This window comes from Tympanuchus pallidicinctus, unplaced genomic scaffold (assembly GCF_026119805.1).
Source record: "Tympanuchus pallidicinctus isolate F22 unplaced genomic scaffold, pur_lepc_1.0 scaffold2, whole genome shotgun sequence".
In the NCBI taxonomy this organism is placed as follows: Eukaryota; Metazoa; Chordata; class Aves; order Galliformes; family Phasianidae; genus Tympanuchus; species Tympanuchus pallidicinctus.
Window position 1 is genome coordinate 41,406,376 of NW_026294721.1, and position 1,153,433 is coordinate 42,559,808.

At 40.2% G+C, this 1,153,433-nt stretch overlaps 1 protein-coding gene and 1 long non-coding RNA gene across 12 annotated transcripts; both read right to left on the reverse strand.

The window, feature by feature from the left end:
• Positions 1-191,664: 191,664 nt before the first annotated feature.
• On the reverse strand, positions 191,665-297,522 carry LOC128080607 (uncharacterized). Its single transcript, XR_008206799.1, has 3 exons — positions 297,399-297,522; positions 243,174-243,266; positions 191,665-191,847 (listed from the first exon to the last, which is right to left on the reverse strand). It is a non-coding gene; the product is annotated as an uncharacterized LOC128080607 (long non-coding RNA).
• A 94,254-nt stretch (positions 297,523-391,776) lies between these two features.
• ADGRL3 (adhesion G protein-coupled receptor L3) lies at positions 391,777-880,618 on the reverse strand. 11 transcript variants are annotated; one of them, XM_052682221.1, is made up of 25 exons: positions 879,759-880,618; positions 787,080-787,145; positions 703,174-703,422; positions 654,205-654,418; positions 603,566-603,675; positions 565,919-566,719; positions 535,120-535,200; positions 495,666-495,971; positions 493,577-493,680; positions 486,903-487,088; positions 483,178-483,216; positions 469,794-469,977; positions 468,866-468,988; positions 466,577-466,785; positions 465,690-465,863; positions 454,923-455,132; positions 453,593-453,813; positions 445,777-445,843; positions 444,261-444,352; positions 431,777-431,803; positions 428,432-428,600; positions 425,983-426,108; positions 423,360-423,456; positions 407,834-407,962; positions 399,878-402,294 (listed from the first exon to the last, which is right to left on the reverse strand). In XM_052682221.1, the coding sequence occupies exons 3-25, from the start codon at positions 703,226-703,228 to the stop codon at positions 401,495-401,497; spliced, it is 4,524 nt and encodes a 1,507-aa protein (XP_052538181.1). In that variant the 5' UTR covers positions 703,229-703,422; positions 787,080-787,145; positions 879,759-880,618; the 3' UTR covers positions 399,878-401,494. The 11 variants fall into 11 exon arrangements, with proteins under 11 accessions (XP_052538191.1, XP_052538181.1, XP_052538180.1 ...); XM_052682220.1 differs by having other exon boundaries at positions 465,690-465,866; XM_052682228.1 differs by lacking the exon at positions 407,834-407,962 and adding an exon at positions 404,478-404,529 and having other exon boundaries at positions 402,114-402,294; positions 465,690-465,866.
• Between the last annotated feature and the right edge of the window lie 272,815 nt (positions 880,619-1,153,433).

The following is a 1,153,433-nucleotide window of genomic DNA, read 5'->3' on the forward strand; positions in this document are numbered from 1 at the left end:
TAAGCAAAAGGACATGTTTGCAGCTGATATCTTCCCACTTACCAGTTCCTCAAATCTCTTTGTATTTCATATCTAAGGGGAACACATGTACTAGCATGAGTTTTATTTGTACATATATTACACAGTAAAGGGGCTCCTGTTAGTTCCAGTGTTCCAGCCTGGGATGCAGCACGACTGCAGCAGAACTAGCATTACAATTTTAAGCCTTATGGTGGAAAATTGCCCAAGGCTAATTATTAAATATTAATAAATTAATTGGGCATTGACCTACGAGTTTGGTGAAATATTGGAAAGCTTTTAAATCTAATGTTAAGTAGAAGCAATACTCCATCAAAAATATGCCTGCTGAGAGCTCTATGTATCACTAATAGACATGATGCTGTGAAGAAGATGAAATACTCCTATTATTAGTGACAAGGAATCAGGGTGCTTCCCTTCTCAGTTGGGCCCACCAAAGGTTCTTTTCAACCACAAGACTGCAGATTTCACAGTATCAGCAAGCATGTTAACAAAACCTCTCTCTGAACCAGACTCGTTGCTCTGAATCTGTCTAAGAATCTGTGACAAAACATTTCAGGTTTTCCCTTTGTAACAGTTACATCCTTGGAAGTATCCTTGAATTTTTCTTTTTTTTTAATATTTCAGAAATCTTATTCAGAACACAGTGGTTCGATACAGGCTTTGTCAAAACCTGTATTTCAGTGATACATGAGATAGAAAACATCTGAATATTTATTTCCTTAAAGTTTGGTGTTCACTTTTTTCTTTTCCTTTTCTTTTTCATACTGTCTCATCTTTTGGAACTGACAGGTCACCCTCCAAATCACCAATTTTATTTTTTCAGGCAGAGATCCCTACTGAATAATTTATCAACATAATTGTGCAGCCACAGATCAGGGGTCCTACTCTCATAGCTAATAGCACAGCAGAGTTTCCAAATGTGTAATGGTTGAACTCCAGCAGGGAAAAAAATCTATCAGTAAAGATAGATTCAAAAGAATCTATCAGTACAAATGGCAGGACGCTTCAGTGCTCAAATGGGCTTTCACCAGGCAGTACACAGAAAAAAAAATAAATAAATAAAGTGAGCAGGTTTTTGAGAAAAGGAAGGGTTTTCGTGGATTTGAATCTTCTTCTTAAAGATAATATCAAAATAAAAAACAGTGAGGGAGAAAGTATATGATTTACAGCATAAAAATTATGGTTTCCTTTCAGTTTTCTGTAATTCTATGGGTTTTGATTCTCATTTAATGGTCCCCTGAGACTTGCACACACAGGCCAAAGACAACCTGCATACAGGGCATGGTCTGAGGTTCACTTTTCCACTCAGTACTTAGCCCTGTGTTCTTGCCTGAGCTGTCTCTCACTAGCCTTGACCAATTTTCAATTCCATAACTTGAATGTATCACATTTATGCTCCAGTGTATTTCAGACACCTTGCTGCCCACTTATAAACATGAAAACATGATTCAGCTGTAGTTTCTTCCATTTGTAGGAAGATAAATATGTATGGCACCAGTGCTTCTAGGCTCTCTGACAGCAGAGCTGTCATCTCCTGATCTGAGGCAGGTTTTAATGACGACAATCAACAGTGCCTTCTGATTTGGTACTCACTCAGTGGCATTAGTGAGACGGAGCTCCAAGTATTTTTTGATTTGCCCTCTCCAGGCAAGGGTCTAACTGAGCAGCAATTTCCAGGCTGCAGCCCTTTGGGCCATGGGAGCATCCCTCACCCATCAGAGTGAACTCAGCAGCAAGTAATTCCTGGACTTCAGTCATCTAAGACCTTTCAAAACTCTGTTACATAAAGAGGATACAAACTGTAATGTATTTAGAAAGAAAACAAACCCAAAACAACCAAGACCTTAATTTTGTCAAGAGTTCTGATTAGCCCACAAATTTTGCAACTTTGCACCCTGCCATATTTTGAACGAAAATAGCAACAGAAAACATATTTGTAGGTGTTAATCTACGAATACAAATGCTGGAAACCTGTGTTTCTCCCACTGAACAAAGTAGTAAGTTTAGAAATAGAAAAATCTTTTTTTTTTTCCAGTATGCTACACCAGGATAAATCTATTGCTTGGGTTCAACGTTAGTGATTTTAAGAACTACAGTACAGTTCAATCCAGCCTATATTTTTCTCATTTCACTGGCTCACGATGCACAAGCTTGCACAGACTTAAAGTAAAACAAATTATTGCCTTATCTTTCTTACAAAGGCAATGTCCCTGTGGATTTCACTGGAAAGATGACAGCTATTTTAAAGAATAGTATTGCTGGTCCTTTGTGCCAAAGAAGTCATTATGAGAGGGAATTTGTGAGCACTGTCTGATGATTTCCTGATAAAGGAGCACAGTAATGGGGCAGACAAGATCTACATGTTTAATTCTTCTGGGATTTTTGTATTGCATTTTTAAATGCATCCACTAAGGTCAAATTATGCTACATAAAACCCTTCAGAAATTTTTAGCAACTATTTTGTAGAGTGTAAGCTTGTATTCTTTTCTTGCTTTGGTACATCAGTACTTTGCAATGTTTACTGGACACATTTCAGAGAAAAAAATATGTGATTCACCCACAAACATTTGTTTTGCTTTTCTGTAAATAACAGCAGCTTTCCTGCAACCAAATAAATAATTACTGAATCTTAGACAAATCAAAACAAAAGAACAAAACCCTAGTTCAAATTGAGTATTTATTTCTTTTGCTAGAAAAGAGAGACCAGGGCTGCTTTTTGTTTTCGTTTTTGAATTTTACATTAAAATAGATAGCTTGGGAATAAATGTCATTTGGCTTTGGATCTTTGAAATTCTGACTTGAAAATGTAGCCACAAACTCTTCCTGCACAAAGCAATTTGGTCTCACTTAAAATTTCATCTTTGAAAGCAGTTGTCAGTGCATTCTGAGAGACTGCTTAAGTCAAAACATGCTGAAAACAACATTAGGAGAATAAAGGCAAAATTCTTGCTTTTGTGTCTTCCCAGCTTGACTGTATTACAGCGTGGAGGTACACTAGCTGTCACATGAGCCTCTCTCTGCAGTGATGTGTTGTACAGATTCCTCCACTAATGAGGAGCAATGAGCATACTCCTGTGTCCCGCTGCATTTTACCCAGTCTGTCTCTTTGCAAGGATCGCTTCTCATCACTTCTCAGCAGGAAATTCTTTCTCTTGCAGAGGAGGATGGGGATAGCTTGGTGAGCGTGTTTGTCTGTACATGGCTTCAGAAGAATATGTTTGAAAGCTGTATGTCGTACGGAATAAAGCTAATCTGCTTATCCTTTCTGTCACAGTTACCCTCTAAATATTCAAGCTATTACACAGGGAGATACACAGATTACTGTGTAGAAAAACAATTAAGCATGTCCTATTGCCTGCAACCTGTGAAAATAAGTTATTGAAGTACTGCAGGTACAATTCAGGAAAATAGTTGGAACCTAAAAAGCTCCGTTTTCTCTCATAACTTAATTTCTATTTTTCTTTAATATCTGATTTCAGTATATGACTGCAAATGAGACCGTACTCATATTTTTGTTTGTTTTTGAAAGGAGAAAGTACCCAGGGGAGCTACAGAAGGCATCCCCTCACAGGCATCTACCTCGATCCTAGGCTGCAGGCATGTAACAAATCATCTCCTCAAAAAAACTATAAACACAGTCCTTTGAGATCTCATAGAGAAATATCTGTTATTGAAGGTGAGCCTTGTTATTGAAGGGAGACTGAAACCTTGTTTCTGCTTGGGGCAAAAGAAGAAGCCCTTCCCTTGGACCTGAAGTCCCTGTAGTTAACAGATACAAAGATCTGGGGATGGAAGGAGAGGGCATGGGTAGTGGTTCAGAACTGGAAAGGGGCAACCACACGAAGAAAGTGTAACTGAGAATGAGAGTCGTAACAAGTGCCACTGAAAAAAGGCTAAGGGTCTTAGTAATTGGAGATTCGGAGCCGAAGGGCAATGAGGCACCATCTGCTGCCTGGAGAACCTCCCTGGAGAGGTCAACTGCCTGTCAGAGGCCCACATTTGGGATATCAGAAAGAGGATACCAGGTATGATAAAGCTGGAGGAATACTATCCACTCTTGGTCTTTCAAACAGGGTCACACAAGGCTGTGACTAAGAAATTAAAAAACATCAAAAACGACTTTACATCACTTTGGAATATGCTGAAGGGATTGTTCAGCACAGGTAGCACAGGTAGTGTTCTCCTCAGTCCTCCCAGGAGTAGTGAAACTGACCTGTTAAACAAATGGCTGTGTAAATAGTGTCACATCCAGGGCTTTGGCTTCTATGTTCTAGGACACACCTTTGAAGAACCTGGAAGGCTGATGTGGGATGAGACACAACTGACCAGGAGAGGCAAGAATATACCAGGCAGAAAGTTCGCAGGGCTCATCATCAGAACTTCAAACTAGATTTGATAGGGGAAGGGAATGTACTGCTGAGGAACACAGAAGTTAAGGAACACTGTCACTTCAGGGGGAAAACCTCAGATTTGTCCCAGAGGTTTTTCAAAGGGCTCCTCCGAGGAAGTAATGCAGCCAAAAGCCCAGCTGAAGTGCGTCTCTGCCATTGCACACAGCATGGGAGATAAGCAGGAGGTACTGGAAACTGTGGTGCAGCTGGAAAACTATGATCTTATTGCTATCAAGGAAACATCGGTGGATAGCTCACATAACTGGAATACCATGATTGAGAGCTTTTCATTGAAGGAGTAGGCGAGGTAGGGAATTGTTCTCTATGTTAAGAAGCGGATAGACTACAAAGAGCTGCCCTTGAGAAACAGGTGTGAACAGTTTGAATGCTTGTGGGTTAAAACTAGGAATCAGACCTACAAAGTGCATCTGGTGGTTGGGGTCTACTATAGGCCACCAGATTAAGGGGAGCCTGTTGATGAGGTCTTCTTGCTTCAGCTGCAAGAGGAGTTGCACTTGCAGGCTCTTGTCCTGATGGGAGATTTCAACCACCCAGGTATCTGTTGGGAAAACAACACGCTGACCTGCAAGCAGTCCAGGAGACTCATGGAGTCCATTGATGACAAATTTCTGGTTCAGATATTCAACAGACCCATCAGAGCTTCACCAGTGTAGAAGAGACTGTTAAAGAATTTAAGATTGGAGGCAGCTTGTGTTGCAGAAACCATGCTTTGGTCGAGTTCATGAAAATTAGGAATGTGGGTCTAGCAAAGAGTAGAATAAGGACCCTGAATTTCAGGAGAGCAAACTTCAGGTTGTTTAAAGAGTTGTTGGATGAGGTCCCCTGGGAAACTCTCCTTAGAAACAAAGGAACAGAATGGAACTGGCAACATTTTAAGGATGCCATTCTGAGAGCAAAATAGCTCCACAACCCCCAGCATAAGAAATCACGCAAATGAAGAAGGAAACCAACATGGCTGAGCAAGGACCTGCTGGTCATGTTGAGGGAAAGTAAGGAGAAGTATAAATAATGGAAGCTCAGATGGGTGGCCTTAGAATATAGGGATGCTACCTGGATGTGCAAGGATGGGATCAGGAAAGCCAAGATGTACATGGAATTGAAGTTGGCGAGGGATGTGAAAAACAAGATGGGGTTTCTTCAGATACAATGGGCAGAAGAGACAGGCAAAGGAGAGTGTACCTCATCTGATAAACAAAAAGGGAAAGTTGGCCTTCTCTGACATGGAGAAAGTTGAGGTACTCAATGAATTCTTTGTCTTTGTCTTCATGACCAGTCAGGCTTCTCATGTCTTTTGTATCCCCAAACATCTAAACAATAATCAGGAGAACAAAATCTTTACCAGTGTAAGAGTATAACAAGTCTGAAAACACCTCATGAGTCTGAATCTGCATCTGTACAAGTCTATGGGGCTAGATGACACGTATCTCGGAGTTCTGAAGAAACTGGCTGATACGGTTGCCAAGCCATTCTTCATCATTATGAAAAATTGTGGCTGTCAGATGAAATCCCCAGTGACTGGAAAAAGGGAAACATCACTCCTATATTCAATAAAGGGAGAAAGGAAGATATGGGGAACTACGTGCTGGCAAATCTCACCTCTGTGTCTGGGAAGATCATGGGGCAGATCTTCCTGGAAGATATGTTAAGACATATGTGAGATGTGGAGGTGATCCAAGACAGCCAACATTGTTTCACCAAGGGAAGATCGTGCCTGATTGATCTAGTAGCCTTCTATGACAGAGTGATGGCATCAGTGGACAAAAAAAGGCCAAGTGATGTCATTTATCCACACTTGCGCAAGGCCTTTGACACACTCTTGTCTCTAAATTGGAGAGATATGGATTTGAAGGCTAAACTAGGTGGATAAGGAACTGGTTGGATGGTTGTAGTCAGGATTGTTGTCAATGATTCTGTGTCTAGCTGGAGGCTGATCAGGAGTGGTGTCCCTCAGGAATCCATTACGGGATCGATGCTCTCCAAAATCTTTATATGTCTTTATATGTGACATGCCTGTCACACATCACCATCCCCAGATGTTTACATTTTTGGATGAAAGAGAAACAGACCCAAGATCAGCTTTCCCCATTACTCCCCTCTTCTCTGATTTGGAGGGGTCTGTGTTTCCACACTCATTCAATAGTTAGGACAAAGGTCTATGCTGCAACACAGTGTTGCAGGTTAGCTTTGCTAACACATGGTTGGATGATGGCCCCAGCACCTTCACTGTTTGAGATAACAGCACCGAGCTTTCACAGCCTCTTGGATGCTTCCAGAACTGAAGGCATCAGAGAATTTGAACTGTTAAAACTGTTATAAACTGTGAGGGCCAAAGTCCATTTTTTTCCATGAATACATAGAAAAAATGCTGAGACAAACATTACCTGGCAGACCTCACTATAACAGTTTGATATCACTATCCTGACTGCCTGTAATGCACCACAGCTAATGTATCTGAATGGCTCATGCAAGCACTCCTGGTTCATTGTGCAAAGTAACACGGATTCACTTAAATCATTCCCAGCACTGAAACAGATCAGAGATCTTGCCCAGGTTTGGGGGAACAGGAAAACCTCCACAACTGGAGGGAATGGAAAAATGAGCAGACAGTGGTACAACATCTACAGCAGCTCCTTGCAGACCCACAGAAATACCTTGGATAGACCAAGACCTTGGATCAAGAGGGGCACACAGCTCTGCAAGGGGCCTACATAGATTTTTTCCATCTCTTCTTCACTATTACTTATCTCACAGCATACCTAACAAAAACTGCGTTCTTTTCTATTCAACGCTGGCAAAACCAAGACACAGCCATAAGGAACTGGTTGACCTCCAAGCTCTCAGCAACAGAGCCCAGCACATAAATCAGGTCTCAAGTCCTGGTCCATGATTTTACTAACCAGATCAGCCTTAGAAAAAGCCATAATCATATCATATTAGGAAGAGACTGGTAGAGACTGGCCACTTTTACCTTTGATATGTCCTCTGGATTTTCTCTAGTTTTACAGCAACATTTTAAAAATGCAAGGCTGCCAGAAATACGCAGTGCTCAAGGTGTGGGAGTCATGAATTTATATCATGAATTTTTACAGTGCTAGAATAATGACTTCTAAACTGTTGTCTGTTCTTTCAGAGCAATGCCTAACATCACATCTGCTACCGACCATTAAGATAATGTTGTGGCAAAATTATCTACTTTAACCCAAACATCTTTCTCTTGAAAGGCTAACAAGTAGATGGTGACCCATTGCTGACTGTCATCTGATGTTTTACCATCCAACCACCCAGAATTCTGAAGTTAATGGCACTGGATCCCTGTTCACAGACAAGAAACAGGAGAAAGATGATTTGTCCAGGACTTCTATGAGAGTGGAGACAAGTCTGTTGCATCCTCACTTTTCCCCACATGTGAAAAGACATGTTTTTTCCATGATTTTATATACCTGGAGTGAGGGAGTCCACACAAAAGCAGCTACTTCCCTTTGCTTTCAGAAGTAGAAGTACATATACAGGAAGAGAAAAGACAAATAAACAAACAAACATCCTGAGCATAAGGATAGAATATGAAATACTATCCCTGAGAGATTTTAAGAATGTAAGAACAGCCAAAGAAGTCCTTAATGTGCTACAAACTGGCAGTAAGGAGGCAGGTTATACGCTTTATGCCAGGACATCTAAAAGCATCTATCAAAGCTAAATTTAGTCAAGCTAAATCTAAACTGCCACTCAAAATCTTAACCTTGACATATGGTAAACAGCTGATGTTCAAAGGCCATGCAAGCAGCAAGAAGATGTAATTGGGATGGGGAAACCTGTGCAGACTCCTGATGATTAGGGTCTGATATTTCTTCTGCTACTATGAGAATGTGTGTGTGCACGCACTGGAAAGGCTAACAGCCAGCTCTTGTCCTGGAAAGGTTGTCATGGGCTGGTATGCATCACCCAGACACAAATGGACAGACATCCTCTTCCTGCAAGTTAAGATTTGCAACTGTGATGGCCTGATGCACAACACCTTTACAAAAGGACGCTAACTTGTATTGTTGAAATTAATGTTGCTGCTTGGCCAGCTTCACGTTCAAAATCCCCCTTAGCTATAGTGTTATGAAAGATCTTACAGCATTTGGAGTTGTAATCAACAGCACTGCAGCCAGTACTCAGGTTCAAGAAGCATATGGGCAACACCCTGCAAGTCATTTCAATATATAGCTGCTGTTTCAGAGTGTATGTAACTGCAGATTCTGTTATCTCCTTTTCTCTCCTACCTTCTCAAAACCTCCCATCCGTTTAGCTCTCAAATTAACTGGGCATTTAGTACAATGGGCAAGCAACTATTACCCATTACCTTTAAGGAAATTTGAATAACTTCAACTTTCTGGCCTGAATATTAACTCCTAGTTTCCTGTGACATATTACAGGTCTCTACAAGAGAACCTACTACGTGCCACACACAGGAGACTACCATGAGATTTCAGTGTGTGCATGTCCCTATGCCATACACATGTCAAGAAGCAGCACAGTCTCACTTTCCCCAAATCAGGTTTAATCTTGCCAGTTAGTGTCACCTGTCTGCATTTGAAGGTCTGATGACAAACACTGCATTGGTGTCATAAACTCAGATTTTGCAGATGCTGGCCAAAATTCTCTTGGCTCTGCTACATTCTCATGAGGCAGTAGCAACACAATTCTGTAACAAGTGATAATTTCATTAATAACAGGTTGATGTCCTGTGCCTTGGCATGTGAAGTTTTTAAGAACATTTCAGTAAGAAGTAGGAAGTGCTTTGCAAAGTAATGAACTCTCGGCATGAATGGACAAGGGGCTCAGTGGCAGTATATTCTCCATGCCCAGAAGACCAAATTGCAACAGAGTGAAATCTAATATTTCACTCCAAATCAGTGTACTGTAAACATACATCATCTGGCAATAAGAGGCCTTATTATAATAAAAGGCTATAATATCCATATTAAATTTTTTTGTGAAAGACACAGTCTAGCCCAGCATGGAAAGGAGATTATTAACACACTCTCATGTCTGGATGCATATAAACACTTTGCTGGAGATGTGCCCAGTGACTTGCCAAAACTTACTGAAAGACATCTGAAGAGTCTCAGCAGCCTCCGTGAGCATGGCAAGACACCATTGTGAGCTTCCTCTTCTGGTTTTCAACACGGTGAAAAATGTAGGCTGTTCTCAGACTTACCATTCTGGGGAAATACATGCCATCTACCAGAAGTACCTTCTGTTACAGATGTCGGCACAGGTAGCGCACAGATGCCCCTAGCCTATAAAATATATTACACTGTCATTTTGTCCTTGTGCTGCAGGTTCCCTTACTAGAGAGTGTCACTTCCTCACACAGATGGAATCTGACAGAAAGGGACCTAGAGATGCTTTCCAGCACAAGCCCAGAGACTGCCTGCACTCCTGATACAGAAGCTACAGCAGAGTTCCTACAATCCCATAAACTGGCTGAATTGCTTTCCTATGGAACATAGCCTAGAGGAGTCATCTTCCGGCCTGGAGCTCCAATCAATAATTAACTTTTTGGTGGGTTGCCCCAGCATTATAGTAATTGATGATTAAAGAAGGCACAGGACATCTCTGAGGCCTGGCACACAATAAGGCTGCTTAGTTGTTTTCCTCTAAACTCACACCGTTGAGCAATTTTGTTACACACATCATGTTCCAGAATGCTAACAGCTTTGCTGTTTCCTAATCAGCTGGGGCAATTTACATAGTCTCTGGCTGTGTTTTACATCAAACCTCATTTGGTTCTCTGGTATGTTGCATTACTACTAAAGACAACCATCCTTCAAATATGCTGTCTGCACACATCGTTCCCCTCCTTTACCATTTTTAGATGAAAAGGGCAACACACAGCTGTGTGTGCTAATTAAGGGTCTTGTATATATTGCACTCAGCATACTTCTCTGGTTGTTATCTGAAACAGTTATCTAATGCCACAGTTGATATAGTAAAAGATTGATAATGACAGTGGAATCACTGAGTTTGGGTTTGGATGGAAGCAACAACATTTTGTCTTGTCTCACACAAACAGCTCTGCATCTAACCAGCAGAGACAGAGGAATCTGAACACTCGCTTAACCTAGCACTAGTTATCTACATATGGAAAACAGAGATAAGAAACTTGTGACACTGCTGCGCATCAGTTTGTGCTACTTTACAGACCCCTGCTCAGAAGAGATTTCAGATAAGAAAGGCTGCAGGTGAGTGGGAGAGATCTCCTTCAGTCTGAAATACTGCCTAATTGGAAGCAAAGTGCCTCACTATGTGTTGCAAGCAAATACATTTGTATCATCAAATGATTACCCATAGGCAGATGGCTGAAATTGCACAGTGGGGTTCCTTCTTGCAATCTGCTGCCACTAAGAGCTGTTTGAGCCAGATCCAAACCCTTTTCAAGTCAACAGGAGTTTTTTCAATTAACTTCAATAGAAGTTGGGTAGGATCCAGAGAATTAAGTGACCCTGGAGATTTCTTCTGGGCACGTGCTGAGACTCTGGGGTGGGGGGGAGGGGGGATTTCCATCCCTACTGGTTTTTTTTTTGTTTGTTTGTTTGTTTTTCATTTGTTTTGCTTTAAGGGTAATTCTGGAGCACAGAGGTTTTATTTTGATTTACAGAACTCCTTAATTTAGCACAACAGGAAAATCCTGGCCCTGATGAAGTCAGAGGGAGTTTTACCATTTATAGTAATTTACACTTATTGCCCTCCTCCATTAGGCAAATCACCTCATAGAGCTGCTTAGGTTCTTGCAGTACCAAACAAGTAAGGTCAAAAATAAGCATCTATATTACTGCTCTTGGGATGTACACTACCACTACGTAGTGTCTGGAAGCTTTCCACCTGTCAATTTCTCAGGTGCTACAGCCCTACCTCAACTTTTCAGTTCCTCCCATGCTTGAATTGTTTCAAAATATTCTGCAGTAAAGCAGAAGTCTCCATTAGTTCTGCTTTAACCCGGTCCACTTCTCAGATGTGAAGTAGAGCTACCCCCCATTTCAATTTTACTTCTGTACAGAACAGAATGACATATTAAGTACTGTTTAACAGTTATGACATAGGCCCACTGACAACAATACAGCTTCAACAAATCCATACGTAAGGCCACGACAGGCAGATCTGGTGACTTCTTAAAAGAAAAGAAAATGTTACTTTAACTGAAAGAAATAAGCTTGGATATTCAGGACTCAGTCTTTTCAGATATCTGCTAAAGAGGTTGAATGGCGATACAGTAAGTAAATTTTCTAGTTACCTCAGGTAAGTATATAGCCCCTGGCAAAAAAAAAAAAAAAGAAAAAAAAAAGAAGGAAAAAGAAATAGTCTGGGCAATGGTGGAACAGAGATACAATGGTTCCTCAAGTTCCTAATTTTTTTCCAGCCCCCTCCCCCTCCTTTTTTTTTTTTTTTTTTTTTGTAATAGGTAGAATATTATAAACAAATTTAGATTTTGTTAGAAATGAAATGCTTTCAAAAGTCTCCCTGAAAAAGAAAGAATGTGGTTTGCTTTTTTTGTTGTTGCTTTTAAACTTGAATATGCAGAATTTCTTTTTTTCAGCTATCAAAAAGCCTGCACAATAACCTAGCCAGCTGGATGCATCAGCCTGTAGAAGGGGGTCCTAGAGTCCCACAGGGATAGGTGTGCCCACCTCTTCTTCCAGTCCACCTTTGTTCTTTGCCTTCCACATGGATAAACCCCGGAGTCTTCACCCAAGAAACTGAAATCTATGCACCTACAGACCTCTGTTAATTTTACCTTCTCCATCAGTTCAAGTCCCCATAGCTTATTTAAGGCGTTCTAAAACTTTAACAAAATGGTACTGAAGCAGTCAATATTCTGTTTATTGGCATTATCGGTGGTATCTCAGTCTGGGCATACAAACATTGCTTGATATAACAGGCTCCCAAGGATCTAAACCTTGCCATGTCTAGAAGTACAATGATAGACAATAAGGGCCAACTTTGTAAAGAGTCAAAACATTAAAACAGGTTTTTTTGAGGAGGTAATTTCATCTTTCATTACCTTTTGAAATAAATTTCACATAATCTTCCAAACTGTGTCCTAAGCTACTGAATATATTTCTGTGCTGTAAACACTAGGATAAAGTCAATCTAAAAATCTTGCCACCAGTTAAGGAGTTCGAAGTCTTTTCTGTATTTTGTGTTGACTGGAAAGATAAATAATTTACTTCAGAATATCAGATCTCAGAAATATATTACTAAAACAAAATTCCTGCAAAACACAATTATTATTCAACTCATTTTAACAATCCAATAAATGCAGTGCAATGACTTCCGTTAGCTATTCTCCTAGCCAAGGTCTACTACATCATTAAATATTATTGAGTTGGGCCTGCCATTTTACTTGAAATTATGCGCCTGGCATTTTAGTCTATGGCCATAAATGCTGGAAATGTCAGTTATATAAGCATCCATCTTTTTCACTACTGCCTCCCATCAAACATTAATGGTAGGAGCTCTAATCCATTCTACACAGTCCAAGATATCTACATTTGCTAGGAAAGGAACTGTAACAGAGCATACTGAAAACTCACAGTAAGTAATTACTCTTAGAAATATCTCAGTAAACTCAATTTGCTCCCAGAGGTCTTTTAAATTATATCTCGTTAGAGTGCAATGCTTTTTCAAATGACAAGGTCACACAAAAAAGCAAAACTCTATTTTATCTTTATCAGAGCTTTACCCCCCCACAATAAAACTGTTATAACACATAATTCCAACCAGATAGAGATACTATGTTTTACTGTTAGAGCCCAGAAAAGCTATAAAGCAAGCAGAGTTGTTGTTTACAGTCACAATAAATCTGGAATATCGTATAGCATCCTAGGTGAGGCAAATTCTTCTACTAATGTGAGTTGAGTAGGAATTTATTACTATTTTTTTTTAACTTCATAGGTAAAATAATTCTTTTTTAAATTTACACTAAAATACCTTGTTATTTGGAAAAGATGAATCTCAAGGTGTTTTAACTCAGATGAACACATACTTCATCTTATCACCCTGCTAAACTGCATCACTGACTTTATGGCAAGAGGTTGTTGAAAAGCAACATGGATTGAGCAGTTTGACTAACAGTTCTAATTTTATTAAATATTGATGGCTGGTTTCTTTCTTATAACCCCATTTCCCAAAGCCATGCTAAAAACTTTCGTTAAAAATATTCTTGCCACTTTTTTTCTGAAAAGCTTGAAAATATGTTGTAGTGAACCCTAAGCTCAGAATCATGGGATAAGGATTGACAAATTCTTTTAAAAGTGTAAGACATTTTGTATTTATATGCTAACCTCTTGCTATTTGCAAATGGGCTAGGAAAAGACTTCTCAGTTATTAATTCTTCATCAAAAGTACTAAAATCATTTCCTCACAGTCACAAGGGACGATGAGAAAGACAACTACAGTGCGATAGTAGCAACATAATCATATTTTAGGAGCAGTCATTTTGGGTAAAATTTCTACATCTAGCATTAATAAACAGAGATTTCAGCTCAACAGCAATGGATGAGGTAGAAGCTGCAGATTCTTTAAGTATATCGTTAATTTTGTTCCTCATTAAAAACTATGCCATTAATTGCATATGTGTTTGTATTTTCAATTTCAAATGCTCTGATGCAGTAGAAGGGTGCAACAAATCCAAAACCATCAGCACTGGTTATTATCTTAACAAGTAACAGTCTCCAGAAAAATTCTCCAAGGAATACAGAGGATAACAAGGTGCCATCATGGAAAATGCACAGCCCAGTTTGAGAGCTGCTACACGGAGAGATGGGAAATAATATAATTCTGCAAGCAGGAAAAAGCCCAGATCTTTCTACAAACATACCTGAAGAATCTCAATTACTCAAAGAAGAACTCAGGAAAGCAGGAATAACTTTAGAAGGATAGATGACTTAATGGGCAGGGCTTTTTTAATATTTTGATTTTTTTTTTAATATACTTTTGTTTCATAAAGATATTGTACAGGAGTGATTTGATAGATATTAGCAAGAAATGTAAGGGATATATTACAAATATAAGCAATTATATAACAGTCAAAAGAGTTCCGCTTTTTCATTCTTTATCACCTTACATTTGCCTTGCTTTCTTTTTTTTTCCTTTTTTTTTTCATTAACAAGCACAGGCTGAATTCTGTGAAGGGAAAGCATCAACAGACAATTATCTTACATTACGAACAGATTGCTTCCAGGAAACTTACTTCCTCTGAGCCCTACAACTTAAAACAGAGGATTCTTCTTCTGACATGAGATTCTCTCATGTTGTTTTATTTCCTTCCCTTGTTCATTCAAGACAATATGCAAAAGGAAAATGCCTAAAATGAGTGCTTATAAATACAGACCATCAAGCTAGAGCTTTAGCCTAGAACTGGGCTTCTGAAATGTCTTCCATCATGGAAGAAAATTATACGAATAAGTTAAATGTCACAAATTTGATGAAAAGTGAGATGTGAGTTTTCTAAACATGGTACAGCTCAACTGTGGGGTCAATAACACAAGCTCTGACAAAAGAATTACCCAGCATCATCTCCTTCAGGTTCTTACTGGTCCTTTTAGAAGAGTTAAAGGCACCTAAGACAGCCAATCAGGCCCCACAAAACTGTCTGTGAGGAAGTCTTTTTTGACCTGCTACACCAGTGAGAATGCTGAAGTCCTCTCTGACCAGGAGCAGAGGTGGGAAAATAATTTCTCCTTTCCAGATATTTCTTTGATCTTCATTAAGGATTAGTGGTTATGAACACCCTTGTGGATGCAAAGCCTCAGTTATTAAAGAATATATGTCTTCATTAAAAATGTGGGTGAGAGTAAGAAAAGGCTGCTTGGACACAAAGCAGAAACCACAGTGGAAGAAAGCATCTTCCCTTTTCTGAGTTCTTTCATTGGTCAGGGCACAAAATCAGACTATTTGTCCCCTCCATTCCACACATGACAATGTTCTGGAGATCACAACTGGTTGCATTAAAAGCCATTCTCTCCCAAAATTTGAACAGAAAGAAAAATAAAAAATTGCCATCACAGAATATACAGATTATGGGTCCTATTTTGTATCCTCATACAATTTGCAAGATCGATAAAATAATGTTTCCTTTCTCTCCCTTCTCCAGCTATTTCATGCGGAACTGCAGTAGCAGAGTTAACACTTCCAAAGACTGATTATAGAAACATCTGGCCAAGCCACCCTGCTCCCAACTACTCAGTTACTGAACTCTGTAGCAAGAATTCCTTATCAGAGGTTCAGTCAGTTCAATAAAAAATAAGTGAAATCTGTCACTGATATTTATCAAGCAAGTTAACAAATTTAGGTTTATACTCCTGCACATCTTAGCCCATCTGCCTTCATGAAGAGAGCAGTATCATTTTGTTCCAGATGTATAGTTGACAACTAGCAACTAGGAATCAGATCCCATGACTACTAAAGAACTAAGCTAATTTATGTTGCTGTAGTCTGAACTCCCTTTTAATGTAGTATTGAACATTTCAAAAATAACTTACAGTTTGAGTGCTCTTTCCTTTTTTTGGTTCAGTTCTTTAGTGGGTATCTACAAATCCCTGGTATATTTTAAGAAAACTCGAACTAGGTACTAAATAGTCAAATAAATAACCATAATTGGAAATCAGATTTTTTCTTAGAACTGGCTTGTGTCTGAATTTATCCAAGTTTGTTTCTGAGCTTTGACTTCTCTAATGAGGAGCTAAGTTTCACTTTCTCTTTCCCAAAAGCTATCGAGAATGTTTCACAAACCAAATGAAAATTATATATCCAGGTTCTGTGCAATAAATTCTGCCAAGGAAAGCAAATGTTTTCAGCAAAACCACAGCTTCCAGTAGGAGAGCATTAGGATGGAAAATTTTCAGCCAACTCTACCAAGTATCTGCGTATCTTCATTCCAACATTTTTACCTTGCTGATGATGCTTTGTGCCACAGTGAGTCCCACAGATTTCCCAGAGCTAATTGCCAGTAATTCCAGCAGTGATTTCTGAGCCTGTTGCCATCTCAGCAACACAGTCAAGAGGTGTTGGGCTCTATGGATCCATGATTTGTGACTTCCTCTTGGGTTCCTTTCTGTTTTCTAGGAATGAAGGAGAAAAGTTAGTAATTCACCACTGCCTTAATTTATGCTAGCAGAACAACCATTTCTAATAATTCTAAGACTCTTCAATGTATCAGACACATCATTCCTATCTCTACAAGCTATAAATTGAACTCAGAATATTAAAAAAAGAAAGATACATTTCTGTTAGCTTTTTCTTTAAACTCAGTTTCTAACTGAGAAGAGATTATCCAGAGGTCGTGTCTGTATGTTCTCCATCTCTTAAAGAGTCTTTAAATCAAGACTGAATGCGCATTTCAAAAACCATGGGTCAACTCAGCCACAAGTTTTTAGGCTTGATATCAGACTCCGTGGATAAAATTTATAGCCTGCATTTCTGTTCAGAGGTCCATCACAGTCCCTTCTGTCACAAAATCCCACAAATCTATGCAATGAGCAACAGACTGTAATCAACCTTTGGCTGCCCTTTCTCACTCTGCTAGTTGTATTTTTTTATTGCAATCTTACAAACACAAAGAAGAACTAAGAAACATAGCATCAAGTCTGAAATCAAAACAACCTGATGGAGGGTAAATGAAACAAACAAAATGAACAAAGCTGGCTTTAAAAAAAAAATAAAATTGTCTTTTTTCATCACATCTTTTCTTTTTTTAGCAGCTTTCCAGAACTACCAGAAGACCAAAATAATCCATTATACCCATGACCCTGCAGCAGAAATTCTGACTCTGCTGTCATACTTATTTCCCACTTGTGGAATTACTAAACTCAGACATCCCTGCATGAAACAAATCTTTAAACAGAGCGTTTTGTCCTCTTTTTACCATTCTTATCTTGGAATTATCCTCTAGGCTTTCACCATGCTGAAACATAATCAGAAGTTTGTGAACCTCTTGAGTTGTAGTTTGGACTGTAGTTTGTATTTCCCAAGTACACAGAGAAATATAACAAGCAACCATTACCCCTTCTCACCTCTTGGCTTCAGTCAGAAAAGTCAGTGCATTAACGACTGTGTGGTGCAGACAACCTTCCAAGACCTGCAGCAGGGTCAGCAATTGCAAACTAAGCTGGTAGGGGAAAAAGCAACGATGGATCTTTTTTCCCTTTTTTTCCCACCATCAGTTCAGAGTTGGAGCATTGGACAGGCAAGTATCCATGTAACCACTTCAAAACAGTCTGTACAGACTCATTCACAGAACTTGGAGAAAATCCATTAACTCATACCAGGTCTCATCCAGATTTACACTAGTATTGCTGAAAATGAAGTTGAACTTTTGCCACTTTGTGTTCCAGCTAGTCTTTTCCATAAGTAAGAATAAACTCTCATAAACCTCATGCCCAATATCGCCTATATAAGACCATAAACTTGTAACAGAATGATAAAGCCAGGCTTTATCCTTCTAAATCTGCATCTTGACTAGCTGTCCCTTATACTTTCACCTTGCTAGTTATATTGAGGAGTCACAAACAAAGAGGAATAAGAGTACCCGGTAAATTAAATTGCAGACAACTGAAGATGTCAAAGTGGTATTGTCTATCACTGACTATATAGCATGTTCAAATTCATATAGTGGTGTTTCAAGAAAATAGAAACAATCTGTAAATAAACAAGAAATCAATCAGCAGGAATTGACTCTTCTAAAAATGATTAGATTGGGTGCATCTAGAACAGCCTGTATCTAGAACAGCATCAAGAAACAAGCCTTCTGAGGCATCTGAGATGGGGGCTAAATTCCAGATGCTTGCATCTATTTCAGCAACAATGCAATGCACTGCTAGTGAGGGGAATGGAAGCAGCAAGGGTTTCCCCCCAGTTTTTTTTTTTCTCTAGGCTCAAATTCTGGTAAGAAAAACAAAACAAAACAAAACAAAAACCCCCCAAACAGTCAGTTCATTGGCACAGGCAATTTTTACCTCAATTGTCTGCCGCAAATACAGACAATGATAAAACAAACAAACAAAAAAGCTATTGTACCCTCAGCTGCAGACTCCCTACTGCTTTCATAGATGAGCTGCAGCATAAGAGCATCAAAGCATAGATCACTAGCCCTACGTCAATCTGCCACTGTTAATGCTGTTGCTGCGTTGCTCCTCTAAGTGGAGGAAAATACTTTTTAGGGCAAAGGATATACATTCTCATATGGGATCTGTTGGATCATTGCTGCTCTCTGGCCTGTGCACCTCAGCAGCACCTACTATAGTCAGTACTGTGTTAAGCCAGTTACCATAACAGGCTGCTTGGGGCGATTTAGTATCATTAACCTGGTTAAAAATGACTGCTCATTTATTGAGTACAGCTTGCCTGCTTTTAGTCCCTCCGAGTGCAGCTGCTGAAAGACATGCCCCTTTAATTCCACAAACAAATTATTAGACATAGGGTTGGCCATACGAAGTCTCTTTCCAGGAACAGGCTAATTCTGAGCATGATTGTGTGTGCATATAAGCACAAAAGAAGAATCAGAGGGAGCTGACAGTTTTGAAACATGTTATTTGTGATCAGGTCCACCAAACACTAATGAGACACAGTGTCTTGCCTGCAGCACAGTCTGATATATTTTTTGCCACATAATTATATGCTACTGTGGCAGAACATATTCTCCACAATGATTTTTTTTCTATCTATCTATCTACCTATCATGGGGGAGTGGACCAGCAATTTGCAAAAACCTGTCTTTAAACAATGATGAAAGATAAGTAGTGTCTGGTCTTACAGTTTCTCTTACAACTTGACTAAATGCTCAATTCAGAACAAATGTATTTTACTCTTTTTCCTAAAAAAAGATAACAAGAGTTTTCTTTTTTTTTTTTTTTCACAGCTGCTGGATTCATCTCCACCATAATTTTCTTCTCCTGTATAACCAAAAGCTATTGTACTTTCATGCAGTAAACAGTCCTCTGGTCATAAAATGGCAACTCTTGTCCAGGGGTTCAAGAACATGAAATGGCCAGGGAAGATGCTTGTAGCTGTTGGACTGAACAAATAGTGCTTACATCTCACCACTTTTCAAAGAGCATGGAGGGCAAATCCTCAGACACACCACAGTATCTCTTCTTTCAGCAGGGGGAAAAAAGAAAGGCAACTTTTCTTCCATTGTTATACAAACTGTTTTTATCATGCTGCAAGACTTTCGCAAATCTCTGAAAAATACCAGCTGACATATTAAAAGGGGATGAAATCAAAGCTTTAATTAATGGGATAGATTTGAATCCATATTCTATCCTGCTAAGACTGGGGGAATTTTCCATTGGATTTTCTCCTTGTATGATCTTGTGATTCCAATGATCTCCTGCCAATCTCCAAGCAAAAGAGCGGTTGTGAGCTCACCCCTGTATTTAAATACAGGGAAATAAAGCTGATTTTATAGGCTATAAATACACAGGGAAAGAGTTGAGCAGAGTTTCTTCTATGGTTTACTAAATAGAAGTTGTTGATTCATGATTATTCAGGATACAACTTATACCATCACCGTGTTATCTAATGTGCAGTATTCAAAACAAAAGCAAAAAACATTTGCTCTGGTCATTGCAGATGCTGGCTCAGTGTTAATCACTGTGTGTTCATCAGTAGGGTTATGAAACCCAACCAATGTTATCCATGTTTAAAAAGGCTTAATGTCATGTCTAATTGTTATTATCTAGATAGAAAAGCTCAGCACTCAGAACACATCTGACACCTTTGGTTAAATGCATCACACACCTTCTACTTCAGTTCTGTGACAATTCTGCTTACATTTTCCTTCCTTCTTGGACAGACAGCCAGCAGCCCCAGCATTTTGATGGATTCCATCAAAAATTGATGGAGTTTCCAATTCAGATCAAAGAAACACAGAAGGGGGGTTCACCACCTCATTTATACTAACATCACTGTAGACTTTGCTCAGTGCAAAACTTATTTCTCTCTTCTTCTTTAGGTATTTGGAAGAGGTGGGTTGAAGTTTATCGCAAATTCTTGGCACATGCAATAAATTTTTTTGAGTACATACACCACAACTTTTGTAAATCAAAGCACATGTGACCATAGGAATTGAATACAGACCGCTTTGTACAATGGCTTCCTTCAAGCCACACTGCTTTGCGGTCGAGACCTTTGATATAGAGCTGACTGGGGAGGTGGTAGTCTAGGGCATTATCAGTATTCCCAGAGAGGCCCATTAAGCCCCAGCAGTTGATCTCATTACTTCTTACAATGCGCCACTCTCCATGTCCAAATCATACAAAACAAACAAACAACAACCCAGTTCACAAACTGCCCAGTACACTCAAGAGTCACTGGGTCAAACCCAATACATGCTGCTTATGTCATTCACTTACTATCATTCACTCTTCACTTGGTGTGGCTGAAGAAAGAACAGTTCCCTTCACTCAATTCATCATTGATTGACACTTTTTTTTTAATCACAGAATGGGTAAGGTGGATTGATACTTGTATCATCCACCATCCTCACTTTTTTTTCATGTTCTTGCTGCATTACCTTTTCCACAGAACACTCAAAATTGGTAGGGATTCTCATACTGTTGGTCCAGTCCCTGCAAGTGAGACACACAGTAAGTAATCATGCATAGAAGCCCACAAGCTCCTTGCAATTTATTGATGCATCTTTCACACGTGCCTTCCAATCCCAATATTGACATACATTTCCATCCCCTTCTAGAAATTGAGTGTGAGGCTGGCACCCATTGAACATCTGATTTGACAAAATTGGCAACAAATTCATCCACAAAACAGCAGAATAGCCAATGACTATAGTAGTTCCTCATTCTCTGTCTGCACCACAGGGGTCAGAGAACAGCCTGTTGCCACAGTGCTGTCAATACTTTGTTAATACTTCCAAATGAACTGGCTTGTACATGGAGGGCCTGTTTGCCACAAAAAATTACTCCCAGGATCATTGCTTCTTGAAAGGCTGAGCTGAATCATTGTTTTCAATTTGGGGGAAAGGGCTGGCTCAGGGGTAAAGAAGGGAACATCACAGAGCCACCTCAGCCACGAACAAATCAGGTTCATTGATTTGCTCCTGTCTGACTTGCAATCTGTTTACTGTAGTTTGCTTTGCTTGGTTATGTGCCAAACCTTACACCATTTCTCCTCCACCGCTCTCCATTCCCTCATTATCTATTTCTTGAGTGAGGCAGAGTATCCAGCAGGAAACACTCCCCCGCATAGAGGAGCTTCATGCTGAGAGGCTCTAGCTAAACCAGGGATCTCACCAAGTTTTAAGTACAGACTTGGATTAATCCAGTCCTGCATATATGGAGCCTGTCTCTGGTGCCATCACAGGTATCTCTGTCAACTGCAAAGAATAAGCTGTATCAAGACTCTGAAGAGAGCTATTCTCTAGCTGATGATCAGTCTTGTCATACAACACAGAAGATGAGGCACAAAGCACTCTTTGGGGAGAAAGTCAGTAGAATCTCTACTTTTGCCCCCATGTAGGTGATGTCTGTAGTCAGCACCCCGCTCTTATACTCTGATTTCTCTTTAGCTCATCGCTTCTTGAAACCAGGAACTGCAGACACTGCATAAAAGAGCTAAGTAAATTATATTTTCTCCCCTTTTCCTTTTTAATACAAATGAGATTCATATTTGAATCAGACTTCAGGGAGAGGTTCAAGGTTAATTCTTTTTTTATCCAAATGTGCTCTTCCATCCTTCATTTCAGACTACAAAAAATGCCTCTGCTTGGCAGTTTCTGACAGACCTGGCTTTATCTGCACTGGTTGCTGAGTTGCTTTGGACATACTTAGCCTGTTCTCAGCTAAGAAAGTCAGATTTAACAAGAAAAAAAAAAAGAAAAAGAAAAAGAGGAAGACATGGGAAACAGTGACGAGCTCAAACCTTTTTCTCCCGTAGCCACTAGTACAAAGTGAGCTTGTTCTGAGAAAACACATCTCAAATATAAGGCAGGTAGCCAGAGAGGGGTGGCAGCTCTACCAGTCATCGCTCCCTGACTGATTTATTTACCCAACATTCTAATTTCTTCTGGACATCCCTTATGATATTAACTAAATTCCTGTACTGCTGCTTCCCTCTCACCCACAGCAGCCAGTCCCATACTAGTGGGTTGCCACCTATGTATCTAAGCACTGGCATACTTTACTGAGAAGTAAAGGGATACAAACAGAATATAACATTCTGCTTGATGGCAGTCCTTTAAATTTGCCTAGTAAACCAAAGGAATATCTTGTCAGGAGAAAAGGGAAGAAGACAGGCTGTCTCTCCCTGAAATGAGGAGGACAAGAATAGCAATGGAGAATGCCTCACACGACAGGAGCTACCAACAAGCTTTATGTACAAGCTGCTCTGACCATATGGTCCCTACCTTTGTGTCCTGATAGGCATCGGGGTGGTGAAGACACTGCAAGAGTAAGGGATGGTGGAGTGTATAGCACTGCACATGCCAAATCCCCTGCATTTGTGCAACAAGTGGATGTATTTTGCTTAGCTGCATCAATTAGGCTGTCACATGCATTCTCAGCTTCCATGATGTATGAGAAAGCCTAGTGCGTAGAGAATCCAAGGATACCTACTACAAATACTTGAAAAGTCCACCTGAATGGCACCATCAAAGCTCCAGATGCTTGCTATATGAGAGTTTTCTAGCTCTGCTCCAAACAAAAGGAGAGGAGCTAATGTCCAACACACACTTAGGGCAAGTTACGACAGGGTGAATGAGGTGAGCTTGTATGAATTACGCTGCTCTAGGAACATGTTTCCTCTTAGTCAGGACCGAGCTGAGTCCAGCAAAATGAAGCTCCACATGACTTAAGCATTTAGTCTGATAAATGTGAATATCTGTGCTATAATAAAGGAGTAATTTGTGTGAAGGGAAATTGCATTATGCTTATTCAAAGTCAAATTTATTTCTTCCCTTTCTTATTAAGAAACTCATTTTAAAAATCCCAGCCTCAGGTCAGGGTTATACTTATAGGGCTGATTTCATATCTGACAGTGCAAAATTCAGTGCTCCTATAGAATTCTTCACTGCAGTCAATCAGCACCATAAGCCCCCTACTTGGGCAAGAATTTCCTATTTTTCTTTTAATTAAAAAATGGCTTGAGGGCATGTAAGGCTTAAATTACTTGCGCAGAGAAAAATGCTTCTCTAAGAAACCTATTAGGAGATACAGCTTGAGAGCAACAGAAGCCCTTCAGAATAAACAGAAGTTTAACTTTTTAAGGTAATGGAGAGAGCGGAGATATTCAGGAGTGTGTTCTGCAGCTCATTGTGGACTGTCATTTTCTGCCCTGAAGTCATAGATGAGTTAGCCCCAGAGGACATCAAATGAGCTGTTAGGGAAAGAGCCAGTCACTTAGCAGAATGGTGGCAGGAACTTATCTGTGTGTCGATCCCCATCTATGTAGGTTTATTTAAAACCTGTGAGCCTTGGATCCATGTCAGCTACAAAAATACAACCCAACAATCACTACAGCAACTTGGCTTGCATATCAGCTGGCAACTTCATGACATGCATATTGTTAGCTGGCATATAGCATCCATAAGCTCTAGAGCAAACAAGACTGGCAAACAAACCCCACCGCCCCAAAAACACAAAAGAGGAAAAGGCAGAATCCCAGGGCTGCACATGGTCCTGTTTTGGCTTCCCAGAACCGCATTGGACTCTGGTCACGGAGTCCCTCTTTCCTATGAGAATAGCTCCCACATGCTTACGCAACCTGCCTGGTGCCCCAAGGGAAGATGTAAAAGCCCAGTGTAATCTGAACACAGGAGAAGAATGATTAGAACTAAGAGGATTTTGAGTTCTAAGTTTTTGTTGGCAGGCAGTGAATCAGGTTGCAGCAGGTTGTTCTGGGTCAGCAGGTGCCAACAGCACTGCAATCCAAGTCCAAATCTGTAGTGATTGGACTAGTGAGGATGTATTAAGCTGTAGCCCAGTATGTAGTATGAATGAAAAAACTTCTAGCTTTCCCCCATGAGAAAAGTTGGCTAGTGAATATCTTTCACTGGTGAGGGTGGTATGCATTTCCAGATAGACAGGACTAACTTCGGCAGCTACTTCTGGGGAGGCATCAGAAATATGGCACTGTATGTACCCCCCACTCCTAATTTTCTTCTGATGTCTTTAATTTGCACTTAAATGGTATAGAATCCTCCCCCTGGACATTGCTCTCTAGTAGCAACACTGAAAAAAAAAAAAAAAAAAAAAAAAACACAAAAAAAAACTTCTATCCAGAAAGAGCAGATCAGACTCTGAATTGTCCCTCCATTGAGAGCTTATGATTATATAATAGTATTACACTCTAGTTAGGCTTAAAAGCAAAGCCTTGAAACAGAGCAGATCATACTATTACAGTGAACAGATATCAGGCTTAACTGACAGAATTTCATCCAAAAATATGGATAGGCTCATTTAAACACCAACAAGCTGTTGCCTTGGCCTAGCTGCACTATGTCTGGAAAGGAAAGGATGAGTTTTCAAGGAGATTTGAAACAGTAGCAGTGACTTCTAAGCCATAAACAGATCACCCACAGTGAGAGGAAAGAACTAACCTGATGTTGGTAAGGATATGGTTAGGAAGGAAAACAGAATTTCACACAGAAGGAGGCATTTCTTATCACCAGAACAGGGAATTTCTTCCCCAGGTGCCTTATGAGGACTCCTTCAGACCTGTGGCAAGAATCTTCTCTACTACTCTAAGCTAAGACAAGGACCAAGAAGCACAGAAGTCCAGACCTTTGGAGTGCCAAGGTGTATGGAGGAAACCCACTAAGGAGAATAGCAGGCAAAACAAAACGGAATTCAAATTTTGTGTTAAAACTGCATATCTCACTTAGGCTTTACATTTTGGAAATCCAATGGATTAGCACAGGATTTATCAGGCTTTGTGAACGTGTGATTCTCATCTGGCTTACCCACTTGCTTGTGATCCTCAAGTAGCAGCAGCTAAGCTTCTTCAGGCAAAGACTACAAGCTGCAAGCATTTCTTCCTCAAACCCAGCTCTCTGGTCATGAGCAGTGACCAGAGACAGCAAGCAGCTCTCAAGCTATTGTAAGAACTTAGAATAGGCTGGGACTTCAATTGGGTCCCACAGTCCTGCCCTGAAGACCAGAATCACTTCTTAAAGGAAACAAAGCAGTTTCTGACTCCGGATAAAACATATCTTTTTTGCCATTCCCAGTTACAGACAATGGTATCAGGTACCTGGAAGTGACTGCTGAAACAAAACAGCCTTGCTTTCGCTAGGTATAACATATACTGGGGCAAGAAACAGCCTGGAAGAAACAGAAGCATTCACTGTGATCATACCTATACTTTCATCCTTTGACCAATCCCATCGGGGTGCACCACTCATGTCTATGGTGGGCACAAGAGAAGTGACCCACTAGACAACATAACCTCTGTCGTTCTGTAACTGATTGCATGCTTTATGGTGGTTGTACAAGCAGATAAGGGTTCAGCTTTGGTTTGATGCCCCCACATCAACAGCCATACTTGCCTGAGTATCTGTTGAGTTTTCATGGCCAAGTTCTCAAGAAGTCAGGGAGCGTACCTCATCTGGAAGGTGGCAGTGTCAAGTTGCATGTAGGCAAATGGTTATAGGATTCTAAAACCACCTTATCCTAAATCCTAAAACCACCTTAGAGATGAAACTGTTACCACAACAGCCCGTAGGCAGCAGCTTATGCTGACGTACTAAACTTTGCACAGAAAGAGAACAGTTGCACCACAAGCTCTATTCAAGGACAGGTGTAAGAAGCAGTCACCTCCTCAACAGCTCTGATCTTATCCATATGACATTAACATCCACGAACATATGAAAAATAACACAGACTTGACCTGGCAAGTTTGATCTCATTACTGCCAAAGCTGGATTCTCCCTCCACAGCTTTTTGCTAACAACCTCTAGAATCTAACGAGCATTTTCAGTGGCTCAAAAATACCTTTTTGAGGTAGAAAAAAGAGAAAGGATAACATGATTTGAACCTAGTAACCTTGAAATGTACTAAAATCTCTTGTATTTGTATGTATTTTTAACTACATACAGGACATTTAGCTACCTAGCAGATCCAGTACAGAAAGGTTAAGCATTACCTGTTCCAAACAGGTGTCAGGAGTTTTCCTGTCCTTCCAATTTTTATGGGTGGTGTCTGTACCTGTCTATTTTAAGGTCTTCAAATTCTGGTGTAGTGAAAATGAAACCAAGGTCATCTCCTAAAGCACAAGGTAATTCCCTGTTCATGATGAGGCAGAGAACATGCTACCACTTCTGGGTGTTTGGGAAGGGTAACAGAGACCAATGGCACTGACCTTCTCAGACAGAAAAGAAAGAAATAGATTCTCTTGTTCTAATTAGGAAATAAAGTGAAATTAATGCTGTCATGTGCTACAGTTTGAATAAACTGTATATTGTATATTGAATAAACTAATGGAGGCTGGAGAAAGAGTTTAATGTCAGGTTTCACTGTAAGAGGTAAAAAGCAATGGGGACACAATAAATACAACACCTTCTGCCTGGGTTGCCTGGGATACAGCATTTAGGGAAGATAGACTGGGTGAAGTATGAACCGGTCGCAATTCACGCAGCAATCACTGCCACCAGAATGCATTCATGTTGTGCCATTTTCCATCTTGTTATAACCTTTGTCACAAGAATGAGGTTATTGGAAGAGAAAGGCTTTTCCATATTGGCCTGAGCAGCACTGCTGCCACTTGCTTGATCTTTTCAATATTCTGTAATTGATCGGTTTGCTGCCCCAATTTCCCTTTGTTTACAGCCTCTGTATCTTGAAGCTGGCCAGGCAATTCAAACAGATGAAAAATCACTGAAAAAATCCCTGACTTACAGCATTCTCTCTGCCAGAGTAATCAAAGATCAGGGGTCACATCTTTCAGCTGGTGTAAATAGATGTAGCTCCAATTATGTCTGTTGAGTTTATTCCCTGCTATGGTCGTTGAGCAAGCAAGGTCCATTCTACAGGTTCATTGACAGGCCACTGGCCTACAGAAATGCCAAAGTATGTGGAGAGATTTCATAAAAAGATGCTGAACCCAAGTGCCTTATTTTGCCCATGACACTTCTTTTGGAAAAAAAATCTAAGTAAATTCTGGCTAAAAATTGCAAATAGTGAAAAGTCTGTAATGTTTAAATCCTTAAAAATAGTTCTTAAATTCAGTTTTATCTTCAGGAGAGGCAGAGCTCTGAATCTTTTCTTGGCAGTATTGAAATCAGCCCTTTGCAAAGACATAAAATCCCTAAGCAACTTGTCAAAACCTGCCACAACTTAATGCTGCCTTTCCATCTGCTTTACCAGGCCTTAAAGAACTCCTTTGGTCTACAAGTGAATTTTTCTTCTGTACAAGGGGAATTATGGTATTTTCTCCATTTCATTTACAAATGAGATTTTGGGGCAGAGGTTCCAACCTCTGTCACATCCAATGCTCACAACAGGCAAGCCTGTTCAAGAGGTACTTGTTCCAGCAAAGCCTACATCCACCGCACGCTACCAGTGGCAAAAATGATTAAAACTGGCCAGCCAGCCAAAAGCATAGGCAAGAACTCCATGCTAGGGCAAAAAGTATCTCTTTCTGTGTTACATAATAACACTTAATAATGGAAAACTTGGGCTCATTCCATTAGGCAAATAACTCCTTTGCTCTTTGCAACTTGAGCTTCTTTCTGCAAAATCTGACATTTGCAGAGACCCTCTGGCAGCACACAAACTGCTGCCCCTCACACTCATTCTGGATCTACATACTGACTAGCACAGATATATCAGCATCCTGCAGTGGCTGCTCTGCCCAACCACAGTCACACAGTGAAGGCAACTGGATGGTGCTCACCAAAATTGCCCTCACAAGACCTGTGCACATCTTTTGCTGCAAGGATACCATCCTTGCACAGAGAGCAGATGTCCAGAGGCTGCCTTCAAGCCCCTATTTGCCAGCTAATATTGTAGTTATCAGACAGCTCACAAAGTCTGTATGTCAATTTACGACAAAAATAATCACCTGGGGAGAACAAAGCATTCCTGCGAGTGAGACATTTAATGCATAGACTGCACTGGGTATGGACACAGCACAGCAAAGGTCAGCATAGAGCTATTCTATAGGGGAAGCTAACTTCTCCACTCTGTAAAAGTATTTTGTTTACAGTCCTACAGCAGTATTAGAAGGATTACATGGTATATAGTTGCACTATACCTTCTAACCCATGGGATAAAGCATACATACTCAGAAAATTACAGCATCTTTGAACTGCAGATCAATCTGATTGAACTACGTACATCTTTTTAAGCTTACAATACACTTCTTGACATCAAAGAAGGGGAAGAAAAAGATCCGGAGTTTGTTTGTAATCAGGCTGATTAGAAGACTGCTGTGACATCTATTCTATGGAGTTTCAATAATTCAGTGATTTTCTCTTAAATTGCAGTATTTTGTATATTTTAATCTCTTATTTTTCTGCCTTTGAATTTGTTTCTAGGGAGCTCTTGTGTTAGAAGCCCAGCATTAATTTTTCGTTTGTTTAGTATTCTAGCTTTTTCTTGTTCATAAGGAACCTGGGAACAATTTAGTTTTAAATTGGTAAAACAAATTGATTGAAGACAATTCAAAAAACAATCACAAAAAAAGGCAAAAAAACAAAAAAACAAACAACTTGTACTGATCTGATTTATCGTGCAACTATTTCTTTCACCCATGAGTTAATTTCAAAAGCATTGTCTCTATTCCTAGATAGCTCATACACATTGAAGAGACACATTTAATTCAGAATCAGCACACAAACTTGTCAGAAACTAAGAGGCACTTCATTTTCTCTGTCTACATTAGCACAGTGAGTATGGAGCGGCTGGTTTAGTAGCACATGTTTAGCGCCCGTGATCAGTTTAGTTGCCTTGGTATCAGCGTGGTTACACTGATTTTCGTCTGTTAAGGATCAGTCCCCTGGTTTTTCATTAAATTCCTGACAATCTCAGTAATGCACAAGTTATGCTAGAATACTAAAGCAGCAAATCCTTTTTTCTAACCCTGTGCACCAAGCAGGGGACACTAGGTTAGCTTTCTCTTCTTCGCTCTTTGAATTTTAATTGTGGTTCTTTCACAGCCTGGCTCTAATTTCCAACACTAATTTAAAATGAAATCTCTGTATTTTGCTTAGTTCCTGTCTTTATGCTTTTTGCTTGCTAGGCTGCTCTGGATATTGTTAGCTGACTCCCTGCTGAGAAACTTGACATAATTGCAGAAAAGAAGAAAAGAATGCGATGCCCTTCCCTAAAGGTTTCTCATGTCGAGGTAGCTTGAGTTTGATTTCTACCCCACAATTCAGCAATATTTGCTCTTTTTGCATCATTTCAGTACAGCACAGTGAAGAAACCAAACTCACGAATCTTCAAGGGCATGTAAAACTTGAAATAATCTAGGCTCTAATTATGAAAACAGAGTTTGCCAAGCCTGTCACCAGACTAACTGTTGGAAGACAGTCAATAAAGGCAATGGGATACATGATAGTGGCATCTGGAAGGACCAAAAAACATTAAAGATAACAATCAGCAAGTTGACTGTGCAAGGCATTCAGACATGCCCTTGCAAATTCTCCAGCCAACACATCCCAGCACTGTGGTTCACTTGGTAACACAGAGCCCAGAGTCAGACACCTTCCCCCAATAGGGTGCCTGGAACAGCCACAGGCAATGGAGTCTCTTCTGCAATTGGGAACTGTTTGTTGCAAGAAACAATGTCACAAGCATGCTCTAAATCAAGAGTATTTTAAACACCAGCCCTGCAAATGCCACAAAATGCAGCAAGTGCAAGCCCAGACATTGTGGAAAGATTTTACAACAGCAGCCAGATGGGAGCAGCAGTGATGATTGCCTAACGGGGGATGAGCTACTCCCTGCTTTACCAGCCCAGCAGCGTGGCAAGGCTGCAGGACAACTGGGAATTTGCTCAGTGGAGCACACCACAATTTCATACGCCACTCGTTCAGTCTCTAGGCTCCTTCCTTTCTTGTTAGATAAATCACTCCTGGAGCCCTAGCTTCCCAATCCTCAATTCTGTCGGCTGATGGGAATAGTCTTGAGAATAAGGTCCAGGCAGGCATGGTATGGTTTGCAAGCTCCTGCCTTACGTTCCAGCCTGGCACCATCATCGTGCTGTGTTTGATTTATGGTTAATATTCCTGTCAGCTCCACAGGCCTTTGACACTCAAACCACATTATTCAATTCCACCTACTGTTGCCAATAACAAGCATTATCCCAGCGGTTTGATACGTGAAACTGAAGAACAGTTAGATTATCACCAGTTATACAGACAGCATTTTTGACAGCCTCTCAGTGATGTTTTCAGCTGTCAGTTATTGCAACTACATCATGCAAACCTCAAAAGGGAAGAGTCAGGCTTTTGGACAAATGCAATATATGAAAAAATAATGCAAACTCAGAATAATTTTATCACTCAACAGAGAGGCAGTTTTCCACCTGCAAATTAATTATAGTAAACTCGATTCCCATCAATACTGAAAGAGAGGGTGGTTATGAACATTTTCAGCGCTCACTCACATGAAAAATGTCTACAGTACTACAGCTTACCTCTGCAGACAACAGCTGTAACTGAACTGCAATATTTGGCCAGATTAAAAGAAATAATTCATTTTCAATTTAAAAGATTTGCCAGTGTAAAGGAAATAAAAGCCCTAGAAGTCAGTATTTCAATTTAAGTGAACACAGTTTACAGAAGGTGTATGAACAAATTTTCTCTGGAAATCAGTTTCATTTACAGTATCTCACACCAGGAAACTCACTTCACTAATCTCTTCTAAAAATTCAGGCTTAACTCATTTACTGCTGGAGAGAGGATCTGAAGTTATGTGTAGGAGTTTTACTTATTTTAATGGAAAGTCAACACAGAATCGTTAGAAAACAGACATCACCTTGAATAATGAAACCTTTGAAAACAGTATCAGAGTTTCTTTGAAACCTACCTTGAGATGACACAGTCTACGGTTTGTCTATAGATACTGCAACATAAATGACCTAATTTAGCACAATGTATGCAAGGAAGTGCCCATTTGACTGAGCTGTCAAAGACACCTGACAACTGTTAATTTTTATCCATGGTTTCAATAATACTAATAAACATAAAAATTCGAAGCACTCGACAACAGCAGCTCAGGGGAGAGTTACAAAGTCAAGACAAGCTTTCCTGGTGTGCATAGTCATCATTAAATTTTTTTGAAATCATTTCAAAAACTGATAGTTACATACCCACCAAGTTGTATATTGGATGTTGTGTTCTAGGATAGCCAAAGTTAGCATCTCTGATCTAAGTGAAGACATGAGGATATGTATTTGTTTACCTTTAGTCCTGAGGAAGTGCTGTAGAAGTACCAGTATCTGCTAAAGTACCAGTATCTGCTAAATACTTTTGCTTCCTCTGCTACTAATACCATAAGAATGTGGGCATATTCTTGGTGGTGATCAAACATTGGCCCAAGGGTCCAGAAGGGTTGTGGAATCTTCATTCTTGGAAACACTCAAATCTGTTTTTATAGGACCTATCCTGAGTAAAGGATTGGACCAGAGACCTCCCAGTATCTCTTCCAGCCTATACTGTGCTTAGAGTCTTGGAAGGCTTTGAACTTGGAGGGCTCTCTCTTTTGTCACTTTTATGCATGCTTAAGAACCAATGGCATCACAGATTCTTCATTGTGAAGTGTCCCCACTTCGCAGAGAACAGTCCAAGACAGGTAAGTAAATAGCCTGTGCTTAAACTTTATCTGTCATATGGTCTCCCTTGGCAAATTTACTTCAAACACTAAGCAGGTGTTCTCAGAGAAGAGACTCACAACCAGCATTATTTTGCTGATGTGTTATTTGCTCACCACAACAGAAATAGAAGGGGGAGCAAGTTTCCCATTCCTAGTTTCTCTCATAACAGAAAAACCATGGGCAAATTTAATTTGGGAGTGGTTGCACGCTAAGGAGAACAGAAGCATTTCTAAGGAGCTTCAGTGAAGGTTTCTATGTGCAAATAGAAGAAGCAAAGCACTGTTTCAGGCAACATTTTGTTCAGTCTTTCTTTTTGAGGTTATCAGGAGAAAGTCTACTAGATTTATCGTGAGGATAGGTAACTTGGAATACCGTGGATGAGTAACACAAACCCACACTTTGGATTCTCCAAGTTATACTAAAGCATTTGCAACTCACACATTTTGACCTGCAAAAAGGTCTGGCCAGGGTTGATGGTGCTTCTCACACAGCTTCAGCAGCAGCATTCACATTTAGAGATCTGCAGAGTTGAGACTCAGCTCTTAAAAAAATATATATGTATATATCCACCAGCAGCAAGAGCATTCCATCGATAGCAGAAGCAGTGCAACATTAAGAACAAACATGCTAACAGCAAAGGCAGACAGGTGCACAGCTAAGCATTCCCGCAAAGAATAAAAATAGCACTTTGCAGGAGCGCAGCCCTCTGCTGAGCAACTTGTACTCAAAATTTATTGATTACATCTTCCTCCAAATGTGAAATAAGTGAAGCAAAACAAAGCAGAAGCTAAATGGAGCAGAACAACATGAAACCTGTGCAGGATGAACAGCTCTGTGCCCACTGCCTGAGGCAACCTGCTGCTGAAGGATACTATGCCAATGCTAATCAGATGATCGGACTCCTCTCCCATTAGACATTCTGCTAGCTCAACAGATGAGCATTCCGTCTCCTATCATTCCTCCAGGAATGCCAGCTCAACTCTGAAGCAGCTCTGCTTCCTTTCTGCTCCACATTTCAGTATTCTTACTATTCTTTATTCCCAGGCACAGTTCTGGAGATGCCGAACACTCCAACAGTGCTGAGTACCAACTGGCCTGCAGTGTTGCACTGTCACTCTTACAAACTTTGTCACATACTTTGCCCTTTCAAAAATGCAGCATACTTTCTGGCAGAGAAAGGAGAGAAATGCTGCTTTGGGACACCTCCATGGACCACAGAGCAGAAATGCATACAAAAGATTTAACTACATTTAGCCTCATCTGTAGAGTGGCAATGTCTGGGCTGGCTTACAAGGCCAGATCCAAAGTTCCTAAAGCCAGTGGTTTCCATTATGCTTCAAATGCAACCCAGTAGCTGATTTGTAAAATAATGGCCAGATGCAAAGCAGGATATACAGGAAAAAGACCGATTGCATACTAAGTAGGACTGATTCATTTTGGTAAGTGTTCAATCTTATCTGCTAACAAAATATAAATGTGTGCAAGTGTGTGTTTATATATACAGCCTCCACTGAAGAAGATATATTCCAGAATGAATGTTAGGCAACTGCTAAGTCAGACCTGTCATTCACCATTCCAGACATAGCACCTACAAGCTCAGAAACATTGTCTGATAAATCAGATTAGCTATCAGCCCAGCAACTAGCTGTATTCATAACTGGATCAGATATGCAGTACTCTCAAAGTTAATCACTCATTGATTCACATAGATCATGTAGTAAACTGCATCTGCACAGTTTTTTTCCCACGATAATTCATAATAAAGTAAGCTTGATATACCATGCCTACCTGGCATCAAACCTATTGCTGTGCAACTGCCATTATTGGAGAATACATCACACTTGAAAAAAAACAGCTTTCTAGGGATTCAGTAAATGTGACTAGGTGAAGTCACTGTCAGAAAATTATACAATCCTCCCCTAGCTGCCCAGGGACAGGAGTTGGTTTGCGTTGTTGTCGTTTTTGTTGTTTTTAACAGCTGATTATTACTTTCCAAACATGGGAGGCACCAGCCAAATTGTTCAAGTAACTGGAAAAAGGATTGAGCACCAGCAGAACAGAAGTGTTCTCTCTAGCACTGGAGACTTGCCATCAGTCTTTTCTATCAGCTTTCTAAGACATTTCTGGAAAATTTAGCAAGAAAGCAAACAAAAACTCTTCCCCAGCTAAGCAGTGTTCAGATACCAGACCAGTGCTGATGTCTACACTACAGCATAAAGTGGTTGATTATCCATGTGTTTGGACACACCACGTTCTCAGTTCTCAGTGTGACACTTCAGATGGCACTTTACGTCTTCAAAGAATACATACCCACTGCATGGGATGAGTGTAAAGTGACTTATCCCCAACAGTATACAGTGAATGAGAGAAGGGGAGTTATAGGATAGTTAGCCCCCATTTTATGTTACACCAATTTCCTACTGTGCAAATGGAAACACACTTTGGGAAAGATGCACCAGCTTAGGTTTAATGGAGAGACTGAACTGCCTCGGCACTTATATTTTTCAGCCCCGCACAGTAATACAGATTAATCTCTTTTCCATGCCCACTTTATAGATTAGACAATAAAGCATATTTTCTTCTCTTCCCAAGCAACTAATTCTAATTAACAACTCCTTCTGCCATGAAAATAAAAAACAAGGACCTTACACTTCCTTACACATTGGGCTCATTCAGTTCCTGCCACCTAAAAGCATCAGCCCTTTGTGGAAGCACCACTCAAGTGCATATAACCAGCTCACTGATGTCCACCTGGTCCATGTCAGCTCCTTGGCGTGCTCGCCATCACGTGGCATCAGGAGCCAAGCCTAAAAAATTTGCCCAGCTGCATCCCCCACATTATATCCAGGCAGTCCCATACCCTGTGTTTCTACGCGAAGAGCAGAAGAGAAGCCTAACTTTGTTTCATCCTCCAGAGCAGGAAGAAACAAAGTTGTTATAGCTGGTAATTAATTCACATCCCCCAATATTATTAGGACATTGTTTTTGCATGCAGCGTGGAGATGAACTGTATCTGCTGAATATTAATCTAATACTGATCATACTGGGAACTATAAAGGTCTCAGCTGGAAGAGATGCCTAAAGAGGAGCTATAAATCCACTCACATTCAGAAAAAATGATCCAATACGCACCTCATGATAAGACTACAGCCACCTGACAAAAACTTTTGAAGTCAGGTCCAGCAACAGACTTCTTCAGGACTAAGACTGCATTCTAACATTGATGGAGAAAATCCCCCATCAGTGATGGATAGGGATTTTTTCACGATAGGGCCTACTCTCACCATCCCCACCCCATCATTAGCCTGCTCACACACAGCAATACCTGTGCTAGGTTCTCTCTGGCTTCATCTTCTCAATTAGTGATGAACTAGGATGAGGATTTCAAGTTTAAATAAAAAGGTGCAGTAGAGCCAAATCTAGAAATTGGCAACTTCCAATTGCTCACACAGAGAAGCATGGGAACACAGTGAGGCTGAGTCCTTCAGTGCCTCTGTTCTGTATAAACAGCTGCCTAACAGAAGCTGAGCTCCATGGAAAATATAATTCACGGTCTCTAATTTAATGTTGTAATTCATTTCCTTTTAGTGAGTAATATCTCTTTCATTATTTTAATTTAATCTTTAGGGTTTATTCTTTTACATTAATTTTTACATTTACTTTACAGAAACAAACCAATATCAACTGCTCAGTATGCAAGGTTTCCCTGGAGAGGTCCAGGGCTAAGACAGGATCACAAACAGAGGCACAGTGAAAGCCACACAGGTGAAAGAAGGGACAGAATTCAAAAGAGGATGACACCATGCCTCTGAGATCAGGCCAAGCATTACAAAATGCACTTATAACCACTGTAAAAAAGCAACCACATTTTTTTAAACTTGTATTTAGTTTTTCTAACAGCAGAATGTGAAAAACCTATTAAAAAACATGGGTTCTTTTCAGCACCTCCTTCTTGTCAGAGTGGTGGTTCCCATTGCCCCTTCAGCAGCCTAACTCTGCAGAAGCTGCAGAGACTCCAGCCACATTGCTGCAGAGTCTGTGCAGTTATGGAGACTGACATCTATAAATCCAAAGATTAGCTAACCCCAAGAAGACCATCAAATGAAGTTTCCTAGCAGACTTCAATGAGCCTTTGCTTTCAGTAGTTAAAAGAATAGTCAGTGTTGCAATTCTGGACCTGTATTACAGTACATCAGCTATTTGCCTCAAAACAATCATTACTAAAAAAGCCCATAGGAGGAGAAAAAAGTATGATACTTAGCCCACACTGGAACAATTAACACTGAGAAGGTCACCTACTCTGCCCTTGCCATGCTCTGTTTTCTTTTTCTTTTCTCTTCTTTTCCTTTTTTTTTTTTTTTTTGGAATTTCTGCTGTCTAACTTGAAAAAGTTTATTCTGAGGTGGGGACTGTATCTCCTTCTTTGAGTTCTCTAATGTGTGCTAACTGGCAAGTTTGCACAGTGGTCTGTATTTCTAATAGATAATCAGGAAAGCAAAGGCATTGTTATGATTTTTGCAGTAACTAAATATCTACAACATCTTTGTCATACGTCTATTCTTGGTTAAATTACTCAATAGGCCCCAAAATAATCAGAGAGCAGTGGGAGGGGATATAGTGATTTCATTAGCTTTACATTTTTTGAACAACAACAAAAAAAATGACATAACCATTCTCTGCTTTCTTTGATCAGTTGTAGCTCTTCTTATGGCAGAAGCCAGAACTTTGTGTTCTTCGTATTTCACACTGAAATGGCACTGGTGCCAGAGATACACTATCAAACAGAAGAATCCTCCAGAATTTCAGCAATGTGCTAAATATCAACAGTAGAAATTAGATAGGAGAATCTGTGAAGGAAACTAAGCAGGCACTCAGTAAGATGCTGTGATGAGATGGAAGAACATAGGTAGATAGGACTAGCTGGGAAGTGTCCCTAGCATCTAGAGAGGAAGGATCTAGTATGAATTCCAAGTATCCTTCTGTCAGCAAAGAGCTATTTAAAATGTCATGTCCAGCATTGCACTTAATCATACCAGGTGAGAACTTGTGCCTTGGCTTATGTTCCAGAGCAGCATACATATGGTATTAAAGGTATGGCCTAGCTTTGTAAACCTGATGACTCTGAGGAATAAGACAGTATTAAAGGCTCTGTATGCAGAGCTTTGTGAAAACTCAACTGCAGGTAAATGTCCACTCCTTTACTCTAGTTCCAATACGCTCTATTGCAGCACATCTCGTTTTGTTTTGTTTTTCTTTTTAGTAGAGAATAAAAAAAAAGGCTATTTCACAAAGAGATTTGTTGTGTCATACAGGAAAATTGTCAGCTGTGCAGAAAACATGACAGTAGGCTATACTTCAGACTGATGTCTAGAGATATTTTTTTCAGAGTAAAGTCTTCTCTTACTGTAATGGGTTGCTTCTTGTTACAGCAGATTTGTTAGTGTCTCGCTGTGTTCAGCACAATAAACATCTGTAGCTATTCACTTGGCAATGTGTGAAAACAAATGGTTTTGATAGTAGGCATTAAAAGTGGGCAATAATGGATTCTGTGGTGAGCTGGTAATCAAAAATGAGCTTTAGGAACAACCTCTACTCAAAGTTCAGCACAATTGAGTGTTTTAATCAGTGCTTTGAAAACAAAGCATTGGCTTTTGCTTGCCTGAATATTTAGAGGCTACTAAAATGGCCCTACAATTGCTTATATCTTCTGAGGTGCATAAAACTTCTGTTGCTTCCTCTTTGGAAGGGGCAAGTGATGCTTACAGTTCTGCATCTTCTTAAACAGTTGGTGCAAACCCTACTGTCCTTATGAACATTTTGCACAGATCTTTCACAGCCTCACCGCTTATGATAGGAATGAACCACAGGTCAAATAGCCTAGCAATTCACTTGCTAACTTAATGGCTTCAGGCTCTGCCTCAGGGCTTTTCACAAAGGAATTCCACTGCTGCTACTCACTGTTGTTAATCATGGCACTTGTCTATTCACATATCTCCATAAGAAGAGCTTTTCTCATCCATCCACCCAGGTTTGAGTTATTATAATACACAGAGAAGCACAAATCAGCGTGCAGAAGGTCTTTCCAATATGCTAGGCAGCTACACCGTATTCAGGTCTATCCAGGGCTAAAGCCCTGCTCATCACTGTCTTGCCCTCCCTTCATGAGGAGGGTTATCTGTTATTCCAACCTCCCATGGTCTTGATATATATGGGATCCAGGCTGTTGGCCAATGCTCATCTGGGATAGGTAAGATCTCGGCAAGAAGACACAGGATGGGCGACTTATTCTGATTCAGGCAAGACGTTTCTCAAAGGGCAAGGAAAATCCAGAAAAGAAAGAAAAAGCAGTGCTAAAAACTACAGTGTTCAGAGCAAGCCACCCACAGGAGATCTCTGGGGCAAAGGTTTTCTATTATATATTATCTGAGAGGTGCTTGATGTGCAGGCAGACAAAGGCTGCAGTGAAAGATGAAAGATAAAGAACACACATATGGTATGTGCACAGGACAGCCAGAAACAGCTATGGCGTAGCATGGATCCTCCATGCATACAACTAAAATCATCACAAATAACATATGACTTGCTTTTATTTCACCGGTTTATAAAAATCCTGAAGGCTTATATTTACAGGTTTATATGAAACCATTAAGGCCGGGGGGACCACTCCCCACCCTTAGCTAGAAATGATGGACTGGAATAGGCTCCCCTATTATACTCCCCTAACCACTGGAGGTGGTTGAGTCACCATCCCTGGATGTGTTTTTAAAAACTGTCTGGATGTGGTGCTCAGGGACATGATTTAGTGGAGGTTTGTTAGAGTTAGGGTAGTTTGGTTAGGTTGTGGTTGGACTTGATGATCTTCAAGGTCTTTTCCACCCTGAACAATTCTATGATTCTATGATTTTGATCCACAGCTTGCAGCTCAACCAGAAGGACTCTTCACACACACCTGTGCCATGTCTCCACAAAATTCCCAGCAGCGAGGAACCAGCCAAGTGACTGCTACTTACTGGCAAGAGTCTCTATCATAAAGCAAAGTATAATCTCTCTACTTCCAGCAAGAATTGCTGCAAGATACTACAATCCCTGTGGATTGCTATCCTTAATCGTCCCTTGAGGCTACACTTTTTTTTACTCCTCTCTCAGCTAGCATGTTAAATTTGGAGTCCTTATTCTATCAAACTTTGATTTGTCCTACAATCTGTAATATTCTTTAGGAAAAAAAAAAAGGTTCAGGAACCATCTCTCTCCATAAATCCAGTCTGAAAAGTTCCTAGGAGGTAACATGAATGCAGACTGTAGCAAATTATTTCTAATAACTTATGTCTAGTATGAAATACGGTAATAACAGCCAAGGAATTATCCTTAAAATTATCTGAGATGTGAGCTCTGTATGCCTTTCACTTCCTGGAAGCTCGACACGCTGTATTACTCTGAGGTTGGACTCAACAGTCAAAATAAACCTTCATCTTGCTCTTCCAAGCAGAAACATAAAATAACATGGAATAGGCATTTCTCTCCAACACTGCAGCACATACGAAATCCATTCACTGAAACAGGAACTACAGCAGTCAAATCTCTGGGTCATTCTTCTTTCTGTGAAAAGGCTTGTTAAAAGTATATGTTAATGTTCCCTGCCAATTTTTCTTCTCTTAGCCTCTGCCTTCCAGGCTTTTATTACATTCCCCCCTCTATGTAGTTTTAAAAGATTTCCTTGTTTGACAATTTTGCTGAAGGCAATCATGTTACTCACCTTCTCCTGAGCTCAATATACTACAGCAGAAGTGGCACACCATACATATGGTTGAGATCTGTTTTAAAGACACTTGAGCTTTCTATCAAATCTGGCCGCATAGCTTGTGTCACGTCTAGCTAAGTCTGTGAAGCTCTGAAAATCAGCTTTGGGATAGTCCTGTATTTGAAGCCCAGGAGATGAAATTTTTACTGTTCAACAGAAGAGATTGTTCTGTATTAAATTGGAAAGAAGGAGCCCTTATACTAGTCAGGAAGACACACTCTTTGGGATGATAGAAGGCAGCATGGCTCCTTGTTCTGCATTAAGGAGATTTTTAGGAGTCAAGTGTACTCATCTCTCTGATGAGAAAGGGGTTCTAATTTTTAGTTTGTAATGACACTCCAGTTTATCTAAAGCTTTGCAATAGATCTCTACGACCTGGCAACAAACTCCCAAAGGCTAGATGCTTGGTTATTCTTAATTTATCTTTTTTTACAGGGAAAAACTAGGTTTAAGCAGAATGGGAGATCAGAAAATACAACTAGCTTTGAATCAGGAACAAACAAATCCTTCCCCCCACCTCTCCCAGGGGAACATTACTGGTGATTACAGGACTCAAGACACTCCCCCTGTACCTAGCAGTGCTTGACATTTACCTGCCAATTATCAGCATGACTGCAACACAAGTTCTACTGCAAGACTTGGCTCCTTTAGCTGAATATAAGCCATTTTACCCACTTCAGAGTCTTCAAAACCAAAGTACAAGTCATAACACAAGCAGAAGAGATTTTGAAGCCTGGATTTAGAATACTTTCATTCAGTATGTCTCTCTCGCATATGGGTTCCCTTATGTACAGTTAAATAGTTGAGTTCAATTTTCAGCCTTTGCATTTAGTGAAAGAGAGCCCACTGATAAGGGAACCCATAGCTGATTATGTATTTTTGAAAAAACTGGAAATGCAGCACAATCCTGATTTCTCACTCCTCAAATTAGGCTAAGAACAGGTAATAAGTTCAAGTATTACTGAGGAGGAAAACTGAAAGCAGCAACAAAAAAATTAAGCCAGAAAGTAAGTGAGAGAAGCTGATTAGTAAAAGAAAGCAAATAAAATGTACACACACTTACACTGACTGTGAGAAGGGTCTAAATCCTCACTGACAGCTGATGTGCTTTCCCTGCTCAAGCATTGCCCTCTCTGCCTTAGCAGTACACATGTTCAACTCTGCATACTCCTGCTGCATGTCCTATAGTTGCCATACATGGTACCCAGTAGCAGAAGCTCCAAGTAGGATCAGTTACGATATGGAATGAAGTCGCAAGGAAATAATGCTGTAACTTCAAAGCGAGGCTCTTTTCTCTATGCCTTTGCTGCTGGAAGTCCTCTCATCATCCTAATCTTCAAGGAAAAATCTTGTTTTCTCAGCCAGCATCTCAAAATACCCATTTTGCCAAGGAAAAACACACTGGGACTACAATAAAAGCATACAATTTTTTGCACTCTATGGGAGAAATGTGCTGATAGGCTCTTGGAATCAGCCATAATTGTAACAGCTCTATTGGTGGGAGAATGGCACAGCCATCACCCTCTCAGCCCAGCAAATACTCTGAGGAGATGGAAGTGAATCAAAACAAATTTAGTTTTTGACTGTCTGCGTTCTGAGACAATTTAAACACGTTAGCTTAAATTCTGTATTAATTTCTGGTATTTTTAAAGGCTTACTGTCTTGCCAAACAGACTTTCCTATCAAGGGAATCTAAATGATATAGTAGCTATTTAGGTACAAAGCATATATTGTCACAGCACAAAGGACATTCTATGAGTTGAAATTGGATGAACTCTGCAAGGAAAAGACAGCTTGCGGAAAGCTATTTCCAAGCATCACTGCCAAGTTTAAGTAATATAGTAATGGTATGAGGCTGGACAGATAAAACACCATCTGGACAACTGAAATATACACAAAGGAGGTATGGGGATAAATATCTGAATGTTAAAAAGTAAAAATGTGAAGAATTTACCCTTTGTGTACACATTCATGTCAGAGGCAGGAATTAGGAGGAAGAAACTCTGATTTGCTAAGACACACCATACACATGCCTCTCCTATAGCCAAGCTCATCTTTAAATTCTTAAACTCACACATGAAATAGCTAAATGCTTTTCCTGTCTTCATACAGTTTTCTGCCTGTCTTTCCCATCACTTGTAAGAAATCATATATTTTCACCATTTCTTTATACTGCTATACACGTAGTCTCACATATAGTGAAAGCTGGCACTGCAACAGATGGTGCAACATTGTTCTAACACTATTAAATGAGGAAATAAGTAATTACTGTTGATTGAAAAAAAAATGACAAATTACTTATAACTCAGATATCTGCCCCAAACTTATCAGAAGGTGGCAGTATTTCAAAACGTTATTTTTTGGATTTACCAGAGGGGCATTTATTTGTTAATTTACTACTTATTAATAATGCATTTTACTGTTTCTAATCTTTAAAGGTCAGGAGCTGTAACTCCTAGCGGTTGAGGTAAAGAGGAAACAGTATCCCACGTTATGCTGCAGTTTTGTAGAGCTTGCTGAATGCATCAGTATAGGAGATATGAAGGGCTACATTAGTATCAGTACTGCTTTTAGTTGCTGTAAAATCCTGTTACCTTCTTTTATAGAAATGACCATATGAGTAAGATAGGAATTTGCAAGGCGTCCACATTTTATTCTTGTGTCAAAAGCAGTCTCTGAATTCAACATTGTTACCAGGAATATTATGCCTGATTCTTATCCTGTACCTTCTACCGGTTTATACATTATATCCTCTTACAGATTTCAAGCTGTCATCCTTTGTTTCATCAGCAGTTACACACACTCCACACTGGTCTTACTGAAACTAAAAATATCCTATTCTTGTGTCTAAGCTGCCACTGCTTTGCCTTCTACCCATGTAAAACAGAAAGCATATTATAGCAGCCAGAACCCCTTGGCACCAATTGCTTTATCTGTGCATTCATACTTTGTGGAAAGACATTCACTGAACAGCTTCACAGGAAACATACCTGTGGCTTAGAAGTCTTAAGAGGTTTCAAAACTTCTGGATCAACCAGGAGCCGTGGTACTTGAGAAAACCATTACAATCAGTGTGTGAGACCACAGTCTTGCGTTCTCATGTGTGTGACTCCACAACAAAACCATTTCAGATTGAATTAAAAAATATGAGAAAACAAGGTCTGCCTTTCATTTGCAAGAAAATTAGCAAAAGTAAAAAAAGAAGAAAAAAAAAAAAAAAAAAGCAGCAATCTTTGAGATTTTCTTCCACTAAACACCTCTATTTAATTTTAACATATTTTGCTCCAATGACTCAAGAAATATGCTCCAGAGGAGGCAATAAAAGGTAAAGACCAAAACACATTTGCTTGGAGTAATACACCTTCATCTTTTCCTTTTTTCCACCTAGCTATAGGAATTATACAAAAAACAAGCCTGTTTTGTTGGTGATTTGATGAGCCCATTTCTTTTGTCATGTCACCTGTGTCAACATATTTAAAGAAATTATTAACCATAGTAAAAATTACCCATGAAACAAAAACTGTGAAAAGATCTAAAATAATGACTTGAGCAAGATGAAATAAGCATGGGGAAAATTGAAATATTCAGCCTTAATTTGCTGTAACATTCCTAAGTATTTATAGAGGTATTTATTGGGATTTACAAAAAGTGTTCAAAATCATTTAACATATTTCTCTAAGAGTCTTTACCATCATTCTGGATATTGCAGCAAATACAAGGGCTGCTCTGAAAGTATAGCAGAAAATTATTTTGGATCTTCAAGCAGAATGATAAGAAGAATGTCTCTATGTTAATTGGTAGATACTGGGAAATTGTATCTCAGGAGACTGAATGACAGTGGCTGAGGTGAGGATTCATCCCAAGAGGAGCAGTACAGCTGTATGGAAAGTAACAAAATCAGCCTCATCACAGGCTGTGCTCAGGGCTGCTCCTCATTAGGACTATTGATTCCTGCCTCCTCCAACAGACTGGCCTAAATTCAACACATAAAAGGGAACTGAAACCATAAAAATGAAAAATTCAATTAGAAAGGTTTTCTTTCCATGGTCTGTATTTAGGATACGCATTTCATATTCAGTGATGACATTATAAACACACACACATTTGCAACATCACTAATGCATGACACTCCTGCACAGGGAATTGCAGCACTGTGGCAGAGGAAGCAACAGCTTGGAATATTTTAATTCAATTAAATTGATAAACTTACCTCCTGAGACTCTGAATATTGGAAGGTTTTATGACTTCTTACAATGTAATCGTTCCTCTTTAACTACTGTCCCCCTTTGCTGAGATCTCCTCAGACAGCAAAACAGCATTTGGCCTACAGCCTGAAGAAAAAAAAAAAAAGAGAACAGAGTATAAAGGTAAACAGCAGGGAAAATTCCTATGAATCTGGATTGTCAGCTTCCCTTGAATAACATTGATCAAACTGACTTTCCACTATTCTGTGCTTACCTGTGAAAAGAACTTAAGGTACTGGATGCTGAGTTTAGGTTAAATTCTATTCACATTAAATCAATGCCAAACAGATATTTACTAGATATCCTTGTTGTGTACAGCAACACAACTAAGAGAAAGTTTCAGACATGCTTATTTTGAAAAGGAAAAATAAAGTAGGGAGACACAGAATTACAACACCATGATCTACATCCCCAAATATCAGAAATTTCAGGCTTTTGTGTTTTTTTGTTGGTGGTTTTTTTGTGCATTATTTTTTATTTCAGAGCAATTAAGACCAACAGCTGTCTATAAAAAACAAACTAACAGAGCAAAAAATCCTACTACACCACTATTTCCTGCTAAAAAAAAAATGATGTAGTCACAGTCTGACAATCATTTTTTGTGAAAAAGCAACACTCTGTAAACACTTTACAGCACTCTGCATTGCCTTGGTTTGCTCCTGTGGCGAGGCATGAAGAGAAATAGCAATGCAGGAGCATTAGCACAGGCACACTCTCTTCTCTTACAAAAGCCTGGCTATTTTACAGGACCTCTGTATTGGTGGGCTGCTTTTCATTACAACAGGAGGGCCAATTTTGGGTATCATATGCAGCTGAAAAATTGCGAGTAAACTGTCATTACTTGCAGCAGGAACTCAAAAGGCTTTGACTTGCAGAAGGGAAGATCATAGGCCAACAAGAAATTCTTTCCTATTTAGGTGGACTGGAGAGAAAATGAGGGTTCATGCCCTTAAATTGCAGCAATCCTTTATTCTGTTATCTCCTTATAAAATGAAGGGAGAGCCAAATACATTTCATTTGTACTCAGAGGATAGTTACCCCCATGTTCAGTAATAATGGACAAAGCCCTATTGAATTGGCCAGCACAAAAGCATGCAGTTTGTGTTAAGCTTGGATTCTTACAATGCCATCCAGTTTCTGAGGCACAAGTTTTACAAGTACTTAAGCATCACTTTGCCTAGTGCTGCAGTGTTTAACTGATTCAGAAACTCAATTCTTACTTTTACAAGGAAGCTAGGCACACAAAAGTCCAAGTTCTGTCTGCTTCTGGCATTGCCTTGGGGTTTTCAATACAACCAAGTGTTGATAGCAGCTCCTCATTTTTTCCCACTTGCAAAATCAGCCATCAGGAAAACCCAGGACTCTATAGACACTTCTCTAAGCACCCAAATTCTTTAAAACCTGGCTCTAGGTTTCAAGAAATACTAAACTCATTAAAGGTTATGTGACACTAGTAGCCGGTTGTACTCTTCTGTAAATCCTGCAGGCCTCCTAGTCTTAACAGAAACCCAACTCAGGCCTTAGAGTCATATCACCCTTCCCTTGTTCACTGATGCCATCACTCTATCATAGAAGGCCACCACATTGATTAGGTAAGATCTGTCCTTGGTGAAGCCATGCTGGCTGTCTCTGATCACCTTTTTGTATCATATGTGCCTTGATATAGCTCCTAGGAGGATCTGCTCTATGATCTTCCCAGGCACAGAGGTGAGGCTCCCCAGCCTGTAGTTCCCCAGGTCATCTCTTTCTTAGAAATTAGAATAATGTTTCCCTTTTTCCAATCAATGGAGATTTCACTCAACAGCCATGATTTTTCAAATATGATGGAAGGTGGCTCAGCAACATCATCAGCCATCTCTCTCAGAACCCTGGGATGCATATCATCTGGCCACATGGACTTATATACGTTTGATTTCATAAGGAGGTCTCAGACTTGTTTCGTTGTTACAGAGGGACAGAATCTGCTGCTCTCATCCACACCTAGAGGTTCAGTGTCCTGGCAGACATGGGGAGCCTGACCACCAGAGAAGACTGAGGCAAAGCATTTATTGAGCATCTCAGCTTGTTCCATGTCTGAAGAAGCCAGAGGAAGGAGTTTAGGTCCTCTCCATACAGGAGTTTGTGCTAAAGCGATTTTTGTTCATACTTATTTCCAATGCGCTTAGCTTCCACAGAGGGATAGTTTTCTACTGGCATGAAGCAGATGGGAAGAAAACAGCTTTCCTGTGGCTTTGCCAGGTGAGGCACTGCTGCAGACAGCTTGTCTATGCTGATACTAAATGCTTTGATTTTCCGTGTAAATAACAGTGCTTGAGAAAAGAGCAAGGTGAAGTCTCTCATTACACTGACAAAAGGAATTTAGGAGCACAAGGTATCTTACCAGGAGGCTCTGCTTTATGACCCCCCCTTTCCTCCCCCCTTTCTTTTTTCTGGTGATAGAGGCTGGATATTAGTTTTCAAATGGGTTATATTTTGTCTGCAGCAATTTCTGTCACTATTCTCTGCCGTTGTTCTGACTCTTTCAGGCAAATTAGAGATATTCAAAGGCAATTTTCATGATTGTTTGTTGTCAGGGGCGTATGAATAGCTGTTCTATTTTACTAGGAAGTTTCATTAAATAAAGCACAAGAGCTCTAAACAGGCAGGTTAAGGTTGGTTCGTTTAGGGACAGATCCTGCCCGATACTTAGGTCAGCATGCAGGAGACCCAGCAGGACTGTTTCCTGACAGACTCAATTACACCTTCTGTGTTTAAGAAATATTGCTCTCCCCAGTTGCCCTCAGCCAGCCCCAAAAGAGGGTTGAGCCATGACTCCAGCCCTGGTAGAAAGTGGGCCTGGTGCACTAAGGGAGGCTCCGCTCTTCTCTATAAGCCCAGGGACGAAATACAGGAGTCTCTATCTGCACATGAGAAAAAAATCTTCACTACAAAGGTGACTGAGCACTGTTGCATATTCACAAGTTCTCAGTCTGCAGCATCTTGTTACAGTGGTCTGAAGTGGTTTGAAGACTAGAGCAAACCCATTGAGGCCCACCTTCCCTCAGCACAGCCCGAGAAGCTACGCTGTGCCTCTGCCCTGGCCTCTTCATGTTAGCTGCACTTACAAATTGCTCACCTGTGGATTATTTTAGTTCCATCTGCTCTCCAGAATGTTTTTGCTCTATGAGAAAGGAGCCAGGATGCAAGTATGCTTCTCTATAGCTCTCATTAAGCATGTGTTTCACAGCCTACCTGGAAATTTGTGCCGAGACAAATTGCATCCCTCCTTCTCTCAGTGCTTGCATAGCAGGCAGAGAAGAGCTGCAGGCCACAGGAAAGGCCACTCTGATTAAACTGTACTGTGACCTTCTGACATACCACATAGGAAATAACATTCATGATGTGAGCTAAGAACAGCAGAAGAACTACACTTCAGGAAAGTCAAGGGCTCTATAAGGACTCAATTTCTCTTGCTCAAAATATCATGCAAAAGTGGGATCCATCAATGGCAAGGGATTGGGAGCACAGGCCAAATTGTTTCAAGCTCAATCTGGATGGAAGAAAGTGAAAGTACAAAGCAAACCCAAACTAATAACTTCCAAATGTTCCTACACTTCTGAGGTTTTTAATATATAATATAACCGCCTCATTCTCACTTCCATCAGCATGCAGATGCTCCTCTGCTAGAATACTGTAAAGACAAGTCAGGGATAAAAGTTGACAAAACAAACGCTTCTTGCCTGTTCTGTTATAAGGAAGTGACACTCAGGTAAACAGGGGTGTGGTGTATGCCTTTTGCATTTAATTCACCTGCAGCTTTTTAAACCTCTATCAAAAGCAATCAAATCCAATGAAGTGGGAGAAGTCCCAAAGACAACCTGAGCTATGCAACAACAAATGGAACTCAGTACAGCCAGCATTGTGCTAGTATTTTAATGGACAGAAAAGGTTCAACAGCATCAGGTATCCTTAAAATGTTTTGTCTCTGAGCTTGCAATTAGCCACAAGACAGCCATTTGCAGGATACTACAGTTCCATTACTTAGTGGATGCTTTACTACCTGGTTTATTAATATCGATGAGGAAAGATAGAGTAAAGGAAGTTTGAGCAAATTTCTGTAGCCTGAACAACAGTTCATACCTGAAATCTCCCTTATCATCTGTGCATCACTGATTTCATACAACACAGCCATTACTACTAGAAGAAGTCAAACCCTTCTCCAACTTCTGAATCACACTGCAAGTAGATCAGAGGTATCACTAATATATCTATCAAACCCTACGGTCATAAGGGACTTTGAAGAAGACCTACTTCATAGCCACAGGTAAACAACCCACTTCTTGTAAAAGCTTTTCAGAGATGAATGCTCATGAGAATGTCTAAAAAATAACAGCAAAAACAAACAAACAAACAACAACACGCATAAGTAAGAGCCCTATCTCTGACAGAAGGGGATTAACAAGCTCTGTTCGTGCTCATCCAAGGCAACTTAGCTTGGTTCTGGAGGCATTAATTTACTTTCAGAACAAAAGATGATGGGAATGAGAATTGCTAAGTTCTTCTCACAGTACAACCATAGATTCAAACTGAATAAGCTCTTTTATATATTTTCTAATAAATTTGACTTCAGTTTACAGAATCATCTTTCCCTGCTGCCTCTGCAACATCTAACTATGCCCAGCTCGGTCTGATAAACTTACTCAGCCTCACCTTCTCCTGAACTCTCCAGGACGAAAAACTGCCTACTAAGAGTATGCTTTTCACCTTTGGGGAATAAAAGCAGCAGTTTTGTTCAGCAAAATACCTATATATGTGTTCACTCAAAAATAATATATAGGTTATTGATATCCCCTACAAAAATGCAGTACGTCTGTAATAAAAGAAAAATTGAACATATCAATCTGGAAACTGGCCACAGGACTCATGAATTTTAGTTGTGTGAGTCTACATCATTCCAGATCAACAACTTTAAGATGTTTCTTGCCACAGAAAAATACTTCACGAGTCCTTTTTCTTTCCTTGGACCTCTCTGCCTCTTCTGCCCTATGCTCCCTCTGCTTTCTGGCAGCTCTCCCAGTAGACCATGCTCTTCAGCTAGAGAGTTCTCTCGCCTCTGTCCTGGTGGTCTCACCTCTGCCAGACTGCAGCCAAGACAGGACAGGCAGGTATGTCCTTCTCAGATGCATAACTGTGGATAATGCAGCTCACTGCATCCTTTCTTTTTCACACAATCATGAGAAAAAATGGATGCTCAAGAGCCACATGGATACTTCATGTATCTTCTACTTGTAATATCAAGTCCAGTCCTCTCCTTGGCCAAGATTTATGCAACCATGACTTCATTCCCATTCCTCTATTCTATAAAGAAATTAGAAAAAGAAAGGAAGGAATCAGTTTGCTTTCTATTTATTCAGATTTTTTTCCCCCCTCTAAATCTAGATTTAGCCAGGGCAAAAGAAATGAGTAAAACTACCCAGGGTCTAAATGACCCCTAAGTTACCTTGGCTTCACTCTTTCTCATTCTCTGGAAAACTAAATCTACAAACTTATATGGAAGCAGAAAAATAACAAATGCTTACTAGACCCATTATTAGAAATTTCTGATGATAAACAACTCCCATTAGCAAAACAAACAAAAACAACAGAAAAACAATCAGCCAAAAAATAAATAAAAAAAAGTTTAACACTGTAGCTTTCTGAATTTGTTGTCCTCAGTCAGTAGAAGGTTATTATACAATAATTTAAGAACAGGTTACAGTCTTGGTTGCTGAAGAGCCATAAATAGTGATACACTGATAGAGAAACTACGGCTGAGCAGCTAAAGAAAAATCATGCTTCTAAGCAATCTGGGTGTAACTTTCTCTATTGCAAGTGACAATTCTGCACATTAAGAAGGATACACATTTGCCATCTCAATATACAACATCTGAATATTTAAGTAAAATGATGTTTTCAGTACAGAGCTTTATTTAGCAACTAGCTGCTGCTCTAAAAGAGCCTGATCCAAAGTTGCTTTATGTAGTAGAATTTGCCTGCTGGAAAAGATGAAGCCATGAAACAAGGACAACTACTAAAAGTAGACAGAAGACTAAAGGGAGGTATAACGACAGTAATCAAACACATAAAAAGCTGCAGAAAAAAAGAAAGCAAGCAATCTGTTCACCACTTTCAGGGTGGAGAGCAAAAAAAAAAAAAAGGCTTAAGTTGCAATAAGAAATGCTCACATTTCAAAGGCAAGAAAATTTTGTTAGCAATAAAACACTGGACTACACTACAAGAGGAAGCTGCAATCTCGTGTTCAGAACACCTATCGGGCTCTTTCCTAGGAGCAACTGAGGCACATATGGCTCTAACCAGAAAATGGACAGAATGAATTACATAAGCCCACACAAGTTGCAATCTCCTTTCAGAGTGAGCCCCAGACATTGAACAGAACACTCCATGCCAGCAGTGGAGCTTCCCTTCTCTTTCCACACACCCTCTGAAAAGGTGTGGGCTTAAGATGAAAACTCTACCTAAAAAAAAATTTAAAAAGAGAAGTGCAACAACATATTCAGGACTGTGTGTTTTAGGGACCTACCCTTCATTGTAAATGAGGCAAACACTGCAAGATGCCACTTCTAAAATAGATTTCGGTTTCTGGTGCCATAGGCACCCTTGCTAATAACATTCCATGTTTAAACAAAAATAAGAGCATATAAACCACCTTTCATAAGGAAATCTAGTGTCTCTTTCTATGGTCATGCTTGCTATTTGGTTGCCATTCATATATATTTTATGAAGAGCTGACGAAGAGTTAATTTGCATGTTAATACACAGTTAATCAATTATTATGGAGTCCACTCATTGGACACGTTGTGTGTATGCTTGGCTTGCAGCCATCTACAATACCTTCAACTGATGAGCAAATAACCTCTGTAATACACACCAGCTTCTACTGAAGCCATCTATGCCTTCAATCTATCATTTATTACCTTTTCTAAACTATAGATGGATCCTTAATATAAAGAATGACCATTTTATGTTTGCTTGCCTGAATATATACGAGCACTCAGCCACATCATTAAAATAATTTCACTGCTAAACCATACCTAATATTCCAAAGAGATAGAGCAGAATTTAAATTAGGGAGAAAAGAGACTGTGATTCCTCACGAAAAGGTCTTGAGATGTGTCAGGAAAGAAGAAATTTGTATGGGATTTGCAAAAAATAGCAAGCCCATAAAAGGGTGAACTTTCTAGTAAAGTTTTCTGAGCTTTGACTAAATATCAGTTCAGTTTTAGTTTTTGCTAAAATTAATTGCACAGATTTTACATTATCAATACAATTTTTGTGTTCTGCTGAAATGGGAGCAAAAATAATGAAATACCACTAGTGAAATACTGGTAAATACAGAAATATTTTAAATATAACTACTTGTGAATATAGTAATACTTTGAATTAAAGGTCAGGCAACTATAGCGAAAGGTAAAGGTTATGTTAACAACCCTGAAGAACTACTTGCACACACCTATTAACTTTATAAAACAGCCCTGGAATCATGGAATAGGAAAGGTTAAAAAAAAAGAAAAAGCCTTTGCTTTCTAGAAAAAAATATTTTTCATTCTGTAATTATAAAGAGAAATCCAATGACTCAAATGGAAACAAAAAGAATATTAAATGTTCTTGTGCATTAAAAGTTAAGATTTTCTAAAAGCAATTTGCACAACTGCGTTTGGGTGACAAGGTTTACTAATCCCAGGATTCAAAAACAAGGGAAGGTAGTATTGCTCAAAGAAGCAAAGGACTTTTTTTACCTGCACACACTGCCTCGTCCCCCATGAACAAAAACTACTTCACTGTATATGGGTTGTTGCTTCTTGTCCACAGGACCCTGACCCTATTGCATTATAGACTTAAATTTAGCGTTATGCTATATAACATTCCCAACAGTGATACCATCAATGTGGAAAACTGAGAGGTTGCCTGTATGTCTTCAGGACTTCAGCTTTTTATCACTGCATTCTCTTCTCAAAACCCCATCAAACTCTTGCTGCTTATCACAAGGATTTGATTTCTGCATTACATGATTCTGGCACCTACGGACAGATTTTCATCTTATCTATATACTGGCTAAATAAATAACCACGTCAGGTGGCATAATGATGGTGGAAATCCCACTGTTGTCAGATGGGTGAAGAGTGGCTGTTTGCTTTTGCCTGTAATAGCCTTGGTGGGAAATGCTCTTCTGCCTATCTAGTCTCTCCTGTTCTGTGACCTTCTGTTGCAGCTGGGGAAGCGCTAAGCCTGAAGAAAGAAAAAAGTAATGTTCTGAAAAAGTGTGAGACACACAAGCTCTGGGTAGGGGATCCTTTGTGGGGGCTTGCACTCCAAGTACAAAATTTGACAGGTGTTTGCATAGTGTTTCCACTTTGCCCTTCCGTTTACCACCTGCTCTGCATTCACTGATGGCAGAATTTGATTCTTTCGCAAAACACAAAGCTGTAAAACTGCAGAAATTAAACTCATGCCTTGCAATCCTCTTGCCTTTTTTTTTTTTCCCTCATAGCTGTCAAAATAATGATGTATTTGCGGTATTTTACTTGATGTATTAAACTTCCAGCACACAGATATGAATCAAAGCATTCTGTGTTATTTATCCAATTTTGAGCCTCTATTTCTTAGTAGATGGGAACTATAATTTTACAAGGTGGACAATGAAAATTCTCTTTACGTTTGAATGGACAGCTCAAGGTGATAAGGAATACACAACAAAGCAAAAATATTTTATGCTCAGATACGGCTTGGCCATTTCATGTCTTGACTGATTTAAGGGAGGCAAATCTAAAGTGCAAGAATGTGCAAGGATAGGTGCATATAGCCATGTATATCCAGCAACATTTTCCTCTGGGACATGCATATACAATTGCAATTTCGCAATTCAGAGGTAGGGAAGTAGCAAATTTGCCCCATTTTTATATGACTAGGATAAACGGTTATGATGCTCAGCATTACTGCAGTAAAGTTGCTAGCTTATTCAAGGAGGTAGCTTTAGCCTCCCTTCAATTCGTAGAATGGGAAAAGCAGGAAATCTTCAGCAGAATTGGTTCAGAATGATGTGTTTAGTATCAGAATGGCTTTTGTTGGAAGAGACATAAAAGATCATCCAGTTCCAACCCCCTGCCATGGAAAGCATTTCTCCCACCACATCATGCTGCCCAGAGCACTGTTCAACCTGGCCTTGAGCATCTCCAATGATGGGGTATCGACAACTTCTATGGGCAGCCTGTGCAGGGCCTCATCACACTGAATTAAAAAAAAATCTGCCCAATATCTAAACTAAATCTCAACTCTTCATTTAAAAAGGACCACTGGGGGATACCATTCATGACTGGCCTCCACTTGGGCACAGAACAGTTGACCAGAGCCTTCTAGCTCTGACCGTCCAATCAATTCCTTATCCACCAAACAGTTCAGCCTTCAAATCCATATATACCCAGTTTAGAGATAAGAATGTGATGGAGGACCACATCAAAGGCCTTATACAAGTCCATGTAGGCGACAACAGTTGCCCTTTGTGCAATATTTACACTAGATTTTTTTCTATTCCAGGTGAATCTTTTAACACTTCTGCAGAAGATGCAAAGTCACTTCTCTAGATTTCACACCTCCTGAGCAAACAATTATGTTGATTGAAAATTGGTTATTTCCTTCGCCAATTTCCCTCCAATCAGGATAGCATCATTGCACAGGTTCCTAATCAGGATTGATTACAGTAAATGCAAAAAGTATTTTGAGATCTTCTTTTGGATTACTTTGCACTATTCTTTAGGAAAAGAGTCTTGATTATTTAAAAAAAAATCAGATCACATGAGAAAATTACATAAGGGCTGCTCTGAAATTAATGCCTCCTATTTTGTTATGTTGGTGGTGCAGTAGTAAAGGTTGAACCTTCCCACCAGTATTCCATTTCATAGTATTGTTGTGTGACAGACAGTAGCAGAGGGGCAGTCTGACAGAATAGCATCTGACATGAAAGTGAGTATGAAGCAAAGAGGTGGCACTGAATTCCTCCTTGCAGAAAAAATTGTACCCCCTGACATTCATCAATGTTTGCTGAATGTGGATGGAGACCAATGAGTGGATGTGAGCACAGTGAGGCAGTGGGTCACGTGTTTCAGCAGTGATGTCAACGATGTGAGTCACACCACAGAGTTTAAGGGAACTAAATCCCACTTGCAGCATTTTAAAGATGAGAGAAACATCTCCCCACAGAATCATATGATTGTTTACCATAATTAACTGCATTACATCTGTATTTGTTTAAAGAGAACCCCAGGGAATGTCTATAAACATCTTATGTGTGTCCTCCCTTCAGGTACTAAACACTTGAATTCAATAATAATTTTAAAAAACCTAAAAATTAAATAACATCTAACTTTAGATATAAGAGAAATAACTGAAATAGCTGTTCAGTTTCTACCTGAATATATTGCTGCTCTTTCAAATGCCAGTGCTGATGGCTATTTATTTTTTAAAAAGATGGAGCAAACATCTTGACATGGTGCTAGAAATTGTAAGCAGCTCCAAGGCATGCCTGCAGGAGCAGGCCAAGTTAATTCCATGCCTGTCATTAGACCTTGCAAAATTAGATGCCATGTGCATAAGCAAGTTACAGCATCTGCAGGCCATTTTACTACTGGAGATCATGTCCTGCAGCAATGTCAAAAGAGACACACTGGGATTTACTTGCAGCCCCCTCCTTGCATGCTTTACTCCTGTCCCTTTCTGCAGCTCCTAGTGCAGACTACTTAGTGTAAAAATTAGCAGTACGCATAAGAGTCCTTGCTGTTTTTGAAGGCTCTATTCTCCAGGTGTTGCCTCTCACCAAGCTGAAAGTTTGGGCATAGAGCTTAGCAGTCTCCCATTTTCTGGTGTCAATATTTCCAGAATGCTGAATTGTTTTGTTTAATTCTTTTACCTCTAAGACTATCCAAAATCAGATAGCAAGTTTTGCCAGGATAGGAATTCATGAATCCTTCTGAAAAGACACTGTGGCACATGGAAAATATTTCTTACCTTGAATTAAGATTTCCCTGGTATATAAATAATCTTCTCCACCTTTTTGAATTGTGCTCACTACTTTAAATTTTTTTACTTACACGCTTTAATGATGAGGTGTTTAAATCATTTGATACTGTTTTTGTACTGCGTGTTATTACTGTCTTCTTAGTCAGGTTGCTGTACTTGCTTTTAATTTTTTTTCTCATCCTTAATTAACTTTGCAATCTTTTTTATGAAATTTGTCCCTTCCCTATGAAACTTAATTAGCAAAACAAAACTTCTGAAGTCAGAGACAATCTAAGCAGTAGATTACAGGTATGAAAAGTATCCAGATAAGTAAACAAACATTGACAGCAAATTAAAAAAAAAAAAAAAAAAAAAAAAGATTAAATATTTACTATCCCTTGGATGGCAGGTATTGTAATTAAAACACCAATAGCAGTAGTAGCCCCTGATTTTCAGTAAGAAGGCAGCTACTTCTTGTTTTACGTATCTTTATCAGTCTATTGGAAGTTAAGGTGAAAGCATAGATGTATGAACATATGGATGTACATCACTGCAGGTATACCAAAGCTAAAGCATTTTTACCATGATACAAATAATACCAATACTCCCTCACTCCCTCAGTTGGCAAGGCAAATTCTGAAAGGCTGAATTTTGGGACTTAGCGAGAGAAATTCTAAGACAACAGAGGATGAAAACTGGGAGGAAAAGTGAAGTAAGACTAAAACAGGTCTCTATTCATATAGAAACAATATAATAATCAGGGACTTCCTACCCATCTGAACACCTCCCCAGGAGCAAAGACTGCATATGCTTTTTTTTCTCTTTTCAGTTGGAGCACTTTGAGACTCGGACTGAGTACATGATCCTACCATTGTCAGACTCCTTCCAACCAACACAGTCCCAAACATCCACAGATTCACAGGGGCTATCATTGCAGGGTTACACTGTTGATTAATAGTGACGATTTAGGCTGATAGTCTTACTTCATTGCATTCATAAGAACTGACTCATAGGTGTCTCTTCATGTGCTTTTCATCCCTAAGAACCTGAGAAATTTTACCACGTTCCGTAACTTAATGGATGATTTGGCTTATAACTACATTCCACAACAGCAGAGCACCCTGGAGATACACTCACTTGTCATAATATATAAAACTTCTTTCAAATCTATTGTGCGTAGTTTTACACTGTTCACTGCAGAGCTTGAAGGAAGAAAATATTCTTTTCTTGTCTCATTGCTCCCAGGATGATGCTTGAAAGCCAGCAAATGAAATATTGGAGAGGAGTTTCAGAGTTCTGTTATATATTTGTTTTTCTCCAAGAAACAGAGTGGAAAATGGCTTTATAGAAAGTTGTTTCAGAGCAGGATTAGGAATGCTATTTACACAATACCCAAGGCATTAATATTTGGCTTTTACAGGTATGCTTGGTAGGAGAAAATATACACATTGCTTGTACAAAATTCATTAATAAAGCATCCCAAGATATGGAATTTCAGAGTAAGACACCTAGGTGGAATACTAGCTCAGACACAAAGTCCAGCTGCAGTCAGAAATGTATTCCCAACAGCCTGGCTGACCAGTTCTAGTGCCACAGTATCAGGTATAGTCAAGCACTGTCAACCAATCCATAAGCAGGTGTGCTTATACAAATATTTGTCATCTCTTTTTCAGTGAAATTAGTGAAGATTTTTCTCCTCGGCCATTGAGATTTCATCAGTCTTGATACTCTGGTCACATGATTAGAAATTTTAAAAAGCAAACTTGTAAGAAGATTTTTTTTTTTTTGGTAGTGAAATAAAAACAACAGCCCTTTCTCACAGGTATTTACACACATTAAGAACTAGCAAAATGGGAGGTGTTAGCTATGTCTTTTTGTGGTTTCTTACCAGAAATTTATAGAAATTAAAATTCCCTGTCTAGTAGTAGCACAAAGATTTTAACTGCTTTATACCAACACAGAAAACCTCCCTCCAAAGGGCCTATGAGTGAACAAGATATATAGATCAAACTTTTGCATATAGTAGCAAGAAAGCTGAATGACATTTTCATTTTCATTCCTTTGGAAATAGGATGAGACAAATTCAAAATGGTCAATATATTTTCTGAATTTACTTAACTTGGACATCTCCAGGATGCCAAATCACACTCCCCTTTAGGGTTTAAGAGTATCTCATGAATCCTGAGTTTTAAAGCCCACTCCTTCTGTGAATATGATTATTGACAGTGCATGACAGTACTGGTTAGAAATTGATAGGGGAATTAATGTTGTTTAGGTCATCTTATCTCTTGGACACTGTTTTACTTTAAATGCTCAACTTGCAATCTCTACTTTTTCATGTTTACTTTCATTCATATACAGTATGTATGTCTGCAAATACACGTGTAGATACTTTTTAAATATAAATTAAACTCTTCCTCCATTCTGCAAACGACATTCCTCGAACCAAACTGACACGGATATATAGGTAACTTGACAGCTTGAACTCAGACACTATTACTCTTTTCCTGGTTAACTAAAAACCCAGAATCCATAAGGAGAGAACAAGCACAAAATAAATAGCACCAGTTTGTCCTGCTGTACATCCAGCTCAAATCTCACTCAGCAAGGTAATGATGGGGTCTCCAAGAAACCTGCCTTCTACAATTCTAAATATGGTATGTCTTGAGGCTTTCAGTCAAGTGGATATTTTTTGAGAGCAGCTGGTAGGCTTGGCATAGGAAATTCAGAAACAACAGATGAGGCGCATGCTACTTTCTCCAGCCATGGATCAGCAAAAGGGGGAGACATTTCTTTGGTCAGTCAGGGTGAGGCTCTTATACAACCCCACCTTTCACCACACATCCAAAAAGGGACTGTCAGGCTTCTGTCTCTCACATTCATTCCAAGCTGTGACTCTAGCCAGGTAACCCCTTGGCTCTTACCAGAAACAGGCACTTTTGCTAACTTAAGGCATCTTCACGTTGTTACAAAGCAACATCTGTAAAACTAGGTATCAAGCTTGCTGGACATTAATGAAAGCCCTTTCAGTTGTAGAACTTTTAACTTTTAAAAAACGGTGTTACAAAACTATATAAAATAATTGCAATGATTTCTACTCCTGATCGAATTTATATTTCTAGGAGTACTGGAAGTAAGGAATGCTTCCTCACTGGATCCACAAAAGGTTGAAAGAAAAGGGAAAAAAAACCTACAGAAATTTGATAAATACCATTCCAAAAAAAACCATTTCACTGGAAAAAAAAAGAACAAACAATCCAAAATGCCTATATAGAAAGCAGCAGACAAACCGATGGGCCATATGAAGGCTTCATCTCCATCGTAGTCTTACTCCCTGTGTATACAGCAAGCAAACATCAATGTATATAACTCAAATAGCACATACACACAGAAACACATATCGACACATGAACAGATATCCCCCCTCTCATTTTCTCTTTCTCTTGTGAATGCTTTTAGAGAAAGTCACAGGATGTGTGACACAGTAACATTTCCTTCTAACAGCATGAGTCTTGTGTTCTTGTTTTGTTCACCTGCCACTTCCTCTTAACAGTGCAGCTGATGTAGTTACAACTGAACACAACTGGAAGGCACTGCCAAATGCTTAATAATTTGTAGAGTTATCTTTCTTCATGCCAGACTCAGTGCAAGCAGCACAAAAGAAGTATGCTTGAACTCTGATGACCTGGCCAGCTGCTTGAATAAGGGCCGAAATACTGACACCAACTAAAGAAGCATTGAAGGCAAACTTCTGGCATGTGTCTTTGTTCCTTTGCAGAGAAAAATATCAACAGTAAACGCAATGGAGCAAAATGTAAAGATCATAAAGGCGGCAGACAGTTGTTTCTAAATACTCTTCATACAATGAATTCACAGGCAAAAAAAGAGATGTTGAAATTATTTTGAGGGTATGGATAGAGTTCAAACAGGAAGAAACACAGATCAGCGTGGCTACTGTATTGCATTTACCTCTGGAACATCAAAACACTACCTATCATAATTGAGACCATGAAGGATGACTCTAGTGACAGCAAAAAACAAACCTGTTCTCCTTATTCTGTGCTTATTATGTCAGTTCTTTGAGCATCCAGTCTGAGATAGCATTCTGGTCATTATCTGTCTCAGGTGATAACTTGATTGTTGCCATTCCCAAGCTGAGGTCAAGGTCTTTTGCACCTCACTATATTAGCAAGACCTTGGGCACACCAACAAGGCTGAAGGAGGAAGCTGGAGGTGGAAAGGGAAGCACACCTTTATAAGCCAAGAAAATTATAAGCAGTTAAGTTCCTTCCAGATAAAATATGCCAAAACCAGATCTGTTCCAAAAATATTAGTTGTAGATTTTCCAAGCCTGTAATTTCCACATAAGCATTTAATGCTTTACCTGCAATGTCTCTGCAAAGTTAGGAACCCAGTGCCAGGGCAAATAGCCGTTCCATAAGCACCTTGCAGATGGCCTTTCTAGGTGAAATACTAAATCTCCTAAAACCACTTTAAAACAATTCTATGGTACTGGGCCTGCCTATGGATTACTAAGTACAGGCACTTCACAAGGCAATCCCAGACCTGCTTCCAGGCTATTCTTCTTTTTGTACTGCTAATAAGGACAGCAGTGACAAGCATAGAGCACATTTCCCATAGAAGGGAAATGACAAATATATTCCTCTGAAAGGTATCCTGAAGACTACCTTATACCTTGGCCTGTATGAGCTTGGGCACTCAACAGTAAATGCCTCATGGAGCACAGTCCCTTGTCCTCATGTGTTGGGTGAATGAAACTAAGGAGCACATTTCCAATCTTCCTCTCACTTAAGGATGCTACTAGACACCTTGTTGGATTTTAAAACAGCTTCAGTCCCCAGCTCCCATTTGAAGCTGGATGCCTGTCTTTCTCTTTCCAAAGACAAAGCTCTGCAGAGCAGGCTGACCAGGCACGCTGGTCACCCAGGCACTCTGCATCAAAGGTGGCTGCCACCCAAGCCCTTAGGAAAATTGCATTTGTGTCTAACTGTCAGTTTGAACAGCCAGTAGAAGAGTTTTGATGTTTGAAAACCCCCTGAAACACCTGTACATGTGTATTAAATGACCGAGAACTATGAGAGACATAGCTAACTGCATGCAAAGCAAAATGCTAGAGGTGTTACTACAAATGACGCTTGTGCCCATGTGCAATTGCTGATACTGGTCTCTGCTGGAAATCAGCTGCAGAGCAGCACAGGCAACATTTTCAGCTGCAGTTGGCACTGTCAGCTTTGTCTGCTTCACATGTCCTCTGCCACACTTGCCGCAATAACTTTAAGAAGGCAGACAGTTCAACTGCATAAAGCCAGCTGCTCATGTCATTGTAACAGATTTAAAATGTGTTCTAGTTAACTAATTACACCAGCAGGTTAAATAAATACATGAAAGACTTGTCGGACATTCTTTTAATAAAGCACAGGCCTCCTCAATAAAGAAACCATCTTCAGGCAGTTTGAGAGGGATCAGACAAGTACAGGCAAAAATTTCAACAGAATATTGTTTGAAGCAGTTTCTTCTTTCTGGGGCAAAACTCACCTCTTTTCCCGCTGTTGTTTTTTCTTCTCTTGGCAGGCTTTCTTTAGTTTCTACTAAAAAAGAGGCCTGTGCCAAACAAGAGTTTCAGTGTCTAAGCTGCCTATAGGACTACATATGTGGTCCAAGGATACAGCTAAAGCTGTGAGAACAGAGGGAAGGGATTTGCCCTCCATGTGGCCATCAGGCTTTCTCCTTTCCCCACTGGGAGAGACACAAGACCAAGCTGTATCCAGAAGGACAGAGCTCAGACTTGAGCAAACCACAGAGACAAAGCAGGGCAGCACAATAAAATTTCCCTATTAATAAACTGCAATCTCAATTTTTTGCTTACTATTCTGATGTCACCTGAATCCAGGCAGGGTTATAAATCAAAGGGAAATGTACCATTAATCAAGGAGCAAGGTTGTTCTACATGAGGAATGGTCATTCTCAGACAGAGCAGCCTCCTGTTTTATTTGGAGCTGCTCTGTCATAAAAGGAGCAAGCAAAAGGAGATACCCACTGTGGGTTCATCTTCTAATTCCCAGCCCCAGGCTTTCCAAGCTTTCTTCCTCTAGCACTAAAATAAATTATACAGTATGGCTTTTTACACCACTGATATGTGTAATTGACTTGTAAGAGTTACATCTCATTAGAGGCAGCGTAGGCAGCCAGTAATTTACTCTTACCTGGAAGGTGGGTGCTTTTACATGCTCCCATTGACATAATGGACCGAGGTGTATCCAGGAGCAAAGCTGGAAGCTAAGCTATCTCTGAAAGACATAATTCTCTTCCATATATTAAATGCTTCCTATTTATGTCTGCATGTGCATTACTTTCAACTGCAAATACATTCCTTTTAAAAATAATGAAAAACCAACCAAACAAACAACACTGATGGTAGTTTTAATCAGAACTTTGAAATTCCTATGGCTTTTTAATGGTAAAGGCATGCTCTGCAACATCATTAAGCTGTCTAAAGTACACCTTCCTATTTTATTGTCAATTATTCCTTTCTGCTGCTTTCAAGACAAGTAAATGGTTTTAGTGATTTATTCCCAATAGCATTTATAAAACCTGCCATTGTAATAAACCACAAAACAGTTTCTAATGTCAGATAATGCTATTCCATATGAAAGGCTGATGAACCGATCAGAATATTTTCAGTTAGCTTATACTGAAGTATCAAAACCTACAAAATTACTATTATTTTTATTTCATGGAATTATTTCCATAATATCCAGTGCTTTGTTTAGATGCACGTCAAATAACTAGAAATTACAGGCATTCTTTAATTTCTTGAAAGAACAGGCATTTCAGATTAAAAATACATATATGTAGATGTCATGCTATTTTTCATATTAATCCTTTCTACTACTTAAACGAGCTTTTCTTCTCCTCTTCCGACTGAGAAATCTGAGCAGGGTTAGAATATAACTTTTCCTGGCATTATTCCTTTACATCCTACTGGGTAGATTTCAATAAAGCCATTTGTTATGATGCAGTTTACTTTAAAGAAATTTCATATTAGTTATATATCTTTGAGATCAACCAAAATAAGTGAAGTCCCATATGGATCTTATTAAATAAACTCAGTGATAAATAGTCTGTAATCCAATAAGCATTCTGTCCTGTAGTAGTTTTCTCTATAAATTCTCTCTGCCATGAGAAAATTATATCCAGAAACCGCTAAAATATGAGAGACATTTCAAAGAATTTTAAAAAATATATTCATCTATATTAAGGCATTAAGGCAAGAAATGAGCTCATAGCAACTGGCAAATCCACCATCCTCTAAAACAAACAATTACAGGAGTGTTGAGTACATACAAAAATCACATACCCTACAGCTAAGCAGGATATTAGATTTGCCTGGTTATAAGTAAGCCATCAACTGGATTATGGATATACTATTTATGAGTTATGCTGTCTTTCAAGACAACACACATTTCACTTAATACCATGTGATGTATTCAGTTTAAATCAAGATGTGGCAGAGAAAGATGCTGTCCCTAATAAGTGACTCGAGTGTTTAATAGTTTTTAGTCTTTCTACACTAAGTATGGGTAATGTAAAGGCAGTTCAGAACATCCTTCATTTTGTACAACTAATATTTCTTTACCTACAATGTAAGAAAATTATACCATTTTAAATCTCTCAAGATTTCTCTCTGTAAGTAGCCATGGGGAGAACTTGTTTTTAAAACAGAGATTACTGTAGCTAACATATGTGTACATTCTTTGAAAAATTATTCGGGATGCCCTCACTTGTAGCACTTTTATAGGATCTCCATCTGTGCTTATGGTGTGCTGGATCAAGGCTTCAAGCACAGTGCTCACCATCCCGTCTCAGTAAGGATACAGGATAGAAAAGAGAGGTGTCAAAAACCATCAAGACGTTGCTTTAAGAGGAGACTATGGAGACAGACAGATGGGCTGGAAAGGAGGTGGCAGAGAGATTATTTTGACAGAGATCTGTAGGATTGTGAGTGGAGAAGATGAATATGAAACTATTGTTTGCTTCTTTTCCTATCAGCGAGATTGAAGTATCCAGGGAAATGGTGGTGCAGCATGCTTAAAAGAAACAAGAGGTACTCTTCAACACAGTGCATAACTGGCATGTGCAACTCACTGGAACATTACAGAAGCTGAAAAATAAACAAGTTAAACTGAATTTGCCAGATTCATGAAGTTCAGGTCTCTCAGGTACTATGTACAGAAGCCCAATTGCAATACATAATCTAGATGACTCCTTAACTAGAGACACCCAGAAGCAAGAAAACTGTCCAAAGCACAGGTCATTTGAAATGTGGTGTGTTTGTTAAACTCCAGGCCCTAAAGAACGAGTCAGAATTTTGGAGGGATCTGACCCAGCTCTTCAGTATTCTTATGTTACATCCTCAGTTGTCTGAAAAAAGCTGCTCTGCAGCTAGTCTAGTTCCCAGTGCTTTCAATAGTCTGCCAATGCTGGGGCACCTAAATTCTAGGTATGCATCTCAGCTCCTTACACATGCCATCAGTGCTTTCCATTGTAAAAATCTTCCCAGTTCTGCTTTAAGGACATGCCCAGCACTACTCCTTTGCAAACCATCTTTATGCTGGTGGTTTTAATTACTAATGTCACGAGTCTGCTGAAATCCACTGCCTGTATGTGCCCAAGTGTCAACACTGTCCAGGTGGCCTGAAGCAAAACTCATAGTCATGCCAAATCAAATGCCAAAGATGCTTTGACAAAGAATCTCTGAATGAAACTGTGATATTCAAGTGATCTGACAAGATTACCAAAACACTCCCAACTTCTTCTAGCACCCAGAAAAAAAAAAGAGAGAGAAAGAAAAAGAAAAAGAAAAAGAAAAAGAAAAAGAAAAAGAAAAAGAAAAAGAAAAAGAAAAAGAAAAAGAAAAAGAAAAAGAAAAAGAAAAAGAAAAAGAAAAAGAAAAAGAAAAAGAAAAAGAAAAAGAAAAAGAAAAAGAAAAAGAAAAAGAAAAAGAAGCAAACCTTTCCAGTTCTTTGTTCTCACTGGAGCTTCTTCCAGTTAATTTTGAATTCAAACCAGATAATATCCAGAAATCTTCCGCTTTGTATCAAGGCTGAATCAAAAGCCATCCAGATTTTTTTTAATAACATTACAAATCTCATTTAAAGTTTTAAGCACCACGCGCCTATCAGCCATCTGCTAGTGTTGGATAGGATGAATAGGAAAATAAATATTTTAGCATGAATTCAATTACTGGCTTTTTTTAACCAGGCAAAATAAAATCTCTTTATAATACTATGAAATACAGCCAGATGCAATGGGTAATGAGCAAGCTCTTGCACTTAAGGGACTATGGTTCAATTCTATTATCTGTCAATCAGTATGCTAATCAGAGAACAAAGCTCCTGATAACAGGAAGGAAGGACACCCAAAAAAAAAAAAAAAAAAAAAAAAAAAAAGAGAGAGAGAGAGAGAGAGAGAGAGAGAGAAACAGCAACAGGAGCAACAAAAACACTAGGAAGGATGAAAGCAATTGCCCTTTAAATTAAAGCTATGCAAAGCAAGAGTGCCAAGCTGGTAACAGCCCTAGAGCTGACAGCTTGCCTTAAAAGAAAAGGAGACTCCAAATGCTTCCTTTAAGGAATTATACATGATTACAAACACATCAAAAGCGCAATGTCAGAAATGGGAGAACAAAGGTAATCAAAAATAGTCTGAGGAATGTATTTTCTAAAAGCAGCCATGAAATAAGCTTGCTGATAACCTATTCCAATATGTCTGGCAGGCTGCTAGTGCAGTCCGCTAGTGACAGAAATAGTTCCACAAAAGAATATAGGCAAGCAGAGGTCATACCTGAAATCAGTGCCAGTACATTGACTTTGGAGGAACACCACTGATATCTATCCTGACAGGGTCTCACTCAGAAAGCTCACTAATAGACTCCCTGGGAATTCTGACTCTATAGCGATGAAGATGTATCCAATTTATTTAAATTCAATACTTCAAGTATTGTCTACAGAATATACATGTTCCACATGGCATATACGTAAACTACCTGCCCTGTCAGCTATATACAGTGTACACAAAAAGCACAGAAACATGAAGATGTATTAAATAAAAACATTCACTCATGCACACGTAGTGCACAAAGGAGATACAGCTCACACCTTTATATTCTGCCTGCAAAAATGACACTTACGTACATGTGCAGAGTTTTCCAATGTTCTCCAATCTTTGAATCACAAGACATTTTCCAGAGAAGCAGCAAGTCCTTGTGTATTCACTTTAAATCTATCAACATAATGCTTTCTCCTTTCTGTCATGATTTTTTTTGTTGTTGTTTGTTTTTGTTTGTTTGTTTTTGTTCATTTGTTTTCAGACCTTAATAACTTGGGCATAGATCACAAGGGAGATGGAGACCTCAGACTGAACTCTTAGAATGTTTAACAATATTTAAGATGCAGACAGTGAGTGTGACCACTCCTGTACTCACATAGTCAGAAAAACAGTGCTAATTTCCACTTTCCTTTCAACAGAACTTAGGAGCACAGGCTCGCTAACTCATCCTCAGCTCTTTCTTCACATCTTTCATTCAGGTCAGAAAGCCACTACCAATTTCATAAGATAGTAGTTACAATATATTTTCTATGACAAGAAAACTAAAAAGGAGACAAGGATATCCATAACTGAGAGGTACTCCCTCTTGAAAGGCACTCCTAGTTGCTGGTGAAACAGCTATTGAGCAAATCTTGTGACAAAGTTTGTGTCACTTCTCTAATAAAAACACAGCAGTTGCACAGTTCATTTTACAGCACAATTGATAAATTGACTGGAACACTTCCTGCAAAGTGAAGAGACACCAGATACAACTTCTCCAAACTTTTCCAGGAGAAAGGGTAGCATCAGCAATATCTTCCTGTGGAGGTGATCAAATAAAATCAAACAAGCTGAGGGAATAATCCAGTAGCAGCCAAGATGCTCAAGGAAGTTTTTGCAAAGTCAATGTACACGTCAGAAACACAACTCAGCATCGCAATCACAGTACTAAAGTGAGTACCTTGCACTTACTGAGAATCTGTAACCAATTCCTGTCTCTGTGCATAATTTGACTTTGTGACCTTGGATAAGGTCCCTCAAAAACCTGTACTCTCCACTAGTGGTGAGACACAGAACTTGGAGATTGCATATCTGCACCTGACAATATCTTGCTTGCAAAACAGGTAAGAAGAATGAGAAAATCTTTTCTGCCTGGAATATCTATCTGTACCTTCTCTTTCACAAATTGTGCCCTTCCTAGCAATGCTCAGCACAGAGCACACAGTGAGACTCCAATGATGGTCATGGTCCACAGTCCACAATTTTAATAAAAATAATAATGAATAAAAGCTATTCTCCAAAGTGCCTTTTTCTCTGGCTTTTATAAAACCTACAGGAAGAGCAGACAAACTCTCAGTGCTCTCTAAGCACATCTGTAGAATTACTTTGAAGTGAGAAATAATAGTTTATTATTTCAAAATGTTGCAGCCTTCAATACTGGGAAAGTATTCCTCATGTCCCCCACCCCCAGTGTCAATCACTGTCATATATCTAGTTTTAAATCTAATGTTATGTACACATAAAACTGCTACATTTATTCCAAGCCAACAAAAGGTTACTCGGAATGAATCTCAGGCTGAATATATTTATATGTAGTGATAAAACCTTATTTTACATTGAAATCACTCCAACACTTTATGAATTCAAGTCTTCACCAATGTAAACAAAAGAAAGCCTTGCTATTATAAAAATGGAATTGGAAATAGAGCAATGATGGAATAAAGCTTTGAGATAAATTAAAGACGATAAAAGTCTCCCATTCTGGATAAAGAGAACAGGAAAAGTAGTCACTTCATGTTGCTACATTTTCTAAGAAAGCTTTTTAATGAATTATCCTTTGAGAGTTACAGTCAAGCACACATACAAAGATGATATTAAAGAGGAAGGTGATGGCAGATAGCTTTTTCGGATTGTTGTTCTTGGTTTTGTCTCCGTGATTCCTATTAAACAAAGGAGCCATGTAGTTCAGATCTATTCCATCTTTGGAAAGTCCTGGCATTAGGTCACAAAGCAAATCCAGCAAAGGCAGGCAGGCTGCCTCAAGGGACTTGTTGCAGAAGGGACTGCAGGGATCTTAGTGGGCTGCCTTTCAGTCTTTTTCCCCTTCCCTCAGCACTTCCTCTAAGCCCTGAAATGCACTGGCCAGAAAATCACTCCAAGTCACACACAGGCAGTGCCTGAAGTATTACCAAGAGTTGCCAGGTGCAGCTTCAGGCTTAAGCCTTTCCTCAGCTATCTTTGCCATGATGGGACCCCATGTTTGCTACCCGACAGACTACAATAATGTATCTCCATGTCCAGTCCTCTGATCCAGCCTCCAGACTTTCAGAGCCCTGCTGGATCTCCTCAGCTGCCCACCTGACTCACTTAAGCAAATCCATCCTCTGATGCCTTCCCTCTTCCCCATCACTCACCTTTCAGCTCTGCTCCATTTCTCTTCATTTGCTTCGTTTGCTTTATTTCACACTGCCCTACCCAATCTCATGACCTGGGCTGGTACCATAACCCCATCATCCCGGTGAAGAAAGGGCACAACAGCAAAGAGATTTACCGCTCTATATTCCAAATGAAAGAACCATAGAGTGGCAGCTAGCCCAGCAGCTAATTCACTAATGCCTCTGTGATTTCCCTTTTCCAGGTAAATGCCTAACCCACAATTTGTCCAGCTGAGAGTTTGTTTGGCCTCCACTAATATTTATTTGTTTATGGAAAACGACATTCCAACAAGAAATAATGAATATGGTCTAAGTTTCCTCTGAAAACTGGGAAGACAACAGCTCTCTTTAAGATCTCTTAAGTTTAAGATCTCTTAAACTAAGTGTACTGGTTCCAACCAGCCACACCATTTTTTGATTGAAAAAAAAAAAAAAAAAAAAGAGCAAACTGAAATGAACAAACCAATGGAACCAATGTTTCTGGAACCTGTAGCTAAGTGGGACACACAAAGACTAGAGCTGTAATGTCTGTATAAGGGATATGTGAAGAATGGAGGAGAAAGTAAAAAAGGAGAGAAGAAAATAAGGAGGTGGGTCTTGAAGAAAGAGAGAAGACAAAAATGAATACAAAGAACAGCAAGAACAATGCAAAAGTGGGTGGATAAAGGAAGAAAAGAGGAGTGAGACAGAAAATCTATCTTGCCAGAAACAAACCTTTCTTATCAGTTAGAGGCAAATGGTACCTCTGCAAAATCCAATTTCAAATGTCAGGAGAGAAATGATAGGGAAAGAATGAATCACCTACATAAAGGTACAAGCTCCTTAATGTCTGAAAACTAACAATGGGAGGTGCAGAGAGGTCTGAAGGACATAGCAGTTTGAAATAGTCTAGCATAAGGAATGGGAAATCATTCAACATTTGAGGTAAAACCCCACTATGTCAGTAAGAAGACCAACCAGCCCTCAAGCTCCATCCACAACTCTCTAGGTCACACAGCTGCAGTGTAACCATCAATGGCACTCAGAAATTTTTATGGGCAAGTGATAGATAAGTGACCTCTGACTAACATTAAATTAAGGCATATATTTTTTCTCTAGTTAAAAAACAACAACAATTACTTCTCCTGTCAGGTCAGTATTTATAGGTGCATCTACTTGGGAACGTGATATTCTTGGAGTATCTGAGTCTCCTTCTGACACACGCTTAAACCTCCAGGTCCTCAACAATACTGGTGTTGCATATTGCAAAGATGTTCCTGTAAACCCTACGAAATTTCCTCTCAATAGCACACTCCCTTCCCTCTAAGCCCCATACCCCTTGTATGGCCTCAGAAAGGATTAAAACTCAGCTTCTAAACAAGAAGACATTCAAAAATTCTACTGACTTGCTTCTCTAAGGCTAGGGTTTTCTGATGATGAAGGACCAACCATCTCAATATTATTTTTTATTGTTTCTTCTTATGTACAATTGTTTGGAGCTCTATAGGGAGTATACCACTACCTGAAAAGGGTTAAATATTAATACAGGGGAATCCAATAGAGACAATTTAACAACAGTCACCGAAATTCTGTTGTATTTTTCCAATATAGGCCTGTTCTGGTAATCCTTTACATTCAAAAGATAAAAAAAATCAGAAGCTATGAGTAAACAGAGAATAAGCAGTATAGAGTAACAGTACACAGATGCATCAGATAATGAAGAAGAACTCAAAACACTACTTATTCCAATAACAGAGGACTTTCCTTTCAGGAAATAAATAAGATTGCAATTTCCATCTCATTTTAGAATCTAGATGAGGAGGAGGCAATATGTGGAATGGAAATTGCCCTTTGCAGAAGCAATGTGCTTGAACATTACAAGACACCAGCTAACAGTTATCTGGGACACAGCCTCTTGACTAGCGGTAAGGCCAAAACACAGTCATGTTGCAAAGACCAAGGTTTTGTAAGTACTGAGAAGACATCAAAACTTATAATGGCAACAGTGCTGTTTTTGCTTTCTTTTTGCTAAACCATTTTCTTTGAAAACATAGTGAAACAACAAAGGGATCTGCACATGGCAAAACTCCATGTTACCACAGCATAGATCACTGAATGGCAGCAAACTGGCTGTCAGCCCTTCAGGATAAACGCATGCACCATCCACGGGACGCTCATCTCTTCTGGCCTAATTTTTGGAAGATGCCTAAAAAAAGGGACAGCACAAATTGGAACAAATTCTCTTTGTCCTGTCTATGGTGAGGAATAAAAGAGGGACAGCATTTTGCCTGTGGGGAAATTCTGCGCTACAGCATCATATAAAAATTCTGGCAACTAGACAGACACAAGCAAGATGATGTTACGGAGATGACAGTTGACTGTGCCCTTTGATCACAAGGCCATCATAAAACATAATTTCTCTTTGTTATTTAAAGAGTACACAAAATGCCACTCTCACAAGAGTTTTTCAAGATGGTGATGAAATAGCATTTGTTCCTTTCAAAGCTAAGTGTACCTCATGCTGGGAAGGCTGCCACTGGAGGAGCGTGGCTTCCCAGAAGTATAGAACTCTCATTTTTGAAACTGCAGGCCTGTCATATAGTAGATCTAAAGTATCATGCCAGCTTTTTTTGTTGTTGTTTTGATATCTTTTTTTGAGTTTGCTTTGGTTTTAAGGAGAAGAGCTGCTGTATGTGTCCTACTTAATCCAACCTAAGATCTGAAAAACTATGCAATTATGCTCTTTGCTGAAGACCCAAGGCTCTGATTGTTAGGAATTTTGATTAATTGAGCAGATGCTTTTCTGGTAGGCTGTTTTCACTGTCTTCATTATTTTCTATGGTTTTAACTTGGAGGAAAAAAATCTACTAAAACAAAACAAACTGATTTGAACTACCCAAAGATGTAAAATGTAAGAATGGCTTTCACAGAGCTGGCAGAAACTCCTTGGACCATACTGGAATTATAAGAAAATTTAAGCTGAGTGTTGTCACTGATATAGATGAATGTCTCCTACTCAAAATGACCATCCTGTCCTTAAACTGCTTGCAATAGGACTAAAACAAATCAGTGGTACAGGATCAACTCATATCACATAAGGTGCTCACCATTCATTGTATATATGCAGCAGCCATTCATAAAATAGTCAGTGTTCACATTTTAAATGAGATGGAAGGCAGCGGTTGCTCTCAAGAAACATAGTCCACGTGATATACCTGCTGCCTTATATTTCAATCTTCAAGTTTGCAAACAGGTAACAGAAACCATCCAAATGTGTGACAGATCACCAAAAAAGGGAGTGCGCCTGCTTTCCTGTTTGCCATGACACAACACACCGGTTGTTTTCAAACGTATCATTTTTATACTAACTAAATAAACTCATTTACTCTGCTTTCCGCCACTAGTAGTAACTTCATCTTCAGCCTTCCTACACATTCTTGAGATCTACAAGTTATAGCAATGCTGACAGCTTATTGAGAGTACCAGCTAACTGAGGAATGGATTATGCTTATTTCACAGCACTGTTTTTCAATTAGTTTCTCACTCAAAGCGTCAAGGGGAGCTTATAGGGGGACAATACAATTTAAGGTTTGAGAAGCTTGAGGATTCCCAGTCCTGTGAACTGAAAACAACTCCTACAGTTTGCTGAGGTACTACAGATTTAACAACAAAGCAACGCTCAGCTACTACCACCAAATTTTGCCTTAGTTTGGGAGGGTGTCACAATGCAACAAGTTCTCCAGGCTCTTATTTGATGACTTATGTTGATAGAAAGAAAATAACAGCTCTGGAGAAAACTAGTAAAATAGAAGTTGAGGAAGGCCTCAGATACCTTGCCTCACCACAGCTGGGGGAACAACTTCTCCCTTAGAACAGACAAATACACTAAAGTTTTCACTAGCAAAAAACATGTAGTAAAAAAAGAATGAAGAAGAGATTTACCACTTTGCTCTTTACAGGACTGATGCTGCTTATAGCTCATCCCTGAAATGCTATTTCTCTAAGGGTACCTTGGCCCTCTTAAGAAGCCAAGGAAACTAGGCTGCTGTTTGCCAATAACAATGACCATTTTCTAGCATGACTGCAGTTCTGCAGTTGCAAGTTTCTAAATCCGCCACTTAGGGAGTTGCTAAACAATACTATAATCCACAGAGAGTGCCAGCACAAACTGGTATTTGAACACTTTGAAGAAGAACATTTCTCTTTATCAGAGCTCCAACTTCCTAGAGCTTGGCAATCAGCAATTGATGAGAGCATTTTACCTCTGGGTAATACAGTTTATAGAAAAGATGGCTGCTCTGTAATCCCAACTACTTCCATGGATTTGGGCACTAGCATTTCGCTTTATCCCTATTTGGCAGAGCACAACTCTGTAATTACACTTCAGGCTTCTGAAAAGTTATCTTCTCCTGCTTGTTGAATGACCACTGCAGTAACTGGCTCTCTAATAACTTTAAAGTCTCCCCCTGTCATGACAAATATGAAAATACCACCTCAATGGTTCAATCTTCTATCTTCTTAGTCAGTTTAGAGCACAACTGCGTAGAAAGATACCCTTAAACTTGGTGTCTCTTCAACTTTCCAAGAGGAACCAAAGCAGCCCTGTTTTACATTAAGGATCCAGGGAAAAAACAAAAATATATTTCTTTTAGGATGTCTGTGGCTTTTCTGGTTTTCATCATAATGCTAGCTCAAATCATTCTGGATGCCACAAGCACCAGTCTGAGCACAAAGAAGTTATGGGAATCAGTTCAGCAGCTGTAATGTAGGGACAAAATGACCAATCTGAATTTAGTTCCTATATAAACTACTTGTCCTATGCACTTTCAGTGGAGTGTGGGGAGACAAGCATTTCATCCAGTCCTAGGCTGTGATGAAGTCACATGTGATGAAGAAGAGGTTTTTTTTCCATTTTTTTTCTTGTCCTTGAGACCGGAGGATTAGACATAATATATGCCTCAGACAGTTAATCTTATATTACATGGATCTTGACCTTTCAATTCAGATGGCTTTTCAAGCCAACACTCAGCTTGGCCAAGGCATTCCCAAGAAGATGGAGGCAAAGGTGAGAACTGTGAACCAGAGCTGTAGTGGTCCTTCACTAGGTATTTCTAGAAACACACTTTGCAGGCACATGAAGCCTATTAAAAGCAAGATAATTAACACACCCAAGTTGCAGGAGACAAATTTCTTAATCCTCAATAAAACCAATCTGCTTTTGAAACACTAAATACCTTTGTAGATCTTCTCAACAGCTTAGATTTGGGCAAATGCACTTTTCTGACAAGCTACGTACTAACACAGCATCTACTTCACTGCCAAAGCCTGAGCAGCCTATGGATCTCTCTGAAGCACTGGGAGTTGCTAGCAATGTTGCTGGTGTGCTTTTATAGCAATGGATTTTCAAAAAAACTCTTTTTAAGTCGTTTCATTTCTAGAGGTACAAATCATCTGTATGTTAGCTATAATTGCTCTTCAATCATTTTCCTTCATCTGTTCTGTAGGGATAACAGTTTTTACCCTCTGCTGTTTTAGTCTTCAGTTTTAAGAAGCTTGCTTTCAAGGAGAAAAATTGCAAATGTTCTTATTCATGCATTTGGAGTGATATAGGCGGGTTTCGGATGACAGGAAGAACTTCAAATAGAATAAGCATTCTGCTAATAACATTTTACAGATAGCATTCAATGTGAATGTCAGGGGTACTGAATGTCAGGGAGCAAAAATACAATTGACTCATCTTTACAGAGAGAGAAGAGAGTATAAAGATATGAGATCCAAATCTGAGTCACTTGGAGTAAATTAGAGATTGTTCAGAAAATGTCAAATATTGTTCCTGGGATATAGTAAACACAGGGACTTTTTCTACTCATGGCAGGGTCAGGGTTTTCAGGAAGAAGGATTCATTCTGGTTTCCTTAAATTGGGAGTTCTCTTCCTTCTGGTTTATGCAGAATCCGAAACACTTCAAAGCTTTTGAAAAACTGGGAACAGGAAAGACTTGCAAGGAAGAACAATTTCATACCTTAATATATTTTTGCTAAAATTTGTGTTTGAAGGGAAAAAAAAGGCAGTAAAATACCACTGTTAGAAAACTGCTGAACAATTTCATGAAGAAGGTATCTGGGAGAAAATCATCAAATGTTTACATCCTTTGTAGAGATTGGAAATCTTTAAAGAAACAATATTGAAACAGCTCTTGGATTTCAAGAGTATAGATTTATGTAAAATTATTTGTGCAGGATAAAATACTGGCCAGATTTCTTACATGGTTCTCAGTGATGCAACAAAGAGGAGTTAAGAATTAAGTTACATTAATAAGGGTTTATATCTAACTTGCTGACATCTGAGATAAAGCATTCAACTGTTCAGAAATCTGTGCAAGCTATTAGTTATAGAAACTAACTAAGAGAGAAAAGCCTTTTTATCTGAAGAAAAAAAAAGTTTGGATTTAAAATGTCACCAACAAGCTCAAACCTCCAAAAAAGAGAAAAAAAACTTACGGTTTTCTAAAAAATACACCTTTTTGGAGAGGTTTGTTTTTAAAAGACTTCCAAAGTGTCCATCACTTTGCTTTTTGAAACACAGTATTTCAACAAAAAATTTCCTTTGTAGTGATCAAAGAGAAGCACTGTTTTACAGATAAACCCCATATTACCAAAACAGTATGTAAAGAACGAAAAATCAAAGGGTATGAATACAAGTAATGGGGAGAAACTATTTTTTAATTCTCAGAAGCAAGTAATGAGGAAGAAATCTTCAGTGAAAACTGACTCTAAAACCAAATTCCAGGGAATACATCTTGATAGCAGCATAAGGCACCTAGCCATCGTTTTATCTAGCTTTGTCCCAAATGAGCACATGTTAAGGTAAGTAATTTTGCAACACAATAATAAAACCAGTGAGCTAGACTTCTGAAACCATTAAGAACTGAAGCAGGTATCCCAGTAAAGCAATGGGTGCACCATCATGTGGCACATGCGGCACTATGGAAAAAAACTTTAAGCAGCACTCTGGAGAGAACAATCCTGCACTGGAGGGGAGATGGACGAGGTGGTCTGCAAATCCTGTCTGTAACTTCTGTAATGAAGCAGAACACGTTCATTCTTACGATTCAAACATAATCCTGCTGTTGTTTTGGCTGTGCAGGATTGTAGATTCTAACTGTTTTAATGATAATGCATCAAAGAAAGCTTTTTCTTTGCTTTCACAAGCAAAACCAGAGGCCGCATCAGGAGGGAAAGAATCCAGTGGTATGTGAGGATTTGGGCCTTATAATTATCTTTCCAATTCTAGCGTATTCCTTTATTTGAATTGTACTTAAACAGCTTTAAAGCCTGGAGGGGGGTGGAACTTTGACAAGAAAACACATTCATTTTCTATTGCAAAGAAATGCAGAAACCTGTATGATACATTGCAGATTCATGAACTCCAATATATATATTTTGCCAGGTTCCATAAAACCCATAGCTATGGGATTCCCAAAGCAGCACTTCCCACAGAAGCCTGCCCAGCTTCAAAACCTGCTGCTCTTCTAAAGGTTTTTAAAGATCACCGTTGACTTCCAATTATTACCAGTGAATGTGAGTCAGTGGATGAAGGGTGTAGAGGGTCTATCTTAGTTGTGCAAAAGCATGAGAAACAACAAAAATAGGTGTCACTGAAAGGCAGTTACTAATCACCCATTTGCTTTGAGATACATCTTAATTTCAGCAAATCACTTATCTTACTACATATACCCACTGCACAGGTGATAAAACAGTCACAGAAAACATGCAAGTTTACTGTGAATTCCACCCATAGGATAATTTACCTTTAACAGCATCAGTAACCTGTGATCACAATCTCCACTTCTATTTATGTTTTTTCATACTCTAATGGAAGCATCAAAACAGGGACTTAATTAAATTTTTACTTCTACCTACACTACAAAGATTTTTTTTGTTTATTTGTTTGTTTGTTTTTTCCTAAATGGTAGCCAAAAATTCTTTTTAACACCTCTGGCCAATTTTAATGATCCTGGCAGTGTTAGCAGATTGCAGTGTGAAAAATTAAATGGTTGCAGGCCCCATGAAACTTGATTGCAGGGACCACAAATTCTTCATCCTTGTTGGCTTATAAGATAGAGGGAATATGAAGTTTTGTTTCTAAAATGCATCAATAAAAAGTGAAAGATCTGACATCTACAAGAACAGAGCACTCCCCGCTGGCCACTGCCAAGGAGCTTGCTCAATGTGGTGCAGTTATTCAGCAGCTGCACAAATATTGCAAGTGAAATGTACAGCTTTACCTTCTCCTTTGACAGTTGGGTTGTTCTGATCAATAAGCTATCACGGATGCACAGAAAATTTTTCTCCTGAGGCCATATCACAAAGTGATAGGCTCTTTTAAGATCTTATCCTAGATTGCCCATGAGTCCATATGAATGTAGATTGAAGGCAAATATTGAGACTACTAGAAATGCCTTAAACACTTAGTGATTCTTCTATTTGAAAGATAAGTACAAAGAATTGCTGTTCAGTGTTTACACTTACTAGAGAGCCTTCAGTTTTAGGTACTCAGCTTGAGAAAGTTGCAGGAAACAGTGAGGAGGCGGCAAACCTATGGCATGATGTACTGTGGTGCTGACTCTGAAATCAGTAAACTGAGGCAGAAATTTGTTCTGCACCAACTGGGACTTTCCTTTAGAGAGTCACTGCCCAACTGCTTTACAGTAGGCAAGGCTTTTTCTCCACTTCCACTGCAAGCCAATAGACAGCAGTACTCACACTGCCTGCGAAGACTGCTGAAATTAAAGGATGGCCTCTCTTCTTTTATCGTAGAATCATTAAGGCTGGAAAAGACCTCAAAGACTATCATGTCCAACCACCAACTCATTGCCACCTGCCCACACCCACTAACCATGTCATGTGCCTCAGTGCCACATTTCCACATTTCTCCAACACCTCCAGGAAGAGTAACTTGCATCACCTCCCTGAACAGTCTGTGCCAATGTATCACCTCTCTCTGTGAGAAGAATTTTTTCCTAATATCCAATATGAACCTCCCTCGCCACAATTTGAGTCCATTTCCTCTCATCCTATCACCTTAACCTGAGAAGAGACTGACCCCATCTTGCCACAACATCCTCTCAGGCAGCTGTAGAATGCTATACAGTCTCTACTGAGTATCATCTTCTGCAGACTGAAAAATCATTGTTCCCTCAGCCTCTCCCCATAAGACTTGTGATCCAGAGCTCTCACAGCTATTCTGCCCTTCTCTAGACACACTCCAGGGTTTCAGTATCTTCCTTACAGTAAGGGGCCCAAAACTGAACACAGTACTTGAGGTGGGACCTCACCAATGCTGACAAACTGCCGGGAGACTTCAGAAAAGCACGCAAAGTTGAGGAAGATCTAATCTCAAGCCTAAATAGGGGTAAGTGCTAAAGAGATCCTCCGCTTTTCTTCTAATTGATAGGCAAAAAGACTGAGTTCAATACTTCAGTTTTAAGATGACTGAGGACTAAAAATTTAAGAACCTAATTTGAATTTCCTTAGTGCTGTATAGGTTGCAAGGACCTCATTCAAGGCCAATGCACTCATGTGTAATCCCTCCTCTCTTGCTCTCCTGAAGACATTAAGACAATTTATGTGCTGAGCCTCCAACTACTGCAAACTAAACTTGATTTACATTCCCTTATACCAGTTTATGATTCAGGGTCCCTGCAGCTGCACAAGGTACCACTTCACCCAAAGGTTTTCCTATGGGAGCATCACAGAAAGCTATGAAACACAGAGTACTGCTGGGTTCCCACATAGTATCACTTTCTTATCCGATTTAGAAAAGCTACGTTTTCCTTCAGTACCTTCAGTACCTAGTTTCCTTCAGAGTTCCTCCTCTCACCTTGCTACCATTTAAAGACAAAGAGACTAAACTCCCCATGCTCACAGTACATTTTTTGATACAGCACATAACATGTCAGATCTCACCTGGTCACCTTTTTTTCTTCTGTTATGTGGCACTCAGTGTTTGGCTGATTGACTGTAGAAAACCACAGGGTATTTCCGCATCACCTAAAAAGATCCTAAATCCCATGCAAATCAAGGACAGATATATTTGTTTATCTGCACAAGCAGGACTTTAAATTCAAAGGAAGTGACAGTAATTCAGATAATACACAACCACTGTGCAAAAGTTATGTGCTGAGTTGCTGCCATTACTCTTTTACTAATCTGCAGTATCCAGAAACTGTGAATTTAATGAGCTTCATAATTATTTCGTTCTCAAAAATCCTTACTTTTCGGTAATGACATTATCTCAAATGGTAATTTCTACACCATGCCCCTAGTCGATCATGTCAATTCTCTGAAAGATGTACCTAAAGTAAAATGCTAAAGTCAAGAGAGAGAAGGAGAGGTTGATTTATCTCAAGGGCTTTTGCACCTTAAATAGCCAGTAAAATATTAAACATCCCTGTCAGCAGCAGGCAGACCGTATTATAAGCTTCCTCATAACTAGAGTTTTTAGGAACCAATGACATCTTCCTAAAAAGGTGTCAAGAATTTCATTTAGCCCTTTTTATAGTGGGACCATCAATCTATCTTAATGTCTATAGGACAGAAAATAATTGTCTTTTCTTTTCGGTGATGGCATTTCATTATATGCAGTTGGATAAATAACTGGAGTTCAAAGCAAAATAAGATGAAAATGTTCCTGTATTTTTTTCCAGGGTTTCTCTTCTTGTTGTTGTTTAATTTCATGATGAAAAAAAAATTAAAATTAAATTAAGATTGATTCTGATTTAAATGCGCATCTTAAAGTGAAAGCAGAAAAATGATTTTTGTTTTCAAAGTTGATATATCCCAACTGATCTTCCACACATTGGCATTATTATCTGATTGTGAAGATATATGCATTTATCAAAAGCTAGAGCCATCTGTCTCAATTCTATGTAATTTCATTACATATTCATCATTTATCTAGTCTGAGTATGTGACGTGGGACCTTACTGCCTAGCAATTCTATACTTATTATCACTTCACACTGCGTTTGGATGGACATGAGGCTGTCGACTTCCATTAATCTACTTTTGATGTAAAAATAATCATCTTGGGATAAGCCTCAGAGCTTCTGAATAATCAGGAAGCAATGCTATGTAAATATAAAGGCACCAGCTTCTTTCCTAAGAAAGCCTGCAGCATTTATTCCTGCTTGTTGCTCACTGTTGGCAGATAGATGTCACTCTGCAGATACATCTGGCAATGAAGGATAAATGCTGGCATGTCTGCTCACCTGTGCAAGCAAGCTCACACCATCCAAAGGGTACCGTTAGAGCAGCAAGTATGACAACGTTGAAATAGGCATAAGTTAAGGTATGCAAGCAGGAGTTTCCTAACTCATGAAAAGAGTCAGTTGATGGAAGGTCTAGAGCAATTAGAGTGTGGCAGATTTAACATCCAAAGGCATATAGCTAAACCCATTACACTAACTCAAAACTGTCAGTTTGTTTTGAAATAGATTTTGGAGAAGTTGTTGACTGTGCACAATATTCAGCTTGATAGCTGACCAGCTATCTTCCTCATCCCTCCAGCCACAGCACGCCGCCATCCCTTTTGCTGTAAGGGTACTTCAAAGAGCAGAGGCTCTTGTAGGAGACAGGCTTATAGCCAGATTTCTCCCAGGACACAAACCACTGGCATCAGCCAACTGCCTGGACTTTGAGTGGCTCCTGTGCTCATGAATTATCAACTGTATTGAGATAAAAATGATGTGGATTACAAAAGATGGATCATTATTCATGTGGAAGTGAATTCTCATTTTGAAAAGGAGACAAAGTGATGCTAACCCCTGCAAAGACAATTATTTATGATAATTCAATGAGTTTACTTTGACTGTATCCAATTCCCACTTGCAAACCCTTTTGGTGGGTGCACTAGTGAGCAAGCTACCAGACAAGAACATGAGTTTAAATCTTTTAATACTGTAGAACACTTAAATTCGGTTTTCTGAACATGAATATTCACACAGGAAATCTCATTTTAAGAACCAGGCTCATCCTATCTGGAAACACAAAGATAGGCTATGATTTGTCTATCAAAAAGATATTTATCAAAACATGCCTCATACTGCACATTATGCACACTTGAAATTTATGAAGCCTTCGCAGGGATAGTAAGAAACAGGATATTTTTTTTCCCAATGGCTAGCTACTGGCTCTGCTATTTCTCAGAAATTGCTTTTCATCACTGTTTTTCCACCAATTACATGAGGATGAGAGCATTCACCTTCATTTGCAGAGCACTCTGATGTCTACAGACAAAAAGGTTCTATCATAAATCAACACTGGTAACAATCTGCTTACCTACACAGGTGACAATGACTAATTAACTCACAAGCAGGAAAAAAGGGGCTGTGGTTGACAAATGCACTTTGTCACTAACCACAAGCCTGATTTAATAGTTCAGTCCACTGAGCCGGAGCCTAAACTCACAGGGCAGCTGCTGAACCTAGTGGCCAGATGCCCTTGGTGGCAGGCAGCCTGCTCTATGCTCCTGGTGCAGGGATTTGCACAGAAAAAAAGCAGTTCATACATTTGCAAACTGTACTTTACTGTCATTCAGCATTTTTTGAATTTTGGGTGTCCGCTTCTGGAGCCAGGAGGGTCCAAAATCTCGAGGGTCCCTTCCAACTCAGGACGTTCTGTAAATCTGTGATCCTCACGAAGACAAGCCTTGTGCTATGTGCTTCTTTTTCTTTTTCTTTTTTATTTCTTTAACAAGGATGTGCAACTTACTCGTATATGAGAGGCCAAAGCCAGGAAAATTGTGATGCATAAAACAGTGATGAATGTATGTACAAAACTGCCTGCTCCCACACTGTGGAAAGCAAAATCCCATCAGTCTTTCTGCACCCAAGTGAGAAGGCTGAATGGTCTTCAGGAAGCATTACGTGAGCAGCAAAAGCATTATGCCGTCATCACCAATACTGGGTGGATGCCAAAACTAGAGTTCAAACCTCAAAAAGAAGTACTGCCTGACCGTGTTCATTCACGTGCAAGTGAGTATGGCATACAGCCAGACTGGATGTACATCACCAGCTACAAGCATTTGATCCTAGAGCTCAGCCAGAGAAGACAGCGCTACAGAGTAAGTGCAATCACAGTTCTCTAAGTAAAAGGGCTGTTCCTGTGAGAACAATGCAGGGCCATGTACAGCTTTTGAGATCTCTCTGAGCCTGTCAGCATACGTGCACAGTGTGGAGGGGCTCAGGATTTTCTAGATCTGTAGCAGAGCTGCCAAAAGATCCCAGCTTTGCATTCAGCTCTGGCACCAGAGCAGACAATTCTTGCTTGAGGCTCTCAGCTGACTACATCAGTCTGTAGTGTACAAATGTTGTAAATCACTCAGATGCCTTTAAAACTGTTACCCACACTCTCTCTAAAACCAACTTCCTGACCAACGAAAGCCATGAAACACTCCATTACACTGCAAATTAACTGTAAAGTTGTTTTCAAGTACTGCTTTGTATAACTGAATTCCTCTTGCTTTCCTTCTATATAGGAAAACTGTCCTTTATTTTGTTGGGTTTTTTTCTACCTTACAGAGTTCCACTGAACAGTCAGATGTTGACAGTGATCTTCCTCACCTCAGCTATTTAGCTGTATTTTGAGGGCTGACCAATCATCCTATAGTTATTTAAGAGTAGCTTCCCCAGCTTTACAAACCACTTCACAATTCTGACAGTAATAAGGCATATTCGAACACATGAAATAATTAAATCAAAGGTCTGTTTACTTCAGTTCCAACTTTGCCTACCCGTACTTGTGAACACACTCCTTCTAAAATATACTTTCTTTATCTAAGTCACAGATTCTGGCAATAAATCCTCCTGTTACTAAAATATTAAGAGACATGTTGGTCAAAATTAGGAAGGGAATGTACACTGAGCACCACCAGAAACAGGTCATTTGTAACTGTAACTGCTAGCTCTCATCTTTAATTACAATGCAAGGATTTCTTTTACCTCTTTGCCAAGAGTTTCTGTTAGCTCTGATAATTATAAGTGAATACTTGCTAAAAATTAAGCCACCTACACAAATCTGTCCCCAAAATAAGTGCTGGAAGAAATTTTAACATATCCCTGTCATCTCATAGGTATCTGTATTGTTACTAGATTTATGTTCTAATGCTACATTATTATCTATTACCATAGTTGTTAAAACCTTACTTTTCATGCTAATGAAAATGATGAAAGACAAGGGTTTTGACATAAATACTGTGATAAGAACCATATTAACGTGATAGACGATTGCTCCTCTGTGACAGACTATGAAATCCTGTGCAAGAGTTACAGAAGGATAATTTACATGTCTGCACATCTCTCTCTCTCTCCCTAAAGGGAAGCAAAGGATACATGCACAATATTGGAGAGGATGAGAATCATAAGTAAGGTCACAAACAGGCAGACATAATAAAAGGAAACGCATCCCAAGACATACTTTTCTTAAGTGCCTATAAGCAAAAAAATGTCCATTACAGGACCTAAGGTCAGGCTACTAAAATCTCTTCTGAAGTATTTAATTACATAGCTCTGGGCAAGACTTCCAAAATGCAGAACAAAAGCAGTGCCACCAGCAACCTGGGATTTGTGTTCCCCAGCCACATTCTGTTTCACATTCATGGCACTTTTCTTTCATCAAATTTGACAGGAATGCTGCCATCCTACAGCCCCAATTCTTCCCACAGCTCTTCCAGCAATCTTCAATGATAGCAAATGTGCTCTACTTCTAAGACACATACACCAGCACTCCCCAGAGAGAGACACTCATGTGACAGGCAGCAATGGAGCCAAGATGCATATTCCCTAGCATGTGTGATGAGAAAGGCACTGTGTAGTAGAGACACAATACTCATCCTCCATATCTCTTTTGGGGTACTACATTCACAAAGAACATACAGAAACATGATCACCTCCAACACTGCTGGCTCATTTTGCTGATCATATTCCCAACAGCTTTACATCAGTTGTGACCCCACTGATTTCAACCTAACCAATGACTTGGATTAGAAAACTATAGTTTCATTCCAACTCACACTTCCACCCAGTTTGCAAATATGACAGTATATGTACTAGTGCATGACAAAGGTTGAACACTGACTTCGCTAATATGAGACACTAAACCAAAACCAACTAAATTCACAAAATTATAGAAAGTAATAAATCCCAGCTTGTTTCTATTTGCTTTTCAATGGTAAAACACTACTTACAGCAATGCCTTCTTTTTTATTTTTATTTTTTAAGAGTTGCTTTCCTTTCCAAGAGAAAGAAAATTTTGATCACATAGGTAATTCATTATTTAAATTCTCATTTACTGACAACGTGTGGACAAAGAACGTTCTCCCCATTTTGAACAACGTAAAAGTGGTACCTGATGGAGGGGCTCACTGGAGGTTGCACATCTTTCCAGTTCTTTGTAGTCTTTCTTTCTATCCTTTCTTGCTTTATTTTGACTATCTTTCTGCATTTACATTGGTAATGTAGTAATACTGCACCCTTTCCTATATCTCTGTATGTTATTAATGGTGACTGAGCAGAAACCAGGCACAGGCAGGGTGCAGTGCATTACTGGCTCAAGTTATAGCAAGTAATTGCGTGTGTTTTGATTTATTGGCTAAACACAGTCCTGTGAACAGCAAAAAAAAAAAAAAAAGCACAACTTTGCTTTCCATTTTGATAAAAGAATTTGAGAAGAGGTTTCAAGATTGCAAAAAAAAAATCATCATTTTCTTGGAGGTCTGTTTGCAACTCCATTTCCAGTTGACATAAATACACTATCTGGGAATTTTCAAATAGAGCGTATTAAGTTGCAATCAGACATTGAACTCAAAAATGTGACCATGTCTCTTTTATAAGCCCTCACCAGAGAAGAAACATCCCTCACTTCACAGTCACATCTTATTCATGTCATTGCTTTTTGGCAGTATGTACATTCATGAACAACTACATTCAAGGATGAAGTACCAGAGGAGTAAAATATCATCTCACTAAGAAATCTCTAAAAATCTCTCACTAAGAATTGCAGCCACTGCCATCCAGGCTGAAGCATTAGTTTCACAAAAAGAGGGTCAAATATCCCACTAGTTCTGTGTTTTTGTTGTGCTCTTTTTTTTTTTTTTATAATGAAAAATATGAAAGATTCAAATAAGTTTTGTTACTTATATCCACAAACTGTATTATATATTTTATTAGGGCTGTTCCGAAAGTAATGCCTGCTATTTTATTATATTGGCCCACAGAGGCAGATGCTGGTATGGCAGTAGAGGTTGAACCTTCCCACTAATATTCCATTATACATTATTGCTGTGTGACAGATGGCAGCAGAGGGACAGTCTAATAAACTTGCATCTGACATGGAAGTAAATATGAAGCAAAGGTGCATCACTAAATTCCTCTGTGCAGAAGAAATAGCACCCATTAATGTTCGTTGATGCTTTCTAAACATTGATGGAGACCAACCCGTGGATGTAAGCACAGTGAGGTAGTGGGTGGTACATTTCAGCAGTGGTGACAGCAACAGTTGGTCTGATGCAGACTTGTACAAGCACAGCTTACAGGCTCTTCTTCACTGGTGGTGAAAATACATAGCTAATGGTGATGACTGTGTTGAAAAACAGCATTTTGTAACTGAAATTTTTCTCTATCAAATATCACTATCGTGCTCTTTGCATCAGTTTTAATTTCCATGGAAATAAATAGGAGGCATTACTTTTGGAGTGATCTTGTGTATGTGGCCCAAGGTGATTCCTCTTTACTCAGTGTAGCTCAGGCAAGCCAAAAATGGTGGACACCCATACCTAAGTTGGAAAAGCATCACACAAAATTCCCAAATATTCATTTGCTTTTGCGCCTTACGATCAGCTGAAGTTCAGGCTTTGCTGGCTTTGGTGACTTTCATTAACCATGTTTGTATTTTAACCTTTCCTCTGCCAGCTGCAAGGTCAGAAATTGTAATCTTCCTGAAAAGAAACAAAGTCAAAACACATGGAAATTACCTAGTATCTTCTGAACTTCAAGCAAAGTCTGCAAAGGCTGTCGTGAAGTTTTGTGATGCAATGCTGTATCCTTCTATTGCTCTGAGGGCACGTACTGAGCTCCAGTACCATCAGAAAGTGGAATTTTTTCCAGTATGGCTTATTAGCATTATACATGTGAAATCAAACAGACAGGAAAGCTTGGAACTAAGAGTCTACTCTTCACTCAAGGAATATAGCAAGCGTGCAGCAAAACAGAAATGGAAACTGCTCTATGAGTATATAGTTCTGCTTGTTCAAAGTCCCACAGAACACTGTAATCCATTGGTTAGCCACTCATACTGCAGTGCCGAACCAACTTGGCCACGAGCCGGGCAAAAGTAGTCACGCTGCCCTGTGTTAAGTGTATTTACATTGTGCTTGTGCAACAACTTGTTTCTAGTCTTTTTTTGAGTACAGAAGATACTTAGTGCCTTTCATTGCATATATTTGCGTTCACAATGGGATGCTGCAAAGTCAGCATGCTTCGATAAATCTGGGAAGCAAGGATCTTTGCATCACTGCAGGGTTAGTTTGGGACTCACGACTTGTGCTCTGGGGAACTGAGCATTGACAATGATTTATTTGTCAGCGTGCTATACTGACAGATGAACCAGCCAGAGAGCAAGTAAAAAATAAAAGGGCAGAGGGAAAATATTTGGGTTTGAAATTGTTCTGAAAATTTCTGATTAAAAAATCAATTACAAAACAAAAAAAATGTTGTGTAGTGTCTAGGGCTACGTACACTGGGCTGCAGCAAGGAGCAAAGTCATTTATCTTCAAGGCAGTGATCACAGACAAAAAAAGAGTCTTTTTTTTTTTTCCTCCACTCAAAAATCCTAGGCAAATTGAGTTGTTAATTTGATTTTACCACTTTCATGAAATCCCTTCAATTATTGGTCAAATAGCTTTGTGATAACTATTTTCAAATGACTTCCAAGACTCCCTTCTCAGAAATGCTGTGTCATGAGTTTAAGATTGCAGCTAACAGCTCAAAATAATTTAAAAAACAGCGGAGAGGAAGGACACTGCATGTGGAAAAAGAAAAAACTAGGAATCAGCAGACTAAGGTTCAACTCTTCTGTCTCAAACAGTTAGCAAAGCACCTTCTTAGTTTTTAACCAGAGAGCTAACAATCTTTCTCTGGATGTGTACTATCTGCTTGCTCTTTCAGACATAGATCTGAATCTTCCTATCTTTCTGCTCATATAAGGATAAGGCAGTGGTCACTAGCACCCTTCATAGAGGCAGCAATAAGAAAACAGCTTATGATATTGGGAGAAGGCACTCAGGCAATGCAACCTGCTGAAGACTTTGTTCTCAAATGTCTTTTCCATGTTCTCAGCCTTTGCTACTGAGCCCAACATGCTGAAGGGATGGTTCTGCTCTGACTAATGCTGTGCATTCTTGCTGTAATCTCAATCCTTGTTGGCTCTGTGCTTCAGGTCTGTAGCTGTATAGAAGAACATGGATAGGAGCAAGAACAGTGGTACCTTCCAGTTGCACATCACTCCCACAGCGTTCATCCTGCCCATCCACTGACTCTGCTTGTGTTCTCCCAGAAACTTGCTCTCAGACATGCTCAGCCTGCCCTTAGCTATTCCTCCTCTTCCTCCCTGATGTGCCCTGCTGCTGGGCTTATATGGTGCAATCATAGCAGCACTTTCTAAGTACTTAAGAGTAAATAAATATTCCTAGTTCCAAGAAAAGTATACCTGCAAGCACAGCACATTTAAAAAGACCTAGAATGTTAAAACCTTTCTTTAAGCATCAATACAAAAGCATTATTAAAATTGCAAATGGATCACCAATGCCACATGTTTTTTAAGTCAAAAAGTTAACATAAATACTACGGAGCAAGCTCCATTAAAGCAAGAGAACAAGTATGTCTGTTATCATCTTTCTGTTTTGTATTTTCTTTTTTTTTTTTTTTTTTTTTTTAATATCAAGAAAAATGCTGCCTCTCCAGTAATATTTTGCATGCATTATTTTTCAGATGAAATTTTCTCATTTTTTCAAGCAAAATATAAAACCAATAGAATTTGACTTTTCAAAAACGAGCAATAGTTACTAGAAGTGTGAAACTATCTAACTTAAAGGAAGAAAAAAATTGTCTTCAGTATTTTTGAAAGACATAGTTTGCAAATTAATAGAACATTTACCCTTATAGTAACGAGAGGGAGGGAATCTCATTGTCAGAGCTTTCTCAAACTACAAATCCAAATACCAATAGATGTGGCTCAAGCACAGGAACTAAAAGCAGAAGTGACCTACACAAGCATCTTAAAGGAGGATTTGTCTTGAAAAATGATTGCAAAAATCAGCGCCTTCTTATTCAACAGACTAGCTTGCCGTGTTTATTCAGACACATCTGCTCATTTTCTTTAGAAAAATGAGCTTTCACAAGCAGCCTCTGACAACTATTGGCACAGATCCCCAGGTCTGAACTTGAGTCTACTCTTTCTTGGAATTACATGAATCCTTTGAATTTTCTATCGACTCCTGTGCTGCCATCTTTAACAATTCCAAAATTACAAGTCAGACTGTAAAATTAGGAGACTTCCTAAAAAAACAAGAGATTTTAATGAAAATGGGAAAAAAAAGACAGACAAGTCCTTTGTCTGACTTTATGAAATCAACACTGCCAAGAACTACTCTTTTAACACAGGTGTTTCTGTGTATATAAATGCCAAAAACCAAACACTTTTTATTGTGAAAAGCTGTTCATATAGATGGTAAAATTACTGTGTTTATATCCCAGTCATGCCAGAATAATGCATTTGAGTAAAATAGTTGCAGAAAATTTTTACACCATACATTGTGCTGCATATCAGACAGAAGAGTAAGCCTTCCCCTTCTTTCATGTTTGTGAACTTCAGCATGGAAGCTAAAAAGAAAGCAATCTGTAAATACGTGATGTTGATGGGACTCTGCTCTCTTTCTAGATCTTTATTCTGTGCTATCATGAGCCAACTGGGAGACCACAGAAACAGTCTTCAAGAGATTCCTTCAGTGGGCTTGTGTTTAGCATGTGGGACCATATGTCACTTTTTTTTCCTCCTTTTTTTAAATAGCAAACTCTTTGTAATACACACAAAAACACAAAGGATGCAAAACTTTGAAGAGGAGAATGGGATAGCCTCTGCTCAATGGATCCATGAGGAATCAAGAATATCAGTCACTCACCCACTAAGTAGAAGTACCTCTGTTATTGGAGGCATAACTGCAACAATAATCACTCAAGACACCAAAGGAGCTTTCACATGATGCTGCAGCATTTTAATTAAGATAAATATAGCTACCTGAATGCTTATTTACATTATATAGTACCTAAAATTCCCAGCAGTCAGACAGTGTCTGACACTACACAAATACATGAACATACTATAGTCTGATTACTGGGGCCTCAAAACAAAAAGTGGACAAGACCCAAGAAGTGTCAAGTTTTTAGGTGAGCTCTGCATCACAGCAACTTACAGCCAAACTTACAGCCACCAGACTAAAGCAGATAGCACAGATGTGATTCTCACTTTCTAATGATAACAATAATAATAAGAGCATCATGGCAACACGCCTCATAATCTTGCTTCCAGTGAATTGAGTGGAGGTAAACAGAAACAGGCTTCACAAAGAAGTCAGAATATTAAAAACTGTTAAATTATTTGCTCTATCAAACAAGATGATGTCCCTGAAGAACTTCTGTGAGAGCAGTACTTTGGTTTGTAAACCTTCCTTGTTGTAGGGTCAGGAGGAATTCTCCATCTTAATATACAATTAAACTTAATGGGAAGTGTTTAATTAAATTAAGAAATGGAAGAAAATTCCCTCAAGGTTACAATCACTCTGATTACAGCATTACAGTAAGTCTAAACAAGGCTTAACATACTGTAGGACACACAGGACCAAAACTTCTGGTCTATTTTTGAAATGCTACAGAATATTGGTAATTAGAAATAGGAAGTGTTAAATACACTGATGCCAGGTTCACAGGGGGAATCACATCAAGTGATAATTAAAGGTCTTCTGTTACTGCAATGCAACACCCACAGTTTTAGGAAGAGACCAAATTACTTCATTAACATCTGGATTCAGATCTGAGGAGCCTGAGCCAGGTTTACAATTAGTGGCAACAAAATAGATCCAATTGGAGACTCTGATTGTTTCTAAACACAAGTCCATCCCTTGCTAACAAGGGGGTTACATTTAAGCTTTACAATCACTTGCAATTTCTGGTGAAACCCACACAGACTATTTGTACATTAAGGGTAAAAATGTCCAGTAACCAAAGGGAAGGGTGTTGTGAATTAGTTGTAAAGCAGTATAAGATACATTCCTTAAAAATTAAAAATGTAATCTAAGTTCATCTTCACCAAGTAATATGCTCATATCAATAGCACGCCACTGATTATTGGATTTATTCCACAAACACGAAAGCTGAGCCATTCATTTTACTGAGATAGAGTCAATCATGGCAGCTGATTAACTGCTTTCTGAATTTTCAAGAAAATGTCATCACCAGCTCTGCTGAAGTTTTAGAAAATATTTGGGTGGAAGGACAGGGAGAAGGTGAGAAAAACGCTTCTTTAATGACACTGAAGTATTTCATAAATTCCCATCAATTTTTCTAAATATCTTAAGGTTCACTAACATTTTAAACGCTCCTAAGCTTCTTTGAAATGTACTTTTACACCACCATCAGGTCACCCCCTGCACCTATACAAACCCATAACACACCTCAAATCTAAGTAAAACATGTACACAGATAAATATATTCAGCACTAATGACCAGAGATTTGTATCATACTGGAAGATTACAGAAACAAGTTTTCTACAAACCAGAAAAGTATAGCCAAGCAAAGCCACAGTTATGAATCCTATAGTCTTACATGGGCAATCATTCATCTCTCCTTTCACAAAAATTCTGCTTTCTCCGTCATTTCAGGAGCACTCATAAATCATTCCAACATCAAACAAAGCCTCTGCTGTACTAACTGCAAGGATAATGAAGGGAAGAGGATTTTAACAAGACACTCAATTATGCTGTACTATACAATTCCTGAGGGCTTCTTTTGATTGTTGGTTTTTTTTTTTGTTTTTTTTTTTAAATTTTTTTTGCTCATCTTACCCCTGCAATTTTTTGGGGGCCTTTTGTGGTGGTGGAAGAAGAAATCAGTGCTAGTCATGTGGAATACCTACAGCAGAAGACAAAATGTTTTCTAAAGAAGCATTTCTAACAGTCTAGTGCATTATTGTTCCTTTTTTATTGTTTTACCACTTCCTTTATTGATTTCCTGCTTACTTATTTCTTTTTTGAAGTTCAGTACATAAATGAAGGATACTAAAGCACTAAGGAGATTTTTAGGTTTCAAAAATACTTCATTATAAAAAACAGTAGATTGTGTTTGTAGAGGTTAAAGGTATCAGTCATCTTTAAACAAGTCTGAAAGGATCATGCCAGGTTAAATTCTTACACTGGAGACTGATGAGAATGTAGAAGAAGCAGGTACAATTATTTTGTAAAAGTAATAAGAGTGAAAATGAGAGTTAAGCCCTGCCTCCAGTAAGAAGATCCTAAAGTAGTGTAATTTGCTGCAGAATTATAGATGGAGCACAAGCTGTGCTACTCAGAACAGTTCTGTTGGTTTTTTTTTTTTAGTTTTTAAATAACATACTGATTTCTTTCTTCATCTTGATAGAGACTGTATTCTTCAAGCTTTTGCTCTCATCCTATGCCACATCAAACCCAAGGGTAAGTATGAATGTCTCCTGAACTTGGGGCAATAGAGTACCAAAAGCCTGCTGATTGTGATCCTGCTCTAATACTTGTGTGACAAACTCAGACATCTAGGTAAATTCTCTTCCAGTTATGAAGCAGTTACCAGCAGTCTTAAGACTGTTGGGCATCCAAAGATCCTTTTGCTTTTGTGAGATGTCAACAGAATTCATCACAAAAGCTGTTTTTGTCAAATCTTGATTTTTTTAAAGCCAGACTCCTTCAAAACATTTCAGCTTGGGCTCCAGAGTGCTGTAGATGCTGGCACACATTAGAGCTCCACATTAGAGCTGTCCACAATTTTTTCTATGGCACAGTCAGATCACCCAGTGTATGGCATCATGACACACAGAGCAGAACCCACATAATGCAAGGAGTTCCCAAGCACAAACCTCAATTTACTTTCAGCAGTCTTGTCTTTGAAAAGTGTTCTTCACCATTACAATTTGCTACTTGCAACACACAGCCACCCTCCTGACAAGATGCAAACTGACAGGGAGGTGAGAATTATTCACAACAGGCTGAGGTCAAGCTTTCATGTCCCTCCTGGCCTTGGTGCCTACATGCACGAGCTAAATCTTAGGATTAAGACATCACACCAACAGCTGAGGAACTACTAAATTATTTGAGGGGGAACAGTAAAAGGGAGCTGCCATAATGGTTCTGGACACCTTCACAGCAATGCACTCTCTGGAAAATCATGACTCAACTTCAGCTTTTAAGCCATCTTGTGTCATGTATGAGTGTGCTTTGCATCATCTCTTCTGCATTCATGTGTATTTAAAGTGTACTTATTGTTCTTACTACAAATAAAGGAAAAGAACTATTGCTGCTTCTGTCACACATTCTGAAAGCTGTATATCATGGTACAGTGCAAACATGTCTCTCGTTAAAATGCTCTTTTTTAGATCCTTCTAGTAAGGATCAGATTTACATATGTGTGTCTTGACTGATGGCAGCAGAAGTTCCAAAGACTTCTGAAAACACAGGAGAAAAAAAGCAGCATCTTTGTGGTAAGAGGTCTGAGTGTCTCACCTGTTAAAACCTTTGGATTCTAAAATATTAATTCCATTTGTTGACTAGTCTCTCAGATTTGCTCATAAGCAAAACCATTTTGACAGAATATTTCTATTTCCAGGTGAAGTCAAGGTGTTCTTGAACTTGTACACCTTCTTGAGAGTGCATTTCCTCCCTTAAGACAGTGGGTATCTTCATATCTTTCCCTAGAGAGAAAAACTCCAAGCTCACCTATTTGGCACAGAATAGTCCAGTTAACCCTCCCATCTCTATTTCTAAACTGAATATTTGCATACCTTCTCCAGACGGTTTTCCAGCAGGAAAAGCTCAATTCATGGGTAAAAAAAGATTCAGTAGAGAGACAAGCAAGGCAAGAACTAGAGACTGATTTGTGGGAGTTTTTCCATTTGTTTCACCAAAGCAAACAACAATTGTTTACATCCACACTTTAAAAATTGCACCCCAGTGCAGTCTCAGTTAGGTCACATTGCACATATGCATTTTGACAGCCTTTAATTAAAGAACCATATGTTATATTTCTACAGGTTCTCAAAATATTAGCTTATACAGGCCCCACAAATTGAAAAGTCTTGGTAGAAAGATGATGAAGGGACCTAAGCAAGCAGAATGATTACATTGAACCTCAGCCTTTTTGAGTGATGGATCTGTTTGGGTGGTTTTGATGTTTGCCTTGTCAAAGAGACTAGCAGAAATGAGAAGCATCCTTTAAAAAAACCAGTAGGTGATAAGAATTGCAGCACTAATAACCATTCCAATAACCAAGAAACAAAAGTTTCTTCCTAGGAATAAAAATAATGTTCATTTTTATCACATGCTGAGTTTTTCTAGCATATTTTTTCATCTTTGAGTAATGAGTTGGGTATGAAATAAAACTGCTAATTTGCTATGCTCAAGTTTTCACCCTCACAACTGCCGTGCTTTAAGCTGTGTCTGCTGAAACCTGTATTTTGCATATGCCTCAGAAGTACTGCAAGATATTACTGTATTTCTTCCTAGAGCTTGAAAGTTCTCAAAAATGGTTAAGGTCTCCTAGTGACAAGACATACTGCATGAATTTTCCACATGCTGGCAGAGCAGCTGCTAAAACCAATTAGGTCATTATTCAATTTCTTAATTTTTGTTTAAGATGAGAGAAAAATGCAAATCTTAAAATCTTCCCATATGACTCCAATAAAGCCAGTTCTTTTAATTTATAAACCCTGAGAATTTATTAGTGGAATGACACCTATCAATAAGACCTTTGCATTCAAATGAGCATCAACAACATTAAGATTGCATGTAGTTGAGAGAATATGCTGGGCATTTCACCTCAAAACTACTTATTTTGAACAGTTTCTTGGACTCATTTTAGGCCGCATTTAAACCTGTAATTCCTAGCATATTCTAGAGTATGTACAGTGAAACCTTGATTGCTATCTGCATCTCATTTCTCCACCTTAATTTAGGTCTAAAAATAATACTTTCAGAGCCATAACAGCTCTCGAATATTTCCCCATTAGCAAAAGGCTAATTCCTGAGCTCATTCCAGGGGCAATTAAGCTGGAAAAGCAATTAAGGTTTCAGAAATCCCTGACAGTGGGAAAGGTTCAACCTAATATCCACAATCACATTAAAACAAAACATATTTTAGGGTTATTAGGAAAATATGGTCTCAGACTGTGGCCAAGAGCTCACAAGAGCTGGGTTATTAATAGCCTTGCTGTGTGAAGCACGTTTCCACAGCAGGTGTCACATAGGTCCCGCAAAGCAAACTGCCAGCTCAGTGCTGAATTAGTCCATGCCACAAGAGCTAAAGAAATTTCTTGCTGGAGAGTAGTGCTCTAAATGGGCTGTGTGCCAACCAGAACTTTCATTTAGCTAAAGATCTGCTGTCTTTCTAAGAGTTCCTATCCTTTTGCAGTGCTATTCAAGAGAGTTTCACTGCTTCAAAAGGCCTTGCTAAGCCAATGGATTTTCCACTGGTCTTATTGGCAAAAGCTTTTGATCCCTGGTCCTCAATTCCACTACTGCCACCAGCTAAGCTTTACCACACACACTCTGGGTTATGCCAGTTCCTCCCACTAACGTGCTCCTCCTCCCCAGTGAAGTGCAAGTGGGATGGAGAAAAAGAGGGCCTGGAAAGAAGAGCAATACTGAAATGGGTGATTTTATTAGAAAAGCATTTACTTAGAAGTGGAGAGCAGAAATATGAGGTATAGTAGGAAAGCCTTAGGGTGTCACTCACACAAAAGGAATGGTATTATTCTGCATCTTCAGATGCCTACACACAGAAACAGAGCTTCAACCTGGTGAAAACTTCTCCAGCCTGCTTAAAGTTTGGAGGCTGGATTCAGCTAACACCCCTCACATTGAATTATAGAATGGCTTGGGTTGAAAAGGACCACAATGACCATGTAATTTCAACCCCCCTGCTATGTGCATGATTACCAACCACAAACAAAAGGCTGCCCAGAGCCACATCCAGACTGACCTTGAATGCCTCCAGGGATGGGGCATCCACAACCTCCCTGGGTGACCTGTTCCAGTGCATCACCACCATCTGTGTGAAAAACTTCCTCCTAATATGTAACCCAAACCTTCCCTGTCTTAGTTTAAAACCATTCCCCCTTCTATCACTATCCACTCACGCTAACAGTCATTCCCCCTCCTGTTTAAATGCTTCCCTTCAATCTTGCAGTCAGTGTGAATTCACAAGGTAGTTTGAGATAACCATGTGAATAAATGAGAGTGCCTGTATTTTCCATTAGCAGTCGTATGTGGAAAACAGGTAAATAAGTCCCAGTCGTGGCACCTCTGTCCTTCTGTGGTAGCTACCTACCAGTCTCTGGAATTGCATATGCAGACCTCAACAAATCAAACCCAGCAAGAGGACAGCACTATTGGATTTCAGCTGGAAGTGGTAGCACAGCCTGTACTGGCACTTACAATATGGTACTCTTCATAGTGAACGCTTGACACTTCACAAATACACTGAGAGAAATGTCTCCAAATCCCAACTGCTCAGTTGTTCAGAAAAAAAAAAAAAAAAAAGGCAAGAGTGTATAGAGGAGGGGAAGACTAATGCAAGAAGTAAAAATGAAATCAAATAAAATCTGCTGTTCTGTAGGTATCAGTACTTACTTGTAGTTCTCTTTGACCAGAACCCAGCCTAATCCTGCCAGCATTTTGTCTGTGTATTACTGTCACAATTTTTATGTTATTGATGCCATGAACTGCTTAAGTCTTATGGGCTCCAACCAAGACTGTCCCAAAGCCTCTTCAGAACTAGCTAGTTATCATATGAAAATAATCATCACTAGCAACATGCATCAGATCACGTCATACCACATTTCAAAGGAAGATGCCACTTGTGAATCCATGCCAGATGATGGCAGCTGAACCTCCAGTACAGCTGTTACACCCCTACCCCCAGTCATAAATCTCGTTACCCTGTACTGTAAGACTTCTTCTGCAGCATTCATTAAAAAAAGCCAAGAGAAAAAAGAAAAAGCTCATAACTTAGTTGGAAGAATATAGGCAAATCACTTACGATTTAGATCTTTTTTGTGTATTTTTAAGTCAGGAAACTTTACTTTTGGCACTGTTGCCTATAGATTTAAAACATGTAAAGAAATGCGTGCATGCCCTCACCTAGTCCTACTCTCACCTCAACTGCAAATTTCCATTCCTAAAAGACTCAGTTACACTTCAGCAGGAGGCATGTCCCTGCTCTCCTCAAGTGAATGAAGATGTTGGGACACCTTCTGGATATGCACGGACAACCGAGAAATACAGATCATGTTGTCATTTCTTGATCGAATCAAGTTCCACAGAAATGACCTGAATGAAGATACCAGCCTGCTTGGTAAGGATAATAAAGTTGATGAATAATGATACATCTTCTGTGATAGCAATTTCATTCACTGAACAGATTTGACAGCACAGTGAGGTTGTTATGCATTATTTTTAGTACTAAAAATCAATGGCACTATTGTCCTTTTCAGTTCAATTTGATTTAGATGAAGCTCGGTGTGCAGAGAGAATAATGAGGAGCACTGACTCACATTAAATGGAAACAGAAATCATGTTCTTAGCAGGGTGTGTTTTATGGTAATGCAATTGTTCTGTGAGCAGCTTCTTATTTCAATATTTTGTGTTTAAATAAAGAGTGTGCTCAAGACATATGGGAATCTTTTAGGAAATATATCTCCCTAGCAGCAAAATGTAAAATTATTCTGTGTGCAGAGGTGCTGCCAAAATGGTTTTCAAGAGTGGATGTACAGAAGGGACAGCAACCAACCTTAGGAACAACACGTGGTTTGTCATCTGCCCAGGCTAGAATTCAAGCTCTTTCTAATTACAGCTTGAACCCAGGACTTTCATCAGCCAGACAAGTCCCCCCATCTATTCCAGTACTTGTTATTCTTGGTGAAGAATGTGCTAAAGCTCTAGTTTTTATCTTAATGAACAATTTTTTTTGCAGGGCAGGGCAGAAAACCTACTTTCTCCTAACGAAGAAAATAAGCAGGAGAAATTTTCCTTACAGAGTTCTGTCAGAGGACTTTGACAAAAATAAATGCGAGTTACCCCCTCCTGTCTTCTGAACAAAAAGAAATGTAGCCACCTTATACTGCAATTCTGGGTGACAAACCCCTCAAATCATACCTTGCCTTTTCCAAGTGCTAGAACTGCTAGTGTCTGTCTTCTATACAAGCAGGACGCCCCTTTCTATCCTTCCAAATTGCATAGAAATCTGCTCTGCATGAAAAACAAGGCTGAGAAACGTGAAGTAAGCTGAATTTAATACTAGTAATAAAAAGAAAAAAAAAAAAAAAAAGAAAAAAAAAAAAAAAGAACTTCCTGGTGCTGATTACATTGATATGGCTCTGGTTTAATTAAATATGTTTATAAAATTAATTACACAAAAAAGCCTCAACTCTCCTGATTTGCATTTCTTTGGATCTGCAACTGAATTTCCTGTCTTCTCCACTCAAGTTTTTGAGGACCCAAGGGAGCATACTTGAACACATGCAGAAGAGTAACAGCAGTACTGGCAGGAGCCAGGTATGTACACTCTTTTGTGAGATACCACAGCACTTAAGCAGGTTACTTCAATGTCATACATCAAAACAGTCTCTCCAGGCAACCCAGAGCTTCATTTAAGTAGCAGAAGGGAGGTGCAGACCATGGAAAGCCAGGGCTGTCACGGAAAAGGAGCATAAGCATCAACCTACTGAAGAATTATGTTAGACTGGCCCATTGCACCCAAGGCTCACCTAGAAGCCATTTGCTGTGAGCTACAGCGCTCTACATGTTCTACAGCTGCAGACAATAAAGGCACCATGTGCCTGTAGATGGCACTCTGTTAATGACCTACACAAAGTTAGAGACACACCTCTGCAGTAAATATAAAAGCCTACTACTCAGTCTGCTCTGTGGAATTCTGTCAGCAGAAGATGCCCAGCTCTGTTCGTAGACTCTATGCAGCTCAGATCCTCTCTGCACTGCCTTAGGCTGTACAGGTTGATGTACAACAGTGCTGCATACTCAGCCTGCTTGCAACCCATTCAGAGGCACAAAAGAGAGGCTCAGAGCCCTCTTTACCAGCCAACCACCCCCTCAAAACTTCATCTGCAGCGCAGCAACAATGCACGAACATTCTGCATTGAGGACACAAAAGGTTGGGCCTGAGGCATAAGATGTAGTTACTTTTCAAGGCAGAATGTTGCAACTTGCAGTGTGACTGTTTTAAACATGAGAAAGGTCAGAAGAAACTTGTTAATAAGCAAAACAGAGTGCCAAAAGTTTTGAATTACATGTAGTGGTCAGCCAAATTCAGTGCAGCCTGAAAACACCTAGGTCTCCTTGGCAGAAACCAATGCCCTACCAGAGCATCTTGGCAAGGCTTTTCCTCACCATAACAATCCACTAGCACAAATTATACAAGTTTCCAGTCCTGTCAAATAGATTCAGGGAGAAACAGGTAACTGATTCTTTTGAAAACAGGACACAAAACTCAAGTTTTTCAGTAAAAGAAAAGGAAGAGCTTTGCAGCACTCATCCTCTTCAACACAATCGGTTCTACAAAGCCTTTTCTCAGACATTCAGCACATTGTTGAAGGGTAACTTCATAGCAGTTTTAAGTCACTGAGACTCTAGATTTGCAGCTTTATTACCTACTTGCTGGCATCATCCTAATTAACACTATTTCCTCCTAAGAAGCAGCCTTGAGTATGGGCACCACTGGATGCCTTCAAACAGAAAGAAGATCTCTGAAAGCAGCACACCTGCAGCTCTGAATAGCAGAGAGCTCACTTGTTTCCTTGCAACACACTTCTCCATTTGGTTATAAAGAAGAAAATGATCCTCCCTCACTTTGATCCCACTTCACTAAACTACCATTCTTTAGCTGACTTTCATATTAAGTATGAAGGGCAGAAGAAAAAAAATAGAAGAAGGTTCTTGGAAAATAGGACATAACAAGTGCCTCTAGCAGCGTTAGTATAAACTAGCCATCCAGGAACCAGAGAGGTAACAATTCCTAGACGAGAGTGGCTTTGGTTTATCCCAATAACCAGTTTCATTTTCCTGTCCTGCCTAAAATGAGGTTTTCAACAGCAGATTGAAAGCTGGCATCTCATCCACAGCAATAGTTGAATTTCCCTTTAAAGGAGAACTACCTACAAACAGCTTGAGGCACACAGAGTGGACGTCGCTGGTTTGTCTTAAGAAGAGGCAATTCATTGATCTCTCAGTTTGGAAAGACCAGCCTCCAGCCAGAACATTCTTTTCTCTATCACAGTTTGAAAACACACGCTTCTGGTTGCAGTAGAACTTTCAAATAATGAGGTTTCAGATTGTATTGCCAATCAAAGCAGTTAAATGGTCTATTTAATATAGCAGGAAAAAAAAAAAAAAAGTATAACCATTCAAATGGCATTTCACAAAAAACTAGTCAACTTGGAGTTGCTCAAATTCTGCTTAAGTTTTAATAGAACTAGAGTTTTTTCACTCCAATCAGTGAAAGGCTACAAACAGTGCTGTTTAGAGCAGACTGAAAAACTTTTTCCATTAGACAGCAGACATCTATTTGAGTCTTCCACTCCTGTTCGTTTTTTATGTTTGGAGAAAAACTGTGTTTGTGTTTGGAGAAAAACTTATGTTTGGAGAAAAACACCACGATTTATGTTTGGAGTGACGGATTCACAATCTGGACTGGAGTGGGGCTGCTATATTCAAACTCTGCTTGGAATAAATAACTTCAAATATTAAGCACTGGCAAAGGCTCTCCCACCTTCTGTCTGCTTTGTATGTACGTATAAGATATCTTCTGATAAAGTACAGACTAGACCACATGTGTCAACAGCAAAATGCTACTGATAACACGCAAATATAAATGTCTAAGACACAGAAAAACAAGAAAAAGAAGATGAAAACCCCTCATCCCTCTGTCCTGCTCCACACCAGTTTAGCCCTGTATATACTGTTAAATACCATACTTCAAGAAAGCTAGTCATCAATATAAATTATCTGGAAGATGTGAAGAAAACCATCAAAACTCACATGGAAAATATGAACAACTAGGCACTTTGAGACCACTTCTTCAGGTATTTTTGTACAAAAACCTGTAAGATATTCTAGCACATCCATTTCCTAGAGTATGAACATTTGAAGTGATTATCAAAATATTTAGATCTTTTTACCTATCAATGCATGAGTTAATTGGAAAAAAAAGCAACAAAAAACATGGGCAGCTCAAGAGGTTTGAAATAAGAATCCAAATGTTTCAGTATGGTTTACAGGAAGAGATGCAAATGGAAAAATACGGATGGAAAAGAACTACAAATCCCTGCAGTGGACCATACTACCATTTGAAATACTGAGAGCTAGCAAATAGAAAGAAAACTGCTTCTAAGCATTCAAACTAGGGTTTTGTACTTCAGTACCCATTTCTAGGTAAGTTACTACTTTCATCTCTGCACCTGCATTTCCCTGTTTTTGAGGTATATATTAGGGTAGGGAGTCTGCAAACTCAACAAAGAAACACAAAATCCAGGTGTTTTTCACAACTGCTTTTGCAGTGCTGCAAGATTAAGTATTATACTCGTAATCACAAGGCAGAAGTTGTTAGTCAGACCCCAAGTTCTGAAGCAAATTCAACTGCATTTCCTCTAAGATCTGTTTTTCACCTTACTAACTGAACTTTGAGAGTGTACTTGTAAGAACAACAGTATCTTTCATCTCACACATGTTTGAAATGGTTTATATATGCATAATTGTGAAGCAGCTGTATGGCTCTGCATATGTATTTGTGAGTCTGTGCATTCAATTACATGATTTCTTATAGCTTCATAACACTCCTCCCCACAATCATTTGGGCTGTATCTATATGCTAGATACAACCGAATTATTTTAGGTACCAGTAAACAAGAGTGTTCTCCAGGCAGCATCTGAGTGATTAACTGCATATATATGCAAAGCAGACAGTTGTCTATTGACAAAAGGCACCTTGTCAGTCAAGCTGAAAGCATCCAGTTTGGGGGATAACCTTAGCCAAACGTGCCTTTTGTCCTCTCAATAGCACCACCTTCTGTCTTCAACTGCCTAGTAGAATCCTCCTTCCCTTCCTTCCTCCTATCTCCCCAGTATCACCAAGCCGAGAAGAGCTGTCCCACCACCCACAGCTGACCCATCTGCCATGCTATAGCTGAGGCATCCTAGCTTAGTCAAGCAGCTTCAAACAGAAGGAATTGGGTGTCTACACAATGTCCTCCACAAGTTCTCCTCAGGATCTGACAAGTCCCAGTCTGTAAGCTGCCTGTAAGAGCACAGTGAACTAGGTCTTAATTTCTGAAGCCTTGTAAATTATTCACTGAAATGGTTCTGTTCCTTGTTTTCATTGGCTCTAGGAAAGGCCCTGCACACGTACAAGTCATCCTGTGGGAGCACTTCTAAATGTGCTCAGTTTGTGAAACTGCTTTCAGGGACGACTTATTTTCAATGTCCTCCTATACAGTTTCTGGTACAGAGATGTGTCTTCTCTTAGTAGGTCAGGCCAAGTGATCTGGGTATTAGGCTGATCTCAAAAGCTACAGACTTGCAATTTACTTTACTAAAGGTTATTTGCACCCACTGAATACAATGTCCATGCTGCAAAATTTGATAGATAAAAAATGAATTCTCTTGAAGAGGATGAGCAAGCAAAGAGGCACTTATATTAACACATCACTAAGCTAATTAAAGATATAATAATCAAATTAAGGTCATGGTTAAGATGAAATCAATAAATTAAGATGTTCAAGTGATGAAATTGACAGTATGTCAGGATCAAAACCAAACAACAATATTTAAAGTAAAAATAAGATCTTCTGTTCAAACCTTATTTTAGAAGAGGGCAAGAAAAGCAATTTATTCCTATTTGAGCTCTCAGCCCAACTTCTGGCAATGAGTGCACTGATTCAGTTAAGGAAAAGCACAGATGGATGCTTATGTCCTGATGACTTGAATGTTCAGAATGACCTGATATCCTTGCCATGCATATTTAAGCAAGCACTGCACAACATTTAAGAGTATGTTAGGGAGACATTTTTTCTCCTCTCAATCTCTGACCTGATTCCACCTGGTCTTTGTAGGTGAAAAGGGGAAGTACTGTAGAGCTATGTGTTTGCAAACATATATCCTTGCCTCCATTTAGTTGCACTAAACTCAACCAGACAATTGTAGAAGACATCAGCAATGACCACACTCCACCTCCTTATTGTAGGATTAAATCAACAGCAGTTCTCTGTCCTTCAACAATCAAGTTGTACTGTCCAGCCAGCTGGCCTAACAAACATTTGTCCTCATAAGCCTACGTTCCAATGTGGGTAATAACCAGTAGAAGCTTTCTCTAATTCCCCCCTCTTTCTATGAGCATCCTCCTCTTATCCACAGGATACTCTGTTCATTCTTTCTAATTAAAATGAGCAAGGTTTCCTTTCCTCAGGTAAAGAAGTACCTTTTAGTTAACCTGGTCACTGTATTCCATAGTTTGTTAGTAAAACAATAATGATTTGACCATTACAAAAAGAAAATACAATTTCCTCTTAAACAACTCACAGGCTAATTATCTCCTACCCTAGATATTACAGATATAGCCAATATTTTGCATCCTTTATGTTTATTGATGTAGACCGATTGACACAATGTAGCATCAACAATACAGTCACATCAGATTTTAGCAAGACACAGCCCCTCTATAAGGAGCCACCGCAAAGGGAACAACCTAAGCCACTTTCCCCTAAGCACTCTGCAACACAAGCTGAAGTCCTCCAACCATACAATAAGCTGTAACTGTTCAGTTTAAGATGCTGTGCAGTCACCTGCTTTATACTGCTTTGTCTCTTCTCCTTTTAATTTCACTGTTATCATAAGCCAATAACAATCAATCTCAAGTCATGTACAGAGGGAGTTTTGCGCAGTACTGCTTTTTAACCCAGGAAAAATCTATCACTAAAGAGGTCGCAGACCACTGCTCCCTCCTGCAAACCATCACCAGGTGCCTTTCTCAGAAACACACACCTTGCTCGGGTATTGTTTGAGGCCTTTTCAGGACCAGAATAACAATGGGACTCCTGAGGCCCTGTAACTCAAAAGATGACAGCAAACCATAGGCTGATAGAGCATTAAAAAGGATAAGTTCAGAGATGACATGGCAAAATAAACCCACTGGATGTAAAGAGGGTCTAGCCATCCACCAGCTATTGAATCACCTGGAAGGCACACTCAGTGATTCAGGACTGTAGTGATGTTCCTCACTGTGAACTTTCACTTTGGGATAGGTCTTTGATTTACCATTTTCTAACAGTTATGCAAACTGATGATATTACGGTGAATTACAGATGAAAGACCCAATATATTCATTTTACTCTTAGCCTATCTTTCACAGCAGTTACAATCTTTCACAGGAGGAACAGTAACCAAGTTATGTAACCACTTCAAAGCTCTACCACACTGGTACTGTCACACTGCTGCAGCACAGGGGGGGCACACAGTGCTTCTTGGATCAAGTCTACCTAGGAACAGCTCAGGTTTGGAACAACTAATAGTCAGTATGACCATGAAGCTTCACTGAAAACAGAGGGGATAAACTTTAGCAGCTACTTTCTTATACTAGGAAGAAACAAGGTCTCTAAGAAAGGACGTTGATAAACTGGATCTTGATCTGCCTTGTTATTCTGGTTCCCTTCTCCTAACCTATGATTAATAAATGAAATACACTGCTGTTTTTAAGTAGCTTACAGAAGAAACAGTAGATCAGATAATATAGGATTCTAGGATTCCGTGATTCTTAACTTGCTGAATAACTTGACTTTCATCATCAGAACTCTTAGTTAATGTACTTTCTCTATTACACAAGCATTACTGTCTACTAAAAATATGTTCATATTACCAATATTCTTTGCTTTTGGATAGAAAATGAAAAATTAATCTGATGAACATCAATTTCAGTTCATGCCATAATGATCGATCCTCAAAAGATTAACTAGATAGCCTATGAAATCAGATTCATCTTAGTCAACAATTATAGCATAACTTGAAAGAATAGCACACTATGAAAGAATTTATTCCACTTGAGCTCTATAAAGTAGCTTAGTACAATTAGATCTGCATGTTCTAGCTGTGGATTCATGTCCTGCTTCTGATCAGTTCACAGCCTGCTACAGCTGTTTAGTATCACACAAAGAAAATGCTACATACCTCCTGCTGGCTACAGAAACAACTGTGCATTTCAGCAAATCAAACACAAGGCTACAGATATTAACCCCGGAAGTCTCCAGTAGAAATATTTTTTAATCTAAGGTGGGACAAGCTCATAAATAATTTACAAGGAGTTATGACTTTATATTATCTGAGTAGTATATCTGGGAGGCAGGACTAGAATCAGTGGTGTGGGTTATTCCCCTTTGAGATCTGTAATAAATTTCCTACGTTACAGTCTGTTGTGAAAAATATTTCAGCTGTCACGCTCCATACTCTGGAGGCATTCTAAGTGGTCTGCCACTGAGTCCCCATTGGATGATAACAGTGTCCAAATTTCTCATCATTTCACACTTTCACTCCGTAGCTGTGTGCTTGTTACAGTTCACTGCTATAAAAATGATTTTTAATGGAAAAGATCTGACAGGAACTTTATGTTTCCTTGACAAAATTTTTATTGGGCTGAATACTGGAGCATTACTGACGTAGCTTTGGATAGGCAGCTATGAGCTGAGGAATTGCTTCAGGAGGAGAGTGGGAAGGAAGCTTTTATTACTGGACTTACATATTTCTCTGAAATGAAATGCCCCCAGAGCAGGAGAAGCTTGGATGCTGCTATCAGAGAACAGTACGACCCCTTGGGGCTTATCACCACACTCATACTATCTGGAAGAAAAAAAAGTCACAATTTTTCTCGAAAAGTTTTGCATACACCTGAGTCTCACAGCCCCTTACCAGTCTAATACTTAAATGCCTCTCACTTGTGAGGTCGTCCTCAGCTGGCAGCCACAAACTAAGCAGGGACTAAAGACTTCTCAAACAGATTGCCCCACTGTCTTCTTCCCCTCAAAATCCCCAGTGTGGGATTTCAATCTGCTGCACTTTCTTACCATCAGCAACCTGGGGTACCAATGCAGGGCTATAATCCCAAGCACAATTCAGGTGCTGTAACTCTGCACACTGAAGCCATATGTGAAACCAAGCAGTATAAGCTGACCTCATTACTAAGAACCAGGGTCCCATTCTCATCTTTTCCCTCCATAGCAGTGTGCCCTTTCAGTCTCCTTTTGCTGGCAGAGTTGTATCAGAGCAGTAAATTAGGAGAAAATAAAAGTATATGTATATTTAAAAAAAAAAAGAAGAAACACAAGTTCATGGAGCAGATCCTCCTGAAGGCTCTACTGAAGCACACGGAAAATAAAGATGAGGTGATTGGTGGTAATCAACATGGCTTCACCAAGGGCAACTTACATCTGACAAACTTTGTGATCTCTTATGATACAGTCACAGCATCATTGCTAAAGGAAGAGCAATTGATGTTATTCACTTGGACTTGTGCAGAGCACCTGACACTGTCCCACATGTCATCTTGGTCACCAAATTGGAGAAAAACGGATTTGATGGATGGACCACTTGTTGGATAAGGAACCGGCTGGATGGTCACACTCAGAGAGTTGCAGTCAACAGCTCAGTGTCCAAGTGGAGACAGGTACTACTGAGTGGCATTCCTCAGGGATCAGTGCTGGGACCAGTTAACATCTTTGTAAGTGACATGTAAGTGACAGGATCAAGTGCACCCTCTGCAAGTTTGCAGATGACATCAGAGTGGTGTAGTTGACATGCTAGAGGGGAAGAGACGTGATCGAGAGGGACCTGGACAGGCTCAAGAAGTGGGCCTGTGTCAAACTCGTGAAGTTCAGGAAGGCCAGGAGCAAGGTCCTGCACCTGGGTTGGGATAATCCCAAGCACAGATACAAGTTTGGCAGAGAATAGCTTGAGAGCAGCCCCAGGGAGGAGGATTCAGGAGTGTTGGCTGACGAAAGACTCAGCATGAACTGACAATGCGCGCTTGCAGCCCAGAGGGCCAACTGGGTTGCATCAAGTGAAATGTGGCCAGCGGTCGAGGGAGGTGATTCTATCCCTCCATTTTGCTCTTGTGAGACCCCACCTGGAGTACTGCATTCAGTTCTGGGGCCCCCAGCACAAGTACACTGAACTGTTGGAGTGGGTCCAGAAGAGAGCCATAAAGATGAACAGACTTCTTGAGTATATGAGGGACAGGCTAAGTACCTGAAGAGGAACTATGGAAAGGCTGGGGAAGGATTTTTTTTTACAAGGGCATGTAGCAACAGGACAAGGTGAAATGGTTATAAACTGGAAAAAGGTAGATTTAGACTAGATATTCAGAAAAAAATTCTTTACTGTGAGCATGGTGAGACACTGGAACAGGGTGCCCTGAGAAGCTCTAGATTCCACCTCCCTGGAAGCCAGGCTGAATGTGGTTTTGAGCTGCCTGGTCTAATGGGAGGTGTCTCTGCCTATTGCAGAGATTGGAACTAGATAATTTTAAGGGTCCCTTCCAACCCAAACCATTCTATGATTCTATGATTTTACAACAGCAGAATAACAGTAGCCATTGTTAGCTTGGCTAACGTGCATGAAACTTGGAGCTGCCTTGCACTCTAAGGAAAGTACAGAGGCAATTTCCAGGAGTTGAGCAACGTGGCCAAGCCAGGTTAGGTGCCTCTGCGTATTTTCTGCAACTGTCAGAGATCTCTGGAAGGGGCTGTATAAAGCAGTCCATGCACTTGCCAACATAAGACCACCAAATATATGTTCATATTTGCAGTAGCTATTATACTTAGGGCATGCACCTGGGGGCTTCCTCTCCTCTAAAACCACTGCTGAAACCCTTTTCTCATGTAGGTACCTAGATCCACCATCCCTGCTCAGTGCTGAGGAAATAGCCACGAATGTATACCCTCGGAACAATGTCACACAGTGCCCTCCCAGAAGGAGAAATCAGAACTGTTGGATTAACTGCCTTACCATTTCTATCATGTCAACAACCTCAAAGCAGACAAGTCTTATTCAAGATAAACTTAGTTGCAAAACCTAAGAGCAGCATGATTCTGAGAGCTAAGCACATTAGTAATGAAAGCCTGACCTTCAGAAGTTTTGACTATCTCCTGCTGATTTCCAAAAAGTAGCATGTTTATTTAGTTTCACCAGGAAAATTTTAATGCTGAAGTTTAACGTTCAGAAGCAGCCTCAGGATGTTAGGTCTGGACTTACAGAAGTATTAAAGGGCTTAAAGATGCAGATACAGGCAGTAGTATAATTATGAAAAATGCCTAAGTATCTAATATTATGAAAATCCTCTGAAAATCTGACTAGGTAGATAGCTGTATCTTGAAGTGCTTATTGCAGAATTCACTTAAGTTCACAGTCCCCCAACAGCCTCTTATAAATACTGCTAAAAATCTGGCCTAAAGGAGTCAATGGTTTTTTAATGAGACTTCATGATTCTGGGCTCAGACCTTGAGAACAGTTTACAACCTTACAAGACATATAGATACCTTCCTCTCTTAAATCTGGTCTTCGGTATATACAATGCTCTCTCATTCTCTGTGCTTTCCTATGATGGTGCTTTTCTCCAACTAATACAGTAAGGCATGACAAATTCTAGAGCTACTTTGCTGGCATCTGTATATTAAAAAAAAATAAGAAACACTAAGAGGAACTTTTTCAAAAGACACATCAACAGTAACTGAAATTATGTGCTTAATAAAAAGTACTGCACAAGATAGCATATGGTATAGAGACCTCTTGCTGTCCCCCATGTAGTTGTTACTCTACCAGATATCAGCACCTACTGAAGCATAGGTTAATTAAAATTTATAAACAATTTAGAATTTTGAGCTCCTCCCTCAAGGGACTCCTCATGTGTACGAAAACTGTCATTCACTAGGAAAAATATTCCAGAAACTTCAGCTAAGAAATTAAGAACATGTAGCTCCATCTTGTAGTTCAGAATATGACCTTTTGGTCTAAAGACTCCTAATGCATGTCCTAAGACTTGCTAAGACTTACACTTCTTCCATTAAAAATTACTTACTCATTTTTAATGTTTTAAAAGATGAGGACAATCCACGGCCATTTGATTCATTATGCAGTTCAAATGGCAAAGAAACAGTTACTTATCTTATAATAAAGAATTATTTGATGACTTTTAACGTAGGTTTCTGAGAAGAAAAACAGTTAGTAAAAGCAGCATTTCCTTCCTGCTTCACGGACAGTGCCTCTTTTGTCCCACTTGCTTCCCATACTGCGGATTATAGCAAGGTAACGGTAGCAACCAGAGGCTCTTCTCTGTGTAACTGTGCAGTATTCACTGAGAGAGAGTATTTAAGGCTGGCTCTTCCTTCTCAAAGTAGAATTAACAGTTATAACAATCTGCATTGTCTAGAATAAAAAATTAATCAATGAAACTGCAGTAGTAAAACCACAAGAGATGTAATGGCACCTGATCATATCTGGAAGACCTTTGCTTGGTGATAATCTCATTATTGGTACTCACTGGATATGTAGCCTCCTTCTGTGAATTAGTGATGTCTTATGTGTGGAAGCAAGCATAACAGTCAGGCAGCAGCCATTTGGGCACCTGACAGCAGAAGCCCAGAGTAGTGAAAGCTCAAGTTCTGGATTTCCTTTCCTGACAAGCTGTGTCACAACAGTTGCTTTGTGTTGCCAGCATTTCCATGTCACTGGGAGGCTCATGTGGGAAACAAGAAAAGTATTTAATCAACTGCTGAGGCTCTGGCATTTGGTTTTGTTCCACGAACAGGAGGGTATCAAGAACTTTCATTGAAAAAAAATGACACAACATGCAAGCTGAGCACACTCTTCTAGACAGCCAGAAGCAACTACTTACGATATGGAAGACAAAGAAGGAAAATGCTCAGGATTACAAATGCAGCTGAATGCAGTCCTGCTGAACAGCCACAAGCCACTGAATTAGGCATTTTCTCCATACCCATACTTAAATATTTGCTGTCCCCAAGAAGAAACTCAGCCAGAGAGATTGCAATAAAGCTTCATTCAAGTCCATGCTCCCAAATACATTCAGCAGATCTTTATGTCTGGCAATCCTGAGCAAGAATTATTAATTAGCTGTGCAGAATGACTGCTTTCTCTTAACATCTCTAGCCAGAAACACCATCTTGAGTCTGAACTAAATCCATTTTTGAAAAAAATTCTGATACGAAGCCTTATTAATCCCACTTGCACATTAGACAGATATTTTTTTCTCAGTGCCAACACAAAGAAATTTCACTGGCTAGACCAAAAGGTGCTCAGAAAGAGGAACCAGTGCTAGCAAAAATCTCAGTAGCAATATAAAAAGCAAGAGAAGAAGAGCAATTCAAAGAAATTTATGTTTTCATTTATTATTGTAGTACCTTTCTTTACTCAGAGGGAGATTGAAAATAAATGACATGCTGTAGTGAGGTACTGAATGGATCAGGTTTTTGTATTGTGAATATAAAATCACGTCTGCTTTAAAGTATTCTGCGAGAATGAGCACTTTAGATGAAATTTTGTTTTTATTTTCACATGAAGATCCTGTTTCAATAGCAACAAGTATACACTGCAGATCAGATAAGACAGCTCTAGAACAGTTTACTTTATATCACTTGTCCCACTCCTCACCCGTAAACCTACAACCAGTTCACTGGCTGGAAAATAAGTTAGCCACCTTAGAAGGTTCTGTACTGACAGGCTGAAAATACAGAGCACCAAGCTACAGATCTCATATTTTAATTCATGAATGAATCAGAAACTACTAAAAAGCATGGAAATGATCATGAAGATTCAGATTAAGTATTCTATCCAGGATCCCATCTCTGACAACAGCCAGTACTCATGCTTAGAAATGTAGAGAAAAGCACTGATTGTGCTTAAGACTTGTAAGTGCCCTAACATTGGCCATGCACATCCTGTAAGTCTTCTCAGCAGGTTACATATGGACCATGATGTTTACTAGTCATGGATTGACACACCATTTACAATTTACTTAATGCCATCAATCGCTGGAGCATCCTGAAGCAACAAGCTATATGCACAATTTAATTATACCTGTTGAAAAGAAAGCTCTCCTTTTATTACTTTAATTTGATGCCTGCTTACTGAGTAAGAAGCCACAAATTAAAAATTCCCATTCATCCTCTACACAATTCTCCTGTAAAAGTCTCCTGTAGTCCCCCGTCATATTTTTCACCAGCTACGGAACACTAGAGAACTTAGTCTCTTCTCGAGAGTTTAGAGCAGCATGGAGCCTTTTGACATCTGGTCAGTCAGGTTAATATACCAATAGATGCTGCTTTCCCTTGTTTCACGGGCTAAAGTGCACCTCACCAAAATACAGGACCAATTGCTGAAAGAGAAGAACAAAAGGGCTGACTGGTGTGGAGATGCTCACCTCAGCTCCCGGCCATCTCCCTTGTGACTGAGGAAGGAGCGTGTGACAGCAGGGCATAGGATGAAGGGTGAAAATGTCTCTCATGAATTTCCCTCAGTTTTACATCTTCTGTATGTTGGGGCATGGTCTGTCTTCTACTGGCTGGCTGACCTCTGTCACTTATGGCTCTGCTACTGTTTCAGGATGCCAGCCCTTGACTTTTCATGGCTCACTAACACTCTGAAATTCCTCAGTTCAAACCCAGTTGTTGACCTGAACAGGGTCCATTGCAAAAGCTGTTTAAAACAGGATAAATTTTATGACTCTACAAGGTCCTCTGCAAAGGCCTTTTGCTGAGCATGTTGATAAGTTCCAAGAGATAATGATGATTAAAGTGATGGCAATTTGTGTGTTGTGACTCACTGGCTGAACAACTTCATTTGCTGCTGAACAACTGCCTTCTAAAGCTGCTGAGAGCATTACACTGTTGAAAGGTCTAGTACATGTCAGCATGCCAGGAACTCCCTGTATCAACATTGTGCTGCCACACAAAAGGGAACACTGAAACAAAAGAGACACAGAACTGTAGCCTCTTGGCTCACAAATTCTGTAATGCTCCTATGAGAAACTGGCCCACAATGAGCTCTGAGTTGCTGCGATGTGACAGCTATCCAGGCCTGAGAAATCACCATCTGAGGAGGATCTGCATCCTGACACAAGCTGTTATTTGTGAAAACCGCAGAAAAGATTAAAAACTGCTGAAACAGCAACTGTTAGCAAACAAGAGCTATGGCCACTGTAACTTACATATGCAGTAAGCTTGGCAACCATGCATATAGGGGTGGACTTCCAAGAGACACCATGCTCCTTAAACTTCTGATGTTTTCAGGAAAAGTACCGTCCCAGTACACATGAAGTCTCACGTGACCTTCAACTTAACTTTCCAAGGAATTTTAAAATGTTTTCTCTCTCCAGACATTTTTGTTAATAAAACCCAAACCCAGGAAGAGCTAATGGTCATTTTATTCCTACTCAGTCTGGGTTGTACTTGACAGGGAACGCAGAAAACAAGGAGTAATAACATAGGTTAACTCTCACCTACTTCATACTGAAGCTAGAATGCTTTCCTAGATTTAGATTTAAATTTAAGAAGGTATTGATAGGGACCAACTGATCTTACTGCCTCACTGTGACTATAAAGATGCTGTGACTGACTTAACAAAATGAAAAGAGAAAATATGGCTGTATGCAGTACATCATTAGCAGAGCTGAGAGTCCAGACCACTGCCTCCCCATCCTCTCCTTGCAACAGACCACTAGCACTCCTTTTTTTTTTTTTCTTCCTTCCTTCTGTATTCTGGCAGAGAAGAAGCTGTAAAGCACCTACAGTGTTTTACATCCATCTCTATTTAGTTATGTACAAGTGACATCCATTTGTGTAAGTTCCCACAAGGCTTTGAACTGAGAAAGAAATCTCCAAAGCTTTTATTCATTGAATCAAAATCTACCCTTGGACTCCAATCAGGCAACACTGATTAGAAAACAAAAATCAGGATTTTGATATACTTGATGTTTGTGTTTATAAGCTCTGCATATGTCATGGTTTTACGTTTTTTGGTTTTCGGTATTCCGCATCATAACATCATGTAGTGCACTGGGAGTTAAAGTGTTAGTGCTCCAATTTCGGCTACCAGTTCCCCTATACATTTACAGAAGTCATGGGATCTGGCCCTTCTGGGTGGGGCGGTCTCTTACTGCCTGGCAGTGGGTGCTGGAAAGTGCTCTCCTAGCTGTTCCAGGCTTGACTTGGTCTCAGAAACTGTCTCTCTCCTATCTTATTTGATTTATTAGTCTCAATTACAATTGATTGCATTATATTGAGTTATCTCGCATTCCAATACCATAGTTAATAAAATAAGTTTTCCTCCATACATCGTTGCTGCTGTTTTTTCTTCCTTCCTTGAACCCAGTTCCCATCTCCTTATCTCTTTTCCTTTTCCCTTCCCATTTTGTGGGGCCAGGGAAGGGGCCAGGGGCTTACTGCCCCCCTGTCATGGGCATACTTGTGGCAGCATAGAAATACGTGTTGTATGTGACCAGGAGAACCCATTCATTCCTTGCTTTTTGCCAGGTAAGCAAAATTTCCCTTTTTGCTTAGTAAACACGTGCTGTGTTACAATCAGAACAGGACATGCACATATCAGCTTAATGGTTCTAGGGACTTACTTCCAGATCCTCTGTCATTACATTAAAATACCACTGAAAGTTACAATAGTTAATACTTACATTTGATATGGTTGCTTTTTCTAAATTAAGGAAATACTTGTTGATTACAGTTTCAAACTCTGTGAGTGCAACCCCCCACTACTGTGAATACTCTTTCAGTTATTTTAAAATCACATTTCATAACATTTTCATTACATTACATAAAAATCATTCTTACACTATTCACATAATAACCAGATATTCGGTAATAAAAATTCAATATTCAGTGCTTACTCAGAAAGTCATTCAAAAATAAACTAGATTTCTAATATGGTTACACACATTATATCAGTTATGTTAAAGCTCACTGAAAACATGTATTTGTAACTACTGAAATTAGAAGCTTTTAAAAATATCCTAAACAAAGGGGTTTTTTTGTGTGCACATCAGCTATGATACTGTTAAAATAACTTGGAGATAACCTAAAAGGCCAATCTCTGGGTTAGAAACCTAAACACACACTTGGGACACCCAATGCTGCCCAGCAAAAATGGTCCACCACACAGTTCTGTCTTTTCATAAATACCCTGCACATCAGATCTATCTTTGACAGATGGCAATAGGAACTGAATCTCCATCCTTAGGCTCTGTTCTCACAGTGAACTTTCCTTACCTGTACCAAGCCCTACATCTTCAGATCCTGGCTGGGAAAGAGATTCTAATGTGGTACAAAGCCCTCTTTATGACATGCTGTAGGTTACATCACAAATACAATTTTCAGTGCTCTGGATTGCATTCCTTATATCACGTGACAAAACCAGAGAGTGAGAGACGGTCATACTTTTCAATTATGATGCATACATATAATTTGATCCCACTGCTTTTGAAAACCTGTTGTTCTGAAGGCAAAGAAAAGCCAGAGAACAGTAGACATCTGTTCATCTTGTTTGACTAATTTACAAGAGAAAAACTACCAAAGAGTGATCAAATTAATTCCATGTTTGGGTGGCTAGAATAATGTACATTTTAAAAGCCTTTATTCTAAATCTTTTAGTTCAATAGATGACATACATTATTTAGAGTGTAATTAGACTGGAATTGTACCTCTATTCCCCTGACTATTCACTCAAAACCAGCATTTGCTGTGGCTGCATTCACATTTTTGTTCTGCTCCCCCTCTACAGATATTTCTGGCAAGTGAATTTCCTGGCAGGCACATTAATGGAAGCAGGAAGTTTCAATTTAACATTGGAGAACATAGACAGAAAGTGGATTTTACAGCTCAGAAATGCAACTATTCATAACAGAAGCTTGCTTTTAAGAATTACTCTCATTATTGTCTGAATTCATTAAAGTGAGCAGGAACACACTTACCTTTAAGCACTTTCTGAAGTCCCTTTGAAATTTCTGTTTTAATATTTTCCTAAACTGGAATCTCCATCTGGGGAGAGAAAAAATACCTTGCTATAAGTGATACGTCTAATAAAAATGAATCAGCAGAGTTTGCATTTTGATTGTCAATTACTTGCAATCAACAGCTCACAAAAACTAGCTGATCAAGAAAACACTTCTAAAAATATGTATTAAAAAATTATGAACAACTTCAAGTGTATATGGAGAAAAATACCTCTTTAACAAGTTCTACTGAACATAGGGAAGAAAACAAGAATATTACAGCCTAAGCCATGAGGTGAAACTTCAAGAACTGAATACATTCTTTTATATCAATGATTTGGTTGGCTGTTAATATAAGGCTATACAAACAAGCAATTCAGTTTTCTGTTTAAATCACTAACAGTGCAATTAATATCAAAGATTAGTTTTGGAATATGCTACAGCAAAATGTTTTATTTGAATGCATCTATATTCACCATCAAAAACCTCCATTAAGTCTCAGTTACGGCACCTACTTAGAATTGAAGTCAGACAAGAATATATCATAAATAATGAAGGAAAAATTAAGTCTATAAAAATCATTACAAGTAATTGGAAAGGGAAGCAAGATAAACATTCAAATACATTTCTATTTCATGCACATTTCTGAGTAGCTATGAAAGTATCAAAAAAGCTAAATCGGCTATTAAAAAATAACTCTGACCCTAAAATATAGCCCTGAATTGAGCTGAAAGAATATGCTTATTCAGCATCTTTGTTATGAGGGAATGTTCAGAATGTTCAAAGACAGAAACTTTCAAGTTCCAGAGAAAGCTGACAGGCTTTGAAAACCTAGCTCTCATTTCAGTACTGAAATCACCCCCTGTTCTTGAGAAGCTGGACAAAGTACCAAGTACAAATTAAAAGTTAAATTGTCCAGTATTTTCTAGATGGTCCTTTTTACAGAAAGTGTTTTAGAAATAAGTGTAAGGTTTTAAGGGAAATTCCCCCTTTTAACAGAACGGCTTCAAAATTTTGCTGAAGGATAACAATATGGAAAACTATTTTATTAGAGGAAGTGAAAATTTTAGTTTTTCTAAAGTCTGAAAAATAAGATATTTTTTCATAGAATGAACCTTCTGTTCAGGGCAAGGATATTAAAAACGCTAAGTAAACAGCTATGACATGCAAGTTTAATTCAGAGGTATCTTGATCTGAAAGTTATACAATCAGCTAGACCATTTCTGTTCAGGTTGTTCGTTCTTCTGGACCATATACTGGTTAAGCAACAAAAAAAAACACTAACATTCAGCTGCAATAATACAACCCCAAGGATATATCCCCTTTCTCTCGCATTTATGAAGACTCAAATCCACCACTTGATGCACTTTCTACAGGCAGAGAGGAACATATTAGTAAATGCAGAATTATGAGACTGCTGTTCTGCTGTTTCAGAGAGTTATTTCTCAGTGGAGGCATATGATGGGGATATGTTCAGATATCTCCAGTTGAGTCACAAAGCAAAACAAGCACAAGTATAGACATTATCATGAATAAAAAAAGCAACAGAGTTGAGTTTTTACTGCTGACTCCAAATCTTGCCATTGTCTTCTAAATGTAGCAGGTCATGGCACATTACATTCTACTATCGTGCTGAAATCATGGTAAAGTTCAAGGCACATTTTACTGCAAAAAGACTTGTACTGCTGCTCCTAGTGACTTTCCCACTGTTGTCTCAAAATTTGGCACAATTTATCCCTCTATTATTATCTTCTTAAGAGGAAAATATTATTTGTATTAAGCAGATGACAAAAGCTTTAGATTCTTTTTAAAAAATAATGAAATTAGGAAGGAGAACTGGGTAATGGCTGCACTATTCATAGGAATGCATACTTAATTTATGTAGTGGTGCAAGTACGCCATATAAAATTGCTGTAACTCCAATTAAGCCCATTTAAGTAATGAAAAAGACTACTGTGTCTGAATATTAATTTCATGCTATTTTTTACATGTTAGAAAATAAAAACATGTTCCTAACTCGCAATGTCATTTTACAACTATTACTAGGAAAAATTTCCAAGGTTCAAAGGCCTTTCCAAACGATATTACTCCTAGATCCTATAACTAAATTTGTAAGTACTGGAGAGCATGACAAAAATATCAGAGATTAAATCTGCATGAAGGTACTTAAGTGCCTAAATTTGTAAGAAAAGATAACTTTTATTCACTTTAAATAATCCCCAAAGACCTAGAATTATCTTGCAAAATCAAACTCTGTAAGTGTATGTAAATTGAAAATCCATAAAATCAGGTAGTAGATTTGAAAGACTTGGGTATTATAAACCCTTTATAAAGTGAAATACAGAGTAGTAAATAAAAGCTTTTTTCCAGTTTCACACAGAGTTCTGTTTTTCTAAAAGACTGATAATGAGCTGAGACATATCTCAGAAAAAGAGAAGAAATTTCATTTACGTTGGCAACCAGCTTCAGACAAGGGATAACCTACATTTCTGAAACAGAGTAAAAAGAGTGGAATTCACTAAATGATATGTTAAAAAATACATATCATATTTCTGTTTTTTAACCAGTCCCGTTATGCATATCACATTACTCTAAAATGGTCTTGTGTCCTATGGCCTGGTATGCATACTCAGTCTTAAACAAGTAACACGCACACAATTGGGCACATGCTGTTGCCTTTGCTTCGGCAACCTCTGAATAATGTCCCGTCGTGAAGTGCTCAGACAGCCCCGGCCAAATCACACGCTTTATGACACCAATGTGGTGAGCGGCAAATGGCGTTTATTGCAAGCAACACACTCTTCTTATAGTTGTCTCTTATATCACAGTGCTACCAATCACCCTTGCTACGGTTATCTGTGCCCAATAGACGTGTGGCATGTCTTGTCTTGCCATGTCTCATCATGGTTTCTCATGAGTCAAGGAGCCCCCGCAGAGGCTGATGACTGTCACAGCCCCCCTTTCACGTATTAGCTGACCACGCAAGGGGCCCACACAGATTACGCCTCGTTACGCCTGGTGACCTTGACAGCCCCCGCTTTACGTATTTGTTGACTACATCTCTAACTTGCGTATTTTGTTAACTACAACATGCATAAGCATGTTCAGGATGGAGTCCAGTTTCAGCAAGAACAAAGAAGAACTTAAAGATCTGCAGAGTGAGTGGTAAGTCTGCAAAGTAACTCATCATGCAGCTAATGACTCTACTGCTGTATATCACATGCAACTCAAGTAGACACTAAAGTAGACACTGTCCTGTACCATTAGTAGAATTCACACACTCAAAAGATTTGCACATTTTTTTTCCCCAATCCATTAGTTTCCTGGTAAGTCACGTGCAAGTAATTTTCTTTTACTTCCTCAATTTCTTAACCCTAACACTACCTCTTGCAAACTATTTCTCCTTCTTAGATAGCAATAGATAAAAGAAAGCTTACTGAGTATGGTTATGGACATTTTGGAAAGCTTAAACCTTTGAAATTAGGAGGTGAAATCACAAAGGAGATGAAAATAAGATCATTGCAATAGGAGTTAATCAATACAAAGAGTTTTAGTTTCCAACACCTACATTTCTCATGTAACATAAACAGCTCATCTGAGTCTCCTTATACGGTTCAGGTCTTGCCAGAAATTCCACGGAGATGTGAAATGATTTGAGGCCCAGTACTGACCCATTGCTTGCTCTTCATTTCCCTAGAGAAATGAAGGCAATGACTCAAGAGATGTATATGTGCTCCTCACTGCTTAACAGCCAACTCTTTGATGTTCCTGAATTTGTACTTTCAGTTGACAGTCAAGAGAAAAATTTCTAGACATATAAATGATTTTGGTCATGAATGAAAAAAAAAAAAAAAAGGAGCAAGGATGAACAATTTTGTCTGAATTTTGGTGCCCCAAAAGATATCATTTGTGCTTCACATCTTACTATCAAAAAAAGTAGCCTCCCTCTGTTGCTAGGTAAGTAGTAAAACCATGGGTTTCATACCAAGACTGCCAGGTCTTAAAAGAGAGGCATCCTTGTCTCGGTGTTCTTTTTTCGTTTTTTTCTTCCAGAAAGTAACTTGACACTTTATCTCCACCATGGGTTATACAAAGTAGTAATTTTTCTGATAATCAGAAAACAGCAGAGCCAGCATGGAAGAATATGGAATGACAAATACAGGTACAGCACATAAACAATGTGACTGTCTTAGAAGATGGTCATGTATCAAAATCTCTATTTCTGAAGGGAATGCTGGGAAGGGCAGCCAAGGGAGGTGATCACAGCCAATACATAAACACTAAGCAGAAAAATGAGGGAACAACTGAGAGTGTGATGCCCAGTCCTACAAAAAAAAAAACAGCAGGTGTCTTGAAGAATGAATTAACAGGGATCTGCCCAACTGAAAAATCCCAGTCAGTCCCCAGAACAAGATGAAAAGTAGGTATGTATTAAATACTCATTATAACTTACATTTCAGAGGTACAGGAGTGAACAGTGAAGGTCACTCAAGCTGTTAAGAAATGTGATTGTCTCACATTTGTTCCAAGAAAACTTTAAGTAAAACTGCTTCATACAGTATTAAAGACAGGTAGAGAATCAGATGTACACACTCATCTTGCGATGAATTATAAATAGACCTTTAAGACAGCAATAAAATCATTCATTAGACTCTTTAAATGAAATGTTGAAGTGAAAAAAGGAGTAAGTGTAATATTCACTATGAACAACCACAGCTGGCAAGCAGCTGGATTTCAAATAAGCTTTCTTTCCCAAATCCCAAAAGCACTACTTCATTGCTGGGACTCTGTCTATGTGAATTACAACTTTTGCAAACACTGTCTATTAGCATGACATACACAGCCCCTATGTGTCCTGTGCAGAGCACACTGTATTAATCTGTATAATGGCAAAACAGAGGGGAAGAGTATGATCTACATCAAAGCCATCACTACAAGCATGGCATTGACAAAACTTCATAGTCAAGCTAAGCCCTAACTTCTGAATTCACCCTTCTGGAAACATGAGTTTCTGAAGGAGGAAAAAAATCCCTAGGAAAATTAAATCTCTACCTCATCCATTGGGTAAAAAAAAATTTTTCTACTGAAAACTTTTTCAGAAATATAAAGTCGTACACACAAGCTCGAATTCCCATCCAAAATAACAGGATCAACCCAAACCAGCCAAGTTAAATGATTTATACTGAAGTTTTCTCCTGAAAATCTTTCTACAATTACCTCTGGAATTATTAATCTGATTCTGTAAAAGTGAGCAGTACCCAAAAAGTATTACCATCCTGCCTCATAAGACATTTGCATAAAATTAGCTGTGTGTCTCCACTGGTAAAGGACAAAGTTGTAACAGCCATTACAGTATCTACAGGAGCAAACATACACTGAGTATTCTGGATAAACAATGGAATAGATCTGCAGACCTAAGGGATCTTCAAGATCATCTGCCATAAATAATATCACAATAATACTGCTGTAGCTACAGTGATCTAAGAACACGAGAACATGATAAAGTTTGCAATTACACATCTGAAGATCTATGTCTATCTTTTCCGAAAACAGCTTCTCTGGTCCTTTTAGCTAGACAGGGCAATAGATTTAGCTGGCCTTGCACTGCATCAGTGCAAAAAGAGTAGAGGATGGACTTCTTACAGTTCTTTTTAGTCCTGATTTCTGTGAACCTTTGACTTTGAGATCACAACATAGGATACACACTTACCATTCAAGATGAGAAGAGATTAATAAAGAGTATGATTCAGAGTTTCTGAAGAAAAAGGAGCACAGATCAAAGAATTATACCCTCCTACCCTATAAAGTCCCTGTGCGCTGAGGTACATAGGAAAGTTACTGTAACTGAAAGGCAGAGCAGATATCCTTGCTGTGTTTGTGTAACATTGACCACAGCAGGACTTGGGCATCTATGTTTGACTTCAAGTATCACTGCTGCAGCACTAAACAGCAGCTGTGTTTAAAGCTCTATTTAAAAATAGAGCATGTGGACATATTCATATTGTGGCAGCACAGTATGTTCAGGAAGACTGCCAAATAAAAAGCTGTCTTTGAGGAAAATTCCCCAAAACAAAAAGGAATGAAGAAAGTGGGCAGTCAAGTCACACACTAATAATTGGCATCCTTTGAAATTATTGTCTGAACTCACACTTGGCCAAGACCTTGGAAAAATCCTCCTTTAGATTGCTACAAACTGCCCTAAAAGCATTCCTCTTTGACTTGTCAGTGAAGTTTTCTAGCTACTGTATTAGTCTATGTCACTAAAACAATGCTCATTTATCATAATTTAACTCAACCAGTAGCCTTTGCCCTAGACTTACTGAGTGAAATAACAAGCGCAAAAAGAAATAACTGTGAGTTCAAAAAAGAATACTAACCCTGCAGGTATTAAACACACATTTCTTAGCATAATCTGCGTAGCAGGGACGTAAGAGTCTTGTATTGTTGCCTATTACCACTTGTGGTACTTCCAAAGCACAGTGGTACATCCATCAGCATGGTATTAGAGCATTCTGTGGTCTTTAGCTTGTTTCTTGCATGATTACTGATACTTACATCCCCACGCTTTCACTAGTAGAATGAAAGCACAAACAGGCTGTCCTGCCCATATTCACGTGAGAACACTGACAAAATGTGAAGTTAAATCTGCATCTGGTACTGGCCAACCTCCATTCCCAGAAACACTAGTGCTCATGTAAAACTTCGTGACTATGCTGGGGTGGTGATGGAAATTCCTACAGTGTTTATATTAATCTTGGGCCATCACAGTTTCCCCCCATCTGGCTGTCTAATCCACTCTCCAGGACAATAAATGGTTTAGCAACTGTTCTGTGGCAGAGAGAAAGGCTCACAAATAAACAGAAAGTAGATGCTTGGATGACAACAAGAGCTATATAGAGTTAACTAGAAAAGAAGAAAATACTTTTTTCTAGAACACAGCATCCAAAGAATAAGCATCAGAAAGAAAACAGGTCTATTTGTAATTGTCCAGCATTATGAGCTAAGAGAAAGATAGGACAGATTTCCTGGACACCATGACCCATCAGAGGTTACCCATCAGCAGTTACAAAAGGAGCCTCGCACTAATGCTGGGTCCTTACAGTCAATTCTGCATGCATCTCTTTCATTCAAGGTTAATTCAGACATAGCTTGTACTCTTCCCTAGCCATATTCCCCCAGAACTTTCAGTCTCATGGCATCTGTAACTTACACTTCCTGAGCCACAGGTCCATATATTAGCCCCATACATTTCTTCATCTGCTTTTTGTCTGTTTGTTTGTTTTTAATAATGTAAACCTTCAGCATTTATGTTGATGCAGTAGTTCCATGGGAACCTGGGTAAGATATTCCATATGATGCATGAAAACCACGGCGGGAAGAGGGAATATTATATATATTCAACTGCATTTACAGCTGTCCAGTTGCAAACAAAACCTTAAAGATGTTACCACAGAGGCTATTTCACTAACTTCAGAACTCACATATATTCTATAGCAAAATATTACCTTTTGCTGATTTTCCGTTTTAGGTTTTCTGTTCTTTCTTTCCTTTCTTTCCTTCTTTCCTTCTTTCTTTCTTTTTCTTTCTTTCTTTCTTTCTGTTTTTAGATCTGAATCACTCCAGGTTTGGTTTTCTCTTTGTTGATTGTTTTTATTATTATTCCTGCAGTTCTAGCACAGTCCAAAATGTACACACTACATCTTGGCAAAATCAGACAGGCTTCATTCCTAATAATGCTTCTTACCATAGCTCACTCCAGTTCCTTGTAACTTATGGTATTTTGTAAGAAGAGCAGACAAACCAATTCAAGGCTGAAAATACTTCAGACGCCTTGCGTAGACACAGGACAGTAAGAAATCAAGAGACCAATAAATCATATTTCTCACTAGAATTTTCTTAGAGCATGCTAGATATCTCACCAAAACCTAAACATGAAGTACAGTCTGCAAAATCTGCATTCTGTAATATGTTAAGGGAAAGGCTCTCATCTGTGTTTCAGTATAACGTTTTTTCTTGTTGATCAACAAGTACTTTGTAATCCATATACTTCTTACTGTATTTCTTTTTAACATGTGCCTTGAAAGCCAACATCATAGGTGAAAAAAATCTTCTCAGTGCTCAGATGTCACAAATTTAGGTATTTTTTCTTCAAGAATTTGGCATTACTTCTCACACACTGAATGCAAGCAAATAGAGAACTAAGGGAAATACGCATGCATTTTTATGCTTTCTTTATATCATTTTCACAATAGAATTTCTTGTAAAGGTTAGGAATTCTAGCACCCAAAAAAATCAACGTTATAACAAGAGACATCTTGAACTCGTACTTCATATTCAGATACCTTTCTGTTCCCCTACAGAAGAAAAGTCATGAGTGAATTCTCTGGTGTCCAAAAAAACAGACTGTAATATTTGCTATAACACAAACTGACAGTATGCATGTAACTAGCAAAGCGTGAGGTGCTGGTAAGCAGCTGAGACAGATGTCTGGTTGTTATTTGGGTTTGGAGTTTGCTTTAAACATAGTAAAAAAGGGGAAGAGCTGCCAGGACAATTTTAGTCTCAGGGCCTTGTCAAAGCAGCTGCCCAGGTGTGGGGCACATGGAGGTTTGTCTGTTAGGCTTTTTGGACAACAAGCACTGTGCAAAAGCTAATGAAAATTAGCTCTGTGAAAAGTTCACAGTGGAGCCTGGAAGTGAGAAAAGCAAACTCAACCTGGAAGGGAGATCAAACTCTTTCTCTACTCTGCCCCATCACAAACAGTTAAACAGAGTTGATGCTTTCAGCTCAGGTGCAATAAATAAGGTCAAACATACCTCCATTAAAATAAAACTACAGAATCTTCTGCAACAAGATGTAAAACACCTCTGGGAAGTAACTCATCTCACTTCTGCGCTCTTAAACTAGGAATGCAAGGATCTCACAACCTATCTCTCTGCCATTCAAACATACAGCACAATCCCCTTGGCTCCCCTTCATAATACAAACAGCATATTCTTGAAAGTAATAATAATTAAAAAAAAAACACTAAAATATCCTAAATAAAGCACCTGTACACAAAATTCTGCCCAAGGACAGGATGAACCAGAAAGAAGAGTTGTTAAATACATGAACTGACTGCAGTATTAGTACTCTTAAGTACTAGACTTAGGAAGGGAGAACAAGTACTGAACACAAGGAAGAGCACATAACTGCTCAGTATGGCACCTCAGCATAAAATGAAGGGGATATCAACATCACACAGACTGCTGTAGTTTCACCTGAAATCCACAAATAACAGATTATCCTATGATAGGACAAGGAGGGAAACAGTACAAAAAATAAAGCCAAGCATTCAACAGCTAAAACAAAGTTTAGGAAGTGAGAAACCCTGGTCTTCCTACAAATCACTAAAGAAGGGTTTCTGCAGAAAGTAATACAAAACGTGTTTTCCAAGACGCCCTTTACAGCCAATGGAGAAAGATTAGCCTAATCTGTATACAGAAAATGAAACTACATGCATTAGAGTGGGTGGTATGAATCTCCTCCTGTGGCACAACACGGCAGGTAAGAGTTTCATGCATACCTGGGAAGACAAACTTCTTCAACAGTTTTCAGAAAGTAGGATGAAAGTAGATGGTTCGAGGAAGAGGAATCAAAATAAAGAGAAGCTGTGATTTCCAACATTTCATTTATTTGCCTGCCTTTTCACAGGGCAATGTTCCCCTCTATACCTCTTCAGACAGTATAAAGAAGGCAGATGGGTACAGTTTTCATGGTCTTTAGCTGAAGACTGTAATTCTCCTCTCGATATCAGCATCCAGATCTGACAGCTGGTGTATAATAACTAATTGCCACTTCTAATTCATGGGAGCCATTCAGGAAGAGAGACATTATCCGTGCTCAGGGGCTGGTATAAAATTGTCTGGGAAGTGACTGCACTCCCCAAACGTGCGCTGTTTATTGCCTCTTATTTTCTGTCCCCTCTTTATCTGAGTTTCATCATTTACTCTGTCTGCAGACAGTGACCAGATCTCTCTGCCTTACACAAAGCTTTTTACACACAGTAAACTTCCTTGTGCTAGACTTCCTTCCTTGGGTGGGAACACAGCACAGAATACAAGCCATTTTTTGCAGCTGTACTCCTCTACACTCAAAAATATCTTTAAGATCAAATCCAAGCATGTTTGAGAAGATGCACAATAAAAGCATGGTCAGCAACAGTACAGTTCTTGACTTCACAAAACAAACTGGGTCCTATGGAAGAAACGTGTGTGAGTAACTCAAAATAAGCACCCACCTCATTGAGAAGTGCTAGGGCCATATATGCCAGAGGGTTCTGCTAAATCCTAGCCAAGGCTTATTTTGAAGACCAAGTACATAATACCTGTCAGAAATTTAGGTAAGATGCAATGAACTACATGCCCTTTAAGATTTATGAGGATTACTTTTAGCACACTAAAGGTAAAGTTGACTGCAGAGAAAACTTTTATCTTTTCTCTTGCAAGGTTACTCCTCATTTTGATTGTAAATCATTCAGACATGGATAATTGAGCCCAACTTTCATTAAGCAACCTGTAAGACAGCAGCCCAATACTTAGCATACTTAGCCCTATTTGCTACTGAAAATGTGGAAAGGCTCACAGACGTCATGTTACAACTGTGATAAACTACATTTACATCTTGTCAGAATTAAGAGTTTATCATCTACAGCACATATTTGGTCACTGCACATGGCTGTATCAATTACATTTAATCAACTCACACTTTCACTCCAAAATACGGATGCAGAGGCACCCGATTGGGAAAGTCAGCTCCTCAGTTCAAATAGAATAGTCCATCTAAGACCAGAAATGGTTCCCAGAATCAAAGGCAACCCATAATTTGTTGGAGCAATCCTCCCACAGGCCCATAAATAAATTAAGAACAAGTAGAGTTTGAAGGAAACAGATTAAAACTGAATAGACTCCCAGAAGACTCTTATCTCTTTAAGAGGGGCTCAAGCATAAGACTCAGCATGTCCCACCAGAGTGCAGTCATTCTGGGGAGCGCTATGAGAAATGCAGGGCAGAGCAGAAGATCAAGCTCCTAACCATATCAATCAGCTGCGTTGCAGGATTTAACCCAAGCACAAAACAAAATCATGTATATAAACAAAGTGAGTGAGGGAAAATAAAAATTTAAGAGGCAAAAAAATCAAAATGCCAACTTAAGTTTTCACTCAGTTCCACTTCAAAGCTAGTTTAACAGTATGGGGATGGAGAGTACAAAGAAATGTTAGCAGATCTTCAGTCTAATAAACAAAAAAATGGGAAAGATTAGCCTGGAAAAATAACATTACACCAAGAAGACCTAAACGATGAGCAGAACTTGACTAGCAGCAAGTGTACAACATGTCTCCCCATCCAATTCCCTGATGTTTTTTTTCCTCTTTTTTCAGTTGCCGTTTTCCTTAACTCAGCAATTGGCACTAGGAATCTCTATTTCCTTGCAGACTTCAGACTCTACTAAAATAAAACGATTATGCTCATATTAATGAGAAACTGTTTTATCTCACTGTAACCAGTGCGCTGGGGCCATGGCTGTATCTGCCACCACCTACACTGAATTAGGTAAGAACTTAAAAGCCGAGAAAGTAGAAGTACAGTTTTGTGAATGTAATCAGGAAGCTGCAATGAAAACAAGGAAAGCATCAATTATGCAGAGTAAATTAGTAATCATTTATGTTGCATTATTGAAAGAGACACAGCAGATCACAGAGATTTCCAGAATCAGGCGGACTGTTACTCAGCTGAATACAAGAAGAACAAAGTCCCAGCAGCTTCTGCAGATAGTGAATGATTTTAAAACTCTGGGAAAATTTTAGAATCAATGGCAAAGAAAAACACTCCTGCAGTTGGTTTATATTGATTTTTTTTTTCCCCTTGAAAGAACAGCAGCATGAAGAGGTGAAAACTGAAACAGTGCATTGAGAAAGACAATAAACATCACTCTGAACTGCCTGCATGTAGCTGACAAGTTAGCTAGGGGCATTTCAACAGCTAAGACCAGAGCACAGGATTGTCTAAGATCAGAACTACCTGAAAAATCCTATTATGATTCTATATCATAAATACAAACGAGATTATTTCCTTCAAAGAAATTTACCACAAAGAAATGTGGCTTCATTTGAAATAAAATCTTGTCTCTTCCCAAGAGTAAAAAATTTATCTGTAGTAGCAAGGTACACATTGCAGCTTGCCACTGTAAGAAATCAACATTCACCTTACCTTTGGTTATCTATTTAACTAAGAAAATGCCCTTCTCCAAAAGAGGTGATTATGCCAGCTGAAGAGAACCACAACTTCTAAGTGAGCCAGGGGTGGTTCAGCAGTCCTACTCTAGAAGCCTGTAACTCTGTGCTGTGGTTTTTCATGAGATGGATTCCTCTTTACAGCTTTTTTGGTATCTATAGGGCGTTTCTTCCAAAACTCTTTGGAGATTTGTTACTCCTCAAATATATTTGTCTAAAACCACAGTGCTCAATTTTCAGAAGTTTCTAGGAAGGGATCTACTGAATGTTCTTGTGAGGTAACCCAAGATCTCTGGATCATGTAGTGCCATTTTGATCTATTCCTTCATTCATAGTCGCTTACAAGGCCTTTCTGTGCCAGGAAGCCACTAAAGCCATTGCAATATCCAATAGAGATCTGAGTTACCTAAATTTCAATTTCCAAGGGCTGATTTTCCTGCTAGACAACAGCATTCCCTCTTCTTCGTTTGACAGAAGCCTGTTAGCTTTCTTTTTTTTTTTTTTCATTGCACTCTTACTTGCACATCTAATGTTAAACAACTTGCAAAGTTTGGTGTTTCATGTTGCTCAGAACAGCAAAGATTACTAGGCAGCTTATCTTTTTCTGCAGCTTGTGGCATCTTCTGTTGCCTGGAGCATGTAGGTATTTTTGAATCAGATAGGATCCACAGGGATCCCAGGTTTTGGTAGTTTTTGTACGTTTTACTATTTTTTTCAGGGGTCCACTGCTGTTGGCTAAGTAAGAAGATATATGGACCCTTTTAAATCAAATGCGTAAAGGCACCATGCTTAAGGGTGAAATTCATATGCAAAAGGCCTAAAAATTCCACAATGTGGGCAGATTCTGTTGCTATGTGTCTTCTCTAACATCTGCAAACTTTTTTAATGTGTTCAGGAAATAGATGTGAATAACTGTATTGCACATAAAATGACATTACAGTCTCCTCCTGCCTTTGACAGTGTGGTAAGCTTAGCAGAATTCAATTAAAGTTTATAGTGCACTTTACCAGGAGGGCAATTTTGATGTAATCATAAACAAAATCAGATAGGAAGGTTGTCATAATGGCATCAAAACAATCAGAGACAGAATAGCCAAAGGAGAATTTCTGCTGTGCATTTCAAGTCTAAAACACATTTCAGGTTATCCTTTAAAGCCTCTGCTTTAATCTGTTAGTCAGATAAAGCCAGCCACCTTAGCAGGAGGAACAATTCAATCCAGTTTAGGGTGCTTTCTCAAACCGATACAGAGTTTCACTTTATCTTTACCCTATAGGTTCTCTAAATGAGCATCCAAATTTGGATTCTGAAGATTTTAAGTACAAATTAGAACTCAAGAATTCACTACCTCTTTGGTTAAATCTAATTAAAAATCTCAGGCTGCTCTTTGTCACCATTCCCACCTGGTCTCCTTCAGAGTCACTGTCAGAGGTGACACAGAGGAGTGAAGCATCTATTCTGATTTTTCTGGGGACTTCTGTAAATCCAAGGATAGCAATATTACAGCCATATACAAATGATATGCACCATTAAACACTAAAAACTACAACATCGTGATCATTTATGGATTATTTCTAAAAACAAGGAGTCAGAGTTCGTGCTGTTTTCCCCCAAAACACAAGGACAAAACACAGATGAATGATTTTAAAGAATGTCAGTTCTGAGTGATGTTGGATCCTCTAATAACAATGCTTCACCACACAAACAATGCCTGGGACTGAGGGCCCATGGATAAAACACTGACTGGTATGGTGAGATATGTAAGAGTTGCACCACTACAGAAAAATATCAAGAGTGGTCACCCATGGGATTTTTACCCATGCTTGGAGTTGATTTCAGCTTTCCAATGTGACAAACACCCTGGCTATCCAATTTAGTGTGAACAGCCTCTCTAAACTGTCTACCACGGGCTCATGCCCCAGTCTATCCTACTGTTGGCAATGAAAGCTCTTGGCCAGTTTATCTAAATGTTATTTCAGCATAGCAGAATTTGGACTTCTCTACAAGCCTTTAAACAATTCTATTTACTGATGAGGGAAAAGAGAAGATTGAAATAATATTTCTTGCCTTCAAATTCTGAGGCAGTAAAAACTTAGAAATATCAGAGAAAATATGACGTCCATCATCAGAACATAAGAGTAATGCACTGGGTCAGGTACCATCTGAACCATTATCCTCTCACTGACAGTTACCAAAAGCAGAAGCCTAGGGAAAGGGGTAAGAACTGATTCATTATATTTGGTATTTTCACCCCCCAAAGAACATCCTAAAGACACTGGAGGATTGTTTACTCTCTCCATGAACATTACCCACTGCTTCACAGAAACCATGACATTTTCAGCTCACACAACGAGCTCTTACAGACTTTTACAGTGTAATAAAACCTTACATGATGACTACTTTTGTTTCTCTGGAACCTGACCCGCAGCTCTGGTATTGAAGGAACGATGATCCCTGCTGTATTTCTCAGTGCTGTTAACCACCTCTGTTATACCCCACCAAGGCTGTCTTCTTCCCAAAGAAGAGGCATGAAAGCCACTCCACACATCTGTTGGGTTGCTACTATTCTCTGAATCTTTTCCAGGCTCCATGAAATCTTTGAAGGCACCAGAACTGCATAAAGTTTTCAAGATGCAAGCAGTTCACAGCCTCATACAGGATTGTGATGATGTATTTTATATTCTCTTCTATTTCAGTTTTAAGATTCCCAATACACACAGGGCATAATGGCCAGTCCAGAATCCATCCATGTATAAATGTGGGATTGTTTTCCCTTTTCCATGCATCACTTAACATTTATCTATACTTAATTTGATTTGCTCATCTCTTGCCAAGCTACTGAGTCCCATAAGGTCCTTCCATAATTTTTCAGTCAGCCTTCATCTTCTGTTATGAGAAATGTTTGCTGATAGTACTAATGCACATCCCTAATAGCAATTTGTGCCTTTTCCAGCTCATTTATGAATACATTGAGAATGAATATATGAATATGAATGAATACCAGCAGTGATCCCAGCAAAACCCTTTGGAAGCCCACTGTAGATTTTTATACTACTGTAAAAACAGATTACAGAGTCCTAATGTCTCTTTCCACCTTTCCTACCTTTTAGGAGTGCTCTTTGCACTGTCAATTAAATAGTTATATATTCAAGTTCATACACAGTAAATGCTCTGTTTTCTTTAAAGGTTTCAGGCTTGAAATCTTGTTGAAAGGCCTACAAAACTGTCATTTCTTCACATTTCTGAAGCAGCTTCTTTTAGCAAGAGACAGAATCATTTCTAACAGTTATACGCTCAAGTAACTACAAATTTCACCTTGTGCAGTTTGAGTTGTTTTGGAGTAGTTTGTCTAAACAAATCATTCTTAGCTCTCCCTAAAAAAAAATGTTCTAACTCATCAGCAGGAACCTTACTTAGCCCTTGCTTAAAGGGTTCTGAAAAAAGAAATCAAATCCAGAGTCACACATAGACATCACAGTATGCACCCACATATTAGAATAAAGAGAAACAAAAGCAGGCCAAGACCACCTGCAGATTCTGCAAGGACCTGTCTTTTGTCCCCTATGTACAAAACTGTTCTTTGCCTACTGCACTGTACTTCAAGATATTTTAAAATAATATAGCGTTTCATTAAGCATTGCATAATAAAATAAAAATATGAGCTAAATATAAACATCTATTTTAAGGGTATTAAAACATTGCTTTTCATTTATTATCATGTTCCAGTAAAGCAGAAGTGGACTTTGATCAAGACACAAGATATCAGTAAGCAATCTGACTGTCCTCTTCCCATATTAGATGCTCCAGCAATAGAGTTGGAGACTTTATTCATAATTTAGGAGTTAAGAGTCATGATGACTGATCTCCTCCTGTTGCCTAGGAATTGCACATAGATAACACAGAAAGCATGCATTTTCTGGATCTCAAATGTCTCACATGACATCCATCGCTACATGAAGCTAGAACAGCTTTGTATAGTGCTGCTATCATCTCACTCTATCACAGAGCTTTGAGAGGGAAGCCAGAAAAGGGCACTGAGCAACAAAATTCCCCATCTAACTTCTGTCCAAGGCCCACATCTCAAACTGTTGGCTTGCAGTCTACACAGCTAGACTGCATTTCTGGCTGTGCCAATCCCATCCCACTTGGAGTGACTCAGAGGCATCATCTTGGGTATGCAGTTTCAGCCAGTTGAGTACAACTTACAAGTACTCAAAACCTTATATTTCACAAAACATCTTGACTTTTCATTCAGAAACTTTGACCATAAAATCAAAAAGAAATGCAAGTAATTTATATAAAGTTATGTTTTAGATGGGTATGTTATTCCATAACTGAAATCTGAAGAAATACCAGTTCATAAATTCTCCTGCACTTGCTTACTCTAAGGAAACTGGGTTCAATTGTCCTCTCACTGACACTACTCTGAAGTGTCAAGCAACTCTATTAAAGTCAATGAAGCTATACTTAAATACATCCTCTGGGAGCAAATTAGATCTGCAATTTTCATACCATGCAAATTTCCAATCTATTTCAACACAATTAATTGTGTTTTTGACATCTGCAGATGATTTCTTTAACCCCAAACTCCTGTCTCTGCAGTGGCTATTACTACACTCTTATAAACACATTTCAGGCACCTGTACCTCATTACTGTGGGAGACCAGATATCACAGGCTCCTGTGGAACCTAAGTTCCTGAAGCTTATAAATCTTGCAACCTTTTAGTGAAGAAAATGTGCCTCAAGACCATGGAAAACAGCAGTCTCTTAAAGTTCATCTCCAACTCATCACTGGCAGTTTTTTAATACTTTAAAAGGAAAACCAGAAAATTGCAAGTCAAGCCTCAAAACTCTAATGAACAGGAAATGCTTTGGATATTTATAGCTGGCTATTCCCATTTAGCAGGCAGTATTAATTCACTTTTTATGACACAAATCTCTCTTTTTTTTTTTTTTTGCTGGGAAGGAAAAGAGAAAGTTAATCCTGGCATTAATGTTATCAGATACTGGGGAAGGGAACAGTCATAATAACTGCATCTCTGAAGACGGAAATAATATTCAACATAGCCATGCAAATCCACAGAGCAAATTAAAGTCTGCTGGCTACCTTCAGCACAGCGAAGGTCTATACTTAGTTGCTGTTACGTGCTTATATTGCACAATTTGCAATCATGGTAAAGAAAGCTTCATTGTGATTAGTAAAAAACACTCATTAAATAGTCTGAATTATCTGGCACTATTGAATGGACCATTCCCTTGAAAAACATTCACGAGGAAACCACAAAGAACCATCAGAATATTTTTTTTCTTTTTCCTTTAAAAGAAATAATTTCACTGTCATTTCTTCTTTTTTTCCCCATTACATAGCTAATATTCACATTAATGCTTTAGGGGGGAAAAAAAAAGGAAACTGAAAAATCAGTCTCAGAGCATCTCTACACATCTTTCCACTCACATCCTCAGCCACTAGCAGCAACAGCAAAATGCCTGAGATTAGTTCTTATCACCAGCCCTGCAGGGTTGTCATATGAGGGGCTTCTGAAGATATCTCTTCTGGCTCTTTCACTAGCAGATGCTGGAGGTGGCAAAAAGAAAGAAAAAAAAAGCAAACAAAACAAAACAAAACAACAACAACAAAAACCCAAAGTCTTATTCACCAAACAGCAATAATTAAATACTAAGTGGCAGTGCCTACCTTCACTTGCAACACCTAGCAGCAAAGCTAAGACTAGAGCAGGACAATGGCTTGCTTTCCAGTTCCTAGTTGCTATCCACAAGCCCTCCAGAAAGTGATGAAAGACTAAGCAATGACTAGTCCATAAATCATTTTTGTCTCTGTCTATCTGCCCTCTCAGCTTTCCTCTCCTGTGCTGCCTTCTCCCAGTTTTCCCTTACTGTGCAACTCACACTTTTAGCATCATCCCATAGACCTTCTCCAGACCTGCGATCATGTAAGCTCAGCAGGAACCTGGAGTTGCCCCTGCTGAAGGTAAAATGACTCTGATTTCTGCTGCAGGGAGCAAATCAAAGCTGCTTCATCTAACGCTTAACATTAGCCTAACTTCTTATAGCTGCCCCAGTCCTTTGCCATTTGGGCCTATCTGTAGGTTTAGGATTGCTGTTCTGGGCTAGGCAGGTGAGAGAAGCTGAGATTCAGGTTGTGCACTTTCCACTTCACTCTTGAATCAGACAGAAAAGTCTGAGGTTTCATTTCAACATCAGTGAACTCTTGAGAGTTAGATGCTACAATGGACAAGTAAATGGAATTGTTCAGCTTGAATTAAACAAGTCCCAAAAGATCAAATGAGAATATTGGTGCTGGATACTTTTGTTAAGAAGGGAGATCTTAGAGGAGGGTAGAAGTATGACAGAAGTCTCACTCAATGGCATTTGTCTTATCCACTAGGAAATATCAATTTACTAAGCATCCACTTTGAATTCATCAGAGAATTCGCAGTAAAGGAAGGCCAGCTTCCAAGAGGGAGCTAGGCACGGGAACAAGATTAAGCCTCAACCCGGAAAGTCCAACAGAAATTTTCTTGTACTAACAGATCAAAAGTCAGCCTTCCTGAGGTATTAGAATACCAAGATCAGATCTAGTATAAATCCTGAGGTATTAGAATACCAAGATCAGTTCTAGTATAAATATCTCTCTCCTATAATCCCTCCAGAGGTAGTTTTCTCAGCATCAGGATAAACTTCCAGTTCCTATTATTACTTTGCTTTTTTTTTTTTTTTTTCTTCTTCTTTTTTCCTTTTCTTTTCTGAGCAGCACACTCAAGTTATAAAGTAACTCTGGCTCCTAATCAGAGGCAAAAAATCAGCAACATGAGACAATTATATTTCACTTTCTGAACACATATTTCCTTCAGCATTACAGCACTGAAAAATCAAGACTGAAAGTTATCATAAGTAAATAAGTAAATACAGAGAAAATTTCTCAGTCTATGCCAAAGTATTTTTTACATTTTCCATAATGTAAAAACATATGGGCATCTCTTACACCACTCTGGAAAGTTTAGATGAATGGAGGAGTTTGAAACATCTTAAATTTATTTCATTTAATCTCATCTCCTGTATAATCATTTTCTGCAATGACTCCAAAATCTCCCTGGCATTCAGATAGTGTTCAAAAGGGCAAAAAGTGTTTTAAGACATCACTCCTTGAAAATCAGTTGAAAACAGGGAACAAATGTCTTGCTTCAGCTTGGACAGTTGTTCAGAAACGTTCTTGGCCAGGACTCTACTTACAGAGTTATAATTCAACAGTTCCCAAGAACTAGCATTAAGAAGCTGATGAAATTAGATTGATCAGGCTTGCATCCTCATGTCTCATTCTCAGCTATTACTTGGCCATGAAGCCTAGGCTGGGGTAACTGCTCTCCTTCAGTCAAGCAGTCCAGGCTTGCAAGATGATCTGAAAGATCAAATTCTCTGGACTCATGAGCCAGAAGATGCTAGCTCTGCTTTCTTTTCTCATTCAGTTTCTGGCAAACCTTACACTATCTCAGGTAGTTCAAGATAAGAGACTACATATGCAGAATTCAGCTCCTAAATATGAAGTCTCAAGACCTAATGGATCACTCTGAGGCAGTAGAGATGCTGGGGACAGGAGGAAGGCAAATACAACAAACATGAGTGACAGCAGAGACGTGGTGGCATACAGGTGGGCACAAACTGAAAAATACCTACAGCCACTCAGGACTAGACAGATGTTAATATTTTGTGTGTTAGATTAAAAACAAAAACAAACCATCAGAAAGCATCTAAAAGAATTTAACAATTTGAGGTAATAGCTAAACTACTAAAAAAATCACATGCATACATAGTCAATTCATTAAAATAAGCCATTACAGCCAAGCATTTCCTAATCAGATAATTAGCAGCCTCTAATGAAATTAAGTTTATACAGCCAGCTAACATAATTAAAAGACATCACTGAAACAGAACCATTATCAAAGGATAAGGGTCTCTTGTCTGATTTTTATTTTTCTTTAGAAAGCTCTAACCAAAATACTACGTCCAAAGGGAACATGCAGATTCCATTTAAATGCTAGATCCATTTCCTTTGTTGATAAAAGGTTATTCTCAAAGAGCAAGATGAAAAAAAAAAAAAAAAAAATCCATCTAAATGACGAGGAATATTTTTAAACATTAATATAATCATGTTATATACTCTACTAAGTTATATGCTCTACAATTTTGTCATGGCTGTTGACTGAATTTACCATCTCACCATTCCAAAAGCTGGCACCTTCTTACAGGTCCCACATCAAGGAAAGGCTCACAGTGCTAAGTTGCAGCTCATGAAAACTTAAGATTTCCTTTGGCCACCAGGCCTGCAAACGCAGGAGATGCACCTAGCTAAACAGCATACAACATAAGCCTGATAGTGCAAAGAACAGACTAGCAAGCATCTCCCCACAGAAACAGCATGATGATAAAGAATGCAGTTTCTGCCACTTGGGTTTGTTGGATACTTCTTTAGTTGATATCTAGGCTGGCAAGTAGCTGCCACTGAGTTCCGCAAGAAGCAGGCAACTCTGCAGAATGCCTTTGGGCTGATGAGGTTTCATGTCCTGCAGTTTTCTACTCATGGCTGTTACATAATCACTATTTCCACTCTAGTGGATCCTTTGCAAACAGAAACACTGGATTTCTACTGCTCAATGCATATTAACTGCAACTGGATTCAGGAGTAACAATTGCCATTGTTTTAACAGTTTCTTCTGGATTATATTTCCCTTTTTCTGGACTGGGAGAGCACATGTGTTTTCAGGCTTTGCTGCAACTGTTTCTCTCATAATTTGTTTCCTAGTGCATCAGGACAATTCACTCTCTGACTGAGCAAATGAATAGAAAAACTTTTTTTTTTTTTTTTTTTTTTTTTTTTTTTAAATGGAAGCCATGACATTTAGATTACAATAGATGCCACATTTGGAGGGAGTGAAGGTTAACTGACTTTCACAATCCGATTTGACACAGGACTCAGAGACTGAATTAGGGCACCTGGATGGAAGCATCTATGATACAGAGGAAGAACTGTAAATTTGGACAAGTATCTTTGCACTGTGATAAATAAGTATGGTTGTCTTCTTGTCTATTTTTGAAAAACAGTAATACAATTTTTGCTCTATTGAAATATGGTAGATTATTTACATTCACCTAGAATTGAATCAGGCCCAGCTGCCACCTGTGATAGTGCAATTTAATGCTGTGGATGTTAAAGGAAATAAAAGGGACCTCAAAAAATACGCAGTGCACAGAAGGCGCCAGAAAAGCTATGAATTCTCACCAAGAAGGAGAATCTGAAGGAAAAGAAAAAAAGAAAAAGAAAAGGTACCACTCTTTTACAAATTTTCAGCTCACACAGCACTGGCAACTAGGTTAAGCAAGCCCAAAAGATTTGGGTCTGGACTGGTGGACAGGGTCACATTTCAGGACTCTTGTCAGCAGAGCAGCCAAAGCACTTTAAAAACTCCAGAAAAATAATTGCACAGCAATCACAACAATAGACGTGACAAAAGCTGAAATGGCTTGGGCACTTAAACTTACACAAAAATGGTACGTAATAGCACCTAGTAGTCTTTAGATTGTTTTTACTGTAGGATCTTTAAAGCTTTAAAGGATTTAAAGAGAAAGATGTACCATCCAAATTCTGACACATACAAAAAGCCCTGTTCCAGGGTTGCTCTCCTAGTTGATTAAATTAAGCAACTTTTCTTCCTTTCAAAGTAAATATCTAGCTAGATATGGGAAATCTCAACATCATCACAGCAATCCCATTTTACCCCACATGAAGATGATTTAAGCACTATTGAACTTTGTTGTGTAATATAGCAATCTTATGAATGGAGGATAGAATAGTACAATGATGTACAGCGAGCACCCAAATCTTTGTCCAAATCATGTTTCCTCTGATACAAAAGTGACGGCAAACCAAAAATACAGATCCACTGATAGCTTATGAGTGACACAGGATAGCATGTGTGCTCCCATCACTTCCTGTATATCTGAGTGGAGAGTGCAGAGAAAGGAGTGACTTATCTTGCAAAAGCTGACATCTTCCTTTGTGGATCTAACAACACAGATTCATCAGATGCAGTGGCTTTCTGGCTGTGCTTAGGTGGGTCTTGTACACTTAAGAGAAAAATGGAGCTGACAATCACAAAAAGGCTTGGGTTGGAAGGGATCTTAAAGATCACCTGATTCAAAACCTCCTTCTACAGAGAGAGTTGTAATCAGTAAATCATGTACTAAATCAGGCTTCCCAGGGTCTTGAACACATGCAGTGATCAGCCATCCACAACTCCTCTGGGCAACCTGTACCAGTGCCTCACCATTCTCTGAGTAAAACATTTCTTCCTAACACCTAGCCCAAATCTCCCGTCTTAGTCTGAAGCCATTCCCCCTTATCCTGTCACTATTAGACCATGCAAAATGTCTATTATCCCCCTGTTTATAAGCTTCCTGAAAGGCCACAGTGAGGTCTCCACAGTCTCTTCTCTTCTCCAGGTTGAACAAGCTCAGCTCTCTCAGCCTGTCTTCGTAGAGAAGATACTCCAGCCCTCTGATCATCTTTGCAGCCATCCTCAGGACTTGCTCCAACAGCCCTATGTCTTTCTTACACTGGGGTCCCCAGGCCTGGGTGCAATACTCCAGGTGGAGCCTCATGAGGTTTTAACAGATGGGAACAATCACCTCTCTGTCCCTGCTGGTCAGCCCTCTTTTGATGCAGTCCAGGACACAGATGGGCTTCTGGGATGTAAGAGCATTGGCTAGCATTAAGCCTTTCATCCACCAGAACCCCGAAGTCCTTCTCTGCAGGGTTATTTTCAATGAGTTTTCCTTCCAGTACATATACATATCTGGGATTTTTCCAACCCAAGTGCAACATCTTGCATTTGGCCTTTTAGAAGCTCATTAGATTCTTGTAGGACTGTATCTCGAGGTTATCCAGGTCCCTCTGGATGGTGTCACTACCTGTATTGTATCAACTGCACTAGTCAGCCTAGTATCATTGGCAAACTTGCTGAGTGTACACTCAATCCCACAGGCTATGTCATTGGAAAAAATGTTGGACCCTTGGGAGACACCACTCCTGACTGGCCTCCACCTAGTCATAGAGCAGCTGATCATAACCTCCTCTGGCACTGATCATCCAACTAATTCTTTATTCACCAAATAATTCCTCTGATGTAACTACTGGCTCTGAAGGAACTGGCTGTGCTAGTTAGTGATCCATACTCTGTATTATTTCTCTAATCATAGAGATTTTTTTTCTAAACATTTTTACTTGAAACCATTAAATCTTGAAAGAAGAAGCATAAGTGATCTGTTCAAGTGAGTAATAGAGATCTTATATGCCCCCACCATTATCTCCCACATTATTGAAGATCAGATACACATCCTATTGAAAATATCCAGTCTCAATTGAAAAATTATATAAAAAGACACCAGCTAAGCAGGAGAAGAGAGAAGGCCTCTGTCACATTTCCTCTTGCCCACAAATGGAACGCGTCGATTCCTGAAGTGCTTCCCCTCTTTTGTCTTTCTTTCCATTGGCCTCCTCAGGACAAAACCACAAGCAACAAGAGGGTGGAGCAGCCTCCCTTTCATTATCTGTTAGCATGCTGATTTTCTGAACCATTATTTTCTTTACAGCTTTCTCATTTTGAAGCCTAGTTCACACAATAATAGTGTTTTACATTTTTCCATACTGCTGGAGCACTGGCATTTTCTACTACTTTCTAATTACCTCTTTCAGCTAAGCAGCATTCTCTTGTCTTAAACAAATAACCTCCTACTGAATAAAGAGTTCTTTGAAGTCCAGTTCTGACTTTTCCCAAAGCGTTTCATAAAATCATGGAATATACAGCAACTAATGCTGTTAGCAGAGTTGTTCTCCATCTGGTTAAATTTGTAAGTAATAGACTGTAAATTTAGGACATAAATGAGTGTAAGTTGGCCCTCTACATACCTCACTTTTTTTTTTTTTTTTTCCTCTATCTAACAAAATGTCTGACAAGGGATTTTTAAGTATTTTTCTGCTTTGGCTCAGCACGTGGCAAAGTTTGAAAGAGCAGCAGAATTTTTGGGTGAGAAATCCTAAGCAATGTTTCAAACGTATATTACACCAACATCTTTCTTTGTCTTGGTAAACCTGCATGAAGACACTCAGTGCAAATCATTCCCTGAGCTCCACTAAGAACTTCAAAATGTTGTCTGCAGCACAGACTTCCTCATGTTTGTAAATACACATTTGTTAGGCTTTGTTTTACTCTGTACTTCAGAGAGAGTGTGCCCATGCACCTGCCAAATAAAGACCACTGCTCTCTCTCATACAAACATAGAGAATAAAATGTACTTTGTTTCATCCAAAAGGAATCCCTTCCCATTAAATTGGGGATTCTGAGGTTCTCAAGCAAAATGAGAAAAATGTTTTCTTTTATTTCTCTCACAGGAGTGTCTGACTCACAATTCATAGAAAATGAGATTCAGGACAAAAACAAGTAAACACTCTAAGATTAGAGAGAAGCCGTGGCTAACAGAAGAACAGAGTCCAGGTTTCCATTTTCAGCTCAGACTAGTCCCAGCAATGAGTTAAATCTGATTTCTAAACACTATCCACACTTCCTTTACTGCAGAGTGGAGAATGTGTTGCATTATAAACAAACTTTCACTGCAAGCCTAGGGACCCTGCAGGCAACCCTGTTAATAACAACTAGTCTGTGAACTACGCAGCCTGGTTTCCTGCAGTGTGCTCCCGTACAGATTCTCCAGTGCCTAATTAAAGTAGCTGTGCTCCGGCTGCCCTCTTTTCCACTGTGGAGGCATCAATTTGGATGTCATCCTACTCGACCCCATCATGAGTTCTCAGGTATGGTTTAGGAACTTTTTATTTTACAATCCCTGCCCTTCAGCCTACTTTTGTTCTAAGCAGCAAGTAAATACAAATGCTGCTAAGGGAGCAGAGAGGCAAGCGGTCTTACTAGCCAAATGAGTCCCTTCCTTCCCCTTCCCTGATTCCTCCCTGGATATGGTAAAACCTTGAGTTAACTCAAGGCTGGAACTGATAGGCAACAAGGAAATGTTACCATTGGCTTGGGAGAAGCATGGCTCACACTTTACAAAAGGGTACAGGCTTGCATCTTATTTGTCACCTGAAGTTTCATGCGCAAAACAGTAACAGATGTCAACTCAAGGCATTTTCAAAGTATCTGACAATTGCAACAAACTGCTCCTCCCATAAATGCTGTTCCTGTAAAGTGTGCAATTCTCAAAGAAGAGCTCCAAAAAACTTCAAGGTGATTTCTCAAGTTCTACCATATCTGTTATCTGTGCCCTTCTGCCCTCAGCCTAAAATGTTTATCTCTAGCTATCTGAATAATCAGAGAAGTGAAGCCTACTGCATGTACTCAGCTTGGAAGCTTACTTCAGTGCAGATAAAAAAAAAAATAAATACTACTGCAAGCCTGAGAATAGGTTCCTCTGGATGTTTTTGGGTTAGTGTTATTAATTTATAACTTAGGGTCTCAACTTAATGAATTGCTGTGGTGTAGTTAGAAGGGCATTTTGTGACAGTTAAAACTTCATATCCAGACATATTCATTTCCTGTCAATAAATATAAACTGCTATGTCATTTTGAACAGTGCCAGGAAATAAACAGGAGATGATCAAATTGACTTGCTTTGCTCTTTTCCCCCTGCAGCTGCAAGTCATATCCATTCAAAAAGTAAACAAGAGTAGGAATTGGTTTGATTGAATTACCTGTGATTGGAAAGATGTGCCTTTAACCTTAGGGCTCAATGTTGCCCAGCTGCTTTAATTGCAGCCAATGGGAAAAATCCCTTTGATCTTAATGAGAACTAGCACAACACTGATGCTGCCCAAACCTTGTCCTAGACATTTTAATATAGTGATTGCAAATCATCTGTGATTTGCAAATTCAATACCAAGACTGCTCTATGTAATGCAGACTTCCATGACACTCATTTACAATATGAAATACAAAGTACCAGAACTATATTTACAGTCCAGGAGTTTCTGTTAACCTCTTGAAGCAAGATGACAGAAAATCATTATTTAGAAATCACACAGCAATTTGACACGGGTAGGAGGGGGCACACTGTCTGCCTAATGATCTCAAACAGCATGAACAAGACTAGATGAATACGAATTGTTAGCTTATTATTTACACAGCTTTTTTCAAAGTGCCACAGAACTCTACCAAGTACATGAAGAGCATTGACTACAACACAAGAAAAGGGGAAAATAATGAGTTTTAGGAAGAAATACATTCTGTTTGCAGAAAACTATCCTGCTGCCTGCAGAGAGCACCAATGACTACTGTTTTACATGCATGCAGCATGCAATCCTGATCTAAAACATAACTCACTAAAACTTTGCTATCTTCCTATTCTAACACCTTACTCCGTAATACATCAGAACATTTTAAAAATTACCTGTACACTGAATTGCACAGCCTGTCAGGAAGTCAGATTGCAAAAGAGACACTTTGCCTGTGTGATGATCTCACTCATGTAGTGCTCACACACACACACACACACACACACACGCAAACAAAAAAACCAAAAAATCAAACATGTCCAGCTGTCCAGTGGTCTATTAAAACTCTTTTTTCTGCATAATACAGTCCCTAAAAACGAAACAGAGACTCCTGAAATCAAAAGGAAAAAGTTATTTACCTGTTCTGGACTAAAGCCTGAAAGTTTATAACACTTGGTTGCAAGAAAACTGCTTCCAGCTGTCTGCAAGAATTGTTGAGTTTTGGTGGAGAGTACAAAGAGAAAGTCAGTGTGTGGGCTAAGCTGGTAGGGAAGAATTGCCCCAACTCCATCACATATAGCATAGGACATTCAGCTCATCATACTATGTCTACCTCAAGCCAGATCTCCGCAGGCAGCAAGGACAGAAACCATCGTCAAACCACTTACCCCACACCAGCTGCCATGACAGCTAGTGATTAGGTAGCATAGTTGTCTTTTCATGTTTAACGGCAGGAATGATGAATGCACACCCCCTGTGCAGTACGTCAGAAGGAACAATGCTAAGACGAAAATCTGATAAGCAATTTAGCAGATGCACTGGTAAAGGAGAGCCTTCCTGTCAGGAAGGGGAGGAACAGAACCAGCAGTGCCTCAGTTCTCCTGCAGCAGGCTCCTGGCCCTAGGTACAAGCGAGTATCCAAGCAAGAATATAATGAAACTTTAGGCTGCAAAATTTCAAAACCTCTGGTTTTGAAAATATCCAAACTGCCTGTATGATGAGTTTAAATATATATATATATATATATAATTATTATTATTGTGTTTCTATTTCTGATAGTCCAGAAATGCAAAAAACTTAAGCCAACTCTTCTGGTTGTTTCAGTTCAGCTTCACAATTAGCGCAGGATCAAACACAACAGGGCAGCTGAGATGTCCCTGAGCCTGCAAGCTGAGGAGACACAGCAAGAGGTTGTCTGAGCTCTGTCAAGACAAGTTGCCTCATGCCATGCACCTGGCAGTGCCATGTACCTAGTCCCTTCACTTCCACTGCTTGTGGTTATGACATCACTAATGTGGTCACACTGGCAAAGGAGATGTGACCTGCCCAGTGTAGGGAGGGATATTAACTACTGGTAAAGTTTAGAACATCTAAATAAAGCCGAGCATGTGCTTTGTGCTATGGCCTTAATACAGCTACTTCCTGATCTCTCATAAATAGCCTAAGCATTTTCTCTCTCAGAAATGTATCAAAGACTGTAAAATGAGGTGCTGGAACACTTAACTGCTAGTGCCAAAACAATATCATCACAGTGTATATAAAATTCTCCTGGGGATAGGTAGGGCATAAAAATTCAGCTGGATCATTAGGAGACGATGATTTAACTGAGAAAGCAATTTAAGTCTCCAAGTTGGCAACAGGAAGACATAAACTGAGTTGGAGGAATTATTTAATGACTAGCAGACCAATAAGGGATTTATTTCATGGCAGTGTAAGATAGTCCACATCACAGGAGAACTGCAATTTATTAAAAATACAAGTTGTTAGGGTTTTTCTTCCCCTGCAGCTAATTCTTGTCATGCCGGTGACACTGGTGTTTTAAAGAAGTCCCAAGACAAACAAACATGAACAAGAGTCAGAGAAGGCCAAGAGCTGATTACTGAGTCTCCCTACCATCAAACAGGGCAGGCAGCTTTTCAGCTTGCGTTCACTGTGCATAATTTTGCGTATATGAGAAGAAACTTCCTTGTACTCCACAGCCTCAGGAGATAAAAGGTACTTGTCTTGGATGCCAGAAGGCTGCATTCAAAATCACTAGCATGCACCAGATGAAAAATTTTGCCTTGACTTAAGCAGATCAGAGTCCAAAACCTCATTCATTTGCATGCCAGGACACCCCATACAACTTCTCAACACTGCTTTCAGCAAAAATGTACAGCATACATCAGTCAGCTTGTCCCAGCGCTGGCAGGCATCACAGATGGGTAGTCTGTGTGGTCATGCTTGGCTCCAGGAGACAGGAGGTGTCTCCACTGTTTCTCAGCCAATTCCACTGCACAGACCAAACTGTTGCTGTTGCAAAGCACCATGGGGAAATCTGAAGGACATCCAGGCTAAACCTAGGCTTTTCTTAAAAAGCTGCAGAAATAAAATTGCTAGCAAGCTCCCACTGCTTTTCAAGGAGAGCTAAAGTCCAAATGTCACTACAAGTCTTTGAAAAAGCAAATGGATAGGGATTCAACAATAGACAGAAGAAACAGTTTATTGTACAAGATGTACATACATCTAAGATGAGCAAGAGATGAGAACATTTTTAGCTCCTTTCTATCTCCTCTTTGGCCCAGAGGAGTGAAGTAAAGAAAACAAACACGGCTGCAGGAGTTTGTGGGCAGTGAGGCAGAAGAGAACTTCCTCACTGCCCACATCAAAGCATGAAAGTAGTATGCCACAAGGACTATGTTCAGTCAAGCCCTAAATATCAACCTGGCTGCAGAAAATAGCATGGAAGCCCTATGTTTGGGATATCACTGAGGCTCTACAGTGATTTCTTACTGCCAGAGATGCTGTTAGTCTTTTGCGTGGCCGTTCATGATCCAGGTCAATTGCTAAACGTAGTTTCCTGCTTTACAGCAGTGAGAGACTCACTAAGACAGTTGGAAATCACTGAGCAGTGTCAGTGGGAAACTTAAAAAATAGTAAGCATTTGTGAACTGAGTCTATTTGGAGATGGTTTGAATTTCCGAATCAACTTCTCAGTGAGGTGACAAAGTAAAATAGGAAAATGGTACTCTGGGAAGAAACCTGAGACTCAGGATTTGTCAGACTGCCATGAGTCAGAGTGCAGTTGCTTGTGAGCTACATTTTTCTCTGCTCTGTTTGGGGAGGGTTCTTGGAAAGAAATTGAAAAGTTTCCAAAAAAAAAAAAAAAAAAATTAAGGAAAAAACCCACAATCAATTCATTCTTTAAAACATACTTGATACATATTCTTTTGGCCATATAAACATTTAATAAATTCTGCAAAACCTATATTTTTGCTATCTTGAGGCTAGCAGGAATATTCAGTCTTGGTAAATAAATCATGGTTTAGACCCCTCAGCGACCCCATCTCTGTTGAAATGGGAAACGTGAGCACTACAAAGACCAAAAACACATGGAAGTATATGCAACATACATTTCATGATGAAGATATTGCCTGCAGGAAGCTTGTGACAAATACAAACCATGGAAGATTGGAGATGAGCATCTCTATTGTTAATGAACAGTATGGAGTTGACAAGTCTAAGTGGAAAGACTTCTTTTTGATGTGGTCCTTTACGTTAAATGTTTGTGGCTTTGAGTTTGCTCAGCACAGGTTTTTTGTGCAGTTACACTTCAGATTTGTAAGCCTAAAACATTTCATCATTTACCACCATATAGTTTTCGTTTCTACTGACTGAGATTCTGATTACCTCCACTCAAACACAGATGAGCTGAAGTGAGAAAAACTGACAGATATTTGTTTTTCCAATAATAGTTAAGATATGTGCCTACCTGAAGAAAACATCCTTCTGGAATGGGTGTCCAGGGTGCTTACAGCCTCGAGGTGGGGACACAGCTATCTAGTTCATCAGAGATGCATTCTAATGTGCAACTTTCCTGTTTCCTGCAATTAAAATTATTATTAATTGAAATACGTTCCATAAAAAGTACTGAAAAGTGTATTTTAATACTTAAAAATATAAATTACAATACATATATATTTTTAATATACTTAAAGGAGTATAAAAAAAAAGTAGTGTAGGAAAAATATTCTGTGAAAAAAAATCAGAGAACATCACTTCTATTTATATTCATTCAACGTATTTCAAAGTGAAAAAACTGTTCTGCAAGTTTTCTTTCAAAGCTTTGGTATAATTTTGCTTTCTGAGGTTGAAAGATGTCTTATACTTCACAGTTAAGACAATAATATTTGGAAAAATCATTTACTTTCTTGTTTTAAAATCTAAGAATAATATTTATGAACATAAACATCAGTTTTCAAGTATATACACCAAAATTAAAACTCTATCTTCCACTGGAGAACATATCTAAGAAACAAAATGCGCTACTTCTACCCAGTATTATTTAATCTGTATTTCAAAAATGAAATTGTTACTGTTCCCCAAGTAAGGCATGCATTACTATTTATTATCACGTCAAGTATGTATCAAGTCAGTATCCCAAAACTGCCAATAAGGGGCAGGTCATATTGCTGCAGACTGTTAAAACACAGAATTGTTCATGATTCAAGTAAATAATATATGATGATTTTTTTTCTTCCCTTGAATGCAAGGTCCACAAGTCTCTTAGGTGTATGTAACCAAGAGGAAAAATCAAATTAACTCAGTAATCAACTGGAGTAAAAAACTCTCTACTCAGCAGTTGTTCCTTATGTATCTGGGCTACTATTTTACACTGCAATTTCTTCCTAAAACATTAAATGGGAGTACATTCCCTTTCAAAGATGTAAAGGTAACATCTTCAAAATAACATGAAATCTCACAACTGAAGGACATGCCCAGTTATTGAGATTGCATTTGGAGATCTTGGGCACTAGTGAAAACAAGTAACATTTTGTCTCTCCTTGCATGGTCTGGCTTGAGAGCCAGAGAGCCAAGAGTGAGAGAAAGAACTCTGTTTGTTTTTTGTTGTTGTTGTTTGGCTTTGTTGTTTAGTGTCTTTTTTAAAATTTAAAACAAAGACAAATGCTTTAACGTGGTCTGGATTTTCATAAGTATATACCCATAAGTTATGGTGCTGCTTTGTAGAAAATTAGTATGTCTTTACTACCCCTTTTTGTCTAAAGCTCTCTAGTGAGAGCATGTGAGTGACAGGACAGGTTTGTGGTACGAGGAGGAGCTCACTAGCTCATATGGTCCAATGGTCTGCTGCAGTCCCTCCCACTCCAGCTAACTTAGGAAAACAGGGCCAGGACAGAAAGGCTTTTGCTCTATGCTATACTGTGTACTATACAATATGGGATAACTTGTGATTAGCTTTCATAATTCTCCCTCAGTGTTTGTCATACAAGTTTAAATTATTTTTTGGAGAGAATGGGAGTGTGGGGAAGAGGTAGGGGGATTAACTAGTGTTCTCATTTTCTTTTGATACAGAAAAATTGAGCATGAAAATTAAAACATTATTAGTATGGTCAATTCCTTCAGTGCAGATATTACAGCTATCTAATATTTGCAGTTCTGATAACAAATTGATTGCTTTTGCTGGAAGGAAAGATCCAGCGTTATTGGAGTGAGGTTGCTGTTGCTGATGATACAGGTTGATGTAGCGTAACTGCTGATTTTTAGTAAGAGATGGAAAAATGGGTGTGGAGCTTTCCAAGAGATTGAATGAAGAATGCATGTGCAGATACAGTTTCACTGCCATGGTGTTTATAAACCCCAGGATGAATGAGTGTGTCATTGCACTAGAGTTGTGCTAACAGAGTGAAAGAGAGCTTCAAAATCTGAAAGGCATTTGGAGAATGTGGAAGAAAGAGGCATGGAGATGCAGACGCTGGTACCACAGAGTGTTGGGCCACAAAGAAACTAGTAAGCATCACTGCCCTACAGGAAAGGAGCACTGCTCTATAGTGCCTGTATCTTGTGATGGCCAGGAGCTGATTCCACCTTCGTCAACCAAAAAAGTCAATGAAACCTCGGTTTGACTCATTAACCGTTTCGTGTACCTATGGTTACGTTATAAAGCATGTAGTATTTAAAAGGACAGCAGACTCATTTCCTTCGTCAGTCAGTGGAACATACTCTACTACTTACTCATGTTTTTTACCTAAATTTTTATCCAGAACAATCCCTTTTCAAATGAGATAACAAAAAATGCCAGGATCCTTGATATCCATGAAACAAAAAGTTAAGCCCCATATATGAGTTAATAGAAAAACCGAATAGGAAGCACTCCATCAGGGAAGATTAGTTGGATTATATCCAGATTATGCAGCTGATTGCTGGGGGGCAAAACTATTTTGTGCTAGAACATTCATTCTGTCCTGGTTTCCGGAACTGCATACAGGGAAACATTTCTGCAGATTTCTACAGGATTGAATCTACAGATCTGAGTAGAAGGTCTGAGTAGAAGACTCCCAGAAAACAGTTGCTGGAGAAGAATCTAAGAATCTAACTTCACAATTCTAACTGCACTTCTAAGAAGAATCTTAGAAGAATCTAACTTCACAAAATTCTATTCTGGAGCAAATCATTAAAAATGTAAGGGTTAGGCCCTTGAAACAACAGAGCTTACAGCAACACACAGGTAGTAGGATACGTGGAATCTCACCCGGAACTACACACTAAAGTAAAATGAACTGCTCAGCTGGCACCCAGTCCAGGAGGTGCATCCATTAGTTCAGTTGTCACTGCCCTTGCAACTGAAGCTGTCCTGTTACAGACTCCCACTGTAGTCCTAGTCAGCACAAGGATGTATCTGATTAGGCTAACCATCCCTCATACACCAGGAGGATATAAGGAAGAGCATCACTAAGTTATTTCTCTTTGAGCACTCTTAGGAGACAAAAAGCGCATCGATGCTTCTGAAGCCTATTCCAACACCAGGTATATTTTTAAAAGGGATTTACACCCATTGTTGGACATTGTTTCTCATAAATATTCTGGATTGATTTTGAAATGCAAGAGAAAACTTGTCCCAGAAGTCAGTTTAGAGGTTGACCAGAAATCCATAAATCAGACCAGAAATTCTGAAAACACCAGGTTGCCTCAACAACGACACAAAATTGTTACTATTCTAACAAAACAGACAACTATAAGGCAGAAATTTCGGGTGCCTAGAAGGAAATATACTGCACTTCTTGCGATACTTTAGAAAGAACAACTACTTTTCAGATCTGTCAAAAACTAATTCTACTGGAGGTTGAATTGTTTCACAAAATGCAGTATTTTCAAGTTTATACACTTGATAGGAATGGGCAAATGATAGGAAATTTCAAGCAAGAACAAGGGGATAAAAACTTTGTTTCAATATATAGAAATTCTGAGCATCTTCAAATGCAGAACCGAAAGCATGTCCTTGACACGGATACACCAGTCATGCAAGCAGCAAACAATCTATGATTATCTTGTGAAGAAAATCTGAAAACATCATCCCTCCGCAGTTTACTGAAGCCTACAGGTTACTTACTAACAAACTTTAATCAGAACAGTTCTTAGATCAAAACAAACTCAAATCACAACTGTTATTTCAGCTACTTAGGAAAATACAACTATATTATTCTTTTGCAAGATTGGGTACTTATTGGTGCACAAAGGACTCATAGTAAACGAATATTGTTTTGTTGGAGTCATGCAGGTGAAAATGCTAGGAGATGCTAGCAAACGCTAGGTTGCTATCTGTCAGACTTCAACACACCAGCTGAAGATCCAGCGTCCTCACATCCCACCACTGAATGTTAGTGCAAATTCAACTGGCCAAAAAACATCGCTACAGGTTCTCTGAAATTTTATTTCCTCCCCCCCTCAAAAAACTTTTTCAGTTTCATTAACTCAAATCCCAAATTGCAAAAATAAATGATAGAGCACATGATCACTAGAATCTAATCTGCAACTGATCAGCATAACAGATTTTCTTGTTCCCCTTAATTCCAATCACAAAACAAGCCCTAGGACCGTAGGAGGTAAAACAGGGAGGAGAGTGACCAAAAATTCCTCCTGATATAATCTCCGGGCTCTTAGTTATTATCTAGACAACAATTCTTCTCCAGAAGCCCAAGATTCTGAATGCTTTCAATTCAAACTAAATTTCAGTGACTCCCAGATACTTTGATCTGCTCTTCCTGACAAAACATAATTTTGCTGGGGAGATTCTGGTTTCAAAACTACCATGAGAAAATTGCATGAAATGGTCCTATGATGTTGATCAAAGAAAATCAATTGGTGGATATCTCTTACTGAGACCACCAAAGGAAATGCTCTCAAAACTTCTTCCAACAGCTATTGCTTGAGCAGTGGAATGAAGAGCTCTGTAAATGGCCAGCAAGTTTTTACGTATGGCTGTACAAATAGCAGCTATATTGTCCTCACTTGTAAACCCACTTAGACAAACCCCACTTAGACAAAAGCAGGGCTTGAATCTGCAGTCCTGTCCTCCTATATAATTTCCTCTGGAAAGTGTTTTGTGCATTCTTGTTTTTTTGATGGTCCTTCTAGATGTTGTTAGTTGTGCACCATGTATTAATCTAATGTCTGTTGTTTGCATTCTACTCCCAGTTCAAAATGACTGATTTTTATAATTCAATGAAGTTGAGAGAAACATGGCTCATGCAGCGATCTAGAATGCATGAGATGTACTCTGTATGTTTTGACTGAAGGAGTAGAAAAATTAATGACATAAATGTCCAAGTTGTCCTTCTCAGGCAGTATTCCAACATGGCTCAGCGACGTGCTTGAGAGATGAAGTGATTAGATTATCACTAGAGAAAATCATATTAGTTTGGGAGTTCTGCAGACATTATTATTTCTTTTATGACAGCAGTTAAAAAGCCCAAATCATGCACCGTGAGACTTGAGACGGTGATTATACAGAGAGAAGAAAAAGAAAAATCCCCACCCAGGGAGTTTACATTTTAAATGATACTCAGGTACACTAATAATTAGGTTGACTGATATTTAAATCAATCACTGCACAATATAAATGTTGACAGAAATGAAATATCTCCATTTTATTTATGTATGAGCAGGTTTCTAGCAGCAAAAACTTAACACTCTTTAAACCAGTTATTATTTCCATTACCTCATCCTGAGTGACTCTCTGGGATGATAAAACTCATCTTATTTGGACTTATTACTGAGAAATAGACTTCTAAGGCATAAGGTTCTCCAGATGGATGCTTTTTGGGAATTAGTTGAATAAGAGAGATTTAATCCATCCAACAGTCAGTACACTTAAATACATGATGAACATAAAAAAACTCATTGCTAATCCAAAGTGACAGGTACTAATAGGGTACTTAGTGGATTAATAGCTGGCATGCTATGTTGCTAGGATCATGCTGTTTATTTCAATCACGTGCTTGAATGGATGCAGAAAATAAACTCACTCCCTTAGGCACATTTAATTTAAGTGGACAAAATCCATGATCGTACATCTATGAAGGCAATTGAAACTGTAAGTTTATCTTTAAGATGTCATATTACCTCAAGCTCTTGAGAAAAGAGTAATAAACTAATCTTGGAAGAACTATCACACTGCTTCACATGGAGGTTTTGCTGGTTTTGATAGTGCTACCTTTTGGCAAAGGGAATTTTTCAGTTTTATAGCACTGTCTCCCCGGGTCTTAATTAATACCATGCACAGGTGGCATACAGGATACCCACAGTAAATCACATACAGGGTTATGAGTCTCTGAAGAACTGTTATTAAAGATAGTCACATCATAAAACAATAAGCTAGAAGGATTAAACTGTCACATACTATCCATTTCAGTTGTGTCTTTTCATGTCTACAATCTTTCCCCCTGCTGAAGAAATCAAACATACTTTGCCAGAGGTCCAACCCACTGAGAAAAACGGAAAGAAAGAAAAACATGTAGCAAGACTTCATCTCACTGATGATCTCAGTGACTTGGGCTGTGACTTGAGATGCTGCAAACTGTTTACTTGATGAACTAACAGTAGACCTCATGCTCTTGGAGTATTATTGCAACTTCTATTTTGACAAAGGTAGTGTCAGACTCCTACCAGCTAGCTTCTGAAATCTCCCAATACATGAAATACCCTAATATGTGACACAGGAGATTTCAAAGGCCTGATAAGAAAAAAGTAGAAGGAAAAGTTACGCTCTGTGATTAACAAATAACCTCCCTTTTACTGCGACTGTTCATTAGATAAGGTTCCAAATCTAACATTCATTACCTAGGTTGCACGTTTTTCTATGGTTAAGCATCACAGAAAATATTCAGGGTGGTAAAAAATTGACGTTCTGTTAACTGCTAGCAGTATAATGTCCTAGACTACACCACAGTAAGATAGACTGGGCCAAATACTTTTAGATCTTCCATATATAAAGGAATATATCAGTTTTTCCATATTTCTGGGTAGAAGGATGATTGCTCAGTGTAATACTTTTTAGGAAGCTGCAAGGATTGGACACTCTGTGCTGTTCTGCACCCTGGAAACTGCTCTTAGGAGCTCTGCAGATCCTTGGGGGAAAAACAAAACAAAGAACAAGAAAAAAAAAAAAGCAGGAAAAAAAGCACAAAGATACCACTGCCAAAGAAAGACCACCACCATCAAACTTCATTTTAACTCTAAGCATCACTTCAGATTTCTGCTCTAAAATGATATTTTGCATTCTGCTAAGAAATTCAGTCCTTGAAATCAAACTAATTCACCTTCCATGCTGCGGGCATTCCCAACTCAGCACACTGTAAACAGTAACACAAAGAATGTATAGAAGACTAAAACAAAAAAAGCTGATGATAATGACTAACTGCTTCTGCTCTCAAAAGGTGTTGTTGCAAGCAGATACAACACTTCCAGCAATACATCAAAGATTCTACTAGCTCAGTTTTCTGTGTCTAGCAGTTGATACATAAGAGGACTATTAGCAAGAGCGTATGCAGTATAGCAGTCCTTTTACCATTTACTTTCCCATGTATTAGCCATCAGTAGCTTCTGAACTTCCTGAGCCAAAGTTTGTACCTATGTCTAACAATGCTTAACAGTTCTCTAATTTGTTTAATGATTCAGCATGATTTATTTTGCACTGAAGAAACTTTAAGATGTCAAGGTCACATTTATTTAAAATTTCTGCTTCCAGTGATCTCTTGTCCAACTGCTGTATTCTGCCAACAGAACTTCTCTAAATGAATATCCTTAGCTCAAGTTGGTGAAGTCTTCTGGAGAAGCTACTCAACAGGCTTCCTCAATACAGACAACACCTGTTTGATCTGCCAAGGTTTATGCTAGAGGCATATGATAGGCTAAGGACTTAAAGATGTCTTGCTTAAGTACTGGTACGCTTCATTAAATGCCAAATTGTTTCTCCTTTTCACCTAAACCTAAAAAATAAGGTACAGTGTTATTAACAAAAATAGCAGAATATGATCATATTGTCATAAAGAGGGACATAAAGATGAAAACCATGTAACTTCCAGGAATAATGAAGCAAGAATCCATTAAGATATCAGGAATGCTATTTTCCTGGGGTTGAATACTTCTGGTCAGTTGCTTTTTGTTTCATTGCTGGTTGATTTTTTTGTTTTGTTTATTAACTAGACACAGCATAAATTAAGAAAAACATTGTGGTTAACTGAAAACTTCATAGTACAGAAGCAGAAAGTTCATTTCCCTTGCCCTGAGAAAACTGAGATAGTAACTAAATGCGTCATCAAAGTTAATGTACAATAGAAAAGAAAGCTCACACCCTGGACTTCATAAAACAGTAATTTCTCTCTATACAGAAGAGTAGTCACATAAAGGTATTATAAAACATTCTTGAGTTTCCCATAAGCAGATATTAAGCATACCAGAAACCAAGCGCAAAGCTGCTTAGGAAAGCTCTGTATCAGCCAGCCATAGGCTGATAGAAAGTAGCAGAAATTACTACTAAAAGGAAAAAATATACTGTCAAAAATCTCACAGGCAGAAAATGCCTTTGATTAGGAGTGAAAACTGTCAATAATTTCCTATTTTTAGCAGATACCATATTTCACTCATCATTTCAGAATAAAACCAACTCCAGCAATTCATATACTGAGATTTTGGAGGAGAAACAAACATGCTGCTAAACAAATTTTAGAACTGTGCCCAAGTATTTATAATCAAAGGACTCTGGAAGTAAACTCAACTACTTTAAGTACTAGATACAAATTCCCATCTCTGCAGGGGATTTCATTTTCCCTGTGCCTTGGGAGATTCGCTTTGCAATGAAGAGAGTGATCACCTACCCTAGAGGTCAGTATCCAAAAGCTCAGTTTTTGGCAGCTACCCTTCCTTGACTTGAAAGCTGAGACAGACTTTTTTTTTTCAGTAAGTTTTTTTTATTATGTTGTTTTTTTTTTTTATTATGTTCATCAGTAAATGCACAATTGCCCAGAACAAAGTATGCTTTGTTTTTAGAATTTATTAACTGGAAATTTCCAGGTAAAAATCAGCCAATCAATTGATTTTTTTTATTTTTTTTTTCTGCCCGATTTTCTGGTGAGAACTGCAGCACTACTAGAACACAAAAACTGCACTTTGTAATTTCTATTACTATTCTATTTATTATTTCTAAAATCCATTTGTACTTGTTATCCAAAGACTATGTGATAATTCTTACAGTATAACTGAAGCATATCTGCAACTATCAGTGATTAAAAATATATTTTGAAAGTGGCAGATTGGGTGCATCACGAAAATTTTTACCCATTCATCTAGGGTTCCCACCAGGGGTGAGCAAGCAGGGTGGGTTGTGCAGAGCCCGAGGACAGTCCAACAAACTGAAGGGTTTACATAAACTAGAAGACCATTTCTTGTTCCACTGACAAGATAAAACAAGCACAAGTTTTGCCAAAATCACCATTAAGAGAGCCTAGAGATCAGAATGGACAAGCACATGGTACAAAGCAGCCTCTGTGTGGCTAGAACCCCTATCCACAGAGAACGTTCAGAGAGATCAAGACTATAAATCTACAACTCAGCCGAATACCAGGCTTTTTTTTTTTTTTTTTTTTTTTTTTTTTTTTAACACTAGCTTCATGAACAGATTTTACCAGGTCTGCTCACAAACAGCACAAATATTGTACTGCTGCATGCTCATCTCAGGCACTAAAAGACAAAACTTTGAGCGGGAATCTACTATGCATATGGTGCTTCCACTCTGACTGAGATGGTGAATCATTCTACTGGATCATTTGGCAAACCAAGCTATCATCATGCAGCAAGTTTAAAGTACAAAACTTACACACTACTGCACAGTCTGGAACGGTGTGAGGATGCTAACAGTACATGAAAGGAGGAGGAGGTAGTGGAAAGCAACAAAGCTACAGTTTCATTTCCTGTCAAGCCAGCAGAGACAAATACACTTAGAGACTGAAGAGACTGGCCTAAGGACCATCTCCATCTGCCCCTTTGGACAAGGTCTTACTTTTCTACCTATCTGTCTCAAGGTGAGCTTGCCCTGAAAACTTGCTGGCATTAATAAAGCAATCTGTTTCTCCATATTTGCATAATATCTCAAAATTGCTTGTCTGTTCAGAAACCCAGAAGCAGTGTGAGGCCATAACCACATCTTCTAGAGCCCAAAACGTAGACAGTTCTAGACCATTACCTATCCACCCAATGGCATTCATCACAAGAAGTCTAAAATGAAAAGATTTGTAATCTGACTGGACATCTGTTTCTGAAAATTGAGTCTTCCTGCAGCTGATCTACAAGACTTTTCATATTTATTGATTTCTACCTTTGTTCCCTAAATTAACTCACAAAAGAAGAGAAATTATTTTGCCTGCCCTACAGCATTCCCTCTTTTATGTATATATGCACACACATCCTTTGCTTGAAGACTACAATCATCCCCTCCCTCCAAAAATCTATTTGGTAAAGTGACACAGCTTCAGTTCTACTATCGCACTGTCTCAGAAAGGAAATACGCAGGTACAGCTGTTCTCAAATGATAATCTACTCACAAAGATTACACACCAGTTAGGAAGGGCTGAATAGGTTCCTAAAGAAATTTTGTCCAAAATGCTAATTAAACACCACCTGAAATTATTACAGGTTTCACAAAACTACAGCAAATTGGTTTCATCAGCATTGTTTATTCTCACAGTCCTTTTTCTGTTTTGAGTTCTAGCCAGCGATGACAAAACAAAGCAGCAAAAATACCATAAAGGGGCAAAATGCTGTTCTTGCTGATTTCGTGATACACAAGTGCTCCTTATCTCAACCATGCTCATTCTCTGAATGAACAATCTCTACCAAGCCACACTGACTTCCTCTCTAATTCAGACTTTAAGAAAAGCTCTGAGGAGCAACAAACTCTGGTTCCAAGACTCCAAATGGTATTAAATGTAGATGTAAGGAATAAGGTTGTTCCAGTACTTCCTGATTGCTTTTTAAAAAAATTTAAAAGCACTGAATAGTATTTATTACTAACTCCCAGAGAGAACGGAAAAGCACTGGAATTTATAGCCCTATTCTCTCCTTGCTAGTAAGGGAGAGAGAGAACCTCTTTTTAAGAGCAAGTAGGTAGGTCTAACCCCAAGCATGTTAGGTAACAGTAACACCTCCCCGGCATCAATGAAAGGAGCAACATCTGCTTAGAAAGCTGGAAGACTCAACTCATTGTTAGATTCCAAGGCCAAAGGAATGGTGACTCATGAGATCTGCTGTAACACCATGGGATTTCACTCAAAAACATAACCCATCAGTGATTCAAGAAATACGTTGCTGCCAAACATCTGATCTTGATTTGAGACGTTGTGTCTTCTGTTGTTTTTTCTCCAATGGAGAATATTTTATCATCCTTCTGGAAATCCTTTCATTGTCAAATGCCCTCACCATCAACTTGCTCCCTTTACCTAAGGTGAATTTCTTCAACAACTTTCTAGCTGATTGCTGGATACTGGCAGACCTCTGTCCAAACAGCAGTGTCTTATTTGATCTCCACAGTGCAATTCCACTCAGAAATGCTTTCACGGCTACCACTTAGCCATGATCCCAGCTCTGAAAGCCGGACATGATATCGTTCTCTTCTGCTGCCTAAAAAAGCTGGTAATGAACCAGAAACTGAGCTGACACAAATCACACTGGATTCTGCCATGTGGAAATAGCAAACATTAACAACACCACAATAGCTTAAATATTTCTTTCACAAGACTGTAAATTTATTATTTATTTCAGACAATTTATTGAGAAAAAATTCAATCACTGAATGTTCTGTGAACTTTGTGTGGCCAGTTGTGATCATCTGCTATTTCCTTTCATTATTGTCCATTGCATTTTGTTTGCCTTGTCTTCAAAAATAAGCACCTCTAATAAAATAATTGTTTTTTTGTTAGTTTGTTTTTTACACACACACAAAAAAACCAACCTTACATTGTAACCACTCAGATTGTTAAGAGAGACTTTAAAACAGCCTGAAAATCTCAACTGCATGAATCCTACAACAGGACCTCCAGGTTAAGAATCATATAGCACATTACATGTTCAGAGATCTAGCTCCCATCAGAATATAATACACAATAGAATGAAAAAAGTTTATTAATAATGCTAAATGCAGTTACCCCCTTTACAGATAACAGGAAGGATCTCTAGATGTCTAGCTTGTTGAGCTCCAATTCTTTAATGGTTTGCAATGACATCTACAAGCACTTGTTTCCTGGTTCAGAGGTTTCATGGATTGAAGAAATTAAAAAAAAAGAATCCTTCTCAGTAGGAAAATTATAATGCCATCATTCTGCATATGTGCTATAAGGCTGATGTCATGAGCCTATTTCCTAAATATGTACCTGAATTCTGAATTTACCAGGATTTGTCAACAACTGAAACACACCTATGGAGTTCTGATGAGTATTTCTAGACTCATTCACAGAAAATTAGAAATGTCCCCCCAGCTAAAAAACAAGGTTTTGTTTGCTTCATGAAAGATTTTACAATTCCAGAGCCCACCTTAAGCAGACTCACTGCAATACAAATAGCAACAGTGTAAATTTAAGAAGTCTTCAAAGTGATTCCTTTTCTTGTTTAATCTGCAATTCCACAGCCAGAAATCTTACCAAGGTCATGTTGATTAAATTATACGTGACTGGCAAGAAAAATATAAATAACAAACCACAATAACTCAAAAATTAAGAAACAACGCAGATGAGGTCTTCAGGATCTCAGATTACAGATAAACAATACAGTCTGAATAAACTCAACACAATAGAAACTGGCAGGTGACACCAACTTTATTATAGAAGCTATTAATTTGGATCCAACAGCGTCAATATGAATTATACTAATGAAACTGTCCTCCAACATGTCAAACTCAGTTAAGGTTTTGTATACAATTTTGTAAACTGCCCTAATGCTTGCAGCTTGATTCATTCCACAGTTCCACAGAATTTCAGATGCCTTTCTAATGATTCCCTTCTGCAAGAGTACACCATGCAGAGACAAAAGCACACACACACATGCACACACACAAAGAAAAAGAAAAAAAACAAAAAACAACCAGGCAGAGAATAACTGAACATCTTTTTTCCTGTACTGTGACTATGCTTCCTTGGAATACAGGCAACAAAAACACCTGCAAGTACAAAAGAGATGTGAATGCACTACAGAAAACTAAAATATTATACCTGTGCAGAAATACAGCTGATCTTTCCTTCTATTTTAAACCATATACAAACAGCAGCATAATTAAAAAAATTCCTCAACAGTTGAAGGATGCAAAGAGCCAGAACGGCACATCTCTGCACAGCAGTTCCAGGGGCAGAACTGAAAACGTGTAACACAAGAATTCAGCATTTGTGTTTCAAAGAACAGACCTTCAGTTTAGGATCTGGACAGCACTGTATCTCAGTAGGATTGTTTTACATGCTCAAGATTCACATGGCTTTCCCTGTAAGCATCCCTGAAGTCAGTGTAAATCTTCGCTTTTAACTCAGAGGGTCAACGGATAAGGCTGCAAAACATATAATTTATAAAGTGCAACAGAACTCTGGTAGTAATAACAGATGTTGATAGCTCTTTTTTATGGATAAAAGTATTGTAGCCATTTTACAGTGCCAACACTACCTCACTGTTTAACACTCTCTTGCTTTCTGTAGGATTATCATGCGATAACTATGAAGAAAATAAAGTCCCATAGCTGAGGTGGAATGGTGTCCAAGCGATGGTTACAATAAATCTTCCACTGATGCGAGAATCAGGAAAAGGATGAATCATTTCTTGTAACTTGCGAAGTACTTCTCAGACAGCAACACGCACAAAATATATGGCTGCTGTGGAGAACCCTTTGCTGACTGCCATGTTTTGGAAAAGAGATGGGCTCTCTTGTATCTAACTGCTTCTCACTGAGGTTCACTACTGATTTCAGCACAATCTAGAGAGGCCATATCAAACTGGAACTACTGTGCAAAGATGTGCCACTTTGGCTCTCTGCAACCTTCAACTGTTCTACTGCTCCAGCACAAGCATGCCTTGTTCACAACAAATATATTCAATTTATTTACCTTATTTGTTCATTTTATTTTTTCTATTGACACCCAATCTATGTCCAAAAAAAAAAAAAACATTTTCTAAGAATTTAAGCCTACCCAAATCAGATGTCAAATGACTTCTGTAATGAATTGAGTAAATCTGTCCATGATCATTCTAATCTAAATACGGGTTTCACATCAGAATGAGACTATTTTGATCCTTGGGTCATCAGGGTAGCTTGAAAGAAGTCTCCCTTGTACTTTTTACTGCAAGTTAAGGTTTAATTCCCTTTCACTACATCATCTTCACATCTCCCCTTCTCTTTTGGTCTCCATCAAGGCTACTTATAATCAAAACAGAAAACAAACAAACAACAGGAAAGAATGGAAGGGAAAGCCCAATTCTTTGTCTAGACAGAGCATCCTTCTCTAATTCCACTTTCTCAACAGTAACTCACAGTAAAGAGTATGTATACAGTGACATTTGGAAAATAACAGAATTCAGCTTCACAAACCAAGCAGCTTTGAAACCTACCATTTAAAGCTTGTTGAAACCAGTGGAATCTAGATAGATAATTGGAAGATGTTCCAGCCTCACATGAGATTAGGGATTCTTATTTTGCAGTTCCATAAACAAAGGAAAAGACTTTCTCTGCTCCATATAGCAGGTATAACCTCTAAAAGAGTGATAAAACATGGACCCATGGACCAATTGTCCAACAGCTGACAATTCTTTCCTGCTTATTTGTGTAAGCTCCTTCATGGCTCAGGCCACCTCCAGCAGGAGCTCCGCTAGTCCAGCTTTCAGAGACCAGGAGCTTTAGTTTATTTAATAGCAGAAACAGGCAGTTGTGGCAAGCGCCTGGGCTCTGGGCCTGAGCAAGAGCCCACGTGATATGCCTGAAGTCAGCCCAGCTGCTGCTACTACTTATGCTTCCTCACAAGTCCTTGTTTGCTGGTGACAGGCTGAACCCAGTCATCCACAAACTCCCAAGCAAAACATTGCCATATAAATGAAGTTGGTGGCATTTCCTCATGGTTTGTCACATACTGAAAAGACTGCACTTCCCCAGTACAGCCAGCTTCCTGTGTACTGGATCTCAGCACAGATTTGGACAACAGCATGTGGTAGACTGTAACCCTACCCACATTGTGATATGATGAGGAGTAGCCAGGTGCAACCCAGAAGACTCCCTGCCCTGGCAGAGCCAGTCCTTGGCATTTTCTTGGGCAGCTGGGAGGCCTATGTACCATTCCACAGTATTTCCCTGCGCTAGTCCATGTTCCTGGACCCTACGATCTTGGCTGTGCATCCAGCTCTAATTCATGTCTTCACCTTCCAAATACAGTACACTTACTGTGTATTCTGCCACAGGAATAGCAAAGTCTAGGATCATTTCTGACCCACGTTCATTTTTCTTCAGGGAGATGCTGGAGCATAAACATCATTCAACAGGAGCAGCCTTTTCTTCCCTTTCCACAAAGAGCATTTTGCTAGGCTTGGCAGAAGGAGGTAAGCCTCCGGGAAGACATTATCCTGACAGCAAACACTGGTGACTGGCTTTGTATGTATGAATGTGTATGTTTGGCAGGCTCTGGATGCTAAATAAATATGGGTTATTAATAAAGCGCTAGCTGGAGATGGAAAATAAGATTGAATGCTTCATCTTCCCAGAGCTGTTTCAGGATCTTAGGGGAGAAATAAAGAAAAAAGACAATGGAAAATGGAGAGCCATGGGGGAAGAGCTGGGGGGAAGGGAATCCAATAAAGAAGAAAATAGCAACAAGGAGGAGGCAGTAAATTTATTTGGCTGTAAAAGAGACTCAAGAAAACAAAGGATAACAAAATAGCACTGGTAGAAACAATACAAACCACCTCTTGACCCTCAAGACTGAAGTCAAGATGTGAAAGTGAACTACCTCAGCCAAGAATACTTAAAAGAGACTAAGAAGGATCAAGAGAGAAGTAACCTGAACATGGAAAAACAAAATGCAAAAATAAATCCACGCCTAAAGCAGGCCCAGAAAAGGAGACTCCATCAGAGGAATTTTGAGATGTTGCCAACCTCTACAGAAATGGGACTGAGATTGAGGGGCTCTGCTCCTGCGCTCATCTTGATGTCCTTGCCAGCACAATTGTAGGCTTCAGTTGCTGTCCTGTGCCACAAGTCAAACCCTGTACTTAGAACTGTGACAGCATATTTACCTTTCATCTTGCCTTGTCATAGTAAAAAGTGAACATACCTTGCAACCACATTATTGTAAATTTCTGTTAACTAAAAATTTACCACATGCATTACTTCTTTATCAGTACTATAACATCATACAGTGATGCTACGATAATCCAGCTTTCCAAACATTTAGTACTGCAATGGCCTTTAGTCTTCATGTATTTCATCCTAAGAAGTCTTTACATCCTTGTACCTCCCAGTTAACAGAGGGCTACATTTCTGGGTCAAATAGCAAACTGCTACATGTGCCTTTATACAGCTATAATTCAATTATTTTCACCAAGCAACAAAGCATTTCATTTAATTAAGTCTCTTGGGCCTAGTTCTCTCCTGCTTGTGCTACAATATTCCTAAAACTGTCATATAATTAATAAAGAATAAGATCTTAAGAGTTACTGTCATATATTTGACTAACGCTATAAAGTGTTTCAAATTGGAGTGAGTGGACTTAATGGTCCAATTCTACATGCAAATGTTCCAGGATGTAGTCTGATTTTCAGAGAGAATACTCACATTCCCACTGGTTTTAAGGGCAAGCTCACCCATGTAAAAGATTCAGAATTTGGTTACTTCATATTACTTCTTTGCAGGAGTAGAGTCCCTTACCCCCAGAGCTCCTGAAGCCTAATCTGCTATTTCATTTTCTCTCTCATACACACACAGACACAAACTTTTCTGAAAAGCATATCCTTCTTATGTTTTGACTTGACTCATCTAGGCTTTCATACACCATCTCCGTGTTCCAAAATGAGAAGCATTCTTTCAGGACATCAGCATAAGAAAAATACCATACCATGAAACTACCTTGCTATTTCCATGTGCCCTTTTCAACATGACTCAGTACCCATATAATACAGGTGTGTTCACTATCTCTTTTTGCAGAAGTCCAGCCAAGTTGCTCAGTATGCCTTTGTACAGATGATGCATGTGCATGAAGCTGCTACAAGAAAGCACAATGGTCTGACAGTCAGTGAAAAATTGACATATACATGCACAGAGAGGCCAGAACACTTGGGAATCATTGCTCTTGCCTTGCACATCTAAGTCAGCTATGCGTGAGAAAAACACTGCAAACCTCCTACTACCAGCAGAATACCAAATATTCACCAGCACCCAGCAAGGACTTGCAAGGAAAACCCCAAATGTAGGACAGCTGGACACTGATAACTGCCAGTCTTATTGCAGAGCACTAATACCAGAAGCAGCTTATTGAAAAACAGTTCACATTCCTACAGTGCTGATCACACAGAGACAACGCACGATTCCTTTGTCTTCCTCCTCACAGCAGGAGGGCGCGATACTCCTGGAAGGTCAATGCATGACATTCAATATGAGGGATATGAGACGCCTCTCAACCTTAGATCTTATTTTAGCATTCATTTCTACTTCTGCTACTGATACTTTCTACTCAGGTCACTAGCTTGACCTTTTGTGAGAACACTTTAATTAAACTGAAAGCATTGCATGATGCTGCACGTATGGTCCTTCACACAGTTCTTAAATGAAAATACATGAATGGATACTTCTGGTATGATTTTGCAAGCAGAGAAAAATGAGCTGATTTTACAGAATTGTGTTACTTTTTATGTCTTATGATAAGTATTCCTACAAAAATAAAATATATTGGTATGATATAGCTAGCACTCATTATCTACAGCCAGCTAATGAAGTGGAGCTCATTTGTATCTTCAAATAGTTATATATAGTGTCTACTGCGTATCACTCAGTTTTTCTTAACAGCCCTGTTTTGAAGGTGACTTCAAAAGCCAGAAATCAAGGCACTGCTCTACACACTGTGAAGGCAACAGTGACAATTTTGCTTTGCTTTATCACTCAAAGAAAAAGTTGCCAAGAAAAACACCACTGGAGACCAAAACACTATTAGAGATGTTTAGTAAATGAAAAGCTCAATCCAGTATATGCTAAGCAAGGGTCTCTGCATAAGTTACTGTAAGCTACAGAACTGGTTTGAGTTTTTCAGGCAAAACATTTGAAACATCTCTTCATCAGAAAACAAACAAACAAAACCAAAGAAGTCACAACACAAACAACAACAACAAATCTTGTAACAAAGAGCAAACTTTGCACTCACTTTCCTCTTTCCTTTCTCCTTCGAAATGACTAATCATCTCTTCGGCAGACAAAGATTAGCTCAAAGACTATTCCAAAACAACTTTCTCGCTTCTCACTTAATTGTTAGTGCATTTCAGCATCAGTATCTATACACAACTTTGTGCCCCTCTAATAAAAGCATGAAGGATTTCAGCTGGTGTTGGTCTAACAGCTTTCCTTTCCTTTGAGTCTCTTCCCTAAGGTCAATCTGCATTTCCTGAAGGGAAGCTTACTTGCTCACCATGCTCCTGCAGGTGGCTTTCCTCAGTGCCCTGCTCTTGTTTACCAGGATGCTGAAGAGTTACCCACAGCTGTGTTCTGCTTCCAGATTACGCTCATTTCAGTTTGTTCTCCAGGAGGGAAAAGAAAGTGCAGTTATATCTGCTGCACCTACCACAGGCAGCACAGCAGAGAAGCACTGTCCTACAAGGTACTGCTAAAGGTCTCAGCTGCAACAGAGGTAGGGTTGTTTCTAACCCGCCAGCACTGCTGAGCTACATCCTGTCCTGAATCCAGCTGACCGCAAGTGAGGAGCTGATCCAGACAGGAATCAGTCCTACTTGTGAGATAAACCGTGCTACAATAAAAGGATTACTCACATGATAATAGACTGCTCCAGAAATGAAAAGTTTACAAAGGTTATATATAAGAATAATGTCTGAAAGCACCCTGCAATCCTCATGCAGCCAGCGTCAACTACTCTCACATTGGAGGACATAATGCTAACCATCCCCAAACTCTGTTTTCATTTGGGCATTTGATGTCACACTCTTTGTCAAATGCTTCCAGCAGTCTGAAATGAAAGAGGGATTTTTTTCTCTTTTCACTAATCTGGTTACTACCAAAGACATGCATATCCCACAGTGTGACATGGAAGGAAAAATTAAGACTGCTGATGAATCCCCTGCAACACCTTTCTGTACCTTTAAGCCCACCTTTAAGCCCAGATTTCAGAAATCTTGTAGCAGATGCTGCTTGCAGTAGAATCAAATGATTCATGGCTGGGGATTTCTAGCTGCCACTGCTTGTTACGAGATTGCTTGGAGAAGTTTATACATTTGATAAAGACAATAAATACTTTTCTAAACCCATCTCATTTACATAGTTTGTACTCCAATTTCATGAGCAGTAGAATCTACAGCCAAGAGAACCCAAACAGAACGAAACTCTGAATGCACTTTAACAGAAGCCTTCTAGCTGCTGGAATTGAAAACATGGTGATAAAGCTTGGTAGTAGTTGGTCCATGTTGAGTAGGGTTAAATTCATTTCTCAAATCCATGCTGGCTAATACATCGTGATGTAACATTGTTCTTAGTTACCACTATACTTTCCCTATAACATGTTCCTATGTTAGAAATCTCTACCTGTTGATATAGATTTCAGATGACTCTATGGTGGTGAAGGAAGTGTGGGTAGACAGAAAAAAGTTTATGAGAGAATCCTGGTATGGGTGTCAAGAACAACACAGAAACACCAATCCAGCTAAACTAAGTCTGTGATTAGATTTCTACTCTGAAAAAGGCTCTGCAGAGATCAAAAGGTTACTGCAGGATTTTTACTGGCATGAATTCATTAGTCAGAAGCTCATCTATCTGAAAGATGGAGTACATTAGTGGTAATTTTCAGGCAAAAATGGAAAAACAGAGACTTGAATTATGTAATTTCTATCTATCCTATTTTCAACAATTTTCAGATAATTTATTCTGTCCTACAGAGGCAAATGGATGCTTAAGAGATTAAGCACTTATTACAGACTTTTTGTTGACAGCGAGAATAAAGCATCAGCAGAAATAGTCAACTTGAAAAAAGGGCTTTTCACCCAAAGAAACAGTGCATAGAGACAGACTCCCGTAAGTAAACTTACCACCACTCACAAAGGCTACTAATGCATCAGTGCACACAAGTCCAAGACTGAAGGGCATCAACAGCAACGGGCTGACAACCAACATTTTAAACCAAAAAGCCCTTAGACCCTGTCCCAAACAGCCATGAGTACATTTCTTTCTATGTTTCAGGAATCTGTCCCAAAGCAAATGGGGAACCAAGTGCACCTACTGCTTTTGTAAAGAGGTGTTATTTCAATCTCCTTGGGGAAAAAATTATTTATCCTCTAAGTACCGATCTCAGTAAATAACTACAAGAACATCTGTTTCTATTTATTCCACCCCGCTCCTATATGTATACAGAAGCCTCTACATGTATTTGGCTCCTCTCTGTTGATGGGAATTTTCATGCTATGAAACTTACCTTTAAAAAAAAAAAAAAAAGAAAGAGCTGGACACAGGAGACAGAGGAACAGCGGCACCTCAAAAACCTAATTCAAAAAAAGAGCAGAACAGCCTCTCTATATACAGAAGGCTCTGCATGAATCTGTATCTCAGAGTAAAGAGTACTAAGAGCACCTTGGACATAGAAATTACTTGCTCAGCCCCAGTAATAAGTCAGATCAGACAAAGACCGGTCAGTTCCAGTGTTAATAGCAAGCTTAGTACTCTTTCATATGTAGAAGTTTAGCTGCGACATCATGACAATATCTCTGTTTTTCCCACTTCAGTCAGCCCACAGATCCCTCTATCTTTCTTATACTAAAATGAAGATTCCTCCCTTCTTCAGATGCTGCTATTCTTAAGCAGCCTGTGAGCCCACAGCAGACATCCTGCAACTACAGTCTCTGTATACGAGCTCCTTTCTGCTGCACACCATCAAGCAGACCAATGGTCTTCCAGCCCTTCTTACTCTAGGCCATGTAGCCCATTATCAGGGCTACACATCAAACTCCCAAACACACCAATACAGACTGTTTATGTCTGTGTCTCAGTGCCACCTCTGCTCCGACATGAAATATATCTACTCTAAACCTCTGCTTGGACTCCTTATCCAAAAATCTCACCAATCCAGGTTCCTGTCATAGCTGTTTTTCGTTAGAAGGGTCAAGAAAAGGTGTAACGCAAAGGTGGACCAAGTGATCTTGGTCACAGAAACACAGTGCCTGTGCACTGTCACAGAGAAGGATGTTAGTGCTGCTTATTGTGCCAGCAGATATACATCAAGCAACAGAGACTCAGCAGGAAGCGTGCCAAATGTACTCACTCTCACATCAACAACACTAGTAATTTGCACATGAGATCAGATAAGTCAAAAAGACTACATTTACTGCTCACGCTCCCAATCTTGGTCCCTGTGCTTATATTTACAGTGTCTGATTAAGTGACTGTTGAATAACTCAAGCTGACTATACAGGCTCAGGAGAACTCTTTATCTTGATCTGGAAGCATCAGAGTACTCTCTAAATATGAATTTAAAGGGCACAAACCTATTATTTAAAGCATTGGCAGAATAGGGAAAAACACTTCAGAGGAAGATGAAGCAAAGTGACTTTTTATATACTGCAGTTATTAAAGCAGTTAACAAAATGCATCCCAATCTGTGCTACTAATGAAGAAAATAGAAGTATAGGGAAGAGGAAATTGTTTGTAAGCAGGAAAAGAAATTAGATCTACTAGGCCTCCCTCAGTCATCTGCCTTTTCCACCAGGATGCTCATCTCCCTAGGGAAAGCACACCTCTAAATGTGATGTTGTCTTCTATCACAGAAATAGAAAAGAAACATCCCCAAGCTCTCTTTAGGAATACGAAAAATATCTTCATAGCATAATTCAAAATATTCTTATTACCCAAACAAGTGAAAGCCCTTTTGAAAGAGCATGAATTGATAAAATATTATTAAAAATAATAGCAGGGCATCATTCTGGCAAATATTTTTACAAGGTGGGAAAAAGCTCTCATGAAAAAAAGTGAAGATTTCCACTCATAACTGCATCACAAAGGGAACTTGAACAGCTGAGTAACTGGTTTTGGAAACAAATGCTCCACATCTTGCTGTAAGTCTCCATCTGTGGAGACATGGGGAAGTATTTGTTCCATTTGTGGAACTGCATGTTTGGTTTTCCATATGTTTATCATATCTAAACAAGAACAAATTGGTATGGTACCAACTGATTCTGTTTACAATATAATTTAGCCATTACATTTGTTTTTTTGGAGAAGATGCTTGTCAGAGGCAAACAAATGCTTTTCAAAATACCTTTCATTCCGACACTGAAAACAAAGGCCCTGCCAGTAGGGAAGGGAAAAATCTAGACTCATTTAAAAAAAAAAAAAAAAAAAAAAGACCAAAAACAAAACCAGAAACAGAAACAATAAAAAAAGCAAGGTCAGAACAGCATGAAGAGAATGGTAAACAATGTAGATAGAACTGGCAGTAACACCAGTGCGTAAAGTTGTCTGATATGTCTTGTTATAAAATCTTGCTTTCAATTACTCAAAGCTTTACAAAATTAACTGGTTTGCCAGAAATTCCTTTGCTAGGTGTCCACCTCAGTTGTTTGTTTTTGTTGCTTTTCTGCAGGCGGGGATTCAGAAATAACGTTCCATTGTTTCTGAAAATTGGAAACAGATTTGTTTCCCCCTTCTAAAAGTAAATAAAAAGTCAGATCTGAACAACTTTTTAAAGAGTGGCAGTGATGTTCTGAAATGAAGCTCAATTTCACATTGGTAATTTAGAAGATAAAACATTTCCATTGTCTTTACAGGAAAAGAAACAAAAATTCTTTAATGCAACACATTTAGTTAAATTATATAGAGAAACTAGCAACCGTATGGCAGTATCTTCTGATATCTTCTGAAAGTGAAGAATTAACAGCAAGATTCACTCTTGACAAGTTAAGGAGGCTTAAAATAGAAAGCTGAAAACCCTGACTGGTAGTAAGGGACTGGGACTGAGCATCTGAAAAGAGGAAGAGGTGGTTGCAAAAGCTGAAGGTAAACGAGAAGCTTTCAGAAAACTGGTGCAATCAGCTGTAAATTGAAAACTCAAAAGAGCAGAAAAACAGATGAACTGAAAAGCCAACTTAGGATGAGGAGAAACAAAGGGGCAGGGAAAGAAAGCTGCTACAAATATTGCACCACTTCAAAAAACAACCAGGAGTAAACTAACTTTGAGGATCCTAACATGTCTGAACCAGGAATTGGGTCTGCTTTTCTGGAGCTTGCATTTATCAGCAACGACAGCCACATGGTCTCTGCTGTTCAGTCAGAAATGTCTGTGTAGCACTGCGTCACAGAATTACAGTGCTACAAATAATCACAACTGTAGAAATGACAAACTCTTCTGTTAGAGTAAAGCACTCAAAATCTAGGCAATGCACCTTTAAGGTTGCATATAGTTCCATATAGTCTTGCCCTTTTGCCTTTGCTGTGTAAGGTACTATTAGAGATAATTTCTGTTCTACAGGTCATCAGGAATCACCACTAGAGATGTATGTCATTGTTATGGCAAACACTAGAGACTTCAGTGAATCCAGGTGACAAGCTAAGAAATAGGAACATTAACAACTATAGCTCTATGACAACCACAATACATCAGCCCTAGAAAAACACTCATTTCAAACTAACCCAAAATGAAATATTTTCTTTTGATTTTTCATTAACAAAAATATCATCTAAAAGGATGCTTTCCTCAATGAATATACTTACAAAATCATACTGCTAAGCAAAAGTCTGATTCTTGGCACTAAAAAGCACATATTTATGATTGTCCAGACCTTGAAGAGCCAAACCTAAAAGTAAAAGCAAAGCCAGGAGCAGAGAAGCGTTTAGGTTTGGCAGGAGACAACAGGGGCATGCTAAGGAAACATGTCTATCTCAAAGCTACAATTATTATCAAACAGAGAATAAAAGAAGAAACAGATACAGGGCACGAAGTATTAGTTATCACAGACAACCGCAGTACTGAAGTTACTGCAGACAACATTGGCAAGGCCATTGTACCCTGGAGAGTCCACAAGATATATTCCTTACATAAATCCACACGACCCTGGCTAAAGAACATATCCTCACCTCCCACCCCCTATAATAAACTTGAGACCTCTAACAAAACAGATCAGCATCCACAGAAACCAAAACATGCTTTTTGCAGGAAGGTAAGACTAAATATATCACCAGATTCTTAGGGCTGGGCAACAGCCAGAAGACTTCTCACATTAAAATGCCCACTTAAATCCTCTAATCATCTCAAACTAACATAGATTACAGCAAAGAGCACTTAAGGGGGTAAATCTTGCATAATGTTTTGCAGAGGTTCTAAGCATTGCCATGTTTTCTCCTGCTTTCACCCTGCTGGAATGGCCATAGCAGCACATGACACTTGTTGCAGGTTCAGCACACCTAGATGTGGCAAAACTGGAATTCACAGCAGCAATCAGAAACAGTGCAAATAAACTCCTTAACTATGCTCTATTCTCTTAGCATCACCAGCAAGAATTTATGGAAAGGACTATAAATGTTTGCAAAATGTTTTATACCTATTCACGTCTTTTTTTGCAGCAACCCTTGTGATATAAGAGGAAATAAGCATACATCCAAAATACAACTCCTAAGTTCCCACAGTTCCTCTGAGAAAGCATTTTCCAGTTTGAAAGGGAAATATCATGTTGTCACTGGAAACACAATACACATTTTCTCTTTTAAAGGGCAGTCCACACTCCTAAGGCAGCTTTCACCACTGCACATGAAGAAGCAGATTGAATCCAGCACTGCTGTTGCCGGGAACTATGCAAACACTGAGGCTTTTTCATTCCTCTCAAGCAAAAATGCTTAATTATGACAGCAGAGGTAAAGAATAAAATAAAGCCCATTATCAGACAGCTGACATTTACTTAGCCAGAGTTCACACCTGCACTGGAAAAACTTTGGAGAGCTGTGAATTGTGAAGGCTGAAACTCAGTGGTTTGGAAAAAAAAAGAGGACAGAAAAATTGAACAAGTACCACCAAAAGCTATAGCACAAAAGTCAGAGAGCAGCCATGTCCCAATAGGATAACCAGCAAAAAAAGTCTAGTTGACAGAAGGCAGAAATGTAAGAAGGGAAGAGCACTGGCCAGTGGCAGAACTCTGACTATATCACAGAATTGCAAGGGTTGATCAAGACGTCATTGAGTCCAGCCCCCTGATAAAGCAGGTTCCCTACAATAGATCATAGGTGTCCAGATAGGTCTTGAATATCTCCATAGAGGAAGATTCCACAACTTCTCTAGGTAACCAGTGCTGTCACACTTACTCTATTTCAGTGCTCCATCACCTTTATAGTAAAGAAGTTCTTCCACATGGAACTTCTTATGGTCAAGTGTTAGGCCACTGCTCCTTGTTCTGTCACTACACACCACTGAGAAGAGCCTGGCCTCATCCGTTTGCCTCCCACTTTCCTTTAGATAGGTGTGTATGTTCCACACCATTTTACCATCTCTTGGATCTCTTGGAGAGAGTCCAGCAGAGGGCCACGAAGATGGTGAAGGGCCTGGAGCATCTCTCCTATGAGGAAAGGCTGAGTGATCTGGGTCTGTTCAGCCTTGAGAAAAGGAGACTGAGAGGGGACCTGATCCAGGTCTATAAATATCTAAGGTGTGGGGGGCAGAATGGCGAGGCCAGACTGTTTTCAGTGGTGAGTGGAGACAGGACAAGGGGAAACGGCTGGAAACTGCAGCATAGGAAGTTCCACACAAACATGCGCAAGAACTTCTTTACAGTGAGGTGACGGAGCACTGGAACAGGCTGCCCAGGGAGGTGGTGGAGTCTCCTTCTCTGGAGATGTTCAAGACCTGCCTGGATGCCTACCTGTGCGACCTGCTGTAGGGAACCTGCTTTGGCAGGGGGGTTGGACTCGATGATCTCTGGAGGTCCCTTCCAACCCCTACAATTCTGTGATTCTGTGATCTCAGTAGCCCATTGCTGGATTCCTTCTAGGAGATCCTTGACTTATTTGAACTGGGAAATCCAGATCCGGACACAGCATTGTAAATGCAGCCTCACCAGGGCAGAATAGAGGGGGAGAATCACCTCCCTCAACCTGCTGGCCATGCTTTTTTTTTTTTTTATGCATCTCAGGAAACCAGTGGCCTTCTCAGCCACAAGAACACACTGTTGGCTCATGGCCAACTTGCTGTCCACCAGAACATCCAGATCCTTCTCTGCAGAGCTCTTGTCCAGCAGGTCATCTCTTGACTTGGGATGAAGGAAACTGCCTCCGGTGCAGCGTAAACTGCCTCTCTACAGCCCCTTGCTTCTCATTCACTCCACTTATGCCTATGTTTCTATTTTGCAATAGACATTATTTTTATCTTTACTCTTCCATCTTCTCTACACCATTTGGTGTTATTCTTTGGCTAAACATATAAAACTGTCTTGATATAGTAAGTAAGGAAGTTATCTATGAGAACACAGCTGATCTAGAAAGAAACCAACTCTGTTCCCTGCTGGTTGATGCTCCAAAGAGAAAGAAACTGCTGATGTCCTCTCTGAAGAAAGACTACTACTCTGCTTGATTCCAGCTTCAGGGAGCTTCCTTAGGAGATTTACTGACTTCACAAGCTTTCTGGACACAAAACATACTTCATATCCATAAACTCAGAAAAGTCTAGAAAGTCCTGAGTGGCAAAGGTGTTACTCTATGAGCTGCAATACAAATGTTTTCCAGACTACCATAGACTACATCTTCTTCCAGAGGGGAGCAGAGAGGCAGACACTGATCTATGCTCTCTGGTGACACCAACAGAATCTGAGGAACGGCATGGAGCTGCATCAGAGAAGGGTGCTAACACTGGGTATGAGGAAAAGCTTCTTCACTAGGGAATGGTCTGGAACTATAAGAGGATCCCCAGGGCAGCAGTCACAGCACCAAGCCTGCTAAAGTTCAAGAACTGTTTGGACAATGATCTCAGATATAGAATTTGATATCTGTATGGTCCTTTATTGAACAAAAATTTTACTAATGTGCTCATGTTTTAATTATTATATTGCATAAAAGAGAAACATCTAGATGAAAACATAAATACAGCTTTCTCTTATTAGTAGAGAAACTAACAACAGATGCAGAAATTCTTGATCAGGTTGATTTTTGGACTTCATGACCTTGAAGGTCTTTATCAATCTAAATGGTTTTATCATTCTGTGATCTTCTGGCCACACCCAGAAGTCCGGCTCAATATTTGTGGAGATTTTGTTTGTTTGTTTAAGAACTTCAATTTATGGTCAAACAATGAATAGAACACAAACCTTCAGCAATTTTTAGAGGAAACACTGTCTACACCTCCCACAGAACTCCTGCAGTGTGTAGAAATAGTAGTATTCAACATTCTACTGAGCAAGAGCAGTATCAGAAAACTTTAACTAACATTTCATTCATTCACTCATTTTCTTTTAGAAATCATGTTCCAAGGAGAAAATTTGCAATAGTTTTTATGTGGAATGTATTACACCTTCTAGGACGATAAAAATCAATCACTGCATTGTTCCGATTCCTGTTGATTCCCACTGGAATACTCACTTTCACTTTTATTTTACACAGAGGAGAATTTACCCAACAGTTCCACTCACCAACACATAGAGTACTAACAAGCTCTACCAAAGAAACAAGAACATGCACTGAAGTACAGAATGAAATACAAATCTCATGCTGACAGCTGACACCCTCAATACAGGACTTCATTTTGAAGCAAACAAAAACAAACAAACAAACAAAGAACCTGGTTGCCGCATCCTTCCTGCTGATGAAAGGTTTGCTTACTGCATGGCTTGTGTCAAACTTTGACCAGCCAATCGCAAGCCCAAGGGGATCAGTTGGACTGAACCTCAACTAAAGCATGATCTTCTCTGAATTCAGAGATATTATTTGTAATTTTTTTTTCATCCAGATTTTAGGCTATTTAATTCTAATTAAAAGAGGAGCGATTCCTCCGTATCTTAATACCAAGAGAATAACAGAAGAAATCATGCAAGAGGAAAACAGCCAAAGCTTGAAAACCATTATTTAAACATAGCACATCTGTGACCTTAAGAACAAAAACAGTTCAATTCTGTCAGCGCAAACTTCAGTGTCAGCTATGTTCTGTTTGACCACGCACTCCTAGAGAAGCAAACACAGATGATGCTACAAAGTTAGTCCTCAATAAATTTCATTTTGGAAGAAACCTGATGCAGGGAGAGAAAAAAAGGCAAGAAATAGCTAGCTTCGATTTTTTCCCCACCCAGAACTTTCTTTCCTAACCAAACTTCACTGGGAAGTACACAGAGAAACCCTGTTGCCAGCTAGAGAGGAAGTCTAGCTCTGCTAGACACACACCCTGACCCAAGCCCACAGGCATTCCTCCTGAGGATCCCAATACCCTCAGGATTACACTTTGCACTACTTGGATGGCTGTGGTCAGAGTTAACACTCCCTGTTCAGTGTTGCTTTCTTAACTAACTAGTCTTCTTAAGTGTCCCATGTAGAGATCATAAACATAAGCTTCTCCTGGAGAAGGTTTGGAGTACAAATCTACCACAAGGTGCTTTGGAGTGCTCCCTGTAAATTGGGCACAGTTTAGAAAGATCAGTTTCTCTTACTGAAGCTAAAAGTAGCATCATTTTGAGGTTAAGCATAGCTAAAATAGCCTCTGTGGGCTCCACCAGTCCCCCCATATTGAAAGTTTTAAATAGCTTTGATTCATAGAGAAAAATGTAACATTTTATAAAGACACACAGTTCAGTACCTAGCTAATTTTGCTAGATTTCATGGAAAATAAGCAAAAGAGCAAAATGGCTTTCTATTCTTTAAGATTTAATTTAAAGAAACTAGCAAAACAGACTGCTGAAGTCAACAGGATTGATGAACACAGGGATTGAGATGTGAAAGAATTTATTTCCATTAAGATGCCTCCCAGGCAAGGCAAAAAATATGCAGGAGTAAGTGCAGCCTTGAGGAGATTTGAATGCATTGAAAAAGAAAGTAGTAAACCTATAAAAAGAGAAAAACTGACTGATAAGCAAAGTATAAAGCTTATGTGAATATTACCAATGCTCAAGTTAAGCTAGATTTTGAACAAATACTAAAAAAAAACCAACAGTAAGAGTACTTGAAGTTGTAAAAAGCATGAAAAAGGAGGAAGAGGGTCTTTTATGCAGAGAAGATTGAGTCAAGATTAAACATGCCTCCCAAAACTAAGCAATTACCAGCCTTATTTTCAGAAAGAATGCTTGGTCCCAAATAAAGAGAAGAAGATGAGGAAGACCAAAAAAAAAAAAAAAAAAACCACAAAACCTGTAATTTAAATAAAAATAAAATAAAAAAAAATAAAATAAAAAATCTAAATCAGGGAATCTTTTCAACATGAGGCACTGTGGTTACAGGAAACAAAACTCATTTCCAAATGGACATAAAAATACCTGAGAATAGACTATGAATTCTTTCCTTTTAGCAGTAAAAGAGGTAGCCTCCAAGACCCAGCAAGTCACATTCAGTCTTTCTGTCCTAAATTTCTTTATCTGCTTTCTCTTTTTTTAATTCCCTCCCTTTGCCCCCCTTTGGCAGATGCATTGTCAAGCCACTCGATGATATTTGAAAAATTATGGTGGTCAGGTGAAGACCATGGTGACTGGACAAAAAAACAAAAACAAAACAAACAAAAAACAAAAACAAAAAACAATATCACACCCATTTTCCCAAGGGAACTATCAATCTATCAGTCTCACTTCTGTGCCGGGAAGATCATGGAGCAGATCCTCCATAAAGCATGGAAATGCCACTGATGTCATCTACCAGAACTTCAGTAAAGCCTTTGACATAGTCCCCTACAATATCCTTCTTTCCAAATTGGAAAGATACAGTTTCGACAAGCAGACTGTTCAATAGATGAGGAACTGGTTGCACAGCCAGAGTGGTGATTAATGGCTGAATACCTGGATAGAGACCAGTGACAAGTGGTATCCCTCAGGAGTGAATACTGGGACTATCAGCACTTCAACATCTTCAAAGACTCAGACAGTGGGATTGAGTATAGCCTCAACAAGTTTGCATGTGACACCAAGCTGTGCAATGCAGACAACATGCCTTGGGAACAGGATACCATCCAGAGATACCTAGGCAGGCTTGAGCAGTGGGCCCAGAAGAATCTCATGTGGTTCAACAAATCCAAGACCGCCTGGGCAATGGCAACCCTTATTGTCAATACAAGCTAGGGAACAAAATGAATGGGCACAGCCCTGCCGAAAAGGGCTCAGAGAGTACGGGTAGATAGCAAGTTGGCACCAGAGGGACATGATCCTGCCCCTCTGCTCTGTTCTGGTGAGACCTCTCCTGAAGTACTGTGTCCAGATACAGAGTCCTCAGTATGGAACAGACATGGATCTCTTCCGTACTTGGAACACTTGGAACGCTTTCCCTGTGAGGACAGGCTGAGAGAGTTAGGGCTGCTCAGAGTGGAGGAAAAGGCAGTTGGGAGACCTGAGAGGCTTGAATATCAGTAAGAAGTTGTGTTTTTTTTTGTTTGTTTGTTTTTGGTTTGTTTTTTTTTTGTTTTGTTTTGTTTTTTGTTTTTTTTTTTTTACAGCAAGAGTGATGAGGCACTGGATAGGATGCCCAGAGAGGTGGTGGATGCCCTGTCCTTGGTTACATTCAAGGTCAGCCGTACCAAGCTACGAGCAACCTGAGGTAGCTGTGGATATTCCAGTTCAACCCGCAGGAGGGTTGGATCAGATGACCTTTAAAGGTCCCTTCCAGCTCAAACAATTCTATGATTCTGTAAGTACTTCTGTAATTACAGCAGCATAACAAAGCTTACTTCAAACTACCTCTGCAGAATCAGCTTTTTCTAGAATCAACAGTTCATATTGTTAGGGACCTTGGAAAATCACTAACAGAGGAGAAAAGATGGGAGCTTTACTATGGAAAATTATTTACACTGCAAAGCTAATAATTACTACACAGTTATACCAAGGTACCTTATTGTATCACAGCATGAAATAAGAGAAATTTTGCTTTGCCCATTTAGCTACAGCATTTACTCTTAATTTCAAAGCTGAAGCATCGTGAACAACAGGGTGCATAATCTTTATCTACGGGCCTGAAAAGTAGAGCTACAGGTCTAATTGAGCAAGCCAAAGGCACGTTTTGCTCTTTTCCATATAGAACCTTGGTGCCTAGGGACAAGGACTGCTACTTCTCTAGATGGGATCTTATGATAAAATAAGCTAATGCACCTTGAAGTATGCATAAAAAAATGGGGTCCTCTAGGTGCAGCAAAGGAATTGTATATTCACATGATTAAACACATGCTTTACTTAAGAAGAGTGAGGGTGTAGGAGGAGGCTAATACACACCCCTTCGGTAGTCCGAATGTTATAGCTTCTTACCTACAGAGGTGGCAGATAGTTACCTCGGTATACAGTTGTAACAAAGTGTCTTCAGTATCACTTGAAATCCTTGAGTGCCTCAAAGCTACTGCACAGGTTGAGCCCAGATTTAGTAATGAGTAGAAAGATACATGTTTTCCATGTTCCTTTAAAAGCCCTGATATTGTTACCATGCTGGCAAATCCATACAGAAGCCACAATTAAATAACATGGATTTTTATCTTGAGAGCTAAATAATACCATTCCAGGTAAAAAGAAATATAGATTTGATTGAAATGGTAAAACTCAAAAACGAATGCAACATTACTACATGGGGAAAATAGGACCACATTCACACACTCACCACGCGTATTGTAGTAGGTGAGAGAAACTGATCTCAATCTCAATAGCTTTGTTGGGAAGGAGGGAGAAACTGTATTCCCTTTTGTGTACTCTGGAAAGACTGGGGGCTCTAAGCAGACACTTCTGGTGCTTCTGAGGTGCCATCCAAACTGTTGCTTTCTTGGAGTGTACTTTAAGCATAAGTTAATGATGCCACGGGAACTATTAGCTGGACAAGTCTTGATTTACACAGATGAAGGGAACAGTCTCCCCACTGAGATTTTTGTTGGGCTTACATGTATTTTTCCTGTTCCTACATTAAAAAATGATCCTGTCTCAAATGTGCCAGACTCTTAGATTAAGCCCTTTGAGGAGATTACAGAGAAACCAAGTGCATTCAGCCTCTCATCCTGCTCAAAAACTGATTTAAATGGATGAGATTTCCTTCTTTCTCATCTCTGATGGTGACAGTAGTCTAAAATTCCCTACTAGGTTCAATGTTTCAAAACCTTTTGAAGTATTTTTTAGCAGATGCTCATTTTTTAATGATAAAATCTGGGATAACTGCATTTTCTTACAATCATTGAAAAACAGGTATTTTTTAAAATAAAAATGTACCATTGTAAGACTTCTTTTTTTATTATTTTCTCCTCACGTGTAGGGCACAAGGACACAGAATGACAGAATATAGGGCAAAACATCCTCAAAAAATGAAAAAGGGATCTTCAGTGTGTAAGATTTAGTTGGCATGGGAAGGCTTCTGCACACAAGTGATCATCTCAGGTTGTGGAACAAGCTGGCTGAGGAGCAGTTCCACAGAGAATCACTGGGGGGCTATCAGGTGGAATCAGTGATGGCCAATTATCTCAAAGCAAGTCAAAACAAGCTGCCACAAATAAAACAATCATTGTAGAGAGAGATGTGAGGAGGCAGTAACCTAAGTAATAACAGAATGCTCCTAGTCTCGATAAGAAAGCATACAGAAGAATATAGCACTCTTTGCCAATTCAGACAGGATATGGACAAGGCAGGAGGATGCAAAACAAAGACAAAAAACACAATCAACTATAAAATATGTGAGAAAGGCTAAGCAGACTTGATATGAACCATAAGGCAGTGGCTAGAGATAAAGGGTATTAAAAATGAAAGTTTTCTGCAAAGGGAATTATCTGTTTACCACAGCCATGAGAAAAAGATCAAGGAGTCACGGTCTTACGCTGTACAGATGCATCACACTTCACAGGAAAATTTCCACTAGTAGGTGAATTAAAATCACTTAATAAGGATACCAGAGTTTCAATTCCAGGAGTTTGGAAGGGTGGTTTAGGCATATGACAACCAAGAGAGACGCAAAGTCCTGTTGAGCCAGCTGTATAGAAGAAGCAGATAACTTAAGCCCACGCTTTTGTTTTGTAGCTTTTTAACTATAGGCAAATAGCAGCACAGCTGCAACAAGAAAGTGGAGGTGAATGCACTTGAAATGACCAAACCATAAAGTGTATGAAATTACCTTCTGTTGCCTGGTACTATCTTTACACTAATACAACTGAGATGAGTAGTCCTACTGAACATCCCTTATTATGCAGTCAAATGCTTTCCTGGTTGTGACCACAGCCTTAGTTTGTTCTGTTAAATATTTAACCTTTGATAGCACTGAACTGCTGGATCTCTCTAAATTTCTCAAGTTCAGTGTGAAACTGAATTATTCTGGGATGCCTGAGGAAACACAAATACTCAGCTGGAAAGAAGCTGTCTCAGACAATGCTTGGTACCGTTTGCTATGCCTTATTTGAAAAGCCTCTTAATTAGAACTTGATTGTACATGGCATTTCCAATCTACAAGCACCGTTTTCTGTCATATACAACATTTCAGTATTAGCCACTCAATTATTATGCAAAGCCCCATGACTTTTCTTCTAGCATGCTTTTAGTTCCACCATTCCACATTACTGTTCAATTTTTTTTTCTTTTCTGTTAAGGTTTTCCTAGTAGATTCCCCTGTTAATCAGTAATTTTCCTTAACTTCTGTACTATACATGAAGTAGCAAAGTATCCATCAAACACCTGCTGAAAAAAAGATGAAGGATAACAATGTAAGATACTCAATTATTTTGCTAACGGTCTGCCTAGGATTAGGAAATGAAGGTACAGTTGGGCTCAGCTAAGGAAGCTTGATTCTTGACAGTGAGCTTTTAGCTACAACTTGGTAAAACCAAGCCAAAGGACCTACCTCAAGTAAGAGGATGAAAGCTTTCAACTGTCAAACATGTAAGGAGCCTGTCCAACGCAGACAACAGAATATGGCTGTAGAAACAAATCTGGACTTTTCGTGAGAAAAATATTGGATCTATTAAGGGAAGTGGGTCATCAGACTGCGCTGAAGTAATCCGCATACAGATTTGAATGGGATTACAGATCTTCTGAAATACGCACTAAGAAAATAGCTTTTATTTTAGAGAATACAGTTTAAACATCAGTTTTCTGTTCTGTCAGCTGAAGCCCTGAGCCAAACATATTATAAAGCAAATATAAATCTATGAGTTAGTATTAACGTCTCATGCTGAGTAACATGCTCTATTTCCCTTTCCACCACTGTATTCCCACCAAGACAACATTCCTCTCATGGGTAATAAACACAAGGCCAGATTTTCTCAGTGGTCTGAGATGCTCAACATGTCCTTTCAAACTTGGTAGTATCAGTTCAGAAGTATCACCTCAGGATGTAAGAAGGACAAGGAGTCCTAATGAATACCTGTGAAAAGCTGAAGGTTTACGGAGATCCTGGTAAATATCAAAATCCCATATCTGTTGTTTTCTCAGCAAAACAGTGTGCTCCTCATTTCTCTGTCTACAAATATACTAAGAATACCTCACAGGGACATACGTACTGCCTGTACATACAATGCTATGCTTTCTTGATCCTTCATTTCACAGGAATAAATACACGTCTTACACTAGCATTACACCTTTTTCCATCAGCTTATGAGCCAAGGATCAAATGTCTACATTTGAGAACATTGCAATTTTGTCAGTTCAGCCAGCACCTACTTAGTTCACCTCATCTCCTTTACATTTCATTATGCTAATGGGCACTCAAACCTTTCCAAGGTGTGCAGTATCTTAAAACACTATTACACAAACAAATAGTATTGGCATACACAAAACATTTTGCAGAACACAGGGCATAAATTATGACAAGTTACTTTTAGCTTAATGACATGGACATTTCAGACTCTAGTTTTCAGTAGTGATAGTGTTACACTCACAAAATATTGCTATAATTCTCCCAGATACCAAGAAATCCAGAAGATTAAGGAGTAATTCAAACAATGTTCTGAATCACTTGACAGAATACTAACATGAGGGTGATTCTTTTATGATAAAGAAAGACCTAACTGATTACACATTTCCAAGCTTAGACTGACCAGCACAACAGAGAAGTGCTCCCAGACAGATGCCACCAGCATGGTATTTGCCAGATAGAGAAAAGAGAAGATATTAGGGATTTCAGATCATACACAGCTGCTCTTCTGGAGCAATGTAAATTGCAATAGTCGGGTGTGGAAAGGATTGAGGCATAGGTCTGCAAGCTTGGCAATACATATAGCTTCCTTCAACCCTGCTGTGAATAAACTTCTTTCTTCAAACTCTTTACATTAGGGTAGGATTTACAGAGCACCAGTTAGGCAATTCAGATTTGTCATCCAACTACATATCTTTTACAGAAACATTATTTTTAAGAGCTCAAAACCTCTTTAAAATCAGGTTTGTTTATTTACAAGCACGTATTAGACACAAAGATCCAAACTGGGGCCTTGAAGGATTTTTTTCAGATCCTACCTGTGTTTCTGGAAATGTATCTGTAGGACTGACTGGAGGCTGCTTTCTGTTCAGTAGCTTACTTAAATCCTCAGACTCATTCCACTGAAGCCTACAGAGGCATCAAGTTTCCTTTACTGACCATGTTAAAGGTAATCAGTCTGCCTAAATACAGTCCCTAGCTTTCAAGCCTTGGCCTTCTTCCTTATTCGGTGATGGGAAAAAGGAATGTATCAAAAACTCACAAGTGTCCTGTAACATTCAGTGGTGTACCTAAAGAGCAACCAAAACAATGAAAAACATCTTTTTTGGTGAACAATGTAACTCAGATATGTTCTCTTCAGTAGTGTCTGATTTTTACCCAGTGGAAGACACAATTAAAAAAAAAAAACAAACGAAAAAAAAACCCACTGCTTTTTACTTAGCACTGTTTTTTTTTTCTATCACCAAGGCATGTCCAGACAAGCAGTCCAAATCACTACAAACTACAAACATCTCATAAAAAGATTACCCAGAAACTTAGTAGCACTTATGTTGTAAGGGTCATTTCTTCACAGAACAGGTATTAATCACCAGCTCCATTGTGTTCAGAAAAAAAACACAGCTAGGTAAATGCTGAGCTGCTAAAGCTCTTATGTAAGAAGATGTTAAACACTTTATTTTGTTGAGGGGTGAAAGCTCAATTATTATGGATTTTTAACCCCCTTTTGGCATTTTGGAACAGAATTTATAGCATTTCTTTCACTCATCAAGGAGCCAGGTTGTGTCACACACAAGGGGGTAGTATAGCATAAAGGCATAATCCTAGTTACATTGTGTTGTAAGGTACGTAAGGTATGCAGAAGTAGAAAGCAGTGCAGAAATCACTGAGGCTGGAATTTCCTTCAGTGTTATTTTCCTCTCTCACTCAAAAATAAGAATAAAAATTTATATACAATCTGTATACACATCTTGGCACGTATTTCACATCCATAGATGTAAATTGGTCTACTTTCACTGACTTAACAGTCATGCCAGTTTACGTCCCCTTCAAGTCTGATCCAAATATATGAAAAGCTACCTGCATTTTAGCTTGTATAACATTCCCCCTTGACCTACCTAAACATCTTCTAGAAGAACACAGAAGGAAGTTACCTTAGTCCAAAACTTAATTCCTTCTGGACTTCTATGCCTGTCCTCTTCAATATCTTCACTGATGACCTGGATAAGGCTATTGAGTGCACCCTCAGTAAGTTTGCAGATGACACCAAGTTGGGAGGAGTGTCGTCAATCTGTCTGGGGGTAGAAAGGCTCTACAGAGGGAATTGGACAGGCTGAATAGCTGGGCTGAGGCCAGTGGGATGAAGTTCAACAAGATCAAGTGCCAGGTCCTGTGCTTTGGTCACAACAACTCCAAGGAATGCTATGGGCTTGAGGTGGGGTGGCTTGAAGACTAAACAGAGGAAATAGATCTGGGGGTATTGACCAGTGCATAACTGAACATGAGTCAACAGTGTGCCCAGATGGCCAAAAAGGCCAATGGCACCCTGGCTTGTATCAGAAATAGTGTTGCTGGAAAGAGTAGAGAGATGATCATCCCCCTGTACTCAGCCCTGGTGAGACTACACCTTGAGTATTATGTTCAGTTTTGGGTCCCTCACTAAAAAGAGACATCAACATCCTGGAGCATGTTCAGAGAAAGACAACAAAGCTGGAGAGGGGTCCAGAGCACAGCCTTATGAAGAGTAGCTGAGAGAACTGAGATTGTTTAGTCTGGAGAAGAAGAGATCCAGGGAGATCTTTCTGCTCTCTACAACTGCCTGACAGGAGGTTGTAGTGAGGTGGGAGTCAGCCTCTTCTCCCACGTAACAAGCAATAGGATTGGAGGGAATGGCTTAAAGTTGCATCCAGAGAGATTCAGGATGTTAGGAGATACTTCTCTAAAAAGGTGGTCAGACACTGAAACAGGCTGCCCAGTGAGGTGGTGGAGTCACCATCCCTGAAAGTGCTCAAGAAGCATTTAGATGTTGTACTGAGGGACATGGTTTTGTGGGAACTATTGGTAATAGGAGGATAGTTGGACTGGATGATATTGGAAGTCTTTTACAAACTTGGTGATTCCATGATTCTATAACTAGACAGAATGGCCTTCAGTTGCACCATGAGAAATTCAGGTTGAATATTAGCAAGAAATTAATCTCAGAAAAAGCGGTCAGGCACTAGAATGGGCTGCCTGGGGAGGAGGTTGAGTCATTGTCCCTGAAAGTGCAAGAAATGTTTAGATGTTTTACTAAGGGACATGATTTAGCAGGGAAATACTGGTGGCAGGTGGATGGTTGGACTAGATGATATTAGTCTTTTCCATCCTTGGTGATTCTATGATTCATTTTGTTTCTTTACATGTTGAGAATAAAACTCGTTTTCAAACATAAGGAGATCAGAGCTATAAAAAAAAAAAAAGCACAGAAGGTAATGTTGCTCTTTGGCTTCCAAGTGAAAAATTTCCATGTAAGGCATGCATGTGAAGAGAAAAAAAACACTTACTGGCAAAACTTGTAAATATTTGTGTTCCCGTCTTTTCCAATGCATCCTCAAGATCCTCAAGTTGTTTCACTAATCAGTCACAAGATCTAGAGCATGGCTGACATGGCTAACATTGCTAATATGAAATCCTGGTCACGTGCATCTAAGAACACAGCTGTGCTAGAATCCACACAGCTTAATAATGACAAAAATACTTATTTTTTTCAGACAAACTTGCTAATTGTCTTTTCAAAATCATTAGTAGTTTTTCCTCATCTTCAGTGCTAAATTTCCTATGTTTAATGATATTTTAGTCTGCTATTTTACAGCCTCTGGAAGTTTCCGCTCCTCCATATGGGAAAGCTACGCTATACTTGAAAATGATGACCAAAGACTGAATATAGATACTAGTCCACACAAAAGAGGCAGCATTATTTCCTGCTATTTTCAGCTGCCACTTCACAAGTTCAGACTCTAAACGAGTCTTTAGCATGAAGTGAAGGGAGGAGTTTTCCCTTCCCATCACAGCTTAACTCTAGTAAATGGGGCAAAAGACAGTGAAAGAAGAAAAAGCAGCACTAACCTGAATGCTTTCCCCATTTCTAGCCTAAGCAATTTATTGCATGGCTCCTTATCACTCACTTGGAACAATGATGAACCTCACTGTTAGGAAAGAAAGGCAAGAGGTTGGCATGGCTGAACAAGGATCTGCAGGTCAAACTGAAGAGCAAGAGAAAAACAAACAGGCAATTGAAGGAGGACAAGTACCCTGGGAGGAGTACAGAGATATTCCTAGTCTACGCAGGGATAGGGGTCAGGAAAGCCAAGGCCCAACGAAGCCAAATCCAAGGTCCTGCACCCAGTAGTATCAACTCTCACTATCAGGACGAAATCAATGGGCACAGCCCTGCAGAAAAAGACTCAGAGAGTACTGGTAGATAGCAAGTCAGACATGATCCTGCCCCTCTGCTCTGTGTCAATAAGACTTCACTTGGAATACATGGAGTACAGCATCCAGATGTGGAGTCTTCAGTACAGGAGAAATGTGATTCAGCTGGAGTATATCCAGAGGAGGGCCACAGAAATGGTCCCAGAGGTGGAACACTTCCTCTGCGAGGACATTGTAAGAGCTGGGACTGTTCAGCCAGAAGAAGAGAAGGCTCTAGGAAGATCTGATAGAGTCTTTATCTTAAGTTACTTTGCTGTAGCACAGTCAAAAAAGCTATCTTTAAACTTCCCTCCACGTTAAACTCTTGAATTCTCTCTTATAAACACATTTTCAGATGAAATTTGACTTCTTTCAAAGATGTAAGCAAAAATCTTTAACATAAATACAAATCATTTAATGTGAAAACAGTATGAGACTGTGGCTTGTTTGGCTTGATGTTGCCAAACATCCATTCTCACCAACAATATGTGTTCTTGAGGTACTTCGTTCCTTCCCTATGTGAATTCCTGGCAGCACACTGGGGTGTGGCTGTTGCCCCTAATGTTTTCATTCACTGGAACCCCCAAAGGCTGCTCACAGTGTTTTCATCACCCCATTTGTATGCATATCTGAGATTGCTCCAACTCAAGTGCAACTCCTTGCACGTGGCCTTGTTGAATCTCATTGTATTCACATGAGAAAACTTCTCAAGCTTGTCTACATCTCCAAAATGAGTTTATCTCTTTTAGGGTTCCTTTTTGTCAAGTCTTTTTTCTTTTCTTTGCAAGAGAATTTATCACGTTTACCAAATAAGCTATACCATGAGGTAGCCGATGCAGCTTTACTACTTCTGAACATGGCCTTTCATGTACTGATACAATTTACAATCCATATGCAATTTTAAAACTTTTGTTGAACTCCTGTTTCAAAAAGTAAGGTAAAAAGCATTACTATGGCTAGCAGTTCTGATAATCTTTACAGATATACTTTCTACAACAGGTACATTCCACCCTAATTTAATCCTACTGCAGCTCCAGATTCACCAAGGAGTCTACACTAACAGATATTTGAAGTGAGAAAAAAAAAAAAAGCCTTAAAACATCATGCATTTCCTAGGACTCCTGTTTCAAATAATCAGCATTTTAGGATGAAGTCTGTCCCTTTTGTCATGTGTTTACATACAGTATCCGCTAAAAGACATCCCTACCACCAGTCAGGTCTAAACTTGCTTGCTAATGCAAGCAGCGAAAAGCCTCAAAATTCCTGTCTCATACATAGGCATAGAAACTGCTTTGAGACAGATTCTGAAAATTTCCTTTTCATGAACTCTCATGTTTCTGCTTAAATGTTGAATACTAGGTTAGTGAAGAGTAGCATGTGGAATTTTTTTTAACCCCTGTGGAAAAATGGACACTGTGGAATGCTACTTTCAAGTATATGGGTATATATTATGAGCTCTCCTGCCTGGGGATACATCAAAACTTTCCTCCCCTCATGTCCAGATGAGTAGTTACTTTAGACAATAGTTAACTCAAATGCTTTCTACAATCATTCTCCATATACCTCATAAAAGTTCTTCTTACCTTTGTATTTCATCCTCACGGGCTCTGATCTGTTCTTCACAACTACTGCAGCTAGCCAAATTGACTGGTTGATACAATGGCTTTAACAAGGAATTCTCTCCACTTTCAAAGAGAATTTTAATCAATAAAGATCTACAATGATATTTTACTTCCTGCACTGTATACTTTCCTTAGAATGTAACTCCACTTTCATGGAACTACCGATTATCACTTCTCTAGATGTTGTATCCCAAAAGAACAGTGTTCAACTTTCAAAATAGATGTTGTATCAGCATCTCCAATTATAACAGACATTCCTATTTGTCCTGACTAATTCAAGTCTTCTCAGAAAGGCTGCAAACATTTTGGGTCAGTTTATATGTTTCCATGACCTGACAAATTTAGACTTCATATTTTCCAACTTGCTCCTGTTGCTATTTCCTATCTCAATCTTACCAACTCTTATCCTGCTTATTTTCTATTAAAATACTTTCCTAACTTCTCCCTAAAACAACACTTCTCCCATCCGTATCTCCTCTCAACATGTCTATATTCCTTAGATTTTTTCTAGCTTTCTTTTTAAAACTCATTTGGGCCTTCTTTTTGGGTTCAAACATCATCTACCACATCAGTTCCACGTCAGTTCTCTCTCCTCATACAATCTCCATCTACCCCATTTTTCTCCTTTTCTAACAGATACGATGTCCTTCTATGTCATTTTCCTTTACACTATAACATGAGACCCCCAGTTCTTTCTGTCCCTGCATGTGGTGCTGACAGCATTTCAGAGAACACTATCACACAGATTTTCACCTCAAATCTACCGCCAGAGTACCTGAGACCTTACTATTGCATTTAGTAATTTGTCTTCCCCCCCACTCATGATGAGTACACTTGCTGAGAGCACAAGCAGTAGCTCAACTACAACAGCTGTACCTGCCATACAATCACACATTAAGCTAGTCCTCACAGAAGCATGATAGTTACACACATTATAGTTAAATATTATACCTCTTATAGTTAAATAGCCTACCTCCTTCTAGCAGCTGAGATATATGCTCCTGGGCATGTATGCACATTGCATTCTCTTCTTCCAAAGCAGAGAAAAGGTGAAAACACTCACTAGTCTTTCTCCCCATTCCTCTTGTTGACTTTCTTGCTAGAAGACTACTTCCTCCCAGCAACACAGGGCCTGGAGATCACAGCATATGAAGGCTGTAATGCACCACGACTCATCAAGTTTTTCCACTTTCTCTCTCATTCATCCCATTTAGGTCAGTTGAGACACTGTATTACTCTGTGGGCCATAAGCTACTAAACACTTGCTTAATGTAAATACCATCTACTCACAAGGCAGAGAGCACGTAGGATTATGGCAGTCACCTAATGTCCTGCATGAATCAAACACATGACGTGTTAACTTCCCACCTGCCATCAGCTCTGCTCCCTGCTCGAAGGAACTTGGTTTCTACCTTAGTGCTACTTTTCCTACGACCATCAGTTTTAAGGAATGCCACTTGGCCTTGAAACCAGAACTGACATGAAGCAAAGATCTCTTAGCCACACATATTTCTAGTCTCCACAGCAACTGAGTAATCAAATCTGTACACCCCGCAGTATTTCAAAGCGAGACATAAATACTGCTTAAATAATACAAGGCTGAGAAAGAAACAACCACATATCCTTTTAGTTTGAAATCAACAGTCCCTTTATCTTCATTCTTTAAAATAATTAGTCTTTCTAGTGGCAATACAAAAAAAATCAGACCTCCTCCAGCTTTGCTTTTCCTTTGGTTTAACAACTGCTCTATTCAAATCCTCTCTCAGGCATGAATGTGATTCTTCTGTGAAGCGTAACATGCAGAAAGAACACAAGCCTCTCAACTCTGTCAGGACTTTCCAAAGAAGAAAGAGCTTTTGAAGTCCAGCTCAGTTCCCCTAATGTTTTCAAACACATATATGCAGTAACATTAGCAATTAAATTAGAAAGTACATCATACATCAGGTAATATAAGGAAAATATGAATTTTTGAGGCTGATATGGCACTGGGTTCTTAGGACACAGCAACATTTATTTCACCAGATATGTTTGATGAGAGTCTGGCTTCATCTTCCTTTTCTGCTGAAATAGTAGAATTAAATACTTTGCAGTAGGAACATAACAAAATGAAGGAAAAAAAAAAATAGCACACAATCATAAAACACGAGATATTGGATATGGGATTATTGTATTTAAGTTTTCTCATGTCAGCTAATCAAAAAATAAAGAGATGCAGAATCAACAGCCCCTCTACCAACACAGATTTTAAATACTAAATATATGTCAATAGTAGCAGGGAAGACAGTATGAGAGTAAGATGACTGAATCAGAACTTAAAAGACAAACAAAAATTTACATGTGATATGGAACACTTCTAAATTTACAGCTTTTAGACATTAATAGCACTACTGCAGGGCCTTGATAATTTCTCCCTCACAAAATCACAGTCACCTAATTTAGATCATTGCAATTATCACTGGTACCAGATGTTCATTTACACCTTCAGAGATAGAGATTTGTAAACTGAACGCTTCTGTGTTATGCTAATCTGATTTTAACACCCTCAACAGGATTCTTGATTCTTTATCCTTCCTATTTTGAAATCTCACGATAATTTGAATCTAGGAATATCACAGCAAGAGATGTGGAATAAATTTCAGTCTTGGCATCATGTGCTTGGGTGATTCAGGTCCCTCAGAGTGAGCATGTATTAAGCATCAACAACATCTATACACAGTTGACAAATGTAACACAAATTACGGAGAACTTGCAACTTTCTAGATTACTAAGTGTATTAAAATAACACAAAGTATCTATTACATACCTCAAATGCTTATTGAGAGGCATTGAGACCCGCCCTGATGGTCCAGTGATGACTCAGTTCTAGAGTTTTTCCATCAACAAGTTTACAGGATGAGCACTTCAGATTACCTCTACTGGAAATTAAGGACATCGATTCAGTCTCATACTACCTCCAGAGCTCTTAGCAAAACTCATTTATGAAATCCAATGGACCACTTAAAAAAAATGTTTTTCCCCTTTCATTTCTAGAAGTCTTTTCCAACACCTTATCTTCCCTATCCCTGCAGGCATTCTGTGACACAAAAAGCCCTCAGGTACTTCTCAGTTTAACTTAGGAGAAGTTAACTTGAGCAGCAAAGCACAGCGATGAGCCCTTTCAGCTCACTGGCAAAACCCAAGTTCCTCAATAGATGCCTGGGAGCAGTCCATCAAGACACATATTTCTCAAATCAAAATATAAAACAATAAATATTTCAATGAAAGACTTAGGACAAGGGATGCAACCATTCGGATCATTAAAAAATAAAATAAAATCAGCAAATCCAAGCTTTCACAGAATCACAGAATCACCCGGGTTGGAAGGGACCTCAAGGATCATGTAGTTCCAACCCCCCTGCCTAGCAGGGACACCAAACGTACACATTTAGACAAAGTTGCCCAGGACCCCGTCCAACCTGGCCTTGAACACATCCAAGGACGGGGCATCCACAACCTCCCTGGGCAGCCCGTTCCAGGGCCTAACCACTCTCCTTGTAAAGAACTTCCCCCTAACATCCAACCTAAATCTTCCCTCCTTCAACTTGGATCCATTTCCCCTAGTCCTGCTATTGTCATCCCTTTTGAAGAGTTTACTCCCCTCCTGGGTGTAGGTTCCCTTCAGGTATTGATAGGCTGCAATGAGGTCACCCCGCAGCCTTCTCTTCTCCAGGCTGAACAAGCCCAACTCCCTCAGCCTGTCCTCATAGGGGAGGTGCTCCAGCCCCCTGATCATCTTAGTCGCCCTCCTCTGGACCCATTCCAAAATCTCTATGTCTTTCTTGTACTGAGGGCTCCACACCTGGACACAGTACTCCAGATGGGGCCTCACAAGAGCCGAGTAGAGAGGGACAATCACCTCCCTCTCCCTGCTGACCACCCCTCTCCTGATGGAGCCCAGGATCCCATTTGCCTTTCGAGCTGCCAGAGCGCACTGCTGGCTCATGTTAAGTCTCTTGTCCATCAGGACCCCCAGGTCCTTCTCTGCAGAGCTGCTCTCAAGGACCACTCCTCCCAGCCTGTACGGGTGCCTGGGGTTCTTCCGGCCCAAATGCAAAACCTTGCACTTTGCCGTGTTGAACCTCATTAGGTTCACTCGAGCCCAGCTTTCCAGCCTGTCGAGGTCCCTCTGAATGGCATCCCTTCCTTCCACCGTATCAACCGCACCACTCAGCTTGGTGTCATCAGCAAACTTGCTGAGGGTGCACTCAATTCCCTCATCGATGTCATTAATAAAGATGTTGAAGAGCACCGGTCCCAAGACAGACCCCTGGGGGACACCACTTGTTACCGGCCTCCACCTGGACATAGAGCCATTGACCACCACCCTCTGTCTGCAGCCTTTCAACCAATTGCTTATCCATCGGGTCGTCCACGCATCAAATCCACTTCCCTCCAATTTGGAGATGAGGATGTGGTGGGGGACCATGTCAAAGGCCTTGCTCAGGTCCAGGTAAATGACATCGGTCGCCTTCCCTTCGTCCACCAATGCCGTCACTCCATCATAGAAGGCCACAAGATTAGTCAGGCATGACCTTCCTTTGGTGAAGCCGTGCTGGCTGTCTCGGATCACATGCTCATTCTTTATGTGATCGAGCATGTTATCCAGGAGGATCTGTTCCATGATCTTCCCAGGCACGGAGGTGAGACTCACCAGCCTGTAGTTCCCCGGGTCCTCCCTGCTCCCCTTCTTGTATATGGGAGTGACGTGACCCTTCCTCCAGTCATCCGGGACCTCACCTGACAGCCACAACTTCTCAAATATGATGGAGCGCGGCTCGGCAACCACCTCAGCCAGCTCCTTCAGGACCCTGGGATGCACGCCATCAGGCCTCATAGACTTGTATTCATTCAGTCTAAGGAGGCACTCTTGGATATAAGCTATAAAGCCTATAAGCTTTACCTTATAGGACAAGTAATTCAGTATATTTAAAAAGATTTTCTAGAACTGTTTGCAGAGAGGCGTGACAAAACTCCCAATAGCTTCAGCTTTGCCCTGAGGTTTGTGACTGGAGTGGATACTAGGTGAGCCTGCGAACACCTCAGTATGCACAGAATTCACCTCCCATCTTGACTTATACTACATCTGTGGAAATCAGAAGGAACTTCACTCAAGAATGGACAGGAAACGAACCATCCCTCAAAAATGAGTAAGATAAAGAAGTCCCCAGAAGGGCCTTGGAGCTGGGTCTCTTTAGCTTGGGGGAGACTGAAGGGTGACCTCATTAATGTTTATAAATATGTAAAGGGTGAGTGACACAAGATGGAGCCAGGCTCTTCTCAGTGATATCTAATGATAGGTCAAGGGTCCAACATAAAAGGTTCCACATAAACATGAGAAAAAACTTTCCCTTCCAATCCCTGATGTTCTGTGAATGTGGTACCAACCTAGAAAGATAAATACCAAATAAAAAGCTTTTAGAATGGAGTACTTCCAACTTAAAAAAAAAATAATCATAAGAGAAAAAATTCAAGAGGAGGAGAAGCATGATGATAAAGAGCACTGTTTGAAGGGTACAAATGCTTGATATCTAAAGAAATGGTTTAGTGTAATATAAAGGCTTTACTACAAATAATGAGTGATATTAAAGTAGCGAAAACATAAGCTGAACATACAGTTGAAAGCTAATGCTATGTAACAATCGCACAAAGGACACAAGTTTCTCAACTGGCACACCTATTATTAGATCAGATCAAACTTTACAAAGGGTAACTCTTCTAACAAGCTCAGCACCCAGCAGCTCCTAGCTCATCTCCTGAAAGCCAGAGAAGCCAATTCTGAAAGCTCTATCACTTTATTTACTCAGTGTCTCAGCAGGAGCTACAGTAGGGAGACCTGGCCCCAAAACTTACATTATCCAGTGTTTTACCCTTAGCACTATAAAAATAAAAATGAAACACTCCGTGAATTGCAATGGCTGGTTTTTTTTTTATTCCTGTAAAGACGTTGATGAAGGTTGGTAAGAAGAATCAAAAGGACTGTGATGGAGAAAAACAGCTGCTGCTGTTTTAGATTAGCTTTACAAAAAAACATGTTTAGTCAGAACACCATTACAATAAATTAGACAATTAAACTGTACTGAAGTTATAATTGGAAATATATTTTCAATTACTTACAGCAATCCCCAAATATGTATCCCCGATACCTGTTCTTCCATGGTTTAAACTGATAGTGATCTCTAATATATGACTGTGTTGATAAAATATGAGACATTGTTTTTGTGGCTACACACACAGAGACAAAGAATCACAGAAAGGATTTTTGCTGTAGGCAACACATCCCAAAGGCTTCGGTAAAGTTATCAATACTGAAAAGGCTTAAATCCATGAGCACCAATTCTCACATCCAGCCTCTAACAGCAGTTAATGCCAGGTACCTCAAAAGAAGATGCACAGAAGACTGCTGGACCAAGATACAAGATGGCATTCTCCCAACTTGCAGTAGACAGATGGTGATTCCTGCTCAGAATTTTTTTCTTTATCTCCTCCAAAAGTCTATTTTGTTTAGTGTTTTCTCTTGCCAGTACATAATTTAGTTACCCCCCATGATATCCAAGTTTATCTTTAATTCTGTTAAAATTTTTCACCAGAAATGAGTTTCATAGGTGAACAGAATGCAGAAGGTAAAAATGCTGCCTTTATCTGGGTTTTCACTATGTTACTATGGCTCCCCTCATTAAGAATTCTTTTGGCCTACCCACAACATTATGATATAGAAAAAAACCCCAAACTTTCAAGAGTCAGGTAAAACCTTCCAGTGGAGATCGTGGGTGTCTCAGCAGTAAGCTGTGAGCTAGGATGTTCCCAGTGCCCTAATTAGTCTTTGAGAAGAAATCAGGATGCAATATTCCTTTTGGGTGTCTGTTGGCCTTGGGGAAAGCTGAAACTGAGCAGTTCCTGAAGTCACCAAGCTTTTTTAGAGGGAGGCTCTTTGCACAGATGGAGAAGCAAGGTGATTTCATTTATAACCAAACCCCATGATGCTGGACCATGAAAGAGTTTTAACAGCTTGCTACTTTGCATTCATTAAGAGTGCACTGAATGTGTATCACGCAAGTGCTAATCAAAAAGAGAAGCAGAAAGTCCAGCCATTCTTCAGATAAGTAGTCATTTGGAATTAAAAAACAAAGAAACAATTAAAAGGCTTTGGCAATAAATGCTTAGCAGATGATGCACTGACAAACCACTACAATTACAAAACGTATTTTCAGCATAATATGGTTAGCATAATGTTCTCCACATGCGTTAATGTATTATCAGGGTAGCTCTAAATCACTTTTATCAATTATTGAACTGTAATAAAATATTTATAAATGGGTTCTTAATATCAAATGCAACTGTGCTAATTTTAAACTGTGGCAAATGCATGGGAATGTGCTTATCATTTCATTAACAAAAACTTGTGGAGTGTTAATAAATGGCTTTGTTTTAATTCATGCTTTGCATGCTTCTATTTTCAGTAGTTCTGATTTTTAATGAAATGTAAGCTAACAGTCATTCAGTTCTGCTATGTTGTATGGAATGAAGCAGCCTATTTATAAGAATACTTCAATATTATCATGAATTAGAGACACCACTAAGTTAAGAGACTACCTATTTCAAGGGGGTAAAGCTCTAAGATCTATTATGAATTCTCTTTTGACTTGCTACTCCCAATAAGAACCGGACTGAAACCAAGGTATTTTTTTTCCCATCCAATTTTGAGGAATCAGCAGAACATAGAAATATTTTTGATGAAATGTGTACATGCAGGAATACTCTATTTTGGATAAATCAAGAGGTTTCACCAAGGAGCAAGAAGTTTCAAAAATATCATCCTAAAAAACCTGGGGAGTTCCAGGGTGCTCTCTCTGTCTTCTCTCACCCACCTTCTGAAAGAACAAGTAAGCAAGAACACAAAATATTCAGTGTAAAATCTGACCTTACACTCCAAAAAAAGGTGATGTGGCCAAAAATCCATCACTCCAAAAGTCTTTTTAAAGGTTCTGCATAAATTCCTTTGAAGAGACATCTTTGTTTAAACCTCAAGAGTCATTACCATTGTCTTGCCACACCCAAACCCAAAAGAAAGTCAAGTGACAATTGTAATAGCAGCATTTAATAAGATCTTCCCCGTATCTCTGAATGAAAATTATATACTTTTTAATTTTACAAGGTTAAAATTTCCAGGATATTATTCTATATGAAACAAGAACAAAGCAGTCAGACTACTATTAAATCTTCTCTTGGAGATGCTGGTAACAGGACAAAGATGAATTAAATCAGAACGAGAACTTCCACAGCAAGATATGAGTAACTACATTCTCCTGTTGGAATCTGCTTGTGTGTAAAGAACAGGGGACATGACAGGGCTTTCCTCACCCTGCCCTTGGCCCAAAAATCTATCTGTGTTAATAAAGAGTATGCAAGAAAAGAGGACTCAACTGCTATTAATGATGGATTTTATGCAGGTACAAAACTGACAAACTCCCACAGTCACAGAAAGAATGCACAGGACAAAGAATTGTGCCCGCTGCACTAATACTTCTATCAAGTCTTCTAGATCAGACACAGCAAAATCACAGTCACAAAATGAGTTGCTGAGAACTATCTTTGTTCCTGCCACTATAGCCACAAAACCGCAGCTGTCAGAGTGATTCCTTGCTGTAAACCATCTAATCACAACTTGATTGCAGAGTCCAAACATCATCTAAAAACCTTAAAGTGCTGCAGACTGCATCATTTTACTTTATAGAACAAATTGCTAAATATCAGTATACTTGATGGGGTGAAACTACTATGCTGGAGAAGTCTGTATTAAATTAGAACTGCTCTCCTAGATGTCAAGTGGAAAACAACCTCATCTCACTGCGCAGGCTCAAGAAACTCTCAGAAAGATTGGATATGCTCTGTCACTAATTTATGCATGTCTGAGTCAACAGAACCATTAATACTTGCTGTGCAGTAGCAGGAATTTTTAGTGATTCCTCCAAGAGAAGAAAATCTTCAAAAGCCAAAGTGGATAAAAGGGGATACGTATAATGTTGATCTCAATCTACTTCTCTGTGAAGAAACGCTGTTTTTGAGTCACTTGTAGCAGGTTCTTGGAATTCACTGCATCAGTAGACACATCTCAGAGAGTGACAATGAAGCCTTAGCTGAGGAAGGCACACAACAAGAGACCCAGCAGCCTGAAGGAAAACTGTTTCTGGAAAAGTACAGAAGGCTGTCAGCAGCCTCCAAGCCAGCTGACGCGAGATGTTACGGATCTGTGCACATCACACAGCCACAGCAGCCCATTTGGCATAACTGAAAATGTCTCTCTAAACAGGTTATCAACTGGTTCTATTCTGAAGGCCTTCCCTGGTTCATCCTGCAGTGATCAAAATAAACTTGGAGAAAAGGAGATGAGATCATGCTGACAACATTGTCAATGCAAGTTCTTTCCTGCAGGGACAACAGCAGTATGTCACAAAGCCTATAGGAGATGACTGCTTAGATGAAGCCCAGCACAAACAGTATGGTCCTGGCAATATTCACTGGTCTGTTTTGCCTGCCAGCATCTGGAAGGGAGTCCAATCTATCAGGTATGTCTGGACCGTACCAAAACTTGCTGAGTAGATCAAATCTCCTTGGGTTTTGCCTTCTGGGAAAACTTCTCCTATTCTTTTTCATGTCAGTCTCCAGTCATTTTTAAGGAGATAGGCAAGGGAAAAATAGAAAACATTTATAGCCACCTCATCTGGTCTCCTGAACCAAATCACCAACCCTTTTTCTTATGCCAGGCAACAGTGGCTTTTTTTCTTAACACTTATTAAAAGATGGGGGTGATGCAGAGAACTAACCATGTTCCTAGGTAAGTTGTTCAACAAAAATTTACATGCAAATGTAATTAACTATACTTAGTTTTTGACTTACAGCCCCTGAACTCTTATGAAATGTGAACAGCAAACCTGCAGTAAAGAATTAACTTTGCTTCCCAATGAGATTAATCCTGAGCCAAAAGATTACACAGCCATGTCCCTCTTGTTCCTGTGGTACACATAAATTATACTCTCCTCAACACTGAGCTGGCTGCTTTACTGCACACGAGTTACCAGACTTTCTAGTTAACAATGAAAAGCATTTCAAGTTTCTTAGCTTTCCTTTGCCATATATCAAATATACAAACAGCAAATTCAGCAGGAGTAATGAAGTGAGTTAGATGCTGCTGATATCTGAAACAGTTGCAGCCCTCCTGCCACTCCCAGAAATTACTGGGCCTCCTACAGAAGCTCCACAATGATTTTCAGCCCACTGTATTAGTGTAAACCAAAAGCAGTACCGCTTTGCTTTAACGCACCAAATAGTGAAAACCCAACCTTTTGGGGCAGCTTCCCTAGAGCTGTAGCTTCTCTGCAATTGCACCACATCCTCAAGGTGAAAGACATAACAGCTGGGGACAGCCAGACGCATATACTACGAACATGTTGCAAGCCAGAGGAGCCCTGCCATACTGACTAACCTGACAGCTGAGCAGTTCTAAGAGTAGTCCAATCCACCCATGTTGAGTACCTGGTCGGTTGCAATAAATGGGCATAAGACACTGAAATGTCAGTGTCAATATGCACATGAAAAGCACTAAGAAGGATGCTCAAAAGATTTATTTTTCAGTTACTGTCTCCCTTGTCACTATTTTCCCTAGCCAACATAAGGTACTTGACAGGGGGAAGAGTTGCGCAGAGTCAAGGACATCCAGATCGTAAGCCCAAGTAAGAGCCTGACTCACTCCAAAGATTGTTTGACAGCTAACTCAACACTTCAGCATCTTCTGCTTGTTGTGGGAAATGGACATGAACGATGCGCAGGGAATATACTGTCTGCAGCTAAAACAGCAGCCATGCAGGCATCGTCTTGCAACCAAGAAATTCCTTTTAGAAGCCAAAGAGCTGGAAAATGACTAGTCTTACAATTCATTCTTTTATTATTATCATTTTAATTACATTTCTAGCCTGAGATCCAGTTTGGTGGTGTGGGTTTTTTTTTTTTTTTTTTTTTTTTTTTTTTTTTTTTTTTTTTTCTAACAGGGTATTATTGTTTCACTAGAATCACAAAAGTAACTGTCTGCAATTTCCTAAGTGGAACAAAGGGATATTCAGTTTTCTTTCAGTCATTTCTGCAACCTTTGTTAAAGAACTCATTACAGAAACACTTCTGAATGAATGACAGCACCTAATGATGTTCTCCATATAGCAGCAATACACAAGTGAGATTACTTTATTTAATTTTTCTGCAGTTGCAGAGCACCCCTACGACAAACTTATGCTAACTCAGGCTGCTCTGGTCCTCCCTTGTTATTACAATGACACTTATAATGCAGTTCTTAAATAGACCCTGTAATTATCTGGGGTTTACATAACAGTGGCTCTACGATAGTTATGCTAGACAGCAAAGATTGCACATCCTTTATATTGCAGAACAGTCTCTACCTCACTGGACAATAAATGACTTGGGAGAAGGTCCCTGTGTACTAAATCAAATTATAGGGGGAAAAAAAACAAACAACAAACTGTCAAGTTCAGTACTAAAATAACCCAACCCAGTAAAGTTTTTTGGACTTCCTCATTTTGCCTTTTTTCTTTTTCCTGGCTGCTAAAAGCTGAAAAATTATTTTCATTGAAAATGTTTTTTGAAAATTATGTTATTGCTTCACCTTTAACCCCCAAAATTAAAGAGAAAAAAGACAACAGATTGTGTCAGTTTAAGACATCATCCTTTGGACTACAAAGCGGTTGGTATTTTAAACCAACCACAGTCACCCTACATTCTCTGCAAGACATATGCAAAGATCATTTGAAATAGACAGCAGTTGATGAGGAAAACAACCATGTACAGGAGGCACTGATGTATACAAATGTATTTTGGCACCATAATACATAAATCCAACACTACAATTATAAAAAAACCCACGATATTCTCCCATCTCCTAAAGAACAGAAAATTCCCAAAGACAAAATACATATCACAGTTTCTGTACTTTAAATACACCAATAATGTTTAAAGTCTACAAACACAAAGCTTTTTGCAAAATAAGTACTGAAGGCACACTTTCCTAACTCGGAGGAGTTCTGACTCATTATCTGCAAGTATTATCATAAATTTGTATTAACTACAACATGTTAGGAAGTCACCAAGCCATCCTAACAAGCCTCGCGTTAGAAAGACCCTGTGCCAATTTTTAAACCATAACTTCCATAATACTTAGAATTTGTCAGGTAATCTGAAAGAAGTCTCAAATAACATTTTAGTGGGAGATAGAAAAAGCGCATTTGTTAACAACCAAAATAAAATAAAGTATCTATAATATCTATACCACCTCACTATCCCATACAAATAAACAAGAGCCTGTCAACTTAGAGGGTTAATCAAAAGTCTCTCCATGTTCAGTGTTCTATGCTGTTTTTAAACACTTATGCACAGCTATGACATTACATTCACGAAGAAAGCAGCATGACTGATATTCAGCCACAATGTAGTAGTAGTAGTTTCACAGGATAGGTCATTTATTCCAATATTCAGCACTTGAAATGGACTGCAAACGTCTAGTTCATTAAATCTGAGCTAGCAAAATTGTTATGAGTTTTCTGCTTTTACCTACTGTTGAAGACTTCTTTGCTGATTTGGGCTGCTAACTCCTCTCTCTCTTGCTTCACCACAGCTTAGACTTGCATTTCTGTTCAAGTGTAACACTTCTATCCAATTGAAAATAACTGCAGATTTTATAAGTGAAATCTGTACTCTAGACATATTAAGCACAGCTCCAGAACAACCACCAGATCAGTAGAACAGATTAGAACCAAATATCATATCTTCAGTGTCTCAACCAGCATCAACAGGCTGGAGCTTCATGGATCCAGCAAAATGGCACCAGGACAGTTCCCCAAAACAGAAGTAGAATAGCAAATTCCACATTGCACTCATATCCACTAGGTGGGCACTGCCTGGGACAAAAAGCTAGAGCACTTTAAGACTGGAATAATGCAAACCGGAAAAAATGGAACAAGAAACCATTGCTCTTACATTCTCTGTGAACCTTTCTGGTGACAAGGGCTCTGGATTCACATGCACCATGTGCCTGAGCATGTGGGAATGAAACATTCAAATTCACTAAAGCTAATGTATGCATTAAAGAGAATGTACCAAATACATTCTTTTGCATCTCATTTGCAGAAGTTACCTGCGTCCAAATCCCCCTACTGTTCCTAAGCTGACAGATCACAATCCTTCCACCAGAGAAGGGGTCTCAGTCTCTGGAATTGCAAATTTGCTATTCTATAAATGTGTGTTTATATATTGAACTGCCACCAGCATTTGGAAATCAGAGTGTATAGTCCCTTTTATGTCTCAGGATATTCAAATACTTCATTCATAAGTCTTCCCAGTACACTCCAAAAGCTTCAGATAACACAAAAAGTGTTCTGAGTTCCTCAAGACACTCCTCAGCAAAGTTGCCACTCTAATGGATTAGACGTGTTCCAACATACAAATTCTCAACTTGTGTGTAATTCTCAATAATCAAAACAGTTATCAAGTTGGCTTATGAAGAAAGGAACTTCGAGAATACGTAGCTTTGGTTTAATGTTAAAAACGGGTCTGCATGAATACGTGCAGAATTCTTCAGAGAAAACAGTATGCTACTGGAAAGGAAGCAAACAGCTGACATACCATGAGAAATCATACCCGACTTCTCCTGCTTGGATTGTATCTCACAGCTGGAGTGAAGTCTTGCGCTATAAAGATAATTACCCACCAGCAAAGTAGTAAGACATATGCTGGCAGTCTCCACTAGCCCTGAACAAATAACTGCCGACTTTCCCTGTTCATAATGCAAAAAAAAAAAAAAAAGAATTTGCCAAAACTGTGAGTTTAAAGAAGGTGACACAAAAAGGAGAGAAGGCAAAAATGCATAGAAACCCTTGGACACGTTAATGTATTAACCTTTGAAAATTTAAGCTGCATTTGTTTTTAAAAAGCCCTGAGCTCTGAACACAGGTTATCAGAAATAGAGCAGTGCCAGATCAAGCTGAGGCACACTTACAGTGTGGTAATGTCAGAGCCATTTTCTCTCACAACTAAATATACAGCCTGCTTCTACTCACTCATCTGTTACACCATGATCTGCCCCAGGCTAATGCACATGTCACTTGCAAACATACAGGCTCACAGTCCTGAACATGCGAAGGTCACCTTGGGACAAGTGGGAGAGAGGTAGCTGCGCAACTAGAGGCTGGGATGCTGCTAGAGGTTACAAGAGATGAGCTCAATGAAAGTCTTCTAGAAAGACTTCATGGAAAACATGACATTTAAGAGAAATATAATCCTCCATAAAAGCCATGTAGACTATTTTCAGTATTTCAATAAACGCACACTGCAGCACCAGAATTATCCCTGTCTCACTGAGTTTGTTCTTAACATTCAGCCTGATCCAATGAGGTAAAGGACATAAACACAGACAAGAAAGGAGGAAGATAAACATCTGGCCTCCCTCGAGGACGTTTTCACTCATGAAGAATAGCCATTACTTACATTGTAAGACCTTTCAGATGTGAGCTTTAAAGTGTTTTTTTGTTTTTCTAGCTATAAGCTCCTTACTACCAAAGAGCCTGACCACTGTGCAGTCACTAAAGTAGATATAATCCCAATACTCTTAAAGCAGAGAAGCATAAATATCCTTTATTTTTCTGTTTTCTAGAGCAATTGCCACTTCGCAACTTTCACTGTGACAAGGGACCCCACCTCACTCAAGCTCACCCCCAGATAAACTCTGCCTTGTTAGCTATATGAATAACAAATACACAAGAAATGCTATATCTGAGTTCACGCAGATCTTCAGATCTACTTTCCAGAGATGCAGATCCTGTCTCAAATATCAGAAACCTAGCAGCTCCCATTTTATACTGGTTCCTTCTACCTCCCTTTCAGAGAATGGTTTGAAAAAAAAATGAAATCCATTCCTCTCTCTTATACATTGGCCATCAATGCAGTACTCTGAAATCTGTTTTGAATGTATTTAACGTAAAATTCTGACAAAGTAATATGATTTGTTCTGATTTATGGAGTGGTCAAATAATGGAAGAATACAGATCTAACAGATACCTTCAACTTCTCTGGAATGAAACAAAGTCAGACAGTTGTAGCAATACCAAGGTGCTTGGTAATGCACACGCTCCTAAGCCACTGGCCCAAAATCACAGGCAGTTGCACTGACCATAAGCACAGCTCAAGGCCATCCGGCCTCTTTTTCTCACCAGGAGATGCGAAAGCATGAAATGAAAGCAATCCTAGAAATTATCCTTCTGCTCTGGTCTCTCAGTCAGTTTAGAATATCTCTGAAACATGGACAAAGCTAACAAGATCACTCAGGCCCTTTATGTGAATCCTGTAACATGGTAATGGTATGCCACTACATTTTCTTAAGTGTAGTAACTGAAGAACAGTATACAAGAAATGGGTAAATATCTTTTCTTCCCCAAGTAACTGAATAGTAGACTAATCAATTATCATCTGCTATGGAAATGAAGTTGACATGGATGTGAAAGAAAACTGCTAAAAAAGAAAAAGGATGACGATCTCCCCTACCCTGTGACAATCTTAAAAATCAGTGGGGGAAAAAAAATCTACTGAACTGAATCTGAGGATTTTATTATGCTTTCTAAACTCACATAATATGGCAGTTCCAGGGACTACTACTTTGAAGATAACTTGACAAACTTCAGTAGAAGATGAGTTCTGGCATTCAGAAGAAAGAAGATAACTAAGGAGTAACCTGAAAGATAACCTAAGAGCAAGACAAGAATAAAAGAAAGGGTGCAGGCATAAAGAAAATTTCCTGCCACATTCTGTCACTGACAAGTGAAAACTCTCAACAATCTCAAAAGAGGCTGCCATGTGTACTCTCTGATTGAGTATGCAAAAAAAGCTGTAAGAAGGAAAAATGCCAGGGGTGATTCCAGTAGGATTAAACTCTGGGTACTCATACTCTTTTGATAAGATACCCCTTTCTGGTTTTTTATTAAAAAAAAAAAAAAAAACCAAACACAAATAAAAACACATACATCTAGAGATTTCATTTCATTCACAAAGCAGATTTTAAAGTATCCTGTGATCCCACAGCAAGTTTCTTTTCATGCAAATTTAAAATAAAGCACTTGTGATGATATAAAGAACATTTATTTCTGAACAGTATCCAGTACTGTTTTGAATTGTGTGTATAAACAAGAAGGAAGTAGCATATCATTTTGTTACAATCCCTAAGCTAGATTCTCCTTGAAGGTAAACAGGCTGAAATTTACCAAGGCAGTGAAGCTGAACCCACTTACACGGCATGATACTCAACTCCTTGTATGGATCTTAACCGCCCACAATTTAAAATGCATGCTTCCAAGCGGTACTCAGGAGGAAACACAATGCTGTGTTAAAGCCTGATTTGCCACAGAAGTAATACTCCTCACTAACAAACCTTTGAGAGACATGCTGAGGATTCCCAGATGATGTCTCCTATTCAAACTGGTGTATATAAATTATGCTAACCATTTTCCTGAATCATAAACATTGCAGAGAACCAATGAACCTGGAACACTAGGAGCTCAAGCTTATTGATTTTTAAGCATCGAGGGTTGCAGACACTACTAAACAGAAATATTTGCAACAGATAAATTGTTTTAGGGAAAACACATGTAGCTGAGCAATCAGATCTGCCAAACTACCTTGTATAAGAGAAACCTGGGGAAACAGTCCGCAGACAGTAGGCTGTAACAAGTACAAGGTAATACAAGGTAGCTTCAAACTCCTTAAGGTGAAGACAAGACACTCGGCTGTCATTTGCTGACATCTAGGCATACATATGTAGTTCCCATAAGCTGACTGAAATGCCACTGTCTGATGAAGAATCTGAATATTTAACTGCTGATCCAGCTGACTGTAACTGGGGCAATTCTTTTTCGCTGCATTTTTGAAATGAGCTGTTAGTAACTCCAGTCATTGTTCTGTCCATAAGAAGCCTTTCAAGCAAAACATCAATGTGAGCACAGCAGAGTTCCTTTACTTTTGGCTGCCTTAACAAACTATTTCTTTTCGGCGTATCTTTCTAAAGGAAGGAGAAAATTATGATACAACAGCAGAATCCTCAAAACCAAGAAATACTCCTTGTTTAATGTAATAAGAAACAGGATTAATCTGTTCTAAGTCAACGTCAAAAGAGAAAATTTATAATTCATAAATTCTTCTAAAAAACCATCATCCCATAATAGTTGTTAGCTTACAGATGACAAGTCTTATTGCTCACGACTCTCCTGAAATGAAAAAAAGTTGATCTTAAGATCAAGATCTGTTCTGTTTTGCATGCATTGTTTTATACATTAAATAACTAGATTTGCTGACAGTATTCTCACAAGAATTGGTCTCTGTTCTTCATAGAATGTTCCACCTGTTTTATATAAACACCATGTAATTTTTATTTACTTCTGTTGTCATACACACTCTATTCTTGGCTCAAACCGATTATATGATACACACTCAAATCTTTCCTGCTAGGTCAATCAATATTTTATTTACAAGTTAACTGCCTTATTTACATTGTGGCAGAAGTAAGATGTCTGTTGAAACACTGGTGCATAAATAATATGTTGAAGAAGAGGCCTGAATAGGAAATTGTAACTGAAAAACACTGTCTGTCCCACAGAGTGCAACTGGTACCTTGAGTAAACAAAATCACAATGCTAGCATTACTTCATGTTCTAACATCTGCTTTAGGGGCCTCACAGACAGCAGCAAGCACCAGAAGTACTGTAAGCTTTCTACTCTAATTACAGCTCAAGAATAAGCACATGGAGCTACCCTGGCATTTTTGCTTGCTATGCAGGGAATACTTTCCCCTCTTAAGATTCCCTTACGTACACAAATCTTCTGTCCTGTATCTGGATAGTGTGGGTATCTTCTGAATGGGTATACTTTTGCTATGGGGAATTCTGCTTTTGCAAGATGTTATTTATGGGGAAAGGGAAGATCAAGATAAAAAAAAGGAGATGGGTAAAATAAAAGGAAAGGCTGGAAAAATATACACCCCAGAACAGTAGGTATCTCAGCTAATGAAAAAGTCTCTTTCACCATGTCATAGGATAACTCCTGTGAATTATGATCCGTGACAACATATAACTTTGCTTCTTACACCCCATACAACTATTTTTCTTTATTGGACTTCCTGAAGACTTTTGGCTTGAAACTGTATCCAGAGCTTGAGAAACTTTTCCCATAAAAGATATTCCCTAAACTGGTACCTTCTGGTTTCAATTCAAAACTGTCTCATTGGAAAATCCCCAGTCAGTTGTAATTCTACCACCTGAGAAGACATGATGTTGATACTACTCATATCAGCTCAGTGAGATTAAAGGGTCCTTTTACTCCCTGATTTGCTCCTCCTGTAAAGGTCCTTCCACTGCTATTAGGTCACCTCCTAATCTGCCTTTTGATAAGCTGAACAGATGCAGTACTACAAAATCTCTCACCCACCAGGGATTTATTGTAGTCCCTTAGTCCATTTTTACAGTTGCTTCCAACATCTGCATCAATTTTCATTTATATATTTAATATACAAATATGATATCTATGTTATGTATATACAAGTCTGTACTACAAATACTCGCATATATTTAGGTACCTAAATGAGGACTTAAAAGCTTACCTTCTAGGCAAGCCTTATTAATGAAACTGAACAAGGATCATTTTCAGATGATTACAGTTAACACAGAGGCTCACATTCCATTCAGCTCAAATTTAGCCTTCTAACATGTATGGTACTGTTGAATTAGTATCCAAAGAAAAATGGGTGAAGGATGGTTTTATCCCCAGTACAAAAAAGACAAGGATCTCTTGGAAAGAGTCCAGCGGAGGGCCACGAAGATGGTGAAGGGCCTGGAGCATCTCTCCTATGAAGAAAGGCTGAGTGAACTGGGTCTGTTCAGCCTTGAGAAAAGGAGACTGAGAGGGGACCTGATCCAGGTCTATAAATATCTAAGGTGTGGGGGGCAGAATGGCGAGGCCAGACTGTTTTCAGTGGTGAGTGGAGACAGGACAAGGGGAAACGGCTGGAAACTGCAGCATAGGAAGTTCCGCACAAACATGCGCAAGAACTTCTTTACAGTGAGGTGACGGAGCACTGGAACAGGCTGCCCAGGGAGGTGGTGGAGTCTCCTTCTCTGGAGATGTTCTAGACCTGCCTGGATGCCTACCTGTGCGACCTGCTGTAGGGAACCTGCTTTGGCAGGGGGGTTGGACTCGATGATCTCTGGAGGTCCCTTCCAACCCCTACAATTCTGTGATTCTGTTATCCCTGATATTCTGCACCTCAAAAAAAAAAAGAAAGCCAACTGCCCATCCCAGTAGATACACTCCCCAGATCCCAGCCGGAACATGGATGTCTGCAGAAGCATTCTCATTTCACTTGATGAAAGCAGTTACAAAACACAGGTTTGCAAACTGCCTGGCTTTTTTCTTCAAATTCTTACTTCTTTGCCATTACAAGCAGCACGTTTCACTTTACAGAGCTTTGATTAAAGAATAATCCTGCTGAGTGTTTCAGATTGGCCAATGGAAGGAAATATTCAAACTGGAAGTTCTTTTATTCTAGTAGGTCACCCTGTTTTCCCAATGTTCTGTGACTATTGTGCAAGATCTTGGGCAGCAAGTCTCTGTACATAATAATCTCATTACAAGCTTTCATGGTTAGGGTGCCAAATATTTTTAGATAATATTGAATGCTTACTGAGAGAGAGAGAGACTTGAAAGGAAAGGACTCTGCAGACAGTGCACGGAATATTGGTAGGGGTGTGAGGACTGTTCATATAAACCACCTGCACAGAGGTCACATGAAAAAGGAAGATGCATTGAACCCAGACTTGTCCTGTCTAACCTGCAGTGCTTAGTTAAAACAATTCAACAAGAATCAATGAAGAGAAAGGTAAAAAGGTGTGCTGAGTCACCTTGCGTAGAGGTCAGAGATTTGAAATGCTTTCCATGTACTGTTACTCTCTGTCAACAGAAATATAAGGTAAGAAATGTTCAAGCACTCTCAAGTTCTACCTAAACCACTTCCAGCTAAGCATGAAGCAATAGATGGAATAAGGCTCAGCATGCTGCCCAGTACTCCAGAGGCACCCTAATATGAGACTGCTACACAACAGTCTAGATACACATACCATAAATTATTGCCTAAGCACAGAGGACTTGAGCAACAGGGTCTATAAAGTTCAAAAGTATCAGCCTTAAAACCTGGGAGAAAAAAAAGGATCAAGATACTCATGAGAAGATTTACATTCACAGTATGATGGGGGCTCAACATACTTTATTCCATACTTTTAGAGCTGAGTCTCTAGGAAGGATTCCATTAAACAAATCCTTTCTCATTTTCTATACTGCTACAATAAGTGACTGTGAAAAATTAAGCACAAATAGCAAGTCCCTTTTCTTAGACTTAGTCAATTGAAGGCCATCACTCTTTATGAAGAGAGTTCCTTTTAAACATCTGCAGCCAGAAGTGTTTGTATCTTTTTCTGTCATTCACAGGATAAAGTAGTCTGTAATATTTAAATAGGCTACAAACGGACATCACTGTTCACATCCTGTCTTAAAGCATGCAGGCCACAGAACCATGGTGAAATGCCCTTTGAAAATCATCTTATGCAGCAGTGGATATGGGCATGATGTCCCCAGCTAGAGCTGAGAATCCTGTGTTTAACAGTTAATTGTGACAAAAGAAATAGAGGGAGAAGAGGAATGTAAGGATAAATAACTCATCTGTCAGAAAGTTTTAGGTGGGTTTCCACAACACAATTAAAAAAAAAAAAAGAAAAAAAAAGGAGGGGGAAAATTTTAAGTGGCCTTTCGCTGACAGTATTTTGAACTTCCTTGCAGATTGGAAAACACTTCTGTATTACATTCTTGGTTCACAAGACTTCTTACGTATGAGAATTTTTTTTACTTAAAGTTAACGTATGTCTCAACAAAACACTTGTAACACGATGGAAAGCACTGCAACAACAGCAGAGCAGCAAGGTCCCAAACTGCAGCATGTGAGGATTTGCTCAAAGGCAACAGCCATGGGCACAAAAATAAAGGAAAAATGCTGCTTACCTTCAAAAGGCAGCAGGTGTGCAGGGATTTCCAACAAGATACTCTTGCCTTCACTGCCAACAATCTTTAAAATGAGGTCTGGGAAGGGGGGAATACTGGCTCCACTCCTTCCAGTCACTCATGTTCATTGCATGCACCTGAGCTCCCATGGGTTGGCCCTGCCTTCCCACCAGGTGCTCAAACAATCTTTCACGCTGTGACTTAGCATTTCCATTACAACATTGTTTAAATTATAAGAAAAATACGTCTGAAAAGACAGGAAAAAAAAGTTAGGACCACTTTTACACAACTACAGTAGCTTGGATACCCCAGAAGTTTTCCATTAAGTAATTTATTGATATCAAACTGCAAGTATGGGTGAAATCCACTGAAAAAAAATCTGGCTTTTGCAAAGGAGGAAGAATGGAGCATCAGAATCTGGCTGCAGACAGGTACAGTAGAGGAGTACATGGAGGGGAAGATGCTAGGAAACGTGATCTAGCGAAGCACAGTAGAACAACAGAGGGAAGCAGCTCTGTGCTTAGTCACTTCAGCAACTCTCAGTCAAGAAAATGTCTAGTGCAACACACAGCAGACAAGGCAGTTATTCTTGCTGTCCTATAAATGTTGAGGACAGAGAGCTGTATAAGATCCTCATAAGAATCTAAGGTTCAGGCTCTCACCAGCGTTTCTATTTTATGTTCTCCTGAATTTGCACCCTTCTTGGATATGAAGAGACCTCCATCCCCTCCCAGACAACTACTGTAAAGAAGAACCTATGTATCTTTTTTCCAAGCAGTGAGTAAGGCTACAGTTTCGAAGCTCAGTAACCAAAGCAAGTCCAATCCACATCACTTTGAGTCTCTTACAGACTCATCTCTCTCTTGCTCTCACTGATTGTGAGCTGTGCTATTTTCTTTCTGCATGATGGAAGGTGAAGAAAATTCAGAAAAAAATTTAGTCATCAAGACTAAAAGAGAGGCAAAATCGGGGACTTAAATCTCTCTTAAGCTGAGGAAGAATTGACTGGATGTCTCCCAGCCACCTGGCAAGTGTACTGCGCATGAAACCCTTTGGGAAAGTTGGAAAGAATCTAATAGAGGTATGCGTGAAGCAAAAGCAATTACTTGAACTGGGTCAGTCCTGGACACAAGTCCCAGTTATACTTCTCTTAAGGCCCTAGGGAAAAAGAAAGCCAATACTCACAGAAGCAGCACCTTTGGTTGCTTGCATTCTGCTTGTAGCTTTTTCTAATGACATTTTTGGGCTCTGATCCCTGAACTGCTGTGAAGTTTTGCTTTCAGCACCTAAACATATTAGGAGGCTATTTCAGAGACACAAGGAAGCTCAAGGCTCCGTGAAGGACATCAGGACTTCAGATTGCTTGGTGCAGAAATCTCTTTTCAAAATAGGGCAGGCTTCTACAAAGCTCTGGGCAATCAGTAAGTTTTAGCCATTGCAGATCTCTTCTGTACTAAGTTCTCAGCAAAGGCAAAAGTCAGCAGAAACCAAAGTTCAATGAGCGGCTGAACCAAATGCCTAGTCCTTTAGACAGTCAATTTAGTGCCATGAAAGATGACATTTATTGAACTCCTATTTCCATTCAAGGAATCCTGTGATGCCTGAATCTCAATCCATTGTTCAACAGCTGATTGGAATAAGCCTGAAACGTTTGAATAAAACAGAAATATCAGTCAAAATTGGCTTTCAAGCTTTCTGGCAGCCAGTGCAACCACAATAAAGCAGAGGGCTACGTGAAATTACACTGGAACAGTTAAGGAAATTTGCTGCAGACATGTCAGTTGTAAGCAGACTTCTCCAAAGAGAACTCAGCAGGCACAAAAGTGCAAGTTTTTTCAGCATAATGTGGATGGTTTCTTAGTGTTGCTGCAATAAAATAACCTTCATTCCCTTCCTCTCTGAAAAGCCGAATTCATAACAGATAAGCTTAGGGACTATCAGAGCATTTTCTAAGTGAGAATTGTCCAGTGCCTTCAGTTCCCTGAAAACAATAGAAGTTGTTTTTCAAGCAACTCTGAGTGCCCAGCAAAAGAAACAAACAAAAGGAAAGCAGCAGCAAAAAACCCCATCCCTAAGCAACAAATCCTAAATAACAATTACACAACAGCCATAGCACAGGAGAACAAATCACAAGAATTTAGGAGGTTCTGTTGCAGCATTCAACAGCTCCTTAACTACAGTTCATCTACACTATTTATTGTACAGAAGTATCGTATATCCGTTCATATATGTTCTTTATACTGTTCTTGCCATATAGCTTTAGGGTCAATTCACACATTATTCACACAGCACCACCAGAATCACAGACCCATAAAGTTGGAAGACCAGGAGGGATTTCTACAGATCATATAGTGAATCCATAACAAATATAACAAGTTAATTTCACATGCCTTTCTGTTCCTGTTTACCTATCACACTCTCAAAACCTGCCAGTGGTGGTTAGAAATGTTGGCAAAACCTCTATTCAACATCATAGATGGTGCTAAAAAGACAACAGCACCCAGAGGCTGAGTCCTGGATGAGTAATACGCTATTCAGCTAACTTTAATAGTATTGCAGGCCAAAACACAGCCTCTGTTCCTCTGCTCTTGGGGCAGACACCATCATCTTGAGAAAAGCAGTAAATTCTCTGCTAAAAAGATTGGAGAGAGATTTAGTTGTGATATTGCAGGCACATTCAAGGGTTGTAAAAGGACTCTGACACATGGACTTTCCCAGACTCAACACTCATGAATCCCAAACAGAGCAACACCTGTGTGAGACTCCACACTTAGGTACAAGAGGAGTGCCACAGACCTACTGATGGTACAAGCAGTATTATTCCAGGACAGCAGATTTGGATAATCAAAAATTGGCAGCAGCTACCATTCTGGATACAGTCAGTAGAGGTAACTGACTGACCAACGCACCAAATGGCACACATGCATCTTTTTCAGCCACTCAGGAAGATGAGAGAGTAATGATCCCTTTTTCAGGAGTGTCAACAACAGTAATCCACTTGACATCAGTAACAAATCAGACTCTGGAATTTTAAAGGCAATAGCACTTACACAACCCTTTCGTGTATCATTAACAACCTGGAAGATATTCATCTACCTAATTGCAACAGTAGCTTTGTGTCTGAGGACAGGACTTCAGTTGTTAATATCTGACAGACACAGACTTGTAATTACTATGTTTTGGAGTTAAATGGAAGTGTTGAAAATTGACAGGAAACTCTTGAGCTATTTCCATCATACCCTAAACTCTTTTCCACCTTCCACTCTTAATACCCCTGATCCTGTTTCTTATCCTGAAATAGCACCCCTGTACTAATCTAGCGTGAGATCAATATTTCAGTAATCGTCCTCAGAAACATTCTTGCTTGTCAACTGCAATAATAACAATGATATAATAAAACAAAACTAGTTAAACCCCAGTATCACAAAATATACCTGGATATGGATATATACCTGGATATATGGATATCCTGACTTTGGATAAAGGATAACCAAAATTCAATTTTTCAAACTCCAGATGGTATAAAAATTCAGCATAGATATGAACTGAGATTAAAATTGAAGTACAATGTAGATTTGAATTAACAAGGAATCAGTTAATAGGAAAATAGTGAAGCAATAAATTGTGAGCAGGTGCTAATAGGATCAATCAGCCTTACATGAAAACAAATAAAGAAGTCACAGCAGATCAACAGTGATCACACAGTAGCCTGTGAGATTCATCTAGAGATCTGAAAGAGCAAAAGAAGAATCATAGATCAGAATAACTTACAAATGTGCCTTTTGAACTCTCTGAAACTGTAGCTCTAACAGGTGAAGAAGTTACAATTTGATTTTCTAATGAACAGTCATATTTCGTATAGGAATAAGAAAGTTTTCATGGGAAATATGAGAATCTACTGTAAGTATGCAACTTACTGTAGGGAACTTACTTTAGCAGAGGATTTGGACTTGACGATCTCCAAGTGTCCCTTCCAACCCCTACAATTCTGTGATTCTATGAAATAATAAGGAGGTCTGAAACTATACTGCAAAAGTCAGCAGCAGGACCAGAATCCAAATGTTAGGACTACATTCTCCAATATGTTGTACAGCATATATAGTACTCCGGATACAGTGTAGCATTTGTACTACAGATAAATATGTACACATACAAACACACACATAATTTATATGTTAGGAATTTTGCCAATATGCTAAAGAGTGAAAGTCCACTCCTTCCCAGTAACCATCACAAAATCACTAAAGGTGATGCAACTCTGAGTTTTATTTTCTTTTTCTGAATATAACAGCCACCTGACTTTCCACTTGCTTGAAAGAACCATTATTTTCTGCATTTATTATTGTTTTATTATTTTACTTCACCACATGACTGCACACATAATTAAGGATTTACATAATGAATAGATATTAGCATCATGTACGTCATCATAGTTTTCCATTAATGGAATCTAGTGGTAACTGTCCGTGAACCACAAGCATTAGAAGTCTGACAGCCATACGTTCTTAAATTTCAGGCTACGTGCCTCCTATAAATTACAACTGAAACAGTTCTTTTGAATGCTCTTTGATTGTTCTCAACTCAATCTGTTGCACATCTGTTAGCAAAACTTCATGTCCAAGGGCCTTAAGAGAATACGGGATATACTAGTGTTTTGAATGGATGAATCATGATTATCCCAACCAAAATTAAATCCCCTGACTTAACAAGATGTATGCCTATTCCATTTACATTTTGCCAAGTTTGGTTATGAAAAACAATTGCCATCTCAACGCTTACTGCTCTCATCCTTTTTTTTTTTTTTTTTTTTTTTTTACATCAATTCATTATTGAGATATAACTGAAGAGATTTGCTTAGGCTAGCGCTGGAAAGTATTGCATGTCTTAATTCTTCTTGCAGTCTGCTCTATTTTCTCTGACTCTTGCAGCTTAGAACACTGACACCCCAAAAATGCATGCCACAGCCAAGCAAAAAAACAGAACCTATTATAAACAGTACACTGCAAGATTTTCTTTTTCTATATTTACAAGTTTTAACACCTCTTTCAGATACAAAATTAACAGCAAAGACTAACAGACACTCTTCTACATCATTCTGCAGTGCTCAAGAGTCAGTGATCAGGTTCATTATGCTATCTTCACAGGTAACCATATGCACACTGTATCACTTATGAGGAATTAGGTCCTTAAACTGTATTTTTTGAGGCATTACCTCTTTTCACAGGTTATACAAAAAGACTAGAAAATTCAGTGCTAACAAGTCGAGACGAAAGATCAAGGGAAGCTTTGGAGAAGGTCTAGAACTGGAATCTACACATCTAATCTACTCTCACTTTTCTCTGAGCAACAAAATTAGTGCTCCTATTCTTCAGTGTGGGACTGGCTGTGAAGTAGACTGTTGGGAGAAATTCCACATGACATCCATTTGCATACATACAGACTCTCGTGGCCAACAACCTCTGGAATTGTTTAATTTTTCACATCCAAAGCCTGGATTTAAATCTTTTCCAAAAGTCACATTTCCTATACGTAAGATTATGAAATTTATTTCAAGGGGAAAAAAAAAGAACATCAAGTAGACTAGTGATACTTAGAAAACTGAAATCAAGTAATTCAAAATTCAAATATATTAGTGAGATTTTGAAAAAAGTAGAAGATCTGAATAACCTGGAGTGCAAAGGCAGCTCAGTTCTACTGTCTATGGTACAGGGTCAGTTGAAGACTTGGATATGAGAAAAAAAAGGTAATATAAATAGTTGTTCAACCACATATGGATGTTCAGTGCTTAGTTTTGTTTGTTGTTGTTTTGTAATGCTCTTATGGAAAAAAACACAGACAGGATGTGTAAAAACTTTAAACATAATGAACTTGGGATACTAGAATACAAGAACGTCCAGAGAACACCTAAAACAGTACATACTCTGCAGTACTGGGTGAAAGGGGTTTGTCTACAGTGGAGAAAGAACAGGGCAATCAAATGATAATATTTCCCCCAAGTACTTCCTCAGCTGACTCCTAGTTTTGGTTCAGTGTACTTCCTGACTTTGAGTCACTCTGCCAGCTTTGTAATATGCTTTTTCAAATGCTCACCTAGTCTCCTCAAAACCTTGAGAACTACTTTTATCCACAACACTCTCTGGTGAGAAATGTAAAGCTGTGTATGCTGCATGAAAAACCTCCTCTCGTTTGTTGTACCTGAATCTAGCTCCTACAGTCTTCATTTGGTTAGATTCATACAATGGAAGAAATAATGAAAAGCATCTGTATCCACCCTTAAGCTACTTATCGTAGCTCCTATTCTGCAAAAATATGTTTTTCAGAAACAAAGCCAGCTTAGTAAACTACTCCTTATTCAGAATCCTATCCATATCTCTGATCTTTGCTGTCTTTCTCTGAAACTTTTCTAGCTCTTAACAGTTGCTTCTGAGATAAAGTGACAAAAACTACATGTATTTCTCAAAGTGTAGAACAATGATGCTTTCCAAGTTGCTATTTCTTTTTGCAGAGCACTCAACTATTCTTGTCCTCCCCACTTCCCAGCTCTGAGTTGGTTTTCATCAAATAGTTTTCAGAGCTGCAAGACTGCTGCTTGTCAGTAATGATTCACTCAGAGCCCATTATTGTATATAAGACACTGCTATCCCCCAGTGTGCCTCTTTACATTTGTCCACACTGAATATTAATACCCATTCTAATACCCATTCACTCAATTTTCTAAGATCATTCTGTAGATCTTTAGGGAGCCTATGCCTCTGCAAATAGAAGCAACTTCATACCAGAATCCAGCTTTATCACTTGAATGTTTATACCCTTTTCAAAATTGTTTATGAACACAGTGAGCGTCATAGACTTAGCACAGAATCCAGTGATTGCTAACCTTTCATGAAAAGAACCATGAATTTACTGATTCTTTACCTTGCCAACACAGAGTGCATGCCAAGGATTAACCCCAAATGACAGGGATGCAGTCGGTTTATGCAACTTAGAGCCCTGGCACAAACATCCTGAATAATGCAACAGTTTTAATTACCATGGCTTGCAATGTTTGTAGCTTGTATTCAAGATCACTACTCGAGGAATGGTAGCCTGTTTCACCAGCAGTACTGAAACTTCTTAATAAAGTCTCTGTGCATTTTTCAGAACGATCTTCAGCAGTTTGTGTACCAAGATTGACTTCCTAAATATTCTAAGAAGAAATACTGGCATGTGCACTATAGCAGATCAAGACTATTCAAACTATATTGTAACTCTTCTTCATACAGATGTTCATATTCATGTCTCAAGTTGGTCTGGAGAATCATGAGAGGTTCAGGTTTGGTACACACGTCCTGTAAAGCTGATCTGTATAGGTGCAGAGGACACTTGTGCAAATTCTATCAGGGAGCAGTCTATTTAAACCAGCCTGAACTGCTCAGCATCCACGAGTGCTTGGCAAACAATTTAAAGCTCCCTCTTGTCCTCACCAAAGCAAAATTTCTTGGGGAGACACACGAGGTTTGCAGGAAACCAAATGCTATAGCAGTACACTGAAATAGTGACTACTCAAATTATTTCATATTAATCCCTCCAGGTCATGCCTCTTCTCAGAGCTGGGACAGAATTCTTGAATAAAGCACAGTGACATTTTGTAATGAAGCCCATGAGAAATGATAAAACAGGCCTGAATGTTGTCTGTATTTCTTGCTCATACAAAACTCTTGCCCATCAGCCCAGTAACCCAATGTTACTACTACTAGTACTAAAATTTGGCTTTACCTCCTAATGGATAGACTGAACTACACGACATCAGAAAAGGAAATAACACCCAGAGAAACTATCAGGCTGACTAAAGAAAGGAAGACATTAGACACAGGATCACAGTTCACAATGCTTTTTTCCCTGGCACAATTCCCATAGATGATGCACAACAAAATACCAGAGGGAAGTTACATGATCATGCTCCAAATGTGACACACGGTTGCTTGCCAATAATATGCTAATTCTAATTAGAAATATCAAAACAAATATTTGCAAAATGTCATTCAATTAGCCAATACTCCGTAAGTCCCTGCTGCTAGCTTGGAGCTAGGGAGTTAAAAAATAAAAAAAATAAAAAAAATCAAGCCTTTCCAGTTCACAGTTAGCTTGTCCTGATTTAGCTATTATTACCACTGTGGTGAGTTTCTGTGCACATAAAAAGCACACAAGTTGTTGATAGCTAACTTTAGATATTATTCTTAAAACAACTGACTTTCAAAACACAAGCAAACCTGAATTTTTAAAACAAGGATATTATGTCTGAAGGGCAATCTATAATGTAGCCTGTTATGTTTCTCAGTTTCTACACAGACGATTCCACCTTCCCCCTTTTACAAACCCTTCTTAGGGACAGTAGGCATGAGTAGCATCCATACAACGCACTATTTCCTTTTCCCCACATATACATACATACTGGAGACAGTAGGACAAATCAAAACATATCTCCCCTGTAATCAGGGAGTCTCAGTTGGTATATTAATGTGTTATTGTCATTGGTGCACTGTCATGGTAGCAAATGTCACCTGCTGCTTCTTAGTTGTCAATAGTCTCAAAACAGAAGGGTCCTACGAGAGATCAGTCAAGTCAAATACTTTTTTCATGTCCTCAGACTGCAAGACACCAATACTAAAACTTACCAGTATCCTTTTTGGTCCCTGAAGTACCCTCTCCTCACAGTCTATGCCAAGAATGCATGGAGCCTCTGTGCTAGTCGCAGTGGAAACCTTTTGCCACTCTTTCCCAATTAGGCTCACTTCAGCCTCCACTATGGTTAGCTATCACTCCAGAAATGCAGGTGGGTTCTGCCCTTTGTAACTTGATAACATTAGAGTACACTGAGCACCAGTATCCTCGAGAGCCTTATATTCCTGTGGTTCTGATGTGCCAAGCCATTGAATCCACACAACCCAATAATCCTAATTATCCCTTTCCTCCACCAGGCTGGAGGCAGGGCCCTAGCCCCACTTCCCTAGAGAGGGATCCCAGCCACCTGGCCTCCTTGTCCTCTAAGCCCAGGCTACTGAGCCTGTCCTCCTGCATCAGAGCAGACAGGTGACATTGTACTCACCTAGACAACAGCTGAAATCTTTTCACATATCTCCCAGCTCAAAGAGTAGAAGAGGTTAAAACACATGGGAACAGTTAAATGAAAATGCTTGAACGACTGCAATGAGCAGCCTCAAGTATCACTAGACAGAAAAAAAGAAAAAGTTTGGACCATCATTCAGTAGAGACATTTACAATATTGAAAGGGCGTAACAGTTTTCTGTATGAATTTTTATTATTCCCTTTGAGTATTACAAAGAATAAATATAAGGTTTCATTTCATTTCAGTGATTTTCAGAATGAGGCTCTGAAGAAAAAAAAAAAAATCACAACACACACAAAGAAGGTTAGGTATCTATTTTAGATTGTACTATCAAACTGCCTCTAATCACCAGTTCTGGATGAGGAGCTCTCCATTTGGAGAAGGAAAGGGTCTGCCCTGCCCTGCATATTAACTGTTAGGTAAGAAATAGACAGGAAGGAAACAAGATTGTCAGCAGCATTTGGTGGACTGAGGATACCAAGGGGAATAATTTGACTGCTTAATTTTAAAGTGCTTAGTTAAGAGCTTTGGATATGTACAGTGGGAAAGGTAATGGTATTTAAGTGCTTTAGAGCAATAAAATTAGGATATAACTAGACATGAAATGAATTGATGTGGAGAATTTTCCTTCCACTGTGAGACTACTAAAATGAGCACATGGCCAGATTGTAACAGAAATAGTAATTTCCTGGTTTAAAATATATTTATCATAATTGTTTGTGAGGTCTAAGCTTAAAAATACTCTAAAGGTGTTAGTGATGAATGAACATTTATTGCATGCACCCCTAGATGGCATTCAATCAGATGTGTATTTGACCCCTGTGATCCCGCTGTGATCTCACAGACCACAGACAATGGAAAATAGGGAGCAAGTGAAATTGAGAACAACCCCCTTTTCCTATTTTATAACACCCCTCCCCTGCTGTTCTCCCTGATGAGAAGAAAATTGAGTGTGAAACATGTAACATTCAAGGAAGGGTAACTGTGCTAATAGTTGCCATTTTTGAAAGTCAGAAACACAGGAGCTGAAGATACAGTAGATCTATGAAGAGCTTACTTCTTTAACTGAGTTGACAGAAACCAACAAACAGGTCATGTATTTCATCTCTTGGACAGAATAGGATTGCTACATTATAAAAGTTGGAAAGCCACCTGGTTAAGTGACTTGGTTAATGGCTAAGTGTCTTCTAAAGGTGAAACGCTGCCTAAAGCAAAACATAATTTAATTTTAATTAGCTTCCAAAATTGTATTTAATTCTTCTCCAAGCTCAGCATTCTCTCTGCACCTGCTTAGCTCTAGTAAAAAACTGTATCACTGGGTTAGAAGAGAAATCTAGTGATCTGAAAACTGTTTGGCCAGTAACCAGGCTAAGCAGCTCTGCAAATCCACTGATGGAGGAGCCTATCTCACCTTGCCAAGTCTCTGAAGAATAGGAAACAGTCTGAAGTTGTGCCAGGGGAACTTTAGATTGGATATTAAGAATTTCTTCATGTAGGGGGTGGTCAAGAATTGAAATTTGCTGTCCAGAGAAGTGGTAGAATCCCCATTCACGGATGTAGTTAAGAGACATGTGGATAAAGGTACTAAGCGACATGGTTTAGTGATGGTACTCATTATGTCAGCTTGATGGTTGGATCTTGAAAGTCTTTTCAAACCTAAGTGATTCCATGATTCTATAACTTCAGTATGATAAGCATAGCCCAGCCTCAGTTCCCTGTTAAGTCTGATTTAGACTTAGGGTCAATTTAATTACAGACATATGGTTTGTTTTTAGGGTCGCCTGTGTGGAGCCAGGAGTCGGGCTTGATAATTCCTTACAACTCACAGTGATACACAGATTTTATTCTCAACTAAAATCTTACCTAAAACCAGCTGTAGCTTGCTATTCTTTTTCACTAAGAAAATATTGTTCTTACATTTGGCATACTTAAAAGACTGTAATTTCTGAAGTGCAATCCTGAAACCTCACAGAACCTTCCCATCAATGTGCATGAAGCAAAGAGCATTTAATATCCCACAGTACATTAATGAACAATCTTATCCAGATAATTAGCATCTCATTGACTATTTGCTCAGGTTCAGACAAGATTATTTCCCTGATCATGTCAGGCCACACAAATCCATGAGATAAGCAGAGGCAACATTTTGTCTAAAAATCGCAGTCAGATCACTGCTCAGTTGCAAACCTGTGATTAAAGATGTCCCAGACACATCTTTGTCATTACTTGTATTCAGTTCTAAGCATTTTTCCATAAACAGACTTTCTCTCCCTCTGATTTTAATTAAAGCTTTTCTTTAAGACGTTTCCTCAGATGATTCAAGGGTATTCCCCAAAGATATTTTACTGTTGAACAATAAACTACTTGTGGTACTTTCTTGCCAATGTAACCATGGAAACCTTACCAACCTCTACAACATTTTGAGGAATTTTGTCTCTCACTAGCTTTTCCAAAGACAAACACACTATGCAAAAATGCAGGTATAATGGCTGCAGATATTTTTTTTTTTTTTTTTCAGTTTTACAACATTTACTAGCTTACATGATTATTATGTCAACTCTTATATTCACTGAACATTATTAAGTAACAGCATTTGCTATTTGTATAAGAATAGCATGTAGAGGAAATGCACTGAGGTTATTGGGTAAATGCATGTACTCTGAATTGTCAAAGGTACAAGGCTCAAACCCAAATAATGATGTAAAATCATACTTAAAATTTAAAATACTCAAAAAAACTGTTCATCTACCTTCAGATGGTGTTACAACATAGCAACTGAATTACAACAATGTGGACTTTCAAGTCAAGGAATCTAGAAGCATGCTAAAACTGCACACAACTGATGAAACTATAAATATGAGAACAGGTTCTGTTTATCATCTCCTTCCAGCACTCTTCCTGTGGAACAGGTCAGAAAGCATAATTCAAGTACGATACCAAGAAAAAAATTAGGAATGGGAAGCACAATTTCTACCATTTTCTTAGACCTTTTCCACTCCTTTTCTGACTCCAGCAAGTCAGAGAAAAAGATTTCTCTGAGTCTTTTCTTTCCCCCAACTCCAGCCCTCATTTCTTTGTTTTTCTTATCACTTTTTTCTTTCCTCCACACATTAAGTCTGTGGCCCGTGTAATCGAGAAATAATTTTTTGCAGCACTTGTATAAGCCAACTGGAGAAAGCACAGTGGAGAGCAAAGCCTTTAGCATATCAAAACAAGCAAGTACAGAACAAGCTAGTCCAAGCTAGCCGTGGTGGACAATGAGCTCTATTTCTACAGTACCTAGGCTAAGGCAAACAATCAACACCAGGTGCAGTCTGTTTATTTTGATGTTGTTTTATCAACACTCTGAGAAGAATTTGTTTCCAGTTCCTTTCAGGGAAACCTGATCACACTTCCAAGAACAAGAACTTCAGCAGTTTTAACCCTTCTTGTCTACTTTGCTCTCTGTTCCAATCTTTAATACCAGAAGCCTCAAAAGCATTCTTCTCAATAACTTCTATGGACAAAAAAATAAATAGTAGTGGTTGAATACACCTTACCATTTAACCCTTTTATATTTCAAATGCCACAGTAATTTTTTAGCTTTTCCTATTACATTTAGAAGTGAAACATGGTATTATTGCCTAAACACTAAAAATTCAAGAATGTACAAGGTTCCTCTACTTCTTCCTGTCTACTCCATTCCAATTAATCCATCAGTGCTGTGTCCACGCTGCAATAAGCAGCCTCCATCACAAACACCTTACTCAAACTAGAGACAAACAGACAAGGATCATGGAGAAAATGAACCTTTCCCCACAAACACCACATTGAACTGTCTCATCTACATCTCATAGATTCAGCACTTGACTAGGCATGTTTGCTAGCATGATGTGGGGCAACTAATCCTGCTGGCCTGTGGTGTGAGGTCAAAGACAACACTCACAACTTCAAACCAATTTAAAACGTGCAAGAGTGTCAGAAAAAGGAAAGAATACTATAAACACCATGAACTTGTTTGAGGTCAATGGCAAACTACAGCTTGGCATTGCTGTGCCATGGATGTTGCTGGAGAATAAGGGAAAGAGGAGGGCTGCATGGACTGTAAGGAAAAGACTTGTCACGATATATTGACCCTGCTGAAGAGCCAGTCAGACAGCTGTATAGCCTAGCAAAAACAAAGGCAAGTCTGCCCAACTGAGCCCTACAGCTACCTGTTTTCCATCATTAGCTACACAATGGGCTAGGTCACTAAATCTACTGGAATGACAAACACTCCTAATAATTCAAGACTCTCAAGCTTCCAGATTTTCCCCCATTCACGCTGAGACAGAATAGAAGCTCCATAGATAGATCCTGAGGCCTTTACAGCAAGGACAAGTCAGTCCCATAGTACACGGTCTATGGAATAGCATTGCCTCTTCACTAAGAAGATAGGGCTTCGGATCTATTACAGGTAGCGAAGTATTTGCTGGAGCCCTAGGTTTGCCTTCACAGTGATGTAGAACTGTCCAGCTTGACAGCAACTCTTGTTCTACTTCAAAGCTCTCCAAGGAAGCTGAAGCATATCTGTTAAGCATACAGCAGCTTGTTAAGCATGGGTGATTTTAGCTGAAGTAGATTTTTCCTTGCATTTTACTAAGATATATTTGTCAGTCGAGAAAAGGGAGGAGACTGCATCTTTCAAAAAGCTCATAAGGAGAAAATACTAAGCAACACAACTCAGAAAGGTTCAGATCTGTACTAACCAATAGTAAATGCTTTGACTGATTTATTTGCCAACACTTTTTACACTCTATGAGCAGGCCCTTCACATGAATTTGTCAGTGTAGTCTACACTAGTAGCCCTCACAAATTTTGAGTTAGTTCTCCCCTAAACTTCTACCCATCCCAGCCTCCTGCACTATCTCATGGACTTGGTCATATTCAGAAGCCATATGTGAACCCTGACATGATTACTTGCCAAAAATATTGCATAAAATTAGTTTATTTATTTTTATGAGAATCAAATACCTTACGTTAGGGAAAGACTTCATATTGAAGAGTGAGCAACAAACTGAAAGTCTCAACAATGCTTTACAAGTGGAAAAGTTCAATAATGTACAGGATTACATGTATACTTGAGCAGCCTGCAGCAGGCCACCCTTCCGTGGAAAGGACATATAACAGGGAAGAGAGGGAGATATGAAAAGTAAGGGCTGAGAAACAATCAGTAATCTGGAGATGATGAAAAGCTCCTCAAGCATGTTCTCTTGTGCTAGCAAAAAGTCTTTAATCAAGAGAGAAGACAAAGCATTGAGTAGGATCAAGTTCACTAGTGGCATTAGTCCCAGTTCCGCAAGCGAAAGAGACTGAGATTTAACACAAATATCTTTCTAAGATTATACTGCAATAAGTAAACATATTATTTCTATTCCTTTTTTTTTTTTTTTTTTTCTTTTTTTCTTTTTTTTTCTCCTCACCTTAGTCATTATTAACATCATTTACTTCGTCTACTTTGCATTTCATTAATATCTTTAACTTGACCTCAGGTAACATGACCTAACATAGACTTGATATGAGTTAAAACTACCTAACAACATAGCACTCTAGCTTTCTGTGCTGACAGATCTTCAAATCAAATCAAATACCAGTGAAAGCTATACATTAGGAAAGCTCTGGCAGAGTGGGGTGGCAGGCTGAAAACCTGAAAAGACCTGAGGGTGCACAGGTAACACCCCAAAATCATGAATTTGTTTTCAGCCTAAAGGGAGAAAACAATACCTTCACTACAAAAATGAATTCTCTCAATCCTAGACAGATACCTGAGCTTTAAAAGGCTGGCAAAGCAATCTACAGCTTTCACAATTGTTAGCTGTGAAGGTAAATTGTTCATTTTTAACTCACCCTCCTAATACATGAGAAAATTAAAAACTGCTCTGCCATGACTAAGATTTTAATTGAAGTTCATTAGCTTGAATTAAAGTACATCCTTTCTTCTCTACTGCACCTATCACCACTCTCGGTGGCAGCAATGGAAAGATGCCATTCTATTTTGAGAGCATGTGTAAATTGGCTTCTCAAATTGCTCATCAGCAACATGCCAGGATTGCTAATCCCAACAACTTCAATGACAGGAAAGAAAGCCCAAGGCCAACCACTTCTGAAAATGCTGCTTGGTCCAAATATGAACGTAACTGTTCGTTAGAATTAAGGTAAATTGGCACCTTTCACATTGCCCTCATCTCTTAAGAAGTGGCTTCTCATTTCGAACACCTTATGTTTTATTTCCCCCAATATCAGCAGTAATAATAGTGGTGAATCGTACCAAGGCCATCTGAGCTTGCTTTATTTAAACAGCAGCTACACAGAACACATTCACCACATAAAAGTTTTTTAGTTGAAACACATTAAGAATTATAATTGGATTTCAAGAGGAAAAATTTTAAAAACCTACTGATTTTAGAACAGTTTTGGCCTTGGAGTCTCCAGGTGATTATCACTGAACTCACAGCAAACGAACCTCTCAAAACTTCGTTCAATTTCCAATCCTATTTTCTACCTGCAGGTTTTCCCCCAGTGATTACTATGCTCTGAACACTACCGTGTTTCAGTCTAATGGCACTCTAGCTTAACAAAACTCTTCACAGTCATTAAGAGAAAATTATTGAATTAATTCAGGAACTGAAGAGCATGCAGCTTAACTGATATAAAACCTCAAAAATACATGAGCCAGTGTCCATTTAGGAAAAAGAGAAGGTAAAAATGCTTAACAAGAAATAGGCACAATACAGTTTTAATCGAACCAAAGCATATTAAGATGAAAACACTCTAATGAAGCACTTAATGACTATTTGAAATTATTTTAACAACTGAAGACTTCAGAGAGTTTAAAAGATAATTTCCCATCAAAAAGCTTAATACAAAGTCACACCACATACCCATTAAGACTAAGAGCTCAGGTAGAGTAACTCTACATGTCTACTTCACATAAAAGGAAGGTGCTTGCTTTCTAAGCAGAGATGGTGATGTTTCACACTGTATTTGTTTATGCACACAGAATAAACAGAAGCATTCATAAGTGCTACACTGTGTTTGCATTTTCCCCTTACCGCTTTACCATCTGGTATGATTATGCATTTCTTTCCAGAAAGATAGAAAAGGCAAAAAAAACTAATAAAAACAAAACAAAATTAAAGAGTGATATGATACCTTCATATAGAAGGCTTGAAATATGCTTGAAATAATAATGAATTTACTCAGATAAACTCATAACCTTTCATTCTGGCCTAAGTACTAGGTAGCAATATCTTATCTAGTACCTCCTCCTATATGTGTCTATTTCCCCCACGTTTCTCCAGTAGCTAAAAAAAAGTAGAATTAGGAGAGGTCAAAAGTCTGTCCACACTTAAGTGGTCCATCAGGTTCTCTCCATAGGCACAATGGCACAAACAGAAAAAACCTGCCCAGCATTACAGTTCATCCTCAAACCCTACCTCAAATTTTCAGCTACTTAATTTACAGTTATATCAACTCCAGGTAGCTTTCAGTAGGAGCAAAGATCAAAGTTTGAGATCCTCAGCAGGAGACACTGCAAGTCCCAGCTATCTCCCAGTTAGCCCAAAAGAAGGATAACTTGTTCCTCAGGCCCAAATCTTGCATTTTTCTTGCACAGCAACCTATTCCCTTTTGTGTTTCCCCTAGAAGTCAGACAGTCCTACTGGTATTCAAATATAAAGGCTCTCACTCTTCCTCTGGACTCTTCTGATGTTACAAAGGCTCTAAGCCACCTTCTTAGTCACCGTAAGGCTTGGAATTTTTCTCTCTGCTGTTAACTTCGCTCTGCTTAGGCAGGCATCCAAGAATATGGACTCTAGACATCATAGAGTTGGCCCTCAGCTAATATGTCTGCATTAGAATTGTTATGTTACTTCACAGTATGAGAAATGCTGCTCAGCAATTCAGCTTTTCATCTAAACTAATCATGTACTAAAGTGGCAATTCTTATACCTGATTCTCAGCAAGACAATTCTTTTACAGATGTTTTCATAGCAAACTGATTTCCCTCGTGTTTCACTGTAGCTACAGCCAGTACTGTTAATTTATTTTTCTTTCTACACAGCAATAAACTGTTGCACATTTTCCCTGAAAGGGAAAGAGATTACTGATTTATACTGCATAACAAAAAAGTCTGATATCAACCACTGATATAAATGAGAAAAGATCGCTGCAGAATCTTGATGGAGTCAACACAGCCTATTGCAAAATATCACTAGCTTACCAGGTGACAAAGGCATCTTCTATCTCGTCATTTATTTTCGCTATCTTCTAAGCAATATATTTGTACCATATAACTACTTACACTGTATCTTTGGTTATGATGCTTAATGCTTCAGGCCTGCCAATTGCCTGGAATTCACGTAAAAAATTTTCAGGTTGTAGTAGCTATTCATAGCACAGTTCCATGGGAAGTAGAGTTTGGCACAGTTTGAGCTTGCAGACACCTACAGAGCTTGCACAAAAGAATACCCCTTGCAAGCACCAATACAGAAAGGCAAGGCTTCCAGATCCTGAAAATCAACAGGAGGAGATGATCTTCCAGAAGACCTTTCACTTCAAGCATGCTTGACTGCTCTAAGGAGAATTGTGGAATGGTTTGGAAAGGACTTTAAAGATCATCTAGTTCCAAACCCTCTGACATGGACAGGGCTGGCACCCATGAGATCACGTTACCCAGGGTCCAATTCAACTTGGTCTTGAAGTCTTTGTTGTCTAAAAAAGTCTACAGCAACATCTGTTTCAAGCTTGGGTATCTCTAGTATCTCACAGAAGAGACACTGATTTAAACTGCACTTGCTGCTAAGACAGCGTGTCATCTCAATAGATGCTAGGCTATGTACATCCTGTGTGGAATTGCTAGAACAATACAGAGTGCCAAAGATATTAGGCCAAGTCCATGTATAATGCACGATTCACTTACATAGTTGTAACGTGATGATGCAGGGTTAGTTCTCTGCATTTACAAGTTTGTTGTAGGCTGACAAGGAAACAGTCAAGCAGATAATGGAATTAACACTTACAGAGAAAGTGCCTCCCAACAAGCAGGGCAGAAAGCAAGAAAACAATGCCTGCAGTCAGTTGAAGAGACCTGACTAACTGGTATGGAGACCCAAACTGCATAAACAGGGAGAATGCAACAGGCCAGCAAATTCCTGCTTAGGTCTAAGACAACACTAGTGCTTTCACAAGTTTCTAGGAGATAGTAAGCCTTAGAACAGATGGACGTCTACGTGTAAAATTGTCATTATTAGACAAGTTACAAATGTTATCAATTAAGTATTTTAAACATGTCAGAAAGACATCTATTTTTTTACAAAAACAAACAAAAAACAACACAATGTTTTGGAATACAATACAACAAAGACTGCTTCTTGCAGATTATCCCTTTTGATTATTTTCAGTAAGAAAGTAATAACAGTAAGAAAATTGCAGAGATGACAGAAGATTGAAGACAAAATATTAATCTGCTTACATTTACAGTTCTGTCAAACTATTCTAAGAAGTGTAACAGAAAAGTCCATTGCCTCACAAATTTAGCTTCCTACATAAATGATTTTTCAAATGACGTCTTACCACCAAAAATTTTGCATTCTATATACAATGATGACATTGAAATTACTTTCACATGGACAAAAAGACAAGTTATTTTGTATAGTTACAAAAAATTCAGTGCCTAAAATTCAGTAAGCAAGCAGAGGTCTTAAAGTTGAATCCACCTGTAAAACACATGGCAAATTTGACTGAAATGTGACTCCTTAGACCTTCCATTCAGTCCACTTTTTGTCAAAGTGATGTCAGCCACAGCCTCACACACACCCTTGGCTTTGTAGAATTAAAGAAATGCACATATCATAAGGAGTGTCCCCTTTGGGAATTAAATTCACTAAAACTGACATACCATGAAAGCAGCATGCAAAAAAAGCCTTTTGTTCTTCTAGTTTTTTAACACTAATGCTTCAAAACTGTTTTGTAAAGTTACTATTTGTATGCACTAAGTCAAAGAAGTTGACTGATCTCATTATAGCGTGCTATTTTCTTGCTCCATGTCCCAGGCAGCAATGAAGTATAACTTCACAGTATCTGTTGTCCCAGATAACATCCCAGCCCACAAGACAACTTAAACAAGATCTGAGAAAGGTTTTGGAGATGGATTTTTCATTGTCTGTGAGGAAAGTGGCACATCTAGAGAAGAGAAAAACAGAACCAGTAGTTGCATGAATTGATGAGGCAGTTCTTCATGCCAGGGAATCCACAAAAATGAGAGCAACAATAAAGTAGGTTCCATTTATTCTGCTACTCAAAGCAAGTGGCCTGTCCCTCAGGAGCTGAGGTGAACTTAATGGGGTGAAGTTTTCAATGTCCATAAATAAAGCACTGCCTTCAAAGCATCATCTTTGCTTCTTTGGGGTTTTTTTTGGGGGGGGGTTGTATTTTGAACTATTAATACATGTGGATGCAGCTCTTGAAAAAGCGGCTTCCACTTCGATACCTAGAAAACAGATGAAATCCTTTGAAGCTGAACTCCAGGGGAAACAAATATAAAAATTTGGCCCATTATGTCCTCATACAGATTCAGGATTTTGTGTTATCAGCATCACAAAACAGTATTGAATGAAAGAGAGAATCGCTGTCTAGTGATTCCCCTGTTAAGGAGGCAAATTAAAGGAGAAAATAACAAGGTGAGCCACACCAGGGATTTAGCTGTAGAAGAAAGCAGAAGTTCCATGTTTCCTACCAGGAAGATGCAGGGATATCCCCGAACTCTATATCTTTGTCTCCAAGTAGGGACATAGAGATCATGTACCACTATGTACCAGATCCACCACTGGATATTGTCATCACTGTGAGAATTGCTAGGGGCAATTAATTGTCCACAGAATACCTTAGAGATGAAAAATTGTATGCAAAAGAAGTAGATGAAATCCTCCAGATGCCTCTGTATTGTAACTAAGGTGAATTCCCATTGCAGTTAACAATTTGCCCAGATAACATCTTTTCTCTGTCAAAACTATGATAATTTACAGTTCACTGAGTTTTTATGACCCCATAGCAGAGTCAGAAGAGAAGTCTTACAGAACAACGAGAAGCATTCAAGCAGCTAGCAACAGCCTGGGAGAAAAGTTAACATGAAATCAAAAAATTCCTTCCTTTTGTTATTCTTCTGATCCATCACCATTTACACCGCCATTTCCCCAACAGTGTTATTTCCAGTTGTTCAGTAAACTACATAATCCTCCTGCAGTACTTGCCAAGGTCTTACTGCTGAATCTATTTTCTAAGAGTGTTCAGTAAAAAGTAACAGGAAAAAAAGGTCCACAAACTTCACTAGAACCCTCTAGGTTTTAGAGAAACTAGACTTTGTTAAAGCTGACTCTAAGTAAGGCAACAAGTAGGCTCAATATTAGGTGAAAGAAATAGAACATAACTCCAAAGTAATGCAGTAATCTCTCTAATAATAGATTTTTTTCCTGAAAAGAAGGAGTAAGCTTGAGAACATTGAGTCCTCCTCCTTAGTTCATCAACACTAGTCCAAGAGTATATTGCTCTAGTGAACCCCTCTCTGCTCCTTGTATACTCAAAGTCTGTAGGATAATCACCTTAATTTGCAGGGAAAAGCCTGAAGACACATTCTAAAGACCGAGAACTCAGATAAGAAATAAATACAAGAACGGTTCAGTGGGGAAAGAACTTAGAGTTGGTTAGCATTTTAGTATTTCTGATGCTGAAGAACAGAGAAGAAAGAAATAAAAGGCTTGATGAAAACACCTGAAAGCCCTAATTAGACCGGCATACCACAAACAACATATGCCTCCGTAACATACCAAAAAGCCACGGGCATCTCCATCCTGACCCATATCGGTCAGAGATCTCTGTCAAAGCCTGGAGTTTGTCTGAGAGCACTGTCTTGAAGGAATAGTGTACAACAGCCAAATACTGTGTACTAGAGCTAGCAAAAGGTGAAGATGATGAGACTAGCTATGATTTCTATAAAAGAGCAATGTACTATTTTAAAAAACATTTCGCCTCTACTTATTAATCCACGTATGGGGTGTTTTTTTTTGTTGTTTTGGTGACTGGGTTTGGGGGCTTGTTTTTTTTGTGTGTGTATCCTTTAAGGTAAACTGAATTACAGTCCAAGAAACAATTTGGACTGCGCAAGATACTTCCAGTACCTTTACTACCAACTGTTTTTCAGTACTTCTTTAACACTGAAAAATCTTTAAGTCTACTCAGTGAGCTGGAGTTCATTATTTACTGTCCAGTCATGTTTGGCATTTAATGGATCCATCCTCAGTTCAAGTGCTCATTTCTGAAGACAGTAGATGTTGTCAGCAGCTGAGATTTCAGAGCCATCTCAAACAGGACAACCCAACCACATTCAGTCTGGCAACTAAAAGGAGGATCTCACTGCCCCTGAGCTCATTCACCAAATGTATTATTTATAAAAATAAAAAAAAAAGCCTGATTTTCAGAAATACTAGTTCCACTGATGTAACTAGATTACATGGATTAAGCTAGTAAAAGAAAAAAACGTAAAAAACCACCTTATATTTCCAGTGCAAAAAAGTTCTTTTTACTGAAAAATTAATAAGCTATTATACCATCTATTGCCCCAAGATGATATTTTACAAATCACATAAAATTCAGAAAATTAGGATATTATTGAAAATTTCTGTCCTGATAACTTTGCTTTTGAAGGGATTCCAGTTTTGCTACAGAACTTTTATATTTTAACCTCAAAACCTGCTCACTAGCACTCAGTACCTACCACATATCTATCATCTTGCATCAAAGAAACTCAGAACTCAATTTGGAAAGGACAAGCAAGAGTTAAAAATATGCACCATTTTTTGAGGAAAAAGTGTAAATTTTCTTTAAAGAAAGTGTAATTGCCAGGCATTGATAAATTGTGTAGGGAACACTATTGATGATTCAAACCAGCAGAACTTGCTGCTAAATAAACTCTGACCTTGATACTCAAGAGACCCACTTAGAACATCCTGCAAGACAATGATATATTTCTCCCCAGTAACCTTTGCGAGCAGTCTGCCTCTTCAGCTTCCTGAAACAAGCTAGTTCCAATTAAAGAGGAGAAGTGGAACTGTTTCATACATTTGTTTTAGTGACAGGATATGCAGGGGTTATGATGTCATTGTGCCAAGAATATTGGGCAAGAAAAAGTGGGTAGGGTTTTCTTCAAACAGGCATTGTTGCAACACCACAATGAGAGGAAAGAAAAAAAAAAGGAATCAGAAGAAGGGAGAAGGAGAGAAAATGTAGAAATGGTGTAGCTCAGAGCTGAAAGGAGGTAGGTGTGTTAACATTCCTGCTCAGTGCTCACTGTGCAGAAATAGACACATTATTTCATCATTCAACAGTTCAGTTTCTCAACTGCAATATGGAGTACAATCTTTCTTCAATTTCCAGCCTTTCAGGTCATACCTTCCTCATGGCACACTCGCACACAACTAAATTTGGGTTTAAATTGCCAGGGGGTAACTCTCAGTGAAGGAGTAATCACCAGAGAAGTCAACCATGAGATGGCAGAGCCTTCAAGGACAACTATCTGTATGAGAAGTCTGAAGTCCTTCCTGCTGAAGGGAAGAGAGGCACTGAGGAGAATAACAGAAATACACCAGTAGATGTCAAAACTTTTCATCTCAGTCTCTTAATATGAGTGAATCAAAATGTTGAAGGGGAGCCATCAGGAAACCGAAGGAAAGATCTCACACTACTCGTCTACTGGTCATGCTTTACTGTTAGTGGCATTCTTTACCACTGAATATTAAAATCACATCCAAATAGCAGGTAGCAAAACTACCTGTGAATTTAATCACCAAACACATTACTTGACTCATCCGCGGCTTTCTATTGTAAACACTGTCAAACATGGCACACATACCCAGAAAGTGCCTGAAAACCTTACATGTTTAATGTCACAAAATACTTAACTAGCACCAAGAGATCATTAATCATGTTTCTGACACAAGAAATGAAAGAGTACCTCAGAGATGTTCCTAAGAAACAGTACAAATAGCAAAGCAACATCCCCTGTGGGAAAAAAAAAAAAAGCATCATTTGTAGGGCTGCATCTCACTTCATCTGTAGACACTACAATTTTCTATTGACTTAGTGGAAGTTAATCTGAGTCTCAGGACTGAAATGATATTTCCATAGAATACTCTTCATCTAAATAATAAGATTCATATCTAGGACATGTTTTACTCTAAATTATAGCAAATCTGCACAAATTTGCTTTTGTCCCCATGAACATTTTCCCTATTTCCTTCTCCCCTAACATTGCCTAAATTTTCTCTCTTCTCCCCTACACACACAATCACAGTAGAGTTGCAATTGCAGGCTGAAATCTGAGCTCACCTCTGAGCTCCCTCTTTCCCAAACAGAAAAAAATGGAAGATTGTGCTAAGACTAAACTAAAAGAAATCCTGTGCAATGGAAGTACATGTTCATGGCACTGAGTGACATGGTTGGGGGCATAGTATTGATGGATTGATGCTTGGACTTGATGATCTTTTCCAACCTTGATGACCCCATGATTCTAATATTTAAAAAAATCCCAAAATTCTTTAAACAGAACCTCAAAACAAAACATCAATGGCACAGAAAAAAAAAAACACCTGCAGACCTGAAGAACAGAGAAGGAAATGTTCAGAGCAGCACCAATATCCAGAGTCAATTTTCCTTCTCACCTGAAACAATAGTCTAAAAAAGTTGTATTACATATATTTAAGGCCTTGAGTAAGAAGCTCCTAAGAATCCAAGCCATGAAACAAGGTCTTCATCCTGGAGCTTCTGGCAATCTAGTCTTATGACTCAAATTTCAGCTGGGACAGACTTGTTCGATGTTGAGCAGGAAGCGCACACAGCCAGTAGAAGACAGGTGCAAATGTAGTCATGGAAAGAAGCAGCCAAGAAAATGTGACAGTTTGCTCAGAGGAAGGAAGGGACAAGACAAGAAGGGACAGTGATGGAACTGGATGTCCTGTAGGGGATGTTTCATAAAGGTAATATCAGAGAGAGATCAGTATGTTTGAAAGCAAAGTAAGAAGTCAGTGACTGATCCAGTGCAGCAGTGAAAAGATGAAGAAAGTGGAACAGCTAGTGAGGACAGGGAACAAGCTGAGTCAAGGGATTCATTTTCAACCTGATGTATGCTGAAAGGAAGTCTCAAAACATTTATTTTTTTCTTGTGAGGGAAACTATTCTTCAATGAAAAGAAAAATAAGCCTGGTGAGGACTCAGTTTTGAACTTCCCCACAGTGGAAGACTTCAAACTTGCTTCTTCTTGTTTTTAAAGCCTGAGTGGCATCTATGTCTATTACCATCAGTTAATGATGACAGAAATCAAACCAAAAATTAAAGAAAAAAATCCTCTGAATTACAGCATTTCCTCTGAGTCACTGTTGCCTGAAACACTGCCTGCAAATGGGAAGTTCTTGCCATATTCCCATTCTACATCATTAGTAACTCATTAGCATTTCTGTTTTGCCTCAGTTGCAGACAAGTGGAAACAAGAAAAATTCAGCTCCTTCTCAGGGCTTTGGAAATATATTCTAAGAGATGAAACTAATCAAAAACTTTTCTCCACTTATCAAGTTATTTGCTTTTAGACAGTCCTGCTGTTGCCATTAAAAATAAATAGCAATTTCAGATATTTGTAGTGGATCCCACTGTTACTGTACTTGTTTAAGTTAACTAAGTTAAATTATTTCTCCTATAAGCACTCAGTGATGAAAAGGACCATTTAAAAACACTGATTGCTTGTCTTATAAGTAGAAATGCAGTGTGCATAAACAAGAGCAAGCAGTAAATAAAAATTTATTTCTAACTCCACCCTTACTTTCCTAGAAAAAGTAGCCTCAGGTAGTTGAATTCTGGGATCCTTTTTTAGAAGGATCTCTTCAGAAATGTTGTGCTTGTTAAAGAAAGGCACTGCAGGATGTTTCATTACACAAAGAAGCTGGTAAATTCAAGTCCAAGCTATTAGCTTTGCTAGAAGAGGTGCGGTCCCACTGATCTCTTCACACCTAAAAGGTGTTACTGCAGACACTAATGACAATGTTTTCTCTTGCCTTCCAGGTCTAATGCTATCTTTCTCAGAAGATTCAAATAAATTTACCTGATTTGTTACTAACTCTTGCTTTACAACCTGAAGTAGCAAGTATCCACAGCAACTTTTATATGTCCAAAAGAAATCCTACACTTAAAGAGGAGTACATATAATGCACAGAAACCTAATATTTGATATAGGTTTTGGGGGTAGATCTCTACATACTTAAAGAGGTTATGCGCTTTCCATCTCTCTTTAGTACAGGCTTCGTTTCTTATATACTGAAAGACTTTGAATTCATGTGCATAAATCACAAATGCAGAACCAAACCAAAACCAAACTTGAGTCTCTGGCTCTCAGCGGTCCAATTGAACCTTCACGTTTAAAATGCAAAGCTACAAGGCATCACTTTTTTCCCCCACTCAGCAAATATTACACTTCTATTTTTATAACAACAATATTCTCCACTACCTACCATACATATAATCTCATAAAATATTAGTAACTATGCAAAATATTAGCCTGATCCATGGAAGTTAATGGCAGTTCTTCTCACTTTGGAAAAGGTGCAGTAAAATCAAAATAGCCTACTTTTAAATTAAAAATGCAATGCCAAGTATTTATGAGCAGAACAAACAATTTAATATGAAAATGAAGAAAGATCAAACTAACTGTTGGAAAAGTCACTGTGGCATAGGAAAGGGCACAAAGAAAAAGTGTTGGTAAAGTGAAAAAGGCAAAAAAATTTCTTATTGCAAATACAGCTAAACCTTTACTACACAGCCAAACCTGATAAAAAAAAAAAATGGAAGCTTTCTTCAAAGGTAATATCAATGTTTAAATTCTTCAACAGAAAGCAAACGAACAAAAAAACCACAAATGTCAATTTCCCAAGAGACAGGGATTCCCCAGAGTACCATCAGAAAACTATGGCAATTTGTGTTGGGTCTGGTTGTACAAGCTAACTATCTTACACTACACTACTGACAAAAACTGGTTGCTGCTTCTGTTTTTCCTGCTGTTGCTCAGGTAAGCCAGTGCCACCTGTTATGCAGCCTTCTGCCAGGAGAAGGAAGCAGATAAGACCTATCTTCCAGTACAGATTTCCAGCAACAATGTGAGTCTGTAGGTGAGAAATTTGCTATAGGAAAATCATCTGCCTAGGAAAATGTCAAGAGTATGCCTAATGAACATGGGCAGAGACTGAAGATACACGTCCTTTAGAAAAACTTCAACCACACTGCAGGTGGACTTCAAAACCATTGCTCCTACGTGCATTAAAACCAAGATGTTTCACTAATTATGTCAGCTGAGTACAGTGATCAAAACACACCACACACCTAAACAAACATTTCAAATTAAATACTTAAAAAAAATAAAATTTACTAAGTTTTCCTCCACCTACAAGTTGAAGGGATCTATAGATCAGAAAATTTGAGTCACTATCTACAACTGTATTTTCAAAAAACTGCTGCAGATCAGCATGAACCAGCTCCAGATCATCTGATTCCACAGATTCCAAAATACCCACCTTGTATTGTTACTGCAGAAGAAATATCTGCAGTACATTCGGTTAAGGAACAAATGCCTCAATGGCAGCTTTAACATACACCCACAATACTCACTTCAGCTGCCAAGTGTAAGAAATAAGTATTAAATAAAGGTTACATTAATTCGTACGTATACTGTGGGTAAAAGAGTGACATACTGGTGTCTAAAAGTAGAGCTAAAACTATCTTTCAAGTCACATCTGTGTCTTTACAAAAAGCATTCAAGTTTGCTAACCCAGACCCAGCAGGCTGCAGAAGTAAAAATGACTTCAGATAATTGACAAGATACAAAGAAACTTCTCCTTCGACAAAAACTTAATTAGAGTTTCCTATCCAAAAGGATCAGCACAAAGCAGGAGATCTTAGAGCCATTGTGATACCATGGAAAAACTTCAAAGGGGTGATTTTTATCATACCCTTCCACTGACATAACAGGAAGCATTCCGGTATATAATCTAACACTTCACAATAAAAATCTGACATCTTCGAGGCAGTGAATACCTTAGTATTTTTCAGTGGATGCGGAAGGGGGAATGTAGCAGAGCACTGGGTCTCTTAATGTAACACAACATAAAATGATTATACTCAAAACAACAAGAATCTATAGAGATAAAAACAAATAGGCATGATGCAGTGAATTGCAGAGATCGCATTATGAGTGCTGACATTACTGGTTGTAACAGTGAAACATGTAAATCATGCCCTAGTTTATTTCCACTGAGGAGTCATCTAGTATAAGTAAATCATCTCTCACTGGACCTGAAAGTATTTTTCATTTCCCAAAGCACTGCCTCAATCCTTCAAATCTCTTTAAAGGAAGATGAAAATTGGTACTGGGAAAGCTGGCCAAAACAGTACTGACAGCCTAGGAAATTTTAGCGGGCTGGGGGAAGTTTAGTGGGCTTTAATTTACTTTTTAAATTTGTTTCAGTTGAATCAAACATGAACTTCTTCATTCCTCTCAGAAAAAGCAATTTCAGTTCCATGTGAACACACAGGCTGGACGTGAGGCTCTGCCTCAGCTGTATCAACCTCACAGAAGTCTGATATCAACTCTTAGAACTGACAGACCTCCATGGAAGAAAGCCTGAAGGCCTGGACGCAGAATTCAACAGCTTATATGAAGCAAGGTCTCTTCTTCTTACAAATTTACTTTCAGCCCAAGTCATAAAACGTAGAGAAGGCAGCATGGATAGCAATGACAAACAAGGACATTTATTTGCAATCTCAGACAGTTCTGAAGTGACTGTGTAGAAAACGGTCAGCCCCTTCTAACACTGGTTTTACATCCATGCTAATGAGGCCATACATACACATTTGGTAATGTTTTGCCCTAGAAAGATGGCAGGCAGTCCATGGAGAATAGTTTTCACTGCAGCTGGAGCTTTACAGTCTCTAGGAGTACTCAACCAGACAGATGCCTTCATTTATAAATTTCTTTCCTTCTGGGAGGGAATGTGGTAACAAAACCAGTGACATGAAAAATATGTAACTATGGAAACACATCATTCATCAGTAGTCTCTGTAGCAGAAGACAGAATAAGTTCAGAGAAAAGCACGGCAACTTGATCATAAGAAAAGCTACGTCTGGAGAGAAGGCAAAGTACAGTAAACAGCTGCTATGCTCCAGAGAGCCAACACAGGGAGAACTCAGTAGAGAAAAGTGTACCTACTTGCTGGAAGGAAGGCCAGAAACATAAAGCTTCATCCAAGCATGTCAATAGGGAGTCTTACAATACATAACAAAAATTCTTGGTGACGAGTCAGGTAACACAAGAGAAAACCTCAGGAGTATGGTTCCACTCTTGTACCATGCCAAAAGAGTATAAATATTAAATCAGGTTATGAAGTTAATTTGGAGCAACCTAACTTCTGACCACTTGCCTCATTAGGGAACAAACTTTAAATTCAAATAGTTACCATCTCTCAAATGAGGGAATAGGAATTGCCTCAAGTGAGGCAATAAGAATTGCAATAATCCTTGTGTTAAAACAAGTCACATTATTCACAAAGCTGGTGGATGGGAATAAATTGCTGTAGTGACTAAAACACTGATAGAAAAAGAAAAGGAAAAAGTACATCTGGAAAAAAGAAGAGAGACGCTGATTTAGAACACTTAGTAGATTTCCTTTGTCAGCCATATTCTGTCCTGCCTGACTAAAAGCATCTATTTTTTCTCATTACAGAAAGAAGAGGCAAGACTTCATAATTATTCATTAGATTCAAACATAAAATAAATTGATCTTTGCACATCTTATCACTTCAACATTAAACACACAGAGACATGTGGTTAAATCAATATTCTCAAAGGAGACAACAGTCTCTAATAGCTAGCTTTAATAATCATAATTTTGCAACCCACTGTGCTTTGAACACAGAAATGAATTAACTATAGCAAAGCCAAGTCCCCCCAGGAAGAAGGTCAACATCAGTATACCAGAGACTTTTTTCAGCTGTGGAAACTGAGGCCAAGGGTTTACTGGCAGTATTTGCAAAAGGAGAAGGCACTTAAATCCCATGATCCCACTGGCTTTCAGTCAATACTTACAAGCCCAAATGCCTAATTCACTTCTGAAAAAGCATTTATATTTATATATATATTACATACTTACATATATGTTATTTAATGGACCAGTGTGAAATTCCTAGATTCAGGTAGTGACCCAGAAGGTAACAGTTTTATTAGCCACATAGTGCTACCAGAGTTGCTTTGCTATGTGTAATTTAGAAGCTTATCTAACTTGAGTTCGCACAAGTTCCTGACAACAGTACTTTTCTTTTGTCTTACGTCATGGCCTGACCCCCCCACTATGCTGAGCCTACCCATGTTGGCTTAATAGCCAGGCCCTTCTCAACATCATTAGGAATAATGGTATCCCATTAGGATAATGGTAACAGCTAAGCACTTCTTGTCCCTTAAATATTTCAAAGGAAACACACCTTGAGCGAACAGCATCTAATTTCTGGAGGTCTGTGTGTACTAAATGAGAACATATTGCAGATGTCTCTCTTGACTGACTGAGCCGCCTCAGGGCAATCACAAGGAACATGTCTAGGTGTTGGGGAGTGATGAAATAGCTACATGTGGGTCAAGGGCCACCAAAAGTGACTTTAGGGCTGTGGTATGACAGCAGAAAGAATTGAATGCACAGATCATTTTTTCTTCCCCGCCTCCTATATTGGATAAGGATATGGAAACAAATCAAAAGATCTTATCTTTAAATATGTGGCTTCCTTGTTCATGCCACCATCAGAATTTTGCCTTTTTTTTTGACAGTGGAATAGCACTGGGCTTGCGGGCACCGGATGGGATCCTTAGGGAAAAGCTAGCAGGTTCATTGGGAGGGCTTAAAACTAGGGTCTGAAGGGGGTGGTTGGGATAGCAAGTCTTCCCATGATAAGGTGTAGGATAGCATAGCCAGATTAGAGGGACAAGCAGGGGCCCTCAACCTGATGCCCCAAGAGGTTGCCGCATGCTGGCAATATTGACACGTATATAAAACCCTATGACAGTGAGGCAGCGGCTGCTGGGGCAACAGGAGAAGTCAGTGAGGAAAGTGAAAGGAAACACTTAAAAGGAATTAAGGAGTCATCCTCTCAGAAAGTGACAAGATTAGCAGCCCAGCTGAAGTGGCTCTGCACAAACGCACACAGCTTTGGAAAAAACAGGAGGAGCTGGAAGCCACTGTGATACTAGAAAACCATGATATAGTTGCCATTGCTGAAACCTGGTGGGATGATTTTCACAACTGGAGTACAGCTAGTGATGGCTATAAGCTGTTCAGAAAGGACAGGCAAGGAAGGAGGGAAGGGGACACTGTTATCTACATCAGGAAAGAAGTAGAATGTGAAGTGACTATTCTTTAAGGACAGCTCAAGTTGAAAGACTACAGGTGGGAGTTAGAGACCAAGGCAACAAAGCAAACCTTGTGACTGGTATCTACTTCAGCCTTCCTGATCAAGCCAAGCCTCTCAACAAAGTCTTTTACTTCCAGCTACAGGAGGCATTGGAATCACAAGCGCTCATCCTGCTGGGGGATCCACACATTTGCTGGCAAAGTATTGCAGCAATCTGTACGCAATGCAGGTGAGTCTCAGAATGCACTAAGAATAACTTCTTGACTCAGGTAATAGATGGTTCTGTCAGGAGGAAAGCAATACTGGACCTGTCGCTCACCAATGCAAATGAACCTCTTTTTGACACCAGGATTGAAGGCTGCCTAGGCTGCATGATCATGCTATGGTGAATTCATGCTCCTGAGGGATATGAGACAGTCAGAGAGTAAAATTAGGGTGCTAAATTTTGGGAAAGCTAATTTCCAATTATTTGGGAAGCTAATCAACAAAACATCCTAGGAAAGATGGGAATCCCATCCTCCTGGGAAGAGCTGGCAGACCTCTGTGAAAGCTCTTGTCAGGGCACAAGAATTCTCCATCTCCAGGTGAAGGAAGTCAGGAAAGGAAGTCAAGAGACTGGCATGATTGGCCTGCTGGTCACACTAAAGAGCAAGAAAAAAAACACACAGGCAAAGGAAATAGGGACAGGTACCCTAGGGAGAGGATAAGGAAGGTGCTTAGGTAATGTAGGGGTGGGGTCAGGAAAGCCAAGGCTCAACTTCAACTAAACTTGGAAAGTGATGCCAATGAGAACAAGAAAGGCTTCTACAAACATTGAAATAAGGAAAAGGAAAGTCCAGAAGGGCGTATCTCCCCCTTAACAAGTAACACAAGCAAGCAAGCTGTTAACAACAGAGAAGATGGCAGCTGAGGTACTCCAAAACTTTTGGTTCAGTCTTCTCTGATAAATGCTCATCATACAGTCCTTCAATGATTGGTTTGGAAGGAGGGGACTGAGGAAACAATGTTCCTCAAAAATCAGGTTCATGACCAACTAAAGAATCTGAATATATACAAGTCTATGGGTACCAACGAGATGCATCCCAAAGTCCCGAGTGAACTGGCTGATGTAGTCACCAAGCCACTCCTGATCATACTGAAACATCATGGCAATCAGGTGAAGTCTCTGGTGACAGGAAAAAAATGTAACATATCTATTTTTAAAAAGGGTGAGAAGGAAGACTCCAAGGTCTTTCGACCTGTCAGTTCCACCTCTGTGTTGGGAAAGATCATGAAGCAGATTGTTTTGGAAGCTACGCTGAGGCATGTAGATTTGTGGCTTTCTATGATTTTACTAACAGACAAGAGAAGAGCCACTGATGTTATCTATCTTGACTTCAGTAAGGCCTTTGACACAGTACCCCATACACCCTTCTCTCCAAATAGGAAACACATGGATCTGATGGGTGGACTGTTTGATGGACAAAGAATTAACTGAAGAATTGAATCCAGAGTGGTGGTCAATGTCTCTGAGTCTGGATGGAGATTAGTGATGAGTGGTGTCCCATAGTTCTGGGACTGATATCTTCAATATCTTCATCAATTACATCTACAGTGGCATCAAGTGTATTCTCAAGTTTACAGTGACATTAAGCTGTGAGGTGCAGTCCATACATCCAGGGGATAAGATGCCATCCAGAGGGACCAGGACAGGCTTGTACAATAGGCCCAGGAGAAACTCCTAAGATTTGATAAAAACAAGTGAAAGGCCTTGCATCTGGCTCGAGGCACCTCCCATTACCATTGCAAGCTGGGGGATGAAAGGATTGAGAGCAGCCCCACCCAGAAGGACCTAGGTATACTGCTGGACAGTAAGCTGGAAATGAGCCAGCAACGTGTCCTTGCAGCCCAGAGAGCCAACCATATCCTGTGCTACGTCAAAAGAAGCCTGGCCAACAGGTCAATACCAGTGATCCTGCCCCTTTACTCTGCACTGGTGAGGCCTCACCTGGAGTACTGTGTTCAGATGTGGAGAGCTCAGTAATGGAGATCTGTTAGAGTGTTTCCAAAGGAGGGACGTAAAAAATCATCTAAGGGATGAAGCACTTCCCCTACAAGAATAGGTTCAGAGAGATGGGGCTGTTCAGCATGGAAAAGGCTTTGAGGTGACCTGATAATGTCCTTTCAGTATCTAAAGGATACAGGATAAAGGATACACTATCTAAAGGAGCTACAGGACCAAAGGGGACCAACTCTTTAGCAAGGTTTGTTGATATAGGACAAGGGGTAATGGATTAAAACTAAAAAACAAACAAACAAACAAAGGTAGATTCAGATTGAATATGAAGCAAAGAGTCTTTAACAGTGAAATTAAGCAGGACAGGCTGCTTGAGATGTGTTGGAAACCCTATCCCTGGAGACTTTCAAGACGAGACTAGACGAGGCTCTGAGCAACCTGATCTAGCTGTGTATGTCCCTGCTCTAGCAGGGGAATTGAACTAGACAACCTTTAAAGGTTTCTTTCAGCTCTAAGGATTCTATGACTCTAGGTGAGGTGTCACGTTCCTAATCTCACAGTAGTCCCTTGGAGAAAGGGCTTGCTATGTACCTCCATTGATTAATAAACCAATTCCCTCGTACAGTCACACAAAGTAGGAATGCAGACTGTAAACTGAATTTCTTTCATTTTTTTGTCACATCTCCACTTAAATTTTGCATTCAGGTCTGGAACTTCACTCACAGAGGCTAATCTACTATTGGTTTCTTGCCAGGCAATTCTGGCCTTATCTCCAGTTTTAATAACTACCAGTATGTAACATTTTCAGATCAAGATGTGAACAGATTTAATGATAATGACAATGGAGCAAGGAAATCCAAACAACAATCCCAGGACGGAAACAGCGTTACTGAAATGTTAAGCTTCTTTAAAGCCAACACAAGAAGAAGAACAATAAAGGACAAAAAAGGCTGAGAAGACTGTAGAACTGAGCACTTAGAACTTAATGGAAAAAAATTCTACACCATTTTCCACAAAGATACATATATCAGCAAACAGACCACAACCCAAGAAAGTGACATCTGTGAAGATTTTTACTGTAGTGGAGGAAATCAAACTTCCTTGCTGATGAACTGGTGCTCAGTTGAACTCAGGGGATTATCGTATTACAATGCACAGGACCTCGTTATTCTTCTCAGCATTATGTTTCTCTTGGGGCTACCTTCTTTCTTTGTCTTCTGTTTCTTTATTACGCCCCTTTGTACTACTCTAAGATGAGCAGGGGGGTTCCAGATGATACTATGCTCAAGCACAGCAGCAGGATACCAAAGAAAACAATTTCTAGGTTTCACAGAAACACGACACCAGAAAAGTAGGCAGAGCCACTCATAGTAGCATCCACAGGGAAAGCAAGCACTTGGCTTCCCTAGGGCTTGGTCCTGTGCTTGACAAGTTAAGACATGCCAGGCCATAGTGGCAGAGAAAGAATTAAAGGTCTGCACACAGTGCCACTTTTAAAGTATCAGTACCACAACCAAAGTTTTCTAGGCTACTTTGTAAATGTCTATGTTGGTATAGCTTCTCTGAGATTCTGCACACGCTGAAACAAAATGCATGGAAAATCAGTTCAAAATTCATCCTCAAAAAACAGTGACATTACTACAAGGTAATGACTTACATACTACAAGCTATTGGCATTGTTTGATACTTAACTCCAGCCTTCTGAGATCACATGTCCTTGGAGAGAATGTCTTCCCTTATATGAGTATTTGAAGAATTAGATGAAATGCCAGGGTTGGCCGTGCCAAAAAGTAGGGAAACTATATGTGAAGTGGAATATTTTATGGAAATATCTGCCCTGTAAAATCGAAGCTGAACAATATGGCTGCATGAGGAGAGGTTTGTGCTTGCAGCAAAAAGTAGTAGCCAAGAATAAAACAGTACTATCACATTTTCAAGTACAAATTATCAGTCATAATACATATCCTCTAAAATACCCATCTTCTAAGTGCAGGTTGATCCTGCATGTTTGATTTTGTGATCCTTAATAGTGCTGATGAAGTTTTCCAGTACATCCTAAACATACATATGCATTCCCTTGCTTTCAGCTAAAATTGCTGGAGATGTTCTGGCGCCTGGTAGCAAATAAAATCAGCAGTGAAAGATCTCACAGAAGGAACCTGATGCAATGCCAGGAACATTTGCAATAATCACATTTATGAAGGGAATGTGACACCACTTGTTCAGTGTGACTGAGCTGTTGCAGAGATTCATATTAGCTAATTAATCACTGGGATTGCTAAAGGGGAAGAATCCTTTCCAGGCACATTAATAGACGTAGCAGGAATATGCCTGAGAAATTGTGCTTTCCTTCTGTGTGCACAAAAAAAAAAGTGAGTTGAGAGGCTGGCACTTGCATTACTGAACAGCAAGTGGACGAACAGTGAAACACTGTTCTGCCAAAGCTGGAAAGCCCACCCTACCCTTAAATAGATAAAGCCCTTCTATGAGTTTCTTCTGCAGAAGCAGAGATCAAAGCTGAGAAATCATAGCAAATATCAGGCTCTGAGCTATAGTGACAGCTGGAATAATCTGTTCAGTATTTAAAATATTTTAAAATTCGCTGCTATTTTTGGAGATTCTGATTTTTGTCGTCCTTAAGCAATATGAAAAGAAATATGCAGATCAACTTTCTACCATTAATGCAGATGAGATCTACTTTTATTGCTAATAACAATAAGTTTGACAAGTACCTTCCAAAATCTTCCAGAGTACTCTTTTGAGTTTTAAGCCCTCCTCCTATAAAACTATATTCATATGTGAAATAGTAATCTCACAAACAGCACTGCTGCAAACTGCAGGAACACTAATGATCCAATTCCCATCACGTTCCTATATGGAAAAATACAACCACTTTCTCCAATGACTAGAATTCCAGTAGGCAGGAAATTTGTGATGTAAAAGCAAGTGTACTTTAATGAGTGCAGTAAAAGAAAGAGCAGGAAAATATCAAAAGAGAAAGGGAGAAATAACGCTTTCTAGGAAAGATAAATGCACAAGCAACAAGATGACTCAGTCCTGTATGTTTGTTCAAGCTGCATAGAGACCCATAGCCTTCAGATAGTCTACACTGATTAGAACTCGTTCCAGAATCTCCCAAATTGAGACAGAAGTCTTTCTACTGTTTTCAATGCCTAATTATTCCATACTCAGATGCCAACTGAAGCTGAGTTACTGGAATAAAAAGAAACCCACAACCAGTAAGTGTTGATATAGATGCAAGAAGTAGACCAAACTCAAAAGTGTTCCAATTAGGGTTGTGATAGAAATGTCTTATATACTGATCCTAGCGGGACAACTCTGCTTAGTCCAACTAAACACAAAGGTTCTCAATATCTCAGTCACTCTCCTCCTTGGTTATTGCTGCCTATATGGACTTCCTTTGAGCTTCCCTTCTGGCAGTTCTTTCAGACCACAGGATTCATACATATTTCCTGTATTAAAATTTCCTCATGACATCCTGAACCAGGACTTCTTTTTCCACACACCCACTACTACTCTAAAACAACCTGTAGAGATTTTGATTAAGGGAACAAGAAATATGGCAATGTTCTCTCAAAATGTCTAAGCCTTGAGAAACAGCAATTGCAATTGCTTGATTATGTGGCAGCACAGTTATCACAATTACATTTTTTTGTTGCTAAATAAACTGACAAATTGGATTTTAAATACATTTCAAATTGGATATGGGGTGAGCAGAGGATTGGGGAGTCACTACTCTGTTGTTTCTTCCTCCTCCTTCCCCTTCTGTTTGATCGTCTTCTAGCAAAAACAAACAAACAAAAAAAAAAAAAAAAAAAAAATCACTATTTCCCATGTAAGGACATTGAACATAGGTTTGCTTATCATGGTTCGAGGCAGAATGAACATGCCAAAAGTATTTACCTCAAGAGCAATTTGAGGAAGCATTCTGCTTCAGGGAAACACGTAACTATCCGAGAAAAGATCAGTATGTGCTTCAGAGGTTTTCAACAGCAAGGTTTTAAAGATATAATCCAGAAAAAATTTCCTGCCCATATCCAAGCACTTGTCCTAATTTGCAAAATATTTTTTCTATTTCAGTATGCAATCCAGTCCACAGTAAGTTAAATGTGATCTTTCTGAAGATTTTTTTGTTATTTCTTCCTTCAAAGAAATGTAGCCTTCCTGCATTCAGGCACACTCATGCACTGATACAGTTACTCAAGTGGAAAGATGTTGTTCAAGTTACTGATTTAACTCAGAGGAAGCAGGATCTCCCAGTCTTGCATGAACTGCATCATCAGCTACCGGAAATTGAGTGGGCATCCCCTCCTTGATTCCAATCACAGACTGCTCTCAGGACATGAGGGGATTATTTTTCACAAGAATTAGCTGCAGTGGAAAACTTCACATAAGACTGACCCTTTGAACTGCCTTTATGCAAGAAGTGAATACATAGTAAGAGCCCATGTTTGCTAGAGTAGTCCTCCATCACCTTATTCCAGCAAAAGGCTACTACTTCAAGAATCAGCAATTCCTTAGAGGGAAGAAGAGGGCTATGTGTGTTGAAATGCACAAAGAGACATTTAATGGAGCATTCCATTTGAAAAACTGTAAGGTAAGAACATGCACCTCCCCAAACATAAACAGTGAAAAATTTTAAAGTGTATTTGGAAATGGTTACAACCATATTTCTGGGCCTTCTATGGTGGCAGTGATCAGGATAAAATATCATCAGTGACACAAACAGCATGACGGAATTATGTAACAGATTCTAAAGCATTTTCAAAGCAGCTTTGATACAACATTAAGAATCAGCAAGAAAAACTTTGCTTAATATTTCAACAGTTTAAAAGTTAAACTTTTTTTTTTCCTCTGATACAGTACTGAGACAGAAAGAGGAGATGTGTTAAGTCTTTTGCCTATGATGCAGGATTATCACAGATTTGAAAAACATCCTTGCATACTCAAAGTGCCCAACAGCAGCAGAAGAATTGACTTGCAGCTATTTCCAAAGCATTTCTTTATGTATTCCTTTCCCTGTCATTCTCATAATGTAATTTGAGTGTAGATTATTGAAGCAATTTTACAGAGCCTGAATGAGACTGAGAACCCGTATCTAGCTCTGATATCTTCTGGGACTGGGGCAGAATGATGGATAATTTTTTTTCCTTACACGTCTGCTGTTCTAGAGTGAGAAAAGCTTACTCTTTCACTTTGAGAATAATGTCAGAAGAGTTAAAAGGGTAAGGCTTAATTTTAATATTCACTGCTCCCTTGGAAGAGGAGACAAGAAAGTTTACTTGAGGGATAATTTAGCCAATTCCCTGCTTAGCGGTTGTGAAATTATAAGTTGATACATGTGAACGTGAGAGAACTGTGGTTCCTTTAGAAGACGTTGTTTCTCTCTGTAGTCACAGCGTCAAAACAGAGTAAACATTTAATTTACTTACGATGCTGCATACTCCTCTGAATATCTTCATACTCCTTTGTAGCTCAAGGCATACTTCCAGTTCACAAGTGATCCCTCCTTTTCTCCTGGTGTTCTATATTTGCAAAATCAAAGCAAAAAACATACTAAGAAAATGCACAGACTTCTAAAGGGATAATTAAGGTCAAGTAGAAGCTCTACATCAGTTCCTACAAACACCATGGAGATGAGAATAGTTCATTCTGGTTTTAGTATCTACAGCTTCAACCACTGTGTGAATGACAGTGAAGAAAGTACTCTGGCAAGGTATCTTTCAAGGAATGTTTTTTGTTTTATTTTGTTTTTTTCCCCCAGAATAGAATACTACAGCTCAGCAACACAGAAAGATCACTGAGTCCAACAGCCTAAAAACTTCACAGCTAATGAAAAGTTAAAGCTTTAACTGATTATTTTATCTAAATGCCTCCTGAACACCTGACAGGCACAGGTCATCAACTTCCTTACTAGGAAGCTTGTTCCAGTGTTGGACCATCCTCAGAGCAACAAAATTCTCTTTAGCATCTCATCTGAAACTCCCCTGTTGCAGCTTTGTGCTATTCTCCAGCATTCACTCATCAAATCCCAGGCACAGGAGACTGGTACCTTACCTTCCTCTCTACTTCCCCTCCTCACAAAGTTGTAGGGAACAATGACACCACTTAGTCTTCTTTTTTCACTGGACTAGATAAACCAAGTCCCATTCCTATAACTACTACTGCTGAGTCAGTTTATCACCATATATATATATTAACAGATATGAATGATTCTTTGAGTCCTCACATGGTAGTATGTCTGCTGATATGCTGATAGGGCAGTATGTCTGCTGATAGTGTTGTACTTTCTTTTATTGAATAGCTTAATTGGTTGATTATTACTCAGAATAATAATGGAATATGAATATATGTTATACTGACTGAACCCCTTTTTCTCACAGTTGGAGAATTCTTCCAGAAGAATAATGAGAGCGACTGGGTCAAAAGCCTTACTAAAGTCCAAAAAGATTACCTCTACCACCTTTCCTTCATCCACTAAGCACACAACCTCATTGTTAAGGAGATCACATTACCAAGGATGGATTTTTCCCTTGATGAATCCAAGTTGCTTATGCCTGCTAAATGTTTTGTTCATTAAATGCCTATCAGTGTCGCTCAGGATAACCTTCTCCATAATTTTTCCAGGCACTGAGGTTTGGACTAACACATCTGTAGCTTCTTGAGTCTTCTCTCATATTTTTCTTGTGGATTGGCATAATGCTGGCAAGGTTCCAGCGAGTCTGAATCTCACACTCCCAAAACTTACTCCCTTATTCCAAAGAATAAGTGCATGTTCATCTGCAATTTCATCTATATGACAGTGTCTACTTCAGAATGGCATTTTAAAGCAATTTGGTAAAAAGTATCACATCTTAAACTATTAAAATTGGCTTCCCATCAAGCCTTTCATAGCAAAGTGAGCTGATTAATGATTTTTTTCCATTATTACTCTGAGTAATAATCAACCAATAAAGCTATTCAATAAAAGAAAGTACACCACTGTCAGCAGAACATACTGTCATATGGGGACTCAAAGAATCATTCATACCTTTTAAAAAAAAGTATCATGGCATCATAAAATTCTTAGAGCTGGAAGGAGCCTTTAAAGGTCATCTAGTCTAACTCCTCTGCAAACAGAGACATTCACAGCTAGATCAGGTTGCTCAGAGCACCTCCATCCTAACCTTGAGCGCTTCCAGCAACAGGGCACACATCACATCTCTGGGCAACCTGTTTCAGTGCCTCACCAATCACTGTGAAAGTCTTTTTCCTTATACCCAATCTAAACCTACCCTCTTTAAGTTTGAAGTTTGTTTGTCACACCTGAAAAACTGTTTCTTAGATTGGCACATACCTAATGAAGTAAATTAGCACTGTTAGTGCAATGCATGCAGAATCCTAGTGAAATCACCATGGAACTGTGAATACTAGAACTGAGACCTAACTGCTGTAGAAAAGGATGCTTCTCTGAGAGTCCAAATTCTATCAAGTATTAGGGAGCACAGTTGTAAACATTTCCTTGCCAATTGCACAGGGCAGCTCAGCCCCATATTTTCAAATGCTTTTGTCACAGTTTATTCTTGCACTCTATGAATCAAAATTATCAGTCACAAAATCATTAGATAATTTGGGTAATGACTGCTATATTACTAAGGTATCTTTAATAAAAGAAGTTATGTGAACATAACTTCTTTCCTGCTGAAAATTTAATACAGTTTATGCAACTTTTGATGGCGCATTAAATCATCTAGTATTTAACTTTGGCACTAAGACTGATTCAGCTACACAACTGAATGCAGACAAGAGTGTCACCAAAAGCTGAAACATGCATATGTTAAGAAAAGTTAAGAAATAATTTAAAAAATTATTTAGACCAAAATTTAAAAAAATAAGTTATATTCTTCCTATAAAACTGAGCTCTAGTAGAGTAAGAAACATTGCAGATTAAGATACTGGATAACACCAAGAGTTAAGAAGTGCTCCTTTTTTTCTTTTTTCTTCTTCTCGTCTGGACATTTTCAAATATCTCCTGTTTTCTATAAACTGTATTTCTTCCTTCTTGCCCGGCCTAGGTAATACAAATTAACAACAAAATATATAAGTTTCGTGTTATTTGGCACCTTCTATAAGTCATATCAATGCCTTTAGCTGCCTGTATCATTTGAGTATTTGGAGGAAGCAAAGACCAGGCATCAGGTGTATTCTCAGCCACTAGCATGAGTACCTGGCACTTCACAAAAAAGAAGCCCACCCTGCACAGAAAGAGCAAATTTGCACAATGTCACCCTGCACGCTGCCTAACTTGGCTGGTGTCAAAGAAAAGACATCAAAGAAAAGTATTTCAGCACAAACTTAACATGCACTGAGATCACATTGCTCCAGTTCCAGAGCCAGTTCCAGCTGGCTCCTAATGGGACTCATTGCTGGTCAGAGCTGAGCTATATAATCACAGAATCATAGAATGGCTTAGGTCAGAAGGAACCCCAAGGGTAACCACGTTCCAAGCCCCCTGCTACAGACAGGGCCACCAGCCTCCAGATCTGGCACTAGACCATGTTGCTCAGCGCTCCATCCAACCTGGTCTTGAATACTTCCAGGGACAGAGCATCCACATCCTCTCTGGGCAGCCTGTTCCAGCATCTCACCACTCCCTCTTTAAAGAACTCCCCCCAGACATCCAATCTAAGTTTAAAACTTAAGCTCTGAGTTTAAAACTGTTCCCCCTTCTCCTATCACTATCTGAGTAAAAAGTTGATTCCCCTCCTTTTTATAATCTCTTTTTAAATACTGTAAGACTGCAATGAGGTTTCCTCACAGCCTTCTCTTCTTCAGGCTGAACAAGCCCATCTCCAACAGCCTGTCTTCATAGGGGAGGTTCTTCAGCCCTATGATCATCTTTGTAACCTTCCTCTGGACCCGCTACAACAGCTCCACATCTTTCATGCACTGGGGACCCCAGACCTGGCTGAGTCATCAATCCAGATAGGGCCTCATGAGGGCAGAGTAGAGTGATACAATCACCTTCCTGTCCCTGCTGGCCACCCCTTTTCTGATGAAGTCCAGGATACCATTCATCTTCCAAGCTACAAGAGCACACTGCCGACTCACATTGTTTTTCATTCACTGGGACCCACAGGTCTGCAGGGATACTTGCAAGGAGTTCTTCTCCCAGCCTCTATATGCATTCAAGATTACCCTGACCCAAGTGCAAAACCCTACAGTTTGCTATGTCATTAGGTTCATATGAGCACCCTTTCTGAACTTGAGGTCCTGTAAAGAAAGACCAAGCCCTCCTCAGAATGAAGGATTTCCTTACACTACATGACCCTATGCATTAAATGCCACAATGTTTAATGCAGCCAAATATGATCATCCACTTGAGCAAGGCCCACACCCTGAGAGATATTTGGATGCCAAGCAGTTGCTTATTTATCCGGTGTCTGATTATAAAAAAGGCTCACTACTTAACTAGAGGGGCTACATAGCTAAGAACTCTTCCTGATTTCACTAGGAGCTTCTGAATAATCAAGCTTTCCCTCCTTCAACAACATACTTTGCATTTCCCTCATAGGAAACTTAACTAAAAATGTCAGTGATCTCCTGCTACAAAAAAAAAAAAATCTTAGACATTCTAAATGCACCGAAAGAATCTATAATTATTTATTCATTTTCATTTTTTATTTTTAATGCTTTGATTTCTGAGAATCACCACAAGTTTTCTGGCATAATAATTATAAATACTTCATGACAGTGTATGGATATAGAAATTCCATTTGTAGTTTTGACGAGTCTGCAATGAAATGTTCATGCATTGTTTTTACTCATATGAGGACTTGGATGTCACAGTAATTTTAAAAAGATAGAACTTCTGCATTATTTCACACTTTTCTCATTATTTATCATTCCCTTTCTCAGCTCAGTGTCATTTCCCAGCAGAAAATTCCACTGCTGGTTTTAATGTGACATATGCACTTAAAAACTAGAAGGAACTGAGGAAGGTTCAGTCAGACAAAGGACGTATTCGTGGCAAGAATGTGCACATAGGAAAGCTTATTGCAGAACTAGTAACAGCAAGCAAATGACAAGGTGGAAGCTACCTGTACCACTGACAAGTAAGGAAGGCTATACAACACAACACTGCAATGTAGTCCACTCCGTACACAGTTTAGTTAAAAAAAAATATATAATTTCCAAGAACAAACTGCCATCACAAAGTCCTATACTTCATTCTCCTCCATTCTTTTTGCGAGTCTCTAGAGGCTGTGAGACAGGGTTGCTCAATGCATGTCACATGAAACCCAAAACAAAGCCCTCATGTTAGTTGCAGTGCCTGAAAAAACTACTGTAAAGCTAGCAACATAGCAAGGCAGGTTTCCATTTCTCAATTTTGAGATGAAGCAGCGCATGCTACACCTTGAACTGCAGTACATCACCTTTGCACAGCTCCCACAAAGGGCATCCAACGATACTGAAAACAGAACTCACCTCAAAGGTGCACTAGACCAGAAAAATAGTGCATAACAGTGCAATTTAACAGTGCAATTAATGCAAAAGCAATAGGCAGATAATGTGAAGCAAATAACTTACAGAAAGCGAGAGGAAAAACAATACACAGCATGTAAATTCCTACTGATTTGTCGCATGAATGTATACAGCAATTCTACAATGTAAAGCCTATAATTCAAGGCTAACAGAGACTCGGATTTTAACAATGAACCCTCTCGTACAGAAGTCACCTAACACAGAACAAGATGTTCCTCAGCTGATGGAGCAGCACAGGAAGAAAGAAGCAGCCTCTTTTTTTCTTTTTTTTTTTTTTAACAGAGATCAGACAGACCATGTTCAGCATGGTCAGAACATATATATACATACCAGTCCGTAAGTACAGCTTATTGTGATCTAGAGAGGTGACTCCCCCATGAACAAGGAAATTCATTTACTGACTTGAACATGTAATCACCCAATTGATTGCAACAGCAGACTCTTTATAGTCCACTGTCAAAGTTTTTAGATGAATTGGGAAGTTTCAGTACAGTCTCCTTTCATTCCCTTACCACATTCTCATCAACCCATTATGCCACTAAGCAACCTTTGCAGATCATACAAAAGGTTTGAAGCAGGTAATCAGGAAGTATGAGGAAAACAGTCTTCTGAAGTAGAGGCATCAGAAGCATTGACAACAATGAAGTGAAGTAAAAGGAAATGTTATCTTAAATAAGCACAGTGGTAAGAAGCATTTCAGTAAAAGAAAAAAAACTTCAGTTTTATTTCAGCTCCTCAAACATCACATCAGTAATCCTGAAGAAGAGACTAAAGAGTATCTCTATAACCAGCTTTATCTTTGTACCCAGTTGAAGCGTTTATTACAATTGTGATCTAAACTTAGAAGTTCATACTGATATTTTACACAGCACTTGTGATTTGTTTATGAGGCTGGCATTTTCAATTCAAGTTCCATAAAATATGAAGACAGAAAGAGATAGCGTACCAACCAACTACCAACTAACTATTTTCAAACAAATTTTCAAACAGTCCACATCAGCAACATAAATGAAAAGGCTCCTAAAGTTACCAGAGTTCAATTAGTTCAATAGCTCAAAAAAAAAAAAAAAAAAAAATCCCAAACAACCCACAGCAACAAACAGGCTGATGAAATTACATCTCCTTCTTCCCTGAGCAGATCCACTGCTTAGCTTTGCATTTCAGGTTAACTCAGGAAAACACATCAGTCATTTTAAACTAAAATAATAGAAACAGTTTCTACTTCAAAATCTTCATTAGCATACATTATATCCATTTCTAGCACAGTTGCAGAACTGACATTTTTAGATTTTCATGATTCTGAATGCCAAGCTCAGAAAGGAGGAAAAGTCACAATGAGATGATTCCTTTTGAAAACATTCTTTAAAAGTAAAAGAAATACTGATGAAAATGATGATAAAACAGCCAAATCATGATAAGACTAAGCATTATTATGCAGAATAGCAAAAGGAAAGATATATTTAAAAAGGCCTTTAAAAATCACACAGTTCCAAACCAGACTAGTGAATTTCCTATGTGATGACTGCTTTCTGTCTGAGTCAGGAAAACCACACGTGCAATCCCACATGCGTAAAAGGATGGAAAAATCAGAGGCACTTTTCCCTACAAAGATTTTGATTCATTGGACCTTTACATAATTCGCAGCACTGAAAGTGCAGAGGATATCTAGAGAAGTGTCATTCATTTTTCCATTGCTACATTTTTTAAAAGGCTGTTAAACAGCATTATATAAATACGCACGCACACTTACACACGGACACAAGCCTCTGCAGCTACTGAGGCACATACATCCTTTCACAATTTTTATTTCACAGAAAATATAAAACCAGTACTGCCAAGTTATCAAATCACCTCCACTGCCAACGAGCTTTTTCCATTTGATCATTAATAAAACCAAAAGAAAGTAGTAATGGAGGGTGTGCTATTTTTATCTCTTAAAAATACCTTCTACTTGATGCACTGTGTTTTGATACATCTCAGAGGAATTAAGCAGAGACTGGCAACTACACATGGCAATCTGGTTAATGACATGTAGTATGATCTATGGGCTTTGCTTTAGTACACTGGGTCAGGCTGATTTTTTAATATACTCATGCAGATGTGAATGAGTACAACATTAAGTTCTGCCTGGGTCAAAAAATTTCCCATTGAGACTGAAATGACCAAACATTTCATTTAATAAGGATTGTGTAAGAGTTCAGGATTATAATTATTTTATTTATTTATTTTTTTTAAATGCAGCCCAAATGCCAACAGAATTTTCAGAAAAGCAGATACCGCAAATGTCAGATGCTTTAAAGTAACTGATAGCCCTGAAGTATACACGTAGGCAACTGAAGCCTAAAGAAGATTCAGACATTTTCAGATCTGGTGATTATAGGGTTATTATCAGCCTGCACCAAAGACCACTGACACCAGTTTAATACGGCTGTGTCAAAACCATAGATTTTCACATCTGCATTGAGCAACAGTGCCAAAGAACATGTAAGCCACACAAAGATGCAATTCCCAATCATTCTGCATCAAGATCACCTTTCCAAGATACGTCGACAGAACTGCCATAGCCACAAGTTTCTTACATTTGTTTCACCATAAAGGAAGTAATAACAGAAGAAGAAACCACACAATCCAACAAACTTCCCCAATGGTACACCACTTTCAACAACTGCTTATTCAGCACACATAGAGGAACCTGACTGGATTGAAAGAAATGCTTCCTTATACCACAGGCAATGTTACTTATGAGTTTTCTATTGGCCCTAATACTGCTTCTTTTCATGTCAAACAATGAACAGAACTAGGCCATTACTAAGAACTTTGAAAATCTAGCACTCTAATGACTACTTGAATCATCCAGCTTCTTTCTCTTTAAAGTAGTTTCAGAAATAATACAAGAAAGTAAGCAAAAAGACAGTATGAACACAGCAGCAAATTACTTGCTGGAATTGTGAAACTTTACTACCGGACTCTACAACCAGACAGCAGAAGAAAACAAAGTTCTAAGAGGGAACTACAGAATTTAACTTATGTATTTTTTTCAATAAATGTGCTTTGGTCAATTGCAGATATTTCTACATTAACATACATACATATCTCTACATAGATAAACTTGCAAAAGGTTTTTATTGCATCTCTTCTCCTTACATTTGGGTATCTCTGATGGTAAAGACAATTCAATTCATTAGGCTTAATTATAAGGGATTGGAGTCAGAGATTAGTTTATTGCTAAGTATACATAGTAATTATTACTGATGTTAAGAAGAATATTTAATTACAAAAAGGCTCCTAGTGCATTGTTGCTTGTGGCACTGTCAACAGATTATCAAAATTGTGTCTTCAGGGCTCAGTGGCATCACAGGCATACAGGATTTTTTTTATTTTTATTTTTATTTTTTTAAAGTTTCTATGCTTTTTGTTTTCCTTTGTTTTGTAGACCGATACAAGAAAGAAGGGAAGAATCTTGTTTATCTCATTTTGTTGGGGGAATATTAGTAGCCACTAAGACTCAAACAAATCTTCAAAACACAAAGTTCTGTCCCAGGACTTAAGGCTCCAAAACGTCAAAACAGTGAACTCCCAAAGATGCTTAGAATTTAAGACAAGACTGATTCAAGTTTCTCCATTTTTTTTACTGTCAACACAATGCGGAGTTGCAATTTACAGCGTGAAGTAAAACCTCGCTAGGTAGTTTCATGTTCAAATTGTAAATTACGGCTGTTCAGCCAATGGTCAGGCTGCATTTTTGTCTTTGCACCAATTCTGGATGCTTCTGTCTAGTTCTATTACAGGTGATCAGTTTAGTGCAGAAAATAACATCAGAGGAGGATGCAGGCTAGGAGACTAGGTAATCATATTATTGTATCATTGGTCACTTCTCACCCTTGAAAACAGGCCACATGACACTGAAACAACTGTATTTTTAGTTCCTTGCTGGTGAAATGCCACTGATCATCATAAAAAAAAAAAAAAAAAACCACCAAAACATTCCCCTCTCCTTCTTCCTTAACTTTTCAAATTGCAGCTAAGCTCTTTTTCCAGTTTATTCCCTATCATTAGTACAATTCATTGCTAAACTTATTTGGACTTTCTCCACTATCTTTCTGTCAAAAACCCAAGATACTAGATAATCAAAACACTCTCTATAAGCCCTGTCTTTTTGGCTGACTGGTAAGAGCTATGATCTACTGCTGGCTGGAAGCACCCAGTTTAATTGAAGGATCAAGACACAGGGACAAATGAAAGTTACTCCAGATACAAAAAGCAACATCTGAAATGTGTCAGCAAGATAAAAAACTTGAAGAGTTGGACAAACAGGAAGGTACTACGATGTCAGTGTTTTGCAGAGTAGCAACCCAAAATAAGACTTTCCATGCTGCTGAGCTACTGGAATGCTTCCAGTTTCAACAAATCCATTATGATATTTCCTATAATTCCTTTAGAACAAATGTGTCAGCACAAAGCTAACATGCCCTTATCTGACTGTAAGCAAAGTTGTTGGAGTTTTCCTCTCCTTACATATACTAGATACATGAACTCAGGTGAATAGGGTCATTGTTGTAACTCTCTAAAAAGAAATCCCTATCAATTCTGACAGGAGTTATATATGTTAATATTCTGATACAAAACCAGAAGTGCATCGTTATTACATACTCACATGGGAATACAATTGCAAAATTGAGCACAAGGTTATTGATGTGTGTGTTCTCACAGCAGGTAATGCTGCAGCTCACTGCTCTGTAATATACTGCAGGAATCATTCAAAAACAAGAATGATACTTCAACTGTTCATCATAAACTCATTTGGCTGGTAATAAAATATTTGTCTGGAATGCATTACAACAAATGACAATAAGCTACTTGATGGCAGAAGTATTATATAGTTCTTACAGATAGCTTTCTCTATGAATAACTAAGAGATTGACTAATAAAGATTTCCGAATATGGAGAAGGAAAAGAACTTGTGATCAAATAGTTTTTAATATTTATGAAACATTAAAAGACAAGTTTCCATTTCGATCTTCCAAAAGACTTCAACGCTAAACAAAATCTCATTTTCTTTAAGATTCTTTAACTGCTTCTGGAAGTTGTGTTCTTGGTAGACCATTTGTTAAATAGCAACAACAAAAAAAATATTGTTTGATGCAAGCATTTGAGGTATTTTATTTCTAAACTCTTCCCTCCCACTTACTGCTACCAACTAACTCAAAAATCTCTCTACACTACAAACTACTGCATTCAGAAGTAGATGATCTAAGAGAAAAATCCTAAATACCAGTAGCCATGGTCTATTTCCCATTCCCTGATGCCAAGGACATGAGTCTATTGAACTGTTTTTTACTGTAAATTAAACTACTTGGGAGCCTATGAAATGACCTAAATAATTCCTCTTGCCATTCACAGGAGACTGGCCTGTTCTTGCCACAGAAAGCTGAAATGGAAACTCAGAACAGCTACTCGACATTGCTTATAGTCAGCAATTGCTGTGGATGTTATAGTTATCATCTCTTAAATAGTTCTGCTTTTTTTTTTTTTTTTTTTTTTTTTTTTTTTTTTTTTTTTAAATTCACCCTTATCAAATATCTGCCAAATCAACAGCAGTATTACTCCAGGGCAAAGAAAACTGATTATAAAATGGCTTCCCGCAAGAAAAAAGAAGAAACAGGATTTTGGAGAGCAGATCCTTTCTGTATTTTATGGGAAGCTCAAAAGGAAGTAAGAGCCATACTTCCTACAGCTGTAGCAAGGAATTCTCTCTGTATTTTATCACAAACCTACCCAAGCTTTGGAACCAGTATGCCTAGAGAGGAGAGCTTACAACCTTGTGGTGTTCCAATACAAGCTGGCATGCCTCAAAGACTGCAGAGGTACATTACAAACCACAGTTCTGTACATCTGTGTTTTCTAACACAGATGGTATTAATAAAAGAACTAATAGATAACAACCATCTGTGAGAAGAGTAACAGTTCTATTACTGGTCTGTGATTCAAGGAGGGCCAAGTGGTCTGAAGTACTTGGTTTTGATCAGGGTATTTCCTTTTGTGGACTACACAGCTAGTCTGCAAGTTAAGAATGATTTTTTGGGGGAGGGCATGCTCACGTGACAGAGCAAGACAGCTCTACCAGATCTCTTTCCAGAATGCACTCTTTCTTCTAGCTCATCTACAATCACTGAAGTGAAGGCTTCAGTATCTGCTAACTTGTTTAACATGGCAAGTGCCATGGTAACAGTTTTAACAACTCTTTTTTCACTAGACCCGGAAACTACCTTAAAACATTTAAAGGGAAAACACTAAGCAGTTTTGAAGCTTCCTAATGACAGTAATGCCTTGCATTACCATGGTTACACTGAAGAAGGAAGCTGCATCCTACTATAAATTACAGTTTGTTCCATCATTAACAGCAGATCTGTGACTTTCAAATGCACACTATCCGCAGCCAGCAAAACACAGTGCACCTAAGACGAGGAAGCCAGGTGGGATGATTACCATCTCCTTCATGTGATCTTGTTTCAAGTCACCATGCATGGCCTCACCTCTTAGTCACTAAATCAAGCTCATGATATCTGTCAGATCCTTAGTAGCTATTTAACAAAGTTCAGAGAGTTCACCCACACGATAATGAAATTGTAGTATTGCTTAATTACCCTCCCTGCCAAAACAATGTGCCCTACCCTCAGCTTGTTTTTAGTTTTTATTTAGCAGAAGCAACTGTATATTTTGAATTAAGTTTTTTGCTATTGCTAAGATTTCTTTCCTTCTACCAATGAATGAATAAAACTGATCAATTGAACTGGTAAAACAACTTGTACAGAGACAGCAGTCATCAAGACAGCCAGTATTTAACCTGCAATTCCAGCACAGAGCAGGACACTGCATCTGAGTACATACACACACACACACACACACACAAAAAAAAAAAAAAAAAAAAAAAGCAAAGAGGTGGGGAGGTCAAAATGTTTCCCAAAGAGGAAATGATATTTCAAGCCTTTGGATAGCCACTTACAAATGGGCAAGTACTCTCACATCCTGGCAACTTACATGTGGAAATATGCCTAATTACCTTACAGTACTTAGAGAGTGTAAATTGCATGCATAGAGCATGCAGACTTTATGCAAATGCACATTCTTTGCTATAAAAATGCTCACTTTGTTCGTTGCTTATGTATAAAGGCGATAGCATCACCCAATCAAAGGAAAAAAAGTGAGAGCAGTTCAAGGGGAGAATTATTTTTACTGTAAATTTCCAGAGGGAATTAACCAATTTTCTGCATTATGATAGAATCAGCGTATTGTAGATTGAACCTGTAGATAATGTCAGAGCAGTAGAGGTGCTTTGCCGACTTGTATGTCGGCTGAATTTCAAATATAAAAGGCTGCCTCACTTCTGTTTGCTCTGCATTTTCCATTGGTGTACACATTATTAGAAGGCCCTGTAGTTTCAATAAGCACTTCAGCCCAGCTGATGACAGAAGTGAAAATATCCCTCAAATCTCATATGATTCAGTACTTGGCAACAGCTGACCTCCCTCCCATCAGTACACAAGTGATAATGAATCATCAGGAAGGACATGAGATCATGGCCACATTCAAAGAACTTTCTGAGCATGGGTACATACTTCACTGTTTAAAACGATAATTCTGTTATTTCTATCCTACAACTTAGTCTTGAATATGATTAGTTTATACAGTAAATAAAGTCGTCAGGAAACCAACAGGAAAATAAGGGTAAATAGAGAATATCTAGGAAAGAGTTCTAACTCCAAATCCCACTTTCCTACATTCAGTTCCTATATATTTAATGCCTGCTGCAGTTTTCAGAAAAATGACATAATGCCCTTTCTGAATGTTATTTTTTGAAACAAGTAGATTTAATAAGTATTAAAAACAGTTATATAAGAGCAAGCATGAGTGAATAGAAGATATGATGGTACTGAGCTACTCCAGTAGGAAGCTACGACTTCAATCTAGTAGATAAGTAAGCTTAACTGCAAAAATGGGATGCAAATTTCCCACACTTCTTACTGTTCTCAGTTGCACAGACCATTGCAGCTTCTTGCATTGAGAACAAGAAATAGCACACTTGCAGTTTTGTAGAACTGCAAATAACATGTTGCATCTAAGCCTTAAGAAGCTTCAAATAATAATCCCAAATTTAGGGTTAAATTCTACATACAGTCATTTAAAGAACACTTGGAACTTGTAGCCACAACTCCAGTATGAAACACACTAGGACTGATTTTTCCTTTAATCTTCTTGTACAAAACAGGTCCAAAAAAACCCTTGAGAATTTGTCATTGACTACCCTGATCATTCAAATGGAAGCTATGCTTTCAACTTGTAATCACTGTATTTCAGTGCATTCATTTAAGCCAGATATCTATGACCGTATTTTTCAAAACTCTAGACTGGTATTGTTAAACCATGAACAAACTCATTTACTTTTCCTTGAAAAAAATAGAATACATAATAAAGAGCACTTATAAGAAATAGTTCAATTTTCAAGATCTCAATTAGCCTCCTTGCAGTTCTCCTCAATTTTCTCACTCCTACTTCAACTACGGACATGAAAATTAAAGACACATCCCATTAGCAGCCATGCCAGCAATAAACCACAAATTATATAAATACTGTACTACTACTGTGAATTGGTCTTTATGCATTCAGGATTCACATACATGTCTCTATTCATAATCACAATAGAAGATCCATCATTCAGAGTCATATCTACAATCCATCACAGAGCATAGCTCCCTTCCAGTAATAGCATCCTAGGACTGCAGTCACCTGGTCACCAACCACATAAATGCACAGAGCATCGTTTGACTTTTCACTGATTGTTTCAGAACACGTAGTATTTGCACTTTTTAATAAACAGCATGCAGTCTACACTGATTTTGACCTTCTTAAAAATTTATTCACTACTTCTCTAGTCTTAATGATGTCTATCAACTTTATCAGTAGTATTTCAAAGTGCCACAGTCAAAGCTAAGTCAAAGCTAACCATCCAGGTCCCCTGCCATACAAATTGATACTTCTGCTATGATCCTTAATTCACTGTTTTAGGACAAAAGAGAGATGAGAAGCAGCCAGCGCAGGATTATTAAAGTCAGGTCTTTGTATGATCAATCTCGTCTTCTACTATGAAAAGATGATCCACATAATAGACGAGGGAAGGACTATGGACATTTTATATAAAGAAAGCATTTGACCCCATTTCCCAAAATGATTTGGAGAAATGGCTGCTCACAATTGCTGTATACAGCCATGCTGTTGTAACCAACTATTCATTCTGAATAGAATTAAATCCAGTTGTCAGCTGGTCAGCAGTGGCATTTTCCAGAGCACAATATTGGAGACAGACTTTTTTTTTTTTAATCAGTGATCTAGATTAGGGAATCACATGCACTCTCAGTGATTCCAGGCATCACTGCAAGTGAAGTAGGACTGTTGATCTGCATGACGGTAGGAAGGCTCTGCAGAGGGATCTGGACAGGCCAGATCAACGGTCTGTACCCAATCACATAGCATTCAAGTCTACACACCAACTGCTGTACTTCATTCACAACAACCCCACATAGCAGTACAGGCTCAGAGAAAAGTGGCTGAAAAGTTATTCAGCAGAAAGGGACCAGGCAGTGCTGGTTGACAGCTGGGTGAACATAAGCCAGCAGTGTCCAAGTTGTCCAAGAAGGCCAATGGCATACTGGTTTCCATCAGAAATGATGTAGCCAGAATTAGGCAGGAAGTGGTCACCCCTTTGTACACAGCCTCAGTGAAATCACATTTCAAACACTGTGCTTTGGGCCCCTAAATGCGAGGATCATAGTGGCTCAAGCACACGCAGAGAAGAGCAACAAATGTAGTGAATGGAGTAGAAAACACATACATGAGGAGCAACCTAGGGAATTTGGGATGTTTAGTTCCTGGTCCTGTCAAAGAGAAGTGAATGCCAACACTAAGGTAGAGAAATTGAATAGATACAGAATTGAGGCTTAAAAACACAAGTGAACAGAGCAGACCTATACTAGGCAGCAGTGAACTGATGGAAAATATTCAGATTGAAAAAAAAATTCCAAGCCTGGAATCTTGGAAACATGTACTTTCCAGTGCGCCATGGCACACCGAACTGTGGGAAAAAAAGCACTTGGTTGTATTGCCCAATGAAACCACACCTTTCAATTGGAACTTTCAGAGAGAATCCTTAACAAGACACCCTGTTTATTGCTGTACAGATCAAGTTCCAAACACGCTCGTCACCTCACAGCTCCCTTTGTCCCCAAAGAGGAAGCTTTTTTCCCCACTGTTCTTAGCAGAAGCATCTACAAGCATTTTCAAAAATCTAACCCATAATCTCAAAACCCCTTCAATTTGCAGGATCAAAAATAACTTTCACAGTGAATACCTTTGCAGTCAAGAGAAGTGTAATTCACACCAGTGCTAGATAAATCATTTACTTGCGTACTTATTTTAAGCCTTAATGCCTCTAATAAGAGAGATCCTTATTGCTTTGCTATCAATGTTGGTGTGCAGTTTTAGTACCCAGAAGTAAATCAAAACAGTACACGTGCCAGTAAAAAAGATGGAAAACAATTTTCTGCAAAACTGTACACCAATTGTTTACCAAGAGCTCACCATTAAAAAACAGGAGCAATTCTAATATTTCAGGAATTTGTGAAGTGTCCTGTCCTTGTAACAGGCATAGCAGAAGGTTCTTATAGTCTCACTGATCAGTAGGTATGATTAACAGGTAAGTAGTAAGAACTGGAAGAAAACAGATTATTCTGTATTCCCTTCAGTGTTCCACACACTAACAATAAACAAATCAACAGTGAACAGTGACAACAAAAAAGTTTCAGAAGGCATATTATTGCACAGCCAAGGTAATTAATATGTGCACCCTCAATAATACAGGCAGATCCTCTCAGAACAGCTGTATTTCCAGAGCAGAAGTTAAAAATGCTGTAACAAAGCTCTCTAGATTGAGCATTCTGTAAGCTACATTACCTGCTTTATTTGCTAGCAGCAACGGACTCCGTGATTTCAAACTAAAAAAGAAGGCATGAATAGCCCCCTGATATGAGTCAAGTCCAAGAAGGAAGTCACGGTTTGCATATGAGTAAAAACCTCCACAGCTGGTGGTCACGATAACAAATAATTCAGGAGATGTTAATGCCTATGTGTGCCAGAGGACAAAAAGGTAAAAGACTATACTAGTAAAGATGCAATTGTTTTTCCTTCCTGGGGATACAACTGATTTTTCCCTTCTTTACATCAGTTCCCTTCTAACTAGCCTTGAGTAACAGAGGATTGTGTTTTTTTTTTTAGGACTGTGCACAGCCTCATAGAGTCACAGTACTGAAAATCATCTTGAAAGATTGCCTAAGCCATTCCTGTCCTCTGCAGAAGCGTGTCCAGGCTTTTTCCTATTGAGTCTCTGCTACCTGACTGAGTCACTGTACCAGATCCAGGCATTCCAAGACTCTTAACACTCTTACTACTATGAAGTTTCACGTAACTCATCTTAATTTGACGATCCTTAGTGTTTCTTCCAACCCAAGCCATACTATGATTCTATGATTATCTAAACTATCTTTTTTGAAGTTTAGGCATATCACTAATAGTTCCTATCAGTAGAGCAGCCTTTTGTATACCTGCAAAGAGTCAGGGGTCTCCTTTGATTTTCCCTTTGCGGGAAAAACCTTTCTATTTACCAAGAGCAGAACATTACTTCTTTACAGTAAGACAAACAAAACAGTGCAAGTTCCACTAGCTAATATGTTCCAAGACAAACTGACAACATAAAAATAGACTGCAAGGGAAAGAACTTGGCAATTGAAGGAAAACATTCAAATTGAGTAACCCATCAGGAATATTACAGTTCTTATAAACAACATACAAGGAAGGGCTCAATCGAGCAAGTAAGTTCTCAGAATATTGGTTTTCACTTTCCCTTTTTAAGGGTCTTATTCACATAAGTCTAATGTTAAATGTACTTTCTCTATGTACTCAAGAACCTTATCACAGATTAGATATCAAATTGTCATTTCAGTAAGAATGCAAATTGTAAACTGATATTTGATCCCAGTCAGTATCAACTGCTTGTCTTTGAGCATCCTGATTATCCTCAAACACCTAGAAATATTATCTCAGATATGATCCACATGTCCTAGTTTACAGAGCACTTCAAAAAATCCCAAGCCAATATTTACTCAGTAAGCTGTCTTTGTTTCTACTCATTTTCTTCTACAAATTCCAATATAGCTACTTTAAAAGCAAGTTTATATTTAAATTTTTCAAGCTGGAAAATATACAATGAAGGGGCAGCAATGGGGGGAGACAACAGATCGTTATTTCAAGAATCTAGTGCACAACATGCTGGGACCATGAATAAGCATGCTCATCCTTTCCTGCTTTTATTGTGAAAGGTCTCAGCATTACTCTATGCAAATAGACTGTAATTATTCTTGTAACCTACAATGACCTCAGATGTCAGTATCTGGTGGAAAATCCACAGAGCAAGTAGTTGTGATTTTTCTAACTTGACATATTCCTGTTTGCTAAGGATTTTTTTTTAATTGGAAACTTCTCTGGTGTGAGAGAGATGTTTTAATCAGGTATCAATCTCCAATTTAAAGATGTAAAGCAGAAAAAAATGAATGGTGAAACTAAAATATTTCTACATGATAAATTCTCAACTATTACTGTTCAAGGAGAATTATGAGGAAAGATTTAGACACTTAGCTACTTTTTTTAAAATTAAGTAATACATCTTCTGAACATCTTGCTTTTTGTTATGACCTAGAAAAATTATCTATGGCATATGGCCTGCACATTGTTTCTTATCTTGTTATGTGAATAAGCAGAGCTATGATTTTAGACTGTCAGTTGAGCTTCCAAAAAAAATAAAATCATTACCTTCACAATTAACTCTGTAAAAAACGGGTACATAGACTTTCGCCATGTTGCATAAGACAATCTTTCTTTGGTCAAGAAATCAATGTGTGACATTCTCAGCTCCTCTCCTACATCACTTTAAAATCACTCGGCAAAACTGTCTTCCCAGAGTAATTTGCAGCAAGAGTGTCACAGTCAATCCTAGAAGCTTGGGAAAATTCCACCAGCAGGGCCCTTGTCTTCATCAATCATGAAGCAGCATTCAGGATCTACTATTCTCCTTGCTTGTTCTGCATCGACTCTGCCATCAGTAACTAAGCTTTGTTTTGCTGTTGGTGGTGAGACTTAACTTGATGTCTTCACATGGTATTTGAGCTTACGAAGCACCAAGATGGGTGAAGACAGACATCCACTCAGAGAGACAAGACAGCTCCTGCAGTCCTGTTTTCCAATTAAATTGTAAGCCCAAATTTTACTTGTTTGAAAAGTAGAACAGCCAAAACGTTAAATATGCTCCAACACCTATTCTGGAACAAAAAGAATCTGATTACTATAAAAACAAAGGGGCTGTAGAGCTCCCTGAGGATGTCATTCTGATAACACAGCTGTTGCTTTAAGGAAGCCAGACTTCCGTCATGAACTGAGATTCTCTAGGATTTTTTTTAATTCATATTCTGTCTCACACAACAGGACTTCATTAGTGTGACCTGGAACTGACCAACAATAAAGCAAACAAAAACTGGTAGTCCTTTGTCAACAAAAGACCAAAGAAACGAGAAAAATGCAGAAGCTTCAACTGGGCTGTTATTCTCCTCTCATACTCTTTTTGCATCTTTACACATTTCCCACAGCAGATGAACAAAGCTGGACCTTATACAAAGAAGAAACCATCCCAACTAACGAAGGCATGGTCGTACCACTCTCACTTAGGCTAAAACCAAGATAGATTACATATAGTGTGACTATACTTCAGTGCAGGTCCTTCCAAATCCTTTTGCCTCTCTCTCCTTCTGCCTTTAATCCCTTTTATAGCACTTGTGTGGCAACAAGTTCAATGAGAGATCTAAGCACGATTGAAGCATGCAAGTAACAATATGATATATAATATAATAACAAATACGGAAAGCAGCAAGGAGAAAGCAAAGCATGTCAGAAGAAATATTGCAACATGTTAAGAAGTCTGCTGGGTTTACAGCCACTGCAGATCTGCAAACCAGCCCTATTCAATCGGGCTGGGGACTCTGATAAAAGAAAGACATGGAGCTGTTGGAGCAAGTCCAGAGGATGGCTGCAAAGATGATCAGAAGGCTGGAGTGTATTTTCTATGAATACAGGCTGGGAGAGCTGGGCTTGTTCAACCTGAAGGCTCTGTGGAGACCTCACTGTGGCTTTCCAGTACTTAAAAGGGAGCTTATAAACAGGAGGGATAACAGACTTTTTGCATGGTCTGGTAGCAATAGGATAAGAGGAAATGGCTTTAAAAAAAAAAAAAAACAGGGGGAAGATTTAGGCTAGGTGTTAGGAGGAAATTCTTTACTCAGAGGATGGAGAGGCATTGGTACATGTTGCCCAGAAACATGTGTCTCATCGCTGGAGATGTTCAAGGCGAGGCTGGGTGGGGCCCTGGGCAGTCTGATCTAGCACTTGGCAACCCCACCCACAGCAGAAGAGGGTTGGAATCTTTAAGGTCTCTTCCTACTTGAGCCATTCTATGTTAATGATTATCTATATAAAAAATGAATTAAGTCTAGGTCTATGACTCCTCTCTCAAGCTCCCTTTTAGAGGCAGTATTTCCAAAACATCTAAATTAGGAACTTGGACAACTTTAAGTACGCAGACTTTGGTAGAGTTAGGAGGCTTAAAAAGCTTAGATCCTTCTGAAAATCGCACCGTCTGTTTTGATCACTATGAACAATTTTCTGTGGTTAAATTGCCTCATCAAAAGTAGGACACTAACTGGCACTGTGGACAAAGCATTGCATGTATCAAGCATTTCAAATTGCTGTGCTTATGTTTCTATTCAGTATGTGCAACTCTTCTCAGAGCAGAAGCCTCTGTTGATATGAACAAGGTAGTGCCAGGTAATCATAAATTTTTGTGAAAGAAGATAAACAGCTATCTAGGGATTTATGTTAATCCTGGTGAGATTCAGACATTGACACAACAGTGATCAGAGAATATTCTCCTGTCATTTGACTATTTGTTCCTAAGAAACATAGCAGCAACTCTGTTTGCAGATATTTGCTTGATTTACTTAGATTTTGTCACCTGCGACGCACATTTACAGAAAGTTCTTATTTGGAATAATGAGGAGACGAAATAATTCAGTATGGAATAAACTGTAAATAGAGCTAGATTCTCAGGGTGACATATGAAAGCAAAAGGATAGAGAGAACAAGTTCCCATGAAACTAAGCAAATGCATTATTCAGTTACCTGTTATTTATTTTATCCATTGCCTTTCCTGCCTCTCCCCAGCAACTGCTGGGACAATCATTTCCTTTTGACACACACTTCTGCTTCAAAGGACTTCAACCACCTGACTGCATTATACTACTGCAATCCCTCCTGCTTCGTACAGAAGAGGTAAACATTTCAGAAGCTCATAAACTGCTAAAGAACCTGAGTTACCAGAAGGAAGTTGCCAGGATTTATGGACCTAAATGCCTTGAAAGATTTAGGTGGTTAGGCTTTTCTGCATCACTCAGAGTAACTACAGTTTACACATGCATAAAAGCCTTTCAAAATCAGATTAAGCATTTATCTTCAAACAACACTTGGAAATTAGGTCCATGCTCTGAACAAAAGTCTGAGCAGAGTATTTTTCCAGTATTATTCTAATTGTTCTTCCTAGGTTGGATACTCACCAGAAAACTCAAGTTTGAATCTATTAGTTATAGCTTTCAAAATTACATCTTGTCAGAGGGCAAGCAAGAGAACCAAGGCACAACAAAGCATGACCTTTTTATTCTCTGCAGTAGATATGTCCTTAAATTATCTAGAAAGCACATGACCAGAGCACCACTGACTACTTTTACTTGGTGCCAAATTTTAGGGACGAATTTCTCAATTTTCATTACTTAGCTTAATCCAGATACTACAGAAGATGATAAAGCCTCTCTCAAATATTATGTCTACAGTAAATACTTCAATTCTTCCTTTTGGACACTTACATTGTATTTTGACTCAGTGAATGGAATAAAACAATTTAACTCATTCTAGACGTAATATATCAGAAGTTCTGTCAGGCCTTGAAAGCATACCATATTTCAGGTTACTGAGAGAATTTCTACCAATTGTAGTTGAAGTTGGAGACAAACTTAACTGAAATGTAAACTACTACATTTGTATTAAGTGATGCCATTAGAAGATTGAACCAGCTTGCCAAGACTTTCTCCAGGATTTTCTCTTCCTTATCTCACTATATACCCCTGCATTCTCATTTCAGTACAGGGGCTGGGGTCTTACTAAGTGATAAAACACAGATCTACTTTGCAAGAACATCATACCTGTCTGTACTAGCAGAAAGATCCAGCCTGTTCTCCAGGATGTCAAGTCTGGGCACAGGTGAGGTAGTCAAAAAGTTTGCACTCAAGAAATAAATCTTGTAATCTGGCAGGGATTATCTCACCTAACTTCAGTCAGCTATCCAGTCTATGTCAGCTAAACAAGCCTGCCATTAGGAACTAAGGTAAGTATTACCAAAAGACAACTAATTTCATCCACTTTAGATGCATTTTGCTTTAGGACAGATCTTAATCCAGATAATTTGCTCAGATGATGTGCCTAACACATCAGAGATCAGAATCCCTCTTGGTGACTGAAAACTATTTCTGAGGTTCCCAAGACATCAACTGGGACCATCCAGATTATTCTGCTTTCACCATGAAAGAAAACTCACAGGTCTCTTTTCAGAGCAAAGAAGAAAGCAGCATCTTGTCACCTGTACTACACCTCTTTCCAATTTGTTCTTCGACAGCTGTAATACTAGACTGGGAGCAAAGCACACTCTTCAAGTGCTCTTATCCTGAAAGCTGTTAAAATTCCCCACTTTGAAACAGTGTTGGAAATCAGCAGGACCACTTACAATAATAGTATTTTTTCCATATATTTTCACGTGCAGTGGAATAGTCATCTCAGTACAAACGTGACGCGAGTTCTGTACCCTATTCTCTTCACCAAGATCCCAGTGTGTCAGAGTATCATCACACCTAATGACGTAGCCTTTCTTCCAACCTAAAACTTAGTGCACTTGGAAAACTAAATTCTTTGCTAGTAGCCTTCCCACATGCCAGAAGGCTGAGACGCATGCCTCCAGTTACCCACGCAGACTTCTCACCCATTCAAACCAAAGAAAGAGCCTTGGCAGAAGACCTCCTGAAAAGTGCAGGCACACTTCAGTGAGTACATCTGTTATGAATGATGCCTTTAGGAACTCCACATCCAATCAAAACTTTGGGCACTTCACAAAAAAAAAAAAAAAAAAAAAAAGTAAGAAGGGACACAAATACATGACCCGATAATAGGAGCTGTTCAGGCAGATTTCCACGTATCTGAGTTATTATTACATGTTAATGACTATTTATTACCTGTTCTAAGTTGCAGTGCATTATTTACTCTGTAAGAATTTGCTTACAAAAATGGTGTACAAGCAAAAATTACATCCCACCAAGACCAATTCTGCTGTGTTTCAGGGCATCAGACTGAACCTGTGAAAAGATTGCTGTAAAATAAACCTGACAATGCAGGAACAGGTCTTCCACATAAGGACAAATATACATTACAGAATCAGTTCCATTCACACTTGAACGTGACAGCAAAATCATACACTGGTTTTGGTCTCTCCTTCCATTGTTTTAATACAGGTAATCATAGTAACAAAGTATTAACTGCTTTTCCAAAGGTGTACACTGACACTACATACACCGCTGAAAGGCAGGAAAAGTGAACCTCAGGGGAAAAGGCAGTTTCAGCTGGACCAAGAGTTCAATGACATATTGAATAAAAGTTGCACCCCAGAATTCAAACCTTGACATAAACACCTTCCACACTTACAGCTGGGTACCTCTGCAACATCCCCTCTACTAAGAGGTAACTGAAATAACTACACAATATCTATGAAGCTATGTATAACACTGGAATATTAACCAGGCACATCATTTAAATGACAGTTCAGAAAGTTCAGCTTACTGTTCACTGATTTAGAGTTAAGAAACATGCTTCAATGACATCAGCCAACAGATCTCCAAATTTTGTAGTATTTAAACACAGTCATGTGGAGAGCTATAAGAATCTCACCGAGTCAGGAAGACAATGAAAGTAATTCTATTTTGACCCAGAAAGATGATTTTACTAAAACAGCATTCAGACTAAGCTAATCTTGTGTCCTAGGTGCATGTCCTAACTGACAAGCCTAGCACTTCAATCACTTTAACTTCTCTCTGGGCCAGTAATGTAGTTGCTTTGTGGTTTTTTTTCACTGGACAGGTAGATGAGATACTCACACTGTATGGTCTTGGAAACACATTTGCAAGAGGATGGAGAAGAAAAAAAAACAATCTAGCATTGGCACTGAAGCATGTAAACCAGAGCCCTAAGACCTAATTCCAACAGGGCAGAGAAACATCCCAACTCATGAGCTATTTGATGTTCAAGAATGAAAGAAGAGAATTTCCATCACAATCTGGGGCATAGTACCAAATTCCCAGAGTGAATTTAACCATTCTGGGAAAAAAAAAAAAAAAAAAAATCAACATTTTTAATTGAACTTAATATTTGCAGCAATCATAAAAATAAAATGAAAGTCATTAATAGCAGCTAGATGCAATTCTGCATCAAGTCTGATCTCTTCTGAGCAATTACGCTTATTCTGATAGGGTCAGTTCTGTGGCAAGGGGCAAGATATTTTATGTTCTTTATCGTTAAGTAAACCACCAAACAAGTCAGAAAATGCAGAACACCTACATATATGAAAGGAATTGAGACACCCTCTGTATTTTGAAGTCTTTAACCTAAACTGTAGAGAAAACTCATTGTTTTCTATGTATCTGAATCTTGTCAGTGAAGCTGTCTAAGAGCCAACAGAAAGATATGATGCTTATGGATGCCCTTCAAAAAGCCTTATGAAGGGCTAAAACACAGCAGGGAGAACGTCCAGAAATGATCAAACAAATATATAGTATCTGTTGCTGAGACAAGAAAAATATCCTTACTGAGATAGCAGTAGGACTTTGGGGCTCAACCATAAGTGTCAGGAAGCCACAACATCATTAGGAATCAACTTGAAAGAAAAACGGCTTTCCTTCTGCACTGACACAATGAGCTTTTCACCTCCCTGTTTCTATCCCCATAGGTACACAGTTGCAGGTGGTTTTCCTTCCTAATCATTCTTACAAAACACTTTTGCAGGATGATTTCCTTGGTATTATGTGGCATTTGAACAGCACTTTTTCAGTTCCTTTTCACACGTTCAGTCTGTGTTATTAGATTAGGCAAGCACCTTTATGGAGAATTCTCCGAAGCCAATTTTTCCCTGGTTTTCCTCAGCACTTACAGGCATAACCCGTAACAAGGTAAAGGCTAAGGGAGTTACTGATTATAGCATTATCACCACAAATATCTCCTTCATAACTAAGAGATGTTAGTATAAGCTTGTCAAAGGACAAAATTGACAGGATTGGTTCTAATATGCCCCAACATGCATGTGCATACAAGGACTGTTGAGTAAAAAGCATTTATCTGCAGAATTACCAGCTGTGCTGGAAACTAATAAAAATTGTTAGGCAACAGTCAAAAGAAGGATAAAGGAATCAGATCAAGATAATGAAGAAAATGAGACACCCAAAAAATAAGTGTTACATGTCTGTCCCTCTTTGCCTTTTGTTCCAACATTCTTTTGCAGGAAGCTGAGCATATACTGTCATTAGTCATCTGAAAACGCTCCTAAAACCTGAAGAAATACGGGTATCTTGGATTAAGAAGGAAGTTTGGAAATGACAGGCTCCTTAACCTGCTGACTTAGTTTACTTGGGTAAGCACAAGTAAGTTACTGTTAAGTAAGCTACTATTCCACCTGCTTTCTCAGACTTCCTTCACTGAACACTTTCTGAACTCATTTAAGGCAGCACTTCTTTCTTGAGGAGCCTCTCACAACAAGGGATTGTGGCATCTCTCTAACCAATACACATAAAATTGGTATCATGACCATTACACAGATGAAGAGCTGTGGAAGCTAATCTAAGGTGGGAGGCCCATCATAATTACTACCACCTAAACTCAAACACAAATGACTTTTGATTTTACTCTTCAGAGCCTGCAAGATCTCGCAACTCTTTATACACCCAAAGCACAGCTATTTTTAACATCAAGTGTAAAAACTACTGACAACTAAGCCACTGTAATCCAGCTACTATACATGCTGAATTAATTTTTAAAAATCTATTGAATAATACTATGCTGCAGCTTTTTAATTACTGGGAAGAATCCAGACGCATGAAAACACTGGTTGTAACATCCCTAAAACCAGAAGTAGTGCATCAGCTAAGCTCTGCTTTGAGTAAGGCCTATTTACTGTATTACCAGCAAATAAATGGGAGCCCAGTTTTCCATATACACACCGATACTAGATAAGGTTAATGCTTGCTCAATAGGCAGCTAACAGGTATGAAGGCTGTTTTTGTCTTAAGGGTCAGCCAGATTATCCAGAAACATTTGGTTACCTTTGCTTACCCTTCCACTCACAAACATTAACTCTGCAGCTATGTCAGTGTGTGGACCTACCAAGAGGTGGCACTGGAAGGACATCTTTCAGAAGAAGCCAAGCAAACTTCTGCCCCAGACAAAGGTGATGAGAATCACCTTGCACGTAGAAAATCCCAGAAAACACCTGTGATTCATCTGTTTCAACATGCAACTGAAGGCAGAACTTCCACGTCATTTGCAAGATCATCACATCAAAATTAGTTACACAAGAAAACCACAAACACATAAACTAAGGGATTAAGTGGTCTTTCACTATTATTTCGTTTTAGACACAAACACTAAGAAAATCTAGTTTCACACACACTCTAGTTTCAATCACATTCATTTCACTGATACATATATATATATATGTGTACGTGTGTGTGTATCATAAGATTGTTCTGCTATTTTTAAACACTGCTGATAATAAATTTAAAACAGCCAATAACAGGATACACAAACTCAGTTTAAAGCTGTTTTGACCTTGGAACTCCTGACAAATCAATTTGAGGCCACCAGTTTGCTTTCAGTGAATTTAAATCAAGTTCCACATCTCCCACAGGAAAAATATATATATATATATATTTTTTTTTTTTTTTTTTTAAAAAAAAAGGATTACAAATCGTGGTTTTAGAAGGGTACCTGAACACTGCATATGGCAGGGCATTTATCCTTGCAGCACACACAAATTATCAACACAATGTCTAAATTGAATTTTAGACACTTTACAATAATTTTTCAATAGTCTCTAGAGAAAAATACCTATCAACAATTCTGAATCAATTTATTAGAAATTTGTATTCTATGGGAAGTTTCAGAGCCAACTTTTTCCTTCTGGCTGGTAAAGAACAAGTTTTCCACCAAAGGAAAGCAACATTTCACGCTCTGACTTTCTTTCCTTGCTTATACTCATTCCAATAAAACAATTTACCACAACAAGTTTATGTCCCAATCCTGAGAGAATTTATACACGCTTTTTAGTTCCTTGTAAACAAGCTTCTGCAGATAATGACTCTACTCTTAAGTAAATCTAAGTGTATACAATTTGCATGACTAGAATCTAAAACCAGGTTACTCAAAAAATTGGCCATATACAGTTTAATCACATATAGTGTCAGATCCACATATGCAATATCTGATGCAATTTGAATAGCTCATTTTAAACAGTTTATTTCCTTATTAAGGTTGTGCATGCTGACTTGTGTGCAGTAGCCCAGTTGGACTTTTTCCCATATTTCAAAATTGAAATAAAAAAATCTGCATTTTAGCTGACATCCAAAGCAAGGTTGGTCACTTGTTTGCAGTTTTTCCTTGTGATGCAACTATCTCTATGAATTCTTATTGAATATTGAGAGAAGTTTATTAAGTGACTGCAGAGTTTTGCAGCTCATCAGAAGAAATAATTACTACATAAAGTAATTTTAATACTAGCACATTAAAACTGCAATGGCAGATTCTGGACTCGATATAAATTCTTTATAATTTACACCTAAATTATACTTCCATGTGTGCCAAAGTGTGCTTAAGACTGTTTAATTCTCATTAGACAGTAACAGATTTGTTGCTGGGTTAATTTGTTAATTCTGTTTGGTTGGGTTTTGCTTGATTTTATTTAGCTTCCAATGGACATCCCAATAGTTAGACAAAAAAAAAATTAAAATGCAGTGTAAAAAAATTGTTTCTTAAGTATTTATACTTACTGCAAAAGCAGATGGAAACTCATTTCTTTTGCCTGCAGGAAAACAACAACAACAACGAAAGCAACAACTGAGAAACAAGTTCAACTCACCAATTTGTTCCAACAAAGCATTATCTGAACCTCACACATTTCAATTGCTTAAGTAATCAAATCATAAATGAATATCATACAGCATTCAAAATACCTCTAATGTTCCAAAAGAAAATATATTCTTTACAGAGAAGGCTAACTCTCATCACTATGGTTCAAACTGATTACCACAAACTGTTTCTATAATTAGATACAACTAGTGTAATTTAAGGAAGAGAAAACTAATCTTTGAAACTTAGCACTAAGTAATCTTGTTGCCTTGCAGTCAGTTACCATGAAGGAAATGCACTGCCCTGATAATTTATTATTGTTTGAAACATCACACTCTTTAATTCTGAGGATGCATTTTGAATGTAGTGCCACCCAAACATATTTCAAAATAACAAACCTGCTGAGTTTTTGCTTAAGTAAAAAGTACAGAACTCCTCCATTATTACCACAACAGATTGAACAAGAGGCAGACTAGCAGCCAAAGACTGCTGCGACAGTATAACCAATCAACATTGCAGAGCTCTGATTCAAAATATATACGTACAGATGGAAATGACAGGTGCTATGTATCTGAAATAATATTTACTACCATTACAGCTAGCACATCTTTCTTAGGACCCTCAAGTTTGTTACAAGATGTAGGTGACAGGATGCAAAATGTGTAGTAGTTCTATGAGAGCTACTTCCACCAACCTTCTAGATTCTTATCTTGCGCTCATGGGATCATTTACATGATTAGACTTTAATTCACAAATAGCTCTTCCTTTCTACAGCAGGGTTCCACTACCTTCACACTAACCTCATGCTATGATCTCGCTCACCCAACTGTTTAACAGGATACTACGAGCACATTTTAACTGTTGAGATTCTCACCACAGTCTCCTTTGCTCCATCCATAACAGCTCCCAGAAGAATACATGCCTTCTAGCCTCCAACAGATGAAGCATCAGGCACAGAGTTAAAGAAGTGGTGACCTCCTGTTAGTGGTATGGTAACAGCACCTGGGCCCTCTGAAAAACTAAAGGAGAATGTTTCGTCTTCCTCTAATCCCCCTTACAAACTTCTCAGAATTCTCTCCTCATACACTTAGCAATCCCAGAGCGATGTCTGGGAAAAAAAACAGCACAGAATGGCTGTTTCCGCAGTGAGTGGCAGCTATTGCTGCTCTTTACTGCCTTCTAGGGGTCCTTATCTGATTACAGAACATAACCAAAAATGATGAAGATAATAGAACTACCTTAAATCACAGTTCTCTGAAGCAGCAGCAACTGAAATTTCTGCAGAACATCTGTAGTAGTGGTACAGTTTATGCACCAAGCTCTGCATAAGTAAATGTCCTAAAGTGCAATTTAGTTTCAATCACTTATAAGAGTTAAACTCACACTTTACACACATTAGCAACGTACCTTTTATCATGTGCATTACTAGAGGATAGTAAGAAACTGCTCCTTCCCACAAGCTAGGACTTAAGAGCACCTCTGTCTAATTGCTCACAATCAGAGGAAGGAAATAAAAATACTAGATAGCACTTGTTACTAGGTTAAGAACAGTCAACAAGGAGGCAGAAATAATGGGGAAAGGGCCTGTACTGTAGACCACCCTGGAGAATCCTAAGCAGGATCAGTCTAGAACTGTTAGCACTAATAGATTCAGAAAACTCAAAAAGCATAGCAATAAGTTATGACAGAATAAGAAAAAACTTGCTATGTAGTACAAGGAAAGCTTTGGTCTCTAAAACTAAGCTCTCCAGCTCAGGAACACTGCAAGCTTCAGTTACAGTCTCCCAGACAACCTGCAGTGTGGTTGAACTCCCTACTAACCAATGAGCCCAAGGCACTACAGTTTCTGAAGGTGATCTGTGAGCTGAAGGCCTCACATGAACAAAGGCAGGCACACTAAACATTTAAACTTAGTTGATCTCAGCTTTCAAGCCATGAAATACAAGCCCAATATACAGCAACATTTCATACTGAGCATGACTCACCCACATGTGAGTAAATAGTCAGACCACCAACTCGTATGAAAACCACAAAGTAGCATTATTAGCTAGAAAATTTTACAGCATAACTAATTTTAAACTCTTGATATCACATTGAAGTACTTCAGTGCCTGCTTTTAATCACTACTTACAAGAGAAGCAGCACTCTGAGGGGTGAGTTTGCAACCCTCATCTTAGTATAAGTACTGCATGCAGACCCCTCCCTCCCACACAAAGAAAAATGGAAGAGAAAGTCTTTTGTTACAAAGATCATCACACAAACAATCTGAGTTCTTGTAAAGACATGGTGCTCACGTAAAAAGGCAGTGCTATGGCACTGAGATAAACAGTTTCTTATTTCTACACAACTACACTCATTCTAATGGAATTTAATAGGAAAGAAACCCACCAAATTGATTTCTAATTTCCTCCTAAATGCCAAGTGCCAAAAAGTCAATTACTTTTAAGGTGATCTCAGTTTGGCATTGGGTAAACCATATGATTACAATTCTCTTTCACCCACAAGACCCAGTTCGAGGTTTAGGACATGATACTTTCTAACAGAGATAGCATTCCCTTTTTACCTTGACAGTGTGAACACATGACTATTCAAAAAGTCACTGGGGTGGGTAGCAGCAATACTGTAATATTTTATGCAATCTGGCCTTCAGCAGGTTTCCTCAACTGACTCACAATTTTGTATGTTGTAGACAAAAGCTCTGAGCAAACACCCTCTGCTGTCAGGCCCAAATCTAAAGCCTGCTAGTTCAAGCATGAACCTCTGTTATGCTAAGCTTTAATCCCAGAGAAACCGACAAAAAAGGTGGGTGGGTCTGTGTGAGAACCCCAGGAGAGAAATAAAGACTCGGCCTCCAGGGTGTACATTACTACTGGCAAAATGGACGTGAAAATCACGCATGCAGGAATCAACTACAAAGCTCAAAAACATACCCTTGGCCTTCTCCAATTTCGATGTATTCAAAAGTAGTTGTTTCTATCAATATATCAAGTATGTATTTTCAAAATATTTTCAAAAGAGAGCAGATAAATACAACACATTTCTGATTAAGATTTTGTATCCATAAGGACAGAAGCATAACATTAAGCATCTCAGTACAACATATCCAAGTACCACACCCCTGCAGTAGGAAGTCAGTCATTGCTGTCAGGACAAAACTCTACTAGGGACACAGCCAGTATCTCCTGGAAGCTAAGATTTGGTTGCTCAACCTTTGTCAACAGTTTTCGTCAGTGACCAAATTAATGATAACAAAGTAAGAAATATATGAACCTGCTACCACACAGGTAAATATGTAAGCAATTAAATGGATACAAAATCCCAATCGTCTTCTGTCACAGAAGAAAGACAACAACAGTTAGGCACAGAACAACACTGATCATGTATGTATCATTAGAAGAGATTACCACAAAGTCCATGCTAACACATTACTGCTAGTTTGTTGCATGAGTCAACTTGTGAAAAGATGCTTGCTCAGCTCCACGAGTCACAAAAAACAAGCTATTTGAAGAACTTTACCTTAGTTTCAACTATTTTGAGGGTAGTGCTGCCTTTCACCCCAAAAAACCTCTCAATTCTGCTGCAAGAATAAGTTGGCATCACACACTGGTACATGGAATATAATCAGAACAGTGTGCAATAAGAAAATATAATTAGAGCAGGGCATGGAAGAGAAACAGAGCTATCCTCTGGGAGAAAGAAAGCAAACTGGCATCAAAGGAGAAAATGCTTTCAGTAAACTGAGAATTGTTATTGTTCCAATATTTCATCTGGTGATGTTACTGTTGAAATTCTTAGGAACTGCCACTTGTCAACTTTTAATGCACTTTACCAACAGTGTCAGTACATTAACCTTAATGTAACTGAAGGTCATCACACACAAAAAAAACCTATCCAAACAACAGATATTGCAATTAGCAATTAAATGCAAAGAAGAAAAGACAGATGTAGAGAAATTAGTATTACGCTTTTATTGCTCCCATGTTGATATTCAATAGTTAATGTTGAGTTTTAGTGGACACATCATTGGTTTGTTAATAGCAGCAGTTATAAAAGCCTTAATGAAGCTCCGTGTGCACCCTGACCACGTGAAATAAAATCCCATAATCTTGTTTCAGCATCCTGAAAAAAAACAAAGTGTATTATATGCTGTTACTTTTAATTATTACTTGACTGTGGGATCATGTTCATGTTTTGTTTACTACTTCCCATCACTAGCTTTCCCTTCCAGTGTTTTAGCATCCTGAACTGATAAAAGTGAATGCATAACAGCTCTCAAATTTGGTGGTCAGAATTCTGCAACAATTCCCTTGAGTTCACCTTCTTTGTCTTCTGATAGTTTGCAATAAAAACTGCTCCCTAATTCAGTGCTTGTATTTATGAGGTTGTAGCATTAGCTATATAGGCTCAGAGTACAATTCTGGTGATAACAACATATTAGGAAGCTAGCACCAAAGAAATCCAGAGCTTTCCATAGCCAACTTTTTACTATGTAACTCAGGAACAAACATTTTTTTTCCTGTCAGTCCCTCTCCGAGAGACAGTTCATTAAAAAAGCATCAGAAATTGCTTGCTCTTCTTGTGATGGATTTTGTGCTCATAAGAAGTGACAGATAATGTTGGTAGCTGCTGTTCAGTCTTTGGGATGCTCATCTGCCCAAGAAGCCATCCCAATTCCCAGTTCACCAGTCAGGTTTATAAATCGTACAGCAGCAAGTTGTGTTAAATGGAAACACTACAGCATTCATTGCCACAAAACACCATCTCCGAGCCTTTGACACTGGTGATTTAATAGGTTCTTCTCCATGCTGTTACCACAGGGTTTAAAATAGGCCTACCTTACAGACTACCATCAAACAAAACATGGGGCACTTAACTGCCTGCTGTATGAAAACTGCCAGCATTCAAAGCACTTGTCATAATGCCATACAACAGTGACAAGCCAACATGCTGCCGTTAAGAAAAAGGCAATGCTTTCATCTCATTCCATTGGAAGAGCTGGCAATTGTACACAACCATCCAGTTACAGCACCAGCTATAGGAAGTAAAGATCACAGCTGAACTTCACAGGGCAGTCCATGGAATCTGATGGCACAGTAAAAGTCATCACGTACTCACGCTGGAATAATTAATAGCAGAATATAAATGCCCTTATACCTAAATTCTTCCTTCTAACTCACCACAGACCTAACATCCTGTATCTTACTCCTCTCACAAGTCTAACTAGTTTCAGAATACGTAACATGGCTGCATGCTTTTCAAGAAGACAACTGCACATAGCCCACCTCAAAGCCATCTTGACAAAGCCTGACCCAGTTTTTACCAGTTTTGAGAAAAATTTCATTATTTTACATGCATAAGCACCTATTTCCAAGGAAGAAATAATGCGGAAAACAGAGTGTCTCATTTTAGTTTCAAAAGTCTCTACAATGGACTAGTTTGGAGTCAAGATAACCTCAGGCAACCTGAGATCTAGCAAACAGATTTCAGGGTCCCGTGTAGATTACAAAAGGAATCAAGAGCATAGTCAGTGTTTTCTTAATCCTCCCTGTAACAAAGAGCGAAAGGGAAAGAACCATTTGAGTCCAGGCCATCAATGCCAGCTCCGAGATTGGAATTATGGGTTTATCATCATGGAAGAGTCTTCAAGATGAGAGGTATGCTGGGGTCTGACCTGCCTCAAGGAGGGAAAAGTTTCTTGGCTCATACCCTGGCAAAAACTGATTGACAGGGCTTGAAACAAGGATCAATGAGGGCACACTTCATGACACTGAGGTTAAGCCAAGAGGTGGTACACAGCACCATCTGAGCGTGGCAAGGCTAATGGCAGCATCCTCATTGTCCTGGGTGACAGTTTCAAGAGCACATCTGAAATGCTTATATACTGTCACACAGAGTATGAAGAACAAGCAGAATGAACTTTGGTCATTTTCTAGAGCTGTGATATTATTGTCAGTATTAGTAAGACTTGGTGGGAAGAGTCCCACAGCTGGAGTGCTGGGATGGAGGGCTATTGGCTACTCAGGAGGGAAAGCAGGGCCTGCGAGGTGGAGATGCTGAACTGTGTGCACAGAACAGATGCATATTTTAAGTAGTCTTGTGTTAAACTTGCCCTAGAGTTCGATGTCTGAACAAAGAGGAGCGTTCAGACCCACTCAAGAGAAAAGCTGCACCTTTGTTTGCACATCAGAATTGAAGTCTAGCAACGGATACACAAATATAGGATGTGTTAGCACCAGAAAGATGTATCAGAACATGGGTAGTTATAAGTTAGGTCTTCACAGTAGTAGGTTATGGCCTCTATTAGTAAACCATTGTTACTCTCAGTTTATTTCTCAGGAAGCCAGGCGCAAGATATAAAAGCTAGCTACTCTCCTTCAACCTCACCTGAGAATGCCACATAAAAAAAAAAAAAAAAAAAAAAAAAGACCTTATTAAGTCTCTCAAAACTGAAGAGGAATTATGAAATGCTGTTTTTTCCCCCCCCCCTCCTTTGCAGCTCAAACACTAGAATGCCAGCACCCACAAATTACTCTTCATTTATCCATTTAACAGCACAGCAAAATTTTGAGCTGATGCCACAAAGACTAGAAGCTGTAATCCAGTCTACTCCAAAAAACCTAAAAGGTATATCTTCCAAGTAGGCACTCAATTTATACAGAAATATGGAGTGTACTACTTCACACATCTACCCATCTGTCAGCCAGCCTAAAAGCTATACATAGCAGTGTACTGCTGTGTTTTCTGAACTAAGATTATTTTGATGAACACAGTACTACTGAATGGCAGAATTGCCCATGAGCTCAAACAGGATGCATAACACTAAATCATATCCCATCCGTAGCACGAATCACAGAACTGGAAGGGAACTCATCAAGACACTGTACCTACCTCATAAACAGCAAATAGAAGTGTTTAATTTACTTGCTCAGAGTTTACTGCATTGTTGAAAACAAAAAGCAGTTTTTAGAAAGATTACACAGCTGAATATTGAAGAGGGTGCATTTCTGCCATGTTCCAGAATTGTCCTCTGCATGTAATGTAACTTTTTAGAAAAAGGAGGGACTGTTCCTTCCCTAAGGGTGCCTTAAAGTGCTATGTAGAGTGAGACTGATGAGAGACCAGAAGATCAAGCCTAGAGCTTGAATATGGTGCACAGTACAATTTCTCTTAAATCATAGAAATGATGAAAAGCAATTTGATTTTGTAAGAGGCTGTACCAGGTCTGGCTGGGATGGAGTTCATTTTCCCCACAGGAGCCCACGTAGTGCTGTGCTTTGCACCTGTAGCTAGAGCAGCACTGATATTACACTGATGCTGATGCTACTGCTGAGCAGTGCTGGCACATCACTGCTTTCTCAACTCCCCCGCTCCACCTCCTCTGAAAACCAGTAGGCTAGGGTAGGCAAGAAGTAGGGAGTGATGCAGTCAGGAAACTGACGTACACTATATGGCATTATGCTCAGCCATAAACAAATTTATCTAAAAATAAATAAAGTGATATAAGATTTGAGTTCCACCAACTTTGAGTGTTTACAGTAAAGAAGCTTTTCCTAGTATCAAGCATAGATATTTATTGCTTCCATTTAGGTTAAATATGTCTTGGCTTAACCTCAAAAGGCGAAAAGAATTTCATTGCCCTTTACTTGAAAGCACTTTGCACACTGGAGACTGAGCAAGCAGTTTCTTTTCTTAAAGGTAAAATTCATTAACATTTGCAGCTTATCAGTCTTGTTAAAAATGGTAAACAGTCACTATGAGACTCTCAGATCAACCTACACCCTCTTGGAACACTTAGGATGCCTAAATCAGTAATCTAACTGGGGTCCCTACTTCTGCAAATAGAAAAATAAGCACCTCACTTGACTATTAATGTATCTCAGAACATTAACAATTATCTTTTCTGCAACAGCATTGCCTTGTTGCCTTTGCTACATACTCCAATACAACAGAAAAATAGTTCCCCTACAGCTACCTGAGATTCCAAGGGGTTGCTTGTGTCCAAACTGACACCAAATAACAGAATGCCTTTAGGGTCAGACCGTCTTTGAGGCCTTGAGTAACTGTTCTACCACTCATCATTTTGGAAGGCAAAAAACTAAACCAGAACACTCCAAAGAGAATTTAAAAAAAAAAACATGACAAATATTTATGCATTGCAACTGAAGGCAACATCCAGCAAGCAGTCCCTTAACTAATGATTAACACAACATCATTTCTTACTACTTGTCAACTCCAGTCTCCAGCAGATAGAATGCAGGGCTACCAGATAAGTTCACCCGACTGCCTCCTACATCTGCTATACGTCCAAGCAATTCGTGGAAGCAGATCTCAAGAAACATGTTCAGTAATACAGAAATCTCTAAATACAGACCACTTAACAGTATGAGATGAAACTATGGCTTCATTACCTCCCTTGTTTACTATTTAAAGACTCCCTACACTTTAAGTCCCATCTTCAATGTTGCAACAATTTTCTATGGGCTCAAATTGAGAACAGTCAGGTTAGTGTGACTGTTAGCTATTTCACACAGCTAGAGACAGGCTAGCTTCATTTATTCTGCTGAAAGCTAGTAAATTGGTCAGGAAGATGTCAAGTGTTGAAGAATTATCCACAACAGTTTCTCCTTATTTTGAAGAATGTTAGGTTTTCAAGCCAATGAGATTTTTTCAAAATATCAACAAGAAACATCTACACTCCTCACTTTAAAAGAAAAACACAAAACATGTAATACAAGTATTTGAACAAAATGGTGGCAGCTCTCAGAGAAAAAGTAGATTCGTTAATCCTAAAATCTCTGCCCCATCACCCTTCTGAGCTAGACAGAATACTAGAAAACAGCTTCAATCCAAGTCCAGTCCAAACTCAGTCCAAACAGACTATTCCACTGAGAACATAGCAACTTGGAGCCTCCTCAGAGCAGGGACCAAAGGGATTCCGGTACTCTCAGAATCCCAGTTTCATCTCAGCCCAAAAGCCAGGATGCTCTGGAAAGACAGGCAGCTACAGATTGAAAGATCACCTTTCCTGTTCACAACTTCATCAAGTGCGCATCGCACAGCGGAAACACTAAAGAGAGAGCAGGGGTCCACCTCTACAGCAAACCTTGGCCAAGATGCTGAAAAATAAGAGTAACATCCTCAGTCAAAATTCACTCTCATCTTGCTGAACCAGTTAGCATGCACAAACAATATACTTTGGTGCATCTGTCCTTGGGAGCTAGAAAGGCGAAGAACTAATTCAAAAGGAAAAGTTGAGAGGGTCAAGCAGGTATGAAAACTTTAGTTTTCATAGTGACCAGTACCTTTAAAAGCTTATGTGGAATAGCAGGTGACATAAGAAGTAAAGGTCTTCATATTCAGTTACTTTTCTACAAGAAAATATACAGTTGTTCACTCTTCACCTACTCAATCATCACTCACTGAGTTTCTCATGCAAAGTCCAAATAACATGCCTATAGAATCCTAAGAAATCCATGGCAAACTCATCCTTAAAGGCAGCTCAATTGCATGCCAATTTACTCAAACAGTATATGGAAGGTTCACATCCTGGAAGTCTTTTTGTAAGTCACTTCCAAGAGCAAAGCTGACTCTTGACCAGAATATTCTCTGCATGCTGCACCAGGAAGTGAATGTAGCTGAAGTGACAGCAGTCTCTTCTTCTGAAGCTACTGTAAATAAAATGCTTTCAGACAATTTCTTGTAGGTACAGGTTGATTTAGAAGGTCTGATTTATACTGACAGAAATAGAAAGATCAGGCTGTAAGTACTGTGCATACTCCTCAAAATGGAAAACTGAATAGAGTTTTAGATTCAATGTGGTAGTTCTGGTGTGGATTTGGACACAATTCCCTTTTTAAATGAAAAAGATTACGTCAATATTTATCAGCATAAATCTGAATGTCACTCTGGCTTCCCACAACTAATTTGCAGGAAATAGCAAATAGGAAATAGATTAAATAGCAAAGATAGGGAAGAACAACTATAATGCACTATGACTCCTCATTATTATAATGTAAAGCATTTAAAGTCTAATTTGCCTCACAAAGGTAAGGCCTCCTCAACCCTATAGTATGGAAAATTAAGATGTAAAGCAGGAATCTGAGCAGAATAGGAAACATTGTCATAACGTGCAAGAGACTGTACCTGAGAGGAGTGGCCCTCTCCTGCTACACAAAGCAAATGGAAGCCTGTTTTTGTGTGGATTAGTTACAAGGGAGGGATTAGTTAGTTGATGGATTACTACATGTGAGCTCTAAGTACCATAGTGTATGACTTGCTAATGCCTGCTACTGGTAGCAAAATTAAGAGAACTGGATCTGAAAGACCAGACAAGTTTCTTAAAGCCTCACAGGTCTGTTTCTGTTGCTAGTTCTTCTCTGGATTCATGCATTCTGTCAGGTTGCAGGTGTCAGGTAAGAGACAGACTGCTGCAGGAGATCCTAGACAGTAATAGTTGGAAGACAAGCAGATCTATCTCCATATGGAACAGATCTTCTTTCTATGGTGATATCTAACAGGAGGCAAGTTACTATTTTCAACACTTGCTCAGGTCAGCAGGCAGTGGAATACAAGATCAGTTTATTTTACAACCTTTTATCTACTGAACATCTAACTGATAACGATTTTTAGGTCATTTCATCCCTGTATTGGTCTTAGGGAAATTAAGACTGAATGAAAGGTATTTTTTTTTATTCAGAAACTCACTGCCCTGCACCGCTGTCACGCAGAAGAGAAACGTAACTGAGGGAAGAATAATTACCATCATAAAGAATCCTGTCCAAAATTTCCTGACACATTATAACTGGGTAAAAAGTTCATAAACTTTAACAGTGATAATTGCAACGAATGGAGAACTTCAAAATAGAAGCATTCCTTGAGCTAACAAGAACAATCAGATCACTGCTATTAACATGAACACAGAGAAAAATGGAGACATTTCAACTGTTCATCATACGGTGCATGAATTCTTCAGTCCACAGGAGATGCAGAATATCAATCCCTATTTTATCCATAATTCCTTTATCAGAAGAGGTTTAATTAGTACTTGTGGCTGACTCCCAGGTAGGAGTGTCAGTCCCATTCCCTTAAAAATCCTGGTTTTACTTACTCAGAACCAAGAGCATCTTATGGATCACACAGATGTTTGCACACCTGAGCAGCTTGATCTCACTCCAAGCTATGGGGTGTGACAAGATTCTGACTTGCAACAGAGCTTAACCAGAAATTTCTTTCAGGCTTAAAATAATCAGAAACTGGAATGCATGAACCGAAGCAGAAACATGTAACTCCACCTACGACCTGGAAATGCATTTCTTAGAGCTGTGGATGGTTGTACACCTAGGTAGAAGCTGCCAGCATCCTCCTACTCTTCACAATGCAAATTCTCCATTTTAGACACTATAATCAGCATTTTATGCAGTGTTCTCAGTTTTCTTTCAGCTCATACAAGAGACATTTCATTTTTCCTGTCCATCTTCCTCTGTCACAAACGCCTACAGTTTCCACTTCCAGGGGTTCAATTAAATCCACTTCTGTGCCACAGTCTCTACAATGCATAAAGCAATTGAATACCATAAGAAAAAAGTTACTCTGAACCTATTCACATTATCAAAGGCCAGCTGACTGCCATTTGAAACTTTTTTTTCTCTCCCTCTAAAACTGATCACCAGCACAGACAAGTGTCCTGCAGAATTCTTTCTTTTGTCATTAAAAGGCCATTATCAAAGGAGATCTGAACACGTTCTTTCTGCAGTTATGCTACAGACACTCAACTTACCCAAGAAATAGAAAACAGCACTCAAAATCTCTCAGGAAAATAAAAAAAAACAGAACACCAAGAACAACCCCATACACACCCTACAGCACCCACCACATCTGTATTCTTTGGCCATTCCAAACAAAATAGCTTATTTCCAACCTGTGAAGCCAGTCATGTGGAAAAAAAAATTCAACTCTTTTACCATGAACTGGATTCCTCTCCTCCTTTTTAATAAAATGAATCAGAAACTAGGAGAAATCTATCTCTATGGAAATAGGTGTTCCTTCCCATCACTGCTATATACAAAACATTTCCCAGAGTTCTCATCAGTCTGAGAGCAGAGCCAATTCCCAGTGGACCCTGTTAGAAAGGAGGAGCTAGCAATTTCTTCTCTACTCCTCAGTTCAGAGTCAGTACAAGAGACTCTATAATGTCTCTTAACTCCTTTTAACCCTCTGAGCACACGCTTGGGCAAGATGACTGTTAACATCAGCAGTTTCACTGGAGAATCATAGAATGGCTTGGGCTGGAAGGAATGCAAGCCCCTCCCCCCCCCCCCCCCATTGAGGGCAGAGCTGCCAAACAGTAGACCAATCTGTCTAGGGCCCCATCCAGCACTGAATGCTTTCAGAAATGAGGCATTCACAACTACACCTGACAACATATTCAGGCACCTCGCCACTATCCAAGTAAAGAATTTCTACCTAACACATAACCCAAATTTCGCCTCTCTTAGATGAGAAGCCATTCCTCCTTGTCCTATCTGCTCCATCCTGCTCAGCGTCCTTCTGCATCCACTTCCCTTCCACTCAAAAACTCCCCTCGTATACTGGATGGATGCAATGAAGTCTCCAAAGAGTCTTTCTCCTCCAAGCTGAACAAGTCCAGCACCTTCAACTTTTTTTCATAAGAGAGGCACCCTCCAGTTCTCTAATCAGCCCCTTAGTCTTCCTCTCAACCCAAGAGTTCTTACATACTCTTAGAAACTCTAGAATGGACAGCCCTGTTGCCAATGCAATTTACAAAGAAAAATACAGTATTTTTATTTAAATTCAAGGAGAAATTAGGGTTCTGGTTTTTACAGAATAAAACTTCGTGGAACACCTACTACTAAGTTCATGAGCATTTTGAACATCCTCCCTGCTTAAAAACAAGCTGCCAAGAAATACAGCTTAGTGATTTCGAATAGAGAAAAACTCAGCATTTGTATAGATGGGAAAGAATATAACACCAAAAGGTAGATGAGGACCAAAGTTGAAAATCCAGTATTAACTAGCCACATAATGCCATTTTCAGAAGCTACATGAAAGTACACTAGAATGCTCCAGTTCTGCTTCCAACCGAAGAAATACACTGAGAAAGGCACTAGTAAACAAATTAAGTAAGCCCAGTTAAGACAAGGAGTCAGAAATAGGCTTTTTGTTCTTTTTTTTTTCCCTCTCAGATATTTGAAAGAATTCAGTAAAGAATATATAGTCAGGGTGGATAGGACCAAATCCAGTGTAACAACATAGGTCTCTTTCCAGCAAATTAGAGCAGTCACAACGTTCAAATGGACCTTTGGAAACAAATAGGAACTTCCAAACCATCTGCTATGTGACTCAACATGTTTTCTCACACTGTATTAATACAGACCACAGAACAGTCGCATACACGTGCATCAGGCAGAATTCTCATTGCCTATTGAAATCCTCATCAACTAGAACTATGAAGACTAGGCATTACCTGCTCCTGTTTCTGTCAGATGCAAGTCATGATGATTCACCTACAACTGTGAATTAGTCACAGACGTATAGGAGGACTCCAAAGGATAACCAGAAGATCTGCACTGGAGGGTTCTGCCCTGTGTTTTTGATACTGTTTTCCCAGCTGCTCCATTCAAGTTATGGTTGACAATGCGGCTCACAGCTGAATTAAGGTGAGATATCTAGAAACCAGGAGGAAGAATACGCCTGGATCATCATACACCTGCCCCATTTCAAGGACTCCTCAATAGCAGATATTAAATCTCCAGAAAGCTATTTACAAATGCTGCAAAGTGTTACACAATTCTCTCTTTCAACAGGAGCAAAAGATGCTATTTTTTTGGCTCCTACCTAGAACATTGCACTCTCACCCCCATTTTCAGAGAAATTTGAAGGATGCATATTTCTCACATAAGACAAAAAGAAACACACACACAAAAAAAACAGTCTTTGGGGACCCTACCAGCAGCAACTGCTGAAATAAGTCTGCAAAAGAAGGACTCTAAGGGGCAAAGTGACAACTTCAGTCCTCCAGTGGTGACTTCGGAGTTAAAAATGTAAAACAATTACCAACATACCCAGGAATGCCTTAATATCATGTCCAAGCTTACCAGCTTGGACCAGACCTGAATCTCCTAAAACAAATGCCAAAGCCATCTGCATTTACTTCTGACTACCCAAGGTATGTACTTCAGTCTGAATTTGACATATCCCCAAGACTTTTCCTCTTAATGGTTGCTTACTTGTCTTTACCTTTAAAACAAATCGCTCAATCTCACTGTTTTTTGGTTGTCAAGTAGATATAACTGCCAGCATTACTTTGCTGCCTCCAGATGTGACCAGTAGAGTTGACAGAGTTGACACATAGCAATGACATACCTCTTCTCCATGAATCCAAGGAGAGCGTTTTAAACTACTGTTTTCGTAATAGCTAAAGAATGCAGACCATCTCCTTCCCAGGCTTACTGCTCAGATGCTCAAAATAAAGTCATTCTCCAATATAATTTCAATACAGACACCTTTGAATCTACCCTTTAGGAACTTCCTGTAGCAATCAAAGACCATAAATGAATCCCCGTACGCTGCTGGGAAAAATTCTTCTTGCCATTCTTATTAAGAACTATAGCTCAAAGTTATAACAATGACATCAGTAATTAGCCATTCTGCACCAGCATAAAGGGATTCTCTTTGAACTGATATGTTCTGCCAAATATCTAGAAGGCTGGGCTTGTTTTTAACTTGAAGAATATCAGTCACTATCCAAGACTAGCTAGCATTAAGATCAGCCACCAGACAAACTGAGAAAGATGACTACAAAGCTCCCTGGGCTTTCCATTCAGCATAATAATCCTTGTCCATTCTTCATCACTTGTTCTTTGGTTGTTTAAAATAGTTTTGAACAGGGCTTCAGGTATCTACTGGATAAATAGATAAATTGGAGTTGGAGAGAACATAACACTAGATACAGAAATACAACTCAAATTAGCTGGGCTAGTATGATAAATTGTCTATGTGTGTCTTGTCAGAATACTTATTTTCAACACAGCAATTTATTTTCTCTTTAAGATATGCAACTCATATCATTTACAATGCAAAATGGGATATGCTTTATATTCACTTGTAAATTGTTTCAGAAAAAAACATCCCAACCTCTAAACTAAACCCATGAGTTTTGTGAGGGGTTACACAGAATGGTTTGGGTTGCAAGGGACTCAAAGAACAAGTTCCAACCCCCTTCTACAGACAGATTTGCCAACCACTAGGATCAAGTACTACATAAAGTTGCCCTGGGCCTCATCCAACCCACCTCCAGAGGTGGAGAAGACCTCGAGATGGACACCCACAGTCTCTCCAGGCAACCTGTTCCAGCACTTTACCACCCTCTCTGTGGAAAACCTCCCCCTAGTATCTAATATAAACCTTTCCTCCTTTATCTTAATATCATTCCCCCTTGTCCTATTGCTATTTGAACATGTGAAGTTAATTTCTCTACTGTTTATGATTTCCCTTGAAGCACTGGAAGGCCACAATGGGGTCTCCCCAGATCCTTCTGTTCTCCAGACTGAGCAAGACCAGCTCCTACAGCCTGTCTTCTCATGAGAGGTACTCCAGCCTTTAGATCAGTTTCATTACTCCTCTCTGGACCATTTCCAAAAGGTGTGTTGATGGTCCCAGACCTGAACATACTATTCCAGATGGGGCCTTGAAAAGGCAGAGTAAAGAGAGACAATCACCTCCTTGTCCCTGTTGGCCATTCTCTTCCAATACAGCCCAGAATATTATCAGCCTTCTGGGCTGCAAACACACACTGCTGGCCCACGTTAAGTATTTCATTTATAAGGATCCTTAAGTCCTTCTCAACAGAGCTATTCTCAATGAGTTCTTCTCCCAGCCTGTATAGATAGCTCCAATTGCCCCTACTCATGTACAAAACATTACACTCTGCTTTGTTGAACCTCATTAGTTTCACATGGGCCCATCTCTCAAGTTTATCAAGGTCCCTCTAGGTGGCATCCTTTCCTCTGTTGTATCAACTGCATGAATCAGATTGATGTCATTAGCAAACTTGCTGAGGATGCGTTCAATCCCATCATCTATGTCATTAATAAAGGTGTTAAAGAGTACTGGTCCCAACAGGTGCATCCTTGGAGACACCGCTCATCACCAGTCTCTATCTGGCCATAGAGCCACTGACCACTAACCTCCCACTGCAACCTTCCAACCAATTCCTTATCCAAACAGCCCACTCTTCAAATCCTTATCTCTCTGATTCAGAGATGAAGGCATGGTAGGAAACCACGTCAAAGGCCTTGGATTACAAAAAGCAAAAGATTAATCTACCCTGTATTTTAAGATCTAGAAGTTACAACTTCACACAGATAACATTAGCTATCCACTGACATCTGCACATCACCCTAACAGGCTGGCAAGGTACCTGCATGGAATCAAGGAAGCAGATCTCTGGAAATATCTGTTTTAACTTATGAAAATTACACTGTTGTTTTCACTAAGCTGTGGTCATGGCAAAAATAGAAACAAGTGATGATCTAGTTGTCAAAAAATAAAAAAAAAATGATACAATAGATTTTTGTGCACAGGAGTTTTCCAAAGAAGCACTAATCCAATCATAAGCAGAAGAGAACAAAACAAGAAGAGGGAATGTAGTTAAACAGCATCAGCTAGCACCAGATCCACATTCCTTGAACTACAAAGACTTCACAGCTACATCTAAAACTTAAGCAGCAGGCAGCCAGCAGCTGCCAAAGAAAAGACTGAGTACTTGAGAATAACACAAAAACATCTTCTACATTTGAAATACCAAAATAACTATGGGATCTTAATGATCTGCATCACTGGCAAGTGTATCATAATGAACTATGATCGAGATCCATACTGAGACGCCACTGAAGTCCCTCTTGATAAAACCTGAGAGAATGCTTTATCAAGCACTTCGTCAAGCTTTACCAATAGCCACATGCAACTGCAAATTCAAAACTCTGGGGAAAAAAGTGAGAAGTCACATTAAAAGTAAAGAGACCACAGTAAGAGGCAGTAGCCGCTCTAGTTCAGTTGGCTAGCTTGGACTTCAGGGGGCACCAGACAGTTTCTGACTGCTTAAGCACTACTTAAGCCACTAAATCAAGAAGAGATAAGCCATTAACTTCATTGAGTCCAAGCATTACTCTAGACTGTTTTGAAACTGAATTGTTCTACATACTTAGTGGTTACTATGAACCTTTGACTTTCCTTTAAAAATACAGACATGTATATGATTTCCAATTCACTTGTTTATTTCCAAATCACTTTCCTTCCACCTGTTTCAGGGGGTTATGTTTGCAGGCCTTATGCCAAGTTCATCACTTTGCACACACTATGTATGTGAGGATATTTTACTTGAGTTTATGGATAGAAACTGTCTCTTGCCTATGGATTTCATAACTAAGTTTTACTTCTGAAAAATGTGTATTTTCCTTCCCATTTGGAAAGCTAAAGCCATATCATACAGTCAAAACATAAACACATTTTAGTATCAGGTACACACAACTATAAATTGCAGAAGAACTGTGCTTCAGTAGCTTTCAGTCCACATTTTATTTAGTGTAAAACATTCAGTCTTTATGTCCTTTTTATATCTGACATGCCATGACACTGCTTGCTTAGGTGCCCAAAGAAATGTAAATAAAGCCATGAAACACTTCAATAATTACTGTGCTTGACCTTTGGCAAAGGATTCTCCTAAATTAAAACCTACTTGAATAAGCAGATCTTGTATGAAGGCATCCAGTAGAACTAAAGATGTCTGTTATCAGAGACTCAAACACAGCTTTTATAAAGCTGCATTTGTTACCTCATAGTAGGGTTCTCATCCCTTTGGTCTATTTGAAAGTCCTCACACAATCTTACAGACAGCTTCAATGCTTGTCCTTTTCATTCTAGTCTGCCACAGTGAGTCAGAGCAGCTCAGAATATGACTGCATGCTGACCCATCCTGATTCCACTTCAGGAAGACACTAAACAACACTCTGAGCCTTATTTCCAAGCCTAACTACACAGAGTCACTGCTACCTTAATCGCTGGAGACTAGGGGTCTGATCTGGACATTTATGAAAACAAAAAAATTAATCTTTTAGCTGGAACTGTAACAGATTCCTATCCACTGTCAACCAAGAAGAATCAAGTTCTAATCTTACCAACAGATCACGTGGGCACTTGAGGAGCTCTGGAGGCCATGCTTTTCAGGTCTGTTAGAAAAGGGATGGAGATGCTGTATCTGATGTTGATTCACTGAACTCAGGAAGACTCTCCTGATTTCCACACATCAAACAGCAGCTTTGGGTATATGGACACTTTTCCTCTGTCAGCAGGATCTTGGAAAAAAATAGCATTGTAGGCATCTACTACAGCATGCTACAATTGTTTCTTGTGAGCTGAAGAGTTGCTAAGCATTTTAAGTAGATAGCAATTACAATCCCATGACACCAGCAGTCCCTACTCAACTGTGAGGATGTAGAGATCTATTCTATGTGAGCAGAGTAGTTTCCTCCTCATAGGGAGAAAGAAGCTTGCTATACACATCAGGGGCACTAGCTCTCCTTGTGACCCTCAGAGCAATTGAATGTTCAGTCTTTGTGCCCAGACAAGGCCAAAGAAGAAAACATGCATGCCCAACGACACAAGAAGAAAGAAGGGGAAGGGAAAGAAAAACATATAAGCTTCACAGAAGGCAAGACTTGGTTACAGACTGCTAATCGAGGATCACATCTTCATTTATTATCTTCCCCTCCTCAAGAAACACTTCATCTTTTTCTGCCTTCTACCTAGCTCTCATTTTCCCCTCACCTTGAAAAAATTAACACACTCATTCCCAAATCTTACTTCCATTCTGGTCTTGAAATCTCCTCTACAGAGCTGCAAAGATAAATAATAATGATATAAATATATGTATCACAATTTGTATTGCATTATGCTGTGCTTTTGAATGAATGAAAATACAGGTAAACGCAATGTCACTTTTAACACTAATATTTCAATCAATACATTAAAAAATCAATCCTCCTGAAAAGAAAAAATAAGGATCTCCCCATGAATAAATGATCCTCCATGATGTCCAAAGAAATTAGAGACCAAATCAGCAGATCTAGCTTCAGGACAAATCTCAGCTCAACAGCCTTCACAGGCAGAAAGGGACTTCACTAACTCAGACTCAGCTGCAAAGCACCTATTTGTATCTACAAGCTATCAATCATCCTGATGTTTTTGTTTCTACCATCAGTTAAGCCCGACCAGTACAATAAAAAGCTTGCTTTTTCTTTAGGCAGAAAGAAAGGAGAACGATCTCTGAAGGCCTGCAAGTCAGAAAACCACACAGCATCTATGGTGAAGCTCCAGTGCACTGATGAATGGTCATTGCCCAGTAGAAAAGGAATGGATTTAAGTATGTGTATTAAATATGTTGTTAAACTTCAGCCCGACTGGTTGAAAACTACAAACGGAGAGTTGAATCCTTTTCAAACATGTTTGACACCTTCAGCACTGTTACCCCTGACCTTCAGTTACATCAGTTACTTCAAGTGACTGAGTTTAGGATCCCACATACACAAAATTGTCTCTGGAAAGAGAGAGTACACCGGGGAAGACTTACTGAACAAGAGAGTGGAGCAAAGGGAAGATCTGGGGCATTAAAAAGCAATAGCACAGATGTTGTTACACACAATCCTGCCACCACTCAGCTGATTGTTACACAAAAATTTTATGTGCTCTACAATGGGTTTACTTTATAACCTTCTCTTTCTCCAAATATTCTCATAGAGCAATCACAATCCCGTTAAAATACCAGAACAGAACCCAGTTTCTTTCACAGAAGCCGCAGTCCAGAGAAGGATTTACTTTCCGTTTTCTGTTACCTCTTAGACTACTCTTTGTATTTCTTCAGAAATTTTAATTGGGACTATAATTAGCTCATACCTCCCTGCCTTCACATGCCTTTTCCCAGCTTCCTTTATGAAGTGCTAGATCCTAACAATATTAACATTCTCTTCTGGAACCTCTTGAGATCCTAGCAGTAATTTCATGCATCAATAATGTTTTACTGAAAATAAACAGACATAAAACATGGGTAACTTGGGAATAATCAAGAAATCGCACATGTCCTGACGTTCAGCCAAACTGCCTAGTGACCTCTGTAATTACGTCATTCATTTACATATCCCTAACCAGCCCAATTTCCTTCTTCATGATGGAAAGCATACCTGTCTAGCTAAGCAGACTGAAAAGGTGTGACCGACAAAAGCAATGAAACCTAATGAGACAGAACCCAGATGCCATAAAGGTTTAGACTCATTGGATTGTTTTCTTGTAAGGGCTGACGATCAAATTCCAGATCTACAGCAGGAAACTGTTATTTATTCTGGCACAGCTCTCACATATACTTCTTAAAGAATTCATACCACCTCTTACATTTTCACCTTTACAGGCCAACATCTACCAGATCATTCTACACAGAACTACTGTCCAAAATAAGGGAACTACATGCTTTCAAAGCTCTGACATTCCCATACCTACAACCCTCCTTCGCAGCAGGCAAAATGGGAACTTTGGTCACATGCTAATGAATTGGCAAATGCCAGAAGAAGGATATATTAAAAATAATTAAAATAAAATCAGAGCTTTAATCCTTTGAACACCAAGATACAATTAAAAGAAAAAGGCAATTTCAATCTGCATTACAGACAGCAATCTTTCCATCAGCAAAACATTCCTGCAGTCCCTTACAGTATAAACACCTGGTGTTTATTCTCAAGTTATGACATATCTGCACATGGAAAAGATAACTTTTCAGCCTCAAGAGCATCCGGCATTCCAAATTATATTCTTTATTCCAACAGGAACTAGAGGGTTTCAAACAACTAAAGGAGTGAAAGAGATTTCACAGGGAAACATAGAATCTCTGCTATTACTGAGTTTTCAGAACCTCATCTTGAGTACTGTGCACAGTTTGGAGCACCACAATATAAGGAGGACATCATAGGACTATTAGAGAACATCTAAATAAGGGTTTTGAAGATGGTAAAAGGTTCTTGACCTTGTTCTTACCAAAAAGGAACATTTGGTTGGGAGCAGCTTAGGATATAGCAATTGTGAGATAGTGAAGTTCAAGACCTTGCATGGAAAAAGCAAAGCAACAAGTAGGATTGCTACCCTAGACTTCAGGAAAGCTAACTTCGATCTCTTCAAAGACTTTTGGAGTTATCTCATGGAACAGACCATTAAAAGGTAAGTGGGTCCATAAGATCTTAAGTTGATACTTAAGCATCACTTCCTTCAAGCTCACTGAATGCCTTCTCTGCTTTGGTCTTTAGTATAACAAGCCCTCAGGAATCCCAGACCATGGAGGTAAGAGTCTGGGCAAAGGAAGACTTCCTGTTGCTCAGAGGAGATTTAGTCGGAGAGCATCCAGCCAAAAAATCAATGGACACAAATCCATGAGCCCCAATGGGATGCACCAGCATGTGCTGAGGGAGCTGGCAGAAGTGATCACTGAACTGCTCTCTTTCATCTTTGAAAGGTCTTGAAAAACATGAAAAGTACCTGAAGGCTGGAGGATAAACAGTGTCACTTGAATCTTCAAAAAGGGCAAAAAGGGATCTAGGAGGACAACAGGTTGGCCATAAGCCCTTATTGTGCCCTTGTGGCCAAGAAGGCCACTGGTATCCTGGGGTGCACTAAAAAAAGCACGTCAAGGGAGGTGATTCTCTCACTCTACTCTGCCCTCATGAGGCCACATTTAGAATATTATGTCCAGTTCTGGGCACCCAGGTTCAAAAAAAAAAAAAAAAAAAAATCATCTAGAAGGAGTCCAGCTGAGGACCAAAGGGCCTGGAGTATCTCACATGTAAAGAAAGGCTGAGTAACCTGGGTGTGTAACTTGACTGAGGAAAAGTCAACTGAGGGGGGATCCAATTAATAAATATCCAAAAGGAAGGGAGAGGCAAATACATGAGGCCAGGCTCTTCTCAGTGGTGCATAGTAACACGACAAGGAGCAATGGTTTAAAACCTGAATACAGGAAGTTCCATACAAATGTGGAAGAACTTCTTTACCATACGGGTGATGGAACACAGGTTGCCCAGGGAGGTTGTGGAGCCTCCTTCTATGGAGATACTCAAGACCCACCCGGATGCCTACTTGTGCAACCTACTGTAGGGAACCTGCTTTAGCAGGACAGTTGGATTCAATGATCTCCTGCGGACATTTCCATCTCCTGCAATTCTGTGCAACTCTGTGATTCTGTGAAGATCTGGAGGACAAGATACACGAGTTTCACTGCAGCTAAGGTTCATTAGTTTGTTTGACCCAGACAAGAGGAGTCAGAGAGATCTTACCACACCCGGCAGCTTTCTCACAAGGGGGAGCAAAGGGAAGAACACAGAACTGGGTCAGGTGGATGATAGGAAGATCATTCATCAGGAGTTAGTTGGGCACTGGAACAGGCTCCCCTGGGCAGTGATTATGGCACCAAGCCTGCCAATTTAATTCTTGAGTAGACCTGCATAGAGTGAGGAGTTGGGCTCAACCTTTGTAGGCCCCTTGCAGTTTGGGATATTCAATGAAACACGCACGCACACACACACACACACACACAAAACAAACAAACAAACACACACACACACACACACACACACACAAGTGTGTCTTTCTCAGGTCATGGAAATAGAGTGTTTGGCCTTTGAGTTTCATTCTCAAAATGCTTTTTTTGGTGTGATTTCAATTCAGGAGAAATTTTGAAAACAACTAGGAGGTGAATTGAATTTTAGAGTACACTTCTTTCTTCACTGAACAATCTTAGATGAGAAAGTTAAAAGGTTAATTTCCCAAGTGTCTCGTGCTTACATTTTAGATGGTGTATTTCAGCAGTGGCAACAACAGGTCACCTCCACTGATGCAGATTTTTTTAATTTATTTTTAGAAGCACAGCTCCAAGGCCTTGATAACTTCTGGTGAAAAATGCATAGCTAATGGTAGTGACTGTATTGAAAAATAGTGTCTTGTAGCTGAGAATGCGCTCTATCAAACAGCATTAGCAAGCTCTTCGCATCTACTGTAGTTTCCATGGAAATGAATAGGAAACATTACTTTCAGAGCAACCTATGCAAAAATGAAGACAAATACTTCCCTTAGTCCGGTTCAGCCAACAGGCAACTGGAAACAGTTTTTAACACTAATAGGCAGAGAACAGTACAGTGTTCTGAATTTCCAAGTTACAGTACTCTTAAAACAATTAATTTTTTTTTTTTGGCCTTAAACACCAGACTTGCAAATTTTCATTTTAGTGAACAGCACCTTTTTTGAATTAGCCATTAAACTAAAATGAAGAAAGTAGTTCTGTGGTTTTCAGTTTTCTTCTGTTTTTAATAGTACACTGAAATCCACAGAATGATCACTTGCTCTCACTACATTTCAGTCTTTGATTACAGTACTACTGAGGGACAATCTTATTTTGAAATTACTTCTTAATGGGAATAAATCAATCTCATAATTTATTGAATTCTCGAATTCCAATTGCACACATTGTACGTAAGCTACGTCGAGATATCAAATTATAGTGAGCAAAATAAAACCTTAGAAACATAATTATACAGTTCCAATAGTTGTTCTTGTTAGGGCTGTGGAAAATCCCTACATGAATCTGAAATTTCACTCCGTTGTGTCACATTCAGCCCAAGAACCACTTCCCATGCCCAAAGCTCTTTGATCCCAGATTCAGGGTGAAGTCCTGCCAGAGGCTAAGTGCTTCAGGAGGAAGTGTTAAAATATCCTCACCTTCACATATTCATGCTCATTCTCATTTGCAAGAAACTCTATTTCTCTTTTTAGACCTACCTGTGTCATTAAATACTATCATTCTTGGTATTAAAGACAAATCTCTAATCCATCATTCTAGTGCCAAGACTGAGACACATCTGAACTCCCATTCCTTGCTGAGCAGCAGATGTGAATGAAGCAGAAGCAGATAACTGATGGCTTATGTCACATCACACGTGAAGAGAGCGGAAGTGTACATCAGTAGCTAGATAACTGTGGCCCAACAGACAATGGGTTAAAGACAGACTCTAAAAGATGACAGTTCTCCCTGTCAGACTTTGCAATGACCCTGATCCAACTGTTTATCTTCTTTCCCCTTTCTATCATAACAGCTTAGACTGAATCTTCTTTAGCAATGAAAAACATCTATTTACTTGGCATGAAGAGTAAGAGACCCTCATCTTAATTTGATCCTCTTGGCACCACTGTAATTACAAACAACAATAATCAGGGGAAATGATCAAATAACTAGCGTGAAAAAACACTGAGATGCATCTTATAAATTATTCAAGCTGTCACAGTTATTAACAGCTTCCTAGATTATTGAAACTAAGCCAACAATAATGTTTTGTTTTAAATAATTTCCATCCATTACCATCATCCTTTAAGACAAAACTGCACTGACATATTTAACCTCAATGAGGATATCACCACTGCTAAGTGTTGCCCTTGGACAGAAAGCCTTGCGAGGAAATTCTTCCCTTGCAAGGATTTGCAGAGCCGTAATAATATTTCTGTGTCCATATTAAATTTTATAGCTTTTTTTTTTATTACCCAATATAAATTCGGGGTTTCTGTTACTTCCATACAATCTTAAAATAATTCCAAGGTTGTGCTGTCATCCCCAAACCATGGAAATTTGTAACCTTCATTCAAACACCGGAAATGTAACAATGTGCAACAAAAGAAACAATGTAATGCCAAGTACAATTTTCTACTACAGTAAGCTGGAGAGTGGCTGAGCAGAAAATTCATCTTTTGTGTTTTGTTACATATCAGTTGTGTTATGCACCAGTAGTCCATAAGCAGAGATCAGGCCTCTATCAAATGCTTGAATGATAATTTCTCTCGTGAAGCCATTTCTGAAGAGTCAAAAGACAACAGTAATGGCTTTCTGAAGTCAATTGTTGAAGTTGAAGCAATTGTTGAAGAAGTAGAGGCAAAAAGGAAACTAGTTTCACTCGCATTCATTTTGTACTAAATATATCTAGACTCAGCTCCAGATTCTCTACACTCAATTTTACCTAAGTGTTTCTAGAAGATGTCACTTCTGCACTGACAGAGAATGGTAAGAGAAAGCATCCATAATTCTCCTTAGCCAGAAAGTAGGAGTGGAGAACTTACGCGTCCTTCTCATTATTAAGACTTTTCAAAAAGGCCAGGACACCACACAACATGCTTCATAATGACACTGTCTGGCAGTCCGTTTGTTAGATCTTAATTTTGTCACACTGTGTCTCATGACTTAATTCAGCAGACAGCTAAGCACCACCCCGCCATTTGCTCACTACCCCTCAGTAGGATAGGGGGGACAGAAGCCAAAAACAGATTAAGACAGTAAATAAAGGGATATTAGTAATAATATTTACACAAGACAAAAATGATGCAGACTTCTCTTATAAAGCAGTTTAGAACACACTGATAAAAAATGGTGCACGTTAAGTCACTGTATCATATCAGACTGTAACTCCACAGAAAAACAGCAGGGCTTACAGAGATGGGAGAGAATCTGCTATCAAGCACCAAGCCAGTAACATATAGCAGAGTAGTCCTGGTCCACAAAGATCAGTGAAGCTGCGTACCCAAGTTACGCATTTGACACAATTTTACAAAGTTACATACTCAAAATTGTTAGTTGCTACACTAAGGATGCCTCTGCAGTTCCAAGCAGCATAGGTTTAGTTGACAGTAAAATATACTTGAGAAGGATCTCAGAGAATGCTTTCTCTGCCTCCATCCCAACACTGGAAAAATGCAATTATGTTGTTCTTCATTACTAAGAAAGAACTTAAGGAAAGCACCAAACCCCGACCATCCATCAACAGACAACATAAAAAGAGAAGCACAAACCAATGGCTTGTGGAAAAGATCTGCTCAAGGAAACAGCTGAGCAGAGCAGCCACAGTAGGAGTCTGCAGTCTTGCATCAGAAAGGGCACTGCCTCATGAATTGCACAAAACAAGGCTCTGTGCTAATACCTCTACTTCCTGTATAGTGAAACACAGTATAAACAACAAAACACAAAAACAAAACACCCTCGGCTTGTCAGCAAGTATATTATTACCAGTACTGAAAATTATCAAAGCTTCAGAGCTGGCAACATTACTGTACTGACACCTGCACTACAGATATCCACCCAGGAAGGAGTACATAATAATACTACCTTTTCACACTCAATAACAAAGCCATATTTCAGAAACGCAACAGAATTACAGATCTTTTATTTTTCAGCCTGAGAACAGTTATCACTTTATGACATGAAAAGGCTAGCATCAAATCAGTAACTCCAGACATTAAGTTTTTGTCTTTATCAAGTTTGGAAACCAGCAAGTTCTGCTGGATCTTTAACGATACGGCTCTCATTTTCTGAACACACAGGTAGGAATATCCAGTCAAGGAGGAGCATGTTCTGTTCCTGCGTGACTGCTGCTGCTGTCTAGAGATTGCAGTTCCACACTACAGAAGAAAATGAAGTTTTACACAGACAAATAATCAAGAAAATAAATAGTTTTACCGATTCTAGCCTGACTCCTTTTATGACAGAATCTCAGCTGCAGAATGAAGCTAATGCAATTAGAGCTAAGTGTTCCTCTTAGAAACCACTGAATGTAGTGGCTGGAAAATTAACGCCTTACCTTCAGTTCAAGATCAAGACAGTGCACAGTTGAAGATGTATAGGAACTGATCCTGAGAAGCACAGTCAATAGGAAACTGCTATCAGGTCTGCAAGTGCTCCCTCTGCTAAGGGCAAGACAGGGATTCTCTGGCAAAAAAAAAAAAAAAAAAAAAAAGCCACAAAATATTATCATGAAATCATGCCCAATAAGAACACATAGAAAGCAAGACATGATCAAGGCAAATTCATCCATAATCAGTAAGCTTTATAACTATTCATCATTTGATTAGGAAAGCATACCTGTACTTTTTCTAATGGTTCCTCAGTTTATATAACACATACCTTATTCAGGAAGAAAAACATATATAGAATGAAAAAGAACAAGTGGCAGGAAAGAAAATATATATAGTACGTATAATAATTATACATTCATGATGGAAGGGTCTCTAGGAAGTTATTAAGCCAACTCCCACCTCAAGGAAAGCTCAGTCTTTCCTGATCAATATTGGCCTGACCTGCTATTAATGACCAGCCACAGAGACTTCAAACCAGAAAGACTAATCCACTGTCTTTTCCTATCAGGAAATGTTTTCCTGATGTTTAGCTTTTTCTGTCAAAAATGTAGTTATGTAAATTACCACAACATGCACGACAGATGTAGAGTAGTGTTGTTTGTTTGTTTGTTTTTCCCCCCTCCCCTTTTAAAAAGGAAGCTTGTTTCAAATTTGTTATATTCTGAAAATCACCACTAATTTTAAGATGGGGAAATGATACATAGATCCATCAATATATCTCCTTGTCATTTCAGTGTAACAAAGCAGTCACCAAAATATTATTATTTCAGGGGGAAAACAAACCCTTTTATGAGTACGGTATTTTCTATGCTATTAATAGACATTAGTACATCATGGTTTTACCTCTTAAATCTCTTACAATAAATAGCACTATTTACTTTCTGGCCAGTGTAAGTTCAGTCACAAAATCTAATTTCATTAAATACAGATTTGTAGTGGAATAAAAACGGAGCCATTTATGTTGTCAGTGTCCCACAAAGGAAGATTGCCGTTGTGCTTTTGACAACAAACACTCCAAAAAGATATATTTCAAGTAGAGAAAAAGAAAAAAAAACACCACACTAAAAGACCATCCAGCATTTCACTGCTAATCAAAACTCCTCGACTCCTCTGCTAGTCAAAGAATCCTCAAAAAGTTTCTGAAGGGAAAACACAAAATAATTCTGCTTGGACTTCCTTCACATGTCTTCTGTGCAGGACTTGAGCTATACCTCCTATGCTTTCCAGGTCACTGCAAACTCCGCGTGAGCCCTGCAGTCCCTACAATGACACATGCCCATCTGACACAGCAGAAGCCAAATTTCACCTTCAGTCCCTGCACTCTGCTGAGCCCTATCTTTTCAACAACCCAAAGCTTTCTATCCTTCTCTGAAAATATCAGCTCTCTTTGAAGAAACTAAGTCATGCATGCAAGAAAATATACATATGCATTTGTATAAGTGAGCTCTGACTCAAGGGAAAGGAAATTAAGAGTGGGGATTTTCTAGGAGGTTTACCATAGATCCAAACAGAAAAAGAGTTTTAAGCCAGTGCCCTTGTATTACACATGTCACCAGTAATAATTGTAAAGTCTAGCAGTGCTAAAGTCAAAATAGCTCAGTAATGATCAAAAAAATAAGTTTAAAATAAACTACAGAAAAATCAGCTGTAAATTCTTCAGAGAGACTACTAAAACCTGAAGGCAAGTGTACATTCCAAAGCCTCCTTTAAAAAAGTTAGAGCAGCAGATTCTGGGAATTTCTCACATATGTTATTAAATGGCTAGCAGTATGCCTCAGAGTTAACTCATGACTGCAAGGAAATGACAGCAAATCTCACACAGAAGCATTTGCTCTTGCATCATCATCAAATCTATTCTGGTTCAAGTGCCAAGTCTGAGCCCAGGAGCTTTCATCATTCAGATGAGGCCCTTCCTCCAAAAAGTAGATGCCTCGCCTATTTAACACAACCACAGAAGTGCTTAATGCTAGAGCAATTCAGACCCCCAGCTTTCTGCTCTAACATGGCTTTTTACAGATCTCTCACCTGCATTTTAAATTGATAAAGCCCTTCCTTCTCTATGATACTCCACTGTGGCTCATGGGCATTCAAGATTAGTTTACGGTAAGTAGAAATTAAAGATAAGCTCTCAGTCAAAAATAGTGGTTCACAGTTCCACACACAGCTTGCAAACATACTCTGGAAATGGAAGACCCTAAATAACAGATGATATTGCAAAACGAGTGGATGCCACATGGTGAGATACAAAGCCGTCAAGGAAAGACAACATTTTGTAAAAAGTAAATAAAAACGTAGTACCAAAAAGTGACTGTATTTATTTCATACCCCCATAGGATTTGGTTTCATTCCCAAATGTTGCTATACCAATAAATCCTCCTTCCCTTCGTAGCTACAGCAACACAAAGGATAGAGGAAATGACACATAAACAATCTGTGTGTTGACAAGAAGGCAATTCTGTAATATGTTTTTATTTATGGGCAACATTTAAGCAGATGGAAGACGCGTCAAAATGAGTTTCATTTACAACATGCAGACCATGAAGAAGTCTCTGCAGGAGTGGTGCATCTTCATGACTAGAACTGCATTACTACATCTAAAAGAAAAAAAAAATACAGCACAGAAAATGTCTCCAAAGTAAAAGGAGTACGGAGTGAGGCCTTTTCCAGAAGTGCACCTAGCTGAAAAGCCTTCTCACTTTCTAAAGAAGAAACTGACAGTTTGGGTGATCAGTAACGCTGGAACCCTCACCAGTATCAAGCCCACAGCCTGGCTTTTAGAGACGGGCATCCTTCCCTCTTCCTCCCCCCTGTAAACATAACAACCATCACTTTTCCAACTGGAGGCCCTGCATCACAGCCACAATAGCAAACGTGGCCTTTACTATATGCACTAGCAGACTGCGGTTGCATTCATTACTATGCTTTGTTTGTGAGATTCCAGAGCCTACAGGAGGGGGAAAGAACAGACTGACCTAACAAGCCAATGAGAAATTTCCACCCAAACTCTGACAACACAGCACAAAGCTCCCCATGAATGCACTCACTTTTGCTGCATTGCTCTCCACCGCATTAGCTCATGCATGAAAAGGGGAAATAAATTAGCAAGGGAAAAAATATTTATGCCTCCTCCTCCTCTCCCTCCCCACTATTTCATTTGATTCTAAATCAATTTGGAAGCCCTGGTGGCATCAGAGCCCTGAAGTGCTGACAGCCACAGGGAACTTATAATAACCGAGAGTCCAGCTCTCTATTTTCCTCTCTATTGGCAAGGCCCCTTAGTCATACCATGGGACACAAGAAGGAGCAAAGCAGTTTCAGAATCCCAGTCTACTTCTAATAACCGATTTCATTTCCTGATCAATGCTGAATTTAAGAGTTTCCCACACATTAATGAGGCATCCCCACACAGTGCTCGGATAATAATCATCTCACCCCCCTCCTCCCACACTCTCTGGCAAATCTACCACCTTACGTCATGATCACATTTACCAAAGGTTTGGTTTGTAGCTCAATATTCCAGTTATATGTTGTGAATGTGCTTTTCTGTCTCCTTTTGCTAGTTATGGGCTCATTAGACTATCTTGATTGCATTTGGTGAGATGGGGGGGGGGGGGGGCTCAAAAAGTCTACGCTTTTTGCAGGAATCAGCTGCAAAGAGAGTTTGGGACCCTGCCTTAGGAAAAGGCTGTAACACATGTGCACCACCTGACTAGGTCTTAGAGAACCCACACAGGTATATCTCAAGAAACAAACGTTCATTAGCTCTGCCTCTAAGCCATTCCTTCTTTTTCTAGTCTTCCTTCAGTTTCATCCAAGTTCTGTGATACTAAGCACAAACTTAGCCTGCAATATTTTGCAATATTCCCCATCTGGCAAAGCAATTCATGCAGTGTTAGGAGGGTGTGGAAAGCAATGGCAGGAAGCCAACAGAATCATGCCTGCAACATGCAGCATCACAGAAGGACCTTGAATTCAAGTCAGGCTCCTTCCACCTCATGCAACAAACATCAGAACGTGCAATACAGCAGTGCCAATAAAGTAAAGAAGCCTGTGGTGCACTCCTGCCCCAGCAACTCACTCTTGTTCCTGAAGCATGCCGCTACAAGCACGCTGCTATAAGCGCCCACTTTCCTGCAAGGCTGCTTGTAACAGGAAACAACGGGGCAAAAGAACAGGCCTGCCCATTGCGAATGAAACATTCACAGCAAACAGGATGGGGAATAAGCCACAATGAGCCATGATGGTTCTTGTAGCAATGCAGGTGGCTCAAATGCAGAGCAGGTTTCAGTTTCACAACGTATTTCTGGAGGTGCATATTGCTGGAGCTCTGTTATGCCAGACAACACTATCCATGTGACTACAAAATCAACTACCAAGAAATACAGGCTTAAAATACAGCGTTTGTCAGTACTTGCGAGTTCAAGTTAAATTCAGCTGATAGATACAGCTGGGGATTAAAAGCCAGTAGAAATGAAAACAGACTATTGCAGTAATTTAAAACGGACTATTTTGACCCTTCTTCTCAAAGTACTTTTCTCTCACCCGGAGTCTCCTTACTTCGCAAAATTCGTTATTTTCTTTCACCTTCCACCAACTGAAACATTGTTTCACCTATTCTATAGGTTCCGATAGACAGGAGTGCCTAAAGTTTCAGCTTCACAAAAACAAAGAAACGCGCACGGACAGCGCCAGAAGAAGAGTTCTCCCTTTCAGATCAATAGGAAAAAGGGCAAGTTTCTGGGAAAAAAAAAAAAAAGAAAAAAAAAGAAAAAAAAAAGAAATCTGAAACTCCCCGAGAGTTTCTTTTCTACGGCTCTTCACAGCTTTGCATAGTTAAACTGCAGATCAGGCTTGAAAGTTACGACCTATGCTTCATAAAAGTGCAAGTTGCAGACTTTTGGATCTGAAGCCCGTGAAAGCTTTCAGTGGCTGAACAGAGCCAGCTGAGCACAGTACTGAGACTACAGATACGTACGCACCTATACCATTCATTCCGGTTGTTCTAACCTGCGTGTCTAAGATTAAAGAAAAAAACTGACTTACTTCTTCCATAGTTTTGCTCGCCCAAAGAAAGGAAAGCACAACTGGCATCGCCGTGGTGAGAATACCGTACAATATACCGTCTGCATTGGAAAAGGCGGATCGGTGCCCCCTCCCCCGGCTTCTGGAAGCACGCGCAACCACCGTTAGGAGCACGCGAGGCACCGACCTGCCCTTCACAAAGGGCCGGCAACTGCCGCGGGCTGGGAGGGGCCGGGAAGCTTCGAGAAGCAAGCTGCGCTTCTCTTCTCCACTGTGAATGCCTACACAAGCCATTCAGATGCAAAAATTAAAGGGAGAAGAGGAGCTCTTTGCTCTTCCCAGCCACTCGACCACAAGCCTGGCTGTTTCCTTCCTTTGTTTCAGATGCCATTGAGTGCCTTTCTGGCTAGTTACGCTAGGGCAGCTGCCTTAGCCTCCAAAATACATACACAGCTGTAACACAATGGAAAGCGCAGCATTGCCAGCAGAGTAGCAAGGTCCCAGGCTGCAGCAAGCGAAAACTTGCTCAAATGCAGCAGGCAGAGGAACAAAGGAAATAATCTGCTTACCTTCAAAAGGACTCGAGTGCGCTTCCACTGCCAACCCTTAAATGAGGTCTGGGAAGGGGTGGATCCCGGCTCAATCCCTTCTGGTCACTCAGCTGCACTGCATGCACCTGTGCTCCCTTTGGGTTGGCCCTGCCTTCCCACCAGGTGCTCAATCATTTCTTCAGCCATGACTGCATTTCTGCTCCAACAGCTCACTGGAAGCATTTGTGCTTTTGCTATACGTTAAGTCCTTGTTGGTCCATTTCTACTGCCTTCCTTATCCATGTGGGTAACAGAACATTACACATTTGCTGGGTCTTGCTATTCACGTGCTCATTTTACTACCAAGCACCAAAGCAAAACACCAAAAGGTTCCACACCAAGTGACTTGCTGCACAGTTTCAACCACTGTCACCATTGATGGTAACAGCGAATTCAGTAGGTTCGCTGACCCTCAGCTGATTGCCCTGAGATCTGAGATCACAGGGCCAGAAGAGGCATCTGCATTTCTATAGGGTCATCCTAGGTCTTTCACAGATCCTCAATCATCCTCTAAATCTTTCTCTTCTTACACTGACCTAGCCTGTGCCTCCTGACCCAATCTTACCTACAAAAACGAAACATAAATGTAATGAAAGAAAACTCACTAGAAGAGCTCCGGAAGCAGAAGAGAAAATAAAGATTTAAAGAACTAGAAATTCAAAGATGTAAAGAGAAAAGAAAAAAAAAAAAGATTAGTAAGAAATAGTGCAAGGAAAACAAAGCTGGGAAGAGCATGTATGGTTTTGTAATGAAACGGAAGAAGGAGATGAAAGGTGGATTGCCAGAAGATCTGAACTGGTCTGCCTCTGCTGTTTATCTTAGTGATAACACTCTAACTGGTATCAACACTTAGGTCAGCGCTAAATAGATTAGGAACTCAGCACAGGGAGTGTGCAACACAGAGGCGTGCAGAAACTGAGGAAAAGGGGCTCAGGATGAGAATAAAAAAGAGGAAGAATAGGATCCCACCGTGTTAGGAGTCATGTGTTCCTTTGTGACTATACATGCTCAGTAAAGTGCTGTTAGCTTTCTTCTTGGCCTTGGAGAGTGGGAAAGTCCATACATATGCAACCATGACAACAGCACACAAATACAGATTGTCTGCACAGTAAAATATGCACCTTAATAACCAACAAAAGGCCAAAAAATAAAAGATAAAATAATCCTGTAAGTTTACAGCATGCAACTCTTCAGTCACTGGATCACCAGTATGAAGCTGGCCACCACTATCGATTTGGGAAAACCTCAGAGGTTAGTACGCATTTTTAGGAACATCTTGCCAATTTTGGTGCATCTAAAAAAAGTAAACAACACAGTAAGACTAAGCAGTAATTTCTCTCTGAGCTTTAAAACTATCAATGTTTTTTTGTATTAGCATGGTAGCTTCGGACTGAGTAAACCTTTACATCTGAAATACCTGCATTTATCCATTCACAACTATCTGCTGCCAGAAGAAGAGTGACAAATAACAGCCACTAATGCCACTCAGCTTCATTTGAATGGTGTTGGAAAACTAAGAGCCACCTTTCCAAGGTAGCGACACCACACTGCATCCCCTCAGGCTATTAAAGAGCATCTGTGAAGTCTCAGACTCATAGTCCCAGTACTAATGTCTGCTCAAATCCAGCAGAACCCAGTGCATCAGGCTGTGAAAACAGCTTGGCATTAGGGAGAGGTCTATAAACCTGGTCAAATGTGTATCAGAAACAATTTCATGTGCAGTTCTGTTGGAACAACTTTGCTGTTCTGTCTGTAATGATTAATTATTACAAATATTTCTATTGTGTTAGCATCTAGAAGCTGCAGGCAAAATCAGTCCACAGTAAAATTTTATCACACTGAGACAGAATCCCTCCTACAAATCTCTCTATTGGAAAGCCTGGCCTGTTTCAGCAGAGCCAGGATAAAATCCTGAGCCAAGCAGGTGGCAGAAAGCCACACAACACAGTCTCCAGGGGAGCTCAGAGCTGGACTCCAGATTTGCACTCTGTTGCACCCCCTGGCAGACCACCTTCCTCTACAAGACATAGTTTGTACATCAGTAGGCTGATGTTCAGCTTTACAGAAGGGCAGCACTGTGGCAGTATAGGTAATTCTCACGGGCACATGCAGAGAGGTAGCTAATGCCATATACCTGAACAGTCTTTCACGTCACAAGAGCTTCTCAGCAGGGCAGCTCCAGTGTCACTGTACATATCCCCCATTCTCTTGGTTTGTCTGAAAGCTGATGGACTAACCTACAGAGCCCTGCGTGAGGACACTTACAGCTTGGAAGTAAGGAAGAGAAATAATCTTCAGGCCATCAGCTGCAAGAGATGCATCAAGCCTACCACTTCCCCACTTCTCAGAGAGCTGCAATCTGTGGCCACTTTGGCCACTTTAGATGTGTAACCTTCTGCTCCTGTTCTAAGCGGGCTTGCCTTTACTGGGCCACATGCAAAGGCTGATGCATTGGCTTGTGTAACAGAACAATCATTTCAGCTGAAGCTGAAATTTAACTTTTACAGATCAAGACCTGTTGTCAGCTGTCCACCACAAGATGCTTTAGTTTATAGCATCTCTGAACAGTAAGGGTTACCAGGGCTTCCAGTCTTCTATATTATTACTAATAAAAATCAGTGCCCACTAAAAATCTACCATCAGTTTCTGTGCTTCTCAAGGGATTGAAAGTTCATTCTTTATGGCAGTAATTACGTTTTTTGTGTTTTTTTTTCCTACCATTGGTATAATATGCAAACCAGAAAAGATACTATGCACAAAACTGCACTTATAGTTTTTCAAGTCACCATGATTCATTCTCATGCTTTGTAATCCTTCTAGATAAAAAAAAAATGTGACATCCTTTTCTGTAAAGTTAAGCACTTAGCGATCATTACTGACTACATGAAGGGCAGACTGTTGTTACTATGACAATACAGTGAAAAAATGAAAGGGTGACTCCTCAATCTGTTCATCCCCACTTCACATTTGAGGCACAAGCTTACTCAAAAGGATCGCATCTTTTAAAGAAAGAGAAGGGTTGAAGGGATATACAAGGCAATACTTGCAAGACCAGGAGATTAAAGTTCGGGAGCTCAAGGAGGGATTTTCAAAACAGCTTAGCTTTGGCATAACTATGCTTTTAACACATCAGTGATAAAACTTCCATTGTCTACAAAGTATGAAATGCTGCCATTTTCCTTGGTGAAAGAGAATAGGAGCACTGGATTTTAAAAATGCCAAGCAGCTTTGAAGTTGTTTGGTACAAAAAATCCATGTTTTAGCACTTCTTACACATTTTAACCACAAAAGCTTGGAGTCTAACTATCACCTGTCTTAAGAAGACAGGGCAGTGACTGCTATATATGTATAATAGTCTTTGACTGAGACCTCAAAACCCTGGGAGCCAGTGACCCTAAGTGGGGACTGTAGCAGTTCTCAGCAGCTTATCTTCTCCCTTTTCCCTCAGCTTCTCAAGGCTAGTGCCTGTTTCCACACTTCAGAAGAAATCTCTGAATGAGAACAAAACGTGATGCTACCCAAGTAGATGGCAAAGGACAAAACAGAGGCAGGTTAAGTGAACAACTTGGAAACAAATTTCTTATCTTCAGTGTCCCTGTGAAGTGTTTCCACTTGCTTTCCAATTCCAGGGCTGAACAAACTATACCCAGTGCTGAGACTTTGGGAAAAAAATGCAGATCTTCAAGACGCAAAAAATACCACCAAAAAACACTAAACCAAACCAATCATACAAACCAAAAATACTACACAACTGGGAAAAAAACAGCAAAGCACTGTCAGCAGCAAGTAGCCAACTGAATGGTTGGTAAAAGTCTTTTAATGGCCATGTGGTGGAGAGAAGATCAAATACAAATTGATTGGAACAAGACTCTTCTGTTCCCAGCTCTATGTTCTACTACATCAAGATGGGAAAAATCAACCAGAATAAAAAGATACAGGAACTGGGAATTTTCTGCTCCTGGAATACCGTGACGTTTCTGCCAGTTGCAAATAACTCTATGCTCAAGCAGCTCTAGCAACTGCAGCAAGGCTTCTTTACTTGCACTCAGGTTCACACATACAGGTAGATTTCAAAAAGCACAGCCTAAGCAGATGACTTTGATGCTCTTCATCCTCAAAAACAGAGGCCACTACTGAGGATGATCCATAAGCTTGGGTCAAGCAATACCTGTGATCTGTTGTTGCCTAAAAGATTGCTTTTGCACAGCACAAAATCCTTAAGCAGAGGCCTCCTTTTCTTCCTCTCTGCAGTTTTTCCTCATGCCATTTCCAGCTTCAGCTCTTACTGTTTTTTATTTGCTTGTTTAAAATGAAATGAGCCTAAGGCTGTGCTCGGTTTCTGCATATTTCATTTGATCATGCTGTACTTCAAGTATTACAGCCCTTCAGTGATGTCAGGTCTCTGCAGCTCTGCTGGAGCTGTAACACACAGAGAGTATAGATTCATCACTTCATGTGTTTTCAAAGGAATTTTTCTCTTCTTTCACCAACAATTATGCAAGAAGCTCAAGCAGAACCTTCATATATTCTGCGGAGACCTTTAATTATAAGTTTCTAGGATGTATCTGGCTACTGTATTGTACCATCCGAAGTCAAAGTAAGAGAACTTGGTGCCCCCTTAGCTCTGCCACTTATACAGTAAATTAACATTGGATGCCTACTCTAAAGGAATGCACCATCTTTAACCATGAAGTATGCATGTTGCCAGACTTATTCACGCAGGTCTCTTGTTCTCCTTATCCACAGCCTTGCTTAGATTTTCCAATTAAATTAATTAGACCTCATCTACATGTGATACGTGATCCTTTTAACTTTACCCTGGTGGGAAGAAAGAAGTTTACCTCACACTGCACAAACTCAGAGGACAGATTTGGCTTTGATACTTTCCTGTACAGAAACAAGAGCCATTCCTGACATTAGTCGTTGTGAATCTACTGCTCAGGCTAAATCCTATTCCTGCCTTGCAGAGCATATAAACAAAAAGAACACAGCAAACCGTTGCTCTGGTGGTCCTCAGCTCTAGGTCTGGCTGGCAATGCCACATCCACTTTGCACATAAACTCCAGCAGCAAGCTGAAAATCCATCTATTTTAGAGAAGGGGAACTGAAGAAGGGCTTTAACCTTCAGGCCCAAGGGGATCAAGCAAAGTCTCACTTGTTTTTTGCTACCTGAACACAGTTTTCAGCCAAAAACAATCCTCGTATGGGTGCACTGTTACAAAATTTCGGACCATTTGTGCTTCTCTGATATACTAGAGAACATAGAATACAGGTATAGATAAATTGACTATGCTGGTTTAGGCAGTATCCAACATATTGCTGAAAATATCCTATGACAAAGCTAATTTCAAGAAACACAAGATAAAGGAAAGGCAAAGTGATGTGTTCAAGCAGTTCAACCCCAAAAGCAAAACTAGACTTGAATTCTCAAATCTCATAGTGGTGTCTTTCTACTGCATATTGTCATCTCGCCATTTAAGCTCTGCTCCAGAAGTGATAACTTTGCCTCTTTCCTGGTGTTCAGAGCTTTCCTAGTATGATGCCCCATCTGAGGTGAGATTCTAACATAAGCAGAGGTCAGAAATACCTTCTTCCCATTCAGATAGTATTGGTAAGTTCAGGTAGTGCTTACAAACAGAACTGTCACAATAACAGATCAGGAAAAAAGCACGTTCTGAATGAAGTTAATCTCAGGCTGCAAGGCACGTTTATCTCCTTTTAAGCTCAATAGCCCATACCTTTCACTCTGTAAAACATACAGAGCTAAAGCCTATGGCTGTTTCCTTCACTTAATCACTAGATCATACAGCTTGTGAAGAGGAATGAGTCAACAAATCACAGACACAGCCAGCACCAAGAAACAAAAGTAGTTTTAACTGTCAAGGCAAACTTCCATCGAGTTTCTGGTAGTTGGGATGAAGAAAGCTGCAGTGCTGGGAGGAAGGATGCAGCACCTGCAGTTTTCTAGCAAAACAATGGGACATTCAAAATACAGTGAAGACTGAGCAAAGACATGAAGAACAATTTTCTTTTCTTTTTTTTGGGGGGAGGGGGGGGGAGGAGGGAGGAGGATCTGGGAAAAAGCAAAACAAAGAGAAAAGCTGTTCTTCACCTTTAGAAAGTTTCAGCTCCAGTGAGAAGCTGCTTCAACTTTGGAGGCAGCAGCAGTTAGTTCAACAGCAAGCTGTAGACAGGCTAATATTAGAGCACCACAGGTTAAGCCAAACTTCCAGGAGTTCTTCGCAAGAGCATGAAAATACAGTAGAACTAGTACCCACATACACTAAAGAAATCAAGGAAGGGTCTTCAAGTAATGACTGTAGGGTACAGAGATGAACTTAGGAAAGGCAAAACACCAAGAAACTACAGAAGAAACTTAAGAAAAACAAAAAACAACAACAATAACAAGAAAACAACAAAAGAAAATGCCCAGACACTGTAGGATACAGAAATGATACTATTACCCAACCTATCATTCAAACACACCTACATTTGTATCAAAAACAAATCTATATATGTATTTCAGTTACCTAGTGGCATCAGTTGAAAAGGAGAAAGCTTTGTTCATTATGATCATCTGAATCTACACAGGAAGCGCAGAGATGCTTAGGAAGCTGAATCTCATATTTTAGAGACCGAAGAGCTTTTTCATTTTGAAAACTTTGGCCTCAGCTTTAGAACATATCATGTGCTTGGTGTGAGGTGTGAGGTGGTGGGCATTCAATATTTTCTCCTGCTATTAGGATAACAAACACTTATTTGTGTGCTTTCAAACTAGCAACACTTCTGAAACCATGCAATCCATCTCACCCAGTTCTATTGCTGAATTTCTAAAAGGATAGAGGGAAGGACAGCATGAGGCAAGCCCAGCGTTCCTAGATTTCACTAGAGATAGCAGCTGTATGGTGCTTTCTCTGAAGAGAGGAACATTCAGTTGTTTTGCATCATGCTTGACATCAGCTGACCACTAGTAAGATGACGTGAAGTAATTAGTACAGTCAGTGTTCTAGCTACATCATAAATTTTGCCATTTCTAGCATCACCAGTAAAAAGTCTGGAAGGAAACTTAACTTGTTTATATTGCAAGATAGCCTGAGAAGAGGTTAAAAAAACAGAGCAAAACCAAACAGCATAGGAAATAGAGTTTCATCACTTCTGCTACTTACAAAACTGTTTATTCCAAGTTGCACATCCACAAATAAGATTTCAGTGAAAGATTTGATGAGCTGTTTTATTTGGATAATTCTAGGCAAATAGTGTATTGCTAGAAGTACCCAATTCCTTACAGGCTCAATTCATTTGGTTGTGAGTTGAAATGACCTGAAATTAATTTCCTTTTTACATTATTGAAAAATTTTGCTTTGTATTTTAAGAGGAAGTACTGTCAATATGGGGATGAGATTCTGCATGTTACAGGCATAACAAAAAGATGAGCTGTAGCCTCTGGGAACTGAGCACATCTGCAAAAGTAGCATTCACAGTATTCCCCCCATCCACTCACCCATACTTTGCTCACAGTTCCACTGAGAAGCTCCCTACATCCTCACAGCCGCCTCAAATAAAAACTTTTCTTCCGCCTTACACTCTTAATTCATTAATTTGTCTTATTTTGCTTCATGTGGTTTCTTCATTTCACTCCTGCCTCTACTTGTAAGGTGAGTTTCTTCCAAAAGTTTAGTATTAGGAGTGTTTCCTCAGGAATGGGAAATTTAATCTGCTCTTGCATAGGTTCCCAGAGCCTACTGCTCAAAACCTAGAAGCATTATTAAGAAAAACAAAACTCAGTTGGAAAGTTAGCTGTTTCATTAATAGAAATAAAAATAACATGGGTTTTGGCAGTATTAGAAGTGAAGTGGGTCTAGAAAGCTTATCTATATAAAGAGTGGGAATGTTATGGAATTACATTGTTGCCATTGCTGAATCAAATTTCACACAATGTTGGCTGCTGCATCCAGAGATTAACTATTTTCTCATTTTATGTATTTTATGGAGACTCAAGCTGCACCTCTTAGGGGTTTTACTATGAAATACAAGAAACCTTTATTTCCAATTTATTAGAAAACGTGAATAAATCTAGTTGCAACAATAAGCACAGGGAGAAATAATACCGGTTGGTGAGAGCTAGACATAGCTGAATTTCTGGATAAGAAGTAAAATATAAGTTATTCTTGATACCTGAGATAAAACTAAATTTCATCACGATACCCTGTAGGTTAATCTGCAAGAACTGCCAGACTAAGCTTTCCCTGATTCAGTTACTGATGCTTATATGTAAAGTGGCATCTCATCGCATCTAGCTGTGGTTGAACAATATAAAATCCTGGGCTGGATCTGAACTTAGCCTCACAGTCTTGAAATTCCTTTGGGAGTCCAAAACTACCTGATAAAGTCTCTAACTTTCCCTCAGGTCCAATTGTAGCCATCCAAACATACAGAAATTCAATTCCAATGCAAGTCTATGTTACCTGAAGGCAGTGAAAGCAACTTTTTTTGTTTGGTTGATTGCAGCTTTTAGTACTCCAGAGATTTTGTGCTTGTCTGCATCTACGAGGTACACTCTAGCATACCTACTTCAGAGATGATAAGTAGGGAAATAATTACTACTTACAAATTAAGATTGAGTGATTTTGATTTTCTTCAGGGAGAAAAATACGACCATAAGAGAAAACCTGGTTACAAATGCTGTGATGTAACAATAATCTCAGAGGGCACAATGTCCTTTCCCAGAGTAATTACCTCCCATTCTCATCTGGAGGGAAAAATAATTTATTTATGGTGCTTGATTAATAGGCTTCTACTATACATGCTATTTCATATTATGAATACTTAGCAAAACTTTATGACAACTCTATTCTCACTGGTAAAACTCTCTTTACCCATCTATGAAAAAACAGCCCCATTAGCTACCAGGTAAAGCATGGGAGACGTTATTAGTTTTTATGATAGAAAAACCCCTTCTTTCCACCAGTACATTTGATTTTTCAATTAAGATTTAAATTTCTCATTGGAAACCATTGCTGTCAGTACTTTTTTAATTAAGCAGTATCCAGAATCCCATAATTTCTGTGCTCTGCACATTAAATCAACTGTGCACTTATGTATTTTGTTTATTTCATATTTTCACTTTATGGGCTGGTGCTTCAGAAGAATTAAAATGTGCGGAACACCACCATAAGAAAAGACAGATGATGCTTTAAGGTTGGTCCTCTAAACCAGAGCATGGAATTAATTTGACATCAACTCTGTCAAAAGAGGTCTGCATTTTATCTGTAAGTGTGAGATGGATGTATGCTATCTTATTACTAGATGAGACTACTGACTTTATTAGGATCATCCTGCAGGTTTTCAGAGAGGATTGCTCTTTTTCCAGTATTATTGTTCAGTGCCTTCTGGAAGCTGGTAGGGGGAGCTATTATCACAAAATGTCAGATGTCAATAATACAGAGACATATTTTTCAGACACATGTTGCAGGACAGAAGTAGATTCAACAGATTTGCTGCCCAGTCAGTACTGGGACATTCTGACATCCATTGCAGAGAAGGCAGTAGTGAGACTGCAATGATGAGAGGGAAGTTTTCCAGTGAAGTGGAGCAGGCTGAATTGATGTTCGGAAACCCTGACAAGTATTACATCTAATTAGTGTGGCTGTGCAAATGATGTAATGAGGCATTTGAAAATGAAACTAATAGCAGCTGGATAAAAGATTATTAATCAGCATGTCTGCCATCTATCAGAGACCCAAAAGAGGGATGCACAAGACACTTCTCTTGTAGTACACATCAGAAATATCCAGATATAGAAACACACACAGAGATAAGTTGGTACAAATAGATGTCAGAACAACCAGTTAAAAGGAGTAGATGAGCAGCTGCAGAGTGGAAAGCTGAAAACAGATAAGTACTTATATCTCTGCTTTGCTTTGGACCATGCTGCTTGTGGCTAGGAAAGCCAGCTGCCACTTTGGCATCAGCCTGCCTGGTGTCCATCTTTACTTACTTTGGCTTGAGTATAATCTCTTATTTGCCTAAATAAATATTACCACAGGAGGTGATAAGGAAAATGCCTTGTCCTCTCTTTGTCCTTCTCCAACATATCACCATTGTCTTTTTGAAACGCTATTAAAAACACAGAGGGAGATTTTCACTTCCAGAGTTATGGTTTCAGGTTGTCTGCAATTTTGGGAAGAAATCTTAGACATAGCACATATTGATTTTTTTTTTTGTTTTTAGGCTTCCATCACAGATTTGGGAGCTATACCACTTCTAGGTGGTACAGAAACAGTAGCATAATCTCATAACTTGAGCCTGACCATTGGGACGTAAGCATGTCTAAGGATTCAATTTTTCACGTATAATTTTACAGCAATTATTTTCACAATTAAAGACAGCAGAGTATAAAGGATGAACTTTGCACATGAGTCAGCTCAGTGAGGGAAGTGTAATCTGCTGTTTTGTCAGAAATTTCAAAGCAGCGACAGTGTCCGTATTTACTCACTAACCACAGGAGATGGCCAAAAGCTCAAACAACATCTCATTGCTCCATGAGTCCAAACAGATCCTATGTTATTTGGTGAGGGAGGAAATATCTCTAGTCATATTAAAGAAATTAGACTAACTTCTATTAGAATTTGGTCAGTGGGCAATGACCAGACCGAGCAACAGTTATTTAAGGACCTAATTCGTACCTAATGATCACAGAGAATAACAGCCTTATTGTAAGAGGCAATCAGACACTTGTCTTATCTTTTCTGCACGTTTGTAGTTACCAAGAAAGGACCTGCTTTTGATCATTTTTCCTGTGCTACCCTTTAAGTCATTTCATTAAAAGACCAGAGAGTTTCCTGGATTAATGGCCATTTGTCATTTCCCCAAATCAATTTTGCCTCCAGTCTGTTGAGACTTCACAAACAATTCCATAAATGCTTTTCAGAATTACAGTAGTTAGGAAGGCTTGCCCAGAAGAGGCTTTGTCTTTAAAACAACAACAATAAAATACCAGAACATCTGCTGCTGCTTTTTTTTTTTTTTTTTTTTTTAAAGTTGTATCTTAATTGAATTTTTCATTTTAAAAATGAAAGAAAAATATTGATTGACTTTAGATCTGTCTGCATCCCTGAGAAATCTTCATTAGTTTAACTTTTCTACTTGAATATTTCTGTCGAATCATCTCCAGAGCCCGAGCTCAGCCCATCTGGTACTGTTGAGCTCTTTACTAGCTCTGTTTCATTTATCTGTCTCCAACAGCTGCTTTTCAGGTTCAATCCTGACCCGTGGACGTTTTTGGAAAGAGCACTGTATTTCAATAAGATCACTAAACTACTACCACACTAAAAGATCCTTCTTCACAGGGAAGACTTTGCTACCTGTAGTTGTCTCAAAGAAGCACAGCCATTCTAGGTGTATACGAACTAAATTCTTTCCTTCATATTACCAAAGGGCTGAAGTTCAGCAGCCGTGCCTTTCTTCAGCATTAACAGTTATCTGGAAATGGTATTAAAGCCACCCCAGGAATTAGCACGAACTTCAGTATTCAACAGGGATGTCTTCTTTTTTTTTTTTTCAAACAGAAGAAATATTTTAGTTCTTCAGTGGCGCAAGATAAGGGAACCCCATTCCCATTCTATGCCAAGGCTGCTTCTTGCAACTTCAGAACAATTACTAAGAGGTACAAAAAATTTAACACAAACCTTTACACAGAGATTTCATACCATTTTAAACCAAGCAATACCTCCTCATCCAGTGGGTGTAATTTACTTCACTTTTACAGCGCTGGTAGAAAGATAGAGACACTAAACATCCACTAACGGTCATTACGGTAATTAGGGTAACACAAGAAACCTCTCTGAGACTTCTATATGTTAATGCTACTTCTAACAAGTTGTAGTGGGACATCACAAGTTGCCTCACTAGTAGCCCTTTTTAGTGAGTCCATGCTAGAGCTGGACGTACACACTCATCACATTCTATATGAATTGGCCCTGTTGAAAAATGAGGCTGTCAGACATTTGCACAGGGTCAGTCCCAGCAGTTTATAAGCCACAATTTTGCTTTCTGGTCATCTCATTAGATATCTCCATCCAATACAACCCAATTTGTAAATGTTGTTGAATTGCTTTGATTTTTTAATCTTTTTTAATAGTAATTCACCTAAGTGACTCCCATCCAATTGACAGGTGGACGCAGGTCTCACTTCATTCAACTCAGGCACTTCTGTTCAAACAGCATTCCATTCTTTTCAATGAAATCTTCCAGAAATGGGCTGCCCAGGACCTTTGTGATGAAATTGTGGTAATAAATGACAGTCTTTTTGAAAGAGGTCTGAAATGCCTGAATGGCAAGACAGAAGACAGCAAGGAGATGCCTTCCTAAGAGCCCTCCTGAGACCCAAAGTTGCCAAGCTACCAAACTTCTCAATGAAACAATAAATACTACTTTACACAGATCCAAAAAATAACCTATTCAATGAAATGTTCCTCTCAGCTGAATGGGCATTTCCCAGGACTTGTTGATTTTATGACCTCATCTGTGCCCTTAGCTCTCAGCAAAACAGTGCTGAAAGCTCCTCATTTAAAGCAGGCCATAGCAAACAGAGATTTACCATCTATCCAAAGCTTGTATAAATTTACTGCGGGCAAAAGCTCAACAAAAGCTTATAAAAGTGGGACCTGTGGCTTCCAAATTAAGCCCATTTTCTCTAATTAGCCTCCTTTTTCACAGCTTTCCTTTTTCCTCCACTCAAAAAAAAAAAAAAAAAAAAAAAAAAAAAAAAAAAAAAGCAATAGCAATACTATGGAGGCCATAAAAGCCATCTGCTTTTACTGAGCAGGGACCTGACAAATTAAAATCTTGCTGGAAGAGAAGTAGAAACTTCTAGCTCAATTACAAAGCAGACAAGGGAAAGAAAGGGAAAGAAAGCACTCTGGTTGACTTGGAATGTAGTTGTCAGAAACCTTATACATTTGCCTAGCATTAATTTCCATCTGGTTATATTCTGATAGAATCTATCCTCTCCTTGGACATTAATTCATTGTTTACAAGCCAGTTTCTCTGTTACTTCTTCCAACTTACATAGCAAAACTTCATTTCTTCAGATAGAAGTGGATGGTTCTAGTCATTAGCAACAGACTACAGAGTAGTCTGCATTCTGTACTGGACTCAGCTTGAAATCTTGGCTCGGCAAAAGCTCAGTTCATCTAACCTAGTTTTAACTTCTGCCTGAGGCACAGGAAGAGGCACATACAGAGAACACAAGGTGAAAACCCACTGTTAACTTCGGCACTCCAGTTGAGTGCATCTGGTTACAAGAGCACCTTGTAACCCAACTTTACTGTCCATCATACAAGACAAGGGATACCTGCAGCAGCTTTCCATGGTAGCATGAAGAAAGCCAGAAAGCCATAGCCTGTGCCAAGCAACAGAACTAGCCCTCCCTCATTTTCAGGAACTTCACATTTCAACCAGTTCTGCCTTGCACTGTTTTTTTTACCTCAATAGACAGGTAAACGTGACTCAGAGCAGCAGAGTTTGATTGCATGTCTCTTCCCAGCAGCAGCTCTACTATCTGAAGAGATTCTGACCCTCACCTACCCTCTGGCTCTCCATCAGAGTGGCCACTTCTGCTCCCTGCTGTGGACTACCCACCTCCAGATCTTCCCACTCATGTAAGTACTCCACAACATTTTTCAGCCTGAGTCAAAAGTGTAGTTAAGCTCAGTTTGAATAACTGCTCTTTGCTAACCATGTTTCTCTTGGCTGAAGCAGAACTGAGGAAACAGGGGCATCCAGATGGGAGAAAGCAGTGTACAGGGTGGACAGTGGTCTCTGCAGCATTTGCAGCCCGAGGATGCTATCTAAACATGCCCTCATTTAACTTACATTTATCTGTCTCCACAAAGCAGTGAAAAATGACTGTGCATCCAAGCAGTTCTTTACCCTGACTTAATTGCAAGAAGAGAAAAATAAGTTGAACCACCAGGACTGGTAGCTGAATCACTCACAACTTAGCCTGCAGGAATGAGGCTGGATAAGCAGAGAGGCTCTTTCTGCTCCTAATACACATTGATCTATTCACTGCCTGCTGAAAACCTTCAGGCTTTCATTCTGTACCAACAAACAGTGCAGTCATTTAGTTGTACCAGATATTTACCCCCTCCCTGTCTCTCCTCACAGACATGAATACTGTTAGGAATGCAAAGAAAGTACATGTGAAAAATAAAGAGTCTCACAATCAGTGAAACCCAAACTGAGTTTAATAGAGCAGGCCTGGAAAATCTTCAATAACAAGTTATTCGTAAATGTATCATGCGGAGGCAATGTGCATGTAATACAAAACATTGAGTTGGCTTGCTTGTTTGTTTTAGCAAAGCAAGTTGTTATCAAACTACTTTAAAATGTTTACACTGAAGATCAAATTTTCTCTGTTCATTGACTACAAAATATAGTTATCTTTTCACACAGAGAACTGGTTTTGTACTTGTATCCAAAGCTAGTCATAATCACCCAAAAATAATTCAGTGAAGCTGACTAACAGAACAGTAACAATCATTTCCTTCAGAAAAGGTGGAGAAATTAAGGGCTAATAAACTAAAGAAATTATAGATCAGAGAGGGCTTGAACAATCAACTAGTAGTTGCTAAGCCTAATTTAAATACTGGAAGAATATCACATTTCATCATCTTCGATCTTCAGATTTAAGAGCTTCTCAAGTTCCTCATTTATACCTGAAGTGTCACCAGCACATACATTAATGCTGACAAAATCAATTTACTACAGGGAAGGTGTTCATCTCCCTGTTTTCCCCAATTACATTAATTTTCCTCAGTGTTCTTTGTTTTTAGTAAAGAAATAAACAAGCACTTTGTGTTCATTAGTCTGAAGTTCTTCCACAATCATTTATGTGCATTTCAAAACTGTACTTATGAGCATCGCTTGCACTTAGTCTAAATGTGTTTTGAAATCCCTAGTATGCTTCTGCCTTTGTATGTTGCTCCTTCATATCTCACTACAATAAAATATAAAATGACCTAGCCTACATAAACATTTCCTAAGAGGGTGCTCAAATCTTCCAAAATATGAAGCCATGCAAATTTTAAATAATAATTAAAATTAAAAATAATTGAAAACTTTGTTAGAGTCTCCTAGGTATTAATGTTCAAGGAATGCCAACATCATTTCCCATGCTCCCTCAGCCATGAAAAGAAACTCTGGGAAAGATTATTCACCATTTTTCAGTCGTTCTAATGACCTTCTTCCACTTGTGTCTGGTGAGGAGAAACAGGAGGAATTTACTTTACAGCATGATTCTTTAGTATTTGACAGGGCACGTGCTCCAAAGAAAGCTCTGCTTGGGCCACAAGTCTCACAGAACCAAGATCATAAGGCATCTGGCACCTCACTCACCTGTATCTGAAATTGACTATTTGGTCAGATATTCTTGAAGAAGGACAGGAAGGAGTCAGTAATTTCACAGCAGCCTCATATCCTTAATGAACAAGCTTAAATAATACTTTAAAAAAGTATTTTTACAGATTGCTTCTCTTTAGGGAAAGATTTTTTCCTCTCCCCACATAGGCATAGCTTCTTGATATGCAGCCATTAACTCTTCAGAGAACCTGTTAGATGGATCACACAAGTCCATCTCAACAGAACTTGTAAGAAAAGCCAAGAAAAATAAAAAATAGTGTCAATTCATCTCCAAGTTTCAACCTCCCTGACTAGAACTACTGTAGCACCTTAGAACAGCTGAAAAACTGAACTAAGTCCTTCACTGGTGTTAATTAGTTGCTCTCAGTTGATTTATACTTGCTGTCATCTGCCCCATTCTAGATGTATTTTCAGTGCTGCTAAGAACATACATACCACTAGCAAAAAAAAAACCTTTGGACATTTCCTCCTTTGTTTGGCTAATGTATCTGCAGATACAAACTCCAATGTTTCTGTACCAGCACTCATCCCTGTCAGGCCAGCACTTCAGTCTCATTCCAGGAGGTAGAGGGAGGATTTCTACTGGCTCCTGCTCCCTTGTACCTCACAACTTTTGCCCAAACTGACTTTACTGACTTTTCAAAACTTACAGGGGACTTGAAGAATGGGCACCTCTTCCACCCATGCCTCACACCAAGCATCACTTCGAGCACAGCGCTGATAATAAAGCCTTAAGCTAGATGTCCTGTCCTGTTAGTCATGCCCATAAGTTGCTTTGGTTCAAAGCCTTGGTGCATTCTTATCTTCTCCAGGACCTCTTCACTGCTCCTTCTTTTCCATTGTAAAACACAGTTCTCTAAAACATTAATTCCTTGCTCAAGGCAGAGCTCAACTTGCTCCTTCCCTTCATTGTGCAAGAGTTGTTAGGACCTTCCTTGATCACATAGATAGTCAGACGACAGCATACAGGGACATACCTGCACAGCTCCATGCAGATAGGCTGCCTGTGACTTCTGGACAAGTCCCAAGGAAGTGAGAGAATGCATAGGACACAGCTTTTTGCAATTTTTTAGTGACAGTAACAGTAGAAGCCAATACATTCAATTAAACAGGGAAAAAAATAATAGGATATTTTTGCTCTTAATGGTTTGGAGCTTTGTTGTGTTGGTTTTTTTTGTTTGTTTGTTTTTTCAAACTGTAATACTCCTGCTTCCTTCTCCATTTTTATCTGTTTAGCCTTTATCCAAAGCTGTTTTACTCCTGCTGTTACAGGAACTGAAGCAAATTGTCTTCAGTGGATCTATCTACATGTCTGAAGATAGGCACAAAAAGAACTGCTCATAAAATCAGCACCCTAAAGAGATGAGATCATTTCACACATGCTGTTTGTTTCCTGTTATACTGGAGAATTTATAGTGGCTGCTGGCCACTATAAATACTGAACTGGTATGAGGTGTTTCTCGTATATTTTATCACAATGTTCACTGCTGCATTTTTGTCCTAAGAGTCATTTGCTTTGTCGTAATTGATTTGGGTGGCTTTTCATTTCTAATTAACTGTTGTTATGATGGAATGATGCAATCTTTGTTCACAAACCAGAGCTCAGAAATGAAATTTGGAACAGAGTAATAGCAGGGGGTTGGAGAAGAGCCCTACCTACCAAGAAAGCCTAACGGTGGACTGGAAATCCAGTTAGCCACGGCGCTGTTTGATGCTGTTCCCATTAGTGGTACAAGTGAACACATTCAGTTTTCCCATGCTTGTGGTAAGAACCCCACAAAAAAAATTTCTTCCTAAGACTTGCTAAAAAGGACATAACTTGTGAAGAGCTCCTGAGTAATATGGCATAACTTGCATTTTTGCTGGTGGTTGCCCATCACCTGCTCTGCTACATGAAGGGTGAGGCCATGGATCTCTGCAGAAGCATGCTCTGTCATGGTCCCTCCATCTGCACACAGGCACAAGCACAACAGAAAGAAAGATCAGACCAGGCTTGTAGAGAGAAAGAACATCCTGGCTGCACACTCAACAGTCTTGATTAACTTTTGGTTACTGAAGTCCAGGAACATATGCAAAAACACAGGTAGAAGTGAAAGCATTTGTCACCATTTATATGTTAGGCCAATGCATTCAGTTTTGCTTAACTGGAATGCCTGCTCTCATTTCTATGATTGCTTATTTTCACCAGACAGCTGAGAACAATAATGATTTCTAAGATGGAATTCTTTTCAGTTAACTTCGATTCTGGAGGGGACTGAAAGCAGAACTCACAGAAATTATTCAAGAAAACATGAATCTTGACTCTTATTTTGCAGATACTTTTGAGAAAACTGTCATACAAGTCAGAAGATCTCTGTCAGCGCAGGCTCGAGATGAAAAGACTATTATCTCAGCACTAAAACTCTCCCCTGCTTTTGCAATGCTGCTGTAGCTGCTACAGCACTGATACAAGGCATATTCTGTTTCTTTGCTTTGGTATTTCCACCTCGATTGGATAATATGAGATGTAAAAGCACCAGTGTGTATCATTTGAAGAAATAAAGTGAACATTATCACTCACAAATATTAGTTTGTTCTGCCCAGATTTTTCATTTTCTTCATAGAGATGCCAAGCAGTGAAACCTTTTTTTTTTTCTTTTAATGAAACCATAAAATATCTGTATTTGACAATGATTTTGGTATGCTTTTTGGCACTCCAGGACTCAGAAACTCCAGAAACTCCAGAAAAGAATCTAGTCTAGGTTTCACAAAATACCAAGGTCAGAATTCACACGGTGTCCCTGTCCTTCCAGGAGTCATTAAGGACAGTCTATGAAGATCAAAACAGGTTACTTGGGTACCTGATTTTTCTATCAAGAACATGATTACGATATCCATTAAACAAAACAGAAAAAAGAGGCATTTATAAATTAAGTCTTTCTGGTTATAGGCAAAAAACCCAAACAAACAAAAGAACAAAAAAACCAACTGTATTCCAATAGAATATTCTAATACTTAAATTTCCACAGGGGAGAAAATATTCTCTGATGTGAAAACAAAATTTACTTTTTCAATCAGTCCTAGCAAGTAGTTCTGGGCACAGCTATCATTTACCTTGAATGAAAGACATTACCAAAGTTCATATTCATTTAGTTTTAAAGATGTAAAGAAAGATAAGATAAAGGCAAACCTTCCTCAAATCACAGCTTCTATATCATTATTCATTTGTTCCTTCTATAGAATTGTCCAAGTGGAAGACAAAAAAAGCTTGGTTGTCTTTATCTGAAACAAGGATACTTACAAGGAAGAAGTAACATTAACAAACTGTTATAGCAATGTTTAGTAAGCTGTGTAAATGATATCTCTCCTAGTCCTCGGTTTAAAGAAGTGGCATACTTGTGGAGGAAACACATCATAAATGCAGATACACGTTTTGTTTCGGACCTGAAAAAATGTTGCTTAATTAAGTAACATAACACAATTTTATCTTCGCTAAGAAGTTGATCCTCATTCTGTTCTGCTCTTTCCCATTTACTTTTGCCTTTTCAGTTCCTTAATAACAGATGGATGCACTGGTGTTAACAATATGCCCAGCAAGACCAATGCTGAAGAGATCTATATGCTGCTATTAACATTAATAGGCAACATTGCCCCTGATGGACAAGCTATTATCTTTCTAAGCTTTAGTTGTCCCAGTCTGAATACTTATCTTTATCCAACTGGTAAAGTCAAGGTCCCACTCTATTGTTTTCTCCCACAGAGGGTGATTTATTTGATAATACGGTTTCAAACACAATTTCTTCCTAAATTATACTATCCATTCCATTATTTCTTTTCTATTATCTTGAAACTCTGAAAGACTAGGTAAAAAAATTAGGTGCCGAATTCACTGGAAGTTCAGAAACTCAGAATGACATCTCTAAATCCCTCTGATGAGATTCTGTGATGGCCTTCTGTCTTTCCAATTAGCTTGGAGTGGAGCAGTAGCAATAAAAAAGATGTGGTCAGTATTTGTCTTCTAGATATGTAAATAAAACTATCTGTATTTCATCTACACTTAATCATTGTTACAGTAGCAATGTAGGCTTTTTTATTTGATAAAGGTCATACATACTTCCTTTCCATGCCACAGACACATTCTGGTTGTGCACAGTGTCATGATTAAACAAAAACTAAAATAGATGAGAACAGGTACTATTCAAAGATGCTCCTGGGAAAAGCGGTGACGTTCATCTTATTAGGACAGCCGAGTCTTTAATGCTGTGATACTGTCATAGCAATTCAAGGCTAAACCACTCTATAAATGTTGAATTTCTCAGAAAATGGAAATTCACGGTGTACTAGTTTCAGAATGTTACTTCTACTTGTCACTTAGATCCTGAACGTGTAGTCTCTGTACAGCAAAGGACATTTCCAATATGAAGATGTAGGTGTCAAGATTTTTCTTGTAGATATTTTTTATATTTGTATGAAAAGCTCACTTTCTCTCGCTCTGTGTTTTTATTTTTTTTTTCCTGAAAATTATGTAAACTACTTTCTTCACAGTATTGCCTTCAGTTCACTAGCAGAGATTTGGGATCCAGTTCTGCTAATGCATACCTTAATTAACACCTAGACCCACGTGGTGCTAGACAAAAAGAAACAAGAAACATCTCCCTGTTTCCCAAGGGAATAGCTATTTGAAGCCAACACTGTCTGTTGACCAAAACTCATCATCTGACAACAAGACCAAATGGCAAATTAATTTTGTCAGGCTGACACAGTAGCAAAGCACAGGCTGAAGCACCGGTCTAGACACTCAGCCTCCTTGGCCCCATTCACTTGACTTTGCTTAAGACAAGCAATTACAGAGCAGGCACAAAACTAGTAAATTGGCTGCACAGGACCTCTGCAAAAATACCTAAGGCACTATCTCAGAAATGGGAAAAAAGAGTAGTTCTACAGAAAATTCCATTTAGCCTTCATATGCATAGTTTCTCATAAGTGATCTCTGACTTTCTGACCTGTGCAAAAGCACCTGCCCAAAAGGCAGATCTTAAAAGACTTACAGCAGATGCATCTTTCACTAACACAACCCCTGGGTGCAGCTAGTTTGCTCATATTCACCCTGAAGCACCACGTCTATTTAGCTAGGTAGGGCTCAGCGGAACTCAGTTTCTTTGTTACTACCTTAAAAGCCCCGTAATAATGCCTTAGCATTTCTTCTACCACAGGGTGAGAGCCCTTCTCAACTTTCAGGCAATATCTTGCAGAAAGCCAAGAAGAGATCCGTGAGTTCTGCTTCTTGTAATAACTTGAAATCTTTGCTTTGCTTCAAACTCACAGCTTTCTCAAGAGCAGGGTCATTGTACTGAAACAGAAGAGAGCAAAGCTCCAAGCTATCAAGCAGAGTACAAGCAGATTATGAAGAAATGAAATTCATCAATACAGTGCCCTCTTGGTCAAAAGTTCACTAAGAGAGAAGGGAGCTGTGGGATGCACCCATCTCCTTTTAATTGGCTTGGAGCTGTTTCCTGACACGCTCAAGCAGGCATGGTGTCAATAGAAGTCATGCAAAAGCAGAAACTTTTAATTATTTTAAAATAGCCTGCTTTATCTTGGGGAACTGTGCTTAAGACTTGAACAGGAGAGAGAAAAAAATGAAAAAAGAGAATGAACTAATATTTGCTGGACTCATTTTGCTGGATCTCAGAATTTACTTCAAAAACATTGATGCCCACAGTTTATTAATGCAAGAGTTGAACTGTTCGGCAACACAAAAGAAAAAATAAAAAAACATTTTTGCAAACATGAGTATTTGTGGCAGAAGCACTGTGCAAATATGTGGGATTTATTTAAATCCTTTTCTTAACTCAAAAAATTAAATCAGCCTGGGGAAGGAAGAAAAGCATCACGTGCAACCTACTGCAAAGCACAAAGCAGCTAGCTGTGTACTATATATCTGAAACATCATGTAGAAGAACAAAATTAGATAGAAATACCTTAACCACAGTACAGGAAAAACAATGTTTGAAATATGGCCACAATGAAACTGACCACAACTTCATGACAAGGTTGTATAGCAAGTATGAAACCTTGTGTATGATGAGTTCATGTAAAGATGAGCATCTGTGGAGGAATATCCCCAAGAACCAGTAGAGGTTAGGGGCTGACCTACTGGTAAGCAGCCCTGAGGAGAAGGACCTGGATATCCCAGTGGCTATGAGTCAGAAGTGCCCTCATGGCCAAGAAAGCCAATGGGATCCTAGGGTGCATTAAAAAGTGTGGCAGCAAATCGAAGTCGAAGGAAGAGATCTCCCCCCTCTACTCTGCCCTGGTGAGGGCACATCTGGAGTACTGTATCCAGTTCTGAGCTCCTCAGTTGAAAAAAGACAGGGATCCCCTGAAAAGAATCCAGCGAAGGGCCACAAAGAAGATAAGAAGCCTGGAGCATCTCCTCTATGAGGAAAAGCTGAGTGACTTGTGTCTGCTCAGTCTGCAGAAGAAAAGGCTGAGTGGAGTTCTTACTATCATATCTTAAGGGAGAGTAGCAACAGGAGGGGCCCAGGTTCTTTTCTGTAGTGCCTAACAACAGGACAAGGAGCAACAGGTACAAACAGAAACACAGGAAATTCCATCTGCACATGAGAACAGACTTCATTGTGAGGGTGACTGAGCACAGGAAGAGGCTGCCTGGAGAGAAGGGAGTTGCAGAGCCTCCTCCTCTGAAGACATTCAGAACCTGCCTGGATGTGATCCTGGACAATGTGCTAGGTCACCCTGCTAAGAGCAGGTTAGTTGGACAAGGTGATCCCAAGTGGTGCCTTCCAACCTCAACCTGTAATCTCTAGGTCTTATCATGGACAAAAATGCACTACAAATACATAATGAAATGTTATAAAAAGCAAAAAACAACTTCAACTCTACTAAATTATTAGAAGTTCTTTCTAATGCTGGTTTAGCACTTCTCACAAATATTTTATCAATCCATCTTTCTTGGAATTGTGAAATAAAGCAACAACTGAAAACTTCCAGCTAAATCTAGCTACCGAGTTCCAACTCCTACAAACGCCCTAGTACCTCTAACCAGTACAAGTTTAAAATATGCCTACTGTTGACATAACTTATTTCCCACTGGTGTTACACGGCACTTTACTACCAAGTTCAAAAAGAGATTAATGATACTACGGCATGCTTTGAAAAATCCCAACCTACCTTTGTTTTCTGTCTTATGAAGCAAAAGGAAGATCAGAGGAAATATTTGTTGCTGATCTAATGCTGACTTATTACAACAAAAACTCTGACCACTTATGATTATCTGCCTGCCATGTTTTTGCAGGGCTGCTCTTGGTACCTGTATCCCCCGGGACTCAGTTTAGCACATCAAAGTGTCTGTCAGCACCAGTATTTCTTCATGGCACTAACAGGATCAGTTCAACAGTAACTCCCCTTGAACATGAATATATAGAGCTGCTGAAAATCATCCTAGCAAAAAAAAAAAAAAAAAAGAAATTTATACAGAAGAGGACAGGAGAAAATAGGAAAAAAAAAATTCCATGCTGGTGGTTATAACCTAACTAACATGGCAGAATCAACGAGCACTTGCTATGAAGTCCTTATATTTTTTCGTGTGACAAATATCCTCTTTTTAAAAATCAGAAGTTACCTGTAACGTTTTGCTTTTTGACAGCGCAACGTAGCCACAGTGAGGTCTCATTTCTGCCAATGTTCCTGCATGGAGACATTCTGGCAACATGGGCAGTCCTGCAGTCCAGGGGCAGCCTTATAATCCCAGAAATGTAGGTGGTGCTCTCTTCTTATGGATTCTCTAGCCTGGCAATACATGGGATTGTGATTTGTGCTGAGGCACCCAGATGTGTCTGGAGGTAAGTCAGCAATGCACAAGCCCACGCTTACAGGTCACATGTCTGTTCTGAGTACAAGCATGCTTTTAAAGATGACCATGATGCCATGCACCCCTCACCTGATGTGTCAAGTGCAGGGCACACTTATGTGCTTGCAGAATTAGAGCCTTACTTGATTCAAAACATAACCATCCTGAAAGCTTAACTGCTTCATGCTATAAATAATTGCTTTTCTTTTTTCCTGGTGACTGTTTTTTTGCATTTCTTTAAGCTTCTCATTTTAGAATAAACACAGACAGAAAAAATGCTTTAGAAGATGCCAAACTGTACATAAGGGAAAGGCATGTGGAAGGGTGCAAGCTATTTTTGAAAGGCTGACAGACTTATGCGATGTTTTTCTTCATTTAATAATAAATAATCATAACATTCAAAGCACATATATAGAATTAACAAGCACACGATGGCACAAATAAATGCTCAGGTTTTTGGCTGGTGGAACTCGCACAAACTGTTTGGCAGAACTGACAGTTAGAAGGGAGATGGGGATAAATATCCTTGGATCATATGAGCCTTTCATCTAACTCCTAATTACTGTGGATGTCTCTCATGATTCTCTTCTCTTGTTTTGACCCATTTCAGTCGATCCACTGCTGGAGTTTTGCAGTAAGGATAATTGTCAGCAAGTCATTGTGAAAAAAGACCACTGACTGCAGCTAAGTGAGGACTTCACCAAGGGGGAACCCAGTACCTTCATCAAGGTGCGTCTGAGGCCAGGAGTCTGAGCAAGGAAGACAACCCAAAGATAGTCCAATGGTCAGTCACACCCAACACCCATCAGAAGAGGGACAAGGCAAACAGACACTCAGAGGCAAGTCTAGATGAAGAGAAATCATGGAGACCATGTAGATCAGAACACAAGCAGGTGGCTTCTGGTCATTATTTGTTGCAGCAAAAGAACCTAGCCAGCAGGGCCAGACTGTGCTGCTCTGATTGAATTTTGACCCACAGAATTATGTTGCTGTTCCTCACAGTTCTGACTGAAGGCAAACATGCCACAACATACTCTTATGCTGGTCTCACATCTTCTCACAGCCTTTCCCATCTGGAAGAGCTTGACAGCAGCCAGGCAGCTGTTGCTCCCAGCTCACCTTCCTTCTTTTCTTCTCTTGGCTTTTTTTTCCAACTCTGGAAATCAGTGAGGCCACTTGCTTCACTCCACACATACAACCTCGCATTTTCCTGGGCAGCAAAACATGCTGGCATTCAAGTTGAGTTTGTTTTATTCAGCTGTTTCCCAGCCACACATGTATAAAAGCTGTTTTAATCTCTCACCTTTCATTCAGATGTCATACACGCCTCCACGTTTCTGGGTTGTACTTGCTTTATAACCTGCTGCTCAGTCAGAAAGCTGGCAGGTGTTTGCTGCATTCACATGGGAAATATTTCTCTTATCTTCAGCAAAATCATCTTGGAGATTTTTGTTTAGGTCACATCTTTTGTATGTTTTTAGATGTTATCTGGGCCTAGCCAAGAAACCCAGATTATTAGCATGTAGCTCACATTATGTAGGAGTTTAGTCAAAAAAATGTGGGATACCTGTGGGTGTGTCTCATCCTCACAAATACAAGAAGTGCAGCCTTCTGGGCTGGGTTTTTCAGTGAGTTGGAGGAGATGACAGATAATGATAGCTCTTACCTCAAACAACAAAGACCATTGGGTGTGGAAGGACAAGCTTTGGAGAGGCAACAAAATTCTGTCTCCAGAAATAAACACTCAGAGTGATGTCATACTCTGACAGTATGGTGACTGCAGCTGGAAAGCATTGTGCTCCTCTTTAAATGTGAAAGACATTGTATAGTTGTATTTCATAATCATGCACACCTTACATCTTTAATATTGCCGGGAAGACTGTTTAAATATCTCAGTGCGAAGGGAATGTTTGCAATAATCCTGTCTCCTGAAGAGGCACAGCCCATAGAACTAAGGATGGTCTTTGCTGCCAATTCTCCTTTTAGCAAATGAATTCCCATCTGTGGGGGGCGGAGGCTGCGCTGCAGAAATTTCAGAAAGGGATAATAAGACATTTCTCCACCAGAATTAGAATTAAATACAATTTGGCTTAAGCTCAGTGTAGTCTAACCTACCAAATACCAGCTCCTCAGATTTGTTAACTAGTTTGTCATAGTTTACACACACACCTCTATATATGCAGATAGTTCTTAGTCGTACTTTCCTTTTTTAAACATTTAAAATTACCGAGTACAGAAATAGTACACTGAAGTCCAGATTGTGCAATCAGTACCCTTTCCAGTAATGTTTTCCTCCTTGATTACCCATACTGATTTCATACTGTTAGCACTCACTGATGTCTTCCATCAGTTTATGAAAAAATGTACGTGCATGATTGTACACTAGATTTAGATAACACATTGAATATAAAGCTGATCAGACAGCAAACCCATTTCTGTTTCATGGTAGCTTTGAAAGTTTTGAACCACAGTGCATAGAGAAACCAAACCCTACTTAGATGCTTTTTGTAAAAACTGAATCTCATGGTATCCCCCTCTGGCCCCATTCTGCTGACCATGGATCAGAAGTTAACCTTTCCTGCCATAGCCTTATAGGCTACAGCATTCATCTAAACTGCACAAAGTGCTCTTTCTATTCCTCAGTCTGAACGAAGGCATGATTTTTCACCCTGTATGACTGCAGTACATAGAGTGCAAGAGTCTGAACTCAGCTTTTGAAAAATAAAAATAAAAAACAGAAATTAAAAAAAGAAAAATTTGAGGCTAGCGTGCTAAACTCCAGGAGTTTACAAAAACAGAAAGATGTAGGAATATCACTGAAAGCAACACACAGGCCAAAAGTGCTATGGTGTGACGTGACATCACACAGTGATTGAGACTGGCTTTATGAGAAGTGTTCCTTCTGGTCTCTGTATGGTTTAGCTGAAGGCACCTCCTGTAAGTATCAAAGACTGTTCTTGAATTGCAGACCATATTTTGCCTTGCTACTAGTGAAATGAAATCATTTCTAGGATAGAGTGCAGACGCCAGCTTTTTAGCTGCTGTAACTCAGCATAATTCCATGCATTTAGACCAATCGAGTGTCCTACCTATGTTGTCCACCTGTTTTGCCTATTTACCTGTTTAGCCTGTTTTAGCCACAAGAAGAAAGGCATTTTGAAGATAAGGGTATACATCCTATATCAAATGTCAACACCCCCACATATTGCTTGTGTCCTTTATGCGTTCATTTGGTGGTAGATGTGCAGTGTATATATGGGACCAGACCCAAATTTGCCTGGACTCCTTGGTTCAGCATTTCAGTCAAAAGAAACTACACACCAAAACCTGCTGAAATTTGTTGAAGGAAAAGATTCTACATACTACAGGTGAAAAAACACAGTTTTCAGAATTTGTTCACCTGCTATGGATGAGAGTCCTTAGCATGCTGGAACAGGGAAGAGAGCTTGGAGGGACACGGTTTTACAAAGTCAGAGTAAATTATAAAGAAAATAGATCAAATCCCCTCACAGTTCACTGTTAAAGAAGAACCATACAGCATCTGCGTTGATGTCTGTAGCTGCATTACAATGAAGGACACAGGCTCTCAAACATATTGCTGGCATGGCTTATCATCTCCTACCTCTCACCCTGATCCTTCTGCGTCAGTTAAGCAGTTTTCCATTGACTTTTTCCTGTTCATTTTCAATGCTGTATGAGCTTTTGATGACATTGGCTGTTATGAGACTTCTAAAACTCAGATTTTCTTTAACACAAGGACAATTCGATTTTTTTGTATCTTTTCTTTTGCGCTTACCCTGAAATTGTGCAGCCTGCTTGAAAGGACTCAGGCCCCTAAAATGGAGAAGGATTTCTTTAGAGTTCTTTTTTCCTGTAGAACTCAGACAGCATGGGCAGGGGGGAAGAGGAATGCATTCCTGAATATGCACTGCTTCTGAAATTCATTTTCTCATTTACTTACACTGAAATGAGGATTTACTGCTAAAATCTTTTTATAATCTCGCTGATTGAAAAGTTTACACTTTAATCTCGTTTTAATGGACTCTCCTGCCTGTGAAGAAACAGTAACCTTTCCTCCTAATTTAACCTTCATTTTACCTCCTTTACTTATCTTTTTCTTCTTTATTTCTTTCTTTTTTCCTCTTTACATTTAGCTAGTAGCTGGTTTCTTTTAAATGTCACCTGTTACGAGGAAGGTTGTTAACCTGTTACAGATCTCAGCTGGATCATTACATGCCCCCATCTGCTCTTGGTAATAGTGCAACTCTGGAATTGGTAATAAGTCATTACAGACTTCCCTTCCCTGATACTTGCTTCTTTCATGGTGCTGTTACAAAGCTTCTTTGAAGCTTTCAAGCAGTCCTGGTTTATACAGATGTGTTGAGCCACAAAAACAAAAGACAGTTTCCATAGAAATGTCCTGCAGCTCCTATATGTGACCAAGCCTACACTGAGTGGCGAAGAAAATCATCTCTTTCTAGCATTTGTGCAAAGCTGATTTAGTCAGAAAGAACAGACTGACTGCTCCATGAACATGAATATATATATATATATGTATAGAGCTACGTATACATCTATCAAGAGCTACCTCACTCCTTCTCTTTAGGTTCATGCTAGCACAAAAGAAAAAAGAAAAAAGAGAACAACAACAAAAACTAAGGGATTCTGCAAGGCAGTTTTGCTTTTGAGCGCAGAAGCTTGTACAGAGGTGACATTAGCAGTGAGGGTTAGCTGGTGCCCAGGGAGGGCAAGCAAGCACAGATCAGAGCTTGCGTACTTGCTGCTCTGAAGGGCCACACCATTAAATCCCTCAGGTCATGGCATTTGCTGCCTTGTGAGATGCTTTCCCCTACAGTGCTTTAAGGTCACTGTCAGCAGATAGCAGGAATCACAGCTCCTTTAGCCCCAGGAATGATTCCCTTCCTATACATGATCTTGATGCATAACGTGATTTAAGGCCACTGCCTGCTTCTTTGCTGATTGCAGCATTTAACAAAAGTCTTAAATTTTGTGTAATATCACCAGGATAAGTTTGGATGGTATTGAAGAGCAAATAAATACAATGGCAGAAAGCGTGATGAATAAATCTTACACATTTTTGTACCTGCCATCACTAAAATATTTAAATTGTTGACAAGGAGAAATCAAAAGGCTTTGATTCAGAGATGTGAGGCAGCCACTAAAAACATGCTTAAATGGAAACACAGTCACACAATCACAGAGGTTGGAAGAATCTCTGGAGATCTCCCAGCCCAACCTCATACTAAATCAGTTCCCTACGGCAGGTCACACAGAAAAGTGTTCAGGAGTGTCCTGCATATCTCCAGAGATGGAGACTCCACAGCTTCTGGGCAGCCTGTGCTAGAGCTCAGTCACCCTCACAGTAACGAATTTCTCCTCATGCTCTCATGGAATTTGCTACACTCCAGCTTGTGCCCCTTGCCACTCATCCTGTCACTGTACACCACCAAAAAGAGCCTGGCCTCATTCACTTGACTCTCACCCACAAGATACTGATAAGCATTGATCAGATCCTCTTTCAGTCATCTTTTCCCCAGGATGAACAGCCCCAGCTCTCTCAGACTTTCTTCATACAGGAGAAGCTCCAGGCTCTGGCCACCTTTGTCTCCCTCTGTTGGACTCTCTCCTGCAGTTCTCTCTTCTTCTTGAACCTGGGAGCAGAGCTGGATACTATGCTTCAGATGCAGGCTCAACAGCCAGGGCACAGTAGAGGGTGAGAATCACCTCAATCGACCTGCTGGCCATGCTCATTTCAGTGCACCCCAGGATACCATTAGCTTTCTTGGCCACAAGTGCCCACTGCTGCCTCACATCCAACCTGTTGCTCACCAGGACCCTCAGATCCTTCTCCGCAGGGCTGCTTCCTAGTAGGTCTGCCCCTAATCTGTATTGATTCATGCATGCTTAATTGTCCTCCTGAACTTGGGCCTAAGTTTTTGCAGATTGAATCCAAGCTGATTAGTATTGACAACTATGCTAAATTTTCACTGGGACAGTAATAGTGTGGTAAGGGAGTAGCATACACTCAACCCTTACTCAAACACTTCTGAAATTATTTTGATTCCAGAACTAATTAACTGGACTGTATCTTAATCATTCCTGCTAGTATCATACAGAGTGTAAGCAAGATATCATATGGTTCCCTACCAGCCTAATATATTTCAATTTAGATGTAACTTAATAATTGCAGTACCAATTAGTTAAAATGTAAGTACAAAAAAAAAAAAAAAAAAAAAAAAAATTGGATGGAGACATCTTAATTTAAATATAATCCATTAAGTAAAAACTGCTATGCTAATTAGTGATAATGTTGCACAATTAGGAAATAAAATTTGATTGGTACACTGGAATTTAAACTCAATTACTAACTGCTATTCTAATTAGTAAATGCAATACGTTTCTTGCAGGGTTTTGTCAGGGGGAAGTGCACTTACAGTAGAGATGACAGCAGGGGGGAAACATACAAGGACAGTTGAGGCAAGCAGTGCAGAGCAGAGGAGTTCAGCCAAACTCAAGCTCAATGCCCAGTTTCCAAACCAGCACTGACCTTGCAGGAGGAGTTCAGTTTCATCCAAAAAACTCAATGTAGAGGAGAATTTGCCATCACTTTCAGCTGGTCTGCTCCCATGGTTTAACATTTTCAGCATCTTGATTGTTTCCCTTTGGCTTCTACAGTTTTCTGTTCCCAGATATGGATTGGCAGGGCAAATTTCGATAAACCAGGGAAAAATAATTGTGGAAATCAGCTGCATTGGAGAGTTCCAGTTTGAATTAGGAAGTGTTTAGGACAGTTTTACATTGGACACTCTGTAACTAAGACAGGTCTGCTCTCTTAGGAAGGGGAGAAAATTGGAGAAAGGAATTTGAAACGTAGCTAGATCAATAGCCTTCTCAAGAAAGATATTTCAAACTTTTTTTTTCAACATGGAAGGGGAAGGGGGAAAAAGAAAGGCATTGCCTGTTTCTTTTTCATGGGCTAACCACAATAGTCATAGCATCTCTTTTCTGGAAAACAGTTCATTTAAACCCTCATTAGGCATGCATATTTAGCACAGTTCTTTATTGTATTACTTTGCACTAGTGACACTGAATTTTGCCTGCTATTTTTCCAGCCAGTCACTTACTGGCTTCAATGCTTTGCTGGCAATTTTAAATTTCTGTTTCTGAGACAGCATACTACTGCTGGGAAAATCCACTGCTTCATAATTACTCTTTTTCAAATCACCTATGAGTGATCACCTATAACAAACCAGATGCTGATACTGATCACTAAAGGATATCCCTTCATTCTTCCTTTCATTGCTTACATTTTAACAGAGGAAAAACACTGTATAGGAATAATTCATTACAAATAATTAATATATAGGAATGGAACACATAAATTAATGAACCTTTTCCCTTATTGCTGATAGCTTTAAGAGACAGTGATTTGTCAAACAACTTTCAATATCCAATGTTTTGTATTGACGGGATTCTCATTAATATTTTTGATGCTAAAAAGAGCTTTAATAATTTGTATGGTAATAATTTCCCATCCTAAAAATCTACGTAGACTTTTTTTTCCCACTGTATCAGATTTATCCAAATGTCTACTCATTCCATTCTTAATTACAGTTTATACCAGATGCTCTCAGACTTCACTTCAAAAACATATGTTGTATTTCCCATCTTCCACTCTCCTGGTATCACAGGCTATTTAAAGAGCACATGAAAGACACAGCTGGTAGGTCAGCACTTTCATACTCTAATTTCTTTACATCTCTTGTGAGAATTAGTCAGCCTTCACAACTTGTTAGTGCTCATTTTTTAATTTACTTGGAAACCTTTTCTATCAGTAATTTAATTTCAGATAGTTCATCACAAAAGCACCCCAGAAAGAGATGTTGCAATGTGGAAAAACTCCCTTGGTTTCATCAGAATTAATTTTTATGACTTTTTATTATATGGTCTGATCTTTCTTAGTGTCCCCAATTGTACCTCCATCATTTATTATCCGCACAAACTAGATGGCAGTATCCTTACTGCTGATATGTTTGTGAAGTGAAATATATTACCTTGCATTTAGCAAGCAGCATCTTTTGGGACTCTTATTAGAATCTAATATTTAACTCTCCAGAATTTGCACGGATTTTTGTGGGTTTTTTTTGGTGTTGAAAAGAATTTGTTTCCTTAAGTACTCTGCTTAACAAGAATCCCTTTAGTTTATTTTTTCCTGATGAATAACATGTTTACTCTGGATTTCTACTGTGCCTTTCTCAAAGTATTTATGCTGTAATCCAAGAATTTCACCCTTTCAGTGCTCCTTTTATGTATTTACTCCTCTTTGCATTAGCTAGATGGCTGGAAAGTAAGCTTTCTCATTCAATTTTTGTTTTGTTTTGTTTTGTTTTTCCCTTTGAATGTTAAAAATCAGGAAATGCATTTTTTGTTCCTGGATATAGAAGTGGAGAAGTAAAACACCAGCATGCATCCCCCATGTGTGGTGTGGGGTTTCCACTGCCTTCATGAATGGAATATATATAATGAAATACACATGAATGGAGTACACAAATTCCAATCAGGAGCTTCATGGGAATGTCTATGTTGGCTTTGAGGCAAGGACAGGGACTAGATAACCACAAATGGCTCCCTGCAATGCTTTTTTACTCTACAATTTTATAGAACATAAGAGCGTTACAAACAACAGTAAGAAAAAAAGGCCACCTCCTATGCTGAGGGATAAAACTATCAGAAGACAAATGTATTTAAATAATTTGCAAATAAATTAAGGCTGACATTTAGAAAATGGTTCATAGCTATCAACAACAGATTTCCAGCCCGAATACAAGGTTAGAAAAACATTAATCATTTTCAACATGAGGATTCCTGCACCTGTAGGAAAGATTACTACACTTTCTTTCACCCATGGCAAGTCTCAATGTGCTGACTGAGTAGATCTTCCCCAGGTCCTTCAGGATGCCTGTGCTCTTTTCTGTTGGATTAGAGAATCCTCCCTATGAATAACCTCCTGTGCTTGCTCCCCACCTTGAAAAGGGATTCAAGATGCTATTCTCCCTAAGATTACCCAGCAAGGAGCTTAAGTTCCTCACCTAACACTTGCTTGTCCAATTTTCCACTGTATGTTTTAAATAGGAGAATACATGAGTCCTTCAGTGGCAATGTTTCACACCCTAGTTAGGAAGCCTACCTGCATTTTGGCAAGGCAGTGTCAGATGGCTATACTGTCAGAAGTGGTCTATTAAATCCAGTGCTATATGAATTCAAGTAAACAAAGAACACAGTCCTTGGATGTATATAGATCTACTTCCCTAGTATAAGGGATTGCTTGAGCCAGAAGAGGTACAATCACATGAAACTGTCCTTGATGGGGTTTTGCCTTGAAGAACTTGCCTAACCTCTTTTTGAAGTCAGGTATGTTTCTAGTGAGGCCACAGTTTTGCCAATGGCTTTGGCAGCATAATTCTCCACTGTGAGGGGAAAAAAGGGTTGCCTTTGTACCCAATCTGTTGCTTGATAATTCAAACTTATATTCCTAGCTTCCAAACTATAAATGTGATCAGCCTTCCCACTCTTCACCACACTCACATTTCTTTAAGTTTCTCTTATTCATACCCCAGGCACCTCTTTTCTAAACCAAAGAGCCTTAGGCCACTTAGTCACCCTTTATATAAAGCCATTCCATACGTATGATAATCCTTATTGCCTTGTTTTGGACTTTGCCCAGCTCTACTAGATCATTTTTGAGCTAGACAAACTGGAATCGCACAAAGTGTTGCACAGTCAAGATGTAAAAACACCATGCATTTAAACAGTGGCCTGAGGGTATTTTCTGTTCTCTTTCCTTAATAATTTTTAGCATAACTACTAACAAGGACTGAGCAGATGTTGGAGCTCCAAGACCTCCTTCCTTACTGGCAGCACTCACTTCAGAGCCAATAACTACATGAGGAAAGATTAGAAGGTTTTTTACCCCATGCAGGGCTGTTGTTTCTAATGCTTTTTTCACATCTTGCAGAAAAAAAAAGGCTTTGAGTCACTCCAGTTGGCAAAATGTCACCTCCAGCACATAATTCCTGCACTGATATGTACCAGAAGCCATTCACAAATAAACAGCTACATCCATGCAGTGCCCCAGACATTACGCAAACCTGGATTCTGGATGTTTCTCTCTTGCAATACCCTCTCCAGTCTCCATTAAGAAGCTCACTTAAACATCTGCTTAATACTACTGTGGTTTAAGCACATAGTTACCATTACACACCTAGCAAATCCTTTCATCTTCAAGAACATTTCAGTATTCGCTTGAATTTAAGTATATACTTTGGTACTTTCTGAATTGAGATGCTACTTTGAACAAAAAATCTTTTTCAACAAATTAACTAAACAAATCTACGCTTCCTAAATCCTTTTGCTTTACTGGAAACTCACAGAGTGTGCACAACTTAATAAACTAATTCATTGCTGAAATAATCCATCAGAATTATTTTAGAGTAGCAAGTGTAGATGCTACCTGATTTGTCCTGCACCATCTTAAGAAATGAGAGCCACATGCAAGCCAGATTTTTAAAAACAAGAGGGGGAACTTTAAAAGATAAAGGCAACAGAGACTGACCACCAGACATATAGATTGCTATTGCCAAATTTGAGTCAAGATAAACCAAGGTGAAAAACTTCTCTGACCTTGGTTTAATGCCACAGAAGTCCCTTGATGAGCGTGCACATCAGATTAACAGCACTCACTATTTTAAAAAAAAATATGAAGAAGAAGAAGAAATTGTTGAGCATTAGACTGTCTCTGGTAAGTTAGTATTAAAGTCATGATGCTGCCCTGCTGTTCTACCTGCCTTTTGTTCAGAGAAGCAAGAGACATTCAATTTGACCTTCTGTGCTCACTGGGGAAATATTTCTTTCCAGTTCTCTTCCACTGCCTAAGACTTAGAAAGCCATACTACACCAGGGTGCAGATCTGGGGGAAAGCAGTGGGCACAAAGAGAATAAAAACCTCATGAAGGTGAAAGATATTGCTATGACTGCCAACCCACGTGGAGTTACAGGACTGTATGTAGACCTGCTTTACAAATTTTGCAAAATGCCTTCATTTCCAAGGCTTCAAAAGCCTTCTCCAGCTTTTTAGAACAGCCTCTACCATTTTACTGCATGTTTCTACAGACTCTAACAAAACAGGCTCTGGGTCCGTGACCTGAGCTCTGGGGTAAAAGCATGATTCCATGATCTGATCAGTAATCAACAGGTCCTTGCCAAGCTAGTGAAGGTTCTTGAGCTATGGAAAATAAGGAGGTAAGGGAACTCAGAGTCACATTGTGAATTAGTATTTGAGAGAAGAACATTATCTTCCTGTTCTGTACAAATTATATTTAACCTCCATCCGTGAGCTGAAATTACAGCTTACCTCACACAATAAGCACTGTGTTCAAATTGAAGGGCTTGTACCATTAGGCCTCAGTGCAGAAGCAATGTTTATTCCTAGAAAATGATGGCAATATCCTCTAAGTTCCCTCTTGAGGTGACGCACAAGGGCTGCTCTGAAAGCAGTACTTCCTATTTTATGATGTGGCCCGACAACATCAGAGACAGATGGTGGTACAGCAGTACATATTGAACTTTCCCACCAATATTCCATTATATGGTCTTGCCATGTGACACATGACAGCAGAGGGACAGTCTAACAGAATGGCATTTGATGTGGAAGCACAGACAAAGCAATGATGTGTCACTGAATTCCTCCATGTGGAAAAAACTGTACCCACTGATATTCCCTGATGTTTGCCAGATGTTGATGGGAACCAAACAGTGGATGTGAGCACAGTGAGGCAGTGGGCGGTGTGTTGCAGCAGTGATGACAGTGACATGAAAGACAAGACACATTTCAGGTGGCCATGCAGGTATTTACAGGCACAGCATTTGTTCATCATGGTGAAAATGCCTAACTACTAACGGTGACAGTTGAAAAACAGTGTTTTGCAGCAGAGAATTGGCTTTATCAATAGCATTATTGTGCTCTTCATTTTTTCCATGGAAATAAACAGGAGGCATTACTTTCAGAGCAACATACATATTTTGATTAAGCATCCTAACAAGCCCCAGTGAAGAATCAGTCAATGTGCACTCACACTATGCACAAAGCACTACAAGAACATCTCAGCTAGTTTCAGCTGTCTGAAGTCTAACAGCTTTGCCACACCAGTCACCTGGACATGTTGCATCTAGGGGAGGCTCCTGGTTCCAGAAGGCCCCACTGTCCCTAGAGTCACTTGCTGCTCTGTGGGAGAAGCCAATTCATTCTGCACTAATATAGGCACATAAGCCAGGGACTTACATCACTTTTTGCTCATGCTTCTCTCAGCCCTTGATGACTCTCAAGGGTGCCCAGATACCCAGGACCAAGCCCAGGGCTAGGTGGCTAAAATAATTTAAGGTTAAAAACCTCGCAGGAAGCCTCTTCTGGCCCTGAGCAGCAAGCTGCCTAAATTGGGCAGATCCTCAGCAGTAAGCTGAGGCTGTCAAACTTGCTCCTCTGTGCAAGACAAATGCCATTCTTGCTTAAAAACAGAGCTGGCACATAGCTGCATTTCAGAGAAGATTTCTATCCTCATCCCCACTGAGCTGCACAGGGATGTTCTCATTTCAACATATGACTGAGCTTGGCTTTGGCGTGTTCCGTGAAGAATACATTTGACATTTTAATTGATGCCATTTGTTAATTAAGAAGGATAAATGATGACAGGGAGAAGGGAGGAGATCTTATAAAGAATGAATAATAACCTCATTCAAAAGCAGGTAATGAGGTACTGAGTTAAAAATATGTAAGAGCTTGCAAAACTGTCTAAATGTTTTTCAGAAATCCGGTGCTGCCTGTCTTGTCTTTTCCTTATCGCAGAAATGTCAGGGAGACAGATTCATCAGCCACTCATGACGCATGCTCTTTGCTCAAGGATTTCTGTTAGGGAAGGCACACAGCCCTTAGTAGAGCTCTCCAGCCTTGCTGTGGTTTGCTTCTTGCCCTTGCCTTTCTCTCTCCTGGCTATTACTCCAATGGCCACCATACAGAGGAACTGGGGACTGCATGAGAAGAAGGAGGGAAGTGGAGTCAGTGGCATGATGCTGAACACTGATCCCTTTTCAGATGCAGCAGCAGCTGTGTTCGGGGCCCCTTAACAGTGTCAAACAGAGCAGTTTCTGTTAGCTAGGATGGCGGCCCTGCAGAAAAACAGCCAGAAATGCCTCACGTCTCAATCCTGTGCAAACTCACAAGAGATAGGAGGAAAGGCTAGGCAGACACTGAAGAGGAGAAAGAGGCAATTTGTGCCAGCTGCCATGGGAATAAAGATTGTCGCATCCAAACCCCCCATAAAACCTCCAAACGCTGCCTTGGCACCCATAAAGAGTCAGACTGCCCTTCCTCTCTAGCTTTACCAACTCTTTCCCACCCAGTTAAAACTGGCACTTCTGCCTCTCCCCCTTTCCCTCGCATATCCAGGCTTGGCCCAGTGGTGTTCCCCAAGCCATGAAGCATCAATATCAGCTTCCTACCTTTTCTCTCTTTCCTTTTGCTCCTTGCATGCATCTGGAAAACCACTGGATAACTATTTATCTCTCTGCACTGGTATAGCACTATAAGTTCTTGAATCTACCATGGGTTAGAAAGGCTACACTCATGTGGGACCTATTGACCACAATCCACCACAAACATACAACTCATGCCTCTGAGGATAAAGGGTGAGTTTACAGGCCATCTCCACATCCATACGCACAGGAGCGATGGTGTATTTTTGGATGAAAAAGGAATGCACTCAGAAGATTCCAAACCTGTGTTATAGCTCTTTTCAGCAGCCTGGATGACCACCAACAAGCCTCCTGCTTTCATCAAGCCTAAAGTTTCCCAGAGTACAAGAAGGAAAAGCAAGGATTAGCATTGCTGTGACCCTGCCTGAAGCTGGGTAGACAGTCCCAGTGCTTTGAAAGTAGCAGGGGTTTCCACACACAGGTATACTGCAAAATTGCCAGAACAATTCATGTGAACTTCCATTTTAAATGAAAAAAAAAGAAAAATACCTTGAGGAAGGTATTAATCTCATCTCCAGATTAGCAGGCTGACTTTTTGTTTGTTTGTTTAAGTATTCATTTTAGGTTGTTTACTCAAAGTATTCATTTGTTTACCTTGTTGTTTTTCCACTCCCTGCATCTGTTCATTTGTTTAAGTATGAGTCTCCTCATTTTCCACTTCTGCTTCCTCTCATTACAGTGGAGCATCTGCTTAGCACTTAAAAAAATCAATCAAAAATAATCTTATACTGTGGAGCAGAAAGTTTTCACGAAGTACAACTGAAGAATGATTATTGTCTGCATAATCCCTTTGATTATTATTATTTGTTTAGATTCCAGCTTGACAACAACTCTAGATAACTTTGACAAACATTTTGTGAGGGGAGAATAAAAAGCTCAGGGAGAGGATGATCTAAAAGAATATCAATGAAAAATATCAAAGAAACAAAACTATTACTTTTCTCTTCCTCCCATAACTAATTTCAACATCCATCTTAAAAGCGGGATAGCTTGCAAACGTCTAGGTTCTTCTCCACTAACTGGAAATCCTAAGGATGAGACTGGCTGCAACCTGACTGCAGGAACTCACCTGACCAGGTGACGTTTAGAGGAAACTGTTCTGTTTATTAGAAGAAACACATAGGATCCCAGGGAAAAGATGCTGGAAAAGCATAACATAACTTGAGGCCAAGTGTCCTCTTGCTGACTGCAGGTGAGAGTGATTCATTAATGTAATCAGGTCACATTAAATTTATGTGAATATTGGGGAGTTTGGGATTAGCGAGTGACAGGCAGATGAACCTCTGTCAATAAGGACTTCTGCTTTTCTAGCAAGAGCCCAGCCTGCCTCCAGGTTCAGCTTACATCTGAGAGCTGATCCCATAGCCAGCACTAAATCACAGTAACTCACCCCATCCATGGCTCAGCTCAACCCTCCAGCTTATTCACTTTATTCTGCAGACACTGCTTTCAAGGAGTTTAGAGCAGTATCTCATTAGATATATCCCCAGGCAGGTTAGTTATTGTTATTCTAAAGTAACAAAAACACAATACTGTATTTGCTTCCTAAGATACAGTTACAGACTCCACTAAAACCTTATTTCCAAATGGCACTGACAGGTCATCTTCACAAATCATCCACATTTTTTTGTATTTTAGTGGCCTGTTTTGGGCCTTGGATGGCTCTGAGTAGGGCAGCATCTCCAGCAGGACTGCTTTCCTCCAGTGCAAGCCAAAGCAGGACAAACAAAAAAGAGCTTTAGGGCTGGGTTCAGGCACATGCGTGTTGGTGTCCCCTCTGCCACAGAGGGAAAAGTTTGCTGCGGACATGGGCATGAATCCTCATATTGCCAATGTGGAGATGGCATCACAAGCTCACATCTCCCATAGTGATTCACAGAAGGCTGTAGGGAGGTTTAGAAGACTTTGCTCTGAATTTATGATTGTCTCTCAAAAGATGTCTGCCCTAAGATGTGCCCAGTGGGCTTACAACAACAGAGCCTCACTAGGGCATACAACTGCACTGCTATGGCCCCCCAGCCCTTTGGGTCACCACAAGCACATCTCTGGCCTGGCAGCTTCTGAGAGTTGCAACATACTTGTGTGGGCTTCAGCAAGGCCTCGACACACTTTAACATCAGTGCAAGGCATCATCAGGCAACACTGGTCTTAGCCTTATTTCTGCATCTGCATGCTTTCTTTTTTTGTACCAAAGGGGACAGAAAAAGCAAAACTCCTTCAGTTTTGGCATACAGCCCAACACTACTTGGACATTGCGTCATTGGGAATCCCCAGTACCTACAGATACTCAGAGATTGACTATCAGGTGGAGAGAAAGGATAGATCTACTCCATGTGAATAGAGAGAAACTCTATTCCTACCCCTTGGATGTTTACTCAAACACTTTTTTTTCCTCTCACCAGACACAAAACAGGGAAAGAGTTTCTACAATACGAGATAATACCTACTACATAAAAGTTCTCCCTCTAATTAGCAGAGATATTCAAGGGAGTGAGTAGAGGACAGCTTTTTTCTCCTGCCTTATTCTACTGTAAAGATATGCTATCATTTAGAGCAGCACTTAATTAAATACTAGAAATGAGGACACTTTGGAATTGAATAATTCTTTTCTCTAGTAATTCTTCCTAGTTTTCAAATACTGGTCAGGAAAAAAAAAATTTAGCCTTGTCATAGTCATCTGGTACTTAATTGGTTTTTTATTTTGCTCTATATTAAAGCATGAACTTTGAGGAAAAAATTAATTCATTGCTCTCCAGTGTGAACAGCTCACAATGAGTAATTGTGCAGAAAGAAAGAAAACAACTCAAAGTCTTTATACAGCCCAACATCTGATCTCAGCATCATCTATCATCCTTTACAAAACTCCAGCCGACACAGGATGTACATCTTTTCTATGATAGCATTATAAGGCAAACTGAAGATAGGTTTTTCAAAGGCACTTGCTTCCCACTGTTCTCTTTCTTGATTCCCATTGAAGCCACTGCTAAAGTCTTTACTTCCTTCCCAGAGACCAGGGCAAGCCAAACACATTCACATACATGAAAATCAATAAATACTAGTTCATATCATCCTGATTGTGTTAGGCTCATGGTCTGGAGACCTAAAGGTCATTTGGACCAACCCAATTCCCTGGGCTTACTCCTCCCTTCAAGTTGTCTCTTTAGCCCACAGCAAACCTTTTCTCATGGTGCTGTTCACTGCCTTTCACTCATTTTGGATTTGCCTCAGTGTAGAAGACTATAGAAAGGCAGCTAGGGCCTCCAACAGCGGGAGAAAGAAGCAATGGGACTGCTTTGGGCCACACAGGGTACTGCCAGCTTCCTACAGTGAGGGCTTGTCAACCCGTGGGGCAATTCCCCCAGTTTAACATCAAGAACCAGATTTGGCGAAAAGCTATAACAGAACTTAGAACAGTGGGAGCTACAGCAGGGCTTAATACATTCCTGGTACATCAGGAAAATGTGCAGTAGGGGATGAAGAACAAGGAAAGGAGAAGGGAGAACAGGGCTCAGAAGGAAACTACAGAATCAGTGGAGACAAAACACACAAGGAGACTGCAGTCTTTTCATTAGCACTGAATAAGAGCAGTTTCAAACACATGAAACCCTTGCAGAGCCTTTTGCTGCACCATCTGTTTTGTCCAGCTAAATTCTCATATTAATCATCTCTACTCCTTGTGAGTAATTCCCTTAGGAAATATCTACAGAGAATGTTTAAATTTATTAGAACAACCACAGTTTATTAAGAGTCCATACCCAGTGTCTTCTGCCTTATACACCTGATAGTACAAACAGAGAAATGGTGCTAAGTTGCAGAACAGTTTCCTCTCATCTCTATAAATCCCACCATCATTAGCAGCAGATGTGGGTATTGCATTTGCTGTAACATCACAGCACATCCACTGCAATGTATCAAACCTGTCACATCTCTCCAGAGACTTTACATCAGAAGATTAAGGAAAAGAGCAGACATAGTTACAACCAGTCTAAGGAAAGTAAGTGTGTAAATGAACAGGCGGTGCCCATGAAAGGGCTCAGCTGCTCTCCCATTAGCTACAGCAACATGTATGGGCCCGTACACTAAGAAAGATTTACCAGTCAGCTTAGAGAAGCATCAGTCAGTTGATGATCCAGAGCTGACATCTCCTGAGAAGAGATGTTTGCAAACCCCTGCCAAAGCCTATCTAATCTGCACAAGTTGTCAGAAGAGCAGCTGTACTAGCCCATTAACTATTTCATTTACATAAATGTACCTTACTGGGATGTTGGCTACTGCATCAGACCCTGGAGCAAGGACAATGCAGGAATGTTGTCCATTGTACCCACTGTGCTCCAAGGGTGGTAACTTCTGGGGGCTGCTATGTCCCAAAGCCACCAGGATCTGATGGGCAGGGTCTTGCCCACTACATAGCAAAGGCGAGAAGAACTGTTTCAAGTCACACATGCCTTATCAGGGCTATGCCAGGCCTGGTTTACACAGGAAAGTTTACACATATGGAAGTTAAGAACAGCTGAATTTTCTATCTGAAACCAAAACAGATAATTACCACTGCAAAACTACTTTTTGCAAGCGTAACACACTCCATCCAGGCAACTGCTTTAATCTGTACTGACCAGTGACTCCTCAGTGAATTAGCTTACTTCTTGAAATGGACGCCAGCCTAACTTGACTCATGCCTGCACTGGCAACCCAATGAAGCATAGATAGGCCATCTAGGGTTTGCAGAAACTCATGCGTGTGTAATTGGTTTCCATAATGACTCACACACACAGTCGCCAAATATGGGAAAGCTTCCCAGTTGGATTTGCTTAGAGTACATACAGTTTTTCACCTGTAATGAATAACAACAAAAAAAAGCTTACCCTCCCGAACTCCCCTCCCCCAGCATTCTGCCTCTCTGTTTTTTTTTCCTGAATTAACCATGCAGGGAAAAAGGGAAATCTGGCTGAGTGCCATGGCTAAAGGATAGAAATTGCACGTGGAAAGAGCAGGGACATGCCAAAATGCCATATGGAGAGTAAACAAGCTGTAGTGACCTTCTCAGGATCTGTCAAATATTCATGGGAAGAAAATTCATGGAGATACAGCACTACTAATAATGAACCCACTATCATCTTGGCAAACTCCAGTGCTGCCTGCCTCTCACGCACCAGATGCCTGCCAGCTCATCAGTTTGGACCAGACCTAAACTTAGCTGCCTGGTGGGCTGCAGCCCCTTGCTAATGTCTGGGACTAACAGCAAAAAGAGAGGGGGCAATGTTGTGGGAGATTTCTTTACCTCTAGGACTTTTATATAGAAGAAAGTGCCTTCAAAAATGATTCCAAAGGTGGAGGAAGAGAGTGGAGACATTTAGGGACACCTGGCAACCTGTGACTACACTACATTACAAGATTGAAGGGAATGTCTTGCAACAGCAGTGGAAAATCTTTTACACTGTACCTTAAAAAAAAAGATGACCTTGCTTTTTTCTTTTTAAGCCTGCAAAGCATGTTCGATGAGTACTTTCTAGGGATCAGGGAAGGCATGTGTTACCAAATTATTGACCTTGAACATGAAAGAAGTCATCTTATTAGAAACCAGCTATTCAGTCGTAGCAAGTTCCACTCGTTGAAGGATGACAGCCTTGAGTTTTCACTGTGCAATACATTTCAAAGGAAAAATGGGATCTCCACACAAAACACATAACTGAAAGACTAAACTACAGAAGATGAGATGATTCTTCCAAAGGACAATGATCTATTTAAAAGTAACAAGGATATGGTGAATGGAAATGAATCAAATTAGATTGACATGAATACTTAGGAAATTTAAACACGCATAAGCCTTAGCATCAGTGTCTTCAGCTTTAATCTCTTAAGAAGAAAGGCAAAAATGACAATGTTGTCATTGTTGAAAGACAGCAACAATATCTTGATTTCAGTATTCTCTGCTTCTCTTTGAACTGTTTTCCTTTCTCCTACACACTTCAAATTTAACAGGTGTTTTAAAGTGTTTTAAAGATATTACTGCCTGGAGGTGAGATGGAAAACAGAAGAAAAGAAGACTTGTATAGCGACAGAGGGCAAAAACTGGACAACATATATAAAAACCGTCCGATCCTCAATAAAAACAGATTTAGAAGCTCTAAAAGAAGAGAAATGAGCTTAAATGTTACAGAAAGCAGCTTAGATTGTTTACAGTAAGTATCTGAAGATGAACATTAAAGCTATTTAAAATACATCCCTTTATTTATCTTTACTTAGTAGAGCTATAATTTTAACCACCTGCCTTATGCTTAATGCATTCATTCGGCATACACGGACCTACTTCTAATATCCCAAACCTTCAAACAAAATCCAGCTGCTAAAAAATAAACAAACAAAAACAAACAATGAAACAACTCCACCACTCATGCACACAGAAAAAAAAAAAAAAAAAAAAACAAAATGCAACAGAGAAAGACATAAAAGCAGAAAAGATATTTTCATTACTCTCCTGCGAAGTTGATCCAACAAAATTGTATTTGTGAGTGATTTACGTGTGGAGAAAGTGGCATTAAAGTGTGGGGAAACAATGATGAAGGCTAAAGAGAATTAAAAGCAAAAATCTGTTCTAAACTACCAGGGAAGGAAGGCTTGAGGTGAGAGCGAAAAGATGTCAAGAAGATGATAGGAATGGATTGGGATGCATGATGTACCAGGAATGAACAGAAAGATGAGAGCAAGCAAGCAACTGTACAAAAAGGCAGTGTGATAACACAGTATTGTTGACCATGATGCTATTTTAACCCTCTCTCATAATCCAGGCAGTTTTCCTCTCACAAGCACACACATGCACTGAGCCCCTGCAAGCATGCATCCATCCCACACATCTTAGCTGAGAGGCAATATCCACATCAGCAGTGGTCTTTCTCTTTGGGTCAGGACATCTGCAGTTCTGGAGGGAGTATCTTTCTCTATTTCCTTATTTTGTCCTGCCCTCACATACCAATGGATCCTGAGTGCAGCGCTGTACACCATCTGGCCTCTGGGAATCAGGCTCACTTTGGTTTCAAGTACAATCCATCCTTCCATTCACTTTGGTATTCTTTGCTCAATGTCACAGCAAGAACAGCTTCCTGATTACCTTGCTACATGTTTATAATTAATTTCTCTCAGGAGGATTACAGCCAATATTGTTACCGAATGCATTTCCTAAGTATTGAATCAGCATTGGTTCCAAAAAATACATACAATTTATTTTCTCCCTAGGGAGTAGGTATTTGTAAGCAGCAGATTACTGACATGCTGCAACCAGAAAGCAAAACATATTAGCAATTAATACAACATAGTGAATGAAAGCCTGCTCACTGCAGAAATCTCTCAATGGCAGAAACTCAGCAGTGCCCTTGTCACGAAACCTGCCTCAGGACCCAAAATACCAACCACAATTAAGATTAAGAACAGGGGATTTAAATTCTCTGTGGCAAAGACTATCTTTTTATTTTGTCTCTGAGTGGCACTTAGCAGACAGGGGTTCTGCCCTGCAATGCAGTCATCTCTCTGAAAGGAGTAGAGGAGTATTAAATACTCAGTGGCTCACAAACCCACTTCACTGATGCTTGCTAAAAGCACCTTTGCCAGCACAGGGCAAGTCTCGACATCATAGCAAAACTTCCTCTCCCCTTACATCTCAACACTGAGCTCTCCTTCACCTGTAGCACCCACACAAGCAAGAGCAAACCCCTACTCACAGATGATTTGAAGATCACTTTCTAATTGCCAGTGCAGGTGTACCTCAATTGCTATTCTGACAAAAAACAAAACTGAGAAACCATCAGTGAGGGCTTTCAGCCCTTTCCAGTCACACCTGGTTAGTAGGGCTGAAAAGATCCATCCCTCTGCCTTATTTATTCATCTGTAAAACCAGCACCAAAATAATTTGCAAGTGTTGGTAAAAGATTTTGCAAGTCACAGGAGAGAGAGAGCAAGAGAGAGAAAGAAGGAAGAAAGGAAGGAAAGTTTGAAAAGTGTGATTTTCTTTCTCCTGCTGTAGCTTTTACAGTTGTTCTAAAGGGCAGGGCCAGTGGTAATTGGTGCCTGGGGGAAGCCTGAGCATTGCTGAGATCTCCCCCCAGGTACCCTAGTTGATACAGCAACCCAGCTTTCATTTAAGGAAAGCATTTATACCTAGAAAGATCACTCAAATAATGTAAACTGCTGACCTGGAGTCCACAGGGGGCTGAAATAACCGTAGTAAGTGAGATAGGAACATTTTATCTCCCTCCAAAATAATGACAAGTTTTTAAAATTTAATTAATAACTTTGAAGTGTCACAGCCTTAATATTTTCACTACCATTTGCTTAAGCAAAACATCCAACTCCCACGCCCGCAATCTATGCTTGCCCCATTACCCTCAATGCACCATGCATTTGAAAGGATGGCATGTTACAATTAAGTTTGCAAGTCCAGACCACAAAAAAAAGTGCTTAGATGACATGGATAAGTGAGCTATTCTCCTCCAAATTAGACCAGCAGGGCTGATGATAGTAATGCCAATTAAAAAAAAGCAACACTGAAACCCTTCCCTGACCCCAAAGTCCACATTGCTTCATGCTTTCTTTCTCTTGATAGGTATAAACTTAGATTTTGCTAAGTGCCAGATTCCAAATAAAAAAATTAATTTAAAAAAATTTAAAAATATGATAATGGAAGCTCCATGAAATACCATGTGTACAACAATCCAGCTTTTGTTATGTGGTGTTGACTACCATCAAATTATGGCTATTAAACCATGAGATCTTGACAACACTTCTGGCTTTTGGTCTTAATTGTGAGTGTACATGCTGGAAGACACCACTGCATGCAAGACTTCAACTTCCTTGCTCATCTCCTTTGAGTTATTGGCCAGATGGACCTGTGGTCTGTCTCAAAAGGGCTATTCTTACACTGTTCCAGATATGCATGACAAAAATCACTAGGCTGCTGATGTTACTTGAAGTATTTTGCCAAAATGCTTCAAAGAAGGGTTTTTTTTTTGTTTTTGTTTTTTTTCCCTTGCTTTGGTGAGCAGAACCGATTTTCCAATTCATGACGTCTTGGGTTACAGCACATGCATACACTTTGTAATAACTGGTAATGCCTGCAGCTCAGCAGAAATGTACAAATGTGTTTTTCATAGTATAACCTCCAAAGCAGAAGGAACTAGGAAGTCTGAAGAAAAATTTAAACAGAAACAGATTTGTTAATAAACAATTTGGCAGCTTGTTTGAAAGTCTTAGCAAGATGAAATTCTGGGTTGTTTGTTAAGGCACAGCAAGAAGATCTTGTTTGTTTTTACCCATAACTGTAGCTCTGAATACATCCCTGCAGCACAGCACATTTAGAACTCGGATGTGATGCCGTAAACTGCTGGTGTCTGAAATGGTGAGCTGGTCCTCAGGGAATCGAGAGAACAGGACAAGAATGACACAATTACAAAAATAATGTTTTGGGTTCTCTGCATCTTTAGTCTTTGATGTTAACAGTTTGGAGTGATGTATTTTACTTTTCTTTCTGCACTGTAAAAGCAAATTCATGTCTGGGAATACCAGCCAAGAATCAAATCACAATTCTTCCAAGCTCCTGATTATGCTTGTTGCATTCCTGGTTGAATACCTAGTTGCATACCTAGTAGAAATACGGAGGGGAATCCTTATGCGGAATGCAGGTTTTCAAAGGTTAACTCTGATCTCTGCTTCCCAAGTGATATGCTTTTTCTGCATCAGGTTCCTCTGACTTGGATGGATTATAATTTTTTGTTTGTTTGTTTCTTCCCCCTCTAGCAAGCAGTTATGAGGCCAGGAGAATTAGTTATTTTTCAGGTATCTCAGGGAGAGAGAACATGTTCATTCTTGTTGTGACAAAGTCCAACCTCATTAACGTTCAGGTTGTAACACTCAGTTGATTCACACTCTCATGAGATCACATTTCTCCATACATCACTGGGGGAGGCACTGTATTGTATGAATTTGTAGATTATTCCATATACCAGCATCTAAAATGTGTTCTAATTAGTCTCAGCTTTAACAAGCAAATGAGTAAAAATTCAGCATACTAAAGATAGAGGGACCTGGGTCAGTTACTACCTATGTAACGAGCATGTAAATTTCCCCACATAGCCCTATCACATAGTCATAACTGCATAATCTGATTGCTAGAATCCAATTATTTTAGATACTTCCAGCAATCAATAGAGATTCATCCCCGTAAACCTGCATGACCTCTTTTCTCATTGAGGCATGATTACACACAAAATAGTCCTCCATTAACCTTTGACTTTGATAGAAATTTGCGATGGGATCAGACATGCAGATGGAAAGTTGCCAAGCAGCCTCAAAAAATCCACTGGTGGAATGAACCCAATACTGTGGCCCTTTTAAGGAGCAGAAATTCACCTGACAAGGTGGATATTAAAAGATAAAAGAGGCTTTATTGATCTTTCATTTCTTACTACCATACTATTGTTAATTGCAAATGTCATGAGAAAAAGTATTCAGAGTAAGCAAAGTTTTTCAATATTAACCTCAATAAGTGAATTAAGCAGCAATACTTTGCATAAAACTGGAGATCACAAATGGGTCAAAAAATGCCATTCATTATTGCTCTGGGCAATCAAGACTCTCAAATCATAAACCTCTGAAACTTACTGCAAGCCTGCTAATTGCTACCCATTACTGTGATAATCAGACTGACCCCAGGGATAAGCAATACCAAAATCCTATTGGATTTCAGTGGCACTGGGGCAGCAGTGTCAACCAACATGCCCATGCTTTGGAAAGCCCAGACAGCAACTCATCCTACATGCTTGAACATTGCAATGCAATTTAAACCACTTCCAGAAGAGCAAGGGGTTAAAGCCATCCTGAGGCTATCCTACTAGAATCATGATAAATCTGGAGCAGTGTTAATTAACAACCACAAGAGAGTCTTTTACTATTAGCAGTAAAAACATCCATGACCATTCACAGGCTGCATTTCACAAGTAAATGATTAACTGATATTGAGAGTTTCCAAGTTAACCTCTGAATAATTCCTTAGCATTGCAACGCTCAGACAAAACTCAGAATAATTCTCTTCCTACAGAGACAGGCATCAAGAGCAGCTGCACAGGAGACTGTGAAATAAAACTGAGAAGATGGGGAAGATATGAAGTCTGGAATAGCACATATAATCCTTGCCCCTACTTTAGTAGGACTTGCTTTTACATCATGCAGAATTTGTCATGCCTGGTTCAAAGATCCAGGAGAGAGTCTCAACAAAAACCAGCAACAAAAGCTTCGAAAGAAGGCAGAAACACCCAGAATCTATGAAAGCATAAATAAATAGCTGTAATTCCCAGAATAAAGAGGAAAGTCACAGAATCACAGAATCGTAGGGGTTGGAAGGGACCTCCAGAGGTCATCGAGTTCCAAACCCCCTGCCAAAGCAGGTTCCCTACAGCAGGTCGCACAGGTAGGCATCCAGGCAGGTCTTGAACATCTCCAGAGAAGGAGACTCCACCACCTCCCTGGGCAGCCTGTTCCTGTGCTCCATCACCCTCACTGCAAAGTCAAATCTGCTACAATATATTGCAATACAAAAAGTTACCAGTTCATCATCCTACTAGTTCCTGGGTTAACAGTGCTAAACGCCAACTTGCCTGTACTCTCTGAGGAGTATTGCAGAGCCTAGGGCTATCTGCAGCACAAGCGTGCTACCTCACCTTAGCAGAAGATAAACTCTGATCGATAATTCCTGAAAGCAAATGATGTTGCTACAGAAATGCTTGTAATGGTTGCAGTTCTTTCCCAGAGCTTTTGTCTTTATTGCCGTGAAGGAGATGAAGGAAAAACAAGTGGATATGAAAAATGCTAACCTGTAAATTTATATACATATGTATATAGAACAGCAGGCACCTCATATTTGAGCACATATCCTAAATTTTGGTTTGAGCTACAAACAAAATTATTTTCTTCATCTTGAACACAGGCAGAATCCTTAAACTTCTGCTCCAAAATCAGCTTGACAGCTCACAGATATGCCATGAGCTTGCTTTGTCCTTTCCTCAGCACCCTGCCTGAACATCACCACTGTGCTGTGAAGAATTGAGATCTATCATTCCCTCATTGCACAGATGGACATGAACTAGTCATCTGCTGTCAGGAAGCAATTCCTTCCACTGTACTTCACTTTCAGAGATTCAAAAGCCTGCCCACCTCCTTACTTCACCTTTTCATCTTAGCAACTTGTGAACTTGGAGTCAATTTGCACCTTGGGTCCTAAGAGCCAACACCTGACTACTTCCATCTGCTACTTGCAGCAGTGAGCCTACAAAGAGCATGTTGCTATGTTCAAACCAATGATTCTGAGCTTCTTAAATAATGGTCTGAGACCACTGGAGGTCTGGGATGTCCTGGAATAATTCATACCATCTCCAAGAGGACAGGAAAGAGGAAGATAATAAATCTCTGCCAGATCAGGAGCACACTAAGTTTTTTCTCTGTGTCCTTTTAATTCAGCAGATATGTTGCTTCCTCAAAGCTCTTGGTTAAAGCATGCAATTGTATGCTTGAAACACACATGTCCACGTTGTACTTGCAGCCTTTCTTAATAAAATTAGTGATGCTACTGACCTCAAAAATCACATCTAAAATTTCCTCTCTAGCAGAATTTTCAAAAGACAGTGGGATAATAATACTGGAATTCTGCTGTGAAATGATTGTACATTTTATATCCTTTATCTTACTCTGGCCTGATCTTGTAGCTTCAATATATCGAAGTTCTCCGCAATTTGATGCCATGAATGGATAAGCACCATTTCTATCCAGCTTCAGCCAGCTTGATCATTCAGCTTGTGAGCCAACGGCAACCTACATTTGTGACATCCATTGGTGGGCTTTGGTTATGGAGTTATTCTTGCTGACGTTCAGAAAAGGTTTTGTTCCTTACAGGCATTTCAGTGAGCCATCTGGGAAATCAAAGAGCTGCTTTACATCTCTCAGTGCTGTTTTGGGTATGTGACTAACTCCCCTATTAATTTCTTATCTTCAGTGTCCCAGTTTCATCTCCCACTATTAAGTTGTTTCCCTGTCAGTCACTTGTGATTTAAAGAAAAAAAAAAAACACTTTCAAAGTAGTATTTGCTCTTTTGAGATCAACCCTTTTACAATGGATCAAGTGGGGAAAGCAAGCACACAACGGCAGGAAGTATCAAGGGAAGAAGAGCTAAAAGAGCATGTTAAAAAGAAGTTGCTTATGTCATTCATTCATTTCATGTCTAACTTCTTCTTTTCCAACAGGCAATCACACCGTGCTAGAGATTGGCAAAATTCTCATTAGGTAGCATAGCTCCTCAAAACAAACCCTGTGCAGGGTGGACATGACTCACAGAGGACTGCAAGGCAGTGCGAAACGTGTTGTTGCAACAGGATGCTTCATAATACAAGTAGAAGTACAAGTAGAAACTACGACAAAAGCACATACTGAAACCTTTACTGAGTTATCTATTCCTTCCCCCCAAAATTGCTGAGAAGTATGATAAATCCCTTCTGCGATAAATTCCTTCTGTGAAATCTGTGTTCCTTCCTCCCCACCTGCAGTGTCTGCAACGGTCTCTCTCCTATGCTCCCAATTCCTTGCTGCTTCTCTTGGAAAGGATAGCAGTTCATCCCATGCGGGCAAGAACAAAGATGCCTTAGAAATCTGTTCTTTCACACATACTTGTGATATTTTATTTCTCCCAGTTCTGCATGTTTGTTTGCATTTTGCAGCTTTCAACAATTTCAGAGGGCTGCATTCATAGTTTATTTTTATCTTGTTTCCATGGCTCATAAAGAAAGGCACAGTATCTCATCCTCCCAGGTAACACAGAAACAATTTTTTAATGTATTTTGCTTTAAAAAAAATGCTTTGTTCTTTCCTTGCCCTTCATCCCACAGCCCAGCAGAAGTGCGTAGGCAATCAGACACAAGGATGGGGCAGCATGCCCAAGTTTTACACTTATTCTGAGCTCTCTGCAGCCTCTGCTGCTGCACAAAGGTGATGAACAGACCCAACTTAGCTATGTTATGTCACACACAATTTGGCTTCATACCCATCTTTATTGACTTGCCTCCTTCCAGTCTCCATCAGTGTGGCTATACATGGGCACTGACTGAAGGAGTCATTTCCAATTTGCATCACTGTAAGGGAAAAGAGAATCAGACTCAAAATCCAAAAGGTGCTATGCTCTCTTCCAGAATGTATTAAGTGCAAAGCAATTTTATTAGCAAGTCAGTCACTAGAGTCTAACTGGTTTCCCTTTAAGTAGTTGTTTTAGTATGTTTTGGCCCACCTAAATATGTCACATAATTAGGAGAGTTGATCAACTGAAGTGCAGGCACAGGTGTTTCTGCTTGTTATTATCTGTGCTGCATGACATTTAGATCAGAAACAGCAAATACCTGTGCAGTGCAGCTTGCAACTGATCCAGACTCACCATGGAGGAAAACATTCATCTCAAAAATAACGCACAAGAGCTGTGCCACCCTCTGCAGCATCCACTGCTGCCATAGTGACTCTCAGTACCTGGACAAAACCAGGTGCAACTGTTTATTTCTGTATGTTAGAAATTTGTTTCTTGGGTCCTTTCCCTGTAAACCTTCAGGGGAGTCAATCCATTCCTTGCTGTGATTACCTCCTGATCCACCTCATTTGGGAGTAACTGACTGCACTTTTGCTCATGAGGTTGCAGAAATGCCAATGCTGTGCCTTCCCACCACTTCCAGAAGGTTGCATCCCAGACAACTTGGCCCCACCAGTTCCTTCTGCTTTCTTCTCAGCCTCTTGTGCTACAAACAAACAGGGCTTCCCTTGAGAACAGAGACAGAATTGCCTTTTATACTGCATTGTAAAAGTGATCCCGAAATTAAAAAGCATAATCTATTTACATTTTAATCCCAACAGAGTGGAATGTCACATAGTTTTCCCTGACTTGGTGTTTTTTTAAATCCCCAAAGAAATTCCATTTAATCTTATGAAGTAATACTAAGTCATGTCTCACGACCTCTGACTTAAAGATATAAACAAAGGTCCCTTAAACCTGCTAATAGGGAAAAGCAGGTGCAGGAAATGAGACCACTGGAAATATTTTCCAATAATTTAATTTACTCGTTTACTTGATGACTCCTATTCATGCCCGTGAGTTAATTCCCACTTGCTGATGCCCTTTCCTGGAGTGGAAAAACTCAGGTTCCAAAATTTTGTATTATTTGTATAAATGCAGAGAATATTCCAAGTAGCACTCGAGGTCTCCAGTAAGTGCATGTAACCCGTTTAGTGGGGTTTGCATTAGTTCCACGGAGGTTACATTACACTGTAGTACTAAATAGTTCAAATCACATCTGTGAAAAAGATCACAATCACAAAAAGAAGCCGTTGAGTGGATTGCAGGAGAACACTTGCTCAGGAAAGAATAGTCTAAACCTTTGAAAACCGAGCCCTGATATTTTCTATTGGCATTGCAAATGTGACTGTAATTGGAAGCTGTCAGCTCTTGGATAGCAGTAGCAAATTAAGGTGATGAGCCAAGGTAAGCGAGGGAGAAGATAAAATAGAGACACACTTCACTGTCTGCTGATATACACAATCAGTCATATGTAAAAGCTGTACCACAGAGCACTATTTACAAAAACACTAATTTATAAAAAGCTGCTAAAGCTGTTCTAGGTAGCTATATGTTTGAAAAAAGTAAAAGAAGTACATAATAATAAAAAGGGTGGAAGTAGTGCAGAGCTTCAGAGTTTTCTTCAAGTTCCTTTCTCCCCAAATTTAACAGTGCTGGATTTTCCCTGTGGCTCTGCACAGAGTGCACCAAACCTGTTTGTTCAATGCATTGTGCAGGCCCTACATTTTCTCTTTGCAATGTCAGCAAGAACTGCAAATGAAGTTACTACTCATTTTCCTTCATAACCTGTCTTAACTACAATCTCACATGTGTACGGAGGCATGTGGCTCTACACTAGCATATAACACACCGAGATCCTGGTCTTCTGGAGCACGTTTCGATGAGCCACAATTCTGTAGAAATAAAAGAAAAACATCTGCTCATCCTGCTTCAAACATTTTCTCTCAGTACATGGCCCAAAGGAAGTGTATCCATTGCAATGGTAACTGCTATGGATAGATAATCTCCAATTTCTGCTGCAAGGGCAACATGAGTTGGTGACCTGAGTGGGCCAGTCACATTAGGAGAGATGGTTCCAGCTGTTTTGGCCAAGTCCAAGTGCTCCTGAAGCCAAATGCTCTGCTGGCAGTTTGGGCACAAACATGAGTGCGATCATGTTAGTTCAGCACAGGTTTGCATTGTGGCAAGTGTTTATGGGAGGAATGAAGCAAGAAATCAGGCTTTAACAGGGGAATTTGACAGCCTGGGCATAAATGCTCTCCTCCTTGTATGATGGGACCTAATGTCTCACATGGTGTGATTTTTTTTATGTCTGGAAAAGCCTCCGAACATGGTAAGGCTATAATACCTATGTAGAAAAGCTAGTCACAGATTTCATAACACAATAGAGCACAATTACAGCGTATATTTTACCAGTGACAGTAATTACTAATCACCTCATTTGCTGTTTCATAGTATAAGACCTGTATTTGCCATCTTCTGTCCTCTCCTCCCTAAGACTGGCACAGGCCAGGGATGCAACTCTCACTTTACATACTGATACTCTGGTACACTTCTCCCTACTCAAGTGGATTATGGCTAATTAAACATTTATATTACAGAAAGACCAGATAAAAAGATAAAGGCTATTCCAGAGCTTGTATCAGCAATAAAATAAATACCTTTCTTCCAGGTCATATTTTAAACTCAGAGTGAAGTGTATTTCCTGCTCTTTATTTTACTACGCTGCATGTATTTTCAGGCTTCCTTGTTTTAAAGAAATTCATTAAGTTCAGGAAGATGTCTAGCACCAAGTCAGCTTTGCCAGGGTGGTAATACACAGCTAATGATGCAAAGTTGTTTGCAGAAGCACGTGTCAGTGAAGGAGCTGTGCTTGCTTTCTCGCTGTGTTGTAATGCGTCAGCCAAAGATTTCTACCAGCCATGGCTTGGAGTGCCCCACTGTTCTACATGCTCTTAATTTGAGGAAGCAAATCTCCACTCTCCTCATTTGGAGGCTTCTTATCTCCTGCCCTCTAGGCCAGATGTACTGCAGGAAGGTTTCCACAAGATGTTTTGCCTGTGTGATGTACGTATATAAAGCCATGGGCTGAAAGCAACTCATCTCAAACACCTGCTGTTACTGCCTTTTATCACTATATGCCAATTCCCTGTTTAATATAAACTATATATTCCTTACCATGTTTAACTTTGAAGATGACAGTCTTCCCATTATAGTGTGTGCTGACAGTGAATATAACCAATAAGTAAAATAAAGAAAAAAACATCCTTTCAAATGCATAAAACTGCAGTAACTTCCACCAAAACTTACTCTTAAAATTCACAGTTTTAGACATCAAAAGTTACACCTATTTCTGACAGCTTTCCTTGATTTATTGGCAGTATTTAAGAAGTCTGTATTTCATAGCATGAGATGCTGCTGAGCTGCATTTCAAAGCATTGTATGGGATCTTCCTGCTACCCATCCACAGAGACTCTAAAACTCCCAAGTTTTACCTAACATGGGACTGGGATGTCCACCCTGTTGGCTGTTGATCTGAAGATCACTGGGAAGTTTCATGGCATCTTCAGCAACAGCTCTTACAAACTACATTGCAGGAGAGGAGCTTACTAAGTAAAACAACAACAAAAAGAGCAATTCAAGCTGCATAATCCCTGCAGCTTCTATATCCCTATGATTCTGTGATCCCGCACCCAAGAGGTCTGCCATGTGGATTCTGTGGCTACGAATAACCAGTGATGTGGGTGTTTTTTCTTGTTGTGATTTTTATTTCTTTAAACAATAAGGATCTTTGTATTCCCCCTGTGCTTCAGTAGTTTGGTGGAGCAAGGCTCATGTGCATCACTTCCTTGAAGCCATGCACTACTGCTACAACAAAGGCTGTCAGGTTAGTGGGAATGACACAAAGTTGTGGAAATAGGTGCCTCTATTTACAGCGAAGAGAGAGTAGCTACAGCTTCTGAAGTGCCTTTTTTTCTGGGTGTAATTGCAACACTTGCCAGAGACTGCCCGCCTTGGTATGAGAGATGGTAGCTGCAATAGCAGGTAGGAGCATGCCATCTCTCCGGTGTTTCTCACAGCAAAAAGCAATTGCTCTATCCCTCCTTTGTGACCTCCTGCGGAGCTTCCTGCTGGGAAATATCATTAATGGAGCAGCTCTGCTGAGAGAGAAGCCAGCCCCTGTTTGCCTCCCTGGAACCTCAGGGCCAGACACTTCTGTCACTGCCTGCAGCCACCGCACCCTGCCCTGTTTTCCCACCCAAACATCTTTACCTAAAGACAACAGACAGATCTCTTGCAGGCATTTAGATCCTATGCATGTCTGATGAAGTTGGGCTATATGCTGGGAAAAATTCCTCTCTCTCCTTAGCCTCTAGGGAAATATCTAATCAGGTTTATTAAGCATTAACATATCTGCAAAGGAGAGAGGCAGTGGAAATCAGGCATCACCCCTTCACTGTCTCAAAGAAGCCTCGTTTAAAACACTGCAATGTCTAGCTGAGCCAGCATTAGCTGTGCATTAGGGGCCCATGAGGAATTATGAGAATGCTTTCCCTCGATGCACTGGAGATCCCTGATTTTTTGAGGCCTTCATTTTCTTCATTCAAAACCAAGTGTCTGGGATTTACAGTCTAATGACAACGAAGAAATCCCTAATGCAACACACAACTTGTGTTTGTTTATCCTGAGCCAGCAAAGGGCTTTACCTGGATAAAAGACTGATTGGGACAGATAGACCATCTGTGTAGTCTATCTAAATACAAATATGAATCCACGGTGGTTGTTCTGTACACAGGAAATATCTGAGCACACTGAAACCCCCATGCTGCCTGCATTGGTACCATGTCTATGACTCCAGAAGATTAGACTGCTTGTCATACACAGGATATCCAAACACTGGGACATGACAATGGCTGGAGTGCAAGGCTGGGTTTATTAGAAGCCTATCATGGGCAGATGCTCAGCAGACTTCAACAAATACTTTGCATTTCAGTTCTTTTCAAATGGAGCTCTGTAAACAGTGAATAGTCCCACTGTTAATGACTGGTTTGCTGTATTTATAGAAGGCCAGATGTTATTTAGCTATAGTGGGATTTAACAAGCAGCCTAAGAACTGAGGACTTTTTTCCCCTTTTTTCTTCTCTCTTTTTAGTCTTATTTATTGTATTTAGTTTTGATTTTCAGCAAGTGAACCATTAAAGTTTTGTTGCATCAACAGCCCCTAATAAAAGGGCATCTACTCAAGGCTTAGCAGCACCAGCACAAGGCAGGACAAGGGTGTGATTTTTTTTTTCTAGAAAAGGTTACGTAATTTGGAAAAGACACCTGAGTCCAAATGGAAAGAAACACTCCAGCACTGCAGCAACTCTTTGTCCATCCATCTCTTGCCTCCTTTGAGCACAGACTGAATAGAGGGAGAGTTCCCGCAACACATAACTAACAACACTGAGCTCTCCTGTTGGCAAGGGCATTTTTTGACATTGCTAAGATACTGATAATAATCAAAGAACTCTTCTTACCAATTTTAAATCTATTTTTTTGGTAAAAAATGTTGGTCCCATTAAGTTTTAGGTGCCTACTGCCTATGTCAGACTGTTTTCTTCCAAGCAGCTCAGGCCCAGATTAGAAGCAGAAGCCAGGAATGGACAAGAGAGTAGGGAAAAAGTTTATGGAAAAAGAATTGTTAAACAATTTGAAGGTCTGCTGCACTAGACTTCTTTGTCCCTTACATACAGACCTGAAAAACAGGTATTGCTTCTTTTTATGTCAGCATCTGGCTGAGTGCATGCAGAAATAAAGACGCCTTTCACAAACCCAGACTGATTTTTCTATTCCACCTGAGGAACACTCTAGAAGATACCAGAATGAGGCTGACAAGGACGCCTTTCTTTTGGGGTTGTGCTGAGTAAGGCTATGACCTGTACCTCAGCTCTGTGATACATATGGCTTGCATTATCTACCTGTCAGTCTGGATTTAAAGAAATTACATGATCACATCTCTGACAGGACCTAGAAGCACAAGCCATCATAGGCCATCTGTCCCCAGATAAGGGAAAAGGTTGACAACAGGAGCAGAGTTTGCCCTGCTTCCTTCAGTACCTCAGTTTTTCTCCTATCATCTTTCAGGCTGTGGCATTGGGCCTTTGTTTTTCAGTACGTAGAGACCTTTAGGATCTCCTCACACACCCCGCAGAGGAAGAGGGTATCAGGCAGTGGCAGCCTCTTTAGGTTCAAAAGGTGCCACACCACTAAATGACATGCTTGGTCTGCAGGTGAAGGTGTTGGAAAATAGCTCAGAAATCAATAGAAGCCAAAGGAGGGCAATGGTATAAAATGGGAGTTGAGGAGCCTGCTGCCCAATTCAGCAGAACAGCATTTTCCTTGTTAGGCAGCAAGCCATCGTCTGACAGACTTATGTAGCAGAGATTAGCTGGTGCGTGCTCCCATTTGTGCAGCGCAGAGGAGCAGCAAGCAGATGAACCTGTTGTTGTTAAGAGCCTGGTTTCCAATCTCAAAACCCTCTGTGCAAGCACCTACAGCTGCACTTAGACCTAAAATTGGCACTTGACACCCGCTGATAAAGGTAGAGCACCGACAGGCTTTCTAAATCACTAATCAATGAGCAGGTGTTTAATTACTGAATTAAGAACTTGATTTTGAAAATTGAACTCTAAGTGTCTGCATTTCTGTACCAGTTTTAATACCACCTTTGCAGTTATTCTAGAGGAAAAGAAGTGCACCTGCTTACACAGGACAGCTCCCACTTTTTTTTTTTTTTTTTTTTTTTTTTTTTTAAACACACCAATGCCCTTGCTGTGTCTCTGCCTCTCATCAGCTTCCCACCCCATTTTCCCCAGGCAAAGAACACAGTAAAGAGCAAATCAAGCCTGTTGTAGGTTTAGTTCTTGAATATCTCCCTAAACGTTCCTGAGCTTCCCAAACTTGAAAGTAGGGGGAGATGTGAGAAGGCTTGCTGTGGCTTACTATTTCAATGTGTCTCTGAGCAGCTCATTTTTGTTGAGACACTGAACAATTTTATTTTCTAATAATTCAAAGACAGGGTATTAGAAATGCTCATAGTTGAAATAAAAGCTAGAAGAGAAACAAGGCGCAAGATCACTAACAGCAAGAACCAGTAAGATCCAAAACACCAGAAAATACTGCAACTTCTTTCAAATTCTTATTATCAAGTCTCCAGCTTATCATGAAGATCAGGATATAGATAAAGAAGTTTGCCAGGTTCCCTGTAAGAGTAGCTGGATGAAATATTCTGCTCCTCTTCCTGCTGTGAAAGAGGGTCAGTGGAGAATACTAACTCCATTCTGGCTTTCAGATTCAACAGTTCAGCAGTCCCTTATGAAGGACAAAGGAGAATTGCCCAGACACAGTTAACAAGGAGCAAAGCCTATTTCACTAGCAAATAGCACAAAGCCTCTGACAATGCTCTGGAACAAAATTTGATGACACATCTATGGATATAGGTTTGCCCAGAAATAAACTGAAGATATACTGTTAATAGGAAGCTTTGAGAGGCACCTTCATTCAGTTCACGTAACCTCATATCGAATATGTATGAAGCAGGAGAAGGCAGAGAAGTTTTAGAGAAGAAGGTGGTGATGTAGATGTGAGTTATCATGCTACATAAAGTACACATCTGAACATTATCTTGGGCAACAGAAAGATTTTTATAAATATATATTCTTATATTTCCTGTAAAAAGAACCAGGACAGCTCTGCTAGCAGAATAATCACATTCTAGGGGAAAACTAAAAGACTGAATGCTAGATATAAGAGTTCAAAAATTCCTGAGCATCTTCTCTGCACGCTCCCACACCAGCAGTTTTGTGCCTTGGATTTCAATCAGTACCCTAAGTGTTCAAGTTTCTGTTGTGTTTTGCATTCTAAGTACTGATATTGACTATCACTGTCCCATAATACCAACATCAACTGCTGAAAAACAGTACTATTCTATCTAATCATTTGCCTTTCCTCCCATGCACATAAGCCCAGTTTTGAAGTAAAGAGACAGACTTCAAAGGTTGTAGATTTGTTACCTCCACAGGCAGCTTAGTCCAGTGCACTTCAGGCCAGCAGTTAGAAAGATTCTCTTTGTGACTAACCTGAATTTTGCTTGTGGCATAATTCCTTCATTCTATGTCCACCATACAGCAGATCTCCAGGCTCTAATCTCCCTCAGTTCCTTAGGCAAGGTAGATCATACCTTCACAGAACTACTTCAGATTAATTGTGAGTAGTAACAGTTGGTCTGTGCTCTGAACTCACACATATGGTGCCGCCAGCAGCAGAGAGTCTTTTCCCACCAACCCACTGCTACGACGGAGCACTTTGGGTTCTGTATTTTTCTATACTGTGACTTTTATTTGACCTTTTAAAAAAAAGATTTTAAGAGTATCTTTCCAGTGCCATTCTATCATGCTTTACTGTTTTGTACAATTGCTTTCTTAAGGAACTGTCAGTAAATCAACACCCTTCTTACAGGTAATTCTTTCCTCCATCAATAGATCTTCCACCAAGCCCCAAAGGAGATGCTTGCCCCTACAGTTCATCTTATCGTTTCAGCACACCACTGCTCTCTTTTCTTATTTTGAGACTGTACCCCTTTTTTCTGGAATGACTTCCTGAGATCTCATGAATGGAACAGGCCCCCCCCCAACATACACACACACATTTCTTCATTCTCTTTTTCCTCAGCAGTACTGGCTGCATTGTTCCTGCACTGCTGCATGCTCTTGGCAGTAGCTCAACTCCCCAAGACAGACTTAAGAAAATGTTTGCCCCTTTGCTTTAAAGGTAACCAAAGACCATAATAGCAATGGCAGTAGAGCGTAGTTTTTATCTCATGGCTCCTTCCTACTTTAGCACTGTTATTTACAAATAGAAAGCATGTTGCATTTAGTAACATATTTCCATTTGTTAGAATAATTTCAGTATATATTTCAAGTTATTCTAGATGTTTACTGCTATTTATTTTCCAGCATTTTTTTCTATAAACTATAGATCTTCTCACTATTGTATCTCACGTTCTGTGCAGTATTTCTTATTCAAATTTAGTTCCTTGTTACCATTTAACTTTTCTGAAAGTTTCAGAGCAGAGATATCATATATTCTCTTATTCTCTTTATTCCTTACACAGATACACCTCTTGCAGAGCAGCTTGGTGAAGACTCAGACAGTGGCTAATTCAGCCTTTTGTGCCTTCTGGAGCTTTGACATGCCATCAGAGCAACGAGAAAATCATGGATAATATGTATTTGGTAAGGGATTTAATATCAAACTCAGATGGAATAAATGAAATCAAAAAAAGATTGCATCAAACAGACAAGTTGGAGAGATCATGGGGGGTTAATTGGCAACCTTTCCCTTTGATCGTGGTCCAAGCATCTCTAAGCCTAAAAGCCTGACATTTGGTTTGCTACCTTGTAAGGCCAAAGGGTATAATACATGTTCATTAAAAAATAGGTAAGGCACTATTTTTTAAAACACTATTTGTATGCATGAACTTCTAAAACTTTTTTTTTTTTGTAGAAGTCTACTCAAAGGCCTTTGAATTCAAGAAGGTTGGCCACAGATAAGGACCATTTAACAAATGATTTGGGTTGAACGTGACTTTCTTACATCAAAGTTCTTTAGATAATAAAATATTAGCCAGTTTCATTTTCTTTGGTTCTTATTTTTAAACCTAACTGCTATAACACCATTGACAATAGGAATTTCTAAGCACAATTGTGGCAGCACACACCTACACTCTGAGGACAGACTTATAGAAAGAAAATCTGTATTCTGGCCCATCAGCAGCATTTCCGTGCTGCACTCTATGCAGTGTGATGGACTCTCTTTTAAATAACTATTGCACTGCTTAGTTCTCTTTTGCTGCTTTTTACACTTGACAAACTACTCAATCAGTAGCACAGTTTCTTGCTATAGGAAAAATAGGATGTTTATGACAGTAGGACAGAATCTGACACACTGCTGCACATATCATCAGATCTAGGCCAGTGAATGAGATGTAAAGGAGCAGTGCAGAAGTATATTAGACATCCTACTATAGCTGCTTCAATTTGGAGATGCTTGGAAAAACCAAATATACCTGTCAGGCTAAATAAAGGCAGATGCACACAATTTAATCCTCAAGTTTTAGAAATACGATGTTAGCCTGTGGCAGATCACATATTACAGGTTCCAGCAGTTCCCTAAGCCCAGCAGCTGGAGATAGCAAACTGGCAATCAGTGTATCTTGTTCCAGCAGTGTCTCCAACATTTTACTCTGAGAACATTTTACTCTGTTACTCCTTAACAGAAGATGGAGTGAAGCCAGGCCAGACTTGCAACCAAAGCATCATTTTAATTATTATTTTATTTTAAAATAGATAAGAAAAAAACCCACAAAAATAAGTGATATGTGCTTGTTTCTCCTGGACATTTTAGATATGAATGTTTATCTGAACCACTGGAAGAAATGAAATTTTATTCTGAACAATAGTTACAAGAAATATATGAGCTAATTCTGTCCTCAGAGTACGAAATAGAGGAATTGAAGCACTGGCTTAGATGGTAAATTCAACTAAGCCCTACGTTTGTATTACTGCTAACCTCCTCCCCTTTCCTTTCGCCTGTTCCAGAGATCACTTTGAAAAAAGAATTAAATCACTACCTAGAAAATTCAGAGCAAGCCTCCAACTTTGATAACCAATTGTAAATAAACTTGTGCAGCGCATTTCCAAAATTGAACTATTCTAAATCTTTTCATCAAATATTTACAAAACAGCTCATATTAGGCTGAAGACAAATGCTCATTTTTTCTGTGAAAAACTCTCTCAGCACTTCCTAGGGGCCTGAACACATCTAACTCAGAGCAGAAGCCTTCTCGTGACTTGCAGCACCCAAAGGCTAGCTGTGCAGTACAGCCAGACAGCTAGACGAGCCTGGGGAACAGACTGAGCTTCTGCTGCTCATTTGAACTGAAGCACCCAAACCCTTTGACATTTTCTCATCATTAATTATTTTAGCATCAGTGTTAATTGCCGACACAACGCATGGGACTGACAGTACATCGAGGACTCAGCCTGTCTGCTCTGTAGCCAACTAGCTGGGGACACAACTCTTTGCTGTTCTCATTACTATTCTCATCAAGCCAGACATGAAATAAAAGCAGTGACTATTTTTCCCCCAACACAGTCTGTTGAGGGTGTGAGTCAGATCAGATAGCTACCAACGAGAGAGAAAATGGGCTTAGCTGGCGTCACGATAGAAGTCCACAGACAGCATTTTTCTCCTTTTAATTATTGGCTTCAAAAGATATATGCAGAGAAATTAAGGCAGGTTTAGAAGAGGCGGCATAATACCTTTATACATGCTCTTACCATGGGGACCAATTTGCAAAAATTAATACAAACTGGAGACAAAATATTCAACAGATGTAAAGCAAAACCATACTGAAATGAAACAACAACAAAAGAGAAAAAAGAAAAAGAAAAAGAAAGAAAGGAAGGAAAGGACAATAGGTTTCTTCCTATTTCTGCTGCAAAAGTGCATCATTAACATCACGAATCACACCAAAGTTAGTTCAGGCTCAAACAGCTGGGGCTGCTCAGCAGTAACCCAGTGTGCCCCATTCCTGTAATTACAGCCCAAGCTGCTCCCCCGTTTAGATGTGCATAACGCACGTGCTCTGCTCAGAGAGATGATGGCATTTCAACTCCCAGCATGCAGAGGTAATCTCACAGTTTATGCCCCTCATGTGTCTCCCCTCTGATCCCAATTCACCTGTTTTTGTTTTGCTAAACTGGACAGGGTACAATTACATTTTGGTTATGTTGGCTGTATGAAAATGATGATGGCCAGGAGCAAGAGGTAGAGAGAGGCATGGGGGAGAGTGGCATCCTTCATGATGCAGCTGGAGCAGGATGCACAAGCACAGCCTGCAAACCTTGTGCCAAGCCCTTCCCAACACAGTGCAGAAGATTAAGAAAGCGATACTTAAACTGCTCCCTTCAGCCAGGATTGCAGGAGGCAGCTCAGCTCTATCCAAACAACCAGCTCAGTATTTTGCACAAGAACACAAGGTTTCACTAAACTCCTTGGGATCTAGGAGGCCAAAACCTCGCTAACATGCATGTATCCCAGAGACAGGGGAATAGAGTCCACAGAGGTAATCTTTACACGTCCCTTGGACTCACAAGAGGAATGCAGAGAAGCCTTATAGTGTCATCAGCTCCCTGCCACTAGGAGCAGGACATGCTGGTCCATGACACTTAGAAGTCACCAAAAGGACAAGCTTCACAGCCAGAGAAGTCAGCAAGCAGCCCTTCTGGACTCTGCTTAAACATAGTCCAACAAGCTACAGCAGCTAGTGCAGGAGCCTCTCAAACGCTCATTTCCCTGCAGAAAGGCAATGACTTATTTAATCAGCTAGCAAGCCACCAGCATGGATCCCATGCTCCACAGCACTTGAAGGAAATGTTTGTTTGTACCCACAGCACACACCAAATATCCATAAACCACCTCTGCACCAGCCTTCTCCCAGTTTGAGTTTATTTTTGAGTCTTCATGATAGGATCACCCTGTTTCAGCCCTCACGTCCTCCTTAACACAGATGACAAAAAGCAAATGCAGATGCCACAAGGGCTGTCTTCCACCACACAGTGCTTTCATGAGCCAGATTCAGACTGTTGCAAGCCGGAAAAGCAAATACCAGACAGCTGCTACTCATAGCATGAGGATGTAACTGAGGGACCACAAGGATCTAGCATACATGTGGTCTGAGCACACTGACGCAAACATCTTGTGGCCATACAAATAAAGTTTTGGGATGACTTTGTGTCACTTGACTTATGTTACTAAATCAGGTTTGCTCAAAGTTTCCAGGTCATGGTGGCAGCTTCTATTAAATGGCCACCATTTACCCATGGTTTATCTTACTTGCTGCAGTTTGAGAGCAAGCTGGCAACAAAGTGTAGAGCCTCGATGCTTGAATTTCTTTGATGTCCCAACTATGAAGGTTCAACAAGGGGAAACCATCTCCCTTCTACCCAGGCTGGGATAGCTCTCCGTACCAGCTCCCTATGTATTATTAGCAGAAGTTTTAGGCATACCTCTTGTCTTACCTTGGTTCTGAGTGTTTAGCACCACAATGTCACTTAGTTCTTCTGCCAACTGACTTGTGTCTTTTTGACAGCGAACAAAGAAGGTGATAATTTGAGATGTTTGCACCTAATTCGGCGCCTGTAACAGTGTTAATGTCACCGGGAGCCTGTGTCAGTGTGGCTCCTGTTTCTTCCCCTACAGTTGACAAAGGCTCCTTTGTTACATGCACACCTTCCCTAACAGCTCTCTCTTGGCAAATCTGAGCAACACTTTCATTGGAAAGAATATTTATGAGTTTTAGCAGAAAATGGTATCAGTGCTTCGCTCAGTCTTTAAGTTTTGCAGGACCTTCCAACCTAACACACACCAAAGGCAAACAAGAAGACTTTGCCCAACCAGCAGGACGGTCTGCCTCAATCTTAGGTAGGAAAAAAGTATAAAACATGCAAATTTTGTGTCTTACATAGAAGCCTCCTTTTCTCCCCCAGAAAAAGCAGGAAAACAACCCACAAACTCATACACGGACAGATCTGAACTAAGCAACTGTTTTCTGCATGAGAATCATAGAATCATTACAGTTGGAAGAGAACACTAAGATCATCAAGTTCAACTATCAACTCATCGCCACCATGCCCACTGACCATGTCCTTCAGCACCACATCTCCCCATTTCTTGAACATCTCCAGGGACAGTGACTGCACTACCTCCTCGGACAGCATGTGCCAATATCTTGCCAGCTGTCCATAAAAACAGCATTAACATGGCATCATGTTCCCCAGCTGATTTAAAGAAAATGTAACCCTGTGCGTGGCAAGGCGTACACAGAATGTAGTTAGTGGGAATGAGTGGAATCACCACCACACTTTTCTCTGAAGGGTCATAGTAGTCAAAAAGTGGTGGATGTCTCGGATCTCCAGGAGAATGAATCCCATCCTTGCTTGGTGACAACCTCATATCAAATACTACACATCAAAAGCCTGCATGCTGTGATTTGTTCCCTTTTGGGAAACGCTGTTCCTGACAAGTAGCTCTCATAGTCTGAAAAAAAAAGATATGGGCAGGTGGAGAAGATGGTAGAGAAAGGTAAAATGCCCTCTGAAGCAACCAAGAAACTGGTCATCGTGCCAAGTGATTTGTCGGTCTTCTGTACACCCTCATGCTGCTTGTCAGCAGGAACAAGCCATCTGGCTTTCCCTTTGCTCATGCTTTGCAGTGCCAGGAAAGCTATATTTAGAGGGTAGGGACTTCAGCCCTGTCCAGCCAAACAGGTGGTGGAAGGGTTTCTGGAGGCATCCCTGCTACATCAGGGGATGGAGGAGGAAAAGCAGACCAGATACACTGCATCTGTGACCTGCAGCCATGCCAGTGCTGCACCTGTGCCATCATGGAAGGGAAAGCAATGTGCCATCTGATGCAAAAGCAAACCACACTGTGAAGCACAGGGGGGAAAAAAAGTGGCAAAATAGGACATCTGCTGTTGTATGCTCTATGCTCCTGCACCTTCTACACCCTACAATAATGGGGTTGCAGCATTACTTCAGGAGCAGGTCTGGGGAAGGATAATGAAGCAGGCTCCTGCCAAGCCAAACACGATGTGAACAAAAGGAGGCATGTATGTGGCAGAGTGCATCTGCAAGCCTCAGAGACTTGACAGTGAAATGCCTTTTCTTCTTCCTTGTTGTCTTCTTGTTACAGGGAAATAGCAACTGGAGAGGATTCTCCTGCAAGATTGGTGCTGTCTTCACCGACAGCTAGAAAATACGTTGATTTTGAAACCCAAAGCCTACATAAAAAAAAACAAAAACAAAACAAAACCAAAAACCTGAAAGTCTTTTTCTCCTTTTATATGCAGCAATCTCTTTACTTTCAAAAAGATATGCAATCAGAAAGGTCAGCAGGCACCAGTTCAAATGCTGAATTAGGGTCAGTGGCCCAGTACCTGCTGTGTCCATGAATGGAGGGAACACAGGGGACATAACCATGGCTCACCCTCACTACCTCATAGGGCCCAAAGCCATGGTCTCACCTGTGTCTCAACAGAGTAAATTGCTAGGTTTGCAGGCACTAGTGCTGAAACAAGAGTAAAGTGGATGCCCAATCCCCAGAAGCATTGGCCAGGTTGGATGGGGCCCTAGGTAGCCTAGTCTGGTGGGTGGTGATCAGCCCACAGCAGGGAGGGGGAACTGGGTTGGCTTCAAAGTCCCTTCTAACCCAAGCTGTTCTGTGACTCCATGACTTCACAGTATTAAAGGTGAGACAAGGAGCAGCAGTGCTTGCAATTCAACTCCATTATTTGGACCTAGGATTACCACAAACTGTTCTCCATACTATCCCTCTATCTTCCTGTGGTGGTTTTCCTCTATCTACTTGGACTGTAACAGCTATGGGACAGGCTAATAGCCTCTGTACCCTCTCCTCGCCCAAGCATACTGACAGAAGACTGTCAAAATGGGCAAGCAGTATCCAGTCCACCAGACCCCGGGAGCAAGAGAGGCCATGTCTCAATGAGAGGAACAATAAAATAAAACAACTTCCCTGGCTCTCATTATTTTTCATGCAGGCTCTGGCCATTAAAACCTATTAATGTAAAGCACATTAGCTTCAGAAGCCCAAACAACGCAGATGGCCAGCGGTCTCCCCACACTAATTCAGCCTTGTCTAATGCTTGCCAAAGAATTGTCATGTTCCCTTTTCTTTAATGCATAAAAAAAAAAAGAGAGAGAGAGAAAAGCAAAATGCAAACACATACCAAAATAATGAGTGCAAAGGGTTATTTATCTTTTTTAAGCACGTGAACCATCTTCTTGTCTTCCCTTTTAATCTCTCAAACTCATCTGACTGCAAAATTCTAAAGGCTACATTAGCCTCAACTGAGTAACTTTTATTATCGCTTCCCCTCCTCCCTTCAATCAGCAGATGTAACTTTCCTCTGGAGCAGCAAAGCTTTACAAGCTTTCAAAGATAATTCCAAATAAGGACAAGTGAACAGTCTGCCTTTTCATTTCCCTCTAGAGCCTCCCAGGGCAGCTCCTGAGAGCACCCAAAGTGTGACTGCAGAGTGCACCAAGCACCCCAGTGTCCATATCTCATCTCTAATCCACAAGGGCTCACCCCAAGTTCTTGCTGTCCACAGACTCTGCCTAATGAGGGTTGCTGGCTTCCTAAAATATTTATTGCTTTAATTATTTAATACATTAAGGCAGTTTATAGGATTTTCCTACTGAAAAATAAGGCTTTTTTTTTTTTTAAATAAAGGGATATATAGATGATGAATGGATTATTATTATTATTATTATTATTATTATTATTATTTTAGAACAAGGTACCCATTATCACAAAATACCATTACAAGTCTTAAGGTCAAAGGGCTTTTGAAATCTAACTAACAAACCTGCACCTCAGTGGCCCTTCTCACTGGGCCGCAAGCTAGCAGTTGCATTGTTCATTGCACGCTTGGAAGTGCCTTTCTGCCAGAAAAGAGAAGCGAGTACAAAGAGGTCTCTGCTGATTTTTCTCCCCAAGCTATTTTCCTCCCCAAAAGTCCATTGCATCCAAAAAGTTCCACACAAAAGAGAAGTAAAATACTACTTTTGCTGACATCTCTGGAAAGGTTCAAACTGTGATTATAGAGCTGAAATATTGCTAGCCCAAAAGTAGTTGGGAAAAATACATATAAATTGCAGTTCAGTGTTTTACAACAATTATATTTTAGCTTTTAAACCGACCTGAAATCCTGACAGATTTACTGCAGATTCAAATTAACATACCATGGCTGAATCTTACTGTTGCCTTAAGTTTTATTCTAAGTCATATTTCCAACAGCAGCAACTAGACTTTTACTGTTGAATAATTATCACTAAGTAAAATAAACACCCTCTGAGGGTCAGACTTAAGCCTGAGGACATTGCCACTCAGCACCCATGGCTCCTACTATAGGGTAAAGGCAAAATCACGTTGCACATGAGCTATAAAAGAACAAGCCCAAGGTGCTGGTAGTGGCACACTGTGCACTGCTATTCATTTATTGTGTTCAAACGTTTGTCCGTTCCCTTTTGTTTTCCTCTAAGCACCGTAGTATCTCACCCAGCTGCAATAAGTGCTGCTTGTTTTCTTTTCCTCCATGTCCCTGTTTCTGACAAGAAAGTTTGGTTTAAGGATTTAGATGCTTCTTTAGAAGACAGACTAATACTTGGAGTTTGAGATAATCCCCCTGATAAAGACTTGCTGTAAGTGGTATTGAGATGTGATTCTATGACAACACTACTTACTTTCAAAAGGAAAAACAAACTGAAAACATCACAACTCTCATGCTAGAATTTGAAAGTCTGAGCTTATTCAGCACCTAGAGCAATTGGAAAGATCCAGATTTATGTTAATTTGAATAAACTCTCCTGCTCGATAGGGATCGAGACAGGTAGCAGATACGTACGGCCACGAGCTCAGCAGTACTCTGTGCATGTGACGTTTGGGTAGGCAGTGCCCCTGGCTGTGCTGCTCCTTGCAGGCAGGGGGTGAGCATGCTTGGTGCCACAGCAGCTAACTCACCTACAATAACACCACAGCATGGCACCTTTCCCAAGGGAAAAAAATATCCTCTGTGTAATTGAACACACAAGATGAATGGCACACTCATGATTGCAGTTAATGTCACCAACCGGAGCCCTCACCCAGCATAGACACAGTGTAGGATAGCAAAATGCATTACACAAAGGCTGACAGTCAAACACAAGATGCACTGAAGTCCTGGTTTGCACAGAAACTCTTGGCAAATTAGCTCATTTACTCCTCACAATATTTACACTCCCACGAACCCAAACCGAAATTGGCCGTTTTCAGGTCTCACTGCACACTCAAACCAAAATTCTCAGAAATCAGCTGTTATTCATTGTGATGGGTATGTTATGAATGAAGTGCGTTGGCTTTGATTTTGGGAGGACAGGTTCAAATGCATTCAATTTCTTAATACAATATTGCTACTGAAATTTGACAGATAGTAGTTCAAGCCTGCAATTAAAATAGTACTTTTTTCAGCTGTGAAGTCTTCCTCTGCCTTCACTGTTAAGATGCTTTACATCATTACCTTGGGCCACTGCTGACAAAGAGAAATTTTTGAGTTAATTCCAGATGATTTCATTATAATCTTCTAGGGCTGTTGGTAGTTTATATGAAAGCTACCATACACATACATCAGCCAATTGTTACCATTTGTCAATTGGTACGTCCCAATATATCAGTATAGATGGGAGAAAAAAGTTATTATGTCCAATGTCCCTTGCTTACACAAGAAGTTCATGCTGAATTTGATGTTTCAAATCACACACTTGACAATTTTATTGTTGTCAGTGATAAGAGAAAAAGCTCAAATGAAACCAACGTCCTTTGCTGTCAAAGACAAGGGTATCTCATGTCTTGAATGCCATCACAGGCAGGAAATTGCCTGCACTGGTTTCAAAGAGATTTCTGGAAGAAGAAGGGAACAACTTCTTGACAAACCACACTCTTTTTGAAAATTGCCTGTCAATCAAGGAAACCAAATCTGTGATTAGATGTTAACTCTTTCAAGGGGCTCATTGACCTAACATTGTCTGTAGGGCATCCTCAGCTACATACTTCAGGGCAGTGTTATTTGGAAGAGAACAGCTTACTCTGATTATCCAGGTTGTTGGAGCAATGCTATTGATTTGCCAAAAAAAAAAAAAAAAAAAAAAAAAATTAAAATAAATCTGTTTTAGCCACCACCTATTTATCATTCCTCAAACTGTATGTGGATATTGCCTGGAGTAGTGGCTCTGCAAATGCTAAAACAACACTGTTTGATTCATAAGCCTGGACAGAGGCAACCATGTTGGTCAGAGCTTGCAAGAGATGTGTGGAAATAGGGGATGAAGAAGTAAAGTAGAGAAGGCAAAACTTAATAGCACAAGCCTGGACAACAGGAGTGCTTATCTGGGAGGCTGAGTACTGGTATCTTCTCATAAGAAAAGCAGCAGAGAAAACAAAGACAACAAGAAGGATCCCAGCATGGGAGAATCAGCAGATGTGTGTCATGTTTGTGATTTGGAGAAGTACACATCAGCAACACCATCAGCACAGCCTTTCTGAAAATCTGCCTCTCCTCTTTAGGAACCCCACAAATCTTATCCCCACAGACATTGGTTTTGCTACTTTGTGCCTATGCAGTTCCTGCAATGACACTGAGACTTTGATAGGGGATGTCTCTGGGTACAACTGCAAAATGAACATAAGCACTAAAGCTGAAAGCTCTGGAATTACAGAAAAAAAAAAAAGTAAAAAATGGACGTTCACAACAGCCCATCCCTTCCATCCATTGGCAAACAAGACTAACAAAACTTTGCATTAGGGAAGTATCGAGCAAGAAATTTTCCAAAATTGCACAGAATTAGAATAAAAAAAATGCTATAATTAAAAGCCGTGCAAGAAAACACCACACTGTACAAAGCAAAATGTGGAGATATTGGTGATGGTAGGATGTTAACAACGTCAAATCAAAATCAGTGAGTCCTAGGATCAGACACTTAGAGATGCCCTCCAGAGATGCAACAATAACTACTGCAGGGTTATATAATCCCTTCCTACAGGATTTAAAATAATCCCTAACTATGAAATAAAATTAATATGAAGATCAGATTATTCACGTTCTGCCCACTCTTCTCTCTCCCAGGGCAGCTGGGTAAACTGTTCAGGAGACTTCAGATTGCTGGGAGGAAGCCCACTAAATCTTTCCCCAGCATGCTCTGGGGCTGATTGGAAATGGGATTTCAGCCCATGCATCATTTAGCTGCTTTTGCAATTTTTATCTCACTTGCTCTCCACTCCGAGACCACATCTGGCAATATCTACAGCCATTCTCTACACATGAAAATGTGATGAATACCAGGGATTGCCCAGGAGATCCATATTAAATCTAACAGCTTTATAATAGTCAATAACTTACCTGTCAGGTCAGGCTATTTTATTAAAGACCATACTAAAGGCTTTTCACTGTTATTACATTATTGAATATATAGGTGGCCCACACAACAGAAGAGGAAAATGTCACCTCTTTTAGATTATTAGCTAAATAAATACACATATTTATGGAGAAAATTTGCCTTAGTTAGCTGCTCATTTTCAAAACACCAAGCCTTTCCTGACATCCACTTAAGCATATTTCCTCCCTTTCCCTTAGGGCAGGATTACTCTTGGCTAACTATTGGCTGTGTGTTCCTCTGCAGCACCTCTGCCTGGTTGCAGTGGGAGAGGTGGGGATATGATCCAGCCCCGGTAGAGCAACATTAGGAGTCACAAGGGGACTTACATAACCAAGATTCGCTACCAGGGGCTTTAAATTCTCTTTGCAGTAGTCATGTCAGCCCTCACCCTCAGGCATGAGCAAACCATGAGCCCCTCTGCTCCATTACTGTGAGAACCACCGGAGATGTTTCTCTCCACCGGGCTTTTGAAACAGAAGTGCTCTGTTGCGTGGGAGAGAAAACCTGAGCTCTGCAGGGCTCAAGTTTCCTCTGGTAAGTACACCCAAGCACTGGACAAACACCTGCAAACAATTCATAGGTCGCATAAACACCATGATATGCCACATTGTGTTCAAAAACAAAAGAACTTCTCACCACAAACACAGGATGAAGGAGCAGCGTCTTAAACCTCAGCTCATTTTGCAGTCAGAGAGCTTGGGCACCAGTCAGGTAGCACTGACGTACATGCTCCAGCTTCACCACAAGCAGGAGCAGATACTGCAACTTTTTAAGCCCATTTAGCAACATTTAGGCCCACTTACCTATATAATATTCAGGGGAAATGAGAACCATCCCATAGTTCTCTTTGCTATTAGTGCTCTTGACAGCATAAGCTGCTCCCCAGCGCTCGCCAAAGAAGGACAAAACTTTACTTAGGGCTGAGGCTGAATGGCTGCTGTGGGCAGAGGCTCAAGTGGGGCCAGTATGGGCAATTAGGGGAGCTCTCCTGTGCACTTTGCAGAAATTTTGATGGCTAGGACTGGGAGAAAGATGGGATGGCTTTATTGCAAGCTGCAGCTGGGTTCTGTTAAATAATGCAAGCAATGGCACCAAATCATCTCCCTGCCTGTGACCTCAAAATGATAGTTCTTCCAGTCCATGTAATTCTGAGCACGAAGCAGCACAGGTCTCATTTGGAAATGCAGGTGTTGAAACCAGGCAGGAATGCAAAAGGCAGTGGTACCCAAGCCAATAAAGAAAAGAGAAAGTACCCCTGACAGAGCTCCTCATGGTGCTACCACTTGCACACCCCATTGACTCATTGATGGTGAATGCACGTTTTACCCTCCCTCACTCCTGTGGCAATGGTCCACGTGAAATTTCTTACTAATCAGCAAAAAGCCTCTGGGAACTGATAAAGAACAGGGATCAGATATTGGTACTAGCAGAAGAAAGCCTGCAAGTCTTCTGTAGGCATACACATAGATTATTCCAAAAGTGATGCTTCCTACTTTTTTCCATGGAAGTCACAGCAGATACAAAGGGCACAATAATACTATTTGATAGAGCAAAGTATTCAGATACAACATACTCTTTCAGCATGGCCGCCATTATTATCTGTGCATTTTTGCCAGTGATAAACAAGAGCCTGCATGCAGTGTTCATAAAAATCTATACCAGCAAAGGTGACCCACCATCAATGTCACCTTTGTTGAAAAGTGCCACCCAGAGCCTCACTATGCACGCATCCACTGTTTGGTCTCCATTAGTGTTCATTACAGTCAACAAAAGGCAATGGGTGCAATTATTCCCATGTAGAGGAATTCAGTGACGCACCTTTGCTCCACACACACTTCCGCATCAGACGCCATTTTATCAGACTGCTCCTCTGCTGCCGTCTGTTGCATGGCAACAAAATGGCGGGAAGGTTCAACCTCTACTGCTGTACCACCAACACCTGCCTTTGATATTGTGCGCCAACAACATCAGGCATTGCTTTTGGAGAAGCTCTCATACATCATTACAGAAGGTCATTTAGAGGACATAGCCATCATTTTTAGGCACAAGCACTACCTCTCCTCCGAGGCTTACCTCACACAACCAGAGCAGCGCTGCCCAGCAGTGCTTCTCCTGAGGACTGCTGGCTGCTACACTGCATAGGTGCGTGCCACAGAGGATAGGGTCAGCGCAGAGATAGCCTGGGCTGGGGAGGTGCAGGGGTCTGCAGGTAATTGCTGTTCTTACCTTACTTCAGAGAGTGCAGGACAGAGCTGACCTCCGGGCTGCAGTCCTAGCTGCTGCTGGGCCTGCCCTGCACCTGGGGAGCAGCGTGCTGGATCCTGCAGCAGGCCCAGAGAGGGAGAAGCGGTAGGATTTGATTTCCTCATTTGTATTCCTGCTCAGAAGCAAGAAGCAAATCTGTTCTTCTGCATTCACATCATGTCTCTAGCCAAGCCGCCGCATGCCCTTTGGATGGATTAATCTACCTGCTCGCAGCTTCGCTCTCCAATTCCCTCTGCCTCAGCTGCTACATAGTATTTGTCATAATGCCACAGGAGCTCTTGTCCAAACTCTTTCCTAGCACCGCTGGACGCAAGACACGAGTGCAAGGAGCTGTATGGCTGCTTTCCCCTTTTTGCCACGCAGACACGCTCCCTGCTTGCCCTAGGACAACCAGCACAGTCTGTTCCTTCCTCCTCCAGCTTCAAGCCTCCAGCCAGCAATGCCAGACGAGCCACAGGAGCTTATGGGAAAATTACTATTTCAGTTCACCAGCAACTTCATTTTTCCTTGTTACAACAGTGTAATGGAGAGTAATTATTTCTGGAAAGCCTTTTCATACTCCATGGAGTATTAAATAGGCAATGCTGGATTCCCTTCGTTTAAATAGCTTCTTCTGTCAAGGTAAATCCTGTGCTTGGCCTCTCTTTGTCTCTTGCTCACTTTGCTGGCTTCAGCAGCTCGAGTCTCCCTAATTGACCAATTATGACCACTGTAACCAATTCAACCATCCTTCTAGAGATGGTTGCCTGCATTTATTTGTCTGGATCGGGAATACTGTAGATATCTGTGGTATGGAAAGTGTAGTTTCAATAACCTGTTATCATCAGACCTACTGGCAAAGAATGAGCTTTCAGATAAGTAGGAATGCTTAAGAGGGTCAATTAGGTTACAATTGACTTGGATCACTGCCCTCTCATACACCAGCTTTATTAAAACCCTATAGCGGAAACAACAGCTTATCTTTTCTTCATCACAATTATTTTTAAAGCAGGGCTGCACAGTTTGTGGGTTGCAGCACCTGATACCCGTTACTGACAAGTCTGAGATTATCAAATGCTTGGGGCAATCAGACTGTGAAGTCAAAGGTCATGCTGGGAAAAAGATGGGGAGGACAGAAGTGCTCTTCTTCTGAAGTCTTTGCAAAGCACAATTGACATCCAAAATAGATCATTACTAGTCTGAAAGGAGCCAGCCTGTCCCAAGACACAGAGCCCCACAGCTGAGCCATTCCTCTTGGTGCTCAGACAGGGTTTCCATAGCCTGGAAGTATCTCCAGGAATAGCACAAAGAAATCCCCCGTTATGAGCTTTTGCTACAGGAAAGGAGAGAGAAACTCTTCGACGTCTTCCTCAAGCTTAATTTTTGCTTACAACTCACCTGGGAAATGGTGAAGCTATTTCACAGCTCCCCTAATGGCAGTGGAGTTTGTGTGGGGTCGGCCCTTAGGCATTTCAGATAACGGGAAACCAGATTGCTGAGAAGGAAGCATCCGGAATAACACCAGAATGAGCAAACAGCACCTGGTGATCATCATCAGGGTTCTTTAGTGCTGCATTGCTGCTCTCACACCTCATCTTTGTATGACAGGACTCTATGTGAAAGGCATGGGAACTGAGAGCTCTGGAATCCCAGCCTCATTTCTGCTCCTTGCTTGCCATTTGGCTTGGAGCAAGATATGCGTAACCTTACACATCCACTTTGGAAGGTATCATGAGGACTAATCAGGCCCAGATTTATAAATAATGGCTTCTGCATGCAGTATCATGAGGCTTACAGTCAGCACAATACTGGGCCTAGAGAGCAAAGGCAAAACAGGTGTCCTGAGGACTGTTACAGCACAGGCTTCTAAGAAGACTGACAACTACCACACCTTCCAAATTAGCCTTCCACATAGAAATACATTCTAAGGATGGACCTGAAGAGTTCCCTGTGTTGCTTTACCCATAAACTTCCTTTGTATCCTCCATTTTTTTTTTCTGGCTGGAGTCCACTTCAAATAGTAGGGAAAAGGAGAAAAAGGTTGCAAATACTTATAACTTACTAATCCCCAGAAAGTGCAAAAATACATTTAGATCTTGTCCCAGTTTCATTCACCCTGAAAACCTACATTTGTCTTAACAATCAAAGTGGTGACAAAAGAATTTCCTCCTTTATAGGGCAAGCAGCATATTTTGATTAAGCATGCATTCATAGAATAAAATTTCTGTAATAAGCGTCTTCCTTTTTGACCACATATTATAAAAATTGTCACTTATAACTTACATGCATGTGCAATAGCTACATATTTAAAAAGAGAAAAAAAGCATTCATTTTTTACCCACATTTAGCCTGAAGAGGCTTCATAATTTATGACCTCAGTTTGTTGCTGCTGTGACTGAGTGCTGGAGAACAGGAAGCCTCCTAGCAGGGATCATGGGAATACAAAGGGAATTGGCACTTGCAAGGAGATGAGAAAGTCTTGGGCTTGTGGCCTCAGTTTGACTGCTATCAATGCCAAGTGTAAAATAATAGCCTGATTCAGAGCTAAATGCCATCTAGATTTCCCGCTGAGTCCATTAATTCTCTTCTTTTATTGTGCTGGGAAATATTAAATACCTCATGCTAAAATCAGGGTTTCATGCAGGATCTGTATTCCAATTAAGCAGCATCCTTTCCCAATTCAAGACACTGTATTGATTTCTTTGGGGGGATAGGGTGGAATTCTTCCCCCTACCTAGAAAGAATAATTTATTCATTCTTTATCCAGTATTTCAAATCACAGATTCTTGGTCAAGCTGCTTCCCATCAGAGCCAGTGCATTAGTGAGGAGAATTGCTGCTCACAAAAAAATAAGTGAATATTGAACTTCCTTTGTCTGGTCAGATCCCCTTTCTACAATCTTCAAGGATTATCATCAACTATGAATTCCAAAGTGACACCTGCTAGAGACAGTCCAGCTAATTATTTGCAAGCTTCCCTGCTTCTGCTGAAGTTTTGGCAACTGGCCCATAAAGAATGACTCTGAGCTGTGTTTCTACAATAAAGTGCCTCTAGGAAAGGCACAAACTGTTTTTCCCAGCCAATGCAAAAGGCATTTGCCTCCCTATAACCACAAAAACAATATTAAGCAGCTGCTCAGCAATCTTTCTGAAGGCATTTCTGTCACTGGTCAGAAGAATTTAATAATGTCTAGATTTAATCCCAGAATGGAGACAGGGTGTACAGAGGCTGGGTATGAAGTTCAAGTTTTTTCAGTACAAGGGAGCAGCTGGAGGTATTCTGCCTTGAAGCGTTTAGCGAGGGCCAAATGAGCAGATAGGACAGGACTCTGGCAAATTATACTTTAGAGTTCATTTTTTCATTTCTTGCTGGAATCACTCTCTCAAGGAACCTGGTAAAGAGTTCTCTATGCACCCTTTCATTCTTTTTTTTTTTTTTTTTTTAATTTGGAAAACACTCTTGAGAAATGCAATGAAAAGGACTAATTTGGCTGGAATTACAAGCAGCCTACCTGACACCCAGGAAGTTCAGCAAAAACACCTTTGAGGTACATACTATCAGCTCCTATAGTATTGGGCAGTGAAACAAGGGTCTGGAGTGCCAATGGACTTCCTAGTAGACAGAATCTGGGCTGTGAAAGAGAGCAGCCTCACCACTCCAGGCTTTGTGGCCCTTACACAGAGGCAATACCCTCTGAAGGTCAGTGCACGTGGTGTTGTCTCCTACTTCTAAGTTGGATGCTTCCAGTGACTGGGATTTAGACAGCAACAACCCTTCATTTCTCTGCTCTTCCACCTCACCCTTCTCTGTTCATCTACAAAATGGTCATCTTTAGACCAAGATGGCAATCTTGGCTCTATTCTTCAGAAAATGTTTTTTGGCTAGTGGTGAAGGGTGCCTGGCGAGGCCTGCAGAAGCAAGTTGTCACAGTGAATGAAGCATTTGTAGTCGTTTGCATAAAGCTCAATCTCAGTAGTACCAGATGTTTATCCTGTGAAACATATATTCTCCCTGTTCCTATTTTATTATTTTGCCCTGTAAGTCTAGAGGAAAGATCGAGTTAAAGATCACAAAGCCTGCATAGAAAAGAGGTAAAAAGTCCCAAAAGTCCAATTGGAGGGAGCAGGCTGTAGAGAAACACTGAGTATTTAGATAAGGAAATAAAGTCAAAATTGCTGAACACTTGACCAAGATTCTTTTCACCACACCCCAAACCCAGAGCACCCCCCCCTCCAGACTCATGATGACGCTGTCTGACCTTCAGCAGTGGAAGTACTTCTCAGCCTGTACCTGTTGGCAAATAACAAAGCTCCTGCAAATACTAATCACTCCCAGCATTTGCCATCACCTCCCAGTTAACTGTCCTCACTCAAATCATTTTCCATCTCTCCAGCTTTTCCAGCAATGTCATGTCACCTTCCAGCAAGATGCAGCTTAACTTCTGCACAGAAAAGCAGCATCTACCAAGTTTGGTGGAACATCACTGTATGCTGTGAAGGTAATACTGGAAAAACATCTTTTCATTTAAATGAATATATGAATACACATTCCAGTGAGTTTCTATTTCTGAGTTTACTAACAAAATTTTACTAACAAAACAGTTGGCAAAATTGTCATTTTCAGCCAAAAAAGTGTTTGCTTCCTTCCACCCCTTATGCTGTAATAAATCCCCAGCTGGAAGCAACCCCAAACCTCATCCAGTCCAGTACAGCATTTCATACCCTTCTTCCCTGCAGCTGAAGTTTGTTGGCCAGACCGAACTTTCTCTTTGGCTCAGAAAAAGGCACCCTGCAATGGTTGCCCACACCTCCCATAGGCTACTTCAATGGGAAGGAGATGTGGTGCTGGGAAAGAACAAGGCACAAAATCCCACCGGTGGTACCACCAGAGGAAGATGCATCTTAATCCTCCCCAAAACTGCAGATCAACTCTAACAGCCACTATTTTATACCTTTTTCCTTGTTTTGAGGCTCTTAAAGCCTATCTTTGGTACCTTGACTTGACAGCAGTGGCCTGGAAAAGCTGTGTCAGAATCCAATCAGCCCTTGCGCCAGAGATGCTGAGATCCAGCCTCAGCTGTCCTTAACATTCCTAATTAAAGAAATTACTTATTCTTGGAAGATTGACATAGCTTCCCCATCACCAAGAAATAAGCAAGATTATGGGTTGACTGTTAAAACTTTTTTTTTTCCCTTTGTCTCTAAAACGAAAAAGTAATTTTCCATACTTTGCCTGGAAGTTCTGGCCAGAGGTTCAGCTCACAGAAGCTAACATAACTTTTCAATATTCATTGTAGGTGGGACATCCCACCAACTGTTAAATGAATTGCTATAAACGAGTGATAAGGATAACACTTACTTTCATTAATGTGGGATTACAAATGAGGAATCTACACTTGTATTTTTTCCTTCTGATTTCAGCTATCTAAGTGCAGGGAGATTTATCAGAGATCACTGAGCTTTTGCAACAGTTCCTCTCCTCTCCCCAACCCTCACCCTATATAAGCCTGTGTTCAAGCCCATCCACAGATGACGGGCTCTAAAATCTCCCCAGCTCACCCTAAGAAATAATGAATTCAGTTTTCAAACTTATCTGAGCAGTAGGTGGCAGTGCTAGGACTGAAACCTGAAAGGGAGAAGCTAGATGTAAATTTCATTCTCAGAAAGGACTGTTGGGATTATAATTGCTATAAGATATCCCATACATGTAGTTTGCCCTAATAACCACGTATTGATTATAAATTGTTTCCATAATTGCATTTTTAATGCATGGAGCTTCTAAAAGGGATGTTGCATGGCCGCAAACAAACAGGCAGGCTGGTAGCAATTACATTTTGATTTGTGTATCACAACATACACCTTACAGTTAAGTTTTTTTTGGAGTGTGGCTGATTGTTTACCAGGTTACAGGGTAATGAAGAAGTTTCCTATTGTGGGAAACGTTTGATATATAGCCTGAAAGATATCCTTGCTGTTATTTAACAGGATTATGCAGAGTTCTTTTCTAGGTCTAATGCCTATTAGATATTGTTATAAAATGTGGTCACACATCATTTGAGTCATGAACATGCATACTACTCAGATGGACTGAAGTTGTTAAGTGAATGTACTTCATTTCTTAGAGAAAATCTGTGGGAATGTACAAGTCCCACAATCACTGCCAGCAGAAAATGAGACGTCCAACTGGACTCCTTCCCAATTCTATCTTTCATTCCAGTGAAACATCATCCCTCATGACTTAGATCTAGAATCATAGAATCATTAAGGCAGGAAAAGATAACCAAGATCACCAAGTCCAACCACCAGCTTACCCCCACCATGCCCCCTGACCATGCCCTTCAGTGCCACAACTCCATGCTTCCTGAACACCTGCAGGGATGGTGACTCCACTGCCTCCCTGGGCAGCCTGTGTCACTGCATCACCACTCTTTCAAGAAATTCTTCTTAATACCCAACCTGACCCTCCCCCGTGCAGCTTAAGGCTGTTACCTCTGGCTCAGCTCTAAGCCTACAGGGAGGCATTTTCATCAATACAGGCAATTCTGGGGCAATCCCATCCATATCCATGTCCTTACTGATAGGCTCTACATCCCACAAGAACACCTTCTGCCTCAGCACAGCCTGAAGCAGAGAGCAAAGAGCTGGATTCAGAGATTTCACACCACAAACGCCCAGACCTGAGGACCCCAAAGGTAAATTTCTACACTCTTATGGCTGAGGAAGTTTGGAAACCACAGCTGTTGTTAAGGAAATCACTCTGGCATGTCTCACTTTAAGGATGCTCTTCCATTCATTTGATTTCTGTGGGATTTGGGGCTGTGGGTCAGTCAACCAAGACCTCTGCACGTAAAAATCGCAAGCCCACATAGGAACATGCATCTGCTTTGACAAAACCTGCGTCAAAGCAGGAGACAGTACAACTGGCTTTTCCTGTGGCAGCTTTCTATATGAATATCAGTTTGTGCAAGTTCTTGGTCAACAACCATTTGCTTGAAAGGATGGTTGAAATAAAAAAATTGAAAAAGCTGAGAGAGTATTTCCTTAGATTAAAAAAAAAAACAGTGCAGAAACATCTCTTCTCCAGCACAGTTCTGCCTGCATTCACAGCTGCAATTGACATGTGAAAGCAAGTAGTACAATTTAGGGCAAGCATTTCCAAAATAAGATATGCTCTTACAAATCTCATAAATTTTACACTGAACAAAAGGAATTAAAAGCAGTGCACTCACAGAAGCAGCACATTGCAGCAGTTCTTCAGATGCTACTTGCAGAGATCACTGGACAAGAAACCAAGGAGTGCTGTGACAGGGATTCATCCTGAGTGGATCAAGGTTTTAGACGGATATCCTATACTCACAACTTCACTGCAAGTACAGCTCTAAGTTTTGAGGCTGCAGGTCTCATACCTGCACCAATATTGTGACACAACTTCTGCTGCTTGAGGAAGCTAGGCATCCAAAACGTACTTTATTTTTCCAGTCTGTGACCTTCAGAATTAGAAAATAGGCTTTTTTTTTTGTTCCCAGACCTGCTCAGAATAATAATTCTGCAGATCTCATTCTAAGTACCTGCTTCTGTTGCCATGCCAGTGCATTATTAAAAATACCCACAGAAATGACTTTTGAAAGTAACTTACCATTTCCCCCTTTTTTTCCTTCAATCTCTTTTCACTTTGTTTTGGTTGAAAAGCAACAGTAGGAAGCCAGAGGTGGGAGGAAAGACATTTTTGTGACAAGACTGCAGAATATGCAGTAGCTCAGAGAAAAACACTTCTTGCCACTTGTTTCTATTCAATATATATATATATTTCAAAATGCTTTAAAGATAAACAAACATATAGACACTGCCAGAATAATTCACCTTTGTTGTCACTGTTGTTTTTAAGTAATAAAAATTGTCCCAGAATTTCACTTGAGAATCAGTTTGTGCTCTGACAGTACCTCATTTCCTGTGATCTTAAAAACCAAGATCTAAGTGCTCTGCTCTCCAATGGTATTTTTTTGGGCTCTGAATTCCTCCTGCTTAAAGTAATAAAGAAACCAACACATTAAAGGGGCTGAGTATCACAGAAGGTGCAGATGTTGTTGTTTGTAAATAACAAAGCCTTACTTAAGAAAGACTTCATTGTAGACTAATCACTTCATTCAGCCTTTCTCTCTCCTACTCCTCTGGCAGTCCCAACATTTCCGTGGTATTTTAGGCAGAAAGTTTCCCTAAATAGTGCTTACTTAGTTCAGAGGGGATAAAACTACTTCTGGATCAACATTTGGGGTTGTTACGTGTGGAAATTGAACTGCATCTTCTGCGGCCATTTATGAGACTAAAAGTCAAACTCAGGACCAGTTTAGTTCAAGCTGAGATTCTCTCGACAAATGACTCCAGGTTCCTCTCTGTGCTTCAGAAGGCCATTTGAAACATAACACTACCCTAATGCCTGGGTCCACAGCCCCCAGGCACAAAAGGGTCCACTTTCACCAATTTCAGTGGGGTTCAGATGAGCAGTCTGAGGAAAGTTGAATTTTTTAAACAAGATTTCCAGCACATGGTAGCTCCTACTGCAACCTGATAGAGGCCTCTGGGGACCCCAGCTGGCTCAGTCATTTGTAAATCATGACACTGAACTGGCTTCTAAAACATAAATTTGGGAGTCTATGTGTGTATGTATATCTCTGTGTAAACATGCACTAAATACGAGACACAGCTTTAAGGTTAGCAGCATTTTAAATTCAAGGTGTCCATTTCACGGTGCTTCAGACACAAGAGAATGAGACTTGGCCACTTTTCACTCAGTGTTTTACACTGTTGTGCCTCTCTTAGTTATAGCAATTTCTGGTTTATGGGAGGGAAGCAAAATGCTGGTTTGTCACCTCGGCTGGTATTTTCCTTACTGCCCCTCGCATGATCTTGCAGAGCAATGAGAAGAAGAGAGTGAACTGCTGAGCATCTGGGGAAACAAATATAGCTATGGACTTGCAGTGTGATAGTATGCATTGGGATCTCATCTCTAGTTCTGATGAGCCCCTCAGGCACCCCCCTTCTCACCAGTCATTGTGACGCAGTGACTTCAACACACCTGCAGCATGGCTGGGGAAGCCCAGAAATGAGGAACCACATGTTTCTGTATGTATGAGACTGATGGCTGTGAAATCTCTCAGTCTACCTGTCTAATCACACAGGAACAACAGGAAAGCTTACATACTGCACTCTTGGCATGAGCACTAGGAAACTCAGACCAAAAGAGACATTATTCAACATCGCTCTGTCCCTAAGGCTCATCTTTTACCCCCTCCACCCTCCCAATGTTAACTATTCAAAAGGAGCCAAGACACATGAACAGGATCTAACTCTTCAAAACAGATGTGCAAACACCCACTAGCAGTGCTAAGTACTTCTCTGAGAGGCTCTTTTAGGTCCTACTTGAACAGTTACAACAGTGGAGGGAGGCAAGGTTAAGGACCAGCAGAGAGCAGCCAGGCCACAACCTGCTACTGGAAAATCAAGTTTTGAGACTGGAACACTCAAAGGTACAAACCTCACTCACACTGATCTTGGGCACAAACCCTTTCTGCTTTACTTATACAAGCACTGAGAAGTGCTCATTTGAGCACTTTTTTTTTTTTTTTTCCCCACATAACAGCAATTTAAGAAGCCTCACCACCACATTCGTGTAAGAGTGAAGATGTAGTTTGGTAGAAGATGAATAAGAAAACATGGAGGCCTTGGCTTATCAGTCTGCGTTGTTTCCTCCAATCCCTTCGTCCATAATCCGTAAGGCAACAATGCACCTCCCTGCATCCATCACCTGCCAGCTCTCACAGCTCCTGCCCAGCCCACCTCATGATCCTGGCACCAGCCTCCCCTTCACAACAGTGGCCTCTTTTGTCACTTGTCAACTAATTAGGCCTTGCAGGCACATTACCAGCACGTACAGGCTGAAAACAATTATAGTTTTAAAACAAAAGAGGTACCAGATGTTGACTGCATCTTATCCAAAGGAATTTTACGGCAGCTTCAGCGCAATCCCAACAGAAGAGCATCTGTGAGTCTCCAAACTGAGAGATTTCATTAACTCCTCAGTAATCTCACATTTCCACTGAGGGCTGGATTTTTCTCATTTTCCCCCTAAGTGTGCAGCAGATCTCAGCCGAGCAGAATCACCACCTGTGCCACATAGCAGCATCTCCTGGCAAACAGGACAATATGAAAAGCGTTGGTGTGCCCCTAGTCCTCAGTACCAGCACATAAGCAAAGGACACTAATGAATTTTAGGACTGGCAAAGCACTGCATTTCTATGAATTGCACCTACATGCCCCAGTTTGGATCTTACCTATGCAGTTTCCAGTATTTCATAGGCCACAGGAGGCCACAAATATTTTTTTTCAACATTGTTGCAGACACAGTCTTTGCTAGTAAAGGAAAGACAACATAGCTGCTGGGATTTGGCATGGTGCTGCTATGCATGCTGCGCACTATTTCCAAAGAGGAAAAAAAAAAAAAACAAAAAAAAACAGATGATCCTACAGAGGTGAGTTCCTGGAATGCACTGTACTATCCACTTAAGTTGGGATCTACACTGTGAAAAAACCTGGGCTGTGCCCACCCCTTGCCAGGGCCACACCACAGGTGGAGAACAACTGGCACTAAAGGCAACTTTTTTCTCAGCAAATGACACTGTGGCAGATTCAGGCAGTACCCAGCTGTCTCCTGGAAAAGCTTAGGTATGCTTTGGGAGCTGGCTTTCAGCACCTCATTTCACTTAAAAGATTCTTAAATGCCACAGGCTCGCCTCCTTTCCTTCTGAAGAGGGGGACAGCAGGGGAGCATCTTGCAGAACCTAAATTGCCTAGCAAAAGAAACACAAAGCAATACTTCCTTTCTTGGTTCCTGGCTCTATACATTCTCTTCTCATTTCTTTTTTCCTTTAAGTGACCTAGCCCTGGACACATTGGCTACATCTTAAAAGATCACAGTTCTTGAAACCATTTTTCTCTTCAGCTCTCAACACGATCTCTTCAGCTGGTAGAATCAGGGTGAGCAGAATTTGAGTTGCTGGTAAATGCACACCTGCTCCCTTGGAAACACTGAGATATTTAAGGAGCCCTCATACGCATCTTCTTTTACTGACAATAGAGAGAATTGAACTTGTGGGACAGGAGAGCAGTGGGCAGAGGTCCAGTAGATTAGCTCCAGTAGCTACTGCTCGTCAGGTGAGCCTCTCTATGATAAGTTGATGGAGAGAAAGCAAAGAACTGAAAACTGAGAGCTAAATCCCACTCTCAGCTCAACCCTGCAGATACTAGTTTTCCTGCTCTTCTCTCAAGTCTGCGTGGGAGGTTATCCGATGTCCTCAGCTGAGCTCAGGTCCCACTGCATGAACTCCAGCATGGAAGGCTACCATGCTGCAATCCCACTCACAATGTCAGATATATTTTTGAAGTCCATAAAAAGCCTAAGGACCACCCGTTCCCCTCACACCACAGTCTCTGAGGTGGCACGTGGGCTAATGGAGTTTAGCTGTTTAAGAGGACAGGGATGGGCAGTCAGTGCTTCTGTCAGAGGCATTTGAAAAGGCACTTGAGTGGTGACAAGTAGCTCACAGTTGTGATACGGTGTGGGGTGCTGCTAGATCTTACACCTCACTCACCTGCAGAAGCAGGAAAGCTTCACTCTCAAGGGTAAACGCACAGTAAAATTGACAATAGTAATTTTAGTGGAATTGTGCATTACCAGCAGTGTTATTGCATCCACTGCCTTTATTAGGGTATGTGCACAGTATGCAATAATGTAATTAGATTTCACAATGTGTAATAATTACTTTCATGCAACACAACAACTGCACATTAGGGAAGGAAATTGGTTCCCATTATGGAGCCAGAACAAACCTTGTGCTATCAGGTGTGTAATATCAGCCCATCTGTCAGCTGCAGGCCCAGGCTGTAATGAGGACAGCCTGAAGGAAGGATTTCACCCTCTGCAGCTCCAGTGGTGCCTGACCACCTCCTGCCCCACAGCACTGCCACAGCCCTCACCAGACCACAAGGAATGATGGTGCACAGCACCAACAGAGAGCAAATGGTGACTACAAACACATCATGATGCCAGGATAAATCATTTCAGTGCCTCTCCAACAGGGCTCCTTTCAAAGGCCGTTTGCCCTGCCACCATTGCTAATGAGCACAAGCTGGCCCATTTATTTGCTACTGCACTTTCTGCAGCAAATCACAGCCTTGCTGCAAAGGTACAGAACTTGAGAACCACAATTTTATCAGCAAGATTTTTGCTTGCAAACCCATTAGTATCTTCACTGAACAGCTCCTCCCCCCACACCTCATCCCTCAACCTTGCTAGGCCAGAGAATTGCTCTTTCACAGGTCTGCTCTTGTTGTTATTCCCTTAGCTTCAGTGAAATATATATGAGATGACTCAGAGTTTGAACTCCCGCTCCATGTTCCTAACACAAAGCTTCCACATGTCTGGGGACCTCAGACAAGTATTTAATTTTAGATGAGATGTACCAGTGACATCACGCTTTTGATTCCTGTGCTGGGTGCATGCAGCAAGCACATGGAGCAGTGGCTTGGCCTCACCTCATTGAAAAAGCCACTTGGTATTCAGTGTAGGCAGAGCCATAGGCAACACTGGTGCAGATCAACAGGAGCAGAGCACAGCACTTAACCCCATGCAGCCACAGTGACATGCTCTGGAGGATAAAAGAGCTCAGAAGGAGAAGGAGTTTTTCCAGGGCCATTTGACGCAGCTGCTGCAGCCCCTGGACACAAAGCTCTAATCAGAGCACACCAGCAGGTAGTTCACCTACCCCTACCCCACACTTCACAATGCAAGTAAGGATTTATACCTCTCACACATTGGGGATGTTGCATTGAGCCTCATTACTGGTGACTCTAAAACTCCACAGCAGCAGACATCAGCAAGCACGCCCAGTCTGAAGAGAACACACCACAACTTCATTTTTTAGCTTTTCAGCGAAAGAAAGAGATATGCCTTCTTTTGATTTTGAAACATGACCAACTAAAAGCTCAGATGCATGGAGAGAAGCTTGCAAAAAAAAAAATACAGGCTCCTGCAGCACCACTTTTTAGACAAGCCCATTTTAGGAACATTACACTGACAAATTTGCAGCCTTTCCTACAATTATATATCTCTCTGCACAGCAGGCATTATCCAGAAAGAACTGGAAGATATATTAGCATAGACAAACAGAGCACAAGGCAAAAAGTAAAATTGAGTTGCTCAAACAAGAGGCAAACTGCAGAACTTGCACATCAGCACAGGGGTAACTTACCGAGGGGTCCAACAGATTTCCTCCCTTAAAAGCTGCAGTCACCTGAAGCATCATCCTACAGGATAGTCTGTAGCTCAGCTAAGGGTGGCACATGGTGCCAGTACCATCAGCTTAATTCCTTGGATCTGCACAGAGCATCAATACACCCTGGGCTTGTCCCCAACCTGCTGCTACTACAAGGTAAGGACAAAGCTACCAACAAGAAAGACACAGAGCTGATGAAAACAGCCTTCAGCAAATACTTCTATCAGGTGGCAAAAGTCATCTTTATACAGAAGAATCCTAGGGCATGCTGGGATTTTTTTTTTTTCTTTTCTTTTTTTTTTAAAGCCACTGCCAGCTGCATCTCCTAATTGCCTTCAATTGATGATTAACAAACCAGCTGCAAAGCCTTTCACAGCTGCAGTGCTATTGGTACATTCCACAGCCCCAGGAACAAATCAGGCCCTGTGCAAATGAAGATACCAGTGGGTTTCATATTCATTCTAAAGCATAAAAGTCACAAAATCAGTTAATTTTTCACTCCTAATGTTAAAAGGCCAAGAGCTGCCTTCCATACAAACAACTCATGAAGTAACCCTAATGTTTCAGTTTGTACTGATGGATTTTGATCAGTTTTGCATCACTCATGCTTACAGGTTGTCCAAGAATAGCAATTAAAAACTTAGTTTTATGCTCCCAAAAGTTGTCCACTAGTCCTCAGTGAAATGAGTTTCCTGGAGTTCCTGCTGTGTTTGCCCATTGCTGTATTTTCCAGGCACTTAGAGCCCCTCTGGTTTGCAGACTGCAGAACATGGGGAGGCACAGGGGTGCCATCATTACGGGAGTATAAACTGTGCTGTTTATGGGCAGCGTCTGCCGAGTTGAACGCTGCCAAATAAAATGTACTGAAGCTCCTTGTCCATCATCTTTCTGGTATAATAGGTTAGGGAGTCCATGGGCCAACATGTGCTGGGTAATGAAGCAGTGCCTTTAAATACACCTGAGGCTCCCCCTCTTCATTTCTGCATATTGCCACCTGCTGCATTACCCGAAGTTAATTGGGTTACTCAGTTCTGGAATTAGGGTCTTCTCACAGAAGAAGTGTGCAGCGAATGCCTCATGCCCTAAGGGCAGCCAAACTGGCAGTGGGGCACCACAGCAATCATAGAATCATGAAGGTTGGAAAAGACCATCAAGACCATCCAGTACAACTCCACCATGCCTGCTGACCACATCCCTCAGTGCCCCATCTCCACAGTTCTTGAACACCTCCAGGGAGGGTGACTGCACCACCTCCCTGGGAAGTCTGTGCCAGTGCCTTATTGCTTTGAGAATTTCTTCCTAATATCCAACCTGAATCTCCTCTGGCACAACTTAAGGCCATTCCTTCTTGTCCTATCAATGTCTCTAAGCTGTGGTGCACAATGATGACTTAGGCACACTGCCACTCAGATCTCCTGTACGAGGGTCAAATGGGTTTTATGCAAAGTACTGCAGTTGCTAATTGCAATTACCAGAAAGCAAATACAAGAGAGCGTGTTGATTGCTGTTAAACAAAGGCACTTTGGAAATCTTGGATTTTCACTATAGATGGAAGTCTATAAATTTAAAAATAGACACCATGTTATTGTTTACAATTTCCATTTGCTAACAAATTCTGCTAAACAAAATCAGTGGCTAAGTAAACATTTATACATAAATAAAACAGTGAAGATCTCTTCAGTTACTGAGATGCTGCCGGCTCAGTCTCTTGAAAATAATACAGCAATGAATTCTGTTCTTGTAGTGCATGTCAATCCTACCTTGCCTCCAAGTCTTCGCCACTCATCCATGAACCCATCAACTCATTTTGGTCATAATGGCAATACAGACACATCACTAAAATAAGAGTTTGAAAGAGTTCCCAGGTTAACCCCTCTTGGTGCTCTCCATCCAACAGGAATGCAAAGCTGCAGCACAAGCAGCTTGGATGAGGCATTTTAATACTAAACACAAGGGCAGCTGTAATGAGCTGGTGTAGATGGTAAAACCAGGTGCACTATTCATTTTAGACGGTACCCAATTCTTTTTCATAATGTACATTTTATTAATGCTCTCCGTGATAGTTTTTCATACTGTGTCATCAACAGGAGTACAGTAATTACAATGTATTAAGATTCATTCCATGCCTGAGGAGTAAGGAAGTCCACCGAAGTTATGCAAAGCAAGTGAAACGTAAATCACTGTTGACTTGGGGTTGGCTTGAACCAAATCTCTGCCTGGGGAGCAACATGACTTGGGGGTGCAAATGGGATGCACTGGCTTTGTCAATTAAATCTTGGATCCCTCCAGCTGTGGCTGGTTGCATTATCCCATGCCATGGTGGTTCATGTCTGCAGCTGCCAATCTGCATGCCATCAGGGTGGAGGGGCTGGATGGGATTTGTCATTTTTGTTAGAACTTGGGCTGGGCTCTGAGCTGTCACCATCAGTGACAAAGTATCAAAGTGCGCCCACTGGCGCTGCTGGCTGTAGAATAACTCCTCTAGACATCACACTGGAAGCTTTGGGTGCGTGAGGACAAAGTTATCTGAGGAGAAAAACTCATAGGAAGGGCTGCAATGAGAAAAAAAGCAACTCAGCTGCTTTCTAGTGATCTACTGGGGGAAAAAAAAAAAAAAACCCAAACCAAAACCAAACGAATAAACAACAACAACAACAAAAAAACCTGAAAAAAAACCCAGGCGATTTCTGCTTTCAATCACAGCCAGCTTTCATCCTATGCAGCACCCCATATTTCCCCAGGCCAGGATTCAACTCTAAACTTTTGGGCTGTAGAATGCATAGGGTCATCTTCTTGTGCTGAAATCTTTCATAACTCTTGGGAGGTTTTTTTCTTTTCTTCTTAATTTACTGGCTAGTTCCCAGAACCTTTCTGGCACAAAGCAAGGGGTTGCTTTTCCTGATTTTCATAGAATCCTAGAATCATAGAATCATTAAGGTTGGAAAAGACCTCTAGGATCACCAAGTCCAACCACAAGTCCATTCCCATCATGCCCACTGACCACATCCCTCTGTGGTCATCTCCACATCTCCTGAACACCTCCAGGGATGGTGATTCCACCGCTACCCTGGGCAGCCTGAGCCAACATCTCATCACTCTTTCTGAGAAGAAATCTTTCCTATTTTTCTCTCTGGGGAAAAAAAAAGAAAAATAATAAAAAAAAAGTGACAGCCTTTTATGGCTAGAGGAAGTTATTCTGGGTCATTTTTTCAGAAATGCTCCTTTTTTTTTTTTTTTTTCAGTCTGGTAAGCATTTTCCATCTGCTGCATGAATCTCTGCAGTTGGACTCAGAGTAAATAAGGAAGAAGAAGCCTTTGAGTTGTGCAGGGTGAAGTTGAAACCTCATGGCTCCTCCACTTTTTGCCATACTCTTCAAAAACCTGTGCTGAAGCACAGCCCTGCTTGCTGACTGGCACTGCAGGACTGAGCTGAAGAATTGGCCCAATGCCATTCACGATCTGGTGTATTTTTTTCTTTCTTTCTTTTTTTTTTTTTTTTTTTTTTTTTTTCTTCTTAATTAACGTTAAAAGACTCATGGGAACCACACCAACACGGCTTGTATCCCTCATGATGACGTTGCCCATCCCACCCACACCTGCACCAAGGTACCCAAGCCCTCAGTGGGTATAGCTCCATGGGGAGAACAAAGGCCAGAAAGTCCTCCCTGTTGGTAGGAGCGAAGGAGAAACTCCTACTGAGTTCTCTGCCCTCATCCTCCGGCTGCCTCCCATGCTGCCACAGTATGGCTGGGCTGCAGGACTCTTGCCAGGCTCTCCAGTCCATCTATCCCCAGCTGAGCTGAGGGAGAATCATGATCCACGAGAAACTAAGGCTTATTTTTACAAAAAATATCTCTATTTACACGTGACAATAAAATCCAAGCGACATTCCCCAGAAGCCTTTGCTAGGTACGTGTGCTGGTTGATCCCTATTTACAAGTGATGGCAATTCACCTTCTTCTGGCACCAAGGTCATTTCTTTGTATATTTTTTCCTTCCCTCTTTGACTCCCTGTATTTACAGCAGGGATTTGGTTGCAGTGGAGCGGGGTCCAGGAAGTGAGGCAAGCACGCTCATGTCTTTGTTTTCCAGTCAAGAAGCCAACATTAGGAGCAGACAGAATTGCAAAATATTTTTTTTTTTTTGCCAGTTCTGCTCATCTTAAAAAAAGCAACAAACCAGCCAAGTAAGAAGGTATGGTCCTCAGTGCAGCAGAAAGCCTGGCCAGGCTGGTTTCTCCGTGAGGATGAGAGGGTTTGCTGAGGATTCTCTCGAGGCTGGTGGCTGGGCCTCTCCTGTTGGGCCCTCCCGTGGCAGGATGGGCAAACCGAGGCAGTGAGGAGCCAGGGTGGTGTGGTACAGATGCTAGATGACGCTGTCTTCCATGGTGACCCTTCTGAAGACTGGCTCCTGCTTGGGCATCCGGCCACTCTCTGTGGAGAACAAGGGGAGAGAGGTAAAGCCCAGAGCAACACCTCACAGCCAGCCAGGGGGCAAGCCAGGTGGTAACCTCTGTGGTCACAGAATCATAGAATAGTTTGGGTTGGAAGGGACCACAAAGATCACCTGGTTCCAGGCTCCGTGCCGTGGGCTGGTTGCATCACCACCAGATCAGGCTGCCCAAGCCCCATCCAAAGTGGCCTTGAGCGCCTCCAAAGATGGGGCATCCACAGCCTGTCTGGGCAGCTGTGCCAGTGCCTCACTGCCCTCTCAGTGAAAAATGCATGCTGCTTTTAGGAGCATCTGAAACCAACCAAAAGGTCTGGAGGATCAGCTGTGCCCAGGTGCAAGTTGCTCCTATGGTGAGCACAGCTCCAGAGCCACAGCTCTGAACTTGTACAAAGCTATGGGGCTTGCTGGACCAAATGGCAATTTTTAAGGGTTCCCCACTTTTCAATCAGTAGGAATCACTGCAGAGTAAACAGATTTGTTTTGATATCAGACATTATCTGAAGGGCACTTCACAGGCTGTCTCTGAGAGCTCTACCGTACAGCTGTGTCTGCAATAATTGCAGCTCCAGGAGGAAAATGCCTGCTTGCAGGGGCACGGGTCAGGAAGGCAGCCACATGCTGCTGGAGGTGAAGCGGACACGTGCAAGAACACTTGGAATGATTCAGGTAACAGACTCCCTTAATGCCCAGGGAGAGGCTAAGGTAGGCCAGACATACTCTGGAAGAGAATTACAGCCTTTTTTTTAGGATAAATCACTCCATATCCTGTCCATCCAACGGCCAGCAAATCCCTGCTGCAGCAAAACTCATACAGAAAGTGCTACCAGGAAAGTGCCAGGGGTAGAACAGAAACTATTCACATTAATCCCTCAGCTTGTCTATTTTTGCTGCTCCTTGAAAAGGACAAAATTTCTTCCTTTCCTTGTAGCTCATCACTGTTCCAGGCAGTGGGTTGCACTTTCTCCTTTCATTTCTATGTTGCTTTGTATCATAAACAGCTAAAAATGCTTGGGTGTATACTGTACTCTGGGGGAAAGAATCCAAAATCCCACATATTGGATATGAAGCACTCTTTAAAACCATACTATCCTTTCACCTGCATGTATGAATGACAGCAATCAGGAATCTGCCAAAATGGAGGCTGTGGGAAGGCAGAGCCCAGGTGCGTGCAGGACTGGGAAGGCACAGCATCAATGTACTACATCATTTATCTATCATGGAGAGCCTTACTAACAGGACTGCCAACCTTGAAAAACATACAGCCCTTCCTTTCCAGACAGAAAACCAGAGGGAAAGCTCCTTTTAACCTCCATAAACTTGGCCCAGCTAATGAAGCTGTTGACCCCTCATCCCCCAAAACCCATTTATTAGTGGAGGTTAACAGAGACTTGTGTCTGCTGAAAGGCAAAGCCTTTGCTGCAACTAGGGCACAAAGCCTCTAAAGCACAGGCTTTTTGCATTGAGCTTTCCTGCCATAGGGACCTAAATTCTGCACGAGATGCCTTGGGGGGAGGTGGGACAAGACAGTATGAAAACAGCTTTATTATAACCATAATGTACCCATGGAGCATCAAGCTGCTGGAAATAACCTTTCTGAACTTGTAACAGTACATACACTTGGCTGTTAGCAGCAATGGAAGATACTGGGTTATCTGTATGTGTTCAGAGCAACGCAGCATTGCTTTTCTGCACCAGAACTCTATGTTTAATGTGCTGTCCTGCCAGTGTGAGTGAGCTATGCACGGCATCAAGGGAAGCCATAAATATTCAATGCTTTAAGACCAAAAAGAAAGAAAAAAGTAAAAGACAGCTGTAGGCTCTCACTATATTCATTCTTGTCACCAGGACGCAACAATTTGCCCATTAAACAAAAGTGGATGCTTCTTCTCTTTGGGCATAAGATTACTTTTATGGGACATGGGATTCAGGCCTCATCCATGAAGTGGCCATGCACACCAGCTGGGAGGCCGTGCAGCTCTGCTCCTGCATTTCAGTTGTTGCTTTGGGTTTAAGCAGCACTGTCAAAAAGCAAGCGTTTGCTTCCAGCACATAATAACTGCTCTGGGTTTACCAATATATATATATTTTATTATCGAGGTTTTAGTTTGGGTTTTTACATGTGTACAGAGTATTTAAGGAGTAGAAACATAAGAAAAAAAGTGAGGGAGGGGGGAAATCAAAAAGACAGCAAATAGTTAGGAAGCTGAGTTGTTTTGTTGGCATTGTGCTGGAGGAGACTATCACCGTCTGGAGTACCAAATACAACAAACAGTAACCACCTGTTAAGAGCTATTCTGGTGTAGAAGGGGAAGATTTCCAAGTTTTGGCTATGCTGAATAGTCTCAATATTTCAGCATTAATCAGACCATCTCCCCAGAACTGGGAAAACATGCTACCAGCTGTACGACCCCACACATCTCCAAGACATGCTGACCCACTGAGTGCTCATACAGCCCTGGCTCAACGCCCAGCAGCAAAAACTGACTGCAAAAACACCATCCTGGGCCCGCAGCCCCACTTGCTTTTGCTTTTATCCCTGCTCAGGATGCTCACTGACAATGTGGCTGCTGCCTTCTCTGGGAGCATTAATCACTGATTTTATCTGTTTCCAGCTTTGTGCTGCAGGATGTTCTCAGCTCTGTTACCAGAGAACCTGTGCCGACACGATGCTTAGAGAATGTTCATGAGCTCAGACTATTTAAACCCTAAAATATTCATTGAACAAAATTTGCATAGAGTCTAGCTGAATGCTAGCAGGTAGCTAAAAATAAAGATCTTTTCAAACAGAGGGAGAAAATCAGAGTGAGACAGATGACCAAGACACTGCTCTTAGGCTCTCCTGAGACAGCTTTTAATAAGACGAGCTATGCTTTCATTCCTGTTGTGCAGGCAAGTCTACAGGGTATTATATTCTTTATGAACTGTCAAGATCAAGAGTGTGTGAGGGCAACAGGGACACAGGCAGGGACACAAGGACCATCATCACTCAGATTTCAGGGAATTAAATGCAATCACTACGAGGAAAAGAGTAGCACCATAGTAAGCAATATGTGGTATTTACGAAGCTGTAATGAACATCCTAAACTTCTAGCCTACATAGTCTTGTAGTCTTTCTTGTCATGTCTTGTCTCTCTTTCAGAAGCTTTGGGGAGATCTTTACAGTCTCATGCAGCTTCTCCCTTATGGCTTTTGCAGAAAATGAGCAGCACTGTCCTTCGGAGCCTAAGTGTCCTCAAGCAATAGGAAACTTAGTGGTAACCCAGCAAACTGGTGCATCATCCAGTAGCTATGGGCAATCTGGCATCTGATATGAGATTACACAAAGAAAGTAACCTTGCTTATGTGCAGGTTAGAAGGAGCATGGGAAAAAGAGGTTTGCTACTTGCAAAATGTCCCAGGATGACGGGACATTGCATGCAATGCTCAGTCTTATACTTCTCTGTTCCCCCTTCCAACATGCAAGCAAGACTTTTAGAAGAAAGGATGACTCAAACTATGCACTGTCATTGCAAATTCTCACTCCATACTTGCCCAGCAACCAACGTGTCCTTAAAGTAGTCCCATGTTTCCAACAGGGAAGGTCTGTAAATAAGATCAATTGTTCAGCAGGACCAAGCATTGCTTTTTTCCTCTACTCTGTTTTCCATGGAAAGTTGGATGCTTACTGCAGTCAAATGATGAAGCTTTAATATTCTATCTCTAAAGATAATTTTTTTTTCTTCTCCCTTTCTTTCTTTTAACAAATCTCTAAAAAAAGAGATCCCTCTGATACAGGGCTGTTTATCCACTTCAAACCATCCGGCAAAGTTGTGTGCCCCAATCATAGGTATGGATTTAATACCATAATTGTTACTGCCTCTTCATCAAGTCATCATTTGTACCACACGCTATTCTCTTGCATCTCCCTGCCTTTGCTCAGCATTAAGAAATGCCTCAGTGGTTCTGCAGTTCTACTTCCCACTCCAACAGCATTTTAGGCTTCAAGGGATTTAGCTGAGTTTCACGTGTTGCAGTCTGCACAGAAGACACCGCTGTGTTGTCAGTCACACAACACATCTACTGAGTTACTTATCAATAAGCAGAAATCTTCACCATGCCAATAATCAACTATCTGATATGATAAACTGTTTCAAAGAGGAAAAAATGAAAAAAATTACCTCCATCTTGCTCCCTCCTTCCCCAAACCAAATGATAGTCTTAAAACATATTTAGCTTGATGTAATTAATGATATCTATTTCCCCTCTGTTTTGTGATTCAGCTGTTTCCAAGTCTGTAAGAAGCACCAACAGTGAACCCTGTGGTGCCAGCTCAGTCTGGGGACGGAAATAATCAGCTCGAAAATAAACAGTGTTTTTTTGCAATCAAAGTGCTAATAGACATGGTAACTGGAGGACAGTAACTCTTGCGAGAAGGGATGGAGAAGGGGGAAAAAGTCTGTTTCTTGCTGAATCAGAAATACATGGGAAGGGGCCAGGTGAGAATGACCATTTAGATTGAAGAAAGCCAAAGACATTTAGTATCATACAGTCATCTCATACCAAATCCACTACTGGTTTGTTCTTGCAGTTTCAGGCACACTGCACTGATCACCTGCCTCCCATTTTATCATAGCAATATTGGCTACAGTGGATCTCACCCTTTGCAGGAGTTTAATCCCACCAAATCCTTGGAAAATCACTTTTTGGAGACTAATATGGTAGAAGAGCTTTAACTTTCTCCAAAACAGAGATACTTCAAGGCCTCACAGTCTCAATTGGACTGTGGCAAAAATTGGTTTGGTGATGGGATCTAAACAGTTGCGTGCATGAATCTACCACTTGCCTCCCAGCTCAGTCCCTGCTGGCACAGAAAATAAAACCACACAAGGAGGCAGCGAGTTTGAAGCCAGTGGGGCAGCACTATCAAGAGCAAGGGCACAGCTGGTGGCTGTTTTGCTGTGATTCCCAAACTCCTGGTAGGAAAGGCCAAAATCTAGACCTGGCAGGAGGCACAGCCTGGTCAGAAATGAGATTTCCTTCCCAAGGCATTTTGGCCTGAGCTGTTGGCTGCAGCAACACCTCAGGTGGCTCAGGACAGCCATTGCAGAGACTCAGTTGCTCTGGAGGGACCTGAAGAGGGGCTGGGCCACTGGGAAGCACAGTGGGGTTTCTAGCACAGTGTTGCCCGGGCTGGCAATTGAACTTTTGGCGAAGGATAGCTCTGCATACACCTGGAGCAAGAAAATAAAAAGACAGCAAACAACAACTGAGGCCTAACGGGAACTCGTTTTACTCTTTGACATGCTACCAGTGGTATTTATCTCAGAAGAATCAAACTTAAAAAATAAAAAATAATTAAAAAATCATTACAATGATTAAAAAGACACACGAAATACTATGCTCAAATCATCTGCATGTCATTGTCTGGTTTATACAGTAGGCACAAAACAGACCTAGGATAACCTGCAAGAAACGTGGGCCAGCTTTGTTCTCAGCCAGATACAAGTGCTGCTAGCCTGATACTTCTACTTAGCTGTAGCTGGGTAATGTTTGTGCTTAAATTGCTCAGCCAGGCCTCCTCTCTTTGGCATTGCTCACCCATGCCCTAAAGGGGTTGGAAACTCGTACTGAAGACAGAAATGGAGAAAGGAACAACAGAGAAGAGCGATTAATTGTACAGTACATACATACAGTGTCTTCTAAATTGTGATCAGTTGTTTATTGGTTGGCAAACAAGCTTCACTTTTACAACAAATATTAGTAATGAGGTCATTCAACTGCTGAGACCATACAAAATGATCATAAATTAAAAATAAAAATAAAAATAAAAGAAAAAAGAAAAAAAAGAAGAAATTATACTCCGTGCTGCTAATTTACCTCTGGAAAGCCTATGTTACTTGAAATCATGTCAAATAAATAAATTTCCTGTTAGGCAAAAGAATGAACAGAAGACTTTTTTTTTTCTTTAAAAATCACTGCAAAAGTACTTTTTAGATCACTACGCATCAATCAAATTTCTTCTTAACCACTGCATTACAAGTGCCTAAACGGGGACCGGACGGGGCCGTGAAGGCCCTTAGCTCCTATGGGGAAATCACCGTCTCATGCAGAAGCCCCGCTACGACTACAAAAACCTCTTGGCTTCTAGATGCGAACCTACGGCCTGGGTGAGGGGCTGCTTGCCAAAGATGCTTCACAGGATTCTTGTTACGATCGGTTGTGCACTGTAAACATAAAGTTTGCCCTGCTCTATTCTGCAAAAAGTCTGCCGGCCATATGGCGGCTTGAGAAAGATACACGATGAGGAAAGAAAAGACTCTCTTGGTTGGAAAGAAACTGCCATCGCGTTTCTAAAAATGGTCCTTAGAAAGTGGTGTTTGTTTTTCTGCCCAGTGAGACTTTTTACCAGGATGGGAGGGATGGAGGGGAGAGGCAAAAGGAAAGAAAAGAAAAACAGGAGTTATGAAAAACCTTGCTCCTACTGGTAGACAAACTTACAAGACCAGCACAACAGAAAAAGTTCTTATTTTTTTTCCACTACATTAACAGGGACGCAAGTTCTGGAGGAACAGAAAGCAGACTATATGTGCAATGCTAGTATCTGTACATTACATAGAAATTGTTTGATTCTCTTTTTCTGCCATTAGTTTTGATCGTCAGTTAATACAGCAAAACATAAAATATGCCTTTAGCATATAATTCTAGGATTCCCTTCCGTATCATAAATTTTTGTTTCGGTTGCTCCCACAGCGAAGGGTGCTGCGATCAAACCGAGTTGTGAGCGACCAAACCCCGCTGCAAGATCTGGATTTGTAACAGACAGTTTGCTAGCTTGTTTGTTTTGTGCAGCACTCCCACCTAGATGCGTCATCGCTACTAGTTTCAAATGCACATTTTTGGCCTTTTTTTTTTTTTCTTTGCATTTTTTTTTTTTCTTTCTTAAATCAGGTCCTCAGTATTAAGAGCAACACAGCATCAAGGATCGTTTAAACAAATACAGCATAACTTGAGAAGGCCACGAAGTGTGCCGTTATCTGTCCTATCTCTTTCATTAACATAATGAAGTCTGTCTGAAGGGAGGGAGCATGGGGAGGAACTGGGGGGAGGGAGGGGGCAGCAGTTCCTGTTCTCTCCGGGCTGGCCTAAAAATTCCAGTAAAAAAAGTCTGAGAGTTTCATTTCGCTTAGAACAGCATGAAGATTTAGGAGTACACACAATATTACCACTGCTTGTATTAACTCAGAACAGTAAACCGAGCGTTACGGAGGGGCTGTGGGTGTCCGTTTGCTTCATTTTTGCTTAACCTTCTATAGACTAGTGACCAAATGAGCGGGTCCTTTCGCACTGCCGTCCGGGGAGGTTCCCTCTTTGTTCGGCGGGACTATAAAGCCGTCGCTGCTGCCTCGGCCTAGCTGGTAGTACGTGTGTAGCTGATGGACGTGGTTCCTGGAGCCGAGGTTGGGCATGCTCTTGTAGTAAACATCATCCGCGTCACCGCTTTTTGCCGGCGGGGGGTCGGTCTGGGTGCTGGCGGCAACGCTTTCCGCCACGGGCATGCCGGCCAGCGTGGGCATACTGGTGTACAGAGAATCCCTGTTGGGCGACTGGAGGTCGTCTGTGTGCTCGTTGGTCAGCAAGGGGAAAAAGCTCTCACTGTTGTCCTGTGGGATGCGCCGCCGGCTGTAGAGATGGGGCTGGGGGCCGTCAGCCGAGTACACACGGGGGGGCAGCAGCGGGGCGTCTGACTCCTCGTGGATGAGCTCCAGGCCCAGGCTCTCCTCGTGGGTGAAGGAGGTGGCGTCGTCCAGCACGATGGCGTCGTCCTCACTCCCGCCGCCCACGCTGTTGACGAGTTTGTTCATCAGGTTTCGGCTCTGCTCGCTGGAGCGCTCGTGGTTGTTCAGGTAGGAGGGGATGTAGTTGGAGGTGAGTTCCTTCAGGATCTTCTTCTCGAGGGCGTTCTCAGTGTGGTTGTACCCGCGGTCGAGGATTTGCACGCAGTTGCTGAGGTACTCGCCGCTGGCGATGCTGTAGCTGTTGCCGTGATTACCATTCAGTGGTAGAGTATCCGTGACACTTGTATCCCTGGCATTGTTCAGAAGCCCCTCTGAAAAACATTACACAAGAGAGGGTGACTTGTACAAACAGGACACTCACGCGGGACGTGCACACTCACACCCTTCCTAGGCTGCCACAGGGCCGGGGAAAAGCGAGCGGTATGCCGTCTCACACTAGGGAGACTGCTTCATCCCAGGTGTGAGGGTGCAGCTCCACTTCGCTGCCTTAAGGCCTCGCCGCTGATTTAGGGTCTCGCTGCTGGAAAACGGAGGGCAATAGCTAGCAGGAGGGAATAACCTCTCCCTGCCAATATTTCCTCGCGCTGTTGTGCACTGCTGCTTCCAGAGGGTCTGGGATTTGCTCTGCATGTTCCCTGGGAGCTGAGCGATACATGAGCCTTAACTGGGCCAAAGTGCCCTTGCTGCAAGGCTTTGGCAATTCACCCCAGCTGAGGAGAAGTATTTGCTGTGTAGGTTAATCATCAGCCGAACCTCTCTTGGGACTGTATCCTTACTAGCTTCGGAGGGGGGAAATAAATCTGCACTCCCTATCCGAGGAAAGGCATGAGTGCTCTGCTAAAGGCAAGATTCGTGATTAGCTCATGCAGCCAGCACAGGGCCACAAAGTGCTCCTGTCCAAAGCATTTTTGGAAGAAGACTAAGTATCCTACCCCTCATGGCACAAGGGCACAGCCAAAATGATTTACTTGATCTTGGTCAGGTGGGAGTTTCCTAATGCAATTGGTACAGGGGACAGCTGTAACTGGGTCTTGCACAGCCTTTAAAAATACTTTCCATCTCCCTTTCCAAGTGAAAGCAGAGATGGAAGGTAGAGCAAGTACCATCACTGCCACAGTATGGCAGACATGGTGGGACACACACTCGGGTTGTTGGGACATTCCTGAGCCTTTCCTGCCAACCTTCTTCACTGCCTGCTGTATTTGAACAGGCAGCCCAGGTAAATATATATGCCTAGCTTGCACAAAGAATGCACAGACAGTTGCATAAATGAGACCTCTGAATTTCAGCAATGAACTGTCCTGCTTGCTACTGTACCACTGACTGCTGTCTCATTTCTACTGGCCTGTCAACACAGCCAGCGCAAGGCTGGGGCTTGATGCCATCCTTACTGACTCTATGGGTTATGGTGGAGGAGATAGGCAAGGGAGAAGTAACCCAGGCCACAGGCAGGTTAAGCTGTCACACACTGTTTTTTTGTTTTGTTTTGTTTTGTTTTTTTATCATGGCCAGCAAAGACAGACATGGGAAAGCACAAAATCCCATATCGACCTTTCAGCTAAGGGCTATGGGTGTTGCCGAAAAATCATAAGCAACTCCCAGCAAGCAGCAGTGGATTAGAGGAGCCATTAGCCGACAATTTAACAGTTGCTCTTACCATGCTTGGTACATGGCATGTGTACCTTCTGAAAATACAGGATTCGGTCTATATCTGCGATGTTGTAGTTGTGCGTGACAACGGCTGGAAAGTGCTAGTGCAGGCTTTTTTTCTTTCTTTTGAGTAAAATGCCCAAATGTATCTGTCGTCTTTTAGGTTTCTAAAGCTTGGAAGGTGATGCCGTATCCTGGGTTTCCAAACAAACAAGGGGGCTATGCAAAAAGTCAACTAGCTATCACAGACATAGAGCAAAGCCGCTTATTTTCATGTTGGAAGCTCTCCAAATGAGCCATGATGTTTGGGAAGAAATGGGAAGTGAGCATTTCAGGGGGAGGATCGTTTGCAGTGGGTGACGGACACGACAGCATCTGTCTGATAGCTGAGTGCCGTATGCATTTAGGCACCAAGCAATGCTTCCGCTGCCAATGCATAGAGCCAGAGGCTGGGAGGGTTCAGAGGGAATTAAATGAAGGCATCACATGTGAAAACAGAGTGAGGTCTGCAATGAAACGAGCAGTATAAAAATACCATGACCTCGCAAATCAAAAGGTGAAGTTTAAAAGAATTGCACGCACAGCTAAATGAGAAACTAGTTTGGGTAAATGATATCACAAAAACGGGAAATAAAAAAGGAAAGCATCATCTAATCTTCACTATATATATATGTACACACACACATATATATATACACACACACATACGCACGCATACACAGATATATACATATGTATATTCATATGCTTTAGATTCTTTTGATTTCAAAACTGTGAGATGAATTTCCTTTATTAACTACATCATCTATATGTGATGCAATAAAAGTGAACTAAAAAAAATTACATTTGATATGCAATGTTTAGCTTTACTCCCATACTTGTCTCTCTGTAGGGCTCTAAACGACAGCATGAAGAAAAGGAAAGAAAAAACAACAAGTAAGCTTACAGCGACAGTAGGAGAAACATGAGTAAAAAGCAAATTGATGATGTGCAGAAAAGAGAGTTAACGGAAATAATTTTCACTGCCCAGAGTACATGAATTTGTTACATGGTTTATTTCAGGTTAAAAATATTGACATTTTAGACAGAAAAGTATTTTACCCGCAATATCAATGCACTACAGTTTTATTGAAAATATAATCACATTTAAAACTTTATCCAATGCCATTATAAATGTTCAGCGTGCAATACATCAAGAAATAATCCCTGGAAATGTTAAGAGAAGTCTAAAGCTGGCAATGGTCATGCTTGAAAAGACAGGCACTGTCAATGTCATTTCCAGAGTCTTAAAATGAATGGCTTTACTTACTGTTAGTTCTAATAACCCCTGGCAGTTGAAACTGAAATCCATTTCCTTGCTAAACTGTTTTGCTGTCCATCCTTTGCAACAGCGCTTTGCAAGAGTATGACTTAGCTTATCATGGGGCTGTTGGCATTTAAAAAACTTTTGCAAGGAAGCGTTTCCTTTCTGTTCTTTTTATAACCAAACACATGGAAAATTACATGGAATTTGCAAGCAAATGTGAGAGAAATAGTAGTTCGAATAATGGCATCTCTAAATGAAGCTGTTGAGAAGGAAGAGTTAAAAAAAAAAGCAGAGCCAGAGATGAAGATGAAGAGCCATTGTTAAGTGTCAGCTTCTCACTTTGCATTGGTCTGCGGGACACTGTGATTTAAGCAGAGCTTGTTACGGGATTTCCTTCTTCTCTTAAACTTATCAATCACAAAAGCAGTTAGGCCATTTTGACACGTTTATGTATCCAAGAGACTGAGTGAGTACATATCCATCAGATGCAAAGGATAGTGAGTGCTTCGCATGTGCCGCGGGGTGCCAGGCTCCTCACCTACCATCTCCTCCTCCTTTTACACTCTGTCCTGTGAAGGAATTGGTTTTGTCACTAGTACATGGTCTCTGGCCTGTTGGGTTCTCATTCCCAGCTTCTTTGCAATGCTTTTTAGGGCTCCCAGCCCCTGCTGAGACAGGGCAGCTTCAGCTTGAACAGAGAAGGTATTTTAAAGCACGGAACTGGAGAGGAGGAAGGGGAGACCACCCCAGACTCCACATTTATTGTCTTTATAGAGTCCTGTCTCTGTCAACAGCCAACAACAGATGTGGCAGATGAAGGTGCAAGAAAATCATGTGGAATGAGTTAGTAGGGCAATGTTAGCTAGCATGCCTTCCCTGCACTCCAATCCCAGCCCTTGTAGATGGTGACAGCATCTACTTTTACAATGTGTTATCGTTACTTTAGCCAGGTTGCTGGTGCAGCGCCCTTAAAGCGCAGAGAATCCAAATGGGTTTTGCAAAGTTTCCTTTCCACTGCTGGTTCTCCTAATATGCACACTTTGTAATGGAATGCTTTGTCCTAAGATAATAGCCAGTTTAAAAAGCAAAAGCTATACCACTTTCTTTGATCATTAATTAACTTGCAGCCTCCTGAACATAATAGGTCGCATTCTGCTGCCTCTGAAGTCAAAGGCAAAGCTCCAGTGGCTCAAGTGGGATCAGTAATGGTCACACTTTCTTTAATATACTAGGGATGTAGGCTGGGCAACTTTCTCTGTCATCCATCTGGCTGTGTTGCACTGAATAGCATGTTCAAATCAGTAACACTATTTGTGGAATAATGTACTGTTAACTCAGGTAATTGTATCAGAATCCAGTCTCACAAACTAGAAGAACATAAGATTATTAGAATGCATGTAAAACCTTTTGTCACATTTCCGCTCAAATCACTTTTGTCCATTTGAGGCCCCCAGACCTGAACCTCAGGACTTGCCTTAAGTTAGATACTGACCCAGCATTACCTGCTGCCACTTGATTTAACAGTCCCTCAAATCTCAACATTATCATGCAAGAAGACATACAGAATATGAAAGCTTGTTTTGACATTTGTGATACACTAAAGATCTTAAAATTCAGAGCATTTCATGCTTAACAGTAGCCCCTTTTTAGAAGACATTAATGGAAGCAAATTTATTGCACAATGTTAGCATAGCTTAAGAAATTTATGAACAACAGAAAGGTCAAACACATGTGCTTCCTTGTGGACTGAATGAAAATACCCTAGTGATACAGTTCAATACCTATGTCTGTTATAAACAATACACTGCTATTTAGCACAATGGGGTTTTACTGCTTCCATTATAACCATAATTATTCTCCCTTCCTTAGGGATCCTTTATGGGAAATGGGCTCCTTCATTAGAGGGGAGAGGTGAAAGAGCGCTACCCCCCAAAAGAAGTGGTAGAGCAGGATGGAGCTGGAAAGCTCCACACCTCAGCTGCTCTTCCATCCCGGTCAAACACCTCAGCCTGGCCTGGGCAGCAGCACCAGGACAGCAGCCTACAAACACTGCCCTGTCCCCACAGCTGGAGCAGAGACACACACACTGGCGACAAGAGAATGACCTCAGAGAGGGAGCCTCAGCTGAATACGACTGACTCTACCTGCTCACTTCTCGTGCACAGAACAATGTGTCAAGAGCTCTGAGCTTCCCTACGCCTTTTTCCATTCCTTCTTTCTTTTTTACTTTGTAATAGAATATACAAAATGTATTAATGCAAAGAGCAAAACATTTTCTCCAACGTCTAAACTCTGCTCTTTGGAGCTGACCTATGCTCCTCTCTTCAGCTGTCATTTTTTCCTACAAATCAAGGGCATTTTTGCTTTGTTTGGCATTTTTTTCTTGTGCAACCTCCAGCAGACATACTGGTGTGCTGCTGACCACATTTCTCTCTGCCATTTCAAACAACAGCAGCTTTGGTGTCAAAGGCCATTTTAGCTTCACTTACCTTCAGAGATGTTCCTGCTTCTGAAATGAATGGTTTAACAAGGAAATGTGCAGACAACAGAGAAATGGATACATCTGACAAAACACACACACAAGACCAAAAACAATACAAAAGCAAGGGGATTAAAAAAAAAATCAAAATCAAAACCACTGTGAAAGTTTTGAGTAGAACTGATGAGTGTCTCTTAAAGTGAACTTGATTGCTCATGGAAAAAAGCCTACACAAAATGGAAAAATGCACTGAAATGAAAGAAAAGGGAGGATCGTTTCTGTGCCCAGTTCAAAAAAAACAAAGTGTTTGGGGGGGGGGAGGAGGGGAAGAAGAAAAAAAAGAAAGAAATGGGCAAAAATAAGCCACAGAAAATGGAATTCTCACTAGAAAAATTAGAGAGAAACTCCAGCACACCTTGTGCGTTGTACATGCTGACAGAAGGGTTGTTATAGACCGCCGATTCCCCGAGCAATGTATTATAAGGGTTGTTAGTGCCATGAGGACGAAGCAGAGCATTGGTTATAAGATGATTAGCCATGGCTCCTGGAGCAGCCCGATAGGAAGACAGAGAAAAAACAAAAAAGGTCAATCAGGCAAATGTGGCATAAAAAAAAAGGAAAAAGAACATTCAGAATGACAACAGTTGAATTAGTCCTGATTACAAGCAGCCAGCTAATTAGACTTGAGAACTGTAGGCCACTAAAGCAGCACAGATGTAACTGACAATGCACAAATCCAAACTGATGCAAAAGAAAATGGATCAGAAAGCAGATAAGCTACATTTATGGTGGTTCCCCAGTTGCTAGGAGTGTAAGCAAGGCTATGCCCACATGCTTGCTACAAATAAACAAAGAAAGATGGCAGCCTACACAATGGCGGGGAGGTGGGGGGAACTCTCCAAAAAGTGCCAAATGAAGAAGAAAAAACAAAAAAGACTAACATAAAACAGCACATTCAGTTCCCACTGTGGCCTAGGATCTCTCTTACTGGTCCCTTGAAATGTATTTGAAACTGAAATAGTATAATTAAAAAGAAACGATGGAAAATGCAACCTCTTCAAAGGCTCTCAGCACTTATTGGAGAGCTCTGCTCTGGCCACCAGTTTCTTGTATCTAAAAGGATGAGTTCACTGCAGCTCCTGCTCTCAGAGGCTGTCCAGTTCCTCCTGGCAGGCGGGTAATGAGAGCACCTCAGCCTGGCAGGTGTTGCACTTGGGATTGAAAGCAGACCATGGGGACATATGTTTGGAGAGTCCCTGTTTTCCAAGCAAATGCCTTTTTGCCTTCCTTCCTGTCATTTCTGAATACGCAGCCAGCAGTCAGCCTTCCCCTTAGGTTTGCCCCTTGGAGCTGCAGATACTGGACTTCTGCTTTTCAGGATCATCAGAGCTTAGCAGGTGGATGCCAAGACCCACCCTGTTTCCCACCACAAGCATCAATCCCTGAAGCAAAGCCTCCCCCCTCCTCTTGTTGACCTGCAGGACCAAAAAACCATTAAACCCTTGTCCTGTTAAGTCTCCCCTGGGATCCAGAGAGGCAGATGACTCAAAAACTCACCCCAAGACAATTTCCACTCTCATTGCAGGAATACTCAAGGGCATAAAGTAATTTTCATTTACTTCCTGGGCTAGAACACTAGAACAAATCCTTCCTACTAGGAAAACAAGTCTCAAATGGGGCAATTTCAAGGCTATCAGCAGGCAAAGAGAAAGGGAAGGAGCACAAAAAACAGACCACCATCTTTTCCCCAGCCCAATCCTCTTCCAGGGTACCAGAACCTCCATCCCAGACCCCCACATCCCAGCTTGGCCCCTAGCTGGAGTGGTAGGGTTAACTGGCTTCACCAACATCTGCTGCCCAAACCCAAACAAGTGATTGGAAAGCAAATTCCTCAACACCAGCCACTCTTTTGGGGTCATCTTTGTCACCTATGGGATGCAGAGTCCACCATCTGCCTCTCTTGGGAGTAAAGAGTAAAGGTGGCCCTGTGGCGTGGTAGAGGTGGGCTTTGCAAGACGCTGATGTTCTGGGTGCAAACTCTTCTCTGCAATTAATAACCTGGCTTCCTCCTTTTTTTTTTCCTTTTTTTTTTTTTTGATGCCATTGCTGATAATATACAAGCCCCAGGTCAGTTTCTCAGAAGCAAGCTCTGTGAGCTCTGTGAAAGCTCACGCCAACAGAGCATTTCAAGAAAGCAAAATCTGTCCTGCCTCTCCTTTATGTTTCCCCAGCCCTTCCCGTACTGAGGCGAATGACATTAGCGGGTCACTTGGCCTTTTGAGCACAGAACAAGGTAGAAGGCGGCGCTGTATGAGGGCTGCATGCCAGGGAGGCTCCTGCATGGATACATGCAGCTGCAAAAAATACTGGTTTCTCTCACCTGATGTTTTGGCTATACTGATGTAAAGCAAGATGAACTGTTGTGTTTGGAAATAAGGAAACAAAGCTGTCTCCTGTAAAAAAACATTATATGAACACTTAACTAAGCAACCTTGAATATAACTCATTGTCAAATGAGTCAGTCCTTTTGTTCTGGTGACGCGTTTATCCATTACTATCACATATTGGATGAAGACTGTAGGAACAACTTCTCTTCTTGCACTTGTTTTATACCAGTGTGACTACTAAGGACATTAAAGTAGCCTCCGCTTTTATACCACTTCCAAACAAGCTGGGCCGCAAAAGATTCAAAGAGGGACTCACGTTTATACAAGTAACAGGAAAGACCAGAGTTAATGGCAGTCACAAATTCCGAAGTGACATAATCCTTCCATTTGAGATTTACCCCAATTTCCAAGTTGGTTGCCATGAGATTTGATATGGAGAAGAAGGCTGTACCTGCCCCATGGCTTTGAACGCTTTTGCTCAAGGTGTCTTTCAATGGCAACTACAGAAAGAAGCATCTCACATGATGTGTTGCTGGCCTGATCTTGTCTAACACATCACGTTCCAACAGCAAAGACAGTGATGCTTTTCCCAGGTTTTACCCCACCTGTTGCCATGCATGAGCTGATCCCACTGCAGCTTGAGCTTGGAGCAGCGCACGGCAAGAGACAAAAAGGGACACATCTGTGTCAGTACACAGCACCTGGCTTGCCTACATGCACCACAGGGGCCCTCTGCTGCCCGGTGGGCTCTGAAACAAGCTAAATTCACATCAACCTGGTCCTTCTGGACTGTATGAACTAGATAGTTCCTGGAAACTTTTAAAGCAGATCAGTGATTCTGAGTACAAACACTACAAAAAGTGGAAAACTCAGAATAAGTCAGTCATTTTCAATTGCAAATCTGTGTACAAGAGGAGGCTTTGTGTAACAAAACAGCCACCCATTTCTATATGCAGACACGAAACAAAAATACCACATCTTCTGCTTTCCTCTCCCTTTATTTGTGAGGGCGTTAAGATTTTTTAATTTACTGATCTAAATGTCACTTTTGAAGTCAGTTTTGAGTAATTCTCCTGGTGCAAAGCCAAAGTAAATCCACTGATATCTCTTTCCGATACCTTTCAATATTTTGGGCACTGAGCAGCAGGCTCCCATCAGGGTGGGCTGCCCACAGCAAACTTCACTCTTTGTGTGTGTCATGGAAAATACAACCTCTGGTATCTCAAAAAGAAAATTACATATGCCTTGTATTCATTAATCTGGGGTCTTGTTTCTCCTTAGCTGCTTTAAAGCTGCAACATTCCCTGCCTCAAAGGATTGAGGGAGAAAAACTGCATTCAGGCTCCAGAGAGCTTGAAGTTAAAGCTTAAGATAAAACAATAATACAACAGCCGAATCCCCATTATTGAGTTTCTCCTTCCCAGGAGGGAGAAAGAAAAAAGGTATCGCAAGCCATACATTTCAGTATCATCCTGCCATTTTCATAACACTTTATCATTGCTATAGCAACCACCAGGACTACTGGGAAAAGCAGATTAAGTCTGCAGATGAGGTATGAGCAGAAGAAGCAGGTGGGCTACCCATGAAAATGGCTATGGTAATAAACAGCTAGTGAAGTCCAACAAAGAAAGCCTGGGATCAAAACACATGCCTTCTGAAAATGCTAAGAGAAGATGCAAATAGGCCTTTTTGGCACAACATGTCATAGCCTTCCATGTCATGACACCAATTACTCCCAGAAAATCATGCAGCCCAGCATCATCCTTGCTCTGCAGCAGTTCAGTGGTAACATCCCCTGAACAAATTCGTCCTCTGCCATTTCCTGAAGTACCCAAGCCCAGCACACAGTCACCAAGCATGCTTTTCACTTTTTATTTGCTTAGTTATGCTGGCTGGCTTCAGTTCAGCTGCGCTGCAACACCTTCACTTCTGCTAGCCAAAGGTACTCTACTGAAAGCAAACTCACCTCATTCCCAAACCCACCTTGTGTTGTGTGCATATGGGCATACCTGCTCTTGGGAGTGGGAAAAAGATGAGGCTTCAAGGCCAAAGGCTCACATGGGAATTTTCTTTTTCACAGGGATGAGAAGTTCACAAACAGAGCCTGCGTTTAACAGCAGGAATTTGGTGCATGAGCACAACAGAAATCTGCACCTTGTTAAACAGGTACAATTTAAACACTCAACTAAAAGCAAAGGGCAAAAAGAAATATGACAAGTGTATGCCACCAGACTCTAGGTTATATCATTCAGGAACAAAATTCAACTAATTTCTTGTGGGCAGCTGGCTGACAAAGCCATTTAAAGGCATTTAAGCTAACTTGAATCATCTGCGTGGTCTGCTCAACAGAAGGGGAAACATATCCAAGTACTCCTCCAGCCTTTCTGAAAATTAATGTCATGCAGCGTGGCCTAAGCAGGCTGCCAATGGCTTGGGCAGCACTGCTTTTTCAGGGTCATCTGCCCACATAGGTAAGGATACCCTCACATGTCTCTTCTGGCTTTGTATCTTTTCAGAGACTTGCCAAAACCAGCTCTTGCCTTGCTACATGCATTTTAGCAGGTTGGAAGCACACTGGGGAAGGGAAGATTTCCCCACTGCTGAGAAGGCATGCCAAGAGTGCAGTTTTGCAGAGAAAGTAGACTAAAGCATTTAATAAATGTAAGCTGGTGAACTAGCGAATCAATCAATTGAACATTTCAAAAATGCCCAGAGAAGCCCAGTATTTTCCAAACGAAATGTTATTCTTTTTTGTTTCTCAAGACTGGTTTGTATGAAAGCTGACTTTGACTCTCTTATGATGTCATCTTTTCATTAGAGTAAAACTAAAATAAATAGTTCAGAAAAGGCACATCTGAGTTGTAACAAAATATTTCATTGCCTCTGACCCGGGAGTCCAAAAATGTAATTGTTCTTGTTACTTTTTTGGTTGTTTCCTGAAAGGATGTAATGGTGTGCTTCTGGTCAACCTTAATCTTTATGTTTTTTTCCCCATTTGCCATCCACACAACTCTCGCTGCTCCCATCCCACAGGATAGAGCAGGGAGCTGTGCCCCTGCCCACTTTGCCTCCTGAAAGCAGCCAACTTATCCTTCTGTCCAAAGACTGCATAAATCAAGACCGCTAGCTTCTCACACTTCATATATTGGACTTCAGACCACCCTGCAGAGAGAGTATGGCCCAGTCCCCAGAGTTACTGCAGTGCCTTGGCTACCAGCGAGACTAGTTTATCCAGGGCACCAATGATGTGGTTAGACATGAATCTTTTCCTAAGATTCTTTTAACAAAGAAACAAATAAAAACACACTGCCTTACTCTAATCATAGTAAGTCATCTCCTTAACTTGAACATTACTGAAATAACCTTGCTGCACAGATCTGTTTGTAAATTCTTGCTAGCTCTGTACATCATTGAACATTAACTTATTCCATTTTACTCCCAGGCAAAGAAAATACATTCAAAGCAGGTTTGCATGAGTCAAAGCTCCAGTCATCTCTGTGACTTTTCTTATCAGCATTCAGTACTGCTCTTTACTGTGTTGTGGACAGATTTTTGAAGTATTTTAAAAAATCCTGGTCTTCTGCATGTTCTCTTGTAAGTTATTCAATTAATATAACTATGAAAAGTGAAATCACACACATTTGCTGAAGGACAACAGCTATCTTCAGCATTCTTCTCGTTCCCTTCAACAAACGCTCTGACGTTCAGATTTATTGACCTGTGTTCTTATAATAGCCAACAGGATTTAGTTAATAAACTTCAATAAACCTCCCTATTAAATTTCTCTCAAATAGGTTTGTTGTCACTTGCAGCATCTAATCTATTCATTGAGAAGCTATTAATACTGACTGCAGTGAAATGGAATTTCAGCAAATGAGATTGTTAAGCTCTGGGCCATCTTCTGTGAAATGAAACATTCCATGCTTTTATGCAGACACAGGGCAGGGAAAACAGCTCTTTCTCCCTTTTTCCCTCCTTTCTCATGGAATGATTTCAGATGATAAGATTATAATCTGCAGGCCATGTTCAAAACATACTGCTAGTCCACATCAACTTATAAATGTTTGCCATGGGACAGAGGCCATCGTTCCTCTGATTCCTTCTCAGCTGCTTGAAGCAGAAGCACATTCCCCAGATGGGACATTTCTTTTTACCACCACTGCTCCTTCAAAGAGTTTATGGTTCTCTACGCCTTGACTGCACAAAGGTGCATTATGGCTCTTTATACTTACTGCTCACCAGATGCAACTTCTTAATCAAGACATTTGGAATGCCATGCCTATGGTGGAAACTAGCCTGTACTTGCAAGAGTATAAGCAGTCATGCTTTCTTCCTTCCTCCACAGTCATCATGCTAAGACTGCTCTGCAGCAATACTCTGCTGGATCTAATAGTCCCCAAAGCCTGCTCTGATTTCAGAAATTGCTTTGCCCTTACTTTTCCTCTTTAAATCTGATCCACCTAATGACTGAACTTCCAATTATATGGCTGTCAATCCTAAAATCAAAGCCAGTTCATAATATCTCCCAAAGGAAGAATGCCACGTCACTCACTGAAATCACTGCTACAAATCTCAGCTAACTCTGTCCCAGGCAGCAGAGAGGCAAAATAAACCAGAAGACAATCAGCAATGGGATTCATTTCACACGTAGGCAGAAATACGAGTTAAATTTTCTAAGTTTTGATCCCTGATGCAGAAAATCATATTTTTCCTGGCATATATAAGGCTGATTGAAAAAAAAAAACAATCACAAACCATGAACAACTGAAAAAAGAAGTCGAGGCACTTGCTAGTCCAAAAGGATACTGCATTTTCCTTACAAATAGAAAATATTCATTTGCTTACAACTAGCCGGAATTCATCTCTACTTCATATAAGATTATCAGGATGATTCATTTTGAGGCCAGATGCTGACATTTAGTTAAACCAACAGCCATGTAGTAGGGCTGCAGAGATTTATGTCTTGCAAACAGAAATTCCTCCAGGTTGTCTCAGTGCATGTGGACAACTCCATCCAAATTTGTGATCTGTCTGGGAGTGGGACCCAGGCACTGGTACTCGTGGGGTCAGGGAGAATCAGGGGTTGATATATATGCTCTGTAATGGTTGCAAAGAAGGAACATAGAAGCAGGGGACAAAACTAAAGACTTAAAACTAAGGCAGTTTCATCAGAAAAATGCCAGCGGCAGTGAGGTGGTAACGAAACAGCCACAAACACTGGGCAAAATGGAAATTTTAGAGTCCTGACATAAATTAACCTTCTGAAATTCCTATGCTATTCCCCTTGTTGTGAGCACTGGCATACACAGTATTTGCAGTACTGGAACGGTAAGTGCTCTTGAGCATCACCATCCCCAGAGAGAGAGCAGAAGCCACAGCACTTGAGAAACTGTGGCTAGATGAAATGCTAGAACAGAGCCTGCAGGCTTTCTCTGGATTAGTGGAGAGATGCCTCAAGGGACTCTCAACCTGCTTCTTGCCCTTTGACTTCCACCAAACATCCAAGGGACACATAAGCACCTCAGAAAAACACTACTCTGCTCTCAAGAGGCAGCCTCAACTGAAAAGAAACAGAAATGGAACTGCTAATCATACCGCCGAGGCCGAAGGAGAGCAGGTTCACATTCTTGTTGCTGTTTGTGGCTAAATCGGCTGCCTCCAGGCTCCAGGACTGCTGCCTGAATCCCCTGCAACAAAGCCTAACCTTCCCAAGGCTGGGAGCTTTGCTAGTATCTGGGAAGGGAAATGCTCAAAAATAGTCTGCTGGAGTCCCTTGGTCTGGTACAGCAGAACACACCTGCTGGCTCAGCAGTGGTGAGCAAGGCCAGTATCAAGCACAGACCGCAGAAATGCTAGGCGCTGGGGGAAAAGTGCCATGCCTTTGGTTTAAAGCAATGATGATGATAAAGTGAGATTTGCACATTGGCAGATGATGGTCTCCAAGAGGCCACTGAGGCTGCAGCTTCTACCAGAGTCATCGCAGGCTCAGCTTTGAAAAGTCCTCTACATTTCCCTCCAGAAGACCCTGCCAACCACTAAATATGTAGTGCAAAAAAAGAAAACAAATGGAAAGAAAGCAGTATCTATTCTCTAATACCTTTAAGCCTGAACAAGAGTCACTGGTATTGCTCAGAGCAAGTAAGAGCTGTTTAGCCAGACTGTGACATATCAGTGGATGGCGCCCTTTGAATATCCGATTGAGATGAGTAGAGGCATTCCTACCTCTCCCAGAGTTTAAGTGCTTGCTATTTGTTTTATACTCAATATAAATTCAGCAGAAATCTGTCTGTCATGCCAGTCACACAAATCCATCAAGGAGAGAACGAGCATCTTGAGATAGACTGACACATGACAACAAGAACGATCCTGCAATCCAAATTTCTACCCACCCTCTGCTTTCCCTAGGCACTGACAGCAAAGGGTCAGCTTTGCAAATGTGCTCAGATGAGCAAGTCATTCTTTAAAGTGTATGGAGAAATTTATCTTTATTTAAGCTCCTGAACAGGGGCTGACACAGCTCCGAAGCCAGAACTAGAAAAATGCTGAACTGGGTTAAGCCATTCCTGAGCAGTTTGTGTTGATTTTCCATTTTGCTCTTTCTTTCCCTCTGCTGGTCTCTCCTTTTAACCACACCATAAGTCAGACTGTTTTCACTGCTGTATTTCCAAATTATGTCCTAGCTACTACACACCAATCCTACGCAGACAGCTAAACAGAAACATCTTCATCTCACCATACAGAAGGGGAAAATCTGGGGACAGTAACCCAAACTAGTTTCACTTCAGTGCCCCAGTGCAAACCTGCAGCTACCACCTTTTGGAGTGACAGACTCTGACCAAGGCAGAATGTCACCTTCTAGTGTGTTTTATAAGGAAAAGCTTCCTAAAAATGCAGGCTGATATGGCCACCTGAAGATAATTTAAAACTTCCCCCCCCTAAAACACACACAGTCATCCCTGCTGAGTTAACAGTGCAGATATGGTTTCAGCATGGAAATCACAGCTTAATTATATTTTTGAGTGGGTGGTAGGAATTTGATGGGAGATTTCATTTAGGAAACAATCACGTCTTGGGTTAGAAATCAGGATATTAATGTTCTTCATTTTAATTTTCCTCTCTGACTCAGATTCCCACTGTTTGAATTTGAGCTCAATTTGTTCTGTTCATTATGAAGAAATCCACATGAATTTGACATTAAACTGATTATCTCTGAAAACAGTAGCAATAATTTCCCTTTTTCCTGTGTATGTTTCAGATTATGTCTTTGTGGTTGATATAAAAACGCAGGGGAGAAATAATAAAGCAAAGAGAAATCAAGTACTTATGCTGGAGCACTACTTACAATCTGAAACACACAATGACACTTAGGCATTTGGGAGGAAAAGGCAAGGGACGGGGACAAAAGAATACCCTAATTTCCATTTCCCATTTCAGAGCATTTGTGTGGGAAAAAGAGGAGTGAGTATGGCTTTCCTAGCCAGGAAAAATAACAAGTGCACTAATATTGGGGATCCTGGAGCTTCACAATGACTTTTTCATGTTTGTTTTTCTTTTTCTTTTCTGGCCTTCATATACCCATCCAGAATCTAAGGTTTAGTAGAGGCTGCAAGTGTGCATCCACTATAATAAACAGACTCCTAAGGCCAAAAGGAATAATTAAATATTTAAGACTTGCCACCTTGCAGCAGGAGTTGCCAGAGGTCCTGGATTCCGATCTTGCACCAGCTTATGGGATCTTGATGGCACTGACTCAACTTAGTGGCCTCCATAAGTCTCACGTGTGTTCCATATCCCCTGCTCGGCACTGGACTACCAGTCCTTTCCTTCTGTCTATGTCCTACAATCTTGGACTGTGGTTGTAGCCCAACTTCCAGCCTTGTCTTTACGCCCATCCCCTGCTGCTCTGTGCTAGCCCCTGGACTTGGTTCATCCTCCCACCTTCTCGAGGGCTGTGGACAGACCCTGTTACCAGCATCCATTTCTGCCTAATGGGTTCAGGCTTTAGTGGGCCTTTTAGTTGGGTTCCTCTTGTCTCCCAGCTCTTCTCACTCATGCAGCAGCTCTGTTCCATCTGCTTGCAGAGCTGCATTTCCCTGATGTTCCTGCAATCAGGGAAAATTGGAGCAACGTAGGCCACCAATACAGCTCTCCTGGAGACCTCTGTGGATGGGGTTAGCAGGGGCTGTGAGCACTTGCCTTCGGGATGAGAGAGCATAGAGCCAAAAGACAAGGGGTGCACATACTCATGTTTCTACAGGAAGATTGGGATTGGAGCATTAAGCTTTATTTTAAACTATTAAACCTGCTCCTTTGGTGCAACTTGCTCTCTAGTTTGAAAGCCAAGATTGAGGGCATTACAGTGAATGCAGAGCATTACAGTGGGGCCCAGCACAACAATAGTTTCTATTTACAAAGAAATGTGGTGGCTCTGTCTCTAGTCCATTTATTTTCCCAGAGGGAAAAGCCACCAAGATATTGTAAGTGCTTGCCACCAGTGAAGATACAGTTCCTCTTATCTGCTAACTTCAATGGATACACGCGGCTCCAACAGTACGTTTTCCTGTATGAAAACACTACCTCATACCATCAACAATGCTTTCCTTTTTCTCTGCTGTTCTCAAGCCTCACCTAAACAAGAAACACTCCTTCCTTTAACAGATAACTCATTTTTCCTCTAGAAGAAAATATCAAATCTCCAACTTGAAAACCTGAAGGGTAACAAAGTATCATAGGGTTCATGATGTTTTTTTTTTCTCTCAGCTGTCTCGTATCCAGAGAGAGACAGTAATTATTGTTTTACCTCTCACCTAAGACATAGATAAAAACAGGCTGGAGTTGCATTGCTGTTTTGCACTACAACTGCTTGTTTGCAAGGCTGTCTGAACTACTTGAATGCTTTTTGACAGTAATGCTCCCCAGGTGCAAACAGACCTGTTCCTCGTGCTTAGAAGGAGGCCACTTAGATGTCCCCAGAGCTTGGGTCTATGCCATACCAGCAGTGTTCAAACAGTGTATTTGCAGTGGTCCCTTGCAATCTGTTCCTCTTTCCATCAGCACAGTGCTGAGTGACATTCCCTTTCCACCTGCGTGGACTGCACAGGTACATGACTAGATTTCAGAAGTACAAGTGTAACAGAACTGAAACAACAGTAATGACATTAATTGCTTTTAATCTCTGCTCTTTTTAGCAACTGTCTTTATCCCAACCACCAAAGAATCTCCTGTTACAACCAAGCAATTATCTACTGTCTTCTCCTGATGAACTTCTTGCTTTCTCTACCTTCTACTTTTCAGCCTTCAAGGAAACAATTCCACCCTACAGGTATCTCAATATAGCTTTTTGGTCCAGTTTTTCAGCATTTTGTCTGAGTGTCTGAATCAAGACCTCCTAAACCTCCCAAATGCTGTTTAGGCAAAGGAAGATTTTTTTTTTTTCCATTCACAAAGTCATCAGCTTGGTTCAGGTTTTACCTCACTCACCTTTTGTAGCTCACTCTGAAACAGCTTGCAGTTATAAGTTCAACAATACTACTATGCTCAACCCTTACACTGTTTCTGACTTGGGCAGGCTGTCACCCAGATGTTCAGCAAACCACATCTGGGCTGCTAATTCAACACTTCCCTATAACTCCAGTATTACTTTGCCATGTGGTACTTGTCTGAGCTGAGTACAGCTCTACAGACTTGGCTCAGGTGTAGCAAAGTTTAAATAACTCTGCATCAGACTTAGACTTGGGAGACCGAAGTCAGCTGGAAGCCATGGCATTCACACCACAGCTGCATCAATTCCTAGTCAGGCAAAGAGGATAACAGAACACAGACTTGGGTACTTTGCAAACACACTATTCCACAGTGAATTACAGTCTAGTCATGCCTAACGTAAATAAAGGCCAGTCCATGCTGTGTCACACATGAGACATAGCAGAAGAGAAATGCAGAGAAAAGCAGACAACACTGAAAGGATCACAAGCACAGGGAGATGAAGAAACTCCCAAAGTAATGTCTGCATTTTTTATCCTGCAGAGACTGGAGTCACAGACAAGCTGGAGAACCACTGAGATGAAGACACTGAAGCAGTAAGTCCGTCCCAAATTTTCAGTGCTGAGAGAAGCACAAGATGGATGTAAAATAGATGGAAGGAATACTCAGCCAGATCCATGGTGGGAAAAATGGCAAAGTTGGAGTGTGAGGACCAGGAAATCCCCTACATCTTGAAACAGAGTAATTGTCTACAGGACAGACTAGCATGTTCTTCCTCTGACAGTAGAAGTGATAGAGTGATATAACCCCAAACACACAAAGCCATGATGAGCAGAAAGGGGGAATGGAACCTAAAACAGTTTGGACTAGTCTGTAACTGGAAGTTGCCTTCAGTAGATACTTGAAATGATCGTGTATGTCTCGACAGTCAAGAGTAAGTATTGATTTCATTACAGAATGTGTTACATCAGTTGAGTTTGGGAATGTGCTGGAAATTCCCAGTAGGATGAATGAGAATAATATCATGCAAAACAATATCACGGCACATGGCATTTGCAGGGGAAGAAGGCAGCAGACGAAAGAGGCGCTGGAGCTGAAAAAAAGCTGCAAGGAATGTGACATCTGCTAAATCAGATAAAGATACTGCTATGTGCCTAAAGGAAGGATGTGCCGTACAAGCACAGTATTCCAGACTGACACCCATGATGTTCATGGAAGAAGGAGGCATATGAAGTGGGACAGCAAATGCTAATCATAATACAGGAAAAAGGACAGCAAGGGCAGACTTATCTGGGACATCAACAAGCAGTAGGGGGTTGTTAGTATTGTGAGTGTGACCAGGGAAAAGGCTTAGATGAAAAAGTACCCCAGTTAGAGGATGTGACACTGCTGTCTGCTTTCACAACAGGAGCACGAAAAGTCAGCACCAGCCTAGGAAATAGAGGAGTGAGGCAGGCCAGGAGTTGGAGGACAGGATGATTCTCGGGAGAAAGGATCATTTTCTCTCTGCTTTAGAAACTGGACTGTTGACTGAAGGTTCTGGGAAAAATACCTGTGCACAAAGAATGTATAATTTGGGATAATACAGTTTCATGTAGAAGGTATCTAGGCTGGGAGGGCTGGAGAGAGACTTCTGAAAGGGTATACAAGCCTGCTTCATCAACCTCAGGCCAGGAAAGATACCAACCATATAATTCAAGACTTGTACTTGATTCCTCTGAGGTTTAATTGCACACTTGTAAATAAAACATTAATGAAATGTCTCCTTTAAAGCTTGATATATATTAAAATATTAAGAGGAAGACAAGAGCTGTGAAAACCACATTGCCCTACTGGTTTGTTCAGGCTTCAGCTCTCCTGAGGGAGAGACTGAAGAAACAATTTATACTTTATGCAAAGCCCTAGGACCATGAACACTTCTTTTCAGGCAGAATAAAAAGGATAAAGTGTGAAATATCTGGGGCACGCTGCAGCAGGATTTCTGTTGATGTCAGGTGTATTTTCCTAGCATAACTGACCACCTGCTGCTTCAGAGACACTGACTCCCAAATAAATGTTTTAACCTCCATTTTGCAGATCTACCAAAAAAACCCAAACCAACCCAACAAACAAAAACAATAAATTGCATGCCTGCTTGTGTGAAAAAGAGGAAGGGTGCCCCAGTGTAATTGCACAACTTATTCAGGATGCTTAAGCATCCCACCACAAAGCATCCCTTTGAAGATAGTTACCAGGCTATTTCTGCAGTCTGTGGAGATATGCAGGCCCTTTGGATGATTCATCTCATGTGATGGCACACAACAGAAATAGCTGGATGAAATCCACTTTGAAAATGCCTCCCCCAGCAGTTCATTTCCCAACTGACCTTTAAATAACAGGTACATCTACCAGTGGGCTCTTGCCACACAGGGATGGAGACTACACACTTAAAACGTCTTCACAGCTTTCCCAATTTACAGCCATACTCCCATCTTTGCACAAAAAGAGCCAAAACTGAAAAAGGAGACACCTTTTTTCTGCCAACAAGCCCAAGATGCTGTTTGCTAATGCATTTCCCTTTGTAGCCTCAGCTGCACTGGAAAACAAGGAAAATTCTGTGCTAACTAAAGGAGTGAACAGTTCATGCATAACACGTTCTGGACTGCTGCTGAGATGGATGGCAGAGGGAAATGGTGGTTCTCTCTGTAACCTTTGTACAACTGATCCCCCACTAAACTAGCCCCAGAGAAGCCTGCTTGTAGCAAAGATGGAGAGAGATCCAAGGGCAATGCACACAGTTAAATCAATATGAACAGAGGCATTTGCAGTAATGGCATCTTATGGCCATCTTTATCAACAAATCTCCAGTGCAAAATGAAACTACACTAGCAAAACACCTTTGTAGTGGGTCGAGAGATGAAAGTACACCTCCATGTTAACTATGCTGCCTTCCCCTTTGCACTGATTTGGGAATACACATATAATGTTAAGAAAATTGAATCATATACACTTAGCACCCCTGCACTCTGCAGTCAACACTACTAACAGCACAGTCAAAATTCTCAAAGCCTATCCTTACATTGTTACATAGGCAAAACTCATCCTAAAATCAGTGGGAAAAATGGGTGAATAAAGACTGGAAAAGAACCAAAGTCCCAATTCAACTCTCAGCTGATCTGTTCAGTGTGACCATCAGCAATGGAAACACTTTCCATTTTCACCATCATGATTACAGTTGGGCTCAATAATCCAAATTTTGCCTCTTCTTAATTCCAGCATAAACTGGGTAGAGATGCAAAACAGAATTTAGCATCTAACTTCTCAAGGTTAAGCCATAAGGTAATCATAGCAAACTGGAAACAAATCAGCCTCTGAGGTTTTTTTCCCTCCTCTTACTGCCATTTTCCCATAACTGACTGAAAGGACTTTTTTTTTTTAACAAAAGTTCTTATTTCCTCTAGTGCCAGGCACCACATTGTGTTTGGCATGCCTCTATTTCTGTACGTCTCTGATAGCCTTTCCTCCACAGATGTCTATATAAAGTTCACATTAGTCAGTTCTTCAAACTAGGTATGAACATCAATGCAGACGATTTTGTTCCAAGCACACAGCTTTTCTTACGTATGTGCTCTGCTGTTCATTTTTGCTTCCACAGAGACCACAGAATTGCTACGTACCCAGAGCAATCAGAATGTCTGTGATGCTTAACACAGGCAGTATGCTCTCATAACGGCACATTTTCACTGTTAGCAATGAGGCCTGACACCACAGCAGCTTATGGCAGTTTGCTGGGGGAACATGGAGGTTTCTTTTTGACGACGGGGTTGTTTTTGTTTTTTTTTTTTTTACCTTTTCCTAATTCCCTTCCAGAAATGACATTCCTTGAAAATGCATGTGTAAAAATAAATGAAGAAAAGAAAACAGGAAACAACCAGCACAAAACCTCCTCACAGTTAATACCGTAACATTTCTTGTGTAAATGATTAGGGTCTCGCACCATCTGAAGTGAGGAGAAAAAGGGGCAATATATTTGACTCATTACATCCATTACAAGAGTTAGAGATACAGAAAAGAAAAAAAAAAGGTTATAGTTACCTCTGTTGAGTGAAGCTGAACTGTTTATATCTCCAGTAATAAAGGAAGACTCGGACTGCTTTCGAACTGTGTCATTCCACATCCTACGAATCCGGCTCTGAAAAGGGATTGAACCACAGCAGGTAATGAATTTTTAGCAGCCGCAGATAGGTTTCTTTCTGCCTCACTAAAGATGGGCTATTGGGGTGCCTAGCTCAGGATGAGACTTGTTTCTATCCAGCTGTAAGCAAGCAGTTGCTGTTTGGTTATAACCATCTTGTGCATACCAAACACTGCCTGCCTAACTTCATAACACAAACGCCTCTCTCAAATAAGAAGTGCATAATAGGATTGCTCATTTTGCTTACCTCTTAATTAAAAAAAAACAATAGAAATCACTTGTGAGAGGAACCCAAACCCATGCAAGCTCAAGATTTACCAATATTGCACCAAATAACTGAAAAATAACTTACACACAGAAGCATGCACATTTCCCATATTACCTAGGATAGTAATAGGATTTGCAATTTTCTGCAAAGCATTGAACAGTTGCTTTGTTTCTTGGTGTCCCTGAATGCGTGGAAGTTTTTGTAGCTACTATCCATATTGGGGAATGTAGGCAAAAAAAAAAAAACAACAAAACCCACAGCAAATGAGTAATTTCTATTTTTTCCTACTGAAAAATCCGTAATGATTTTGCTATCAGTGTTATGGCTTCTGCTGGTGGGGAAACAATGTCCCAAACATGTTGGTCTTCTGTTTTGCTTCTCAGACATGAAGCAGAGCATTTACTTTTGTGGCTTTTACACCACTGCCTTGCTCTTTCCCCACTAGACCTTTCAAAAAAATCAGAAAGTCAGCTGTGCACATCTTGTGAACATCCTGCTGCAGACCCACGCCTCATCTCACACAGTATGTCGAATGTATTCCACAGCTACATGAAAGGACTGCTAGGCCATCTTGGAGATTCAGAATGCTGTTTGCCACTGTGGCAGACTATGTTTCTCCTAGTCAGTGAAAAGCCAGTGCTCCCCACAGCGGGGTCTTAGCCATGTGAAATCTCCCAGGGCTCACTTGGTCACAGCTTGTTCTCCAGTCATTAACCACGTACTAATGGCATCTCCTAAGCATGCATTAGTCCTCTAGAAATTGAACCAGAACATAATATGCAGCCCATGGACTTTTATAGCGGTTCTTTTTCACCTGGGCATTTAATCTCTTGCATTCCTCTGACATGATCCATATGGATTAACTATTCTGTATCCTAAGTGCTTTTCAGAGGAAAAAACAAAAGAGATCTAATGAGTTGTGCTCCTCTTGGACTTTTCATAAATCAGGAGTCAGATATATTCTACAGAGCAGATCTCCATCTACTCTCTTTCTCCCACAAGAGGTTTCTCCTGCCTCTGATAGGGCTCAAACACTTCCACTCTTTACAAGAACAAGCTTGTAACAGAAAATAACCAACCACAGTACCTCAAGCACTCCCTGTGAGAAGGGGACTATCCTCAGGAGTCAGTGCAGTGCTGAGGCTGCCAAGGAGGAGGCCCACATCAATGTTACTGGATACAGTATCTTTGTATGTTATTGATTACTGTGAGATTTGATGGCCTACTGGGGAGAAGCTCCATATTCTATTGCTGTTATTTGCCCTGTATTACATCCACACCTAAGTAAATGCCAAAGTGGAGTTCTTGGATGACATTTTGGAAGCCATTCAAAATAAATAACAATTTGCTCCAAGACATAAATCACAAACTGTGTTTTCCTGGGAGGTTGTAAACTGGTATTCGCTGCATGTGTTTCATAGTTTAATAGCTGAACTGTCACATATAATTACTTTCATTAGTAATACTGAATAAATTTGTATTTGGTTTCTATTGATTAAGAAGTAAGCTTCTTCATTCTCTACCCTTCCATAAATCTGTTCCTGCACATACAAGTTAGCTTGAAAATGACTAAAAGTACAAGTTACACAAAATATGAAACTTAGGTGACCAAAACATAACAAATCCTGTGACTAAATGAGATAATATAGCCCCAGTGGGTTACTTTAAGAGATAAGCTGAGGAAAATCAAGTGAGATAATGGAACTGATCAAACCACTGAATGTCAGAAACTAAGCCTTTTCACTATGAAGGCTATTGCAGCACTCTTGTAGTCTTTCTTTCTTTTTTTTTTTTTTTTTAAGCAAGAAAAACAGTTATTTTATGATTTCTTTACATGGTGATAGCAGTGACAACAACCGTGAGATGGCAATTAAAGGACATGCTGGGTTGCAGTACAGCCAACAAAATGCTCCCAAGCTCTTGATCTCCATGGAGAGCAGGTAGGATAGCTCAGGTTATGAGCACTCACCTGCCTCTGAGTGGCAAATGTGGACTTTTTGTGCCCACTGCAATTATTCAGGAGGTTCTTGGAGAGGTACTAATTGCAAACAAATCCCAAGAGAAGCAACCATGTTGAATTCAGGTCTGGGAAATGGGGAAATCTCTGCAGCTGCAATGTAGGTAGCTTTATGGCAGCTTCTTGGACTCCTACCAAACTTGCTGGAGGGTGAGGCACAGAGGAGAGCTTCTCACCCAACATGGAAATTGATGCAGAAATGCCAAGTCCTGGGGCAAGGACAAGAAGCATGGGTTACCTGTGAGCCTGTGGAATATCTTCCAGGTGTCCGTGACCCCGAGGTTTTTCCTGAGCCAATAGAGCTCTCTGTACTTTTCCCACTACAGCAATGTGTGCGCAGGCATTTTCCGTACTCTTTACGTACCTAGCCAAGGAAACAGTAATGGTGGTTAGTGGGCAGCTCCTCCTCCACCCCACAGCCTTAAAATTGTCAACATGGCTGCTGATTTTTCCTTGGTGGTTCATTAAAATGATAGCTATTGTGGGAAATGAGCCTATTTTACACCTTGCAGCTGACTGCTCCTGCAGTGTTAGCTCACCATTTACGAGGGCGTAAGGGACTGCTTTTATCTGGCAAAGCTGCTCATTGACACCAGTCAGTTGTAGCTACCTCTGAGGCACATCAAAGGAGCACTGCAGAAACTACAGATACACTATTTATGACTGAAAATTAATATCCTCATAGATTTGATGTAAACTGGCATATTGGCTCATCAAGGTACTAAAAGTTATTGCTTCTGGCAGGGGACTAAAAAGAAAGATTCCAAAAGAAACATATATGAGCTATTGATTAAAATATATATATATATATATATATATATATATATATATATATTTCTTGCAGTTAAACTGAAATTTGAGGAAACTGTACAGCCAGTAGCCCTAGAGACTGTATTGTCAGTCTGTAGGGGCAGCTAGAGCCTGCTTCTCCACAGCACTGTGCAGAGCATGTTTTAAATGGGCACTGCAGGCAAACCTGGACACCTCTTCACCTGCAGGAAAGCAATGTCACCTTCATGGGAACTGTGCTGAGCTGTGCCAGGGCAGGAGCTGGGCTTTGGCTGAGCTTCATGTCTGCGTATGTGTGATTTTAATAGGCAGCAACACCCAGAAAGTAAATGGGGCTAGGCTGAAAATGAACACATTGCACTGAATAACCAAACGCAGGTCATGTTGCCTATTGATGAAAAAAAATAATAATAATACACACATGAACTAAAACACCAGTTGTGATTACTTGGAGCACACAGTTAGCTGCAAAATGTCTCTAGACCATCTACGAGCATTTGAAAACTCTGCAGAACAACTGTTTAAACAGCAAATTACAGCTTTTTCATTAGGCTTTTCCTTAAGAGCCTGAGACAAACACAATACCACGAGTGCCCAATACGCTCGAGTGCCTAATCAATCCTTTGCTGAGGGAAAATAATTCAATTGCTTTAATTAGCCACCCACTGCTTGCCTCTCTGCAGCTTTCTGCTGATTTTCTAGTCCATGATAGATAGGATTTTTTTTTCCCCCTCTCAAACCATTCCTCTTTCAGCTTTCGGATCAGAGAGATGCACCCCCCCACAGCCAGCTACTGGTTGCACTCTCCTCTCCTCTATGCAGTTGTAAATCAGGAGCAACCCCAAAGGCATCAGTGGTGGTTTAAGAGCATAGACTGGCTTGAGGCAGAATGGCAGAAGGGATTTGAATGCCTACTGAACACCCTAGGAGAGTACAGTGCCATGATGGGATGCTGTGCTGGAGACTGAGGCAGCTTAGTTACATTGACAGATTGGGACTCAGATGTATCCACATGTAAACTCTTCTATATGCTTATCTTGGATATAGAGTTTGGCCTGTGAAACCAAGATGTACATCAACAATTATCAGTAGGTTTGCACAGACCGAGAGAGATGTGCGCTACTGAGTTCCAGTGGAGAATAAAAAGGTTCTTAAAAATATTTATTACTGACTGTCAAAGTTTGTAAATTTGATCTACATATGCATGAGGAGATTTTTATTTCTCTTTTTCCAACTGGGGTTTACCTAAGTTATTCCACTGTTACCTCGCAATGTTAATTGGGGCATATTTCAAGTTCCACCAAGAAGTACTTACTGTGCATGGAAGATTTTCAAAAACCCACATTACAGCCAAGCTATGCAAAAGCTAGCGAACTGTTGCAGAGCGTGGCTCCTTCTGCTCTTGAAAAAGTGGGAGAAGCAGCCCGTTACATACTTTCTCCAAGATATACTACTACAGAAAGAGACTGTTTCCTGCAAGGACTGCAAATGAAGATGTATAGCCCCATTTCGCTGTGACACACGAGGACCTTCTGGATGCTTGTGGTGCTACTTACGCCTCACACTGGTGTAAGGAAAAGGAGAATCTGGCCAACAGCAGGCAGAGCCCTTTTGCAGGTTTGCTATCACAAAGCCCTGCAAAGCACGAGTTGCCTTGTGCGCTGCCTCCCATGTGCTCACCGCTAGCACCCTGGCTGCCGAAATGCCATTGCCACATATCTTCGTTATCGCCTCACTCCCCTGCCAGTTTCCACTCTAAATACCACCCCTATTAGGCACACGGAGACAAATCTGCTCGATCTGAATTCAGGGCACATGCGCCAACACTATGCTGTGGTTGTTAGGCAACAAAACACACTGTTACCACCGCTTGTGCCGCTGAGAACCGTCTGTCTTACCTTTTTCTGGAGGACACAATGGAAAATGAATATAAACATTCCCTGCAGAGAATTGAATATGGTGAAGAGATACGCCATGATGACTGTGCTTTCATTAATATACATGAGTCCAAATGCCCAGGTCAGTCCTAATAGGCAGAGCAGGGCTATCGCACCTATCACCCAGGACCTGTTAGAAGAAACAAAAAAAAAAAAAAAGAAAAGGATTGGTCTTTCATCTATAAAATATGGCACATGTCTGCAAACAGGGAGAGCTTTGGCCATGGTTTTAGCAAAAAGAAAACACATCAAAATGAGCTGTAGGGATTTTTGTCTTCAGTTGGATGCAGTTTACAAGTCTTGGAGCTTGAGTAAATATACGAAAATGGAAATGTTATGAGAATGGAAATTCATCATAACCAAAGCGTCTGCAGTGTTTCTGGCTTTTTTTCCCCATTTGTTTAATGTAAAAGCAGTGTTTATGTATATGACACAATGTAGATGCCGTTTCTGTAAATGGCAGGGAAAAAAGAAAATAAACCAACCAAAACAACTATGAATGTCACTTTTTTAATGGCCACTGGTTTGCCTGGGGCAGGAGCGCTAGCTGGATTAGCTTCTTTACAACTACCACCAAGACACACTTACTGCTGCCCTTTAGCTGGTCTCCCATAAGAGACCAGCCAAACTACAACAAGCAGGTATTTGCCAGATCAGCTCCTTGCAAGGATGCTCTCTGACACTGCTTCACACTGCTCCATGGTGAAGGAAAATACAGACACGCGTATATGTGCCCACACACCATGTCTGCTCCAACAGCAAACTCTGTCCCAGCAAGCTTCTGCAAGGACAGACAGCATCTAACTGTCTTTCCACTGAGAGAAATGGTGCCTCTCTACTCCTCGGAGAGGCCAAGGACAACCAGAGTACCTGGGCCATGGGATTGCTGTTGCATATCATTTTTTCAGTTGGATTTTAGGCAGCCTGGGAGGGCAGGGGAAACATTCCACATTTCCCCGCTAAATAAAGTTAATCATGTGCTAAATTGACTTCTCAGAGGCTGATCTTCCAATATCAGAAAAAGAGGTAGTGTGGAAAGCAGCATGGGGGCAGACCGGGGACCGGCTCCTGCTCCTAACCACCAACCTCAATTTCCAAGTTCTTATTTATCTTGACTTTATGAGAACGGCTGCCACATAGGGGAGAGAACCAGCTACCAGCTGGGAGACACAGCTGCACAGCAAGCAGCACTGTGAGCATCCCTTTGACCTTTCCTTCACGATTCTTTCCTCTTCCCTAGAAACAAGCAGGTACTGCATCATAAAAATGAATGAAATAATACTGCACCCCTTCCTCACCATTAACCCGTTGGTTCTCCAGAGCAGACAAGTCTGCAGCCAGTCAATATCTCTGTTTCTTTGACTGCCTGAAGCAGCTCTAGCTGCTACCAAAGGCTCATGGAACAATCTGCCTATGTTTTGGTTAACTGAGATGCTCCAGCCCCGCAGAAACATGAATGGGGTCTGGGAGTATCTGGGTTGCTCTCTCCTAGGCAGGGCATGGGGTAGGAGAGAGAAAGATGAAGCAGCAATAGCTCAGAGGAAAAAGCCCAGTGCAGGGCAGACTGACAGTCTCCCCTGTTGAGACTCCACAGCACCTGCAGCTGTGAATCCCCTTGCTTTTAGCAGGGCTTGTTGCAAACAGAAGCACACTGCTGTTCTATTAATGTTTACTGTTGTTTTTCTTTAGGTATTAGAATGAAAATACAGCAATATTCCTTCCACTGGAGTTTATAAAATATGTATTTTCTGAGCACATGGCCAGAAGAGCTCCCCAAGGTAACTGCTTACTTAAGTAGTTCTTTAAAAATCACTATTATGTATCTATCAGACCAGAACAGTTCCTTTGAAGCATTTCCAGCCAATCCCGCTAATAAATATTTAGCATGATGCAAATTGAAAAGGCATTCTCAAAATCCTTTGGTAAGGTAGACACTAGATAACATTTACAGCATTCACCACTTGGTATATTTTTCTCCCTGAGATTCCACCATCAGTGAGAGCACATTATAATTTTAATGGTATGCCAATTTTAAAAATACAAATCTTTTTATGCTATTAAAAAAAAAAAACAAAACCCACAAAACAAAAAAACACCAAAAACAAATGAAGTGAAAAATACTGTTTTTTTTTCCTCTCCCTTCTCTTTCTCACCATGATCAAAAGGTTCTTCCAATTACAAAGACTTCCAAAAACGATCCACAGAATATCAGGAAACTATACTGCCCTGCACTGCAGCCAACTCTTGAACCTGATTCAAGAGCCTTAGGCTGCAGATGTGTGAAACAGTTATTGAGCAATGAGAGTGGAAATATGCTACCTTTAGTGATGGAAAGGAATCTTTGGGTTAGAAGACCCTCAACAGTGCAAACTGTACGAGATACAGGATTGTGCTTCAGAAAACAGACCTGGAGATAAAGAGGGCATGGAGATTACTTTGAATGGCTCCATCCCGTGCCCGCAGAAAAAAAGGAATCAAGAAATGAAAGAGAATATGGGAATGATGCTGCAGGAATGAACACAAAGGACTCTTCACCAGAAGAACAAACTGAAAGTCTACTGCAAAGTTGGTCAGCTTTTATTCCGTGTTACTGTGCTTTGCTTTTTGGTTGCAAGAGAGAAAGCACGGATGCCCTAAGGCATGTAATTTCTGAGCATTTTTGGCTTGCTTTGCAGGATTTTTTTTTGCGTGGCTTATTTGTGGTTTTTGTTTTTCTTTGTACAGACTTGCTGTTGGTTTTCCACAATTTCTCTTTTCCATAGTTCAATTTTGTAACAATAAAGAAACAAACATATAATGTTTTGGTATAATTGAAAATTAGAGACAATTGGGTACTCCACTGTGGAAGGAGATTATCTGCTGAATACAGATTAGTTTGCACTGCACCCATCAGCCAGAATGGGAATCACATGGGTTATCACACATGCTCTTTTCTGAAAATTTTCTTCTGTATTTACATTACCACAAAGCACCCTCAGTGCTGGAGCACAGTGGACCAGAAGGTTGCTATTGGTATAACAAGTCTGTATTAAACACCATTTCTTCAGAATATTCAATATATTTGAATTCAAGTAACGCCCAATCAAAGAATATACAGCCAATATAGTAGCAATCGGTTGGCAATACATATGCAGAACATTAACTCTGCACGTTAGCTGTATGCCTGGCCATTTTTCTGCACAGTTTGCTCTTCTGCCTCAAATGCGAATGACAGAAGCTTTAATGATTTTTCAATATTGATCTGACAGCTGGTTCATGGGACCACACTGATAAATGAAATTTATCAGCCATTCAGGTCATTCTTACTTGATGAAGGGTCTGTTATCCTCATAGCTAAAGAATGCGTAGACATAAAGACAAGAACACCAACATTAGAAATATAATGACATATAGAGAATATAGCTTGCTGCTCATCCCCCCTCCCTTCTCCCATCAGCCACCACCAAAACAAAAGCAAAGAGCATCAAGTGTCATTAGGTATGCTTGCTGCATGCGAGCCAGTCTGACTCACTGCCCTGTGACCGAGTAAGGCTTTGCACATGGAAGCAAGCATGACCAGCTGTGAGCTGCAGCCAGCCCCTCCTTGACTTGGCTCTGACACTGGCCATGCAACTGTCAATTGACTGAAATTTTTGATAAAAAACCTGGCTCTCACTGAAAAAGACTACCTTTGGAATTCCAGTATAGCTACACAGAAAGCTTGCACACATCCTTGAATATAAAATCTCACTGCACTTTCAGTATTCTCCACCTGATACATTGTAGTGTGTTACTGGAACCTTACTGCTCCTTTTCATAAGCATAATTCCCAACATACTAGTCAGACTACAGCATTATCTTACTTTTGAGAGAATGGTTTCAAGATCTGCCAGTCCCAGCCTCAACCTGGCATGGTCACCCACAGGTTTTTTTGCCTCATTTTTGCCTCACCAAGTCTCTTCAGTGAACTGCAATAGCTTTTCTTCAAGGCTCTGTTTTATCTTCGTACAGGGGAGAAATGTGAAGTCGGTAAACTCAGGTTGCTTTTTAGCTTGAGGTTAACGCTGGGGAGAATTGTCAAAAACCCCCAAGCAGTTTGAGCACCACTTCCAACCCATCTGGATGTGGTTGTGCCTAGGAAAGTGCCCAAAGCAAGCGGATGCTTGAACAAGTGAGATATTCAAACACCCAACTCCCAAGCACTTCAAATCCCTACATGCATGGCCTGTAAGACTTAGTCTCTTACATCTCTTACGAAATACACATCTTTCCTTCTCATTTTACCAACTGAACTGTTGTAAGAAGCTTAACTCTTGTGTTAGCAACAATTCCAGTCTCAAAAAATTACTCCAGAATGTTTTTTTCCAGGTAAAGTCTGTGAAATCTATCAGTGCTGCATTAATACTGTGTCATTATCTGCAGTACATAAAAACCATCTCTTAGACAAGAAAAAAGCCTTGGAACAGTCTTAGCTCAGGGGAAAATGTAGCTGCTTATTGAAAAACTGAGATTATATTTACAAACAGTGCACGCAAATAATAGCTGAAGCATAAATCCTTGGAAAACCTAAGCTAATGCAGTCAGAGAGGCTGGAGCTACCATGGGTTCTCCAGAACTGATTTGCATGAATCCTTCCCAATTCCTGGAAGTAACCAAGGGATTCAACCCATTTAATTTGAACTAAGCAGCTCTGATTCCTGGAAACTGGCACCCACAAAAAGCAATTTGTCTCATATAAGAACGGGTACTTATAGCAGGTGAATCTTTGTCGCTCCCTGAAGAAACACATTTCTCTAATAATTACGGAGGAAATCTGAAGGATTGCTCAGGTGAGGGCTTTACTTTCAAAAGCCTGAAATTAAAAAGCTGATCTTTAGTGACTGTATTATTTCTGCAACCCTGAAAATCCTACTTTACCCCCTTGTGTTTCTTTGCAATCTAGATGATGGATAGTGGATAGTCTACCAAACCATATCAATAAGGAATCCATTTTCTAATCTTAAAAAAGCCCTGACTTTACCTTGGGAAAAAGACTTCTTAGTGTTAATTACACATCATGTGAAATTATTTCAAAATCTTATTTAAGTTAGATGTCTTTCAATTTCTAAAAGTACTTTCTGCTTTAATTATGAGAAAGGATTGTTTGTATTATCTTCTATTTTCTTTCTTTTTTTCTCAGATTATCTACTTATATCCTTGTTTAGATGCTTAAGGAATTTAAAAGCTAATGCATCTTAAGCTGCTTCCAACAAACTAAAAAGACAGAAGCTTGGAAACCTGTTTCACTGCCTATCTTTAAAAACACAACATGTACCTTTTTGACACAAGGTGACCGAATTGCCAGAATATGTACAGGGGCAGAGAAAATCTGTGAATTATATTTTACAGTGCAGCCCACTTCCATGTATGTAAATTGGCATTATCCTGGTTTATCAAGGCCTTATTTATTTCTTTTTTTTTTTTCTTTTCCAGCAGGAGTAAGGCAAGAATTTACACACAGTCATCTTAAAATGCTTCTGAATCAACGATGACTACTATCAGAAAGCAGCTATTCAACTCTCCTTTAAAAAGAACATATGTTAATAAGAACAATATGTTCTTATTTTCAAAAGAGCTTTTTTAAATTTAACGAAGAATGGTATTTGAGCCAGATTTAGAGTAAAACAACACATTTAATAAAGACCAATGTAACTATTCAGACTTTCATACGCTATCATTTTACTCAACTCTTTATGATTTAACAAACTCTAATTGATCACTCTTTTGAGAAGTTGAAGTATTTTCCCATATCTGTTACCAGGAAAAGGCCAGAATGGAGTAAGCATGTGGACTTAGAGCTCAGGCCATAAAATACATGCTTTGGCTAGTGAGTAAAACATGCCAAAGTGATGGCATGGCACACAGAACCTTTAGTAGCTGTTATGAGTGATGAAACTCAAATAAAAATAGATGGATGATGTGCACCATCCGATGCATTCAGAAATGCCCACAGAATTCATTTAAGTATGGCACAAATAAAGTACAGAGACAGATGTTTCCTGAAGGCAAGCACCAGCCTGACACAAAATAAAGCATACTATTGTCTCCCCTCTGTCTACCAATATGAGGCAATAGGGATGTTTGTTTTCTTTGCCTTTTTTTTTAAGTTTCAAGGATTAGAAAACATCGATTTATTGAACTCCTGAAAATCTACAGGAAGTAGCTGGAAAGTCCAGAACTCCTCTCATAAAGCAGAAGGGTTCACTGCTAATTAGTGAAGGAGCGTCTTCATGTGGAGAAAAATCAATAGCAAGCAGTAGAAGAGTGCTTAAAGGATTTGTCTTCACATTTTGTGACAAAGTTACCACGTAAGTGGCACAAAGCCAAATCTTTTTCTAATCACCCTCCTCAGGCCACTGATGTTTGGCACAACAACATTCAAGCAATAATTCCCAGGTCTTGTCTTCCAGCTGCTTTGCTTTGATGGCAGGCCCCCACTTCTCCCCAGCCCACTGGTGCTCATTTGTGGGGTCTTGTTTTGAACGCAGATTGGCGTGGCCATGTGCAAGGGGCTGTGTGCCTTTCGGCTTCCTTTGCAGAAGAAACCCCTAGATTCACACCCTCCCTCAGCCCTGTGTGATGCTCCAGCCCAGGTGGGGTAGCCTACGTCTGTCTTCACACATCAAAGGCAGAAGTACCATTCTTATTCCTCTAAACTTGCCCAGGGAAGTAATGGCTCGCTTTCTGAGATTTGCTCTTAATTATTGCAATTGGAAAGAGCAGTTCTGTTGAGCTCATCTAATTTTCTCCAAGTAATTAATTACCCTCTGAATTGCTTACCCTGCTTATTTCCTTTCTCCTAACTTTGCAAAGGTATGCCATGATTATTCAAAATATACTAATGTGTAACCACATATCTGATTGTTTCCACACCATACAGATTCTGCAAAGCCTTTAGACACGTTTGTATTTCACAATCAGCACAGGCAGGGCTTGCTGACAAAATATTTAAAATGTATGGCCTTTTAAAACAATAATCATGATTTATGGGTTCACAGAAAGACCTGAGGTATTTAATATCTTCCAGAACACTCTCTCAAATCAATAACCACTGATGGATTTTTTTCTCAACTTCTTAAAGGATGACACCTGTCAGTGGAAAGATTAGTGCTTTACAATCACCATCCGACATTAACACAGCCATCACAAAAGCCATAGATAAAGAGGCAAAACCCAAAGCTAAAAGTCAGGTATTAACCAAACAGTGCTGCAAAAAAACTCATGGAGCACTGGAGAGCAACAAACGGAATGTGATGCTGCAATCAACATCAGTGGGCAAGAAAGGCACACAGATAGAAGTGCAATCTCTGATGTTTTTACAGCATAAGCAGGGTTTCTGTCTCTGGGGTGCACACAAACCCCACACCCTGACTAAATACAAATGTGCTATATCTTCGCTTGGCAGGAAGCTTGTAAGTACTTCATTCTGTGCAGTGTGCAGCATCTCCAAGTGGTTCTGCTGGGTTTGCTTTAGGCTGCCTGCTAAAAGTTTGCTCATGCAGAGATGTAGATGAAGATTACATAGAAGCAGCACTGTGCTAACCATGGGGACTATGAAGCACAGCACTTTCTGGACAAGGTCCAGGAAGTTGTAAAGCCAACCACTGGGCTGATGAATGCATCATACTAATGGACTACAGCTCTTGCAGCTCTCAAAGCCATATGGGACACAAAGATCATAGCTTGAGCTCCTGAACTTTGTGTAGTGGGAGATTTCCCAAGGGAGAGAAAAACCTATGAAAAACCTATCCAGAAGTATCCAGATCATTTGGCCATACTTACAAAAAACAAAAACAAAAAACCAACAACAAAAACTAGTCAAGTCTTGCAGTGACAGAGAACGCTGTGCTGTGCAGTGACAGAGAATGCTAGGCCCAAGCAGTGGCTCAGGATCTCTGGTTTTACCCTACTAACAGGTTTTTCTTTCCTGGACTGGAAATAAAAGGATGGTTCCTTTCTGAAAGGCATCTATGGCGTTGCTGTTTTCTCAGTCTGCTGTCCCAGAAGTTAAAGGAGTCCAGAACTGCAGCATGCAGCACAGCTGGCTGGGAAGGAAAAGTTTTCAACGTGTCATTCTTCACAGCCCAGTCAAGATGTCTTGCTACTTTGTCAGCAGGGCCATATGAAATTTTTTAGAAGAAAGTCTGCTCTTTACAGGCAGTGCAATTTTATTTAATACTGAGTTACAGGAAATGCACCAGTCGGGATTTCAGGTCATGGGCTCACTGTGGATCCTGTAACCGTTTGCACTCACTAACTTGTGTTTCAAACTCTGTGCACCTTTTTACCACTCAGGTCAACATATGTACCCCATCACACCTGCACAGAGGTCAGCATGAGTGCACATCAGCCCCTCTCCCTGCTTACTGCCCAATCTACTGCTTTGCAGAAGGAAGGGACCCCATCCCACTAGGTAACACAGACCTTCAGCTCTTACTTCAGTGGCAATTGAGGATGCTGAAGGTCCAGGATTGGGCCTTCTGCATCCACTGTCATACCCAGGCACTGGGCTGGGCAGGTTTCTAAGAGCTGGACCCGTATACCATGCTGCATACTCTGTGTGCTCCTAAGAAGCTACAAAGCCAGAAGTAAAGAAGGATTAAAGTGCTTCTGCTCTGCAAGTCCAGTCCCCCATGTGAATCTAATGCGATTAGATTCCAAACCCTTCAGCATCACAAACTATTTCCAAGTTGCAGTGTCTGAAACTCAAAGATCCAGAAGCCAGCAGATGAGTTGACCAAATCTCAGTACAAAAATACGAAATAATCCTTGCTGTCCCTCTACATGTATTTATTTATTTATTTTTAACATCTAAAAGCACAAAAGAAGCTCCTTTTAGTAAAAAGATATTAACACAGTAAATTATTTGTCTATAGCAGTAAAGTGAGCACTTCCTGCTGCAGGAGAAGGCATCTTGCATTTTCAAAACCTAACTCATTCCTCACTGCACCAAATCCAGGATGTTTACTTTTTCTGCATTTCAATCAGCTGAGTAAATAAAATGAGATTGGTAACCCTCTGTTCCTGCCAGCACAATACTGCTGTGTTAAATCAAGGATTTCATTTAAACAGTTCAGCAGATGATTTTTGGAAGTTCTATTTAACCTTTATTTTAAATTTCATACCTAACTCCTCATGAAGAGTTTTTTATGACTTAAGAAAGCCCACAGGATTTAAGAAACAAGCTAATCTGGAGGATGGAATTAGTCATGTCTCTTTAAATAAAATACATATGTTGAGAAGCAAGAAAATGAGCAGATAATCACACCCATACAACATATGGGGAGAGAAGGATATGGAAATGTTTGTGAAGCTGAAAAGGAGGCACATCATGAAATGGGCTTCTCATCTTTGTGCCTGATGCTGTAGTACGACTGACCCTACTTCCCAGCATGACAAACTTTGTCTACAGCATGTAATTTCCCTTGTCTCTCCCTGCCTGGGCCAGACTCCCTGAAAAAGCCCAGATTCGGCTCCGTAAAGTTTTATACAGCAATAATGAATGTTGAGCTTTTTCATTTGGCTCCTGCCTTTTGCTTTTAGATTGCACATTCTCAGGTTTGTTTCTGTAAGCCTGTGACCAAGAGACTCCTATGGAAAAAGAAAGAGGAGTATGGTGCAAGTCTTGTTTAACTTGGGAGCTGAGGCTCCAAGAAATAAAAAAAGAAAGGTTTACCAATGCCTCAAGGCTTGCTGTAAACTCCAAGTGGCATTGAAAGTGAAGTTCTTCATTGCTATTAGCTCTCCTTAGAACTCCATGATCTGAAAATCAGACCTGAATTGGATGCAAAGGGGTGCCCTTTGGGAAGACAAATGGCTGCTTAAGACACATTGCAATGCCTACAAGAAACACTGGTATCTTGCTGTCTGAACAAGCATCCTTAACCAGGATAGCACTGCAGGTTAACCTGCTTCCCGGTGCTTGAGGACACAGACAAATAGTATTTCCCCTCTCCTAGCACCTCTTCTTGAGCTTGGGTTTCAGTGATGGAGTCTATGATGGCCCCCAGAACTACTGACTGTATTTCTTAGAGGGAAAATTATCAGATGAGAAATGCAGCTATTCACTGTGGAATAAATCCAAGTGAGAGAAAATAATTACTGAAGTCAGCTGAGTCAAATCAGCTTTCTTCAATTCAAAAACTGAAGAGAACATACACTTTTTTATTTATCCATTAAATCAGCACTGTGTGCCTTGAGCCTCAGCCCACGTGAAGCTCCCGTGCAGCCAGTGAGCCCAGGGGGGCTCATTTTGGTCATCTGGGGACTAGGGAGTGGAATTGATTTTCTGAAGTGCAGGACATTTCTGCATCATCCACGTTAATGGGATTTCAGCATGTGTTCCTGTGAATCCAGCCACAGTACCAAAAAACATTCCTTCCTGCGTGTTTGGAATAAAAATGTTTTGAAGAGAATCTTACATTTTTGCTGGAGTACATATCCTTTTGTTGAGGAAGAAGGGATGGGAGCATGTTTATACAAGAATGAAGAAAGCTGCAATAAAACCACAATGATCAGTGCCAGGATTAAACCGCTGCAAGGTGCCCCTAATTAATACCGCCTCTTCAGAAACAAAAGGAGCTCCCAGCTAAGAGCCTGATTATCCCTGTCTGCAAGAAAGAGAACTGAATTTCTTGGATGACTTTTGGGTAGTTTTCAATTGCGCTGGATGAACCTTTCCAGCAAACCCAGGACTACGGCCTGACACACTTCTTTTTGAAAGGGTCCCCACGAGCTGTGCTTTTCAAAGAGCACCCAGGTGGCCTTGGCAAAAGCCAAGCTATGCCCTGGCTAAAGCAATAATGCACCTACATGGGACAAAAGAGGAATGAAAAAGACCTCCAACTGACAAAGCCCTCCACTGCCTGCCTTCTTTTTAGTGGGTATGTAGCTTAGCAGCTAAAGCTTCCATGTCACTCTTCCAGAGCAAATAAAATCAAATCTCCCTGCCCACATAACTACAGTGCAGAAGAATGTCAGGAAGGCTGGTGCAGCTGCGGGAAACATCAACATATCTCAGCACTGCAAGGTACACCACACAGCAATGAGAAGACAACAGATTTCAGTAGATCTGGTGAAGACCATGGCTGGATTACCATCAGCATAGCCCCTTCTTTCTTGTTCCTTTACTAATGCCCTGAGGTTTCTAATGAGAAACACTTAAATAGCTGCAGATTGAGGCTGTCACCTAAGTGCTGTGCACTGTCACACAACACAAAGGTGTTTTAGGAGGTGGTTCATCTGAAATCCTACATTTTGCACAGAGATTGAGGCTTAAGCACTAGGCAACACCTGGGTGATTTGTCATGCTGGAGCATCTGACACAGGTCGGATGAAAGCGTGTTGTGTGGAGACTCTGTCCAGCAAGCAGCCAGTCTACATGCCTGACCACCCGGGAAGGGTTTGATGGATGGAAAACTTCAGAACCACGCTGGACTAACTCACATATAGATGTATTTTCCTTTGTCACATAAGATTTCTTACAGGAATGTGAATATAAAAAAGATGCAGTGTACTCCTGTCTCCGACAGTGTGAGACATTTCACACATCTAACATCCACCCGGCACGATAGAAAAGCATGAATCAGAGGCTCAGAGCTGCTCAATTCCAGAAATCCTTCTACACAGCAGCAATCTCCGGTAAAACAGCCTCACAGCTGCTCTAAAAGTATTCCAGCTGGTGTCATGCCTTCCTAAGGAACCATCTGCTAGAAAGATATGCTGACAGTCGCCACCTTCTAGGCTAGAGATGCAAGTGGCATAGCGCTTGCCATCCAGAAGCTGGCATTGTCCCTGGCTTAGAAGAACCACTTTCCTTCAGCAGCATGCCTTCCCAGTAGGTTCAGAGGAACTGCAGCAATTAATCCTTCAATACAAAGCCTTGCTGGGTCCATTTGTTGACAGTTGATCAGTTTGTGCTCATGAGCAACCTCCTGCACCATTCCAGCAATACCCCATTTACACTCTCAGATAGGCAGCAAGTGAGATACAAAAGATGCTGGCCAAGCTACCAAAGACAAAATGATCTTTCCTGCCACTCATCTCAGCTCACTTGTCCCTGCTGACGAGTCCTGAAGAGATGAGAGCCACACTGGACCACCGTGACATCACTGTGTGGGCTGAAAGAAGAATCTCCCAGCCTAAAAATGGCCATTAGAAAAGGCGGGAATAAAAAATCCTCTCCCACCCAGAATTGGGGGATGCAGGGTCAAATGCTACACATATCACCCACGCAAGCAGAATTCTGGCATCCTTCTCTGCACTGCTTCATACTGAAGTGATCTTTAAAAGGCAGTAAAGATCCTCACCCAGGGCAAGCTTTTAACATTTCTGTTTAAATGTACTGAAGAGGAAATCAAACTCATCTTTTTCAAAAGATCCTGTTGACAGTACCTGTCATTAAATGGCAGCTATTCTGCCCTTCTGTTGTCAGCAGCTGGCACAGAAACTCTCACAGCTCTGAACAGCATATACCCACGTACACAAGCTCACATCTTTTCCTCACCATGCAGGAATATTTGATGTGGAAATACAAGCCAAAGAAAGCTTCTCTCTCAGAAAGTGCAACCCCATTGTGAAAAACCACACACCTCAACAGCAGGACTAGGGCACAAACCTCACTCTTTCAGTGGGTGCAGCCTACTGAACTGGCTCAATACCAACCAGCCACACAGGGAGGATGCTCTCAGCATGGCAAAGGACCCACATACCAGCTGCAGCTACTCAATGGATTTGCCTTCTCCAAAGTGCTGGGTTAAGTTGGAAAAGATAATGTGGGTAAAAAGTAAATCAGCTATTTACTCTTTGAATCTCTCGCTGTGTAACTCTTGGGTACCCAGCGCTCCACTGAAGGAATGTCAGATTCTCCCATGCTGGCACAATAATACACAGATTGTTTCTGAAGGTTATGGAAGTTTATTTTTACAACTTTGCTCAGTGCCTACAAATCTTTCAGCTATACAGCATCTGGTTCAGGCACTGCCTTTGAATGGCTTTTCTGTTGGTGCAGTAATTAAAGGTATCCCAGGTGACACCTGATCCCTTATCAAGTTCATTAATTTAAGTGGAGTTATTTGGCTCTCTATTTTCTATACTTCATAATGTATTTCTAACCTTTAAAGTGACACAGGCAAGCACCAGATTGCAGGAGTGCTTATTAACAGCCTATTAAAATATTTTATGGCCTTTATTTTTATGTTGCCATAGGGAATCAAGTATTTTGCTGTTGTTGAACTGGTTTGGGATTTATGTTGCAACAGCTTCACCACAGCCTAACACAGAACAGCGCTAGGAAATGAACTGGGAGAACAAACTCCCATTCAGGTCCTCATGTGCCATAAAGCTGTCAAATGCACATCACAGCAAGGGGCCCTCCAATCCACGTCTTCGATTCTGTTTGTTTTTTAAATATAAGCTGACAAGACAAGATCCAGTGCTCTGGAACCATGCTGAGAGCCACCAAAGGCAGAATTCTTGTAGAGAAACATACTTAGGTATCTTTTTTTTTACCAACCCTGTAAACCCACAGAGGTAAGCTCAGAAAGGATCTCAGTGGTCACCTCTAAAACAACATTACTTGTTGTTTTTTATTCTAGAGCTGCTGTACCACATCCACATTTTGCAACAGCATTAACACAGATTTAGGAAGATCGCGATCTTACCTAGAAGACCATGATTACACCTAAAGGACTTTGGAGATGATGAACCCCTTGCAACCCTAGAAAAGCTTTCATAAAGTGAATTTTCCCCTCTGTTAAAACTCAAGTATATCTGATATTGAGAAAGCAGGTACCTTTGATTTAGAAACTTAACTCTTTTCTGCATAGGTACACATTGCAAATCAAATCACTTCTGAAAATCTTGTTTTGATAAACTTATTGGATTGAGCCTCAGGATCCTCCTGAGTTTGCATAATGTTTCTCTCTCTTTTTTAAAAAACACAACAAGTTTCTTGTAACAAAGAAACATATTTGGAAGAGTATCAGCAACATACTTAGAGTACTTTAATTGCTTGTGTTTTCAAAATGTTTTAATGAAGTCAAATCACGAATAGACACTCCTCTGCCAAAGAGCCCATAAAATATTTTACAATGACATGATAATTGACATAACTGATTGTATAAATTCCTGGCATTTTAAACAAAGATATTACAGATTAGCACAAACAAGAATACTCAGTAGGCAATTATTATCTCTGCTTTAATTATAAAGGCTTTGGAGGTTTTTTGTTGTTGTTTTGTTTTTTCCCAATTTTTAATTTAAATGTCATTCTGAAAGGTTTTCTAGACAGATTTTGTGTGGGTAACCTTAGAAAGACTGTCTCAGCAAGCAATTCCATATCACTAATGCATGACGAGTAGTCAGTCATATAGCAAGTCTCTAGTGCTACTAAATGTACCATTCCTTTAACACCTCGACCAAGACCGTATGAAATGAATGAAAGACTACCATGCTGAGATTAGACCCAGACATCCAGGAGGGCCTGCTCCTCCAATTTCACCTTACAGCTAAATGACGGCAGGAGAAACAGTGACACAGCAAGAGCAGTCTGTCCATAACCCTGGCAAGGACAAACACGGCAGATGAATATCCTGCAGGTCCCTGAGCTCACAAAATCACGGTCTTTCTCAGCTTTGCCTGCATGCATGCAAGGTTGAGCCTAAGAAACAAAAACTTCACCCTGTAGACTACTGCCATGGCACGCCAGTGGCACTGCAAGTTTTTGCTTTTTTTGGAAGTTTGCTTTTAGGGAAGTTTTCAAAGAGGGACTGACCTACTTTAAATCAAAGGGACATCTGCAATTGCAGCTCAACATTATCAACAATAACCTTGCTGAGAACCATCTTGCAATGCTACCATTCAGCCATTCCTAACAAGCTCCTTTCTTGCCTCTTCCCCAGCTCCTGCCACAGAAGAGAATGGATACTAGCTTGCAGTGGTGTCACATAACACTGTGCTTTCTTAGGTGTGCAGTAAAGCACTGACACCAACAATTTCCTTCTGAAGTTCATTAGATTGTTTTATTAATTAGCAGGCTCCCCATCTTATCACATGCTGCACCTGAAATCCCACTTGTATTTCTGAACCAAGTAATTAAAGGCAGAGGTACTTGAATAAACAAGCAGTGATGGAGAATAATATTCCATCAATGTAATGAGGCAGCTTGCTAGATAGTGAGATGCCCTGGCTCAGACATTATTATCTAAGTCCAAGGGTAAGCACACCTTGGTTGGCGATTGTGTCCTCTGTTATAGGCATTCCCAGGTAAACCCCAGTAACTTGGATGAAACTAATCAGATTCCGGGGAGAATTTGGGTCATTAAATCTGTCAGCAGCCAAAATAAACAGAAAAGAAGAAAGACTGCTGTACTCAGAGCATGGAGAAATAGTAATGATCAACAGTTTCAACACCTTCCCTGTAGAGACGGCAGTAATTACGTGGTAATTATCGGGTGCAATTTCCTCTTATGTAAAGGGACTAGGTTGCCTTCTTCAAGGATAGCAAGTGTAACTTTGCTTCCTTCGTGCAAAATTGAATGGAAAATGCACTGACTGAACACTAACACGAGTTGAATCGCTTTAAAGACAGTCTTTCAACAATAGCCACTTGTTGGTATCCATTAGAAACCGTTCTGCAGTGCTGTAATCCAGTACCTTATTATCACTGCTGTCAGCAGAGTTGGTTTCCTTGCATGCCATCATAGAGGAACAGGGGCATAAACAGCAAAGGAAGAAAGAATCAGACAGGAAGAAAAAAAACACAACCACTTACTTGATATTGTCAAGACATCCAGATTCAGGTTTCAGTATGGCAGTATGATGAAACATTTTATAGAGAGCAATCCCAAGGAAGATTACATTAAGCTGCAAAAAGAGGGAGGAAAGAAAAAGGCAACATGACATGGCAGAATGTGATAGGAAGAAATCAGACTTTTCTCTGTAACAGTTTCAGTTTCTGTAACAGATGAGTTGCTCTAGAAAATTAGCTCTCACTACAGTTTTATACAGACCGAATAACAGAAAATTGCCAAGTATTTTATAAGGTGAGCCAGCCTGCAGGCTATGGAGCAGGGATGTCACAGCATTACAAAGCTGTGGAGCAGTGTATGTTACTGATATAGGGCTGGTTCCAACATCAACTGTAGTGCTTCAAATGACGTTACGGAAAATTAAAAACAATTCTCTAATGGCTCATCCATGTCTGAGAGGTACACGCTCATGAAAAGTCTCTAAGTTTCTTGCTTAACCAGCCTCATTGAAAGCAAATCAAAAAGCAACTTCTTCTGTGAATTCACCTTTTAAATAAGGAGTAGTGGAGGAGATGGGCAGGGAAATTATTCTTGTTGAAGATGCTTAGCACAGCGCAAAGCAAAGCAAAAAGAGTCTGAGGTATTCAGTAAAAGACATGATGGTGTTTCAACACTTCAGTGTTAGCAGGGTCACCAGTTCCTGGAAAGGAGTTCCCAAAAGCCCAAGCCAGGGTTTTAGACATAATGAAAAAAGGAAGGTATCTTTTTGTGAATGCATTGTGTGTGAGGAAAAACAAACACAACAGATTTGGCTGGTGGTGCAGCTCCCAGCTGGAGCTGGTGTGGAAGGCTGCTGAAATACTCTCCAGCAGCAGAAGAACCAGAGACAATGTCTGTATTGACATGAGCTCCTGGTTTGCTGTGTTAGCCAAACTCCAGTCTATTCAAAACAAAGGATGGTTTATTGAAGCCATATTGTAGTGATTAAAGTATCAGAAAACTCCAGCTGTCTCTAAAGTTGTGTTCTTTACCTTGTTGCTGTGGTAGCTGATATGATAGCAACATGCTAAGTGAAAAGTCACAGGAATTTCAACTTCTGCAGGGGAGGAGACCCTCTCCATAAAACCTCTCTTCCAGTTTTGACTTTATTACATCCCCTTAACCTCAGATCTCCTTTTCTGCATGATCCACGCAAAGGTTTGCACAAGTTCCAAAGCAGGGACAGTAGGTGGCATCCATATATATACAATAGGTTGGTACTTCTGAGCATCTAACAGCGCAAACCAAGCTGTCCGCGCACCTGCTCCAAGGCAGTGCCCAGAGTATGTACTACATGCCCTCCCCTCCCTGATTTGATCGAGTATTTCACCACATAAAGAGCCTCCTGTAACGAGCCTCTAATTGCTTGTGCCAGGTGGGGTCACAGAAGAACATGCCTTTCTCAAACTAATCTGTGTAAATTAAAGATACAGACTAAAGGGACAGCAAAAGTTTTATTTCTTGACCTGAGAGATGGAGTAGTTAATTAGGAGTTCTTACCATAATTATCAAGGTCGCTGGTCCTATAAAGCTCCAAATGAAGTAGGTGTCAAGTCGGAGCCAACATCTGTAATGAAACACAGGGGAGAGAAGGCATTCAAGGACTGCACCCAGGACATACATCAAGAGTGAGCAAGTGACAGAGAAGAATGTGAGCTGCAAAACACGCCAGTGGGAGACAGGAAATATTACATTGCTTGTTCATTTAAATGCTGAATTATGTGCCCGATTTCTGACAGTGCTATTGATGGAATAAGATAATTACCTTTGGAGGAAGCAGGGGGAAAATGGCACAAGGCCTATCTGCTAGGGCTTTCTTTGTCCATCAAAAAATACCTTAAAACATTTTATTTTAAGGAAGGGCTCCGATGAGTAGCTATGGAGCCTTTTTTGCTTTAACCTCAGCTTTCCTCTCCAGATCTGATGCAACACAAGCTGTCTGTCAACAGTCAAGTGAGATGACATTTTTCCATCAAGCTGATCAGAGCAAATTTGTTGCAAACAGGAAGCATGATTTTGATAACAGAAGGCTGTGGTTTAATTAGGTTCAGCGACTTCCCCTTTAGAGCGTTTTATTTCCCTGATCCTCCAGAGTGTTTTGTTTCTACTAATGTTTCGAGCATTGCATATGGTCTGTGTGATCCCATGAAATTGATTCATGGCCTAAAACTAAATTATTAATCGCTTAATTTCAACTGCGTTTAATACTCCCCCCATTTTTTTCAGGCCCCCGGGAAATTATATTTCCATTCCTAGCTCATTCCAGGCGACAGGAAGATAAAATGGAAGTGACTGGGTACAAGACAGATGAATATAAATTCTAAGAAAGTTTCACATGATGTTTAAAATAATAATATCTTGTCGTGTTTGCAACGCTGCAAATCACAGCTCCATTTATACACAGAGGACTAAGAAAGCGTAAAAACAGTCTTATAGTAAATGTCCGATGAAATTTCATAATTAGATAAGTGACAGGAACTGTATATATGAATTTATCATGGAGGAAAAGATGTCTCTCAAATGACAGCTCTATGCACTCATTGAATTCTTCCCCTTCCAATGGAATTTAAATAGGCCGAAAGGTCTGTGCCAGAAGCCCCACAGCAGAGATCAGCACAGTCTTCTGCTGAGAGAATAAAACATGCCCTGAACCTCGGCGACCGAGAAAAGTCAAGATATGAATAAATTCAAGGCTGTAGATAAAGCTTCCCACTTCCCTCCCTGACTGTATAAATTTCAGGTCTCCACAGTCTCAAAGATGTACCGATATTTATGGTCATGCCAGTATTCATCACAAATTAAAATACAGGCACTTCTGTGACAATCAGTCCCGAATAAGCTCTGCAGCTTTTTACCAAAAAACTCAATGAGACTACATCAATCATAAACATGCAAGGCAAACTGAGAGATCTTCAGAGTGACTGCACAGAAATCTTGTTTCTTCTACATCAGTGGAAGTTCAAGGTGATTTAGACACTGCTCATGATGGAGCAACATGAGTGACTTCAAACTATTGAAGCCTGATTTCCTATAGGAAAGATTTTATGTGATCATGACATATGTGTATCACTCATAACAACACCTGAAATGTCAGCCAATTGCAAGTAGATTTGACAGAGGAATAGAAGTTTCAGAATAATGAAGTACCTGTAAAGAGTCTCTTGCCATCAAAAAGGGTATCTGCACAGCAGCAGCTCACACCTTTAATTTAAGTATTTAAGTATTTAAGTAAGAATACCTGAAAAAAAAAAAAAAAGCAACCGGTGCTTATGCCTCAGCTGCCTGGTACAGATCAGGAGGCACACAGTCCTGCAGTTTTTTCTCACTGATATGCATGCTGAGTAGACTGTATGGCAAATGACTCTGAGGAGGTATGTTTTTCTTTTTAAATTACAATATTTTGAACTTTTTTGCAAGTTCATCATCCAAAACATCTCCCAGCCCCTGCTGCACAGGCATTGGGAATGTGGTGAACTGCAATTACCAAGCAACTTGGTTTTCTTTCAGCATGAAGTGCAAGCTGGTTTTCAGAAAGCCAAGGCAAGCAGAAAGGTATAAAGTGCCTCTCTTCATTCCTTAGAATTGAAGAATTGTAAAGGTTGGAAGAGACCACTAAGATCATCTACTCCAGCTGTCAGACATCACCACCATGCCCACTAACCATGACCATAAAGCATCATATTTTTAAGTCACGCTGGCCAGCCATGTGGTCGCATTTGATGTAGTTGGCTCTTATCATGCATAGATTGAGACACGGGTAAAATCTGCTTCTATTTGCTTAAATCTGAGTACTTTGGGAGACACCCCAGAGCTCTGGGTTTCCCCATGGCTCCCAGGCTTGTCAACTCCTGGCAACAACAAGGAGCTCAAAGATGATCCACTGAACTTCTGGCAGGGAGGTTGCTTTTGCACCTTTGCTTCCTTGCTATGTGAGTGACGACAGCTTCCTTATGTAGAGGTCTCTCACACCTCCAAGATTATTTTGTTCATCTGTCCCCATCCTGCTCATTAAGATATTGTCATATAGCTTGCTGAAAGCTGAAATACAGCAAGACGAGGGAAAAGCTGGGCCAGCCTGAGCAAAGCAGTACAAAGCAACTAGTTTTTCCTCAGTGAGCCAAATGAAGTTTCTTGCTTTCCCCTAAAAATTGGTCTCTTTGGTTGTAGCACACAATGCAGTGATGATGAAGGTGCCCGTGGATGGGGAGCAGTGCAGAAGCCAGGACCTTGATTTGTTCTGCAGGCAGGCAGAGGTCCTGCCCTCCAGCTATGTGGTGCAGATGCTAAGCAGAGCAGTTCCCTTCCCGTGAGAGATGGTCTCATCTAAGCAAGAGCAAGACACAGCTTGCAAAAACCAGAAAAGGCTTTCTTGCCTCTCTGCATGCTTCAAATAAGGTGGTGTAATTTTTTATTTTAATATAAAAAATTGCCTTGTAATGAAACTTCACATGACACTCAGGTAGCTAAACTGAAAGCTGTAGGGTTACAGCTAACCTACGTGAGGATTCTAGAAAGCCAGTCTTTTTGTGGTCATCGGCAAGCAATGCGGCTTCGAGCCCATTTAAGTCATACCTCATTAAAAATGCAAATTAAGAACGAAACATCCAAACACAGGCATCCCGCCAATTCTGTCGCAGAGATGTAAATTGCTAATCAAACAAGTACCACACTGAGCTTTTCTTTCCTTAAAGACAAAACCACGCACACAATGAGCCGCATAAATGAGCTCCTTGAAACAAGGAAGCAATCAGCCAACTCACTTCCAAAAGTTGCTAATCTTGGGCTGCCGGGTTACTTCTGACCCCCCATGCACAGCTGCACTGTGAACACGGACTTGCTTATTACAAGTTTATACTCTGCTGTCATTAAGCAAACAAGCTGCTTCAGGGCTCAGCACAATGCAGAGCAGATTATCCACACATCCATGGATGTGGGAAATGCTCAAAACCCCATTACTGTCTCGAAGAGTCACACCAGCATGTTCAGTGCTGTGCTTGTAATGAGCTCCGTGCCATCGCTTTTCTTTACTTTTTAATTTCCTTCCTTTCCACAATGACAAGTCACTATATTCACCTAAAGCTTTTCCCAAGTAATAAAGACTACAAAGAGTTTACTCTGTTTTCTGCATGAAGAGAAATCAAATACTAAACTATCCCTGGTGTGTATTAAATATAACCAATAAACAATCATTAGTTGCCGTTGGACCATAAAATTTGAAGAGCCCTAACATACCATGTTGTTCATGGGAGTTCAGTAGTTCGTTTCACATGGCCATGCAGCCTCCTTGTCTGTGTGCGGTAATGGGATATGTATGCGCAGGACGTGCCTTCCAAGGGTGCAATATATGTTCTGCTTAATGCAGTCCAGCATCCACATTGCTCACGCTTCCTCCACCAAATACCCAGAGCAAACATTGAAAATAAAACAAGTTCACAGAGCCATCCAAGACGTACTGTATTGTTAGAAGCTATTTTCCAGCAACATTAACATGCAAATAATGTTGGTGGCTGGCTGATGGAATTGGAGGCTGTGTACATATCCCAGGCTTTCATTTTGCTTTATGACAGCTGGATTGGTTGCCATGTATATCCTGCTTTATAGCATACCAAACTGCGTGGAGGGAGAGAAACTATAGAGACATTCCTGGCACAATGAATTTGATCACCAGTGGATGAATATACCTACAAGTACGTTTTACAGAATATATTGAGCCATTCAAAGCATAGCTGCTCTCCTCTGAGTTTCGTAATTGGCATTGATATAAAACCCAGGATAGTATGAGAATATGGAATAGCTTCTGACTGCCAATTTGGGATGGCCTGCTACTTGAGCAAGTCTTCTCAAAGGGATGTTGCTAAAGTCCATTACTGAATTTTTAACACAAGTAATTTTTGCACACTAACAACTGCAAATGCCATTTTTCCTCTGCATTTCGCAGCGCTGCCCACCACAGTGCTTGACATCGGATCCAGGCAGGAGATGGATGGATTTGGTTAACACACAGGACAAGGCAAATGGTGTAGCTTTATAAAACTGTAATCCTAGTATCTTATTTTCTGTAGCAAAACTGGAGACACGGACATTTAAGACTCAGCAGCTGATTTGTTATAGCCATTAGACTGTGATGTTTGCTTTCAGTTATTTTTAAGACCTCAGATTTTCTTGTGCTGCTGAAAATAACTGGCCAGTGTAAGAAATGTCTACTTAGAAGTTAACATAAGCATTGCTGGAATTGCTTGTGATCCCCCGACCACAGTGTTCGCAGTGGAGCTTCCTTCTTTGCACCTTTACTTTAGTCAGAAAGTCAGAATGACATGAGATGTAACACTGCAGTAATTTGGGCAAAAGGGACCATGGCTCAGCTTGCTCACACTAACAGTCCAACCGGCCTGCATGGGATGGTCTTTTAATGCAATCACTGTGCCACTGCCTAGTTATAGCATCAAACTAATGAGCCCTAAATCCCTAATATGGGTCATTTGAACTGCTCTTACACAAACAAAAACAAACAAATAAAAAAAGAACGAAGAAAAAAAGAAAAGAAAAGGAAAGGAAAAAAGACAATGCCAATTCTTGGCATAATTAAGTGTAAGACTGTAAATTCAGAGGGCAGCTACTCCAAAGCGTCAATATAAACACCAGGGCAGAAAATCACAAGCACCAACTGATGAAGAAAGAACCAGAGAGAGGAATAATTGCCTGCTTCTGGCTACATAATCTGGGCACAATGGCTGGGTTCAGAAAGGAAAATCAAATCAAGAAATCCTACACGGGGTGTCTAAGCAAATCTTTCCGAGATGTATGAAGGGTGGCACCAAATGCCAGGTGAAAAACAAATAACACTAACAGCTCCATAAGTCCTGCTTAAACAAATGCAATAAATAATGGAGGAAGGCAAGTAATATATTCCAGAGGATGTTTTACAAAACCCGGCTAAACCAAGCAACTTCTTGCAATCAAATTATGTATGCCTGGCATATAGTTCACTACAAATTCTAATCAGTTCTACCCTTCTAATAACATTACACAGAAAAATACATCATCATCCATCAACCAGATGGAGCATGATAGTCATACAAAACATATTGTATATTTTTTATTTTCCACTATGAGAATGTGATAAAATTGTGCACACTAGAATTAGAGATTATAAATAAATATTTTAGGCTCTATCAATCTCTGTAAATATTTATTTGCAAAATATTGTATACATGTTTAATCATTAAAAATGCTACTTCATGCTATGGGGAGGGAAAGAGATTTTACTGGCACAGGCTTTTGACTGCTGCATTGTCAACACACAAAAAACGTAAAGCTCTGTAGCTCATCTCCAGCAAATTTCAGCTTAACTTTCTTCTTGTACTACCAAAGTACAGAAATATTTGGGCTAGAGAAAGGCAGCATGTTCTACGGAGGCTGTTTATTCTGCTGTGCTACAAAAAGGAAAATTTGCACATGTAATGGGAGTGGAAATGTTTCAGCAATGCAAAGCTGCTCTGGTGCTTTATAGGAGCTGTGGTTAGGTGCCACATGTGTTCCCATGCTACAGACAGGCCGCTGTATGCAGGTAACTGCCACTCATTTGTATGTGGTTTGTTCCTGCAGAGCATCAAGGGAGACTCTGCATAAATGGGGAGAGATGCAAATCAGTCAAATGCCAAAGCAGCACTACTGCCTCATGTCCAAAGGGATACCCTGGATTTGGGCAAATTCTTTTACTATAAGAAATTTTCAACAATGTGTTTGGTGTTAGTTTTCATCTCAAACCAGCATGAGAATTGCTCTGCTGCTACAAGTCCTGCAACAGTAACGCTGCAGAAGACACAGGCAAACAGCATTTTAAGGCAGCTGGGCAAGCAAACCTGTGCTTCATCTCCTCAGACACAATCTGAAAGTGCTGAACAACTAGGCTGCAAACCAGACTGGTGGAGAAAGCGGATGCAAGGGAGCATCTCAGCTGACCTTCTAGGGATCTGGACTACAGCCTAAAGTGGGCCCATAGGGGCCACTGTGAAGAGATGGGTCTCGGTCAAAACACTACAGCAAAAATAAATTTGCCTTCTGCCTCAGCAGAATGTTTCAACACCTGATTTAGTGGGGGATTATATATCATTCAAGACAGGATGTGAATAGCAGAGTTGATTGGGGCAAAAAGCAGGAGGTGACTGATGGAAATACACCTACTACAGGAATTCCAGAAACTGTAATTGGATCTTCTGCTACCTTTTCTTTAACCCCTAGGCCTGTTAAGGTAGGTCATACTGCTGGGATAAATTGATAAAGTTCCCTGAAAATTGACTTCCCCTTGCCCTTATCTTCATGGACTATTTCCTTTCCACAAAGTATGATGCATATAAATTCAGGTTGCTATTTTCCCACTTTGTGGAATGAGAGTGATGCAAATATGCACCTGAGATGAAGCCTACCTGCTGGCACAGTAATAGATCATGAGCTGTCCCACTGCACTACAGACTTGTTTCTGCAAAGACTCAGGTTAGTGTATGCCAATAAGATTTTCAGGAGAACATTCTGCAGTTGGTTTTAACGAAGTATCAACTACTGCCGCACTCTGACCCAAGCTATGCTAAAATCTATTTTAGAAACGCTTTTGAAACGCTTTTTGCTACGTGTGCCTTCAGACTGAACATTTTTAAATGATAATGGAAAGACAGCCTGACAAGGCTTAATTTTAAGAAATTAAATTAAAAAAAAAAAATCAATAAAAATGCACTGTGCTATTGTAACAAAGCTGGCAAAGAGAATCAAAGGTTGAATTTTCCCTGTTTTTTTATTAGATGGTGCTGTATGAACATCTAAATTGTGCTTTGATTCCAGTTTCAGCAACACTGAAAACATTTAAGAATATTCATAATGGTAAATGATGTAGCTGCTCTGATTCACCAAGAACATAATGCACTCTACAGACACCATCTAGCTGAGCTTCCAAGCAAAATAATTTGATAGAACACTTAATAAAGAAGAAAAAAGCAATGTTTCATCGTGCAAATGAGAAATACCCTTTGGTTAGAGAAGAAGGGTGACCTTGTTGATACAAAGCTGAGACTTGAAAGAGCTACCTCTGCTGATGTTATAAACGATGCGATGAAACTTTCCGCAACAGAATTTTCCAGGAAAACACCTTTGCAAATCTCAACATGGTGGGGAATTTCTGCACTGGGACAGAGAGCCGTGCCTTTCAGCTGACAACTGCCTGCACAGCATCCTTCACCTGCTGTGTCCCAGCCTCCTCACTTCCCTCCATCCTCCCCTCTCCCACCTTCCTGCCCAGGTCCAAGTAGAGCCAAGCCCCACTCACACTTTGTCTGTGCCATAGCTCCGGTAGTCCACTGCTGCTGACACAGCCACGATCAGTGCAGGCATGCCATAGCCAACCAAATAGAAGTACTTCCTCCGGGAGTGTTCACTCTCAAAAACCTCCACCAGCATGATGTAGAGCTGCACACCTTCCAAGAACATCCAGGTGAAAGCCGCCAGGAAGAAGAAGTGCAGGAGGGCAGCAAAAACAGCACAAGCAATCTGTAGACAGATTTCAAAAGAGCCAGAGAAAGTGTTTCAACCACACAAACTTAATGTAATACTCAAGTTTACACAAAAACATGTTCTCACTGGGAGGTTTAATAAGAATGAAGGAGTTCTTGTTTTACCATCTCCAGCGTAACAACATTTTTTTCACTTTGGAAACATATATATGAACAATTTTTAAACACACAACTGTACATACAAATTATATTCAAAGATACAAAAGCAGGTATGTACATACTTTGGTAAACAAACACATACAGATGTATATAGTATAAGCAGCATAAGCACACTTGTACTACCTGCTGATTAAACATATGCACGCATACTGTTTACAAACAACACCCCTACAGTCACTAAAATGAGAGCAGGCTTTTTCCATGGCTCCCATGATTTTCAAGTCAGACCCTCAATTTCAGTGTGACTCTCTGGCTGTTAACTCCAGGGTATGTGTGTTTGCGTGCACACAGATTTCTGTTTCTGACTGGTGCGTGTGTTGACAGACAGTTATGCAGGCATACATGCACACAAGTGTGCAGGATGGATGACTTCAGTGCTCCAGTGCACTGGAGTTTATCCGTAGATTCACAAAGGCTGTGTTTCTACTCCCAAAGTCTCTCCACAAACATTTCTGCCTAGGCGACTTTCCAAATGTCAACATGCCCTGTGAATATCCTTGGGTGCTGTGCACAGTCTGACATGCATCAGGGGCTTTCCAACACAGCAGTTATAGGCAGAGTATTATGGGAAGGGATATGAAAAACAGGAAATACCATGAGAATGCAGAATCCATCCCAGTGCTATGAAGAAGGCTTTTTCTTTTTTAAAGCAGAATACCAACATGCAATCTAGAATTAAATAAACGTGGAAAGGCATTGCTTAGGGAGTAGTTTTTTCCATCCGTCCAGAGATCTCAAGGCAGCTAATACAAGCAAGTATCTTGATCTCCTTTCAGTAACCAGAATCTGACTTCCAGTTGATAACTTCACCCTGCAAGAGCTCAACAGGGCTTAAATAGCACTGGAATATATCTCACCCCATGGTAACATCCTGTATGCTGAGAGGTGAGAGCCCGCAGTGGGAACAGAAAGCGTTTTGCCTCTTACCGGCTGGTCAGTCCGGTTGATGCCAATGAGGAAGAGAAGTTCTGCTACAAAAAGGCTGATGCACAAGTTCTTGTGAATTGTGTTGCGGTCACTCTGTAGCCCACGGAAGAAGCAGAAGGTGAAGATGCAGATCAGGAGGCAGACAAGTGACAGCAGGATGCCCACCCAGGTGATAAAATCCAGAAGCAGGTCATGCACTGCATCGCTGTGCTGGAGATAAAACAATAAAAAGATCATCAGCCACATACTGCATAACTTCTAATCTATCCCAGGTAAACAGTGAGATTATCTGAGACCCTCAGACTCACCAAGTCGTGGCACAATTAACTAGTAACTAATGAAGGATATTAAGACTAAATGGACCTAGACTTGAATCCAGCAGCCTGAAACTCATACTGCAAAGTATCTGGCAAATTATGAGTGCCAAGACAAATTCAGACCTCAGAATATCCTAGAAATAATGATGCTGTTGCTGAAAACATTGAGACATCATAGCTAGTCTTGAGTGCAGCTCCACTTTTCACAAACATGGCAAAGAAGAGGATGTACTGCATAAAGAACCATCAAACATTGTGATTCAGGTGTAAAAATGTTTCATACACTACATTGTGAAGTTGACAACCACAAGTCTGTTAAAACCATTTAGCAGTGAAAAAAGACTCTTTACTCATCCACAGACATATATGAGCTTGAAGGTTTTGGACAGAAAGAGAACGCTTAAATGTCTTGTCTTTCTTTTCAACGGGGAACAAGAAAGAACATTTTTTTTTTCAAGACCTGGAGCCCTATGTTAAAACTCCAGGGAAGTCAAACTGAGCCCTGGAACACTCCTCAGGAGAAGAAAAAAAAAATATATAAGGAAAAAACACATCTCTTTTCACATGACTTTTGTTTTAAATTCTAACAAAACAATGGTGTTAAGAAAGCTGGGCAAGTGAGTGTTTCCCTCGCTTGTAACACAGTTACCACAAACCATGCAAGCCTGGCCATTGCAGTTAATCCAGCAGCAATGTTTTGCAAAGTGCAGCACAGGTGTGCTTTGGCTTGGCTGATAAACATCTCTGCTCCTGAACTGCTCCTGAACTTGCATTGCATTTGCTTAGCAGAAAAAAGAGGGCAGAGTTCTGAAACTCTAAGACTCTAATAGTGAGGGCATTCCACCACCTTACCAAGATTGTAAAACTCACCAGTAACTCCACAGGTTTCCACCAGATGTGGTGAAATTAGAGATATCACTACTTAGTAAAATGTAAATAAAAAACGAGAAATACATGGCAAGTCACAAAGTGGCTGCTCAGGACTAAGCAGTTAGAGTCAAAGAGCTGAGTAAAAGACTGCCTGGAAGTCTCCAGGGCCTTTTCACATTTCCCTCCACTTCTGGCATTTTGATGACTTAGGCATTATTTAGACTGGCAAATACAATAGTGTCACACTTCAAAAAGCCAGGACAAACTGGAAACATTTTCCTCCCTGTGGGATAAAAACCTATGACAGATGGAGGGAAAAAGGTGATTAATTTATCCATTTTCTTTGCCTGCCTGCCAATGATAAAGCCACATCAAATGTCAGGCCTTTCCTGATATACACTCTGCTATGTCAGCACCCGTGAGAAACAGCTCAAATCTTTCAGCTCTTTGGCTTTATTAGCCTGAGTGATAGGCATCAAATGATAATGAAAGATGGGGAGTGGATTTCCCCTCCATCTCTTCCATGCTGGAAGTTTTCTTTCGAAGGAGACTCTCTGAAGGAGGCAGAGAGATGAAGTCTCCTTTCCCCAAATGCTCCTTCAGAACTGTTTGAGCATTTCTGATATCACAGGAGCTAGGTGTATCAAGTACAGGACTGAGGCATGAAATCCTTGTGCACTTAGTGCGCTTGACCATGACAGAAATGCCTGTTCCGTGCAGCTCCTCTAGCACCCAGCAAACCAAGAAGACTAAGTGCACATTGTTTTCCTGGTGGCCAGATATTCCTCTATCTGTGTCATTTCGGCTCATCCATTCCTCTAAATTCAATACAAAAACAAGCTAATGCAAACCTTGAGCCTTTCAAATCATTCTCTTTTTCATCTGAGTCTGCAGAGGAGCAGCAGATAACGTCTCTCTGAACAGCCCTGCCAGCTCACCTAAGCAAAGGGACCTGCCAGGCAAAAGTGACAGAAGGCTCTGGGACTGGGAGAGCAGGACAATGCTGCTAACGCAGGTGTATATGTAAGGAGACAACAACCATGAGGGCTTTGGAAGAGTGGGTGACATGAGCCCAGTCTCAGACACAGGCACAGACTCAAAAATTCCAAGGCACAGCTAGCCTAGCAAAAGGAACACTCAGGGTTTCTTCCCATATATAAGACAAAGTTTAGAGAAAGGCCGCTTTCCAGCCTCTTGTCCTCCAATTTGTACACATAACCAAACTTGTCCCCTCCCTGCTGCAGAATCCAGCACTTGCTCTTGTTCATGTGGCCCAGCCCTCCAGTTTGTCAGGATCTCTCTGCAAGGCCTCTCTATCCTCCAGGGAGTCAAAAGTTCCTCCCGGATAAGTGTCATCTACAAATATACCCAGTATACCTTCAAGTCCAGTATCCCAGTCAATGAGGAAAACATTATAGACAACTGGCCTTAAAATTAATACTCTTCTTTCTAAGAAGAGACCAATCCCTGCCACTAGCCAAAGAGAGTTTGCTAGTTTCCCAATTGGCACAAGACTTTCCAGGGGTAAGTATAATAAATAGTACACTGACATGTACTGACATGTGTGCCTGGGTTGCAATATCTAAGCTCATTCCCTCAACTACTGAGACACACAAAATAAGCACATCTTCTCTTTATCCTGCTCCTCCCCAGCACAGTTCAAGCACTCCCTGACCAAGGACAAAATAGCTTTGACATATACACGAATGATATCCTTGTAGAACCCAGCAAGCCCTAAGGTCCCTAAAGCATGTGAAACACATTCAAAACCACCAGAGTGCTGATAACAGTCAACTTGTTCTTCTCAATAATCTCCTGAAGATGCTGGCAACCAGAACCCATGGGAGATCCCAGATGTCATGACAAGTATCAATTTCCTGACAGTATCAAATACCAACTTGCCCAAATGCATCATGACTGCCAAGACATGTATATCAAGACTTTCAGGGTCCCTTATGCAAACCACTGAGTGTTGTTACAGCTAAAGCCATGCTAGCTTTAAAGGTAAGTTGAAACGTGGATTATTTTCAGGATAGGAACAATTATTAAGCGAACTACACAATAACATCCAGGTGGATGTATTCCTTTGGATTCCAAAACTGCATTGCAGGCTTAAAAGCAGAAAAGTTTGCACTAACATTGTAAAAATGTACACGTAAAAATATTCTTTGTTACGTAAGTTTTACATCTGTAACTTAGGGAAGAACCCGACCCCAAATTCAGTGAAGGAAACGCTCCTTCGCTCCTTTGCTTTGGAGTAAAGCCTTTCTTTTGCTCAGGTGGGCCAAGAGCTGGTGGAAAACAGTGCTGTCAGAAACTTGTGCAGGAGGAGCTGCAGGAACCTCAACAGCCACCACAGTGGATGAACAGGCAACCAAGCCATTATCCAGGCTGTGAAATCAATGAGCAGCTCTGGCAGTGCCGGCACAGCAGAACTGAGCTAATAAAAACAAATCCCAGGGAATGTCAGCTTATGACAGAATGGCTCTCCCCAAGATGAACAGCCATTTCCTCCCTTATTAAAAACATCAGTAGAAGAAAACAGCAGCCAAACCAAGCTGCCAGCAGCAAAGGACACATTCTTTTGCCTAATCTGTCCCTTCAGGAAAGGAAAGAGTAATATATTTGGAGATGGAGGAATAAACAAGCTGTAAATAACACAGTGTCATCGATTCACTCAGATATGACCACTCGGTGCCTGGTGAGAGCTGGCAGTGCAGGGCTGGGCAGAGACCCAATGGGACAGATCTGAACTCCTGCACACTGCTGCTTCTGCAACTTCTCAGATTTGCAGCTCTCCAAAGCTGTTTAGGCTCTCTCTGCCCTCTTCTCCCATCACTGGTGTCAAGAGAGGATTACTGCTATAGCCTAGCTGTAATGCTTCATGGCAAAGCACAAAGGATTTAACTTTACAAGCAAATGGTTTTGTAGGTATGCCAAAAGTGTCGGCTGGGCTTCCTTTACTGGGAGGAAACTCCAAGGTCTCCTGGACTTCTTAACAACACTGCTTGCTGTAGTTATGCAGGCATATTCCAATGGGGCTTTCCTTCCTCTGTGGCCAAGTGGGACATGTGCTGGGAAGGGGAGCCCACTGCCCTAGAAACCATCCTGTCCTTCCTTTCCAAAGATGCATCAAGGGAGGCAGCCAGTCCTGTTCTGCTGGAAAACAGTAGCCACCTAGGTGTGCATCCCCTTCGTGCTCTGCAAAGGCAGCACAGCTCTGCCCTGCTTTCATGGGCACTGTCAGAATCTAATCCAGGAATAGAGCCTGATGCCCCTCAAAGCCTATGTGCAATGTCACTGGCTCCTCACTACCATCTTTTAAATAAGGCTCCAAATTCTGAGCGTTCATGCAAAGTGGTTTAGCTGCCAGAATAACGTGACACGGGCATACACAAAGGGAAATGGGTACAGATCTCATCTCACTATGCACTTTAAACCATGCTGTGGATACGGTGGGTGGCAAGAGCCCAGGTTTCCATCTCAGTGCTGACAGTGCTGCAGCTTTCCTGCGGCAAATCACACCGTGTTATGCAGGTGAGGAGAAGTGGTTTGGATCTGTAAAAGCAACATCCTGGCCCTCTCCTGCTGGCTGGAGTTGGTAAAGTGGCACAGTTCTGCTTACTTATAAGGCATCTCTAACTCCAGAAACAAGCCATAGTGGTGGTGCCAAGCTCACAGTGTAGATGTCTACACAGCCAAGCAGCTGGCTCGTTAACTTGATTTCCCAGAAAACCTGGTCACAGCATCATCAGCTCCTTCTGTCACACTGATGGCCTTACCCAGCCCAGTTCCAGGAGAGCAGGGACAGGGCTACACCATACCATAACCTTCCCTTCAGTCCTCATACATACAGCTGCCTTCCAAGATAAGGAACAGCACAAGCTATGAGGCATCTCATTCCCCTTTGCCCCTGCTTATTGTTTAAAGAGCCAAAGCATAACCTTTTCCTCTCTTTCTTCATTCTATTCATCTCTTTCAAAAATGAGATTTAAACTGGATATCAAAGAGGCACATGGTTGAGATACACAGCAACTCTGAAAAAATATGATCAAGGCAGCTACAGTCTCCCCAGTTTAAGGACTTTATTTAGGGGAGGTAGGACAAAATGGGCACAGAGACGTAAGGACCAAATAGATGTCCACATAGTCAGAAATGAATAATGTGTTTAAAAGTCGAAAATCCAATCAAGGAGGAGCTTGCTTTAAACATTACTCTTAGCGAGAAAGGAAGGGGATGGCCATAAACAGGACAAGGCACAGTGTTGGCAAATGAGAACTATTTCCATCCTAAATTCTAGGGTAGAGGATCAAGAAATCCTGCAGGGTGATGCTGTTCCCAATCTGTGGCAGAGTTTCTTACCATGGATCTAGTCACAGCTCATGGACCAAGAAGGAATGATATTAAGTAAATAAATACCCACTGAACTGGGAATGGAAAAGAAGCTATGGCTAATGAGTTGCTGTCGATATTAAGTAAATAAATACTCACTGAACTGGGAGGGGAAAAAGAAGCTATGGCTAATGAGTTGCTGTGCTTTCAAATTTCTGGCACCTGTAAGCAGAGAACTAAGAAACAAAACTAAATATGCTGCAGCTTCCAGCATTCGGTCTCAATCTTTTTGAAGGCAGGCTCTAATTTTTTTTTTCAGGCTGAACACTCTGAAGTTGTTACCTGAACACACCTGGGCCAGCAGTTCAGGGAATGCACAGATGCAGATCAGCAAGAAGTGATGGCAGAACAAGGAATATTAAGACTGAGCTACATCTCACTTCAAAATGGTGTGTGTCAAACCAAGAGTTGGGAACTCAAGGAACTTGTTGCAGTGATTTACAGTCCACCTAGACAAAAAGCTCAAGGATTACTGCCAGATATACCGCTCTGAATTGACCCTGTAGGCACAGATTACTTGACCTAATAGGCTTCCTATAGGTAATTTCTGTGATTCATGATAGGTCAGTCAGAGACTATGATAGATTTTCTTACCAACAGGGCTTGTGTAGTTTTCTAGGGGAGGCTACACAAATGTTAACAGCATTTTGCAGGTAAGACATTCGTAACAGCAGAAGCATGCAATATATAACCAGATGTGCATTTTACATCCCCTTATTCTTGAAGTTCATTAGTATCACAGATTCCATGTCATAACACAAGCTCAAATACAGCTGTATTTTGAATTTTAAAATCCCACTGAAGACAAGTAGATTCAATAACTTTTCTGTTTAATTAAAAGTTCTTATTTAATAACATTACAATAAGTTACCTTTTGCAATGTGTAATATACTTCTTTTTGAGAACTCTTTTAATGATACAGAATGATTTGTCTTGCAAAATTCATCACATATTAGTTCCAGTAATTTAATTCTGTAGTTAAGTGTTTTTGAGATCCTGCACCCGCTTCTGCTTTCATTCATTGCTGCTTAATCCCACAAGTGCTAATATACAGTTAAGCCAGCACTGCAATAACTTCAGTTTGCTCTTTATATCTGAAATGGCTGCATTGCTTTAGGCAATAGACCACTGTATTCTATTTAGATTTCATATATTTTTATTCCTTTCTCTCCTTGTCTTGCTTTATAGTTTCATTCCCCAAATAATTAGCATGATGTAATGTGTCATACAGAATAACATCTGAAAGCTACAGACTAATTGCTACTGTTAAAACACCTTTATTTTTTGCCCTTTTCCTTCCTCTTCAGTTATTTATACACTTAAAGAAGAGTAAGCTCTGGCACTCACTACACACTGATAAGCAACATTTATCTACCCTGAGGTACCCTTGCTTATTCTGTTTTGGGTGGGTTTTTTTGATTGCATTTTTCCACTAGCACTGAACTTGTTTTCTGGCTGCATATTTTCCCGTGGTACATTAAAGATGCAAGTGCTATAATTATTATGATGCAAAACACAAGCTTATATGAAAAACATTTTGAAGAAAAAACATGCAGCAATTACATAGGAAGAATGACTTATTTAACTACTGGCTTTCCTCTCCTGGCATGAGCACTACAATGTTTTTATAGAATTTAAGGGCCGTAACGATCATTTCACTGATACAAACAATAGATAGACATTTAACACAGACCTCATCTACATTAAACGTACTTCATGATTTAACAAAATATCCACAAGACTGCATTAACAAAGGCCAAATGTACTTCCCAGCTGATGAAAAGAGTGATTTGCTTCCAAGTCTTAAATTTTCTATTCAATGAGAGGTTCTCATTTTCCCTGAAAAATTGTCCAGAAGCGTAATTTGGACCACTGTGGGTACTGAAGGTCAACTCTCACTGGGATGCACCAACAGGTACACGCACATGGCTCTTCCCAGCAGTTCTAAGTCCTCCCTGCATGCATTGCAAGCTCTTGGGTTTGGGCACTGCTGTTTACCATACTTAAATACATTTGTCCCAGCCCTGGAAAAGAATATCTAGGGCAGGATTTTTCTAGACATGCCTTCTTCCACAGCTACCATGCACTGTAGCCCAAAGTCACTTCGAGGGAAGCTTCCAAGTATGCCCAAATCCCTATGTAAATAAAGGGAAGCTTTCAGTTTAGGCACATAAACAACTCTGGGCCCAACTAATTTTACCAGTCAGAAGGTATCTTCAAAGTAAAGTCTCTTCTTCTTAATTGGGAGTTCTATTAAGACTGGAACTGATCCCAGCAACTCCTTCTCTTGAAGCACACCAATAAATCCCTGACGCCCGTGGTCAGTCAATGACATTTTCTGCTCCTTTGGACAAAGACATATTGCTGTTTCGAGTTGAGAGCCACATGGCCATCAATCATTTGCTCAGGGGTGCTACCTCCGAGCTCCGCCTTGCCACATACGCTCTGCTAATAATTAAATCCCAGTCCATAACTCCCAGAGCAGCCACCAAGGTCTCCTCTGCAGAACACGCTCTTTTGCCATGCAACCAGGGAAGGAGATCATTCATGAGCAGAAGTGACACTTGTCAGATTGGTGCTGGCTTTTGATTAAGGAGCAGGACTCAGATGTCCATCTTCCACGACGCGCAGTGTTCAGTCTCATTAGGTAGGGTGTTGAGGATACTCATTACAGCAAAGGAAGCTCCTCATGCTTCCAAAAATACACCAACCTTAACTCAGTAAATCACAGATACTAATTACAGGAGAAAACTGTTAATGTGGCAAAAATGTCAGAATATCATTAATAGTGCTTAGGACAGTTCAATTTAGGGATGCTAGTCCATTGTCCCCAACACCACTGTGAGAGGTCCTGCATAAGCACACAGCATCCTTTCCCCAGGGATTGCCCTAGCTCAAAGACAACTAAAAGAATTCAGATGCACAAACTGCCTTTTTGTTCAAGATGCAAGACAACAAAAAGATAATAGAGCATATCTGCAAGAGATGGCTGTAAGTGAATGGATGCAAACAATTCCCATTTATTTTTAAACCACTACCTCTCCAAAGCAGCAGGTTTTCAGCTAGAAAGTTTTTAAAACTCATTGCAGCAGGATAAGAAATGTGACACATTTTCCTACATTTGCACTGAGATAGCCAGATGGCCAGTTCCACCAGCAGACCAGAGGAATACGGTAGGACAAGGAAGAGCAAGGTGACAAGCAGCTAGAGAGAAGAGTTGCAGATGTTTGCAGGGTACCACCTGCCCTCACCCTCAGACTGGCATGATCACTAAAACAAACATGCCAGGAAGCTGTCCAGTTGCATCAGAATCAGCAAAGTGAAGCCAATTTTGATGTTAGAGCACTGATACTTTGGCTGCAGCCAAGCTATAAAACATGACCCGAAAGTCTTAAGAGCAAACATCCAGAAGCATCCACAGGCAGATAGCACACTGCCTTTGCACTCAGGAAGCTTCCAGCTGCAGGTCTTTCCAACCTGTTGGTTGAGCATGGGCAAGCAAGGGTCTTGCCTTCTTTTTCTGCAAGATGAGATAACACCAGTGCTAACAGTCTAATGAGGTTTATGTGAAATGCCATGCAGACAAGGCTGACCTAGCTGCAGTTTGAGAAGAGGCTTGTTCAGTGCTAACCTGTATCTGCACCATGCAGATCATGCTCATTCACATCAGTGGAGTGGAAAGCTATCTGCATTTCCCAGGTGCAGCCTCTGACTTCAGTGACTCAGGTATATCTGTTAACTCCAGGCAGGTGATAAGCAGCCAAAAGTACATTTCTTGTGAATATTCAAGCAATTATGAGAAACTGGCAAAAACATTCTAAGACTGCAGAATACTGTTAACCTGTAAACACACGCTCTGAATTGACCATTTATTTGGACAACTCCTAGGATAATGCCATAGCCATTTAATGACACAGCTCCTTGACTGGTAGTGATTCCTACAGAATAGAAAAGATACATAATCCTGCAGCAGCAAATCTATCCTGTTCCTCTCAGCTGGACCCAGCTGTTGTGGCAAATGAGCTGCCAGGTTCTCATTTCTTTTTTGTTGAGCATTGGTCATGCATGACAGTGCTTTAATATATACTTTATTTTAGCTCTTCAAATTCCTCTTCAGATTACTAAGTGAAACAAATGCATACAAAAGAATGATAGCCGCAGACTATTTAAGAAAAGGTATTTTATAACCATAACAGCTTTTGTGGTAATGCAGCCATAGAAGTGACTGAAATGGTCTGCCCAAACAGAAGGATCTAGCTCAGAATGGTCAATTTAGATGCAGTGCAAGGCACACAAAATGGAGACAGTGCAACAGAGAAAATCACAAGGCCAAAGTCCTTCAGGAATCAGGGCCTCCTTTCTACAGCAAGTGGAACTGTTTTCAACTAAAGACAGAAAAGACAGCTCAGGAAATGAAAGATAACTCAAACATTGTCTCATTCTTGAAAAATATCCCAAATGTGCACTCCTCTTCCCACTACCACCATGAGGAATGTTTACTTTCAGGAACAAATTCATTAGCTACAATGGGGTTACTCATACGAGAAAGCAGTATTACACCAAAAAGGTGGTGCAGGCAAAGGAACTAACTGGTATGTACCAACCTTAGGGGATGCAAAATCAAGACAGGATGATATAATGAGTTGTTTTTTTTTTTTTTTATGTGCAGCTTGCTGTCACATTGTGAGACACAAATAATGTATCTTTCTCCCATAGTTGGTGTCTGGAAAAGAGTTCTGATTCTACACATACACCTCACAGATATGTGCAATGTATTTCCAGCTGTTGCAAGCAAGGCACTCAACTCACACCCAACAAGGCAGTCTTTGCTTGCTCCTGTTCCACCATGCAGGTGCTTGCTGCTCCCTGCTGGTACAGCTAGGACCCTGAGAGCAAGGATGGAGCCAGGATATGTTATGGGACCAGTTATGCAAAGGATGTGTGGAATCAATGGCCAGTTTTGTCCACCAGTCATCTGCAGTTCTGAGCTGCCCATGCCAGGAGATCAGTGCAGTCTTTGCACAGGTGTGACTGTCTACTTTTTCACTCCATAGCAGACAGAAGATTTCTACCATTAGAGTTACTGTGACACAGCAATTTCCCTGTTCAGCTGCCTTTTGCAGCTGAACATGTTGTTATATTGGCAACTGTTCAGTGCATTGGCAGCCTGTGAATCTGCAAAGCTTACCTTAACTTCCACATGTGCCATCAGGACTGCAAAGTTGGTTAGGTGATTGCAGGAGCATGTGGTGTGCGTCTTGTTAGTTGTCAGGAGGCGACATCCTTGGGTGGACCAATACCCTGTCATGGTACGCTTAGTATAGCTCCAGAATGAACAGTTTGGATTGAAATTTTCTTCTGACTGCTGCAGGGAAACAATGAGCAAATGCAGTAAAATGATAGCGTTTCAGAGATTTCTAAACACATTACCTTTCCTTTTTTTTTTTTTTTTCCCCCAGAGGCACTTTGTAACTCTTACTCTTTAATTTTAGATAAACAATCAACAATGACTTCGAAGTCGAGTATTACTTGTCAGCATCAGAGAAAGTTAGGTTGTTGCTGCTCTCATTGCTAATACAAACCTAGTTCTTTGTTCTTGATTAATTTCAGACATAGACTAAATTCAGCTCTTCAAAACCAGATTGCTTCATTTGCATTGCAGAGCGGAGAAATTAATTGCTTTAAGCAATCAACTTTAGCAATGACTGTGCTTGGCTAACAGGAGTGCTAGCTGTCCTTTTTCACTGTAATTCCACTTCCCTCTAATATCCCCTGCCACCATGATAAAATAATATTATGGCCCATTCTAATATATTGTTGGTTTTTAATTACAGAATGACGTATGTCAGCAACTGAGCAATGGACATCAGCTCAAAGGAGACTTTCTTTACTTTTATTAAAGCAATACAAAAGAGATATTCCCCATAAACAACTCAAAGCGCAGAGGAACAAATGCGTAATTCAAAATCTAATCAAGGACTGCTGGGGGCCTCAGATCACCAAACTTCTGTGGCACTTTATAATAGAGACAGAATTAAAAAAAAAAAAAAAAAAATGGTTTTCAAACTTGCTCACCTTAATATGCTTGACAGTAAAGACCACGGGATCAGCTAGGTAAACCTTATTGCTGAACTCTTTGTTTATTGCTGCCGTGATGACAGGGGAGTTGACGATGACGGAGTGATTAGTAGACATCGCTTCAGTTCCTAATTTCATGCTAGCATTCTCCGTGGAGAGATAGGTGCCCAAGTTGTTGTACAGCACGAAAGCTACCCTGATTTCACCTAGGAGAGCAGCATGAAGTTAGACATCTAGCTTAGTGCACTGGCTTTCATCTTTGATGACAAATTTCTTCTCTGAATGAACTTAAATTTTTGGGGGGGGAGAAAGCATGAATGAATCAAGAAGTGGTGTATGAAAAATTCACCTTCTCCTGCCTATACCAGTGAGCATCATGAAATACACTGACTGGTCCAAGGATGAAAAGGCAAGAGCTGCCACTGCAAAACAAACTCTTTTAAGCAAACACACTGAAGTAAACGGACAGCAAAGGTGAGCTTATTTTTGGAATCAGTAGAAAAACTGACTCCAGAGAAAAGAGGCCAGGCGACACATTTCCCACTTGACTTAACACTATTCTCCAGGCAACGCTTGGGAAACATATTTCATTCTGGCCTGCCATAGAGTTGCAGTGTAAAACTATAATTTAGTCCAACACAACCCCCATTAATAAATCAGGACTACTTCAGAGAAGTGCGAGGTCAATTCTGGGAGAGGAAATCCAAAACTTTCCAATGCAATTCCAATCTCATATGAAGAACAAAACAAAAACAGCAGAAATTTGTCAATCATATAACCCTCTTCCCATAAATACCCACCACTAGGGAACCTGCACCACACTACCAGTCAACTTTTTGTTTTGTTTTCTTTTGTTTTGTTTTTTTTAGCTGAGATCATTCTGTTGGCTTCCTGTTTTAATTCACAGACTTCAAATAAGAACCAAATGTGATTAGTTTGTCTTATAAATATAAGTTGTGGGGAATATTTTTTGTTTCACTTCAGCTTCTGCAGAAGGTGAAGCACTGATGACTCCAAAGGTCCTTCCCAAGCTTAATTTTTCTACAATAATTTCTTTCATAGCTGTTTGGAAACCTCTAGGTGAATGCCAAGCTGATAAAAATTGATGGGGCTCTCTCAATTTGACCAGAACTCCACTGATATACTTAGAAATAAAGACTTTTCCTTCCTTCTGCCAACTTTTCCTTCCTTTCTCCGCAAATCTTCTCCAAAGCTCACTGGTGAAATGCCTATCCCACTGGAATTTTGCTGCTCATCTCGGGTTTTACACCAACTCTAAAAGAAACACTGTTCTTTAAACTCTGCATTTAGAAGTATCAAAACCCATCAAGGAAGCCAATGGCAAAGCTCTCTTTCTGAGCCACTGAATCAAATTTTTGTCTCAGCAATTGTCTGAACTTTTGGCAGTTTTAATGCATCTAGTTTGGCTGTAATGCTGTCCTATTACACTGTGTAGTGATCAAACTCTGCAATAGAGTGCTTTTCCCCTACATACAGCTTAATCTTGAAAAAACAGCCATTGCAAAATGCACACTCCTTCCTTGCAGAGCAGTAAAGTGACTGAATGAAGTATAAACTTTAAAGGAACTCATAAACAGGACCATGTCAGTCCCATCAATAGAAAGCATGGCAGTTTAAAGTTGGCTTATAGCGAGGCTGGAGAGATCAACAAATGTATCTGCTCAAATTTCTGATCTGGAAATAAATAACCAGACAGCTTGAAGACTATTCACACTCAGTATCATCTTAAATTTATGGTATATTAGTAGGTTCAAAACCTTCAGAGAGGAAGGCACTAAAGATGCAAACTCTTAACAGTTAATCAAGATTTTCTGCCATGTTGACACATTATTAAGATTTGCTGCTATTGTTTCTTTCCTTTCCTTTCAGAAACCTGCACAGAGCCCAAGTGTGAAGCAGGTTACTCATACAAGGCTCTTATTCCATGGGAAGGAAGGCTTCCATGGCAAATAACATTAGTTAAAAGTACTTCTCTGGATGCAGCACTGTGCCCCAACAAACACGTCGTAGGGATCTGGTGTATTTCTACCACTATATGATGCTTTTGAAGGCTGTCAGTCACTTGGTAACATAATACATTCCTTGTGAACCAATGTAGCCTTCAGTCAAGGGCAACTAACATTAACATTAATGTAAATAATAACAGTGATTAATACTAAACTTATAACTGGTTAAAAACAAAACAATAATTGCAAGCCATTCACAAACAATGCCTGAAGCACAACTGATTTAGAAGGCCAGCATGGCCAGAGGTGCTGTACCTACCATTCCGACCATTTTGTTTCAAGGTATTTGCAGAAAGTTGAATGGCACTCCCATGGCCCGTGTTCTGGGGAAACTTCAGATCTTCCAGATTGCCATCTGTGCTTAGTCTTGCAACTTCCAGCTCTGTTTGCAAGAGAGACCAACAGAAAGAAAAGTCACTACTGAAAATAATTACCTACACAATACTTGAAATTTAAAAAATGGTGTTCCAGACCATCTGAAAGTAGAGGAATCAAGTTACAAGGTTTCACACTAGACTCTTTCTTTCTAAATCTTTGCCCTGAAGAAGTTTCAGATTTAATTAAAAAATAAAAAATAAAAAATAAAATAAATCCAGTTCTCTGTGGAAGACAAAAGACAACTAGTTCTTGTAAAGAAGAACCTCAGGATATTAAGGACAATGGTTAAAATGAAAATCTGAAAATGCTAGTTCTTTGCCACTGGCAATTGGTACTTTCTGTAAATGTTATCAGTTCTTGGGATCTGTATTCAAAGAAAAAGAAAGAAGAGTTGTTCTCATTTTACATATGCACAGTGGGAGTTCTGGTGCTTTCCATCATGCTTGTTTTTTAATTAAAATCAACAATCAGCCAAATAAAGACACAAATTTGTATGAAATGAAACACAATTGCATTTTGATGAACCATCTCCCTGTGAAACAACACTCTCAGTGTGCTAGCACAGATTTTGCACTTGAAGCCAGGAGTAATAAAGGCAGTTTAAGTTCTCTTTTCCCATGGGATTTCAAGGACAGGGAGCTATCTTATTCCCTTAGGCTCTTTTGGAAAGACTTCTAAGTTTTTCACACCAATGGCCAAGACACATCCAACACTGCTCTCCAGTTAATGTAGAGCCAAGACTGAAGTCAGGTTTCACAACCCTTACTCTCCCTCTGGTGCTCCCAGTATCTATGGGCTCATTCTCTTACGGATATTGTCGGTGTTTTCACGGACAATGTCAGTCTTCAGCAGGTTATCAGCCAGCACGAAGGCACTGTCCTCCACAGTGTCAAGCAATTTGGTGGCTGCACGTTGCTGTTCACTTGCATTCAGGTCCCTCCAGGCATTCAGAGCCTGCGGCTGCAGGAGGTTGTTCACCGTTTCCACCATGGCCTGCAAAGGAGAGGAACTGAGTAAGAAAGGGCTTGAGCAAACCTAGTGCACCTCTGAAACCTCTGACATACGCCCAGTTTTCTTCTCAACACACATAGGGACAGGACAGCATGTCATTCCCCACCCACTGGTGCAGCCTACAATGAAGCTAGTCATCATTTACTGCATTAGATGAGAGCGGGAGGAAATCTTGATTTTACTTGATTTTCAGCTTCCATGACCATCAGCTCAGATTAAGAAGGAATTAAGAGTCAGGGACAGTGGAAGGGGGATGTGGAAATCCCTAAAGAAACATGCAGGAAAATATACTTCAAAAGCTATCTGTGAAGTAAGTTGCTGCTATTTCTGCAATAAGATTCAGAAGCCAGGCTAGGACACTCACAGAAGTTCTCTAGTATCCATCTGCAATGGCTACGCTCTTTCCAGAGCGTTTCCCACCACATAATCTCTAACAGGCAGTGAGACACAGAAACAGTTAAGTTACATCCCTTCATCCAGAGAACAAGCAGGTGCCCATAGAGATGTAGATAAGACGCTCCATTTCAAATGTCTCAATCTGGGAAAGAGTCAGCCATCCGGCAGGCCTGCCCCACAAAGAAACATTTCCACTGCCAGCTATCACTGACTGCATAAACCAACCTTCCCTTTAAGATGAAGCTGCCACTCTTAATTTTCTGCATGCTGAAAGCATCAGGCATCAAACATAGGCATCAAACCCAAAGTACTGTTTTTCAAGACAGACAGTCCTGTGGGCTTTCTACATGCTGCAAGCCTAAAGGATACTCCGTGGGTCACTTTCATGGAAACACTTCAGTTTCTACTCCTGACTGTCTCTAAACCCACCCTCAAGATGATGTATGAATAGAGAGAGGATGCAGCATGGCTTGCTCTCTAGCAGAACCCTAAGGAAGAGAGTAATAATGGCATCACAAGGCACTGTGAATTTAGGGCATCCTGACTCCCCTTCACCAGTCATGGTCAGATACAAATGTGCAGAGGAAGAATAAAATCACACTGAACCAGAATAAAATTTTATTGTTGTATGCAGGTGACCTTCAGGAAGATTCAGCTACTGCAATGTTCACAGAAAAGTGAAGGCAGCTGAGTCTCCCTCTCCTGGTGCTTTTGATTCCAGAAAAGACAATTAACGGAGACAATGTCATGAGCATCTTCATCCTAAACATCCTTCAGGTTTAAAAGTTTCTCATACCACTGCAGCTCCTATTGGAAGACTGAGCCAGAATTGGGCTGCTCTGACACTAAAAAGCCCATACTTTCCAATTTAATTCATGACAAAATAATTCATTTGTTCTTATGCCAAATCCCTCCTTTACCTTAAGTAGATCTTCCCCTACCTGGAGCTACTGCCTTGGTTAAGAGGCATTTTTCCTGAGCCTCATAGCTTGGTTTCCAAAGGGTAGAACAGCCAATGCTTCCACCACTGAAGCAAACTGAAATGGCTGAAAATCTCTTCCTCTATCGCTACTGCAAAAAAATTTTTGCTGTGAAGCCTTTACAGTGCAAGACTGGGATCCCTTCCCCATTTGCTATTAAGTACAACTTATTAGCCATAAATCAATTTCTTAAATTGACTATCAAACACATATTCTTGAATAGTCTAAAAATCATCTTAACAAATGCAGTATGTATACAGGAAAAGATGGTTAACTTTAATTTAAAGAAATACTAAAAATCCATAGCAATTCAGCATGCTTTTCTGGTGTTTTAAAATCTTGAAGCCTGATTGCTGCAGCTCTTCATAAAATTCTGTGGTTTACTAAAGTAGCTTATCTCTTTGCAGACAGAAAGAAGGTGTTACTCTTTCACAGTGAGCAAAAACCTTGGCTATTTTGCTGCACAGGTTCCACACAACATGGTCTTTTCTTGCAAAGATCTTATATTCCTGGAAAGCAGAATATTAGGATTTTTCTCCCCTTTCAATGTTACCATGCAGGCTACAATTTACCTTACATCCATTCAGCTCAGCTACTAATGTTGTTTTTAAATCTCTATTAAAACAACATGCTAGATACTTTTATCAATATCTGAATGGCGGGAATAGTCATTGCAGCAGATCTAGCTTCTGGCTCTGGATGGAAAGGTTATGTCTATTTGTCTAAACATGAAACAGATGCCAAGATATTTCTGTTATAGTGAAACACATGCTGCAAAGATTTTTCCTCAGAAAAGTAATATATATATAATTTTTCTTTTAACAAATTATGTGTGCATACAAAGCCTGACAGAGAACCTCACGTAGGCCTTATGTGCCACCTTTTCACTTATGTGCACAGTGTTTTGTGCTCTCCATCCAAGTAGCATCTTCAAGTGACAAGCCTGAAAGTAGCCACTTCATGTCACCCTGGATCCAGGGCCTGACTCTAAACCTCCAGAAGGATTTCCAAGGACTTCAGTTCAGGTCTCTAACACATATCTGAGCAAGTTGGTAGACTGTCATCATTGGCAATACATCAAGATGAATTTAGTCCATTGCTTTTCCCAGAGGGTCAATCCCCTCACCTGCCTCAGTGCATTAATCAAGTGTTCCCCACATTATATTTCTGAGCGCAGCACTTCATTATGGCTGAGTGCTGTGGGCTGAAGCCAAGGAGATGAGGTGCTAATGAAATGTTTGCATTTTGGACAGGAGCTGAGGTAGGTGTTTAAATGAAACAAAACAGCTGTTAAAGCAACAGTGTCTCTTGAGAAACGGATGCCAACTGGGAAAAGTTGAATAGGAGAAAGGGAACTGTGGGAAAACAGGCACATGGGACACAGACTGGCCTACGTCTTTGCATTTTGCTGAGATTTAGGTTGATTTGCCACCAGATTCAACGACTTTGTGAACTGATGAAGCTCTAGCAAAGAAGCAACAGTGCCAGTCTCCCAGTAAAGCCTCTCAGACACAAGCAGGATTAGCCCTGACAAAGGACCTTTGAAATAAGGAAGGCATGAGATAGGTGCTCCTGGGAGCGGATGACTTGATGAGTGTTACCTGAGATCCTTGGTGACCTTGATGAAGGTGGGGATTTTCAAAGGGAGCTAAGGAAGTTCTGATCTAGTTCTGCACATCTACTTCACTGAAGACCTTGCCTCTTTCCCATTCTAAAGCTTTTCTGCTGCTCTAGTTTTCTTCTCTTCCAAACAGCTGAACAGGGTGAGCAACTTTCGAGGGAACCATGGCATACGTGTGAGCTTCAGGCAAAACAAAAGTATGGGCTGCAGTATATGTCAATTTCCCCTACAGGGAAAAAAAACCACAAAACCCAATGCCAAGGTTGCTGGGGTTTAAAGAATGAAGAGCACAAGTATGCACACACCCAGGGAGAAGTATAAAAGCAACAGAAATTACACTGAGGGAGACCTTGAGAAGTGTGAACAAATGAAGGAAGAAGAGCACTGCAGAATGGAGACAGGAAAGAAGACTTTCCATCTGTCTTTTTATCCTAGGATGTGTAGGTGTGGCTCTATGCTAAGATTTCAGGCTACCTATATATTAAATACTAAACTCCCTAAACACAAACTTGTGAAGAACAAGCATCCTGGGTCAGATGAAAGGTCGAATGCATCTAATACACTATCTCCAACGTGACTGCAATTGGACAAATCAAGTATAGAAGACAAAATCTATGGTGGAGAACTCTTTTATTATTAGTTATATAGCACCGAAGAGTGTAATTTCAACATAAATAAATGTTATAAACAGCAGAGGGAATTTTTTTCCCCCCAAATAAGCACTTATGGCTCATGATTTTTCAATTTTGTCCTGAGGTGACAAAACAGAAACAAAATGTAAAACTTCCTTCTCAAGAACTTATAAAACAGCATTAAAAGAAGTACTGTCGAAAGGTAAATAAGAGTCTTCAGTAACTAGGCATTCCTAAAGGGGATCACGTATATCCCACTCATTTCCTTTGTGACAGCTGCTTCATCCTGTAAAACTAAAGTTTGCTTTTCCACCTATTTTTATGTCCTGCCCCTCAAGAAATACTTGGCCAAAATACATGACTATGTGACACACCATTTAAACCCAGGAGGGAGGATATACTCAGTGATACCACACCTATTGGCTTATCTCTCATCATATCAAACCCCAAAGCATTACTCTTTGACAAAAATAGATTCAGTAATGTAAAATCTGTCTTTACATGGGAATTGAACCTGGAAATCACCTAAAGATGTTAGCCCTACTAATCTCGTTGTCAAATTTAGGACTGGAGCTCATTGTGCCATGTTGTTTAAGCACAGCAACCCTAACCTTAGAAGAACAGCAGCCCTCTTCCAGTCAAGTCCTAAGGGTGCTCTGTTCTAAACCTTTATAGTTCACTTTGTCCTCTTGCTGAGCAGCCAACAGAGGAAAAAAAACAAAACAAGACACCAATGAACTGGTTGTTAGAGCATGTTTTCAAGGGTATGTGAGAAAATACCTCTTTATGCCAAATGAATACCAGCAGGCCCCTCAGGGAATACTGGTTGAGTCCCTCTGCAGAGTAATTTTCAAATTCACAGTTCATCCTTCTTTGCAACACAGCACCTCCTTAAGAACAGACTGAAAACGAACTATAAATTATTTTGCACGTAACTTATATCAAGGCCTTAGCTCCTATAGCAGCTCTGGCATTAAAGCACCACTTTTACAAAAACATCTCTAATTAAAAGAAATGCATTTTATAACTTTTAAAGCCCAATCTCTCACTGCTAACACTTGTCTTCCTTGACCCGAAGGGAATGTTTGATGCAATGCACTTTCAAAAATTAGTACAGAAGGAGCTACGTCAACAAAGCTGTGCTTTGCACTGGTATACTAAAGTCAGAACTGATGTGTGAAACAAACACTGCTTGTAAAATTACCCCTGTGCAAAAGCTGCTTGTTGGCATAGTTTGCTGAGAAAAGCCTGCTCATGCTTTCTTAGAACAGTGGTGCTAAGGCCACAGAGAGCAACCACAAAGTTACAGCCTTAGACTGCGGTGCTTTGTCTGAAGTTCTGGTCCTGTCTGATGCCTCTGGGTGCTACTCCAAAACAAGTGCATCACCATCTTTATTCAAAGCATGCACAAAACATTATTATCCCACTTTTTAATAGCAGCCTGAGGTTTTATGGTAAATTGGTGGAGGAAAAAAAGTATGAAACCCTTTCAGGTCTAAAGTGCACAGTGAATATGAAAAATACTTCAGACAGCAGATGTACTGAAATGTAGGTATGGTTCAGTGATCACAATATTACGCTCTTCTTTTTCCCTTTCTCTACTAGAAACCATGAGTGCTTTAAAAGAGCTTACCTGCCTTCAAGAACAGCTAATTTTTCTCTGTATTCAAATGAAACACACAGTGCTAAAACAAACCCCCTTTTAAGATATCAGTATTTGCAAACCTCCAAAGTAATTGAGTTAAAGGCACAATCGATGCTGCTGATGACAAATTCTGCTGGAAGTTTGCAATTGTTGCCTCTGGCCAGAAAAAGCTCCAGTAAAAGAGGAACTCCCATTAACTCCGAATATACCTGGTGCAGCCTAAATGGACAGCCAGGTAAGAAGACCTGGATGAAAGCAGGTATTTGGGCACACAAGGACAGCCAGCCTTGGCAAGGCTATTACACTGAAAAGGACCAGCTCAAGAAACGCTTGGCCTCAAAGTGACAAATAAATGACACCCTGATCCCTTTGCAGCAAGAAATGCACATGCTGAAGCAGTCATCTGTTATGTGGGGAAAAGTAAGCACACGTTACTTCTTCAGGTCCCAAAACAAAGAAAATGTTGTCTTGGCTAAACAATAATATTGCATCTTGTTTCTTAGCTGAAATGTGTATTCAAATATGTCTGACAAGGCTCTTTGCTCTCCAATGGTTCTTCTTCCTGTCATTTGTTCTTGTAATTCCAAATCAAAATTAGTATCTAGTCAAAGCACAAGACCACAGCTTACAGGGAAGCCCAGCCAGTCTAAGGCTTTTTCCAAAACAATTTGGTCATTGTAAAACATCTGTTATTCACTGAAATGGGTAAGCACATATTTAAATTGAATCTAGCTTAACCATAACAAGAAGTTGAAAAAGAAACTAGTTTATTAGCATACATACTGCTGATCTTCACTTCTGCCTTCGGAACTAACCCAGAGGCACCAGTCTACACCTACTACCAAAGTAGGTGACTGACAACCGATGGCATCAGTTTCAGTGAACTGAACCAAAACCCACAGTTAGTACTCATGGTGAAGGCAAATGGAGATCTTCCTCTGACACTAAGGAGGAATTTCTAAAGTGATTCCATAGATTCAGGGGAAAAGCTGTTTCTGCTGCCAATGTACGAACTATAGGAAACAGCCTCAATTTCAATGGTACTGGGAACTCAATGCACTGAGAATAAAGGTACTGACCTTTATTAAAATCAGGTCATCTACAAAACGCTTAAGTATGGAATTAATGGTCTTGCACGAGGCATGCAAGGTTTGCAATCTTGGCCTTGAACTACTAATAATCTCCTAACGAGAGCACAGAAGAAAAAAAAGAAAAAAAAAAAGGACATCTGAGAAATAAAAGAAGGTTACAAATTACAGGTTATGGCTTTGCTTTGCTTAGTATACGAGGAAGAATATTTTAAGGTCAGAAGGCCTTAAGTAGGACTGAAATAAAAGGAATTGATTGCCAAGAAGGAAATAACATACGATCTATTTCATCTAATGAGATCTTCCCTACAGAATAAGCTGAGAACTGCATTTATAAATCATCTGTATTTGCTGCCCTACTGTCTGGGATGTGGGACCATACTAGCAACTGCTAGGATAATCACACAGGAGAAGTGAGCAAAGATGTAGAAAGAAAGGAAAATGACTTGCAAACAATAAATGCTTGTTTGATGAAATATCCATAGCCTTCAAGGGAACTCCTAGGGCGTCTGCGAGATTCATCTTTTCTCCCAGTGGTCCAAATCAAAGGGACATCTCCCACTGGTCTCTACAGCAATTCACACTGAGACTTTTTTCTGTGCCTCCAGGCTTAAGGGCTGACTCAGCCTTAAGCAGAAAGTGAGTATACAGTAACACAAAAACCATTAGATTTTTTTCCAGTTTTGCTGTTAGACGTGAGAGCATTACTGCACATGAAGCTTAGTTGTAGGTAGAGGAATATATGGTCACATTCCAATATCCACATGAAAAATTTTGGACTCCAGTGACAAACCAAAGGCCGCTGCTTTGAACCTCCTCTCCCCTAACAGGCTCAATGCAGCAGAAACACACAGGGTGGGGATTTATATTTTTCCTCTTACTGACATAAATCAAGTGTGGGTCTATCAAGCTGTGAAGTATATTAAGTTCACAGGGTTTTTACAAAGGGCTGCCCAAGCGCTGAACCCTGCTGTGTGTCACACTTCTTTCAGATGTCCTTTTAATTACATTAAATGAAAGTCCGGAGCACTTTGATGCTTATAGCCAAACATCTAGATACCTTGAAAAAGCTGCTAAAAGTACTCCCCATAGCTATAGTTAATATACTACATTGTATGCACACTGCTAGCCAATTTATTCCAGCCACTTCAACAACGATACCTCTCCTGACAGGCTGTGCAGAATAGCATCAGGAGTCAAGTGAGGCACAAATCATTAGAGGACTCTGAAAGTTGTTTGACACGCACCGCAGAGCTCTTTGTCATACAGCCAATTAAGTGACCAAACAAGGAACTTGAAAATCCTCATTAATTTGCCCCTTTCTTTATAAATGGAGGTTAGAGTCTTTCTTGTTGCAGGCACAACAAGAACACAACTAAATGTGGCATAATTCAATTTATTCTCTGTCTCAAGAGCTTCTTTCGTTTAGTCTTCACAGAAGTTGAGGCCAGCTGGGCAAGCAAGCAAGCAAGAAGTGGGAAAAACAGAATTAATCCACTTTAAATACTACTGGCAAAGACCCAGACACACCTTTTTTATCTGCTAAGAGCTACTAAGTTTGCAAAGAAAAAAAAAAAAAATCTCCTCTTTTCCTCAGCTCGAAACTTAATGCCTTTGAACTTTTTAGGGGAAAGCCTTTCATTTTCGCTTAGTACAGCAATTCAAACAGCCTGTGTTAGAAGTATGAAGCATACAGAAAACTTCCAAGAGAACAAGCACAATTCTGATGGTAGCCACCTGCCATCTGCCACCTTGACTCTGCCAGGAGCTCAGTGCTGGCCTGGTTGTGGCTCTGATGATATCTGTACCCAGAAGTTTGTGGTCTTTCTGGATCAGGTGGTACCTCTACCAAAAAGAAGAAGAATGGGAACCTCCTGGGAAGTTTTTGACTTCTGCAATGTCTCTCAAATGCAGCACACAGTTATGTGCAGGAAGGGGTTGCTGGTTGGCACTGCAGAGAAAGACATCAGTTTCATGATGTCCCCAAGCTCCAGCCCAAATATCCAAGAAAACCAAGTAGGTGAGCTCAGACTGCAATCAAGTGCACATCTGTGCTTGAGAGGACTCCACGTGGTTGGTCTCTGTGGTATGAGCCTTTATTAAGCTCTTGTTTCCACCTACTAAATCTTACAGCAAACTTCTATTTTTTTTCCCACATTAATAGGGCCTCATTTACTGTACTAAGTGTTCATATTTTTCTTTTCTTTACTATCCTTCCTGTGTATCCAGAAGCCAGGGGAATTGATTTGATCTGGGAAACTACAGGCCAGGCAGCCTCACATCTGTCCCTGGAAAGGTGATGGAACAGCTTGTTCTAGATGCCTTCTCTGAGCAAATGGAAGAGAAGAAGGTCATCAGGAATAGTCAGCATGGATTCACCAAGGGAAAATTCCGCTTGACCAACCTCACAGCCTTCTATGACGGCATCACCAGATGTGTAGATGGGAGAGAGCAGTGGATGTCATCTACCTTGACCTCAGCAAGGCTTTTGATACTGTCTCCCATGACATCCTGACAATGAAGCTGAGAAAACGTGAGACAGATGACTGGACAGTGAGGTCTGTTGAGAACTGGCTGACTAGCTGAGTTCAGAGGGTTGTGATCAGTGGGGCAGAGTCTGGTTGGAGACCTGTAACTAGTGGTGCTCCCCAGGGGTTGCTGCTGGGTCCAGTCTTGTTCAATATCTTCATCAATGACCTTGATGAGGAGATAGTGTCTACCCTCAGTAAGAATGCTGATGATACAAAGCTGGGAGGATTGGCTGACACACCTGAAGGCTGTGCTGCCATTCATCAAGACCTGGACAGACTGGAGAGATGAGCAGCAATAAATCAGATGAAGTTTAACAAGAGCAAGTGTAGAGTCTTGCACTTGGGAAGGAATAACCATGAGTATAGGTTGGGGTATGACCTGCTGGAGAGGAGCTCTGTGGAGAAGGACCCAGGAGATCTTGGTGGATGACAGGTTGGCCATGAGCCATAAGTGTTTCCTGGTAGCCAAGAAAGCCAATGGGATCCTGGGGTACATTAAAAGGAGCATGGCCAGCAGGCCAAGGGAGGTGATCCTCCTCCTTTACTCTGCCCTGGTCAGGCCCGGAGTGTATCCAGTTCTGGGCTCGTCAGTACAAAAAAGATAGGGAGAAAGTCCAGCAGAGGGCCACTAAGATGATAAAGGGCCTGGAACATCTCCCCTGTGAGGAAAGGCTGAGTGAACTGTTCAGCCCTGAGAAAAGAAGACTGAGAGGGGATCTTATTAATGTTTATAAATATCTTAAGTGTGGAAGTCAATAGGACATGGCCAACCTCTTTTCAGCTGTCTGTAGGGATGGGACAAAGAGAAACAGCTATTAACTTGAGCACAGGAAGTTCTGCACCAATATGTGAAGGAACTTTTTCATGGTAAGGGTAACAGAGCACTAGAACAGACTGCCCAGGGAGGTTGATTCACCCCATAGAGTGTGGATTCTCCTTCTCTGGAGATATTCAAGACCCACCTGGATGCCAACCTATGCAACCTGTTGTAGGGAGCCTGCTTTGCAGGGAGACTGGACTTGATGACCTTTGGAGGTCCCTTCCAGCCCTTACAATTCTGCAATTCTGTGAATGTGCCCACAGCTTTGTAGGATGAGAAACTGAGAAACAGCACATTTGTGTCACTTGCTGATGAGCGTGGAAGAAATCTCTGACACCAATTCCAATTTCATAGTCCTCAAAAGACAAACGCTGAGTGTTTTCTACTACTCCAAAGCCTCAATGTAAGGAGAAAGATCTTTGTAAAAATGAACAAACACCAACTCTGAAAGAAATTCAGAGTTTATGTCACACACCAGTCATCAAATGAGGATACAGCCATCAAATGTGTCATCTGTTGTGACTCACTCTCTTGCACAATGATTTTGTCATTCCTTTCCCAAAATAGAGTGCCAAGAACAGTGTGTTGCATAAAGGTGGGCTTGATCATGCAGGGAGACACAGTTTCAAGAGGAATCTGTGCACAGATCATTCTCAGCCACCGAAAAGTCAGACACCTGGCCTAACGCTCCTTAGCCAACAGAATACCTTTCCAAGCTCGCTCCATGCATACTGGACATCCACCTCAGCAATATCACCTTCTCTAGGAGTCTCTTACTATTGCAAGTTAAAGCTCCTCTGGAAGTGTTTTAAATGTCACTGAGATGGGCAAATCCCCAAGCAGCTGTCCTGTCATTCTATTAACATGCATTATTACATCACCCATTAGATTGGGTATTATTTTTTTGAGAGAAAAAACAGCATTTACCACATTTTCCACTAACGGAGAGGCTTCTGTAAGCTCTGTCTTCAGTAAAAAAAAAAATGCTGAGCTTACAACTCAAGAAATATTGAAGCACTGTACAGACAAATCTAATTGATTATTTGTTTAAAATATGGTATTACCAAGAAAGATAAGGTGACAATCTGATACTGCATTCTCACAGTCTAATCTTTGACTAACTCACAAGATTACCAGTTTATTTAAATTATTAATTTACTATGGGCTTAAGAGGGCTTTACAACTCAACTGGCACAAGTTTGTCAGCCCCAATAAACCATTAAGATAGATACTAGTAATTATCTTCTCAAGTTCCCCTCTCTTTTCTCAAATACACCTTTTTTCAGTTGTACTTCTGATTTTTACAGTTAGTGGGCATCTCTCATATAAACTTTGCACTGTGTTTTCCTTTGTCTAATGAGGACTGAAGCTACACTTCAACACATACAACAGCCCCGTGTGTTGGTTTCAGTCATCGACACTCTTCATGACAAAGGGATTAGCACAAGGAGATCACGGCAAAAAGGCTGAAAACTCGATCTCTATGTCACTGGTAACATATTTCTAGGGACTTCCCACCTCCCATTAACTTCAAAAAGTCCAGGACTTCTCCATTTAAATTATTTTGACAGTTCAGACATTTCCCTGCCTGTGAAGCATAAGTGGCATATAACAGGAATCTGTGCAGTCACATTCAGTTGTTATTACAGACGAACTCTCTCCCACAAGATTTTTTTGTGACTTTAGCTACATGGTTTGCAAATGGAAACATACTGTATGAAAATATGTCTAGATACATTATTTTACCCCCATATAATACAAAGTAGAGTCAAAAGGTTCAATTAGGTCATCCAATTCATTCTTCAAGTCCTCCATTACCAGACTGTCCTTTTCAATACATTTACCAGCTTTGTCCATATTTATACTAAACAGCTCAGGCAATGAGCTTTCATCAGCTTTTGTCTACTAAAGTAGTAGGCAAATGATTAATGTTTAAACACACCAGTAGCCTTTCCAAGTGAAAGGCAAGGAGTCCTTGAAATTAAGGGTAAGTTTAAGTTTGTGCACATATCAATGCCAAACTTTTGTGGAGTATATTATGTCCATTATACACTAATGTTTGAAAGAAGACAAAAAGACCAGGAGCATGCATTAAGTCTGTAGAATGTTCCCGTGCAGCCAGGGAAAGGACAACTACAGATTGAGCAGTACCCAAGATCCCCGACAGGGCTGTATGAACCATGGTCAAGCCAGCCTAATCACATTTACACTCTCACCAGTGGACAAGACAGCTAGCTGGAGAGTAAGTAATGCATTGCAAACATTCCTTCAAATTCTAGTTGCCTTCTCTGGGATCTTAAGAAAGGCTAGACCAGCCACAAATGTATAATTCCACAACTCGTCTTTATCCATTAATGTATAAGGAAGGAAATATATGAAAGATGGCTTTCTGGCACAACCATATCCAAAGGAAATACAGACAGGCTAACAGCACAGAGGTGCACTGTTATATTTAACGCCCTAGAAATCTAAACCACCTAATCCCACACGCCAAATGAAGCATGTACTCACAAAATAAAGTCAATATGGCTAGGAAGCTTGACTTTGCAGAAATAGAGCAGGCATAGGCAGTCCCTTCCAGAAATGTGGGTTTCACTTTCACACTTGTTTTGCACACACATATGAATAATGACCAACCATCCATAAGTACAACACTGAAGTCCATAAGCACAAGACAGAAATTAGGGGGTAAAACATTCACATTTCTTAAAGCAGTATTAACTCACCCGTAGTATACAAACAGCTTTATATAAAAGTCACTGGAGCAAATGCTATAAAAGCCTAGGTGACAGGATAAATAATGTCATAAGCCAAGACCTCACTCTTGTAAGGACTAGAAGCAGTCTTTCCAAGACACTGGGTCTTGACTTTGTTCATGTAAAACACAATGCAAGCCTGCAAAATTCAGGCTGCAGCTGGGTGAACTTTATGGGACGTTATGTTCCTAATCCTATATTTAGTTTTCAGCACTCTCCTCCTTCTTACATCTCTCTGTAAGGACACTGAATTTCATTATGATTCTACCTCCTCCCTTATGCCAAGAGCCGCAATTTTGAATTGTTTCTAAATTTGCAAATGTAAGAGGAGAAGAAGGAAAAGCAAGAATATGCACACAGCCATTATTTGAGTAACATGTTGCAAGTGAAACCCAACTGGTTTGGAAACATCTTTGCGAGCAGGACTTCAGCATTCTTTATGCATCCATATAGTTCTGCTTACTGCAATGGCTGAACAGGTTTTATCAGAGTTCTTTTTATTTTCTCCCACTTTTTTTTTTTTTTTTTCCTCCCAAGATTTTTGTTAAGGGCAAGTGTGGAGGGAAAATGAATAACTGGAAGTCATATTATCCTGTAACCTTAACCTTAAAGCTTGCTGCCACAAAGACAGTAAAAATCAGATTGACAGACAAGAACCACTTCACAGTCATTCAGTCAAACAACTGGACGTGTATTAAAAACACAAGAAATACCTGGACATAGGCCCTGCAAGAGCGCTCCCTTTTCTGAAGCTGAGTTCATAAAGACAGCAGATTAAAGACGGAATAGAAAAAACAAGTTAGTGACAGAACAAGGGGAAAAATTGAAGAAAATGCCTACGTAAAAACCTTGTTTCTCTTTTAAACAGCTCCTAAAACCAAACCAAACCAAAGGAAATATGTGAGTTAGGCAGCAGTGAAAGGCAGGAAGGATGGGATCCAGAAATACAGGTTAGTCCTTTTCCAGTAAAGCCCACACATGCAACTTTGCAAGAGCAGCTGTTAGACAGTGGGAGAAGTAAGGTGGAAGTACTCGAGAGACCACCTTTCCTTGGAAAGCACATGATATTCCCATGTCAAACAAGGCTTGAAAAGATGAGCTAACTGTTACTTATATGAGAGAGGTGTGGGCTCTGTGCATTTGGAGAGTGCTGATGGCATGTTGAGCTGCAGCAGGCTTTGGACAAGCACGGAGCAAGCTGTATGCAGGGTAGTGGTGGGGACTCATCCTGACATGCCTGCACAATTCCCTGGTTCCAGGCAGAGCCTCTCACGGCCCAGCTTTGTGGTCATGCCTAGAACTGCAGGAGAGTGCATTGCCCAGAGATTCTGAATGCATAAAGGGCCACCTAAGAGGTTGCAAAAGAATGAAATGTGGATCAGATTTAATATTCCCAGTTGAGGCCATTTTCTCCTCTTTAGATTAAACTGTTTCTTAAGGGCTAACCTTTCCAATTCTCTTTCACATTGAGTTGTCCTTTCCTTTGTAAGCACTGGGCCTAAACACTTCATATGCTGAATAGCTTTTCCATAAAGAATCCCACCTTTATAATAAGAGCCACATTTAAGACCATACTTTCATATGTACTTGCATGCCTCCTACCAGATAACTGCACTTCAGTGTGTTGTGAAATTCAAACAGGCACTTATTTATCTCGATGGAACTTAGCAGGCTGTCTGCAACAATGAGCAAACATGAGACTGCTCTGCAACAGTGCAACTAAAGTCTGGCTGCTCAAAGCCACTGTTTTTGCTGGGTTGTGTTTTGCAGATCTGCCTGGGTTGAAAATGGAGATGGCGAATCTCCAGGGAGATTAAGGGGTGACTTGTGCTCTCAACTCATGGCAGTGCCATCCCATTAGAACAGCTGAGAGCCAGATTTGTCCCTGAGAGTTCTGAGGCTCCGAAACAAACAAAATACACTGAGGTATTGTGCAATGCCTAATTTCAATTTCTAATTCATCAATTTGTAACAGTAGAAATCTTCCCCTGGGTAAACGTGGCCCTATGAAGACTTTACAGACAAATGGAGATCAAAGAAAGCCACGCTGGAAATTACAGAGCTATCCACTTGGGGGTCTCACCAGTCTGCTATACAACAATTATTACCTTAATTAAGCCTGATCCAGTGGAAAGCATGAAGCTTTTAGTGACAAGAAAGTGACTCCTGAAAGATGATGGCTTTTAAAAACTGATTATGCCAGTTTATTTCAATTCATTGTACATCAGCTTGTACAAAAAAAAAAAAAAAAAAAAAAAAAAAGACAAAAGCAAAAGAGCACAGGTGACTACTTTCATATGGAGCATGAAGGCAAATCCCCAGCACATTTCCTTTAATGATTGAAAGAATATTTAATGGCTAGTTCTCACTTTATTTCTCCTTTCTGACCAAACAACACTAACTAAAATTCCTTGCAAATGTCTTTTTCCCTTTTTTTTTTTTTTTGGAAATACTCTTGATCAGCGAAGGGGAAAAAGGAGCAGTAACTCTGCTGCCTTTTGTTTGCCCAATACTACTTCTAAGCCAAATTCATGCATTCTTAAATGAACACAGAACAGTTGCTCTTCGAAAGAATTAAGTGGAGAATGAGAGCAAGTAAATTACCAAACCTGCCATTTGGATCACTGATTCGCGTCGCTGTTTTGCAGGACTCCACACGGTCCAGAATTTTAATGTGGAGTGCAATTGATTTGTATAAGCTGCTTGTGCAAAGCTGATGGTGGATGAAAAACCTGCAAAGGGAACCACAGGAGTGACAGCAGAGCTGAGTGGCTCTGCCTCACCGAACCTGTCAGTCCCCTTGGTTACTCTCACCCGTCACTAAGACACAGCCCCATTTTGTATCATCGGAGTGAACAGCAGGAGGTGGGATTTAAAAGACGAAAAATATGTGCTTGCAAAGCTGAAGTGACAAAATGTTGGGTGTGGCTAGGGCATATTCAGAAGAGCAAGCAGACTACATTCATGAAACCTGTTAGTATGTGACATTAATTGCTGGTTTTACCTGATATTGGCAGATATCACAATAATTTCAAACAAAACCATGGTTTGATTATAACAGAAATGTTATGCTGATGTAACAGTTAATACAATTATTTCTGACACGGTTATAAAATAGCTGGAAGCAGCATTAATTACAAGCATCGGGATAACCCAATTCACAGCACATGCAAAGCACATGATATGCAGGACGACTTCAGTTCCCACGCAGCTGTAATCTTAAACAATCCTGAAGCCCTTCACACTTAAAAGAGAATATGTCAACAGTAATATCTTACAACAAAAAGACAATGTTACTTCTCTGAAAAATATGTCTCTTTTGAAGACACGGAAGAAATTTCAAGCTTAGCTGGGATTGTTTTTTCCCTGTATAACCTCACAATCAAATTCTCTTTACACTTACATGGATGCCAGGACTGTCAGAGCCAGCTACATTGCTAACAGCAAAATCTGGGATCTTTTTTTAAGTAGGTGGCCAATAAAGCCGTATGCTGGTAGCCACAAGGTTCAGTTGGTCGCTGTTCTGATGACAGGCCTGCACAGTGCACTGCCTGAATTTCAAGTAAGTCTTATCCCATGTGTTTACATGAGATTCTGCGACGAAGAGGGCCCTGGACCAAGGAAACCCTACATTTAAATATATTCCTGCAGACTCCACAGCCTGTATTTTCTCCCACGACTGGCAACTTCTAGCGCCTTTAATATGTAGCAAGTACACTTAACTCTGGCAGAGGGCAAAGAAACCACAGAGTCATCATGTAGAAAAGTATTTCTGGGCTACATGATAGGTAATAATTTCAAAGGCCCTCTAATACCAAGTTGTCTTCAGCACCTCAGATGTAAATATGCTGACATCCTATGTTTCTTTGATAAATGTATCTCAAATGTAAATAAATTTTTGCTTGCTTTTATTTGTTTATGTTTATGCATAGTAGTGCCCATTTGAACTTCACATTCAGCATTTTTTGATGTTACACAATGAAAAATCAAAAATCAGACTCTGCATTTTTGAGTTTTAAAAATTCAAATTTTCTGTTTTATATTACTCAGACAGATTCAGTATTGGAAACGCTACATAAAATTCTGGTTTCAGTCACACTGGCACAAATCCACAATAATTGCCATGGTATCACTTGACTTATTCTCATACTGAACTATGAGCGCTGAGACCATGACAAAGTACCTGGAATTTATCCATCTACACATCTAAGGGTATACATTTCCCAGCACCAACAGAACACTCGGCATTTACAACTGTTTCATTTTTCAACAGAATAAAATACACTGTAAACAAAAACTGCCAGGTACTTTTGTCTACTAAGAAAGAAATCACTGCCTTCAAATGGCACCTGTTCAGAAAGAGATTTCTAACAGCTCTCCAGGGTCAGCCAAACCTTTCTCCAGCCTCTCGTCCCTTCCCCAGGACCTTTGTTCTTACCTTATTCAAGCTGCGTGCAGCACTGTCCTTCCCACCTGGCGTCAGGTTTCGGAGCTGCACATCAAGCAGGTTCACCAGCTGAACCATGGCAGACACAGAGTACGTGATGTCACCAGCATATAAGTGGTTTCTGGTGTGCTCTGCAAGCTCTCGGGCAATATTGGCAGCCATCTCTCCTGACTTCATCTGCAATGGAGAAAGCAGGATAAAAGGTTGACCCTTAGCACTTAGTCTGACATTAATCTAGTCTTCTCAGCCTCACAGGTGTAACTGAGTCAGTTCCGTGCAAAGCAATGCTCTCAGGAAGGAAACGTGTGTATAGACTCTCCTGTCAAGAAAGAGTTGATTCTGATTCCAGAAGATTATTTGATAGGGAGAATAGGTGATTTCTGTTACAACTCCCACACAGAAAAAGTTCATTGCAAAAGGAACAAAAATAGATGACGCAGCCCAGATGAACAGGAGAAAAAATACTGTCAATTCCCATTACATGGATTTATTAATTAGGCACTAGCTTAACACTTACCACTTGCACACAGGAGATGTACTCCTCATCACAATGGCTGCTACTTCTGTAATAAGCCTAGTGATTCTTAGCTTAAAAGCATACTAACTCAGGAACAAAAGGCTTAAGGCTTCAAACAAAGGCCTGTCGGAAGGAAAAACCAAGTATGCTGTTTGGCTGTATTTCCTACTAAAAGATTTTTATTGCCTAATTGAGTCATTAAATTAATGAATCATCTGTAGTGGAATTCACTGCATAATTATTTGGGAAGTTCTTTTTTTTCTTTTTTTTTTTTTTTAATTCAAGGCTTATCACTTTTTTACTGGCTCTGTATTGCTCTCCTATCCTTCTGCACCTTTCCCTTCTTGTGCCACAAGGACTCGGGGTAGGGCAACTGGTCCTATGGCCTTTCTATAAGCAATTCACCACAGAAGTACTATTGCAACTTTCTGATCCTCTTCATTATATACTACTCTGATCTGGAATGCATATCCATGGGGAATATGTCAGGCATAAAGAGAAGTTACACAGGATGACATTTAAATGAAGCTCCCACTTCTTTGTCAGGCTCAATGACCAACTCTACTGTGTTCTTCACATGAAATTTCCAATTGTTTCATCTTCTAACAGTCAGAAATCAGATATCTATCTTCCTCTCTCAATTTCTGGTGCTTATTATAAAAACAGGATTCTAGGGAAATACTGCAGGCAGAGCTTCTACCTCTCAGTAAATCAATTAGCTCAGTTATAAATGAATAACTTACTTCCATCAATTTGACAGCAACAGCCCATCTGATTTAATGAGATCTAACTGAAGATGTTCATATGCTCATCTTCGGAGAATTAAACCATATGATGACATAGATAAGACAAATAGAGGAGATAATGTGGTGTTCTTCCCAATAGAGCAATGATAACATATATTCAAAAACTGAATTATTTCTTCCTTATTACACACAAAGCAAATGCCATAGAAACCAGATCGTATCCTTATAGCTGCCTGTTTTCCGAAGCAGCTGAAGAAAGCCACGTGTCAGCATAGAGGCTAATTTTTTACCTCCTCTGTTGGTACCCAGCACATTAAAGAATAGCTCCATCAAATTCCCTTATGTAAAGAAATCAACTTCAAGATTTTCCTGCAATTTGTCCCTGAAGCTTAACGTGTATCATGACAAACAATGTTTTTGTAAACCTTACAGAAAATTGCAGAAGTGCAAGTGCTTTTACTCAAAAAAACCTGCTACTCACAGTTGATGTTTACCTTTTCTCTTGGATGCATCTTTGCAAACTGGCCTATTCAAAAATAATTGCTCAGTTGCTACAAAGGCAAGCCCAAGAGTGTTCCTTTTCTTGGAACAAGGCTCTTCTACTGAACAGCAAGTTATCACTGCTCCTACCTGTCTGCAAAAACAACGTGGGCTGATCATTAATAGACTCCTTTCCTTTTATCTTACACTGATCACCAGTTCTAAAAACAACGTTGAAGAATTCTTGTTTGACCAAATAAAAACCCCAAAATTGAAGAAAGGCCTGAGAAAAGGCACATTAATACTCAACATTTACCAAGTCTTGGGTCACAAACTCATTTCAAGCACTCAAATTTCCTGACACATCTTTGGAGAGTGTGTCTGGTTGAGGAACTAATGACCTATATCCTGGCACCACCACTTATTTCCAGACTTCTTTCTTCAGTGTCACTCAGAAGCAGCAGCTACAAGCCCCCACAACAGAGCTGAGACACTTTTTCCATCTTGCCTGTGAGTACATTGCAAAGAGTACACAATATGATGGCCATATGACATGGTAATGCCAGCTTCCCTCATTCTTTTGGGAGCTTCATGTGGAAGCTCTCTGTGCAGTGTTCTCCATGCAGTTTTGACACAGTCACCACCATCCACAGGAAGTGGCAACAATCCTACAAGGTTCTTAGAGGGTGAAGTTGTCACTGTGAGGCAGGCATGAAGTAAAGAAAAATGCACAAGTAACTGAGTTTTCTGCTGCAAGACTGAAGAAAAATAAATGAAGTAAAAATACTGCATCTCTTTCTGACTTGAATCTTTTTTTTTTTCCCTGCATAAGCTGTTAAAAAATTAAAATTTGAAAAAAAAAATAAAAACAAGCAGCAAAAAATGGATTGTGGGATAAAAGAAAGCATTTTGTTCAAATCAAATCTAATTTCTGGTTGTTCTGGGTGATTTTTAGCTTTTTTGCAAACTGCTTAAATCTCGTCTTGGAATGCTAATTTGAAGGAAAGAATGCTTTTCCTGTCAAAATCCAAACACACAAAACAGATTCCTCTGTCTCTGTTGTAAATTGCTCCCCCTCCTTCATTTGAGCATGCTGGCAGGTTTCCATCCAGACTTATAAATGAGCATCGACACACCTGAAACTGCACTGTGCAACACTTGCTAACATTTTCCTAGTTCGCATTACTATCTCTCTTATTCTTACAACTGAAATGACTGTGAAGTAATAGTTGTTAGATAGGGCATAAATTCTTGCCTGCTTCCTATACTCAAAGAAGACAATTTGTAATAGTAGCTGTAAAGCAGTGGAATAGGTTGCCCAGAGATGTGGTGGAGACACTCAAAGTCAGGCTGGATGGGGCTCTGAGCACCCTGATGTAGCTGTAGGTGTCCCTGTTTCGCAGATGGCCTTTTAAGAATCCCTTGCAACTGAAATGATTCTATGAATTATAGAGTTTTGTTTGGAAAGACTAACAACTCTCCTGTAGCATGTTTGCTGCTTCATTCCTATCTTTCTCAGAGGCAATCAACTGTAGAAGAGGTCAATAGAATAAAAATGGGGGAAACGGCAAAGAACAATTTATGAAAGAAAAATTCAGAGGAAAAAGATGCTGGGAAGACAGCAAGTGTGACGAAACTTCAGTGCCAAAAATATTTTCCTGCAGCCTGGGGCTAAAAGTGATATAAAAGGATGGTATGAAAGTCTGAATGAGGATTTTTAAACCAGTGGCTCACAGCTCCAACGACCACAGAGCTGATGTCATTTTCTGAAGGGAAAAACATCTGACAGGTCTCATCGGGCACCACCAGCTGCTAGCATGGGGCTATAGGACAGCTTTCAATACTGCAAAGACTTCGTGGCCATTTTGTTTCCCTAGCAGAGATTTCAACATGCACATGCTCATTCATGCAATACAGTCAGAGCTCATCTACCACTCTTCTTCTGAAAAAGAAAATGCCGTTCCACTCAACTTTGCTTTTTTCCTTTTCTTGGATGATACCTAAGGATATAACTGACACGTTACAAATGCTGGCTGTCCGACAAAGAGGTGTATGGCTGTTCTCTCCAGAGCACAACAGATCTAGAGAACAGTGAAAAACTGTATTTGAAACTATATTCAAACAACTTTCAGGAATCTGCATTTAACATCCCATTACTAATCTGCCAGCTGCAGCATCTGCTGCTTCAAGTACACTATAATGCACTGAACACAAACTGGCAGAAGCAATCTGGATGTAGAATTGCACTGCGGTATCGTTAGGACTTTGCCTTCACCTGGATACTCCTGGAGGATGTAACACTTTTTATTCTACCGGAGAGGTTATTCTCTCTTTCAGAGCCTCAAAATTGAGCCTAGTGGGGCCTCTCTCCCACACGAATCACCCTCAACTGAAAGCTGCAGCAAGGAAAAGACATTTTCAGGCATATCACATACTGCGCAAAGGCCAGTACTGATGAAAGCAAGAGGTAAAACAAACAGGCTACGGCTGAACGTATGACCTCATGATTAGAACGATGCAATGTATCCAAAGCTGACCTTTTTGCTTCCTTTTACTGCTTCAGTCTAGAAATAACCCACACAGCAGTGCATAATTCAATAGTGCTGGCAAGTTTATTCTCCTGCTATGTTACGAGGGCATGGTAGGCACCAACAATAAAGTTAACGTAAATGTCAAGGGGGCAATGAATTGCTGAAGCGGACATTTGTTCTGATCTTCCATCAAGCACAATAACTCTAATGGAAGCTAACAGAGAGTTGTAAAACCTAATACTATGATGCAAGCAGGCAAAAACCCAATGTACAGTCTGAGCACAGCAGGAAAAAGAAAAGAAGCAAGTAACAATCCTTACTTCACTATAGATACATGAAAGCAAGTATGGCATTCCCCTGCCATTCATTCCGGTTTGGCTGAAAGTGAATCCCATCATCCTTCTTCCTGAGCAGTTTGGACCCAGCAGGTTGCAGTAAGAATTTCTGAGGCATACAGCAGACAAGAATGGAGACACAGTGGGTACGTATAAATCTTGACTGCCTAAGTGTTTCTACTCATTTTGTATGCAGTGCTTCGACTACAGAGGCAGTGGGATGGGTGACCAGGGAGGATCTGAGAGCTGGGGACAAAGGAGAGCTCAGCTGCAGGTGACAGACATACCCTACCTCCATTGCATGGCTGGCTTACTGCTTCCTCCAGCTGGCCTCACAGGATCCAGAAGGGGAGCTGGCTTTGCCCTGGCGGAAGAAGGCTCCTTTATCAGCTTTAGAGAACCAAAGGAGCACGTTCAGGGCAGTGGTATCTTGCCCATAGTGGGGAAGTGTGAAACCTGACTCTAAGCACAACTGTGATTTAAAGCTCCTCACTCAAGCAGGGATACGCGTGGCCATTGGCTATTTCACAAGTAATTTGAAATCCAGCTTTCCATAGTGGTTAGGCCACATGGTCTCAAGATCCCAGCCACTCAGGCACAAAAAGGTTAGATGCAGAACAGTCTGTCAGACACCCCTTGTCTTCCCACCAACTTGTGAAAGGTCTCTAAAGTTGAACATAGCTAAATTCCTCCGGAAAAAAAACACTTTCTTCCTCCTCCACTCCACTCCCCTGCTAAAAAAAAAAACAACAACAAAAAAACCAGTCCCAAGTTGTGGCCTGCTGGGCTGGGCATCTCTGAAAACCTGGCTCTTCAATTTTAGCCTGCTTTGAAAGCGCATAACAAATTAAATGGGGCTCATTTGTTACGCAAATGATAGCTGTGGTTTCAAATAAAGTAAGCCTAACCTTGATGGAAATTTCATCAGTGCAGGCTATTATTTCCCTCTGCTAATGGCTAATGGCCTAGCCATCTTCACTGCGCAGCAAGAGGTCTCCCAGCCGCCAGGGTGAATTATGACTGGAGTAAGCAATATTAACCCCTCCAGGATAAGTACGTGGGTCATAAAACAAGAACTGCACAGCTGCTAATGGCAGCAAAGGCAGTCTTTATTAATCAGCTAGCCTGAGCATGTGGCAGGAGAGCTGCCCACTCTCCTGTGCGGGACAAAAGCACCAGGAAGTACCAGGGGCTTCCTAACAGCTGTTCTGTGTCACTGTAGCTTTGCCTTAATTTATGTCTTTCCCTCGTTTTGGGGAGGCATGGGTATAAATACAGACGAAGTGGGATGGGATTGACTGGGGGTGTCAACGCTAGTTATTCACAGGTTGTTGAGCCTCAGCTAAGATAGGAGATGGGGAGGAGAAAGACGGGCTCATCTGTAAGGTCACTTGTTCACCAGTGAGCACAAGTGCTCCTGGAGTGCAGTGCTGCTACTGTGCTGCAGCGCAGCTAGCCTGCAACACTGGGATTTTCTTGCTCCTGCTAAAGGAGCAAATAAATCCACACAAATTGCTATAATAAGGATTCAGCCCACAGACTCTGTGGCGTAAACACACATCTGGTCTCTGTTTGTAATGAAATCAGCTGAAAGCACCACTGTGCATTAATAACAAAAATGTTCAACATATTGCTACCAAATAAGCTCTGCTTGTCTTGAACTTCCATTGTCACATGTTAATGCACTTTTAACAGTGATAAATGATGAAGTGCTACAAAACATTCATCAAGGGACTTAGGAGTAAAAAGTAACACATTACTGCAGTGTTATTTTCTATTCTACTAGTCCTTTTACAATTGGGAAAAAAGAACAAAAAGTCAGTAGCACAATGCAAACATTTCATACTGAGCTTGCCTTTCTTTCTGCCTGTACAGATTTCTCAGCTACAGGATTTATCCTGCACTGCATGGAAGGAGAAAATCCTTGGGGATGCCTGCAGAGGAAAGTTTCCTTTTGCAATAAGTTGGCATTTTCATATGCCCACCCACCACCTCCTCCTCCCTCTCCTCGCCACAAACAAGAACTGCACACAGACTTGGATGGGGAAGGTTTTACCTTCTGAGTGATGTGGTTGATCCAGGGAGAAGAGCAGTTGCTGAGATCTGGTCCCTGGGGCTCCCAGATTCCATCTGGTGCAAGACACCGGAAAGTTGCAACACCTGGAAAAGGAAAGCCACTGTGTTCAGTGTTACTGATCACATACTTGACTTCATCAGATAAAGACTATGGACAGAGGGCTTTGCTTCAGGTCAGGCAGGATAAGTTCCCAGGCAGTAAGAAAGTGAAGCTGGATCTCAATCACTGAGCCAGTACCCCAAGTGCTGGCCTAGCCATTTTGCCTGCCCTGCCCCACCACTAATGTCTCAGGATCAGATCATAAGCTTCTACTTCCTTGTCCCCTGATGTTTTATGAATATTTTAGTGCTCTGGATCTTCATTAAACCATTTGGGTGGAAAAAATAAAAAACTTTAAGTGCTATAAATGCTAAGATTAATGCTGAGTTTTATCATCCATCCCTGACCATCAAGACAGACATTAGAGGAGAGTTTTGTCTGGCATGAGCCTCTCAGATCCCAGCTGCAAAAGACAGTAAAGAGTTTCGGGAGAAAGAGAAACACATCCAAAATGGTGCAGTTAAAGACTTCTAAAAAACAAGAAAGCAGAAAGCCAGTACACAGATGAAAGACTCTGCATCCTGTAAAGCGCTCTGCCCTGCAGAGCCAAACTTTTCAACAGGGGAGTGAATTACATACTAGGTCTGATGGCAGTGCCGATTAAAACCAGTGAGGGTTTGCTGATGCCTTCACAGGGAGTGGGAAGAGGCCCACTGCTAACGTACCACAGCTTTTAACAAATGACATGAATCACTGAAAACAGAGATCAGAAAGGCTTATTGCCTACTCCAAACCGTCAACAAGCTGGGTCTGTTCTTTTTTATTTTCTTAGCTATTTTCGTGCAGTCCTTTGTTCTTCTGCTCAGAAAACAGCTCTCTGCATCCAACCTTCATTTTCCCTTTCTATCATTTTCCCTTCTTGCAGTTTCAGTTCAGACTACCTCTTCCTCTCTCTGGGAACCACACGATACCTTTTTACCAAGCAGGGCTGAGTAAAAACATTCTTTACCTACTCTCACCACTGACGTCTTTCTATGCCTCTTATATTTGAGGTACATTTTATCACCCTGATCTCACTGAATTCAAGAGAGAGTCAGAATTTGAATACACAGGTGTGAATGGCTCTCCAGGGCAGTGGAGTGGAGAATTAATAGTCTCCTCTGCAAGCCAGATCCCTCCAGCCCTTATTTTCAGGCAATTTCCTCCATCTTCCGATTTCTTCCTGGCAAGCAAGTTTTCGGGGCATGACACCAAGACTAGCTTGAAAAATAAGTTCTTTTTGAAAACAGCATTTGTTAAAATAGGGTAAATTAAAACCATGTGCCAAAGCCCATTGTTCAGTCAACTGTGTTCTGATGTGGACAGAAAATTTCCAAAAGCAAACTTTTGGGAGAAAACAACTGACAGGAGAGTAGAAGAAAAGAAGCAAGATGCAACAAGCTGTAAAGCATTTTGAAAGATTTGGCTTTGTTGCCACTCTGCTTTCCCTGCTGATGGCACCAGATACTGGCTGTTTGGAAAAATCATTCACGTTGGTTGAGGAGTCCAGTCAGGGAATAGCTCAGAAAGGGTAGCCATAACCTTTGGAATGCAAACAGTGAGGTACAGAGTTTTGGTAAAATATATGCTTTGTTGTTTTTCTTCTTCTCCAAACAAATGAAGTGTCAGCCATCAACGTATCAGTCAGTGAGTTCAGAGGATACAAATACAGGCAGAGCAGGGAAAAAAGGTACAGTACATACAGCTTATGGACACAAGATTTCCTAGAGTGCATCATGCTCAACTTGTTAGCTTCATCTCTCCTTCAGTGAGAGCCTGGAATGACAAGGATCCTGTGCAATGTGCTTAGCAAATGGAGGCTTTGGTCAGGCCATAATCCACCAAAGTAACACAGAGCTGACAAAGGGCAGCAACGTACTTCATTGTTGAATGTATGCCACAGGAGCCCAGAGCCAACTTGATCTCACACTTGCAGTATCCTACAGACAAATGCAGATGGCTCGCTGTGTCCCCTTAACCCTTCACTCACCTATCGAGCCCATGGGACACGGTTGCTTTGCCATTTGTCCCTGCCGGGTCCGAGACCACATAATATCACGGGCTTCCATAGGGTCGCAGCTCTCGGCACCAGCTGGGGGCAGCTGGGAGGAGGCGGGTGGGAGGTGCGTGGTCATCTCATCAGGAACATCAGCCATGGGTGAGGGCATGCTGGTGCTCCTGTTCCTCCTACCCAAAGCTGAGGTGGTGGTGGGGCGGCCAGTGCTGCTGGTGGCCATTCGTGGTGTGGTGCTGGCAGTGGTGCTCACCGGGCCCAGTGCCCCTGATGTTGATACCCCTGAAACAGAACCAGAGCAAATTAAAGACAGGGAGGAGAAAAGGGAGACTGTGTGCACCCAAGCTTCGACCCATCCAGAGTGGCCTACTGGCTATAGCAGGAGTTACAATTAGAGCAGTGCTTGCTGCCTTTAAGAGGAACACAGCTAGGGAAGTATATCGGGGAGTACTGACTCCCAGCTCCTAAAATATGAAGAATGGCAGCAGAAGGAAGGATGAACACAGGACACTCTCTGGAGTAAGTTGCTCATTTTCTCCCTCATGCTTTGCTGCCCAGTCCTGACACTGTGCTCAGCCCCTCAAGCAGCAGGCTGTGTGGCAGCACAAAGGCACACAGTAACCCAGCCACATCCTCAGGGGTGTAATCCTCAGAGGCTATTTCATTTAAACAGGCTGGGCATCCAGCAGCAAGAGGTGGAAAACTTGCTTTTGAAATGTCTTTTGAAACTTATCCTGCACCCTTCCACAGCTGTGCTAAGTGTGGTAAACGCTGAAGATTTTGTCTCCTAATTAGACCAAGGTCCTTGACACTGGTTGCAGATTTGCATGGACTTCTTCATCTCTTGCCCTGAAACTTCAGGTGGGAAAACGAAGTCAGGCTCCCTCCAATTGTCCTACCATGTGCCCCCATACCCAGCTCATATAGGATGTTGCTTCTCCCATCTCCCAGAGATAAGTGTCCTCCTGCTTCTCTTAACATAACACTTCTACTCCCACCAAATACTAGACTTTCACAACTGTCCCACCAATCTCCCCAGCAGTATAGGCACAGCAAGTCAAAGGAGAACCTATGGATAGCAATCCTCCTTGTCTAATACCAGTCCCCCTCAAATTTCCATGCCACAACAGCTTCTTAATATCCCATCTCTCCCTGCAGCCAAAAGTCTCTCAGTGACACAAGTCGTTTCACATCCAGTAAAAGGAATCTGAGTTTTTATATTAAAGACAGCCATGTGTGAATGCCAGCCTAGCCAGAAATTAAAATTAAATGCGAGAATCACCCTTTTGCCCTGAGCACCAACCCCCCAGCTACTCAGCTGTGTGAGCAGGCTCAGTGTGCGAGCTCCCGAGAGCAGAGACCTTTTCTTTTAGCTCTGATGAAGCAGACCATGCTCACTATTAATGCCATATTAGTTATTAATGTATAATGATATTGCTGTCACTGGAGTTCAGGTAAATGTTCGTTCAAGTCAACCTATTTAAAGCATGGAGATGCTTGCCTCTAGTGTAGAACAGGAATTTTTCCATGTGAAAGTATTTCTTTTTCTGTGTGATTTAAGTAATTTGCCTGTGCAAAGACCAGTTCTTCTGCCCCAGGACAATCAATAATGTGGCAGCTGAAGCACACGCTTGCTCTGGTTGTAGTTTCAGTCCAACTCCGAGAAATTCTCTACACAGACTCTAAGTCAGAAGCATAATAAAAGTAATTTTCTGATGGACCAGTATTGTTGCTCAAGAAAGCATTCAATTTAAAAATTCCAGCTCTGTGATTGTTTTGGAAAATGATATTATCTTCTTGCCCAGCCTCCAAAAAGGCAACTGGTAGTGCTGTAGGCACTAAGTCAGCTGAAGATGAGGACACATGTTAAGGAACCCGATCCAATTCCTGGACTCCCACACCATGGGCTTTAGTGCTGCTCCTTTTGTGCTGCCATAGCAGCACATCGGATGCCTGCACACCAATTCCTTGTTCTTCACTTTCAGGTTAGCTGTGGTCATGTGGGATTGGCCTGACTTGGGTTACGGGCCCTGGCAGTAGACTTGTGCCTGTCAGCACAGGAGGCTGTGGTTTGTGCACATGCGTGCATATACGTGCACACGGCTTGCTCAAGGTTTTGGGAAATGTTGACATTTCAGCAGCCACAAAGCTCGTTCATCAAAATTTTCAGCTTTCTCCTACCACCTCCTTTCTACCGGGTTTGAATGAATTCCAAAAAACACAAAGTAAAACCCTGCAGACATTGACAGATTTCTTCTAGTTTCTGCTCAAAGCTGTGCAGGATCACCAAGCAGCACACAATTTCCATCTGACATTACAGAGAGGATCAAAATTTGTAGAGAACTTCAGCAAAAACTTATCTGGTTTTATTACAGCAGGCCTTGCCAGGAGTATATACTTCATTTCTTCATAACAATGATTAGTTTGATAAATCACAACGTGCAGCAATTCAGCCACTTAGTCACGTAATAACAAGGTATTTTCCATTTGCAAAACGAGCTACATCATGTGCTACAGGTGCAGAAGTATCAAATAGAAACAGCAGATGCTGTAAATTAGCCTTGAAATAATTTCTACAGCCATTTGAAAGCCGATGGAAACTCGATATGGAAGCATATAGGCATATGGAAGCCTATGGACCTTGAGTGGGCAACGCAAAAGAAAGATTAGTTGAAGCTTAAGAAACAACAGAAGTCCTAAAAATGAATTGTACGGAGTTCAGTTCAGACCACAAAGAGGCAGCACAGGGCAAGAGGTAATGGCCTTAATCTGTGTGAGGGGAGGCTCAGGTTGGATATTAAGAAACATTTCTTGTCAGAAAGAGTGGTGATTCACTGGAACAAACTGCCCAGGAAGGTGGTGCACTCACCATCCCTGAAGGTATTCAAGAAATGTGGAGATGTAGCATTGAGGGACACAGTTTAGTGGTATTGTGGCAATGGATTGATGGTTGGACTAGATGATCTTAGAGGTCTTTCCACCCTTAATGATTCTACAAGCACGATGAGTGAGCACCCAGGAGCTCCCCTCAACCTGCTTGCAGGGGTACTGCATTTTTGAATTTCCACTGACTATCACGGAGCATGTTGCAGCAGGATGGCTTTGGAATAGCTCTGCCAAGCTTCTTGTATCAGTTACATGTGAAGGACTTATTAGTGTTTTCCTTTCAATAAATAAATAAGTAAAATATTTTGTCCTTCAAAACCCCTTAGCATCGCTGCCAAAATTTCTTGGAGGGCTTGTTCTTCTGTCTTTTTTCTCGTAATACTGGGCTTTTTCGCTGGTCTTAAAAATCACAGCTCTGCCATTTATGTAGCATAAATTATAGGAAGGCATAAAAGAGCTGACCTGACATGGCCAAAATACAGTGAGAGACAAGGACGGCACTGAGTTCAGCTCGAAGTTCTGATCATTCCGTTGCTGGATTTGGAAATGAGCCCCAGTGAATATGACCACCATCACCACCAAGCTGCAGAAGCCCTGCCAGTTGCTCATTTTGCTCACAGAACTGTGTGCTTTAAAACCAAGTTAATTGGTTAGAAGGGGCAGAACAAGAGATCAGCATCATTTACATATAAATGATTCTCAGATCCAAGCAAAACTGCAAATAGACTGCAACCTGTGCACAATTACCTAAGTTCTACAGCACAGAACAGAGATCAAAACTCCAAATTATCTAAGGCTGCCAATATACTGCAAACCTTTAACTCAGAGAAAAGCAGCTTTGGTTTAGAACACATTAATAGAAGGATTCTTCAGATAATATTTCATAATACAATTCTTGTTCACAGACAGGCAGTGACCTTTAAAAATCAACAAAACTATTACAACCTGGAGCATATAATCTTGAATATTTTACTTTACTTAGAGCTTTCTTTAACCATGTTGTGCCATATGAAGACTTTAAAAATAAGTTTTAGGTAAGAAATCAGTTTTTACTCCTTAACTTCCAATCCCAAATATTCACAAGATTTTACCAACTTCAGTTCCATGAAATATGGCCACAGCACGGCGCTGGGATGAATATTTCCAGTATTCCTAAGGTACCAAGCTGCAGCCATGGAAACATCTCTTTCCTAGAAGAAACCCAAAGCAATACTTCATCTTTTTTTTTCTCTGCTGCACTATTTATAGAGAAGGCACTACTGGCAGAAAACTAAGTTTTGCCATCAGTCAGACTAGAGCTGCATTTCCAACGTCCATGGGGAGTAATTGCAACTCCCAGAGGAACCTCTCTCTGTTCCCAGAGCATTTACTAGCAAGAAAAAAGAAACGGTCAATTTTTCCCTTCTTTCTTTTATTTCCCAACCTTACACAGAGGCCCATTCCCCTGCAGGGGAAATTATGCATGACCAATGGAAAATCATGGGAGGAATTCATTAACAGATTAAAAAAAATTCAAAATGTGTAAGCGAGGGGTTCTTTCTTTCCCTTCCCTATTTCCTTCTCTTCCTCTTTTTTGGTCTAAAATGACAATGTAGAATGGACCACTACTCTCTATCAGCCACTCGGACAATCCAGCACAGATGACCTTTTCCCTTCTGCTTTCTCCACATCTTTTTGGTGCTCCCAGATACAGGAGACTGCTTTTTTCAGATGATTTAAAAGTGTTTTCCTATCACAAAAGCTTGTGCAAAGCAGACCATTTCAGGCAAGAGAATTTGAGATCACTTCCTATCTCCTTTTTGCCTGATGTTTTTTTTTTCTTTCTGCACCCAATAATCCAGCCTATAACCCACCTCACTAAATAATGAGCATGCTTTTAAAAAGACACAATGATTTTTCTGTCCCATGCATGCAGATAGATAGATAAGTAGCTTTCTCAAAGCAATCCTGCCCTTGGAGCAGAACTCAAAGTACAACTAATCCAAGGGGTTCAGCTTCTGCAGGAGTACAGCATTCCATTTTTTTTTTTTTTTTTTTTTTCATTTTTTCTTCTACTGAACAATAGTGGAAGTTGTATTTATATAGCAATGAGAAAGAGTAGGCAACTTTTGAAAGAAGCAGCAAAAAATCCTAAACTCTTCTTCCCTATCACATAAATGCATCTTCTGGGAATTATTTTTCTACTGGCATTTGCAAATGCACTTGAGAATATCTTCTGAAAAAGAAATATTATTTGAAAAAAATACATATTCCTGTTTTCTTTTGCCTATTTTTGTTGGGGGGGGGGGGGGGGGAAGGGAAGGGAAGTTTTCTCCGAACTCTCTTTGAAGTCAGAGTAAAGGATGACTGAAGTCAAGAAGCACCAACGTTGAATCTTGCACACATACTGCCATCCATAAGAGCTCCAGGAGCAGGCATCCAGTAACTCAGCTCAGAACACTGGCACTCCACAACGTTACATCAAGTAGAAAAAAACACTCCCCTGTAAAACCATCTCATACTGAAAGTCCACTGGAAGACCAAAGGCCACACTCCAGTGCCACCCAGGAGTTGCAGCACAGAGAATCAACAAGAAGAGATTAAGCCCTAAATTACATGCAGCTCCTTTCATGTGTTTGAGAGAAACCATGGTTTATTTTTATTGCAGGAGAAAGCCAAGAAGGCTTCACATCAAACATCTCAACAGCTCTCGCCTGTACTCACACATGCAGTTATTTGTAGAAGCTGAGCCAGAATCCTATGTGAACATAACAGTTCACACGCTGTTTTTGAAGGGGTTTGGTTTGGGGTTCTTTTGGTCATTGGGAGCTTTGTTGAAGGAGACTGACAAAATGCTCAGAAAAACCTTCTGTAGGAACAAAGAATAGGTATGTGATAGCCCCAAAGTGTTCAGTGCTGCATATTGTCTTGAACAATGTGACTGTGTGCAGACCTGGGCTCCAGAAGGGTCATATGAAGTCATATGCATACTTACAGAGAGGCAGCTTCCCCACTGTCTGAGACAGCGGAGGAGAACACTGAGAGACAAAAGGTCCATTCTCTCATGGATGGCTGCTGAGTGGAAACACCCTTTCAGGATTTTTTTTGTTTTTCTTCTCTTCTAGCATGAGATTGTGAATCGTGCCCAATGCTACTCTACCCACACATAACTATTCTACAGAGCCTGGATGGATGCTGCAGTGCACATAGCGCAGATGTTGACTACGTTCCCAGTACTAGGGAAAAACTTTCAGCTGTGGTCCAAGATCTGGTGCAAACTCAGCTGTTTCACTGCACTTCAAGCTGGGTTCACAAAACACTTTTTTCCCCCCCCGAATCTTAGTTAAAGCATTTAAAATTAACCCAAAAGATGAAGAGTGAGAGCAAAATCATCTCAACAGGCTCAAATCTGATCAATGTGCCCAAATTCATCCTTTCACACTGCACTACAAATCTGAGCAGCACAATTAATTCATTCAAAGCAACCACCACACGGGTCCAATTTCCAACGGGCAGAAATTATGTCTACTAAAGCCCATTTAAAATATAGAATTCTGGTTATGACCATACATTTCTGATGATGATCAATTGTTTGTTATGCATGCTGAATTGATACGGAATAGTCAAGCTTTGTGAAAAATATTCTAGCTATTATTGCAAACTTCCACACTGCCTGATAAAACTAAGAACCCAAAATCCAATTTATTTTTTTTTTTTTAATACTTATTTTGGTGGGTGTAATGAACCAACTTTAATGCTCTTGTAGGGTTTTTTTTGTGCACGAGCACTTAACATCTTTCTGGCTCCCAGCAGCTCTTGGTGTCAGGCCCCAACTTAATCATCATTTCTTTTTTTAAATTTTCTCTCTCTTACTCAAGAAATTATGGGACTCTGCTTGAAACGTGTTGCTTCAGAGAGATTACACAACATTTAACCTATTATTAGTATAGGGCTAAAGCACACCAGCATACCTAGCAATCAGAAATTAAATTCTACAGCATATGGGCATCAGCTATCGTCTTTACCATGGTCTTCTTAATACCAAACTGCAGTGGCCAAAAACAGAACTGGTAGCCTTTGCTCTGTTTTTCTATTCACAATCTCCATCAAATCCACCACTGTGTACCTCTTAAATCCTTCAGTGCCCATCTAATGAAGGTATTATCACCATATTGCTGCTTCCAGTCTTTGCAACTCATCCTGAACATTCAGGAAGAAATATAACTGGACAATCATATGCAAGACAACAAATTAGCAATTTTTTTTTAACATAATGCTGTAATGCTGTTAGAAATGCAGATAAACTATGCCCATAGGATGCCTGGTAAACAGGAAAAGATTACAGAAGAGCTGATCTAATAGACAGTACATCAGGATTTATTATAAATGGACTAATCTAATAGGTTTGAGAGTTCAGTTCAAGAGCTATTTTTAGGCAATCTAGCTTTAAATCGCTCTAGTTTTCAAAAACACTGTCAGATGTAGCTGCATTTACTTTGAATTTATAGACTTTAACGTATAAAATCTGACGAATACTTTTTTAATCCACATATTATTTCACACAAGGGGGGAAAAAAAACATTCAATCCACTTTAAGGGCATACCAGCTGCATATTATTACTGAACGTATGGAGTGAACTTCTAACCTCCTAAACAATCTCTGTCCCCTGGCATGATTCACAAGCATCAGAGCCAGTGGTGCAGATCTTATGCACTGTCTTCCAACCTGAATCCTTCAAATTCTATTAAAGAGAAATCCAGTAGGAATTCCTCACTATCTCATTGTTAGAGAAATCACTTTTGATTTCAATAACAGGTGCTGTCAGATTTTCATTCAGACCATGCTAGAGTAGACACATGAGCACTATGCTTACAGATGCTAAAGATTTACTGGAGACTAAGCTTTCTGGGTTTGTTTTTTTTCCTTTTAATTAAACTATGTGTACATTTTATCCATGCAAGCTGAAACCTTTAGTTTCTATGCAAAAGAAACATGTATGTAGCGATTAAGAGGGGAAAAGCAGTTTTTCCCATCCATTTAGCAACAGATGTAGCTTCATCTAATGTGTATTTCCTGCCCTTTACCCACACTCCTGCATCTTGAATCGAACAACTTTCATGTACTCTGCAGAGGCAGTGCCAGATGGAGCTGGTCCTTCTCCAGCAGTTCTCCACCTCTGCACTTGTGCTGAATGGAAAAAAGAGCAGAAGTCACAAAGTGACTGTTTACGTCCCGGCATTTTCTGACCTACCCAATCAACATGATGAGTGCTTCCAGGTGCCAAAGGCACTCAGCTTATAAAGCTAGTTGAGATGTTTCTGTAGTGCAAGCTACAAACATAACTTTAATACGAGAAAGCTATCATCTTCAAGTAGTTTCTGTTCATCTGTGTGTGTAATAACTCCAATCTAGATGTTAGTCAGCGAGATGGCCAAATGCATTCAGATAAATGCCTTGGACTCTTTTAAACATATCAATCTGCCTGCGAAATGGCTGGATAGTTACTTTCCAATTTGTGAGATAGTTCAAAGGCCGTAAATAAAAAAGAAATTGGACAGCTTTCAAAAGTTCAGATTAGAGTTTTCAATTCTCAATGATTCGGAGCTTCCAAGCTACACTGCTGTGATCTGCATATGAATATTTAAAACCTGATTGTGCAGTGCTCTTATCTTGAAGAAGAAAGTAGAGTACAACCAAATCTGAGCAGACAACGTTGCCATAACTTCAAGATGGTGAGTCCCCAGCCCCGCAGCACACATGGGTGCAGACATGAGTGAGAAGCTTCTGACTCTGCTGCCTCCCATTTGATCTGGCAGATTACGGTGACAAAGGCTGCTTTGTGCATTTGCTCTGCATCTCATCTTACACCATTACATTGTCCTTCAATCCTAGCTGCACCAAGGCTCAGGATTTGAGGCCTCTCTCAGTTCTGCGTATCACTGTTAGGCTTACAAGTCAGCCCCAAAGCCCAGCATTTTAAATGCAAACACAGTCCACAGGCGCACTGGACAACTGAATTGAAAAAAAGAAATGAAAGGAGCCCCAAAATATAAAAGGTGGAATTGGGGGATTCTTATACCCAACCTTTCCCAGCCTCTTTCAGGACTGACTTCTTTAACATGTATGTCATGCTGCATTTCCAGACATGAACTGGATATCTAGAAGCTAGACCTACTAGTTATACAGATGTTAAACCCATACTGTACTTTAAGCATCCTTTGGAGCAGCAAGGACAATAAGCCTGACAGCAAAAGATCACCTTTTGTCTTCCACCGCAACTGCCTATTTTATTCTCTTGCTATACAACCCCATTGGTTATTTCAAACCTCATTCAGAAAACCAAATCCTTCTCCAAAGCTGCCAAGTGATTTTTTTTCCCCCCTCTGCAGTGCATTTGCTCTGCAGAGTCTTTGACTGCATTGGCTTCTATATTATTTATTTATTCAATGCACCCTTGCAAGAAAAACAGCCTGAACTATGAGAAGAGCTGATAATTCAAACCAGCAGAAATAGGGAAATGCTGAGAAAGGCTGCCTTGTCTTGTCCTGCAAAGATGCTCTCTTACATCTTGGTGTGGATACTGTGTTAAGATCTCTCCCATAAATGAGTGCTCCTGAAGAGAGAGCTGCTACAGACTCATTCTCTCAGTGAGGTCGCATCTTGCATTCTGTCATTCGCATTCAGCTAATGCTCTCACCCAACTTGCCAGTGGTTGCCTGTGGCATAATAGATGGAAGGAAGAGAGGGAACAAGCCTGTGCTAAACAGAAAAAGTCTGTCATGAAAGCAAATTCTAAGAAGCTGACAAAACTCCATTGTGAGAATATCAATATTCAGCTACATTAAGAAATAAAGCAGTTTCCCTGACAAAACATAAAACACTGTTTAGCTTCCTTCCAAAACTCTTTAGTACTTGTGTAGAAATGTCAATATTTTGTAAAGCTCAATTCTAATAGCTGTATTCATGTTGGCTCAGGGATCTGCCTAAACAATGCTTAACTAGGGAACTAGCGTCTGAATTTGCTTTATAGCTATCTGATGTTCTGCAGAAGGCTTTAACAACAAGAGAGACATTAATATTGTGAAAAACACATTTGCCTTAGCAAAGCAGATTTATAACAAACAAACTGTATAATCTACAAGTAATTTTAAGTTGAAGCAAAGTGGGTAATGGTTTCAATCAAGAATTTGATGCTTGTGGACGCAGGCAACTTGGTACACTGTGAAATCCATACTGATGCCCTAGTAAGCCTGCTACACAAGCACTGCTCACCTGCATCCTGGGGGAAGAGAGGACCTGGGGGTATGAGCAGTGATGCTGAATGTGCATTCATGTGTCCCATTATCTCAGGGAGATGCAAAGTTTCCAGCCTGAAGGTTCCAGCACTGGAGTCACTGCCTGGGCTTGTTGTCTCTATTGGAAAGTCACAGCGCAAGGCTGAGAGGAGCAAGGAACAGCAACCAGAACCAGAGACAGAGGTTTAGTCCAACTTGTTTGACTTGGCATTGCTAAGGGCTACCAGCACTCAAACAGTCAGATCTGGCCAAGGTTCAATCTGAAACTCTAATTCATAACAAGATGACAACGCATTAGAACTAAGTGGAAAAGTCTTCAATGTGGATTCCGAGCTTTGCATCTGTCAGCTCTCAAAGCATTCCTGTTGATAGCTAGTTCAGACCAGCACTTTGAAATGTAAGTTTAACATTCTTGCAAAGAGAAGAAATACACCCATTGACCTTCTGGCACCTTGAACCAGTCCCAAAGAAAAGACAGACATAAAAAATCTACAAGTGAATGGTGGTGCTGAAATGCAGTTTATTTTAGGATGAAGCCACATGACTGTCTCCTTGGATTTGGCCTCTGGTTTTGCACACAGGCAATTGCTAAAGTTTAGGTGGTCAGAGGAATTACTGATGAAAACTGGAGCATCAAAAACACCACAGAGGAACATTCTGACGCTGCTGTGCCAGAATAGGGATTTTCCGTAATGTCCTTCTGGCCTGGAAGCCTAAAATGCACCTGATCCACTTGGACTACCAAAAAGGAAAGACACTGTGGATCCCTCCAAGCCACAGTAGAAAGAGAAGTTGGAACTGGTAAAGAAAAGCAGATAAGATGACACAAATGAAGAAAAAAAAAAAGTGATATCCTTTTGAGACTTTTAAAATGTGTAAACTCCTTGCCATTGTGTAATATATATGCTAGTAGAATTAAGTACGTGGCATCACTACAGAGCAGAAATGTGATAGTTTGTGCAAAAGAATCAAAGGGAAAAAATCTAGGCATATATATTCAACATGCAAAAAAAGAGGAGAGAAGAGAAAGAAAAAGAAGTCTGATCTGGTCCAGTGCATCTTAAAAATACATTGAGCACCTAACTCAATGTACCTTCATTTTTATCTGACCAGAAGACTCAAAAGCATTACAGAAAACCAGGAAAAAAAAAATTTTTTTTTTTTAAAAATCAAACTAGTCCAGCAATTTGTATCAGATTCTGAAATACAGCAGAGATGCTTTGTTCAGATATTACTATAAGCATAGGATAAAACTAATGGTACAGTACAGGGCTAGAGAGCTGCTGCATGCTTCTAGCAACAAAGCCTCAGCCTCATTTATAGCTCTCACAGGTAATATAAAATTGGTAAATGCACCAATCTACAGCATGATTATTATTTTCACCCCCTCTTCAGTGTCATATATATTGAAATGTTTTTGTTTGGTAAATATTTTAAATCAAACCATTTAGTGCACGTGTTGGTACCTGTAATGCTATTAGCCCTGAGCCTTTTGCATTCCATGCATGCATTGAGAAGTCCTGTCAATTTGCAGGGAAGTATATTAGCTTTTCTAGCCACTGTAGTGCTTTACAGGTACTAAAACCTCAAAATCCCTAATATTTCACATTATCCAGGCAGAACTCTCATTTTATAACAATGCTAACCCAAAATCTAGCTCACTTATGTCATCAAAAGCAACTCTTCTTCCATTATCTTAAATGTAAATGAGAAAAAGCAGGCAGCTGAAGCAGACAGAATAATTCATAACAAAGAGGAAAACTGCCAGGCTAGGAATGCTAAAAACAGAGCATAAAACTGAACTTCTTTGGAAATGAATGAAATAACTGAATTCATGGCAATCAGGCATACATGGGGCACTCTTTGGAGGTGCCTCACTGCACTGATGGTAACGGGAGCCTACAACATATGGTTCCTTCAATACCATGACTTTCACTGTATATTACAATCTCCATACCTGAGCCTAGGCTGGAAAGCAGTGCCACGCAACACAACAGCAAGCAACTTATGACTCCATCACCTAAAAAGCACCATGTCATCTACAGCAAATCTCTGGGGCACAAAAGAAATGGCAAGTGTCTCAACTACTTTATCAGGTTGCTTTAGTTGGCACTGGTTCAGTAAATCAAGGGTGATTACAAAATCCAGAATTGCAGTGTGGACGATGAGAACAGACTCATGGTGGGGAGAAGCAGGGCAAAACTTGTCCCAGAACAGACAATCCAATGGCTTCACTTCCTTCTCCTGCAGAGATCACCATTCACAATTATCCACAACTTGCTCCTGGGAGGTGCTGAGATGTGCCAAGGATTATACAAAAGCAAGGAGGACAAGGGATGCTTTTGTCCCCCTTGTTATAGCATGAGCAAATTACTAGCGAATGCAATATAGGAACCCCCCTTATCGATTCAAGTTATTGCCCAAGCAATTTCCCTGTAAAAAGTCCATAGCTCATTCAAAATATTAGACTGGAGGGACCACTCTTCCCATTTGCACCAAGCTCAGCATGTCCACATTTCTGAGTCCAGCATACAACTCTCTAACTCTCTTGGCAGCAGTCATTTGCTCAAGGTCAGACTCTCTGGCCTACAAGATGCCTTTCCAAATTAAGCTGTTATTTTCCCTTATTAAACTTCATATTTGAGATAAAACAGCAACGCTGATTCAGTTAAACCAGTGCTGTCTCCAGCTCCTGTCAAGAGCAGAGGGCGCAGAAATCTCATAGACTCTAAGATGCTTGGTCAAACAGGCTCCAGTGAACAGCAGGCTGTCACTAAGGGAGATGCAACTTTATTCCAGCACCATGCATCACTTCCAGCTCCAGGGGCAGCAATGAGAAATTACACTTCCCAGCTGATATTTTGTCTTCTGTAATAGCAGTGTATATCCTGTACTGAAGAGATTCAAGAGCACACCTAAGAGCAGCTTGCTAAGCATGCCACAAGCTACCTGTACTTCTCAGGGAATGCTGATCCAATGTTAATTTGTCACACATGGCTTTCAGCCCTGCAGCACTGCTGCTTTTGATGGAGACAGCAATGTTTGTCCCTGCAAGGAGCTGGTATTCCCTGCTGGTCACCACCACAGAGGGAAAGGGGTGGATATAAGGAGAAAAATTAGCCAGCTTTCAGGCATTAATGAGTATTCGGTGAACAACAAATCTGACCAAGCAACTTTGGTTGAAGATGCTCTGATATAAAGGAAATCTTAAGCATGTGTGAACGAAAGCAAATAAAACACATAAGGAAGGAGGTGAATCTAAAATCATGTATTAGATTTCTTTCCTCTGTTGCTCTCTGAGCAAATATTGTCCAAGAATATTTGACAATCTGTTTGCCAGCTGAAGTGTGCAGGACTCCGATAACAATATAACAAAAAATTACACGTCAATTTTTGTCAAGCTGAGGCAAGTCTAAGCTGTATTGTTTGCCTAAATGAAAAACAAAACCATGAAAAATTGACCTGGGACAGCACGAGATTGTGGTAGATGAGTGCTGGAAAGAAGGAGCAAAGGATGTAAAATGAGAATGAAGTGCAAGGACCCTCTCAGCTTAACAATTCCTTTCTCCTGCAATTAATATGAAGTTGATCCTTTTGGGGTTGATTATTTTTCTTTTTTCTTAAACCTTAACGCCCAGCCTGGCTGGATGAAAGCAGTATGAGCTAGCCAGTATCACTGAACTTTTTTTTTTTTTTCTGAGACAATTTCCTTGCAGGGATCCTCCAAGTGGGAAATTCGGTGTTAGATTGCCTTCATCAGCCAAAAGAAACATGGGCTCAGCAAGGCTCAGCCCTTGCAGATGATAGGATTCCTGCTGAAAGTTTAGTCTGAAGTTCAGAAATTCCCCAGTCTCCCTTTTACCCAGATTTCTCTTTCTGCATGTTGAATAAAATTTCATTCATGAAGAACCTGCATTACAGCTCTCTGGGCACATTACTGGCTCACTTCCACTACAAGAGATCTTAAATCACTATTTTTAGCTCTTTTCCTCATTCCGGGTCAGCTCCAAAACTTACCACCGCATGTCTCACCTGTCATTGCCTCCAAACCATTTCTCCATTTGCCTCTAGAGTAAAGAGTTGTGCTTTCCAATTTTATTTCTCCATTGTTTTCCAACTGCTTCTCTGTCTCAGAAGAGCCTCTATTGGCAGACATCCTGTCCTAGTCTAGTCCTCAATTCCCTGTTTCCTTAACTCCAAAATCAAAGGTGCTCCTAATGCCAACAAGTTTGGCTTTGATGCCAAATCTTCATGTCTGATCTCTCAAAAAAGTTCAGAAAACAGTTTATGGTTCTGTGTCCAGGTGGATGCTGGTAATGAGCGGTGTTCCCCAGGGGTCTGTGGAACCAGCGTTCTTTAACACCTTCATCAGTGACATCGATGATGGAATTGAGTGCACCCTCAGCAAGTCTGCTGATGAAACCAAGCTGAGTGGTGCAGCTGACACAACGGAAGGAAGGGATGCCATTCAGAGGGACCTCAACAGACTTGAAAAGTGGGCCCGGGTGAATCTAATGTCGTTCAACTCAGCAAAGTGCCTGTGGTGGGGAGGTTGGAGACTCATGATCCTTGAGGCCCGTTCCAACCCAGGCCACTCTGTGACTCTGTGATTCTGCAAATTTATAGCCCAGTACAGGGCAGTGCCTTCAGTTCTCATTTATGCATTATCGTAAGGATTACCTTGGGTACTCTAAAAAAACAAAATATTACCATTTACAGTTATCTTATCAGAAAGAAGAAAAACAAGTCCTGAGAAGGGTAGAAGATGACTCCTCAGTGACCCCACAGCGACTGTGTCCAGAGGACATGACAGTGATGGAGTACTGTTTTGCCCCATCATGGCAGGAGCTCACTGTCACTTGCCCACCAACTCAGCCCAGCATTGCAGCCCTGGAAACTGTGGCATCCATCATCTTCTTTTCAGTAAAGCCCTTGCTTTGCTTTGGCAGTATTTGTGTCCTAATTGTTAGCCAGATCTCCTCCTTGCCTCTTTGCAGACCCCTAGGGAATGCTGAGGCTCAGCTGCTCTGATAGAGCCACAGAGTTTGAAAAATTGCTTTGCTTTTCCCTAAGTGCTCCTGCACAGAACAGAAATGCACAGGGCCCTTCTGCCCAGGGCTTCAGATCCCCAGTGCATGCCTCAAATTCTCCTGACAAACCTTTTCATATTCCAGGTAGGAGGCTAATGGACCAAAGGAAGCACACCCGAGAACTGAGGGCAAATTAAACTTCCCAGGCATTTGCTAACATTTATCAACATCTTCCCTTCAGCAAAACCCAGCACAGCAGGATACTGCAAAGGGAAAGAAAAAGCCTTCTTACTGGCTGATGTTCTATGTCCCGGTGGTAATAGTTGCTGAATTACCACTTTCTCCACCTTTGGTGAGCCATAACCAGCAGGATAGAGCTAAAGTCTGATTCCAAGATGGAAACACCATTAAATCCCCCCACCCCTGGAACTAGATGAACAGTGAGACGAACTATCTATGTTTGCTTGTATGTTCGCATATTTCTATATACTCTGACCACAAAAAAAATCACAATTCGAGTTAACTGCATGTGATGAAATGGCACATAAAAAAGGATGTGGCAGAAGATTTGTACTCGCAACACCTGTCTAATTGGCATCCTTCAAAAGTGTTCTTTTTTTGTTTGTATGTTTTTTGTTTTTTAGAAAGACAAGCTAGACTACATACGATATCCATAAGAACTTTTGTGATTTGAGCTTCCTCAGGGTAGGTGTGCTCTATCAGAACTGTAGACAAAGGCCAATTTTGGACAATGATACCTGAGCTTACTGAAAAAAAGTAAATGAAAAGTAAATTATAAGATACTTGATCCTCTAACAACTAAGTGTGAAGCCAAAGACATCTTTCAAAGACCAGAATATATTTTGCAGAACCAAACTTTCCAATATAACAGATTTGTCAGCCAAGTCTTCCACACTGTATGTCTCTGCCTGTCATACTGCCATGGGAGCACATTGAAGCCCTGTTTATACCCTCCTTCTTGCAAGGCATCCCCATTTTTGCCTTTGGAATACTCCTATAACACTGTCCTTGGTGGGCAGGTTGAGGTGAAAGGCTTCCCTTACCCTTAGTTTATGCTCACACTATTGTTTCCGTATGAAAAAAAACAAAACAAAACACAGACAACGAATAAGACATTTAGGTCGAGGCTTTCATAAACAGTATCCTAATGGTAGTCTCTGAGCAAGTGGCCTAATTTAAAAATACTAAGAGAACGTTATCTCTCACTGAGTTCAGAAAGTATTGTTCTGTGCCCAGCTTTTTCATGTATCAGGTTGTTTAGAGCTCTCGGTTTTACTTGCCCTTTGAATTTCATCTAAGCATATCACAGGTTCAGTATTGGCTTTTGTGTTCAAACTGATGAACTTGTACACATGAGGCTAGAGCTAAGAAAGCCCTAAAAAAGAAAATAGGCATGTTTTCACTCAGCCAAACAAGGAAACTGTGGCTACACTTCGCAATGTTTTCATTACCCTTGAAATTCCTGTAAGTTACTGGGAGGAAAGCACAAACAAGCACTTCAATTTTGGCACACGCACTCCAAAATCTGAATCTAGAGGTATCTCTCTCCCTCAGTGACAAAGGAAACCCAATGAATAGTCCAGGCCAGCTCAACATCTCCTATGGTTTGCTACCACTGCACGTCATATCTTTGCATTCATAAGGCCAAAGTCCATTATGGGCAGATAAGATTAGTGTTTGTAGCTAGAGCAGCGTCTCAGTGCTGAGAAGCTCAGATCCACTTTGCAGAGCCTGAAGAGAGACTGTTTCTCTCCACTTGCTGGCAAAGAGCCCTTTGACAGCCTACATGTACCTTCTGCCTCCCACTACACTGGTAGAGAACCACATCAATTGCTTTTGGCAGTTGAAAAAAAATCTCTTTTCTTATCAGCTTTTTAAGAAGTTCCACTGCTGGAAATAGCATTTCTATCCATGTATTCTGGAATTACATTGCACAAGTACTCTAGAGATCTTCAGAAAGTACAGTGAAAAATGGTGCACATTGCATCAGAAGTGAAAGAGATTGATAGCTTTGAAAAGCATTTATATTTTTAAAAACAAAAACTGAAATTATTAATAATAATGAGACATAGCTTAAATAAAAACTATGATATGCTAACTCTGTTAACACAGAGTAGTGCAGAGCATGGCAACATACAGGCCCCAGTTCAGCATAAACCTTAAGCCTGGGCTGAAGGTTATTTAAGCCTACACTTCAGAGTTATAGGACAAGCTGAACTCCTTTCCTCCCATTCACTCCCACACTCTCTGGAAGACGAAAACAAAAGGCAGATCAGCACCAAAAGACAGGACAGAATTAACATGGCATCCAGAATCCCTTCCAAGCAGCATCCACCCGGCAACTGAGATCTGCTGAGCCCAGGGCAGATTATAAGAGAAGAAGAGCATATAAAATGCATTTTGCTAAAGACTAGAGAACAAATGAAATCATATATAAGGGATCAAATGCTTCAACAGCACAAGGCAGGCACCGTTCTATCTGCTCTGCCCATCAGCCCAGTCCCAACAACGGGTGAATCAGACTTAATCTTTCTCACAAACTCCACCAAACGCTGTTTCAATTGAAAAAGGCTTAAGGTGAGATTTACTTTTTTCCTCACAAACTCCTGCCACGAGCACTGTCAAGATACTTGCATGCATTAAAAGATGACAGACACGAAATCACAGACTGTGTTATATTTAAACACAACCAGGCATTTCTTTGAAAAAGACCTGCACTGTTCCAAATTTTAATTCAGCTCCCGTTTGTCTAGAACAAGTCTCCTTATCCTCTGCAGCCTCCCTGCGCTTCTGGGCTGCACCAGTGAGGCTGCCACAGCACTACACACCCCCAGGGAAAGTGCCTTGTTGTCATTACTCTAAATATACCTATAAAAAAACAGATGAAGGCTTCTCCAGCCTTGTTTGCTGCTTGCGTTTGTCCTCTCCTTGCACCAGGAGCACACACTGGTATCAAAGAGCAAGGCAGTGCTGGAGTTACAGTGTCATAGGCAGAGCTTGAGAGAAAAGGAACATGTAACAGAAATAAATTAGTCTCTTACTGAACAAGGACTTCGTTTCTGAATAAATGTCCTCAAGAGGATGAAAAATCCGTGATGAAAACTTAAGATTTATGAAACATAGCTAATTTGCTAAATTGCCTCAGAACAGAATGTTGGGGTTCTTTGTGGGGTTTTTTTGTTTGTTTGTTTGTTTCTTTTTTTTTTTGGAAGATTTCCAGCGAGATACCACTGATCCTTACACAGAGCACTCTAAAAGCCAATAAAACAGTATCTGCTCCTTTGACACTTCACAGAGACACCCAAATGCTCAGTGCTCTGTTGACCTGCGCTGGTGCACCAGGTGCTGGAGGTGATGATCCAACATTCTGGCTATTTGATTAGAAGAGATCTCTGTCCAGTCATTGCTAGTTCCAGGTTTTCAATTTTCCTTTCAGCTGCCAACAAATTTTCAAACACATTATATGCTGCAGATCTTGTGGTTTGGATTTCCTCCAGCACTGCACTAACATCTGCCAAATTCCTGTTAAATCCAACACTAGTTGATGAGCACTTTCCGATGGTGTGAAACCTAATGCAAGAAACTAGTGGAAGCTTGGGAGCAATTAAATTTTAATCAGAGATAAGTTTAGTTTTCAGCATTGTGAGTTATCTCTAGTGTCTAAATACCTAATATATATAATAATCCTCTTCTCCCCTTGTAATCAGCAGTGTTGAGCCACAAAAAGAGAGAAAAGTAACAGCTTAAGAAGTTCCACTCCCAAGAAAGTCACCCACCGTATTAACAATCTATACAGCCTTCCTCTCTCTGACATGCTATCTGCAGCCCAAACACTCAGCTGTGTTTTCCAGGCAGATTCAAGCATCTGCCTCTCTCCTTGCTCTTCTGCCTGAGATTGCCCCTTATCCCCACTGCCTGGCTCTGCTGGCAGAGCTGTTCATCTTGCTGCTCCTCAGTGCATATTAGGCAAAGGAAGCAAAACTAATGCTTCCTTTTGAAATAACAGTTTCATAGAATGACACAACGGCTTGGATTGGAAGGCACCTTAATGCTCACCCAGCCCCAATCTGCTGACGTGGGTTTATTGCCCCCCACCAGCTTAGCCTGCCCAGGATCCCCATCCTGCTGGCCTTGAGCACCTCCAGGGACAGGGCATCCACAGCCTCCCTAAGCAGAAGTGCCAGGGCCTCACTGCCCTCTGAATAAAGAATTTCTTCCTCCTTTCTTCCAGCATGCAGCAGGCCTCTGGGCACAAGTTTGCTTTTACGTAAGATCTTGACTTTTTTCTCCAGCTGCGCTTTGGTGGAAGGACATCCCAGACCTCCTCCAAATTCCTTCTTCCCATGGACTATAAATTTATGTTTGCCTCCTCTAGATCTCTTGTCAATCCCCTGCCAAACCCCCATCCTCACAGAAACACACAACAAGAGCGATAGCTTATAAATAATAAAATAAATCAAACTTTTCTACTTCTCAGTGAGTGGCAGATAGAAGTCACAATCCCTTTACTACAATGCCATTGCAGGTTCAAATCTTTCCCACTGCACTTCCAAGTTCAAAAATCACCTGCTGTCAACCTAGAGACTATTTTTACGTGTGCTTCAGCAAGGCCAATGCAGCAAGTGGAGCTCAGCAACTCCCAGGCTGTTTTTAATGGAAAATGTACCCCTACATAAAATAGCTGGCGGCTGAGGGCTGGGAACCATTTGGAGAGGAAGTGGAAAGATGCCTGCAAAAGCCGCTCTTTGGAATGAAATCTTTGTTAGAAGGAGGCCCCAGAATCAGAGCTGAGCTTTGGGGAAGCTCAGAACACAGCAGCGTTCTCTTGCCTCAGCAGAGTACATAGGAAGTGGAAAGAGATAACAGAAACTGGATATTTTTTACTTCTTTGCAAGGGAAAAAATCCTAAACACCCACAGCATGTGCAGCTTGGGGAAGTTAGACTAACAGCTGCCTGGATCGCAGTACTAATTCATCCATTTTGGTTTCTGTTAATGAATACAGACAATGGAAAATCAGTAGATGCAGAAAACCCATGATCTTTATGGATTTACAGGCTGATTTCCTGTACCTCATCTAGTCATTTTATGCCTGTGCAAAGTGACAGCACAGTTGGTGTAAAATACTACCAAATCATCACAGAGATATTTTTACCTTCTGTTTCCACTGGTGCAGCTACAGGTGTCAAAAGCAAAGAAAATGCCTTTTAGCATGAAGAAGGAGTATTCAGCAAAGCTAGAACTGAAATGATTTTTGTTATCCCCACTGTTACCTCCTGTTCAGATAATGTTCAAGGACATGTAAGATACTGTCTCCAGTAAACCAAGTTTCCCACATTTTTGCTACAGACAGTGGTTTGCGACCACCAAGATATCTTCAAGAGAGGCATGAAGAGCATCAGTCCAAGCTGCAGATCTGTGCTGGAACAGCCTATTTCTCTCACACTTTTTACCTAGTAAGAATCATACTCCACTATACATTTCTCTTGGTATATTACAGCTTTCAGCTCAAATCCAGCTGGATTAGTGACAGACTGAGCTGAGCTCAAGGGGAGATGGAATGTGGAGTGAACAAACTCTACTGTGACTTGCACAGCCTCTCCTGGATCCTAGCTGTAAGGTTTTTGTGCTTATTTTTTTCCCAAAACACAGTGTAGGGTGAAAGAATCGTTTTCATAAGATGCGTGTGCAGCTATGAAATGATCTTTTTTTTAGTTAATGGCAAATTTTAAGGTCACATTCATTATGACAAGACAGCTATTCCCATGCGCAAATGCAAAATCCCTTTGATGTTGAATATATCAAGAGTTTAAAAATGCACCACTGAGCAGAGAAAAGGGGAAATTTCATTTCCAACAAACAGCAAGGATGGTACAGCCTAGCACAAGGCGATTACAGGATGCACATTTTAATAAACCACTGCTCTTCCAAAATACAAATTGATACTCTACTTCTCGCACTTCTCTGCAGACTTTCAGCAAGAAATCACCACAGCATCAGCCTGGGTACCTCTGTCCCAAATTCAGGCTCTGGCATTTGTGTCATTATCAGAGTAGTCTCGCTGTGCAGTGTTGGATCTGCCTGCTGAGATAGTAATGGCTGTTAGCCAAAACTCTGTTGCCAGCCTTTATTTGTGATAAGGCATTAATGGCAACAAGTTACTACAGAGCTAAACCCTAGCTCAGCAAGCAGAGCCCAAACAACTCACTGTTGGTCTCATCAATGTTATTTTTGTGCACACACACAGACATGCACACAAAAACTTATATTAAACAGAAAAGCAAACCTCCCTGAAACAGACAACATCTCCACTGTAAACAACGGAGAAAATCCCATCACATTTTTCCAGATGAAATTAGCTATGTCTGTATTTGGTATCTAAAATGCAGTGAATACTATAGTCTCCAAAAAACAGGCAATCAAAAAATTTGAACAATGCAATTATTTTTTCCAATAGTTCTTTTGAGACTCCTGCTTTGGTTTTTCAGATAAACCTGCAGTGGCTGGGAGCCTCCAACCTGCAGTGTATCCGCTGGACATGCTGTGCAGTATTTCTGGGCTTTGTGAGATTGTGCTCCTTGTTTCTGCAGCTTTTTGCAGAATCACAGAACGGTCAGGGTTGGAAGGGACTTCAAGGATCATGAATCTCCAACCCCTCTGCCACATGCAAGGCCACCAACCTCCCCATTTAATACCAGACCAGGCTGCCCAGGGCCCCATCCAGTCTGGCCTTGAACACCTTCAGGGACGGGGCATCATAGAATGGTAGAACAGAATCACAGAATGGTTTGGGTTGGAAGGGACCTTTAAGACCATCCAGTTCCAACCCCCTGCAGCGACGCCTCCCTTTTTCCACTCAACCACATTCAAGCAAAGACTTGAGCTCTTTCTCAACTCTCTGTGTACATCCATCTTAGGAAGGAGATTTTCTATCCAAGAAATGGTTATATTCAAAAGGTACAACAACGAGGTATTTTTACAAAGACTCTTTCTTTTTTCACAATGCTATATGATGTCCTTTTCCCTTTAATTTTTTCCTTTTGTCCCTTAAAAAAAGTGAAATGCTATCAAACAAAAGCAGAGCAACAACTCGTGTTAAGGCTTCCTCCCAGCCAACAGAATAACAATTTACAGCTCTCTGCCTGCAGCAAGGGTAGAGATTACTGCCATTTAAACCCACTTCCACCTTGCTATTTCCACCATTTCCTGCTACTTTGCAGCCTGGCCTATTAAAACCAAGATACCAGAGCCAGATCCGAGTTGAAGAGAAGCCCTTCTGCTCAGGAATTACATCATATTTCAAGGCAAAACACATCTTTCTGTGGACAAAATTAAGTCCAATAAAACCAATTTCCGCTCTGACATTATTCAAACATGCCCACAATCAAATAGAGTAGAAAGCCAAATGAAAAACCCAAGCACTAAAGTGATTTCATAGATGCAGGCTGAAAAGCTCCACAGCTTTGAGCCCTTCCTCCCAATGAAGGATGTTCTGCAGTATATTACGATCCATGCACTGCAAAATTTCGAAGTCTTTTAGCTAGACTTATCATTTTAAATGGATCATGCACTATGCTCTCTTCTTCAACAGCTTAAATCCCACAACATGATTATCTTTTCCTGTAATACATCCCTTTTCAGAATACCCGCTCATCAGTGCCAAGAACAATGCCTAGTAAAAGAAATACAAGGACAAAACAAGACCATGAGTGATACAGACCATGATCAATCTCAGTAACTACGCTGTGGATGGCTGCAGTCACCTCGTGTGCGGTCGAAACGACGAGCAGTACCTTTGTCTTCTGAAAACTGCTGGACAGAAAGCTCTCAGCTTTCCAGTTTCAATATTAGCTTCTTCAAGAATTTATAATAGATGCGGCTATCTTTTAGTGTGAGAGAGAAAGTTTTCCTCTCTCCAGATACAATGAGATCCCTGTGTTTTTTTTTTTTCTTTAGCTCATCATTTCTTCACCTGTACAGCTTTTTGCCAGCTGCCCACAGAAGGTCCTACCCTGTTCCTGAGGCTGCAAGAGTGGCAGAAGAGATTTTCTCTACATCTGTGTTGATATGACAGTGCCTGCAGTCCCCAGCTCAAACTCTCTCATCTAGCATGTTATCACAAAAATGCCTGTTAGCAATTTGCCCCAGCACCCCTGACACAGCTTCAGGAAACAAAGCGCAGGAGCATATGTATCTGTGTCATTTAAATACAGGAACGCAGGTTAAAACAAACCTCTATGCAGCTAATTCAATGTACAATGTGCCTTCCCTTCTGCGCCAGCTGGCAAGGCAGGGAGAAGCAATAGCTGCACTACCACCCTGAGGACATAAAGAGCAGAGCCAAGGCTGCATCCCAGCCCTGCCTGCACGTTGCAGCCCTTGTTTCCAATCTTCTTCTTTTTTTTTTCTTTTCTTCTCTATTTCCTTTTTTTGTGTATGTCTTTTTGTTTTGTCTCTGTTTTCATAAGCACATAACTCTGAGATAACCAGAGAACAAAAGGAAGATCAAAGATTGCAGGTAGCTAGATCATTATGTATCCCAGCTGAGACAAGAGCATAAACCTCCAGAACTTACTTGCCAAGTTATTTTTCAGTTATGCCAAGAGAACTGTGCCCTTTGAAGCTTTCTGGCATAAGAACTGTTGTGAGGTAAAGCAATGAGGTTTCCAGTGCTGCAGGAGTGCTGTCAGGCTGTAGGAGCCACCAACCACCCAGGCATCTAGTTAATTCAAGTGAAATTACAGTCAATAAAAGCTGCTTGTTACTTACATCTCTCCAGTGCAGGACTTGAAGAGATGCTGGTTTATGTTCTGGAGTCCTCCCTCAGAGTGGAGATTTGAGAGCAGAGGCAGGTATGCTACGCATCCAAGCCCCCAGTGGGATTGGCTCAGAGGCAAAACTCAGGCCTGTACCCATTGCTCTGGTTCTACACTCACAGCCCTTAGGTTCTGCAGTTTCCAGCAAGCTGTAGATGGATGCTTGGTCAGCTCAGAAATGCTTAAGGACATGCCTTGACTGGATTGAAGAATGAGAACCCACCTTGCTCAGTGCTCACCTCCGTTCCTCCATCCCTATCATCTCAGCACCTCTTGCACAGCTGAATGCAATCTATACTAATTAGCTGTTTTATACAGCTCTTTGTTTTCTTCTGCTTTGCCTTCCCTCCCACATTTTTCTTCTTTTCCATTTCTATTGAATTTTTTGCAAGACTTGTAGCTTGGAGCCAGCAGTACAGGCTACGAATGGGGCTAAAACACTTTGTACTAATACATTTACCCCTACTCATGCCAATGTTCTCTTACAAAACACAAACATACCTCTAGGGGCATATTTTCTTGATCTAATTTGTAATTGCCTGTGCAAACAAAACAGAAAGAATATGCTAATTTCACTAGCTACTGATTGCAAAAGTCAGTGCTCCGTGGGCTGCTTTTGCCATTTCTCATTGTGCCAAATCTTCCAAATAACAAATTGTCAGAAAGTGCAAAATATTTTATCCATGTGTGCAGCTCACAACCAACATAGCTCAGAGAACACAAAAAAGAGAAATGTGTTCAAAAGTTCTGTTGTTTTTTTTTTTTTCTTTTTCAAGCATGTAGAAGAGAACATGCAATTCTGTCATTACCTGCTCATTTAGGAAATATTAGCAACTTAATTGTGCTATGTCAGCAGTAACTGGCCAGCTCTATAATTGCCTTTTTTCTTTTCTCCTACACCAAAAAAGATCATAGGACATGAAATAAGTATTCACAGGGCAATAAAGTGCCACAGTGAAAAAATCCTCCACAAAGCAACTAGATTTATTTGTGGAAGCATGAAATGACTAATCCCACAATGAGACCACGGAAACAGAATAAAATCTGGTCTATGTATAACAAGCAATGGCTTCTTGTTTATGCCCAGCCTTTCCTGTTGTCATGATGGAGTGGTTAGGAGCAAAAATTCAACACCACTACCACAGTTCCCAGTGCCAGTTCAGGGTCTGCACGAGAATGAAGGGCTCCAACCGCATTTAGTGAGCGCTGACAGTGTAGCACTGATGCAGTACTATAGAATCATAGAATGTCCTGAGTTGGAAGTAACCCACAAGGATCATCATGTCCAAGTGCTGCTTCCTCACAGGACCATTGAAAATCAACCCATATTTCAGGCTTACTGCTATGACTGTTGCCCAGGAGAGCCTTCTGTGCTCACCATCCTCTGGTGAAGAGCCATTCGCCAACTCCTTCATCCCTCCCCTGACACAGCTACGTGCCATTCCCTCAGGCCCTGTCACTGTCACAGAGAGCAGATCTCAGCACTGCCCCTCTGCTTCCTATCAGGAGCTGTAGCCACCATGAGGCTTCTCCTCAGCCTCTTCTGCTCTGGGCTGAGCAAACCCAAGGACCTCAACTGTTCCTCATACATCTTGCCCTCCTTCATCAGCTGCATAGTCCTCTTTTGGACACGGTTTAATAGTTTTATGTCTTTTTTATATTGTGGTGCACAAGCCTAAACACAATGCTTAAGGAGAGATTGCACCAGCACAGAGCAGAGTGGGACAATCCCTTCCCTTGTCTGAGTAGAATATAAATTCCTCAAGAGAAGCCACGTCAATTGTGGGAATACAAGAAAAACTGTTCAGAGCAGAAGCTGTGGAGCAAGATAAACAGCATGAGAACCAAGGACTCCTCTAGAAGATGTAAGAACGTCTCACGGCTCTGACTGGAGAAGCGCCTGCATGAACGGTTGAAGAGTGTTTCATAGAATGCTCTGTAACATGTGAAGGTGGATGGGAAAGTTGTAGGGGTGGATGGGAAAGCTAGAAAAAGAAAACTTGTGACGGTATATAAGTGATATGAGAACTTGTAATAAACAGTTTGTATCGTTCACATCTGAGTCTGTGCATCAGATGCTGCAGTCAATGAAACCAGAAAGCTAGGATAAGGAGCTGTCTGTGTGACCATGCAGAGGCCCTACTTCTAAAAGCAAAGCCTGGAGGTGGCACTGTGAGCAGAAAGCCCCTACTGCTAATGGAGGCTCAGCTCCTGCCATTCTCTAGTCTCAGGCATTCATTTGCTCCAGTAATGAAAACCTCTGCTAAAAAATAGCTGTAGATTAGAAAAGGAATTAACCTCCAAGCAAAGGAGAAGCTTAATTAAGCATTGTTCTAACAGAAAACAGGGGAAATACAGGTTAAAAAAAAAAAAAAAAGACAAGAAAAGACAAGAGAAGACAAGACAGCTGCATAGACTTGATTCCAATTTCCCCTCTTGTAGGTCATTTTACCCAATGTAATTTCCTTTCTATATTTGGGCAGGCTCGTTACTGAGGAACTGCCCATTAACAGAAGGGGTTTTGTTGCTTTCCATTCACTCATACGTTTTTTTTTAATGCTCTGCATTATGAGTCCTCCATCAAAAAAGCAAAACAGATTTAAATTAGACTTTGGGAGTATGCCATTTCATAAACTTCTCCCTAAAGAGCTTCAGCTAATTAAACAAATGATTGCAAAATACTCACAGTGTCAACCCTGTCAGCTTATATGCAAAATATCTACTCCAAGCTACAGTTACTTAATCAAACACAATGTGGAGGAGCAATGTGCTTTAAAGATAAGCACAAGCCACTGGCCATAAGGGGGCATACACTTTGTAAAACCATGGGTGGATGATGGGGCCAAGGATGATGGGGACATTCCAGTCCACGGCCTTGGGAGTCAGCATGCACAGCTGCCTCAATCTGTCTAAAAGGGACAGGAGCAGAAGATACAAGGGGTCAGCTTGACAAGGAGACTTTGACAGACTGAGAAACATTAGTGATCTGTTCTCTCTCAATAGTTAGGCTGAGTTCTGTATCTCTGCCAAGAAAGCAGGCAAGGAGCAGTTAAGGATTCTCAAGGAGAAGTCTAGATTTTTGCTGTTAAATTGAAGCGACTTGGTGCGAAAGCTGGGAAGAAGAGAGTCAGTAGGAATGGCTGCTGAGGGTGGGAAAGCAGGAGGGTAAGTGTTGTGTTATTACCATGTGCTTAGTTGCTGGAGGTAGCAGTCTAGCAGCTGAAATTCCCAACTGTCCTAAGCTAAAGGGTTGGAGGAGGGCTATTCTAAACCTCTATATGTGTTACGTATAACGCAACACAGGCATTTAATCCTTCTCTTTCCAGCTCATCTAGCTTTCCACCACTCCCAGCTGCACGGCTTGCTCAACAAGCCCTCTGCTCTCACCCTCTCCCAAACCTTGCAGTCTGCTGTTACCCTCTCATAGCTCTCCCACTGGCCCCATCTCTAGACCACACCCTGGTAACATGTCACCCCAGACAGATCAGCTTTCCCTACATCTGTGTGTCTCAGAGTTCCTGCTATTTTCAGCACATGCTGCCTTTCCCTGAGAGCTTCTGCAGGGTCTTTTTCTCTTATCCAAATCTTTCCTCCTCACCTGAAGTGATGTTCCAGCTTCTGCTTCCCCTCCCAAATACTCTCTGAATGCAAAGTAATCTCTTCATCCATTCCATTTCCTTCTTTACAACACGTTTCCAGCATGAAGTACCCACTGCCTCTTAGTACTGACTTCTATTTGCCTTCCCACCTCTCTATCTACTCTCTTCTCCTGTATTTACTTTCTAAGTGAGTGAAACTTTCCAAGTCAGGCACCTTACTTTCTATGCTCGGGTGCACACAATGAGGTATAACGTGAATTATAATGGCTTTACTAGCAATATGCAATGCTAACTTTACTGAAGCCCTGTTATGGGTCATAGAATCCACTGTACAAGATTGGAGCAAAAAGCACTGTGTCCGTGGTCACCCAAGATGCTTCCAAGGACACTGTTCTTGTTGCATCAGCTACGTGCATGCTCATGCTGCAGGGTATGTGAGCACTCGGACAGGCTCCTAACCATTCAGCCCTCTGTCTGGCTGTTTCATGCCTTGGCAGCATTATTAATGAGAAAGCAGTTTGGAAAGCAGAAACTTGGTTCAGAGCGTTCCCTTAGGAAGAATGCCAAGATCCTTCCTTGTTTATTTTACTTGTTTTGTAAACATTTTTATAATACTCATCAATACAGTCTGTATAGCATATTTTTTAAAATACCCAGCATGGACATTACTATCTTCCTTGTGACTCTGGCCTTTTCTTTCACACACTGAAGTGAATGCATTATGTTGCCATTTTACTTTACGTATTGTGCTGTGTACTGCTTGATTGTAGGCTCTTAGTGAATCAACCTAACATTAAATGAATCAGAAGGTACCTAAATCACATAAAAGACACCAGCACTGGAAATGGCCAGGAAACAGGGATTAAGGATGAATGTTCTGTTTACATGATCAGAACACATTAAGGCATGAAAAATGCTGAGAAATTTTTCACTGAACATGTCTGGTAAAAGCATTTAGTTCGCTTCTGCCAAGTTTTCTCTTAGCCGGGCTGGTTCCAGATCCCTACTGCTAAGCAAATTAGAAGTTCAGTAAATAAATTCTGTCAATTGTTTGATTTTTTCACATTTTCTCTTGAATTCTCAAATTCAAGCTTAATTTATGTCTTTAAATGTGACCTACAATCTATGGAGTCTCTAATCGAAACAGTGCATTAACCTCATTTTTTTTTTCTCCTTAACTTTATCAACCTACAGAACCTAGCTTGCATAGTTATTATCACAAGATATTAACATAATGTACCCTTTCCTTAGCAACAGCTATAGTATCTGGGGAATGCAGCCCATAATAATACAGCTTGATCCAGAAGCACAATAAAATATAAATAAGCTTGTTACACTTCAGTGGCACACAGGATTCCACTGCAAAGGGCCTTCATGAATTTAGAAACCTCATCTTCTTTCTACTCCCAAACACAGATTTTGTAAAGGAAGATTTATGAACACACATTTCCTTTTATTCCAGAAAATGAAATGTAATTGTTTACTCAGTATTATTTTGCTGCATGTCTACTGCTAAATTTGTGGGCATAATAGAGGCACATGCACACATATCTGCGCAAAGCAGCACTCTTAATGAAATAAAGATGAAACCAGGATGTAGAGGAAATACAGCAAATGTAAAGGAGAGACTACCAGGAGAGCATCCATAATTGCGGTCATTTTTTTTATGAAGAAAGCACTACCAATTTTCTCCAGGAAAAATAAAGCTGCAATGAAGCAAAGGATAAACTTGCTACAGATTAGCATACTTAATCTAGAGCTGTCCATTCTTAAGAGTCCCAGTGTACCACATCTACAAAAGGAAAAAGGTAAGAGCTTGTTTGTCCCTTAGACCACACCCATGTGAGAGGAGAATTTCATGCAAACTCATATCAGCTGGAGGCTGATACGTTTGGCTGCACTAAGAGTATAGCCTAAACACAGAGCTAACATGTACAGGTGTCCTCATCTGGGTATGGGCAAAGTCTTCTCCATGCCCCATGTCCATTTAGTTCTTCCCACCCATGGCAGCTCCTTGGCCGACAGCCCCAGGGGCTGGATTGTGCCCTCACATCCCTTGGACCTCTAACTCTTGTAACTAATTTTACCAAACCAAATCTGTCTTTCTCAAAGGCAGTTGAGATATTTAAATACTGCTTCCTGAAGGTTTTCAGGGAGAATGAACTCTACTGAGCCAATGTGAAGGCAGTAATAAACCATTAGGATCTAGAAGACAGCAGTTCTTGTCTTCTGTGCAAATATCATGGTTATCATAATATCATGCCAAATTTACTTGGCTGAAAAGCTTAAATAACAAAACCTCTTAAGAGAGAGCCAAGACACAATCTTAACAACAAGGCTTCGTAATGCTTATCTGTTAATCAGTATTTACCATGCATTTACTGAGATTTCCAAAAGATCTTTTCAGGAGCTGGGTACCCAATTCATTGGAATACATCTCTTTCTGAACAGATTGTAACACATCACTAGAATTCTCCTGTACAGAACAATATAAAAAGGGAAGAATAAAAATTCAACAATTCATTTTCAGGAAATTCAAGGGCTGAACTGGACTCTAAAACCAAGCACATTAGAAGGAACTGGAAAACTGACTGCTTGCTGGAAGTATCTTTTTTTCCAACAGTTTCTGATTCAACTCCAAATAATTCCAAGTGCCAAATGCTGTAGAAAAGCACTACTGTTTAGCAACAGAAAATACCACCGCATAGCTCCCTGGAGAGCCACCATATGAACACAAAAACTCATCTTTTGACTCAATGCTGTCAACAGCATGTGTGAATCTAACATGATTTGCTCGTATGGGAAATTGGTTGATTTTCTAGAAACGCCCAGCACGAGTCTGATGAACTTCAGTGAGATTACACCAAACTTGATAATGACTATTAAAACACTTCTATGCTTTATTGGAAGGCAGCCAGTCTCCATTAGAACAGCCCAAGTCTTTACCAGCTGACTTTCCTAACTTATCTCATACTTGCATCTAGGCACAGCAACAGGGTCGCTTTGGATCACTTTTGTCAACTAATTTGCTACCAACGAGTGCAGTGGGACATGACTTATTGAAAGGATTGAACATGTTTTTTCCTGACCTAACTCCATACCACAGATTTTATTGAAACTAACCCCAAACTTACATTTCTTACATTACTTTTGCAAAGGAGAAAAGATCTTCCAAGGGACACTGAATTTTCTAGAAGTTCTTTTTGGTGATTAAAAGCTCTAATATAACAGCAACATTAAAGAAAACGTAGGAAAAAAAAAAACAAAAAAAAAAACCAAAACATTTGCCAGTAGAAAATGCTATAGATGTAACACAATATTCCACCACTTCAAATATTTTAGCATATGTGCCATTCAGAAATCCAAGTTACAAGTCCAGGAAGCATTAAAATTTTGTTCGGTAAACATAGCATTTATTATCTAGTCTAAAAATAATTTCATTCTGGCAATGGAAAACTCTACCAGACACTAAGAAGTCATCTGCTACTACAAATAGTATTAACTGGGTAATTTTTCATCCAGTGAAAAATTTTTCATCTCAGTGAAGAATAAAACAAACACTACCTCTTGTAGCTGCAATGGAATAAAATCTGTTTTCTAACTCAGTAACTGCACCAAAGTACTGCCACATTAGGAGTGGCTTCCTAACTGTACTGCTAACAAACTGTCTTGCAGATTCAGAGTATCAATTTGTTCACTCCTGGAATTCTCTACCACTCAAACAAGGCTGTATATTAAAAAAAAAAAAAATTAAAAAAAAAGTCCTATAAATGTATAAAAGACCTTTCGTAATGAGATTCGCATCTCTCTGATCCTTGGAATTTTAAATTCTTGTTAATATCCACAAGTCCTGTCCAGAACAATCCCCATTACCCCCTATACCCCTTTTCAGGTGATGATGACATACTTCATCATGTACATCACAGAGTGCTTTTACAAGTAGGCCTCACATGACGTAAGAAGCAGGACCTGGCAAACGACACAAACAGCATGGCAGATATAACCTTTCCTGGGCTACACTCTTCAGTGATGGCAGCAAGTTCCTGCAGGAAACGTTATCTCAGATTGTGCACCTTTTAGCATCTCTGAATGGGCAAAGTGAAGACCAGTTACGCCTTCTAATCAAATTGCTACAGACTGATATCATTCTCTTCTAAATAGGCACGTGGTTTTGGAATTTGGTGGACCTGAAATTTCATCTCTTGTATGATTTATTTGCTATCTTCTCCCATTACACAAATATAAATATAACAGGCATTTTTTTCTGCAGCCCTGAAGTGATTCAGAATTAATACCAGATGACAAAATGGACTGTGTACCAGGAGGGGAAAAGTTACAGTAAAAGCTCCTTCCCATTAATGGGGCCATTCATTCATAAGGCCACTATTCCACAGGGAAGCTGGACATAAATTATGGATCTGACATCTAGTTATAGACGATTATATCTGACATAATGAAGTTATAATGGAAGGAGTTTGCACATTGTTTGGTTATTAAGTGCCCATTTCTTGTCCCTGCACCAGGTGCAATGGTGATAGGCCGTACAAATCATCCAGAAGAAATGCCAAAATGGGCTCCCTTACTGATAAAGCACCACACATGTTTATTAATTTAACAGCTTGTCTTATGTCTCCCCCATCTGCTCATTTAAAACAGTTATTTGCCCTATAAATATTTCAGAAAAAGAAGTGTAGCCAAAAATTAGTCTGGCAGAAAATGGAAAAAAAAAAAAGTTTGAGAAGAGTCTCATGCTGTATGCAGTGTTGCATTCATTTTCCACATTGAATTAGTTCAACAGCTTTTTCTCAAGCTGGTAATAGGACATTCACTTTGGATTAGTGATGCTTGAGGGTGTACTGCCAGGGCTGGCTCTGCTTTCCAGCTGTTACCACTGCTGGGCAGGTGAGAACCTCCCCCACTGATAGTGAGTGGCACGACTCAGTACACTGGAAAATGAAACCTATTGTCAAAACAATCTCCTGAGTAAGGCATCTCTGTCCACTTTGCACATATCAGATCATACTGTATCTTGAAAAAGCCTAAAAATAATAACAATTCAAGGCACTTTAAATCACATTTTATGCTAATCTCCATAGAGAAGCTCCTATGCAAGGAGGCAGCTAGTTGGTTAAAAAAAAAAAAAGCAAGTTAAAATGTTGGGTTTTTTTTTAAGACTTGTAGGAATAACGTAAAAGGTGTTAAACATCACTCAGACTCCTTCTTCCCTTCAATTCCTTAAATATTTTCAAGTGTAAATACTTTGAACAGTTCCCACCAGCATATGCGATTTAGCACTCCTCCTTGAGAGACTTTGTTAGCTCCGGCTTTCTGCTGGAGAGAACGCTGTTATCTTATAAATAAACAGCAATGCCCTGAGGTCCTCCTCTGCTATGAAAACACACATTCCAAAGAAATAAGAGCAACAGTTCAACACCAGACTAAAAAGAAATCGGTGAACAGCATGCAATTAACTTTCTCTGACTATGGATTAGCTATAGGACAGAAAGAGGGCCTTGCTGATCATAACAAGCCAACAGGAGGGCTCTTGGCTTGCTGCAGGATTTCCAGGAGCTCTGACCACTCTGGACATGATGCCAGTTATCATCACTCACAATACCTGGATGAGGAATTTATGAATATTGAGCATGGCCTATGTTTAAAGCATCTGCCTGCTTCAGGGAAATCAGAATACCCAGGAAGATGGACGTTTCAGAACAAATCTGAACTGTGACAACAGATTTTTGAAGAGCTGTGGATAAGACTGAGAAAAGCATCATATACTTTTATCAGAGCTTACTCTCCATTATCTTCACAACTCTCTATCATTACACTGAGCTGTTTAAAGACTCATCTCCAGTGCAGAAACTGAAGCCTTTAAATGAGTTGCCCATCATGACAAAAAGTTGAGTTCAAGTGAAAAATAAATAATCCAGCAAATGATTCTATACATAAGCCTTCAAAGTAAGACAGCTCAAAATTCACTGCACATGTAATGCTCACAGTCATGGAGAAACCTTTCCAACGACAGTAGCTTTACAGTGAGCTTACTGTGAATGGTCACCTCCAAATAACTGGTGAAACACCAGTTCTCAGATGAGAAAATTCTGCATATGTTTCTCTTGCTTGTTGCAATCAATGAGTGTTTATTCCCCAGCTCGGGAGGAACGAGATCCTGTGGTGGTGTGCACACAGTGGTTGTAAAAGAAAAGCCCCAAGAGCAGTCATTGTTGGAGAAAAGGCTGAGCAAAAGCAAAGAAAACAACAGGAGACAGATGAAGGGTGAGACATCATATAGCAACCCAGCATTGGATGGGAACAAGGGAATAAGCTGCCAAGCATGGGAGACCCTGACCACCAGCCAGTGCATGATCTCATCATGGCTCTAAAGTGGTGAAATAGCCTCTCACTTGGACACCTCCTCCTGAAATATGGCAGGAAAGTAATTTTGCCTTAAGAATCAGAAAAATGTGTTACTGTAAATAACTAACCCTAAAGGGAAGGAGCAAGGTTAAGTATAATTGGGATCTGGAAGAAAAGCAGAGGGACACTGTAAAGGACTCCCAGGCTGAGTAAATTAAGGAGGCTTGAGCAAAAACGGAAAAATCCTGGAAGGAATTAGGAGGTATCTGGCCACCATCAGCTCTGAGCAGAAACATCCAAACAGCACATCACTCTCGTAGCCTTGAAAACAGGAGAGGAAAGCAGGACAGTGGGTGTTTCAGGGCCTGGCGAGCATGAGACATGTGGCTCTGTGCATCGGCTTCAGTTATCACAGGAAGCGCCACAGGGCCACACTGCGCTTTGTCCCCCTTTCTGGGTCTGGGAAGGAAGGAGTGCTGGGCTCTGCAACCAGCCCTGCTGGTAACTGGCTGTCACATCCTCCCACATCATCTGCAAAACCAGCGACCTTTTGAGGGACCTTTGGGAGGAGGAAAAAAAAGGCCCAGAATGTGTGCATCCCAAAACCTGATCTATTTTTGGTAATAAGATTTTGCAGTGCTTCTGATGCTCAGGAGTGGTTGACTATTCCTCAGACTTTGCAAATGTAAAGAAGAAAAATGATAAAGTGGGCCCAGCTTTTGAGGGAAAGATGCATAAAGGGGCACACCGCTGAGCTGGAGAGAAAGGAAGAAAAACAGCAAAACCTCTGCTTGTCTCCCTGATAGCAAATCCAACAGGATTTCCTATAAAAGAGATTCTGTGCCTAAGGAAGCTGAACCATGTAACTGAGATTTACAGGAAAACAGTCCGATACCTGAGCTGGGACCAGAACAACCTGCTTGCTTGAGAAATACACATGGAAGGGTCAGAAACCTCCCATCTCTCCTTTATTTGCTATATATTAGCAGAGCTGGGGAGCAATAAATGGTGTTGCTAATAATTTCTTGTTTTGGAAACACACTGACTTTAAGTGTATTAATCTCCAAGACAACTACTCCCCTTGAGCTTTGATTTTGAAGGAAACCTTTGCAAAATGCTAGCTCAATGTGGGAGGAGAGCTTCTTGGACTGCCTAGTTCTAAAAGCCAGACATATATTTCATGTTTAATATGACTCCACATATGCACCCAAATCTGCTTCAATAAAGCTTTATAAATAGTTTTAGTGTGTGGATTCGGTAAGTTTAATTCACTCTATCTACTGTATTTTAGTACCTGGTGGAAACTCAGTCCAAATGTTAAATTTAATTTATTGCTATATATGATAATTCCATTGAATTTCTTTCTAAGGCAGTGTATCAGAATCACCCTTATCTGTGAAATTCCTTGCTATTATCAGTAACCAATGATCCATTTTTAAACATAGGTTTAATTCTCAGCCTATGAGATCACAAGTATGACTACAAGAAAGGGTTTGGTGCCATAGTACAATGATTGACAGCTACAGCTCAGTAAAACAGGACTGCTCAAGTGAAAGAAAGGTTCTTGGAACACTGTTGGCTACCCACGGAAGACAGGGAACAGAGCTCACCAAGGTAAGTAGATTCTCTTTATACACTAGCCTCAACATGGGAGGCTTAAGAGATTGGAGAACAGCCCTCTGGAAAAGGGATTTGAGCATTCTTGTTGATGATAAGTTGGATCTGAGACAGCAATGTATCCTGTAGACAAATGACTAACCATACCCTGGGGTGCTCCAGACCCAGCACTGCCACCGAGCGAGGGTAGGGGTTGTTTCACTCTGCTCTGCACTGTGCAGCCTCACCTCCAGCACTGGGTGCAGTTTTGTGTGCCACGATACAAGAAGGACAAAAAAAAAACTATTAGGGATCATCCAAAGGAGGCCTACGAAGATGATTCTATGATTTCAAAATCTAGCCACCAGTTCCTAGCTTGCATCATCATCGGGACCATGCATGATGAAGACACAACTTTGTGACCGCTTTGGTAACCCCACGGCATTTTACTTATATTCAGTGGTCCAAGAACTTATCTATCCCTGGAATCATTCTGCATATGGACAGTGTAAACAGGTGAGTATAAGTAATGCACCTGAATCATCAGACTGAGAGGAAGTATAAAAATAATGGTTAACAATGCTTCATATATGGAACTAATTTGAAAGTACTCTCAAATTAAAAAGGGGGTGGGTAAAAATCAGCGTCTTGTTTCAAATGCTGATACAGCACTTTATTTCTATTAAGTGATTTACGGTGTCATTACTGCATTACTGTACAGAGCAGTGGCTCAGAGTAATTACCCTGTAATGTATGATGACACTAATGTACTAGTAAACTACTGGAGTTTATACTCTATTCAGCACGAGCATCAGGACTCTGAAAGGCAGGTAAAAATGCTCTGCATGCATAAACAATGTGGGTAAATGTCACCAGCGATAAAATTTTTAAAAAGGAGAAGGAAGAAGCAGTTACCAATAAATCTGCCAGCCGAGAATTGCAACTGCATAGACCTACAACAGTGCTAAATCTGTACAGTTTTTAATACAGGAAGGAAAGATGTCTTTATATCCTTAACCTGGCTCAATTTTCATTTATTACAATTAAAACTGTAAGGTGGCTATCACCTATGTTCTTTTTGTCACTTTAAGTGCAACACTGACCAGTAGCTGGTGTTCAGCTCAGTGTTCGGAAGAACATGGAAGGGAAATGAAGGGCATCAAAGCAACTAAAGCATTCAGTGGTTTATGTTCACTGTTGTAAACTGGTACTCTATATTTAAAGTCCCAGTTATTGAAATTGTGGAGAATCAACAATTGCTTCATGATAAAGGTTGTTTCGTCCTCCTTTTTTTTTTAAATACACCTTGTGGCAATGGGATAAAGCTTGAAACACAGCTTGAAAGCTGAGTGTGTCCCATAGTCTCAGAAAATGTAGCCCAAAAAAGAGCCACTTTATAACTGCTCCATGCTTAGAAAAAAACTAACAAACAAAAAATCACACCAGGATTTTTAGAATGTCCTAATGGATTTTGGGCACTGAGGCTGGAAATGAGGCAGCATATGCATAGCTAGATGTACATGTCCCAGGGCCAAAGGAAAGCCTTGCTCTTCCTCAGGAGACAGTACCAATTACCATATTTTTAACACCCCCCCAGACACCAGCTAATGGATTGGCTGCCTCCCTGGTTCTCTCCCATTAAATTACAAAAGGGATTCAAGTCCTTCTACCAGCATGTGGCACCAGCAACATAATTCCTTCCACACTAAGCAGTCCTTTCTTTAAAATGTCTCAGTTGGGGGGTGGATAGCCCAGTGGAAGCAGTTAATGCAGCAGTTTATGTTGAGCAAACTCTATTTTACCTTCTCTGCAAGTGCTGCAACTGTTCTGCGTGATAGACATTGCCCTGCTCCTGTTGGCAGTGGCATTCATCTTGCAGAGGTAGCTATGCCCTCCCAAATGGCAGATTACTGAAGGTTTTTGATAATCCTTAGCTCTTTTACCTTGGAGAAAGTAAGGCACAGCATCATCTTTGCAGTTTTTTCATTCTCCTTGCTGTTTCATTCCATATAGGCTGCTTCAGACTCCATGACAAAGATGTATACTGACCTATTCTAATTAAGTTCTGAATCATTACACTCAACATCAAAGTAGGATTTGAGTGAGAAGGTCCTGAAATTCCTGTCTGTTTCTGCTTTATTGGAGTGCTTTGCTAAAAAATCTGCTTTTGGCTGGCAAGTTTTATTATAAACCTTGAGGTTTTCATGTAGCTTAGAATAAGTTGACAATTTCATATGTGTCAAATCTCATCTTAGGGTGTACCTCACCCAAAAATGAATGGAAGCTGTAGACTGCCAGGAGACTGTATGTGATCGATCTGACTCACAACAAGACTAACTTTGGAGACAGCACCGTGAATCCAGCATCATCTGCCCTCCAGAACATAGTTCTACCTCATAGAGATGCAAGAGGAGCTAGCAATGAATAATTGTGCTGAGGCTGGTTTTGTATAGCAAGAGTCAATTCCTTCATTTTCATTACTTCATCAGCTGAGAAAACACATTCACACTTACAAAGGGAAACAAACATTTACTTGATCGAATTATGGCTCAAGACACATGGATGGTGATGGAAAAGCTCACTTGAACTTAAGACAGCCTTTCATACCAAGTGCATTAATGGTATGCTTTCATTTAGACTACAAAGTCCTTCGGCTACTGGAGGTGTAGGGATATGTTTGCAGTTGCAGCTGCAATTCACTGACACAAAGGTTGTTCTGTCTCTGAGAATATTAGAAATGCACAAAGAAGTGAAATTCAGAGGACAGATTTTTTCATATAATGTAATGACAGTGAACCTATCCAGATTAATCTTTCATTAACATATTTTTCAAGCACATATTTTAGAGAAACATATACCCACACAAACGTGCTCTCAGCCTTACAGTACTTAGGCAGAACAGCAAAACCACTACAAAGGACAAGCCCATACCTTTTCTGCCACTGCAACATGCAAGAGCAGGAGAAGGGAACAAAACAAAACAAACAAAAACCCCTAATCTATAGTGTTATCTGCCTGCTAGCACGCTTTGGCTGCCATATTTCCTCCCATTCCTTTCTTCCATAACACTCCTTGTGTTTGTTGTTCCTACACATTCCTGAAGCCGATCAAGAAATCTCTTCATATGCTGCTTGATTTGTAGCAGTGAATGCATACTCTGGGTCTGAGCCCATTTCCACAGGCCATGGGGAATCCTCCAGTGAGGATTCATCACAATGCAGCTAGGTGAAGATCCTCTAAATCAGGCTGAGAAATCAAAGGCTCACTTTCGTATCACCTTATTTTCACAATTCAACAGAGGCACATATCTTAGCAGAGCTACTCTGGGTTCAGTCCACACATATTAGCTACTAATTAGGTATCCTAAAACTGGAGTCATCCTCTAGAGTTACCATGTCTCTCTACCAATTTTGAAAAAATCCCTGATAATGGTAACATGGATGGAATCCAGGACTGAACTGCTGCAAAATACCTATATACCTTCACTCACCTGAAGGCAGCTGAAATATGCTCTTTTGTATACTGCTACAAGTCCCCTTTGCCTGTGCACTACAATTAGAAAGGAAATGCAGCATGCAGAGGTAAGAGCTGAAGTTAACATATCCCAGAAGTGAACTAGTGGAGAAAGCAATGTGACTTGTGAACAAAATGGTGTACTCAAAGCTACATAATATGGCATATGGGACACAGTTCTCTCTCATACAATACTTCCATAGGAAATTATTTGCTCCTGAGCACTTGCATGAAGCATGCTAACTGCAGCTACTCAATGAACAAATGAATGACATACACTCATGTATTTGGCCCTTTCACAATGCACATGCATGGAGACTGCACCTCTGACTCACCCTTAGATGGTGGTCGCTCCAGATCCGAATCGAGGTGGATTGGCGGGGCAATATAGGAAACCTGCCCATGGTGAGCCTGCCCTGTGGACAAATAAGTTTTTTAGTTGTGCTGTTTTCTACAGAAATCTATTAGGTTATAATTGAACATACAACATTTTTGTGGCCCAGGACTCAGAACAGGTTTGTATTTTTTCTAAAGCACATTTTTCACATACACTAATGTTCAAAAGGAAGATGAACTTCCATTTTGTAGAGGCATCTACTCAGAACTTATACCTGTTTTACCATGTACATTTTGCACAATGTTCTCTTAAGGGGCCGTATGCCACAGAAGTCAACCGGTTTCACAGAAACCCATTCAATGTGTTAATTTCACTCTAAGAGGCAAACTAGTAGATCTGTGTCACAAAAATTTCTGAAGGAAGTATGGTATGAAGTACAACTGCATCTGTTTGTCCCATCTGCAGAAGATACAGATACTGCTTTGTGGAGCTTAGCGTTGCTTTCACTTGAATGGAAGCTTTTCTGTTCTCAACACTGCCATGCAGCTTCCCAGTAGGTAGAGACTCAATTCTTCTCCAGTAATTTGGAAGCAACTATATCAAGAAACTTTTATTTATAATAAAAAACATGTTGTTATAATTCATCTATTTACTGTAACAATTTACAGGGTTGTTAATCTCTTTTTCTAAACATGGAAAGTTAATGACACATAGATTACGATAACAGCTAGAGTAACCTTCCTGTTTCAAGTAATATTCGTGCTGCAATAAAAGCAGTTGATTCCTCTTATGAGGCACATTCCAAATAATTAATATGGCTCCCTGTTGACACTTGCTGTTGTTGCTCCAAGCAATTTCCAAGCTAGCATCACAAGCAGCAGAGCAGTGATACACTCTTCAGGCTTCTTTATAATGAAATCCAGGAATACCATGAGAACAGTATGCTAGTGTACATAATATGTTGAGAACATCTCTTCAGGGGTATAAAATATTAATGGAAAAGAGGGAGGAGGGGTAAAGCATGTTTAAGTGGACAGTACATATTTACTGCTTTACACTGAAGCTGACTTATAATTTGCATTATTAGCCATACAACAACTGGACTTATTTAGGTTTAAAATCTAATGACACACCATAAATTCCATATTTGCTTTTAAGTGTTTTAACATGGGAAATTTGCTTCAGGCAGACCCATAGCTAATAATGACTTACCCTGCTTTCCTCTTCTCGTTTCTATGTTAAAAATCCATTTAATGTCATTAATGAATACAAGTCATCATCTAATAGCTGATTGGTTCTGCAGTGGAAATAGGAAGCCTGCTCTACTCCATGCTGCTCAAAGTGCAGATCAGTATCCTAATAACTATGCAACAGGCTCCTCGTTTGCTGCATCCCAGACACTACCAAAATGCAAAATAACTGAGGTTGGAAGAGACTTGTGGAAATTGCTAGTCCAGTCCAAGGACAGCAAAAGTTAATTGCTCAGAACTGCATCCATTTCGGGTTTGAAGATTTCCAATATGAGGGAATCTGCAATCTCTCTGGGCAACCTGTGCCAGTGCTCAGTTACTTGCACAGGAAAAAAAAAAAACAAAAAAGCAAAGAAAAAGCAGCTTATTCTTACAGAATCACAAAGTTTGGAAAAGACTTCCAAAGATCATCTAGTCCAAATGTCAATCATTATGTTCAAATGGAATTTTTTGTTTTTCAGTCTGCGCCCACTGCCTCTTGCCCTATCACTGGATGCATCTGAAAAGAGTTTGGTTTTGTACTCTTTATTCTCCACCTCTGCACTCCAATCAGGAAGCTAGGCACATCAATAAGTTGCCTCTGGACCACGCCTGCTCCAAGTGGAACAGTCCCAACTCTCTCATAGAGAGATGCTTCAATCCTTTTATCATCTTACTGGATTGATGCCAGTAAGTCCTTATCTCTCTTGTACTGAGAAACCCAGAACCAGGCCCATAATCCAGGTGCATTCCCATCAGTGCTGAGCAGAGGGGCAGGATCACTTCCCTCAATCTGCTGGCAATGCACTGCCTAATGCAGTCCAGCATTCTGGTGGCCTTTTCTGTCCCATGGGCACATTGCTAGCACATCTTTTTTTTCCCCCTCATCAAGTCCCTTCTTGGGACCAAGTGATCCCTAATACAAAGAATGAATAATTCTCCCGTTTTGAAGGGTTAGGTTGGAGTAAAGAAGACGTGCACAGTATAAAAGATTGCTAAATATCTGCAAGTTTGCTTAGACATTCATTATGATTCAGTAGTAACTGTAGAATTTATGAACATTTATGAATGTTTTATAAAAGCTTTTACCTAATATGGAGGAAGCAGTAGCATCAAATGCTTACTTGTGACAAATGAAACAAGTTGCTGAAAGCTTTTGTCTACTTGTTGCTGATACAAAACATACCTCTTCCAAAAAATATCAAACTTGACTCCTGTCAGACAGTATGCTTTTCAAAATGCTAAAAAAATCAAATTTTAAGTGTTACTACTTTATATAAAAGCAATGCATACAACACTTGTGCTACATTTTCTGGGCACGAATACCAACTTAGTCTTGAGACTCATCAGTCTTTCCATATGAGAAACAAAATCTCTCCAGCTCTCCACTGCTATCTGTGGCCCACATTATGCGTTCACGATCTAGATCCCTTGCAAACCTTCTTGTTAATCAACAGAATCACATTTTTTCATTGATTTTACTATTACTGGCAATGGTGACATCTGAGGGGGCTGAGGGAAGAGAGCCAAGGGGCAGTGGCTGAAGAAGGCCTCAGCAGTAGTAATGTTGCACAAGTACACAGAGGAAACTTACGTCAGGGGACAAAACTTGATTACCAAAGTAATGAGTCCTTCCAGATTTAACAGTATTAAACGTTTTCCCAATGACTCATAGGACTACAGAATATCCCAAGTTGGAAGGGACCCATTAGAATCACAGAGTCCAACTCTTGGCTCCATGCAGGACCACCCAAAATTAAATAACACGTTAAATAACACTACTCCATTGAATAACATAATTTTGCCTAATGAAACAATGTAAGATCTTGAGGATGATGTCACTGGCACAGCTCAAGTCAGTCACAAAGACTGACAGAACTAGTTTTTTCCAAATTATACCAATTCCTGCCCATTTTATATGAATTTAGCAGTTCTGGATGCTTACCTCAAGCCTCAGCTCTAGGACTGAGCATCCCCAGGCAATCCCCCCTCTCCAGGTCCAGCTATAGCAAAGAAACACTTGGAAAGGAGAATGTGTAAATCTTATAAAAAGAGGGTAGAAGCACTCAACCTTTCCCTCTTCAAGTCCCCTGGTTCTTTAGCTGTCTTCTGTACATGCTGGGTTTGCACAGCAGACCTTGTAGCACCGTAAAGTGGGACATGGGCCTCCCGTGCTCACATGACCGTCTCTCCGTCTATTAAGCTTTGATGCACAACTGCACATCTATTACTTCAGAAGTCTATTTGATCTCCCTCAAAAGCCTGAAGAGCTGCCCACAGGCTAGCCACTTCCGAGATGTTGCTCAGGTATCTGTGCCTATGGGAGAGGAAACAGATCGTTTCATGCCCTTCCCAAATGTTATGGAACACTCCAAAAATAACTGCACCTCTTCAAATTAGTGGGCCAATTTTAATAATTAAAAAAAAGAAGAAGAAGAAAAAAAGCCTATTTCTAAAAAAATACCAAAGGTCAAGATGCCTCTCTTGCTGATGGAAAGCTGGGCTTGCCTTGTATTACCAACAGCTTGCACGGCCCTCTCCAAATCCCACTCTGACTATAACCATCTGGTGTTTCAGCAGCCGGCTCTCAGGTAAAAAAGTAAACAGCAATCAAATGTAATCATCAAAGTAACACGTGATGAAGTTGCCAATTTTGTATCTAATTGCTTCAGTCAGGCTCCGTTTCCTTTACTCTTCTTGCCTGTGAGGAGCAGCCGCCATCATGGCTGGTTCAGTAGGGCGGATAGGAATGGCTGACAGCACGCAGCCATCCTGTAAGCAGCAGGAGAGGGGCAGAGAGGCCCTTGTGCCATGTGATCGGCTGAAAAAAAGAAGGGTTAATGCTGGAGTGCCACCGCAGTTTGCTTCCTCTCCCTCTCTGCTGCTTTTTTGCATAGCGTGCTGCAAGGATTCAGGCCTGGCCAACACTGCATAAACATCAACAATGCTGTTTTTGCCAGCGGCTTTCATGCTCTCACTGGCACGTCCAGTCAGCCAGCACAGCTCGGCTCTGCTCCTTCCTGCTGCAGCACAAACTCTCAGGTGAGGCAGAGTGAGCGCCGAGCTCGGCGTGGGCACCCCAAAGGCCCTGCCTTCTGAGTGCGAGGTCTCTCTCTCCACTCAGTAGCCGCCATTTTGGCAGTGAAGCACAGAGGTGGCCGGGTAAGTCCATCCGGTGACATGGCCTCCCTCGGGAGGAGGAAACAGAAGAGATGTCTGCAGATCGAAGGAGCGCCTCGCTCGCCATTACACGTTCAGGTCTGACACATGAGAGATGCAGCATCTTGGAAAGCTGCTAAGTTACAAGAACAAAGACAGTGTTTGTGAAGAATGCAGGAAATGTAATGGCATGGCCCGAGGGATAACTTTGTTAAGGGATCTGGATGCTTACAAACACAAAATAAACATTCACACATCTTCAGAAATCTGCCCTTAAGTTATTTGAGTCATCTACAGATTCCACGATAATGAAACCACAGGAAAAAAAACACATGCACTAACAAGAAACTAGCAATACAGTAGTCTTATCTGTTTACACATAAAAACGCTTCCCCTGTTTCTTTTTGGAAACATACATGGCATTTGTGCATATGACAGTGCAGACCTCCCTCCCGACCCTGTTCCAAGCATCCAGTGCCTGGTTTTCTCTGGAGGTGAAAGTTCCCTTTCTCAACTGTCCCCATCCATGGCAGATCACTACAACACATTCTTTTTCTGTCATGTTAGATTGCATCACTCGCTCTGTTTTCTACCCATTTTCCAGCCTCCTTCGGTATGTTTTCACCTTCCACTGGCTCCCTTCTATTTTTGAGATCCTTCTAAGACTGCCTAGCTAGCATTTCACACAGAATATTTCATTTAATTCTGTGCCTGCAGCTCTCACGACCCAGAGTTCCCTTACACTGCCTCTGTCTCCTACATGCTTTCAGCACCTTCGAATACAGCCACCTCTGTGGACTGAATTCCTCATTCTGTTTATCCGTTCACTTGGATTACTAATGAGTAAGTTAATAACCGTGAAACCGCACGTTAATTCCTGAGACTTTGATTTCAGTTCTTCACCTCATTTTTTCTTAATAACAATGGACTGGACACACACCAGTTAATTTGAATACGCACGTTCTAAGAGAAAGTCTCAGAAAACTTATCAATGGTTTTACCAAAATAATTACATATAAAATTTCATTTCTACACTGCAGCTCTCCCCTCCCAGCTGAACAACTCAATTTTTAAAAGCAATCTAGTCTGTCTGGTATGAGCTGATCTGTAAAAGACAACATTACTTTTTTGACCAAATTTACGTAATCCTTCATTAACAGAATTTTAAATAAATATCTGATTTATTATCTAGCTGAAGACTGCACCCACTTTGTTGGATTGCAATTTCCAAGAATATCACTCTTATCCTCTTTAATTTCAGAAATTACTACACTTTTCTTGCCCTTTTTTCCTCTCCTCACAGGTCTTTTTGAACAACATAGCACATAGGAATATATAAAAACATATGGAAAGAGAAATTAAAAGCTGCAGGCTTGCTAACAAACTCTACTTACATGCCATTAAACAAATTTCGTTTAGACCTATTACTCTGCATACATTCAAACTTCTCCCAGCAGCCTTTTTACTGCCTTTTATCGATGATTATCTTTGCTAAACATCATTTCCTCGCTGCCCACCCTTTTCCATTTTGCATTAAAAGCTTTCTTCTTAAATAAAGCTTTTATAAAGCCATTCCCTACCTCAGACATGTTAGAATTAGCACTGATTCTGTCCACTGCTTCATTTACTCACAGACTTCATTGGAGTTTCTTTCTTTCATCTGTACATCACTCTTTCATCTTTCATTGTCCTTTTAACTCCTTAGGGTTACTGTAACTCATCCACTCTCTCTTCTCTCCCCCTCAGGCTTAATTCCTTGTCCTTCCCTCTAAGCCTCACACACTTCTGAATACAAGAAAGCTGCCTTTTCCAAATGATGCTCTCTGAGTACATCAGCTCTGCACTTTTGCCATTTTGCCTCTTGTATTTCATACCTGAAATGACTATGAGCTTAAAGCAACTGGAAAGGGAAAAGTATGGTACCTATGAGCAAAGCTGCACAATGTCTGTGGGCAGGGCAGGAATGCTAGGAGCAGCTCTAAAACAAGGAGGATGGGGTCCCTGGCACCACGACCATAGGGGTGGCCAGGTGGTGGCTGCATGCCTACAGTTTCCTGATCACAGCTACTTTATGCACTTAGGGGTTACCAAAACCAGAATATTTTGGACAACCTACAAACTGTGCTAAAGAGGGTGCTCCTGCACAGTTAGCACAATAAGCAAATGTTTCTTCTCCCATTCTTGCTTGACAGGAGTAAAGTTACAGCACTGCTACTTCAATCATTGCTTCTGAAGCTGTTTCAAAACGTACATAATTGCAGCTCTCTAAAACGTCTATATTGTGTAGATATATCTTAAGATACATGTGTATCATGTATCTTAGCTTCCACATATAATACAAAGTCTGAGTGTAGAAGATTCAGAACTGCACTTTATATTTTTCTTTTGTTTTGTTACTTTTTCTTGTTGTTTTTTTTTTCTGTTATCTCTTTTTTTTTTTTTTTTTTTTTAAATAAATGAGAAATCTACTTTGATGCATGAATTACACTACTATGCCTTCCAGTGATTTCCATGAGGAATCAATTTGCAGGAAAGAAGAAGGTGGGTTCTCACTTCCCTATAGCAAGATGCAGCTAATTTTCCCAGTACCTACCAAAACAATACAGGGCTGTCAAATGCAAACCCTGGAGCTGGGGAAGAAACACCTCTAAAGGAAGCAGGGAGAGAGGTGAGTTGGGTGGATGTTTAGTTAAGTCCCTGTCATGCATGCATCTCATGTTTTAAAGTAAATGCAAATCCACAAACAACGCCTGGCAGCATATGTGTGAGCAGAAAGCATGATAAAATAGGCTAATCTTTTCTGAGGATGTACTATTCTTGCTTTGAATCTGTCACAACAAACAGCAGCCTTAAACACGAGAGAAAGGAAATCAAAATGGCCTTTTTGGCCATTTGACAGTCATTACTTGGGTGGCTCTAGGATAGCTGAGTTTTTAGGAGCATTCTGCAACTGAGATTGGAATTACATACAAAAATATTGGCAAGAACAATGCCAGAAGAATGGGTTAAAGACTGATTATTACAGCAGCTGAAGCAATTGGAGACTTTTAACTACTGGCAGTTGCATACTTTCAAGAGAGCTTTTAGGAGTCAGAAACTCAAGACACAGTCGAAGTCAGGGGCAAGGAAACTTCTTCAAGCCACAGTGAGATTCTTCCCTTTGCTGTGCAAATGTTGTAGCTTGAGTTCTGTGTTTATACGAACCTTAGCCCTCTGTTAAAGACTTCATACATTTGTTTTAGGAGGGTTTGAGCTCTGCAGACTCCAGTACTGTGTCCTAGAATTTATCCTGCCTGGCATACAAGGGGGGAAAGAAGAAAAAGAGTGAGGAAATACTCCACACACACTGTTATAATTAAAAAATTTTAAATACCTCCTATCTTCCGCACAGACAGCAGCAGGTGAGGGAAGGCCCCCTCCAGGTCTAACTTTCTCCCCAGCCTGAGGCAGGGAGCTGACCTGCATTTTCTAAGATCTGCTCCCCAAAAGCTTGCCAGCAGGTTAAAAGAAAGACAGCACATCATATTACTCTTCTCTTGCCAGATGTGTTCATCATATTATGAAATATGATTTACCTATCACCTGCACTGGAAACTGGGGAGGGGAGAGTGATTTTGGTGCAGATGAAACCAAGGGGTTTGGAGCAAATATAACACTCAGAGCCCTGGTGGAGATGACAAATATCCATAAGCAAGAACTGCCCAGAGCAGGTTTAGAAATGGCAAATACAGCTGCGCCTCAGAGGGTTTTCTTGGCCACCTCTCAAAGATTTAATCTGATACGAGGAGTGCTGTGCCAGCTCTTACTGTCCTTACTCTGTTCTTTTCCCAAAAGTCAACCAGGAAGTTTTCATCTGCCTTAATGTGCTGTGGATCAAGTCCAGCAAAATCTGCCTTGTATGGGGCTGAAAAGACTTGATACAGAAAAATTTGGAAGAGTTTTTTGGGAGAAACCTAGCCAAAGCCATCCAGTCCATCTCCTGCAGAGGTAAAATAGTTCCTTATGTTGTTTTGAAAGGTATCTCCTCAAGGCTGCCCACTGCTTCCTCCAAGGTACTAATCAACAGATCCTGCTGTCAAGATTTCAACTTTGTTTTCCCTTTCTTAGAGGAGGAATGCCTTCCTGCCTGAGATGTCTCTGCCTTATTTTTTTTCCTCTTGCTTGTTCTTTTTTCAACACTTCACTTTTTAGAGCCCTGTCCTTTGCAGTGCTCTCAATAGCACTTGTATTTACTCTCCCCACTCCTACTATCAGCATTTATTAAAAAGGATGCAACTTCACATTATAGCTAACTAATTTAACAGTGGTCTTCACAAGGCTACGGATTTCTATACCTTCCCTTGCAGCAGATCTCGCAATTAATGCAAGTACAGATCAAGCTAGAGCTGATCTGATGAAAAATGACCCACCAAAAACAGTAACAATTAGTTTTCTGCTGGCTCAAGGAGCACATCCAACTCATCTTGCCATAGGAGCAGTGCCAGAGTCAATACAAAGGCAAGGATAAGAACAAAAGAGCCAGGGTGAGGGTGGAATGGGGACAGCTAGTCTCAGTGTAACATAAAACCACACCTGTAAACAGTAGGAACACTGTATCTAGATGCTCCCTCTGTTCTCACACAAGACTCCTTGCCCCAGAGACTCCCACCAGTTGCTTCCTTTCTTTGCCACCTTTCAGACAGCTTTTAAACTACCTGCCAGTATAATTTAGAGTGCTATATCTCACTGCTCCAGGTCAAAGGTTTTATTAAAAGCCATACATGTGACAGCATGCTTACTCCTCGCATATAAAGCCTACAACACAGCCCTATCTTTGTTATTTAGGCTGCTGTTGTTAACACAGGAAGAGGAGCAGTGGGGAAGAGGAGAAATCAGGCAGTAGTTCTTGCTACGCTGAGCTTCAAGTTCAGCGGCAAAGCATCCAGGCGGGTTGTCAGAGAAAACAGTGGAGATGCTGGACTATATGGCAGGAGACACGTTTCAAGCAGACAGGTAGATGTGTGAGTCACCAGCACAGAGAGGGTAATTGAAGTGTCTTGTAGTTTCAAATATTGTGAGATGTGGTCCAAGAATTTGTCACTCTCACTTTCTTCCTTTTGTGACAGCCTATAGCAGATGTCCACTTCAATATGCTTTTACTTTCCAGTCTATGTTTTTGCATGCTTAGCATGGTGTCCATCCCCACATCATACCTCCCTAGTACTACCTCTATCTCCGCTGTGATCTTTTTTCTTGCACCATTCCCTGAGCAGGTAAGATCTCACTCTCACTCACCTGTGCCAGACACACCTTTCACCAGGAATCCATGATGGCAAGCCTCCAAGAAACAGTTTCAGCATGCAGGGCTGCTTCTCCAGCCCCTCACATGCATCCACTCATCTTGCTTGATGACCTCCATCACCACACAACCACATACCACACTAACTTTAACTCTGCACTTTCTGTGATTCAAGAGTGACCACAGCCCAAATGGGACTGCCAGACAATAAAGAGTTACAGGAATCTTGTTCATTACAGGTATTTTTATCCGCTGTTGTCATTAAGAAAGCGCAAGAAGATGAGTAATTTGTTTTCAAAGAGGGTCAGCACACCCTAACTTCATTAATCACTTCTTTTGATCTACCACAGAAGCTTTGAGACAAGCAGTACAGCCTGCCTGCCTCTGCTTCCAACTTATTACCAAGTTTGAGCTAAACTAAGGTGCAGAGATGCTGCAAGAGGGATATACTTAATCCTACAGCAAGCGATCGAGCAGGAAAAGAGATTAACACTAAAGAAATTAAATGAGAATGGCTATTTCTTCCATTAACTTAAAACAAAACAAAAACAAATGAATGACAACAACAACAAACAACAATAATCTAAGCCACCTCTTTTTTTTTTCTTTTTTCTTTACTTTTATCTTTTTCTTTCTTTTTGGGATAATATAAGTTATGTCTCAGCATGAAGGACATGGCTGCCTGTAGAGAGATTTTGACAACTCCCCTCTGAGTGCTAAAATGCTGTCAGCTGAAAAACTGAGCTGTTTGGGCAATTTGATCCAACTCTGACAGACTTCCTCTCTGTTTTCATGTTTTCTCTCTCAATCAAAAACCTTCTAAAGAAGTCAAGTTCGCAGATTCATTTGGAGAAGGGGAAAAGGGGGGGAGATCACCTACCTTTGCAGCACAGCTCTTTAACCTAGATGTCAGGACAGACTTGCCACATGGAGGGGAAGGTCTCAGAAATCTCACTCAGCCTCCCAATTGATGTGCTGTACACAGAAAGATGATTTCTCTAACTTGTGTATAGCAACCATATATGGCCTTTCTAAACACAGGGCAGAATCTATACATTCTGCAGTTAGACAGTAACAGCACAGGGAGCTGAGATATTAGGCCAGGGTTTATTTCTAATGCCAGTAACAGGCAAGCAGCTAGAGCAGGTGCCCAAGACAGCTTGAGATATCTTCAATAATCATTAGGAATCATCTCCCCGTTCCTCAGCCCTAAGAAAACGAAATCTGAGCATTTTTAAGCCTTGTCCCTAGCTGTGAATATATCTGTAACCTTTCCGCATCAGTGACAATTTTGAATACAATTTTTGATGGTCAAATCCTGGGAGTACTCTTACCACTTTATAGCAAAGATTAAGCATACTGCTGTCACAGTCAGTAAAAGAACATCTTTTCATATTGCCTCAATTGGGTACTCCAGAAATCCCTAGTCCAGCACGGTGAAGCAGTGCCAAGTAACTTATAAGTGTTTTACAAAGCCAACTTGAGGCATTGTTTTTGCTTTCTTTTCACCTTTGCAATAACAGCTTTATAACTTGACTGCTGTCCTGCTCACTGTGTGCTTCTCCACAGTTTTCCTAGCAAAGTCTCACAGAACAGTGATTTTTATTTTTCTTTCCTCTTCACTCACTTCTTGTCAGCTAGGGGAACCCATGCTCAATGTGACCAACTTTCAAAGACTACTTCTGAAGATTTGTGCACTAAAATTGCTTATTTATAAATTCAAAGAAATCTAAAATCTGTAGTGTTAACAATGACAGTTTCAGTGAAGCTCTCTACTGACTTCATAAACATAATTATATCCCCTTCTATTGCCTCACAAAGCCAGAAACAACATGAGAGGCTTCGCCATCTGTCTCTTTCATTCCGCCATCCTGCACCTGCTTCCTTACAGGGACAGGGACTGAGAAGTTTGCAGTGGATCAAAAACTGCACAAGCCCACCAACTGCTATGCACAGAGCATAGGTCCATATATCAAATATTGTTCTACAGAGATAATGCTTATTTCATACAAGGTCAAATAACTTTTCTTTTTTTTTTTTCTTTTTTTTTTCTTTTTTTTTTTCTTTTTTATTATTATCAGATTTTTTTATATTTGGAATTCAAGCTTCTTCAACCATGTGTCTAGATTATTCTTATCTTAGTTCCCACAATGTTATTGTAAGGCTTTTGGATGACAGTTTTGATTACAAGTCTGCATACTTCCTAGAAAAGCACAATCCTGATTGGTACTTGTTGAATAATGCATACTAATTCCAGCCTGAGCCTCCTTCGCATTGAATGAGTCACAGTGAATGTCTATCCTCTGCAGAAGGCAGCAGCAGGCTCTACAAGGGCACTGCTCTGTGGTTCCAGCACTGGGACAAGGTACTTCAGGTTCCCAAATTTCCTGATGCATCAGTCTGTCCGCACACACAAGGGGAAGAAACATGCTACACTAGAGTTTGCTGCATCTGTCTGGCTCAAAGAAGGATTACAGAAGGCATATAGCATGACTGGAAATCAAGTAACAGAGTCTGAAAAATACATCAGAAAATGGCATTTAACCCAACCAGAAACTCTTTCAGCTCCTTCTGCATTAGGTTCCTCGTCTTTTCAGTGAAAGATGATGCTATGAAATTAATAGAAAGCTTCAGTTCTGAATATTTACCTTTGCAACAGACGATATTCAATTTGTACTCAGATGTATATTCCACCATTTCCAAAACAGAATGACTGAACAGCTCAGTGCAAGAAAAAAGGATTTTGTTTTTCATTTAGAGGCTAAACTCTTCAATTGCTTTAATGAATGTACACTTTTATATGCTTGCATGCTTGTCATCCTAGTCCTGACCACTATCTCAAAGCTCAAGCTAAGCTTCCTTATACAGGCTAACCTTTAACCTCGCATTTGAGTCTCTTAAGTAGTCTTTTGATCAAATAACTGGCAAATGCAAGCTTCAGTTCTCTGGCTGAACTGACAGCTGTCAGTGATGTGATGCTCTTCATTCACCCTCTCATGAACTGCGAAAAGAAGTAACACCAGTATTTCTGAATATTTGTGAAAACGATGTGGGATTCAAAACTGTGGATTAGTTTCACACTGAGCAATGATTATGACTTCCTCACTGCTGAGTATAGATACGTGCTTGTCTTCCCTGGATCAGGGAAAGAACAAAGCAACTGTATTCAGTCGTTGTTGTTTTGTATCTCATAGCATTTGAGGTTATTCCAAATAACATTTAGATGGTTTGATGCTACTCAAAGGAAGGAATGATTTCTGGGTTTGCTCCTTGGGACCGAATTCCTACTCTCAGTAATAATGGCCATCACAATTCTGATTGCCATAATAGTTTCAACTGAAGTAGCAGCGACTACTGAAGCAATGGCCCCTGCAGGTGCAGGGAAGTGTCACTTAGGAAGGCGGCTTTGCAACTCCCTGTGTCAGTCTATCGTTTCAAAGTGAGTTTAAGCTCATTCTCACAGGCAACCTTTTTTTTAGGAGCTCAATCTTTCACTGTCCTTCCCAGCAGGGACAACTTAATTAGATATAGGGTTTCCTTCTCAAGTTACTGGATTTGTGGATTCACACTGTTGTTACTTTCAGGCAATTCAAACAGAGGCAAAAATGGACAACAAATAGGATGGGGGAGGGCAGAGGGAAATCCTTAAAAAAACAAACAATAACAACAAAAAAACAAAGATAAAACCTGACACATCTCTGAGCAGCACAAGAGTTGCCTTCACAGTAGGACGGAGCCCTGGTATTCAATCCCATAGTGCAACATCGAGGGAGCAAGTCCTCTGAAAGTATTTTCCTTTTCAAGAAGCCAGTCAAAAATTTCCAGTTACTTTCACGTGGATGAGAAGCCAGATTGCAAACTGCCCTTTACTTGAGACAAAGGTGGCTTTTTGCAAGATTTAAACTACTGGGATATTTTATTAAGGGGTGAGAACAGGAGAAGAGATCAATTACAGGAAAAAGTGGAATGGAACAAAATATCTTTACTACTGATTGAAAGTAGATTCTACACTTTTTGCTTAACAAGCTGGATGAGCAGGGAAGCAGATTTTCCCCAGGTACCTCAATCACACTGATTGCAAAGGTTACAAATGACCGGAACAAGCTTAGAGAGCTCCCAGAACAAATGGGGAAAAAAAAAAAAAGAAGAAAGAAAAAAAAGAAAGAAAGAAGAAAAGAAAAACAAAGCCTTGGTTTGTAAGGAGCTTGAAATGATATTGCTCCAAAGTTGGTGCTGGAAAGACAATCCACAATCAATCTCAAGACACCCCCCAAATTCTCAGATTACATCCCAGTTCTTTTAATCCAAAAGCAAATAAAACCCACCAAAATAATTGCTATTATGGATTTAGGCATTCCTTTATTATGTCCCAGATCTTCACAAATTGTATTTTAAAGCTTTTCTTTCCATTTAGAAATGCAAGAATACCTTTGTACTTTTAAACAAAACTGAATATGCCATAATCATACAGACGAGCTCAATAGTGCTGTGAGTAGAATTTACAGCCCCGAAATTTAACTTTAGAACAAAAATGCAGAGCTCGTTCTCACAAAAATACGTGCATTTCTGTGAGGCACTGAGGAAATGAAGGGAGCAGAGCATAGTGCCAGATTCCCAGCATCTTGGTGCTCTGATAGCAAAGCCAAGCTGCTGAGCTCTGCACGGGAACTCACATGCCTTGTTCTGCCAGATTCAGTGGGACAAACCATCACAGGGAGATGAGTTGGGAACTGGAATATCTTTAAACAACCAAAATGTCTGGGCAGCCCAAGTCTGCTCACATCCATAACATGAATTAGGGGATATGGGATGAGTTTCAGCTACTCAGGGTGTACACCAGAAACATGCACAGAAACACTGAGACAGCTAGAATTGATAAGGGGAGAATGGGAAGTGCTGGAGCAGGTCCAGACAAGGGCAACAAGGCTTGTGAAGGGCTTGGAGAATATGCCCTATGAGGAGCGACTGAAGGAACTGGGGTTGTTTAGTCCAGGGAAGAGGAGGCTGAGGGGAGACCTTATTGCTCTCTCCCAATACCTGAAAAGTGATTGCAGAGAGCGTGGGATTGGTCTCCTCTCGCTGGTGACAGGACGAGGGGAAACAGCCTCAAGTTGTGCCAGGGGAGGTTTAGGTTGGATATCAGGAAAATTTTCTTTACAGAAAGGGTTGTTAAGCACTGGAATAGGCTCCCCGGGGAGGTGGTTGAGTCACCATTCCTGAATGTGTTTAGAAACTGGATGTGGTGCTCAGGGACATGATTTAGTGGAGGGTTGTTAGGGTAGTATGGCTAGGTTGTGGCTGGACTTGATGATCTTGAAGGTATTTTCCAACGTGAGCAATTCTATGATTCTAAATCATCTTTGAAATAGTGAGTCAGGTTTTGATCAAACTGGCAACTAGACAAGCAAGGAGCTACATGCCCTGAGGTTGCAGAAATGGTAGGCCTCTTTCAAGTCAAACAGCCACATCTTCAGGTGGTGCAAACAGCTGCATTGTGATAAGCAGGGCTGCATCCTCCCACAGAAGCTGCAGATCCAGCCACTCTAGCTGAAGGATCTGTGGACAGGACCAGTAATACAAACAGCAACCAACTGCATTCAACTGGGAAGAAGCTAGTGTTAAGGAAAGCAAAAACGGAGACTTTTACAGTGATTTCTAATACAACACAGGAGCTTATGATATGGAGACTGGCTGCCAACAAGAACCTTCATCTGTGTTGACCTCCTCTCTCAGTAGTCAGCAGGTTTCTTTGCAAAGGGCAGGTGGAAAAAATAAAGTGATGGAGTGAGGAGGAGCAGATATCTGGCTTTACCCTCTGACCATCAGAAGCTGGTACGGATCTTCAATCCCATTTATAAAGGTCTGCACCATTCAACAAACTGAGGCATCTTACATTTTCAAGTGACAGAAGACAAAGGAAAACAGTCATTCTATCATAATCACCGTAAGTTAATGATAATCTACTAAAATTTCACCAGTTTCATCTATAATGATCTCCTAATGAGTAGAAGGTTTCCCACATGAAGAAAGTAGGGCCATCTGAGGTCAGCAGTCCTACCCCTCATATTTAAGCAAAGACAATTGTTGTAGACAAATGAAGGCATAGGAAACTTCAGAACTGATCAGTATGTATAACAAGAGGACAGGCTGCTGTCAGGTAGAGATTGTGTAGACACACTTTGATGTCAGCAAACACTTTTTGATCTGGTTTGCGTCTCCCGGTTTCAGACCAAAGGTCCAGGATTCAATTTTAACTACCATCAATACAGCTCTAACGTGGACAGAAAAGATTACAAGATAAGTGCAGTATGGGGTGCAATGAAATGAGAAAATGCAACCATCTGAGGATGCAAAATATGACTCAGCTAGAATTACAATGAACCTCCAAGTATTCAGGAAATGCTGTTGATGAAGGAGAGCCCTAGAACATCAAGAGGAAGACTACGCCTGCACTACTAGCAAAAAGGCTGTGCACCTTTCATATCAGTGAAACTTTCATTCGGGAACCCTGGAAAGGCACTGAGGCTAATTTTTAACCAAAGTCATCTGTGCTTAGCTCTGCAACAACTGATGGCCTCATAAAAAAGACCATATTCACAGCTAGCTCTGCTGGCCAATTCTTACTCTCGTCTCTACTTCTGGCATTCCACATTTTCAGCCACATTATGCACATCTCAACTCCCCTTGCTGGTTTGTTGTTAGCACGAGGCACCCAACCATCACAAACTCTGGCACATGCTGCAGCCCCTGCAAAATGCCAATTCTTCTATATGAGCCTGAAGCTGAATCTCAGCCTTTGCATCTAGCAATAGAGATGCAATATGCAGATTTGTCTTAGTATGTAATTAAACACAGCACAATCCTGGTTAACTTGAAATTACAAATGCAGGGTGAAACATGAAGGTTTGCTCTCTGTGCAGAGTTAAGGCGCTGATTTCTATATAGACAAATGTCACCACTGGATGTAGTTAGAATATCTTCCTAAACATGAGATTCATGAAGATAAAAGATTCCATCCCAGAATTTCCAATAAATAAATCACCCAGTAATTCACTTGCTATGCTTGCTCCATTTGCTCCAAAGCAAAATACAGGGTACATGATTGATCTTACTCAGTGATCAACAAAATTCAAGCAAATGAAATTCCATGGTCAGTCTAGCAAGGAGTGATGGGATTTTCCAACATTTGCCACCAGCACAGGAAAGTTACAAGCTAAAGAAAAAGGCAGAGTCACAAAATAGCCATAGGGTCAGACAGAAAAGTCAGGAAATATTCCTTGGTAGATCCTCTCTAGGCAGCTACAGTACATAGGTTCTCTGCTTGGACAAAAAATGAAATGAGTTCAGGATATAAGACTCAAGTCAACAACAAGCACTTTACATCACTCCAACAGGGCTGAAGGGCCAGCAGTCCAAACCCTGAGTGCTGAGCAGAGAAACTCGCCTTCTGAAAAAAAAATCTGACATGCAGCATCCTTATTTTGTTATTACCTTGAATATAAAGCTGAACTTCCTGGAGCAGTGTGATTTTCAGAGGATGCTGACTCAAAGATAACCAAACCTCTTTTGTTTCCCAGGACTTGACTTTTTTTTTTTCCCTTGGATAATATTAAAACAGTCCATGCTAAATGTAACATTAAAATTTAATGGTAACAATATTTTAACATTACTGATGGCAACAGTAGCATCCAAATTACTTGTTTTGATACTTTCTGCCACAAAAGCGCAACTTCCTGCAAAACCTTTTGATTTTATACCACCGGGACGTTTTCCAACATTAAAAAACAAAAAAAATCATTCTGATGACAATGCATTACTGTGCTGTGGTTTAAATGTACAATTTCCTACATCTAAGCTCCAGGCCAGCATAAAAAACCTTTAACCTTACTAGAGGAAGAGGCTGCAAGCAGTGATGTCCCAGCTGTCTCCATTTGCCAACTGGATGACTCCTTTCCTACCTGAAAAATTTTGCTTCTGAATTTCCACCAAGCTTAGGAGCCTGTGCTGTCCTGCATAATGCAAGACAGCATTATGGTGTCAGAACTTGGACTGTATCTTCACTTCGCTAACTGTAGGGTGGTTCAGGAAATCTGCTCATCCCTTCACAACTGCAGTACCAAGCCTTCCTTTACCACTGCCTAGGCCTTTTCCCAGATCATTTAATCTTGATTCACCATCTTATCCAACAGAGCCCACGACTGCTTCTACTTTGCCCCAGGTCTACTTCACACTAGTCTCGCCAAAAGACTCTACAGACTGGAATGTTAGTAAAGTGATAGAAATGTATCTTTACATTGCATTTGGAGTGATGTGGGGAATCAAACAATTTGTTCTGCATAGCATCTTGATGTCTGACTAAAGTCAGGGAATCCTACCAAATGCTTGTATCTAGCAGAGCACATTCATTGCTTATAAAAGATTCCATCAAGAAGAAAAAAAACCACACGCCCACAAAATACAAAAATCTTCTGTCTGTAAAGCAGCAAGTATGTCCCTGCCTTCTGTGAGAACAAAAGTATATTTAGTTAAATCACCTTGGCAACTGAGCCAGCTTGCAAACTCTACTTTTTCAAACATATCTAATCAACGCACAAATCTCTCTCTCTATACAGACACACACACACATATATATTTACATAAAATGTGTACAACTTACTGTTGATAGTACTTCCTCCAGCATTAGCTGCAGAGCAGTCTATGCTCCATGTCTGATTTCAGCTGCCAAAAGATGAAGTCTCAATACCAAACAGACCTAAATTAAAATCTCAAAGATGTGGATGCGGCTTCTTCCAAACAAGTCCAAGGGCCCTGCAGATGTCCCTCCAAGAGGCATCTGCACCACCCTACAGATGCAGGATGACATCTTTCTGGAGAAGAGCTGCTTCCATGACACAGCCATGGACTTCAAGGCAGGTTTTTCAGCTGCTATTTAGAAATGAAGATAACTCTGACCTTGAAACACCGCCCATAAAGAAAAAAGCACAATGTATATCAGTAGATAATGAATCAAGCTATATAGAAATCTGGGAAGATGAATTTTTTTCCCTAATGCTTTGAAATTGCCTGAAAAATTTCTTCTTTAATAACTAGATGTATTTTTCAGGCATTCAGTAGAATGATCTTTATGTTGTTAATAAACACGCTTGTCTAATGAATATCTTTTAGTAATCTTGCCTCTAATTCAGGAAACCCAAGTGCAGCCGAGACAAAAATATGCACATACTAAAAGCTCAAATTGAAGAAAAAAAATCAATTCCAAGTTAAATTACCCATCTTAAATTTCAGTATAAAGCCTACTAGAAATACTGAGTTCTTGAACTTCAATTAATCTTTAGCTCTTAAGCCAGAAGGGAAAAGGATTCTTCAGAGTATCAGAAGGGAAGCTGCAAAGAGCTCAGGCCAGCTTGCCAATGGACGTCACTGTCGCTTAAACTTTCATCCGTGGCTCCGCTGGGCTACTTAACTCGTGCTCATCTCAGACTCCTTTGGGTTTCTTTTTCCAGGCATCTGTGTGTGACTGCCTGCATGCGTGTGGCATACATTTTCCAGTTCCACTTCTCAGGGATTAATTGGCAGAAGTGCTTGTCATGGTTAAATAATTTTATTTAATTTGCACCGTGTGAAGATATTTGGGCAAAAGGGAAAAATAATTAAAATTTAATTACTTTTTTTTCCCCCTTTATAATGAGAAACAGTTGCATCCCTTGGAGACTCAGCTAGGAATAGATCATCATCCATTTTTATTGTTAAATATGCAATTCAAGGAAAAAAAAAAAACCTTAAAAAAAAAAAACAAAGATCAATCTCTTGTAGTAGAAGAGTGACATGCAGCCGAGTCTAGAATAGGTAAAAACAGATCTCTAGAATCAATGACATCTGAACCTTATTAGGATGCTAAGAGGACAAGATAACATCAGCATCCCCAACAGAAATATCCAGGGGACCTTCTCACAGGTTTCTACATAAATAGATACATGCACGCAAGTACACTTTTACTGAAAGTCTCAGAGATGTCTCCTCCATGAGTCCTGCCAGCTCTGGGAAGCATCATCTTCAGAGGCTTCACCACACGCATTAAAAAATTGCATAAAACTAAAAACCTCCCATCTCCATTTTTTTCTAGTTTTGGGCCCATCTCAAGCTGAAATATCAGTTTGCTTTCTGAAATTTTCAAGTGGGAAAGAAGACTGCCTAAACCATCCTCTTTTGATGTTCCCTTCTTTTATATACGACATCAGAAAAAGATTTCCCTTCACGCAAAACACATGGAGATGGGCAGAGGAGGCAAATGGAGGACAGAGATTTATAATTGTCACAGATAGTCTTATGATACACAGAAAGCAGCATTTACCATAACTTCCTCCCATGTTCCCCCAGTCTAGAAGTAACTAGGAAGGCAAGTTTATGGACATGCATAAGCCCATGAGCAAGGTGATGGAGCTTTCTGCCTTCAACATACAGAGCAGTTTGCATGGAGATCAGCAGCACAAAACTCCCACTGTCATCACCCTGTACACCAGTTAGCCCCCACACCATTTCAGCATCATTTGGGCTTCTTCTCCTTGGCTACAATTGATGCCTCTACTGACAAATACATTGAGGTGATGATGTCCAAATGCACTATGGTAACAAATTTCACTGGCAAAGGAAGACAGGACTTCCACATTATAATAATTTGAATTAAGACTTTTTTTTGTGCCCCCAGTACATATTTACATATTAAGAAAACGATAACCTCTTTCCACAAGAACACATGGATATATTTTGTTGTGAAAAACCTAGTATGACCATGCCCTCGATACAATTTAATGACTGTTTCCCAAAGTGCTTCTTCTATTCTCTATGGTTCACTTCTTTGCATCACCATCGTTTACTCAGTGTAAATACAGACTGCCAAAAAAAAAAAAAAAAAAAAAAAAAAAAAAGTGAAAAACAAAAGGCAATAAAATCAAACCAACAATAAGAAAAAAAAACATTTGGAAGTAAATCTTCCATTACCTTATGGAAAAACTGCTGGAACAAGCTTTTGCCCTTTCCAATGGACAGATGTTCTCATCAACGAGAAAATTAGAACTTGATGACAAACTCCAAGGTTTAAATGTCATTCCCTACCAACTCTGGTTCAAATGAAAATGGAAGTGGCATTAAGAGAGCAGTATGCGAGCGCTGCAGACTGGTAATTTCCTCTAATTAAAAAACAGAGTTTACAGAAGCATTTAGCAATGTTCACCATAAAGTACAAATCTGAAAAGAAGGAGGCTCTTTCCCTGTTTTCAGTGCCCAGCAAGCTACTTTTCTGCTGCCAGTGAATTGTTTGTTTCCTCAGACTGTTCAGGAATTTCTCACTCTACGTAACAATTTTCTAACATCCTCAAGGTAGGAGTTACCTACCAGTAACTCCTGTAGAAAGCACCCTCCTGAGACTGGGTGAGTGAGGTATAAGTGTAACTCAAGCAGATGTGTGATTTTTTTTTTGTTACATACGATATAAAGAGGCACAATAGGACTCAAAAGGCTGGGCATACAACCTAGCATTTCCAATGCAAATATTATTTTACCTCAGTAACCTGGCAGAGAATTCCTATACAAGAAATGCGTCATGAGAAGTGACACACTGATTGTCTCCTGGAGGCTGGGTGCCCTTCTGGAAGACACACTTTAGTTAACGTCAAGTCATTAGGCTCACTACAAGAGGAAGCGGATGAAATCCAATCGAATGCATTACAGAGGTCAGACTAAATGAGCTAATGGTCCCTTCTGGTCTTAAAAAATCTATTAATCTAATTTAATTCTCTGTTCTACTCTTCATACCAGAGTCAATTTAAACTCATTTATATGAAAAGAACACATTACAGCAGCCTTGCACAACACACCACGTTCTGACTATCCAGTTTTAGGCTATCCGAAAGCTTCATTTAGGAGCTCAGGAGGAGGTTTTTGTCATTTATCTGCAAAGAAAGCTTTTGTTTACAAGTAAGGCACCAAGTAGAGGCACCTCTCCTAACTCAATATTGGATGAATCTGCATCTTAAACAGTGTGAATACATCAGGAACTTTCCCGAGCACTTTCCACCTTGGCTTTTATTTCAGTTGCTGGCATTCCTCACTTGTCCAGATCCTTGCTGTGCTGAGGACAACAGCACTTTTACCAATAAAGCCCTTCCAGGTTCTCCAAGGATATTCCTTGTGAATAGCTAGTAAAATAATACTGCAGTAATAAAATACTTGGCAGTCACTGTCCAGTGAGAAAATCATATGCTTAGATGGAGAGAGTAAAAAATATTCATTGTTGTCAGCAAGGGTCCCTGTACTGTGTACATATGCCACTGTTAAGCAAATACTATTTTACTACTTTTTTACTATTTTTAAAAAAATCCCCTCATTTTCTTTTTCATGCTGCCCTCCATGCTGGAGCCTCAGCACTCACACCACCATTACTGGTCCTTTGCTTAATTCAGCAGTACAAGGGCTCCAAACACCATGTGAGTTTAAGCTGATCCATCCTGGCTATCCTCAGCATCCTTCATGCGTGCTTGAGAGAGATGAAATAAGTTAATGCGGTCAGGGAGACAAATGAATGTGAGGCCAATACATGGAAGCTCACAAAAGTTCTTCACACAGAATGTTGGGAAGGTGCTGCAAACTCACAAAGAAGTTCCTCATCCCTGTTGGCACATCTATACTTGTTGTCTTCTTTATATTTTCTCTTTCTCAGCACAACACTCCCTTGACCCCTTCCCTATGTCCATCTTAAACACCAACAGATGCAAAACATTGCAGAGCTGCCTGATGCTTGGTATCTCCAGGGGCTGTGCTAATTCATTCCAGCTATTTGAAGCAAGCATGAATGGCACCCCATTAAGCATACTCAGACGGGGATAAAGGCAGCTGATTTTCCCATCTCCTCTCATGGCCAGTGTATAAATTCTGCAGTTTTTAGTTCTGATGTTTCTTTTCTTCCTTTCCTCCAACCTTTTCTAAGTCTGAAGCAGCCAGTACTGTGAGAATACAGAACCTAGCAGGTTTGTAACATGAAACACCCAGTTTACTTATTCAGTGTCAGTCCTTTTAAACTGAATCCTATCTTTCAGTGAAATTTGCCTTAAGACCTGTTTCCTCTCAGCGCATTTTAATCAAGCAAAAATCCTGTTACAGTGAAGAAATCCTGTTACAGAGAACAATCGCTACGTTGTTTTAATGGACACGTCTCTTTCAGCTAAGCCTTCATCATCTGCTTTGCCCCCCAATCATAAGCATATTCTTGAAAAAAACCTTTTCAATGTAAAAATGTAGGACAGATACTGTGACTTCAATGTATACGGACAGTCCCTGTTTGTTCCAGCTTACAATTTATATTATCCTCTTCTGGTGCTTTCAACACAAATCAGGAGGCTAAAAAGCCTTTCACTGACAAAGTGCAATTCCTTCTCGCTCCTGAAGCCCAAGCCCAGACTCACACCAGCTTCAGAGGATTTAGCTGAATAATGGCACCGCAAGAGCTTAGGGATTTTGTTCCAGAAACTTTTTTTTTTTTTTGTATTAACCTTTGCCCACACTCGCCTGGCAGACTGCTCACCCAAAACAAATGGGCACTGTTTTACTCTTCCTTTCTTCGTTACAAAGTCTCTTGACTTTACGTAGTCACTATGCCAAAATGCACTTCAAGAAGGTGCGTTTCAAAATGTATGTTATCTCTTTTTTCTAGGCTTTGCCAATCTTCCCATGCCAGGCTGTTGAAAGCATCGCTGACTAGCATTTCACAGCCCTTCATGGCTGGTCCCATTTCTCCAAAAATACAGAGATCTACAAACTACCTCACAAACTACCTCACTTTTTCTACGCGTTCAACCTAAATACAAGAATTTTTCTACAATCAAGCCATCAATCCAACTCCACCATGAGAGTTCAGCCAGATTTCTGAGGGTAAGGCTGACCCCTTTCCACTCCTAGTATACACTTTGGGTACTTTTTGTACCTATAATTGTGCTTCAAGAGTTTGGAAAATTACTTGCTGTCACATCAGAAGGATGAGGAGTTGCACAACTTCCTGGAGTCAAGGGACTCAGTAAAGACCCTCGTAAAAGCTCAGTAATTTTGTGGTTTACCCCTCTTTGAGTGCCAAGACAAGCAGTCTGAAGAGCATCCAGTGCATTCTCTATTTGCTTTGATTCCGAACAGAAAAGATCAGGACATTCATGAGTAACGGGCACGTGGTGATGGGTTGATGGCTAGACTAGATGATTTTAGTAGCCTTTTCCAACTTTAATGATTCTATGATCCCCTCCTCAGTCTGCTTAGTGAAGAAGAGGAAAGAAAAGCTGGCATGGCAGCACTGCAGAGCACTGGCAGCATCGAAGAAGTTAATTAGAAATGTTGAACGAGGCTTCAAGAGACAAGTCTTAATAAGTGGCGCTAAAAATATTACAGTATTCATTTTCAGAACAAACACAATCAGCGGCAGACATGCAAGGAGAGCCATGGTGGAGGTATTTTCAGTGGGGAGCAGGAAAAGGGCTGATCATGGAAAAAAAAAACAGTAGCAAAACCCCAAGGTGCCACATAGAATCACAGAATCATTAAGGTCGGAAAAGTTCACTAAAATAATCTAATCCAACCATGAAATAAGGGGCCACGTCCCCATGCCCTGAGCCAGGTTAGTGGCTCTGTAGCCACACAAGAGCAGAGCTGCAGGGAGCACAGACTGTTTGCATGCCATGGTGAAAGCCACGAGGAATTAGGTGCAAAAATATCATGTAGGTTGAGAGGGTATTACCTTGAGAAGAAGCCTGGCAGATTATAATCCTCTTTCAGAGTGAGAGGAGAAGAGATGGCAAATGTGGCAGCTCAAGAATGGATCTCCTGGAATCTGAACCCTCGAACCATGTACAGATCTCCTTCCTCACAGACAAACCAGAGAAACCTGCTGGCCAAGTGTTACATCACACATTTGTTGATAAAAAGCCAATGTAAATCTCTAATACTCCCAAAGTTTCTCTGGTTCATGATGCAGTCCCTCATTTGTTTGCTCCATGCCACTTATTTCACACAGCTCCAACCAACACTTGCCTCTGACATAACTGGGTTTGGTGCAGAGGATTTTCATCAGACAGAGAAGCTGTGGTGGATGGCAATGCAATAACCTGGTGGTCTCAAACTTAATGAAAAGACAATTAATTTCAGCTCCAGGCTGAGTCCTGAAGCAGAACAGCTCACCACAGAAGAGGAAAGCTGCTATCCTTCATCCACAGTTAATGTGTCTTTCTCTCTGCTATCACCCCACTATCTGCCACAGTACATCCTATGCTTCCTGCCACAACAGCTGCTTCAGCTTCTCAGACATGTTCTTGGCAACATGCTTTTCCCCTCCTGGTGTTTGACAGGATTATGAAGTGCAAAAATCACCAGCCTCCTTTTGTTTTGAAGCTTGAAAGTGAAGTTTCGCTTCATCATTTGTCTCTCGCTGCCCTTTCCCTACATCAAGCCATCAGCCCAGCCACAAAGCCCAGCTTGCATTCCTGTGTTTCCTGGCCTGTGGGGACTCAGAGGTGTGACTTGCCTGCAGATTTCATGAAAAATTCACATTTGGTTTGCAACAGGGATGGCTGATCTCCAAAGAGGCACATCAGCAGCCCAGAACTGTTCCCTGATGGGTTAAAGCCTGCTGTACCATCTTTCCAGGCTGGCTTATATAGGAATACAAGGGCTGTTCTGCATGGCCAGGCTCTCTCCTGTTCCACACCCACTGAGAGGAGTATAGCATTTATGTAGGAGGAGGGAGCAACCACATATCTATCTCTACTGGAGAGGCACTGAAGATACTCTCATTGTGCTAAACAAACAGCATTAATATTTATGAAATTTTTCCAGAAAGAGAGGGTTTTGAAGCTGAGAAATCTTGCTTTTTAGTGTGCTTATTTATTTATTTATTTATTGTAAGAAGATAAAGAACTCAGATTTTATGGCCACGGGCAAACATTGCTTTTTGAAAAGCATCCAGTGGTTTGATACTTTGCTATTTTTTAACCAAGTACTGCTTTATAAAGGGGAAAAAATTAAACAGGACAAAAATGAACAGATAGCTCAGGCCTCAAACTGGTGAACAAATGTCATTCATGCCCTTCTGGATCCCCGTGTACCCTGGTCAGGTGAAACACCCTCCTCTCCTTCTAAGCCTAGGGTACTGGCTGGCCAACTAACATAGGCTGAGATGCCAGCTTTGTTAGAAAAGATGCAGTGTCCCCACGCTGCTTTCCTTCACCTCCATACTCAGCCACATCTTTCTATCATGAATAGCAAAAAGGAGACTGAAATATTTATAAAAAAGTGTGACAGGCATATATGGGCAAATATTGGAAGATAAAAGCCAGGACTCCAGTTCACAATGTGAGTTTGCAAAAGCTGCTGAAAGCAAGGGTTGATCTCTGCAAACTTCTAGCAACACTGTGCAGCCAGCAGCTGTCACTGTAAGCAACCAAGAGGAACAGGAGTGAGAGAGCTGGGGGATGCTCCTAGGTGGGAAGAAAGCAACTGGAAAATAAAAACACAGGAGAAGCTGCAATTAAACACTCAGCAGCTCCCCAAAACCGTCCCCTGTCTGCCAGGAGAAGCCGCTCATCAAAAAGGCTCAGCTGGCCTTTTAAAATGCAGCCCGAATCTTCCGAGATGCTAAGCATATCTTATCGCAATGGGATCACAGAGCAATAGCAATTCATATCCTGTGCACAAGTGGGATTTAAGATTGGGCAGCCCTTCTGATGCATTTCCCAGGCAGGGCTGAGCGGCATTAAAGGCAAGCAGCGCAGGAAGCCTCTTCCAGCTACCTATTAGCACGTGACAGCTTTGAAACGTTCAAGATCCTCTGCCCACTATCCACATTACTCAGCTGTCAAAGTAAAGGCCTCAGATTTATGATGTGAAAATTACATTTTAACGAGGTGTCATATGTGTTTAAAGTTCTTATTCATCACCATCCCGCCACATCTTTTACCCAAGACACAAATGCACTTAATTAGCATATTATAAGGACAGAGGGTTCACCTTATCTGCATTGTAAAACTGCTTTAGGAGAAGAAACCACCACCCTTCCTGAATAAAATGGATGCAGTCACATGTCAAGAGAGCATCCTGAGATACTGAAGGCAAATGTGAAGGATGAAAGTTTGATGGGCACTCTCTGAGGTTTTTAAAGTATCGCAGATACGGATGGAAGCTTCGTATCACATTTCATCACCAGGCTGGCAGTTTGCAGGGTTAATTTACAGTATACGAAAGCCACTTAAGTGCAAAGAGGCTGCATTACAAGTCGTATATCAAGTCACTATCTTCCTCACAGATAGGGCACATTTATTTATTAACATCATACATCCATTAGCAGCCAATAACACATTTCCAGGGTCTCCTGAACAGAACTTACATGGGAAAAACTGAACATCTCTTCAAAAGCAGGATGTCTGCATTTTCCATCCTGCCACAGGGAACAGCCAGTAGCTTAAGCAGAGCTTAACCAGCAACAAACAGCCATGGCCTTGCAGCACTTTTGTCCCCAAGGTTCCATCTCTGATACCTGCATGCCTGCAAAGAGCTCTGTGGCACTGTGTGTCACTGCCAGGACGTGCAAGTTGTGTCCTCATCCTGGTGCCAATTTAGGAAGAGATGTTACTGCAGCTGCCCAGGGAATGGAATGCGTGTGCCCTGCTGAGGGGGCTGATACCAAAGCTAAGCACAGAAACTCCAGATTTTGACACTCATTTACAGTGAGATATAAAAGCCCAATTTTTGCAAACAAGGGCCTGGGAAAGCTCTGTGACAGTGAAGATCTCAAGTGTGTACCAAACCTACCTGCACAAATAGGCCTTTAATTAAAATGCACAGAAAATGTTTAATCGCCGTGAAGAGTGAGAGGATATGATTCCTGCCTTTCCTATAAGAAAAAAGACTCCTGCTGCCTTTTTTCCCTGGATGGTCTGGGAAAAGACTGAAAATGTTTGAGTCTAAGTGATCTGGAGCCTCTAGCACCTGTTTTTTATTTCCCATATTCTCGAAATGTACGATACCAGAGATTTCAAATATGTTTCAAACACGTTAACTGGCTATTTAGGCTGCTAAATATATTACTTTGCCTGTAACAATCAATTTTTGGCTTTAAGAGCTCTGTTTTTAAAACTTCACCCTTAACTGCTTTTTAACAACCAATTTCCTTGACCCATCAATTTTACAATCTTTTATTTTCTAATTAAGCAAATATTGTTTACATATTTTGCTACTCAAGCTGTAATGCTATAGAAAATAGCTGCAAAATGCATTCTCTCTTTGAACGTCACCCTTTCTAAAGGAACTGAGAAGCTATAGCAATTTTAAAAGAGAAGGGAAAAATGTATCAACAATCTGCTGTTTGTGAAAATAAGTTAAAAGAGGAATCTAAAAATATTTCCTAGGTTTTCACCGCTTTCCCAGTGTTACACAGGCTCCTGTCCCGCTCTTTGTTGGAGGACTCATGGCGGGTTTAATCCAGCCACATAGTTACAAGTATATTGCTTATATATAAAGAAATTCAGCATGAAATTTCACATTAGCCAAAAAATGTGTTTCGTTGGATCCTTAAGGGGACATTCAGGCTGGATATTAGGAAAAAAATCTTCTCAGAAAGAGTGTTGATGCATTGACAGAGGGTGCCCAGGGAGGTGGTGAAGTCACCAAACCTGGAGGTGTTGAGGAAACGTGGAGATATGGGCATGGTGGGGATGGATTGGTGTTTCTTGTCCAACCTTAATGATTCTATGAGAAAGAGTCACACAGACCTTGTCTACCAGCTTCTCTCTTTTGAAAAGAATTAAATGTTAAACAAGTATTTGCTCCCCTATCCAACTCAAAACCAGTGGTTTCACTTGACTAACTAGTAAAATAATGTTCCCCCTCATCAGGCTGTGCAGGTAATGGAGGATTGAACTCCCTCTGCAAATGCATTCTCCTTTGCTTTGAAGTGCCTCAACCCCATTCGACCTGTCAAATCAAGGATTTCACTTTCTGTCAGTGCAGCCTTCTTACAAAAGTCCTGCAAATCTATATAGCAGTGAGGTAAAGGCACACCAATGCAGTTCTGCCAAACAGACAATTTCAGCAATTTTCAGAGAAAAGAAAGGCATGTAAAATTCAGCTTTGTGTCCACGTTGCAAAGCTATAAAAAGCGTACAAAAGGAACAAGAAGGCTTACCAGATTCCCTGACATCAACTTAACCCTCTTTTTCCAACATCCAAAGCCAAAACCTACTTCAGCTTTTCATTTCAGAGGATGGTGGGTTTTAAATTCCCACCCAAACACTGGTGAAATCAAAGGGAATTGAAATCCCAGCCAAACAGCATGACATGGAATAACTCAAAGTCTTATGCTGACATTCCCAGCCCTCCACAAGATTTTCATCTGCCCTCCCATCTCATTAGCTTAGACTCTGCTAGGAAAACGGGATGGGAAGGTACTTATTTTTTTTACAAAAAAAAAAAAAAAAGTGCAAAATTTGAGTTTTTCATTGAAAATGGCTTTTTTAAAAGATTTAAAAAGATTTTTTTTAAAGATTCTATTACTGAAAACAGTCAGTACTTGAAAAAGAGGCAGTAGAGAGTCCACTGTAATATCTGCAAATGAATCATTGAAAAAGAGAGAAATCCTGTGAAATAGGAGGGATGGAATTGATTTTCACTCCTTGAGGATAACCAATAACTCACAAATTGCTCTGCTTCACTCCACTACTCAGAAAGTACATGCTCATCATTATGTTGGGAGAATGAAAAGTGTTAGTTCATTTCTTGCTCATTTTAGATCTTGCAGAGGTCAAAATCATTGAAAGGATCCCCACTCTTCCCTTAACCCAGGCTCATTCATTTAGTTCTTCCAGAAATCCTTCTTGTCTTCCTTACATTTTTGTATCAAAATTGGAAATTCCTTGCTCGATTACTACCTCTATTCCACCTATCCTCAGATTTTCATATCCTCAGTTTCTTTCAGCATCTTTTTCAAGTGTGGATGACAGTATGTATGTAGGAAAAGAAAAGCTCATCTCTACTCCTCTTCTGGCAATTTGAACCACTCTTAGTCTTTCTCATCATCAAAAAAGAATAGTTTGGAAATAACAATGCTACTAATCATCTAGTTTACTATCTAAATTATGTTACTTCCATCTCTCTCACTCCTTTTTCAGCATCTCTACAGACACGGTCCTTCACAGGAAATACCTGGTAACTCTGACTAAAATAAGTTTATGTACAGCAATAACCATGTGTAAAAGGCTTAGCACAGTTTGGAAATTCTTGCACCATCAAACAAGTATGACCACAGTAAGTCTAAGTCATGTTACTAGCCAAGTGGCAATTGTGAATGCAATACTTGCAAAAAGACGAGGATGGTAATCTTAAGTGACTGTAACTCAAATGAGTAATTAACAGTGTAATTTCTGACACTAAAAGACGTAGAAAAGCTGGACATCCTCTGAGGATCGATAGGGTGGGTGTTCCTCTATTGGAGAAAGTATTCTACAACGTAAACTTGAATTAAATGCTTTGAAAAAAGAGCAACTTGAAGGAAATGAAAAAAAGCAACACTTTGGAAGATTTTGTTATCAGTTTCTCTCCTGATTCTAGACATGCACTTGTGGGTGCTCACATTCACAATAATTAGTGGCTTCTGTAAAAGGCTGACGCTCCCTCATGTTAATGGAACTAGCTCATCTAAACTGGCCTGCAATTTGTCCTATGCTGTTTGCAGCAACAGCATCTTCCATGCTTTGTTTTGTCAAAATTCCTGCAAAAGGGGTGATGATCTTATTTATGGAGCAAACTTCAATTAAGGAGAAAATAGCGTTGCTTTTCCTGTGACGTAAAAAAGAACATGGGCATCTGGAGACTGTTTCAGGTTAGTTACAGGTAGCTTACCTGTTTCTCTGTTTCATTATGGTCTAAGATATTTAAAAAAAAATTCTGCATTTATTAATGTCTGAACATCCATCACAGGTATTGCAGTAGGGCTTAATTTACAAACACAGGCAGATCATTACCACAGGATCATGTTTCAATTTCACACCCAATTTGTGAGAAAAATAGAAATCCCAGCTGAGATTTTGTTTCAGTATTAAAACCCTTACCTGTTCTGCTGTCCAGTGGGCCAAAATCCAAGGAATACTTCACTACGTGATAGTTGTTCCATACGTAGAGAAGGTTGTCCCGGGGATTATAATCCACAGCAGCAATGTACTGATAGGAGTTTGGAAAGGGCACATCCACCATGCTATCCTTGCTTTGGTCAGTGTTATATATGTAGTCTATTTTATTCCCCGTGGCTTCATTGTCATCATCTTCATACACAGACTTGACCACATATAAAATCCCACAGATCATAAAAGCGTTAGAAGCTGACCTCTTGTCATAGGCAGTATCCCACGTCCCTTCAATCCTTAACGTATAAGGGTTTAACTGGCTAATGACTATTTTGCCATTATTTTGTTCTGTTGCATAGATTACCCATAGCCCATTCTCATCCACGGCCAGGTCTATATCAGACTTGCCTCCCCAGCGGTAGGGAGAGGTGTCATGGTAATTTGCATTAGCTATGATAGCCTCCCCGCTTTTTATCCTTGTCCGCAAGTCAAACTTGACTATATTTCGGGTTCGCTCCTTGTTGAAGAACAAAGCCCCATCGTACACCACAAACCCTGTGCCGTCCACTCGGTGCGGGAGTTTGTAGGTCGTGGTTGGCCTCCCAGCGATGAAGTCATCCTTGGAGGAGTACTCCGTCAGGGTGTCTGTTCGATAAGGCGTCCAGGGCATATAGTAGATCTTGTCAGACGCCTGCAGCGGGTCTTTGCACCAGGCACCAGACTGGTGGTCGGATTCAAACAGGTGTTCGCTCTGGTATACTCCTTTTAGCAGTCCAGGGCAAAGAAAAACTGTTGGAGGGGGAAAGAATTTAAAACAAAAACCAAAGTTAATGAGACTCTGGAGGTGGTTGGACCAAACTTCGAAATAGTCTGCAGTTCTGCAGCAGAGGACACTCGAGGTGAAAGCAATGCCCTGTAACTGGAGACCAGCCATCCTGCTGGCCAAGCCTCTAGAATAAGACTTGCTCCACCAAATTTATTGTTTTTCTGCTTTTTCTATCAACTTTGGCTCATTTTCTTATTACTTTTCAAATCTATTTTTACAGGTGTACTTACTTGGACCGCTCGCCTTTGTAAATTCTGAAATGAGTATGTGCCCCCAAAGGATTTCTGGGTTTCTATTTCCAGATTACATTGCAGTGAATCTGTACCTACTAGGTGAAGGGTTAAACTCCGGGGGAATTGTTCCACATAGTTATTTTGAACAGCCCACTGCAGAGTGGCCTAGAAATGGAAATAAGAGAAAGAAATTCCCATCCTTACGGCCCAAGCGATATTAAATATTTAAAGGGTACCAATAGCAAAGCAAAGGAGAATCCCTTAGCAACTCAGAAAACCATTTAAAGCAAAGGGAGCAGGAGAGGGAATACCCAGCTACAGACCAGTAGTGGAACTAGAAATGAGACTTCTGAAGCTGCTACAGGACACACGAAACATGCAGTCCACACAATTAAAAATGAATGATGTATGAAGGCTGAAAGGAAAAGGAAGGAAGGAAGAAAGAAAGGAGAGAAGGAAGGATAAGAACTGGAGAGTTCCACTGGAAAGGAACCCGAGGTTCTTGATTTTAATCAGTTAAAAAATGTCCTGTTAAATATAGTAGTAACTCGTAACTTAAAAACATATACCTTCTATTGTTACATGAGAGGAGCACAGAGGAGCGGTTTGACTAACTGGAGTGCTTTGCTGCTCAGACTTCTGGGGGGGAGAGAGGGGCCGGCTCATGGCTGGGGCATGCCCAGGGCTCGGGAAGAGGTCAGTACTGCCCGGCTGATGCTGGCATCCCAGGAATGCCAACGCCGAGAGTCTGGCCGGCTGCATGGGGAGACAAAAGGGGCACAGGAGGGATGTGCAGAGAGAATCAGGCTTGTCGGCCTTCGTTGTGCACCTCAGCATTCTCTGACCCGGAGGGCTGCACAGGCTTCAGGGGGGAGAATATTTGCTGGTTATTTGCAATAGCGATCTTCAGGAACTCGAATAACCACCAGGATGAGAGATGAAGTGGGGAGCTGCAAAGAGGCGTCCCACCCAAGTTTCTGGTAGCACAGATGGGATCCTGCATTTGTGCTCCCCGCTTGGAGTGTAACCAATTATTTTCTAAAATTCAGAAATCGGTAATATCCTCTGGAGAGGGAAACAGGAGGAAAATCAGATTTAGCAGCTGGTGTAAAAGCATATTGCCTTACTGGAATCTCAGAAACCACCGCAAGTAGCTGACAAAGGGGTGCCATTTCTAAAAGGCTTTTGCAGCATAATTAGATATACTTATGCACATACATACGTGTGCATGCTTTCCAAATTCTTTGGGGCAGGAGAAAAGTGAATTATCTAAACCGTTGAAAAGAAATTTAATGAAAGAAAGTGGTACCGGTAAAACTTTTCAGCAAAAATGAGTTATCTCATGAAGTTGAGCAGCAGAGAGACTAAATAAACTTTAACAAAAAAGTAGTGAGAATTAATGACAAAGTATTTCAACTAAAACGTTAAACTGTTAAATAACTTAGCCTACACATAAGTAATATATATATAATTTGAAAGGTATTTAATTACCTTTTTGCTCCACTTCTATTGTAGAGAGAGAAGTAAAGAGAGAAAGGAGAAAAGAGAATAGATTAATGGTACTGTATTGGCCAGGTACTTTTCTTTACCTCTTTCATATGAAAAGGAAGAATTTATAATTTACTTTAGATACTGCTATAGTATGTGAACATATTTTATATATAGATATATTTAAAGCCTTCCCTCTCATATACACTGGATAACATGCAGACAAGCTGAAAAAAATACAGACATAATTTCACTTTATAAAAGCCTTTAAAAGGAAGAAAACCAACACTTTGAGACATACCAAGTTCCCTAAGCACTCTGAGATACCTCGGTAGCAGCAGCCTTGGACTAAGTTCATGGAACAAAATGAAATACCCGTGCTCTGAAATACGACTCATCCAGATTTATGTAATAGAATGAACTCTTCCAGGGAGAAATTCTATGAAATATACATCATCATATATTTTGCCAAAATCCTGTAAGTTAGAGATGCCTACTTTATTGAGCAGGAGAACATTTCCTTACGAGACTTATAGAGAGCTTAGGTAGTGAAATGGAACACATTCATAGACATTTGCAGAATCTTGTCTTATGTCTCAGAAAAACATACTTCAGTACGAGTCAGAGAAAAAAAAAAACACAACATTTTAAATATTGCAATACTTACATGATTGTCAATGAGAGTCCAAAAACTTATGAGGCTAATGAGTTAAAAATATCTAAGCATTCTTTAAAATGTCCAACCCCACAACCTGCAGGATGTTTTCACGTGAATTATTAACCACTCATAATAAAGCTGCTGAAGAGGCAGCTTTGGAGAAAGCCCCTTGCAGACAGAATAAATAAATACAGTACATGTAGTAATCACTAAATGCTCAGTTATAGCTTCTATAGCTAACAAGGAGGCTCTGGGGGCCCTCATCCACAGGCCTCCTGTGGTTGTGGCACCAATCCCTTCTTTTCACAGCCCACTGTGGCTGCAGCAGCAGCTGAGCACAGCTATTCAAGGATTGGGGTCCTGCCTGCCTCTGCTCAATGTTTGGCTGATCACTCAGGGCAGGATGCTGCTATAGGGTCAGCATGGAGCTGGTGCACCAGTTGGATCCCTGTAGCATGAGCCTGTCCTGTGCTAGCTCATGAGCCAGCTGCCAATATGAACCATGCAGCTCTCTTTTCCGAGTGCCTGCCTCTCTTTCAAAGGACACATGGAAAACCATGTGCCAACATACTGAAACATCCAGATAGAGCTCCAGTTGCTGACTGTGATGCGTTTTGTGCAGAAAAGCTCAGGGCTCCTCTGAAAAGTCAGAATATGGCAGTAGGAAAGCAGGCCTCAAACACCTCCTGCACTTCCCACCCTCAGGTTTGCTGGTTCTGCAGGGCCTCTTCCCAGAAGGAATTGGAGCAGACAGGACCCATGAAATATCACCAAGGAAGAAGCGAGAACTTGCCAGTAAAATAGTATGGTTTTGACAGCTGAGAGATCTCTGTTCAGAGAAGCGAGACAGGAATGTAAAGGTATGCACACGTGCTTTGCTTTTGCTTGCCCAGAGCTCACTCCATCCCTTTCCAGACTGAGACACTTGCCAAATGACTGTCCTCCAGTGCTGTGACTGCAAATCCCTCGTGTTCAAAAGTCTCATTCATTTGGATGGGAAACTGCAGTCTAAATGGAAGATCAACAGGCTGAATGATTCCAGGGTGAGACTGCAAATGCATTGGCTAGACACACAGGTCTGTACTTCTCCACATGCAGAGATGCATGTCCAGAGCCAGCTATGTAACAGCAGCTCCCAGAATGAACATTTCCAAGCTTCAACAGCCTTTTCACCTGGGCTTTGATTCAGGCTCTTTTCTATCTTACAGCAGGTTGAGGTTAAAGGTAAATGTTTTCACCATGTGGCTGCCAGGACTTTAGCAAGCAGAGACAACACTTCAGTGCAAGCACCTGATTTTGCAAGGGATAAAGCCAGCAGGACTAAAAGGCACCAGACCAAGCAACTGGAGAAACTCACACAGAAATTGCTCTCCACATCCCAAGCTGTGGCTATAAGGTGTTAATAAAAACATTAAATTTCTCTTGCAAAAGCAAGAAAGTAACATGACAGCTCTTCCAATATATGCCTTCACACAAGAACACTGATTCTTCTGGTCTGATGTCCTACTGTACCTCTGGCAGCACAGAAGGCAGTAATTCAGGTTTCAAGATGAGCAAAAACTTTTGTAATGCACTCCAACAATTACGCAGTGTTGTAAAGCAGGAAGAGGGAAGCTTTTGCAGGAGATAATGTATTCATGACCAGCTGAGCTGAGTGACCCGAAGCACTGATTCCCCTTATCCTGAATAGCTTGCACATGTTATTAGTGGCCAGTGCCATAGCCAGTTCTGTTATAATTCCAGACATTGTACATGTTCTGGTGAGTTCCTGCACGGTGCTCTTGATGCTTTCCATTGTATGCATTCCAAATACATACTTTCCTCCTGCTGACTGAAGACTTAATGCTTTTGAATTTCACTAATTCCACCACTTATACTGGGGACAACTCTGTATTATTCAAACAGGTTGCGAGAGAAGCTTGAAGGGTTTAACTTGTTGAATTGAATCAAAAGAAAAGGTAGAATTGGGGTCCAATAATCACATCAATTATGCAAAACATCACCGCAAATCTATCTTCGCAGCAGTGACTGAATTTTTCTAGATTCCAGTTAATTTTACATCTCAACAGTGACCAAATACCATAAAAGTGCCAGTTTTCAGCATTTAAAAGCTCCTTATAGCACAGGAGGCTATTTACCTTCCTAAAAGGATCTAAGATAAAAACATCTACATACAGTTCTTTCTTTTACAATGAGACCTTCTGCTCCTACTATTGATACAATATTCATGTGAACAGAACAAGGATATTTCACTTTGATTTCCTAAGTTGCTTGCAGGCTGGTGCCATTGGCTTCCAAAAAATGAAAGGCTGGAAGGAAATCAAGAGCCCCTCAGGTAATCTGCAGGAGTTACAAGACTTTCCACGCATCCTCACTATCTCCCATTTCTTCTGATGTAAGAAAACCCAGGTCCAACATGTGACTATTGACCGCTAGAGCCTGCTGTGCCAGAGCTGAGTGATCCGACAGGTTCCCTGCCACTCGTTTGGAGAAATCACACAAACAAATTAATTAAATGCTCTCAACACCACTGGGTAGAGGCTCTGAAAACATACTCCTAATTTCCGGCACAATTAACACTTGAACAACATTAACTGCTCATTTTCTTACCACCACGTTGAGTTGCACTCAACTATTTAAAGCACAAGCATACCATAACAGTGGCAAGTCCTGTAGAGAGCCTTCTCTCTGGCACCACTTCAAACCCACAATATGAGCAGAAAACTCCTGGATAAAAATGATCTAAGCAGGGGGGAAGTTCAAATACAATTGCAAAAGTAAATAAAAAGTTGTGCCCTGTGTTTTACCAGCTGTTGTTTTTCAGGACAGATGTTTAATAGCAGAGTAAGTGAAATCCAATTCCTGTTGCTGTCCTTCCCTGATCAAGCTTAATGTACAGAGACTCAGCATTAAATTCATAGTTAACAATGAGATTGAAGGACTTTGAAAGCAGGTTTCTGAGGCTGACCTTAGTACAAAATGGAGTATTTCAGTCATGCTGAAAGTACTTCTTGCCAGATGTAACTAACTACTGCATCCTTCATCTACCAACCATCTTGACCAGCTGCATGTGGAGGTCAAGTCAAAAAGTCTAATAGTAGGGAAGAAACAGGCGAAAATCATCTCCAGAAGGCACAGTGCCTTGTCCCAAAACACTACCCATCATGCAAGATAGTAACTTTCCCATCATTTGTACCTGAGCCCTAATGAACAAAGCTCAAGCACTGAGCTCATTCTAATGTGGAAAAGTGAAGCCTGGAAGCTCCCTCATGCCAGTGCTCCTCATGACAATGGTCTTGGGTTTCTCTTCTCAGTCTCTAGAATTAATAAGAGTGTTGAGGGAATGCAGCAGTCAACAGGCCAGATCAACATGTGAGGGACACACAGACTACAACAGGGCCATCAGCTTCTTGCATGTTCCTCTGGTCCCTCACTCCGCACCCAGCCAGTGAAGCTGAAGAGAAAGGTACCAGTAGGTGTTTCTAGCAGGAGTTCCAGTGGGAAAAGCTGTTACATAGATTCTAACTGGGTATCAGAGTTAGAGCAAAGCTGAACTTTGCAGCAGCTGCTCTAAAATAAATACATCTAAATCCAGAGAATGAAAACAGGTACTTTTATTCATTCGTACTTAAGAACACACAACTCCCCACTCATTTTGTTTGCGAGAACAGTCAGACAGCTAGCTCAGATTGTACATAAGCCACTTTGGCAACCTGAAGTTCAAAATGCTGTAGAAGGATAAGTCTCTGCTTTGTTTTCTTCTCACAACACATAATTAAAAGGGCAAAAGGAAGCACACAGCCAAGCTCACGACTCTGTGAAGCACACCAAAGCAGGCAGGATCATTTGTCTCACCCAGCCACTCCTTTAAGAAAAAGCCTAGCTGTGTGGCCCCTGGACCTTGATCTCCCTAATAATGGGCAGTATTAAAGCAGCAAGTTGGAACTAGCAGAGGGTTCGATGACATTCTGATTTTCGAAAGCAATACAGTGCATGGCAGGTTGGTCTTTGGTCTCTGTCCCTTTAGAGTTTCGTTCCACATCTACAGAAGACACAAGCCTTCATTCTCATCAAGTTGTCCTCAATACTGTACTTAGCTCCTATCCTGTTTGCCCCAGTGAAGTTCTTATTATACGAGCTTTTAATGTGAAAAGTTTTGATGTGCAACAGGAGAAACTCTCCTGTGTCTTGGCTCAGGAGCAATCAGAGAATGGAAGAAGTAGGTTTTCTATTTTGCAAATATAATTGCTGTTATTATCTTCCCATTTTTTGCCACTATTTTACCACTTTTTTTCTTCTTTTACTTTGCCCTCAACATGACAAATTTACTAGAAACCATTTCCCTTACTTTTCAGAGCAAGAACAATGTCAGTTTCCATTGGCAAGGTACAAAAATTTAATACATAACAGATTGTGCTTTGTGCCCTGCCACTGCGTTACCTGGGGGATCTTCCCTTGGGGAGTAAGCCCTATTAATGTTACCTGGCTTAGCAGTCCAAGAGCAACTTGACACTTGAATATAAAGCACACAGACTTCCATTCTCTAGCCAGGGCAATGAATAGATTATTCTTATCAATTATTGCTGTTAATTAACTTTCTCACAGCTGCCAATTTCTGTTAAGAAAGAACCCCACACAACTTCCAGCCTTCCTACTGTAGTTCTCCTCCAGACCAAAGCTGTTTTGCAAGCTAAGTATTTAACTTTGTTTACGTTTAGGTAAAGGTAATGGTTGGTCCCACTTAGCCTATAACATTATCTATATTGCCAAGAAAATTTAAGGTTTCAGAAACAGGCAACTTCCCTCTTCTTCAGTGTATGCAGCTGTGTTTGCACATTACACAATCACGGAATCATTAAGGTTGGAAAAGACCCTTAAGACCACCAAGTCCAATCATTCACCTATCCATTACAAAGTTCACCACCAAACCACATGTCTAAGCGCTTTTAAACACAGCTTTTAAACAGCCCCAGGCATGGTGACTCCACCAGTGCCCTAGACAGCCTGTTCCAATGTCTCACCAGCTTTTCTATGAAGAAATTCTCCCAGATATCCAACCTGACCCTCCCCTGGAACAACTTGAGGCAGTTTCTTCTGTCCTATTACTTGTCATCTGAGAAAAGAAACTGATAGCCACCTCCCTGCAGACTGTCTTCAGGCAGTTATAGTGTGATGAAGTTTTCCTTCAGCCTCTTCTCCACTCTAAGGAAGCTCAGTTCCCTCAGTTGATATCCATCTATCTTGTTCTCTCAACCCTTCTCTGGACATGCTCCAGCACCTTGTTGTCTTTCTCATAGTGAAGGGCCCAAAACTGAAAACAATATTCAAGGAGCAGCCTCACCAGAGCCAAGAAGGAAAAGCTTTACTAGAGTCTAGGCATACAACATCCACAGCTTTTTCCTCATCAAATAAATGAGTCCCCTCATCACAGAAGGAGATCAGATTAGTCAGATAGGACTTGCCTTTCATAAACCCATGCTGGCTGGGCCTGATCACCTGATCATCCTATATATACGTGACTTCCAATAAGGCTGTGAAAAAATCATTATTCGTTGCACACCAGAAATTCTTGCAGTTTACAGCAAATGAAGTGCTAATCCTTTATATAATAAAAGGAGGGAATGCTTGCTTCACTTCCAAATTACGTTTTTGATATAATACCCAGGCATCAATAAAGTAAAGTGCTCTGTGGGCACCTCGTGTTACAAAGGCTTCATGTAACATGTTCCCAAAAATACTACTTCCTAATTATTTTCACTGTGAAGTACAGAGATTGGAAATGTCAATAATCCATAAACGCTTTCACAAACCACAACCTAAATTAGATCCTTAAATATGGTATCTATAGATTTACAGAAATCAAAGCTGTCGTTTTTCATAAATGAATATATGTATTTTTTCTTAGACTTTCATCTGATAAATTTGTGAAACCTTTCAAACCATTAATTTGGGCTTCCTTAAAATGTCAGTGCTTTCAGTCTGCTTTTTAATACGCAATAACCAAATTTAATGAATTTTCATTGAAATAATACTAAAAATTATTAATGTTAAAACACACGTCAGCATAACAGTCTTCAGGACCCAGGAAACCAGTTAATGTACATTAACTCTTGTCCATCAGAAGTTTCCTTGAGATGAAAGAAGCTATGGTTTCCTACAAAACAGCTTTGTGTATTATAGATCAAATTTTCAACTTCTGAGTAGAAGCCACCTTTTTGTTAGATGTTTGTATAATGAATGAAAGGCACTAGAGGCCCTACTGCTCATACGGACTCTCCCCAGAACCCAAGAAATAACAAGTGCTTTCTCATGGCACTAGCCCCTCAAGGCCAATCTTCTAGAAATTCAAATGTTATGACTTCATTCCCTCATTTTAGGTATCAAAACACACAAAAGGTTACGCCTTTAATATTTTTAAGCAAAAAAAGAAAAGAAAAAAAGAAAAGAAAAAAGAAAAGAAAAAAAGAAAAAAAAGGAATCAGTCTTGCAGAAAGCCAAAGAAGCTTCTGGATTCTGAGCCTTAGGGTTAAGCACTAAAGCCACTGCTATGCATCCAGCCCTGCAGGTGCCTATGCTCTTTGGTAGAGCAGAGATCAGTAAGGTTCTCAATGGTATTGAAACATTCAGATTTGGTGAAGTTCTTTGAGTAATTTCTGCTCTTTCCTTGACTCTCTCCTCTCGTTATTATTCTAGGTGGAAGTCACAGTGACTGGCTCCCCTGAAGAAGCAGGCACTTCATCAGCTTTAGCAGATACTGAATGTGATTGCGCTGCACTTCTAAATGTATTATCCAAGAGGTAAATATTTTTTGCTCAAGGAAAGATAATTCACTTAAGGTATAATGAGTCCTGAAATATACTGCACTGAAGAAAAAAAATGCAGCAAGTATTGCTGTATTCATGGTTCATCTTCGGAAGAAATATCTGATTTTTTAATGTGCATAAATCACTTCTGTGAATGAGATTTTATGGCTGGAGTGCCATTCTAGAGATAAAGCAATCTCAAAAACCAATTCATCCCTGCTAAGGCATTCAGGAAACAAAAAGGTTGTGTTAGTCAATGTCTTCATCAGAGGTGAATCATTTAATTTTATCTGTGCTGTCTGAAGACATAAAAGGAGCAGGCTGCCCAGGGGAGTGGTGCAGTCACTGTCCCTGGAGGCATTCAAGAACCATGGAGAAGTGGCACTGAGGGACATGGTTAGTGGGCATGGGGGGGTAGGCTGATGGATGGACTAGATGACCCTACTGGTCGTTTCCAATCTTACCGTTCTGTAACTGGGCAAAAGGGGTCAGGGCTGCACCACAAGCACTGGCCACTGCACATCATCAGAGGCAGAAAAGACAGACTCGTAAAGTGACCCTCTGGCTGACTGCAGAACCCGCCATTGCCACCGGCTTGTACAATAATGGGTAGTAACTTCTTAATTTACTGCAACTCTCTCAACTTGTTTTACACAAGGATTTTACTTTTAAATTCAGTAATTAAAAAGAAACAGCAAGATGAGGTTAGTACAAGAGAAAGAAAGGACTGTACAAATCCCATATGAAATTCAATTACAGCTACGTGTCTTTCAGCCAAACTTCCATTGGCAGTTGGCCTCTTATTGTTTCCAGCATGACAGCAGATGAGTGAGTGGCCATTAAATTGCAGCAGAATCAGCCACCTGGACATCATTCTCCCATAATCATAGTATCATACAATCGTAGACTCATTAAGGTTGGAAAAGACCTTTAGAATCATCTAGCTCAACTGTCCACCTACCACCAATATACATTAAAAAAAAAAAAAAAAAAAAAAAAAGGAAAGGAAAGGAAAGGGGAAAGGAAAAGTGGTGAAAGCCCAGATCGAGAAAGGGATGTAAGCGCTGCAAGGTGGACCCTCTGCAGCACTTTGCAGCAGCTGGCTGCTGCTGTTGATTAAGAGCCTGATGCTAAGCACCCACCAGCCCCCTGCAATAACAGAAAAGGAAGAGGTGGAGATTAGGCCCCCGCAATAGAGGCGTGAGTTAAACCACATTCAGGCTGTGAGCTCATTTGTAAAAGGCATTACTGTGCATTACTTCCAGCTCCATGTTAAAAAATAAAAAATAAAAATAGCTGAGCATATTCCAAGAGTGTTTTGTGTTCTAAAAAAAATGTCAGAGCACAAAATGAGTACCAAAATGTTGCTCCCTTCCATCAAAGAGGCTTCTGCACACAAGGTGGAAAAAGAACTGCTGGTAGCCCAGTTTTATCCTCCAAGGTTGCTGAATGCAACTTTTCAGGACAAGACCACATGTTGTACCTCATTCTTGGTGCTGCCAGCTCAGCCCAGCGGAACTAAGAAATGGGGCACAGAGAGACTGACCAACAGAATGGTTAAAAACGCCACAGCAAAACAGTTTTCCCAAAAAATAATCTTGCCTGATAAAATCTAACCTCTGGAAGCTCTTGTAAGGAATTTGGAGACCAGGTCTTATTCCCCTTGGTCATCCAATCCACCTGCAATTGAGTTGGATGAACAGAGCCAGATAATCATCCCATTTCTTCCTCCTCCTGCGATGTCAAAAGCACTGAAACATCACTTGGCAACGGGGCAAATGTAGCTAATTCAGAATAATTATTATTTGCATAGCTATTTATATCTTCTCTTTGCCAGATTAATTGTAAACCCTCCTCATCTGACTTTAAAAGGAACAAAAGCCTGAAGTTCATTAAAGATCTGTTCTCATCCAGGAACGAGATAAATTTGGGATGTCAAGAGCCTGACAGAACCATCAAGGCAAACATTAGGTATCTTGCCTTAAGCAATGAGCGAGAAGGGAAAATGTCTTAGGTAGGGGAATGCTGAATTAAAGCTCTGTGTCTTTTGGTCAGATTTCTCTCCAAAGAGGAATAAACTGTTTGTCATACTGCCAGCTCCGAGACTAGCTATAAAATAATGGATTCCACAGGCCCAAATGAGGCTAATCATGATTGCCAAGGCATGTCTGTGCTGTGAGAAGTGAGTGAAATCTGATGCTCTTCAGAGAAAACATTTTTTGAAAAGCTCTTTGCTCTGCAATAAGCCTTGGCAGTTATCTCATGTCTTTGAGTATCTACCATATTTCTTGTTTGATTGTGAAGCATATTACTGACACCGGCTGCTATGGCTGAGTTTCCTTTAATAATGCTTGGTAGGTAAAACACCACTTCTTTCTAGCTATCGAGAAAACTGTAAGGACGGATTTTGCATCAACTGCCTCTCTCAATACTACTTATTCTTAAGTGTCTCCAACTGGATGCTGTAATAAAATGCCCATCAAAATCAGAACAGGATATCCACCAAGTGAAGCAATAAACCAACACATTTGTTTTCTCCTGTCTGAAGTGGGGAACACCTATGAAGTAGCTGGAGAGGTGGGATTCTGCCACAGTTGCTTTGGAGAGTGAGTGAAGAGCTGAGGAAGGAGACACAGGACTTCCATGGGAATTGGTCCCATAGAAGAACAAGGATTTATAATCTGTCCAGCAAATTTTAACAACTTGTGCCGTTCAAAGAAAGAAAGAACCGGCAGAAAAAGGATGAAGCATGACTTCTAGCATTTTCAAGTGGAGGAAATTAATCCAGGTTATACACATACACACTCCAGCTTGTATGTGACTTCCAACGTTTTAAAATTTAAATAATTAGCCAAAGCATGCCACATGCACATATACTCACTAAGGTGCTGGCATGGATTACACTTCAAGGCATGCTCCCAGAACACTGAAGAAACAATCCTGAGAGCTGTGAATAGTCTGACACCCACATCCCAGTACAAATTGCTAAGGCAAGTACTGCTGCTTCGGAGTCTTCATTTCATTTTCTTTTTTGCTGCAGCTCTTGGTACACAGAGTCAACAAAACTGAAGCCAGGATATAGATGTTTTAGAGGAGATGATGTCCTGGTGAAAGGCCAGGCTCCCATGGCTTTTCCCCAGCTCCCATTCCAGATGTTCTGGGGAGATGGGGGAAGGCATGTGTGTGCCTACATACATGCAAGAGAGACAGCCATAACTGTGTCATCCAGAGATGCTGGCTAGAAGGTAACGCTACATGCGCTACTTCAGAGCAACTCCTCCACTGAATTTCTGGGTGTCCTAAAACCCCAGCTGAGCAAAACTCACTCCTTCTGTTGTGCACAAGCATATTCCCCTCCTGTGCTTCGCTCATCTCCCTGCCACGCCAAGGACTCATTAATCACTACCTACCGACCCGTGCAGAAAGCCCTCACATACTTGCAGAGCTGACGAAGGAGGAGAAACTAAGCCAAAGGCCAGTGGGGTCCCCATGGTGCTCTCGGGAAGGCTGCAGCAGCCAGACCGCCCCTGGCGAAGCTGCCACACAAGCAGACCTTTGACAGGCTGGAGTTTCAGTGTGTTATTTAACGAAGCACGCAGGTAAATGCATTAATGGAGAGGAGTTTGTAACAAATGTGTAACAAACAAATGTGTTCTGAGCTCTAGCATGGAGAGAAAGCACTTTATGTGTTTCAGGATTTGGCTCCCTACTCTATGAACCTAGGACTAAGAAGGATGACGTTATATTTTATACTTATTTTTTAATGAATAAGTACCAATATAAAGCAGGGACCTAGCTGGAATGAACTGTCACTTTAAAGGAATACATCTGAGACCTTTAACTTGCACTGCTATATTCAGTGAAGTAAAAATATTAGTCTGCATGGGAGAACCACAAATTACAGCAATAAAATATATGCAGTGAATACATAGAAATTTGGTACTATATGCAATGAACTGAATATTAGGCACCACTAAGACCTATCATTTTCCCCATTAATGAAAAAAGACTATTTTATTCCTAATTTAAAGCATACAAATTTATGAAGGTTCAGAAAAGTCTTTTGTGTGCTTTCGCAGCAGCTTAACTTCTAATATATTATACATTCGAAAATTAGGATCCTTGAGTTCTTGCACAATATTTACTGGTGTACATTATTAGAGTGGTCAGTGTGTGGTGCCCTGTCTCTATTTCATAGCCAATGCAGTATTTTCACCGTGGCAACAATAGATTAAAAAAATGTCTCGCTAGGGTAAAAAAAAAAATTATGTGACAATGAAACATGCTCATTTTGCTATGAGGTAATTCAATAAATCTGTCCACTTTGCAAAGGCTTAGTTTTTATGTAAAACAACACTTACTTATCTTGCTAACTTCAAACTGGAAAAAGAATTAAGGGCGAGGTTCAGTTTTCAGCCCAGCTTTCAGTAATCTGAAAATAGGAAACAGGGCTAAGAGAGACCCTGAGAGGTCAAGGGGACGCTGCCAGACTCCAAGGCTATGCATGTTTTAGGTAAATGCTCGCTCTCTTGAAATCTCTCTTTGGATAATTTAGATGAGGAAAAACCCAAGAATCAAATAGTCACAGTGCCAGACGTTCCCAAAGGAACACTGACAGGGCCATGCTGATACGATAGCAATGAGGACGTAGCCCTGTCCTCTCATAGTAATCTCTCTTTTCTCTGTTGGCAGGTGGCCTCATCTAACAGATCTCATGGGAACATGTTATAGCCCAAACCCTTAAACACATAAGCTGGTCTCCTGGGTGAAGCTTTTGAAGATGCACTTTCCTATCAAAACACAAATTACACTTGGAGGTGGGAGGGAAAGAGCCAGGTTTTGGTCAAGCTCAAATGGTTCTGGCAACACTGTCCATTGCAGTGAGGTGGAACGAGGTGATCTTTAAGTTCCCTTTCAACCGAAGCCATTCTATAATTCCATGAAAACTGAGCACAATAAGGTAACCCATGGCTGGTGAAAAGATGCTGCACTAGGCTACAATTGGAAGTGAAACAGCTTAAGACACATCACTACTAAGACTAGTAAGAAACACAACTTAGAGACCATGCAACAACACGAATCTCAGTCAGGAACCAACACAGTTTGTTGCTAACCCTGCCTGTTTTTTCCATCCCTCAGAAAGACACAGCAGTTTCTGATGACCAGAAAAACAACAAAATGATAATGACACTTCAGACTAAAAAAGTGTATATCCCAGCAATTACTGTGCACTGTGAAATTCAAGTCATATGTAAGCAGAACACAAAACAAGTTTAGTCAGCTGTTTGGCATCAACAAGCTTATGAAAGCCTAAGATACTGTGCATCTCCATTACAACCTGAAGGAAAGAGAAATACCTTGAGGTAAGGGTTGTGGGTAGCCTACTCTACTAGAAGAAGCTCACATGGCTTGGTATTTCACAAATACCTACTTTTATAAAAAATGTTAAGAACTTTCAGCATGCTACCACATTCTCTTTGAGATTAATGCACTGGATGGAAGAAACAAATAAGTCTTTGGCCAACAAAGTCCAAGATGTCAGCTTTGGGGAGTCAAAAGGCCAGAAAAGAAGTGTTGGCTCAGCACTTCTCCTTCAGTGGCTGACCTTAGTGATTTTTATCTGATGTGCTGGATGCTCAAAGACTCTTCATAATACCAGACTGTGTGACCTGAGACATAGAGAAAGGATGAAGGCATGTGTGTAACTTAGAAAGGTTGAGAGACTGTCCTTTGCTAAAACCAAAACGAGTGAGTGATGGGAAGCAGGGAGGGGGCTCTTGGCAGCTGGTGCTGCCTGTTCTGGTGTCAAACTCCAAAATAGGAAGGAAAACAGGAAGATGAATGCTAGCTGCATTCAGCAAGCAGCTGGGAGACACAGCTGATACAGGAGGAGGAGAAAGACACAGCAGAGCCATCCTGACCTTCTGCACACAGGTCAGCAATGCAAAGCACTGAGTTTTCAATAACCCCGGGCCAGGCTCCCAGCAAAGGAGTCCATCACTGCTGCAGTGTTCAGGCCAGCTCATAGTCTAGGATCTTTCTCAGATTTATGAACTTAAGATTCATTTTCTCATGCTTTCTTTAGGCATTCTCAGTCACTTCACATAGCATTTCAGGGTGCAGTAGAACAAAGAAAATACATTCAAACTCCAGTAGAAATCCCCAAATCCCTCTTGCAAGAAAGCACACCCAGAAGAGCCTGAACCAACAGTTTCTTGCCCCCTGCTCAGGTAACCACCCATCCATCCCTTCTAGCCAACGTATCTGCTGCTCTCACTGCCACAGCTGTGCAGCAAACACAGAGTTTCCCACAACAGCTGCGAGATGTATAGGTAAAGAGAGAACTGATCAACTTACAGGAATCCCCACTGCTAAGCAGTTCATAACCCCAGCAGATGCCTCTGCTTTTAAGCCCTGGAAAAACTTCTGGGCAAGGCAGTGGCACCTCTCTCATCATGGCCTACAGGCAAGAAAGGCAAACTGGGAAACAGCTCACTTCTCTGGCTTGCAGCTCTTCCAGAAGACCTCTCTGGAAGTTTGCAAAATACATACCTTCAAAACTGATGGCTTCTGGACTAGACTAGAATGCCACATACAATGCAAAGTGTAGATATTTTACAGTCACTCCCTCCAAACTGAACCTGAATAAGCACTACCCCCATTTTACAGATCAGGAAGCAAACACAAATGCCAGCACCCCAAAATAATGGTAGAGCAAGGATCGGTGACATGGCACAGCTGGGCATTTGTCAGGTATCTAATCCACTGCTTACAGCAATTTGCTGTTCACAAATACTCTACTGCCGTTTTCAGCACAGCAAAAGAGAAAACAAACAAATGAACAGAAAAAAAAAAAAAAAAAACAACCATGAAATTTATAGTTTGCTCCAAACCATGCAACAAAGTCAGAGGAAAACTGGACCAGGTGCTTGCGGCACAATCTGTAGTGAATTAAATGAAGTAAAACTATGTTTGACATATTAGAGCCGCGCATGAACGCAAGGACAGAAGAAGTATATTCAGTGAAAAACTGAGATGACAAGTCCAGTAGACCAGAGGACTTCAGAGATCGAGATGTTCCACAGAAAACCTTCATTTACTAAACGTGCATCGCTCCTTCCTGAATCGCAAGTGGAGCCAGGAGAAGGCATTCACAGGATAAACAGCAGGAACATGTTACAATCTCACCTTATTCTTTCTCTTTATGGAGGGAACGGGGGCTGTCGGAAAACTGCATGTAAGTTAAAAAGACACACATCTAAATACCCATGTTAAAAAACACGTGTAATTTACTTCCAAAGCCACGTGTCACTTCTTCTGGGGCTGCAATTTTAACACCTTCTCAGAAAACTTATTTCACTACTTACAATTCTGGTCGTCTCTGACTGCACCACAACCAAACACAGAGAGAAAGCACCAGCCAAAAAGAACAAAGCTTATTTTCTTAAAGAAAAGGAACGAAACAATAGCTTCATACTTACATGTACGGGAAAAGAAATGCTGGTTTTATAACCACATACATATTCCCAGCTTGTCATGCTGATTCCTTTACGCAAAAGCTTTCAGAGATAAAAGGTATTTTTTTTTCACTTGGTAAATTTAGGAAAATAATACGAAAAGTAAAAATCCCTGAAACATTGGGTTATGCTGTGAAGATAGATGGCTATTTCATGGATGTAGTTTGTTTTGTTCCTCTTAATCCTATTTTAAACGCAAGCCTCACAGATGTTGCAAAACTGCTTCTCTGAACATTCCTATTATGTGTGCTGGGATTAAAAAATTCAGAGCTGTCGATCAACAAGCCGGCGACCGTGGGTGTGACAGCCACAACTGCAAAGGTAACAGGCAAGGAAATGTACTGTTAATTCTGATAGTACTTATACTATAGCAATACCCCAGGGCCAGAGAAGAAATAGGCAGTGGTCCACTTCTAATGTGAGAAAAGACTGCTCTCCCAACAGCTTGCAAGCAAACAAATAAAATAGGCAGGGTTAATTAAAGGTTGATTAAGATACCCATCTGGGAACAGCAGCAGGAAAACATTTCCTGCTTTGCCCAAGGAAGCCATGGCACAGATAGAAAATAGTGTAATATCTGGATTCTAAAGCTTTAATCACAGTCATAAATCGAATAAAAAATACTGCAAGGGTAAGGAGTGACCATGGATGCGTTCCTCAAGAGATGACAACTATAAATGCAACTATTGGCACCCTTCCAGGGTGCTGTACACAAACTAGCAAGGACACCTTGCCAGGGTCCTTTTAAGGCTGGTTATGGGATCACAGCAAGGTAAATTTCTTTTAAGAGATAATAAACACATGTAACAGATAATTCTTCCGTTCCTCTATTTTTGCAGGTTACGAATTCTCATGGATCATTTATCCTTAGGGGGAGCATGGACTGGTCAGCTTTGGATGCAGTCATTCAGGCCTTTGATGCCTTTTCCCTGAACTGAGATATCTTCTTTCGTGACCTGCCTGGATTTCTCCTGGTTGCCATCAGCAAAGCCTAGGTGAGACAGGAGAATGACTGTGCATGTGAGAATCTGCTTTAGAACTAAACTGAAAACATTTGTTACCTTATAGCATCATTTTCAGCTATTGGCTTACCAAATGCCCATGCACTTACAGTAACAGCCTTGTAGCACATTCAGCTGTGAAGGCTGTATTCTTTGAGCAGAAGGAGGAAGAAAAGCCTGCAGGGAATGTTCCTCTGTCTTCTTCAGCTTGTTGAAAGCCTGTTTCTCTCCATCTGAGAGCTGGGCCTGGGCTCAGTCATTACAAGGTTAAACTCCCAGAGTAGGCTGCTTTTTGGAAAATCACCAGGAGATTAGAGCTGGTGCTCAACACAGCTGCTCCCCTTTTCCACAAGCCAGATCCCAAGAGGAAGGCCATGGCCTGTGCTCTGGACAAAATGCCAATTGCCTTCTGGATACACTTCAAGCCACTACAATGCTTGGCAAGAACATAGAAGCAGCTCCCCCTGGCACCCTGTTGTTGGGGCAGCTGTATGTGCACAAATCAGCTGGCAGTACCATCCCAGCAGCAGGGATGGCCAAGGAGATGGCAGCCTTCATCTCCAGCAGGGACAGCATGGTGACTGGTAGTGATGAATTGTGAAGACCGCTTGAGACAGCTGGGGCTGGGAAAGGGGATATTGCTCAATGGAGTTGGAGCCATGACCCAACTGAAAACTGGTCGAGTTATGCCACTGTCCTTCCCATCTCTAGCCTCAGGACATGTGTCTGTACTAATTTTATGCTGGTACTCCTTCTCCCTCCTTTTTGATGTCTACACAGTGGCACCCATTTCATTCTGGAAAAAGTCATGTGCTTGATATTCGCCTTCAATTTGACACAAACAGAGCTGCTCCAGTTTGCATTAGTTTCCTGGTGATGGTAGGGGAGGTGAAGGGTCACCAACAAGATGCAACCTATAGTCTATATTACACCAAAATTATATTATATTACACCAAAAAATCTATATTACACCAAAAGTCATTTAGAGTATGTGAGAACAAAAAATAAACACCCAAAAAAGACCAGTATGACATACAGTTCTTTCCGTGAAAGGGTTAAGTGGCTCTACAAAGCACATATTGCTCACACCAAAGATAAATGAAGAACACTGAGTGTCCAGAGGACCTCAACTCCGAGCAGTGAAGTCCTTGGGAAGGAATCTTGGGAGTGATTCAGTATGCTTTTTGTTATTTCTTTGTTAATAAATCTAAAGGCAACTTTGGGCTTTGCACATAACATGGGCTTTATTTGTAGAGCAGATCAGGGAAGACTCCAGCTCACCAAGCTGACAGAGGAAAATGGCACTGCTGTACACAATATCATCACACCAGGGACTGGAAAGTGCAGAATGTTGAGCTTGTAATCAGAATTTCTGCTTTGTCTTTCAACCTTTAGTCACATAATGACTACATTTCACAAGTGGAAAACTGGAATGGAAAATAGTAACCAACAGGTTAGGGCGTAACTAGGTTTCCTTTTGGACCATCAGAATTCATCCAACTCACATCCAGTCAACACACCATTTCCAATCATGACCTTCTCTGGCAATTACAGCTCCACTTTCCTTTTACGTTTTTTTTATCCAGCAATGATTTTGCAGCTCCATGAAGCAATCCTGATTAGATTTTCAACACTGTTACACATGAAGTCTCTTGTACAGAACAGTTTTCACACAGAGAATGTAAGAATCACTGTTCAGCAGTTTTCAGTGCATGTTTGGAAGGAAAATATAAAGAAAAAAAACACATTTTATGTTTCTTTTTTTAAAAAGCAATTTTAAAATGTTTGAAAATTCTTTTAAAACAACACTTTTTTTTTCCCCACAGGTGCATTTATACAAGCACCTATACATAAATGAAGGTGTATTCAGAGCAAAAATTTAACAACACGTGTTCAGACATTGCCAAAATTAAAACCATCAATAGCATCATTATAGGCTACTGCACTGCAGTTTCAGGGCAAACAAAGGAGGAACAGAGAGTTCATAGCTTTTCCATGATTAATTCTATATATTGTGATTTGGAGATGGGAAGTATGGGTGGGTACACAGAGTACACAGTGGATATTTTAAAGCGAAAAAGAAGGAGAATTGTTATGACCAAAACAGTTTGCAGTTACGAAGGAAGAACAGCGAGTACATTACTAGTGTCTGTTTTTTCAGTTATAAGTAATATCAGAAGAAAGGATGGGGTGGAAGATCTTGCACCTATTAGAAATGAAGCCAGTAGCACCAACATGATGCTGTGAAGCCAAAATGCTGTTTCCTATCTGGCATCGCAAGAGAGTCAGGACATTAAGCAAGAGCAGAACAGGAACAACAAAAATCAAGAATCCCCTGCACATCTTATCCTCCTTACATCTTACAGCACAATACTTCTGACCAAAGTATAAAACATGTAAGTGCAATTAATCCAAAGGATCTTCATCACCACAGATAACTTTCCTTTCCCCAGCATGCTATGTGGCAAGCCAGAGCATCCCTTGAAGCACACACTTCAAACAGCTTGCATTTTGCAGCCTCATTCTGCCACTAGAAGCCAGAAGAACAGAATGAACAAGCTGTAATTTTGGCTCTGCAGGGACTTTCATGTGTTAAAATAATAGTTTCACTTCAGGAAAAGAGGTATCAATGAGAAACGGAGGAGCCAGTGTTTTGTTCACATCAATGTTGGCAACTTCAGTATTTTGCAAAGAGCCCAAAAGGAAGCAAAAGAAATGATGGGATGCAGACAAACAGCAATCAGATGGCATTTGGTTACTCTATTTCTATGTATCTCAGCCAGTATAATTCAGCTCTCTACACTTACGTCAAGGATGCACAGATCTCGGGGATAGACCTCTTAAATTTATTTTGTCAATCTGCTTAAGCACCACTGAAATCTTTTCATCGATATATCTAGTGAAGTTCCACCCAAAGTAACTAGACACAAGAGTTTTAAATGCTGCTCCATCAGCAGTGAAAGACTCAAGAATTTGTTTCTCTGGACAAAAAGAGAAAGAACGTCCAAAAATTCTAAATAGCGATGATTTCACACTAAATGGAAGATTATATTTTCTATTATTTCACTTTAAGCGTTCACCTGCCAAGCTTGCTATTTTTCTCATTCATCCTTTTAAAATTACTCACTCACTTGAGCAGCCAGGAATAGCTCAGGCAGTCTGGAATGTCCACTGCAAAGCACCTTTAGCAGGACAACCATCAATCAAAGCTGCATTCATCACCTCCTGCAGACTAAACTTTACAGAGACACGATCAGTTTCTAAAAACACTTTTTCTGTGTGCCTGTTACAAACATTCAGAGCTCTGAGTTAAAATGCATGCTGTAGAGACACTCGACTGAGTATTTACATTTTGGAAAGCCTCTTCCACTCAGTTCTAGACTAGTAAAGAAGCTTTGCCTTGGTACAAGCTTGACTGATCAAGTATCTCCCCGAGAAACTATAGAACAATTGGTGTATGGATTTAGGGTAAGAAGATGGCTTGAAAGCTCAAGCAGCAAAACTGAAATTCTCTTCCCTGTTTAAACCCATCCCAAATTAGGCTAAAGCCTGCCCAAAAGGCCCTGTCCCTTCCAATTACAACGATAAGTAAAGCTCAAGTTTTTCTTGCTTGCTACCCAGAGCAGCCAGCTTTGCTGCGGGTGTTTACAGAGATGCCGTGCACCACCACAAAAATGTCTCTGCTGCAGGAGTGAGTGAAAAGAGACACTGGGACACCGCTAGATTTTAATTAACATGTGAAAGGAATTCTGGCTTTTCAAACAAAATGTGTTTTAGAGCAAGAGATATTTGCATATTTATTTTTTTAATGGAACTAACAAGCCACATAATAAAACCTAAAATCAAAGGGACAAAAACACTATAACTATAATTAATTTTCTCTTAGGTCTCTCCAATTCACTACTTTCTGTAGCACACCATTCTCTGGAGCTTTAATGTCAATGCCTTTATAGACCTAAAACAATTCTTACTGTTTTGTTTAAAAGAAAACCTGCAGGCCATGAAAAGGAGGCTCTAACTGACATGTTTATGAACAACTGTTGCCCCAATTCTTTACACAGTAAATTAAATTTTCAACTTCTGTTTATCACATGCACAATGAATTTTTAAAACAGTGAGACTGGACAGGCAACTAGGGTAAAGAGCTTGCCTGACATTTTTAAAACTAATGGTCGCAGTAAAAACACCAGTCTGAAGAGAAAGTAGCAATTTTGGCATCTACTGCTAATTTTGTAGGTTTCAAAATTGTATTTTGAAAGGACGCTCATTTATTGCCATTGTTAATCAGAAGACATATAGCTGTAGGTCAGCACAGCCACATGCACTTCATAAGCAAGCCGACCATTTTAGCATACAATTTTTCTTTGTAGGTTAAGAATAGTTTTACGATGACTATATTCCACTAGTCTTCAATAAAGCATATTCCTCCTTATTTTTAGATCCGTTACACATACACAGCTCATCCTGGGAACTTCTGAAATTCAGAACGACGGGCTGTATTTAGAACAGAAGTTGTTCTCAGTTTGAGGTTTTCTTTCTGATCGTTAACTACCATGCAGCTTGGCAATGAAATCAACCTCACAATTGTCTTTTGAATGCGATAAACACATAACTGGGTCATATTATTGCCATGAATCATCTGTAGCCACTTCTACATCGTGTAATTTAATATCCATTTGCTGACACTATCACTCTATTCTTGTTCAATATTGGAAAATTTAATTGGCTACCTATTCAACTTCAAGCAAACAGTGATATAAACCAGACAAACTCTCACCTCTTGACCCTATTGATTGACCAAAGTAAAACACACTACTGATACCACAAAACCCATGTGAGCATGAAGTTAGGCTAATCCTGCATTCCTATGACTGAATTGACTTTTAGAACTCTGCCGGCACAGTAAGTTATTAAAATAAGTTTGAGTTGAGTGATTAGTAGTAAATTCAGTGCTCTACAAGCTGACATCTTCCTGCAGTCCAGTCTTCCAAAAGACCCTCTGCTCCTGAAAGGCAAGGTCAACTGAGAAGAACACTGGATTTAAAAGGCTGAATCTTGTAAAGCCACAGTCACAGCCATGCTGGTATATTTATGGTAGAGTAAGAATCTGAGAAATGAATTGGAAAGAGCACAGAAGGGGGAGAGGAAGGGTGAATTTTCAATAAAACCTCCCTGAATTCAGGCAGAGAGAAAGAAAAGTGATAAATAATCTCTCTTCAGATAGATTGCATCTCCACACTGTTTAATGGTATTCATACATTCAATTTCCATGGACTCTGATATTGTAAGAAAAACAGCAAATCTTGGCTACCTGGGGCTCCTTCTGACACATCCTGCTTTGCGATGAGCCTGGCAGCCTGCTCAGATTTACTGTGCCTGCAGTCTGCACAACGCAGCTAACTGGCTTCAGATTAAACAGAGGAACTCGTTGGAATGAAAGCACCACAGGGAGGATGATCACGAGAGAGGGAAGAAGAAGGAAGCATGCACGTTTTATGCAGTTTCAAGCAGCCAGATTCAGCTGGTGGCAGGAAATGCAGGCTGATGTACTCTGGCTGAAATGGGAACCCACATCTAAGTCTGCCTCTTCTCTCTCTCAAGACCAGGGAACACAAACCATTTGGGCCTCACACAGTTTCTACCATGCTCCTGCAGAGGATGAGGAAGACTCATAGAGCATCAAATCCCACCACAAAAAGACTAAATAGGCTTTTTCACTGAAAACCCTCCATGTGCAGATCTGACAGACAGCGTGATACAAGTTTGTCCCATGGTTAGCAAAAAGCACTGCAGAATTCCTCCAATTTTGTCTGATAAAAGTGAAATAAAATGTTTTGGGTTTTTTTTCCAGTTAAAATGAATACCAAATACAGTACTTGAGAAACTTCTTGGTTAACTTCCGAGCTTTATTTTGATTTATTTTCTTTGCCTGAAGAGAGAGCTGCATAAATGGTGCACTGTTAAGGGAAAGAAGTTCGAACTTTATGTAAGGGCTTTTTGCCCAGTGTCTCTTGGCATGCTTCCTTGGGTTTTAGATTGCTTTGTATGGTGAAGCATTACAGAATAAGATAACACTGTGTTATCTAGGCACTAAGGAAGGGCTTTGCGCTAAAGAAATTGAGCCAGAATTTCTTTTCAAGGAGAGCAGAGAGTGCATTTGAATAAGCACTAAATTCAGCAGGGGAATAACTAATATGATTGGTTTTAAAGATGCAGAAATGAATATTTTGCTGTATTATGAATGTTGTGTGAATTTTAAAAAGCCAGGGGTAGAACATACACGCTTTCTACTCCCATTTTCAGTCAACACGCTGTAGCAATTTTATAAATCAGAAAGTAAGCAAATGCTTGTGATTTTATTTTTGAAAGGCTGCTATCACAAAATACCTTTGGCTCATTTGTTCTGGCAATGTGTGCCTTAATGATCTATTTCATATCATAGCAGGCAAAGGTTTTTGCAGTGTATTTTGCAGAAGTGATGAAGATTTTTAACAGCCTGTTCTCCACCAAATTAAGCACTGATCCTGTAAACGCTTACACAGTTTAATTCAGTTACACAGTTTCCAGATGAGGCATGTGCACAGATATTTGTGTCAGTAGTAAAAATAGGCACATACTTAGAGAACGTAGTCTCCAAGATGTTAGTCCAGCTTCTGAGGACTGCTGAGCTGCAATCATCTGCATGCAAATGAGTTACAGCATTGCCATCAGCTCGATTGCTTTTTGAGAGCCGTGCTTTTATCTTGTAACAATCTTTCATGTGCTGTATTTAGAGAAATCATTTTATTTTTAAAACAAAGCTGTGCAACACAGATAAAGAATGAAAGTGAAATTGGCTTAATGAAGGAAAACGCAGATTTTCTGCAAAACCACACACCTGACACAGTACTCATCAGTGTCATGCATTGGTCTTTGATTACCAGATGGCCCCCTGCTGTGGCAGTGCACCAACTTCTTGAAACTTCAGGTAAGAAGTTACGCAGGACACTCATTAACCAAGGCCCCCTGGGAAAGGCTGAATGCTACTTGCGCTGCAAACACAGATTTCACCCTTGCCAAGACAGGTGCAGCTCCCAGCAAACTGAGAAAGAGCAGGATCCTCTTACACCGGAATTGATGTTTGCTCACAGTTTTTTCATCATGCACTATTTCATGGTCTCCATTTTCGGGTTATTAAAATAGGATATTATCCAACAAGTGGAGGCGAAGAAGGGGTCAGGGAGTTGGTTCCTGTCTCAGGAGTGGCAGCTAAAGCTGCTGAGCAACATGTGTTCCTCATTTGAAATGTATCACTCATTCTTAAAAACAATAATATGTGCCATCTGTTGCAGCCATTCATAATTGATAAGATTTGGGCTGACTTTGACTGTGAAACCCCTTTTAACATGAGTATCAACGTGCATACGAAGAAGCGTTGCAAAGCAATTTGTTGTTCCTTTCCATACATTATGGGCAACGATGACCAACTGTCCCTGGGCACACACATGCTTGTCTGAAAGCCTGATTTCTCAAGGAATTGCAAGTTGCAAGGAATCAGCATCTGCCCCAAGCAAAAACAGCCTAATAATTTGGCACCTTTGCTTCCAACAGTTAATAAACAAATTGCTAAACGTTTATATGACTGGATAGAGGGGTTGACCCTGTGTCAACAGAGCTATTAAAATGCAGGGGTACACAAAGGAAAGTATTATTTTTCTCAGATAAAGTGAAAAAATGAATTGTTGCCTTGTACACATTAGGCCTGGTTTGAGATTTTGATAGTCATTTAATTTTTGTCTCTGCAAGGAGAAGGGAGGACGGAATAGTCCCTTTTGAGAAAGAAAAATCTTTCCTTCACACTGGAAATGTCTCTCCCTGTTAACATCACTGCAGCTCAAATTTCTCAGCTCACAAATCTGAAGCCCCAGACTCATCCAGCTTATTAACCAAGGCTACGTGGATCCTAATACTGCCCTATTTCACTCCATATATCCAAATTACCTTCCAAGTCAACAAGAAAACTTCCAGGTGTTTCTGTGGGCTCTCATCAAAAGCATGTGCTCAAGGACAACTATAACTTAATATATCTTAACTCCAGTCTTTGATTGTTTTTAAACTTAAGAAATTAATTTAACTTAAGCTTTACAATTGAACCAGGATGTATTTTTAATAGGTTGAGTTTGAAACACTGACTTTTTGTTTTCAAAGCACCAGAACACAGATTTGTCACTTTATGAAAATCACTGTGTCCCCCCCCACCACAGTCATCTGGAACATATTTAATTATTGACTTCATTTAAAATGTACACAGCATGTGTTCACTCTTCTGAGTAAATCTTTAAATGGACAAAGGCCGACTTGTTCATTCTTCAAAAAGCCAGCCTTAAATGTAAAGTCACCTCTAAATTACGTTTGTGCTATTTGTATATAGCATACATAAAATGCAAACACTGGTCGAGCATTTAAGCTTGGTCTCCAAAGGAAAAGCCCTATTGAAATCAGTGCTACCACTGTGGCTAGCACACACATTTGCCTGGCAAATTGACTCCTGCATTACCACTTGTGCCTCTGCATCCCATCTCCCTGTCCATATCCAAGCCAGCCCAGGTGTGCCCATACAGCCTACAGACTTCCCAGACGTAACACATCCCACGCAGCACAAACACACCATGCGAAACGTGCTGGCAGTGCTCAGATACCACAGCATTTTCACTGCTGCATTTTAATATGGGATGCCTCTATGTTAGCTCCATACTGAGTATCAACTAATAGTCTTTCTTTTTCCAGGTGCTGCCAACCTAAGTATAATACCTGGAGCAGCAACAGGATACAAATGCAATTATACTTGAAGCAGGACTAATTTCAGCGTATGATAAGAGAAAGACCACCAGTAGTGATACAGTGTAATTTTACACCAGTGAGAGCCACAAGCCACTCTCTTCTGCTCCCCTAAGCGAGGCTAGAGTATCAGCCATTTGTCTCACAATTTCAGTGCTTTCCACCAAACCTTACCAATAATGAAAAAAAAATCTTCAACATCACTTACGTATCATTTCCTGAATTTTCAGCTCCTCAGGGTCATATTTTCAAGTCTGAGTCTGCATTTACATGCATACACAGCCCCTTTTTCATTCTGTTGCAGAAACATGGGTCTGTCTGCTCAGGCTGCATGGAGAGTGGCACTTAAACGCACCTTTGGTTGCTTCAAATAGTAACAAGGGCAGAGTAACTCTGAGCGTTTTATATACAGACATTCAAGGCAGATTTCAAGGGAAACTCAGCTTTCATTAGGGCACTGAAATGCAACAGTCTCATTTTCAAAATCCCACAGAGTGCAATATCTGCCGTCCTGTTCAGCAGAACCATTACTTTGCAGAAAGGAACATCCGAGGCTCCTGAAGTTTTCAGGTGTGTGCGTGTCTGTGTGGTCCCACAAGCCTTAGCAAGGAGCTTAAATTGAAGAATGTGCAATTATTAAATTTTAAAGCGAAAGGACAAAGGCCTGACACTGCTTGTGCTGTGATAAGAGAAGAGATGGGTGGATTATACAGGAATGTGCGAGCTCCAGCCTCTGCAGAACTATCCTGTGCTCTAAGGGAGGGAAAAAACAATAGTTTAACTGTGACAGACCATTCACCATGTGAGAGAGAAAAAGCAGAGAGTTAATGAGGCACTGCTGAATAATACCTTCAGAGAAGCAGAGAGAGAAACCAGGTAGATGTCATCTGCTGCAAGGTAAATTAAAATTATGTATCTCTGAGGATTATCAGTGAAATTTGAGGTCTGGAAAGGAATTTGCTTTCGATATTGGAAGGGATAAATACTCCATGTAAATCCTTTTATGTGGGCCTGTAGAGCGGAACAGAGAAATTAAAGATAAATGAGATTAAGGCGTTTTTTAAAACTACATTAGACATATTTAAGTTACCCATGGAGGGAAAAAAGACTTTGGGGGAGGAGATTAGTTTAGACCCTCAGCAGTACATTCATCTGGGAAAGTAATTGGAACAAATCTAATCTGAATTGCTTGTTGTCCCCCCAACCCCAAAAGCCAGACACACCTCAAAGAAACCCCTTCATGAGCAACCTGTAACAATCTTTCTAAAGCCAGGCGGTGTCTGGCTCTAGAGCTGAGGTCTTCATCCCACTTCTGAGAACAGGCCAGGAAGCTGGCATGAGCCCACCTGCAAGTCAGCATTTCCGTATTGCCCCGCCATCAGCTCATGTCTATGACAAGCTATGTGGTTTGGGTGGCTTTTTTTTTTTTTTTTTTTGTTACTTTGAGAAAAGAAAAACTCATGGGGATAAGTTGCTTTGTTTCTTTTTTGCAAAAGGATGCCTTGAGGAGAGCACCTTTGCCTTAGACTCCCACAAATCCCAGCATTTAATTACTCTTGAAAAGAGAGAGAGAAGCTAACCAAAATCAAACACCGTGCAGTCCATGTTTCTGTTTCCTTTGCCAGAGTTTGAGGTATATGCGAGTACTACAGTTTTACGCAGACCTATATTGTTATTAAAAGTTGACTGGAAACGTTGTTAGCAAGGAAAGCAGAGGAAATGAGTAAAAAAAGTAATATGTTCAGCTCCATTTGGCTCTCTTCCTGGGAGCCCTTTCAATATAAAGAAACTCAACGAAGTTGTATTTTTAGATCCGGAAAGATGCGTTTCAGTATTTTGCGCACTGAAGGGATTTACCTTAATACACTCAACATTCTCGCCCTCTCCTCCCTCATGTGCTAAAAGAAATGAACTTCAATCCTAAAACTAACCACTGGATAGAAATATTCTGCTCTCCCCATTGGCCAGAATAAAAACCAATAAATGTATTTCATTTCTTTTGTGGATTTTTAATAGCACCTGGCAAGGATGGTCCTAATCTCCTTACACTACTTGCATCAATGAAAGAAGCCTTTGCAGTATTTATTGAGAGGGAGATGAAAGGATAATAGGAATAAAATCTGGAAATATAAGTATTATCTCCATGAAGATCTGTTATAAAATGTATGAAATCTATATCAGCGTCTCTGGAGGGTGCTTGGCATAATAGCGCAATTTAGACAATAGGTTATTAAAGATGGAAAGAAATATATTCCTCTTAAGGACAACAGCATTCTTCAGAGAAAATTGGGAGGTACTGGGTTATGTTTAGACAGCAAATTGGTGGCAAATATCTAGTGGCATACTTGTCAGAAATAGAAGAGAAGCACTGGGTGGTACAAACAACCTAAAGCCAGTGCTTTCTTTACAGATAAGCATGATTGCATGGGTCAAACTGCTATGCTTTCTCACCAGCTTTGCTAACCAAATACAAATATATTTCAAAAATTAGAAAGATGTTCCACTATTTGGATATGAAATTGTACGTCACTCAGGTGGGAGAGAGAATGGATTATTAGTATATTGAGGAATTCAACCGGAATTTCATTCTTCTTTCTGCTCAGCATGGTTACAATTTCCATTATTAGCTGAGATAGTATCAGGTATTCACTATGCTGGAAATGGGTGCGACAAAGATGAATTTCATGAAAAAAATAATGACTTCAGAAAGCCTCAGGTTACTAGAAACCTGACCCAAAGATTGCTGATGTTGAAAGAAAGTTTCCCAGTGATTTAATGACCTTTGATTCAGGCCCAAAGGCAAAAGGCATTCAGACAATAGATTTAAAGATTTAAAGCAAATTTCAGTTTAAATGGCTAAACCCAGAGCAACAGTATACACTTTCTCACCAAAAATCAGCTGCTATGGGACAAGATTGGAAGGAATAAACAGTGCACTGAAGTCACATTAGGAATTAAGTTACTCCCTTAGATTCATAATCTTCATAAAATTAGATAAATCACACTATTCATCACAGTCTTCCATCTCCAGCTTCCATAATGGAAACCAATCACAGAGGCCTTAGGGAGAACTGACAACATTCTGCATCAAGAACAACACTCAGTGTGAGAAACATGACATATCCATGATGAAGTCTTCAACTTGTTTCAGGTGTCGGCCTCTGCAATGCAAATTTCGTGAGCATTACATGATGGTGGGGATACGGACATGAATGCACTCTCTCTTCCTCTACCACAGAAACCTTTTCAGATTCTCCAAAAAAAGAAAGAAACCTTCTCCCAGGTGCATTTGCTAAAAACTGTAATCAATATTAAACTAGTGTCATGCTTTCCATGCTCCCCTGTATTCCCTTCAATCTGCTCATGAATTTCTTTCTTGCAAACTTGTCACTGGTATCCATTTCACTTTACACCTACTTAGGTATTAATTGGAAAGGAAAAACCTAATTTCTTCTTAATTAAATCTGTCACTAGGATACTCAAACTTTCACAGCACAAGAAAGAAAAGATCCTCCGTATTTTCCAAACAAATGGAAAAAAGCAGATCTGAATTTCTCTCAAAAAATAACTAAGCAGAAAGCCACTTTTCTTGCTTGAAGTCTGCTTTCATACTGTGGGTGTGGAATGTGTATGGCACGTAGCCCCACACGTCGCAGAGCCTGCTGCAGGCTGCTCCTCTCATAGCTCATCATGGAACAGGCTAGTTCAGCCTTGAGTTAGAAAAGCCATTTCGTAATGCTGCTGCAAACAAATATTTTTTCTTTGGATTGAAAAACGAAAAGCCTGGAAGTAACAAAATTCTTATACTGACAAAAGGAATATACAGAGGTCTGTGGCATCCTTCTATTTATTAGTGGTTCAATTAAACTCTTCCTTCCCACCTTCTCTAATATTTTAGGTCTTCGGTGGGCTTGAGTGCAAAACCTTCAACAGCTACAGCTTGTAGGTGTTCAGCTCCAATATCAGACCTCATTTCAAGGCTTACCTCATTTCCATGATTAATTCGGAGTGCAATTTCAAAATAGGATGGCCAGAGAAGTGAGTCTCAAATATTCATGTGACTGAACGTGCACTTACTCACTGCTGTGACTCTTCCCTAACAATCTGTTCATCTGGTAAGCTCTAGAGCTATTTTTCTAAGCGGCATTAATACATGTCCATCAAATGATGGCCCTACCAACTTTCACAGCAAATGTGCAATACAACACCCGCAATCAGCTGACAAGCTCATGGGTGCCCAAGCTATAACAGAGTCCAACATTTTTCCCCTGCAGCAATATAGATCTAATCCAGCTAAGAGTGGCAGAAGCACCACAGTGACTTTTCAAATAAGTAAGCTTGAACGACTCAAAGATAAAGGGGAACACACCCTGTTGGGCATGTGAAAATACAGAACCAACATGCACTGTAAAGACAAAACACTTCAGGGAATGGAGGCTCTTTCAACACTCTCAGCCTAGTGGGTGAGAGAAAAATGACTTTTCACAAAAGTACACACTTTCTGGCACAAGAGGAGGACATGAAGTAGCATCCTTCCACCCAGAGAAAAGGACAGAGACGACCAGAGCCAGCAGGAGGTGGCCGTTCACAGAAGCATGGGGAACCATAAGAAAGAAGGGGCCAGTCTCTTAAGGAGGCTCTGTTGTGACAGGACAAGGTGAAATGGTTTCAAACTAAAAAAGAGAAGATTCAGATTGGATGCAAGGAAAAAAAAATAATTACGATTAGGGTGATGAGACACTGGAAAACTTTGCATTCACCTATGCAGATAGCTCAGCCTCCAGGCTAACAGACTCCAGGTTCCCAAAGCCCCATAATATCAGGTTATTTTAATTAAGGGCGCTTTCCAAGCAGCCATTGTATGTGTGCAGTCTCCCCATAAGCCAGCAGTGAAATGAGGCTGATAGGGGAAGCAGCAGGTCCTTTGTTTCTGCTTCCTCTGACAAAGAAGAGACAAGCAGAGCTGAGAATTTCAGCAAATTCAAAAAAGGGGTTTTGGCTGCAATGCCTGTGAAATTGTATGCCTTGGAAGAAAGGCAATTTGTCAGCGGGATACAAAGTAAAGATTCTTTGCCCTGAAATATTCATAATGGGTGCTTAGTTATTTTTTTATTATTGTTATTGTTACTAACCCACGCATGCAAATCAATTATTTAACTCCCTAAAACAAAGGACGCCTGGCTTTAGAGGGGGGAATTCGCTCTTCACTGACCAAAGTGCCAGGGGCTGTTCTTAACCTCCCAGCATTTTGTCCCACAGGCTCTGGGAGAAGTTCTTTTGGGAAAAGCAAGAACGAAAATACAGCAAAATAAAACTGGAGAAGCCGCAAACCTGTTTGTTTAACAAAACAAGGCAACGTAGGCAAGCACTGCTTCTCAACAACGGGGAAAGTGTCAATAAAATGCAAAAGGGAAAGCCTAGAGGGTCTTACAGCACCCCAGAAATCATTAAGAACAGTGTTCTTTGAAAAAAGTGGTCTCCTTACATTGATTTCGGACTGTAATTTTCTCCACCCCTTTCCCTTTTCACCAGCAATCTTGTAGCAATGAAAATATCAGTTTGCTTTCTACTGTTTGTATTCTCTTAAAAATGTCATTATTCAATTATCTGTCTATTCACTGGCCCTAAGGTCCAGCAGAGCAGATATTGTGAGCCTTCATTTAATGTTTTTAAATGCACTTCAGCCCACTTGTGATACAATAAAACTTTATTGAATTCTGTTCCCACATCACACCATCCCTCACTTTTATTGATATGTGAGTCCATCTACTCTTCCGTCTGCAATAAAAGGAATATTTCTAGCAAAGAAGTGACCTTTCCTTCTATCAATACAGCAATTGGGAAATGTGATTTCAGCTTCCATATTTAAAAAAAAAAAAAAAAAAAACTTAAGAAAAAAAGAGGTGAACAACACTCCAGAGTTGTGTTCCTTCTCCTTGTTAGCACTAAGAAACTAGGAAACTGTCTGTAAGCCCCAAAGAAACTCAATCCTTCCCTAACATTTATTAGCCTGTTTACCCAGAGGAATGAAAAGGAAGGACAATTTATCCTTTCTCAGATGCCACAAACATTTTTCCCTTGCAGGAAATAGTCCTTGGAATAGATCTTTCCAATATTAAAACCCATCAGTAGACTTGTTGCCTGGAAGAGGTAAATTATCAGCATGATATGATAGGTGAGCCCCTGCCATGCCCAGGGCATGGCTCACGCTCCCTCCTTTCGATCACTGCAGCAAACAGGCTTGTCCCTGTGGAGCTCCCTTCTTTCTTCCACTTTGTCCTGTTCTGTGCATCAGAATCTCCAGCCTCCTGCATGCTTTCCTACTCTTTAGTAAAACAGCTCAGTTTTAAAGGACAATAGTGCACAAGTTTCTCTGTTTAACTCCAGAACCTACAACCTAGGAGACAGGAATGCAGGAAAAACTGAAGTTTCACCTAGCAAACAAAATTTCCTTTTCAACAACAACATTGGGAGCCTGTGTGGTTGTCTATAGGCAAAAACGAACAGATAAAATACTTCAACACTTCCAACTAATACCGTATTACAAGCATGAATAGAATCCAAGTGCTGACGATCCCCAGTTTCAGTCAAAGAAAGTGGGAAACAACCGTCCACAAATCAGAAAATCTCCCCAGTCTGAATTTAGGTTTGACCAACCCAGAACAGTATTTTGGCCATGCCCCAAGCTCTTTTAAATAATGTCACCACAGTATATAGCATGGGTGCTCCAGAGAATGAGGGAAGGAGCTCAGTGAGCTTGAGGTATGCGTCTTCCATCTCAGAGATACAAACAGGACTACTGAGACACAGATGGCTTGAGCTGACAAGTATACAATATGAAAGCTATATTTGCATAGGCAAAGCCAGCACACTAGATTTATCAGATTATAAATAAAAAATGTGGCTACTTGCAATGACAACTGGCTCAGCAGCTCTCCTATCAGCACTGATCGTGCAAGACTGGCGTCTCTTGCTTGTCACCAGTCCCATGCATAGCAGTGGATAAACTTCTCATCTGTTTCCTGCACTGGCTCATGAGTAAAATGGGAAGTCCCTTAGAATATTACAAAGATGAAATAAGGAAAATTGTACTCCTAGATGCACTGTAGTGATGACAACAGGGCTTAAAAGCACCAGAAGAAGATATACACAAAGTATATCTAGTGAGAGTAAGACCCAGCTTCACAAAATCACCTCCATCAGGTTTCACATTTAACAGTTGTAGGAAAAGGGGAGAGGGATATGCTGAGAAATAACAGCAGAACACTGGGTCACAGGAACCCTTACAAAGTGGGCTTCTCATACACACACACATTGTAATGTAGCCAAATGTGCAGTTTCAGACATCCTTCTGCAGCTTGCCACGTCTCCGCAACTTGGCAATGGTGTCTACAATACCACATATTTAATGGAAGACCATGGAGAAGCTGCCCTGGTTGATAACTGTTACAATAAAACTCAATTGGAAGAAAACTGGATTTAGGATTTTGGTATTTCAGAAGAGAAGGAGTGGTACTTAAAAAAAAATTTGGTAACTGTTTCTGATACCAGAAAAATACAGTAACTCATGCCACTCAAGTCTATCAACATAAAACTGACTGGCGGTTCTTGTTGTGACATCCATTTTTGTAGGCAGCATCTGTCATCACATAAACTTACTGCAGGACCAGGAAAATGAGGAGAGGATGGAACTGTCTCTGTAGTCATCTCTATCTTCCCCATGTGCTGAGAGTAACTGCAGCCTCACAAAACTCTCCTTGTCAGGGGCATCTGTAGTGAGCACACAGGGATGCCACAGGGAGGGTAAAAAGGGCATTTTAAAATAGTTACTGAAGGTAAGAAAGGTCTTTCTCTCCTGAGAGGAAAAGGGATGTTTTATTCTTGAAAATGATCCATGTTAGTGGAAGAACTAAGAAATAAATTAAAAATAAACACATAAAACCACAAGAGAAATGAGTGACCCAAGCCAGAGTTTAAAGTTCCATCATTTTCTCCAAGGCAGCGTATACACTAGCACTTCATTGAGGTAAGCATCTATGGTCAGTGCTAACATCTGCTAAAGATGACTCTTAAATGCTGCTCTGTCGAGAAGCATGCAAGCTCCCCTCTGCTTCTAAGCCAGCACTTGGCTAAACTGCATCTCACCATTTACTAAAACCTTAAGGAGTAAAGCATTCAACCTGATGGAGCAAGCTGAAATTGCACACAAATTTAAGTGCCTGCTGAAATATTAATTCCTTTGTTATGCAGCTGCTGAGTCTTTAGGAGATGGCCATATGGCTGGTGCTGCTACTCACCAAGGGCTTGGTGCATAGAGCTGTGGAGCCAACACCAGTGGCTGAGGAAGGGAGACAACAGTCTGCTCCTCTCCCACAGCCATGCGCTGAAGTGTGGTTTGGTGCAGGCAGCAGTGCCAAGGAAACTGGGTCTGCAAGGACTTGGGTTGCGACCAAAACTGGGCTACAGGAGGCTGAAGAGCCTGGGCTCAGTGATAAGAACCCAATTGGTTTCCAGCACCCAGCTGAACCATGGCAAATGGGAGAGGCCTCACCAAGGGGGAAATAGATTTCATTCACCAGGTACAGCTTTGGTCCAGATACAGCGTTGCCAATCCCCTGTGCCAGGCCTCACCCTTCCCCATAAGAAGTGGAAGGCAGTAACAAAGTCAGGAAGAGTCAAGGCTATGAGAACATTTCACATTTCCCACTACATTGCTACAGGTGAACATGCACAGCTGCCATGAATGCAGTCCCACCAGCCAACTTCCATGGTGCTACACCGAGTAACAATTCATTAAGATTTGACTCAAAGTTTCCCAGGCAATGAAAGGTACAGAACAGCAAACTCAAGAGATGAGAATCCCTATTTACAGCATGTTTGTCCCTTATTTTCCACCCTAACTTCTCTCGTAGGCAGTACCTTGGACTCATAAACAAAGCAAGTGGTCATCAAAGCCACTAACTTAATTGTAGAGGTAGTTCAGCTTGCTGGTCTTGTTTTCCTCATTTCATCCAGATCATTAAAACACATTCAGTCCCTGCTGTACGTTTTGTACTGAGCAACCTCTCTCAAGAGTTATTTTACATCTTGTACACAAGGCCGATTAACACCTCAGGGCACAATATCCACATATTACCTTTCTCACAAGGCACCACTATTCCTCTTTGTTTATATGCAACAAAGGCTACAGAGGGGTACTACGTAATGGCTATTGCTTTACCAGTCCAGACTCGGGAGGGAACAGCATGCCTCATGCAAATCACAAATCATAAGAAAATACAACCTGCTACGATAAGAAGAAACCTATCCCCCCTCCCACCTTCCCCATACACACTGCTGTTTGTACAATGAAAGGCCTCATTTAGAGCAGAATACCTCCAAATGGTCTGCCTGAGCTAGCTCACTTGGTATGAGCTTGCTGAGGCAGACTTTAAGCCCTTGATGTCACACTTTCCATGAGTTTAATAGCTCACCCCGTAAAAAAAAAATCCCTTGCCACATTTAGAAACTCCACATTTTTGTGTAGAAAAACACAATACAGACAAGTTGTGCACCCATCCCTCAAAGGATGTGGACCCCTCTGCTCGGAGATGAGGGTTCAACTCTCTAGGACCATAACTGGATCTAAGAATTCGGTTCCCACAGAAAGCAAGTTCTGAGATACACCTCACTTTTTCCAACTCTGACATTTCCCATTCAGCACATATTGCTGTAAACTTACATATCTGTGTTTTTACACTCCAAAATTCAGGCTAAATGGCAAGTATGCAATTTGCCTTCATATCTTTGGAAGCTTATAAATTAGCTGTTTCTACCATCAAAAAACAAATTTCCCAAAACATTATCTTTCTGTCTCCTTAGTGATACAATACTGTATTTAAGGCACTTATCAAATGTCATCTGTTAAAAAGACATAGGTCAGCACAAAGTGCACTGTCATTCAAGTGCAAGAATGAAAGTCTGGAAAGCGGAGTTATAAGCTATCAATAATGCTTCATTCTTACTGTATGCTTTCACTAATGGGGCTTTTCCAGAAGGTGACTTGTAACTCTAACACTGCGCAGCTAGGCAAACATGGGGCATTATTAGGATGTTTTTAACGTAAGCACAAACTTTGCACAGAAGGCAATTTTTCATATCTTATCAGCTCTGTCTCATATGATGCACATAGTTTGTCATCGAGTGTTCATTTGCCCCCAAGGCAAGAACAGACAGGCTCAAGGCTGGATCATTCTCAACGTTAAATTAATTCTCTGTTAAAGAAACAAATGCAAATATATCAAGATACATACTGTAAGGGACACATTCATACTGAACCTCCAGGTATTTGTACGTCCCAGGGCAAGGGTCTGGAAACACATCAGGGCCGGCCACAACAGCACATTGGGTCCGATTACTGCATCTGAAAAGCAAAAAAAGAAAGAAAAAAAAAAGAGTTCAGAAGACAAGTCTGGCACGACTTCTGGCACAGCATCAACAGGAGAGAAGATACTGGAACTGAGTCTTCATCATCAGCTCAGGAAGCTCCCCAGGGGAGAGCACACAGGCTGATGGCGAACACTGATGCATCACATCAGCTTATTGCCACTGCTTTTTAGGCTGCCATTTTCTTGCATGCTAACTCAATTTCAGCTAATCCATACCCCTAGGATAACTCTTTTTCCTGTGCACAAAATGTGCTCTGATTTCAGAAGTGACAATAAAGAAGCAGCTCTTTCGAAAGGGAAGAGATATGGTGGCAGAACCCCTTCCCCTCCAAGTAGTTCTTACAGCACCAGGAGGCATTTCTGTAAAAGCAAACCAAAGATTTACACAAAAATGAGTGTGTGGTCCTTTACTTCTTGAAACCCCAAACCCCATCACACTGACCCCAACTAACCTCAAATATCAGCATCTCAATCAAATGAAAAGCAAAACCTAAAGCAACAACATTTGTGGCAAAGTAATCATTTTATGTTTTATGGTACACATAAATAGCTTTTACAAAATATTTATAAAACATTCCCACAAAAACAGTCATCTTGAATAACGCTGTTTAGAGCTAAGCAGAGGCTGGAAACAGTAATGCTGAGAGGAAAAGGAACTGTTCACCAAATATGCTGTCTAGAAAACAAAATAGTAGTTTTTCATACATAGTCAACATGCTTGCATTAGTTATAAATGACTCAGTGGCAAAAAAAATTCCTTCACTTTTTTTTTTTTAAAAAAAAAAAACAATCAAGGGAGAGAAAGAAATATAATTAGTCTTTGATATTTATCCTTCCTCATGCCAGAAGCAGATCTCCTAGGGGCTGGACCACTGCATTTACCTTCTCCAAGCTGCTGCCTCCTGCGACAAGACAAGGGACCTCTGACCCTGCTGCTCTTCTGGCAGAAGCCACAACATCCAGCACAGAGCTCATTTAGCTCCACAGTGGAAATGCTTTGTGTTTACCTGAGGCTACAGTTTGTCAGGCTTAATGAGGATTTTATTTGAGCCCATAAATTAAAATTGATTCATTAGTCACTGCCTTAAGCTCCATAATTTCTTTAATTTCATGGAAAGATTAATAAGAGCTGATACATTTGCTCATCAGATTCGTTTGCTGGATAACAGATAATCCAGAGGGCTGGGACATTTTCATGTTTTCTTGTTGAAAGAAGACAGTTATCACAGCAAGCAACTAGTTTTATCAGATACACAGAAAAATAATTTTTTTAACAGAAAAAAAATGGCTTTGTTGTCCTCAGCCTGACTGCTGGCAGGCAGGTGGCTTGGCGGGGACATCACAGGTAGCTAGGGCTGTGAGAGCAGGCAGCCTTCCAGGAGAGGCACTGAACAGCATCCAACTCCTCACTTTCAACAAAAAGCCTTTACCGGGCTCAACGTGCCTTTCAACAAGCAGTCACACTGGCCTAATCAATAGTTTCTCTGGGTTTGGGGACAATCCTGGCCATGCTACATAGAATAAGAGCAACGGCACAAAGAGGCATTTCAAAATTGAGTCAGGATCCGAAACAACTAGGATGTTTGAAACCAACGTTTGAAAATTCGGGTTAGAAGCCCAAATGCTTCAGGCTGCTAACAGCAACTTCATTTTAGTGTAGTGCATTTTGGGATATCATCAAAAATACAAGCACCATGAGATAACAGGTGAGGGGGGAACGCAGCAGAAAACATACATTAGCACCCTAACTCCACTAAGTGCCACAGTCTCCTTAAACATTTGCAGTGCCCTGGATGGGGGATAGCAAAACACATGATTACCCAGCACAGAAACTTCAAAAGAAGGTGAGAACAAATTGACAGTGCCACCTGGGGAAAGGCAACAAAAAACAAAATGAGGAACTCTACCCAAAATCTGAAAATACAAAGTGGTGGCAGCAGCCCATGTAATTTGCCAAGAAAAAAAATAAAAAGGGCTCAAAAAAAAAAAATCTTTCCCACATATATTTCAGCATATTTCATAGTGACAGCAAAACCATACTCTGTACTTGGCATTTTGAGTTTCTTTTTAAGGCCTCAAGATGAAATATGCCGGTTCTCATTCCGGTACACTTTAAAGGAAGAAGGCAATTTGGACTAAAAAGGTTAGAAACACTAACACCCATTCAACCATCTATTACTGTCAGACATCAGCCTACAAAAATTTTCAGGGGAGGAAAGGGTACAAAACACTCATCAATACAACCCTGATTGCCATGGTTTTGTTCTTTTTTTTTTTTTTTTCCCACTTTTGTAACAGCTTCTCAGTCTCTTTGGCTTTATCATATTTCATTCCAGAAAGATTAAAGGCCCAGTTGACACTAAGTGACACACAAGAAGTGACAGAGGAGATTCATAAAAGAAGATGCATCCAAAGCCTTGGAAAGGGAGGGAAAAACACGTAATCATGCCTTACTCCCTTCCCAGCAAACCAGCCTGCGAGCAGCACCGCTCTTCTTTCCAAATCAAGGGATTTTACACTGAATCTTGTGATTTCTTGGCACTAATGGCAAAGCGGGCTCTTCTAATATGTTCAGACAAATTAGGGCAACCACAGGCCAGGAAGAGACAACTGAGGGATATGGCAATTTTCACCTCTACCTCCAAATCCTGCCCAAGGCTCTAATTCCATAAAGTCATTACTGCGGGAAGGGTGCTTGGCATTCTGTGCCTGATGAGCTGGGCTCCATCCAATTCCTAGCAGGCATATGTCTATAACTTTTCTTATTTGCAAAATTACTTCTTCTCTGGGGCACAGAAGGTCACCAAGAAATCAGAAGAAATCAGAAAATGAAGCATCATCAGAGATCTCCCTTTTTTGTCCAAATTGAGAGACAGAAGGCTGTATGCTCAAGGAAGGAAAACACCCCAAATCCTCTCAAAAATCAGTGGGAGGTACTCAGCAGCCTTTAAGCACCCAGCATCCTAGAAACAGATCATTCACATACATGCTTTAGAGAAAAAAAACTCTATTTCCTAGAAAGCATGTAAACTGTCCCACTCACTAAAAAAAAAAGGTGGTTATGTTGTCTTTCTAACGCCATTTAATCCCACTTAGCAAGGTGCCTGTTTTATCTTTCAAATATGGAAAAATGTTTATCTTAGAAGTAAGGTGTCAATTCAGTGTAACACATGGACTGTAATAGAAAACAAGCATTATTTTTACAGAATTTCTCCCTGCTCCAGTGAAAAATGAATTTCAAGAGTTTAATGTGAGAGAATAATAAGTCAGCAGTATTTGTTTTCCACTTGCAGCAGTGGCACTGAAGGAAACATTTGAGTTCAGTACCAGCTGCAGGGCTCAACTCTGTCTGCAACTCTAAACTCAGATTTAAAAAAACAACAGCAGAAAAAAAACCCAAAAAAGCAAAAAACAAACTTCATTTCCCTTCAGTGCACTTCCATTCCTTCTCCCCAGCAACATTTTTATGATTTTTAAGTGACAAGGTCATCTTGTGCTAGCGAGGGAGAAGCACTTTCAGATATAAACAGCTGCTTATTCCTCCTCTGACATCTTTGATTTTTTCCAATGCTGACATTGTTGATATATTTACCCAAAAGAGAAAGAAAGGAAGAAATAATAGTTTGGCAGGTGATGTTTATTTTAGGCCTTTCCAGAAACTTTAATAGCACAGACATGTCAGCAGCATCAGACTAGACATGTCTGGGGTGTTATGTTTGCCAGAACAGAAACGCCAAGGCAGCAGAAAATAAAAGATCGATCCCAAACAAAAGCCCTTCAGCATGAATCATTGCAGGCACAAGCCCACGTCCCCCCACCCAGGTGGAGACCATCTGCCCCAGACAAGCAGAACGGGTGCCAGAAATCACAGGGGCAGCAATGATCATGCTGGGGAGAGCAACCAGAAAACATTGAGCGGGGCTGCAGAAAGCCTAGAGATCCAAATACCCATCTCACATCTCTCCTTGCTGCTACTGAGCCCTGATCACAGCTTGTGCTAACCCACACAAGGGGGTTTTTTCATGCTCACCAGATAAAAGAGATGCTCAACTGAGACATCTATTTTGCCTGGGCTGTATTATTTTTGCAAAGGCAAGGCAGTCATCACGTGAATGGACACGCTAATATAGCCAAGACATCAATATCCAAGACTGTTTCTCAAGGTCTATTATACTTTTCTAATGGTTTTACAGTAAGAGACAGATTTAATTCATTATCCTTCATGGCAACGCTGCAAGACATTCCTTTTCTTTTTTAAAACACAGAAATCTCCTCTCTGGATGATTGCTTTAAGAAAAAGCTTGTCGTGGTGAATAAGTCAGCCAGAAGTGTCTTCTTTCCTGTCAATATGTGGTATTTCCAAGTCAACTCTTTAGGAAGGGCCAAGATTAAAACAAAACAAAACAAAACAAAACAAACAAAAAACAAAAAACAAAACAAAACAAAAACCCGGAGAAAACAGACAGGAATTAAAGCAAAACTTTACTTTTAAGAGGAGTTTTCTGATGGATTGCAAATAAAGGGAAAAAGTAATGAGATAAGAGAGGAAAGGAAGAGGGGAAAGGAAGAGGGAAGGGAAGTAGCAAGTAGCAGAGGGTGGAGGGAGAGAACAGAACCACAAGTTTTGAGTAAAACCTCTGGTTTACCACATTTGCTTTCAATAAAACACTGCATGAAAGCAAAGCTAAATCCTCAGCATGTTTGCCATTCAAAACCAAAGAATTCCTCAACAGAATCTTTTTTCTGCCTTTGCAAAACATTAAAAGCGAAAGATCTAATGATAGGGAGATGAAAATCCAGTTCCTGGACTATTTTCTTCATTACGAATTGGTCTGTTTTATTGATCTTCTGGAGCAGGGAGAAGCTGCCTTTCCAACCTCTGCTGCGATATAATTATCTGCAGTGTTTAATGCTATTGCAGGAGAGTCCCTCTGCACGCTGCATTTTGTTGTTTTATTGACGGATTTTAATTATCTATCCAGGTGCCAGAGCTGTCAGTGAGGCTGCTGCTTCCCTGGTCGAACTAAGAGAGAGAGAGAGGCACAGAACACTCTAATTGTAGTCTCACCGAGCAGCTTGGTGGCAATATGCCAGTAAGATGCATTTAAACCGCTACGACTATTGTAAAAGCTTATGGTGTTTTGTTTGAAAAAGATTCCTCTTTCTATCGCTTCAAGCCGTTTCATTCCTCTGATTATTATTTTTATATTAAGTGAGGCACAACTGAAGAAAAGCAAACCACCAAAAGCCACACCAATACCCAGACCAGCCAAAGAGCAGAAAAATCCGACCGAGCCCAATTGGAGCTGCAAAGGTCACCGACGGGACTGCCTGCATGTGTCATGGAGAGCCTGTTCGAAGATGGAAAACAGGTCCTGGAAATAATTTAAATACCAGTTTTACATAGGGAAAAAGTATAAGAAGGGAATTAAGCTCTTGCAACTCATTGATAAGGCCCTTAAACTTTAACAAGAAGTACTTAACAGCAAATTGGCAAGATGTAATGGATTTAAGGGCAATTTGGGGCACCCTTCTGCACTGTGCCAGGGAGCCCTCAGCTTGGGGAGCTGAGCACTGACCAGCACCAGCAGTGGGACCATGGTTTTGTCATCCTCCGAGGACAAATAGGAGGATGAGCTGCCCAAGTTACTGGCTGTCTTTGGGCAAAAGATTTAGGCTGCTCCAGCTTCAAGAAGCTGAGGGCATGTGCAAGGACACATTTGCAATGTGAGCCCTCACCTTCTCTTGGATGCCAATCTGTATGGCTGAAAGCAAAACCAGGCAAGCCTTCAGGCTGTAAAAGCTCATCTTTTAAAGGACTGCATCTCCCTTTTACAGGTACTTTACTTCTTCCAACTCCATAAACTTCTGTAGCACCCTAATAAAAATCCACTTTACGAAACACTGGCAGGATATCTGGAGACGAGAGTAAACACCTAAAGCAAACGAAGCAATAAAGGGCTTGGTGGTTTAGCCAGAGTTAACACTAGTTAAAATAACTGTGAACAGAAAACAGTCTGGCTTTTAATTTGGGTTAGGAGGTCAAATTAAAGGCTCAAGGAGGTCTGGGCTGAATTTCAGCTGGCATTCCACCTTACTTTGTTTTCCTAGCTTTTCCAGCACAAGTCAGTGCAAGCTGAAGCCCATTCTTTTGGCTTCTTCAGCGCTGCCACTGGGAGCTGCGGTAGGCGGAGGAAACAGCTATCATTTTCTGATGGCTCTGAAGTGTGCTAAGAGGGCTGGAGGGTTGGCACAGCAAGACCCGTCAGAGATCACACATTTCAAGGTGGACAGAAATGGCAGCTCACATGAGGTGGGGGCTTCTCTTTCCCAGGCAATAACAAAGAGACCTCATCTTCCCCTTCTGTCATTCTCAAAAACTGTGGCTACATTCCACCTTCTCTCCTCAGAGTCACTTACCCTTAAAGCAAACCTGAACGCAAACATTCAGACATCTTCTAAATATAATATTAATAAAAGTAAACACAAAAGATACTCTGCCCTGCTGTTAAAAAGAGAAAAGAGAATCCTGTATTGCTTTCACTGCATCCCCACTCAATAACTGTCACGTTTCCGTGGAGTAAAAGGAATTGCACAGCTCATAACAGCAGCAGTGCTGCTGCTTACTGTCTCTCCCAGCCAGAAATAGGTCCCTATGAAAGGAAAAAGTGAGATTAGAGAATGCTGTCTCCAAATGAGTTCAAATAATCTGTATTCATGGTCTGGTGGGTTTAATGTAGTAGCCTTTCACCCCTGCCAATGGGGTTAAAGAAAGGTTTTGGGCCCAAATCATTTGTACTGCCCTTCATCTCAAATTTGACATAATAATTGAATGTTTGAATGAAACAAAAATGAACACGTCCAAACAGCACGAGAGGTCAGCGCCGGGCACTTCCCCAATGAACTCAGGAGCAAACTGAAAGCACTGAGGCAGTACTGCTTCCAAAGCCCAGAGCAGCCCTCTCCTCACTGCTCCTGCCAATGGCCCAACACTGAGGGGATCTTTAAGTGAAGGTCCATAGCATTCAGTTATGGAAGTAATGCCCCTCAGCCTTAGGCCAGCTAAACGAGCTGTAGGATCAACACATGGCAGGTTATGCCTTTAGCATCATGGCTAAATTTGTTCAGACAAAATAACTGTAATAATAATAGTATTAATGAATGAAGCAAATGGCCTGCCAGGGGCATGTGCCATTAACGCAGCATTGTTAACAGAGCCTGAGTTTGAACGGTACCTTGGGCAAGGGAGCCTTGGCCTGCCTTTGGCGGTCTGGAGGTAAAAATAATAATGAGAAACAAACCAAACTTTCTCACAAGAGTCCTGAAATGAACCAAATATGTTTTTGATATTCAAAAGGGATTTTTTTTATTCCAGTGTAGCCAACTCTGTCTCTTTGATCTTCAGCCCAAAGCTTGAAGAAAGGCAGCCTGCACTTTGATTCTAAGCTCAAGAGAAAGCACAGCGTCACAAAACCTTCACGCGCTTTCCAACCCAGCATTGCCTCGCCAAAGTATATACGAAAGGAAATGCTGAAAGAAAAAATATAGCCTAATCTTAGACGTATTTCTCGAGACTGCCATTGTCAAGTTCCTCACATTGTCAAAAGATAGCACCAAGCCTTCTGTGGGTGCATGCAGCCACGTGGCATGGATGGAGGGATGATGTTTTGAGCACATCTGTCTAGCAGATCCAGTGAAGCATTCTTACACTGCGCTCAACAGAAAGCCATGACAAGTCGAGGATCACACATCCCTGCTCTTCCCATCCTGTCCCACCACTCCCTCCCACTTCTCCATCCTTCATTGGGAAGTTTTCAGCACACCAGCTCCTCACCCTGCCCCACTCTCACTGGTCATCCTCTACTACTTGCACATTACATACCTTACTTGCCCTTAATTACGTTGTCAGAAAGCATACAGATTTAGATAAACTACTAGGAAGAGAATAATGGGGCTCCTGTAAAACCTCCAGTCTTTGTAAAGATGAGGAAAATGCTGTATTAGTGGGGCACTACCTATTCACTGTACAAAGACTGCAAAACTACTCTCATGGGATTAAACCTGCTGTATTTAAGAAATCTTCTTTGGAGGAAGCTAAACTCAAAGGCCAAGACTTGCAGAAAAGCTCTGCCTCCCACCACCAGTGATTTTTTCTGAAGAACTTCATTCTTGGAGCAGCTACAAAAGGGCCTAGCTGTTTGAAAATGGCCCGAGGCTCCTCAGTTCTCATGGAGAATGCAAAGCTGCTGGCTATTATGCTCTATTCAGACAATGGGTATGTAATGGAGCACATACCCACTGGGTAATCCAACCCAGATAGCTCTGTGGAAGCAAAAAAGCCCTGCCTGGGATTTCAGGGCAGCATTAGGTGGGGCAGAAACTGGGAAAACCACATTCCAGAGTACAGAACATGTCTCTCGCAAGTCAACTTAGAAGAATGTGACTGATGCAGCTCAGACATACTAGCTGAAGTTCAGGGAGACGGATGAAAGGGTAAAGATGCAGGATAAATTCATCAGATGTCGCCATAAATCATTCTTATAGTTCACATTTGTTCTCTGCCTGTCATTACATTACATTACATTCTCTGCCTTACATTTCTAAAGCCACTGGGTGCCTTGGTACACTGGATCTAATAAAAAGGAAGATAAATTTTAACATCCCTTTTTGAAACATCTTAAAATGATCTAACTTTCTTCTGAATGCTAATGGCAAGTGTTACGAGAAATGCGCTGTCTCAAACCAATTCACCAGAGCTAAATGGAGCCCTGCAGGAACCCAAAGTTTCTCAGTCCTGGTTCATCCTCCTGATGCTTCCCTCGACTGGTATAAAAGATTTTATTCCTGGCCCTAATGTTCTGGCAGCCTTAACTTTGTCACTGAATCCCACCGCTGCTTCTCCCAAAACCTCTGACTCAGGGGCGAAATTCCATACTTGAGAGAAGGAGGAAATAGTTTGGCCATTGGTAGTTTGGAAAAGAATCTGAGCTGCCTGACAGCTGCTCAGAGACACGAGATGCCAGAGGGGTCCCAGTGGAGCACTCACTACTATACAAGCGCACACAAAATCATTCAAGTTTCCCTCTCTGAAGATTCACATTTAATAAAAGAGAGCAAGCAGGATATGCAGAGAATTCTTGGGTTGTATCAGCAGCTAATGGCCTTCACTCTGCCATGATAACCCAGCAGTAACAGGGAACTGCATACACAGGGACAGCCATCCCCCTCCTCCTGCAGCAGGTGAGGAGCATGCTGCTGTATCGTTGGAGCCGCTCCACCACAGAAGCAAAGGCCTCCGTCAGAGAGAGCTTAATCCGTCGCAGGTTATACAAAACAAATGTCTGCACAAGTGAGCAATTAAGAGAGCATTCCACAGCCGGCCCTGGGACAGCCTGGCCTTGCCTTGATTAATTAGGTTCAAAGGGGCAAGGCTAACCTTCCAGTCCCTTGAGAAGGAGACCACTTAGCCCCTTTAAAAAATAAATAAATAAAAATCCAGCGTTCTAATTTAACACTTGAGCATCAGTTAAACAGCTGCTAAAACATTGAAACAATTACTCGAGACTGACCTACATTCAATTGTATCACTTTATTACATTCAGAAAAAAAAAACAAACAAACAAAAAAAACCACTTAATTAAGCTTCTGTTACTTAATAAAAGCAAATAAAATCCTACATTTTATGACAAGGAGCTGCACTGTTGCAGCCACGTGAAGCTTTTGGATCTTGCAGTGGGATTTCCTAAGAGAACACACCTACCTCCATCACACCTCTCCCTCCTGCACTCAAGGGCTAAGAAGATACAGGATATTTTGATGCTTTCTCCCTTCTCGCCTGATCCGCATCCCAGTGGGTGAGCACCATTTACAGGCCCTATGGAACAGCAGCAGTGTAATACGAGCTGGGAAGCAGGAGTGCACAACCAGGCATATGCCTCTATTGAAAATTGCACACAAGAAGAGTTTCACTAGTCCCCAAACCATCCACCTAGGACGTCTCTTGAATTGAAACATTTTTACCTCTCTGTAATAAAAGGACCAGCCTGTGCATGTGAGCCATAGGGTTCTGCAGTTTGGAGCTCCTCCCGTCCACAGGCTGATCAGAAACACCCGACTGCCAACACACCCATTTGCTTGGCACTGTTGTTCTTGTTAGCTAACGTGATTCATCTCAACAGCTCACCCAAATTAACCATGCTGCAGCACCCTGCAGGCTTACAAATCACAGAAAGCTCCGAAACCCCATAGGAACCATAAAGCTGAGCATACTGCTCTGACCTCACCTTGTCCCTCACACCTACTTTGTTCCTACTCTTTAGCAGTTTCACAGATGCATATTTCATTAAGGATCTGAAAGTAGGATTTAATTCTATATACTGTCATTAGCCCTTTGTTTATATTTTCAGAAGAACACCATTATGGGGTAAGGTCTGGTTTCTTCCCTTTGCAACGGGTTCCACTTTTTCTTGGTAATGGAGGAAGCACTTTGACAGGGGCTGAAAATGGCATCCTATCTTCCTAGTGAATGCTAGACTGCTAGAGTTCAAAACCAGGCAGACTCCGTTGTTATCTGGCTTGGAGATTTGACCCCATTTATGTATAGGTGAGAGCTGCAATGGAAAAAAAATGAGACATTCAGTTCCATGTAATGCCATTAAAATTGTCATGACTTCAAATCCTGAAGCACTTCAGTAGTCCATTTTGCAGCCTGGTTCTTTGAACTATTTTGACAGTAAAATAGAAGAACGGTGGTGAATGGTATCTCAGGTGCTGCAATAAGCAGTCAAGGTGAGGATGTGTCAGCTTCAGGGTTAAAGAAACAATCCTTATACTCACTACTGTTAACCCTGACAAACTAAATATAATAGATGACAGTCAACATTTTATTTTCTTCAACTGACCAATTAAGAAATCTCCTTTGTCCCTAGCAAGCCTCCTATCTGTCAGTTCCTGGAAGCACACAGCCCAGGAAGGAGATGCTTCAGCTCTGCAGCTAACAACTACCTCCCCTGCAAGTGCCAGGGGCTCGGGCATTGACACTGCGGCCTCTGCCTTTACAAATATTCTAAAACCTCACTCAAAAATCCAGGATCATTTCACATATTCCAACATGATTGAGTAAATAAATAATGCTATGAATGCACTGCACACCATTGTCAAACCATTTGTCATTTCCGATCTTTCACTGCTCATGCAGTAAAACTATGCAGGATTTTATTCCAACCCCCCTTGCAGGTGTGATGAATGCTTTATTTATCCAGCAGCATTTCATCATGCAAAACTGTTACCATGCAAATATAGGCCTTTAGGTCCCTGCGTGGTGTAAGCAGAAGGTGTAAAGAGAGGTGAAGACTAGAGGCAGTGCCATAATTAAAGTCAATGGGGGAATACAGCTCAGCTAAAATTGGGAAAAGTATGCCAGAGAGAACACACTTCTCCAATAAACAGTTCCACTCCCCATCATAATGCAAGTTAGAAAACATGGACCTGATCTCTAACACCATTTCAGAGGTCAGTGTGACACTGTCGGTCCATGCTTAGCTTATCAATGCACTCATCACATCGGTACTCGGTACTCAATGTTTCTAGCAGGTGGATTATTCCCAGGTAGAATTGACTCCTATTGACTCCTATTGACTCTTCCCAGTAAAAACTTTGACTCAGGAATGAAAAACCCATAAGTAGGTGCTGCTCAAAATCACCATAGCTGAATGAGCGAGGTAGCAATTCCCTTGAGCAGCCTCTTCTAGAGGCTGGAAGACCAGGCAGGGAGCAGCAATGGGGCTCTCCTATGAGTTCTGCTATGAGACATTAAGCATCACTCTTATTTCTCCATCTGGAAAATGGGAAGCATTATGCTGACCTCCCTCAAAACCTTTTGAGATCCTTAGATGAAAAAACACTGTTATTGACTGAAGTAAATCTACTGCCTAATGCTGCTGAGAGACCTGCAAGGACTCCTCTGGAAGCAAAACACTACTGAGATTAAGAGCATCAGAATATGCCCTCAGTTTCTACTTTGCATCACAGTCACCACAGCAAGACTCGGAGTGCACAGAATGTATGGAGTGCACCAAATGCATCCCTGTATTACAGGAGCTTCACATTCGTTTGAAACAAGCCAGTATGTAGTAGAGGCACAAAAGAACATCCCTGCACAAACTGCCCTAAGAAGGAGTCTCTGAAGAGCGCAGGAGCAAAATCTCGTTGACATAATTTTCCTGGCAACTTCTGCTTGCCTTAGATGACCTGCAGCAAAGGCTCCCACCAGGTTTCATATATTTGAGCTAGTGGGAGAAAACAAAGGTGAGTGAAACAGCTATGGGTTGATTTTGGATACCTCCATATCAAGTCACTGATTCCACCACTTCTTTTAATTTCAAGGAGGGGGGGTGTTCAGAGAGAACTGTGTAAAGACATCAGAATCATGTTTATTGCCTAAGCAATAAAAGATTAAAATTGACAAATGGAGAGGTTTTTGGAGACACAGATGCTACAATCATTTTAATATAATTTGGATTTCCAAATCAGTAATTACTCTATCACATATTTATAATTTTGTACATGCTACTAGAAATGCTGATGTCTTTTTCTATGCATAGTAATGAGCAACAACAAGGGCTGTTAATATAAAGCCTGTGATGTTTGTATTCATATGTAAATAGGTTATGTAAACGTTTTAGACATTTCTCACTAAAACGCTGAGTTCTACTCAAAGTGGCTCTATTCCTAAGCTAGAAAATCACACTCTGTACAGAAATTGTTTGCTGGTCTGTCAGCAGAACTGCCAAAGCAGCGTGCTGAATTTATAGGAGGATTTACACCTCTCCATTAGTGACGATATCAAAGCCATTGGTGACCTATCAGTAACCAGACAGGTATAAGTCAGGATGATACGTAGAAATTTGCTTGCATGTTGTTGCACACACATTCAGCATGCACACATCTGAGTACACACACACGAGCACAGACATCTATTCTGGGAGACTACTTGAAGAATGCAGTAGTTTTAACTTGTTTAATTAAGCCAATACAAACTGCTGGTTAAGAGTAAAACAATGTTTAGTTTCTACCTGTTCCCAACTGACTTATGATAAAACTGAATAAAGCATATTAGAACAGCAACATTTCTCCATTTTATGCAATTCCAAACTCTTTAGGCAGAAGAAAAAAAAAATGGTGGGGTAAAATGCCCTAGGGCACCCTTTTACCATGGGATTTCTCAGTTTTTAATATCATATATGAGTAACTCCCATGAACTTTGGTGAGACTGGTTCTTACCTATGAGATACAGAGAACTGTATCAGCAGACTTTTTCTTTGGCTTAACAAATTACATCCAGCTTCATCACTTTCTCTTCGTCTTGAAGGTATTAGCAAAGGCTTTGGAAAAAAAACCTTGGAGAGCTCTCGGCTCTGCTACAGCACACAAGTAACTCCCATTTGTATAAAAGAATAGATGGCTTCTCTTCATCAGCAAAAACAAAATGGAAATGACAAGGAAGGAAATATCCTGCAGTTGCTCCAGCACTTTTCAGCATCTTCAACCATCTAGGAATACCTAAAAAGTACTTTGAAGATCGGTTCAGTCCTTCACTTTTGAAGAGGCTGCCAAAAGCTGCTGGAGTAGTTTCTGGCATTTTGACCTTGCTCTCCCTGCTCCTCCTTCCTCCTCAGTTTCTTCCTGTTCCAATTGGACGATCTCCTGCTCGCTCCTAGAACTGCATTAACACACGAAGGTGCAGCACTGCTCATTCTGCCCTCCTACCTGCTGCCTTGCACAACACAGCAGCATAGTACCATAAAAGAACAGGTAGATCACTTACTGTCATTTCACTGGTGGGATGCACTGATGCGGGATGACCTATGACATACACAAGGCAATTTCCACTGGAAATAAGAGGAAGGAATCAAGAAAGAAAGAAGAAACAAAACAACACAAGCAAACTAGGAAGATAGCCCTGCAGGAAAAGCATAATAAATTTCTCCATTCAAGAGTGTGGACTCTACTGTGTCCCTGCCAAGAGCTCGTACAAGTAAAATTAAGAGGACTACTGACTAGGCGAGTAAATCCATGCCTGCCTGCCTTTTTTTTTTTTTTTTTTGGAAGGAAACAAGCTCACCCTGGCAAAATTCTAGTTGTACTCTGGTATAGCAAACAGAGATTTCAGCAGAGTTATTGCAGGCCCTCAGCACAGAAGCACTGCAGTGAATCAAACCCATGGTGGTTTTGTACCTACAATTAAGTTTGGAGCACCATGATGCCAACTGCTAGATTTTGTCCCTTTTGAAGGGATACTTGTGAGATGTGATAAATGACCAGCACTTTCTCATGATGATATAGGTGTTTATAACTTGGTTGCATTTAGGAAAAAACAACAACAGAGACATGAAAGTCATTTCCCCTGTTCACCTGGAACTTGTTACATCAAGTGAAATAACAGACAAGCATTCACAGCAAAATGAAAGCTTTTTGCTCCAGTTTGGTGAACCTTCACCTGTAAATTTTAAGAGGAAAAGGTAAATAATGGGACATAAGTCACATCTGTGCACCAGCTCTGGTGATCTGACATCACTATGCTTCTTCATTACGGCTGTACACTTAACAAATCTGATCAGATTTATCATTGCTTGTTTCCAACGAGAACAATTATTTTTACTGCAACAGTCTGATGAGAGATTCCCATTAGGGGACCGAAGATCCATCTGATTTTGTAACCTGATGAGCTTGCACTATAGCCTGCAGGTGTAACCACATTAAAACTAAACCAACTCAACACCATCATGCATAAATGAGAGTGATAAAAGAGGGCTTTTTCTGGTGGAGCTTTCCTCATTCTCGCTGCAACACTGCCTATCCTGGCAGAATAAATTATTTGCTAATAGAGCTGTCCTCAATTTATGAGCTCTAGAGGTGTAGCACAACTTCCCCCTATGCTAAAGACCAGCATAACTGCAATGGCAGAACTGCCTAACACAGGCCAAGATAGATATTCTGTGATTGCTAAACACTTCCCCATATGTCAGGAAAATCCCACTCAGCTTGTGGCTCCTCTGGTGACAATGTACAGTTAAATATCCGCTCTTAAGACAATCCCTCCGTACTACTTTGGAGCATAATTACAAAGGCAGAAAGCTGGAATCAGCCTCTTCACCCACACCAAATCCTCTCCTACACTGCCTGCCCTTCCTGTATTGCCCTCCACTTCAGGCAGATGCAAACCTATTCCTATCTCATCGATAAAAAAATTACAATAGTCTGTGGAAAAGCTAAGAAATTACTTTCTCCCTTTCTTTCAGTTATAGCTGCTATGTTTTCTTGTAAAAGAGATAACATAAGAAAAGATATTTAAGTCCCAATTGATTCATCCTAAATCCACTTGGCTGTAGGTGACATAGAAAGCAGGAAGGAAAGCTAAAGCAGGAGAAAGCTCATCATTTTGTACCACGCTTCAGAGGGCTGCAAGGAACATCCGTCTTGTCAATTCATCTATTTAATCAAAGAAGTTTAATCAAAGTGCAGTTCTAGAAACCAAAGGCTAACGTGGACAAATGACAATAATCATTAAACCGCTCAAATAATCTGTAGCTTGTCTGTCATCTGCTCCTAAGTTATGCTTAGGGGGTTTGAGATAGTTTTATCCTTTTTTTCTTGCATATTTAGCCAGCTGGATCCTTAGAGATCCCTTTCAGCTGCCACTGATTCCCAATGAGTGCAGAGCTGTTCCCTACCACTGCACTGCTCCAGCCTCCACTCCCCTCTGGGCACTCATTTACATCCACACCAACTGATGGCTGTGCTGTTCCTTATCAACACAGGTGGATCAAAATCGTTGGCACAGTCCAAGATTTTTGATGGACTATTTTCCCATGGAAAATCATGAACTACTGAACCAAAGCAGCGCATAGGAACCTAACAGTTGCATACTGTCATTTATGAAAGCATTTTTCAGTTTAAAATGTATCTTATGTCGTCCTATTAAAATTAGTAATGTAGCTTTGAAAAGCAAAACATTCTGATTCAACAGACATATTTCTTTCAACGGGAAACTAGTTTTATGGAAAATTTATAAATGTTTGATCTTGAGCCAATTGAAATTTGTTGGACATTGTCATGCAATGGCAGAAATTCCTGCAGCACAGAACACTCAGTCTCCAGGCTACTCCAAGGATCGCTTCACTTTCTTCACATCTTTTAACTCAATATACAGTTGCTCTCCAGCAGCTGAGTGTTTTTGCAGCAAAATGTCAAATAATGCAGCCCTCTTTCATAGCACATGGATACCTCAAACTGACCTGAGACTATCACAGGTTCTCTAAATATATACATAATACCTATTTTTGAGAGTAACAGTAGAGTCACTCATCCCTAGTACTTTGCTGACCAGTCATAAACCCTCCCATGGTCCCCAATTTTTTTTTTTTTTTTTTTAATCAGATTTCAAACACTTGGCTGAATAGGTCTGCAGGCATTAAAATACAAAGGGAAGAACAGTTATGATCATGAGAGCATCACAGTCTTGGAGGAATGAGGCACAGTGACTCACAGTGTGAGTCTTCTGCAGGAAGCAGGCTCAGAAAGAGGAAAATAAACTTTGGTTGGCCCTACTACATCACAGCACCTTTTAACGTGTATACCTCTGAGTGTTCAGCTTTCATAACAGCACCTCATTTTGAAACAAGGAGTTGTATGGCTTGAAGTTATACCAGGGTAGGTTTAGGTTTGATACTTGAAAAAATTTCTTCTCAGGAAGAGTGGTGATGCAGTGACACAGGATGCCCAGGAAGGCGGTGCAGTCATCGTCCCTGGAGGTGTTCAGGAGACATAGAGATGTGGAACGGAGGGACACGGTCAGTGGGTACGGTGGGGATGGGCTGGGGGTTGGACTGGATGATCTTGGTCGTCTTTTTCAACCTTAATGATTTTATGATATTATTATTTCTCCCCCCAGAACTCTGCACTCCTCAGCTGCAGAAACACAAGGGCACACCCTGCCACCACCACACAATTGGCACTGCTGCTGTGATTACCACCTCTGAGGATAACTCTGCTCCTGCCACAGCCTTAGAGTGTGGCTGACACTTGCTGGGCTTGTTTTGGAGGGAGGCCTCATCAACAGGACATAGCTCTGGAGCTCTGTGGGGCCAAGGGGAGCTGGACACTTGTCAGAGAGCAGAACAAGAAAACTGGGCAGAGAAGGGATTCCTTTGGTGCTTCCGAATACCAACACTGAGAATCAGATGGGAAATCAAAGCACAGCCATAAGCCAGCCATGGTCTTTTTAAGAGCATTTTCATATTATTTTGATGAAACCTGGTTTGTTCACGTTTTCTTCCAGATCCATACATTTTTTTTTATTTTAAACACTACAACCTTGGTCACACTGGTAGACATTTTTGCATTTTTTTGCCTCCTGTTTATCCTTCAGTCATCCTTGTGAATTGGAAACGTGCTGGCAAGAGCATACAATCTAGCATGTTGCAATGACAACTGCTAGTTATTATGAGCTGCTACAGCACCACTTACTCAAACATCCAAGAAGAATGATTTCACTTCCCACCTTACATTGCTTCTTAGGGTACACACTGATATCAATGCTTTGCAATATCCAGTTAAAATCACACATTAGAAATGTAAGCTTCTACCTGCTTGACCCCTGGTTTTATCACTGATGAGCAGATAAATCAAAGTAATTATTATTATTGTTATTTTTTAATATCTGCTTCTAAACACATCCTACTGAGTGTTGTTTTCATTTGGGTCGGGAGATGGCTATAAAATACATTAGATATTTGCTTTTGCAGACTTGGAAAGGGATTTAATCAGTACATGAATGAGGCTTAAAGAAACAGAAAGCTTCCTAATGCAAATGCAGCTGTGACTGATAAGAAGGACAATGGACAGAAATCCTTGACTTGATTAACTTATTGACCTAGAAAGAGGGATGTGTCTCATTCCAGCAGCGCAGAACAGAGAAACACTCATTAACTGTTCCATTCAGCTGAAAGGAGCCCCGCGCTCACTTCCGCACCCAAAGGAGCCATTCACCAGAAACTTGGACACACTAGGGAAGCCTTTCTTTCAGTTTCTGGCTGCACAATATCAAACAAGGGGACAGACCTCACATAAATAAGTGTCTTTCTCTCCCCCCCAGCTCTGCTTTGGCTTTTCAGAGGATTCAGCTGGTCCTAAACCACATACAGTAAGAAAGATTATTTCAAAAGGGCTTAATTCACTTTGATGTGTTGTTTTGTTTTAATGGGATGCCTTTTCTGAAGGCACATGAGGTCTGTTAACTATTTCCACTCTGCACACATGCTATATATGTATATATTGTCATTATTGGACAAAAAAAAGAAGAATTCAGCAAGCTAATCTTAGCAATGCTTTCAAAAATATTTCATACGCACCTTACACCTTCAAAGCCATGTGGACAGAGCTGATTAAATCTCTCAACTCTGTTCTCATACAGGTAGGTTAAGTGCAGTTTTCTCCATTTTGCAGATGGAAGGCGAGAAACAACAGGACGTGTGCCAGAATTTGTAGAGGCTGCAGGCAGCTGGTTCACCAGCTCCTGGTTCAGAGCAGCGACCCCAATACCACGCAAAGCTGAGTGCGCAGAGGGGTCACAGCTTGTAACAGGGGGTCAGGCACTGGGATTGGGACAACGACCCAGAGCCAGAACATTGACCTCAAGGAGACCCCCACAGAGCAATGCTGTATGACTGCATGGTTTTATGCAGAAAGAAAAGCATGGAGTTCATCAATTAGATAGTACAAGAGAATGCAAAATAAAGGGGGGAGAAGGGGACAGACTATTGCATGGAGAGCCCTAATGTGGGAGTATTTTCTCTGGAGTGCTCAAGGGCTGGCTCACATCCCTGCCCTAGCTACTATGGGGCTGATTGGCATGCAAGAGACTGGGAAACCAGAAGTGTAACGGATCTGGAAGAGAGGCTGATCTTCCTTATCTCGTCACTGTGGTCCCATTCCTCCAAATAACAGGGGTTTTGAAAATTAATTAACATTCTGAAAGGAGAACCTGACTGTAAGAGCAGGTTTCTAATTAGCTACAGCTTGCGCTGGCAGGCTGCTTAAGAGTCAAGGCTGATTCTGCTGACCACACAGGGTGCGGGCCCTGGCCGAGCATAAAGCAAACAAACCTGAGACTTCCTGCTTGTGATTCCTGGAGCACTCTAACATTAGCTGCTTCAGTTGCAGTGCATCTCCAAGGATACTAGCAGCGCTTCCTACAAATTGACATGAACATTTCTGAATACCTATATGAGCCTAATTCTTTGTCTCATCTCATAACAGAAGTGTAAAAAAAAAAAAAAGCATAAACAGTCTTAAGGCTTTACCTGAGTTTCAGCTCTGTTTGGAGGACATCACTAAGCACAACTCATGCTGTGCTAAGGATGCAGGAGGGATGGGATAAAGATGTGGGAAGGCAGTGGCAATGCCAGGACTCTTCAATGGGTGGAGCTCTTTTGCAACCCTAGGCTGGTAGAGTATGAATTCAGTATCTTTGATGGTCAAAGGAGCAACAGATACCTTCAGGGGCTCGTACAGTGGTGACAACCTCTTCTGGAGGGGTCCAAATGTAGCCTTACCTGAGTCAGAATCACATTCAGGAAAAGCTGGAGCACAAGAGAGAGCTTATGGAGAACTAGAGCTGGTACTAGGAGCTAGGCAATACATAGGGAAAGGCACTGAGAAACAGGGAAGCCGAAGAGCACCTCAGTGTAGCTCAAAAAGCATGACTGGCTGCAGAGCATGACAGGACCACAAAGGCAGAATGAGGTGTGTGGGGAGCGGGGCAGCTTGAGAGCATGCAGCATTCAGAGGGCAGCAGTCAAGTTCCTGGCACGAGGAAAGCAGCGGTCACACAGTGGGAACCTTTGTGGCAAAGAGCAATGTGTGCTGGCTGCTCCTGCCATTTACCCAGATCAGCACAAGGGGTTGGATGGGTGAGAACATGCGAGGTGTAGAGAGAAAAGAAACTATGGCTTGGGCTAGGTGGGAAGACACTGGGCAAAAAGACTGTGGTGATGGAGATGGCAAGGAGAAACACACCATGTATCTAAAATAAACCCAAAAACCTGAAAAAAGATGTAAGAAGAAAGGAGGTAATCAAGGCAACATGACCTAGAAAAGGAACGGAGGACCTGACACATATCTAAAAGGATAAGCTAGTTGGGGGTACAGGAAAGGGGGAGGAGAGATTTATAACCTTGGAACAAATCACTTAATTACAGATGGAAAAAATAAAGCTTTCACCTAAACCCCACTTCTTACCACAGCTGCAAATAGTTTGGTGTGATAATGACTCCATGGGGCTCACCCAGCAAATGTGACTGCAGCCAGCAAACCCAAACCACAGACTGTTAGCAGCCAGGAGAGGCAGGTTGGAACCCCAGGAGCAGCAGGGCTCAGTGAAACAGTCACACTATGAGTACCTGGAGGCAAACACCCAAACAAGCTGACCCTATATGAAGGGCACAGATATAGCGAGAGAGTCTGTAACTACAGTCTAAAAAGGAGAGAAAATAAATAAATAAATAAATAAATCACTATCACCCCCTAAAGAAAGCTTGAATGTTGTTTAATTCAAAGCAAAATGATTGAAAAATTGCAGGAACCTCTCTAATCCTATCACTGACACCTTATTTTCCAGCCACCTTATCTAATCTTTTTTCAGCAGAGAGAGAAAAAAAGGTTTTATTAATTGAATTAATAAAATCCCTTGTTGACTCCAGTCCATCCTTGGTGATAATAAATCCTTTCCAGATGGATTGTAATTTCCATTTAATCTTTTATTCCTCTGCCAATCAGTAACCCACCCAGCATGAGAATTCCTTTCTGGCTATCACTGGCATGGTGTTAGATGCTCTTCAAAGGGCCTAAGAACCCTTAAGGGGGCACTTGGGAAAGATAACGCTAATTTAATAAAGGTGGGAATTTAAAGGTGATGAGTTAATACTGCATTAAGACAACACATGGATTCTCCCAGTCAGAATTAAAGAGGCCTTAATTGGGTTTAGAACGTTTTGGAAAGGAAGTGCTTGACATAAATTCTCCTCTTTACTGAGAAAATGAAACAAACCACAAAGATTCAGAGGCGTTTCTCCATACTGATAGAGGCAGCCATAACAGCCCTTTAAGTTACTTTAATTAATCCACTTAACAACACATTCAAATCAGTTGCATTTAGCATCCTCACATAGATTATGCAGTGGATTGGGCCCCATGCCTCAGCAGTGTCTGAAAACTTCTCTTCCTAAAATTTATCCAAACACAGCACAGTCTGCTAACATAAGCTTGATTCAAAGACTGGAGGCTTAAATTTCAAAACGTGTTCCGTGCTCACATTCAATCCCCATCTCTTTACTATTACAAATCATGCTTATTGGGGTTGCTAGTATTGTCACAAGCATGTGTCTGTGTTGCTAAATTACTTACTAAGGCTGCTTTTGAACATTCTTTAGAAAGCTGTATTAATAGCACGATCGAAGTTTGCAGGAAGCAAGTAAGAAATGCCATTCTTCTTATAATTTAAAAAGAAGAGAGAGACTGTGGACAATCAAGAGCAGAAAATCCTATTTCAGAGCTGCAGCTCTGGGTACGCAGATCATTATTGAAGCCCGTGTATGGCACAAGGTTCAGTCCTCCAGTTGTGCCAGTAGCTGAGCTCCATCAAGGATAGGATGCCAGCAGCTCCCTGCCCTCTTCCTCCCCCCTACCTCACAGAGCAGCCCCAAGAAGACCCACACATTCAGGGAGAGAGTGAAAACAATTTTTTTTTATCATTCTGTCATCGCTAACACTTCCCTGTGCCAACTCAAAAGAACAAGCTCCTTCCCTGTTCAAGGACAGTTAAGGGATTAACAAAAGGATTACCTCGCTGTGACTGTACTGCACAATACCAACTCCTGAACCCAAAGCACACCCAGAGAAAACATTTCTTTAAAACCAAAGGAGGGACAGAGAGAGCAGGAGATGCCAACAAATTCCTGAAAAAAAAAAACAAAAACCAAACTTAAAGCCACTTGCTTGTTGGGAAAAACGTAAATAAATGTAACTTATCATTTTCAGAAGGGAACACACTGTTACATTTTGACTCTTGCTGTCCCTCAGATGGGCTACTTTAGAAAAACAGCAGCAATGGGGTCTTTAGGGTTGATGTAAGCTGACTGTGCAGCTGCGCGCTTTTCAAAAGGTCTCTATGGCAGAGGGGGCTGCAAAACTCAAAGGAACAGCTGGAACCAGGGGGTATCAGCAGTAAGCTGGGCTTGTTTATAGACCAAAGGTTTAGATTTCCATCCTGAAGAGAAAAAACTCAGTTCTTGCAATTTGGGATAGAAACCATCTCTTTCTTTCCGGCTTAACAGTTTCAAAGCAACTCCAGTTCCATTAATTTACCTATGCTTAACTGTCGGAGTCACAAAAAAGCAAGAAAAGGCAGCACTGAAAGCCATAATGAACTAACATGCTAAATGAGATCTGACTCCTCTCTTTAGTGGTCACTTAACTCTGCATTGAGCCAATGAAAATAATGTTTATTTAAAGGACTAATAAAGAACAGCCTTAATAAAATAAATCATGTTTATTCTGCCTAATTATTTTTCCCGTTTCCTTGAATGATTTGCCTATGCTTATTGAAATGCCATTACAGAGTACCTGTAGGTAGACAGCTAATGATTTTAATAGGGACAGTGTTTTAAGCATTGTGTTCAGATGTTAATCACATCTGTACAAAATCACATTCCTAATATTAGAATTTAATTCTGTACATATTTGTACAGAGCAGTTACATACAGGGCTATGCTAATACCAGCTACCTGGTTTGAAACACAGCTTTATTTATCCTGGAGGTGTATGCGTACAAAGACACACATTTCTGTTTCTCAAAGCATATGTATAAAATACATACGCATGTAATACACAAAGGTATGACATTTTCAGGAAGATGCCACTCAACAAACTAAAGAAGTGAGGATTCAGAGTATGACTGGCTATAATACCAGCACGTGTAAGGCTGCTGCCTATACAGATTTCCTAGAAATTCTGTCTTGTCGACTCTGAGGGCTGTGTGTGCATCCACAATCTGAATGTGGGGATGTCTGGGCAGCTGGTGGCTCAGCTGGAGCAAGCGTGTGTCCAGTAATCTCAGCTGTGCACACTGTACAGCACCAATGAAACCACATAGCACATGCACAACAGGTCTGCTTGTTTAGAGAAATAGTGGGCATGCATGGGCACATGCATGAGGAAAACTCATGTACATCCAAATGCACACTTACAGGTAGCATTCAGTTGACTTTCTGAGAAGGAGAGAACAAGCAGAAAGCCATGGACACAAAGCTGAGAGCTTCCTGTACTGCATCACCAAATCACAACTTCACAGACACCTGGACAGTGTTACAGTATCTTTAAGAGTCAGAGCAAGGAAATCCTCCATGCTGCAGACACTAACATTTTTCTTCATTTCCATTCAATTAAGAAAACACATACCTGGTTAAATGCAAACCCCCAATTCTAGCATACTATTTCCATTTAAAAAATTTGAAACAAAACCCAATGATTTATTAAGCTAAACTAGAATCAAACACAGTACACTAGGATGCTTCTGATTTAAAGCATCTGAGGGGACAGTATGACGACAAAAATCTATCACATATTTCTCAAGTGCAGAAAAAGACAGCTGAGAAAATCTGACACACTTGCCATATTGGGAGTTCTGTGCAAAATAGTTCTCATTTCCCTCTCTTCCTCTAGCTGTCAGAATGAAAAACTGGGAAGCATTTACCCAAAGACTGGCAGAGTCTGTCAAAGATTTAGCAGTATAATTGATGGGAAATCTAGTGTGTTTAGACAGCAGTGCCTGAAATTAGCCTCTACACCACAGCATGCCAAAATTCTTATGCCATTACAAAACATGTCCAAGGAAAGTGGTCCAAGTTCTGGCAGCTTGCAATGCAGCTTGTTTGGATATGACCAAAGCAGCTTCATCCAGATACAGAACACAGATTCACTCCTCAAATGATTAAAACTGGGTGTGTGGCCAGTGACACGTAAATGATATGCCATTAAACAAGAGGCATAAGGCAGGTGATATCATTCAATAATAAATTTGTGTATATTATGATGCTGTTCATGTGAAAGAAAACCAACGAGGACTTTGAATAAACAACAAAGCTACCTAAGAAGCCTTCCAACTACTATGGATATTAAGACCATTAATATTCTTGACTTTATATTTGATGGCAGGGAGAAGTCTGGAAGCTGAATGCAGTGCCATGAGCAGTGGAAGGGGATCAGCTGCAACATGCAAGGTGAGCCTAAGTGTCGTCTTACCCCAGCAAAAGTTTGGCCAAGTAATACCAAATGCATCTGAAATAGTTAGCAAAGAGCTTGTAACTCACCACAAAGCCACCTGCATGCTGCTCTTCTGCATCATATTAATAACCTGAGCTACTCAAAATGCTTTTACTTACTCCATCAACAAGTCCATGCAGACATTGCTCAGTCCTCAGCGGATTCTACCAAAATACAGCAGTTTAATAACAAGCATGGATTATCACTAGCACAAACTAGTATGAAGGTTTTGGAATAAAGACACTATTCGTTAAGACAAGAGGTTCCTGCCATGGAAGATCTCAATATATCAAATGCGCTCTCAACAAATGCTTGTGATTTAACTGTCTGGAAATTTTTACATTACATTTCCTGCAAGGCACATTTTGTGTGATACATGCAGGTTTATTTAACGTGACTGTTCAACTTTTGTATACTAAACTATATTACATCTTTGTGGGGTTTTTTTAACTTTATTTCTTTTGAAGATATCTGTAAGCAGACAGAAAATACACAACTCTTAGAATACCTATTGGGAGAAAAGCTTTCAAAGATCAAAGAAATGTCTTTGCCTGAAAAACAGAAATGATCACGGTCACCTGAAAGGTATCTTTTTTTTCTTGGTGTTTCCTTAAAAAACACAATTGCAACCAAATTCCTCTGTCTGTCTTTCAGCTTGTTGCCCAGAACCAAAGCTGTGTCATGCCAATGCAAGCTTCTTGTGCAATAATACCCTAAGATGTAATGGTTTATGCATACAAAGCAAGGCAAGGTTTCTTATTACATATCCCAAGCTACATTAGGCTAGCTTCTCAAACATATTTTTATATATAAAGAGAGGATGTGTGCTTAAAAGTTAACAGAGTCTAAAAAGTACAAAAGGAAACTGCAAAGCTATTTGAAATATTGGTCTCAAAGACATGAAAGTACACACTTACTAAAATTAGTACTGTGATGTGATAAACAACCTCAGATTAACATGTGAGAAAATTATTTTTTTTCCAGTGTCTCCCATGCCTTAAAGGAGGCTCTGGTATGAAAGCAAACTCTGCATTAACATCCAAGCTTTACAGTATTCGTATTTAAGACACATTTCCTGCTATTCAATTTTGAATTATTTTCACAGTAACAAACCATACAAATCAACCAAAAATAGGGAATTCTAAAGTGGGAAATGGGGCATGCCCTTATTCCTACTTAACACTAAGGTGACAACATTTTCTTTACACACAATTTTTGCTGGGCTATTTATTCATTGTAATAATAATAGTTTCTTCATTACGTAACACAACAAATAAACACAGGGGAAGACAGGAAGTATTTTGGATGAAGAGTACAGGCACTGGCTCTCTATTTCAGCATTCCGACAGAAACTCCTTTTATGAAATGGCTGAAATGGAAACAAGATTCACCTGAATCCTGTTTTCATTAGGAAGAACCTGTGCCAATTGCTAACTGAGCAGTACTGCCAGACGCAAGTGCTCAAACATCATGAGTTAATCCCCTTAAAATTACAAAATTGATTTAAGAAAAAAACTCTGAACAAGCAAAGATATTTGCTTTATATCTTGGAGCACAAACCCTTCTCTCAAAGAATGTACTTCTGAATAGCTGAAGTGTAAAAATATTGTTTTAAAAATCAAAATGCTCAAATACTACACGCCTTCACCAGATTGAGGAGAAAAAAACATTCGGTTTGTCAAAGGTGAAGACAAAATCACTAGCACTGGTATTTCACAAGACTGTTTCTTGTTTTCTTCCCTCCTTGCAAAGCTGAGATATTATTTACGTTGGGAAGGGCCAGTTTCTTTTACAGAAGCAATGAAGGTCCTGAATCTGCAAAGAGATTGCAAGTGTTTCCAGGACCAGAGCGAATGAACTAAAATCAATGCCTTTTTACAGCTTGCAAGAGCAGGATCATCTGTATTCTCTACAGAAGAGAACCCATTGCAGGCAGACGAGCAAATTAGATATTCTTTGGGTTTGCAAGCTGAGCCTGTTATTCATCATTAACAACTGCAGTAATTATGCTGCAAATAGCCACCTGTTTAAATTACTCAGGTATTTGTACTGCAGTCAGACCGCTGGCAAATCTAGGCACTTGGGGTTTCAAGGAAGGAAGTCCATAGCTCAGTAATTGAGACAAATCTTACCAAAAACAGAGGGATCCTCAGAAAAACTGTAAACACATGCAGATTGGAGAATGACTGCGCGCACATACTGCTATCACACACACAGCTTTGTAGAGCAAGGACACAGCCTACCTTCTTGATTGAATGACTTCATTCCTGATTTTCCCTCTGCCCTGAGTCCCCAAGCCCGATGCAACCATCTTAATTCTAAAACCACCTCACAGCTGCTCCTTGTCATGCTCTGGCTTTCCAGCCTAAATTTAAACGTTTCCATTTTGCTCCACGTTTCCTTGTCGCAACACATTTGGTGTTTTCCCATCCCAAACACTGTTCCCGAAAAGACACCGTCAGATTTTGTGCAGAAGAAATCTGCGCCCAGAGAGCACAGCTCTGGAAGGGGATTACACGGCCCTTGCAGAAGGCTGATAGAAAGCAACTCAAAGGGTTTAACTGCACTCTTTTTAAATGGCTATTTTGGAAACTTCAGCTTTCTTTGGATGAATGTAACTTGTAGCTTATACTTTGGGTGTTGTGATCAAAATACTGCAATGATTTCAAAACCTTCATGTACATGTGACAGTGTCAGTACTCGACAGGAGTTTGATCATCAAATGAACTACTAGAATTACATTCACTATGCAACTCAGGGAAGAAAACTAGGAAGCCAAACTTGCGAAAAGAGAGGCAAGGATAGCTGTTGGCACCAAACACATCCTGATAGACTACTAATAAGAAATGCCTTTAACAAATATTTATGGATTCCAAAAAAGATGTGAAGAGCATCTTGGCATCATAGTAACAACTTCCATTTTCTTAAGATAACGCCGTGGTACACCCAAACAAGTTCTTGGATACAGAGCAGAAATGCTAAGCCTTAGCTCCAGCTACCACTAGCCAGTTTTCCTAGACAAAAGCTTTTGGGCTCCTTCCCATTGCTGGAAAATACCCATTTTTTACTCAAAGGGTTAGCAATTTTATGGCGTGTATTTGTTGCCAACTCTCCATCAATTTATTTTCCAACTAATTTAACACATCTTGACTCTGAAGTGTTTTTTATTTTCTCCCCCGCTGATATCACAATGTCAGAGATCAAAGGCTGATTCCTATCTTCCAGCTTGTGCTACATTGAAGCAAATTACCAGACACATTACAGAAAATTTGCAGCACTCACCTAAACATGGTCACAAGCAACCCAACAAAGCTTTGAAGACATGGCAAAGGCAGGGGCACTGACAGGCTGGAGCTGGCCAAGCAGGCCAACAAACTACGAAAATGTGTCTCCTGTACCAAACAGGCTCTTACACATGTGAGGGCTGGAAAGAAAAACCTAAAATCCTACTGAGGAAAAAATAATAGAAGAGAAGAAGATACAGCAGGTTTCTTTTAGCTTGTTTTAGTATAGCTAGTAAAGAGATTTGTAAAGCTTCGGCAGGTCTACACATGCTGTTTTGTGGGTTGTTTTTTTTTTTTTAACCTGTTCTTGCCATATGTGTAAAGACAGACTTACAGAATGCTCTAAGGAAAATAATGAGTAAACGTCTATTAAAGACCAGGTCAAGCATTTCTAGCTCACCTCTCCCCCTTTCAGCACAAGCTAATCCTCCTTTGGCACTGAAATAAAGAAATACAAACAGAAATCCCTTCTGCGTTGGCTGCCTGCCTGAACTATAGTGTCTGTAAACTTTCATTGAAAGTCATGTTGGAGTGAAAATGAATTCAATGAAGACAATTCATCGCTACAATAAGTGGCCCTTTCATAACAAAACATACCTGACAGTTTGGTTTTATGACCTACATCGGAGGGAAAGACATATGTATACACAACACATGGCAAGCAGGCACAGAAAATCATGAATAGACGGGTTCTGGCTAAGTTTGGAAAAACACTTCAAAGTAAAAGACCTCTCTCTGATAGCAGTGATATTGCACATGGAAAAGGAAAGTGGGGAGAATCTTTCTCACTTCTATTTTAAGCACTCGCTTGCTCACAGCAACCCCTCCCAACCTGCCAGAGAAGTAATTATCTCTGATACTCCCAAAACAGTAACTAAAAGACAAATTAACTGAGCAAAGGGATTAAATCAAGCCAACGCCACTGGCTGCATCAGAGCCGGCTGCATCCCAGCTTCTTCTGCATGGAAGCAACCTAACCAGCACTTTGCAACATGTATCTAAAAAACCCCACCATCAACAAAAAAAACTTAGCAGAAAAAGCACATGCTACTAGTTACAAGTATCAGAAAACAGAGTGAACTCACCCACAGAAAAAGCTTCAACATCAGTTTAATCTAATTTAAAACAATACAGAAGTGAAAATGTTGCTAGCTTGAGATTTCTCTCATTTTAAGTGCATATGGGAAGCCATTCAGGACCTTTCATGCCTTTTTGTTTCCCATTAGTGCCTCAAAACAATTTCAGTAACACTTGCATAAGTTCAAACTGGCTAATAAACAAGATGGAAAGAAGCATTCCAAAATTACCCTTCAAACCAAAGTGGATTACACTCCCCTCCAAAAAAAACCAAAAAACAACCCTGGCTGGCAAACCTTTAATGACATTTTTTACCATGCCCCAATGGGTTTTATGTCACAGACCTTCAAGCTATTCAGCTACATTACAGATCAGGTGGAATGCCTGGGATGAATGATGGATCATGAGAGTTAGAAATTCCTGGTTAGATGCTGAAACTCCCAAGGCAAGAAAGAGGAAAAAGAAGCAGGACTGAAACAGCATGAATAATAAAGGGTGATTAATAATTCATTACAAAAGGACTTCTCCTGCTTTGTTGGGATGGGGCAGTTACAAGACCAGCAATAAGAGAAACAGGACAACCTCAACAGATTCTGGGGCTACAAAGGCAATAGCTTCCACAGGGAGAAAGCCGGCAGGTACAGCAGCCAAGCACAGAAGAAATGAAAATATTTAAATTAGATAGTTATGCAGTAATTTTTTTTCCTTCTCTCTCAACCAACCAACCTTCCAGAGTTGTAATCTTTTTCCTACTTGTCCCCAGTGAAAAAGCTGAATTTGACTGAAATTTCCCAAGCAACTGTGAGATATGCAGTTTTAACAGCCAGTTACTTCCCTGATCAGCGGATATCAAAACCACAAACTCTCAAGCTCACAGCTCCCTGTGTGTTGACACAGCACTGACAGCATACCCCAAATGAACCCTGCCCAAACTGCTCTTGAGCATGTTGTCTGCAGCAAGCTCTCAGAAATCGACTGTCAGGCCAAAATTGAAGGCCTCTGGACTTTCCACTGAAGATTTTACATTATATGACATCCAGTGCAAGGTACAATGTTGTTCCAGTTTTAAATGAAACGTGCAGCGCCAAAGAAGCCTGAATGTAAGATGCCAAGTGAAGTGCCTTGATTCACATGTATCAGTGAAGTGGTAACCAGCAGGCCCAGCCAACAGGGAATGGCTTTCAAAACAGGTCATTTACAGAGATTTCCTCTATAAAACATCCCACGTTTATTTTTCCACTGTTACTGGCATAACTCTTCTAACATCACTACCTATCCAACCCTCCAGTTACAAGGCAGCAGACAGATCTACCATTTACATGGAAATAGAAATGGTGACCAGAGGACATACGTTTTCAATTATGTTTATATGATTTTTTTTCAGTCCTCTTTTCCAGTAAATGGTAATTGCATGCATCTTGCCCCTGTAAACATGAAATATCCAGCACCAGGTTATATAAATGACCATCACATTTACTCAACCACATTCTCCAAAGCGCTCAGCTCCTGTTTAGGCTTTTAAATGAACCAGCCCATATTCAAAGGGCTTGGCAGTCACCAAAATAATCAATCTCACTGCTATTCCTCAACAAAACTACTTTCCAAAAGTAAAGCCTTACCCCATTCAGCTGTCAAAACAGAGCATACAGCCGTATCACCATGCTTTGTCTGGAGCAGAGATTGTACAGACAGTAAAAGCCAAATCCCTCCAAACACGAGATCTTCACACACATCCTCACTAGAAGCATATAGTTCATAAGGTTGTTTTCAGTTGGATTATTCATGTATTCGGTGTCAATTAAAAAACAAACAAGCCTATCTTCCAGCCGCGTTATTGAGCATGCATTTAATTCTAAGTGAGGATCCATCCTACAGCTAAATGCAACTCTAATTGCTTCTGGATTTTCCTAAGTCAGGTCATTCTGATACCAAGTCTACACAAGCAGGGAATTAGCACTACTTGTATTAAAAGAAGAGTCAGAATTAACCTCAGGAGCATGAAGGAAACACAAATACAGTTCTTCTTAATGGTGAAGGGAGCTTGCTCACATGGCACACTGACTCAGGCTACAAACGCACCTGCAATTTTGCCCTCTGTGAAGCAGGGGGGTTATTTTAACTCAAGTTGATGCTGCCTGTCCAGTTGCAATCGCCTTTTTTCTTTCATCTATTTTACTCCCTTGATATTCCTTATTCTTTTAAATCCACATACAATCCTTCCACAGCTTCTAGCTCAGACACTTCAAAGCCTCCTCCCTGAGCAGTTTACCACATGCCCTGGCTGGCTCCATACATTTCAGCACGGAACGCTGATGCAATGAGAAAGGTTGTTTTACCCACAGGTCCTTGAGCACGCGAGGGAGCGATCCTGCACTGCAAACACTCTGTTGTCACCTTGGCTGTAATCCTCCATTAAAGGCACTTGGAGATGGTGCCAGGCCACAGCCCCTGTGCTGCAACTGCTTTTCTCCAGAGAATCAGGAGCTTGCTGTCTCGATAAAATGACACGGAATATCTTCCTCAAGAATGAAAGTGATTTTCTAGCCTTTGATTGCTGAAAGCACACTTGATAAATTGAATGGGAAGGCATAAAAAAAAGGGGGTGACTGAGAACAAGAGATGATAACAATGAAGCTCTTACGTGAAGAGGATTCAGGTCATCAATTTTCCTTCAGTATGAATCAAATGCTGTTAGCAACATGGAAGCGGCTCCACGATAAGACACACAGAAGCGCTCAAGAAATTTAATGCTTCGTCCCTCACCACAGAATTTACAGCATTTAATCGACCAAATGGAAAGGCAGAGGCTCTTATCAACTGGAAAGTGGAAGGTATGACAAGAGAGCGGGCTGGGATAACGAATGCTCAATGAAGTCATAGGACTGCTTGTAAAGCCACTCGGTGTCTCAGCCACGCTGAGGTTCTCACAGATAATTAAATTACATCTCCCCCATGGGCACAATCTAATTTGGGATGTGATGGAAGTAAGGGACAGCCTCTGTTCTCTTCCATGCCCCAGAGGACACAGAGGATTGCCGAATTAGAGGCCTGATGATCCACATCAGGGTTTGCATCCCCATCAGCCAGCTCTTCTGCCTTCACCCCTTGTTCCCCTCAGCTCTTCTCGAGAAAACTTCCTTGAAAATTCTCTCAACCATTACGCAGACTTCCACCCCTGCTATCATCCCACTTAAATTCAGTAGTGACTACATTTGTCTGCCTCTCAGTTGTGCCCACTGCACGCCTTGCTTTCTTGCCGTTCTCTAGATTCAGCTCCCTAGTACACAGCACATCACACAAAACAGCAGCAAAAAAAAAAAAACAAACCCACAACAACAAAGCCAGTACAACCTCAATACAGCAACAAAGCCCAAACCATCCAGCACTGTACAAGATCATGCAGTCCTTCATCAGACCTTCATGTACATCTCTTTTCCCCCAGAGGTGTTTACAGTAGCTTGGAGGCTTGTTTTGACCTAAAATCCTCTAAGAGACAGAAACACCTGTCAAGTGAAAACTGCTTGATATGGAGGCAAATGTTTGTGCGCAGAGCAATCTTTATTAAACAATGTAAAGGATGTAATGTTCCATTAGAATTAAAAGTTTGTTAGTGAAGACATTATTGTCCTTCCCTGTTACGTTTTTAATGGTAACTGAAAGAATACCATGTGAGCTTTACAGATCATCCAATATATTTTTGGCATCTATTGATGTAACCATGTGTTTTAATTTAAAAAAATGTCACAGACACCAAATTTTCTAACATTTCTTGGAAAAAGAACTTTAATTACTGTTTACAAGTTATCTGTCCCATATAAATTAATGTTAAAATTAATATGTAGCACCCATTTCCATATCAAACAACCCAAAGGCAGAAAATTAAATAGAAATGGAAGGTTATGGGCAGCAATAGTTGCAAGTGGCTATCCAGGAGAGTTCTCCTTGCTCACGACACTCATCTAAACATTGATCCAGTACACAAAAGTCATCTTCTGCAATTTGAATGGGATCTGCTAGTGCTTTTTTGTTGTTGTTGTTAGTTGAATGAAATGGTCTTTCTGCTTCTGAAAAGCCAGGAGACAAATACATTCCTCCAATAACTAGGGCATTGGTCTTCCCAGCACATTCTTCCCAGAACTTCTGTGTTGACAAGTGTTTTGTTCTTTCTATTGATTCAAAGCATGCTTTAAAATTGCTTGCAAAGGAGAATTGCTCTTTTCTTACTTTGTTCAACAATTGTCATTCCATAGTGTCCAAAATCTAATGCCATTAAATTGAAAAGAGTATACAAGTTTCAATTCTATGTAAGCTGTGACAGATCCCTGTTACAGCCACCTTTCCCATCCAGTCTGGTCTCAGTGCAGCAGGGCTCAGAAACCTTTCGTTCCATGAAGATATCAAACCTCCGATACTACCTTGATGCAGCCACAGGGACCTGCCATACGTCTGGGAGAGGCTCCACACGAGCTGTGCCATTTGTGAGCAGTGGCATTTAACACTGCTTGTGCGCCTCTCCTTGTAAACACCCAGTGCCGAGCCATCATCTCAGTATGGGAAGGACCCACGCTTCTCCTGGATGCACAAATTCACTTACAGACAAAGGAGAACCGTGACAAAAATCTCATCAAGTGCTTTCTAACCTTCATAGGTGCCACAGCAGTCACCGTAAAAGAAATACAGTTTTCTCATGGGAAGTGCCCACAGGGCTGCAAACTCAACAAAGCCTTTGTCTATTGATAAGCAACACGGAGGCTGAAAGAGCATTTTCCATCTAACAGTAACAGTCACGCAAAGCATGATTATTAAAGAATTCTCATGCTGCATTCTCATTTCAATTGATTCTCTATATCTAAGCATAGATGTGGACACACAAACAATCTTTTCAGCACAGGAAAGACTATTTGAATAGTGCTGGTGCTTGTTTCAGAAAACAGAAACGACTGCAAATCTCAACTGAGAAGTCTCTTTTCTTCAAGCTGTTTCCAAGAAAGTACAGAAGGGATAAAATTACATGAACCTCTAGAAATGCCAGAAGCTTTGACCATGCAACTCAGCACCCACTGCCCTGCTGAAATTCTCACTTGTCTGTCACTAACACAGGCAACACAGGTGCACACAGCAATGAAATGCTGCTACCGCACTTCAGTTTTTGATGTGAGCAGGTATATGCCTTCCTTTTTAGAACAAAAGGGAACGGGCTGTATCGCAGCGATCCACGTACTGCATATTTCTGGGTAGAATCGGGATGAGAAGTGGAGAGTTTGGGAACGAGCCCTTTTTCCTCTGTGTTGAACATGCTAATGACCAGAATTTCTCACCCTAGCATTATTTCGGATTGTATGTCCGGCAAACCATGCACGTGCTCCATTTTACTGTGCAAGAGCAATTTAGGAAAACAGAAAACGAGGAAAACAGAAAATGAAGATGCTCAGTTTTGAATTCTCTGCAAGCGTGACACGACATATCTGCAAGCAAACCACATGTTTTATGATTTTCATGACTGAAGTGACCGTATTATTGTGGGTGTCATAGAGACAATTAAGCGATCACCCAGAGATGCAGACATCACACAATCTCCCTGTCAACAGCAATCAGGCATCAAGCACATCTGCAACAAAATGGATTGGCAGAAGCAGAAGGATCAGCAGCATCAATTCATTCTAAGCAACTTACAGAAAACTAAATGCCAAAGATGGGCAGAAAAACAGAGATCTCTCTACATTAAACCAGCATATAAGCATTAAAAGACCTAGAAGGTATTTGCACCAAGAAAAACTAAAGCACCGTGCAGGACAACAGAAGCCTCTGCTACTTGCCCCAAAGGGTGCTCAAGAGCTGTAACACAATATTAGGATGCCAGAAAAAAGAGAACAGAGAATAACATGACACGTAATATTATATCTGGTGAAATCCACTAACTCAGTGAGAGCAGGGATCAGACAGGAGAGGAGGGAAGAATTTGCCCCTAAGGCAAATTACACCACAACTGCCTGCTTTAGAACTATTCGTGTCTTAAGCACTGCTCTAGTTAACTCCCCATGAAATCAGTAGAGGATGCTGAATATTCTGTGTTTCCAAAATCATGATGAGGATTAAAATTTACAGTGATAGCATGTATTTGCAAATACTGTAAGTGGAAAAGTCATTAGCAAATAGTACATGAGTTCTGACAAGACAGAAGAAATGACTCCTTCCTTCACTGCATAAATACTTGATCCACAGCATGCTAGACACTGGCAAAGCACTAACTATATGGTTTTAACCAGAGGATTTGCCATGCCCCAGACAACTTGAAGACCTTCTCTGGAAACGGCTCACTTCCCAGACTCATTCCCCCACCACTGTAAATTAATACTTTTTTTTGCAGAGATTTTGACTTTGTAGCAATGTTCCTGTGACTTTAAGTAGAAAGCTTTGCCATGCCTACAGCTTCGGCCTCCTTGAAGGTCTGAGTAATGAAAAATAGTCTCTGAGATACAGCCATTCAGGGTAAATTCATCCTCTCAGCAGAACCAAGTTAGAGAAGCCAGGAGTGTTTGCTTCCTTATATTATTAACTCAATTAAGCACGCAATAAAGATTGCTGGGTAAAACACAGCATGTCTGTGTGCATGTAGAATGCAGACTGAAGAGTCTTAACATTATAAAGCCCTTATAAATACAGCAAAAAATAGACCAATAACATATTTTGTAATGACTATGTGTTTATAACAACTCATTACTTCAATTCTCTGCATCAGGGATTTCTTGCTTCTTTCCTCTATCCCTTAAATAAATCTAAATAAATTATACATTTAAAAACAGTCTATGCATCTGTAACAACAGAAACAAATTTCATTTAACATCCAGCTGTCAAAGCCAACCCTTCTGTCACTCTTCATTCAAGTCTGCTTTACATAATTCATGCCGTCTTAATTATTTCCTTCTCTTTCTGGTTAGGATGGCACTTAAGGACGAGTCACTTACAGCGCAGTCATTTCCTTTAGAGATGACATGACTGGGTGACATGGGTGGGGGAATTATGTGTACACAGGGACCATCAAGATGGGACATTGGTAGATCTGCATACTACAGTAATAAAAATATAGTGCATACGCATAATACTGCGTTTTAATGCAGACGTACTGCACCATTAATAGGACCCCTTTCTCCTCCTTTATTTCCCTTACGAACAGAAGTTGATAAGAGTTTATGGGAAACAAAGGAACAAGATACTAGCTCAAATCAGATGGATCTTTTTTTTGCCCAAGAAATCTCCCAGATTAGAAATTCTTACTCAGAGCCGAGGTCCTTTCTCAACCCTCCACCACTTCATGCCACTAGTCAGCTGGTAGAAATTACAAACAGAGCCTGAATCACTTGTATACTAAACGATATTTACAGTAATACACACAACACTCCACAAATATCCTATTTGTACTGGATAAATAATTAAATTATTTTAAGTGGTCTAATCTATTGATGGTTGGAGAGGTCTTCATTTCTGCTACTACATTTCAAGAAGATATGTCCATCAGCTCAATACAGTTAACAATCATAAATCAACTTCCTTGCTGTATATATCATGAAAAGAGCCAATTTCTCAAATGAAGGTTTTACTCTGAGATGTTCCTCATTTCTCTCTCCATTTTCATCCTCTCTTTTCTCCACGGGCTCCCAAAATCTGCAGAAAGAGTCCTTCCAAAGCAATAGGCTGGATCCTGCAAGTGTTTGCTTACAACACTAACCATTGCCACTCAGGCAATATTCTTGGTTAAACTGAACCACTGATGAAAAAAGTTCTTTAAAGTATTCCAGACCTGTCAGAATTGGAATGGGGCTCTTGATGCTCTAAAAGTATGGTTAGAAATTTTAGTGACCACTGCAAACACTTCCCAGGCTACATGCTCAAGTGCTTTTCCTCCCTGTACATACACTCCAGTGCTTTCCATCCTGCTCTGCTGCCCTGATTACTTTTCATGCCATCTCAAATTATTCAGAGCCTCAATGAAGCATGACCACTTACTCAAAGCTGAACTGAAACGACAGCAATGGCCCCCACCTCAAGCCATTCAGTACTTCATAGTGCAGCCCAACACCAGGACTACAAAGGTAGATTTATCTACTGCTGCTGGCCATATATGGCCACATGTATGATCCAGCAAAACTCAATGCTCCTGCCTCCCTAGGTGCTGGAAAGATCAAAGGGAGCAAATGCTGTCACAAAACAAAAGCCTTGTAAAATATTCATGCGATTGTGCACCAGCTGGCCATGCAACTAATATCCTCTTCTCCAGCTGTATGTCATACCCACCAAGATAGAGATTGCCTGTATCATGCCAAATCTGGACGCAAAGATAGCCTACCTGTCCAATTTTCATTATAAGATTGGTAACAGGAAATTGCTGAAAATGGAAACTGACCTCCCTGGCACGTACAGAGCTAAACCTGCAGAATGCATTTGCTGTTGCAGCAGTACAAGGGCTGTATTGAACAGTGTAGCTCCTCAGTGTTATCAAATCAAAGTGCTCTAACTACAGCTGGCAAAGTGCAGCTCACCTAAAGCAGTTCAGGAGAAGCTTCCACATTGTCTAATGAAACTCCCTGCAACCACATTAAAAATATATAAGGATTAATCAGAAACTTGCAACACTTTCAAAGGAAACATGATCATCACCCGGGAGCAAAAGGACTCTCAGAAGCTCCCAGCAAGAAAGAAGAAATCTAGCAGATGTAAAGACTGGAGAACATCGAAAACATTAAAGAAAGAGTTACAGTTTTCTCCAAGCCTGATAATAAGATAATAACAAAAAGCTTGGATAAGATTAAAAACTTTAAGCTGTTTAAACCCAAAGGATAAATTCTTGAGTATGTTATGAAGCCAACTCCTGTGAACCCCACTTGCAAACCACAGTCTTGTACAACATAGGCAAAACAAGGATATATCGTCACCGTATCAATTTGTAGATTATTAGTCAGAAAAGTTTGGAGGCGGTGAGCTGAAAGTCATGACACCTGTGTGTGATGTTACGACAGCAGTTTTTCAGCATTGCATGTGATGAAGCAGCACAAGTTTCACAGACTTCTAGGGCACCTTTCTTGTTTCACGGTTTGGACAAAAAACAGATGACCAGCAAATCACTGAAAGGTATCCAATATAGAACAATCTGGATTTGCCAGCATGCTGCAGCACCCTGAGGGTCTTCTGAATGTTGACACCAGTTTTAATTCTCCTCTAAAAAGACACATGCTGCTTCTGCTTTCCTTCCTGACTTCTAAACAGTTCTACTCTTTGTAGAAGGGAAAGGCTGTCATTTGCTATTTTTCTGTGCAAACGCTGCTGTATTTTTTTTTTTTAATATGTACATTCCTCTATACATATATGCAATCATACTGGAAGTCTTTATATAAATATATTTAAAACATCATATTGCATACAATCTATTTTGGCAACAGCCATCTGGAAAAGAAAAAAGCAGAGAAGAAATAATTAAATGCAACCAAACTAGATTTTGTATACTTTCGTCATCCCAGAGAAAGAAAAATGACTCCCTACGCCGTAAGAAAATTTGCCACTTCTGCACCAACAGTTTTATCCATATTGAGACATCCAGGATACACTGTATGGCAGGAAAATTCAGCAGAAGACCAGCTTGTATATAGGTATGCTTCTAACTGTGACTGAGGGGAGGACTAGACTTTAATTACTGGGACAAAGGACATAATTCTGCTCCTCCTTATAATTTTGAGAGATTTCAATCACTCAAAATCTTTTATTTTGCTGTGTGATCAAAGCCCCTCAGCATCATTTTGCTTTGCTTAAGTCCTCCCCTGAACCAGTTCAGGGTAACCAACAGCAGACAATGGCTACCCCCACATGCAGATATCTCAAAGATTACTCAGCATTTACCTGAGGACCTTATGCTCAGGATTAAACACTCCAGACATTTTTGTTGCCAATGTTAAGCATGCCTTTAAATTAGCACTGCAGCTATTGCTGCTTTGTTCCACTTCTAGCTGGGCAACACAGCTGTGACCAAAGCCCTACCTCAGATCCTATAGATTGCCTCCTTCCCATAACACCCCTAATAAAATTTGTGATATTCTAAAAGCGACAGGCTTTTGATTTCACATTCTTCTTACACAGTTGCCTTATTCCTGCTGAAATAGTCGAATGAAATTATGCATGGAAACTGCTAAGAATTTTCTTCTTCATGAAAGAAAAAAACGGCCTGCATGCTCAGAATTTAAACCAGGACCAGAAGGGCCCTAATTTTATGTAGGTGTTATCAATATGGTACACATTTGACAGACACGCAGCACTTGCCAAACTTGACGGTATCCCCCTGAGAGAAGGGAATTAAGATGCAACCTTGGATCAAAATGGACTACGCAGTCAGGACTTCCCAAACCAACACTGAGGAAATGAAATTCATGGTGGAAAGGTTCAGTTCCTAAAATGCAAGGAGACACTGGAAGAAACTAACGTGATTAAGAAACACGAATTAATTCTTTTATGCAGAAGAGCCCCAAAACCCAGACTTGGCAGGAATGGTCCACAGAATCACTTATTTATTCATTCACTTTAGTGGCTATGCTCTATTTTGTGAATTATTCCTGATAATTCAAGCGGACACATAAAAATGAACTCACTTTGCACATATTTTAATACATATTCTTGAGTCTCAAAAGTAAAGCCTTTTCACTACATAATGGTTTCCAAGTGTGCATATCTGTGTACATCTCTGAAGATGACAGCTGAAAAAGGGTGCATTTGTTTTTAATCACTTAATTATACTTTTTCCCCTCAGTGCATTAATTTAGCAATTAAAAGATGCTGCTCTCACTGAAGGGTGAGAAGACAGAGCCTCTCGGAGCCCCGATTTTTGGCACCACCTCACTCCCGCTTCATGCTTGAGGCTGCTTCTCCTCTGACTGATTCTTAATTTGAATGAGATTTCACCGAAGACTGTATCAGAACTGCAGCAAGCTAATCTTATTAAACCATACGAGTTTAACAACTCAGAGCTTGACGTCAGGCAGGCTGTTTCCAAATTGGTGTACTTAAAATCCAAATTAGATCATGAGTGAAATATTAAAAGGCAGTAGAGCCACTTAAGAGTGAACTTCCATTTCCAAAAGAAATTTCTGGACAGCGAGAAGTCGGGACTCATGCCAGTTCAGTGGGAGTAAGGCTCCTGGCTGCAATGGGTGCTTTAAAATGGTTTAACTCTTAGAATGGAAGCTACTGAGAAAGATTGTTAAGACATAAAGGAGTTCACTTCCTATTCCTAACACCAGCACAAACACACACATCCTTCCAAATGTTGTCTTACTACAAGACTCCTGAGAAAATACACCTTAGGGGCACACCATGGGCAAGAACTTCAGTTTCACTTCAGCCACTGCTGGGTATAGAAGGCTGCAGAGACTGAAAAAGAGGAAAGTGCCAACAGCAGGATGCAGCCCACCCAGGGCCTGCAAAGCCGCTCACAAGGTTCGTGAAGAAATGAGTGGCTGCCTGGTCACCCCTAGGTCTCCTCAGCCTTCAGGTACTCAGACAGCTGACCCATCAGATACCACTGCTGCTTGGATGCCACTAGACAATGAAAATTAAGTTTGCAGAGCTTGCAGGGAACTCTTTTACCTCTGCACTGGCTTCGGACAGCTCCTCATACACACGGCTTTACACAAGCACCCAACTGTTTGCTGGATTCCAGTCCGACACAACCAGCATTAGTTTTCAATGTTAGGTGCCTGGCTTTAACTCTTTACATCTGGCTACAAGTGCAGCTAATCAACTGAAATCGATTTTCCAGAGCTCAGTCTAATCCACTGCATTGAAGGTGACCTATTCTCTTTGCGTACACGTAGTTGGAGTTTGTGGGTATTTTTGTTGAGGTGAATATTAGATGCCTGTGTTCAGCTGTCTGCAACCTTGTCAGTAATTGAGAAGGGTGGCAAGAACTTGTGACACAGACACATTTTGGAGGGATCTCAGAATATTTCTTCCCTGCTCCTGCAAATACTAGCAGAGAAAAGTCCAGCACTTGCTTTTGTACAACCACCCATGGGAAGATTGCTCCTTGGATTAGCTTGAGTGTGCTTCCCAGTCCACCAACATCCCTGCCAGCAGCACAGTGCTTTTATCTGAATATCTCAGACTCCAGACACCTGCAGCAAGCACTGGTTTCCCTGTACTAACCAATCTAATGGTTGCTTTTAAATTTTACTCCAGTATTTGAACTGAGGTCTAGAGGTGTTTGTTTTGTTTCAGTTAGTTGGTTCCCATTCTCACTTATCAATGCTAGCTTGGCACCACTGTCATGGCTTAATTGAAACAATCTGTTCCAAGCGACCAAAGAGCTAACCATTTGTCATGGCCAGAACAAGTATTGTGGAGAGAGACATAATTTTATTTCTGGGATTTGTAATATGGAGTCAAATGGGACATTCTGTGTAATTCAAAGCTACCTCGGGAAAGGGAGGGAGGAAGCAGACTTTCCAAAGAGGCCCCTCCCTCTGTCCTTTAAGTTGCAATTAAAAATAAAGAAAACCGTCATCATCTGACTACACATCACAGGGGACAATAAGTAAAAAGAGCGCAGATAATAAAAATAACATTTTGCCTTTAGATAGGTGGATGATGCAGCCTGAACTGGAACGCTGTGTACAGTACAGCTCATCTTGTCTCACACTTGGCATTGCAGACTTAAAGGGCATTCAGAGATAAACAACGGCAACCTTCACACACTCATAACAAAACCCCGAACAACTCCTGTAAGGAGAAGGATGTGAGAGATCACAACTTTCTCCTTTGGAAAACTGATACATAAGAAGCAGTGTGACACATACATAGAAGCTAATGAATGGAAAATAAAAAGTTGGCTTGGATCCCTCTGCCTTCACAGGCATGAGGACATGACATGAGTGGGACGATGATGATATTAAAATCTGACAAAAAGCAATCTTTTTTTTCACACAATCAGTTGTTATCCTGCTGGACTTCAAGCTCCTGGAAGTTAAGACCAAAGATTTAATGAGATTCAGAAAAGGTCTGGACATTTATACAGACATCAAGAATATCCAGCAATTACAGTTAATGCTAACAAAGAAAACCTAGACAGAAGATGAAAAGGTCTTGGGCACTGAGGTTAGAGCTCTAGTCTAATGACAAGGGATCGGGATGAAAGCAGTGGGTGGCAAAGACCTGCCCTGCCCACAGAGCAATACAGCATCCTGCCCCAAGAAAGCAGAACTTGGCCTTGCAGGATAGGGCAGCAGGGCAGAGCAGCAACCGCAGGGGAAAACTTTCCGTTCTGGCATATTTGCTTCCAGCCAGCTCTAAATCCCCCCCTTCTACCCTCGCATTAGTTTTATAGCTCTGTACATTTCTCTAGCCCATAACTCCATCTTCCATTCCTCACCGTGTCTCTGCAATAAAGTTCTTCCTTCTTTGTCACCAGTCCTACACTGAGTAAAAGCACATAATATACTGCCTACTACCAACTGCAACACTTGGTAACAGACTGAATGCTGTGGCCGTAATTCAGTCCGGAGGCTCTACTACTGCCCATAAACTACGTGCTGTCTCCCAGTTTACGATGTCAGCAGGACTCCAGCTGAATTAAGGCTTCTACTGTATATAACTGACACCAGTGCATTATCTTATGCATAATGCATCGAAGATGGCTCCAATCATAAATCCCACAGCCTGCTCTTCTTTTCCATCACAGATGCGGCGTGGCACCTCATACGCTCTGCTTACTGATACATAAAAATCCTTCTGCTGAATCATAAAGGCAGCAAAACCTTTTCTTGGGTCACTGCTTCCAATAAAAGCCTTTCATTCCCTCTTTTCCCCAAAGAGATTGAAATAAACTTCAGTTCATCCCACTAGCAAAACTCACACTTAAATTTCAGAACCATGCTGAACTGGTGATTCAGGGACCAGACCATATTTCTGACACCAGCAAGTGAGGGATCTCTTCTTAACACCCATCTTTTGCCTGTGTAGTTTCTCATCATCATGCAGCATCTGGAAGCCCAGGTAAACACACTGAAGCTGCAAAAGCATTTGGGATCAGCAGAGTGATCATAGAAGATGTAAAGCCACGTGGTGGCTGCCAAACTGCTGGTGTGTGAAGATGAGAGTGAGGTCTGCAGAAAGCATCTGTAGTCCTGCAGAAGTCAAGAAATCCCAGGCATACACATACAGTGAGTGAGGTATTACTGGTTTCACACATCTGAGAATGGGATAGAGAATTAAAGCTCCCAACAGTCAATATACAACACAGCCAATACATCATCAAATAAAAGCTGAATCCTAAACTGGCAATCTGTTCTGTATAAACTCAATTTTGACCTCAGGAATAAACTAAATGAGCTCTTTTGTACCAAAATAATAATAATAATTAAACACAACCCCCTCTTTACTCCCCAACACACACAGCCCCCCTTCACCACCAAAAAAAGAAACCATGAAAACCAAAACAACATATATCACCAAGCAAATCAAAATCTGATATTGATATAGGTGCATTACTTGAAAGTCATCTTACCTCACAGTCATTTAGCCATTATTTCTAGACAGAAGGCTAAATGGAAAAGGAACACTCATACACTTTTCTACTCAAAATCATTTCTTTGCTATTTTAAGAAAGTGTAAGTTCATTTTGCCTGAATAAACCTTACACAATGTTGTGCAATGCTCTAAATCTATTTAATCTTTCTGACAAAAAGATCAAGCATTTGAACGCCAACCCCTGTGACAGCTTCATAAGGCCATCACATTGAGGAAGGCTGAACAGAAAGCTGAGCAGAGCATCTCCATGCTCATCATCTCAGTGACTTAGGGAGCGTGCAGCAGGTGCCACAGTCAGGATACAAACATCTGAATTCAGATTTTGCATTCAGGGCATTTCAGATAATGGTACAAAATCTATTTCACGGAATACAAAATTTGTTTTAGCAGTAGCAGAGAAAAGTATGTGAGGGCCTAAAGCAGCAGCATATTGCATCACCCTCCTTGCAGGGACAAAAAGGTTTTTTGTGTGCTCGTACCCACCTCCTGCAACGTGGTAATGAATGCAATACACGTTTCAACTGGCAGACTCCACTGTCAGCAACATCTCCATCTCTGCTCAACAGTTCCTCCTTGGGTGCAAATTAGTAGCTGTTCTCAACAAGCCTCAAATGTTTAGAAAAAATAGATGACAGGAGTACATTTCACATAGGTCTTCTCCCACTGGCAAAAGGTACCTGCAGATACCAGGAGTTAGCCAGTCCTCCTTTCCGACAGGCTGGAGCTGGCCATTTTCAAACCAGCAAGGTAAAGGATGGAATAACTACTGTGGATTTCCTTGCATGGCTTCCAGCACCTCATGCACGTAGCAGTTCTGAGGCCACTTCACAACATGACTTATCCAAGAGATCATCCCATGTCTGCTACTTGTTGCTAAGGCCAGTGGAAGGTGGGAGGAACAATCAGAAAATAAAAAAGATGGCAAACTGAAACAGTCTTGCAAGACAGCAAAAACAAATTCTTCCCGCTTCCAGAAGGAAGCAACTGATAAGTTTATTCAGAGAAAAGTGGCTTCTGGCCAGCGCTGCCAGAAATAGGTATACGCAGAACCTTTTTTGAAGAGACTGCAGAGGGAGAACACCTACAGCCCACCACCCACTCCACACACATGCCCAGGGCTTGGGGATGGCTGGGTCAGGGGAGAGCCAGCAAGCTGAGTTCTACATAGAGTAAACCACAGAATGACAGCAGAAGGAGGAAGCAAAGCCAATTCAGAGCTTTCCTTCCAGCTTGCACACCTCAAAGAGGCCTTTTTTGGCCACAGAGACTGCCAGCCACCTGCTGCTTTCTCAGCCTGAGCTAGATTTCCCCAAATGGAAGCACATTTGGTTTTAACAGTGACCAAAACTCAGCAGCCGCTGCGGAACACAACCACCTACTTATTTATTTATTTTTAAAGTGGGGTGTTTTATAGCTGGCCATGGCTACCGATTGGTATCTGGGGAAGCCAAGAGCATTACTTTTGATCTACAGAGCCTTCCACAGTTTGGAACCTTATTACCTTCAGAAACTACTACCTTCTCTTCATCTGTTTCCATGGCAGCTGTAATCAGCCGAGATGCTGGGGCTGACAAACCCTGATTTAATGGGGTACCAGGGCAATTCCAGGGGGCTGTCGTTTTCAGAATTTACTCCTGCTTGGTCTGACAGCATTTTCAGGAAAGGAAGAGGTAGGATAAATTAAGACTGTACAGGCTGGGAAGTAGCGATCTTTTTTAGAGTGATTCAACAGTTCAGTGCACACTGTTCCACTGGCACTTGATTTTTTTTTTTTTCCTCTTAGTAATGGTGTACGTGCCCTTGTCCCAGGGTCATGGTGCAGATGAGATTAGTAGACTTTGCTTCGTTTTAATCTATCTGTCTGCACAGCAAGAAAATAGATTGCTTAACCAAGGTTTGTTTTCTAGGATTTAAAGCAGAATCATCCGGGGAATGTGAGCTCCAGTATTTCCTGTTCATTTCTGCTGGTTACAGGAGCCACTGTTTAACCGAAACATTAATATTTCTCCATATTGATGCTTTTCATATCGTGATCTCAAAGCGCCAGACTTGTGTTTCCCAGAAAGAAAAGCCTAGCTTCCCACTGCAGTATCTCAGTTCTTCAGAAATGCACTTCCCAAGCCATCTGCACGACACCAAATTTAGAAAAATGAGTAGTATCTTGGCAGTCTTCACAAAATATACTCAGGATGCAGGGGAAAGCGGAGGGGTTCCTATCAAATGGGGCGCCTGGTATCTGATTCAGAGGTGACGACAATGTCTAAGCAGGGTGCTGTTTTCTGAGAAATATGCCATTAATTTTTTAGGGCATGACACAAGTGTGCTACAATTCAAGTGAAGGCTGCTTGCTCAGTCCTACCTATGGCCTTATAATTACAGCACAAGGCAGAACCTCCAGGTCTGAGGCTCTCCTCGTTTCACATATCTTCTCCACATTCAACAGAACAAGCTACTTTACATAAAAGATTCCAGGAGAACAACCCCAAATTGGTATGATCAAAACCGGCAGACACTTTAAGAATGATTAACGTGAATTACCCTATCTGTAAAATACAGGTAACCCAGCCTCTTTATTTCCTGACACAAGAGCAGATCTCACTAGCATTTGAGATGTCTTGGAAATCACAGGTGCTGATAGCATCAATAACAGCATGCTAGGAGATGCAATATTATTTCAATAATAATGACACTCATTTCAGACTCCTGCATTTTTCAGGTCATCAACCAAAAACATTAACAAAACACAGCCCTTCAGGATGAAAAATCTTTGCAATGTGATACAAGCTGTTTCATACAGTTTTCTTTCTCTGCTCCACCCTGTACAAAAGGCCTGCCAGCATTCTTCCAGCTATCAGGGAAATTATACATGTTCCTCCTTACATACAAGATTACATACAGGAATCAGGCCATTGGATAGAGCCTAGCAACACTCTTATGTTCTTAATATAACTGATTATTATTATTATATTATTATTTTAAGGTCTTGACTTACAGGCTTCTTCAACGATGCCAACACCAAAACCCCAGGGACCAACCACGCAGATCAGACCTGAACCTAAAAGAAACTAGTTCGAGTACCCAACAGCATGCCCAGCTACAAGAAATTCTCTCTTCTGCTCAGCCAGCAGAGGAAATGAACAAAATGCAATCCCAAGATCCTGTTCCACATCAAAGTACATTGGTGGAAGGCAAAATGAGCCCAGTGCTTCCTTCAGGAGAGAAGAGGGGAGAGGAGACAAACAGTTTTCAGTCAGCATCTCTAAGCATGAAGTGCCAGCATTGGCATGGAAGAGTTCTGCAGCAGCACTCTGCTTGGACAAAAGGCAGGATCTGTGCAAATTGGGCAAAGACTTGGGCAAGCAATCCCCTTTGCATGCAGAACACTCTGAGTTTCCGAGAGATACAAGAGAGCTTCCCAGCAAGAGCTTTCCATATTTTCTACCTTCACAATTTTGAAAAGTCAGAAGGAATTTTGCTTTGATTTTGAGTACAGATGTTAAGACCTGTGAACATTTCTCCCCTGGCTGTTCCGTTCCACCTGCTGGTTTTGTCTCATTATTCCCTCTTTCCTCTCCTTCCTCCAACTTAAGACCAACAGATAATTGCCGGGGTAGAGAAGGATTCTTTTGCTCCTCGTAACTGGAAAGCAAAAGAAAGCCTTTATCTTGTCTTTAAGGCAAAAACTGCCGTTGTTTTGTGTGCATATATGTCTGCATACTCAGACTTTCTTCTTTATTCCAACATTCAAGGCTAAAACCTACAGGAAAGGATAATAAGCTCAGTAAAATGGTGTGTTTCAAATTATAAAGTTACAAACAAAGGTGGTATCAACAGTGTGTGCTTCTGAGAACATACACGCAAGCCTGATCCGTCCATCATCTTTGGTCCATCAGCTTTAACCCAGAAAGTACACGGGCAGATCTTTGTTCAACAAAACACTCTAGCATGTGCCTAAAAAGAAGCACCTGCTGGCATACATGTCTGAATCAAGGAGGCAGATGAATGCTTAAATTCCTTGCCTTGAATTGATACCTTCTACTTGTGTGCTAGCAGATGATCACCTCCACCAACCGCAATGAAACCACCAGCGTGCACATAGAGACACAGCATTTGTGTGTTGTTTTGTTGTTGTTGTTGTTTGTTTGTTTTTTAACAGAGCAAATAGCAGTGTTAACATTTATAAACACACAAAGACAATTCTCATGGAAATGGGAGTTTGCTTTTCGCAATTGTTTGAGGAGAACTCAGGCTGCTTAAATGGATGATATGTTAATTTTGTGGCACAGTTGCTCAAGGGCGGACATGGTGAAGTCTCCCACAGCACAGTACTTTCAGCTTACAGTGGGTAGGGTTAAAATTTAATTGTTTGTTGCAGCCCTCAAAAAGACATTTCTCCAAAGTAAACGTGCTATGAAGTACATTTCTCCCTAATTATATTAGAAAAATCTTCAATCCATAAAGCACTCTTTCTGAGCTTTTATGGGCAGCTGCTGCTCTAATGCTGCAAGGAAGAGCCAGCAAGTTTGAAAACAAAACAGGCCACAAAGATTTAATTTCCTATAAAACAAGCTGTTTAAACTTTCTTTACTTACAGCAGTGCTCTGAAGATTTTAGAGATTTTTCAGGGCAACACTTGCAGTGAAAACTCCTTGTGTCCTAACCATTCAGGGGGCTCCACAAACACACCATCAGATTTATGCCTTTCCCTTTCAAAATAACCCCATGTACTCGTCTGCAAAATTAATTTAAATAAACATACAGAAGAAAGGAGCATGCCAGCTCAATTTTGGGAGGAGGGGGTGGTCCTTGGGGGAGCAAGTCACTAATATCTGCCATAAATCTGCCCACTCGCAGCCTTGGCTCACATACTAACATCTCTGTCTCTCTGACATGCTTCTCTCCCCACCTTTCAGTCTCCCCCTCGCCGCAGCCATGCCATAATGCATATAAGTTGGCTGTACAGCGTTGCTGATCAAAAACTGCTAGCAGTTAGACAACTTATTACAAAGACTACAAGGGAACTGTATTTATGAACGTGAAAATTAATCAATGCATAATAAGCAAGCACTGTGCATACAGTCTTTCTTTCCATATGCAGACAGCTCCGATTACCATGCAGGTTACACTGCCACGAGCAGCTGCTTCCACCACTCCACGGCACGAGCAAAGAGACAAGCTTATTGTAGTAAAACCTGCATTCATCTGCAAAACCGCCCAAATACTGCTGAACTGATTAATTGTGCAGGTAGAGGCTTTCAGAAGAAAATGCCATCGTTAGTGCCACAATGCCTCCGCTGTCAGGATTTTCCTTTTACGCTACTGTTTTCAGATGCTCAGCTATAAGGCGGCATCTGAGCTGTGAACCGGTAGGCTGGTTGGCTGGTTTGCATCTTAAGAAAGCATTTCATTTTAATAGTTTTATTTTTAATTTTTATTCAACTCTTTGAATTGAGGGAGATTAAAAGAGAAAGGAGAAATGGCATAAGAATGCAAAGTGGAGTATTTTCTCTCTTCTTAACCTGCCTTTTAACCAGAATCAGGTCATATTTACCTTCAAGAAACTCAGAAGTACCCAAATTAATAACATGATTGCACACTTCATGAAAATTGATCATCAAATAGCTTAAGCAAAAAGAGCTATCACCCTTTCCTGAGGCTCCTCACTGACACACAGAATCAAGCATGGATTTTAATATTCAGTCAGTAGGGATTCCCATTTCCCTGACAAGATACCTCCCCCTTAGTGACCATCCTCCATAGTAATCCCTCTCTGCTCAGATGGGAAAAGAGATGCTCTGCCCTAGAGAAGTGCTTCCCTGCTAACTCTCTGCAAAGCAGTTCAAGCCTGCAGTGACAGCATGAGAAGCTGAGTAACCAACGTGAATTTTCATCACACAGCATGATTACGTGCCCTCTCTGACCAAGAGGCTAATGTTTATTGCAGTCTTGCTACACCTGGGAACTGACCAGGAGATTGCAGAGCTCTGCAGATGGCTAGGAAGGTAGCGTCTGGAGGATGCTACCACATATATAAAAAAATATTAATACATTGTAATGGCCCACAAAGGGGATGACATGGTTTTATTCTGCCGATGTGGAGAGGATTAAGGGTTTCTGCTTGAAGCCACTTAAAACTCGAACAGGAGAATTACAGTAATTCCACTAAAACCATGCTGAATCCAAGGGACTGGATGATGTCACGTTGTTACCCTCACACTTATTTTGAAAAAGCAACCAGCATAACCCCACAAAAATGACTTCACGCAGCTAGGCAGGCAGGTCCGAGTTATAGAAGTGCCAAGGGGAGCGAGCTTATACAAGCCTTTTTCAGCAACTCAGAATCTAAACTTTTGACATGGAACAATTCTGAAGGGACCTCAAAAATATCCATTAGCATGTCAAATACAAATGAAATCTACACTTTCTTTTCTGCTGCTTACACTACTCCATTTTTAGGGCAAAGAGTCTTACAGCAAACAATAGCAACATACTCCATTAAAATCCTATACAGCTTTAGCCATTAGGTCACCACGCAAATACTGTTGCCGTGTCTTCAAATAGCAACGTTTTGCCTATGTAGATACTATTATTAATATCCTAAAACACTCCTTTATATTACTATTTAATTAATAGTAAAACGTACCAAGTAATTATTCATGTATAGTTATATTAAGAGAAACATACTGAATGTGATTAAATGTCAAGAGCTGTGACTTACAAATCCTTCCCACATCAATTCTTATGCCAAAAAATATCTGGAAAAATTCAGCAACAGTTAAAGTCATTCCAGAACAAGGATTCCTATAGGTTAGAATAATCTGTTCAGCTCTGGCTCTGGTTTTCTGTATAAGCAGAGCATCAAAGAAAGAAAGTGCATTTTGAGAAAGGCTTCATTTATATATTCACATAAAGAACAGTGATATTTAGGTATTTCAGAGGTAAAACTGAGACTCAGCGGGTATCAAGATAGCTGATTAGCAGAACTTATTGCAAATGTTATTTATATTGTGTGATCCTAGCCCACTCTGGTAAATCACAGTTTATCAATGACAGCTGTAATTCCGTGCACATACATAGAGACTAAGTACCTACATTTTCTCATGCAGAATACAAACAAACTGATGTGTACATACCAGATTAAAAAAACAAACAAACAACAACAACAAACTACAGCTAGCAAACAAAGAATATTAAATACTATACCTTTGAGTCATAATCTTATAGGCATCTGGCAGATAACAGCGGATATTCTCCATCTGAGCAGGATCAGAGTCACAGATTTTATCGTCAGTCCTCCCATAGTTGGCACTTTCAATCATGATAACATCTGTTCCCGGGCAGCGAAGCTCTATGGGGTAACTCTCACAGGACAGTTCCCTTCGGACCACAGCCATGGGGACCGGGGCACGGCTGAAAGCTGCAAGGATTAACACAGAAACATAGTAAACATTTACTATTCCACAATGAGACAAGGATTAAAAGCAGAATGATTTTAGCAGCAGTTTTTATCCATGTGCCACATACTGAGATCTACTTCAGTATCCTTCAGATAGGGCCTGCTGAAAAAAAGCCTGGAGAAACTGCTTCTCTACTCAGCTGCTTGATTTTCTCATCACTAAAACAGCAAATGATCCCTTTTGTAAAGGGCTGTAGAAATCCCCTATCTATAGAGGTAAATAGCAACTACAGTGTTATTACTTTTGCTCTCCATGTGAAAAGCTAGGTGACTATGATCTGTAAAATTATAGCCCTGTATTGTAGCTGATCAGCCAGGAGAAACTTTCCACCAGTGAGGCATCCAAGCACCGGGATCCCACCTGCTCAGTGTGACTGCATGTAATGACATCTGCATTGCCCCTAGTCCTTAGGAAACACATGCCTAATGCCTTTCACCACAGTCTGCAGTGTGCCAGTGGCGGGCCTGTGTGTTCTGGCAACCATCCTGAAGTTTGGGCCCTGAAGTGATATTTTTCATGGAAATGCCAGTATGTGTGAAACTCAGTGATTAAAGTTTCAGTCTCGGCTTTGCTTTGGATCTGTCTGAATGTTTGAGACTGCCACATACTTGTGAAGTTCATTCAAACAGCCTTCAGAAATCTTACTTGTTTTAAAAGAAATGTTGGCTACAGGTTGCTAATTAGAGAAGAAATATGCTTTGAGGTACCTTGAAAACAAAGCCCAAAGAATTAGCAAGCAAACTCGCATGACAAGAAGAAATAACACTTCCCATCTCCGCAGTCTCTTTGATCTGAAGATCACCAACATCCTAACATGAATACAAAAACCCACCAAATACCTATTGTGGAGTAGCTACATGTTGTTGCTCTTGTTTGAGCCATAGAAGGGTTATGTGGCTTCAGAAGATCTCACAGGAAACCCACAGTGACACTAGGAGCCAACTATTTGTTTTCCAGCCGAGTGTATTGGCCACAAACTGAAATAAAAGCCAACTATGCTTCCTAATTCCTTGAGGATAAAAAACCCACAAAGGTTTCCAGCTGTAGGGACTATATGCTATTTTGGCTTGATCCTGTACTACGCTTCTTCCAATCACAAAACTCTGCATCACATATAAGCCTGTATTTAATGGCCACAGAATAGTCAAGAGGAAGGCATAACCCTGACTGTAACAGACCCAGGTGCCATCCAACACTAAACATCCTCAAACAACTCAACTGCACCTCAACCCTATTACAAAAACTCCACAACACACTCCCAAAAGAAAAAATCCTTCCCATGCACAGCTGTCTTTTTCCATCAAACTTCCACATGGTGCACACACTCCATATTTCCTCATGGAAAAAGCGCACACTGATGTTCCTCTGTATACCCCTTAGCAGTATCAAGGCTGCCTCTGTCTGTCTGTCTGCAGGCAGCAATCCAACACATTACATTAACTTCTGTACAGCATTCTATTATTGTCAATCGTCTCATTTAGATACGCATTACAGGACAGAGAAACATTTCCATTTCTGTAAATTTGCAGGGATAACCCAGTGATGTGCTAGGGTTGTGGACTAACTGCCAAGCTCCTGAGACAGACATGCATTTATTCTTCAATAATAGCTTCTCCAATTACCATAGCTTTAGGGTTTGTATCCTGTAAGATCTGCTTCTTCCCTGCGATTAGACTAACAGTTTTGCCCTAGTCATACATCTGTTTTGCACCATACATCTGTTCAACGCAGTGAACTCTTCATGCAACCAGACTCTCTTGTTTCAGAAAGAGGGCAAGAGAACAAACACAAGCCCTCAGGATGCAATACCTCATCTTTGCCCTTATGTTCCCAAATAGCTATGAGATGCTCAGAAAAAGAATAGGACATGTAGGTATAGACAAGATTTGAACAAAGAAAAAAGCCCAACAAAAAGTCAGAGTTGGCAAAGCCCAGGAATTTTAGTCAGACATTCAAATAACACAATGAAGTTTCAGGTCTGCTGGAAAGGATCTGTTTGTAAAAACCTTTAGCAGCCCCCTGCTATGTGAAACATTGGGCTTGATGGCAGCGGGGAAAAGTTTTATTTTCCTCTATTAGCTTCAGTGTTCACAGGCCCATCGCTGACCAGAAAATTTCAGATGTGATGTTGGTTTTGGAAAGGGCTGCAGAGAGCTCATTTTTCGAGAGTCTTCTGTACTAAACCTGGCAGATTGGCAGTATAGGAGACAGGTGGTTTCTAGCAGTTTTTGGCAGAATGCTGAAGCCAAGTGCACTCCCTCCTACTGCCATGTGCTTAGATGACTCTCATCAATTGCCAAAAAAATGGCAAAATGAGGTCTATACAGTCAAGATTAGCTGTCTGGGGCTATGCTCTGGTCAGTTTCTTGGGTAATTTGGATACTTTTCTCCAGTAGAACAACTGTCATTTATACTTTATGCAAAAGAAAAGGTTGGAAAACAGCCGCTTGCTTCAATGTTTGGATTGTGGATGTGTCTACAGACTACAGTAACTGCAAAGATAGATGCTAAAAATGTTTTTACTTTTGCAGTTGTTGCTATACAAAACAAAACTCAAACCTCTGACCCATATGCTTCAGAAAATACATTTTTGCTGCGAATTCCTATGCATTTTTTCTATAACTGTTCTATATTATCAAGGCAGGTAAACACTGAACATGATGCCTGAGGAAAACCCCACTTAAAAGTCACAGAAATTAACTGTCTGGGAATTAACTTGTTCAAATCTGGTGTATTTGTCAACAGAAATCCTGTAAATACACAGCTAATCTTAATTCTCATGTTTCGTGGAAATAGGACATTACAAGTTGCAACTAGAAATATGGTTTTATTAAAATAGAAGTTTATCTGAGAATGAAGACAACATCCTAATCACACAGCAAGTCTATCAATAATGAAGATGCAGTACTTCAGGCTTCCAGTGGAGGATATTACAGTTAATATGAAAATACAGAGGTTAATAAATGCTGTTACATATGTTTCTGCGCCAGATGTGAGAGGATATTTTGCATATTCTATATGTACTTGAGACTTTATGGCATTGATCTACTGAAAAAGCACGAATAACAATCCCAAGTGAAGTATCTCACAGAATCACAGAATGGCCCAGGTTGCGAGGGACCTCAAGGATCATGAATCTCCAATCCCCTTGCCACAGGCAGAGCCACGAATCTCCACATTTAATACCAGACCAGGCTGCCCAGCACCCCCTCAACCTGGCCTTGTGACAAAAACAAAACAAAACAAAAAAACCCCTCTTGCATTCTATTTCCCATTACAGAACGCCTGAACTGATGATAACATTTCTGGATGTGATTCACTCTGTACTAGAATTCACCCTTTTGGTTCTCACAGTCATTCAGTCACTTGCCATCAGAAGGACAGCTTTCACTTACAGACACTTCACTGTGGTATCATGGAGTCAACAGTTATTTCTTGGACCTATGGCATAAAATAAGTGTGACACCCTGGACAAACTGTTTGGATCAAAAATTAGAAATAACTGAACAGTATAAAACATTATAATAGGAGAAAGCAATGGCGTGTGTTTTCCATCCTGCCACCCTCCATCAGTTGAGCTGCTCCTATCCTATCCTAATACCTCCAATAAACACTCCCAAAAGACATTAGAGGTTGGCTGTTTATCTCCTTCACGAACACATTTCGACACTGTACCCCTATACGATAATCTCACTTTATCATTTTTACTGGTTTTCCTGTGAGGAGTAAACTATTACTATTTTTTGCTTCTTGCTAAGAAATAAGATAGAGAAAAGCTCATCTGTGAAATACACAGCACAATTGTATTAGTTCATTAATACACTTCTCTCTCCTTTGAGCAGCTCCCTATCTTCGCAGTCTCTCACTGAGCTCCTTATTTAATCTCCTAAATAAGTGACCTAATTGTTGGCTGGAAATCAAGAAGAGCTGACGGCTGCCCACTACTTTGGAAAGCAGGTGCCTTTCTGCAGTATCCTATGTGCAGATATATATCTAAATAAGGGCAGCTGAACCTAAAAATTTTGAAAAACACTCTTTTTAACATTTAAACATGTGCCAACTCAATCTTTGCAAGCGTGGCCATTCACTGGAAAACTCCACTCCAGTGCTTATAAAAGGTAAAGTCAGATCAGAAGAAGAAACAGCCACAGAGAGCCACAGGATTTTATCTGGGCAATTTAGAACTTCTTTGTCTTTACTAATTTCATGAGCTTGAGAATTAAGTCATCAAAATCTTGTGCTTCTTTCACTCTTGCTTTTGACCTCAGAACATAATTGCCTCTTGTCATGCCTGCAGGGCATGGGCTTGCAGTTATCACTGTATGCTTAATCAAAATGCTGAAATAGCCTTTAAATTACCAGTCCCCTTGGCTGCCAGAGACTTGTTGAGCTTTGTTACATTTGGAAGCATGATGGTAGTAGGTGCACATTTAAAAGAAAACTTAGGTATTATATGCATTTTTCCCAAAGAAATGTTTTTCTGGCTCAGAATTTTCAGAGTGAAATTTAAGTGCATATTTAAGTGCTGCAAAACAAAAAGCTGTAAATGTAGAGATAATTATTTTTACAAGCACTGTGCAGGATTTGGTCTGCCTAGCAAAACACCTGACTTACTGCTCCCAAAGGCAAACACAGCATGCCAGGGGAAAAGGTTTCCTACTGGTTTGGAGAAATGCCTCTGTGTCTGTAATTTCACAGTACTTAATATTCCCACCATTCATCTTGATTCTGCAGAAATAAATACATATAAAACTACCTCTGGAATGTGTACAGACCGAACCCATTCAAGTCAATAGGCCTTATATGACTGTCACCCCCTAAAGAGAAGCACACTCTTAAGTGTTCTTCTAAATCAGGGTGCCACTTTTCCTATTAAGACATAAAGCAGCATTACTGCATTCATTTGCAGCATGCAAACACAGCTCACTATTTCTTCTCTTCCTTAATCCAAATTACATCTGGCCTCTGATCTCAAGAACAATATTAGTAGCAAACAAAAACTCAGGTTGAGATAGTGACAACAAACATTTCTCCCACTAATACTGTGTTCATTCCTCTAATCTTTTCATGCTCACAAATATTAGTTTAATTCTGACAAGCTTAAAAATACTGGTTGCTCTAAAGTTCTTGGAAAACTTGTGCTTGGAATACAAACACAGAAATATTGTTCGCTTTCTCTCACTTTTTCTATGTCCAGTGACAACAAATTCAACAGCAAAGAGCTCTGCATCTTTTCTACAGGGATATGGTAAGACAGCCTTTCTTCCACTCCCAGCCTACAGGGGGTTAAAGGTGCATCCTACAGACAAAGGCTGGTGCCAACTCATCGCAGCAAATGCTTCCAACATCCATTTCCAGCTTCTCTAGGGAGGAAGACTGAGTGCAGACAGTGTGGCCAAATGGTTGGAGACATTGACTGTGCAAGGCTGGAGCCTGACAGCGCTGGTCTCCACTCTTAGCCCCCCACTCTTTGTTGACTGCTGTCCAGTTTCTAAAAATGGGAAAACTACCTGAAATCCTCCATTAAGTACTTCAGTATCAGCTAGAAAAATGAAGGGGAGAACTGGATATAATCCCCAGAAGGTGAAGAATGTAGCTTCAGTCTGTGTTTCCATATACATATCAAATATCCCCAGGCTATTTGGGCCTTTCTTATTTCATAGAAGATATCAAGAACAGTTTATGACTTTCCTTTGTGCTTCTTTACCAGAAGTAGCGCCAACCCACCACCCGGCAAACAGTCCTTGCAAACTGCAAAAGCAAACCCTCGGCAGTGGAATGCAGTATACTAAATTAACAAAAGGAAAATGCAGTATTGTAGAACAATCCAGCAAAGATAGGCAAGTTAAAAAAAAAAAAAAAAAACACACATGCAAAAAAACAACTCCTTCCCCATATCTTCTATGTGGCATTTCAGGTCAAATATCTCATGGTTCCATAATTTATTTAATCTACCTTTACTGTAACATTCACGTGGCATCGCTAGAGATTTGCTCCCAGGTTATACGAGTGAAATTACAGCAGGTGTTTGGCAGCAAGTTTACATTTGGCATGCTCCCCCATGATGCAGAGGGGACACAGGAGAAAGGTGTAGTAAACATTTCTACATGGGCTGCCAAAAACAAAGAGTGCAACTTCCAGAGCAATGCAGCCAAGGATATTGACAGGAGCACGATGAAAACTTGGCTAAGCCCAAACGGCCTTTGTCCCCAGGCACCAGTAGGTGCCCTTCATTTTCTCGGGAGCCCTGCCTGTATTCCTAGGTGCCCCAAGAGTCAGAATAGCCAGGACAGGCAGAATTTCTACTACCCGTGGACAGCAGCCTGAGAGCTAAGCACCAGACAAGATATATCCTGGGTTACTTCTGCTCATACTTCATGTCACTGACTGTCCTCATCTCCTCTCTCTACTGGGCTCAACTGGTAAATACTCTGCTTCTCCCCCTGACTTTCCCACACCTTAGTTCAGGCAGAAGCTGTTCTAAAAATGAAAAATTTGCACACATTGGGCAAAGAGGAATGGCGGAAGATCAGCACAAAGAGAAAAGAACTGTGAAGTGGATGAACTTGCAAGTGGGTGACATCTCAATAGCAGGCTAGGAATGAGGAGACAACAAAGGATGGATGTTCAAAAAGGAAAATTGCTGGCCATGCTGTGCATCATTACGAAGCATGATGAGGAAATCAGGTTAGGTGATGGAAAGCAAGATCACAGTCACCACTTGGCAACTACACTGTGCTTCAGCTGATGATCCTTTGCCCAAACTGGTGTTCACCGGGCCTCTTCATGAGGCAGGTCAGCTCAGCATCATCAAGATATTAAACCAGCATTTAAATTAAAAAAAAAAAAAAAAAAAAGTTTACTGTCAGGTTATAGAATGTATCAGCTCACCAAAGGTTAGCTAAGGCCATAGAAAGGAATCAAAACATTTCAGGAGGAAGGAAGCAAGGTTGAATTTAATGTGCTGTTCAAAAAAAAGTGACAACCTACCTTCAAATCAGAGGTCAGAAGCACAGACCCAGCCTGAGTTAAATGCCACTTAACTGAATTTAATTAAAGTAGAAACAACAAGTTAAGAACAGACAAAAGATATTCTGCCTTCAAGAGGATGGCCCAATGCAAGTATATTAATATTCCGGCCCCATAATGGGAAAAATCTATACCCAAGTACCTCCTCCCTTGCAGTGGATAGTCTCATTTGTATTAAAAGACACATACAGGAAGGCACTCCAATAAAATTGCTCTTTAAATGCACAGTCTTCCTTAGAGTTAATTAACTTTCAAGTTTAAGAAAACTGTGCAATGGTAGGGTAAGAATTTGTGCCTAAAATCCAGCATTAAAGTACAGAAGATGTATAAACAACTCTCATGCTACTTTCACTCTCCAGCCCAACATGGACATTGGTTAAATATCAGGTTTTCACATCCTGCTAAAAATTCAGACACTAAAGAACTCAATAATTTGAATAAAAGAATTTCTCAGTTCTGTGCAGCAGTAACCAGGCCATTTTTTTGAAAGAAAAAAATACCAAATCCACATATCATAACCCACATTAGGGCCACCTATTCCTTACTCAGTTCAAAATTACTGCTGTTACAATAGACGCTTAACTGTCTCCAAAAAAGAGGGAAGCTTTGACTTCGACATTGCCAAACAACCTTGAAGTCTCTAAATTTAATGCAGCACAAATTAATGCGGTGAAGCCAGTAGAATTTGAGTAATAACAAAATTCACTTCATTTTAAATTACTCCACTGTAGCTTTTTATTATAGCCATTAGTAAGGTTAATTTTTTAATCTGAGATAAAAACTTTTATAAACCACCGTGGCAGGTATCTCAAGGCAGTGAGATAAATGAGAACCAAGGGCTTACCCCCTCAAGACAAATGGACATGTTTATCATTTTCAGGCTTCCTATTAAATCCAAAGTTCATTTGACACCATATTTTATTATTGTTTCTATTTAAAATACCAGCTGAAATTCTCACCCTTGCTAAAACAATCTAAATTTGGATTAACTTCCATGAGCAAATAACTTTCAGTGATCAGGACAGAGATAAGGAGAAGGAGGCCCTCAAAACTGTCCTGGAAGTTGGCTGCGTGCAAAAGAACTTACTTTTCATTTATATCCCATAGCAACGACAGAAAAAAAAGAAAAAAAGAAAAAAACAAAACAAAACAAAAACAACACAAAAAAAACCAACCAAGTCCCATATTCAGGAACAGATCCAGTAAAGTCATCAGGCAGAAATCCTTTTAAGGCAGAGGCAAATCAGATGGATTGGATGTATTCGGGGTTTTGCTGAAACAGTCTGACCTGCAAATAATATACTCCTACCAAGTAACATCTCAAAGTGAAGGTTTAATTTTGATTTACAGTTCCCTGAATAGTCTCTGAAGGGGAACGTTAAGGCTCTTGTAGAAATATCTGCATTATTAAAGAAACGATGAACAGCAGAGTGAGGATTACTTTGTGCTGTTTATGGACTTACTTACCAGTGCAGTAAATCTATTTGTAAGTTTGTATTGCCCAGAAAGGAGAGCTTTGTGAAATCTGAAGAGCTGTCTGGAGAGAAGGGATGGTATCTAAAGGGAAGAATTTCTCTGCAAGTATAGAGACTGTCATTCAAATACCATAAATTTGGGGTTTCAAACACTGAACAGTTAAACAATTACTTCACATCACAGAAGGCCATGAATGACTCCTGTAGAGTTAATTTTACAAGAAATTATCAAGAACTTGAAGGCTTGAAGGCTAGCCACCTCCAGCAAGTAATATGGATAAACTGTAGATTGTTAAATAAATGACATTTTTCTTCATGCTTTAGACTTCACAGCTCCTTAGAGCCTCTGCCATAAATAGCAACAGAGAATTCTTTTCCACTAGCCATAACTCTGTAAAAGTTTTATAAAGTCTAAGACTGTTTTGAGATCTTGCCTTCTCCCAGAATCATAGTTCATCATAGGTTTCATATGTTATGTATATAAAATATGCTTGCATATAGAAATACATAAGCACACTCCTATAAACACGTGATTTATATACAATAGGCAAACTGTGAAGCATAAATGGCAAGATGCAATTTGGGGTCCCCTATTCAGCACACCATAAAGGTCGCTGGCTTTTAGAAACTATTGGGTACTTGTCAGCAAGTGCTGTGACTAATCTACAAAGGCAACCTGTCCTCAGCTGCTGGAGGGGGATTTCCAAAGTATGACATCCATTAGCTCCGTCCCAGAAAGTAAGAGAGGCAGGAGATCCAAGATCCTATTTACTGGCACACTAACAAGAATTAACAAGCGGGCTTTTTCAAGACATTCTCCATGGCCCTCTCAATCTCGAAGTATCACTTAATCAAGTCTGCACCATAACTTCCTTTTAACTTTCAAAGACCAAGGGTTTCACCCAAATATTCTAGCATCTAAAAAAAACTTTGCAGAAATGTACATATTTGTCTGAATAGTGGCCATCTATATCTGCTTCCATCAATCTTACAAACACGGAACAACAGCAGAATTGAATCTGGGGAAACAGCTGAAACATACACACTTGCTCCTGGTGGAAATATATTCCAAGTAAAAACAGATTTTCAGGGAAATCACATTTTTTTACCCACAGATACATATTTTCCTTGATGGAAGATAGCAAAACATTAAAACTAATGAATTAAATTATCTCCACAAAATAGTTCACTTGCTAGGAAGCAAAACCAAACCCTAAGTTAATAGGGTTTCCTACTGCACCCACCTGCTCACAGCAAATACCATGGTTAAACACTTTTTCCCTAATGTATCCTGTGTGGATATTGGTCTGTAAACACTGCATAAATACATATGTGTACGTACAGTACCTGTACACACAGTGTGCTCACCTCAAGATGAGCCAGAGAAAACTGAAATAATGCCCACCTGTAGACTCCCAAACTGCTCTGAACAGATTAACTGCTCCCAAAAGAGCCAGATGAACAAAAGATCCAAGAGCCCCTAGGCAAGGAGGTGATGCGTATCCTGCAGTACTGCCATGACTGCCAAGCATGAATCAAGAAGTCAGAGGCACTGTGCTCAGTAAGAAGCAATGCAGCGCCAGTTAGAACCTGTGGAGTTTGTGAGACCCTGTTTTATGAAAGCCCCCACAGCTCTGGATGTAATGATTTATTACATCCTGTGGGAAAGCACGGGGCTCTGCCACAAGCCAAGACACTCGCACATAACTGAACCGTAGCAGGACTGCATTACAAAAGGCATTTAATCTAAAATAAGAGAGGAGGAAATACATACAGATTAGAGACAGGAGCTATGGTAGCACAGAAAAGGATGACCATGCAGCAGATATAACGAACAGATGTAGATATTACACTTGAAGGCACAATGCTTACACGTTCAATGAAAATATGGTTGAAGAAAATCTAACTTGGTTCAGGAAAAACACACTGCAACTGGCTATGATGGATGGAAGACTTTTTCTCTAAACATATTCACTAATTGTACTTCAAATTCTCATCCTTCAAGAGCTCTATTTTTAGGTATATCTATTTCTAGGTAGATGAAAGAATTAAATTTTTTGCTGATCTCTCTCTCAATGAAAGAGTAAAGTAACTACCCAACAAAACCAGACAGATATCAGGGCTAGTGGCAAAGGATAGTTTTCAACAAGATAGCCAACGAATGATTCCATCCCTACAAATGAGTCCATGCCCCTGCAAACACTGCGTCAGAAGAAACCGGGCTTTTTCAACCCCCGTGATAAGATGAAGCCACTGGGACAGAAGAGGGGATGCAAGTGAGACTGGGATGCGGTCATCTATAGGGTGAGAGTTCCCAGGACTCCAGCCCAGGGTCAGAGGACACTCCAGGAAATTGGGGTGCAGGCATCTTCCAGGCACAACGATCATCTCGGAGCTGAGCTACCAAATATTTGTGTATCGTACATGTCAAGACTTTCCTGAAAGACCCCTCTGAGCCGAAAATACACCATGGAAAAGTTTTCATCAAATTGTTTCTGGGAGATTATTAGTTAATTTACAATGTAATTATGTTACAGTACATTTAAGAACACTTTCTAAATAGAAGAGGATTTTTATCTAACAAAGGATCCATTTCAAGCACTTTTTCCTGTGCCTTTAATATCTATTTCCTTCTGTGCCTATTTCAAGCATTGTTGTTCTGGAGTTATTTATACTTAACATCCAGAAATTTCTTCCTCTTCTCTGAATAAAATTGTTGCATATTTCCATCATCTTGTTGTGGCAATCTTATTCAAGAAAAGCATTCTGCTATCACTGCCCTCTAAGTATACTGGTGGAGTACGAGGAAAATGGAACCAGACTTTTTTATTTTTGGTTTTTCTGTGCCCCTTACTATTCCATAATAAAGCAACTTACAAACCCTCCAGCAGCAATGCCCTGCAGAGATATGGTTACAAAAATGTTTCGCAGGAGATACAGGAAACTACCTGGGCAAAAAACCACAGAGTCACAGAGGAAGTCTGCTGCGGAGCTCGTTCTTTCTGAAAAACAGTTCTCCAAGCAGTGGAACATGTGCTCTACTTGCTTTTGGGTGAAGGTGCTAGCACAGAGCATGCTGTGCTGCTCATAACCCCAGCTCAAATGAGGAGTGGAGAAAAGCACCTCCTAAATCTCTAATTTTTTCATTACATTACTATCAGATAAGTATATGCTGGAAGTTTCGTATCATGACTGACAAAGCTAATAAGGTATTGATGTCTATTTTTGTGCTAAGAATGATCAGAAAATTTTATAGAGAGACTGTCTCAGGTTAATTTCATACAGGATCCTGTTCCTATATTTAATGTTAGTTGAACATGAAAAAAAAACAAATGAGAACTAAAAAAAAAATAAAAAATAATAAAAAATTAAGATGCCTATGACCAAATAACCATGAACCAACTTAACCAGGAATGCAAGATGACCACAGTTCTGAGTGGTAACATCTATACTTGGGGGGTTTATCCAGAACAGTATCAGGTAGATGAAAATATTTCAAGCAAAAATGAAGAAAAATAAAAATTTAACCATTCATACAGTGAACAGTAAATTGAGAAGTCTGTTTCCAGGTGACTAAGTCCCCCACCCTACAATTATGAGAAAAGAACAACAACAAAAAAAACAACTCTCCTCAAACCTATGGACAATCAGATTAAAGAACTGTGCTTTTTAAACATTTTAAGCAGCAGCAGTATTTTTAAAATAATAAGGTGCATGTGTCAAACACAGCCAGTTATCAAGCATGAAATCAACCTTCTAGAACTGTCCCATAACTCACTCAAATCTATGTTTGGAAGGAAGCAAATAGGTATATTCATAACTCAAGAGTGATAAAGAAGTGCTTTTCGTTCTGATATTAGGAAAGCTACAACAGCGAGTACTAAAACCCAATATTTTTTTCATTTTGCAGAATTAGATACCTTATATCAAAGAGTTTGTAGGAAAAAAAAAATAACACACACACTTTTAGGAACCCCATGCTGGTTTTTTAACTTGATCTGGGAGACTGGCACATTGCTGCTGGCAACCCTTAAAGAAATCAAGGTTATGAAAGCAGAACATAGCTTTCACCACACATAGAAAAAAATGCATTAGCTCTTGCTTCTGAAAAGGTAATATGAACACAGAATCGTCATCCCAAATAAAGCTTTTCTGGAAGTTCAATAAGAACCTCATCACTCCAATATCATTCAACACACTTCTTGATGATCTGAAAGAAAATAAACTCCAAGCTTGCCAAATTTGCAGTCAGCACAAAAATTGATGAAATGCTAAGTAATGACATGGACCTTGTCGGTGGTGCAGATTGATCTGTATACTGTTTGAGCACACCGTGCTTTAACACAGACAAACACAAGCCCGTGTAGGAATACAAAAAGTGCTCATTATGTCAGATCACAGCCTAGCAAGCAGCCACTCTGAAACAAGACTGTTCTCATGATTGATAAGCATTTGAACACCACGCAGCGGCTCCAAAGGGCAAACATGATCTCTGCAAGTATTAGGAGGTGAATAACAAGGAGAAGTGGGAAGATGAAATTGCCCTGCATGAAGTAGTAAGGAGGCCAGTACTGGAACGTGTACCTTGTGGTGTCTGTACTTCAAAAAGATTGTCAGAAAGTTTGACAGGGCTTGCAAAAAAACTGTATATATATTTAAGAGTGGTGTCTAGAAAACAAGTTTTACAGTGAGACACCAAAGCAGCTCAGGCTGTTTGACTTGTCCACAAAAGAATCCTTATAGCAGTAAGCCCTTCAGCAGAAAAAGGCAAGCAAGATACAATAGATGGAAGCTGATGCTAGATAAGTTCTGGTTAGAATTAATATTTTTAACAGCGTAATTTAGCATGGAAGAGTTTACTTTGGTATTCAATGTATTTCTTATCAGCTAAACTCCCTATAAACTGGGCATTTTTCTGAAAGATACGTTACAGCTCAAGCAGAAGATGGGGGAGCCTGATTCACAAATCACTGGGTGAGATCTCTACTGTGCCAACAGCCCGGCTTGTTAATCATAATAGTCTCTTTGTATTTCAAAGATTTATGAAGATTTAAGAGAAAGAAAACAGGAAGAGAAAGGGACATGTGGCAGCATGGAACTCACTGAATTTATTATCTCAGTTTAAAAAAAATTAAAAATATCTCAGTCAGCTTTTATGCAGATACCTGCTGCGCTTATCCATGCAAAGAAGTTTTGTATCTTGCCCTTTTCTAAGGGTGGTGAATGGACAAAAACGTTCCAGGACAGCTTCTTTGAATTCCTAGGAATGAGAGACGCCAAGGAGGAGGAAGGGAATTGCTTAATGCAAACCAACAGATGGGATTTCAGTTAGAGGCTTCCTTTGTTTTCATAATGAACCATAATCTGTGTAATCTAAAACAGTTTTGATTTGTTGCAGTGAGACATAAAGACTGTAGCTGTGGCACATGAATCCTTCTCTCAAACATTTGTTTCCAAAGGTACCTCTTTTCTGCTGAAGGCATACTGGACCGCAGACCAGGCAGCCAGAGTAAGTTCAAGATAGATGAAAGCATAGGTGAGGCACTAGTGCTTTCTGTAAGTCTGCCTGTGTTTGTTTTATAAGATAACCATACTGGAAGGCTAATTTAAATGTTATAGCATTGCAAAGCCCTCGAGCTGGTCTCTAGGTTCTATAACTAGATTAAATCTTTGAGGTGAACATCATACAATATCAAATCAATGGCAGAGGAGGTTACGGTCTTGGTGTGATGTTACTGGGATGGGCGTTATTTCCAAAGTCCTACTGTCCAGGTCCCTTAAGTCCTCTCCGATGCAAAGGTGAGCAATTCAATGCTAAGGTAACAAAGCCAAGAAAAACTTCAGCTACCTGAGACCTGGAGATGCAGTGAGTGCTACATACATTGCTTGCTATGTTGCCACGGAGCAATATGTAGATCTCAGCGATGTCAGACATCTACTTATATCCCCGTAATGCTTTGCAATTTAAAACAGACTCCTATTCATACGTATTTCCCCATGTTATTTAAGTTTATCTTCATATTAAAAATAATGGATTTAAAATGTAGGCAGACACGCATATAAGCACTCTGCTTGAAAGACATACTTCATCTTTAAATAGCAGCAATCAATACACACAGTATATAACCTAAACAAATTCCTATTATGAATGCTTAATGGATATATGCTTTGGTCATTTTTATTACTAATATAGTATTGATTTACAGAATGCATTACCACCTTAGACACCGGGATCTGCTGGAGTCCTTGGACCCTGTATACCATTTTAGTCAAAACAGGAGCTGAAAGTCAATAACCCATTTACCACCAGTGCAGACCCTCTATGGCGTTAGATATTTTAATGACAGTCTGACTCTCACAGAGCAATCGTTTGTCTTACAGCGGGATTTATAAGTCATCATTATTAATGTAAAGTTATCCATGAAGTCTGTCTGCTTATCTTTCACACTTCTTCATTGCCAAAATGCTTTAGGAGTCACAACAAGGAGGAGCACTTGCAGCCTAACCTTGGGGAACCCACACTGGGCAGGGATGCTGTGAAATCAAAGCATCTACTTGGACTCTTTCTGTCTGAATCAATGAGCAGTTTCTCTGCCTTTGTTGCCGTTCACATCAGGGAGTGGTGACTGACTCCTGAAGCTGCCCAGGGGAAAGGGAACCAAGAAGCTTTCTTTGATATGAATGCTAATGACACTGGGCAGGGAAAAGATGATGTGCCACCACAAACAGACTGCAGAGAACTCACTGTTGCTGCTTGGTTCATCTTCAGAGGTCTGTAATGAGATGGGGACATGGTAAAATTGCCACACAAAATCTAACGTCTGTTTACTGCTTCAGGCAGAAAGGGGGGCAAGGAGGTGGTTACAGTTACTGTGGAGAAGCAATCCTATATTGTCAACTCACTGAGATATGTAATAAAAGGTGCAACAGCATCTCTGCATTCCTGGGATATTGTGCCCTGGGCAAATCAGGCTTTGTGCCAAAAGCCCAGCATTGAAATGGCAGAGATGCGGCATCACGAACACGGTGTGTCCTGTTGCTGTTCAGTGAGATTACTTCACAATCTGAAAATCAGCTGCTTCCAGAATAAATCATAAGTAGTATATTGCTTTTCTGCTTTTTATATGTATTAAGAGAGAGCTGAGAAACCTGCTGTTTGCAGAAAAAGGTCTGTGAGTGGAGACCCCACCCTGCTTCTCCCTGTTTCTTTTTCTTTTTTTTTTTTTATTTAAATGGATGCATAAGAGGACAAATTAATTAAATATATACAGAACAGGAATGCTTTGTCCCCCTTTTGGAGAAGAACAAACAACCACCACAGAGACAAAGTAATCAGAAACACGCCTGAGAAAATAACAGCCGCAAAAGCAAAAGTCATATCAATTGCTTAGGCCTCTCTGCACACAGAAGTTAAGTGAGGTGAAGCGAAAAAGTTTAATTCACCGAACTGACTAAAATTAAACAAGCCATCAAAAAAGTGGGAGATGTGCTCCTAAAAACCCAGTCATAACGCACAGTGAATACAAATTTCTCTCATGCTCTCTCCCTTTCCCTGCCCGTTGCGAGGTGCTCGCTCCACTCCTTGCCAAGCAGTGATGGTTCCCAAAAGGTGCCTTGCAGAAGCAGCCTCATCTGGAAGCTGGCTCTTGCTGGCCCTTGCTCTAACAATGAGGCAACAGCAGATCTCCAGTAGCCCACTGGGTGTCCCTGAGCACAACAGGAGCTTGAAGGCAAAACCAGCCTTTTCTGCTGTTACCTTTGTTCGTCAGCGACAAGAAAAAAGAAAAAAAAAGGCCAAATACAAAATTGTTTTGACAGACACCCATTAATGGATCTGCCACATGAAGTGGCAGCCTCCCCATGGCATGATTTGAGTCCAGAACACTTATGCTGGACAGTCACTCCCATTTTTGTGAACATATTTACCAAACCACCATCCTTTCTCAGCACAAGCAGAGCACAGCAAATCTGGTAAACTCAAAGTTTATTTCCATCTACCTTGTGCTGGGCAAGGATATGACAAAAAAACACGTTTCTAAAATTACAATCTCTCTATTAGTAGAATTATATAAAGAGCTGCCACAACTCCAGGAAACTTCAAAGCCAGAGGAAGAAGGTGCAGCGGTCGCTTTTATCAAATGTGTGATTCACCCAGATTCACACTGAACAACGCAATCTGCAAGGCACACCAGAGCTGGAAAGTAATATTCAAGCCATATGTCCCTCTCTCATTTTTAAGTGCACAGACAACTCTGCTCCACTATAGCATCTCCCAAACAAAACAAATACCTTGCAAAGATATTTCTGATATTTCCCCAAATGCACTTTAAAACAACTAAACAAAATAAACAAACAAACAGAACCTACAGGAGACATTTCCTTCTGGTCCAAGTGAAAAGCTTAGTTGAATCCCAAACAGCAGCTTAAAGGGCTTTTGTTTTTTGTTTCCTTCTGCTCAGTTGCTTTGGCAAGATAACCAGGCAGAGAGATGCTGCGTAGAAATGAGGAGGGTGTAAGCTGTCAGTGGTCAGGCAAGCTCAGCAAAGAGAACCAAGCCTGAGATTTGTATCATCCTTCTCTTTATGCACACACAGACCTCTGCAATGCAATTCCTAGTGACCATCATCTGTGGCATCCTTGGGCTCCTGCCATGCAAATGCCTTCAACAAGAATCTCCTTCCTTACCTGGAAGCCATTCCACCATAGGCAAGTGTGTTCAGAAGCGCTGCAGTAACTTCCCGAGGTCAGAAAGCTGAGCAACTCATCCAAGTCAGCTTGTCATAACCCAGAGCAACAGCTGGTTTTATCACCATTAAGGAAGCAGTGAATTTTTTCCCCTTGGCAACAACTTCTTTTTTGCATCCTCATTAGTCTTAGACTGGACCAACTCTTCAGTGTGCCAAAGGACTCTTGATGTTCTCCGGCACCCACTGAAGATGAGGTGGTTTCAAGAGATGCAATGGTCTTCTCTAGCACTGGCATCACAAAAGTCACAGGAGCATAGCAAGGATGGACAAGACGAGGCTGAGAGAAGAGGCTTATTTTTATCTTCATCATCTTCACCTTATCCTGTAGACATTCATTTCCTTCAGCTGCATCCTCACGTTACATTCAAGCGCTGGACAGGGCCCAGATATCTGCTCTGCCTCCTTGCTCCAGGGTATCCTCCAGCATTGTCCTACAATTCCATCCAGGCCCCGCCACAAATGGTATAGCTGTACGTCAGCTGCATGAACCTTCAGGCAAAAACCTTTCCTCTTGCATGGGCTTGTTATCACAACATGTTTGCATTGCCTGCTAATCACAGAGTGGCTGCACTCTATCTCACCCAACGCTAGGTCAAATTTCCCTGAGCTTATATTTTCCACTTAAATGTGTGGCTGGGATTACATAGCAGCTGGCTTGGCCACCCAGAACAAACTGAATGCATTGCTGACTCACAGCATAGCTGCAAATATGGCAGTCAGATGTTTGGTAATCTCTTCTAGCCCTGTGCATACACAGGGTAGATCTGTATCTCCTATGTTCCGAGTTCCTGTAGTCCGCCTTTGCTCGTACCTTAGTCCTTCCCTGGGTCTTTTCTGTTCTGATTCTGATCCACAGTCTTCCCATTAACATACATGTAGCATGTAGATTCCCTGCTAGAGGGTCTGCACCATCTCCAGAAATCCCGTGCCGGAGCTGGAGGGTTGACAGCTCTAACAGAATCAGCTCTGCCTTCTCACTTAGTTCTGGGGTAAAAGAACTGCATAGCTCTGACTGGCATGAGGACACTTGTAAACCCCATCCAGCCTTGGGCAGCGTTCACAACAACAGTTTCCCTGTCATACGCAAGAACAGAAGCCCCAGAGCAGGTTGGAAAGCAAATTTTATGGTTGCTTTCTTATCTTCACTCTCCAGAGAGTTCTGTGTACAGACTCACGTCTTCCTTTCCCTACTATTCCTTCCCCTGCAATGGACTTTAGTTCAACAAAAAAGTTTTGCTGTGTGTTTGAAACTGCATAGAATTCTTTCATTTATTGTGATGGTGATAGCAGTTTTCTTTTCCTTTTAATCATACTCCCACGTCAATACATGGTTGGCAAGCGTCCTACTTTGAGCGGGAAGTTGGACTACAGATCTCCAGAAGTCCTCTCCAACCAACACTGCTGTAATTCTTGCCTGCTGTGACTCTCATTTGGCACCACCATATTTTACACTTCATATTCCAGAAAGTACCCCAAGCTGAACTGTTAAGAACGCAATTAACAAAGGTAGTTACAATACAGTGCATCCCTAGCCATGTTCACAGGCTTCTCCAGCATGGTTTCCTTCCTCCCCACACCAAGGAGGTTGCTATGGAGATTTCTTCAGTAAGAGAAAAACAGATACAAGAAATACAAAGCACTGAGGAGGGTATGGAAGAAACAACTGTAAGGGCACAATATACCTTGCATCAATAAATGTATTTTCCCTAAATCTTCACCTAGCAATCTGCTGATAGAGAGCAGGTCCTTCAAACTCTCCTGCCCTGCAAGGCCTGCCTTTGCTGTGAGATGGCATCAGCGACTGAACTGCACTTCCACATGCTGCTAAAAGCCAGACAGAACACCATCCTGTCTGCACAGGCTGGGCAGAGCAGCCAGGCAGTGCATCCGTGCACAGCTCCATGTTGTATAACGGAGATTGCTCCATTTAGTATAGTCACATCAAGCTGGGGAAGCAGCCAGTGGCTAGGCAAACGTGTGGGTGGCACTACGCATGCCAGGCTGTTCTCTGTTTGGGCTTCTTCTACATGGTAGCAAGTGTGTGATCACGTTCTAAGGGCACGAGCGCTCCTATGTACTTACAGGAGGTGCCGTATGAATATGGCAAGTACCCCTGTCAGAAGAGGCTGTAACACATCGTCCACAAATGTATGTGCTAGCTGGTTAATGGCTCTGGGTAGGCGTTCTTGTCATTTCAGTTTTAGATCTGTTTTGCCTCCAGCAAAGAGCTCCTGAAACCAACTGGTCATAACAATTAGACAGAAAAGGTCATAAGACCTTTTTTCCCCTTAAAGCAGTTGCAAATGCCTTAAGTCATCACTACTGGCTTTCAACACTTTCTCTGAGATGTCTATATGGCTCTCAAATGAAAAGAAACCTATGGGCAAGAGGGAAAGAGTAAAGCAAGAAAATAGAAGGAATAACGCAGAAAAAAACAACTTGGAACAAAATTTAGTGACAAATTACAACAGCAGGCTCTGTTCTCAGCAGTACTGAGGGCTGCTAAATGATCCTGCAGTCATCTATCTCCAATACACTAAAAGGATGGAGAGAAACAAGGTCTAAAAAGAAATTAGAAAAAAAATAAATGTACTTGTAACTACACAGACTGCTCCAGTTTTCCAGGTTATGCCTTATTTTAGCTCCTTAAAACAAATGACAGCACCTGATGGCTGTTCAGTGTTTTCAATTTCTCTTGATATTGACCTTGTTATCCTCACTTATTCTCAGTATATTTGTTTATAGAGCAACATAAGGACCTTAACCAGAGTCTGAAGACGAATGCAGTCCCCAGTCAAGGCTATTTTACACACTTGTGTAGGCACAGTTTCCACACCGTTTGAGTGCATTTCTCAATTTCTTGCCTGTCATGTAATGGGAGGCAGAGTACTGCTCTTGTCCTCACTTTATACATAAGAGCTGGAAGGGTGTATGGGCCAGAACCATAAAGGAACAGTTGGAAGGACCAATACAAGCCAGTGTATGACCAGTACAATGTTCACTCCCATCCTGTGCTTTACATACCAGCCTTAGTTTTATGGTTCTGTCAGCATCTCTGGTGGCTTCACTCTTACCAGAGCAGCATGCAAGCTGCTACTCATTCCTACTCATCAACCACCCCATCAAGCTTCTCAACACATGGTAACAAGTCCTCGTAAAGAAAGCCCGTGCAAGAGCAAGATCCTCAGCTAAATTGGTTTCACTAGACTTCACTAGTTTGGGCAAGAAAAGATAAAGCTGTGCCTTTCCCTTGCCTCAAGACTGGTCAGAGCAAGGTCGCACTCTGCAGCAAGGTATGCTGACAAGGAGCCAGCACTCATATGCTCCAAAGTGCAAACCCTGTTACTAAGTACTATCTCTCCCAAGCTTTCTCACACCAAGGATTTTCTTTGTTTTATGAAGCCTTAAGGCTTTAACACAGATCAGCTATTGACATGTAGAAAGAGGTGAGGCAATGCAGCTCTGCAGAGGACACACAAGGCATGAAACCTCCCTTGTTGCAGGAACAGCTGTGTCCTGAGCTGAAGGTGTAACAGCACACTTCATGCCTTCCTCAGTTGCAATAGGCCCATCCAAAAAGTATTCTCATGTAGACTTCACTCGAAGGCTGCCTACTACAGAACACTCGTTGGTGATAAGGATCGATGGAGAAGCTAAAGCCCTCCTTGTAATACACTGTGAAACACTGAAGCAGCTTCTTCATCTTGAAAATGAGACAGGTGTGTTTGAAATGTAAAATACCAGCAATGGTGCAAAGAAGGCAGATAGGAAATGGTTGTTTGGTACTTCTCATATTACCATGCACAGAGGCTCAAAATAAGGCTCAAATAAGCACAATGATGGTTTTCTGCATGTAATAACCTTGGCAACTCACTGTACCACAAGGTAATGCAGAAGTCAAAGACATTTAAGAAGAACTGGACAAACTCATGTAGCATAAGGTATGTCAGTGTCTTTAACACTGCAATCCATATGTTATCTCTGGATTAAGAAGTTTTAAAATCAGAATCAAGGACTGTATGCCACCACATATGTGCCTTTATTCTGCTTTTCCTTTCACCTCCATCTACTGCTAACAACTGATGGAGCCAGCATCCATCCGAGCCACCGAGTTGAGAGGGCTTCACCCTGACCCAGTATGGCTTTATTTTGGTTCTCGCTGCAGGGAAAAAAGGAAGAATAAGGTAGGGGGATACTAGAAATCATGCTAACATTTGTAAACAAAATCAAGTGTGACTGTGAGAAAGAGGGGGAAATTAGAACTAATTAATGTAAGTCAAATTCCAGCCAGCTATTCAGAAGAGAAAAAACCTTATGTGTTCCTTTCCTCTTCTCTGCACCCCATTGCTCTATTAAACAAAGTATCAAAGTTATTTCCTACAGAAAAGATTTTCCAAGCTTCTGCTGGGTTAACACTGCTTTCCCTGAACTCTGTGTTAAAACTCCCGTTGAGTTCAATGATCGCACTGAAGGGAGGTAGCAATGACAGCAGGGAAGAACACATCTTACATGCTAATGCCCCAACTAAAGCTAAAAAACACTAAGGAAAACATTCATCAGGAGCTCAACACACATTTTCTGTCTATATCACCTAAAATGTAAGCACTGAAAGAAGACACAAAGTTCTCAGATACCAATGCAGCAAAGCCAAGTGTGATCACAGGAGCAATGGCTTGGCTTACCACTTGCACAAAAGCAGTAGAAACAAGGACAGACTGAAGACCTCAACTCATAACCTTTTACTCTGTGTAGTAATCTTTTAGTAACTTGAGTGTAACTTTATAGTTTGCTTGGGCTAACTGCTAATCTGTTTCAGATGGGAACAAAAACCACGGAATTTTGCTATGTACAGATCTGTATTTTTGCATCCCACCAAGCCACTGACATCTCAGTCAAGGAAGAGATTTCGCTCATGATTGACTTGTAATCTGTTTGATAGGACTGAGAAGCTAAGCAGATGAGATGAACCCTACCACCACAGGAAAAGCTTTGTTTGAGCTCAGGTCATGCATCACAGAGAAAATCCAGTATTTTCTGTACTGCCCTAACTGTCACCTGTCACTCACCAGGTAGAAGCATACAGCAGTGAGCAGTGCCCTGCTGACCTGAAGTCCACATTCAGGTCTCAGGGAATCCCACGCCAACTGAGGAGCCTTTCCACATCAGAATTTGGTATTGCTCTGTCTCTCAGGTATCAAAACACCTTTCCCAGTTCAGCCCCCTGCTTCCAATTGTGGAAACTGATCTCCAAATCCATTTCTCCTGGGTGGGGGAGCAGCAACCTAGGAGTTAACTGTAAAATAAATATTGATCAAATCCAGTCTGTCCCACACCCAACAGATGGTGCAGCTGTCAAACAGCTCTGTCAGTGTGTAAGAAGAATTAATTGTGCCCTACCAGTCCTACCTTAAGCTCCTAGCACAGTTACATTTTAACAGCCAAATTAATTTCAAGATTTCACTTTGTTCTTGCCTTTTAAAATCACCATAAAAAAAAAAAGGTACAATATTTCTGGAACATAATAAAACACTTTCCCGTGATCTCTGGCATGGTTCTATTAATATACATCACTCAGCTTTTACAGTTTCTCCCAGTAAGCCTCACGTGACAGCCATGCAATAATTCAGGAGAGGTTTGCATTTGCCCTCATACATACCTGAGACACTTCTCTGCTGCATTTTAATCAAATCTATAGGCTGCATAAAACTAACAAGGTATTACTTTACACAGTACACTGCTGCTCAAAATTCACCTACTGAAAAATTAAAAAAAAAAAAAAAGGAAAGATTACCAAGCAATGTGTTTATAGTGCCATTATATAAGTGTTTAAAATATTCATATAAAAATATGTAGTACATTGAAAGTAAAGAGGTACTGTAAAATACAGTAACAGCCTGGACAGGCAAAATCACCAGGCTGCTTCAGAAAACTGCTGCAAATGTCCTCAAATAACAAACCAATGGAGAACCATCACAGGAAGGAAGCTGCTGAAACAATAAATTGTTGGACTACAAAGACACCACGGCAGTAAGGAAATAAAGCCAAGGAAACCTCAGAACACTCACTTTACTTAGCAGAACTCATGTTACACATGACAGCATGCAGTTGAAAAATCCTTTCTAGACCTGAGCAACCAGCTACCATATTATTCTGCGTCACTCTTTTCTGTCACAAAGAACCATGAGGACTGCAGTTTTCAGGCTGCCTGAAGCATCTGCACCACTGTATGCTAGAGCTTTGAAAGACAGACACTTTGTGAACAATAACAGATGCTTTCTCTGAAAGTTAGCAGTGTGGGTGGATGAGGAATAAAAATAGGAAAAAAAAAATTGGAAGAAAAAAAGCAAGAGAACCACTGCCTTCTAGCCTGGGTCAGGATAGTGTTCAGAGCACCAAGCAGGCCCCTCACATCAGGTAGGAAGGTTCAATGAATAACTCTTGTTATCTGTAGGGCATGCACGCAGGAGCCTTGTTTGCTACATGGAGCAAGGGCAAAATTAACATCTGGGCTAAAAACCCAATCTACAAGAAGTCAACTAAAGCTTTAGCAGCTAACCCACAGCTGTTCCAAGCCAGTAAATTGCTGATCTGCAGCCCAACAAGACTTGGAGCATACAAAAGGGCTGCGTAACAAAACAGCACAGATTGTCAGGGCAGGGTTACAGCCTGATCAGATAAAATAGAAGCAACACGTGTCTGAAGAAATAAATGTTTCTTCTTTCTTCTGTTTTCTGCTCACAGAACTCAGTTATATCAGTATACCAGAGACCTATGGGTTGCTGCACATGGCTGGATGTCTGCTATCGCCATCTGTACACAGTCATCCCATTTGTGAAGCCTTTTCACTTTATTTAAAAGAATCATAAAAGAGTATTTACTAGGAAACATTTATATATCTATTTCTGCAGGGGAAAAGAAAAGAGAAAAAAAAAAGCAACAAAAACTGGACTATAAGGTCAGATTTTTAAATATTCTTCTCAAATCAGAGACAGTTCATTTTCACCCTAATGCAAGAGCTGACTTCAAAAACAAGTAGGAAACCTTCAGACTGTATCACTGATATTTCAGTTTCCAGGACATTGGCTTTTCTGCAAGAAATGTGAGCATGCATCCTACAAGGCCTGCCATGTATGGCAACGCCATCCCAACTTACTCATTTGCAAGCTACTCAATATAGCCTGCATATGTTCTGTGACAGAACAGCACAACTCACAAGTCTGCTACTACTTCAGTTTTCTACTACATCACCTGATTTCATAGTTCTTTTTACCCCACTACAGAAATTACACAGCAGTACTTATACAGTTTCTATAGAAAGTTCTATAAGCCACCACAGGCTTATATCTAACTTACAATGATACTTGGTAATGCCAACATGTTTGAAGAAACAACAGAATCTGAATTTCATTCTGGCATTATGTCCACCTGTTGTCATGCTTTGCTTGACGCACACGTGGATTAAGAAAGCAAACGCGTCAGGCTGATGTTGTTCAGTACGTGTAGCACTCAGAAGAGCTGGCTGAGTATTTCCTGACAAAGTTTCTTTTTCTATCACAGAATGATGATCTGTCAAAACTAAATCTGTCCATCTGAACAGGGGAAATTCTAACAAGTCTTATTTTGGGGAAAAAACATATAAAAAGAAAACTTCACAGTTGTCAAAGTGTCCAACAAACATCTAAATAAAACGACTGATCTTGAATGCTTATGTATTTCCAAATTCATATTTCTTTTTACTCAAATCTTTAAAAGTTGAAATTAAAACACAGTGCTTCCAAATACTGTAAGCGCAATGTTTTCTCTAATGAATTCTCACGCCCCCTACCCTGATCCCAAGTGACCCACTGATTGATTGCATTTGATAGACTGCATTCCAGTTAGGATGAGAAAATGTTCCTTTCTTTCCCCTCAAAGTCTGGGCCATTTCGGCATGATCAAAAAAAGCCTTTCTTCCATTAGGTCTCCTCAGTAGATAGGGGGCTTTGTACATCACAGTCATGCACACAGCCACACTCCACTGAGTCCTTTTAGTATGAGAATTTTAGGATACATATCGTATCTGATGAATGTTAAATATAGAAACAGAAGACACCGTGAGAAAACAACCATGTTTATCATAAAACTCCATTTCCTAGCAGAGAAGTCTCCCTTAACTGCAACAAAATCTTGCTGGAGATCATGCACTTTAGAACAGAGCTGTGTAGGAAGAGGTCTATGATTCCTCCTCTACTTTCTGGTACAAGTAACCTGCCTGACAACAACTGCAACACAAATCCAAATTCAGGTGAAGTAATTATGGCAGCAAATCCATCAAAACCTTTTTTCCTCACAGCTAAAATTACCATTGCCATTTTCCTCCACACTTCTGACATCCAAGACGTCTGAAAAACCTTTCCTTTTCCAACTCCTGTCAAAGTCTGACTGTTGGGAAGATTGGAAACAGGAACATCTACTTTGTGACTTGTCTGGTCAGGTGCATGGGGAGAAAAGACTGTGTTCACAGAGGTCCTTGCAGAATTTTGTTTTCTGACGTGAAACATGGCTTTGGTTTGGTTTTGGCTGATGCCAAAATAGTGCAGGATCAGTTCCCCACCCTGCTGGCAGCTCCAGAAGGGCACAGCTGCTTTGGGACCTGAAAACCCGTGGCCTCAGTTATTCTGAGGATGAGAAGTAACAACCTTAAGTTACACCAGGGGAGGTTTACATTGGACATTAGGAAAAAATTATTACGTCAAAGAGCAGTGACGCAGTGGCACAGGCTGCCCAGGGAGGTGGTGGAGTCACTGTCCCTGGAGATGTTAAAAAAATGTGGAGATATGGCACTGAGGGATACGATCACTGGGCATGGTGGGGATGGTTAGACTGGATAATCTGAGTGGTCTCTTCCAATCCTAATGATTCTGTGAGTCACGTTACTGCTGATCAGCTCACCTCTGTGTTTCCTGCATAGCCGTCACCTGTTCTGTCATGTTCCCAAAGGTATGCTCAGTGCTATTTATGTGAGTACTCTTAAAGGTGCCTGGCTCAATATTCTTATATGCTGTCTCAATATTCTCCCTTAGGGCTCAGCCATGTCCCTCCAACTCTGGGTCCACTGCGAGCCTACAGTGCCAGCTGTATCACAAGCTAGCTTTTGGTTGGACCTATCTTCTCTGTGCAAGCTATTCCCCTGCCTTCTGTGAGGAAGGAAGACCAAACCTATATATCACCAGGGAAATGACGTCACCATTACTTCAAGCTTCACCTCGTATATCTGCAGTGCTCATGCACAGAGCCTGCAGTTAAGTCAAGATGCTTTCTGCTAGACCCGCACAGTACAGAACCAAAAACTCGTGTTTATTGATAGACCTGTTAACTAATAGTCACCACAAAATAAACAGATTTTAAACTCAATTCAAGGCCTCTTCAGCATATAAAATCATCCAAAGCACAAATGTTAATTAAAATGAATATATCCTGCCTGTCACTTTTGGAAAATTAAATAGGCCATAAATGTCATTCACCTCCAAAAACTTGCATGTCTCCAGGAATTGCCCGCTGCCACTTCAGCTCTTTTCCAATTTCACTCCCTGACTGCAAGGAAAAAAAGCTGCAAGTCCTGATGAGCAGTATGCTTAGCAAATAAATTAAGAGCGGCACGGTGGCATGGCTCTGATTTTGTTGTTTCTCTGATTTCCATATTAAATGCGAGCAACATACACACAAAGACTGCAGGTTTTCTGGGGTCTTTCAAACATGAAAACAGCACAGTGATGCCTCGCTGCCAGTGCCAACACAAACTGAGCTTGGAATGTGAACAACAGCCTAGGATACTTTTTTTTTTTCCCCTCCGCACATTATCATAAGTAATAAAAGTTCTTCAGGCAAATTAAACCACAGTTGTTGCTGTGCAATTTGATGGAATTTACTGGAGCCGCACAAGTGTAACTAATTATCCATGAAGAAGAAATTTAGTAAGCCATGCTTTCTCCAGCAAGGCAAAGGAAGAATAACTATATTCCTCTGCTCTAGTTTGCTAGGAGTCTTTAAAATACATATATGCAGCAATATCATTGGCTACTGTGGCAAGCAGCAAAGTTGAGGCGGAAAGGTAACATTACAGCACAGTAACTTTGACAAAGTGGGCAATCTCTTTACTATTAAAAAGTACATTTCCATTCAACAACTGCCTGAGCAAACAAATGCTGCAGCCTGTAAGAACCAGGCAGCTGATGCAACACGCGCAGTTTTGTCCTCTCTTCACTTTAGTATCGTGATTTAAGTTTGTGCTCTGATGAGCACTGAATGCAGCTTAAGTGCTTAACTACTTTTCTGAATCCAACCATAGCTCCCTTAAATCTCCCAGCCTGAGCAGAAGCTGATCAGCAGGCAGTTCATACTGCCTGGGTACAGCTCCCCTCGTGCTAAGGGACTGCAGCTGAAAAAAACCAATATAGCAGAGAGCCTATCTCCTTCCAAGCTATGTGCACAGCATCTCAACTCCCTCTCCAGTAATGCAAGCTGTACAGAAAGAGCAGTGCTTGTGCTATAAGCATACTTAGCAATGAATACGAGAGTGCAGTAACTGTCCGTCACTTTTTCCCCCTCTTGCCCCAAGTGCACCTATAAAAACATTAAACTCTATTTGAGCCCAAATGCCTACTCAGTGAATGCAGGTGTCATTTATCTTGGCGCTATTGACATAAATCTTGTACTCCAGCATCCTGCCAGTGATATCATGCCAACAGAATCAGACTATGTTAGGTAGGAATGTTTTCTGATTTATTTTTTTTTAAATGACCTTCGGTTTTCCCTCCCAGCCCAGACTGTTTCATCTGAAGTACATAGGAAAAAAAGAAAAAAAAAAAGACAAAGTTTCAGCAAAGGAAAGTCCAGGCACTCCCCCGTTCTTCCCCCGTTACCATCACAACAACTGCAGTGCTGTAAATGTCCATGGCACCTTCCCAAGCAAATAAAGATGACACAAATGACACACTGCGTGCCCCAGAGAACTTAATTTCTGACACATCTTGAGACGAAGAGCAGCAGTTCAAGCATGAGAGGGCAAGAGGTCACTCTGCAGACGAGGGAAAAGACTGACAGTAGAGCAAAGAGGTAGAGAGAAAAAAGTCATCCTTTTCTTTTTTTTTCCCCACACAAAAGGCAGCTGGAAAGAGGAGGGGAGTAGGTAAGGGAAAAGAAAGATTCAGTGAGTATAAAGCAGAAGAAAATACGAACCTCTACCAAGAGGCAGGAAGAAAAGCAGAGAAAAGATTGATTGGAAGAAACAAGTGTTGTGGACAGTGAGAGCATCCTCGTGCATCTCACTCAAAATGTCAAGGCAGTCTCAGAGCATCCATGGCACATTTAACTCCTGGCACAAAGGGTTTGCAGTGACCTTGAGAGCGGGGATCTGCTGAAAGGACTACCAGCTTCAAACATTTACAAAAAAGGTCTTTTGGCAAAAGAATGCTCCCTTCTGCTGCCACCTCCCTGCCTCATTCCTGCAGCTCTTTCTTTACCAAATTATTTACTAAGTGCATTAACATAAATGGAACCAGAAGATTTATTTTTAATTAAAACAAGAGAGAAAGAGACCTAAGTACACTGTTAATATTGCCTATGCCTTTCACGACTTCATTAAAAAATAAATTTTAAGATTCACCTTTAGTAGCTATTGTAATAGAGCTATTTTTCTTCAACTAGGTGAAATTCCTTCTGCGTTCCTTTTATTATGAGAATGAAATGTAAAAACAGATCTCTTTTTTTCTAAAGCAGAGACTTCCTCCAATAAGGAAGAAAAACAACTAAATGATTTAACTGCCATGTATGGGAACAGTGAAAGGAAAATTAGGAAAATTAAATCATTAGCTTTCTTCAAAACAGGAAAAGAAAGCAATCTCTCATCAGGTACTTGCTTCTTCTGCTATGAATGTTGCACTAATTATATTCAGAAACGCACAGCAAGATTATTAGAAGAGGAGGCATTTTCTAGCACTTTCAAAATTCAACTTGTTTGATGCCTTCCTGCACTCCCAACAGCCAGCAACCGTCCTGCCCCTTGAAGGGCAGCCAACTGCTCCCATCCCTACCATGGCCAGAAGAAGGAGGCACTACCATAGGGATACACATGGGATGCCCAGCTAACGTAACAACAGCTCTAGCACAAAGCCTGAATCAACTGCAACTTCCAGAAGTCCTTTTCCAGAAATCCAGGCTTTCCACTTTTCCACTTGCTGTGCATATAAACTGCTGTTTACAACTATTCAAAGCGTGTCCCAGTGTCCTGAAGTGCCAAAGTGCTCAAGCCGAGAGCTCTGAGCTAATCCAACATTTGCTGTACCAAGGACAGCTAAAATGTAAGCAACTGCAAAAATCCAAGCACAATTAATACTCTTCCTCCCCACAAACGTAGAGCGAGTAGCAGAAACAAAGGGCTTATACACTTTAGATAAACGTGTGTGGGATTACGATCTCCTTCTAGATATCAAACAGAACAAAAACAATTTGTTTAAAGGACAAAAATTCAAATAAGCAAAATTAGAGATTCTGTTTCCTTTGATGTTCCAGTCTACATTTCACTGCAATCCATTAAGAGTGAAGTGGCAAAACCTTCTATTTTTCAAGGAAATGAAGCGTGAAAACATGCAGTTACATCTCTATACAAACATTCCCCTGTTAGCACTTTTATTCCTCTTATCCTATCACCTACTCCATACTCCCCCACAGCTGCACCACGGAACAACACCAGCTTTTTAAACAGCAACCTGAGATTTTCAAAGAAGCCCTCAGTAAATTCATCTGCACATCCAGGTGTGCCAACGAGGAAGGCAGCAGGAGCTATGCTGCACAAACAGTTTTGCTGCTCACCCCAAATGGGACAGAGCCTTGCCAGACGGTGACCCTCGGAAGAAGGGATGCCATGGCATTTGTAGCTCTGTAGCAGACATGACCTGGGAGACCAGCTGCTCTCTGGATCACATTTCCTTATCTCCTTCAGGGGTTTTGGTTTAGTGCCACAGGATGCAGTCATCTGTCCCCAAGGCCCTGGAGCAGCTGCAAGGCACAGCTTCTGGACAGTGCTGCTCACATGGGGAGTGGGTACTGCTCTGTATGGTGGAACGAGCTGTGAGATTCACCTGTACCCAGGCCCTCCAGTCACCACAGTGCATTTGGTGCAAGAAAAGCACACAGGGCCCCTGCAACATCACTAAGTGTTGGAATGCTGCCTTTGCCAGGGTAGCCTGCCTGAGCCACATAGAATGGGATGGTATAACTTACTCTTGGTTGCCTTAGAGAAAGGGGAGATCCAGTCATGCTGCTTGAGAAGTAAGCTATTCCAGCAAGTAAAGGATCTGTGAGACATACTGGTCTGGCTGAACACACTTCCCACTCAGAAACAGTAAAGCAGCCTCAAGATCATAGCAGCATTTATATGTTGTTTACACATGAGAATCATTTTCAGCAGATCCCATTATTTAAAATCTTTCAAACACCCCCACATACAAAGCAGATAGAAAGCTTAAGGTTTCATTCCCCTGCTGAACTCTCCACATAATCTGACGTGGGTAAAACACTAGTTTTGTTGACCTGGTTCAGTACAGCTCCCGGCACATCACTGGAGGTGCTGGGTGCACCAAGCTCTCCACCAGCCCACTGCACACACCCTGGCATGAGCTGGCTTAACGCACACGTATTTCTTACTGGAGATGATTTGCAAAAGCTTTTATGAAATGCTATCAGAGTTTGTCTCTGCGTCCTAAAGCACAAACTATACCCATGTCCCCCATCACAAGTAGGTAATGTGACCCAGAGCAATGCCTCAAAAATTTGGAATAATGGCTGTAATCCTCACATCCTGATCTTGTGAGACTTCCGCTGCCCAGAGCTCCCATCCCACATAAGCCATGCAGCAATGAGATTGCTCTGTTTCTGGCAAAGGATGCTTTATAGCACCTCACAGGCCTGAGCTCTGCCTAGTCTCTTGAATCCACGGGCCACGTGATACAGCTTGTCTAAATCACTAACCAAAATCAAATCAGATCAAATCATGCACCGTAAGTGTGACAACCAAACAGAGCCCTTACTCTCACATAATATGACAGCAGCACATGAAAGGCAGGAGTGCTAGTGCAGCTTTCAAATACATTTTTTCACTGTACAACAGTCCCAGGTTGGGAACCTATCACTGAGAGCTGAATCCTAAGACTTCTGCAGTATGCCATGCTGCCAGCAAGGAGGAAAGCACACAACCCAGCTTGCCTGCTTCCCGGCAACCTACACATGCATCTCCACAGATGCAAAGTAACACAGAAGAAAGGTCAGAATTTGGGCAGTCCCCTTCATCCTGAGGTTTCATCTTCTCTTGCCAAATCTTTGCTCTTAATTGTCTGGAAAAACAAAGGCAGAGACAATAGCAAGAATTTTCAAAAGGCAACAGCAAACAGTCAGTGTCTGTAAAAGGACAAGTGCAACAGAAACACTGCTTGGAACGTGCCATGCCTCAAACAGCATGTAAGGACAGCTGCAATCCAGCCAGCAGAGGTACAGTGACCAAAAGCGTGAAGAAGCACAAGGCCTGGTCACCAAATCCCCAAGATACTACACCAGACATCTACCACTGCAGTGCCTTCCTTTCTGTCACTAATCTGACTCAGGAAGATGGGAACCAGAGCTTTGTGCTGTGTGCAAAATGCTTGGCAGGAACACAGACAGGTCTGACCAGTTCCTGTCTTTACTTGATATCAGAGATACTTATCTGTCACTTGATATCAGAGATTCAAGGCCTAAGGATGTGCCTTTCTGAACATTCACTCATATGTGATTCTAGTAACTGTGTAATCTTTCACAGTGAAGCAATATCCACAATCAGTGGTGGTGTTGATGTTAATTACTCATGTTTAAATACAAAACATAATGAGACACTGTGATTCCATTTTCAGACAGTTTTAGCCTGAACGTTAAACAGAATTCCATTTATAAAAAAAATTCACTTTCACACAGTCATCTTAAGGGACTTGCATGTTTTAATCATCACTTTTAATTAGGCTAAAAGTGGAGTAAAAATCAAGGCCTTTTTTGAGGCACTCTCAAAAGACACAAAAAAGGTTCCATTCTTTATTTGACTGAAGTGTGCATTATGCTAAAGTGTTAATGAGAGCAAATGAGTGTAACTGAAATCAGTCTCCTGTTAATTTTCATAATTTGTAGTGGAACACTTTTTCTAATTAATAGTAGACTTCTAGAGACATCTATGTTGACAAACATACACACAAACATCACTTCTCTACCTTTCTAGCATCTCCCCTCAGAGGCGATGTACATATGAAGGAGATGTTCTTCCTACAAATGAGTTAATATTGAGAACTTGCATTTCATACAATCATAGAATGGCTTGGGTTGGAAGGGATCCCAAGGATCATGAAGTTCCAACTCCCCTGCTGTAGGCAGGGCTGCCATCCAACCCAGCCTTAAAACACCCGCAGAGTCGAGCCCTTTGATAGCGCCACTCTGCCCCACTCTCTGGAAGTCTATTTTAGAGCATAACGATGTTTTGCATGACTGAGGAACCTAGTCACAGCAACACAGCTCTGCATCCACAGGCACTAAAAAAAGTGCTTTACAGCCACATCATCCAATAGAATTTGTAAGAAATTAAAAAAAATAAATCTAAAAAAGATATTATTACTTAGGTTTGGATTTCTCTCTTTTAAGTCTACAGTTAAATAACATTGCCTATATACGAGCAGCTGGCAGGTGACGCACACTAGTCCAAGTTATCCCAACCTATCAAGTGCACCATGGAACAATGTAGCTGCATGCCACTGGGACTCACAGATACTGAAGATTGTTACTTGGACACCACAGGCTGTGAAAGCCTTTGAGGCTTTTTACTGCTTCCCATTCATTCTCCTGGCTCAGTTACTCTAACCAGTTTGTCCTATAAAAGTGTTAAGAAAATACCAACTCCTCAAAGATGAGATGCTACCTGTTAGTAATACATTTGTGTGCCTTTGCTCCCAAAAACTTCTAGACACTGAGAACAACAAATGGTGTCAAACACTACAGAAGGCAGTTCTTGCTTCCCAACAGTACACATCTCTGATTGCTTTCTTCAAGCACTGCCCTCATTAGCACTGCATTCAAGACCAAATTCGAAAGCATTTGCCTTGCTCTCTTAAGACAGGCAACTTCATTTCAATCTCATGTGGTTTAAAACACTAATCTCTCACCAAGTTCACCATTTGACCAGTCCCCTGCCTCCATGCGTACCAGCAGCACTTCTGAAAGGCAAAGCAGAAAGCAGCTCAGAACTTGGGTTAGGAACTGTGCAAGCAGCATCTCCTTTGTGATGCTCCACCTCCGCTGAGCAGAACACAAAGTCCAGCTTAGCACACAATCCTAACTTTTACCATGTTACCAAGAGTCAGATAAGGCTTCGCACAAAGCAAGCAGGAAAACATAATCAAACTTCATGCAAGAGACAGCTTCATACACATACTTTACTGTTTTGGGTCAAACTTTTCTAGACAGCAACTTTACATAAGGTTTTTAAAAGGCTCACATCACTGCATTGAAGGTGATCACAGAAGCATACAGTGGCTTGGGTTGAGTGGGACCTTAATGCTCAGAAGATGAGCTTTCTCTGCCTAACAAGTGATGAAAGATTTTCACTTAAATAGTCTGGTCACCACAAAGCATTTCTAAAGTTATTAAGTACCTCCTTTATTTTTGAAATAACATAAGAGAATATTATTAAAAAAAAAAAAATCTAAAAAGGATCTAAAATCTAAAAAGCACATTTTGTTTGCACTCATGATGGTGGTTTTGGTCAACAGGTTTCCTCTTGGTTAGAAGTTTCACCTTAGGAAATTGATCCCCCACCCCGAAGTATATATAAGGAGAACTATTTTTCTTATTCTATTGCTCCATATTTTTCGTGTGTGTTTGTTTTTCTCAATCCAATGAGAGCAAAGGAAGTGTACGAGGTTTCCAAGAGGTTCACAATGGTACAGAGCTTTCTTAACAAGCACGCACTGAATATGCTCCACCAAAACTCACCAGCTGGCTCTGGTGGGAAAAAATCATGCTGCAATAGGAGAAATGTCAAACCTGAAAATAGGATTTATTTATTTATATTTTTTAATCGTGAGTTGAGTGAATTATTCCCCCTTTGTGAAAGTTTCCAATTTTATCGAGTGCCTTTAATGTCAAGAGTTTCAGAAATTGTTTGCATCTTTGCAGGGATCTACGTGCATTGTACACTGTTTCTTATGACAACCCTGCTTGTTATTAAAATAACTGGTCCAAAATTAGGGAAACATAGTTAATAAGAGCGATTAAGGATAGAATTCACATAAAGCAAATATTTTTCCTGGATGTTTTTTCTGGACTTACCCAAAGCTCATTTTTCACAGAAGTGGGAGAGAAGTAGCTGTTAGCTTTGACTTCAGCAAGCACTGGGGTGCAGTGAACAACAAGGCAAGATTTGGTGGTTTTACCTCAGCTCCCAGGGGGAAGCATATCCCCAGTGCTACACAGCTTTCCCATCTCTACTGAGGTACACAAAGACCAGCTGGTGCTCTTCTTTACATACCACTCTATAACTGTGTTGTTGGCACAGCACAGCACCCATTGGTGGTGCTGCTGCTGCTCAGCATCCCCAAAGGCAAGATTTAAATTATCACTGCAGCAATTCCTCGGTTCCTTCTTACAGCAGTCTAAGCTAAGTGACCTTTGGGAGAGATTGCAGTTGAAGGCACAGTTGTGAAAATTACCCAGTGCTACGAGTGTTAAGACACACAGATGTCTGTATCCTCTTCAAATTCTTTACCCTGACTGCTGCTTTTTTTCTTACTGAAATACTACCTGACTCACCTCAGAGATTTCAATGCACACCATGTAAGAATACTACACTGTTTCAAAAAAAGAAGAGCTACCCATATTTCAGATGCAATCACACAGAAGCCTCATGTGAAGTCATTAAGTGGGAACCAGAGCATCCAGAAAACCTAACAAAGCAGTGTTTGCAGGGAAGACAAAATAGTGATTACACCACCAGCACGAAGCAGATGGAAATAGTAACAAATGACAGATAGGAATAGATGTTGGCATAAGGAGATGAAACAAAATGAAAAATAGGATGTACTAAGACACTCCCTGGCTTGCAAAGACATCATGCTAGATGGTCTACAGTTATTGAGCCAACAAAGTATGGCTCCTAAGACTTAACACTTGTAGCAGCCCAGCAATTCCTTACACCAAGAACACTTGAATTTTACCATTTCCAAATTTTTCATCATTATCTTTATGAGTATAAACTTGCATTAGTAGCAGAAATAAAGTCAAAGCAGTAGGATAAAAGCACATAATATGAATACAAGCAGCACCAAGTGTATCTGCAAGGTACAGAGTACACAGAGCCTCTTCATTGGAAATCAACATCAATATGTTCTACGTGCTGAAATTTCAGGGACTGAAATTATGTTGTGTAAAGTACACAAAGCACTCTCAAAAAACATTATTCTGCTTCTCGGTTATGAGATTTTATTGAATTTTGTCAATTAGTCTGTGAAAGTTTCCATGTGATTTCTTGACAAGAAAATAGGATTTCACTCAGGAAAAAATGCTTTGTATAAACACATTATGGTATTTAAAAGAAAAATAAATTCAATGCCTGAAATAAATTAATTTTTGCAAAACACAAGAAATAAAGTATCTGTTTATTGCTAATTTGCTGTGCCACAAACATCCACCCAAACGCAAATAAACTCTGTGTCCTTTAGGTCAGGTAAACGAAAATAGTCTTTACAATCTACAACCAGCAAAAGGCATCTGTCAAATTTGCAATACAGAGATGAAAAGCATTTGAAAGTTAAATCTGAAACCCCAGACTGAAACAACACTGAAACAACACTAAGCTTTAATTTAAACACATTACAGTGCATGGTTATTATTAAGCTCTTCACTCGGAGTGTAATTTAAGTGCCATTTTGATATTCTGTTTGAACAAAGAGGTGTCAAATTAAGGAAACTGGTGTCAAGTCCAGAAGCTTTGGGAAAATGAAGCCCTATCTGTAATAGCATCCTATAGGGTTTCATTTCAACAGCACGGTCACGTAATTCCACCAGTGCCATAGCATTTACCTCCTGTAGGCCCCCACCTTTAAAAAGAGGCTTCCACAGCATCCTCATTCTGCTCAGCCATGAGCGCTGCTGACAGATTATATACAAGCAGCAAGCAGTTCACTGTACACAAAGACTGTTATTTTCATGCAAAGCATGTGACTGTACAGTGTCTGTACTGCTTGAATGAGAGTGCACAGCTACACCAAGAGCCCATGTTGCCCTCCAGGCTTACTTCTGACATTCAGAGCTACAGAGAACTGTGACCCCCTACAGGGCTCCTCAGACTTCCAGTGCAGACAGGATGAAGGTGCAGGGCTAACAGATGCTGTCCACACAAGGAAGGCAGTGATCAACTGAAGGGAATGAGTGTTCAACTTTTGCTGTTGTTGTTTAAACTTGTTTTGGCTCATTCTACAAGGATACTGAAGCTAACGTGAGCCTGCAGATCGCATCTGTCAGTCAGCGTACCCCTAATCATTTTTAGCTTGCTGTCCATTTGAAATCCAATCTGGCAAAAGGGACAGAGGGCATACATAATTTGATTTCTGCAAGTTCCATGGACGTGAGCAAACAGTGCAGACAACCCTCTTCGGTTATCCAGCAAAGGAAAGAATTCAAAGTAAGAAACCAAGTTCTATTAATTCCTCCGCCCAAGAAGCAGGATGCTTTCAGAATAACAGATTGTTGAAATTGCACCTCCCCCCTAAGGGCCACCACGGAAACCTTTCCAGGTGTCCTCACAGAAATACAGGGACAGAAAAGTTATCTGACATTTTAGGTATTTCTGGACTGGACAGAGTTACATGAAGGAAAGAGTTTTCCAATACCGATGTATGACCTGCATTAAAGCTGCAAGAATAGAAAACAATGCTTTCTTCCCTTTCTTCTTGCTAAAGGAATGGATTGCTTGTGTTATGCCAATAATTTCAGCCAGGGCTGCTGGTATAATAAATTATTTACCGCAGCTCTGAATTTGAAAGGGAGTCAATTAGTTTAACTGGTCATCAATTAATACTCAGCAAGGAACAACGTGAAGGGTGAGAACATTTTGAAGAGCAGAGTTTTTGAAACAAAGAGCATGCATTTAAACCAGATACTTCTGCATTCAAGGCAATAGCTCGCTTCACTGAACATCTCTCTATTTTAACAGATAAGCGGTCACATTTACTAGACATCCCGTTAACACCTATTCAATCCTGCCCCACTTTGGCATGACAGTTTCCTGCATTCTGCAGGGTTCAAATGAGTCCTCAGATATATCCAAAGCATTCTAATGCAATGTATTTGAGGGCAAAAAGGCAAAGCTTTGTTTCTCAGAACAAAGCCTGAAGGGCAGCATCCCTCTGGGACCTCACAAACAAAGTTACCCTGGAGACAGTCTCTGAGGAACGGTCACAGTTCCCAGCAGACCAAATGATCTTCTGGGTTTAGCATTTTAAGGGGGTGGTTCCTCGCTCCTCGTCTCAGAAGCAGGAAGGGAATGAAAGTAAGGGAGAGAAAAGGAAAGTTGATTATAATTTCTGTAAGTTGTTTAAGGATCTTTATAATGAGAAAAGTTCTTCCCTCCCTCTAACTACACAAAAGAACCATTTCACTGGCGTGAAGCACATAGCATTCATAGTTGATTCACTTTCTTCACATGTTTTTGTCCTGAACGTTCCTTTGAACTCTTATCATTTCTATTAAAAGCAGAACTTGATCAAAATCTCGGCTGAGGAATGGAGGAATGTGTACTGCCTGCATACACAACCTTCATATCCATAGCTCATTGAAAGGATCAAGTCCAAAAGATTAGCCACAGACATGGAGATCATGTTTAAGCTTTCAGCAAAACGTTTGATTTGCACAACACCTCGTACTTAATTTTGAGGTCTCACATAGAGAGCACAGTACTGTAACTGCTATAGTATCTTCCAAATCAATCCACTCCACGTATTGGCTGCATCCCACTCCACACCTCCTCTCTGGACCTGCAGAGGGAAGGCAGTCACCTCGGGAAACACATTTCAAACAAGGACCCCGACCAGGAGAAGGAAACACCCACAGAAAGCTGTGGGATCTGTGACTCACCAGAGACACCACAGCAAACTCCGCATCTAAATACATTCTGTATGTTGTCAAAGCCACCTATTCAGCTTTCTAAACAAATATTCCCTCCCCCACGCTTCCTCGGAAAGAATACATTTGCTGTAACATTTCTGCACGGCACTAGATAGCATTAACAACCTTCCCCACTGAGGTATCTGGCTACTATTCATCTCAGAGCATTTTGCCTCACATATAGTGCTGGATTAGCGTTATTACTGTATAACCGCCAATGAATATATTTAGAAAAACTAAGGAACATTTGACAGCTCTGCAGTTACCACCTTGGTGAGATTTTTAGACTGCCATACCCCAGCGCAAACCATCAAAATCACAAGCTGTGGTGAAGTGTACTAGAACAGGCTGGGCATCCAACGTAGCTACACGCCTTGCTTTCACAGAGGTCTGTACCTCACTGCTCTCACCAGCTTCAAAGTTTACAATTTTTAATGCACTGAATTTTTATGAGTGCTAGCTAGACTGATCCCATCTCCTTGTATCAACATTTTTGTGCCCTAAGCTTGTTCTTCTTTAAACTTTTCATGCAATAGTGTTCCAGAGTGATATTGGATACACCAGCTCTCCTCAAAAGTTATTCTTGATTGCATTTTGCCAGCTGGACAATGAGAGATAATGAAGTCCACCATCTCAGCACCCTCCCAAGAGCTGAAGAATTTCACATCTGTCACATATTTACTACCCCAAAAGAAAGAGTCTGTATTTCAACAAGGGATAGGGCCCCAAGAAACAAGGCTGTCACCAGATGTTCCAGGGCTGAAAGTCTGCATAGCCTCAAGATGCAAGGCTAATCGGTACAGACCCCCAGTAATTAAGTTATTGTGCTTTGTGAGATCTGCTGGCTGGCTAGAGGAGAAAGACCACAATTAAAGACCATAGTGAGAGATGGGCAGGAAGAACTCAGATGTTATATATGTGAACGGGGACACCCAGCACTATTGGGGCAGACAGAGCACAGAACATCAATCTTCATCCAGCCAGGCAACAGAATAGACTAGCCCTGCCTCCAGAAGTCAGCTAGGGAGCTTTTGGCACTGCTACAAATCACGGCACATAGCAAGACAGCCTAAATCACTCGGGTTTCTTCTAAATGAGATCCCTGCCTCCATTTTTGATTCCATTCCCCAAGGACGTCAAACAACAAATGAGTTCATCCATTTTGCTTCTCACCGCCTCCATCTTACTCCTCTCCTCCCCTTTAATCTGAGACTCCTGTGAATTCAGGCATCCCCTGACACAAGGACTGTAGCTATCGGAAAGTACAGACATGCTTCCAGCTCCTCATGATGACTGCTGTTTGCAGAGGCAGAAGTTAGGCAAGAACATTATTTTTGATGGCTGTCTGATACTGTAATGCATGGCTTCCAAGCACTCTCATCAGCATGGCTTGCAGACTCACAGGTGTCTGCTGACGATACAAAGTCATTAAGTATTTGGCTTCTGATCAACAGGCCCATTTATTTATTTCTTTTTCCCAATCAAATTAAGCAAAACAACCGAACATTATTAGATTTCTTAGATGTTACTCTGGGGGAATTCTGAGGACTAATAGTAAGATTTTCAAGTACACATGACTATAAGATTACAAACTTCAGTGTTAGTGAAGGACCAGATTTCAAGTCACGTAAACAAAATGAAGGTTTGCTAAGAGTGCCTTGTTTAATCCAAGTTTAGATGGATCACCCCTTTATAGGTGTATCTGTACACATAGTATGAAAAAAATATGTAAAAGCAAAAATACCCACAGTACACAAAAGTAAGTTCTAAGATCTGGATTTTCTTGCAGCTACTCCTAGTAGGCATTCTTCTCTAATGCATGCTACAGATTATATATGCACAGAAGATACAGTTTTAAGCAATAAGTAAGATTTGGCCATGGATCTGTCTCTCAAAGAAGAGCCATGCTATCACCAGAAGAGTAAAGCATGTCCTTGATAACTTCCATGGGATTTGAATCAAGCCTTAAAAACCTCAACGTTAATATGCCACTTATTTACAGCTTTGTGTTCTGGAAATTTCAGAACAAGGGACAATTTGACAGCGCTTCTGCAGTCCTTCAGGCACTCCAATTTCTACAGATTAGGGCATGTGAGGGAGTGACAGTACTCAAACTATGTACACCTATCCCATCCTTCTTATTCTGCCCAACCACTCTAATGCACAGACTGACCTGAGAGGATTTTTAGCATCATCTGAGCATCAATCTTAAAATCTCAAACTCGCAGCTCAAGATACATAAAAAGGCACCCAACATTTAACCATTTCAGAATGCAGCACAACATGGCAAAGCTCAAGGAAGTAAAAAAATGAAGGATATTGCACTACAACTACAAACCCTTGAGTTTAAGGTCTGCATTTGATATTGCGCTACGACTACAAGCTTCTCAATCCAGTCCTACACACTTCATGATAGGTAGACTACAACAGCTGTGTGGTGCTGGCTGACAACCCACTGAGCCTCCCTCAGCTTTGAGTAGGTCCATGAAGGAAAGAGACGGTTCTGCCAGCACCAAGAGTTTCCTGGAAACTGAGGAAATTCCAAGTGGGGAAAAGCTTCTGAACTCTGACATGCTTTTCATTTCTTCCCAGAGCGTCTCTCCCAAATGAGTTGCTCCCAACTCATGTTGGGAAACATCAAATGAGTTGCAACCTCTTCCAAATTCAAATGAAACCACATTACCAACCAACATAACCAATTCAAAAAATCATGATTACTAATGGAACCAACTGAACACCAGCAAATGTGCCCTAGGGTAATAAGCATCAGACGTCTCTAGAATTCACAGGACTGCAGAGCAGATAAAATGGATGTTAAAGATTTCTTCTAGGGAATCGGCAGTTTCAGTTGCAATAAAGAGCTTCTGCTTGCTATTCGTGCTGGGCCAAAGGTGTTCTTTCTAAAAGAGGAAAACAGCAGATTGGTCCAGACCTCATGGGAGCAGGTTAGCAGCAACTGAGGAAGTCTGAGAATGAAGGTGCCTATAATTCATTCCCCATTCTCACTCTCTTCTCATTTCAGCTTCAAGTACTTCACCATGCCCAGCTTATATGGATGAGAGAACTAAGGGCACATCACCCTGACAAGTAATATTTTTTCCCCTCTCCAGCTCTAGCAGTTTAAGCTTAGCTGTAGTTATTAGAGAAAGAAACATGAGTGACATCCCAATTGTGGTAGTATTCACATCCAGAAAAAGATGTGGCACAGCTGCAAGCTTCTGTTCATTCAAATCCTATGCAATGCAAGTTCTAGCACTGTTGGAAAGAATGGCTCTGCCCCAGCACTGCACAGCTACAATAGCTGTGAAACCAAGATCAGGTCCTGCACTTCTCCACCAAGTCAGGTCCTCCACTTCTAGCACCAAGGCTAGGATCCTTTTGACACAGCCTCATCCATCAAAACCCCGCACACAGCCCAGAATAGCAAGCTCTCTCTATCCCCTGATAATTTCCGGTCATCCTTGCCACAGGAAAGCTTTATCAGGAAGTTTAGTAGTAGTGAAGTATTAGCTAGAACTAGCAATTAGCCAGATAGACTTCCATAATCCTATTTAGGTAAAAATGCAATAGATGGAAGCCAACAAGGAAAGGGAGAAGCTGCCCATTCCTACTTCTCTTTCTCCACCTCTCCACTATCCCGCAGGCAGCCCATCCTCCATTCACTCAGTACTTGTTGGGATCAAAACGAAGTGTGCCAGCAGGAACAGGAGCTTCTGACGTGCACATTAGCACAGCCCAAACTGGAAAGGGATTAAATGGCTTAAGAGACCGATTGTGAGTTAAGGTTTCCAGATCAAATCAAGATGAAGTCAGAAATGAATTAACGTAGCCATCCTGCATAGCAACTGCTTGGTAGCTAATACAAAATGAGTGGTCAGCATTAGGTCAGTTTTTAAGACAGCAGACCTCTGCAGCACAACACCCATTTATTGCCTAGGCCTAATAACTGCATAAATATGTCTAAACACCTACAGATGCCAGGATTCAACAAAATTCCTTCCCACATTGCCCAAAGCTCCTCATCGTGCTTGGTGACAAGAACTGTGCTGAACTTTTCAATATCGTGTTTTGAAAGATAACTTTTCTTAACGAAGCTCACTAACAAAAACAGCTTTCATAATCCCAATAAAATATAATGGGAATTAAATTATGGTACTATAATTCACCCTTAGCTGCACAGAGGCCATTTGGCCTTCATCTTAGTGCCTGAATGTGCTGGGCGTGAATTACTGCGCTGTATTTCACATGCTGTCACATCTTATGGCTTAATTAACGTGACAAAAATCAGAGTGCAAAGAGTTATCACTAACAATCAGAAGGCAGCCTTGTCAGGAAACAGTTAAAGCAACAGAGGTAACAGGCCTGCAGGACAATACCAATCTCCACTTTTGCGGGAGCAAAAGCATTTCCTGCTGCTGCCCACAAAGAAACACACAGGTACTGCTCCATGCCATGCATATTCAGAAGGTTACAGGAAAGGGTAACTTCTAAGCATTAAGTTGGGTCCTGGCACCTAGCCCTTTTCTAGAGTTCCAATCCTGTAGCTCCAGCTTCATGCAGACAGATTGATTTGGTGTGTGCGTAACAAGCACCGCAAATGGCAGCTGAGAGCAGGAAAAGATCTTGTTTCCTTGCCTAGGGCAGGAAGATGCTACAAGCAGTCACATCTGTCAAATATCAAAGAAAAAAATAGAAAAAAAACATTATCAGAAAATCCCCTTAAAATCTCTTTCCTTATTCAGTGTGAAATTTAGACATGGGTGAAGTGGGTCTGCACACAGACCTCTGCACCACTTAATGGCTTAAGTGGGAATTAAGTGGTGTACAGTCTTTGCAAGGTTGAATTTCAGCCTCTATCAGCTTATAGATTGGTCAGTCATCAGATGGAGAACTTAAGTCCTGACTTTACTGCACTGCTGCTAATGAAAGCATGCCAGTACACACACAGAAAAGCCACCTCCTTTTATCAGGAAAAGCCTTCCCCAACCACTTGTTCCAATACAGAAAAGGTGGCACTGCTGCAGGTAATACAAATTGCCAGGAATAGCAAATATTATAAATATTTCAAGGATGATTAATCTTTTAAAACAATGAAGTTAGGCAGAAGCTTGGAAGTCAGCTTGGCTATTTCACAACTAATAAAACATGTCTCTTGTATTTCATTCTGACTAAATAGAGAGTATTGTAGTAAAAGGCAATTACCCACCATTCACTAGCTAACATAACACTTGTACAAGTATAAAAGATACACAGTATGTATTTTAAGTAGTGACAGTATTTTCACCGTATTAAAATAGTAGTGAAGCAAATGTTCAGCTCACATTAAACAGCACTCTGTCACAAGGACCAGCTTGCTAGCATCATATATTCCCCCAAGAAAGATAATGCTGCTTGCTTTAACAGAATCATTGTCACCAAGCAACAACAAGTGCTGCTCAGTAATAAATATTTTCACTGTTCCCACAGAAACCAGCTCAGCATCTCAACCTGCTTGTGCCTAGAGAGATCAGTTTGACCTTCCAGAGCCATTTCCTTGCAAAGACACAGCCATCCCTCACCATGAGCATCTCCAAGAAATACTGGGACAGTGCTGCACGAACACCGAGGGTCACAAAAGTACAGCAGACAAAGCCCTCTTCCTTTCAGCTACAACGGCTTGAGAAGATGCAAAGTAAAAAATGAATTTTTGAAAACAAATTATTTCAGTCCCACGTGAAACAATTCTCCTGTGGAGAGACAAGATGGCATCTATCCTAGATGCAGGAAGGTCACTTCAAAGCTATGCTACAACTCTGCATAAAGAAGGTCTCAGAGGCAACTTCTTTTTTGGAAATTCAGAGTTGGACCAGCAGCAACTGTAGGCAAGCCAGTTAGGTGCTGTCAAGTGTTAGTAGTAGGCCTGAGGTTTCCTAACAATACAGACTCTGAGAATTATCACACTTTGTCCAAATTGAAAATACTTCAGCTTGAATTTCACTCCATCTCCACAATCACCTAAAAAACCTCAGCTACACCTGCATCTTATTCCACAATCAGGAGACCGCTGCAGTGGTTATTCAGGCTGTAACAGCAGAACCACACCAGTGTCAGAGATGTATTGATTGTTCTGCAAAAACATACTTGCTTTTGGTTAGATTATCACCCAACTTTTCTCATTTCAGTCTCGTCTAGCTTTGGACAAGTGTATGGTTCTATTCCTTCCCCCAAATCTAAGTTTTATGTGGAGAAAGAGATTAATAACTAATTCTCTTTGAAGAGAAAAGCACGTAACTTGTTAACAAAGTGTTAAAAAAGCTGAAATCCCCACCACTGACACTGGGTTTTGCCTATGCAGGAAACTGGAGGCTGATGGCTCTCTCATAAAGCACTGGCAGGGAAAGAGCTTAGCAGCAGAGGAAGTGGGAAGATAGTTGTGCCCATTGATTTTACTGCATTTGTAAGGACCCTCAAGAGAAACCAAGTAATTTGAGTTATTTCTTCAATTGGAGTAATAAGTGATAGTTCTATTTCAGATTAGACAGCTAAAGCATTAGAGTGATCCCAAAAGCCATCCTTTGATCCTTACATACAGCATCTTGCACCTGTTCATCAAGAAACCACACACAATATAATCCCTAAAACTAACCAAAAAATAAAACAATCCAATAAGAAAAGACCTCTGGACACAACAGGCCTTCAGTACTCTTTTAAATCCTAAACTAAGGTACTTGCTGGAAAACAAAACATTTCACCTCAAAGCTGTATCACTATAGTAACTTTTTTTTGTCCAGCAGCCCGGAAATTCTAAATCCCAGCTCTCGGTCACACGAGCATGAAAGCAATGTGACAGAGCAGGTGTATGTCTCCCAAAGCTCTCAAGCTGAGCTGTTGCATGTCACGTCTATCTCATTTCAGGTGAACTTTGACAACTCACATTTGTGGGTTAAGGAGAAACCTGCCCTGTTTGGGGTCAAAGGGAGGAAGGCTAAAGGAGATGAGAACAGCTGCTCATTCCAGAAAATGCCTGTGGGAAATCTACACATGGCAAGCAAAGAGGATGAGCGTGTTCAGGTGCACATGAGGGGGATGCAAGCCAAGCAGAACTTTTGTGAGAGCCCACGTTTTTGGATGCTTTAGAAGCAGCCTTCAATTGGGCAGAAGGGAATTAGGGATTGCAAAAGTTCAGCATGCTGCAGAGCCTTTTCTACTTGTTGGTTGTTTGTTTTTTTGTTGTTGTTGCTTCTGGTGCCAGTGGGCTTATTTTTATTTTTATTCCTGGCTTTGTTATTTTTAATCTTAGCTAACTGTCTAGTTCTTTTCAATAACAGGTTTAGTTTTATCCAACAGATGAGTTGACAGGCTTTGTTGGAGCTTAAAAGGTGGATTCCTGGGCCCTCTGCACTGACCCATCTACAAAAAGCTATTTTCAGTCAAAATGTGCAGCAACAGTAAAGGAAGCTACCGATCTTAAGAACGCATGGACTCAGCTGTTTATGAACTATGATTCAGAGTAAATCTGGGCACATCACAGCACCCACGCTTTTCAGATTAACACCATGACCGAGAAACTACAAAAATTCAAGGCTTGTTCCTCTTTTATTACCTCTGCAGAACAAGAGTGAAGCAGGGCAGTATGCTGAAAAACTGCTTATCATCCTGATGGCTTAAGTCAAATAGTCATCAATTCCATACTTTTCACTGTAACCCAAGTCACAGTAAAAAACTGTTGGCTAAAAAAGACACACCAACTCCCAAACAAAACAAAGCCCTAAATCAACAAATGTATGGGATCACCAGACTAAGAGATTGAGCGCATAACTACCTTTACAGATGAACAGGCTGCACTGGGAAACTCAAACAGCCCAAGAGATGTAGCAAGCCACGAACTACAAAAGCAGTTTGTATCTACTCTGGTAATCACTTCAGGAAAAGAACAGTTACAGTTCCTGTTAGAATCCTGTTAAACAAAATACAAAATCTTTTTATGTATAATAAGAGTGGATCATTAGAAGGGAAAAATTAAGCAATTAAAATTAATTAAAATTAAGCAATTTTTATATGCAAGGTAAGTTGTGGCATGTGTTTAAACCCATGCATGCTGCCTTAAGGCTATAGCAGGAGAAACTGCACTGATACTGCCTTGCCATCCACTTCAGGCAGCATTTTGTGAGCATGTACAGGACAAGAGGCAGCAAGCAAGAGTACCTTAAAACCATCATACACTTTGTGTCTAATTTCAAAGCCTTGGAAGTGCTGCCAGCCTATGTTTTCCAACCTCTAGTACCACTCTCACTGTAACACGCACGTTCCTCATCCCTCACAGGAGACTGAATGTTCAGTCTGTTCAGTGAAGCAGATACCAAACATAATCTTACTACATGACACAACTACACTGCAGTTTTCTCCCTTTGTTTAGCATCAGAAGTGTACCATACCTGAATAATCAGATATTCTACTCACTTCCTCCAAGAAAAGCAGCACAAAAAAGTTTAGGGATGGTAACCACATCTTGGTCAATAAAAGAAGGAGAGACAGATTCGATTCCGAGAGCAAAGGTCTTCACTCTCGACTGCTCAAAAATTGCTGGAAGCCTCTGCTACACTCTTACTAGTGATTTACAGGGATGAGATAACATAAGGGTCAGATTTACCACCACTGACTAACACACATAGCAGCCACCCCAGGCACCTACTTTGTAAAAAAGCATAAAGGGTACCGCTGCCGACATTTTTTCAGGCATCTGGTTTCTACATCTGTAATGTTTGCTTGCCTTTAGCACCATGTGACTCTTAAGATACTTGTGACATTTTCATACATTTTTATTTACAGAGACTATCATGCAGGATTTTCCAGCTGCAGTGGCACCGTGAATTAAAAACAGGACTGCCAGAGGCATATTCAAATTGTCAACTGTTCAACTGTTAATATTGTTTCATTATAAAGATTCACAAAACATTCACCAGTTAACTTTCCAAGAGAAGAATGAAGAGCACCTTTTCCTAATAGCTCTTTCCATTCCACCCCAATTGGTTTGCTCAGTTTAATTATTCATTCTAATTTTCATGTTAGTGAGGAGCTTTGCTTAAGGAACGATAGTAGGGACAACCTTTGTGCACAAAAGTGTTATAAGTGATATAAGCAGACAGGCCATGCTCCAGAAATAGACACATTCATACATGCAATTTTTTTCTTTTTTTTTTTTCCCTCTGCTGTAAAATTTCACTTGAGTCTTAGCACACACGCACTGGATGCTAAGCACAAAAAGACTGGAGTATTTTCAAAGCAGAGGTGCACAAGATCCACGAAGGGAGTCGTCTCGTTTACAAACAGGCTCCCACAGACCTGCAATTAAAACAGGATTCTCAAAGCTCATGTTTCATTGGGGCATCAGGGAGCAGCCAAATCTTTCAGAGCTCAGCCCTCATAATTTAGCAACCATTACTGAGAACAGGAGCTCCCGAACCCTTCTGGCTCTTCAGAAATCTAGCAATTTACTTGAAGTCTTATCCCTAAGAATTAAATGTGTCAGATTTCAATTTTCATGGCTAATAAAAAGACCAAATTTTTCCACTTAAGAAAACATAATGGACACTGTAGGCAATAGTGTGCTGCACACAGACTCTGAAGCTAATACATCCCCACAGCACAGCAGTGATGTCTGATAACATTAGCTCATCTCTCACATACTGCCTACTTGCATCAGCATGGTGCTACAGCTGATGACCTCTTGTTGCCAGGTGGGTTACGCAGTGTGCCAAGCTAAAGACAAATATACTGGTTTAGGTTCTTCCAGACTCAGGGTCACATTGGGTATAGGAGTACATGAAAATGTGCACTGTGGTGCTTGAAATCATGATATATCATGACAGTGAGTAAGATCCTATGTTCTATGGAGCTGTGGCTGACGGGGGATACATAAAATTCTACTGAATAGCATTCACAAAAGAAGTCATCTTCACACAGAGGCCAGGAGCGACAACTCCAGTGATATACAGCCAACAGCATAGCCAACAGAGTAGGCTCGGGCATTAGGATGAAAGTCAGCCTTAACACAGTAACTAAACTTTGTAAGAGAAATAGTTATGTGACCAAAGTTCTTTGTTTTGTGACTTAATTAGTCACACAGTAACACAAGAACTCAAAGACCTGGGTGGGAAGTGGGGAAAGAAATCAAGACCCTGGAAAAAAACCACAAGCATTAGGCAGAAGAGACAACGTCTTGGCAATTTTCCATTCTCCTTCCCTTCCCACAGTCACATTCCCCCATCCCTCACTCACCATGGGCTAACGGTGTTAAGAGCATTGTGAAGAACAGTAGCTGTGATGACCACATGACTGTGAAGGAGGGCTTGAAAGTATCCCAGCAAACAAAGGTTCAAACAAAACAAGGTGAGTGTCCTTCTGCACTGGTTTTCAACACTTCAGCTGTTGGCCTTCAACTCACATCCAAGAAGGGAGAAAAAGCCAATCAAAAATAATAAAAATAATAATAAAAAAATCCCACAGCCAGTATCCAGAATCTGTGACCTAGAAACAAGAATGGAAAAAAAAAAAATGCAGTTAGTAAAACACTAAGATAGGTGTTCTCAATCAAGTCTTGCTGCATTTCTCTGCTGCCAACAGCTGCAAAGGCAAACATATCTACCCCCCGCCCTTCAGATATTTTTTATGTACAACAGGAATTAAAACTTGTCTCCATGCAGAGTCAGTTTGTGCATCGCTAATGCTCCACTTCCTCTCTCAAAACAGGGATTAAGATAGAAGTCTTGAACACAATGCCCATGGGCCCAGGGAGTCCACAGACTTGAAAGGTGACTGGAAAAAGCAAGTCCATATGCTTTGCACTAAAATCTACATACACAGGAGTTCTAAAACAGCCTGTAACTCCCTTGGAAACCATTTGGGTATTTATACATCAGAAGATGACAGAAATTCCATTGCTGAAATGGATTTAACCAGTGACTAGGTTCTATGCTGATCTCTTGCACAGAAATAAATTTCTATTCCAGATACCTCTTTTCCAACCTCAAACCCTCAGGCTCAGAGCCTGTTAGTAGAAGTTAGCTCCTGAAAGAGCATATTGGCCAGCGTGATGACAAATCAACAAACTGCAGGTGTAAGTTCACTGGTCTACGCCATATGTGCAAGAAAGCATGGAAAGTGCAGTGCTTCCACTCATGCAACCACAGAATCACCTACGTTGAAATGGACCATCAAGGTCATTCAATTCCAACCACCAAGATGACTACCAAGTCCCATCACTAAACCATGTCCCCAGATGTCACGTCCATGCGTATCTTAAATACCTCCAGGGATGGTGAATCTAACACTTCCCCAGGCAGTGCATTTCAGTACTTGATAACGCTCTTAGCATCAAATCCGGACCAGGCTTCGAACCCAAGCAGAGACTAAAGTCCCCCTTACCATGTAGCTCCCACCTGTGGTGACTGCCTGAGACTCAGTCACTTATGTCTACTCAAGCTCTGCAGCTATACATCGTGGAATTTAAAAAATGGCCTATCCATCCCACGCTCTTACAGGGAAACACAGGGAAATTGAAGCCCATGCTCAAATAGAAACATTCACTCATATAATTGCAGAAATGATTCCATCTTTCCGTCATTTTAATCTCTTATGAAGGGGCTAGCTGGCCACAGTGACTCAAGCTTGGCAGGAATAAAACAACAACTATACAGAGTTAAGCCATAGCATCATTTTGAGGCTTAGCTCCCTGCTGACTTTGAAATGATGATAAAATATGAGGAACTGTAAAGTACTTTACATATCTGTTTTGAACTCCCTTGGCTCTGCAGCCTTCACAGCATTGGTCTAATTAAAAATCTCTCCAAAAAATCTCTGATCAACAGAAGTTATTCTTCTCTGAGCAAGGAAGCTGTTTTTGCCAACTTGTGTTCCTATCCCAAAACCCAGTTTCAGCCAAAAAAACATATGAAAAACTGCACTGCATGCCATTGTGATGTGGATATATTTCTGAAATTCAGGCATGACAAAGCGGCCTTTGTTTGGCCTCGTCTCTTTGCTGATCAACTAAATCAAACCTCACATTGTTCAGAACCGAAGCCTATAAGGAAGCTGCATTTTTTTCTGATAAGTATAGCTGCTTGCTCTGCCAAGATTTTGTTCTCTCGCTCTTCTCTCTCACCAGTCTACCCCTGCAATTTGTTCACTTAAATAAAGCATTTAGGGTCTGAAGATTTCTCGGCTCTAACTGTGGTGATTAAAAAGTCCAAGGGCAAGAGGAAGGCAAATGGCTTCTTCACATGCGAGCAAGAAATTAAATCATGGCTCAAGCTAGGATGCTAGCCACTAATAACATTTAAAGCCTGCTTTCGAAAAGGCTCACAAATATTTTAAATTATATTTTTGAAATACCAATCAAGTTTCCCATTTGAATTTTAGAAAGCTACCAGTACACATCAAACTACCCTGCTGGCCTTACGTGTGTCTTCTCTACAGCATCATAAAGAGTTTATAAAAGGAAGAAACTTTTTGTGCTACAAAAATTGAAAAGGTACACACAAAAACAGAGGAAGCAACCAGGTACACTGCCATGAAGGAAAAAGCTCAGTCAGGGAGTGAAGGGGTGGGGTTTGCTTTCTAATTTTTATTTGTTTAAGCCGATTAAAGTTCTGGAGAATCTAAACCTGTCACAAAGAAATAACATGACAGTGCACTAAAAACTTTTTGGGTATAAACTCCAGAAGTCGCAAATAATTTATAACACCTATCGCAGAGAAAGGATAATTGTCAATAAATATTTACACAGTAGCCTTTCAAATACTTTTTATCTGTCTGCCTGTACTCCCCTACACGATAGGATTATTTTTTTCCCTGTGGCCTCATGGGCTGAGACTTGAGAAGCAAAACAATTCCCGCATCAGTGGTGGGCACAACCTTGCCCTTAAGTCTGCTCCTGCAGAGACTTCTTCAAGCTCTTCAGATTCTTGCATGATGCGGAGCCTAATGAACCCTCAGCGTGCACAGAGAAGTGCTGAAGTTGTTTAATAACATAGAAAACACAAACCAAACGCGTAGCGCTACCCAGCTCTGGGTGGTTTCGTACTTCGTTTGTATGATCAAATAATCGTACTGTGTGAGCTGGATGCCTGCAGAACAGCGAGACAAGAAATGAGTGGAGCAATCCTTTCCTTAATGGTCACACAACCCTCTCAAGCAGCATTTATGAGATGCAGGAAGAGGCCCGCAAAACAAAATTCACTTCATCTTTGGATTACCTCCAGGTAAAAGTACAGCCAAAGAGAGAAACTAGAGCATATAGATGTTAACTTTTGAGTGCTGATACATTTATTGATGTAAAAAGGGGATATACTATCACAGCAAGAAAGCTAAGGGTTACACTTGGCCTAAGGGATTCGGATTTGAAAGATGAAGATGACATGGCATGCATTAATTTACAAGGAAGTTCCTCTACTCAGTGACCTTGCTGCCCATAGGGCTGCCCCTGATAGCTTCATGGCCTGGGCTCCTGCCAAGCATCACCCAAACCTGATCTGCATGCAGGCAGTTATTAAAATCCAACTTAAAGTGGTACTGACAAGATAGAAGAGAGCCAAAGGAAACTGCAGCCTTGCAGTGTAGATGTGCAATGAGGTATTTATGAAGGCATGCCTTCCTGAAAGGATATTATGTATACGCTAACTCAACATCTACTCAAAAGTCTCTGCTTTAACAGTTGATGTGAATCAGCACAGGGAGCATTTTCTGAGCCCATCTCCTGATGGCGTGCAGACAGGGTAAAAAAGATAAGGAAATCAGTTCATCTCCTGTGTGAACAAACAGCATGAAGCAGAATTTAGAGTGGCACAAGCCAAACCAGTCACAAGTCCACCTCATTTCTGCCTTTAACCAAACGTGATCATTTGCGCCCATACCAAGCAAGATGCTCCCCTTCTTACCGGGCAAAGCCTACCTGCCCTCCTCTGACACCTGGCATTTTCTAACCCACCATGGTGTGAATATTGGACAGGCACAAGTGTTTCCAATGACATTCAGTAGCAAAAGCCAGGCAGAAACACTCTGCTTTTCTTGCCTGGTTATGCTTCTCCACTATTTTCTCTCCTCCCCTGAAAATGCGTATAGTAAAACTAACTTGAAATTACAAGTCAGCAATACAAGGATTGCTTTATATTCCTTAATAGAAAAGATTCCTACGCTTATCTCCTTATTTAGCATAAGTTGCTTACTACGTAAAAAATAAGTATGATGTTTCAAACAAATATTGATTAAAACCACAAGAACAAAAGCTTGGAAGTAATAAACTCTTCAAAGCCAATGGGCCAAATTGGAACCAAAGACGCAATTCTCCCATTTCAGCATCTACTTCTTGCACAGCAATTTGTATGAGAAATCATTTTCAGAATGAAAATTTGCAATCTCTTCAAAAGTGAATGCATTAAATGGAATTTAAGGGTAAAAAAAAAAAGCAACAACAAACAAGTGAAAGAATGTCCTGCATTGCTGTTCCCATTATGAATGACTGAACTAAAGAATTGCTGCAACACATTTAGCCATGAGTTATCAGAAAGCACCTCTCAATTTTTTTTTTTATTATTATTATTTACTTTTTTTGCATCACTATAAAAAAGAAAAGTTTTGCCCTGCCCATCTCTTCCCATTTTCATCCCTTCTCTCAACTCAGCACAGGGCTCCATGGTCACTCTGCAGTGACAGCAACACAGTAATGGTCATACAAGCATTGGGGATGGTACAAAGCCTTGGAAGCAGGGCAGCAGAAGTCTGTGTTGTGGCATTTCAGTGGAACCACTCCTTCTCTAGATAGCCTGATCTAGTGGTTGGAGACCCTGCACATAGCTGGGCGGTTGAAACCAGATGATCATTGTGGTCCTTTTCAACCCAGGCCATTCTAAGATTCTTTGATTCCTAGCCACTCCAGATTGTCTGTAAACCTCCATGTGTTTGTATTTGGCCACAGAAGGAAAAAAAAAACAACAACAAAAAAAACCACAAAACAAAACAAACAAACAACAACAAAAAACAGGAGAAAGAAAACCTAAAGGCATTCTGCCCTTTACACCTCTGTTATACCTTACGTAGCACTTTGAGAACTTACTTTAAAAACCTTACAAGCAAGAATAACACCATGTACTAACAGCTCCCATTCATTCCAGATTCTCAAATATCCCTGCAGCACTACTCACACACCCCAAGAAGATCTGCTCCCAGCTCATACCCAGTCTTACTGACCACCTGTTGAGACTACAATTCAAAGTCACAAAGAACTCTTTAGAAGTACTATGGGATGCACTGCAGAATAACTCAAGCATTAAGTGAGTTAACAAATTTCAGATTAATCTTGCCTTTGGTAAGAGCACACCCAAATACAGACCAGCTAAATCTAGCAGTGGTGTGTCATTGCTTTATTCCCCTTACATGTGGATGAAATGGAGGCGTTTGTTCTCTTCCAAAGGTCAAAGGGGGATTTTCGGCTATCAGCTGCTTGTTAGTTTTCCCACTCAATTCAGCACCGAAGCAGTTTCAGAAGAAAATGGTAATCAAACTAAAAGTGAAGCTTCTCACCTGCCCTGTCACATTGCAGTAAAAAATATGGGGGAAGGAACAGAGAGAAAAGTAAGCGTCTTGGAAACACGAAGCTTATAAAATTGTACTGAATTGTACGTCCAAATTGCACAACTGCTGAGTACTTTCCCTATGTGCCTGCCGGTTTCCTCTGCAACATCCTTCATTGAAAACTTAGGAGAGGAAGGTACAATACTCACAGCATTCCCTCATGTTTGCAAATACACAACATCACTTGCAAAATTCAGAAGGTATTGAGCATCATTTGCGCAGGTGATAAAATATGCAAGTATTTGTATTGCTTTACTGCCCCCAGAGCAGCAGGTATTCCAAAAACTAACAGAAGAAAAAGCTTTATAACTCTCCCTGGTTAAGTACTGCCTGCAACAGCAGCTCATGGCTCGCAAGAAGTACATCCACTCATCTGCAACTCCATCAGCAAGGAACAAAAAACATATCAGCTTTGAGAACAACAATGAAGTTTTTAGCACAGGCTGCCCAGTATCATCAGCTTATAACCACCTGAAAAAATTCAAATACGTTATTCTACACCATTATTATCACCAGTATGACCCAAAAATGCTTCATTTTTTCTACAGAAAGGAGGGGGGAATTAAGATCCTTCTCAAAAATGCATTGTAACTACGTAATTTGCCATCTTAAACCTACAAGGTTGTAGTACATCTTTTGAGAGAGGAAGCAATGCGCAGCCAAAGACTCCTTACAGAGTGCCAGAAGTTACCAATTGGAAAGACTAACACAGTGGAAGGGCAATAGAGGAGTATAACAGCAAAGGGACTAGCACAAGTGAAACTGTATTACAAAGGAAAAGTGCTCACCTGTCTCCAGAGATCTAGGCTCGCAGGAAAAACTCCACAAGGGAGAGATCTCCAACCAGAAATCTTTCCCCCGTGGCAGTCAGCCCTTAAATGAGGTCTAAGAGAGGTGCAGCCAGGCTGCACCCCTTCCAGTCACACAGCTGAATTCCCTTCACCTGTGCTCCCAGGATCCTTTCCCCAGGTGCTCAATCAGTGGTTCAGGCCATGACTCAACAGTTACCATACACACTGCATGACTGTACGTGAAAGCTCCTTGGTACAAAGTTTCAGCTCTTTTCAAGTAAGTTTCTCATTATAGAGAAAAGCTAAAAAAGAGGACTCAAGTGTAACTAAGAGGTTCAGTAAACCAGACGAAAAAGAACACAGCTCAACATTATTGTCGGATTTAAAATTCATACAACTTTTAATAATCAAATCTCATTTCTTTTTTTACCTATGAATGATTCATGACATTGAAAGTTCTGATAAGACAACACTCTCAGTGTTGATTTGTACATCACAGAACTTCTGGCAATTCTTCTGTGACAAATAAAATATGCGTTGGGCATGCAATGCAAACAGACAAGCTTGCCTCCTGGGTCAGTGCAACTTTATCTTCCATTTGTTACCATCATCAGAGCTCTTTTTTTGATGCAACACCCCTCCCATACATACCGGCCTGTTTTATTCAAGCATCTTATCATCACTAGAATTGTGATGGCACAGATTCTGCATAAAGTCTTGCTGTCTTGCTTTAGGCCGAGAAACTGATAGCCTCCCAGGAATAAATTAGCCAAAAACAAATTAGGGAAGACTACATAAGAGTTTAAATAACACATCTTTAAGTGAAGAGCTATACTGAGGCCGGAGAAAGCATGCATCCCAATGCCCCTGGATGTAACCTTTAAAATAATTTTCAATATCCTTTTCTCCGCTCTGTTGCAGATACCCCTCTACCTCCATCACCTTCCCTTTAACATTCTCTTGTCCTCTTACTGAGGACAAGGGATCTCCCTAACTTGCACTGACCAAAACCACCCAGCAATTGCAACTATAAAGAAAGAAAAAAAGGGTTCAGTACCACTCGCCACCACAGCTCTGAAGCTCCAAGATGACAGGGATTTTGGAGTGGGTTTCCGTATCAGGAAAAGGATGGGCAAGTGGGGGCCATTTCTCATTTTCCAGAGCAACACAAAGGCTGGGGGGCATGGGTGGGTATCTACATCAGCTAGGATCCACAAGACGGTGCACACATATCATAGAATGGCCTGGACTGAAAAGGACCACAAGATCATCTAGTTTCAACCCTCCTACTATATGCACGGTCACAAACCACTACACCAGGCTTCCCAGAGCCACATCCAGCCTGGTCTTCAATGCCTCCAGGGATGGGGCAAAGAAAGTGGCAAATAATAAAGACAGCTTCTTACTTGAAATGACAGCAGCTGAACTTTTTTGTGGGACATACAGTCTGGAAAAGGCGGAAAGAGCCTTGTGTCTACCTCTTGGTGGTCTCCTTCACAGTCCAGCTGGCCCCCTAACTCTCTTCTGGGGCATGAAGGTTAAACAGCAAAGTAAAGGCACTAACAACAATAGAGAACTGAAGAAAGCAGAGCTGCAACAGGCAGCCTGGCCCCTGCAATGGCTTAGTGCATAGGGTCCACAGTAGCAAGGGCCAGCCAAGCCAGAAGAACATGAACCAAAATATCAGGGTTAAAACTGCATTTGTCACAGGAAGCAAAACTTCTGACAGTGCTGCATTTACTGCGACTGACCCCGGCTCTGGTTACTACTTGCATTGTACAATTTCATTCAGTAACCAAATGGGAAGAGTAGCACTTGCCTGAGCAGCTGCTCTGAAAACAGCACCAAAGCTGCGATCCATCTCCTACATGTAATGCACATTTACCGTGCCTTCATGTTCTGCTCCGGCTTACTATTCCTTTCTCAAATGGATGGCAACAGATATTTCCTGTTTAGCACACAGAAAATATAATTTTCTTCACTTTTGTGCTGATTAGGAAAGTAACAGGTGGTATTACCAAGGTTAATTGCTTTTCCCATTTAAAATGATACTGTTGTTGAAAGAATCAGAGCAACAATGAGATCACCTATATGCACAATTGTGTGCATGTGCACCTTACCAAATTAAAGGAAAAAATCACTGACGAATTAACGGCAAAAGCCAGATGAATAACACATTTTTTTAGGAGAACGTTATCTAGGAAAAAGTTTAATTGTCTTTCAGATCTGTTATGATGTAATAAATGTCTATTAATGTTTAGCAGCAAATTGGGTTTTAATGATCATTGCTATTTTTGGCTGGTGGGTGACACGTAGTTTAAATATAAAACAGATTTATGTTTTACACCGGGATGACTTTCTCGGACGACTCTCCTTGACTTAACCTCTTCACACCCCACAAGACATTTAATATAATTTTATTTCTAATAGACTGTAAGCCAATAGGATCATATTTGCTAGTACTGATGTTTCCAATGAGAAATAAAATCAGTGAGCTTTATGTTGAAGGTAAGCGATTACTTAAGTGTAAGTGGCTTGGAAAATATTAGGAGGGTTGTATTATTCAGGTAAATGATGAAAATTAAGGAACAGCTTGGATAGGAGCAAGATCTACAAAATCTCCTGACCTTACCACATAGAAGAAGCCTCAGTTAGATTTTACTTCTTTGTTCCTTATTGGGGGGCACTCTCAAACACATATATTAGGGACAAACAATACTCGAAACAGATGATCAGCCTTAAGCATTCATACCTCGTGGTAGAAAAAATAATAAAACAAAACTCTCTTCTTAGACCCCAAGACAATAGAGCAGTCTGGTTGCTAGGAGAAAAACAAACAGCACTCGCTGCACTAGAGAAGGACAGACACGCAAGGCAAAGGCAGCCCTTAGACTGATAGGGAGCAAGGCGGTAAGGCAGAAGAGCTCTGTGTCAGAAATAGTAAGGGAAAGAGATGTGTGCAGCAGAATAAACGTTGCATCTACATTTCCAGATGTGATATTTTGCAGTGAGCTACATACACCGGAATAATAGAAGGGCAAATAGGCCAAGTATCAGGACTACAGGCATCTATAGCTGCCTAAAGCAAAAATTTGTGTAGTAATAACAAAGATGTTTTACCGCGTTAATGACTTCTGTTACACATTAATCAACAGTCTAGTCTCTTTGATCTATGAAAGAAAGAAAGAAAAGAAAAAGGTTCAATCATTGTACTCATTTGCCACGCAGACACTTTTTAATTATTATTTGTATTTTGCTAACAGAGGTCACCATCTAACCCAAAGTCTAGTTTTGAAAGGTCCTGGGCATTCTCACAGCAAAACACAGCTTTCGTCTCCCTTCTCCTTTCCTCCCTCACATTATCCAATCAACGAAGGGTGGGAGAAACATATCACGCTGCCAATTTAGCAGAAAACAGAGGCGTAGAGGTAAAGGCTGTGGTTGCCATATGTGCTGTTCTATAACTCTGAAGCCAAGCTAAGCAGACTATTTCAAGCAGACCTGGATAACACGTGGTAAATATTTAGCATTTTTTTTAGCTCCCGAAGAAATAGCTCTTCCCAGTGACAGGCTACCAAACCCAAACATACCTTCGATTAAAATATTTATTGCCAACGCTGTACCACATGTTGCTAACCTCATCTGATGAAAGAGCAAGGGCTCAGCTGTGTGCGAAGGTCTTCCAGTGACACCCTAAGCCAGCAGTCCAGTCTCCACACCAGACTCACAGACTGCACCTTCTATGGTCCCTCTGTAACAGGGAGCATCACCTATCATCCTATGAAGACGGTGATTTACAGTCACAAGGGGCCACTGTGCTACAGCTGAAAGCCCAAGTTTCTCTTGGTACTACAAAGGAAACATTTTATACCAGCAACTCTCAATGGATGAAGTATTTATATAATATGGATCACATACACTTCTCTTTCCCCTTTTGAAGTAAAACAAAGGCCAGATATTTCCAGCTGAAATTACAAGAGGGATCTTAACTAAACAGAACTTTTAAACATGGTTGGAACTTCACCAGAAACTTCCAGCTGAAGTCTCGCTCTCTCACCGTGCCTTTCAGTTATGAGGAAGCATGTGGCGGCCAGTCCTGCTGCCGAAGGGGCAGCCCTCCCATTCCCACAAAAGGTATTTTTAGAGCCAACGCAGTTTCTTTCCTTTGCAAGAAAGTACCTCCGGCATGCAGACAACCTTTTTAAAGGCTACTATAAAGTGTCCAAACAATTAAACGTTTGGGTGGGTGAAAGGCTAAAATTAATTAATTCCTTGAGTGCTTTCTTGCAGAAATTAACTGCTAGGACAATCAGGACGAACGTGCTTTTTCAGAGAACTGTCCTGGGCAACAGTGTAAGGAATGTGAAACATCTGCCCTATTTTCATGCCTCATAGCTGAAGATCAGCAGGAACTGACCAAAAAGAGAAAATACACCTGTTGGGAAATTGGTCGATCTGAAAATCTGCCTGCCTCAATAAACCTCAAATGACACATATTTCTTTATGGCCTATTACAGAGTATCAGCCTCTAAGAGATTCAGGAGGGAACTGAAGGTGGTTCTGACTACAGAAGGTTGGGTTCCAATCTCACCTTTTATTGTTGTTTTTGCGTTGTGGTGGTGGTGGGTTTTTTTGTTTGTTTTGTTTTTTAATTGGTTTTTGTTTTTCAGAAAATGACGTAATATAAGATTTAAAAAAAAAAAAAAGAACAAGAAACTCACTAGTATACTTAGTATACTTTTGTTCCACAATACTCAGATTTACAGCACTACATATATGAACAGAGCTATAAAACTTACCACGTGATCCACAAACTATGTTTCCTTAAACTTCTATTGTTCGTGTTCTTAGTTTTTAGAGGAATACTTTTAACTGCAACTCTCTCCTTGCCTTTTTTCCCAGCAAATTCCAACTTGACTGCCCCTGAAATCCAGGTACTGAAATTAATCTTTTAGATGAATTATTGCAGAACTGGAGCGATTATATTCAACAACATTGGTCTCATTTGCAGATCACCAAACTGAGGCAAGAATCTTCTACACCACTCCCTCTGTTTAAATATATGTTGAACTTAAAATAATCAAGAAAATGTAAGTGGGTAACTCCAAGGCATTTAGCAAAATCAAACACCATCAGATACAATCAGACTGAAATGAAATGGCAGCACCACTGGGACTCAGCAATGAAGTTAATTACACAGTTTCTATTATTTCCAAGAAAACAGTAAGCAGTAACATTTCCAGATACTCTAAATATAACAGTTGTACAATTTACACTAATGCCTTTATTTATTGAATAGAACTAAGAAAGACCAATTCTGATTTTACTCTTAATGTAGCGTTTCTACCCAGAAAAAAAAAAAAGTAACATGTCCCAGTCATCCAGGAAAAACATTTAATTGTAGATATCACATTTGATTCCAACGAGGAAATTAAATATCTATGGCAACTATGAGGGAAGATAATTTATCTCAAGTATGGGTCTGTCTCTTGTGATATTTTGTAAGGGACTCTATAAAGAACAAAACATAGCTATATAGCTATATCTGGTATGCAAGATGGGTTGGTGGCTGGGGGAGGATAATTCTGGTGCTTCCTGAAATGCTCCCTATGCAAAGAAGCCCACATTCCTGATTCATTGCAGGAGATGTTTTCAAAAGCACTGCTCTGATATTAGAGCATCTGGGATCACCAGGAAAATCACACTGGTTACTGTAGGAAGCATCACAACCAAGAGAGGGCCTTTGAAAATGTCACCCTAAGCAGAGCAAGCAGCAAGTAAAATCTTTGTTATTTAAGGTCATGTCTGGAAGAGGAACTGCAATAAAGTATTTCATTCAATTATCCAAAAAGCCATTCACAGTAAACAACAAACAATTTCTTTTTACTGCATCTTTACTTTGACTTATTTTACTGTAAGAGGAGTAAGTACTCTAGTTTATAAAAACAAAGGGAAAACCGACAAAAAAATAATAAAATCAGCTCTAAACATTTTGCTAAAGCAATCACTCCTTTGTTCATTTTGTTCTCCCTATAAGGGAGATTCACAAGGGCAAAGCAGGAACACCAGGCTTCAAAAGTAACCAAAATTGGCAAATTGTGCAGAAAGATATATAGTGTCATTGTTTAGCACTTGGCACCAGTGCAGATCTGAGCAAGCAAGAACACAGATCGCCTGTGATGAGAAATCTATCAGATGTAACAGAGCCAACTCATGGCAAAAAATCTAACATTAAGATCCTTTCATCCACTGCTTACCTTATATTTACATAAGATTAACTTCCAAAGGAAAAAGACCCCAATGATACATCTAAACTGAAAGAAAAGATCTTCTGTGATCCTAAATGACCATTAAAAAAATAAAAATTAAAAAAAAAAAAAAAAAGGAATACCTAAAAGAAAACAACGTCTGACAAAGAGAACTCCACTGAAGGCAGAGGCTGAATCTTCATCCATGACAAACCTATGCTGAGGGGCCAGTCCCACATCAGTAGCAGGCAACAAAATGCCTTTTACAGTGATCATGTGGGGAAACCTCTATGAATTCCTTTCCCTGTTAAACTGCAGATTGCTATGACATGCAGGCTTCTTGTTCATTGCTGGCAAAAATGTACAGCTAACGGTCAACACAGTCACACACTGAAAAAGAGTGTTTTGTAGCTGAGAGTTTGCTCTATTAAATAGTATTACTGTGCTCTCTGTACCTGTTGTTGTTCCCACGGAAATCATTAGGAAGCATTACTTCTAGAACAACCTCTGCAGATGGAGCCACAAACAATTCTTCTTCACTCAGCGCAACTGAGGGAAGCCAAAAGGCTGGACATTCATGAACCAATAACTAATTTTCAAATAAGTACAGTGTGAAACTTGCGTTTTCTTACACTGATCTCTCTCTGATCTAATTTGGTTCTGGCTATTCTCATCTACAAAAGATTGGTACTGGAGAGAGACAGTATTAGATTATTCCTCCATCATGCACAGCAGCATCGCCCGAGTGAACAGTAAAGATCTGTGCATGAAGTGCACATCAGAAATAACTGAAATTAAAGTTTGTACCTCAGGGTTGTTTGTCAGAAAAAAAAAAAAAAAAAAAAAAAAAAGGAAAAAAAAAAAAAGGAAAAAAAAAAGAAAGAAGGGTGAATCCCGAGTTGGCATAGTACTTTTGATCCATAAGACTTCCTTGTGCCTTGCTCCCCACAGCACTACTTACCTCTGCTTGCAAAAACAGCTAGCACTTTCGATTTGTTTCCAAATACAAATCTTTCAATCAGCAGCAGGATTTTATTCAGTTTAAGCGAGAATGTGAAACAGGCTGATTCACCTTACCTAATGAAGCCCTCATCACATACATATTTTCAGGAAAAACCTGCAGTCCATGCTCCAACACTGTACAAGGACTAAGCCTTCCCTACAGCCCTTCAACATCTGTATATCTCACTGCTGTAAATTAAATTGGAGACATTCCTGTGAAACGCAGCAAGCTCCAACTGTTAAAACATGTCCCTCTGTCTTAACCAAATAACACCTGAAATAGGAATACCAGAAACACTGCAGTGTGCTTATCAGAGACAGAAATGAAATGACTGCAAGGATAACCAACAAAGTGAGAGCTCATCTTCACAAAACCAATAATTCCATCCATGAGACTGACAATTCCAAGGGGAGTCTGTATGAAAATCACTGCAAACTGGAAACATGCAACTTTTATCTCTGTGATACAAAGCAAAGCTATTTTGTAGTGATAGTGTAAAAAACAAATCAATACTGTTCAGGGCCAATACTGGTAAGCCACTAACCAAAGAACAGTGATATGAACCTATCGATTCTGTAGAGGTATACTTCCACATTATTTTCTTCGCAGTTTGAAATATCTCTATCACTTTACAAAATGGAAAACAAGACACTAAAACCTCTAATTAATACTTCCAAAAAAACTGAAGTTGCACTTAGATAATTACAAAATCCTTGGCAGTATGTTCTACTTTATACATTTGTCAGAATGCCTTACACTGAGAGCAAAAATGTTATGGGGTTTTTAACATTTATTTTTTAACGATTCAGCTGCAGATTTATCAGGCTGAACACTTAGTTATGACAATCTCAGATAGCTTAGAATAGCTGCTTGGATTGGTTCATGACACACTACAGCTGACTGACAAACGCTGAGACTGTAAGAGTGTGGACAAAGCAAATGCACAACACAGCTTAATATTTAAATAAAGGCATCACTAGATCTTCAAACAGTAGTAATTAGGGTGCAGCCTGATGAATTATGGTTAACTATTGTACTAGTTGCTAATGGATATTTACATGTCTCTGAAAAAATTTATTCCCAGATCTCTCCAGAACATGTTTTTACTGTTAAATAGAGAAAAGGTTAGGTCAAAAACTGATACGCCTTAGCTCAATGTCACCATAAGACCCACTCAGGAAAGACAGATGACCAAAGCTGTACACATTGCTCTGTGGGGACAAAAATGGGTAAAAGTAATGCATGGGCTTTTTCAATATACATCTATGGAGAGAAAAGCACATCAACCACCAGAAAGACTTGGCTGGGAGCTTGCACATCCACGTCTTTCTTCCCACCCAGGTGAAAGACATGGAGATGCCCTTACCTTCCTGTCCCTCACCTCCTCTGTGCTGCTCCCCCCTGTTCCAGGGTGAAAATCAGGGCACGATTAGAAAAGAGCTCTGGGATAAACACATCGCTGAAACAATAAATACCAGCTAGACAGCTACGAAGGTCAAGAGATGTTTAAGGAGATTACAAGTTCAAAGACCACAGTCGCAGCATGTACTGACAGATAAAGCATACTTCTGCTTCTCAAAAAATACATGCAAGTTGCATACAGCTAAGATTTTTATTATAGTTGTTTAAATTAAAATAATGGTAACAAAAATTAAATGTAAGGCTGGTACACGAGGGGCTACTTACCACTGCTTTCCTATATCAGGTCATATCTCTAAGAGGGCTGTGTGAGGAGGAGAGCCTTCAACAAGGTATCAACAGCCTCCAAAGGGATTTCTTCAACAAGTCAGAGGTTGGAGTGTGTTTTGAAGTCAGCAGTGAAGATAAAAAGCAGCTGCATGGGTCCTGTGCACCTTCTAAGCTACTTTCTCAGGGAGGATGCTGCCCAGCCACCATGGCTGTCACTGCCAGCACTGCTCCCTCCCCTTATCAGGGAAAGGCCTGCACCACATTGGAGTACTCAGCCTCACTCTGTGCAGCTCTTCTAGCACCAGGTGGTATGCCTGCACTGAAGCCTCCTATGTGGGGCTGACTACCACAAGGCCTATGCCCCACAGCTCCCCCAGGCATCCCTGACAGAGTTCCCAGGGCTGAAAGCAAACCTCAGGCTCCACTTTGGTGGCCGCTGAACAACTCCCCTCCTTCTCACACCTCATAGCAATCCCTCGGACCCAGAGCTCTGTGCCTCTCACAGAGCTGCCTCTAGAGCCTGCTGTGAGCCCTGGTGACCACAGCCCCAAAACGGCCCTGTGGTGGCACTGAGCTGCTCTGATGTGGGGACAGTCTGCTGTGATGCAGGAGGCCCTGAGGCCCTATGCCCCACCCTTCTCCTCTTCCTCAGTCCACGCTCACGCTCTTAACACTCATCTCCACTGATGTCCCTCAGTAAAAATAAGGGCTGCTGGGGGGCCCCAGCCACCCAGGAGAGGAGACTCAGTCACTGCAATGTTTCTTTCAGATCTCGCTTCAGGAGTTATCTGGTATACCAAGAGGCTGTTCAATTGACAACATGGCTCTTAGGCTAGTCGTGTCTGTGTGCATAAGCAAAGAGGAATAATGGTTTGGGGAAGATTCATCATCTACAGTTGAGTATCTTGAAGCCATCAGGGGACCATAAAGTGGCCCAGCAAGCCAAAAAGTGTGGCAAGAACTTGGTTGCCACCATTCACCAAATAAAGAAAACATAAGTAATGAGCTGGCGGCAACAAAAGTCCTCTAAAAACAATTAATCGTTTGCACAAGGTAGCCTAAGATCTATAACATTTCCCTGCCCCTCTCTCCTCCACAATAATCAAATTTTAAACATATCCTTTACAGAAATGGTCTGGCCATTAACAGTAACTGTTTCTTATGTGCATCAGTAAAAGATGTAGTGCTACAAAGACTAAATGAGACTGATAGAAAAGAAGCCATAAATCTTTGTCAGCCTCTCAGAAATGAACACTTAATACAACTAGCTTGGAGTACTTCACTTCTCCCTCAGCCGAGGTACCAATTATAGTACCACTATGATAAATTTTAATCATTGTTGTTAATGGCTCCCCCAATTTATTTTATCCCCTCTCTGCACTAATGAGCTGTACTTGAAATCTCATGATTCAAATACTATTCCCTCCCCACACATAAGTAGAATAAAGCAATCTTTTGGATTCTGAACTGTAATAATGCTGACCTATTCACTGACATATGAAAGGACTTCCAACATTTGGGAACACAAAGTTTGGTCATAAAGTATAGTTACAACACAGCCAGAAGCCATTCATTTCCACTTTCTCTCCCCTGTTTCTACTCCCATGATTCCCTACTTCCCCCTATTATCCCTAGTGCTTTAATTTCCTCACCAGCAGGTAAATACTTTCTTTTCAAACTGTAAAAGTAAGTATATAACCAACACATTGTTTAGGGCCACAAACAGAGTTGCCTACTAAATCTCCACCACCCCTTTAGTTACTAGTTGGCACTAATTTAACAAGCAGTTTTACAGCCTCAAAAGGGGATGCGTGCTACAAGCTAGGGAGAAAGAAGCCTTACTGGTTTTATGAAAAGCAGCATAACTGCAATATTTTGTGCAACTCCCAGCGGCGCAAAGGAAACCAGTAATTCAGGCATGACAAAGCAGTGCCAACCACAGATACTCTGTGTGCATATATTCTGTGTATGATGGAAGCACACCGCTTAAGGCACACACCACTTTCAAAGCAATGTTGAAGAAACATTGTTACAACAGAGTGATTCAAGCAGCCCAGGCTCTGCTGCTCACCTTGCTAAAATATAACGGGATCAAGAGTCATGCAGTAACATTAAAAAGCAGCACATCAAAATGGCCCGAAGAAATTCCCCTCATCCCACCTAAGCCAGGGAATTCATTGCCACAAGAGGGTGATGAAGCCAACCCACAAAGCAGCAGATGTTTAAATCCCAGCCCCTAATCCCCAAGAGCTCACAAAATCCTTGTGACCAGGTTATCCTGGAACCATTTATCAGACATTATTTCTACAAAGTGGAAAGTTCAATGTTCTTAACTACATTGTTAACAGAGGGGATGAGAGGGAGCTGGCACTTTCTGTGCTGCTCACGATCTAAGGAAATGAAAGAGAACAACCAGTCATAAAAACTTACAGATTTGTTGCAATAGCAAGTGGGTAACTTGGATGTTCTGACTAGTTTCTGACATCACCCCCAAGGAATTCATGGACAAAAGTCATCCAAGCAAGAGGAGCACATCAAAAACAAGATCTCTTCTATATTAATGGTTTAAAATAAAAAAATAAATAAGCAAACTTTTTTTTTTTTTTTAAATACATATTTCTCTCCTCCCTCCACTCCAACCTATCCACTATGGTCTTTTCAAGCTAGTTCTAAATTTTTAAACATCATTACTGCTGTGTACCAAGAAAATGTGAATTTAAAGTAAAAACCATTTTAAGAATTTTTTATTATTATTATTTTTTTCTTCCCTTTCTTTCCTGAAAATGCAGTGGATTCAAGGTACAGTCTATCAGTCCTTGGACTACCTGGCTGCCTAAGCTCAGAACTACAAGGAAAATACATTGCTAAATAACCCCATGGTTATTTAGCATGACAACAGCTCTCTCTGCACCCAGATGATCCTAGCAGTCCCCCAGAACACACTGTCCCCTTCTCCATGGGTGGTAAAATCCTCTTTACAACAAGATTTAGCTCATGAGCAGTTTTACCTTCTGCAGAGTTGTGGATGCTGTAGGTGCCTTCTGGGCACAAACGACCCTCAGTATTTCTATCCCCTCCTCATGTATGTAAGGGGTCAAAATCAGGGTTTGATCATGGTGGTGGCTGGGTAGGGAATGATCCCACAAAACCAGCAACACATTTCCTGGGGGACTTCCTTTTTGCTCTCAGCCTACAAACTGCACGCCATATGGAGAGCTGGCAAAAGGAAGAGGACAGATGTCTGGAGACATTATAGTTACTATGTTAACTGCCTGCGAGTTTATTCATCAAAAGGTGATCACTCTTTGTTCTGGTAAGAATTTATTTTAACTTCCTCTGCAGCTTCGAAAGGTTGACAGCAAATCACTATTATACAGTTCTCAAAAAGTACCAATGATTTGCAGCCTGATTAAAAGGCACATTTCTTGGCCTGCAACACCAAACACATTAAGCTAAGCCTACAAATGCAGAAAACAATGAAGAGTTGACAGCAGCAGAAAAGAAGGCAAATGGGAACCCTCACTATAGCTGGGCAGGCTGTCTAGAGGTTCACATGACCATGTACAACACTGGCCAGGTTGGATTCATTGGGATGCAAAGCTATACCAGCATAAAAGCGTTGCTACACCAAAGATAAGTTTCCTTCTCTGAAGGCAGAGAAGAGAAAGTTTGGAGCACTGGAACAAACAAACAAACAAAAAACACTCTTCTTGAAAAAGAGACTTGGATGTGCATGCTTATAACAAGATGACAAAACCCACCACAAAAGCTGTTCACTTTCCAGCAGCGTTTCACAGACATCTTTCATGAGACATCCTTTGACTCAACCTGGAGTTCATTTCCTGTGGACTAGGGAGGGCATTAAATGCCCATGTGGTACTTGGATATAAAAAGCAAAATTGGAAGACTTGCTCATTTTGAAACCCTCTTTCAACAGTACATCTGCTTTTGGAGTTTGAGCCCCTTAAGCAACATTTCCTGCAGAGCAGTAGCCATTGGCCATACAAGTCTGCAGTCTCATGTGACAAAGGAAGCTCGAGTGAAAAGTCAGCTCACAGATGAGCACAAAGTGCCAAACTTCTCAAGCTGTTTGGAAGAGCAGAGATGCGCAATGAATTAGTTTCATCCAATTCCAACTGGTAAGAAGCTAAGAAGAGGCCACCTAGGCATCACCTTCACCTGAGCACTGAATGGATTGTGATGGTGAAATCACAGGTGCTCAGTCAGAAACAAGGCAGCAGGTAACTATTACTTCCTACTAAGAAGTCACATTTTGGAAAGAAACTCACAACACTGCTTGCAACAGATATCTCAGTAAACAGGTGATGAAGTAATAAAGAAAAAGGTATGGGAGTTGGAGGCATTTCCCTCAAGTTTGCTACCATCATCTATGCTGCTCCTGCATAGCATGACTATCTTAATCTTCACCCAGTTTCAGGTAAAAGGTTATACAATTTTACCCTGTCCAAGCCTGTCTGTAGGAGAGCATGCAATAAAAAGGATGCCTCTATACAGAGCAGTCTTCATTAAGCCAGGGGAATTTTTTTATTTTTTTTTTTTTAAAGGAAGAAAATAGAATGAGGTATCCACTCTTTCTTTAAGTACCATTGTATCCTGGCACTTTCCTCAACACAAAAAATGGTTATGCTCCTCCTTGAAAGAGTTTATCTTTTACAATGGGAAGGGGGAAATGGCTGGAAACCATGCTAGCTGTTCAGAGATGAAGAGCTGTGCAGTTCTCTTGATATAACATTATTTGTCAGTCTATCATCTATTTCTTCTGGCACTTGATGAGACTGCCTGCCTGTTTTTTCCACCAAAATTCAGGTCAGTCACTGTCCCTCATTCACAGCTGCTCTGAAAATATGCATCAGAGCATTAGCAGAAATTGAAGTGCCAAGCACCACTGCAATGCAGGTCAAGCACACGAACATTCTTTCCTTCTTGAGCAAAAGGCCATGCTTTTACCTCCCAGAACGCAAAGCTCAGCCACCAGCAAGGAGGCAGATGTAATGGCTAAGCCAACACTGCCGTCCCTTTGCCCCACATTGTGATGCTTGTGGTTTAGCACTGCTGTGCTAGCAAGTAGGAAATAAGACATCACCTCCTGCAGACCTCACCTTAACGAGCGAAGTGCTGGGCAATCCACACACACAGGTCACACCCTGCCCACTCCTCTGACCGCCAGCCCACACAGCCCAAAAACAAGCAAGGATCTTCCCAAGGACCTTGACAACAGAGGGTTTTTTTAATAGGTGCTTCTCCAAAGGAAAGAACTTAAGAGCAGAACAGAAGCTTTGATAATTAACTGTTCACAAGGGCTTTATCTCTGCAGGAGACAGATTTGTTGGCTTTAAATTCTCAGGCAGCAGATGATGAAACTCTTCTCCCTGGAGTTTACTGACCGACAGTAATATGCTTGTATGCACACAATTTTTTAAAGCTCCTATTTCCTATAGCATAAGTTTAAAAGAACCATATAGCATCTAGGCAGCAACAATTGCATAACAAGCACAAGACCCAATTTCACGAGTTGCCTCTTGTTTTTTCACCTGCTGCAAAGCCTCCATTGACTGATTTGAGAGCAAATCAGCACGGAGAAATCAGCACAAGCACAGGACAGGAACAGAAAGCATTTGCAGTATTAAAGGACTAGATAAGGTTCAGGAAACTGGAAACTGGGCCAAAATAAGAAAACAAACAAACAAACAAACAAACAAAAAAAACCAACAATCAGATAAAGAAAATTAAAAGATATGAATTGTTCTCAGGCATTGCTTTGCCTTGAAAATTGTAAATTAATTTTTAAAGGGGGAAAAAATACACATACATACAAGTACCTTAAAGACTGATTGGATTATTTTACCTTTTAGGCTTTTCAGCCATGGTGGGGGGGGGGGGGGGAGAAAATCTCACTCTGCCTTACCAGAGAGCTACCTGATCTTTTTGGGTTCTTTCTACAGTTCAGAGATCAAACTTGAAGCTACAATTCTGCTGCAATAACAGGACTGAAGGAGCTGAGGCTTTACAAAGTACACCAAATACAGAAAATTTCCCAACGAAACTGCTCGAAGAGACAGTTCTGAACAGTCATTCTCACCAGGCTGTGCTGACAGAAGACAAAGCACAGCTCCCTTTCCCCACCTGAGGTCCTCTCTTCTGAGAGCATGACAAAGGGAGCCCCTGTGCTTCCATAACAAAGGTAGAGGAACCCCGAGCTCATAAGAAGCAGCTCATTAAACCATACTCAAAGGCAAAACATCGCATACAACAAAGTAACATAAAACTGCATAGACAGGTGAGGATTTAGCCTGAGCAGACATTCTTTCATCATTTCTGAATGCTGTGTTATGGCCTCATCCAAACCACCCTGCAACAATACAGAAGTACTGATGGATACGAACAAGCAGGAGATTGATGCCTAGCTGAAAATACGAAACATTAACTTATCTTGGCCATCACTGTTTTTTCCAATTAAAATAATAAATTTAAACGATAAAAAATCCTATTTCCCAGAGAACCAATTGCTTCTACCACAATTAAAGGAAGATTGTGGGAATTGGGCCAAAGTAACACTATAAATGTCTTGCAAGCAAAGGGACAGTTCTGCCAGTGAAAGCAACACACCTATATACCCAGTTTTAGCGACGCACCATCCTAAATATTATGCTCTGAAACAAGTTCTCATAGCTCACTTTCCATAGTAAACTAGCATGCACACTTAATTCCAAGGCAAGTGTGAGGTAGCTCTCACAGGAGAGGAAGCTATCTCAAATTTTTTCATATTTACTGCAGGACAGCAGCAGATGTGTGCCCCTGGACCATGAAATGCCAGCACAGAGTTTCTCACAGTCATCTGCTCATGAATGAGGTATTTAGCTGTGGGTACAGCCTTCATGAGGAAGCACATCTTATATCAAGAATTGCACTCGACACGAGTGTTGCCAAATCCAAGATCAGCTTCTTCTCTGCTCTGCAATACTACTACCTCCCCCACCTTGTGCTTATTTTGTTCCTTAGATGAGAAGCAGACAGCATTCACATATCTGGCAATCAGTCAGCTGCTGCCTAAGTGTATATTGGTGACACTAAAAAAACTTACAAAAATACTGTAGAGTCACAATGCAAAAGTAAGCAGAGTTCTAAGTAGCAGCACCTTACCCATCTTTTGCTTTATTCTAAAATCAGAATATTATCACATTTACAAGTCATCTGGAGAGAAAATATATACTCAAAGTGGGCAGGTACTGCTGCCCTACATCCCACACACCCAAAATTCTGCATTTTCTGTAAGTACCTATAACCAGAAGTACCCTGAAGCAACTCTAGGACAAAGCACCTCAAATAAAGCATTGCTGGAGTGACACCACAGATAAAGAGCAAAGGGAAAACAATGATAAAAAACAATAAAATACTGCTGTATTGAGTTTACTTGTGAGAAAGTTCAAGTCTAATGGCCAGAGAAGCGAGAGCCTGACACTGTCTATACTGACATAAGGCTTCCAAAAGTAGAAGGTAAAAGGTAAGCAGAAAAGGAGGCCAGACCCAGCTTTGCCCAGAGATCTAATAGCATGTTCTTGAGTACAAGCAAGAGTATGAATAACAGCACTACTTAACACCCACTAAAATTCTGGCTACAGGGACCTAGAGAGGAGTACCTTGAAAAAAAAATCTCACTTCTGACATGTCAAAGGTTAGAAATGGATAGTCTAATGGTCTATTCCAGTAGTACAAACCTGTAATAGCTAAACCCAAAATGTCAAGCAAATACCTATCCATTAATTATGTATTATGAAACACTCCAGCAAGGCACACAATGGTTTTGTAGATGAAAACATGGGAAAAGTTCAGGGACTTGTTGCAAGTAACAGAGGAAATTGCCGGCCTCCAAGAAACCCAGAAGATTACAGATCCCCATATTCTATAAGCATCCTTCATTTGCTTGACTGCTTGTTCAGGTTGCCTAACAGTATTTCTGCTTTGTTTTTAAGCCACACAACATATGTATTGCCAAGATCTTATCAACTAAAAAAAAACAAACCCAGCAAGTGAAGCAAGAAAGGCAGGTAGATGCTGCTGGACTCCTGATTTTGGGAACCTTCCAGGGGGAAGCACAGCTACACAGATTTCTTCCTACTTGCATTGGTAGGGCTGCTAAAGAATTGGCTGTGTTTGTGCCATGTTCTAAGGTCCCTCTGAGAGGGGGAAAGACAGGTCAACGGTATCATTTAATTTGGACTCAATAGGTATGAAAGAGAGCGACCCTAGTTGGAACTGATTCATTCGTGGGGGCTGAGTTACGGTCACCATTATTTCAGCCCCCTGGAGAGCTCAGCAGGCCAGAATACAAATTAAAAGAATATAAATAGCACTGAGTGAGGTTTTGTTACCATCTCTGTGGCAGCCCTACACTGACCTGCATTCAGGTTTCGCCACAAATCTGAAACTCAGCCCAAGCCTCCAGCAAAGTTCATGGCAGTGTCAGCACAACCTCAGCAAAGGCTGCGAGTCGGGATAACCCCTCGTTTTCTCTCACGGTGCCAGAGAAGTATTTACGACTTCAACTCAAAGCCAGAAGTAAATGGATGATTTTGCTCAGCCTTAGCCTAAGGCCTGACGCCCTCTCCAAGTATTCAGAGCAGCAATTCAGCATGCCCCAGGAGAAGAGAGACAGTGTGCAGACCAGGACCAGCAAGCAAACTCCAAGCTTTCTCTTCAAGTCTTCTTCAGTGAAAACAAAACATTCCTCTTCTCTTGCCTTGCTTAGTGATAAGCAGGAGCATGGTCCACCAGGCAAGAATTCATTTTTTTTTTTTTTTCTGTTTGGGCTTCCAGATGCAAATCAAAATGTTATTGTGGAGTAATTTCAGCAGAATGAAGATGTCAGTCCTGGCTCACAGCCCCACTGCCCTGAGTGGTATAAATTCAAGTAGGCAGCACGACACTCAATCACAAAATTCCACAGTTTCCATATAAAACAAGTGACATCTGAGAGAAAGATACCAAATAAGTTATAATGACCAGGCCCACCCTTTGCATAAGAATCATTTTTCAGGACAGGGTTCTTCACATTCCCATCTCATTTCAATCATGGCAGTATAGCAGCCACGAATTCATCGTAATGAATCCACCAATTTCTAGCAAAGAAGAGAGAAAAAGCAATGCTTGGATCGCTTTAAACTCTCTAAGGCAGCAGCCAAACCTACATATCTTTGAAGAAAGACAAATGCCAAACCAACATCTCAATGTGATGTTTTCCATACAAAGAGAATATTTCTTGTTCTCAATCCTCCCCTTCTAAGTTTTTCAGAAGTGCTGTGAAAAGTGACTGGTCCGAACAAAGGAATCCTTCACAACTATCAGGAAGCCTTTAGAACAGGCTGATGTTAAATGTCATGTCATATGCTGCTATCTCATGGGCCACAAGGAAGAATGGAGCTCGTGTCAGAATCAGTACTTCTTTTTCCTTCTGTGGAGATACACACTTCAGCTTGAAGGCTTCTCTCAAAAAGACACATTAGTTAAGAATGATAGCGATATGAAGAATGCTTTGAGAATCCCTCCTCCCCCCTTTAATTACAGAGTTTTAATATAACACTTGTGGTAATAAGAACAGATTATTCCACCAATGTTTGCCTTGAGCAAGGCTTAGCATACAAAAGCTCTCCTCAAAACACAGGGGGTTCATAAAACCAACCTGCTGTGAGCAAGCAGAATTGGCAAGACCTGGCTCCGAGAGAAATTGCAGGAATAACAGCCTCTCATCTCTACAGAGGTCCTTTAATCACAACACAATCACCATGCAGCTGCAAGATGACCCATCTCTGCTCAATACCATCCGGGCTACGGGAGGCATCAGAATCCCCTGCCACTAGTTGCCTTGATCCCCACCAGCTTCCAAGAGCCCTGCGTCTGCATGCTCCATCTTTGCCTTTCCCCTGGGCAGGAAGGCCCGGTGACTAACAGAGCGGTTTGCAAACACATCCAGGCTTGTGGCTCTGCCTACAGGCATTCACCAGCACATTTTAGGAGACGGTTCGCACAGATGGCAGCAGGTTGCTGGAAAACTGTTTAATCCTCCTCCATGTGCTTTGAAGACAGCATTATGCTCAGACCAGGCAGCACTGCCTTGACCCACTGTACCAAACCACGGGTTTAACGGCATTGGTCTGATCAGACGCCAGCAGCTTGTCCTGAAAAATCAGTGCCAAGGCACTTTTCCTGCACACTGGCCAGTACTAAACACTAAAAACAAACAAAAAAACCCCATGGATTTCTTCCAGGCAGATCCTCCAGTTGCTTCACCTGGCCACAAACACCTGCAAACAGTCTGCCACAAAAAGATGAGAGTACTGGAAAGCAGCAGCATGAGGAAGCAGTTAGGACAGAACAAAGTACTGTGACATGAACCCTGGACATCTCCTAATGGCCATCTGGAAAAAGCTCAGCTCAATTCATTTTTTTATTATTTAACAAAACATTCTTCCTGCCCTAAAAGTCAATGGTCCCAGCTTAGACAAAAACATGCACTAGGCACACAGATGACTCAGACCAGATAAGCTAGCTTAAGGACACGTGTATAGGAGTGCATATGGCTGACTTCCCTCCTAGAAACTGCACCCAAAAACCCTTTGTTCTGCTCAGCACAATTACTGAACAAAAATGACAAAGGAGAAAACAGAGCAAAGGCTAAACTAAAAGCACTTCTTTAGAAGAAAGCCATTTCCTGTCTAGAGTCAGACTCGATCCTGCCACCAGCTGTTCTTAGTGAAACATCCACATAGAATTTAGAATTGGGCACATAGATTGAAATAATTTTGTCAATTTGTAAAGGGGGAAAAAGATGCACGCAACTTGTTTCAATTTCAAGGCTTAAAATAAATTGCAAACCTCCAAAAATGCGGAAGCCTCAGGACACATTCGTATTTCTGCCAAAAGTGTGATCAACCTATGTCAACATACCTGATTCAAGGGCCAGAAGGAGTGACAAGAGAGCCTGTCCCATCATGGCTTCGCTGCTGCTGGTATTACAGCAAGCCTGGTCAAAACTAGGTCTTGTGCTGCCATTATAACTATAGTTACAGTACTAGCATTTTGTACTTCGTGGACTTCCAGAACAATTTTAGCTGCTACACGGACGAGTTTTTTTTTTTTTTTTTTTTTTTTTTTTTTTTTTTAACTAATTCTACCTTTAAAGGCACTCACATGATTGAAAAGCCTAAATTTCAAACATTTCTGGTGGAGCTACTGGCCCTGACCAGCATGGGGCTGCAAACTGAAGGTCTGAAGGGCTTCACTAACACCAAAGGTCTCCCCTGAATCGTCAGCAGGCATTGTAGCTTGCTGCTCCGGGCTCCTAGATCACCTAGACGGTATGTAGGAAGCTGGCTCAATTACCATGGAGATGCATCTTTGATGGCTAAGTATCCTCTCCAACTTATTGTTTCTTTAGTTAAAAGTGCTTTGGTTTGGGCTAAGGATGTGGCATTGATATTTATACTGAGATCTTCCTGTCTTGTAGGCAGCAGTGACAAATTTTAACACTACCACCCAGTACTTCTGCTCACATGTAGCACCTGCAGCTCATCTCTTCTGCTACAAAACCCATTCTTTATTGGAAGCTTCTAGTATTTTTCTGTTGATGGTCTGGGACACAGCCAGACCACAGAGATTAATTTAATCATTTGATTTTCATGATTAATTATTTTCTGATAAACAGCTTCCCACACACACACACCTTTTGCAAGAGTAGTTACCGCCCAGCCCTGCTCGCAATTCATCACATCAAATCTTATTTCTCATATCACGCTCTGATGAGCTGAGGACAAAGTCAGGAATGAGAATTGCCGGGCTGTGAATTACCTAAGCTTGTTGACAGCCATTGAGATGGAAAACTGACAACCTAGCCTGAAATCAGCTCCAGAATCAGCCTACTGCCCCAGAAAGGCATCTCATGCCACAAGGAGACACTCACATGCAACTCACTGTCACATGAGCTGATTGTCCTGGTCCCCTCATCTGGTAGTCACTTGTGAAAGGGCAATAAAAACAACATTCTTGTGTTCTTTAAGTGAAGTCCTTTCCTTTCCATCAGTGCACTTCAGGGCCGATTCACAGGGACCCCCATGCTACTTCACCCATCTCACAGTGCTGTGCCTTCAGACTGCCATGGAACCCTTGCTCTGGTGACAAAAGAAGTACCAGCATGGATTATAAAGCAGGCAATAGTGGCCACAAACAACCTAATTTTCCCCAGAGGCCGGCCGTGTATGCTTTTTGTTGTTCAGAGCCATCTGCAAGGAACTGGATATTTGCAAATAAAAGGAGATTAGGACAAGGCATTAATCCAGCGTCTGCTGCTCATTCATGCTGTCCCCTGAAAGAGAGCCCAGATAGAACATTTAAGTCGTAACATTCAGTTCTGAGCTGCTGGTAAATTAAAAGAAGAAGAAGATAATTAAGAGACACCAAGTTGGGCTGTTACTTTTAATACCAGCTAAGCCCCAGGAGGGCAGTAGGAGGTGGAGCTGCAAGGAAAGTAATGTGACAGCCTTCGGGGACAGGCAGCTCCCGTTGGCTGTGCTCATGTGCGGACCCAGCAGAGAAGCAACACGGCCAGGAGGAAGGTGGGAGCAGAAATGGAAAGAGCTTGTGGAGATACTGCAACCCCAGAAAGGTCCAGCTTTTATGAAGCCTATCGAAATTACAGACCAAGGCTACCACTCCTGGAGCTCTTACCATTGGCAATCATTCCTGCAGTTATCTCACTGTGCTATGGGGCTGGAAGGACGAGGCAGAAAACAGCATCCCTGCCTTTTACAAAGAGCTAGGATCCGTAAACCACAATCTGAGACAGCAAAGGCATTAAAGTTCATTTTTACATTTTATTTGTGTTTCCTTCAGATCCACAGTAAATGTCAGTATCGTCAGAGCTGCTTTTCCCAAATTAATTAATGATAAACTAAGCTTGGGGAAAGCGTCCAGTTCAGAAACACAGATGAAGAGCATCCATCTCTGCATCTTGCCTGTTTTTCCACCAGCAGCCATTTTCACAAAGAATTATGCCTGGCAGAGCTGATGGGAGATTCTCATTGCTGAGGTTTGGAGTTTTCTACCTTTCAAGTGAAGCCAGCATGCTCAGCGTTCAGAGGCTTCGCGCTCATGGTACCCCCTGTGTCCCTCACCACGGGAATAGGGAGCACATTTTGCATTACAAACAGTGACTTTTGGCCACTGGTGTCTGATGCTTTCTGCTCAATGTTTTTCCGGCTTCATTGTTTAGTTCAAGATGAAAAAGGGCACTTCATTAAAGACTCTTCTCACACCCTGCTAATAGAATAGATGAGCCAACATACATTTTCATCTGCCCCTGTCTCATTGCTGTACCTTGAGTAGCATGTCTTTAGCAGATACTAATAAATCAGCCCAGTAAACGCTACCTTACAATGTCTTCTGGATCATTATTCACTCTAACTTGTGGTAATTCTACCTTAGTAATGCAGAAATACCCAGAGCACAGCAAAATAAACTTTCCTCAGAAACTTTTCCACAGAAAAACAGCAATAGTGATAGGACAAAAAGAAATGGCATAAATGAAAGGAGGGGAGATTTAGGTTAAATACTAGAAGGAAATTCTTTACTCAGAAGGTGGTGAAACCCGAGCACAGGCTGCCCAGAGCAGCTGTGAAAACCCCATCCTTGAAGACACTCAAGACCAGGCTGGATAGGGCCCTGGGCAGCATGAGCTGGTGGGGACAACCCACCCATGGCAAGGCATTGGAGCTGGTTGGGCTTTAAGGACCATTCCAACCCAATCCAACCTGTGATTTTATGAAGTGAACATTTAGGACCAACAAATGAGAATAGCCTAACTGTTTTATGAGCTGAAATGGGGTGCTATGTATCAAGAGTAAAAGAAAAAATAAATCTTTACAACCAAGTACATCTTCTAGACGCAAAAGCTGTATGGTGATGAACTTATTGCAGCTCAACACGGCCACATTCTCCAAGGCAGACACTGGATTTGCAGCTCCTGAAGAAGTAGTACACAGAACACAGTGCATTTCTCACCTTCCTCCTCTCCAATTGTTTCTGAAACCAGTCCAGGCATCACTCGACACAAGCAGTGTTTTGGTATCCATATGGCATTCAACCCCTGCACTGTCATGCCATTAGTTTAAAACCTTTTTACAGTCAGTTCCCCGATCAATAAAATGCAGAAACATGACTGGAGAAAGGAATTAGCATCTGTAATCCCACGATTACATAAATCCCTCTGGTCAATCAGTTATTAATGGTTGTTATATTTATTGGGGTTTATAGCAGGCCTACAAACCTGAGCCTTCAGAAGTAGACGCTGAAGGAGACACTGTAAAAAAGCTATTTGATTACTGACTTCTCACAGCATGTGCTGACAGAATACAAATTTGGCTCGCTCTCCCTCCTCTTAGCAAGCCTGCTAATGAGCTTGCCAATTAAGAGCCAATCTGAAGACCTTGGAGGGGAAGTTGTTAAGAACATGAACTCCCAAGCCTCCAAGGAGCAGCTGCGGGACCAGCGATGAGGGCCACCTCCACCCTTCATCTCACACAGCTCACTCCTCTCACCCAGGAAACACAAACTCCTTTCACATATGCATCATAGGGCTTATACGGCATGGTCCTTGAAAATAAACACATGCCAAGGCACAGCAAAACCTCCCCTGAGTCTTGACATTGCAGAGTGCTTACTAGGTCAAATGCTGGAAATACTGGAAAAGCGAACAAGCTTTAAAATGATAATAAAATCATCACTAATTACACATCATCACATCTATCTAATTATTTTGGGATAAGTTTTGCATTTTTGGATGTGTGTTTCTATTTAAGGAAACGAGGACAGTTTGGGCAAGGGAATTTGTACTCCTAACTCCCTTTGGGTACTTCTGTGCACGTAGACCCCCTCACATCAGCAATTAACTTCATGAAGTTTATGAAATGAAAGACAAAAGCATAAATATTGTGCCAGTTCCAAGGACTGCAACCAGCACACTTTGCCCTTGACGTCCCCCCAGCAACTGCACTGAGAGGCTGAATGCTCCTGGGAAACTTACATTGTCCAATAGATGTCAAGAACAGAATGGGAGCATAACTCCAGCTCTAGGTTCTCTTCCAGATTTATCAGTCCCCCATTTATTTCATCACACCACACAATCTGTAACCCTCTGGAAATAACCTTTAGCAGAAAGCTCTGTTACCAAAATAAAGAAATGCCATAGTTTTTGTGAAACCGCATCCTTCTGCTGAAACTAATTATGAGAAAGCTGTTGCTTAATGAAAGTTTGCTTTAATATGACTTATGCTATTCATAAGTTTGCTTTGGACAGCATCCAGGTTTTTAAAATTAAATATTAGCAGTCTGTTAGCCTATCAAACAAACCTAAGCATGTCAGGTTAGTATTTTAGTGGTGTTTTTTTCTTTTCTTCTCTTCCCAGTCCAGGTTTGGCTTTCTAATTGACTTGTTGCTTTAAAGTCAGTAAACTCAGAAGTCTGAGGAGATGTCACACCTTCATGGTTTAGGAGTTCACACTTTGTCTTGGTGATTGATGGATCAAACGTGTGCCGTGGAACGCTGCAAAGTTTTCTTTCATCATTTCAGCTTCTCGTGGGGATGAGAGCTGGACTATCTCTAAACCTCTTTGCTGCTAGCAACAATAATCAAATTATCTCATTCATTATAAATGTAAAACACATCTTACTGTCCTGAAGCAATGTTATTGAACTGACATTACTGCATGAGCACGGACAAAGGTATACGTGTGAATTTATCACCTATGATGCTGCTGAATCTATGTGCTGGATCTAGTGCTCAGGCATGCTGGGCTCTCTCTGGCTCATTACATTCCTCTCTGGTTATTGCCAGCCCCAACCTGTTTGGCAAATGAGATGTGGAAGAGCTGCTCTGACACCGTGGTGACAGGTCTTTCAGAAATGCATGCAGTAAGTGGGGTAACATTCATAGCTGAATGGTAAGGGGAGGCCGACACGTTAATCAAGGACTGCACATCTGACAAGAGACACAAATGTAGACAGAGAGTCCTTATTAAAGCAATATTTAAATTTTTCAGAGTTCTTTTCTACTGTAATTATTTACGTTCAGTGCTGCCCAACAGAATGAAGGACTGCAGCATTTCTGATCTGGAGATGAGGGCTGAAAGGCAGAAAAGGTTTTAAAATAATATGTATGCTCTCCAAAGTGACTACTATAGGCTACACACAGATTTGCCTGCTTGCATCAGATTTGCTGGGCTTCTGACTGCAAGCTTTGCCAGTGGGATGTGAAAGTCAGGCAAGTTCCTCAAAGCGCTGACATCCCATTTATTAAAGGTTTTACATATAAAGCTTAGTTAACAAATCCGCTGACAGTGCACAAGCTGGAATAAAAGCCTGCTCTTTCTCAGGAGCAGGGATGTGCTCCCAAATTAAATATGAACGAAAATGGCATTGCAGCTCACTGGAGTCAGGTAAGGAGGTTGGCACAAATATAAGCATAATTAGAGTAAATTTGCTGAATGAGTCCCAGGAAGAGAGGACTGCAACAAATCCCCTGGGACATGGAGTCCAATTCACCCAAGCGTAAGCAATCAGAGGAAGAATGAGGCACAAGGGATCAAGAGTACTGCCAATACCCTTGGGCCCTGAAATAGTAGAGGATTTGTTAAATCCTGGGGAGCGGCCCTGGCTCTGTTCAGTAAAGGAGGATAAAGCAAAGCCTCCGTGGTGATGGCAAGTCTGGAGGGGTGGGAGCAGCCCTTCTGATCCCAGACCTGGGAAGTGCAGCTCAAGTCGGTGAGCAGGACTCAACAGCCAGGCACCCAAAACACAGCCAAACAGCTGCCAGGGCCTGCCATGCACCATGGCACACAGTTTTCAGCAGGACTCAACTCACGTTTCAGTCCCAGCACAAAGTGGCCTTTATTGAAGTTGATCTGGCATTTGGCTTCACTTGTCAGCCTTACAGCTCTTTCTGAGGCTCAATTCATACGACTGTGAGCCTAAAGGACGATGCCAGGTGCTTTACCCTACCAAATTCTCCCCATCTTCCCTCATATGGCTCCATTACAGTGCTTAGCTATGACTCCTGCCTGCCTAGGTTCTCCATCTCTTCTTCTAACCGTCCTGGTGCTTCCTCCTTCCTCCTCATGCTCTGGCAGGGATGCTGAATGCTGATGAGACAATACTTGATCCATCTTCAAGCACTTATTTTCGGGCAATTAACTTGGCATCATAGAAGCACTTAAGAAACCTGGCTTTCCGGAGTGGGAGACAACTGACTAAAAAGCTAAGTAAGCTAGTAAATTACTGTCAAATGGCTAAAAAAGAACAGGAAAGGGGTAGAAAAAAAAAAAAAAGAAGCTAACACTTCAACAGAAGACATTTGTGGATCAAGACTGAGATGTGACAAAAAAATCCAATCTAACCCTTTGAGCAGCCACTTGCAGGAGTCAAATACCAACCACTATCAATTGTGCCTATAATAATTATGCTTTGCCATTCAAGGGTGGATGCTTCTTTTCTGACATCTCCTGATTGTGCATCATCAATTCATTCTTGCAGTAGTTAGCTAAGGCAAAAAAAAAATCTATCTAGATAACTCCCATTATTCTAATGTTCATAGGCCTACCAATCACTAGTGGACTTCATCATTAACTATCTCTGCCACAAAACTTCTTGCCTTCTTCCAGTGGTGATATTTCACACATTATCAACAATGTACTTATTGACCGGGTCTTAATTTCAATTTAGGGAAGCAGAACCAGAAATAAATAATTCCATGAAGCAAATGCCCAAACATTTCCCACGGTGTTAATTTCCTTTCCCTAAAATGATTCTTTCAAGATGCATTTGCTTTTCACACCCTGGATGCCAACCTCAGGGCTGGTTGTGGCACCTGGGAGCAGCACATGAGCAAAGCCAACCTGGGAGTCACCGAGCAGCCTTCCCCACTGTACACCAGGCTGTTCCCTCCTATCCCACTGATAAAGCACCTTTATCAATGACATAGAGGGATGTAGTTCTTCAGCAAGTTTACTGATGACATCAAACTGAGTGGTGCACTTGACACAATAGAGGGAAGGGATGCCGCTTAAAGGGACCTGGACAAGCTAGAAAAGTGGGCACACGAGAACCTAATGAGGTTCAACAAGGCCAAGCGCAAAGCCTATACTTAGGTCAAGGCAACCTCAAGTATGTGTAAAGACTGAGAGAAAATTCATTGAGAGCAGCCTTACAGAGAAAGACCTGGGGGTTATGATAGATGAAAAATACAACGTGAGCCAGCAGTGTGCACTTGCAGCCCAGAAGGCCAACGGTATCCTGGGCTGCATCAAAACAGGGGTGGCTAGCAGGGAGAGGAAGGTGATTGTCCCCGTCTACTCTGCTCCCATTGGGCCCCATCTCGTATTCCAGAGAGGTGGCGGATGCCCTATCCCTGGAAGTGTTCAAGGCCAGGTTGGATGGGGCTCTGGGCAGATTGATCCAGGGCATGATCTAGCAGTCAGCAACCCTGCCTGTGGCACAAAGGTTGGAACTAGATGATCTTTGAGGTCCCTTCCAATCCAAGTCATTTGGAAATGAAAATCCCCTGATCCCCTCCATGGCTTTGGCAGCAGTGGCAATGATCTGGAGATCAGAAGCACGTCCATTTTGCAGGTAGAGCTTCAAAACTGAACTGAATTTCAGCTACCTTCCACTATCTTATATGAGTCACTTTGCAGACACCTACAGCCACAAGAAGCCTACACATATATGCATTATAAAGTATCTTTTAAGAAAAACAAAAGTTCTTCAGCTCAAGAGGTACTTTGCTCTGTGCTGCAGATTGCTTGCATGCAATTTCTCCTGTCAGCCTTTCCAGCTCCCTCCTCATCCTATCAGTGGATGATGTCAGAGATGGAGCTCCAGTGCAGCATTGTGTAGACGAGCATCAAGGCTGCCTTCAGAAACAAAAAGGTAGGAAAAGGCAGACAGACATAGAAAGAAATTCCCATTCTCTTCCTGGTTAGCAAAACTGACAAATCTGAAGCGTTTCCTTTTGTCTGACTGAATTGACATGATGTAAAACCAATGTATGAAAATCCACAAAGTGCACAAGAAATATAAGCTTGCCATCCTCCTATGCACCTATTTACACAAACAAACAGGGATTTCAAACATCCAGTAAGCCTTATGCTACAATTTATGACTTATTCCCATCAACTATTCAGTGTTATAAATCAAGCCTTCTATGTTCTGATAATTTATTTAAATAAATCATGGCTCTTGCACAATAGCATCCTACTCGTGTACATTTGCATCATTTGCATTATTCCCTCAAAATAAATGTATATAGAAAAAACTGTTTATTTCATGTAATACAGTCCGCGCAGTCATTTTCTAAGAGAGTTTAAAGAGAACAAAATCTAAAAATGAAGGCAGGCAGTACCTTTTAGAGGAAAAATCTTCAGGATAGAATGACCAAGTAGGGTGTACAGCCATTCCAGAGCACAGTGGATAACTCAAAATCACAACAGTTTAGGCACTTGCACTCAGGCTGTGCAAGAGAGTGAGTAAAAAAACCCTTCTTTCCCTATCTGGTCCTCTTCACTCTACAGATACCCTACTGTTAACTGGGAGGAGCTCGCATTGCTCCAGATACAACAGGGATGACCTGAGAAAGAGAATTTGGCTTACTGTTTCCACAAACAATAAAATAAAAAAACCCAAAACAAAACAGGGTAAGTATGGACACTCCCATTAAGGTGGAATTGTCAGTTGCACACTAAGCAGCTGAACTGCATTCAGGTGGGTTTGTTGCATGCCATGTCCCTCCCTCCCACCTTCAGCTCCACCATACAGACCTGCATGCACTGGGCTTCAGGGCAGCAAAGCATGACGTGGAAGCTGCCCCAGTTCTGCTTCCCAGGACCAGCAGTTCTGCTGCCATAAGCCCTTTCATGATCATGGAAACATGGTCAGTGTTGATCCTTCTGTTCTTCTTGTATTCTCACCCTCTTGGGCACATCCTCATCCTTTCAGCTAGCTTAGAATGCTGCACACTCCAACCACAAGAGAAACAAGATCTGCTCCCAACCAAATATCTTCTTAGTCAAACAGCCATCCCGGTCTAGACCAAAGGCCTAGATGTGCTGTTATCTTCAAACATCACTCACAGAGGATGACAAATCCAGAGCACTGAGATGGAGCAACCATTTAGCCACAGCCTCCAGTGTATTCTCCCAGCCTTGAGGAATTCAGGACCTGAAACGAGGCAATGCTCAGCGCTGCACACAGGTCCTTCCCAACCAACGGTTTTCATTAGCGTTAAACCAGCTGCAAAAATATTTGTCATTGCTTCATTAATGCCAAATGAGCCCTGCAAGTATGCACGTTTCGTTAAGACATCATGAAGTACTTGAAAAGTAGAAGTTTTTGTTGCTGTTAGTTTGCCTTCTTTCCTTCCCTATTTTAGGGGGTTTTTTTTGTTTGTTTTGGTTGGGGTTTTTTTGGTCTTATTTTCCCTCCTATGAAGTTCAAAAGCTGGCAGCAATTTACAAAATTTACAATTTAAAAGGTATGCACATACATATGTGCCTGTGCACGCAAACAAGCCAGAAAAGTCGGCAAGTCTCTTTTAGGGAATGAAATTCCATCGCAGGATTCTGGACTCGGTCCTCAAAAGTCAAAAAAGGTTATTTACTGGCTTATCCTAATGACAGCCTCAAGCTAAATTATATCATGCAGGCAATGTTTTTTTCAGAAAGATCACAGCAATCATTATATCCCACTATTACTAAAAACTATTACCAAAACTGGAAATGCAGAAGCCTCCCTGCCCCATGGTCTCAGATTGCACCTGCCTATGGACTAAATGTCCTCATTCACCAACTCTACCTTACTGCTACCCCAGATGGTCTTCATGATCCTGAACAGGATGGAAATCGCAACACAAACTCTAATAGAGTATCGAAAGAAAGAGCATGCCACACATGGCTCGACAATCTTCTGGTTTACCAAACTCTTTTACACAGATCTGTGGAGTTTATAATGAACATCCACACTTAGTTTGGGATTTGCAAGTCTCTGGACCTGAAAAAACAGACTCATGGGCTGTATGAGTACTGTCGATTGGCCTGCCTAGCTTTTAAATTTCATGAGCCCTGAAATGAACAACTAACTCATAGAGATTGTAAAATGTATCATTTTGCTACAGCACTTTGTTGGCTCGATAAAACCTGAAACAAAGGGCTCACGGAGTATTGTAATTTCCACTGGAGGTGTCATTTGCAGACAACAAACTTGGACTCTAGCACATTGTACAGTCTGTGAATTGGCATGCACTGGGAAGAGCCCACCATAACCAGTGAAGAGTTTACAGTCTGTAAATGCTTGCAAAATCAGCAGGAAAAAAACAAAAAACAACATTATGTTTGTGTATTTCTTGCATAATGCTAAGCAACCTCACAAGCTCACCTAAGTGCATGCTGAGATGACACAGAGCCAGATGATAAGGCTTTTGTCTTCTCCTGAAATGCTGATGCTAACAGGAAAAAAAACACAGCCCAGCACCTTGGGAAGTCTGGCACCCAAGCCTTATGAGTGGTTTCACTTATGCTTGCTCAGTGAGTAAAATGGAGATATTTAAGTGATGTACACTTAAACTGACTCAAGGCCTTTGTGAACTTTAAAACATCTTTTACATAGCGATGAATCCATTCTGAAAAGACTTCAAATCCTCTACCATAGTTCTCCTTTTTCCAAGCTATTTCCTCAATCGAGAGAAACAGGTCAAAACTCCAAAGGAAAAATAATCTATTCCCCTGTCCTTCCCCCAGGAACTGCTCTGGGAAATTGAAAATAATAATTTATATTTCAATTGTTTCATGTCTTCTTAATAGCTTCCTCCAGGTTCTCTACTCAGTGCATAATATTCAGAGCTGCACACATGAAATTCCCAAGAGTTCAGCAAGACTTCTAATTGCATCACTTAAACCAGCTCCCTACCAAAGACCCATGCCAAAAGCAGGTTTGAGGCTTTCAGAGCAAGGATATTTTGATGGGTAGTGGAAAAGCCATAAGAAAAAGGCAACATAAGAAAGAATACAATGTTTCTATACAATATGACAAGCTAGTGTCTAAACAAGCATCCAGGTACAATATAGAGCTTTGTTTTTAACATCCCCGCTTTCATGCTTCTTGGAAGTTTGCAAAATATTGCTTATTTTACATTTTTGCAGAACAGGCAGACTGGGGTTGTTCACATCTCTGTAAACACACACATTTTAACAGATCATGAGTCTACATAGCTCAGAGGTGTCAAACAAAGAAAAAAATAGACTGCATCACAATGACGCTCAAGTAAGGAAAGAATTTAATTATGTCGTCCCTTGGACACTGCTTTTAAAGGAGACAGTGTCATAACACAGAGGTATTTAATATCTAATGAAAAACTACAATTGTTCATACTGTTTCCAATATATTCCAATAAAAGAAGATGGTTTGAGGTTTTTTCCTTCAAGAAGAAAGCTCAGGAAATTACATCCCATACAATCCTCTCCACATCTTTTTGTCAGCAAATCCTATAAACCCACAAAATGCCAGGAATTAAATGCTAAGGTTGGCAATCTGTCACTGACATATGCTCTTACCACTTTTTTTTTTCCCCCACTGAGTCCTGAGACAGGGTTGCAGTTGCAGCCTTAGCATAGAATTTCTTAATATCAGTTAGTCTTTGCTGATTTTCATCCTCCTTCCTTTTTCCCTTTCCTTTCTCTAATCAATGTGATTTACTTTGCTGTTCCACAAGCCAATTTTTCAGGAGTTTTTCAGAAATATAAACCACTGAAACTTGCAGGGACTCAGGACTCTCAATGCCCGTGTAGCAGCATTCTCCAAAGAAGGATCATCAGCTTCCAGCACGACATGAGATGGCCCTGTAATACATTGCCATGACAAAATAATTTCTTCCCTTTGGGAAACCCTCACCACAAGCTGTCCAAACATTATTTATTGTTTTGAGTGCTGCTTTATTTATTGCTGAAATTCTCCTGCTCAGAAGAGATTGAACTTGACTAACTTACTAGGAATGTTTCTGGGGAATGGGAGAAAGGGGGAAATGAGATCATTCATAATCCAGAAACATTTACAGCTTTTATGCAAAATTTAGAATTGAAGTACTATCAACAACAACAAAAAAAGAATAATAATAACCACAACCTCAAACTGGTAGTCTGCCAAGCTACAGGTGGGATTTGTAAGAGGGAAAGGATTCCAGATTTCTTGTTTGGAGCAAAGAAGCAAGCATGACTTCTGGGACGATGCAATACTTGAAGTAGATATATTTACACAATATGTAGGAAGTGTGAACAGATGCTACCTAGGAGGCCTCCCTCACGACAGCATCACCAGAACACGAGGCTTGGTTTCTAACAAAAATAATTAAAGGAAAAGTGTTTTGCTATTGGAAACATGGGTTTCTATGGACTTTCAGATGCCTCTATTAATTGTTTTTCCAGTAATTAATAGAAATTATTATCATTGCAGCCTTCTTAACTGTGTCAGCACTTCTCTGGCGGAGAGGTGATGTTGCCAACACAAATGGACTTCCTTTGAGTGCTGAATGACACTAAATGCAGTTTCTACAGCAGTAGGTACTGCCGCTTCCATTCAAATCTCCACCCGTTCTGGATGCTCCCTATGGCTGCAAACTCAGCCCAGACACTTCACTTCCCAAACCAGTGATCAGCAGTTTTTTGCTTCAGTGTAGACTTTCAAACTTATGGTAGGGAAGCCTTCACTTTCCAAGACAGCCCAGGATACGAGAGGCATGATGAGGCTCACCTAACAGCACAAAGGCAGAGATAGCAATGGGAGGGTTAGGAAAAGCAATATATGCCACCACCAGAACTTGTTTAGTTCATTATGAAGCAAGGCCTGCACTGCTAATGATGAAGAAACGGTATCATGATTTGTTTGGTTACAGCTACAGACATCATCATTTTGCAGAGAACTGGCAGCTCCCAAATACTTGTCTTCCAGAGAGTTCAGTTAAATATAACCCTCTCTGCCTGAGCCAGGAATAAAATCTATCCCATTTAATGTGATATCAGCTAAATCTGATGAGTTAACAGTCAAAGAGTTACATATTGATTATGCCACTTGCATTCCAATGAAAATGACTTAGAAATAGCACCCAGATCCCAATATTTTCCCTGATGCCATTACACTCTCTTAGCAAGTTTTCTAATAGCCTGTTTATTTTATGTGTAACGTGGAATAATCACAGGCATACTTCCAGACCCCACTCAGATATTTATCAACCAATACAACAAGTACATGCACACAACTGTATTCTTACATATCCACACACTCATTCTTACACACTCATTTCCCTTTGGTAATCTTAGGGTAGAGAAAACAAGGAGACTGAGTTTGTTTCAGTGGTTCAAACCAGCAATGAAATTGAGTATGCAGTGTTGTTTTCAGGCTGTCAGCTAGACAAGCGCTACTCCATGCTGCTGATGGGAATACAGTCACTCAAGCTGTTTTGCACAAAAATAAATAAATAAAAAAGTGTGATCTGCACATACACAAATACCATATACCACTAAAATGGCTGGTTAGACAACCTGCCAAGTCTCTTCTGTTGTTTCACAGTGATTTAGCTTCCTACCCCGAGGGCTTGGAGGTAGATAGACAGGCAGTCTCAAGACTTTCCCCTAGCTCAATAAAAATATCAATCAGGGGAGCTCTCTTCTAAAGCTGAGTGAGCAGCAGCCATCTTAAAGGAATCAAAAGGACTTCACATCAGCGTCCATGTGGCATCTGTCCTTGTGCGATGCCAGTGCAAATGCTTCTTCCTCATAACTATCTTCATATCGGAAAGATATTTTCCTCCATCTTATGTCACCATGGAAAAACTATGGGGAAAAAAATGGTATGCCAGGATGGTCACAAATCAGGCTTTTACTTGCTACAGACACTTCCTTAACTGAGCTTTATCCAAAAAATAACCCAAAGTAGCATGTTGCTTTTCCAGATACTTTTAAAATGACTGTAGATACAGAGTGTGTTGGGCTGGGCTATGTAGAAGGAAAAAAAGGAGAAGAAAGAAACACACAATTGAGGTCTATGGTTTAATTTCTCAACTGCAAAGGAGCAGTTTCTGGAAGCTGAAGTTTGTTGTATGTGGTACAACTCCTTGGACTAATACACAGTAAAGGTAAAAAAACAAAAAAAAACAAAAAAAAAAAAGACAAAAAAACAACAGGAAAGTCAAACCAAAAACCTCAAAGAAACCTTTTAATAGGTTCATGAAAACACACCTCAGGGGTGAGGGACGGTAAATACTCCCGCCCGTCCCTTTCACCAGACTGTCAGTCATGAGATGCCCTAAGCTTTTGCTCACTGCTCATTCCACCAATGGCTCTACCAAATTTAGACCAAGAATCACGCTCGTAACAAAGTAATACAACCATAAACAAACAAACAACTCAAAAACAATCTAGAAACCCCTGTTACGACCATCAGAGCACCTAGATAGCTGCAGATGAGGAATCCAGTGATTTCAGCTCTGTACAAAGATAAACAACTCTTTTCCAGGAAAGGGCTTCAGCTCAGTAGGTGGATAAACCTCCTTTAGTTCTGATCCTATTTCTCTGCAGTGTCTGGTCATCTTCCAAGCAACAAGAAAAAGCAGCTCTGCTAACATTTACTACCTTTTTAATCTTGTTTCAGTATCAAAAGAAATTCAAGTGCAACATAACTCCTCACAATCACCTTTGTCAGGCATACCACCAGAGCATTATTTCACCTCCTGCAAGGAGGTTCAGAATTTCTAATGCAAATCTTAGTAGCACATTCTAAATTTTCTCCTACAGAAAGCCATTTGGTCCATTACCAGGATGAAGTGGATCTGCATTTCCTGCTCATTTGGCTACATTTTCCCATTCGCCTGTCCATTTTTAGAAAAGAAAGTTAGAGGGAGGGGAGAAACCAGTGAATTTCATAATTTTTAACCAGTTTAGCAGCCTGATTGTAAAATGCACAAGTAGGGTGGCTCAAATCTGTGGCATTCAGTTAAAAAAAAAGAAGTCAACACTTTCTAGAATTAGCATAAATTAGACTGCAAAAAAATCAATATGACTAAGGCTGGTCTCAACTGTAATTCTTCTGTCTTCACTAGTCCCATAAGCAGCCTTTACCCTTCTATACTGAAAACTGTCAGGTGAGAGACCATCAACACAGAGTGTGTCAACCCTGCGCAGACATATCATAGGGAAAAAACGAGCTGCAAAGAAAACAGTGTATAAGAACATCATATGTTAACCATTCAAAAGAGGCATTAAACTCCAGTAACTATGTGTTTGCTGAAAAGGCTGATTTCAAGATGTACCTAATGACCAGCAAGAGCTTTACTGGGGTCAGATGTCCTATGACTACAGCAACACAAGCCTGCCCCCATGGTCTGCTCTCTTTCTTTGCAAAAAAAGAAAAAAAAGAGAATTAAAGTCTTATCTTTGGAGAATAAAAAAGTGTGGCATTCTTCCACATTCAGCTTCCTCCTCTGCTCTGCACAGAAAGCTTCCCCTCCCATGGCCTACCACATCACTGGTCAGAAATCAAGCAAGCTCAGTGCAGTTTTTAATTTATCTCTTACTTTCTCTCTGTACAACGTTATGGATATGGAAAAGCACCTATGTTCTTAATGCAACATTCTAACTTATTTCAGCCAGAGCTCCAAGAAAAACTGTGAAAGACCAGAGGAGAAACTGATACAAGAATTTTCTTCCTCCCATTTTTTACCCTGAGCCAAAGTATGGCAACATAACGTGTTCCAGAAACACTCCAATTCTGCATTTCAAGACATCAAAATTGTAGAATTCTTTGTTGAGCACGCTCATACAATGTTAGAACTCACAGGCACTGCACAAGTCAAAGCACAATGCACAAACAGCACAGTAAAAGCACTAAGTTTTCAACCACTGAATTCAGTTTACTCCTAAATGCTATTTGAAAAAAAAAAAAAAAAAAAAAAAGTTTAGAGACCCACGTGGATTTTGACTTTGGTTTGGCACAGGGATAGCAGCCTAATTTCTGGTTGTTTGAGCAATACGTTCCCAAGACTCAGGCTCATTCCAAACACCACGTTGCCTCAGTTTTTTAGCTTATACAACTTTGACTCAATACACAGCTCCAACTCTCAGCAAACAGATGCTGGGGGCTGGGGATTGATCTCAGCTTGCAACCAGCCCCACAGCCCCTTTGGGAAACACCATGAGGAAAGCTGAGTGGGTGTTAGGGAACAGCACACCTGAATGACTGCAGCTGACATCTGGCTCGTAACGCCATGCAAAAGCTCCTTGCTGCTTTGATTTAAAAAGCTCCTTTTTAGGGATCCTTAAAAGAATTAAAAGCATGGGGAGAGGAATGAAACATTATTTGTAGGGTTTTAAGAACTAATGTGTTTCCTCTGTAATCATTTTCAGCTCTCTCTTGACTTCAATGGGACCAGAGTTTAAAGACAAACAAGTTATTCATAATTCACTGGGAAAGCCGCAAAGAGGAGTGATTTTAAACACGTGCATTAACTATGAAATAAAACATTGATTTGCTCTTCTTGGGAAACCCAGTGGACATGGATGCAGGAGAGGATCCACGGAGAAGACAGCATGAAAGCTACTGCTCTGCAAAGAAAGGATGAGGAGAAATTCAGTCTTTTAAGAGTAATTAGGTGTTTAAAACAACTGCTTGTTCACTTTGAGTATAATATTGTCATTCGTGATAGCTTCCACCAAAGGCTACCAACCAGATTTTCTCCCACCTTGGAAACTGAGCACAGCTTGGTCTGGTCACTGCTTGAATGGTAGAATAAATATATGGACCCCGAGCACTAAACGGAAGGACTACTGAATCACTGTTGGATAACTGATGCTTTTTCAACCATGGAAATGTTGAGCACAGTTACACAGTGAGGTTTCCACAGCAGCCAGAGATTATAAGAGAAATGCTCAATAGCAAGTACATGCTGAGTCCCTAAGTCAGTCTCCTGTTCACTAAATCACACAGACTCATATGGAGGCAACTGCTCATTTCAGAACATAAAACAAGATACTGACTTGCTTAAAGAGCAAAAATTAAGCTGCTCCAAAATTAATTATAAACATTCACCTCACTTAGCTAAGATCTATTTGGCACAACAGTCAAGAGTCAGATTAAACTTCCAATCTGTCCAGCTCATTTCTCTGACTTGATAAGCTAATACCTTTTCATACTACAGGTGACATGCTCTCCTCATTGTACTTTGTGTAACATTAACTGCTGATTTTCTTCAGTGCCTTGGTTGGGAGCAAACTGATCTGCATATGTGTTTGCTAGTGTATACAGTTAGCACAGAAATCAAAGCCAAGTCTCCTCACATAGAATAAGCACACAAAGTTGGGGTAAGATTTTGCTTTTCAATGTCTCCTTTTTCTCTTCTCCCTTTACCCTTGTTAAACAAGGATAACTCTCCTTACACCTTTGGTCTATCTTGTACACTTAAGAGATGCACATTTTTCAAGATGACGATGGTGTTTAACTGTATACCTAAAACAATGATGCTCTCACTTTCATCCTCACAAAGAAATAAATACTAGCTATTCCACTTGGACATCACTTTCATTAAAAAAAGATATGTAATACACCACTAAAACCTGTATATCACATGTTGAAGTCGAATAAAGGGAAGGGAAATTGCAAAAGATGGCTTGCCTACATTGAGAAATAACATTGCATTAGTTCTTGACAACATCTGAGATCAGCTTTTCAGACCTGGCACTACTACCCAAATTTTTTCATGACATTTGCACAAATTTACATCAGACATAGACCTCCTTCTCAGTGTTTAAGGGCTGAAGTAACAATCACTTTCTGAGGGTACAGTACATTGGGACATCTGGGAGAGTACAAACAGAACTGACCTACTACCCCTCCTTCCCCTAGAAAAACATATTAAATAATTTTACATACTTTTCAAGACATAAACTTTATCTGAAGCATATAAACCAACACAACAAAAAGAGGAACTCCTACGATGCTGATGAGTGTTGCGCCTCCAAAGAAGAAAACACTATGGAAAATCTTCTTTTGGTGCTACTGGACAACAATCAAGCTGACACAGGTTTTATGGTCACTGACCGACATACACAGCATGTAGGGTGGCTACTGCTGGCAGGCACCACCTAGAAAACATCCCCTTCTAACAGACCCAGCAAAACCCCATTTGGTGGAATCAAATGCTGACTTCAGGTGTACTATTTGCATCTCTTTGTCATTCACAAACATGCATACCCTTTCCTGTTTCCTTCCAAACATGATGAATGCAAGATGGGGGGGGGGGGGAGGGGAGTAGGGAGAGGAGAGGGAGGGAATGTCATAGTCACCATCTTTGTGATTCCTGTTTAATTAGAGAAAACACACTTGACTCTCTCCTTTGAGAAAGAAAATGTTGTAGACAACAGAATTTTTCCTCAAATAAATGAGTAGGAGTCGTATTGGAGAAATTTTGAAGCAAAAAAAAAAAAATATGTTGTCAATATCCCCTACTTTCAAAAATACATTTATGCACTCCTTGCAAGCAGAGCAGAGAATCCAGCCTGAGGGTCAAAATCAATGTCAGGGAAGGTCTGACATGCACTGTTCTGAGGCAGAGAGCTACAGGATTTCCCTCCTCCATTTCAGGGCAGCTTGATCAAGCGGTTGGCAACACCATCCATGGGTAGTGTGGTTGGATCCCCTCCAACCCACGCCATTCTATGATTCTATGATTTCCCCATGGTTTCCAAGTCATAATGGCTTTCCACAGGCAGTGAGAGAACTCTCCCCAAAGCCAGGAAAGGCCTGCCCTGTGTGGAACAACAGTCATTGGCGTGGATGTTCATGTTACTTAACATAACCACGTTTTCTTTTCCCTTTGGCAAAATTGCGTAAATGCTTGTGGAATTGTACACTTTGAATCATGTGAGATTGATAGTCACAGGAAAAAAAATATGATGCCTTTTTCTTTCCTTGCGCTAACTTAGAAGTCATAAAAAATAATAAATTCAGACTTACGTCCTGATAAACAAAACCGCAGCAGAGCACAGCATAATTCCTCCTCTTCTGCTGCCGTCTCCCTCAGCTTTCTTAATTCATGCCATATTTAATCTACGTGTAGGAAGTCTACATTTGTTTCTAATAACAGAAGGAAAGTAATGAGTTGCCAAAGAACAGTTTCCTTAGGCCAGAGACTTCAAAGGTGAGTCTGGCAGCTTGTCCCACATTTATTGTTTGCATCAACCTTCAGATTTTCTAAAGAGCAACCTCCCATTTAAAATAATTATAAGCCACAACTTAACCCTGATCGGCACATGAATATATGATAAAACACACCAGCATCCAAGTCTCAGTGTCAGCTTGTATCAGAGAACACGTAGCTCCAGATGCTGGATTAAAACAATAAGTACAAGTTGAAAATGAGCAAATAATTCTTTCAGCTAATGCACAATGGCCATGCTACTTAATGCAATAGCGACGTTAAATGAAAGTATGGACTACGTTATCTCAACGCATGAGCTGCAACAACAGCTACTTCTGCTGTGCCTATCGGCTGTATCTATCCTGGAGAAAGAGACAGAGACTCCAATAAAAAGGTAATTCGACCAAAGAATTATTTCTCTCCAACTATTCTTTTAGTCAAACTTCTGAATTACAGCAGAGGTGGGAAGAAGTGGGACTATACAGAGGAAGATAAAAGAAAAAGGGAAAAAATGCTGCCCTCCTTATCTTCCAGCAAGCTGTTGCTGCAAGGCCCTTCAGCACCTTTCAGAAGCCTTGCTGCTTCTGAAGCCAGCCCAAGGGCTTGTGTGGGGTGCTGCAGAAGGCAGCACTGCCCTGTCCCTTGTATGACAGTGCTGCACAATGCTGGGCAATGCAATTCCTCTGCTTAAATGGCACCTCTACTGCATGGTCCCTGCTGGATTTGGAAACGCATTCCCATTTGCATGTTTCTGTTCCCACCAAGAACAAGGGGTTGGCAATTAGCAGAAAGAGGACAACAACAAGTATTTTCGTAGGGCTCTTCAACCCTAAACATTTATCTCACATACAGGAAACATGCAACTATTCCAGCATAGTACGCTAACCTCCAAACACAAGCAAACTGCCACTTCTCTACAGAAAAAAACACCTTTGCCTACCATTGCCAGCGTTGTTGATGCCAGTTGATACCAAGAAGGAAGGAGAAGCCCTTAAAAAAGGACCAAGAGAGCAGATAATAAACATTAGCATTCAGGTTCAATACTAAAATCAAAGCACAAAGAAGGTAATACCCCAGCATCAACAAGCAGAATACAAAACCTGTAAGCTCCAGACTGTTTAAATGGTGAGACAGTTCTAGTTGTTAACCAGGCAGACCATTTGTATACCAGCGGCACCATTACTAAGCAAGTAATGTACCTCCTAATTAATACCATCCTTTATGCGTGCGTGTGTGTGTGCATGTATTTATAAACACACACACACTTTACAGTTTATCATCTTTCAGCACACACTCTGAGTCAGCAGATAGAGGGAAATATGTTTAAGCAGTGTTTAAAATGACACCCTTTACAAATGAAACCATCTAAATCCGATGTTGGAGAATTAATGAGCTTCTCATGTAAATCACGCATAATTTACAGTGGAATTTGTCCTTGTGCCAGCAGCCACTTGCACTGCATAGTAATGAAGGCAGGGCTTTGGAGACATGGAGCTACCCGTGGCCCACTTGTGCCTTTTCCTCTGCTTTTCCCTGAGTAACCAAAACACTGTGAACCCTTTCAAAGAGCAATAATATGAGGCAGCAAGTAACACAGCCTTCATCTCTCGTTTCTCATTTCCACCCCTGGTTGAGGAACATTACAAACATCCCTAGCTCTCATTCACTTTAAAAACCTATCTGTTCCAGCACTGGGTTGCATAGCTGAAGGTTAGGACTCACCATCCCGCATTGAGAGCCCCTGACAAGCTGTTGCATGCCACCCAGCCTTCTGGCAGGATGGAAAGGGGCTGGGTGTCTCCTCCTGCATAGCTGGGCCACAGCTGAGAGCCATAACACCCCAACACCTTCCCCTCAGGGCACGGTGCAGGGCTGGGACTGGACCCAGCACTTGCTCCTGGTCACTGAGCTTTCCCTTCTCCCCAGGGGGCTGCAGCCCACATGTGCTGCATGGCTGCTGGGATGCACGCACTGGGGCAGCGGCATGGGGCATGCACAGAGACAAGCTAGCTACTCTTCCCTCCTAAAGGCATGGCTATAAACTTCTCTATCACCTCACAGCCTCTTCTAAACATATTTACAAGGGCTCCCCTGTCTGTCCCTTTCTGTTATTACAAAGCATTAGTATTTGATGCCTGGGTGATACAAAAAGGCATTCACCTATCATTTCCTACTGCTCTCCTTAGTAACCTCATTAATAAACTCCCTGAAAGCCCAGGCAAAGGAAGCCCACACTATAAAACCTGTGGGATCACACTGTCGCATTGTGTGAGGCAGTGAGACTGTGCAGGAGGAAGCAATAAAAACCAGAGTTTGCGTTTTTCAAACAAAGGGCACATTCTGTACAAGCACGCTCCCTGCTCCCAGCAGCACTGACTGTAGGTCAGGGCAGCAGCAGGTGGAGGTGTACACCATTAGCAAAAGGACAAAAAAACACAGTACGATGCATGTCCCCAGGGACATTAATGTACCCAGAGGTTCAAGTGGTAGTGAATTCTGCTCCTATAGGAGGGAAGGGGGCATGATCTGCACCTCATTCTCACAGCAAACTTGGCATTAACTGATGTACACTTGAGAGATATCCAATCTATCATTATCATCAATCAGGTGTCATTAAAACCGTAAGGACCTTGCTCAGGTGGTAAGGGAGCCGAGGTCCCAGGCTCAGCATCCCCAGAGCTCCCTCGTGGTCCCTTTTCTGAGATCACCAACAAGAGCACAAGAAGAAGCAGAAACCTGAAATTCCTGTGATGAGCACTGCTGAAGGCAACAAGGTCAAGACCAGCACTAATTCATCCTGCATCACAAGTCTATTCCAACCACCATCAAAACCAAGGATTTCCTTAGTTACACTATTTTTTAAAAGGTATCTTGCAGACTGGAAGCAAGATGTTCAGGCAATCCCCCTGGGTATGGAGTCCTGTGTGTCTGAAATATTCATTAAATAAAATAAGTATAGAAATAATGGCTTCTTTGTCTGTGGGTGGTCAGGAAATAAAGATTTAAAGTTCTAAGCAGCCTTGACTTCTTGTTACCTTATCTCGGTTGTCATTAAATGGTCATTACTGGTGGAGATAGAGGCCCCTAATGCTTCCCTATAATGCAGCATTGCCTGCACATCTCCACAGTGTCCTAGTGCTATAAGGGATTCACAACAGATAACAGCGTTACCGTGTGCCATCTCTTACGCAGGCATTCCCCTGTAAAACAAAGCCAAAAGGCAGCAGATCCTGGTGAGATAGCATAGCACCTGCCTCCCTCCTTCACTTCACAGCCTTTCCTCTGGACCTGGCAGCTCGTCTCTACACATAAGCAAAATTAATTCCCACTCTTGTATTCCTCCTAATGAAGCTTCTCAGAGCAGCCCAGAATTACAAACATTTACATAATGACTTAATTTTTAGAATTAATTAGGACTTTCTAAGAAGTCTTTCCACCACTGAAGCTCTGCACCAAGCCAAGTGCTTTGCGCTTCTCCCTAACAATGGCGAGAGAGCTTCCTTTCCCTTTCACAAAGCAGAAAACACTCCACTGGTGTGAAACACCATTAAATTACAAGCTCTGCAAACTGCAAAAGAAAATTGATTACCTTGAAGTTAAGGTTTGGCAGAAGTTCCACCACATTTAAATCAAATAAAAATAAATAAATATAAGTCCCCACCACTTAGCAACAATTACATTTGTTTAAGACAAAAAGCAATCCTTCTCCAGCACTCCCCTCCTAGTCTAGGGGGTAAATTTTCTGCTCATTTCCTAAGGTAACGAGAGCAATATAACTATCCTTTTTTTGGCCTTTCTATTTCTCTTCCCGCCTTATACCTCTGAACCCACTGGTTGCTTTCAATCATGTTTGAAGGAAGGGCAGAAAGACAAATTGATTTTTCATGATTTGTGAGTGCAGGCAGCTGGAGAGAGGCAGCAATGCCAATCAGCCCACTGCCTGGGGAGAGGCAGGTAACATTCAGCTGCTGGATGCAACTTAGAAGTAGATGGGTGATTAATTAGTAGACACAAGCTAAAAATTAAAAGCAAACATTTAGTTCAAAATTGAAAACAGTTTAACAAATCATGAGTTACGCTACGCTACACATGAGATCTCAGGATGAAACCATCTTTGGTGACATCATGCAACCCAGAAACCAAACTCAGAGATGGAAAACAATGCCCACAGCTCTCTAAAAATCAGATCTCTTCCCCTCTATGCACTCACGGTTTGTTCCTCTTTCTGGGGCCTCAGTGAGAGCCATCCTGCTGCATTTGTTTTCTTTCAGTGCATTGCCCTGAAGATATCCTTTCTGCACCTTGTTGCTCCGACCACATCCCACTTCCATGTTTTTCTTTCGCGGTCACTTCTACTTCACACATCCAGAATAAACGCTGTGTTTTTTTTCATGGCTTCTCTCCAACTTGAGCATCGCCTCTCACACACTATGAAGACTTATTTCTATTCTGCCACTAATAACAACTTTTTCCTCTAAATTACCTTATTTGAAAAACAAACATGATTTCTTCTTGGCTGGCATGCTCTGAAGAGCCAAACGCTGCTGAAAACCTCTGTGGCCCTTCCCTAAAGCCCTGTCTTGCTGCAATTCACATCTAACTTTCAGGTTCCACAGATGTATCCACATGCTGAGAGGGGCATAAAAAACCACCCCTGGCAATTATACGTGCCACTCCGACCATCACATACCAGGCTGCCCTACCTGCAGCTGGAGTCTGTACACAGCTGTACAGCATTCAGTACATCCAGCCCCACAGCACAGCTGGGGCTTCACAATGTTATGGAAATGGATGACATTGGGATAATGATAGCAACACACTCTGCTGTTTGCATGGCAGCACCTTACATCAGCAAGCTTTACACCCTCCTTCAGCTTGTCCTTTGCAATCTCTACGCAGCAACTTTGGAGGAGCCTCAGTAAGCCTGATTTCCCTAAAAATCACTGAGGGTGCAGAAGCAGAAAGGGAACTCCAGAGGAAAGACATATGGAGCTGGCTGGTATCCCCTACGCCTCTCAGCCCTCATCCTCCTCTCCAACACACTTACACATACATGCCCCATTCCAGCTGGGCTACCTCCTGCCACCTTCAGCTGAAGGCAGGAGGAGCCCAAATTAACCCAACTTCATTACAGTTTTCTTCATTATGTCTTCTGCCATATCTTCTATATATGTTTAAGGGCAGGGATGAAACACACTGAGAAGTTCTGACAAATTTTGTGTCAATTTTGAAGGAGTTACAAGAAATGTAAAAAGAAACATTGAGTTCAATGTACTTCTAAGTTCCTTAGGCTCCTTTGAAAGCAATGCAAGGAAGTAGTTTTAAAAGAAATAAATAAATAACCAGGCAGTTAGACATTAACATTATTTTCTCTGTGCACACTTGACTGGCTGTTTGGCATTCCAAACCTCATGTCTGCACAGAGAATAAAGCAAGACAAAAGGTTCTGCAAATGCAAATATACAGCTCTACATTAAGCTGAGTATCTCCTGATATCTCTATACAAAATGAAATTGGTGCTTAAATTCTAGTTCTGAAGTACCTGAACTCCATAGAGGAAAAGCAGTTCTTAAAAAGATCTATTATTGAAGAGTCTGCAGGATGACACATCTGCTTGTTAATATATAGTAGGCTGGGAAGGCTGTGGCTGTGAGTGATGGATCCTGAAGCATTGCTTATGTACATCAAACCAGACTGCTTTTTGTCAAAAGAAAAACAGAGGCTTTGGAAATGGAGAGCAAAAGAGAGAAGTTTTAACAACAAAAAAAAAAAACTGGTAATAATTATTAGCTCCCATTGTCTCAGCAGACAAAAGGGCAATCACTTTAATTCTTCTACTTCATGCAAAGCCTCTTATTTCTAAACTCCAACAATTAGCATGCCAAATGAATATGAACCAGGATACAATTGCTGAAGTGCCATGAAGGGGAGGGGAAGGCAAAGGGAGAACGACTTCATGCTCAAATTATTCCCTCTTATGGAATGTCTCAGTGAAAACTGCTCAAGCACACTATTAGCTGAGGTAAAATGAGATGAAAAACGTGGAAGAGCAGATGAGAAACCAGAGCCCTGCATCTCCATCTTACAGTGGCTGTGTGTGGGAGGGAACTGCTCCTATGTCCTGAGCAAAGACCCCCGATCTGTCACTGCTGCACACACACCTCCTCAATGCAGTTCTGATGTGAATTGATAAAAACAAAATGTTTCTTCTTCTTTCCTCTCAGATGAGGTTTATTTAACGCAGATGAATACCTCATGTTACCGGTATCCTCAAATCTCAGCAACCCATTTCAACAGCTTTTCTGTTTTAAAACCAAAATTAGGTACCTGCAAACTCTGTATTATCTCACAGCGGCATAAACCTCACCCCTCAAAGCAAGTAAGTTTTTCACACAAATTAAGAAATTCTTCTGTTAGCTGGTTAATATTGATACCTTTTTTAAAAGCATTAATGGAAAAATAAAGAATCTATTATCAGAAACCAAAATGAAATACATAAACACAGTGGTTTTTATTGTATTTTCAATAACCTTTTCTCTGTATTAACATTTCCCATGTGAACTCTTCCCATTGGACCTCACTGGCATTTGAAGGTAAGGGCCAGCAGCAGGGCATTCATGCCAGCATGTGGCTTTATGAGCTGGAGGAAAACCAAGAGGAAGAATCCAGAGGGCTGCAGGATGAATACAGGTACAGGTTTAGGTGCTGTATGCCTGCAGCTCTCCCTCTGCATACAGCTTAGCCTTTGCAGTGTGCAGCGCATTCACTCTGCACAGTTTCTCCACAGCCCAGTGAATTTTAACCTTTTTCAGCCAGAGGACAGCCCAGACCTCCAGCTCAGAGTGAGAGGGGATTTTTGCACTGACTTTCCTCTCCTGGCATAGCACATACATATACATTACCCACATACACATGTGCATGGTTATATAAACCTTCCAAACCAAAACACTCAACTCCACAGCCTTCTTTCCCTGGGGAGCAGATGAAAGAGCACATACAGATGTGCACTGCTGGAAGCCATTTGGTAACTGCAGTGATAAGAACCATATCAAGAAACGACAGAGCAGAGAAAACAGAAACACACAAAATCAAGGTGAAGTGGCATGCCCACCTGACCCAGTCAGGCTGATCAAACAGATTGGCTTTCAGTTAAAAATGATGGTAGATGGAGTGTTGGCAGGCCATATATGTGAATACATAATGCGTATTTTGTGGTAAAAACGTGTAAGAAAGAAAAAACCTGACAGAGCCTTCAGGAAGCCCGTGAACTTCCTGACAGAGCTGCAGCTAAGTCTCTGCCTTAATAATGCATGTGTTATGCATTATTTTTTATTGACTTCTCAAACTCATAAAAGGAGAAATTAAAACAAAATCTCAATGACTAGTCGCACAACAGATCTATCCGGGCTCATAATCCTGCAAACCTTTACAACCCAGTCTTATTTTAAACAGCAGGGTAATCCTATTGAAGTCGGTGAGATTACTCTTGTCCCCGAGGCCCAAGACGTGAAGCTCGGCGCGTCCCTGCTGGCAGGAAAGGCACGGCTCCCACCGAGACACTCAGAAACGCAGAGCAAACACCAGCCACAGCGGTGAGTGTCTGGAATTCTTTTCACATGTTTCAAGGGGAAAGCTAAAATAAGAAGTGATGTAAGCATGAGACATGTCGGTCTCTTGTCTCAAGTCTCTGGAAAATCAGAAATAACTGAACTCAGGAGCTGGGAGTGAGATGAAATGTTAATGCAACCCCTGCTTGACCCACAGTTGCAACATAACTGCTAAAGCCACAGCGGATTCTAGCAAGAATGAATACAACCTGCAGCGTCTTTACGGAGACCTGGCAAAATGCAGGAAGGTCACCAACTAAGCAAGCATCAAACGAGAGATTAGCTTTCTTTAGAAGGAACCCATTGCAGGAGGAAAGCGGACCAAGCAACTTCCTTCTCCAGCAGAATCACATATTCTACCTACTTGAGCTGATGGCAATCTACTCCATCAACAAAAACTCCATGTCTAGGAAGAAATACATTCTCCAGATAAATCTTTTTTTTCTCCTGTTTATCCACCATTTCCAGCCCTGATTCTCATTTACACTCACACAAACCCAGGTACAATGTATGAAGAATCTGAGTTTGGGTTGTCTAATTGCAACTTTCTTTGACTTCATGATTTATTCATAGCGGGATGCACTCGAAAGTCTAGTGTATCACTGTGATCCCTGCACAGCATACTGTTAGCTTTAAAATTTCATAAACCACCACGTACTTGACAAGTTGAAAAGTTAACAAGGGTGATAAGGCAGCAAAAAAAAAAAAACAAAAAACCAAACCCAACACAGTGAGCTCTGATCAGTTCAGCCCATAGAACTCCTAGCTTTTCAGAAGCGCAGCACATGGTTTACTGTTAAAAGGGGAGACTCTATTACAATATTGGCTTTATTGCCCATATTCCCCCATTCCTCAGTCAAGATAAAATACATGTCTCCTTTTTAATGAAAACCATACCTGCTTCATGCATACTGGCTGTAAACTATCAAATAGGATCTCTGTCTACAGAATAAATGAAGTCTCACCAGCCACTTTTTCTAAAGAACCTTTGAAAAGAGCATACTCTGTGAGGCTGCCTGCTCCTGCACATACACATGGAGAGTCAGGAGCAATACAAACCTGCTCCAAGCCCCAGGCACAGAAATGCCTGTCTCCACACTGAACGCTACACTCTCTGGAGCAGCCCTGCATGTGCCTGCCATCACCCTCCACAAGGGCTCTCTTATTACATCGGAAACAAAGTTTGGTACTTCAGCAATAACTACATACTGAGCCTTGAAATGAAGGCTGACCTGTATCTGTTTTATTCCTCCACCAGGTTGCTCAGCCTGATCCAAAGGAAACAGCGGAGGAGTTCCAGCCTGCCCCAACCACCAATTTAGTTAGCTGAGGTTCCTTTGGCCCCAGGCAACAGAGAAGAAGAGAGGAGAAACCTTGTAAATTTGGAAATGAAGGATGAAGCCTCCCATTTCCCCAGCCCTCGGCTGTGAGCCATTAACAGGCTTAGATGCAGTTATATCCTCTCCAGAATTCCTAATGGCAAATCTTGGCTTGTACTGAAATCCATGGAAACCTCGTTAATGACTCTGTAAGCATCAGGACTTCAAATCTCTTCTCTCTCATCTCTTGCTGTGTTGTCACATTGTGTTGTGTCCATCCAGATGCAACAGTGTGAAGATGCTGTCCCTCACCCCTTAGTCAAAACAACTATTCATAACACTGGAGTAAGAAGTCCCTTTATAGGAAATAATTACCCAGAAGTTCTGCCCAGGAAGGCTTTGGCCATAAAAAGAGAATTGCCCAAAGCACCTGCAGCATCCCAGTGCTCCTCCAGCCACACTTTTTATGTCTTACAGAAATGGCCAAAAATGCTTTGTCTCAAGGCAGACCATTTGGCAGTTATGATGCAAAGCATAAAAACAAGGCCCTAGAAAACTACGAGTATCTTGCAGGACCCAGCAGTGCTGGTGCTGGGATGGAGAGCGAGAGACAGGCACCCTGAGCACACCAGATCAGCAAAGGAAGTATCAGAACATGATAAAAGTGCTTTCAGCTGCTTTTCCAATCAATAAGCACTTTCAGAGCAGCTAGCTATTCTGGTGGTCCTGTGAATGGACTTCTTCAATGTGCAAACAACAACAATAAGTAACTGTCATACCAAGAAGCTAAACAAAAAGAGCACAGCTCAACCAGAAACAGTAACTGAATATTTGATTACCACTTCTGACAATATCAACATGGCATGGAAATCCCCCAGCAGACCACAGTGCACCACGTTTTTATTTTCCAAATCCAAATAGAATTTGAGTGGCATTTCAAACCCTGCTTTGTTAACAAAATTAGTGAATGGTGCCCTGCCTTGTTTTTGTCTACATTAGCAAGGATGGCATCAAATTTGCGGGGCAGGGTAAGGAACATATGGGCATGCATCAATTTGCATTCTGCACTAGGCTCAGAAATCAGCCAGGCCACTGAGAAATTTCATGCTCACCTGGCAAACACTGAGCTTATGAGAAAATAGAAGTTAATAAACACTGGGCTGCAGTGGCTCTCCTTGAAGTAGTAAAACTGCAAACTCAAACAGAGACATAATTTAATAAAATGCAGTGGGATTCAGGCTAATCATAAAGCTTGCCATGATGAGAAGACTGAAAAAATTGCTTCATCTCAACAACTATGCCTTTATTTTTTATTATGGAAACAAAAGCTGGGAATCAAAATGCCAGGCTTTTTCATCCCTGATGGGTTCCTATGGATACTGGAAAGGAAAAAAGCACTGTATTTCTTGTAGAGATAATTAACAGACTTTCAGATTGAAAAAAGGGTAAGGGAGAGCCATTAGTAATGGTCAGACAGCTCCTGCTTGGATGTCTGTAACATCTGTATGTTCAGTCTCCAAAACACAGGTACCACCACCAGCAGCCCCAGTCCAAGTGCTTTCCCAGGCCTGCCTTCATTAACAGCCAAAAGCTGCCTCTGCTGCAGGAGCTCTCCTCCTTGCATGTATTTCCTCGTGATCAGGGCACCCTTTTGCAAATCCAAAAGGCAAGTTGGGGTATCTGCACTTCACTACATCTGAGCGAGATGGGATAGCTTAATACTTGAGACTCAAGTAGTGCCTGAAAAGAGACCTAAGAAGCACTAATAGATCTTCATGTTAATACTGCAGTAGTATCACATATACACATTCAACATATTTTCTGCTAAATCCATCTGCTTTAGCATACCAGTTATGCAAAAGTAGTTCTGGAAAGACTCTTTAATAAAAAGCCAAATCTTATCACTACATTGATTTCTAAAATGAGTACATAAAAATACATTTATTTCATGCACTTGCCATGACATTTCATTACTTTCCAGAATACAATATGCACTGGCTCTTGTTTCCTACACATTAAAACGTACAATTCACTGCAGTTTGAAGTATGAAGTAAAAAACTCCTCAGGCAGAGAGTAAATGAAATGGATGACTCAGTACAAAGCTTAATAAAGCTAACTGGCATCAGATGCAAAATCATCCCCATGCTACTCCCCCCAAACTCTTATCCTCTCTTTTGTGGCTATTCAAGTTGTTAAGTTGGGTTTCTTTTAATTTCTATCCCCATGGTTCCCAACCAAGGAAGAAAAGACTGACTAAAAATCTGTGATCCTTCCCAAAATGATAGACAGTCACATCTGCCCGAACATTTCAGCAGTAAGCCTGCTGCCACCAATACAGTAAATTTGTCATCACTGGTTTACTGCCTCCAAGCACTATTTGCAAGCAGAAATAAAATAGCGTCACTTGATTATTTTTTTAATTAGCCTTACTTATGAATGTCAGTGACATCCAGAGTCCAGGAGGTAAAAAACCTACTTTGTTCCAGAAAGAGAGATTTCAATGGTCATCCATGCACCAGGTTTGCGAGAGCACTACAGCCTGACTTCCAAGTTTAACTGTGAACTGCATTGGTGTTGGTGTTGTCTAAGGACAAACCATGCAGTGAGATCACTCTCTGTCAGCGCAACTGTCTTTCACTACCACAGCCTATATGGTTAAGATGATTAATCACTTCAACTCTACCAGTCATTATTTCTAATTAAAAACTATCCCACAAATACGTATTTTATTGCCAGGTCTGCGTGGTAAATAAATTCAAGCGGTCAGTAAAGCACTCACAAAGGAAATTACCTTTAAAAAATGACTTTTCATTTCCAAGCGTATCTTCCTAATTAAAATGGCTGTTTCCCATACATCCCAGCAGTACAGTCTGCAATAATTTAAGAGTCTTTGAAAGCACAATTCTCAACAAAACCATTAAAATAACTTCTTGCCATCATCTGTTCAATGGAAACTATACAATTTTAATATTATACTACACTTCTCAATGTTGACAACTTTACAGCTTTTCTATCTCCCAGCCAGGCAGCAAAGAATTTGAGCACAAGCAAAAAGAAAACATGCAAAATGTGCAGCTTACTAAACAGGCAATTTTATGAGTGTAGATTAAATTCCCCCCACCAAGTCCTGATGACAGACACAAGACTCCATGTATAATTTTATCAGACTTCCTTTCCAGGCAAATTGCTAAACTAAGAGCTATGCGGGGTACCCTGGGACTTCCCTTGTGGAAAAGAATTCCTTTTTGCCACAGTGCAGAAGAGAAAAGAAACTGCTTTGAAGCAAACCCCAAGATGGGAACACCGTGCCAATACACCGTGTGTATCTGGCACGAAAATGCAAACGTTGTCACCCTTCTAATTATCACTTTGCATCTAGAATAGTAGTAACTTATGTTCTGTATGCAAGGAGCCCTTAAACAAACTGCTCTGACTTAGGAGTCCCAAAGGGCACACGTCACAGGGAGCAAAGCAAACTCCTCTGCTCCTCTCCTGCTAGAGTACGTGGCAAAGAAATACAGCCCTGCTCCTTGGCATGGCTTCAGTGACTGCAGCACAAAGTGGGAACCTAGGACCTGAGATGTGCTTCGCTGTTGAAGCGCCAAGAGGAGGAAGCAGAAGGATGGTGCTGGGCATAAGCAATGCTTTCAGAGCAAAGAAAGGAAGGAAGAATGTCTCAACTGAGACTTAAAAACAAAAGACAAATGCTGCAAGCAAAGCAGCAGCTGAACTACCAACTATAAATATTTGAATTATTCTATGCAACATTTCAGAACATAACAAACAGACAGCACTGGGATTTATATTAAAATTATCTCTCTGTGTTGGTTCCTGTATGTGCATATGAATCATACACATTCTTCTTCAGATGCAGTGCATATAAAATTATAGATCATATAAAAGCTAAGGACCAGAATTTCAAAAGCGCTCAGCACCCGTTTAGATGCTAACTAGCAGCAGAGACTGCTAGAAAAAATCAGCTCATTTTTTTTGAGGACATGAAGAATGGTTGATACTACACCATTCTCTTGAATTTTGCTGAAGCACAGCATGGGCATTAAGACTCCCCAAAACAGACTGCATTACTTCCACACTAAACTGTGTGCTAAATGCACTTTAAAAAAAAACCAACAAAAACAATAAAACAACAGATTCTAAATGGCCAATATTACCTGTGTCGACTCTGTTGAAAACCACAACAAAGCTATAGCTTAACATCTAGCACAACCACAGTGCACTTGAAACATTTAAAATCTGCCATATGCATTACTGGTTATTTATTCTTTAGTCTAAACACTTAAAAAATTAATTACACGCTCTGTCAGAGCTGTCTAATATATAGGCAATCTCAACTATAAAACACTGCTGTGCTCTTATCTCTAACCTCCCCCACCCTTTGAAATTACCTTCGGATATTCGTTAAGGGACATTAATGCCTCTGAAATCTATCGACAGCAAGAGGTAAAGCATTGCAACTCGGTTCAGTGCCATGTATTTTAATTCCTGCATCATTAACTAGTGGCTACTAATTCTATCCTTAAATGACGATACAATTTTATGGACTTTTCCAGAGATCAATTGTTGTAACTCTTACCACTTTGGGAGGACCAAAAAAATAAAATAAAAATAAATAAATAAAAACAAGTCTATCCTAAATTGCAATCCTCCAGCTCAAGTCGTTTTATAAGGCTGTAAATGGTGGGTTGAGATGCTACTACAGAATTTTACAGCATAATTCTCCATTTGCCTAGATGGACACACAGCAAGAGCACTTCAGCAGAATTGCCTTCAGCATCACTTCCATTTGAGCTGCAAAGATTCCTCAGAGGTAACCATAAGTAAAACTCTGGAGCATACACACAAAGCTACCTTGGGCAACAGGACATCAGAAAACATGCTTGGAGATACATTTTTTAACTGAAGAAGGAAATAGAAACATGACTGTATCCATGAGCACGAATAAAATTTAACAGATGACCTTTCTATCATGAGCATTGGAAGAAATGATCTCTATATACCTTGGAAATCATGCAGGAGAAAATGAAGACAATGCATTTAGCAAGAGGTGTTTTCCTTATTTCATTAACTGCAGGGTGATTACCAATCAGTTGTGAAAGTTATTAAAGCAATTTGTAACTTTAGGCATCTAATGGCGTTTATGCAGGAGGAAACTGGCAATCAGCACCACATAATGCAGCTTGCAGTGTTTCTGTTTTTAAATATATATCATAAGTGAATTACAGCTGTGCCTCTGACTATATACCATGTCTGACTCCTGCTCTTTGTCGGTGCTATTAATTTGCACCTTTTTAAACTGACTGGAGCTCAAAATCAAAACAAACCAAGCACATCCCCGCAGTTCTGAACCCAATAACTAACCAAGCAAAATGTCCAGAAAGCACTAAATGACGATGGCATCAGACTCGCTTTCGTTACTCCCTTTTTTGACATATACCTGAAGAAAAGAAACACCTGCCTTTAAAAGACTTTTTTGCTCTGAAATAAATGAAATTCTTCACGAACATAAAGAATTCATTTTAATAGAGAACAATTTACAAAAATATCTTACTCCAACCCAGATATGTGGGACTCCTTTCTTCTCTCACTTGGAATGAGGTACAGTAGACACAAGACCCACACTGAAGCCAGATGAAGGGTTGCTATGATAAATGTCCCTGCTTGAATCCACAACCACGTTAGTGAGTCCATATCACATTCCCCTAAATACTTCTTACTCCCTTTCAGGCAGATGTTTCCTCTTCTTTTACCTGACCTGAACACCACTGAAAGTATGGGCACAACCTGCTGACAGACTTGCCTTAATTCCGAACACTTCTATCAAACCCCTTAATGATTTCAGAAGAAAATTTTAACAACTCCAAATCCTGCTATGTACAACACTTCACAGCATCATGTCAGTTTCTCAGGACAAAATGTTGGCAGTGGCTTCAAACTTACAATGCAGGGAAACAAAAAGCAAAGTCACAGCAAACATGGTCAGAACCAGTAAGCGCACTTCAACATACAGCATCTTACAAGATCACAACTCATCAACAAAGCAAACACAGAATGCTTATAGAAATCAATTACTCATTATGAAGTTTTTATTTTTTTTTAGTGTTGAATAATTCTGAATAAACAAAGATACTGAAGAGCAGAGAAGCAAAATTAATTTATTGGCTCCTGCTGCTCTTATTGATATACTGCTCTGATCCCCAGGCATTGCAGCCCTTGGGCAACAGCAGCTTCTATCGGCAGAAATGTGATTTTGTTGGTAGGCTTCCTTCTAACCTCCTCAAATGAAAGAAAGCACTCACAATTTAAAGTCATCATGGCAGTATGAATTATAACTGCCCTGATGCTGCTACAGTAATCACAAGTCACAGCTCATCAAAACTTCTTAATGCAGGTATAACAGCAAAAAAAGTCAGCACATAACCCTGTCCTAAATTACCTACTACAGTCTATTCCAAATATGAGACTACAGGCCAGTGTGTTCTCAGTTGGAGCCCATTGCTGAGAAGTAACTGAAATCTCAATTGCCTGACATTTGAATATAATATTGACTTTTGAATTGCTATTTTAATGGCAAGGTTAAGCTGTGTGACTACAACTGAGTTATCCAGAAATAAACTGATATGCTTCCGTCACTGAAATAAAAAAATTAAAAAGCCTCATGGTATTATTTTGACTGCAGTAAGCCTACTATTGTTTCTTCTGCTTTCCAAGAATGTTTCCTTCCTTTTAGGTGTGATAGTAAACCTGTTTTCATCTCTTCATTTTACAGACTCCAGCCCAGGGGCATTTGCTAAGGCACGTGCCTTAATTTCTGACACCAAGCACTGCTGCATTTCTGAAGAACTTATTGGGAAAGTGTCAATTGGTTCCGTAAGCCTCTGCATTCTCCCAGATGTGCCTTAGGTCCTCAAATGAACTGAAGCAGTCATAAAAACGGTCAGGCTTTTTAAGCAGCTCTCCATCAAGCAGATCTTGCAATGAACAAGGCGATCTGCTGACTTCAGATTCCTTTGTAAAATACCTCCCTGCCATCTCCCTGCAATCCCCCTTCTACCATCAAGCAAAAGCCTGTTATTTTGGGGAAAGAATGAGCAAAAAGAGATGAAACAGCTAGGACAGAAACTGGGGAGAAAATAAGCACCTCATTTCTGAATCTGTTAAAGTCCAGATGCACCGCTTCCCACATTAAAAATCTCCAACCACCTGAAATTCAGCTTTGCAGCCTGCTGCAGGAATGCTTCAATAGTTCAGCTGATGATGCTTAATCCATGAAGTGCTTGGAGAAGGGACTAATATTTGTGTTTCCCCCATACAAAAAAGCAGCTGTGGAGATGCTTGAGAGTTGCATTGTATCTGTTCCTCCAGCTATGGGATACAGTAATTTCTTTACACTTGCCCATAGTGCCCATTGGAGAAATTAAAATGAGTAATATTTACTTTCTTACTGTTGCTTTTGGGAAGGATGTGGAAATGACCAGAATAATGTCAACAGACTGTTAATGGCTGCAAATAATATAGAGGAAAATATTCTTAGTTAATACTTTGATAGTTGACAGCCACGCTCTGAAGTCTACACTAAATCTTACCTCTGAATTTCCTCTGCGTAATCTTATGACTTGCCATTTGGAGAGTAGTTTCTGTGATTTAAGTCTCAAAACCTTCAACTTTCCCTTCTCTATATCCAGAAGGTTTAGTTGCCTAATCTAAATGTGAAGTGCAATTAGAGTCTGCAGAATGCTGGTTAAGATCAGGGTGGACAGGAGCAATTCTGCACGCTGAAGGCTCGAATAAATCCTCCGTGTGCCCTGGCATTTTCTGTGCTTAGTTGCCTCTCCACACTCAGGAAGGATGAGCAAGATTTTTCTTTTCAAGGGTCTTCATTCCACATTCACCAAAGAACAGTTTTACTTTAGGAAGGGGAGAGGAGGGTATGGTGAAGCAGAGCAAATTCATTTGAAGATGACTGCGAGAGGCTTTTTTAAAAAAAAACAAACAAACAACAAACTTATAACTCAAGACTTAGTGAAGTTTGAAATTTGAAACGTTCAGGTTGGTTAATCCCCTCCACGGCTTTGCATTACTGGTAAAAGTTATGACAGCAAAAAGACCTGGATTAGAAGTTGTTACAAACTCCATTTTGTCTGTAGGATAAAATTGATGGGAAATCACCAAGGGGAAAAAAAATTCTGGAAAAGTTCAGTTATTACATAGGTAAAGCTGCAAATCCACTCCATTTTGGTCTCTTTTTTTTGTAGTTTAAATATGTATTTTAATGTGCACCTGAAACAGTGCACGGGTATAAACACATAGATAAAAAATAGCTAGAAAGTAGGAAGAGGAGTCGTGTTAGGAAACATGTCTAAGACTTTGATGGGTTTGTTTGCACATACATCACACCACAGCCACACACAAAAAAGCATGTGGACAGGTTGCAGTTCTCTACAAACAGTTCTGGTTCCCCCAGTGTCCATCAAGCCTAGGAACTGGCTCAGGATCCCACCAGCTAACAAACATACAATTTTTATACAGCCTTTTGTCTTTGAATCACACGTATAAATGTAGTCTTTTAAATAATTTCTTATACGCATAGACACCAAGCTGCCTTTTTCAGACCACAATGCAGATGCTGTGGATGTTAAAGAATCTGAAGTATCAGTGGTCAGGCCCATGCAGGCAGAGGGATTGCTGCACCGCAAGAGAAAGAACACGGCAAGCAGCCTCGCTGCTGATTTAACACCAATGAACCAGGAAACAACTGAATGAAAAAAGTTCAATGAGGAGTTTGTTTTTTATCTGTTGTGGCACATCGCAAGCCTGGTCTATAACCCACCAATGCATACTGCCTCTCTCCCCCTGCTTGGGATTTCTTCCCATCATGAAAATCACTGAACCAAGCTCATAGGCTAACACGCACAGTTCCAGTTATCTAGCGAGTCTTTCCTCTGGGAAGGGAGGGGGAAAAAAAAAAAAAAGAGAGACAGGCAAAAAAAAAATGTTGCAAAAACAAGGATTAGTTAGCTTTTACAGAGCTATACATATAGGATTTATACAGGTATTCTGGGAAAAAAAAAAGATACACAAATCATAACACTCATTTCGGTGTGTTTTCTGAAGTGCCTCTTACTGTATTATACAGCAGTGTTTCTGTCCATACACTGTGTTGATTTACAACCTGCCCTTCTACAAATGAAGCAAACTACTATTCTCTGCAAAAAGGGTTAAATGTTTATACTTGTCATTTTTTCAGAAAAATTACAGAGCAGACTATGAAGCCAGCGAAAAATGAAAGGAGAAAAAAAGTCTTAAATGGATAAGCAATTCTAGCAAGCTCTGACTGCTGTATTGAAAGTACTATCTCTTTTTTACATTACATTAAAAAATCTAATTAAGTGCCTCAAAGCGGAAAAGCAAAGTAGTTCTCAGGCAGAATATATTTGACCTTTCTTCCTTCAAGGTGACAAACAAACAAGATGTTAATTGTCTCAGCTTGAATTTGCACTGAAAAAAAAAAAAATAATAAAAATCAAGGTTCACTTAGGTAAGACTGAAGGGAAAGCCATAAACTCTCAGAATGATCTAGCTTGGCTTTATTTTGTCAAAGAAGCACCCACTCAGAACTCTTTCGCCAAGTATATGGTTTGAGCTGAGCTGTGAGCATGGACATCAAACTTGAGTCAGCTCCATTCTGACCTGTCAAGCTAGAAAGCACTTGGTACAAAATTCAACACTATGAAAAATAAGATATATGGAGAATAGCCTGATCAAAGATCCCTTGGATCACATGTCATAAAACCAGGCTTCTGTCATCACAAAAGGAAACCACGTGCTCTGGTTAGAAGCCTCCTGCAAAGTCCCACCCGTTGTACCTTCTGCACCCCTGCAGAGGGCTGCGTGGGGACCAGGGCAATGAAGAACCCCCACAAAGCTCCAGGCGTGGTTGAGGTGTACAAGCCATAACGTGGCCTTCATCCCTCACTCTGGCTCATATGCCTCTACCAGCCTCACAATGCACTCTCGGAAGCAACTTGTTGAAGCATCTCAACAGAGAGCTTTTGACTTTTTCACCCAGAATGCCAGGTATTTTCTCAGCCCCTACCTCTGCTGTGGGCCAGCATCACAAAATACAAGGAATTTTATTTAATCAATGATGCGGTACTAAACAGTAATGAGAGTTGCTAAATGTACCATTTACAAAGAAAAATAAAGCCAAACTGCTTTCTTATCCAAATGTCTATCTTCAGACTTCTGGTTTTATAAAGCCTAAGTTTTGAGAAGATACCATATGACTTAAACTTTTTATTTCTTATATTACTGTTGTTAACTTGGAAACATTGAGAATGTGAAAAAGGTAGCTGATAGTGCGAAATAGGTGCCTAACAACAACTTTGGTCGAAAGAGAAAGAGCATCACTGTGGGTTACTCTCTGCTGCCCAGAGCAGTGCCTCGATGAGAGGCATGCTGGCATGAAGCCAGAGGGCCTGGAGAGAAACAGGATAAATCTGTGCCAGCATTAAGCCCTTGGGACATTGCTATCTTGCTTCCTAAGCAGGAGCTGGCTCCTTGTGGTGCAAGTAGCATGAAAATTTGCTGAGGCAGGAAACTTGAAGCAAAGAAAGAAAAGCGTTTCCTTAATAGCTATTGATGTCTATATGGCATAAGTCATTGGTCACTGTCATGAAGCATTTCTCATATTAGCTGTACGATCAGAAAGAGAAAAGGCAGGCGACAATTCTTCATCCTATTTAATGCCAACAGTATGGATACATCTACCTGTTTGCCTTCCAGCTGCAAACAATACTTGCCTTTTACAAGCCACATTACGGGCTCTGAAGAAGGACGTACCACTGGAAAGAGCTCAGAAAATCAGCCCAATCCTGGGCTACTTGAGTATTGGCAGAAAAGTGACTTATGGACAAAAAGTCAATGCACAGTGAGAAACACGTGGGAGAAAATGCAAACAAAAAGCTATTAAATAATTAAAAACCAATGCCACAAACGCTAGTGAAATTACCAGTGTTTCTCAGCAGTGACACCAGTGGATTGCTCAAGCTATAAAAGCTCACTATCCATTTTGCATGGTAAGCCAGGATTCAGAGGAGTTAAAAAAAAAAAAAAAAAAAAAAAAAAAAAGTCAAGGCCAGGGTCAGGAAATAGCTCCTCAGAATAAAATCCATTATATGCAGTCAAGAAAATGCTTTTAGAAGAACAAAAAAAGACTTACGTTACAGGTTCTTTATGACACATTGGGAAAGAGCTTTTGTTCAGTGAGACTGATTAAAGTATTTTTTCTCCTCCTTGATCTACGTGCCAGTGCTTAAGCTACAATGAAAAAACAATCTCATGCACCTTTAAATATTTTATTGTTTGAATCAAAATGGCTCTTCTATGCCTAAAATGGACAGCGGTTTATTTTTATAAGGAAGTACTGCAACAAATCTTTCAGAAATCTTTTATCAATGCTCCACTTTGCAACATCCTCGCTGTAAATTTCACAGTGAGGAATTCATTACATAATTGGATGAGTCTCTACCCAATTTATTTCAGCTTCCTGAGAAACTAAACGTAATTCATGATTCATGTATAAATTATACACAGGAGCAAGTGATCTGAGAGCAAACCGCATATTGCAGTAAAGAACAATGCGCTGTTGAGCTTTGCCGTATAACAATTCCATTTTGAAATGAGGAAGAGGTATGTAAAAGATTCTTGAGCTATCCTCAAAATGTAAGAAACTGTCAAACACAGCAAGTCTAGAGGGTAAAGTCTCTGTCAATCCAAAACAATGCCAAAGAAAAATGCACATTTTTGTAGTTGTGTAATTTAAACACAAACTTCAGTGATAGCAATCCAGTAATTAAGTTAATCAAGACAACCAGCCAACAGGAGCTGGGAAACGAGAGAGTTATATATCAGGGCAAAAAGAAAGCTTTTTTCTAATTTATTCTTTTTTAACTCTCTCTCAGCAGGTTAGTGTAGGATCCAAGAAATAAGTTCAGACTTCTAAAATAGGTAGAATAATTCAGGGATAAGTTTTAAAAGTTCTAAGCCTCTTCAGTCGAGGCCAATTTTTTACTTTTTTATTTTATTTTTTTTCAAATGTGCCCTATATAGCAGCTACCAGCCAGAATAACAGGAGCTTCTGAGTGCTAAGCTTCTCTGGAAAAAGTTTTACCCTTAATCTTCTAGGCAGAAAAGATTCCCCCAGCCAGCAGAAAGGAAGAAGAGCTGTGACTGCCTTTAATTTGGCACAGGTATTTCAAGAAGGGCAAAAACTGATCTGGCTGAAGTTTCAGAAATGCTGACATTTCATCAACAGCCAAGAAGAAAAAGCATTGAGGAAGAAAATAATTCCCACCAGGAAAACCAAATGGATTATTTCAAAGAGACTCAATTTAGTTGAAAGAAGCCAAAACTATTTTGGAAGATGGTTTCCTACCAGTCTGCCCACTAAGGTGCCTCCTGCAGCATAGCATTGCATTGCTCCTTCAGTCCATGCTTTCCCTGCAGTAGTTGGTGAACACTGTTCTGACAGGGATTTTAAGCACTTATGTCCACACAAGCATTTGGAAGAAGCTCATGTGTGTGCCATAAGTATTATTCTTGCATAGTTATCTTGCTTATTTTCAGAAGATCAAAGCTTATCTTACTGGTCTGACTGGAGACTTCCTGATGTAGTATTTCATACAATCACAGAATAGTTTGGGGTGAAAAGGACCTTAAAGCCCACCCATTTCCAATCCTCCTGATGTAGCCAGGGGCACCTCCTGCTGCTTCAGGCTGCCCAGGGACCCATTCAGCCTGCCCTTGAACACCTCTAGGGATGGGGCCAACCACAGCCTCTCTGGGTAGTCAGTACCAGAACCTCACTACCCTGAGTAAAGAATTTCCACCTAGTATCTAACCTAAATCTCCCATTTTAGTTTAAAACCATTCCCCCTTGTCCTATCACTATCTACCAATAGAAGAAGTTGCTCCCCCTTCCGATTATAAGTTCCCTTTAAGTACTGGAAGGCTGCAATGAGGTTTCCTCACAGCCTTCTTTTCTGAAGGTTGAACAAGCCCAGCTCCTTCAGCCTCACATGAGAGGCACTCCAGCCCTTCGATCATCTTTGCGGCCCTCCTCCAGAACTGCTGTTTCCAGAAGAAGGAAAGATGTTTTGTACAGTCCCAATAGTTTTACCTTTCAAGACCCAGCATTAAAATCCACTAAGGTTCTGACAGCGAGAAAAGAACCTAAAACCCACATGGATGTGTGATATTTTCATCACACTTAGACTAGCAGGACTGAATTTGCAGAGTCATTAAAATGCCAATAATTGGCCTTAAAATGCTAATAGCATCTGTAGAACTAACAAGAGCACAGTGTTGTTATTGTTCAAGTAAAATACAGGAGTGTTTTGAGAGAGAAATCAGGGACTACTGAAATACTGAAGACTGGTCAAGGGAAAAAAAAAAATCATGACGTTATGGCCATGAGCTGACTGCAAGGTCTTCTGCTCACTGCAAACCAAAACAGAACTGTGTTGTGATAAAGGAGGAAATAGAAAGCTCCTCTCATCTTCACAAGATTTTTCAAAAAACAATAACTGTTGATAAGAGCCACTCCTTCACACTTCATGAGTGGAAAATTATTTGGTTTAATATACACACACACACTTCTAATTTCTTATTTACAAGCACTGGGCATAATTTCTAATATGAATTAGGTCTTTATAAATAAATGCAGAATTACAGAGGCCTGCTAGGAACATCAGCAAACAGCTTGACTTACAGCATTTCAAATGAACCAAATCATGGCCCTCGAACCATATTAAAGTAATTTTTCTACAGAAAATTGGGTTTGCAATTCTCAGGCTCTGCTATAATAAAATACCCTATTAGTGTATCTGTATGGCAGCTGATCCCATGGAATGACTTGTGCTATATGTTTGCAACTATTAAGGGTATACCAATGGCATAACTCTATGACTACACAAGCTACACTCACCTCTTAGAGAACAGTGCTCAAATTGTTTTTGTATTAATCCTCCACATACTCTAAGTAATTTACAGTTACCTGAAGTTTTAAAACCCTAGAAATTCTTTGTAGACTGAACCAAATGCTAATCTTCATTTTAAAAAAATGTTCTTCAGCCCAACAGAGAGATAGTTTCGTTGATTAATAACCAAATTTTCCATCATGTCATCTTTGAAGGATAGTTAAGGAAAACTCCCCTGTGAAATGTACATTTGAAACATTACTGATGTCTGAATTTCTTTGATTTTTCTTGCTCTTTCAGTGATTCCACCCCATAAAAAGATTTCTTGAAACCTTAAGAAATTATCAGAAAGTTCACCGCTATAAGAAGAAATGCTTATTAAAAAATTATATATATATATATATTTCATCAAGCCACCAAGCAAGTCTGGTCTTTTGCCTAGAATTACCTTTAACAGGTTATGGGACTGAAATCAATCTCCTAAGCAGACTCATGATCCCAGTGAAATAAACAGAAATAGCTACCTCATCTGGGCCAGTATTTAGCCCACTGCAATTTTCACAGGAACTATTTACTTTACTTGACACCTATCCAGTAATCAAGCACAATATTTGAGGTTTACTCTAGCCATATCTTAAGCACTGGCTTTACCTTGATAATATGAGAACCAACATTAGCCCTTATGAGACTGAATTCGTATGGCCTTGATAGCATCACCTTATGCAAACCAAAATGTATGATGGCCAACTATTACCAAGAGAACGTTAATTATTTAGACAGGCTTGCAAAATAATCCAGAATTAACACATTGGAGTACTGCATCCCAATATGATATTCTAAATGCCCCTATACATAGCACTTACTCTACAGCTGGTATGCAAGCGAGTCTTGCCTTTGGTTTGGTGAGAGATTTCCCAAAGCTTAGAATGAAGAGTCTCTGGGCCACTGACACATGAATTTACGTTCTGGAACTGACACTCACTCTTGAATTACTGAAATGTTTATCCTTCTCTTTGTCGTCTTTCCTAAATCTTGGTAGACACAGAGCATCTGCCATGGGGTTATGCTGAAACCAGCAGGCAGGTCCTATGGAGGAGCTCTGCTCTGCAACCGCTCCAGCAATAAAATGTAATCAGCGCCTTCCCAAGATTGCTCGCTACGCAGCAGCCAAATAAGAAAATACTGGCTGATTAGAGGCTGCATTCTAATCAAGTGCAAAAATAAAACTTTCTCCTTCCAGAGGGACACAGATTATTACTGATTATTTCTTTTGAAAAATCTCTTTTCTCTCTTCACTTCAGAAAGTTTACACATAGCTTTCTAGGACATCACTAAAGTGCAAGCAAACTATTTACATTCCTGCCATATGTCTACCGATATCCTGCAGCTGTCTGTCTAATTTACAATTACATATCAAACTTCTGCTTGTGTTACAATTTGCATACTTCCCTAATTGTGTGTTTTTAACATCAGTTAAGTAGATTTATATATATATACACATATACATATATACATACACACACACATATATATTCATTAGTTTTTGTTTTTTTTTTTTTTTTAACCCCCACAACTAATTCAGGTCTATGCATTTCCTTCAGCATTTAGTGCCCTGGCACAGGACATCAGAAAGATGCTAACATCTCCACCAGTGGAGCTTTTTATAGCCGGACAAAGCCAGCTGAGCTGATCTCACACTGACAGTCCTGCCACAACTGTTAGGCTGCATTAGTGAGCACGGCTCCCATTCCAAGAGCTCCTGTTCACCACTCCCATCCCAGCACAGGAAGCATAATTCTGTACAAAGCCAGACATCAAGAAACAGCTCTCATCCATAAGACACAAGACAACTGTACTGTCAGAGGTATATAGTGTTAAGACATAAATTCTGCAGGCATCCATATGCACATTTCTTACATTTAAGCATGTGTAATGATCTGCTTCACAGTCTGACCAATGCTGCTGAATACAGCCTCTCTCCTGAAAGACAGCTCAGTACAACCTAACATACCTTGCTGCTTCAGAACCTGTACCTCCTCCATCTCCATGGTACTTCTCAGGTGCAGACTGAACACACAGCTTCCACGTGCCCCTCAAAAAAACCTTATGTAGTTCAAGATGCAACTGAGCCAAGATGTAAACTCCAAGGCTGCGATTATTCAAGGACACCTCATGCAAATTTCTTACTCACTGCAATGATCTTTCAGTGACCATACGCAGAATTTCCATCTTTTACCAGCTCCACATTTGACTGCCAAATAAGCCATCAGCAAAACCCAACCCTTTTGTTTTGTGAGAGGCTGCAATAAAGGATAAGTAACTTTTTGTTTCATGTGGTACCCTCTCAACATAGTCTTGTGATTGGCATGCAAAGAGGATGGGACCTCTGCAAGGCCTGGGAGAAACCTCAGCATGTTTGCCTCTGAGGTGAACCAATAGCTAACAGGTATTTTTACTGGACTCCAAGAGGCAGAGCAGAAAGACTAATTTTCTAATCCAAAGAAAACATCCTCAGATTCTCTTTTTTTTTTTTTTTTCCCTAAACCAAAATTAAAAATATAGAGAGATATAAGAAAAAGCTAATCAAGTTTTCCCTTTTGGTGAAACAACATTCTAAAAAGAAAATCATTTTAAGCTAATTAAAATAAGTTGCATTAGATGAAAAGAAAAAGCCTCATATTTCTCTTTTCCCATTAAAACAAAGTAAGTCAAAACTCTGAAGAAAGCCATTCCATACTAAAATTATTATAAATTCTGCAAGTATCAAGACGACGATATTCGAACATTTTAAAAATTATTTTTGTCTTATTTCCACTTAGAAGAAACTGCTATTAAAGCTGATGAGCTTTAACAACCAATTTTGTTTTGAAGAGACAGTCTTTTCTAGGAGAAAATTGTTTCAATGGAATTTCTTCTGTTTTGATCACTAGCTAATTATTCGAAGACACTGGAGTTCTCTGATCCTGGACATATGACATGGATTATAGCGAAACCAGCTGGAGATTAAATTTCTCACTCACATATGGAGCTCATGACCCTCTTTATGAATCATCACACCGTTTGTTTAATATTTAATGCAACTCTTAGTTACTCTGAAGAAAATGTTGAACAACAGGGGCCCATAAAATTAAAATCACGCAGCTACTTGCAAATCCTCTCTCTTCTCTGGGACTTCATCACAAATCTGTCTGATCTAGGTCCATTAAGTTTATTTTTTCACTCTCAAGATAACAAAATAAGATGGAACGCTAAAATTTCATATAAACATATCTTGCAAGCCTTAAGAGATCCAGTCTGGCCTTTCATGCAAACCTAGTCATGGTAGTATCTCGAGGTTCAGAAGAAAATATTTCTGAGTGCATTAATCTACTGAACCCACAGAAAGTATAGGAGGTCAAAACTGTGCAACACGACTATGCTACCACTGCTCTACATATAATTTTCTTATCTTAAATGAATAGACAATGCAAGCTGGCAATGTTACTGCCTCAGTCATGCTCTCACTTTCCTCTGCTTCTGAAATAAACAACTTGATACATAAATTCAGAAAACTATCAGTAGGCAACTACATATCACACTGAAAGCACATCTGCATGTAGTCCGGAATTTTTTATCTACCTATTTCCCCAAACCTGAAAGAAATGTGTATTTTTCTAAACCCATTTGCACAGCTTCTAAGCATTGCCATCACATTATTAAATTAGCTGTTCAAGAAGTTTAAAGCTTCCCCAGCCCTCACCATCCGAGCAAGGTCAGCGAAGTCAAGTCAAAACCCAGTTCCCATTATGTCAACCTGAATCTGCCTTTTGTTCAAAGACCTGTTTTCACTCAATATTAAGACGGGTCTAGCCTCCAGCTTTTAGACCAGAGCACAGATTTGCATTCAATCTGCAGCAGACATCCAAAAATCAAGATTTCTTTACAGCTATGCTACTTTCTAACATCACACTTCCCTCTGACTTCCTTTTTGGTCCCCATCAGAGCTTGCACATTTACCACTTTAATAACAACTAATTGCAGGCCGGGAAGGAAGGAAACATGGAGGCAATTCCAACAAAATTCATGCACATCTCTTTTTCCCTTTGTGGTTGAATAATCTAAAGGCCAACCCTTGGCAGTTTATTTGCGAGGGCTTATAAGTGCTTTTCAGGATAGCATCTCTTTCAAATAATTCCTGGCAGCTGGAAACCTGTGTGCAAAGGGCTATCTTTGCATCACAACTGTATCATGATCCCTTACTCCCAAAGGCTGTGAGTTAACCACACAACTCAGCAAGGAAAATCACTCAAAAAGACCTTCTCCAAAAAAATAAGCAGCTCTCAGGAAAGGGTAGAAACACACTTGCTGCTGGTCATGAATCAACACATCCCAGCTGGGCAGCAGATCTGCCTGCATGAGTCTATACGGGTCTCCCGCAGCTTCTTGCCCTTTTTGCCCCCCATGTTTGCCAACAAATTTCCTCATGTCAAGAGCTGGGGTACAGCCAAGACTCAGAGAGCTCCAAGTGCAGCTTGTTGATGCATTGCCCACCTCCCCCTCCCCACTCCTACCCTCAGGCCGTCTCTGAAACACCAGCTCAGTCCCCCTCAAGCAAACCCTATCGGATATCCCATGGCCCTTGAAAGACTTGAAAAGAAAAAAAAAAACAAACAAAAACAACTTACGAACAAAACATCCATTTTGACCTGGAACTGAGTGACAAAGCATAAGTCAAATGACATATTTCTGTGGTTCGCTGTTAGCTACCTAGCATCAGTACCTGTCATTATTAAAAAGTCCCTTTTAAGGATATAATGACTGCTTGAGTAGATTTCAGTGTTACACCCCAATAAAAACACTGAATAATGCTCTGGGCACTATATGGACAGTATGAATTGACTCATGCTACATGTTGTGTGGGTTGTTACTACTCTACCTGTGCAGAACTGGTGGCCAAGGATGCTAAGGCATCCTCATCTTCTCCGGTCAGGTTTGCATGCCCCATACAAAAGGCTGTTTACACAGCTATGATAAACAGCAAATTACAGGTTTCAGCATGGTCCTTTCTGCCAGCCAAGGCCTGAAAGAAGCAACTTTATGCAGTAACATTGCGAACTGACCCTGCTTCTTCTTCACTCTTACCAAAGCCAGTGTCTGCACAAGCAAAATTATTTTTGAATATGCAAAAAGCATAGCATCTGTGAAAATCCCAAATCTGCATGTACTGCAAGCAATTAATATATTCATGAGATTTTTTCCCCGTGAAAAGCATGCAACAGCACCCCTGGCTTCTACACAGCCTTTGTCTCAGCACCTAGCATCTGCACAGCACTCATCTGGCCCCTGAGGTGCCTGTCTGCAGCCTGAACCTACCTGATTCCCAGAGAAACGCCAGGGTAGGGCTGCAGATGCAGGGACATCAATCTTCCTTTTGGAGTATTGAGCACCCACGTGGTACTAAAAACAGCATCTAGAAGCTTTGCTGCCATTAAACCACTTGCTGTGGAGCCCTCAGTAGAATTATGCAAGTGTATATATACACATACATACATGCGCACACACACACACACCTGAAGCCCAAAAATACTGTCTCATCTCTCCCTGCTTCACAGCCTGCATAGCTATTCCAACATCACTTTCCTGCAAGCACCCCAACAGAATTAATTAATGTTTGCACAGTGCTTTGAAGATGAAAGTACCAAGTGAGTGCTAAACATCAGGTCAGATTCTCAGCTGGTTTAAAAACTGGCATTTGAAGCACAACATTGAGGCTCACCATCATCCAGCCTCATTAGAAAGGTTCTGTGAAGAAAAAAGAACAGGACAAAAAGAAAGAAAAAATACATATAAAAATATATGTAATAAAAATACAAAAATAAGTAGAAGAACGGCATGGTAGCAGTAACCTTCACACTTTTTCAGAATCATTCTTTCTGCACGTAAAAACTACAAATCTGCAGAGTCACAACAACACTCTCCTTCATATCTCCTTAAAACTCACTTCTGCTTTGATACCTACAAATCATTCAAAAATGATTAGCCAGCTGGCATTCTGTGACTTCTATACATTACACTCAGCAGAACCATCTTGCTCTTACATTGGCCCACCCCAACTGTTTAGTCCATGTGCTGCTTCCTTCCCAGCCTTTACTTGTATATGGTTGGGCTTGTGCAGGGATGGGGCACATAGGCACCAGGCCCAGCCCCCAGACACATACATGCTGTCAGGCTCCACACAGTACTACGAACATGCAAATGGAAAAAATTCCATAGACGTAGATCCACTTACTGAGATGTGTGTGCTCCTCTATACAATCACTGACACAGTAATGAAGCCAGGAGGTTCAACTCACACAGTTTTGTGCAGAAAGCAATTATGTGCTGTTTCAAAAAGCCTCACACTGCTGCATTTTAAGGGCTAAAGTTGTTGCTTATACCTGAGAGAAAGTTTCATCAGCAAATCAGACTGTCACTTGAATAAAACACAACAGTTAAAAGGAGAGACAAAGCAACTCTCTAAATATTATGGAGCTTGGCAAGGCTGCTTTCCTCTGGGGGGTCTGAAATCCCACAACTGCTGCTGCGTAGGGAGAAGGCACCAGCAGCCCGCACACACACACACACCTTGTATCACACCCACATAATTTAGGAGGCAAACTCAGATCCTGGAGGACACTTCAAAGTATCACAATCACATTTATTTCAGAAAGAAGCCACGCATACAAAGAACGCTGACCATCTTTACACAGCTTTCACTAGACCTCATGTTCCCAAATCCTTGGCTAATCCAGCTATATGTGCTACTCAGAGACAATAGAACATCCCTGAAGTTTTTCTCCATGTTCAATGGGAAGACTCTATTCAGGCATATAGCTAAGATAGTAATGTGCTTTAAGAAATAATATGAAAAAAACCTGCACTGGGAAGGAGTTACCATATGATATTTCACTGTGTGTTACAAATCCCAAGGACATGGACTTTGCAACAACCTTCCTTCTGCCAGAAGACAAAACCAAAGAGGTAAACCAGCAGCTGGCAGCCCAAAGCCTCTGATCTGTATTCCCTTCCCTGTACAGCTGCACACATCACAGGCAAAGGCAATGCCTTACTCATCCGAAACTAGGAATTCCGCCCATACACACACCATAGGTAGCACCAAATTATAGATGCAAACAAATGGCTTAACTTTGAAGCCCCAGCAACTCATGCCTGAGGCAAAGCTGGATATTTTCCTATTTGACTGTAGCTCTTTCCTACCCCTCTGGTCTGTTTTGAGCTCATGCTTTCCTACTGAAGCCTCTCTCCACTAAGAAACATCCCTTCTGCCTCTTCAGCATGACTTAGGCTGATGTTCTGCACTTGTAGCCTCAATCTCTAGAGAGCCTGGATGAGATTTTCAAAAGCACTTAGTGTTGACCTACCTCTGCTCCAAATCAGTCTGATCATATTAGGTTAAATATATTTAAGTTTGGCCATGTATATTTTGTCATAATAAACTTACCCCAAAGGAATGCAGCTGCTTTAAAACAAGATTACTAAATCCATGACTATTTATGCATCTCAATAAGGAATTTCATTTTCCACTTTCAGTTCTGTGGATTTTTTGGAGCATGTTGAATATTTAGTAGTGGAGAAACAGAGGTCAACACAATTATATCCCACATCTTAAAAAGAAACAGTACCTTTTAAATTCAGTGCTAAAGAAGGGCTGCACCAGAGACCCAAAGGCTCAAAACTCAAAACTGTTGATTAAAATTAACACCCATCTCAACTCAGACAGAATGCTTATGCTTCAGTATCTGTGAAAAGTTCCACAAAGCCATGGTCCAAATACCAACTTAAGACCTAATCTTTCACCTCCTCCCAATTCATATTTCCAAACCATCAGTCAATGACTGGTTCTAAATGGTAGAGCAAGCGACTGTCAGTTGTCACCAGCTCTCTTCTAACACAAAAACACTCAAGAGTCAAGTCAGGTCTTCATGATCGCCAGAGTAATAGTTGGAAAGTATGGGCCATGAATCTCTAAGTGTGGCACTAAATATGCCCTTTGCAGACCTAATTTTTGTTGTTGTTGTTTTTGGGTTTTTTGTTTTTTGGTTTTTTTTTTTTTTTTTTTTTTTTTTTTTTTTTTTTAAGTATGTTGAACCTTTTCCAGCTGCATTTTCCCTTTTAATATATATATTTTTAACAGAATCCATAATTGGTCTATCTAAATGATTGACAGCAAAGGTGAAGGAACAGTCTGTTAGTCTTGACTGCTGGGGTAATGAATAGAGAAGGTGACACATTAAATTTCTTCATCTCCACTTGGAACTATAAATTATAGACTTCTTTTGCATTATCATAATACTAAGCTCATCTTATAAATAGAATGATTCCTTGGGGGTGTATTTCTAGTGAAGAAATACATATCTAATGCTTCTGTACTTTGCATACCTTCATATTCTAATATAATTGGATTGATTCTTACCATTTTGTTCTTATTTTTGGAAATTAAGAATAATAATCAGATCCCTTTAAAAATGCTCCATTTTGCTTCAGCAGGACATTCTGAAATTTTCAAAAGCCATCAGTGATTTAACTTATCTTCCAACAGCTACTTAAACAGGTTTCCTCACACATGTGCCAAGGGCCACTTTATCTGAGTTTCTACAAACTTTGCAGGATGCAGAACCATGATCTGAAGAAGTCTATAGGAACTCAAGTTTCCACCCCATAAAAAGCCTTAATTTGGCCCTCATCCCTGTGCAAACTACTTCTGTGAAACAAATCATCAAGTTCAAATTAATCAGTTTGTGTGAGAGCAAACACGGCCTATCAATAAAAGCGAAGTAATAAACCACAGGGAAATGCCTCCAAGCCAGACACAGTGCATTTAAACTCTCCAATTTATTTTGCATGGGAAGGAGGGGGAGACAGCTCTTAAAACTTTAGTCTAAATTAGACTTAATTCAAATCACACTAGTAAGAAAACCTCAAGGCCTAGATTTTAATAGCAGCGCAACTGCCTGTGGAAGTGCAGAAGAGATGAAGATTATATGCAACGTGGAATGCCAGAAGGGGTGGGAAGACACCTCCCTTCCTAGTGCCAGGAGAGGAAGGAGTGGGAAGGAAGAAGGGCACGAGAGAGGGGAGATGAAAGGACAGGAAAGCACAATATACTTCAAACTTTATTTGCCACCGTTCAGGATTTCTTCTATTACCTCAGCAAAAACCCACCTGTGACACAAATATATGTATCTTATTAAAGTAGCAGGATCTTCTCCTAACAGGACAGTTAGCTTTCATAGGAGACAGACCCATGCAGAGTCTTGAGAATAGACTCCCAGGCATATGCAAGTGCATAATACTGGGAACAGTTCTCACAAATTAAAGACAGCATTTGTCGGCTCCAGTATTTACACTGAAAAAGCAGTGTTTTAATGCTGCATTAGCATTAGATCCCAGGGGACACCCGAGCAGCCTCTAGCAAGAAGCACTCGCCCAAGCAGAGAAGGTCTGGCTGTGCCTCCTTGGGTTAGCATTACCAGCAGAAGTTGAAAACCTGGTGCCAATGCAGCAAATTCCTGCATACAGTTCTGACTGACTGCTGCAGGCAGTTAGGGCAACCATCTTGCAAAATGTCCCTGCCTTGCTCCAGCCTGGCTTCCCTACTCTGCTCTTGGGAGAGGAGACATTACTGCACAGGACCAGTGGATCCACGTTAACTACACAGAGATGGTCCTCTTTGGTTTAACAGCAAAGGATTTTTAGGGCTTGGTGTCCTCCCAAGACCCACACACCATGATCACCTTCCAGACACGCTGCTAAACACCCGTGTGTCGCCTGCTGCTCTGCAGATTAGGCAAAAGCAGCTTTGTTTTATTTCAATTACTCTGGGGTTGGTGAATTGTCACCCTTATCCATCAATAGGATGGTCTTCATTAGTCTGTTCCCCATCATTTAACATGCCTATAAGCCATCGCTGAACAGATTACACCGACTATTCCATTAATATCCAGTATTCAGCAAATGGGAAGGAAATTGTATTATTCTGGTAACTGTTTAATGTTTGCCACCAGACACATGAGGCAAATGTGTCCAGGAAATGCTTACATGCCCAATGTCACCTGATGAACAAGTCCAGACACCCTATTTATCAGAAAGGAAGCCACAAGAAATAACTGCAAAGAAAGTAGAGCGCCATAGCATGAAGTAAATGAGCTAATAAATATTGCAGCATTTCATCCTAGCGTGCAAAGTAATGCTTTATTACATCCTTTAAAATTAATACGTGCTATTTTGTTGGTATCAACACATGCTCGGAACATCTGATCCTTTACACGCCACAAACCCTGTGCAGCAACAAATCAAACCCACCAGTGGTAGTTCATCACCTAGGCACAGGCACAGAATGAAGAGCCTGAGCACTCGCTCTCCCTTCCCTTCATGCATAACCAATATTAAAAGTGGCGTGAGCCATTTTATTCTTGTCAGGATCAGTTTTCTCATCTGGCTCCCACAAGCCATGTTTACATTTTCTTATAATAGTTTTCTCATGTCTCTTCCTTCACCAAAATATAACCTTTTAACTATGTTATCAGCCTGAATTTAGTGTAAAAATAAATAATCATCATAATCATTAATAATAATAAAAGCAACTCTCTTATTCCTTCTGTAACCAGAGGAGAAGTTGCATTTTTGACTCACTATAGCAGATGAGCTAAATTACATTCCAAGGCTGCCCAAGATTCTCAGCCAACAAGAGAGAAGGTGGCAAAGCTCTTCATGCCAGTACCTTCAGAAGGACACATCCTTACTTAGCTGGAGTTTATCTGTTATTTCCCTGGTTTAGGGTTCACATGGGGGATGGGGGCAGACTGACAACAATACTCAGTGCTACACAATTTCCAGCTTTTTTTCAGTCTACCATTTAATAACTAGAACATCTCATAGCTATTAGACTACTGACTGCAACAAATAACTGCAAAATACACTGGGGGAATGTACAAATAAATTCTGGCACACCAGTAGCTCCATAACAAGTTGTACAAGAGATTGGCAATTGGTATGCTAGGATGTCCATCACCACAGAAATAGAAGCGAGGAATGAAGCCAAAGCCTCTTGTGAAGGGGCTTCCCAGGCCCGAGGGCTCTTGTAGGTGTCTGGGAGAGGTACATCACTGAAGCACCTGCTCATAGAGCTGATGCTCTTCAGCTTTGTCCACATGTAGCCAATCCATTATGTATGTGCTGCAGCCGAGCTTTACAAAGACTGCAAGCCCTGGCAACAAGCACAACCCAACAAATGGAAGCAACAATCTGAGTAGATACTCCCCAGGAATTAGATTTTGTAAACAAACATTTCAGCTAATTGCATTCTTGTTCTCAGTGCACTGAAGGCCCCATTTAGCCAGAGTGTTTGTCTGCAGAGTTTAGTTTCTTCCATTTAATGAATGCTGATCCTGTCTTAGCCTCGGCTGGTATATCATCAGGATCAACATGAAATGCTAATGGAGAAAGATGCTTAATATCATTTCAAGTGTTTAAGTTACAACCACAGCTATTAAAGCAAATCCATTTTACCTGTTCCTCCTCAGGCTCCCCAGTGAGACAGATTTAAAAGTTTCCGTGGGGAGAAGTGATTCATAAATGGCTGCACAGATCAGAGAATAAAGCCTTTCACTGTTAATTACAGCCAGCGCTTTCCAAACTGAAGTCGGTCATTTCACCATCACAACACATAATTAGCAAAGCTCATTTTCTATCGTCGCCTTCACAAATCAGTTCACTTTCTAGAAAGCAAGGTGGATGCCTCGAGCAGCAGGCACAGACAGGCCAGCCAGCAAAACAAGGCTTTGTGCTTGCTCTGCCTGGAGCCCACAGCAGAAAATCCAATGGAGCCCCTAGTCCTTATTTTCAAACCACTAAGTTAAAGCTCTGAATGTGAAATAGCCATGACAGTGAGGAAGAGGAGGTGGAGGAAGGACCACCTTTGGCTAGGAGGCTTCTTTGCTTTCTGAGATTTGTACACACAGTGCAAGTACACTGGGTTCATCCAGCCCAAGAGCCACCTGGGACATCTTTGCATGGGGATTTCACAGAAATAGCAGGAAAGAAAGGTATGTTAGAGATGTTGCTCTTCTCTGGCTCAGAGAGAGGGCTCTCAGCCATGATCTGCATTTTAAACCAAGACTGTTTCTTTCTTCCCATGGCTCAGACTGCCCCTCACCTTTCTGAGGAACAACTCTGCCCCAAAGGCTTCCGGCAGATGCACTGCCAAGATCCCCATTCTTAACAAGGCACCCAAAATACCGGACGGGGCCCTGAGCATTTGCCAGACAGAGCACACTTTCCTTGCTGTGCTGGCAGCCATCATTTGAAAGGCTGAAGTTATCCTCACACAGATTTTAAAAGGCCACTGTTTATGCATGTAAATTCTGAAGGGCATTAGCGGCATAGCTGACACACACTGACAGCCAGCACAGCTCCGGGAAGGGAATAAGCAGCAGTGACTGCCTGAATAATTGATGTGCTTTTACTCTGCCCCATGGCCCAGTTATTACATTGCTCACTCTCTTCAACTGCCTGTGGTTTCTAAATTAATTAGAAATCTTAATGTCATGGCCAGCCATTTAAAAAAGAGAAAAAGGCACCGAGTACAAAAGAAAAGAGCGCTACGGATGCCCTTGAGCCTTGGGATCTCTTACTTTGGCCTGAGTATGCAGAGAATGAAAATAAACTCTCAATTTCTAAAAGTTCAGGCTGAGGCTAACAGCTTAGACAAGATGATGGCAGACCCTCACATGGTGCAAAATCCATCCTTGCCAGCAAAAAATCCCCAACTCCTATTCCACAAGGATGGATACCCACATAGATGTCATCTCTCCCAGACTATGGGGCAACATCTTTTCCAAAGTATAGCACACACAGAGAAGCTGGCATCTATTCAATATAATGAAAACAGCACAAGCATCTGACAAGTATCTGCCTGGCCACTGCAACACACTGCACCAGATGGAAGGACACTGCTGAACCACGTCTGGAAGAATCACGGAGCTCACAGCTGCCTGCTCATTCAGATGACAGAGCTAAATGGCTCTGTGGGATCCCTTTCGCAGGCTGAAAGAAACTGTGTGTGGCCACCTGACCGCAGAGAACACGAGCGGTTGATAAAAATAACACCTTGATCAAACATAACAATGTAAGCGGCCATTACTTTGCAACGTACATAGCCTTACCTACTTATGATATTGCTTATGTTTAGACGTTAAAACAATGTCTATAGCTCTTAAGAAACCCTCTGGGAATAATTCCTGTGTTTGAGCCACGCGGAATTGAAGTACAGGGAGTTTCATTCCAAGTCCTTGGAAAGCACTTAGCCATGATGAATCTGGGAGTATATTTAGTTTCTTTCTTGCTTGAGAAATACAGATTTCTCAGAATTCTCCTTAAAATTGTACCAAAAGCAAAAATAAACACTGAGGATTGGATTTGCTGAGATTTAAAATTGCTCAAATAACTTGGAGTCTAATCTTACACTTTTTTTGTGGAAGAAAACCAAGCAATCAAAGTAACAGTGAACTGCACAGTCCTTCTCTTTGCCAACACACGGCATTTTGCTGTAATCTGCAGGATACCTAGGCAGCAAAATGTAAAAAATTTTAAAAAATCTTATTACTTCCTTTTTGAAATTAATGATTTTAAAGAAATTGCATTTTTGAATTTGTTTTTGACATGGATAAAATAATGTTATGGTTAGAGCAATGAATTGTTTGAGCCCCCATTACATTTATCCTACAGTTTCCACACACGTTAAATGCCCACACATAACAGTCCCAGGACAGACAAGCAAGCTGGCAATGGTAACACAACATATTACAGAGCATTACATGAGACTGTAAATCCCAGTGGAAGTATCCAACAAAAAGAGTTGCATTTATCATCATGTAGAAGGGAATTCAAAACACTATGATGACAATACACCAGGGGAGCATGGTTTATAAAATCTCAGTGTATTTTAATCAAAGGTTTATTTAATCCTAGAGCTTCTCCTTCAGTCTCCTGTTTTTTCTCTCCTGTTATAATTTTGTATTAAACTAAACTGATGCACACAGAGTCCACCACAGAAGACAGGCAAGAATGAGAGCAAGAAGTGGGTATTAGTTGACAACATTTACCCTCAAGCCTTTTAAGAAAAGGGTACATATGGCACTTATTGATGTGTTTTACTGGGCATGGTGGTGATGGGCTGATGGTTGGAGTAGATGATCTTAGTGATTTTTTCCAACTTTAATAATTCTACGATTCTAGGCCCTTTAATTGTGTTCCTACACACTTCCTGAGAACTGACAGCATTTCCATTTGTTGGGAAGGAAGACAGGCTTCCAAAGCCTGATACATGAAGAAGATGGCATCTATCAACTTCTCTGATTTGTGTTTTCCCTCTTTGTTTACTGATGCCTCTAAAATGATCACTCTAATTACTGGCAGCAAAGTATTGCAGACAAAGTGAACACAAGATGTCACTCACATGCATTTTTCAACCCAAAACGATGTTGTGTCATCTAAGAACATGGTAGCAGTTCATACATAAACATTCCTGATCCCCCAACATTCCTTGCTTGTGCTCTCTGTGTCACTTCACCTTTGTGTCGTTGCATCTCTCCACATACTAGCTTTTTAATACTCAGAATTTTAGACCTTCATGCTACATACTTCCTTTGTTCTCCATGCTGTGGCATCTAAGCGTACACATCTCACACTGAAATTACTACAGCTGTACAGCTGGAAGGATGTACCAGCTGTAACATGACTACAATTCTACAACACGGCCATGCCCTTCTTGTTCAACTTGTATGTCATTTGTCTCCGGAAAGGAGCAAAGTGCAAAAGCACACAAGGTCCTGCAGACGTGCTTGTTTCTCAGCCTTGGAAAAAAGATGAAACAAAATACATGAGATGGTAGCAACACAAAGCAGCATTGCTTTCGTCGCTGCTTTCCAGAGCCTCGTCTTTCAAGATGCAGCCCCTGGTAAAGTGGCTCATGAAAGTTTGATGAATAGCATTTTGTTTAACACTGGCAACAGAGCAACAGCCCTGTTGAGCTTCAGTGCTCAAGCAAAATGTCACGACCCAAGAGGATCAGGGCCCTTGGCTGCAGGAGGTGGGCTCACAGGTGGCAGCAGGTCTACAACCTCCAGTATAGGATACATCACCCACAGGTGACTTGGTCACCAGAATATCACACTGCTGCAGTGATGAATGCTGTGCCTCCTGCCATGCTTGCCTGCTGTGCTATAAGGCTGTCTGAGGCAAGCTTGCAAATGCTGAGAGTTCCTAAGCATTTTCCATTAGCACACCTAAACCTTCATTCTCCTCCCCTGTTAGAATTGCTTAACATATACACATGCTGAAAAATTTCACAGTGTACCATTCTGTATCATTTTACTTCAGTATTTTATGTTTTCCTGCTTTTGTTTCCCTGTTCCCTTCCTATAAAAGAATATTCTCAGGAAACTGTGAGTGTGTAACTGAAAATATACACAATCCACATACAGAGACAGTACTGCAGTGACATGATTGAGTGGTTTAATATTTTAGCATGGCTAACAAATAGTAGTAGAGCATAAGATGAAGTAATTACCTTTTCTTGTTCTTCAGGTGCTGAAAATCCATACGCTATTTTTGCAGAGTACTGAATTCAGTATTTCTGGAAACAAAGAGAAAAAATAATTAAAAAAAACATTTATACTTGCCCCTGAGGATTTATTAGGCACTCATGAACTTTTTGCTGTACAGAAATTTATAAACTTCCTCTGTAGTAGAGGATGAAGCAATGAACAAATGTTTTTGGACAACAGATTTGCTTTTTGAAAGCCTGTGTACATTTTTTTTTAATCTCTATGCAGCATATCTCTGAATATGAAAACAAAAATAGCATGCAACTACCAAAGGCTACCCTTGCCAACCACTTAAAAAAAAAAAAAAGAGATATACAGGTAGCAAGCAAATACAGATGCACATATACGAGTATTTCTTTGCTATAACAGACTCCAATGTGATCTTGATTAACTACTGTTACACTTGAGGATTTATCATATATTTTAGATAGTTTAGATGGCTGTTGCACTTGAAAGATCTGGTTTGAAAAGAACATAAATAATAACTGTAAGGATTGCTGTATTTCAGCAGTTATATGATAAACTTCATCCCCTTATGTTTTCAGTATTTTCTTCTAAGTGTTGTGCTTCACCCTAAATGTAACATTAATTGATAAAAGCATGAAACGCATGGATCCAGGTCAGCCTCCTGTAGGCACTGGGTTTAGTGCAACTATTTACACATTAAACACTGCTCCTTCATAGCTGGGGTTACCACATATGAAACTTTGGTTTTGCCAGAGTCAAGCTGGATGGCATAGGACCCTGGGATGCCACCCAGTTCCATTTAAGCAATTAAAACATAAAAAATCCATGGAAGTGAAACAGCAATGACTTCTCCTGTCCTGTTTGTTTCCAAGAAAAGTTATATAATTTGGAAGAAGCATATTAAAATGGCAAGAAGGTCAACATTTGCAGAGTCCATATACAAAAGGATCCAGCGTTGAGTCTAGTTGTTCCCAAGGACTCATGAATAGCAGCTGGTCCCTGAGACTTTCCTTACTGGGACAGCTCTCCCCCCGCTCCTTCCTTTGCTGTTGTCCCTACACCACAGCCAGGTCAGCTCATAGCCTAAGAAATCTGTAGGCCAAAAAAGCAGCCCAAAGGCTCTGGTTTTAACACAGCTGACCCAGAATGGTCCTGCTTTAATCTTCAATGCCCCAAAGAGAATTGCTTTTCACCCCAGTACTACACATACTTTGAGAGACAGTCCTGTGGGAGCAGGAAAGAGAAGGAGCTCGTACTGCTGAGGCACCAGTCCCCAGTGCATAATTAATCTTATTTACGTACTAAAGGAGCAATCACTTGCTTTCAGTAACCCTGGAATTCAGACAAGTAAATTAAAACTTAAAACAAGGCCTGAGAGTCCAGCACACATGCCACTTTCTGAATGATTTCTCTATAATAGGCACGAATGGATGCTCTGGAAGAAAGAAAGAGACCTTTTCCAGGTCCATCTGTCAGCAAAACTGCCTCTGTAAGCAATAAACAGGTTTTGTGCCATCTAAGAAATTTACAGACAAACTCAGGGTAGGACTGGCTATTATTTCTCATTGTACAAATGAAAAACTCCCCAGATGTTAGCTGTTTGCAGCCTTGGATTTTGATCAAATATACACAGTTACAGTAAAAAAAAAAACACAAACACAACAGTTTCAGAAGTGTAGAGCAGACCAGGCAACACCTCGTGAGGGCATTCATATGCTTTACTTCGAGGAAAAGTCCCATTTGTTTGGACTATTCTGCTTGTATTTTATAGAAAAACTCCACCTTACTCTGAGAAGCTTTTGGAAAATAACCAAATTGATAGCAGCAGTATGGAGCAGAAATGGTGGTTTCCCTAGGCTGATAAAGTTAATGTTTGTTACCCATTACCTTGCAACAGCTTTTTAAATGAAATTAAGATGAGATCTTTGTTTCATTTATGAGACCCTGGATTTAACTTCTGCTTGGAGCATAAAGGGCTAGAGATAGCACAACTTATAGTGGTTTATGGCTCTACTGTGCCATTTTAAGGATGCAGTACATGCTCTCCTCCCAGCTTACCATTATTTTATCATAATGTGAGCGTACTGGCTGGTAAATCTTTCTTGGTTTCCCTCCCCAAATGCCAAATGTATAACCTTGAATTGGCCTCTGCCATATGCTATTTTTATGCAGATTTCAAATGTAATTTGGGGAATTCTTGCTCTTATTTTAATCACAGAAGGGAATAATATATGGATTTCAGCACAGCAAAGATTTTGCAAAATACTTGCTAGAGAGACAGCACTGACTAGCAGTAGGTGCACAGCAGGAACTACAGGAATTTAGTTAGCTAATGCCCTAAAACATAGAATAAATGTATTAAGGGAGGTGTAGCTGCATTTATGACTCCCTATTAAAGTTCACCGTCTCGCAGCACCTGTCCCCTACGCAACAGGAGATCGCTTTAGTTTTCTTCCACTGTGCTCCACACCACTTTGCTAACCTGATTCACCCTGAAACCCCCAGCACCGAGTGACGCATCCGCCCGCACAGGCCATGGGCGGTGTGTGCTCAGCCTCACTAGATGCCAAAAGAAGGGCAATTAATCTGCAAGCCAGCGCGCTGCTCAACCTCCGTGCCAAAACAGAAGCTGCTATTAGGGAGAGCAACGATAAACACTGTCTGTTCAGCTACAGCAACGGCTGGGAAGAGAATCCATCGAGAGGGGATGGCTCACCCTTGAGCTGCTGTATTGCTGCAAAGCCAAATGCCCAGGCAGCCATTAACTCTAACGGCACAGGGACCTGCAGAAAGCCACACCAAGGTTTAGACATCTGACAGGAGGCTGGGGAAGTAGTACCAAGCACCCCATTTCTGCCTCATTTCAAGTGCAAGAGCAAGCAGCCAGCATGGTGCTTTGGGAGATGGAAATCCCATGTGGAACAACACGGCATCAATCCATCAACATCTTGCATCAGTCCTATGAAACAAAATCAGAAACTTTCACCTATAGTGGCTTAATTAACACACAACCTACAGATCCTTCTAAATCCTGCACACTGCCATCCTCCATTACCAGGCTTTTTTGATGAAAGTGATTAAAGCTAACAATTATAATTCGTGTTAGAGAAGCCCCTAGAGGCAGTAGGTAGGCTCAGACTCCATTGTTTGCAGAACACAGTGCAAAGAAATCTCCCTCCTGGAGAGCTCATCCTCCGAGAAGACAAGGCAATCAAGGAACAGCAGAAAGAAAAAGCAGTTGTTCAAGGTCAAAGAGCCACTGGAGGAGCTGGAACAAAACCATCCCCTCAACTGTTCAGCCACAGCCCTGTTCATGCTGACTCTCCAGTACTAAGTCAACCAACTAATACATTTTATTTGTCAAGCGTCAAAAGCAGACCAAGTGATTCATAGCGTTCCAACATTCTGTGTTGGAAAAACTAACCATGACAGTAAAAAATAAAATCTAAGTGGATTTCACAAATGTAAGATGGTCAAAAGAGCTCCTTGCTTTGCTAAAATGCTAAGTCTATACAAAACAACATTTTCCGTCTCCCAGACTCTTTTCCCCCTGCAATATCCTCTTGGACCTAAGCAGAGATCAGCTGCAAAAAAACAGCCTGTACTGACTGCCTTTTTCTTGGTATATGCTCCATCTGAAATCATGCTTTTCAGTACAAGAGAGAGGCGTATCCAGCCCTTGGATGACAATGCACCTACACACTGAATCAAGAAAAGAGGAATTGTCTATACATCCCTAGAACATGACTATCCCACAATGTAACCAGATAAAAATTCACAGTGTGACAGAGGTGGACAAGTGCCTGCTTTGTGACAAACCAAAGCTATCACCTACTAATATGACTATGGGTACCATCTGATGGAGGACATCTCTGTGGTTTTCCACATATGGTTTTGACAGGCACACTTCAGAGATGTAGAAAATGTAGTCCCACTGGATGCTACAAGCTTAGATCATCCTGACCTAAGATGCAAGGGAGATGGAGCACCAGCTTTTGCCCATCTCTCAGCATGTACTCCCTTCTACCTTCCAAATAAATGTTCCCTATACTTTTTGTGCACATTACTGACAAATCGATCCTTCTTTATTCTTCCATCAATGCTTTCAACATATGATTGCTCAAGCAACCTTCCCCATCTTGCAATTTCTTAAGGAATGGTCAATCTCGATATGCATAATTATAATTGCAAATGGATCATTTTATCTTGTACTCTTCTGTTTTAATGGGATTATGTGCAGCCAAATCTCTAAGGTAACATTTAAAGTCAAAACCTACTATGTCATTCATGTGTGTTTTAGATACTTAAAAATATTAATATGCAACCAGTGATATTATCAAAGGTTAAGATTTCTAACTACCCAAGCCAGTTATGACACCATAAATCTGAAACAGTTTTCACTGATCACTAGAAAAATCTTTCAAAGACAGTAAAACTGGAATTCATCAGAACTTCTTGCCATACAATTACTCTGAAAGAGAGTGCTCTCGTTATGCTCTGTACTGTGAAAGTACAAAGTACTAGTGTGTAAAGTGAGAGATGCTTTTAGTCTTTGCAAACAACTTTAGTGCATAAAATATTAAAAGCAATGCTAAACTAATCTTTGGCAAGAATTACAAGCAATTTGGTGCAACCCGTATTATGAATTCCTTTGGTTTATCATTTAAAAAACATTAGAGTCTACCATTATAGTTGTGTATCACAGTGCTGTACATTACATTAACCTCTATAATTTTCCAGCGTGGTATATTGCAGTAACACAAATTAGACTATCTGGCAAAAAGGCTTAAAAAGATGCAATATTTAAAATCAGCAGTCAGGAAAGCTCTTTGCTCCTTCCTGCCAAAGACAGCAAGAGAGAATCCAGTCCTCCTTTCCTCAAAGCAAATGGTAAAATCCCATTAATTTCCACTGGAACTGACAGATCCAAAGCATCTGGGAAAGGATTCAGCCTAAATACATCACAGACATAACAGATGAATGATTTGGGGTAGAGGGGTCACCTGCTCTCATTTTAACACTTCTGTGTAACAGGAACAGAGCAGGTCATTTCTGAATGCTTGAAAATGCTTTGCGGGCTTTCAGTAGGATTTTCCCTTCAGCAATTTTTGCTTCCTATCCCCATTTTCTTATTCTTCATATGCCTAATATCTTTAAAATCTGAGTGCAGAAGAAGGTAAAGCCCTACCCTTAATACTGTCGCAGAGCCCATATAGATGATCTAATAACTAATAGGAAAATATTTACATTTCATATACTCTGGAACAATCACATCCCTTCCACTAAGAAAAGAAACTGCAGCTAAATTATGCATTATCTGTAAGTCTTCATAGCAAGGCAACTATTTCAGGTAAGATAAACAATCACAATAAAACACTCATCATGTTCATAAATTACTCTAACTTCCAAGATTAAATTTGTTCACTCACAAATATATCTAGCAACCGAAAGATGAATTTGATTTTGTAACACTTTCGTGAAGATTTTTTTTTTTCCTCTGTGGGACAAGAAAGACAAAAAAATGATTAAAAGAAGAGAAATGGAACATTGCCTACTGTTGGGACCACAGCTCTTACCCATGGCATGCTGGATTTGTGCTTCTGCTCTGCATTGTGCAAAACACATACTTCAGCTTCATGTTCCCCCCCTACGAGGCCACTGGGACATTGCTCTCCTTCCAATGTAACTACCTGGCTGCCTTCCCTCATTTTCCACTTCTAACCTATCAAACAGAACCTGAGAAAACTCCATCCAAATCCATACACTTCTGTAAAATATATTGAGCTTGTGGATAAAAAGGTCAGCTTCATTTTGTCTCAACTGGCTCCAGCTCCCAGTTGTGGGGGCTGTAGGGACAGATGGCTGCTGGGTTAAGCGAGATTTTTGTGTGTCTTTGGAGCAGAAAGCAGCCATTCTTTCATGCTGGCTTCCCAGGGATTTTTCCAAGCAATATACTGTTCTCAAGTGGTTTTAGAAGCAAGCAACCAGGCCATGGTACTAGAAGGTCCAGTTGGTTCTCTGCAACAGTAATTCATTTAATCTGAGAGGAGGAGGGAGCCTGGGGTCCTGTCAATTCTAATCCTGGGTATACGTGCCACAGCTGGATTTCTTCAAGTCTGGGCTATTACGCTGGCACACCACTGACCAAAGTCTTATGTTTCATGTAAATTCCAAGCAAAAACCTTAGGAGATAAACCCGATTAATCCTAATTAAAATGAGAATCAAGGAAATGACACAGTCTGTTGAATCTACTTGATGAATCAAAAGCCTCCCTCATTTCTATGTTAATTGTCTTTCTACAAATGTGCAGTACTTTCATGTGCACAGAATAATGTTTTCATATTTGTCTTCGCTTAGAGCATCACTGGCCAGATGTTGGAAAGCACTCAGAAAGCCCTTCTGCTCAGGCAACACAGAAGTACCTAAACGGATGCTGAGTGGTTCTCAGACTTCTCTTGGGACAGACCAGACTGCACCCAGGGCAGAACAGAACCATCACACTCCCAGCACAGAATGAAGCAGAGGTCTGCTAGAAAGAAGGCAAGCAGTAACCAGTGGTTTATAGAGGTCAATCTGTCAATGCAAAAATGTGAGTATGAGCCTGGAAAAAAGACATGCAGCCAGCCTACACCCAGAGCATCTCATGTGCAAGGTGTCCCATGATCACCTGGGAGGAAACATGGAATGAATTCAATTGAACCAAGATAAACCAACTACAGCCCTACTTTCTCATTTCACAAGACTTGTAATGCTAAGATGAAATACCATTGCTTGATTTTTTATGAAAAGGCTACTTTCACGTAACACACGCATTTGGAAAAACAATAAACACGCAAAGATATCCTCGAAGAAATACAGAACAAACCCCTTCAAAGACAGCTCACCTTAGGATATGAATGATTTGCGGAGGAATGGACGCTACATAATGCGAACATCAGCGAATTAAGGGGTGGGATGCATTTGCCACGTCCAATTTGTATTCAGTTGAAATTGAACACTGTCTTAAGCTGGGAGAGGGGGGCAAAACTAACCTAAGAAAACTGGTAAAGGAAACTGGATGAAATCCAGAATCTGCTGCCTTACTTGCTTAGACAACATTTATTACGGTTAAGTTTTATTATACAGTAGTAAAAAATTACAAGGCAACATCCTGTGCTATTTCCCACTGGGATAAATGATACAGATGTACTATTAAATCTCAAAACCAGCACCGGTCTGCCCGGCTACATTCCATTTGTGTCTTTATAATGTGTCAATAGGCTGACATTTATGCCTTCTGATGGTAAAGCTATTTATATTATAGATATTTAAATGTGCCATAAAATGCTTAGCACTACACAAGCCTAGAACCCTTCCAATCCTTACCAAAACAACACATACAAAGAAAAAATCCTACCAGACACCAGTATCCAAACTTCGGAGATATAAGCTCTATCTTTTCTATGCCAAGTCAGAATTCTGAGGGTTTCTTTAAACAACCATATAAAAGAGAGTTAAAACAATCTTTCTGCTGTGCAAACGTTCATAAACATATTTAGATTTAATTTTGTTTCATAGATTTTTGTCCTTTCCTAAAGCAGCATTCTTCAAAACCAAAATCATAGGTTTTGTGATCTGTTGGGTGACAGGAGATGCTGAACACCTAAGCAAAACTGCAGACCAGCAGGCAACCCAATCCTAACACTTGTAACCTTCAAAAAGGAGCTGCAAGTCACCTATCCAAGCTCTATATTGCTGTTATCTACAACAGGGGAGTCCCCCACTGAAGTCCATCAATGCCTGCAGCCCAAAGACATCCTGGGCTTTGCAATATACTGGTAAATAGATGGTCCTACAGGGATCCCATTGAACTTGATACAGAGCACACAGTCACTACCGGCCAAAAGCTAGACATAAACTAAGACACAACGTCAGCATCACCACTGGCGCCAAAGATTTGGAGGGAATCAAGTCTCACAATGCCTGGTTAAAATGAGATTTCTCTTGGTATCCACCAGTGTCTTTGATAAAGCCAACCTTGTGAGAAATCTCGACAAAACACCCACGGTTTCTGTTAGTAAATGGCCCGCTTCTGAGAAACGCCAAGATAAAAACATGCAGACTAGCATACTATAATCTTCGCAGTCCCATCAACGGTCTCTGCATCACACTAGCACTAAATTTCATGAACCAGAAACAAAGCAAACGACTCTTAGAAATACAGGTCAGAAAACCAGACTCAGCAACAGAGAAATTCATTTTTGGAGCTAGGTGTTGGAATTAAAAAGTCCACCCACGGCCAGAAGTAGACCCAGGTCACTGGAAGTAAGGCGTGGGGGTATATAAACACCAACGTATAAAGGTTTGGGTCAGAAAACAAAGCAGCCGACCTCTCCATGCCCCAAGGCTGCTGTTGAGATATTTCTTGCACGTATCAAGTTCCTTAAGACTGAAAGATAAGCAGACAAAAACAGAGGAGGAATTGGGAAATATGCAGCCTGGGAGAACATGCTGGAAGGAGGGCTACAGGCTCTAGTTGCTATCCCCCCAAGAAACTGGTACGCAAGGATAAGTTACAAACATGCCAGCTCAATAGCTAACTGCAGGGATAACATCTTGAAATGATTAGGGTTGAAGTAATGGCTACTGATACTTCAGGGGCTAATTTAAAAAAAAACAAAAACAAAACCAAAACTTTCATAAGAAAGTTAACATACAAAACAAGTCCCTCATATTTTTTTTCTCCACAAACAGCTTCAAAGCCTAATGCATTAGAAATGCAACTGCATCAGGCGTAGCCCATGCTCAAGCTCCAAGCAGGAAAAAGCCAGGCAGAGCCACTTCATTACAGTGCTTACAATCAAAATGAGACAGAAAGTGGCTGCTTCTCCACTCCGACAAGTTTTTAATTGCACCTAGAAATTACCTTCTACTTTAAATTTCATTCTGAAATAGTGCCTAATAGAGGCTGCTCAAGATGAGTTTTCCACACTTCTAAATAATTATTATTAATATGACACTAACATACCTCATCAGAATTTTAAGCCACCTAAAGCATCTTTTAAAGATGTTTTTATCATTAAACTTCACATCCAATGTGAATAAAAGCAAAATTATCTTGACCTTTTAATTCTGAGTGGTTCACCCATCATAGTTCCTTCTTCATAAGAAGACCCATCACCTTTTCTATTTTAGTGACACTGGTAAACATCTTCTGAAGTGCAAAGGAAGACCTTCCCACATCAGTGTGATTAACTCGCACACATGCAGGACCTCACATGATATTAATAGCCAACACAAAACTAAAGGTTATTAACTGACTGCATTGTCTAAAGGCAATGTCCAATCTACAAGTCCCAGAGTGGCCAGGTTTCCACGAGCATCTTCCATGACCTTTAAATGAGCTTTTACGAGTGCATTTTATGAGCTTTGCAACCTGTCAAGGAAAATACTGAATGCAGCCCTGAACCCAAAGTAGTACCACTTTGGGGGCAACAGCAAATCACAGGCTTTGGGAATCCTGTGCTGTGGTGGAAGTGAGAGCTTATAAAGTAGAAAAGCTATTAAAAGATGTGCACCGGCTTTTCTGTCATCACTGTTTACACTGACAGAATGGGAGATGTGAGTAATATCCATCCACGTGAGTCACATGGGCTGTAACTCTTCATCCCAAAGAGTGACAATCTTCATCTTAACTAATGGAGACTTCTCTGCAAATACTCTCAAAAATTCAATCATCCAAACATCCACCACTCCAATCAAGAGAGAAGTCTCCTAGCTAACAATGAAGACTTACAAGAAAAAAAATGTTTCCTTCTTCCCCTGAAGTAGAAGGTAACCTCAAAGGAGAGGCTCAAGGAAAGTGCACAGTCATGCCTTGACTTTCTCAAATTTTCTTCCCATTTTCTAAGGCACAAGGCATCCCAGAAGTTTTAAAGCTCTGTAAATGCAGCTAATTTGGACACTAATGGGATTCAACAAGAGACACAGCATGAAGAAACCCTTCTAGGAAAATTCTAGAAGCAGCTCCCCAGCTAGTGTGCAATAGGGATGTTCAAATACCTGATTTTCTGTGAAGTGAAATACATGCATATGAATAAGAGACATATAAAGAGATTTCTGGCTACAGCTATTTTGGAACTGACTTCAACTGTCTTTGGTTTATTATATCAGACAACATGATGTCATCAGAAGCCTTTCAATGCCTTTTAAGACCTTTTCCAGTTACTCCTAAATTATTAGGTGAGAATATGTGTGTGCGTGTGGTATTCCTTTATTTCTGCAACCAAGTGATAAACTGCAGTGCCACAAGATAAATTGCATTCAGTTTACAAATCTGACCTCCTCACTTGAACTCTGCTTGCTAATCCATTTCAGCTGGGACTATTCCTAATATGCCACACTTCCCAACAGCTTTCAAACAGCTGTAGGGGCTTTTTGTGTGTGTATGTGTGTTACGTTTTAAAATGGATTTTGCATTAAAAATATTTTTTTCTTTGCACCATAAAGTGGAACAGATTAGAAACAGAGAGACAATCCACCTGGCTCTGGTGGTCTGCAATCGCTCCAGCTTCCAGCCACACAGGACACGAGCCCACTTCACCAATGCCATCGGGGTCTCTGCTTTCCATGGTTTTCATATTAAGCACTTTTCTAGCATGCAGAGCCTGTGGTTCACAAGATGTCACACCTTCCATCTGTAAACAGGGTGATTTATAGTGGAGCTATTTGAACAGCTGCCCTGGCTCCTAGGAGCACTGGGATCGAGTATCAGACACATCTCAAGCCAAAAGGGAGCAAGTACTGCTGGAGGTGCTCCCTGTTTCTGATGGGGGCACTCACACCTCGAAGAGGGTTCCTAACAATGTCTGCCACACAGCTGCAATCCCATTCAAGTTCTTCTGGGCAACCAGCAATCTCTCTGCAAGCGTTTTCATGAAGGTTTGGAACCCCACACCCAGTTTTCACATGGATCACCCTTCCCCCTTGGGTGAGGCATCAATGGCCCTATCGCACAAAGAGTGCTGTTGTAACCTGTGCAATTTCTGCCATGTCATTTCTATCACCCTCCCTTCTCAAGAAAATCACTGCAATTTCTGGAATTACAAACAAATACGCTGGCTCTTGCACTGTGATATTAAAAGGGTAACCAAGAACCAAATCAATTTACTTTTCTACTTCAAAGCAGATAACCCTGCATTTTAATTGTCATTGGTACCCAGAGGTAGTACATAACCAGCTCTCACTAACAGATTTTCTCTGTGTATTTGAGAAGGTCACTGATCTTCAACAACTTAATTTTTTTTTTATTTTTTTTATTTTTTTAAACTAAATTTTCTCACTTGGTTTCACACTACATTTTTTTTAAAAAAGGTAAACTATAAACTTTTGTTTGCAGTTAGCCAGCATAAACAAATCATCTCTCAAATACTTACTACAATTTTTCACAGAAAGGACAAGAATAAGTGTTATAATAACTTGCTTAAATATCCGTGACAGAAGAGTCCTTCTGCTGCAAAGCTGCTGCTTGCATTTGACACACCTGAGCAAATAGCAAAAATGCCCCTTTCTCAGCTGCTTCTTGCATCTCAGGCAAGATGGATGCTTCTTTTCTTTCATTCAGTTTATGAGTACATTTACTGTCCATCTTAATGCCTGAGAGCCTCCAACTGCACAATTTAAGCATGAGCTTAACTCTTTGTATGCTCTAAAATGCCAGCATTCACCAGCACATGCTGTCATGCCATCTTTATTAACAATATAAAACTTAAAATTGTGTTACTGCTGCAACAAGTGAGATGAGCTGGCCCCTTCTCAGCTTCCAACAACTGAGGAGTATCATCAGCAACTGCAAAAATAGCATGGATGGAAAATTAAGGATATACTGAATGGCTCTGCTTTACTGGAGCATGACTGCATTTTTCCAAAAGCAGCTCAAGTGCATCAGATATATAAGCATAACTGGCTTAAGCAATTAGATCTACATTTGTTATGAACTGCAATCAAATATTCATTTCTTTTTGCAATGTCATCAGTAGTCTGACACAAGCAAAAGCAAATTAAGATGCAAGGAAGTATATCAGGTAAGCATACACTTCTTTAGAAGGAGCTAAATTACTTGGTCATTTATATTAGAGAGACATACTGCATGAGGTGGTGGTAAGAAAAACCTATTCTAGCAACTTGCAAAGACACTGGTTTCAGGGAAAACAGCTTTTGTGTGGTGGTCCATGAAAATGAATGCATCAACACACAAGGTGACATTTCTGTACCCACAGTAAGCCCACATTACAGATGCTTTCAGCTTCTAGAAAACTGCGCTCATTTGGAGTCGATAGTTAGGGTTTGGCTGTCTTCTAGGCATGTTGGTTTTGGCAGACACGTTTTTCCTCAAGTCACATAAATGAATAATCCCTGCTGATTTTTTTTTTTTTTTTTCTCCTTTAAAAGGGCTTTTAAAAAGCATATTTTTCTTAGGTGCTTCTTTCAGGAGGCTTTGCACAAACAGGTCTCAATGGATACCACAATTTCACTCGTAGCTGGCTTCTTTTAGAACATTAGAGTGAGATCATGGTCTCAAAATGACAAGCTCTGCTCAGGCTTCAGTTAATCTGGAAGCAGCAGCACCCAGCTCAATTTTTCGAAGTGTTACTACTGACAGAGGCTAACCAAAGGGGGAGCAGGGATTTTACTAATGGTTTGACCTGAGAAAAAGGAGGCAGATATCCAGTAATGAGAACAAAAAAAGCTTTGAATTTCTCTTCTTTTTGCATGAACCATTACAGAGGTCATTTGGCCAAAAAGCATCAGCTGCTGAACATCACAGAAAAGTTCTGACTATCCCAATCCTTGCTGGTGCTTTCTCATTAGCATGAAGTAGTATAAGCAGAGAAGCATTGTTCTAAACATCTTACGAGTGTAAGAACATTGGTCAAAAAAACATCAAATGAATGACATAGGGGAACACAATCATTTAAACAGCTTGAAAAAAGCAGTGGTAGCCATTTAGCAGAATATCGAGAGGCAATATGTTTTGATTCAGTATTGGATTTATCAATAAAAACCTCATTTTGAAGAAATCCTTTCTATCTGATTATGGCTGGTTTGTTGTGGGTTCCCCTTCCCCTCTAACCATCTGTAAACAGACAAAGGAAAATAATCAAAAGAAAAAGAAGTCACTGTGTCTCAGTGATGCATGCTGCCATGGCTGGAGCTGCTGAGTGTGGCTCACATGCACTGAAACAAAAGTCAGGCCCTTCATACAGGCAGAATCATCAGGTTTTTTACTATGAGGGTGGTGAGGCATTGGCAAGGTTGCCCAGAGAAGTGGTAGATGTCCCACCACTGGAGACACTCAAGATCAGGCCAGATGGGGCTCTGAGCATCCTGATGTAGCTGTAGGTGACCCTGTTCATCAGTGTGGCGTTGGACTAGACAGCCTTTTAGGGTTCCCTTCCAACTCAAACAACTTTATGATCAAAATCAGTGAAAATTATAGTAAAACACTATTGACCCAAAAAACATTAGCAAACTCAGTACAGCTTTCGATGCCAACCACTGATCCATGCAGGACAGCTCAGGGGCTATGCCAGCTGAAGCACAACTCTCCTTAAAAGGCAGCTCACACACAAACCTGAGCAGCATCCAGCATCATGAGTAATGTCCACCACCCTCAAATTGCAATTAATCAGGTACTTGCCAGCTGGGATCTCCCAGAATGCTTATCAGAACGCTCACTTCTATTCCCACGTCTGGAACAGGAGACTCAAGTAAGCACTACATTAGGTTCAAAATCTGATAGGCATTGGTCTGAACCAGAATATCAGCAATCCCTCACGGCCAAGCTATATTTATCATGTTCAATTTGAACCTCTGTCAGGAGTTCTGCAGCCCTTGGTGCTACGTAAACCCTGAGCTCTGGGTGGTCCCAGATCAGAAATATGAGATACTTTTTGCAGAAGTCAAACCCTTGCTCAGCACCAGCAACAAAAGGACTTCTTTATAACTCCTATCTTCACAACTTCTTCTCCTTCCACTGCAGACCATATTTCTATTATTCACATGGTATCAGCAGAGCAGGCAAAAAGAAAAAAAAAAAAAAGTTGGATCTGAAGTAGTAAATAAAATGTAGCATATAAGTGAAGTTGCCAGGAAGGTGTGTTTTTGCTGAGCAGTATCAGAGAAATAAATTATAAAGAAATGTAACTGCTGCCTATTAAGAGACAGATTTATACGATAGCTAAAGCTTTCATAGTTTATGAAACAATGTCTAATAAAATGGCACAGCTATGATTTAGTAAGGTGTTTAAATTCATCGTTACATATATTTTGTATTTCAGACTGGTCTTCACTCCCAAGCCATATATTGGCTTTGCCTGATATACACATTTTTTTTTTGCATATGTAATGAGCTTATCAGCTTCCAGTAGAAAAGGCAATTTCAGCGCTGTCTCTTCCTAAGGTTTGCACTTAAATATGCCAGATGACTCATTCACTGAACTAATATACACATGGAATTTAACAAGATGAAAAATGTTATAGGCAGTGACTATGCAGCACAGTAGGAGGATGAAGAGCATAAAGAAATTGTACTGAGAGGGACTGTCTTACTTAGCAAGACATACTGAGGGTGGAGGGGGGGGGAAAAAGAACCATGGAAAAAAAAAATTCTCCTGCCACATTTTTATCATGTGCTAGGAACATCATTTGCTAGAGTTCTTTGTAAGTCAAACCTTCAGTGGGCAGCCTCTTCACTGCTGCACAGGCCTGAGGGGTGGCACAAGAGATGAGACTCTTCCAGAATCAGAGGCTGAATCTCTAAAATCAGTCCCTAAGCCAACCACTTTCAGCCCCTTGGATGAAATAATTTTACCCATCGGTGTGCTGAAGCTCCCAAATCAGCTTCCAATATCAGAAGAAGGAGCTGAGAGCTCTGCATGTCTGAAGTTCGTGAGGCTGTATTGCAAAGCCTGACTTTGGGCAGTGCTCTCCTGGATTCTGGCCCACATTCACAGATCTCCAGGCTGGAATGGACTGATGGATCAGCTGCCTCCTGGGGAACACCAGCCAGAGGACTTCAGGCTGGCTGGTTCATGTATCAAATTCAGGAACTGTGCCCTACTCCAGAAAGCAGGACAACAGAAGTTACTTTCATCAGAAACATTATTTGTAAGGTTCAGGGAAGAACTGCATCTAACTTTCATTACTCTGCCCTGTCTCACGATACACACATTTATTCCAACCACAAAAAATAAAACAACCTGTAGCACATGATGCTACAGTCACAACACAGAACCTGCATGGGATATTAAGCCACACATTTGAATACAGCAAGACTACTTTTTTAATGGAATCTTTTCCTCACGTTTTCCATAGATAAATTAACAAAACCAGAAAGCCACAAAAAAAAATTGTTTGCTCAGTTGCAACATTTTGAAAATAAAATAAATATTCTATTGGATTTAATAAGTCTTAAGTTCAAATGAACATTTAGCATTTACTGTTTTCAGAGCACTCTGTAAAAGGAACAGTGAATAATTTGTCATCTTGCTCACAATGCCTGGGATTTCAATATTTCTTGAATATCTGCATGCTTCAGTCAGAGTTGTGTTCTACATCCCTGTGATGTGTGGGCCACCCAACACTGTCATACTGATAGGGTGTAAGAAATTCAGATCAACAACGGCTCTGGGCACTACAGTGATATCCCCCATTTGGCCCATCTCTGTGTTTCATAGCAGTCAGAGTCAATTTGCAGCTGAGATTTAGTTAATACTGCTCATAAAATACTATTACTAAGCAGCTAAGTAGGGGAAAAAGAAGCTCTCAGCAAATAAAGTGTTTTACTGATAAGATTCCATGGACCATTTTTGCAGCTCCAGTTCTTTTGCTGTTTTTTTTTTTTGTTTGTTTTTCTTAAATAACAGAAAGCTTCTTATTTATTATGATGATTACAATTCAGTCCTCTTTTCCAGTCACAGCACTTCGGACTGAAAGTAATCTTAATTGTTTTGTGCATCGTTGACTGCAGCAACAGGGATACTGTACAGAAAGGAGTTGGTATGGCTCACCAGTGGCTAAAGTGCAAGAGTCAATAAACCATCCCACAATTTACAGCAGACTCTGCATCCCCTTGAGGAAATCAGGGTAATGCCAAGAGCAGGTATAGTCCATTCAGTACAAGGTTTCCTGTATGTTTGCACATTGCCAGTTTAGACACCATAGCTCAACACCCATTCCCATAGCTCATGGAAAACTGACCAATGTGCAAGGATGGCTCCTCTCATCTATGCAAATGTTTATCTTTTCTATCTAGCTAGTTTAGAAACCCACATCCAAATGGATATCCAGCCTCAGACGGGAGAATGGATCAAACAATCAACCCTACAAAAGATGGATGTATTTGCATAAGCCTTGTCACACCAAAGCACACACCTGCCTTTCTGAAAGCAGAGATGCTGCTGGTTTTTACTGCAAGATTTGAATTAGAACCTGCAGTAGAGTGCAGGAGAGGCACAGGCATGTATTTCTGGAGAAACAGCAAAAGTAAAACTAAAAAATAGGTACAGGTGCTGTGTACAGAGCCTTGTACTAAAACTGTAATCATAATGATCTATAGTTGTTTTGCGTGTATTAGAATACTTCAATAGCATAAAATCTGAAAGTGATGCAAAGCCTTTTTGAAAGCAATCAAGAGATTTGATATTTTTGACAGCGCACAAGAGATCTTCTGAGCAGCACCCTGCACTTATTGAAGTCATGAAAGCAGGATTTCACATGCCATCTGCAAACATCAACCTGTGGCTGTAAGCATGAGGAACTTGATTTGAAACAGGCAATTGTGAAGTGTGAGGGACGACACTGCTGGGTGCACCTCATGCTCCTTCTGATGCTACTTTCCCCCCTCTGCCCAATGCGACGATTTCCCCTTCTCCCTGATGCTCCTGTTAGAGTTAAAAAAAAAAATTATATATATATATATATAAATATATATTTTTTTAAAAAAATCAAGATAAGGTCTGCCTACCCCAGGGATAAATAGCATTGTACAATTAAGCTGTACTCCCAGATTAAATGGCTCCTTTCTACTGAGCAACAGCAGGAGGTTGCTGTCCCTAAAACTTTCATCCCACATGCATAATTTATGACACTTAGCTTTGGGTGACCCATTTATCTGCTTCAGGGAGAATGAAGCATAGACTGAATTATCACCTACCCTCACTAGCCTGCAGACCCTCCTTGGATCATTTATACAATTGTACCAAAATTGCCAAACCAAATAAATGCTTAGATTTCAAAATAATTTTCTCAGAAACACTAGTTGAAGGCAGGTTACTCATCTGAACTCTTATAAAAAACAAAATCTCAAAACTGCTGTGTGATATCTGCAAATCAGTGTCCCTTTTTCTTCTTTCTCCTGTCCTGACCTGCATAATACGTGGTGCATTAACACTTGCCAAGGTTGCCCAGGATCCGTCTGCAGTAAACAGCAGAGATTCTCACTCATTTCCACTGGGGCAAAGTCAAACACGGGGGTCTGTGTCAGTCAGCAATTCTCTGGCTATCAAAACTGAAGAAAACCCAGACAATGCATACACACAACCCTCAGAAGGAAAAAAATGCTATCTTGAGAGCTCTTGTACAAGAACAGAAGAATAACACACTGCTCCATAAGGATATAACAGCAGAATGCCTGAAAGGCAGGCAGGTGAGGCACAAGCATAGGCAATCAACAAATTGATGCAAAAGAGATTTCCAAATCAGCACCAATCTTCCTTTACTAAAGCTTTACAACAGCGGGCTTACATGCAAACAAAGCAGATAAACATCTTAAAAGAGAAGACTGATGTTTTCTTGCACGGCTTGATTTCTCTCTGCCAGAGGGAGGCTAGCAGCGAAGGGACGCTTGGCAAGGGACCATCAGTCCCTCCAGGGTCAAGAATTTCTCACCTCTTGGACTGCAGAAGAGAGGAGATTTTACTTTCAAAGGGTTTGCTCCTATATGATGTTTGCTGGGTAGGGCACCTACTTGCTTGCTTCAGGTCCTGAGCTACTCCTGGCTTGGTTTTCCCTCTTTGCTTCTCACAGACAGGCTGGAAAGGCAGGCCTAGAGCACATCAACCATTCCCTCAACTCCACAACTTCCTAAGGCAGTGTGCTGCCTTGAAAAGAGGCAGCTGGCAACCAGCATAGATTAATGGGAAGAAAGGCATCTGTACCAAACACATACCCACAGCAGCAGGGACGCTTCGCTCCACTCTGGCGGTTTCAAGACAAGGACAGTTAGCTTCAGCTTATCATCTGTTTCTGTTGCTTAAGGGCAAAAATATGCTACACTGCATGACAAAGCCAAGGGGGAGACTTTGATAGCTACATTATGCCTAAGCTTGGAAACGAGAAAACACGAAGAACCTTTACTTAAGAGGAAGAGTTAAACATTTCACAAGTGTTCCTCTTTTTTCTGCTTTACCCATGTTAAAAACTCTCTCTCCATAAATACCAATAACACAGAAAAAAAGAAAAAGCTACAGGACCCCAGCAACAGGCTTGCTTCCAAGTCCATTTCAATTTTTTATACCTGTAAGCAATGTTTGTTAGAGAATAAATTACTGGTACTAAGAGAACAGTAGCATTGCTCTTCCCTGCATAGAAATCAGGCCCACTCAACTTGCTTCCTCAGCAGGATTTGAAGAAGGCTTTGAGGAAACCAAAAAACCCAAAGTGCCAGTTAAATTTTTGATGCAGGTAAATAATGGAATATGGAGGAAAGTACCTAGGGGTGCCAGAGGCAATGCTCAGGCCTGCTCCTCTCACTCCAACAAAAGGGAGTGCATCCCAGAGTCTGGAAAAGGCTGGAAACTTTCTGAATCGTGCAGACAGCATCTTCTAAAGGCTGACCACTCAGTTCCTGAGGCAGGGAACCTGACTGCAGGAAAAAACAGTCAGCCACACAAGGAATGAGCACACCCAGCAGCACACAGGCTGGCACACAGGACTGGCAGGACCCAGCAAGATGGTGACAAGTACAGGGAGGCACCAGGCACCCAGCAACACTGGAGGCCTACTCCAGGGAAAGGGAATTCCTTTGTGGCTCCAGCTTTTCCTCAGTGGGCACTCCAGGAAGGACGCTGGCTATTTTTCTCGCTGTCAGATACCTTTTCCTTTCACTTCCAATCCTGTACATATGTTGCTTCCCTCTGCTCCATGCACACAGTTCCAAGAGCTTCTTGTGAGAACCCAAATTGCCTCAAGGCAGAAGACATCAGCATCACTGATTCCTTTCCAGTCATTAACAGCACCTCTTTTCATTTTGGGCCTCACTGAATGGAAATGAATCTGAAAAGCTGGAGACGAACTTCCAGAGAGAAAAAACTATCAGAAATGTGAAGTGAGAGCCACCGCGCTGCATATCTGGGGCATTTCCAGAGGGCAATACCTGGAGAAGATGAGGCTCTTCAGAAATAAGCAGCTTTCTAAGGGTCCAAGCCCCCAGCTCTGTTCATTGCATATCTTCTCACCAGGTAGCCTAGAGAAGACAGAAGTATTTGAGCTGTACAGTCTGAGAACAGGGAGCTGTGTGTTGACTTGGGGAATCAGACTCCATTCCTGCTGCCCACAGAGCACTCACTGATGAAGGAAGTTCACAGCATGCATGCTTTTCATAAGTGGCCAATAATTATATATTCCTCTTTCACAAACTTCAGGATCCAGAATCCCCTTTTCAAAACTCTTGTGCACGTAAAACTACAACTGAAGTCCAGACCATCCATGGTTTGAATATACTGAGCATGAAATGCTTGCTGCACGGATGGATGCATGAAGCTCAGAGCTAGCAATATATGCATACAAGGCTCCCATCCCCAGGGGGAGACAGATTAAGAAATGGAGCTACCAATGAAAGGAAAAGCACTCAGTTTTTTTGGGCACACCCTTCCACATAGACAACTGCTTGCTGGAAAAAAAAAAAAAAAATAGTTTGGGATAAGACGCTTTAAAGACAAATATTCTTAGGATTCCTAGGGGCTTCTGCAAGCATCCAAAATAGAGAGGCAAGCAAGTTCCTTGGGTAGGTAGAGAAATCAGTCATGCTTTCAGAAAACATTTGCCCTTGACTACCAAACTGGTTAACCTCTTAGAGGAAGAATGGTTTCAAGGAGGAGAGCCCCAGCACTCTTTCTCTTTTGTTTCCAGCCTCAAATTTCCCCCACAGTTAGCTAACAGCCCCTAGTAGCCTGACCTCCAGCCAGGTAGCTCAGTGGCCATTTCCACTTTTCAGAGAAAAGACAGGATTGTTTTTAAGAAAAACACAGCCCTCAAATGCTACAGCAGATACTTCAACCCTTAATTTCTGTGGAGACAAAACAGCGCTCTATACTAGACAGAAAGGAACAAACTGTGCAAAACATGTCCTTCCTCTCTTAAAATATAATAGATGAACACCAACATTTTGATTTTGCCAGTCTCACAGCCATACTTCAAGTTATTTCTAGGCTGGGACAGTCTTTGCTTCAACAAAAATTCTAAGGAATGACTTTCTGTCCTCCGTACTGCAGACAGGTGTTTGCTATAGCTGGGATCCTGTTTAATCCTTTACTTGCCAGTTAGAGACAGAGGGTTGCATTTAACTTTGTGTGGAAATGTTTAAAAAAGTTAAGAGCATGGTAACTGATGCATTACCTGCACAATGCATATCTTCCAAGCAATACCTAGCCTAAAAGACAAAAGAAGGTACAGGTGCTTTACTGTGGGTGTGGTCAAATACTGGAACAAGCTTCCTTGGGAGGTTGGTGATGCATCATGCTCGTCTGTGTTCAACAGGACTTAGCAACTGCCCTCAGTAACATGCTTTATCTTTTGGTTAGTCATGAACAAGTCAGACAGTTGGACTTGATTTCTGAAGGTCCCTTCCAAACTGAACAATTCTATTTCTTAGAATCACAATTCTATTACTTAGGGAATACATATATGCATACATACACACATCCATATAGCAGAGCATTTGGCATGCAGTGTGCCTAGGACTACAGTACACTTAAATATAGATATTACTGACTTGTCAGGTAACATTATAAACAATGAAACTAAGAGATGTTCTAAACATCCCTCTGATAAGTTTGCTACTTGACCCAAAGTTTTTCATAACCTTAACAAAATGGCCTCGTTTGAAGCTTTTGTTCACTTACACGAAAGAAAAAAAAAGAAAAAAGCAAAAATAAAATCACAAACATCAAATCTTTACATTTCCCCTCTGTAATTAAAAGTTCACAATGTAAAAACAGATACACTTCAAACCCTCCAAGTCTGTTTGTAGCTGCTATTTATAAAAACAGCTGGCACAAAGAGAAAAAAATTAAGCAATCAGGTCATTTTTAGGATAAAGGGTATCTCTTTGACAACGCACAGATCCTCCTTCTACCAATAATTTCATCTGCCTTTAGAAGATGCACACTAAAGCAAAACACAGCATTTCATCAATATTCACACCAAATTTTGCTTGTTTGCTTTTATTGGCGAATTATTTTCAAGGGCTGCAATAATCATAGAATCATAGAATCGCCAAGGTTGGAAAAGACCTAAAAGATCACCCAGTCCAACCGTTCACCTATTCCCAATAGCTCCTACTAAACCATGTCCCTCAACACGACATCCAGCCTTTCCTTGAACACCCCCAGGCTCGGTGACTCCACCACCTCCCTGGGCAGTCCATTCCAGTGAATAAAGGCTGCAATAGACTGTCTGAAGGTTAACACTGGATTCCTTTGCCACCTTGATGCATTTAAGGCCAGAACAAAAAGAATTTTCTTCATTCTCCTTCCCTCATCCCCCCTCTTAGGTACAACTCTACCCTGACAACCTGACAGCATGTTGCATTGCCTAAGGCAAGGATATTCTGTAGCATGTTAGGAGAAACAATCTGCACAGTAACATCCTACAACTATGCAGCCACCTCTTAAGGTCCATTTTCTTATTCACATCTTACTAAAAGGAACTGAGATTTCAAGAGTCCCCCTCATGAGTGTAGCAGAAAATCCCAGACAGCTTTCCACCAAGGGCTCCCTACAGCCTTCCCTACAGGATTTCAAGAAGGCTTGGAAGAGGCCCAGCTAGCTCATCTCCTTGGCCAAGGAAACACAATGGAAATGTGCAGCATCTTACCATGGCTTGATAAAAGAACTGTTTTTGATGCAGCTGGTGGGGGTGCATGGCCATGAGACTGACTTTGGATGGCACAAAGCATTCAAAGCAGTGACAGCATCTCTAAACACCAGCAAGCAGCATGTTACACAACACTTGACAGAAATGTCGATCTTCACGCTCCAGGAATAACAAGCCAGCCATGATGAACAGTGGCACCAAGACTCCTGGCTTTGCAGCCTGGAACTCTAGTTAGCAACTTTGCACGTCTCAGTACATGGGTGGAAAAAATGAATGGACACACACACAGGAAGTTTTAGGGAACTTTGGCAGTGACAAGGGAACAACATAGAGGACTTCGGGGGAGGGTTACTGAGTTTTTAATTTAGTTATTTTTACACTTAAAAGTTTCCTCTGCATAAATTAGAAATATTCTACTAATCGGACAGTGGTAAAAAAAATCCTCAGTCCCCTGAAGAGCTATTGTGCTAAATTTGTAGGCTAAATGCAGGCATTAAAATTGAAAATAGAAGGACGTTGGTGCACAGTCCTGTTCAGCATCACAGCTGTTTCTCCTGCACTTACAAACCATCTCTGCTTCTGTCCCTCAAAGGCTATAATTGTACCTTGCAGTCAGAAAAGGAACTGACATTCAGGATCACAAAAGTTAAGCCTTCAAAATTCTGACATACAAATATGAGAGTACGATTCAAAACATAAAAGGACCTGAATAGCCATACACCTTTCTGTATATTTATAATCCTTCTAAGCAAGAGGTTTATAATCCTTCTAAACAAGAGGTGGGGAGAAAGAAAAAAAAGAAACAGTGGAACAATTGTACAAATTCATGTTACTTTTTCATTTCTGGAATTGTCTGAAGCAGTATTAACAAAGACTTTAAATCTCATTGAGTACTTGATCTAGCAGCTGACAATCCCGCCCGTGGCAGGTGGGTTGGAACTTGATGATCCTTGAGGTCTCTCCCAATCCAAGCCACTCTATGATTCTTTGATAAATTCAGAAGAATAGGTGAAGGTGGAATACTTAAAAATGGAACATGTATGGCTAAAGCACAATTCTGAATAAAACCCATAAAAACCTTAACTAAGCAAATTCAAAGGAATTTACAGTTACGTTTATCCTTCACAGGCATTGAAAAAGCATTTTCTAACTATTTCAAATAAGTTAAAAAAAAAATCAGTTGTGATGCAAAACAGATTGTCGAGAAGAAGACAGATTTGCTTGATGTTCGAGAACATCATGTGTTTACAGCCCTGCCCTCCACCCCCAGCAAACGCACAGTTGAGCTATGAACAGGTGGACAAGGAGAAGTTGCCAGTTGAAATCACACACAGAACATGCAGAAGGCACCTTTTTTTTTCCCTTTTTTTTTCCCCCCTCCTTTTTACCCTATGTTAATTTGGGAAATAAAACTTCATCTTTTAGACTCTAGAATTAAATAAACTGATCCAAGTTCCTCATTACTAGAAAAGGTGTTACCCAAGAAAACCACGGAAGACCACAGTCAAAGTTTATCACTGTCTCTTGGAAGGTGACCACAATCTTCACCTTGTCCCTGACACCTCAAGATGATATCCAGCCATGCTGTGCTCCTAAACTTTCCACTTATGGAGGGAAGAGTTGGAGAAGTCATCAAAATGTCAATGGGGTAGCATGCTGGCTCTCCATGCCTTTTGGCGACCAAGAACATATATATTTTTCTTACCGCTGGTTTACAATAAATCAAATGTATATTTCAACTATTTTATCAGATGATGAAGATCTGTTTAATTAATCTATGATAGCTTTTAAAACTATACATTCATGTGATTATGAGCTCTGCTGGACATAACAATTAGCATGTATACAAAATTGATCTGAGAACCAGATCAATTTGCCTTAAAAATAATTTAAAAGCCTATGTAGTGTATTAGACCCAGAAAGCCTATTAACAGATTTTCAAACATGCATTGGAAGTTTTGTTCTAGATGTTCAAGCCAGGATGCATCTAAATTTGGGAAAGCTTCAGCAATGATTCCTGTTATAACAGGAATAACACCTTAAACTTCTCAAGGTGTCAGGTTCACCTCTTCTCAAGTTTTTAGCTACACCACTGAATTTTTAAATACAGATTCCATAAAAAATGAGTTTACAGATTGGGCTCATTCCTCAATCAAGGTCTCCACAACTGGTAATGAAATAAAAATGTAAAATACACATCAGTTACATAAGCTTTGTATCAGTTGTCAATTGTTACATGAACTAAGGTTGCGGGAGGCCATTTCCATGTTAACATGGTAGCTTGATAGGCAGAAGAAAGGTCAAGATGGCAATGATGATAAAGTGGGAGAAAAACAGAGTGCAAAATATCATTCATTATTTTACTACTGTAGTACCCAAAAAGTCCCAGTGAAGTCTTAAGCTCCCGCCCGCTACTACACACACATATAGTAAAACCCCTTCTCCCCTGAACAATATATATTCAATACGTCTGAGGACAAAAAGATTATGAAAGAGGCAGCAGTGTTATCCCTGCGGTGTTGGTGGCCAATCAGGGCAGGAGGAGGTGACAGGCCTTGTGCAAGGTCACATGAAAAATCAATGGCAACGCCAGGAAGCAAGCACAGGTCGCCTGAATTGCTGTTTGGAGCCTACCACAAGGCCAACCCCTTCTCTGAAGCCCAGGCCAGCTCTGCTAATTGCTGTGGTAAGGTACTTTGTGCATCCCTCCGGAACACTGATCTCTGCAATCGCAAGTTGGTTATTTGGCAAGAAAAAGGAAAGAGGCCCTGCAAAAAATTAGTGTTGTAGAGCTGTTCTGTGTGTCTCTCAGGATTTCAGGACCTAACTGATACATGAGGTAATCAAATGCCCCAGATACTGAGTGTACAGAACATATGTCCCTTAAGGGATGCGAAACCTTCTGATAACCTCCCTTGTCAACACACTTAGAAAAGTCCAAGCAGCACTCAAGACTTCTTAATTTTTAGCAACATTGCATAAAAGCAGGAAGGGCTTTTTGCAGAGAAAATTTGGCACAAGTAATTAAACCCAGCAATCCACAACATAAGGAGAAAGAAATCCAATATCACAGTACTCTCTGAAGAAGTCATATTAGCTCAGCAATATGGATCACTATAAAGAGAAAAAGAATTCAACCCGGCAATATTCCCCCAGCTCTTAAATGTATGACCCACCTATGTTCTCTATTCCCATCAACTTCACAACTCTGTTCCCCTCTAAAATAACAGAAGACAGCAAGCCCTTATCATGTATGGATTTGAAAATCAACACAAACTCAGTTTTGTTTTACCTGCTGCAAGCATGTTTTGTTCTAAATGGTAAGATATAAGCAACACTTCAGCAGAAGTTCTCTGCAATAACTAGATTAATTTGTTGTTTTATTTACTTTGGTAAAATAATTTTTCAGACCTAAATCTCTCATCTCTTCGGATCATCATAGCAAAGAGAATAAATACCATCATTTTGCTTTTCCATCAATCAAAGCTCTTTATCGGAGGCTAAGAGTTCATCCATTAATGAGAAAAGGATTCGTAATCTATCAAGAATATATGCCAACATCTAATCATTATTTTCTCCATAAGCCTATACATTATTTACTTTTGACATAACAGATTAGACAGCTTTTTTTTTTTTCTTTTTTCTTTTTTCTTTTTTTTAAATCAGACTATTGAAATCTCTTCTATATTCACACTGCTCTTGAACATAAGAAACTGGGAAGAGAGGAGAATAGTGTTTAATACAAGAAAACCAAAGAACCTATAGCAACTCCTTAACTGAGATACATCAACACAGCTACTAACCCTTTTTCAGTGGCACTGAGCTGATTTACATCAGCTGAACACTGAGCCCATCATCAACAGATTTGGAAAAGAGCAAGATGATGTAAAAACTCATTTGGCTTCGAAAGAATAACAGCAAGAGAGTATTAGGAGGGTTTCTTACTGAAGGTTTGATCTTTACAGCCCTTCTAATGAGTACCTAACTTCTCCACAGAGTGCATGGATCAAGTCTTCATGGAGAACTGGCTGACTGGCAGAGGACAGAGGGTCGTCACTGGCAGTGCAGAGTCTGGTTGGAGACCTGTAACTAGCAGTGTTCCTCAGGGGTCGGTGCTGGGTCCGGTCTTGTTCAACATCTTCATCAGTGACCTTGATGAGGGGATAGTGGCCACTCTCAGCAAGTTTGCTGATGATACGAAGTTGGGAGGATTGGCTGACACGCCTGAAGGCTGTGCTGCCATTCAGCAAGACCTGGACAGGCTGGAGAGCTAGGCAGTAAGAAACCAGATGAGGGTTAACAAAAGCAAATGTACAGTCTTGCATCTGGGGAGGAATAATTGCATGCACCAGTACAGGTTGGTGGATGACTTGCTGGAGAGGAGCTCTGCAGAGAGGGACCTGGGCATGCTGGTGGACGACAGGATGGCCATGAGCCAGCAGTGTGCCCTCGTGGCCAAAAAGGCCAATAGCATTCTGGGGTGTGTTAAAAAGAGTGTGGCCAGCAGGTCGAGGGAGGTGATCCTCCCCCTGTACTCTGCCCTGGTGAGGCCTCATCTGGAATACTGTGTCCAGTTCTGGGCTCTCCAGTACAAAGAAGACAGGGATCTCTTGGAAAGAGTCCAGCGGAGGGCCACAGAGATGATGAAGGGCCTGGAGCATCTCTCCTATGAAGAAAGGCTGAGTGAACTGGGTCTGTTCAGCCTTGAGAAAAGAAGACTGAGATGGGACCTGATCCAGGTCTATAAATATCTAAGGTGTGGGGGGCAGAGTGGCAAGGCCAGCCTGTTTTCAGCAGAGTGTGGAGACAGGACAAGGGGAAACGGCCGGAAACTGAAGTGCACAGGAACTTCTTTATGGTGAGGGTGAGGGTAAGCACTGGAACAGGCTGCCCAGGGAGGTTGTGGAGTCTCCTTCTCTGGAGATATTCAAGACCCATCTGGACACCTACTTGTGCAACCTGGTGTAGGGAACCTGCTTTGGCAGGGGGGTTGGACTCTATCTCTGGAGGTCCCTTCCAACTCCTGTGATTCTGTGATATTATAGCACAGGGCTTTTTCAAAGCAAGATTCCCAGGACAGAATAAAGGGCTTCACAGCTAGGTGATTTCCACATGCATCCCCAATGACTAGGCTGGGTGGAGGGTTCTTCATACAGGAAGGGGTTAAAGACATGATGCACTCTTCTCCCTTCATTCAGCTTACCAATCCACAAACGGAACACCCATCTTGCAGAGTTTTAGCCCAGAAAGGAGTTGAAAATTGGGCCTTTGAAGTCCAATCTAAGCAGACAAGCTGTACAGATCACACTTGAAACTCATAAAATACTGAGTTTTATTATATGAGTATCTGGTCTTGAATTGGGGATGTATGGACATGTACAATATGTAAGTGGCAACTGCACTAGAAATGTTTGAATTCTACTATAGAACCTTCACATCCTACAGCCCATGCCCTTGCATGGACTGGAAGACTCTTCTGGGTGCTCAGAGGTACATGGTTCATTACACTGCCCTGTGCTGGCTGTGTAGCCACTGACACAGAGCAGAACTGCTTGTTTTTGTACTTCTGGAAAAGAGAAGATAATCCAGACTCAAGTAAAAAGATAACTTACATATTTAAACAGCTACACATATTTCCAGCCTATTTCAGGAGCACAGGGAAGATAATAAGGAGCTCCACTTTCCAGGCTTACCATGCTAAGAGGATAAAAAGAGAACTCTTTTTAATGCTTGCGCCTAGATAGTAGAGCATTACGGCTTGGATTCACAAAGGGATTTAGGACTCTAAGTCCCAATGAAATCAGGAAATGAATGGGACTTAGGCTCCTAAGGGCCTTTGTGAGTCCTGGTCTAAGTGCCTTCTCCTTTTGAAGCCAATGGGAACAATGCCACAGCATTAAGCAAGGGCAGAGCCTGCCCACAAAGCTTTAACTCTATTAAAAGACAGGAGGTTATCTTGTGACAAACAGGCACAACACACTTGGTGAAGAGTCTCCAGCTTTAAAGCTCCCACTACACTACATCAAACTGAGCTGAAGCATAGTCCATACCTGTCAATGGAACATTTGTGGTGAATTAAGATCTCAGTCCAGTTCTTGGAGTCAGGCAAAGGACTTGCCACCAGGAAGAGAAACAGGGCCGTTAACAAGCTATGTATTATTACTGTATAATGCTGTCACAGTAGGCAAAGCACAAAGTATAGTTTCACCTGCGAGCCTTACTTTGTTTTGACCACAGAAGAGCTTGACATCCCATGGCCCACACTAACTTTTAAGATGTTCTGTGAGGTAAATACAGTTTTGATACTTGCACTTTTTTCTATTATTTTTATATATATTTTTATATATTTTTATATATAAATATATATATAAATAACATATATATATTTAATATATTCTATTATTATTTCTATTTTAAATACATATTAATAAAGATTGGTGGTTTGCAGTCCTGTAAGAAAATGACTGGGTTTTTTGGAGTATTATCAGCGGAGCTGAAATTTCTACATTGTTTAAGCGAGAAGAAAAAAAAATGCCAGGCTTTCTGTAATCCTGTACAAAGGTTGGAAGAAAAAAAGCATCTAACAAAGGATCAAGTACTTAAATATTAACCACTATTAAGTCCTTCATTATGCTTGCATTAAACATGGGGATAGATCCCATTTCCTTATAAAGACCCCAAAAGCTTCTTCATTGCGCAAGACTAGTGTATTCATATATAGAATGAAAGCCATATTTCATGGCAAACACTGCTCTAACCAGGCACTTAAAGGATTCATTTTGCCTGTCCCAAGGCAATGCTGATGGGCTCACACAACATATATATACACACACACACATCCATGTAGCCTCAATTTTTAGAACAAGTAGTCAATTAAGTTTTGTGTTTAACAAGTTCCAGCATGATCTACATAGCTTGTGACCTCAGATCAGTCTCCAAAGGTCCAAATATGCAAGGCTGATACACAGAATGTGAAGCACTCTGTTGTCTGCAGCACTGTCCTGTTCTGTCTTGACCCACACACAGGCAAGAGGACCATGAAGATGGTTCTTATGTCATAGCATTTTTGACAAATTATCTTTCCTTAAAATTGGCCCTAAAATCTTCCAGTGCATGCTGCAGACAATTTGACACAGAGTCAGAAAAGATTCATGTATCACTGCAGCAAAGCTATTCAAACTCTCTGTGAATGCAGCTGAAGCTGCATCTGTTTCTCCTCTACCTAGTCAGGAGCAGTAAAGAAAAGGAAAAAAAAAAAAAAAAAAAAGAAAAAGAAAAAAAAGAAAAAGGAATCAATGAACACCAGCACTTCATCTCTGCTCAATTTAGCCCTTTCTGGCAGCATGGATAATTCCTGATGGCAATTGTCCAAAGTGTCCAAATTCAGACAGTCTGATAGCCCTTTCAGTCAGGTCAGTCCTAGTAAAGACAATAATCAGGCCTCCCACGATGAATTTCATTCACAGAGCGGTGCTGATTACGGAGTGGGTCGAATCATTGCACAGTATTGACCAGAGATCAATTTTTACCTTGAGCTATTGTGGAGAACATACAGCACACAGCTAAACTAAAGCAAGGAGTAGGAATTCAATAAGTCTACCCGACCATGTCAAATAAAAGCTTGCACAGATAGACGCCACAATTTTTATCCCCTGAAGCCTGTGTTTTTAAAGGTACATGCTATGATGAAACACAGCCCCTGAGAACCATATTTTGTCATTAAGTTTTGCTACATGATTAAAACTAACATTTGATTCCTCCACCTCAAATTTCCTTCAGGTGATGCATTTTGCATTAAAGAGACAACTTGCCTGAACAGTTGTTCCTTTGATCCCATCTATCCCAAATTAAAATTCTCCTAACAAGGTAACAGCTGCTGCCCTGCTGCAGATGAGTTGTTTCCTAGCACTTCCCCCAGAGCTGAGCCCCAGCACCCGAAGACAACAAACATGGAAAGTGCTGCTTGATGACAGCAAGACGAAGACAGTAAATATTATGAAATTGTTGCCATCAGACCCACACACCAACCCAAAACACAACCTTCACAACTGAAAGCCTACAGTGATGTGTGCAAAGATGACTTTGCATGGGGCCATTTTTCAAGAATACAATAGTAAAGGTCCTAATTTCCTAGAGAAAAGAGGCCTCGATGGTCTTTTAACAAGGATTTTTAAAGCATCAATTATTTACAGAAACTGTTTTACAATTTCCACAGAGTTTGAAGAATTTTAATGCAACATATCTTTTAAAAACAAACTTGAAAATAGCAAGCATAAATATCAAATACAATAACATGAAATGCAAATTCAGCAACATCACAACTGCTTGCAGTGTCACTGCCTAACAGGATGTAGCATAGCAAGGAAGCACGGATCTCCAGAGACCTGCCTCCCCACCTGAAGATCCAGTCTATATACACAAACAAAGAGAAACTCAGCTGTGGCAAGTGCAATTCTGATACTTCACAAATCAACAGCTGTACTGACTTTACCTCCCACATCTACATACAGAAAGCAAGAACTTAATGCACATGGTAACATTTCAGCGTCTTGCATAAGATCCTGCTGTTTCTCTTTATTCTCCTATTTTCTGTTTGCTTCTAGAATTCTTTAAACTTATAGAGCTATTTAAGTCCTTTTATATATATAATTTTTTCCAACTGGAACCATTCTCTCCAATCTTCCTTTACCTTTAGTAAGTTAAATGCCAAATCAAACATTATTTGGTCATCAATGATCTATGAGTAAAGAAATAAAACTTCACAGTTTTGCCTATTTTTCAACTGGCCACAAAAATACAGTAAGAAAAGGATCAAAGTAAAATCACCACAACAGAAAGCTAAATTTGTACTCAATATTTGAAGCAAGACAGTGAATTCAGCCCTCAGAGACTCAGCTCAGATTCCTCATCTACATAACTCCCCAGATAATGATGCAACATTAATGAATGATGCAACGCTAACAGAGTGAAGTATTATAGGGCTTCTGAGTAGCAAACAAGGGATTGGTAACCTGCAGTGATAGAAAATTACTGCTAGATGACACAGCCTGCAAACTGAAGTTGTATTGCATTTCTTTTTCTTCTCCTTTAAAACATACTGCTATACAGTAGACTATAATATGTACACACTAAGATCAGAGGTCTCTTTCTTATTATTACACTACTGTATTGGTAAAGCGTATCAAATGAATTAAGGAACTTCACAGTGGCTTAGAAGTAGAAATAATTCCAATTTAATAAAAATATATAGAAAAAGACATGCCCTGGAGCTTTGTAAATCACTGAATTCCTATTAATACAAACATATTAAATGAGAATTTTTCTTGCTAGGTTTACAAGATGCTTTCCCTCCTCCTGAGAGAAGCAGGGATAAGATGTTCATTCTTCTCTAGTGTTAACCAACTACAACAGACTTCTACAAAGATCTTTCTGTGCCTTAGTTTCCAGCTCTTCCATCTACAGTGCTTTATACTAAAGAAAAGCACTCCTGAATGGCCCAATATTCCCCTAATACTGTAATGAATCACACATCTTATGTTTTTTAGATTTCTCTCCACGGTAATACATGTCAGACTCCCACAGTAAATAAAAAACAGCCATTCAATTGCTTGATTCAAAAGTAACTACTGCTTTCAGTGTGCAAAGCAATTTGCTGTTAGAAAAATGTTTTTGGATTTTTTGGAGGCCAAATGGAGCATATTTGCCCTCTAAAAAAAAGCCCTTAAAAAAAAAAAAAACGCCCAGCTTGCGCTTCTAACAAGTGTGACACCCAAGATCTCTACCATTTGAAACTTATAGCTATGTCTGCTCACTTTAATCCGCTGCCTCTTATCTTTTGAAAAAGTTTATTCTAAGCTGACCATTTCAGCTACTCAGCAATAAAATTAGAAAATACGAATTTCCATTTCTGTAACATGAAAGCCTCTCTAATTGAACAAATCCAATCAGCAATCCTACAGACTGGACACAGCTCGTATTAAATTGAGAAGGGGTAAGATAAGAGGAACCGTTCAACACGACCCCTGGTTCCACACAGAAAATTTGGTGCCAGTCAAAATGTCCGCACTCAGGGACAGGCAGAGCCTTGCCTTTCTGCTGAAAAAAAGCTGAGAGCTCCAGAAGCACAACCCCAGCAGATCCTCCACACTGATTTTACCGCTGCAGCTTCATTGCACCACGATTTACAGGCAGCTCGACAAAGCTCAGACAACTACAGTTAAGATACTGAAATAATTTGGTCCATCACCATGAAGCACCGAGTGCCTGGGAAAGCTGGTCTGCATTACCTCTGCACCTAGCAATGGATTTCAGCGCCCCAGGCTGCCAGCAATCGAGGTCTGTCAATACTTCCCCGCAAACACTCTCCCGTCCTGTAGCACACAGGCTCATTTTAAAGAACTTGTTTTGATTACTACCATGTGTCCTCACTTACAATATTTTATTTTATGCTGAAATTCAGATGCTGTTATGATTTCAAGTTTTAAAGCACCATAGCAGTGGATTTGAGTGGATAAACAGACTAAGCATAGTTAAGAGTCTCACCAGGAAGTCTTATAAAGACTGATCTATGAATATGCAAACACTTTGCATGTCACTCAGTTCTGATACACTCCAGTTGCACAAGCCCACAAGAAAAAGCCAGTAAGATGAAGGAAATGTGATACTAAACAAAGTCACAAACTACAAGAAGAACAGCTTACAACAAAACAGTGGCACGGAGGGACTTCACTCTTCGCAGGTTTCCTTTCCGACATTGCTGATCAGGTTCTGCTGCTTTCCCAAAGACCTCAGATATTGCTCCTTTGTGACTGGCTTTATCCTTATGCAAGCACAGTGTTAACATGAGCATATAACATCTGCATGAAACTATCCAATGCAGTTCTGCTGTTTCCATAGCAAATTGTCTAAGGAAAAGAAGTGTGAGTTTTTTCTCTGGCATTCAAAGTTACAGAAGTAAAACTCCTCCTATAACAGGAAGAAAAAGCTCACTACTTGCCAATAGAAAGCTTATTACACATAAAAATACACCTTCTCTAGTAACACTAGAAAAGTGTCAGTGGTAATGCACAGGGTTTGCAAAATTATCTTGCTCCAGCTTAATGCCGCCTTTGCTGGAATCAGCAATAGGAGTGCCATCATTAGCTCCAAGGTGCAATTTTGGCGGCTGCCTTTATTAGGAGAGCAGGTCAAGAGAGAGCAGCCACCCCCCTTAGAGCAATCAATCATTGCATGTTGGGACGCAAAGCAATTTTGGTTATTGAGAGGCATCATGTGCATCCCCTGTGTTATTGTGCACAGTTAGGACTACATCCTGACCCAGCCACCCACGCTATTTCAGCTCCGAGTGAAAATATACCTCTTTTATCGCTGTCCTTGCTGTAATATTATTCAAGGTACTGCGGATGATGGTCACCTAGGAGCTGATGAAGCTCTGATGTTAACAGCTGACTGAGCCCTCCACTTGTTCCACTTTGGGGACAGGAGAAAAATCACGCCTACGCTATCAGACTGCTTGGCAGAAGCTGAGACAAGACATACACAGAAAAGCACTGCAGCTCTTTAAACACCAGAAAGCCCTCAGCCCTATGCAGCCACTGGGAGAACGAATGAGCCAGTGTCCTGGCAGGGCAAGGGACAGGGCTAATTGCAGTTCTAAGATCACAAGGCCCCTGCCGTTACATCCGTCCCTGGATGCCAGCGAATTAGATGTGGACAGTCAGGTCTGCAGGTTAAATAGAAGCACGTTAAGTACCCCAGACTGCAAGCACTGGGTAGATTTCTTCCTTTGAAATCTATATCCTTAATTCCTGTTTCCTCTCTTGTTAGCATGATTTGAGACCACCACCACAGGGATATTTTCTCATTTGGCCAAATGCACACAGATTTATCCTGGGACTGAGAGCAGCAATCTCAGCAGCTAACATACACAAGAGTGGCACAAACATGACTTTCAGAAGTGGTTTTTCCTTACCAAAAGGACATACAGAATCCTTCCATACTACCCTGAAATTAGTGGAGTTCACACACAAAGCAACAAGAAGAATGTGTTAAAAACAACAGCACTGCCAAGATTAAAACCTCCTATTATCATATACTTCTGAAGAATACTTAGAGGGAGGTGAACCAAAATGCCTTCCTTGTGACTTAGGAAAAAAAGCTGCACCACTTTGGTCTGAGAAAAAAGCAGTTAATGAGATATTGGGTCAGTTTTGTTCTCTGCTTAAAACAAAAAACTACTTCAATTCAAATAGCCAACAGTGAAAGAAGAAGGCTGATATTTCATAGAATGGAATAGCACTATGGCTTGGATTGAAAGGGACCTTAAAGATTATCTAATTCCAACCTACTGCCATGGGCAGGCTCGCAGAGTTTCTAGCATTGTTGAAAGATGATGGATTCTCAAATGTAAGGTGTCTGCAATCACTAGATGCAAATGCTGTGGGATGCAGAAAGACAAACCTGTTTCTTTTTAGTACATAATGACTCATTTTCTCCTTGCTTACTGACAGATGATTATTAACATTTAAGTATTTCATAAAGCTGCATCAATAAAAGATTAAAATGATATCTTGAAGAATGTGAAACTATTATCTACTCCAAAAACCTCTAATTTTTTAAAAATAAGAACTTCTGCTACTTGTAAATATATCTTTATGATCAAGAGGAGGATGTGTGAAAGGTAGCGGAACAAGAATCTATAACAGCAAAAATGGGTAAATTCTGCAACTTGAATGTGAATGTACTGATGGTGCAGACCCTAGGAAAGCAAGGTTTCAACACATGAAAGCACATCCCTTGCCAGGCTGACTCTAGCCCTTACCCATTGCAGGAGCTGTTACCCTGCAGAGTCCAAAGCAGGGCTTCTGAGCCAGAACTGAACCACTACCAAGATGCTTGATTAACAAACATGCAGAGAGGATCAGCCTGTATGACTAAAATGCAAAAGTCAAGAAACAAAACTGGTATCTTTTAAGTCAGTGTATATCTTGATCCAAGGTGGGTAAGACAGAGGAATATCGATTTTGCTAAGTAAAGAGCAAAATACAAGACCAAGAAGAATTTTTTCCGTACTAACAAAAGCACAAATCCCAAAATTATCAAAACGCATCAGAGGTAGAGAGACAACGTCAAAGTTTGTGTTGTGGGGGTCATCCGGTACACTGAAGACAAAATGAACTTGATATTAACAGAGCAGAAACACTCTTACAGGCAAGAGTGGGGCATTCAGCTCTCACCTCTTCAACAGAAAAGAAAGCAGAAATGCCTCCCCAGCAAACAAGAAGCACAGACAGAAAGTTGAGTCTATGAAGGAGGTATGGGATGATATAGGGGAAATAGGAAAGGAAATAAAATGAGCATGCATAGGACTAAATTAGAGTAGCTTGGCTAGGACAGAAGCATTATATCCTCTTTGTTCTCCCTAAGCACAGCTTGTGCTTCGGGTGGGGCATCAGGCCCTGCAGAAGCCAGAGCTGCCAGCAGGGATGCTAAACAACACAGAAAAGACCTTCCCAGGGGGCTGGCATGGCTGCTTCATTAGAACTACACAAACAGATAAAGCCACAGGCTGCACACAGGCGTCAGACGTGTGTGCCTGGGAGGAGCAGCCAGCTCAGTGTGGCAAGAAGCAGCCCCATACCAACAGGGACCCCTCCAAGCAAAACAGGAGGGATGGGTACAAATCTCCTGCAATTATCAGCAGCTGCTCCTCGACAGCACAGCAGCTCTCCTCTACCTGGGGTATTTGGCTGCATCTGCTGCCTTTGTTAAGAAAAAAGGGTAGTGGGGACATATACTGCCACACACTCCTCCCCACACAGCCACTTCTCTTGCAGCTTGTAGGCCACTGACATGCAACAATAGTTCCAGGGCCATCCTGCAACCAGACCGTATGGGTTTTTATGCAGTTGCCTTTGTGCATCTTTACAAACCAATATTTCAGGCATGTTTGTTCTCATAATGAGGCTGGCAGATACTCTATTTGCTCCTGCATCCATAACAAGTTTGAGTCACAGGAAAACTGCTACAGTTCAATACTTGGCCACTCTGGTATTCTGTATGATACACCAGTGTAGCCCTAGACCATCTCAGCAAGTGGCTTCCCCAAATCCTGGGACAGAGACTCTGGAGGGTACACGGACAGAAAAGCCTTCCTATATGTCCTGGAGACATGTTTCTGGCTGACAGGTTTGCCCAGGGGAAACCAAAATTTGGGTCAAGACTTACAGATTTTGGGGTTACAACAGGCAAGTGAAATCCTGAAGGAAGGAGCTTGGCTCCACATCATGTCAACAGGAGAGATCCAGAGGGCTGCAGACCCACCACCTACCTGCTCTCAGCTTTTGGAGAGGATCTATTGAACTGTGGCAGGGCTGACAGCTAGAACAGAACTGGCACTAGGTTCCTTTTTACAGTCACCAGCTACTGAGTCAGTACAGTCAGGGGAATCCAGGGAGCGATTCATTCGACCAAGATGGGGGCATCTATCCTCACGTACAAGAAGCAAGCTGCTTGCCAAGAGGACAGGCCAGCAGAAAATATGCTCGTCTTCATAGCTGTGACATAACTCATGTAGCTATTGCACAAAGATATAATTATGCTCCTTCTCAGACTTGTGTTCAATTTTGCAAACAGGGCCACAGCTGTCAAACTGAGTAATGCCTACAAAGGGAATCAGCCCTTCCCCTGCAGGTCCAGTCAGTATTCCCTGCCTCCAACATGTGAACTGAACACAAATCAGTATGTGAGCATCCTTCTTCCCCTGCAGAAGAGATCAAGAGCTGTCCTGCTCTCCTCCAGGGGAAAAAAAAGAGGCTTTTCCCACCTCACTCTCAAGCACCACAGCCAAGGTAAACAGACACAAAGTGGAAAAAACACTTATGAAGTAAGGAGTGGGCAGATAAATTAGTTATAGGTGAAGAAGCAGGAAGTGACTAAGAGTTACTTTACCAGTAACCAGAATGGAGATGCTAGACACAGAGGCTGGGAGCCAGGCCACTTGGAAGTGAGCAGACCTGAAACCCCTTTGAGGATGTTTCTGCTATGCAGAGGCGTAGGCTAGGAGCCTCCTCTGCAGAAGCTTAAAAAGGGAGATGTGGAAATAGGAGGAACAAGGCTGGAAGCCAAACAGGGGTGTAAGGAGGGTGTGGAGGGAGGGAGGAGAAGGGCTCTTTGCTACATGACAATTTAGGAATGCAGCTCACAAGACTAGGACAAGTCTGTACTCTGGGTTCAGAGTTGCACAAGGGCTTACCAATGTCAGATCAATTCCAAGCATGCAAGGAAGTATCCAGTAGCTGTGTTGCCTGAGGATGCGCAGTTAAGTGGGGTCTGCCTTAGGCTAATAGCTTGTGGAAAGGAAAATACAGTCAGTCCTCCAGAGCTGCAACAGTTGAGGACATTTCTTGTGGCTAAGAAAAAATAATAAGGAAGAGTAAAGAAAATAAGTGGGCTGAGAGAGGTTCTGACTACAACGAAGCAGCTGCAGCACAAACAGTGCAGAAAAAAAAGCTTGGATTCAAGTTTGAGTGGCAGTGCCCAGTCTGAGATAAAGAGGAAGGTTAGAAGGGGCCCCTGTTGCTTGTGAAATAGTTAAAAACAGACTAGGTAGTCTTTGAATACAATCTCTATGCAACTCAGCAATAAGAACAGACACAAAACGCAGTTGAAATGCTTTTCTCCCTTTCTTTTTAATTATACAGGGCAATTATGAAAACATCTAAGGACAGCTGGGTGGGACAAGAGAGAAGATGACAGTCTTTGTATAGGCCTCATAACTGGGCTCAGAGAGAAAATCCTCCTAGAACCTTCTCAGATGCAGTCTTACATTTAAAACAGAATTAAGGAGGTAAAAAACTTAAAGTAAAAAGAGGTTTCTCAATTTTCCCAGCAGCTTCCTCATCAAAAATAACCCACAATGCTCCCCTGCTACAGTGTGAAACTGAGATTCTGAGACCTTCTGAACTTCTCTCCACTGCTTTCACAGTTCTTCTTATACAAGCAACGTTCCCAACAATCAGCTAATGTCAGCCTTTTGGGAACATCTGTCTGCTTCCGTACAGTCCTCCCGCTCACTTTAGAAACAAAATAAACCAGCAGATTTTCTTCCGTGCGTCTCCTATAAACATCTAAATGACTTCCCCTAACGGAGCAAGCTGCTTCCATGCAATCAATAGCGGTTTTCAGTTGCATGTGGCACTCTTTGTGCTGGCTGGAAGAGTTCAGCAAAAGGTGGCAACATCGCTCCCAGTCTGGATGAGGCATCGGAAACCAGACCTGCCTGAAAAGCAACAGGCTTTCTTTTGCTCATCTCAATCAGCACTTATATTTTGCTCTTATTTAGATGAGCACAGCAACAATGAAAGCAGAATCTATCATTTCAGATTTTGGGACAGGGTAACATCTGGATAAAGCCAGCTTAGATTAGTCAGCTACCAGGGAGTCTGCAGGACTGATATCTTGAACTCATACTGGGCGTTTATATTTGCATACATCTGCACAGGAAGCTTGTACAAACTGTTTGCAAAAGACATGGAACGAATAATCCTGCTTTACTTTGTAAATTACATTCCTTATCCTAACGAAAAAGGAAGAACAAAGCATCACACTAACATTATTATTAGCTTCTTAAATGCATTCATTTGGAAAAATACAAGAGTAACACCAAAAGAAGTGCTTGCCACTCATTTGCAATCCAGCTTTCATATCAAGTGTAACCATCTTGCTTGTTAGACTGTGTTTTTTCCGTATCTCTCTACACATACATGCTAAGATACCTGCGAAGATACTGAAGGCAAGCACAGTAAAATCTCCTTTCAAATGACTGGGACACAAAAATAATGTCTGAGAAGTAGGACAACATATTGACAACGTACTCAAAAATTGAGCAGAACTTAAACTCTAACTCCCACTGAAACCAGCAGGGAAATTACATAATGATTTACTGGGAAAAGTAAAGCTTCCTGTGACTTCAGTCATATGGAAGCATCCCTTAGGAAAATATTCCTTCCTGAATGCTAAGGTTTATTTCAACACAGATAGCGAGAAAAAAAAAACAAAAACAACAACAACAAAAAACCAACCCACAAACAAACAAAAACCAACCCTTCTCCTTACTGATCGCTGCCTTCTAGGCAGGAATGTGTCAAGAAGCAGAAGACAGCCACGTTTTTTTCTGCATGCAAGGACCTTTATTTGTTATTTTATTATTATTTTAATGCAGAAGCGGTTGTCCCAGGGCTTATTATTTGGCTGAATGAGCTGAAGTGAGACTCCCCGGGCAGCTGCTGACATAATGAATGATTGTGTGGTGAAGCTGAGAATGTGAATGATGAAGAATTTTGAAAGGCTCTGGAATTTGTGAATAACAAAAGTAGCTACAGTCCCCAAAATCTCACCATTTGTTCTCCACAACAAAAGAAGACTCAAAGGCCTTTGTTTAACAAAATGATTCAAAAACAGGATACGAAAGGAATTAAGGGTTATCTCTACTGGCACAATACAGCAAGCAAATTGTGTCCCTAAGTAGAAAGTTATGAATGTATTCTGTCGAACATATTGTTAACCGAATTACTACGGTTCTGTTTCTTTTATCCCTTTTCCAGTACAGTTACCATGTTTCCTGCGTTAGTAATTCTCAAGGCCTTTCAGTCCAGACTCTGCCAAACTCTCAGCACCTTCCACGGGAGGCTATGCTCCTCCAACATGCAAGGGGAAAGCAGCTGACCAAGCAAGTCTCTTCCTCCTGGCATCGCCATCAGGTACATGCTCTTGGCTTAGCCAACTTCTTCAACAGCATTAAAAAATAACTAGTCATATTTCTCTTCAACATTCAATTTTCTTGGTGCCTATGCACTGGATGAGCACAAAGTGAATGATAGGTATGCCCCAAAGCGCACCTATTTCCCTTAAAGGGGAAATAAGCCTTTCAGTGTGGGATTACATATCAACTCGGCAAAAGATGAGTGAGTCTGATGAAGATTCATACCACACTGACAAGTGCTATCAAAACAAATATAAATTCAATTAAAAGACTCTGTTGTATGAGCAATAGACCAAGGAGTGAGCCGTATCAAGGGATGGAAAGCCAGCTCACCCATGAAGGTTGCCAAGCATGAGAAATCAGACACAAGCAGTGTAGTGTTGATGCTAAACCCAAACAGGGCACCACATATTGGAAGTAAAGCATTCCAAGATGGGGGGTAAGAGGGACAGATACACAACGTGGGACAGCTCCTCCTGATTGGGATCCTGACCGAGGTGCTGGCTGGGCTTTGCACCACTGCCCATAGGACAAGCTAGGCCCAAAGCCTTGCTCCAGGTATGGAGACTCAGCCTTTCTGGTCCAGAATGATTCCCATTTGTAGAGACATGTTTAAAGGCCTCCCACACAGGGTGATAAAACCTGTTATTCTCTTCTTGCTCATAGAATCCTGTCTGCGTGAAAGTCCACAAGGGTCACACTGAAGCCAGAGGGCATTGAAATCATGTTTTAAACATTTCCAAGCACTTAGGCATTCACTATATTAAGCTACACATATCCTACTGCAGCAGACAAAGTCAATTCTGCCTGTGGTGTACATTCTACAAATCGCTGTAATGCTCCAGCTGCAAGCAGGGCATAATATAGCTTGCGCTATCCCGACTGGCTCAAGTCAATGCAAATTTGGCCTTCTTCCTTCAAAGAAACTAGGGTTTCATATTGGGATGCAATTCAAGCATGGAGGAAGAAGTTGTCTTCCCATTAATTTCTACAGGTGCCTCATCAGCTGTTACAGTGTTACACTACAGTAAATGCACAGCAGCAAACAGTGACCAAAGAGCATCTCCAGTTCCTGGCTTCCTCCAGTTCCCAATGCACCATGCAAGCCCTGGCAGTAATATCTCTTAAAGAACACGAGTCTTGTCAGCAGATCTTTACAAAGACTTCTGAACACCTCTTCTGAATTTCAATGCTAGGTTTTCTTGTACGAAATATATTTTTAATGAAAGCAGAAATTATCACTGAATATTTAAATTCTAGGAACTGTGCCAGAATTGAAAGGTAAAATAAAATCAAGAGGAGCGTGATAAAAACCCCAAGATATGACAGCAACATTGAGAAGTTGCCTAGACAAGATAAGATGAAGAAATCTAATATCAAATTGCTGCGTCCAACATGAAATAAAGCCTCTACAAAACAAAGCAGACTCAGAGAGGTTGAAAAAGTGTGCTTTCCAGCAGTGATACTTCTGAAATATGGTTTAACACCTGTTATCAATTTGGCCGCGTGGCACATTTGCACCATTACTTCTTCCGTCTCAGCTACAAATTCAAAAGACTGTGTCTGAGCCTGACATTAAACTATGGAAACACCACAGCCAGAGTTCAGCTGTCCTATACATTCAAAGGAAAGCCTTCTGTTATCTACATTTGCTGGGCATATTGTATTTTGACATGCAGTAGTCTTAGCTTACCATTTAAAAGAAAACTCTTAATTCCAGTCCAAGACCTATTATCCCTCCCTGTCAACCTCATTTTAGCCTTTTGCCTTCAGCAATGGTAATTTATGGATAAAGATATATGGCATGGCAGTAACTGTATTTTAGCTGCTGATTTGCATTGCTCTTATGTACTAAGCCTCCAAAACCACAAGTAGGCTCCCCAGCATATCCCTGTTACATTTGCAAGACATTTTGGGAGCAAAGCCTTTCCCTTTTCTTTTCCCCTCTCCTGACCTTGCCCCCAGTCTGAATGACTTGTTTTTCAGAAAGAGTCCTGTTGTCTCCATCTCATTTCCTGATTCATTCCTGAACACAGCCTTGAGTATTTAAGAGAACTTCTTTTTTTTTTTTTTTTTTAATACTACTTGCTTCTAATATGGCCACAAAAATGTGTAACTGCTTTAGAAATGCCAACAATTCAAGAACTTAGCACTAAGGGGGTGACAAGTAAAACACCGGAACAGATATCCCCACACAGGACTGCTCTTCCTAGGTCTGGGTAAATCACTGTACCCTTTGAAATTCCCAGAGCCTGCATTTATTAGATATTTCTGCTCCGGCACAATTTGGCAATGGGAATTACTTGGACCACACCACTGTTTTCAGCTGTTACAGCACAACTGCTCCAAAACGCTCTGCAGATTCTTCTTCCCTCAGTTCTGCAAAGTCTGAAACAAAGGCTCTAACAATTCATCCAACAAGGGATGCTGACAACAAGTTGTGGCTGCTTTAAAAGACCTCTGAGATCCTGCACAGGAACACTCAGGAGGAATATAGTATTGGGGTTACGCACTACTGGAAAGCAGGTCTGCCCCATCACCACAGAACTTTCTGAGAGGAGAAATTCCATTTGTGCAAGATATGAACAGGAAAATGGAGCTCCTGCTCCAAAGAGCTTCCTACCCCTGAGGCACAGGAAAGAGAACAGAGTCAGCAGAAGCTGAAGATCATTTTTTCGCTTCTGCTACTTGCATCTAACATGGCCACAGCAAGGAGTAGCTGCACCAGAAATGTCAACAAGGCAAGGTGAGAGGGGGACACCAGAGCCCAATGCACTTAGGAACAAACCCACCGCAGCTCCTAACGCTTTCCCAACATCGTCCGCACTCAACCTGCTGGCATACAAGAATTGAGTCTGGCCCCCCGAATTTTTCAGCTGCCTCTGATCTCAGTGGTTATTAATGTGCAGACAATAGGCTTAGTCCCTGTGTCCCTGCTGTCGTGCCCCGCAAATGACCTTTAATTGGTGCGGGACACAATGGGACACAATGGCCGATTCAGAGTCGCTCCTGCCGACCATGTCGCTTCTTATTTACACTCACCAAAGCACAATTGCCGCTTCTTCTGGGCAAAAAGGTTATGGATTTACTTTGTCGGGCTCCGTAGGAGGATGCAGATGGTTTTGGAGGCAAATTGAAGCTCCAGTTAATCTGCATACTACAGTGCACAAACACAGTGCCTAAGGGGCAGGGGGGAAGAGATGCTTGTCAGGAAGGAACATGCTGGCAGCATGATTTTATTTCTCTAAGATGTCTGAATATGGTACTTTACCTTATCCACTAGCACTATACTCAATTTTGTGTTACAAGTTAGAACTCTCTCTGTAGTCTTCTGGAGCACTACAGAAAGGAAATCTCACCAACCCTCTCTCTACTTCCTCAAATTTTACAGCAAAATGAAAATCAGGCACAGAACTCCTCACACCCCTACTACGAGCCCTGCTCTGTGCTGAAAGCAGTGGACTCTGCTGTGCTTGCTCATATTGGGTCCTATCTCTTAAACCCCCAGAAACACTATCAGCACCTTATCTGTGGGTCATCAAGTACCAAAAATGTTTGCCAACCAGTTGGGACCACTTTGACTAGGTCTTCCAAATGACTGACTTAAGTAGAATCATAGAATAACAGAACGACTTGCATCAGAAGGAGCCTTAAAGATCATCTGGTTCCAATATCCTGCCATGTGCAGGGAAGCCTTTGCCAAGATAAATTTGCCAAATATCTCCATCATTGTACATTTTACTGGGAAAACAGCAGACAATTCCTCAAGAAAGGCTCAGCCAGCTTCGCTTGAAGGGGCAAAAATGGCATCAGAAGCTGAAACAACCCCTTCCCCTCTAATTCCTCACTACTGAAAGAAGAGAACACACTGCGGTGGCATCAGGCAAAAGGCTGGCATTCTCCTGTCCCAATATATCTCCTGCCAGACCATCCCCTGCAACAGCAATGGCTGGATGACAATGTGAATATTTTCAGTTCTACCACCTTTAGCATCTTAGCTAGCATCCCATTGCTCAAAACAGTGTGATGCTTAACACTGCCAGATTGCCCTTCAAGTTTGGTATTTTATCTCCAAACTAATTTAACAGAGACTAAAAATCAGCTCCTAAGAGGTGGCATCATCTAATCTCAGCACTTCTTTCAAAACGCAGCTTAAATGAATAATGAGCAACACTTCCCCTGGGAGAAGCAGCATCTTTACCATGGGACAATCATCATTTTACTGTGTAGACTATAAAACACATTTTGAGGTTTGTACATGCCTTAAAAAGCTGCAACATTTGTTTAAGCATAAAACTGTCCTAGAAGTAATACTATGGTAAATTAGCTACCATTTCTTCAAGTGGGCTGTTTTTCTTTTCTGACGATGATTCTTATGCTCGTGGTATACATTCAAGGTAGCTTCACCAGACAGGTATAGTGCATTAGAATGGAAACGTCAATATAGTGAAACAGGATGTGTCATGCTAAACAATATCATTATGTGCGTTTATACTGAAGGAGGCAATGACCACGAGATGCAATAGCAACTTCATCTGCACATTATTAAAAACTTCTATAGCATGCCAGGTATCACGGCTACATGCTGCATAACACCTACTACTGGCAAGAGGAACTGGCATTTATAAAAATGTTATGCTGATAAACATGGTAAATTTACCAGGAAGACAAAAATTCTGGAAAGGTTTTGCTGTAAAACATAAACGTTTCAAGTTGCCTATCTCATACATTCACAGGACTTCTTAAACTTTGACGATTCTTAGCGTAACAACACCTCAGCGATGTACACAGGGAATTCAAATAGCTGCAACTTTAAAATAATCAAATAAATATTCCCCTACTTCTGCTTATTAAACTGCTCCTACCAAGATTATGGATAAAGCAACTAAGGGCAATATGCTCCCTAGTTCTGCCTGCCAGCCTGACTTGCTTGCTAGCTTCATCCTTCTGTCCCATGGGCTGGTCCCCCTCCTGCATGACATCTCAAGGACTTACCTACAAGGCCACCCCACAGCAGCATTGGTCCCTGCAGCTCAAAGGTATAAAGTATTTGGAGACCAGCATGTGTTTGTCCAACACAAGACCATCAGTATTTTGCTGATTTCTGATCAATAACATGCTTTTCTAGACTACTTTCTCCCCGGATACAATTTATTCTTACTTAAGACAGACATGAAAAAGCAGACTTGTATAAATCTGCTTTAGGCATTTCAGCATAGAATTTGGGGAATTACAATTTTGTTCAATGTGCACACATCACACATCCTTTTTAAATACCATTTAAGAAATCCAAGTCCCAATGAGGTCCACATGAGTATGCCTTTCAACCTCAATATAGCCAGGATTTCAAGGTTGACAATGTAATTAAAATCGTTAGATTGCAGTCTTGCTGCTGCAGTTCCTGAAGATAGAGCTGTCTGGGGGCTTCTTCCTATACAGCCCAATAGAGCAATTTGCTACCAGCCTCCAAAACAGGCTTGCAGCCATTTCACATAGCTGCTTTTCCCACTCCACACTTACACATAAACTCACAGAGTTTAAATGCACCAACCAGATGCTCGAATGACTGAGTTCCGAAGATAAATGTCAAATGCATTTGAAACCCCTAAAGAATAGAAGGGTTTATTAGCCTTCCACCAGTACCCAACACCTCCGCCACGAGCAAGAAGAGGGAAAAAAGAAAAAAAAACACAACACATTTCCAGGCAACCCTGAAGCCCTTGCTTGCTGTTGAGGTTTTGCCTGGAGTGGGTAAAGCAGCACACACATCAAAATCCTTTTTCTTTGATCTTCCTCTGCCAGGAAGGTCCACACATCATCTTTATCTGGTGTGTGAACAAGCAGACGTTGCCCTCTCTTCCCCTTGCCTCCTCCATGGCTCATGGTACAGTTGGGTGCATATCCTAAACTCCCCACAAATAGTGTTTTCTTGGCAGAGGAAGGGAAGTTACCAAAACGCTTCACAGGGACATCATCTCAGCATGTTTGAGAGTGCAGCATTTGCGTGCTGCTTTCCTAATTCTCCTCTTTCTTTAAGGACTGTGAGTTCTGCTGAAATATCAACTACTTATGCATCTTTTCCATGTGTTGGAAGAAAAATATCTGAAGGAAAACAGAAAACAATTTTATTGCAAGGATGCATAGAGAGGGCTGAATGAGACTTCTAGAGCACATGGAGACATAAGCAGCTTTTCACTGATGAGTGAGACGAAACAATCTATGTTACTAAAATATTTGTCTCGCAACAGCGTTTTCATTTGATATTAGTCATTTTAGGGAAACAATGAAATAAAAAATATTATGTGGTCCAGCAGGTACAGTGTTTAGATGGGAAATATAATTCTCAGAAAATCTCTTCACAGAGAGAGAGGTATGATGAGATTGCTTAACAGGGGGTGTTTGAGGGTCACAAGTAGCACTTGCTAACCTACACACCAGCAAAAAGCATCCTAGAAAGCTAAGGGCATGAAGAAGGTGGCAGAAGATTAGCCCTTAGTGATGCACAAACTAAAGTCCGCTTCTCCTTTTTTTTTCCTCCTCGCTGTAACCACATTCCACAGCCAGCACTACGCAGAATCATAGAATCACCAAGGTTGGAAAAGACCTACAAGATCATCCAGTCCAACTGCCCACCTATCACCACATGTTCTCACTGAAACAAGTCCTTCAACACAACGTCTAAACGTTCCTTGAACACCTCCATTAATTAACACTGCCGTTAATGTTATAACTACAACCACCAGTTATATGTCACAAGGGGATGCACCCTAGAGTGGGAAGGGAGGTGGATACTCTGGATCACTGACAGCATCTGCAGAACTCCGTGCTCACTACCTGTAAAACAACATTACAACACTGCCAAGCAAGAAGTAAGATTTCCATGTAAAGTTGGTGAGGTGCTCTGCTGTGAATGTGAAGAGAGCAGAAGAGAATTCTCCTATAGCTAGGGTTATGCGAAGCCATTCAGAAACATGAACAGAATGCTGGATTAAATTAAGCAAACAATAATAATAAAAACAAATAAAATCAGACACTCTGACCAGGCTCAGAGAACTGCTAACAAATAAGAACAAACCCATCTGATGGCCGGCTAAGACTTCAACAAGCAGTGAGTATTGTTTCTACCTTGGGAATAAACAAGTTTTAATGGAGTTTGTCTGACAATCATCACGTTTACTATTCAAAAGTAAAGCAGCTCCAAATCCAAGACATGCAAAAATTCAGGTGACTGCCTCTTTTCAAAGGACAAAGACCGTAAAAAATATAGTGCTAACTGATACTTCAATTACTCATAAAAGAGAACTGTATTTTAACCAAAGAATTGTCACTTCTTAGTAGATAAAATTACAAGACCATTTGAATTATTTGTCCAAGTTTAGCTTCAGTGCAAAATATATGGAAATACACTACCTTATAGCAGAGACTAAAAAAGAAATGCTAACCTGCACAGAAAGCATCCTTTTACAGATTGCTCTAACACCATCTTGATGATGCGTCATACACATCTAGAGAACACTACAGACCTAAGCAAATACTTACAGTATTAGCACATGGCAGAGTTAAAGTGAGTAGAATGCCGCACAAGTTTAACAGAAAAAGAAAAAAAAAAAAAAAAAAAAAAAAGACACCTTGGTGTAAGAATCTTCATATTCAAGTGGAGCAGAAAGCACGGCTGGTGACCTTCCAAGACTGCTAACTCCTCCATTCACTGAGATTTGCTAATGACACCAGAAGAATCATTGGAAAGGTCAACAGCAACCTCACTTGATAGCACCCATGTCACCACAGGCAAGGTACTGGTACATCAAAATTAACAGATTGACTCAAAATTCTTCCCACTGCACTGCAGAAAAGCTGGAGCAATGACCATCAATACTTTTTGAGACAATCTGATTCAGCACAAGCCTTACTCATCCTCACTCAAGAAAGATCTTGAGTTTGTGCTTGTCTCCAGAGCTTAAAGGCCACAGGGGAAGAGCTGAAGTGAGCCCCAGAAGCACATGCTGTCTTTGGAGCCCAGGGAAAGACAATTAATGTGAACTCATCACTCAACTCTGCTCTTGTGAGACCCCATCTGGAGTACTGCGTCCAGGTCTGGAGCCCCCAGTACAAGACAGAGAGAGAGCTGTTGGAGAGGGTCCAGAGAAGAGCCAAGAAGATGATCAGGGGACTGGAGCACCTCCCCTATGAAGACAGGCTGAGGGGACTGGGCTTGTTCAGCCTGGACAAAAGAAGGCTGTGCGGTGACCTCATTGCAACCTTTCAGCACCTAAAGGGCGCCTACAAACAGGAGGGGAATCGACTCTCTGAAAGGGTAGATAACAGCAGGACAAGGGGAAATGGTGTTAAGTTGAGGGAAGGAAGATTTAGGTTGGACATCAGGGGGAAGTTCTTTACTATGACAGTGGTGAGGTGCTGGAACAGGCTGCCCAGAGAGGTTGTGGATGCCCCGTCCCTGGAGGTGTTCAAGGCTAGATTGGATGGGGCTTTGGGCAGCCTGGTCTAGTATTAAATGTGGAGGTTGGTGGCCCTGCATGTAGCAAGGGGGTTGGAGATTCATGATCCTTGCTGCCTTTTCCAACTATGGCCATTCTGTGATTCATCACCCACCTCAGCAATAAATGCAGGCATCCTTGAGAATTAGTACCAGCTCACAATTGATTTAGGCCAGAAGAGACATCTGCTCTGTTTTCTAAAACCAGCACATCATTTAGCTTTTGCAAATGCAGCTTTTTATTAATATTAAGTCAACGGCATTTTGCTACACTACAGTATGCTTATACTATCATTCAAGATTTCATAGTGATCAAAATGATGACACCAGACAGCTTGGAAGATAAAACGTAAGTATTCTAAGAACTGTTCACTGAACATTTACTTGCGACTTAAGAAGAGCAAAGAGAGAACAATGGCAGCCACATCAGCAGTCAAGCACAAGAAGAGCAGCTCCAATGCCTCCAGAGACACCATTAACACTATGCTGCAACTGAGCCAGCAAACCTTTCCCAAACCAATCCCAGTTGCTTCCCTGTTGGTGCTTTAGAGCTCCTTCTTCAGGGCTGGCAGGACTCCTTCCCCAGCTTCAAAGCCGCAAGACCTCTGAGATGCTCTTGCGTTTACACTGGCCAGAAGACCTAATATATTGGGTTTACACTGGCGAGCAGCCCACAGACTCTCACACCTGGCTGACAGACTCCTGCAAAAGCTGGGCTTTGCTCCAGAAGCTGCTATCTTTACAACTGTTTCAAAGAAAGTATTTATTCACGCGCCTGAAAGTTTTCCTTTGGAGAAACTTTGTGGAAGGGCTGAAGAAGCCTGGAGGATCTCTGTAAATAGTGGTGGTGAGAGGGGGGATAAGCATTTGTGTGTTTTGGGAGGGTTATGTTAGCTCTTCTACACCACCCTGTATTTTATGGCAGGAAAAACTGCCCAGAAACAATTTGAGCAAGAAGTAAAACAAAAGTCTTGAGCAATAGAGAAGAGCTAAATTTAGCAGGTAAATCCCTAAGCTTTCTTACAGCATCGCCAAGCATGCTAGCTGGCAGCACTATTCAGAAAACAGACCCTTAATTTCTAAACGAAAGGTGTAATAATTGTTCAAATTACCCTAGGAGCCAAAGCACGTTCCTAGGCTGTTACATGCTTTCACTTTCTCTTTTCATAGCTTGTTCCAGCATTTATTATATAAAGCTCTTTTAATTGCAAAACATGAGGAAAATTCAGACCCCCTCTGGAAACACCACATGAAGTCTATAGTAGGATCTCATCAGTATGCCTCAATCCCAGGAAAGCAATGGTTTAAAAATATTTTACAGGCACTCAGAGCCTTCCAGCAGGTTTAAACTTGCTGTCACACCAAAACCGTGATTCAAGGAGGCAGTGCAACCCAGGGCTGGAACTGGCTAGCTTTCACACTGGCTTGGGGTACCGTGATTAACCCCTACACAAAATTGGGGATGAAAAGTTATGGTCATGCTTTACAGCACCCCTTACAGCTCTTACAGTTTCTCAGACATATTTTTAAATGCTCGAACATTAAGAGCAGATTTCCAGAAGACCTACCTACCTTCCTTTTTCTCCGATTTCTCTGGCTGAATCCCATCATCAGAAAGCAGGCAGGAAAGGATAAAATGAGGACTGGTTTAGGAGGGAACAGTTTTCACCCAGAATAACTCTCAGCAGAAAGCATTCCTTATACAAGGCTCCCATTCTTCTGAAAGGTTATCCTGCACTTCTTCATGGGACACCCTGTTCTCTCCTGAACACATTGCTATGAGATTTACCAGTATTCTGCCTCAGTTGTAAGAGTTCATGCAAAATTAAAAAAAAAAAAAAAAAAAAAAGTGATGGAAAAAAAATGCATGTTAAACTTGCAGCTCCACCTGAAATTGAAATCAGAGATCTTCTGCACATAAGAATTTACAGACACATACCTTTCAGGCACTACAGGCTTCCAGCTCTCCTAAATTTAGGCACTGGAGCCAGCGTTAGGAGGTAAGCATTTTGCTGAAAGCCAGCAGCAACCAGGCCACAGAAGTGTTGCAGACACAATATCCTAAAACTCGATTTTGGGCTCTGGAGAACTCCTGATGACCATTTCCCCACATGCAGCTCAAACTCAGATCAATCTGAGTGCAAATTTGTTTTGAAAGTCAGGTAGAAATTGATCTGCCCACTTGCCTGAGGAACGATAATACATGCTATATTAACAGCAAAATGCTTTTCTTCTCTTCTGTGTTCATAATTAAGATTTCTGTATCACTTTAGGGGAAAAGCAACTTCTGGTATCTTGCCTTACAAAGTCCTCTTTAGTTTCTACTTTTCACATGCAACGAAATAGAAAAGGTACTGAAAAATGATCCTTGGCCAAAGGAAAGGGACTTGAATTTGTTTTAAATAGGAAACCCACAATCATTTCAGGTTATCAGTAATGCCTAAGCAACTTAGTAAAACAAATCCCAATAGCTTCCACCGTGTGTCTGCTTCCAAAGCTGTTAAATGTGATTTTCAAAAGTGCTTCGATGACACAAATCCCACTGACTTGTAAAGTGCCTTAAGTGCTAACAGAAAGATTTTTAAAAGGTGTTTAGGCTTCTATTACCCACTGAAATCAACAAGAATTAGGCATAAACCTTTAAAAATATTCCCCAAAGGCAATGGGAATTAAACTTTCAAGCTATTTAAAGGAAGCTTTTTCAATGTTCATAAATTACCAGTACTTTCAGCTCCTATCATTTAATGCATGAGGGGGGAAAAAAATACAAGAACTGGAAAAAAGAAAAAAAGAAAAAAAGAAAAAAAGAAAATCTCCTTTTTCCAGAAATGTCTTCCTTTTTTGTAAAACTGGTTCTTCAGAACAGTACTGAATATAACGTGAAAGCAGCAAATAATGATTAATCGGTAGAGAGATTAAAAAGGTCACTAAGATAGTTAGAAAAATATCTAAATTTATAAATTTTGCTACACCTTCACAAAGACATTCCATTGTTTCCTTATTCAACTTCATCAAGACAAATTTGCCATGCAAGGCTCCCAGTGAAACATTCTCTTTCATCGTCATTAATGAAGGAAACAATTTCATAATCTCTTATTTTCAATCTTTGAGACAACGTTCTAGGAAAAAAATATCTACGTAAGATTTCAGCACGCCATAACATGCAGTGCTTAAAGGAGGCAAACTGTCTGTGGCTTAAAGGACTTCTACATGACTACCCAGCACAACCTACATGGTTAGTTTTGCATTTACCCAGAGGATTGCGTTTTCCCAACCTTCAGGACTGTTTGTAAATCCTGCCTAGCAACACTTTGCAGCAATAAATTAACATCTGAACAACGGGTAAGATGAAGTAAGCCAAGATGGCTTAGTGATCGTGTGATACTGATTCAAAACAACCTTATACTCTTAAAATTGTAGCAGTTCACGCAGGGGCTTTGTCTGTATGTAGAACTCCGGTTCAAGATAAATGCTTGCCCTGTGGATATGCAGGGAGATAAATAAGGTCAAAAGTCCAACAAAACTCAGCTGGCTCAGACCAGTGTTGGTGAGATCCTTAAGTCAATTCAGAAATGGCATGACCAGGCTTGCACCTGGCCCCTGCACATTCCCAAATTAGAATAACTTTCCTTTTCCCCCTATTTTGTAGCTGCAGCTACAGAATCATAGCATCACTAAGGTCAGAAAAGACCACCAAGGTCATCAAAGTCCAGGCATCAACACCACCATGTCCACTACTCATGTCCCTTGCTGCCACAGCAGTGCTTTTCTTGAACACCTCCAAGCACAGACTATTTGGCTCTACAGACTGAGATCAAAACACCCCAAGCAGGTCAATTGGCAGAAAAGTTGATTTACCCTGTTGGTTATGAACCTCAGAGCATGAAATGCATGGGGAAAAGTGTTGCTTCCTCATTACTTTGAATATATTGTTCAAATACAATATATGAAGAACATCTTGTCCACATGACACTGCATTCCTGTTTGTCAGCAAGCATCTCCAATGAGAAGACAGGTGAACAGCCATGCACCTGGTAATCTGATGCAATAAGAAACTGTCTCATGTAGAAAATGGCTACATTTTCTTAAGAGAAACTGCTTTAATACTTTAAAAAAGTAGTGGTGAACTTAGTGAAAGCACAGAACATTTTATGGAACTAGTTATAAAATCCATCTGCATAGAACACAAAACAATAAGGTTTTTCATAAATACTCCTGAAAAAGAAAAAATATAACATTTTCTCATTTTCACAAAATAATAACACCAACATTTCTAATTGAACAAATTACTCAAAAAGACTACTTATAACAAAGCAAAAATTAAAAAAAAATTGAAGAACATGTCTACAGTTAAGTTATCAAATAGTAGTAGTAAACCTGCACTCTATTTCATTCCTTTTATGGTTAAACAACTTTCTTCTTCTTACACTAAACTGAAACTCTAAGTGCAAAATTACTGCTTTCAAGTTGCAAGAATACAACAATTTCAGCTCAGAGCCCCACCATTAATTTGTCCAGAAAATATATTTTTAACTCTAATAACTCTGTTTTCATATCTACTGATACAGAATATTTGCGTTCTTCAAGGGGTTCCACAGCTGAAAAAGGAGGACCAATTTTACAAGAAATATAAAGGGAACATGTTTTGTTCCATTAAAATGAAAAAGAGGTAGAAAATTTAACTTGGTCAGCACACACACAGCTTTATGAGTTTTCTTCTGTGTTAAAGGTAGTCACTTCCTCCCTAAATGTCTCCTGCTTTAAGCCATTTTTTGAAGGAAACAGTAAACTTGAAACAGCTGCTCAAAATTTGCAGGGCAGTTCCTTTCTCTACTTCCTCCCTCTGCTGTTATTCCACTTACACAGCTGTGTCCTATTCTCCTAATTTTGTTTTCTTCACCTCCTGATTTTACCATTGTCTCTTAACACTGCAAGCCAAGTACCCTCCTGCATTATCACCCAGATGAACAGCTTGCAAATACTGCAAGGCTGGTTTGGGATTAATTACAGCATGGCAAGTCATTCATTCATAGTTACAAGCAACACACCTAACCATGAGCTGGACAAAACCTGGGAGAAAGGGGTTGATATGGCAACACATCATCTTCTCTCCTGGTCCACACTAAGAACTGCTGTGTGCATGAAAATCAATGGCTTTCCATCACGTAACACATGATCCTGTGGGTTAGTACATATGGCCAGCCTCACTGACTTAAATGTTTGTGAGATACATTTACCCATGTGCTTATAAAGGCAAGAAAAAGCTTAGAGACAGGTACATGTTCTCCAGTCAGAATGACGAGAGGTTTCCAGAGACAATTTCTGGCCTTGATCACAACCATGAGTCTTTGCAATCAGCTGCAAGAGCACATCTGCAACTATAGGAAGAATGTCTCATTGAGATTAAAGGTATTGAAGAAAATAAGGCTGAAAGCATACTGCAAGTTCATCCAGTCCTCCCCTCAATCCTTCCTGCAATTCTTCAGTCCTCCTCCCACCCCTTCCTATGAGTCACCTCTAGCTAAACGAACCCTAAAAGATAGTTGCCTAAATTTTGTTGTTGTTGTTTTTTTTAAGCCAACAGTGCTAAGTACTTCAGAACCTCTAGAAGATATCTATTTCAAAATATTATCACACTTCTCCTCTCTTTCACATTTTACAGAAATCCCTCACAACACAGGTCTCCATGGAGGACACTGAGGCAGGCATTCTTTCCTGACGATTTCAACTTCTGTGCAAAGTCTGCAAAGTCTCAGCATGAGCACTGGGAAGCCAATCCCGGCAAGGGGAAAGCAGGCAATTCAGCAGCATTCACTTCTCACAAACAAAGAAATCTGATCAGCCCCAGTAATTTCCTTAGGATAGATCGCAGGAGAAGCCTAGAGCAAAATTAACTGAAGGTTCTGTCAAAGCCATTAGGCCTGGACTGAACTCAAAGAAAATTATGTTCACTGATGTCTTCATATTTACTTTAAAATGCAGTCATTTTGACAGGCTCATGAGGTAGAAGATCTCATTTTATGAAGGTCTTAAGGGACAAGAGAAACAGAAATATAACATGCTACCGTCTCAGTCAGTGAAATGATCACAAAATTACTTTACAACTGACTTTCAAAACCAAAAATCCAGTTATTTGGGGAAATTTCACTCTTTTAAAGAGACACAACGGCACTTCAGGTTGACCAAAAAAGCAGCAAACTTGATAAGCTTGACTGGGACAATTTTCCTTACTCATAAAATACTGTTCATGCACACAAGCAACTTCATCTCATTCGAGTGAGACTCCAGGAGCACAGTCTGCCCACCAGACAACCAAGCACAAGCTTCATTTACAGCCTGAGCTTTTCTCTAGCACAAGACAATGCAGTACTTTAAGTCATTTGCAAAAGGTCCAAAAGGAGACAGAGAGAGAGAGAGAGAGATTTCTCCAGCCTTCTATCCTTGCTTGTAATTTATTGTCTTTTTTGCACCCATGTCTGCATGCAGCAGACATTTCTGGGATAATACGGTAAAAAGGTAGAACAAGGAGAGGCAAACTTCGATGCTAACAGGAGGAAACACTTCTCAGAGTTGGGCGTTACTACCCCTAAAAGCACCGTACAGCAATGCCAGGATGGGGCTTCAGAAAGGTTTGTCTTCCCCACAAAGCCAGCACTCTTACAAAAGGTGTTTCTCCTACAGAAGGTGGGAAAAATACAAGTTCCTGACAAACACGGGTTTCCACAAAGTTCCTAGGAGTAACTCACTTGGAAACTATCTTACTCTGCAGACAGTACAGTACAAACTGGAAAATAACTTGATGCAATAACAATTCGTGGCTGTAATCACTGTATTCCCCACTCTTGAAATTACATCATTGCTCAAAAGCTTTGCTCGCAGGTGGCTGCTGCACCAAGGGAAGAGGAAACATGGACTTTTGCGAGTGACTTCTAACACTGAATCTTGCCAAGAGCAGAGCTGGGGGACCCACAGCCTGCTCGAAGCCATTGAAAGCCCAGAAATAGTGGTGTTTTTTTTTCTTTACTAAGATTATTTTTATCCATTCCCACTTTCAACATTCAAAATCTTGCCTTAAAAATAATCCACTTTACTCCCCTGCATACACTGATTCATTTCTTAGCTTCTGCTTCCATCACATTTTAATTTCATTTCCTACTCGCTATTTATTTCCTTTGGTATTTCTAAATAAATCCTTTGCTCTGCATAGTCTCAAATGAACAACAGAAGAAATCCCCCAAAACAAGCACTTCAAGACTTCTATCATGCTTCATAGCGTCAAACAAGAACAACCCAGCTAACACAGTCAAAGCAGTACAACACTGCTGCCATTTGCCACTAAAAATCCCTGTGAAGGGCCATTTTTTTCCAGTCTGTTCACAATATTTCTCCACTCTTAACCCTCAGCATCTTTTAAAGGATGTTCTCCAGCTGTGGGCAAGAACGCAGAGATGGGCAGAAGTGATGGAGAGTGAATATTGCCTTGTCTGGCAGGCAGAGGCAGGACCACCATCACAATGAAGCAGGGAATACTCCAGAAGGGGCAGGAGCCAAGCCATGGGCAGCAGAGACACCACTGGGTTATCTTTGAGGCAAGACAGAGCTATTTCTGCCAGCCCGGCACGAGCCCCAGCAAGCCCAGGAATGCATCACAGCTTTAAATCCTTTCCTGGGAATCCACAGCACGTGCTCCCAGAGCTGCCCTGAAATCACAGAGAGCCCGAACTAATTAGGGACTGAATAATTAGGCAAAACGCATCCTGTAAAATTATCAAAGGCATCTAATATCCGAAGTGCGCACAACGTTACAATAACTGCAATAACTGTAAAACCTGTCAGAGGCGATATGAATAAATGAACGTTTCTGTTATTAATGGTGAAGTAGTCTTTAAACCCATTAAAATCACCGTAGCCTGAGACCCAGGGAGGAGAAAGGTGGTGTATGACATATGTGCTGATTACAAGGAAGAAGAATCCGGTCAAGCTGGTAGATACGTTACTTCGTGCAGGCAGAGTGCTCTGAAAAAGCTATTATTTCTTGATGAAAGGGAGCAGATGATTGGACTGCACCAAGAAATTAGGAACAACCGAAAAAAAAAAAAAAAAAAAAAAATGAAGCCTCCCTCCTAGCATGCTCACCCTTCTCCTCCAAAGTGGAATATATTTATTGGAAGTCAGATTTAAAAAAAATAAATAAATGCAAGTTTAGCATGGTTCACTATACAGAAATAAATTAGCAATAAATAAATTAGTTCATAAACAGAAACCCAACACAAAACTTGTGGTCAGAACAGACAATGTTTGTCTTTGTTGTAATGAAGAGAGACTTTAACAGATAAATGTTGATTTTGGCAGCTTGTTGCTCATCCACAAGGAGTCACTTATAATTTCTGATCACCCTTAGCATTTAGAATTGACCACAAAGTGAAACTGCCTTACGTTATCATCAGCAATAAGAACTGAGTGCCAAACCTAACCATCAAAATTAAACGCCAATTTTCAACAAACACAAGACATCATCAAGTGTTCCCTGTAAGGAGGCAGGGACAGGCAAATTTGGGGTTATTATCTGGGACAGAGAATGGCATGCTGGTTTTAGTTGCACCCAGATTTTGCAAACACGCACATGTAATGCACGTTCCTGGAACAGGACAGCAGTATGTAAACTGAGAGGGCTAGACCCAGGGCTCACATTACAGATGTAGGTCAGGGATAAGAATCACTGTGAGCTGAAGCCAAGAGTATGTCTAAGCTTTCTGCATCAAGTACAAGTGCTAAGGTGTTCATTGCCACTCACCAGCCCTATCAGTTCCCTAAGCACTGCAGTGTGATGAATGCTGAAGAAGAGTAAATACATTAAGCCTGGAGTTCAGGGTAGAGTTCAGGGCAGCCAGTGGCATGATACAGATGTTTTCTCCCACCTGTCTCAAAGCCAAGCACCAGTTGCAGTCACACTAGGATCTGAGCTGACTCTTCATGCGGGCAGGGCTGCAAACACTAAGAGCTGCTGGCTCATGAAATCTTCTAGCCTTCAAAATCAAACACAGGTAACTCCTCTCCAAATCACAGTGCCTGTAAATATTTTAGGAACAATTGCAGCCCCATGAGACTGCTGGAGCTGCGCCTATCCATAAAGCAGACACACAGATGACAGAGCTCAATATAGGATATACCTAAAGCTGGGACCTTGCATGGACATTTATAAAACTGCATGGGAAAACAAAACAACACCAAAACAAGTGTGAATCAAGAAGTGTGCCTTCATTACTGTGGCTTTTCTCTCTTCCAGAGAGGGGGTCTTTTGTCATCCATAATAAAATGGGGGTGAAGGGAGGCAGGGAGTGAAAGCTGCTTTGTGGTGCCAAATGTAACCCAAGTAACCCAGCTCTGACACGAAAAAATGTGATTTTTCAGAGTTCAGCTCTTTGCAGTGATTCACAGCACTACTTTCTTCACAGCCAGCAGCAGGCATCTCGCTCACCAGCTCTCACAAGCAAATTGGTTTGCTCCTTGGGGCAAAAGTAACTGCAGATTCTCTTTATAGAAATCCCCAGGACTCAGCTTTTAAGGATGATTTTCTGTACAGGAACTCTTTATTATCTAAATAAACTTCAGGTGTCTACACATCCATTCTCACTCCAGCTACCTAACACTATTTCCACCCACAGCCAGGATGGCACAACCAGCTGCGTGTGTGGCAAGCAAGCTTGGCAAACATGAGTCGTCACCGAGCACTTGATAGTTAGCACTCCTGATTGTAGTTTGTGTCATTGCCAAGCTCTTCATTTTAATAATGTATTTACCTGTTCACGCTGCAAAGATCTTCTTGCATGTAATTAAGGCTGGGAAGGTACCACTAGCAGCAGTAGCATGAAAGTGATACAGTGCTATGTGAAGTCTAACGTGTAGGTTATACAGTTGATGGATATATATAAATACATGCATCTGCATATAACATCTTCATTCCTTTGTGCACCCATGCCTTCTGAACATAGTAACAGCAGTAGATCTCTGAGCACAGCATACATAGGAACGCTGTTGACGTAACATTTCACATGTTTATTCTCAACAGATTTGTGACTAACGCTGTGGGACATTTCTTTTGTTTCTCTGTCAAGAAAATATTATTAAATGGAAATATCCCCTTTCTTGCAGGTGGCCTGCAGAGTTTGTGTTGTGTTCAAACATCAGTTACAACCTCATTCGGAAAAGACTGTAGGAAGGACAAGCTTCAGTCATTTAATTAGAGCTCTGATATAGTACAGTCCTTTGCTTGGAGTTTTCCTCTGTTCTAAGGAGCTTTCTTACGGAGGAAGACGGGAATGGGCAGAGACTGCAAAATCTCACTGACTTCTATATTTCACATAAAGTCTGGTCAGCAGAATGATTAATTTCTCTCTGTTGTGAAGATAATCCTGAAGACAAACAAGTGGTTCTGCCTATCCTCTTTTCTTAAGAGTTTTCTAAAGAGAACTTCAAAAATTAACTGCCTAAAAGTTAACTCCCATATATGCATTGATATTAATCATACTGCAAAGAATAAAAAAAAAAAACACCACCACCACAATCCTTATTATCGCTTATCGAGACCATGGAAGTTGACTCACTAGGGCTGAAAGATGAGCACTGGTTCCTGATTAAAAATAATATAATATGAATTTAATGGAAATGACAGTCATCATCCCAGATCTACAGCAAACACCCCAATTTCAAAATGGGACACAGATATACCCGGCTGCACACAGCACGGATGCGAAAGGTGTTCTGATACCAAATTAGTGTTCCCAGCTTTTCCTCATAAGTTCTCTTTTTGGTTTTACTGGAAAAATAAAAGCTCTACATTATGCTCAGATTATGACAAAATGGCCCATAGCACTCCCACACATCCTTTCACCTCTCTATAAGCAGTTATGTCCTTTTTCATAGCATCAACCAGAAAAGATCAAACTCCTACCTCATACCAACGGCAGAGCACCACGGGGCCCGTAATGCTGCTTTTCAGATTTCTGCCTTGATTCCAGGCCTTCCACCCAGGCTTAGATGGTGGGATGAGAAACACACCGCACCCCACATATCAGGGCAGTCCTCCTCTTCTTCCCAAAGCTCACCCGAGATCTGGTGGCTTTGCAGAATGGCTTCTAAGAGCTGGGCCTTGGCCACAAGCTCAGCGCCGCCCCGCAGGGTGCTGCGAGCTGCACCAACACACCCACACTCGCTACCAGGTTTCGGGCATCGTGCTGTTTGCCTCCCATCCTTGTTCCATATTGCTTATTCTCAATAGTAGGGCAAGACCCACCCTGTTTTGGGACCTGTCCTTCCCTAAATCACTAGGTGAGCCTGCGCTATTAAGCTTGCAGTGACACCCACAAGCCACCCACAACAGGCAGCCATCAACAAGGACAGTAATGCTGCAGACCAGCCCAGGGACAGCACAGATGTCACGCTGGAATGCAAACCCAAAACACGTAGTCAAAAACTGCCTAGGAACAACACCCAAGTATTCATGAAAGACCACACTTAGGATCTAGGGCTCCACTTGAACCATTAGGTAATCTCAAACGGATGCTCCCATACGTCTGCTCTGAAGAGAAATTAAGCTACAAGTAGAAACAGAACCCCAGCTGTGCTGCAGACGCATGCAAAGCAAAGGCATTAATATCATTGTACATGATGTTCAGTGTAGGGTTTGTCCACGTCCATTTTTGCCGCTCTTACACTGTTAACCAAAATATCCCATGTGTTAGTCCAGCTGATCCACGTGGTAATGTAATAGAAGAAGCACATGTGTAAAATAAGCTGGTTTCAGATTTGTAAAAGAGCCTGTAATGAAAGTTAGACGTCTACAACTGAAATCTGCTTGTACCTTTTTTGGTTATTGCTGATATTCACAATTTACTGAAAGTTTGATACTAGGCTGCCTTTGCTTCCCCTTCAAAAGCCAATGGCAGCACATTTAACGATCTAGTATCATTTGAGACAGACATGGCTCACAAACCATAGCTGAAAATTTATCCCCCATTTCACCTAAGAGACAAAACAAAGTTCAAAAGAAACTCTTCAGAACAAGGCTAGCTTCAGTAGCTTACTTGTCTCTTATTTTCCTAAACTTGGTTACCAAGGGAGGACTAAAATGACAGACAGGGTGTAAATAAAGCCCTGCTAGCTTTCTGTTCATTTAAATTTATATAAAACCAGTCCCAGCTCCCTGCCACTCTGATGGCTTCTAAGGAATTCAGTGCTTAAAGGTCACAAATCCATCCTCGGAAGATCAAAAGGTAAACAATGCACAAAATACAGAACACAAACAACAATTTGGGGAGTCTTTCCAAGCTTCTCTACTCACGTTTGAGTGTAATCATTTTTAAGATCTGCCACTGCAAAATTCTCCATGTAGTTACAAGGCAAAGCAACAAACGCGCTGATGATTTTTGCATTATCATAAGCATCTGAGGGATAGGGAAAGTGCCTCAGAACAGCACAAACTCCAAGTATAGAACGAGGTATGAAAACAGGTGTCCCCAGTATCTCAGAGAGTTCCCATCTTACAGTAGCTCTGTAAAACACTGTGGTCCTCATTGTGGTACAGATTCTGAGAATTATAATGCTACATATACATAATAAAAGGCTAGTGCAAGAAAAATGAGGAATTTATGGCCTGTCATACTGCATGCAAGGAAGCAAAATAATAATAATAAAATATAATGAATAATGTTGGCAGTGCTGTCTTTAAGGATAAAAGCATTATTACTGATAGAGCTGAGCTCTGCCAGCTGTCAGACAAAGATGTGAAAGTTGTGCTTTGATTTGTATCACTACTACTCACTTAGAGATTGGGCAGGGTTTTGGTAGGCACTGTAATAAACCCTAAATGAACCTAGATTGTAAAATACCTTCATCTAAAACATATTGTTAGCAGAACTGGGACTCAACAGGTATTTCTCAGCTATGTGGCACTAAACATAGGCAAACATCAGCTGCTCACAATGACCACTTTTCATTCCTGGAATGAATGAAGAGCCACCTGGAATACGGGCTAATAAATACTGCCATGTAAACCAAAGACAGTGCTTTAAAACACAAACAAAAATACATGGCTTTCTTGGGGGGCCACACAGAGCAAAACTTCCAAAATAACATTAACTGGGAACAATGCAAGCCTCTTGGAAGTCTCAGGGGAACTTTTCTTCTCATCTTAGTGGATTTGAATTCAAGTCCCTCGAAGCTATCTATAGAGAAGGTATCTTCCCTTTCTAAATAGCAGTGTATCCTCAGTTGTGTTTTAGAATATAGTATAACAACATACTGCATACGTGCATCACCACAGGACAACCACAGATAGTACCAGGTCAAAGATGAAGATGGGGGGGGTACATGAGATGAGAAGCATGAACAGCCAACCATGTCTTTAACCCCAAGCAAGAAATCACTGCTCCTGTCTGCCTTGCTTGCCCTTGCATTTGGCTAGCCTTTTCTACAGCACAAAATTGCATCAAACATCATTTTAGCAGCCACCAGGGACACCAGTTACCACCCCTCACTGCCTTTCCCATCAAAGGATCCCTATGCTTCTTTCTCACTGGTGGGGTTCTTCCGGTGAGTAAAAAGAAATAGCTCAAAACTGTCTTACACCAACTTGGATATTCTAAACAAATGTGAGTCAGAACCCAGCGTCACCAGAGACAAACTGAGATACCTATGAAGCTGCTGCTTTCAATGTATTATTTTTAGATTTCTAATTATACTGTTCTCAAACATACCAGTAAGGCTGAAAAGGTCCCTCCTTAAGAAAAAAATAAAATAAAATAAAAGGAGTGGCAACAAGTGAACAAACTGAGATGGATACCATATGCCAAAAAGAGTGACTACCAACACTGGAGACCATAATGCACTGAAATCCACAAGTGTGACAGAGCACAAACAGAGCAATAAGTAAACACTGAGAAACACCAGTTTGATGCAACACTACTGCGGCCACCTCCCCTCTACTCCCCACCCACAGAAAACTCCCAGAGCACAGAAGACCTGAAAATTATTCCATAACCTCTCCATATATCCTGGGGCAGTAGCTGACATTTCCAAGCACCTAGTCAGCTGTCAGTAGGCAAACAGAATTGTTATAATAGACTGTCTATCAGCAGCTAAGTTACATCATAAGCTGGTAATAATATCCTAGGATGGAGCCTTTTAAATTTATTTTTAGTACTGTAACGCCCAACAGTATAGAAAAAATACATCTGCAAATGGGTTACCCAGCTCTCTGTGTCTGCCCTTTCCTTCTCTAAAGGATTTGGCTTCTGCCATGAGGGTAAGGAGAACAAGTGAGTATCCAGAACATTGCAGCTGCCTGGGATAAATCAAACCTCTCATCAATATGAGGATGGATCCTCCCTTTGTTATCACAATACAAAGTTCAGTCTCTCCTGTGAAGTTGCACCTACAGACCATGGTGGTCTAGATCTCTAAATACATGGTTATCTTTATATTGACCAAAATCAAGGAAAAACATTAAGCGCCCCTCCATCACATGATTAAGTAAAAAATTCACAAAAATCAGCACAGCTCTCCCTCCCTCAGGATGGTCCTTTCAAACCCATGCTATTTTTAAACAAATAATAATAAAAAAGACTCATTTCACCTATGCTTCTGGGAAGTGGCAAAGCAAGGAAGATTTCAGTCCTTCACATTCATAGCTGAAATTCGCTCCCTCCAAGGATGTGGCATAGCACCTGAGGTGACCCACCACATGGGCACCTAAATAACAAACATGGAACCACCATCCCAACCTACAGAATGATTGATGCTACTTTACTCTGCACAAAAGCAAAGAGGGATAGGTCCAACTCTTCAAAACAAGGAAGACTTGTTACCCTCCAGCCACAAGCACAGTGATCTTCCTTGGCTGCGGCAATAACAGGTTCTCTTTCCCAAAATACTGTGGGATTGAAGCGCTGGGTGTAAGCCAAGCAGTTCTCAGCATCACTGATAACAGTTATTCACCAGAGTAAGTCACTAGGAAAAACACATTCAAATTTACCAACTATCCACCACTGGCAGAAAGCTCAAGCATGGTCTAAGTGTGTTTCCATTACTCCTGCCTTCCCCCATCAGAATCCCTTTGCAGTTTACCTTCTATTCTCTAATTTTGTCCTAGAAATACACGTGCTGCAATGCAGCCAGTTGGTACTTTTTTTTTTTTTCCCTCCTACTAAAATACACAGCGCTGTGCAACAGGGGCTCAGCTATTTACTAGTAATTGCCTTTCTTTGCATTTACAGGACATTCCCACACCACAGGGCACTGATGCACTTTCCACAGATTAAAGCCTTGTCTATTCATAGTGCTCTGGGATGAGGAGGAAGGAAATCAGGTCACATTTACAGTGGTTCTTTCTGATATCCTAAGAGCACATTTCAAGCCTTCCACTGCTCCAAAAGACTAAGTCCCAATCCTGCAAAACTCAGTGTTTCTTTTAGAGTCCTGCCTACACAAAGGGCATTGCATAGCACAGTAAGCACAGGCAGGAAGTACTGGTGTTCCAGCCATCGATGCCATTCCCTCAATGAGGGATCTTCTCACTGTGCAGCTCTCAAGATATCACCACACCGTTGGCAGTACAGAGCTGCAAGTAGTGCCCCTAAATCCCATCTCCCTCCAGACTGAGTTACAGACCTTCTGGAAGTATAGAGTATAAAAGCAGTTCCCACTTGAAGACACCTTCTTCGGGTACCACCACTTATCTCTATATGCTTCCCTTTAAGCAGAAATGCATTTCCATCCTGTACGATGATACTCTTTTATTCTTGCTTTACATCAACCATAGTATAAAAACAAATACGCAGACAAAAGTCGCACACTAAGGGTTTGTTCTCCTAGCAGTCTGATACCACAGTAATGTCAAGAAGTTGCAAAGATGCAAGCAAGCAGTTACAGAGTTAACCAGCAACTGCCATCCTGTGCTGATGATCAGAAAGACCAAGACAGGCTTGCAATAGCTCCTCCAAACAGATGTGCTTTTCTAAGCAGCTGCCAGTACCCCAGAAGCATAGCACAGGGACTTATTTCCCACTAGCTCCGAAGCTAAGTCAACTCCTTCTATTAGAGTTACAGACTTGCACATCTATACAAGCTCCTCACAGAATTTCTCAACAGAGAAGAAACAATGGCTTGCAGAGGGGCTTGTGTTGAGAGGAGGAGGTGAAAAGTCTCAGAGACTCACAGAATCCAGACAACATAGCAGCTCCCCCACCCATGCTCTCATCCTGCTGAAGCTCAGATTTATTCCCCTCACCCCCACCACATGGTTGCTACTGCTTCAGACCATTGAACTCCAGTTGGAGGTGAGGACATCACAACATGAGAACAGATATCAGAGCTGGAAAAAAATAACACTGCTGCAAGTCTGCAACGGTCCAGTGAGACCTTCTCTGTCTGCAGGAGTTGATTTTACCCTCCCAGACAGCACTTCACTTTAAAATAAGATGCTGCAGGTGTCACACACAATCACCAACTGTCAGAAATTCCCACTCATTCATCTTCTGCAAAGGCTTCGAGGAGCAACCTCAAGCTTAAACACAGATTCTGCTTCCAAATCTAAACAGATTTGGCATTAGCTAGGTGGAAACAAGATGAAAAAGGCATGGTTGCTATTCCTAAAACTAATAAAGCAGCAGTACTGGAGCCATTGGAAAAGCTGGTGGGTTTCCATACCTTCCACTTACTTTGCATCCATTTCTCCAGACCAAGTTTGTATGTGCTTAATGTGCACTCGCGACAAAAATCTTTTGTTTCAGCTCTGCTCTAAAACCTTGCAAGATCTTAAAAGGCAATTCAGCAAACAGGCTGGACTGTGTGAGTGGCATAGCAAAGTGTACTCTCCCCTGCAAGCGGGGAGAAATAGATGATCCCAGTATTTTTTTAAATGAGCAAACATATGAAAGGACTGAAGCTATATCCTCTTCATCTGCTAGTCTTCACATACAAGATAGATTGATGGGCAGATGACATTCAACCCATTTTACTTGGGCTCTGAAGCGTGTGCTACATCCTCCTTGTCTGGGGAACAAGGCATAAAATACTATTCCACCTCAGGTTTGAAGTTGACTGCTGCCAGGGAAAATGCCTAGGAAAAATGGGAACCTCAAATAATGTTGGTTTGGGTTTTTTGGTTTTTTTTTCCTTCAGTGTTTGTACCAAAATTATACAAAACTTCAGGTCCAGCCACGCCAGCTGCAGCCCGTCTCTCCGCCCTGTCTTTAGAAATGTCCTCAGCTGTCATCGAACATAGGCACGACAACCAGACTGCCACAAAAAGCACATCTCTGGCAAAAAGTCAGAGGGGCGAGTCAGCTGGGTATTAGATCTGCAATGGGAATCAAAGAACTGCCAGCCCAGATCTCCATCCATATCCACTGTCCTCTCTCAAGGAGTCTGTGCTCAGCTGAAGATGCCATCAGTTCATGCCTGGCTCCCATCCCAACTATCTGGGCAACAGAGGTTGAAATACCATTAATGGATCAACAGAGATGAGCAAAATTGGGAAACTGGTTCTCTGCACTGAATGGCAGGTGCTGTAAGGAAAAACAGAAACACTGGATGTGCTTTAGCAGCAACAGGAAGCATCTCAAGAGGACTGGCACAGGAAGTCTGCCAAGCTTTTCTGTTAAGAGATTTCATCTTATTTCTTGAGGGGTCTATTTTAAGACAATTTCATGACCTTACTTAACAGAGATTATGCTGTGTTTCAATTAATTTTTTACAGCATTCTAATTAATATTTTGGTGTCTGCTGAAAAGCATGCTGAGCTGTGTAAAATCCCCCCACGCAGCGAGATGACAAGTGCTATTACCAAGGCGGAAGGAAGAGGACGAGAGTCCTCGAGGCTTGCTGCCAGGGCAAGCAGCACCCCATCCGATGACAGCTCCTGGCCAACACACAGGAAAGGTCAGCATTCTTCCAAACACAGCTGAGCCACGATTATCAGGACAGGAATGTTTTCTCCCACTGACAAATTTGCCCATGCATTCCCAGTGTAAGCAAAGAATGTTCCCAGCACCTGCTCCAATAGCTGAACCCTAGGAGGTGGATAAGTCCAACCATAGTAGTTTATACACAGGCAATTTGTGTTAGAGCCACTTTTGGTTTTTTGTTTGTTTTTTTTTTTTCCCCCCCTTCAGAGCACTGAACTTAGCTCATCTCAACCAAAAAATTACTTCATTGGCACGCTGATCACCTCCTGAGTAAATAATTGTCAAGCACCTACACAGGCTTCTTTGTCAAAAACCTGGGGTCAAAAGAAATGCTCTAGTCAGTTGCACTTATTAAGAATTTAAACTCATAAAACAAAAAAAACCTTCATAAAGACTCTGAACAATGTGTGAGCAAGTAACTTACAGCCTGGAAATTTCAGACAACTCTGCAACTGCTGAGCCCTGCCACAAACGCAACTTTTAATCATCTAAACCTTTGCAGGAGATTATGGCTCTATCAGTGGGACGCTGCACAAGTAAGTACCACCAGCAGCCTTGCTAGAGGCTGCCTCAAACATTTCTTCCCGAGTTTGTAACAAATTCTAAATCAGAAGGAAGCAAGGGGAGGTCACAAAGTGAAGAAGAGCGAAGTAACCTTCTTCATTTTTTATTTCTTCTCCTAGCTAAGAAAGACTGACTTCAACGATCAAGGAGGCAGGAAGCAGCAGCTCATGCAGGGCTGCTTGCTGCAACATTTTCAACTCTCTTCTTGAGAGAACAAAGCAAGCATGCTGATGTTACAGCACGGAGCACAGTCTCCCCCATGAAATGAATGGTGGGTCAGCTCAATACTGTGCAAGGGTTGCTTTTTGGAATAGTTCCATAGTTTAAAAAGTAAAAATAAAAAACCCTGATAGCACATATGAAATTGCAAATGCTCTTCCAAAACAACCTTATCAAGGATACCATTAACAACAAGTGATATATGCCAAACTACAAATAACTCACATCTGTAGCAAGCTTAATGATGTTGACACCAGGCTGGAACCATGCCAGTTGAGGTATTTCCTTCCCTAAGCCATTCACTGCTACATGATGTACGCAGAAAAAGTGAGGTACTTCCAGTGCTATTTCTCCAAAGCAGCTCAAAAGCCTTCTCTTCTTTTTCAAGCCAGCACAGCTAACAACTTCAAGGTCTCTCCACACAGAGGTGTAGCCACTGAACATTTATCAAGTTTCAGGGTACAGCCTTCCTTATAACTGAGACGGAATGAAAATTCAAGCATTCAGAACATTTCAAGGAGAATTTATGCTCACTACAAGCTCCAGTTTTATTTCCTTCCTTGCTCTGAAACCAATTAGATATGCTTTTGATAGACAAAAAATGGTTTGCATCTCTATGAATGAAGCAAACAGGAAGAAAAAAAAAAAAAGAAATTCAGTTGAATTCAAAGTACCTACTTTCACATGTAAAGCTTTTGCCATACGCTTACAGCTATCAATTGGTTCCTTGTCATCAGCTTCATCAACAATATGGAATACATCTTAAAGCTTAAGTTCAGACTGAGGAAGTAACCTCAGCAGATGAAGCAAAAGATCTCTGGTCAGTCCAACACGTTGCATATGGCTCACTTGCTCCTATTGCAAAAGGTTTGATAACATACTTGGCAGAACCAGAAAGCAGAAGAACCTACAAATATGTAGAACACGTACACAAATATGAACAAGTATGCACAAACGCTGAGCACAAAGAAATTTTGTAGAAGCTACGTACAAAATAGAAAGAGTCAGCACAGAGCATAGCTTCCCTACCTGGAGACGCTGTAGGACCCTCGCAAAGAGCTAGCAGCAGCTATAAACAGGCTGGCTTCCCTTCCTGAAGTGGGCATCACAACTTGTTTCTAGAATGTCTTAATCCCCAGTGAACACTTAAAAGACAGAAAAAGAGAAAGAAGAGAGCACACTGGATTCACTTCTCCTGGATGGATGGACTTTCTCTAAGCCTCTCTCTTTTTCTCTTAAAAGAGAGCTAGTGTACTGTCAGCTACTAGCTATTCTGACAACTGAAGCCAAAAGAGAACTAACAAGGTAGAAAACTTATGGCGAGACGTGAATCCTTGGAGTACTAATGGTCATGCCGCCTGCTTAAAAACGGATTTAAAAGAAGGATGAGAAAAGGGACGCAAAAAGAAAAAGGGGAAGACAAAGAAGGGCAATGTTGGCCCTAGGACTGCGGTTATTGATCCTGCCACAAGGAAGAAACAAATGCCAAATCTATGTATTTTCATTGCTCCTTAGTGAAACGATCTGCTATGCAGTCGCTTTCCCATGTTTCAGTGGCCTTTTAGAGCACACCAGGAAGGAACAGCCTTCCTTGTGTGTATGCACAAGGCTCTTCTACCATACTGCAGCTTCCACTTAAAAAGGCTGACATCGACTTACATTTCACTAAACATATTTACTTGCACACTGTCTACATATGTTGTACTTAGATGTCACAGCAGATTACTTGCTAATTATACTAGGAAAAACCCAAGTAATTACCACAGACTCTTTCTTCTGGTTCAGAAGAGGTTGGAGTCAGGCATTTACATGACAAATAATCCCGCCTCCAACTCCCTGTGGCAGCTTCAAGCAGAAAGAATTCCTTGCCTTTGGACACATGTCATTAACTAATCCATTTATTTTATTTTTCAAACACAATAAAAACTGGAGTTGCACCAGAATGCAAACACTGAAGAAAAAAAAAAGCATCCTCACTCTTAAAGATTCAGTCTGTTCATGCCAACAGTGCAAAATCAAATTCTTTCCTAACATTTTATCTGATATTTTAGGCTGATAAAAACTTCTTTTCTGCTATTGAATGAAGGAAATCGTATTACCAGAGCTGATATTCATCAGAAATATTTTGAACTGAATATGAGAATTGCTTTTAACTGAATTTAAATCGATAACTACACTACTGTGGTTAGTTTTATTGAATTGTACATTGGAATAATATCATTTCAATTATGTTATGATGATAGTATTACACTCCACTACATGCTGTATTTATTCAGCTGGAAGGTGAGATGTACTGCTTCTTCATTTGACAAATCAGACTCACCGTAGTTTTTAATGCAATTTTATTGAATGATCAGTCAGGGTTTATAGTACTGTATATGTAACACACATTTTTCTTTAAAGGTCAACACCTTGAACAGTCTCAGCCTTTGATATTGCTGCTTCCTCCTCTCAGTACTGGATTGAGGAGTGTTCAAAATGAGATTTTAAAAAGAAAAGAACTGGTAGCTCCTGATAGAGAAATTAAACCAAGTTCTCTTGAGCAAAGAGAATAATTGCTCTTGCTGACATGTCACGCAGTTTGCACCACACCTCTACTTTTGTTGCGGAGGCCCCACAGCAGAGCTGGGATGGCAAGCCAGACCTCCCTGTCTCTGGGCAAACAGCACCATGTTTGAAACTTATAAAAGAATCACATCTAAAATTAATTTAAACCCCAATTCACTCCCCTTGCAAGCATACAAGTAACATAAATACATACACCCAAACAGTGTATATTAAGCACATGTTGTCACCGTGCCTAAAAACCACTAGTGGTTGCTCCTGCAGATGGGACTTTGGATGCAAGGGTGAGTGTGTTTTAGGGTATGGGGGTGTTGGTTACGCACACATGCATTAATTATGCATGCAAAAAGATATCTAAATCTTTATCACTTCTCCCTAGTGGAAACACAAGAGGGGAGCAGACTGTAATCTACTACAAACATCTGAAAATTTTATTGCTTCCTAAAATCCAGCTTTAAAATAAAAAGGAAAAAAACATATGGATTGAGACTTTAAGTCTCAGTTTTCTCTGAAAATATTTTTATTTTTAAAACTTCAGCTTCACACGACAAGCTTCACCTTTTTCCTGTTTGCCTCTCTGATAGCATTCAAAAGACCAGAAACACTAAGACAGTGTGGGAACTCTTAGTAAATCATCATCCTGATGCAGCACTTGCCAGCAATTAATTTCAGAGTACTGGGCAAAGGGAGTCTGAAGTGCTAACCCTGTTCCTATTGGTACCTTGGGAAAAATCAAAACCTGAAGAATAACCTGTGCACTGGGTACAGGATGCTGCCCTCCTGTCCAGCCCTGAAAAGCACTGCAAGCTCATTTCACTATTATTAATTATTATTATTTATATCACTATTATTTATATCACTATTATTAATTATGATTATTACCACAGACGTACTTACTGAAAAACTCCTTTTTTTTTCTCCTTCTTCCTGTAAGCACCAGAACCACAACCCTAAATCTCTGCTACTGAACTGTCAGTAGTCAAGTAGCTTTTTTTCTTTAGTCTACCAAAAGCCAAGCTGCTGAGTTTGACTAATAGTCACCAAAATCACCATTGGCTTCAATTACCTAGCAGCATCATAAAGGACTATTTTTCCTTAACATGGATAAAAAGTCACTAAATAGATTTTCCCCACAACAACCAGTCATGGGCTTTTAGATACAACATTAGTCAATTATGTTTTCACTCCAATTACTTGAATGATGCAGATTTTTCATCAGCAGAAGAGGTAGTCTCCCTCCAAAAGACATTCTTATTTTATTACTTCTCCGTCCGTCTGCAAATCCCTGACCTGTGACAAATGCACTGCCCTGTTCCTCACCTCTTGCTTCTTAATATTCCCTTTTCCACAACCGCTACTTAGAATTTAATTAATTTATGTTGAGACTCAATAGAGAAAGGAGACCGCATAGAACAGCTGCTTTGAAAGAGCAGTGAGTCCAAAGTACAACATGCATCACGCCCAACAAGTAGCCAAACACTAATTTAACTTTACTTTCATACCAAAAACAACTTCATTGGAAATCTGCAGCGAACTCTGTCCATCTGCAGAGGAAAAAAATCATTAATTCAAGATATTTCTGCATATTACCAATAACAAGAAGTGTCTAACTTATATATACCTAACTTTAACATGCCTGAAGAGGCTTATTAACTGTTCACAGGGAAGGAAATCAAAGGAAGCCAAACTGACACCAAGTGCTGCCTAGGTGGAGAGAGCTATCAAGGGGACCCAAAGAGCCACACAAGCCCAGCCTTGGTGAATCCTGACTTCTGCAAAGAAGGGCATCAAGTCATTGCTCTTAGGTTGTTTAATTTTGTCTGATGTGGGTCTGTAAGCTTCCCAGATGTCCCATGCTTCAGCTGGGTCTCCTCAACTCACAACACACCGTTCCCAGAAACATCCATGCTCGCTTGTGTGCGCTGCTGCAACCTAGCCAAGAGACTATTACCATTTCAATTTAAGAGCATCAGTGTATGACAATTAGATATATTAAATTCTGTTAGGCCAACAAAACTTATGATTTAACTAGTAGAACACATACCAATAATTTATATGTAATTTGTCTATCAGTAATTAATCCACTAGACTTCATGCATTGATCATAATACTTGTGGGTTTCACTTTTCCATAAAAACATTACAGATATGCAGTAAAGCGCCAAGTTACAACACTACCTATAATTTCATTCTCCTTGCTGCCAAGTTGAGCTCGGGTCTTTTGCTATGCGTACAAATGCTAATTACAACTCAACACTAATGCTAATCCTGACATCTGCTAATTAAAAGATCACATCTTTTGCAGAGTCAGCAGTGCTATTCAAATGAAAACATTAATCAGTTTAAAATTAAAGAAAAAAAAAAAATCAATCAACAAAGCAGGAATTTTAGTCCTTGGTTCAATTAATATCAAAGAGCAAACTGGGAGTACTCAAAGAGCAAGTGTCAGTGCATTGTCCAAGCATATCTGATCCTCAGTAAAAAGGGAATTTTTAAAGACTACGTGGTTTCTCTGTTCTCAGTAATTGTCTGCTTTCCCTCTTACCCCTTCTTTAATCCTAGTTTCTCTATAATCATAGCACCCCTGACATCCAAGCCAAACTCAACCATAACCAACAGCTCAGACTACTCAACTACACAACATGCTTCTTCACAGCTAGAATGTCGCACTTAAACTCAATGGGATTGCTCTCCTCTGCAGGTAACACATGTACTTATGGGATGAGGACCCTCCTGGGCAATTACAGCCTTACCGTTCTTTTCCATCAGCCACCTCTTGTAGAAGATAGTCTAGATTTGCTTCCAACTTTAACACATACAATAGACAGGGAAGCAAAAGCAGGATGCAAAGAGGATGCAAAAGCCACTTTTAGCTTTGTAACAGAGAGGGCTCCTTTCTTTTGACAGTGCAAATAGACTATGAAAGTTAAATATTCATACTATAAACAAAATCATCGAACGGCCTAATGGGTAACCCAGAGCCATTTCAGCCAAGAAACCACTTTCTTCTTCTATTTTCTCCAGCACTGGGAAATCATGGTACAGATGCTCACAAAAGTAGCTTTTGATATGCAAAGACCCTTTTAGGCCTTAAAGATACCAATTTCTGGAAAGACTTCATCAGTTCCAAAAGAAATGAGGAAATATTAATCACTGGAAATTTTAAGAAGCTTCAGCTTGTTTTAATGGAATAACAGCCCCACAACCTCCAAAACTGAAATTCAAAAAATCATCATCCCAGCAAAATGAAAAAGCCCATCAGCAACAGCAGCTTCAAACCCAGCACCGGGCCAGCAGCAAAATACAGCTCTTTGCTTGTTTAGCATTCTATTGCTTAAAAATTGTTTTAAAATAGTCTATGCTTACTGTCTTGCTGTAGCATAATGTTGGGGAAAAAAAGAGCTCTCTGCATTTGTTATTCCAGGTATTTACAAGGGAACTGCAAAATGCATTTACTGCCTTTTAAACAATGCTAATATTGAAATGCTCTTTTTACATACTGTGCCAAGGTTTCTCTCCTTCACCTTCTCAACCATATCCCTTGCAATTGCCATATTGCACTTCAAAATTTCCTCTCTGGAGAAGTTTTACACTCTAATATATCGATAACTAATATTACAGTGTGGCCAGTTATTTATTAATCACATTGATTAAAGATGCAACCAAATTACCAGTATTGTTCTGTAACACACGAGCAGTATCATCCAATCTGATTTAAACAGAATAGGCAATTTAATCAAGGAAAAAAAAAAACAAAAAAAAAAACGAGACAGAGCCTTCCAACTGCAAAAGAATCTTAAATCATTAATGAAACTAAGAATTTAATGTATGCAAATTAAATTATATATGCATATTTCAATGGGCTAAAAGTTTATGTGCATACTTCACTCAGGAATCTGTCTTGAGATACGATTAGAAAGAAATGGTGACAATTCAGATTTTTTATTACTTTGGACCGTAAAGCATTCATATAATTTATGTTCACTTAAAAAGGTACAAAAATCCATCAATTAAAGCCAGACCTTAGATGGTATAAATAGACTGTAGCCCTGCTGAAGGTGCTAGAAGCACTGCCATAATACATCATTGAGGATCAGGTCTTGCAAGTCTATGCTTGTTAAAAAGGAAAAAAAAACCCAAAACAACACACCAAGAACAAGCTTGAGGTTACACAAAGTCCCATTTGTAATGTTATCAGTAATATCACCCTCTCCAAGAACAATTCACCAAGCACAAACAGAGATACCTAATTTATGTGTGATTCACAACGAAAGATGAAAATGCTTTGAAACATCCCTCAGGACGGATCTCATGATGAGTCCTTTACAGTGAAGAGATGCTGCTGGGCTTTATCTGGATACCAGCTTCCACAGACTTTGGAGAAATTAATCCGAGACCTCCTTGCTCTCTGACCACCAGGAATGAAATTCAGCAACAGGTTCAAAAGCTACCAAAGGTTTGATACAGAGTTCATCAACCTATACAGCTATTAAATAAACTGACTGCTTTACAGAAGACTTCTTAACGTGGGAAAATGAATGAATGATTTGTGATAAAATACTCCTCCCATTGGCTGCATTGTAACAAGAAGTTACAATCCAATTACAGAACATGACATTTTGCAGTTAGTATGCTTCTCTTACAAATGAGTACATTGAAACTTTCCCCTGTTCCTAGCAAAGCAAGACAGAGAAACATCTCTGCCTCAAAATGTCATGTTGCTGTTTTTCTTCGAGTTCTGCAATCTGACTGACTGCAAAGCATTTACTGAGAAGACAAAAATCTGGGCAGCCAATGGGCCCTTTCAGAAGCTTCTCTGCTTTAAACAGAAAGAATTGCTCTCTACTGTAGTGATAAAAATACACATTTGTGTTACAACAGTGAAAGCATCCATTGGAACTCGGTGCAGCTCAGTGAAAAACAAGATGTCATTTTCCATTTTTACACAAAATTTACTACTTTTTTTTTTTTTTTTTTTTCTTTTTAAAGGCATGAGTAACATTGCCAATGCAGAAATACAGCAAAGCAAAATACCACAGCAGACTTTCCCAATGTGCAGCACCACTTCCAGCTAACTCAAACGCTGCCCAGGAACCCAAAATAACCAAGTTCACCAGCTCCTCTGCATGAGCCACACCTGCCAAAGCACTGAGTGCTCCCTGAAAAAAATCCATTTGGGTCTAAAACGCAAAGGAGAATTTCAACCTTATCAGCGTATCTGCATAAGAGCTCTGTTGAATTAAGACCCTGCCTGTGTACACCTCTTCCTGTTATCATTGCTTTCGGGCAATCACCCAATGACACAGAATCTAATGACCCAATTAAAACATTTCTTTAAGCTCACAGCACTTGCGATGCCAGCTTTCAATACAACTAATAGCAAGTGAAGGTTAATAGCTTGTAGTTAACATATTAAGTTTTTTTTCTTTAAACAAAAGAACGAAAAATAAGAAATAAAAACTGCTGTAAGCAGAGAACAGATAGACAACATTCCTGAACAGTGTTAAACAAGCTGATACTATTAAACATGGGTATAAGTTAAGCTATAGATGTCAAATAGTTAAAGAAGAGTCAATGTAATCCAATACTATGAATGCTAGACTACATATATCCAGAATTTCAGCTTTTTCTACAGGTATCTTTAAGATATCGAAATGCCACCTTACTGTGAGATCACTGCCAACCCTCAGCAAAGTAGACATAAGATCTCAACTGGAATTCTCTCCAAGGTTTTAGGTTTCAACCCAAGCCGTAGGCAAATACCTGCAGGGTCACTCCCTTGAGGAGGGGCACTGTGAATTATCTTCAGAATTGGAAGGGGAACAGACAAGGGCTTGTGCCATTAAGCCGTCTCCTGCCTGAGATCACATTAATATGGATTAACAAAGTCTTGACATTTGACACTTCATTAAAAGCCTGGAAAGGTAAGCTAGCAAAAATCTGAAGAAAAAAAAAAAAAAAAAAACAACAAAACCACCAACCACACAAAAAACCTGAAGGGCAATTCCATGCCAGTGCTTACGCTAAATCCAATCTATGGATTGGATCTAATTCAAGTGAGACCGATACTTGCTAGGTATATTGAAGTGCATCCCCTAACTTCTCATTGCTCCAAGATCTGTAGACAAGCTCATTCTTTGTCACAGCTGTCCTTACACATATGCATGCCATCTAGTCCCCACGTCCCAATTTTTCTAATGGAGCTCCAAATTAACACACTTTCTAAAAATAGAAATAGGAAAACTTGGAAAATAAAAAGTCTGTGCCATTCTATGAACAGTTTGTGTTAACAGCTGCTCTAAAACCAGAGGGAACACAAGCCTACATTAAAATAATATTTAAGATGCTCACAGCAAGAGAGTAGATTTGAAAAAAAACAGAGTGATATTCAGAAGCAAGTCAGCACTTGGACTCAGCTATACAACTGTGTCCTTTGGTAGGAAAGCCGGTCTCGACGCAATGTCTCAATGCCACTGAGGCTCGATCAGTGCTTTCTTACAGAGGCTGATGCTAAAGCTGTATTGACAGGAGCCCCAAGAGTATCATAAGCTCTAATCAGAAATCTAGTTTATTTCCAATAAGAGGAAGATTTGCTCAGATTTCAAATTGGCAAATATTAGGAAAAGGAAAAAATAAGATGCAACTAAAATATCATTAAAATATCATGCTTAATTCCCCTGGGCCCTGGCTCTGTTTTTAAGTGCTGCCCTGGAGAGGAACAGACAGATTTTGAACACACAACTGATTTTCTTCAAATAAATTGTATTCAAGCAGAACATGCACATCTTTGTGACCCAAAGACATCATTAAGAACACATCTGTGCAAGGGCATATCACATGGTCACAGCAGTCTGGGGGAAATACCAAGCTAAATATATGCAAAGGTGTTTGACGCACAGATAAATCCGCAGTACTTGGTGCAAGTCAACAAAGCCATGCTGCAAACTACAGAAATACCCTAAATCACTGCCATGACACACACACATCGTTTCATAAAATTAGGGAAGGCAGGAATACCCTTTTAGTCAAAAACTCTGAAAACAGAACTACATAGCCCAATGGCTAACAAGTCACCAGAAGAGAATACTCCAAATCATCTCTATCAGAACCTGACATTTTCAGCCAGGAGAGTGAAAATGTGTCTCCAATCCCCCCCCCTTCCCCTTTTTTTTTTTTTTTTTTTCTTTGTGGGGGAGAGAAGGGGGGTGGAGAGGTGCAGTAAGTCACTCGGTTTTGTCCTTGATGGGATCCAATCCCATGTAGTTTGCCTTTGATTTTTTAATTTGATCTGACAACTATGACTGTAAAGCACAAATTGAATTTTTAAATCACGCTGAAGTAAAGATCCAGCAACATCCGCCTTGTTTTCAACATTCAAAACAGTAGAAATCTTTCCTTATCATTAGCTGGCATGCTGTATTTACAGCATCAGCTCTCCTACTTAGTGAAAGTAATATATGCTACCTTATATTATGGCTGAGGAACAAAGGAATATTGCCTTAGCCCTAAAACGAGGGCAAAACTGTCCAAATAATGGCACTGCACAAATTATACCAGCTGTTTGTGTACACTTAAACACTTTTTTTCCCTTTCACTAAGGCTAAAATGCAGTTGCTCCATTGCAGGACTTGGCTTACCAGTTTATCTACCTCACACACTGAAACTAGAAGTACAGAGATCACTAGCTTGTAACTTAAAACAGCTGCTATGGAGGACACATGCAATAGCATCCCAGTAAATGCTCTCCTCACAAGTTTGCAGAGACCAAATTAAAGCAGACTCTGCACCAGCTTGCACATATTGTGCCACAGCCAACAGCACATCACTGCCGTACTACAGGCCTTAAAATCAGCATCTCTATCCCATTCAAAAATCAAGGGCTGCTCAGGGATCCAGTTACCTGCCTAAAAAATTAAAGCCAACAGAGCAGAGAAGAAACCAGTATGAAATAATTAGGAACAGGGTAAGTGAATTTAACACTACGTATCTGCAATACTGATAGATTTGGGTACATGCTGTGCATACCTATAGCACTGCTTTTAAGATGCAGGAAATGCACTGCGCTTCTACATCTCTGAAAAGTTCTGTGCAAATTCTGGTACACATTCTGGTAAAATGTGATTGTAAAAATTTGAGCTTAAATTCTGACATTGTCCTTGAGTGAATCAAAAACAGTAGGAAGATCAGAATACACATTGCATGCTAAGTTTTACACACAGATACATATACACACTGTGCATAATATATACACACACAATTATGTATATGTATATATCCTATGTGTTTATACGCAAGAGCTGCTCCAAAAGTAATGCCTCCTATTCTATACTCCCACAATGTCATAGGTGGGTTTGGTGATAAGGCAGCAGAGGTTGAACCTTCCCATCAATACCCCATTACACGTTGTTGCTGTGTGACAGATGGCAGCAAAGGGGCAGTCTGACACAATGGCATCTCACATAGAAGTGCCTACGGAGCACTGAATTTCACCATACAGAAAAAAAAAATGCAGCCATTGACATCTGTTGATGTTTGAGGAACATTGATGGAGACCAAACATCCTCTCCATCATAGCAAAGGGGTTCAAGTGAGGATCACTTTCAGCTTTCTACTATTTTCAGAGAAATTATAAAGAAAAAAAAAAAAAAAAACACACATGCATCATAAATCAACAAGCATTTCCATGTAGAGTGATACCATTTTAAGCAGATCTGCACCCCTTGTGCTGTCCCATAGCTTGTACCGATACCACGCAACCACAGAAAATCAGCTGTGAGCCAGCCAGGAAATAAATTCCTATTGAAAACAGCCCAGCCAGAGCTACAAACCAAATGGAGATTCTAAAATTAGAGATGCATTTCCCAGGCCAGTTCCTCCCCATACAGCAACTGAAACAGATGTCAAAACCAAGAGTTGGTTTTGGGGCCCAAGAGGAGCAGCCAAAACCTGCACTGAAGCATCTGTCTAGACTGCAGCTCTCTGTGACTTACAAAAGGAGGAAAGAAAATATTTTTTTCCCAAATGTTATGAAGAAAGACTGCAGGAAGAACTATCATCTCCATATTCAGAGGACGTGCTTCATTAGCTCAATCCTTAATTTGTTCAGGCTGCACAAAGTACCTATTCCAAGATGCCTTCCAAAATGAGTTGAGGCAGACACGTCTCCCTACACTCACTTCATTAATGTTTTTGGAAAAAAAAAAAAATAGAATGGCGAAGGTGGAGTTAGGTTCACAGACCACCATACTGCACAGGAAACAGTAGAGGTACAAAAGCATGCAATGAAAGTCCCACTGCTCAATGCAGAGCACAAGAACTTCATATCCCACTATAACAAACAGGAGGGATCACTCACATTCTACCAGCACTGCATTTATTTTTGTGAGATTTAAGTTATGTGCCTTAATACCTTTATGATTCTTGAGAACTCCCCAAGGGTGCAAGGTGTGTCGGGGTCGGGGCCAGCTGAACTTCTCTATGGCATCACCAGCCATCCTGCTGGATTGGCACTGCTGCCGCACTGGGGCCCTGCTTATCACACGGTCAGATTTAAATTGGAAATACACTGTGAGCCAAAGCCAGCAATTTCCCATGGTGGGATTCACCTCCTCTGACATAAGGTATCTGCAATGTAAACACCTCCTAGTTTTCACCTTAGGCTTCAGTCAGCAGAGAGAAATTTTTAGGGTGGAATTCATTTAACCTATTTGAAATGTCTACATGAAAGAGAAAGAAATCATGCCACAGACACACCTGCCTCTTCCCTCTTCCTAGGAGGCCAGCTTACATAATGTACACTGATACCTCTGTACAGAGGACAGCAGGTAGGCTGTAGGCTAGAAGCTTTTCTGGAGACCCCACAGGCTTCAGTAATCTTGTTCAGTAATATCAGGGAGAAGAGAAAAATGTTAACTTACAAGGATGCTGTACTTTGTTAAAAAGCAGCCAAGCAATATAGAGTCATGAGTAGAGACTTCAGAGAAACCTTCGCATTTGTTAGCAAGAAAATATACAGAAGTAGCATCCAAGCATCATTCACTGTTTCCACATAAAATAACAGAAAAGGTTTGTATTTTTCTTTTACTCCTTTCATATCCAGCTTACAACCTATTATTTCCAGATCAGCAGCAACCACTAAGGCATCTCCAAAATTCACAGGCTTTGGCACATCACAATTTTGGTGAAGTCATTATACATATGCCTCTTTCACTGAAGCATGGAAACGTTATTTTTAATTAGAGGCACACACAGAGCTGTCTAAAAATAAAAGACAAGAGACCATAAAGGTCAGCAGGAACTGAAGCAAGTGCAGCAGATCGATCACGCGCACAAGGGGATTACGCCAGAAGAGACAGTGCCACGCTTGTGCAATGGGCTAAAGCTGAAACGTCACTGCTTATCCCTCCGAACATCCCAAAGACATCTCCCTCACAGCAATCAGCAGAGGCCTGTACAGGATGAGACATGAGTAGAGAGCCACAGGTATGTGCACCCCCCATACTTAAGGTCAGGTGAAAACTGCACTTTCTAAAGAAAATTCAATTCCTCACGTATTTTAGTGATCTCATGAGTCAGTACTAGGATACTGTACCTGAAGGCAATATCTGGCAGATAGGGGAAAGGAAATTCAGATAATCTGCTCTGACAGTATTACATAAATTATGCAGTGGCTTTGCTCAGGAATTCCTACACCAAATTCAGTAACGAAAGCATGCACTCTGTAAGAGCTCAGCTCGGAGTCCCCATGAAGAGATCCAGCCTTGCTTCTCCACCAGCTACCCCAGCTGTACTGTATAATGCCTGCTTACAGCAAATACAAATTTATTTCTTAAAGACACAAAAGTGACAAAATGCTGTACTTTTTAAAGGAAGTCCAATTTCCCACATATTTTACCAATGTTACAAGTCAACACTAAACTAGTTTTCAAATGCATCTTTATCCATCTACAAATTGAAGGAAGCATCTTGAAGCAGATTCGCTCTTGCTTTTCCAGAAAAACACTCATCCAAGATGAAGTGTAGGAAAATTCAAGCTCACAACATTCCACTCTCAATTAGTGGTTATTTTTAATTAGCTACAAACACTATACCCAAAGACTATCAGCAGCAACTAGCCTGAATCAGCACACAATTTTTGACGAAAACAAACAAAGCAAACCCACACAAGAAAACCTCTGCTGGCCACCATCCAAGCAGACAAATTTAGGGACATCTTCAGATCATCCTGAAGAGTTATCAGTACTAAAGGTAAAGACAGACTTGAAAGCAACAACTGCTGCTCTTCCATCCAGAAGAGAAGACTGCCTCCTTGCTTTATGCCAGTCTGACAAAAGCAATATAGAAACAAGAACAAGAAAATCCTACCAACACAGTGTTACAGTTTCAGCTAGGAAAGAATTGTTTTCTTCAGAGTGTCTGGTATGATGCTATGTTTGGTTCTATGAGAAAAACAATGCTGATAACACACTGATGTTAACAGTTGCTGCTAAGCAGTGCTGTATAGGCCCAAGGCCATTCACAGCATAGAGTCCTAGGAGGGAGCAGAATTAGGACAGCTGATTTAGACTGGCTAAAGGGATATTCCACAGCACATGATACCATGCAGAAGGAGAGTTTTGAAGGGGGTGGGACACTGGTCAGTATGTGGTAAGCAGCTGCTTCCGCATTACTTGTTAAACATATTCATATATACATATAGTCATAACTATTACCCTTTCCCCTTACTCTTCGTAAAAAGTTTATTTCAACCCATGACTTCTACTTTTTTTTTTCCCTCCAGTTCTTTCCTCCAACCCCCTGGAAGGGAGCCAACAACAGTGGTGAGTGACATGACAGGTTAAACCACAACACATGGAAAACAAAGGAATACATTTTGCATAGGCCTGATATCCTAAAATGCAAATAGAACTAAAACCGATAGGCAAGGAGGGCAACGGTGGGGAAAAAAAAAGGAAAAAATTTCTCTTCCCAGCTCATTGAAGCCACAAAACAGGAACAACAGTGAGACACTGCTCATTCTCCCCCATCAGCACATGCTGGCTTTCCTTTTTTTTTTTTTCCCCCCCACTGTGATGCAACATCAGCACCTATAGCTGAATGCTGCAATGCAAACACTGCAAGGAAACATCAAGATATCACAATGTGATTAATCTGTGGCTCTCATCAGGTCTTCCCAGATGATCGAGCATCTTGCCAGCTGTTGAAGCCGCAGCACCAAAGCCACAGACCTGCATTAAACAAATCAGCATTCCTACTGTATTATTTTATCCTGCCCTACTGATGAAAGACATCCTCTTTCTTAATTTAAATAACTAATCTATGTTACAATAGTACAAGTTGATGCACATTTTATCTCTGTTATATACCCTGGATCTCTGACACAATTAGTCTGAAAATCACAGAGTAGAATCTCTCAGAAAATTGAGTAGGTGTAGAACCAGGAAAACAGAGTAGGCTGGGGTAGCTGGACACCACCACCTGCCTTGCTGAAAGGGAAGATACTCCTTAGGGCATAAAGGGATCGTCATTTCTTCCCTCAATCAGCAGAAAATTAGCAAGGAGGCTAGAAATTTAACATAATTACCCTGAAACCTTTGAACCTTATTACTGCAAACACACACAAGTTGAACTGAGCGGTTGTGATTAGTCCCTCACTCCCCAACATGCCAAAAATTAGTCACACGAGACTTGCACGGTTTAAGCCATAACACAATACACATGTCAGAGAAACGGTACACTGAAGAGAGGTTAGACTTCCTTTCCTGTTAGGCACAGACAGTAGAAGTATGTATCCAGTAGAAGATGTAGCTGCTAAGTGACAAGAGATGAATAACTTAATTTCCACTTGAGATAACCCTAATTGTAATAATAAGGAAAAAAAAAAAAATCAACAGGAAAAGAAAGCAAGCAATGTTACAAAGTAGAACAATTAGTATTTGCTGCAGCAACTTTGTACCGCCCCCAGCATGAGCAGTGGCCCTTTTTTGCATGCTTTACTAACACCTGGCACAGGGTCAGGACCCCACCAGTCCTACAGCCAATATTTTAAGGAGAAATCTTCCCTTCCTTATGGAATTTTTGCCACCAAGAGGAGAAACAGCATCAGCAGATGTGGGGCCTCAGCAGGAACCAGATCCCTCAAGTCCCTCGCAAGACAAAGTCCCCCAGCTCCCATATCCAGGAATGCCTGGAAATGGGATCATAAAAGCCATAGCATCATAAAAGACGGAAAAGACCACTGACACAATCTAGTTCAAACATCAACCCATCCCCACACGCTCACTGACCACATCCCAATGTTTCCTGAACACCCCCAGGGACGGTGACTGCACCACCTCCCTGGCAGTCTGTGCCAATGCATCACTGCTCTTTAGGAGAAGACGTTTTTCCTGATATCCAACCTGAAGCGTTAGAGAATAAGCACTGTTCCTATGAATCCTTACCCTTCCTTTTTTGGAGGAATGGAAGCATTAGCAGTGTGTTCAAAGCATGTGTGCATCCAGCACCCTCAGCTTGTGCAGTAACTTCATATTTTTTAATTTAAAAAACACTGGGTTATCCTTAGGTGACTACTTATAGACAGTCACCCCAGATATTTGTGGTAATTTTTCTTCTCATCTTATAGTCCCATTTGCATAAAGACAAAAAAATAAATAGATCAAGTTACCCTCACAGTTCAGAAACACATTACCATGAGTTCAGTTCTGAAACTTTCCCTGCTGCCCACTCCATATGAAGTTACTTTGACCAAGTTACTTCTGCAGAAGAGTAGGTGGCAAAAAGACTTCAACCTAGAGAAGTTTCCATCTTCATTTTCCTGACTTTGAGCAGAACCATTACTTTTCCCTAGCAAGCTGCCCTTTAACAGGCAAGTTTCCCCTGCAGAAATACTGAATCTTAAAACGTATATGTAAATACATAACATTAACACCACCAAGCTGGCCTGACAGCTAAGCAGCCTTTCCAAAAAATAACCACATCACACAGAAAGGAGGACAGATGAGCAGCTGGACCATCAGATGCTAGAGGACTCCTAAGCTCACACCTCAGCATATCGTTAAGGCAGCGAGCTCACATCTTTTAACCAGCTCTTGCAACTGAAAGCTTTGGTTTTACCTCTAGAAGGAGAAACTGCTTAATCACCATCTAACCTGATGTAAAGACAGCTGCTGCACAAGGCAGGGAAGCACCAGGGCAGATGGGAATTGATCAAAACGTACTTCTACAGCACAGGCACTCCAGGACTCCTCTCATTCAAAAGCAAACTTGCTATATAAAAAAAGGCCCCTCTGCAGAGGGAGGCAGAGCTGCTCAGAAAATGCATATCTCCCTCCCTCAGAGATCACCGCGGTATATTCTTATAATTCCATGAGTGAACAAAAACGTACATTCTCAGGTATCCATGTTCCCTCTCAGCTTGGGAAAAGCAAGGCATGCAATCACTTGTTAATAACTTGGAATGCTGTGCATTCCACATGCTCAACAAAACTTTATCCCTGTGAGCTGTATAGCAAACAGTAACGAAATTGACTTTTTGGATGGGAAACAGATAATGCTGACTCCAGGAGGCAACAAACCAACGCTTTGGTTCATGGTTTGGGGTTTTATTTTTTAGTTATGGTGGGTTTTTTGTTTTTATTGCTGTTGCTGTTTTTTTACTTCTACAAGAAGCATCTTCACAACTCTAACTAAAGGATAATGTTATTGATAAAGAATTAGAGGTGCACGAACATAACATAGCTTGATATACCAAACAACACATCAACATGTAGCCCCCAAACTACGTAAATCTTGGCAAAATTGAGGCCTAAATCTGCCCTGGACAACATCAAATGTAAGATTTCAAATCTCTACTTGGAAAGCAAGATAATTTCTCAGTACACACAATCTATTCTCACTTCTGTGCACTTGTGTTGTCTTCTCCTCCCTTTGCAACACTGCAACTCCCCACACATTTTTAAAAAAGCCCAAACCCAAAAACATGTTGCACAGCTATCTCACTGTCATCTATTACTCAAGAAAGGTCTCGTTGAACAAATGTCTGTTCAGAGGCTCTAAACAAATTTCATTTCTGAACACCACTGTCTGCAGCCCAGCGGGCCATTTCACCAAGATAAGATCACACATTTAATCAAACGCTTCAAAAAAAGAAATACACACCGAGTTTGCTTAATAACGTCAAATAATAAAAGTGCAACGCTGGCAGCATACTAATTTTTAGTACTCTTTCTTCTTTGAGGGTTGTCTCAATAGTCAAGGTCAACCGTACATGGGATTTCTTCTAATTAGGGTTTCTGGTAAAGGCTAGACCTGCTTATTCTCACCGCTTAACCACAGTTTTCCCTAAAATGAAGACATCTCTCTTTCATTTTAAATTAAATCATTGCAGTATCCCATCCAAGTGTGACAGACAAAACTGCACAACTCTGTTAATTCAATAGAGAATGTATGTGAAAGACAACAAAACCCACATCTTTTGTGGTCAATGAGGAACCACCCACACAAACGTCTACGGTACAAAAGAAAAACTGATTTACAGAAGAGAAAAAAAAAAAAAAGATTATCTGCTCAGTGTTAGACTACAGCTTCTACTGCAGAGCAGCACAGACACATTTGAGTTGTGAACGAAGAGCGGACCTGGCACCCCTATATCAACGCATGCTTTGTCATTTTAATGCAGTAGGAAGATGCAGAGCAGCATTATGTCACTGCAGCTACAAAATATGTCTGTATTACTACCAATCACATTTCCATGATATTCATCACTAATTCTCCTAGTACTTTGTCACTGACTTCTATCATTCCATTTATGTATTGATACGTATGTATGCCAGTTTTATCACAATGATTACCGCTTAGACCCACATTACATAAACTTGGGAAGAACCCCGGATCCTAGCTGTGATCAAGCCTGCTGCTTCAAAGGGGTCAGACAAAAGCCTATATCCTCACCCTTGCATGGGCCCATGGGTTATGCTGGTCTGCCCTCTGCTCACACAGGACAAGCAAGTGATCAAGCGTGAAGACATCAGGGCAGACAAGCCTCCATCTGCTACTCCCAAAGCTAGAGGAGGCAAACAGAAAAGCAGCTTCTAGGCATATTGCCCCACCAGAGTTCTTCTCCAAGCTGCAAACATCCCCATAAACACCTTTTCATAGACACCACATCTCTGCTGTTCACAGCAGAGATTCAGATTTTTTTCACTGAATGGAAAAATTACTGCTTTCTTAGTTTAAGCTGGTATAAACCATTACTACGGTCTACACACAGCACCCTTCCACTGGTGCTCACCAGCAATCCACCATCTCATCTCTACTGCACGCATGGAGTTGCTCATAGGATCAAACATTCTGTGGACAAACATCTGATCCTAGAGAATCAGTGATACACAACCATATTTCTTGTGAAATCAAGGATATTTATACAATTTACAAATTTACAACAATTCTCTTGTTGCATTGCAGACTTTCCTACCAAATCAGCAGTGTTACATGGAGAAGCACTCCCCATCCCACAACCAAAACACATTACACAGACTTTAGAAGTCATTCCCAATTGGTGACCTACTTAAAGAGATCTATAAAGTGCATTACAATTGTAATTGTGGAACACTTGTCAAAAGGTCACAAGTTATCACTCCATACAGTGTAATCGCTGTATTTCAAACACCTTTCAGGATAAATTTCACACAAAGAGACACGCATAATTTTGGAGTTAACCCAACTAAGCAGAACTTGTATAGGCCTTACTTTAAAATACAAGAAATAAAAACAAACAAACAAACAAAAAGGAGATATAAGACAGAAGAGAGAAAAAAAGACATACATAAGGATTAGCAGCAGTTGATTAGTTACCTTCAATCAGTTTTAGATCACCCAAGAAAGGTAGTGGCCGCAACCAAGTAATAAAAAAAAAAAAAAAAAAGCTTACTCTTTCCAATGATAAGAACTTGCCAGAAACTTCAAAAAGAAGCCACCCCCAAATAGAGACCCTTCCCCTTTGGCTATGAGCACTCAAATGAGGTTAGGGAGGAGTGGACTCTGGGTCCACTGGATTACTCACACCTGTGCTCTCAGGGCTGGCCATGCCCCTTCACCAGGTGTTCAATCACTGGTTCGAGCTGTGACCTAACGGTTTCCATACAACCATTCCACACACCTGCATTCATTAAAGATAATCCAAACTGACATTCTCTTCAAATCTGTGCTGCGTGAGTTTAAAGTGCAGTAGTCACATTATAATTTCCCTTGGAAATGGGATATATATGCACTGCATTTTCAAATTATTCAAGGCCGTGACTGCAACATCCTAAATCTGAAGGAATAACAGTTTAGATTGTGCACAAAGTCAAGCAAAGACATAGCATCCAGTTGAGCAATTTGTTGTGTGCTCGAGGTTTAAAAAATATAAATGTTTCTCATAATAAACCATTGACTATGTGATTGTAGACCAGTTCTGTTCACAGTACCTCCAGGTAGCCCTGACAGAAAGAGCCCTTCAGGACAGAATCCAAAAGGCTTTTATTTACTGTGGGGATAATATTATCCAGAAGACAGTGGGGGAAATAGGGAGGGGAACATTAAAAAAAAAAAAAAAAGAATAGCTAAAGTATACACCTTACCTAAAAAATAAATACATAAACAAAAAAAACTGTCTCCTTTGAATCGAATGACAGGAATTTCAAAGTGATCAGTCAGTAGCGCACACACACACGCACACACACACATACACGCACACGATTGCTAAAGAGGTGTGAAAGAAAAGGAGTTAACATGATCTCCTAAACCCTCCTCAGCTCTATCCAACAGTGAAACCTATTCAAAGAGATGGCTTCGATGGGCGATTTTTTTTTTTCCTCCTCCTTTCCCTCAGCAGTCTTTGGAATGGCTTTGAGGAAAGAAGAGGAAAAAAAGGAAGGAAAAAAAGCAAGCTATTGAAAATCTCCTTACAGGGTCAGCTGTCACTGAAATGCACTTTAGTATTCAGGGTACCCACCCATGCAGAACATCAAAAACTGGGCTGAGGTCCCTCTCTATTCTAACAGGCTCAGGCCAGCACAGGGTGTGTGACGTGGTGTGGAACAGCAAAGCACACTGCCTCTGCAGGGCTCTCAAACAGCAGCACCAGCCCATGGAACACAGCTGGGGGTCACCATGCTTTGCACAAGCAAAGAGGCTGTATGGGTTGAAGCCGACTTGTGCTGGCACTGCTGGAAATTTAAACATCTCCTCAACTGGAGATTTGTGGTCTTACATCATCATACAAAGTTCAGGCTTACTGATGTGCCATCTCCTGAATGAACTCCCCATTATCTCCCTTCTTCTTCCTGTTCTTTCCAGGCTGCCTATGGAAACACAAGTCTTAGTATTCACTCATCATTTTGTGGAAATAATTGGAAAGAAAATACAAAACAGCAGAAAGTCAGGCAATTGCACATTCTTTATATTTCCAGAACTTTTTCTTCTGCTGTATCAAGCTAAACCTGAGCTTCACAGGCTGCTGAGCATCTTGGCCAGGCTTTGCAGGTTAAACTAAATTCTCCATCTAAGCTAGATGGGCTCTCAGTTGTCTACCATGACCATCTCTGACACATTCCTGCCCCCTACATTAACATATTCAAGAAAGATGCAAACTGCACTTCCATGCAGCAATGATTCTTGTCTTCTACTCTCTTTGTGGAAAAACTACTCACTAAGACAGCCTTGGGATCAGCAACATCAAATTGGAAACAGGCTGCTACAGCAAATAGCAATGATCAGCCTCAAACCTGATTAAATTAATGGTTGCTCAGCATACCCCCCCCCCAAACAAAGCAGATCTCTGTTTGCTCCCCCCCCAAAATAACTGTGCTTGGTTGTGTGTGCCCATAAGAGAAGTGAATGCACTAGGACTGAAATAGAATATTTCTACCTATATTTCTCTCATTGGAAACTGTGTCCATTCACTGAGGTTCCTTATGTCAGTAACCAGACACTTTATTTCTGTGGAATGGGAAAGGTTAAAAGTGTTAATAGAGAAGGGACTTGTATCTGATGAGCATTACAAGCAGACTACTCATCCTTGGTTTATGTCACTTACAGTATTTCTGAAGTGTTAGCTGAAGGTGTTAGGTTCAAACCAGAAGAGAGACAGCAAACATGAGCACCTTTGCATAGGACATCACAGTAGGACCATGCATTGATCACATTTTAAGGACTACTTCTGCAAAAGCATGCACATCTATCTTCACCTCATTTTAGCTTTGCACTGTAGTAAGAGAACATTCATGCTGATCTTTTGTATTTATGATGTTTCATCATAAGTTTAAGAAATGCATAGCTTCACTGAGAAGTGCAATCAATGACTTGAATTGATTTATACCAGGTAAGGATCCAACTGCAATCAACTCAGTAAGCTTTTCCAATTAATAGTAGCAGAGCTATGAACCAATCTATTCAAAACAGTACAAAAAATTCCAAAGATGGTCCACAGTACCACTGAAATGAAATTTTTATTGCCTGAAGAGTCTGTTTTCCTTGATACAGCCACGGATGCACGGTGCAGTGACTGATAAACACAATGGAGAAGCTGTGGATGCCCTCTCCCTGGAGGTGCTCGAGGTCAGGTTAGATGGTAAATCCCTATGGGCAGGGACAGGAACTGGTTGGGCTCTAAGTTTCCTTTCAACCCAAGTCATTCCATGAGTCTATAACTAAACATGTTTGACTCACAGCCAAAACCAGAAGTCTCTCTAAAAAGGCCACTGAAAGAAAACATACAGCCTAAACACTGTGCTCATTGTTTTTACCAATCAGTTTGTCTCAGCCATTTCCATCCCATAGGTGTCTTCTGCAGACACCACAGTCTGCATCCTACTTCACTGCTCCATAGAAGAATACCTATTCACAAGGAACAGTGCACTGTCGATATATATCTAGTGGGAAGAATAAAGAAAGCATTACACTGCATCCCAATGGGAGTGCATCTGTTGAAAGAAAGAGGAGCTGGCAAGGAAGAGCTGGGAATCCATGGTAAGACCTCTTCAGAGCTTCCATGCTCACTGGGTATATCCCACCTGACAAGCAGCCTCCTATCAGAAGTGGCCAGACAACACGAGTTTGCTCTGCAGGGCCATCCTGTTGTCTCAGCATTCCCTAGTCTCAGCACAGTATCAGCACCACCTCCAATGTGAGAATTTGGGTGCTGCATTTCCAGTGCTCTATTGTGATGAGCAGGAATGTTCCAAAGAATACAAAGTTCTGTTAAAATCACTCCCATCAGAGTACTGAGCTGTTTCTACAACCAACTAGTAAGACAATGAAATAAGTTCTCTTCCCTTATTTACTTTTTTGCCTTGTGCCCAGCCTTCATATCATAGCTTTTCCCTGATCCATTCTTCCTTGCCAAATTCCACATCTTTCATCAGTCTCTAGCCCATCCTTTAAGCCGTGCCACACAATAAACAGTTTCCCAGCCAATCTACACCAGTCTCAACGCTATTAGTATCAAAATTTGCAATAATAAATCAGCAGCTCCCAGGACTGCTCCATTTACAAAGCCTTCCCTCTCCCGTGTGCATCTCATTTACTGGCATTGATGATGCATGCGCTCATGCTCTGAATGTGAAAGCCCTCCCGGCGGCACCGCACTCCCCAGCTGACGAGGCGAAAGGTCGGGCATGCTGCTCTCCAGTAATCCAGTCCACACCACTTTGCACCTTCCACTGGGCGGCACAGACACCCAGCCAGCACCGTGCAAGCACCTCCTCCTCTGAGCCCGCCTGCCTTCCCCGCAGGGCCAGCGAAGGGCACTGGGTTCATGTTGTGCTGTGGGAGCAGCCACGTCAGAATGAGCTCCTTCAGACCTGCAGCCAGCACAGGACGGGAGTGATGCAGCCACCAATGGAGACAAATAATGGAATCACACAAAACTCATGTGCTAGCTCTAGCTTTATGAACTCCAGTCATTCTGGCACACGGAGATCCATGCCAGCCTCATTGCTGCCAGCAGGTAACAACACAACGGCTACTTTGTAGTAAACCACGCTCAGCATGGAAAAAGCTCTGCTAAGCAGCCCCAACCACAACAAGGGGATTGTGTCCCTCCTGCAACCAGAGCACAGCCATTTCACCTTCAGAAAAGCTCCCAGCCCCTCTCTAAACTTTGTCACCCAGCAGCGGCACAGGCAGGCGGCTCTGCGCCCTTCCTGCTCTGCTCTCCTGAAGCAACGGCTGCAGGCTCGCCGACACCAGCCTCTTTAACCTGCAGCACCTGGCTTGCCCCGTAAAACTCGGTGGAAGGATTTTTCCTAATGAATACACAGTAGAAGCCTGTTCATATCGCAAGCCCCTGGAAATTATGATAAATGAGCTCGACGAGGCACACGCTGCTACTCAATACCAGGCAAGCAGCACTGGCTGCACTCTGAGACAGCATTCCATAACAAAAAGAAATGCATTCATTTCAACTCCAGAGAAGATTTTTTTCTGTTGGCTTTGAGATTCTCCATCCAGCACCCTGGAATAACCAATGCCACAGTATCAAAAAGGAACAGTGACTTGCGGGCTCTCTTTCTGCCCCATAGCAAAGCACAGAGGGCATTCTCAGCCATTTATGTTTGTACCTCAGCCTCCTTCTAAGCAGCTAGGGCTGGGAGAGGGGAAACGCTAATACCTCCTCATGGGTAATCCAAACAGGAGTGTAAATACAACAGACTCAGTTGTCGTGGCCAAAGCTGGGAATGCTACAGTGACGAGCACGCAACAATACATTTCTTTTGGCCATGTATGAGTTGTTTTAACTACAGCAGAGAAGAACAGCATGCTGATCAGGATAGGGAAAGATGCTCCTTTCCTACTTCACAATCTATCCTGGAAAAAAAAAAAAAAAAAAAAAAAAAAACAAAAAAAACCAACACAAAACCAAGCAGCTGCACATCACAGGATAAAAAACCAAAGGAATGCTGCTGTGGACAGCCCTGGGCACTGAGGAGACACAGACCCCAAAGTAGAGGTGCCCAGGGAGCATTTCATTGAATCATTAAGGTTGGAAAAGACCGCTAAGATCATGTAGTCCAACCAACAACTCATTTCTGGGCACCACAGCCACCCACCAGCTATAAGGCACTGGTTAAATCTGGGCTTCCTACACTGAGAAGGCAAAGAAGTGCTCCCTTATTCGAGACAGGCAGCTACCACCACTCTCACAAGCATCTTTCCAAGTTAAATAGTCAAAACACGGTTGCAAAGGGAAAGTAAATAATCTAGCAAGCAAATAAAAGAGCTTAAAAAAAAAGAAAAGAAAGAAAAGAAAGGAGAGGGAGAATAAGGGGAATGCAATTTTTACCATTTTCTTCCTCCACCCATACATACTGGCCCCTCTCGTTCAAAAAATGTCCCTGCTGAACACAGCCCTGCAGACAGCCAGCAAACACCAAACACCCCAGACAGGCACCAACCTGGGCTGCGTGTTTCCCTTTGCCTGCAGGGACAGGGCTGCACACCCCTGCCCACACCACAGCCAGGCACACGCAGCCCCTGACGCACCCCGGTCCAGCATCATCCCAACCACAGCCCCGTCCTCCTGCTGCCATCCAGGAATGCGGCGGCTTCTCCACGCACCCCTCCAGCAATGCAATAGGAACATCCATTCTCTGAGGGGTATAGGCATGGAGCAGTGAGGGAAACTCGGGGATTTCTATGGGTAACAGCAGCAAAGCCACATATTCCTTCCATAGGGAAGGAAGAGCAGACACAAAACCTACCAGGGCTCTTCCATCTCCTTGCAGCCGTCCATCCCCTTCATCCCCAGCACGCAACCCCCGTTACCTGCAGGACGCAGCCTCCCTCCCCCGAGGACCACCACCCTCCATAGGAACCAATGGGATCCGATGGCAGCGGGCAGCCCTCAGCCCGGCGCGGGTTGGATGCAGGGCCGGCACCGATCCGTGAGGCACTCGGCGGATGGAGGGCGCTCGGATGGAGGGTGCTCCGTTACCTTTAGTCACCTCCGGTTGCCGAGATGCCAATCCCCATCGGTTCCTCAACAACCTGCAGCGGGGAGCTGCTGCTGCTGCTGCCACAATCCAGTCATGAAAAGCAGAGCTGGCCACGGTACCAGGAGGCACACGAGGAGCAGGGATCGTCGCCCAAGGAAAGAAAAATGTTAAAAATAAAAATAAAATTAAAAAAAAAAAATTAAAAGGGGGGTATGAGGGGAAAGGAAGAAGAAAAAGTCTCTCCTCCGCTGCCTTCTCCTCCCGCAGCTCACACTGGATCCCGGAGGGTGTGTGGGGATGGGGAGGCGGTCTTTCCCCCTCTTCCCGCCGCCAGCCCCCGGCCGCAGCCCCGCGGCTCTACCTCCTCCAGGTGGGCAGCCTCAGGGCCGGGGGGTGGCCGCGGAGCCCGCACCTCCGCCCGGGCGATCCGGATGCGGCACGGTCATCGCCCGCCTTGCTGCTGCTGCTGCTGCCGCCGCCGGGGACGAGGAGCCGCTGCCGAAGAGACCACCAAAAAAAAGAAGGGGGAAAAAAAAAAAAAAAAAAAAAAAAAAGAAGAGCAATCTTCCACCATCCCCCTTTTCTCTTCCTCCTCCAGCAGCACCAGCCGCTCTCCGCATCCGCTCCCTGCCCCCGGCCCCGCACTCCGCCGGGGCTGGGGGACACAAAGGCTCCCGCGCGCAGGGGGGCGGCCGGCCCTCAGCTGCCCGGAGCCCCCCGGAGCCTTCCTCCTCCTCTTCCTCCTCCCGTTGCGGACACCGTCAGCCCCGGCTCGGCTGGGCTGGGCGGGCGCGGGGGGAGCCCACGGCCGCCGGCAGAACGGCACGGCACGGCTCACACACGGGGAAGGGGCGGCCCGGCAGCGGCAGGCGGCGCGGCGCTGCTGCCCTGCCCGGCGGCGGCCGCACGGAGCCGGGCGGGCGGCGAGCCGAGGGGCGGGGGAGCGCCGAGGGCCCGGATCTGGGTTGCGTGGACGCGGGCTCCACCTAGCAGCCGGCGCCGCGCCGCGCCGACCCCGGCCCCTTCCTTTTTCCTTTCCCCTTTTTCCGGTGCCCACCTGCACCCCTCACGATCGCGGCTCCCCGACCCCCGCCGAGAGGATCCCCCAGCTCCCCATTGGCCCGCTGCTCCCAGCCCAGCGGCCAATGGCAGGCAGCCCACCGAACCAGGAATCCCCTGCTGGATTCTCCAGCTTCCCATAGGATGCTCTGCCCATTGTAGCCAGCAAAGCGACCAATCATAACCATGCAATCCAGCACAGAACCTGCTGGATTTCTCACCTCCCCATTGAAGGATCAGGAGCAGAGCATTTCTAGCTGGATTCCTCATCTCTAGATTGGCTGCTCTGCTGGTGATCTCCAGCTCAGCAGCCAATCGCAGACAGTCTGCTGGGCTCAGAGTCCCCTCCCACAACTCACTGAAGATCAGGTTCTTCAACAAGCTCCTAAGAATCTCCAATGGCAGATTCTACAGTCTTGCAGGATCCTCTTGACTGGGATGAAGGCATCAATCTCATTTGTAAACATAGACCATAGATCAGAAGAATGCCTTCACACATCCCTACCTGTATCTCTAGGTCAGGTTGATGGTTGGACTTGAAGATCTTTTCCAACTTAAACTACTCTTTAGGCATGGAAATGTGCATTTTATGTTAAGAACTGCTATTTTGGAGGCACTGATGTGTTGAATAAAATCACAGAATCATTTGACTTAGAAAGGATTCTTAAAGGTCATCTGGTCTAACTCCACTCCAATGAATAGCAACACCTACAGCTACAACAGGGTGCCCAGAGCCCCGTCCAACCCAGCCTTGAATATCACCAAGGACAGGGCATCCACTACCTCTCTGGGCAACCACATAGTAAAAAAACTTCTTCCTTATATCCAATCTAAATCTCCCCTTTTAGTCTGAAACCATTTCGCCTTGTCCTAACAAAATGGACTCTGTCTGTCCCCTTTCTTCTTACAGCTAAATAGTCTGTCCCCTTTCTTCTTACAGCCCCCTTGTAGACACTGGAAGGCCACTATCAGGTCTCCCCAGGGCTGTCTTTTCTCCATGCTGAACAGCCCCAGCTCTCTCAGCCTGTCCCCACAGTGGAGGTGTTTCATCCCTCGGGTCCTCCTTTGGATGTGCTCCAACAGGTCTACGTTTCTCCTGTACTGAGGGCTCCACATGTAGATGCAGCTCTCCAGGTGAGTCCTCACCAGTGCAGAGTGGACGGGCAGGATCACCTCCCTCTCTGCACTGACCACACTTCTTTAGATGCAACCCAGGATACAGTTGGCTTTCTGAACTGCAAGGGCACACTACTGGCTCATGTCTAGCTTGCCATCCAGCAGTCCTCCAGGTCTTTCTTACTAGGACTGTTCTCCTCCTTTCATCCCCCATCTTTTACTGCTCACAAAGGTTGCCACAACCCAGATGCAAGACTTGGATTTGTTAATCTTCATGAGATTTTCCTGGGCCCGCTTCTCAAGCTTGTCCAGGTCTCTCTGGATGGCACCTTGTCCCCCAGGCATATCAATTGCACCACACAGGATATACTGTGATATACTAAGGATATACTCACTGTTGATGTCTTTGATGAAAATATTGAAGTATTGTAAGTCCCATGACTGACCTTTGAGGGACACCACTCGTCACTGGTCTCCATCCACATATTCAGCCACTGACCACCTCTCTCTGGGTACGATCTCACAACCAGTTCCTTGTCCATCAAACAGTTCACCCACCAAATCCACATCTTTCCAATTTGGAGAGAACATCAACAATATGTTTTGCCAGTGATAACATTGAGACTCATCTCGCTGACACTTGGGAAAAAAAAAAAAAAAAAAAAAAAGTCAGCTGCGGTGAAACTAGGGGAAAAAAAAACAACAAACCACACACACACACAGAAAACATACATACAAAAAAAGAAAACAAAACATCTATACGTTATAACAGATCTGTCCCAAGAGTTTCTGCTTCCAGCAGACCTCTGTGAAGTCACGCTACAGAACACCTGGCCTCTCCCACCAGGCTGCAGAATTATCCCCAAAAGTCCAAGCAAACAGCACGCAGCCTTCTGCAAATGTTTACCTTATGTAAAACTGGGTTTTAAACCAATTAAAAAGCCATTGTGTTTTGGCCTTGCATTTGGCTTACCAAAATTGTTCTCTCCTTGAGTGGGAGCCTTAGGGCATCCATCTCTCCATCTTCAGCAAACTCCTCCTCCAACAGCCCTTATTCCAGGGACCACATGAGAAAAAAAAAAAAAGTAAAAAAGAAAAAGAAACTCAAAGTCCTTTTTCCTGCCTCTACCAGGATACTCTGAGATGTGAGACTCTCTGAAATGTGATTATCTCTCCAACGACATTCACCACATCTGCTCCAGGAGTGAAACAAAGCCATACAAGCTGCAATGAGATCTGCTACATATCTTTAAGCTCTGTTTTAATGCAGAGGTGAGAATGAAATCAATGTTTAGTATGCAAGTGGAAAAAGATGAAGAACCACTAGCCTTGCAGTGGGATTTTATTTTTCTCTCTTGTAGAACCACATAAATGTTTGGGCTGGAAGGGACCTCAAAGCCCAACCCCCTGCTGTGATCTGGTTGCCTCTCACCAGCTCAGGCTCTGCAGGGTCCCATCCTGCTGGTCATGAGTGCCTCCAGGGTTGGGGCATCCACACTTGCTCTGGGCAGCAGTGCCAAGTCTCACTCCCCTCTGAGTAAAAAGTTACCTACAAACAAACAAACAAACAAATAAATAAATACATAAAAATAAAAAATAGACTAAAATAAATACATAAAAATAAAAAATAAAAAAAGAGAAAAGAAAAAAAACTGTGGGGAACAATATTTTGGGGAAAGACAATGCTACTGTTCTCATTAAAATCATGATTTGGGCTTAATCTTGCACTCAAGCCAGAAAATTTCAGAGACAGAGAAGTTCTTTTGGGTTGTGCAGTTGTAGTCTCCAGTGGCAGCTGTGAGCTGATTCCCTGAAGGACATTTTCCCAGCACTTCGTCCAGTGAAAACTGAAAGGTGTTCAGGGATGAGGTTTCTTCCCATTCCCCTAAGTGATTTCTCTCCACTCTCACATATCTCATCATTTGGAAGATTTTCCTGCTGTTCAGCCTACATTTTCCGTTTCTTAATTTCATCCCATTACTTGTGGTTATGGCCCCAATTAATCAAAGTACTTCAATGCGTGCTTAAATTTAGGTATGTGCTTAAGCTCCATTGAAATTACACATGTCAGTGTTTTGCAGCCCTGATGGATATGCACATGTGTTTAAGTACTGTGCTGAATTGGGACCATGCATCATCCCAAATGCTTACCCTTCTCTCACAAGTTTTTAAACAATTATCCCTTCTTTGCTTGACTATTGATTAGATAAGCTATCTATTTAAGCTACCCAATTTCTCTTTGTGTATCACTCGCTCCAAGCAGTTGATACCTTTTCTTCTTTGAGTAACAATTCCCTCAATTTATGCTTTGTAAGGACAAGCAGTAAGGTATCAGAGTTCAGTGCCGACCCTCGGGTGTGATGACATGAAGTTAGTCTTTGCTACTGAAGGACACAACATACTTGCACTGGCAACCCCAACCTGCACTGATTTATTTCACTGCCCTATCAATTCATAAGATTCTCTTAACATACTCCATTCCTTTTCCTTATCCATCAGCCTGGCTTATTGGGCATTTTGTTTGCATGGAAAGATGGACTTTCAGTCTTCAAAATCAGGAAACCTGTGACAGATCCAAATCACAGCCTTTGAGGTTTCCAGAATTCCTTCTCTCATGAAACAGAAATCCCCATCCCAATCTATGCTTTCCAGATGCATTATTTGAATGAGCTCCTCCAATATTTTGGGTCCTTAATCTGTTTTCTTCTTCCAGAAGGTTTGTAAAGTATTTGTGCAATATTCTTGGCAAATACAATAAATGATCCTTTTACCCTTCCCCATGAAAGATCATGAATAAGGACACAGAACAGAGGATTTGTCACTGTAGTGCATCACAGAAACAACGCTGGTGTGGGAACGCTGATAGTGAATAAAAACCCATAGCCAGACAGCATAAATATCCAAGGCAATTTGAATTAAATGCAAGAGCCAGCTCTTATTTCATAAGACAGGCTTTGCTCCTACCTGGGGTAGCTGGGGTGGCAGGTTCTACCAGCCACAAAGTTCACTGTCATGCAGAAGCAGCAAAGACCATGTGGGGTGCCCCAGCCCAGCAGCTTACTGCTTGTTATTCCTTTAATCCCCACGTAGTTGCAGAACCTTAATAATGGTTTCATTATTTTACTGTGGATTAAAGTTAGGTTCAGTGGATTGTAATTGCCTGTGATTCTTTTTTTTCTTCTTTTTTTTTTCTTTTTTTTTTTTTCTCTGAAAATCTGTGTCCCATTTACTCTCTGGCTTTCTCTCAGATTTTCATGAACTTCCATAAACAAATGTCACTGAGCCATTACATTCTGTAATGAATTACCTTATTCTCAGAGGTGCATGTCATCTGGACAAGTTCATTGGTACACATTCATGCTTTTCAGGCTTTTTTTTTTTTTTTTTTTTTTTTTTTTAAGACCGTTTTCCACTGCTAGATATATTTACTGATGTTTTCTTTACTTCACAATCAAGTATTCTGTGGCTTGTTTTTCACTTACATTTCCACTGTGATGTATTGTTATGGCAAAAATATAAGAACTGTACAAAACAAATGCTACGGAGTGATACAAATAAACAACATAGGCTTCCTACCAGATCCTGCAAAACTCAGCTTGGCTTCTGAGCAAGGTTCCCACTTTTTATCCATGTTTCTCTCATAAAATCAAAACAAATCAGATCTTACCAATTCTCACAGGGTCAGAGAATCACAGGGGTTGGAAGGGATCTCTGGAGATCTGCCAGCACACCCCCCTGCTAAAGAAGTTTCCTGCAGTAGGTCACATAGGACAGTATCCAGGTGGGTCCTGAATATCTCCAGGGAAGGAGACTCCACAATCACACTGGGCAGCTGTTCCAGTGCTCTATCAGTCTCGTACGTGTGTTATTATGAAACCTTCTCTGTTCCAGTTTTTGTCCATTACCTCTTTTTCTATCACTGCATGACAACAAAAAGAGCCTGGCCCCGTCCACCTGACTCCCATCCATTAGATATTGATAAGCATTGATCAGATCCCCTCTCAGCCTTCTCTTCTCCAGGCTGAACAGCACCAGCTCTCTCAGCATTTCCTCATACAAGAGATGTTCCAGGCCCCGATCATCTTCGTCACCCTCTGCTGGATTCTGTCTCCAGCGGTTCCCTGTCATTCTTGATCTGGGAAGTCCAGAAGTGGGCACAGCGTTCCAGACGTGGGCTCACCAGAGCAGAGTAGAGAGCGGGGAGAAACTCCCTCGACCTGCTGTCAATGCTCTGCCTAATGTAGCCCAGAATCCTGTTGGCCTTCTTGGCCACAAGGGCACACTACTGTCTCATGGCCAACTCACTGCCCGCCAGGACACCCAGGTCCTTCTCTGCAGAGATCCACTCCAGCAGATCAGCCCTCAAGCTGTACTGATGTGAGCATTATTCCTCCTCAGGTGCAGAACCATGCACTTGCCCTTGTTAAACCTCATCAGGTTCCTCTCCATCCAACTCTCAGCCTTACCAGGTCTCGCTGAATGGCAACACAGCCTTCAGATGAGTCAATCTCTGTAACAATTGATGATGTACAATAGCAAGGAGTGAGAACCCAACAGCCCCTGTTTGCTATTTCCTGTGTTCAGGACAGTACTTTGAAATCACTCCCTAACTAGAATTGCTCTGCTGTTGTATATGAAGCCATGAAGGCCAAGGCAAGTGGAATTTAAAACTGAGAGCACAGTGGCTTTTCATGTCCAAAGCACTCATGGTAATCTTGCTTTTTTGTTGCTGTGTAGAGATGTCATGGCATACCTACATCACTTGATTAAAGCATTTTAACCTTTGCAGATTCAGTTTGAGTTGAACTATTTTTAAAATACATCTTCCATTTTTCTCAGGAAATTTTTGCTTTCATAAGGATCAAATGCAGGTGAAGGGTAAGACTCTTCCAGCACTTTAATGGTGCATTTCTTGCATTAGCGTTCAGTTTTCTTTCTATAACAAATGAAATTCTGTGGATGCATACTGATTTGTAGACAATTAGTAGTAATTAGTAGTAATTGTAGTACAATTTTTTCTTCTTTATTCTCTTCCTCTTGATACATATCTTCACCTTGTTTAATGTCATTTTTCTAATTGCGAACATCCTCAACAAACAAACAAACAAACAAACAAACCACATATATTACATTAAAAGAATTCAATAAATAAATAGTTTATGTGATTTTGAAAACTTGTAATGCCAAAAAATATCTTTTTACTTACAAGTGAAAGTGTTTCTAGTACCTTGGCAGAGTAGCACGAAAGATACAAAGTGCCACGGAGCACTCAGCACTGAAGTTGCTGCTGATATATTCCCTCACATTCTGTATGAGTCAGCCCAATGCTTCACACTAAGCCATTAAGAGTGGAAGGGTTGTGTGAGCATTGCAGAAGCCACTGGGATCACAGAATAGCCATGTGTAAGGATGATCTGAGCTGCTGACCCAAATCTGGCTGTAGTGGGGGTGTGTGTGTGTAATGCAATTACACACACACACACACACACACACACACACAAATCATTGATAATTTAGTTTAATTGAAACCTAACAATACGGCCTTCCTGTAAGGCTTCAGCTGTTTGGAAAGTACAACCTACATTGTACCAGTATTTAAATACTGTGGGAGAAAACAGAAACTGTCGGTAGAACCAGTATTTAAAGAACTTGCCTTTTTCTTTAATAAATGTGGACTCCAAAATTAACAGTTCGACTCATGAATTCACAGAGGTGGCTCAGTATTTTTGAAGCTCCTTGTGCTTTTTGCAAGAAGAAGGGAAAAGCCTCTCCTTGTGGGTAGAGATAAGCAAGTTTGGAGGATGTAACCAACTGCTGTAAGAGATGGACTTTGATCCAGAAGGCACGTTAAAGGCATGAGTGTGTTAAGTACACTTCATCCAGGCTAAATCAAAAGAGCAATTAAATGCTCCTCCATATAGCTGTTACTGAAACAACACAACAGGAAGCAGAAATAACAGAGAAAACAAGCCATGCAGCCAGAAAGATTTCCCTGGGACAGGCAGCAGGTCTGAAGACAAGGCAAGACAGTGATTGGTTGCAGCTGCTGATACAAGGTAGGAAACTTCAGAGAAATCAGGAAGAAGTCAACCAACAGCAAAAGCAGCAGCTAGTTAAGGAGAACAGGCAGAACTCCTTTAGGAGCTTTAACGGAGATGTGCAACAATTTCTAGGGCTTGTCCATTTATTCATATGGTGTTAGAAAAATAGGACACATTGTAAACGAGCAGTGTGACACTACGTAGTATCTGGCACCATCGCAGCGTAAGCATGCGGGATGAATTATGCTGATGTCCGGAAGAATAAGGATCCCACTCACGTTGCTCGCTGGGCTCAAGAGAAATCTGAACTACTGGCAAGAATATTGCATTGCCCCTCTGGGACGGCCGGGCACATGTGCTTCTGCAGTGCTCTCAGCCACGGATCCTACAATGCTCCTATCATCTGCAACCACTTATCTCACCTAGCTCCTGGAGAGCAGATCGAGGCAAGGCACCAAGAGAAAACGCTGCTCTTCTTGCAACACCGTGAAAGTACTTAAAGCCATTTGTGTAACACAAGTAGGAAATGATCCCAACTAAGAAGGCAGCGCTTTAACGGGACTCTCCAAGGGCTTCAACCACAGTGATATGAGTTTAGCATGCGTGGTATTAATGGTGAAACTCTAAACTGAATAGGAAATTAACTTTCTCATTTGAGGTTAGACTGCAGGGGTAAAATGATCCTAATTTTTAAGAAGGCTAACTCAGGCTACAAAAAGAAAGAAATCAATAATGCAAAGAAAAAAAAACAACACAAAAAAACTGAAGACTTCAGATAGTGAAACCATGAGACTGGTTTGTACCCGACAGTAGAGAAATCTCCTTCAGTGAGATGTGCATAAGGTGAAGTCTCAGGCAGACACCTGGTACACACCTGGTACAATTTAATGAGGAAAACAAACAAACAAACAAAAATGACAGACAACGTTGGGTCAAAACAAAGCCAAAGTTATTACAGCTAAAATCATAGCTTTAAGATATTGGTTGCTTTGCTAAGACATGCAGTTGATCTTTTTGGTCTCCTCCATTACCTTCCTGCCTTCTGGTCTCCATTTCAGAAATGAGTGGAATGATTTTTTATTAAGTACAATTTTCTTTCCACTTGTACCAGCAGTCACTGAAATTATGTTTTTACCCCCTTCTGTACAGCTGATTGGCACATTCTTGTTTTGCACATTCATTTTATAAATCTTTTAATGCTCCCTCTGATAGGGTTAGAAGAAAATAATCCGAGACAAATGAGAGATCTAACCTTCAGATAGGCAGTGCAGTGTGTTGGTGGCCAAAGAGAAAGCAAACAAAACACGGACACATGTCAGCAGAACAAATCAGGAGAGATTACTGAAACAGAAAGGGCCATTAGACCCTGACCAGAAGACTGTGAAATGCTGGTTGCCCCACTGCAAAAACACAGTCATAGCAACATTGCAAAAAGGGCAGTTTAAGTGCTGCACATTTCTAAGTATGGCTACAGATGTACCCAATTAGTTTTGTGCTCGTTAGGATGGAGAAAGAGGCTGAGAAAGACTTGCTGAAACACATTCTGAAAGAGAAAGAAGAGAAGCAAGGTGTATCTAACTTCTTACACAAAGGCTAATAAGTGGGCTATGAACTGTTATCAACCAGTACAAAAAGCAAAAAACAAATGCTTATCTCATAGTTTGAAGAATCATAGAATGATTACTGTTGGAAAAGACCTCTGTGGAAAAGACCATCTCGTCCAACCCATCCCCACCATTCCCAATAACCACATCCATCAGCACAACTACTACATATTCTGTCAAATGGAAATCTGACATTATTTGATATCAGGAGCAGATTTTGAAAGAGATTACAGACACATTATTTCACGAAACAGCAGGACTTGGGCTCCTAAATCCCTCACAAGATAACCTCTACTGCTACACAGTTACTGAGTAAAATAACAAACATGTAGCAAGACTGTGGGTAGCCTTACCGAGTGTATGGAACACATAGTGGCAGCACGTCCTTCAGCTTGAACTCATCATTCTGAGCTTCTTATTTGTAACTCCAAAAGCCATCTCATTTCATTTTCTAGTATACACTGTACTGGTTTTCCTGTGTAATTTTCTAGTAGTTGATTTTATGCTTTCCACATCACTGTGGATCATACACATTCATCTTTTCCTACATTTTCAGTTTGACATTCACATGTAGAAGAAGAGCACTGCCCACGAATTTGTAGTCTCCCTCCTTACTTTTCAAGGCTGTCACACTAAGTCTGTCAGCATCTACCTTGTGTCTATTAAGACAGCAAAAAGCAAACGAACAAAAGAAACCTCACTCTCATTATTTTCAAGCTATTGTATTCTGTGGTTATTGCAGATTGCATAGTGCACAACCTTGCAGCCTTCTAGGTTGCACCTTTCAATGATCCCTAGCCACACCAATATGATTATAAACAGAACAGCTTATAATCTCAAGAACTTGACTGAAATTCCTATGCCCTCCTTTCCCTCCATCCTTCTTTTATCATCACCTGTACAAAAAGCCCATTCCTTTGCAGCTGTAATTAAGCTCTCAGTTTCTTTTTTCAGTCCTTTTCTGACAGTGATTATCATGTCTATTTCTTTTTTCCAGTTGCTGAAGCTGTCAATCTAAAATGCTTCCCATGAGCCATGTTCACGTTTACAAAAGTATGAAGCAAGCACAGAAGGAAGTCCCAAAATTTGATCATCATTTGAAATGTAAGATCCTATCAGGAAGAAAAGGCTGCTCAGTTTCTGAAGTTGTAAAAGTAGCAGATGGTTCATGTTCTGGATGAAAACAACTTACACACACACCACATGTTCCTTCCTAGATGTGAGCTTAGGAGTACAGCTGGAGTGCAAGAACAGCATGAGCACACATGGTACTTTCTTCCAAGTCCTTTCCCTCCCATTTTCTCCTCAGGGACTTCCTCAGTTAGATGTGGTTTCTTCATGCTTAATAATGCTCTCTGGATTTATCCCACAAACTCACGCATCTTCTCTCTTGAAGCCACTCAAATGTGTAACAGCCGTAAGAGCAGCCCACAGCAAAGCCTCAGAGAGGCTGCAGCCCACCATCTCCATGTGTTTCTTCTGTGTCCACTCCTCCTGGCACTGCAGCCCACAGAGACCAAGTCTCTTCTTGGTCAAGTCTTTCTCAGAGCAAGAAGTCATAGCAAGCTTGGTGGTCCACACCCTTTCTCATTCTCCTCTGGATGTTTCCAGCCTCACCACATTCTGCTCACAGGTAAGGAGGCCAAGGAAGCACACTGTGAAAAAATGGGAACCAGCTACGAACTAGTGTAAGGGCTGAACAGAGCTTTTTATTTGTTCTCTATCCTTTCCATCCAACATATTATTCACTATTTTTGAGCCCTGAGCTGGCGTTTCCATGGGCTCACTCTATGTTAGTTAGTGACACTGATTTGTCATTCCCATGTGTCCCTAACCTACTTTTAGGTTAGGGATGCAGTAAGTGTCTTCCCCTCCTTGCTTTCCCTTTTAGAGCAACTTCTTGAGCATCAGACAACAAAAACACCGAGAAACAACAAAAATGCTAAAGCCAGCCACTGTATTCCAAAGAAATGTGACACCATTGCACTGCCACATAAACGACTGCTCTGCTACCAAGATATATTTCCCTCTTCTCTAAGAGCAATTAAATACACAAAGTTCACAATACTGGAAAGCAGTTGCTTACTGACAATGCAGAACATTTTGCAGATGAGGCTGATTACACTGGCAGAGTTTAACTGAAAAAATAAAACAAATACATACACTGATTGAAGCCGCCTAAATAACACATGAATGGCTTGTAATGAGAACAGCAGGCAAAATGGTACTTTTAGGTCTAGGCAGCAACGTTTTTCTCAGTATGGAGTCAGGGAGACAAGGCGAGTAGTGTTCTCTAAGTCATTTACTAATTTACCACCTTTAGGTGCATCATTTCAAGTCTACAGATGTATGAAAACATCTTTAGTATTATTCATCCCTGCAACAAACTTGGAAAACAAGGATTTCAGAGGTTTTTGAAGGTATTCGTAGCATAAACAACAGATGTACAGTTGCCGTACAGAAAATGGAAACTTAAAACTTACTTTAGGTGGTATCCAAACACAAACACCATCACACAGCACCAAAAGCATCTTCTTGGACTTTGCCACAGTCCTGGTTTTTCCCCCATCCTTTATCAAGAGACGACCATCAGCTTACAGATACCCATTCTTAGAATCATTAAGGGTGAAAAAGACCACTTAGATCAGCTAGTTCAACCACCAACCCACATCCACCGTACCCAAATCTACCCTCTTGACCACCTCCCTAGGCAGCTCCTTCCTTCATTCGTTCCTGCTAGCTCCATTGACTCTTATGGAATTACTCTGATTAGTACCGGCTGAGAACCGGACAATCGGTGAATGGCAACAGAGTAATTTGAGACCTGTGGTTCCCCTTCTAAGTATGCATGGGAGATTTTTCTTCATTTGACTTTAAGGAAGAAGTGTTATTTTATTGGATGCTCACACACACGGTTTCTTTTGTATTATTCCCCTTTCCTTAATAGCAGATGGGCAATTCCTGCTGGCTGGATGCAGGTTTCATTAGGCTTCTGTTTGCTCCCAGTTACAGATCATTAATGAGGATGTTGACTAAGTCAGGACCTGTCACTAATCTCTATGTTATACGCACCTGATCACGCCTCTCCATTTTATGTGCTGTTATTCAGCAGTACCTTTTCCATAGACTTTTTGCTAGCTCTGAGGGCAGAGCTGGGGAATAATTTATTAGCGGCTTTGCTCCTTGTTTTCATTCATGAAGTACAAACAATCTGATTGTTACTGATTTGTTTCTTACTTGAAAATTTTTGAGAAACACTTAATGCAAACGTGTTTTAATAGGTGGGTTGCTGGCAAATTACCTTAATACTTCTTAGACTGATTCTTTTTGTGGTGTGAACAGTTACTTTAATGGTACAGCAATGTTTCACCTCCCTTGTGAGCTAAGTGAATATTTTAAGAACTCCAATTAAGAAACCATAAAATGACAAAATCGTACACAGGGCATTTAGAAGACGGTTACTCAGCTTTACTAGAAGAACCATCTCGCAGCAAAATTTACAGAGAGCAAACAGAAGAGACTGACAGTGCTTCAGAGCTGATTTTCTTCTGGTGAGTGATCACAAACACCTGGCTTCTGTATTATGCATAAATCTATTTCAGTCTGCGAATCGGTTTATATTCCTAAAGTATGGCTCCAGGAAAAATATTCTTATGAAGATATAAAATCAATGATATTACTTTTATCAAATCCCTTTTATTCCCCAATTCAGTATTCTATTTTTTATTAACAAAACATATATAAATACTAATAATATTATTGTTATATATAATATATTAAAATATAAAGCAGCAAACGCCAGATAAATAAAATATTGTGTTATGTATTTATATTTTACATATTTTTTATATTTCCTGTTAAAATATATGCACGAATCTCCATGGAGATTTATTTTTTATGAGATGTGCCGGGAATGATACATGTTTTCTACATCTGTGTGTTCAGTGACAACTCCGCTGATATTGGCTCTTTCATTTTTTTTAAAGATTTATTTCGCTATGAAGAACTTCCACCTCTTACTTTTGTTTTCCTTTGGAAAATCAATACCATATTCACCTTTCACTAATATATTGAAGGGTCTCTGGTTGTTTATGAGTTTCCAGTAGTAATTGTTGCACTCTAGTTGAAAATCAGGCTGATTTTTTTTCCTTTGTAATACTGCCTATTGAGAAATTGATATTTACCACATTTGGGGAGAGAGAAAATATCCATTCTGTCATTAATGGCTTCACCCTTGCTAGAAAGCTGATTTTAGTTGATCAAATGAAATGTGTGTTTGAAGGATTCCTGTTACAGAATTACAGTGCTGAATTTTTCCCCCTTCTTTTATAAGCAGGGTGGGGAGAAGGGAGAGAAATCAGTTTACTACCTTGGGATTACCTGAACCCTGTGATCTGTACACACCTGCACTTTCCCAGTATCAACATACTCATTTCTATGACCACATCTATATGTGCATGCATACACAAATACATACACACATTCCATATATATATTTGTGTACATCTCACCAGTGCAGAGCTTTTTCACATCACTCAGTAGAAACAGGAAGGGAATTGTGGAAAAATACCTCTCAGAGCCAAGGCACAAAGTCTTTCCCATATGCAACAGCTGGGAGGTTCCATACTTCATGGAGTGTGGTTTTGCTGACACACAGATGTGCATGTTGGGTTGGTTTATTCTCATAGCAAAAATGGGTAAGCAGTACCCACTGGTTGTGCTGTGCCCTGAACATAGCTGCCTCTCACCTTGCAGGTATAACAATTGCTGTACATTGTCTGATTGTCAAAACCTGGCATTCTGCTAAAAAGATGTTGTCTTACCTCGAATGCCTAAGAACATGGGTGCAAAAGATTGTCATACAGTGAGAGAAGCTTTGTCACCCGATCTCTGAAAGAGGATGAAAATAGAGGAGGGAGAAAAACAAACCCTCAAACCCAGACTGGAAGCTCAACACAACACTACTTCAGCGTATGTTCTATTTCCAGAAAAAGCTACAGAAGCTGAAACACAATGGGCAATGATTTCTTATATTGTTCACAACAAGAAGTATTTGAACAGTAATGCTAATGGATGGTGGAGGCCTACAGAGCTGTAGTTGGGAGGGAAATGTGTGCAGGGACAGTGGATGGATTCCCCATGGCCCTGCAGTAGGTCCCTCTGGGGTACAGGTGGTCCATGGGCCAAGCATGGATCAGTGTTTCCATATTTGGATCCATGGGGACACGCCAGCTGTCCACTGCAGGACCTCGTTGTGAGGGTGTAGCCACCTGTACTGGGTGGGCTTGTTTTCAGCATGCTGCCGAACACCAAAGCTCCCAAAGCTGTTTGAATACTAATCTCGCCATTGCTACTCCATAGAACAAAGCAAAAAAAAAACCCAAAACAAACAAACAAAAAAAAAAAGGTGGATGGTGGTGGTTCTTTGATAGCAACTCTTTCCTCATCTCCCACTCTCATTGCTAGAGGTGTCATTTTCCTTGAGTTTACTGCAAGTGAAATCAAAGCTGCTTTTCCTGGTGTCCAGCAGAGGTCTGGTATACGGATGCTCCCTCACTATGACTTAAAGTCATTTCTTTACAAGGAGAGTGGTTAGGCCCTGGAACGGGCTGCCCAGGGAGGTTGTGGATGCCCCGTCCTTGGACGTGTTTAAGGCCAGGTTGGACGGGGTCTTGGGCAACCTGATCTGAATGTGTACGTTTGGTGGCCCTGCTAGGCAGGGGGGTTGGAACTACATGATCCTTGAGGTCCCTTCCAACCCGGGTGATTCTGTGATTCTGTGATTCTGTGATAGACTTAAAGACTTAAAGAGATCCTTAAAGGTTATTGCAGGCTTAGCAAATACTCAGTGATTAGTGTTAGAAAAATGCAAGTTTATCAACCACCCTATTAGGGATTGAATCCTTAGCTTGTGCAAACTGTCAGAGCTGGGTTGAAACCAATGGTACAATATGGGATTTTGCTTCAGTATCCTACTAGAAGCCATTAAATCCCAAATAGCTTCTGCAAACAGTTGTATGAAACTCCTCCCACTGCCTGCTCAGTTGAAAAAGCAGCAAAGTCCTACGTTGGCCTGTTAACACAGGGACCCAGGGAGGGAAAACAAAACCTGGTTTGGGTGCAAAACATACAGTACACATCAAAACAAGCTTTAAAAAAACACCCGGTGCTTGTAACTGGGGCCAGATTTTCAAAGTGTTCTCTAGGCTGTAGTGTCCATTGCCACACCAAAGGGCTACTAGATACAGAAACACAGGCAACTAACAACAAGAAAACGAAAAAGCTAGGTTTCTGTGGCACTGACTTTTGGATTTAGCCATCTTTGGTGCTTTCATGAATATAGTGCTGGAAAATTAAAATCCCGCAAAAGAGACTTGGGAAACTTTATGTGGTATCAGCGTGGATTTAATTATATATATATATATATATATAAATATAAAAATTAAATATATATAAATTAAATATATATTACATATATATATATATATGTAAATAATTCAGATATATACATGTTCAAGACCCTAAAATGACTAGGAAGCACGGAAAATGGAATAGGGACCATCTCTTTCAGTATGAGAACCAATGAAATAAAACCAGGCAGAGCCAGGATCAATTCTTGCCGTATGCATATTTCACTGAGGAATATACTGGAAGAATGACCAGATCTGCTTCTTACATTCTGATTCTTTTAATTTACTGCCTTTCTGCAATGTGTTTCCTGTATTCTTATTTATTGGGTACATATTTTACATGGTGCTCAACCAAAACATAAGATTCTCTGAAAAATGGGCTACAAGGCTACCTTTAACACCTTCCTCTATTTTTCCAGCTTGCACTAAAGATATTCCACTTTGCATTCAGCTTTCTTTGTTCACTGAATTTACACAGATTCACAAGTAGCCTTGGGTTGCTGGAAGCTGCAATTTTCTGTGAATAAATTATTTATGGACCAAAAAAAACACAAAAAACAAAAAATAAAAAAACAAAAAAAAAAAACCTTCAGACTGCTCTAATTTGGAGACTTTCAAAAAAATAAAGAAAAATATGTCAAGAATTAACCTAACTGAAAAAGATTAATTCATCAAAATAAAGACACCTGAAGTCCTGAGCCGCTGTAAATGCATCCACAAGGATACGTATATTAACAATTGACACTATTTATGCAGGAGACTAATTTAAAAAAACATTTTCCTTGTGAAAAAGATATGATGATAATACCTGCTTATTTTACCATTTTACAATCAATCACTTTCTACAACATATCACTGCTTATCTATAAGGTGTATTCAGGTTGGGCTCTATATCTAGTCTTTATGCACCATTCCCATGACAGTGAAAAAAATGGAACCAATGTCACATTTATGCCCAAAGTTGTGAATTCCGATTTCAACACGCTTTGCTGTTGGAAAAATTGCCTTTTTCCAAATCTTTTTTGGTTTTTTTGTTTGTTTGTTTGTTTGTTTTCCCCAAATCTTTTTCCCCCTTGGAGGACTATGCTTGTTGCCACATACTTGCAGCAGAAGTGATTCATTCTGGGTGAGAGAAATTATCTCTCTTATGATGGCAAGGGAAAGAGCAGTTGCGGGTTATTATAGGAATTATATCTAGAAGGAATTATACATTTTTTTAAATATTGTTACCCATATAAATATTATATATGTTTATTATAGGGCACTCTGGCTTGTTTTATGCAATGCCACTTTTGCTTATCAGAATTACGTCTTTGTTTCAGTAGTGTAAGTAACTCTTTATCTTCAGGTAATTCAGCAAACTTTACCATTCTCTGCACTTATCCAAGACTGGTACAGCACCTAGAAGGTGCCACAGTTTCTCAGATGTATAACAAAGAAAAAAAAAAAAAGAAAAGAAAAAAAAAAAAAAAAAAAAAAAAAAAAGCTGGCTTTTATAGGAGAAAGCTGATGATTAGCCCTATGAGAGTAAGTCTGCTTTCTGAAATACCAATACCTGCCCTTTAAGAATCAAAGGGATACCAAGTTATGTGACACAGCCCACCAACGATAGTGACTTTTGGTTACTGCAGATAAAATACACACTGCACATAATCATTTCCAGCTCTAAGTGTACAAGGTCCTTGTGTTGCTATGAACTAGCCTATGAACTGAGAATGGAGAGCTGCAAAGCAGAGCAACAAAAAGCCATGAGTAAGATAAGGTTGTATGATATTCTGTTTTTTCTCTTCAAAATGAAGCAAGCACTTGCCTGGCACGGGGAATCAGACCAACAGGTAGCAGGCTGTAAAAAAGATAAATAGAAAAATTAATGAGAGATGATCGCTATACCCTCAGACTTGTAAGAATTACAAGCAGGGCAGCTGTGTCACAGTAGTTTTTAACTTAACTCTTTGCTTTTCTAAAGTCAAAGTTCAGCTGGGCTTCCCTCAGTGAGAACTGAGAAAACCCAAGACTAAGCATTTTGTAAGAATCAGAAAAGCAGTGCACATTAGCAGAATTTCATAGAATAACTAGAATGATGCATTTCATCAAACTAAGCACCACTTTTTAGGTAGCCTAGAGAAGATGGCTGTACCCAGAAAATTAAAATCTGCATGAGATACAGGACCAGATTTATCGGTGCTTTGTGACATAACTGGAGCCAGATTTCTTCCTTGCTCTTTGGGTCATTTCTTTCTATAAGCAGCAAAGGATTTTAGACATCCTTTCTCTGGGATTCAGAGCCTCACTTGTCCTATGCTTTGCATTAGCTTTTTCAAAGGATATAATAATCCTTGAATGTAATCCTACACAACAATATTTCTTAGAGCGAGTTTTAAGAATACCTCTCCACACAACCTGTACAGCAAGCTTCTTATATTTTATTTAGGGTAAAAGTTTGCCTGTTCCTGTTCTTACCTTTAAACGATAGATTGAACACCACCACCAGTTGGCTGTGAAAACAGTGAGCCTGCACTATGGTCCACATATTTTTCAAGAAGTTGACAAGGAACATTTATCCAAGCAGGAATAAGCTATGGAAAAAAGTGATGAGGATTAAGTTTTATTCATTTTACATTATAATGACTCTACCAGTCACTTGAGAGCCACATGATTGCCTTTCATAACTCCTGGGAATCTTGACTCAATGATTGAGAGGTGTACTCTGAAGTAATGGCACAGTTCTAGATTTTCTCCTTAAAAATCTAGCGGATGCTGATGAATCATCTTATTTGCACAATCTCAATCATTGTGCAAGTCTGCCCTCTGATACTGTCTGCATGCAAATACCTCATTTACTGCTCTTAGCAAATCAAAGCCTTCTGGTGAAAAGGCTGCAGGTAGTCGCCATTTTCAGTAGCCCTACCGGCCTGGAAGATCACTGTCATTTTGGTTACTTCCATGTTTTTATTTTATTTGCTGTTCTTCTCCTTTGTTTTGTTTTGTTTCTTTATCTTTCTGATATCAAGTCCTTCATACTTGGACAAAAACTGTATTATCATAGAATCACAGAATAGTTTGGGTTAGAAGGGACCACAACACAAAGCCTGCTGAAGTTTAAGAAGTATCTACAACATTCTCAGACATAGGGTTTGAATTTTTGGTGTTCCTGTATGAAGTCTGGAATTGGATTCAATGATGCCCAAGGATCCCTTCCAATTCAGTTTATTCTATGAATCTAAGGACCTTAAAGCCCACTCAATTCCAACTCTCTGTCATGGTCTGGTGTTTCCCCACCAGCCCCATCCAACCTGCTTCTGAGCACCACTCCAGAGATGGGGCATCCATTATCTCTCTGGGCAGCAGTGCCAGGGCCTCACCACTCTCCAAGTGAAAATATTCTTCCTTATATTTAATCTGAATTGTCTTTTAGTTTAAAGACATTACCCCTTGTCTTATCACTACATGTCCACGTAAAGTTGCTCTCCATCTTTCTTGCAAGCTCTCTTTAGGCAGTGAAAGGCCACAATGAGGTATCCACAGAGACTTCTCTTCTCCAAGCTGAACAAGCCCAGCTTCCTCAGCCTGTCTTCAAAGGAGAGGTGTTTAAGCTTTCTGAGCATACTCATGGTCTCTTCCACACTCTCTCCAACAGGACCGCTTCTTTCTCGTGCTGGGGGCTCCATCCTGGGAGAACTGACTCCTGAAACTGCAGAAGGAAAAAATGTGAAATAATCATTCAAACAAAACCTTTATCTCATACTTTAAAAATACTGATCTACATTAATATGGGCAATTCCACAGGAAGGTCTGAGATATGCTCTCTTACTGGTTGTAAGGACTGGTTGTAGGACTCTGTAGCCAAGGCACAAAGGGAACCAGCTTTGTGAGAGCATTTGGAAAAAGAAAGCTCCTCCCTTCTCCCCTTGCCATTGTGGAACCAGCCAGGGATAAGCTACCTTTAAAATGAGTTTATTTTTTGATGCTGAAATAGGAAATCTTTTTTTTTTTTTTTTAATCTAACCCGCATCATGCTGATACTATAGGGGAGCTAAAAGCTAACATCAAATTAGCATTTAAACCATCTCTGAAACCACAGAAACACAAGGTACAGTCTTTGAAGTTTAACGATGAGAAACATCCAATTCCTACTTTTATTTCCTGAATTTCAGATGGAAGGCTTACATTTAATGAAAGGTTGTTCTGTTTTGTGTTATTGCTGCTACATATCTCTCATCTCCCCATGCAGGGCTGGTAGATCCACACTTTTGAACCCACTAGACTACCAAGAGCACTTCTCTGGGATTCAGAATCTACTTTAATTCTTTTTACAAACAATTGTACTTAAGAAGCACATGCATTTATTATGAATTATTATGTTTTCTGTTATCCATGCATAATGAATTTATTGCAGTTGGGCAATTTAGCACACCCTTGTTTTCAGTTTTAATTGGATTCTTTGTAATGCTCATACTGAACTCTCAAGCTGAAAGGTTTGATATTCCTTCAAGAGTTGTATTTTCCTTCTTCTATTTAACATACTTCTCTCCTTGTTCGGAGAAATTTAGATGCTCCAGGAGGTTATGAAGTTCAAAGACAGCTAATCTTTACATGTGACAAGGTAACTTACTAAAAGAGCTTGTTGAAAACATAGCATATAATCAATGTATTTTTAAACTTCTTGAAAGGGATTTTCACAAGAAAAAGATTATTTTTTTTTTTAATTTTAGCTAAATGCAAAGCCTGTTTTAAAAACAAAGTATAATTTCAAAATGCAAATTCTTCTACTTTTTTTTTGTCTATAAAGAAAGAATTATTGATATCTCCAGTTTAAAGATTAGACTGGAGCAGTTTGAGATAAAGCCACAAATGCTTAGATAAACATTTTAAGGAGAAGTAGAAGCACTTTTAACAGGTAGAACACAGCATTTTTTAAAAAAGGATTTACAACCAGGTAGCATTTTTTTGCCTACATATTAGTAGAGAATGTCTATTTTTTCTTCTAATAAATATTTTCAAATCTCTTCAGACATTTCTGAAATCTATAAATGCCAGATTTTCAAACTGATTACAACACAAACTTCATGTAATAATAAATTATTCCACTGTTTTAATGTCTCCAGACAAGTCAGCCTATGTGACCATACTAATGTGATGGGAACTTATCCCCGTATCTTCAAGCAGATTTGTATGTTTCTGGGAAGTCACTGGGAGTTGGTTACCAAAACATCTCAGAGAAAGTGGCTTCCTCCAACAAAGTGCTGGTGTCAAGCAGCACCAGGAAGATAACCCTGCGTCTTGTTGGAGGCTAGGCTTCCTTTATTTCCTCTGCAATTACTGGAACGATCCCTCTCCAAAGAGCAATCTAGAGCATACTCAGGAGTCATCTAGTTCAATGCGTGCTCTGCATCATGCCCAGAATACAACCATCTTCCCACACCAAGAGCCCAGTTTCTATAGTGCTGGCATGAATGCTCCCCTGAGCTTATTTAGGAGAGTAAACACGGGGGTGTCACAAGCCTTGAATGCCCCTAATTAGCCTTCTTGAACATAGCAAAACTTGAAGCAAGAAAAACTTGCACTTCACAGCAAGAGAAAGGGGATGAGAGTCTGCCACTCAAAGTCTGGGGTACTTTTGGCTGTGCTGTTTTGTCAGAGCAAAGCTGTTTTGAGTGCTTCTGACATCTTTCAGATGCCTGCATCGTTTCATTAATTCCTTTATTTTTTTAAACGTTTAAAGAATCTGGGATGAATATTCTGTCATGTCTTTGGTGATTCTGTCATGCAGCCTTCTGTAGTAATGTCTCCACCTGAATTTTAAATAATTTGTTTTTATTTAATTTTTATTAGACTCCAGCTGCAAGGAGCATAACATATGAAGAAAATGGTCATAAAACGATGTCACAAGATTCGTAAGATCTTGATGCTGTGTTTCATCCCTTTTCATTTAGCCTGCAGCACTGCAGGCAGGAAACCTATCAGCTGTTATTCATCTCTTTAGCAAGAGGTTTTGATAGAGCCAAAACTTTTAAGAGTTTAGGAGGTGGCAGGCCTATTCAGCTGAGCTGTGTCATTAAATGCAAATGACTACATTAGTACAGTATTAAGGTTCAGAACTCAAACACACATAATTCATGAACAGGTTCTTGCACCAATGTTAAATCAATCCAACTGCTCAGACTGTGCTCATTAAAGTGTGTGTTTAATTGCAGAAACCAAGCAGTTGAAATAACATCTGCACGCTGGTGCCAACTTCACTTCAGCACAGCATGCTGAGAGCAGAATGAGCTGTCCCATTGTCTTTGATGACAGAGCCTGGACCAAAGCAAGAGACTTGATGGAGGAGGACACACAGATGCATGGGGAAGGGGGTCGTGTCTGAGTTCCGGTTTCCACCCTTCCTGAAAACACCAGGAAACATTCCCAAGCCATTTTTCCATACCTCTGCTGAAAGGTTATGTCCTCCCTCACATTTAGACAGCAGCAGCTCAGGCAAACAAACAAACAAGCCTGTTGTAACGAGATGTCCGAGATGCATTTACAGACAGGAGTTTTATTCCCTTGGTCGTGGGCCCATAACCTAAGTCTGTCCAAGCATTTCAATATGTGACCTCTGATAGTGCTGGAGGATACCAGCCACGGTGCCTGAATACAAACAGCAGGCTGTCTTCTGCTGATGGCTTAAGTCACATCAGAGGGCAAGTGAAGAGTTAAGGCTCCGACAGTGCCCAGAGATAATGCTATTCTGGGTACCTCCATTTCATGGTGAATTTTCATGTCTGCTTAGTCCTACTATTTCCTCCGATCTCTGAGTTCTGAATAGGAACAAGAAAGGTAATATTTTGTTTTCTTTCCAGAAACTGGCATTTGTGGTAGGAGGATTAACACAGCTTCAGCCAGCTTCCATTGCTGGCCAGAGGACTCTTGTTTTTTGCCTAAATGTTATGCAAAAGTCTATGCTTTTGGTTTGCACTTAGAATTTATTAGTGGGTCTACTTGAACTCTTTTTACTGGTATAATCCTACTATAGTAAGTAAGGCAGTATTTGTCTTGTGAACTACTTCTGGTGACAAGGCGTAGGAAACTTGACCTGGCTTTGTCAGTGTGCCATGAAATGCAGTGTGGCAACGTGTGACATGCAGTGAAAACCCCACTGTTACAGTCATCTTTTCCCAAGGTATATTTGGCATTTTTGCCTTTCTCTGTGCTGGGCATCCTGGAAGAGTAACATAGGCAGCTGCTTACAGCCCCCAGCCCTGCAAATACTTAATTGTCACAGAAATAAGAGTATGTATGTGGCATGTGGGATTTGCAGGACTCGAGCTGTTTAGGATGAGGAAAAATAAACCCAGACATACTCATAGTGTAATACTACCCAGCAGATGGTGACGCCAGCCTGCTAAGCTTTTTGCACAATTTCATAAGTGGACGTTTTTGTCCTTTTAAAACTGGGTGAAATGTTTTCTAGGTTGCATATTCCCTACTGTTTTTAATAAAGCCAGCATTCATTTTCTGGGGCTGAATCGTGACTTTTGGGACTTTAAGCTGCATCGTTTCAAGAACTGTTTCTTTTTTCTTTTTTCTTTTTTCTTTTTTCTTTTTTCTTTTTTCTTTTTTTTTGACAAATTCCTATTTCATTTCAACCTCAGTGGAACAGAGCCTTCCCTGGAAATCTTTTTACATAAGAGACATTAACACAAATGTAAGAATTAATACAAACATTCCAGGTGCCACCAAAACAAAGTCTCATACAATACTTGATCTCAAATTAAGTAGCTCTAATGTTTGTATTGCAAATAATTTCTTATTGTTTGGTTCCTCTCAAAAAATGAGAGCAAATGTCAAAATGCCATAAATTCCTACAGGAAGCAGTTTATTATCATTTACTAACTATGGTTTTCAAATGATTTATAGTAGATAGAAGCAGCAAATCAGCTGTGGATAACACCACTAGTTGATAATTTGAATTTAGCATATTCAGCTTGCAATTTTCTGCTTACATTTAGAAATTTTCTGTTTGGTTACCCAAGGAAATTTAAACATACAACCCTTCTGCTATCAGAGCAACGGTCAATGTTCATATTTCCAGTGTTAAATGAGGCTCCATGTAGGCTACAGTTTTCTCCTCTTGACAACTCTCTTTAATTTCAAAGAAAATTTATTTTGCTTTTTGCCTATTTAGAATTTACTTTTCACTACTTTTCAGAAAACAAATTCATTTTTATAAACTCTGGAAAAGCACATACATTTGCATGGGCATCAATACAATTTTTCATTTGCGTGAACGTTTTCCAAAATCAATGTTTGCAATTTAGTCTGCTTATGGGGGATGATACGCCCTATGATTTGGTCGCTCTGCAATGACAGACATTCCAAATGGGCAGCCCTTTCAGTCCTGGTGTCCAAGGAGGAGCTGGAAGAATTGTACCAGCTGTGGTGTGCCTTAGTGTTTATAGTACCACAGAATCGTTTGTGTTGGCAGGGATTCTTAAAGGCCATCCGGTTCAATTCCTCTGCAGTGAACAGGGACACCTACAGCTAGATGAGGTTGCTTAGAGCCCCATCCAGCCTGACCTTGAGTGTCTCCAGGGGTGGGGCATCCACCACCTCTCTGAACAATGGGTTCCAGTGTCTCACTACACTTCTATTTTCCTCATATGTAAGTGTTGCTGGAAGCTGGTGCAGGCCGTCCCAGCCACAGCTCCATCACATAGTATGGGATCGTTCACTAACACCATATGATCTAATTGCAAAAATGGGGAAGGAGTAATTATTATGCCTGATGCAATTTGCATTGAATGACGCACAGCGTCTCATTACTGTCTTTGTCCCTGCCTACTTCAAAACATAGAGGAAGATGCAGTGGGAAGTCAAAGTGACTAATTTTATGGAAGAGTACTCCTGTCTACTCCTTCCCACCTTCATTTCAAGCTCCAAAGCTATTCGTACAGTTTGAAAAGCAGCAAAATCAAAGCTCTTAAAAAAAAAAAGTTTGCTGAGTGATCAGGCTACACAGCCTGTTACCATGTGATATCCGGGCAAGAAGAGGGTGAGATAGTTATATAGGTCATCAAACCAAAAAAAGTAAGCCAAAATAATCCCAAAGCTCGGGATTCAGAAAATGCTTGCAACCTTTCTGCCTGATGGCATAAGGCCATGTCTAATGAATGAGACCAGACAAAAAAGTTTCCCCAGCTACAAATTATCCTCTAACACTTTTGCTGGAGGTTTTCTACTAGCATCCTCGTACGTGTCCTTTTCTGATCACCTTTGGAGACAGGAATATGGGACAGGTAAAAGTTAGTCCCATCCAGTCTAGTAATTTATTACATTAAGCCAGCTGAAATGCTTTCCTTTTCTAACAATTTGTATGATCAACTGTGCTTTGGTGTATCCAAGAAAGTAGTTTTCATGTGCACATTTGTGTATGACTGTATTTTCAGAGCTCACAGATGTTACACAGCAACAGCGTTCTTGGGGTCAGATAAAAACAGCAGTCACGAACAGGGGGGTGGGATGCACATATCAGGAAGTCACTTTTTGAAGACAGAAAACAGATGTTGAATGGGCAATAAACAAATATTTGAGCAAACCAGGACTCTGAGGGCTTCACAACAACCTGGACAGTGAAACCCATTAAGCTCCTCTAGAAGTTATTTATATACAATTTAAGCAAGGATATTTTTCTATTTTGGATTCAAGTTCAACAGCAGAGTTCCATAAATAGGCCATACACACAAAAGAAAAGCATAGCTAAAGCCTAAAGATAGAAAGATGTTCTTTCAGAGTTGCAGATTTATCATTAGCTCAGTTACTATAAAGCTTATTTGGGGAACTCGCAGTGGCAGAGAGGTGACAAAGGAAAACTGGCTGATGTTCAAAGCCCCCAGAGCAATCACCTAAAATATTATACTTTTTGCCGTGTTTGTTGGAGTTCAAAGATGAATGCTATTAAAAATGAAGTAATACTAGGGGTTTTTTTGCTACAAAAATTTGGAAAAAGGAGGTGTACATTAAGAAAAAACCCAGGGCTGTGCATTAAAACAAAAGACAAAGCAGCAAATATCCTGACTCTAATCCACAACTGCCTTCCACCCCAACATTCCCACATTCACTGGAGTCTTGATCTAATCAAACTGTCATCACACTGTTAAAGTAATACTTCCCAGCCTTTTTACGGAGCTCAGATGAAGTGAGAAGGGGGAGAACGAAGGATTCATGATGTCCATGACACATGGCATCATACACCTCATTTTGGTATCTAATCCCCCCCATAAAAGTGAAGCAGATTTAGAACTAGATGAGGAGGAGTAAAAGGAGCATGTTTCAGGATGAGGTAGTTGCTTGACCTTTTTTCACAGTATCTCTGCCACGCTTGACATCATGGCTTCCAATCCATCTGTGCTAAAAGGAGATGCACCAGCTCAGAGAGAGCAGCTCCAAGCTTTGGCCCTGGTGCATCCCAGGAGGGGGGCGCTTCCCCTGCAGTAGGAACAACTCAGCATTGGCATGACAGAGAACAGGGCCTGCGACTGTAATTTCACAAAGCTTTTTTCATGACCCTAAGGGTTTTCTGATTGTACAAAGAGCAAATATCTACCATTACACTCACAAGAGCCATAGTCATTTCAGCAAAAGGCCCAGCTCCTCCTGCAGAGAGTGAGGAGCCTGATGACACTTTAGTAGTTCCCTACTTCATGTTTTGCATGTAGAAAATCTCCCTGTTCCAAAACTGCAAGGTTTTCACCTGCTGCACTTGTGGAACCAGATGCTGCCCAAAACTTTGGGCAGCAAACTTCCTGCAGCATGAAAAAGCTGCCAGCTCTTATGATGGTAAAGGGCTTGACTTCATGTGCCCTGCAAAATGCCTCACACTTACGCCACAGAGGAAGAAACATGGAGATTTAAACGTGTAAAACACCACAACGAAAGAAATCAAGGCTGCCTACACACATGTTGCACAGAAAAAAGTGGTTGCATTGTAAAAGCAAGGAAGAAAAAAATAGTAACACAGATAGTAAGCTGGAAGATTTCCATCAAAGCCTTCCCTTTGTCAGAAGATAAAACTTAGCTAAAATCAGAATACACTTTGTGTCAGTCTCCAAAACATTTTTTTTTCAGAGATTGGTTAACTCTTCAGTAGTTCTTGGAGTTGAATTACCGTGGATTTTTTTCATACTCTGGTCCTATTGATTTCTAAAGCTGATTCAGCCTATGTAACTCCTTTATGAGCATGCCTCTGGTATGAAAAGCTCCCAAATTGTTGTTGTTGAACATGAACAGAAACACAGACCATCTTGCCAATATGCTCTTCCACTAAATATTCTGGTCCAGTGTTCTGAAACCTGTATACCTATTAATGCTGAAATAGAATAAATTAGTAAAGAAACCCCACATTTAATTCATTGACTAATTAGCTTGTTTACTAAAATATGTAGAGGAATAAGAGATCCTGCTCAAATCACTCTGGAATTAAAAAGGAGCAAGTCAGAACAGAGCTTGTCCCCCTCGAGGACTAATCCAAACATACTTGAGCCCAGTGGCAGGCATTCAAACTTTTGTTACGTATCCATTGTGGGTGGGATTTTTAATTGTTGCTTTTTGGTTTTGTTTGCTTTTTTTTTTTTTTTTTAATGTCCCTCATAGAAAAGGGGACTGTTCAAATGACATTTTTGTAGTTCCCTTCTTACTGCTTCAAATATGCGGAACCCTGAAAACTTGGGGTGGATTTTCATTCAGTGAAAATTATTTCATTAAATCAATGAGGTTAAAATGAGGTAAAGGGGCAAAAATAGTTTGCCTTATTCAATATCTCTGCATAAAATATACAATGGATTTTCAGCTCAACATGGCATACACTTTTTGTACATGACTATTGTCTTCGTTTAGCTAATTGTTTCAAAATCCAGAAAAGAAAAAAAAAATAAATAAAAGAAGAGAATCACACAGAATTTGGAGACTCACCTAAATATAATAACACTAACGATTTTGGCATTAATGCAACAGGAAGAGATTTATGTCAGCCTGGCCAGGCTGCTTTACAGGAAAACCTGGTGCTAAGCTCAGTTTTCCTATTTAGTAAATGCATGAAGTAACATTCTGAATATGCATCTAATGGCTCTTGTAACCTTTTGCAAACTAATTAGAAACAACCCTAGATGGGCTTACACAGTCATAATTAAGCTGATCAAAGGCAGGTGTGTGCTAACTGTAACCAATAAAAGATGTGTTATCTTCTCACATTGAGTTTTGCTTTTTTTTGCACCACTTGAGCTTATTTTTTCTATTGTGGCATGAACAGCATTGGGCTGTTGGTGCTCATTCCCCCTTGAGTGAGCGAGCCCAGCCTCCAAGCAGAAAAGCCTTTAAGTTACCAGCCCCACTGACAGACACCTTGGTACAGCAAACCTCTTGGCCAGTGCATAGAAGTAAAAAAATCTCAGTGAAAACTATCCTTAAGATCAGAATCAAGATCAGATCCCATCGTTCAGCCTAGAGAAGAGGAGGCTGAGGGAAGGCACCATGGTGGCCTGCAGCTCCTTACAGGGAGCGGAGGGGCAGCGCTGATCTGTCACTGTCACCAGAGCAGAGGAGCTGAGGAAACATCACAGGGATGTGTCAGGAGAGGGTGTTAGGAAAAGGTTCTTCAGCAGAGGATAGAACAAGATCCTCAGGGAAGCAGTCATGGTACTGAGCTGCATGCAGCACAAGGAGTGTTTGGACAGTGCTCTCAGACACAAGGTTTGGATTTTGGGTGGTCCCGTGTGGAGCCAAGAGTTGGACCTCCTGATCCTCTGGGTCTCTTCCAACTTGGATTACTCTGTCATTCGATTTTGTGACTGAGGAAGCCTTTCCGGGTCTACTGCACAGGCAGCGGGCAGACCGTGCTCCCCCTGCTCCCTCTGCTGGGCAATGCATTCCTGCATCTAGGAGTAACCAAACTAGTGACTCCAAACTTGGCCTCAGTGCAAAGGAGTCATTAAAAGCACTCCTTAAAACTGCCCCATAGTCACTGTATTTCCTTTTATTTTCAAAGGGAAAATTTCTGAAACACTGCTGGTGATGAGAGAGAAACCTGCCTGATGAGACGTCGCCTTGAAGCGCAGCTGCAGCTCAGTTCCTACATGCACAGCTCTGGGGGAACACGAAGTTTTTCTTTTCACATTAGCAGGGGGTTACAAAATGTGGCACATTCTGCATGCATAGTGTATGTAACAGAGTTTAAGCAGAAAACCTGCCTGCTGGAAGGAGCTCCTTCCTTCTGCTGTGACCAGCAGCAAGTGCCAAAAAGCTGCTTTTGACAACCAGTTGTAAACTGCCTGGTAAACATTAGGGACAAGGGTGAACGTGAGTTTAAGATGGTGATGAAGCCACTTAAACACTTCCTAGGGGCATTAAGGTCGTAGAACAGCAGTACTTAGAACAAAATTAACACTTCAAATTGTCTCATAATCTGAAAAGCATCTAATTGATCTTCACAGCATCCCTGAGAGGCAGGAAGCTTTCACCAATCTGAAGCTAGAGAATGAAAAACTGAGGCAGGGATTTTAAGTGGATGTGATTTCAACCAACCCCATCTGCTGCAAACTTTCCTAGAATTGTGCAATGACTCATTGGATCTTTATTTCTCAGTGCTTTTTTAAGTGTAAGAAAAAATTACAAAGTGCCAGGTAGCAATGGGAGCCCCCTGCCTGCTGTTCAGGATGTGGCGGTGTTACAAAGACTCACTGCCTTTTAAAACCACAGGTAAGGGGTAGCATTAAACCAGTGCCAATGGTGTTAAGTCAAAGTCAAGCCTTGCAGGCAGACTGTGACCTGCCTCCCTGCTCAAGCACTGCAGCCCATCTATTCCCACATCAGTGGGAGACTTATAGGAGCCTGGGACAAACTGGATACATTGAGGGCAAAGTGATTTCTCTAATTCAGAATTTCTCTTTGAGCTTCAGGACATGTTTTGGTACTCTGACAACCATTAATTTAGATAGCGACTGTTACAAATTCACTCTTTCCACCCTCTCCCCTCCAAGCAAGCCACGAATATTTAAGAAATCCTTTTGGGAACTACAAGATATGGAATATACAAAGCTTAGTCTGAGTGATTTTGAGTCATAAGCTTAGCTTCTCTAACAGATCCGGTGGGACCAGGAGACATGCAGCAATCTGTGTGCTCTAGCTTCAGCTAGAAGGGCAGGAATGCAGCAGGACTCACTGGAGTCCTCTGGGACTTCCATAGCCATGAGACCTGGGTTCAGCCTGTAGCTGCATCCCTTTGCCACCACCCTGCTCTACTTGTACAGTCAGTCTCAAATCTAACTTTAATAATTACAGGGTAGAAGATACACAAAGGTTACTATTGTCTCCACTACAACAACAATGAAGCCTTGTTAAAACCAAATGATGCAATTAAAACTATCCTCTGAAGCCAAATGAACACACTGAAGATTATTAACACAGGGGAAGAATGGAAGAAGCAAAGAAAATGGTGTGAATCTCATCAGCAAAGTTGTAGCATCACATAGGTACAAGGAACTGAGGGGCAGGATGGGTACAAGAGGGGCAGCCTGATTTTGTGATTGGCAACTCTGCTCACAGCAGCAGGTTGAAACTGGGTGGACTTTAAGGTCCCTTCGAAGCCAAACCATTCCCTGATTCTATGATGAGGATGAAACCTTCAGAACCTCCTGGCTGGGGCTTGATTCTCCATCCCACAGTGGAGTTCCCATCAAACCACCTCTTGCCACCACCACCTCCTGGTTATGTTACATCTGTTCCCCGCGTTTGACAATCCCACTGCATGGCTTTTTTCAGGGCAAGATCTGCTTCAAAAGCAGAACCCCACACAAGGCTTTCCAGGAAGAGGGTGGGAGATGAATGCCTTCCATCATTATGCCTTGGAAATGCTGCTTCTCTAGACCTCAGGGGCACAGGAAGGGCTCCTTTAAAGGCCTCCTCCTGAGGCTGATCATTATATATAACATCACTCCTTCATCATCCTTCTTCCATTTAACTGAACTCCACTAATCTCGCCACATAAAAGAAAAAAAAAGTAATCCCTTTAATCACTGTGATGGTTGTGGCACAGTGTGATTATAAGGCAGGATATGGATGTCACAGATATTGTAGGAGACCTGCATATATCTCGCGAACAAGATGACACCAATAAAATTTATAAGCATGAAAATGCTGTCTTCAAAAACCTCTCTCTCCCATTCCAATAATTCAGTGAAACTCCGGGCTGCTTGCTCAGTGGTGATCACAGAGAAAAGGCTTTGTATCATGGAGCAGACAAAGACAGAAGCCGTACAGACAATTAAAGTGCCTGGACAATCTCATTGAGAGATTTGGCTGAAGATTTGTCTGATTTACAAGAAATTGGAGGCAGCCCACAGTGGTGATCGACAAGGTTCTTTTAGCAGATAAATAAAGCTGCAGCATTCTGTGCTGTTGAACACAGCAGCAGTGTTTATCCCAGGCAGAGGATTACAACCAGCTTCTAATGAGCTGTTTAAGCATCTAAGTATTTTCATTAATTTTTTTCATGCCCATAATGCATTAAGAAAAAAAAATAGACAAATATGAAATAATCTTAAAAAGAAGGGAACAGTATGAAAGGGAAAATCAATGAGGGAGAAATAAATTACATAGCAAAAATAGCAGCTAGAACAAAGCACATCCTGTACAACAGATAAACTATCTGATGTATTTCATCTCTTTGTATTCACAGACTATCGATAAGTAGATCATGACTTCTTTAGACTTAACACTTACAGTTCCCTTTAATGAATTTCTAATCACTTTCTAAGCTACACAACTTGGCCTCATTTTAATCTGTGCTTGGAAGATATTGGCTTTTTTAACTGGAGACTACAGGAACCCAAAAACCCAGTGCCACACATTTTCCTATGGACTGCATACAGCATAATTTCCCTGTGGTCTGTGAGCACTGCAATTACCCAAGCCTCGTCTAATACCTCTGCATTGGAGAGCAGACTGGCTTTGATACCCAAGAAAACACAAGCTTCCACTGGAGCTCTTCTGGTAGCCTGATTACTTGCAATGGCTCCCTCCTGGTGACTGAGGAAGCATCTACTCCTCCCCAAGTCATCTTTGTTGAGGCATTTCCAGCCAAACTGGTTGCCTCCTTCTACAGACTGTAGAAAATTAAAAGCTTGAAAAACTGCCCTGTGTCAGTTCTGCTTCAGAGAGGTCAAAAAGGTCCAGAGTTTTGGGAACACAGATGAACAGCATGATTGCCTTGCCATTCTTTCCACCTGAAATACAATAATAACAAAAAATAACTACATTATCATTATCACTAACTACTTGTGAATGAATAGTGAAAAGGGAGTGGTTAAAACACTTGTATGAAAATGTAATGCTATGTCTAGCACAGCTACCAAATAAAAATTCCCATAGCTTCAGTGGAAATTAGTTGGCAGGGCAAGCTAAATGCATCCCCTGGTACAGCACAAGATGCAATTACAGCGTAGAATAAAACTGTGCCGATGAAAAACAAGTATTTTTCTCACCTCAGCATCAACTTGAGTACAAAAAGCAGTGGTGTATTTCTATCCTCTAGATATATTTAAGAAAGCATCACAAAACATAATCAAAAAGTTTTTTTTCCCCCCTAGATCCACTAACATTCATTATAACTAGTATTTGGTGCTTTTCTACAGAACCATGTCGATCTTTTCCAGTGATTCATCTCCGTTACCTAAAAAGACAGTGCTTTAGCTCCCAATATCATAACATTCTTGAGCTGTCTTTTTGCCTAATTGGCTACTGATCTGATAATCATTCTTGCTGTCAAATGTGCTCTGCTCCACTGATTTCAACAAACAGCTTTGCTGGGGTGCAAAAACATGGGTTAATAGCCTCAGCTACAGGACTGGGGTTTATAGGAGTCTTGTATGTAGGCAGCTGAAAACTACCAATTATTTTTCATGGGATTTTTTCATCCCATGAAAAAATGGTAGAGGAAACAGTTTGTGTTGTTACAAATGAAAAATGAAACTGAAACAGAAGTGACTGACCAAAGCAATAAAAAAGTGCATTTTCCTCCTTTTTTTTTTTTTTTTTTTTTTTTTTTTTTTTTTTAAGGAAACAAGAATTAAACCTGGCCCATGAAAGCCCATTTTGCATACAGTCTTCTGGGTGGAGAGATACCAGTCAGCTTTTCCAAATAAGGCCACAAATGGTCAGGATCACTGCAACAGGCAGCAGAGGAAAGGGTAATCCCCTTAGCCCTGCAGCTACTAAACCACACTGCAGTGCTGCTACTGTGGAAATTCCCTGAGGAAAGCAATAGCACCTAAAACATCAGCACCTATCACACATAATGTGAGTGTTTTTTGGTGGTGTCTCAATAAGACCTCCCAGGACCTTTCGTGCTTCGGTTGCAGGTTTCGGACAGATCACAGTTGATACTTGGTGCAATTTGATAGGCAGACTGTCAAACTTGAAGTAATTCTTTCAGTGATACTCTCAAACCTTTGAGATCAAAGGTGCTGACTGATGTTGGTTTTCACATAGAGATTACAACATTATTTGATTTCATAGTAGTGTAGTCCCCAGAGAAGACATGAGTTGATTATGCAGTAATTCCAGGAGTGCCTCAAATCTCCTGGGGAGAGATGAATTCCATGAAACCAATTTTCAAGAAAGGACAATTGACCCCAGTGGCAATATTTTTTGCTGTTGTTTTTAGGAAAACTACAAGCTCTATTAAGATGTATTGCAAATAATTGAGTCTGACAGCCTGTGGCTTCAATAAGCTCTCTGCTGTGGGTGGGGATAAGTCTAGAAACCAGATGAGGGCTACATCGTGGATCATAGCCCTCAGTCTCTCCTTTGAAAGGCACACTATTAAAACAGAAGTAACAAGCAGCCTATGAGACTCTAGGGAGAATCATACAGCATTTTGCTGCAAGTCCGCAGGGAAGTTTATGCTACTGCATGTAGCATGGAATACATATGCAAGTTTACAAATGAAGGCAACTCAAATTGGGACCACGAGTTGTTTATGATCTAGATCACATCCTAGAAGGCCACAAATTTTTGCAGCCAACAATACAGATTTTAAACAGGCTAGCAATGAAGATTTTCATCTCAAGAACTGACCTACTGTGTGGCAAAAATTACTGACATGTGCTTCACATTGTCAGTTTTTCTTCCCCAGAGAAGTGGAAATAACCTTTCCCCAGCCTGTTGCTGTGCAAGGGTGTAAGTGTAGCTTTCTCTACAGTTGCGGGGAGTTTTCCTTCTCAAAGAGGGCCCAGATTAAAGACATACATACAGATTACCAAGGGAAAGGCTTATGGACCCTCAGGGGCCTCCACATGGACATGCTTTAAGACGCTCCCAAAAACACCTACCACAGGTGCTGAGTTGTGGTGGGGAGGTTCCAAGGACAGCATGGGTAAGTTCACAAGAGTATCAAGCACACAAACAGACCTTGTTTGTGGGCCTACAGATCTCTAGGGCAAGAAGTAATAGAGCAATACCTCCCACTAGCAGTGGCATTACTATTTATAAATATGAATGTTGTACTCTATTTCTAAATGTTATTTAGAAATCAATATTTAAAAGCCATTATTTCATCAATTTCAGCATCATTTCTGATGTAGATTTCATCATAAATTGGTTTTAGAACATGAAGTCATATGCGTGTGACCTGAGGGGGGAAAACAATGGAAATATCTTCACAATGGAATAAAAGCACCAAAAAGAAAATTACCAACATTCTTATTCCAATTAGTGAACTGGAAAGAGATCTTTTTTTTTTTTTAAACCACAGTCTGAGACTTCACAAACACCTCTGTCCCCAAGCAACAAACAATGTGAGTGACCTATCAACAGAAAATCAGAGAAGAAGGTAGTTGACTGCTACCCAGCCTGCCCCCAGATCCACTATCTCAGGGTTTTTCAGAAATAATTGGAAAATACAAATGTCTATGTATCACATCAACTACATATTACACGAGTTTTAATTTCCTTTTGAGAAATAAACACTATACTTTGAAAAAAAGGCGAGTGATGTCTCAAGGAGAATGAATGTAATAACACCAGGTGCTTGGCACTTTAACATGCTGCTTCCAAAATCAGAACTTCTCAACCCTATTTGCCAAAAAGCAAGATCACCTTAAGATTACAGCCAGTGAGCTACCAAAACTGAGAAGCCCAGTGACTGAGGTATTAGCACTCTTATTAAGTACATATGACCAACAACCAGAACATGAACCTAGTTTCTGATGATATTCAACTGAATCTGACATATTCACACCATACCATCCAATTTTGCACAGTTAAGTGAGAACATAAACACAGGAAAAAATCCTTAATTTTCAAGTTTCTCTGTAGAGACAAAAAGCCACTAAAAAAGATCTGAATGTTTTTTCAGTAGCAGTGTCTCACAAAGTGCTCCCAGCAGGTTCATCCTCTGTGCAACACCCAACACATGAGAAGACAGCAGATAGTTTCTCTAGAAAAGAAGCCAGTGATTGAGAAGCAGAAGAAATAGAAGCTAATTTCTTACATTACATTTCTGAGACGTCTGTCATCCACACATAGCTTTGGAAGTCTAGTAATGAGGGAATTTTTTTGTGAACAAAAAAGACTAAAATTAAAAACGAAACTATTGGGAAAGACAGATAAACCTCCGGAGAAATGTTACTGAATAGCAATGGCTCTTTCTCTAATACTCTAATGGAGTATTAGAGAAAGACAAGACAGGAGCAAGTACTAGATCAAAGTGACACCACAGTAAGATACATTAAGAGCAAAAAGCATCACAAATGAACATCAGAGGTGAAGGTATCAGGACAAAGCTGCCAGGTAGTAAAGGCAGCAGGTTGCTGATGAGAGGCCCAGCAACTCAAGGCTTTAAGTTGTTCCAGAACACTTTCTGAAGAGATGAGTTACACCGATAATACATTGTGCTGCTTTGCAGGACACTGACATCTGCCCTAAAAACTCAGGAGAAAAGAGAGGGCTCACACAGATACTGACAATCTGAAAGGCATGTGATATTCAACAGGTTGGAAATACTAGAAACTGTGGTCATGTCGTTAAGCAAAAACCTAAGGACAAGGGAAAAAGATGGCACATAGTTGCTGCTACCACAGCATAAAACAAAAGATTCAGAGGTTAACTAGCAGCTTTGACCAAAGCAGCACTAGCTGCCTAAAATATGCTTGAAGAAAGCAATACATAATGAGATAGAAATGCAATTGCATTTACAGCACTGTCATACAATGCTCTTTGCATAGGTAATCAGGATTTGTTTCATTTGAGTTGTGTTTGAAAATGACTGATACCTCTCCTGTTATTACCCAGCATGTGGCATGTGAAACAAACATGAAACAGCATGTTTAAAAAACATACATTTTGAAAAAGTGCATGCACGTTTTTATACCAAAAAATGGGGTCTCTGTTACTTTTAACCCAGTGATCCAGGAGCACCAAAACACCCAAGACATACCTTTGGAAGCTGTTTCCATTTGTCATTTTACTTCTCTCCCAAACAAGCCAACATTTGCTATGTTCAGACTTCACATCAGACACTTATGGAATACTCTGAGTTGGATGGAGCCCACAAAGATCAGAGTCCAACTCTGAGCCAAACAGGACCACCCAAAAACCAAACTGTATGCCTCAGAGTGCTGTTCAAATGCTTCTTGAATTGTGACAGCTTGCAGTCATGTCCACTGCTCTGGGGAACCTGTGTCAGGCCCACCACCCTCTGGTGAAAAACCTTTGCCTAACACAGAGACTGACCCTCCAGTCATATCTCTTGAGTTACTGGCAAAGAATCCTTTCTTATGTCCTGGAAAGAATGTAGCATTCTGCCTATACATTAATGTTCCCTTGAGCCCTGGAAAATCAATCTAAAGTAAGCACATTTTATTGTAATTCTTTGAGCCTGAACCATCAGCCAGTGTTCACCCATCAGCCAATGTTCACCCATCGTATTATGTACTTGTCTAGCTGTATTCTGGACAATTTGTCCAGGTATGAGAAGGATACTGTAAGAAACAGATTCAAAAGTTTTGCTTTTGGAAGCAAAAGCAAAAGCAGGAAGATTACATCTGCTAAATTCATTTGGTCATCTCAATAAATATCCTGCTTCCTTGCTGGACACCAACACCTGCCTTTGTCACCAGAACAATTCAGGACTACAGACATTCTCTTACAGCTTATGTTCTTGCAGTCCTGATGAAACCTATTGGTGTTAACATCTGCTTAGAAAAAACGTAGAGTTTGACCTTGTCTGCCTTACTAAATTGAGCTTTGTTATCTCAGTTTTTTTCTGTGCTCTCCTTCCTTACTTTATTTCGCCCTGGCTGCCTAACCTCGAGTGTTTTGGTCTTTTTTTCCCTTGGAGATGCTATTTTGAAACCAAAGTACTGGATAATTAACTTCTCCTCATAAATTTCTGCAGCAAAGTTTCAAGAAAGGCTTGTTGGTGACATGTACAGTGGAATAAAAATCACATATTGCTGATGGGGAATTTTTTTTACCTGGTAGCACCAAGAGATGTTTGCAGAGACTGACAGTGTCTGAATACTTATCTTCTACTGCAGGTATTGCCTTGAAAAGTCTTGATTTTGTGTCAGCTTTGATTAAGCATGGCCTGTCTCTCTTACATGAGAGTTTGTGGCAGGTTTTCTATCTTTCCACCACGCCAGTTGTAGGCGGCTCTGATCAACTCTTCCTTTTTCTCATCGGTAACCTAGCACCCTACTTATATTTTGCAAGACATTAAGAAGGACTCATACTTTGCTTGATAATTACTGATGGAAATACATCCATTTTCTTCAGTACAGTGCTCAAGACAAGAATTCCTCTGGGCCTGGAAGCAAGACTTATGGGAACACTGTATAGTAGGAGGTTTGTGACCTTGCTACAGAGCAAATGCTTTGTGCATTACACAGGTTTCTACCCATTTGTGCTGTGCAGGAGTGCAGCTTGGTGTGTAGTGTGCTGCGGAAGCATTTTAGCAAGCCACATCAGGGATGATACATGGGGGTGAGTGGCTGAGTGAGTGAGAACTGTCCTCCTAGCCGCAGAGGGTGAGATATGCTTGCAGTAGCTTATGGATGTCCAACCTTTTGGCTTGCCTAGGCTGCACTGAATGAAGAGGAATTGCCTGGGGCTGCATATACATAGGTGACTACAAAGTAATGTCTCCTATTTACTTTCATGGAAACCACCACAGATACAAAGAGCACAGAAACACTGTTTGATAGAGCAAATTCGCAGCTACAAAACACACTTCTTCAACAGCTACAACTATCAGTAATGCATTTTCACTAGCAATGAACAGGAGCCTGCATGCTGTGCTTGTAACAATCTGCATCGGCAGAGGTGATCCACTGTTGCCACTGCTGAAACACACTGCCTACCACTTCACTGTGCTCACGTCTACTGGTTGGTCTCATTATTCATCAAGTACTGATGATTGTCAATGGGTACAGTTTTTTTTTCCACATTGAGGAATTCAGTGACACACTTTTGCTCCAGCCACACTTCCATGACTGATGTCATTCTGTCAGACTGCCCCTCCGCTGCCATCTGCCACATGGCAGCGACATGTAAGGGAATACTGGTGGAAAGGTTCAGCCTCTAATGTGATAACACCACAATCCACCTCTGATGTCATGGACCAACAGAATAGAATAGGAAGCATTACTTTTGGAACGGTCTTCATAAAATATATGCTAAAGTTAATGTACATAAAGTAACCACAATTATTTTAGTATTCAATGTTTTTGCATTGAAACATATTTTAAAAAGAGAGCAATACAAACACAAAACTAGTGGGATAAGTGACCTCGCTTTTGTGAAACTAATGCATCAGGCTGGTTTGATGGCTGTGGCTGCAATCCTTGGTATTTCAAGGCATTCATCAGATTTTTGATGAAATTCTACTCTTTCTCTACTTCATCTTTCAAAATAGTTGTTCAGAAATGTCCTTACTACCAAAAAGCAATGACGTGAATAAGGCGTGACTGTGAAGCGAAGGATAGTTCTCTTTGGTAAGAGAAGCTTATAAAGGTGTAAAGAAACATGGTCAGATTTTTGCAACTCCATATATTCCATTTGGAAAGTTACAAATATTCAAATGTATTTGTATTGACCGAAAATGAAGTCACAAATAAACAAAAAAAAGTATGATTTTTTTGTCAATCTTGAAACCTATTCTCAAATTCCTGTATTAAAATGGAAAGCACAGCTGCGTATTTTTTGCTGTTTACAGGACTGTGTTCAGCCAACATATCAAAATGCATAAACTTATTTGCCATAACTTGAGTTAGCACCACACCATGCTCCATGCCCTGCTTTCATCCCAGACAGCATGAATATCACCTTGATGTTTGATTGCTGCTGTGCCACGTGCGTGTGCCTGGGACTTGGCCACTCGGCGGGGCAGAGCTGCCACTATGATGGCGCAGAGCAGGGGTGGCCACAGTCCGAGCTGTGCCAGGCCGCATGAAGCCTGTGTGCCACAGGTTGGCCATGCCTGCCGTAGTTCCTACCATGCGTCTCAGAGCTGTAAGAGCTTCTGACTTTTCTGTGGGCATTTTTCCTAGCTCCAGTCGTTGAAGCAATTTTCCAGAAAAGTCCTAACAAAACAGACCATGCCCTACATATGAAACCATGATAAAAAGAGTCACCATCAAATCATTTACTGTACATTAACTTTTTCTAATTTGCTCTTCCTTTCAATAAGAGCTTTAGGAAAGAGCATGAGCAGAGGAAGCAATAAAAGTTTAGCTAGGCTAGAGTGAAAGAAAGCAATATAACTCCTTTGAGCTTTTGTGATCACTTCAGCTTGAAGCTGGAGCCCTAAAGGGTGCACCTGGTGTGCCCTAAGTGTGAAGTCCTCTTTTACACAGCTTAAAAGATATGGGTCCATCACCTCCCCAAAAGCAGTACTTTACTGAATGCACTGATGATCTGGCACATACCAAGGGTCTGACCTGGAGTTTCCTATTATGATTTCAACCAATTCAAATTATTGACTCCAGTAGCTGAAGAACAAATCTCTACATGCCTATCTGAGCACTGCAGACGAGGAAGCAAACCCTTTATGCACCCTGCAAAGAGCAACCTTGTTCTGCTGAAGACAATTCACAGAAAATTCTGCATTGTATATATTAGGATAGGAGCTAGGGTGGTCTGCTACATTTTGTACAGGTGTTTGGTTTATGTTCTTGTAATGTTGATCTAGCAAAATGCCTCTGATTTTGACTGCAGGCATGGATTTCAACTGATAAATGACTTTTTCCTTTGGGCTTACAACTTCTTAATATTTACTACCTTTAAAAAACTGAACAGAATTAATAAATACTGCAGTAGGGGCAATTCAGATTCTGATGCTTTTCTCTGAAAGAGATGGAGATGTACAACAAAACACAATATAGACACAAATTAAAACTGGGAGAGCTGAGGCCAACCTCCTGTCTGCTCATGATGACTGAGATAAAGGAATAAACCATTTCCCAACACAAATCATAGGGTTTTTTTTGAGTGTTTAGCCTGGATATTAGTTGCTTGCTGGACACAGACTGCAAGTATTTCACATTACTCCTTAGCTGCTATGGACTGATGACTTTCAAGACATGCTGCATAACACACTTGTTCTTTCCTCAAGGTACTGGAAACCAGAGAAGGTAGAGCGATGACAATTCTGGAATGCAATTTATCTTTCACTGCTTATCTTTCTGGCTACTTTTTTCAGGTTATAGAGATAGCAGCTAGATTAAACATCTGTTGAGATCAGGTAGAAGCAGGAGTTTTCCCACTTGTATGCCAACACAAGTGAAGAAATAATAAATTTTCCAGCTTGGGCTTGTAGAATTATAATACACAACACACAAACAAAAATCATGTGATGTGCTGCAGACTGGTTTGTCTATTTATGCCACTGTTTCAGAAGTTTAAAGGGGGAGAGGGCTGGTAAATTAATTTACCTCTCTGTCTCTGTGAACTGCCTTGGCTGGCCCACTGGCCAAATTGCCTGTAAGCTCCTGTGGTTGTGAGAGCTGTCCCAGCAGGTTGCAAAGCTTTGATTTAATCTTGGGCCTGACCAGACAACTAATAGAAAGTGATCAGTCAGTTAAGGGTACTTAAGTGGATGGGATTCCAGGAAGTAATTTACAGCTGCAAGGCACTTCCTGCCCTGGCATTTAACTGTTCAGATATGTCCAGTTTCCAATTAACTGACTGCAGCATATGGGCAAAACTGCCTCAGTGGGGCTGTGCCCCTCCATGACTCTGAGAATCAGCATAGAAAACCTTGTTCCCCTGAGCATTTTGGCTAGGACTGTCACTTCAATAATCCTCTTGCTACTTCAATCAATTTCAGTAATATGATGTGCAGAATATATATGTGGTAGCACTTACTCCAACAAAAGCAATTCTGCTGCAAACCCCAAAACAACTCCAGGGGTGCAAGCACCACAAGCTACCTGCCAAACAAACCCATGCACATGCAATGAATGGAGCTGCACTGTGAGCATCCGCAGCAGCTTGCTGCTCCCTGCTTTCCTTGACTCAGTAGGTATTTGGATGCTGACCATTGTCTTGAGTCTAAACATACACAAAAGTCTAAGTGACCAAAGAGCCAAGCAATCCTTGGTTCTTCTGTATGCACTGAATTTAAAGAGGCTGTATCCAGATTTCTGGGTAGCTTCCCAGCCAACTTTGGTTTTGAAATAGAAACACATTCCCTCAACTATAACTGTTCTTGTCACCATCCAACATGGAACCACAAGCATGTATCTGTTCTCTATAGCAATCCCTCTCTACTTTCCCTACCTCTGTTCCCCCAAAAAGGTGGATAGAAGATTTTTCATTTAGAGAAGAAATACTGATAGCTTTTAGTATCACACAGCACCAGCACTACAGAAGGCTGCACCACCACTTCATGGTGAAAGACATCATTTTATCTCACCTTCCTGTTTTCTTGTATACCATCAGCTAGGCATTCAGCAGCACAGAGGTTTACACCAGGCTCTTAAGTGTTCATCCTCACTAGTGTAGTTGTGGCAGATCACTTGTGGTGGCTCAGGGCAGCTTCTTCGCTTTCTTTTCCAAATGAATTCTTCTGGATCCACAGAGATGACTCAATGCTAACGTGCATCCTGAGACTGTTTGACCTGAAAAACAATTAGCAAGGATTTCTGTAAGGAATAATTGAAACACTTGTATTCTAGCACAAGGGATAATCCTTCTCACTAGTTAGTGAACAAAAGGAAGTTAGCAGATAGGAGGCTATGAGAAAAAGGTGAAGGTATACTCTTCTTCTGGAGAGCTGAGCTAGGAGCAAGTTTGCAGTTTTAAGAAAAAGCAGTAGAGGAAAAAGAGATAGTACTCTAAAGAAAAGACTAATTTCAGTTTTAATATTTTACATACCTTTCATACACAAAGAAAGGTTAGGATACAAATTAACAGAACAGGAGAAAAGGAACAATCAATGAAGAGCAAAGACAAATAAATAAGAAATTAGCTGAGTAAATGCTTTTGTTATTGTTAAAACAAAACAACAACAACAAAAAAATAACAACAAAAAAAAAACTACCTGCCCAAATGAGCTCTTCCTGAAGTTTAAAATACATGAATAGAGAAAATATTTCCTTGCCTCTCAGGAGATTTTATCTCAGTCTTCAAACACACTCACTCCCCATCCTCCATCCCCAAAGCATACATTGGGAGTTTGAGAGTTTGAGGTAAACACTTTCTAGATGTGCAGTACAACTTATCCCCAGTCCCACAGACAACTTCTAAAAGTGCTGTACTACAGTTGAATGCAGTATCTGTGTTTTCATTAAACTCTGAACCACAGTCTCCCACTCCCCATGGGGAATTTTCTTTAATATATGGTTTCAATTTCAAAGCAACATCGGTTTGGGGACCTATTCTGCTTTTATTTATGTAGACTGGTAGATGATGCATCTGCCTACTGACAGCAACTTTAATCAAAAAAGAATCTTTTCAATACAAAACTAAACAGTTAATTGGATACTTTAGAGAATACGTACGTTACACTCTCATCATGGGTCTTGGGAGCAGCTAGACTTTAAAACCAATAAATAAGGTGTCCTTGTATTCTTTAACCATCCCCCAGGGAAAGTAGTTTGTAAAATAGTAAAATTGCTATGGCACAAATATTTATCACAGATCCAATAAGATTTTATGTGGCTTGTAACTACAGTATTACATGTTTTATGCTCCTTCAATTTTTAGTTTCTAGTACATCCAGTTTCTTCAGTATAGACAATTTCACAACCAGTGGAGATCTGTAAACAATATCTTGTTACAGCCCCATGAATACCAGGTGTAATTATTTCCCCTGCATCTTCAGTGAAGCTTTATTCTTCCTGAACACATATTGTTCATGTGCTAAAAATGCGTGGAACGCAAGGCTTAATTACCTTTATTTTATTAGATTTGTCAGGTTTACAAAGTTTTCCATTAGAAAAGAGTCCATTAGAAGTTAGCCTTCATTATGCAACATCCACTGTTAGTTTTAAGTACCGGACTATTTTGTATCATTCAGAACAGCTTGTCCTTTAAAAACAAATCATACCATCATACAGCCAAGGCATCCACTGAGGTGAGCTATATCCTGCTCCTTTGATAAAAAGACAGTTAATGGAGGCGTTAAATATTGCATCTTTAGATGTACAGCTGCCCAGGAGGCAGACTGCTCCACCACGAATCAGTTCAAATCATTCATGTCTGGCTGGAAAGTGTAGCTGGAGTATTAGCATAGCTGTTGGAGGCAGGATTCATAGATTCCAGCCCCAGACTTGTCTGGGGCACAGAGGTTGTACAACCAGCAGGCTGAAACTGTATTTCTGCTGAGAGCAACCCCACCTGGTCAATCTACTGCAGGTTTGCATGGCATTTCAGCTCTTACTGCAAGCTGTAGAGATCCAAAAAGAGCACCATGACATTAAGCAGCCACTGCCAGACCACTTGTTTCTGTCTGCTGTGTCAGCATGAGCACAGAGCTGGTGAAAGGAACTGATTTGACTGCAAAACACTCCCAGTGCAGGCAGAGCAGCAGGTAGGGGATGGAGCAGTTGCTGAAGCAGCAATGTTGATGGCTGCCCAGCATAGGGGAGGCAGACCTGACAGAAAGATGGTGCCCCAGGCTCACTAAAAATGAATAAGAAAGCCTTAATCTCACAGATATGCAGCCCTCCCTCTGGGCTGGTGTGGGAGCTGTGCACAAACTCCACAAGCTGGATACTTAGAGCACGTCAATTACTTACTGACTAATAGGTGCAGTAGTAATAGACTAACAAACCAGGAGACTGGGAATTGGCACATTCAGCATCCCACCATCACCATCTCACTCTATGCAGGTGAGAAAGGGGCTGCCACCATTGCTGCAAAATAAAACGCTGATCCTTGATGTTGCCAAATTTGTCATCAGAATGATGCCTTTTCCCTTAGGACTTTATGACTTCCTCAAGGCTGCATTACTCCTTCATGATCCTTGGCCTGCTGGCTATCCCTGTCTCAGCAATCACACCTGGGTGGTTTTAACTTCTCTCATCTTGCACTAATTTCAATAGGTACGTGCAGCCCCAATGACCTTTGTTTTATAGCAAGAGAATAATAGGTGGTTTCCTTGGGTGAAGGTTTCTTAACCTCCTCTGACACTATGCTGAGCAGGCCATAAATAGGAATGCCATGGCCTGTAGGCAAAGGCACCATCTACATTTGATGAAGAGGCAGAACACAAAGGAAGATAAGGCTGAGACAGGCAACATATTGCCCTGCTGTTGGTAGAAGCAGAGCACTGCAACGCCTCCACCAATGTGCACCCCTCACTACAAAGCTGAAGAACCCCTCTGTTTCAGTAAGTGCAAACACCCTAAGGCTCCCGCTACAATCCCAATGGCAAGAGGTATTACACTCAGAGCATATTTTTCTTTCTGAGAAACAAGGATGGCTTTTGAACAGTGGCAAGTGTGCCTGATGCTGTGACACAGTGATTTGCAGCTTACTTAAACATCCTACAGAGATGTTCTGCATCATGACTGAAAGAGATTGCATATTCAGAGTATTTCTAAAATAATTTCATTATTAATTTTCTTGTATAGCATCCATTAACTTCATTAATACATATTGGGACCATTATAATAAGTGGCACAATTATCAGGCTAATTGTCCAATAAGCTAAAACAGTCATTCTAATGAATGTTTCTGCTGCTGTCTCAGCTCTCTGTCTGGAAGCTCACCATGGCTCCTTAGAAGTGAATACCTTGCAGTTCTCTTCCCTTTGGTTGTCTTCTCCATACCCACCATTCCATGCTCTTCTTCTCACCTGCCCTTGTATGATCGCTCTGTCTTTATCTTCTTCACTCATGGGAAGAAACAGCCATATCAAGCTGAGGAAAACTTGTGATATGGCTGCCCTGTTGTCTGTGGTGGGTAGGAAGAACAAGTTTTCTTACTCTATTTTTTATTATCCTAATCACTAGGCAGCAGAGTTGCTATCTTCGAGAGAGTAGTGGAAAAACAAATATTGCATGACTCAGGAGATATTTTTTATTGCAGAGCACTCCAACATAAATACCAACAAAGCACTGCTTCCTAGCTTGTACGCAGGATTACATCTGTAGTGCTTTGTTGTCCTCCTCTTTCAGGTGTGCTCAATGATCTTGGGTGCAGTAAAAAAAAAAAAGTTGGGCTCTTCGCGAGACCAAAAAGGAAAAATACTAATTCATATAGGAGACAGACAGAAGTTAAGTCTTTCAAAAGATCTTACCTCGAGAACTAGCACTACAACAAGCAATTTATTCACTGACAAGAAGTTGGACAACTCAGCGGAGGGAAAGAAGATAAAAACATGGAAGGGGCCAGCTGAAAGACTTAGCAACCTACCATAGTTCCAATTAACTAGAGAGAAAGTTCCAATTAAGTAGAAAGAATGACTAAAAAGAACAGAAATTAAACTGGAGTGATCACATCGCTGCAGATGTCTTGAATTTTTTATCAGATACTGTCAGTTGGTAAAGAAGATTGATGTTTGTAAGATTCTTGCACAAATATTGTTTAATGAGAGACTGAGTGAGAGATTAGACTGGATAACCTCACAATGTCATTTCCACTCAGCACCTCTATGATTTAAAGAGTTGGAGCACTGAGAACTTTAGTCATAGACATATGATTGAGGGATTGGGGCATGAGTGGAGAACAATGAATAGTTCTTCTGAGCAAAGAAGTGAAGAAGTAAAAGGAGTGGCTGAGAAAACATTCTCAGAAGATGAGCATGGAGGTAGTCATCTTCTTGTCTGATGTCAGCTTGCAGGGATTGCTCACCTTCCCCCTCCCTGCTAAAGTCAGTCAGAAACCTCCCAGTGACTTCAGAGAAAACAAGGCCAGCCTTCCAACACTTGAAAATTCCTATCTTTCAACATGCTGATAAAAAAGTGTCAGAAGGCCAAAAATGAGAGAAAGGAAAAAGTTATATAAATGCAATTAGTAAAATACATTAAAACAAAAATAAACAAACAAAAGTCCTCTCATATCTGTATAATAAAAAAAATCTTGGAACTTATCTCCACTTCTTTTTCTTGTCTTAAAAAGAAAAATCCTCTACTGCACGCACACACACACACACGCACACACACAAAGAGCAAACACTTCACAACATTGTTGCTACTGGAACATGAAATCCACTTGGAAAAAAAATCTTCCATTGGAGAGTTTCTGTGAGGAACGAAGATGTTTCCCAAACCCTCTGTTCAGACAGGAGCTAAGTACAAAAAGACTGCCCCACCAGCCTGTATCTACACTGCCAATTCTGAAAAGTGACCACCCCCTGTTAACTCCTAGAGTGGCCACACTTCTACAGTGAAAAAGTAGATGTGATTGCTTATCCGTCAAATTCAGAGCCCTGAACATTCAAGGAACTGAATCTTGGTAGCTTCTGTGTTTGATGTCTTCTTCAGACCTGCTGTTCAACATAGGCTGTAGACATAGTCTTTACTCATCAAACAGCAACAAAGATCATGTTACAGTAGTGTTTTCAAAGGGGGGGAGAACATAATGCTGAATCCCATTTTTCTTCATCTCTGATATTTCAAGAACGTATACATTCATATAGCCAAGTCCTCTAGTGTATCATTGGGCAGAGAACCAAGGCTGAGAGGTTTTGCAAAGCCTGTTTTCACCATTATGTTTCTTCCTCAGTGCAGACATGTAGACGGCCAAATTGAAACTGAACACTTCAGAGGAACTCCCAGGTCAAAAGAATCAAGTCTACACATTGAAATGAAACCCCATCGTAGATGTTAGCAACAAATGCATTATTCAAAGTAAAAAGACGTTCCTTAAAATGGAGGTTACTGTCATGTGGCCTAAATAAAGCTTGCCTCTTGGTTGAACTATCAGTGAAACTACTCTACACTCCTCTGTTTCAGGTCAATTTCTCTTCAAGTTGAAGGGTTTTGTCAACATCAACAGTGTATGTACACATATATATAAATAAATATTAAAAAAAACAACCAGGTAGGTTGATCTTCTTTGCTTTGTTTCTGTATCTTAGAAAGTTAAGATCAAAAAAGCCCACAGGATATTAATCTCGTGCTTGAAGTCATTTGTTTCCCTTATTCAGGAACAGGAATAATCTTTATTCTTTTCCTACTGCAACAGAACATATTAAGGTGAAGCGTAAGGCTTTGGGAACATGACTGTCATCACTGTTGCTGTCTATATGTTGTTCTAGAAATCTTCACTCCAAATGACTTTGCTCTCTCATCTAAAGTTTCTCAATAATTTTCCAATATAATACCTGAGCTTCATTTAGAACTCAGCCTCATTTAGGGGTTTGACATTTGTTTTTATTTTACAATACATATTCAGTTTGATCACGAGTTTATGTAGTGACTCAATGGGGACATTTAGCTAATGGGCAAGAGCACTGCCCACTCTGCTTAAATCTTTAGTGGGTTACTTTTAATTTGACAGCATACAATGTAGTTGTTGCCAGATACCTGGTTGATTGCTTGACTTGGTTTCTAACCTTTGTAATTTTCTTTTGTCTCTCCCAGGCTCAACAAGGACAGCATGCTCTGCGCTACTTACTGTGAGACATTTTATCAGATGTGTGCATTGCAATCAGATTATAATATTTAGTAGAGGTTTAACTAGAAACTTCTTGCATGTATTTCTAGGTTGATCACTCCCAAAACTGTTTACCTGGAGCTGTTATGAATACCACACTCACAATTTCTGTGCCAGTTGGGAAGAATTATCACCAGTCACTGCTGTAATGCTCCTGTTATAGGCTTGTGATGCTGTTGGATAGCAGTAACGATACATCAAGCAGTATTTGGCTGTGTTTGCCAACTACTTCTTACCGAAGTGCCCACCTTTTCCATTGGGAAGAGGCAGACAGATCAACCTGCCTCCTGGACATTGTGTGAGCACCCATGACAACACAGCCTGTACATAAGACAGAGTGTTCCTGAACCATCTTATTTTCTTCCATGACAGGAGAATTGGACAGTGAACTCCAGTCTTCCTACACTTTTCCTCTCTCTTTTCCCTCTCCCATTTCACTGCAAGTCAGCATTTGCTGAGGATTCATGCTGAAGCCTGGACAAGCCAGGAGGACAAATAGCAATGAGCCAGGGGAGATGAGAGGACTAACTGGCAGGGCAGGCAGTTGCTGTAGCTTTCATAGATAAGGCTAATGGAAACAGCATCAAAACTGTTCATCTGCACATTATTCATTTTTATGTGCTGCTAGTAGTTACACTGAGCCCTTCTCATCACACTTTATATTTTTTATACCCTCTAGCAATATGATAACTCTTGATCGCTCCCTCAACCTTTGTAGGCCGGAAAACCAATATTCCGAATATGAAACCACTATACAGTTTTCAACAGGCATTGATAAAAAAAAAGGTACTTACAAAACAAAGACATTAAGATGTTTCTGACACTTTCTCCATAGAAAGCAGTTCTCTTTTAACAGAAGAGGAATTTCTATTTGACAGACTGCAAAAACTTTACTATAGTGTCTCATATTGTAAGCTCAGATCTCTCAACCTAATTGAATAAATGGAAATATTGAATAGACACTGCAATGAATGCCTGCTTTCAGGGGAAAAAAAAAAAAAAAAAAAAAAGTGTCTCAGATAATAAATCACAGAAAGACTAAAAATAGATGAGGACAAGCTGCACCTTTGCTTTTCCCCTTTCTTGCTATCCCAGCAAAAATATGAGTTTTCTGAAGAACTAATTTAATGCAGCAAAGGCACCCATAGTTCATTCAGCAGTGTGCTCCATGAAGGACTGCATAGTAGGATGCTACAAACCCTGAGTTTCTGCTGAGATGATTCACTGAAGCATTACTCCAGTTTTATCCTGCGTGTCTCAATTGATGTCAGCATAAAACTGGAATACTGAAAGGATGACTCAGACCTACTACTTTTGTTTCAGAGGAAACGGCATGGAGACATCTAGGAGAAGTCTATCGTTCTCTTATTTAAACTCCCCCAAGTCCTTGGAGGAGGAACACTGATTAAAAAAATAAGACTCCTTCTGAAGAGCTCTGATGAGAGCACAGCTTAATGGATGAAAGAACATACCTTTCATAACTAAGTTAAGCACAGCCTTTGAAAGAAAAAGTGCAATCTCCTCTTGGACAAGATAGCACAGCACAATCACAGCAAGATGATGGCAAGAAACTGACATTTTAAGTGTCAAAATAGTGGTGGTTTTGAAGCTGAAGTCAGCATTAAGAGACTCCAGATCTTCAATATCTTATGCTCTCCAAGAAGTTGCTGAAAGAGGATTTGAGGACATGTATTTCACTACTCTGCTATCCTTCACCGCATTGATTCAGAACTTCCACTGGTCGTTTCCAGAAGAGAAATATTTTCTATTTTGTACTTAAAAAAAAAAAAAAAAAAAAAAGAAATTGCCATTACTCACAGCCTACTTAGATCATCTCGTGCTGACCACATCTCAGAATTGTGAAACAACTTAAATTCCTGTCATCAGCTAGAACCAATGATCTCTCTACTCTCATCCTTCAAGATGTTCTTCTGAACCAAATTAAGCCAGAGAAACTAAAAGTCTTACATTTCTTGGAGGGTTTTGGCCCTACATGGAGTGAGCTAACTAGCTATCGGAGACTGTCTGAAGCCAGCTTTAATGTATAAACCCTACAAACACAGGCATCAAACCGCATGAAAGCGCAGACAGTCGCTTTGAAGCTCCAGCAGCTTGACAACAGAAAAAAAAAACCAACACATTTTGAAGTGACATCCTTGTTCTCTGGTGTGACCTGCAGAGGTGAGGCATTGAAGAGTTCTCGACTGTGGCATCACTCATATCTCACTGCACTGATGAGGAGCTTCATGCTGACTTGGGAAAGAATGAACTAGAAGAAGGATGCACCCAGCAGGAATAGGTGACTTATTGATGAGGAGAATGATTGAATGGTGGGTTAGCAAAGAGCCCACAGCTTGTTTGCCTCTTATCATTTTCCTTTGTCATCCCTTACTTCCTTTTTACTTCATCTGTTTTTTTTTTTTTGTTTTGTTTTGTTTTTTTTTTAAGATAGCTCTATTCCATCCAGCAGTAGAACTGCACAAAATAAACCAGAAACACATTAAATCAGTACTGATTAACCTCTTCCAACACTGCAGGAAATCAAGGTACACCACATTAAGACCAAAAGAGAAGTGAAGCCTGTTGAGGACATGCCTGAAAAAGACTTGAGAGAATCTGATCCACAATTTACATGACTATCCCTTAACAGGACACCGTGCAAGGACAAAAACTACAAAACAAAAAACATACATACATACATACTCACAGCTGATAATAGATGTAATAGAATTACTTCACCTAGCTCACAAAAAAAAAAAAAAAAAAATTAAGTGAAGTTGCATAGTCTTGCTTTCGGCAGGGTCCATGAGCATTACACAGCCAACTGCAGCACCATTTAGTATCTTGATGAATTGTTTCATCCAAGTTGTGAGATTAAGCCCTAAGACACCAAATTCACAGTACCTTCCAGAAAGACACATACTCTCTGTGAGCACACAGGATGGGTATTCCCATGTAACTACATGAGATGTGTTGATTATTCTCTGGTGACTGTTACCCAGCCAGCTTCTCTCTGTGGATAAGCGCTTGAAGAAACCCACTTTCTGCATCAGAACTGCAAGGAAGTTATAAGAGATACAGAAGATCTTTCATATAAATTGTAGATAACTCACCAAGAAGCTGAATTACAGAGCCAAACATTAAGTCTAAAGGCAAGGCAAAGCAGCCTTTTATTCCCTAAGTTATCAAAGTCATGTGATCAAAGCCCTACAGCTGAATTCAACTATTAATTTGTCAATGACCTAAGTGAACAAATATTACAAGCAGCTGAAATCCCACTGGTAATTGATTCTGTAACAGCAAGCAACAAGTGATGAGAAATCAGTAATAAATACACATTTTCAGTTCCACTTGAAAAATGCCTCAGCAGAGAAAGGCCACTGCTAACTATACAAGTGCAACCTATGGTCTGACCATGGGAGAAAAACAGGGGGTGGAAGATAACTGCAAAGGGAATAAAAGGCATAGCAGGTTCTCTATGCTGCTGTATCGTCTTATCAGACCATAACTTAAGTCAGTTAGAAGACTGGTTGAGGATAAAGTGTTATCAATAAAGCCATCTATTTATCAGATCCATCAATTTTATTGATTAATTTCTAATTCATATGCCATACGGTCCAGGCCTGGGGAATGAGCTGTTAAAGATAACTTGATGGAGCTAAGTGAAGTTTTCTGGTCTTCTGCTGTCTGTGGTTTTCTCCATACTAGACATGGATTTTTTCCCAAAGGAAACGTACTCCATAATTAGGATTCAAACACAACTTGTATTCAACCCTAGAATGGCCTGATCAGCAACAGAAAACACAGGACATTACCCCAGTGCTCTCTAAAGCATCTGATGGGTTTACATCCTAACTTACGTGAGTGACTGTATAGATCTCTGATAATGATGCAGCTTGAAGCTTGCAGCTTGAAGTTGTGTTATAGGTCTTGTAGTCCCAAGCAATAGTCCAAAACAAGTCCAGGTTCAGTCTTTTTTTCTGAATACAACAAATTTAAAACAGAGGTTGCTGTAGGGCAACAAAATGTAAGCCTTTTTCTTTAATTATGCACCAATACCACTCCTTTCTCTCTTTGTAATTCTGGAACAAATACTACCCAACTTCATCAGTACTGTGATGATGAACTTTCTTTCTTTTTTTTTTTTCAACTGAGCTAGATCCTTCTCAAAGAAAGAAGGACAGAGCCTTCTTAAGACCTTATTCTTACCAGATGTTTTGTGATCTTTTGTTCTTATTGCAATTGAAAAATTTTAAAACCAGTAATTCTCATCTCACCTTTTTTAAAAAAATAATCTACAAAAACCCACTGCTTTGAAGACATAATTAAGAATGCAGCAACACAACTCTATGTAGTTTGCAGCTCCAAAGTGTCTACCACTTGGATTTTGACCTTTTAAAACTCCATTAGGCTATGTAAATAAAGTACAAATGAATGTGTACTGTTCAGTTTGCTAGCACCAGCTGGAGGAGGACCTGCTCTCTTCCCTTCCTATAGTACTATGGGTGATCAGACACTGATCTGTACAGAACTGATCCACACAAGAATAGGGTGTTATGGCCCCTTTCCCTTTCATTTTTAGGCCTCTTTGACTTATTCCTGGTTTTGAGGCAGCCATACAACAATGCCAACCCCCCTCCCAAACTGCTAACTTAAGAACTGAAGTAACCCATTTGCTATTAAGACCAGAGTCATTTCCATAACAGAGAGGACAAAAGAACAAGACATTGAGGCATTTCCATGTTCAAATTATTTGCTTTCTGCTCTACTGCAGAAGTTCTTTATTTTGTTTCTTCAAATATACATTTTTCTGTTGCATTAGAAAAAAAAGTGAATAGCTTTGCAATCAAAGGGCCAGGCCCAGAAGTGGCTTTAAGAAGCAGCTGAATTATTTCATGCAAATAAATCACCTTGAACATGATCTTTCCCACCTCAATTCACCCATCTAACCTCTATTGAAAGCGTTCTCTGTTCCCAAATATTTTCACATAATTGATGGTAAGGAAATAAGCCAACACTGCTCCCGCATTACAGGCTTATCCCTCATATGAAACAACAGTCTCAGAGGGATAGATTAATGTACATGGATTTCAAGCCTTGAAAAACAAAAAACTTCCTTTCAAACTTAGCTATACAGAAACACTATCAAGAAGCCAAGGGTCCCAGGGTACATGAGTTTCTACACAACTTTTCACATTTCACTACTAAATGCTACAACTAGTCTCTTCCTGCAACTTTCAATAGCATTTGAAGTTTGAAGAATCCTTTCTGGGATAATAAATATAAAAGTAATCTCAGCATCACATGAAACAGATGTATTTCCAGACCGATAGTTCTGTGTTAAAATCGGATCTACAGGAAAAAAAATCATTAACATAAACAACAATACAAAAACTCATTGGAAGTCTCCTCACAAGTATAGTGACCTTACCACATTTGTTTGACAGACATCTCTGAGCATCTTTTTAAGCTGTAGGCAACCTGCTTTGAAGATGCCTGGGGGGACATAAAATCACATTTACGCAGATCCTTGCAGATATGCACTTAGGATGCATGGGGTAGAAAACCAGATAAACAAAAAAGTCCCAACAGGAATCTACTTGCACAGCCAAGAATGAACTCAGCTTTTCTTCAGCTCACACTTGAGAAACTAGAACGGCTAACTATGAAAGCTGAGCTACTTCCTCTAGACTTCTATCCAACTCAGTTAATGGCACAGGTGAAGCATAAATGTTGCTGCTCAGATGGATACAAGTTGCAGTAGATCAGTTCCAGAGTGCTCAGGAAAAGACCTGACACTTTACCTTTGTTACCAGATTCTATATAGACAGGAGGGAATTTCAGAAGGAAATAATACACACTCATTTACGCATATGCATTGTGTGATTTTGGCTGATCTCTTATGCGTGCTCAATACAGCATGCAGACTTTCTTTATAGCCAAGCCAAATGTCCACCAACAGAGCACACACATATGAACACACATGCCCTCACTCCCTCTCACAGTTAGGGAATTGTTGGCAGTATGATCCTAGAGGGAATCTCAATTGGAGCAGTATGCACATATAAGGGAATTGAAGAAATATAATCCGAATACATGTATAAATCAGTGGCCAAAACAAGGTGACATAAAAAGCCATACATCTCAGGAATAGCACAAACTGTCTGCGGCGTGCACAGCTGGTAGCACACGCAAGTGGAAGAAGGTGGAAGCAATTCCAGCTTGGATGTGCTCCTCAGATTTTGAGTCATGATATACACAGTTAGCCAAAAGTACTCAGAGCACAGCTCCTAGGAAGGCTAAAGAAGGGGGAGGTGAGTCACATTAGGCATTTTCTCACGTTATGGAGTCTCACATCTGAATTTGTTTTGGGTTCTTATCCCTGAAATGTAGAAGATACGCCACAAAAATGTTGGTGCTCTAGCTATAGAGAGTACAGAGTTCACATGTGCTCCATCTGCATCCAGCACAGTCATGTGGGGGCATTTATACAAGGCTTGCTTTCCAGCACAGCCAAAACATAGACCTAGCTGCACTGGAGAGGCAAGAGCTGAGAAATGATTGATGCAGCCCTCTCTTACACCAACAATATTCAACTCTACTGAAGCACTTCCACAAAGCATCACATCCCCTCTGTGGTTTTGCAGAGCTCTTTACAGACTAGAAAAGCATTGTAGTCATCTTAGGCTCATCTGTAACACACATTACCCAGCAAAGCTTAGCGAACTGAACCACTTTGTCCATTTCATACAGACCTTGGCAAAGACCTTCTAGCTCTTCCTCCCCATTCCCACTGGGATTCAGACACGGCACACTGCTTTGGTAACGTACAGCAGATAGTACCTAGCTTTCCTGGGCATCCCTTTTCTAGTCGCATATTCCCAAAGTGTCCACACCACAAGCTGGCCTTGATTTAGGATCTATACTTCTCCATCATGATAAAATTACTTCCCTCCCCATAGCAGTTCTCTGCTCCAATTCCCTAATCAACTTTCTAGACTAGATTCTTTCTCAGTAAAAACCAGTGGAGCCATGCATGGTGACTTCAGCAAGCCTCCGCTGGCTGTGTCAGCTGAAGACTATTTCCTCTGGCTCTGCATTGCTCAGTGGCTTTCCTTTTTTATACTGGCAAGTTACAAAACACTGTTTGCAATTACACATTTCTATCATAACACACAGATAGGAAATTAGTCTTCTGAGGCTCTCCCTTTGTCCCCCCCACTCCCCACTCAGTCCTTGAAAAGGCCACTCGAGCATACAATATTAATCATCTGCTGTGCAATAATCTTGGAAAAATGTAATATATTCTGGCAAATCGCAGGGCCTCCAGAGGAACCTCCTGCCTCTAACTAACGGCTCTCATCCATTATCAGGCAGCCACGAATGCAGTTCCCCACTTGCTTGCCCCATCAGCATGCAAACAGTGACTCAATTCAATTGTGAGAAATGGAAGGAAATGATCTGTATTAATAAATGGTGAGAGACTGAGATCGCCTGATTTCAGAAAATAAGATCAAAACTACTGAACTCCATTGTCTCATTTGATACCTTCACTTCACTGTAAATGCAGCGCTGGGAGTAATTAAGCTTCTGAAGGAAGTTTTATCGTGAAGTCACATCACCCAAAACAATTAAGACAAACATTTTGTGCACATTGTCATCTGCCTTCATTAGTGTTTAAAGGTCAAGGAAACATTTCATTAGGAAAAAAAAAAAAAAGGAGAAAGAAGAAAAGGTAAACTGCAGCACACTCCCTGGGTATGTCTGAGAAAAATGCATGCAAGGAATTAGTGTTCAAGCAAATGAACATGCAGAATGCCATCCATCTGGATTGCAAATGCTATGCAAATTGCTTGCTGTACTCTTGATAGAGTCTGGAAATCTCAGTGAGAAGGTGAAGTCTTCACATGACAGGGGCTGTAAGGTAACAAAGAGGCTGCTGCCCTGGCCCCAGGATGCTCACAACCTGATCACACCAGTGGATGTAAGAGGTGGACCAAAGAAGATTTTGATGGTTGTAATCACATAAGCATGCTTTACATTTGCAAGCAATGAATCCAGATATTCTCTGCCAAGAGTGCTGCAGAAATGTTACTAAAATGAAAAGGCTTCTTTAACTGAAAAAAAAAGAAAAAGAAAAAAGAAAAAGAAGAAACTTTGCACAAAAAATATACCTGAAATTCTTCCTACTACTAGCCTGCTCCTTCCTGTTGTTGCATTTCCTGCTGGGAAGAGCAGTAAAAACACTTGTGTGAGATCTGCTTTCACTAGACTTTGTTGTTGGCTGGTTTCAGTGTGGATAAAAGAGCCAGTGGTGGAATCAAGTTTTAGAACAGTTCTTCGGGTGCTCTTATTGGCATGCTTTGAAGACTGTAATTAGACTTCAGCTATAATACCCGCTTAATTATAGCTACAAGCCCCCTTAGATGAATAGGAAAACACATTCATCTTTCCCCTTCCTAAAGTGCGCCAAGTAATGTGAAATAAGCTAATTTATGGAGCTCATACAAAAAGCTGTCAGATGCATTCTGATTTATTTTTATTCCATCGACTTTACTTCTCTGGATTAATCTAGGTACACAACCCAACTGGTTCAGGTGAAACATCCTCCCAAGTACGCTTTTAACACCTTGGTCTAGATCTCCCAGTAGGAGTACAGAGGCACTGAAAAAGTCATAACATCAAGAGTCGTCTCCATTTTAGAAATTGTTGCATGTATCTGGCAATGAGAGCAGGCAGACATTACTTTGCAGAACATTTTTCACAGCATCAAAATCAAAACATTTCATGGGAGTATGTCAATTTCAGATTATTTTTTGACAGAAAAATGTTTAAATGAACCATTTCTATTTTCTTGTTTTGTTTTGATAGGGCATGAATGTTTCACTTCAATAATGTGAATGTGTTTTGTTTCTGCTTTCCCAGTTCTGTTCATTTCAGCTTGCATGGTACAATAAAATCTGTATGGTAATATTGAACTTACACACCTCCTTTATTACTTGTATCTAGCATATAATTTTGATAATAAATGACATAATTCAGCTATTATCAAAACGATCATTTTATCTTACTGAATGAGATGTTTTCATACTACATGATTGAACAGACTAGAAGCCATCTAGATTAACAATTTCTGGAAGTTCAGAATTCAGTTTTACCATCTTTTTCCATCTGTGACCTTTCTTTCATTGATAGCCTCCAAAAGCCACCAGTTCTTTCTCTTTTCCATTGCTCAGCTCATAGTCACCTCCAAGTCTTGAACTTGTAGGTGCTATTTGTATTATCAGCAATCACTGTAATACATCAGCAGAATGCATTACACTCTAACAAGAAACCATATGATCATATTCTTGCCCCTAAAAGGCAAGGTTGGATGGGCTTTGCTCAGGCAGTGTTTCCCCATTTGCTTTCCCTGCAGTGGATCAGCTCCTGGGATCCCCCTGGCAGAGAGAACAGACCTTCTCCTCCTTACTGAGTAAATATTACCTATGAGATGCCAGTTCAGGTTCTAAGTACACAAGCATAGTTGAGGTTGTACAAGGATTCACTGTAGAAGCTCCTATACCCATTAGTGTGGCCCACAAATCAGAGCTGCCTTCTTCACTGAGGAATTTATTAGACAGATTTGTCACCTGGGAAGTCTTCCAGATGTAGGATGTTAGTTATTCAAAATTAATAAAACAAAGTCAAATACATTCAGCACGTGAACGCTCAGTATCAGTGAGGGAGTAGAATGTAACGCCTCTCTACTAAAATGAAATCAGAAAAATATTCAAGATAGTAGCAACAAATTCCACTGCTACATCAACAGACATATAAAAGGAAGAGGGAAGAGACATACATCTCTCAGTGGATTGATTAAATTCTCTTTATTTTGCTAAATTAAAATGAAGGCAAAGCAGTAACACAAATTTGGGAAAAGATGCTCGGATTTACTCTTTCTTGTCTTTTTTGCTAACTACAGCAAAGAGAAAAGATCACTCCTCTGTAATATCTGGACTCTTTTCTCTATGACTGCATTTTGATTATACATAACATTGTCACACAAAATTACATTTCTAATCAATAAGAACCACTAAAATAATTTTGAAGCACCATTTTAATCTGGCTGTAATATGATTTCACCCAGCATTTGCTTCAGTATGCCACTTAGCATGCAATTCGGTACCAAAAATTGCTTCTGTCAAATATCGTTCTGGAATGCTATGTTTATTGTATCATTCTAACCCTGCATAAAATGTGCTCCACTTCCAAGCAAGAGTTCCTTTTCTTCTGCTGCTTTGCCTTGCTAACAGCCTGTTCCCATTGAATCATTTGTCTGTTCCTCTTCACACACCATCACCAGTAATGAAATTCCAGCAGATCTTGCTGACAGCCTTTAATTGCCTTGTAAATGTGATTGGTGGCACGTTTTAGGACAGCTTTCCTCCACCTAAGCTCAGGGACACCCAGTACATTCCTAGACAACCACATTTTTTATCTTTCTTGCCTTGAAATTCAGAGCTAGGAAGGGAGGCTGTTGCTGCCCACATCTCTCCAGAGACCAGAGCTGCTGGTCCTATGGTTTAGCTCTGGGTCCAGAGGCAAACTAATGTCACCATCAGTGAATTTTTGCTGATGTAACAGCCAAGAGTTTAGCAATTCTGCCAATGATGTGTGTTAGCTGGTATCTTGGTTGATGCTAGTAGCCTCCACAGTCAGAAGTCTAAGTGGATAATTTATTTCACGTTGTTCTTAGCAGAAAAATAGCCAGTACATATGTTCCACTGCTTTGCTGATGCTCAGGAGCTAATGGGAGCTGTAAAACTTATTTCCTGTTCTGAAATAAGCATCTGATTTTAGCTGATTATGCACCAAGGACAGAGACACCAAGCAAGGAGAAGCTGGCTCAGCTTTTCAGGGGGACTAATGATTCTTGACACCAGCTTTTGGGCATCAGACTTTATGCACTCTGGGATGTGGTTATGAGGAAGAGCAGAGTGCATGTCTTCAAATGCAAGATCTCTTCAAGGCATTTTGTGATGCTTCTCCACAACCACTTCTCACTTTTAAATGCTTCAGCTAGCTTTTTGACAAAGTCATTTTTCAGAGTAGCACTGCATTAAAAGAGCAGAAGAAAAATATGAACATCCAGGATCTTCAGAAATTTTTTATCATGTCTTATAATAAACCAAGGATTAGTTTTCTTGTCATTCAGCTAAATACTTTGAATTGCAAAAGCTTCTAGCTGCAGTTCTTTCATTTCTTTTTCATGTAGCTAGAGCACAACTCAGACACTTATTTGGATGCACAGGTAAGCAACTGACATTTTTCAACTTGATTGCAATTATTTTCGAACACATATCATACCACAGTTATTTATAGAATGGGTCAAAACGAGAGGAATTCTATTCACTGAATTCTCCAATGTGCAAATGGCTTTTTATTTATTTATTTATTTTTTCCCCCTGGTGTTTTGGGAGTGTTTTCTTTGTTGGTTGTTTTAGTTTTCATTACTCTCATATTCTATTTAGCAACTTGGACGAGCAGATGAGTACAACAAAAACTTTTACAGGAGATGCGTTCATCCCAGCCCTACAGGATACCTGGTGAGAAGCAGAGTTGGGCATGTAACCACATTCTCACTCAAGAGGATTGGGAGTTAGAACACCCTCACTTACTCTCCCATGCAGTGCAGTGAACACCAGTGTGGGCACTCCTCATTTGTCAACATGCAAAGTAAAACAACTTAGTTTTTTTAGCTTTTCTGCTGAGGGGGCCTCTTCCTAAGGTGTCCCATTCATATGGCAGGTTCTTACATGACCTGGTATTCCATGCTGTGATTCCTGACTGCTTGCAACCTCCTGCTGCCTCACTTTTCTCCAGAGCTTTAATGGCACCAACATCTATCAGACATCCCATCACAGCTCTGTGGATGGGTTATTGCTGCCAGTCTTTGACAGAAGGGAAAAAAATCTAATCTCTTCTAAGAATTCCGCACTACTCTGAGGTTGTGTTCCAAGGCTTATCATGACATAAAATTGGAAACAATGCAGTGTACATCTCAGTCACCAGCACAGCCATTTCCATTGGAAGTCCACATTGTAGTCAGTCATATCCTCAGCCATTTGGGAGAAATGGCTGCATGCTGTCCTTACAAGAAGACCTAACTACTTTCTGCCAGGTCTTTTTTATTTTTCCCTTAAAAAATACCTGCAGAAAGCTGGATACAATTCTGTCTCTTATTTGTCTGTCCTCTTTGACTCATGTGGTCCCCTGGAGTGTTACCAAAATGGTTGTTGTCATGCTGGAAACATGGTGAATTCTTTACCCCTTGTTGCTTTCTACCCTGGCCAGAAGTCTTTTTAAAACATCTCCATTTGAACAGCCAGAAGATGTGAGGTTCAAACAGGATTGTCTAGTCTGACCTATTAGAATAAAGGTGGGCCTAGGGTTAGAGTAGCACCTTGCTTCATGGGAAAATTTATTTCATATGAAAATCAAAGTATTCTGCAGATAAGCTCAGATTTCACAAATGACCTCTGTGAGGAAAAAAAGTGGCCATAATCCTTCATTTCTGGCACTGATGTTTTCAAAGCCAAATGTCAGTATTTCTTCCTGAAGAAATTATTAATTTCTACTATATTATATTTTATTTTTTCATCTATTCCTTTGAGTTCAGACCAACTTTTTCAGCATTTTCTCTTATGGAGAATTTTCATGTAGTCAGATTTAGGTCTTAACTGGAAAAGCTGAATGTCAAAAAAACTCAAAATCCTGCCTTTCTCACAGCTCTAATGCAGGACATCACATTAGATGATTATATGGTCCCTTATGGCTTTAAAAGGTATTAGTCTATTAATTATAGATCAGTGTCAGCATTTCTGCCTTATACTTTGGCTTCAGCTTAATTTACCTTTTTTTTTTTTTTCCCTTTTTATTTAGGTCATCCCTTATTTTGGTTCTAAAATGTTCCATCTTTCTTACTTTCCTCTTCTTCCCATTGCAAATATCTTTCTTAATTATTTGCATGGCAACACTCCATCCACTTTGAGTCCTAGCTTCCTGTCAGAAGAAATCAGTGTCTATCTCCTCTTTTTCTGGTCAGACTTGTATTTCAGGTTGATTTCAGGCTGATTGTTCACTATTACGACCTTCATTCTCTGTTACTACCTTTGTCTTGAAACATTATCAACATTATCTTGGCTGTTAATTGTTCCTTGTCTTTACTGCCTATCTAGAGTCCTGTGAAAGTAAGAAATCTCCCAAAACAGCCTTCCTAGATACTTCTCCCAAGGAAGTCCTCTGAAGTTTTCCAGAGTAACATCTAAGCCGTTTTTTGTTCAGTGAAATGCAAAGCCCTGATTCCTGTGCTGTCTAATCATAAAACTGAGTTCAAATTGCTGTCCTCAGCAGAGGGCTCTGAGGGGGTTGCTCTTTTGTCTGCTTGTCTGAAAAAAACAAAACAACAGATATTTTCACATGCCTTTTGCACTTTTTCCATGGTTGGGTGGAAACAGCCCACGTGTTCAAACGCTCCTGCTGCAAGAATGGAGATGGCAGACAAAGAATGCCAGGATAAGTCTGTGTAGGATGCAAGTTAAAAGTAAGCAGGTTATCATGAAAAGGCTATTCTTGTTTTAAAAGCATTTGAACTTCAGTACTTTTGACTTAATTCTCTCTGAGCAAAGTATTTAAATGTCTTCATTGCCCATTGCATCAAGAGGAAGCCTTTGAGCTGCCCAGTGTCAGTCTGGTAAGCCTGGTCAGCCTGTAAGTCATGAACAGCTTCCATTTGTAATCCAAAAATAGACTGCAGTCCAATAACAAAGTCACTTGCAAGAGAGGCATATCATAACTAGTGTAATAAGTACAGTGTAACTGTTGGTAGTTCCTTATTATTGTGGAGTGCTCTCAATAAGCTGGGGGCAAAAATTATATCCATTCAAAACTGGGAACCACTTCATGGCACTTATTGGTTCCATCTCCCAGATACCACAAGCTTGTCAAATCACAGAAGAGCATGGTCACGGGCACTTTAAAATAACAGTGCTACCAAACTAGCTATGCATGAGGAGTTGCAATGGTATTTAGCAACACTGTGATTTTAATGTGCCTGAGAAGACAGCAGTGAGCTTAAACATTTCTGGCTGTATTGGTAGAATTTCAGATCATTTTACTACTGACACACTCTTTGTAAATGCTTAAGTAATCTGTAACAAAAAAATTATGCCTTGTCTTCCTGCTCAGATTATTTTGCATCCCTTAGTAATATGTCATTCCCCATTCATATAGATTCTCTGGAGTCTGCACCAGAGAGCTCTAATTAGGTGTGTCTACAGCTCTGGAAAACAGGTCTTCCATCTTATTTTCGTGTTTGGATTCAATTTACTATATTGAAACAATTGCTTTGCTCTGGGATCTGTCAATGTTTTCTCTTCCAGTGCAGGAATTGAACTTGGATCAGTCACAAAAACGAAATGACTGTGAGCATCTTGCATGAAACCTGCAGTTTTCTTAGCGATTCTCACATTTGTCAAATGCACACGAACTCACTTAGAGTAGTGCCATCACATATTTTGTATGGGTCTATTTTTAAACATGATTTTGTTCAGGATGTCAAGTATTTTACAGAGGAATGTAAAAGCTCCCATCAGCACACACTCTGTAATTTCAAGGCCACATGGGATTTCTTTTCTGTTTCTCTTCTTGGCATAATATAGACTTACGTTATCACTCTTACTGAGCTTATTTCTGTACTAAGTTATAACGTAAGTATTGCAGAAAGGCAATACAATGCTGTTTACAGGCAGAGTGTCTTTGTTTTTGCTTTTACTTCAGTTGTCCTGTCTTGACCATGGCTGAACAGGTGAAAGCAAGAGGGTTTTTCTCAATGTTCAGAACTCAAAAGCTGATCAGCAGCATCCTCAGCTGAATTCTGTGGTAAGAAGGGGACAGAACAATATAGAAGGCTGATGTTGTTGTTCTACTTCCTGGTACTCCAAAACAGATTTCAACACAGCAGCCAGGTTCATTTTTTTGGCTGCACACTCTGTGGTCAGTCTCAGGGAGAGCCGTTTGTTACGGATGTGTCCAAATGAAGGATGACTCCTGCCAGGCCTTTGACAGAGGAAAAAAAGTCTAATTTCCTGGCTAACCAGAAAAGACAGAAGACTTTTCTGAATACATTTGCTGTTCAAACACGTTGCTTCTTGGGTTATGAGCTCATTTGTGCACAAACTGTCATTTAGCTTTGCATCTGCACAGTGACTAGGGAACTGAACCAGGAGTAGGTCTCCAGTGATGATGATACATTATGAAAACAAATGGTAATAATAACCACTAATGCTTTAGATTGCCATTTAATCTCCAAGTGCCCCTGAGCCACATTCTTAGGCAAAAGGAGATAATACTTACCTGCCTATAGAAAGTACTTGGAAAGATATGGTCATAAAGCACAGAAAACTCGCTCTCTTTTAGCATATGATTTACACTGCAGCTTTCTTGGTAAGAACGTGAGTGAAAGCCTCCTGTAAGCTGGGAAAAGGCCCCCAAGTAGATTCTCCATCTGCTCTGGAGGCCAAACCTTCTTCTGAGTCTTAGCACTGGCAGGTCACTTTTCCCTTTTCAAGTTTTGTAAGAAAGACAGGATCAATTCATACATCTTTCTGGACTTCTCACCAACAAGAAAAGGATTAAGTACTAACAAAATATATCTATATATCTACTCTTGGGTGCTCAAGGAGCCATTAGGAACTTCAAAATCCCATCAGCACTAGGTGGTGGTATGCAGAAGAGAGCAGCCAGTCCAGCCTCAATAGGGCTCCCTCCTGTTCCCCCATGGAGATGTTCTCTGAAGCCTAGCCATTGCAAACTGGCCACCCCAAACTGGATATGAAAGCAGAAAGTATGACTTTTTTTTGTCATCTTCACTAACTCAGCGTGTGTCAGGAATTTGGCTGCTGAATTCTCCAATGTGAGAAGCTGTACCAAGCGTTTGCTTTTTCCCCAAGTACTACATCTTGATGAATTACGTAATCAAGAGCTCAGCAATTCAGAAGTAATCTCACACAGATTAAGTCATATTCTAGTACAACCAGCACAGAACCAGAAAAAAAAAAAAAAACCTCAGCAGAAATGCAAATCTATTACAGCCCACCAAATTTGACAATCTCAGCACTGCATGAGTAGAATCCAAAGGGTTCCCGCAATCCAAGATCTCGAGGCCAGGTTTTGGTCATTTCTGGTATTTGCTGCTTTTCAAGAGTAGGAGGATTCTCACTTCCTGCTCCCTTGGTATGGGGTGAGTGCAGGTTTGTGTTTGGCAGATCTGCAGAGAAAGCAGCAGGGCCTTCTGAGACTTCCTGGCCTGTGACAAGCTCTAAATCATCACAGTGCTCCCCTCATACTTGCTTAACCTCATTTTTGAATCACTGTCCAAGTGGAGCAATATGGCTCTTTATGTGCTTTTTATTAAGCAGCGAATATAGACTATGTCTCATTCAACACATACCTAAGAAGACACGAACATTCAGTGTGCCTGTCAACAGCTCATGCGTGCAGAGAACAGCTTATATTCACTCCAAATGCCTTCATTATTAAAAACAAAACAAAAAACCAACAAACAAACAAAAAATAAAAACAACCCACAACCAAAAAAACCTGCCACATGTATGCAAAATGCTATTTTCAAAGACTCATCACTTGGCCAAATGTAAGCTCATTTTCATCAGGTCACTCAAAAGGATTTTTCAATGAGGTCAGCTTCCTTTGCCAAGAGGGATCTGCCCATAACCAGCACTCGCGAACTGCTTGTAAAATAGGAAACAGCAAAACCACTTAAGAATTAAGATTATTTTAAGGATCGGGAGAAATGCATTCTTCCATATTTACAATAACACCTGCACTCTGTTTGCTCTGGCTTACAAAGAAGTGCAGCACTGGGGGAAATAGCGGAAGTGCTAATATGGGAAATACATAGTTCAAATGCCCTGGTGACATTCTCTCTGGGTGCTGGTAACATACCAGCTGCAATAAATACAGTTGCATTTTTCTCTATCCATTGTATAAAATCGCTAAGGCAGAACATCCAGCTGAGCTGTAGCAATTAATATGTCTTTCCCGCACTCAGCCCTATCCCAAATCACAAGGGAAGTACTTAAGGGCAAACTCAGCACCATCAATAGATGTCTCACCCTACTGATTTCATGTTAAAACTGACATATAGTCAGGTAGACACTCACGTGCTTCCTTTGTTCGGGTTTTAGATTAGTTGTTTCCATGGAAATAAGTTGTTTCTGTTTATTCAAGCCTGTATTCTGCTTAAAATCCTAATTTTATAGTCATTTCTACCTGGGAATGCCTGAAGTAGACATCTTGAACTTTCCTGGTCCCTTATCTTTTAACTTAGTTTTCCCCTTAATTTTATAGACAAAAAGTTTATATAGTTGACACTGCCATGCGTGTAAAGAATTAATGAAAAATATCAAACATGCACTGCTGACTTTAATAGAAGAACATAAGTGGGTAGCAAAGGAAGTTAATCTTTGCTTGCTTTAAAATATATCCATATATATTTTAAAAACCATTAAAATCTTTTCTAAGAGAAAACTTAAAAATTCACAGGAAGAAAATAAAGCGCTTTTGCATAAACATTTCAAGAATCTAAAATGTTACCCCAAAGCTAACCTTTTCTCTTTTCAAACATTAAAACTGAAGGATATTGGCTTTCTGCTTTCCCTTTTTCATTCTTTCACCCTGCAGGAAAAAAAGAAAAAGAAAAAAAAAAAAAAAAACCCCTCTGGAAAGCTGCTATCAGAAAGAAAAGAAATTTGCATTGGAAAATACACTGAGAAACATGATATTTTCTACTCAGACTCCTCTCTAGTGATATAACATATCACAGGACAGTAGTGGCAGACATACTGCTATGTGTCTAGCAGAGATATAACTAGATATAGAACATATGTCACAGGAAAAAAAAAAAGATATTGCCTCTCCCTTGCGTCTTCAGTCTGTGTCTTATCACTATAGGAAATTCCTCAGTAGTGGTGAAATAGTAGTAGTAAATTTCTGCATTTCTTCTTTAATCTGCAGAACTTCTTAGAAGAAAGTAGTGAGCTGAGTCTAACAATGTCTACAGGAAGAAGACAAGCATTGTCTTCATTTTATACAGGATGAAAATGATAGATGAAGCGTTTAAATGATATACAGCTTCCCCCTTCACTCGAGGACATTTGGCACCAAGCATGTCAGCTAAGGTAGTTTTGTTGTACATGAAGGAGATCTATTTGGCAGAGAAACACTGTGCTTCCTTGCAGGACTCCCCTTCGTGAACTAAGAGCAAATTCCTACTCTAGGAGTACAGATGTGAAATTGAGCAATATGAAATCTAACATTGTAACACAGGTACAGCTATCCACACATATAGCTCCCTGACACAATGACAGGAGATGACATGCAGGTTCAGGCGTGAAAGAAAGGGATTTTAGAATCCACCTGCTTCAACCCAAATGAATGTATTTGTTCCAGAGAAACAGAGGTAGTGTAATGATACATCGTGGCAAAAAAAGTACATTGCAATTACATTGTGATGCTCCCACCACAGTCATTATGTACTCAGATTATCTTCACTGTCTCTCAATTGCATCAATTAGAGGGGTAATTTAAAAAGCACCAAAAAAGGGTGCTTTTACCTTCCTTATACTGCACAGGTCTTTACATTTTTCTTGGCCTATTTTGAAGCCATTCCAAACAATATCATGCTAATTCACTCACTTGTGCTTGTACTCCTTATACTTTACCATTATTATTATTACTATTATTTATAATTATTAGGCATACTTATTCCATGTTACAGCCAAACTCAGTTTGTCAGTGAACTGGACACCATACAATGAGCAGACCTTCGGTAATTGATGCAGGTGAACTATCATGCATAAGACAGCTAAGTTTCTTTAATGCAGACTTCATGGCCCTATTTCCATTTCCACCTGGTGGAGATTTCTTCAGCCACATCAGAGCATACTGAGAGTAAAAGCGGAAATGTTTGGCTGAGAGCAAGGTTGGTGTGAATTTATCAGGTCTTCTGTGTCAAAGTTCTTGAAGTAAAACTGGTCCTGCATGTGCAGGATAAACATTCCTCCTTGACATGGGAAGATAGCAAGCCTGCTGAGTTATCACGCATTACAGAGGATGGAGTCATTATCTTCTTAGCACTGCAGGTGGAGATCTGGTGTAGATGTTTGGCATCACATCAGTCTTCACAAAAACACCACTAGCCTGCAATTATTCCATTTTCACAACATACAAAGATACCCAGTCACCTCCCTGTTTGAGAACAAAGGTAGTGAGGTAGTGAGGTTTTGAAAACTTCTGTAATATGTGAACAGAGGCCCCCACATTCATAAACCAAAACTGCAGTTTATGGATCATCTGCTTTACTGCTTCAGCCATCACTATAACGAATGATCATCCAATCGATACTAAAGAGCAGGAACTGTCAGCTCAGCTGCAGAACCTTTCTATCCCACAGATTAAAATGACTTGCTTTTCAGTGGCTCCTTTGCACTAAAGATTTTGCTCAAGAAGATGATTAGAAACAGTGTAGAAACGGTGGAATGAATGTGGGGATGTAGGGTCTCATTTCTGCTTTGATTACACAGGAAGTGGCCTCAGAGACCACACATCTCCTCCTGCTTCAACTTGCTGTGAGAAGGACCCATATTCTCTTGCTGCTGAAACAAAGCCTTGCATGGGAAGAAATGTGGCATCTCTACAAAGAATGTTCTGGGCAAAAGCACGATCTCCCATTATGTTTCAACAGGATTTGGCTGGGACTGGAATGTTAAAACACCAGCCCACAGCTTCACTTGAATAACAAGGCAATAACAGTATCTCCAAGGAGTTTTCAACATACTCTAGCATGTCCTAGCAGCCTAAGTTTTCTGACAAATTCAGTTTAGCTCTCATGGGGGAAAAAAAAAAAAAAAAAAGGTAAGTTACTGAATGCTAGTTACTTAAATGTTTTGCCTCTTGCCCTAGTCATTAATAAGTTATTAGGTTTTTAGTTGTTTCTTGTAGTTTCGGGCATTTTGTTTTTTTGTTTTTTCCTGAATACTGCACACTGGCTTGAGAAAATGGGGTTAGCAGACATCAAGCTACAAGCGGCACTGGAATTTTAACAGAGGATTTTTTTCACCATTTGTCAGAAGGGAAGGAAGCAACATCAAAGAAAAAGAATCTGGATTACATGTCAGTTGCTTAAGTCATCCAGAGCTTCACCTGCAGAAATGTAAAACCTGACAGGAGTAGTTTGGACCCATAATGCCTTCCCAGATGCCTGAAAGACCACTTGTGTTTTCATGCTGACCACACTCTGCAGAACCTGTGTGCTGTGTTCATTCTTACTTGGAGCAGGCACAAACATCCTTGGCCACATCTTGGTTTCCAAAGGATCATGGTCTGCTGGCTCACCAGAGAGGGTGGATAAAGCAGAAGATGGCAGTAGATCAAACTGTGAACCAGCAATCAGAAACCACTGGTTTTGAGACACAGGGTTCTGAGAGCTGTAGGTCAAGTCCAGTCCAGGTGCAAAAATGCAGTACAGAAGCATTTTGCCCAGTTGGGCATTGGATCCAAGAGGATACAGGACACATGCAACACACAGCTTTTCAATGCGACAATTTGCAGGGCTTTGCTTGTCCTTGCTATATTTTCTGTTTGTGCTCTGATGAACTTCTTCCTATTCAAGCATGCTGAAGACAGAAAAATACGTAGCAAACTGGCTTTGTTATATATAGCACTGATTTCCCTGTGGGAAGCTGTCTGCAGATCATTACTTGCAGTTCATTTTATGTACCTGAACTGTAACTTGCACTTCTAAACCCTGCTGAAAATGCACTGCCTTCCATCTACACTGCTTTTAATTTATTCATTCATTAACATTAGCCACAACTTTTAGTTAGACTATGACAGCAAAGGGAACAGATGATTTTTTATTTCAAGATCATTATTATTTTCACTGTGATATTAAGATTTGGTCAGCAGCGAAAGAGAAAAGACATGAATGTATGAAATGATAAGTTTGTGAAGATGTCTGGTAGGATTCAGAAAGTAAAAGCTCTTTTTTTCCCCTTTCTCTGCTCTCTGATTTAGCTCCAGCACTGAACAAAGCAGAAGCTGCCCAAGACACCTCGTTTTGTAGGAAAGACAAAGAGAAAGGCATACACATTTAATTCTGCCACAGGGTAAAAACAAAGCCTTATTGAAGTTAGAGATCATTTTGCATTTGTCTTCGATGAAACCATGATGTCAGCTTTAGATTCTCCTTCTCCTTGGGTTCTGCAAATAGGTGAGCAGATCAGCCTTCTCCCCATCCCTCCCTCCTGAACCTGCCCAGTATCTTTTCTTGCTTTGCATGCTAGACCAGGACAAAGTAGAATTTAGGCACGACGTTTACGATGCTTTGTAACCCTACCACAGGCTTGTGAACAATCCCAGCAAACTAAAAATGGACCATTCAAAACGTTGCTCTCAGCAGTTATTATTTACAGTTGTTCTGACAAGATGAATCCAAAGTATAAATCAAACTTTGGAGCACAAATCTTGTTAGTTGCCATGTTAGTAAATCAGTTCACCTAAATAATCTTGAGCTTTTGACAATGATACAGCCTTCTGGATTGAAAATTCAGCTCCTGCATGTGCAGTGAACTTGATCTGCTGACATTTCAAAGGATTGAGATCCTATTTCTGATGGTTCAGTTTATACTCAGCTATAAACTATTTTGAGCAGTACTGAGCTGAATACAAACAGCTGATGTTCAGGTCTGGAGTCAAACAGTCTGTCTCCTCTGGCTAAGTAGAGTAGGTTAGGGAAAGTGTGTAATTTGTGCACATTTTCCAACAGAAAATAACGAGCAAACATGGGAATACAGGGAGACAAATAATGCTGCATATAGAAAGAATGCTCCTGAGAACTGCTTTTTTTTAAACTTTTCAATTTGGAAGGAAAATGTGATGTTTTTAGTCCATACTTCCAAACTTATTCCCAGAATAAAAGCCTTATGTTAAAGATACGTGATTTCTGATTTTCACTGAAGGTCTCTCATTGTTTTGCAATAAATTGTGTTCTACACAGCTTCACTTACGAGTCTGCTCAGATCTGACAGCCCTTAATCATTCAAGACATGATCTACTAGAATCTACATCTGGAAATGATGTCACTTTGCTTTTGGCACTGGAAAATCTAACTTAATGTTAAACACATACTCCTAAATGCAAAGCTTTGAAGGAAATTAGTATAGCTGAATAGTTCTCTTACAAATTAAATTTTAAAATAAAACGCACATGCCCTTTATTTAGCAATTATACTCTTTCACCATATTTCAGTGTGTTGTGTTCTCTCTGTACATCTACTGCTTATGTGTGCATCTCCCACAGATCCGAGGCTTGCTCTGGTGCAATTTTCCAGCACAGCTGTGGCAAAGACAGAACTCTCCAGGATGCACAGCCTGGTTGCTTTGACACTGCTGGATGGGCAGACAAGATTTTCTGATAGATGAGCACAAACATTCCTGCACCTCCTCCAAACTCTCTCAACATGCTTACCCTTTAAGTCATCACAAGGAAAGGAAAGCAAGGATTTTCTGTTAGTGTTCATAGGGAGCCAGGGGTGTTTTGAAACTGCATAATCAATGGCTATTAAGATGTTACAATCATAAAAAGAACAAGACAGTTAGGCAAAGAAGACTAAAATAACAAGAGAGAAAAAATGGAAGGCTTACCCATATGCTAGGCTCACCTACAGAAAACACCAGAAGAGGGGATCTCCAGACGAGATCCTTCTCCCCTGGCAGCCAGCTCTTAAATAGGTCTAGGAGGGGTGCAGCCAGGCTCCATCCTTCCAGCAGCACAGGTGAATTGCCTTCACCTGTGCTCCTCTGGCTGACTCATGGCTTGCCTCAGGTGGTCAATCAGAGGTTCAGGCTGTGACTCAGCAGTTCCCATACAGAAACGAATACATTTTTGCATTAGAGAATAAAGATTTCTATTCAGCATATCTGAGCTACTGGCTGAGCCAACAGTTGATAGATTTGGAGGCTACTAGAAAAATTTTTGAAGGAAAAAACAATTCAATTTTCAAAAAAACTGAGGAAATCCAGACACCGGCCTCAGCTCCGTCATGTTCATAGCTTGTAGAATAAAGCACGCCCAAAGCATTTGCATTCCGGATAATCTTTTTATCAAAATGATGGAATATTGGACTACATTCCTGGCATACACCAGTGGCATGGTTAGCAGAACTGGCAACCAGAGAAGATGCCTTCACAACAAGTTTGTTGTTTTCTGTGGTTTTTTTTTTTCACCCTTAGACTGGTAAACAAGTCTAATAAGTTTAGTAAATATCTTTCTGCCTCAGCTTAATTAGACTGGCATTTTATAACAGCCTGTTATTGTAAATCATCCCCTGCTTTGATTAGAATTCTTATATATGGTACAAGGTGGAGACAGTTCAAAAAATATTTTGTTATGGACACACTAGGGTATGCTTGGAGATCACACTGCCACCTGCCATCCTGATTACGCTGGTATGAAAAGCTTCAAACCTTACTGGCAAATAGTATCTGGCAGCATAGTGGCATCAGAACTGCTGGCATGGAAAAGGAGAACAGCAACAAAACAATCAAAGCCTGGCAATGATAAGACCAGCCTGTTGAAACCCAGTGGGTTTTACTGTCTAAGTCCTTGGAACCCTGGTTAGAAAAGTACTGCGGAAAGGGAGGAAGGACAGGGCTCTGTGTGATGTAGTTGCAGTACGTAATTTTTGTCCTGCTCACCATATTTTTATTGAAACTCCTAAAAAGTTTTAAATGTTTAAGTAGGAGCACCAGTATTTAGAACACAGAAACTGTTTTTCTCAATAAGCTACTTTTTGGAAACACATACTGCTTCTGAAGGTTTACCTCACATTTGTACAGTCTTCAATCATTATGGAGGAGGGGAAGGGTTTGTTGGAACAGACAAGAACATCTGTGATATCGAGGGGCATGGATTAGTGTGCATGGTGGTCACGGGTTAATAGTTGGACTAGATGATCTCAGTGGTCTTTTCCAACCTTAATTATTCTATCATTAGACCCCAAAAAGTGAATATTTAGAGGGTATTTCTAGCTCCATGACAGCTCCATCATGAAATAATGATTCTTTCCATTCCAAGACATCCTAAAGTTTTCCAGAGAGAGCACCACAACTTGCCCTATGATCTGGGTAGAAATGTTGATAAGATAGGATGTAGCGTAGTTTCTGAACACAGTAAGTTCCATCAGAACAAGCACTGCTGAAGAAAGTTGATACTTTTTTGCAGTGCTGCAGAGATTTTGCATCATACTGCATCTTACAGAGCTACCCAAGAAAGCTATTATCCATCAGAAATAGCCCTAGGGCTTTACAAATTGCACTGGCTTTCTCAACTTCCTTGTCATTCTCCAAAACTTCGAAGGTGTAAACAGCTTTCAAATGGCATCACTCCCACCCATAGGTAAGCTCTGCAACATATTTTTTGTCTATGTTCTGCAGCAGGCTCGCGTAGACGCTTTTAATATACTGAGGTTCCAAGTCACTGCTTATTACTCACTGGTCTATGTTTTGCTTTGTTTTGTTTTTCATCTTTTTTCATCTATTTTTACATATATCATCTGTGAACCCACCAAGAGAAAACAGTCGCACAATGGCACAGAACCATGTAACAAAGTTGTGCGCAGCTATTAGAGCAATTATGTTGAAAAGTGTCAGCTTCCACCCTTGGCAACTGAAAGTAAGCAGAGCAAGTATGTTATTTGTAATGTGCAAGTTCTATTTTGTATGAATTCATATAGGCAGGTTTGCTAACAGCAAGCACAAGAAAAGGTCAAAGGCTAGCCCTGGGGAAAATAAGAGAAAAAATGGGATGTTTGGGTCTCTACTTATTTTCCTTCTGGGCATGCTTGGCTCATATTTACAAATTTGTCCTCATGGATATATTTTATGCAAAAACTATGATCTTAATATAAAACCATGTGTTGCCAGGAACTGGATTGTAAAGTAAAATCTCACATGCTGTAATGTAAGCACAAAAAAACTGGCATCAATGTGTCAGAGCCAATATCTGATCTTGGTTCTGATGTGCAAAACACATTCTCCTTGTAGCACTCAAGCACAGGCTTGAATGTATTCATGTTCCCCAGGAGAGACAAATGAGAGCTCTGTCACGTTTCATAGGCAGTTATTGTATTTGAGTGAGGGCACCAAGCTTAAAAATACCTAAGTGTCTCCAACTAACAGTGACACTGTTATCTTTCTACTATTGTTTCATCTACTTGTTCACAAATGACATGATTTTAAGTAAGATTTGGCATTTTCATAGCCTTTCTTTCCCTCTTTCTCTCTTCTACATCTTGGCAAAATGCTGAATTGAATCTGTTAAGGGACATTGCTTTCATAACAACAATTTGATGTTATCTTCATGGATTTGTGACTTCAATGAAGAGTCTACTAAAGAGCAGGGGTGGACCTGAAAACATTTATTACTGGAGAAAGAAAAGAAGAAAAGGAAATTAATGACCTAAAACTTCATTTCTTTTCCACGTTTGTTGTGGTGAAAATTTTTTCAGGAACAAAAGTAAGGAGTTCAATCTGCATTTCATTAATCAAGCACTCTGCCAGTTTCCCACCCAGCAGACAGCAAAATCAGCTAACAATTTCACTGGAAAACATTTGTTAACCTTTTTGCAAAGAAATGCATTTTCATGGCTAATTCCTCATTCCTGTCTTAAATACAGGGTGTCAGATTAGTTTTCTTTCTGTAGTTCTTAGACATTTTAGCTAGCATCAACGAAAATATCACAACTGTCTACAAGTGGTTTACTTCTAATTCCATCTGAGTTCCTCTTCTCTCCAGTTCTGGAGCTACCTGATTTTTTATTTTTTCTTATTGCCTGATTCTCTCAGTATCTACCTCGCTTGCTGTTCTTCTCTTTCCTTGTCTGCATGCAATGAAATTATTCTTGCTTCCTCCATTCTCCCTGGTGAGTATAGATGCAAGGAAGTCATTGAGATTCCTGGTTCTGTGTACCTGTCCTGTCTTTCAAAGCCTACAGAATTCTCCCAGCAAGATTACTACTTCACATGGCAGCAAAATCTTTTGCTTATTTTCACAGCTTAACAGACCCATTTCATTCTCACTAGTGGTTTTTTAAGGTCATTTATTTTATTCCTTAATCAACACAAGGGTAGTGTTTCACCTACAAGGTTAGTGTCTTCACACACGTCTCTTCTTTCATTTGTGAATCTCCGTGTTTACCTGATCGACATGTTTGTTGTTTACTACTCTTAGTAAAAGACTATTTCTCAATGTGATTTTTTAATTATTACTATTATTTTTTTTTTCCACTGGGTGCTCATCCATACTCATCCCTGTAGCTTTGTACATGCTACAAAATAGTGTGAAGCTACATAGTTTACCTCCTGAGGGTCTAGAGAGAGATATCTTGGAGGAGTACATGTGGGAATACAAGAAAAACTGTTCAGAGCAGAAGCTGTGGAGCAAGATAAACAGCATGAGAACCAAGGACTCCTCTAGAAGAACAAAGAACGTCTCACGGCTCTGACTGGAGAAGCGCCTGCATGAACGGTTGAAGAGTGTTTCGTAGAATGCTCTGTAACATGTGAAGGTGGGTGGGAAAGTTGTAGGGGTGGATGGGAAAGCTAGAAAAAGAAAACTTGTGAAGGCATATAAGTGATATGAAAACTTGTAATAAACGGTTTGCATTGTTCACATCTGAGTCTGTGCATCAGATGCTGCAAGTACAGAACACAAAAATAGTTTCAATTTTTCTTACTCAAATAACAACTGGAGTTTAACAGCCTGTTTCCTAATAGCTAATCCTTATAACAAAGGCACAACTGGTGATATCCCCAGATTTTCACGGAGTGGAGAGAGAAACCTGAAAGAAAACAAATTCATCTGTTTGTCTACTGTATTTCACAGTCAGTGCTGACAGGTAAAGGAAGCTATTGTATGGCAACAGTGAAAAAACATTGTTTAATACTTGTAGTCAGCTTAGGGGTTAAACAGCTCTTAATTGCAGATTGTCCTTTTCACAGCCCATTAAAGAAAAGCAATATTCCTAATGTCTTCTTTTTGGCTGAAAAAAAAGGAAACTGACAACAACAAAATCAGCCATAATAAATTAAAACGAAAGAGGCCCTCTGATCCTAAATCCCCTAATTAAAGGCTTGTTAATTGTAAACCACATCCCATTAGTGGCTCACTGCTAAGTTTAAGCTCTTTGGCTCTGTAGCAATAGGGAAACTTCTGTTGTGTGGGTCATAATAAGCGTGTAAGCTTCAGCAGGCCATTTTATTTCAACCTTTCAGCATAGACTCACTCAAGCCCAACAATCCCTTGCCTGTCCCCATGACCAGAAGACACATCTAGTCCCCTCCCTACCTTGGGAGCAAAACACCCCAACTATATGGAAACTTCTGAAGAGAAAGCTGCAGCGGGCACACTGCAAATAGAGTAGAATGTACAGGAAACATAAATGCCAAACACACTGCACAACAGCTTATTTCTGCAGTCATGCCAAGCACCCACTTTGGAAAGAGTGTTTAAAAACGGTGACTTCAGTCTATAGCTGTAGGCATAAGCAAGCTCTACACGTTGTGTGAATAATCTGACCCAGCAACTGGAATATTTTTTCAATTAGATGGACTCAAAGTTTAGCTTCTGGGCAGTTCATTTTTGATTTACTCTGAACCACAGACAAATTGATCTGTGAACAGCCATTGCTTTCACAGAGGGATTTGATTTGAGGAATTATGGCCTAGATTCATCATACCGATGACAGATAGATTTTCATACTTTGGATTTTATTAATGGCATGTTCTTTGCTTGTTAACATTCAGAGGAGATCAATCACAAGGAATTCTGCTGCTATGGAGTTACTCTGGAAAAAGGACATCACATGAGGAGACAAGAGTACAGGTCAGCCTGCACCAGCCTCAGAATATACAAAGAAACACAAAGCCTTTTTGAGCCGGGAATAGTTGGAAATGGGCCCAAATTTCAGCCATTACCAGAGTATCGCTGATCTCTTGCAAGACTTTGCAAAAACTGATGTGTTATCATCAGTGTGGTTTTGTTAGCATTGCTTTGATTATCCCTCACCCTAAATTAAGGGAAGAAAATGCAGTACTTTGAGCCAAGCTGTTCAGGTAACACACATTATCAAATACTCCTGATAACTAATACTGTAAACTCCTGGTGCTTTTCAACATTTATAGACTTGCTCCAAAGAACTCTTCAATCTTAAAAGCCTCGGATGCTACTTATTCTCTAGAAAAATCTGCTACCAATTCTTCAAGCATGTATCATTTAACTCCTTGAGCCTCTGACACAGTAACAGTACTATATGGGAAAATCATATTAAATTTAAGGAACCCTTTCATACAGCCCATGCATGTTTTTTTTTTTTTTTTTTTTTCAATATTTTTGGCATTCAATACTGTAGTTTAAAAGTTTCATTCACTATTAAATTAGTGGGGTGAACAAGCTCTGTGTAGTTCTGTCCAGTTACAGAGGACAGTTGAACACGTGTTCTGCAGGACTGTTTTTTGCAGGACCACTGAAATAACTACCTTGTATTTTTCAATTTTGTTCATTCTAGGTGAAACTCCCTATTATAGGAAGTCAAAGCATTACTTCAGTGATCTAGTCAGTTCTGATGTTGAGAGAATGAATGAGCTGAAATTGATATTTTTTTGTTTGCCAGGCACTTGAGAGCATGGATCCATATGGCTCTCAATAATAATAATAAGCATGGAGTTTATTAACTTCAGTTTTCAGACAATTCCCAAGAGCGCAGAAGGCACGGGACACTGGGAGAATGGCATAATGGAAGCAGAAGGCTGACAATACACTGTCCTGGCTTTAGTGTCAGTAAGTTTCTTAGCAACACAAATGCTTCTGATGATCACATTAAGCGTTTGAGAAGGCTGAAGTATTTAACCGCCAAAGGGATACTTAAAATAGACTACTATTTTATTTTATTTTGAATCATAGAATCACCAAGGTTGGAAAAGATATCTAAGATCAATCAGTCCATCCGTCCACCTATCAGCGATATTTCCCAATAAACCACGTCCCTCAGTACAATGCCCAAACATTTCTTGAACACCTGCAGGAATGGTGACTCCATTTACTTCATTTAATTTCATTTCTTTATTTTTGGTGGAAGATGACTGAGAAGAATGTTTCAAAGATGGGTAGTTCATCTGCACAGTGTTCTCTTAACTGTGTCTTGGATTTCCCTTTGGAATTTTTGAGAAACAAAGCCAGTACTTCTTCCCATTAAACTACTTATTCCTACAAAGGCTGACATTTTTTTCCTTGCTGTTGATTCCTTCTGAGTCAACATTTTTTTCTTGTCTTATTTCAGAATTGCATGTACATTTTGGGGGGGCAAAGTTGGAACCAAACAGTAGCCTGGCACATGAAGAAAGTGGACATTCAAAATAGATATTCTGTCCTTGATCAGAAGCAAAGGAGTGGCTTACATCCCTTAAGAGTTTCACTGTATCTCAAAATTTACTTGGAAGTATTAAATGTTATTGCATGCTATATACTTTACAGAGTGAATAGAAGTTCCTCAGTGAGCGCTGTGAAAATAAAAAAATGCTGGATTCATTTTCCCAAAGACACTGGGCTGTCAATTTGAGAACATCCCTTATGGAAAATACAAATGTATTGGACTCCATCAGAAAGTCGCCTTTGCTGAAAGTAAGAGACAGACTCAGTCTCCTTGGTAAGGACCTGAAAAGCTGGCTTGACATGATTTAGCTGTGGAAGGTCATGTGCAAATGAGCATTTGACTTTGTGAGCTTGACCAGCTATCAGTTCGCAACACAACTCTGCTTGCTTCCATAAATCAGGGGTAAGACTTCTATTGACTTCAGCAGGATTGGACTTAGACACAAACTGCCTGTTTTCAAAACCTCAGCCTGCGAATCTTTGTTTGCTTTTTTTTCCATGGGAAAGAAAGTTAAAAGGTGCAACAAGAAGCCAGTCACACTTACTACAGAAAGCAGGTTTTCATAGACACATGGTAGCTATAAAGAATGTACCTTCCAAAGGTCAGGTTTTAAACTTAAATTTCTGTCTAAATTTCATGCTCAATGAACTCTTCTGTACTATCATTTAGGTGACATCTGTAAATATTAAAGCTAATTCTTCTTACCTTCAGATAGCCCTAAATAAGTGTCTACTATTTCTGTTTCTCTTTGAAGATGTATGTATTTACACTTGTGTGCAGCTGGTTCAACGGCTGGTTTCAGAAGGAGTTGGGGATAAGAATATAACTTCTCATTATTCTAATCTACACTGGCAAAAAAAATTCCATAGCAAAAACTTTCTTTGACTAGAGTCACGTTCCTAAAGACTTGGGAGTGCAAAGGAAGGCAGTGAAGACAGAGATTATAGCTGTTGGATTAGAGTCTGTCTCCCAAGCTCATGTTAGCCTTGCAATACATTGTTGTGTAGGTGCATTAAAGGATTTAGGATGTGCTGAACGTGATGTGTATATCACTTCGGAAGTTCACACCTGCATTTGGCCAAATTATACCTTAGTTCAGCTGTAAGTGGAAAACACTCAATTAGATTAATACAGATCTTAATAAACTGACTGCTTCACAGCAGCACTTAGAAAAACTGTACACTAAAAACTTGTTAAAAATGCAATTTCACATGTAAGAACTGAAAAGATGGACAATTTGCCCTGTAGCGAGGAACGGCTGGGTTATTTGGGGAACATGCTTGCTTGAGGATCAGCTACAATTGTAAAGGACACACATTAACAAGCCAAGGATGTGATGACTCTCTGAAGATTCACAAATCAACCCTTGCCCTCTCTGTCAGAGCAAATCAGGAATAGAACATACCAGGCCACAGCAGACGTGTTCTTTGCCATCAACCCTAAGACGCACAGCTGAGGGACCAAGTCCCATATAGTTCTAAATACTGAGCCTTTGCTAAAATCTTCAGGGGTGGAGAGCATCACTCACCTCTCTCTAAATAGCAATGCTTCTGTCAGACCAGCATAGTCTGCAAGCACTGTGGGCTAAGCAAATGCTATACTCTTTTATCAAGTGTCTTCTGTGTTTGAATTATATCAGCACTTGATTCATTGAAAAGCAGAGGAGAGGGAAATCTTGTAATAGAAATGCTTCCCTCCTTCTCCACTAAGGAAAAACAAACTTCACAAAGCTAGTTTCTTACTGCCCTTATTACCTGGGAGAAATTAGATACTGAAATGCCTTTTTGCATCTTACCTTGAAAGACAAAATTCTTCCCAGTGGAAGTGAAGAGTAACTATATGAAGCAACGTCATACATTACAGATTACAGGTCAGCTCTCTTCCCCAGATAACAGGATTGACTTAAAGAATATCAATATTATTGTTTTTCTTTCTGCATTTTTATTTGTCCCTTCCACTTCAGAAGATTTATTCTTTGAGTCCTGTCTCAAACCGTCGATTCTCAAAGCCTCTCAGTAATGTAAGGAGATTCTTTATCTGCTCCTGATTTCTACAGTCTATATCTAGAGGGAAGGGCTGCGTCACCTACAGGTGAAAGGAGAAAAGGCACTGAAATGCTCCCGATGCCAGGGCCAAAGGCTCCTCTGGTGTTTTGGCACTGCCCGCCTCTACCAGTGTCAAGAAGGGCCTATGCCACAGCTCAGCAACCACAGACAGATACAGCATACAGATCTGCCATCCATATCAGCTGCTTTGTAGGCTCCCAGATAATATACAGCATGTCACCCCTTTGTAATCTCCAAAAATCTCCTCATCTCTATGTGCTATTGTCCCATTCATGCTTTAAAAAAAAAAAAAAAAAAAAGATTTGTGGGCTTTTGGGTTTCTTAGCTGTCTAAGAGTGAGCGATTTGCATCATTATTAGGTTAATCAGTTTAGGTTATTACAGATAACACCACTGAACATATAGTAATTTTTGTTAGGAGCTTCTTTAAATGCTCTAGGTGGCTGCTTTCATAGGCATTTTAATTCTGTGTTCTATCTCTAGAGTGAAATACTACCTCTCGAAATCTGAATGAGACAGGTTTGTTGTTAGAAGACACAACAAAGTTACAGGATCCCTTAATTTTCAACACTAAAAATGGCAATTCAGGTTTCACCTACCCTTCAACTTCACATGGCCTCAGCTTCTCCTTTGTGATTGCCTGCCTTGACTGCCCTCATCCACAGTCTTCATGCCAATCCACTCTACCTGGGGACAGAAGCCACAGCAATGAAAAGTTAACAGTGCCTTTATCTCATACTGTTACATCTGATGTCAGGGCTTCTTTGTAGCTTTGCCAAACTTCTGTAGACGTAAGCAGAAAATGCAGGCCCACATGGGAATATGTAGGTAAAATATTAAGTGTCTGAACTGTAGATTATTCAAATAATTAACTCAACCAGCTACTTGGTGATCTACCCTCAATGATTAAATCTCTGGAGATGCATGCTGAATCAGATTTAAAATGACAGATATGCCTAATTACAATAATTGCAAGCAGAGCACATATGAAGCATTTTATCACAGACTTTTGTGGACTATTAAATGTCTGGTTTAAGTGACAAACTAGTTAATCAGAAGAGAAAGGCTTTGGTGAAGTTGCGTAAATGACACTAGTCTGGAAGGCTTTTGTGTTTTGCAGCCTGTGGCTTTGCCATCGCGGCCTTCTCAGGGCACTATGATATTTACTCTACAAAGTGTCTAAGGAGAATTAATGCAAGAAGGCAGAAGGATCTTCCCATACATTCATGTTCTCAAGCTCACACTGGCTGTAATGCTATTACCATCTTTTGACATGTGATTTCTTTGAATATCTGCAGAAACAACCTTTTGCTTATAAAGCTGTCTGCCAGAACGATAAGCATGACAGGAGAAACCTAGTCAAAAGAAGCTGTAGCCAATTTCAGGCTGGCAGTTTTCAGAATCATTTACAATTACGGGAAGATCTCTTCAGTAGTGGATGTCCTGCTCCAACAGATCCTCCTGGAAATCCTAACTATGCTTGGTAATTAAAGAGAGGAAAATACCACCATATGCCAGTAGATAAGTTGCACAACATAAATATGAATTCATTAGAGGAAAAAAAGTACAAACAATCCAAGAGCAGCATTTGCAACAGAGACATAAGCACTATCCATGGCATGCTCTCCATATGGAATCCTGATGATGCTTATTTGGTGGCTTTAAAACACAAATTAGGACAGTCAGCTAAAAGATCAGGGAAGATACATTAATATTTTCAGAAAAACTGAGTGCAAGATTTTTATAACATCAATCCAGTATACACCTCCTTTATCCATATGCAGTTTACTTAGCAAGAACTAATATGCTTTGAATATTGAAGCCATCAAATTAAAAAAAAAAAAAAAAAAAAAAAAACTAGAAATGAATATTATCTGGAATTCATTCTCTTAACCCTGTGATTCTTGATTTTATAATGTGGTTGATAAATTGACTAATTATGTTACAATACAGATTGCCAACATCTGCAAAATTAATCAGTTTGAAATTAGAATATTCCACCTCATGTATTCCCCAGTGAATTATTTTTTTGGCAGGCTTAAAATGTACATATTTAAAGATTACTTTAATGTATTTCATTAAGCTATCAAAAGAAAACCCATTTGACTTTTTCTCTTTTTGGAAGAAGTAAGAAAGGACATTTTCTACTTCGGAGCTACAAGGATGGGTCATATTACATTCTCCTACACAGAAAAATAAATAGCATGCAGAACTAGCCTGAAATGAGATAAATAATCTGGAGCTCAAAGGTCAAGAGCATGCCTGTGGGAGAGAAAAACGTACATGAGAAATACCTTCCAAGGTATTTCCGTGTATGCATTTCTCTGGAAGATTCATTTACAGATGGTATTCCTTGGCGAATTCTTAGAACAACGATGAGTTGTGCTTCTCTAGATGCTTATAATGAATAATGGAATTGCAACTACAGAAGGAACAGCAAAAAGTATGCAGGGAGTGATGGACACAGAACTATGAGAACGCAGGTACTGCAGCCAGCTGTGATTTGAGCTGGGAGGAAGGAAGGGGGTAAGGAACAGAGAGGAAATCAGTGCAAGGAATGCCTCCAGCCTGTGAGACCAAACTGCCTCTACAAAAGAGCTGGTAGTGAACAAGCCTGACTGTGGGGATTGATCAGCCTTTCATCCTCAGTCAAAGGAATTGCTGCATCCTAATCCTGACTGCAAACATCTTAAAATGATTAACATTAGTATTAGGATATTTGACTTCCATTTGTGACTTGATAGGCTTTGAAACTCTGTTATATCCTGTTTGTAACATGAAGATAGGGGAAATGAATGAACAGAAAAGAATAGGGAGTAGGGAAAAAAAATGCAGTTGGAGAATAAAATACAAAGTGCTGTTTTAGACAGATAGAAACCAAACTTTTAAAAACCCAAAATCCAACAGATAATCAGTGGAGTATATTGGTAACATACTAGTCAGCATCAAAGTAAAAAAGGTCTCCTACAGTTTCAGATTGTTGTTTGTTTCTTTTTCCTCGTCTTGAATTAAGAACAGCACTTCCAACTAAAAAGCTGAAATCCTTCTTTTATAAAATACTGAAATGCTTTGATATTACAGCCTACAATTTTTCCTCAAAACAATTTGTCAACTTCAGCCCAAAAATTCATGAAACTACATTTTTGAGCTTTCTATCTTCTGAAAAGAATTTGCCCAGCTGTATTTTCAGACATAGTGATAAAGCACACATCCTTCAAGTCTCAATGCATGTTTGCTGAACTGGTATCTTGAATATCACTACTGCACTGCACTGGCAGCAATCTTCAGACATCTTCCATGCTGTTTTAATCCAGAAAGCATTTTCTTTGTTGTTGCTGTTCTTGTTCTAATGATGGTTTCTTAGGGACAGTAGTTCTAGAGGAAGACCACAATGAAACTAAGCACATAGTATTCATCCATCTCTGATCTGCACACCTCTAGATGTTCCGATTGAGATTTGGATCACTATTGCTTGAATTCAGTTTACTGGAAAATTGCTTAGACTGCCTTTTTGCAAGGTTTAGAAATACTCTGTGTACTTCCCTCAAAGACTCAATACACAGGACTGCTGAACTAGGCGAAATGAAGTCTGTATTCCAACTGGCTGGGCTTTCATTTATGTTTAAGTATATCACGAAGAAACTATTGGAATGGATCCCTGCTGTCTTTTACAATGTATATCATACCACCTTTACCATAAAAGAGGGAAGATCAGTATTTGCTTTCACAGTTTTACTACGCACAGTGAGCGCAATCAGGCTCTTGCAAGTTGTATAGAGTGTAGAGGTAGCAGTAAACACAGGGCTACAATACCTCAATGCACCAGACTGTTGAAGAGTGATGCCTCTCCTGGAATTGGCTGGGGTAGGTTTGAAAACTTCAGCACAAAACAGTAGAGAGGATCTCATCAGTGAAATAAGAGTTGAGTGTCTTCCTATTGCAGAAGTTCAGCTTTAGGAATTAGAAAAATGTGGGTGCTGATGCATTCTGCTTCTGCTGTGCTTTTAGAAAACATAATTGCTTCTTGCTGTGGTTCCACCTCTGTGTTCAAAGGTAACGTCAGAATCTGCTAATTGTTTCAGAACCTGTTCTTATTCTTTCATTACCCCAGAAGAATGTCTTTATTTTTAAATTGTTAGAATGGATGAAATTATATGCTCTTAATTTCTGCTAATACTCTGTACCTGCACTTTATCTGTTAATTACAGCAAATACAGAATCTAGACAAGCATGAATACAGTAAGAAAATGTCATTTAACAGTAACTAATTAAGCCACAAAACAATGTGTGTTATTTAAGGGATAATGTTCATGCCACTTGAACACATCAAGTGATAAGCTGTGTTTGTAGTTGATTAAATGTCAGAGTGAATGTGAAGCATTTGATAATTGTGAAAGTCATTTCCTGCAAGTATATTAGTAATATGAATAGGTGGAGTTTTTCAGTGTGTGGAGAATGGATGGAAACACTCTACTTACAAGGTAAAGAAAATGTTCGATTCCAAGACAGCACTTCTCTGACCCGTACTGTACCAGTGCTTTTGCATGGTGAGAGACAAGCTGATATCAGTGTTCTTAGGACAGTTTTGGTTTTTGAGAAACCCAAACAAACATTAAACAAATGAGTAAAGGAAGGACTTGGAAAACATTGTGGGAGACTGTGGATAGGCCAGAGCTCCATGCTTTCTCAATTTCTTCTCATGCTTATGATCCAGTATGCTAATCTTTAAGTCTTTTCCTACCTCAGTTTGTAGTGCTGCTAAGAAAGTCCACTGCAAAACAAACAAGCAAACAAAAAACAAACAAACAAAAAACCCAAAAAACAATTTCCACTGCAAGTTAAAAAAATAAAAAATAAAAACCAGCACCACAACTTTGCCTCATGTACTATTAGTTTACAAAGCCCGTATAACATGTATCTTAAGTAGAATAATTTTTGTAAAAGATCATATATGAGAAGATATTTCATTTCCTTTTCTTCTGTGGACCTGTAAATAGCTCCACAAGCCCGCAATGACCTTAGTGGTCTTTTCCAACTTAACAATTCTATGCAACAGTAATTCTCACTGATTATTAATACAGTCACTGTCCTCCCCTGGGTCTCACATTTCAGTGCATAACTATTAATGGAAACATTCTGTTTGGTGAAATGTGTAAGCTGTTTGATCAATAGACACACACTTTCTGGACCAAACCTTATTTGCTCACAGTTGAAATTCTGCACCCTGTTGCATCGCGGGTAAAATTCAGACTCATTTTAGAGTACATGTTTTGCAGTTTCTGGCCCACGATTGGCAGTAATCCCTCTCCTGTCACTCTATAAAGTGTCTCAAAACAGGAGAGATCTGGCTAACAGCATTTCAGTGCCATATAATTATCAGACAGTATCTACCCACGCTGATTACCAGTCAAATTAGACAGGGAGTTTAAAGATGGATTTGTGTATGTGTGTGTAGGTGGTGCTGGTGGCTCATCTGTGCCAGAGCCTTTGGCAGTAGGAAGCACAGGTACTGTGTTTCTTCTAGCAAGAGCCCTGACTGAGAATTCCCACCTAGAAGAAAAGGAACCTCAATCCAAACTGTTTTAAGAGGAAGGAAAAAAAAAAATATTTCCTAGCTCAGCTTTGTTTTTTATTTAACATCAAGGGGAGCTATTGCTGCTGGAGGCTCTATTGAAAGTTATTGCACTTGTGCAGCTTGCTCTGCCTTCCTTCTTGACCAAGTGTTGGTTCATTTCTGGGCTTATAATAGGTCAATACACTTTGCTGGAGAGAAAGTGAGGTCAGAGAGCTCAGCCTGTTGTTTTTTGCTCACAGAGCAGGCAGGTGCTCTAACCGTAGGCTGGTTGAGAGTAATGGGACATACAGTCACTAAGAGAGTAAGAACAGCAGCTGGCTCACTCTTTAGCCTTGTAAAGATTTCTAGCTACTCGATGCACTGCATTCTAGAAAGAATCATATAAAAGAGCCTTGATTTTCTTTGTAGCTCACAAATATAGATGTCTATATAGTTAAGTTACCCCTCTGATACACACTACAAATTTCTGCCTGGGACTTCTGCTAATGTTTGACCAGGCTGCTGCATTAAGTTAAATAAGATTACTTACAACATCATTCATTTTTCACTTGGATTGTTAACTAGACGAACCTAAATACAAGCTTGATTATTTCAATGATTTGATTTACAGCAGGGCGATCTGCAAACAGATGTGGAAGACAGAGACATTGTGCATCAGTCCATGTACAAGGGAATTATTTTATGGCTCCTGTTATTACCAAAAGCATCAAGGCTTTTCTGAGAGGATAACCAGCTTCACTCCAAAGCACATCTGTAGTAGACATATCCATTTCCAGGCTTTTGATAGATGAGAATAAAAGTGTGCGGCACCCTTAAAAAGCAGCATTTGGAGTACAGTAATCCCTACCTGTTAATACTGCAATTTTCTGTCAGTGCTTTCCCACAGTAGTCTCTAAATCCTACTTTACAGACCAGCGATTACTTAAGAGACAGCATCAGGCAAACCTGGATGCTTTCTGAAGTACACAGAGATCACTCTGTTGCTACAATATCAAAGGTAATTTTGGTCAAGAAGATGACACGGGCATTTAAAGATCTGCTTTGTCAGCGTGCAACAGGAAGACAAATACAGCACACATTACTGTTCTACTGACAAATATTAAATAAACTAATCTGCTGTAGTGAAGTTAAATACCATATCAGCAAAACTGAAATAGGACAATTTTATTCCCATTACATGTGAGTGACTGCATGTTAAAACATTTAAAGTCACCAGATCTCACTACAAGATGCACGCTGATCATCTTTTCAAACCACAAAGGGAACTTTTGCCTTTGGCTACTTCTGTAGAAAAAGCAACACATTTCAGAGGACATTTCTTTGATCTACTTTGGCATACTGTTTCTCACAGAAGGGCTGCATAGCCTGCTGCTGAATAGGTACCTCAGGTTTACACTCTTGAGATGTGCAGTATTAGATAAAGACATCACTGCTCAAGAGAAAATCATAATTCAAGAGCACAGAGTTGCAACTAAACTCGGTGTTACAGCAGTGGTGTCATCAGTAATCAGTGGGTCAAGACTCAGCTGGGGTCAGGTTTTTCAGCTTATATGAAAAAATAATTTCAATGTCTGCTAATTATAAAAATTTGTACAATTTCCCCTTATCTAAGCAGAAAAAACTGAGTGTAACACTCTGAGTATAACATTTCAAGTTATGAATTTAGGATTTTTATTTTTTAGACGTTCTGCTAGCATAAGTTGGTTTATAGCCCCTTTAGTTAGGATTGCTAAAGTGTTACATAAATAGCAGTAGCATTCTGACAGATTTTGGAGGTGCAGAGCCATAAATTTTGGCAGCATTTTATTTGATGAAAGTAAATAGTGTCATTTTCCACTTTATGAACTCCATTTGACATACACTCTGATCTTATAAAATTTATTGCATTTTGAGAATGGAGGAGATGGGCTGTTCAAATTCTCCATGACCAATACTTTATCAAATCTGTCTACCATTTTTTCTTCTCATACAAAAGACTGTTCCGCTAATGTCATCCAGTACTTAAAGCTAATGGGCTCTATTTGGGGTATTCTATTATCTAAAATATGCGACAAATATTAAGCATTAAAGATATCTGCTAAAAGGGCAACATGATTTATTATTAATCGAAAGAATAAATCAGGTTTTCTTCCTCTTTGGCAAGTCTTGTCTATTTAAATGTGCAGCTAATATTCTATTTCTCACATCTCATTGCTAGTGAAGCTTCTGTTTCCTGAGGGACTTTAGAGTTTTCACCAATTCAACATACAGAACTCTACATAAGGGGTATTTTTTTTTTCCTTCTTTTTTTCTCTGTTTTTGGACTGAAAAGTGTGTGATAATAACCGAATACTTGGCTTCAATATCAAAGTTGCATTTTTCTGAGAAACAACTTGTGTTCCAGAATTAAAAAAAAAAATCATTATTACTACCAAAAATCCTTCAGACTGGGTAAACCACGTCTTTTGCTTGGTTAAGAGACATCTAGAAGTGCAATGACATAAGTGAGGGTAGGTCAGAGAAAGGACTTCAAAAAACTATTAATTCCAATGTTAAAGATCTCTCCTCAGCAGCATTCTGTAACAAAAAGCAATGGCTGGCCCCATCATGTCTAGCTTAATGGTGAGAACACTGTCCTGCAGTGTTCTATCTAAGGGAAACATAGCTTCAAATAAGCTTATGTTTCCTGAGCCTTTCAAGAGTGGAAAAAAAAAAAAAAAAAAAGAGGTACTGGGTCATCATGACAAGAATAACCTAGAACAAAGCTGTTTCCACTAATTCCCACTTCACAATTCCCTGGCAGGCATGATAAGTAGCTGCAAGTGGCTGGATAATTACAGGGTGGGTTTTTATTGCAGCTGCTGTGAAAGAAAGTCAAACCACATCGAAAATCCTTCAGGAATAAGAATGATGTGGTGCATAGAACATGATGCTAGGAAACATTACAAGAGGCAGTCAAAGATTTCCAGCTGGACAGACCTAGAGAGCCTCTTATTCCTGGAAAGTAAGTTGAAAACAATATTTGTCTTTATTCTTTGCTCCTTCATCAGGATCCAGTTAGAGGATAAAAGACTTGACGTATTTTCGTAGACATTAACATGACAACACGCAAAGAAACACTCATTTGTGTTGATGATAATTTCACAAATCAGCTGACATTAGATAAGGGAGAGGGTTGTGGGAATTAAGACTTCCATCCATTACATTTTTAAATACATACAGCCGTGCTTGGTGCTTCTGACTGGCCTTTCTCAAAGAGAAGGATAAATTACTCCAAATAAAAGTATGATTTTTTACAGTCTGGGGAGGTGGTACAGGAGAAGAAGGCAAGGAAGAAGAAGTCTGACAAACTTCTCACTGTTTCCTTTGATCCTTAGTGCCCAGCTCCTCACAAGGAATTGTGATTTGATTAAAGATACCATGGCTGTCATAAATCAACAAAAACTAGATATTAAAAAACAAAACAAAACAAAACATAAAGAGATGCTGGACGTTCTTTCTTAGTCCATAGTACATCTACCATATCAGAAGGGCTAATGGTGCTTTTGCCCAAGCAGAAAGACAAGCCCCACACTCCTGATAAGCCATGTGCAAGCTCCTTCAGTGAAAGTTTTCTGGAAGGAGAGAGTTTGTCTGATCTTCTCTCCTTCTCCTCCCCACTTCCCAACTTTGGGTTACATTCAAACCACAACTTATTTCTCAAAGAAGAGAAAGACTGATATATCTTCTACCTACTTCGCAAGTGATCTTGAACTATCTATCATCAGCCTGCAGATCAGCATTCAAAAATGTACTGCAATGCAACAAGCCACCCTCAACAACCAATACCCAGATTACTCTGAGGAGATGACTACTTCATTGCTTCTTTGATCAGCTGATATTTTTACATGACTAGGTATTCTGATACAGCTGAAACCACATGGGGATTTTAATCCTCATTCTTGCCCATGGTTTGATGTGCATTTCCTTCTCAATCTATAAATTGAAATCATATGAGCAAAGGGTAGAAAATGATGGGAAGAAAGCATTAAAAGGATCTTCTTAAATATAGCCTCAAGACTTGTGCAAAGACCTCACTGTGGAGATAAAACACTTTTGTTATTTTACTGTATATTTTAGGGGAGAATAATGTCTTAATTCTGGGGCTGTTATCATTTGCCTTTGAGATGTTTAGAAGCCTTGCTCTCTGCCACAACATAATTATACAGCACAGAATAATTATTTTACAGTCAATTAAGTACACTAAGTGTGCATATTTAAAAAAACCAATTTAAACGTCATCTCTACCACGCAGCATAGAATACTTGCAATTCTCCCATCTAAACCAGAGACCAATTACACTGTTAATGAAGCTCAATGGATCAGCCACTTCTTGAAGCAGTGTTTGAAAGTTCCTTTTCAAAAACTTGCCTCAAAGCCTGTTCTACAGAGCGTATTGCTAAAATCAAACCTACAGAGAATTGCCATAAAATTTCCTGCTTCAACTCAAATAATGTGTTTTCTTACAGCAAAGCATTACATTTTAAAACCACATATCCTGTAAGTCAATGAAAGCTTACATTTTGAAGCAAACCAGATTCACGGGGTGCACAGATACTCAGTTTTTGTTAATGGCTGAACAATAGTTCATGAAAAGCTCTTACTAAGAGAGATAACATAGACATGTAGAATTAATCCACTGTTATGGGAGTTTCTCCAAATGTTATTATAATATTAGAAGGATGAATAATATTACAGCATGCATACAATTCTTTCATCTTTTTCTGGGGCACAAGTTCTTTTCAGTCCATACAATAAATAATACAAATGTGAGGAGAATGGTAACAGTTCAAGAAGGGAAGTTTTTTTGCCACTTTTCTGTTCAACATTTCATTGCACAAGTTAGATAGAAGACTTCAGGCGTGGCTACTGGAATAAGTAAGGGATCAGTCCCAGCAAATCTCCTACTGAAAATCTCTGTCACTTCAGACATTTGTAAGAATATGGATATCACTCTGACAGGGATGTCAATGCTAAATGACAGGGGCTATTTCTCTTGATTTAACTGTGCTGCTCACAGTGAAAAAAGCCTGGTAAATTTCAGAATACCTGAAATGATCCCCAACTTTTTAACTCCTCAAACAAAACTTTTCTTCATTCCTTTAAAAAACAGATTTAAGACATACTCCTGAAGCAACCTGAATTGTTCCTATTCTTTATCAGGAACTAGCATCCCAGTGGAGAGAGAGTGATAAATTGGGTTTAGAGTGAAGGAAAAGGATGATTGAGCACAGACACTGTCAAGGCTTTTCTGGTAGGAAAACGTTAATGATGTACTTAAAGTTTCCTGATAACTCTGTCAGATGGTACACTGGAAAAAATCTTCCTATCCAACATCATGCCAATGTGGTTGCAGAGTCAGAATGTAGAAGAGGCACTTAGAAAATACAGAGTGAGGATAGTTTCTTTCTCTATGCCTCAAATCAACCACTGAAACAAATGTTTTGCTCCTCTGACCGTCATAAATACAGTCACAGCACTTAAGTGGGAAAAAAAGTATATGAGGTTTGAGCAGAAATTCAGTCTGGTTTGTAGGGGTACAAATTCAATCAAGTTATCTTCCTGGCTATATAGACGGAGATTTCTTAAGCTATGTGTACGTAAGGGAAATGAGATGCGCAGCCAACTCACTGGACTTCAAACATTTTAATTACTCAGATTTTTAATATAATTTAAATATTAAGATAGGGCATGAATCCAGCTGCTGAGAGGAGACATTTCTCAGAACAGAATAAAAAAGGGAAAAGCAGACAACCCTATTTCTTGACTCAGATGTCAAATAATTTTGACGTTCTTTTAAATTCAGGCAAAAAAATTAGCATGATCTCTCATGGGTTGCTGAGGGCTCTCCATTAACTCCAGAGGCCAAGGCATTTTTGCTTCAAGTGGATATGCTATTTCTGCTTTATAACATTAATTCTCAACTCAAACGGAATGAAATTCCTTTAGCTAACCTTGAAATAAAACCAGATTGATCAGTTCTGACATGTGATACTGAAATCAAAACCCTGCCGTGGGTGGGAGAGGTGGCAGAGAGGAGCTGTTGAAGAAAGGTCTTTATCTTAAAAATGAAATATTGTTTCCCTTGTGTAAGGAGGAGATTAAAAACCCCAAAATGCAAAATCTGGCAAATTGATCATCAAGTTAAAGAGATAGTGAGGGCTTGACCTTTCAGCCACGCACAACACTTTATCTAACATCCCTATTTGTTGAATGTTCCAATTACTGAAGACTACTTGCTGCTTTCATCTAGCAGCTTTCCTGTCATTCAGCAGCAGCAGTGTAAACAGTGGCTGGGCAGGGAGTTGAAGATAGATGATTGTTATAACCCCCTCTCTATGCTAAAAGATATTTCTTGTAGTGTGCAACAACTCTTGCACATTTGCCCAAGCAGAAGGCAGCTTCAGATCTGAAGCAGGAACCAAGCAGCACTGAAACAGCATTAAGAAAACTGACCATATCCACACAGCACTTCCCTTTCCAGCTTAACAACAAGCAATGGAAGAAAAAAAATAATAATCCTGTGTAAGCAAAGGAGCAGCTCTAGACATCTTATGAAGTCCAGAGGATACAATAATTACCTTTCTCAAAGTTGGACTGGGAGCATATGAGTATCTGTGCAACTGTGACTCTGTAACGCTCCCTATAAAAGGCTTAGTCATGGAAGAGGAGTCAGAATAGTATACTTTAGCTGTTTAAGAGTAATTCTTAAATCATAAGGCTTGATGTCAGCATACAGTTTGCGTAGCTTCTGCGCCTTTTCCAGTTGCTAGAACCTGATCCAAGCTGCATTAATGTTTTTTTTTTTGTTTTTTTGTTTTTTTTTTTGTTTGTTTTTTAATGAAACTCTGAAAGAAACTCCATCAAGGAAATACTTTGTACATAAACACTGCTATCTCAAATGTGATATTCACCTAGAAACTCACTGGATATAAAGGAAAGCAAATCAAGAAGGCACATAGCTTGAATTTGTATTCAAAATGCAAGTGCTCCAATAAAAACAAACAAAATAAATAAATAAATAAATAAATAATTAAAAAGCAAAACCAAGGAAGCCTTAGGCAATTATAGTTACACCAGAAAAATAAATAAAAAGGTATTAAACGGAAATTTGAAGAATTGGGAAATGAGAGCTGACAAATGAAATAAGTATGGGCACCTACGTAATTTATTCTGCTCCCCAGTAAGTATGCTTTCTTATGAAACAATTATACACTGTTTATTTTCCCATAGGACACCTGCATCATCCACAGCATAAGAGGAATGGCGTCTGCAGATGAATCAGGCTTGTGGAGTGAAGGAGAATGTTGTTTGTGGGCTTGCCTCCTGCCATTTGATCAAATCCCTGCCAAGAAAATTCTGGCATATCTGTACTTTTTTTAAATCGCTCCACCAGATGGTTATTATTCAGCTTACGGGGGAGGAACTGAGGGAGTTGTTTAGGAATCCAGAACTTTTGTGTGTGGATGTCATCAGATTAATATGGACTGTTTCTCTCAAAAGAGTTTGGTTTCATCTGGTAGGAGCCTCTATACTGGACTGGAAATATTAGTGTACCTTGCACAGGCTGGATTCCATCACTAAGGTGGGATGTTCCACAGAAACACCAGGTAAGAAGCCAGGACATTGGACATACAAAAGCTGGACTAAGGGGTCACAGTAGTGGCCCACATAGCCAAAGACCCCCTCCTCCCCCCCAGCATCTCACTGGTAACTCCAATGGAGAGACTAGAGCACCTGCTGGTAGGCAGTGTCCATCAGCTCTCTACTTCTAAACTTGTTTTGACAGAAAATCAAGCACATTTCTGGAGTCAGACCAGAGTTAAAATGATTCCACCTGAGCCCAATAGGGAATGAGAAAATGCAAGTATGCTATCCTTTAGATGGGGAAAACTGCCAGGAACTGGTGTCTCTATGTCTTGTATTTTCATAGCAAAGCTCTCTGTTGAGAAATTCCCCAGTGCCAGTTTGCAGGGGTTTTTTTAGTTCACATTCTCATTTTTATTTTAGTATCTTCCTATACTCAGATATTTTTTTTCATTGTTATTTAAATAGAAGGCTGGGGGAAAATGGGTGAGAGTCTACTTAGCTGTGCTTAAAAATCCTGAACGCCTGTGTATACAGGGGAGAATCTGCAGTTGTTTGTCTGCTATGTTGTCCAGACATTTTTATCAGCCAGACTATCTATTATCATTTATAGGTGGCATGCCCCATATGCAGTATTTGATGAAGCAAATTTGATGTTTTAAGACTGAAATTAAAATGTTAAATAAGACATGAAATAATTCTAGTAAAATTTGCCAATGATATCCTAAGAATATTTAACTTTTCTAATGGATTGTGTTGGATATTAAGTCTTACTGCTACATCCACACAAAGGCATGCAATACTTCTGCATCTTCTGCACACAAAAACAGTGACCGAGAATCCATACAAATACACTACCATGTGCTTACATCTTTATTCAGTTACTCTGGTAGTTACATCAGAGCCCTGTTTTACTTTGGCTCAGTGAACACAAGCCACCAGGTGTTGGAAGTCTCTGCAAGTTTGACACATTTGTTTTCAGCCAGGCTTTGCCTGTCTTGTTTAGATAAGCTTTTTGAATCAGGCTCTCTCTTTCTCTGGACCTAATTCAGAGCCACTGAATTTAGGAGATTTATATGGTCTTTAGCAAGACTTGGTGTCAGTATGTTCTCCCACAGTACTAATGGTTATTAAAGACAATCTATTTCTGCAGGCAAGAAGTAACTATTTTGTAAAGAAGTTGCTCCCAGTTGTAAGTGCTGAGTACTTTTGTTACGTAGCAGCCTTAATTGAACCTTGCAGAATAAATTTAAATAAAGGCACTATTCTAGCTCTGCTGGCACTGGTATCAATAGAAGGCTCCCTCTGGAGTTCAGATATCTGAAACAGGCCAATTGTTAAGTATTTCTGAAAATCCTTATCTTATCATCCATTTATTTAAATTGATTAATTCCCTCTGAAAATAGGATATTGAAGAAGAAAATTAATGGCAAAATGCTACTGTCACCACAAATATTTTATATTTACTTAGCAACTTCTGAGAAAATGCTTGGGCTATCCATGGTGTGTCTTGATCTTCCAATGAACAGTGAATGCATCAGTGCATTGTTCTGCATGGTAGAAAATGAGTAGGCAACTCCAGCACACATCAGCTGCTTTTTTGCTCAGCAGTTGCTGCCACTGAGCCTTTGAGCAAGAACATTAAGACAAACCCCTTTTCTCAGCTATTATCTCATAGAAGTTTAAAATCCATGCAAAAAGGCTACCAAGTCACTTTTTCAACTCCTGTCTGGCTGATGCCCAACCACTGCTTACCTACTTTTGCAGAATAAAGGCATGAACTGGCCCTGCCAGCACACACAGCCACGGATTATAGACTCTGATAGGTATTCACCCTCTGACCTAGAAGGTCATGAAGCTTCCTCTCTGAACTGCTGAAAAAAAAAAAAAAAGAAAAAAAAAAAATCACAATTTTGTCTGCATGGAAATAAGGAGAATTGCTATCAACCTGCCCTCATAACCTTCTACTCTGTAACAGAAGAGTACAGCCAACGGATAGGATAATAGACGAGCAAGGTAGATCTGAATGAAACTACACACGACAGATGTAACTACTGTAGCATTAACAGCACAAAAACATGATGCTTCATGCTTCCATTTATTATGCCACGGGCATTGCCTTGTATTTGCTTTAGAGTGTACTCCATATGCTCCTGAACTCAAGTAACACTTGGGGGGGGAAAAAGCTGCCAAAGCGACTGGTTATCTGCAGAAGAAAGGCAGAAAAGGTTGACGGTGGATAGCTGCAGGTGGTAATCTAAAATTGGAGGAGATACAGGAGGCAAAGATCAGGAAAATGGAGACATTCACATAATAAGACCTACCACAGTAGAGGGGCAAGTGAAAACTGAATTAAAACATGGAAAAGAGAAATGTATTTGTTGGGGAAAAAATAGCTGCCAGCTGGAGAATTTCAGAGTGAGCTTTAAATATTGCTGAGACTACACTGCTCAGAAGTCATCCGAATCTTCTAGGCATAAAATTTCATTTAGCACATTGCATTAAAGTGCTGCAGCTGTCTGCAAGGGTGGGGAGGTTTCTTCTGCCTGTACATTACACCCATCACTGTGATACCTGAAGGTTTGTGCATAAAAGCAATCCGACACTCTCTCATGTTATTCCTTCTTCCAGAGGGCCAATTGTGTGTGTATTATTAATGGATAAATTTTATATTCTGCTGGCTTTTTTCTTTTGTATTTTTCTTATTAGATCAGGAGCAAACTTAGAACTAGCTAGGAAGAAACGTTTTTTTCTTTACATAAGCCTTAAATTGCATTTGAAACGTGAGGTTTTTACCATAAACCTGTTGTGTTTTGATTAAAAATGTAATCCATGCAAGTTTCCACTTAACAGAAAAGCTACTTTTTCCCAGAGGAAAAATAAGTTTTGACACATTTTTTAACCAAATTGAATAATAATGAGTTTCTCAGTATAACACACGGCACTTGTCACCCAGGAAGACCTTAGACTTAGAAAGTAGGCATTACTAGGAACAGCTCAGGAAATATTTTAGCAGCACGTTACAAGGCAGTGGATGAGTTTAGGTTGCTTGTATAATGTTTCAAGTGAGTAAAACAGGATATTTAAATAGAGGAATCTTACTTAAGTTAGAATCCTAACCTTGGCACAGGCTCATATCTTGACTGAAAGTAGATTCTAACTTTGCACTGTTTAACATACCAAAAATCCTTCTCCTTTATATGAGTAGCTAGGTGTGAAGATAAGATTAATGCAATTGTTCCCTGATATTTACAGATGTCCTAGATCTTGGTAATTGTGCCAAAAGGGTAAAGTAGCAATAAAATGCCCTTGAAAAAGACGATTGGAAACAAACAAACAAAAAGAAATGTTTTGATCTGTGTGATAAATGCATACTACAGTACTGCTACTACTACTACTACTACTACCAATGTTAGTACTTTTAAGACTTTTTTTTTTAATGAGAAGGTTTGTAAAGAATTATAGAGTTGGGAAGTTTTAAAAGGCCTGTTAATTCAGTGCTCTACTTATCTGTGGCTTCTGTATGCAGCTGGAGAACATTATTGTGTCAAATGTACTAAAATGAGACACTGATATACTTAAAGGAACTCTGTAGGAACAGATGACAGCAATCTTTCAAAGAGGGAAATATGCTTCTTCAGAGCACTTAAAAGGGACATTCTGACAATGCACCAAGCAAATAAACCCAAATGAAAACAGAAAGTCAGTATCAGGTAGTTACTGTGCTGTGATGTCATAATGCAACTCTCATTCATTCAAAGTATATTACCATATGTATAATCAATGAATATTAAGATGTTATAATTATGAAATAAACAAGAGAGTTTGACAAAGCAGATTATGATAACAAAGGAGAATAAATAGAAGGTTTACCCCTATCCTGAGCTCACTTACAGAACTCCAGCAGAGCAGATCTCCAGAAGAGATCCTTCTCTACTAGTAGCCAGCTCTTCAATAGATCTAGGAGGGGTGGAGCCAGGCTCCACCGGCAGCACAGGTGAATTGCCTTTACCTGTGCTCCTCTGGCTGACTCACTGATTGCCTCAGGTGATCAACCAGAGGTTCAGGCCGTGACTCAGCAGTTCCCATACACCATGTCTTTAACCTCCAGTCTGAGTTTAGGTCCTTCTGATTTCATTGAGAGATAAATCAACACCTAAGCTTAAAGCACATATGGGAAATACAAAAATCACTGTGAGATGCAACAGGTATAGAGGTTTTGTTTTGTTTCTAACAGGTATATGCAATAAGTATAACTCTTAATCTTGAAAATATCCTTGTGCTAAGGGATTAAAACCTGAACAGTCACAGGTAAGTAAGCACCTTGGTCCTAGTGATGTCACTGGGAATTAGACATTTGAATAACTCCCGAGAACCGGAACAACACAGTGCAAAGGTATTTAGGCAGCTAATGGCGTATGCCAGATTGCTTAGTAGGATTCTAAACTTTTCATTACATGTAATTTCAGCTGCTTTTTAAAGATAGATCATTTAAATGTCCCACATTCCCAATAGCAGCAATAATGTTGCTTTATAAATGCTTTCCTCTTGCATTCAAAGTATTATTTGACTTACATAATAACATGCTGCGTATCTACTAACTGTAGCTTCAGTGGGATTAATGGGATGCAAGGCAGCATACAATACTTTGCTTTTCTTTGTTTCATAACTGCTGATTTGCAAAAGCTAAACAATATAACCCTGAATAAAGCCACATTAAAACAGACTACATATGGGGTGCAATATAAATAATGTGACAAGATGAGACAATACTTTGCCAGCAATTTGAGAACAGTTTCAATAGAAAAGTAGCACGTTGTCACCCACACTATTTATTTTTCCTTCTTTCTATTTTTCAAACTCATGTACAGGCTTATGATTAGAGATATTGTTGCGTTTCCATAAAGCAAAGCCACATGGACACAGAGCTTGTATTGATTCACTGAGTTTATCACCTCAGTGATCTGAAACTGATTAGCATTCACCTTGCAAACATGTTTTAAGATCTGTGCAAACATATTACATTTAAGTTCTGGAAAATTGATAGACTAGGGGGAACATAAAATGAAACGGACCTTACAAAAATAAACCAAGTTACAAAAGCCAAGAAGTTTGCCAAGGAAGTCATCTAACATTTTTGACCTAACTTCTTCATACAGTCACAGAAGTTGCATTTGTTTTAAGTAACTCCACCCTTTAAAAATCCTTCTAAACTTTTCTTCCTCAAATATTTCCTGTGGCATTGAGTTCCATAGGCTAATAATGTGCTTTCCTTTCTGCTCATTTCATATTTTCTGCCTGCCAATTTCATTAGCTTGAACCTCATCTTTGTGTCACAGGGCTGGGACTGGCTGTGGAAGAAGGATACCGAATCTCTTTTCCCATAAACATTCATTATTTTTGGTGAACTTTCTTACAGCCTCGCTTTTTAAACTGAATCACCTTGGTCATTTTGATCTCTGTCAATATTTAATCTCTCTTCCACTCTTTTCACCTGTCCAAGTAAAGCTTTACTGCTTGCGGTACACTGTAACAGACAGACTACAGTGAATACAGCGAGGGAAAGAGTGTACCTCCAAATTATAGAATCCTCATTCTGCTACAGTATTAACAATCCATACCATTTTTGATTATTTTCATAAAATCACATTCCCAAAATACTCTAGGTAGTTTAGATCCCAGCAGCGTGTGAAAAATACTTAAGCTCTTCCTCCCACTTCATATCACTTCACATTTATCTAAACCTAACTCCACTGCTGACAGGTTTGTTCAGTCCAGTTTGAGCTCAACTGTAAGCTAGCCACGTTACTCTCATTTTGTTAGCTCTGAATTAACATTACTTTTCCTCACTCCCTAGAGACAGAATGAAGTTAAAGGGATAATGGGGTTGGTTTCAGGGCCAATATGGTAGGGTGCTAGGATTGTTTGGCCTGTAATTCACCTCATACAGAACACACAAAACATGTATTTGTAAAATGCAAGATACTTGTTGCCAGAGTATCTAGGGAAGAACACAAGGGGTTTTTTTGCTATTTTGTTTTTGCTAACAGACAGTGACAGGACAGTTCTTAGGTCTCTGCTGGCAAGGCAAGTCAGACTCACTTAGTTAAACTTTGGTTTCATGTTTTCCTTCAAATTTGGTTATCAATGCTTTTCACAGTAATTCGCTGAACCTGTACAAATTTTTGTTCCAGTTAGAGGTCCAAAGAATGATAACTAGTGAGGACTAAAGCATGGTTTTGCAGCATATGATGCATTTTTGTATTAACTCAGTGAAATTCAGTACTTCTAACTGAATGTATTTCAGATTTTGAATTCAATGAGGCATGAATTTCAAGTGTACAAATCAAAACTGCATGTAATGACCAAAAGAAAAGTGATGTAAAACTATGTCTCAGTGTTTTCTCCAGTGTCTGTTACCATAGTATCTAAACAATTATGGCATATCGACACCTGCAGCTGGTGCCAGCTTTGAGAATACTTCTGGATTCTTTAGTAAAAGAAAAAAAGAATATTTAGATTTTAGATTAATCAACGTTCAAGATGTTCTTATTAACACCCACCCACTATTTTCTTCTAATGTTTAGCAGGTTTTTCCACGAACCTGACAAGATATTGTAGCCAACAAAATTAGAAGCAGCAAAAAATATAACTAGTTTTCATTCTGCAGTCAATGCACTCATGCACAACCTGCATCAAATACATGCTTACCAGGTTGTTCAAAGTGCCAACTGCAAGTAAGCTAATACAATATAGCACTTGTTTTAATTGCCTGCCATGCTTATTAGTATCATATTCACTGCTAATGAACTAAAGTGCCATTTTAACAGCTTGATCACTGATAATGCGTGAAACTGGCAAAGCTTGTTTGTGCTTGGCAGATTGATTACCTTTCATTGCCACCACCAGATATATCTTTGTTCGATTGACAAAGATACCACAACAGTCAACAATGATAGCTCATCAGCTACCACCATGCCATCTTCTCAATTAACTACAAGCATATAAAAGTGATGCACTGCTTTTCTAAATGTTTGATTTAACCCTGGCAGGCAGCTCAGCATCACCCAGCCACTCACTCACTCTCCTCGGATGGGATGGAGAAAGAATCAGAAAGGTGAAAGCAGAAGAATTCATGGGTTGAGATAAGGACTGTTCGCTTGGTAAAGCAAAAGCTGTACATGGAAACAAAGCAAAACAAGGCTTTACATCAGCAGGCAGATATTCAACCACTCCTAGGCAAGCAGGACTCACAATATGTAGCAAGCTCTTGAGAAAACAAATTACATCACTGCAAATATGCTGGCTCTTCCTGCTTCTTTAACCCAGCTTCTATTGCTCAGCAGGAGCATACATATGGGATATCCCTTTGGCCAGTTTGGGTCAGCTGTCCTGGTTCTGTTCCCACCCAGATCTTAGTATCACTTGAGAGGGGACCCTACCGGAGCAGCTCCCTTCTGAAAGATGGGTCCAATGATATGGACACATACTTAGCAGTTTGAGCAGCAGGACTTTGTGAGAAGCCCACCTAGGATCAGTTTGGGAAGGATGAGATCCTGTGGGAGGGACCTGACCCTGAAGCAAGGGAAGACAGTGAGAAAGAAGGAGCAGCAGCAGATGAAGGTTCACCACAACCACAGCTCCCCATTCACTTGTGCGGCTTGGATAGGAGGTAGAAGAGGGTGGATGGGGAAAGGTGTTTTTGTGGTTTTACTTTCTCACTGCTCTAGTCTGTTAGCAATAGGCAATGAAGTATATTAGTCTCCCTATCCTGTCCGTTCTACCCATGATGGTAATCAGTGAGCGATCTCCTTGTCCTGTTTCAAGCCACGAGTTCTTTTCCCATCATATTTTCTCCCATTGTTCCTTTGAGGAGAGGGAGTGAGAGCGTGATGAGCTGTGATGGAGCTTAGTTGCCTACCAGTTAGAAATGACCACAGATGTGCAACTGTACAATACAGTTTTCTGCTTTGGAAATTATTGATATCTAGTAATACAGAAGAGACTAATAGAAAAAGCTGACATTTTGCTGTCAGACTATCTCAGGTTTTTAAAGTAATTGTGATTGTTGATTATAAGCTCATGAAAAGAGAAAGCAACATGAAGAGATGGATTAAGACTGACTATATGGCCCTGAGAAGGTCAGACAAAAGGTCTTAGAAAAAAAGGTCTTAGAAAGGGTCTAAGGTCTTAGACAGTATCTAATGCGCTAAACTTGTCTGAATCTACAAAAGACCTGAACTGCTGGCCAAAAAAGGCCACTGGATGATGTTTCTGTCAGACAACTGTACAAACAAGGTAACAGGGCAAAAATAGATGATAGCATATGCTGTAGTGTAGATATTGAATTGCTGTAATCTAACATTGGAGAACAGGACGGTGACTGAGCTGTTGCGCTTAGATACCTGTTCCTTTCCTCCCTCATTACAAACGAATTTCATTCAGCCAGGAGAGACCATCAGAAGGTGATCTCAGCTGGAAAAAGGCTTCAAGAAGAAAGAAAGAAAAAAAGGAACAATTGACCAAAGATTGCAAGATCAGTGATTAATAGCTTGGATATAAGAGTAAGCAGGAATCTTATGTTGCCCTACTGCAAATCTCAGCTGCTGCAAGTTAAAACTCAGTCATGCTCCAGTGGATGAAGCAAGACCATCTGGATAGAGATTGACCACCAAACACCAGTGTTATTTCATACCTCTTAAACAAATATTTGTGGTTAGTCTTGCCCAACACAGCGAGAAGCTCTAATGGAAGTGTTTACTCTCCCAGATCCAGAAGAACAGCTGAACCTACAATATTTACTCCTGGAATTTGAAAGTGGATTCTTCTTCAGCGTTCTTTCTTGTGGAAGATTGTTAGGAGATTTTTTTTTTTTTAAATCTATGGAGGAATTGTCCTCCCTTGTGAAATACTGACCACTTGGATCTTGCAGGAGTACAGTCACAAAAAACAAAAGTATCTCTCTTAATACAGCCATTCATTCTTATCTATGGGACCTGAGATTCCTGATGGGCTGTCTTGATGGTAAAGATTGAGACAAAGAAGCACTTCAGTGTTTTTACTTCCTGGATAACCAGGTCTCCCAATTCCTTCAGGAAATGGCTCACATTTTCCCTTGTCTTCCCTTTGTTACCGAGATACTTGTGACAGTCTTTCTTGTTGACCGTGACACCCTTGGTCAAACTCAATTCTATCTGGGTTTTACCTTTCTTAACTCAGTCCCTAACTGCCTAAACAACATCTCTATTTCTTCCAGGTTACCTGTCCTTGCTTACACATCCCATATGATGTACTTCAGCAAGTATATTAAATGACCTCAAAGAAATTACATGGGTGAAACCAATACAGCCACTAAACATCAGACTGAATGAATAACTGATGAGAAGCAGATATACTCCAAGATCTGAGAATATTTCTCACAAAACAGTAACTTCATTTTTACCTTTTCAGTCCTTGTTCTCAAGGGAAATTTGAGAAACTCAAACCTTCAAAGTACGTCTCTGGGAACTAAAATTCATAACACTACTGGAAAGCAGAAATCACAGACTGAGTAGAGTGATACTAGTCCTATGGTAAATTATGCCTTTTTTTTGCCCACTCCCAGTACTTCCCACAAGTTCAGTTGATGATAAATTGCCAATCTCTTTCCCACAAGAGATAGCTATCAAATCATCTCTTCTGTTGCAAGTGTCATTCCTCTGTTCCAGAGGTACCTGCTGCCTTTTCTCTCAAACGATATAACTGATTAACAAATTCAAAGCAATTGTTCTCAGTTTACATTAAACTCCAAAGATCTCTCCTTCTCTTTCAAGTCTGAAGGACTCACATGCTTGAAAGCTTGTCTGTTTTGCCTCTATCTGTAACTAAAAACAAACAAACAAGAACAAACTAATCTAAATAATCAAACGCAAAAACAAACAGAAAAGAAAAATCTCTCCTTCAAGTTGCCACATTTAGGAAATATACCTGTGTTTTTAGGTAATCAATCAATTATATAATTAAATCTCACATGGTAAAAGACAGAATAATTTTATTCTACTTGGATATGCTGAAAAAGAAAAATCATTTCTTTCATCCTTTGAAGTAAGGACATCCAAAAATCATATCTTACCACAGGAATTAAAACAGTGCAAAGATAAATAGAAAACTGATTTTAGAATTACTGTTCAGCAAAAGGCTGAAGGAGATAAACTTCTCTGAAAACTGCCTCCTGCTGTCTTCCACATTCTACAAGCCATGCTGGGGCACATTTGAATGAAGTAATTTGCCATACACAGATCTTTTAACTGCTCAAATGCATGCAAAAAGTATTGTGTAGAAATCACACAATAATCAGTTTAAACATTCGTATCTCAAAAACATTAACACTTCCCATTCATCAGGAAAAACAGTTTCGTCCCTTTATAAATATCTCTGAATTGTAGAATGGCTTAGGTTGGAGGGCACCTTACAGCCTATCTGACTCCAACCCTCCACCATGGTAAGGTTGCCATCCACCAGCTCAGGTTGTGCAGTGCCCCATCCAACCAGGCCTTGAGTGCCTCCAGGGCTGGAGAACCCACAGCCTCACTGTGGCAAATGGTTTGTTTGTGAAAACAATTTGTTAAATGGGATAAAGAGCCACGACCTATGCTTTTAAACAGAATAAAAACTTTTTTTGTCGTAGTCGTACTTATGTATTCGGTTTCCATTCATTTTATTCTTAGTTGTGTTCTTTGTTGTTGCTGTTTTTTGGGGTTCTTTTATTTAACTCATTGCTTAAACCTCTGGCATAGTCAGCTTGATGCTCTTGTAATGAGTTAGGTACCCTATATTTTGATTTTCAAAGAATATGGTGGTAGACAGATGCATTCACAAAATTTGTCTGAAGCAGACTTACCTACATATTTACATCTACCCAGGAGATAATGGTGCTAGCCTTGGTAGTAAGCACTTGCTCTGGACTTGGCAAGGAATTGTCTTCTTGCCTCTAGGAAGTTGTGCCTTTGTTTAAAAAGCAAACAAACAAAAAACCTCTGTCTGCAAAGCCTGGCAGATGCCATCTTTAGCCACTGTTCCTGTGCCGATCAGCTCTGCAAGAGACTCTTGCAAAGAATACAGGCACTCTTCCTGCCAACATCTTTCCCTGTAGATCTATTTATGTTATTTATGTGAATCACTGGCTGGTTCTTACAGAGCAGGACAGCGTACAATGCTGTCTAATATCATCTTTCTTCTACCTTTCAAAACACATTTGGATAAACTTAGTGGGGAGTGACTATAACACTAAACACCAGCAATGCAGTTTAAATCACTTGTACACACCACAGACTATTTTTCCTTCATGTAGCTGCACTTGCTGCAAAGGAATTAGGTTAAATTTGCAACAGTCAGTACACTACATTACATTTATAGGTATTACCGCCTTGGGCATAGGAGAATTGGAATTGAAATACTTCTGTAAAAGCAACAGAAGCCTAAGTGCTTGCCCATTTTCCCCTTCCTACCTCCTTCACAAACTGCTTTTCTAAGAGAAAAAAATAGGATTGGTTTAGCCAGAAATGAGCGGTGTTAGTTGGCACATCCAAGTCTACAACATCAGAAAAGATGAGCAACATAAAAAGCCTCCTGCCCCTAAATATGGTGAAATTTAAAACATCCCTGAACTGTGCACTGCACCAGCTGATGGCTGGGATGAATCAGAGCAACCATATGGCAGGGAAATAGCTGAAATGATGAAGCAAGAGGCTTAATTTCCTTAGCAAAAAGCAGGGATGCAGAATAGCCACTAAGATACATAGGTAGGTAGATAAATAATGGAAACTGCCTGAGTTAAAGAGGAATAGTGTTTTGAGTTGGATACATACATAGACATATAATACAAACACACCTAGTATTTTTCTAATGCTTTGCTCGTCTGCACTCTTGAACAGCTGGTTGAATATAGTGATATATAAATATCCTGCTCTGTAAAGCATTCTGCATCTTGAGCTTATGATTACAGCAACAACAACATGTGCTGGTTTGTTGTGGTACGGTCAGCTCACGCACAGTGGTAAATCAAGTCAGTTTTGTGGCCCATTTGGGATTTTTTATGCAGGGAAGAACTGCTGAACTTATTTCATCAAGACACTAGAGTACATTATTACCACGACTCTTAATTTAGATACAACGTTCATTGTTTTAAGATGTTAGTGTTCTTCTCAGAACACTGCCTTACTCCTGCAGCAGTATCTGGACATCCAGGCAATAATAATGCAAAGCCTTTGACTTTTTTTTTTTTCCCCACAAAGAAGCGATGGACATCTCCAGCTTGCAAGAGTAAACAAGAAGAAACCGATACAAATTTTTAGATTATTTAAAGCTGCTTGATTTGAACTTTAAAGAGTCCAATGTATTCAAAGAGATAGCATTGAAGTTATCTACAACACTGTGAGGAACTACAGTCCTCCCAATTAACTGTCACTATACAGAAATGATATAAATGTACTGCTCTGCAATTTCACCTAGTCCCTTGGCTACACCTTGCATTGTCTTATGTCTATGTTGCTGAAAGATTCTACCTCTTTTCACAGCCAGAGAACATACTCGCTGAGCCTGCAGGGCATCTCTAGAACTCTTCTCCTTCCTAGTCACTCATATCATAACAAGGAACAAGGTTCCCATTTTCTTCCTGAAGAAGATTTTGTTGTGCAAGCACTCAAATAACATTATCACACAACCAAAACTTTATCTCAAGCCATGACTTCTTTTCACAAAAGAAAAGCAAATTTCTAGTGCTTTTTTTAAAAGCTTATGTATATGCCAAGATTTCTATTAGAAGAAATACAGATAAAAGAAACACAACATTTCTGAAACATTTTAATTACCAAAATGTTCTCTGCTAAATGCAAGACCAGAGATAATACAGACTTCTTCAAATGCAGAAAGCAATATGCTAGATCATATTTGGAGTTCTGGCAACATCTCTAAGAACTCCCACAGCTCAAAGCCTCACCTATTCATTCCTGCACAGCAGTGTGTCTAACATTTGCTTCCATAAATGGGTTCAACTAGTTTTAGATCAGTATCTCACCCATCCTGTACATAACACTGAAGAAGAGCTAATACAATGGCTGTTCCAGTATTATGCAATTCACATATTCCCTACACTGAAGGAAGACAAAACCACTGGTTGAAAGCAGAAGTGTTTCTAAAAGGATTTTATGCCAACTATTTCCTCTAAGTGTATCTCCTGCTTCCTTATTCACTACACAAGTTGTCTATTAAAAGAAAAGAAAGATCTCAGTGAAACTACGAGAACCAAGGATCATGGACATACTTGCTAACCCACAAGCAATGCTGGTATATAAATTTCTTTCATTTAAAAAAAGTTGAATGCCATTATCATAGATAGAAGTTAAATGTTTTATTTGTAAGAGAGAAATAGGAACATGTTTACTGATATAAAATAGCTGTAAGTAAGGTACTAGTTAAACAACATTTGAGAGGGTAAGTTATACTTGACTATTTACAGCATAGAAGATAAACACGCTCACCCACAAGACTCTCCTATGTAGTTACAAGGTTCAGAGCAGATCCTCTCAGTGCTCCTTCTCAGGGGAGCACAAGTACAGCTGAATTAACTCCTAGCCCAAGATTTAGTCAACAATTTATACTTAAGAGATTACATGTGTCCAATCAAAGATAAAATTTTAGCAAAGCTAACAAAGCTTAAAATGAATCATTAGTTACTTAACAAGGCTCTACACCAGCAAGATATCTCCTAACATCAAGGTGTAAGGGATATCTGTGCTGACAAAGCCTCAAGAGAAGACCCTACTACCACACAAAAAAGCTCCAGAAGCTCTTTGGCTGCCCATGACTTAAGATGATTACTCACAGCCATAGCATTTAGCACTGTCCACTTGGCACCTGTTGAACCAAGTGCCTGATATCGCTTCCTTAAGCATCCAATTTGAGACATTATTGTGGTTGTTAACTGTCTCAGACCTTGGTTGTTTCAATCCTGCGCTGTTGTCTGCCTAAGCAAGGCCTTAGGTGCAACGGGCAGGTCAAAGGAGGAAGTTGGGGGTGGGATGGATCCGGCTCCATCCCTTCCCCTCACCCAACAAATCTATACAAAGGAGCGATAGAATGGTTTGTGCTTCTCTCGGAGACGCATTGAACACTGAATGAACTCCTAGCGCCACGCAAAAGTCAGAGCCAGCACAACTTTTATCAGGGGATAATGGTCCTTTCATAGTCAGCGATTTATTCGGCGCTATATTTGCTGACTGTGAGCCCCATATAATAAGCCATGGTCAGCTTATCGTACTACCCACCGCTTACAAACAGAAGAATGAACCTGTGACCCTCCCTCTCTTCATTGCTAACCAAAAGCTGTCTTTCTCATGCAAATATACCTCTTTTGTTTTCTGGTGTTAGCAACAATGATGTCATATATTCAGCGATCTCCTCGTTGCCAAAGGGCGTAAAGCACTCGTGAGTGAAAGCCCCGCAGTGGATCGAAAAGGAAGGCACAACTGTTGATCAAAATTAGAGCCCAGCATTGTTAAACAGCGTGTTCTCTGCTCTTGGCAGAAAATGGGGAATGCCTCTCTTTAGGTTATTATTAGAGTGCTAAGGCAGAAAAAGTCACCTCCCCCAAACTTTGGAAGCTATAAAATATATATATTTTTTCCTTTTTGAAAAATACTCTCATTTATTTTTCATTTTGGTATGATATAATAACAACTAAATTTTCTCACCTAAGATATAATGTTCTGCTTGTCAATAAGAGGTCAAATCATGTGGCTGCACAGGAGAGCTGCTTTGGAAGTGTTTTCTTTTGGCACTCTGCTGTACGTTTTGATTTATTGTAGCAGGATTGCTTGCCAGTTACCACAGTAAGATTATATCCAAAATACTGTCAAGGATCTGGAAAGCAAAATCTATGGTGTTTAATTAAATACCACCACAACCCCCACCCCACCAACTTTCAAAGGAAAAATTCAACAACGAGATTTTTGCTTTTTAAAAAACTGAGGGGGGGGAGGGAATGTCAATTCAGCTTTAAATTGAAGCTGAACAGTTAATTAATCATTGATTAAAAATTTTCTACGTTATTTTAGGTTTGTTGCATTGTACTATAAGAGGGAAAAAGAATCTGAAATTCAAGTGATAAGTAAATACCAGTAACATTTCTATAATCCAACTTGGAATTTTACGAAGCATTCTTTTGTTCTGTATGCCAGTATCAGCCAGAATTAGCGTGTTCTAAAAATAATAAGAAAATCTCTTAATAATTCATATCTGCTTACTTGATTATTCATTAGAAATGTGTTGGTTGTCACATTAAAGATGAAACTCAAAAATTTACTGCCACCAAACCTATTACGGTATTTGTTGCCATAGCAAAAATGGACCAAAGTATGCATAAACATCTTTTTCTGCATGAAGAGGACAGTATAGAAGAAGGGAAAAAAAAAAAAAAAAAGAAAAAAAAAAAAAGAGTAAAGATGTAATAAACAAAATTTATAAACCATCAGTTGTACATCAGTTGTATCTGTCAAGATTCTGAGCATGCAAGGGGCTAGTTGGAGCCTTTTAGTAACACAGCCCAAGACATCACTGTGTGTTGAATGCACATGTTTTGGTGTCAGTAGTAAAAATGAAAGCAAGCATCAGCATACAGGTAGGTGGCAAACTTATTTTTCTGAAAACAGTGCACCTTCAAGATACCTACCATCATCTTACAGGTAGGTCAGGCCCTGGCCAGCGCAAAGCAGTACAGTTCTACTGAAGTAAACAACTCTTTTCCAAAGCATACGGAGTGAACATTTCACTCTGAAAGCTTATTCAGGACAGAGGAAAATACAGCAATTGAATTTCTCCTACCAGAAGAGATCAATCACCATGGAAAGAAATAAAAAAGAGCCCAGGTCTCAGGAAAGCTGATTTAAGACTCTATCAAAAGAAGACTAGTAAATGGAAGGTAAAAATGGATTTGTTTGAATAGAGCACTGTCTCATAATTAACCTTCATCCAGAAATCAGGTGCTCTTCTGTGTATGTACCACAGGCAACTGTATGAAGATGTCTACTAAGAAGCCCCTTAACAGGACCAGTTGCCTGACAAATGTCCATGTACTCCCCGCAGGTACTACAGGGAGAACCCCCATTTTAAAAGGAAGCTCTCATTTACTGCATGCTGAAGAGGCAATGCTGCTTTAGTGCTCAGGGGTTCAACTCCAAATCTTTTATTGCCCAACAGAGCAGCACAGCTATCAGGCTGTCTGCTTTTCAGAGAAGGTGTCCGTGTAAAAGGATATTTTCTGCTCCTCGTATTTGCTTTATGCAGAGGGCACTATAGGATTCATCTGACCAGAAAAAGAGAGTAAAAACAGATGTGGCCTCTCCTAATGGTTTGGGCAGTCATCCTGAATAGTTAATGTTAAGTGATATTCAGCAGCTGGGGAACAAACACAGGTTTTCTGGGTAAGCTTTTCTTTTATTTATTTATTTATTTATTTTTAAACATGAAACAGTCACTGGATAAAGCTGTGAAACTTAAAAGCACAAGAGCTTGTGAAGAACTCCCACCATGCATGATTTTATCTAATGACTCATTCAGGTAGAAAAGCAATTTGTAAAATGTAATGTTTAATCTGTTAGCGACTAGAAATAATTCAGATATGTTCTGGACAATGCTAATGAATTAATGCTCTTTTAAGTTTTACTTAATATTTACTCTCCAGGCAGTGGTACTTAGCTTTGAGCATATGCTTCATGTGGGGCTGAATTCCAAACTTTGGACTGTGGTATTGAATAAACTGCAATTATTCCATTGGACCCACTTGGGGAATAAGATCTTACTGCAGAGCAAGCAAGTTTGAGCTCTAGACCCTATTGAAATTCACCCAGTGTGTGAGAATAAAGATTCTTATGAAATAATTCACCTATTGTAATATGAATTTAATCTTAGTCATCCCTCCAATCTGATCAGCTATTCTTGGTGAAATAATCAGTGGTGGTAAATTCATGGTGGAAAACAACCAGAAGATAGCTGTGTAAATACTGAGTATTCACCTGAAATATTCTGTAACATTTAACCCCAACTGATTGTTCAGAAGAAAATAAAATGGTGTATTCTTAGAACTTAAAACTTAGTTTCTGATAAGATTATTCTGCTGCTAATGAGACATCACAGTATTTGCCACTATAAGGTGTGAATTTAGACATGGCAGGTGTTCTGTGATCAACTAGATTATGCTTGTGACTTAATGTGATTGTGATGTGCTGATGTCTGAAATACCCTAGTAATGTACTCGCTGTAGAATGAAAGGCTAGTGATGATGGCAGTCCAGAAACTAGAGACTGAAATTCGCAGGCTTGAGAGGATTTTGGAGCAGAGGGGAAAGGCTATCAACAGCATATACAAAAACAAACTGTAAGGACTGGATGTTGCAAAGCTTCCTATCTATTCAACCAGATCTTGATTTTCCTTCATATTTTTAAGAAAAGTGTTATAGAAAGAAGTGAAAGTTGATATAAATAGTTGCTGATAGTTTTTTATTCTGCTTCACTCCTAGACTCAGAAGGAGGTGTACACACAAAGCTGCAGCAACTGCCACAGGTGTTCAATGTCAGTGTTCTTGCATACAACAAAGTGAGATCTCACTAGGGTTCACTATGAAAATAAATGAACTGCATTTATTTTTTTTGCCCTGTATCTCACTACAGTCTATTTTTGTGTAGTTTTGTTTGTATTGCATTTAATTATTTTAAAACTATCTGTATTTTTATATATGCTCTGTTAACCAATACGACAATGTAAGGGAAACAAGGTGATAAGGCATTAAAGCAATAAATAACACCTAATAACTCCCAGAGAGGACAGTGTTTTTAAAAGAATGAAAGTGGAGATAAAGACATGAAAAAGAAAACAGAGGAAAGATTTTTATGATGGGATTTAAAACAAGGATCATAAAAGTGGAGATGGGAGCAAAGAAGTCAAAGAATTTGAACCTGAAAGAGAAAGAAATATTTGGGAACAGCAATGGACAAGAAAATATGCTGAGGCTGTTTGAAAAGGATGCGCCAAGAAAGACAAGAAGACAGGAAGAGTTTGCTTGAGCCCAGTAGTTATTGGTATGTTGAGGGCTTTAAAGCAGCCATAATCAGAATGAAGCCACAAAAAAGAACAAGAAAAAAAGACATGTGAAACAAAAGATGTAGCAAAATTTAACCATGTAGTCCAGTCATGGCTGGCATAAAGTGGATGAAGAAAGAGGTCAAAAAGGCCAAGAAATGAACTGCCCCTCAGTCTGGCTGGATTTTGCACTTGGCTGTCTTGAAATAGGTGACTGGAACTTCGCAATGCTTTGGATAGGGCAGCCCCAGGAATTATCACAGAAAGCAAGCACTAAAGGAAGAAAGCGGGCTCCAAAAAAACAAAATACATAAAGTTTCATTCTAGTGGCTCCTTACAAACTAGAACTAGAGAAGACGAGTAAAAAAAGAAGTAAGCAGATGGAAGAATACAAAGTAAACAGATGGAAGAATAAAACGAATAAATGCAGTAATTGGGAAAGCACAGAAGCATGTTCAGAAACATACATGTGCACTGTTGTTTTGTTTGCACTGAAACTGTAAGCAGAGTGAAAGATTTTGAAATGAATTTATATAAAAAACACAGCTTTTTTGAAAAACCTGCCTGACAGTTCATCTCTTATGCAGATAGTTTAGAAAGGTGGGTAAGAAATCATGAACATGTTTCTGGCCAATCTTGATCTCTTGGCAAGAATGTCTGGCCACTGTTTTTCTTAGAAAATTTTGTCTAGTTGAATCCTCATACAGTAACAATATTCTGCACATGAGTACAAAGTACTGAAAATCCTGAAATACAAATGGAAATGTAGTGCTGTTTATCAGTCGTCCCAGCAAATGAGAATAAACAAATATTAAATATAGCAGTGTATGTTATACTCAGCACAAGCAAGGTTGCTTAAGATGCCTACATATCTCCATTATGTACTGAAGATGACCAAGAAGCAGATTTCCAAAACCACATAAATGCACTGCCATAGTTTTGGAACTTATGATCACAGTGTAAGAACATCATTTCCAGAGTATTCCTTACTTTGTGACACAAAGAACAAGCTTTTCCCTTTTCTTTGAGAGCACAATTTGTGCCCAAACCTGAAGTAACTTTGGACAATTGCCTTTGAATACTCCCTAGTGTAGTGCCTAGCATGATGCTGATTTTACATCTGTTGGAATAATAACACAAAGAACTCATAATAGGCTTTCTAAGTGAAATGATAGCTCCAGCCATCTGGAAATAGTTATAAGGTTTATATATGCACTTCTGATTTTCCTAGAGTGTTCCTATCAAGCATTCAGCGGCAAAACTTGAGAGTACAAGAATAATCTTTGTACGCTTGCTTTTCTGTAAGTGTGACATAACAGGAACTTTTACGTACCTCATCTTTTTTCAAATGGAAAAACTGTTGAGTGCTTTAGAGGTCAATGATATCCTAAGTAGTCTGCCTGTGCTACTGAACAGAGTGTCTCTTTAGTACATCACAGAAAAAGTTTCATCCAGACTGTGGACAATGACTCATATCCTGCAGCATCAACCAGCACCCAGCGCTTCCACCTGACCAATTTTTGCAGCGAAGACTTTACCTTCACTGAGATCCCATTTAAACAATGCATGATTATTTCTTTTGTTTTGGCAAGATCATTTCACTAAAACCTTCTCATCTCTGTGGGTCCTAAGTTTATTTGCAGTCCAGGGCTGTTGGCGAGATGCTTGCCTGCTCCTGAACAGCCCACACTCCAGCACTGTCTGACAAAGCAGGACACAAGTCAGAGGGGAGCTCATTCAGAACCTTAGACTGCAGATTTGCTCATCCCAGACAAAAGAAGGGGACTCCAAGGAACTTGCTTCCCAGCTAGACAAAACCCTCTTACTCTCTGCATTATGCTTGGTTTTATCCTAGCAGATCAAATAAGGCAATCTGTAGCTGACAATTTTCAAAAGACAGAAAAAACACTTCACTTCACTTCACTTCTTGGACTTCTTGCTGCTCAGCTTAGTGGCAAACTTCATGCTGCTATCTTTTACTGACTAGTTCTCTCTTGACAGTGCTTTTGGAGCACTGTACTTGTAACTGTGTCTGCTTAAGTCCTCATCTGAGCTTCTCGTTAAATCACCTACAACTGTTTTAAGCTGGAGTTAATTTGTAAGGGATGGGTAAGTGATAGCAACCAAGCCATGCAATCCATGACCTCAGCACAACTGCTTGCTCCCCTCAGAATGTTAGAATTGGATTGCATTTGCCAGGATTCACTGTACAGTATTGAATTTGAATTTCCTGTATCCACTTCCATTTGAATCAGTGATCCTAACAATTAGGTTACCCAGAGCACTCAAGGGGATGTGCCAGGGTGAGATACAAAGCCTCATTGAGAAGGAGTTATCAATTAGCAAAGGCACATTTGCTATTCAAGCTGCATTAGAAAGTAATTAAATTCAAGCAGTCCTTCAATCAAGGCTGCAGGGGCAAGTAAATAAACTTAACAGAAGCCACAGCCACTAAATGAAGACATATGGCTCAGGCATGACAGTCAACAGCAGTAAAAGGCTTCTGAGAAAAGAAACTCTTACAGATTATGCTTAAGAAGGGGGCGTTACAGTGGACTCTGGTCATGGAAGCCTTGCTTCAGACTTTGGAAATGCTTGCTCACAGCATCATAAAGTTGAGTTTTGTTCTCAACAAAGGCCTGGGTTTATAAAACCACAGTGAATCCTCTGCAAGCTGACAACACTGATTTGTCTGTGTGCAGTATCAGTTGGCCAAGGCGCTACAAGTAAACTATTAGTTTCCAAGTTCCAATGATTTAAACTGAACACAGGTGAAATGGTAAGGTGAGTATGCCTGGTGTGAGCAGACACACAAGAAAATTTCTCTTTGCTGATGCCAGTGGAAGGCAAGAAAAGAAATCATGGTACCTTTAAACAAATCCATTTCATTTCATGTGGATCAAACGTATTCGAGTGCTTTTGCTGAAATCAATTGGTATTACATATTCCAATGGGAGAAGTTAAAATTTCATTAGTGCCAGAAGTATGCGCTTCTCCGTCTTAACATATTTGAGCTTTTTCACGTTTAACACAGAATTTGCTGGATTTGACAGTGTTCATTGTTCACAATAACTAAGCATGATTATGTGTTTTCTTTCCTAGTGTAGAGCTGGTAAGATGAGTTGGATCTCTAACAGCTGCTGGCTCACATCAAAATCTTTCATGCTCGTGATGGGGCAATCATTTTACACTTACCACTTGCAGTGAAAACAATAGAATAGGCAGTATAGTTCATGCACTAAGAACACTTGGGTGCATCTCTGTGGATTTCTTCCATCTGATAGATAACTGAAGCTTCTTTGCGGGATTTAGTTCTGCACTGCTCTGCTTGGCATCATTTTCTGATGCCATTTGATCCTCTGTTTCCTCCATAGTCCATGCTTGTTTGTATCAAGAAAACTCTTGATGCAATCTGTCCCAGCTATTTTTACCCATCTTCACAATAGGCATACAGTCTAAGTTCTCTCCCAGGCCCAGGCTCCCTTTACTGTCAAGGTTTGTTAGGTGCCTCTTTTGGGAGATTAATCCTATCCTTTGGGCTGACTGTAGACAAATGCTCCATATTTCAGGCTATGTACATATACCTGAGCTGGCTAAGACTAGGCTAAATGAAACCCTGCGTTTCCAGCCATTTCCCTTTTTGTACTGTATCAGAAGTAGCTAAAGATGTTCGTCATTCAAGGAAGCAAGGCAGAAGAACTATGGGAGAGATGCCTGTATTTCACATTTATGCTTCATTCCAGCTGCTGGCACAATGGCAGCCTCACACACTGAGTTAATCAAAAAGCATTTTCAACTTGATTGTTCCGCTTTGTTTTTTTATAAAGCTTTATCACAGTCTTCATGGTCCATGAATGATCACAATACCTGGCAGCTGAGATCTCAACAGTCTATCAACAATTCAGGAAGGGACAAGATGCATCTCCAGGGTGACTTGATAGGATTAACTAGAGGGATAACTGGACTGAAACCTTGTTTTCCAGCCTTTTAGGAAAAGCATCCTCTAGCAATTCAGACATCGTTTTCCAAACAGATAATTACTTTGCAGCTATCTTGGTATATTGTATTTAAATCATAATCTTTGCAAAACACTTAGCTTCAGAACAGACACATTGTAACCCTTTAGCTGGCATTAATATAATTGGCATGCATTATCTAGCAAATACCAATGTTATGCATCAGAACTCTGACACTGGTTTCTAAATAGCATTGCAGGAGCCTTATGCAATCTTTCAAGTCGCATATACAAATCCCTGGCAATGCTGGGTCATGGGACATAAGTTCTTTTGAGAGTAATTGCATGTACAAAATCATACTGTCTTCTCTATTATACATTTTCTCTGCTATCAAACTTTTTAAAATTACACTGAAAACATTTGTTTTAGGATCTTTCCCCATGGAATTTCCATATGTACTGGAAAACTGCCTTTTCTTTATCATTTCCAGATTTATTTTAGTATTCCTCTATCTGAATTTTTGAATGTGGACTCCTGTCCTGTACAGTTTTTTCTCTATAAAGCTGGTTTTGGATATATTTTCAGTGTCTATCCATTCTCTACAAAAACAACATTTGCTTTTTTCAAGATGTATTTTTAGTTCTTTCTCAAGGTTGGATGCTACTTATGTTTATGCTCAAAACAAGAAGCAAGCAGTTTCTCATGCTCCTTATTCTGGTCCATTCTTGATGGAAATTTTAAGCCTCCTTATGCTCTCTTAGTTTCGATTTGTCTCCATGTGATCTGTGATTTGAATTTAGTTCACTGAGCACTGAGTATTCTCTTTAACATGTTGAGACCAATTCTACAGACTGACACCATTTCACAGTTTTTTCTAAGACTCGGTCACGATCTTCTAATTGTCTTCTCTATACCACTCCTCAGAAATCCCCCAGAAACTCACCCTGCTTTTTCTTGTCATAACATGTCTTTTAAACAAATCTAATGGCATTGTCTTGATAGTGTTAAATAAAAAATCCTCTTTGTTCACTTTTTTTTCTCTCACACTTCAGTTAATTTTGCTTAAACAGCTCTTGGATTTCTGTGGCTGTCCTGAGGCCCTCCTCACTACTTCTTCCCATTGGTTCTATATCTTATCTTTACACAGTTGTCTTTTGTCATGAGCTTGTTTCAGCCCATAATAAAAGGCACTATGAAAATAAGAAAAGGGATAAGAATGTGGATTTGTCTCCTATGGTACCGTTGTTGTTAGTGCCTTCTAGCAATACATTTTCTGGCAAAAATAAAGATGTTGTGGGATGTTACTTGTAACTTAATGGTACATCACATGGTCTTTAACCTTCATCCCTCCACATTTATTTAGGTTGAAATCTCTAGATAGCTCACTGTAGCTTTCCAGAGCCCATCTGCAGACAAGCCTTCAGCACTGAGTGTATCCAGCTGCCACATAGCATTGCAAAACACAAAATCAGGGAAGCCTTGAAGCTAAAGCAATGTGAAAACCAAAGAAAACCCTGGTTCTCTCTCACCTGAAGGAGAGTAAATTTCCAGAAGATACTGGATCTTTTGGCCCAATTCTGCTCCTATCATCAATGTTTACATGGAAAAAAAAAAAAAAAAAAAGAAAAAACAAACTACTGAAAAATCCCCACAGCACACAACATTTATCTTAGATATATCTTAGCCTTTCAAGAAAACACATTTAAAAAAGCTGGTGACAGTTACAGTCTCAGCATTACAGCCATAACTGTGCACATCTCCACATTCAACAGAAATCAGAGGCATCATTAAAACTCAGGTACAAATATCTACCTCCTGGTGGATTTTTGTATGTTCTTTTCTGGGATTAAACAACTGTTTCTTTCACCTCAAATATTCCAGATCTGTAATGCCTAAAAATGTTTACTATATCTGACATGATGTATTACTCTGTGTCACTCTGTTACTCCTTAGGTGGTGTGACAGAGTGTCACAGGGGGACAGACAACAAGAGGAAGTACTGAAAAAATATATTTGAATTTCACCAAAGTAGCTGGGATGCGAGGCAGGGAAAGTTGTTTTGTGTGTCAGATAGTATGCAGAGTAACACAGTACACAGAAAAAGGGAGTAATTTGGGGGTGGTTGCTGAGAAATCTGCTTTTCTAGTGTACAGGATCAGAATCTCTAAAAGAATCGTTCTTCACAGTCAGGACTCAGTATTTTTGGGGTCCTTAATGAAATCTATTGGAAGTCTGTAGGAGCCAAAAAAGGAGCCACTCTAGATAGGAGAGACAGAAACACTTGCTGAACGCCTTTGAAAATTTAACTTTTTTTTTTTTTTTTTTTTTTTTTTTTGTTGCATGCGTACAGGAACAAAGTAAGTAGATCAGTGCCTTGTAATGAAGTATAAATCAGATGCCCAGTGCATCTGAATAGGTTGTGACATCTATTTCATGAAATCACCGGCAACAGGGTGGCAGATAAGGAGCATGAAACAGGAACTCATCAGCAGGTTTTGTCCTGTAAGTTGCTCAAGCAATACTGAGACAATATTGGCTGTATTCCCACAGGGCACAAATAATGCAGTGGTTCAGGAAGCCTGACATTAGCTTACAAAATCTGATGATATTCACCAAATTTCCCTAACACTTCAGCTGTAGCTTCAGCCAGCCACTCAATTTACTTCTTGTAAATCCCTTTAAAAGTACAGGGGAAAAAAAAAAACCACACAGTGAGCACTGTCCAAATCTGCCAGGTCTTTTCCATCTTTAACACTTCTTTGCACCCAAAAGGGCTTTAGAGGTGAGATGCAAGAAGGTAAGTCGGGTATGCCCCAAACAGTTGTTGGAGCTAGAGTAATGCTGCCCCTGCCAGACAGAGCATTTGGATGTATCATCCCCTATGCATTGCCAGGGTCATGGGGGAATGTTTGAAGAAATCAGCCAGGTATTTATTGCCTTAATGCTTTTAGCTGCACAAATTGAGCATAGGCATTCACAGGCACTGTGATCATGTGACCATACACTGTAACTAAATAGGTTAAGCTTGCAATCTGTGTGTGATGCAAATGAAAGGTAATACTGTTACAAGAATCAAAATAGAATTGCTTCATCTTTTTGGTCGCAGGGTGAGCTTTCTCTCTTTCTCTCTCTCTCTTTCTCTTTCTCTTTCTTTCTTTTTCTCTCTCTCTCTCTCTTTCTCTTTCTTTCTCTCTCTCCTTCTCCTTCTCCTTCTTTCTCTCTTCCTCTTTCTTTTCCGTTTTCTCTTTCCTTTTCCTTTTTCATTTTTTTCCTTTTCTTTTTTTTCCCCACACAATTACATCTGGTTTTTTTTTTCCCCTTCACCTTAGTGTATATAACTAAATCTTTTTCTTTGACAAATACAGTACATTTCACAACTTAAACTGAAGCTTTCATGAATGATGGTGACCTAGAAAAAGATCTACTGAATAGTACAAACCCATAAGTTTTCTATGCAATGAGTTTCGATTTCTCTAGATTGCATCTCTCTCTCTCTCTTTTTTTTTTTTTCTCTTTTTTTTTTTTTCTTTCCAAACCCTTTCTCCCTCTCCTCCCCTCCCCACCCTGAGTAGTTTTTTTCTAACACAGTTGGAAGAAGGAGGGTAGACACATGCCTAGCATTTCTGGCATTAACATGTCAGCTTGGCAGAGCTTTGGTTTGATTCTGGACATTCAGAAGTGTCAGTCAAATGTTAACTGCAGGCCTGTTTTCATACTCAATAAATCTGACCTCTTGGACTTTCCTGTGAAGGCCATGCCCACACACAGCAAATTACACTTCACACAGCATTAGACTTGCAAGCATAAGGCACACACACATCTTTCTCGCTAAGGAATGTTGGAAGGAAATACGTGGCTGCTTCACTACTGGACCATACTCTAGGACCACCATGAATGTGCAGTGCAAATGCAGAATTGTGTTATCTTTGCCAATGCACACAAACATCCTAGTAAAGTTATTGATGGAGATGGGTTTTGAATCAGTAGTATGTTTTATCAGGTAATCTGATGAGTGGTGTTTTGATTTTCGATTTCCCTAGTGACCTTTATTAATCGCTAAAGGTGGTGGGACACCTTCACTCAGTGAACAACTGCAGAAGTGCGTGGCTCTATTCTTCACGTCCAGTTCCAGGGTGTTTTAGTCACTGTTCAGAAAACTGTCTATTCAACTGAAGAGTAGCTCCTTGTCTGAAACTCCACCTTTTAAACTCATCAAATTACTCCTTTTAGTAAACAAGTCCAGCAGTCCTCATGGGGCCTTCAAAAAACCTAGTGCTTTTTGAACTCAGACTTTCACAAGATCTGGTCTGTTGTCACTAAAATACATGGCTACTTCACATAGCAGGTGCAAACATTGCTTGCAAAAATGTCTCCATCTGTTAAATGAAAACATCTCTGAATGAAATGGATACCAATGCAGAAAGTTTTAAATACCCAGACAAATAAGCGCTTGTATACTTTTGTAACTGCATCAATTATCTGAAGGAAAATTCCTTGCCTTGCACATTTTTGTTAATATCTCATGGCTCTCAGGTGAGATGTTTTGAGATGGGATGTAAATTCATATACTAAATTACAGAATGGAGAGATATGCAGACAGCATACTTTAGATTACCTCTTCAGACCAAGACCAGAGTGGACTTTAAATCAACTTAGTTATGTGACAATAGTATACTCTGACTTCTGATAAACATAAAAATAACATAGGCATCATTCAGATTTTGCCTCTAAAATAATGGAATATTAGAATCATTAAGGCTGGAAAAGACCACTAAGATCATCAACCCATCACCACTATGCCCGCTAACCACGTCCTCGGTGCCACGAAGCATTGGCCAACTCCTCCAAAATAATCAAGTTCAACCCCTTAATTAACTCACATGTAAACTATATTCTGAATATAGCTGTGTCATCCAAAGGAGACAGTACTGTAATCTGTAGAAGGTAAACCATAGATTTGAATTACATACAGAATACCATGAATTGAAATTCAGGTAAAGCTTATGATAATAATATCTGATTAATCCTAAATATCCCACTTCAAACCTTGCAGAAATCTACTCTTTCACTTTCAGTATGATCAGGGTAAATTTCAATAGAAATAAAAAGAAATGATTGAATAAAGTTAAAATAGGATTTAATTACCATGAAAGAAGTCTACAGCTGCACTGTAGAAGAACGATTTACTATTTCTTTAAAGCACACACCAATCTATCTGTCTGCCAACTCTCTTAACACAGAGTATATATAAAATTGTGTATTAAGGAGAAATACCTGAGGGTTTGCTTCTGACAGGTGCTGAGTGCCTGACAGAAGAAGCTCACAAGCTGTCAGGATCCTGCTCAAAACATATGATTTTCACAGAGCAGAATGACTGTGAAAGAACATTTCTAATCTCAAATAAATACTAGTTTTCCAACTGCACTTTCTAATCTGAAACGAAACAAAATAAAAGAACTTATGCTTAAAATATGACTTCATATGTTTTAATTTGAATTTAAACACAGAAATATGCGTAAGGTTAAGGTACATCTATTTGTGTTTGCTGTTGTTTCCAGTTTCCCGTCACTGAAACTGAAGAAACTGAAAAATTCTCATGAAATGCTAATTCATCTGCACTTTGGCCCAGACTCATGATTTAAATGAGATGCAATGGGAATATTTCAACATCGGGCGGGTTCAGACTAAGTCTCTGCTTAACTGTGTACAGTGTCTCTCCAACTTTGGCTATAGCCCTGGTTAAAATGTTTTCAAATGCCAGTGAATACTGCTGAAGGATTCTTCCAGCCATGAAATTCAAGTTATTATTACTCCTTACTTAATGCATATGAAAATCCTTGAATTAATGATGTCTCTAACTTTGTGCTTTAGGATTTTTATTTTCTTGGGCTTCCAGTTTGCAATGACTGAAGCATAATTATTTTTAAATTGCCCTTGCAGCCATTTTACATGTTAGCAAGTCAGTTCTCAAATCCAAAATATTTGTGTGTATGCACGTATGTTTCTTTGCTGGACTACTTTTTGCAGACTGTAGAAAATAAACCTTGGATTGCTCTGACAGGTTATATCATACAATTTATGCAGAGGCAAGTATTCAAGCAGATTTTTTTCCCTCAGATTAGATTTTGTGTTTGTTAGGCAATCTTGAATTTGTGATGTGTGAGACGAGGTAAAAACTTCACACAGCTTAACACATTCCATTTAAATTTCTGTGCTTAATTTTATGCATGTAAACACAGCTAAGTGTAATAAGACTGAGCACTGCTGAAGACTAACTAAGGTTTTGCGTACAAGAGAAAATTAATTGGCACTTGAATAACTGTGGGGGAGCCATACTCAAGCAACTCCCTCTATATATGATTCTGAAATGAAAGCGATTTTATTCTGGAGTGATTATTCCCCCCTGGAAGTAGAGTAATTATTCTGGAATAAAATTGCTTTTATTCTGGAACTGAATGTCTGCACTAGGGAGTTATTCCAGAACAGTTAAATTATACCAAAACAACGATAACGGAAGTTATTACGGAATGGCTGCACTGGTTAATTTCCCCCGTGTAGCACAGGCCAAAGGTTGAATTGCACCAGGATGTATTATATGTAATTATGTGATCGATTGCTGTAGAGTAAGAGGGGTTTTAAAAGAGAATGACTACTACTTAAGGCCATTTCTCATACTCCTCCTCCAAAATATAAAATCCTGTATAATTAAATCCTGCAGCGTAGTAAGCTTTGAAAAAAATTCTGAATGCGTTCCAGAGCAGGACATTAAATTACTGTAGCAAGTCCTGCCCAAATTAGAAATAACATCTGCAATTGGCATTACCTTATTTACTGTCTCGTACATGTGTCATCCATATCATGTTTTTCTCCTCTACATTCACAGTGACAGCTGTCATAGTATTGAGGAAACAAAAACCTCGTGCATCTGTTCTTGTTAAGCCGTGGCTGTTTCAATAGGTTTCTCTGTATGTCCCGTAACGTGTGAAAAAAAAAGAAATATTATGTGAATTTGCCTTTCTGATACAAGCCTTTCATTCTGTGCCTCACTTAGCTACTGAGAAAGAAGGGTGGAACAAAGATGAAACTTACATCACTTAAAAACAGGTACTTAGCGAAAATAGTAAAATGGAACACAATGAGAGCCTGTAGATAACATGGGTCATATCTTGTTAAGTAGAAAACAGCAGGAATAAGCTTGTGGGATTTTGTCAAGCCTCCACCTAAGGCTTTTGTCATCATTTCAGTTGTAGTAGCTGAATACCAAGGTGAGGTCTAGAATATGGACTTCATAAAACCTAAGGCTACTTATGGCCACATTCAGTGTATTAAAACAAGAAGTATTTATCTGCATTCCAAGGGCTTACTCCAGTTAGATGCAGTGTACATCTGCACCAGTTCAAAAGCCTAGATATTCTGATCTTTGCTGGCTATCTGGTGCTAAGCCTTTGCTTTATCTGCTGGAACTCCCTTGTAGTGTGTTATTGTTTTATGGAAAACAAATTTATGGCTGTTATTTTTAGTGAGAATTAGCAGTATGAATGAATGAATCTCACTTGCAAGAGACAATGCACATCCATAAATTTGATGAATGTTTTACTCTGGAAATCACATTCTCATCTGCTCACAGGTGTTTTTCAACTAATTGGATTAATCCTCTAAGACGAAGAACCTGGGACTTTCATGCTGGCTTCTTTTAAAATTAAGCTAACAAAACCAAACGTAGTTATCACCAAGAGGATGTATCATTTAGTTTCTGAGTTGGCCACTGCTTTTGCCCAATCAAGGGAAGACCTTCAGGGCTCTAGGAACAAATCTGCAATACAGTGGCACTCAGGTTGGGCTGTCTATTACTCTGTTGTACCATTAGAAATAGGATACAAAGTTTGCCTTGTGGTCATCAAGAAACTTTTTAAAAGTTAAAGTCAAAGTCAAGTAAGATCTTCAAGAACCTAATTGTGTTAGGCACTGAAGTAAAGTGATTCAATTATTTTGAATGGGAATATGTTAGCGTTGAGCCCCACGGAAATTTTGCTCATCGAGAAGCTGCAGAAGTCTGATCCATAGCACATGTCAAATTTCACTTTAGTTTTTGTCCTCCTTATATTTGTCCCACCTACGATGTGTACTGAATATTGGGAATCCATAGTCCTTTCAGAAAGTCAAGCGAACTGCATATAGGCTTTCCCAGCATTTTCTAGCATAACACTTATTAAAAAATGAATGATGATGTACGCTACAAATTGGTCTACTATTTCTCAGGTATTTCTTTGGGATGTTGGTAGAAGATGGCATTACCCACTAGAAGACTGGGATGTGTGAGTAAGTGAAAAGACTGAGTACAAAACACAGATGTGAGAGAAAAAAAATATTTCTAACTTATGTTTCCCCTTATAATTCAATATCTGTTTGGCTTTTCCAGTAATCTAAGCTAAGGAATTCTTCTCAGTAAGGAATTTTTAACAATACATATATATGCTCTGAACAGGAAATAAAATGGTATTTCATCATGTTTTTTTCCATTTTCAAGACATCAGTACAATTGTAATACAGTTTACAGTTTTAGTCTCATGTTAAGACACTGGAAATTTCGTGTGGTTACACAAACTACAGCTTATTAATTGTCCTTATTACATATGTCTACTACAACCAGGTTGTCAGGCAGCGACAAGAAGCCAAACCACTGTAGTCGTATATTAACTGATCACCAGATTAAAAAAGAATACAGTAAGAGGCAATACAAAGTGTCTGAAGTAAGTCGCTTCCAGCTCATGATCTTTGCTGGCTGGCCTTTCCATTACTGGAGAAAGGAGACTCCTGTCATTTCTGCTCTGTCTCTTCAGTCTTTGGTCCTCATTTCTTTTCTATTGCAATTTTTGCTTTTAAATTACAATATTGTTAATACTGAACAAATACAACTGAATGAAATATTTAAATATTGAACTTATTTTAATTAAATAGTAGCTATGCTGCGTACTCTTGAATGACCTTGTCACGAAGGAACTCAAGTGAATGTATTTTCTGTTTCATTTTTAATATCCCCTCTGAGATACTTCAACTTTGGGACACCTTGCCCCTTTTTCTGCTACACAGTCATTCATGTGTCACTGACAAGAGACACAGCAGATTTCATAAATTCAAAGACTTCATGGTTACAGGGTATCTGCTATGATCTTTGGTACAACCTTCAGCAGTAAACAGGCCGTACCCTTTATACTTCTTAGACTACACTTCTGCAGTGACCAAGCAACAGCCATGAAAGCAAAAAACAAAATGCTACATGCTGGGTATTTTTCTCCAACTGACTTGATTACCTCTTTACCCATAAGCCACAAGTCTGAGGGTATTTTCTTTCTGCCCTTTAATAGCTTCTCTGTTAGCAAACACAGATTTAAGGACAGCACTCTTCTCAGGACAGATTTTGATGGATACTTGCACATTAAATGTCAAACAGAAGAGAAATTTTCTTGTTGGGGTCATTTTCTATTGTACTGTAGTGTGCAATGTGACTGCTTATCTCAGGTTGCAGAGGTTATTTGCTGCAGGGAAGGCTGAGAATGTCATTAGTGCACTGTGCCCTGAGATAACCTGCAGCATATCATTAAACCATCTAATGACTGTATGGCCCATTGACCTCCATCACTCATTTGCTAACAATGTTTATTATTTACAGGCACTAGGGAAATTACTGTTGAGTTATTACTCACCCTTCTCCTGCTGCTGCCACCACAATATTTGGTGACACCCTAAAGGATAATTTAAAAAGCCAGTTAATTGACTTTAATAATACAATCTGGTGTGCACACAAATTAAGTCTGTAGGTGTGTTTACCCAGTCCCCCTGAAATCTGCCCCTCTTCTCCCAAATATTCTGGCAAATAATTCTTGTCATTGAAACAATATTTTCACTTAGCAATGTGTTACCATCCAGCTCTGGGTTCCACTGGATGCACTTTTCTTTTAAAAGCATGCTACAATCTTGAATGGAAATGAATCCAGAGATAGAAGAAGTTGAATACAAAAATAATTGACATTTGCAATTGAATATGTCAGTTCACTAAATAAATAAATAAATAAATAAATAAATAAAGCAACTGAAATTCTTAAATCACTATCTTTTATCTGCTGTTGTGAGATATCTGATGCCACTCCTACTAAAATATTGTTGCCAGTAAACTGGTAATTTTCAAAGGCACTTAAGGCTATCAGGCAGTTAAACCTCACTAGAACTGAAAGGTATGTAGCTTTGAATTTTGTTTATTTATTTGTGGGGTTTTGGTGCAGGGGGGTGAAGAGAGTGAAGATAAAATAGTCACTTTTTTTTTTTTTTTTAAACTGCCTTGGTAGTTAAGATGTAACAGACAAAATTCATGGAGTTTCCAGTAAGTAAATAGTAAGCTTTCCATGTGGTTACAGGTTTATTCAGCTGACTAAAGTCATCTGCTCTTTATCCTAAATATGAGGAATTGAACTTTTCTTGCAGGTAAATTGGGGCTGAAGAAGAATGTGAAATACATATGAAGTAGCATTCCAATCACGTGCCTGCACAAAACCTCGCAGAAAGGGGTATAAGATTTCACTGCCTTCCGTGAATTATGACAGTGCAGAACAAGGCGTTGTGTACTGTTAGAATTAATTAGCATGGCTGGCTCCATTCAAGGGTGACCAGATGTCCACAGCCAAAGCAGGATGCCTATCACTGTCTGCCAGGATTTCAAAAGTGATAGGACAACAATGTACAAATAAAGCTAAATTATGCTGGTACTGCAAAAAGTGCTCCAGGTTTTGGGTTTTCTTGTGCAAAAGGAGAAAATGACATAAGCAAGGGCATTATTATGGCTTTTGTAGTGTTTGTCCTTTGAAGAGTTTAATTCAATCACTAGAGCTATGGCTGTTTTGCTTTTTGAAGCAACAGTAAGTATGCTGGATTCTTGAAAGTCCCATGCACTATCACTTCATCACTTCAATTTACCATCTGTAAACCGAGGTTAATAAATAATAACATTGTAAAGGTAACAGTGTGAAATACACTGGATTGTGTGTCTGGGATACAGATTCAGCAGCACTAAATAGGTCAGCTAAGGACATTCTGGGCATCAGTTCAAATCAGTCTATAGAGCCCCACAGTTTAAGGATGGCATTAACAAGACATGGTATTAAGAATCCAAATAGACTTTTACAAAGCTGAATAAAGATACAAACAAACAGAAGGTCCAGTGTTGCAGTCTGAAGTTACTATATATGAAGTTGATCATAATCTAGAATATACTAACAGCCAGGAAAAACTTAGCATGGTGATGCCCAAATGAATTACCACAGCTTAATGACATATCGTGCATCAGCTGACCTACAGGAACTGGCTACAGCAGCATCCTTTGCCACCAGCAAATGCTATCTAAAATGCATTAATCTAAACAACAGTGAAATTGCTAAGCTGCAGTAACTGCTGCTGTGACCCAGCCCTTAAAATTTTCAATGGGTTTCATTTAAGTCAATGTGAATTTAGTCACTGACTTCAAAACTTCTGATCCCCAGTTCAGTGGGGACACTTCCACATATCTTCATTGCATTTCAGAGTAAAGACTTACACATCTAGATCTCCAAACTCTTGAGAAAAGGCTGAAAACCCAACAACCCAAGTTCTTTGTTTTCTTTCAGGCTGGGCAGTCACAACAAAAAAGCTTTCCACAGTTCTCTATATTTTACTGTTGATCTTCAAGGTTGTAAGATGATGTACTAGTATTAAGTTCCTCTGAATTAAGTTTGCAGTGAAACTGTCACCCTATCAGGAAAGTAAAGCTACTGTTCTTTAGGTCAGCAAATATTCTGATAATCAGTCCAGCTCATTTCTGACTACAAATCTGGGAAGAGTACATACACACTCCATCAACTTCTCCAAATAATATCAGATCTTTCAAATATCAGATTTTTCAGCACCTGTGAGATTAATATAAAGATACCAAGTGGCAGATACCATAACCCTAACGAGTCATTTCAATGGTTAACTGTCCTCCCTGCATGAATAAAATATTCCTTTCAATCTGACATAGTCTTGCTTCACTTATCAGCCATAGGAGTTTATTATGACTCCTGCAAGGGGGTTGGTCTACAGCACCAGAATTTTCCTGTGAACAGCTGCTGTTGAAGCATCTTAAAAATAAATTGGAAAAGAAGTTGTAAGGGACACTGGTCTTCTGGGGAGAAGGGAGAGACACGCGTTTGTTGCAAGTGGATCTGACTCCGCTAGTTTACAAGGTAGGAGGTGAGCCTTGAGAAAGAGAGCTTGTATGACAAAAAGAAGAAACAATATCAAAACAAATAATTCTAGATACCTCCAGAAGTCCCCAACTATCTTCAAAGGTTGGCTAAGCTGGTGAAATGCAACCGGACCATTAATATTTTATACCATCACATTTTAGAGCAATCATGTATAGAATCAATGGTGTGGTCTCTGCGTCTGTTTGCTATTAATTACCAGATGTACTCAGCTTAGGTCAATTCATAAATCTGAAGAGCCTGCATGATTTGGGAGATGAGAAAACATTACTAGATAATCTGGAAGCAATTGCCCTAGAGTTGTGGGACAGTGTAATGATATAATCTTGTATCTGCTAGGAAATTATGAGGTGGAGAGATCATAAAGAATGTGGAAGGGAAAGATGGAGTGGTACCATTCTCAGACATAAAGAATGTATGAAACTGGCTTCCTGGATTCAAATACACCAGCCTGGAAAGATTTCAGATAGGGAAAGCCCACTCAAACTCAAAGCTGTGTGATACATACTTCTTGTTTAATAATTACTTTTTCTTGTTTTATAATAACTTGTACACTGTGAGAAAGCTACCTCTTGCCCTTCTCTCTTAACCGAGGAATCTAAGAAGTGCACTGCTGACCAGTCAAGAGCCCAGCAGGGGAAGCAAAACCTAGACAAAACAATATGAGAACAACCGAGCCTTTTTAACTGGGATTTTTTCTCTTTTGGATGTCAGCCCTTTTGGGTTCCATCACTGAAGACACAAAAGTTTGATTTTTAATGGTGCTAACACGCAATACCGGTTGCAGTGCCGATGTTAACTATGCAGATTACTACACCTCTCTTTTTGGTATCCGTTAGTACTTTACTACTTTCTTGGCAGTCTGTAGAGGTGATAATTGTGAGTGGAGTGGGTTTTCTGAAGGTTTTATTTTTAAAAAACTTAGTAGCTATTGTGTATTACTGTCACAGCTTTTATTATGTTCCAGTGATGGTTTGACAACTTTTATTTTCAAATTGACAGTTCCGATAATGATGTACCACTCAGGAAATCTGTAAATCTTCTGGTGGATAAATTCTCTGTATATTTTTGTTTAATGTATTTGGCAGAATTATAATGGATTTAAAATTACATTTATTGTGCGTGTTACTGTGTGACAAGGGATGGATTTCAATCATTCATTTCCCAGGAAACACAACATTATTACTTGATGCAGAAATACTGCTTTTACATATAGGCTACTTATCACAATTTATGCTTGCCCTCTGACAGTGATTCACATAAACCTCACGTGCTCTATGGCCAAACGGGAAAGCTTAACAAGCACTGAGCATTATCAGGTTCTTATGCTGCAAGGGAAAATGTACAGACTATGAGTACATTAAAACTACTGGTCCTCTTTTGTGCCTCACCACTATAACACTGCCAGGTCTAATGTTATAGTGACCCCCAGCTTTGCTTCACATGGACCCTTACTTTCTGACCATGTGTGCTGCTTGTATGCATCTGATGCAGAAGGGGAGTACGGAATGCAGAGTAGCAGGGCAGGACACCCATCTTCTCTCCGCTCTTGTATATGCTGATGAAAGATATGTTATGAATCCTGATAATTCAGATTTGTCACTCAAAACTGGTTTTGCATGGGAAAGCACATTTTATCAAGCAAGCCAAATTCACAGGCTTATACCATGAGAAGGGTAACAGTATCAGAATTATTCAAGAACCCTTTCCACCAAATGTCCATTCAGATCACTTACAAATTATTTTCCATCTTTACGTAACACTTTTCTTTGTACTGGAAGACTTCTATGAGATACATTCTGTGTGAGGACTTTGAATGGTGGGTCCAGGGACCCAAGCCTGTAGTGCTTCTGATTGGCGTAGATATGTTCAGCATGAATCACCAATAAGTTCCAGTTTCGTATCATTACAGAAGATCTACTTCAACCCACACTTTCCTATTTCTGGCTGAGATCCTCCTAACAATAGCTTAATGCTCTTCTAGGCTCTCATCATACTGCAGTGTTTCAGGGAGATTTACATCCTTAAACAGACTTTCTTATCAAAGGATAACTTTGTTCTAACTTTGTTATTACAATGTATGCATTTGCTTCATGCAGCTTGCTCCTAAACTATGGCTATCAAACTGCTAGCTTACCAGTTGATTAGCCACCATAGGCTAGTCAACAGGCATTGGATGGACTTTCACATTCTTCCCCATCTTATCCCACCTAATTCACTGCACCTCAGATTGCTTATAACCACAGATCCTGTTAATATGTAGTGACACATGCTAAGCTGAGGGCATAGCTTCATCTCTCCTTTCTACCTGTGAGTCCCCCATAGCTCTTGTCAGCCTGCGGCCACCATATTTACACCAGATTACTACAATTTTTCTTCCCTAGAAAAATAAGAAAAGTGAATGAAATATTTTAATTCCCAAGTGTTTCAGAAAGGGAATGGGAAATGGCAACACTTCAACTCAATCAGAAGATTTTATTCTGGCTTTGATGTTTTTCCCCTGTGATTTAGACCTGTCTTTCCTCAGTACTCCTTTATTTGGTATGTGGGTGAGAGGGTAAGAACACAGAGGAAAATTGATTTTCCCCTTCTTTCTTCTTTTATTCCCTCTGGTGAAACTTGCAGAAGAGATTTTGTTTAGCTTCTTCTTTTTTTTTTTTCTTTCCCCTTCCCCCCTCCTCATAAAATGAGCAAACTGCAAGAAAATCCCTTCCTTTCACTTTCTAGCTTGAGGAATTCAGACACTGGTCTCTCTTCACTCTTGTGAGATAAACTGTTGCTACTGCAGAACAGAGTGACTTCTTCTCTAGAACCGTGTTCTCTGATGCAGGTTTTACACCATCGTAACTATAATGCAATCTTACCTGCAATAGCTATATCTGCAATTTTTTTGTACAAATAAGCCATCCTAATGTTACATGTGAATTGTAGTTTTACAGAGTCCCTTGAGATAGCTGTCCTTGTTCATTAATTAAAAAGCATTTCTGGGTTCCCTAACTAAACATACACAAGGTGTTTAATGCAATCTAACCTGGCTACAGTATCCCATCACCAGTGAGGTCAGGACGCTATGCAGTCTGAAAGGTCCTTTCAAGCACACTGAATAGTAGACCCTACTGAATGCAAATTCATGTGATTAATTTGCCTGCAACAGTGAAATCTCAGTTTATGATGCTGGGAAAGTTGCTGCCTTTCTGGAATTGTGATAGGATTGCCTTGGTGTTCCCAGTTTCCTATGTTTTTTCTTTTTCAGGATTTTCTTTACTGTGTTTCCTTAGTCTGGTGATGATTACTTATTAGAGAACTGCTCATGTGAAGGAGGGGATTATATAAATTCATATCCTCCTTTTTCCAGGGACTACAGTTCATTATGAACTCTTGTTACTACATGTTTCATCTCTTTTTCTGTCTAAAACTCATTTGCTCTTTTTCCAAATAAAAATGTTTGTATTTCACTGCAGAATTCATACTGTCAATGAAAATTTCCCAGATAGAAGATAGCAGAAGACATGTTATAAACTACATCAAAATTCAAATAGAAGCATTGTACAGGGTAAGATTTTCTAATACTATTTGCTACATTACAACCACCATTAAATAATTCATGAAGCTATGGAAACTTTTAAATAATGTTAACTTTGATGTTATTCATTGGGACTTTAAAGTGAGTAATTAGCATTTTTTTCTCCCTTGACATGATGACTGCTACTCCTTCATCTTGCTGGAGAATCTTCCCTCAGAAACTCAACTAAATATTATGAAAAATTAATAAGAAAATAAATGTGGGTGGGTAATATCAACTACATCAAGTGTTGAGACATAATTCTCTCATCAGCAACTGCTCACATAAGCTGGCAAGTCACATTTAGGTAAGTCATAATCATATGATCTGTTCTAATGAACAGAATGCTTTGATTTTCTACTGCATACTACCCATGAAATCCCTTCACCCTCCACTATGCTAGGGCACTTGTTCTCTTCAAGAGCATAGGATGAAGGTTGAAGAGGTTAGTATGTCTTGCTAGCAGCCACCCATTTCATTTCCAGATGTTACTGTCTTTCCTGATTTCCTAAGGGAATAATCTGTGAGTGCCCCCTCTTCCACTTCAAGCAAAATTGATAGGATTTATTCATCACTGGCACTGAAATCATTACAGAAACACTTAGCTAGCGAGATGTTCCCACTCTGTCATCAGAATGGCAAATGTGGACTTCCAGAGGGAAGCGGAGATAAACAGCTGGGGAATTTAAATCTTTCCACTGGTACGAATGGAGATGTTTATCCCCACCAGCACTCTACATGTTTGAAATCCATCTTACTTCCCAAGAAAATCTTTTGCATTTGTATCCCCAAATAGCAGTAGTCTCAAAATTGAAGATGATTATCTAATGAGATCAGAAAAAAACAATTTCACCCAAGCATATAACCTTCAATTCAGTCTCCTACCTGTGATTTTGTAAGGTGTGTTTCTGATGACTCAAGGCAAACTCTAAATTATACATTATAAAAGACTAGAAATTACTACAGAAAACAGACTTTCCTGTAACAGGTAAAGACTAAAAAGTCTTCCAATAACTTTCCAATAACTTTTCTAAGTTTCAGAGTTATTCTTTGATTATTCCCTTTTCACTCAGGTATGTCCAACCTGTGGCCTGCAAGCGGCTTGGCCCAGCTCACAATGCGGCTACCCATCATGGCAGCACCTCTGACCAGCCCAGCCCAAGGCACATATCATCAGTTTGTAATCAACACTCTCTGGACTAAAACTGGGATATGAGGAGGGCACGGTGCAGCGTTAACTCATGTAAATAATTATATGTATTTTGATACATTGGCTAAACACAGTCCTGTGAACAGCAAAGAATATTCAGCCGTGCCCAAAAAATCATCAATTTTTTAGTTGTGACATAAATATTTTACTTGCAGATTTTCAAATGGAATGTATAGAGTTGCAATCAGATATCTGATTATGGCTCTTTACCAGATCTTTATAAACCCTCTGGTGCCAGAGAGAAATATCCCTCACTTCACAGTCAAACTGTGTTCATGTAATCACCTTCTGCAGTATGGATATTTGTGAATAATTATTTAAAGGATGGAGTACAGGAAGAATAAAATTTCACCAAAAATCTCTGATGAACACTTTGAGAACTACTAAGAATTGCAGCAACTGCCATCACCCAGCCTAATTCGTTCGTTTCACAAAAACAGTGTCAAATATCCCACTAGTGTTATGGTTTTGTTGCTCTATTTTTATGTTTTAATAAAAAACAATAAAAAATAAAATGTGTTGTTACTTTATATACATTAATCGCATCGTATATTTTATGAAAAATTCTCTGAAAGTGATGCCTCCTATTTTAAGATGATAGTCTGCAACATCAAAGGTGGATGTTGGTGGTATGGCAGTAGAGGTTGAACCTATCTACAAATGTTCTGTTCCATTTTGTTACCGTGTAAGAGATGGCAGCAGAGGGGCAGTCTAACAGAATGGCGTCTCATAAGAAAGTACAAACGAAGCAAACATGTATCACTAAACTCTTTCGTGTAGAAAAAATGGCACCCACTGGCATTCATCACTGCTTGCTGAATGTTTAAACCAGTGAATGTGAGCACAGCAAGGAGTGAGTGGTGTGTTTCAGCAGTGGTGACAGCGACACTGGGTCATTTTCACTGGTACAAACTGTTATGAAAGCATCACGCAGGCTCTCATTTACTGCTGTGAAAATGCATAGCTAATGGTGGTGACTGTCAAAAAAAAATGTTCTGTAGCTGAGAATTTGCTGTATAAAATAGTGTTATTGAGCTCATTGTATTGATTGTAGTTTCCACGGAAATAATTAGGAAGCATTACTTTCAGAGCAACATTCACAGATGTGGCCTTAGACAATTCCTCTTCATTCAATGCGGCCAAAGCAAGCCAAAAGGTGGACACCTATGCTCCACAATATGAAGGCTGTATGACAGCCCTACAGTTGTAACTATTTGGTGCCTTAAAGAGACTTTTCTTATCTGTGCGGAGACTTACACCTTCTTGCTTAACACTATTAGTATAAAATCTAGACATCCAAACTATCTTTTGTTGATTCTCTCTGTGGTCTGTTGACAAAAAAAAATAAAAAAAATAAAAAAAATAAAAAATCCATTACGTATCAGTAGCTTGAATTGCCTCTATGATTTTCAGAATTCCTCACCAAGTGTCCAGAGAGTGCCTAGCTGAGACAAAACACTTGTTTTCAGACGATGAAACTTACACGAGATGAACCCTATTCTGAAGTAACCTAAATAGCATTAAGAATCTTCCAAAGTACTTTCTCAGCTGTTATTTTTAAATGGTATTATCTACTTTTGTGAAGTAAACAGAGCAATTACTTGACAGTGTCTTATAAAAATCTGGGTTTATAAGAAAAGAGCCTTCAGTCATATTATGTATTATTCTAAACCTAGTGAGGTCTTTGAAAAAGCTCTTGGTTGTCTTTAAAACTCTCTTCTTCACTTTTATTTAAAATAGTTGTGAAAAGCATGCTCACTGTAATCTGGAACAAAGACAGTCCAGGCCAATTCTATGCTCTATTTCCAAGCAGCTCAATCCATTGAGGTCATTGATTTTTATTTTTGATTTTTGGCCTTCAATAAAAGCAGCAGTTCATTTTGTAGCTTCAGGCCATTATTTGGTACTGGGCATAAGTGTTATTTACCCATTCCATGGATAGAAATGCAGCTAAAAGAAGCAGCCAAGTATTTTGGTCCAATTTTTCACGGTCTTCATGGAAATGAAAGACAGGAACAAAATCCGCTTATTAAAACTGGCCCATCTCCATTCAATTCAAATGGGTCACAGTTCATTTCCTAAGTTCCTAAAAAGATATAGTTCTGCAAGAAATGATTCCAGAACTTATTTAAATGAGCAGGGATAAGACTTATCCACAGTGACGAATTGTGGATGGACACCTGTTTATAATGTGCTTTTAGATCATTTCTCTTTTAAAATATTCATAAATATGTTAAAATTGAAGTCTTACAGATTCTTCCTCTTGTTGGACTTCAACAGCATTTTCAACATGACATCCATTTTAATTCAGTTCTGCATTACTTAGTGAAAGACATCCAATGAGTACATTCAGTGACAAAACATAAAATAAGGTAAAAATAAAAAACTCACTCTTTCTTCTCTAAAATCAGCCACATGAGAAACGGATTAGCTAATTAAAAAAAAATAAAAAAATAAAAAACCCACAAAAAACCACAACAATCTGTGACACAGTAAAACATTCAAAATTCCTAAATATATCTAAGCTGAATCTTGCTCCAGAGGAGTAGAAATACTTCTCTGGGATGGGTTTCAAAATGCTATTATAAATGTCAACCATGGAGTCTGCACATTTTACTATCTGAACATTTAACTATCTCTCTCTGTTCCTCTTTTTTGTTTTTTTTTTTATTCTAAAAATCATTTTAATTATTAATATTTTTTTTTCCTCCAAAGCTAATAAGTAAGTTCTTTACACATCACTCTAATAATTATGTTGAAATACTAATGACTTATGCTTGCTATCCAACAGACCCCTTGCAACCACTAGCAGCTGTGTGTTGAGGAAGGAACTCCTCTTCCTTACACTGCTTTTTTCTACAGACCCTCCACAGCTGAATTTCTTGTATAACTTTAGCCTTTCCATAAAACTTGCATTTCCCATTTCGTTGTAAGCTATTTGGTCTTTTTCTTCCACAGACAAAATAAATATTGAGAGGATCAATTCAAAGCTCTTATGATTGAAAACCACGCCCTTACAGGCAAATGTGCAATTGTTCTTAGACATGCAAATTTAAATCTATGAAGGCTATCAGTATTTTTGGGAAAAATTCTATTCTTTCTTGGATCATAAATTAAGCTTTTTAGTTTATTGTGCAATTAGAGCTGACCAGAGAATAAGATTTTTTATTTTTACTTATTGATTTTGTGGCAACTTTGAAAACTTCTGAAAATATTCTTGTTCATCACCAGAAGAAACAGGCAACGAGGCAACCCAAAGGTGCAGGGATATTAAAAACTTCAGGAAAACTTGTCTACACTTGAAGTGCTAAGGGTTAAAAAAGACATAAACAGGAAGTCCACGTTGCTAAGGAATTGAAGATGATTTCATACGTTCATTTCATATCAGAATTAAACTAAGACTTCTCAATTTATATTTATATTTAGTTTTAGTTTTTTGTCAAAAACCCCAGTAAATTAGACATTCTCACTTCTCCACAAGGATTGCATCATTAGATCAGCTCTTCAGTGTTTCTTTTGTTGTCTGTTTTTGCTTCTCAGTGGTATCCTCCAGGTAAAATACTTCCAGGGGCTTTTTTTTTTTTGATAGAAGAAACTTTTTGCTGATTGTTGTTGTTTTTGTTATTTTGTATATACAACTAATACTAGTTTTGACACACCATGGAGGTAGGGTCAGCCTCTCCTACTTAAGATGCCAACACATTGCCTCCTTTTCTTGTGTTTTCATATGCAATTATCAACAAAACTAAATCATTATATAAAAGAGCATAATAGCAAATGCCTTGAATATTCACTGAAGAGGAAAGATTTACTGCTGAATAAATGTGTTGTCTGCCTGCACCTAGTTTCAATTTTCAGCTGTTCTTCAGGCTATTAAATTATCAACAGGTGTTCACTAATGAGAAGAGTCATGGTGTTGATGCCACACAGTGCAATTCATTCTAACCCTAGGTCACCAACACACATTCAGAGGAAGGTACTGTGTCAACAAGGCTATAGAAAACAACCTCCAATGTCACTATCCTTCAAGACACTACACTATTATGTTTCCTGTCTTGTCTTCTCCCAGGAGTCCCACACTAATGGCAGCTCAGTGGCTTTGTGCAGCTATTAGCATCCAGCAAATACACTGGTAGAAAGCCATCAGAGAAGGGCACGGGATTTGTCTTGGAGTTTGTCTTAAAATATTAGAATACACACTTGTAGGCAGACTTTTTTGAACATTCATATTAGCATTAACTTTAAACTCAAACTAAGAAATACTACCTCAATTAAAGCAGGAAACTGAAGGTAGGTTTCCATTTCTATGGACAAGTTCCAATGCCATGTACATTCTAACAGGCATTTACATTCCTTTCACATTTACCACTGAAAACTCTTCTAAATTTCTCACAACAAATAATTGCCAAATGTGGGAACATTCTGCGTAGTCAAAATAGCCTTGGTACACAAACATTAAAGAAAAAGGAGCTGTCTAAATATGCTTGTTACTGACACAATATCCAGAGATTCCAATCTCTTTTGTGAGGATGTAAAAGAGTTCTCTCAAACAGTGAAATGTAAAAAGACAACAGGATCCTCCTCATGCTACATGTGTGTGCTAGAATTTAGGTAATGCTATGGCATCTAATAGTCCTTTCCTGCCTTATGACATAAAATGATTTTTGAATAGGACACACTCAAAGGAAAAGATAGCATAATCCCATTACAATCATGGTTTGGATGAAAAGTAGTTAGAGAAGACTGGTTTCCTTCATGACTAAAATCCAACAAATCAACGTGATAAACTAGTAAAGTGTGTTTGGATATGCATGTAGAGAAAAGTTTACAATGCTTCAAAAAAAAGGTCTTAAAAAAAAGTACCTGGGAGTTATGCCAATGCACACACTGTAGAAGCAGTGGTTGCATGAGGACTGGCACAACTTGTGATGCTGAATTAGACAACTGATCGGTACATGTGTATTTTCCCTCGTGGATATTCAGAGGGAAACAAAACTAATGCCTAGGTAATTAGCTCTGTGAGAGCTGCTCTGAAAGTAATTTTATTACTTTGAGCCACAACATCAAAGATGTTGGTATGGTAGTAGAGGCTAAGCCTTCCTGACTATTCCATTACATGTTGCTGTGTGACAGACTACAGCAAAGGGCATTTGCTTCTTGAATATTTATGGAAACCAACCATTGAATGTGAGCGCAGTGAGATGGTGAGTTGTGCTTTTCAGCCACATTCTGGACAGTCATGCAGATTCTTACGATCACGACACGTCATCTCTTGGTCATCAGTGATAAAAATGCACAGCTAACAGTGCTGAATATGTTAGAAAAGAGTTTTGCTGTAGCTGAGAATTTGCTCTATCAAGTGTTACTGTGTTCTTTGTTTCTGTTGCAGTTTCCTTGGAAATAAATGGGAGGCATTACTTTCAAAGTGACCTGCATATATTCCTTCTGAAACACTTTGTTGTTGATTAAAAATAAAACTCTGAACAGTTTTATAATCTATATATTAACTGTAATACTTATAAGTTCCTTTTTATAACACTCTGTGGCAGTGAATTTCACAATGGAATGATGCATGGTGGAAACACTTTCCCTGAAATCAGCTTTCAGTCTGCTATCTACTGACTTCAATTTCTGCTTGTGAAGAAGAGTCACTTCCCTCTACAGCATTTTTGGTGCTGTGTGTACCTTTACCATGGCATATCTCGCATTGTTATTTTCTAAAATTAACAGTACAATTTTTTTTGTCTGTCCTTAAAGAGACATATCTTTATACTTATTTAACTCTCTGGGTCAGTTTCTGACAATTTCTGTCTTTGGTATGGACTGTACCGTGTATCTTTGATGAAGAATCACAATTGATGTGGAATTTTCAGAACAGTCTTCCTTTGTATCTTAAATTCGTTTTGCAGCTGTGATTCTCTTGAAGAGGAGAAAGAGTCAAGCCTTTCTTTTTTGTGGAGGGATCAAGGAGGATGGCGGGGAGGTATTGAAATAACAAATTCAAAATGTAGAGAACTTACAAGAAATATAAATTATTCCTAGTGCATAGGTTACTTTGTCAACATTACATTTCACCTGCCATTGCATTTCCCACTCTCACAGTTTACATATGTCTCTTAGAAACAGTGAAACTGCTGATAAGGTCTGATTTAGACAGAGAAGGGTGAACTCCTCTCTTTACACGTGACTGTTCAATCCCTTTTTCAAATTTTACGAAAGTCCTGATCCTTCATTAAGGTGAGATGAGTTTTTCATGTTAAACAGTTATTTGGTCCCTTCACTATGTGTGAAGATCTTTTCTTGCTTCTTTAGAATTATAGAATTCACTCATTGCCAAGTCAGTGCTATGTGAAATTCTAAGTAAATATATTAAAATATTTACGAGATGAAACTACTTATAATTGCATTTACTTATAGGATGTACCATCAGTATGTTTTTCAGCCAGCCAACAAAATACTGTTAGGCAGCTTGTTCCAATATTCTATGCATTCAAACTCATTGAAAGCTCTAGTGTCAAATGGGTAAAAAATTTACATATGTATATATAATTTATATTATACACACACACACACATACACATATATATATAATTATATATAACAAATATATAATAAATAGTATATATTTATATATTATATAAATTATATATATAAATTCATATAAAATATCATATAAAATTATATATATATAATATTATTTTAAAGCAATTATATATCTTAAGCTATGATATCTATGATACATTAATAATAACTGCATTGCATAGCTTTGTTAAAAGCATTCAGTTTTGATGTTGTTCTTGTAGGGCTTTACCACGTCTAAGCTTACTTATCCTAACCCTTATTTCTGAACCTTCTGGATTTATAACATATAAGTTGGAGATAACTACAATGTTTCTGTGATGTTCGTTTAGTCTTTTCCTTACATTACTTCACTTCTAACCTTGCTATCACTTTAGAGTTTTTGCTAAGTGCTGGCAGAGATCTGGTGCAAAACAGGCGATGCACCATGGTTGTCACCAGCACTGCTGTCAGCTGCCTCAGAGCAGCTGCCATACTGCGCATTGCTTCTGAATAGCTAAGGTAGGAACTCCTGAATTCATTTTTATCCATGAAAGATGCATTTTGTGGCATCAGATCTGTACCCTAGTGAGCCATGTGCCCATGTTTGCAGATCGCTAAATCACTCATCTAAGCAGCATTGTCATTCTCTGTATGCTTCTAATCAGGCTTTCATTTAATAGTTTTTATCTTTTGCTATATGAGAGTTAGACAACTCAGGATCAGAACAGCTGCAGATATCCACGTGGTCATTACAGATCTCTTACTACAATGGGGCCTACTTGTGAGACATCCAGCACTGTGGGTGCGAAGTACGAAGTAGACAGTTATTTAAACGCAATTAATGCACAGCATATCACAATACATGACCCAGCAGGTACACCAGAGGGTCAGTTTATCTATCTGTTTCACCTCTAGCAGACTATATTCAGCTACATTCCACTTTGCCAAATTTCAATACTCTCAGCCAACAGTTCCTACAACATTTTGTCTCAGCCTGACATTCCTCTCCAAGTGACCCAGAAAAGGCACCTCAATATTGCAGGGCTGAACAGAGCTTTCATGGACAGTCAGCAATATTGGATGTGGAAACCATTAAGATTTTATTCCAGCATTTCTAATTTGATTGCAGGGAGAAATAAATGGGAGACATGCAAATAATTTCAATGGCTGAGCACAAAGAAGACAGTAGAGAGATTTAGTGACCTATTAACCTCTTGCAAAGCACTGTATTGCCAAAAGGATATATTTTAAATTTGTTTTTAAAATTTCAGAGCTTCTAATCTAGGCATATGAGCCAGAAGGTCATTTTAGCAGAGAGCTCTTGCCATGTTCTAAGTGCTAGACTGTACTGCCTGTTGATAAAATGTATCCTGGGGATTTCTGACATTTCTAAACTAACGCTTTGCATTGCAATCTTTATTGTATTAGCATTTCTAACGCACTTTTAAAAGTCAGAATAATGCTCATAACGCTGAATTTTAAGAATGATGTGACACAGTGCTACGTTTGTAGTTTAGAATGTGTCTGTGTCTCTGAGCATACTGCCCAGTGACGAGCTGCAAGGCCAGGCTCAGTATCACAGTTCACATTTCTCTCACTGGCCTCCTCATTAAATTCTATCCAGACAATCCCCTACCCAGTAACTCTTGCTGTACCTCCTTTCTAATTGGTGAAATTTCTCTTTCTCTCCACAGAACTGCCTGAGGCCCAGGATAAGCAAAATCTGTTCCTTGCCTGGTGACAGAGCAAAAGGCTAAAATCCTAGATGTAGGAATTTCTGATTGATGATGGAAATGTATACCACATACCAGCCCACTGCCTATGATTTAGGTCTGTCAGTATCAAAGATGGCACTTTTTGGTAGGCTCAGACCATTACCTATTAGCAAGACAAAGCACTGGAAATATCAAAAACATATTTGGTGCATATTTTTCTCTGCCTGCAGTAGAAGTATCTGAATTCACTGTATTGGAAGGTACTTGCTGATGAGGTAGAAGAGCACATAACAACCATTATTTCTTGAAATTCTCTAAAACAGACAAAATGTAGGCAGACAGCATATAAACATATCACAGTCAGGCACGTGAGGAATAAGGAATTTGTGCACATGTGTTTGGAATGTTACTGGCACTTTGCTCATTCTTGCCTCTTAAGAATAACAAATTTCAGTTTTTGAATCGTACTCCTTAACTGCATATTTTCTCAGTGTGATTATATATATGTATGCATTTATTTATGCATCTGTATGTCTCCCTCCATAGGTAACTTCATAAATAAATAGAAAATGTTACAGTGGCTTTACGCAGTATTCATTAACTTGCATAACAGTAAAATCATGGTTATTTGAGAAAAATGAAGTAACTGCAAGAAATAAAAAGCTTTTTCTTGAAAAAAAATCTGTCTCATTTTCTTAAAGTGATTATGCAACAAGTGCTGGAGGAGTCATCTAGTTTTGAAGTGAGTGTTGAATGGTCCAGTTGGTATAGGTCAGCCTGCTGTGTGGTAGGAAAAGAGAGGATTCCTCTCTGGTTTTGGTAGTGGGGTTTTGTTTACTGCTGGAGAGAAAAATCAGCTGCTGAAAAGGAGGGTTTGATTTTATTTGAATATTTTTATTTGTTTTTTATCTTTTCTGATAAGTTACCACTGTGAAAAGTACTTACCCTTAGTGATGTGTTCTAGCTGCCTGCATTTAACAGAGCTATCCTAATAAATATGCAATGACAAGGTCACTACTGTTTTCCTTTCATGTGCCAGACTAGAATAACTGTTGCTTGGTCAAGAAACGCAGCAAGTTTGTGATAATAATATATTTACATAAAACTACATGATTGCCATTTCCACTTACTGTAAAAGTATATGTGCAGTAGACACTTTCCACTCATTTCTACCCTTCCATTTCATCGTTCATTCACTCTTTCACCTGGTCATCTTTATCAATCCTTGTTTTTCACCTCTTCAGTAAAAACTATGATCTGTTCTGTTTTACCAGAATTTTCTGGTTAGTTACTCGTGGGCTTTCCTTTGAAACAGGATTATGGAAATGGGAAGATACCTAACACCAAGCTTAAGAGTTGAGCTTTCCTGGGTTGGTGCAGAGCTGTCACCCTTTCCCTGGACACAAAGCAAAGGTCAAACAACAGAATCAAAACATTCTGTCTGTCAGGTTTTGAGAGAAATAAGAGAGCTATTGTAGGTTTAAACTGCATGCATTCAAACTCATTTCCTCTTAAACCTCATACTACATCAATCCAACTTCAAGAACTGCATTCTTTCACTGCCAATCACATTCACTGAATACCGTATGTGTACTGTATCAGGTACTGTTTCCAAAGCTGATGGTAAGATCTATTTTTAACAAAGGGAAAGGTCAAACACTTCTCCATTTTACTAATATTTTAAAGTACAATGAAGTATCATTAGAATCACAGAATCATTAAGGCTGCAAAGGACCGCTCAGATCATCCAGTCCAACCACCAACCCATCTTCACCATGGCCACTAACCATGTCCCTCAGTGCCACATCTCCAGTGCTCTTGAACACCTCCAGCGAATGTGACTACACTGCCTCCCTGGGCAACCTCCATACCTTGCCATTCTTTCTCAGAATAATTTTTTTTCTAGTACACAGTCTGAAACTCCACTGGTGCAACTTAAAGCCACTATCCCTCATCTTATTAATATTAGATGGGAGAAGACATCAACTTGCATCTCAATATAATCTCCTTCCATGAGTTGTAGAATCCTAGCAGTCCTTAGTACCGTATTGCTAAATTAACACATCTTTCAGAAAGTAGAAGATATTTGAGAAAGACTTACCATGAATTTTCCTTTTGCACCCAAGTTAACTGACAGTTGTTCATCTCGACTCTTATTTCAGTTTTCAGGGATCTTGTGTTTTGTTTTAGTCATGCCCTGGAAATGTAACATCACCAGACCTAGAAAACCAAAATGAGAAAAGAGATTCAGGTTTAGGCATTCACCTTTCTGGTTAGATACACTCCTTTTAAAATTTTTGTGTGAAATAAGAACATATCAAAATAAATTCCAAATTTTTGCAATGCTCAGCCTACAGGCAAATTATGAAAATCTCCACAGTATGTAGCTCCTAAGATGAATAATATTGTTTAAGAAGTCTTATAAAAATTAGATTTTAGACAGAACTGCAAACTAGAATAATTCAAAAAGGCAACGTTAGGAAGTGTGCTTATTGCTACTGCAAGAGCTGTAAAAAAGTGCAGTAAGCCCAATGTGACAGTTCTCTACTGACAGCACATGGGAAAGCTGCGTTCATTCCTAACTTGACAGCAACAGAATTGCTGTGTAACTGAAAAATTTTCTTATATTTTCAGAAAAAATTGTGCGTAGAGGAGCCTAAAATAAATTAAAGGATTTAGATATCTATGTAGCTGGGAATCCTCTCCAATATGATTATTTTATATGAGCATTTTCTGGCCATTGGTATTCAAGGCCTGGCTCTCTGCACAGTGGATAGAGAGATGTAGTTTTAATTTCTAAGTTTAGATCCTGTAATGGGACTGACTGTATCCTGTAGGCTATTCTGGAAGACCAGGTCAGCATGTCTCTGTACCTCCTGATGCTCTAATATCTTCAGGTTTTCTGAATCAATCGGTAACAGATGTAGCATAACATCCTCAAAACTGCTGAATGTTTCTTTTTTAACTGAATATATCTGTACTCTTTCAGTTACTGATAGGAGAAGGCAGTTGTTCTTGGTACTAAGGACACAATACTACAGGTGTGTCCTCAACAGTGTTGAGGGCAAAAATCATGCAGCAGAGGAGAAGGAAAGCATATAATCTTGGCTTTTCAACCTGCCCCAAATAAATAAATTTTTCAAAAAAGATCCTTGCCTTTGCCAATCCTAAAGACTCAAAGAGTCTCTTTCTTTATGCTTCTATTCCCTCATTCTGACTCCTGTGTTTTGTTACTTCCATGGAATCTGGTTTCCCATGGCTTTTTTCTCACTTTCTTCAGTATTATGGATGACTGTGGTATATTGGTTTATTGTTCCCTTCAAAATATACACCACTGGTATTGCTCTTCTATTATTCCCATTTTATTCTAACCTGTGCTTAACTGTGTTTCTTACTACAGTTCTGGTTGTACAGCCCCTGGAATTTGTAGAATATAATCCAGGACTCCTGTCTCAGTTTCCCAGAGAGCATCAGTGGGCAGTCAGCTAAAAAATGATCCAATCTCTCTTTAGATTTCCATTTGGCTTTTTAAAGAATTCGACTATACCATACAGTTACACCACCAATCTTCACTGATTGGTTCCATGTTCTCCCGATGAATAGCTAGGCCTTTGCAGGGTGAAACAACTCCTGCCTCAAAGTACCAGAGATTAATTTTACAAGGGAAAAAAAAAACACCTTTAATACTATTTCTTCTTTCTTTCATTCCCACTAAAGGTTCTTTTCCACTGCATCTGCAACAGCTGCTTCTGCTCAGCCAAAGACAGCAGCTTATCCTGTTCTCTGAAGGGTCTCTCTCATTTAGCTGGTATTTGTGGAGCAGAATCACAAAGGCCACAAACCTATCACTTACCTTCCTTTCTATCTCTATGTTGTTTTGATAGAGTACTGTTAGATGGTAAGAGCCAGATTCATGGCACAGCCTTCTAATTATTCTTCTGCATATTTTTGTTTTCATTTACTTCCTACTTTGCCTATTCCGTCTAACTGTTCCTTGTTACTATCCTAGGGTGCCTGATGTTGTGCTTTGTCTGCACTGTTTAGGGCCCCAAGTAGAGGATCTTTAAAATTTCTTTGGACCCAGTGAATTCTGCTGTCATATTGAATAAATACTTAAATGTTTCAATATTTTGCATAGTTCCAAGTAAATATTTCAATATTCAATATCACATTCTACATGACATGTACGTCAATAAAACTGCTTTCCTTTTATTTTCTGTCCTATTAAACTATCTTTATCTCAGCCCATAAGTTTTACTGTCTCTCCCTGATCCCACTGTGCAAGTTGTGAGCAAATGGCCCTGTCGTGCTTAACTGCCTGCTGGGCTAAACCACAACACCATAGCAATCCAAGCAAAGCCAAATGATGTTGGGAAAAATGTGCATCTAATCAGGACTGCACACTTACACATACCTTATTGAAAAGAAGCATTTCTGAGTGAAAAACAGCCCTCCACTGTTATTACAGGAAGTGGATGAAGGGAACATGAGAAGAAATAAGAACTTCCCTTTATTTTATCCTGTTCTGTTGTTGTTGTTTTTGGTTGGTTTTGTGGGTTTTTTTTTTTCTTTTTTTTTTTTCTTCCTAAAGTTTGCAACATTTCATTTAATTCTTCTCATTTGCATTTTTTTCAAACATTTTCATTCTTTCTTCTCACATGCATTCCTCTCAGACTGACATTCTTAGTATTTCCAGTTTCTTTCCAATGGGTACGCTTGATGGAATAAAGTATTATTCAAAATTATCAGGATGGACAGAATTTGCTCTGGCATTTTTCAAAGGACTCTTTCTCACGGTTACAGAAAGAGAAATATTTTGGATAATTGTTTTCCATAATTTCTGCTTACTTTGCAGTCTGTCATGTTCAGGAATTATCCCAAGTACTGTCCATTACTCTAAGGGGCTGTACGAATATGAAGTATCTCCTGCACAATGCAGTGTTGCATTAATGGGAAGAATTGTTACTCGGTATGTTTGGGACTGGCTTTACGCTGAAACGGTGGGGTTCAGTACTCTGTCTCTTAGATGGTTTTCTGAAGGCTAGTAATAAAAATGGGAACTGGGAAATAGCATTGGTCCTACTCCAAACCAAATATTGCTACAGAAAGAAGTAATATGGGTTTTGATTGTATCTGCATGGAATGTATGAAACTGCAAAGAAAATAGTAGATTTAGTAATTGAGATTTTTTTTTCCACTTCTCTTTTGCCTTAGCCCTTTAGGTAGTGGCACTGTGACAGATTTGTTGTTGTTCCAGATCATATTCCTACTAATGCTGCTAACTACACTGACCTCTTTGACATGTAATGAACATGTTTCTTATCATGAGTGTCAAGAGCGAATTCCATTTCTACATTTTTATTCTTTCCTTTTCTCTTTTAAATTCCCTCTTCCTTTTGTCAGAACTTAAAACCAGGGCTATAATAGTCAAACCCACGTGCATAACACTGGGTAAATTTCATTGAAATCTTATGAATTTCTCACATTTACGAACACTCTGTTCCAAAAGCACTGATTAAAATTAGTCTCAGATCATACTAGCAATCATTGTCTCTGTGGCAAAGGATGCATTTCTGAGATTAAATATTAGCTTGAAATGTACAAATTAATTCTTGCAAACAATTAGCTGTTAGAAACCTCTTTTTGTTCATATCTGCTCAGATCGTAGCCTACAATATGATCAGACCTTCAGCTGTGCCTTTTGTCTGTTTCAATTCTCATCCTGCACCTATGAAATTGGTCATATTTTCTTCACCTAAACTAAAGTGAATAGGAACTGTAGCTGAATACAACCTCCAAAAATCAAGACTCACCACTGACTTTCCAAAAGGACTCACTGTTGATCATTTCTGAAGTATTAGAAGTGGATATTCAACAGGCTTCTTTTCAGATTCGTTTCAGATCCACAAAATAAGCTACCATACCAGTTGCTGTGACTGCTAAGTATTTTTGAAAATCTACTTTTCACATGCGTTTTTTGGATGCATTACATTAAAATTTTTCTTCCATAGACAGTTACACACTTGTTTCACTGTTGCTCACAAGCTAGGAAAACCGTACTGCTGGCCCTTTCCAAATATTATTATTACTTTTGGCATTCATAATTTGACTTCCAATCTGGTTTAGTGGTTCTATTTTCCTGAAAGGCAGAAAGAATACCTTTATTCCCTTGGGAGACTCCTTAACTGAGATATGTTAGAAAATTATTCACTCTTTATAGAATATAAAGTACTCACAAGCATTAACCAAACCTAGTACAAAATAGCAAAAACAGGAAAGGTTTTTAACTTTGGGACATACACAGGGCCATCTCATTTTTTTAAAAAAGGTTGGGATGTTTTGTTTCTTTCTTTGAGGAATTGTTTGCTTTCTCTCTACTTTATAAAACATTCTCAAATAGGTGGAATTGCACATAAATTATTAATTCAGGCAATGATTACATCATACAAATTATGTAGGCATGTGCTTTCTTGTTTGAACTTTTCAACAAGTAAATAGCAATCTTTTTGCATGGAAAGAAGTGGTAGAGAAAGGAAATAATAATTTTAATGGCAATGACAGCAGCAGGCCTTTTGGGATTATTAGTATCATGAACAAGGGCTACAAGGAGCTGCTTTTAAGATAAGATTTGTGGACAGAATCCCTAAACCAGATGAACATTGACTCAAAACCAGTCAAGACTGTATTCCAAACAGGAAAATTTCAGTCACTTCTGAAGTACAAAGTGTTATGGATTGTCAATAATGAAATACTTGCAAGTCATTTTAGACCTTTTCCCAAGGGCAAAGCTGCCTTCCCATGTAGATAACTCACGGCAGTCTTCCTCAGCCAAATGCACCATGCATGAAAAACTAAACATTTGGCTTTACAACAGAGCTTTGAACCACAGGCATTTAAATATCCCACTTGCAGGTAATTCAGTCAGTTTTTGAACTTTTTTTTTTTTTTTTTTTTTTTTTTAAAAAAAAAGATATTTTCACAGCATCTGCATCTTTTTGAATTTTGCTTTTCATAGGAAATAGGAAAACAGCCCACAGGGTTCTGTTGGTCAATACAGAAAGAAGAGAGAATCTGAACAATGGATAGTTGATGAGTAGACAGGGAAATAGGAAAGAGCCTTGAAAGCGAAGCAAGAACAATTTCTCATAGTGCTTCCTGCCACTTGAGTTTTTCCATCTTTGCTCTCTGGTATCTCAAGTGGATGCGTGGGCAGCTGGGACAGAGCAGACGGTGGGGTCAATAGATGGTTATGGTGCAGATCTTGTTGCTTTCTGTTCCCACCCTGTGCGATAGCTGAATGCCAAGTTTGCCTGTTAACATTACTGAGTTAATTATCTCTTGGCAGTATGATAGCAAGAGTTTCCAACCTCATGCTGGACTGGGTGGGTTTGCCACAATCACACAGTTCACATCAGACAAAAGGAAATTCAAACATAATGGAAAATCAAGTGTGTATACAAAAACAAATCTCAGCAGTGTGAAGAATAGAACTGGGCTTCTCTAGAATCAGCCATGGCTGTGGAAATGTGTACACCACTGTGTTTTATTCATGTCAAACATGAACCAACAGAAATACATTAGTTACACCTAAGGAATTCCTTTCCCTTGACAAAGATAGGAAACTGAATGCTCACACTGCCCCTTTTCTTTCCTCCCACTTCTAATTCAGGAATATTTACTGAAAATTTATCAAGACAAATGTACATCTAATGAATTTCTTTTTAAGTACTCTAGAGTCATGAAATAAGTTATCACACTCATGAAAATTGAGAGATTGAAGAATGATAGAATAATAAGGTCATAGAGTACCCTGGGTTGGAAGGTGTCCATAGGATCATTAAAGACAACTGGCTCCACACAGGACCACTCGAAATGCTAACCCTGTCCCTGAGAGCATTGTCCAAATGGTCCTCAATCTCCAGTAGCTTGGGGCTGTGCCTACCACCTTTTCCTAACACCAAATCTGACCTGCGCCTGATGCAGAGAACAGAGATCAACACTGCCCCTCTGCTCCCCTCATCAGGGATTGTAGGCCGCTATGAGACCTCCCCTCAACCTCCTCTGCCCTGAACTGAACAAACCAAGGGACCTCAGCTGCTACTCATACATCTTCTCCAGACCATTCACCGTAGTTGTCATTTTCCTTTAGAGAAGGCCATTATGTTGAAATGCAAGCACAGCACAGTCATATCTTTTGAGTTCTTGGCAAAGAAGACTTTCTCATCTTCTGAAAAGAATGCAGTATTGAGCCTATACTTCTGTGAATGCTTCCTGGAGAGAGAGAGAAAGCTATGCTTAAATTTTTAAAATTACCTGACCTTAGCACAACCCTATCCTGAAAGAGAAAGGAATCCGAGGAGTGAAATTCTCCTTTTACAGCAGCCTGTTAGTTTGGCAACTATTTTGGAATCCTGCTTTAAGCATGGAGAACCTTCTAGTTGCAAGAAGTTCCCACCAGATTTTATGGATTTCAATCCAAAGCTAACAGCTTTTGAAGAGCCTCCTCCTACACTCTCTTTTCCTTTGGCAGTCTCTACAACTGTCATATGGAGCAAGGGATGGTATTTCAAAATGTTGTGGCTGGCTTGTACAACCCTATTGACCACGTTTTGAATGAATGTTGCTACAATATTTCATATGCCTGTTGTCTGGGGGACTTTTAAGAATTTAGAATCATAAAATTTTGCCTTAGGCTAGCAGTTGAAGTTAGAAGAATGAGATCCCTAAACGATTTAACAGAAGATCCTTTGGGCAGATCATACAGACTTTTGCTTGATCTGCAGATCTGGTGAGAGAAGACAACAAAACAGGACAATGCCTGAGGATAAAGAATAATATGGAAACAATTATAAATATAATTCTTCACATTACAAGTTCACTTTTACTTCAAAAGCTATGTTCAGTTGTGCATACTTGATCTCAAAAAGGATAATGAAGAATTAATTGAGGTTCAACAAGAATGAATAGGGGCATGGAAAAATGCTCGTAAAAAGGGAGGCTGAATTAATTGAGGTTTAGAGATTAGATGTGTGACTGCTTCAGTTCAAAGTAATGCTGGAACTGCCATTGATCTTAATAGAATAACATCAGTGAGCAAAACGATTGAAGGTGACAAAATAAAAAGGTGCAAACTTGTGATAGTGAATCTGCAACTGCTTTGCAAGCAAGAACTAGGACCACTAAATAGTAGCAAGTAAATTTAAGCCTTCTGATGAAATCATTGAATCACAGATGACAGCACATCCAAGACTCACTAAGTCCAACTCTTGGCTCCACACAGGACCATCCAAAAAATCTAATTGCGTGTCTGAGTGCCCTGTCCAAACGCTCCTTAACTATTTCAGCTTGGGACTGTGCCTACTGCCTTGAGCAGCTCATTCCATAGCCACCCTCTGGTGAAGAGCCTTTTTTCAAAACCCAATCTGGCCCTCCCCTGCCAGAGCTCCATGCTATTCCTTTGGATCCTGTCACCAGAAAACAGAGATGATTGCTGCTCCTCCGTATCCTGTGAGGAGCTGTAGGCTGCCATGAAGTCTCCCTTCAGTTTGCTCTTCTCTAGTCTGAACAAAACAGGGGACCTCAGTCACTCCTCATACGTTAAGAACTCAAGAACACTTCACTATTTTCATAGCCCTCATTTGGATGCTAATAACTTTACATCCATCTTATACTATGGCACCCAAAAGTGCACACAGTGCTTGAGATAAGGCTGTGCAGACAATTGGCAGTGCTGGGTCTGATGCACCCCGGAGTACTGCTGACCCTTTTGGCTGCCAGGACATGCTGCCAATTCATATTCAACTTACTGTCAGGCAGCCAGAACCCCCAGATCCTTTTCTATAGAGCCTCTCTCCAGCCTCTTGTTCACCAGTCTGTACATATAGTCAGGGTTGCCCCATTCCAGGTGCAGAATCCAGCACTTGCTGCTGTTAAAATTCAGGCGGTTGGTGATTGCCCAGACCTCTAATTTGTCAAGATTTCTGCAAGGCCTCTCTATCCGCAAGGAAGTCAACAACTCCTTCTAAACGTTTCTGCTCAATAGGCACAATTAGTTTACGCTTCTCACTGTCATCAGAAGCTTGAAGGCCAGCAGCATTATCAGCAATTGGAAAAAGATTGGCTATTTTATTAAGATAGTGACGACATAGTGTTACAATAGCAATTCTAAAGAAGCATCAAATGATAAAGGTTTTGGGACTCTCCCAAACAGTCAGACCTTGATGAATTTAGCACCTATGTAACACCCACTTGCAAGTCTTGAATTGTAACTGCTGCTCTGTGTTTTCATACACATGAAGCTTTGTTGATTCAATAAGCAAAATCCTGAAGACAGCCATTCTCAGAATAGAGGAATAAATAGGAGAGAAGACAATCTTTTAGAAAGATCTTATGTAGAAAAAAAGGAGATGTAAGGAAGAATAAGTATGACTCTTGATCTGTAGAATGTTGTGACCAAGCGTTTATTTGCAGAGCCTTCCACTCAGATATTGCCTAACACAGTGCAAGTGCATGACTTAACTTTTCTGCTTACATTTTCTACTTTGATTAGCATGTCAGATAAGTAACCTCTCAAAGTACCTTCAAAAAAAACTTTTTAGGTAAATCTGTCTTTAAGTACATCATGTAGCTATTGCATAGGAATTAAGGCAGTATAGTTGCTGCCTGGCCAAGAGGTCAATAATTATTTATTTATTTTTAAATAGTATCTTGTCTTTACATTTCTCCCTGTTTAACACATTTTGTTTTCTCTTCAATTTAACTTTACAGTGAATTTTGTGAGAATTGCCAGGAATTACAGGAAAACGATACTACTACTAAAGATATGAACGAACTGCAGTTTAACACAGATTTTCCCTTACCTTCTCCTCGGCATTTCAGAAAAATAATTTCTATCAATATACTTAATGAACCCAGGAACAGTATATCAAATTTGCAAAGTTACAAGCACTCAGCATACTTCACTGAGAAGTATATAGAAAATTCAGCAGCACTGAAAACTCAAAGAAAATTCAACGAAAATTCATTCCTACTCCTGTACTTCCACAAACGATCAATTGACCTGACAGAGACAAAAGAAAAGATACCTGAGTCATTTATGCTTTTTTCACTAAAAAAAATTTTCTTCTGTCCCCACAATAGGTAGTGTGATGTCTTTGATTTATTGTAGCGGGGCCTCATACTTGTGACTGCTACTTATGTTTTGTGTACAGTATTTTGTTAAAAAAAGAAAAAAGGAAAAATGTTCTGTGCTAGGATCAGGTGACTGATTTGATTCCAGTTTTGTTTTACTTGTCAGATTGCATGATGTAACCACAGGCTGAATGCAGGAGATGTATGACTAGCTTTGGCTGACTCAAAAGCTGAGCATGCAAGGGGAATTTTATAATTTACTCCTAGAATAAAGTGAATTTTTAGAAACACTGCCCAAATTTTTACTCAGGTCTTAAGCAAACAATTGTTCATAGAATCCACCTCTTATCTGCATATCAATTCTGTGAACACATTTATTTCATTATCCATCTACTCTAATTTTGAGCGTAGCATCCACAGAGATGCCCACTCTGCTTTATAGTTAGATACTGTTAAAAACACCATGTCTTCTAACACCGAATTCAAATGTTAGTAAAGAACTGTGCTTACAACGAACAAAAACACCTATCTCCTTTTATATATGTAAAACATGCCTGATGATGCTATTGCATTTCTTCCAGTTTGGGGCATACAAGCAATAATGCCTCATGATTTTACCATTTATAGCTGTAGCTCTGCCTACATTAAGCAGCTGCAGTCTTTTCGCTGGCGATGATCTATTGAAAACCATCAACAATGTGAGAGATTTTCTGGATGTTTTTGAACCCCTATGGCAGGATGCGCCCTGTTATTTTTCACCTGTCTGCTTCAGTTGCAGTTAATGCAGTGAAGTGTGGGGCTTTTCTGCCACCATTAGGGTGGGAGGTGTACTGCAACAGCTTAGAAGCAATGTTGGAGGGGCCCTTGAAAAGAGTAAAATAAAGACTAAAATGGCACTTTCTTATTTGGGAAGGGGTGTCAGGTCTATGTAGCCAAAACAAAAGAGGCTAGAGCCTGTTATTCCTGCAGTTCATAATAAGGGCATCATTCTGGGTGAAATAGCAATATGTACAGTGTGTGATAATGTACATCCAGGTCACTCCAAGAATAATGTCTCCTATTTACTTTTCATATAAACTACAATGGAAACAAAAAGCAAAGGTATACTGTTTGATAGAGCGAATTCTCAGCTACAAAACACTGTTTTTTGACAGTCATCATCATTAACTATACATTCCACCAGCAATAATGAGAACCTGCATGTCGCACTCTCAACAATCTGTACCAGCAAAGGTCATTACCACTACTGAAACACATCGCCCACTTCCTCACTGTGCTCACATCCACTGGTCAATTTCCAGAAATTCTCAGTAAACATCACTGGATGTCAATGAGTCTCATTTTTTTCTATACGTCAGATGTCATTCTGTCAGACTGCCCCTCTGCTGCCATTTGTTGCAAGGCAACAATATGTAATGGAATACCGGTGGGCAGGTTCAACCTCTACTACCATACTGTCAACATCTGCCTCTGACACTGTGAGCCAGCATCATAAAATAGGTCTACATTGCTCTCAGCCTTCTGAGCTTGTGGTTGATCTTCACACATTAACACATCTTCCTGCAAATTGTGCAACTGTCTGAATGGAGTCCAAAACAATCAAAGACCCCTTGGCTTGTTAACCAAGAACTATGAGCTAGCAAAACTAGGAGACATATTTTCAGGGTCTTGTCTTCATCAAAATCCTAATTGCCCAGCATCTCACTTTCTCAACAGAATCAAACAATATTACTTTTACACCTGTGCCAAACTGAAGTCTGACATGCTTACTCAGGTTCATAATATAAAATGCAATCACAAGAGGAAATAAAACGTTTTCAGTGGTATACCTTTAGTAAATGTGGAAGGCTATGAGAAAATGATCAGTATAAGAAGACTTAAAATGTTTTACAGAATTACGGAAAATGGTTATATGGAAGAACATTTTCTTGTTCTCTCACAGACCTGTTCTTCACATTTCTTTTGGAAGAGGTCCACAGATGTAATTACAGATAGAAAGAAGCATCTAGCCTTGTATACTAAGAGCTGGGGAGTTGAGAGGGCCTGTTCTTACATGAACCTGTAAGAAGATGTTGCATGACCTATATCAAAACCTATGATATACTCCTGATAAGAATTCAGTCACAGAAGATTGATGTATTTTCTTGAAAGGAGACATTGCTGTACACCTGTTCACAATAATTAAAGACTTGAACTAGCTCCTCAGAACGACTTCAAGTCTCCAGAAAAATGTGATCCCTTCAGAAGAGCTCAGCAGTTTCCAGTAGCACACGGTTTTCATGGAGATAACAGATTTTAAGATTAGTACAGCAGCATGAACACTCCATGCCCCCTTCCTGCCCTCACTGTTCTGTAAGTGTGAAACTGTCTTTGAAAAAGATGATCTAAAGTTCCACCAAGGAGAGTGTTCCATATCCTTTGTTGATCTTCAGATGAGGACAGAGAGATTACCAAGTTGTTTGAAACCCTGATAATAAGCAACATCTGCTGCCCCAGAAAGTGGGAATACAGGCTGGCAAGGCTGGTAGGAGAATAATACACTTTAACACTTTACTAGATTGAATACTTTTCACAGTAAGTCCTTTTCTGTGGGGAGAGAAGGAAAGGGGAGACACTTAAAAAAAAAAAAAAATAATAAAATTATTTGCCTTTTCTTTTTCACAGGATCTTATCAGCCACAGCTAAAAATGCCACATTACTGGAACTGACTTTTGTTCATTTGTGCTATATGTTCATATGCTATATGTGCTTTCATTGCAATGAGGATGGTTTTTTTTGTTGTTATTTTTTTTAGGTTTTTTTCCCCTCAGGTTCACTCCAAGCATTTTCATCGAAATCAGTATAGATTATCTCAAGACTCTGGAATGTGCAGTCAATAAAATATGAAACAATCAAGTATTGTCTTCTCAAAACTTTAAAGAAAACAAGGCTAGGAGGAATCCTTTCTATTTCTGACAGTATCAGGAAAACACACCTTTACCTTAGTATCTAAATCCACTCAGCCCTGTGTTTTGCATTTTCTGGGAACAACGAGAAATGTTCAGGGAAAAAGAATTGAGATACAGGATTAAGTGATAGGGTGAAGTCTTATGTCATGCATATCCTTCCCACTGCTAGTCCTGAGAAGGACTTGCAGATCTCCTTTCCTGCATGGAAGAAATATGATCAGGCTGGAAACCTAGATTTCACTTTTAACACTTATCAGTTCTTGGCAAGTCACTCCACAGGGCTCTGTTTTGGCTTACCCATCTGTTCAATGGCAATGATGCCTATGAAAAAAACATTCCAGGAGCTTTCAACAAAATGAAAAAGACTAAGTGTCCTTATGACTATAAGCAGGGAGTGAAGATCAAACTGAAGCACTGTGATGGGGGTTATTGAAGGCACATATTATAGCCATGAGGACCTGGTAATTAACTGACCAGTTGTGTTCTCACTTTCCATTTTCTCTGATGTTTAAACAGGGTTTGGTTGAAGTCATGAGTATTTTTGATGTGTATAGCATTTTTGGAAGGGAACCTATGGGAGCTTAAAGTCTTCCTTTCATTAAAAAACTGTTTTCCTCTGGAAAGACTTCTTTAATAGATTTGCTCTCAAGTTTTGCTCTTGCTTTACCCACTGGATAGATAGATGTTAAACATTAAGCTGTACTTTACAGGAAATATTAAGAGAAAGGCGAAGCATATAGTAATCTTATCGTACTTATCATACTTCCTCAGAAAATAACAAACTAAAGCATATGATTTCTGCTTTAAGTTTTCTTTCTTTCAGATTCATATATGCTGCTGTGAAAGCTGTATAGTTATGGAAGTTGCTATATAGTTATAGAAAGTGCTTTCAGAAGAGGGGAGAGTAGAGGGCAGTGGAGAGTGAGGTATAACGTGTCAGATATTTATCCCAGTGTTTTCCTGTGTTGCTGCTATTTTTAAAAATGCTCAGTGTGTGTATAAATGCCTGGACTGGAAAAATGCTACCAAAATATTTGTCCCCACAACTAAATTAAAATTTTTAAAAAGTTGCTTATAATTGAAGGAGAAACTCCTCCACTCCTAACTCAAGTAAAAAAAGATAGAGAAGATACTTCAGAATAGAAAATCAGTACAGTCTGTGATTCACAGGAAACCATCCAATCAAAAATTCATTTACTTTACCTCAAGTGAGCTAGATGACTCTCTTGATAGATTCCTATCCATTTTCACTAGCCATCTAGCAGCATATTTGAATCAACTCTAAGGTCAGCCTGCCACAGATTCAAGTTTTACAAAATAGTCCAGAGTGAAGAAGCAAATGGAAAAAACTTCCATAAACTTCTAAACTTGGTGAAGCTGGGATACAATCAGAGACAAAAAGAAAACAGAAACGTTTTTGCATTTTATGTCCTCCTGAGTTACTACAGTTGAGAGGAAATATTCTGAAATGAGCAGAGGAAAAGCAAGTAGCACTGTTTTCTCTCTGCAGTAACTGCAGAGTCTATCCTCAAGCACACATGCTCAGTTTACGTTGAATGTAATGAATAATGTAACTTTATGCTATTTTGATACTGTAATTACTCACTGTTTGTAATGACTTCTCTAGCTTTCCACCCTTTTAGGCCTAAGGGGAGATTGCCTGGTAAACTGTATAGATTATTCTCACTAGACCACAGTAATGGTGTCATTCATAAACTGCAGTAACCTACCCAAGCCATATTCCATAACCCGTGCTTATCCTCAAGGTACTACTGGCTCAACTAAGTACACTGAAGAACAGCATGATGACATCGCTTAGCCAGCCTGAATGACAAATTTCTAGAGGCCAGATTCAATATTATTGAAACTCCAGGTGGGTAGTGGCATTGCACCAGGGTAAAATTCTTCCCACTCAACTAAATGTGTCTCATAATCTACATTATAAATGTAGCCATTTTGTTGACTAACAAAGAGAAGGGCATTAGGGCTGTGTTACCATTCCAGAACTTGAGGTATTCAAAAAATAAAATTGCTTCCAGGGAAAACTGCATTATAAAATGTAATCCAAACCTGCATAAGAAACACACACACACATTTTCACCTGGAAAAAAATTTGGAAGAATCAAGGTGTCAGTTTTCAAATTACTGCTCTTTTACTCCTTAACAACTAATAAAAATCCAAGAGCAAATAACAGGAGGCTAAATCTTGATTTTACAAGTCCTACATGCGCCTTGTTCCCTCTTCTGATGGAAATGACAAGCCAGGAAGATACAGCACGTATGCATCAACTTTCCGTCAGTCTGTCTACAGAAAAGCAAATCAAGCTTCAGGCTAGCAACCTTCTAGTTTCCATTTTTCCTCTGAAACCAACTTTGTCCATGACAGCCACGCTTTTACACTGAAAAACTTCAGGCTTGTTAAAAGTTAATTTTAATTTGGAACTGAATAGGCACATAAATACCAGAGGAAATATAATCCTCATCCTCAACACTAGGGAGATTAAATTAATAATAATGAGAAATTTGCTTTTGTGAGATTCTTCTCATATTCCTGCAGACACATAAGAACAGCATCACACCTTATTGCAAGTAGAAAACATCTTGAGTAGAGACATTTGAGCAGAGGTACAGGCAAAGAAACAGTCTCCTAGTTCTCTTATACATCTACAAACTCTTGCACTGTTTCCGACTACGTATATGATCACCTAACCCAACCCTCTTTCAGGTGATGAGACTGTACAAGGAAGTTGCTTTTTCAGTCATAATTAGCTTTGGAACAGATATCAATTTTTTTCCTAACAGTCACGTGTCAAGATGTCTCACAGAACAGCAAATGTATCAAAGCTTTTAATAAATGTCTTTTTAAGAAAATCACTATAAAAAGAAATGCATTCTTTATGGAACAAGATTCAGACCTGATAATTCTATTTTGTACAAAACATTAACTGATGGTAATGGAGCAGAAGATCTGTTTTTTGTGACAGAATTAGAAAGGGAACTAAAAGGTAAAGTAGCAGGGAAGATACTAAGATACGGTGCTTCATTTCCTTGCTATTTGTTTTTGTTCCAGTAGTTGCTGTTAAGTGGAAAAAACAAGTTAAAAGGGAAGATGACACAACAAATGTCATCCATTTTGAGGAACTGCATCCGAAACTGCAAAAGAAAAGTGGAAATAACTAGAACCCAGTAATTTAGTATGTTCACAACAGAAAGTTGATTCTTTTATATAGAGCAAGTGATCAAAATCAGCAAGGCTTTAAACCACAAGCAAAGAATCATGTTCTGTTCAGTATAACTAGTTTGCCTACCATAAATTCAGATAAAGTAACACCTGATTGAATAAATATGGAAAATATTGAGACGGAGAGAATTCAGTAAAGGAGAAACTTAACAGAAATTGGAAAACTTTTTCATGGTTGCTGTCTAGGATAAAAAAAGATAAAAGTACATTGCTCTTCTCAGACTCACATCTTTATAACTTCTACTTGCAGTGACCAATATGTGAGTTGCTAAGGTTGAGCTGTTTAACTTTCCACAAGAAATGTTTGTATTGAATTCCTATTTAATCTCTGTATTTGGAAGGAGCAGAAAAGGAGGACGGAGTCTAGAAAGACATAGTGTCATACAGCAATCTTTTGGCTTATTAATGCAGCACTTTTCACGATTTCCAATTTGGATGATCTCTTAAATCAGTGAGGGATCTTACATCAGAAGTTTTAACTTGGGATGATGCCTTCAAAGAATTTCTGTGCCTTATCTTCTATTGGTCAGAGTAATTTTTGCAAAATAAAGATAAATGCTTGATACACCATGTCTACAAGTACCCAAGAGGCATTAGGACAATGTTCCCAACAACATGCTTTAACTATTGGTTAGCCCTGGAAGTTGGACTTGATGATCTTTGACAGTGCCTTTCAACTGAACTACTCTATTCTTTTTCAATTATTCTCTATAATTAATGTAGAGCACAGTACAACCAAACGTTGATTCATTCCCTCCCAAGAGAGATGAGTTGATCTCTGTCTATAAAGGAAATCTACAGCTCAAGTTCAGGAAGGTAAATCCAAGCCTGCTTTTTTTTTTTTAAAAAAAAATTATTATTATTTTATTATGCATTAATTTTCTTACATTTCTCCCTAAAACTATTGAAAGGACCTTGCAAGATACAATTCAAGTTACCACAAACCTTTTCATAAGCACTCATAACTATAACAGGCTGTGCAGGAGCCCTTTCCTAGAATTAGTACATACATTATTCAACAGAAATTGCATCTGTTAAGCTTTGGGATGGTTCTAGATATAGGTTGTCCTTACCAGCTGCTGATTATTCACAGTCTGTTTTGTTGATAATTGCCCAAACACAGATTATCAGAGCACGGCAGCACATCCACACTTTTTTACTTCCATGTAACATGTGATGAGATGTGCTAGAATATATAGTCACACAACACAGAAGCCACTTAGAGCCCATTTTCTTGTCTTTACTGTAAAATTGATAGTATCGTTTGGTGATAGGAGTTGTTATTGTATGGAATTACAGAACGTAAGTGAATTCCTGCAACATCTGAAAAACTTCCTTATAAAGCTCCTATCCAATACTTTTAACCAGGATGTCTCCAAATAACAGTGAATGGAAGTGAATTATCATTTCCCATTTAACCCAGAAAATTTTTAAAAAAGCTTCCCACAACAACCTCTTCAAGGAGAGAAAGCATGTATCCACATACACTGTCAGACAGACAGCAGTCCCCTTGCAAGGGTTCAACTGTGGGTTCAACAGCTTTTTGTGGCCACAAATGAGGAAGTAAAATGGACATTTTAATTACACTGTAGTATTTGTTCCTCCAAATCGAAGTTACAACAGCTCATGCATTCAGTAGACTACTTCTACTACAGATAGGTTTCTACAATAATAATCTGAAAACTCCTCCCACTGGAAATATCCAGTTTACTACCAATATTTTTCAGTGAACCTGAAACTGCTAACAACATTTAGAGGAAGGGAAAACCTCAGCAGCAGGGCCTACACACCTGCTTTTGGGATTCTGCCTCCAAGCACTTCATGCTCACATTTTCTCTTTAACAGGAATGCTTCAGGTTCCACTGAGTAAGCCAGACAGACACGTCTTTAAAAGATTCTAGCTTTTCATGTCTTAATACTTTATTTTATTGGTTTATATTTTATTCCATTTATTTCTACCGTATTTGGTAATACCAAACAAGTCCTACAGGAATTCTGTCTACACAGATGCTCCACTTCAGGCTGTGCAGTAATGTTAGGGATAGAACATCAGAGCAAGGTGTAATTACCCAGGGCAGAAACCTCCCTATGAGTCTGAATTGTTGGGCTGCTCAGTACCTCTGGGATGATTTGGTTATCTTTCCTTGTTGCAGCTGTGCCCTACTTTTATAAGTAATTAATAATTATTTAAGCAACAAGAGAGAGATTCTAGTGCCCAGTATATGGCACTATGTGGAGTGAAGGACACAGTGGAAAACTTTTCCTCAGCATGATTCATTACAGGTTCTGAAAGGGATTGCATGCATTCCTGGATTTCTATTCTCTTTGTACTCAATAGCCTTGATCAAGTAACTTAACTGTTTTATTAACCCAGAGAATGTAATAAATGTTAAAGATTTAGCACTGTAACGTAGACAAAGGACAGGGAGTGGAATGTGTCTAATTGTCCACCCCTGTTGGTGCTGTGATGGTATCATGTTGACACTGGGATGGGGAATTCATTTTGCTGTGTGGCCAATGTGTATGTCAATGACAACTGTTATTATTTCTATAAAATCGAGAAGACTTAGATGACAACATACTCACGTTCACCAAATATCTGAACAAAGCGATTTTAAAAATATTGGAAATCCAATATACAATGCATACAAAAAATACAAGCTTTCTTCTACAGTGCCTGAGCTTAAAGTTTTAAAGAGGATTTTTATCTTCTTCTCACACATAGCTCAAAAGACAAACATCATAAATAAAAAATTGCTGTTTCAAATGAAACCAGATACTCAACACAAGGACACTTTCTCAAGAAAGAAGTTCTAAGCTAGCAGAAAGCAATATACAAAAAAGATGATCACAAATAAGAGTGAACCAAAGCCTCCAAATTAAAAGAAAACAGGCATATATAAATGTTTTCTGCAAACCCTTTGGGTCATATGTTGCCGAGACAGTGCATCCCTACAAATAATTCAGTGGTGCTTGTTAAGAAGATTACCAAGTAGGAATCTAAGCATTTCCCCCAAAATCCTGCTGCAGAGGAAGAAATTTTTATCTGTACTATATGTGTGGTGACAGTAGTAATATTTTAGTGCTGTTTATGGACATTTTATTAACATTTTATTTAAAGTTAATGGATATTCCACCAAACTTTCTTTACATGTTAATAAGCATTTGCTAAATTTTTAATTCCAGTGGCTGCAAACTGATAAATTGTACCTAATAAAAGCCTTCAAAAACTGCCTTTATCTTTCATACGGCTTCAAATACATTTTAACACACATTACAGGAAAATGACTCTGCAGAATTCCTGCATTTTTCCAGTGAAACATTTTCAAGTTACTTTTCTTCTTATTTCACTGTACTTTTAGGTGTTAAGTACCAACTTTTCATCAACGGAATTCCTTTAAAAAAAAAAAAATAAAAAATCACTCCACTGGCCTGGGCAAACAAACCTGTAGCCCAGTGGGCAGGTGAGATATTATTTAAAGAGAACACGTGAATCTGGCTACTACGGTGTGTTCGTGAATATGTTCACTCTCATAGGCAAGGTCTTTGATTTCTGAAGACATTTCAGCCTTCAGTGCATCACTGTGTACTCTGTTAGCCTGCTTCTCACTGCTACATCAGATACTCCACTAGTGGTTGTACAGCACCACATATATATTTGCAGAATTTATACTGTAAACACTGGAAGTCAAAAGAATAGGAAGAAGATTCACACTGGCTAAGTTTCAGTTAATCAATTTAGCTGCTTAGAAGACATTTTCTGAAAGTGTTTCTATACTATAGGGAATTTCTATCCAGAAATTTGGATGTGGAAAGTGTCTTATCATAGATTCCAATATATTCTAAAATACCTAGTAAGTATTCTGCTGACCCAAGGGAATTCACTTTGGAAGCAGAAACCTTTGTAAGAACAAATATAAGAGAAGGTGGGCATTGCATGCTATTCAAGACTAAGAAAGGAAGTGGAAGCAAATAGAGGACTTCCCTCATTCATTCAATTAATTTGTTATGATATGGCACTGAGACATCAGGAAAGCAGAGCTCAGAATAGAGTTGGCTTTAAATATTCTCATGCCCTAAACTAGCCTATAAGAAATTTGTGATTTGTGTATTTTCCTAATAAAAACACATGTGATCAAAGGGTACCACTGCCAAAAGATACCACTGTTTTTCCTGGTAGAATGTGTTTCAAATCAATTACATTTAAATGTGGAGTTGTTTGTAAATTTGCTATCATTTGAAAATGCTAGGTTTTGCCCATGCCAGAAAACTAGATGGCATTTTTACCTTCATACTATAAACATCTCTACAGAAGAATCATAATAACAGATATGTGGTCAAACCAGAAAGTCTATATTCACAAATATTAACCATGTCTCAGTAGCACTAGTAGAGTTCTATGATTGACAAAAGATTCTATCTGAGAATGGAGCTGTACCCCCAGATATCATTGAGATTATTTGCACCTGTTCACCTTTCTACTTCTCTGCCTATTTCCAGCACTAATTGTTCCAAACATATCTTAACTTAAGATACACCAAGACAAAAATCCAATAATTTATCTATCTTTGCAGCTTACTGTAGGCTAACACTCAATGGCAAAGTCCCCTTATATGCTCTTGTACAGAATCAGGCGATCCTGATGACGTTTGTCAAATACTTACTATGCTTTTTGAGAGTAGGTAAGACTGTGAGCACCTGAATGGGGTAGGTTATGCATTTAGAAGGACAGCAGAGTAGCAGCATCTTGCATGTTGACTTCTCAAGTAGAGACAGAATCATTGCTTTTCCTAATTGTACTCTAAAGTACATTTCAAGTCATACTAATAATTCAGGAAGGACAATGGCATGCAGGATAATCTTTTTTCTCCAGGAATTTTAGCGCTAGGCCAATAACTGCTTCTCATGAAGAATTCAACATTTAGTATTAAGTAATTAGAGCTCCAAGAAAAAAAAAAAACAAAAAAAAAAACTGATACAGTCCATAAGTACTCTCCATAAGTTTTGCTTGCACTTGAAAATGCTTGCAGCGTAACAAATCCGTTGACAAATAAAAATATGACACCACACTAGGAACAAGAATCATCAGATGTTTATTTTTGTAACATTTTCATCTGAAAACTCCTGTCTCAAAATCACATCCAAAAAATCTCCCATCCAAATAAGTGCACTTATATACACACAGTGAAAACTAGCTGGCCTAGAAAATCCATATGTTCAAAGTACTAGACAACAGAACCTCAGATTTAGGTACATATGCAGAAACCTGTGCACATACAGTTAACGTGTTTTCTTTTCTTTCCTAGAACAAAGCAGTCCCAGAAGACTGAGTTCCTTGAGTCAAAGTGAATTTTCAAGTACTCTTGGTTTAGGTAGTACTGACCTTATCAAATAGAGTTCTTTGATCACATCCGTTCTGAAATCTTAAACAACTACTACCAAAGTCAGCTTTACTTCTTCCCTTGTGCAACCTCCACACCTTTCTACCATTGTTATGTACCTCTTTTCAAATCACTTGAATTTCCTTCATTGATTATGAAATAAATCTGAGCCTACAGCACATTCAACTCACCACTTAGTTTTCTATGCAAATGCCCTTCTATGTTCAGTTTACATGGCAAGGTTTTAATAGCAGAGGGACAACAGGCTTTGCCTCTGCGAGGAGAATGCAGAAGAGAACACACAAATACGATGTTGGATGAAATAGAAATAGACTACACAGAATCTGGGCAAAGGAGACAGCAACAGACAAATATACTTTTCTGGACTTTCTAACCACGAAGTTAATGCAAACCAGAACCTGAAGAAAGGAAATAAGATTATGGAGTAAAGCCTATCTATGAAAGTCTCCAAAGCCACTGTATTTGTTTGCAATGCAGGGAGAGAAAAACATATCCAACCTTGGGAGACTATCAGGAATAGAAAAATGGAAAGGTTATATCAGCTTAGCCTCCTTATGTTTCTCAGATTACAGGCAGAACAGAAGAAACATTACAATAGAATAATAACTTCATTTGGAAGTGACTTATGATGATCAGTGAGTCTGAGTATGAAACTAATCCAACCCCAACCAAAAATTTAAAGATATCATTAAGACTATTACCTCAGTGCTTCTTAAACATTGACAGACATAGAGCATCAGCCACCCTCCAGAAAGCCTAGTCCAGAGCAGAACTTTTCTCTTAGTGAGGTATTTTCTCTTAAAGTCTTTCATAAACAACCCTGAATTTAGCTTTAAGCCATACACACGTGTTTAGCCCTCAGTAACCATTAAAAGGCTCCCAGGCCTTTATGAATCAGCATAAATACCCCTACCCATCACTTGCCTTACCTGTAGCCTTCAATCCTAGCTTAATGTCCTATCAATCAGCATTAATAACCTACAGGTGAAGAAAAACCTTCCCCTTTGAGACAGGTGGATCCCATAAGACCCTTCAAGATTACTGCGGTTAGAAAGAAAAACAACATAATTCTGGTGGAGTCACCAGTACTAGATCCTGACGTTGATGCCCTGGGCTCATTTGTTTCTTCCAGTGTCTCTCCCTACTATGCAGAGATTAAATAAAAATACAAATCATGTACCTTAATTCTTTCACAGTCTTCCTAGGTGCTCCTTAGTCTACTCACTTCCTCCTGACACTCAGCCATCAGGCGGAGAAGTATTACTTGGGGACATCCCTCTCAGAAGTACTCAATGCCACCCTCCATCTCCAAGAGTAACCTAAGACAAAACTGCAGCCAAGAATGTGAGTGGATGCGCAGACTAGCTGGAGCTCTGAGGGGCTGTTTTTTGTCCTGATGGCTGCTAGAAGCTTGGAGAAAGCAGACAGCATAGTATTTTGAGAGGTTGGTCACCATTCTGTGTCACTCTGCTCTAATTCCCTGCTCTTCAGCCCCGCTCACTGCTTCCTGTGGTTTGAGATGGCAGCAGAGCTCTCAGGGCCTGTCATCTGCTGGGTAGGCTCACTACACCTGAAGGCACTGAGGATCAGAAACCTGCAAACACCTCATAAGGACTCCTTAAGACTCACACCTTGTAGGGAACAAGCCTTAGACTCTTCTCAGTAAGCAGTGATTTCTGCTGCTGTCGCCTAAGACAGTTGCAGCTTAATTTCTCTTCTGCAGCAACCAGTAATTATATTGTTTCTAATAAGGCTCCTACGACTGGGACAGCTGAATTGAAGAGACTGTTGGATAGACAGCAAGTTTGCAGCAGAGATTGTTAGAAGTCATGTTGATGGAACTATTACAGAACATGATTAGAAGGGTTCAGCTTCTACAGGAAAACCAGTATTCCATTTGTTGGAATAATTTCTTCAGATCCTCCTGATTCAAGGCATTTTTCTCCAGAAACTGTAGTAGGTGGTTTCTATTACTGCTATTGATGCTCACATACACAACACAGTACTGAAAGATGTAAGACTTGCTTTTACAGGATAGGTATCACTTATATGTGGAGGAGAAATAAGCTACATTCAATACTTCTAGTTACTGTAGCAACCCTACCATGGATATGCATGCCACTGTTGGAGGCTGAAAGATTCAAGTATATATCCTCAGTTACAGGCAAGGATAATCACTGGTCAGTGGCAGAGAAAAAAATGCATGTGATCAATAAACAGATTTCCAATTACAACTGTTTTGTTCATGGGATAATGACACACAGAGCATGCTATGGTAGTTAGCATGACCCTATGGGCACCAAGAGTACAAGAAAAATGACTCAAAATCTAACAGAACAAATAACTCAGAGTAACTTCTGGCAGATTCTGGCTTCTTCTTTCCCCTATTTTTAGCTGTGTGGTCCGATATATTTCAAGGACATAGCCAAGCTTGGAAGAAAAATGGATTCCTCCCCCTATGAAGACAAACTTCTTTAAATATCCTACTTGTTCCACTAGCTTCTCTTCCATGCACTGGAACTGTTCATTCATTTATGTTTCTTCTGGGATTCTTCTCATGACCCTGTTTCCTTCTTACTTTTGGAAAAGCAACCCGTGCTCCTGGCTGCTTTTTTGTCATTTTTGTAATATTTACTGGGAAAAAGTCAACATTTCTCTTGTCCTTCTTTCACTGTAGAAAATAAAAAACCTTATTTCTTCTTTTGTCCCTTAGATCTCTTTTCAGGGCCTATTACAGTATCGTATTTTTCATACTAGAAATAGAGCTGTTTGAAACTCAACTGTAAATTTTGTCATAGACTAACACGATGATTCTGATACCACTTTAAAACCTAAGAACGTAAGAATGTAAAATTCAAGGTCCTATCACAGTAATCTGGTCTTATTCCTTAAATATTCTGTGAAACATTAATGGCTTAGGCTATACTTGCCAAGTAACTGTTAGAATTTATTTTATTGAGTTCTTAACTTCACATTACACACACATATATATTCTTTTACATTTATATAAAATATTTTATATCGTCGAAAATCTGTCCCAAAAGATTCATTTGATCTGTGGACTGCACTTTGCTTTTCAGAAACTGAGCTGGCAGAATATGATAAATAGCATTTAAGATTCATGCGGGATCTTACACGTGAAATAATGAATATTCCTATTAAAACATATGGGCAAACAGGATATTTTTGAGTGTGTAGAAGCAACAATTTGGATTTATAAAACTTTAATATCTTTACTGGGAGCCAAATTTTGTGGTTTGGCCTATCTCTGTTTTGGCTTTTTTTCCCTAGAATTTGAGCCTGGGAATGGTAAAAATGAAAAGAATACTGGAAGAAAGACCTTACTTAAAGAAAAAGTAATATTTTGTATGATGGGATTCTTCACTGTAGTTCTCAAATTCCTTTGCCAAAAGGGTTGATAAAATGCAAGCATTCATGTCTTGCAGGCAAACACAACCCAAATACTCAAAAATACTTTAATTATGATACACAGAAAGTAAATTAGGACAGGATTTGACTTAGTACAAAAATTGCATTGCCAACTTTAGCTTGTACAGAGCAAGAGCACTGAATTATTGTACAACTCCTCAATGTCCTTTATCTTAAAGAGAGTATGGAATAAATACGACCAGTGTGATGATGCTTTCATTCCTCCCAGATGTTGCATGATCTGCTGAGGATGCTGCTTACCAACACCATGAAAATTAATCTAAGAATCACTGCTGTTCTCTGAAAGTGCAAGAGTCCTTAGATACAAGGAGAACTATACCCATCTTCTCCACCTCCTCTGACACACACAGGCTACAAGAGGACAGTTGACAATCTAGCTTTACCATAGCTAATGGCTTCTCTCTGAGGGGAAAGCCAGGCAACTTTCTGTAGCTGTAAGTCAGAGTTGACACCTGCCATCTGGCTCCTCAGTTCTTTCTCATTCAATGGCACACACATTTCATTAATTGTTCCAGGACCTTTTGTATTTTTCATTAGGCCCTGCTCTGAAACAGATGGTTTCAAACAAATCTACTCAATTATAGATACATATTCAAGCAAGCAAGGGCAGTGCGAATAGCTGAGACTACAGAACAAAATGGTGGACTTCACTCTGATACAGGCACTAATATTTCTGTTCCCTTGGGCTGGATATTTCTCCTGTCTCTTTGGGTACCCTGTGGCTCTGATATATCCCACTGCCAGAAGGCCTCTAGCAATGTGCTAAACTGAATACTGTCTACCTTCTGAATATGTTTGGAATTAAATTCTTTCCTTACTCAACATGCTTCATTTTGACAGAAATGAAGAGTTCTCAATCACTGCTTTAAACTCTAACTCCTCTTTCCAAACAATCACATACATGAGTAGAGGTGATGGGAACTGCTCATCTTTCAAGTAGCATTGTTATTTCAGAATGAACGACGCTGAAGTTTTTTCACTTGATTTTCTCCTTTCCTAGTACAATCCTTGCTGTTTTTATTGGCTTTATAAACTATAGTGCTTTTTGCAACATTCTATCATAAACCGATGTGAAGATCAACTGTGAGCAGCAGAAGCCTTAGGACATGGTTAAATGGAAGTGACCTGGTGACTCCTGGAATGAATTTTATGCCACCAATATGTTGTATGGTTGTGTAGTCAGCCTTGAAAGAGAAATACCAAGGAAAGTACCCTTCTGTCTACCTTCTGACTGTAAGCACAAAGTAGATATTTGCAAGGACAGGTTCTACACTGAACCTGCAATTCAGCACTCAGATAGGAAGATTTAAATGCAAATTTAGCCAGTATAGCTGTGGTTTTGTTTTGTTCACGTTGTTTGATTGCTCAGATATTTTGTTTTGCTCCTTACAAAAGTTGGGCTGATTAGTGTTTATATTGAGAAAAGAAGGCAGGAGGAAGATGTGAACATAGCTGATCTCATGCTCATCAAGCTCATGATGAAAAAGCAGAGTACTGTATAGCTATGGCTCTGCACCCAAATGGAAACACAGGCTTACTAGCGTACAGTTGCAGCTTATTGCAGGCCTATCTAGCCAGTAACCTTTTTTTCATCCTGGGTACTGCTTATCAGCAGCAGATATTTACATAAGAGTATAAAAAAGGAAAGGAAAGATTCTTATTAGTATCTGGTGCAATGTTACACTGCTGTCAATGTTTAATCCATTCTGCATGTACAGTTCTGCACTGTGTTGTATTGCATGGAAATGGTTGTTGTTTGTTATTTTGATTGCTACTTATTTATAATTTCTTTATCTTCCAGATTTTGTTTGTATTGTATTTAGCACAACATACTAGACAAATTTGTCATCAGGATCTGTTAAAAATATAATTGTCTTTTGGAACAGCTCTGTATTCCATTTCTTCAACTTGGTGTGCTGTTGCCTGCTTCTACTCTGTTGATATTCCAGATGGGATCCAGCAAAGCACACTGAATTCTTTTTAGCAGAGAAGAGATAAATTAATTCTCTGCTGTGGGAATCAAAATTATTGGTGCAGAAAAGTCATTTAAATACTGTTCCCATCTTCACTGTAGAGAAAGATGGTTGGTACAAACACAAATGTATCTATCACTTTTATTCTTCTCATTAAGAATCCTGTACTGGAGATTATAGCTGGAAGAAGCAGAATATAGTTTTCCAGAAGGTGAAAAATTTAAACTTGAGCTTGATCAAATCCATGCATCAAGTCTCTGAGTCAATCTGTGCATCATCTGCAAAATCAGGGTGAAAAGGAAAAAAAGTCCTATTTGAAAAACCAGTGTTTTATTCTGCCACTCACTAAAGTGTCCTTCCTTGCCCATAACATGTAAATGCAGAGTATTCTCCCCATATCCCATAACAGTAATGTATAAACTTCCACGTGCTGACATAAGGACACAATCATGATGGTTTTGGAAAAAACCTAAGGAAGCAAAGTTGTGGGCTGAGATGAGAAAGGTGAAACTATTTTTAACTGGATACAGAAAATGTTGCCACATTGCCAGAAGGCTCTTCTAAACGGCATTAATATCTGGGCTTGAAGAATGGTCTATGATGTTGTACAATCAATAATGCATTCCTGCTGTTCTGAGGCACTGTATTGGCTAACTGGTTACATGATAGTGGAACTTTTGGACTCCTGAATATCACAGGTCATTGTAATACATTGCTTAATACCACTTCTGCTCTAATACAATAGGCTATTACGTTTGTAGTACACCATCTTCAAGACAGTGACCAAGCTGGACTATAGACCAATAAATAAAGCAAAAACTACTTAGAATCAAAACTTCGAGAACAGTTGCCCAAACAAGTAAGCTCCCACTCCCGCTCGGATATATTTTGACCACTGATTTCACTGTCTGAACTCACAATCATTTTTCTACTTACTTGGAGCCTTATAGCCTCTATGACAACAACAGAAATAAGCTGGGATATGATTCGTGTTGCTCGGCACTCTGCTGCGGATTTATCTACCCTATCTAGATGGTTATAACGAGTGTATTTCTTCCTTTAGGAAGGTTGAAGATGTCCATGATGGTGATCTGTATTTTTGAATTGAGATGTGTCTCATTATCATCTTCTGAGGGATGACTCACCTTAAAAAGAAGTGATTCATGCTGCCTTAGAAGCAACTTCTGCTCAAGTCCTCATGCACTTTCAGAGAACTGACATTCTCCTCATCTCATAGACGCATGGAAGTATGGATGCATGCTGATATCGTAGCTACTTCATGAGTCAGTGCAGAAGATTATTCATCCTATTTGAGGGCTCTCATCTTTGTTCTTCTATTGGCAGGAGGCATCTGATACTTCCAGGAAGAGGTGTCATATGGAAAACATAGAAAATCTTCCATTCTTCTTGGTATCATCACGGTCCTAGCTTAAATGCTATTCTAGTTTCGGGCACTGACCTTCAAAAATAGCACAGTTCTCTTGGGATAAGTACAGAAAATGACAAGAGATCTTCCAAAACATTCTAGTAACCTCAAAGACCTGTAAGTGATGTTTAAATTCTGTGCAGATGGGAGTCACAATTATTGTCTCTGAAATACATAGAAAAATACAGAAAGGAGCAAGAGAATAAAAATACAACTCTAAGTTCACTGTGGATGAAATAATACTGTACTGCAAGCTGCAGTTACAGTAAGGGAAATTCCACTGGAATGTTAGTGAAAAAAATTAGTTTTAGGAATGTTGACACATGGAACAGGTGACAGAAAGTAGGAGGTGAAGGATTTTAAGTTGATATCAAATGTATGTGTTGGGAGGAATGGGATTGGAGATACATTTATGCAAGGAGTTCTTCATGGTTCAGCTTTATTTTTCTGGACTGCTTTGTCCAATTTTTGATAAAGTTATTAAGATGATACTTATCTCTAAAGCATGCTCTCAAGGACTTCATATTTTCATGTATTAGATTTTTGTGGTCATCCAAGGATGATAGATGATTGTATTTACTCTGGCCATTTTTCAAACCTTTCGTACTCATAAATTCCTCCGTTGCCGTAATTGTGATATAATCTATTGAGGCCCTGGAATATTTGATGTGAAATGGGTGATTTAATTGCAGGAGCAAATATTCTGTGTTTGGTAAATTAGAAACTGTAAAAAGGCTGTAGATGCTGGCCATATTCTAAGTTCTCTCGCTTTGTCAGTAATAATGATTGAAAGTGATGAATGAATGACAAATGCATCTGAATGTGAGGAAGAAGTGCTCAGTGCTTCTGAGAAATAATGATATTTCCCTTTTCCATGGATCAGTGTGCACTGCTCTAGTGCTCAGCAGGCACAAGTATCAGCCTCCACAGAATGAAATATAATTCCAAATTGACTGCTTGTGATAATTATTCTCTAGCTGACAGCCTTTAGAACAGAGAGTAACATCAATACCTGAAAGAAGTATAACATTTTTCATTTTCAGGTAGTGGAATCAACTAGAGGCAAACTAGCCCAAAATGGCACACCTGTTTATCAGAGATGATTTCCAGTGGGATGTCAGCATCAGCTGATGCTGCAGGAACAATCTGGAAATTGGATTTTGCTGTTGTAAATGATAAAATTGAGGGGCTACCACACAAGTCGAAAGCCAGCACACTTGCTGCTAAGTGTAATCAAGATGGCAATTAGTTAATCCCGGAATGGAACTACAATGCATGGGCTTGTTTGCTCTCTGAATAACCAGATTTCCTACCCAATACTTTGCACCGTTTAAGGAATTGATTGGTCACAGCATTATTTCACAAGTGCTGTGCATGATACCTTTTACCTGACACTGACTTCTACTGTGCAAGGGTTTATAAACTAAGGTCATTGGACCACTTGATTTGCATGACATTGCCTACCACTGAAGAAGGATCTACAGCCTATGAAACATGAGTATTTGTTCAAATTGTTTTTCTAGGTGTAGGAAGTACTTAACGTATCTTCTCTGAGTTGCATTCCTATGGGTTTTCCTGTTTGAAATGCCTTGCGTTTGTATTTTCGTTAGAAATTATATATAAGCCTTTTAAAAACTGTGCTAGCTCATAGTTTCTCCATCAGAGAACTTAATCTATAACATCAGATTGACAGTAAATGAGATTACTTTGTTCTGTATGTTAAGTTCAGATTAAAAGCCCACTGCGACAAACTGAAAGATTTCTATTGATTTTAGTACATTTTGGATCACACCCCTTGAACTGTAGCACACAATTCTAAACACAATGGACACACTCTAACATTTATCTTGAGAAGTTAAAGGAAACAATCCATCCAGAATTACTGTAAATCGAACCTAAAATTAGAAAGTCGTTTATTGCCGATCTTTAAAGAACTGGTCTGCATTTGCTTGAGATTTTGTATATAGAAGATAAAATACATGCTCATAACTATGGAAAGAAGTTGCTAATCTGAAAATTGCTACCAATAAATGACTTTCCTAAAAATGTTATGAAGATTGTATGTATTCTACCAAGTAAACAGCCACCCTGAAGTGATTTTGGAGGATCTATCTCGATAAAAAGAAGCAAAGTATTTCAAGTACAAACTACTTCTCACTGCTGCAAAATTAGTTTACTTCAAATTTTGTCCTCTCTTGCACCACAAACCACTATGCAGATGCATGGTTTCTCTATCAAACTCCCCATAACCCCAAAAGCGTAAGCCAAGATACAAACTGGACATACACCTTAAAGCACTACAAGTATAGGTGTATGGGCTAACATTTCTTTGGTAGGAAAGCTTTCTATCTCTCACAGTATCTGAGAGAAGACCATCCATGACCATTTCCACTTGCCTGTGTTCAGAGTACCAGTACTGCAAAGCAAATCTTTGATTTTCCTGCCACAGTCCAGTCTGTCATCAGCACTGACTCTGTTTCATGGAGAGAGATCAGTAGAGCTCAGTCTCTTGCACATTACATTAGTGAGAGAGAAATATGCAACAGTCAGCTGTGACTGTCCTGTTTCTAAATAGTGTTGCAACTCTAAAGGCAATGGAGACCCATATTTTACTATACCTGAGGCAAAAAGGAAGATGGAATGTTACCAGCCCATGGTATGAGGACTGGTTTGAAAACAACACCTCCTAATTTATGCTGTTGACCTACAATGTCACAGGCAGATGGTAGTGGTATGACAATACAGGCTGAATCTTCCTGACAAAACTCCATTACAAGTTGTTGCTGTGTGACAGATGGCAGTAGAGAGACAGACTGACAGAAGCAGACTGACAGAATGGTGTCTGACATGGAGGAATGGATGAGGCAAAGGGGAGGAACTGAATTCCTCCATGCAAAAAATCTGGTACCCACTGACATTTGTTGATGCTTGCTAAACATATGGGCTCTTGTTCATCACTGGCAAAAATGCATACCTAATGGTGGTGACCATGTTGAAAAATAATGTTTTGTAGCTGAGAATTTCCTCTATCAAACAGTGTTATTGTTCTCTTTGTATCTGCTGTACTTTCCATAGAAATAAGTAGGAGGCATTACTTTTGGACCAATTTACACTGAAATTTCTAAATATTTCAGCATATGCTATATGTGTAACCTGCACATAATCTTGGAAAGAGAGAACGAAGAGAAGGAGAGCTAAAGCTAGACACACTGCAAAGGTTTCAATGAAAGGTGGACTTGCTGTGAAAAGAAAGAGCCACAAGTTGGAGTTTTGTTGCCGAACATGATATTTGGCACTCAGTAAACTCACTAACACAAATATAGTCTGGAGGAGACAAAATCTGCTAACAAACCAAAGAAAAATCTTTGAGAAATGCAGGCAAAAGGCATGCCAAAGTATCATATTGAAAAACTAACATATTTCAATCCTTCCAAAATAATTTTTTTCATTTCCAAATATTTTAATTTTACACTCCCGAAATGAAAATTCACAGGTTTTTAATTGTAAAATATTATTCTTCATCAAAATGAACAAAAAACAAGTAAATCATGTAAATGATACGTGTAAAGAAATACCACTTCGGGAGGGGTCAAAGTAAGCATGTTATCCCAAAGAAGGTGGTACTTTTTTTTTCTGTTTTTCAATTTTGTCAAAAAAAGCTGTGTTTTCATTTGTAGGTTTCTCTTTTTGCAGGACCTATAAAATTAAATGCAGCTTTGGGTTAACCACTATCTGACCTGAAATAACCAGATACACATAGAAATTCTTTAAGAAAGACCTCCTAAGCCTGCCAACAACTTCACTCTCACTTTTCTTACTATACTAGATATTATCAAATACTAAAGCCTTGCAAAAAAAAATTACCCAGGGCCTAATGTAAAATCCTTTGAAGTTAGTGGGAGTCTTTTCTTTGACTTCAAAGAGCTTTAGATCAGGCTCTATTACAGCATTTTGAATAACGCAGTATGTGCAGAGTGAACTGGGGTTTGCCACACGGATGTTACCAAATCTGAAGTACTGAGAAGCTCTACATAAGATCAGCCATAATAACAATGGTCTGGAAGAACAAACCCTGCATCCAATTAATTTAAATAATCAAATTGTTAAACTTGTTAACCTTAGAGTTAATAACCTTGATTGGGCTGTTAACTTTGATGGTAGGAGTTTAATAGGCAAAGAAAAGGTTTCGTTTTTGAATAGCTATAGTGTCCATACTGCAGCTAACGTTTTAAGAGTACAAAAAGGTTTAGAAAAAAACTTGATTAGTTTACACCTGATTGTTCTATTGTTTTATTCATTCTACTTGCAATTCATTTTAGCACCCACTCATTTTAGTCAGTAGTTTCACAGGACATTCTTGGAAGGAGCTGATCCTCAATACAAATATGAAAAGATATGTCAGAGCATAGAAATGAGCTCTTTTGTCTTATGCTGTTGCATTGATCTTTTTGGTAAAGACATCCAAACGTCTGTATTTAGTTTTAAATCATCTCTTCATATTTCTCTTCTGTACTTCTCTTATTTTTAATATTAACTTACTTTATTTTTAGCTTTGTTTTCACTATCACATTTCAGAAAATGCTGTGCTATTTTCCCTTTGTATCAAGCCAACACAAATTCCATCAACTCATAAAGGAGCTGTGATTAAATAATAACTGAGAGTCTCATGAAGTATTCATTAGTTCTTTGTATGTCAGAGCTGCAGTACGGTACTCCCACAGACTGTAACTGAGAAGCACAGGAGGGAAGTAACCTGCATACCACTAACAAATTTCTTAAGAGCAGAACCACAGTTTCTTCACAAATAGCCTGTGCCCAGTTTCAGCAAAGCATTTGAACCTGTGTTTAACCTTGCATGTATACTTTGGTTCTAGTGACCATATGTGTAACACACCTAAGTTTTTTGATGAATAAGGGGCAAATTACACATGCTTTAATGCAAATGTGCATTAAGTTCACTTATTGAATAAATTTTCCGTAATAAACTATTTCTTAGGTAAAGCTTTTTCAACTTTTCTATGTGGAAGCTGTTTTTTTGTTTTTGTTTTTTTTTGCTTTTACAGCCTTCTAATTTTTAGTATCATAACAGCAATGATAACAGATACAAATGCCTACCTAGTTGTTTTGCACGTGTTTCAAGAGAATACTTGACTTTTATTTTAAGTTCCGCAGAGAAATTATCTCAGCTTAGATTGCAACAAGATTTTCAGTGCCTTATGACTCTTCCTATTAGTTTTCATGCTCTTCGGGGAGTCAAGCCCATATACCTCACAAGCCCTACTGCAGTCTAAATGCCTTACTGGAAATCACACATTTTGAATCTCCCCTGAAAGTGCTTAGGATGCTGGTTCCCTGGTATATCTCAACTCAGATATATGGACATTGATTTCCCCTGGGGAAGCATGCCCTCACTCCCTAAGATCTGTTCATTTCTGTGGCCTCTGAACTGAGGAAGCTGGTGAGACCCACCAGCCACACTCAGCAGTGCCGTTGCACCTCATGAGCCAGTGTTCATGTTGCCAGAGAAAGGACAAAAACGGCAGCAAAAGATGGCAGAAATTAATAAAGCGGTTCACTTCATATTGTAACTGAATTAAGTTATAGAGACACACAAGCTATTTTTCATTTCCTGCTCCAGTACACAAAGCAGACTGCTATGCTTCAGTATTTTATCCCTATTCTGTTCAAATTCTGTCACACAGATCTCCTCTTTCATCTTCTTTGTTCCCATAAGCAGACCACAGAGTGTGAGCCACCACAGCTATTTCAAATGATCAAAATATACGTATTTTATTTCAGAATTTATTATCATGATACTGCTTTGTCAAATGGGTAACTGAACTCACATTTATCAATGTGTAGTTGAGTTCCATTTTGCATGGTACAACCTGAAACATCAGAATTGTACTACTACTTGAATGACAGAAATAGCTGGGACGATATAGCCTTGATTTAAAGTCTTATAACACGCTCACAAGTGGATTTGTCTTGGAATTGACTTAAACGTTTGTAATTCACAAAAGCTGATATAACTTTACCTTTTCGCCTGGTGAAAAACAGGGATTTCTGGGTTAAATAGTTGCCTTGATGTAACTTACATACTCTAATTTTAGAAAATTCTCCCATGTCTTCTATTACTCCCCCAGGGGAAAAAAAAAGAAACCACCTCCACCCACAAGAAGAGGGAAACAAACACAGAAAATTCTGAAATCTGAGATATAAGAAGCTTTTGTGTTGGACCACAGCTTTAATCTAGGTATTTTCCAGTACTCTCCTTTTGCATGTGCATTTAGCTTTTACATGAAGTGTCTTCCCCATGCCATCAAAGCCCCCATATTCCCACAATGAATAACCAATGATTTCAGTCAACTCTGATCATAAATGAAAGAACAATACTTGCCTCATGCAAATTCCTATGATTCCTGTAAATTCCTGTGATCTATGATTCTGATTCCTCTTCTATCTTTTTTTTTTTTTCTCCTTATCCCTTCTACTTTTTTTTTTCTTTATTTTTTTTCTTTATTTTGTTTTCCTCTGGACTGTTACTATTTTTCTGGAGGTGGGGTTAAGCTCATGTCTGTCCTTCCTTCTCTTCCCCCACTTATTCCTCTGTTTTTAACTTTCCTGATTTCACTACTTTTCCTTCCACCTCATCTCCTCCAAATCCACAATTTCATTTCAGTAATGGCTAGCATGCTGCTTTCACTCTCTGCTCATGTATCAAAGTCGAATCAATTCATCATGTTTCTTGATTGAAGACTATTCCATCTCTATGAAAACTTTGGCTTGAAAATGATGGTATGATGCATAAGCTTTTGTCGTCAGATCCTGGCACTGTAACAACTGGTGGCACATTGCTCTCATTTAGAATTCATGTCCAAGGAGAATTATCCTCATTGCAAAATACCATGCTTAGATATCAGAAATTGATTCTGTAATAGTTTCTGTATAGTACCAAGGTGCAAATTCATCAACATCAACTGTTCAGAAGACAATAGAGTAAGTCCTTCAAATTGTAGGAACACATAAATCTGTGGGAGATTTTACAAAATTTAACTGCTGTGCTTCCTGTCAGCTTTGTCAATAGCAGTGCTCAGGGTCTCTACTTTCTCTGCATTCCATTTTTCAAAAAAGGGGGAAGGGACTGTGGTAGTGAGGTGGTTGTTTTTCTGTCCTGTCACCAAAATGCAAAACAAACTCTACTGGTAAAACATAAGATTTCAATTAACTGCCTAAATCCAGGAGACAAGGTGAGAAGACAAGGTTAAATATCTTGACAAAATCACATCATCACTGTTGTTAACTGTCCCCTGTAATCAGTTCTGAGACCGTGAGAGATAGCTAGATACAAATAACAAAGAAAACCATAAAAAAGCATATTAAAAGATTCCACACTATTTGACAGCATTAACCTTTGTGTCAGAACAGATCTGTTTCATACAGCTGTTTAATCACATCTATGACAATGAAAACCTCATACCTCTCCTGTGCTCTGCACGTGATTTCTTTGCCACCCATATGGTTTCACCACTGTCCACAAACTGTGAGTCAGAACTGATCTGCCAGTGAAGCTCAGGCTCTTCCTCCAACACAGTCATGACTGTGACTTTCAATTACGACATGTTCATGAAACTATCCTAAGCATTCTATCAAGGTGAACAACAGGAAGGGTAGCAATGCATTCTATTGTACAAGTTGAGGCAGACTTTGAGGAGCAGAAAATTCTTGGCAAGCTTTTTAATCCATGGTGGCTGTTTTGCTCTCAGGCAAATATCCTAAGACAATCCAGACTGTCTGGAATGTTCTGTTTCCATCTCTAACAGCATTTACAGCATTTGAAGAGCCCCCTGTATGTCCTGCTAAGGTTTAGGTGTACGAGATGGGATTAGATTTCCTGTAGAAATTTTATTTTTAGATAATATGAGTCCTCTCAACAAACTTTCAGATCTTTCCTGATGTACGCTTTTTTTTTTTTTTCTTCTTTTTCTTTCACCCTTTTTTTTAATTTTTTTTTTTCTTCCCACCTGATGGTGACTCTTTCTGTCTTTGCTTCTTCTCCTGTTGGTCTTCTCTGACCTCACCCACTCAGTATTGAGCAAGGGAACTATCTCTGACAGTACTGGCACAGGTACTATTTTGAACTCCTTTTATTCTTCATAATGCCTAGAGTTAAATTAGCCTTTAGTGCAGATCAATCCTGGATATGCTATCATAGAATTATCAAGGTTGGAAAAGACCTCCAAGATCACCAAGTTCAACCATCCACCTACCACCAATATAACACCACCAAATCATGTCTCTTAGTAGCACATCTAAACATTTCTTGAACACCACCAGAGACCGTGACTCAATCACCAACCTGTGCAGCCCATTCCAGTGCCTGACCTGATCACTTGTTTGGAGAAGAAATTTTATCAGTGTCATGATCAAAAGACACGCAAAGAAGTTTATCACCAAAATCCCACTGAATGTCATAGGTCTGAGAACAATATTCTATGACAACATATCTTACACATCTGGTTGAAAAACATGATACTGTTTTTAGACCCCAGGTTAAGTATTGTATATCTGATTAGGAACTGAAACCTGGACATGTTCTGAAAGAACACTGAAATTTAGGAGCTAATGACATCCATCCACTGAGTTTCTCCTCAGTTTACACTGATTATCTGTTAGTACTTTTGCAACAAGTCAAGCTTCTAGATCTGGAAAAGCCATATTACAGAAAGGACTGCTGTGCTTTGTTACACTTGCAAAATGCATTAGAAGTGAGGCTCTGAAAACAGTTTGTGAAAAATTCTGAGCTCATTTGCTTATAGTAATGTTAGCTTTCTTCATCTATGCTTTTCAGGAAGTCCTACCTAGTTCTCTAGTAAGAAAAAAGACTTGATTACCTTATATCCCCTCAAACAGAATCTTTTATGCTCTTTTCCGCAGAGGAAGGGAATAGTTCTCCAAGAACAAAGTGACTAAAGGGTCAACATCATAATGACTAAAAAGTATTCATTCTTTACAGAAAACAAGGGATTTGAGTTGCTCAGGTCTCCGAAGATAGGAACCTCGCTGTTGTAATTTTGTTTCTGAGAGACACAGGCAAGAATATAGGCAAAACAGCTTAATTGGAAATCTGGGAAACATTATTGCCTATAGCTGAATCACTTGCAGAGCAGGGCATTTCCTGAAACAGTTTGTTTAGAAATATTTTCATAGGTCTTTCTTCCAAGTCTTTCATCCAGACTTTTCTTGAATCCACATAAACCTCTTTCATCCACAAGTCATTTGGATAGATGCTGAACACACATTTTCCACATCTTGTTGCATGAAGAACTACCTCTAGTCTGTGCTGCAGTTGGATTTTCAATCCTTATTTGATGACTGCTGAGTCTTGTACTGGAAAATAATTCTTCTCTATCCTTTGTCTGTCATTCATGGTTCTGTAACAGCTAACCTATCCATCTTCAGTTGCCTCAGTCAGTCATTCTTCTCGGGAGCTGTGTCAGAATCTCAACATCTTTTCTTGCCATTCTCAGACTTCATTCCATTTCTAGTAAATACTTCCCTTTATGAGGGACCCAAGTTGCATACAATATTTAAAGGGGTGTGAGAGCCATGGATAAGAGTGTTGGCACAATATTCTTTTCTGTTCTGCCACTTTCCTAGAAAATTTCTAACCGTTGCTTTTTTGACTGCTTCTGCTCATGAAAGAATGAAATATCAGACTGATAGTTTCAAGGAATTATCTATCTTACAAATTCCAGGTCTTATTTCTGCCTGGTGTCAGATCAGAGCCATTGTTTTCTGTGTGAGGCTGTAGTTCACATCAATCTACAGCAAACATTATTTGCTTTCATTTCCCTGACACCATCTGTAGAACACCAAGCTGGTTTAGGTGGAATTTGCAGTCGTTTGTTTTGTTGTTGTCATTCTTTTCATTCTCATGCTGAAAGAGTCAATTTTACAGTAATAAGACTAGAACTGAATTATGATTAAAAGAGAAATTATTAATCAATTGTAGATCTCAAAGGTTTTTGTTCTTAGTTTAATTCAGATACACATATAGAAATGCATCCAATGAATTGTAAGCAGACAAAAAAAATACTGTACAGTTTAGCATTACGTTCCTCTTACCACAACTTCTAAAATACTGGAAGTACTGACATGATATTGGGTCTAAGTGAAACTAATGCATTACAAGTGTATTATTTTCCATTTAACTAATTCTTGAACATGCAGAGTGTAGATTCATATACTCAGAAATACAGGAAAGTGATTAGCTACAAATGATAAATATTTTGGGTTCAATATAAAAAATACTGAGAAATGGAGAAACAAACCAAGTGTCTGAAAAAGGAAAAAACTAATTTTAATGTGATTACCACAGAGAACTCCTTAGCATACCTGCTGAACGCATGCCATGCTCACATTTGGAAATGTTCTTCCCGTCAGAAAAATTAAGTCAAGGAGTATTATCATGGCCTACGGAAAATGATGGAAGAGAAGTATTTGAGAAGAGAAAGAAAAGTATCTTTTGATGGAGGTAAAATCATTAACCACTACATCATCAAGGGGATTCTCATAATTTAAGTAACTCTGAAAAGAAGTATAATTTTCACTTCATTTGCTAGGCAAACACACTCATTTGCTAAGAAAACAACATCAGATGTCTGGCACCACGTCTACTGTTACTCAGATAGATAGCTGTTACAACTGAAATTTTATCCTCAGAAGAAGTTTCAGATGCATATTCTAGGTGATAAAAAAACGTAATTATACGTAGAACTGGACAAAAGAAGGAGGTTTACATGGTGCTGCATAACAATGCACAATTTTCAGGCCATTTTTTTCCCCCCGTTCTGCAGTTCTTCAATAGATTATTGTAAACATCCAGTTCTCATCTGAAAGTAATAATGATATAGTCCATCAAATAAAACCGGTTTGATAGACTTAGAACAGTAAGCATCATTTTTTATTTCAGATTTGGGCCTATTTGGAGTAGTCTGGAAATCTCTAGCTGATATCTAGTTGCAACCCTCAGATTTTTTCTCGAGATTTCTAAAGCAGGTGATCTAAATAAATGATCTCCAAGAACTCAACCTGAAACTAAAAAGTCCATGAACGATAGTAGCTTGATATCTTTCAGGAGCAGTTGACCCTGAACTGGTACCAAGATCCTAACAGTAAAGGATTTTGTACTCTTTATTATTGTCCTTTCTCCAATTATCTTTCCAGCTAGCCTCCTCTAGAGCATAAATTCTTCCTAGGTCACTGATATCGTTCTGGAGACCAAAGTATTGAAAAGAGCTTGTACTTTGTTGACAATTGGTTACTACAAGAATTTACGTTGATTTTTGCCATAATTATTCTAATTTACGCCTCTTACCAGCTTGCAAAATCTGAAGTCATATTATTCACTCATTTTAAATAACTTTTATTTCAGCCCGTAAACACAAAGTTGTCATGCCTGTAATAGAGGTCCAGATCTTTAATAAAGATGCTTTTTGACATAAAGACAATGTGCGCTTTTGGATTTAAAACACAAAGCAAAACAAAACAAAAAACAGGCATATGAAGATTAGGAATGTTTGGGTAGATTCAGATACGTATGGGACATATATATGCATACTGTCCTTTCTCCTTACTTAGAATTTAATCAGATAACTTAGGTGCTAACTCACTTGAGCATGAAAGAGCCTTAGACTTTGATCTGTGCCTGGCTGAAAGATGCAGTCACAATTTGTTGCCATGAAGAGACTTATTATGTGGTAGAAGAAATTTAAAAACTAAAGCTCCAAAACTAAAATGTGGATAAGGAAGCGCAGTTTGTTTCCTCCTGTTGTTAGTAAGTAGAAATGATGTCTTTACACCAAGGTGCTAATAGAAACAGAAGTGCACTCAGAATCAAGTATAATTGCTAATACGAAACTAATTGCTTCCTTTTACAACTCCTTAGGGTTTTTGGGGAGAAAGGGGATGACAGAATTTTCTTTAGGTTTGGAGTCCTATTAGGAAAGCTTATTAATCTGTATATTATTAGATATGGCTCAGCCAAATACAATGTGCTTATTAGTCAGTGGTAGAGATAAATAGTTTTTCTACATTTAGCAGAGAGAACTCGACATAAATGCAAAATTTGACCTGAGAAAGTAACATTTAAATGGACAAGAAGTAAGCGTGTGGGGTGGGAGGGGTAAGTGTGGGGTTGTGAAGGCAAATAATAAATCTATAAATGCTGATCAGCTACTTCTAGTCTCACAGTATAATATTTCAGAGAAAACAAGGATTTCTTTATGTGTGTTATTACACAGGCTTATATGTTATTACCTTTTGTCACATTGGTACATCATGATTACTTGGAATGCAATAATCTCCCACATACAGAGCACTGACACTGAATAAAACAATTAAGTTGTGACTTGTGACTGCAGTTGTGCTGATAATTGCTGGCATATCTATTCAAATTTGTCTAATTACACAATTACTTACTTTTTACTTATTAGAAATTCCTAGACTTACTAGAAATTCCTTACTAACGTAATTAAATTGTGTCATTTGGAACAAGGTGAGCTTTATAACCTGAGGATCTCCACTTGTAAAAAATTATTTTGCTGCCGTTTCTCTTGTCGCCAGCTGTTTCTTCCCAACATGGATATTATCAGGTTGAGTCTGCCATGCACCATATATCTGATTTTGATCTTTTTATAGTTAATTTATCTGCAATTTACTTAGCAGAAATGACAGGTCTTTTCTTGTATATTAAACAAGCTCTGATTCAAGAATAGGGTTTGTCTAGCAGTTACCAATGTTTCATATTAAGTGATTCCAAAGTTAGTTGGTCAACGTGACCATTTAGCTGAAGCTTTGGAAATGAATACCACCCGGCCTTGAAAGTAGCATGGTCAACCTTAAATTAAGACTCAAACAGTAGATGTTAAATAAGTGAACTTTTAACTGCTTTGGTGGCTGTGGTCGTGTTTTGATTATTTTTTTTTTGTGGGGCGTATCATTTGTACGTTTGTTTTTCCAAAGCGGCAATATTTTCTAGATGATCTTCTAATGCCCTGAGGGATCATAGTCTGTAAAATGCTGTTCAGGATGTACTTAACTTATTCCCTCTGTTCAATACACAGAAGTTGCAAACCTTTGATAATCCAGCCGACAATGGCTGGCTCTTTAGGTCAAACTGCAGAGTTCTGCTGGAGATGCACCTCTTCAAACCTTTGTAGGAAAGAAGTACTTGGTCAGAAAGGGCTGCATGGCTTTGCTGAATAAAGGTGATTCCTGAGTCTATGCCACAATGGTTTGAAAACACTCTAAAGCAGTTCTTTTGATTACTCTCCCAGCAAGAGTCACGTTTTTTTGTCCAGAGGAGCTGTGGAGCAACAACCATGACTCCAAATTTTGCACTGGATAAGGCTATGTATGACACATTACTGACAGAACACTAGCAGGGAATGGAGCCAGTACTGGCACTTATACCTATAAACAGTCTATATCCATCACTTTGTACTACTGTCACTGCATCCAGGTCACAGGAGAGTGACACAGGTTCAGGTACACAAACTTTTCTAAAGCTGCCTGTGTTTGGAGATTGTTTTGAAGATAAATCAATGAGAACTGTAAAACTGACACTTCATGCTGACGCAAGATGAATAGCAGGTTTTTTTTTATTAGATAAATGTAGTCCTCCAAAAGCTAGTGTGACCTTAAAAACTACTAACTGCATTTAGCACCTCTTTGGAGAAACTTAAATTTTATTCTAACAGGTGAGCTTTTGTCCTATTGTTTTCTCTGAGAATCATAAATCTATTGGGAAAAATGAGCTGCTACAGAATATTTTATTTTCTTCTCTTTCCTTTTCCCTTACTCTTTCCTTTTTTCCTTTCCCTTTTCCTTTACCTTCCTTTTCCTCTTTTACTGCCCTTTTCCTTTTTTTCTTTCCAGAGAATACTCCCTATATGTGCTTTCAAAACTGCACATCACAACTGATCTCTGCAGTTATCCTCAGCTTTTGCTGAACAGTGCACTGAGTTGTCTGAAATCAGAGCAGAGTCCACACAATCGATAAAGACAGTGATAAACAGGACAAAGGATAAGCTATAAACATGCTTCTCTCCTCCTCCCTCTGCATTTAATCCATTACCTAAAACCTCTGGTTTCTCCTGTTTTCTTTCATACATGTGATTCTCTCAGTTGTGCATTTGACTACTGCAATCTCTCGCTGAGGTAGCAGTTCACAAAAGCTTACACTGCAGTTTCATTCCTTTATGCACTCTGTCCCTTGTTCTGCCTTTGGAAGGCTTCTGCTACCATCACAAAATACCTTTTTAAAAAACAAAACAAAACAAAAAAAACTTTTATTGTCTGAGAAATATCTGCTCTGTCATATTGTCATCCAAAATCTGGAAATTTACCTCTGTCTCTGACTGACCATCTCTTGCATTTTGCTTTTTGAGATGGGGAGTAAACAGAGTTTAATTTACAGCTAACTCGTAGTGAAACAAAGGACAGAATACTCTGGATGAACTGGGCCAACGCCACTTCTTAAATCTGTCAGACAGCAATAGATTATGTAGGTTGGCTGTGAAAGGGTTAAAGATAAGTTCTAGTCAGAAGTACATTTGCTGAACTACATGGGCAGCCCAAAGACTATATTAAGTTTTGAGCACATTATGTCTTCAAGACAATCACAGAAGAAAGTTACAGGAAACACTTTTTTTTTCTTTTGATTGGAGCTAATTGTGACTGGGTTAATTAGGCCGGAAATGCAGAAGTAAAATATACTCTCATCAAAATCATTTGAAGAGAACATTCCTTTTATGTTTGGCTCTCATCCCAGCAAACTTTTCCCAAAAAAAAACTTATGGTCATGGCAGAAAACGGAAGGCCAGAACCAACATGATATTTAATATAAAGTTCAAGAACTTTTGGCCCCTTTAACATGCTCTAAACCATTACTCTATAGCAAACTCTAAGGGACTTCTGAAAAAGACTGTCACCCACATCCTCTGTCATGCTGAAATTAATAAGTGAATTAAGGCATTTGCTATCTGTGCAGTTTAAGTAAAACAGATAAGAGACTATGAGCTTTTGACATTTTAAGTAAGAAAGACAAATATACAAATATTTCCCTTGGTTTACACTCAAAAGAAAGAAAAAAATCTCTCATTGTTAAATTTATTTGGATATTTATGAGTGTTTGTTGCTTAGTTCTTTCTTTGTTTTTGCTTTTTTTCTTTCCAGAGGGATATAACTTTTCAGGAAATTCAGTCATAAAAGACCAAAATTAACTCACAGAAGAGTTATGGCTGGAATTTATAAAGTACAAAGGGAAAGGCAATTAGCTACCCAAATCCTACCAAAAGTCAATAGACATAAGCCACTTTGAAAATTCCAGTGTATAAACTCAATAAATGGAAATTCTGCAGTAAAGGCAAGTGAAGTACAGAAGACAGGAGAAGAAAAAAGATAGATATATGTTGAACAGAAAGGTGTGGACATATGAAGGATGTTCTGTAGATAAGATGGAAGATGTACACACACACACAGGTTATCTCATAATGTATGCACTGCTCTCATTACAATTAATTCATCATGTTTTCTTATTGCAAAATTAATTATCACCTTCTCTGCTTTCTTCTGAATTGTTAGTGAAACTGCTTCAGTCACTACAAGTTGGTGCCTATGGACAGCTTGCTAACTACTCCAGTGAATATTAGTGGAGATGCAAAGCATAAAGTTGCTTCTGCAAGTGGCTGGGGGTAGCAATAAGGAATGCCTTTAATCTAACTGTCCTGAAATTTAGTGGCTATGGAGATAGATCATTTCAAAGCACAAGAACTTTTCTAGTCACTTATTTTCCCCAGATGACGTGTCATCCAATGCCTCAGCATTGGACTCCTCTATCCTTTTCTGCTGTGCTTTAAGAGGTAGAAGTGTCTGTCACTACTATTACTTCCCCTCCTCAGGCAAAGGATGGAGAAATCCCCTGCACCTTCTGCTGAACACCATGGAATTGAGTGGGAGTGATAGCAGCTAATGAGTGTTTTGAAGAAATCTTGTTTTCACAGAAGGGATGTAAGACATATACTAGAGTTGGGAGCAAAGGTTTTATTTCTGAATGATCATATAATCATGGGATGGTTTAGGTTGGAAAAAAAACCCATCCAGAAGCAACCCCCTGCCATGGCCTCCCTCGGGATCAGGCTGCCCAGAGCCCTGTCCAACCTGGACTTGGGCACCTCTAGGGATGGGACACTCACAGCTTCTCTGGGCAGTAGGTGCCAGGGCCTCACCCATTCTCATTGTGAAGAATTTTCTTCCTAATGTCTTATCTAAATCTACATTCTTTTGGTTTAAATCTTTTGCCCCTTGTCCTATCACTCCTGTTACTGTAAAAAGTCCCTCACCAGCTTTCTTGTAGGCCCCTTTTGGTACTGGAAGGCAGCCTCACCTGCTTGGTCTTCCTGGTTGGGTGGTCTGTAGAACACCTTCCTTATAATTCATATATATATATAATGTATCACCTTTCTCTGTCTTCCCTTTAAGCTGTCAGCCAGCTCCTAATCAATCCCCAAGTCTGCCAGCTCCATCCACTGCAGCTGGTCATTGACCTAGAGAGCAACCCTGTGTTTCCCCTCCCCTGGCAACATTAGTTTGAAGCTCTCTTCAGCAGCTCGGTAGGCTTGGGGCTAAAGATGCTCCTCCTGTTCTCTGGCAGGTGGAACCTTATCAGCATCCAGTAGATCATGTTTCTCAAAGCGAGTTCCTTGTCCTAAGAAGCTGAATCCCTGGATGTGAAGGATGAATGATATGCAGCCCTGCATTAATTAAACAAGAAATATTGCCCACTTGCCACTGAATCACATTATTGCAATCAGTGTACAGTGTTATTTTCATGCAGACCAACTGGAAATGCGAGCTGCTGCTTCAGCAGTTGTCAAAACCTTTTCTCCTGAATTTTAATTTCACTAATTAGTGTTACAGAGTAATTCAAAAAAAAGTTTTGTGCGATTTGTCTGCTGTTGCCTTACAAATAGGACATAATCATTTCCTAATAGGATGCCTTTTCACTAAATAAATAGCATTCCAACTACAATTCAAAAGAACAGCCATGGAAGAATTGCTTAGAATAAGATACAGTCATAAAAACGAGTGATCATTCTAAACTTTTAAATGGGACTGAGCTGTGCATTCACACAGTATTTGAGGAGGGGCATTTTTAATATGGAACAGAGGAGGAAGTGAAAACCTAGATGATCTATCTACCAGCCCCTTGCTTTGGCTATGACATGTCTGTTCATTGAAGACACTTTGTATTTCAACTAATTTGCTTTTCATAATTCTAGGTAGATACGATTTTGCAATTAAGCAGAATGTAATGAAATCTGGCTTATCATTTATCATGATTAGTTAAATATTCTATTTAATGAGTTTTAAAATGCTGCCAGAAAGCAGAACATACATCCCATGGCAGTAGGGATGTCTGTGAATCCCAACTGCTAATAGCTGGAATACGAATACTAATTCTGTCCTCCATTGATGTATTATTTTCTGTTTTATTATACTTCACATTATGTCCAGGAATCACTTCAATACCTTTAGCACTCATACTTTATTTATGCATACTGTTTCAGCATTAGAGCAGTGGCCATCTTCTTTCTCAATCTTAATGGAAGACCTAATCCAAGACCTGCTAAGAGCAATGCAGACTTTCTAGAGATTTCCAGGCTTTGAATGAAGCCCACAACTTACTGCCAGAATGATAAAAAGTATTCTTAAATTGCTGAACTGACATATAGGCAATTACAATAACATTTTTGTTATTTTCAAAGCAAGTGATTTTCACTAATTATGATGGTGATTACAGTATTCATCTTCTATCTGGGAAATCGTTCTTGCAAGGGAAAAATGCTATAACACATCTCATAAGGAAGAAACGAGCATCCCAATATGCAACTTGTTTAGATCTCATAGCTCTGTCTCTTGTCTGAGCAAATTTCAAAACTATATACTGAAAATACATGTTTAGTTTGAATTCTTTTTGAATGAGACAAATTTTATTTGAAAAAATATTTGCCAAGACTGGCTACTTCAGCTTGACTGAACTTCAAGAATACTCCTCTGTGTTTCTATATACTTTATCTCAGGGTCAGTACCTCTGAGACTTTGGTGTCTATTGCTACAAAGTCAACTTCCAGAGGCTGTGAGCAATGTCAACATTCAGATGCAGGTCACTCAAGTTTACCCTTACAATGTGCACAAGGAGATCCCTGGCATCTTTACTCAAGCAAGTACTGAAGAATCTGTACTGCTTGCCAGCAGAATGTATCTGGATTTAAATGCTGCTCTTCCCCAGGCTTACTCCTTAGACTCATTCTGTGTTAACACAATGAAGGGGCAGGCATGTCTAATCTCAAGAAAAGATCAGCTGACGTCACCTCTTGTTCATAGAAAGTTGCTTTTCTTCCTCACGTAGAATTAACTTGGGTTTAGGTGTATTTAAAGATATGGTGATAATACTCAGCAGTGGTAAACAGTTCCAGGGCAATTCTTAGGCGACCAGAAAAGCATGCACTGAGCAGTGCAGTCTTTTGTTCTGACTTCCAACAGAACTCATGGAAATAGCTCCCTTGCTTTGCAAGCAAAACATGACTATCATGTTTGTCTTGATAATACCATGTTTAGCCCAGATTTCAAAGTGAAGATTTTACAACGGATACATTTACTTCCTGTTTATTCTCTTTTCCCTTTTGGCACTGGAAGTAATTTTCTAAAACTACAAAAATATAATTCAGCATATGTTGTCATAGAAAAATACAGAAATGAGTCCATACCTCAATAGAAAAAAATCTTCAGTTTGCCACATAATAACGCATTCTTAATTCATTTTACCATTCTATGCCATTCGTTAAAATTAGCAGCTCTTTCCTAGATCTGTTAAAAATAATTCCTTTAGAAGGTATTGAAAGAAGGCATGGAAGATGGCTTCAAAACTGAAGTGGTTTTGAAACTCTGGGCATTGGTGGAGACAAAAATTTAATTCTGAAAATGTTCTGAAGCTTTTTAAGTCATCAGGAAGTAACATTTTGTAGCTTTCACTAGTCTTCATAGGACTTCCATTTTTTTCATTTTTGACACCTGAGACAAATTTGTATCATACATGTAATAGTAATATTAGTAACAACTATTATCAGTACCAAATTGATTCATAGATTTATACTGTGGTAATTCTTGGGAATGTGCTGCACTAAATACCAAACTACTACCACTAAGACGACTGATTACTGCCCTGAGGCCTCTACACTCCAAATAATACAGCTAATGTCAGAACTCAGTAATTCTGGGAAGTCTACTTAAGTACGGATACTAAGCTTTGTTTCTCTAAATCATATCTTAACAGATGTTTTGATTTTGTAAAGTATGTCAGTACTTCATTCAAAATGTTAACACGACAATAATCACTGCTCCACAAGGATTTAGCAGTATGTTCTTCCAGTCTTCTTCAGAGCCAGTAGATCCTGAGATATGAACCCTATTATATGTTGTAAACATGAAAGTGACATGAACTTTGCTACATTTGCTCTGCAGCTCAACCAGTACGGCCAGACCATGCAATATCACGGATCTCCAGTGACTTCAGCATAAATTAATCAGAACAAGACCGAAGTGCATTGCTTTTATAAAGCTAATGCTATGTATATTTCCACTCATCACTTTCCTCTCTGGATTTCTTCACTGATTATGTAGAATGGTGCAAAAGTTTGACAGAAGTCAAGGCAAAGCTGATGCAGTGGCCACATGAATCTTAAGACATGCACAACAACAGGAGTTGAGCACATCTCCAAATCTGCAGCCCAAATTGACCCATTTCACAAGTTTTGGAGTTTCCCTTGTTTTGAATACCTTTACAACAAATATTTCATCAAATATTTCTACTGTCTGGCTATATGAAGTTATGCACATAACAGTGAACTAAACGTGTTCAGAACTACAAAAAAAAAAAATCACTTGGGATGGACCAAACACTGATGGCTTTTTTTCTTGGGAGATTGCTCTATTAGCATCTTGTCTGTCAAAGTAAAACACCTTAGATCAAGGTTCACAAGATGAAAGAGAACTGTGGCCTCACTTCTCTCAACTGGCAAATGTTAAACTGAGTAGACTTGGCATGTTACATATGGGGAAGATTGAACCATGATAAAGGGGGAGGAGAGTTTCCAGCTTGGCAACCCTGGAGGCATGCATCTGTTCTTATCCTCAGCCATCCAGGAACATCTCAAGCTCTCAATCCTTCTTTTCCCCTGGCACCACATGAGAAGCTCATTACACAGTTCCATTCCTTTCCCCAACATCTCCCCCAAAGGTATGGATTAAAAGGGCCAACTAACTTTCATAGCAGAGATAATTGTCTGCATATCATCTAGAAATGAGTCCACAGCAGAATTAAAAATTGAGTGAACTTGGCCGATTGAGCACAATAGAGAAAGGGATGAAATCTAGCAGTTCACTTCTATGTAGTACCCTGCTGCTGTTCCTCATTCTCAGTTCATTTCAAAGCTCAGTATCCCACCATAAATATGGCTTTTTTCCAATGAAATAAGCCTTTACTGGTGCAGCCACTAGCCTAGAGCTAAAGAATACAAGGCCTTTCTTCCCTTACCCCTCTCTGAAGTCATTAGCAGGTAACATAAAATCCAAGAATATGGAAGCAAATCCTCCACACTATTGCTGTCCCTACCAGCTGACCTGAGTCAAACACACTGCAATGTTACTGTAAACCCTAACAGCTGAGCTGGAGCACGGCCTATGGCTCATTACGCAATTTCACAAGTGCTCACCCTTGCCAATACAAACCCCATGGCACTCAAGAACACAACAAATGCATAACGTTAATACTATATATTTCAGACTCAGGTTCATGACCCCCATGACCATGCTTTCCTCTTCCATATAAGAACACAGAATCATAGAATCACAGAATCATTAAGGCTGGAAAGAATTTCTAAGATAATCTAGTCCAACCATCAATCCATCACCACTATACTACTAAACCGTATCCTTCAGTGCCCTATTTGGCAGAGGTGCTGCCCAAAAGAAGTACTAAGATAGAGATGTTGTGCAAAGCAATTAGCAGTGGTTCTGCATAGAACAGCGAGAGAGGAGAAAAATAAATATAGCAGACCAGATCTATACAAGATGGTTAATACACTGCCTTTTGTGCCTCACCATCTAGTAGGAAAAGCTTTCAGCTGCTTAAACTTCTGATATTCAAGTACAGCAACACTACAAGCAGAGGACAATTGTAAGCTACAGAGATAAAACTATTTTTTGTGCAAACTGTGATCTTAAGACTGAAGATGGAAGGTGCCTTTGGAAACATATTTTGCCTTTGGTAACTCATTTGGGAATTAGTCATGCCCAAAGGGGCTGCCATGTGCAGGCTGGGAGCATACCAAGTGGACAAAGCTTCCTGTACCCATCACTCTCACTACAGATGCGCACTACAGACAGAGTCTCTATAGCAACAGCTATGTGCCAAAAAGATGCCTGCAAAGCTCTCTCTCCTGGACTTTTTGCTAATTCATTTTCACTGTCCTCTCAACGTTAAATAGAGCCTGTTTTTCACTTTAGCCTACTTTCTTGTCAACATAGGTTGAAAAATATCAACTCAGAATACCTCCTATGGAGTCATAAATAATTATTCTGAGAGCATATTGGAAGTAATATTTATCAAGGTTGGAATAAGTGTCTACTTGCAACTATCATTTTATTTTTTAAGAATATTTAATCAGTGACTTTTATTTTGGCTCTGATAGTTGCCAAAAAGTACAGAGGAGTATGACTTCCCTTTGGACTACTGTTCTGCACCAGGTGAAGTGAGGGTGAAAGATAAACAATGCAGGAGTTTTTTTGGATCTAAATCAGAGAGGTCTGACAACAATTAGTATAATAGAATAGTTGTCTCAATAAGATAGAATAAAAAGATGCATGCAGGTAGCAAGTAAATCTTATGACCCTACAGGTGCAGATATCTCTGCTTTCCTGCAGCAATGAATGGATTGTGTATGGATTTTCCCTCAACATGCTTCACAGAGCAGATCCTTCTTATGGACAAGAGACATACCTTTTCTTTGATCTTTTAAGATACTGCATGTAATTTCTTATAAGAAAACAGCTCTATTTCTAAAGGCTATTCATGAGAGCTCCTTGCTACACAGTTAGATAGGGGCCAGGCCTCACAGATGGTGTAATGGATGTTACCCAGCAGGAGCTCCCCTCAAGCACCTCTGTTATGAGGAGCTGTTGATGTCATCCTATGGCCGCAGGATCTGCGCAGCATGGCACAGCCTGAAGGCCATGCTGGACACGCACACAGAGAGGAACAGCAGTAACTCTTGGCACCACCTTTACCTGGCTGCTTTCCAGCAGAGATTAACATTTGGTTGAACAGAGAAAGTCATTGCATCTAAACCTCATAAATCCTAATCCAACAAGGTATCCTAGTTTTAGACATGCACGTAACTATATGCTTAAACTTCAGCACTCAAAAGATTATCTGTACTGATATGGGTGTACACATTGCCATGAATCAAATCCAACCCTCAGTGGTGACAATTTCAACTAACCACAGTGAGCACTGTGCTATGAGGTGTTAGCAAGCCCCTGGAGTAAGAAATAAGATCATAAAGAAGTTGGAAACAATTTATTCTCTCTGTAGACCTTATTTCTGCTCCTTTTTCCTGTATATTATTTTCACACACTTTTTCCCTATATGTATATTATTTCTTCTATATTATTTCACAAGCCGTAAACCCCAGCCAAGCAAGCAAAGAAAACCAAACAACCAACAAATGAACAAAAATCCAGACTGACTGTCTTTCAAACTGAGTATCTTTCTCCTTCCTTTGGGGGAGAAAGAGGCAAAGATAGTTCTGATGGTTTGACAACAGTTTCCAGAGTGCAATCTTTTTTCAGAGAAAAAGAATCACATGCAAATAAAAATGGGAGAAAAAGAGTAAAGACCATTTCTCTTCACAGGCAAATCCTACCTGAAGGATTGTTCTGAACATCATGACAAACACAAAACTACAAAATTTGGAGGTAAGAGTGTTCATTAAACAATAAACAAATGGCTTTACCTGGATACAACTTCTAATACATCTTTCTGAAAATCTACTTCTATTACTTATAATCACAGCTGTGAAAACAGAAAATCCTTTAGTGCTAAAGAAAACATGCATTTCAACTTTGCATGCTGCAGAGCATGCTGTGATAATGTTAAATCATAGGACACAGCTTATGACAAAGTATGTCAAGGAATAGGTATATGCAACAGCTTTGTCTACTTAGTATCCTGTCTGAGAAATCAGTGGTCATTCAGCAAACTTGTTCTGTGCCAGCAGTGGGAGTTTTCAATTATTAGAGCTAGATCGGATCCAGGCATAATTTAGTATCAGCACATTTCTGATTGAAGGCTTTCTCCCACAGAGCATCTGATGAGGCTAAGAGGTTCTTTTTTAATTCTTTTTTCCTCATAGTTGATTTTCCTCCCTGCTTTGCATTTTCCCATAATTAATACTATGTATTTGCTAATTTAATGCCCTTCTTTATTCTTCTTATATATAATTTCTTTTCTCCTAGAGAAAAGAAAGGTTGACACTGAACTGAAAAGGAGAACGGGAGGAAGAGAAAAAGTTCTCTTGGAATTCCTGATTTTTCTCAAACCACTTGTATCCCAGTAGCATCAGTTCCCAGCACTACTAATCTTCCTAATCCTGCACTTGCAGTTAAGGCCCTCCTATGGCCAGGAGTTCAAAAACATGTACCAATTATCTCAGGCAGCAAAGGAAAGGGTTCACAGTTAGCACCAGATAATGCTTTCACTGATCTGTCAAGTCATGGAGCTGCAATTACAGAACCTTGTTAGCAGTGCAAACTGACTAAAAGTGAAATGCTCCTTCACAAGAGTTTCCTTGGAACTGAGCCTTAACAGCCATATCAAGCAGGTCATTCCCTGCTAGTTGCTCAAAGGAATGTGATCCTTTTAAAAGGCTTGTGGAATTGCTCACAGTCTGATAGCAAGAAAACATCCTGCCCAAAGCTTCTGACTACATTTACTCAAGGCACTACAGACACAGGCAAAGACATCTACATGAGAAAGAAAAGAACAAATCAACCATCAAACCAACCTTGGTAACTGCCTATTATTGCACTGCAAGATGAAGGCAGCATTCAGCTGAAGGCCTTGTATGTACAAATGACAGCTGGGAAAGAAATACAGACCTACTTTTCACTCTTACTTGCTCCCCATCACCCTACAGAACCAAATGTGAGGGTGTACCAGTGGTTATAGCTCTGTCACATAGAGGTACTGGATCTTAGTGGTACTTCACAGTTATTTTTGAATATAAATGTGTATGTACATATACACACATAAGCCTTTTTATATATATTCTCTTACAATTTTCTCTCCACTGTTTTTTTTTTGTTGTTGTTGTTGTTTTTCCTTTCTTAATACCTTTTCTGCTCAGAAACTAATATGAAGAACAGGAGGTAGGGGTTCGCCCTGTGAATGCCTGCAAGGATGGAGGCAAATGCTCAAGGGAAGGGTGTAACTGGCAATTTACAGAGAGAACAAAAAAAAATTAGGCAAATAAATGACTGAATCAGTGGCTGGAACAACCAGATCTCTGCTGGATATTAGTATGAAAGAGATGTTACGTTTCGTTGACTGAGTTTACCTAATTTCTTTAAACATCACTATTGTTTTTATGTTGCAGTTGCCTAACTTAGTTCCAACTTGTTATTCAGTCTGTAAAGCCATGACTAGCTGAACAGTGATTGGTAAAGCAGAAGGAAGATGATTTGATTATGCTTTAATTATTGCCCTGCAACTGATCTTTGCAGAGAGGCTCTATAGTCTTAGCCTTCCCTATTGCTCTCAGCAACTCACATCTGAGCCATAAATAACACTATTACACCTGTTTAAGATAAGAACCAAATGTGTTTTCACTGATTTCCAGAATAAGCTGTAAGTCTACAAAGCTGTTTGCCTTCCCCTCTCCTTCCTGGTCCCACGTATCAAAAGGAGATATTTGGTTAACAGCTAATTAAACACTTCCAATGAGCAAGCCAGAACTCTGTAAACCCACATATTTCCTAGCTACACATTGTTTAGAGTCAGCTGAAAGTTTTGAGTTTGCATTGTGCCAACTCGAAGGCTGCATTCACACAAATTGAAATTGTGAAGCAAGCAGAGATAAAGCAAGACAGCATGCTCTTAAATAGAGGGACATGAAGTGAAAAAAACCCCACGACTCTCTCTTTAGGTAAAGACCTGAAGATATCTCCTTAATAATGAGGTGCCATGCTGGCTTATTAGATCCCTGATCATTTAAAATGTAAATCCTAACAAAGGCACAAAGAGGTACAGCAAATAGAAGGAGTGGGTTGGCTTTTAATAAAAGAACATGCCATCTGCTTCTTTTATCTCCCAATGAATCAAACATTGCCATCTTCGCAATTAGCGCTGACAAACAGCAGACTCCCAGGAAACAGGACAGTGAGATACAGTGGATTGGTTTTGCATCCTCAGCTGAGCAAGCAGGGGACCAAAACTTGTTTCACGTTATGAGATGATGGCAGTTCCTGCCCAGAAAAGCACAAAGGTACAGACAGCAGTGACTTAGGTATGCACATCACCACATCCTCCTGAACCTGTGGTTACACCACTCTGGAGGTGGCATTTTAAATCCAGTGGAAGGCCATAACTAGGTGGGAGTGGGATTCCTATCTCCTTTCATTCCTACTCACTTAGCAAGAAACAGAAAGATGAAGAATTAATCCCACAGGAGGGTCATGATACCCTCATAAAAATTCATCAGCAAAAAGTGTTTTGACCTGAAAATTGGAAGAGGAAGATAGTTGTCTTCTGAAAAGTAGTCTTCTCTACTTTATTGAAAGTCCTTATCAACTCTCTCTTCACAAAGCAAATTGCTGGGAAGAATTGGCTGTTTCAGATCCTTCTACAGGCAGCCATTAAAGGGGCATTGATATATGAAAAGTGAACATTTTCAGTGTTTACAGATTGTTACAAAGGGAACTAGCATTTTGCCTCTCCCTCTTAAGAAAGAGAGGAAATGGTAAGCTATTCACTTCATTGCAGTTTCACTGGTCTGCACAGGAGGGAGACACGTTTTACCTCTTAAGGCAGTCACAGAAGCTCTGCTTATTTACACCCACAGGAGACACCACTTGCTTGCAAACATACATTTAGGGATCTGATGGTGGAGGAAAAAACACACAGGGTGCCCATGAAACATGCAGAAAGCATTCACATAAAGAGAGAGATATACAGTAAATAAGTAAGAAGGTGAATAAATAAATGTGAGGTGTTTTTTGAGGTTTTTTTGTTAGGGAATACATAGTACATGAGTATCCCAGTTAGACCTGTTCATCTTGTCGATGTAAGCTTATCCCTTTTCCTAGTTGAACCTGTTAGAGGGCACTTGCTGAGAAATGTGATTGATGCACAATCACAGGATGTGCAAAATTGCTCAACTGAGTTAGAAGCTGTCTAGTTCTGCCACTGGTTCCAGAAACTGGGGTTATAGAGGGGATTAGATATTGTTCACTAGCAGTAATTTACAGTGACATTAGGAAAAATTATCTCCTGGAATTCTTTTCTATTTCTCATAGTATATGAAGTTAAAGGCAACATTTACTAATTAAATGCTTCATTTAGCAACACCAGGCCTGCAATCCCAGAAAAATTTCATACTGTGACAATGTGCATTGAAATGTGTACAACAGTATAACTTAAGATCTATTTCTAAGTCAGGCAAACACTGAGAACATAAATTTGTCTTATTTAGAGATACTTGTGCATGCTCACTGACTGCAGAAAAAGGCTAGTCAAAAAAGACAATTAAATTTTATAGAGAAAATTAACAGTTCAAAGATGATTTCCAATGCTGGAATCTTTCCACAGACTGCTTTAATTTATAAAGAGTTCTTTTAAATATGGTTCACTTTGTTTTGATGGGTACGACCTACTTCTTGTTTTTTAACTGCCTCTCTCCAGAAAAAAAAATGGCAAGAGAATAAAGGGCTGAGATAAAATGAGCAAATCCCATTTATTTTGATGCAAAAAAATTCAGAAACTGCAAAAAAATGGCTAGTGAAATGATTTTATCATGAATGTTGTTGCAAACAAATAGCATTCAAATAAACTGTAGTTCTTTTGCAAAACATAGCTGAAAGAAGCAACATTGCTAATGGCCTATTTTTGATCAAAATTCTCATACAAATAAGCAACACAGACTTCCACCTGCTCTACTATTACAGTTTTCAATTTTATTTCAGGATCAGCGGCTTGCCCAAGCTATAGAGTAAGATGGATACACTCTACACATGAGCTTGATTTTTAATGTGACCTAAATGAACAGTGAACACGATTCCCTGGCAACAGCCACACCAGACTGCAAAATATTTAATGCCATTATTGGGAACTTCTGATTTCTCACTGGCTACATTGAATTTTGTTACGACACCAAGCAAAAATCAAGCATAATTCCTAACAATTTACTTAAGTCATGCTACTGATTTAGCTTTTAAATTTAGTTAAACCGCTCAGAAAGAGCACAGATTAGCAAAGAAGGACTGGGTAAGTTAAACCAGATCTATAAATCTTGCAAAGAGCCAGATTTACTGTCTGTGAGAGCACGGAAGGAAAGTTCCCCAAGTCCATGGAAACTTGGAAAGAGCCATGCAGAAAGCATGAATGTGAATGAGGAGTAAGATTAAAGGATGTTACAGATTTGGCGTTTCCTGTCCTAGGGATCTCCTAGTCCCTTTTCCTCTGGTGTCATCCACTTTTTTTTTTTTTTTTAACTTGTTGTGCTGCACAAAGCTAGATATGGTTCAAAACAACCAGATAATTAGGTCAGAAAGGGAAGAAACACAACAGAGCCCTGTGCTGAGCAAAAAGGACAGGCAGAGTCTTGCAACAGAGCATTCTCTGTTCTTAGTTAAAGCAAGGAGCCAGAATATTTTTGCCTTGTAAACAAGAGATCCTTAGAGCCAAAAGAGCAACCACAGTTTTCCACTCTGAATGATAAAGGTGGTGTATAAGCACAACTCCCTTCTCTCTCAAAAATACAGCCAGCATAGTTGTCCTTCTCCCAGTTAACTATTTTAACTAAAGGATTATAAGAACCCATACACTTTAATAGTTAGCCAGATCACTCAGGTGCGGGGCAAATGCCTTAAAAATTTCAGGGGAAAGAACAATACTGAAGACAACAACTCTGATATAACCCTAAATTCATTATTCTGATACTTAAAGACAGCCTAACATTCAAAAGTATTCCTCATGCATCACAGAATTTCTGGGCACTTCAGAAGGACAGTTTCAATTTCAAAAACAGCTTAAAAACAGATAAATGGTGAAATCGGAGTGAGAGTGGCATTGCCACCTCTCTCCCACTGTATCTAGCTTGCCTAAGGTGGACGTCTGAAGCAGGTCAAAAGACAATCCACAAAAAATCCATCACTCCAAATCTACCCTTCAACAGCAGGCATATGGCATCATCCATCTCTTAAGTATTCCTTCAACTTCCCCTTCTAGCTCTCTGAGGCAGGTATTAAGGTCAGAGGCTCACAACTGTGCACTAAGTGGAGTACATAGCTTGTATAGTGTATAAGTCACCTGCTCTAGTATAAAATGTAACCAAAGAAACAGAGAGCATGGATATGCTGAGTAGCATAAAACTGAGTGAGAGGGGATTAACAAGGAGCAGGGAGCAAAACCAAGTGGAACAGATGAAGTAGCTTTACATCTTCAGCTGTGTTTATGTTTGTTTGACATCTATGGAGGTTACGGTTTATGCAAAAGCAGTAGAGTCTGTGGGTTCTTGTGACTCTTGCTCTGTTATTTTCAACAGCATGAGATCGGCTGACTACCTCAAACTTCACTGTGGCTAGTAGGGACAGAGTCGAATGGGTTGAAAGCTAGAACACATCAAAGCAAGTGGGCCTTCCAATGGGACATTTATTCCAACTTGCAAATTAGTTTATCTACATGATTCATTGTTTCAGAATAGTGAATACTGCAGAATACTTACCAAAGATGAAGCTGGAATTTTGCATAGGAATATCTTATTTAAAATTCAAAATATCTCATGAATTTTGTGGGGACACCAAAATATACTCTATGATAGGTGTCCAGTCAAAGTTGTTCTCCTTTCTGACATTTATGATTAGAAAGAAATGTTCATGAACAAGCTAAAGACTAAGGATTATTTACAGAACTATTTAGTCAGTAATTCTGAGTACCTTTGAGAAAACTGTCATGTTTTGAACACTTCGCTAATGGAAAACAGCCAAAATTTATCAAAGAAATTAAATATAAATTATTTAGTGAGCTTAGTCACAGTCTTCTTCTGGAGGGGCAGGAAAAGCTCGTGTGCAGTGCTGTTTGATCTCTCCTTCTTTGCAGTATTTGTACTTTACTACTGAGGTGGTTGTATAATTAAGGCATGGGACTGTTGAGATCGCTTACTTTTAAGGACTCTTTTGGTAAGCCTCTGGGCAAATCAATTAGCGCTAGACCCACGTAAGAATCTACACCAAACTACTGGCTGGCTCTGCAGTCTCCCTTCTTCTGCTAGCATTGGCTTTGGGCCTTTGAATTCACGTCCCAAAATCTATGCTGCATCCACTCTATTTAGGCTATTTAGACTGAACACAGGGCAGCGCTGCTACAGCTAATAACCAGACACAGATCTCAGGTGGCATATTTGTGGCCACCATAAAGATAAAAAATAACTCCCTGATAAACAGTTGACCTCTGCACTAACTCCACCACTATCTATCTGAAAATGACATTCCAGCTGTGTTATATACTATTGTTCAACTCAAGGAAAAAGTTCTGTCTTTAATTAAAGCCCCTTTGCAAAATGGGCTGAGTTGGTTGGTCGGGTTCCTGCAAGTTTTAGCAGGGCATTCTGGTGCACAGCCCTCATCTGTTTTGAGAAGCTTAATGTTTTTCACACCTAAATCTTAGAAAAGACAAATGAAATTACTGAGTACTGAGGGATAATGTCAAGTACAAAACATTTTGTTGCATGGTCTGACCTCCGAGCTGTGCTTGTCTCAGACTAGATGTACAGAAGTGCCCCTGCTGATTTCCACTGTCTACATGGCATTGTGAAGTTGCTTAAGCATACCCATTTAGTCTTCTGTTCAACTCAGCTGCCATTGCTGGGACCTCCCAGGCGACTGTAAATACGACATTTTAATCATATCAAAGTGTGCTTCAGAAAGGAAGGATGGAATTTCCTACCTGTTGGAAACTGCGTTCTTAGCCAGATTTTCATACAAAAATGCCTGAGACCTATCCATATTCAGTCTAAAATGTTACATTAGAAGAGTTAACAGCTGATAGGCACAGCAAAAAATCCTTAAACACCTGCATACTTCCACAGCAAACAAATGTGAAGCGGAAACTAAATCCAACAATACAGATGTCACCTGAACAATGGAAATAGTTTTTAGTAAATATTCTATAGATGCATATACAAAAAATATAATAGTGTTTGAAGATCTAAAATCCAAGGATATTTACATGAAATTCTGGCAGCCTGGATGCAGTGTTGGGAATTAATTTCACAAGATCTCTCAAAAGATCTAAAATCTTTTTTTTTTTTTTTAGCCTTCAAAGCTGGTGTACACTTAGCCTGTAAAGACCTCCTCAGCAACAAACTCAACATCTTGAAGATGATGTTTTAAGGGAAAAATATCGAGTGTTAGAAGCATCTATTTCATTAGCAGACAGAATCCTCACCTACCCCTCCAGGTGCTTTTAGAAGCTGTTCAGGGACAACAATGGCTGAAACAATGTCATTCTATCATATTTCTCCCTTCCCTTCACTCTACAAAGAAAAGGAATCAGAGTAGCTTATAGCTCTGCTACTGTTGCCAGGGATGGGGCACGTGTCACAAAACAGATTCATTTATTTGTCTTGCAAGCAGAAAATCCCAGCCTGGGTTGTACAGCGTTGTTGTAAATCACATGTTGTGCTATCACCTGCCCCACTATGGCACAAAGCACAGGTCTCTTGTTGAAGCAACACTCACACATATGGCTCTGGAAGGCACTATCAGATTTCATAACAAGAATGCATCCACAACAGAATAAAGGATAAAATTTTGAGTATTTTATAGCCAAGTCATAGGAAAGATGCTTGTAATAAATAAAATTAGCAGAAAAATGGAGGATTTCATGGAGGGATGCTTCATTGTTAAAACACACACACACCAACAACAGCAAAACTAATTGGCCTATTTTGTGATAAGACAGGAGTACTCATATTTATGCAAGGAACATAGCAGTGTATGTATCCTACTTACTCATTAGAGGATACATCCCTCATTTACAGAAGGATTCTAATTACAGTATACCCACCTTTGGTCTAGAGATAAATTTCTGGTAGTGAATGTTAACTAAAGCACAAGAGTGACTACTGAGCAGAACAGGCCAAGTGTGTGATGACTGTGCAATATGCACTCCCTGCTTCAGCTGGTAGCAGAGGGACGTTTTGAGGGTTAGTAGGAGCAGGAAGATAAAAGTGGGATGGAGATTGGACAGAACAAATATTTAAAACATTTCCATAATGGTGGGCAACTAACAAAGGGGTAATTTGAGACAACCTGGACTCAGTAGCATAAAAAGTTAGCAATGGGCTCACACTCAATAGCAAGAGGCAAACATAGCAGAGGGGCCAGGATCCTCACATTCCTGAACCTCACACCCCTACACCTTTAAGTGGAAACTAGAGGAGCAAACACTCAATCACTGTAAAAGCAAAGCAAGTCTAAGACCAGCTCATGAGACTGAATGTGCACAGGTTCCAGTATTTAAAGGGAGTTAATAAACACAAGGGAAATCAACCTTTTACAAGGGTAGATAGTGATAGGACAAAGGGGAAATTTTTAAATTAAAGGAGGGGTCATTTAGATTGGACGGCAGGGGGAAGTTTTTTTTACTGAGAGAGTAGTGAGGTGTAGGAACAGGTTGCTCAGAGAGGTTGTGGATGCCTTGTCTCTGGAGGTGTTCAAGGCCAGATTGGAAGGGGCCCTGGGCAATCTGATCTAGCACTTGATCTAGTGGTTGGCAACTCTGCCTGTCGCAGAGAGGTTGGAACTTGATGATCCCTGGGATCCCTTCCAACCCAAGCCATTCTATGTCAGAACAGATGAGAGCCTTAAGAAACAGCTCTCTTTCAGATGAGATTTCCTTCCAAAACAGCATTTCTTATTCAGAGGAATTCTCCGAGTAATGAACATGAACATTCTGTTAAGAATGTGATTTCAAACACTTTTTTCAAAAGAGGAAGGCAGCTGTGGTTAGATCCAGGTGCCCTGCATTGGTTTGGTGTTTTACCTGGTAATGAATGAGCGCCCCAAAGAGCACAGAAGTGGATGAGTTTTTAGGGACTTTCCCATCAGTTGAAGGCAAATTTTTCACTATGACTTTCTGCTCTACAGTGCATCCTGTCTAATACCTTTCAAGCTGTGTGCCAACTCTCTGGCCTTTTGATTCAATGTCAGTCCCAAGAGGTGGGAAGTGATTTTCTAAAGCACCTTTCAACTCATAGGATGCTGAGAGCCTGATGTAGAAAAAATCTGGAGGCCTTGTCATACACACTTATCTCTGTATAATCCAAGGAGCTGGGCACCAGGTTGTGGAGGTAGCTTATTTGTTTCTCATCTTGAAATAGATGCTTGTTTAGAACAAAACCACTGAAACAAAATGACTGCTTTTTAGTAGTGTGAGCAATGTGGCAATACCACTTGCCTGAATGTCACTAATAGAGATTGAAACACAATGGGAATAAAAGTCTGAGCTGCAGTAATTCTAGATGTGATGCCTGGAAACCTTAGGGGGCAATCAAAGTTTCTCAGCTCTTATTCTTAAACCTTAAATACACATAAAATTGTTTCAAGCTTTATTTTTTCCCCTGAAATATATTTATATCTTTATATATGTTTCCACATTACTTTATAGTACAACCTTCTGTGGCAGTAATTTCCTCTGTGACACTGCTAAACACAGGAGGACTCAGAAATTCCATATATATATATATCTCAATATATATACGTATGTAATATATATATAAACACACATGCAAGTATTACAGAACCTAAAGATTTAAAATTCCACTCACAATTTCTCTAACTTGCTTCTCCTTTTGAATACTACTGAAAACCAAAATACAAAATGGTATAACGATCACTGACCTTTTTTATTAGAAAGGCTCACAGAGAAGTCATTTGTAATACATTATCAGCAGATCAGCTTATGCTGTTACTACACTGTGTAGTATATAGGTGAATATTTAATGCATCTCCATGTTTAATACATTATCTCCTGAAAACCATAATTATGAGGAACTAAGAACAATTAAGGGGCTAGTAAGAAGGTGGTCTCAGCAGAAGGTAGCAGGTATTTGGGCTGCCCTGAAGGAGACCAGGGCTGCTGCTTTAAGATAAGGGTTTATTTATTTTCTATATTCTATATCAATTTTAATGAAGTTCAAACTGCTTGCTAGCTTTAGGACATGGGGTACCATTTTATAGGTATCAATAACTCACTTCTTTGTTTTTTATACTTCAGTAAAGCATCCTGGTATAGTTACAACATCCTGTTACCCTGCAACTGGATGGACAGTGACAAGTGTTTAAAGAAATAGAAATAAATAAAGGAAAGAATATTATTAAAGAAATACAAAAACTTAAGTTTTCAGATTCACAAAACTCTTAGTATTTTTACTTCCAAGTGCAAGAAACTTACCATTGACCTTGTCCTCACTAGCACACGTGCAAGTGTACAGTTAAGAGATGGCCACCAGAGGATGACAGAGGTAAAACTGAGAGAACTGGAGGACACTGCCAGTGTTAACCAGGTAGCTTAGCTCTAGAAAGTGGTTGAGCCCAAACACAGTATGACATTCAAATAACCATTCTCCTTCAATCATAAGTTCACTGTGGTGATGAAGCATTAAAGCTGTTCAAGTGTCCTCCACATCATCTGAAAAAGCAAGCTCATGCCAACAAGGAAACTGGCCCTATCTCCTGTGAGCAATAGGATAATGCTTGAGCTTGCCACAGCACAGAAGTGCTGGTTTCAGTTGCAGAGATGAAATACACTAGGGAAAATCTGTACTATAGACAGTGATATGCTGGTAGGATATAGCAAGCTCCTCCCAGTGGGAGTTTATCAGCTGGGGAAAACTTTCCTCATTGCAAAATTTGCATGAAATGCTGTGGACCATGGTAATTCTCATTAAACTTTCACACATGATTTTAACTTACAGCCAAGAATGACTGTAAGAATGTGGTTATGCTTGCCTCCCACATGTCTCATTAAGCTGCATTAACGTTGTATTGCCAACTTTACCTAATGACAGAGGAAGTAAATCCAACACAGTTCCTATGGACCTGCATGTGCTCTCATCTTTCAGTGTCTCAAATTCTTAGCCCTCAAGTAAAGAGACTGCATACTCATATGAACTGTTCTGCTGTATCTTATCCACTGCATTGTGTGCTACAATAATACAGTGTCAGCCACAAGATGTATATTCCTTATGCTACAGTTGGCAACAGTCAGAAAAAGCCCTCATCCCTCTTATTCCTACTTTTACAGGAAGAATTGTCTTAAAAAATAGGAAACCAGGTGACATTTCACAGTTTTTTTCTCCAATCCAGGGGCAGAGAGGACTTTCAAGCAGAGATGCAGAGCTGTGTCTCTGAGGGAAGCTGGTGTCATCTTCTCTTCCCACGTACTTGCTATGGCTGTCAAACATGAGCATAGCTGGGAACTCTGGGTAGAAAGGCTGTGCATGGGAAGCTATTTGCAGAACAGTTTAAACAAGCTTATTGTACCTACAAAGTCCAAAAGCAAAGCTGTTGTTTATAAACTACTGTTTCTATACAAAATGGAGACTTAACAAAAGCCAACAACACTCCCATAACCATAACCAGTGACTTATCGTACTCCTGGGATAACCTCTGGTAATTTTAAACATAAAACAAATACTTGGAGGGAGGCCCACAATGTTTTATGACATACTGTTACAGTACCTCTCTCTGACTCTTTTATCTCAGCTGCACATCCCTAAAACTGCTTGCTTTGTGTTCTTTTCTCTTTTTTCAACTTGCTTTTATCATTTTCGTACCCTCTCCTTTAGCTGGGCTTAAAGGACACTATATATTTCATCACCATTGCATTTAAGCTTAAAAAGTTAATAAATGTCTGCAGAAACAAAACTGGCCAAGAACCACAGGAGTTGCTATGGGAACATACATTACAATTGAATCTGCTGTGACATCTAAAGGACCTCTAAGAGATGTAAGACGACATTTATTCATGTCAAAATTGGTTGAGTTGCTCTTCTTCTGTTTGGAGTCAGATTCTGCCTCAATATCTCCTTCTCCTGCTTTCTCATAGAGCATTCAAAGAGCAGAGCACAGTTAGAATCTGGATCCAGAAGTCTGGTTTGGTGGTGGTAGGTGGTGATCTCACAGGAGATCAGACCTCATCTTTTTTTGCAATTCAAAGCCGTTATACCATCTTTAGACAGGGGAAGAACTAAACAGAGAGGAAGAGTGAAAAAAAAGGAATTGTTTTGCACAGGGACAGGCTATTAAACACATCTAAGGTAAGATAGTTATATTAAAAAACATTGATACTTTTTATATGAATAGTTGTTCACTACTACAAGTAGAGCTGCTAGTATACCTTTTAAGGGATATTTTTTCAGAAAATGGCAAGGAAGAAAAACCTCACACATTTTACACTGATGAAGTGTTTAAAACCTTCAGAAGAGAAAAAATAAAGAACTAAAACAATACTTTTCAGATCACTTCACAGGAAAAATAGAATTTTCACCCTAATTTGAGAGGAAATTTAGAGATGAATTCTGAGAAGACATAATTACATATAAAAGATTCACAAATTGGCTCATTAGAATTCTTGAAGTTCCTAAATTTTCATCACCACATTATAGGAACAAGGATGGTGCTATTACAGAGAAGAACATTTTCTTCTTCATGTTTTTCAATGTCAGTTTTGTATCCATTTAAGAATAAGAGAAATTAAAAAGAAAAAATTAAAGCCTTACCCTGTAGTTAAGACAGCTGGAAGAAACGTTGGATCTCCTCAGGTTATTAAAAGAGAATCATTCTTAAGGCTTTGAAAGTGACACAGTTACTGAACCATACATTTCCACTTTTTCTTACAGACTTGGTTTTCTCAGATAAACACTGCTTTACTGTTTTGCTACATGTTGTGCTGTTGGATCCAACGATAACGATAATTCATAAAGAGAAAATGACAAGAAACATTTTTCTCATTCCACAAAGCCCTTTTATGGTATGCTGTTCTGCGTATACATAGTCTGTGCTTGTGTATAGGAAATATTTAAAATGCAAACTGTCAGTAAAAGTTAAACGTGAGCAAGTGCCACAGCAGTATGGAAGGGAACTACTCAAAAGCCCTCTTCTAGGCTGTATCCCATCTGATATTTCAGTTTCTTTAAAGTTTAGTTCTAATTAAGTGCAATTTCTCTATGTTCTTAGAAAAACATTGTATTACTGATGCTGCATATAATACTATTTGCATTATATCAGACAATGAGATTCTGCAGATTTCCAATGGGCTCTGAAGCTGCCTGTGAGAAAATGCTTCAAAGGATCAGAGCCTTAAAAAGTTTAATCAGGTTTAAACACGTTTTCAATAATGACTTTTTATTTATTTTTAGTAACTCTGCTTTGTATACGGCATCGTACAATTCAAAAACAGATTTGTTCACTTACACTAGTGAGAATTTTTACTCCTGAGGAAAGTAGGATTGAGCAGGACAAGCATCAGTTTGTCAGCTCACGATAATTCTTCCTTAAGAGCACTGGGAAAAAAAGTACAACCAAAAGCAACTTAGACCCCAGAACTACAGAAAAAAAGGCAGGATGTGTGGGCTTCATCCCTTAAATAGCCTGTCTCTGTTCCTGGGCTGGGTCTGTCTGCTCCAGCAGTTCAAACTACCTCTTTAACCAGCGGTAGTCTCATGTCATTGATTTACTTGTCACCCTCTAATTTTTTCTCAAAGCCTAGGCTTTCCATTGCCTGAAGGTTTCACAAGAAGCTTGTTTTCAGAGCAAGAAAGTAGAGGTTTCTCTCTCTCCCAAGTGTTCAGACTGACAGAAGAGAGAAAGCAGCCCCTGGTTCTTTCTGTTTTGAAAAGTAATATTAAATAACAACTGTATATCCCTAAGCACCAACCCAGGATCCCATCAGCATTTACACATACAGTTTGCATTTATTCCCTTATACTATCAGGGTTAGAAACAAGTATACTTACAGACTACAGGCATGAAAGATAGCAATAAGTATGAAAATGGCTATTTTTATCTGCAGGATGCTGAAAGCATTCCCAATCTGCCCAGGCAAAAAAAAAAAATGGCCAAGTGTTCTCCTCTGATCATGAGAATAAAGAATATAAAGAAAAGGTCCTGAACAAAAATTCCTATTTTGTCATGGATGCCACTAATAAGTGATGGAAATTGTCTATATAACTGACGTTCCTGACTGAGGAAAGCCCAGGTTTCAGGCAGAAGACCATGAAATTACAGTACAATGAAGGAATTTATCCATCTTTTTTCATTATTTCATCTCTCCTCTTCACCGATAATATATTAGCCTGAAAAACTGATGTTCATTGGGCTAAAGAACAATATATATGTCATATCATCATCTGGACCAAAGCACACATCTCCTTCTTCCCTACTCCAGACCTGCAGCTTCTCCATCATTACACGTGGCTCTCTGGGCCCGTACTTGACTTGCTAATATGATGACTTTCTAATAACAGCTCTTTGTATCCGTTCCATCTCCTGCCATCCTCATCCCTGTACCAAAAAGAGGGACACTATGCTCAGAGCTCTCCATTTTGGGGCATCTTAAGGTACAGCAAGTCAGTGCTTGCTAATGCCACTTGAACTGTGGGACACAAGACCACTTGTCATCGATACAACAGTAGCATCAGCATCTAAATAAACTAGTTATCAGTGAATTGAGAGTCAGGCTTGGGAGAGAACAGGGAAGGCTGAGGGAAGACAAAGTAAAGAAATCCAAGTCAACCAGTTATGAATGGCCTTGGGTCTGGAAGCAATTTAGCTGCCTTCTCAAATGCAGTTCTAATGAGCAGTACCATCAGTGCTGCTATGAAACTCAATAACCACTGCCTTCCAAAGCTCCGATATATTGCCTGCAGGTTATGTCAGCATCCTCACTGGAAGATGTCGCTGCATGTGACCACTGAATAGATACCTATCCCTCTGCTGGCTTTGAAATAAGGCAGATGTTCTGCACACGGTTATTCGTCTGGGCAGCCAGATGGATGCAGCAGCTAGACATACAAGCCCTGGATGTAAAGTGACGTCAGCACAAATGCGCTTTCCTATTGCTGCTCCTGTAGGAGTTGCAGTTGAAAATGCTAACTGATATTAAATCAGTGGGAATTTCAACTAGAAAATGTCAGAGCCTAGGCTGACAATACTACTCTCTACACTGTTATTTTCTGCAAAATTTATTCATTGTCTCATTGAAGTGTTCTGTACCAATGCAATGTGTTGAATTATTTCGCCTGCTAGTGTGGTATTGAAGGCTTTTTACAATCCATTGATGTTATTTCAGTCTTAGCTGATATCTTATAAGTTATTTCAGTTTTCTAATGTTCTATCAGCACAACTGAACGCGTTCCCTTTAGATCCCTGTTAAAGAAATCCTGTATTCAATGTAACATTAAGGAATGTTGCAAATGTTAAAAAGCATCCCTCCCCACCCCCAAATCTACAGTAATTTTGCTCTGTTGCACTTTTTAGAAGGTTGTAGAACATTTATGGTTACCAACATTATACAAGCTGATGGCTATTTGTGTTTGAAGAAGTATTTTCTGGGTATACGCCAAGCTATCTTCAATTTCTATATAAGCAGTGAAAATTACTACCATCACAATTGCATGATTGTGCCCTATTATAATGGAATTAATATAAAACATCTAAAGAAGCATTTCAAAGCAGTAGATTTTTATACAATAATCTGATTTGAAGCTATCACCATCTGAGGAAAAACTACTTGAAGATTAACATGACACCCCGTGTTAATACAGAGATAAACACGCTCATGCTCTGATTGGAAGCAGCCAACTGAATACATTTGTCTCAATGCATGCCTACAGATCTGAGAGAAGCCAAGAAAATATTGAGGACTGAGACAAGGGGAGCACACTGTCCCATGACTGACGTCAACAAAACTTAATCAGATATCACAAAGCTGATCCACTTATAGCGTATAATTTCTTTCGAAATAATAGAGAGTTTGTTTAAAGTTGAAGTCATAAGATATTTCATGTTTTGCAAGCTTTCAGTCGCTGTGGTAGCTCTCATGCTCATTTCAGATTTCACAGCCCACTGCAATATAACATATCACTTTTCAGTACCATAACATAGGCAATCTGATAAAGAGCTTACAAACCTCAGGCTCAGCAGTAAAAATAATCACATCAGAGCATGTAAGACGTCAGCCTATAACACAGCCTAACTGCCTGAAACAACAAAGAGCAAACTTTCCACAGTTTAACAAAAAATGCCCAAGAATCAAGAGTCATACCTATGTTAAAAAAATCAAAAGTAGACACCAAATCTTCACACAGCTATCATCTGATCCACTTGGTGCCTGAATCGTCATGGGTTTGGCCCATAGGCAGGAGTGTATAATCAATGAATATTAAGATGTTATAAGTACAAAATAAACAAGAGAGTTTGGCAAAGCAGATAACAGTAACAAAGAGAGAACAGATAGAAAGCTTACCCCTATCCTGGGCTCACTTACAGAACTCCAGCAGAGCAGATCTCCAGAAGAGATCCTTCCCTAGTAGCAGTCAGCTCTTAAATAGGTCTAGGAGGGGTGCAGCCTGGCTCCACCCCTTCCTTCACCTGTGCTCCTGTGGCTGACTCATGGCTCACCTCAGGTGATCAATCAGAGGTTCAGGCCATGACTCAGCAGTTCCCACACACAGGAGCGAAGCTTTCCACATGGCAATGGTGCTCCTGACCCAATGATCTGGACAGGCCCCAGAGCCACATCCAACGTCTGGAGGCTTTTAGTTATCAGACTAAAGGCTCCTGTTCCTGCTCTTGCATTTGACCCAGAGACTTTCATTCAAAGTGTAAACACTGTTTCTGGAGCAAGAGCTCAAACCAGGCCTCATCCTTTCCTGGTGTGTTCTTACTTGTTTGATCTCTGCCTCTCTAGTTTCCAAAAAGATATCAGACAAATATTCCTCGAGATTAAAAGTGCAGTGCAAACATCACAGATCAATATGTGTTTTGAGGCCAACGTGCGTCACTGCAAAAAACTTTTTATGGCCTGCAGGAAGCTGCCATATGCTATAAATGGGCAGAACTTGAATCCCTTTTTTGAAGTACCACAGTGCAGCATCTCCTGCATTACCGCATGCTAAAGCAATCATTTTTCAAAGAGACATTCAAGTAGGGAACACCAAGAGCCAGAGCCACATGAAGTGACAGACTTTAACTCCAGCATGCTCTGATTTAATGCAAACACATTCCCTGTTTCTGGCTGTCACTGATTCTTGTGGGAACAGGCTGGTATTATAGACACAGCATATAAAATCGCATGCCTTGCCACAGCGGCTAGGAAGATAACACATCATCAGCATAACAGAGAAATTCATCAACACATAGGAATGCAGACACATTGCTTATGTTCAGGGTATTCAGCACTTGTTCACTGAGAGCATGGTGTATGCAGGTTGTAATGAGCAGCACCAGGGATAGATGGCTTTGCCTCAGCAGGCAAGTATCAGTTGTGCAGTGTGGGTGGAGAAAGGACATCACAAGCAGAGATGCAGTTTAAATTGAAAACAAATTCTTTATCAAACCTGAGAAGTCATGGTATGCTCCATCACTCATTGCTTCAAATTACTAAATGGTTAATTTAGTTGTTTGTTGTGTGGGTAGCTCTGTTACTGGCTGAGTGTTTCGTTCCTTTAGGACCAAAGAAAAGATTTTCCAAAGAATGCATTTCCACATACTTCAGAAAATGGCCAGAATTTTTTTTTTCCATATGTGCTTAAAAGGAACTGCTTTTGGAAAAAAAAAGAAAAAAATCATAAATTTTGAACACACTGCTCAGATGCTGAAGTAAGATACATTCATATATTTATGATACATATTGCTGCAGAAAAAAAAATATCTAAAAATGTCATCTCGAGGCAGTATCAAAGTCAGTCATGCTAGCCTCCTTCTTTCTCTGAGGTACATCTACCTCCTGGTACTTTCCATTAGGCTTTTTGTTATCTTCATCATAAATAGATTTTAAGATAGAGAAATAAATGCATTACCCATAAAAATGCCAAAATACACAACATTTTTAAAACTGTTTCTGCTTTATTTTTTACATAATTTCTCAAACTTGGACATATTTTGTTAACTTTTCAGTACCGTCAAGTAGGCATCTCTCAGATGAAAATAAGCTTCAGTTGAAAAACCATGACCAGATTTCATGTTTACTTCTCTGCTGGATTGGAGACAAAAAGCTCTAAACTAAAAGAAGCTCTAAATCAAAAGAGGAGAAATTTAGGTTAGATATTAGGAAGGAACTCTTTATCCATAGAAGGGTGAGGCCCTGGCACAGGCTGCCCACAGCAGCTGTGAATGTCCCATCCTGGAGACAGTCAAGGCCAGGTTGTATGGGGCACTGGGCTGCCTGAGCTGGTGGGGGTCAAGTAGCCCACAGCAGGGGATTGGAGTTGTGTAGGCTTTAAGGTCCCTTCCAACCTAAGTCAGTCCATGATTCTGTGAAGGTCAAGTGGTTTCCTGAAGGTCACACAGAAAAGATTAATACTGGAGCTCATCATAGAACCAGATACATCCTGTTTGTTGTAATGCATGACTTTCCTGAAACCCTCCCTTTGACAAGTGCCTTTGCAAAGAGTTGGGCTGGGGATTGCTGTACCAAAAGACTCAAAATGGTAGTCATCAAGACTGGGAAGAAGGCAGCAGTGTTCTTTACAACAAGGCAATGGAGACAAAAAGCTGTACCCATACTTCTCTGTCAGCTTTTACCACAAGCTCCTCTCATAAATTCCTAATTCAGCTCCTAACTGTTGTTAAAGTAGTTGGATTAGGGATATATGACAGGACCAGTATTTTGAACAGAATTAGAAGAACAATTTACTGTTTTTATTAGCTGTTCTTCAGCAACCTATCAAGGCACCATTATTTATGCGGTTCTAACCTAAATCAAGACTTTACTGCCTTTAGAGTATCCAACTTCCCTATAATGCCACTGTATATCATTTTCTGAAGGACTCATAGATTTAAAGCAGAATCACATCTTACTGTAGAAACTACTCAACAATTCAAGTCAAACGCATGTGTACCATGAAGCAGAAATAAAACAGTAATTAAAGCACAGCTCATGCTATTTCACATTCACAACAGAAGTAACACAAAGTGATCATTGTTGCCAAATTAGATACTTGAATTCAGGTAGCAAAGCTCTTATTCCATTGCTCTTATTCCATTCACCTTAAAAAATAGCACTACAAATAACTGACCATCATACTGAAATCAATGGAACAGATATTGTCCTGCACTCAGAAACCTATTTTAAGAGAAAATAATACAGGTGTAGCACTAGATTGAGAAAATCTGCTTGATTTTAAAAGACACCAGACAGCTGATCCTATTAGAACAGCATTTACACACTGTCTAGATGTGGAAGTCAAAACTCACCTGAGGTCAAGGCTGCATTCCCTTAGGCACATAAGGAAAGAAAATCCCTGCCCTCTGTAGGTCATGTTCAAAGCTGAGAGGTGAAATGAGCTGTCTAAGATTCAACAGCTGCCAAAAGAACAGGCTTCACAAATGTCCAAACTTAAGGTCTTATGTACCTGTCCACACTGCCAGGGATGAAACATAAAACTGTAGAAAAAGTTGTCTTTGGAAGAGTTCATGCCAGCTGATGCTTCCTTACAACAACTTGATCTGAGATGAAATATAAAAGGCCTATTTTCATGTAACTATCTCTTTTGTAATTTTACTACACCAGCACATGTATTCAGAAAATAAATGCTTTTTTGACTAGGAAAAGCTTTCTGATCAGGAGTCTAAAGTAGAGAAGACAAAAGGTAGGGCTAGGGAAAACTGGGCTTTTACTGTAGCCCTCCAGAAGTAGATGAATATTTTCATGCATACTGGCTTACTGCTTGCGGCAGTGATAAGAACAGAGGAAAATGCACTACTTCTCTAGAGCCTCCTCCACACAAAGGACTGTCCTTCCAGTTCCTCAGGAGCTGACACATCCAGAAAATGGGATCTAGTAATTGTTGCTGGCAAATCTGAAAAAGAGTTGTTGGCTTGCAGCACAAATATTCCTTGTGTCTATGTTATACTTGTATGCATTCTAAGCTCAGTCCAGACTCAGCATGCCCTTGCAGTAGGTAATGCTAGGGTTCTTCTAGGGCCTCAAGCTATTTTATCACCGAAGTGTTGCCAGATTAAGCACAGAGCTCCAATACAAACAAAGAAATAAATAAAAAAAAGAAAAGAAAAAGCAATTCCATTTTAAGGAAGGATGTTGGAATTGGAGCCTGAACTGCATCCTTAACTGACTTAGGGCTCTGAGCCTGACTTTAAGTAGCTCCAGTACTCTCTGCTACCTGTCCACTCAAATGAGCAGATTATCAGGCTCAGTAGTGTATATGCATGGCTGAAATCATGACTACAGCTTCTAGATAAACAGGGTTGGTAAAGAATCTGTCTCTTCTCAAAGTCAGTAAGATTTCTGCAAACTTCAATATGATCCTTCTCAATACTGCTGTGTTAAGGGCAGGGAAAATCAGAAAAAGTGGTTAGAGGGAAGGACTGCAGTGAGAAAAAGGAAAAAAGGAGGAAAGTTGATCACAGATAAATAAGTCCAGGGGGGTCTGGAATTTAAATTTTTGGTTTCCTTACCAGCTAATGCTACCATTCTCTCCTGGAACACAATTATTTTTGTTGTCAAACAACCCTTAGCAAGTGTTATCTTGGAGTTCGTAAATTCCATTAGGAGTTGTGCACCTGTTCTCTCATTTTAATCTCCAAAATCTACTGACAGTTTCTTCTAGGTGCCAGAATACATCAAACCCCATCTACAGGATACGTCAGTTCACACTGGCAGGGAGTGACATTGGCATAAGGCATGATTCGGAATTACATTAAGGCTTTTTGGCATGCCATTCCTTTACATTCCACTTGCAATTAATTATGTTCAATACTACCAGATGTGATGTAGAGTACACTTTAAAAGAGTAATACTGTCTTTTCAGTTGGCTTATTTACATTAAAATTAAGGGCTTTCCTTTTTTAAACAGGAAAGAAGAGCATTGTTTGTACCACAAATGATTTAAAGAGTCTTTTTCAAAACATGATATTCCCAAATGTGTAGTCAGTGAGAGCAGTTACCACAGTAACATAGTTCAGTTTTTGTTTCCCCAACTGGATGATGAAATAATGATTAATTATCCTCATGTTGGGACAATTACCAAGCCAAACACATTTATTTTGAACTCTGCTTTTCATGGATTTTATCTACAACTGAGAAGTAGATCAAAAGACATGTGAATGAGGTCAAAGAAAAATTGAATTTCTCTAGATTTGAATAAATACCTAATTCTTTTCTGCTTTAATCCACCAGTAATAGTTGGTCCCAAAATATAACTTTTTTGAGTGGGATCCCTTAAATAATTCCCTACCATTGCATGAGAACTTACATGAGTTCAATCAGATTTTGGCCATTTTTTAAAAGAATTTCAGAATCATCATCACTATGAAAGAACTCTGAGAGCTCTACAGTCAGATATTTGCTCCAGACTCATCCTGAAGACCATTTCTAGTTGTGTGTCATCAGAATTCATCTTAGAGAACTGACATCAGCAAACTGTGAAGTAAAATTTGCTTCTTTACTGTAAGTTATAGTTCTGAATTATAAAGTAAGTTATATACTGCTCTAGCAGTACAGTAGCCTGACAGTAAACTAGGCTCCAGCAAACACAGGCCTAGAAAACTTAAGGTATCCACATTATCTGGATTGTCTGGATCTACATTCTAAATATCATAATGCACGAGATAACAGCTAGAACAAGACTTCCTGAAAAATCTTAAATTCTGTAAAGCCTCAAATCCTTCACAGAGGGCAGAACTGGTGCTAAAATGGCAGAACTTTACAAAGAGCTCAGTTACAACATAGGTCCAAAAGATTTTGCCCCTCAGATTAAAAAAGTTGGCCTTTGAGCAATGGCAAGGAAGATAACAAAGGATACAGAAGGAGATACAGTTGCAAGCTCGGATTTTCCACAGACATATATTTTAGGGAATGATGTGCCAATAAATAAATAAATAAATGGATAGATAAATAAATAAATAAGAAGAAAAAGGAAAAGGAGAAAAGAAAAAAAAAAATTAAGGAAAAAAAAATCATCCGACCTAATATAGCTATCTTAGAGTAGAAAATGACAGAGTAAATATTTCCACAAGAAGTATTTTTTGCTGGAAAATTGTACTGGAAAGCCAAGATGATTGGAAAGACTGTTGCCTGCATGAATAATGAGTCTCAAATATATTCAAATACCTTCAAGAGTGCTCCATATGCAGAGGGGCTTCTTAATCAAATTCTAGAAATACTTTAGAACCTCAGAGAACCCCACCTGGCTCATACTGCACAACTTCATGAGCCCCAAATCTTCCTAAAGTTCATTCTAATAATTTCAGAGAACTTACATTGAATTTCAACAATGAAGTCTGTGCCCACCAGTGCAACATCTTCACAGGAACCTGTTCAATGTCACAATGGTTTTGCTGCATCAATTCACATTCCTGCAATTATGAGAGTTTTGCAACTCTCCAAGGATTCCACAGCCTGCTCCAGTGCTCAGCTGCCCTTACTGTGAGTACATTTTTGTTAAATCTAGCCATAGTATCCCCATGCTGCATCATATAAGCATCACTCCTAGTCCTTTTGCTGTGAACCTCCAAGAGGAGTTTGGGCTACACCTTTTCTGTAGCAACCCATGCTAGGCTGCTACAAACGGTAATTACCCTCTATTCCCCAGGGAACATCTCCTGAAACAGCCAGGCCTCTTGATATACGCACTACAGGTTTGTTTCAACAGTGACCAGCAGTTCTCAAACCAACGCTAGCAACTGCTGTAGTTTTCTTATTTCAAGGAGAATGGTGAATTTTAAAGCTAAACTGAAACTACCAGGGCACATAGAGGAAAAAGAAAAAAAAAACAGCATCTGGCTCAGATGCCAGATAACTACTTTGAATAACAGCTTATCAAACTGTACAACTGTAGCGGTTAATTAAAATGCAGTGTGATCAGAAAACTGAGCCTTCATCTGATCAGAATAGCTACTCCTTCCTGCCCATATCATCACTTTGATGCTTTCACAGACATTCTGAAAATTAAGATGGCACATATTATTTTTAACATTCAATATATTAGTGAATGTCTTTCTTCAGAAAAGTGCTTCTTCCTAGAGCAGCAAATCTAACCACACTTTTTTATTTTTTTTTTTTAACTGCAGTAATAACAAGGAGAGCTTTTCTTTCTTAATGGGATCATAATTCACCCAGAACTGTTTGGGGGTTTACATTTCACCGTAAACATATGATTAAACATGAACATACGCATAAAAACAAACATCCATCACGACTATGGTGTTTTTTTTATCATAACCAGGAGAAGCCTTCTACATTTCAATTTTTTTTTCTGATAATTTGAAAGGCTACTTGCAATTCTGCTCATAGGTACCAATTGGTAATCTTTAAGAAGTGATCTGATTTTGCTAAGGGTAGAATATCCAACAACATCCACAGCGCTTCTCTGTTTCTGAAAAATACAGCCTGTGTCTGTCATGAATGAATATGAACAAGAAAGCACAGCTAAGGCTCACAGCCTTACATTTCATACCTTTTTTTTTTTTTTTTTTTTTTTTTTGCTTATGCTCAAAACAATGGAACTCTCAGTATGATCTTAACATTAGTGAGGGAGGAATAGTTGTATGAGCCTGATAACAAAGTCTGCATCAAATGCCCTTAGCGTGTGAAATCAGTAAACTTCACAGTACAGTTTAGCATATTGATTTTTTAGAATATAAGCCAATACCTGAAACAAAATCATATTTTGTGTTGTTTATGACAAGTTGGACACAAAAAGGAACAATATTAGAAACATAAGTAGAAGGTGAGAACATGGCTAGTTCATGAGGTAATATGCAACATTAAAGAGAAACAATCTTTTGATGGGCACAGTAGGAACTTTAAGCGATCATTGGGACTTGGTGTATTGAAAGAGTCCCTGATAATGAGCTGTTGATTCATCTATCTGGGAAAAAAAAAAATTAAACGGAATAAGAAATTTTAATTGAAGGGAAAGGGGAATCACACAACCAGCATGAAGAAAATAAAGGAGAATAAGATTACACTCCTTTCATGCTTTGAAATGGATATCAAATGCAGCTCATGTCAATACCACTTTTGGGGCTTTCATTTTGTATACGTGTATTGTTGAGCACTTCAGTTTGATCCACAGTTCTGAACAGCACGAAGCCTGGGGACAGTGTAATGTTAAAACAGCTGACTCTGTTGCTATCTAACATAGTAAATAGAACATTAGTTCACAAACACTACCTCACTTTCTGCTCTCCAAAATGAAAACAGATAGACTGACCTCCAAGTTTGCTGCTGGTCATAAATAAAACCACCATTAGGCCTGATCTTCACCTGGAATGAACTGAGTGAACAGACAAAGACAAAACTCTATTTGCAGGCAACCAATAGTCTGTTCTTTTCTAGTTAGAAGGAGATATATGTCCTCTTCCCAAAAGGGAAACTCAGCAAATTAAAATGTTACCACTACTTTGACTAAAATACTATTTATTGAAAAGCTTTAAGAACTTCAGAGTCCCCAGTTACATGTAAGTTTCCTTTTTATTTCAAACAAAGCTGGGTGATATCCAAAATTTTAAGTTAAACCATTTTTAAAATGAAGATCTAAAGTCACTTTCTTTCCTTTGGCAAGCACTTGTCCCTTATTTTAGAGTCCGTATCCTATTCTGGAAATTAAAAAAAAAAACAAGGGATGCAGCCACTATTCTTAACCAGTCCTCATTGACTCAGTTTTCATGAGTGACAATTCCACCTCTAATGAAACAAGGCACATCCATATTGAAAGTGGCGGGGTTCACTACCTTGCACACACACTTTCATTTTCCTCCAGTGTATTTTTAGTTGAATTGAGCAACTTGATACTGACATTAGTTTAATGCATGATCTCTATGCAAAGAATGCACCAAGTACTCCTCTGTCTGAAGTCACCTGAAAGTGTAAGGGAGAAAAATCTTGTTCTTGAAACAAGTGTACACTCGTGCATAGAATCCACTTTTAAAAATATTAGCATTTTACACCAATTTCTTAGTGCCTTCTGTGAAGTCCAGTGCTCAAGGCATGAATTCATAAAAACATTCACAACATACAATGCCATTACTTCGTCCTTCAAAGATACATACTCTCCTAAGAATCACCTCCTTTGTGCTGTTAATTATTGTTAATTATTCTTTTGAATGCAAGTGGAAATGTAACTCACATTAAAATCTTTTTTCTTATGAACCCCTCTTTTGGAAGCCTCTAGAAGCATTTAATTTGGAACTGATACATGTTCCAATATCGATCAAACAAGGCTTTGATTTCCCTTTGTTTCTCCCCCCTTCTTTCTACCACCGGTTTACATTTCACAAACCATAAACAATAAAAGCTGCAGGCTAGGAGCTAATATTCCAAATGCAACTTGGAAGAAATACAATTTGTACCAATGTTGTTCGTCTTTCAAGCAACTAAAATAATCACTATTATTTCATGAATGAAAGAGGAAAATTAAAATGTAGCCATTGTGATTGGGTGGGATTATAGACAACAATAACTAGGCAGGATCCTGAGAGCAATTAAAAAGACATGTCACTGAGAGGAACAGAGATGCATTATCCTATGTGCCCTAATGATAGCATGTGAAAAATATTTCCCTATGTAATTAGATTACTTTTAAAAATACAGCAGAAACACAGAGGGCAGTACTTGGAAAGCCATGAATCTGAGTTGATCACCAAGTGACCAGAGCTTGAAGACCATGCCCTGCTTATGTCATCACACTGCAACATGCTACAAACTGATCTGCCTCCTTCCTTTTATAGGTACTTTTCCAAGACATCTCTATCTTTACTGGCAGAGTTTCGGGAGACTCTTCTGTTTCTCTGTAAATTTGTAAAGCTGTTGTTTCAAGCCATTTTAGCCTAAGCCTCATGTCTCCTTTTGCCTCCTTACTTTCTATCCCACTGCCTCCCAACTTGTCCTCAGTGTTTCTTCTGAACTCTGTTCACCTTCCTCTTTACTGCTGCCTCTTGTTCCAGTCATGCCCGCAGGGACCCCAGCCTAACAGGCCAAGCAAAATTTATTAATTTGAGACCTGCTGTAGAGGTTTCTTCCTTCAGTGCTTCAAATGGTGAGTCACTATTTAAGCTAAAATCCAGCACCACCAGGAAACTGTGTTCCTATGGATTCCAGCTTTTATGATGCATCATTATTGATTTCTTTGTTGCTTCACGTTGATTCATCTCTACTGAAATGTGTATTTTTGATATAAAGTAATTCTCTGTTGCCTCCATTTTAGACCTTTAATTTGAGAAAATGACCTCTAGTAATAAAAGGAACTTTTGAGAGCTGAAGCCACCAACAGCCAAAGATTTCATGAAGAGTTTTGTCACATGACAGTCACTATCAGTTTATCAGATGGAAAATTTTCTTTCTCTGGATAATATCACAGCTACAGCAAAGTCCTGCAGGGTCAACATCTGCCCTCCATGTCATACCCAACAGAGATGTTCAGAGCCTACTGACAAGCATGGTCAATTCGGTGCCGCAGCCCCAGTTTTAGCCTGCTAACCTGCACTTGCTCTGATCAGATGTCTCCGGGTTCTGGCTGAGAACAGACGAGAGATATTTTGTGGAAGAATGTAAGAGTAAGTCAAACATACAATGATGTTTCCCTTGTATATTCTTCAACCTCTGATTTCCTCAGCTGGACGCTGTTTTTATGCCTTAGAAACCTTCACGGTATACTTTTCTTCAATACCTTCTCCTGTCTTAACCTGAACCTGCTAAACTTCTTGCTTCCAATGCAGCTTTGACTGGTGCAAGTCTCTGAAGAATTGTCTGTATTTGTTTGCTATCATTCTACTTCCTGCTAGTTTCATCTGACAGTCCTTTTTCCTCTTTAATCAACACAGTGAGCAGTCACATTTTCCTCTCCGTTCACATCATCTCTTCCAAGAGAATGAAGACAAATATTTTCAAGACACAAATTAAGGAAACTAGGAATAATTCAGAACTTCATTGCTGAACTATTCAAACTATTTCACTTGCAAAGAGTTCTTGGGTTTGAGGGATTTTTTGCAGGTCACATAAAAAAAAACAAAAGCAAGGAATTCCTGGCAATTGCCAGCAAAAGTGGTCTGCAAGGTCATCTTTCTCCCCCGTTAACAAAGTGCTCTATAAGCTTGTGAAAGTTGGGATGCACTCTCACAAACAACATATCAGTTCAATATGTTCTCCCATAATGAACAGTACTTATTTTCTTTGAAATGGCAACAAGGGTTTCACGCAGTTTCTCACATACTTTCAATGAACAAGCGTGATGATGAAAGAAAGATACAGAGATACAGAGAAGATGTAATCCTGTACATCTAGGAGCTGCCTGTACTTAACTTTAAACAAGACTCTCTGGAAGGGTCCTATGGATGGAGAACAGTACTGAAACCCCAGCATACTGTTTGTGAGTTTTCATTTACATTAAATAGAGATAAGTTGGCCGCCTACTGTTAGTATTTGCATATCAGATGGTTTTGTCTCACATCAAGAGAAACTAAATGGTTTTAGTTTTAAACAGATGGCAAACTGTTGGCAGGAGCTTTCAGAGGCATTAAACAATTGTACAGTAAAGTAGGACTCATAGGACAGATGAGAAATGAAATATCCAGTGATAGAAAGTGACCTGAAATGAAATTTAAGGTATACGCCATCACACAGCAGGATACTGAAAACCTTCCTACAGATCTGCATTCTGCATCTAGCTGCTCCCATCTCTTTCAAGGACAGAGCAAAAGCACCAAGTTGAAAGTAGGTTTGCTTTTTGGAATAATGAAAATCCACATCCAAATTTGGATCAGAGTGTTTTCGTGTTTCTCACAGACTGTTTCACACAGAGTTTCCGTCTCTCCTGAGCCAGGTGAAAATACCTCTAGCTGAGATAGAACAGCTGAAACAAAACACTGCAAAAACAATTTGCAGTAATAAAAGCCAGTCTATCTGCTTACCAAACAAGACTGTACAAAAGACATTCCTGAAAAACACACATATAAATGCCTTCCATCTAGGCTGTCATCTGCAGGTCACCTGTCTAGAATCCTTATTTAGACACCAGGGGAAATAGAGCTGTTGGGATGCACGTGCAGCTTCGTAAGGTCGAGCATACTAAGGGTATCCCACAGCTGGCAAGGTTGGAAAGACACATTTTGCCTGGTCTCAGTGCAGTCTCAAGCATCGGGAGTCCACGGGATCATAGCTGACTCTTTGTCTGGTGCAGGAGCTATGGATGGGGGTGTGAAGCACTGCCTGAGAACAGAGACTGAATCGAGACTGTCCCTACTGCAAGAGATTAATCTGAAAGTTAACACGTTTTCTTGCTGCTTAGAAAGAGAAGCACAAGACAGAGACTGTTTAATTCAGTCTGAAGGAAACAAGTCAGCTAGACATACAGTGACAGCTGTTATGTGGCGCTTGGTTGAAGTGAGCCCTACAAGCTTTTACACCAGTGAAGAGCCCATGTCAGTTAAACCTTTCCCTGTCATCGTCCCAGTCGATCAACCACTGTTCCTAACCCTCCTTCTAGCATCCCTATTTGTCCCTCCACAATGCCTTGAGCTTTTGATGCCATGATATACCAGCAAACACTCCTGAAACGTATTGGAGGTAAGAACCTTTTTGGCTCCTGCTCAGAGCTTTGAATAACAAGACAGTCATTTTGAGGAAACCCAAATTTAAACTGTAAGTTTTCTCCTTCTGAAGGTACTGACAAGTTAAAGAATATTTTGGATTCCATGGAAGAGGATCCAAATGCATTTTAAAAACGTATTAAATTCCTTTTTCCAAAGCTTCAAGGCTTCTCTAATTCAGAGAAGATGGAAATGTTCTTATGCATAGATGTTTTTTATCTACCAAATAGCAAACCAAAAATGAACTGAGTAGGGAAGGAGAAAGACAGTTTTTTGTGAAAATGGTAGGTTCACAATTTCTCCTATATTATACCTAGGATCACACAGTCCTTTTCCTTTACACTTTATTATATCTCCAGCAAGTCAAAAATGCTTTGCAAATGCTTTCAAAACATGGCATAGTTTTGCCCCATGGTATAGTCCTTCACTCACATCTCTTTCTGGAGCTTATTCTTCCTGGACTCGCTTCCCAAATTCACAAAAGAAGAGTTGTAGTTAAGGAAAATCAGTGCTTAGGTTTCCATTTTTATGTGATAGATTATGTACCACTAGTTTAACTGACTTGGCTATTGTTCTTACTGAATCATCAGAATGAAACTCCATTATAAATCAAAAAAGTTGCACTTAAAACATAGTCAACTTATAATATTTTCACTTTTTGCATTCTTTTGTATCCAAGACAAGCTGGCAGGATTGCTGGATACACACACCCAACATTGCTGAATCTCTGGTTTTTAATAGAAAAAAATTTCAGTCCCAAAATTTTGTTCCTCAATGTTCTTGCCCCCTCTTTCTCTCATGCAATCATTTTCAGCACACATTACTGCTTATCTCTGCATCTCCAGTACCCTACTGCTGGAATTCATTTCATGCAGTAAAAAAATCTTTTTTTCTTTATACAGAAGTGCTGACATCGGTGAAAAACATATACATTCTCTTACAGGCAATTAGAAAACCAGCATGCAACCATAAAATCTTCCAATATAATGAAAACAAATATAAGGAAAAAGGAAAAAAAAGAGAGAAGAAAGCAAATATTTCCCTAGAGAATGCAGTTCCCAAGATGGTCTTCTATTTTTTCATCTGTCTTTCCTTTTTGCTCCCAAATTGACTCCAACACACACCAGTCAGCCCAACCCATCCAGAATATGTTTTACTAGATCCAGCAAGAACACATTCTGTTCTATGATTTGTATGCTTGGAGCCCCTCCAAGGGCTATATACTTCTACTTACACTTCTACAATATACCTATACTTCCAAGTATAGCACAGAAGCACTTAGCTCCAGAAAATCACAATCTTGTCTCCCCATCCTGATCCAAGACAGCAGGACTCCCAAAGCTAGTGCTTAGTGTTGATACCAGATCTTCCTTTTGAGTAACTGAGAGCAGCAGTAAGACAAGCACTCCTTGCCATACTGTCACATCCATGAAAAACTAAAGGCAATCTACCACTACTTTAAACAGTTAACAGTATAGAGCCAAGAGCTAAGGAGAAAACACAGATGATTTTACAAATAATACATATATATATATATTCTTCTTTACAATCTGTAGGAAAATCTAACCTTCCCAGCACGCACACAGTAAAGATTCACAATCTGGCCTGTGCTGCAAACATGCTTCAGTTCCCAAATCCTCTTGGGATAGCAAAATTAGAGGAAGCTCTGTACCATTACTATAGGCACAGGCTTCAGACGGGTACATATCCTGCAGTTTGCAAAAAAACCTCTCTAGACATTAGCTAAACTCTTAAATGCTTGGAATTTCATTGATTTTGACCTGATTATCCAGGATACACAAGAAACCTTTGTTTTGTTTTATTTTGTTCCTTGGCTTTCCTGACTCAGGAAGGAAGGATGGATCAGGATAAATTGTAGTGAAGTAGAACAGAGGCATTTTGGACAGAGGAATACCAGAAGGATTAGCACAGGTATACTCCCTTGCTATAAAAAGTAGTCATCCTTCTGCAGAACACACGGCCACCCTGTCCTGGCATCAGCATATCCTTCAGAACAGTCAATGCCTCTCTCTTCGCAGAATATGGCTGTTTTGAGCACCACTGTAAGCACAAACTGAGTCCATATGGTGAGTGGAGACAGGACAAGGGGAAACGGCTGGAAACTGCAGCATAGGAAGTTCCGCACAAACATGCACAAGAACTTCTTTACAGTGAGGTGACGGAGCACTGGAACAGGCTGCCCAGGGAGGTGGTGGAGTCTCCTTCTCTGGAGATGTTCAAGACCTGCCTGGATGCCTACCTGTGCGACCTGCTATAGGGAACCTGCTTTGGCAGGGGGGTTGGACTCGATGATCTCTGGAGGTCCCTTCCAACCCCTACAATTCTATGATTCTATGACTCAGAAGATGCTGAAAACAGATCTAAATACTCACAGGAAGTCCGGAAAGGGTTAATATCCTTTCTAAAGATTTCCAGTACTCACATCACAACACCTTGAAGCATACTAGATGTAAAGAAGGATGCCTTCTTTAATTCTCATTAAGTGGTTCCTTTTACTTTTCATTCAGTATCTGTGGGATTCTGGTTTATGAATTGCCTCTACCAATGGAGGCTATGGAGTGGGATGGGATTTAGCTAAGTGCAGGTTTTTATCTCAAATACCTGGAGGCAACCTGGTATGGACATGCTGTGGCATAAATTAACATCTATTATCTCTATCATTCTATTTGATTCAGCCAGCAGAGCATCCAAGCAAAGGTTTCTTTGGAGTTCTGAGACTGTCTAAATGCCTCAGGTGCATTCAGTAATTTTTTCTCCATGAAAAACACATCCCTAAATAATACAGCACTGCAAAAAGTGAACAACAAACAGATCCTGCTTTGTTCATTAGCAAACAGCACAGGCTGGAAACACAAGACGTGCCAGGCTACATCCTTCTAGCTCAGTCCCTTCTTTTTGGGTACAACAAATAGCAGGTGCTGCAGATAGGAGTAGAAAAAAACAATTCAGACAGACATGGATAAATTCGCTTCCACGATGGCCACTTTGATTACTACCAACCCTTACAGATTCACTATGTTACCTCACGCTGCAGAAGCTGATCACCTTATCCTGTCCTACTGCAGGATAAGTGGAAGCAGTAAGGTCAGAAATGCAGCATGGAGGTACGTACTCTCAAAACAGAGGATAAGGCGTGCCCAGAGGAACGAGGAACCACGTGGTCATTTAATTTCAATAACACAACCAGAACTTCATCCACTGCTGCCAGATGATCCAGAGAATCTGGGGCTGAAGCAAAGTCATTTATTTCCTAAGACAGAGAGTGCTGATGATCTGCTCACAACCCCTGTATAAGGAACCAACCTAGAAGCTGCTTCAAGTTTTGCTCCAAATGAAAACACCTGAGGGCTAGAATTTTGACAGACAGAATGAATTGGGGAAAAAAAAGAAAAGAAAAAAAAAAACAGTCTTAAAGCATTTAACTGTATTTCAAACAATTTTTATGGCTTCTCCTCCCATAAATTACTTCAGTCTTTCTGTTTCAGCAAGAGAGAATGAAAAACTGGCTGCACAGGTTCATTGCTCAGAGAGAGAATAGGAATAATCTGTAAAGAAACTGTTCAGAGCTCAGAGATTAGTACTGAAGACTGCATGTTCATCATATATTAGAGTAGTTCCACACAAGAATAACTATGGCATGAAGAAAATGGCTAAATGGAGGGGAAAAGAATCAAAAATTAGGCAATCACAAGTCCTGAGATTGCTGAAAAATCAGGCTACCTATAATGGAAAAAAAAGAAAAAATAGGATCTTGCTTTTCTTTTTCACTTTAGATGTTCAGGTTGCCAAGTTCTTTCTCATCATAGTTAAATGTTACAACTTCCAAAAGAGTGGAATTTCCTTTTTATCCAGAAGTTCAAGCATGGGCGTAAGACACGGATGATGTGAGCATCATATTTCTGAAACAATGGAGAGGAAAGATTATTCTCTTGTTCTTTCTGGAGAGAAAAAAACACTCTGAAAAACTGTTGATCGTAACATTGATTTTTCAGTCTGAAGCAATTTCTCAATTCAATTTCTTTTTGTTAGAAATAAAGTTGCTATAAAATCAAAATTGAAATGACACCACAAGCAAAACACTTTCAGACAAGCCTAAATGATTAATTTTGCCACCAAAGAATTTATGTATATATATATATATGTATTCTGTGGAAAATTATCAGCCTACATTCCCAGCTTTGGGATAAGGCCCAACTTCAGCACACAGTGCAAAATACAGTCTCTTTCCTCTGCCCATATCCTGGTCAACACAAAGCACAGATGTCAGGACCATGCTCACTTTTACAGTAGCACAGACCTGGACTGCAAACAATTGCACATTTGTAAGAATGATCGTTCTATAAATCAAACACACACATAAGTGGAAAAACTAGGGAAAAAAATATTACACTTAAAGTCTATTGGATTTTGTGGCAAAAAAAAAAGCAAACAAACAACTGATAATATTAAACATGTTCTCCCTGTGAGGAATACAACTAAGTTTGAAAATATTGTATAGATACTGCAGATATAGGAACTGTATTCTGTGGATGCAATAACAAGCAACATCAGAAAAATCTTCCTGTATGTGAGTAACACTTTGCTAGAACAGTAGGCACATCTTCTGTAAGGGAAGGGTATGCAAGCAGACCCAGCAGAATGTAAGAGGCATGGAAATGAAGGTAGTGTATAGAAATGGTTAGGATCTAATGCCCTGTAGGTCCTGACAGCATTTATTACCTGTAAAGAAGATGAGATAATATAAGAGGCTGCATTGTGCACCTCTATTTTCTAGATTATAGGCCTTGTTAAAATAGCTGACTAACATGTAAGGCAATAGAAACTGGGGCAGGATGCTGAAAAGACACATCCAGTTTAAACTCCTTATACTTTGTTGAAAGAAAATTTAGAGGAAAATGATAAGAATCAGAAGGCTATAATTTATCTTGTGCTCATCAGCTACAACTGAACAGCAATTGTTTAAGAAGCACATTACGTATACTCTCATAAATGAGAGTATAATGCTAGCATGTGAACTTTCGATTGCTGCAAAATTTACTCTCCAAAGAGACAGTCACTCTGAGTGCTTAAGACTGAAGTTTTCACTTGACCACAGAGTTATAGAAAATACACATAAGACCCTTGTGGTGAAAAAGCTTATTAATGGGAAATTGTTAGCAACAGTTTTTTTACCTGGAAATTGGCCTTGTCTATTTCTATTGTATGCAGGAGGTAACCTTTCCCATTTAGCTGCTCAGAGAGCAATGCTCTTAGGACCCTAAAACCTGGTAATGATACGGAGGTAACAACGAGTAGCTGAACTAAAACAAAAGTTTTGTAGCTGGACAAAATTGCTTCCGACTGGCTTTAGAAAAAATGCAATGGGCTAAATCTAAGCAGAAACATTCTCCAGCTGACCACAAAGAAGTAGGTTTTGTAAACAAACAAACAAGATGAATAGCAAGAATAACAAAAATCACAAAAAGAGCATGGTGATTTCTGAGCATACTTTACATTGAAAAAAATAAAAATATCTGAACTATGCAACGAACAGTGGATTTATAATCACAGCATTACCCCTGTTATCAGCCTCCAGATAGGATTGTGCTGCATCACATCAGAGCAACACGCTTCTCCTCATGTCTGAGGGGACCTGATCTGACATTACACATGTAGTACTGAGGCAATCTATTGGAACAAATGCACCCATTCTCCACTCCCTTGCTGGAACCTCCATTCAGATATGAGCAGCTCAAGGAATTACCCTGCTCACATGGCACAGCTGAAGCTGAAAGATTGTTTTCCCACAGCCTTACAACTTGGCGAAACATGAACATAAGGGATCACATCATCATCTACTGTGGACAAGCTGTTGAGGATCTCCTCCCGTATCCACAGATTGCTGGAGCCAAGCAGTCTTTTGTGGCCATTTCAGCTGTTTTAAACACAGCACTGCTGCATCAATTCAGTTTCCTATCGCTGGTGCTAAAATCACAAGAGTTGCATAAAACTTCTAATACCAACATAGTTACAATATTAAAATGGTGATGGTGGGGAGGTGGAGTTTTTTCCTCCTTTCACAATCTACTACCTGCTTTAAGGGTCACTTTTTGGACATTACTCCATATAGTTAAGAACTATAGTCTTCTCTTTTACTTTTGTGGGACATACCCAACTGCAGAGTCAGTTCAATTTCAAAAATCAGGTTTGAGAAAAAATCTTCCACCAACAGAGGTGAACAGGAAATACGCTGAGCATGAAGAATACAGACATTTGATGTTGTTCACAGCTCTGCAGAAAAAGGTTCTTTAGGGCCAGGGGGTCACTTTTGCTTTCTAGGACACAGGCAGTATCATTTGTAAAAAAGGATTCTTCATTCTTTTTGCAGTGCATCTTGAAAGACACAAATAGAACCTGCAAAAGCCTTGGCAAAGCAAACATTATAGAATATAATAATCTGAAAGCATTTGTGATCTACAGTATACATATACCAGTGACTAATGGTACATGAGCTGTACCATTCCAAAGAAGAGGTGATTTCTCCTTTAAGTCGTTTGAAAGAAACAGCAGAAGAAGTATTTTGCAGAGCTGGATTTGTGAATACAGAGTGACACAACAGTGCTGGGACCTATCCAGGAACCACATACCTTCTTTTAATGGAAACAAGTGAACAGGCTGTCTTTCAAAGCTGGAATCTGTTGGATTATAAAGGGTTTGTTCATTTGGTTTTGGCAAATATATTTCTACAGGGAATACAACTGGCCTCTGTGACAGTATGGAACTGAAAAGAAGTTCACTCTACTATGAAACTGCTCAGAAATTTTTGAACGCAATACTGATAATGCTTGGAAACATTTAAACAACCTTCTAATCTAACTGTGGGCAGTTTGAAAACAGCAATCGTTCCATCTAGAAGAAAGATGGGTGAAGCATTGTGGAGATAAAAAACATTGCAAGTCTTCAAGATTGCTATCAAGCAATTTAGGCAAAAATGGCCACTAGCAGAAATCTTATTTTCTGGCACTTTCCTCATACAATAAAGGTTACAGCCTAGGATCCTGATTCCCAGTGAGGTAGAGGTGTGAATTTTGCTCTATCCACCTCAGTAATGCTGAGTACCCCACAAAACCACTTCCAGGTAGATACACCCTGGTCAGACCCTGCTTCTGTGAGTGTGCATCAGCTGTTTGTGGCATTTCAAAACTGAAAATAAAAGAATAAGTGAAAAGATGCCAAGGAGGAGTAACTGACAAATTTGAGAGCAGAAAAAACTGACATCTCAGCAAAAATTATTTTTCCTTCACTTTCATGAGGGAAGATTGGACACAGCAGAATTTCTGTGAGAGAATGTGGTCAGCAAGCCTGGTCCATAGAAGAAAATAGAGCAGAAGAGTCAGCATTACAGATCTCATGAAATATTGGAGCAAAATTGTTCTAGTTTAATATCAACCAACATGAAACCCAGCACTGTCATTTCCAAAACTTTTTTTTTTTGAAGTATTTATAACAGCATTTTCAATATTTCAACATTTCTGCCATGTTCTTTCTCTAACGATTAGGATGAAAACAAGCACTGAGACACTAGACCACAAAACAGAAATCCTGTTTTCTCAGCCAGCCCCTGCCTTTTCTGAAGGTTTCGTTGTAAGGATGTGTATTTTCTGGTTCATCATTTATCAGCAAAAACCTTTTCAAACTTTCTTGTGTTTCTTCACCTTCAGTAACTCACACATAGGAAAGGTGTGGCATATCCCAGTGATTTAGCTGCACTTTTTCAATCACGTAGGAGAATGGCAGGAAGGTTTAATCAAACAAATGCTTAGATTAAAGTAGAGACTGGGAACAACATTTCCACTAACAATGTTGGTTCATTCCTTCTGGTTTTGAGGAAGAATTGACATTTGTTGCCCAACACTAACATTCTTGTTTTTTCTTATAATAAATGCATGAAAGAGAGAAACTTAAGAAAAGGAAGGATTTCATTAGGTACCTTTTTTTTTCCCAAGCATAGAACATGCATTCTACACAGGTGCATAATCAATAATTAACATTTTCTTGAAACAGACCTATTTCAAGACCCCTTGAAATCTGTCCTTATTAATTAATCTCAGTAATAGAGCTAGAATTTTCACATTAACACACAACAGCCAAGGTCCAAAAGCCAAAAAGCACTTAAGCAAACAGAATTGGTGTCAGTCACATGAATACTCATTAATACACTTCTCCTTTTTGCTACAGTGTTATTTCTCTCTTATGGCACTTTGTTACGACTACCAGAATCTTTTTTGTTCAGTGCTCTAATCGACAAGAAATAAGGTTGTTGATTCTGTGATTTGTTCACTAATTCAGGCAGAGAAAAGGAGTAATTGCAAGCATATCACCTGTAGAAAACTCCTAATTTATTTAGCCTGACAAATAGACCACATAGTTGTGAACTATTCATACAGTAACAACTGAAGCAGGAAGAAAAAGCTTACTGCACTAATGCAAAGCAATTGCCAGAAACGGTGATTCTTTCAGAATTGAGAATTCCAAACTGGTAGAAATTGAACTGGTTAGGAAAAGTTCAATGAGACACCTTCAAGATGAAATAGATAGAAAAAAATGTAGAAGCAGTGGTTTATAAAATCTGTGGGAAAGTAATTAAGATATTTGTGTTGATAGCATCAAGGCCTAGATGTCTGCAAATAATCTAAATCAGCAGTCCACTTTAAAGAAATTGTACTAGAAGAGCCTTGCTTGTATCATTTTGTGTTTATCTTGCTTTCTTCCTCTGTCATAACCAATCTTTCCTTATTTAATTTTTTAGAACTCAGAGTAAAGTACAAATACTTTTAAAAGCTAGGAAATATAACTTCAGAGCACAATTACAAACAGAATCACAGAATTGTAGGGGTTGGAAGGGACCTCCAGAGATCATCGAGTCCAACCCCCTGCCAAAGCAGGTTCCCTACAGCAGGTCGCACAGGTAGGCATCCAGGCAGGTCTTGAACATCTCCAGAGAAGGAGACTCCACCACCTCCCTGGGCAGCCTGTTCCAGTGCTCCGTCACCTCACTGTAAAGAAGTTCTTGCACACATTTGTGCGGAACTTCCTATGCTGCAGTTTCCAGCCGTTTCCCCTTGTCCTGTCTCCACTCACCACTGAAAACAGTCTGGCCTCGCCATTCTGCCCCCCACACCTTAGATATTTATAGACCTGGATCAGGTCCTTCTTTTCAGGCCTTCTTTTCTCAAGGCTGAACAGACCCAGTTCACTCAGCCTTTCCTCATAGGAGAGATGCTCCAGGCCCTTCACCATCTTCGTGGCCCTCCGCTGGACTCTTTCCAAGAGATCCCTGTCTTTTTTGTACTGGGGAGCCCAGAACTGGACACAGTACTCCAGATGAGGCCTTACCAGGGCAGAGTAGAGGGGGAGGATCACCTTCCTCGACCTGCTGGCCATGCTCTTTTTAATGCATTCCAGGATGCCATTGGCCCTCTTGGCCACAACATCTATATAGATACAGATTTTCAATTGTTTCTTTTCCATTTGTCTTTTTCTCTTTTTCTTTTTTTTTTTTTTTTCTTTTTTTTTTTTTATCTCTGCCCATCTTAATAAAAGTTCACACAATACTATTTTTCTGGAAGAACTGCAAAATCTAGAAAGAAAGCCATTAGCAATACAGCAATACTAATCTTCTAGTATAAAACACTTATCACATCAAATTTCCACTAAGCTGACCTGCATTCATAGTTTGGTAACAGTAAGAAAAACATTAAATCTATAGATACTTAGAATTTAATTCCTCAGACTAATCAGCTTTTTCACCAGCTGCCAAAACACACATATTCTTACAAGTCTTCTGGCCAATCACAGCCAGCCAAACCCGGAGAGAAAGAAAATACATCAGTCTTGACTAAAACCTCATTAGATATAATAGCATGTAACATCTGTAAATGTAGTATGCCAGAAGAATCATTACATATGGAACTACCGCTGATAAAATTGGCATGTGGTAAACACATAGCATTCAATGTTGGGAAATATTACATAGAAAGACATATAAGTACAGGAAGAATGGTGTGCTGAGAACAAATGTGTGGAGCCAGGAGTTGGACTCAGTGATCTTTGTGGGTCCTTTCCAATTCAGGATGCTCTATAATTCTACGATTCAATTCTCCTGTTGCTTTTGACACCACAGGTGACAGGTGTATGCATTCCTTTTTCTCTGTCTTAATTCACGCAGTAACCTCTTTCACTTGCTATTACTTCCTGCTCAGGAATAAATTCAGAGGGCCAAGTTATTTCTTAGGATAATGTTGATGCTTTGTCAGCTGTGGTTTTCTCTATTTTCTTCTCAGGTTGCTTTTTATTTATTTATTTTTAATTTGCTATTACTGCTTCAAATTAGCATCAGAACTACAGAGGGACGAATGGAAAAGCCAGCTTACCTCACAGTTTACCTCAGTGTCTTGTAGAGTCTACTGTTAATCCACAACTAATAAATTATTCTGTCATTTACATGCTTTTATTTATCTGGTCCCGTATTTTTGCAAGCACAATTCAGGTCCATTCTGCACATTTTATTGGTCTATTGGATTAACATTAACTGGGAACAAAAGGCGGGGAGTTCTTGTGCCTCCCTTCAATATTATTGCTCTCTTTTGGACAAATATCCATACTTGTAAGTTTCCAACTGCAAAATGATGATAGTAGCTCCCTGAACCGGGGGCTGGTGCTGAGAATATATTACCTAAGATCTGCATAAGTTCTTCAAGAACGTTGTCCCAAGTTGTACTGATTGGAGACTCTGTTCAAGTTTACTTACCCAGCTCTTGCACTTGGAGCCTTGAATTGAATGTCATCAAAAAGTAGTAACACTTCTACTGGCAGTGTTTATAAGTTAAATCCAAACCTTCTCACGACTTAGAAAAGAAGTTGCTTTATTTCAAGTATCCAATTTTATTCCTTTCACTACAACCTTAATAGCTTAAATTTATCCTTTTTCATGACCATAACCCAGTTTTTATAGCAGTGAAACCACCTGGCAGTGAACCAAACCACCAGGACCAACTTTTTCACAATGCTTACACTGAGTCAAAAGTGTAACTGTTTGTAGAAAGCTTTTCCTCTCAGCATACTGAAGTTTTTCAGCCAGCTACAGAACTTGATACATGGGCTCACCTGTCAGAAAATTTCAGCTGTAGCCAACAAAATGAGGTGAGGTTTTATTGGTTAATTGTTTATGGGAAAAATTAAGTCTTCATCCACTTCTGTTCCTGTGAGCGGATGCAGCAGCTATTTGTTTATTTGAGTTTCCTAAGAAACTTTTAAGCAATCTTCTGGCTCCTCTACTCAAAGAAATGGTGTTTTCAAGCAAGAAGCAGATTAAGGTCAGCTATTTACATCTCTAGACTACTTAAAGGCATCAAATTCATCATCAACCACTATTAGATCTGATATCAACTGAGACTTTTCCTGCTGCTATACAGTGTACAGTGGTTTGGAGCGCATATTCCCTTGATACCATGCAGCTGTACATTTATGTACTAGCACATACACAGAGAAAGCTTATAAAGACTTTTTGCTGCTGCTCAATAGAGAAAATTTAGTTCTGATTTTGAGACAACCAGATTGATTTAATCCAGTTCAGGAAATGGCCTGGTGTACATCAAGAATCCTATACACTACTAAGAAAGATACTGATTATGCTTTTATTAAGAACATCCTTTATTGGTTAGAATGCAAAGAAAAGAGGAAAAAAAAGCTTTTTCTAACATCAAAATTTACTTTTATCCTCTTTTTAATTATTTTTTTTTCCCTTACTAAGAAGGGGGAACGCTTACACCTTTCTGCCTTTTGCCAGCTTTATTCAGGTTTTGCTGTGTAAAACCAAAACATGCTGGTTCAGCTTTGGATCAAACTATGATGTTTCAGGGAAAGTCAAATGAGAATTCAGCTGTACTGACAAACCTTGGGGACAATCCCTTTTAACTTGTTGCTTTGTTCTTCTAAAACTATACATTCTTCTAAACTACACTAAAGAATATGGCCAACTGTGAGAGTTTTACTGTAAGCCTAGAAATATTCCTAGGTTTTCTGAATCCCTATTAAGTCCTTCAGATAGCCTATCGGTTTTCTTTCATTGATAAGTTTACTTACTTTTTTTCTAGCCTTACTGAAAATAGGAATCCTAAGTACTAAACATAAAAGACACATAAGAACATGATGCAATACCCAAAGACCTTTCACAGCTAAATGTGATGCTTTTCAGCCAATATAATTATTTCAGTGTTGCCACTGTTGTAGGATCAACGGAATAGCTAAAAATCATCTGGTTGTGGAGTAACAGTTTGACATAATTCTGTATGTGATTCCTTAGAAACTCATTTCACTCACTGAAAGAAACTTCAGATTCTGGGGAAATACAAGTAACAACGGACCCTTATAGATAGATCGTGACAACTTTTCACTAAAGCAGAAGTGCTAATTTTAAAATGCATTTTATAGATTATGCTACTTTTACTTATTTCTTTAGTGTTCTCCATTGCATAGTCTTAAATGGTACTATTTTGCATCTTCAAAATAAACTGGAACTCTGGGAACTTTCTTAGCACTGCATGTGACGAAAAAAAAAGTAGAAGTTGACAGTACGCTTATGTTCTTTATGCCATCAATTACAGTCTTATTCACATACTGTAACAACGTGTGTGGAATAGGAATCTAGATGATAGATTTGATTCAACTTTTCATTCTGAATTCAGTCTCAGATTAATTTCCCCACTAACCTGTTACTAATCTATGTATCTCATGTCTGCATGCCAGAGATGAGCTCCCTAGATTCTGCTGCCTTTCATCCGTAGATAGATTATTTCGCATTACACGATCCCATTGAAAGTTGTAAGTCACAGCACATCTCAGTCTATTGGAGAATCATAATTCTCCTAGTCATTGTCACTGCAGTGACAGCTTCAGCAGCAAGCAGATGCACAGAAATACATAGAAGAAACCAAGGGAATATGTGCTTTCTTCAGCCCTTTAGAATTGGAAGCATTAGTAATAAAAGAATAATACGTGCTGCGAAGTGGAGAAAATCTAAGTATCCTCTGGATTTATTAGAAACTTGATGCTTTCTGTGTATGCTGACTATTTCCAATCATATAGATCATATATAATGATATATAATCATATAATAAGCCTTATTCTAGTGCTTACCAACCCTTTCTGTAAAGAAGCTTTTCCTCTTATCCAGCCTAAACCTCCCCTGGTGCAACTTGAGGCCGTTTCTCCTCACCCTGTCTCCTGTCACCTCTGAGAAGAGACCAACCCCATTCTTTCTACAATCACCTTTGTCTTATTGGAAGAGAACAATAAGGTCTCCCCTCAGTCTCCTTTTCCCCAGAATGAACAGCCCCAGATCCTACAGTCTCTCCTCATAGAGCATGTTCTCCAAGACCTTCACAAGCTTTGTTGCCCTTCTTTGGACCTGCTCCAGCACCTCAACGTCTTTTATGTATTGAGGTGCCCAAAACTGAACACAGTGCTTGAGATGAAGCCTCACTAATGTCGAATAGAGGGGCAGGATTACTTCCCTAGTTCTGCTCACCACACCATTCCTAATACATGCCAGGATGCCATTGGCCTTCTTGGCCACCTGGGCACGCTGCTGGCCACAACAGTCATGTCCACTTAGAATTAAAACAAACAAACAAAAAACCAAACCAAACCAAACCAAACAGTCAATTGAGACTAAGTATGACATCAAAGAACAGTAGCAGTGGAAAGATATTAAAGCAGAAATCCAACCTCAGCTATTTGAACTGCATGGCTAAGTTTCAGGAACAGTTTGATACAAGCAGATGGGAAATACTCTCAGAGTGCCAGAACCCTCTTCTGTTAACCTTACCAACAGTAGAATATCTACAACAGATAATGTAATTTATTCATTTTATTCTTTCTTTATTACATTTATTGGCAACAGGACACTCATGGTGCTCTTTCTCACCTTTTGCACCTGAAAATCCCTGAAACCTGTCTGCCTTGTATCTGCTAATTTGCAATTCTATACAGTTAGCCATGCTAAGAACTAATTACACTGATTTAGGTGCACAGTCTGTAACAGTTACTTATATGATATTCATTGTTATTCTGTTCTGTCCCAATGGCTACCATAAACAATTAGCTTGCATTAAATAATGTAACTGGCTTCACTGTCATAGTAAGGATCAAATTATAGGTCTTCTTAGATTAAATTCTAGCAGTTACAATGATTTTCCCCTTGAAATTATTTTTTTCAGCATCAGTCTAAAGTGATTTCTTCAGGGAAAGCAGTCGGGAAGAGATGCGTGTATGCTAATACTTTCTCTGGCATTAAGCAAACGCAGTATGATTTGATACTGTCTATGGTCTAACAAGCTAAACGAGAGCAGTTTTTGTAGTAAAACTGTAAGCTGCATCTTTCTGATCGGTCATTCACATTTTGACGTACGATCCTTCATAATAACTTGAAAAAGTCACATGTTGCAAAAAAAATATACATAGTTGCCTTTATGTTACTACAAAGTTTCTATGCACTCAGGATCATGCTTACAGACCTGATGAAAGGTAACTCTTAGTTAGCAATGTGGGAAGCCAGAAAGTTAGTGGCCTGATGTTTTATGATTCAAGGGAATTTCTACAACATTTTATGCAAAGTAGGATGTCCAATTCTCAGTGTTTTTGTTTGTTTTGAAACAGTAGTGAGTAGCTGTCTACATTTCATGCTCATGTTTCAGCCTAAAGATTTTAACAGAACTTTCATGACGCTATTCCTCCATTTTAAAAGACAGTAACCAAGGTACAGAAAAATAATAGAGAAGTCTATGCTATGCAAGGGAAAACATAATAGTAGCCATAATACTTCAGATAAAAGACCATTCCAACCCAGTAAAGAGTCTTTAAGAAAAACAGCACAATTCTTTCTTACAACTGAAATCCCAGCCTCAGAAAATCAACTTCTGTTATTGTCCTGAAACAGAACTTCAGATCATCACGATCATGTGTACTGGATCCACCATTGCTCTGAACTGATTTATTCTTGAGCTGCCCCTTCAGGGGGTTCCACATGTTAGTTAACTGCAGTGCAGTAAAAGCTGCATCCTTTCATTTATCTGTAAGTTATTGTACCTTGCAGTTTCTTTAGTATTAGATGTTTTACTTCCTTCTTCACTAAAATGAGCAACTTCTCATCCTCATTCTCTGTGTCAGCCAACATTTTATAAGTTAGCATTAAATCACTTCTTCCAACACGATAATTAACACCAAGGCTCTCCAAAGGTCTGTTCAGAAAGGATGTTGCTTATCATGCTCATTTCATATCATAGAAACGGATGGGATCAGTATGTTCAACCAGGAAAAGTTTTAAACATACCTGCAAAATTAGGTTCATGTGGGATAAACTGGTGGAACAGTTCAATGAAGGAATGCACACAGTGAGCACATACTGCTCAAAAGAGCCCAGATAGTCTTACACACTGTTTTAAGGCTGTGGGGAAGAAAAAAAAGAAAAAATAAGAACTGAAAATTGCACTGAAATCATTTAAATGCTGGAAGATAGTATCAATGTTGTATCCTCTGAGGGAATCCTGTTCAATTCCAGTTATCTGTTGGAAAGAAACTAAAAAGAGAGAGATGGAAGAGATTCTGAGCAGAGGAACTGAAAGAGCCAGAAGCCCATCAAGACACGAGCTGCTGCATAGGAAAAATAAAACCAAACAAACAAAGGCGTTGAAAAGTGTAGAAATTAGTGACTGACCAAGAATGTTTTTGAGAAGGTGAACTGTCCCCTTAGCGTAACAACATGGAGATTTTTGATATTCAGTGAACCAGAAATGTAGTAAGCATGTAACAAATGCAATGCAACTAAGAAGTGACAGGATTAAAAATAAACATAAAAGTCATTAAATGAATAACATTCCTGAGTAGTATGTGGTGTACTTCTCAAAACCTAATGCTCAAACCCACACTGAGCTGAAAGGGCTACTGTAAAAGGGGCTATAACAAGATGGTGGTGGGTCACTACCAAAGTTCCTCAGATCTCCATTCTAGGGATAGTTTTTATCCATGTTTTTATAAATGAACTTGATTCAGAAATGCATATTAAGTAAATTTGCAGATGATTAGTTAGGAGGAGCTGCTGGCAACTTTAGGGACAGAGCGGCTTTGTAGAGAGACCTTGACAAATAAGAGATCTGGGAAATGAACCACACACTGTTTAACAGCAATCCCATCCAAGGGAAAATTCTCAGTCTATGTACACACTGGGGAATGAGAGCCTGGGCAGAAGCTCTGCAGAAACAAATCTGGGGGTTCTGGTAGATGGCAAGTTAAATATGAGTGAAGAATGTGCCATGGCAGCTAAAGGGCCAACAGCACCCTGGGATGCATCCAGTGGGAGATGGAAAGGAAGAACTGTCCTGCTCTGCTCTGCACTGCTTCAACTCTAGCACTGTATGCTAATTTGGGCACCTCAGAATAAGATAGACATAATACCAGAGGGTATCTAAAGAAGATGAAGGGCCTGGAGGGAAAAATGTGAGAAGTGGTTGAGATCCTTGGGTTTATTCAGCCCAAAATGGAGGAGGCTATAGCTGAGCTATACATAGAACACTGAGCTGTGTTCTCCAGTGACAGGACACAAGAGAACAGCATGGAGCTGCATCCGACGGGGGTCAGGTTGACTGTTAGGAACAAGTTCTTCATGAGAAGGTGGTGGGCATGGAACAGGCTGCCCAGAGCAGAAGTCACAGCCCTGAGCTGCCAGAGTTCAATGAGCATTTGGTCAATGCTCTCAAACATAAGGTTTGGGTTCTTGGTGCTCCTGTGTGGAACAAGAAATCAGGCTTAGCAGTCCTGTGGATCTCTTCTAGCTCAGGATATGCTAATATTATGTGATTCTATGATTAACTTTCTCCTTAGAAACTACTGAAATTATTTACCTCATGATACATGAAATTCTTCATGTGTGGACACGTCTGATTTAAAATCTGTATTCTAAAAGACGGCCTGACCTATGACACGCATCTCTTGGTACATACTATGTTATAAAGGAACACCTACGTAACATGAATGGCCTGAACAACTACCAGAAAAATAGACTTAAAATCTGTATCTCTACAGGAGTGAGCTCCATAACAAACAGCTCTTAGTTTAAACTAACTCTTAGCATAAACTAATCACTCCAAAAAGGCATCTGTGTAAGGTTGGTACTGACCTCTTGTGCAAGCATTTTTGACACAGGTCACTGATTCCTAATCTTTTTGTTCAATAAATGATAGTTCAGCCAATGTAACATTTCTCTACAATAGTTCATGGACTCCAGCAGTGAACACTGAGGAAAAGGACTGAGTACCTCAGCCTTCTCCATGTCTGAGGAATACAGTTCTGCCTTCTCATTTATGAAAGGAGACACACAATCCTTGGCCTTCCAATTCTGACCAATGTACCTATTGAATCCCTTTTTGTTATTCTTAGCATTCCTTGCCAAATTTAGTTCCATCGGCGCCTTGGCCTCCCCGATTCCATCTCTACACTTCCAGACAACATCCTTGTATTCTTCCCAGGACACACAACGTGCTTCCACTGACTGTTCCTTTTCTTATTGTCCCACAGTTTGACCAGCAGGCCCTTGCTCAGCCATGCCAGTTTTCAGCCTCCACTATTTGATTTCTTCCATTAGGTTACAGAGAGCTCTTGCACTCTAAGAAAGATGTCCTTAGAAAACAGTCAATTCTACTCTATTCTTTTGTCCCTAGGGACAGTTGCAAGATCACAGAATCACAGGATTGTAGGGGTTGGAAGGGACCTCTAGAGATCATCAAGTCCAACCTCCCTCAAAGCAGGCTCCCTACAACAGACTGCACAGGTAGGCACTGAAATGGGTCATGGATGTCTCCAGAGAGGGAGGCTCCATAACCTCTCTGGGCAGCCTGTTCTAGTGCTCCATCACCCTTACCACAAAGAGTTCTTACGCACATTTGATGCATAAGAGAACATCTAAAGAAAAAGCAGCTATACATTTCATATGAGCTATGAACTGAACATCTAGAATACAGATAATGGCAGACATGAGGAGGGAAGATGATAGCAGAACAGAAAACCACATGTAGCGGTAATAAATTATTCTAAAACTTTGTTGGACAGACCGTAGAAATGATCTCAGCTTCAGTTTTATAACTGAATTACTGTATATTCAGGAGTAGGATGAGAGAGTTTAGTCCATCACTAATTAGATTTTCAGAGTACTGGTATTTCATTCTAACAGTGGGTGGAAAACAACTCATCCTGAATAACATCTAGAGTTAATAAGAAATCCTAAAGCATTTTTAAAATATTCTGCGATTTCTTTTCCAAGTATCATGTATATCAGAAAATCAAACTGAAATCACTCTGGTGGGTTGGTTGGGTTTTGTTGATGTTGGGTTTGTTTTTTTGTTGTTGGGTTTGTTTTTTTGTTGTTATTTTGTTTTGTTTTGTTGTTTTATCAATCTAAATTCTGCATGAGGTTTTGTATCCAGATACTGGATGTTTGCATTAAAATGTGACATTTACTCTGGCTTTTGTAAGTGTTGCTTTAATTAGTTCTGTTTCCATGGGACCTTAAGTATCATGAGATGCGGCTAATGGGCAAGGACAATATTCAAACAACAAGTGAGGTCACTTCTGTAAATCTTTGCACAGCTTTTCCAATACAGGAACCAATGTTGTCAGATGACTTACACTGCAGAGGTCTTTTTCCTCAGGTCTTACAAGAAATAAGTTGCATGTTCATATAGCCCTGTCATGTTCACCTCAAAATGTTAGTTCATTGGGATTGAGGAGGAGAAAAACACTACGAACTATACAGGTGTTTTCATATCCATCTCCATTCTCCCACGCACCAGAAGGAAAAGCAGTTTTGTCAGCTTGCAACACAGTAAATACCTGAGAACCACAAAAAAGATAAGGGCAAAAGGCCCCTAGTCCTGATGGATACAAGGAGCAGCACAGTGTACAACAGCTACTTGCCAGACATGCTAAAAGAAAAGTTACAAGATATCAAGCAACAGAGGTGAAACTAAGACTTCCAGGATGCAGCCCCCTCCCACCCACAGCAGCAATCCCTATTATCCAGCAGAGGAACGCAATACATTGCAGACAGCAGTGTCTTCCTTGGGGAGGGGTGAAGGCAAATCAAAACACTCCGTGGACTACACATACACAAACATGCCATATGTGGCATGAAGGAACAAAAATACAAGTGGAAGTCATCAGTCTAGATTCTAGATAACCAAACTGTATTAATAGAGCCATCTCAAAAATTATAATGTCTCAGTACATTTTTGTTTATTGACACCATCTGATACCCCATGATGTTGCTATGGTAACTGGGAAAAAATCACCTTGGTAAAGGCATTTCATGTTAAATGACTGCTTTTAATGATGAGCCTACGTTAAAGGTTACATTCTCAGCAGAAAAGTAGCTTTTGAAAAATGCCTGCTGACTCTTTCCCTTGGAGACAGGTCTGGCCCAGCCAGACGGCCACAGACTCTTCTGGAGGTCTTCTGAAAAGAAGAAAAAGGGGGGCGGGGGGGGGGGGGGAGGAAAGAGAGAGGAAGAGAAAGTATATGGGAGAGAGAGAGTGAGAGAGAAAGAAGAAGAAAATCAAAGATCCTACAAGAAGAGATAGAAGACTCTTCAAAATTTAGAGTTATGATAGCCAAAATGACTTGCACAGTATCCTTACCATTACAACTATTTAGAAAATAGTAAATAGCACTTCTTTATGTTCAGGACAGAGATTTCCTTGGCTCTAGCAAGGTTTGAAACCATAGTTTGAAAACTGAAACAGTCACCTCAGAGAAGTGCCACACTGGGTGATCAACAGCACCTTTGCCTCCCTACCATCCCTGGGAAATGAAATGCCACTTCCTTCATCCAGCCCTGGCTTCGTAGGTAGAAAGCATATCACCAAGCAATGCAGACTTACCAAAGCCAAACACAATAATAAAACCTATCTTTCCAGTCTCCCAGAGCGCTTTGTGTATCTTAATAGGACAGATGTTAAATGTCTTTAACCATCCCCAATTGCTCCACGCTTCCAGCAGCAATCAATTAAAGCCCCTGAAGAGGAAATCCATTTCTGATCTGCTTTGTATCCAGGCACCCTGTTATTTTATCACTGTGCACTTAAACATCTGGCTCTGGGACCCTGATGTCCAGCTTCAATCAAATATGAGGTACATTGGCAACGTTTTCAGGCACATAAACTCTAATTTATCCCTTTCTCTGAATCAGAGTCCTATGGAATTATTAACAGCACTAAGAAAATATCACTTTGTAGACATGTTTCCTTGAAGTTTTGTCACAAATATAAACTATTGTATGCTAGGAAAAAAAAAAAGAAAGAAAGAAAGAAAGAAAAAAACGGCTTTGATTTTGTTGTGCCAGGTTACTGGCATTAGGGAGGTGCATGAGTCTTAATACATGAGACCTTTAATTACCAATTTAAAAGCTTAAGGATTGTTTTCTTAACCAAAAAGAATAGAAGCTGCTTTCTTTAGTAATTCTGAATGAAGTCTTTCTGCATTATCAATCCAATATATAAATTTTGCACTGTGCTGGAAAGAATCACCATCAAATTAATCTATCTGCTGGAACTTTATGATGTTGGTAGGACATTTCAGTCAGAAGTATTGGATCAACCATAAGCAAAGCAATGATTTCATTAACAGTCAGCTGTAAAATACACTTTGAAGAGAGTTCGGTACAAAAGGTTTGTCAGTAACAATATCCAGTTGACTAGCAGTCATTTGTTCCAGATGATATCATCTTCTTCACACAGAAGAGGTTCATTTCAAACTATTTTAATTCAAGGGGTCTCCTCATAACAAAAATGAATAGCCTGAGGTGAGAACCATGGAGTTTATGACTTAATTCTTCAGCTTTTATGGTTACACTGCCATTTCAGCATCATGACTGTATTAGTACTTCAATGAAACATAAAGACACTGTGGAGGATCCTTCTAGGCTGGAACTAGCTTCCTCCTACAGACTCTTTGTATTCACAGAAATGAAAACTCCACTTCAACCCTCCAGAAAATAACCAGAGCTCTGATACACAAACTTTGGTTTTTAACTAAACAGACAGATGTTAAAGAGCATGCTCAAAACCACTGAAGATGACCTGACACTGTATGCATGAAAATAAAGCAGCTACTTACTAAAACTACCACTTAAAAAGCTACTTGCTAATGAGTTGGTTATACTGAAGAACACAATACATGGAACAACTTAGTACATCCCACACACCAAAAGGTAGTTAATATGCCATCAGCTTAAAATAATGTGGGTAGAATATCTTTGAGTCCTCTGAATTCTTATAATTTTATTTCATTTTCTTTAATTTAGAAGCATTAGTCAGACTTCAAGGAACTGACTTCAGACCCCAGCAGATAGACTCCATTTTGGCTGTACACATAGCAACCTCATGTTGTTACCATCTTATTCAAAAGTGAGCTAAAAGAGCTTATCTTTCAACAACTTAACAAGTGTGATGAGCTTGCACAGCATCATCTTTAATAATCAGAAACATACATACACAATTCTACTCCTTATTTGCTTTGCATGATCTCAAAATGTTTGCTTGTCACTAACCAGTTCTTATCATGCTGGAACCCAAATTTTGTATACAAACAGTAAAGCTAATTAAAGTGTAGCTAACAACATACACAGGCAAACCGTATAAATGTAGGAAGGAGTAACAAAGCTGGAAAGTTTTAGGTTTATCAGTTCTTAAGTGTTGCTCAACCAACTACAAGTTGTGTCTTTCCCCTGTTTAGTTCACCTTCACTTGAACACTTATTTTGAAAGCACCGTGCTTCTCAGATGGAAATGGTTTTCTAGATAAGCAGAAGTGCAGCATCTGATGTACAGATTCAGATGTGAACAATCTAAATTGTTTATTACAAGTTCTCATATCACTTATACGCCTTCACAAGTTTTCTTTTCTAGCTTTCCCATCCACCCCTACAACTTTCCCACCCACCTTCACATGTTACAGAGCATTCTATGAAACACTCTTCAACCGTTCATGCAGGCGCTTCTCCAGTCAGAGCCGTGAGACGTTCTTACATCTTCTAGAGGAGTCCTTGGTTCTCATGCTGTTTATCTTGCTCCACAGCTTCTGCTCTGAACAGTTTTTCTCATATTCCCACAGAGAGGGGCATTGCCGCACTTATTTCAGGCAGCTTAGCCTTTGGAAGAAAAGGTATTCAGTCTAAACTGAAACTAGAAAATGTGGAAAAATGTCCATCAGAGAGGAGAAAAATATGGATGGCAGCTCTTGACAAAGAACAGGTTTGTGTCATGTGAGGTCCTGTCTCTCCTGCTAACTAGTGTTGTTCAACTCTGCAAAAAGGAAGTTAGGACCCTTTTCAAAAACATCTTGAACTGCTCCCTTTTTTTTAACCCATATGGTTTATATACACACAATCTCTTATTCGGAGATTTAGAGAACTGTGTTTCTCTAATATACTTTAACTCATTCCTTTAATGAGATAGAAGATAAACGAGATTGGGTCATTTAACAGAATCTTTTTTAATCCTAAGAAAACAGCAAGCATCACCAGGAATAACCAATGGCACTGAAGGAGAGAGTTAAATTGCACTTGAGCTAATTTTGTGTGTGTTTAAAAAGATGATATGCAGACAACCTATTTAACTTAAGATCATTTGAAAATTCCAAGACATTTGTATCACTTGACAGCTAAAAAGAAAATAAAAACAATTCTTGCACATTTTCCATAAGTCTCAGTGCTATTAACCTTCCTGAATCTAGGAACATTCAGGGTCTATTTCAAATAAACGTCTTTGTGACATGTTTTCTTAGAGAAAACATTGGTTCAGCTGAGCAAACTGATTCAAACAAACAACATTTTAGGTGTAGACTCTGTGAGACTGCTGCAAAGTGCAATGGGCTGGAATAGAAGCACCTGCTACATACACATCTGTAACCCCAGGTATCTATAAAATCCTAGTGAGTTTTGCTGAATCATTAAGCTGTGATACTGTTTCAAAACCTATTATCTACCACAGAAGACCATAATTATGGGAGTGCCATAACAGTGCAGTCAATTAGTAATCTGAAAGCTGCAATACAACTTATGGAGACTGCGCAATAGAGGGGCAAAGCAATAAGAAAGTTGCTAACAGCAGCAAAGCTGTGATAAAAATGCAGCTACTCTGTTTTGGGCCACACCGTGTCTTTCTACTAAGACAGCAACATGAGGATTATTGTCTTGTACATGCCAGTTTTGGGCATAGACATGCCAGTTTTGGGACCAGAAGAGTCATGACTGAAGAGAATACAAATCTGAAAGAGACTTTCCTTCAAAGGGCAACATCCTTCCACTGGTAGCTCTGCTTGCAAGGATTCCTTTCAAAAGCCTTCAAAAGCTCCCCCTAGAATTAGCTAGTTTCTTTGCCGCAGGCACTGGGTTCTTAAAACTTGCCACTGAGATGGCAGGAACCTCCTCCTAATTTCTCTGCTTCAAAAACAAGAAGAAACATTCCTGTCTATTTATTTTTGTAACAGATTGGCCCTTTGGCTTCAGTGGTTTTTCTCATGTCCTGGTGCTGCTCTATGTAAGATGTCTACATAGATGATACTTCTTGTTTTTGTTTTGCCAGACCAAACTAGCACTTCCCACAAAACACAGCAATATTCATCTGTCTGCTATTAATACCGTGATAGGCATGCTGCAAAACCTGAGCTCTCATTTTGACAATTGCACTGTTGGCAGCCAAAAGCCACCCTCGAAATTACCAAAGTCTTCTCAAAGTCCACTCTGTAGTCTTTCTATGAACACTCTGCAAGGCTAGAATATTGCTTTTACAAAAAGATCCCAGTTAGTACTAATGATTTGGTGTCAAAGAGCCCTCCCTTCACAACAAAATCCCTCTAATGACAAGTTTCCTCCAGCACTTGAGAACACGTACTAGTGCCTGTTCTAACTGCCTTTAAGGATCTTCATTAATCTGTGAAGATTAAAGAAGTTAAAAATAATATCAAATGGTCCAACTGGAACAGAACATCGTTTCTTTCCAAAACTTAACTCTGATGTTTCGTGCTGCAGGAAACAAGAAGGGGCTCGAAAATGTCAGCCCTGCCCTTTCTATGTATGACGTGCTGATGTCCTCTGTTTTTTAAAACTTCCACTGTAAAGAATTACTTTAGAATGTGGGTTACAAAAACAAGCAACTCATGTAATACAGGAAAAAAAGAAATACTCCTTTTTTTGCAGGTAGCTGGTATAGAGGGATAAAAAAAATCACATTTGGAGTCTGTGCAATGACAGGAACAGAACATTTTCCATTTTTCTTTCCCTCTACATACTCTACCAGCCAGAAAGTGAGCCTCAGATGAAGGATAAAATCTGGTGGTTAAATGAATTCAAAGGAATCAACTAAAATCTTGAAGGGCCTTTAGAAATTCAGCTCAAAGTGTTCTTCATATATTAGAGGTAGTAGGTTAGCTTTGAATTATTTAAAGATTCAGTTAGTTTCCTTTGCTTTATCAACAAATGTTATTAAATTTTAATGAGTAAAAATGCTGCAATAAAACTAAGAAAGTTGGTTTTACTAGGAAAATGCAATAAAGAACAGCAACTTTTAAAGGAAATATGTGTTTAGTTCAGTTTGTTTTATAATTATAATAAAAGGAAGGTTATTGGTTTTCATAGTTTTGGCATAACCATTCAGTTTGCAGTGTCTACAAGTACAATAATATCCTTAGGCAGCCATCATGTAAACACTTGCTCACATAAGCACACTTTCCAAGCAGAATCTCAAGGGAAAAGAAGTCATCACAAGAAAACTTAAAGCACCTTCTCACAAGTGTTTATGAGTTTAGTGCACTTGCCCAGCGCCATCCTTTAGGAAAAAAATAAAAATCTGATGGTAAAATAACTCACTGAACATTAAGCCATCTGTGTTTTACATATTAACCAAATCTTAATATCCCTCTCTCAATTAAACCAGCCTTGGAACCAGAGCGTGTGATAATCTGTAGCACAAACTTGTAACTATGGGACTTGACATCAAATGGCATCATTGCTTTTCAGGCCCTTCTGGTATCCCGCTGCTTACTGCTGCACAAAGCAAGCAGAAATTTTAGTTCTCTGGTGGCTTCTAGCCTGGTCTTTTCTTCCTTAAAAGGATTACATAGCATAATAACAATAAACATCTTGGAAGCGTTTGTCTGCAGGTATGTTTATACCTCCCTAGATCATACAGAATTCTTCCAAAGCTGTTTGCATGGCTATTTTGGGCCATCAGATAGCACGCTGTGAGTATAGCGCTGCCAACTATCATATTCTGTGTTGGCTTTCTCTTGCAGTCTTTAGCTTGCCTTGGCAAGTCTCAGAGGTTGGGCTTATGTTCAGGCTTGACTTCATCTTTGCTAGGAATGCCAGTGAATGCTTTGACAACTGCTACAGAACAGCTGACAAGAGCTGTCATTTAGAAGACAGCAGATAGCAAAAGGGATATTGCAGTTCATGACAGTGTCCATTACCTCATACAAGAACATGATAACCTTGAATAGATGGATGTGCTTACAACACAATCTTGTGTGTTAGCTTCTTCAGGACAGTCACATTCGTAGAACAGGAACTGTGCTGAGGGACCTGCCAAGGCCAACAGGGGCAGCTTTTCTATGCAGGGGCGTAAAATGTTGCAGAGTCCACATCTGGAGCACCTACCAAACTCTAGGAGAAACAATGTGCTGTTCATTTGGCAGGAGACGATGCCTGATCACACAGCCTACTGTTTCTTGGGGCACTCCCACTAAGGAAGCCAAGACAACTTACAAGGCAAGAATAAGAACACTCGCTGGGATTACCAAAATCAGTCAGGGAAGTCAAACACCTCAAAACTTCACCAATATTTCTAAGGGATGCTCTCGGCCCATTTTGGAAGGCCTTGCACCTTAAGGTCCTCTAGAAATCCAGCACAAAACTTTAGCTGCAAAATGTTAACCACTACATCCAGCATTCTCTGCTAGTGACAGACCATGTATGTTTTCCATATAACAAGGTTAAGTCCAAATCTTTATAACCATGCTTAGAAAGCATGTAAGAATCATGCTGCACTGAGATCAAATCAAATAACAATTGTTTAGTGCAAATTTGTATTTCTGGACTTAGAAAAAAAACATAGGCTGTGCTCACTAAGCAGTTGGTGTTAAATAGTAGCTGCCAGTTAGAGCTATGAGTGTGATGTGAAATGTCGAAAGTCATGATATAATTATTTCCTCTTCGCACAGTCTTTGCCAGCTAAGAGTGTTGCATTGTCGAAACTGTGTGCTTAAAGGGATGAACAGCTTAAAGGTTTTAGTCCACAGTTTCATGCTATATTGCACATACGGCAAGAACCAGTAAGATTCTGCATCACCTATTTTCCCCTATTGGAGGGTTGTACTTTGCACCTGAAGATTTAGGTGCTTAGCCCACGTGTTGCGGCAGAAGAAGTTGAGCTCGTCCTTGCTAGTTTTCTGGCAATTCCGCTTGGTCAGTGAATGAAATTATCTGAATCTGCTCACAAAGGAACGAGCTTTCTGTGTGTATCTAGGAACATGTATTTATCTTGGGATAAGAACACCATAAGATGTACATCTTATGAAATAAAGTTTTTTTAAAAAAAAACTTCAGTTTTTTTAAGCTAGCAACATTTTAGAGAAATAGACAAGTTCTGCTGCAGAGCTACAGATGCCATCCCAGTAAAACTGGAAGGATAAAGGCAACACAGCACAGACCACAGTTTGATTCTGTGAACAAATATCTAATACAAAGCTCTAGTCTGTTATTTTCCTTGGGCAGTTCTCAAGATTTAGCTATTTTCTTAAACGCACAATGTTTCCACAGTAGAAAAGAAAAAGTAATTCACTCAGTATGAATAAGCAAAATCACATAGAAAACTTGAAGGTAAATAGTTGGTTTTCCTTCATTAGAAGGGCCTGCTTGGACATTTTAGAGATGACTGTTAAAAATCAAATACATCAATACCTTTTGATAGGAGGGTACGCGCTAATTTAGAAGTACTACTATTTAGTATCAAGGTTACAATTAACAGATAAAGCTTCAGAGAAAAATCTTATTTGCAAGTAAATAGTAAATTAGCTAGTTTGTGACCTACATAAATATTGAGCTAGGTCACAAACTGTTCTCAGTGAATATTGTAGTCACTCAACACTGGTAACCTGCTCACCATGGGTCAAGAAAAGGACAGGAAGATAGCCTGCCAAAAAACATCACGGGTGAAGCAGGGAATCTTAGGGAAGATTAATTTAATTTATTGCCAATTGATAACAGAGTAAGGCAGTGAGAAATATCCCGCTACCAAAACCTTGGCACCATCTGCCTGATGATAGCACATAGTGAATAAATTCCTAATTTTATTTTGCCTGTACATGCACTTTTTGTTTTCCTATTAAACTGCCCCTATATTGATCCACAAGTCCTTTTGACTTCCTTTTATTTTCTCTCTTCCCACGGGAGATGGGAGTGAATGAGGGGCTCTGAGGATCCTGGACAGCTGGGCAGTCAACCCAAAAATCCTCTCATCAATTTTAAGGATTGCATGAAAAAGAAGTTTAGGGGAAAATAATATTTTCACCCTCAGCCTTCCTCCAACAATTTTTTTTTTAAGTAATAAAACACACTTTCAAACATTCAATAGTAATCACCGCTGTCTTCTTATTTCCTACACAAATTTATAGTACCAATTAGCTCTATGGAAACTACCTTCATCTTTCTACAAATGCCTGCTAGCACCCTACAGATTTTCCTCCGTTTTATGGCTGCAGCTTGGAAGCTTTGGTCACATTAATACGAAGTGACTGTCAACACACAGAGATAACACACGTACAGACATACATAAACACAGCCACTCATCTAAAGAGGGAAATTTCACAGAAGCATACAGATTAAACTCTTATCATGTAGACCATTAAAGAAAGATAGAGCAACAATTTCATTTGTTTAGTACAAATTTAATTACAGGCTCTTTATTACCTTTCTATTAGCCACACAAATGCTAATTCTACAGTTAGCTGAAGCCCTCCTATCCTCCACCAGTGCTTTTCCCCAACAATCTCTTTTCAGGTTTTTCTTCTCTGTCACCTCCCAATCCCAAACACCCAACATTCTTAGTCTTAGACTAGGAATATCTTACAACAAATGCTCTTCTAAGGCCTTCCACAGTTTGTCCATTTTGCCACATTTTGTGTAACATCACTGACCCTCTTTCATTTGGAGATTTGCATTACCATCATAATCTAGTATGCATACATGCAAAAACTGAAAATGAACAACTGGCCTTAAAGCAACTCAGGCTGCCACATACTTGAGCAGCTCTACAGCCTTAGAGCTCTGTGCACCACTGCTTTTCTTGTTCCTTTCCAAAAAGCATCAATGATTTATTTTAATATATAAGTGATGTGTTCACTTATTCAGTATCAGTAGTGAACTTTGCTGTGGTTTGATTTTATTATTAGCTGAAGTCCACCGTGCAATCGGACAAAGGCACAAGTATGATCCAGGATTATCATGGCTGTAAAAGTCATTTTGCTGCACTTTTAGATGTAAACTGGGTGCTTTTGCAAAACAGGAAGAGTTTACACAGTGTAACTCAAAGAACCACAGAAAATGGAATGGGGAGGATGCCATGGTACACAGCACTGCAATTCTGAACTGTATATGACAGCTACACTGAGGTGCAACACTGCTCCCAACATACAGACATAAATGTCTCTCTACTGTATCTTCTCACCTTACTTGTTCCCATTTCTTTGCTGCCAACACACCAATCGCTGATAAAGCTGTCCCTTTCTTCACAGAATCACAGAATCACAGAATTGTAGGGGTTGGAAGGGACCTCCAGAGATCATCGAGTCCAACCCCCCTGCCAAAGCAGGTTCCCTATAGCAGGTCGCACAGGTAGGCATCCAGGCAGGTCTTGAACATCTCCAGAGAAGGAGACTCCACCACCTCCCTGGGCAGCCTGTTCCAGTGCTCCGTCACCTCACTGTAAAGAAGTTCTTGCGCATATTTGTGCGGAACTTCCTATGCTTCCTCTCTTGAGGGTGCATTCAAATGCCACCTCTGCACCACCTTGTGCTCCCACTCATCTCATCACATCAAGTGAAGGGAAAATGGAAGAATGCTCATCTGAGCTAGCCAGATGTCAGGCAAGTTTGATTACTGATGGTGCCAACAGCAGGTGACATGAGAAGTTTAAAACCAAAGCAAGCTATGGCAATGCCTCCACAGGACGCTGCGTCCTAGAAATTTGCAAATGGGAGATTTCCTAACCTATGCCTCTCACCCTTATCTCAAGACCATCCAGTCCTCATTTTTCTCATGCCACAGGCTCTCTACGTCTTCTGGAAGACTCAGTTGCTCTGTAGACTTCTCATAGCCTCATAAAACATAACTGTTTTCTTGTAATTTGGATTTCAGTCCCCACCACACCTATTCACAGTGTCACAAGCTGTTCCTTTTACTGTTGCTAGCTGCTCTTTTCCTTTCATCCCTTCCCTGTTCTCACGTTCTCCAAGACAGAAGTGTAAAGGTCTAGACTGCGTTTTGTGAGTAGAGAATGCACAGACTCATGAGCTAGTATTCCTCAAGAGAGCTCCAAACCATTGTTCAGTCAGCATATTTAGACCAAAGGAACAGGAGAAATCCAAAGTAAATCCCACAAGGTGCATACAATGAAGACGTGAAAACTTTCTGAGTTTACTGATTCACTTCACCAATCTATAAAGTCCAAGGCAAACACAACCATGAATTGGAGAGATCACCGATGGCTTGTGTCAGAAATAGTGCAGGAGCAGGGAGGCTACCATCCCTCTGTACTCTGCACTGATGAGGCCACACCTAGAGTATTGCATTCAGTTTTGGATCTCCTTCACTGCGAGAAAGACATCAAGACCTGGAGCATGTCCACAGAAGGGCAACAAAGCTGTGAAAAGTTTGGAGCACATAAGGGTCTTACGGGGAATGGCTGATGGAACTAGGATTGTTCAGTCTGAAGCAAGGAGGCTCAGGGGAGACCTTATTACTCTCCATAACTTCCTGAAAGAAGGCTGTAGCAAGGTGGGGGTTGGCCTCATCTCCCAGGCAAGAGCAATAGAGTGAGAGGGCAAATAGCCTCAAGTTGCACCAGGAGGAGTTCAGGTTGGATACAGTCTCCTCTCATATACAGTAGTGATGCATTGGAACAGACTGCCCAAGGAACTAGTGGAGTTACCATCCCTGGATATGTTCAAGAAACATGGCACTGAAGGACATAGTTTAGTGGGCAATATTAGCGGTAAATGGAGAGTTAGACTGGATGATCTTTGAGGTCTTTTCCAACCTTAGTGATTTTATAATAGTTAGGGCCATTCCCAGGCTCAGATATTGGGAATATTAAACTCCAAGTCACTGGCAAATCAGGTATGTAAGCTTTAAAGAAGCAACTGTAGCAGATCTTATTCAAAGCCCTGACTCTGGGCCTACTTCCATGCTGGACAAGACACATCTTACTGATTGTATGAAGATACGAATTTTGTTTATCTCATACTGTAGAAGTTATTTGCCAATGCCAGCAAGATATTCATAGCCAAAGGATTCCTGTTCATCTATTTGCCTTTTTGATTTAACCAGAAATAAAATACAAGATCAGAATATCTCTGGTAATGCTATTGCCTTGTAAGAAAACTGACAATATTCTACAGATACGAATATATTTAGTGCTTTCACTCTCCCATAAAAAGCCACTGTGGCATTAAGCAGAGCATATCTGTTGCACAGCAATTAAAATTTAACTGAGTCACAGGAAACATGTTTCAATTAATTTGAATAACAAAAGTCAAATCCTACTCTATTTTTTAAATTAGTATCATATATGATTAACTCAAGTCAGTGTTTCATACATTATTGCATATAATTGCTTTCTGAGAAAAAGTAATCTAATTTGAAATCATTTCTAATGACACTTGCTAGGAAGGATTTGATATAAACCGTGTATACTTCTTCCATTGGGACATAACAAATTTCTCTCATCCTGTGAATTTCCCTCAATTGTGATTTTTAATGGCAAATACTGAAGTATAATAAAGAAATAAAGAAAAAATAAAACAAAACCTCAGTGAATGGCAAAGAAAGTCTGAAAACAGTATTTCCATAAAAGGAAAACAGCAATCAGTGGTTATCTTGAGCAAGATCTGAACATTTGAAAGTATGAAAAAATAAGGATTCATGCATTGCCCTTCAGCATTATGAGGAACTGGCCCTGATATCATGCTTGTGGAAGATCAATCCACAGAAGATGCTCTGGACAGACTCTCCATTTCCTGATACAGAGCAATTATTTGCCTAGGTATAAATGGAGCATAGATAAGGACAAAAGATTAAATTCAACCACAGCATGAAAAGCAAGAAGCATGCATGCATGGCACCACAAGAGAAGTTGATAAAATTCTAAAGGTCTAAACGAAAGACATATTTAGATCCCTTTTTGGTAACCTGAATAGTACTAGTTGAAAAGTCTCCCATGCAGCAAGGCTATGTCAGGAATATTCTGTTTTATTTTAATTTTTCCCTTCTAGGTCAAAAATATTAGAGAAGGACTTTTTTTTCTGCTCCAAAGTCTACCTGTTGTGATTAGGGTCTAGCAGGCAGTTTTAAAAACAAGATCATTATTCAGGAGTATAACTACAAGCAACCATGTGTGAGATGTAACTTAGCCTTTTCTTTATTTCTATGAATAGAATAAGACAAGCAACTCCAAATGGTTATATTATTCAGTCATTTACTAATGCAGATCGCCTCTCAGTCTATACTGTTGGTAGCCCTGTTATCACAGCCCTCTTCCAGCAGACTGTGTCTCAGTTGGAAATGTCTGGAAAAGAGATAGGTGGAGGGTAAAGGCAGAAAACCTATGAAATGCTCATGCTGTGTTTATATTATCTCAGCTTTCCTTCACTATAAATGACACTACGAGATACTTAAATTTTTGTGCAGCAAACAAATCATCTTAATTGAACACAGTTTTCATTTGAAAACAAGCTGGGGAGCTTAAGGCTGAAGTCCCCCAGAGAAAAAGACCCTATGATTTATATGAGTACTGTTAGAAGTAGAAGCAATTTGCAAGGTTATGCATGAATAATGCAGGGTAAGAACAGTACAGGATGAAACTACTGAAAGAAAGTAAATGAAATCGCCTTAAAACTAGTTACGCATAGAAGAAAGGATTATGTACAAAGAAAGTAATTTTAATTATTTACCAGTACTGGTGATACTGCAGAACCACCTCAGATCAGTAATTATTTCATTTCCTGGGACAGCATTGTTACCATCAATTCCGTAAAAATCCCTGCCTCCCCCAGAAGCATAAATGCCTATCAATGTGCAAGGAAACAAAGTAATGCAAGAAATGATACATAAGCTATGTAAAGACCAACATCCACCTTACGGACTTGAAAATAGGAGGCAAAACCTAATACAGTTCAAGGGGCAATAGAAGAAATTGCTTTACTTGACCCTACCAAAAAAAACATCAAATAGCAACACAAATAGGGACAACTGCAGCACAACAGAAGCATTCCCAATTGTAGCACACTTTGAGTGTTATTGCACTGGACTGTACAACTGTAAGCATTTTTTTCATTTCAATTAAATTTTCTTTGAAAAAATATTTTGTCAGGCTGCAAAATGAAATTAAATGTGAGGATGAGGCGAATTTTAATAGACCATGAATCCTTTCATGTCTCGGTTCCTGGCTGAAATTTGGTTAGGGTTATTAGGGAGGGGAAGTCATTATCAACCAACTGATTTTTGGAAACTGTGCTAGAAGAGGAGGGCGCTGGTAACTCTATTCACACTCCCAGTAAGTAGTTGCCTATTCAATCACAACCTGTCCTAATTACCTTACTGTCAAAGCAACATAGGAAGTGAAAGATAGCCACATTGCTTAAATAGAAATTTAATACTATTTTGTGTCAGCTTAAGATCTAGTTAAAAAGCCAGGCAGTGACACTGAATTAAGCCTTGTTTTACTCCGCCATGAATGTGTGCAGGAAGGGAACTCAGTGGTGCAAAGACAAGGAGCCTGAAGTTGGCTGAACCAGGGACTCAGCCCTAGGCTGGGCTTATCCCGAAGAACCTACAAATCAAGGTACTGTATTTTCAAAACTGATTGTCTCAAGAGCCACTGTCCTCTGCTGTGCTAAGAAAATAAGGACAGTCCTTTTGAGGGGTTTGACACTCCTGCTATGAAAATTCTGCACTTTGAAAGCATTTCCTCCAGAACTAAAAGTCACAAGCTGATGCTCAGAACTGAGTTCAGACCACCCACACTGACCTCTTCAGCGACATCTCTTTCTAACCTAATATACTTGTCTTAGCAGGAATACGCATTTACTTGTGACCATTTACTCTCTTCAAAGAGATCACAAAGGACAGGCTGGTGTGATGTCTTTTGGTTGTTCCCTGAATAAACAGAAGAACTCATTTCTCAAGTTGCTTCCAAAAAAAAAAAAAAAAAAAGCCCTAAATTCAACATAAAGCCCAAATTTATTAGCTAAAATAATAGCTCTAAAATGGCAATTAAACAATAATGAATTACATACATTAAATTAGCAGCACTGCATCATCAGCCAAGGCGACTGAATGGCAGTGCAGATAACAAACAGAAACATTATTAGGAGTCCCAGGGATCTACTGCATCTTTTTGATTCTTTTGTCACTTTGTGGTTTGATGTACATCAATGTGTCCATGTACATCCACAGGTCTAATAAATCAAGCTGATTGTCTACAACTACCCACCCCACAAAATAAATCCTTTAAAAAATAGTCATTATAAATTTAAAAATCCACAAAAAGTACACAATGTTTTCCATGTATTTATTTATTTTAATTAACTATCACAATCTGGTCATTTCAAGCATATAAGTCTAATTATACTGCATCTTTAGCACACAATCCAAAGTTGTCCCTTCCTCTTAGGAAAGGATTAGGTTTGAATGAAACTATACTTATACTTCAAAATAGATTTATTCTCTGCTGAATAATCTCTAAATAAGGCCTCTGTCAATCGCTCTGAAGGAGCACCTGGCCATTCTGAACGCCTTCTGTAGGGTTTCTGGGTTGCAACTGTTCACCTTTTCAAGTGCTGCCAGGACTGCCAACTTTCCAGTTTGCTTAAACAACTGCTCCAGGAAAGTAGTTGTGCTGGAAGCTATTTAGCAAATCTGTTGACAAGAAGCAAAACACTCCCTGTCTCTGAGCACTAGGGAGGGTATGTACTGCAATGCTAAAGGTTCTCTCATGAATCTAAATAAATGACAACAAAAATCAAGCAACCATTTTCAAATAATTTGTCTTTTATGGAAGCAAACAAGCAAGATATCTTAAGAATCCTACGGACTGGCATCACTTGATATTGCAGCTCTCAGTCTGATGGAAATGCAAAGCAGGAGAGCAGAGAGATCTATAGCAATACAAGGATAATGCTCGTACATAAAAGAGCAGTGTGCAAAAAGGAAAAAAGAGAGAGACATTTGGGCCATTCTTTGCTCCCAGAAAGCAGTATTGGTAAATAGGCTGTGCAGAACTAGATTCTTCTCTCCGTCATCACATAAAGTTACAAACCTTTAAAGAGCTTTTGCCAGAGTCAAGAACTCTGCACTCATCCTAGTGAAAGAGAAGCCATTCTGCTTCTCAGCATAGAATCATTTCTATTTTCTGCGCTAGAAACATTGTGAAGGTTTTGCTGTGTTTGAATCCTTAGAACCAAAACAGAAAAAGAAATGTCACACCACTTCTGCAATGTCTTTTATGCCCACACAACAAAAGAGAAGTTGTCTACCAAAATCTGCTTAGGGAAACAGAAGGTCACAGTGCAGCCACCTGTAAAGATGAGTCAAGCTCAGGGAGGAGCAGCTTACAGCAAGAGCAACAATAGAGAATCCCAAAGCAACTTTTAACTTTTTTTGCTGTATATGTGTTTTTGCTATCTCATAGAAGCTCAACAAGGCAGGCCACTCAATCCCATACCACACTGATCATCTGCAGATTACATATTTAACAGGAGGCAGCCACTGCATCTGGAACTAGTCAAGTAGTCTGAACACTTGAATCTGTCATATAACAGTCAAAGCTAAATCAACATGTGTTTGTGTGTTGTCCTCCTCAGGGAGACTGCAGGAGCACAGGCAGAGCACATATCAAAGGGAACAGGAAAAGGCAGTCTCCAGTAGCATTAGTTAATGTCTGCTGGCAAGCAGAAGAGAATGGCAAATGTTGTGAGTTTCTCTTGGTGAAAAGGGGGAATCACTGCTGATTCCCCCCGTGACAGGAAGCATTACAAAATGCGTACTAGAGAGGCAAAGGAAGACAATAGCTGTTTTTCCCCTTTGGCAAGACTGAGCTCAGCTTCTCCCAAGTCCCAAAATAGTTGAAGTAGCTGAATCTCAGAGACAAGCCCACAGCCACAAAGGAAGTTTGGGTCAAGGGTAGAAAATTAGACTGTATTCCCAGACTTCTCTATCAGTACTGAAGCCACTAAATCCAGTTTGCAAGAGCTGACTGAAGGAAGTAAAGTGGAAACATGGCCATTGCAACCGCAGAACAGCTACGCATGGGAGGCACAGGCACAAGTCTTAGCATGTCTGGCATCTCGTATTCATCAGTTATACCTGCAATAGCAGGTTTACCAGGCTCCCAGATGAGGATAGTGTTGTGCTTGGTTCTCTCAAGGCTTCTTCTGCACTACTGCGGGAGAGTGGCCTCTTCTTCATATCTCAGATTTGCAGACCTATTTAAGCAAATGGACTCTTACCAGCAGCTGAGGCTATCTGAAGGATGGAGACACTTTAACGTGAAAAGGATGTAAAACAATGAAAAGGAAAGAGACAGCTCAGTGCACATTTTGGGTCCACCTTATAAGGCACAGCTGATAAAACACATTGCTTTTTACTTCCTGCATCAGCCAGAAGCTATTTTAGTGCACTTGGTTGCCTTTCAGCTCACCTGCTTTCTTATAGCTAGCATCCCACTATTGCTTCCTTGTCAAAAAAGTGCTTTGAATAATACAGGTGGTGATGGGTAGCTGTTCCATAAAGAATAAAAGTACATCAAAATCTAATGAATTCATTTAAACTACAGTTAGCTCTTGGGAAAAAAATCTCACAAACTAATAATGCAAAAGGTCCTGTTTTGATGACAGATTTATGGTCATTTTCTGTGTGCCAGTTGAGCATCAAAGACTCCGCAGTATTTTCACATCAATGGGTCTTCTGCTGCTTTAAAACAACATGCTGTGAAGTAGGCAGGCAGCATAAAGAGGCAGCATCAAAGTAAGCATTTAACAGTATTACAGCCAGATAACTGCAACTGATTTTTGAATGTGTAATTGCTACACTTTCAAAGAACACGTATCCAGATGTGATCTTCCAAACAGGCAGCATTTCACGTACACTAAGTGGGCTTACTTCTGGCAAGATATACTTCAGTGCAAGTCCACTTCTAAAACTGTTATTCACAAGCCAATTAATAGGATAGGGACTGGGCAGGAGGGCAGTAAAATCCTCATTAACTGGCATGATGCAGCTTCTCTAGCAGTTACACATTCTGAGACTTTTTTTCTGGTTTTCTTTAAAGTTCTATGTGAGTTTGTCCATGGGAGTGCTAATTATTAAGGAAGACAAATTTGGAAACAACAGAAATCCATTTTACCTCATACTCAGATCTCTTACATGCTAGCTTAGGAACAACCTATATATGTCAAACAATACCAAAAGGCACACATATCTAAGGGACAGAGTCAAGACCCCATCCCTGGAGGTGCTCAAGGCCACATAGGATAGGGCTCTGGGCAACCTGATCTGGTGGGGGACAACCATACTATGGCAGTGGGTTGGAACTCGTTGGGCTTTAAGGTTCCTTCCAACCCAAGCCTTTCTATGATAGGATTTTTTCTATGATAAATTAAGCCCTATGCTTAATTGATACCTTAAAGCAGGAATGAATGAAGAAAGCATGGGACTTAAATCCAAAGGTTTCCCAGACTGCATGGCTCTTTCAACAGTACAGACAAGCACTGCTGAGAATATTGCCCTTAAAAATAGGGAAAATCAGAGATAAAGCTATAAATCTCAAGTAGAGGTTTCTAAAGGGGGAACAGTAATCAGTAAAGCAGATTTTAACGCCTGTCTGATTCGACAAATAATCTAACTTCTTTACCTAATTTCTCCAGTGAACAGTGTGAGATGACTTTATCTAGCCTACTGAGCAAATTTTCACAAGTTTGTTTTGATTCAGATATGCCTTGAATTATTTTATTCAAGTTGCTGTTTGAGGAGCAGCTTGCCAAACCCAATGGTCTGATCCCCAGGACTCATTCAGGCACAACAGAGTAACAAAGCAATAAACAGAGTAAAACTACAATTTATTGCGTGTTTTTACTCTCACTTCAAGCCATTCAAACTAGACAGCATTAGATGGTATCAATCTAAGGTTATAAGACAGACAATTCAGTAGGAATGAGTTCTAAAAACAACCCGAAGACAAAGCAAATCCTCCTGGACTATGCTTGCATACAACAGTGAAAAATATTTCTCTTCTGATATCCGGACTGTTCAGAAACAATATAAGTAAAGACTGTAAAACACAGTAGAGAGATATTAAACTTCTAAATCTGCATACAGGAGAACTGGATCAAAAGTTTTTCATCAATACTAACTTCTCAGGTCACACGAACATTTTCATGAGAAGTTCACAAAGTCATCTTCCAGCAATCGTTCCTCTTTAAAGTAATTTTCTTAAAATTCTTGTCCATGGGAAAAAAAAAGTTTTCCCAAACAGCTTTAGAATATCATCCTAGTTTTATTGCATATACTAATTTTAAGGCAGATACATCATTTTTATTCTAACAAAATGCCAATTCTTTACTCAATATTGAGTCTCAAATAATTGAAATTATTTCTAGCCCCCTTCAGCTAGTATTTCCTGCTGTAGCTAACTAGCTCTGAGAGAACAAAATAATTTTACACAAAAAATCAGTCCAGCATCATTTAAAACTGCAAGCTGTTAAAGGACTTAACCCTAACCTCATTAAATTAATAATGATCACAGAAGCGAGCTCTGTGATGCAACAACAAGCCGTATCGTTTCTCCCTTAGAAAACAGTAAACTCCAGAAGGCTTTCTACAAACATCACTTTCCAATTTCACAAAATGCACACACACTGAGAAGCTCCTGGTTTAAACATACATATGTATGTTAAAGCCAGTTAATGCCAGAATCACAGGCAAAAATCTACTGAGAAGCACCATCTTCTTAACACCTGCAGAGCAAGTGAGGCTAATGGAGATTTGACACCTAGCTATTTCACATACCACTATTAGCATAATTATTTATCTGAAAACAGTGCTCTGGAGACCAACTCTCTCCACCCCCTGTTACACCACAGCAATTAGCAGTTGCTGATGCATTAAAGTTAACAGTCCTCCAGCTTATAGGAGCAAGGGCTGACTGATGAGTATTTCCTGTGAGGTGGACCCCACTTTGGGATATCACTTCTCTCCTAAATGAAAAATCCTACAAAATCTGACCTAAGTGTAAGCCTACAAGTAAGACAGAATAAATACATCATTAAAAAAGTTAATAGGCTTAGAAATGGGCTGAATTATGCTAAGTTCACCATGCCTCACTGCAGTCTGTAGTGTAACGTCAGGTCTAAGTTCATTAAGCAGGGCACTGTTCTGTCGTGATTACAAAGGTATCCCTCCTTACTTGGAGTAATTTAATGATAACACAAAGAGCTTACCTACCCCTGGACATTGCTTCTAAATAGCATGAGTTGCTTTCCATTAGAGTGACCCACAGGAAGTAGATATGCTTCTGTAGTTGTAAGTCAGTTCATATTAAACGTCTAGAATCCAGAGGGTAACATGTGCTAAGCATCCCTTCCAACCAATGTAACACGACTGTTAATCACGACGGTGATTAAATCCACTGACTGTAATAAGATCTTATTTAAACAATAGGAGTATGCATCTTTAATAACTGGGACAACTCCCAGCATTTACTTCAGTGCATATGTTGCTATACAAATTCTGAAAGCATTTAAATTGTATTCATATTATCAGTTCAGCTTTCTGAATGCTCACCTTCACCATAATAAAATCCAAACACATGTAGGGCCGCAGAAATGATCCAAACAATGGAATTTATCCCCTGTGAGGACAGGCTAAGAGAACTGGGCCTGGAAAAGAGAAGGCTCCAGGGAGAGCAGCTTTTCAGTATATAAATGGGGGGCTGTAAGTAAGAAGGGAACAGACTCTTTCCTGTGGTCTGTTGTGATAGGACAAGGGAAAACGGGAGATACAGATTAAATATAAGGGGTTTTTTGCTTGTTTGTTTTAAACAGTAAAGGGAGTGAGGCACTGGCACAGGTTGCCCAGAGAAGTGATGGATGCCCCACCCCTAGAGGCATTCAAGGTCAGGCTGGTTGGGGCTCTGAACATCCTAATGTATCTTTAAGTGTCCCTATTCTTTACAAGGATTTGGCTTTTAAGGGTCCCTTCCAACTCAAACTATTTCCAAAAATCCTAAAGAAAGTACATTAACATCACTGAAAAAACAAACAAACAAAAAAAATCACTTTAAAATCACCATGTAAAATATAATGAAAGTTTTACTCACACATCAAGACAAATGCAGTAGTGATGATTATAGCTTTATGTAACATCATTCACAAGTTGCCCTTACCTACAGGGACTGGAGCACAGTCTGTTCTTTCTTCTTTGCTCCATACAGCTATTACAATTTCAGCCTCCCCAGCTATTCAGTATCATCGTTATCTACAGCTTTCCACCCACCCATACAGCTCTTCCTTTCTCTCTCAAAGGTCATACAGACTCATTCAAGCATTTATTTCACAAGGAAAATGAATCTTATTTTTCCAGCCTGCTCAATACTTCCATCTGTCTTTAACTTCCAGCGTTCTTTTCACAGCTATCTTCGAGCTTCTCCCAGTAAAACTAATTCATTCCATTTGCCTAGACAAGAGCCCCATAAGCTGGATTTAAGTTTCTTACAGCTGACTAGGAAAACAGCTTCACCATAGTAGGCAGCAAGCAAAAACTTAATTTTGCATCACTACACAGACCCATAAATCCTGAAAGTCCTGGTTCTTCCCAGCCATTCCTAACAATATTGTTATACATATCAGATTGATCAAATTTAGCTTGGAGACATGCTTGTAAGCATAGAAGAAGAAAGACTGATGTAAGGGTAAAAAATAGTTGTTAACGGCTCATGAAATGAAGCAGGTTCAGAAGAACTACTGCTCTACTGCCCAGCATGTATTAAAGTAGACTTGCAATAAGACAGGTGATGGAATGAGCCATCTAGAACACCTTGCTTTAAGGAAAACTTTCAGATGATATCGTTGGACACACAGTTCCAGCAGCAGCACATGGTGAACACACCAGCAGTGAGAGGACGAGCAGTTCTTGCAGCCCACTTTAGAAGGCAGAGAAAACGCATGGAAGCTTCAAGTTCAAACGTATGGCAAAAATTACCACACGCAAACAAGAAAGAATCAAGTCAACAGGGAGTATGTGTAGCAGGCAGCATTTGGAGAACCTTGGTACAAAACTGTTGTCTTCTCACTTTAAGACAACTCATGATAAAGGGGGAATTGTCATTCATCCACATTTAAAATTTGGAGGAGGAGAAGGTTACAATCTATACTGTTTTGATTATAGATGAATGACCGATGAGCTGGAGTTGCTTGTGGTAAAGCAGACTTTATATGTGAGCAGGCTTTCATACAAGCCAAGGAATATTTCTAGAAGATTAAACCAAAATGTAACTCCAGTCCTTTTCTTTTTTCCCTTTGTAACTGTCAAAACAACAGCAACTGTTGCTTTCAGCAGGCCCAAGGGAGCAGCCTTGTGATTTAGGTGAAGTTAAAATGATGCTGCTGGGAGAAAATCCACCTTCATAACACGGACCATGCTGAAGTATCTTTAACATAGTTACCCAAGTTATGTAGAACAGAACTTATGTGCTAGTTATAGTGATGGCACATGAAACTGCAGGAAAAATAAGTATGCAGTACTCATACATTTCTTGACAAATATATTTAAATAAAATAATTCTAATCTCTTTCTGAAGCTAATACTTAGCAAGGGAACTCAAGGCCACAGATTCAATTTTCCCTTTTCTATTACAGCATTATATATATAACTGTCCCCAATACATTCATTCAATGTGATTTGAAGAGAGGGCAGAAGATGGAATGGATTTTAATAGACCAAGAGACAAATTTATTCCAAGGATATACACAGGTACAATTCCTACTGAAGTCTACTAAACTGCTGCACACTTTAATGAAGTCAGCTAAGGCTTCAAATGGCAGCTTCTGGCAACTAATCCATAAGGCTTGGTAAGCAGACAACAGCATTGAGAATCTACTCAAACATACATTTTCATTTCTCACTTAATCAACCACTGTGATACAAAACTTATATCCTGTGTGTAAGATACTGCAGATTTTGGAAACACGGTCCCTAATGCCATGCGTACATAAAATGTCCATAGCAGAAAAAAAAAATCACTGAGAGAACTGGGGTTGTTGAGTCTAGGGAAAAAAGAGCGTGAGGGAAGACCTCGTCACTCTCTTCAACTGCCTGAAAGGAGGTTGCAATGATAAGTTTATTGGTCTCTTTTCTCAGCTTGCAAGTGATAGATGCAAAGAAATAGCCTCAAGTTCTATCAAGGGAGGTTTAGACTAGATATTAGGCAGTGATGGAGCCCCTACCCCTCAAGCTGTTTAAGAGACGTATGGATGTGACACTAAGGGACATGGTTTAGTGATGGGACATGGTAGGTCAGTTATATGGCTTGAAGATCTTTACCAAATCCCTTTCCCAAATCCCAAATCCAACAAATTCTAGATATTAGAATTTTCAAGTTTTTTCATTAGCTCAAATCTGTCCTTTTGTGGTCTGGGGCGGGGGGGGGGGAAGAAGCTAAACTGGTAGCTGGTTGACATATTAGGAAGCTGCTACTGCTTCCACAGATCTCCTACTCCTACGTCAGTCATTCTATGAGCCTGGAGTGCAGCACATGCTCACTGAAAAAGTCATCAAACGAGGTCTAGATCGATCAGCACCTGGGGTGCGCTGCAGGATAGGAGGATGTACCTTCCATAAAGAAAGACACACCGCTGTCCAAAAATCTGTCACTGTGAAGGCACTGATGATTCATGTTAACAGAGCTATCTGAAAGCTTGCTGAATTCTGGCTCATACAGGGATGTACTAGAAACTCAATGGGGAATTGTCTGTGAAGTTTATATCGGAGTTAAGAGCTTTTTTGCTCTTACGCTTTTTTGTGTGTGGTTTTTTTTGTTTTGTTTTGTTTTTTTTTGTTTGTTTTGTTTTTGTTTTTGTTTTTAAGTAGAGGAAATTCATTTACCGTTAGTATTCACACATGGAGAAAGTTTCACGCGTTTTCTGAGTGGAATGTGGGACTTAGAATAATCTGTACTTTCATGGTACATACAGTAGCTATACTGTGGTTCAGCCCAAGCACAATGTTATTCAATACATTCTTTGTAATACTATTTCCTGCAAGGAAAAGAGAAAATAGTTACACTGAGGACTTGCTTTGTACTGTGGAAGACCAAGATGTATCCTTTTCTATGTATCCTCTGAGCAAAACAAATATTGCCCTTCTCTGCACTTCAAAGGTTGCACTCTTTTCATCAAGAGTTCATTAGAATTTGAAAACAGTGACTACAAGAAGGTATATGTGGTTAGCACTGTTAATACTAATCTGTTTGTCCAAAGAAATTTTTATCTTCAAAAGAGTATCAACAACACAATGCAGGTGATGTCAAATACTAAAACCAGCCTATATGGAAGGAGAATGAAACTACCAGCTGAGCAGGGACAGAAGCAATCACCTAGCATCTGCGTTCAGAATACCACAATCCAATAAGAAAGGATTTCTGCAAGTTAGATACAAGAAGTAAAACTACTGCAGTGAGTTTATGCCTGAAATGAAGAGACACTGGCATATAATGGTCAAAAAAAAAAAATAAAATCTACTATTGCCTCTTTGCAACCATGTAAACAGAAACAATCACTACAAAGTGCAGGGAAAAAATTTTTAGAAACTCATTTTAGGTTAAAAATCATTTTGCCCTCAGATCTTGTCCTTTTTCCTTTCTCTACTTTCCTTTTCTCCCTTTCCTTACTTCTTAACTGACCATGCAAACACTATGCATTCAGTTCTCAGGATAAAAAACAGACACAAATCTGTTGGATAAAGCCTCAAATCTGACTCCTAATTACACCTAATATCTGCATTATAGAAATATTTGCAACATTCAGCAATTTGAGACAATTTCCAGGATACAAACAGGCAGGTCTATCAATCTGGCTTCCTCTAGATTAAGCATAACACAACGTGCTGCAGAAAGAGGATGCCTCACCTCTAAATCAGTATTAGAATTTAGGAGTTGCTCAACTTTACGTACATTCCTTAAGCTTTTCCATATCTAATTTCGTACTGGAATCAGAATCAGATTCCTCTGTGAAGGGACTTAAGAGTTCCATTCATCTGCTTGGTGATTTCTAATAATCAGAGACCCACTTAAGCTCCAGGGTTGGAACTTCTTCTAGAGTTAACTTTGTTGCTAACTCTGACAACTCATGACATGTAGGAAGATCCAGGTCCTTTTCCAACTTCCAGCCATCTTTTGGCTTCAGAACTCCCATGAGAGATTTCCTTAGAAGGGGAAGTTAAAAACCACATTCCAAAGTCAGTTTACGGAGCGCCTGTCTCCAGATGAGTAATCCTGTCTGCCAGGGATTGACATGCTTGGCTCTGCTCCAGTAACAGCTTCAAGTAAGCAGAACTGGTTTAAAAAGACAGTTGAGGAAAAGTCTGCTCCATGGGAGAATAATTAGTTACACTGAGTGGCATGAAATGGGTAAAGCATCAGGCAATGTTTGATCCATAGCTCCAAGAGATTACTGTTAACGATTATTCTCTTACGAGGGGTGCATCAAGATATATGTGACTGCTGAAAATATACAGAAAGGAGTTGTATATGCATGGTCATTATTTATATGAATTACATGAGGGGTATATGAAGGTCTGTCAGCCTCTGCATGTTTCTCCACAGGTAGCTTGCCTGAGCTACTCTTTGCAGCGAAGATTTCATTAATACAAAGACTGAAATTTAAAATGACACAAGAAAATACTCAAGTAGAACATTCTTGTTTGTAGCACTCATCTCTTTCTTCTTTTTGCTTCTGTCCTCCAAGACTTCCCATCTATTTTTAGGTTTGCGGCAGAAAATGTTACTGCTTGCTTCATCACCATATACATTTGATTCCTTCAAATTGTACAGTTTTTATCCTAGAGAAAGATTATCTAAAATATGAACTCCTGCTTCTGTTAAAAAGTATCAGTGTCCTAGCCATCCACTATCTTTTCTCTAATACAAGTTTCTCTCACTAAAGTCTTTTATTATAAGTGTTTTCAAGAGAAAATTTCTCTTTCACCACTCAGAATTGTGCCACAGAGTGTTTACATTGTCTGCATCCTATCTGCTTTGATTTAGACCCAGCTGCCAATCCAGCCTGGATTAGAAAAACTACCTAGCTCTAGTTCACTATCTTTAGCTAAATAGTCTTTGAATCCTTCCAGAAGCCTTTGGCTTTTGGATTTCTGAAGTCACGTTCTTACACCTTTGGTTGGGCAAGCAGGTATTTTGAAGTCATATGTTTCCTCTCAAGTGATTTGATAACAGACTTCAGTATGGACTCGCTGCCTCACATGTTCGAAGATGTGCCTTGAATTCTATAACCTATCTGCAATAAGCATGTCATTTACCCCCACCTTGTACCAGAAACTATTTTTTTTCAAAAGGATGAAATAGTATTTCAAAAGTATTTCAGGCAGCCTGGCAGTCAACCAAATTCCACCACATAACTGTATGAAATATTTGACCTAACTGATAAACAATGGCTGAGCTGAAGACACTGGCAAATATTTTACACCCAAACCGATGTGAAAAGAAAATTCAGTATGTTCACTTACAGAAGGTCTGAGCATATTCCTTTATTAAAAGTCACAATCATTGTCCTGTATGATTACTTTGAGATCTAGACGAAGATTTCAAATACAAGGTGCCCTTATTCTCAATGAAGTTTCTGTCAGGCCTATCACACTACACTTAATTATTCTAAAAACTTAGGGACCCTCACGAAAAGTTATTTGGCGCCCTTGTAAGACAGGAAGAGACTCAAATGCAGACCACTGGCATATTTGGCTGATGTCACTCATAAGGTTCTCATGTGCCCAATTCTCAAGCCTCTCCAGATCTCTCTGAATGGCATTCCTTTCTTATATCAACTGCACCACTCACCTTAATGACATTTATCATCAGTCTTGCTGCGGTTGCTCTCTCTCCCACTGTGTAAGTCACATAATCATACAATGGTTTAGGTCGGAAGGGACCTTTAAGACCATCCAATACCCTGCTATAGGCAGAGACACCTTCCACTAGACCAGGATGCTCAAAGCCCCATCCAGCCTGGCTTTGAATACCAGGGAGGGGTACATACACAACCTCGCAGGGCAACCTGTTCCAGTATCTCACCACCTTCACAGTAAAGAATTTCTTCCTAATATCTAGTCTAAATCGATCCTCTTCCAGTTTAAAATCAATTCCCCTCATCCTGTCGCTACATGCCCTTATAAACAGTACCTCCCTAGCTTTCCTGTAGGCCCACTTCAGGTACTGGAAGGCTGCTATAAGATCTCCTCAGAGTCTCCTCTTCTTCAGGCTGAAGAGCCCCAGCTCTTTCAGACTGTCCTCATAGGGGAGGTGCTCTAACCCTCTGATAAAGTAACTAATAAATATGATGCTATCATTATGATATGCCCACAGAAATTGAGCACTACCAAAACATTCTAAGTTATCTCCTCAATTCTTACCAATCTCCACCCTACCAGGAGGACCAGTTGTTTTATTTGTTTTGTTTTTTAAAAAAAAAGTTCTTCTCCCCCTCACCACAGCTGCTTGGCCACAGTGTATAGAATGGTCTTCCACTTGGAAGTAAATTTATAGAAACAATCATTAAAGTTGGAAAAGACTTCTAAGATCATCTTAGATCAACCATCCACCCGCCACCAATGTTGGCCACTAAACCATATTCCTTAGTAGCACATCTATACATTTCTTTAACACCTCCATTGACAATGACTTCACCACTTCCCTGGGCAGCCCATTCTAATGCCCGAATTGTTTCTTAATGTCCAACCTGAACCTCCTGTGGTCAACTTGAAGCCATTCCCTCTTATCCTATTGAAAACTGGCGTGGTACAGAAGATTTATGTTTTATTCCGGCGATATGCCAAGTAACTTCAACCAGCAGAGTCACGTGATTATTAGCAGACTGTCAGATCATGTTTAGGATTTTTCATCAAAGCAGTTTGGCAACTAATTCCCATCACTGTGAGTCTTTCTCCTCTCTTGAGCTTTTACTATAAATTGTTGTTGTATTCTTGAGATATATTTTTTTTAAGGTAGATATATTTTTTGAAAGAACTGATTAGCAGACTTAATTTTGCAGGGATTACAAGGTGAATTTTCAAGTTTGGTTAGGCTGCATTAAAAAATGACAAAGAACACCAACCAAACCAAAGAACAACACTCCAAACCGGACTTCCGCAATAGATGTTAGCATGGTGGTGTATGAGCAAAGACGATACTGACCACCTTACAATGTCAGACAACATAAATGCTCAAGGACATTCCAGCAAGGGAAACTCACCAACCACAACTCAAGAATTTATTCAAAATAAATTTATGCCAATAAAACTGCTGCCTCCGTGCAGAACTCCATTCAAAATTTCCGACACTTGTTTAAGACATACCAATTAACACTATTACTCTAGAAAGTGCAGCTTTATTCCATCTAACTCTGTACTACAACCAAAGGCAGTCTGTTGATATGTTATTGATAGCTGTGCACACTATTTTATCATTAAACTTGCCTAAGCTGTATATATATGCTTATTATCCAGGCTATTCATGAAAAACAAAGAGAGACTGAATAATTCCCAAGTAGCTTAAATGCTTTTTCATGCTGCATAAACTTAACAACTAGAGACATAGGTATTGAAAATTTTCTGATATGAAGAAGATTCTACAGTAGGTGAGGAAATAAACAGAACAAAGCAGAGAATCCATGAAGAAGACAGACAAGTACAACTGAGCTGAGATGTAACAGAAAACTATTCAGAAGATATAAACTACTAAAAGAGAGCTGTGTGACAAATAGGCATAAAAGCCCTCAATACTTCCTGTCTGTGGTCTGTTGGAGCTCTCTGTCATGAGCATCCATCATTCATGTATGTATAATTCAGGGAAGATTAAAGAAAGATCCAAAAGTGGCATAAAATATTTGTTGACCAGATGATTTTACAACAGTATAAGCTCCTCAGTGTGCTAGTCAGTACTACAGCTCTCTAAATTAGGGGAGCAAAAAGCAGGCCTGGGGCAATGTGTGACTGAATGATAGAGGCTGATTCTACTGATTGACATTGTGCAGTCAATAAGCAAGACTAGCACAAGGCTGAAAACCCCCACCAAGAAAAAATCACCCAGCTAAGAACTACTAATGAATTCCAAGATGAGAAAAAAAAAAAAAAAAAGAAAAACAAAAACTGAAGAGAGTACCTTTGGCATCCCTGTAACTATAGGTTCCACAAATGCAGAGTTTGGTGGGGATGAGTTTCTACGTAGGATGGTTGCTGTTGCGCAATTTGCCACTGTGAGCTGTGGTGATGCAGCTCTGCTCATCCTCAGCACAGGGAGCAGCAGATCTCTGTACTCTGAATCCCATCAAACAGCCTAACCTGTAATAAGAATTGGCCTGGCTTTCACACCTTAGTTTATGTACTGAAGACAAGCTGCCAGTGATGCAGAATTGTGCACAGGCTGTTCTATAAATGCGTATTAGAACAATCAATTATTTTGTATTGACACTCATTTAAATGTGGACCTCATGCCAGACCAGTGTATTAGTCACTGGCATGGTGAGGTTGAAAAACGCACATAAGCACATATTAGATTACCATGTGTATTTACTGCCAAGTCAGTGTAAGACAAATTGTTTGAGAAGTCACAGAAAAGCTATTTTACTTTGTAGTGAATACCAAGCTATAAAGGTGAAAACAAGGCCACAGCTGTCTTTCTTAAGTACTGTTGAAGAGCAGTAACTGGCTAGTAGTAGTTATCACAGATAACTTGCTTATTTCCTTACTGACCTGTTTAGAAGTTTAGAGTTCCACATTCTGTCCCCTCATTAGCTGTGGCAACACAAAGGTGATTTGAAATTCAATACATATGTGGGAATGTAAACCCCCAGTGGAAAAATTAAAGGATTTAACACCTTTGGTTTTGGCAATTCAGTTACAATGTGCACTTATGAAGCACAATTAGCAGCCCTAAATGATAATAAACTGTATCAATGGGAAACAGAAATATAGACAAGCAATTGGGCTCTCAAGTCCATCCCTCTTTGAAGCTGCAGATACTGAATCCTAAAGTGTCCTTCCTGGAAAGCTTTGCAGCTGGTAATGCAAGGGAAAAAGCAGTTTTCCTAAAATGGCTTCTAGGTTTCTTTCATGGTGTGCTTCAACTGCAGATTTCATTCAGCCCTTTCATGATGAGCTGAATGCTTAGAGGATGAAATGTTTAATTGTGAAAGAGCAGAATTATTTTCCATAAGGATGAATGAAGCTACAAAGAAATCAAACGTCACTTATTGGAAATGTTACAGTGTTGCAGAAACATCAACATCCCCAGGAGTGATTGTTCTTGGTGTTACTGAGAGCACCTTGCAAATCACCTATAGGATAGGACCTGCCTGTATGCCATTACCCAGTACATGCAGGGAGAAGAAGCGCTTTATGGAACAGCAACAGAATTCATCTCTTAGGTCTTACTGCTTGGCCATGTCCCAGTGTGCTCACTCGGCACAGATTTTGGGAATCTGGAAGTGTTATAAATGTTGCTAACAGCAGGATGAAGGCAAAAGTCCCTAAATACATTTTTTTGTACTGTGGAACCCAGCATATTTAAGCGACATATAAAGTGACCGCGCACTGCAGTAGCAGTGTAGCACCTCTGCAAAAGTACTCAGAGATCAATCCAAGGAAGACTTCACCAGACTAGAAAGCAACGCAAGCAGGCAATTAGTGGCACTGCCTGGGGATATTGTAACCAGGTGCATGAGGCACTCATCTACATTCCTGTACAATGCTTAAGGCAGAAACATGAATGCTGAATGTTTTCGGACTTCAGAGAGAAGCAGTTTCTATGCTTACTGCTACCAAAGAAAACCTGACAGATTTTGCACTTACGTACACCAGGATCCTGCTCTTCTTTTTTTTCTTTCTTTTTTCTCTTTTTTTCTTTTCTCTAGGATTAGACTCTTTCTTTTGCTCAGGACTGTTTTTAAAATAGCTATGCTTAGCTGTTGATCATTAAAAGTTCATTTTTATCCCAGCAAAGAAAAATATTGCTATGTGTAAGAAATCTACACAGCTGAATTTTATTTTTTCAACTTTTTCAAAGTTCCTTCTGCTTCCCATTGCACTGGCAGCCAAGCACACATTGCCTAAGGTGCTGTCTCTAGTACTCAGCATATATCAAAACAGAGAAACAATAAAGCAAGCTTTTAACTCTGCCATCCTGAGAAATGGACAAGGAGCAGTACAGTGAAAAACATTATCTGTTCACCATCTCCATAAGGGCACACCTTTCCAAGGATGAAAAATGTCCTCCGTTGTGAAGATGAGTCCTATTTACTCTTTTCCCCTGTTGTGCACTCAGCCTTCAATGTTCTGCTATCAGTTTGTTCTTTTAATTTAAAGCATATGCATAAGTAAAGAAGGCTCCTTCCTCCAGGTTTATTAAAGTCCCACGGTATTTGGCAAGCCCTGAAGCAAGGATTAGATGACAAATACGCTTTTGTATCTGAGTTCTCTTAATTCATAAATAAATCAAGCTGAACTGGCCTCCAAAATTCTCTCTCCCCCTCAGGTCAAAGCTGAGCTATTAACAATAGTGAAAAAGTTAAAGAGCCTTATTTTAGTGCTGATGGTATCTTCAGGTTACCTAGATTGCCTTCAAATCATCCCTTTCTTTACATAAACACTGTACAAGTTACCACTTCTTGATAATAAGGACTGAAGGAAGTTCAAAGAACTGCCAATACACTAGCAGTATTTGATTTCTACTGAGAGTGCATAACTTTCATATTGTTTATTGTTATTAAACTTGATTGCTCACTTCTTCAAAACTAATAATACTCCTTAATGCTTAAGAGGTTCATTTCACTGAATTGCAGGGATTGGAAGGGACCTCAACAGATCTTCGAGTCCAAAACCCCCTCTAAAGTAGGTTTCCTACAATAGGTTGTACAGGTAGATATCCACATGGGCCTTCAATATCTCTATAGAAGCAGACTCCTCAGCCTCTCTGGGAAACCTGCTCCAGTGCTCCATCACCCTTACTATAAACAAGTTTTTCCACGTTTGTATGGAATTTCCTATGTTGAAGATTTAGGCTGTCGCTCCTGATCTTATCACTACACTTCCTTGAGAAGAGCCTGGTCTCAACCATTTTCTTCTTTTCCCCAGGCTGAACAGACCCAGGTTATTCAGCCTTTCCTCATACGGGAGATGCTCCAGGTCCTTTATCATTTGTCATCCTCTGCTAGACTCCTCCTAAGAAATCTGTCTTTTTTGAAATGGGGAACCCAGAACTGGACACTGTATCTTAAATTTGTCCTCGTCAGAGCAGAGTAGAGGGATAGAATCACCTCTCTTGACTTGCTAGCCACATCCTTTTTAACACAGCCCAGGATATCACTGCCCTTCTTGGTCACGAGGATGCACTGCTGGCTCATAGCCAATTTGCTGTCCACCAGGACACCCAAGTCCTTCTCTGCAGAGCTCAATTAATCAGTGTTTGTAGCTGAAAAAAATGCATACAATCTTCAGCTTATAGTTGGTCAAAACACATTCAGGACTCCCCAGTTTATTTTCTCAGCTGATAAAGCTCTGCTTAAATCACTCAAAGCAGACTATGTACAAAAACAACAAAAAACAACTACCATCCACCCACATGCTTTCCTCACCCCTCTGTAGTTGAATCTACTGCACAGGTCTCGCTTTTCACACA

Coding starts and splice junctions, on each gene's coding strand:
- ADGRL3 (XM_052682220.1), bottom strand. CDS start 703,228: ATGTGGTCATCACAGCTACTGTTCTTCACAATGCTCTTAACACCGTTA. Junction 444,353..445,776: donor CAGCGACCTTGATAATTATG/GTAAGAACTCCT, acceptor CTCTTTTTGCAG/CTTAATGTAATCTTCCTTGG. Junction 423,457..425,982: donor GATATTCCACAGGCTCACAG/GTAACCCATGCT, acceptor ATCCCTTTTCAG/AGCCGGATTCGTAGGATGTG.